This window comes from Anser anser (genome assembly GCF_964211835.1).
Source record: "Anser anser genome assembly, chromosome: 7".
Classification (NCBI taxonomy): domain Eukaryota; kingdom Metazoa; phylum Chordata; class Aves; order Anseriformes; family Anatidae; genus Anser; species Anser anser.
This window is the reverse complement of record NC_139727.1, coordinates 40,436,983-41,399,369: the sequence shown is the minus strand read 5'-3', so window position 1 is coordinate 41,399,369 and position 962,387 is coordinate 40,436,983. Positions and strand designations below refer to the sequence as shown.

Sequence of the window (962,387 nt, the reverse complement as noted above, 5' to 3'; positions counted from 1 at the left end):
CATGAATGTTCATTACACAGCTTGGAAAACAATATAACAACTTGCATATACACCACGGAGAAGTTGGCTTGTAGGTTTGGGCTATTGCGTTTTGGACCTGAGCAGCAATATCTTCACAGCTTTTCCTACTGAAAAAGAAGTACAAGATAACATAGGGTTACTTGGCATTATTCGTTAGCAGGTTCATAGAAAAAGTGAATGAAGTTGGCACAGGCAAGAGATGCGTTCTGCCTCAGATCTACCTATGAACCTTCTGAAAAGGACAACAACAGGCAGTGAGAAGAGCATCAGTCGCTGCCGGAAGGGAACGGTGGAGCCAGCACAGCCTACAGACTAGGCAGAGGGAAGATTTTAGATTTTTAGATTCTGCAGGGTGGAAGATGGATATGGCCTGTTGTGGAGGTTACTACTGGTGAAGATTTGGCTTGGAGCAAACTAGTTTTTTCCACGATAAATAAATGTTTCAACCTCCCCTAAAAGCTTTGCTCAGACCCACTCCCCATGCAGCAGAACTGAGAATATTAAGAGAAAACAGATTTCATTCATTCTGTAGAAACAAACAAACAAAAACCACATTTTGTTATTTTTGCAGCACTGTCTTATCCTGTTGCTCTCAGCATGGGTGTGTGAAAACCACATTGTCCATTTATAGTATAAAGTCATTATATTTAAAAACAAAACAAGCGCAGTTGTTTTAAACCACTTCTAGTTTGCTTGGCTTTTAAGCTGTTGGTTTGAATGATGCTGCCAGTAGCTTCTCCCTAAATTTGCTTACGATCTGTCTTGTAAAACTGGATCGCAGGAATTCTCCTCATTTTTCATTTTTTTTCCTCCTTTGATCTCCTCTACCACACGTCACACCAACAGTTCTTGTTTTCACTCCCTCCAGAGCCGGCCCTCAAGAAGCTGACAGCTGCCGACCCAGCAGGGGTGGCCCAGCTCTCCCTGCCGCCCACCAGTCATTACAAGGAGGATGCCTTCTACCCCAACCCTGCAGCCGCCTCAGAACAGCCCTCACGCCTCCTTTGGCCCTCGCAGCAGTTCTGAGTCTTCGGCTTCAGTCGGTTCTTTGACCACATCCCACTTGGGGCAGGAATAACACAGCACGTTCAGAAAAAGGTTGGCATGGGGAGGTGAGCACAGGTTAGGTTTAGGGCGTAGGGCGGGATTAAACTAGGTTGTCAGCCTGTGCTGCTGACCCGCAGGAGCTCACCTGCCACAAGGCAATGCCCCGAGCTGAGCTCTGTGCTGATCTGCAGCTGGGAAGTGCTCACAAGTTTAATTTAGATTTCATTTCAGTTAAGGTGCTAGGCTTTAGGGCTGGAGACAGGAGATTCAACGCATTCAACCTTAATGATGCAATGTGTACTTAATTTTGTTCATGATTATGGATTCCTTAAACTTTGATGTTCTCCTTTCAAAGCTATATGTGAGATTAATTGCAGCAGTATGCTTGAAAAGTTATTGGTTAAAAAAAATTGTGAATGTATCTCTGACCCGAATAAAATAATGCATCATAACAGGCACAGATTTTTTTTTTTAAACAGATGCTACTTGTCATTGGTACTATGTCCCTGTGTCCCCTCTCCATAAGATGGGACACCTAATTCGCTGCAGGTTTCCCCACGAGCAAGCAGAGCTGTTGCTGATGAAGTTCCTTTGGTGGTGCGGCCACGCAGAGGGCAGCACGTGGAGCTGGCCCACTGGAAAGGGCACGTGCCGATCGTGCAGGGATAACAGAGGAAGCACTCATAAGCCAGCCATGCAATTCCTCTATAATCATGTTTCACCTATTTTTGTTGCTGGCTTTATGGCTTTACTAATTGACTTTTGCTTTTATTAAAAAGATCTTTATGAAGAGCTTTTTTTTTTTAAATGGCAGGAAAAACAAACAACACACAAAACAAAGTATATCAGATTAAAACCCTTAAACGCAATGTAATATTTTGCTGCCTGAGAGCTCTTTTATAACCCTGAGGGACAGACTCTGTTCTTCTCTGAGATTGACCTTAGTGGATTTTGGGAGCCTAGCTCTGCATTTAATTGCATGACCCATGTTGTGCTTTCTAGACTGCACAAAACATGTCTTGAAGGAAACTCTCAGAGTTGTTGCTGTCTTTTCTTAGTTTACTTTGGAAATGTGGAAGGGTCCCACAAGTGGCTGCTCCCTGAATTTTTTGTGCTCCTGAAACTATTGGAACAGGAGTTGGAAAACCCCAAATCTGATACACAGTACTTTAGATTACACATTGCTAATTTCTAATGAAAGGGTATCAAACTGAGTTTTGTTCATTCCAGAACGCTGTTCTAGATACACACCCTTTATTTTTAACTCATCTGAAATTCTTCTGAACTACTTCTGAACCAGAGTACAGCTCCAGTTATATCTATTAAAGGAAATCTATCGGTGTCCGTTATAGGATACAAACTCATTCCATCTAGCTGCTGTGGTAAATGCCCAGAACAGTTGTCTAAGAAGCATAGGAGCTGAAATGCCTGAAACAAGTACTGATGAGCACCTCTCATCGCTACAACCTAGGTTATAGAGCAGGAAATAAGCTTTCCAAGTGTGAGTACCAGTTTCTCAGCATCTTCACTTGCATCACTTCATTTCGTATTGCTTTACACCATGTGGACTCAGACTCTTTGGAAAGAAGCCTCCAAGATTCAAAATCTAAGTTTCAAAATTTGAAGGTCAGTCATAAATAGTCTTAAATTATTTGTGGCTTCAAATATAACTTGATCCATAACAATTGCCAGTTTTGTGGGAAGACAATTTTAAATTGCTTAGAGCCCTACAGGGGAAAACTCTACAATAATCAAGATGACTTTTTCCAACCAATTTTTTTACATCTTGGATGCTTAGCTATGAACACAATAATAATTGCAAGGGCACCACGAGGGCTGGAGGCTGCCCTACTCCTCAAATTGCTGGCAGGGCAGAGCCTGGTGCCCAGGGGCCATCCCACCACCCCAGCCAGGGCACTGGGGGCTTCGAGGACAGCCGAGCTCAGGGGGCCCGCAGCCTGGCACAGCAGCATTGTTGTGGGGCTGAAGCCCAGCAGCCCTGGCTGGCTGAAATCAGGTCCCGGTCCAAGGGCAGGTCATAGGGCTGGTCAGGGACCTTAGGGCTTCTTATTGCCCCCAAGGCCCCAACATGTGCCTCAGAGACTTGCTGCGCACTCCTCAAACCAATTCATTGCTCCTACGTGCACAAGTACTGTCTTTACTAGAAGCTAGGGCTGGAGAGGGAGTAAATCTTGCAAGCAGGCACATTAACACAATTCATAACTATTTTCAAGTGAGCAAGCAGAGAACAGACATATCATTAACTCTGAGAAGTGCAACAAAACAGAGAAAAACACTCTGACCCCCTTAATAGAAGCAAAGGGGAAACAGCAGGTATAGGCAAGAAAATATTATTTGCATTATACTTGAAAAAAGTCATATTGGCCCTGGAACTATCATTGATGTTAATGGTGCAGTAGGGTGTTAAAGCTGACACAATATCAATGACTGGGATAACTCTCCACACATTGCATGGCATTTTAACGATATCAGAACATTAAAGACATACCTTAGCTTCTGTGCTCTTGCAATATTCAAACTCCTGCATATCTAAAGATATCTTCAGAGCTCCTTGGATTTCACCTTTCAGGCAAGCAATGATCCCTTACAAGGTGTGCAGCTTTGGATTAGATGTGGGGCCCAAATGTGTTACAGCAGTCCTGAGGACTGCCCTGTGAGCCACCTAGATTCTGCATCTCAGGGAGCAGCTCCTGTCTTAACATTCCCACACCTGGGCTACATTTTACATTTAAAGCATTTTGCTGTGATTCTGTACAGCTGCGGCCAATCAGTTTTAGCACTGAAATTACAGCTGATAAACATTCAAGCTGGTAACAGCTCAGCAAATATGTGCCATGTGTTCTGGCTCTGGGAGATGGCACAGACGAGCGATGTGCTCTCTGAGCTGCTGGTGAAGCACCGAGGAGTCTCGCACGCCGCAGCTTCCCTGGGTCGGGCAGCGCCTTTGTAGAGCTGTGTCTAGTTAGTAACCACTTAGCCAGGCCTGCATTAAATCGCATGCAGGTGTTACAATTTTTTGTAGGTTACCTGCAGATTTTTTAAGGTTAGCGAGCCAAGCATGCTAGTGATCGGATGAGCTGGAGGTCAGGCTGCCTGCTGTGGCATTGTCCCTGGGCTCTGTTCATCCAGGCTGCTCAGCTCTGTGCTGCAACTGCTCTTGGCTAGGAGGAAGGCCTGCTCTACCTCTTCCAACAAACATTTTCCCTCAGTGGTGGCTGGGTGTTGTTAAAGCAATGGATGGGCACATGCACGCAGGCTACTTCCAGGTTTGCTCTCGAGGGATGTCAGAGCTGTAATGCATCTGTAAGCTACACAAGTAACATGAAACTGATCCGAGGCTGAGGCAAGTGGATTTTGGCGCAAACTTGTTGCCTGGGATCCGTTTCCCCCAGTGTCACACTCCCCATGGGGCAGGGGCACCCCGTGGGACACCTGCGAGCCCTGGGGCCCCGCTGCTGACCCAGGCCTCAGTGCTGAAAGCACAGCCCGGTGCGGTGCCTTCCCCCGCTCCTCCCCAAATCCGGCCTCTCCCAGGGGCTGCTGTGGGCCCCGGGGCTCTGCACGGCGGCAGCCCCGATGGCGGCGAAGTGCAGCACGAGCCTTGGTCAGTGGCGCAGGCAGCAACAGGAGCTTTTCGGGGGGTCACCGCAGTGCTGGTGGTCACGCTGTGATCGGATCTCTCGTTTCTCCCTTTCTGAATGACGGAGCTGTGTAGCAGCACCGGCGTTACCGTATGCTTCCATAGGCCAAAGAGCCGAAGGTGGCAGAGGGCAGCTCACGTACAGTTAGATTGCGTCTGCGACCAGAGAGGAGGACGCCTGTGCCCCAGCTGTTACAGTCCTCACAATTGTTGTAGTTCTCCAAACTGATCGCTTCTGCCCGCTCGTGAATCACAGCCCGTCAGAAATACTTAGTTACTGAGTCTTACTTTTGATACTGAAGCAGGCAACTCCAGCCTATGACAGACCATAAACTATTTGCTATAATGCTTACAAACCGTTTCTTTTATTTAAAATTCTGTTATGTTGCCATTTGCTCAGAGGTCTTCGGTCTATGACACAGATGCAAAGATTCTTTGTATTTCCTGGCATGAAGTTCCTTATCCCAACAAGCACTAAATCCAGTGACACTCTGTGCTATGCATTGAAAAAAAACCTCAAGAAACAAATAAATGAAATGCTATTACAGAACTTGTTATTCCAAGAAAAAAAAAATAAATCCAGATACACAGTTATGTTTTCCAACGTGTCTGCAATTGATTTTAATGTTGATGTTCCCATATTTTTGTAGCAAGGTGGATTTACATCATCACAGGAAAGGCAGTGCACATTTACGCAAGTAATAGCGTATAATTTAATTTAAGGTAGGCATACAGATGTAGAAGTAAATCAGAACAGAAAAGATATCACGGGCTAATATCTTCAGTGAGATTCTATTTCTTTCAGCTGCTCAAGAGCTGCAGAAGTAAGTTCATAGAAAACTACTTCCTTTCAGTAGGCCTCTGTAAGCACTTGCCTTTATATTTTCTTTACGCCTTATGTCCATTCTGAAAGGAAAGAAGCTCAGGGCAGTATGTTGGGGAATTCACTGTTATGAACTGAAGGTGTAATTAGAGTTTTGTCTCTTCAGAAGAAAGGTGGAGATTGCAGCTGCTCTGTAGGTGAAACCCTTATTACCTTTTCTGCTGCCATTCTCCTATAAGCTAAAGCTCTTTCTTTCACTCCACTGCTCCTCTTGCAGCTAGGTCAATATGATGTTATAAGGTCAGTGAAGAGCTCACTCAGCTGCAGACAGTGGGACAACAGCTGATCAAAGTGCAAATAGCAAAGTCTGCACCTTTGCTGTTACCCCAAGCAGCAATATCAGCATTTGTGCAGTTACAAAGTTCACAGTTAAAACAATCTTCTAGAATAAGACTAGTGTGCATGGAAATAAAATTTGGAAGCATATAAATCTGCTCCTTTAACCACAAAGAGCTGCAGTGTTTTCTCCTGCAACACGTGTGCGTTATTTCAAGATTCCAGTGCCCTGCATAAAATACAACTGAATACTCTATTTGTGAGAAGCAGAATATATACCCCAGGAAAATGGTAATATAAAGAAAGAGACTTCAATTTTTCAATTTGCATTTATCCCTATGGCCCCATTTGCTATGGTCTCACTTGCAGAGCAGCCCGCAGAACATGTCATGGCTGTTCTTAGTCCACTTCTGGCACCCAAGTTACAGCCACCACTGACACCTGTTGGAACTCTTCTTGGGAATTCCGGTAGTGAGGGCAGGTGGAATGGTTTTAGAGCTCCTGCACATCCGAATTAATTCTGTCCTTAGCAGGATGCTGTTCTGGCAGCAGCTTGTGATGTTGACCAAGTGACTCTCTTTTGTCCAACATATTTCAGATTCACAAAATCATTTGAGAATGTATAGAAAATAACTATCTTAGCTTAAAAAGATACATTATTAGCATCAATTGGTTTATGTGGGATTGAAAAATGGATGTCAACATTGTGTAAGAAAAAACATTATTAATATTCAAAATATATACATTGCAAAAGAAATCAGAATAAAAAACATTTTAAAAAAGAGCAAGTACTTCTTGACCACGTTTTATTTCATGGTATTTAGTTTCTGCTTATCACAATGCATTAAAAGTTTCAGCCTCTTCAACAGCCATGTTCCATGTGCCAGGCTCCACCAGGTGTAGCCGTTTTAAGGCTGGTCCATTTAAAATAGAACAGCTGTGGCACTGCAGAAATTAAAAGCATTTCCATTTCCAGGTGTGGTATGAGCCAACAGGCTTGAAAAGTCTCTAGTGGACATGGCCAGTTTAAATGCCACATGTACAATGGTGCGAGGAAATCTACATTAGTGCAGGGAGGTTTACATCACAAAGATCTTCCTTCTTTATTATGCCAATCTGCAGGAAAAAAAAAGCACATTTTTTACAAGGAAAAAACTCAGCTAGCAATCTTCCTTACTCAAAAGCACTGCAAATAGAAAATGTTTCATTTGCAGAGAAATGCATTCTTCTGTGGTATAAAAAACAAGCAAGCAGACAAGCAAACAAAAAACAGAACAAAAGGGTACCAATTATCTATCTACCTATCCGTTTACTTGTTTATTTATTTAATTGGGGGAAGTAAAGGAAGCTCAATGTGATGAGCACAGATTTTGTTTCATTTTGGCAACCAGTGAATAGGACCGAGCATTTCTGACAGTTTCCTCCATGGCTCTATGCCATGCAGACTTCAGACTTTGATCAAAGAATTGGACTGGGGTTGTCTTCTGTGCCTGGAACAGTTCCAGTTTGTGGTGGCATTCTCAAGGATTGCCTACGTGAGTTTGTTGCTGCTGGCACAGCAATAACTTGTATGAAACATGCCTGAACAGACAATAAACATGTATATATATTTGTGTGTGTATGTAACAGACAGACCAGAACATGCAGCTAATAAGCCATGGGATCTCAGAGAGGTACTGCAGTATCAGCTCCAATTAGATGACTTCTTTTAATTACAAAAAGCTCTTTTAAAGACCTTGTGCCAAAATTACCTTGAACAAGAAGAAAAGTGTATGATCGTTAGTTAGTTCCTGATAATCATGTGTACATGAGCATCTTCACCTGCTTTTATTTGATATACGACAGGATTAACACCATCTCTTTCCCCCTCTGAATATATCCAAGATAAAACAGTTGGACCCATGCACTACCTTTCCTGTTACAGATGTTTGTGATGTTTACATGGTGACCACAATATGCGTAAGTCATTCTTCAGTCTAGACTTTTTGCAGGAAAGTTGTCAGAAAATCATTGCCATTCAATGTTTGTGAATATTTATTCACTCATTGTGCCATGCGATTCACAACGTATTGAATCTGGTTGCACTGCTTTGGAGTGGCACTGCATTAAGTGTCACTGCTGTGTATCGCTGGTGAGGAAGCTGTGTTTAAATGCAAGCTTTCCAGCTTTCCTTGGTCACGTTACCGCCGTTACTGTATTGCGGCGTTCCAAGGCACAAGGATGAGGTTCTGTAAGCTTTGGGACTAGCTAATGTGAGTTAGAGGATAGGGCAAAGGAACAATGTTCTTCCATCTTTCAAAATATCTTTCCAGCAAAACATTACTTGGCTAGCATTGTTAGGATTACTGGTACACTGTATGAGTAGCCCACAGTACGATCTGGGTCTAAACCGAGACGTAGAGGCAGTGATACGTCTATTGCTGTATTTCTTGGAACCTGATTAAGGCCTTTTAGACTGCTGACTAATAATGTCTTTCATTAACGCTTAGTTCTGCCATTATAGTGCTACTTGTTTCATATAAGACATTCCACAAGTGTTCTTAGAGCAATATTAATGCTGTCATAAATTTCTATTGGGTTCTTAATCTCTACCAGACTTTGCAGTGTTATAGCACAAATTTCCAAATGAAACTTAACTGAATTCTTATAATAATCGAGGGGTAACCTTGCCTAGCAGTTTTGAATCATTTGTTCTTTTAGTGTTTATCATTCACTAAAGAAAAGTAGCAGAGAATGTTGTCGTTTTTAAACTTAAGACAATCTTAATACTATTACAGAAGTTACACCACCAAAAAATAAAAATAATTTTAAAATTGTTTGCAACATCTGCTTTTAATCTTTTTGCACAATTTTATATATATAGTTCATCTTCCAGCTCTCATATTTTTGTTTCTCTTATTTATTCTCTTCCTATAGTTCTTTCCCTTATGAGGATTTAGCTCTGGGTAGATCCATCTGGTGCGCTATTTCAGCGTTAAAGGCCATCCAAATATTTACTTTTGTACAGCTAATAAACAGTCATACCTTGCAAGCACTTCTCGAGAAACCCTGAAACACTGTATGAACTTTATGTGTCAGGATATTTCATCTACAAGTGAAATGCGGCTATTCCTGGAGAAAAACGTAATGACTGTTTATCATATGGTCTTGACCCTTTAAAAGCTGTGTCAGATAGGAAGACAGTGCCCCAGGAAATCACGAGAATCATTCCCAGCATTGTTCACGCGCCGAGGCAGGAAGCTACGTTCGGAACAACAGGAATTGGGAAAGGTTAGGCCTGTAGCATTGGAAAGCTGCAGCACCATTTATTTATTCAGTCTGAGCCTGACCTGCATCGTAATCTATCCCCACACTGCAGTAAAAGCCAGAGCTGCCACGCTGCTTTGGGGATATCCTCGGTGTTCCGCGTTCTGCCTTCCCACCACGCCTGCCAGCGTGCTGCCGGGGCCTCGCGGCAAGCCGGGAGGGAGAGGCTGTAGGAGACGCCAGGCTCATGGTGCCCTTGGTCCAGCACGAAGAACTCGAGTCAATGCCTCCGCAATGCTTTTCTGAGCCACCGGGGCTTGCTTCAGGTTTCCCAAGTCTGAACCTCCTCAGGCTGCAGAAAACTAGCGAGGTCGCAGACAGGCGTTCGGTGGCAGGGGAATACGCCCCCTCAACCTGTTTCTCACGGACCGAATACGCTTTTGTTCATCTGTGGCTTATCACTTACGGAGCCACAGAGGGGCAGGGACCTCAGTGCTGCCGCATGCGGCGTCCTGGCTGTCAAATTCTCAGTCCTTAGGACAGGGAGGAAAACCTTGGAGTTTTTGTCTCCATCCTCTGTAAGGCAGCAGGTGAAACTAATGTTCATGTCTCTAAAATATTCTGTTGATACAAAAGTGAAAAAGTATTTAAAGACCCTCACCATCTTAGTGAAAGAGCAAGGACATACAACTTTCCAAAGGCAAATATGTTTACCTTGCTAGAATACCAGTACAGTAGCTAAATGCATTTTAGAAGTAGACAGAGAATTTGCAAGGAGTGAAGTGTTGCGGAGGTGACGAGAGAGCTCGGCAGGCCTTTGCTGATAGCATCGGCGGGAGCTGTGTGCTCCCACAGTGCCCTCTCTCCTGTAGAGCACAGAGGGCAGCTCAGACTTAATTTTCAGTCACTCTGTTGAGATCATTCAGAGGTAATTACTTCAATTTGGTTTATGTCGCTTGGTCTGCTGGTGATAATCTAGGTTTATTTTCTCATTGCTAGAGGTTAGTGTCTATTATATGGCTTTAGTGATGTATATGAAGGTGTGATATGAAAGCTTTTATAAAGATATGGAACAGATTAGAGCACGCAGGATATAAATAGCTAACTACTGATTACTCTTCTGCACACCTGCCTCCCAGAGTACAGTAACAATATTTGAGACAGTTTGTGAACGGCCGTTTCCTCCAGCTCCTTTTTAAATACATAAACATGTGTGTACACACACACACACTTACATATTTAATTCATTACTGCAAAACCTCACTGCTCTACACAGGAAAACCACCATTTGGGAAAGATGAAACAGATTTCCAACCGTAGCAAAGGTCAGAAGTGAGAAATGCCATTTACCTGAAGGAGCAAAGAAGCATGTGGCTTTTGTTGTCCCTTCTCACAGAAAGTAAGCCAGTAAGTAGCATCTTGAAATATATTTCTTAAATATTTATGAAAAACAAGGTACTTTCTGAAAGTCTGCGTAAGTCTCTGTGGGCACTGGATAGCTAGCTTCTCATTTTTTTTAAGAGTAAAAAGAACATTGAGCACTTTCAGCCGATTCTGCTGAAACAGCAGATGAAGACTGGTGTACGAGGGGACACTAAGAAATACCAAGCTCTGGTCCCTGGTATCAATCCTTCATGTTCATACAAAATGGTAACAAAAAAAAAAAACAAAAAAAAACAAAGAAACAAACAAACCAAAAAGACCACAGCATCAAGAAACTAGCATGGAGGAAAGCAACAGAGAAATCACAGCTTGTTGAGCATGAATGTACCCATGAAATAGGAGAATGTAATTGCATGACTGTTTTTGAAACGTTGTATTTATTATACTGACAGTTTATGCCTGGGAAGACAAACATTTTCCTAAAAACAAAGGAAAAAAACAACCCAAAACAAAATAGAAATCCACAGGGGGTCCGTGCGCGTGTTGGCATAGTAAGAGAATTAACATTTATCTTACGCAATTTCATAACGAACATAAAGATACCCTCATCCCAGAAGGCCAGTGACTTTCAGCATGAAAACCATTACCCGCCCTCTGGTCCTTTCACGTTTTTGGTCCGGGCTGGGGTCTCGCCGGCGGCAGCCCACCTCCACCTCGCATCGCCTCTGCACCCGCTGCGCCCCCCGGGGGGTTGGGGCAGCCCCGCAGCTGCGGCTTCCCAGGTCTCACGAGGAAGCAATTCAGGCGGGGCCTTGCAAGGAAACAATTCACGCATAATTTATGCCACTTCATGTTTCTCAGAATTAGATTTCTTTCAGATGGGGTATATGATGTAGTTTGGGTGAGTGTGCATGTGATGAGGCCAGTTCTGCTGTTTCCATAGGGCTCCTGACCCTTCTGTGCCTAAGAGGAACCTCCAGATACACCTGATATCAGGCACTTTTCTTTTACTGTGCCTTTTTTTTTCCCGGAAAAGTTTTTCCTCAAATCTGTTAAGCAAACCTCAAACACCGAGTTATAAAAGAGTGATGGGATCCTGTGGTAGAGGACACAGCGGCAGGCTGTGCATCATCCTTGCGTGTTGAAACCGTCTCAAAGGATGCCAGATCCCAGGATGTGCTTCCCCACAGCTCCTGCAGAAGACAAAGCTGGATAGAGCCACAAAATCTTGGCCCATTACAGCAGTGGGCTGGCAAAGTGCAGGCTGTTCCCTACAAATCCGTCAGTCTCCATTCCATTGTGATCTGTCCGTGGGGTCTTCCTGGTTGGTATCAAAATGTAACTGTGATGTGTCCTGACATAGTTCAAGGCAGGGACTCTCTTTAGCATACACCCCACAGATTGCACAGCCACTTGCACTTCCACCCTTTTCATGCCATGTCATGGGACTGGGGTGGAGAAGGCTTTGAGGGACAGAATATTTCATAACTGAATCACACAGAGTATTAGTGTCAATATCATCTGAGCAAAATCTCTATTACCTAATCATCTAGCATTAAAAAAATAGATTAATATGGTGTCTGTTCTCACAGGACCATAGATATTTTTATGGAATATGGCATTATAATAAAAATTCCCCAGACTTCAGCTTAATCTAGAAAACTCATTAAGTAGGTTCAATACACTATGGAATTCTATATAGAAATGTTATTGTTAAATGTGTACCATATTTCTCTCCCTTCTGTGCCCAAACATTTTTATTTTGTAGCGTATTTTACAGTGTAGTCATGAACAACATAGAAAGAAGACTCAGAATTGATGCAAGCTTTAAAGACCATTGATCTCTGTGTGTTACTACGTGGGATGATGGGAGCAAAGGGGTCGGAATTTACAAATTACTTCACCCCTGGAGATGAGTTTAGCATGAAAAGAAAACCAGGACTGATATCCATATATGCTCATTACTGCCTAAGCGTAACTTGTTGAGGTTTCAGATTTCCAGCCAAAATTGTGTTGCAAAAGACAAACTGAACACTAACATCTCATGCCCTGCCTGTGAATCACCAACACTCGGGTAATCCCTGGTTTTGGAGCTGCCGAAATCATTGCAATAGTCGCTGTGCAGAAAAGGCCAAACAAAGCTTCCTCTGCATGCTGCTAATTACAGCCTTCGGCGCACTGAGGGGCTGTCTCCACGGGTGTTTTCCGCACTGGAGCAACCCCAGCACCTCCCCTCTTGGCCCACGGCAAAAACAAGCTCACAGGCCCTCCTCCACCTCGGAGGCACCGTGCCCAAAGCCCAAAGCCCGCACGCAGCTTGGACCTCCTCCTTCCCACGCATGCCCCACGTCACCGCTGCCCGTCCGGCAGTGCCTGCCCAGCGAGGAGAGTGCTGCCTATCCCAGCCCTGCCTAATGCAGCTGCACGGGTGGCAGAGGGGAGGGAGGCAAGGAAAATAGCTTTGAAAAAGCTCTCAACCCTTTGGTATCTCCAGATCTGTGCTACAACAGCCAGCAGATGCGGTCTGTAGCTAGGGCTTTGCCTGGCTGCCCAGCAGGTTGATGCAGGGCGTTGCTCAGCAAGGTAAGTCGCGTGCCCGCTCAGTAGCCCCTTCTCCCAGGGCTGTTTCTTCTGGCTGCTTCTGCCATGGACAAATTGATATCCACTGTTATACACATGCCTGCTGCTCACCTTAGCTGCAGCGATGTGACATACCCGAGCACGGGGCCATCCGCCCGCAGGAAACTTCAGCCAGAGCCGAGCCGTGCGGCACGTCCCACCTGGGTGGCAGGATCACGGCCCACGCAGCCGGCGCGCTCGGCTGCCTCCGGGGCGCTCCCGTCCAGCCAAGCTCAGCATCTCCATTCGTCTCGCAAGGCCCTCTGCTACCTAGTGTCTACATATCCACCAGGTTAACTCACATGAGGTGAAGACCATGATCAGCAGCTATGTTGCTCTGGCAAAATAGATTGCCTGTAGCATGTGCAAAGCTTTAAATCAAGAGCAGAAAGCATAACTTTGGGGACCAGCTTGAGACTCTTGAAGAAATTCCTACAGGATCTAAGGTTCATCACAGCTCTCATTGTCTTTTTGCAGGAGGTGCATTTCTGAAGTGGTGTCTTGGCCATTTTATATCGTTGTATCACATGTGGATGTTAAAATACTGCACACAAGAAGAAAATGCTTCATACCATGCATCTTTCCACTAGAAAGCAAATGAAATGACAGCAGTTAATCCCTTCATTAACTGTAAGTTAAGCACTGGCGGGGAACCAGTCCTGAAACAACAGGGACCATAACACGACAACTCTTTAGAAGATGCTTTGATTTCCCGTTCTTAACACTAGTGATGAAAACTTACTTCTTTTTCAGCAGTCCAGCTTAAAGGCATCGCATATGGTGGGATTCAGCTAACTAGAGGTGTGCTTGTGTTGGGAATGTTTTCAAGCTATACCTCAAAGTACTGGAAATACTTAAATACCATATGAAGTACCAAGTTCAGCTTTTGGAGTTTTCTTATGGTTGTACCCAGCAGAATTCTTGTAAAGGAAAATAAAATTGTCCTGCAAGGCAACATGCTTCTTTTCAAGCAATGCACAAAGCTAATAGCTTCAAAAATGCATTAGAATAAACTTTTAGTTTTGTTTTGCTTGCAGATAAACAACAGCGCATTGTATGAAGTGACTCCAGGACTCCTTCACTCTCCTTGGACACCACTCGTGTTTAAATATAAAATGTTTGGTTAACATGCCTCTGCACCACTAGTGAAAGTAAAACACATTCTTGCTGCAGGCTCCTCTTCCAGAGGAGCTGGTTCCCCGCTCCAAAGAGGGAGGAAGGGAGAGCAGCAAGCGCCTGGGGTGCAGCGAGAGGGGTGGGAGGGAGAGAAGAAAAGAGGGAGCTGAAAGGCCGAGGCTCCTCCTTCTGAACCAAGTAATGGAAAAACGATGTAAGAATTCCAACGCCTGAATAAATATGTGCCCTCTGACCTTAATCCCCTAGGAACCAAAAACATCCAGAGTCAGATAAAAATAGTAAACCCTTTACATTGCTGGGGGAGAACAGCACTGCTTGCGGCTAATTAGCTAAATCCTGTTAATAGCAAGGGGGCTGGGCAGCCACTAGGAAGTGAGTGTTTGCCAGAAGGCTTAACCATGCACGCACCAGAGAGCGAAGGCATCGCAGGCGCCTGCAGACGTTGAACCATGTGAAGCTGAGAAAGGGCACGGCAGCACCGAGCCACGCTAGGAGAGGCGACCAGGAAGTTTCCCGGTGTGGGGAATCGAACCCATCTGTTTCTCTGTGTGACACACGCTTTGAAGGAGACCCACCAGAATGACTCATGGTTTACTGCTATTCTAGCTCCGAAAACTCCTCCCAGCAAGTTTACAGACCTTGCCTGCTTGCTAGCTTGTGCTGGAAACCTCAGCTTTGCAGCGGGATCTGTTGAAAATAAATAAATTACAGCAATCCTGACAGCAAATGTCAATGAACTGTTCAGGTTCACTTGTATAATTTTATTTAAAGCAATATAGCTTAACAGCGTGCTGAGGATAAACTATTTATTCAAGCCATAGTGGAGACAATAGATTGCTTCAAACAGCATTCTCAAATGTTTGTTCTAGTTCTGAGTGACTGTTTCGTTAGTCAGCATTGGTTTTCTTTATTGCTCCCTATTTGCAAACATTCACACCAGCTGGGTCTTGCGTGGTGACTGTTCTGTTCACACGGTGCCCATGCAGGCATGTGCCGGTTAGCAGTTGTGCGCAGGAGTGCTCTGTGTTGTGCCATTGCCATAAAACATTAAGGTTTCTCCAAGCAAAGAGTAACTCACACGTCAGAGAGCAGCAACGATACCAGCTGGTTTCATCGGCCCATTGAGCTCCGCAGGAGAGATTTCAGGAGCTGGCCCAAACCTGGAGCCTTCGTTCCAGACGGGACAGCTGGGGAGGCAGCCGGCTCGCGGGCTGACCTTTGGTCACCCACCGGCATCTCAGCGGCGATGGCGCTGCCCAGCTGTGGGTGCCACAGGACGCGTGCTGCCGGCGTCTGCGCGGCGCGGCTGGGGCTGGGGCTGGGGCTGGGGCTGGGGCTGGGGCTGCCGCCGAGTGCCCTCACCTGGGCGGGCAATGCCGGCCAGCCACCGACCTCGGGTCACTGCTGCAGCACTGCGGAGGCAGCTCCGTCCTTGCCGTTTATGGCGGCCTGAGGCAGATCAGAGACTCTCGTGCTCTTGGCATCTTCATCTATCAACCGTGATGCAGTGTTTTTTCCATAGGCATTCGCCTCCAGCAGCTTGGGCTTGAATTTTAGCTGAAGTATTTACATATCAGTGTTCCAGGGTGAGAAATTACTTTGTGTCACAGATCTCACTTCTGGTGCATTTACACTGGGTTTCTGCAGAACCTCTGCAGACACTTGTTTCTGAAATGATCTGACAACCCATTACAGCAATCTGCTGCCATCAGAGGAAAGGTTCCTGTGTTCAGTCTGCTCTTTGGGAGGCTGGATGTGTTTACTTTCTGCGAAATCATACCAAATTTCACCTGGAGCTCCAAACCAGAGCTGTGATGGCAATGGCCTTGCTCCAGAGACTGCAGGAGAAAAATACTGCGGCTGGGAAGCGGAGGGCAACGTGCTGCAGCCCACGTCCATAGCACCTGCCATGCTCAGCGGCACTTCTCAGCACTTGCTGCTCAGGCGCGCTCTGAGATTCGTTGGCCCATGGCTGCATAAACAGTTCTAGCTCTGCCATGCCTCCCTCCTACTTCTCTTTTCCACTGTGAAGGAAGAGCACACCTTGCACAGCAAGGAAAAGACAGCCCTTGCCTCGCATCTTGGTGTGTTAATAGCAGCATTGGAGCAGTCAGGCCCCGGTGAAAGCTTCCCTCCTGCAGGCTGGCCGGAGAAAACCAGAGCGATTGCAGTGGCCTCGCTGCAGACCCTGACCGGCCAGCAGCAGCGGCCCTCAGGCGGTGCCACGGCACCAGAGACGCGGCTTCCGAGCACTGCGCTGTTGCAGCCCCAGGATGCGCGCTCCTCCCTGGGCCTGGCGCGGGCACGTTGCTGTCACCGGGCTGAGCCCAGCCCGCGTCTGCTCCGCGGTGAGCACACGGGAGGGACGCTGGGCAGAGCAGCGAACAGCCCACGGGCTTGTGCCATCCCAGGTCAGAACCACACTTCCGTGCCAAAACTGATGGCCGGGGCAAAAGCTCTTCAGCCTGGCTCCGTCTCCAGCCTGCCCAGGGGCACTGCCATAGGAGGTGGCCCCAGCTCTGCCCCTTGCCGCCCGGATCTCCTGCCCCTGGCTCCCAGGGCCACACCACGGCCAGGCACCTCGCTGCGTCCTCCCTGCCAGCTCCACCTCTGCGCCGGTCTGCTCTTCTTGGCCTTTCCCTGCCTTCCACGCTTCAGTAACATCTGCTACCTGCCTCCCTCAGGGCACCCTCTGCAGCTGGGTCTCCTTCCAGCTGCTCCTTAATTAGCACCCAGATTGACCTCTTCTCTGCCATACCGGTCCTGCAGCATTCGCTCCGTATCTCCCACGGAGTGGGGAAGCCTACCGGGCCCTGCAGGATGAGAGCGCTCATATGGGTACCAGCAAGCACCCTATCCCTTTGCAATTTGAGTTTTGGGCTCCTTCAGCAGCTGAAGTGAACCCAATCTGGGTGTAGCAGCTGTATATTCAGATTTAAGCTAGAGAGCATGAGAGCTGAGAATAGCTATCCCATACCAGCTCCTGGGCAGGTATACAATACACACCGGGTACATGCTTTGTATTGAAACTTTCTGTATAGATATATGGATAGAGAATGAGGGAACATGCCAAAGAGAAAACTTCTCTTATTGAGTCTGAAATCTTCCGAAGAGTTAACTTTGTCTTCCTCCGTCTCTCACGCTCTGGAAGATGTTTATATAGAGTAAGAACATCTTTCCTAGAAGCAGGCGTAGTAACTGGGAATCGCATTGTCAGTAAGACAAGTCCTGGAGCAAAGTGGGTGATCCTTATTCATGCATACAATCTGGCCAAGAATATGCAATAAAAGCTAAATATAGTTGTTTGGTGAGGTACAAGTGCAAAAGCAGCTGTCTGCCAACAGGATTTTCCACCTCAGACTACTTCAAATACTATAGCAGCAATAAAATTGACAACTATAAAACCTTGCAAATTGCTTTTAAATGTTCTCCTCAGTGGGAGAACTTTGCACGGCGCTTGCCTGCACTGCACCCTGAAAAGAAGCTGGGCAGCAGACTGGCTTGCTCTGACTTCCGACAGCTCCCGGGGCGGAGATGGAGACTGCCTGGGGGGAGGCAGAGGCAGGAACAGCGGCAGCAGCCACTGCTCTCCCCTGCCCTCTGTTCTGGGACATGAGAGCAGCAACTAGAGAGAACAGGAAATGGAGTAATTCTGAAGCAAGATGCAGGTTATTTTCAATGAGTATTTCCCTTCTCCTGTTCTCTCTCAAGAAGCTATCAGAAGAGTTGTCTCAATGTAAGCTCATTTGCAGAGATGTATTTCAATTCCTTTATGAAATATTATTGCTCACTGCCCTTCTTGTAGCTGAAATTGTGTTTTCATTTTAAAAGAAGCACCTGCAGTATTCTTCTTTTTAAGTAGCTGTCAAAAGATAGATAACCAGATGAAAAATATTCTCGTGAGCCTGTTTTTGCTTTGTCCAAGAAGCCTGGCAGATGAAAATTAATCTGACAATAATATTCAACACTTCACTTCACGTGGAAGATCTACGAGAAGCTATATTCGTAGCCTAAGTGTTGGGCTAGTATCTGTGGCATCAGCTTTATGTATGTGATTATTGTACCTAGGTGGTACAATGGAGAAGTATCGTAATGGCTAAGATCAGGACATGATTAAGTGCAAAGTGCCTCTTTCTATATAGAGCATTCAAAAGGAAAGTTGTTATAAGGACATAATTCCCTAAATTGTGAAGACAGAACATTATGCTTAGCACCCTTGGCAACGCTCAGAAGGGCTGAATTTCCAGCCTTGCACAGCCAACGTGATCGCGTATTTCCCTGGCTAGGCAGTGTCACCATTTCTGTCGGCTTACGAGACGCTGCTGGCCCTGGCCCTGCACAGGCGCATCTGGGACCCATCGGGAGTCGTCTGACTTCCGAGAGCTCAGCGCCTGCGGCGCTGTGGTCCCACGTTTGGAACTGAAGAGTAAGTGATGGAAGGGCATCTGCTGTGTTTGTGTGTTTGTTTGTTTCTCTGACAGGTGTGACTTCTTGGCCTCATTTTAACTAACTTCGTTTTCTTCCTTCAGTGGTTGTTTGAAACCAAGGAAAAGACGTGAGATAGAGACCACCCACTGGATCTCATTCTCCTCTGATGTAAGCCTGTTAAAAACAGTAATAACCACAGTAAAATGAATAGATTTGTATCAGTATAAAAACTGTGTGAGCAGCAAGAGAATTGGCTGCCTTGGGTATAAATTCATGAAAGTCATTTGAAAGCTCTCTGGGAGCATAATTAGAAACATGAAGTCCTGGGATGTCTTCCTTCCTTTTTAATCCAAAACTACTTTTAAGAGCTGCTGTCAGCTTGAAAAGTGGTTATTAATACAGAAACAACTCCAGACAGTATGAGGAACAATACATCTTAGTAAGTTTCTCTGTAAACCTACAGTATTTGGGCTTTTTTTTTTTTTTTTTTTTTTTTTTTTTAATTTCCTGAGAATAATTGCTGGGAAAGGGAAAAAAAAAAAAGAAAGAAAGAAATAGCTTTTTAAGCCTTCTCATGGTAATTCCATGCAAAGCAAAAGACAACTTTGCTTTTTCTGCAGCAATGGTAACTACAAGGTTTTCAGACAGAGGTACTCTTTTAAGTTCACACAATCCCTTTCAGCACTGGCTATAGTTAAGACCGTATGAAAGAGCCTGACAAGAGCTTGTTCCCATCACGTTATGTAGGGACAATAAATCAAGCACAGAGAGGAAACCTAAGTCATCCAAAACATTATTTACAGAGGCTTCTATGCCTCGATAAATAATACTTCCCTTTGGGAAGAGCAATAGGGAAGGAAGTACGAAAAGCAGATACTGGTCATGTGTTAAGTCACTGGAGGGTGCTCAGAGAGGAGTGATGGACACACTGAAAGCCATTAGAGGTAGCTAGGATCAATATTTGTCCATGTCTGAATGCTGACTTTTCCTTCCCTTCCTCCTGCAGAGCTCTTACAGTGTTATGTAAGTGGACCTGATCTACTTTAGGTGCTGTCTTCAAGTGTAATACCCATCTTCTCTGTTTCCTATCCTAGAAACATTAATTTTGATGTTTCAGAGAAATTCTTAGTTAGAGAGGAAAAAAAAAAAAAAAAAAAAAAAACCAGAAAGAAATCTTTTACTCTGAGATTGCTCACGATCCTGGAAATGGTGTATTTGGCTTTTGGGCACCCAGTACAGGATCAGAAATATCATGTTTGGGGACTTTATTATTCAGCAATGGTATGGGCAAAGTGTGACCAGATGCGTCCTCCTGCAGCTGCCATAAACCATACAGCCACGTGCCCCCACTCCATCAAGCACTTAATTAGGACTTGAATCAAGTCTTGGTGGTCTGTATAATGAGCACAGGAGCTACAGCATCACCAATTCGCATCAACTCTTGGCTGCAGACTCTCGGGAATCTCAGTCATGGCCCACAGTCAGTAACCAATATGTAAATCCTGTGTTATACCCGCCATGATAGACAATATACAGTGGGGGAAAATACAAGAAGAAAAGAGGGGAAATGTTTCAAAACACTGAAAGCAACTATCGTTCATACCATGAAGAGCTATAAAAAGAAGTCTTTTCAGTAGCTGCTTCTGCCACACTGCATCTTCTTGGTGTGTTCGTTCACTCCAAATCTACACGTGGATCTTTGCAGGTCCATGGACACAGGCAGTGTCTCCTTCCCTGGTGTGGCAGTCATGAGTAGCATGAAGTCTTTGGGGACAGGAGCGCTTCTTTTGGTCTCCTCAAGGACTGGTCTCCAAGAAATGAAAAACTAGAAGTGCCAAATGCCAGTGCAGTGAGCACCTCCATCCAGAACCGAGGGCAGCTGAGGGCTGCAGTGTAACCCCGAGGCGCGGGCGCCACGCGCTCCCTGCCGCAGCGACCTGCGTGGGTGCGGGGCCGCTCCAGCGCCTGCTCGGCACCGCGGCAGGGTGCAGCACCACCGGAGGCACGCGGGCAGTGTGGGCCGGGGTGCCGGCAGCTCACCGCTGAGGCAACGAGGGCACAGCCTGGAAAGACGGTGGGAATTCGTTCTGGGTTCCCTTGCCATGAAATCAGCCTCAGTGGCTCACAGCCACAGCAGGGAGCACAGCAAGGAGCCGGCAGAGCGGAGCTGCATGCATCATGGTTTGCAGTGGCGGTCACTTGAGCGGATGAACAAGTGAATAAGGGCTTTAAAAATGAGTTTAATGTTTTCAAGTGTTTGATAATGCACAACATGTCCCAGGGATCTGCAGCCAGCAGCGTCAGTGTCAAAGCTGAGCGGCTTTGCAGCCTCTCCCTGGGATGCACAGGAAATGTCAAGCTGTCCTTAGCTTGGAAACAAAAAGGTTACACCGAATTAGGAAATTAGCACTGAATGAATGACTTTTCTCTCCCTCAGGCCCAATGAAATGCCAAGAGCCTTTCCAGCTTGCGGCACAAGGATGGAGGCTGGGGGCAGCTGGCTCCTGGGGTGCTGGAGGCCAAGCGGCCCCGGGGGCTGGGTGCCGTGGAGCACCGGGCCGGCACACAGCCCCCCAGCCGGCAGCCCCACCGCCCCCAGAACAAGAAGGAGCCGAGCACCGCTCCCCTGTGCTGTGACTGGGAGCCGCCTGCCCCGGGGAGGAGCGGGTGGCAGCCCCGTGACCTGGTGGCGGTCTCCAGCTGATAAATGGAGCAGCATAACTGAAGGAAACAGTTACTCAGTACGGAAAGCCAAAGGAAATAGTTACTCATGACTTGGCAGCTGAGAAAGTGCCATCCAAGCCTTTGTTTCTCTGCAGAACCAGCCGTGGCCGTGCAAACGCAGGCTCCTTCGTCCCGGAGCTCCCTGCCCCGCAGAGCTTCAGCCCGGCGAGGGCCCAGGGCAGCTCCACGCCACTGCACAGCATCCAGGCTCAGGGCAGACTCTCACTGTGCTGTGAGCTGCGGCGACTTCAGCCTCAATGGGATTTCTAGTAAGACAGAAATTAATGCCAGCCTCTAGTTACCTGGACAGGGTGATCTGGCGTTTTGTTGTGAAGCTGCCTGATTTAGGACTAACGTCAGACTACATGCCATTGTAAAGCCTAATAAAATACCCATTTGCAGCCATACTAACATACCACAGAGCTTGCTGATTTGGGGAAACAGGCACGGAATAACCTGTCCCAAAGTCAGAGAGAAAGCCCTTCCACAGCCATGCCCATCTTCCCACAGCAGAAGCAACAGCACTCTGCGACGAGGCACCAACCTCATGGCAGTTCATTGACACCGGCGGTGTCGTTGGTCTTTAACACAGTCGGTTTTTAGTGCCAAATATTTTTAACTTCAGAAAAAGATATTTTTAGTGATACTATGATTTTTTTGGCTTTTTCTATAATTGAGGTAAATTAAGTGTAATTGGAAGCATCTGTTCCTATTTTAGTGCCCACAATGGCGTGGTATTCTGCGTCTCCTGGAAGACACTCTCTTTCTTCAACTCCCACTAGATCCAGCTAAAAATAGTTAATCTAAATCAAATTCTCTCAGGCAACAGTGCTCTTCAGCTCTCAGGATTTGCCCTTCCATGCTAAACAATAGCTCTCCAACTTCTTTCCCTGGAAGGGCAGGGGATGGATTCAGGGGCCCCAGGAGGTGCAGCAGAGAACCCCACTTTGTGAGGCTTTGTCAGAACCGCGGGTGCTGCCACCCCGCTCCGCTCCATTAGTGAACCTGGGACAAAAGGACAGGCGCGAGGGAAGGGCACATATCCTGGCGGTGCTGCAGGGCCCCCGTACCGCAGATACTGCTGTGCCTGGGGCATCACGGGAGAGAAGAGAGGGAAACTTGAGCAGAAGAATTCGCATAGGTGTTTTGGCACAAGTGCAGAAAGTTGTGTGTGTGAGTGGTTGCTTTGTAGGCAGAAAGCATTTATTGTGAGGTCAGTACATTTACCAAATAATAGCATTTTAATAGGGAAATCTTTTTTCATGCCACTTTGACTTCTATTTACTCACAGAATCAGCAGCCCAAGCAGGGCCCTCGCCCTGACGCTCCAGCCCTGCCAGCACCCAGGCTGATCCTCAGTGTCCCTGCGACACACTTTGGTGCCGTGAACTGCGTCCGTGCAGCCTCAGAAAGGTTTCTGGAGGGCGTCTATGGAAAAGCTCTGGCTGAACAGGGTTCAGAGTCAGGTCTAAAACCCGGTCCCTCATACAATAGCTTACATAAATAGTATGCCACAGGAACATTTTCCTATGCTTACATTTGTTCCTATGTTTGGTGCTATCCATTTACAAGTAAGTGCACATTTCAGGAAAGGCTTTTCAGTTCTTAGTTAGTCCTCCGGTTCTCAGCTTGATACTGAGCAATACACTCTGTGGCACGGTAAGATTCACTCACTATTTTGTTTAAAAATTAATCATAATAGAACCACCACCCTAACTTTAATATTACGGGTAATTTTGCTTGTGACGTTTTTCTGAAAGGCTGGGAAGCGTTTGGTTAAGAGGCGAGCCTGAGCAGAGGGGCATGAGACCGGGGGTGACAAGACGAGCACTCGCTGGGTGCTAGGAGCAGCACTTCGTCCCCGTGATGGAGCGGGTGCTAGGAGCAGCACTTCGTCCCCGTGATGGAGCGGGTGCTAGGAGCAGCACTTCGTCCCCGTGATGGAGCGGGTGCTAGGAGCAGCACTTCGTCCCTGCAATGGAGCGGGGTGTTAGGAGCAGCACTTCGTCCCTGCAATGGAGCGGGGTGCTAGGAGCAGCACTTCGTCCCCGTGATGGAGCGGGTGCTAGGAGCAGCATTTCGTCCCTGCAATGGAGCGGGGTGCTAGGAGCAGCACTTCGTCCCCGTGATGGAGCGCTGCCTGTCCGCCCGCCCGCCAGCTGCCTCCCAGCCCCGTGCAGGGCCCACACATGCGCCCGGGGTGACGCAGACCCCACTGTCAGTTCTGTCGTGTGGTGGGACCAGGACCTGAGGCGGGGAGAAGCCCCTCGGCCCTCCCCAGAGCCCCGTGAATCCACCGCAGAGATCACCGAGCGCTCCTGCGCACTCAGGCACAGCTCCCTCTTGACCCATGTCCATCCCGTACTCAGAAGGGCTATAAATACATGTTGTATTCTATACAAATAAGGCGTGCGCAGGAAATATTTATGCGCTGCATTCATTGCACAGTCCTCTGGATTCCAGCCTTGATGACAGAGAAAACGATCATTACTCCATTGCCAGGGCGGAAGAAAATTCCAGCGCGAATGTAAGTTTGTCTTTCAGAGCGCTGGAGGCAACTGCACCTCTGCTGCAGCACCCAAAGCTGAACCTGGCCCTTTAAGGAAATGTCCTCTAAAAGACTGCAAGGTTTATTGGTTTTTATGCTGTTGCACTTTTAGACTGCTCAAAACTCTCCCAGGAATCCTTTTAATATTCCCATCAAATTGAAATATGAGTTATGTAATTATAATTAGAGCATCATACTCCCGATAACATTCACTTCATTTCTTTAAAGACTGTTTACTTCCTAACTTGTACCTAGAAGAAATGTTAAAAACCAAACAAACATTTCCCCTCTTCCCTATTAAAGCACAAAACAAAACAAGCAGCTAATTGCTTAAAACTTATTAAAGCAGCTTGCACAGTAGTTCTGCTCCTGTAGACCTTTTTCTATGTAACTGTGGCCATATTAGAAGATTTGTCACAGGACGTTCCCTACATTAAGTGTAAATGACACCCTTGTGGTAAAAAGAGCTACAAGGCACAGCGAAACATGCAGTCATTCTCGCCTTCTGTAAAAGCAGGACATAGGAAGCTTTGCAAGAGCTAGATGAGGCAGCCCCCTCACGCTTCGGCCTCCTTCTCTGGGACTTTCACAAGCACTGTAAAAAGGAAAAGAGCAGGCCCTCATGCCAAAACGTACACATTAGGCAGTCGGCAGCGCTGGAGGGAAGCTGTGCTGGCTCCGCACCGCGGGTCCTGGTGCTGAGCAGCCAGCTCCTGCCCGGGACACGGGGAGAGGCCGCGGAGCCGGAGCCACGCGCGTCCTGCTGGTGCCGGGCAGCACGGCAGCAACGGGCAGAAGCGGGAGCAGGAGAGGCTCAGCGTGGATCCGAATAAAAGCTTTTCCCCCATGAGGCTGGTCAAGCAGAGCTGCTGCAGCTGTGCAGCCTCCGTCCTTGGCTGTAAGGTCCTGAGCTGAGCCCGGAGCTGACTGGCATCGAGCAGCAGGTTGGACTACGCATCTCCTGAGGTCCCGTCCCTCCTGAATTGCTCTACGATCCTTGTATCGATCCAGTGCGAGTTGGGATGTTCACGGCACAACCTAGCATGGGGCATTTCTGTTTTCTCACGTGCTGCTGTGGTCTTCAGGCAGTCTGTGATGCTTTGGAGCTGCCAACAGCGGCCCAGCGCGCACAGCCGTACGGCCTGGCTGCCCACCCCGCGGGGACAAGCAGCGTCACAGCCTTAACGCAGCCTAAAAGCACAGACACCAAAGGCTGTGTTAAAGCAAGCACTAAAAAATGGGTGGCACTGTGAATTGCAAGCAGCTTTGCATGGTCTTTGAGGACCTGGCTAAATTGCAGCTGGGTCACCGCGCATCGTGCCTGCGTCCCATCATCGTGCAGCAGCTGGCAGCTCCTCCAGTAGAGGTGTTTGGGGTGCTGAGGTGTCCTGAGGTGTCTTAGATAACTCAATGAAAGACGTGAAATACATGCTCAGAAAGTCCATTCTTCTCCATTTTAGTTTCACTTTGAAAGTAGAAATTACAAAGGTCAAGTTTTTTATCCTGAGGTTTTGACATCTATTAGATCCCAATAAAAGCATCACCGGGTAATTTCCTTTACTTCACTTTGATTTTAGCACTCTTGATACTAGTTTGAGCTACCACCTTAATTATCAGGCAGTAATATCCATAGCATAATCCTTGGAATTTAAACCATGCAGGCTACTGGGAAGCACAGGTTTTATTTTATTCTGGAGGAGTTCACATGTTTAAGCATGTTAATTACTATGGGGTTTTAAAATAATATTTATACTGAATACTTTTGTACTCACTTCACACACATTCAGAAGGCTTGTACACGTCTTTGCCAATAGCTGTAACATTCAATCAAAGCATTGCCTCATACATAAACTGAATCTGACCTAAATGTAGCTGGCCAATATAAGCGTGTAAGGGTACAAAGCCTGCTGTGGCAGAGCTGAGAGCTGCGTGTTGCTGGAGTCCTCATCCCAGTCCCCATCTCCTGCCCTTTTCAAACCAGCCAGGAACAGCGTGATAGATGTATTCTTAACCTTTGCAAGGGAAGAAAGAGCACCGAGACCAATATTTGCATTTCAAAGCTGGAACCCATACCATACTCAGAGAGAGAAAAAAATAGAGGAGAAATACGACAATTTGGCAGATAAATATTTTTGTAATCAGGCAATATCAAATGAAAAGATTGTTAACATTCTGCTAGCTTGCTCGAGTCAGAATAATATTATTATGGGCTCAGATAGCACGTGTTGCCCGGAGGTAATGGAGCCCTGCCCAGGGGCCCTCGGAGAGGCAGCTCTGCGTGGGCCCCCCAGGCTCCCGATGCGCGCTCGGTGCCCCCCGGGTGCCCCGCTCGCAGGTGGCCTCCAGCCCAGCCTGCGGCACAGAGCCGAGCTCCAGAGACATCCCAAACCGAGAGTGACGCCTGGCACTGACATCGAACCGCGTTAGAAAAGCAGGGGAGCAAATAGCTTAACAAGGAGCCATTTCTGGTGGTTGGCAGATAAGATTTAAAGAAGTTGTTTCATCTAAACTTGACCTAAATGGAGTGGAAAATTACCGTGACTACATTTATCTGAAATCGCAAAGTGTGTTCTGATTAGACCGTGATAAAAAGGATGGTATAAATTGATCCAAAGATAAAGAAAGGGCAGGGAAAATGAGATGAGATTAAGAAAAGAAGCAGACTCTAAAAAGGAAAGAAGAGGATAATACAGCAAGTCTCTAAAGCTGTATTAAAAATAGCCGTCCTAACTGGAACATAAATAGTTCAGTGCTCAGTTTCTACTCATCGGGCCGAAGCTCAGCCGCAGACCCCGGACTCGCAGTGGCCATCGCGCCAGCCCCACGCCCCCCGGCAGCAGGACTGCGCCCCGCGGCCTTCCTTGCTCGGGGCCCGCACGCTGCGGCCAGCAGCAGCCTCCTGAGGGACCTCCGGGTGAACCCGCTGCTGCCGATATGCTTCAGTCCCCATCAAGGCACGCTGGATTGGCCAAAAGATTAAAAAAGTAGTGCAAGGGGTGTGGAAAAAAACACCCACAGAGTGATTGGATGGACCTCATTTCCTAGAAATATTGCATCTGCCTCTGGCAGAAAGTTTGATAGTCATGGAAACAGATATCTTCTCTGATAAAGACTGTCTTTCAGCTTCCTCGAAACAAAGACAAAGTGAAATAATTTGTTTTCTTAATTTTCTTTTTGAACCCCACTTGGGCTGTCTGAGGGCTCGCTGTTTGCAGCATAACTAAGACGCCGAACAGGGAGGAAAACCACAAGCCGTGAGATCACAGGAGGCCAATGAGAAGGATTAATGGCAGCTCTGCCAGCTGGGCCCCGCGCACCCAGCGCCCGCACGACGCCGGCTGCAGCCCCGGGGCAGCTCGGGGCAGGTGCCCCCGGGGCCCCCAGTCTCAGTGCCCCGCGCGCCCCCACTCTCCCGGGCGCTCCCTCATCTGCGGCGCAGCACACTGATGCTTGCAGTAATTTGCTGTTAAGATCATCTCTCTCAGAAAATATATTCCTGATAGTCTGGAAATGTAGTTTCTATTCTATTTTTTAAACATGGGTCAGAAATGGATAAATGACTGACACAACCTCCCTTTTCAGCTATTTTTTTTTCCTTTTCAGCCTAATGACTGGAACATCCAGCCTTTCTCTAGAGCAGGAAAACAGTTTATTTATCTAATCCCTTATGACTCTGATCTCAATCATTTTTATCTGAGTGCAGTGCTGAAATCCTCCGCGTCTGGCGAATACATGCTTGTACAGTGCTCCCTCCCCAGACCTTTCTCGGATGGCCAAGTGTGGCTGGTTAATTTAGATAAGGCTCAGCAAACAGCGTATTTGGAAAACTGTCTACTCTTTCCATTTAGTATAAACTTCCTTTTCCACTCTCTATTCTAGTGTAGATGTATGTAAATGCTTCCATCAGAAATTTCCTTCAAGGAGGAGGTCAAGGCATGGAGTGAGAGAAAGCCGTTCTGGCTGTGCCGTTCAAGTGGCTCCCACGAGGGTGGCTCTCCCTGCTGTCCCCCACGGTGTCCCCAGCCCGGTCCCCTTCATGACACTCCAGGAGCAACCTGGAACTTTTTTCTGTAGGAGAAAAAGTCTGATATTCACATCTGTCCTCTTGCAGCCCTGGTGGGTGCCACAAGTCCACAGCAACATTTTAGTTCTCTCACTGGAGAGCTCTCTGCAGCATCACTAGCGAGTCTAAGCTAATTTAATTCCCCAGATTTGGTATGGTTTTAATTTCTGCTTGGAAGCGATGTCTTGCCCACCGGGCAGCAGCCCTAGCACCAGCCGGCCTCCCACCTCCCGTCATAAGCACAGGGTGGCCACGGGACCAAGTTCCTCCCATCCTCTGGTGGCCTCTGGCACCGCCGCAGCGGGGGCCCAGCCGGGACCGGTGGCTGCTGCCCGTCCTCACTCGTCGCAGCCCCGCTCATGGCCTCCCCCCGGGACCGGAGGCACTGCGTCGGGAGCCTCCGTCAGGCTGCGGCCGAGGACTCTGCTGCAGCACTTGGGCAAAGCCATGCCCAGGGCAGGGAGCCTGACCTGCAACTGCCCTGCAGGCTATGGGGCCGTGGTGCCAGGCAAAGGGATGGTGCCACACACAGGGGCGCACAGTGAGAGGCGAAACAGGCCGAGCTTAATTGAGATCAAGCAAGAAAATATGCCTAATAGAATTAATAATATGTATGCAAAACCACGAGCAGCAGCAAGAAGAAAGTCTGAGTTCAGTGCACCAGTAGGACAAATGGCAGCCCTGACTGGTAAGCATGCAGGCAGAAAGGCTGCTCGATCTCAAGTCAAAGTCACCTTGGAAACTAATTTATAAAAAGAATTATTCAAACCAGAGTGTTACCACTGTGACTATATTGAACAACGCTGTCATGCTGCAGGTTTCTTTCGTTCTTCAGTAATGCCAAAGCCACCGGAGCCTCTGGAGCCCTGTACTTACATGGAGCCCTTCAATCACTGTTGGTGTAACGTGGCTCTCACATGATGGTCTTTAGACATTAAAAGAACTCTCCCCATAAAGAACTCACACCAGAGGGTTTTGTAGTTGTGCAGGGCATTTCTCGTACAGAAAGCAGGTTGCTCAGTCATTCTCTTACATTCACTGGCCAGAGAGGGCTACGGGGGCTGCAGAGTCATGCAGCAATACAAAAAGTAGTCTGGTTAACACAGTAACATAACAGTAAACTTTATAAGCAGAAGCTTATAAACATACTGCTGAACATGTCATAGCAAATGCTCGTTCCCTCTTCTGAGTGCAGAGATTCAGGCAGGCAGCATCACTTTGTAGCTCTACCCTTAAATTAAATTATGGCTTTATTAAGGCACAGCAGGAAATGGAGACACTGAATTTAGGAGCACACAGTGTGAGGGGTCACTTATTTCTTACACATTTGTAGACAAAATAAACAAAGCAGGTGCTTTGTATGGCCATGGGAGCCACATTTACCTGTGCTGACTGGCAACAGGGAAATGTGGGGAGATGGCAACAGGGTTGTCCCTTTTCCCTGCCCAAGACGTTAGGTCTGGGGCCCTGAGCTCAGCTCAGCAGGGCAGAGCACGGCTGTGTCCCTGGGGAGGCAAGCCCAGCGAGGCAGAGGGTGCTCCGCTGCCCGTGCTTTGCAGCCAGCCACCAGCCCTCGCCCGAGGAACGCGCTCCCTTGGGAGCCGGCGCGTCCAAGACCAACAGAGACGGCAACAACAACAGCCAGCTGCGCTCCAGCCTCGTCCCTGCTAATTTCTATTTTCATTCATGTCAGTCTGCCATTGCTGCCATGGTGACCAACTTAGAAATTAATTATATAAAGACATTAAAGGCACATTTAAACAGGAAAGTTCAACCCACAGTTCTGGCAAAAAAAAAAAAAAAAAAGGTTCAAATATTCCTAGATCACACCACTCCTACTTCCCCATTGAATCCTTCAAGTACCACGACTTAACTACATTTTTCTCTGCGCTTACTTCTGGGCCGATGTTGACAAATAAAATTGGTGTTCTGCTTTTTCCTTGTTTTTCTGACTCATGCAATACAGGTACTCTTTCTATAGCTGTAGTACGCGGAACAGAAAACCTCTGTTACTCTTCCTGGCAAATCAGCGCCGTTGCTGACAGACGCAGCAGGTACGTTGCGGGCAGTGCTGCCCGCGGTGCCCTGCCCTTGGTGGCCACGTCCCCAGGCCCCCCGTGCGGCAGGCGGCCACCGACCCTGCGTGGGCACGGCCGGCGGGGGCTCTGCACGGCCTGGCCCCTGCCCGATGGAGGCTGCCGCCTTGCTCCGCTCCCGCGCCCAGCGTCAGCGTCACTGGGCACAAGCACAGACCCCAGCCAGCACAAGAGATCTGGCATTCTAGTCCACAGCCATCAGCAACAGGGAGCACCAAAGCAAGTGTCAGGCAGAGAGCAGGCACAGCACGGTGCAGGACAGGCTCTTGCATTTTATTTGTCAGGGTTTTTCCATGGGAGATATGCACGTACCGGAAAATATGCCGCCACAGCTGAACCACGGGCACGGCAGTGGCAGAGAGGACGAGGAAAGCCTACAGACTGAGCTACTCTTTAATCCTACTGCCAGGCCTCTTTTCCAAGAAAAATGGTGGGTGGGTTAGGAATGCTTGTTTTTCTGCTTCAACTATTTTCTAAGTAGATGGAGATTTTCAGTCTCTGGAGTCAACTCCACACCTGCTGTGACCCTGCTCTTCTGTTTTCTCTTTTCTCCCTCTCCCCCAGATATGCTTTTATCTGTGTCTAATTTCCCTCTCTATCACCTCTCTCTCGTCAAATACTGCCTTTGATGTTCTGTGCTGTTATGGGGACTATTTTTTCCTCTTTTCTGCGACTACTTTAGTGTAGACTCATGTTATCTCTGCTTTGCGTTTTTTTTTGTGTTGTTGTTGTAGATGTTTGATTTTTTTTTTAATGCATAATCTTATATTTACCCTTACCTCAACTACTTTCTGTTGCTTACTTATTCGCTTAGGTGAAGACCAACTGATGATGACAAGGCAAGAGGGGTTTTAACTGCACCTGAATATCAGGGAATTTGGCTTTCAGAACATCCAGTGAAGTAAACGTAAAGCAAAATTTATGTTGCCATGAAAGCTTACTGCCTGGAAAGGGTTCAGCAAGGGAAGGGCTCACCCCTGGAATGCAGCCCCATGCTTTCCCACCATACGAGCACATTTGTTTTGGCACGGGCACTCTGTAAAAGGCTGGTTTGCATGTCTCCGGTCCCGCAGCTGCTGATCTGCTGTAGTACTTTCGTTCAAAAAGCTGCTGGGAATGAGTCCTAAAAAAACTTTCCTGTGATGCCTTCATTACTTCTGCTGAAAAGGATGCTAAAAAAAGGTTTGTGGCAGACATTGCCTTTCTGCAGAAGCAGCCTGTCATGAGTGCGGTAACTACAGCAGACATCTGGATGCTACGACTTTGTAGTTTTATTTCAGAAACAAACCAGCCCTCCCGCAATTTGTTGCTCAGGGAATGATTTTTACAATGATCAGCTCTTATTGACAACCAATAGCAAAGGAAGCAAGCAAACAAACAAAAAAATCATGAAGAATCAATATGTGTAAAGGAAGAAGATAACATATCTTTAGATGTAACTTGCTGGACTAGCCTGCTTTGATGATGGTTGCGTTTCACACACAGACAGTGCTTTTCATGAAAGATGAACTAAAAGTGCTGATAGGCAATATGTTCTCACAGACATTTACTCATAACTATGTGTGTACAGGTTTAATCTGCTCTTACGACACAGCCTTTATGGGAGAGAAACGTAAAGGATGGTGAGAAATTGTGGAGGGTGCAAGAAGATAAGAGGACGATAGAAAAAATGCTGCTCAAATTAGAACTTGACCAGGATTACCAAGCCAGGTTGCTGGATTTCTAAATATCAGCACTCCGGTATCCTTCAGCTGGAAGAAGGGATCCCAGATTCTGTTTAGCAGTTACAGGAGGAAATGTTTCACCTCTTGAATCACTGATGAGTCTTGATTAGATGTCTCCTTTAGAGATCAGCCTGCTCAAGAAAGAGCAAGACCCAACCCTGTTTAATTTGTCATGATTTTAACTTGACTGGTATGGCTGGAGGGGTCAGAAAAGAGGATGGACACAGGTGACAGCTAGAGGCCTCCGTCTCACCTCAGAGAGGTACCAAGGGAGGATCTCTGGGGCAGCGGTGCCCTCGGGATGGCGAGGCAGGGCGGCCGTGGGCTGGGCGCACGACACGTGGCCTGTCAGCCAGACGGGCTCCCCGGAAAGCAGGCGTTTGGTGGGCACGCAGACTAGGCATGGGAGGGCCAAATCCATCCTCCGTGCACCACTGGCTTTCGTTCTCAGCATCAGGCAGGGAACACACAAAGCAGGGCGAGAACAAAGTGTACCTGCAAGAGATGAGCACAGAGCAGCATCAAGGAAACCAGACGGGGCCTGAAGGCAACGGGCAACAAATGCCCGCAGCTTGAGCACTGCAGTCAGTGGTTGTTGCTGAAGACAGGTTCACTCTCGGGGTGCTCCAGGAGGCGGAGGACACCGTGGCCATACGCATTGTAAGGAGATTAAAATGCTTTTCTTTGACAAAACGCTACGTGTTGATGTTTAAGCAAAATTATCATTTTGTAAAACAAAGGAGAAGAAAGGAAGCTCTTTGACAACTTTTGTGAGCAAAGAAATTGTTGTTTTATCTTCTGAACAAATTAATCTCACTTTTCTTGGGTCTCAACCCAGATGCAAAACTGAGTCCAGGGGTGATCACGAGGGAAATGAATAAGAAATTGAACAAGCATTCTCCCTTTGGGTTGGTTTGTGAGTCAAAAAATAAAGAACATTTCTGGTGTTGCTAATTACTCAAGCTCCTCAAAATTGTGGCTTCACACAGCTTTGAAAAAGGCATATAAATATTCTATTCTTCTCTAAAATTACACTGTATAAGCCATTAACCCACAAATAAACTGCAGTAATCACGTGTGTTATCTCTTATCCTCACTGATGCGAATAGTCTTACTGATTTTAGTGGGACTGTCAGGATGGTCAAAGGTTGTCAGTGTCAATATTAGCTTCAGTATAAGAACCATGGATGTTAAGGTTAAAAGCAAATAATTGTCCAGCCAACTCACGTTCACATTGGCAGTATTTAAATTTTTTTAACGTTTCAGATATTACTGTATTTTTTTAACTACAGGAGGTCTGCAGGAAAAAATCAAATGCTATTCTGCACAGATATAAGCATGTAGAGCAATAGGTCACCAAGAACTTAAAAAACCAGATGGTCTACTTTTTATATCTCATCGCTGTAAGCCACAGATAACACATGTATTTGTGGACACATGTACCAAAATCCATCAATTCACCAAGATTAATCTGGCATTCAGAGCATTTTCCAAAAGCCAGTGGGCCCTCTAAAACACAGACCTGTGCTCGGGCACCGCAGCGCAGCTTGGTTGTGCTGTCCCAGGGCCGCCCCAGCCACAGCGCCGCGGGGCAGGACAGACCCTGAGGCAGGCTAGGGATCGGCTTCCAGATTCAACACTCCTCAGCCTCTGGCACGCTTTCAAGGAAATGACATTTCACTGAAATGTGATCAAAGTCAAAATATTTCACTGGGATTTCTCTCTTTCAAGTGTATCTTCATCATGTGGGATGTTTGGTCTGAATCACTCTCCTCAGAGAGAGAGATGGGAATGCCCAAGTGGAAAAACTGAGCTGTCAGACTGAAAATGTTTCTTTTGATCAAATTCCATTTTTATGGAAACTTAGAGTTTATGTCACCTCTCAACAAAGGGAGAATCTTAATTTTAGTGGTCTTCATGGAACAACACTACGTTATTTGATAAAAATGAGGAGAAAAAAAAAACTTGAATGATTGTTTTCTCCAGCTGGAGATTTTGTTGTTGTTATTTACCTTTTGAATCTGGAAAGTGACTATACTGTAGGCCCTGAGCAGCAGCAAGGAATCTCCTGCTGAGTTAAATGGGAATTACTTTTTTTTCGGCATCGGTTCCTGAGTGGCCAAGTGAGCCCCATGGCTCTTTGCGGCAGAGCCTTCTCCAGCACAAGACCTTATTCTTGAGGACTCTCAAAGCAGACCTTGGAGTTGGGAATGTGCAGATTAAGGCATTATTTTGACTACAACCTAAAGACCTTGTAGAAAAGTTGAAAAAATTCCAAGGTGCTGCCAGTGGTTTTGCCAGGGACAAGATTAATGTTTGCTTTGTTTGCTGCATCCTTTTAACTGCTGCTTTCCTCCTCCTTCCAGTAAATAAATCTGCCTATTAGTTAAACAAACTGACTCTGATAGAAACCAAACATAAGAAATATATTAACAATAATGCCCTGTTCTTAAAATAGAATGGCAATAGTAAAAGAGAGCCCTTGGCTTCTGGATTACCGCTGAGTGCTGCTCACGTGAGTGCTGTTGCTTTGAACTCCTACAATAAAGAAATAGAGGGCCCGGGGGAAAAAAAAAATAAAAATAAAACTACCTACATGTTGGAGTGTTTCAGCTAAATATTTGTTATTCCATTGTGCAGTAGTTCAGAGGTAAGACAGTCGCACCTGTGTGAAGCTTATGGTCCAAACACGGACGAGGCAGGAGAAAGGTGAATGAAGCGATTTAGCTGATGATCCGGCGTCCAGGCCTTTGGCAGAAACCTGGTTACCTCTCAATATGGGCATATTTCCTTTTTTTTTTTTCTTCCCTGTGTCTTGGTAGGTATTTTGTGACACGCTGGGTATTACAAAGTGAGCATGCATTGAACAGTCAGCACTGAAGCACAGCCATCGAGGATTGTCCCCTTGTGGGTCGCTCATCGCCTTGGTAACTCCTTAAGAAAAAGAAGGAGGTTTCTGAAGCACAGATGATTTGTTGCTTGGGAACTACCAAGAGAAACCGGCACACAGCTTCTCAAAAGGGCCCCTGCTCAGAAGCAGACAATGTGCTTCTAGATCGTGTGTGTTGTGCACTCGAGCACATCCTTCACAGAATCACAGAATCGTCTAGGTTGGAAGAGACCTCCAAGCTCACCTAGTCCAACCTCTGTCCTGACACTAACAAGACCTCCGCTAAACCATATCACTAAGGGCTACATCTAAACATCTTTTAAAGACCTCCAGGGATGGCGACTCAACCACCTCCCTGGGCAGCCCATTCCAATGCCTAACAACCCTTTCGGTAAAGAAGTTCTTCCTAACATCCAACCTAAACCTCCCCTTTGGAGGCGCTGGCAGTCAGGGACACCCTGCTTTGGCACTTTGCTCACCTGTGCCCATCTCAGAGGGAGGATGCCCCGCCAGGATCCCAGCGCAGCACCACTGCACAGCGCTCGTGTGCGCAGCACAGGCCAGGAGCTGCTGGGGCTGGCAGCATATTTCCAATGAAAGGGAGATTTTTTTTCCCTCTGGTGTCTTTCCACTTTTCCAAGACCCTTGAGGGCCAGTTTCTGAAGTTAGGTAGTAGCCTGACATCCTCATCCATGCTCAGTTTTGAAAAAGCAGGAGCAGTGATTTCTGGGCAGCCTTTGGGAACACTCCCTGTACCCCGAGCCCTGGGAGTCAGCCCTAATTTTAGCTGCATCAGTATTAGGATAACAGATGTTTTGTGCTCACTTTTTCTGCATGCTTCAGATTGTAGGACCTTGCTCCGAAACAGCCTCCAGGGGATATTTCCTCAGCCTTGCTGCACACTGGCAGCAGCTGCTGCGGACAAGATGCTCCCTCCATAAACACTCCTTTCTGGGATGTGGCAAGCTCTCGGCAATCAATGACTTAGCCTCCATTTACCTTTTCTGGATGAGCGCTCCATTAATATTCAACGACATCTACCAAAAAAAACTAAAATCCACAAGGGCCTTGAGGTGCCTCACCCCTCTCCCTCCCAAACATTTAAAGCGGAGTTTGAATTTTAACTCTGGAATTCCTTTCACACTGCCAGAGAAGTCACTTTTCTGTTTCAAAGCGGACACCTGCCCCGCATCTGCCCGAAGTATCCCGGTTTGGTTACGGCGGGGAGCGCGGAGCAACCTCCTCTGTGCCAAGAGCTGTTTGTCTCCTTTTTCGGAAGAGCTGGAACGAGCTCCGTGCTGCGCAGCACACGCTGCAGGGCGCTGCGAAGGCAAGGCAGGGCTCATCCGTCCCACATTCCTTGCTAATTTTAAACAGCTCCCTTGAGCGACTCAGAGCGAAGGCCCAGAGAAGCACGGTCTTGATTTATTAGCCTTTCCCTTCTGAAAACTTTTGTTCAAGTGTCTTGGGACACAAGTAAAACCAGAAGGGGATTTTCAGCCTGGAGCCGTGAAGACATTTATCTGCATCACAATGTATGGCAAGTTTTTTTGCAGCATCAGCATTTTTTTCCCCCAAAGGCATCCCAACCCTGATACACTAGGTGAGGTGCCATCGGTGGTGGGGCCAAGCGGGAAAGCCTTAACGCCACGGCTCAGCCCGTGCCTGGCCACGGCAGGTGCGTACCTCGGAGGTGCAGGAGCCACCCCAGCCACCAGTGCTCACGCAGGATTTCCACGCGCACCCTTCCAGGGCCGCCCAGCAGCACAGCGCCCATGCAGAAGCCGCGCTCGCCCCGGGCGCCTGGCAGCTGCCCCCGCTCCTGCCCGGAGGAGTTCGGGCACTGCACAGCGCGCTCGGCCCTGGCACGGCGCAGCTCCTGGGACGGCCGGGCACATCGGGGCAGCGACACGCGGGGTCGGGAAGAAGGGAAGCAGAAAGACCTGAACACAGCCCCGGAGGCAGAACAGACAGGTGGCTCGGGCTGTAGGCTAGAGGCCCTCAAGGAGACGCGACAGCCCTCAGGCACGCTGACAGAAATTGCAGAGGGACAGTCTGCTCCCTCCAGCAGGCAGAACAAGTAACAGAGCACGGCCTGGCGCAAGGAAGGTTCGGCTCAGACTCTAGGAAAGTGGCGGTGAGTTGAGCAAAGTGCCAGAACTGACTGTGCAGGACCTGGTAGCATTGTTAGGGCTTTCCAAGAACACGCAGGGCAGGCCAGGGAGAGCTGATCCTGTCCTGGGGCAGAAGTAGGAGCTGGACAACCTCCTGCCTGCCTCCAGGCACATCTCCTACCGCACAGCGACTCCCTAACCACGCAGCAGCAGCCAGAGCACCCTGCAGAATCAGAGCTGCCACGCTGTGGTTATACAAACAGCAGCTGGGACGTGGCTCCTGGGGAGCAGAAAGCTCCGCCGTCCTGCCGACCTCCTCAGCCCCTCCTAGTACCTCAGTACACAGATAAAGAGTTTAGGCAAATCAGCATGAAACCCACAAAGGACTGCATTTGTGTAGAAAACAGCTGAAAGAAACATTTAACATTTTCTTTCAACTATTTTCTGGCCTTTTTCACATTTACATTTTGTATGCATATGGATTTTACATCTATATCCAAAATAATAGTGTTCTTTAAATGGAGATTAAAGCTCTGATTATACTTTCTCTTGTAGTTGTTTTTAACACCGAGGCAGAGATGGTCAGTGCTTGCTGCTCAGATACCCTGCCATTTAACAAATACCATGGGGACCACATCCAAGGATCCTTGGCACTCCGTTTCAGTGAAGGCATAAGCTCAGTGCTGTATATAGAGCAATAACCTTGAAAAAACCGAGCTGAATTTAAGACTACAGTCTTGGAATGAAATAATTCTTGCCTCATTACACTTACAGAACTAATGATTTCTCTAAGGTGTTTTTGGGCTTACAGCTGAAGAATTAATCAATGCTTTACAGTTTAAGGTTTTTTGTTTTCTGTGTTGTTTATTTTTAGATCTTCCCATTCAGCTGCCAAATACTTTCTGGCTGAGCATTCAAAATAAATTAATTCTGCTATGATCAACTAATTTAAATAAACAGTGGCTGAACATCTGATGCATGAACCTGTGAGGAAAGCGAGGCTGGGAAACCTCCAGCCACCTCCCTGCGGCTGGGCTGAGGCACACAGCCCTGCCCAGAGCGCAGTGCCCAGGCAGCCACCAGCGAGGACAGCAGACCAGTGCCAACCAAACAGTGACATGAGAAAGCCTAAACACAGCATCATCACAGCAGCAACTTCTTCCATTTTCTTGCTGGAAAGTGACTTATTCCTGCTAGCCCTCTGCAGAGCGCACTCAGTCCCACGGACCTGCCATGAGAGGCTGGTACCGCAGTGATGCTTTGCTGCATGCCCTGCAGTGTCCTGTTCAAGGTCCTTGGAAAGGGCAGGGTCCTGCCGCTTGTTTCCAGGGATGGTGCTGGGAACTGGTGCTTCTCTTGACTTAGCTGGGTTTCTTTCCTAGTTCACATAATAATCCCCTGGTTTGCATTACTGTAGGCAACAAATGATGCATGGAAGTTGCAGAATAGAAATAAATAGAAAATCTTAGTCCTCACTGTTATTGACAGTATTTCTGCTGGGTAGTTGAGAGCTTGAATCTCAAGATACACGATGTAGAGTTTGAGGAGTCGTCTATCAAATACCATACCAATGACAGCCTCTGGAATTGACAGAAGTAACCCTGTAGACTCTCAGGACACATGCATAAAGGTAATTTTTCTGCCTTGTTGCTTTCTCTCACCCTCCCCTCTTTTCCCTGCCAAACCTGAGAGCTGCTTTCTCCCCTGATGTTCTCCATACCTCTCACAGAGCCCATCAGGGCTCACGCACCATCAGGATGCTGAATCCTGGGTCCCACTGGCGTACAGCTCTGGCCCCAACATCTGTCTGTTTCAGGATTTACAAAGGACTATCCTACTTTCTCCCACTCTGCTCTGTGTACTCAGAGACATCAGAGACACATCCTGGGGCTGCCAAACCCGTAGCAAAGCAGTCCCAGCACTGGGCTGTGGGCTCAGAGCACGCCGCCCCGCTTGCCCCTGACAGGCACTCGTGCCCTTTGTGCAGCTCTCAGCTTTTCCCCTCTCTGATGCAGAGCATGCATTTCTATTTCCTCAGGTAACGGAGATCTGTCACCTTCCCTGATGCTCTTCTATGTAGTGCCCACCTGGTCAACATTTTTTTTTCCCCTGTGCAGCTTGTTACTGCTTAAGTAACATTATTTTTAGACTTTTGTTTTCCTCCAGGTATTTTACGCCCTTTTCTTACAGGCACTAATCTCACTGATGGCTAACTGCTTGCCCTTTCAGTCCCCTCAAATGGGCATTTTGATCAATATTTCAATGCTTTCCATGTTCCTGTTGAGCTATTTCTTTGTCTCATAAAATGGACTCTAATTGCCTCCAGCTCGATGCCTTTACTTGCATTTAGAGTCAGAAAAAAGCAGAATAAAGCTCAATAAAGCCCTTTCTTGTGTTTCAGTGGTTATTTCACTATAGGAAGGTGAAATTAGGTGGGTTTTTTGATTGCTTTGTTTTTGTTTCTCCAATTTTTACCAGGGCATCTGTAAGAGAATAGCCTTATTACATCTCCATTTTCCCATTATTTCTGTTAGACTATCAGATTGTGGTTAATATCCAACTTCACTGAATTTATGAGCATTGGGGACTCCCAGGTAATTCCCTATATGGGAAACAAGACCCTGTTATCATTCAATAACTTGATTTAATTCTTAAAGTACACTAGAATCTAGTTTAAGTTCATCCATTTCCCTACCACATTTTAATATTTTTCTTAAAAAATTTCAGTTAACTCTAAAGCTTTAAATAAAACTAAAATTAATGGAAGATACTGGGAGAGGTGTTTATTTTTATTATTTATGTATTTATTTTGTGAGGAAATCTGCCTACCTGACAGAAAGGCAGACTTACAACTTCACTACGTGTTTACTAGAAACTAGACTAACCCAGAGCAGTCTGTAAAGAGGAGTTATTCCACAAATCACTGCACCATATGTCTCCTTGCATAATTTGCTTTCATCTCATGCTCTGAATCTCTTCAAAATGGTAAAAGAAAGCTATATCTGGGTAACAGCAGGAGATAAGACAAATAGATTTAAAGAGGCAAGAAGTTTTGCCTGATGTTCTTCACATCAGACCATTAAATAGCTCTTACAAATCTCAGGCACATTAGCTTTCAGTACTATAAATTGAAATTTGTAATCTTTCCTGGTTTCCTACAGCCTTAACACTTTAATCCAGCTTGTTTTCTCTCCCAGATAGTTCAGTTCTCTCCTGATCCTGTTGCTGCCTGATTAAAAGTTGATCAAAATCAAACAGCCAAGGAATTGGGATGAAGCGTGTCCTAGTGAGAAGCAATTTCAGAAAATGAGATTAAATTTAAAAATATTTCACATTTAACTGAAATGACGGTCTCACAAGTCAGAGAAATAGAGAATGGATTTGCTTTCTTTGTGTAAATTGATGTTTCTCCACAATGGCTTGATCCTTTTCCATTATTATGAAAACGAAACAAGGCAACTCTGAAAAATATATTATAATACATATACAGCCAGCTCTTCACATTTGTAACTAAAAAATATCATTGTCAATAGAGCTATTTAACTTGGCTCAAATGTTTAAGAATGCTACTTTTGTAAAAACATCATGGCAACACTGCTTTTTACCTTGATGGCAGCATTTCAGGTGAGAGGAAGGGCCTGCAAGGCGCAGACGTCGCCACGCAAGGAAGTGGCTGCGGCGGCCAGGCAGTGGCACCGTGCAGCACGGCGGGCACGGAGGTGGCAGCGCAGGGGCCGGGGCAGGGCCTTGTGGCAGCAGGAGGCCGCAGGCAGGGCCCCGGGCCTCTGGACCACCGGGTTTGCCTCCCTGAGGCACGCGGTTCAGCCGCTGGCCTCGCACCCTCGGCAGAGTTCAAAGGCTCCAGGCCTGATGTTGAAAGGTCTTCGGCAACTGCGTCCTGCAGCTCCCCGTGGCGCTGGGTGCTGCGAGCTGCCCGCTGGTCACGGTCCTGCGTGGCACGGGCAGGCTGCGGAGCGCTGGGGCACAGCTGCCACACAGCCGGGGCACGCAAACGGGACGTGCGGTGCTGTAGCTGCTTCCCTCAGCTGCTGCTCCACACTGATAGGATTGCCTTGAGATGTATCAAAAGATTTGTGAGCATTATTGTTTTTCAAATAGTTGCAACCTTTTAGTGCACGATTACATCACCACGTCCTTTGGAAGCTGACAGTCAAAGACCACGTGCGGCTCCCAGTGCTTGCTTTCTCCTCTACACGTAGAAAAATCAATTAGAGGTTCTCGTTGTGCAGTAAATGTCAGTTGTGCTAACATTACGGGATCAGAAACATCTGTAGCTATGGAAACCCTTAAGGCAAGGCTCATTTCAAGAATAAATTATGACAAGCAGCTTTTTATGGTTGTTTTATACTATAAATATATATTAAAACAGCCTAATTTCTTAGATGCAAGTTTTCTTTTTTTTTTTTTAACCTTCATTACTTCCCAAGTAACTTTTATCAATATTGACATAGAGGAAAATGATACTTTATCAATGTTTGCGTCCAAAGACTCAGACTTGTTACTTGTATTACTTTAAAATTTTCTGCTAAGACAATCTTCACTGTATTTCAAGGGAGAGCATGTTTTTCGGATGACTAGACCCTACCTTAGAGCTTATCAGCATGGTGCAATTTATGCTTTTTGCTACATTCTAATGTTATACAAAAACACCTCAGGTATGTGAAACAAAAACTCAGTCAAAACTTTCTCCAAGTCACTAGGATTTTGTAAGAAATGAACATGAGGTCTTCCGTGCTCAGCCACAGTTTTTAGCAAAACCCTGGAGCTTGTTCTTCCAGTGCTTGCAGCTCAGAGTGTGGCTGCCCTCCACCAGGACACCCTGGTTTTGCAGGGCGAACCCCAGCCCATGAGGGGCCTTGAGTGCCGTGGGACATCCCAGGACACTGCCAGGTCCATGGGGCTCCCCAGTGACTGTAACAGGCTGTATGCCATAAAAAGCAAATGAATTATGCTTCATTCCCCTCTGTCAGCACTTCCAGGTCACCAGCTTCCCTCTGTGTATGGTGACTGCTACAGGAGACACAGAACCACTCCTATAAACCTTGCTTCACTAGCATGCTCGCTTTGATATTTTTCTTTTGGGATCTGCTGTTATAAGATGATTCTGGCTTTGCCTTCTTCCCCAAATCACTGTCTACATGCTTGTATTTTTTCTGAGAACATTTCATTGTAGTTACCCCCTATTCAGCTAAGAAAAAAATGCAGTTTCTTGCATGCAGCCCATGATATCCTTGTATCATATCAGACTATAACAACTGTTATAGTGGACATAAGATGAAATTTTCAAAATTCACTTTGTGACTTTTCTGCAGCATCCACTTAAAATTCAGCATGCCAGTTAACGGCCCTACCAGTGAATTCATTTACAAGTACGCAGCTATTAAGGAGCAGTTCTGCTGAGCACGAGCATCTCAGAGTCAACTTTAAGAGAAAACAGAGCCGTTTTTATTAACAGCAAGAGTTCTCACCTCAGCCACAGTCAGCTCAGAGTTGTGGAAGGACCTGGTTCACACCTGCACTCACACGTTTAGCATACACTGTGTGACTGATGCCAACAGCCCCTTCTCCCTCACCGAATCCAGCCCACAGGGAGGGCAAGGCAGGCACGTTCTGGGGCACAGGCAGGAGCTGCACAGCAGGGACCAGCTGTGTCAGCCCCACAGCTTTGTTCTGTATTTGCATGGCCTCACTCCGCACCCTCAGCCTACATTTTTCCCTGGCCAACAGTCCTTGTCCTTACAGCATGTTTCACTTGGTACTCAAGTGGGAATTCACTCACTTTCCCATGCAATGATACCATTCCCTCACGCAGCTTGCCATGCATAAATGCGTCTAGCAAGCAGAAGCGTTTCCTCCCCAAGCTCTGAATGGGGATGCAGACAGAACCCTGCCAGAGCCCAGCACAGATCTGAGCCTTGGTATGCATTTGTCCCTCTGAGGCAAACACAGCAATTTGAGAGCACAGATGATTAAATCTGTTTATGCTTCCAGCAGAAAGCACATCACCAGTACTTCAGCTGTGATCACACTCACGATGGTACAGTGTAAGGTCTTGGAAATGATTCTGAATTTAAAAGCAAGATTACAGCTCTTAGGTTGCAGAGGAAAGGCTTGAAAAGGTGATCAAAAGCCATCCAAGTTCAGCCATAGCAAAGCACACAGACAGAAACAAATTCATTTTCTAATAATCTTAAGGCATTAGACCAACTTCAGGACTGGTCTGAGTCACTTTTTGTCCTTTTAGAATGGGCAATATATGAGAATTTGAGTATGCATGCTTTACCAGTTTTGCATCTTCCCTTTTTAGTTTCCAGAGCCGTAAAACAGATTTCATTCAGACACCACATCTTCTCAATGTTCAGATCACCCAGTACTTCCAGAAACAGGCCTAGGGCTCAAGGCAGATATTTAAGCACTTTCCCCTGTAATTTCCATGTGTTTCTTTGTTTCTGGTCACCCTTTTTTGTCTTCCTTTATGTAATGTTTTAAATGATTGTAGAGCCTTAAGAAAGGAGGAAGACTTAGGGTTTTTTTTATTTATAATACGGAAGTGCTATCTTCTATGTCAAACCAAAGATACACAGTATGCTATATCATGCTGACTTTCATTAAGAACTGAACAGACTTATTTTCCAGTACATACTGAAGTTGTCAAAAGCTAATTCAAAAATATCATAGTGTTTCAATATTAATCTCCTGCTTGTCTGCTTTCAGATAAAACCAAATGCAACATAAAAGCGAATATTCTGTTTCCTACGCAGATGAGCCCTGCCTCAGGTCAGCACAGAGAAATCTAACCAGCAGCGACACATCAGGATCATGGAGATGCTGGCGCACAGGACCATGTAATGTTGATTGTGCATGCCTATCAGTATTGCCTAACCCAAAAAGGAAACAGTGACAGCAGCACTGGATTACTGACACGGAGCTAGCTGTACTTAGCTCAGTTTTGGGAAGGGAAATGCATCAGTATTGGCAGTGGCTGCAGTTGAGTCACCTCTGCCTCAAAGCATTTGTCTTTGCTATCAGGATTCTCCAAACCATCACAAGACTGGGTAACATCCTCCCGAAATGGATTTACTGTTTATGATTAGTTGCTTTACTGCTGATCGATCAGAGCAACACAGTTGCTTGTCCTGTAAAGTGCCAGTTAGGATCATGGAAATCCATACTTAGACCCTTGAAGATAGTGTTTGCTTAGCACCCGTTGTGTCTCTGCCTCTTCTGCTGTGATGTGCCACTCTGCCTCTCTTCACTCAGTAGTTTCTTCCTGCTTCTAGCAGAGAGGGAATAAAAATGAATCACCTTTATCTTTATAGACCCACCTGGTTGTGGCTGGCAGGTAGAAACACACTTTCTGGTTCCACAAAGGCCCTTGCTTCTCCCCAGAGGCACTCAGGTGAGCACTCATGCTGGCAGCGCTGCAGCCATGTGGTGGCAGCCGGAGGCCTTCCTCTGACCCGCGCTCAGCCCCACCACACTCCGTGCCGGGGGCCGAAGGGAAGACGGCCCCCGCAAGCCACATCCCCACACATCATGGTACCAGGGAAAGACCAGTTCGGTTCACCTGGCTGCGGCTCTGCCTCTTGTGCCCTTTCTACACATGGAGTGTGGAGAAGGGGCTTTTCGGTAACCACTGCCCTGGTTGCTGCAGGCCAGAGAGGCGCAAAGCACAGGGCACTGCACGTATCAGCCCTCACAGGCACCAGGGGTGGGCACCATCAGCTTGAAGTTGAGAGGAAAGCACCCAGTGGAAGTATTTAGGGAGCAGCAGAAATATCAGCAGAATGCAGCACCCAAGGGTGGGAAGGAGCACAGCCCTGAAGGCCCCCAGCTGCTGCCACCCAAACACCGCTCCGGAAGCCTAAGGACCGGGTGCAAGCAGCAGCCAGAGCGCTTCTCACGGTGCTGTTGGCACCTCAGCACCCGGGGAGGGGCAAGGAGCAGAGGGACCAGTGGGGAGCCCCCCGGGGAGCCACTGGGCAGCAGTGCTCAGCTGAGGGCTGCCGCATCTCAAGCGTTTCCACCTGCACTGTCAGAAGCAGAGGAGCTGCCCGCTGCTGGGGTGTCCTGTGGACCCCAAGACCACAACTTTGCCACCCACAAACACGGCTGTGACTTGCCTTGGGCTGCTTTTTGATTTTTCTACTGCATTCCCATCAACCACTTTGCTTTGTGAGAACTGCAATAAGAAAGCATCCACTGAGGTTTCCTCTGTTTTCATCTCTGGCCAGCCTAACTTGACATAGACCCAAACGTCCTGGGCTGGTGCCTGTGGGGAGAGCACATGAGGTGGTGCAACAGAGGAAATAATATTCATTCCTCAAATCCTGCATTAATCCAAGCTGTCAGCTGCTTCTTTCACAGCATTTAAACGCCAGAGATTACATTACAGAATAGCTGCTTATCAGACATGTCCTAGCCAGCACTCACTGTTGGTAACTGCTCCCACAGCACTCACAACAGCATTCACCTTACAGCGGTGGGGCGACTGGGACCCCCTACCTGTGCTCCTCTTTCCTGACACGAGATCACCACCAGCACCACACAGCCCAGCAGCAGGGGGAGGAAGAACCTGCCTGCCCACCCTGCGGCAGTGGGCAGCTCCTCTCATCCAGGGCAATGGCATTCCTACAATCCCACCAGTTCCTTCTGCTGAGAAAAATGCTATACTTTAAATGGGGTAATTTACTAGACTAATGAAAGTGCTATAATTTACATTTGCACCAGGCTGTTTTCCCAGTGAGACTGCCTGTTTCACCTCATTATATGGATCATACCCTTTTGTACACAATTTCTCTAAGAAGATTAGAATAGTCGCAGTACCAGTGCTAAATATAAAAACACATTAAGCTCCTCATATCAAGGATATCCATCAGGACTTCCAAATTAAACCTCTCCATATCTAATGCCCATTTACAGTGTGACTTCCAAGCTTACTCCCCTTGAACCTAGCAACAAAACAGAGGCGACAAGAGGTGAAGGGGCATTGAAACAACATCATGGACCAGTTGCAGAGCTGAGAAAGGAGCCTGCAGGGTAATGTAGCCACAGTCTACAAGTGTTTACACAAGGCAGGTGCATCAGATGGCAGAGTGATCTTTAGTCTTGCATGTGTCACCAAGTGGGCAGATGCTGAAATCAGCAAAAGTTGAAGCTGAAGCCAGAGCCAGCCCTTTGGGTGACTGACCACAAGCCCCAGTTGCCCAAAGGATTTCATAAACTCCTTCTTAGAGACTCAGCACTCAGACTGCTCATCTTGGAGGGCGCTGCTCTGACCCAGCACCAGGCAGCCTGCTCCATGCTGGTGGGACTGCACCCATCCTTATGCAGCTCATGCTGGACACAAGTCTGGAGGCAGTGCTCTCCTTCCTGAGGAAGCCTCCAGAACAGCTGCTGTGCCTCGAGCCATAGGTGCAGGGATTTGAAACAGGAACAGGTCCTCGCAGCTCTGGGGAGAGGACGCTTCGTCGCTCTCATACCACACGAGAAAGCGATACTGCATTGCAAAACAACTTGATCTCATCAGCCAGGGGCATGCAGCACGGTGATTCACTGCTTGCGCTCACTGCCGGCAGGACAAGCTGACTTCCTGCCTCTCCACAAACATGATTCTTCTCAGCACAGATGATGCAGCTCAGCTATAGCCTTGTAAACACCAGGATTTTTTTTTTTTATCTGAAGAGCACCTTTGTGGTGCGAATGCTACAGAGCTGCAGTCTCATGGCCAAAGCTAAAGCCAGATTAACCTTTATTTTGAACAGTCTTGCAGTCCACCAAGTCTTGCTGGTGAACACAAATATTTAGACATTAAATACATATTTTCAAAGAGATGAATGTGGCAGTAAATGTGGCAGAACTGAAAGAACCCCAAAGAGCACCCAGGTTACCAGACATCAGACAAAAGCAATGCAAAACCTATGTTACTCATTGAGGAGCCACCCTGAATAATCTCCATTTCTGATGGGGTCACGCTCAGTTTATCACAATAGAATCCACACTGTGCTGCTTCAGTTTCATGCTCATCACAAAGCACAGGACACACAATGCTGCCCAGGCAGCACCCCCGATTTCCATCTCATGAAGCGGCCAGGGTAAATCACAGAAGCCCACTGGAACACCTTGTTCACTAGGATGCTTCACTTGAAGCAGAGGTGAGTCATAGCAGTTGACTTTCTAAACTGCTCTGCTACCTGAAACGAGGCCATAAGTCACCTGTTTGAAGTGCACTGATGGTCACTTTAAAATGCAAGCCTTGAAAAATAAAACCAGAATACTGCTCCAGTATCATTTTAAAACACAATAAATTTGCAAACAAACTTGGCAGATAGAAGGTAAAATGGGATTTTTTTTGGCACCTGCAGTGCAGCCATTTTAAATTAGGTGACTAAATACCTATAAATTGTCTAATTAGGTCAACTTCCATTGCAACCTGAAGCCTGAAATGCCCCAGCAAATAAGCTTTCTTCAGAGGTCTTTCACACCCTTTGTTCCCATGTAGTCATTCAGGATTATAATTCACTTAATCCACATAATTGACTTGAGGTTTTCTAGAAAACTCTATGACTTCAAACAAATACATTTCTCAGGAATTTAAGTCTATGTATAGAAGGATTTATTCTGAAAAACCATGAAATCTGTGTAACAGGGCTCTGTAATACAGTTACATAATGACAAACGGTGGCTCCAACTGGATATTCATATTTGTTTTTCATAAAGCTCTGAAATAATTTAACCAAGAAAAAAATTAATTTTGTTAAAATAAACCTGCCCTTTCACTCATTCAGGAATTAAAGTCGAGCTGCATGCCAGTTCAGGTTTGCCTGCTCAGACATTTCCCACCTCGCCCTCTGCTGCAGCTCCCGCTGCCATCCCTCCGTGCCAGCACGGCGCAGCCGAACCAGGCACCTCGCAGCTCCCCTGCCTGCCCCAGTGCTGCACAGCCCTCCTGGAGCAGCTCTGCCCCAGCCTCCCCTCTGCCTGCCCCCTTTCATCCTGCCTGGGAGCACCTCGGCGTCCCCATCCCTGCAGCCTCTGCTCCTCACCTCGCTCCCAGGGCTGCACACTGAGCAAGAACAGGGAGCAGCTCCAGCTGAATTACAAAACCCAGCAATAACCCAGCTTTCCCCCCCCCACCCCTCCTTCAGGCTGAGTTATTCAAGTGCAATTGGCAGAACAGTTGTACTGTCATGAGTCAAGGGGCAGCGGTGAGCAGCCAAGGACACAGTGGTGTGGGAGTATTGTAACTGACAGGCTGGCCAAACAAGCATCTGAGAATACAGAGGCTGCGAACTTCTGGTAGCAGCAGATGTCTTTCCCTGTGAATTCCTAAAGCCCCGGGGCTCTCTGGGGGTTGTCTAGGTTCTGCCTACTTCAGCTTGAAAGCTTCTATTTGAAGCACGTTCCCTATGAGTGCTGTATCTCAGTATCCCCATTTAGCTGACGCTTTCTGAGTACAGCAGTCTGCTTGGGCATTACCTGGCCTTCCTGCTCATTGCGGTTTCTCCCAGCCCTGTAAGTCGTTCCTTCATGAAGCACATTCCTGGTGGAGCAGCCCTGGGGGCAAGACTGTTCCTGTGTGAAGGCTTCGCACCTGGGCGCTGCTCCTGTGGCTGGCTGGCTGCCTCATGGTGAGGCAGAAAGTGAAAATGTATTCACAGCAGAGCCCTGAAGCTTCCCGCAGTGACTTCCCACCTCCCCTCCTCAGTGCAGCACGTGGAGGAGTCCCGTGGTGAGAAATCCCCCCCGCTGAAGGCATTGGGCCACAGCCAGGGTCAGTGCTGCAGTTTCTGGGGATGCTCACCAGAGGTGCAGGGCACTGGCAGCGCCCCTCCATCCCAAGGGCGCTTGAGCAGGACAGCAGCAAGCACAGCATGAAAAGAGACTTTGGAAAATCCTTTTAAGGGATGGGGAGTTTCAGCCACACTGGCAGAGCACCCGGCTGCTCCCACGTGAGGAGCTCCCCACAGCCAGCACCAGCCCCGGCCACACTCAGCTCCCGGGGCCAGGCCAGCTGCCCCAGGCACCCCGGGGGGACCGTGGATGCAGCAGCCACCTCTGTGAACAGGATGGCCACAGGAAAGGGAGAGGTGCTGGAGAAAAGGGGGACAGAGGAGCTTTGCGCATAAATATGAGAAAAGTACCCCCAGCACCTCCGCCAGGGACAGCCCAGGGGTCCTGGGGCCACTGGGAGACAAATGGGTGTGATAGCACCCGCGTCTGGGAGGCAGCCTCCTGGTGCCCCGCGAGGTGGGAGGGTAATGGCATCCTCCCCGAGCGAGACACTAATTGAGCAAAAACTTATTGAAATCAATACTCTGCAGGACATTTCTACACAGTGATCTGAGCTAATTAACTCTCCTGTGCAGTCTGAAATCCTACAATGATCATGAACCTTTCTGCCACGTCTAGCCTCCCACTCCTCTCTTCTCTCAAAACAATGCCTTTGTAAACTACAGATAAAACAGGAATTAAAAGCACCCTAGGGTCACGCTGACACACGTATACAGGCCACTGTGGTGCCTGGACCTGTCTCCCTTCTTACACAGAAAAAAATAAACTATTGAGAACTCGTAACAGAGAGCAGCAACCATTTGTGATTAGTGTCCATAAGGGAGAACCTGCTGTGAGGAAAGCCCCTGTGACACAAACCCCACTCCCACAGCTGACAACAAGGCATACTTCCCTGGGAAGATGCAGCGTATCGGAAAACCATCTTTTGACACAGTTATGCTGCAAAAAATGACCATAAGGAATGGACATTGGGAAACAAGGACAAACAGGAGGACAAAAACTCATTTTGAAGTGGTGCATTTACCTCCTTGATGAGGCAGCAGGGGCCACCATGCCATGCAATACCAGCGCATTGCACGTACTCAGCTCTGTCCAGCCCAGATTAAAAAACAGGTTTGCCCCGGGATTTGAGAATGTGAAGTAGCAAGTTCCCAAATACTAGTTTAAATTTACAAGTCTGCAAGAGGCTTGAACAAAGCCCCAGAGCCAGGAGCACGTTGGACGATGTTACAGGGCAGGGCAGCCCATGTCCTGGGAGGAAGGTGGCTGTATGGGTGCCCTGTAAGGGACTGACTCCAGTGTCGGTTTTGTAGTGCTTGACTAGTCACATTCTGTTCACTTCTATTTCATCTGCCATTGCTTTGCAATTCTTTAAGATTATTGATGACAGTGCTGTTTAAAGAGCTTTTGCAGGGCTCGTTTCAGTTACCTAAATCACCAGGTGTGGACAAACTTCAGGGATGGCAGAAGTCACAGCCTTGTCACCTTGCAATGGAAGGATTTCCAAAACACAAGCAGCACACAGAACACCAGTACCTGAAAGCCCTGCCGCCCATACGACACCACCGGGGCCGACGGAGGCTTTTGGTTTTTGCATAGGGCAAAACACTTCCTTGAGAAGTGCAGGGACCGCACACGGCAGAAGGGGGTTTGGAAGCCGGTAAGCTCACAGCAGCAGGTACCCACGGGCTGCGGGACCAGGGCCTGGCTCCTGCGGCAGCGGGGGGACCCCCGCGCCCCCCGGCAGCCGGGGCGGCCGCGCTCCCTGCGACCCCACCGGGGGCTGCGCTGCTGCTTTGTCCTCCCGCGGTCCGGTACCGCGAGCTGGCGGTCCGCGAGCTGCCGCGGGGTGCGGCGGGGGCGGGTTTCCAACCGCCCGGAGCTATTTCGGGGGGACTCGCCCCAGCACCGCCCGCCCCGGCCCGGCGGCCGCCAGCAGCCCCGCAGCGCCCCGCAGGGACGGGGACCGGGACCGGGCCGGGCCCGCCGCGCTCCGCCTCGCCGGCAGCGCCCCCTGCAGGCCGCGGGCGGGGCGGGGAGCGGCCGGGGCCTGCCGCGGGGTCCCAGCGCCTCGGGGGCCCTGCGGGCACCACGGGGGCTCTAAAGCACGGCTGCAGCTCGCGATCCCTCAGCGGCTTCCCTGCTCGGGGCGCCCGAGCTGCCCCAAACCTTGCTTTGAGCTGTTGCTGCCCCACGGGGCCGGAGGGGCTGCAGACCACCCCACACCCAGCAGGCCCCAGTCTGCCTCTCACACAGCAGAGGACAAGCTCAAACCTTGCTCTCCGTAGAAGTATGCATTTCCATTGCCACCTCTTCTATTACAAGCTATTTGATACAGAAAAAGCCAAACCTACCTGAAACTGCCCACCATAACAGCACAGTCCTCCCTGCACCCTTGAAGGCAGTGCCTGTGGGGCTGCTTTTATGGCCCTCTGGCAAGCTGAGGCCCTCACTACCGGCTAATGGTGGGCAGCTGTGGGCTAATGGTGGGCAGCTGTGGGCTCGGCAGGGGCTCTGCTGTTCTGTGCATGGGCACCCAGTGAAGAGGATGGGGTCTGTGTGTTGCAGAGGTGATGCAGGCACCAGGGAGTCTGCATTTCTTGTCCAACACAGGCACTGAAAAGCCACATTCTGCTCTAACACATGCTAGTCCTTAATTAGGCCTGCACTTGGGTTTCTGGCACGTTTTCTAAACCAAACTTTAAAGCAGGCCTTTGCTTCTTTTTGTGTAAGATACTGAAACGCAGATACTGCATCTCTCCCAAATGCACTGTGGTCCCTCAGCAAGGATCAGCTCCTTGCCTTTATTGTTTATCTGCTCAAAAACAGATCACCACCTCCTAAAATAGGGCGACTGTTCAATTAGGTCTTAATTGCTTTTATTTTTTTCCCTGTCATTCAAACTAATTAGAATTAGATGGAAATGTCTCGCTTGCTCATTTTAATGAGGGTTTTGATTTACGTAACCGGCAGCAGACCTCGGGTGCCCGTGTGCGTGCCGCGTTCTGACGCACCCCGAGGCTCCCGCGGGTCCGGCGGCCGCCCGTCTCCCACCGCCTCGCCCTCCCACAGCTCTGCCGGGGTGGCTGGACCCAAGGGGGGGCTGCCGGCTCCAGGCCCTCGCTGTCCATACCCCACACCCCGGGTGCCGACCCCACAGCCATGTCAGAAGCGAGGGGCGCGCCGCAGAGCTCCCAGCCTGGCGGGACAGCCAGCCCCACCTCTCAGTTCTGCCTCCGTGGGGCGGCGGGGGGGCTGCTAGCTCGCTCCAGGTGTTAGCCCAGAAATGAGACTAAACATGGAAACTGCACTCGGACGTGAAATCCTCTCGATCTTCTAAATACGCAAAAGCGGTGCGCAGCCCTGGGGCAGACCGTCCGGGTGGCGTTTATGGGCCCTGCACTGCACGCTGCCGCCCAGCTGCCAGGCAGCACGGGGGGACGGGGGGACGGCTGCTTTACCGGGCTGCAGTCACACACCGATGGTCTGTATTATCCCAGGCCCAAACCAGCTACCTTCGGAAATCCCAGGCAGTCTTGCTACTGGCTTTAATCTCCACTTTAATTTCAGCAATTGAGCTGTTCGTCTACATTTCACTATCTTATTCCATTGGGGGGAAAAATATTGCAGAAAGGGCAGTTCTGATGATTGTGTTTGTTCTTCATCCAAAATCAGAAATCAATGAACATCCCGCAGCATTTCCTAAGAGAGTAAAAATACTTTCTGACCAGCTGCCTTGCACTATCTACTCTAGCTATAGTTTACTGGGGGGTTCTGGCTTTGCTTGCTGCTCTGGTTCCTGTTAATGCTCTCTGAATCTGCCAGATGCCTGAGGCAGCTGCAATTTCAAAACAATGGGAAAAAATTGACAAAAATTGTGCTCTACTTGTGATGTTTAAAAGGTAGCAGTGGGTGTGATTGGGAACATGCTCAGCACTTAGAGAGAGGCCCACCACAGCCTGGGCTTTCTCTTTAGTGGCACAAGCATCCTGCGCACACAGCCGTTCTTAGTGCTCCACTCCTCTCTTCCCTAGGAGGAAGAAATCCCAGGCCAGCCCCCCCTCACTGGCCAGGCGTTGTGAACTGCCCAGCACAGCAGCCCCAGCTGGCTGGGGACCGTATCACTGTGTGCTGGCCAGAGCCTTGCCCTGAGTGCTGCTCGCAGTACCCGTGCCACCCATGCTGCTCCTTCCCGGTGTGCGCGGCACCTCGCTTTGCCAGACCTGTAACCCCGCGGCCGCCTCGAAGCCTGTCGGAGCAGCTTGCTGGAGGCGCTCCCCAGCCTGGGCTCTGCAGGATCCCTCCGGCACCGAGCCCAGAAGGACCTGTGTGACCAAATGCCCCTTCCCCGCTGGCAGGGGAGGGATGCAGCGAGCCAGGGAGCCGGTGATTTGGGACGCTTGGGTCACACAAGGCTGGGGCTAAGGCCAGGGGGGCTTGGGGCCGAGCTGAGAGCTGCAGCAGGGCCTGCTGCTGCCTGCGATGGAGCCGAGCAGCCCCACAGGGAAAGCACGTTTCCAGCACTTGGCTTGGCTCTTCCCAGCACCAGAACTTAAATGGTGCAGGAGCGTTTAAAAATAATGTGCTCCAAACAAGCGGGAGAAAGGGTAGTCGTCATATATTATAGAGGGGCTGAATGGATGCACGGACCACTTGCATTAACCTGCAAGAGAATTAGCATTTGTAATTTTCCTCTTAGGAATCCTAGTTTACCTTCGCCCTCTGTCTTAGTTCACTGACATCATAGTTACGAGATAGATCATTTTTATGGATTACATCTCACAAGGGCAACATTTTAATGAATAGTAGAATTAAATGTTTGCCAGGATTTTTTTAAAATAAATGATCAATTACCGCTGAGCACATCCATCATATTTATTAGCTCCCTTCTAGAAACATTTTTCATAACTTGCAAATTGAAATGAGGTTGAAGCTGAATTTTATTTCTTCTTCATCTGTCTGTAGTAAATATAGTACTTACATGTAAAACACCAAGATGAGTGGGCTTTTTTGTGTAAGTTGTTTTCTGACACTGAATAAAATTTTGTGTGCAAAGAATAGTGCTTTTTTATTTTCAAAAAAACAGTTAATAAAAATAAAGATTTCCTTTTCTAAAATGCCTGGGGAACTGTGACCTGGTAGACAAGATTTCTTACTTGCTCTCAAGGTCATCATGAAACCACCTGATATGCATTTACTATTAATAATGTCTTACTAGGAGGTTAGATTGAACTTTGAGGTTTTGTCATGTCATGCATGCTATTAGCTCTTTATCTTTTGCAAAACGGAGTCAGAAATATACATTTCATCTTCCTAACATTGGAAAGTCAGCTTTATATAATGTCAGAAATTAAAGCTTGTGGTGGGTAGTGCAAACTACCTGAAGAGCAGACACTCACTAAGCAATGTTAAAGCCAGAGGTGCTCAGGCAGGAGATTGCTTTGGGGCCGAGGGAAGGCACAAAGCATGAAATAACCAAGCACCGTGAATGTCCCTTGTCTGCCTTCCAGAACCAAATTTCTCTGCAGAAATCGGTGGTTGTGGCTACACGATGATTTTTCTAAACGGCTAAGCTGAAATGAGTAGTGCCTGGTATTCAGTAGTCTGCTGTTTGTCCAGGAAACTCGTGGAATTATGTTACAACACCTAAAGGGGGATGAGGGTGTGGATTGAACTTCTGAAAGACTTTCTCTGGCTTGTACAAGGCAGAGTTAACAGCAGAAATAGCCGTTTGGCCGCGAGAGGCCCGGAGGAAGGGCAGCGGGCAGCGCAGGTGCTGGAGGCGGGTAGGGCTGCCAGCGGCCGGCAGCACCGCGCGCGGGGGGCTCCCGAGCGGAGGCTGAGATGAGGAGCGAGGAGCCTGGCACTGCCTCCCAGCCCCTCCTGACCGTGGGCAGGGGGGTAAAGCAGCCGTAAAAATGGGGCAGTCTACTCTTTTTCTTTTCCCCCATTTTAACAAGTCAAGCCTGTCAAATGAGCCGGCCTGCAGCGGTTTTGCTTTTCGTTGATGATTTTTGGTTTTGGGGAAAGCTAAATATGACAGGCATAAAAGGATAGTGTGCAACTGGAGATGAATTTCTTCTCTCAGAAACAAACTGTCGGTAGGAAAGGGTTGTATAACCAAGCTCTGATTCATTTTGAGCTTGACCACATTTTAGGTGCTGAAAATGTCCTGCTCAGATACCAGCTTACCCGTGAGCGCTGCTTAGTACACACCGTCACAAACTGATACCTGTGTGTTTTAAATAATACTTTCCACACTGAAACATCTTCGTGCTCCTAACCTCTCCCCTGCCTACATCAAAGCCTTTTCTAAACAGCTTTGCTCTTAGCAGTGGAAAATTACAATTGGGAGGTTTTAGTACCAAACAGCAGAGGATATGACCTTAAATAGCATGCTGTGGAATGTGTTGCAATGTTACTGGAAATGTTAAAGAGAAAAATGTTACCACTGTGAGTCAATGAAACGCGGTCTCTGAGGGCTGGGTCCCGCACAGGGCGCCCTGCACCCTGATGCCCGTGTTTGCTTGGCGGCGGTGTCGGGAGCTCTGCCGCCAGGTCCTGGCCTCGAGCTCCCCGCTGCCTCCAGAGCCACGAGCTGGCAGCAGCACACACCGGTGTGGGGGCTTTCCTGAGCACGTGCGGGTCACCTGGAACTGGCTCCGTGAACTGTGACAATTTACTTCAGGGGGTCTCCGTGCATGGGACTGCTTTTACAGCTTCTCTAACCACCCTGTATGGTCCTGTGCGCAAAGAAACAGACTTATTAGCACATGCCAATAAATCGCAGCAGACTCTCATAGTGCTATATATAGAAAGCTGCATACATATATCACATCACAGCCATGGAAGCAGCTACTCGACTCCAGGAAGTGTTACCTGATTTGGTAAGTTATTCACATGCTCTGGTGAGTCCCTTTATTCCAGCAGAGTTTATGTGAGACTATTTCAGTATATGTTGTATTGGATTTGCAGCGTGCTGTGGCGGCCCTGACACTTGCCTGCTCTGTTCCGCGTGTAAGAAATCTGCATTTCTGCTGTCACTCTCCGTCCTATCCAGAAACAGATTTTTTCAACAGGGTTGCATTTCATAAAAAGGATCTGAAAAATTTAGATTCACATCTTCTTTACCATGTGGTGCTAATAAACCCCTGAGTTTTGTAATCACAGAAATGAGAAATAACATGATAATGAATGGAAAAGATCACATCTACCAGAGGCCGGAGGAGGTTTTTTTTAGACAGATGTTTCCAGACTGATTGGTTGTGAAAGCAGATTAAATGAAAAGTCAACAGTATGATAAATTATTCTATAAAATGGGGACAGTCAACAACGATGATAGAAAACATGGCTCAAAAGCACGTAGCTCCATCCCCGAATTGTTTTGTCATGTGCAAGCAATTGCCACGTTAGCCACAAGAAAGTCACACTTTGAAGTGCGGGAGGGAGCCAAGAGCCAACAGCAGCTGGGAGCTGCTTGACTCAGAGCTGAGCACTGTGCTGGGGAGAAGAAACTGGGGGACTTTCAAGGGTCAAGTTTCAGCTATTATTTGGTTAGCGTTAGGCATATGACTGGGGAGCAGCAGTTGGGGTTTGGCACCATGCTACGGGAGCGCGTAGCAAATGCACCCCGACCCCCAAGCTCGCAGCCGAAGCATGCGCAAATGCTGCTGGTGCTGCAGCCAGGACGGCGGGGAGGCTGGGGAAGCTGCCTTCTTCCCATTCCATGTGCAAGAAGAAGGTAATGACGTAAGTGGGTAATCTAAAATAACAGGAGAGGTTTCTGGCAAAACAATTTAATCCAGGTTCTTTGAGTCTCAAGCTTAATATCTTAAAGCGCGACAATTTTCTCTTATGTGAGATTGAGCTATTTCTGTGGAGAAGGTTTTCACCATGTGTAGAGCTCTTTTTATGCCATTATGTTATTATGCTATTCATAATTAACAGAAGCAGCTATTATTCTCCAGTTTACTCGGTGAGCAGACGCTGGCTCCAGGTAGCAGATGCTGCCCCCGCAGCACATTGCTGTGGGCTGTTAGGGAACACCAGGAGGAATTAATCTGAAGAAGGGAGCACGCACCAGGGAAAGGTGATGCACACTGTTTTACAGGGAGGGGTTTTCCATCATCAAAAATGCTCCAGGCCCTTGAAATACGGACAAATAATGGTATACAAAGTGACAGGAGAGCAAGCACTGATCTCTGCTGCTTCTCTTTCAAAACTGCTGAGCAACAGGAGCAAGCCTCCTGCTTCCTTCCCCAGAGGAGATCGTGTTTCTGACCGCTAGCTACTCATTTTGTTTGGCAAAAGCACTGAGGAACATGTTGGCTGTTTCTACCTGTGGGCAGCTAGCTTATGCTAGCTTATTGCCAGCCAGAATCTGAGGTTTTCCTTGCTATATTGGTCTCTAATGGGTAGTGTTATTTCAATAAATTACGTTTCTGTGCAAGTAGACCTTCCTGGAAGGCTGTTCCCTGATCAGCACTGCACAGCATGCTCACATTATGGACCATTTACAACTTCTGCATCATTAATGGTATTACAGGAATCCCATTTACATGTGCCTGTGCGTGCTCTGAGAGCAGGGAACCTGCAGTGTGCTGCCACAATTAAGGAAGAAAAAGCTGCCTGGATTCAGAGGCTGCCACTTGCAAATCTGCTCACCCTCTCTGGGTGCGAGGTCGTTTCTGCGGCTCAAGTTGTTAAAATTAGCTCTAGACCTCGCTCAAGGCCATTTCTTTCCAACATCACTTAACAGCAGCTCCAAAGAAGACATTTTGGAAGTGTTTGAGATAATGCTGGCAGCTGTGGGACCACTGGAGAGAGTGGAAATGGTCTTTTAGTTCACACTTGATAAAGAAGAGCTTAATATGGAAAATAGAAATTGCGCAAAAATGAAGGCTGGAGGCAGGAGCTGGGCCTGGCCTCAGCTTTCTGAAGGACTAGGCAGCACCCTACAAGCCCAGGCAGAAAAGCAGAAAATGAACTTTCTGCCCCATTTTGGGCTCTCTGGCAGCCACTGGGTCCGTGGGCACCGGGCGCCGGGTGTGAGCATGGCCCCGGGGTGCCGCAGCATGGCCAGCCTGGCACCAGCCTGCACTGCCCGCCTGGCCGGGGGCTGCTCCGTGCAGACAGCGAGAGTTCAGCCCAGCCGAGTCAAAAGCCTGTCACCTCGGCTAAGAGAGTCCTTTGCTAAAGCCCAATCTTTATATGTAAGCGTGCAGCTGCAGTTCTTGTTTTCGTTTCAGTTATTACATGGAATTTTGCTAAAACTCAGCAGCCCTGTGTGTCACAGGAATGTCAAATAATACATGGGCTTTTAAAACCAAGTGTACAGTGACCAGGAGATGACTGGTAGCCTGTTATGCCATTCAGGTGGATGAAGGAGCCTGTGCAGTAGGAGAACCTCTTTCCCAGGAGTCATCCTCGCAGCACAAACAGCTATGGATTTAAATCTCACCACGCCTGCTTTCAAATGCTTTGAAGCCTATTTTTGTTCCTCCGGGTTTCCCAAAACAGGACACACCTATTACAAGCCAGCTGCGGGTACGTGGGCAGAGAGGGGTCTGCACAGCACAGGGTGGTTGTCCTGAGGTACGTGGCACAATTTGACTTCAGACTGCACGGCGGGCTTTGGGACAGAGAGGTATAATTAGTAGGTTTCCAGCCTCCCGTTCTCCTGCAGATGCTCATTTTTAATTATCTGCGCTGCCTTGTGGCTGCCTGAGGAAGGGAAAAAGGAGGTCTCCTGAGGGACTTGTTCCTGCTCCTACTTCATGGACTGGAACAAACAAAATAATTGATGAAGACACGGCAGTGTAAAATGCAGTTTTACTTCTAGCCCCAGACTAAGCTGCTCCAGACAAGGTGCAGCCTCCAGCCGCTTTTGGGAAGTTTTGCATGGAAAAAGTGCTGAGCTGGGAAGCGCAGCTATCAGCATTGCTTCCTCAGCATTTTCCATGTGCTTTTCATGTGGAGGATGCCTGAGGCAGAGCAGAAGGGGAGTCCCAGCCAGCAGCTCCGTCTCCCACCAATTTCGCATTTTGGAAGCGCCACGCGTGGCTGGGGGGTCGCCGTGAGCCCCGCAGGGCCTGCACCAGGCACCCGCGCTTCCTGGGCACCGCGGCCGCCGCAACGTGCTGGGGTTTAAGAGCACCGTGCCCTCTGAATGTGGAAATGTTATTAGCTTTAGCCTTCGGCGCAATGCACCAACAGTAATTACAGTTATTAGAAACTGCTGAAGGATTAATGTGTTATGGCTGCTGAGTGATGCTCCTGGAGCCACGGCCGAGCCTCGCTCTGAGCCGGCGGAGCAGTGCCGTGTCCCACGCAGAGCTGTCCCGTGCTGTGGAGGTTTTGGGGAGCCGTGACCAGCAGCACCGTGGTGCTGGCACAGCCTCGGGCTCCTGCCAGATCAGAGCGCTTCTCTTTCTCCCCTCAGTGCTAATAATTGTAAGCTATTTAAGCAGGAGGGTGTTTGCTGCCTTCAACATGACTAAACGGAGTCTCCTGGAAGGGGAAGCAGCACTTTGCTGCCGTGACCCCGAAGCACAGCTCTGCGTTGCGTGCTCCAGGAGGCCAGCAGACGCAGGCTGCAGGGAACTGCTCTGACGAACCACCTCACACCGGACCAGCTGCCCGCAGCTGGGTGAAGCACTGCCAGCAACCTGAGATGAAGGAGGCTAAGCGAACAGAAAAGGCGCTGGGATCTTTGTTTTCCCAAGGGATTTTAGGCATTGCTGCACGAGGGCAATGAACAGCTGTGTGGTCCCCAAGGCAGCCCTTCCACAGGCACCCAGCCCTGCCAACCTCTGGGGAGGAGCGACGCTGCCCGCCAGGCCCTGGGCGTGTGCTGCCCCTGCCCGCACGTGGGCTTCCCTTCAGGCTCCTGGAGGCGAAGCCCTTGGTGGCCTCGCTGCCGCAGCGTGCTGCCCACGGGCAGCTCCTCGCACGTCCTTTCGGCTGGCTTCCACCCGCGGCTGCCCCGGCAGGCGCCTCGCATGCCGCAGCACCCCTGGGACCTGCATGGAGCCGGGGAGCTGCGGCACGGCGCGGGGACGGGCGCGGGGGGGCCGCGAGTACAGGGACGTGCAGCGGGCAGGGGCCTGCAGGTGCTCGTGGCGGAGGTGGGCAAAGCACAGGCCAAAATTTGAACAGCAGCGTAGAGAAGGTGCGTTTGAAACTGTTCATTCTTCCTCTGAAAGAGGCAGCAGCATTGTGGATAAATGTCGGGGGGGGGGTAGAGGGACAGAGAGGATGGTGTGGCTTTTCTGAGTCTGGAGCACAGCAGCCCTGTAAACACACAAAGCAAAAGAAAGGAAAGTGATTTTCTTTTTTCCCATTTTCCTTGCATCCCAGCAGCTTGGTCTCACCTCCCCCTGAGTACACACATTGCCAGTGTTCAGACTCCAGGAACAAAATGTTTTCAGCCCCAAAGCTGATGTTTTCTCTTGCTTCAGCGCGATGCGCTTCATTGTATAAACCATTTTCTCATTTTGCAAATTTCTTCTGTATTTTTAGAAGCTTTTATTCAGTCCTCAGACAGAAAATGACCCTGTGGCAGAAGCCACGCTACCATTTAAGCTGGTACATGCAATTTTCAAAGCAGGCTGTGCAGCCCGTCCCTGCCTCTGAAGGTGGCACCCAGGCGGCAGCAGCTGCCCCCGTGCCGCTCGGGTGCCTGCGCGCTGCGGGCTGGGCGCGCTGAGAGCCGGGGCTGCGGCAGGTAACAGCACTCCTCGGGCAGGAGCTGCTCCCCCTCGCCCGCCCGCCTCAACCCACGGCAGGGAGGGAGCTCGCCCGCCGGCGCTCCGTCACTGCCCCGCGGGGCGAGCTGCTCCCCACGGCTGTGCCTGCCCCGCCAAGACCCAGGATTTCCTACCCAAAGTTTGCCGCCATCCTGCAGCTCATAAATGGCAATCTGCATACAACAAAACCCAAAAACCTTCTAGGCATCTCCACCCTCTCCAGCCACAGCCTCAACAACAGGTTCCAGCTAGCCAAGATCATTTGAGGGAAAAGATTAAAAGCTTTTCCTTCCTGGCTTAACTCTGTCCCTGCCGCTCGCGGGAAAGGGGCCATCCCGCGTCCTGCGTGGGGATGGGTGCCTGCAAGTGCTCTGCCTACGCGCTGCTCCGCGGGGCCGGCAGCCCATGCCTCTGCTTCGGGACAGCATGTTCTTGTCCAGGGCGCTGTTCCTAACTGGAAAGTTTTTCTTGGGCTGGCAAAAATACCGAGTTTTGGAGCTTGCTGCTACCACCTTCCCCTGTCAAACAACACGGCTTTTACCACAAATGTGCGAGGATTTGCAGTTTGCAGGAGTTTGGTCACAGAAGAGTGGGAGTTTAGCCATACAGGCTTGCAGATAATTTGAGAGATTCCCAGATAAAAAGTCAAAGTGCTGATGAAATTCCCTTTGTCTCAGGCTGTGTACATGGGGGGAATCTTTCAAGCTGCTTTTTCTACTTTCCAGTCCCTGGCTCTGCTCTGAGAGACAAAGATGATGTTGTTAAGACCGAAGGATAAGCCACGGTCTGGAACTTGTATTTTAAAGGTCACGAAAAACTATCTCCTAATTTCTGAAAAGCTATTTGCCTGAAGTGAATGCCATTGTAATGCTTCAGAAAATACTATGGTACAAATAAATAATGTTTTTATTGGCCTCGTAAATTGGTGCATTGCCATGGGACTTACCAACATTCACTTTTAACAGGGTAAATATTTGATTTACTGAGTTATTAAGAAGTTAAGCAGCAATCATGTTTTACCAGCCGTGCATGCTAATTAAATGATTCTGTTAGTAACACTGGTGACTGTGAATAACACCAGTGATTCACTTCAATCACAAAACTGCCTTTTTCTTTCAAATGTTTGGTAATAAGAAAATGGCCATGCATGTGCGATAGCGCGAGCTCTCGAGAAGCAATAACAATAAATAAACTATAAATAACTGCTGCAGGTTAGAGCAGATCTTTATGTCTCTCCGAGCTCAAGCAAGGGACCAGCACACGCCAGGCCAGCACGCTGCCAGCCCCGCGGGGCTCCCTGCTGGGGTGCGCAGCTAGAGCCCATGCCACCAGTCCCTCGTGCAGTGCGCAGGCTTCGTTCCCTCCATGTACTTGTAGGATGTGGATAGGAAATGGATGGTTTGGGCACCATCAAGCAATTGCTGTTTTATTACAAGAAAAAGGCCTGAAGTATTAGGACTTTGACAACAGGCCTTTGGAGATGAAAAGCCCAAGATACCTGGTGCTCTTCTATTGCTCCATCCCTCTGCTGCAGGAGGAGGATCTGCACGGCCAGCAGCGCCATTCAGCTGCCCCAGAGGGAGCACAGTCCCTCCTGTGCGTGCTGTGGGGAGCGGTCCCATCCTTCACAGACATGCCCACATGTGGGCACAGCACGGGCTGCCCCGGCATGGGACGTGTCCTGCAGGAGAGGAGCCCCCGCCGTGCCGCGGCAGAGCAGGGGCTGCAGCGGGGCACGCACTCCTCATCCGCCAGCCTGGAGGCCTCGCTGCTGCCCCTGGATCTGGTGAGCAGACAGAACCCAGCTGGCTGCCAGCAGCTCTAAAGGTCAAGGTGTGCTTATCTAAATAGCACGTCTTGCCTTTGTGTACACATTCTTCTGTTCTTTTTAAAGATCTTCAGCATTTGTCCTAGATTATTAAAATGTAGCGCTGTAAATCGTATGTTTGCATTCACACAGCACAGTGTCACAGCTCTGCTAGCACACGTTGTGCCTTTTGCTGCTGAGCTGCTCCTTTCCAATGTCCTCTGCACCTATTTTCTCCTTCCAACGTAAAAATTCATCGGTTTTGCATACTGAAAATTGCAATACATATCATCTCAACTGAAATTAGTCTTTCTGGCATGTTACTCACCAAAGACATAAGGCTCTGAATAGTCAGTCCTGTTTCTTATAGAGAAGCCACAAGTTAGTGCTGTCAGAGAACGACAGCCGGGGGCTTTGTTTTGACATCAGCACGCAGGTCTCCAGCTTCCTGTAAATCAAAGCAACAGATCCCGAGCTATCCACTGAGCCGTCCTTCCATAGATCTCTGTGGCAGACTCATTCACATTCCAGGCAGTCTTGGAAGTTTATCCATGATTTTTTTAATTCAGCAGATTGCATATGCTGTTTGATCAAGTGTAAGAAGAGGCAACCAGTTTCAACAAAAGACAGCGCTGCTGCTGGCAGCCTCTCGCTGTTTTAAGCCTAACACGGGAAATGACACCAGCGAGCAGACCAGAGAGAGCTGTTTCAGTTGTTGCCAGGTACTTTATGTTTGACAGCTGTATGCCTGCCCTCTATCTTTTTCGATATATTCAGTATTTCCTGTTATACTCAAGTATAACAATTCTACAGTCTTGAGGGTAGGAGCCCTGTGAGACTCTCCTATAAGGACAAAATGAAACACAGTCTGCATTTTCTACTTGGAAACTCACCAAAAGTTAAAACTGCCTTTCAAAATGTTGCCTGAACGTAATAAACCATCACTTGAGGTAGGCCATGCCTTTGCCACCTGGTGTCTGTCCACTCCAACACAAGGTCAGAGACCCAGGGTGGGTGAAGTGCTCTCCATCACCCCACATTGCTTCGTATAACGGGAGCTGTGCCCTGCTCACTTGCATGGTAATGGGGCTGAGGGCTCTTCCGTCCCCACCCACCCCACAGTAAGGACCACCAGTGATGCTCTCTCTTTGTAACCCTATGGTTTCCCGGTGTCAGCTTCCTGGTTTCGTGCATCTCCTCCCCAGAGACGGGGCGGGAGGAGGGCAGGACTTCTAAGCCCAGTCTCTCTTTACCTCCGCGTTTGCTGAATGCATTCAGGCGAATCTGCTGGCAGGACCCACCCGGCACGGCACGCCTGTGGGGAACGCAGGGAAACCCGGGGGAGGTGGGCAGCTCGCTGGGAAGCGTCACACTACGGGATGGGAAGGACAGAGGTGCCGCGTGCCCTGCCGCAGGTAGCCAGTCTGCTTCCACGCTGGCAGGTTCCCCAGAACCACGAACAGGCGGCTTTGCAGCACCACCACTGACTGAGGAAATTCAGTGTGCCGAAACTGAAGCTCATTACACTTGGCCTTGCAACACGAGAGGAACTTTATAAAGCGTTAATTGGCAGGTGAGCGGGAGCTGAGCGCTGCCCGGGGTGGTGCTGTCCCTGCGGTCCCTGGGGTGCCAGCGCTGCCCCAGTGCCTCCCCAGGCAGCCCCGGAGCGGACCTGCACAGCGGTGTGACACCACCGTTGTGTCCCAGCCCCAAAGTGCACAGGCCAGCCATGAAACCCACTGCTTGCCACAGCACCTCCCTACCTGGCACGGACACTCACCGCTCGGTATTTTCCCCTTGGGACACAGCCACATCCCAGCAAAGCTCCCAGCCATCTCTTCCTTGACATGCTGATGCCCCAGCTAGAGCCGCAGGCCCCGGCGGTGCAGAAGAGGTGCAGGGTGCCTCCAAAACCGCTCCGGAGGGAGGCGGAGGGGAGATGTCCGGCCTGGGGCTGGCGCCCCACCACCCCGCAGCGCTGGCAGGGGGCCTGTGCTTGGATTTCAGCTGCAAATGGGCTTTTAGTCAGTAATTCCCCAAACCAGGAATCATTGTGAAATGCATTGACTGAACTTTTCAACTCGGAGAAGGCCAGAACAAAAGGTTTTTACAGTTCCCAAGTGCTTCCTCAAAATCTGTGTGTGTGAGACGATGAAGCAAAACCGCTCTTTCTCCCGCGCAAAATTTCAGCGTTGGGCAACTGACACGTTCCCGAGCAATAAAACGACATGGAAGTAGAAGAGAAAGCGGAGTCCGGTTTCCCGCAGCTTTGCGGGCTGCTGTGGCGAGGCGCTGCCAGCAGAGGGGCTCGCACCGCGCGGAGCCCGCCCCCGGCCGCAGGGGGCCCTCGGCACCGCGAGCCTCCCCCGCCGCCCGCGTTCCCCCGGGCTGGCACATGGGCCGTGTTCTTCAGGGTTTGTGAGTCCTGGCCAAGTTGTAAGAACGGTTTACGAGCCTCAGTGCCTGTTCTTGGGTTCAGCCTCGAGCCAAGCAACATGCAGCGGTTTTCCCCGTTTGCTGCTTGAATTACTGTCTTGTTTTGGAAGAGCTTAGAATAATGCTGGGTTTTAATCTCAAAGCACATACACGTCTTAAACAATACCTTGGGTTTTTAACCAGCTTGTTCATTTGGAATCCATTTTGATTATCTGTAAGAGAACAACATTTTTCAGGGATTTTGAGCAACGGTTACAGCTCTAATCTTAATGCTGTCCACCACCCATTAAAAATTTATTTTTAGTCCTTTTGAAAAAGCTCCTCTAAATTTCTGTCACTGCCCGATTCCCCGCTAATTTCACCAGCTTACTGGCGTTATTTCAGGTTGCACACTACCCCCACGTGCACCATCAAGTAGCTCTGTCCCTCGCTGCAGGCACGGCGCCGTCGGCACGTGGGGGCACCCTGCAAGGGCCGGCACTGCTGCGCTGTGCCAGGACGCGAGGCCTGCCCGACCCCGGGCCCCGTCCAGCCCCAGCAGCCTGCATCGTGCTCAGCCCAGGTGCAAACCCAGTGCCCTGCGCTGCAACACAAAAATGAACAGCGTCGGGGCTGAGCGCTCCTCTCTGCACGCGCGCGTCAACTCTGCAGGTGCGGCACAGAGCCAAACCGGCCCGCACAGGCTGCACTCCCAATGAGGAGCATCTATTTGGGGAAAAATGTTACCTGATCTGAAAACTTCAGTCTGTAGCTGCAATTTAATTGCTTAATACCCACAGCAAGCAGTTTTCTTGTAAATTAATAGTATGAAATCTATTAGGAAATTAAAACTGCTTCCTTGGCACTTCTGTTCTGAGCCTCCTTACCGTCCTGGTGTGTTTTCAGAGCAGGAGATGCTACTACTCAGAATCTCATAAAAAGGATTTATAACGATTAATAATTAGCGTATTGATGCACCAGGCTGCAGTGAAGTTAACTCCGGCTTTGTCTGCTTGGACTTGGTTCACTGCTATGCACCGAAGCAGCGGCAAAGTCAGGCCCAAAAGCAGTGATGGGTTTTGCCTGACCCAGGGCCGTCCCCTTCCACCCGCACTGGCATTAGATCAGTGCCACTGTGTTGGCTCGTGACCCAACGCATTTGCCAGGCACGTTACGTGTTGGGAGTGCTGCTGCCTGTGGGTTCAAGGTGTTCTGTGGGCACCGCGGCAGGAGCCAGGCGCGCTCAGAGCTGCTGAGCACAGCGCCAGCCTCCGACCTTCAGCCTCCTGCCACCGGCCCCCAAGGTGCCGCGCAGCCCCAGCACCACAGGAAGCACTGCCCTGTGCGGGCACGGGAACCAAAGGCCAAGTTTAAGGGACTCAAGACTCCGTGTGGGAATGGCAGTACTTCTGTGGCAGCCTCCTGCCGCTTCCCACTCGGTGCTGGGGACGAGGGGAGTTAGGCAGGTTTTCTGCAAGCCTGGCGGGGCCATCTCAGGAGGCAGCACCTTGACCTACTTGACTTAAGCCCACAGGACACACTGAATTAAACCTGGGGCTGATCAGCCTCCCTTGGCTCTAGTGCCATGGAAGGGCAGAAGCAGCATAAATTTGCCCTTTCATGTTCTGGTCCAGCTCAAGGGTAGGCTGGAAAACCCCTGATCAGGCTGAAAGAAAAAAACAGGATGTTTTCCTGCACCAGGATCAGAATCCTCTTATTAATCCAAGTCAGTCCTTGGAAATTGTGACAATGATGGAGAGGCTGATGGGACTGAAGAAGAGTGTAATGCATTTCACGATAGAGTGACAGTTTATATATTTAGCATTCTACTATGCCAAAATGCAGAGGCAGCACATTTTGATCTGGGCTTTCATCCTGAGGGCTGACCCTGCCTTCCCCCTGCATGACAGATACTGCAGCGGATTTAGTAAGAGAACTTCTTCCTCTACAGATTTTTTTACTAGCGATGAAAATCCTGTAACAGTTAGCTTCTTTATCACAGTTGCATGATTTCTGATCTCTTAAAAAATGAATACTAACAGAAAATGTAGTAAAGAAGTAGGGTTCCTTGCACTGCTATAAAAATACAGCCTCGTGTCATTCCCTTATTCCCTTTACAGAATCTAGCAGGTGAAATAGTAGTCCTTATTTGCCAACAGCTGCTCACTGATTTTTTTTCTCCAAAGCATCTCCAAATCCTCATGAGAGCCATAATGTGAAGACCTTCACCCATGGTCAGGACACAGGCAGCTGCAGTTCACTGTTGGTGAGAATAGGCACTATGTGCTCATAACACAAAGCCATGCTTTAGAAAGGTACCCCTGAAATTCAGGGTATTTTTAATCCAGTGGTGGTTACTATCAGCATTTCTCAGTAAAGAGGTATTGTCGCTGTTCTAAGGGGAAACGATGTCTGGTGTTCACGAGCTGTGAGCTGAGCAGGGGACATTTGGGTTCCAGGAGTCACACGGAGGCACGCAGCCACTGGCTGGGAAACAGGCCAGAATATTCTGATCCAGTGTTCTCCAGTTTGTCAGCACATTTTGATTTGTTCTCTAGCAGGAACGATGCAGCAGCACTTCAGCCAAAGCGTTGCTGCAATATGTGCTGCGCAGAGGAAGCGGTGCTGGCAGCAACTGCTGCGGCGGCAGGGGCAGCAGAGGTGCCGGGGTGCTGAGGGGCGCGCGCCGCGCCTGTCCCATGCGCAGGGACGGCAATGAGGGATTGCCAGTGGGCAGGCAACACCAATCTGCCTCCCCGGCTGTGGGCACTGCTCAGGACAGCTTCGGGCCATTTTAGGCTACACGCGCAGTCCTAGAGCCAGACTCCTCGCCGTTCCCTAGCCCCTTCCCCGGGTGACGGGGACAGTCCAGCGGAGCAGAACAGGCAGGTCCCAGCTCCCGGGGGGTGAACCCGGGACTTGGCATTTTGGACTTTGACACAAAGGAGATGAGAACCAGGGATGCCCTATGGAGCTGTGCTCATCCACTCTAGGGGACGCTCACAGCCATGCATCACCAGTGGCACGAGGGTGGCACAACGCCCGGGACACGAGCTTTGCAGATCACTTACCTCTTCTTCAACATCCTGCATTTGGTAAGCCAGACCTCTGCCCTTGTTTCCATCTGCAGAGTCCTGTGCTGTGTCCAGCCTCCACGCAGCAGGCCTGCTCTTCGACATTTTCCAAGGTCTTTTGTTCTGCAGAGGAGGGAAAGCTAACAAAATAAAGGACAGGATGCAAAAGGGATCCAGCTGTCCTCATAAAAACTGACATTGAACAGTGACAATGGGAACTATTACAACTGCATTGCTGGAAAAAATATTTATTAGGCAAATTCAGTCTTTCGGTGGAAAAATAGTGACAGAAACATACAGAAATATAAAGTAAAATGTAATGAACTCATTTGCAAAAGCTGCCTACCATCTCTATCCAAGTCTACCTGTGCAGATCCCAGCATCCTGCCTATTTGCTTTCCTATTTTTAGGAACTAATTTTGGTTTTATGAAGTAATTTTCAGAAATCAGTACAGCCATTCATACAGACATTAAGTATGTTAATAAATAAGGCAGACTGAGGAAATCCAGCAACAAGTCTCCCCCGTGTTATAAATTCATCTACAGTAGAGCTCACAGGTTAAAGCATTTCATCCAGCTCACAGAACACACACACACTTTATAACTTAGCTCTGAGTCTTGTTTTAAGAGGTGGCCTCAATTACTGGGACTCCCCTGAGATGAATCTCTGGAAAGCCTTCACTGTTTTTGAAACAGAAACATGCTGCATAAGGTCCCCCTTATAACCTTTACAAAAGGTACTTGATTCCATCACTTCCTCGCTGAAAGCAAAAGGAGATTTTTCTTGTAGGGTTCTGTGGAACATGCAATTCCTACACCTTTCATTTTTCAGATCTGATATTTTTATTGTTGTTGTTATGAGTTAACCCAACGATAGGAAAAGGAGAATCTTCTGGCAGCATTACCTCCTGCGGTTTGGTTTTCTGAAAGCATTTAAAACAGACTTAGAGAGCTGCGGGACACGGATTCACCAGTGCTCTCACTCGCAGGTGTCGCACATCCCAAAGCCAGCACTCATTCTCCCGCAATGAATCTGCCTGTCTTTATGCAGGTAACAGCAAACACTGTAAGGGTGTAGGACAAACCAGCTCGGACACGTTTAGGTACACAGGCGGGAGTCGCAGGACACAGACTACGAAACTTCCAGTTTGGCATGGTTGTGCTTGACTTACCCAGGTGAAAACTGGATGTAAATAGGTCCTTGCAGAAACCTCTCCGTGACCTGGAGGTTACTGAGTGGGGTCCTTCACACCTCGGTGGGCATTAGGTGTGCTTGTGGACCAGCATCCTGCAGGATCACTGGGCTGGGCTAAATGGGGTCCTGGCCATGAGCAGGGGCTGTGTGGGGAGAGGTGGGGTTGGGCAGGGACGTCAGGGATTATCAGTGCCATCGAGGCCCTGGCAAAACTAACAAGTTGCCAAAGTCACAGTTTTAATAGATTTTTTAAAATATATCCTTTTTTTTTTTTTCCTGCAAAATTAGTTGGCATCAGTGATAGCTATGCCTTAGCAGTAGCTGGCCAGGGAGGCGCGGCCGCCCCACATACCGTAACGGCGTTACTGCAGCTAGCACAGGCGGGCACAGGGCGACTGCAGCCCACGCCAGCTGCCGGTGTGTAAATGCAGCACGTTCAAATAGCTCAACAAAATAGGATTTCTGTCCTCTGTTTTTAAATATTGGACATTTCGAAACAGCTTATTTATTTGCTTCAGTAAACACGATTCTACTGTGTCCCATACAGCAACCATGAAGCTTTAGCTTCCTGGGCATTATTTTCAGCAGATTTTTCCTTTCCTTTGTGCAGCATTCATTGTCTAGCCTGACAGCTGCTCCTCTGTCTCTGCTCACTCCTTTTTATCAGTAATCTCTTCTTTGATTTCTGCTTGGTTTTGTTTTTTTGCTAAATGTCATAGCTTATTTCTCAAGTCCTGAGCATACACAAAAAGACGAGCGATGTGATGAGAATGCACATACGGCCAGGATTCTGGAAGTAACTTCAGTCTGGCCTGCACATCCATACCTGCAGAGACAGCCATGCTAATGCTTCCCATGCTTCTGACCTGAGGACAGCAATATGCCAGGGCAGCCTGCCTTGCAGCCTCAGTGTTTTATTTCCCGAATGTGAGCGCAGCCCCACACACGACTCTGCAAGAGACTGACCCAGGGGCAGCCGAACCTCAGCGCTGCTGCCTGCTGCGGCCCAGCCCGCGGCTGGGCACTGATGCTGACCCTGCACAAGCCCTCCCCTTCAGCCCCAAATTTCCACTGCTGCTACAGTCAGCACCCTCGCCAGCCGGTCAGGAGTGGGGCATCAGTCAGGGCAGGGCAGTTCCCCAGCCTCGCTGCTGCAGGGGACAGAAGGACGGCACCCTGCCCCGTCCCCACATGGTCTGCCAGCAGCGGGTGCCCGGCAGGACGGCCCTTGGCACTTGCAGCTCGTGGTCAGAAAAGTGTCTGCAGGAGTCAGTGGTGCAGCCCATAAGTCAGGACATTTACACCAGATGCCTCCCTGACTGAAATTACCTCAGCTCCTATTTTCTGGGCTCATAAGAGAAAATGCTTCTGAGTACCACAGTATTTCCAGGCTGAATATGATGTAACTACAGCAGACTTTTCTGCAAGAACAGATTTTGTCATTTCTGACAGAGCCCTGATAGTTAAGGGATTAGATAACAAGAGCATAAAAGATGGCCATTGCCTTGTTAGATCTCCAAATTTTGTCTAGACTTGAATACTTTGGGATGGATAAAGAATGGGAAGTTTGGGTCACTTCCTGTCTGAGTCAATAGAAATCAAAAAAGCCATACAAGAGTTAAAAATGCAGCAAAGCTATGATAAATATTATGCAGGTGTTTATTATGGTGACATTTCAACAAGGAAATCCTCCTGACTCTGCGGGACGGGAAACGGGCCTCCCCTGGAATAAGCAAATACAATAAATGCAGACAGTGACCTTTTGGCACCAGGAGGATGGTTTCTGCTCTCGGTGAGGGCTCACCAACCTGCTGCAGCGCCCGGAGGGGATGCAGGAGCGCGGTGCCACCCGCGCCGGCTGGCTGCACGTCCCCGGAGCTGCTGTGTCATAAATGCAATGCATCAGCTGCATGACAGGCGCTGTGGGGGCGTTACTAACTTGCAGACTAATCACTATTCTGACCATGCCATTGTCTGCTCTGCACACTTCAGGCTGGAGGAGACATTTGTTCCCTTGGAGGAGCTGCTAGATTGCTCGGATATAGCAGCCAGGGCACAGACTGTCCCCTCGTTGAGTTGGCACACGACGGGTATCAAAAGCCTTCATGACGCTGTGTGGCATTTCCACAGCTGGAGACACGGTGCCAGACATTGTTACTGAAATTATCAGCTGTTGTTAGTCTTAGAAATGTGCCCTCCATAAACCGCGAGGTGGGGCAGATACCTGCAGCACTGCCGCTCTGCAGTCATCCTGCAGGGCCGCCTCCCCTCCCCGCACACAACCCGTAAACGTGGCCCGTAAACCAGCCCTGCTGGGGCTGCGAAACGCTCTCCTGCCCATCTGGCGCCAGGAGAGAGACCTCCCTGCTGCCGGCAGCGCTGGCGTGCGCTGGGTCAGCACCAGCATAACCGAGGTCCCAGCGGAGGAAGGAGGGACCGGGGAGCCGGGCAAGCCAGGAGCTCAGCGAGCCCCGGGCTGGTCTCGTTAGGGTGCCACGGGCGTGCAGCGGGGCGGTGGGGCAGCGCGGCTGCAGCAGTGCCCGGCACAGAGCATCCTGCCCAGCTCCGCCTGGGGCTGCCCGGACAACACCCAAACGCTAACGCCTGTATGTGAACTGCACCACATCTTATCACAATATTGCATTTCATCCAAATCCTTTATCTTTCTTTTGTGAGGGATCCCTGTCTTAGGCTTGGTGAGCAGTTACTGACCCAAATCTGGAAGAACCACCGTTATTATTATGTGTTACCATTATTTTAGCTAATGCAGCTACAGGTGCCATTCGTTTCCTTTTTGAAAAGCGCTATGGTAAACTTATTCCATACGAAATGCAATCCTTACTTTCCCTTTGTATTCCTAACTTTAACAAGCTGGCTAATATTTTAGGGAAAAAGTTCCTTCTTGCAGAGTTAGTTTAGCAACTCAGCATTTGAACAGAGCCGGTCATATGGTGCGGTGCAAATCAGCCAAGCTGCAAATGAACTTCTGTTCTTGAGTCTCTTCGTGGGCAGCCTCACGGAGAGGACACAGGGTGATGGGTGCGAGTCGCACCGGCAGGGGGTTGCTCTCACCATGCGGAAGGAATGCTTTCCAGCGAGGGCAGCCGGTGGTCTCCCATGGCCCCTCCGTGCTGGGCTGCCCTGTGAGCGTGTGAGGCGTTCTGTGGTGCTGTCCCATGCATGTTCTTACATGCTGAGGAGAAACGGTCAGGCAGGAGAAGGGCTCTGCCTGCGCTGCGGCACAGGGTGCGGTGCCCGTGCCGCTGCCTGACGCTGGCCAGGTGTGAGCTGGCCGACCCCGGGCACTGCCGTGGCCCCACAGCTCAGTGCTGGCCCCGTGCTGCTTCCAGCCGGCGACTGCGTCTGCCCTGGAAGAGCTGCTGGCATTTTTTGCGCTGGCACGTAGGGACCTGCTTTTGGCATCGGCTAACGTACGGCAGGGGATGAATTAATCTGTCCAGAGAAAGGAATTTGCTGTGGGAAATGTTGTTATTTTGATGTTTGATTTATCCAAAGTCAGGGTGAGAAGCTGAGGCACTGAGTAGTTCTGCGAGGTTTCAGCTCAAACAATAGCTAAGTGAGCTGTCCTGACACTCTGAAATCTCAGGCTGAACTACTGACTTGAAATCTTTCATTTCAAAATACCACTTTGGAAGACCAATTTAGGGAAAGCTATGCCCTCCAGCTGAAACAATTTCGGGGAGAAATGCTTCAACTGACTTGCACAGTGAATATACGAGAGCTAAACAGGAGATAACGAATTTGCTTACGCACAAGTGTGCTGCTCGGCGTCTGAAGAACAGCTATTTCACAGCTCTCTTCCATGAAGTCCTGTGCAGAAGAAGGAAATTGCAGGGAAATATGGGTGGATGCTACGACAGTAAACACAATCTGAAATTCAGATGAATGCTCACAAACGCTGACTGTGTCCTGTTTAATCAACTCCTATTGCGAACTTAATTTGTATTGATCATGAACATCTAAAGCTGGAGATTAGTACCAGCCATGACTATAAACTGTGCCGCACTTGTTTGCAAACAGTGGCTTTCCACGTACAAATCGGTATGTTGTCATGTCCCTAAGGGAAAAGATATTCTGGAATAAAGTGTTCCACATGTGGAATATTCCAGAATACTCTGGTACAAAGCACTGGAGCACACAGGCTCCGGCCCGTTCCTGGTTTGCTGTGCTTGTGCTTACAGCTTGCTGTCGGGGCAGGGACGGCAGCGGGAGGAGGCGGCTGGGAGGGCTCCGCGGGGCAGATTCGGTGCCAGCGTAACAGCCTAGCGCAGGAGGGACGGCACACCAGGAATGTTCAGCTAACAGCTCAGATGAGTGTGCCTTTCCTGAAATGTTTGCAAGCTGCTTACTGCAGGTGTTAGCACTTTTTTTCTTAAGATTGTGGCAGGGCAGCGGTTGGCAGGTAGAGGGGCAGCTGGTCATGCACCGAACGCCCAGCCTCGCAGCGCCTGGGGCATGATGGCCCCAGGCAAGGAGTCGGCTCCGGCCACGCTCCCTCCTCCCAGCTCACGCCCAGCCCAGCTTTTTTGGGCTTTCTAGCCCTGGTTTTCTGCTGCTTTGTCCCTCCTCTTGCCTGCTACTCCTGTCCTCCTCCCACCCCTCTTGGTAGGCTTTCTTAGCGAGCACCAAAAATGGCAGCTTCTGGCATTTACTAATGTTTTAAGTTACTATTTTTTTACAAGTTGACACAGTAAGGAAGCCGATAACCCCCTCAGATAAGCTTCTCTTCCACTCTGTGCAATACCTGGTAACAGAACTCTGCTTCAGCACCCTCTCTGTGTCTGCACGAGGATGCGCAGCAGACAGAGATCACCAAGAAGGAAATGGTCGGAAGCACTGAGCGCACTGCGGGCTGGGTGCTGGGTGCTGGGCGATGCTGGCGGCCCCGGGCTGCCCCGCGCCCCGAGCAGCCCGGCAGCCTCCAGGCAAGCAGGGGCTGGCTCTCCGCACCCGACTGGTTTGCAACTCGCACAGCCAGTTGGTTAAGGCTTTCCTCCAAGTGAGCTCACCTCCTTCTCTTGAATAAATAGCGTTAAACGGCTTTGATGTTTCTCTTCTCACTCTATTTGCTTTCTTTATGCTCAAACCCAGAAGAAACAAGAACACTGGAGCAGAAAGGCCCCCAGCTGAACAGACCTGCACGAGGTGCATGACGCTCACAGTGCTCACCAGAATGGGCCACCCGCGCCTACCTCCTTTGCGCAGGGTGCCTGGGCCAGAGCTGCTCTGGGGGCATGGGGGAGCTGGGGCAGCTCCTGTCCCCCCTGGCAGCTGTGGGGTCTGCACGCCAGGGCTGAAGCCGCGACAACCCAGGTCACCCACAGGCTCCTGTCCTCTCCAGAGGGAAGCATTCATGTTTTCCATTTCTGCAGCACACAGCCACTGAAGGGGGGAAATTGTCTGGGATGCTACCATTATGTTTGTCCTTGAATACCAGCACGAGACTTTCCAAAGGAAAGAGGTGAAGGTTTGCTGAAGAAACTTCCCAGTGCTTACCTTTGGGATGTAGAAGTGTGTGGGAAATGTCATACGAATGCCTGGCACAGGCGAGAGACCTTTGAAACACGGCACTTTGGACACCGAGCTGCCACGCTGCAGGCAGCGCTGCGGGCATGGGGACACAGGGAGAGGTGCGCAGGGCACGGGGGCTGTGCTCATCCGCAGCTTGACAAACCCTCAGGGGATTCCCTGGCAGGAAAGCAGCCCTAAAAGCCTTCCTAACAGTGTGGGAAATGTCATTCGCCCGGTTCTGTTCCTTGCTCAAGATACGAATCAGAGATGAGAGGCCTACAAGACACAACCCTGGTTCACCGAGAGGCTCTGTGAAGAGGTGCGATGGAGCAGCGGAGCCGTGCCCGTGCTGTGCCCGTGCCGTGCCAGGGCCGAGCAGGCACCATCAGCATCTGCCTTGGGCACGCATGCACCGTGCCAGCTGGGCATTCCTCTCCTCAGAGAGCTTTTCCCCCTGAAGAAAACAACCCTCTGCTTTGCAGGTTGATGGTCCCCTCACCAGCTGCACCATTTTTGACCAGGGAAATGAGGGCTGGGCACATGGAGCTGGCACTGGGCACGGGAGGAGGCCCAGGAGCAACAAAAGGGACCGCAGCCTGGGGCAGGCTCCACAGGCAGCCCCGGTGCTCGGCCAGCCCGGCCGCTGCGGACCTGTGCCCCAAGAGCTATTGTAAAAATGAGCGGGATGGCACAATAATGTTAACATCATTAGCAACAGCTTTGAAGTGGAATTAAAATGACATTTTTTTTTACATCTTAAATATGAAATGTTACTCTGTGTTTGCCTTTAAGGAAGCTGAACAAAGCCCTCACAGCAAAACATGCCCTGTTCCCGAGCGTTTGGCTGCTCCCGCTGTGGACTGCAGCCTCACCGCTGGGACCGCAGGTCCCTGAGTTACAGCAGTCTCCACCCCGGCACGGACGAGCGACTGACTCCTCTGAACGGCATCCTCTTGTGGCACACGGGCTGACGGCTGGGAAAGGGGAAGCCACTGGAAATGTCACCGACCACAAGGAATTTATGCGTTATACCCTGCTTTATCTCACCAATTATTATGTCACTACATAAGTAAAGGTGATGTTTCCCTGCATTTGTTTGTTTGTTTGTTATTTGCTCAGAAACCATCTTGGCAGTCTACACATGTACAAAGGCAAGCGGACAGGAATCAGAGCTATTATGATGTATGACTACAATGCTAATACGGAGATCGCCACAGTCCATTAGACATACACAGGATGAGAATACCACCCAGCCACAAGCATGGTGCTACAAGAATACACAAGCTCCGTGCAGGAAATCACAGCCAGCTGGCCAAGAATGGGCCCAGTTGCCGGCCCCCTCGTTGTGCTGCCTGCCACACGGTGAGCAGAAGCACAGGGCTTGGCGGCAGCAGCGGTTCCTGCGGCGGGTGGTGGCGGGCGAGTCGCGAGCAGGACGCGCGGCACCTTGCGGCCACCGCTGCCGTGGCCAGGGATGCGGCCGGACCCTGATACGGGTGAACACTGCTGATGCTGCCAACCACCCTCCAAACACACCTCTTCTGGCAAGAGGCTTCTGAATAATTCAGTAGTTGCCATAAAGGAAGGGAAAAAAAAAAAAGGAATTTGTTGCTATTCTCATTCTGTTCAGCTGTTTCACTGCACTCTTCACCGAGAAGAAAAAAAAATACTGCTATTTTAATTTCAAACACAATCTGTATGAAATATCAGTCTGTACACACCAAGGTTCATTGCTTTCAGGCAACGACTCATAAATATTCATTAGAGAATTAAAGAGCTATTAACAAGGGTAAGTGTTGGGGAGCATTCATTAGCTGTCTTCCACAAAAAATGAAATTTGCATTTTACAGTGTGGAAATCCACTTTGTGAAACAGCACCTTGATTGACAATAAAACACGGTATGAGACTTGATGTAAGGCAATAAACACCCACCTCTGATACAAAGGATGCTTTGGATTCTGCAGCTGAGACTTTTCAAGGAGATGATATAGTTTTTGTAAACCTTAACTACTCAGCTCTGGTCCAAACTCGCTGTCCCAGGTGCATTGGCTGGACCAAGCACCTGAGCACACTTCTCCTGAAGTCACGGGGACACAGAAACTCGTCTCTTTTTAGCAACTGTGATTCACCCTGATTTGTGTATCTTGGCCCCTGCCTGCACATTTCCTGTAATGAACTCCCCAGAGGACGCTTAGCCCTGCAGCGTGGCACAGCTCTGGGTTCTGCCCGTGCTTCCCGTGGCACAGGCTGGCGCCCATGGCCGGGTGCCGCTGCACGTCGCCAGCCACGCGTCGCCCACGGACGGAGGTGGGCTGCGGGGACAGCGCCTCGCTCTGCGCCCGGCCCCGCTCTCGTCTCCGCCAGGGCTGGCAGGCGCCGTCACCGAACAACACCTCGGGTGGGTCCCCGAGCCATCCGCAAGGGGGGCAGAGGGACTCCGTGGTTGTATCTAAGGGAGTAGGGTACGGCGGGGGCTCCAACGGGGCAGGGGGAAAACGGTCGCTCTGGGGCCAGTGCAAGCAAGGTGATGCAGCACGCGCTGCCCGTGGGGGCTGCCTCACAGGGGCTCCCCAGGCAGGGCTTCGTGTGCGTGGCGGCCCTACAACAGTGCCAGGGGAAACGGGCCCCTGTGACGCCAGTAATTTTCCTACATCTGCAGCTAATGGGAATGCATAGGAGAATCCCAGGGGAGTATCTATTAGGTAAAGCAATTATTTCTCAGCCTGAAAGGCAAGATGTGAACCACGTCCCCTAATGTCTCTCCTGAAGCATAATTCAATAATTGATATTTGCTCTTCTGCACTTATATGGTGAAGTAATGGCATCTGGAAAGGGGGAACCTGGAGCAGAACAAGGTTCCCCTCGGTGGGGATCATACATAATAGAGGACTTTTTACCCAAGACATGAGTAGCTACTGGACCACAGCTTTGGATTCACAGCGACAGCCTGGGGTCCGCAAGAGGCGACCGAAACCTCCGGTCTGTTCCCATAGACAGGATTTCACCTGCTCCTGATGGAAAGCTTCCAGGGGCCTGTAACTGGAAAGAAAATACTAGAAACCAGCACAAGAGGTGATGCCTTGTCTCTGAAGGTTATCTGACACTGCAAACCAGTGCCCTGGGCAGGGGTGGGGGGAATGGCTGTCCCCCGGCTCTGTGGCTGCAGCGGGCACCGCTGGGGGAACACAGCATCTACTGAGCAGGGCCTGGCGGCCAGAGTCCTGTGGCAAACTGAAGTCCCATTCTGCTGCCATCAAATTAGCCATAAATTATTTCCTGAAGTCTCTGAATAGGGGTATTTGAAACTGCAAACTGACCATGGCCAGAAGCTCTCATAATATATTTCTCTGTAAAATCATAGCAAGTTATATGTAAATATTTGCACATATACATGGATACACGCACACAAACTTCTTTTTTCTATTATTATTTTTTTATGTGTTAATACTGCCTGCTTCTGCTGAACAGCGTGCACCCTGTCGGTGTTTGACTGGCGTTCTGTATGCACAGGGCGTGGGACTGACAGAAAAGCAGGCACACAGGGACAATTTTTTCATCTGTCTGTACCCCCTCCAGTGAGTATCTACTGCTCTGTGCTTTCTTGGCTCTTTATAAATACAAACCAATCATGTAGCGGGGCCCTGTGAAATAAGCAAATAAAGGTATTCCTCCTTCTCACAGATGAATGACAGAGAAGTATCAACATGCACATATACATACATTTGGGGTCAAAATTCCATCTTGCTTGGCTCAAATTTTCCAAAAATCAGTTTCAAGCTTGCTTGAGTTAGGGGTAAACCTCACTGCTCAGCGAGCATGGGTCAAAGCCTTAGAACAAAAGCAGGCATGCAGACAGGGTGCTGAAAGTTTACCCTAAATTCATTAAAGTTACAAAACATTTTCTGGCTTTCAGGAAAGTTTCATGATTTCTACCTTTTTAGGGCAGGCTGGGTTTACAAGCAGGGCGCAGGGCCTGACCCCTGCTCCCTGAGCCTGTGCCCCCGTTTCAGAAGGCGACGCAGCTGACCGAGCCCCGGCGCCGTTCCACCCATGGCCAGGAGCCCGCGGTGGCCGCAGCTCGGCGGCTGGGGAGCTGCTTGGGCACCCGGCACCCGGCGGAAATACGGGACGCGCTCAGCTGCCAGGTCTTCGGAGGGAGAAGCAGCCAGGCTTTCAGTCCCAAACACCTCCTCACGGCTGCCATCACCCCGATGCACGCACTGGGCAATAAAAGTTTGATCGAACTGACGAATTAATGTTCATACTGAAGTACCGCTTTGATCGTGCCGTATCTACGCACAGTTCCTGCCATAGGCTCTCAAAAGGCATCAACAGCACAGGCTCGTCAGCTGTTTAACCTTCCCGGGGCGCACACTGCAGTGACGGTCAGGGCCGGGAGGTGAGCCGCGGCCTCAGCCGCCGGGCCGGGGGCAGCGGGGGGCAGCGGGGCGGGTAGGGTGCTGGCAGCACCACGGCACAAACGCACAGCAAACGCATCTCTGCTTTCATAGGAGAGGAGGCAACGCAAACACACAAAGGCTGTTTACATAACAGAGCAGGGAGGGGAATATCTCTGTTATCAGCTAGTAATTTTTCCAGACAAAGAAGTCTTCTTCTGTAACCCAGTAATCCTCTTATGCGCCAGCCACACATAATTGACGCGTCTCGTTTAAACACCTACAGGAGCACAGGACCATTTCTTGTTTAGCTGGTTTTCAAGCCAGCGTGCCAGCTTTCCACATTTTCCATTACTCCACACCTTACGTCCTGCCTGTGCCGCGGGTAGGACGTGGCACGCACTCCCGCTGGGCCCGTCACCCCGCCCCGCGCTGCTGTCACCACGCGCGGCCCAGTATCAGCTGAAATTCCTCTGCTTTATCCAGGCATGACCTTCCTATTTGGAAATCAGGTTTAGTCTCCCTTGATCTGTGATTTTCCATTTCCTCCTTGTGCAGGTCTTGCACGATGACCCCGAGCAGCTCTGTCTTTGCCACGGCACTTGCCCAAAGAATCCCTCTTGCCAGAGGAGAGGCAGGCGGAGACCCTGGCGGCGCAGCGTGCTCTCCCCGGGCCTGCGCAGGGCAGGGCTCCCGCAGCGGCATCCCCAGCACAAGCCGCTGCCTGAGCCCAGCTGTCCCTGGCCAGGCAGGCAGAAAAGGCAGAACAGAAACCATGAAAGCCTCGACACCTGGGTTTCTTACAGGCTCCAGCCTGCTGATAAGAGTTTTGCATCTCTCTTACATCTCTTACACGAGAGGGGGTTAAAAAAAGCTTTGAATTCGTCACTACAGAACTGCCAGTGATTAGCAAAGTCCCCGAAGCCTGCGGGTTTTGTTGCAGCCAAAGCCAAAGGTTTGCAGGACCAAAGGTTTTGGTCCTGCAGCTGATGGCCAGCAGCATCCCACCCCATGCAGCTTCCCGTCCCGTCCCACGCGGGTGCGGGGCCCCCTGCCCTGCCGCTGCCGTAGGGGAGGCCGGGAGCTGCTGCAGAGCAGGGGAAGAGCCTGCACCCCCCCCGGCATTGTCTGCCCCCAGGTTTGGAGGTGGCACCACGGGCAGCACACGGTGACGGTGACGGGGGGCTGCGAGGGCAGCGAGCCCCAGCAGGACGCCTCAGCCAGCCCCCAACCCCCAGCCCCCAGCTCCAGCCCCCAGCTCCCAGCAGAGCGGGGCCACGGAAAGCTCAGCAAAGCACCGGTGTGTGCGTGTGGCAGGGGTTTGGCGCACACATGCACACAGCCAAGCTTGGCTTTCCTCAGGCGATTCGTGCATGTTGCTTCTATCGCCAACAGAAATCGAGGGGCTCGTTACTTGGAAGGGAGCTGAGCTGCGCTGTGTGCAACCGACTCACGTGGGCTTCAGGAGCCCGGGGTTTATTTTTAGACACATTTATTTTCCTCTCACTTTAATCTCTCCTGGTTTAATCTGTTTTTGCGCTCCACTCTGACACTAGCGATAGGCAAAAAAATAATCAGTTAAACAAATAAAAACCCCAAGCCCCAGCACAGTGTGTTATTGACCACAGCAAGAGAGAACGCAGACACAGAGGAAACTATTTATAGCAGAGATAAACAAGGTAAAGGGTTTTGCTTAACGAAAGGAAATGGAAAAATAGAGCTAAGGCATAGACCTTGAACGCGCTGCCCTTGCCTGGGCCCAGGAAGGCTGGCTGGCTCCTGCCCTGCCCGCCAGCCCTGTGCCCGCACTGCCAGCACGGCACGGGGACGGGGACGGGGACAAGGACACTGCAGTCACTGCTGGGAGCAAGCGGGGCTCTTGCTGCTGGGGCTGGGTGCAGCCGAGGCTTTTCTGGGCTTCACACAAATGCTGAGTGGATTTATTTTTTTTCTGCTCTAAAAATTTAATGGGACAAGAAAGCATTTCCTGCCCCACCCTGCAGAGAATTGCTGGTGTGTGACGCAGAGGGGCTGGCGGGCTTTAACCTGCTCTCAGCAAGAGCTAGGGAGAAGATGCTTTGGGCACTATTCGGACAGATTTTAGCAGGAACAAAGGTATTTATTCAGAAAGATACAGAGCATAGATCTGTGTCACACTAACTTTGAGAAACCCTAACGCATTAAGTAGGACTAATCCACCTGAGCCTTGCAGTGAGAAGAAATACACAGCAAATGTGTCCTATACAGGGATTTCCCTCAGCTTCTGTGCTGTCAGACTTCTGGCAAAGCAGCCTGCCTTTTTGTTCGTTGCACTTCTCTGCATTGAAGAGGCCTGGCAGGGGCCGTCTGCCGCAGCAGAGCGGGGTCTGCCAGGCAAGGGGTCCACAAGGGAGCATGGCCCCACGCAGCCCCACACTGAGCTGCACAGCCCCATGCAGCCCCACACTGAGCTGCACAGCCCCACGCAGCCCCAGGCTGAGCTGCACAGCCCCACGCAGCCCCACGCCGAGCTGCACAGCCCCACGCAGCCCCAGGCCGAGCTGCACAGCCCCACGCAGCCCCACGCCGAGCTGCACAGCCCCACGCAGCCCCACGCCAGGCTGCATAGCCCCACGCAGCCCCAGGCACCAGCCCAGCCTCCAGCCCCTCGGGCCACCCCACGCCGGCCGGGGCTGGGGAGGTGCAGGGCCGGGGAGGCGCGGGGGTGCTGCTGCGCACCCCCTGCCAGGCAGCAGCCGGGCAGGCACAGCGCTGAGTGATGCTGCCCGGAGCTGTGAGAGCCCTGCCTGCAGCGCTCACGCATCATTTGCACAGCTTTCGTCAATTCTTTGGGAACTCCTTGCAGGTAGCACAGTTGTAACCGAAGATAAGCTTCCGCGTTTGTATTTTCTTAGCCTGTTTGAAACTCGCCTAAATCAAATCAGAGGGTTAATCCCTACATTTTAGGCACGGGGAACAATGCCATGTTAATTCTTTCCTGTAGATTTGCTAATTTGACTTTCTTTTTCCAGAAGCATCAAAGCAGAACCCTCCAGAAGAGAACTTCCTAATCAGCAAAGCTAAGAAGGAAATCACTTATTTAGTGGAAAGGATGTAGACATACCAAAGGGAAACATTTCCATGTTCTTTTTATAGCTCTGAAAAACAACTTTAAAGAGCGTGTTCCCTAAAATCTATTTTTATTGCAAAGAAATGGAGCTCTGGGGCCCTTCCATGCAGTCGTCTTGTTCTCTGGACCTATAAATAAGAACGTCAGTAAGATGAATTGGAACATCTTTTCATTGTTCAAAATATTGTACTTTATTGATTGAAAGAAGAGGAAGGAAATCAGGAAGAAACAACGAACAAGTTAGGAGTCCATAGCAAATGCTTAGATGAGACGTCCCAAGCCCTAAGTCAATCCTGCAGCTTCTACATGGGCTGTGAATTTTTTTTGGACTCTAAGTCCACAGAAGTCCAAGTTTAGCCCAGCAGGAAGACATCGTTATACATGAGAACAAGTGCAGAATTTTCGCCAGATGCATCTCCAGTGGAAACCTCAAGTTAATTGTATTAATAACGGCAAAAAATGCGTGTTAAATAAATCTGCATACAAATCTGTCCCTGCTAACATCTGCCTCTTGCTATGGAAATAGTAGTCCAGCTCCTTGCTGTGGGGCCTTTCCACAATTATCCAATAAATTTTGCCTAAATATACTGTGACTCTGGGAACTGCCAGAAGGTTTCGGATGTATTCCAAACCTGAATTTTAGCACCAACTAAAGCTCTCATCATAGCTACAGGAAAGACAAAAAAAGTCCTCAGGCCTATCCGAGGACAGAAGAAGTAAAGCCAAGCAATTCATTTACTTTATTAAATCTGCAAAGGAGCCAGCGAGGAAGCTGGAACTGCACTAGGGCTTCTCATTCCCCAGCTGGTGATGGCACAAAGCAGTAAAAAGCATCCAATCTGGCTCCATTTTCTAGAGTTCAGAACGAGCCCGTTTTCCATGGAGTTTTCCGTAGTTTTTCCTACACTCAGGTCTTAACCAATCCACTTCAAAAGCTACGGCTTCTTGAGTAGCTGGGCTGTCGGTGGGGCAGCTCCCGCCCACTTCGGCGCTGGCGCGGGGCCTTCTGTGGGTGGCCATCGCCTGGGGATGCCCGGCCCCAGCCTGAGCCCTGTGGCCGGGCGCCTCGCGTGGGGCAGGGGCTGCTCCGCGGGGCAGCAGCGACCGCGCCAGGAGCTGCGGGTCAGGGCCTCCTCCGAACACAGGCTGAGCTCACAGCGAGGTGATCTCGCCGGATTTGCTCCCACATTTGCTGTCTCAAGAGCCCTGTAGCTACAGTACAGCAAGACACTCAGCAAGCGCCATCTCAAACGCCCGTTGGCTTTCAGCAGCACTTCTCTGGCCGGTGAGCCCCGTGCCCCCGCCTGCCACGCTGCAGCCTCCAGCCCCTCCACCAGCTGCAGCTTTCCCTTTGTCTTTGTTTTGGCAGGCTGCAGGGATCTGGCAGAGTGGTGAACAGCTCCTGGGCTGCTGCGCGGGCTGGTACAGTCTGAAAGCCTGCGGGACACATTTTCACCTTGGACAAAAGCCTGCAACACCCATCGATTTAAGATGGAGTTTGAAACTGGACTTTTCTCCTGGCAGTTCTGGCCAGCCCCGGTCCCTGCCAGCTTTTAGCGTTGCAAGGTGACTGTGTACAGCCACGGAGGGAGATGATGAACCTCAGCACAGTGTGAACGCTGACTGTAGATCACCCTTGACCATTCCCAAAAGCCATCCCAAGCTGCTTCCCCTGTGCCCAGTTGCTTATTTCGCCTCCCGTGCCATGCTGCTTTGCACCCTCGCCCCCACGTGCCTCAGCCCCACACTGCCACGGGCTCTGTCACGTCGCCATGCCACAGGCGTGGGCACAGCCCCCGCGGGTGGATACGCGTGGGCCAGTCCCCGCAGCTGCCACCAGCACCTTCCAGCACCAGCAGGCAGCGTGCATGGTGGGGATGACCGCCCGTTGTGCCGGTGGCATCCCTGGCACGTGGCCGTGAGTGACCGGACTGACCCACCCCCTGCACAGCAGCTGATGGCAGCACCACCACTTCCAGCAGGGATGGATGTGAGGACATAAAATTTACCTCTTCTTTTACGATGCCGATTTTAGAAGATTAAATTAGGGCCACTGCAGTGGCTGCAAGGGAGCTCTCGGAAGGGCAGTCACTGACCTGAGCTGAGGTCTAAAAAACATGGTAAAGCTGAAGGTACCGCCATGATCTGCTCTTTCTCTATAGTGTTATAGAGAAAGAAAACAGTATAAACATGTTTTAGAACAGTGGGAAATAGTGTGACTGTTACCAAAGCAATGAGCAAAGCTGAAGTCACCGGCTGGGATTTGGGCAGCGTGGAGGCACGCTCCATCCCTGCGGTGGGGCGGCCCACAGAAACCAGCAGTGCCCCTGCACCCGTGTCAGGACAGAGTGCTCCCGGCGCCGCCAGGGAGTGAAAACCATCTCGCTAAATGCCAGTCGGGGTGGGCCCTTAGGCTTTCATCAGCTGCACTCAGATGATGTTCGTATTTCACGTGCGTGTTAAGCAGAAGATGGAGAGGACGCACCTGCAGAAGGAACCCACCAGCTCCGTGCGTGGCAGCGCTCCCCTCCGCTCCCGGCAGCGGCAGGAGTTGCGGTGGGTGGTGATGACAGAGAGCTCTCTGCTCAGACGTGCCATCCTTTCACTTTGCTCACCCAGTGTCAGCAGCGTAAGTTGCTGCTTGCAGTCTGAAATGCAGGAATAGCATGGGACTATGCTTGCAGGAAACTCATACTGAATTTAAGGGAGAATTAAAGCTTTTCTAAAGCAGGAAGCTCACCTACATGGCACTGCATAGTTATTTACAAAAAGATGGCACTCGTTCTGTTTATTTTAGAGCAATATCATCTCTGTTGTTTTCATGGGCTTTGAGACTGATTTCTACAAAAATTCTAAGCTTTCTTTGTCATTCTTGCTACACCGAATGCCTATTCCAAACACTAAATACAGATGTATAAATTACACGTTATGGAGTGACTCATAAGAAAAAACCATTAACAGCGAGGGGTGGCTAAGAAGATAATTACACACAAAATGCTGTGAGTGGGAAGCCAGGAGGGACGCTCCCGGCACGAACCTGAATGCCCAGGACGAACCACAGCTCCCCGTGCTTTTGGCGAGGCTGGGGCCGGGGCCGGAGGCCGGGGCCGGGGGCTGCCCTGCCGGGGGCAGCCCTTACACAGGTTTCAGTTTTGCCGTCCCACAGTCACTGAGCCCCCAGAGGCACAGACCAAGACTCCTGTCTGGGGGCGCGCAGAGCACTTCACAGTTTGAAGCCCGATGCGTGTTTAATTTAGAGAGTTTCACGACATTTGCCCTAATCGGCAACAATTGCAGTGTTTTGGAAACGTCACACAGTTCTAAGCAACGAAGCGTGCAGGTGGCAGTATAATTTTAGTCGTGTTTGCTTTAGCCTGACAGTTAGGGCAGGGCTGACCTGGACGCCAGCCACCCAAGGAGTTACTGAATTCCCACCCTCGTATTTACCAAAATGTCTCCAGGCAGTAGGTGAGCTGGAGCCGTCCCAGGTGTCCCCGGGTGTCTCTTGCCCATTATACGGGACAATGACCATGTGGTGCTAAAAAAAGGGAAGCCAAAGAACTGGCAGGGTGCGCAACACCCTGTAAAACAGCCTGCTCTGCACCACAGCTGTCAGCAGCGACCGCTGGCGCAGCGACCAAGCCACACCAAGAAGCCTGTCCCGCCACAAGGCCACCTCCACCTCCAGCCCCTCCTGCCCCGGCCTGGGCAGAGCTCCCGCTGCCTGCTCCGGCTCCGTCCCATCGCAGCAGAGGGGCAGCAGGGCTGCCAGGCACTGCCTGCGCTGCCGCCCGCGGTGCCCCGGCCAGCCGTGCTGCTCCCCCGGCACGGCCGCCACCGTTCCCTGCGTCCTTCCAGTGCCTCTCCTGCCGGTGCCTGAGCCTGGCCCTGGTCACTGCGGTGACAGCCAGGGGCAGCAGTGCGTGTCCCTGCTGCCCCTGCTGCAGGAGGGCCGAGGGGAGCAGAGGCCTCCAGCACACGCACGGCGCTGCCCCTGCACCGGCACCAGCGGTGCCGGTGCCTCCGAGCACATGCGGGTGAGCACGCTCCTTCCCTGCAGCACTGCGTCTTCCAGACTCCGTTAGTTAGAAGAAAAGCAGCAGTACCAAAGACTAGAAATGCGCATCTGGTTTGTTTCACCTCAACTTACTTTTCCGAAAGGTGGCTTCGATGTGCCACCAAGTTTTGGACGCGCGAAGCAGTAATTTCCTACATACCAGCTGCAAATTTCTGTAGCAGCACAGGGAACAGGATAGGCTATGGACAAAAAAAAGAAAGCAAATTCATTCTGTTTTTGACGCAAAAACTGGCAACTTCGCTAAAAATATAACATTCCGTGTCAGGAAAGTATCTTTTAGACTTGAGCTACTTCCCGAGTAAATAAAACCAAAAGAGCCCAGCGCAGCAGCAGCCGGGGCAGAAAAGAGGAAGGATTGCACCCCGCAGCAGACCTCAGCCAGAGGCCAGCATACCAGGAGTAACAGAGCCTTTTTCTTTTTCCTTTTTCTCGTTTCACCCACGAAAGCAGCGCACCACCTATTCTCCTGTCCATCAACCCAGGCCACCACCGAGGTTCGGCTGCGTTTCCCCACGCACCCCCTGCCCGAGCAGGCGGCGGGGCTCGGCCCCGTGCCCGCCGCTCCCAGCGGTGCCCCCGCCGCAGCCGGCCGCGAGGCACGGAGCCGGACAGCCACACGAGCTGCTGGCAGGGTCTGCACGCTGCGTCTTTAAGGAAAATGCCAGCTGTTCCCTATTACACCAGTTGACAGCCTTTAGCAATAACACAAAGCGAACACTACACTGTGCAGAGCCACCTGGAGGGCCCGTAGCAGGGGGAGCAGCCCCCACACCTCAGGCACCGCAGCCGAGGGACTGGGGCACTGCGGTTGCTGCTGGCATTGGTCACAGCTCGCACAGCGACCCTGTGGTCCCGCTGTCCTCACCACAGCGCATGCACAGCCACAGGAGGTCTAACCCAGCACCTGAGCAGTCTGTTTTCACAGAATCACAGAACGGCTCAGGTTGGAAGGGACCTCGGAGGTCACCCAGTTCCGACCCCTGTCATGGGCAGGGACACCACCCACTAGGTCAGGCTGCCCAGAGCCTTGTCCAACCTGGCCTCGAACACCTCCAGGGATGGGGCAGCCACAACCCCTCTGGGCAACCTGTGCCAGTGCCTCGCCACCCTCTGACCACCATTCTGGTCCCCAAATTAGAGAGAGATCGGATTTGATGGGTGGAGTACTCACTGGATAGGGAGTTGGCTTGAAGGTCGCATCCAGAGAGTGGTGGTCGATGGCTCTGTGTCCAAGCGGAGGCTGGTGAGGAGTGGCTCTTCTTCATAAGTCCTCTTTAATTACTGAAAAGCTGCGATGAGGCCACCCTGGAGCCTTCTCTTCTTCAGGCTGAACATCGCCAGCTCTCTCAGCCTTTCTTCGCAGGAGAGGTGCTCCAGCCCTCTGAGCATCTTCGTGGCCTGCTCTGGCCCCGCTCTAACAGCCCCACATCCTTCTGGTGCTGGGGGCCCAGAGCTGGACGCAGGGCTCCAGGTGGGGCCTGACGAGGGCAGAGCAGAGGGGGACAACCCCCTCCCTCCCCTGCTGCCACCCCTCTGATGATGCAGCCCAGGATGCAGTTGGCCCTCTGGGCTGCAAGCGCTCACTGCTGGCTCGTGTCGAGCTTTTCGTCCACCAGAACCCCCAAGTCCTTCTCTGCAGGGCTGCTCTCAATGAGCTCTTCTCCCAGTCTATGCTCATGTCTGGGATTGCCCCAGCCCAGGTGCGGCACCTTGCAATTAGACTTGTTGAGCCTCATTAGGTTCACATGGGCCCAATTCTCAAGCTTGTCCAGGTCCCTTTGGATGCCATCCCTTCCTTCTGGTGTGTCAGCCGCACCGTTCGGCTTGGTGTCATCTGCAGACGTGCTGAGGGTGCACTCGATCCCACCGTCTATGTCATTGATAAAGCTATTAAACGCAACCAGTCCCAGGACAGACCCCTGAGGGACACCACTGGTCACCGGCCTCCACCTGCAGGACAGGTGAGGCGATGTGACGTGACGTGACGTGACATGGTGTGACGTGACGTGACGTGACGGCGGTGGGGCAGCCTGACACAGCAGGGCTGCGCACCCCCTGGGGCAGCCCCCCCCCCCCCCCAGCATCACCGCCCCCGGGGCCTGGGCAGTCGGCGGCGGGGCTGGCGCTGGGGCGGCCACGGGGCTGCGGCGCTCCGCCTGCCCCCTGCCTTTACCCGAGCAAGAGGAGTAACTGCAGCAGGAGGCCCTGACCGGGGGCGATGCCTGCGCTGGGCCAGACAGGGCTCTGCCGTCCACTTGCTGCTGGTCAGTGATAGCTGAAATACTACTTCCCGAAGGCAAAATGATGTAATTTGATTTTTCCCACCAGAAATTTCATTGCAATGAAACAATCAATCAAACAACAACAAAAATAGTTCACAAAAATGGATTTAAGTGAAACTGTTTTTTTCCCAAAAGCCCTAATCACATATATCTCACAGAAAAAACAAACAAACAAAAAAACCCAATGAGCTCCAATTCAGCTTCATTAGTCAAAATATCTGTTTTACACTTTGCAGACAGCAAAATATGGTTAGCATTCCCAGACTTTTAGCTTTGCTAATAGTTTATTATTATTATTACCATTTCCTTCTCTTTCAGTGTTTAAGTTCATCTCCTAGCTGATAATATACGAGCTCTGGGGCCAGCAATTAAGATAAAAAGGGGAAATTACAGTAACCAGCCTAGATAAAAACGTGCTTGCTCTGCATGAAGTAAATGTTCACCTTTTCCTATTCCAGTTGAAATACCCGTGAAGAATACGGTGCTAATCAATCTTCCACTTTGTTCGGTAGGAGCCGCACTCCTCCAGACACACAAGGAGCCGCTCACGCATAGCACTGCAAGGGCAGTTTAATTTCACTTTTTCTGGCATGTGTTTTGATAAGCAGCTGCAAGCACGAGGCACCCTGGCCAGGCCGCTTTGTGGCTGGATAAGAAGACGCACAGCGTCCTTCCCGCACCCACAGCTGTGCTGGGCGTCCCGCAGGGAGCGTCCCCAGCCCCAGCCCCAGCCCCAGCCCCAGCCCCGTCCCCAGCCCCAGCCCCAGCCCCAGCCCCGTCCCAGAGCAAGGCAGGGGCTGCCGGGGCCATGCTGCGTGGCCGTGCCTGTGCGGGAGGAGCCGGCAGCGCTGCGGTGGGCACAGCTGCCCCGTGCCCTGGGCCATTGTGCATTCGTGTCCGTGCTGCCTGGGAGCCCGCATCCCCTCGTGGCCGGGGTGCCGGGTCCACCAGCGGGGCAGCCGGCAGAGCACGAGCCAGCAGCGGCCGCGATGCTGCCCCGTGCCTGCTGCCCGCCCTGGACAGAGCAGCGGTACCGCGCAGTGCGTCCCGCTGACCGCCTGCATGCCGAAGCAGGACACCCGAAGAGCTGTATAGAACTGGCCGCACAGCCAGAGATGTTATAAATGGGCACAAAATGATCCAGCCGAAGGTTTTCTTTTTATTCCAGCCAAACTATTTGTTTAAATCTTCTGCATAAGTGAATTCCAGAGAGATACAATACTCTGTGAGAACATTTCATTTATTGGTTCTGCGTGTACTGACCTTCCAATTTGTACTTGGCCTCTTGAAAAATACTTTGGTTAATTATTATTATTACTACTGGATCACTGGAAAGTGTTGAATTTTAACCATTGGGTTTAACTGACGGTGAAGGGTAACTCAAAACCTTGAAAAATTACGTGGATCTTCAGCGTGACTCTTTCAAAGAATTATTTGAAAAATCAACTTAAAAACATGTTATACTGTCTTAGCTTGCTTTGATCTTTTAATTCGATTGATTTGTCCTTGGAAATCAATAAACCACTAAGAAAAAAGATCAATATGCCATATATAGTTATATTTTCGTCATCTAATGCAGAATATGTGAATAAAAATAACTATCAAGACCACCAGCCAGGTGGAAAATTCTGTTCATTTTATCTCTGCAGTGAAAGCTAGAGTTTCAAACACATTCAGAAATATGAGAAATTCACCTCTGTTATGCTTAATCTTCTTCAGTGGTAATATCACGTACAAGAAAAATATAAAAGGCAGCTTTAGTATAATTGACTCCCTAGCTGGCAGAGCATGGGCTTGCTGACTTCACTGAAACAAGGATCATTCTTTGTCTGCATTGCACTTACAGCACAGTAATAAAACCTGTCTTTGAGATCTATCATCAACCAACATCTGATGACACAATTACTTTAGGGAAAAAAAGAAAAAAAAACAACCAAAGAAAACACACACGCACACACACAAAACCAAACAACAACAACAAACACACCACAAACGATGCTGAATACTCCGAGTGCAAGTGAGAACGGCAGTGCACGGGGCTGGGTTTTGAGCACGGGCTATGTATAAAAATCCTGAGTCCAATGGTCATGATAAGCGAGGTGAGCTCCAGCCCGTGCAGAGCAATGCCACGGTGACAGAAGTGAGATACAAGGCAGCAGCAGGAGGCCACGGACCTGGCAGCTTCGCCAAAACCAGACCCGTCACCGACCTCTGCCGAGAGCCTTGAGCAGCAACGCAACCCTGCGCTCTGGAAAAGAAGGCGGAAAGGAAAAGCCTAAAATGTAACTGCCACGTAGCAAGGTACAGCAGTAACGAGCCTCCTCTGCAGCCCCCTGGCGAGCACGTCTGCTGCCCTGCCGTGCTCAGCAAGTGTGCCGGAGGGGCGCGGGGGCGACATTTGGGGAAGGTTCAGGGAAATCCTCTGCGGCGCACGTGCCGTCCATGACCGCTGTAACACAGCCAGGGCACCGCATGTGGGGGAGCAGGGTCAGGACTCGAAAGTACCAACCTTCCATTCTTTTTGCATTGTTCTGGAACCGTATGTATGTTTTTGGCAGTAAGATGCTCTCACTCTAAGCTCATACAAACACGTATGTGGCTGAGCGTAGTGGGAGTGATCGCATGTGTTTGTAGTGCACGGACCTGGTGCCTTTTATGTTTTGTTTACACGTATTGCCATTAGCAAAAATTAATCATAATGGAAACAAATACTGTAGTGTCGCAGTCCCTGTGCTGCTGACTGTGTTGGCTGCTCTGGCTGTTCTTGCCAGAAAATCTTTCTTTTGATGCCCTTTGAAACTACGTCCTTTAAACAGCAGTATTTTTGTTAGTGCTATAGGTCACATCACACCCCAACAGCCGAGACATTTAAAATTTAATTTCAGGCTTCAAGAGAAACTTTAATTGCAAATCCATGTGCTTTAATCAAGATATACCCGGAAACTATCTTGTAGAAAACCAGATCTGCAGTTTTCTCCCCAGGCTTTCAATACTTGCTATACATGTCCACAAATATGTAGTGTTTAGGAATAGTTGTTGCTACCACTGAAAATAAAACCACAGCGTATTTGGCCACCACATACACATAGCTAAATATAACATCTGACGGTGAACTGCAACAAATAAGGTGGGTTATGGCATAGGATTACCAAGAGACAAATAAACCTTATCTATAAATAAACAAACAAACAAATAAAAGGTAGCCACTTCCCTTTCCCAAGTTCCCGCAGACTATTTCAAGACAAGCATTTCTTTGAGTGGCTGCAGGACCTGCACGGAAAATAAAAATGTATTCAAGCTGCCCATTATGCAGAGGCACGGGCAAAGCCGTGTGCCCAGGGCCGTGCCCCCGGCGGGTCCCGCGGGCCGGGGCTGTGCCCAGGAGGGCACCCAGCGCTGCTGCCCGCTGCGCAGGCGGGCTCAGGAGATGGGAGCAAAGCCAGGACAGGACAGGCCCCGGGGGTGGCTGCCAGCACCCGGGGGTGCCCGGGGACCCCCATCTCTCCCCCCAGCGCGGCGGCTCGCAGCATTGTGACTGGGGCCGGTGGCAGGGAGGGGACGGGGACGGGGCTGTAGGACCACGCTGCCCGATGGGGAGCCTCCATCCCTGCTCAGCAGCCAGCAGGCAGGAGGTCTTCTGGGGAGCCGATGACAGAGTATTTTCCACCTCCTGGCAGCCCTCCTGGCAGCCGCCAAGCACTTGCTTCACTGATACGGCCAGCTGCTGCCAGGTAACACAAGTGCAGGCCGGGAGCGTAACCGCGTCCCGTCCAGCCGCAGGGGCAGAGGTGGGGACACGGGGCAGGGTCAGAGCTCACCCCTGCGGGGAAGCCTTTCCCTGAGGGCTTGGTTCTTGAGCACGAGCCTAAGGCAGAGTGAGTGAAAAACAACAAAATGTTAATCTCTGATCTGGATGGCAGAGCTTGTTTTGTCTGCTTATGGGAAGGCAGGGAAATTATTTCATCTGCTGCCACGGAGGCAGTGCTCACCCGGGGCACATCGGGAGCACTTTTCCCATGACAGCCTTTGAACTCAGGCTGCGTTAGGCACCCGAAGCATTCCCCGTTCCAGAAGCAGTTGCCAGAGCTGGCATTTACCTTGCAGCCGTGTCCCCAGAGATGCAATTTCTAACCCCGTCTCCTTCTCCGGGGCAATGCCCAGCAGTGCCCGGCAGTGCAGGCTGCGGGGTCCCGCGGTGACCAGGGCAGGCCCTGGTGGGGGCAGCCGGTGCCCAGCGCGTCCCCCCGCAGCCCCTCGGGTGCGCACACGCCAGTGCCCGCAGCCCGGCTGCTGCCGCACAGCTTGCTCACAGTGACGTCTGTGCTGTCACGGCAGAGCCTACTCGAGCTCACCTGTCGTGGACAGTACCCACAGCAAGCTCAGAACTGGCATTTCCGAGCACCTCCCCGCGGTGGGAGGGGACGACGCCCAGAGGTCTCCCTCTCCCAGTGGCACGTCCATTCTGCAGGGGGAGCTGAGGCATGGGGATGCATTGGAAGGCAGCATGGAGCTAAAGGCTGCTGCTGGCACTTAGGGATTATCTGTCACCCGAATATCCCAGCACCTGCTCCATGCCCAGAGCCCCGACCACCAGCCAGAAAGGTGACACCAGCAGACGAACCATCTCCTCTTGTTTCAAAGTGCTCATTAGGAAGGTTTGAGAAGGCGTGTTGGAAGTTCTACCTGCTGGATGTGGTACTTAAATACCACAAGTATATCACGTACACACAAAGAACTGGGGAAAAAAAACTGTGAAACTTACCATGAACAAGCATCTGACTGAGGGAGCTCACATCTGTGGAAAAGAGAAACCAGCCATGGAAAACATCACTGCTAAGCTTCCCACAAAGCTTTAGGTTTTTGGTTCACACACCAGTTTCTGCAGCAGCTCACTCTCACTTCAGAGATGCCCTCAGGTGAACAAAGAAGAAACAGAAAGGGCCCAGCTTCACCCTGGAAGCTGCAGCATCCCTCGGGCCATCAGGAAGCTGGAACAGGGCCGTTCACACGAGCACCAGGCACCATCACCAGCCCTGCAGTGTGACCTGGGGACAGGGACATCACGGAGCGTGCACAGACCTGCTGCTGCCCCGGCTCACCCGCCTAGGCAGGGGGGAGAAAACCTTCTGCAGCTGCTCCGATGCAGAGAGAGGGCCTTGGAGGCTCGCTCTCAGTTTGCTACTAGAGCTGATGTTGTGCTCTGGGGAACAACACTGAGCATGTTAAAGGCTTCCCCCCTGCCTCCTCTGAGTCAGCCGAGTCATCTGATGGCAGTCAGATGCTACCAACATTTTTAGATGGACCAATTATGCATTAGTTCAGGACTTCAGCAATGGTAAAGCATTAGCATGTGCTTTAAATGCCCGTTACAGTGCAGATTTTCTCCTGGGTAAGTTTTCAAGCCATATATGTCAGCTATGCATTGTATTAACAAGGTCTCTCCAAACTCTCCATTTCAATTACTCTAACAAGAACAAAAGCTTTAAAGTCCCAAGGCAGACGAGAACTTGCGGTGCTCTCAGGTGCCTGTGCTTCATGCTCATCTTCCTTATGGGGCATTAGCAGCATCGGGCATACCCTGAGGCACAAATCTGAGGAGTCTCTCAGACCCATGCCTTGCTCTGTGCTTTTTACTCCATTTCTGAGAAGTAAATACTTGCTTTCCTTGTGCTCGTTCCCTAGCTGTAGCCAGGTCTGTGGTGCGCATCGAAGGGACAAGGAAAGCAGCTGCGGGTGCCTCCCAGGGCCGCTGCTGCGGAGCAAGGACGTGGAGCCGGCGAGCAGCACCCTCTGCCCCGCGCCTGCAGGGCGGCTCCTCCGCTCGCAGCCCCCCTGCCTGCCCCTCGCAGCCCCCACACACCCCCCGCAGCCCCCGCCTGCCCCTCGCAGCCCCGCCTGCCCCCGGACGCGCCCTGCAGACCCTCTGGCTGTGCCCAGCGCCCCGGCACGTCCCCCTGGCAGCAAGCAGCCCAGGCACAGAAATGGCAGGCCTGCTGCTGAAGAGCACAAACTCCAGAGGCAAAATGAGATGGCAAAGCCTACTTCTCTTCTGATTTTCGGAATGAGAGTATTGGGAGTCGTGGCTTGTCACCCCCTCCTGTCCCTGGAAGGAGACAGAGCACACCTGGAAACGTTAGGTTATTTCTGAACGGCACTTTCAGGGCTGTCAAGTCTTGCACCAGATGCTCACTTCTCCCACATGCTTTTATGGCACTGAAGTGTAATAGGTGCTAACAAAGAGCAAAGTGCTTAAACAATTCAACTATAAATCTCTTCTGCTTTCAATTGCTCAGCTTTCGTCCCCTGTCATAATTATTTATAGCTTTCTGTGCTGAGTTCCTGGACAGATGAAACCTCAACATCTAAAGAAAAAAAAAAGGCAGAAAAAAAAATAGAAGCAGAAAATAAAGAATCCTTGGATTCTCTCTATGCATCATAAAGAGACAAAACAAGCATATGCCCACCTTCATCATCTGGGCAAGTCGCCCCGCCCTGCCTGCTCACTTCTCACCCCGTGCCACCCACCAGATGGGCTCCCCGCTCCTGTTTGTCCTACACCCTTCAGTTCCGCCATCTATTTAAACTCAACAATGACTCAGTCCGGAGCGCACACGGTGCTGGGAGGGAGCCCCGAGATCAAACCGCGGTGCAGAGCGGTAAAAGCAGCCCAGGGCTCCCTGTCGCACGGCGCACGTTACGCCAGAACCGAGCCGCGGACCCCGACCCCCCCACGGCAGCACTGGGCCGGGGGCTCCTGCCGCGGGAGCCAACCCTGTGCGAACCGCCTCCCGCCGAGGAAGAGAAATGCTTGTATGTTTACAGACCACTAATAAACCATCCCTTGTCTGGAGATAATTATTTCTGATGATTTAAGCGTGAGCGCTGCAGACAGACTGGGGTTTTGCTATGCTAGCCGTCAGAGGTTGGAATATAGCCGAGCTGTATGCTGCAAACGCCGTGCCTTTCTGCGTATGCACGAACTGAAAGCACATCAGGCATCTCAGCGGGTCTCTATTATTAGTCTGACCATGTATATATTTCAAAGGGAACGTCCAAGAACAATAAAGTCCTAATACTGTGAATATTTATGCATGATTATATTTATATCAAGACCAGAGCCTGGGACTACCTTTGTTAATAAAAGCTAGACTCGCACCGTGTTGTCAGAACCAGACCTGGAAGCGTTAGGGATCCGATTTCAGGATCATTTCAGTGAAAGGGGCTACTCCAGCTCCCTTGGGCCTGCTGAAATCCCCCCTTCAATTTACTGCACTCCATAATAAGGCAGCGGCCAGTTACAAGGGCGCGGGGCACGTTTCTGTTCGTCCCCCCGGCAGCTGTTTCGATGTGTTGTGCAGCACGGCGGGTCAAAGCCAGGGACAGCGCACAGGAGGATGTACGCTCACCGACAGGGGAACGCCCACACCTTACGGCAGGCTGTTATGCTGGTCACTGATGAACTTTATCATTTGATTTGTTATTAAAATGTCATCTGTCATCGGTCGGGCTCATGGAGGGATGAGGTTTGGGGCAGGCACTGCCTGCAGGGAGGTGCTATGGGTGGCTGCAGCAAGGGACAAAGCCACCGAGCCTGACAGCACCACTGCGAGAGGAGGCTGGACTCTGACGTTTTCTGTCATCTTCTGTACCATCTAGTGTGAACACAAAACACGACATAAAATAATCAAGAAAAGGAAGCGAGGGAAGGAGTTTGGTTGCTCTGCTGGGAGGTTAAAATGCACTTTTAAACCTCTGTGGTCAGCAGACTTTGTTCAGCTGGAAGTGCAAATGTTTTTTTGCAACTCAAGTCTTGCTAATAAAGGAAATGCTCTTTGTGCGTCTAGAAAGCTGTGCAACCTTTTATTTATTTAATTATTTATTTATGGCATTAAATGTGCTGAAATATCAAAGTCACCTGTAATCTGTAAGCCTAAATATCATATTCAAGAGCAATGGGGTTATACTGAAAGAGCGCCTTCTTTTAGAAGGAAGGACAGGCTCTCCCATAAAAGTCCCGTTGCCCTGTTCTGATTAAATTTGTCCCCCCCAGAGGCCCAGTGGGTAATGATATGCCAGCCTGTGGCTCTGTAGGCTTGTGGCACTACCTAACTTGCCTGCTTGCATTCCCACCTGACCTCTCAGTGTATTGCCTACGGTGCCCTTCTGCTTCCATTTCAGGATTTAAAAAGGAGAGAACAAAGGTGTCTTGTGCAGTGCACAGCGTGGTGAGCAAACACCCGCAGCACTCACACAGAGCACATGTCCAAACCCCGTGCTGGAAGGGGAGCAGTGCCAGCGTGCCTTCGTCCCGTCGGGGTGAGCGGTGATGAGAGCCAGCCCCGTGGGGCCGGGGCAGCGCCGCAGCGGCCAAGCCTTGCTCCTGCTGGCGGCTGCTCCTCGCCCCGGGACAGCCCCAGGCTCCAGCCCCGCACCCACCCGCGGCACCTCGCCTGCTCGCCGAGCTCCTGCCCGGGCGGCACAGCCCCTGGCACCCGTGTGCCCGGCTCGCCCACCGGCTGCCCCCAGCGCCGGGCTGGGCTTGGCGCCCGTGGTCCCCTGTGCTGCCTGCCCAGCGGCTGCCTAAAAGACCACGTGTGACCGTATCTCGGGATTTTTAATTCTTATCGGCTCTGGGAACTTACCACCTAAATATTTGGTCCCTTTAACCCAGAAAATGTTGGCAGAGGAAAGTCTGTGAAAGTTTGAGGCGCTAGCAGGGCTGCCACGCAGACACCTGATGGATGGGCGACTCCAGCTGATCGGGAGGGAAAAAAACCTCATTTCATTAGCCTTCGGGCTGGAAACCAAGGCGAGTGTCAGAGAACTTGGCCCTCCTCCACATTCCTGCTTGGCATGATGGCCGTGCCAACCCGCGCACGCCCACGAGCTGTGACGCTCTCCTCTGAATAGCTTTCCTGTCACGCTGCCAGCGTGTAAACCCCACCAACAGCTACCTCTCAGCTGCAGTCAGTCACAGAACTGTGTGCGTTGAACACACGGGGCTATCGGGGCTATCGGGGCTAACAAAGGAGCGCCCGGGCAGTCTGCAGCCCGTCTGCGGGTGTGCAGGTGGAGCAGGGCAGGGGCAGCAGCCCCCCAGCAGCAGCCCCCCGGCCTCACCAGCAGCCGGTGCCTGCGCTCCCGGGGCAGAACCACCCAGAGCTGGGGCTCCCTGCGGCAGCGGCCACTGCCAGCATCGCTCGCCCTGGCAGGTGGTCCCTCGCACTTCGCTTCCGTAGCGAAAGAAAGATCGAAACGAGAAAACCCCTAAAGCATGACTGCAGCACACAGCGGTGTGAGCAGCACTGCGGGGAGCGGCGGGCACGTGGCAGCGCAGCTGGGTGCTGTGACCGCCTGGCGCCTCGCCTGCTGCAGCCCCCGGCCTGCCCCTGCCGTGCACCCCGCGGGGAGAGCTGCCTGCGGGGCCGCCTGCCTCTCGAGGTGCCGTGTGTCGCTGCTCGGCAAGGGCAGCGCCCTAAGTGATGGCAGCCAGGTGAAAACAACACAGATCTTTAAAATAAAGAACAAAACCCAACAAACCCAAAAAAAACTGGAGAACAAGTCTTACGAGGAGCGGCTGAGGGAGCTGGGCTTGTTCAGCCTGGAGAAGAGGAGGCTGAGGGGCGACCTCATCGCTCTCTACAGTTACCTGAAAGGAGGCTGTAGAGAGGTGGGGGTTGGTCTGTTCTCCCACGTGCCTAGTGACAGGACGAGGGGGAATGGGCTAAAGTTGCGACAGGGGAGTTTTAGGTTGGATGTTAGGAAGTACTTCTTTACCGAAAGGGTTATTAAGCATTGGAACGGGCTGCCCAGGGAGGTGGTGGAGTCACCATCCCTGGAGGACTTTAAAAGACGTTTAGATGTAGAGCTTAGGGATATGGTTTAGTGGAGTACTTAGTGTTAGGTCGGAGGTTGGACTCGATGATCTTGAGGTCTCTTCCAACCTAGAGAAATCTGTGAATCTGTGAATCTGTGAAAATTGCACAGCAACACCTGCAGGGATCATCACGGGTACAAATGCCCACACCAGCCCCATCGCCTGTTTACAGAGCTCCTTCATGGGATCAGAGGGAGCCTTGGGTGCTCACGAAGCCAGATTACACCAAAGCAAGAGGCTTTCTGATCAAGGCGCATCATAAGAGGTGTCCTGCCCGCAGCTTATGTGCATGTAATCTGCCTAGCTCATCAGCACGCCCCGCCTAATTACAGTCAGGGCAATCCCGAAACAGGCAGGAGCTGGAAGAGGGCCCTTTTTCCTGTTTAAACACAGTTAACTCTGCATTAACCTGCAGCACCAGTAGTCCCATCAGCTGCAGGGGGGTTACATGGGGATCTCGGGGCATCCCTGTTCAGAGATTTAACACGCAGACACCTCTGGGACAACGACATGGCCACACCACCAGGACTGCCAACTGCAGCATCCCTTGTGTCCAGAAAGCAAAATATGAAAAACATTCCGTTGGTGAAATCAGATCTTGTGCATGCTTCAGTCGACTTGCTTTTTGATTTACAAAAACCAAACCCAGGTCCAACCCAGATCAGCCTCTCCACAAGCGGCCAAGTTCCCTTCGGCAGGTCTCACAGCAGTGCCCCGCTCCCGAGACCTCTCTCCTGGAGCTGCCGTGGAGGCGAGGCTGCCCCGTGGGAGGAAGAGTAGCCGAGGGGTGGTGCGCACGGGTGGATTTGCAGCATCCACTGCCACTGGCTTCATTGTGCCCCAGGCAGGATTTGGGGAGCTCAGTCACCAGCATCCCTGTGCAGACAGGGGTGGATTTATGGGCTGAGGGAATGAGGGGTGAGCAGGGGTGGAAAAAAGCAAATAGGGAAAAAATGGAAACAGAAGCAAAAGAAGGGAAAGGTGCATTTTGCTTGAGGTAACAAAGCTTTCTGACTGGGACCTCTGAGTGTTCTGGGACTAAGGTGAAGCTTCTGGGTGGGCTGGTGGGCAGCCAGCTGCCACAGCCTCATTTGTTATCTCCTGGAGCGACACGTGTCTATGTGGTCTATGCATATTGCGTGTGTTACCAGAAAATCGCCCTAAAATCTATGCCATCCCTTCCTGGTCAGGATCCACTGCCTGCAGAGGCACGCGTGAGTCACTGCAGATAGCCGTGGCCAGGCTGACATTTGGGGCTGCTTGGCAGCTACCCTGCAACGGGAAGCGGGCGGCTTCCAGCTCACTTCTGCTGGTGATTTATCGCAGGCGGCTGTTCTTTTCAGGAGCCATGACTTTAAAAACCTGTGATTTATGAAAACCCCGTGTGCCTTTGCTCCCATCACCCAGGGATCACTTCTGAGCATGTTTCCCAGCCACCAGCCCCGGTCCCGCACCAGCTCCCGCACACTGCCGCAGCACAGGAGCCGCTGCAGGGAGGGCCCGGGGCATGCAGCGTGCGGCCCCGCATGGACCGTGCTGGCCAAGCAGCAGCATCTAATTTTAGCTCTCCATCTGATACCCTCTTTGGAGGAAGTGTCAATTTTCCACAGATCACCAGCGGGCTGACTGCTTGCCTGGGGGCTGATGGCAATTGTCTGCCCCCCCCCTCGGCCCCCACCCCAGCGCTTCATTGTTCTTCATGTCCCGTCACCAGCCCTCTGCTAAGATGGGTTCGCTGTGGCTGTTGCTTAAACATCACAAAAAGAAGCGCAAGGAGAACCCACCCTGAGCACTGCGAAGCGCCCTGCCTACCAACAGATAAGCCTTTAACAGCAGAATGCAAACAAAGTTTCAGCACACAGGTTATTTGTGCACTGTGTGTGTGTGTGTGTGCACGCTCCTTCACTGCTCACCCTTCTCGAAACACAGGCATGAGGAGAACAGCAGCGCTGTCGCTAATGCTTATCGTTTCAACATCCTACACTACTTTTCCCTTTTCAGTCCCAGCACCCAGAGTGAAACTGCCTAGCAAAAAATTTTGCTTCAGAAAGAGAAGTTAACTTCATCCTTGTATTTGCCTCAAGCTCACCAAAGCAAAGCTCAAAGGGCACATAAAAGCCAAATGAGCATTATTTAATCAACAAACCCCACATTTTTTAAGCTCATTCTCCTTTCAGAGGCGTGACCGAGGATGGCCATGCTGAAGCAGCAGGGTAACAGGAACGTCACCTGAAGTGGAGTCACCTGAAGTAACAGGAACGTCACATCTCAGCGGCTCTGCCGCAGGCCGGCCGGGCTGGCTGCTCGCTGCAGAGGAAGGAGGGCGCTGCGGCATGGCGGCGGGCTCTGCCCGGCTGGCTGCGCCCCCTCCCCAACCTGCGGGCGCTTCCCCGGATAATGAGGCTGCTCGCTAGCTCTTCCTGCAATGTTTTGGATCGTAAAATGTCTGCAGGTGTTTCCATATAGGAAATGGCGTTACTCGCACCTGCCTGCCAAGCGCGTGGCTGCTGCCAGCCGCAAGGCAGGGTCTGAAAGCCCTGGCCTCAGACTGCGGCACAAGCCACTGTGGGTATCTGGGCACGAGCACCAACACAGCCCCAGGAGAAAACGGCCCCTTTCCACAGTTTCCACACCTGCATAAGCCCACACAGCAGCCTTCCGGGAGATTACAGCCTGTGTAATTAGCTGAATTTCCACAGCAGATAATTTACAGCCCTCGTCCACACCGGGGGGTGCAGGCCGGTTGTTCGCACACCTCCTCCACCACGCTGCCCTTCGGTGGGGCCGCCAGCCGTGGGGCAGGGGTGCCCCGGCTCGGCCCCGACCCCTCCGTGGGGCGGGGGCTGCCTGGGGCGCTGGGCTGTGGGCACGCAGAGCACCCGGGGAGCACCGGCCTCGGGCAGCTCTCAGCGAAGCTTCGTGGGGCAGCCCAGCCCGGCGGGAGGGCCCGCGGGGCCTCGCCTCTCCTGCGGTGGCTGGGGCTGCTGTGCGGGGGGAGACACGCGGCTCGGCCAGCACTCTCTCCTTCAGGGACAGATTGCTCCATGGCTGAAATGTTAAATAATTGCAAGGCACGCGCTCATCGCTAGCCCCGCTGCGGGTACCTCCAGCTTCAAAATATTTTCCTCCTGAGTCTCCCAGGACTGTGCAACTGTCCCAGCTCCCAGGAAACTGCTTTGAGAAAGACTTTATGGTCTTTTATACACATGAAAGAAAAACTTGACATCTGAAACATACCAAGGCTCCGACTTTGTACCACTTTATGATGACTTTGTACCACCTTAAAAAGAATAAATCACTTAGTTTTACCACAGCGGTCAAAGTTAGAGCATTTTCTCCAGCACAAACTGTTTAACCAATGATTTAATTAAGGAGAGGCCTGCAGTTGTTTAGGCCAGGGTTAAGCTGGAAGAGACACGGGCTGTTTGCTTTTATCTTTAAGTTACTTGAAGGAAATTGATTTTGAGCCCCTTTACAGCGGCACAAGCTGATGGCAGGGCGTGTTGCCCGCGGCGTCAGCTGGCTCCAGAGGAGCAAAATGAGCGTCCGCCCGGCGCGAGGCGCGCTGCAGCACGGAGAAGCCCTGGGCCGGCTGCTGCGGGGCAGACGGACGCGGTGCGGCCGCGCGGGAGCGTGGTGCCCCGTTAGCACGACGCGTCACACGCTGTGAGGCGGGAGGTTCGTGACTGCAGAATGAGGTAGCTCCGCTCAGTACTCCCACTGCCAGCAGCTCAGTGGAACAAACCGAAGCGGCGAATGCCTGGTGTCTGTCCCCTATAGAGGAAGGCAAGGATAAACCTAAAGTACTTCCTCAGCCCCTCGGTATTTCCTGTTTGCCTCTCTGAAGTCAGCCCTGTTACCTTATTAACTCACCATGTGACGGGAGGACTAGCAAATCTTTAATTTCAGAGAAACCATCATAAATAATTTCCTGATGACGTCTCTCTTTTTTCTGATAGGCTGAAAAATAAAAAGAAATAGCCGGAAGGCCGTTTCCGCTTGCAGTGGGCAGCGGCGCTCCCAGCGCTGTTCCGTAGGCCCCAGCCCGCGCTGAGTCCGGCCCCAGCTGCCGGGGGGCTTTCACCTGGTCGTGGGGGCGGCTGGCAGAGGATGGGCAACCGGGAAGGAAGCAGCAGGGAGGAAAGAAGTGCGCCTCAGACATAGTTAGGGAACCTCCATTACAGTTCAAGCAAACTGCGCAGATGTAGCACTTGCTACGGGAACAGCACGCAGCATCTCCCACGTTCGGGACGCGCACGGCCCGACCGGCCCGCATGCAGCACGGCACCCAGCAGGCTGGCCCATGCCCGTGCCCGGCTCCCCGCTGCCTCGCTGCGGCAGGAGGGCAGCCCCACCAGCCCCGAGTTTCCCACACCTCTGCCTTTTTCTGCCCACTTCCACCGCCGCCTTCTCCCCTCAGGACAACTCTGCCCTGCGAGCGCCTGCCCCTGCCCCACCCCACCCCAGGTCAGGCCACAGGAAAACGTCCCCGCACCAAGCCCCAAGCCCCGAGTGCCACGCACGGGGGACTGAGCACCATCCTGCCCGCACTATAGTCCCAGGCACAAACACCTCGCACGGGCCGTGCTGGAGTGCCCTGCCGTGCCCCTAACGCGGCGGCTGTGCGGAGCTGCGCTGGGCGATCCGCACATTGCAAGCCCCGCAGCCTGCGGGACCCTGGCTCACACCGGTGCCTCCCTGTGCCAGCCTCAGCGCAGCCAGCGAGCTCTGGCTTCCTTTTCCTTCCACATTTTCACAGCACTAAATGTAGCTGAGTCACCTTGAGGACTGTTGCTTTGTAAAGGGGAAGCTGAAGCACAAAAAAATTCCACAAACCTGCCCAAGATTACCAATTGCTAAAGCATGCTGAAAGCATTTTAAGCCAAAAGTTTTTGTTACAGCCCCAGACTGATGTCCCACCCTGATAAAGGGGCACGGGAACAGGTACAGGAGCCAAGTGAGAGGGCGATGGAGTCCTCCTGGGCATCCAAGGCCCCGGCCCCTGCAGGACAGGACCTCATGGCAATGTGTCCGTCTTTGCCAGGGGCATATTTTGACCTGTGCCACAGGAGTATCAGGAAATGTAATTGATTTCAGCTCCTGGACTAGCAGGGTACAGAAGAAAGCTTTCAGAGGCACAAAGGACACTTCACAGTCTTACTCCTACTGAGGACTTTAAAAATAAAAGTACCTTGGATCCCACCCGAAGTGGCAGGTAGGAACGGAGTCACCACGCAAGCCTCTCCCATCACTATTACTTCCAACATCCAAGATGCCAGGGCTCCACACACCACTCTGCTGACATTAATTAGGAGCGACCAAAAATCCTCCCATAAATAACCTGCTGCAGCCGGCACAGGCTGACACAAAACGACACGGCGAGGAGAGGGCACCCAGCGGCTGCACTGACGTGGCCAGCGCATTGCCAGGTGACATCGCTCCCACGTCTGCAGCGCTGGCTGTGAATGTGCATGAGGTTACGTGAGCCTGCGCAATGGGGAGTTCATCGAGGAGTGATTTATTCCTCCTATTAATAAGTGGGGCTATTGCTTCAGCAGGAGACAATTTCATTTTCCTTTTCTGTGATCTTCACTGGTGGGATCAAGCTCACAATGCTCAGGTTGTCTGAGGGATGAGGCCGTTAGATTGGCTCGCAGAGGAGACAACTGGCTTAATTCCTCAGGTGTCATACTGGGACAAATACTGGCCAAAGGTATTTGCTCTCCTACAACACAAGCTGAGCAGGTAACCCATTGAAGTCCCGGATTTTGCACCAGATGGGTGTTTCTGGTGCTCAGCTGACCTTCCCCAGGGCAATAGCAGCATTTCCATCCTCATTGCTTGGTCTTAATTTCCCTTTTAGCAGAAAGCTGTGGCTCATGGGCTGTTGGAAGTGATGTCGGGCACTGTGGAAACATGATGTGGGGAGACACAGAAACACCCATGCTGGCTGCCCACATCAGCTCTGCAGGTGCTCCAGAGGGGACCAGGAAGAAATTTTCAATATCCCTACATGGCTGAACCTAAAGGCCTGTTAGTAATATAATTTAAATACTCAGGGATGTGAAAGCACAGGTTTCTAAATGGCTTTTAAAGTTATCTCATCTCCCTAAATGGCTGTAAGAACTCTAATCATATCTACACATTTTGTATGATACATATATAAATGTATAGATATATCTGAAGACACGCTCCTCCCTTGTAGACTGCCTGTGCTTGAGCATACAATGCCTTAGGTGCAGGTATTAAAGCTCTGCAGACGTAGGTCTGAGAGCAGGGACCCTTCCAGCGAAGGGTTAACTCCGTGTGAGTGACCCATCCTCCCGCTCCTCTTTGCTGGTGCTAATTAGGATGCTGCTGACTGCTGCCTTCTTCCCCTCGTGGTAATCACCTCCTTCTAGCTGATTAAAAAAAAAATCTCTACTGATACACAGAGGAGCACAGCAAGCGCAGGGCAGGCGGGGCAGTGGTGCATTAGCAGCGCCCTTGCTGCTTCGGAAAGGTCACCAGAAGCCCCCTTCACATGGCCACTGCATTTAACCTCCTCGCGGTGCCGCACGATTGTGACAAGAATCAGAACTGTTTGCAGCCAAGGGAAAATCGTAAGTGAAAATTTGGGAAGGTCCAAAAAAGCATCGCAGCAAACCGATTTGTATGCATTCCCCCACAGCTGTAGCAAGGCAGGATCTCTTTGCAGACAGGAGGTGACGAGAGGCATGTTTGGGACTGACCCCATGTTTGCTCTGAAAAAAGGTGAAGGAACACGTCAGCGGGCAGCCCGGCAGGCAGGAGCGCTGGAACAGGCGGCTGTGAGCCTGGCCACAGCAGCAGGGTTACTTGAGATGAGATGGGGACGACTGCAAAGTCCTCCTTGAATTTCACTTTGGCAGCTCAGCACGCTGAGCCAAAATTAAACAGCAACAAGCAGCTGAAAAGCTCTGCAGCCTCTCCAGGCACTGTGCTGGGTCTGAAACAGGTACACACCTCGCACAAACAAGCCCCGTGAGTCAGGAGGAGCATTTTGAAGGGCAGAACAAAGGCACTACAAATCGCACATTTTGACTTTGTCTTGTTCACGTCTAGGTCAGCTGCAAAGGCCTTTTACTGTTACAGGCTCCCCCAGCGTATTCTGCAGGTCACAAAGCATGGCTGAGAATATCTCGCAGTTTTGGGGAAGAAACAGATGGTACAAAAAGGCTGGAAATTACATTTCAGCAAGACACAAGCATAGCCCCTCTGCTGGAAGGAAAAAATGAGAGGAAAGAAAAGGACAAGGACAAGGGTTTTGTGCAAAACGTGCCCCGTGGGGAGCCCTGTGGGGAGCCCCGCACCCTTCCCGAGCTGCAGGCCGGTGGGCTGGCATCGCTCGGGGCTGCGGCTGCAGGCAGGGGTCCTGCCTGAAGGAAAGCTTTACCGCTCCTGAAGCACGCTCCTGGAAAGGGCATTATTCACAGGTCCGGTACCTGCCTTTTGTCCACACAGAAAAGCCCCAGAGCAGCCTCCCAGGCCAGCAGCAGAGGGGTTCATCGCCCCAGTACGATTCCCCACGCCGCCGGCCCTTCGGCCGCATGGCACCGGCAGGCTCGGGACCCCCACCGAGAGGCTGCAGGAACCACGGGAGCAGAGCAAAGAGCTCCCCGCAGGAGAAACTGGGACCAGGGACACGTGGGCATGGCCCTGGGGTCAGCCCAGAGGAAACAATGACTTTACGTGGAGACAGGAGCGTCTCAGGAGACCCGCTGGAGGGACGAGCTTTCGGTGAATGCTCCTGGGCCTCTCTGCACCCTTCGTGTTTACTTTTCTGAATCACTTCAAATGGTCTCGAGTTGCACCAGGGGAGGTTTAGATTGGGTATCGGGAAGAATTTCTTCACAGGGAGGGCAGCCAAGCGCTGGGACGGGCTGCCCGGGGGGGTGGTGCAGCGCCTGTCCCTGGGGGTGTTTTAATTCGCAACTCCCGCTCTGCAGGGCTGCCTGCGCTGCAAATCTAAGCTTACAGTTTTTAAAGGGGTCAGAGAACACAGTCCTTGCAATTTCTGGGTTTGGTTTCCATCTCTAATGCCTTTACATTTATTAAGCTGGAAAAGCAGACACCATCACCTGCTTTGTGAGCAGGGCAGCTCTTCACATGGCAGGCTTGGCTCACCCCGCCCCTGGAGAGGGCCAATTTCCACGAACTTTTGAAGGACTCTTCTAAGAGGGCTGGGTCTGAAAACTCCATTTATTTCGAGAGGTCTTCAGTATAATGCATCGATTTGCTGTTCTGCCTTCAAGCCTGCCTGTTTTATTACTTAAGGAGCCTTGAACATACTACAAATAGCTGCCTAATAAAGAAATATATGCAATTATCAGCAGCTGAGGAGCAACTAATGAACTATAGCAGCATGGACCCCAGCTGGGGCTTGTACATTGGACACAGCAAGGCAAAAGGCTCCCCAGATTACACCATTGTCACCTACACTGAGAAAAATGCCACGAATGCCTTCTGCTGTTGCTGGGCTGCTGTATGTGCCTTGTGTCAGGACAGAGAAAAATCCCTAAATGCAATGAATACGACAAAATGGAGGATCTCCTCTGGACTCAGCTGAGTTTCTGTCCCATGGGGCTGGGAGCTGAACCATGCCAGTAAAAGCATAAAACCAGCCTCCCACAGGACTCTGCTGCGAGGCCGCCCCGTGGCAGCACCTGCTGCAGTGCCACCGGCCGGGCCCTGCCGCCCTCCTGGTGCCGCCGCAACACACGGCAGGCAGGCCGTCCTTCGCTTCAAATCCCGCAGTGAAAATGTGAGCAAGCACTTTCCTAAATCAAATTGTGTCTGTGAAGGAGGGAAGAAAGGGAAGAATGAATTATAAACACCGACGATAATTATTCCAGGATGTGTATGAGCACGTCCTGGCTGCTAAGGGAAGGAGGAGAGGATGCTGCGCCCCCTGCGTGCCTCTGGGCTCCGGCCTCCCCATTGCCTCCGCCCGCTGCTGCCTCGCTCAGTCCGCAGCTTCTGGCGTGGAAGTGGAGGCTCTGGGGACACCCCACCTTTCTGTCTCTTCCGAGTGAGAACCCCCTCATTTCCTCCTGCTTCCCCACCCCTCCAACCCCTTTCCCCACGCCTTCACTTGCTGGGGTCTCCTCTTGGCTGCTCAGTGCCCCCAGGGACGCACCCGGGGCTCGGCGCTGCCTCTGCAATCGCTGCCGGCCGGTGTGTGCTGCAAAGGCAGCCCAGCTCCTTGCCTGTGGCTGGCAGAGCTCTTATGGCGCTTTTCCCTGCAGAGACACCGCAGGGCACGGGGCTGATGTGCTCCTCCATCGCCTCCCAAATCCCACCGCCGACGGACTTCTGATGCTGCCTCAGTGCACGGAGTGGAACCAGAGCAGGGCAGCTGCGCCTGGGTGCTGCGGGACCGATTTGGGATCTGCTGCCTCGGCCAGCCTAGCATGTATTTTGCAGACATCTGGCTGAAAAGAGAGAAACGTGCCCGTGTTGTGCCCATGCTGGCCCGGTGGGCTGAGCTCCCAGCACCTTTCCCTCCTCCCCTGCAGCAAAGCACCGAGGGCACCTCCTCGAGGGCAGCACGCAGACCTGGCACACTGAACCGGGGCGCACGGGAGCCCCCCATCTGGAATGCTCTGCAAGGTAACTTCATCACTGTTGCTTGTAATTAAGTTACCAAGAACTAATAAATTAATAAATAATTAAAAAGCCAAAACAAAATGCCTGAGATGAGAGCCCAAATTTTTAACAGATAGCTTTAACCCTTTAAATAGAAGATCTGAATTACTGGAGCGTCAGGCTTCCTCTTAGTCTGGCTTTTAAATTCTGCTGAAAAAAAATCTTGTTGACATAAAAGGCACCTTCTTCTTTAAGCATTTCTGCAGCATTGCGTTAGTGATTTGATTACAGAAGGCTGTATTTTAAGTCAATGGAGTGGAGTGAGTTACTGCAGTAGACTAATACAATTTTTGCAAGACTGCAGAGCTCTTTTCAAATCTCATAGGGACAAGTAATTAATTAGCGATATCCCTTACAAACTTTGGCACAGCTTTGCCCTGCGTGTGAGGGCAATGCAGCTCCATGGAAGCTGCTTGTGATGTGGCAAAGCCTGAGCTTCAAGCGACACTTCGTAGCTTTATGTTCTCCCCCCAAAATGACCGAGGAGCAGATTTAGTCCAATTCCACCATGCGGTAGCACAGAAATGGCCTTTTACCGAAATAGGGGACTCGCAGGAAGATGAGGATCGCAGCACCCCCTGCCCACAAGCAGCCCAGGAGGCAGCCGCCGACATGGGGAGGACGGCTGGGCAGGGAGCACGAGGCGCCCACCGTCCCTGAGCCACCACCACCCACCCCGCTCCTCCAGACCTCTGTTAAACTGCTCCTGCCTTTGGGAGCTGTGTTTGCTCCTGAAAAGGCTTGAGTCTTTTGAAAAATAGGTTTCCTTGCCTTGCCTTGCCTAAAGAAATTTAGATTTTTTTTCAATGTTTTAAAGGTTTGTTATATTCAGTAGGCTCTAAAATATCGGTACACCTAAGTATTTCTGCACCCATTGCTTGAACAGCAAAGCCCCAGGCATGCACATCACGTTGTTCCCCGACCCCACAGGGCTATCCGCCTCCTCAGGGCTCTGCGGGGCCGCAAGCAGCCGCTGGCGTCGCGGCGCGTCCCGCTGCGTGCCGGGCAGGGCCCCCAGCCAGCGGCCGGCCTCCAGCCCAGCGCTGCCCCTGGGCCAGGACGTGGGGGTCCCGCACACAGCCGCCCTTCTGGCCGCCCGAGGGACGACCACAGCAGTGGCCAGTTTCCGCCTTGAATTTCGGTCCTGCTCTGGCCTCTCCATCGCTGCTTTCACCATCTGGTTTCACACCATTTTTGGCATCGCAACGGGGAAGCCGCGCCTTGTTTTGTTGGCCTTGACAGATTTCTTGCCCTGTGGTTACTGACCGCCTCCAGCTCAGCCACGCTGCGTCAGGGACCGGAGGAAGCCTGTGAGTCAGTACGTGCTTCTGTCATCTCACCAAAGAGTTTCCTAGGTTTAATGAAGGCAGCAGGAGCGCCAGCTGCCCGCTGGGCAGAAGCAGGCTGCCCAGCCCTTCCTCGCCGCGCTGTGCCGGGCTTGCAGCAGCGCAGGTCGCGGTGCGGGCCCGGGGCCCCCTGCTCCCACGGCACCGAGCCCAGGCACCGCGCGAGCACGGCCGCGGGGCACCGCTGGCACCAGGGGCACGCTCCTCCACTGCCAGCATCGGACGTGAGCGTTCAGAACATGTTTTCTAGACAGGAAGAAAAACAATTGGACAGGAACGCGTTTCTTATTTTGTTCGCTCTGCGTGACCTCACCTCTCTTTATTTTCAGTTTCTCCAGGCCATTATGCACCTCCAGTTACCGCAGGCCACCAGCCCTTTCTGGTTCTGGTAACGTCAACTTCTTGACTTTTCCACCTGCACTCTGCTCCTTTGAAGCCTGCATCTTTCTCTTTGAGCTTGCTCCACCCATAAGCCTTTTTTTTTTCCCTAACACTGAAGAGCAGGTGACGGGGTTGGCGAGGTTTATCAGCGCCAGAGAGGATGGCCCCAGTTATGCCAGCTCCTTGGCATCTCTCTCGCTTCCCACAGAAGACCACCACTGCTCTGCCTAAGGACGACTCTGTGCTGGAGCTTGCCCGGCGGCAGGCTGAGGCTGAAGGAGCTCGGGGGAAGCTCCTTCACTGATGCCCCTGGTTCCACCGCTCTCCGTCCTGGCTGCAACGCGTGGCACCCGCTGCAAGCACACCTGCAAAACGCCCCCGGGGATGGGCCCACGCGTGTCAGCGCTCAGCAGGGCTGACAGAGGTCACCGGCAGCGAGCCCTCTGCTGCCACGGAGCCTGGCTGTCAGCGTACCCGCCGAGCACTGCCCCGAGAAGAAATGCCAGATTCACACAGCTATTTTTAATTTCACTGCTGAAGAAACCCAAGCGAGGGACCCTCACCTGGTTTTCAGCCAGCACGCCCTGCTGGTGCCCCACGGACACAGGGAACGGGGCTCCCCCTGCCCTGCTGGCAGCCCCTCTGCGAACACTTCTGGCACCTGCCAGGTCCAGCCTAAACCGAGACCCTCAGAAACAAAATCTGCACGATCTGTTTCAGGGTGAAAAGTGTCTGGATTGTTCTTCTGCGGTAGATGCAAATGCTTCCAAAATGAATGATTATCGTACCCATAAATTCCCAGGGGATGAAAGTCCACGCTGCCGGCCACGGCCACTGGTTCCCACAGGTAGAGAACTACAGGACCAGTGTTGCAGTGGCAGATGTGTGTGGGCAGTGCTGGTAAACAAGAATTTAGTTTGCTGACTTGTAGCCAAGGGAAAAACACAGATCCCTGCGCAAAAAATGCTATTCTAAACAGAATGCCTTCCCGCGTTTCCCAAGGAGACAACAGTGACTCATAATAAAGGAAACAGTAAGCACATCACCCCAAAAGTGCATGCCACATCCTTCAGTGCAAGCAACTGATCATAACTGGCTGATAGCAACTAATCCCCAGATCTGCGATGGGAGGAGGAAAAAGCATTAATTACAGCCGGTAATTAACATCTGTGATGGGAAGAACCATTTAACCTTGAAATAAGGATGAATTAAATTTAGGCACGAAGCTGCCCGCAGTGAGAGCAGCAGCACCAAGCTATCGCAGATCCTCCCAGGTGGGGCTGGAGGCCGGGAGCAGCAAACAGCAAGGATAACAAAATTAGAGAACAGCCTTAATTAAGCCAGGCAAGCGTTAGCTTGCCTCCAAAGTTTTCTACAGTGCATACAGAGGAGGCGATATCACTCAGCATGCCAGGGAGCTGCTGATTCTGCCCGTGGTGCGGTGGCAAAGGCGAAAGGCAGCCCAGCTGGTGCCGGCAGCTCCCCAGGAGCACTGTGTGACCGCAGGGGCTGCGTGCGGGAGCTCGGCCTCAGCCCCGGGGTGCGCAGGGCATCCCGTGCCTCACGCTCCCCCTTCGCTGTGCTGAACAAAGCCAAATCCAGCTCCTTTGAAGAACCCAGTTCTGCCCGGCACGGCAGTCTGAGCCAAAGCCAGCAGAAGGTTGCAGGCAGAGCAAAGTCAGGCCTGTCCTATCTGACAGCCCCCTTTCTGCCGTGGGGTTCCCGCTTTTTGGGTCCCTGTGTAACAGGGCTGTGAGGCCGGCACCGGACCCAGGCTCTTCCAGGCGAGAAACCCGTTCCGTCCGCGGCTGGGGTGGGCTGCTACGTGCCGCTGGGCTCACCGCTCCCTTCCCATTGTGCCTGAGGAACGGCACCCACCCTTCCTACTCCGCAGGCTACCAGCACAAAGGCATTCTCACCACACAACGCCCTACCTGACAAATAACTCCTTCTCCAGCCCATGCTGCCTGCAGATGTCCCCCCCCCCAGCCCCCCCCAGCCCTGGGGGCACAGGGGCAGCTGTGGCTCCGCAGCCAGCTCGTGACGCACTCCACAGCAAAGCCCAGCTCACCGCTTTGGGGCCCTGGGGTGGGCTGCACCCCGTCACCTCGTGCCTGCCCCGCGGCCACGGCACCAGTGCCCCACTGGGGACACTTCCTGGCGCGGGGATGGACGCGTCTCCCAGTCCCGGCCGTCGCCCCGAGCTTTGCAGCACTGAGCAGGCGATGGCCAGGGACGGGCAGTGCCTTCGGCTGCTTCACTCCACGAATACATCAGCGCATCTCAGCAGCCGCCGCTCCCGTGGTGCAGTACAGGGATGTTCAGCCAAGGCTTTGGGGCGCAAAGCACCTTTGCAACCCCTCTTGTATCTTTGTGCTCACTTATTCCACACAGAGCAGAAAATTATGCAGCGAATTATGCTCATTTGGCAGGAGCGCTGTGGTTGCGTTCCTGTTTTTCCAATCTCAAACGGGCAGGAAAACTGAGCAAAAATAAGAACGCTATTTACCACCTAGAAGCTAAGTGTGCAGGGCAGCAAGACGACATTTCTGAACGACAAACGGGCATCACACACCAGACAGCATGGAGGTGGCAGGGGGCTGGCGCAGGACGGGTGACTGACGTGCACACAGGCACGCAGCGAGGCAGGCACTGGAGCACGCTGCTTCCCCTGCACCCCAGAAGCGCATTAATCAGTGGTTGCCACACGGGCTGCAGCACCTTCTTCTGATGGATGTTTCAAAAAAAACCTCTTCAGAGTTACAAATGCATAATTGAAGAAGGTGGGAACACTTCAGACTCAGCATTTTCTCAGCTTATTAACTGCTCCAGTCGCCTGCACAGCTCGTGCCCGTTCCTCACCAGGAAGCAGCGTGCATCCTCCCCGTAGGTGTGCAGAGCCAGCACTGACAGGGACCACAGACAGTGCTCAGCTGGGGCAGCTCTTGTCAGAGAACCCCGTACCGCTGCTTCGTGCTCGCCTTCCCGAACTTTTCCAGCTCGCTGCCCCACTTTGCGGTTCCTTTCCGAAGCCTCCCCGTGACAGCACATGCCATCCACTCACCACCAGGCACCGCGGTCCCGGCCACATGGCGCTGCCCCAGGGTCTGCCCGAGGCAACCACACGCCGACCTGACCCATGCAAGCCCCTTGCTCCTCCTGCCAGCGTCACCCAGAGCAGGCGTCTGTCTTGGAAGTGCTCTACATCCACCTGCAGCTCCTGTGCCGCCCGGCAGCCACCGGCGTTGTCTGCAGCACTGTCCCGAGCCGGGCAGCAGAAGAGCTGCTGGGACATTTACTCACCGTGACTGCAACCCTGCTCAGCCTGCACTGAATCGAGACAACCCTCCTCATACAGTGCGCCCGGCGCCCTGGCTGCACTCCGGGCTAGATAAACAGAACCTGAGGAAAACGCAGCACCAGGAAAGAAGAAACTCAGAAAGCCTTGTGTTACAAAGCTGATCTGCGGGGAGGATAGTGTTTGCACATGGAGGACCGGGAGTTTTCTTCCCATTGGGCGTCAGTTTGTAAGAATGAAGTTGCATTAACGTAACTTTTACAGTCACTTCTAACTCACTCTAGTGGCTGTATTACAGACTGAGTAAACTTTTTTTTTTTTTAAGATTTTCTCTTTTTTTTTTAAGAAAGTGGTCATACAGATAGAAAGGCAAAACAGATGTTTCTAATGGCAATTCCTGTCCAGATCCCTACTCCTATTTCTTGAAATTGAGGCAATTTTCATACCAAGAAGTGTTTCATATGTCAGGGACAAACCACCAGGGCTGAGTATGACAGCATTTATTAGTAGCTGACCCTGTCTAGGATGAGAAAAAGAAACTTCTACATTAAAATAAACTTCTTCATTAGTTCCAGTCACAACGGAAACTGCCGCTTGGGAAACTTGCTGATACAATTTTTGGTGTGCACGCAAGCCCTACTAAGGAGAAAGATAAGAAGCAGGACACTAAAATATACTCCTCAGCTCCCCCGGGAGTTCCCCCACTGCCCAAAAAGCACCCATGTGGAGGGACCTGTGCCACGGCAGAGTGCTGGCCCTGGTGTCCCCGTCCCAGGTGCCCCACGGACGCTGTCCCCTCCAAGGCTGCCCCAGCTCTGGGTGCACATGCAGGGAACAGACAGGGAAAGAGGTTTGGGGTGAAACCTGAACAGCTCCCCGATATGCCAACAAACATCAGATGAAGAACCTGATGACACAGTTTGTATGGCAACACCATCTTTTTACAAAATCCCTCGCATTAGTCTATTAAGCAATTAAGGTTAGAAACCAGCTAAGAGACAATAAAGTAATAAACTGTTTAATTTTACTGGAGACAATGGAAGTGCGATACTTATTTAAATACTGAAAACGGAGGAAATGAAGGCCATAAAATCCTTCCCAAAATGCTTTAGTCTTGTGGAACTCCACATCACAAGATACTATGTTAAAAAGAAAACTTTTGGAAAACAGGCTAAACACTTCTATGGCTAAAGCAGCAATCACTGCGCAGAACAACTTAGCGATCCTTGTGCTTCAGGTGGTAGATTAGCCATGAAATGTTTGGGCAGCCCCTTTAGCAGTCAGGGCACTTTGTGGTGGTCCACGAGAATATTTTCTGCATTTTCCTGTATATTTTCTCATTTTCCTTCAAAAGCAGACGGATGCAATGTCAGCAGCTCTTCAGTCTGACACGGGACGACTCCGGTGGCCGAGCCCCCAGCAGCACGGCACCCACGGCAATGTGCCCGGTGCCCCCGTGGCCCTGCGGGGCCTGTCCCGGTGCTCCTGTAAAGGCGGCACAGCCTCAGCCAGCATCGCCTCGGCCGTGGGACGCAGCGGGCAGAGCGGGGACGTTATTGCAGCCTCTGCCCGCTGCAGCCAGGGAGGGCACCGGGAGCCCCGGGAGGCTGCGTGGGGGCAGCCAGAGGCGTCGGGATGAGCAGTGGGCAGTGCTGCGGCACTGCGGCACTCACAGCACCTCCAGCCAGCCCCAAAGGTCTGGGGCGTTGGGTTTTAGGACTCTTCACATTTTCCAAATGGGGACGTGTGTGATCTTGCTTTATCACTCATCTTTTGAGGGTATTCAGAAACCAGTAATGTCTGTGGAGTAAGAGCTAAAAACCAGTGAATTCCAGACAAAACCTTTTTGTGTTCCCTCCCACCAGATTTTAACACTTCATTTTGGTAATACAAGCCCCCTTCTTGGCACTCTCTAGCCCAACTACATAATCCATCTAATTAAATACATCCTTAATTACACAAATTTATTCCTGAATTTAAAAGTACCTTCACATAACTGAAGTTCTCGGATGGATCTAACTTGAGGAAACCACACATACTTTTACGTTTGCCTTTGCTTCCATGCCCGCCGGCAGAGCAGCACACACCGACACCGGTGGCTCTGAGCCCACATGCGCTCACACCCTCTCTGCTGGGGAAGAGACCCAAATTCTAAAATTAAATGACTCAAACCAAGCATTTTCTCAGCTCACTTTGTATCAGCACTCACTGAGTAATTCACAGCAGATCTAAGATTAGCTAATAAAGTGCGGTGATTCATCAACCAAGCCTCCACGCCGCTGGGAAAATTCAATTTTTCTGTAGCAACTGAACTTCAGCTGTGGAAATTATAAATGAATACGGCTTGGAGGGGCTGCAGCGATATGAGGATTCTTACTTAAATCTCACTGATGCAGATGTCTGTGTCGGACACTGGCAGCGACCCAGGCCCTCTGCAGCAGCGCGCTGCCTGTCCCCGCTGCTCCCCGCGGCGCGACCCGCGCCCGGCCGGGCAGAGGCACTCGGCGATACAGCGCCAGCCAGCAAAGCCTGATCCCAAACCCTTCATTAGCTCACACCCATAAGCAAATTAAAACCATACTGATTCATTACAGGCTTCTGCAAGCAATATTGTTGAGCAAAATTATGGGGTGGAGGAAAGTCATAAAGAGAATCAAAGCAGAAAGATCCCCCACCCCAAAACCAGTAATAAGATGAAAAACAAGACCAAATTTCGGAGACGGGGTAGATGTATGACTGCAGACCCAGGTCCACCTTGCTCGCAAGTGGCCCGAGGACAGGGGGCTGCAGCTCCCCCATCCTGGTCCCTGTGCCACAGCCCCACGCCTGCCCCCCCCGGAGGCAGGAGCCCCCCCAGCAGCACACAGGTGCCATCCTGCTCCGGCCCCCACCACCCGCCTCCTGCAAACCTGCCTCTGCACCCCAGCCCACGCTCACCCACGGGCACCTTGTGGGGAAGATGCTGTTTCAGGGACTCGGCCCCAGCCCACTTCCCCGCCCAGGGGCCAGGCTGTGGGTGAGGCTGTGCCGTGCCCCTGCAAGGGGCTGGCAGAGGTGGGGGGCAGCTGCTGGCCTGGCCGGGACCCCTAGTGCCAGAAAGGAGGAGCCCCCAGCGCCCTGCGGTGCTAATGCTTCGTGTTCACCCGCCCCAGGATCATCTCCATCTCCATCAACCACAGCCCTCAGCTCAGAAACCCCCAGGTGGGGCTTTGCTACGTGGTCAGTTCAGCTGCACTTTAGAATATATTTGAAATAGAAAATCTCTTTAGCCCACACTAGGTTTTTGTCACCAAAGCCAAATGTTTTAGCATTTACTAGCTAATTTAAAAGCACTTACAATTTGTGTTCCCCCCTCCCCCCCCTTGCCTAAATTTGTGTTCTCTAATATGCACTTATATTAAAAAAGCTTAGGGGAAAGAAAATATTTTCCGTACAAGATTGGCGTTGGATTGGATTCGAGCAGCTTCCTCTTTAACTGGGAGGGCTGGAGCAGGGCTGTAGAGCCAGGCTGTGTGTCTGAGCCCTGTGCCGTGTACTAACACAGGCAGACCCCGTGTCCTGAGCAGCCCCGCACTTTACCCAGCCCTCGTGCTGCACCTGAGCTCAGTCTGAAAGCTCGGAGATTTGCAGCATGCAGACAGATGCAGCCCTGCCCGCTGCAGGGTTGATGAGTGGGGGCCATGTGAGCCAGGGACCGGGCCCTGACAGACACCCCAAGGGACAGGGCAGGGGCAGTCCAGGCCCCATCCGTGTCCCACACAGCCACCAGGTCTTGCAAAATAACCATTAATCCCTAGACACGGGACAGAACGCATCAATGCTGCTTAGAAATCCTCTGCTACAAGTAGCAATAAAAATGGATAGTAATAATAATCTTAAGATCCAGCAAAATAAGAAAATTACTATGTACCAGAATAGCAGTCATGCCTTTGACCAGCGTAAGGCTGCTTTCACCTTTAAGGATGGCTGTTCAGGTTCCCAATTTCTCCTACCTAGGAAGAGAAGCTGCAGCCCCAGAAGGGGTTTCTGTTTCAAGGCCGCAGCCGAGCCAGCAGGATATATAAACATAAAACACAGCTATTGCTGAAGTGCAGTGAATTCAGCCATAAAGACAGTTTTTTCCCTGTGGGATTGGTAGAAAACCCCACAGGAACAAGACCGGTGCCAGGAGCAACTAAACCAAACTAGCAAGGACAAATCGCGGTGCTGCCCCACCAGGCTAGCCCTGACTGGAGCTCTGGTTCTGATTTTCACAACGGCCTGACCTCACGGGCTCGTTCCGCATTTCCAGCAGCACTCTCAGCGCCAGGACCTCCCGGCCGGGGTTGCTTTGTCCTTCCAGCGGCGCTCGGGCAGCCTGGCCCCACGCCAGCGGCGGCGAAGGGCGCGTCTCAGAGGCCTGGGCGCATCCCCGAGGCCGCCGCGTGCAGGCAAGCCGCCTGCTGGCAGAGGCCCCCTCCAGACGCGAGGGTGACGGCAGCACCGGCACGGCCTGCAGCCCGCTGCCCTGCCGGTGGCTCCCTCCTGGGGTGCGCAGCAGCCCCGAAGCTGGGGCCTCGCCTGGCCCCACAGCACCCTCCTGCTCCAGCTGCCCACAGGCAGCAACGAGCACGGTGTTAACAGCAGGAACCACAAAACGGCTGCCTTAGGGCTTCTAAACCCTCTGCTGCGCTAAGGAAGCGCACTAGGGCAGTGTTTGAGAATTTTGGTCGAGATTCCAACACAAGATTATTTTCACAAAAAATATTACAGCCAAGCTCTGCCTTTCACGGTCTGAGGTACCCACGCCCATGGCGCTGCCGGGGCGAGGCCTCTGTGCCGCTGCTCATCCGTGGAGCAGAGCCGGGGGCCTCAGGGCCCTGCCGCTGCTGGGGCTTCCAGACCTCCCCTGCTTAGGGCTCTTCGCACTGACCAGCCAGGGGCACACGTATGGCTGAACCCCTCCACAGCTAGCCGGGTGCTATTTATTTAGCCACCACAAGTGCAGGATGAAGAGGAAGGTGAAATTCATCCAAGCACTAAAAGCGGAATCACAACCAGCCAGCTGGGGCGTGATGGGCAAAGCTGGGTGGCTGTAATTCTGCTTTGTTTAAGACGGGGAGGAAGTTTTCTCTTAGTGAGAAAAAGTGAGGTGAAATGCTCAAAAATGATGACCTTAAGGAATGCTGCACAAATCAACTGTGCAAAATCCTCTCCCTAAAAGCAGTCTCAACAGGTCTGTCACGAATGACAAAGGCAGAGTCGGTTGCGAAACAGATTTTCATCCCATTCACTTTAAAATTTCTTTTCCCCTATTCAATACTACATCGCAAAAAAAGTTGAATTCGCAGTCAGACTACGCAAAATGCTTACTTCAGGTCAACAAACAGCGTGAGGAACTGAGAAGTTTATGCTACAAGAACGGCTAACATGGGCTTTTCCTGTAGGCAGCATGGCACGCCCGGTTCCCAGCCCCACTGCCACGTGGCGCTCGCAGCTGGACAACAGCAAGGCCGCGGGCACAGAGCACTGCGCGACTGCTGCGGCCGCCCTGCTGCGGCAGGCCCTGGGCGAGGCACGCAGATGCCCTGGCGGCAGCAGGGCTGGGCTCTCCGTGCCCCCGGTCACGGCCTGGCAGGGAGGCACCCGAACAGAGCTCCCACCGCCCCTCCAGCAGCCCCGCGCTCGCCGGCCATCGCCAGCCGGCAGCCTCCCAGCTGGAGCCGCCAGCAGGGCAGGGCAGCACAAGGTGCAAGGCACAAAGGCCTTTCCGCATCAAAGTGGCAGTAAGCCAAGTACGAGCCTGTCAGGCAACCAGTCAAGCCCCATCTACAGCTTAGGATCCCCAGCGGAACCGAAAACGCAAGGCTTTTTATTCTGTAAGTCGCTGTGATGGCTTTATTAGAGTATACAGCAAGTTACCTAAATAGTGCACCATGAAGTGCTACAGCTCCGACACGGGCTCAGCCAAATTCCCTTCCCTTCAGCTAACCCAGCCTGCAGGGGACCCTGCCGCCAGGCAGCGTGCCCCTGGGCACTGCCAGCCCAAAGCACGGCCGCGTTTACATGGACACGAGGCACGGGGCTCGAGCGGCTGACAGACCCTTCCTGTTCCAGTTCCTTACCAAAGGAGGTGGCGCAAACCGAGGCAATTAAGCAGGCCAGTTCCTGGGGAGACCAAGGCAGAACACACAGATGTACGCTGCCATTTTCTAAACCAGCGCTCCCTTCCCAAATCAGCATCTCTGCAGTCCCCAGCCCTCACCTGCAGATTTTCTGAGTCATCCTACATCTCACAAAGCACCAGAAGCTATTAAGTCAGGCCACCTACCAAGTTTATTAGAAGTAACTACGTGTAAGTCAGAAAAGCTAGGGTAAAAAATTTGGTAAAAAATGCCGGTTTTGAACAGAAAATAACCGAACTCACTCTTCAGTTCTACAAAATATGCGGCTTCCCCTTGACAAGGTGTGAATCCTACCAGGCAGAGTGAGCTGAGAGTGAGCCTTTTTACATCAAGGGCGTAAAGGAGACTCTCAAGACTTGAAAAACTTCTCAAGATGCATTAGACATAAGGCTAAATAAAAGGAACGTAGGTTATGCACATATAGCTGCAATCTACAGATTCAGAATATTAGCAAAACATCTTATTACAAAAAAATACCGGTAAGTTTAGTGTTTGCTCAAGTCAGAATAAAATATTGGAGAAAAAAAAGAAAAACAAGCTTAAATCTGCAGGGCTCACATTTAGGAAATCAGCTGTTCGAGCTGAAGCACAGCTGTAGTGCTCAGGAGGAAACCTCCAAAACCACAGCGTGGAGCAGAGGAGACTATAAAAAGCTGAGATGGACTGAAAAAGGCCCACCATTTCCTCGAGCCACGTACAAGTTCTAGAAGTATATGAAGGGAAGCCTTAAGAATTGCGCAAAAGTATAATGTCACAGAGCACAGGAACTGGTTAGTGGTGTTCAAAGGGCAGCACAAAACCAATCTGCACACAATACTAAGGACAGCTTACTATCTTTGGAGAATTTCCACTTAGTTTTTAGCCTAATGGAGCTTTTACTTCGGCGGAATAAAAGACTAAAGTAAACCATTTGAAACTTTGTGTTATTAAAAATGACACTTAGAAACTTCCACAGTAACTTTTTAAAATCAGATTAGAAATGAAACATTAGTGCGCTCTTGGCTTATGCTTCTACATTTGCTGAGAAAATTCTTGTCATTTATCTGCATAATGGCCAAGGCAAAAGAGCCAATTTGCTGCTGGATTTTCACTTTAAGCCTTGCCAAAACTGAGTGAGGCAAAGCGAGCCAGCTTCTTCAATTTCCATACGCAGGTCTGAAGTTGTGCTTTTTATTGGGATATTGTCTCAGGCTGGTGTGTAAACCCACTTGTAGAACTGAGCCACCGGTTAAGAGAAGTATACTAACGTTCAGTCCACTCACGTGCCCCCTAAGCACTATTTTCTTTGTCTTTATTGACAATCTCTGTAGCAGTTCTTAGTAAAGTGATCAACAATCTGGTGACTCACCTGCAGTACTCGAGTTTCACTCATCTGCTTCATCCTTTAAGCTGCCGTTAATACAGACACGTGTCAGGCCACCTGGCCGTCACCAGGGTAAAGAGGAAAGAAAAAAAAAGCGCCACCAGATGCAACCTCTCAGTCCCCTGGGGAAGATGGTCCCAGCGCCTCCCCTTCCTCCCGGCAGGAAAGGGCAACAAACCAGTTCTGTCCTTCTGGCGGCTGACAAAGGACCTGGTGAGGGCTCAACACCGACATTTTTCCTTTCCCTCTCCACTTGCACGGAGTATCAGGTAGCCACGTGTTGTTTGCTCTCTGAAGGGCCCAGCGATCTCAGGAATGCCACACGCTCAGGTGCAAGGAGGCTGCTGCCCTTTGCAAGATGTGAAATGTGCCTTGGTGACGGGGCAGCAGCAGGACGCAGCAGGCTTTAGGGGAAGACTGGGAAGGTTTCTGGCCTGCGATACCGGGTACTTCCCCACCAGCCCCGTGGGGCACAAGTGCTGCCCTGAGCCCCCGCGTTTGGCAGTGATTACCACAGCTGCAGCACAGGACAGGCAGTTTCCACTGTACAAACACCCGGCAGAGGTTACATGCACCAGAGGTCTCACTGCAGAGCCGAATGATCACAGAAAACCACCATATGGCCGTCCCCTCTGAAACAACTCTATCCTGAGGACTACAACCAGCAACAGAGAAGGGACACGGCCTGATCTTACCTTCCCAACCCGTCTCCTGTCACTTGCAGCACTGACACAAGCTAGAGAAAAACAGCGGCACCAAGCACGAAGATTTGTAACTCTCTCATACCCAGCAGAGACTTGAACACCCGGCTCGTGGATGCTTCTGCCGGTCCATGAGACCCAGGTGCCATCTGCTAGCCTTCCCATGAAAGCAGCAAGTACTCACCTGTTGATCTTGGCAACTCCTCCGGCCACTGAGCAGCCTTCCCACTCAGGAAGAGGGACAGAAGCAGCCCATCACCAGAGAATAGACAGGCACTTTTCGTGGAGCATGGGGCTTTGCTTATTTTCATTTTGACTTTTTTTTTTTAATGAACAGAAGGCTACTTGTAACTCCCTTCAGCTAACTGCTGCAACATTACAGCCAAAAAGCTTTGCGACACATTTTGGCAGGGACTTTGTACAATGAAGAACTGTGTGAGTACAAAATACAGAAACTTCCTCACATAGCCATCAGTTAACCCTAAGCCTAGCTCAAGAAGATGCTAGGGAAAAAAAAAAAAAGAAATTCCTGAAGACAGACAGACAGGAGCTGAGAAAGGCAAAACTGTTTTCTCCCTGAGTGAGAGTACTCACTGCACAAGAGCATCTTTGCCAAAGCAGTCTGCTTGGAGATGGGCACAGCGGATGCCCAGGTAAACAAGTGCTTCATAAAGGCTTTACACAAGGTGCAGGAACACATTCCTTCTCTATACACTGCAGTCTTTTTACATCTATGTTTGGAAAACAGGAAAATTATTTGTTTGCAGGGATGGCCAAAATTCATCTTGGGAGACAGATGTCCTGTTTTAGCAATGCATTTTAGTTTGCATATTTTTTTTTGTTTGCGTGTTTTTTTTTACTAGTCTTACAACTGTTTTAAAGCAAACAACTTTGACTGGCTGTGTGCTCTTATTGAGACTGAAAAAAGTTTTTTGTTTTTTTTTTTCTGGTGTTTAACTTTTCTTGTTAAACTTTGTTGTTGTTAAACAGAAAAGGGAAGTTCTGACCTCCCTTGCTGATGTTCAAAAGACCGCATCATGAACAAGCATGAATCAGGAAATACGAGCTTCTATGTTCTTTGAATTTGACAATAGTTAATCAGTGTTTGCTGCAACAGATTAAGAACAAACAGGAAGCAGAATCTGTGCAACGATCCTTCAGCTTGAAGTTAATCTTCTAGCACACGCAGACGGCATTTTACCTAGTAGGGGCAACTCTGAACTCTTCTCCCCAGCACTGCAAGCAATAGATTATCATGAATTCCTAGACTGGGGGAATCTAGGGGAAAGCGAGACTACTGCCAGAGAAATCCAAAGAAATTAAGTGATACATTTCAAAAATATGAAGAAATTGAGTGATTGTTTCAAAAGCTTGGCCACAGTTCACTTTAGTTTGTAAACCATTTCTATTCTAAGGTAGACACACAAAAGCTATAGGCTGTTTGTTTTTTTTGGTTTGTTTTTGTTTTTTGTATTTTCTTTAAAAACTGACAGTCATTTCTGGTAATATGTGAGCATGAGGATTCCTTCTATCCAACAGCATGTGTTCAAGAGGCCTTAATTTACACTCACTGACTAGATGCTGTAGACACAAACGTTCATTTTCCAGTCGGTGCTGTCAGGCTAACCACCCACCTCTGCGCACACAGTGTAAGCAAATCAAGGCTGTCCTGCCTACTGTTTCAGGTGACTTTAGAAAGCACACATTTAGGACACACAACCGTCCACGTTACCAGCTGATTGCTTGTTGGTGTACTTGAAAACGCCGATTCTCTCAGCTCTGCAATAAATGACATTAAAAAGCTTTAATATATGCAATGATAGCCCCATTGTTACGTGTTGCACATTTTCCAAGTTTTAATAGACACAAAAGTGAGTCCATTGTACTTAAGACACTACAATGATTTCATTCTATTGCATGTCCTGCTCCAATTACATTTCTCAGAATACAGTATTGAGTAAAAGTTTGGTAGCTTTAAAATTAACAAGTTTGTGAAATCTGTAAGTAAAATAAAGCAGCAGCAATAATTTTGGGGGTTTTATCAAGAATAGCTAACTTTTAGGTAATAAATACATTCCAAGTTGTGGTTTTTGCTGTTCTCCTACTTCATTGCCGTATGACTTGTCAAATTCTCATCTTAGGTTAAGGAATCCTTAAGACTTTCCTGCCAGCCTCACACCAGAAGAGCCGCCTAGCTCCACGTCCAGGTGCCTGTCACCTTTCATGGATGATAAGCAGTGCAATCTGACAAGGAAACCCGTCCTCCTGTCATGTGCATGGCAACCTCCAGATTCTCCTGGGGAGCAAGTCAGGATGTTTAGACTTCGTGACACTCTAGGAGAACAGCTGTGCTCTTATCTTCTGTTACCTTGAAGAAAGCGAAAGAGGGAGAGGTTACTGCAGGCGGCACAGAACTGACCGATCGCAGCGGCGAGGCACGCTCCGGGGCTCGGCTAAACATAGCCTGGCATGCTCCTGCTTCCCGCCTGCGCAACACACAGAAACAGCAGCAGCTACAGTTTTGGAAGAAACTCGTCACGTTAACAGATCTAAAGTAAAAGTGGGAATTTTCTCCAAGAGAGACGCGATATGAGTTTCAGTATGATAAAGATCTTCGGTCTCTGCCTTGAAGCCTGTTTAGTCTTTAAAGGTGGGTACTGCAGGTTAATCTGCCACAAGTCCCTATACAGAGCGCCACGTGAAGAACATCTGCTCAGTCCTGCCTCCGCTTTTCAAACTCAATCTATAAAATAGGATTATTTCCCTCTTGAGAGCAAGCCTTACAGAAGCTTTTCTAAGTACCTGCAGCTGCTCAAGATGTTGACTGCCGCCACAGTACTCAAACCGTGCTTCAGGTGAAGAGGCACAGCAGCCAAACCACCCTTTCACTTTGACTCCAGCGGTGCGAGACATCCCTGCTGCCCCTCGCACACCCACACTCACCACAGGCGCCCCCTTTCCACCCTGGATGTTTGTTCCAGGCTCCACAGGACAGCAATGCCACAGCAGCACTGCGGGTCTCGGGGGACGCCCGGTGTCTCACACAGGAGGACGATGCCACGGCTCCCCTCCCACCCGGCCATCCAAAGGGGCTGTAACCACGCGCTCTGGACTGCATCTGGTGAGTCTTTAGGCAACAACAGCAAGGGAGATGTTCTTTTTGAATTCAGAAATGCAAACCAACACACTCCAAAATAAAGCTACCAAAAGGCGATGAAGTTTACTTCACGCTTGACACGTGGCACTCTGGTCATTTGGCCTTCTCACTGAACACCAGCCACTGAGAGTAAGGGCAGGTGACAGGCTTCCAAAGAAACATCTGCGGGAGGGCGATGTGCCTGCCACAGGAAAAAATTTCCAATGAGAGAAGTCCTCGTCTGCACTCATCTGCACCCTTCCGTGCGCTACCTTACGCGCAGCCCTGCAGCAAGGTGTACCTGCACCGGCCCTGCGAGTCAGTTAAGGAGGGGAAGTTCAAAGGGAGCACCCATCTGTCCTCCAGAAGAGGAGATACACGGAACAACTCAGTGATACAGACGTGACAGAAAAGATGGCACAGGGATCTACACTTGTACTTCTCGACTGCAGAAGCATCACTGCACCATACTTCAAATGCAATTCAGTTTGAAACAGCTCAAAAGTCTGATGAGTCCTAACACGTGTCCGTGTCAAATCAACTGCACTGGCTGAGTCAAAACCACAGGACACACAAGGGTAAAAACTGTGCTCCTAACGAGCAGGATTAATGCTAGGAAGCGAAAGATTAAACACCCTTAAAAACCCCTCATAGAGGCTTGTGATTTGAAGTTCAGAGCACAATTAAACCAAGAATGCCAACACCAGACACAGAAAGACGATCACATTTCCAGCACTGCTGAGAATGCACCAACACCTCCTCTGCAGGCCTAGAACCAAAGTGACACCAATTCGCAGTCTCAGCACCCAGAATCATTTTCAGTATTGCCTACACATGTAAGGCTTCAAAGAGCTGACTTAGAGCACCATGAACACCTGTCCTAAAAGCTGTATTTCAGAGGACTGCGATCCTTAAATCCATAAACGCAGTATTTAGCAGAATGATCCCGCTCTGAAGAGACTGGGATGTGTCGAGACCAGGCCCTAATACCCACAGTCTGTAACAGAGAATAAATGGTACACTTAATTCTGCGAGGTAATCTATCCACTGGCCTTCTGAGATTTTCAAAAGCACACAACTAATTCATATGCACGTTTATTATCTCCCCAAAACTTTTAGGGAGGTCTCGGGACTTGGTAGAATATCCCTCACATGCTTTTTGCAAAAAGCTGACCCTTTCGAGGCAGCCTGTAGACGGAGAACGCTTTGAGCAGAACATCTACATTCCACTGGGCAGGAGGCAGCAGCAAGCCCCCAGGCCAGCCTCTTCCTCCCTGTGATTTGACACCAACAACACTTGGAGGAGGGAAGCACGGTGCCAAGCAGCCCCCCAGCGAGGGGCTCAGCTCCCCGGCAGGGACCCGGAGCAGGCTGGGCTCCGGGTGCCATCCGAGCTCTGGTGTCTACCCTTAGTAACCTGCGACCAGAGCCGGGAGTTTCCAGCATGCGCTCCGTAGGAGCAGCGCAGCAACAGGCATTCACACCTTCGCACTTTGTCTCTACAAAACTTCAGAGGTTTCTGTTCTAAAAAAGCTTCGAGATGGAGTAGCAGCTTAAACGCTGTGTTCTGGACGTTGCTGTAGCCTTGGTACAGGTATGAGTACATGTGCACAACAGACTTACTGATTCAGGACACTGGCATCATCCAGCAGCCTGCGTGCTACACTGTATGACAAAAGGAAAGCCAAGAAAGCTCTGCTGAAGCCAAGAGCTTAGTCGTAATTAAAAAAAAAAATGCAGTTTTGGATTGAATAAAGCCATTCACTAATACAGGTTTAACAGCTGTAGCAGCGTGCAAAAAGCTGATTTATCTTTTTATTCGAATTGATTTTATTCACATTTGAATTGAGATTAATGCATCCCAACTGTGTTTGTGCGCAGGGACCCTGACCGCGGCAGCCCTGCCGGCAGCCCTGCTCGGCAGACTCAGCGCCTCCTGTCAGCCATGTGCAGGCACCCCTACGGCCTCCCCCCGCACGGGAGCACCCGAATCCCCCACCTCCGGGAAGCAGCGGGTGCTGGGCATGGCAGCACAAGAGCTCCTGACCTCAGGGAAAGCAGTGTCGAAGCCCCCTCTGGCTGTGTCGCACGGGATGGAGCCGAGGGTCCTCCACCCGCGGAGGGCCCTGCCCAGCGGCAGAGCCCCGGCCGTCCCGCAGAGCCTCTCATGCGGCGGCGGTGCTGCTGGCTGTCCTCTGCTGCGCCACCAGCAAGGATCCCAGCTCCTTCCGAGGGCTCCTCTGGAAAACCAGGGCACCAGGTCACGCCACACGGCACCACACAAGGCATCGCGCCCCGCCGGGCAGCACAGGCTCCTGCGGGGCGGGTGGCGAGGCGAAGGAGCAGGGAGCCTGCTCGCCTTCTGCACTCATGCAGCTTATTTTGGAGGCCTGTTTTCTAATCGTAACGCGGGCAAGCAACAGCAGGCTGTAATTTAGCATCACCAAACCAGCCTTCCCCCAGACATGGAAGGAAGCCCTGACGGCACGTGAGGAGCACCAAGTGCTCGTGCCTGCCGGCAGCCCAGTGGGGGCTGGAGGGCCCAGAAGGCTTCCGACAGGCGCCGAGCAGCTCCGGCAGCCTTTGCTTCTGACGACTGTACCTGCCTAAAACCTGACACCAGCGGGAGCTGAGGGGAAGGGCAAAGAGGCCCGGCGCTTGCCGTGATTCAGGGAAGTCCTTCCTTTCCGTGCCTTGAGTCTCTTCTGCGGAAGGCGGCAGGCCAGGTGAGGCAGGCCAGGTGAGCGTTACAGCCTCCCAGCCAGCACTCCTGCCTCCCGCCGGCTGCACGGGGCTTCCGAACCACCCCCGGGGCATCAGGGTTCGGCTGGCTGCAACGCGCCGGCAGGCAGGTGTTCCAGGATCAAACTCTACCATCCAGCACCTCTACGAAGAAACAGTATCAGGTTTGAGGGCTTTCTGCTTTTAGAAAGGGCTGCTTTCTGCATGAAGAACGAGCTCGGATTATTGGCTTGAATCAAAACAAAGCAAGTCATCACTCATAAAGGAAATTAAACCAGTAATTTTGCTGCAACTTATTTCTTCAACTGCAGACAGCACACAGGAAATATGTTTTATAAAGAAAACAAGTTTGTTTGATCCCACAACAGCAAAAATCTAATGCAGATTAAACAGGACCTGGTACGCTGGTTAAAAGCATTCGTTCCTTCAGAAATTAATCAACTTAATGAAAAAAAGCCTTCATTAAAAAAATACCCTGCTCTTCGCTTCCAGAGACGTACATACCAGCAGCCAAAGAGATGATTACATAACTAATGCAAGGCAGCTGACAGACTTGATGTGGGAAAGGCTTTGGCACAAGATGCCGGGGAGAATTTATGGCCCTCCTGCTCCGGCGAGATGCGGCACGCTCGCTCGCGCGGACCTGGGGCCACACGCGGACCTTTGGCCCACGCTGCATCCGTGGGGAGCGGAGCACCCAGGGCTTTCTGCTGCCTGCCCGCGGGCACCAGGGCCCGGCCGGACAGGAGGCACGGCCCTCGCCCTTCCGGCCTGGACGGACATCTCCTTTGGTGCGCGGCAGCACCCCGCGCTGCCCCCGCGCTGGGGAGCGAGGAGCTTTCCAGCTGGCTGCGGGGTAGGGACTTGGGGCAGAGGGGCTGCAGGGATGAAGAGGACAAGCTCTCCAGGACCTCAGGCATCGAACACCATCTCTGGCATCACTGACAGGCACGAGCAGCCTACTTCAGACGTACGCAATCTCAGGATGTGCAGGAGTTCATAAACTAGCTAATGCAAAGCCCACGTATTCTCTAACGGTACGTACAGAACGTGGAACAGATCCATCAAGCAGATTAAAACAAATAAACCAGGCACCAACTCATCTTCATCTAGTTTGCAGGATATAGGCATGCAGCTGCTACAGCATTTTTTAGGGAGAACTTAAGAGAAACCGTTCCTCAGCCCACGCACTTGCTCCCTTTCACGCCGATCCGATCTCAGTGATGGGTACTTCCGGGAAAAAAAAAGCACCAACAAAAAACGTGGATCAAGGCTGAAAAACAACATGTTGCATATTTTTCAATATTTACCCCCAAGTTTCCAGAAACCCCTTATTCCTTCTTGGCACAAAGTAGCCTTCCTGCAGGTGCAGCTTGAGGGTGTGCAGCACTTTGCACACATCTGCGTAACTACAACAGGCACAGGACGAACTACTGCGCCTCGCACGGCGCGGCAGGAGGGCCACCTCTGCAAGGCCTTCGCCCCCGCTGCCCACCCCAAGCCATGCGCCAGCAAGCCCCGGGCCCGGGGTCCCGCCGGCCAGCCTCGCCGTGCTCACTGCCAAAGGGAAGTCCCGCTGCAGTTCTGAGTTCACAACAGAAACGAGTAAATAAACGGCATTCAGGAAAGGCTCCAGAAATGTCACTTTTACTTCTCACAGGAAGCTGCGCTATTGGTAAGTTTTCTAAGAGGCAAGTTCCCAGGCTCTTCACCCAGCTGCATCTCTGCTGCGGGGAGACAGGGCCTCCCTCCCAGGAGGCAGCGCTGGGGTCGGGGCTCCGTGGGCCCTGCCTTCCTCGTGCTGCTCCGTGGGCCCTGCCTTCCTCGTGCTGCTCCGTGGGCCCTGCCTTCCTCCTGCTGCTCCGTGGGCCCTGCCTTCCTCCTGCTGCTCCGTGGGCCCTGCCTTCCTCCTGCTGCTCCGTGGGCCCTGCCTTCCTCCTGCTGCTCCGCGGGCCCTGCCTTCCTCCTGCTGCTCCGCGGGCCCTGCCCTCCTCACGTGCTGTGCTAAAGGCGCCCGCTGCCCCGCGCCCACCGCAGGCCCGGCTCGTGCAGCAGCTGGGTGCAGAGCAGCAGAGGCCACCCAGCCCCCTGCAGAGCTCACCGGCCGCCTCGCCCGCATGCTCTGCTGGTGCAACAAGCGGATGCCTGCAGCTTCGGCTGGGCACGGAGGTCCCAGCAGCACGGGAGAACAGCTTGTTGTTCTCCCAAGGAGAGTTGTTAAGCCCTTCGGTTTATACAAATCTCCTCTGGCAGCTGAAGTTACAGCTCACGTAAGCAGATCGCATTCCTGGGCATCCGTGCAGCTTGCGTGCAGTTACAAATAGCACAACATATGGCCTGCTGGCATTTCCAAAAAACAGGCCTGCAGGAATGGAGGGAAGGGGGCAACAGACATCACGAGCAGGGAGAAGCAACACGGACCTAGAGGTCTCCAAACGCGGCAGCAGCAGCCACAAACGTACGGTGCCTTGAGAACCAGGAAAGCCAGCAGGACACCGCCAGGCGTGCAGCTCCACCACCCAGCACCGGGGTGCACGAGTACGCAGTGCGGGCTATTTTAGACTTGTTCTCCCACTTTGTATTAGTATGCACAGATGCTGACTCCGAGCTGTTTGAAGGAAGACTGAGAAACAGTAATTAAGTTGGATGCTTGGTTTGAGTTGACTGAACCATTTAGAAACCCGGCCAAGAAAAATTTCAAGCATTCATCTTCTGGGCTGAAATATTTCACATGACCAGGTAGGTGTTTTTAAAGCTTCAGCTATCACAGCAATCGCCACAGCTTCATACAAAATTACATAACCTTTCTGTGCCACTGGCAGAGCAGAGAAGAAGGGGTAAAAGGAAAAAGAGAATGATTTACGTTGCTTCATAAACTGCTGGCAAGCAGTTCTGGCTACATGCACATACAAAGCCCCGAACATCTTTGAAGGTGAAGTCATAACCCAGCGTTCCAAATTTTACATTAGAGCTTACTATATATAGCAAGTATGCAATAAGCTTTGATTTCTGCTGCACATAGTAGCAGTGCGCTTTTGTTGATGAATGGCGAAATGGACAGATACCGAGGGTCTATTAAGCTAATAGCAATAAAATTAAAACCTTCAAAAAGCCAGTATTTTAAAGTTTAATGGTTTCACAGCCACAGCCTAGGGGGTGGGGGGAAGAAGGGAATGGGGAGAATAAAGGACTTTCCAGACTGAAAAAGCAAATGAACATACGCACTGTAAAGCTGTTTCAAACAGAGGCGCATACCAAGTTCTACAAGCAATTTTTATGAAGAGCTTTACAACGCGAAAGGGAGGGCGGGAGAGCATTCCGTCAGGAGAAGCCACTCGGCAGGATCACGATGCGCAGGGAGCCACAGCCCCGCGGCAGCCCAACGCCCCAGCCCCCGTCGGGCTTCCCGGGGGGCAGCAGGGGGGCACGGCTCTCCTGCCCTGCGGCCGCAGCCCCGCTCCTGCTCCGCCTGCAGAGCGGCAGCACGCCGCAGCTCGCGCCCGCCCGGCTGCACCTCCCCGGCCACGAAGCTCAGCGCCTTGGTATGGCAGCAAGGCTGCTTGTTGTAAAGCCAGAAGTAGCTGGGTTTCGTGTACGACTGCGCAGGACAACTCTGAACAGCCATCATGAGCTCAAGGAACTTGACGTTTATGCAGCAGCAAGTTTAAATATGGATTTACCATGAAAGTGAACAGAAAGCAAATGCAATAGCACAACAGGCGTTCCTGTTCTCCAGAGAACACCAGCTACAGAGCACACAGCCAGGCTGGAGCGCCGGAGCACACGGGGACTGGCTCCTGGAGCTGGTCCGACACCTGGGCCTGCTGAGAAACGTGCCCTCAGCACCCAGCAGGCAACACCTCCCCATCTCAGAAGACTTTTCTGACAGCCACACCTCTGGAGATGAGTCCTGCAGCCCAAATGGGTTACGGAAGAGTCCAGCCACGTCCGGAGCATGGCACCACAGCGACATGGGGCAGGATGCTGCAAGAGCCAGGGGAGATGCAAAACCGCCTGCAGCACGATTTGGAAGGAAAAGCATCACCGTGGCTCAGGGAGGTCTCCCAGGCAGCACGAGGTGACCTCAGCTGCTGCAGGAGAGGCTTCGCACCCGCTCCTTGCTCACAGCCCTGGCCCAGCCACACACGCCAGCACCACGCCTCCGTTCAGCACCTGCGCGACACAATCAGGACGCCCGTCCCACGAAGCACCAGGAAAACTCTTCCAGAAAAGAGATCGCACACCAGCAGAGCTCTGGGCAGCGTGTCGGGTCCACGAGGTGCATCTGTTTGCAGGCAGCCTGCAGGACGTGGCACAAAGGAGCAGAGGAGAGACTGTGCAGGGGGAGCAGGGAGCAGGCTGTACCCCGCACCGCTGGGAGCGCAGCGGCACCGGCAGCCGCCTCGTCTGCAGCGGGGGCCTGGTACCACCGCAGGCAGATGGTGAGATCAGGCTCTGGTGAAACTGGCAGCAACCCCCCGTATTTTGGCCTCAGTTTCTTCTGGCCTTCATTTTCTTCCAAGCAATATTCCAGAGTGTGATTACGGAGAGCTCGACTCTCAGAAATAACCAGTTCAGTAGCCCACAGATGAGCTACCCGTCGCATTTCCAGAGCCCCTGGCTGTTGTCAGTGGAGCCTCTCTGGGGCCTGCCGGGCACCGGGCCCAGCAGAACCAGCAGCTCCTGCCCCAGCAGCTTCCTCCCCGGCACTACGCTGCTGCTGAGGGCCCGGGGTGGCCATGGAAGCAGGGTCAGACCCGAACCTGGAACATCCTCCCCAGGGCTTCCACTGCCGCTGCTCAGGGGGACGGGGCTGCAGCCTCCCCCAAAAGGCCAGGGATCTCGTGGAGATCCCGTGCGTGCCCTGTTCGCCTCCTGAGAAGGAGGCTGCCTCGGGAAGGTGCCCACGGGACAGGGGCTGAAGCACACACCGGCACGGCGAGCACGGCCTTGTCACCCCGCCTGGTTGTACCCGAGCCACGCGAAACGCAGAGCCCACAGCAGCGCTGCGAGGTGTGAGCCTCGCCGAGAGCAGCTCAGCCTCGCTGGGAGCCCAGCCGGCACCTAAGGGCTCTCCCTAGGACAGACGAAGCAGACACCCTTTGTGCTCCCGGGGAACCACTCTCGTGGTGCTTCGCATTGAGGCAGCCACCAGGCGGGACCAGGCCCGCACCGTGCCCCCCCAGGAGCACAGCCCCGACGCACTGCGGGGACCTGGCAGCGGGCCGGGCTCGGAGGGCAGGCGCCACCGCCTGCTGTCCTGACACCGCCCGAGGGCTCAGGCCTGGTCACGGCCACTGCTGTCACCAGCAAAGGCCTGCAGTCACCGCGCGAGCAGAGGAGCTAACACCGGGCACTCTGACACCAGGCAGGAACTCAACCAAGCGTTCGGCCACGAGCCGAAGGCGTCTCTGAGCACAGGGAGCGTCACACCTGGGGCAGCCATGCACGGGGGCGCTCTGTACATGAGATATGAAGTAGAAGCTACAAGGCAGCACGAGAACGCGCTCAGTGGGCATTTTTCTCCTGGCTATACTCTAAACACACATTCAGAGTGTCTTCTGAACGTGACTTTTACAAGCTGCTGGTCTGCCTGCTGTTCTCCCAGAAACCTTGTTTTACTAGTCAGTTAATGGCAGGCTTTTAATAAAGTATGTTCCTTGCCAAAGAATAAGGGCAGAATAATAAAACACACAAGATGATCATGCCAGCTTTTCCAACCCAAAACAAGCGTTGTTTTTAAAATCCAGTCACTTCCAGGTTTATACGCACTCACAAATGGACCTGAATTGTTTGTACATTTTTCCAGCGGTTACCCTACGCAATTTGCAGAACAGCATCACGTGCCAGAGGACAGAAAGATGCACAACACAGTGCCAGCAGTCACAAAATTCTGCCATGCCTACGATGACCACGAGCAGCACTAGCACAGCGCAGGTGCTGAACGCATCTCCTGGACTCCTGCTCCTCGTTTGCTCCCAAGGACGAGCCCTCGCGCAGTTGCTGGTGAAGTCGCAGCATGATGGATTTTACAGTGGCAAGGTTCAATACTGCCAGTCAGATGCCTGCTCCTGGAAACACATTTAATTGTCGCTCAGATGTCCAATGTCCTAGTCCTAGGACTAAGAAATTGGAAACATTAGCAACAACTTAAATTACACCCTTCGGGAAAGAACAGTCCGTTAGCAACCAGTAGAAACATCTCAGTTCTACCCTAGGAACACCTGAGGAAAGCACCAACATTCAGTCCTCCTGATGGCAGAGCACTAGATACAGGGCAAGGCTCCGAAACAATGAGTTGCTATGTCGGTGACGTACCGAGACACCAGGCTCGCTGGTCTAACAGGAAAACTGAGTAAACATGACACATGTGGAAGATGGGAAGTGGTTCTGTTCTGCTTTTCTAGTTTTCTTCTGAGTGCATGCAGTTGTTTATCCAATTATCGTGTAATTTCCAGGCAGGCAGACTGGGCTGGCAGCTCAGACACGAGCAAGGCAGAAAACCACCCTCAGAAAGCCGACGAAGGAGGCCAAGGAAGCAGCAATACGTATTAAATATGTCTGTATAGCCATATGTGCACGGTGAGGTTTGGCTGCAGAGTACAGGGGGAAGGCAGGGGCTGGCCTAACCCAGCCCGTCCCATCGTTTCCTCACTATTCTCAGTACCACCTTCTTTCCCTCACTTTACAGGCCTGTTCTATCCCTTCTGCTCTGTGCCTACAGGTCAGGCACGACCGTGCCTGCCATAACCCACGTCTCCTCTGGAGCAAGTGCTTCCTTTCCTCCTCGGGGCCTTGCTCGTCAGTCTTTCATCCTGCACCACCGCTAGCACCACGTCGGCAGTGGTCCCGCTGGTAGGAACGGGCAGTGTTTTCCTTAGGTTAACGTGTCACCGGGCAAGCATCCTCATTTCAACCTCCAGGTCGCAGCCAAAAGGAGCAAAAAAGTCGAAGGTTTTCCCACTCTGCATGGGCTGACTGGCATGGCCGATCCGATCGGAAGCATCAGGTGCCGCTTCACCCTGCCCCTTTTTCTCCCCAGCAGCCAGCAGATGTGGCACGGCAGCCCACCGGAGCTCACAGCAGCAAAGCATTATCCAGGCAGAAAGCTGTCAGCAACAGCGACAACATCCACCCCGCTGGAGTGGTCCCACAGCGCACGCACAAATCCGGCGAGGTCAGTTCAGAAGACAGACAAAGCTCTGCTGCTCCTTTAAATCGGAGTTCAGAAAGGAGACGTGGATTTTGACCATTTTTCTTCGGTTGGCAAGGACAGCATATTCTGGGCGTCAGGTTTATTTATATTCCTGATCTAGCTAATACAAATTTGGGTCCAATCCAAATACTCTCAATATAATAAAGCCTTTAGCCGGAGTTAAGCAGCATTTGAAGAGGCAAGATCAAGGATGAAGCTTAAATGCTGCTGCAGTTATACACTTGTACTTGCCTGAGCGTCCAGTTGTCCAGAGCCCCTGAGCCCACAAGAGGAACGTGCCACGCTCTCATTACATGCTCCAGCCAAGCTTGCTGCGATGGAATAACGCAGTCAAAGCAAGTCCGTCACTTTCAAGCAAATGGTGAAGCCCCACAGCAGAGGGTACAGAAAGTCCTTCCCCCCCCGGTCAGGATTAGGAGAGCACTGGCCATTGTAGTCCCACTGCACTGCAATCGCTTCGACACAGAGAAGCAAAACAGTCGATGGCAGGAGCAGCTCTGGCTTGTGCACACAGCCCTTCTGGCACGAGAGAGAAAACTTAGGGAAAAGCTCATGGAACAACAGAGTGAACTGACAAAAACCCTCCACAGGAGGCTACGTGAAGCTAGACCTTTGACGAGACTCTTCCTAATCAGCTATGGTTTTCAGATAAAAAGTTAATCCATTCCCTTGTTTAGTAGTATCACAGATGAGGCTTTATCTAGGTAATGACAGCTGGAAGGTCACAAAACAATTCTGGACCTTACTCCAGCCGATGGTATTTTCCCCACGGACCTCACTAAGGGCAGCACAGAAGGCAGCGTCGACTAACGTTACACGTGGTGACCCCATTCCCAGTCATACCACGTCCTGCTTTTATAGGCACCAAATTTTCATCCTGGGCAATTTTTATTTTATTGACAAGGAGTCCCGTCCCACCCTGCGCTCGCAATGAGTAGAAGCAAAATATGGAGGCGTTACAAAGAACCAGTTCCCACTTCAGGTCCTCAAAGAGGCTGCAGGCGAGGACCAGAGGAACTGCGTTTGATGACCCAGGCCAGTCCCCACCAACGCACCAACATTTCAGACACAAGCCAAACGGCTGCTGCAAATAGCATTCCCCCATCAGAGACAGCTTATAGCACAATCACTTTGATGAGTCAAAGACAATGCCTTCGTAAGAAATAAATACCACAGGGGGAGCAGTAAATGCAAGGAGAGCGAAGGGCCTCCAAGAGCACGTAACTGTTGTGGTAACTGCTTGGTACAGCTCAAAACACAGCCTAGAAGCTGTCAGTCCTCCCACCACACGGGATTAGTTCTATCGCAAGTGAATTATCATCGATACTCACCACATCCTAACTGTAAACAGCTCTAACACGTTACTACAATATTATTAGCTCTCTGAGCAAGCAAGGCTTGCTTCCTCACAGTGCCAATTGCTTTGTACTCCCCTCTGAGATCAGTGGCTCCAATTCCCGCGGTCATCCCAAAGTTTTGGAGCTAACGGCTCTCATCACCTCTGAAATTGCCACCACCAACTCACACGCAGGCTTTTAAGTTTAATAACTGCCGACTTCTTTTTTTTAATGGAAAAATAAACGCAAACGGTGGAATGTTGGTTAAAAAACACACGGAAGTTTTTTCCATGGGTAGCATTAGTCCAGCAAGCACTCACCTGATACTGGCGACAAAGTTATGTTTCAAACTGTGTTAAGAGATCTCTTATTTCTGGAGTCAGATGCTCTACTGCCTTCGCAGCTTCTGTGATAGCTTTCCGATACATCCCTTTCTTCTTGCGATTAAATCTCAGTTTGAAAAACTCAGAGAAAGGGGAGAGTTTTGAAACAGATAAGAATGAAGTCGTTGGAGAACCAAACCATGATACTTTCGCTTCTTGCCACGAAGGCTCCCCGTTTTCCTTCTGGCTAAGGTTTATGTCAAGAACACGTGCCGGCCACCATGGAAATCCATGAATTTTACCCCAAACAATATCCCCCACTGAAACAGTTCTTCCGTCTTCGGTGACGCATTTAGACACGCTTTGGGTATGTAGTCTAACTGTTAACGGCGGCACAATTTTACGCTCATCTTTTGAAGATGAAGAGACAGATGCATCATCACCAGGTAAAAAGTCACACATTTCTGGTGATGTTACTTCTGAACTAGAAGACTTGGATTCATCTAGACTGTCGTTACTACACACCGATAAACTAGAAGAATCTGCTTTTCTTTTCCGATAATTCATAAGGAAAGCCAAGTTATCGTGTCCATCTTTACCTTGGGGAAATCTTTTAAAGTCGTCATCTTCACCTGAACTCCCTGAAGAGATCTCAGCTAAACCCCTGTCTGTGGACTCATCGTTGTAAAACGCAGCAGGGTTGGTCTCCCTGCTGTTCTGAAGGACATTTATTTCATCGATAAGTTCTGCTTTATAAATTGAAACGCTCTGACCATCATTTATGCGATGGGGCTTCAGCCTTATCTTTGGAGGTGGAACATCCGCATTGGAATGCACCGGCCGCGTGAGCTTCAGTTTTGGAATGGAAGCAAGCTGGCTGCCTGCTGACTTGTCCATTAAACATTTGGTTTCTCGACATCGTTCGGAGTCTCTGATCTCCTCTTGGTCCTCCTCTCCGTTCTGCAGTACTCGCTCCGGGCAGAACGGTTTGACTGAGCCGTGAACCCGGGAAGGGATTTTTACAACTTCGCCTTTTCCTTGTGGAGTACTGTAGGATATTTTTATAACCGGTGTTCGATGCACTAGCTCCCCAGAAAATTTGTCGTCCTCTCTCTTTTCTCTTTTGTTCCTTTTCTCCGTGTAGTCAGAGTCGCTGTGCTTTTTCTGCTCTTTGTCCTGAATGTTTAGCTTCCTCCTTGTTTTAGCGTTCTGCCTAGCCGTGTTTTCATCCTCGGGGTTCAGAGTGTTCTTACACTTCTCACAAAGCACCTGCCTGGGCCGCAGCCTGATCGTGCTCATGATAAGCCTTCCCGGGTCTCTGTTCCGTGACAAACGCCTCCTCGTCCTCTTTATAGTCCGTGGTGGCGGCTGAGGAACCCACTGGTTGTACGAGTGCCGCAGCCACAGCGGGCGAGGAAAGGGAGCTCCCTCGAAGTAGGGCGGGTAGGGAGGGAGGCTGCCGGGCGGCGGCGGGGGCAGGAGCGGGGGCACTTGCTCGTCACCGCTGCCTTTGGGAGGCTTTCCAGCGGCGGGCTGCGGCTCCGTCTCGCCCTGCGCAGGATCTCCGCCGTCAGGAACCCCATTAGTGCAGGCGCTGGCAGGAGGCTCCTCTTGCTTTGGGAGGGAGGATGGAAGACAAAACAACCCAGACCTAAAAACAGGACGAGAGGGAGGGAAAGAGACAAAGAGTCAGGGTGTTTGACAGGTGCTTCTCGGGAAGACTGCATAACAAGCGTGCTGGTTCCTTAGGAAACACGCAACTTCGACACGCTGATAATGCAACGTTTTCTCTTTTAGGGCAAGGCAACCGATTCTGCTGCTGAAACAAATAATAGCGTTTGAAATTCAGGAAAGGTGTCCTGCTGCTTTGCCAGAGAAGGCATGGACATCAACATCTTTTTCCACATACTGTTTACATAGAAAAGGAGTTTTGCTCTAAGAAGTTTTAAGTTTTATCAGGCAAAGCAGTTTATTTTATCAGCAGGCCAGTAAAGCCACGGGGAAGCCTGCGATACCGATTATGCAAGCCCTCTGGGAGCTGTTAAAGTTCCTTTCCTCGCGCTGCACTTGCGTGGCTGATTTTCAGCTTCTCCTTCAAAACCTGAACAGCTTGGTTTTGTTGCATATCTCACACTTTCAAGCCACAGGTTCACCAGTACACAGCTCTGTTCTCCCCGGGTCTTCTGCATACCTGACTAGTTGTTAAAATAAGAAACATACTCCCGCTTCAGAAGAGCAGGATTAAGCATGATGCTGCACTGTTGGTCAATGCCCGGTTCCACTACAGGCTATCAAAGCCTAGATACCGTATCTTGCCCAGACACTGGCATAAGCAAATCCTCTGAAACACCAGAGCTCATAACCATGCTTCACGTCTCCGGGTTTCTGCACAAGAATTTATGGTCTTAGCCTGACAATTAGAAATACTGTGCTAACGCAGCACTTCGCCAGACACCTGCCCTGAAACACTGCCTCAAAACGGGCAGCGCTCGCTGTCTTGGCCTTCCAGAGATCCCGCTGTGGAGATCATCAATAAACTGCCTCAGCATTTCTCGTAACTGTGCAGTGCCGTATGGATGAGCCACAACCAGACGGAGAACGGTCACAGACCAAAGACAAGCTCTAGTTCAGGCTGCCACGATCCCCACTGACCCTCGCCAGCCGTCACTTCCCTTGTAATTCCCAGGAAGGAGCCGACCCTTCCTCAAACAACAGAGGGATCTCTTGCAAGACTTTGGCAACCACCACCCAGAAGGGCACTGAAGAGGAGGTTAAGGTATCCCTTGATCACACATCCTGACCTTAAAAATCAACGCTACTGGTTCGCAGACCAAGAGGGGCCTCCTCCCTCCACCCCGGTGCTGGGGCAGACAGCACCTTTCCCAGCCCCGGCGTCAGGCTGCACCGCTTTGCTGAAGAAAGATGCTAAAATACCACCCCCCGTTACCAGGCACGCACGAGAACATCTCTCCTGCCCAGACGCTTCAGCAGAGAGCAGCGTTACCGATGCTCACACACCACCCGAGGGCACAGACACCAAGCGGGGGCTGTTTCAGCAGGTCGCTGGAGGATGGGGAGCGTGGATCCCACTTACGCTAGCTCTGATCCACCAGCTCCATCCTCCTTCTCTCAGCCACTGCAGACTCTCTCACCTCACTTCTGTGAAGACTCTGAAGTTTAAAACTAGGCTTACATAAATTACACAGAGGAATTAATCTGATTCTGGTACCAAGTCACTGTTCTTCTCCAACTGAAACCAAAAGGCTAAGTGCGTTACCTGGACCCTAACACGAGAAATCCCTTCCCATCACTCCAAGAGTAAGAAAGAGCAGAGTCTGAACAACAGACCGGGGAGCTCCACGTCAGACTGCTAGTGAGTCGAGAGGATTGAACTGCTGAAACTGCAAAGTTTGGAACATAATTTTGTTCTAAGATTTTTTTTTCTTTTTAAACAGAGACAATCGAGAACGTAGGTGTCTTTCAAACGACAACCAAGCGAGCAAGCACACTTTGTACCGCCAAAGATGTCAGCACAGTTAATAAAACAACTGGGAGCGGTACCACTTCCGAAGCTCTGGCTATAAATTTTGGTTATTTCGTGCAATGAAACCGTCCAGTTCGGCCGCCTCAGAGAACAGCACAAGAGGAACCTTCCCCCGCTCCGCAGGTGGACGCAAGCCCGGCCTCCCCTGCTCCCGGAGCCCTGCTCCCGGAGCCCTGCTCCAGCCGCTGCCCGCAGCCTGTCGGGGCGCAGGCAGCCCCCACCTCCCGCCCCACGACCCGGCGCCTGGCGGGGGCACGGCACGTGGGTCAGCCTCAGTGCGCGACGGACAGCAAGTTTCCGTGAAGGACACGAGGGGGGCTGGGGCCAGGGTGCCCCCATCCCCTCAGTCGGGCAGCTCCGGGCTCACGCTGACCCCCGAGGGGAGGACGAGCGGCAGCCTGACGCCCTCGGCCGCCCGCAGCTCAGCCTGGGTGGCCCTCGAGGCCAGGCCAGCACCCCCTCTTGGGGCAGGGGTCGGCGCCTCTGCTCGAAAGGGGCCCTCGCTGCAGCGAGCCCCGAGCTCCGCGGCCAGCAGCCAGCTCCCAGCGGCCGCGTGTCACCGCTGCTGCCCGCCGCCGGCCTCCGCTCCCTTTTGTTCACACTGGAAGCGGCTCTGAAGGCTACAGCAGCAGCCTTCCTGAGAAACCCTTCCCTGCCCAGTCTCCCTGCCAAGCCTGTTTCGGGGCAGAGAGCACGGAGGGCTCTGCTCTTTCCTCGACTGCTCCCCCCCCCCAGGACGTCTGGCCTGCAGGCAAGGGGCACAGAGCTGCCCGGAGCCGGCAGGAGCAGCCGCCCCCTCCCACCCGGGAGGCTTCCAGTTTCTGTGCCTCAGCGCTGCCCACCCCACAGACATGAGGTGCGCGGGGAGGCGCGAGACCTGCCCAGGCCGTGCTGCAGGGCCGTGCTCCACGGTCCCGTCCCCTCGGAGCCGCAGCCGTGCCCCAGCCCGACGCTGCCTCCTGTACGGGCACGGTGCTGCGAGAGGATTTCGCCTCGGTGCTCTTCCACCTCCTGCGTACCAAGAAATGCCTCATTTGACACGCTTTGCTTTCCAACAGAAGCTTACTTTTACCTCCAGGAGAAACACACGTTTCACCAGCCTTCCCTACAACACCCTGACTTTTGTTCACATCTGGATGCAATTCACGCGTTTCTAACATCTACTTACAGTTACTATTGATTCTGCACGCTGAAAGCCATCCAACTAAAGTGACGATGCGAGAGCTCTTGTTTTAGGGGCATGAGTGTTTGTGCAGGCATTACAAGCATCAGGAAATACCGCTGAATGAGATCTCACCCCGTTCGTAATCCCCATTTCTGGGGCAGACACAGGCAAATGGATTAGGTTACCTCAATCCAGCCTCTCCTTGGAACAGAAGACACTGCCCTCCGATTTATACTCGTGCATAATTAAAAAACCAATTCATTACGGGTTCAGTTACAACAGAATTACCAAGCCTCGTTATCAAGAACACTGTCGCTGCAGTGGAAATGCATTCAGATGTCCGCAGGAGCCCCGACGCCACGCAGCTCACCGTCTAGAGGAAGGGGCTCAGCGGAGCGCAGTGACAGCGCGCAGCAAGTTCCAGCGGTGCCCAGCGGGCCGGCGGCAGCCGCCCCCTCCTCAGCCCCAGCGGAGCCGCGCAGGTGCCTGCCCACAGCCCGCTCCCACCACGTGCCCGGCCTCGCCCGCCGCGCCGGGGAGGACGCGACGCCAGCCGCTTACAGCAGCGCAGGGAGCAAAGGCCCACCGCGCAGCCTTCCCCTCTTTTCCCCCTGGGGCCCAGCCCTCGTTTCGCAGTGGAAAGGCCCCGCACCGGCTCCTCTTCCAGGCGCGCCCCCTCCCTAGGTGAGCCCGCTGCCCCCCGCCATGGGGTCGGCCCGAGCGCGGCGCCCCCCTGCCCGCCGGCGCCTGTCCCGCTGCAGGAGGGGAAAGCTTCCGCCACGGCTCTGCTTCGGGCGAGCTCGGGGGCCTTGGGAGCTCAGCACGGAGCTGAGGAGTTCCTGCTTTCGTGCCTTCGGGATGCAAACCCCGGCTTCCCACCACCGATCCCTGCCGTTAAGGCGAGGGCCAGGCCCCGTCCCCGCATCCCAGTGCTGGGGTCGCTGCAGCTGGAGAAGGTCCCGCCAGCCCAGCCCCCCGCTCGCCCCAAGCCACCGGCGCCCCCCGGTAACCGCCCTCGCACTCAGCCCTCCCCCAGCACCGGGCCCCCACCGCGGCCGGGGCCCAGCCAGCGCCCGGCACCGCCACCCGCGGGGCGAGCCCCTGGAGCGCGGCAGCGCCTGCTCGGGCCTTCGGGCAGGCTCCGGAGGCGGCCTCGCCGGGCTCCCCGCAGCCCCGGCGGCCGAGCCGCTCCCTGCGGTTCCCCGGGCGAGGCAGCACGGCCGCGGCAGCGCTCGGGAGCCGGCGCAGAGCCCAGCGCTGCTTCGGGGGGGGCCGGAGGCGGTGGTGGCCCCGCTCGGCTCCGGTGCCGGGGGCAGAGCCGCGGGCTCCCCCCGCCTGTCCCGCCCCGCTCAGCGCCCGCAGCGCCCCGCCGCCCCCCTGCCCTCCTGTCCCGTCCCCTCCGCGAGCCGCGGGCCAGGTGCTGCGAGCCCCGAGCCCCGAGCCCCGCGCAGCGCCCGGGGGGGCCGCCTGCGGGCTCCGGGCTCCGCCTGCCCGGCCGGGGGCGCCGCACGTGGCGCGGCGGGGGGCCGCGGGCGGGGGGGGGGGGGGCTGCCGGCGGGGGGCGCTCCCCGCACCGCGGCCGGGCCGGGCGGGACCCGGCGGGGGGAGCGGGGCCGGGGCCGGGACCCGGCGGCGCTGGGGGCGCTTTGTTCCCGCCGGGCGCCGGCAAAGGGGGGGGGGGGGCGCCGGCGCCCCGGCCCCGCGCAGCCGCCTGCTCCCCGCTCCCCGTCCCCCCGCCCCGCGGTGCCGCCCGTACTTCTTGGTGCAGTCGAGCAGGACGCCGGTGAAGCGGCGCTCCCCGCAGCTCAGCGTCACCACCAGCGTGTCGTTCACCATCTGCTCCACCAGCACCGGCAGCCACGCGCCCACCCGCGGCGCCCCCGCCTCCGCCTCCGCCATGCTGCCGCCGGCCGCCGCCGCCCCCTCCCCCCGCCGCCCGCCGGGGCCGGGACGGGCCGCGCCGCGCGATGACGTCACGGGGCGGGCGGCGGCACCGGGCGTGACGTCACGGCGCCGCCCCCGCGGCTCCGGGCGGGGCGGGGCCGCGCGCACGTGCGCGGGGCGGGGCCGGGCGGGGCCCCGCCCCCTGGCGGCCGCGTGACGAGGGCCCGGCGGGAGGGGCGGGGCCGGTCCCGTCAGGCCGCGGGTCACGTGGGGCCGCTGCCCGCCGCCGGCAGCAGCCGGCACCGGGCGGGGGGCGCGGGGCCCAGCGGGGGCAGCGGCAGCGTGTGTGTGTGTGTGTGTGTGTGTGTGAGCACGCCGGGCCCCTGCGGGCTGAGGGCAGCTCCCGGCCCGCCGAGGAGCGCAGCACGCGCAGCGCCCCCGCCCCCGCCCCAACGAGCGAGGCACGGGCTGCTGCCGTCAGCAACCTCTGGTAATTGAAGCAGCAAAACACAAACAAACAGAAACCCAAACCAACAAAAACCAAGCCCCGCTCCACTGAACCCGTATTTATTTGTTGGGGACGACTTTTAGCGTTGCAATCACAGCACCTGGGGGCCGGGACGGGCCCTGGCTCTGGAACAGCCTCGGCTTCCTGCAAAGCCTTGAAAATAGATCCAGAACAGCACGCAGGCATAGCAGAAAGTTCTGCGCCATCAAGGGCTGAGGAGCCCCCGCTGACTTTCAGAAGGAAAGGGATTTTCTGACGCGTCAGCCAACACTTTTACAGAAAGCCGCCCAGAACCTGGCCGCGGGCCGTAAGGACGCCACGTGCGGCCGCTCTGGAACAGACGGCATCGGTCAGCGCACGGCTGCCAGGGCAGAAACCACAGACTGCACGAACAAACCTCTTTTGGGTGTTCAAAGGAAACCTCGTAAAAAATGGATCATACTAATGTCACTGTAAATAGTATCCATCCAGAAAACTGCAACAAAGCCCAAGGAGCTGTTCCAAGCTTCCCACGTGTGGCACTAGAAGCAGCTCAGTGAGCGCCATCAACACCCGCACGGGATGGGGAGGTGCCCAGGCACACAGCCCTGCACCTGCTGCGGGCTGGCGGCGGGGTGGAGCACAGAAGTCCTGGGGCACGCCCGAGGTACCGGCAGCACCAGCCAGGCCCCGTCCTGGTCACATGCAGCTCTCACCTCTGCCACCTCTTTTCTCCTCTATTAAAGCATCCTCTTCTCTGCAGGATCTTGGGGATTTGCTCCATATTTTTCCTTAGGGTGAGTTTCTCTTGCAAACACTGCCGCTGCTGCTCAAGCTTCCTACAAAGTCAGGGGACATCAGCTGTAGAATGCTGTCCTCTTCCTACTTTCCCCCCTTCCTCTAGTGAGTTTTTATTGCCCTCTGAACAGAGGAGCAAGCCGTACATTCTCTCCACCAGCAGCTTCTTGCACATCAGGTGTCAAACCCCACCCCTGGGACTGGACAGCATGCAGCACTACAGCGCCAAGCTGAGGGAAGCACCTCCTGTGGGGAAGAGAATAAAAGGAAGGATACAGGAAAAACAATCATGGAAATAAAATGTAAATAAAGTTGTTCTACATTTGAAGTGTACTTTTCAGTTTAACATTAAGCTTTAATGTTAAACAGAGCATTTGTGATTAAAACCCAGAATGGTCTGATGTGACTAAAATATACACTGCAAGGCCAGAGAGCATGTAAATTATGAAATTAGGTACCTACAACTGTGTACAAGAGCGCACACTTCCTCATATTAGTAAAATTACAAATGTCTGCTTCAAAAACTGGGGACAAATGTTGATATTTTTTTCCCCATAGGATCTTCATAAATCTGTAGAAGCTTTGTTGAGATAAAGGTGCATAGGAGCTGAAGAAAACACCTTCCAACACTTTGCACCACAAGTATTCTAAGAGAGACAAATTCCACCGTCAGTTAAAGCAGATTTATTATCATTATAGGCTTCATGTTGTTAAATGCAGTCAGGAAGGCTGAGAAGAGGAGATCTTTGTAATTCTCATCTTATGAAGTAAACATTTCATGCTTTAACAATTCCAGGCACTCAGAATTTCCTATTGGAAAATATATTTTTAGTTTGCATTCCTGGTGAATCCGGTAAAAACTCTCCTGTGAAGGCCGTAAAACGATACTCCTGGAGAGGAAGTCCTCTTCTGAGTTTTGCTAGCTTGGTCTGTAGGTCCTCAACCTTTGATTTAAAAATAAACAAATAGCGAATGGGTATATAATTATATACAGTTATGAACAGAAAGCACTCCAGTTTACCAGAACTCACACCACCTCTAACGAAAAAACTAGCTCTCGCTGCTTCTGCTGTTTACAGCAGTGGTGGTAATTTCTCCCTCTGTCCTGCAAAATCCTGTTTCACGAGGAACTGTTACAGCAGAAGTCAATCAGGAGATCGGATTCCTTCACCACTAAGTGTTGTCAAGACTCTTGAATGTATATTTGGAAAACCAAAGGGCAGATTCCCAATGGAAACAGTAAAGGCAACCAAGCCTTCTTGAACTGCAACCACATCCCACCTGGAGCTGTGTAGGACCAGCGCGACCAGACAGAGCCCCCCGAGAGTGCTTGGGGTCCGCAGTTCAGGACGCGCGGAGCCCCTGAGAAGTCCACTCCTAAATGCCCTGGCCGTGTTGTCATCCCTGACTCTTGTACCTACACCTCGAGGCATGAGCTCCATTTTGGGAGCGCACAGTTTGCGTTTTGCTGTGCGTAACGTTATGGAACACGGGTAATTTTAGAACAGTGTCATGATTTCCTGGCATAGGGACAGACTTTGTGCACTACGTGTAACTTGTTTGCCCTGTTATGTATAGTATGGAGAATGTGCTTTGTGTGCACTACAGCACTGGTTTTGAGGCCAAAAGGTGCTTTGAATAACATTAGAATTTCCTTTTCCTAAAAATGCAGGTGCTATAAATTGGTGCAAACACTGTAAAAATGAGGCTATGAAATCCACAGCCTTTACGCCATCAGTTTACACAGCTACAGCTATTTGCACATTTCCAATTTTTCTACCTAGTGACTGCTAGGAATCCTCAGGACATGGAACCCCATACTCAAGTGAAAGGTTCAAATGCAGCTGGCTGACAGCAGGCACAAGTTTCTACTACCATGTGAGGAGCTGTGAAGGAACTGCCTTTTCATGGACTGCTGCTCCTCTTTGCAGTAAGAAACAATTTTGGAGTTGTTTCATATTCCCTGTGCATTATAAAAGGTGTTTATTACTAACACTAGTCTTTACTAGGGAAAGGCATTGCCAAATTTAGTACTGGTGATACCTCTACAACATTAATGAATTTGATTTCTTGCTTGATTAGAATGCATGATAAGTACACAACATACTGTGACATTCGGAAGAAACATATAGAACATTTGTACTTGCTCTGCCCTCAGTAAACTTATTTCTAAGACAGCTTCCTTTTTTGAATCTGACAAAATCCTCATTTCAGCAGGTTACACGGAGGCAGGCAGAATAGAAAGGAGAAGAGAAAGCAAAATGAGAAGCCCCACCGCTGGCTATTTGGTCTCTGTCGAGTAATGCCATTTAAACCCTGCAGAAGCTCAGTCACTATCTAGTGACCTCATACAAATGTGAATCAAACCAGTTTAGGCTCTCGAGGCAAAACTGATTTTGAGTGGAATGACTTGATTATGCACAGAAATCAAACTAAATGCAAAGCACTGACTCATTTTATTGAAAAATGTATTTTGACCAGCTACATAGTTTGGAAAGCTGAAGTAACACTTTCAGTTGAAACAAAATAATCCCTAAAAATGTTGCAATAAACAAATAAATGTTACACCTGCACTAACTTTAAGGACAGCTCTCAATTTTTCTTCCTTAGAAGGCAGTTGTAGATTTATGAGTCCTCTTTCCAATTGTAAATGGATAATTATGAATTTCAACTTTCTGCTGCATTAACCACTTGCATAGAACAGCTTGCACGGGACGTGATAAAAACCATCATTCTTGTCCAGTGAGTTGCATGTTAACCTTTGGCCATCTCTTACGCTTTTCTTGATTTCTGTCTTCTGTCTTAGAATTCTGGCTTTACTTTTGAAAGACTCAAAGTGCTACAAATGTTTAGACCTGTTCATATACGTACATGTTGTGTGCATGTACACACAATTTTAACATAAACAAAAATAAATGTTCCATTTTTGATTATTTTAGTTTTAAAATATTTGGTACCTGAGATTAACTTGTGAAATTAATGAAATGACAAATTTACAATGGCTAATAAGCGCAGAGCACTACTGCATTTACTGTAGTTTCCCCCAAAAGAGAAGATGCTCACCATTTCCAAGTCCTGCTTTTCCTCTGGGGGTGTTGCTCTTAATTTTTCTCTTGCTTTCACCATTCGCGTGTGCCATTTGAGGCCTTGTTCCATTTTCTTTTCTCTGAGGGATCTAAGTAAACATGATGGAAATATTATTTCAGTTCCTTTATAGTCATTGAGCCTTCTATTTCTGGTTTCAAGTATTTAACACATTTCTTCCAAAAGTATTTGCACGATGGGAAGCAAAATGAATGAAATCTTGTGGCCTCGCCTTTGCTAATATGCACGTGTGCCCCATGCGGTGCTCTTACACTACTGTATCTTACAATACTGCGATCCCACACGGACCTTACTTTAATCTAACCCTTGCCTCGTTCAGTCCATAAGCTCAATGGCACTCTGGGAATAGGCCAGAGTGTGGTAGTGGCACAGACTGCTTTTGGTGGATCCTTTGCAGAATTGCTGTAGAAGCTGGAAGACTTTCAGTGCACACAGTGCCACAAAGAATGGAAAAGGGAACAGCATATGGTCAAGGAAGCTGAATGAGGTCCTGTAATTCAAAGTGCGTGACTGTGGAGGAGACACTGATGGGGAGTTCAGCTTAAACCAGAAAGCAAAACTAAAGGAAATGCTGCGGAAGGCATGCTAGCAAAACAAGAGCTTGAAGAGGCAACGGAACTGTGTCCAGTGCGAGTGGTTGAATAGTCCATAGCATATATAAGCTACTTTTCAAAGGTCTTGCCTGTAAACTTAAAATCGTGCTGGGACAGGAGAAATACAGGAAAGGAGTACTGTAGAACAGCCCTTCCCAATGTACTGAGATACTCATGCAACCGTGAAAGGCAATACGAGAACAGGACAGAAATTTCAATGACTGCTAAATTAACATATTTACAGTACTTTACTCCTGTGGTCATCAGACCTGTCTGGCCATAGCCGTGGTATCTGTAACCATCTCTTCCACATTATGAGAAGGTAGACAATGCAGCGTATTGTTACTTGAAGCTGATTAAAATTTTCCTTGACTTACAGACATTTGCATAGTGGTTATGCCCCGAGAAAGTATCTAGCGGGGAGGATGATGGTATATGCATCAACTGGAACGTGCTTGTCCAGTTACTCAAGTTACAGCCCCATATAAAGATGGACTAATTTTTAGGAGTGCAAAATGGAATGAAATGACATCTTTGAATTAGGAGAAAAAAATCTCAGAACATTCTAAGCTTTCCTTATAAAAGTTAAAAACAAATAGAAGAAAAAAACTTAAATTGAAGACTTTCCAAAATCATATCAGGTATTATATATGCTCTTAAAAATTTGGAACATGTTCACATTTCTCCCCTCTCTTCAGTGTGTGTGAGTGTGCGTGTAACCCTCAAAGAAGAATGATTTCAAGTATTTTCCAGCTCAGATAAGTACGTACATTTATAATCCAGGCCAAGCCTTTCAAGGTTAGGCCATCAGCCAGTTGAGATTTGTTTAATTCATTTTGCAAAAAGGATCACAGGTACTCAATTTCTAGTCAGCCCTCTGGCTCACACTCATTAAGTGTTTTAAAATATATTAAGATGATATAAAGGTACTATAAAATAGTTGTTTTATCAAACTAAATTATTGCTATTAAAAGAAGAATTGTTTCAACAGTATGCTTGCCTGGGTATTGCATTGTAAGGGAAGGAGCAGGTGCATAGAGCTCAGGTACAAGTCTCGAAGTGCTAGTGATTTTATTTTTTTTTAAATAAGCTTGGAATTAACCTGTATTAATTTCTCTTCTTTTTTAGTCACAATTTATTGATTAGGATTCTTGTTGATTTTACTTCACAGAAGAGAAAATAAATAAAAGCTTTCATAATAGCAAGTTAGCAGATGCCATCAATACCATTACCTAGGAACAGTTCATAACTGTATCTTTTAGCACTAACCTTGTAGTTTCATCTTTTACTTTCAGCAATCCTTGTTCCGTTTTTTCAGGTGTATGGTCCTTCTGTTTCTCAGGTCCCTCTTTCATGGCATAGTAACTGATGTTATCAGTACCATACGATGCAGTTTGGGGCATCTACAAGAAAATAAAATGCTAACACATCATATGGAAACGTTAGCAATTTGAAATCGGTTTCATATTGAGACTAATGCTGTAAAGGCTGCTGTCATTTGCAATCACTGCCAGTGGTCAGTGACTCGGACAAATGTTCTAACTGCCTTCTGACCTTTTCAGGCAACTCAGAGGCAATGGTAGCTTCTGAGCGGTCAGGTGCAGCTTACGGGGAGCATGATATAAAGCTGTAAAACACCAAAGGGATGATTCTATGATATATTTTTCCTACTTGTTACATAGCATGAATATGTTTACATTTCTGTAGGAGGGTTTAACAGAGAGTCCAGGACAGCAAAAGCTGAAGCTGTGAGAAGGCTTGGTTTGAATACCGTCTCTTTTTATATGTATCTTCTCTGTGGTAAAGAAGTAATTGCAAAGTAGTTTTCAAAAACACAGCGAATGGGTGAAAACTGAGCTCCCACTGTCAACAAGACCCAAGCGCATAACCTGTGAGTAAATTGTTCAAAATACGGTAGATGTAAGAGTTCCAAGAAACACTCTCTCTTTGAAAGTCACACAGAGATTTAAGTGTTTCTGTGTAACAGTTAACGTAAAGCTAAGGCAGGCTAGAGATAAGCCTGGTAAAACATTTCATGAGCAGGATAACAGGAACCATTTTTTTTTTATTATTATTACATCAGGTGGCAAAGGCAGAAAAACTTTACATAGCAAAATTGTGGTTTTAACAAAATTTTGATAAAACCCCACTCCTTCCGGAAGGCCAGCATCCAAAGCCCTATTTTGGCTAGCTACTGCCTGCCCTTTCGTCTGTGAATACCTGTGTGATGCTGCAGTTTAAAAATAAGTGAACCTTCAAATATGGCATTGGGTTTTACTTTTTTGTTTGTTTAAAAAAGTCCTTGCCCTTCCGTCGAAACAGATAGTCCAAAGTAAATCTCTGGCTGGTAATAGCTTTAGGAACAAGATGCTGACATTCAGCGAGATGATTTCAGATAAGGGCAGAGTTACTGCAAACCCATCTTCTGATGAAGGCCTTTCAAATAACTTTTATAAAAGTAAAAAACCCAACCTATTTTTGAAGTATGTGCATTGCAATAGATAAAGGAAAAGAGCTCCTACTTTTTAGAAGTTTTATAGTTTTATGTTTTCAGTGGAAAATTGTTTCTGATCCTAAAACCACTGGCTTATTGACAGGGACGAACTGCTTCACTACCAGGAAGTGAGAATTCCTAGATAATCATTTTGTTATTCAATCAAAAAGCCAATAGCAAGCATTTTAAACATTACACATCTGTTTGCATACTTTACACTTAGATTTTGGTTAGATTACAAACAAAATCAGAAAAAAACAATGCTGGAGTGGCCTACAGGAGTTACATAATGCCTATGCTCATGAGTTTGGCTGAAGCTGGAGTCCTACAACTGAATTCTGCACCTTGTAATCCTATGTTTTTATCGCCTTCGATTAAGCTGGAACATTCACAGATGAAATGAGAATTATTTTACATTTACTTACAAGAGTCTTATTTCCCCAAGATCGGGGGTGGAGGGGGTGTAACAGAACAAATCTGTTTAAATGATAAATTCACTGCTAAATACATACTGTGGTAGATTTGAAGTATTTTATAGGCACTGCACTTTTCTTAGTGAAAAACTTAACTCCCAACTGGCTTACATAAAAACTGTAGTAATGTATAGATTTTCTTCTTTTACTATGCCGATTATATTTTACATAGTACTGCCTGTGACTATGCTTCTGTAATTGTTTGCTGCAAAGAAGTCAGTCAACTAACAGAAGTACAATATTATGGAACGAATCAATTTCCAGAACTGTCCCTTATGAATTATCAGTTAAGGTGAAGAGAAAACATTTGCATGCTTTTTTTTTTTTTTTCCAACTTGTGCAAAAGCCTATTTACTTTTTGGAAAGTCAAAGTATGCAATGGCAATCACAAGCAACCATTACTCACATTTCCACACCTTTATCATAATTACTCAAAACTAGGATGAGCATAAATTCAAGACAATCCCGTGACTTTGGGAAAACTATTTTAAATTCTATTAAGTAAGGGTAGCTGCCTTGTTCCCTTGCCATCCTCCAACAAGGAGGATTTGAAAACTAAAATTTTACGTTAAATAAAGGATGTCTCTGTAATGCTCAAGGAGTATGAAACTGCTATAAAGAAGACCAGAGAACAACTATAGAAACTAAATATAAGAGCAAAGACTAATGATTGTTACTACAAAAATATGAGAACGTGTTTCACAGCTCTAATTTCAATATTTGTTAAATACTCATATAAATTGTAGGAACACAGGAGCTTCACTACGTAAGGTGTACGTTGTGCTATAGTGCCACCTCGTGTCAGACGTATGCACACACTTAGGTACCTTCAAAACCACAAACTCACATAGCATCAATGTCATTTTAAACACATCATTTGTATATCATTGTGTAAGTACCTAATTTTTTCCCCTCTTTTTATTCCTCCCCAGAAGATTTTTTTTTTCAGGAGAAATTAAAGAATTATTCTCTGGTAGTGAAACATTACTCTCCCCATTTAAATAAATGTAGGAACACTGAATAGAAAACAGATAAGGATTATTTAAAAGTATGATGCAAGTATGATACTTACTCCTCCTCTTGTCATTCAAAATTCAGTTCTCTTCTATGCTAAGCAAATTTCTGTAATCCTAAAAATAATCAGTCAGGTTGGCCAAATCAAAGACCCTACATTGCGTATCGTTGCATGGCAAACCTTTGCAATCTTCTATTTGATAAACTTCAATTCAAAACAACATTTATCCAAGCACTGATGCATATAGTAATGTAATTTGACTTAGTTTCAAAATACGAGTTTAAAGAAAAGTAAAAAAAAAATGCTAGCAAGCTGGAAGTGCAACAGTCCTGTTTTTACTTTTAAAATATGAAAAAAGTTTGTGTAAATTTTGAATTTTAATTTTTCTTACACTTCTAGAAAAGCTGTAATCTGTAATATAAAGATCCTTCTTTACTGTTTGAACACCAGGTATTTCTAAGTAGATATTAATAGAATTTAACATTAAACCTGAGTAAATCTATTTTAGAATGGAGGAACGTAATTCATTTTAATTTAAAAGCTGCTGAAATTTCAGACAAAACTTGTATATATTTCCACACCTTCATAGTGAAAAGCAGCAGTATGTCCAGAAATCATGAAAACGGAGATTAAAGATTTCCTCAAAGCAAGAGAAAAACTATTACAGTTTTTCAAATTCCTTAAATGATTATCTCCAAACGCCTTACTCTATGTTATGGTTCATTTTCATAACAGAGCACTGGAAAAATGTTGTGCATTCATTTTCAGTATTTCAACTTTTCCAAAACTTATATATAAGAAATGAGAATCTAATAGCAAAACTAATGGCACAATTTAAAATAAAAATCTCTAACAAAGTTTGTTACTTCAGGGAAAAATCTTCACAGGCCTTTAATACACACCTCCAAAAGAGCCTGAAGTGAGGTCCCCTCCTTTCGTACAACAGCCTTTACAAATTCCCGGCAATCCTACCAGCTTACAAATTACAGAAAATCCAGCCCACTTCAAATTTGGTTTGGCAGATGCAACACCTCATATTGGAGGCTTTCAATAATTTAAAAAAAATACTTAGACATACGCCCTTCTGGTTTAACGCCTCCAAGTAGCTTGGTTACTGGAGCCACTACAGATTTTGAGCAGCAGTTTGAAGAATTGAGCAACTCCTACACTGCACATGGGCCTGCAGCACTTCATGCAGGAGTCATAGGATACACAGATATCTGAGAAAGGGGCTGCAAAGCCACAGACTTTAAGTGCCAACACTTTAAAGTCCTGGATTTCTCCTCTTAAGTTTTAAACTTAAGTATACAGGCTATAAAGAAAATAAATCAAATTAATGGACTGTATTTGCCAACATCCTACCTTGCTATTCTCTGGTACATACCGTATCTGCATTTGTAGGTGAAAATCTAAATGTTTCTTTCTTTTCTTTCATCCACTTTGCATAGCTTTGAGAGTCCTGAAGCATTTCTTTATCGCTGAAAAAGTTAATTTACAGCAAACTTTTAAAGAGGTGATCCCTAACAATTAGAAACAAAATACCAGGAGCCTCTTTATGAAACATTAATTTACCACGGGAGCAGGAAAACTGCCAAGACCCACCATCACTTCTCACTTCAGTGGAGGAATATGGCATCAAAGAGCAGGACAAAGATTCAAACAAAAGCCAAGTGGAGTAAACCAAGTGGAGTAATTAAATTGCCCAGAGGACCGGTAACAAGGTAAACGTTTCATCTCTGACCTGTGGTTTAAACTTGGCAAGCTCAGATACTGAGTAAATTTGAGTGAACAAAAAGAAAAATTACACAGTTGTACCAGAAAAAATTCTATTTGATAACAATTTGACCCATCACGTTTTTAAGTTTCATCAGTAAATATCTCATTAAAACTATATTTACTCTGATTCTGAATGTCCACAGTGCTTCTCCAGTGATTTTTTCTATTTTAAGTTTCAGACTATTTCTCCTCATACTACCATTGTCTGGTATTAAACAATAATTCTTTTCCTTTTGTTTCCACTGTCTCTCTAAAACCATTTGTCAAGTATAATAATACCCAATAAATTTATTTTTTTAACAAACAATAATATATATTATCCTCAGCTTATGTTTACATGGAATGTAACAAAAAGTATGAATTAACTGAAAAGGATTTTCTACTCAATTCAATGGGATATCATGGAGTTCCATGGGCAAGTCTGCAAGAAATTTGATAGACACCTTTCTTGTTGCCTCAGAGCACCATATTCTGTAAATGAAAGCTCTCTCAAGTTTCCACTTGCAAGTTAAAATATTTGAAATTACTTCTTCCCTTATAAAAGGTAAACTAGGCAATCTGTTAAGAAACTAAGTAATGACTTTGGAAAAAACAGTGACATAATACTTGCTTTTTCCTTTGTTTAAATAAAGCTTGTTCTTCTTTCAGCTCCTGTCCCGCTGCTGATCTGCACTTTTCATCTCGCTTCGCCTGAATCGTCCTATCACAGGATAGAAGCTCAGCGAATTTATTTCTTTGTCTGGACATCCTCCTTTTAAAATGTAAAGTTTGATATTGTTAATGAGATATTGCATATTTAGTAATGGGGCTATAAATACACTCCAAAAGCAGTCTTTTTAATTTACTAGTGATCCTTTGTCAAAGCATAAGACAATCCAGGAATCACAACTAGTAGAACTTGCAACAAATTCCCAAAGCATCCTACTTCAATGAGCTGCCTAATTAAGCATATGAGCAGTTGGTTTTATTTCAGTATAAGCATAAAAAATATGTAAATTCAAACATGTTTAAGTAATTTACCAAATGAATTACTTCATAAAAAATACTCTAAGCCCAATGACTTGCTATGAGAATAAAAAAGCAGGCATAAATTATGAATTCTACAAGATTTTTTTCCATGCTGTTCTTATTCTGCTTTCAGAAACAAACAAGCACCCTATGAGAATATTGGTGTCAAAAACCGTGTAATGTATAATTATGTCTATGTAAAGTGTAGAAAACAATGAGAATTAGGAAAATGCAAGATTTCAAGAAGTTTACATTGAGGCATATAGTAAAGACAGACTGCCACCTTCAGGTTCTTTTCATGTAAGAAAAGCTGTAGGCCCAACAATGAACACATACGCAGGGAAATCAGCAATTCCACTAAAGAAATAAATAACTGCAAATTTTCCCCCTATCCCTTCAGTGCTAGTTAAGCACGTGGCTTTAATTAAGTTACAGTCAGTATCATATTGTTTTTCTGGGAGTGACATCACAGACGTATGGATTCAAACGTGAAAGGACAAGCAGTGACAGAGAGAAAACAGAAGGAAAGTTCACAGTAAATATAAAAATCCCTTTCTGTGCTTGTTTGAAGTGTGAAACCTGATGAAAAAGGCCAGCACTTAAAAAAAAAATTGGTCTGCTCTAGTTTACCAAAAAACTAGTTTTGAGAAATATTTTTCAAGTAACAATAAAAACGTATCTGAATACTGACAGAAAAAATCACCGCTATCAAAATACTGGAAATATCTGAACAAAAAAAAGATTAGGAATATTTTTACTGTCTTCACTCTCTCCTTTATACAAAAAAGGTACTTCCATGTTTCAAAAAGGATTCACCAACAAACTCCCTCAAAGAAGGCTTGTGTTAATTGCGTATTGTGAAATATAACAAATACAGAATTTGTCAAATGCAAATGAGTTTAATGTATTATCTTGCATTTATATTTACTTATCACATTACATATATTAAAAATAATTAAAAAAATAAGATACCTGCAAGATTCTACAGTTCTTTGTTATTCTGTATTATCACATTCTCTCACGGGTACAATCAAGAAAATACAGATGGAAAAGGAATTAAATGGGAAAATATAAAAAAAGACTTAATTTTGGAGAAAATATTTACAATTATAGCAATTATGAAAAAATATATTCTATATACTTGTCATAAATACCATTTATTCAAATACGTATTTGACACTGAGTGTAATGCCACATAATAAAATGCTTTAGCATTTTCCGCTAGAAATGCAGTTTCCTATCACTTGCAAGATCCTTGTCATACACCATTACATGAAACTTAGTCACCTGCAAAGACCAGCTGACTCTGAGTAGAGCTCTCTGTTCTTTCCATGGTTTTTCTGTGCTTTGGTGAAATCATGAATTGCACTTAAACTTTGGTCAGCAAGAAATTCTTCTCTTTCATCTTTTATAATTTCTTCTTTCAGCTTCTGAAATCTTAGCTTTTCCTCTTCATTAGGCCAATCATCCGACACATCCAAACTGGACTGCAACAGTTCACTTAAGTTTAGCTTTTCAACAGGTGGTATTTCTACTGGGATTAAAAGAGATTACTGTAATCCTAAGTATCAATTACACTGTCAGATTTTTATCTAAGAAAAATATAGTGTTTAGACAGTGTCAATCTAACAGAAGTGGGATTTGTTGGTCTTTTTTTTCTTTTAATATATATTTTGTTCCCTTAGATTTTTCACAATGTTTAAAGCCATTTGTATTCTGGAAGAACCCAACGGTCTATGACATACGTGAGCAGCATAGTGGCCTCCTTCTGACCGATAATTTACAGATCTCAATATGGCAAACTCTTCAACCAGCATTTTTATTTTGTTTTAATAGTCAATACCAGCATGCAGGAGCTGATTCAACAGTGCAATTATGTTCAAGTGCTTAATGCTTTTGGCTTATACTTTCCACTTAACAGTTTAACAGTTTGTGTGTCCTCAACACCTTGCAGAAATCAAATTCACAGCATAGTGCTCCTATTCTTATTCCCTGAAGGTCTCTGGTTGCTTGTACTGCATACACACAACAACATTATACTGCGTACAGACAACATTACGGGAACTCCACTACCGCAGGAGCCCCCTGACTGAGGCAATTCAGGGTCTGTCCTGAAACCCGCCCAACTCAGAGAGCCTGCCACCGACTCCAGGAAGTTTTAAATATGGCCCTATCACAGATACTGTATAAATGACAGTGCCTTCTGATACAGAGTACGACATGAACGACATAAAACCCTGCTTTGCACTGAAATCTCCACTTTGACGAAATTTGGACTAGTATAATATGTGTACATATGTGGATTGAATTAAGGCTGTATAATCCCAATTTATTCCTTTCTCTACAGTTTCCTGCAGCATTTATAGTCTCTCAGTGTAGATTTGTGTATAAATAAGTACTACATGAACCGTGCACGACTGACTTCAGTTGTCTGCATGATGAGTAGTTAAAGTATGCTCTATATATCAGAGGAAGCAAAAAGGCAAAGCAAACGGATACGTAACTGTGAACATACTACAAGTGCCCAGATGCAATCTGTGAGTCAAATCAGAAGCGACTGTAACATAACCAATTTAAATATGCAATGGAATTACAAAATCAAAGCCCATCCCAAACGGCATTTCAGGTTAAAGAGATTCAGCATTATCTCAAGCTACACCTTTGTAAGCATTAATTTTCACACATCTTTTCACAGATCTTCCACGTTTGTACGACGATGATTAATTCTGCCCTGCCTCGTGCGCCCAGCCCGCTGGCAGTGGGCAGGGTGCCCGCAGCAGCGCACCGCCCGGCAGGAGCCGCGCAGCACGGAGCTCACCACCCCTCTGGGCAGCGCTGCACCCCGGCCTCGGCTGCCCAGCAGTAGCTGCCATCTGATATTGCGGCTCTCCCTCGGCTGCCACGCTGAGATGCCACCAGGTGCACAAAGGCTTGGCTCCCTGCAAACGACAGGCTGGGGAGGTTCCCGAATCCTGGAGAAGGAACGCGCTGGATTTCATATCCCTCCTCTTCTCGCATTTTAGAGAGAATGCGTTATTCCAAGGCACATCCTGTCATCCTCTCCGCATGAAGTATGTATATACTACTTCTTACACACTGCTCCCATCCAACATGAACAGATGGGCCATGTGGGAGGGAGTAAAAAACTCTTGCATATTACAGAAGGTTCCCAAACTTCATGTGCATGCCCACAGATTCTAAATATTAAAGTCCATGGGATTATTTTTCTTTAAATATACCACTACCTAAACTAACATTAAACATAACGTGATTAAGTTATAAAGCTACCCAGACCATACTTCAGATTTTTTGTCATTATAATCTATTGTGCTTGAATTAAGTAGAACATAATGCAATCCCACATTTTTATGCAGACCAAAAAAAAGGCAGAAAAAGAAAAGAAGAAAAAATGCTTTAGATCTGCTATTTTGAAGAATACTAAAAATCCACAAAATCTTCAAGATTGTGTACCAGTGAAGGGTAGTTAAAAAGCAAAATGACTAGAGTGTTTCAAGTATATTACTTATTTCTTTTGAAAGAAAGCATATAATAAATGTATATGGGAACTTGGAGAAACACGTATAAGTCCACGTTACAATAAAAACAATAAACCGTTGATGGAAACTACTCTGCTAATTGCCAAGCAAAACTCTCACTTCCCATACAAACTTCAAGGGTGATCAGCTGTCATTAATTCTTAATTGCTACTGCCAAGTAAAGAGAGAGAACTGAAAAATAATACTGATTCATCTTACACAGATAAAAAGGAGACAGCCTATTTTCATAGTCTACACATCTTTAAAAAGAAAACCAAAAAACCTCTTTTGGTTCATTACTGAACTCCTAACTCTCTGCTACCGTTAGGTGTAGAGTACCTAAATATACTTAGCCAGATGTACCTAAAAGAGCACTTTGTGTTTAGGGGGTTTACTTCTTTAATTTCACACAAAAGGACTTTTTTTGTTACTATCCTATTAAAAACAAAACAAAAACAAAAAAACCACACAACTTTAAGTAACAATAAAAAATGCTCCAAGATGAATTCATTTCCAAATTGTAAAGCGAATTCAGATCAGTAAGAATGTGTTCTCTACTGAGCATTTTGCCACAGTTTTTAATATTTTGCTTACCAGAAGTCCATTTGAAAGCTACAGAAAGTGCAGTTAATTGGACTGATGTATTCCAATATATTTCAACCCTGATACAGATTGCTTAACAAAATGCTGTGATGTCCATAAAAGGCATAATTTTGAATATCCAAGACAGGATTAATTCTCATTGAAAATTAATGGTAAACATCTGATATTTTATTCTTATTCCCAGGTATTTTTCCTAGTTTGATTCTAAAGTTTTTCTGCTGCTAACGGAAATATCACCAAGTAAACACCTACATTTCGCATTAGGTCTATGTTAAAAAAAATAAAAAAAAATCCATATATTAGCCTCAACTACATTAAGCACACACAAAATTAAGAGCTTTCTTCATTTCTTCATTCTAGTACCCTTTGTAAACTAATGTAGAAGATGCTGAAAAAAGTAAGTTAAACTGGTCATACACGTTCCTATATTAAAATGTTAGTATTTCACCAGAAAAAAAAAAAGAAGCTCAATTAACGAAGCTTACTGAAGCTCAACTGCTTCCCTGGGTCACTAATCTCCTTCCTAGGAAAAGGACACCTGATTTTCTTTTATAATGTTTTGGAAAGGCCCACGCTGGTTCCTGCAGCACGGGCAATCGTGTGTAACACAGAACTGTTAGGGTGCTTTCTGTATAACCACGAGCAAATTAAATATTAAATTAGGACTCAACTTCTAAAATAGTAAAAGAGCAATCCTGCACCGTAAGCGGTGTGTTTCAGTACACGACTGGTCTCCTTCCTAGGAGGCTGCTCGCCCGGTCCCCCGGCACCCACTGACAGCAGAGGATGGTTTCAGTCTCAGCCTGGGTTACGGGCCCTGCACGCTTCCACCGCGCCACTCTGCTCTGAGAAATTATTCCTCAAATCTAGTCTGATACTTTCTTGAGGAAATATCTAAACCAGTGTAAAGCTAACAACGTTTGTGGTCCGAGCTACGTGACTTCTCTAACGCCATCTGAATCTGCCTGCAGATTGCACAGAAAGCTCTCTTGCAGGCACAAAAGCCAAGTTATTTCACAGGGGGACAAATACAGATCACACCTTGATCCCGAACTTCACTTGAGATACTGACAACTTCAAATGTAAGTAAGCAGATTTTTACACGTTAAGCATGCTAAAACAATGTGTGCTAGTACGGAAAAATGACAAACATTAAGCACTACTACCACAGAAAAAAAATTGTCTATATAGAAAAATGCATCACTTGCTCTCAAGTAATGCTAAGATGTGGTAAAATTTGAAGGTAAATAGTGGTAATTAAGAAACACTACTAGGAATTACATAAATTGAGGTCTTAACGCAAAAAAACAACTAATCACATGAAGTTCTGAAAACGAGTGGTTCCTTGCAGTAGTACCATATGTCAAATTGAGATTAATAAAGAAATATTGTCATCATCCTTACATATTTTGACTTCATTTTTGGTATGATGGTATTTGGAACCAATTTTTTTAAAATGTATTTCACCGTATTGCTTACAATTTTAAGTGGTTCATTCATACTCTGAATTTGCTGAGTTCCCATTAACAATAGCACATTCTGGCATCCCTAATTCCAATCTGATACCAATGGTATCCATAGTCATTAGGTTTCATTACAGGAAAGCTTAAATGTGACAAGAGGTCTTCTGTGGGAATATGACTAGTATTTCTATTATTAATGACTTCTGGAACCTATTTGATCTTAAATACTGCAAATGATGTTGCATCTTTTCCTCTCTGCTGACAGCTTTTAAATGTTACCCTCCTAATGTAAATTTATAGCTGCAATAGTGAGGGAAAAAAAAGAAAATGTGATCTGAAGATAGAAGGCAGGCTGATCTGAAGACAGAAGGCAGGCTGTACTTGTCTTTGAAGACTGTGAACTCACACACCACATGAAAATCCTGACAATGCTATCAGACTTCTGCATGTGGACAAACAATACCAAACAGTTTGTAACAATAGTTATGGTGTACACTATATGCGTTTGTACTACATTTTTTAAAAAGTAGGTCTGCGCTTCAGACTGTATGTAAATTTAACAGTTACGTCCTCACCTTCCTTACGACACACAGGCAGGCGGAAGGAACTTCCTCCACTCATATTTCCCCTTTCCCTTCAGCTCCTGCGAAGGACCTGGCCGACTGGCTATACAGAACAGGAGGAAAGCTAATCCTAAGCTCAGCCTGGAGCTAGCTGACCAGCCAGGCCTCCCTACAGCTGGCCTCTTACCCGGAGACCACAGGCAGGTGTGTTTTGGCCTTCTGCTCTTTACATATCTTATTTCCCTAGCATTTCTATTACTCCTATCTCCCTTATGAAATGTCATCTACCTGTACAGTTACCCTACGCTTGCGTGCGTGGCATGCACACAAGCCATTTGTCAACTTAATGAAGCAGTCCAGCCAGCTCTGTTCATGCTTCCTCCCTGCTGACTCTAAAGAACAGCCTCTGCTGAAAGCGTTCTGTTTCTCTAATCACATCACACATAATTAAGATATGCTCTTATTATACAAAATACAGCCTCTCCTTTCTCCGCTTAATGGTTCGAGATTCAGTGTTTGCTTTTGTAGCACAACAAAGCATTTTTTTCTAGCTCGCAGTATCCCTTTCAGGTACAGGGCCGGATGCCACTCACTAGTGAAAGGCCAACAAGGAAAGTGTTCCCTGGTTCACGCTTTTTTCCAAGACAAAATACAGTAAATACACATATGTACATCCCCAACATACCTGAAGTAGCCGGCTCTACAGAGGGTAGCCTGTCATTCCCAGATGCCCGAAGAAAGCAGAGGATAGATTTTACTCCCTTTTCTATGACATCTTTAGGTGGAAATTCAAGGGGACAGTGTCTCAGATTCAAGGCTGTCAACGAAGTTAAGCTTCCTGTACAAACAGCGTAATTTAGCAAACAGTTTGAAAGATGGATGAGTTTTTGGATTATGTCTAGCAGTTGAGTTAGAGTGAATTACTGGCATTCACTGCGTTTACAATGATTTTATGATAATTACCATTATCACATATGCAGGTACTATAGACTGCCTTAAATTATTTATTTGCCCAACTCAAACATTTTTAGCCTGGTCTTTCTAGAACTACAAGTAATTATTCTTTTTTATATACCTAGTATTGCCAATAGTGTAATACTTAAGATTACCTATATTATTCACAATGGGCTATGTTTGTATTTAAAAAACAAAAACAAAAATTCAGTTTACTCAAGAAAATTAAGACAAATTAGACTGAATTACATTAAAATGTTTGCTTTCTCCTTCAAAGTAACTCTTAGCTATCATACGTCCTATCAAGAACTTCTACCATCGCTCAGTACGGCAATGCATCTGTGAGCTGAACCAGAAATACAGCATGCATCTGGCATGCATTCTGCCCCTTGATGACTGCAGAAATTTTGTACTTTGGTTTCTAAGATGTTTCACATGACCTTGTATAAAACAGATCGTCATTCTTGTTGTGATTATTTGTAGCTTTTTCTTTTACTTTTTTTTTTGTCCATATATTCTCCAGTTGCTAAGCATCTTTGCGATCTTTTTTTCATTGTTCATTTTTAACTATTTAATTTCTCTCTAAGCAAATAGTTCTCCCCCTCTGAGATTAGCCTAGACAAAATGAACTGTCTCACAACAGCTGAGCTAACCAGTACAGTCCCTCAGCTCCTGTTCTTGTGCTTTGTCAAATGCGTGGAATTTGCAGTGTTGACAGATCAACGTTTTTACCCAGTATTAACTTTTCTATATAAAAGGAAATGTATGAAAGATTTCAAGTTTTCCTTTTTTTCTAATGTAATGTTCTGACTTCCTAATTCTGAAATCTTTGGGTTTACATTGCTTTTCACTCCAGTCTTGCCATTAGCTGTTCTTACCCAAGGAAACAAAGGGCTACCACCTCTCAACAGCAAAGAAACATGCCATAAATCTTCAGCCTCCCGAGGGCTAGTGAGCTCAGGCATCTTGCAGGCCTGCTGCACTCTCCTACTTTTCTCACAAGCAAAGTATGTGCTATGAGTTACTCCTATATCCCTTATAAAAGGGCATCCGCCCATATACTTATCCTATGATTCTTGGGAAAGGCACAGCATAAAAGACATATATATATATAATTCTATATGTAGACTTATTTACATAGCATAAAGTTACACATGGAAGGAGGTAATGACTGATAGGGTCTTCTTTCTTTTCATATTCTGCTTACTGTCTGGTCAAATAGGAACAAAGAGGCACAGTTTCAGAAATCAGATTTATCATCTTCCCCAAAAAGCTATGCTTCATAAAAGTAAGACAAAATTAGCAAATTTGCCTTCCCAATAACTACACGTTTGCAGAATTATATAACGCTTTCAGTCAGGTTAAAAAAAAAAAAGCCTAAACTTCCTGATCCAGGCAAAAATACAAGAGCTCAAATCTTAAATCTTTCAAAAAATATGTACAAAGTCTCTAAAAGAAAGGTGGAATATTTTGTCCTGACATTTATTGTAGATAGACATGCAGTTTATATTAGGTATTTAGGAAGTGCAGCGTTGAGAACAGACAACCCAGTCAATCAGGGTATGTATTTTTCATATCGTGTTGCAGTATGACTAGAGTCACATTAAATCTGCACTCACAGCTTGACCTTCCAGCCTAATCTGTTTCACTTCCTGCAGGCTGACTCCGTGCCTATCTGCTTTACTCGTTACACTATAAAACGGTGTATTTGCTCTTTTAAAATATTTTTGTAAAATCTCGCAGAAATACCAAATACATTACTAATAGCTATGCTATTAGATTTTAAATTACCAGTAATTAAAGCTGAAAGGAATGTTACAAAACAAGTTTTACAATGTGATTAACAGCTCCATTTGACATTAGCTCTCTAGAAATGTCAACTACAGCAATATTGACAAAGTGCACTTAAAAAGAAAAAAAATAAAAACCAGCATGAAAGTAATGGAAGGAAACGAGCAGCTGAAGTAGGTACCAGGGCTCTCCCAGAAGCTGGTGAACATGGAATTTTTTCTGAGCATCGCGATGGGGAGATCTGCTGGATCCTCCTGGGTCCGGTCCCTTGGAAGACTTGAGATCCATGCGCAAAGGGATTCTCCACCTCAGGGAGATCGTACCTACAACCTGCTATATGCAAGCCCATGGCAGCTACGCAGTATTTAATGCAACAACCTATTACTCCCACGGAAAGCAGATTTGTTTCCATTTCACTGAACTGCCCAACAAACACCTGACGCTTTCCAACTCCATTCTGCTTCTTTCATCATTGATCTTTTTGTGACCAGCCACAGGGTCACAGCTGGCAGGTAACTTAGCAGCAGCAGAGGAAAAGTTGAGTTTTGCCATCCCAACATCAAAATTACTTACTGAGTTGAAGGAAATTCAACTCGCTTCTCAAAAACATTAAAAATTTATGTTTTCCCTGCCACAGACCCTATTTAGAACTAGAGATCACACATTTTAATCAGAAGTGTTGTTCTGAAGTCTGCTAAAGTTGGACTCAAACTGAGAGCCAGTGAAAGCCAGAGCTGCCTGAACAGTTATTTTGAAATGGCACTGAAACTAAAACTAAGGTGAGTTAGAGAAACTGCACTCAGACGGGTTAGATGGAAACATAACTGCACGCGCACCACATGCTGGCTGCCACACAGACCTTATTGTGCTGTAACTCAAGGCAAGAGTACTGGGTCAGCCTGCCAGCATCTCACAGGAGGAGGAAAGTTCTAGGGAAGGCTTGGAGAGGAATTACTTGGTGCTACAGATCAGTGGAAATACCCCTGGCAGACAGACAGGCCAAGAAGAAAAAGGCATAAAGGATGAATTACTTGACTACAAAATAAGAAAACATCAGAAAAGCAGTGCTGTGTACATAATTACGTTAGATAGCAACAAAAATGCATAAAACTGAAGATCCGTGTTTATTGCAGAGACTAAATATGCTGTTTTGCAATTACTGCTGTTGGTTTTGTGAAGAAATAGGTCCAGAGAACTCGTGTATGAGCACATCTTTGTCACATAAGCAAGCATTCCCAACACTCCAGTCGTATTGATTGTTTTCAATGAGGTGTTGATGGTGAGCAATATACGATGCTCACCATACGATATTGATGGTGAGCAAATACGGAAGTTTAGAGGCCTAGCAAATCGACTGTATTCTACCATTCTAAAAACAAGTTTTCTAAGAGAGCTACAATTACCGAAATGCCTTTTCATACACTCATGATTCACAAATTAGAAAATTACCTCAAACAGTTATAAAATATAATGCAGAAGTGGAAGAGTTACATTATCAGCAAGAATAAATGGCTTTGAAGATGCAACATGTAAAGAACTATTTGGGAATACAATTAGATTTTAAATAGTTTAGTATGAAGAAACTGAATCTATTTTTAAACAGATTATCAAAATGAATCATACAGATGACTTCAGTATCGGAAAAGTGAAGTCTATTTTATCTTGCTGAAAACCACTCATGGTTGAACATGACTTGATTGTAGTGGGAGAGCTACACAGGACATGCAGCTACAACGCACACTGCATGATGTGGCAGTGTGCACTGACAACATGCATAACGGGGAGGATGGCAAATCAGCACTCTACCTTTCAGCATCCTTTTCCAAACTGTTTACTTAAATTTTAGCCTGCATCACTTGCTGAGATTCTTCATTATTTAGAAGCATTCCTAAATTACTCTAAAGAACGCTTAGATGCAGTAATACTACCTAGCTCCTATACAACGCTTTTACTTTTTAAGCCTCCTAAAATAAGTATCATTGTACCCATTTTGCAGCAGGGGAAACTGAGGCACAGGCAGTCTGGTGACTTACCCTGAGTTCGGTAGCCTACCTGAATTTTCCAGAGCTCCACTGGCAGTACTGAAAAAAGAAGGCATGTACACCAAGTTTCAGCCACTCCACAACACTTCCTGACTAGCACATAGCACACTGAAGTTTAAGATCACCTCTGGAAACAAGCCGGCTGACAATGAATTTTTCATCCCTGGTAACTAAATTCAGAACTCATGGTAATTCTACACAGATCAGGTGAATCCGTATAAATGCTCTAGGAACAGCCCCAGGTAAGAAACAAAGCTGCTCTGTTACCACTCTGACTTCTGCTCCCTTTCCAAAGCTTTTTTTTTTTTAATTAAATTAAATACCTGTTCTAAGAATAAAAAAAAAAATCAATAAATGAAGGTAAACACTGAAGGTAATTCATTCCAGATGTAGCTGAGAAATATACACAAGAGATGAAGACTTAACAGCTGGGAGGGTTATCCTGTATCGTCCTCCAAACTCATCCCAGTTTACATTAAAAACTTTTTGTTTGGCATTTATGATACAAGCACCAGAAAACTGGTGTTCTTACTAAGAAAAGAGAAGAACAACAGCCCTGGAATGGACACTGCAGGATGGTAACTAAGTCAGTGCTGAAGCTGTCAGCATTAGCTCCTACTCTGTTTCTTGATATAGGTGGTTAGGATGGCAAGTGTACAGACAAGAGAGCAATAGGGAAGGGTAGGAGGAAGAGTGGGCTGGGAATTAGCTCATGAAACATGATTTTGTAAGAAAAAGCTGTCTTGTCAAAACATGAGTGTTTTGTAAAAATACACTAGGTTTTGACAACTACTCACTATGTCACAGGCACAATTCCCAGGTTTTCCTCCCAGCCTTCCAGCTGGACTGCTCACTGATCTCCTGATGTCCCCGTCACTGTGGAGAAGAAGCCTGCTACGCCAGCTGCCCAGGACACGCAGGGGACACGGAAGTTCTGACAAGCACAGCTCCACCGCAGGGAAATAAGACGACTTCAGTAACCTGGATTAAGCCATATCTTTAAATTACATCCATCCTCCTTTAGCTAAGGTTCAAACCACTGTGCCTGTGCCAGTCCCAGTCTCACGCTGTCCACTACGTAAAGAGTCAAGACTGAAGCAGCTCAGCTGCTGTGGAGCTGGAGGAGGCATAGTTCTGCACATCACATATGTATCTGTGTCTAAACACTACACAGTAGGTGGCAATGCCACGGACATGCAGCCTTTGCCAAGGGAACTGATGGATCGTGCAAAGCAAGGCATATGGCAGGGCAGCATCACCCCAGCACAACATTCCTGCCAGCTGCATCCAAGATCCTTGCGACTCAGAAATACTGAGGGGGATGTGGGCAAGCGATTAAGCAAACGATGCGGAAGTTGTGCTATCGGAACTGGCAGAGCAGACCGGCATGGCTTGGGCCACTCCTACACAGGCAGGGTGTCACTGCGCTGCTCGCTGATGAGCGCACACACAGCTTCGGAAGGCCTGGCTGCAGCCAGCCTCTAGAAATGCCTCCAGCCATCTGTCATCACTTCACGGCTGCCCAACAAATCCTGCCCTGAAAAAACCTGCAGTGCTCTTTTCCAATTGCTGTGGCTCAGACAAAGACCTCAAACGCAGCAGGAAGGCTGGCATCCTTTTTGGTACCTCTCAGCCACGCAGCCGGTGAGAACAGGAGAGATGCACATACCCTGCACGTGGCAGGAGTTCCCCTCACCTCAATACCCACCTGGGAAATCTGTAATAATCCAGGTGTTACAGTGGCACTGTTCTGATCTAGGATCTCTCCGGCAAACAGTATCACGAGTCAAGTTTTACTGCAGAAGACAGGATCGGGTTGCTCGGAGAACAGCATGCCTCCAGCACAGTGGCCGTGAAGGCGTTGAGCACAGGGCAGGGCGTCGGGCCTGCCCCAGGAGGGTGAGCTGGCCCCACAGCTCGTGGGCTGCCGTCCTGAAGAAACCAGGGCCCCAAGGACCACGGCTGCAGCCGTGCAGACTGAACAGAAGCAGACCCTGGGGCAGGAAGCCTGGCAAAGGGATCTGTTTTGCTCAGAAACCGAATGGCCACACTCCCTTGTCATTATTTCCCAGGAAGAAATGCAATCAGTGCTAGTGAGTGCTGCCCCGGTGCAACTGCTACACGGAAAGGCAAAGCATCAGCATGGCACCAGCAATGCTTTCTGCCAAAATCTTAGCAAAGGTACAAAGAACCCAGAACAGCTGCAAGGAAGTGGTGTTTTCTGCTGCACCTGGTTGTTTTCTTAATGCACTGCCCAAAGAGCAGGAAGGGAACATACTTTCATAGCATTTAATGCAAATAACAAAGCTTTGTTAAAATTACAGAAAGGGTACTAGTGCTTGGGAATATTATTGGGCCCTAGAACACGACTGTGTCACTAAACAGCTGGGGACAGGTCCCTGATGTGTCAGTCTGTGCCAGCCGTGTCTCCCACCGTCACTGCCTGCACGTGGCCCAGGAGCACTAAAGCTGCAGACCTCCCCCCAGGGGGTGCTGCATACTGGCACCCCGTTTGGGGCAGTGTGGTTATGTAGGAACAGGTCACTTCGTGCCAGCTGGCCCCAGCAGGTGGGGACAGGTCTGGGAACATTCTGGTTGCTAGCAGGGATGTCACCTCAGACAGGTAGGATACCTCGTGCAGAGAGTACCGGGAAGCCAACACGAATGTAACGGAGCCCAGTGAAGCACAGGAGCCAACGTGGCCTATCTTATGCAGCTGTGAGAATGTATGTGACAGCGAGCAGCGCTCAGCTCAACCCTGGCACAGGGCAGTCTAACATCAGCTCTGTAAGCAGAAGGAAGTTGGGCCTAATTGTGTGGCCAGCTTGAAATCACGCCTTTTGCTTGGTGACAAGCCCGGAACCAAGATGTAGCTTTGGAGGTTAGTCTTTGAAGTACTACAGCAAAGAGACTTAACGCTCAGACAACTTCAAATAGAGCTGAGGAAAACCAAACCAACAACACAGAGTCAGGAGTTCTGCTGTGAGGACCGACAGTCCCGGGGGTGCTGGGCTCTGCGCCCTGCAGGGGCAGGATGAGGAATAAGGAATAGGGACCCCTCCTCAGAAGTCTCTCTACTCTCAGCTCCAGCTCGCAAGGGGCAGCCTCAGGCCAACCCAGGAACCTGCACAACGTGCTCAGGAACATTTGATTTGGAAATACTTGTGACTCCCAAGTAGTAACTGCTAATGCAAGAAGAGTTATAACGCTAAAGATGTCTTTAAAGTTTGAAACTGTAAAAAGCTGCTGTAGAAGTTCTCAGCTCCAATTGCATTTAGAAATGCCTTACTGTGAGAACACCCCAAGATTTCTGAGAGTTCTGAAACGTTTTTTTTTGCTTCAGCTTTATTCAGAGAAACAACATTAAACATTTTTGACCAAAATCCTAGACATTATTTTTTTTCCCCTCTCAGTGAGGAGAATCATTATATGTGCTCTAACACAACTAATTCCCTCCCTACCCCCATGTTTGTAACATCATTCTTTAGATACATACCAAAGTATTCTAAAGTCTAACTACAGAATTGAGCATCTATGACATAAGTGAGTACTTACCAAGCTCTGTGGGCAGCTCTTTTATAGGATTCCTTTCTAAAAGCAGAGTTTTCAATTGCCTTTGCAATAAAACAGAAAATACTTGTGATGGTAAAAGCAAAATTCATTTAATTAAGCAGAAACATGAGAATATTTTTCCTCCTTGATTTTCTTCTTGCTTGTTTTGTACTACAGAAGGGAACCCAGGAGGCAAATCCATGCCCCTGCATTGCAAACATCAGTGCTGAAAAATGACATACCCCCAAAGCTTTCTGGTATGGCAATTGGAAGTTTGCATTTATGCCCATGAATTACTATATACTCCTTCAGTATTTAGTATTTGATCTTTCTTTGCAAAGCTTATCACTTTAAACCCTGATACTGACTGTTCCAATTATAAACTCATCATTTTCAGTTGTTTATAATTTTGCTGAGCTGCAACTGTTTGCTTTGTTGAGTACATTCCTCAGGCTACATTTGAGCTAAAACTGTTCAGTCGTTTTTGATAATGATATTAGACAGAAATATACCCTATTTGTATTTAATTTCATAAACTATTTTTAAAAGCTCCAGTGTTCTTATTCTTAGAAGCAGCCTAGAAGTTTGGCATGGGTCAGACATTCATCTCACATACAAACATTTATGGTGTTTATGTCACACATGACATTTTGGAAGTCTGCTAACATTTAGACAAACCCTAAGCTTTTGAAAAACTATCAGTTTGCCTGTGCTTGGAAAACAATTGATATTGTTTAGCAAGTTAAGTGTCCAGAATTGCTGTATGCGCTGCTGTATGGAGCATCTCTGATGTGAACTTCTGAGCTAGCGAGTGTTGAGGATACGGTGGACATTTTGTCCAAGAACAGGGAGGTTGTCTCTTTTTCCCCTTGTAGCATACAGGTACTGACATCAAGGCAGCTATGAAATGGAGACTACTAGAAAAAAGCAGTAAGAATTTTCCTAATTTTGACTGCTTCATTTTGCCATTTTAATGAGATTCTTTTCAGTAGCTTTTAAGTTTGATATCCAGCAGCATATCAGATCAAGTGATATTCTATAGACAAAGCACTGTCCACATGCCATACACAAAGCATCATCCTACTAGTAAAGTTAATGTGTTTTATTTACCAGTGTTGCGATTTGACTTATTTACCGGTAAAATTCAACAAAAACAAGAAGAAAGCTTGGTAGTTTGTCATAATATTTCTTTACCTCTAGTAAAGAGAAAACAAAACAAACATTTTGGCAGCTGCTCAACACTGGATTAACATTTGTGGCAACGTTTTAAGACATTTCAATTCAGTCAGAAAAATGCAAGCACCATGTTCATGTTCATATTTTTAAAGCAAAGTATCCAATTCAGCTTAAAACAAACATGGAAGCAGCAAAGGACTCCCCACTTCAAACCCCAAATTCCTTAATAATTTAGGCATTGCTGTACACCAGGTAAAATGCACCTTTACACTCCAGCAAGTAATAACGATGAAATTAAGTTATCATATTGAGGAATTCAAGTAATATTTAGTGAGTATTTCTGATAAGCGTTTTCTAAATCTGAGCTGTTGTTCAAAGTCTGTGGAAAAATACAAACAAGTATATCACATGGTGGGACAAATGGCTGGCATGGTATTTTCTAGGAAGACACGCAGTGAGTACCTTAGTCTCACAGGGTTTCAACCAGTTGTACAATGATGACCATACAATTCACAAGCTATAACATCACTCCCATCCATTTTAAGAACAATTTATGAAAGCTATTTAAAAGATGAAGACATTAGACCCAACATTTTTCAGCTATTTTTTAGAGGCATAGCCTTCATTTACTGTATTTCTCTAATCAGAAGTTGAATATATAATCTTTCACAAACAACTGACCTTAAAATACCCTTAAGCATCTTATTTCAATGTCACATGTTTAATTCTGGAAAATTCCACTGCATATACCGTTCAAGGGTTGTCTTCTTTTCCTTACTACTCTTCACAGAAAAGTTTCTTTTAGAACCAGAAATGCACGCATTCCTGTGTCAGTTTCTTCTCCTTTCAGCACACATCATTCCCTTGTTCCCAATAACTACTATACGTTGTGTTTGTAGTCTTCCACTTCAACTGAGAAGTAAGGATTGCCCAAGCACATTGAAAAACTGGCGAGAAATTAGTTGTGGTGACCTCAGCAACATGAGAGCAAGTGCACTTTTCAGGGTCACAGCAACATTGTGGACACCCTGCTTTGCACACCCCAGATAACTCAGTGACAGCTAACTAATCCTTCCAACAGTTAAATACCATGTCAGATGACAACCAGAAACAAATTAATGGATAACATTCTTTGACTAAACTGTCCCTCGTTAACAGTTACAAGAGACGTGATGTTTGTATCTATGGGTCCACGTTTTCACCTCACATGCGGCACTAACGTTAGTCAGCTACAGTCAGTAAGCTTTACTCCATTTTATGAGAAAAATGCTAACAGGATGTACATTTCTGAAGTTAAGTGTTTAGAAATTCACTAACATAATATTAATTGGACCTCTCACTTCATCTGTGTTTTAGTAAACAAAAATAAGCTTACATAGCATTCTGTACTGAGGTTAATGCCAAAGAAAAGCATGTAAAAGTTGGACTGTTACAATGAAATTGCAGTAGGGCAAATAGAAGAAAAATACATTTTTTATTAAATTGCCTGTATGACCAATGGTCTTACCTGTGGTAACCAATTCCAGGGGGAAGAGCTGTAATCTTGTTAAACCGGAGATCCAGCCAAACAAGATGTGGCAGCTTTTGAAATAAATCCTCGGGAATCATCGATATGGCATTTCCCTCCAGATGAAAGTGCTAATAGAGAAAAAACATAAACATGTGTTAAATCCAGAAATAGAGGAACTGTTCCTTGGCACGCAGTGTTGAACATGGAAACTGTAAACTGCTCTACACTTTTACAAAAAGAACAGTTAAAGGAGATTAAGGGATACACAATTCTAAGTTATACACATGACTTAAGGACCTTAAAAACAGAACAAAACATGTATTAAAGATCATATCTAAGAATCTGTAGTTTTCCCGTTCATCTGACAAAGCAACAACCCTTAACTGCCTTGCGCTACATTCAAGCCATAGGTATTAAAACACAACGACATAACACACCTTTATATCAGGCAGTTTATGTATTTCCTCGGTAAGATGCTTAATATTTTTTCTACTAACGTCAAGGGTACTTGAGGACGATGACACACACTCTTCAACAGCCTTCCTGATCTCTTCTGGTGAATTAGAGCCAGCGGAGTTTCTCTGTTTGAGATACTCATCTCCAAAGTTATCACCACTGCCATTAAGCCCTGTGTAATAGCTGTCATCCATTTGTCTGCAAGCCAGAAACACGGGCTCAGTAATTCAGACCGATCAACTGAAAGCAGGTCATGATCTGAGAAAAACCACGCAGTATTTTGGAAGCAGAACGGCTACAAAGCAAGCTTCTCGTTTATGTTATTTTCTGATCGTCCCCAGTGTTACGAAATGCACTGTGATACAGAAGGCACGCCGTGTGTGCGCGTATACATACACGCGTGTAACTTTATAAGGTACATATGCTATAACGCGTACATGCGCGCACCCCCAGGCCCACCCGCCCGGGGCGGCGCCGAGCCGCTCCCCCCCGCCTCCCACAGCCCGGTTGCGCCGCGCTGCAGCGCCGGCAGCACGAGGCCGCCTCCATTTAAAATCGCGTTAATTCCTAACGGTTCTAGCGGGTGCTCCGGCGGCAGCCACGCTCTCCCGAAGCCCTCCAGCCGTGGGCCCCGCGTTCCCGAGGCCCCGCGGGCGGCAGCCGCGCACCCGGAGCCCGGCAGCGAGGCCCGGCCGGCCCCCGGCCCCCCGACCCCCCCCGGCCGCCCCCTCACCGCCGGCCGGGCCGCGGCCCGCCCCGGGCGGCAGGGCTGCTCGTGCGGAGCCCGGCCTGGGCCTGCTCTGCGGGGAGCCCGACGCCCGGTACCTCTCTAGAGGTCTTCACTCGCCTAAACCTACGCGCAGGAATGACAGGAGGTGGGATGGCAGCGTTACCAAGCCGCTGCCAGCTCTCATCACCAAAAATATAAACCGCTTTCACTGATGGAGATTATTTTTACTTGGTGACAAACTCCTCGGGGAGGAAGACTGCCGGTATCCCCATGGAAATGACCGGGAGCCGCCGCAGTGCCTCCTGTCCAAGCAGCCAGATTCAGTCAGTGCTTCGGGCATCTGCTCTGCGCACTCAGCACCACCCGAGTCCTCTCCAGGTATCTCAGGGGGCTTCCCTCAGAGGCCCTTTCCTTGCAGCAACATTTTACTTGTAGAGTAATGCTGACACGGTTTTGTTACAGGCCAAACACCAAGTGCATAGGGCTTCGCAGTCAGTAGGAAATGACCTCTCTCTAACCATAGAAACCTTCACATGGCAAAACAGCCTCAGCAATAACATTTTGAGGCAAGTGTGTAAATTTCTTGTTAGGTCCTACACAGCGTCTTGAAGCAAATACAGCCGGAGGCTGAAATAGCTCAAGCATTGATATAATGCAAAGCTTTGATTCTGCTAAAAAAAAGTTTAGAAACGTTCTTTCTTACCTGCACTCGCTTGAACAATCAATCCCATTGCTCAGGAACTTCTGACTTCCAAAGACTACATTTAAACTTCCATTTTGTAGGAAATATCAGAAATCTGAAGGAATAGTCTGGTAGATCACTGCAAAACAACATACTCCTATTTTCATGGGAACAGTTTGCTTAAATTCATAACTAAACAGGCCTTAATCTCCACATCTGTCTTGTTGCAGGGCCACAAGCCTCTGAAAAACATAGTAGTACCTGGGCTGAAGATGACAAGGCACGTATTCCTCAGCTTGAATTCATCTCCACCTTGAAAATACAGATTCTACTAATTGCGTTATTACTGCTGACTTCAAGAAAAAGAAAGGTATGATTGGCAATTTCATTATGCTGTTCCTGGAATAGATATTCTTTGGGGCTACTTAGGTGATTAAATCCTAATTATGAGCAATATTTGTAAACCAGAGGGCAAAACTTATGAACATTAAAATGGAATCAATGGCAGAGCTGTACTGAAAGAAGTATTGAATTGCATTTATTTGTGTAAAACCCAAAATATTTTAGGATAATTTTAAGATTACATAAGAAAATACATTAGGATTAAAACTAACGACATTAATTTAAGCAGAGTGTTGTTTTTTGCAGCTGAACATTGACATCAAAACTTCTTTAGAAACCTTTAGCACAACACTAATCGGCAAATGTTTTTATGAGCATTTCAGGGAGAGAAAGTGAATCTAGAAAGCTACTCAGATTAGCTGAATCATGTTAGAACAGGAATTTCTGTGCTCCTTCTTCAAATTCAGTTGTCTCATGACTAAAACTTAAACAACAAAAAAAAAGTTTGCATGTGAGACGGCAAACAAGCAACAAACTGCTTTTTTTTCTGATCTTGAGGTATAACTAAGGATGTTTCAGCTTTTTTTTTTTTTTTGTATTAGGAGTTCTCTCCTAGAAACAAAATCCAAACACAAATTGAACGTACAAAAAAATCATGCCATTGCTCTGCGGATAGAAATATCTCAAGGGCAGGCTGTCATAACAGCCTCGTCCAGCCTTGAGGGGATCTTGACCCAGCATACTGGGTCAGGTCTGCATCTGGAACAGTCATCCTAGTGATTGCACTTCACAGGGAAGCGATGTCAGAACAGGGAAGAACAGTGAAAACAAAGAGCTTGAGTAGGTTAGCTATAGACCTGCTCTTCTATCTAGAAAAGCAATCTTCTGACAGACAGAGAACCTGCTGGGACATTCAGAGAATTTCCCATAGCTGTTGGGGTGTGTTTTTTAATCCTTCAGCTGCAGAGATATTAACATAATTTGTAACCGACCAAAATGAATGTCAGGTCATCTCCAAAATTGTGCTAGCCTTTACTTTTATACTCCGCTGTTTTGCTGGGCAAGAAGGGAAGCGTTACACATTTTATTTGATGGAAACACAAGCTCTCCCTCTTCTTCAGAGGATGCTGGTCTCTGGGAAGACCAGGCTTTGGCACTGTTCTCTTGTCAGGACCTAAGCTGTTGAGTCTTCATAGAGAGGGCTCAGGGTCAGATATTCTTGGGTGGACTCTGAATCACAGCCCTCCTTCCTCCCTAGTGCTGACCTACAAAGATACTGCGCTTCAAGTGCATCAGTGCACGTGGAACAGAGGGAGCTGCCCCCGTGCCTCACCATGTAGTACCCTGGCATCAAAGCAGAGTTGCTAGCTGTCTCCTATGAACCTGGGCGGCCCCTCTGCACATGTAGTAGAGCCTCTCTGGGGCACCGTAAAGTAGAACTGAGGTAACCACAACCCTGTAATGCTATTCTATATGCAGATCATATAGAACATGTTATACCTAACAAGACTTCTCCGCTGTGCCATAGAGATGCAGCTCTCAGAATAAATGGTGCCAGATAAGTCCTCATGCAGATTAACTGTCTGAGTAGGGATTTTAAGGGTACTGTCCCCCAGCACTATTTTTCAGAGTTCAATATAGAAGTGACAATACAGCTTCAGAGAAAAGCATTCCTCCTGCTCAGCTATTTGTTCAGATTGGTAGGCACCTACATTACTTAAGTTTCACTTGCATTTGACTTCAAATAAGTCTAAAAGGAAGCTTTGTTTTCATTGAATTCATTTTCATTTCAGTGAAGTCATTGCTTTTATAATTTCCTAATATTCCAGTAAATGAAAAGAGATGAATGATTTCTAAGAGCATCTTATTAGAATATTAAGATGTGTTCTTGATTTCTTAGTGAAACATTGATTAACTTAAATGGGTAAGCAGAAAGGGAACAGACACATAAATGAAAGGAAACAAAGAAGGGAAAAAAAAGAAGATAGAAGTCATTAAAAATTTGAAGGGCTGAATTGTTCAGACAGTTCCAGAAATAAATTCCTCCCTCTCTCACAGGAGAAAGCAGAGTTAGGCGAGAGAAGCCATTATGCTATACAGAAAACTAAACACAACACCCATTTCAGGCTGTAAAAGATGAAAACAAAATAAGCAATTGAATTAGCATACAGCTACCTCACCAGCTCAAGGGAAGAAGTTTAGTTGGGAGGAAGGCAGGCACTTTTATCACTCTGTAGGGTTTGAACACCTGCTGGTAAAATGCATGTAATCCATCTGCACTACGGCTTGCACCTGTGGAACCAGCAGGAGACCTGCACTGGCAATGAAACGTGTAACCCTTTTTCCACCAGTCTGGACGAGATCTTATTTTAAGGCTGCATCACCGCTGGTGGTGCCTGCTCCCGCGTAATGCGGGCCACTGCAGGTGGTCCTAATAGGAGAACATTATTAGTTAACTGGAGTGACTTTAAAGGACTTTGAAACAGCTGGATCGGTGATTACTGTTAGCATCTTTAAAACCAGAATTGGTACTATTTACAGAAATGCTAATGATAAGAAAATGTATGAAATTTCCCCTCTATGTAATGTTTATTGAAAGAATTATGTGTTCTTTCGGGGATCTTTTCAAAATAAACATAGCTTTTTTCTCGGTAGGCTTTCTTCTTGGTGAGGAAGCCCTGTGAGTGTTCAGAATCATAGTAATAGTCCATTCATCATGTTAAACACGTTGCAGTTGTAGCCACTATAATCAGTAGGGTATGTAATGTCAGGGTATATTGGCCCCTTGTTTCTATGCCTAAATTAGCATCTTATAATACTTGCCTCCTTTTCAGTTTTATGAAAATTGGTCGCGTTTTTGTTTTGAAATGTTCATCAGCTCACTGAGAACAGATAGCCGTAAAGAATCTAATGATACTTCAGGCATTTCTATTTTTATTTACACTGATTTTATTCAGGATAAATTCACTGATATCAGGGAAGTTGATCCTGATTTGAACTGATGAAAGAAGGAAACAATCACTGCTCCATGCATCTAGCAAAAAGGCAGAAAGGGAATTGTAACTTAGAGCTACCAGTAGAGAATAACATAGAGAGGTAAACTGCAGGATCCATGCAGCTAATTGAGGTGTGAGATTAAGAAACAAAAAATAAAATATTATCTTCAGTTTGCCTCATGCTAATTTTGGCACAATATAAAATACGTGGCTCACAGTGCTTGGAAATGAGAACAATCAGTCACCTCAGAGGATACCCATTCGCTTACAGAGCTCATGTGTTTGAGAATAATTGGATGATGTAATTCCTGGTACAAATCCTTTGACTGAAAGTATAATCCTGGAATTTCATACGGGATTTGTTTGGCCTGGCCTAGAGCAGAACAGGTATCACGTCTCCCAGCTAAATGAATGCATGTAGGCTTTTCCTGTTGCACGTCTGTGAGCTTTTGAAGAGACACAACATAGGTGGTACTGAATGTATGAAAACCTGACGAGTTTGGCTCAGCAGATGCAATTCCGTGAAGTAGGAATGGTTTCATGGCTGGTGAAGTGCAAGAATATTCTAACCTCTTGAAATCCGTGAGGAAAAAACAAAAGGAATATGCAGAAGTTAACACAAATTTGAGAAGACAAACTCTTCCAGAGCAGTTGCTTTCCTTTTGCAAGCCTCTCCTCACATCCTGGTAAAACACTGTCATACAACCCTCCTCTTTGTAAGGCTGCAGTAGGACTATTAAGCTGCATCTTACGTCTAGTCTAGTCAGTAGCCACATAGGCTCCGATCAGCTGATTTCACACCGTCACGTGCCTTGGAGCGCAATACATACGGATATGCTGCTGATTTGAGTCAAATTTCCACGGTAACTGAGCAGGATGGCACACAGCCTGGAGCGTGGATCATCTGTCTACTTCGCAGGTCTTGCACCGTCCCCTCTCTTGAATATCTGGCATTAGCTAGCAACCTTCAAGTGGGCTGGGCGCGCTTTGTACACGCGGCTGAACATTGCTGGCTACAGCCCTTCTGGGCTGCTTAAGGCTTCTCTCCTGCTTTCTCCAGGAAGAACGGAACGTGGGGAAGTCCCAGCTCTCCTTTCTTCTCTAATTTAAGGAAATCATCAGATCCGTGGTATGTTAATGGGTTCCAAGGACAAACAGGCCTGCACAGAGTATCCTCAAAGCTTTCGCTAGTTAAATGCCTAACTGTCTCTGAGTAAAATATAAAACACAAAAAGAATAGAAAACAGGAAGAGGAAAAAATAAGAAAGGAGTAATTTCGAAACATTCTTTGTGATTTCAAGAACAGTCTGTTCCTAATAACCCCTTTGGTCACCCAGGCTGCATATTTTTCCTCTTAGAGGTATAGTTAGAATTATATTCAAAGACGTCTTGTGGAATAAATGATGGTAGAAGTTAGCTTTTTATTAAAGTTCCTCATTTCAGAAACGAAGCGAATTTCTGTTTCCCTGGAGACCAGGATACCTAGAAGGCAGACTTCTCTCTCTGTTTCCCTTCCCTATATTGGACCACTACGGAGCAGTTTATGTGTTTTACCTTTTTCCCCTGTAGGATTAGTATCCATTACTGAATACACATTTTCATAAGATTAGTGTAATCGTGGCGCTGTGGTTGGCAATCTGTTGATACTCCTGTTTTGAAGTGCAGTTGTTCACTGGAGGGATGAACGTCTTTCCCTGTGTTTCACCACGCTGGTGTTGAATAGTGGTATTAGACTCGTACCCATAGAACAGAAAGGGAGCCCTGTTCTCGGGTTTTACAAATAGAAAATGAATACAATTCTGCTGCAGAAATAATGAAGAGCTGGGTGTTTGAACATCCAACACACTTGCTCTGCAGGTAAGAGCAAATACTGTTGTCTGAGAGGAAGCAGGAGGACTACATTTGGCTTTTGTGGAACTAATTTTGCTCCATCGTAAATAACTGTGCACAGGCAATCATGATCCAGCATTCTCTGGTTCATGAATAGGGAAACTGATCCGAGACAGTGAGCATTTGATCCTTCCCTCCATTTCTTTTGGTACAGAGGAGGAGACAACAATAGAGCGCTGTCTGAATTATTCAGGAGTACAAGGAGACTTGGAGTTCTAAATAAATTAGAATTTATTTTCAGTGGTGTTAAAATACTGAAAATGGAAAGCATTATGTCACACCATTTATGCTAAATATTTGCAAACTAAATATGAATCTCACTTTTCCCATTGAGGTGAGTAGCTGTGGCAGCGTTGCTCAAAGGCAGGACACCACTACACGACTCAGAGACTGCGTAACAAACGCCCTGTCACTGTCGGCAATTGGTATTTTCCTTCCATGAGTTCTCCAAAGTCAATGTTCGTATGTCTCTCATTTCCCCTCCAACACAGCCTCCGTTTCATCGTTCAGATGTCCTGAGCTACGATTTAAGATCAGAAGCAAAAATGCAGTTTTTGAAACTGGGACGCGATGAGCGATTTAGATAATACATTACCAGCCACAGCCAAATGCCATTGCTAGTGGCCCAGCTTCTCTGCCATGTCACAAAGTCTGGAGGAACTTTTCTAAACTCTTTTTCTCTTATCTGTTTTATGATCTTTAATGGGCACAGTTCAAATGATGCCAGCATGGCCCAACTGTCTCCGAATACCAGGCTGGGTATTTAGAACAAGAATATCCTCTCCCAAACCAAAGCAGAGGGCAAAGTTCCAATGAACGTACGCCTGAGCAGAGCTGCCTGATTCAAGTCATAAGAAACCTCACCCCGTTTTCTGTTCAAGGTAACTTTCTCCCTGACAATTTCAATATTATCATTTAGTTAGAAACAGGGCTTAGGATTTGGACCGGGGCACCCGCTTCAGGCAGAGCCCCAACGAGAAGCCGGTGGCCCTTCTGGCTGAGCAGTGAGCACGGCACCCAATTCCTGGCAGCAGTCAGTGCTGCGCCTGCTGTTTGGCTGTGAATAGAGAAAAACCTCCATAATTCTGGGTGGTGTTACGCGTCTGCTGCTTGTTCCTTTAAAAAACAACACTAACGTCCTGATTTTCTTGGCTGTGCAATGGATGGGCCTCATGAACAGGCAGATCTCACTGTGAGGATGAAAACTAGATGGTAATTTTCTTGGGGTTTCACAGTGTTTGTTAGGACATATATGCGTGCCTGTGGCTGGGTTCCTAGAAAGCAGGAGTCAGCAGGAGGACCTGATTTTAAGTAGCCTGTATCCCTGTACAGAGCTTTGAGTAGCACTAATTCACCTGTGCTCTGAATAGCACTGAAACAAACCTTACCAGGCCTTTTGTTTCTCTCCTGCTCGACTTACCCTTGAGAAGGGGAAACTACTTCCTACACTGTTAACGCAGCAAAAATAATAAGAAAAAAAACCACCTTGCTGCACCTTCTTTGGTTTCTCAGGTAAAGAAATTGAGAAATCTGGTGGAACGAAACTTTCCCCCAGAATTTGAACAACCAGATCCGTATTTAGCACTCTTTTATCCTACAGTAGTAAATCTTGCAAACTTCTCAGAAAAAGTCTGTGATTGTAGGCTGTGGATTCGATTGTCCAAGCCGTAGTGGAGAAAGAGAGAAGTGACAACTGGCTGGCAGACAGACTGAAGCCATCGCATGGCAGTCTTCAGACTTTTCCTACAGAATGTGACAGAAAGAGAAAAGAGGGAGTGAAAGCTGATGGCTCAGACATTTGCAATATATTGAAAAACAAAATGATCCCTAGACAAAGCAAAAATTGCCATCTTGTATTGAGGTGTTCCATCTTTTTATTTGAGAGCTATTCTTTCTGATTTCTCAAATAAATATAATTTAAGAACTATTCTTTGCCTTTGGAAAACTGTTCTTAAATTACACCCTTCAGTTGTAATCCTCTTACAACTTCCCGGCTCTTCAAATAATGACTAACTCTTAGCAAATCTCCTATAAAGAGCGCATTAACTAACCTATCCATTTCAAAGCATGCCGCAAAGGAAAACAGCAAAATTTTAAATTAAGAGTTGCAAAGCAGCACCTCTGAAATTCTGAAAGTACTGCTGGGGTAACAGATACGATGTAATGGCTGAAGAGCTGCCACTCGCCTTGACATTTCTGACGTGGTTTGTGGCCGTCAGGAGTTATTTCTGAGCAGTGCGTTCAATTGGACGTTCCAGGAGACATTTCTGTCCAACAGCCCATAAAGAGACGGCATCACGAGCGTGTTAGGGCTCAGCGTCCTGCGAAGCCTGTAAAAGCTTGAGAAACAAGAGTGTTTTCCTGAGGAGCTCTGCAGCAGCTGAGCCGTATCGCCGACAGAAGGGCAGGAGAGCTCCAGGGCTGGTGAGGTGGAGGCGCAGGTTCCGCAGGCAGCGCGGCTCTTCCATCACATAGCGCTGCACAGAGCAAAAGCGCAGCAAGAGGCTCTGGGTCAGAGCTCGTCCTCCTCGTGCGCGGGGCTTCGTGCAGCAGGACACAGCAGCTGCACGCTTCGGTGTTGGCGCCTTGGCAAACGGTTTGTGGTAGCGGGAGCAGGCCACGCGTCCCGCCCGGTTGCTCGTGTGTTACTGAGCATGAGAGAGGTCCCCAGGGCTCGCTTCTGGGGGAACACGGCCCCGGAGCGCCTGCCTCTCCTAGGACCCGGAGCGAGTCCGCGAGGCTGTGCGGTGCCAGCAAGGGCCGGTCGGGGAGGGCTGCGCAGGGAGAGGCGGCTGCTGCGGGGCGGCGGGTGCGTGGGTGAGGGCTGTGAGCTGTGCGCTCGGGCACTGAGGGTTTTCCTGCTTCTCGCTGGGGCTGTGGTGTGTACCCGTTAGGGTGGGGAGTGATGGGGATCATTGCAGCCCTAAACTGCCAGCCCCAGGCCCGCTCTTCGTCTCCGTACCGCAACTTCTCACACGACATCTTCAGAGGCGCCGTGCCAGGGATCCCTGCAGTCTGAGGCTCGGGGCAGCCTGCACGCGAGGCAGACATCGACTGTCCCAGCTGCCCGCTAATTCACGTCCGCTCCTCGGCTTCCTGCTATAGTTGAAGAAAAATCGATGGGGCTGCCTTCAGCCCAGCACGGCCCCGCGGCAGCGACGCGCGGCTGGCGCTGTCCCGGGCGGAGCGGGGCCGGGGCCGGGGCCGGGACCGGGACCGGGACCGGGACCGGGGCTGGGCCCGGCCGGGGGCTGCGCGGGGAGCGGGGCCGGGCCGCCGGCACCGGGGCGTCCCCGCCCGGCCGCACCCGCGGGCCGCGCCGCCGCCCTCCCGCCGCCGCCGGGGGCGCTGCGCCCCGGCCCTGCCCGGCCCGCCCCGCCGCCGCCCCCGCCCCCCGGCCCCGCTCCGCCCGGCGCCGCGCGGCCCGGCCCCGCCGCTGCCTTCGCCGCGCTGCGGCAGCGCCGCGGGCAGGAGCAGCGGGCGCGGCGCGGGAGGCGGCGGCGGCGCCGGGCGCTGCCATGCGGGGGGGCGGCGGCGGGGCGCGGGGCGCCTGAGGGCGGCGGGGCCGGCGGGGGCTCGTCCCGGCCGCGGGAGCCGGCGGCCCGGCGGGGCGCGGCGCTTAGGGCATGCCAGGCGGCTCGCCCCGATGTTTCACTGGGGCAAGTGGAAGAAGAGGATGGGAGCGAGCGCCTCGTCCTCCAAGAGACCCGTCTTCGACGAGAGGGAGGACGGTGAGTGCGCGCCTGTTGAGCCCCGCGGGGGACGGGCGGGGGGCAGGGGGCAGCGAGCCGAGCCGAGCCGTGCCGAGCCGTGCAGTACCGTGCCGAGCCGAGCCGTGCCGAGCCGTGCAGTACCGTGCCGAGCCGAGCCGTGCCGAGCCGAGCCGTGCCGAGCCGAGCCGTGCCGAGCCGTGCAGTACCGTGCCGAGCCGAGCCGTGCCGAGCCGAGCCGTGCCGAGCCGCGCGGGGGCACCGGCGGAGCGGCAGCCGCCTGCAGGCCGGGTGCCGCCGGCCGCGCAAGTTGTGCGAAGTGCCCGGCGCTGCGCGGCGCCCGCCCCGTCCCGTGCTGGCGGCGCGGGGCTCGCGCGGGGCTCCCCGCGCCGGGCTCCCCGGGCGCCGTGCCGCTCCCTTACAGGGCGGCGGAGCCGGGCTGCCGGCGGCCCCGGGAGAGGCGCCAGGCCGGCGGCAGGGAGCCCGCTCCCCTGGGTGCCCCCAGCGCCCGGTGCTCCGGGGCCGCCGCGTTAACCCGGGGGCGGTTGCGGGCGGTGGGCACGGCCCCCGCCGGGTGCTGCCAGCTGGGGCCGCGCCGTGCCCCCGGCAGCCGGGCGGGGCTGGGCGGGCCGGTGCTGCACGCCCGGCTGGGCCGTGCCGCCCGCACGGCCGGTTAGCGCTGGGGTAACGCACGGCGCGTTACCGAGCCTCGCGCCTCTGTGCTGATCCTACAGCGTGCAGGAGCCGGCCGGTAGTGCCCCCGAACCAACCGGGGAGCGCCGAACAAAATCCTCCTCGGAAGGAGCGCCGCAGAGTCCTTGGAAACCCCTCTCTGTGCGTTTCGGCAGCGAGCGTGGCGCTGCCGTGGGGCTGCCGGGTGCCCCAGCGCCCAGCGGAAAGCCTCTCGTCTGGGATGTGGTGCGCACGGGGACGGCAAGCACGCCGAGGGGACGCGCTGAAATTGGAGGCTTGCTGCGTGATCCGGCAAGCACTGCGTTTTGAACCGAGCCTGTATGTGGCCAGCACAGAGACGCCGACCTTTGCAGGTGCATGGACACTGGCAAAATCCCGATGCCATCTAGTAGGTGTTTTTAAGCAGCGCTTTTGCAGTAGTGGAGACTCACTGGGACGTTACTTTCTCAATGTTGCCTGCCTTTTTGTCACGGCTCGTTGGTGTGTGCTGGGAGCAGTCGGTGTTGTTCTGGCGAACTCCTATTTACTGGCACAGCAGGGTTGCTATGGAGATCCCTTAAGACATTCCAATAACTTCCTTAAATAAAGCAGCCAGTTAATGCTTTCGCTTTGCGTGTGACATCATGCTGGAGAATTACTAGTGCTGGCAATTTCAAGTAAAATAATAAAAAATTAAAAATAGATTAGCACGTGAAATGTTACCCATAGGCTCCCAACGATGCATACACAAGGATGAGCCTGGCTGCCTAAATGCAGTGGTTAATCCCTTTTGGTTATGAAGGGCCGTACATAAACAGAAAGCTAACATTTATTCTAACGTGTACAAACGCAAGGTCCAGAACTTGCCCTCAGAGAAATCTAGCTACAGATGCGACATTTCTAAGGCAACAAACCCGCAGCGTCATGTTGCCTGATGCCCTTAGGACGGGTTTCAAGACTTCCACAACGCAGGCTTTTGGCCAAGTAGACGTGGTCGAACCGGGGCGCGGTGGGGGTTTGGGGGCTGGGCAGTAACGCGTTTGTCCTCAGCTTGCGGGCCCGGTGCCGGGGGGCCGCCTGCAGGTAACCTCACACAGAAGGCAGCACCACGTTCTCTGCAGCCTGGGCTGCCCAACTTCAGCTCCCCGCTGCTGGATCTGATGTTTGATAAACCGACGGGCCTGCTGCTGTATTTCTGCCTTGCTCAACGCCAGCCGTGACCGCGACTGTCTGGCGAGCTCCGTGGCGGGTTGCGGCACCGAGCACTTTGAGGCTGTGACTGAAGGAAAACTTCCTGTGCCCATCATGTGTGTCTCTCGGGCCCCCTCCAGCTTTTTCAGCATCATGCTCCGTTCGTACCAGAACAGACCCCGCTGTTTTCGCGGGGATCAAACCACCTCCAAGTGCGGTGTCAGTGTAACTGTGGTCAGCCCTCGCTGCTTCTGAGGGGTGCGCGGCACCGCGGAGAGTCACAGCCCCGCACGGCCACCCTGCTCCCGCCTCCTGTCCCGCTGCGGCTGCTGCGCCCCGTTCTGCCGCGCTCCGGCTGCCTTCTGCTAGCCCTGAGCCCAGGTACGGGCCGGGGCGGCCGCCGCCAGCTTCCAGCGCGGCTCGTCTGAGCTGTCCTGGAAGAAGGGCCTTGGCACCTCTTGCTGCCAGTCTTGTTGTTGGTGTGCTGCTTGGCTGCAACACGTGCGTTTTGCTTTTCTGTGTCGGCTGATAAAATCTTCGAAATGTTTCTGAGTGTTTCAGAGTCGGGGTTCAAGTAACTGGAAAGCTGACTTTGATAGGGGAGTGTCGCTGTGTTTTGTTTGCTTCCAGAAAGCATCGGTACGTGCAGAGAATGGTTCCTGTCCCCTGTGTGAATATCAGCTCAAGTGCTTTCGTTTACATTGACAACTTTGCATGTGCAAAAGCTGTTAAAATGACGTCGGTTGGGGTGTGTGCGCCGGCCTGTCTGGCCAGAGAGGCTCGGCAGTGATGCCTTTTTGACAGCAAACGTTTGACGAGGTAGGTTGTGCCTTGATTCTGAACAGAGAAGGTTAACGAGGGCAAAAGGGAAAAAGAGGTGAGGAAAAAAGAAGTAAAAGAGCTGGAAAAAGCCTACGAGGTTGAAGACTCGAAGCTATCGGGTGCTGGCATTAAGGTGGCCTCAGTAAACTGAAGTCAATTGTAGCAGGCTTGGGGATTTAAGGTACGTGCTCAGGTCATTATCGCCATGTATTGCTGTGCATCAGGAAACGCTGGTCCTTGTCTGTAAGGGCTTTTTAGGGTTTCTTCTTTATACCCATAAGAGCCTTCTGAAAGCTCGTTAGCTGGTCAGGGAATGTGGGCAGTTAAGATTTTCTACTTTGGGAAAAGCCCAAACAAATGTTTTGTTTGTTTGTTTTTGTATGTTTGTTTGTTTGCTTTTCCAAATGGGGAACAAAGTGTCACTGTAAAACCAACAGGAATGTTACATCCTTTCAACTTTAGAAGACATTTAGCAGATGTGCTCAGACTGGGAAAGAGGCAAAAACTGGGGGGAGGCAATGCACGGAGCACTCGGAGGTAGCGCCGTAGCGCTGCCCACAGGTCTGTGAGGGGCGAGGAGCGCCGCGTGGTGTGCCCGCAGGTGCTGCTGCATCTACAGAGAGCATTTTGGTGGTGGCTGCTCCTGAGTCAAAGTGGCTTACTAAAAAAGCCTATGTAAATGTAAACGGCAGCATGGAAAGCCATCTGGCACCACCCGCTGAGCTGTTCTTCCTCTCGCTTCTGAGGAGGTGCCTGGTCCAAGGGCTTTCTGCCTGCCTGGTGACACTGCGTTGGGTTCCCAGCAGATTTACGGGGCTGTGATGTGGCAGCCTAATTAGCGTTTGTCCTGATCACTGTTTTGTCTCAGTCAGTGTCTGCCAATCCCTTGTCTGTCTCTCTACCGAAGTGCTGATGACTTGACGCACCGTCCAGTCTCCAGTCTTTGATCTCGCTTGCTCGATAAAGTTGCTCTTGGTGCAAGGTCCCAGTTGTACAGCTCCCGCCGCTGACCGGGCTGGCTCCAAGACGTGCGTGGCATGGGGCTGGTCGCTGCCTTAGGTGACGTGTCCGTGAGTGTTTTGGTTTTCCCTCGCAAAGAGCAGTCTGTGCTCGGAATGCTTTGGCTTGGGCACTGGTGGGAGCCGGCCCTGGCCTGGGATTTGGGGTGAGCAGGCAGAAGGAAGGATGTGGTGTGGTGCGCGCTTCCTGAGGGGAGCACGGAGATGCTTGTCTGCGTGCCCAGGGTACGTAACCCCGCTGGCAGGCGCTCTGCCCTTCGCAGCTCCCCAAGTGCAGCACGCAGCCAGGCCGCCGGCGGGTGGAACCTGCGCGGGGCACGGCGGCAGCCAGGGGTGCTTTGTGTGGGCCTCGTGCGGCTCCCGAGGGGCCGGCTTCCCTTTGCTGAAGCTGAAGCACTTCAGCTTTAGGGATGTGCTGGGCCCGGAGGGCTCGTAGCGTCTGGGCGGTGTGTGGGAGCTGGCCCTGGCTCTCTCCCTGGTAGTCCTCCAGAAATGTGCAGGAGTTTGAAGGGCCCTGCAGCAGCTGCCGGCACAGCTCCCATCCCCATGGAAACAGGCAAGAAGTTGCAAAACCTGGGGTAACGTGCTTAAAATAATCTCCATTTTAATTTCAAACAATGTGTTGGCAGGCCGTAGGACTACGCGTGCACCAGAATATAGATCCCTCTTGCCTCACCGTGATAGTCCGGTGAGCAAGACCCCGGGTGATGCGCTCTGGAGCTGCTCGGTGTGCAGAGGCCGCGAGGCGTGCAGGTGCCTCGCGGGCCCTCGCCCTGCGCCATCTCCGCGGGCTCTGCGCTGGCTGCCTCCGCGCGGGGGCTCGGGACGGAGGGACGCTCCCGCAGGCTCCCCTTCCGCTCCGGCTCCAGTTGTTTCAGAGGTGTGAATTAGGCTGTATCAGGCTGTGTTGTTCTCCTTTTGCACCCTGTTTTCGGATCCTGTGGGAGCGAGATGTCCAGCCTGGTCCGCAGGGCTAAGCATTACTTTTAAGGTTGAGATTCTGTCCCCCACAATCATTTACTTGGGGAGCTGGGACCCTAAGAGCGATGAGGGCACGGTGTGGGACTGACTCTGCAGGAGAGAGGGATGGGAGCAAAGCGTGATTTCCTCTGGGCCTTTCCTAGTGTGCAATGGGAACCTGTACTTTGTGCCCCTTCCTCGAGGCCCCAGCTCTCCGTGCACCCTGCTGCCTTGTGCAGCGGGGACTTCTGGAGGACGGGACCCCCAGACCCGTCCCCAGGAGGCCAGGAACCGTTGCCGTGCCCGGTGTCCTTAGGGCGGCAGGGCTGTGGGCGCTGTGCAACCAGGTGCTGCCCCGTGGGCAGGGGAGCTCTGGGCCCGGTGGGGCAGCTGTAAAATCCCAGATCCTATTTCTGTAGGGTCAAGTACAGATCTGCTAAGCCTCTATGCTCTCTGAATTGCTAATTACTTTTTTTTTTTCTTTTTTCTAAAATGAAGGTAAAGAAACTATCCTGTTGGGGCAACCAGGGACCTGTGCCTCTAGGCCTGCGTAGGTTACCGATCCGAAAATCCCCCGTCAGGCTGCAAAGCAAGCCTTTTGTTGTCGCCTGACTCTTATGTGGCTGTGGGTTGGGAGCACAGATGCCTTTGCCTGTTATTTCAAAACCAGAGGAAAAAAGCATTTATGCATCAAAGTGGTAACTAAGTAAGTATCTGGGGGGAGGAGGGAGTGAAAATTACCAGGAGGTGTCAGAAAAGCTGTGTTTAGTGTTGCCAGTTGTTGTTGTTCTTACTTTGTTTGAAATCCTTCTTCTCCCAGATTTGTGGCTTTTTTCTGCGTGTAGTTTACCCAGAGACAAGTTCCTGCTGCAGCCTGACCTTCCTAGGAAAGCAGGCGCTCTGTTCACTCTGGTGGTTTGAACCTTTCGGTTACTGTTTCCAACTGGAGCTGGGTCAGCGGCGGGCCCGGGGGTGCTGCCGGGCAGGGCCTGCGCACGGCCTCCTCCGAGGGACCGCAGCCGGCGGTGGGCTCGGCGCTGCGGCGGCCTCCTCGGGTCGGATGGGCTCACTTCTAACACACACCTGTGTCGGGTGTACCCCTTTGTACCCGACTTGTTAATAGGGTCTGGCGGGGCTGGGCACGAGGTGGAGCAGACTGCGGGGCAGGGCAGGCAGCGATGCCTCGGCACTGCCTCAGCTCCCGGGGGAAGCGGCAGGAGAGGCGTGCGGTGTCACACTGAGCAAGGTGTGGTTGCCGTCTCTGCGAGTTGCCGTGGGGTCTTGAGGTCACTGCGTCGGTTTGTTGTGGAGAGAGCGCTGCAAAAATGTGCCATTCTTGCTGGTTTTCTGCTGAAGGAGCTCTGTGCGTGAAGTTTTTGTGTCATGTAATGCAGAAACGGTTTAACTCCAGCTAGCTCGGTAATTGCAGACCATGAACATGTGTAGTTACCTGCACAGCGGTTGGATTATTGGTTCTTTCTCCTTCAGAAATAATGAATAATTCCTCTCTCATTTTACTATCCACGTTGAAGACCGCAGCCCGTTCTCAACAGTGCTGAAACTAACCTGGAGAAATGCTGTTCTGGTTTGCACCAAAGGAAGGGGATAAAACTTCTTCCTCTGCAAAATTGCACTTACGTAAAACTGTCACGGTTGCTTACCCGAAGTCATGCTTTATCTTTCGCTTGTGTTGGCTTATATATTTTTGTTTAAATCTTCTAATTTGCAACTGTTTAAAAATTTAAACTGTCTTTCAAAGAGATGATGCAATATGCATGGAGGCTGGAAATGTTTCCTGCACTTCATTAGGTACTTTGTACTTTCAAATCTTTTTAATTTTTCAGGTTTACTTGGCCACTTTCTGTTTTACAGTTTTACCATTAGCAATTTAGACGCAGCCTTCCTTTCACGATCTGTCTTGCACAACTGCATCGCTTGTCTTGGACCAGCGCCGGGTGGTACAGGGTCATGGCATCGTTCGCCTTCCTCTGCCTCTGCCCCACACCAAGTTTTCTGTCTCAGAAAGCTCTCGTGACATTGAGAAGATGTCAGCTGGTCAAAGCATCGACAGGGTAAGCAAGCTGCAAATTGTCATACTCCTGCATTTAGCAGAGGTCCAGCACACACAACAGACTTGTCCAAGGCTGCTGTGGGCTTCGTTTCTCTGAATTTGGATGTGTTTCAGCATTCGTACAGCCATTTCGTCTTGCGAGTGGGACGGAGACACCCTTTGACAAGGACAAACTGTGACAGACGCTTGCAATGTCAATGTTCTCAGGTGAAGGGTTCCCAAGCAACGTTTGTCTGCGCAGAGCTTGCATTGCTGGGACCCTGCAGGTGATGTCCTTGAGGGAACTGAGCCGGGCAGCGTGCCCAGTGCGAGAGCCTCCCTGATCTCTGCGCCTGGAAGCACCGGAGGGCTGCCGAGAGGCCCGGGGAGGGGAGATGGGGGCCGGCAGGGCAGAGCCTGCTGCCTCTGTCTGAAGGAACTGCCTCCCCGTGTCGGGTCGGGGGGACTCGCCGCCTCTTTTCCCCTGCCTGCAGTGTCACAGAGCTGAAGCCAGGGTCACCTGAGTGCGGCAGGAGGAGGATGGGGAGGAAGGGATTCGAGCTTGTGCATGGCTCCCGTTGGGAGAGCGCTCTGCCAGGCCGCCCAGCAGGGCTCCAGGAGGCACGCAGCCCGTACGGCAGCCATTTGCCCGCAGTAGATGCGGGATGTCACGGGTACCCTCTGGCTGATCGCTGCTGCTCTGAGTGAAGCTGTGACCGTGGCATCTCCCTCGCGTTAGTGGCTGTGCGGTGTCGCTGCACAGCCTGCGTCCGCCTGAGCTTGGGGGTGCCCTGGCTGAGTTCGGACTGATGCGGTGATGTGCCCATCGCCGATGCAGTTAGAGTACCCTGCTGAATTCAGCTCCAGCCCCATGGTATTTTCACTGTCCAGTGCAGGATCCTGCTGTTGTCATGCCCCGTCTCACGTAGGATCATCCCAGACATCTTCTGAAAAAAAGGAAGAAAGATTATGCAAGGCCTTGAGGGGCAAATGAGTTTATGGGAAGTCCTAAGAGAGGAGTTCAGGTGAAAACAAATCCTGGTGGCAGCTGGGGCTGCCCGAAGTCAAGTAAGGGAAAATTAACAAACCTGACTGCGATTCATGGGGCGCTTGACTGATGGGGAGGGAAAAGGGCACATCAAGAAAAAGTAATCAGAAACAGAGTTCAGGTAAAATGTTAGATCAAATTAATACTTCATCTGTTCTCTAAAGGCCACAATCGCTACAATGCATTTAAAGCAGACTTTCTGTGAATTCAGAGTGGCGTGTAAGAGCATGCTGTTAGGGGTTTAAACACCTTATTGATCACGTTCCTGGTATGTAATGATAACCTTTCCCGTTCTGCTAGCATTTCCACTGAAGCCTGCAGCCGCATCTTCCTGGGGCTATGAATGCAATTAAAGGGAGTCGATCAGGAGCTGCAGCGCGTGGTTGCAGGTGGCTTTGGGACACCCGTGCTGGCAGGTCTCGGGTAGGAGAAAACGCACGGGGACTGCTGGATGTGTGAAGGTGTTTGTGGTGCCATCCCGTGCTTGTGGCTGGCAGAACGTCAGCTCGCATCATCTAAAATGTAAAACCTTCCTGGAAATGGAAAAGGTTGTTCTTTTTGTGATTTGATACATTCATCAAATAGAACGTAGCTAATGAAGCGACGAGCAGTGTGTATCTGCATGCAGCTGCTTCAGCTCTTGCACAACAGCGGGTCGTCTGGAGGGTGTGCACGTACCGGGCTGTGCACCGAGTCCATGCATGTAGGGACACGAGGCACGTTTCCTTTCAAATGCCTGCTTATTTCTTATGGGAACGCCTTAAATTGAAAATGGTGGGTAACGTTTGCGTGGGGCTTGGAACGGTGTTTCTCTGCATTTGGATCAGAGTTCGGGCTTTCGGCTCCCCGTGGCCCTGGCCGAGTTCTTGTTACCGTGGCCCACCCAGGGGTACTCGGTCGGCAGGAGCTGCTGAGGTCAGCCCGTGGGACGGACGGGCAGCAGCCCTGCTTTCAAGCGCTGCCGCTGTGCTGAGTCCAGGAAGCCCCTGGTAGCTGCGTGGCGTGCTAACGCGCTCCTCCCGCCGCCCGACCCAGGGTCCTGGTAGCAAAGCACGTGCATTAACCGCGAGCGATACCTCCCAGTTGTGCGGCGTGGCTGGAGCGCAGTAACGCAACGCCTGGCAGCGGTAACGGGCGCTGAATGGCACCTGAGGCCGGAACGCTGCGGAGATGTGCGTGCTGCGGGGGGCGGCGAGAAAAGAACCATGACAGCTAACCTGTGCTCTGGCAGTTACCTCCCCAAGCGAAGAGGGGAGGGTGGCTCGCGAGCAGCTTAGCTTCTCCTAACAGGAGGAGATACATGTCAGTGTCCTCTTCTCCTCTCCCCCTGTTCTTCAGGAATTAAATTGCTTTAGGTGACAGTTATGGAAAATTAAAAGTGCTTAGGACGTGTGGGAACAGACGGCTCTGAATACTGCTAAGCAATGAGATATGACAGTGCGTGAATGTTGATGTGCTAATTTACAGCCAGGCTCTTGTTCAGGGTCTCTTCGAGTACCTGGGACTGGCGGGGAGAGGCAGGCGCTGAGACACGTGTAGAACCAGCAGGCTGCCAGTGTGACTGCGCGCACTGAGTCCTTACAGGCTGGTGGGTACCCATCCTGCGTAATTAAATTAAACAGCAATACTGATGTATTTACAGCTCAAATGACAGCTCTGGAAGCTGATAATTTTCATGTATTGTTCAAAAAACAAACCTGCTTGGTTCTGTGGTTATCAGCAGAGTTCGTGTGCTCCTGAGGCCGATGCATGCTCTGAGTGGCTTTTGAGTTAACCTGCAAAAGGCTGCTCAGTGAAAAAGTCGCCTTGTTGTCCAAGGCTTTCGTTTTGTTACAGCCTAGCTGTCCGAAGGTCCAAGTGAACTTGTATTTATGTGGTTGGTATGGCGGGTACGGCACGTTGCAGTACTGAAGTGTGCTGAGAAACTGCAGCAGAGCAGCGAGGATAAGAGTGAAGGTAGAAGCGTGTGGCGCTGCGCGCAGTGCCTTCACAGATACTGTGTGTTGCTTCGGGACTCCCCGTGTCTGCGTGGTCAGTACAAGGGAAAAATACAGCTGGCTTTGCTCAGGAAAATAGCAGCTCTTTTTTCATTTTGGGTTAAGTCCCTGACCAAACCCTTTCCCCCCACAGCCAATCGGACAAACCCCAAACAGAACCCATGACTAAGCAGAATCGTACAGATTTCAGGCACCTGGAGGGGGGAAGAAAGGAAGGGATCACGGAAATTCAGTAGTAACTAGGAAAAAAATTAATTGATGATGAACTGGTGCAGTATGTAGGAGCTTAGCACCAAAGACACTTCTGAGCACCGGACTTTAATTTTTTTGCTGTACGGACAGGTTAATTAGCGTTAGAGCACGGAGGGAGTACTTACTTAGATCCCCCTTACTGGTCATTTGCAGAATTCCCATGTTCTAATTGTGGTCCCTGGATACGTTGACAAAAGTCAGAAGGAAGAGGCTTGGGAAGGCTGGGGCTGAAGCTCTGGCTCCTGCTCTGAGCGAGCGGGTCTCCCCGCAGGTTAGGTGGGATGCCTGAGCAGGGCCGGGCTGCCATGCCTGCCAAGGAAACGGAGTGGGTTCTGGGGTTAAAAAGCCGTGTGTTTAAATGTCAGTTATCCATCCAGGGCACCATCAGGATCACTCAAGGTCCTTCAAAGTCTGTTCTCTGAAGACCGCACAAGCAGCACATGCATGCACACAGCTAAGGAGCCTCTGGACGTCTCATGAACACATCTTGCTTTCCTTGCAAATAGCTTTTCGTTGCTACTACCATTTCTGTGCTATTTCAAGTATAGAAAAAGCACTTTCGAAGCATTGGGTAGCAAGTGTGTTGCTGAGGTGTGACACTCCCTGTCAGTGCATGCTGCAAACACCCACAAGCCACTGCCATGACAACTGAGCAGAAACGAGCTCTGCCCGAGTATATTCCGGGCTCTGCAGTTGGTCTTTGCACACTACAAGCCTCCAGCTGGCTGTGGTGGCTTACCCCTCGGATCAGGTTGTCAGCGGGTAAATCTCGTACCGCCGCTGATGCCAGTGGGACACGGCGTTGCCCTTACGACCCCGGGCGTTTTTGCTGTCAGGGTGATGATGTATCTCATGTGAAAGGCGTTTTTTAAAACTGTGATACGTAGAATGCTAAATGACCTTGTAAAACATATGTCATATAATCCACGGGGAAGCTGTATACTGCACGTTTGTTTTATATCTTGCTGGTTCTTCAGTTTTAATGGAAGCTGGTAGGCAAGACTAGGAAGTAGGAAATCCAGAAAATAATATATATTAGACTTGGATTGCTTGTACCGTAGGAAGACGTGTTTTGTGCTTTACAGATAATAAGGCTGAAGCCCGGTCCCAAATAATTTGCACTTTAAAGGCTCAATTCAGTACATTGCGATCGTGTGAATAATTCATCTACGCCCCGGTGGTCCCCACAGCTCCGCAGCGAAGGTCTGGCTGCAGGCAGCGGCCGGCAGGCAGCGCGGGCGGGGGGCAGGGTCTCTGCCTGGAGCCCTAACCCCTGCGGGCGCTGCCTGCGCTCGCTGGCGTCCAGAGCGCAGCCGCCCAGGTACCTCCTGCCTGTGACCTTGGGGTGTTTCCATTGGCTTCATACGTCGTTGCCCATCCAAGCCGTCCTGAGCATGACCAGGAAGGTCAGTGGGGGTTTGGGCTGCTGCTCCGAGCTCCGCATAACGTCCCTGAATTCCCCAAACGTGAAGTGACGCCTGGTCCGCAGTCAGGCCCGTGTGGGAAGAGGCGCGAGCAGAGCAGCGCGTGGTGCCAGTGGCGGAGAGCTGCTGGCCGACCTGCCCCCCGGTATCGCCGTGCTTGGTTATCCCTCCCGTGCAGCCGCTGCCTGCCACATTTACGGTGGGATTCTCCGAGTCGCTCGCACCCCGGTGTGCCCGCACGGCTGTACGGACAGCACGGGCGCTGCGGGGGCACCGGGAGCGGCTGGCACAGCCGGGGAGCTGCCTCGGGCTGCGGCTGCGCGGGGACAGCGCTGCCTCGTGCTCTGTGGCGGTGCCCAGCAGGAGGAGGTCTGTCGGCAGCGCGGCATGGCGCGTTTGGCACAGGGTGAACTCGGCGCGCCGGGGCACTCGCAGTCGCTGTTCATTTTCGCTTGATTAGTTTTTATTTCGTGTTAAATGCCACAGCGAGAAAAATTGCAAGCAGGTGTCAAAACAAGCGCAGTTGCAGGAGGAGAGCTTAGGGATTGATTAATGAGTGTTTTCAGCATGTTGCGTATTTTTCTATGTGGCTTTCTGATATAAAGATCAATGTGTGAAATTCCTTTAAAAATAGCGGGTCGCTTTTAACTAGAACAAATTGCTTCTGTTTATCAGAACGTTGATGAGTGTCAACAAACAATTCAGGCACTGATTGCCCCTCAATAATACTTCAGAAATAATTGTAGTGTAGTGTTTCTGCTGGCCTTGGTTTAGATTTTCCTGCGCACCGTCCCACACCACTGAGGCTATCCCTGCTTTGAGGGCTCCTCTCTTCGTCCTTCCTGCCTCGGGACGGGTTTCCAGTTGCTGGCGGTTCTCTCCTTCTCCCGCCGAGGCCGCAGGGTTTTGTTTCTGCGCGTCAGCGCTGGTGGAAAGCCCGCGGACCAGCAGCCCTGGTGCGAACGCCCCAGGTGGGTGTGCCCCGGCTGTGCTGAGCACCACGCACGGCTGCGGCAGTGCCTCGGGGAGCTGCCTGCGCGGTGCCCGCACATCCCCGCTGCTGCCCGGGGAGCTCCAGCGCAAAGTTTCCCTCTCTCTTTTTTAAACCCTTTTGCATGAGATGTTGTCTTCTGAGAGCTGGTACTCGGCAGTATTCAACAGAATTTCGTATCACAGAAATGGGATGTCCGCTTTCCCTGGAGAAGTTAAACTTTGTAAATAATTCTGTTTGCAATTTCCTGCAAATTTGGGTCTGCTTTTTGTTGTTGGGCTTAAATGAACCCTGAGCAGCAGTTGTCACCAGCTCCGTGCTCCTGCGGTACAGGGTGGGCAGGCTCAGCCCATCCGCGTGCAGGTGGCCTGTGCCCTGAGCACACGTGCCGTGACACCTGCCTCTGTTACCTGCGGAACAAAGAAAGGGTTTGTTGACTTTGGGGAGAACCAAAGGGAATTAGCGCTCTGAGCTGGGGTCAAACCTACCCCATCAAACGGAACTTTTCAAGTATTCATTAATTTCTTGTGGCTGTCTTTTCTTCCTTTCCAGACTTATCTACATTGCAGGCATGTATGACTGACAACCACTAAGTTATTATCTTGACAGTAAATCTTCTTTCTTTGCAAAAAAGAGCCACGCTTATTGCCAGAGGTCTGGGAAGCAGCTTGCCTGACGAACGTACGGGATGATCCCAGAGATGTACGGCAGGGTACAGCGCCGCATGTGCAGACACCAGAAATCACCGTGAGATAAAAAGATCCCCAAGCCTCACGAGCGCTTTTTGTTCTGATAGTTCTTGTCTTTGCCCCACTTTGAGCTGAGAGCTGCTGCTTAGCTGAATTCATCACGGTGCTCATGCCGCAGGCTCCTTGGGATGCTTTGTTTTTCCTCTCAGAGCCCTGCGACCCACTGGTATTGCTGGCCTGCGGTGTGCGTCCTCTCTTGAGCTGTGTTTGTCAAAAAAGTGTAGGGCACTCGAAAAGCAGCATTTCCCACAGGCGTTAAAATCCTGAGGCACTGCCGATGGAAGAGCACGTCGGTTTATCCTAGCTGAAGGTATTTTGGGAGCGCGTGTCTGCTGCTCATGAGCTTCCAGGACAAAGATAGGACTGAGCGCTTAAAATAGTGCTCTGGAGCCACGTGCACAGCGCAGGCTGCACCGGTGGCTTCTGCTGAGGAAGGAAATCCAGAGTTTGTTTTCAAGTTATCATAATTGTGTTGACAGTGTTGTCGCAGGGAACGCTATCATAACTGGGTAATGTATAAATTAACTGTAAGTACAACGTATACGCATGCAGATCACAATGCGAGTAAATAAGAAACTCATTAGCTTTTTAAAATACATATATATTATATATGTATAAAACTGCCTGCCCATTGAAGCAGCCAAGCCTTGTATTGCTGCGTGCTCTCTTCCAAAGCTGTGAGTCGAGCCAGCTCCTCTGGGCGCGGTGCGGCGCAGTGCGTGCTCTGAGCAGCCTGTGCCGCGAGCCCAGCGCTGCGAAGCAGTGTGCTGCTGGCCCACTCCGGGAGTGCTGGGGGAATTCATCGTCCTCCCCAGTGGGCTTGTTAATAGGCGTACATTTAAAAAAAACAAAACAGCACAAGAGACACCGACTGCATTTCCATGGTGCTCATCTATCTAGTTGCCAAGCAATGAACAGAACGGACAACCGCAGCCCTTCTTCACGAGGCTGTGGTTTTGGTTGCTTTGTTTGGTTCTGAATTTTCTTCGCAGTACTCAAGTGGAATGCAATGCCCTTGCAGAAGGCTGGAGCACAGACCGCCCTTAAACGACGTCAATACGATATGTGCACCGCAGTGCTGGAGCTACAGGACATACATGTTAAGAAGCACGAGAGCTGCATTCCATTAAGTGTGCCTTCTGTCGCAGTTCTTGCGGATAAAATGTTTCTCAGGGACCCGGCGATGATGAGTAGTGATAGAAGTGTAGTGTTTGTCTGAGGCACCGCTGGGTTGGGGTGGCCACCTTCACAGGCGAGGGGGGCGTTCTGTGCGCCTGGCCTTAGGGATTCACCACTGCGACAGGAGTGGGCAGACTGAGCTGCCCAGTATACAAACTGTTTTTTTTCTTTTCTTTCCTTTTCTTTTCCCCCATGTTCTGATAACCGCTACCAGCCACAGTGAAACAGCAGGAAGAACAAGGCTGTCTTTCATGTCCAACAATGGATTTGCTGGTGTGGCAAACAGTAAAAGCCTCTTTTGATTAAAAACCCGAAGCTGCTGATTGTAGTGTCCTGGAAGAAGATCTTCTTGGAAACGCCTTGTACAAAGAGTTCTTTTCTCAGGGCTGTTACACACCGTGTCCGCGGGAGAGGTAAGCGCTACTGGAAGGATCTGCTGAAAGCAATGATAATCGTAGCACATATTAAATATCACTGAGTCTGAAGGTGGTTTCCCCTTCTCCCTCTATTCCTTCCCCCACGAAAAAAAACACAAAGCCAACACATTTTGTCAGTCTCAAACTTCTTATAGAGTCTTTTGTAATTTAAAAAAAATAAAAAATTGCTGAATTCTTTCTTCATCTCAGACATTCTTAAGTTCTCACTTGAAACCCAAATGCTCTGTGCCCTTATCAGAAGGGAAATAAAGGGTGAAAAAATGAGGAGTGCTGGAGGGAAGACCTGAAGGGTGACTGAAAAGCCACCAATCTCACTTCAATGTAATCGTCTTATGGTAGTGTCGTGGGGGCCTGCAGGGAAATCAGAGACAATTCTGCGAAGAGAGACAGTTCTGTCGGAAGAAGTCACAATTAAATAAACATGAGGGAGCAGAGGAAACAGATGATGTTTTGGTGAAATTGATTGAAAGAAAGTATGTCAGCCGGAGCCTTGAGAGAGCATCCTCTGGAGGAGCTCGTGGTGCCCTGTGCTGTTGGGGCTCGGCACCACGGGAGGGGGGCCCGGGCAGCGCCTGCCGGCAGTGCAGCTGGGAGAGAGCAGCGGCAGAAATCCTGCTTCCCGCTTCCCTCACCGGGGGTGAAGAGAGCTAACAGGTTTCGTAATGGACATCCCTCACTGTGCGGGGGGATGCCGCAGCTGGCGGGATCCCCGCCGTGGGGCAGCAGGCCCTGCCACATGTGGCTGGGGGCGCGGGGCGCCGGGGGCTGTGCGTGTGGGCGAACGGAGCCGTGGGCGTGGGCCTGGCCTCCGCACGCGTCGGCGAAAGGCACGGGGAAGGGGGGGGCTCTGGCTGCTTTGGCTCCCCATCTCGGTAGGTGTTTGGCGGGCTGTCATACGCGAAGGGGACCGGCTCCTGTGTAAAGGCCCGTGCAGACCTTGTCGGGAATGGCACCCTCGTTTTGGGCACGGGGGGTATGTTCCAACGTGCCGGCCTCTGTCGGCTCGGAAGGCGAGGGCAGACCGTCCCTTCCTCCTGCTTCCCGGCGCCTGCTGCCTTCTGGCACGCGTGTGGACGTGCCCGCCGGTGCCGTGGGCTCCTGGCGCTCCCGCTGGCACCTCGCGTGGCAGGAGTGAAAGCGCCGGGAAGACGCCCGGCCGTCGGTCAGGTCGTCCGCCGGGGCCGGCGGTGTGATTTGCTTAATTGCCCGTCTTGTCGTGGTGCCTCGCTAGGCTGTGTGTTGGGCAGGCTCCCAGGAGCGGAAGGTGGGCTCGGAGCTGGGCGCGGGGATGGCACGCGGCGCCTCGGCAGCGGGGCGGGCAGGTGGGTGCCACCCGTCGGGACCGGCCGCGTGCCCCAGGGTTCGCTCAGCGCCTGGTTGTGGTGGGAGCCCCGAGGGGCGACGCGGGGAGCGGGGAGTTTGCTGCTGTGCGCCTGGCAGTACCTCCTCGTGGCGCGGAACTTTCAGGGGGGATCGAATCCCACAGCACCAACAGCTGTAGGGCTCTTTACCATAAAAATACAGGGGACTTACCCTGTGCAGAGGTGATCAATCACGCACCGGTTGCCAGCGTAAGCCCAGTAATTTTTTCACAATACCTCAGCATTTGTTTCTGCATAAAACATGAAGCTAAACAACAAGTGGGTAGTTCCTTTTCTTCTTTTCTTTGAGCAGTCTTTGCAGCCTTCTTTAGGTACACAGAAAAAATATGCAAAGTGTGAGGACTTCAGCTACCCACTGTTACTGGATTTAATGTGGCTCAATTTTTCTTAAGAAAATATGGTCAGTTATTAATATTGCTAATTTTACTGTTAGTTAATGTTTAAAATCTTCTGAGTATGGTGTCAGAGCCTTTCCAAGCGGCATGATACTAGCAGTAGCAATAGTTTGTCTACTTTGAAAATTCTTGTAAACCCTGACCTTTCGATACAAAGCATCATTTTTTTTCCTTCTCCAAAATGGTTCCGTTTCTCTCAGATGCATTTGTGTAATAGCACGTCAGGAGTTGGAATATTATTACGGTACTATAAAGTGCATTGGATTTCGTGTTAGCAACTGGTGTGTCTCGACAATTACTCTTACTGCTCATTATTATCTGTATTTCCATAGCAACTAGAAGGTCTGGTCACGGACCCACCGCCGTTGTGCTTGGTGCTGGAGAAGCACAGCCGCTGTCAGTACTGGGCTGACGGCGGGATGCTGCACGTGCCTCCCTCGCACCTGGCCTCCTGCTCCTCACTGCTCGGCAGTCAGTGCTGCTCAGCGCTGCAAGTAGGGCTTCGTCTCTTCGTCCAACAGTGCTCCATCATAACTCTTGCCGTTTTGTGAGAAAGCTACCAAAATACGTTTTCTCACTTTCCTTAAACAGGTAACATCACTTCTTAACTTTCTGCACAACTCCTACAGTGAATTAGGCTTCTGAAGCACCTGGTAAACATCCCATCTCCGTGAGCAGTCGTACCAGCAGCTAATGACAGAAGTCATGCAGCATTGTGCAGCAGGGGAGGAACATCTCCTGCCCTTCAGTTTGTATCTTGGAAAAAAATGTGATCCTTCCTATTGCTCTCTTAGCCTGTCAGCATGTTAGTGGTAATACAACTTGACAATCCTTAAAAAATATGACTGGAGAATCTGTTCTGCTGAAGTCTTGGGGCAGCGACTTCCACAGGTTAGTATTGCTATATAAATAGTCTGTTGTTTCTAAATTTACTCTGTTAATGTCATAGAGCATTAAAAAAAAGCAAAAAGAAATTGGCGTTTACAGCAGGGAGTAATGCAGGGAACAGGCCCGTTGCTGCTACACCGCTCTCACTGCACGTTCTCTGAACGTTTGTTCCTGTTTCTCTTCTAATTGCCCAAGCGTAGGACATCATCTGCATAAATGGCTTTTTCCACTTAAAACATTACTCCTCTGCGTGCTATGCTGTTAGCTCCGATTTCAAGCAAAATCCAGGCACTGTCAATGGTTTTTTTTTGTTTTTTTTTTTTTTAAGGGCTGTGAAGTAGCAAACTCCATTTGCGGTCGGCTGTGGGGCTGGACCAGCAATGCTGCCGTCGAGCAGCGAGCAGAGCGCCGCGCTGCGTCCCGCTAGCACTGCCGTGGTGGGACAGACGTGAGGTTAGGGGCTTCGGGGGGCCGCCCTCAGTATTGCTTAGCATCTAGGCAGGTGTGAGGGTCACACAGGTGTCGGCAAGCCTCGGCAAAAAGCGGGACCGCATGTTGTGCTGCCCGGCCAGGTGTCCCGGCCCGCGCCATCAGCGTGTCTTCTCCCCGTGCGCACTAACCTCCGTGCTGTGCAGCGTGAGGCTAGATCCTTAACTGGAGCCGAGGATAATCATTGCACGTAAGAAATTGCTTCTGTAGACTTAAATATAGGAACGACTCGAAGAAAAATGTCCTCGCTGGGTTTGGCGCTGGAGAAGCGCAGCCCCGCTGGCCTGGTGAGGCTCAGCCTGTAATTAGAGCGCACTATTTCTGGAGGGTAGTGCAAAGCCATTCGGAGGTACTCTGCTGAGGCTGCTTGGGTGATGCTAATCATTGGCGGTTAATTAAAAAGCAAGTAAGAGGAAAGTTCTGCCAGGGACTTGAGCAGGAGCTTGCGGTTGTTTGTTCTATTCTTCTCACTACGTTTTCCAACCGTAACATACCCCAGCTCTGTTCTGGGCTTTTTCATACGAGGTGTTATGTGCGTGTTGTAAGAGCTGCTCCTCGGAGGAGCGTTCAGGCAGGTGCAGCATCCACCCCAGCCGAAATGGCTGTACGTGTTGTGAAGCTGTTCTGTCGCTCACCATCCAACCTCGCAACCCGTGGCCTTGTTTTGCTTTTTCCCACACCACTTCACTGAAATGAACATGTTGGATAGTGGATTTTTCTGTTTCCATTGCAAATTTGTATCAGCAAATGAGCAAAATCAATGTTGCTTGTTTGTTTTGACAATTACAGTACAGCTTTAATTACGATCCTTCCTCGTATACTGCTGAATGTTATGTGGTATGTTTGGCATAAACAAAGATGTTCTGCTAATGTGAGATACAGTTATTAAAGATACACTGTCAAGCTCAAGTCTAGTCACTAAAACCCCAAACTTCCAGTTTGTATATTTTTGCATTCATTTTCTGTAGCCTGAATGCAAGAAAAAACAGATGTAACGTATGGAGAAGTCACTGAGAGTGACTCTGTGGGCCTTTGAGAACTGAGCTAAGAAAACTGAAGAGAAAAAAAAAAGAAATTACAACTTGTCTTCATTTATTTTGAGTTAGAAACTTCAGATATTGTAGCAGGAATACAATATTTAAGGCTCTGAGTGAGTTCTCTGTTCAAAACAGTGGGTATCTTCAATTGTCTCTTGGTGTGAAAACGGCCTGGTTTTCCTGTTAATCACTTATTGCCTCTGAAGGGTCTATTTTAAAGTCTAAGCCTATTGTGTCAATATGAAAGCAGCTGTAACATTGTCTTGCAGTAGTAAATTGGCAATGACTTTGCATTTCATAATTAGTTAACAAGGAATAGCTTACAATGTACGTGTCTTTCAATATATCATTAAAATGTGCAGCACACGTTTGACACACAATTAAGAATTGGATTTTCTAAAGCTCTCAGTGACAGTTTCCATTTTGCCTCGCTCAATTGCCTAACAGGGCATTGACATAGATGAGAACAAATTAAGCCAAGGTTTTTGATTTTTTTCTGAAAAATACTTTGGGACTCCAGGATGACTACGGGGGCCTCGACAGCCCAAGGACCGCAGTTTGAGTATCCCCTGGCTGGCGTGGCGCTGAGCACCTGTATCCCAGCGAGGGGCAGCACGAGCCGCTCGGAGGTTTCTGGCCAGGAGTGAACTGTGCTGGGACTGTCTCCGTTCCCCCCGTTCACGGTGAAGGTCACTTTCTCAATTATGCCTTGACAGAAAAAATTTCAAGGAGGTAATTCAAGAGAGAAACTATTTCTAGAGATTGCTGTCAAGTTACAAAGAGTCTTTAATTAAATAGGTGTCCATTACTTAGGGGCAATTAGACAGAGAAAAGTACTGCTGCTGAAAGAAGCAAATCTCCAATTTCCTAACAAAAATTTTCTTTTCAAAATAATAAGATAAAAGTAGCTTATTCTGCTCTAGTACTAAAGCCTAAAAGAAATTAATGTCTGTCCTTAGAGAGGTTTAATTTTGAAAGTGAAAAACATTCGCATTAGCTTTCTGCACACATTCTGCTGTGAAAGCAGTCACAGTTGCAAAGCAAGCTGTGGCGTTTTGTTCTCAACTTGGTACAGAGCCGATTAATCAATCTGTACCTCTTTAGATTTAAAAACACACCACACTTCCCTAGGTGTTTGCTATTCTTTTCCTCATCGCTCAGAAAACTTTCCAACGTTTTCCTATGAGCCCTGGCGCAAGCTGTTTACACGGGGTGCGTTCCGGAGCGGGGAGGTTAGGGTGGCGGTGGGAGGGCACGGAGCTGAGCCGGGGAGGGAAGCATCACCACGCCGCCGGCTTTCCGCTCCTCTTGCTGGCTTGAAACGGGGAGATGGCACAGCGGATGGTCGGGCTGGCGTGGAGAGCGTATGGCAGGCTAGGGGAGTGGTGTGTGTTGGTGTACCAGGAGCCTCCGTATGGCTCATCCCTGACATTATTTACATTTAATTTTAGAGTTGGGTTAGACAGCAAACAAGAAAGAAGTGGCCCAGTCGTACTGGTTTAGAACCAAATTAGTTTTTTTGCAATTTCCCTTACGTCTTTAGGGTATTTTTATCATCTACCTCATTCTAACGGCCTTGTCTGAGTCATCTCTGCCTTAGTTTAGATTTATACTCCTTTCTGTGCCTACTCCTGCAGGACCTGTTCCTACCAAATGAAGCCTGATGCTGGCCTCACGGAAGCCATACAAGACCAGCGTTATTAAATTACGTGGACATTGGGTCAGGGAGTTATGAATATTGATACCTTTTATTTAGCAGCCTTCCGAATTAGCAAATGTCCATAATACAGCAATTCATAATTTATCCTAAGTAAAGACAGCAGATTAGCTTTCAGTTTAATTATTGCTTGTTTTTGTGGCTGTTGTGAGGTTTAAGTAGCAAAATACAGAGGGGAAAAGCACCTCTTCCCAAACTGCAGACCTTTATTTCAGCAATGAAGTAGGTGAACAATCCTAATCCTTTCAGTGCTGCTGCTCGCAGGAGATGCTCTCTTTGCTCCAGAAGGGTTTGCAGGATCATGTTTTTCATTTCTGTGCGCACGAATGGTGTAAGGTCCCTGCAAAGCTGTTATGAGAGTTACCCCAGCGTTGTTTCAGATGTGCTGTGATTTTCTGTTCTTCCACGCTCTCTTGATTTCCTGCTTATTTAATGAACAAAAAAACCCTTTAAGTGAGGACAATGGACAGCTGTACCGCTCATTTTATTCCAAATGGTGAATATTGTATTTATGAAAGGAAGATCCAAATATGATCCATCTGTTCTTAAGATGTTCACTTCATAGAGAAGAGAACATTTCCATATCTTTCGTGCAATGTTCACATGAAGAGCTGAGTTTTTTTAAGGGTATTTTATTTTATTTTTCTATATAGAAAGGATACTAAGTCATGAGGAATTGCACCAAGTTATACGTTCTGTGTTCCCAAAATGTCAGAGTTGCCAAAGCACTTCACTAGTAATGAAATCTGGCTTGGCCCCATCTGCAGCTGTGTGCCGGAGGTTCCCTGCATCGTTGTGGTTCGTGGTGGTCTAGGTAGGTCAGCTAGCGCCTGTGCACAACGGCAGCTCTGGGCGTCTCTTTCCTGCTCACCGGTGTCGTAGCTGGAACTCGGCAGGGCTGCTGAAACCAGGCAGAACCGGGCAGCATTGTCCTCCTCTGCGCACGGCTGGGTCTGCGTGGGCCTCGTGGGCTCTGTGGTGCCGAGGTGGCCACGTCCCTCCCTCGGCGGGACAGGGCCCGCGGCGTGCCGCTGTGGCTGCTGCGGGCACGAGGCTGCTGTTTGTCCAGGGGTGACGACTGACCTGAGGTGGTGACGAGCAAAACCTGTCACTTGTGCCTTCCGCCGCTTCCCCAGCGCACCTCGCTGCTCCTTGAGCTGTGTCGGCTGCGCTGAGATTCAGGTGCCGAGCAGAGTGCTTCCTGGCTCACGGCTCCAGTAGGTAGATCTGTGGTGCAAAGGCCTCTAAGAAGCGGAGGAGGCGTTTGTTGCCAGAGGACCTGGGAACATAACATTTTGCATTGCAGTGCAAGGGAAGCAATCAGATGTTATCAAGAGAAAGCTAGAAATGATCCAGAGATAAAGGCCCAGTCTTTCTCTTTGGGAGTATTAAGGGGTTTGTGATTGATTTCATGGGAAACAGCACTGGAAACTAAAATGAAAGTCATGGAAGATGTAATAGGCCAAAAATGAGATGTTTTAAAGGGTCGGTGAGCTGGGGGTTGCAAAGATTAGAGCATGCCAGAGACAAAAGTGGAGTGTAAGGCACTTTGAAAAGACGCTCCTGTGCATACAGCATCTCCAGTGATGACAGCAGCAGCGGAGCAATAAGTGGTTGGAAAGAAATTGGTTGGAGAGCAGTTCTGTAAGCAAAGACGTTGTACCTAGAACTTGTAGTGGGTCGTTACCAATAACGAAGCCTCAGCTGGGTGCACGCAGTATTGATCTCCAGGCATTGGGGCTACTTGGGGAGGGACTGGAGGAATCACAGAATTGTAGAAGGGCTTGAGTTGGGAGGGACCTTGAAGATCATCTAATTCCAACCCCCTGCCCTGAGCTGGACCCCTGCCCCCAGCCCAGGCTGCCCAAAGCCCCCCAGCCTGGCCTTGGGCACTGCCAGGGATGGGGCACCCACAACTCCTCCGGGCAACCCGTTACAGGCCCTCACCACCCTCTGAGCGGAGAATTTCCTCCTAACCTCTGATCTAAATCTCCCCTCTTTTGGTTTAAAACCATTCCCCCTTGTCCTGTCAGTAAGTGCCCAAGCAAAAATTGCTCTCCATCTTTTTTATAAGCCGCCTTTAAGTATTGAAAACCTGCAGTAAGGTCTCCCCGGCGCCTTCTCTTCTTCAGGCTGAACATCCCAGCTCTCAGCCTGTCTTCGTAGGAGACCGCCGAGGGAGCGGGATGTCTGACCCATGAAGAACAGGTGAGAGGGGTGCCAGGGCAGAGGAAGGGAGAACGTTTTTCTCAGTTTCCATTGTCAGTAGAAGAAGCAATAACTCATTCAATAAACAGAAAGGAAGGAGTGGTTGGATTTTACGGAAAGCTGTTTAATGGTAAGTATGTAGAGTCAGCTCTGGGGAGTGGGCCTCTGAGGTAATGGCAGTTTCTGCAGGCGTAGGAAGCGGTGCTGTTGTGAGTGATTCAGGCACAGCTCCTTTCTGGAGGCTTGGGGCAGACAAGCTGGCTTTCAGACAATATTCTGCGATTCTATGAAAATATCCTATGCGGAAAACACCTGTGCGCAGCAGACTTTGAACCCATTTAGAGTCTGTCTTTTCCATCTGTAGAACTTGCCTGGACCACCAGCAAATGAAGTCAATTTCTTGGTAATGTTGATTAATCTCCTAGTACTTCAGTAAAGTCTCATTTTCGTCTGATTTCTTATGTATGGACTAGAGGACGTAATGCCGACCTGTTGGAGAAGAGGGCTGAGGCGAGGCAGCACCGTGCCATGCAAACAGTGCTGAGCTGAGTGTGAGATGTGCTGGCAGCTCCTGCTTTGGATCTGGACTTGCTCTGTAGCCTTGGCCAATTTCATCTCCATTTTGCTTTATTTTGACTTTTTCTTATCCTGCATAATCAGAAACCCAATTTTTTTCAATGCAGGGATTGTTTCTTACTGTATTTGTAAAACTCTCAGCTTAATAGGAGCCTTACCTGATTCTGAAACTCTGATATTCTGATAGCCCAGCGGTGGTGATGCCTGACATAGATAGACATAGATTTATGGCATTTTTTGTGCCTGCATTAATCCACAGAAAATCTGTTAGTATTTTTAAAAATTAGTTATTGTTTAATATACGTGAACTTAATTTTGTTTGAATATTATTTTTATTATTATTTTTGCTGTTTTTGAGGTGATGCTGGCCAAAGCCGCTGTATGAAGTTGAAGTGACTGACGTGCGTCTCACTATCATGTCTCCAGCTCTTCTGTTACGTTGAATTCCAGGCTTCCTATTTCAGCACATCTCCCTTCAGACTCAGACAGGAGTATAACCAGCCTTCCTAACTGACCGGTGTGTTGCCAATAAGAGCAGTACTGCATGTGGTCCTCCCCACCTGCCGTGAAGGACTGTGAGCACTGCGGGTCTCCTCGACATGGCCGTGCCCTGCGGCAGGGGCGGCCTGCCAGAAGGATGCAGGAGGAATGGTTGTGGCTGGGGCAGGGCTGGTGTCTCCTGTGTCTCCGGAGAGCTGAGGAGGGGATGCTTTAGGACTCACAGTTGCTCCACCAGTAGCCCAATGTGTTTGTGTGGGGAGTGGTTGTGGAGGCTGTTGGCTTTTGGGCGATTCTCACTCACTTGGGGTGTATGTGGCAACGTGGCACTGGCGAGGGACAGTTAGACGGGTGGAGAGGTGCTGCTGACAAAACCCCGAGGCACTGGCTGACAAACTGGGCTGTACTTCGAGCTTCCTGCATTGGGACTGTGTCCCACAAGCTACAGAGGTGAAATTTCCCCGGTATTAGATGTTCCTGACCTTCCTGCCAAGCCGGTTCCCAAAACTTCATCCAGTGTTTCCTCTATATCCCTGCTGTGCTTACTGCATAGCACTTTGTTTCCTTTATTAAAGGACAGATTAGATGACATATTACTCTTTTTGTGATACTTCAGTTGTCCCGTTTGCTCGATGCAGGACCAGATCACCTTGCTCCAGCCTGTCTCATTTTGTGGCACAAGCTCCCAGGGAAATTCCAGATACTTGCCGTCCTGAATATTCCCAGTTCCCATCACTGGGGTCAGTCACATCGCCATCCTGGGGCACACTGAGTGGCCCTAATTAAGCACTTGCGGCACCCTTGCTCCTCATTTCTTGCTTGATTTGTATTTTTTGAGAGAGCCACATGTGCTTCAGTGGTATCACAGGCTTTCAGTGCATTGCAAATGGAAGCGAGACGAATGCCTGCTTCCTGAAATAGAAGATTTCGGCAGATATTATGCAGTTCTGGAGCACATCTTTTATGCAGGCGTCAAGGTATGTACGGTGTGTGTGATTTTTTTTTTTTTTTTTAAGTGAAAATCTGACTTGTGCCAATTTAGATAATTTACCCTTGTCACTGATCCCTCTTGGAAAATTGTCGAGATGTTGCCTGTGTCCGTGCATTCTGCTTCTCAGTGATGCTGTCAGCAGATGCTTTGGGGTAGGTGTGGATAAAAACGGGCACAAGCCGGGAGGCGATGCCATTTGCGTGGAGCTGTAGGTGAGGCTTTGCGGCCAGGAGGCCCGGTCCAGTCGCCCCGTGGGTGCTGGGCAGAGGGAGGGCAGGGAGCTGGGTGGGGATGCAGCCCCCGCGTGCCGCTGGGCACATGGAGGCTGGCGTCAAAGCGTTGTCACCAGAGCGGGCCCTCAGGCGAGGGAGCTGCCGCCCACGGGGCAGCAGGGCCCACCCTCCGGCCGGCCTCGCTTCGTCCTGCTGGTGGCAGCCCCGGTGCCAGTCGCACCAGGGAGCGACACGGGCGGCGCCGCTGCTGCCGCCGAGCTGAGGCACCGGGAGGCTCGGCGGCGCGGCCTGCCCTCGCTCTGCGCCCCTGGGGCCTGTGGCTTCGGTGTGTGCCGCACCTCGGCTCGGTGGCCTTCCCGCTTGGCTGCACCGACGGGAGCGGTTTTTAGGGTTTGACTGTGCTGAAGGAAGGGAATGGAATATGGGTACGTTTCCTTTGCACCACGTTGGGTAAAATCCGGTCAAACGATGCACCCGTTCACTTGCTCTCTGGAGTTTGCGGGTTTTTGTCAAAGCCGCGCTAGAGGACTGCTGTCTCCCTTGTGCGGACAGGGAAGGAAGGAGCCAAAGGCAGGAGAAACTGTTTCAGAAGTCACCGAGATGTTTTTGGTTTTGCCAAAGTAGGGAAACAAACAAAAAGCAGTCCACAAGTACATCTGCTAACTCAGTGTCTTTCCCTAAATTAATTAGTTAATTCTAGAAACTAACTTGTGCTGGAAATTATTTTAGAAGTTTTGATCACCTCAATTAAAAACAAAAAAAATAAATCAACATACTTCAAAAATGTGTTGACACAAGTATTATTTTAGCAAATGTTTTGATTTCCTCCATGTGCAATGCAGGGTACGTGGCAGTTGGGAAATTCTGTGGGCAACTTCCGTAATTTCCAGTTTTGTGACACACGTTACATTAAATTTTGATTCACATCTCTGACATCTAGAAAATTGCTTCTTAACAAAAGGAGAATAATAGTTGTGCTATGAAATACAGGCATGGTCTGGCCACGTTTTGTATAACTCTGCACTATTCTTTAGAAAATTGCTTTTATTACTGATAATTGGGCTGAAAGGAAGACTATTTAATACTGGCCAACCCAACTTTCTGGGACATTAAGTTCTAATAGGCAGATATAAACTGGTCTTAATAGATGAGTCTGACATCATCTGGCTGCTTATTAACTATTAAACCTTGTTTCAGTAATTCTCTTGGCAACTACGAGTGTGTTGCCATAGTTTCTTTGTTAATAGAGCGAGACATTAATGCATTTTGAGTACTTCTTGCCCAAAAGACATGAAAAAATACCTTGCTTGTGTTTAAAAATGTTAACTTGAACCTGTTACAAGAAAAGGTAAAGCCAGCTTTCTGCCTGGGTACAACATAATATCCCCACAGGCTCTGCAGTTCTTAATATGCAAAACGTGGTTTTGCAGAGATAGAAACATGTTGGAAATACCCCTGGTGTAGTCCATGCTTTGCAGAATGTCTAATAGTAATGTTGGAAAATATGTGTTGCTTATTTGGACAAATATTAGTTAGACCACTAAAGCGGGAAGTCAAATCCTTGGAGGTTTTCCTGACACCAGACTGCGTGTAGGGTTGACAGCACTTGAGGAATGGCTCCTAGCCTCGTATCGGCAAGCAGTGCTGCTCGAAATGCTTATTATGAAGCATCTACCTCATTTTCGTAGAAGATGTGCTCTCGTCTCCCTCTTATTTTAAAGTTTTTCTGTCTTTCCACTAGAGAGGGAGCTTGGAGATAAGAGTCTAGCGCAGTTTTCAAGCAGGCGTACCCATTGTAGAGTGTGTATGACTTTCGAACAATTAATAGTTGGTTTTTTTTACATCCGATAGCCAATTAGTGTCCGTCTGACCTGATGGTGAGCTGGCTCAGGGAGGTAAGTCCATGAGAGCTTTTGTAGGATTAGGTTTTCTGGCAGGTTAGGTGCCTAAACTGTCTGAGCATGAAACCATGCTGACGTTGGTGCTGTTGTGGCCTGAGGGGCTGAGCAGGGCTGGTCCCGGTCTGGAGGTCTGGCAGGGGTCAGGCAGGAAGCCTCTTGTGGAGCGATGGGGCTTGTGCATGGCTCCAGTGCTGTTTCCCATCTTCTGCTTATGCTGCTTAGCTTGGAGAAGAACCAGAATTCGCCATGCCCTTCTCATCGCCTCCTCCTTCGTTAGCCTCAGGCATCTCTTCCAGAGCACGACGCTGTGCTCGCGCTGTGCGTGCTGGCGAGGCCTCGGTGAGCAGTGTGGAGCAGAGACCTGGGAAGTTATGCAGAGTCCTGTTTTGAACTTCCTGAGGACTTTTGGTAAGCGTAAATAGCTTATATTTCTTCTTTTCTCCTCATCCTTGGGATAGATCAAACTAGAGGAATAAATAAATTAAAATAAATTCGCGTCTTTTCAGATGGTAATCCTCAGATTCAGACTGAACTCATTTAGGGAGAAATCTGTGGGAGATTTTTATGGTAGTAAAAGGCTTTTGTGAGTAATTATAGGCTTAAAGAAGTTGTAGCATTGGATAGTGACAAGTGGTATTTATTCCATATTTCGTTCAATATTGTAAATTACATGCTTATTTAAAAAAATAAGAAGTGCAGATAGCTGAATAAAACTTCTAAACCTGAGTCCCCACAAACTTGGAGAGCACTTGGGTTTTTGGATGCAAATGTGGGCACAGGGCCTGCTGGCAGTCCTTCCCTAGGGGAGCGCTGAGAAGCCCCGGGTGCCGGTGCGCCCGCTGGGTGCGGGGAGTCGGCCGCCTGGCTCGGGGGCACCCTGCCCCAGCGCCGCCGCCTGGCTCGGCCCCTCCTGCTCTGGGGCACGCGAGCCATTGCTTCTCCTCTCCCCCACTTACTGGGGCTCGTGAACTCAGCTGGTAATTAAAATGGCAATTAAAAAAAATAATTCTACAAGTTCCTATATTCTATAAAGTTCCTTCATGTACTTCAAATGGCTAGGAACTGACTTCTGGGGGGAGGCTTTCCTGTCCAGAACGGATTCACTGTCGGTATTTGGTTCTGTTATCCTTAGGGATGTTTCATATAAATCAAGGCAGGTAGGTAAGACAGTGTATTTTTGTGTGGTTTTTGTTTTTTGTTTTTTGTTTTTTTTTAAAATAATAAAAAAAAAGACAGTGACTTATTGGGATGAGAGATGATCATTTGTTCTCCTCTTGTCTGGATGAGGCTGAATCTTTTGTGAGGCAGATGTGCATTTGAGAAAAATGTGTGCAGTCTGAGTGTTAAACGGGCTGGACATTGATGTGCACAGTACTTTTTTCTTATACTAAAAGTGGATAAATCATTCACGGCAATAATTTTCTCATGTTGACAGAAATGCTGAGACCAACATCTAATATAATTAAAGTTTTTGTTTCTTTTAGATTTTTCTTTTTTTTTTTTTGAAATGTTTAATTATGCAGATGGATCATGAATGGTAAGTGTAGTGAATGATGAAGAGAGAAGGGTAAAAGCACGATTCATTCAGACTTGCTCAGTTTGTTGTGATTACCAGCGCACGGCAGATGACAGCTTTCATTCTGCGCTCGGGGAAGTGCAGCACTAGCTAGAAGAAGGCTGAGAGCTGGCAGCTTAAAATGTCTCAAGGCAAAGCAGCACACTAAGAAGGGGTACACAGACAAGGAAAAAAATACGGAATTCTTGCACATGCAGAACTCCCGTCCTCCCTATGGCCCCATGGGTGTCGTTTGGGAATGAGGCTGTGGTAAGACAAGGATTTTAAAGCTGGGAGGGTGAACACAGGTTGTATTCTTGCAGCTTTTCTGGTCAGTGTGTATATGTAGGCTGCCTCAGACAGAGGCACTCCATTCATACCATGAGCAGGAGACTTAGTCCCTCCTCTGGCAGCAAATCGTTTCCTCCCAGTGATTAATCATGGTGTGAATGTACGTTTAAATATATTAATGTAAATATGTATATATAAAACTTATGTGGCTTTTTGAATATTACTGAGTACCATTAAGCTAATTTAGGAGACATTTTGTCTTTCTATCACTATTTTTAGTCTAAAGGAGACAATTTGAGCATCTTTTTTTTCTACCATGAGGTAGAAAAGTTGTATTTGCCTTTAGGGAATAAGGAGAGAACAGTTTCCATTCATTAAGTGTAACTGGAAAGTGCTCAAGATGTCAGGTATGAAAACAGATCCTGAGAGAAAGGAAAGGCTTTTTTTTTTTTTCAGTTGACTATCATTTATCAGATTTTTTTTTAAATTGGTAATTGGGAAAAATCTATGCAATCTGTTCTTGTTAATATATCGTATGTTGTTTGTCGTGCAGTGGTTGCATGAGATGGACAACAAACGTGGTCCAGCCACAGAGAAACGAGGTAAAGGAGAGGTTTGTGGAGGCGTTACAGACCAGTGAGAATGCCAGACAGTACGTCACCTTCCCTCCGTGGAGATTTTAATTGTAGAAATAATTCACTGCTTTGTCCTCACCTGCTCGTTAAGACCGTCTGTTTTAGGGATGAAATTTGTCCCTTTTTTAGTGGGGGAATTTTGCACTAGTTTCACTGAACGCAGGACTTAATTGGAGCTTTAACTGCATATCTCAAGCTAGTGGTTACTACACTTCACAGGGGATTATTCCTTCGTGTATGTACTTTGGTGCTTTTGGCAACAGTTATACACTGGGTTTTCTTACTTTCCGGTGCGAGTCTCAGCTTGGCTGTGCTGCGTGCTCTCCCAGAAGGGAAGCAGGGCTCCTGTGCCCTGTGACAAGGGCTGAAGAGGCTGCTTGGGTCACGGCGAGGATCTGTGCATTTACAGCGCTGTTGTTTTTCATCTCTAGAATTTGCTTATAATGAGAGTCAGACAGCGTGCTCTTGCTGTGCAGCTGGTGCAGAGCGGGGAACAGCCGCTGAAGCACAACCCGGAGCTCTCCGGTTGTATGGTTTACCTCTCCTATGTTGGTTTTGTTGTTGTTTCCCTTTGAATCTTTTTTAATGGAAATGTTTTCGGTGTATGGCTGCCACATAAGAACAACATCCTTATTTAGGGAGGAATTGCTTTAAATCTAGTGTATCAGCTGACAGATTATCTGGAAGGTAAAATGCTGCGACATATAAATGGAAAGTCCATCAACTCCAGATGGCACGGTTTTCTCTTGTTTGTCATTGTTACGCTGGTTGCTTTTTTTTTCCTCCTAATATATCTCAGTTTTAGCTTGTTGGTCCCTCTTTATTACTCAGGCTCCCAGGGAGCTATTGAAAGGACTGGGGCCTCAGAAGGAGGGGATCCCAGCTCAGACGAACCTTTCCTGTGCACCAGTTGTTCTGCACTTCGGTATGCTGGAAGGCACAAGCTCTGCTGTACTTGTCCCTTCTTGCTGCACCATGGCTGGTAAACCTGAATGCATTAAGTGGCCCCTCTGCCATCCGACCCCAAGCTGCCGCACAGAGCTTGCATATAGGAGTTACTACAATTTTTACTTCTTGGTGAATTAGCTTACTTTCACCTCCCCAGACCAAAAAAATTTGCTTCCCTTTTGTTGGTCTTGTGTTGCTGGTAGTAATCTCTCATTAGCCTGGCTCTCATCTCTGTCTTGCACAAGGGGTAACACTTCTGGACACTGGGGATTTTTCAACCCCTGAATTTCCTCGCACCTCAGAAAAGGTCTAGCATTACTGTATCAGTATTAATTTGTCTGAAAAACTTATTGAATACCGGGAGTTTTTGTTCTGCTGCATGAGGTGCAGGTCAGATGCAGTGGGCAGCCTTACAGTTACTGGAGTCGGTTTCAGAGCTGCCAGTGGTACTTCAATGTTATTATTCCCGTCTGGTTAGGTAATACGTATTCACACGGACATTCTGGGCTTTAAGGCCATCCCTGTCTTCCAGCTGGCTGGTACTCACAGCCCGGGCTCGCTGCGCTGTGTGGCCGGCGGCGGTGCTGGCCCTGCTGCTCGCGGGAGCAGAGCGTTCCCCTGAGGGAGGGGGGTCCTGCCCGGGCTCGGCGCTGCTCTTAGGGCCTGAAATGCCTGGGGTGGCTCGGGGCTCAGCGTTGGAAGGGAGTGGAGTAAAACCGCCCTTTGTGGAGCAGGTGTCTGTTGCGACGTGCCCTCTCTGAGACGTCGCTCTTCAGAAGAAAACGTTCTTCCATGGTTCAGGGTCTGGGTTTGTTTCCTGAAACTCGCAGAGCTCTGCTCTTGGGAGCTCTGCATATGTGCAGTACGCAGTCCAGACCTTGCTGACAGGGTGAATACGTTTGCGGTAAGCAGGAACGAGTCTTAAATGATTATTAGAAAAGAAAGGGGCTAATTTAATGATGAATAGTTTGAGTAGCTCTCCGTGCAGTAATGCTGGAAATCAGGGTCACCTGCTGTGATAGAGAGCCTTTTCTGTAAGAATGCTGTAGTTACTTATCTCGAACTTCAAAATAATTTTTTTTCAGCTTTCTCTTTCTGGTGTAGAAAAGTGGAGAAGATTTTACATGAATTAATACATCTTGATCAGTGTGTTTCTAGCAGGAGTTGAGTACCAGTTCATCGCAGTGTTTGAGTGGGAGGAAAGAAAAAGAGAAATAAAACAGGAGAGGCAGGGAAAAAAGTAAAGGTAAGGGGAAGATGAGAGAGGTCAATCTAATGTCAGGATCTGGCTAAGCCTGTATTTTCCTTTCTGCATGCAATTCTGCGGTCATGTCATCTGATGCTTTCACGTTACGTGATTTCTCTATTTATACAGGTGACACACACTGCAGCACTTCGGCGTTCAGAGAGGGACGACTGGTGCCTTCTTAACAGGCCCGGATTTTTGCAGTCTTAAGTCATGTTGTGGGTAACACCTAGTGAGACTGACCCAGGGGATTTGCAGTTAGTCCTTTAATAATAACGTAGAAAAAAGTGCAAATTATTTGCTTATTAAAAGGATTTGCTTCTGAAGCTCTTCTGAGCCTGCATGGGAGGTGATGGGGGTTGCTCTGTACCGGCAGAAGGCACCATCTGGGAAGCCGGGCTCATGCCCTGAGAGCAGCTAGGCAGCCCTTCAGCAGGCAGCCCGGCCTTCCCCTCGAGCACACGGCAGCCAGCAGCCTCTGCAGCGGCTGCTGGGCAGAGGAGGGCATTTCATGACCCGCTTCTGGAGAGGGGACGGTGCTCTGGGCGCTTGCCCGAGGCTCCGGGGCTCGCAGAGCCTCTGTGCGAAGGAAGGCCCGTCACCGGCAGGGTCTGGGAGCAGAGTGCTGCAGTGAGTAAGCACAATTTCCTTCTCAGCTGCCCAGAATGCTTCGTATGTGCTAGAGGAGGAGCGGATGTATTTTTGAGATGTAAATTTGCTGACATTTGAAGCGGGAGTCTGAAGGTCCAAAAATAGCAGTCATCTTGTCTGAGCGGAGAGGAATCTCCATCAGACGCGAGCGGGGGCAGCGCCATCGCCCACCGCGGGGTTCCTGACCCCGAAGATTATGGTCTGTCCTTTGGCACTGGGGTTGTCGGGACCGTTCGTGCCCCTGTGACGGGGAGGGACAGCCGTGTGGAGGGACAGAGGTGGCCTGCCTGGGGCTGGAGCTTACATCTGTGCCGCTTACATCTGCCTGCTCGTTCAGAAGGGCTTTGTCGTGCTGAGGAGCAGAAGGGAATCCGATGGGCAGCCGCAGGAGGTAAGGGCACCTCCGCGAGAGGTGCAGGGCGGCTGCTGCCAGCTAGAGCTGTGCTGCTCTGTGTCCAGAATGCTGCCTGCCCCCAGTTCCCGAACCTTTGCTGAAGAAAAGGCCGGAATTGGAATTTTAGCAGCAACCTCCGTACTTACTGACCTCCAGGAAACTCCTGACTGTCCTGCTCCATGAGGACACGCATGCATACACCCGTGTGCGCACACACGTGCATGGAGCCAGGCTGCACGGGGCATCCCGGCCTGGAGCAGGTGCCTGCGACCTCCCCAGGGTCTGGGCTTTCCCCTAAGATGGCTCTGCTGGGACATTCGCACCAGCTGCTAAGGGGACTTCTGGGACAGTTCAGAGTTAGAGGCCATTTTAATAGGTGATTTCTTCATCCTAAGTACCGTCAGAGGAGATTTTTTTTTGTAGGACTTGAAATTTTGGTGGAACAAATCCCTGTTGGCATCAGTGCTAGAAAGCAGCTAGAAATCTCCCCCAGAAGAAGGGAGAGGCACACACGGCGGGCTGAGGAACGGCATGCCACTCTGCTGCTCCTCGCACACCCCGCACGAAGCTGGGGAGCTGGAGCCCGCGATCGGCACCGGGTGACGCTGGGGAGCTGCTGCAGGAGGCCCCGTGCTCTCTGTTGCCCGTGTCGAAATTCCCCGGCCACCCGTGTGCTGCAAGGGTGAGCCTTAAATGCGGTGCCACGTGTGGTGTTCGCAGCAGTGCTTCTGTAACCGTGTGCTCTTCTCCATGGCTCCTCAGGTGTCAGCTCTCATTACACGTGCGGTCACTTGTGAGGCTTGGAAAATGGCACTTGAATTCAGGACTAAATGATTGCTCCTTGTATGGCTCTTCATCAGCCCTCTCAGAATAAGTGGAGAGTGGATGATGGTTGTTTAAAAGTCTTACCCTATCTGAAGAAAAATACCGATGGCTGCATTTTTCTGATACTAGCGATTCTCTTCCAGTTTCTTTTTTTCTTCCTTGGTGATCCCAGAATCACAGAGACGTTGGGGCTGGAAGGGACCCCTAGGCCCATCTGGTCCAGCCTCTGCTCGAGCAGGGCCACATCCAGGTGGCTTCGAGGAGCAGCCCCAGCCACCTCTCCGTGCAGCCGGCGGTGTTTGTGGGAAAGCCGCCTGGGCTGCTTCGGGGAGCTCACCGGGGTCAGAAGCACCGCCTGCACGGACCGGGGCGCGGAGAGAGCCGGTGGGAGCTTGACATCTGCAGTGCTGGTGAGAAAAGGGCATGCACACAGGGTCACGGCCTCCCCTGCAAGACGTGGCCAGGCTCCCCCCTGCGTCCCATTTCCTCCCTCGAGGGCACAGGTGCTCACCCCTGTAACCCTGTCTGTGCGGGGAATGACACGAGCCCTCCGCGGGTCAGTGCGCGGGGCAGTATCCTGGGCCCCGAAGCACGGGCCGGCAGAAGACCCTTAAACCCTTCTGCCCGCCGGGCAGCCGGGAGCCAGCGTGGCTGCGTGCCTCCCCCTGCCCGGGGCCGCTGCCGGATGCAGCGATGTTCCCGTGGAAAGTGGCTGAGGTGTCTGTGCCTGGCACCGCAGCGACTTCGCCAGCTGGCAGAGCGGCGGGCTGGCTTCACGTTCCTCTGCGGCTGGTTTCTGTTCCCTCGGCTTGTGTTGGAAAGCTTATCCTGTGCACGGTCTGTAACGCGCTCCCGAAGTTACCTTTTGGCATTCAAACGGCACGCTGAGGCGCAGTACCGGCTGGTTAATGATGGGCCAGCCAGCGTCTCACCGGGCTGACTGCTGCACCCTTCTCGTGTTCAGCAGGGAGTCACGGACGGAGGAATTTATTTTGTTTATTCCTTGTATTCTTAAATTGAGGTTTTGCTTAGCCTTTAGCATAATCCATTTCAAAGTGTATGTACGTGGAGTTTTTTCATGTGGTCCCCAGTTTGGTCCTCTTGAAACTGGAGTCAATGGTGGAACGGTCTGAAAGCCCAGGAGATGGACTCTTCGGTGTGTATCTTTTGAGATATTTTCATTTTTCCAGCAAACATTATTGGGTTGTGGAATCGTAGAAACAAGTTGTCTGCTACGCAGTATGGCTTCTAGAACATTTTGTTTTCAGTTTAGACAACACTGAAAAAGCTGAGCTCAGCCCTACAGGAGTCCTAATTAGCTCCATCAGCGTATGTGCACTGAAATCATTAAACGTGGGGTGTTGAGTTTAGCTAAGGAAGGAGGAATATTAAGTGCCACCTGACTGCACATAATTAAGTTTAAAGCGAGAAGAGTTAATCCTGCTGTGTGTTAGAATCCGTGCCATTTCGGTGTGAACTCTGCATTTCTCGATACACAAATATTAAAAGTTAGCAGGAATTAGCACGAACTGTTTGCTGTCGAGCTGAACAGTTGCTTTGGATCGAATGCTCGCAGAAGTCTGTGAGCACAGCATTGTTAGCGCTCTTCTTCCTGGGCAGGTAACAATCACTTCAGTGTGCTGCAGGAACAAAGCGATGCAGCAATGAATCTGTGGCAGCACAGGTTTTATTCCGAGACCAGCGTCTCTCTGTCCTGGTACGAATCACAAACAAGCAGTATCCCACTGAAAAGCGTGAAGCCTGGAGGGCCTGATTTTGCCGTGGTTTCTCTGCCCGTTTTGCAGCCAATTTTAGGCTGCGTAACTGAGACTGGCTTAAGGCAGATCCCTGGTGCTTCCAAAAGGGAACGCGGCTTGTGGTTTTCCACGCAGTGAGATGGGCACTTTCAGAGCTTTATGGAGAAAATGGGTACCTCATTAAAGTCAGGAAGGTCTGCTGTTGATTCTGCTAGGCAAAATATCGTCCCCCAGATCTGGCACTGCCATTGTTAGCATTGTTGAATGTGGACCTTGGAATTCACAAGGCACCCACGGACCTCTTCTCATTATTTCTGCTCTTTATCCACCCAGGAGATAAAGCTCTGACCCGCAAGCAGTTGGTGTATAATTCTGCTTGGACATCTTTACACGATCTCTGTGTAGAATAAGACCCCACTGTGCTAGCTCGAGTATGCACGACAGACAGTGGAAGGCACGCTTTGCACTGAAAAATGGGCTTTTCAGCGGGCAACACAAAGGGAGAGTCAGTTCAATTCGCTTTGGATCAGATGGGCAGCCAGGAATAGAGCACGGGGCTGGTGGCGGTTGGCGGCCCCAGGAACGTCCGCACGGTGCTGTGGCCCTCCTCCGGTGCTCGTTGCCCCTGCAGGCCGGGCTCCTTTGCTTTCCCGGCGGCGTGCTGGGGCCTGTGATCTTGATTTTGCTCTTTATCGGCAGGTCTGGGATAGTATGTGAAAGGTTTCTTGCTTTGTACTTTCACGTGTCATAGTTGCCTCTCAGTTGGATCCTGCTTCCCGGAGGCCGGAGACAGCCGTGGGGCTGCACCTCCACCCGGGCAAGGCAGGAACAGACAGCGGGAGCTGCACGGGCCCGTGCCGGGGCTCCTGCGAGCAGGGGTTGATGTGGACCCCCTTGGGCTAACAGCTCGCTGGGGAACAGTCCTAGCAAACTGCACTGCATTTGGAAACGTGGAAACAGCGAATTACAAGAGCCAGCAAAAGATTCCTTTATTTTTAAATGTCATCTTAAAATCCATTTATTTGGGAGGCACGTAGGTACAGAAAAGAAAGAAAACCGCAGACCGCTCCCGCCCTCCAAAGCAGGTGAAAAACAGGAGGGAGCTGTCTGGAGCTGAGGTAGCGGCGTTGGGAAACTCGTGCCGTGCGCTCTGCAGCTGCTGCGAAGGGTTTGCTCACGCCCTGGGGGAAGGCCAGGCAGCTCAGTCTGTTACTTTCGTTGCTGGGTGCAGTTTATTAAAAATGTAAAGTCAGGGCGCATGGTGAGGCCTGTAGGCTTGGCGTGATGTAGCAGCATGAAAAATGCAGAGGCTTTAAATTTGTCCCGTCCTCACGTGGAGCAGAGTTTAAAAATAGAAACGGGGGGGGAGCACATGAAATGTATGTTAATTCTTCTATGGGATGAGGCTGACCTATTTCTGCAAGTTACTTCCAATTGCTAACTCTGGGTGATGAAAATACATTTTCTGAACGGTGAATAATTTAGTGACTTCGGAGTGATTAACGTAGAGAAGGAGCTGTGGTGGAGGGTGGCATGCCTTCAGAACAAAGTGCATCCCTGTGCAGGAGGGCAGCACGAGCCCCTTGCATCCTTTAAATTCTGCTCATCCGTTGCAGGAAGGTTCCTGCTGAATGAAGATACAAGATTTAGGCTTGTGCTCATCCCCAGGACAGAGGTGAATTAAAGGCAGGAGGGTGTAAAGCACTTCGTAGTATCAGGTCCTCCAAGGTTGCTTTGTTGTTATTCAGCTGTTCGTTAAACAGAGCATTGAAACGGGTTGAAGAACTAATTGACCATTGCATGGTTCTCCTTGCACAGTGAGAACCACAGGGTGAGCTAAGGTCATGAAAATACAGAGTATTTCTGATATGAAACATTTTTATTTATTGCGCTGCAAGTTCAAGACACTGAATTAAACTGTTACTGTAGGCATAAATGCGAACATTTCTGTCCCTGCTGTATTAGCGCTGAAAAGTGGCTACCACATTAAAAACTATGCCAACAATCACAGCTCGTCCTGCTCTTCATCCATTTGATGTACGTCGTACTGGTGTGCGCAGTGCGGAGTCTAACAGGGCAGTACTGGCTAAGGGGCAGCGCTGCTGACTTTGCCACGAATCCTGGGAATGTTAAATAAGGCAGTTAGATTTGGTTGGCAGTATTGCTTGCCCACAGAGCAGTGAAAACATGCGCTAATTACGTTCCCAGTTGTCTTTTGCAGAACCCCAGGAAAGCTTCCTGCTAGACACAGGAGCAAGGTGCAACAAGCTAGCTTTTGTGCGCCCGTGGTCATTGTCGCCCATGCCCGTGGGTGCACGGCAGCTCCGTGTTCCCCTTCTCCCTCGCAGGCTCAGCCCTCCCAGCTCAGGCTGCCACGAAGACCAGAGCTCAGAGAGCTGCTGCTGAGCAGGGCCCCAGAAGAGCGGCGGCTGGTGGGGCTCTCGTGGCTCGGCAGGAAAAGGGCACCTGTGGTCTCCTCCAGTCTGGAGTTGCAGTAAATGGCTCGTGGCAGGTCTTAAGAGACCTCCTCCTTCTGCTTAGATGCAGTTCTGCATAAGCTGAGCTGCAGTCCATATTGGCGTTCCTGTGCTTCCAAAATTCATCAAGCTTCGCTGGATTGCCTTAAATATTTCATTGGCTTGTCTTCTGGGCTAAAAGTCTGGGAGCAAAGCCTAGAGCTGCGGTATAAGAAGGAGCGTGAAGGAGCGGCAGCGGCTCCGAAGCAGTTCCCGGGGGGACGTGGTGCCACCTGCGGCGACCTGCTGCCCCCTGCGATGCTGCTGCAGAGCCCTGCACGACAGCCGTAGCTGGGGCTGGGATTTACATTTCTACGTATCTCGTAGTTTAATTGTGGCAATGGTTCTTGAACTTCTCCATGCACAATTTTATTACAGACCTGTGAACAACAACTTCTTGCTCCTCATGCTTTCTGCTTCATCACAGGAGTCCCTCGTGGACTTGTGGTTAGTCCAAAGTTAGAGGATGTTTTCTCATAGAACTTGGAGCACTGGAGCGGATTACTTCTAGTAGCAGTGTTTCTTCCTACAAACAGTGTATTTCTTCACTGGCTGGGTTTTATTTCTGATTATTAAAGGTGTCTGCATCTTCTTCTGAGAATTCTTTAACTATTTAAACTGCAAACCTTAGCAAACGTTAGCAGTGCAGAGTCAAAGCATGTGGTACAGCAAAGAGAGACCGACAAAACAGAGAACTTTCTGTTTTCCTGGGCGAAATAGCTCATCAGCTTTTAATTTGAAATGGGAATGGCAGAATTGCCCCAAACTTTGTTTTCAGCCAAGTTTTTGGGAAAACTCCAAACATTAAGATTTTTTTCTTTTTTTTTTTTTAATTAGAGGCGAGCGCTTTCCATCAGCACCAGTCTCTGTGGGAAGCTGGCCGTGAGCTGGAGCTGCGAGGCTGGGCTCTGGCTTGGCTCGCGGTGCTGCTCTGGTAGCGCAGGCACCAAATAACGCTTCTCTGCACGCGTGGTGGAAAACTGCTGAGGAGGAGTTCTCCTCGAGGAGTTCTCCTCCAGGCGGAGGCAGGCGAGGGGCAGCCTGCAGGGCGGCGGGGCTGAGGCCCGGCTGGGGCGAGTCCGGGGGCGCTGCGGTTGCTGGAGCTGCTTTTTGGGGCACCGGAGCGAGGGCTGGCGGCGGGGCGCGAGGGCTCTGCCTCGTGCACGGCTGGGTGCAGCTCTGCCACGAGTGGGGTAACGGGGCCGCTGCTTCGGCAGCGTTTCAGAGGATTTGGGAAAAAAGCTTGGTTTGGGTGACCTGAAATTCAGTATTTTCAGTAGAGAAATCAAAACTTCGTTTTGGATCAAATATTTCTTTTGTTTAATTCTTTATTCCTTTTACCTCTTAAAATTCCGATGAAAAAGGAGGTCTGCTTTGCAGAAAAGCACTGTCACATCCAGTTTTGAAAACATTACAGAAAAAAAGAGACTTTGCCACCTCCCTACACACAGTAAAAAATGAAATTAAACTGAGAAAATGAATTACGTTTTGGGCTAGACATCTTTGTAATTTTTGTTGAAATAAATTTGCCTAAAGCTGTTTAGCTTTACTGAGGTGCCTTCTGTTCCCCTCAGGGATTTTAGCAGCCGCAGCCCAGCACCAAGCACAGTACAGCCTAAATGTTTTGTAAGGCACCTGAAGTCAGCCGTTTATCATGCACTGCATGTGTTGCAGAATCATTAAGTAACATTTAGCAGATGTTTATTGCTAATGTTATATTACTATAAACACGCTATAACAACATTCTTGTTTGCAAAATCAGTGTTAGTTACTTGAAGTAAAATTTCATAAGCTGGAGATCACATCCGAATTTAGTTAGATTTGTTTTCCAGCGTAAGGCGCCGTGCCTTCCAGGAAGGAATGTTTTGGTGCCTTTCAATGAGAGTTCTCCCCAGGTGCTCACCAATTGGTCCTATTAGAAACCGGTTATTTGGCACTGAACTAGAGAAGACGGGGGAAAAAAAGCCCCTGTAGCCTGCGTTAAAGCCAGAGGGCTGAACGAGCGCAGTGCCCTGGCGAGGGCCCTCCCGGCGGCAGCGTGCAGGGGCCAGGAGGCACGGCAGGGCTGGTGTGGTGGCGGCAGGGCTGGTGTGGTGGCAGCAGCGTGTCCCCAGGGCCTGGGGCTGGGCTCCGGCGGGTGCCGCTGCCACGTGTGCACCTGGGCTCCCCGGCTGTGCCGCGTAGTGCCCCTCCTGCCCTGGCAGAGCTGGGGGCCGCGGTGGCCCAGGGGTGGTGTCTGCAGGCTCAGTCCAGGTGTGTCGATGCGGGTGTGATGTGGGAACGTTGGCTGTGAAGTGTCTCAGGTCCCCCGTGCCCCCTGTTGATCTTAGGTGATGAATCCCAACCCTGATCGGCAGCTGTGCAGAAGAAGGCAGGAAGGTGAGGAGTGAGGACTCTTTCCGTCCGTTATCTGATCACTTCTTCCAGGCACGTGTTTCTACATGTTTTTCTAGAAGCCTTTTCTGCAAGCTTTTATGTTGAAATTACAAAGGCCATCACTCGCTGCGTACAGGCACGATGGTTGCTGCGCTGTTCTAAAGGCGCGATCCTGCTCCGATCCGCACTAAAACCGAGCAGCATTGCACCCTTTACTTCTGCCGAATGAGTGGGTTTTCCCTCTGGTTGGCATGTCAGAGCCCACCCAGGGGGGCAGCCTGGGTTAAGGAGGCAGGGCCGGTGGTGGGCTCCTGCTGCCAGCACTTACGGAGGAGGAGCCGTGCCACGGGAGGTGACCAGGAGGGGACATTCTGTTCCTTCGTTTTTCCCCCACACGGCTGGAATAACCCGACTTGGTAATTACAGTGGAACCGTCCCAGAATTAAATGGCTCACATAACCTTCCTGATGTTCTTGTTCTATTCTGGGAGAGAGAGCAGGGAGAGATGAAGAAAAATAATTACTGGTGCCGTGGAGCGAGAAGCGGTGATTATCCCCTAACTCCAGCCGGGCGCCTGAGCTGGCAGAGCCGGTGCGGGAAGGAGCGTGCCAGAGCCGCAGCTCAGCCGCGCCTGCTGCTCCCCTCCTCCCGGCCCTCCGCTGCTCCCCTCCTCCTGTTCCTCCCTTTCACCACCCCTGTTCCCCTCCCAGGTACGCAGCCCTGCCGGCAGGTGCCTCGGAGCAGAGCACGCCTGCAGCCCGTCTCTGCGGGTCTCAGTGCTCGCGGAGAGGAGTTGGGAGAAGTGTCACAGGTGGGAAGGAGATTTTCTGCGCGAGGCGCTGGCACCTGTGTGATCGTGCAGTGCCAGGACAAGGGGTACTGACTTCAAGCTAAACGAGGGTAGGTCTAGATTAGATGTTGGGAAGAAATTCTTCCCCGTGAGGGCGGCGAGGCCCTGCCCAGGCTGCCCCGAGGAGCTGTGGGTGCCCCATCCCTGGCAGTGCCCAAGGCCAGGCTGGGGGGCTTTGGGCAGCCTGGGCTGGGGGCAGGGGTCCTGCCCATGGCGGGGGGGGACCGGGTGGGCTGTAAGGTCCCTGCCAACCCAAACCATGTGGTGATTCTGTGATCGCAGGCGCTTTAGAGTAAGCTTAAATAATTCAGCATGGGAAATCGGCCTGGGGCCTTCTGCTGTGCCCGTTCGGCCCCTGCCTGTGTGGGTAAAGGCCCCTGGCTCTTGTCCCGAGCTCTGGGGCAGTGCCCTGGCTGCCGGCACCTTCCTCCACGGCAGCTCCCTGCCTGCTGCCCGCGGGGCTCGGCGGTGCTGGAGGCGGCGGGGGAGCGGTGCTGCAGCACGGTGCATCTGCTGCGGTGCAGGAACGAGCGGTACCTTGCTTCTCCTGTCCCTGTCTCTGTTTTTTTCTGGTGTCTTAAGCTCACATTCTCAGATACGAAGCACAGTTAAAATGCAAAATATATGGTAAAAACTCCTTGAAACAATTTTTTACCTCCCAGAGTTGCTGCCGTGAAGGCAGAGAGCTGTTTTCTCTGCCACATCAGCGTTCTCCTGCAGTCCTTGTGCATCCAACCTGTACTTCAGCATTAGCTTCTGAAACATGCATCTGCCCCAGGAAACAGATTTCAGGTTTGCTACAATGACACATCCAAGGAGCTGGAATAAAAACGGTGTGTTCCTGTCATACCTCACAGGGCTCTAATTAGCAGTCCTTTCAGCCCAGATACGACAATACCGTGATCAAACGGCTGCGGCTCCGCTCTGCTTTAGACTCGGTGCAGTGGCAGAGTTTGACAGTTTCCCAGCGGGGTTTCATTCCAGCTGCACGAGAAGCTCTCCTTCACGCACACAACATGGTGCTGCCGCCCAGGAGCCTGCCCGGGGTGGTTCGTGAGGGCGGCTCAACTTGCGTCTGTGGTGGAGGAGTGCAGCCGCGGGGCTGTGCCTGGAGGGAGGCTGCCAGGAGCCGTGCCGCTTCTTCCTGCGACACTTCCCACTCCTGGGCTGCACACCAGCACCCTCTGGGCAGTGCCTTCGCCCCCACGGCAGGGCAGGGGGCTCCTCGTGCACAGCACCTTGTGCACAGCTCCTCGTGCACAGCACCCCCTGCCCCTGCGCCCAGGGGCACAAAGTGGTGCATCTGTCCTGCCACGAGGTGAGGCAGCTCCGGCTGCACGGAGGCGGCTCGGTGCCTGCCTCGTGTGCTGCAGCACTGGGCAGGATGCTGCTGTCTCGCCTTGGCGGCTCCTGGTAGGGCCACGTGCGGCAGCATGGGACCAGCTCTCGTGGTAGGACGCGGCACCGCTGGGGAGCAGCGCCCTTCTGTTCCAGGGCGAACAATTAGCATCGGCTTTGCTTTAATTGTCGTCTTCCGTAGGAATAATAGCTCCATACGTGGACTTGAGATAGTGTATTTAACGCAGAGACAAACGCATGCCTACAGCAATGTCCAACAGAGAAAATAATGCTGTAGATACGAGCCCTAGAGACGCACCCAAGCACTGTTCACAAACCATCGCATCCTCACCTGAGCGCTCTGCCGACCTGGAGGAGGTGCCTCTGCCCTAACCCGGTGGTTTCCTCTGCGCGGAGCCTCCTCGTGCTGCGGAGCACATCTCTAGGGGAGGGCGAGGGGAAGGCCCCCGAGGGCTCGGCTCTGGAAGCAGCAGCCCAGCGGGTGCAGGGCAAGCCCAGGGACCCCCAGCGTGAGCGCAGCCCTGCGTGGGTTGCTCCCTGCCGCCCTGCCTCGGCCGCGGGCAGCCGGCCCCGCTGCTCTGCCCGCAGCCGTCGTCGTGCCGTGCCTGCAGGGTAAGGGGCAAATCCTGTTTTCCCTTTGGGGGAGCACCACCTGAGGACAGGCTTGCTTGGAAGCTGTTTAGCAAGCGGTACCAACATAAAACGGGCCATTTACCAAGATCAGAGGCAGTTTTGCTGCGGGGCAGTACCCTTCTAAAAATACTTGCTGGACACATCAGAGCACTGAGAAACAAAACGTCTTTGGCCTTGGCCTCAGGGTGTTAGGTCACTGCTTTGGTCTGGGTGGGCCGGAGGAGGCTGGTGAGCACCACGGGCCTCCCCCCGAGCAGCAGGGGGCGAATCGAGGAGAATTGCTGGGGTCACTGCGCAACCTGCAGCCGCCTCGTTCGCCCCTCAGCATGCGGAGAGAAAGCACGTGCTCGTCTCCTGTGCTTGTGGCCAAGACCGCCGTGAGCTCGTTTAGCGCTCGCTAATCTGCACCAACAGAGAGCTCGGCTGGGCGGTTAATGAATAGCCAGTTCACCCCTCTGGGTTGCTATTACCACGCAACGCAGTTCTTCTGGCAGAAACAGGGTTTGTAAAGCCTGCAGTTCGCAGCAGACAAGGTGCCGTACTGCTCATGGCGGCCGCTCCTGCCTCCTGAGCTTGCTGATGGAGAGGCAGATGAACATAACACACTGGCACTCATTTGGAAGGCATCCTGGCCAATGTAAACAGTCGTTTTGCGCTAATTAGGAATGGGTTGTGGCCAGCACAAACATTCTCGTACCCAGTATCAATAACGCAGTCTCCCTAAAATGACTTTGCAGTTGCTTTGTGCGGTGTATTTGATTCCTTGCGGAGTCAGAGATTCATTTTCATCATACAATAACTTACTGTTTTTACATGACTTCAGAGTTGCTTCCTAATAGTATGTTTGAATCCTTGTTTTCTAAAGGGGTTCATTTATAGCACCGGGCTTGTATTATACCTTTAATTTCTTTCATTATCTACCAGCATTCCCTGAGTTCCTGGGTAGTTAATGCTCACTTGAGTTCCCTGTCAGTCACGTTATTCTGTATTTCCATTTTTCTCACCCATGTAATCTTCTCTGTAGATATGAATAGGTAAAACAGATCAGCCTTACATGTTGGAGGCCAAACGTGTTGCCTGTGCCTTTCCAGCGCCCAAAGGAAAGCAGTGATTTCTTGTGTCGCATGGAGCCTTCCTGCTAGAGAACCGACGCCGCGCGTTAGACTGCTGCAGGGGCTCTGGAGGAGTGCAGCAGAAGGGATTCAGACGTGGGGAGCATTGCTGGTATCGTTCCCCACTGGTCTTTGCTCCCCTCTCGCCATCAAATACCTTTCTTTTTTTTTCCCAAGTTGCTTTTACTTCGCCTCTAATTTTGATCCTCACTTGTATTTTTTCTGATCTTTCCAATTCATTCAGATTCATCCTCCAACTCGGAAGCTTTCTGTGCTGAGCCCTTCCTGTCCCTCTGCTGTCCTGCTTCTCTCCCACGGATTTCAGCAGGCTCACCGCTGCCTTTGAAACTTCCTGTGGGTTTCCGTTGCAGTGACATCTACGCTTACATGGTCTCTGTGCTGCTTCCCTAGTCTGCCCACTGTCCTTGCTCAAGCCCTGCCCCTTGCTCTCAAACCTATTCCTGACCCCACGTCTGTGGATCCTGCGCCGGTTCCTTCGGTTCCGTGCCCATGTCTCCCCCCTGCGGTGCCCGCTGCCCCCGGTTCCCTGCGGGCTGGCTGCTCTCGGGGTCCGTCCGCTGCCTCCTGGCTTTGCAGAAGGGCCCTTCCTTTCTGGCTGAAGTCGAGGTGTGTGATTGCTTTTAACTCCGTCTAACTCTGCTTCCTTTGGGCTGAAACTCCTGGTGTTTTTTGGCAGCAAACTTGTGGTTAGCGTGGCCGCATATGAATGTTTCTACATCAATTACTGTGGTGTTTTCTTCCCAAGCTAGGCTGCAGTAATGTAATAGGTAGACATATGCTATTAATTATGCCAGCATATAGAAATGCATTAATAGAGAGAGTTGATCGTGCCGTAATTGTCCTACAAATTTGTTGTTAAAAAAATCAAAAGAGAATTTCTTATGTCTTTAGCCCCATAGAGAGAAATTCTTGGAGCTGAGACGTCGCTATTTTTATCGATGAAGCTGAAAAACAAGCAGATAAATAGCGAAAGGTTGTCTTGGTCCTTAAAATGTGATATCAGACTTTCTGTTTTCCTCAGATTTGAGGATGCTGGATATCAGCTTTACTAACCACACTCATTGTTTTCCTACTGTTAATACCAGGTCCTGATACTGGACCTTCACTTGGTGTCCACTGAGTATCTGAAGATTTGCTGTACTTTTGTCTTGCCATACTTCGATATTTTGTAAATAAATACAGAATGAACAGCAAAAATCTTGAAAACATTCCTAGTTTTAAGATAGTAAAGACTAAAAACTCATCCATGTCATATTGAGGCATGCTCATCCTTCTGTATAAAAGGTTGTTGTAGAGAAACTTACTCTCCATTCTCTTTATTTCCCTGGCAGATAGGAGGAGCGGATCCAGGCTGCTTTATATCTCAGTGCGTGCCGTGATTGCAATGAAATCTTAATTGCAGAGATGTCAGCGCAGCACCTGGCCCTCTCTTGTGAAGGGGGCTGGACGGGGCTGCGTGAGGCTCGGGGAGGTCCAGCAGGCACGTAGAGCCCTGCCGTCCTGCTTTCCTCGTGGGCCTGGGGCTGCGAACAAAGCGGGGCAGCGCTAGGCAAATCCGGGTCACGGTGTTTATCTTTGTTTGTGATTCACGCTTCGGTGCTCGATGTCAGGAAGAGGCATGTCTCTCTGGTGGTAAATACCGGCATGTTACGTCCAGCACTGTGCTGAGAAGGTGCTGCGCTGCTAACGAGCTGTTAGAGAAGTCAATAGGAATATTTAGCTTAGTTTCTCCACGAGTTGCTATCGAAAAACCCGCTGGGGAGCTGAGCACAACAGACGGTGTTGGGTGGCGGTGCCGCCGCCGTGGTCGGCTGCGGGGCGGTGTGCAGGTCCCTGCTGCAGGTCCCTGCGGCCCAGCCTCGAGCCAGGCCCACTGCTGAGCCCACCGACCGTGCCCGCAGAGCCGTGCCGCGCCGAAGGCAGCGCGGGGGGGAGCGTGGTCCCGTGCAGAGGCGGCAGCTGTCAGCTCCTGCTGCGGGGAGCGTGTCACGAAATCCCTCCCTGGCGTCCGTGAGTCAGGCTGGTACAAGTCACCCCCAAATAATCAGCTCTTCCGCTGCTGCTGCGCGACAGCCTTCCGCCAGCTCACAGAAAGAGGAGTCTGGAGCACACATAATTGTTGCAGGCGGGCTCGGGATTTCTGTTTCGGGGATGATCAGAAATGCTGCAGTGATATGTCGTCTTTTTTAGAAATACCGCGCACGAAAAGCAACATGCTGCTACTGTGCTTTTCTACTCAAATGTTGAGGTTTGCTTTTCACTTATTGGAGTTAATAATTCCTGAGGAAAATAATGAAACTGGAGAAAAGTCAAGTTCATCTGACATCATCCATACTTCAAATCAGCAGACTGGTGTATTTAATTTATCAAAAGTGATGTCTGCTGAGAGGTTCGAGGGCCTGGTAAATATTCATATCTGGATTTGTTTCTTGACTGCTGACTGGAGCATGCTTTCTCCATCAGTTGTAGTCATGGATACATGAGAATGACAGCTTGGGGTTTGTTTTCTAAGTGCCGATGCTTTTCTACACAATATTCCAAACATTGTAATGAAGAATTGTCGAAAACTGGCCTCCTGAAGGGGTTCACAGACCATGAGCACTGGCGCACAGTTTAATTGCGAACGGCTTACTGTGCTTTAAACACACTCACTATAATCATGTTTCCTCTTCGCATATTTCCTAGTGACCAAAGTTCAATTAATGGATTTGCGTGCATCTGGAAGAGAATTGGATCCGTTGCCCAGAGTGCTCCAGCGCTGTGTGCGAGGGCCCTGGGTTTCAGCTGAAGTGTTTCCTACCGAGCTGTAGCCGTGGTCTGTGCATTGCTCGGTACAGTTCTGTCCCTGGGGCGGTGGGAAGCCCTCAGCAGGGTGCTGTGCATGGCTCCGGACTGCTCCTCCGGGGTGGGCTCTGCCCCCAGCAGGGAGCACCCGTCCCACAAGCTGCCCGCTGGCTCCCGGCCTTACCCGCGCCCTTGCCCAGGTCCCGTGGCCGCCTGGCCCTGCTAAAATGGCTGCTGGCTCTCGGAGACGGGGGGCGGTGAGGGGAGGACACCCCGTGCCCGGTGTCCCGGGAGGCTGCCGGGAGGGGGGCGGCAGCTCCCCGGCATTTGGCGGAGTCGCCGCTGGAGCGCCCGGAGGGGGCCGGGCCTCGGCCCTCAGCGCCGGGGGGAGCGGGCCCGGCACGTGGGAGACACGCGGCAGGAGCCGGGCCAGACTGTTCTCCGTTCCATTTGGCAAAGTTTTCTGAGTTCTTCTGCAGAAAATGTCCCACAAGAGTGACAATAACAATATTTTGGATATAAGCCTAGCACAAAAGGATAATAGGAACTCCACGGGCATGTGTGGGCTTTTGATTCATCCTCAGAGATGACGGGTGTGCGTTTATTTAAGCTATGGGAGTGGGACTCGGAGTATTTATAGTGAATTCTTTGCTCCCACTCTTCCTGTGTGATTTCTGTCTCTGCTGTCAGTCACGCATGGGTTGGAGCACTCTCCTGCCCATCTCACGTATCGTTCATGCTGGAAATCCCCAGGCCCGTAACAAGCGTTGCTCTCGGTCCAACTTTCGGGGCTTTCTGGGGAGGAAGGAAGTCCTGAGGGTCCGTTGCAAGGCCGGGATCTGACGGGGGGCGCGCTGGCGGCTCACGGGTGGAGAGGTGCAGGCGCAGCCCAGCCCGCGGCCGAGCCCCTGCGGCACGTCTGGGTGCCCGGGGGACGCGGGGCCAGCTGTCGTGCAGGGTGCGCATCCTGGGCTTCGTCTGCAGCCCTGCTGGCTGCCGCTGAGCCCCGGGGACGTTGAGGAGCCGGGTGTGAGGTGGCCATTGTGCAGCGGGACCGATGCTGTGCCTGCTACCTCTGCTTCTGTGACAGTGCTTCTTTATTTGTTTATCCACGAGGCACTCCAATTATATGGTAGTAGGGATTGTCTCATTATTGGTAGAAATAGACATTATTTTTTTTATTTAAGACCACTTTTAGATCATAGCAGCAGGTTGGTAGAAATGATTTTGTTTGCAGCGGTTGCTGATGGAGGCAGTAGCTGAGGTGTTGCATCCGCGCTGTCCTTCCCGTCGTTACTCCTCGCCGTAGCTCTGGAGCAAATCCCCGATCTGGTACGGGTGGGTTTGCACATGCAGAGCGCGGAAGCCAGTCCCCATCCTGTAAACGTTGTCCTTCGGAAGGCACAAACAACGCACCGACTGTCTGCTGCGTGTGCACAAGCGGTACTGAGCCGTGGGACGTGGCGAGCAGGAGCTGCCCGGCCGGGGGCGTGGGGCGCGGCGGTGCCCTCGTCACCGGGACTCCCTCGCTCGGGGTGTTCCCGCAGGACCCCTCCAGTATCGACGCAGGTTAGGGCCGTATTTAACTGGTGCTAAACCGCCTGGTTAGCAAACGTGTTTGTTAGCAACTTCAAGCAGGTAAAAGAAAAGACCACTGAAAGGGAAGTAACTGGTGTCCTGCATCTTCCACAGGAGGCGGCGATTTCTAGTGAAGCTTGACCAATGCTCTTTACATATCTCCTTGCCTTTTTAAATGCACGATCTTTGTAGTAAAGCATTTACAAATTTACATTGTTTTTTCTTTGTCTTGTAGTGAACTTTGACCACTTCCAGATTCTCCGGGCGATTGGGAAGGGAAGCTTTGGCAAGGTAGGCTTGTACGCTCAGCCCCAAGTTCCCCTGTACGTTTTATCAGGTGTCTGCTGTTAAGTGCTTACCGTTTATTGAAACAGTAATGTTGCTGAAGTTAATTATTTTTATTGTGGGATGATGGCTGCTAAGTAAACACAGGAGAAATGCATTCAGGAGAATACTTTGTTGCCATAAGGCATTGCTTTAGTTCTTGGCATCTTGGTGAAACAGCTGTATTTTAGATTACGAGCACAATTGTGATCATTTTGTGGCAAGTATTCATTATGTTTTCTGTTCCTGAGGGGGCTTGTTGGTAGCGAGCGGTGACAGCTGGTCGGGAAGGAGCTGGAAGCTGTTTGGGGAGACGGATGGAGCTGACACGGTGCGGTCGGGAGGGTTCTCTGAAGCCTCGGGCAGTTTTACTACTCAGAAATGAGTTCTGCTTAAGAGTTTTTGTTGATTATCTTTAATAAGTTTTTTTTGCCAAGTATGTGGGAGAAGGTGGGAGATGATGATCAAAAAGCTGGATAGCTCTGAAAATCAATTATTGTTTGATTTGCTAGTTTATATTCCTTCTTCATTCCCTTTTTCACTGAGTCTCTGTCCCTGTATTTGCTGATTTTGTCACAGCATTTTATACCTTTTGTTTGCACTGTGAACTGAAAGCTCAGTGTGCATGCATGTATACATGCACGAGACTTCGTTGCATTCCTACAGTTTCACAGTTATTTTGTCACCTGTGTTTTACCACGTCCCAGCGGTAGCCGTGTTCCTCTGTTTAGCCAAGACACCTGCATCCGACGGACAGGAGCCTTGGAGCAATAGCCCTGGTCAGGATTCATGCAAATCGCTGAGTTTGGTTTGTTACAGTCTTCTCATGCAGTTACACAGCGTGGGGCTTTGTACCAGGATGGTGTTAGGTTGGGGCAGGGAAGTGCACCTTTGGTTGGGCAAAATGTGTGGAATATTAAACATGTAAAATAGCACAAACTCGTTTAGAGGATGGTGCCAGCAGCTTCATGTCTCCATACACTGCTGAGATAAGCTGAACACGAGTTGGTCGGTCAGTAGAAAGCTGTATCCCCTCATTTCTTTCTGGTCTGGTCGTCTTGGCTGGTTTCTGCCCATCCTGCTTTGATCAGCAGCTCGCTCAGGGTGGGTAAGGAAGCCTGGACCTGGCCCAGGAGGTGAGCTGCGCTGCCCTGCGCTCCTTCACTCTGCTGCTGGCAGCTGCAGCGAGGCAGCGTCCCACCAGCCTAGGCGCGCGCAGCGCGGCCCCCTGCATTCGATGCCGCTCTAGCCCCCCGTGCCCCAGGCCCAGGTGCCTGGAGAATTTGCAAAAGCAGAAATGTCTCAGGATGTCTGTGGGACCTGTTTTGCCAGAAGAGATGGCATTTTTACCAATTGCTGGTATTTTAAAATACTTTAGATGTGTCAGTAGCATGTCTTGAGAAACAACAGATGTACGTTCCCAGCCTCGGTCTTGATGAGGCGCAGTCCAGTTCTCAGAGCTGGGAGAACGGGCACTGTTAGCAGTAGCACCGTCGTTAGCACTACTTGCTCGTGAAGATGTTTCCTTGCAGCCTGAGTTCCCTGAGGTATCTACTGCATCGTTCTGGCACGCTCAGGGCGCAGTCTGCCCACACAGATCCCTGCCTGGCTTCATTGTGAATTCCCACAGGATGAGGGCTAATGAAAATGTTATGCCAACTACAGCGTAAGGCAGGGAGAGGGTGGGTTTTAAACAGGCAACCACAATTGCACTGCTGTCTCTTGAGCAAGAAGAGGCAAAAGCTGAAAGCAGAGCTACATCAGATTTCTGAGGTTATGTTAGAATGATTAGATACAAGCACAGGTCCTTCCTTAGGATAGCAATATAAAGGTAAGGCAAACAGCAGGGGAAACTCTCTCCAGATGCTTCTGGCAAGAACAGGAAATCTGAGTCTTATGACTTCTGCTTATTGTCAAAGACCAAAAACCTAAATCAAAACCTTACTAAAAAATAGCAGCTAACATTTATTCGGGGTCATATGAGGAGACTCATCCTTCCAGACGTAAACTTTCCAGAGAAAAGAGATTGATTCTGGTGAGCAGCAGCACTGTGTGCTGGAAAATTACTTCTACTCGGAATGAAAAAAGGAGAAAAATTATTCTTGTCTCAGGGCAGGACCTTTTTGGCTTCGGAGAGCTACTCCTCATGGCTGCTTCCACTTCTGTTTAGGTTGAAGAAAGACTAAGTCTAGCGTGTAGCAGTCTGTCAGCCATCAGAACTGTATATACAGTTTCAACAAAATGCTGAAATGATTCATCTGTCATCCTTCTGGATAGTTATGTCAATATGCTAAATTTCCTTTGATATTGGGAAAAACTTTTTGCATTTACAAAATCATTTAAAACTTGCATTTAATTATGGAAAATGTGGAACTACCTACCTGAAAACTGTTAACTTGAAATATATGAGTGATTTAGTTGCTTTGGTTGGTTCAAGCACTGTGTGCTCACATCCAGGAAGGTTTTTAGGAGCCAACGTCCCATCCCTCTCAAACTGAGAGTGTGAACCCTCGGTGTGCCCATGTGGGACCTGTGAAATTTGTGAAGCCCTGCGATCTGGTAGTGAAGGCACCTGGCCAGCAGCACCCTGCCTCTGGGTAGCTCTGGGCAGTGCATTTGCTTTTCCAGATTTTTGTTTCCACTCTCATTTTGTGCGCCTCTCAGAACAGACTGCATGGTCCTTGGTCCAGGCACTGGACAAAATGAAGCAAAGGGGAACCCAGAAATTGCCTTTGAAGAGACTGGAGAGTCCCTGAACTTCCTCTCTGGGATGGCTGCAAAAACTGGCTGATTTTTCTATGCTAGAGTTAAGTTTAACCGTGTTTAAGGTACTATTAATCAAACAAAGGTTGTGCTCAGTTCCTTACTCAAATTAGGAAATTTACAATATTCCCATATGTATTAGAGATAATATTATTTGGTTTACAGTATTTTAATAGGAGTGTTATGTTCCTCTTGTAGCACAGACTTATTTCTCAGGCAGCGGAAGTTGCTCCAGTTTTAACTGGGCTGTGACCCGAGGAGCAGCAGCCAGGAAGGGGCTTTCAGAATCTGATGCAAGTTTTGATCCTCTCTGTTGATGGGAAACTCGCTCCGAGTTTTGGTGGGCTTCGTGAGAGACACCGTGAGACTTGGAAGTCTCAGCAGGCGTTAGTTGCTTTGTAGGTATCTTGACATCTCCCTTTTAAAAGCTGACCTTGAGGCAGAAAGGCAGATTGTTCTCCCCGAGGTTTTCCTTTTATCTGAGCTTCCACATGTGCTCCTAATCAGCTACCACCTTTTCTATTTTTGCTAGGGATTAAAGAACTGGGGTTATGGGGAATTTGTTATTTTCACTTCGCTGCTGTGAAGAAATAAAAGCATATCCTAAGTTCCTCAGCTGGAATTCATGTCTGCTGGTGGAAACGGGGGGGTGAACCCAGGCTGGCAGGAAGAGCAGCGGGAAACGAACGACCATCGTCCCAGCCGGCGTGCCCCGCTCCCGGGTCACCCCCCGGGCTGTGGGCACGGGCGCTCCCCTGAGGGCCCTCGCCCCGTGTGCCGCAGTGTTTGGCCCCGTGGCCGGCTTCGGCTTTGCTTCCCAATTGCATTTGACCTGGTCAGTATGTTACCGAAGGCTCGCGGAAACAAGTAACCTGCAAAGATGAGAAGTTAAATTCTGGCACCGGTTTGTCCGACGACGGCGGTCGTACCTCTCGTCACAGCGCGGCGTGAGGCGTTCCCAGCGCCAGGCCCCTCGGCTGGGGCCGCGCGGCGGTGCCCGGGAGCCGCCTGCCCCACACACCTCGTGCCAGCCCCGGGGAGGGCGGCGGGGAGCGACCTTTCCAGCCAAAGCTTGCTCTTAACGTTGTTTGCTTTGCAGAAGCGCTTTAACGTCGTGACTGTGTTGCTTTAATAATTCACACAGCCTGAAGCTGGGTATTGTAAAGCTTTAATCCATTTTCTAAAGGTCATAGATGCCCATCCAGTAGATACACGATAGATAAAATTCCCCTAAAGTCTATTCTCAACCAAGTGCCTCTTTGATATCAACACAAGCTTTATCCTTTCTCCTTTTTTTCCCAGTTTTATAAATGTTGAATGTTCTTCCCCCAAAAGAAAGGCTAGAAACATAATCCTCTGACATTAAACCACCACGGATATTTTTTTTCCCTTCTATCTCTCTGCCCGTGCTGGAGCAGGTGCGAGGCCGAGGTTAGATCCGTGCTGCGGGTGGTTTCGGGCCACGTGTTGCTGCAAGGTGTCAGCCCCGCGGCTCGCCCCACACCTCCCAGCAGAGGGACACGTCCCTGGAGGCCGCCACAAGAGGAGGCGCCCTGGCCGGCGGGGCCAGCCGGCTGGGGACAGTCAGGCGAGGGGCCTCCCGGGGCCTGGGGCGGTGCGGAGGGTCTCCGCAGCCACGGGGGAACCAGCGCGGTTCAGGGCCCGCCCTGAACTGGTCCGATGTGGTCCAGCAGTACCTTGCCATTAGCATCTCAAGTTGTGAGAGCAGCAGGAGTGAAAGTATTCGGCAGCTTTTTCTGCTGCGTGGTTGTGAACAAAGTGAACGTTTTCATCTGAAACGAGGTCTGGGACACGATAGCGCACACCGCACCAAGGACATATTTGGGGTTTCTGAAGGATCAGCCTTCTTAAGGTAGTGATTTATAAAAAAAGCTACCCACTTTTGTTATCATTATATACCCAGGCCCTTATTAATCCTCGCATCTGAAACTGCCCGGGGTTTATTTCAGCCCCCGGCATTCCTGGCGGATGAGTCACGTCGGCGTGGGGTGGAGGTGGGACGGAGGTGGGACCGATGCTGCCGCCGGCAGCTGGGAGGCTGTGGGCTGGCAAAGCAGCGTTGGAGAGGAGAGGGTGGAAACAGCCGCCCCCCGAAACCTGCTGTGGCGCTGCCTGGCGGCTCCCGGGGGCTGGCTCCTGAGCAGGATAACTTCACTCTGTGCACTCCTTTCTTATGCAGCTTCTTGGCTTACCACTTGGGTGCCGCTGTCCTCCTGAGTCCTGAAACCTGCTGTTTCCTGCTTGGTGGAAGACTGGAGGAAAACGGGATGCCAGTTGTAACTCATGGCATTTGAACGTGACGTTTGTTCTCAAACAGCGTCCAACCCTGAGCTCACTTCAGTTGGTCCACCGATTCTTTCCATCTTGTCTCGGGGAAGTGCCCTGCATATTTTGATGAAGCCTCTTGATGGGCTAAGGTTGGCTTTCCTGGGGCAGTATTCGCACTGTGCTTATTCACAAGTGCACGTTCGTGCTCACCTACCTTCCTCCTTACACTTCCCTTCCTAGGTGATGAAGGGCAGATGCAGACAGCACCTTCGTGGTGTTCTCTGGGCTCCGGTAGCTGGGAAGCACACCACAGGTCATGTACACAACCAAGAATAAAATTTTGGTGTGAGCTAGCCTATCCTCTTTACTGACTACAAAATAAACCGTAGGATGTTTTCACTCTGCACACTCCCCAGCACTTGATAGACGTGCTCCACGTTGGGCTTGCAGAGCTGTTGGGGAAAGCGCCTGCTTACCCCTCTCCTGAAATTTTGTCACCTTCTCTTGTCGTTTCTCATCAAAGTGCACTAGCACTGGATAGGTTCTAGTGTCCATTGCCAGAGTAAAGCCTGTCTGAATTAAAACAGACCGGTGAACTTGGTGTGATGAATTGATAAAAACTCCTTGGTGTTTGATCATACAGTTTCATTAACGATGGAGCCTTTCCCTCCTGGGTCTGTCTTTTGCGTCGTCTCATTGTTTTTTGCAAAGCCGAGAGGAACTTTTATAGCTTCTCGACATCCACCCTTCTGTGAAATTTGGCTGAAACTGGCCAACAGTTCTAAAAGTCAGTAGGAGTAAATATGAAAAAAATCACATATCCTCATCTTAGCGAACCAGACACAAATGTTTAATTCATGAAGCCTCGTGTAAAGGCAGCAGACTCAATCCCTTGCGGCATGCGCCTGCATTGTAATGCAGTTGGCAGCGGAGCTCCTCTATGGGAAAGCCTGAGTCCTGGGCTGCAAGGAGGAGCGGCTCCGGCCGGCGGGGCGGTGGCGATGTCCCCGGGCACCCGGTCGGGGCTGGCAGCCAGCCGGCGGCGGGCAGAGCAGCTGCACACAGCGCGCTGGGGCTGGGTGCCGCCGCGGGGAGCACACATCGGGGCTGTCACAGCCCCAGCGGCGACACTGGGGGTCGGTACGCCAGCACTATTTGTATGTCGGACGTTGGCGGTGTGATAAACTGTCACTAGCAATTGTAGTGGTAGGAAGTGATTGAAAAGGGTAGAGAGAAGGGTACCGAATGGTCCCGTCCTGCGTTTCTGTCATCCTTGCCTCGCTCCTACTCTTTAATTTTGTGGGCCCCAGGGATGTAACTAGTGCCTTTCCCTGGCATCCAAACAAGTTGTGTTTTGTTGTTTTTTCCAGCGCTTTTCTATCCCCTACCACCTACAAACTGTACAAAACGAAATGGAGACATGAAATATAAAATGTCTTTAATTGTATGTAATTTTATGTAAAGCTTTTGGTTTTCCAAAAGCCAAGCATTAAATGAAAAGGAAGGGGAAGTTGTCACCCCGAGAGGAGTATAAACGGAGACGTAAGTGGGAACAGCTCCTTTATTCCTCTATATCTGTCTTTTGTCTGGGCCTTCCCTATGGAGATCCGCACCCAGCGCAGCGACGCCGGCAGCTCCACCGCAGGGAGCGGTGAAGTTGATCGAGTTGGAAGCCGCGGTGGGTCAGGAAGGTGCCACCGCTGTCCCCGGGGCAGACTGTGGTGCTGTGGGGGCAGCGCTAAGTACCCGCAGCTCCCACGCGGCGCCTGAGGGGAGCGGGCCCGAACGTCGCCATTCCCATGGCAAGGGGGCCGTACGGCTCGGAGCCTGGCCGGGCCGCAGGGCCCGCCCGCGGCCTTCCCACCCAAGGCGAACGTGCCGCCGGCCGGCAGAGGCACAAGGCCAGGCGCAGCCACGCAGCTCGCTGCGGCCGCGCGGCGCTGCCGCTGTACGGGCCCGCTGCCGTTTGTTTGAGGCGGCCCAAGGCTTCACCGGGCCCTGTGCGTTTCCTCAGTGCCTTCTCAGTCCTAAAGTCACGCAGTGGTAGGCATATGTAATGCTTTCCTACAGCAGTTTCCAAAAGGTCGTTAGTGGGAGGAAGCCTAGACAGCAAATCCATAATACATCTTCCACATGACATGTTTGTGTACAGACTGTGAAGTTCTTGTTTGCTATAAAGAGTAAAATGATGCAGTGCCGTTACAGCGCAGGCAAAAGAAACAACTCCCAAGAGGGTGCAGCTCAGTCCTGTGAGCTGGAGGCACAAAGCCAAGCTTTCTTAGGGGCATTTTCTCTTTCCTCTGCAAAATCCTTGTAAGAGTCCCGCAGTTGTGTCCAGCTGCCCAGAATGAGAGCAGCAGTGAAGCCCGTGTGGTTGGGAACATCTGGCACGTTCTCACGTGCCCTTTTAAAATCAGGTGTTTTTTCCAATTACGTGTGGCTATGGCAAATGTATCTTTGATTATTGTATTTGCACGTTTACATCGTCACGTCCAAGCTAGTGGACAATTTAGGACCACAGGCTGGACCCTTTAGGACATCATTCTGCCATATTCCTGGCCTGGTTTTCTTTCACATCGTTATCTCTGCCTGGACTTGGGTGAACCGTTAGCTCTCATTTGTGGTCTCCTGCCAGACGAAAGCCATGCTGCGTGTCCCGGCTGTGAAGATGGCGCTGCTTTCGTTGCTCGGACAAACGGGCGGGCCCTGCGGCGGCTGCCATCGGCCGTGTCTCCGGCACGCGGGTGGCTCTGCCGGGAGCGCGCTCCCAGAACCGCTGCAGGGGATGGGTCCCCTGGGCCTGGCCGAAGGAGCAGCCTCCCGAGGTGAACCACGGGACCGCTTCTGCCCATCGATACAGTGAATGCTTGTGTGGCTTGTCTCAGCTGAAAGTATTTGTCACAGATTTTTCAGTGTATGCATCAAGGATAAATGGCTGTTTCCTGCTTGAATTCTTCCTTGCTCTTACCCGTGACTGTTCTCAATATTAAATTCTCACAATATCTCCTGCCCCCCGGCCCCATCGAAGCCACAAATGCAGTCTCATTCCTAGACTTGGATTAAAAAGACCTTTCTGTGGATTTACGTCTGCTGGATGTCAGATGTCTTTGAATCAAACACGAATACTCGTGTTCAGAAGGGCCAGCCTAATTACAGGGTAGGGAGACAGAGAGCCGTAGGTCTTTTGAGGGGAGGAGGAGATGCTGTAGCACCCGTTGCAGTGATGGCAGCAGATGCAGAAGTGAAAAAGCTGGAGGTCGTGTTCTTCCAGCATTGCTTGTAAGAGAAACTCCAGCTCGGCTGTGTTCATCTGTAGTCTTTGCAAAGAGGCTGTGCCTCTTCTTTGACGGTGCCTTTGACAGCTCTCTGTGCCAGCAGCGCAGCCAACGTGCAGACTGCTGATCTAACATGGCCAACATTAAAACGTCTTGTTTTTAAAATAAAAAAAAAATGTGCCCTGCTTTGCTAATGTTAATTATAAATCTCTCAGTGGCTTAAATATGGCTAGCATTTGGATCTTTTTTTTTGTTCTGACAAGCAATCATACAGCACACCCCCACAAGCTAGTTAATTGAACCGAGAGCATGGGATATTTCAGCATCAGATGCAGGATTTGGCAACAATTAAATTTAAGCTAAATTGGATGTCCAAGTCATCTGCAAGTCCTTAGAAGCTGCAGTTTATGAGTTTTGAGCGTTCTGTTCATGCTGGTGGTTGGACAATCTAATTACGAACCACTTAATGTCATAAATGATAAGTAACAATGTCCTCTGTTCTTATGAAATTTTGAACGTGTTAGCATGATACAGCAAATATTCCCTAAGCACTTCTATATGAGTTTATTAGAGTAAATATTTTCTGGATTTACCCAGAGGATTATGGGGTGTGCCCTCTTTGTTATTCTAGGCAGCACCGTGATTCAATGATGTTTGCAGAATGAGACTTGCTCCTTGTCTTCTCGTGATGTATTTGTTCTTGTGGATTGAGTCAGCATTCAAAGACGTCTGAAATTCTTGACTTCCTATGCAAGTGTCTGTGCACTGCTTAGAAGCAAATCTGTTCCTCATAGCAATTGTACCGACATAAATCCAGAGAAGCTGCACTGGGTACGGCTCCATCCTTCTGTTTGTACAGTAGTGAATACAGGAGCTGCCCACAAGCCAACAACAGTAATTGGGATGTTATTAATGATCATAAACATAGGTGATATTTGTTAGATGCTGCCTTCCTTTTGCGGGTCATTGGCCCCAACGGGAGGAAGCACCAAAATTATAGATTTGAGCTACATGCTATGTTCTAATCGTGTACTGTGCCAGGTCTCCTGTGTCTGTAAGTGTCCTTTACAAGTGGCAGGATATGGTGCTGGCGTAAGATCAACTCTTGTAAATGGTCTGTGTTTTTCCAGGCAGTCTTTATTTATACCTCTTGTTCCCTGGGAAGCAGATGAGCCGTACAGTCTCACTGCCTAATTGTATTATAAAAGCTATACAATTTGCCACATTTGTCTAGCCCAGGTAGCCTCAGCCCTGGTTATGTATGGGGCTCAAAGCCATTATGTCCGACCACATTCCTTACAAAACAGGGGGATCCTGGAGTCCTGTGGTGTAAATACAGGTGTGTTTCAGACACACTTTTCCTCTTTAGGCAGTGGTTCATACAAAGCACGCCCCTCGTGTCCGAGCGTGCCACCCAGTCCTTCCCATCAGTGCAGCGTTGCTGTTCGTTCGCCTGCACAGTGTGTGGACACCGTCACATCTGATGCCTGCGAAGTGTGGCCAGAAGATATGTGGAATTGTCAAAGTACACCATACTGGATATTTTCCAAAGGGTTTTCATTCTCCCAGTGCCTGGAGAAAGTTTCCTTAAAAAAAAAAAAGTGCCCTCAGAATACCTGCTTCGTGAGGAAGCGCTTCAGGAAACCAGCAACTCATGCGCTGCACAAAGGGTAATGTTTTGCCAGTAACAGGTGGGCGCTGCTCTCCCCAGTTGCTCAGAAGCTCCGTGTTTGTCTGGATGCTTTCTGATCATGAATTAATTCAGCCAAGCGCAGTGCGCTTCTCAAATGCTTGCCCAGGCACAGAAAGCTTCGCTCCGTCGCAGCTCAGGGACGGGTGCTGCGGGGGTGAGCTCGCCGGGTCCCTTGCGTGTAGCACAAGCGAGGGGCTTGGTGTGCACGTGGAAAGCTGTTCTGGAGCACACCCGGCATCCTGGGCACCGCACTGCTCTTCAGCAGTGGAAAACCTTTTTCCTAACGTGTCCAAACGGTTGTGCACTGTACTCCATTTCTCGTTTAATTCTCCCCTCAAGATGGATGGATTCGGGGGAAGGAGAGACAGAAATGACTAATTCTCATGCCGGAGCTGTATTCCTGTATTCTATTCTGTCATTTAGGTACCTACGTACCTGCTCTTTTTTTTTTTTTTTTTTTTTGTCTCTGTTGATGTATCTTTCTGCTAATGCTTTAATGCTTTCAGCATTGGGGAAACAGGGAAACAAAAAAATAGGAAAACAGAAAGGTCAGGCTGCTCAGCCTGTCGCTACTGAAGAGGTTCTTAGAAAATGGCCATAAAATAAAGGCTTTGTAAACAGCAGAAGTAGAATGCGATTTCCATTAGGTTTGAGTTCTTGAATGCTGCTTCCCTCCATCTGTCTTTCCCTTAATAACGCTGTTGGGAAAACTCAGCGTGTGGTATGACCGTTCTGCAGCGGTACAGCTGCTAACGTGGCAGTTAGGGGCTGTCAAGTACAAGACAGCAATGGTAGTTTGCTTGCATTTTCCTCAGGGGAGGCAATACTTCGGGTTCTCTTTGCCTGATTTTTTACACAACCTGCAAGAAATTCGTTTTTTTAAGACATTTAGTTTCTTTCAGTCTTGGTTGAAGTTGGCTACTTCAAAAGTTACTCGGGAAGGAAGAAACTGGACAATCAGGACAGACAGTTGGGTGGAAGTGCCTTGTTTCCCATGGAGTGAGGGTAACACCAGGGCTGCAAGAAATCTGAAAGCCTTTTCCCACTCCAAGGGAGGGTCACTGTGTCAATTTTAGCAGATATTTATCTAGACTGTTACTACCGCTATCTGGTGCTGGAAGCTGTGCACTGCTGTTGAGGATCCCCCTGCAGTCTGTTTCGGTATCTTGCTGTGCCTAGCCTTAGAAACTTTCTCTCAGTAAGTAACCTGAATCTTCTGTGTTGCCATTTATTACCTGTGCTGTTGACCTTGGATATAAAAAATAAATTATTCTCTTCTGATTTGCAGCATCGTTTGGTGTATTTGAGGATTTATGTCTCCTTCAGTCAACCCTTTTTAAGCCAACGAGCTGACTTCAAGCAGTTTTTCTTCATAAGACACTCCTCTTGCTCTCTTTTGGGCGATGTATCTGATTGTTCGTGCCCAGGTGCCATACCCAGCCCTGGTCCCCGGGGTTCATCCCACCTCGCAGGGCCCGCCTGCTGTTGGTCCAGACCGTTCCGCATTCGTACCCGGTGTGCAGCGCTCCCGCTCTCCCCCAGCTGCTTGTTTGCCATTATCGAAGTCATTAGTGAAAACAGTAAACAGCACCCGCTGCAGACTGCGCGCCCTCTCCTTTGGTACCTCTCTGTTTGGACAGTGAGCGGCTGCCTCCTCTAGGGCCAGTGTGACCCCCATTGTTTTCCTTGGAGCGTACTCCTGAGGCCGGGGTGGAGGGCGTTTCCAGCGAGGTAGAGTCTGAAATAAATATGCTTCAGGTGTTCTTCCAAAAGCTGAATCCTTTGGGAAATCGTGTTGTCTCTTCTAGTCATTTTGCCTATACTTGGAAGTAAGGTTACTTCCCAATTCTCCGCTTATCTCCTAATTAACATGAGGGTTTTTCCGACGTGGATCAGTCCCTCAAAGAGAGATAGCAGCTCTAATTGGAAAGGAAGGATTTATCTTAAGATGCAGTCCTTGTGATACCAGACTAGTATTTTCTCTTTTCCCAAGTTGTGTCAGCCTGTTGGATCAGCTCTGAAGTGCTATTAGAGACTTTACACGCACAGCCTTCAAATTGTCAAAGACCCCACGCACAACATACCGGCGGAGTTATACTCTCAATTCACATAAAATATACTGTACTCATTTTCTGAGAAGTCGGGTTTGTGTTGGAACAGGTGAAAGATCTGTTGTCAGGGTTGTCAATAAACCATCATTCTAATAATGTGTATGTACACCAACTTTTTTTTATAAAGTAGGGGGTCATAGCTGTAGGCTGCCTCTAGATGTGCAGCTGTGCTTGATTAAAAAATATATTATAATAAAATATTACAGTATAATGAATGTAAAAATTACATATGATATTATATTGGTATTAGAAGAAAAAAGTAAGTTAAGACAACTGCTGACCCTTTTTTTACAAAGAATTCAATATACAGGTTGAAAATGGACAATGTCAGCATGCAGTAACGTGGAAGAAGTTCTGGGCAACAGCAGCGCAGTGGAGCTGTGAGACAGATAACTGCACCATCATGTAATCAGTTTGTGCACTGAATGGGGAGAGCTACGAAACCACAAAGGAGCCACTGGTTTCAAGGTGCTCTGCACAAACATGGGAAATTATTTTAATCTTTACATTGCAAATTCTCTTTTTATAGTTGTGAAATGCCTAATTTGGCACGCTTTTGTGTCAAAGGGTATTTTAGTTAGAGGAAGCATCTCATAGTTGATAATTTTAAGTACATATTGGGCAGTAAATACTATAAGATGTAAGACAGGACAACTCACTGAAAAAAATAGTGAAGAAAGATTATCATTTATAGCAGCACTTTAGGAACGCCTTAGACTGATATTAGTAATTATTAGTAGATATTAGATTATTATTAGATATTAGTAATTAGTAAGAGCAATCTTCAGTGCCAAAGACAAGATGGACCGAACAACTTCAGAAATGACCTAATGTCACACAGGCAGTGAGACAGGAGAGCAAATAATTTATGTATGAAGCATTGTCAAGTAAGTGACGGATTAGGGTTTATTCACATTCGTTGGCAAGTGTATGGAAAAAGCCATCATTTTCCGTGGTCATTCAGAAACAGTAGAGTGTTACGGAAATATCCCAATGCAATGCCAGATGAATCTGCTGAAAGGTTCTGTGGATAGCAAAACTGATGAGCGATGAGCTCAGTCGTTGCCGTGCCCCTTGCCATGCCCCGTGCCGCTAACCCAGCGAGCACCGCTCGCTGCACCGGAGCTCTCCCCGCGCTGGTCACGCAGCGCTGCACGCGGTAGCTGCTGGCTCTTCTGGGTGCTTGGCTGAAGGCACAGCGATTACTCAGCTGAGTAACTGCTGTCTGCTGTGCGTGGGGATGTTTGTGGTGATGGGCCGCTTGAGGGACGGTGAATAACTCGGCAGGATTAATTAGCGGAAGCATAAAAGCTCCACAGTGCCTAATGGGAGAGCTGCAGTAGGAAGATCCTCGTCTGTGCTGTTGAGTGCTCAAAGCATATTTCTTCATTTTGGTAATACGATATTGTTCAGTGGTGTTGGGTAGGTTTGACAGGAAGGCATGTGAGGTAGGGCCCTGGCTTCTTAGAAGCACGTTCCCCATCCGGGCTGGAGGCAGCCCCTGGGCTGTTGGCAGTCCACGCGCCCGTCTGCCCCCGCAGCCTCCTCTCCCAGGAGACACGGCTCGCCCCAGCACGCCGTGACAGGAGCTGGTGGCTAGAAGGAATTGCAACGGATTCGTCGTGAGCAAGGGACTCGGTGCGTTTTGTGTGCTGAGTTTCTGCACATGCAGAGGTGGGTGCTGGGGCTGGAGGAGACGTCACCTCGAGGAGCTGCCATCGCATGCACTTCATTGGTTTTTTCTAAAGAAGGGTCAGCAATGGTCTTAACCACAAGTTATCGCTAATGCTCTCCCTTCTGAGATGGAGGTTTCTCACTGGTACTTTTGCTGCTTGTACTGTGGTAGTGCGGGGCATGTTCTCTGAGGGTGGCGCTCCAAAGGCTTCGTGTTGAGTGTTGGACCAAGGGAGAGTAAAGCTATGTTTGATCGCGTCCTGCAAGGTCTAGGTCTGAACTGTCCTTTTTCCCAAGGGAAGGATAGTGGGGATTTTAATGCAGTATTAAAAAGGAAATGTGAACAGATGGAGCTATAACCTGGCCAAACTTCCATCCCGCCAAGTTACAGGCTTCAAACCTGGAGCTGATGGAGTAATTAGTGCTCAATGCAGCGCGCACAATATGTACACGCAGGCATTTGCTGTCAAGTAGCAATTGTTTACACTTACTCTGATTGCTGGCTGCCAGTTGGCAGACCCAACACTCAGTGTCAAAATCTGAGAGGTTTTCCTAGTGCTTTGGCATATTAGCTGTTTTTAATGAACTGAAGTGAGCTTTGCTCACCTTCTGCTGGGAATCACTTCACAATTTGCTGGCACCTTAGGTACAAGCATCTGCACTGTGATAGCTCTTACGGTTGCTTCGCAGTCCCTTGTGCCTGCTGCCGAAAAACAAGGTCTTTTGGTATAGGGGACCTTCGCTAGATGAGATGTCTACCAGGGCAGATTTCTTCGTGAGAATTTGGTGATAACCACATCAGTGCGATGAAGCAAGCTCCTGCCAGTGGAACATTAAGCAACTGGCTGCGAGTTTCATTAAATTCCTCCTGAAAGTTTTGCATTGTGGAACACGAGTACTGCCTTCTTCCTTGGCTGCGAAGTTACACCTGCATTTATTTACTTCAGCAATGGAGACACTTGTGCCTGGGAGGCACGTTGTGGCAGCAGCACAGCAACCTAGCTGCTAGGGCACACCGCTCGCAGGGCCATTGCCTGGCAGCAGCTTTTCAAGATGAGCGATGAGGTTTTTCCAGATAGCACAGGGATTGTTTTGGCCTTGGGATCTGGAATAGCTACAACATTAATTTATGTTCAGAGATTAAATAAAGCCCTCCATTCTTCATTGGAAATAATTAGATTTCCGTCTGCTCCCAGGTTTTATCAAATATGTAACTAAAAAAATCATCTTGTCTACCTCTTTGACCGGCGTGTAGAACATCACAGAATCTAATTATGGCTGTAATGAAAGATGACTCCAAATACAAGGCTTAACTCAAACTGTTTGTCAGCCTCAGGAAGATGTATTTTTCACATGTTATTCAGAAAAGACTTGTTAACTGGAGTTGTCTGCTGGGCTCCAGATGCTCACAGAAATGCGGGGATTGCTGCTGATGTGGAGTAAGCGGTGGGCTCAGGGTGGGTGCATCCAAAAGGCAGAAAGAGGACGGGTCACAGTGTGCTCGGGGGGGTCTGCAGATCGGCGGGACTTTTCACTGCTGTTCTTCGAATAATATTAAGACCAGAAAATCCTAGCAGAGAGATGGGCATGACTGAAGCTGTACAAAAATGTAGGTGCCTGTCAGGCGTTCCTGGAAGTGTGGCAGCTTCAAAACGCATCTCCCTGGTTGTCCTCCCGGTCTCGCAGCAGCGGAAAACAAGATGCGGGTCTGCTTTCAGACACTCACGGGCGTCTGCTCTCGTGTGTCCCTGAGGTCAGCACGTCCGGGCAGTGCCACATGGAGGGCACGTATTCCAGGCTATGACCAAAGGAACAGTCTGCTTACTTCTGTGTTGCAGCATTTAGTAAAGACATCGGATTTTGAGGTAGCTGTCAATGATTTCTGTCAAGCAATGAAACCATATGGCAGGTCTGCACGAGGGGAGAGGGTGAGGGAAAAAGGCAAACAAAACTAAAAGACAGTGCTTCTTTTCTTTTTTCACTTCTTTGGTTTATATGCTGTCACATTCTCAGTTTTTCCTTGTTTATTTGGATTAATGTCTCTGATGAGGTATAGAAGTCTACGTATTTTTTGGAGCTGCTAGTCAAATAATCACCCATCCCCAAAACTCGATTACAGGAACATCTGCTTAATGTCTGACTAGATGTTATTTTCTCAGCGTGACATGAAAAGGAAGTGTTTAATCTGAACCATGCAAAATTGCTTTAAATCACAGGATTCAGAGCTTGTGGATAACATTCTGCATTGTCTCCTCAGCAACTCTTTCAGGAAAGTTGGAAAAGATTCCAAGGTAGACACCAGATAGAAGAACTCAGCTCCCACCGTGCTAGATACAGGAACCAGTAATGAGTTTTTCCGGGGGGGGGGGGGGGGGCGGGTTATGTGTTGGTCGTGTTAACATTTAGATGCAATTTATGTCAACAGCAAGATAGAAATAGAAATAAGAAATAAAAATAAGAAATAAGGTTCATTTTGAAAAAAAATCAAAGCAAAACAAAACAAAACAAAACAAACCCTGCAATGGCAGCTTTGCATGTGTTTGAGCACGCTCCCAGCTGTCCCTGTTCTACGTGTTTTCCTCCCCCTTGAATGCAGAGGAGTGAGCGCGATGCAGATCAGTCCGGGCTGTGCAACTCGCAGTTCTGCAGATTTACACAGGAGCATGAACGCGTTCTCAAGACCAGACAGCTAAAGTTACTGAGGTGTGACACACTGAGATGTTATCTTGCACAACAATTTTTATTTTAGGTAGGAAGAGGTTTTCACCTCTATCAGACGCAACTGAGAAAGGGATTTTTAATGGAAGTGTTGACATGACCTGAAAACACCAGCAGGCTTGCTATGAATAAAAGTTTTATCAGCTACTGTTACAACTTGGCTGTAGCAAACAGCCATGCTGAATTAAAGAGGTTTTAATGATTTATGGTGTTCTCACAAACCAGTCCTTCATCAATCTTGTGATAAAGCGTAACTTTCGGCAGGGAAAATGTGAAATGGCAAGACTCCATGAAAAATATCTTAAGGTATAAAATATGTGGAGGTGTTCAGAATGAAAAATAAAATCAACTCTTGAGGTAAGGATGTGAAAGCAGATGTGTTGAGCTGCTAACCTTGTGCTTAGAGCATGTCTGCTGAGGACTGTAGGCTTTTTCCATTCGTTGTAACTTATTACCTTTTAATTTCCTTTATACCTGAGTAAATGGGTTCTGATTTTGACCTTTGCATCTGAAGAGGGAACTGTGTTATTAAAATATTTGCTGTTGTTCTTTGAGATGTAGCTATAATGTGGTCCAAACTGGCTGAAATTGATAATTGCTGAAAAGCTGCTTATGGTACCAGCTTGCTCTGGAGGCCAGATGCCCGCATCTGGTGCAGCCCAGCACACAGGACAGACCTCCCTCACAAAGGCCGTACGGAGCTGCTGTGCCAGCCGGTGTGCACTTTTCAGGAGCCTAAAAATGTGGAGGTACTTGCAAAAAACAGCAGAGTGCAGCAGGAGCACCTACTGGTGCTGTGCGTGTCCCAGTCTGCGAGCACCAGCATCCCACCCGCACCAGTTATGACCAGAGGTAGGAGCAGCGGTTTCCGCGTTACACCTGGGGGTGAACGTTGTTTTGAGGAGCAGAGCTGCACAGGTGAGCGCCCAAATGCGGCACTGCTGTGCTGTGCAGGCCCGGCCCTGAGCAGTGACCGCGGCCTGATCCCGTTCAGAGGCACGGCCGAGGGCTGGAGGAGACGAGGAAGGGCTGAGAAGCGCCGTCGTCACGGCCAGCAGCCGTGCAGGCGTGTCACCGTGCCTCGTTCGTCAGCGTCGCATAGTACAGGAGATTGCTATGCAGATTGCCACCGGGATCAGGGCTGCAGATGTCCCATTCTTTAAACGGGTCTTTGTGTGCTGGAGATAATAGTTGGGGAAAACACTGCCAGAGACACTATTGTCAAAACTGTTCCCAGAACAAAGTTCTGGTTAAATAACCCGCATAATCAAAGCAATGAAGGCTTCTGATTGTTTTAAAGTATGTTTTTACTCAGGATCAGACAGTATTACAGCAATGGGTCCCCTCTGAGAGCGGGGTGGGGCTCCTGCAGCACCCACACCAGTGTCCCCAGCCTCTGCGAGTCGTTGTGCCAGCTCCTGGGTCGGCTCCTCGCCAGCAGCCGTGGGGCTCAGAGGCCTTGCAGGGGTCTGCGTCCTCGCGGTGCTGGGCACCTCGTCGGGGCCTGCTCCTGCTGAGGGTTCCTGCACTCCGCAGCCCACGTCCTGTCCTCTGGGTCCGTCGGTGTTACTGTTGGGTGTGTCAGGTAGCCCTCAGTTCCCCTTTTGTTCCCAACCCCTCCTGCCCGGCCTGCTCGGCTTCGTGCTCCCCGTGGCTGCTCTCCGGGCTGTGCCCGAGCGCTTCTGCCCTTCCTGCCTCCTGCGCTCGTGTCGGGGCGCTGGGACGGGACAGCTCCTGCTCAGGACCCAGCTGCCAGATGGCTGCTTTCGTCAGAGCCAACGCAAATGGGGCCTTTTCGGGAACACTTTAGATCGGCTAAACCTGATTTGGTAAATTTGAGTTGATTTTTGTCAGATGCCGTCGGTGTTTCACACCTGATGCAACCTGTAGCTCAGTGCTTCTTTTGCTTTGTAGGAGCTGGTTTTCCATGGCTGGTAGCACAGTGCCTGGGATCCGGCACTGTAATTATGGGATCAAAACAGCCAGAAAGACCCAGGGAGTGCCCTTGAGGGAAGGCTGAAGATGGTTTTTGTGCAGACCTCTCACAGACAGTGGAGGCTCTTGGCAGACCGTACCCCGGCTGGGCGGGGAGGACCTGTGGCACGAGGGGACATGGTTCCGCGGTGGGCTCGGCAGGTCAGGCGCATGGTTGGACTTGATGATCTTGGAGGTTTTTTCCAGGCTGGATGATTCTGTGATTCTCTGACTCGGGAGGTGGGCCTGCAGGTGGACCCCAGCATTTATGGACGGAGCGCCGCGTCCCTCAGCGTGCCCCCTGCTGGGAGCCGATGGCTGGCCGATAGCAAGGGGTGAGCAGCGGCCACAGCCTGAGCCAGGGGACGTGGGGCCACAGTCACCGCCCAGCAGGGTGTCCGCCCCTGCGTGTCCACGGCACCGGGGCTCGGGCTTGTGCAGTGCCGCAGGGGTGACCCGGGCCCCGGGGTCCTTCCCGGCCGGACACAGAAGTCAGGACCTGCCCGTAAAGCGGGTAGGCGCTTCCAGCAGAGCTCCATCCAGCTGCTCGCCGTGGTTCGTGTGCCTAATGGATCCTGGACATTTTAATTATATCACTGCAAGTACACCTAGGAGACAGCTTTAAGCTTCGTTATCTTGGCTATGGCTAAAAAAAAATTTGATTGTATGGTTTTATCCTTAATGTTTATTAGAACTGTAGAACAAATTAATATTATCTTTTTAATTACCAATGTTACACAGATGTTAATTACCAGGCAAAGACTGTATTTCAATTACCATCAGTGCAATCATAATACAAAATGGATATGAAGATTGGTTTTAAATAACAGGGTAGCTGATGCTGCCTACTGTGCAGCTGTGATACTGTGGCCACGTCAAATGTCTTTGGTTCCTCTTCAGCATAACTCGATCCCTTTTTGTTACTTTCCTGGTAGCCGAAAATCAACTTTCTTTCGGCAAAAATATAATCGGCAAAATATAATACATAAAAATATGTAAAAATATAATTGGCGGATGTCACTGCCTGCAGTCAGGGCGTGAGGGCATCCGCAGCCCCGAGGGATGGGAAGGGGGGCGGCAGCGAACCTTTTTGGGGAGGTGCTGCACCTTGCTGAGGCGGTGTCTCTGGGGGGCAGAGGAACACAGCGGGCACATCACTGCCAACAGGCGTGGTGGCTGCTGCTCCATGCCCAGCCTGAAGGGAAGGGCTGCAAGGTACGTCCTGCCTGGGGCACGGTGGTGCTCGCGTGGAGGCGGCGCCTGGTGCCTGAGCTATTGATGCAGAAGCTGTTCGGTGCCAGAGGCAACTGGTATTTTCTTTGTTGGGTAAAAGTTTAGGGCAAATTCTGGCGGTGCTTTTGCTCATGTCGATTTCTAATGACTTCATTGGAGTTGGCTCATGTCTGAGAGCTGAAATCTGCTGCTCTGGGTGATTAATGGCTGGGGGGTGCTGCTGGGGTCAGCTAAGCCCTGCGGGTGGCATCGATGCGTCAGCTGCGATAAACAGCCGGTTCCGGAGTGGCCGCTTGTAGCTGCAGCGCTTGTCATCTCTGCACGGTGGGAAATATGAGGATTTTTTTTTAACCATCTGAATATCTGATGGGAGTTTCGTACACTTTGCGTGTCCAGGAGCCCAGGCACAAATACCCAAAGGAAGTCAGCAGGAACGGGAGTGTAAGTCAATACGTTTGGATCGGGTGTAACCACTCCGAATAAGCTCTTCTCCAAGCTGGAGCAGTGTTCTCCTGTGGTTCACTTTCATGTAGGATTAAGGTGTTTGACGTTAGTGTGTAGTACTCGCTAATGCAAAGCATTGACTCTGCTCTAAAAACAAAATAAGCGAAATCCAGGTTTGTACGCTGAAGCTTCTTGATGGCTATCAGCCGGCGTCAATACCATTTCTGTGTGTGTAAGGATTATAGTGCATTTTCTGGTCTTTCAAAGGCAGAAGCCATTAAGAGGTTCTGGAAAATCTACTGCTCACATTCCCAAAGCAAGAGGAAGATTTCTTGAACCCATCTCTGTGCATTTGCATCAGATGTGACAGTAATGTCCTGCAGAGGATGGGATCTTGAGTGCCTTAATTTAAGATGACGTCTGCCTCAGTAGAAGGAAAAATAATCTTTGGGTAGCTGAGATCAAGCAATCTCAAGTATTTATCAGCTTCGCAGATACTGCCCAGAATGCAAAGTACTTGCTTTTGTTTGAGCCCACAGACAAATTGTGCTGTTCCATTATAATTAGCTTGAGATAAGTCAGGACATGCTATTAAATGATTACATGACCTTTCATCTGAGTGGGGATTTCAGCCCATTGGATTCATTCAGAATCAGCAGGAAAAAAGTTACTGAATTTCTAAAGGAGAAAAGGCAAAGCCTGCCTGCCTAAAAGATAGCAAGTAAGTTGGACTGAAAAATGTACAGAGCTGCAAAAATCCAGAGGATCAGGGAAAATATCCTAAAATAACAAGAACAATAGCAAAAAAATTTCCAGTGAAAAAATGTCTTGCCGTCCCCTGGACAACAACAACAAAAAAACGACAACCAAATCTCTGCTCTCTGATTCCACTCCAATTTACAGCATGGTTGGGTGGAAAATAGAAGTAACTCTTAAAAGCAGTAGCTCAGTGAGTGATGCAGAGGAATAAGAAGTCAGATAATTCCTAGCAGTTTGTGAACTTTGTTTCTGCTGTTGCTGCTTAATCCACTGAGTGACAAAGAGTGCTGTGATTCTACAGAGGAAGGTTTATCCCCAGGCTTTGCCCTAAGATGTCTGTGCGAGGGTAAATGACGTGTGTGCTTCCTCCGGAAACCACGGGGCTCATCCCCGGGCCAGGAGCAGTCGTGCTTCGGATGGTGTGAGCTGGCCGGCACGTAGGTTCCTCAGATACACCCAGTATTGATTTTTGGTGTTTTTTTTGGTTTCAAAACCTTAATTGGTGGTCGGATATTTGCAGTTCGGAATGTTTTCCCTGAGGCAGTTAGCAGCCGGCACAGACGGGCACCCCCCGGCTGCTCCAGCAGCAGTGGATGGGAGCTGCAGATGACCGGCCTCGTGCCTCCCGCCGCCTGCCCGCCGCCTCCTCCGCCCGCGCTGCCTCCCCTGCCCTGCGTGCATCCGCACAGCCCGCGTCCGTCCGTCTGTCCGTCGTCTGTCCGTCTGTCCATCGTCTGTCTGTCTGTCCGTCCGTCCGTCCGTCTGTCCATCGTCCGTCCGTCTGTCCGTCCGTCCGTCCGTCTGTCCATCGTCTGTCTGTCTGTCCGTCCGTCCGTCCGTCTGTCCATCGTCTGTCTGTCTGTCCGTCCGTCCGTCCGCCTGCCAGCCTCAGTGGCCCCTGGGGCTCGAGCCAGTGCTCCTGCCATGACCCCGCTCTGCAGGAGGGTGTCTCATTTCTTTTAAGTTTTTAAATGGACGGATTTGCTGTCAGCTCAGCAGAGGGTGAGGTGTCCTGGCAGCGGGAGGCTGCAGGGACAGCTCAGTGCCGAGGCCAGGGAAACCGGCAGGGTGCTGGCACCTGACAGCAGCGGCCGGGAGCGGCGCAGCCACGTCTGCCGGCCGGGGAGGCGGCAAGGCAGCGATGGAAGGCTCCTGGGTGGGAAACGGGGGCCAGGGGGGCTAAGGCTAGATCCTTCAGTGCTCTGTCTGCTGAGAACACACTGTAAGCACGAGGTACAACGGCAGCTCTGTCAACATGAAGTGTTGTGAAGGAGCAGCTCACCTGCACGCCGCGTGGAGACCCGCACAGACGGTCCTGCAGAATGCGTCAGATGTGCGGCACACGTGAGTGTGGCTGGGGAGGAGGTGTCAGCAGCCGAGCCAGCAGAGCTGCCGGCGGTCAGCCCCGCAGCGGGTGCCGGGCCCTGCCACTGCCTCAGTCCCTCTGCGTGTTCGAGCTTCCCTTTAAACACGTCTGTCTTGTAAAAGGTGTTTGTGAGGTGCTCAGCGCGTGTGCAGTGCGTCCTCCTTGCCTGGTGCAGGTTGCATGAAGGAGTTTGGGAACGTACCGGGAAACTGTTTAAAACATGTTGGGTTGTGCTTGTGGCTCTGCCCAAGCTTGGACAAGTTGGGCTTGTTTTGAGAAGACCCAAAGGACTCTGATGCCTTTACACATATCTGCACATGCAGACACGCTCGTGTGCTGTGTGCATTAACAGTAACACCTACATAAAGAAGATGGGTATTACAAAGCCAGTAGTCCATTTTCCCCTCCCATTACTTTTTTTTGGGGGGCATCATCTAGGTCAGTGATCCTTGTTAGTCTCCTCTAAATTAATGCAATAGATTGGGCTGTTGAGCAAAGACCGAGATTGCCCCAGATTCGGATGAAAACAAGCCGCCAGCTATGATGACAATACAGGCGTTGTCATTGTCTGGGGCCCCATAAAGTGAGATCGAAATGGGAGATGTTAAATGCACATCTCATGTCCTGAATAGTAAATGCAAGTTCCAAACCCTTTGTGCCTTTAATGCAATAAAAGCAAAGGCAGCTGTATACAAACCATTTGGCAGCAGCTGAATGCTCAGGGTATCTGGGACTCTATTAAATCTTTTATGTGCCATGTCTTGAGCAATATACTGCCAGCTGATGCCTGCCTTCTGCATTGCAAATCTGGCAGCATTACATACAATTTCTTCTAATGGCTGCATTTAAGCACCGAAATTTTCCTTTGTGCAGCGAGGGACCACGTTATGCAGGATGAGGACAAAGTAGTCTCTTCTTTTGCTTTCTTGTGTCGCTTCGCTTTGTAGATCTACTTGAAAAATGGATCGAGATTAATATGAAAAACCACTTAGACTTGTTACCAAGTAGATGGTTCTTGCTTCCACAGGAGCAGATGCACGAGCAGAGAAGCAGACAGAGGTGCGTGTTGGGCACTTACGTGTCTGTGCATGGGACATATTTCTGTAATCGCAGACACTTTAGGAAGGATTCCTGCTGCCACGGAGGACCTAAACGTCCGTGCCAGGCGAGGGCAGGACCAACAGCGCTCCTTACATTGTAGGCTAGTGCTAGGCCCTGCCAAGAACTGCATTAACGTTGTCCTTAACCATTAATGGCTGTAGGGGTGACAGCAGTGCAAACAGCATGCCTGAGCCCTGGAGGAGCGCCTGGGGCACTGAAGACTTGTCCTGGCGCCCTTTGCCTTGTGCCGTGGGGCCTCGCCAGCACCACTCTGGCACCGGCACCTCCCTCTGCTCCCATGGGGCTGCCCCCAGCCGGCAATCTGTGAGGCTTGACGATAAGCAGAACGTTCCTATTGACTCTCAGGTGTTTGTTTTTTTTTTCCAGGAAATAGAGAATAAAAGTTTCTAGAGCCCTTGAAACTGGAATTACTTTGTATTTAGGTGATGCTGTTCCATTTCAGAAAACTACTTATGATGATTGCAGAGTACAGGAATCTTCCATCACTTTCTCATTTATTCTACTGGGTGTCTCTTTTCCCTGCAGAGAAACAAAAAGCAAATGACAGAAATGTGAAAAGCAATACATGTGAAAATACTGAAAGTCAAAATCTAAACCAAAACAAACAAAAGAAAGATTTAGAAATGAATGTGCTTCTAGCCTTAATGTGACACAGACTGAAATCAGAAGAGGATGTTGTTCAGTGTCTGGAATGCTGTTAGTGAAAGGCTTGTTTTTAGAAAAGCAGCGTCCATGTTTTAAAGACATGTTGTTAGGTCTTTCAGTTCAAAGAAATTAAAAAATAGAGTTACTTTTGCTTGGCTTATTAAGCATACAGCCAGCTCAGTCTGCTTTAAGTCAGATCCTGTGGGTGCTTTGCCCTGCGCCAGGTAGTTCACTGCCATTTAACCTGCAGTAAGCAGGGTTTCAGCCGATGGATTTTTATCACCGCTCCCAGCAAAAGCCGCAGGCGAGCAGCTTTGGCACCGCTGGGCAGCGCCGGTGGCAGGGACGGGGCTCCAGGAGCCCTCGCTCGTTCTGCTGGGCCTGGCGGAGCGTGGCCGGGGCTGCCCTCCCCGCAGCTGTGGCCACGGGCCCCTCGCCCTGGAGCCGAGGCCTGCTCGCCCTGCTTGCCGCGGGACCGGGCCTGCGGCCACGCTCTGTCCCCAGCGAGGGGGGCCCTGGCGGCCCCGGGCCCAGAGCTGGTTTGTGCAGCTCAGATCACTTGGGAGATGGCAGCTGGGAAGGCAGCCTTTAGCACGGGGTCTGAGGTGTGCACGTAGTTATTAAAATCCGTAATTCTCTGTTCGTACAGTAATCGCAGTGACAACTGCTAAATAATCCCCATAATTTGAGTGTGTATCGCTAATTGGGATGTTTTTATCAGGCTAATGATAACCACCCATTATTTTGTCACCTTCTTGCTGTAACGTGTCCTTGATGATATTATATTATGTGCCATTAGCACTTGCAAATTGTTATTAATGGGAGCTTTTTAGAAGTGCAGCGGAGTTCAGAGGCTTAGGGCCCTGCGTGACGTTTGCTGCCAGCCAGAGAAGCCCCAGCCTGGCCGTGCCCCGCGCGGTGCAAGTGCCACGGCTCGGACGGGCAGCGAGAAGTCACCTGGGGGTCGGCCTCGCCGTGGCGTTCCAGATGAAGGCTGTAGGAGCAAACCGCCAGATTTTATTTTACTTTTTCCAAAGAAAATACATGCAGCACGTTGTAATCGTAAGCATGTCGTCTGATAATTAAAGGAGGACAGACGTAATTATACCACATGTATAATGTTCATTAATTCATTTTAAAATAGTTACCTTGCTAATTAGAGCGTCGTCAGGAGTCAGAGGAGTCTCGGGGAGCAGCACCAAAGGAAATACCATCGGGGGAATCTGGCTGAACCCCCGGCCCTGCTGGAAATTCGTGCCCGGTGGACGTGAGCAGAATCGAGTCAGCCCTGGGAGGGCCCCCAGCGACTCCCCGCAGCCGACCTGGAGTCAGGCCCCGAGCCCGGGGCTCGCAGGGAGGGCTCCCCGCGGGGAGGCTGTCCCGTAGCAGTGCCCGGTGCCATCCCCAGGGGCACGGATGCCACGGCACAGCGCGGGGACCGGGCTGGCAGCACTGAGTGGCGAGGGCCTGGTAGCCACACGGGAGGCTGGCCAGACGGGCCAGCAGCAGGAAACCAAACTCGTGGTGGGGGTGCTTGGGTGTGCGGCGTCGGTTCGGTTTGTTCCCGACACAAGTTGTGGTTACAAAGCGCTGATGGGGCTGTGGCTGCAGCTGGTGTTGGTGTGTGCAGAGCCGCCCGCTCCGTGCGCTTCTCCCAGCCCTCCTGTCAGCTGCAGGCCAGCGCTGGGTTTGTCGGGAGCTCCGTCATCACTCAGAAGACGGCTCTGAAATTGGTTTACTCAGCTAGGTAAAGCAGCAAGTGAGGATACAGAACATTTTGCTAAACCTTATATCTTTTCCCCCGCTTTTGCTGTATTTTAGGTGTGCATTGTGCAGAAGAGAGATACTGAGAAGATGTATGCCATGAAGTACATGAACAAGCAGCAGTGCATCGAAAGGGACGAGGTTCGCAACGTGTTCAGGGAGCTGGAAATCCTGCAGGAGATTGAGCACGTGTTCCTGGTGAACCTCTGGTGAGCATCTCCTTCCCTCTGCCTCCTGGTGGCTTGCCAGCACGTCATGTCCTCAAACATTTTAAGACAGCCTATCTTTTGCCATCAAAAACCTTTGTGTTGTTTTTTTCTTAGTGAGCCCTCTTGCAAATAGTACTATGAAGTACCTGCTGAGGGGCCACTCAGCAGTTTAACTAAAACACCGTAGTATGTTGTGTGCTGTGTGACTAAGGTGTCTTGGCACAGTAGGACGCTCCCTTTAATGACTGCCATTGAAGAAATAGTCCATCCCTTGTGCCTGGAGATGCTGAATACTTTTACAGTCAGTTTGTGGTGAATTGTATTCTCTGGGGAGGCTTTTTTTTTCCAAAAAGCAACTTGAAAATTCAAAGAAACTAGCATTTTTAGAGATGTTTATTTATTACTTTTATTAATATGAAAATATACAAAGTCGTGTTTTACACAGTAAATGGTTGGTCCCAGTAAAGGACTCTGTCTCACAGAGATGTGATAATAGTTTAAGTAAGCAGAACTGCTCTTAGCCATAACTAGTGTGTTCAGTACAGTTTACTGAGATAAGTCAAGAGACTTTAGAGGGTAGCTTAAAGCTGCCCTGCCTGTGTTTATATCTGTGCAGTCATCGCCAAGGCTGCTCTGTAAAATAGAGTGATGTTTGTGGGGCAGGAGGATTACTGTGGTTGTAGGGAAGCCAAGGAGTTGTACTGCCTATCACTTTTTACAGTAACTGTCTAGACAAAATGTTTTTCAAAAGCATTACAGACTAAAACTAGTTGTTAAATGTCAGCCTGATTCAAGGGTAGTTATTTTTGAATTAGACCCTAAAACAGTGCCAGGTAATGAGTATACTTTTTGCCAGTGCACATGCACTGATGTAATCTAATGTAATCTAATTTGATGTAATCTAATTTGATGTAATCTAATCTAACGTAATCTAATCTAATCTAATTAGTAGTGAGCAATTTGAAATGTAACTATTTTTAGTGATCTGTTTCTGCCAAAAAGTTACGTGATCTCTTCAAACCACCACGTGCATGGCCATCTGCTGGAGAACAACTCATGGCAAAGAAGTGCTTTGCAACAGGTTCACTGGCCAAATAAAATACGTTTCTCTGGAGCGCAGAAAAATCGTTATCAAGTTTTGCACAACATAAACTCATTTACAAGTATTAGAAAATGAGGCATCATATCCTAAGATGGCCGGTTAGTTTTGAATGAGTATTTAGCAGCCAGCCTCGTGGCCTCCCTGCCGCCTGAGGGGCTGGCGCCTGGCGGGGGGCAGGAGCCCGTCGCGGCCCCCGCCTGCTCCTGTGCGAGCAGGCCTGGGCGCTGCTGGGGGGAGCCAGGGGAAGGGCAGACACGGGACACGCTGCGGGCTACAGAAATACGGAGTTCACAGCCTGTACGCCCAGCCTGCAGGAAGAATGGCATTTCTGAGAGCTGGTGGCAAACGTTCGCACCCCTTTGAGAGGAGGATGACAGACCGAGAGGGAGAGAGGAGCACGCTCTCCTGTCTCTGTTGTGCGTGTGACCAGGGTAACTTAACGTTTTGCCTAGGACTGATGCCCTCACTGCTTTGCACATCCGTGCCTGGTTTGTGATACACTCTTTCAGATGGTAGCATGGCTCTCTGTAAAATCAGGCCTCTGCGCTTGTTGCTTAGGGAGCGTAATCGAGTCTTTCAGGCAGTATTTCCAGCCCAGCAGTTTTTGAGATTACCTACAAATTCCTGGAGCTGCAACTTCTCTACTGCTAAGAGGAGCAAATTGCAAATATAAAAGACAGGCCATGCTTACCTGGAAAATCATGCGTAAGTGAAAACGAGGTGTTATGCACAAAATGCATCTGCAGCACGCGTTGTTTTCCTTCAGACCGCGAGGCTCGTGGTGCCCTCGGAGCGTGTTGGCAGGCTGGGGCCGCTAGCCCTGTGCAGAGGTGTTAAAGCTTCACCTGCTTTCTCTGGTCTGTTACTCCACAGTAGCCAAAGAAGTTAGTATTTATGTTTTCAGTGTTTTAACAGTTGCAAACATATTTTTTTTCCCAACAGGTAATGAAGTTCTTGAGGAAATCTGCTCATTGCAGATTTCCCCCTCTCAGCTCATACATTTAGAATGAGCATACATTCAGGATGAGAAGTGTGTGATTCACAAGTATTATACAACCCCACAGACTCCCTCCATAGAAATGGTGTTGCCAAATATAACAATTGAACGTTATTTTGTAGTGTATCCTCACTGCTGTCAGTCTCCTTCGGGATCCACTGCAAACAGAGAGAGGCGTTTTACTCTACCGTAAATATAGGTCTTTTTTTCTGTGTTGTTTTTTGTGGTTAAATTAGCACTTGCGTTTTCTAATTCACTTTCAGGATACGCGGGGATATTTTCGGTACAGTTCTATCATGTTTTTCCCAACTGCAAATCGAGGCGGCCTGCTGGCGGGAGCGGGGCGGCGTGCAGGGGGGGCACGCTGGGCGCCAGGCTGCCGGGGTGTGAGGGGAGCAGGGCCGGCCTCGGCCAGGCGCTGCCCCGGGCACGAGGCACCCCGGCAAAGCAGGGGCTGAGGTGGGAGCTCAGACACCTCACTTTGCTTTGCAGTTTTCTGAAGCGTCCTAAGCCTCGCCCCGGGGAGTTACGGGATCCGTAGCTGTGTGCGGCCTGCTGTGCGCGACGGCAGCGCGCTGGGTGAGCGGGGAGGGCCTGATGGGGATGGTGCTCCTGTCACGGGAGGCGCTGCCTAGCGCAGCAAAAGGCTAAAAAGCAAGGCAGCATCTTGAATTGTGCTCGCTTAATTAAAAAAGTGTAAACACCGAGGCCAACATATGCTCGTTGCGGGGATGTTTGCAGTTTCTCACAGGTGCTGTATAATTAAGAGAGGAAAAAAAAAACACAACTTCATTTTGTGACTCCTGTGAGGTGCCGCAGGAGCCAGCCTGCTCGCTCACCACCCTGCTCCCCGCAGGTACTCCTTCCAGGATGAGGAGGACATGTTCATGGTGGTGGACTTGCTCCTCGGGGGTGACCTACGCTATCATCTGCAGCAAAACGTGCAGTTTACAGAAGAAACAGTCAGACTGTACATCTGTGAGATGGCTCTGGCTCTAGACTACCTACGCAGTCAGCATATTATTCACAGGTAACACCCTCTGCTACCCCATGCTGCAGGAAATGAGGGCACTTCCATGAGCGAGCACAGGGACACGAGGTGCCCTGTGGTGTGAGAGCCCACGGTGGGCCTGCGGCTGGTGGGAGCTGGCCGTGCACCAGAGGTGCCCGTGCTGGGGTTTGGGTGGGCTGCATGCCCCGGCGAGCCTGTGCTGCCGGGAGGCCCCCGGTGCTGCGAGCAGGGCGGCGGGGGGCTGCTGGCCCTGCCCGCTCCTCGCTCCTCCATGGGGCAGCCAAAAGAGCTGTAATCGAGGGCTTCACAGGCGTAGTCTTGTATTATTAATTTCATGGAGATGCTGCCTGAATAAGTCAGGTGGTCCCACTTTTTTTGTTTGTTTGTTTTCCCTGGGGAAACATATTTTTTTCCATCTTAAAAGGACTTGTTCCTTATTAGGATATTTTGGGGTTATATCTTTCTAATTTTTGGTAGATAAAATAGTTGCAGATTTTGTTGTTGTTGTAGAATTGCATCCCTCATCTGACCGGGATTTCATCTTGCTGTGTAACCTTGCTTCTTTTTCCAGAGATGTAAAACCAGACAACATTCTCCTGGATGAGCAAGGTAGGATCTCTCTGTCTCGCTTTGTCCACCTCCTTCATTCAAGGCACCGATTCTTTACAGTCTTGAATACTGTGCATCTTTTTATTTGCAAAAACTGTGGAAAAGGCACCACTTCTTGTATTTGATTGGTGCTTGGTTGGACATACACGTGCATTGCCATGCGAGGAAAGCTCCATCGTGAGGAGCCCTTCTCACTGACCCCCTGCCTCTGCCTCCCTTCTCGCCAGCACCAAGCCAGTGCCTCTTACAGTGCACAGGTTATCCATGCAAGAAATGCATTGTGAAGGGGCACAGAGCACAAGAACTTTCTTTTTTGAGTTCTAAAGTGAGTGATCTGCACATATACTTTTACTAGGCAGGAAAAAAGAGTTTTGATGTCTTCCTGTAGAGAGAGATCTGGGCTGAGCCAGGAGCAAGCTTGGAAACCTTCATGAGACCATCTATTGATATTATTATTATTAAGCAATTTGTAGGCTCTCAGTGGTCTAACTGGACAGCTCCCATATATTCACCTCTATTCCAGCAATAAACCTTACAAAATGAAGACACAATCTCTCAGGGCAGAAGGCTCCAAAGCACCTGAGTTTTAGCATAAAGGCTTGTCAAAACCAAAGCTTACACTTGCATGGGAGTTCATTAGATGATAGCGCAGGGTATAAAGCCCAAGCGTATTGGGAAAATGGAGATACAAGGAAGAACTAACAGCACAAAGCTGTTTGTGATTTACAGACCACTTTCACAGCTGCCTGGTAGATAGCAGAAAGCCTCAAGAAAGGCACGTGGGTGTGTTTTTCTTCTTCCCCAGGCCTGGGGCTTCTGCCCCAGTCCTGGAGACCCCAGCTTCCCCAGGCAGCCTGCCTGGGGCTCAGCTGCACTGAATTGTTGTGTTTCTGAACACCTCTCCTGATGTCATACCTAAGCCTCTGCTGCTTCGGCTTGCGCTCATTATCCCTGCTCCTGTTGAGTCTATGCGTGAGGTATGCAGCGCTTTGTACAGCAGTATTGCAGAGATACTCAGTTCGTGGCAAGACTTCTTGCAGCCTTGCAGATGCCTGATCTGTGCCGGTAAATACCCCAGTGCTTACCCGATCTGCCCTGGCTGGCTGGCAGCAGATCTAAGAAGAGAGGTGTTTTCCAGCCTGTTAAAATCATTCAGACTGTTTTTTTCTCCAGATTTTAACTCCCAGTCCTAATGATGGAGAATGTAGAAAGAGGGAGAAAGCACTGCAGCACTGTCGGAAATATTGTAATGAATTCTTTGTACAATCTTAGGGTTTGCAAAGTGTTACAATTTCACTTAGAGTGACATGCCCGAATTTGCTCTGGGCTGCAGAGTGTTGTCCTGTCTTAGCTCTAGGACTTTGCCGGTAGTCGTGGTTCAGTGGCTTTCATCAAAAAACAGTTACAGTTAATTTTTAATCAACATGACCGAGGCATTATTTTAGTGTAGTGTTTTTCTACTGTCTTCGTTACTGACTATAGATGGATATATCAGTGTGACGAAGTGCTGGAGCTCAGTAGTTCCTGAGGTAGGCTTAACCAGTAATGTTTAAGCTCTGTAAGCTTAAACTGTTACAGTGCTTTTCTTGCTACTTTATGCATTCCCCTGGTTTTGTGCTGCACCTTGGCTCAGTGCTGTCACATTCCTCGTGTTTGTTCATGCTGACCAGAAGCTGAACCTGAGTTTTCCAAAGGTAAAGCATTTGGCATTTAAAACTGGACTTGTCATCCTAGGTTTGAAACTCAGAATCCTGTAAACAAACCAACAAACAAACAAAAATCCTTTTCTTTTTCATGTTCAGCCTTGAATTTTAGTTGGTCGTAGCAGTGCCCAGTGCCAGCAGTGTTTGCAGAGAGGGGAACGGGCGTTGTAGTCCTGAAGGAAGCCTGGGGATTTTCTGGATGCCCGTGTGACGCAGCAGAGCTCTGAGAGCTGGCTGGTTTGTACAACGGGGATCTGAGCAGTCACTGGCTCGCGGTGGGGGTAGCGTGAACAAAGAAGCAGAGTAGCCAGGTAGGGTGGAATAAGCTGGATATTGTAAATGGCTTCTATTCAAAATGTGAAGCTCCATGTGCAATTCAAACCAAGAAGCAAAGCTAGCTACCATTTAATTGTCTGGCAAGCACAGGATCCTGAGAAAGCTCCGGGATCTGTTGTGGCCATTTGGTGGGATCTGTACAGCAACCTGCCTGTCCCTGTGCTATGCTCTCGGAGACTGAAAGCTTATGAAAAAATTGTACTCTGCATTGTGATTGTTCTGTGCTGAGAGTAATTCCTTCTTAAACTGTGTCTTTGTTTAAGGTCATGCACATTTAACAGATTTTAATATTGCAACAATAATTAGGGATGGTGAAAGAGCAACTGCGTTAGCTGGAACAAAGCCATACATGGGTAAGAAATAATAGCTGTTCGTTCCGTCTGTATTTTACCTTGAGAGAATGCTCGCTGCATGCCGTCTCATAACTCCTGCCTGTCACAAAGGCACGGAGTTAATTCAGCCCATTAATGCATGCACCCAAGTCGTTCAGCAGAGCCCCGCCGGTGCTGCCGTGCCAGCCTGCCCCGCTCTCCTGCCCCGCTCTCCTGCCCCGCTCTCCTGCCCCGCCGCCGGCCTTGCTCCTTGCTCAGAGGGAGCGGGGCTCCCAGCGCCCTGCGTGGCCGGGCGTGCTGCCGCCTGGCTTGTCCTGAAAGCCCCCCTGGTGGCCTTCACGCGTGAAAACAATCACTGTGTTTACCTGCGGACTTGCATGAAGTAGGCGATGGAAACAGAAGCTGACCGAAGTCAGTGAATAAACTGTTGTGGTTCTGCTCTTCCCGTTCAGCTCCAGAGATTTTCCATTCCTTCCTGAACGGCGGGACGGGTTACTCCTTCGAAGTGGATTGGTGGTCGTTGGGAATTATGGCTTACGAACTCCTTCGGGGCTGGGTAGGGTGCTTTGGACTGCCTGAGCTCTAAGAACACGCTTCCTTAGTGAGCCGCAGAGAGAAAAGTGACTTTCTTCTCACCTTTCTGTGTTTTCCCCAGAGACCGTATGACATCCACTCCAACAACCCAGTGGAGTCCTTGGTCCAGCTGTTCAGTACTGTCAGCGTTCAGTACTCATCCACGTGGTCAAAGGAAATGGTTGCTCTGTTAAGGAAGGTAAGGTGCCCTGTGGGTGTGCTTTGAACTGTACACGACAGGACTAACTGGAAATCTTCCAGCACGTTAATGTAAAATTGAAATGGGACTAATTTTTTTTATGACTTTGCTCAGGCTTAAGCACAGATTCATCTTGTGTTTTGTTCTTTCACTTACCTCTGTAATAAGAAGGTTCACAGATTCACAGATTTCTCTAGGTTGGAAGAGACCTCAAGATCATCGAGTCCAACCTCCGACCTAACACTAAGTACTCCACTAAACCATATCCCTAAGCTCTACATCTAAACGTCTTTTAAAGACCTCCAGGGATGGTGACTCCACCACCTCCCTGGGCAGCCCGTTCCAATGCTTAATAACCCTTTCGGTAAAGAAGTACTTCCTAACATCCAACCTAAAACTCCCCTGTCGCAACTTTAGCCCATTCCCCCTCGTCCTGTCACCAGGCACGTAGGAGAACAGACCAACCCCCACCTCTCTACAGCCTCCTTTCAGGTAACTGTAGAGAGCGATGAGGTCGCCCCTGAGCCTCCTCTTCTCCAGGCTGAACAAGCCCAGCTCCCTCAGCCGTTCCTCGTAAGACTTGTTCTCCAGACCCCTCACAAGCTTGGTCGCCCTTCTCTGGACTCTCTCGAGCACGTCCATGTCCTTCCTGTAGCGAGGGGCCCAAAACTGAACACAGTACTCGAGGTGCGGCCTCACCAGAGCCGAGTACAGGGGCACAATCACTTCCCTCGACCTGCTGGCCACACTGCTTCTTATACAGGCCAGGATGCTGTTGGCCTTCTTGGCCACCTGAGCACACTGCTGGCTCATATTCAGCCGACTATCCACCAATACTCCCAGGTCCTTCTCGGCCAGGCAGCTTTCCAGCCACTCATCTCCCAGCCTGTAGCTCTGCTTGGGGTTGTTGCGCCCCAGGTGCAGGACCCGGCACTTGGCCTTGTTGAACTTCATGCAGTTGACCTCAGCCCATCGCTCCAGCCTATGCAGATCCTCCTGCAGAGCCTTCCTGCCCTCGAGCAGATCGACACACGCACTTAGCTTGGTGTCATCTGCAAACTTACTGAGGGTGCACTGGACGCCCTCATCCAGATCATCAATAAAGATATTAAAGAGGACCGGCCCCAGTACCGAGCCCTGGGGGACTCCACTAGTGACCGGCCTCCAACCAGATTTGACTCCATTCACCACAACTCTCTGGGCCCGGCCATCCAGCCAGTTTCTAACCCAGCGAAGCGTACGCCAGTCCAAGCCCCGAGCAGCCAGTTTCTCGAGGAGAATGTTGTGGGGAACGGTGTCAAAAGCCTTACTGAGGTCAAGGTAGACCACGTCCACAGCCTTTCCCTCATCCACCAAGCGCGTCACTTGGTCATAGAAGGAGATCAGGTTCGTCAAGCAGGACCTGCCTTTCATAAACCCATGCTGACTGGGCCTGATCGCCTGCTTGCCCTGCAAGTGCCGCGTGATGACCCTCAAGATAATCTGCTCCATGAGCTTCCCCGGCACTGAGGTCAAACTGACAGGCCTATAGTTCCCCGGGTCTGCCCTCCGGCCCTTCTTATAGATGGGCGTCACATTGGCTAGCCGCCAGTCAACCGGGACCTCCCCCGATAGCCAGGACTGCCGATAAATGATGGAAAGCGGCTCGGCCAGCTCCTCCGCCAGTTCTCTCAGTACCCTTGGGTGGATCCCATCCGGCCCCATCGACTTGCGCACATCCAAGCTCCGTAGCAGGTCGCCAACCATTTCCTCATGGATAGCGAAGGCCACATCCAGCTCCCCATCCCCTTCCACCAGCTCAGGGCACTGGGTATCCGGAGAACAACCGGTATTGCCGCTAAAGACTGAGGCAAAGGCGGCATTAAGCACCTCAGCCTTTTCCTCATCCTTAGTAACTAGGTTTCCCCTCGCATCCAGTAAAGGGTGGAGATTCTCCCTAGTCCTCCGTTTCGCGTTGATGTATTTGTAAAAGGATTTTTTGTTGTCTTTAACGGCAGTAGCCAGATTGAGCTCCAGATGAGCTTTGGCCTTTCTAATTTTCTCCCTGCACAGCCTCGCTACATCCTTGTAGTCCTCCTCAGTGGCCCGCCCTTTTTTCCAAAGATTATAAACCCTCTTTTTTCTGCTAAGCTCCAGCCGCAACTCTCTGTTGAGCCAGGCCGGTCTTCTTCCACGCCGGCTCATCTTTGGGCACGTGGGGACGGACCGCTCCTGTGCCATCACGATTTCCTTCTTGAGGAGCGCCCAGCCTTCCTGGACTCCTCTGCCCTTCAGAACCGAATAATAAGACGCATTGCTTCACAGCAAGTGAAGAAAAGAGGCTGATTTTGTTGTAGCAGTCCAGTTCTTACCTAGGCGAGGATTGTGTTCTTTCAGCATCCAAGCATATATATGGTCTTCTGACTTGGAAAGGTGGCGGTCGTGGCTGGGACAGCAGAGTAAGATGGAGAAGTCTGTGCTGAGCCTGCTGCGTTAGCTGCTTCCTCTTCAGCTCGGCACAGCCGAAGAGTCTGGCTCAGGGGCAGTTAGTGGTGAGACCTGTCCGAGGGGGTTTCTGTGTGTCTGTGAAACAGACCGCTGCTTGAATTTTATTGCTGCAGCTAGAAAGTTCTTGATTTGGTGTGGAGGCTGCTTGCTTGAGAACTCAGAAGGCAGCTGCTGAGTATGCCGTAGAAAAGATATGCCCAGTGCTGACAGCAAATAAGGACTCCAGTATAAGTTAATGTCGGGTGGACAATTTACGTAATTTGGTTTTGTTTTAAGGAGAAGCAGAGTTAGTTACCACTGGGTGGAGTGTTCAAGCAAGTTCACATTGCCATCTGCTGGGCTGCACGAGGTGCCAGCTCTTAGAAGCGGCACAGAGCTCAGTCTGGCCATGGCCTCCCCGCAGCCCCGGCCCCGCGGGACGCTCCCGTCCCCGCGCCCCGCTCTGTCCCCGGGCAGCGCCGCCCGGCCGTGCCGTGGGAGCACCGTGCGGGGGGGGTGAATGTCACTGCGAGCGGGGACGTCGTGTCCAGGCTCTCCGGGCAGCAGCACCGCGCTCAGGGTGTGGATGCCAGAGCTGAGCTGGGAGGGCTGGAGGCCGGGGCTGCAGTCCTGCGTGCCCTGGGGAGATCGCCGGGACGGGCCTCGGGGTGGTGGCGTGGCCAGGCTGCGGCCAAGGCTTCCGGCGGTGGAGACAAAGCACTGAGTTTTCCGGAAGCTTTACCCAAGTCCCATGCTAGAGACACCACCGGCAGTCCTAAGAGCTGTACCTCAGGGCTGTTGAGCACGCAGCATGGTACCGTGCGGGGGTCTCTGAAAATTCAAGTCTGCCTTCACAGCGGCTCCCTGGTGGAGCAGCAAGCCAGCTACCATTTCTATCTGACTTTTTTTTTTCATATATACTCAGTAGTCCGCGTGTGTGATAAACGGAATAGTATCCCCTGGTGCACAGAAGAGGTGTGAAAATAGGGCGTGTGCAGTTTGAAACCAAGAGGAAGGGCCTCTGGGGAGGCCGAGCACCTCTCCAGGCAGCAGGGCTGCGGCAGGCAGGGGCTGTCCGCTCCAGCCCCGGGGGGAGCCGTGGCAGGGGGGGTCGTGCATCGTGGGCACACGTGGGGAGGCAAACCCGGGCTGCTCCGAGTCCTCACTGTACCGAACTTGTGACCGCCTGGTCTCACACTCTGTAGAACAGCTTTCTAAGTTTTGTGTTTGTTTTTTTATAGAGGGTGTTGCATATTTCCCAAAACAGAAACTTTGCAGCATTGCCGAGTTACTCGAGTGCGTTTGGGAAGCAGGGGGTTCTTCTTTCTGTTTCTCCTTCCTCACGGGAACGCTTTTGTCGTGGCAGCTGCTGACGGTGAACCCCGAGCACCGCTTCTCCTGCCTCGCTGACATTCAGACGTCGGCCTACTTGTCAGGCGTGGTCTGGAGCGACGTCGGCGAGAAACGCGTGGAGCCGGGCTTCGTCCCGAACGTGAGTACGAGCAGCTTCCCTCGCCCAGCCAGGGCCAGTTTGCACCCTAAGGTGAACGGCTGTGCCCAGCGGTAGTTCTGAGCGCGTTTGCTGAGAGGGAGGGAGCCCGCCCCATGGCTAACCCACGCCTGCGGTGTCCCTGTGCCTCGCAGAAGGGCCGCCTGCACTGCGACCCCACCTTCGAGCTGGAGGAGATGATCCTGGAGTCGAGGCCCCTGCACAAGAAGAAGAAGAGGCTTGCAAAGAACAAGTCGAGGGACAACAGCAAAGACAGCTCCCAGTCCGTAAGTGATCTGTGCGGTAACAGCCAGCAGGGAAAAAGGCTGAGATACCAACTGTGGGGGTGTGCACCAGTAGTTACTGCGGCAGTGGCTTCCCGTGCAGATTTGTTTTGATAAAAACATTTGCCAAATGAGTCTTCATGACAACCAAATGTTCCTCTTACATAAGTTTGATAAAGCCCTTTCGCAATAATCTGTGCCTTGGTAAATGAAGTGAGAGGTCTGGGCATGCTGGTCCAGAGTAACACTGAAAAACCAAAGTCCGTGTGATCACAGCCTTTCTGAAGGGCACTGTCCCGTGTCCCCAACAGCCGAGGATGGGGTTAGATTGTAGTGGTTGGTCCGAGCATTGGATGATGACCACACAGAAACATCCAGGGTGTCAGTTCCAGTTTTTGGATAACTGGCCCAGCTGTCCTCACACCACATGGGCCGTACGCCTGTGTAAGCCCCCGCAGCCCTGCTGGGCTCCTGTGCCGGAGAGGCCAGCACGTGAGTCTGGAGAAGCGTGCCACGAGCGCTTTCTGGAGAGAGTTCATCAGCCAGGAAATTCAGCTGGAGATCAGATGCATTTGTTTCCCTTGTTCACTGTGGGAGCTAGGGTGCTTTTATGCTGGTAGGGAGATAAATATAAGAATCTGGGTTTTACAGATCAGACACGTCCTCGGAATAAAACCATCAGACTGTGCACCAGGGCAGGAGGTCCTGGGGCAAGGAGTGCTTTGTGAGGGCCGCTTGCTGGTAGGGCTGGTGTACAGGGGGCGGCAGGATGCATTATCCCAACACAGCAACTTTGGTGCTGCAGTTCCTCTCTGAGCTGAGCAAATTCCAAAATACGGAAGCAGAAGTCGTCCCCTCCCACAAGGACACCGATACCCGTTATCTGAGCAGCAGCAGGAAGCGCCAGTCAGGATTTTGCCTGTCTCATTGTCTGCGCCAATTAACTGCAATAGATCCCTTCCTTCTTCGACAGGAGTTAATGCTGCGATCAATGAGACTTACTGTAAAGGGCCGGAGGATAAATCGGGAAGCTGGGGAGGAAAAGAACAGAATAAGCAGACTTGAGAATACCTCGGGGAGGGTTTGTTGCCGGGAGAGCTAGGGGCGTGTTGTCTGCCAAGACCCTCAGCACGTGTGGCAGCACGGGATGGGAGCTGGCCCCGCAGCGGCAGTGTGTGACCTCAGGGGAGGTCTCTGCACGTGGACGGGCGGGTGCAGGGGGTAGGACGACGGCAGACGCAGGACACGAGCCGTCCGCACGTCCACGCCTTCCTCCTGCCGTGCGGGCGCTGTCAGCTCCCTGGTGTGTGCACCCTGGGGCGCACCCGCCGTGGGGCTGTGCTCGGCCACCAGCTCACACCCGCAGGCTGTGCTGGGCCCCTTCCTCGCTGCCAGCAGGTAGCACTGACCGCAGGACACCCAGACAAACACGTTGTGTTGAACTGGAGAACGGTGTTACCTGCATCTCATGGAGAACTGCGCACGCCACAGCTGAAACACGCCACCAGTGAGAGCCACAAAAGCGATGGCTTGTGCTATTTCCATCAGCTGTTGAGGCTGAAGTTTCTGGTGGCTGCTATGTGCTGTGCCTGCCGTAGGAAGCAGCGGTATGCAGATGGGACTTCTTACGCGTGTGTGGTTTTTTTCTTCAACAGGAAAATGACTATCTCCAAGAATGCCTTGAAGCTATCCAGCAAGACTTTGTCATCTTTAACAGAGAGAAGTAAGTGTGGGGGGTATTTTTTGGAAAGAAAAAATACTTTTTTTCCTGTCTTATCTCAGAAATCGAGAGTGCCAGAGCCAGAAGGTCAGGAGCACCTCGCTGAGGTCTTGGCTCTGTGTGACAGATGTCAGCCAAGGAGCTCAGGTGGTGCATCCTTGCAAAAAAGTTCTGCCCAAAGAGGGGGACAAGATCAGTGGGTATTAACCACTGCAGGCAAAGAAAATATGCTGCAGGGAAGCTTCTGGGGTCTAACAAGCACATATGACACACCTCCAGTTCACCCATACTGTCCCCTTGTCCATCTTGCTTTTAGAGGGTGTTATTGGGAGGACAAAAGCAAGGAACGTGGGAAAATGTTCTGTGCACATCACGAGCGGGCAGTAGAAGTGCTGGCATTAAAGCAGCTGCTGCCACTTGTGGCCGAGGTCGGGCAGGCAGCGCTTCTGAAAGCTGAAGCCTGCAGGCGGTGGCAGGGCGTTTGAGACCATTTTGGTGCGTTTTGCTGGTACTTCAGCCCATGTAAGGACCTTTCCATGTGGTGGGGGGGGTGGTGCCTCCCTGGAAAGCCTCCTCTCCGTTACCTAGGGCCTGCTGTAGGCACCTGACGAGGAGCAGTGCATGGGCCGCGGGGCCAAGCTGCTGCTGCAGACGCGTTCCACGCCGCCTGTTCTGCTTTCGCCCTGGGAGTCGCGGTGTAACGCCTGGTCCCTCTGCTCCGCACAGGCTAAAGAAGAGCCAGGAGCAGACGAGCGAGTCCGTGTCCCCCCCCGAAACCACCGATGAAGCCGAGACGGAGGCCGAGTCTGAGACCTCCAACTTGAACATGTGCAGCTCCGTGTGCTCCTCGGCGGGCAGCAGCTAGGCTGGGGGCCGCCGGCCGCCCCCTCCCCGTCCCCCGTTCTCAGGTTGCGCTGAGTAACACCGGCTGCGCTCCGAGACAACCGGAGACACGCGACAACTCGTCTCGCAATGCTGTAGCAACACGGACAGTTCTCACAGAACCGAATTCGGGATTTAGGCGAATGCCGGTCTGCACACTGGGGTGCCTGTCGTGGGTAAGGATCCTTGCTATGCAACTTGTCGGAGGAAGTAGACCAGTTTCTTTATTTGTTCTTTTTTAATGTCAGATTGCTGATCTGGACATGCTTTTAACACACTAAGATGCCAACACACAAAGTTCACCTACAGCAAAGGGGCACAGGAGGTGTGGAGCAGGAGGCAGGCTGGGTAGGGGTTACACCGTACTCTGGCATTCCCGGCAGCGAGGGCTGCGCGGGGACGAGCGCTCCCGCTGGGAGTCGAAGCAGCCCCAGAGCCTCGCTGGTCCCAGAGGGTGGCAGCAGCCTGGTGGGAGCCAAGGGCAGCGACGGTCCCGTGGTGTAGGGACGGCCCTGTGGCATGGGGATGGGATGGCCCGGGCACTCCCTTGTCTCTTCATCACCTGCCAGAGTCTTTTTCCTGACTCCCGGCAAATAAATGTTTTTTGTGCACTCCATGGATTCTCCTGGGGCTGGGTAATGATTAAAAACATAATTGATATGTAAAATATATTTAAAATATTTGCTTTCTTCACATAGCTGTTGTGAGTTGCAAGGAGCTGTGCAAACGGATCAGATCATTCTGGTTCTGTTTGTCCAGGTTCGGGGGATTTATTTCATCATAGATGCAGATTTCAGTGGAAACAAAGCGGGTGGCCTTACAGTGCTGCTCGACCACAAAGAGAGGGGAGTATCTTATTTCACCCTTCGATTTACTTTATTTTCAGTGTAAAGTAAAACTGCTGTGTATAATTTACCAATGCCTGTTTTACCTTCTTAATAAGACAGGAGATCTCTTTGACTTGTTCCAGCTGTGGATGTTACCTTTCTTCTTGTTTCAGGAGCCTTCACTGTGTTAGTTGCTTAATCTGCTGTACAGTGGCTTTTGGTTACTAAAAATGAGCCATTGGGTCTGCTGCAACACAAAACCGTTGTGATACGCAAAGGTTTCGTGAGAACTGCATTCACTTCACAGCTGTCATAATCTGTTTGCTGCCTGCCGTGAGGGAGGTTGCTGGGTTTGCATCCCTCGTGCGTATTCGTAACACAAAAAGGGATAGAAAACGTTTTTAACAGATGCAGACTCTTTTAGGACAAATTTTGTGTTCAGTGGATGAAATAGAATGGCTTACCCAGTTTAAAACTCTTTTATATGAAAAAAAAACACAAAGCATTTATTTTCCACAGTTTTATGTGGAAATCAGTGAGTGACTATGTTTGTGCAGAACCAAACTTTCAAAAGTCTTTCAATAGACGTGTTCAGGTGTGCAGGCACAACTTTCGGGGGGGGCTGGGGGAAGCCAAAGCTTTTATGCCAGTGGCACAGTTGTGTTCAGGACAGCGCCAGGTACACGGTGCATCCGATCAGCGTCTGCGCAGTGCAACCCCGCGGCTCCACGGAGCGGTGCGGTCCCGTGCCTGGGGCTGGGGGTGAGGCGGCAGGCGCTGGGCGAGCCACATCGAGAAATGGGTCCCACGTGCCTTCGGCCCGCTGGCGGCACCTCTCCCCGCGGCAGCCCCGGTTCCCTGGAAGAGATCCTCGTCGCTCTGCGCCTGGGGGGCATCAGCGCGGTGCCGGGGACACGGGCAGCTCACGGAACTGGGCTCTCCAGCGCGTCGCAGCGAGTCCTGTGCATTTGGATGTACTGCGGCACCTGCCGGCTTGCTCCTCGTCCTGTACTGTCTGCATGCGTTGCGTTTCCCCCAGCCTCCCCGCGGAGCCGGCGGCACGGCTGTGGCTGTTCGGCACCAGCTGCCCTCTGCCTCGGCTGCCCCGGTGGCAGGGTTGTGCTGAGCGCCTCTCGCGGCACAGCACCGCTGGGTGTGAGCAGCACGATCACGGGAACAGCACTTCAGTCTCGAGTCACGGAACCACGTCGAGACGTGGCACGTCTGTCTGGCTTCTGGTGGGAATAGTCTCATAACCCTGCTGCTGCAGGGGGCTGGAAACCTGCCTCGTGGCCTGCCAGGAGCCAGGTGGGTGTGAAAGGAGCAGGGTGAGGGTCACGAGATGTTTTTGTTAAGGAAGTATGAATTAGAGGTGATTTACTTCACCGGTATGAATGGTTCTTTTCATTAAATTCCATTTCACTATTTAGCTTCTTTCTGTAAATAATGACAAATTTAGAGACTCTGAGATCAACGAGGAGTGTAACTTTTATTTGTGGACCAAAATGCACCCTGTGCGGGAGGTACAGGTACATCCTGTTCAGCCACGAGCTCTCAGGCCAGAGGAGATGTCTGCAGTCCTGTAGGACGTGTCTCATCAGAGATCTTCATCGCTTTCTTTAGGACATGTTACAAATGGCCCTTAACATCCCGCTGCTGTGTGCAGACATGAGCTGGCTCACTTCCCAGAAACCGGAGTGCCTCACTCCGGAACCTGTCTTGGTCATTTATGTTCTCCTTTCAGCACTCCGCTTCCTGTATAAGTGGTGAAAAATGCCCTCGGTGGCGCTGAGCAGTGACCAGCAAAGCTTCTGGGAAGACACCGTGCCATGGCTGCTCCCAAGACAAAATGATCTGGGGGCAGATCCTGGCTGCCCAGAAAGCACTGCTGAAATCCAGCAAACACCTAGGGAAACATGTTTGGGAACTCTCATTTCTGCCTCACATCAGAAACTTCTAGATCTTGCTCACTGGGAACGGGTGACACAACGTAGACTTCTAGGATCACTGTGCCGTGTAGTCGAGACACCGTGAGTACGATATAATTTGAGTACCCATTTCCAATACTGCATGGACGTACACTTCACTACTGCCCAGCTGGGGAACAAGTTTATTGATGCCTACTTATGCAGAGACCCCAGAGATGAAATTGAAAGAAACGAGTAATTGTAAAAAGGAAACACAGTAATAAATGGATACCTGTTCGCTTCACTGTCAAAAAAGCCCAGGATGGGTTTTAATGTGTCACCTCTGCTGTGCCCTGCTCCCTGTTGCTGTTTTGTTTGTGTCTGTATGTTGTCACCTCAATTCCTGCCGTGGGGCCGTGGGGCAGGGCGTTGTTTGTCACCTCGGGGTGTCGGGGCCGCTCTCTCACTGCCGTCCCCGTGCTGCCGTCCCCTGCACGCCCGGCTCCCTGCGGCCCCGTGCCCAGCCCATGCCCTGGGTGCAGCGTGGGGCTGCCCTGGAGCAGAGCGTGGTGCCCACGGCCGTGCGGGGTGCTTGTGCCGGGGCAGCAGCGCAGGCACTGCCGGCAGGGCTCGGCGTGCGGCTGTGGGGCGTACGCCTTGTGGAAGGGCTGGTTCCTAGGAAAACCGTGTTGCTTTGAAGTCCTCTGAGCCGTTTCCGTCCTTCTGTTCTCCCTCTGTGGCTTTAGAGCCTGATTCAGCTCCAGGTGTAAGCAAAACTCATGGTGAAGTCGTGAAGCACTACCGTTACCAAACCCCGTAATGCAGAGCTTGGAAGTTGATCCAGCTCTGGTTTACATCTCCACTAGAACCAGAATACAATAATTTTCTGTATATAGATATTTAAATACACGTATTTTTTGTATGACAGATTTATACAGGGTGTGCCATTATCTGCTGTGAAGTCTGCATCACCTATAAATTATTCTCCTTAAATTCCTTGCCATAAGAGTTTCTTATCTCTGTTGTATTTTGAAGTTCTGCAAAGTTGCATATTTTTAAGTGTTTCCATTGAATTACACAGACTTCACTGGGAATTTTGCATAGAAAACAAATGCCAGATCAGGTCCGGATGTTTCTTTTGCCAGTTCTTTATTATTGCTCTATACCTTGCCAAAAAGAGAACAGGAGTAATAATAGCAAAAATGCCAATAATATGAACTTGACGTTGGACAGTGCCGAAATCCTGATGCCTTGGTAGGGTATAGTTTTTAATTATTTCTGTGTAAATTGGATATGTAAAGCATATCTCTGTATTTTAAGTTCACACATTTCTGTAATTTTATTGCATGACAATACTGCCATGTCACTGAAGATTTCAGTTATGACAACAAATTTGTGTTTTTGCAGATACTGCAAGAAGCCATTGCATATGTGGAGTAATAAATGTGTGTTTTTAACATTGCCAAGTTTTTGCAGTCGTTTTTAGGTTATTGCTCTGTAGGAAAACAACATTAAAACTTGTAAAAAGTGCATGCTATAATTATCTCTCTTGTTTACGCATCACAGACCGGAGTTGTTTAGCATCCAAAGTACACCAGTTGGTGTAATGGCCAAAACATGGCACCAATCTGCTGTGTGTGCTGCATTTCACGTGCAGCAGCTCAGCAGCAGCAGCAGTACCTTACAGCCGGGCAGTGAGCAGCTCTGTGAGCGGTGCTGCATTTCCCCAGCTTACCCCGGTGGCAGCGCAGTGCCCGCTGGACCCGCCAGCCGCAGGAGCGTTTCCAGTCGCTCATCCGCAGCAGCAGCGCCTGCCATCTGCCCACGGCCTGCCCTTGGCTTGGGATTGCTTCTCCTACGAGGCTGCAAACCGTTTGCTGGTGCTCGTCCTCAGGGCGGGACAAGGGGGATGCCCGTCCTCGTGCTCAGCACCCAAGCTGCCTTTCTACCTGCTCGGGGTGCCTGTGCTGCTGTTTGGGATGGCTGGGTCTGAACGAAAGCTGCCTGCGCGGGATGGGTTGGGAAGGAGCCCGCTTGCTCACCAGAGGGTGGTTCCTGGCAAGGTTTGCTGCAAGCTGGGGAAAAAGCAGGAAAGAGCCTGCCAGCTGATCTGCGTGCTGTGGGCTGCGCCCCCCTACAAGCGTGAGCCCTGCTTCCCGGGGCCTCTGCAGCCGTGTCCTGCAGCCTCGGGCTTCGGCCGGTGCCCCTGCTGGGTGCCTACAGGCTCGTGCCCTGTACAGTCCGCTTTGCTTGCAGCTGGGCAATTGTCTTTGAATTTTGCTTTTTTTTTTTTTTTTTTTTTTGGAACATGGTGCGGCTGGAAGGCGAGACATCATCCCCAAACACCGGGCATTGGCTCGGCGCTGCCTCCAGCCGGCTGCCCCGCTGGAGCCGGGGCTTGGACCGATGACCTCCGGGGGTCCCTGTCCCCAGCAGCCCCCCGTGACCTGAGCTCCAGCGCCACACGGCGAAGGCACGCCAGCTCTGTCTCGCCGGGGAGCCAGCGCCTGGAAGCGTCTGACCCAGAGCCTGCAGCGACGCTGTCAGAGGGAATTAAGGCCACGCAGGCCGTCTGTGCCCCAGGTGGGTTCGCTTCCTGCAGGCTCTGGATGCGTTTGCAGACAGCTGGGGCTGCAGGACCCGTCAGACATCCTGGGGGGGGCACGCTCAGTGTTTTAGCCCCCGCTGCTGCGTTCGGAGGCTGGGGTGAACCTGCAGCATTGCAGGCTCAGCCGCTCCCCAGGACACTTTGGGAAATATCCCCCACGGAGGGAACAAATGCGAACCCGTCCTCGGCAGCAGAGCTGACGGGGGCTGATGGGGGCGCTGGCCCCAACCCCACCTGCAGCGCTCAGCGGGGAGGGGACGGTGTCTGCAGGCACTGCCATGGTCCCCCCGGCCCTGGCCCCTTTCAACGAGCAGCCTGGCTGCCGAAGGAAGGAATGGTGCCAAGGAAGAGCTTGCAGAAAGTCCCCGGCTAAGAACAGCGGGATTTGGGGCTGTGCAGGGCCTGGGGACGCCCAGGGGCGCAAGCCTGTGTTCTGGGTTACTGGCTGCGTTCATCCTCTCTGGATGGGGGGGTGTGCTTCCTAGCAGCACGCAGCTTTGGGAATTAATTAAGTGAGTGTTTTCTCTATGAATGGATTTTACAGTTTTTAGAAAGAAAATGCTTTTTATTAGAAAGAAACAAAGCACAATTCAGGAAGAAAATAAATAGATGTTCAATAGCCTCATTGCAACTGCAGGCAAAAAAAAAGGGAAAAACCATTAAACAAAAATAAATTCTTTCTTTTAAATAAAATATATCTGAACAATTGCATATTCATCTGTATTTGATACAGAAATTCCTAAAGGTAATTGCATGGGGCTATGAGATATAGGTCAGAGTAGACAATCTAAAAAAAACAACCAAACAAACAAAAAAAAACACCAAACTCTTACTGTCAGTATGCAGAAACCCATACGTCAGGAATCAATTTTACAAACTGTCATGCATAAAAAGCCAAGGAAGACCACACAAAAATAGACAAAGACCGGTCAACCACTTCCACCATTTCAGGATTTCCAACAAACTTTATTCAAAGCAAGGAACAAAAACCAAATGGTGATCCATTCTGTCAGAGGTCCATGCATAGCTTTGTGGCATAGAGGTTCACTTTTACTGCACGTACCTTTAAATATAATAAACGGGGTAGAATAGCCTTTATAAAAAAGTCTGTCATATGCAACTGGCCTTCAAATGAGCCTTGTATTGGTTGTAAGACATACACTTGGTACTTGAAAAACTGTATAAATAACCTTTAAAAACCAGCCTAACAAGACTACAGGAGACCGGACTTGTGGCTCCCGCAAACACAGCCATGACCCTGGCCTGCCCTGGCAGCACCTGCACCAGCCCCAGGGACGCTACAGGGCGAGTCGGCCACGCTGTGGGCTCGTACCGCTGCGCCGCCCCATCACTGACAGCTCCTGGAGCATGCCCGAGCTGCCCAAGGAGATGGTGTAAAGAGCTGCAAGCACAACAGACCTGATTCACTGTGTACGAAAGTGTTCTTCAGTAAAAAGTCCTTGGAGTAGGAAGGGCAGTCATAGCGACAGAAAGGGGCATATTCCAGCCAAATACACCTTCATGGTCATCCTGGTCACAAGACAGCTAGCAGCACCGCTGAACACACTTTAAAACGTACTTCTAGGTGTTGGCATGCATATGCTAAGGGCTTTCTGACTATCTAGGTAAGAAATACAGACTGGGAGCTCTACGGAGTGGGAGAAATGCAGATGGGCATACTATCACCACTATCTCTTGGGTGGGCTTCGTCTATTTTCTACCTAAGAGAAGAAGGGGCCCAGGGTATCTGAAGAATGCCTCGTTTTCATCCTGAGCTTGAGGGAACCAACCGTGCCTTTCCTGGCTCGGCCCCAGCACCACCGGCACGATCCCCTGCCGTGGGGCTGCCGTGGGCAGGAGGCAGCACCGCGGGCAGCCGGGCGCAGCGGGCAGGAGCACGGCATCAGGACAGGGAGGTGATGTTGGAGCGCCCGCCCGGAGGGGCGATGATCTTCTGAGCCGTACGTCTGGCAATGTGGTCATCGGCCTGCGACCCTGCGGGAAAGGAGAGGCGTGCGGCTGTAACATCCACAAGCTGTGGAGGTCCCGCTGCTTTAAGTGCACCAGTCATCAAGTATTTCGCCTGTGAGCAGTGCTAGTATTTTCAATATACGTTAATTTGGATGCTGTACTATCACAGTACAGTTTGGAATGACTTTGGTTGCCTGAATGCCTTTATTTTTCATTGCTTCTTTCTGGACATTGTAAATGGCTTTCCTGTAAGTAAACAGCTTCGATGCAATAAAACGTGGGACCCTGTAGATTTATTAAACACTGTATGATCCACCTGTATAAGTTCAGCCAGCCAAGAAAACAAAATGATGGCAGTTATTTTAAGACAAAGTGTAATTTTTTCCAAGGTCACTAATGCTGCCGGGCAGATTTTCACGGGATGCTGTGCCAGGCAGTGCTAAAGCACCCTCTGCCTACATGGGAAGGCAGAGGAAGTTTTATTGCTGGTTCCTGAGGATGGAGCTACACGACTCAGTCCAAGCTCAGAACTGAACCAGCCTGAAGAAGCCAGCTGTCGCACAGATACGTATCGCTTCCCCGGAGCCCCGACCACACACAGCCCCTGCCTGGCCTGGCAGGGCCTTGCCACCGCCCGCGGCCTCCACCTCGCCCTCCCGCTCCGGGTGCCTCCAGCCAGGCCCGGCCACGCTCACGGCGGCTCCTCAGCACTGCCGGGCCCCGTCCCGCTGCGCCGGGCCGCACCTACCGGACAGGCTGAACCCCGACTGGTGCAGGTTGCGCACGGGGACGGGCGGCACTTTGCCCGCGCAGGCCGCCATCCTCGATGCCGTGGTGGGCGCCATGGCTTTCGTGCTTAGGACGACGTCGTGGACCGGCCCATCGTAGAGCCCCCGCGGGACGCCGTGCACCTCGGCCAGCTGCGGGGAGGGAAGGAGCAGGCGTGAGGAACACGCAAACGCTGGCGAACCCGAATGGGATCCCGGCTGGTTTTGGTCCTCACCTACTGCTGCAGCGGTGCCGCACTAGCCCCTGGCTGCACTCACCCCAAAAAGAAAAAGCACTTAAAGGTCAGTCCTGCAAAACTACTGCGCAAGGGGTTACCTGCATTTTGTGAAACAAGCATAAAAACTGCTTTTTATTCTTTCAGTCCTGGCACCCAGCTGCCATGCCGGTGTCTCACCCACAGGCCCCCCTCCGTTCCCCTTAAAGGCGGGCGGGCAGGAGGTGCCCGGCCCCTTGCCCACCACGCCACGGCCGCTCCGCCCCGCTGGCAGCGTCCCAGCAGCACGCGCCCCAGGCGGTACGGCGTGGTGCCACTGCCGTGTCCTGCCACACTCCGTCCCTTCAGACCTGTATGAGAAAAGCCACAGCTGACACACGGAAAAGACTTAATTACCAGCACTTCATCCTGAATGTGCTTAAGGCTGTTTCTCCTCACAGGCAAAACAGTGTGGCAGTCATTTGGGAGCCACAGGGTCAGAATGGGCTTGTTTTGCAGATGAGAAGTGCTGGGCTTCAAATAAGAAGGGACAGACTGATAGGTAATCAACAAGTATATAAAGTTTTCCATAGCAATTTTTCTCATACGTCACCTTCATCTTCATGCTGACTGCCTTGTAGAGAAAATACTCTGCTCAGTGCTCTACAGCACTCCTCTTGACCCTAGCTCTTTTCCAAAGCTCCAGTTAAATCAAGGATCAAGAGATGGCATGGGCAGACTGTCTGGTTGTTTGCAAAGTACCAAGTGTGCCTGCCCAAATGAATTAACTTAACAAAGAAATCACTAACTGCCTGGTTTGACACTCAGTTATCATCTAGCCAGGAGACTAGGGACCTTCAGGAAGTGAGAGTTTATATTTAGCAAGCTCTGTCCTTTAGGACACAATGGTGGCACAGGGTGTCTTCTTTCAAAGCTAACACAGACACAACCTGACTGCTAGCAAGGAGCCCAGGGGCTCCTTGTCCCCGCAGCCCGCGTGGCGTCCCTGTGTGTGAGAGCAGTGCAGAGGCTGCTAGGAGTGCCAGGGAGATGGAGCCGACAGCGCAGGGCTTCTTGTGCTGCAGCTGTCGATGCTGCTGGACTGCCTGAAGGGACTGGAGGTGGACCGCAAGGTCCTGCCCTCTCCTGGGGGCCTTCCCCTGACTCCCCTGCAGCAGGGACTCCAGAGAGGCAAACTGCCAGTGCTGTTGGTGAGGTTGGGGTTTGTGATTCTTGCACTGCATTCAGCTACAGTGCATAATGAAAATGTCTAAAATAACCCATGGAAAAGGGAAGGAGGGCGCAGTCGTTAAGGAGATTTGTATACATTTGAATGTCTTTGTATCTCCCAAAAAAGCTGTGCTAGCACACTGTAAAGGACTTAGTTATTTCCAGCAACTACTGAACGCTACCCCTATTAGTCAGGGACAGAAGCAAAGCAGCAGATTGGTAATACAGTAACGTAACCATTTCTAGCACAGGTAGAGATGAATTCTTCTCTTCTACCTCAATACAAAACAAACAGATTTGGTAGAAGTCATATTTTTGCTCTATATCTTTATAATAGGTAAGTAATACTAATAAAACTGGTATGATCAGTTATAATACTAAAACAGGCATTATGAAGTAGTTTGTGCCAAGCCATACACCAAAGCAGTTACATGATACCATCACAAATTTCCAAGGTATGAGGAGGAGTTAACATTAACAATACCCTTGTTTCTGCTGCCTATTGCACCAGCGGGCATACCAGAACAGTGACTTCAGTACAATAATGCAGGGAGATTGCAATGAAAACATGGGAGTATTGCAAACGAAATTCTTCTTACCCTGTTTCTTGCCTTTATTCTTTTATAAACAAAATCAGGGAACGTCTTTCTGGGAATGAAGCGACCTGACCCCTGGGTGACAAACAGGTTCCCATCCTCAAGAACAACTTTTCCTTGACTTATGACCACAGTAGGAGCCCCATGGCACTCCGTGCCTTCAAATATGTTGTACTCCGCATTCTGGAAAAAAACAAACCAGGTTGTCAAGTAAATTTAAGATTTAAGAAAAGGAAGTCACGGTCTATCCAGTTACACATGCATGCATTTTTGTACATTACTCCTCATGCACAATTAGTTGTACTTAAGCCTTTATATTTCAAATAATAAGGTTCTTCTAATTGGATGAACTAAGGCAAAGTGGAACAGAAAAATTAAATCCTCAGAAGATTCAGTACTTGCCCAAAAGACTTGTGGCATTCCTGAAGCAAACCAGATTTTTACTATACACTAACAAATAATTATTTCAAAACCTCAGAAGAGTTCTGCTGCAGTTCTACATTTGGTGACAACGTTCCTGTGATTTTTTTCCAAGACACTGCAAGTCTTCTACCACAGTAAATGGTAGCGAATTGAATTTTATGGGAAATGCAAAATCATGCCAACTTTTTCAAATATTCCCATTACTATCACTAACAAACTACCCAAAACCCAAACTTTACCATGAAAAAATGCTGCATCTTGAAAAAGCATAAGGGCATAAGTCACCTCACGCCACCTCAAATGCATCTCTCACTTTCAACTACAGCTTTCTACCCGAGACTCATGTTGGAAATTAAGCTCGGGATGTGTGCAGCCTGGAAAACCACGGATAAAATGCCACTAAGAGACACCCCGAACTTCTTCCGACTGACTCACTGCCGACCAGCAACACCTGCCAAGGACCAGAGCCCGAGGGGAGGGCACCTGGGTCTCTGGGGCATGTTGGCGTTCGTCTCTGGTGGCAAAACGGCTTTATGCTGTGAACAGCTGTTTTCTTTAATCATTGCACAGGTATTAAAAGAACCACTATCTGTTTTCTAAATTGGAACTTAAAAGTTCACATTGACCAAACAGGAATTAATGTGAGTTGGGGTTTGTTCCCCCATGTGCATCAGGCCTCCACATGCTGCCTTCACTGGACACGCTCTTTCTTTTGATTTAGGACTCAAAACAAGGTCAACACCTTTTTTCCAGTCTGCAGCGAGCACATCAATCATAAGATCTGTGTTCCAGAGGCAGACTGTCTCAGATCAATCACCCAGCCACTCAGTCACAATCCTGCCCCTCACAAATTCTCCAGTTCTACAGTAAACAAGGGATATTTTTATTTGCTTGCATTTTAAAAATCAAATGCAAGGGCCTTCATCATCTTATCCACATTACTCACCCCTTGGTGAATGCACTAATCTTTCTGATCTGAAGAAGTGTATTACTTTACTGCTCTCTTCTGACTATAGTATCATCTCAATAAAATACTTCAAAAGATAGTTTACCGAATTGTGGGTTTTTGCTGAGATAATTTTTGTCGCCTTGGGGTTCCACAAGACCAAGTCTGCATCAGAGCCGACTGCAATGCGCCCTTTCCTGGGGTAGCAGTTAAAGATTTTGGCAGCATTTGTACTGGTCACTGCTACAAAGTCATTCTCATCCATCTTCCCTGAGACCTGGGCAGCAGAGGGAAGGAAGGACCATTTGATACGGGAAAGCACGGCGGGCCCACCACAACCAAATCGGCACTTTCCATACAAACACGGAGATTGCATGCAACTTTTCTCTTACCGCTTTTATACACCGACAAAATCCCACAGTCTTGACCACAGTATTTAATTCAAGATGTTTGTCCCCACAATGGTAATTAAGCCCTGCTGAAGCATTAAACAACTAGAAATGGACCACTCAGACGTTCAACAGCTGCCTCATCTACTGGGTGGCGTCCCTGCCCAAGGCAGGAGGCTGGAGTTCGATGGTCTGTAAGGTCCCTTCCAACCCAAGCCACACTGTGATTCTACAGAATTATATTTCAGAGAAAATCTGAGTTGGAAGGGACCCACAAGGATCATTGAGTCCAACTCCTAAAGAACTCCTTTGTTTCCTCAAGAACAAAGCCTACGTAAGACTTCAGCATGGTTCCCTGGCTCCGGGAAGTCGCCACGAAGCTCTCCGTGCCACGGGATGCGTCCCCGGGGGTGCTCTGGGGGGAGGCAGGCCCAGGGGGCTGAGCACACCGACGTGCAGCGGTGTGGGACAGGGCTGCAGGAACCTCCTGCAGGTATAGAGGATGCTCCCTGTCCCCGCCAACCTCCCCGGGCCTCCTGCGAACACTAGTGAAGAGCAACATCACGTCCTCCCCTTACAGAAATCTGTGGAAGACTTTCTCTCCTGACTGCAAGTTGAAGCGGGGGGGTTATTCCCCCACCGAACCCTTTGAAGACACTTTGAAGGCATTCGAGTGTCACATTCTCTCCCATTATCAAGCTCTTCTGAAGGAGCAGTCTAGACAATGTCACACTTCAGGGCTCATTTGAATTAATGAGAAATCTGACATCATCTGGCACAAGCACTCTTCGCATCTACTTGCGTTCGCGTGGAGGAAGGAATCAGCGTTATTTCAGCACCTACCACACACTTTTCCCAAATTACTGACATTCGTTCTTCAATGCCGTTTGTTCCCTCGGGAATGAGGGTGAAGTTGTCTTTTCCCACTGCCTTCTGGGCGGTGGTGAATGTGCAGTGAGCGCTGCCCGCCACCTGCAGGTCCCCGCTGCGACAAACAGAGGAGAGGTGGTCAGAGGAGGCAAACAACGACAGTGGCTTTGAATGGGCTTCTCGGAACTGCGAAAATGTGTCTCCTTTCCCGTGAAAGGGCTGCTCTCCCCGGGTGAAGTTCACCCTTGCCTACAAGACCGTGTGACACAAGTGCCTGCGGGCTCTGTGCTCCGCCTGTTTGATGTACATTGATTTAATCAACAAACGCTGCACAGGCAGGCGACTTCAGATCTTTAAATCCCACTGAAAGTCCAGATAAGTTAAGGCAATTTTTACAAGTACACAGAGGCATCTCACTCTACTAATTTGCACAGGAATAAAGCACTGAAATCTTCTAAGAACAGTAACAGCAGCCTCATATGTGCTTTTGATATTTTCTCGTAAACTGGCCATTACTTTTACTGTTTAGTAAACATCTTCATCTTTGTACCTTCCTTTTGAACCTCATATTGTTTTAATATGAAGGTGGTTCTACGAAGAACCATTCTTTTGATATGGTGCTAAAATATCTCTTAAAGCAAGGATATGGTTAAATAAAACAAGATTCTGGATAAAACCAAATGTACTGTACCATATTACATTTTACATAGTACTGTATGTATGCATGTAAATGCGAAGTTCCAGTCACAGTTGCATCTGTGGATACAGAGCACATGCAGCCATTGTTATTCCGCTGTCCATTTGTTTGCTGACTTGTCAGTGTCTGTCGAGTTTGTGAACTGTTCCAGAGATGCTCATGCTGACACGATGGGCTTTGTTGTATAACAAAGGATTGAAAACAGCTCTCCAGGGTAACATGCCCTAAATGTTTATGTTTCAGATTTTAAAAGCTTGTGAATACCTAACGTTGCTTCTGATAAACCCTTCAATTTACCATAAAGCTAAACTAATGCAGGTAGATTTCTGTGGATTACGGTGAGACAGAGCACTGCTGGCCGCTGAGTCCCGTGCCCTGGGCCCCCCGGGTGATAGGGAGGGCGCAGCGCGCTCCCGATCGCATTGCTGAGGATGGAAGCAGGTCGTGTGAGACCGATTTATATGGGAGAAGTCTGGTAGCTGCTACCCGGCTTCATCAAAGCCTAACCTAGATTCTCCTTCAAAGCAGCCACACGACTGTCACCTGGCTCCGTGTTAGAAAACACAACCCAAGATTTACGCCTTTGCTACAGAGAAGCGTGGCAGTCTCTCGGCTGGTTTCCGCACGCTGACTGCACTCCAGCGGGCTCAGGGAGGCGCAGGCCGTGCCGCACGCCACGTGCCCACGTGGACGCTGCCCGCCTGCTACCGGTGCCCTGCGGAAATCCCACCCGCACCGCTCCCCCACATACCCAGCCGGGCAGGGGGTAAGCACCACGGGCGCCGGCACAGAGCTCACCAGGACAGCAGGGAGGTGAGACGGTCCGGCGTGCTCGGGTCGGGGCTGATGGGAGGCGAGGTGACGAAGGCTGCGGCTTTGGCCCAGTTCTTACTCCAGTAGTGCGAGCCGTCGGTGCCGAGGCTGGCGGTGATGGGCTCTCCGTACACAACAGTGCCTGCAGAGCAATGGTATCAGTGCCTGCAAACGTGCTGCGTGCCCTTGAGCCTCCTTTCACACAGCGCAGACAAATGCCGTGGTTAGCAATAAGGATGGCTTCATTTACCTCCGGTGCTCTCAGTATTTCAGCTTTTAAATATAGACTAATCCCTCAGACTATCTCAGATGACTGGGAAGCACTGCCAGAACAAGTTTTGAATGCATCTCTTTTCTCCTTAGAAAAAACACACATTTCTATCCACTAAGCGTTATACAGTTCTTTACATCAAATCGGAGGCTCTCTGGCTGGGGGCAGCCATGGCCGCAGAACACCGTGTTCTCAGGACATTGCTCAACCTTGCTTCCCTGTAGGAACATTGCTAGCCCTCCCTAGCGCACCCCATTTAAATATGGAGTTTGTTTCAGTTCCATTTTTCATTTAGTTCATGAGAAATGATCAGAAGCAAGGTGTTGGTTTTTTTTTTTTTGCTGCATCTACCCAGATTCGGGTGTCAGTTTCAAGCACATCTCTTCACATCTTTTGAGTTCAGTTCAGAGCAATTAGCTCTGGCATACTCTGTGAAGAAAAGCCAACACCAAGTTTTAGCACCCTTAAAATGTGAGAGAACTCAGGTGCTAACGAGTTATTAAACCTTGCAGCTAGCGTGACATTCCTGGACTTATTTGAATAGGCTTAATTAGTGTGCAAACATTAAATAGCGTTTTACCTTTTCTCTTTGCTTGGGCTAACACATCTGCTGCACCTTTGCTCATTATTTTTGTGATGTACAAGGGGCAGTTGGCTTGTTTTGCTATTGTAATGGCCCGGTACACTGCCTCTGCTTCAACCTGCGGACACAAAAACGAATACAAGCAGAAAACACCTCAAGACATCTCTGTCAAAGCCGAGCCACCACAAGCAGTGGCTGGTCTGCAGCTTTGAATAGTTCTGCTGGAAAAGCTGTTGACATTACCTCCTCGGGGCGGCTCAGGACATGCCCTTCTGGCCCCGTAATCCCAAGGTCCAACAGTCTCTTTTGCTCCTACGGGGAAGACGATGAACAAGTGAGCAATGTGGATAGTCTGTCTGAAGTGATGTGGGACTCACCTTGCTCAGAAGTGCCTGGTGGATGACGGCAATTCATGAATACAACTACATGACATGTAAATGATAAATGAATACAATTACATGATCTCTATGACAATCCATCAACTGCTGGGAGTGAAAGTAAGGCCCACCTTATGCTGTGGAAACATCTTTGGACTGGGAACTGCTACACGACCTTTAGACCTTCTCTATTTTTTAAACCCAGTTACAGTTCTGGAAGATTTGGGATTTCAGACCCACCGCTGCTTACTCTAAGCCTATGCTAACCATGATTCACGGCTACAGAAAAGGAGCAGGTATCTCCTGGGCACTTGAGCCTAGGCTGAAGCTGCTCAGAGAATCCCATGGAACAAGAGAAGATGGGGGTGGGAATTACCCTCTAACTTGTTTGTTCAGATAAACCCATTTCGAGGACTGGGATTCTGCTTTCATTTTAAACTCTCCTCCCACACCATGCTGAACACTTAAGTGACCGTAAACTAAAAGGAACCACAAGTCTAATTCTGCATCTATCAACTATTTGCAGTATTTACCTAGGACTTTCTTCTCTAAAGCTAAAAAGGAAAAATAATGAACAGTTTGCAATACCAAGTAAGTTCTTGAAAGCCATTTTTGGAGATTATATATTACCACGTCTAATGTAGATTATTTAAAAAATGCAAAACTCTCTAACCTTCTCAAGTCCTCAAGACTTCTAAGCATACTCAAGATTTCTAAACAAGATAAATAATGTGATAAAATATCACTTAAGGCAGTCAGTCAACCTTTGAGGCTCCTATCTGGGAACTATTGAACAGATTTCTGTGATGAAACCCAAGTGCATGGGAAAAACTGGGAGGATGCCGTTGATTTTAGCAGGAGCTCCAGATCCTCCTGCACATTCTTGTGTCTGCGCATGCCACCACAACAGGATTTCATCTCAGCCCCTTCCCTCCAAAGCTTTGGTACTCAGATTATACTGGAGACCAAATCCCACCAGGAGCGTGTGGGTGGAGGAGAGAAGGGGCAGGTGACGGACGACACCATTTCTGGATTCCCCTGACCTCTTCAGGCTTGGTGTCAAGATGCAAAGAGGAATGAGAGATTGCCCTGCTAGAGATTTCAAAGGTGAACAATCCAGGTGATAGCGGTGGACAGCACACACTAAAAGTGCATGCTGATTCTCTTCCCAAAGCAATTGCAGGTTGCTCTTCTTTGTCTCATTTGGACATATCTCTGTTGACTTTGCAGCATCAAATGAATGCTAAAAGCATGCTGGCACCTTCTATTAGAGTCTGTGTCCTATCTGTTGAAGTCAGCACTTTGCCTTACATCAAGTTACTCTGCTCCTCCTTTAATTTAAATGAACGTAATTACTGTACCTCATCAATGATGTCTCCGTTTTCAGCATGCACTTGGGCAATGGCCCCCAAGTCTCGAATAATGCTGAATATTTCATACATCTGTCAAGAGAGAATGGGTTGCCCAGTATTAGATAAATTATGGTCTATGCTCAGAAGTGCAAAATTACTTCTATTGCACTTTGGCTGTCTGTATTACCTGGGCATCAGTGCACTGAAGTTTGTCTTTATAAGCCATAAAAACCAGGAAGGAATTCACGCCTTGAAAAAAGAAAACAACACGTGCATTTATTATCACAGCTCAGAACGCAGCACCTTGGTACGGGCTGAGCAGAGATGTTCGACTCAGGTGGCTTTGTGCAGGGGGGGTTAGGCTGAAAGCAAACCAAGGCTAAGCACTGAAACTCTTCTCATGAGAGCTGAACCCCACGTTCTGGGAGTCATGAGAGACAATACACTCCTATGTTTGGATACATCTGAACAAAAAAACACATCGTCCATTTCTGATTTTAGATACTCTCTGTAACTCGATCCAAATTCACAGAAATAAATGCATTGCTTCCAATCTTAATTTTCCCTCCAGAAGTGGTCTGAATTTATGGTTTCTTTCCAACTTCTACCTGTATTTGAATTAATGCATTAGTGCCAAGACCACAAAGTGCAACAAAATATGAGACTCTCTTGTTTTAAAGCACTGTTATTTAGCACATTGGCATTTAGTTAGACAAATAGATGTACAGTATTTCTGCACACAGCATTGCGCACAATCTTAATTCATTTCTGTCGAACATGAAACATGAAGAACGGAGTCAAAGCCTGACAATTGCCACAGTTTTTTATATGGATAAAGGCAACAACTAATCCCAAACTACGATCAAATTGCAAACAAACTGTATTTTATGGGAACATACATATGAAAAATATCTGGTTAAAGCTTTGAATGGCTACATTACTTCATCTGCTCAGCATTTTAATGGGAAATTCACTGCAAATTTCTATGTTAATTGACCAATTAAGCCCTTGCTTGCAAGACTGCAAATTACACTGAAGTCATTTAGCTCTACATTAGCATATCTGAAAGCAAAATGTAGTTCCAAACATCGAATTAAGTATTAATGAAATGCATGAATTCCTGACACATGGCCAGCTTTTTGGTAAGCTATATCCAAGGGATACTTTAGGATGTACAGGAATTAGAAACACAAATGACATCTCTGGGAAAAGCCTAAAGCTTTTGGGCCTGTTAGCCCAGTCTCAAATGTTTTTATTTAAATATTGTCTGTAAGTCAGGGAGCCTGAATCAGGAAGCCTGATATAATTTCTGTAGTTTCCAAAACAGATTTTCGATACTGGGCTATAAATTGCCCAAAGGTAAGAGCACATGAACAAGATCCGGCAAAATATGTTAGGGTATGAATCCAGCGTAAATACTCTTGTCTACATCTTTAGCCTAGATGGTAAAAGATGGGTGATCCACACCCCAATAGCAAATGAGTAAGGCCCCGTGCACGTACGCATTTATCAGTGGATAAAAGCATTACTGCAGAGAAGCACTGTCACAGCTTACCCTGGGGGAACTTGCTTATGTGCCTATACTGCAATATTCTTTTCTTTTTTTTTTTTGGTGGGGGTGGGGGTGTGTCAGAATACTGCTCTTTGTGCCATTACCTTTGTCTTTCACGAGGGCTTCCAGCTCCTCTTTGAGGCTTTCGTGCCAGCGAGGGATGTCGACGTGCAGTGAGTAATCACAACAGGCTCTGCTGTCGGCGCACTCCCTCCACTGCTCGTATGCAACAAGAAGGCTCGTTCCGGCATCGGGGAACACGTGGTCAACTGAGGAAATACTGCAGAGTATTGGTATGCTTTCTATGGACAGCTCTGTGTGACTAGAGAAACACCTGGAGATTACAACAGCCACAGATATTTCTGTGCAAGACTTTACCGCTATGACAAAAGAGACATTTTCATAGTAATTCGCTTTTATAGCTTTGATTACAGATAAATGTATCAGAAAAGTGAAACAAAAGAAACAGACTAACTAATTTATGGCTATTGTTACGCCTTTTTTTTCATACAGCCTCCACCACATGGCAAGCTGAGAGGACAAAGCGTGGCCTTGCATACTGCTGCGCAGCTCCCTTGGGCATTCCCCACGTGCAGCCACGCACAGCCCATCCCTTTCTGCTCTTCCTCTTGTGTTTGCTCTTAATCCCTGCAGTACTGGCTATGACAATGGGACAGAACGACAGCAGATTTTTTCAGAACTGCTTCTTCAGGCCAATACTACCGTGTGCGTTGGGAACAGAATAAGAACAAAACAGAAATAAAAATTATTCTACATACATAACAAAAAATATATATAAAAAGGTGTTTAAAGTTTTCTTCTGCTTTACTGTCTTATGAGGTAAAACAGGAACAGCTATATGTTTGCAATATATGTGTACAGCAAAGGAAGGCAGATACTGAAAGGCACATAATGCATTTTAATTAGTTTTGCGATGTTTTGACTACTATAGCAAAAATTAACATTTCTCTGCTTTGAGGATAAATAATCTCTGCCACGACAAAGGGCCCCATGTATTTCACTACACGATGTTCTACTTAGAAGTCTGTTCAAACATCGCTCCGTCTTACTGATCATTGTGGTTCCTCCTGCCAGGGCTGCTTTCGTGCCTTGGTAGAAGTCATCAGCAGAGGTCATCCCCATCACAGGCATCTGCAGCCTCGTATGCACGTCTATCCCGCCCGGCAAAACGATCTGGCTGTAGGCATCAACCGTCTTCACCCCACTGGGAACGATCAAGTTTTCTCCAATTTGTCTGAAAACAGTATTAAGATGCCCTGGTAAGTGGCAGCAACTTATAAGTGTGGGTGCACAAAGAGGCCAGCCCAAGCCCTGCTGGTGGGGCCCGCTCATGTGGGCTTCCCCAGCTCTTCCGGGGAACGTTCCCTGCCGGGCTGTCCCCAGAGAGCAGGGCAGAGCTCTGCTCCGACAGAGCACGGTCAGCAGCTGTCGGCTCCAGGACCGAACCGGGATCTGCCGAACCAAGCCCCGCATCCCTCCCTGCCCCGGGGCTGCCTAACGCCGCTGGGGCACACTAGGCACTGCCTGGCCGTATTCTAAAATTCTTGTTTTTCAGATAGGGGACATATTTCCAAGAGAAAAACTGACGGAAAGGAACCTTGTTCAAATTAAATGATGCTGTAATATTTCCGGAAATTTTGTTACAAAAAAAAAACCACAAAATTTTAACTTACTTTATTAAACCATCTTCCACATAAATGTCTGCATAAAATGACTGGTCATCGTTGACAATTTTTCCTCCCTTGATTAGAAGCTGATCGCTCTAGTGGAAAAGCAAATAAAAATTCGAGATTGCTTTATTTAGATGCTTCTTTGCTCAGGATGAGCTTTTATGAAGTCTAGGACCTAACATTTTGTGCTTTAACGATCCAAATGTAGTTTAATATCCTAAGCATTCCATACCAAAGCCCAGCCGTACCCTGCAGAGAAGCCCGCGTACAGTTTCAGAGCAAGACACGATCTCCCGTGACGCAGGGCACGAGCCCTGGACAGGGACGCCGCAGAGCCCAGCTCCGGAGGCAGGGCTCGCAGGGAGCGCGCCAGCGGCCGGGCGCTGTGGTGGGGCCTGGCCCCGGGCAGGAGCCCCCTCGGACCCGTGACGGGTGCCGGGACCGGCTGCCCGGGTGAGGAGCTCAGCGGCTCCACCAGTGCGGCAAGACGACATCCCGCAGCTCAGCCGTGCAGCTGACTCCTCCATCAGCGCCTCTTGCGAGGGCTGCTAAGTGCATCTCATTACCCCGGAAATTTATTGGCATTCCCTAATTAGCTTTCCCAGTCTTGTCAAAGGCTGGTAGTACCTCAAGGACTCGCCTCATTTCAAAGCAAGACTGGCACGGTTGTCAGCCTTACAAGCTCTTTAACCACAAAAATCAGAAAGCAGCTGCATTTCTGTAAACGCGGAGCTGCAGCAGAACGAGCGGCTCCTTCCCGGCTCTCCGGTGCCGTTAAGGGCTGACAGGGGCCGTCCCGGGGCCGTCCCGGGGCCCAGACCCCCGGAGGGACGCGGGAGCAGGAGGCCCGGCCCGGAGGTGGCTGGCTGCCCGCACGGCACCGTGCGCGGCCGCAGCGCCGAGCCTGGGAACCCCCCGGCGCCCGGTGCTAGAGCCCCTCGCTGCCGCGCGGAGAAGCTACCCAGCGACCGCGCCGCTGCCTCCCCGGTCCCCAGGCGCTCACCGCCTCCCCGCTCGGCTCCCGGCCCCGCAATCCCGGTCCCGGGAAGGCTCCGCGCCGGCGGCCCCGGCCCCGCAGCCGCCGCCCGCGGGGTCCGCCCGGGAGCGCGGCCGGGGTCGGCCGAGGGAAGAAAGGAAAGAAAGGAGGGGAAGGAAGCGCGGAGCTGCCGGGGGCGCGTCCCGCTGCTGCCCCGAGCCCCGGCGGCAGGGGAGGGAGGGGAAGGAGGGGAAGGAGGGGAAGGAGGGAATCGCCCCGCGGCAGCGCTGCCGGGGTCCGGGGGGGGGCAGCGCCCCCCGCCCCCTGCCCCGCGCCCCCGCCGCCTTTGTCCGCGTTCCCGGCTCCGCGCGCGGCCGGGGGGACAAAGCCGGCAGCCGCCGGGCCGGGCCGACAAAGGGCCCGCGGGCCGCCCGCCGCCGCCGGGAGGGGAGCGGAGGGGAGGGCCCGTGCGGGGCCGGCCCGGGGCGGGCGGCAGCGGGGAGCGGCGAGCCCCGGCCGCCGGGAGCGGCTGCGCCGCGCGCCCTCACCGTGCTGCGGGGGCTGCTCCTCCTGCCCGGCTGCGACATCCTCCCGCCTGCCTCCCTGCCCGCCCGTGCCCGCGCGCCCCTGCGCGCCTGCGCGCCCCCGCCGCCGGCTCCCCCCGCTCCCCCTCGCCCCCCGCCCCCGGCCCGGGGCCGCGCTGCCGGCGCTGCGGGGCCGGGGCGCTGCGGGACCCAGCCCGGGGCCGGCGGCGCTCGGGGCGCGCTCGCCTCGGCCGTGCGGGGCCGTCTGCGGGCCGGGGGCTTCCCCAGCGCCGAGGGGAGCCGTGCCCCCGGGGGGAACCACAGCGCCCGGAGCGGTTCGGGGCGGCAGGGACCTTAGGGGCCGTCCTGTGCCACCCCTGCCATGGGCAGGACCCCTGCCCCCAGCCCAGGCTGCCCAAAGCCCCCCAGCCTGGCCTTGGGCACTGCCAGGGATGGGGCACCCACAGCTCCTCGGGGCAGCCTGGGCAGGGCCTCGCCGCCCTCTGAGCGCAGAATTTCTTCCCAGCATCTAATCTAAATCTCCCCTCTTCCAGTTTAAGGACGCCCCGTCCCCAGCGCTCCGCAGCCCTGCCCCGCGGGCACGGCGCTCGCTGCCGCCGACCCCGGCTCGGAGTCCCCCGAGCCCCCGACGGGCCGGGCCGAGCCGGGGAAGGGACGGGGGGCGCAGAAGGGAGCCGGCCCTGCCCGTGTCCCGGCTGCGCCCCGCCGGCGGGGCCCGCTGGGGTGCGCGGTGCGGCGGGCGCCCCTCACCTACCTGCCGGCAGCCGTCGGGCGGCTCTCCCGCGGCGGCGGCCTCCGAGCAGCGGAGCGGCGGCGCGGCCCCCCCGGGGCTGGCGGCCGGGACAGCGGCGCCGTGCCCGTCGGACGGGGCGCCGGGCGGGCCGGGGCCGGGGCCGGGGCCGGGGCCGGGGCCGCGGGGCCGGCCGGCGCCGAGCGAGGGGAAGTCCAGCGTCTTGTTGTCGAAGGCGTCCTCCACGCTGCAGAACATGCCGCCGCGCTTCTGCCGCGGCCGCGGGCTGCCCGCGCCCAGCCCCGCGAAGCAGGCGGGCAGCGCCTCCGCCCGCCGCCCCGACATGGCGGGCACCGGGCGGCCGCGCCGGGAGGGGGCACGGGCGGCGCCCGCCCCGAGCCCGCGGCCTCCCCGCGGCCCCCGACGCCCTCCCCGCGGGGCGTCCCCTGGGGCCGGTCGGAGCGCCCCGAGCTGCGGCCGCTGCTGGGCCGGGCCGGGCCGGGCCGCGCTGCGCTGCCCGCCGAGCGCCGCCGCTCCGCCGGGGCTGGCTGCCGGGGCGCGGGGGGGGCGCGGGGGGAGGCCACGCTGCGGGGGCTGCGGGGGCTGCGGGGGCTGCGGGGGCTGCGGGAGCGCGCTTCGGTCGTGATCGCTCGTGCGGTGCCGTCGCGTTGTCGTGATGCCGGCCGCGCAGGTAAAGCCCCGGGGCTGAGAGCTAGGGCGTGAGAATGAGGCAAACCGGACAACTAAACCGCTCGGTGGCCGTAACTAACCACAGGCTTTCATCTGCAGCCTGGAGAAGAAACAAAACAAAACGATTTGTCTAATTTCAAGGTTTAAAACAGATCTTTTTATTAAAAGCTTACAATAATTTATGTATTTTACAAATGAATAGAAAGTCTCTTGATATATATCATATGAATCACAATACAAAAATATGTGTAAAATTCTGTAATTGATCAATCCAGCCCTGTTCTAGGCCTGTCAATTACTGTCTCAGCACTGAACCAAACATTACGTATTCAGGGTATGGTTATTCAGAGATTATCTTAGAGAACACAAGTCACGGCACATTGGCCATAGGGGGGGAAAGAAAAAAAAAATCTCTGGTTTACAGTTTGCATAAATTTACAATAGTTCCTTTTTATAAAATGTACAATACGTAAGTACATGGTTTAATACACATATTCACAATACAATTTCCTGAGTCTAAACTAAATCCATTACTGTGCTAAAACACACTGCCCACTGCCAGGTTTCAGCGGTGGCGTTGGAGACGCCCGGGGATTTGGCATCAGACCACCAGGAATGACTCCCGTCTCCTCTTCACTGTCAGTAGTTTTGTTCACGAGCTGCGTAAGGCACTCGAGGATACACTGAAGGCTACAGATATTTCTAGAGCAGAATACTTTAACTAATAGCCACAGTCCTTCAACAGCTTGAACAAGAAGTACAGGCCTGAAACACGCAACATACGGTTGTTGACGAAGTAAGCTGCAATTCGAATGGATTTTAGTTTAGACGTAATCAAAAAAATCCGCATTGCTATGCACATGCTGTAATCGGTCAGCACAACTCGTGGTTCACATCAACCCAAGTGCTTCGTTACCTGGACTGTGAACATTTAGGACTATTTTGGCATTTCTTCAGAAAGTCTACGTTTATGAGCTACTGCATTTATACGTACTTTTCAAATTCCAGTAGGCAAACATAGCTATGGTAATAGATCGGTAATGAAAGCGGTGATACACGTGGTTCGTCTTGTGTCTGCCCCCCTGGCTTGCCGTTGTTTGAAGGAGGCTCAGGGCATCTTCACAGGGTGCACGCAGGAGCAGGGCTGGTGGCTGCGGCTTACGGCCGCTCGGTCGCGGAGCAGGCGCTCGCCAGCCTCGGGCAGGCTGGGCCCCGGCGGCCTGCACCCATGGGGGGGCTGCAGGAGGAACGCCTTGAGACAGAGCCCAGTTTCGGGGAACGCCCCCCCCCGCGGCCCCGTGGCTTTGAGACCACCGTGCTTTTAGGAGCCGCGCAGGAGCCATGCATAAGAAGGCAGCAGCCGAGGTCGGGTGCAGCTTGTCTCACCGGTGAGGGCTCCGCTCGCCAGGACGGCTTCTCACTGCGGCCGAGGGCCCTGTGAGCTGCACAAAGCCCTGCTCGTCACACCAAGCCCCGATGGGATCAACATAAAAGTGACGGAAAACTGAGCAAAAAAAACGCTTATGTTGAAATTAAATAGCACATTTATGTAAATGTCCTGTCCGTGCCTTTAAACACAAGAAACTTTTTTTAAAACATTCTTTGAGCCACTTTTTTCTTTCCTATGTACATAACTTTTTACATATAAATATTAACATATACATAAGCATAATCCCTTATTTACACATGTATCTGTCCTGTACAGTTAGCTTTTTGTTAAAGAAAACATGATTAAGAACGCCTAATTTAGGGGGAAGCAGAACTGAAATTCTCGACGTATATACACAACATGCAGAAGCATGGCCTGAGTAAACCGAGGTGAAATGTATCCGAGCAACTTCCAAAGACACTGGTCCTCGCTGTTCCAGGTCCTGAACAGCGCAGCAGATATCCTGCATATTCACACCGATAGCAGCTTCCGCGCTCCTGTGCTCCCGGAGCGCCGGGGCCGTGTGTTCAGGCGGTAAGTTAAGGCATTTCGACAGATGCCAGCATGGGACGCCCCAGCAGACTTCCAGCCAACAACGTCTCCACCAGAGCCGAGTAATGTCTTGGACTGCAGGTAGTTACCACACACTATTGTTTGCAGTTCTTCCAAGTCAATGAATTATGTTAAGACATCATGTTTAAGGAGAACTCAAAATGGAAACTTAGGCTTTAACATTTTATGCATAAAACGGGGAAGTAAAAATTTAGCACGTCTGCGTAATTCCAGTATAGATGCTCATATCTGGTAGAACTGGAATTAGTTAAATCACTCTTACAGTATAATCATATGCTGATACCACAATCCATAGCCTTTGCTTTAAAATGTTTTGTCATACTACTTCAGTACAAATATAACACTTTTATGAATAATTCATTTTCTTATATTTTTGTAGCTTAGCTCCCTTTGCTGTTCACACTGTCCAGTTTAAAGTGGACGATTGATGTACAAACATCTGGAGGTTTTTTTAGGATTTCAGTATCAAGGGATTTTCTTCTTAGCTTATAAACTCAACATAAGTTGCGGAAGCAGTGCAGGTACCTATAGAATAAAATAAACATCAGAATTAACTACAACTGCGATTGTCTCTCCAGTAGGTGATTTTTCAGTCCCAAGCACTTCAGCATTTCCAGTTTATGAGGTTTGGCAGGTGGCATTACATGGCTCAGTTCTATCTACAGTTGGAGTTGGTTTATCCAATTGTAATTGTTCTCTGAAAACAAACAAACAAAACCCAGTAGAAATAATCCCCCTCTCCATTTCCAAAACCAGGGACTTAATGGCTATCCTGCGTGAGCACACATCTCGGTCTGTTGCCAGGAACATAATCGATGCTAAATGCTCCTGCCAGGCACTGGGAACTTCAAAGAGACAACGCAGCGGTATAAGCCACTTCAAAGAGAGCTGGTCCCCACAGACAGCTGTATGCAAGTGCAATGGGCAGAGGAAGGAATTGTGTCACAGCAAGGACGAGTTAAATACCCAGAGGAGCCAAATCAGACCTCCTCGAGGGAGGAAAGATGGCACAAAACGACATTCTGCCCTTGCATGCGAGCTGATCTCCTGCCCTTCCATGTGCTCCATTCCTGGACCGTTCTTTGCAGCTTTAAATTTAGCCAAATGTCAGACAGAACGGTATTTCTAGGGCAAATGCATGGGAAGCAGAATAAACAATAGTGCACAGACCAGAGAAGGAAGGCACAGCAGCTTCGTCAGCTGGCCCACACAAAGCACCTGCATTTGGGCCAAGGCAGGGGCAAAGAGCTAACGCACGCCGTGCGGTGGTGTTGTATCTGGCTTTTCAGCAGGAGGAGGTGCAGGAAATACTGATATTAAAAAACCTGCCTGGTGTCCTTCCCGTGCCCAGTGAGGTAAATGGAAAAGCTTCCACTGCTGGAGGGGCAGGAGGTGCTGGGCAGAGGGAGCTGCCTGCTGCTCTTTGGCACCGGCTGGAGGGCTGATGTTTGCTTATTTTAAAAGGAACACAGTTACTGTTCTCACACCACGCAATCTTCTACCAAAGAGACTTTTATTTCCCCCCAATCTGTAAAAATGATTGCCTTAATTAGCCTGTAATTATGCATATCCCTTTTACCTGCAACTGAAGGACACATACATACATGTATATAACTCTACTTACAAAAGGTACTGAGGAGGTTTACAGGGGGTTTGTTTAAACACAGCACCCAGGGCTGAACGCCCGAGCCCCGTTTCGCGTGCCCTTGCCTTTCGCAGAGCTCAGCAGGAGGCTGGCAGTGCCCGGGCAGGGCCGTCCCCGGGGGATGCCCCGCAGATGGTGCCGCTGCCCCTGCAGCCAGCCCGGCCGCGCGCTCGCAGCGCAGACGGCCATATGGCTGGGAGCCGGCACCGCCAGCAGCGGCGTGCGTATGTCACAGTTTCTTGGGGAAAATATGAGAGATGTTCAGGGAATAGCAGACAGATAACTGAAACACACGGGCTGTTATGCAGCTAGCTAAGTTACTACGTTGGGATATCTTAGTGTGCTGATGTTAGGCAGGATTAATAATTGGCTGAAATGCCAGAGCAAATTTCAATTGGCTGGAAGTTTGACTCGATTTTTGCTCGAGCAGGGCAGATTTCAGCAGCGAGGTGCGCTTGGGGTTGGGCACGGCGGTCTGCAGAGGCGCCTTCCAACCTCTGCCGCTCTGCGACTCGGCGGCACCCGCAGAACTGTGAGCGTGCTCCTCATGGCAGATGGCGGGGCAGCTCCTCCCGGGGAGGCGGGGGGAAGACCTCTTTTTTTTTTTTCTTCTCTTCTTTTTTTTTTTTTTTCTGTTGAGACAGAGGAAACTATCTGTGCTAGGTGCAATGAAGCTATGGCAATCTACATTAGCTTAAGATCAGGCTAATAATAATTATGGGTCTTCCAATACTCATACAAATTACACTGCAACCACAGGCTGGAAAATATGCACGTTCTTTTTAAGATGTTATTTTGTGCTAATATCTGACTATGTAAGCCAGATGAGTGGTTGAACACCACTCACACAGTTTTCCTAGTTTAATTCTCTAGAATTAATTTCTCTATGAAAATGAGCCTCAGCATAAATTCAGACTGTTCTACAGGAGCATCTTCCTGCCTAACGCTGAAGTAAAATCTCCAGTTCTGTGGGCCAGGCCAGTTTGAACTTACAGCTCCCAGAGCCGCCTTCCTCCCGAGCCTGCCCTGCTGTCCGTGGGGCCTCTGCCCACCTCCCGAGCTGCCCAGCTGGCAGCAGGATGGCTTTTGTGGCACGCAGCTCAGCCGTCAGCCCCAGGTGTCTCAGCAGTCAGCACCTAACAGCCTGTACTGTCTTTAATTTGTTACTAAATTCTTAATTCTTATTTTGATTTTGGCATTTAAGAGTACTCTGCAAGAAATCCAGTGAATGTTCATCAGGTATTTTGTTCCTGAGCACACCAGTTTGCAAATTCTGGCTTTTCTTCCCCTGCTAGAATAGTCTCCTATACCAACTGGATATTTGTATGCATAAAAAATCACCCAACGTTATCAGCTTATGTTGATAAACCTTGTGAACATATGCAAGGCAAAATAACTATTCATAAGCAGAAAAGCACTTCCATTCAGAAATCTCCGCAGGGCTGGGACCCGAAGGGCTGCACCCAGGCTCGGGGCTCTGCGCGGGGCTGCTCTGGGCAGTGCCCCCGGCCCACGCGGCCGCCCCCGGGGCTGGGGCTCAGGGCTCAGGGCTCAGGCAAAGCGGCTCTAACGCCAGCAGCGGTGGCAGGGACCTGACCTAGATAGGAGCTGCCATCCTTCCTTCCCCTCCCATCACTGCGCGCTCTGCTGAGTCCCTCACCCAGGAGGGTAAGAGCCAGCACGTCCAGCTTTTAGCCGCTCCTGCTCCCTCCTTTTTCAACGCCTCACCATAAACAGACCCACGTGTAAGGCAAAGAGGGGCTTCTGGCACCAGCATCCCTCTGACGTGTAGGTGCAAGAAGCCACGCACTCCTGCAGCACGATTACACTTACCCGTTTTTGTTGGTGGAGATGTGAGGAAATCTGATACACTGCAAATTACTTCTGCTAGAGGCCAAAATGGTGTTGGCCTTTTCATGCTTAATAACAGGGTTTTTCAAAGCTGTTTCCTCCCTTTATGAATGATTTATTTGATATATCTAAGTGATAAAATTTTTTGGCAACAAACTGGATACTCTTCATTTTATGTATATATGTAAATACATATATATAGGAAGAATTCTGTAGCATTTTTATTTCAGGTTAGATTTTGAAGCAGAGTGTGATAGAAAATGAAAAGAAGATTTATAATTATCTATACCTAAAACTCCGTATCACCCAAAAAGCAGCATATGAAACCTTGGCTTGAACCTTGTACTCGCACCAGAACAGGTTACATTGAATTTATCTGTGTTCATCACGCATTGGTTTAGAGCGAGGGCCGATTCTGCACTGAAAGCTGTTCATTTTGCCCCTCAGAAACCCGGCACCCGTTAATCGCTGGTGCCACCCCTGCTGCCGGTGGCTTTCACGTGGGTAGCTGCAGCCCTCAGCCCTGCCTGCCCGGGGCTCGTGCCGGTGCTGCCCTCGGGCACCGTCGAGGGAGCGTGAGCAGCAGTGGCTGCATCCAGCCCCGCGCCTCGCTGCGCAGCACCGGGCCCGGCGCCCTGCCCACTGGCCCTGCCTGGCGTCTCCACAGTCCTTCATTTATTGCTTCTCCAAAATACTGGCCTCATGGTTACCATTAGTTCCTCCTGTAGGTACCTAATGCACAGCAAAACCCCTATCGCTATAAAAGTAATTATTGATAATTGGAAGCTGTCTTACAACCTTTCCTTTTCCAGGTGCGAGTGAATCACTGCGGACGTGCTGCTGCCTCGGATCTGCCTGCAGCTCAGGAGGCGCCTGCCAGCCCCCATCACTCTGTGCACATCCAGCGCCTCAATCCGAGGGTAAACCTGGTGGGGCGTCCTGTCTGGTAGCACCTAAGCCCGAACGTACGGGGTTAAGGAAACGGCTTTATAGTGGGCAGATGAGGCAGTTACACAGACTGGTTACCCAAAAGCTCAAAGTCAAACTGAAATAAACTACTTTGAGACTACAGAGCTGATGTTAGGGTGGTTCTTGAACAGCAAAATTCACAATTAACAAAGTTTTTTTTTTTTTGAATTTTGTATCATATGGTGCTTATGAGTGGATTTGTAATTATTATCCACATAAAAAAATATTTGCATATAATTTTCATGCATTTGGTAAGTGATGTTTGAATGCTTTTTTAGAAGACCAATCCATTAGATAACTGTCATGGCACTGGAAAATAGCTATCAAATTTAATTTGTTATACATAAAACATTCCATAATACAACTATTTGTACATAATATATATGTACATCATTGTACATAAATAGTATGGATTTGTTTCCAAGTAAGAAAAAAAAAAGTATATCTTCTGACACTTACAATGTGGATTTTCAAAACACCTAGCCCTTACAGAAATCTCTACTTTAAGGTGCAAGTGATAAGTTTATGCCTAGAACCCTTTATGCAGTGCATACATCCATCTGCTGCCTTGGCCAGAGGCCCCGGAGGAAATCAAGCCTTTAGGTGGGAATGCCTCCCCGGGCAGCCAGGCACTGCACAAGGACTGGGAATTTCCTGTCTGGGGGACTCCTGGGACAACTGCCGGTGAGGAAGCCACTCAGTTCCACACAGCCTGGTCAAATATCCAGTAACTGATTGTTTGAACTTCCAAAATCAAGCTGCAGGAAAAGGAGCCTTTGGATGGCAGCAAGACGTAACATCACTCCTAGCTGTGTCTGCCTTGGCAGCTGGAGAGGGGCAGCCGTACATATCCGCTGCTCGCGCCTGGGACCGAGCACAAACATCGATGGGTACCCAGCTATTGCCACAAGGGGACCAAGTCCCTTCCACTGCCCTAGGAGATCATGTGCTCCCCCCCGAATTCACGGCCAAAGCTTCCATGCTCTTTGAAAGTCGTAGCTGCACAGCCTGGCAGGTAATAAAAAGATCCACCCGATTCACATATTCTGTGCTGAATCAGCTCTGAGAAATGCAATGGGAACAAATCGTTTAAATATCTCTGGAAGACAGAAATAACAGAAACACGGTTCTCTGTCGAGCACCCAGTTACTCACAAACATTAATTACAGCGCGCGGGGGCACGGGCAGCAGACGAGCTGCTGCCACTCCCAGGGAAGCGGTGCGAAGCGGTGCAGAGCCTGGCCGAGTGGCGAACGCGGAGCTCATGCAGGGGATGCAGGCTGACACCCGAACGCAGCTCACGCGGCTGCTGGGCAGCAAGCAGCCCCGCGGCCAGAAATCAGGGCAAAACGTCAGCCCCGGCATCAGCCCCGGCGAGGGATGCTCTGGGTCCTGCGTGAAGGCAGCTGCCTCATCTCACCACATGGTACTAATTCTCTTCTCTAGATGACCTTTTTAGGGCAGTTTTTAGGGAACACAGCTACAATTAACGCTCTCATAAATCTGTTAGATTACACACGTCCAGCCGTTAGGATTCTGCAGTCTCTCTATCGGTACGGTTAGCACAGGCTGACTGGGTTGCTCCGATCTGACAACGTGTGAGGATTTTGCAGTCCTCTTACCTTAGTGACTGTCACAGCATTGCTAATGCGTGATTGTATCTCCTTGACGGTCATTGTAACTCTCATTTTATCAATTTGTTATATCCCTAGGGTATTTTCTTACTTGTAACAAGAGTGAAGCAGGCCACTGGGACAGTCTTTCTCTAGGAAAAGCCATTGACACAACAAATTTTCCTACATCTGCCTCTACAGATCTTTGTAATAAGGCCATCACAGGTCTTACTTTCTTAGACAGGTCCTCTTTTCCTGGAGGAGGTTTGCCTGGGATTCCTAATTGACCATTAGTGCGGACACAATCTCTGTGCGTATCAGCCCCACTGCATAAATGCCTTGAGGACTGTCTGCACGTATGCAGCAAAGGCGGTGGGTTTGGGGTGCGCAGGGCTCAGTGCACACACCTAGGTGCATGCACGGGGATTAGGGTCGGTCTGGCAAGCTGGCCACAACACACGAATGGAGGAAGCCCTTACGTTTGTGCCACCCTGGAGCAGATGAGAGTTACAAGGAGACACCGTGGTCCACTGGGTTCACCAGAAAAACTGGGTGTCGGGTACCACCCAGCACAGCAGAGGCGAGTGGCGGTCACAGAGCAGCATCCCATGCACACGAGCACCCCGACGCGAGGTTCCCTGCACAGCCCCTATGGGGCCGTCCCGCTTTAGCTCAGCCTCCCCCGGCGCGCTGCCCGCTGCCTGCCCTTGCTGCTGCCCACAGCCGGAGCGCCCACGGCCGCCCTACACTCGCCTTGCGTCCGGACAGTGCCTCCAAAGGCAGCACGGTTAGCAGCAGCAGGACCGCCAGGGCCTGCTTTTCTGTTATGCCTTGCTGTGCATTGTGACCTGCCACAAGCTTTCTGTCCGTAAGTGCGTTCGTTTGAACCTCTGTCTCTCTCAGCCACCATCCTCTTTTCCTACAATCTGTAGGAATTTACCTTAACTGGAATTACTTGACAAAACTACCTGGTTTGGGCCTGGGCAGGCAGACACACATTTCTGTGTCCTTAGGAAACCAGGCTGAGAAGATAAAGCTGGGAGTTTAAGGGCTTGGTAACACGACTTCCTAATAGTTAATAATGCTAAATACCAAGTCAAATATTCATTATTCTCACCTAGTTATCCAACCACAAATCAACAGAATCGTGATTCTCCATGATACATCGCAAGAGAAACCCTTTGCAATACCTTTCTGTGTTTCTGTATACACACACTAGTGCTAGACGGGACACACAATGTCAAGTCTTCCTACCACACGATACTGTCAAACTGCTGTACCACTTTTTCAGGCGTATTGCACGAAACCTTTACAAATAAAGAGCAAGAATTCACAAAAAGTTGTGGCCAACAGCACTGTGAACTTGTCATAAAAACTAAGTTAGTCTAGCTAATTTGCATTTACACTCAAAATCCAGTCCTCCAGATAATAGTTAGGGGTTTTGCTGAGCATCTCGGTTCCCCACCCAAGGGAAAGGGACATGCTCAGACATCCCCGCCTCCGTCCCCTGGCTGACCTCAGATTTCATCTGGTTTCACGAACAGTACCAAGTGATGGTTTTCGTTTCTCTCCCCGCTGTCCCTTCAGATCATTCTGAGGAAACGAACATTTCACTTTTAATTTTTTACTGACATAAACCTTTAATTTAAATAATTGCTTTTCTGATCAGTACTGACAGACTGACGCTGAAGCCTTTTTGAGGATCTCCCCCTCCGATCAGACGTAAATATCAGCCGGCTCCTGGATGCCCAGCAGGAAGCAGCAAGCTGCGGGAAGGCACAGAAGGTGCCGTGGGGAGCCCTGCAGAAGCCCAGAGGCTCCACGGGGCTGGAGGAGAATCACAGAACCGCAGAATCACAGGTCACACAATCACAGGATCACAGGTCACACAATCACAGGATCACACAATCACAGGTCACACAACCACAGGATCATTCAGGTTGGAAAAGAAGTGCCCGGGCTGCGGGCTGGCGCCCAGCTCCAGCAGCCCCGAGCCTTGGGCGGGGAGCGGGGCAACCCCAGCTCTGTCAGACGGCCACAAGAGCTCTGGAAGGGCCACAATGTGTCACCAGGTGTGATTTATATTTTTTAAAGTTTTTAAAGGTGTTAAAGTTTTGCTGTTTTTGTGGGGACCCTTTTCTGCACTTTAATGCCATTAGGAAAGCTGGAGGCTAAGGATTACACTAAGTATGGCCTTGCGAAACTAGCCTGGGCTCTGCCTCTTTGCAAAGACTGTCTGTAGTGCTAATATAACACGGTGCTTTCTCTGCAGAGGGGATTATTCAAGATGTGAATGAAACATAGAAGACTGGTCAAGATAATTTTATTTCAGCTGATCAAATTCCGTTGTTTTCTTCCTACCAGCATGAAATGGGGCTCAGAGGATGAGGTCCTTGACAGGTACCAAAGAGAGGTTCCAGCTAATTTATGCTACAGTAAACTCAAAAAAAAATATATTTTTTTTCTCTTTCTTTGCTATTATGTATAACAACTTCCCAAAAGGTTTTGACTGCTACAAGTCCTGTAAATGAATGCTATATATATATATATCTTTGTACATATATACATACACATCTACATAGATATACATATGTGGTGGGGGTGTGTATACACACTTTTAGCCATTTACAAATTTAGTGCATTTCAAAAGAGAATTCACTTTAAAATACATTTTCCAGCTAATTAATTCTTCAGGATACTACTGAGTTTACTGTGTTCTAAAAATGTGTCCTTGTTATTTGCAAGAATAAAATTAAGGGGAAGAATGTTTCAGGCCTAAAAAAAAACAGAAAACAAAACAAAACAAAAAACCAGAACCTATGATGTCTGGGTGTACTTTTGAAAATGAATGGTTAAAAAGGCCATGTATATATTTAAAAACAGCTCGGTGGACCAGGCTTTTACAACACAATTCTCAGTTCTGTACCAAGTTAGGACTGAATGGGTATCTCAGTTATAATTGCTAGCTTGTTTTTGGTTAATAATAAATTAAATCACTAATATGATATACACATGAAACAAACTGTCACTGCAGAGTGTGTCTAATCTGTGAAGCGTGCCAAGAAATGGTCGGCCCAAGCAGAAAGGTCTCTGTGGACATTTTATTCCACATTCCAGTCTCTGTTCTCCAGCCCTGGGAAGTTTTGTAGCGCGGAGCACAGCTGTGAGCAGAGGACATCCTACCACACACTGCGGATGGAAACCGTCAATGCTTCACCAACAAACACTGTCATTGCCTCAAATGCAACTGTGGAAATTCTCAACAGATCTAAGGGCTCTTTTAAATGTTAATTAAGGCATTTAACCCCATATTTTATGAAAGCTCAACAGAGCAGAAATTGAGTTTTCCCAAGAAAAATATGGGCTCCAAGATCAGGAGGCTTTGAAGGGGAAGCAGATGCTGCAAGGAATTGCCACTACAGTACACAGATTTACCAAGTGTTTACATTCAGAGAAAGCTCTCTGCTAGTTATCACAAACATAAGGAAACTCATATGGATTATGTGCTGTATATCAAGTGCCACACCACAAAACAGGACTCTGCATATGAGACTCGCGTGCTTTGACCATTTTGATGACTTCCATGCTTTCACTGAGCTTTCCGAGAAAAATATGTAAAAAGTACGCAGTTTAGGTTGTATTCATTTTTGGGTTTGGAGCTAATTTTACTCTTGAATCTCAAAGCAAAACTGGGTTAAACAGACCTTGCACTATTCAAACGTAATGGAAGTACTCGAGCAGCTTGGCTGCAGCCCAGCCCCAGCCTGGCCACGCTGCGGTCAGGCGTCCTGTACACCTCAGTCTGCACCGGTGAAGTCCCCTGTCCCACCCCTGTGCTTGGGGCTATTGGCTTGTGTCTCAATCAGATGTGAACATCTTTCCAAAACAAAAGAAAAACAGAGCTCCCTGAAAGAGTATTGAAACTATATCCGCCCATATTACTGAAATGTCTGACTTCAAGCTGATCTTAAAAGCAATAGACGTGTCAGTAGAAAATATTCTTCAGCAATGTTAATTCTAAGCATTTTACTGTTTTGGGGTTGTGCTTCATTACAGAAATTTACTGTTGTCTGCTTAGCATTTTAAGTGGCTGTATTTTGTAACCAAGAGCGTTTGATTGAAAATTACATAATGCTATTGAATTTCTGGGTTCATTTGTGTCCAGGTTAGTGCAACAAATCTGTCCTGTGTGAGGGTCTGTTGCTGTGAAATAGCATCTCAGATTACTACCATCAAGCAGATGTTCTGCTTACATGGAAAATCTCAGCAGGTCTGTTTCAAATTGTTTTCCAGTGGGAATTAGCAAAACAGTAAATTGCAGCCTTTTGCTTTATGAACTGAAACCTCTCCATGATCAAATAGCTTTCCAGACGTGCCTCAAATCCGCTCTGTGCTTAAACTGTCCTTAAGCACCATTGATGGCGTTATTCCTGCCTGGGGACCTCTACCTAATCTCATCTCCAGACACTGCAAATTCAGACTGACATTGTCATTTCTATGTATTCCAGTCTATATCAACTCCTGAAATATTAAAGCAGAAATACTGTGCAACGAGGCATCCTACATTTTATATACGCTGGTTATTATCAGTCTGCAGGAAATCACTTTGCTATTACTGAACCAAATTCTGCTCTTTACTGGGATCAAGTTACACAAGCTGTACAACACAGGAAACACAACCAGACTTTGAATCTTTTGCTTTATCATCTCCTGCTCATCCCACGGGTGGGGCTTCCTGAAGACTTGTGTTTTCTTTACAGGCTTATGCTAAACAAAGATGTTTTGGGTCATTCTGCACAGCAATGACTTCCCAATTGGTATTCTAATAATGTAACTCATTAGCCTTATCTCTGTACCCCTGTGAAGTAAGCCTTTTACAACACCTTTCAAAACGCATGGAAATATACAGGATGTGGTTGATAGAACAATAAAGCAAAATTTAAGCTCTAGTAGCTCATCATCTCCCCTGTGGATAATTTCTGGAAAAATGTGCTGCTGACCTTAAAAAAAAATCTCTTCTGACAACTCAAGCACGTCAATAAAAAAGAGAAATTTGATTATGCAGTCAATAGAGTGATTTAAAGAAAAGCAATTATCTACCAAAGGAACAGGATCACATGGACAGACCCAGCACTGGTGTAAAAGAAGGCGACCCCAATGGGAAAAGCCTCGGCGTTCACTGGGGTGAAATGCCCCCGCCAGCCTCAGGTCAGCCCCACTGCAGTGCAGCTGGTGTGAAGACACTCGTAGGTACTACCCACACTGAATAAAAAGGTCAAATGCTGAAGATTTGAAACTGGTATTTCTAAGTGATCTGTGGCGCCTACAGTAGGAAATAACACCATGTTGTCTTAAAAACGTTAAGACCACCCCTAAAATGAAAGCATACTGATGTAAGAAACACGAGGGTTAGAGGATCTGGAAAGTGTATGGGTTACTCTCTGGGACTGTTCATTGTGAACCTAAAGCTGTTTCTCTCCTGGTCACAGTCATGGGGGATTTGGGAGGACATGCATCTCCCCACACTCCTGAAGCATGTTCACACATGCCACGTGTGCAAATTGAAAACGGCACCCATCTTTTATACTGAGGTCTGCTCTCCTGCCTTCTGTCACTGAAAAAAAAAATATATAAACTTCTAATATTATTTTTTCAATATTTTACTTAAGTTTAAAATAATTAAACTAGTAATTAAATAACTTTCGTCTATTACCAACAGGAAACATTTGCAGTCATGAATCAAACTGGACCACCACTCAGATCACAGAATCATAGATCAATTAAGGCTGGAAAAGCCCTCCAGGATCACCTGGTCCAACCACCCCCCTACCACCAATGTCACCACTGAACCGTGTCCCCACGCACCACGTCCAACCTCTCCTTGAACACCCCCAGGGACGGTGACGCCACCACCTCCCTGGGCAACCCGTCCCAACGCCTGACTGCTCTTTCTGAGGAGAAATGTCTCCTTGTTTCCAACCTGAACCTCCCCTGGCACAACCTGAGGCCCTTCCCTCTAGTCCTATCGCTAGTTATCTGTGAGAAGAGGCCAACCTCAGCTCCCCATGCCTTCCTTTTGGGTAGCTGTGATCCTTCCTCATGGAGGGAATATCTCCTTATAGGGGCACACACAGGACCTATCTTTGTCATTCCATTTTTATCTGTGCTGATCTTCAGTACAGTTTAACATCAGGTAGTGCCTCAGAGGGAGAGCTGGGCAGGAAGCTTGTAGGCAGCAAACAGGGAGCAGGGAAAATTGTCTTGTGAAGCCCAACAGCATCATCTCCTGGGCTGTTGCAACCTGAGGGACACGTTTCCTTCTGCTGGGCAGCATCTTATGGGTTTTCACCTGAAACCACTCAGCCTTTTGGACAAACACACAAAAAATAAGTGTAATTCTCAACATTAATTTAGGATTTGACTGAATACATGCTTAGACACATGCTGCTGAATTCTTAGAGCCCATGCATTCAAATACAAGCTTGTGTGTGCAAGTCCAAATCTTTTTGCAAACCCAGGCTTCAGCAAGTCACGTCTCAGGCGTGTGGTTTGGGTTTTTTGGTGGAGTGGGGTGGGGGTGGGGCGGGGAGACAGGGGGACTCCTAAGATGTCTGCAAGTGTTTCTACTTACTACAAAACAAGCACAAATGTGTGTCCTTCTATACATAATATAAATGCGTGTCCCTCTATACATAATATCCAGAAGCAGAAGGCTAGGTGCATTCAGGTCCAAGTTTTCAGGAAGACATGCATTCTGTTTAGCTTACAGCCTAATCCTCAGTCATTTGCGTATTTCAGAAAGAAGGAGATACTAATTACTGCATTTGTCAGCAAACAATCACTGCAGCAAATCTTATTTCTGTGCCTCAAATAGAAGAAATAACAGGTTTTTATGACAGAACAATAATGTACAATTTCCAAGTAGAATTCTTTGAATTCTAATTATCAGATGTTTATTGAATTATATTTATCAGATGATATCTGATATCAGATGATATCTGATTATCTTTGAATTATATTTATCAGATGCTACTTATTTTAAATAAATATCAAATAGAGTTTTAATAAGTGTTATTATTTATAAAAAAAAAATAAGATTGCAGGAAAAAAGTATAGATTTTGGGATACTCAAACCCTTCTAGAAATATAAAGTTAATGTCAAGAAAAAAATTCTCTTAGCTTAACTGACAACTCATGTTTTTAGAAATATGCTAGTGCCACCTACCTCTGGAAGTCCACAATCTCTGAAACAACTGGAATGTCCATTAAAAAGCAGCTAAGCTAGCTGTGCCTGGAGAACTTCCTGAAGCTGCCCCGAAGACGGGCTGCCGGGAGCAGCAGGCGCAGGTCCTGTCCCCCCCTTGCCGTCCCGCAGCCTGGCAGCAGCGCCCAGCCTCGCAGGGGTCTGAGCCAGCCCACAGCCAGGGCACCGACCCGCTGCCCAGGTCGTGCTTTTATGAAATACCTCAAAGTGTTCCCACAGGGTGTACCCCCAAGTGCCTCTCTGTACCCACACATAGCCACGTGGAAAACCACGCAGGTGGCGGGCGTGGGGCTTCAGAGGAAGGCAGAGCTCTTGGCAAGGGGACGGAGGGCTTTATCCGTCTGGGAGCTGGCAATGGCACCGAGGCCCAGGGTGCCAGGTGACGTGCTAGGGTGTCACTCGGGAGCTCAGTGCGTCTTGTTAAAGCGCACATTCCCAAAGAAAAAAGCATTTACTTGAAACCTAACTTTCTGCTGGAAAGTTGTTTCAACAGACATTTTCAGAAGGCACTAATGACAATCCAAACCACTTTTATTTTTAAATATTGCAAATCTAACAAGATACTGAAAGGGATTAATATATTTATATTTTGTGTTGTATGCTTTCTATTGATTTCCGTTGGGTAAGTCTTCCTTACTGATTTTTGCTTGTCATCTTTGTTAAACTGTTCTTGTTTCTAAAAAGCCCTCCATTGTCATGTAGATTCATCTCAATTATTTCCTGATTTTTTTATTATTTTCATTCTTTGAGTCCATTGAGTTTCTCTTTTAGGTTACTAAATACGTGGAACTCCTTGATCTTACAGACTAGGAAATGCCAGCCCCTTGGAGACTGGTGTGACACTGACAGACACAAAGGATTTGGACCCCTCTTGAAAGAACAACAGGACTGAGACGTACACATGCAGCTTTCTAAGAAGAGCGTGCATCATCAAACCTGACACTGAGCACAGATTATTTCCAGCAAGCACCACTAAAGACAAATAGTTTCTAATACGTCCTGTATGCATCCCTCCATACACAGACATTCTGCATCTGACTGATTTTAAAGGCAGAATCCCTCTCCAGAGCGGCATGGCAATAATATGCAGTCAAACAGGGTAAGGTCAGAGAGATATTCAAACTAAGACTCGATAGACATTCTGCTTAAAAAAGGTATTTGGAAAAAATCCCACCACCACCAAAAAAAAAAACACCAAAAAACAAACAAACAAACAAACAAAACCTGATGGGCTAAAGTACGAATAGACTATTCCTCCTTTGAAGCAGAAGCAAGTCCTACGAGCAGTATATATATATATATATGCTTAGCCTTACAGCACTCAATAAGAGGCAATGTCGCTCTCTGGAAAATGGACTGAAGTAGCTTCTGTTGAGCTGAGCGACTTCCAGCTCAGATGCCAAAAAAGACAGCTTCAGTAGTGCTAGGGTGACCCCGCTACTGTTCCCATCACGTTTACCAGGCAAGTAACTCATTACCAGCATAAGTTAGATAAAATGTAAGAGAAATGGTGAACTAGAAAGCTTTTCTGAATAATATTTGTCTCTTCAATCCAAAATGAACATTTTTATCTATTTCATTTAAAATTTGTATTTTTATAAAATAGTACGATTGCTTGATGCTCACACAAATTTGACAGCACATTTCATTACCTAAATAGCAACTTTTTGTTGAGTGATCAGTGATTTGAAAAAAATAAAGTTAGCATACTGAAATTCAATACCTAATTTACAGACTAAAGTAAAACAAATAAATAATATTTACATAAAGATCTTGGTCAACTCAAAATTTTCTCTGTGTTATCATCATAAATATTTTCATTTGAGTGAGACAGATGAATAGTATGCAGTTATGAAGAAAGTTATATAGCCTGTAGAATTACATAATAAATCAATTTTTATTAATCAATCCATCTTACCTGTCAGGAGCTCTTTGGTTTTGCTGTCTGCCTTATGCTTCTGAGGGACGGGCAGAGTTCTCCACCAACATCCTGTGCTGCTGGGGATTGTAGGAACAACGTAATCAGGGAAGTTCTTAGCATTCACCACCAAATCCAGATTTGTGCACTCAGGTTCAGTTCCCATTTGGCAAAGTATACTGCTTGGATTTCTTTTGGATTTTTCCTCCTTCACCTGTTTTTGTAGAAGATCCACTTTTCTTTTCCTGGCTCCTGAGCCCCTCCTTCTGGTATTCCTGCTCTGCAGCACTTGTGCTTCCTTTTGCGTTTTGTCACCTTCCACAGCTCAGACTGCTGGGACCAGGGATAACGTATTTCCAGGTTCACTCTTTTTCAAGTTGAGCTTTTTGCTGGGACAACGTTAAGCATTTTGTCATCATTCAGGAATGGCAAACTACAAATTATTGTGCCAGATTTCTCATTGTGCTGTGGGATGTGGCCTACTGAAAACTCTAAAACAATTACAACTTTAGTTCCTGAAGGGTTCAAATGGAGCTTCATGTTTTTCCCCTAATACTGGGCTTGTGGGATATTCAACAAATCATTGGACAGACCCTGTGTTATGACAAAATAACTTGGAACAAAACACGTTGTTTTCATTCACATTTATCTTTTGGTGAGTTATTCCTCTGGATCTCCTTCTAAAATCTTCTTTCAATACAGATTCTTAAATAACCATGAATCACAAATATAAATGACTGACATATAAAACAGGACACGGTCACTTCTACAGAGAAGCAATTTACTACCTGCTCAGCAGGGAACCAAATTATATTCAGTTTATCTGAATTAGTATTCTGCTCCTTACGTAAAGCTGAGAGTTATTTCAAGCAGCAGACAGGACTCCGTAGAAGAAGCCTGTAACTGTTAATAGAGGGAGGGTTTTTTTGGCTTTCTTCTTTGACAGCTTAGTTCCAGCTTTTGAAAATGCAGTCAGAGATTTCAGTGGTGCAGACTCCACCTGTGCAGAAATTTCCACATAGCCAAGACAGTTCATCTTTAGTCTAAAAGGGCCATAAAGATTAGTTCTGCCACCTCCAGTAGCAAAATATGAGATATATTGTGTGTTTTTTTTTTTTTTTTTCTGAAATCGCAATGTCTCTTTTTCTATCTTGGTAATCAATGCTGTCTTCCTGTTAGTAACCGTAGAACCAATTCCAGCTTCCTCAGTAGGCTGAAACAAGAAAAAATATATTAAAGCATGGATCAAAGGAAAGTATATCCAGTCAAAAATAACATGCACAAAAATCTGTAAGGGTTATATTTGTAAATATCTGTTTGAATTATACAGCTAATAAAAAAGGATTTGTATTGTACTCTGTCGACTTTCATGAGTTACAGGGACCCTTCCAACGCCATCCGTGACATGGCAATTTCTGCCACCGCTCCAAGCACAAATGTATGGGCATTTTTGCTCCTGCTTACATTAGAGAAAGAGTAATAAGTTAGGAGCCAAAAAAGAAACCCGACAGCAAGCAGGGGAGCAAACACAGGCTGAGCCTACACCCTGATTCCCTAGAAGCCTCCTTGCTTTGAAGCCTGCTGTGTTTTTCTCTCTCCTTGTCCTTTCTCTCAGAGGCAGGAAATTCTGTTTGACAAACTCTTAGCCTGCTGATACCCAGGCATCACATTATTTCAAAGGCTTCAGAGATTTCCATTTTCAGGTGATCTGGGGAGCCCAGGAGACCCCACGGGCTGTGATGAAGCAGCCTGAGGAGCACTGGGAAGGCTCTGTTGCGTTGTAAGAGGAAGGGACACCATGTGTAATCCAAGGGCTTACCTTCTGCATTTGGCCTGAAGGACTATGACCAAAGAATGAAAGCTAAAGAGAAAAATAAAAACAAAAACAAAAACTGAAAAGGGGAGGGAAGAAAGGAAAAAATGGAAGAGAAGAAAGAGAATAAGATTTTACAGTTTGTTTAGCTGAGAATAAGCGATGGTTACAGACAGAGTGCAACAAGTCATTCTGCTGAGAAGAAATATAAACTGTTAGGTGACTTCCGAGAGACGAGAGGCTCTGCTCCATCACTCAAGCAGACACCCCATGTCTGGCAGAGTGGTGAGAATCACATCCCCTACCCCAGAGAAGCCCAACCCAAATGCAGCCAAGCAGCCCAATGAAGACGGGGAGGAAAAACATTAGCTGAATTCTTCTGATACTTCAAAAAAGAGGCACTGCTAAGGTTTGAGCTTAGTTTTGGGCGAACGTTCAGCTCAACATCTATTGCACCTGAACAAGACGATTTCACACGAGGGTGATTTTAGGGTAGAATTCAGCAGTTATAGCTTGACCAGAGCAAAGCCTGATGGCATTAACCAGCCGGCTCTCTCCAGTGACAGTGACCGAAGTGGCTGCAGGTGAGCGGAGCAGAGGGACCATCCCCGCTCCCTTCCCAGAGATGTGGGCCATTGCATCTGCTTGTGCTGAAGGCGGGAGGGAGAAAAGGTCGATGGAGATCCCTCCACTAAACACACACATGACCACCTCAGCATGCCATTGCAGCAGCTCTGTCCTTCCACTTCCCCAGGTAGATGGACCCCCAAATCCTCGCCCAGTGCCATAAACTGCATAAAGTCCTCTGTTTAGGGCTTTACTGAAGGACAGTGGAAGAAAAGACTGATTTTAGGCTTTTAACCTTTCCTTCTCAGATGAACTACTTCAAATGCAAAATGTCTCCTTGAGCACTCTCACATAGCACGTTGTGTTAATAAAGTGGGGAATGAAAGAGCCGCAGAAGCCCACTTATTTTGTGACTGGTTTTGGCTTGTCTCTGAGCTAGCTGTTTTCATCCAAGACTGGACGTAGAACTGAAGCCTCCAGGGGAGGAAGGAACAGTCCTGCTTAGGGACACATGGGAAAGGCACCTCTGTGTGGGCTGGATGAGAACTTTGGACATTACAGCTGCCTGGCTGAATGTACAGTGGTGGGACTAGAAAGAATTACAGTAATAGGATGTACACAAATTATAAAAATAAATGTTATCACAACATCACTTTTTATGAGTTTTTTCTTAGCAAAGATGAAATGAAGATATGGACACATACACGTGTAACAGCTGCTTCATTTCAATTGCCTTACCTTTTCCTCTAACTCTTTTATTTGCCGTTTTTGGCCTTCAATTCTTTCTTCTAGTTCTTTAATTCTCTGTCAGATTTAAAATAGAAAAAAATATTTATTAACCAACCAAATACAGATGTACCCAGAAGATGTATTATTATTTTCAGAGATATGACTTGTATATACTGTTTCTAAAAAATGAATTTGTGTTTTAAGCTGTAGATGAGTCCTCAATTAATGAGCAGTCACGCACCATGTGTGACAAATCCATGACAATTACATGCCCTGGGACTTCAGGGACTTTCTAAGACAAATCGAAATCTGGCCCCAACACCAGACATTTCTGGTACAGCTCTATAAGGGAAGGGATGGAGCTCACAAGCTCATTGTGTTTCAACCTGGGGACAGTCCCATCCCGAATGTCACCCTGCCCTCGTGTGGGCCTGTACCTGCTGTGCGTGCTGAATGAGCTCCATCCTTTCACGCAGGATTTGGGCGTCCCTCTCCCGGAGCTCGCTCATGACCTGGCGCTTCCACTGCTCTACGGCGCTCTTCAGTTTCTCTTTCTCCTCTTCTGAAAGAAGTTCGGAAATTTTGGCTCCAGCTTCTTGCTGCAGGGCATCATAGAGCATGGCTTCTAATTCCAGAATTTGCTAATCAAAAACAATATAAGGCTGTCAGCTTAACCTCGTCTCTGGTTGGTTGAGGATTTTGTGAGGAACTGAAAATCCTATTGCAGTAAGACAACAGGAGAGGTGGAGGGTAGCGTACTGAGTCTCCTGCACAGGACAGCACAGAAAATAGTCCACAGGGTAAACACTTCATGCTACCTCTGTGCTGTAGGGCTCTGGTCCCATTCAAATCTGCCACTTAAAAAAAATACAAAACACCTACTAGCTGGGCTTTGTTCCCGCAGTCTGAGGCTGCAGCCCCAGTGCACGCTTAACTTTTACTGCACTGCGTTAGAAGATGTCTCTCACGCACACTGGTGGAGGTACCCTCCAGATTTAGTGAGAAATGTAAGAGTGTGGAAAATGGTTTGAAAATATTTCCCCAGAACCACAGCATCTTCCTAGGGCAGGTGACATTGCCAGGTAATATACTCTGCCTCAAAGTCCAAGATAAACGCTATTTCCTTCACACAAGGTTAACCAAGCTGAAATCTTTTTCAGGAAGTTTGACATAGAGCAAGAGACAAAGCAGAAGATGATGGCACCTTTGCACACTCTTTCCAAAGCCGGTGATGTCTTTCACCTCCGTGGCTTCAGGAGAACATGACAGCAACAGTATGGTCTGAACCATAGGCAGGCTGCCAGAGGTGTCTGTTGTGATAATTCAGCTCAATTCAAAATCAACACTTTTTTCCATCTGAGGTTGCTGTTGGTGTTTTCTTACTATGATTTAGCAGAGTCAGGACAGAAGAATACCATCATTTACAAGAATAATTAAGAATTACACATTATAGCAGGAGCTGCAGAAACTGATAATAGCTGAAAGTAACTGCAGTGTCTCTGCAGGGAAGATTGTGTCGGACATCACAAGAAGATTCTGCTCCACTTTTAAAAATAATAGCAGCATATTTGTTAACTGCAAATGCTGTAACAAAACCCCTCAGTTTGGAACATATTTTACTGTTGGTCCCTGCACCTCGATTACACCACCATTATACCTCTCTGACTATATGGAGTTGTAAAGAAAAAAGAAAGAGTCAGGTAATTCATTGCCTCCAAAGCAGTTGTTCCAGCAGTCTTTATGTAAGAGAAGTGTTTCGTGTAGCAAAATCCTCAGTCAGCAGCCAAGCAGAGTGAAAACCGTGCAAAAAGCTTAGCGGTTACAGCTGGTAATCTTGTTGGCTGTAGTTAGGGGGGAAGATTAGCAGCTTCTCATCTTGAGGAGCACAAAGGGAACATGGAAGTGAAACAAATTATACAAATCAAAATGGCTTTTGCCACTAGAATTTCAGGGAAGAACAAAGCTTTCTAGCTGCTTTCAGGCTGCATTTGTGCATGTGAGTAAAGCCCATTGCATTGCCCGAGGATGCCCACATGATGCATTTAAAGAATACGGGAAAATGCAAATCATCCTCAGCTAATTCTGCCTGTACTGAGACATAGTTCTTTACGGTTGTTCCTTCTCCACGAGGGGCAGAACTAAGGAGCAACAATTTTTCTTGGATCCTTCAGCAAATTCAGGATTCCAGAACTGACAGGACATGTAAAGTGAAAGAGTGACAGGCCATAAGCCACAGGGATGTCGTGTAATGCCGCAGTCTATAACCATGGCTTTGTGACTGAGCTTCTCTGCAGGCCCTGTTATATTATCAGGAGCTTCAAGCGATGCCATACGATTTTTCCCTACCCGTATTTATGGACTCAGGTGCTAACCACTGCCAGGGCTTAGTTCTGAAGATAAATCCCACAGTTTCAGCCCTTGGCTGCATCAAACACTCTCAGAAGCACTCAGGGCTGCAGGAGATGATCTCATGGTGGGACTAAGCCTGCAGGTATGGATGGCTTGTGTATTTTCCAGGGTTTCCGCTCTGCAAGGAATGGGCTCCAGGTAAAGCTAAGCATTTTGCAAAACCAGTCATAAAATCATCCCTAGAAGACCAGAAAGCATACTGAACAAAAGCTCTCCCAAATGATTTGACATCCAAATTGGCAATAGTTTTCCAAAAAACAAGCATAAAACCCCATTGCTTCTATGTCTTCCATTTAAAGGCATATTTTTAACAACACATTTTTAAAGATTTAAAGGAAATTGAAAGAATAAGCTAAATCTATATTAAAATGTATGCTTCTATGTCTTTCATGAGTATATGTTGTACTTTAACTGAAGGAAATAAAACAGCCGATGACTGAAGATATGGTTGAAATGGGTTAGGATCAGTTAATGTGCTCATTGAACCTGACCTAAAAGCTGAGTCATTTCAAACGTGCAGAATCACAAACTATCTCCAGATATTTTGCTAGCAGAAACCATAATCTAAGATCTAAGAAAAAGTCTAGGCTAGAATCTCTGTTTTGGAAGGTAAAAAGTCACTATAAACATTGTCATTAACCACAATCTCTGCTAAATTAAGATTTGTGTTTAACGAGTTTATATTTAGGTTCTAAACCTGGAAGGACCATGCAAATACAAGGAACTCAGTCGATAAGGAACTCGTTATTAGATCAGGGTATAGAGGATTTGTTTTAAATTCAGCCTGTGCAGTCTTTGGGTCACTCCACAGGCAGTACTGTCAAAAGCAGAGAGTTTTTCTACAGACAACAGACTACAGATGTTGTACGAGGTGGAGTAATCAAGATGGCACAAATCAGTCACGACTGTTTTTTCTCACCTTGTGAGCCTGGTCCAAGGACTGTTTCCTGAAGTCGAGCTCATCATCCAGGTAGCCCTTTTGCTTACTGAATAGCTCCTAGGACACAAGGAAGATCAAGTCAGTGCAACCACAGTGGCAGCAGTGTGATTGCTCTTCTTGTTGTCGTTCTCGCTGTTTCGTTCACATCAGCTTTTGATACCTTTTCGTTCTCAAGATCCAGCATCTTCTGCTGCAGTGCGGATTCGGTCACTTCTATCTGCTGTAGCCACTGTGCACACAAACAGAGAGCGGCAGGTAAAGGCCTGAACTGTGGCTGGTCGGTGTTTCAGTCAAACTAGCAGGAGGTAGCATGCTGCGTACTCGGCTTTCACTGTAACTTTAGGGTACGTCAGTACACACTTTAAAAATTCAGTTAAATTCACTAAGTAGAAAGGAAAAATCAACGATATTACTACACCTTTTCTTTTCTAGAAACTGGTGATAGATAAAAGCATTATTTCAAAGCCTAGCCATTTACCCTCTAACATAGTTTTTCTAATTAAATAAAAAATTAAAATAAACAGTCTGTCCATATTGCCTGAATGTTACCTTTATTCTTACAAAAAAATAGTGAAGGTGTAGTTCCACATAAGGAAACATGGCATTTTGTGAAAAAAAGTACTATTTACATCACCAGTGTCTTCAAGTAAGCTATTCTGAGAGGGTCAGATGCTTTTGTGATGTATGTTTACTGACCAGTGACGAAGTTGTTATTACCTTTTCAGCCAATGTGAGAACTGTCCTTGCTTGTATGACAACTACTTGCTCTTCATTGGTCAGATTCTGCACCAAAAGCAGAATATAATTACAACAAATCCCAGTGTCTTGCTATTAATCCACTACTTGGGCCACTGCTGTATTAAATAAATATGAAATTAAATATGTTCGAGGAACAATAAATTAAGGCAAATAAAATTAGTATTCTAATGCAACGTTGCTGTAAAAAAACTATTCTAGCTGTTAACGCTGAATTTTGCTCATACATATAGTTAATTCCTCTAAAATTCTGGCATTTAAAAAAAAAGATGCAGACTGTGGATCTTTTTTTTTTTTTTTTTTCCCCAACAAGGAATAAACACACACTTACACAAGGCAAAATCAAGCTTAGTGTGATGTGCTATTAAGAAAACAGATGCAAGCTTACGTTTCATTATATGCACAATAAGTTAATACACAAGCTTTACTTTGCAACAGTAATGATTTTGGAAAAATCATTTCTTAAGGTGTTAGTTTTTCAACTCATGTTTTTGTTCTCTGCTTTTTTTTGTTTGTGTGTGTGTTTGCTTGTTTGTTTCTAAATAGTGAAACTATTTCATCCCAGACCAGACGCCAGTAGCAGTGAATCCTTCCAGTCTGGGTTCAGATCCAGAGAACTGAGTCCACACCTCTAGTGTCAGACTCAGGAGGACGAGTCTGTCTCTGCTAGCTGTCATTGCCACTGTGGGTATCACAGAACTGTTTAAACTGAATAAGAAGGGTAACAATGGCAAACGGATTTAATGCACAAGGCTGGGAACAGTGAATACGCCACTTGGCAAGGATGGGAGAAGACATTTTCTGAGAACCCCTGAGCAAAACGTAAATAATTCTCTATTGCGTAAATGAAACTTTTTTTTTAAAAAAAAAAAGGAGGAAAAGAAAGAGAAAAGAAAATGTGAGAAAAGCTATCCCTTTTTCTGTTCCCATTTGTCTTCAAGTTGCCCATTTGGAGTGCTATTGCAGAACGCTTTGCATGGGACTAACCTGACATTCATAGTTCCATTGAAGGCCACGTTACTGCAGGCCCCAACAGATGAATGGGTGTTATCTTTCTGCAGATTACCAAGAGCATTCTTACTCACTGGTCCTTGAGTTTACATGTAATTATTTTATTATTTAAAATTATAGAAGAACAAAATTGTATGATATATATATATGTAAATACATAAGATGTGAGTGCACATAATTAATCACTTCGATTTGATAAAGGAGAAACACTTTCAAATTGCTTACTATTTGCTGCTTCTTTTCATGCTGCTATTGTAACTTTTTGTTTAATATCCTGGTTACTATCTGAGGTTTATGGTATTAGACAAAATTAAAACACACAGCTATTAAAATGCAAACGTAAAGCTATTGCAGAGTAAGCAAAAGAACAAACCACATGTAAACAGTGGATAGAAAAGAAAGAAAAAAAAGCAAACACCAAAATTTCAAAATATTTTCCAAATCATTGTCAATTTAAAAGCAATATTGTGATATCAAGATCTTGCATGGCACTGGTAGGAAGGCTACTAAAAAAATCTTTAAAAGCCAGAAAACATTAGCTTGTAGTTCAGTACTTTGATGACACTGAAGACAGCTTTTGCAATAACAAACAAGAAAGCTTTGCTACATTAATGTAAGGACAATATTTACCAAAGCATGCACAATATATTAAAGGAACATACACTTACGGCGTTATCCCCTAAAATGTCCAATTTTTTCATCAGATCTGCTACTACTATGTCCTAAAAAGAGAGCAATGGAAAACAAAGAGTCAGAACAGAGTGTCTGAAGTAATTTAGAGAAAGGAAAATATGAAATGAGAATCCCTTACTGTTACACCTTCTGCTTCACAGTAAACTTGGAGAGGGCTTTTCCCCTCCGTGAAAGGAATGTGATGAAAGTTGATAGCAGGCGATCTTCTTTCTCTCTCCTGAAATAACAATATTTGTCTGATTATCGTATTACTGTTATTATTATATGCAACAGTATTTTGAAATACTATTGTATCTCATAAATGTCAGCTTCACTAAGAACTTCATAAACATGATACCAAGAATGTCTACTCTAAATGAATACATTACAAAGCAATGCTATCACAGAGTGACTTTATTTCTTACACAGAGAGCACAAAACCCTTCCTCTGCAGCCTGTAGCTATTTACTCTAACAGTCAGGAACAAGAGCTGTTTCTCTGGGCAAACCAAGTGCTTTACTGATGGTACTTGGGGCTGCTGGGGAAGAGCAAGGGTAGACCTACACACTAACAGAGCTAACATTTTCCCACCGTGCTTCTTCACTGGGGACTGACCGTGACTGCCTACCTATTATTTTGACTACGTAACATATTTGAACACACACACACACACACACACATATATTTATATATATACACTTAGTTACACCCATATACTTAGTAAAAACTAGGTAGCATTTATATTTTTCAGGTAAGTGGCTGCTTTTTCTTCTTCTCTCTTTGGAGAATTTTGAAGACTGTTTCCAAGAGTTTAAAGATTCTGTTTATATAGTTAATTATATAGAAAACAGATGGCCAGACAGAGTAAATGGAGAAGTCTAGGCAATATGATGCCTTCTCTGCAAGTTTAGCAAGAGCTGGAATACAGCAATGACTTTTGGCAATGAAAATCTGTTTGTTGCTTTTTTTTTCTCCATGGATGTTCCATTCTGATTCCGTTTTTCCATGGATGTTCCATTCTAATTCTATTTCTTTGCATTTTCAGAACAGATTAAGTGTAGTAAAATGTGTATTTTTATCAGAATCCAATTTCTGGCTCTTAAAATAATTTATGTTATTCTTTCTTTTTCCTTTGTTAGCACTTTGTACCAAACCCTTTGGTCTCATTCAGTGCAATGCAGCTCTTTAGAATAACTTTGGAGGAGTTCCCAAAGCCACGGTGCTCCCCAGCCTCAGCTAGCACAGCCCAGAGCAGGTAGGCAGGACAGCATCTGCAACATGTGCTCACTTCAAGCTCTAGGATCCTGAACTCCAGGAGCTCATTTTGATCTTTAACATCCTGGACATCATGTTTTAAGCGAGCTTCCTCTGCTTCCATTTGTTTTATCTGTAAAATAAAGCAATATGTGTTAGCATGGTTTATGGAATTTCACTCGGGATCTGCCACGCATCCTCCATGCCTGGGAAACACCAGGGTCAGAGCGAGCAGCCCGCCCTCACCGCTGCATGCACAACGGGGACCCACGGCTCCAGTGCTGGGGTGGCACTGTCCTGACACAACCTTGCACCATGAAATCTTATGGGCTAGTAGGGAATGACAGAAACCCACTTTCTCTGCTGAATTTATAAGGATCTTGTTATCACATGTGAATTATTTCCAGTAGAGCTGTGTGATACAGATTAAAACAGTGCACCTTCTGCATTCCTTAAGAAACAATTATTATTTAAATAATACAAATTAAAGCACTGGACACCTTTTCTACGAGTTCTTGATTTCTTCTGTACAATGCTTGCTTCTCCTCAATCCACTTCATGTCCTTGAAAAACAAATGATCATTAAGTATAGGTGAAACTGGCAATATTTAGAACAAGCACAGTAGCAAGTATTTCATTAAATCACACATATATAGAAGAAGAACATTGCATATGAAATTGCAACTGGTATTTCCTATGATATGAAATCTCAAGTTTTCCATCTTATTTTAACAAAGTCCGTAGCGTGAAAATGGAATTTAAAAACTCTAGTGATTAAAACAACCTTTTCTATTAAAAAAATGTTTTTCATTAATAGGGATATTTCTAGCTATCCAGTTACTATTAAATTTCAGTTACACTGAATAAAAGTTACATATTTCTGAACGTCAGGGAAAATAACTAACAGCCTTTACTGTGCATTTCCTCCTCCTCTTAGGATGTTTAACAGCTTTCTAAGTTAACATCTCCTTTTGTTCTTCTTTTCAGAAAGCAAAATCTTATTGAGCTACAAGGAAAGCTCCATTCATAAAGAAAGCTTACTTTTACACATGCTAAATAAATATTTCATTAGAAATTAAACATTCTTTATTTTACCTTCCTGATTTTCTCCTCAGTATCAAAAATGCTGGTAGTCTGTGATGTTTTAAAATGAACCAACTTTTTGACAAACACAATTGGTCCCTCTCTTTAATGTAATGCTTTTTCAGTGGTTATATACATCTTCAGACTGACAATGGAACTGACCTGGTGTTCACTGGCTTAATTTTGAAGTGATGCATAATAAAATAACAGAGCAAGTAAGCTCGTGACAATTAGGGGATAGATGCAGATGCATTAATTGTTGCTTGTAGAGGCCCTGGATTAATTTCTTGCAGGAGAGCAAGTTGAGCTTACCTGCTTAGTTACTTTAAATGCTCATCTACCTATAAATCTATTTTGAAACAAAAATACTCATTTTAAAACATGTGCTCGTAACCTGCTTGATTAGTGTGGAATGCCTGTCTGTGTCTGTTGTTTTCTGCTCTTGGGTTGCAATATTTAACATTTCAGCCACTTTTACTCAAGCAGAACTTTTGCACTTCCCTGTCTTGAGTAAGTCTGGTCTGCAGTCACAACTGTCAGCTGGATGTCAGACCCTGTGCTGTAGGACTTCCAGCAATGACAAAGGGCATGGGAATTCAATTACGCTCTGGCCATGCAGAGAAGCTCTCAGTGTCCTGTAGATGTATTGTACTTATTTTGACTTCATAGCTATGTGTGTCTCTAAATTAGGCACTCCTTTATCATCTAATTTTTGCTTTCCCTTACTGTAATATTTGAGCTGCTCAGAATCTCTCACGCAGTTACTGTCCATCGTTACCTCCATCGAACAAAGTGAGGCATTAAGGCTGAGATCAGAAGTGCATATGGGTCATTAATGGTCGTTGATTTCAGTTGGAGTTAGCATGGAAACACTGATGAGGACTCAGGGCTTTGGGGACCAATATTTGAGATACTAAAGTATGTAAATACAGAGAGTGGGGTTTTCAGAAGCCTTTGCATGCTAGGCTCTCGTTGAAACCAACTAGACCACAGATATTAAGAGATGTCTTTCCAATTACCTAACACAGCTACTGAAACAGTACTCAGCAGGTTACATTAATGCCTCCGAAATAAGGAATGCAGTGTCAGTGGGGGTTTTGCAGGCTAGGTCACTACACAACACATTGACAGAGACTGTAATTGCTTCCCTGGCACTTGCGTTTTGCAGTCAGCAATGAGACAGTTATTGAAAAGTAGCATCAAGGTTATTCCACACATACATAAACACTGAAGTGTCATCAGCATCTTCAGTACCATGGACATTTCTAGACCCCCGGCCAGCCCCAGCACTTTGGCTGCACCCAGAACAAGACTGAAGAGAGGACCCGTGTTTGGCTGCGTGCATTACCTGACCCTGCTCAGCGAGGGCCTTTTCTAGGTCTTCTATCTGAGCCTGAGATCTGTGTATTTCTGCTTGGAGCTGCTCACGTGTCTGTAGGATATGAGGGAAAAGAAAATAAGTAAATAAAACTTTAACTAAAACCCAAAAGCTAACACACATGCAGAGAATACTTAAAACATAAATAATTCTAACAAATGATTTTTGAAGTTCTATGGCAGAACAAATTTGCAGCTAAGGACATAATTAGTCATCAGTCGCAGAAAGAGGTCTGTAAAATGGGATAATAATTTAAAGATTTAAAATCAAGATAAACAGCACCCTAGCAGGTAGATGTTAGGATAGCAAAAAATAAATGGCTTCTTTCAGCTGATTATGATGGTCAGCAGTTAGTAAACTCCCTTATTCTAGAACAGGGTGTATAAAAAAGTCAGCGTAATGCAAAGATTCATTTCTCCATGAAAACAAATGAAAAGTATTATGTCGGGATTCTGGACACACCTGCGTCTTTTACATTTTTGCTGTGTTAAATAGCTCAGAACAGACCCTACATATGTAATGGCACAAACTGATGAACTGCATTGACCCGTGTACATTTAGTACCCTATCTTTTGATCTTACTGTATTGTACGTAATTTCAATCATGCTTGTAGCTTCATGTTTACTTAAATAGCCAATGCCTTCCTACATGTTTGCTGGAGAAAAAAAAGGAATTATCATTAGCTGTTTTATTCATCAAGTATGGTTTTACAGAAGATTTACTTTTCTCAAACCATTTATCTGCTCTTTTTCTTGTTCTTTACAATGCAAATGATGTTATTTGTTTGCACTACCTGCATTGTACCCTTTTTGTCTTACTATAGAAAAAGTAAAATCAAGACACTTCGGAGGTTAGCGATATCTTGTTTCATTTTTACACACGTAATTGCTTGATTGTACAGTGCTGCCGTGCCACAGCTCCTGGGTCCTTCCATCTGAGGGACTGGGCTAGATGGAATATGGGTATCTCCCAGCATTGTCATAACTACACAAAGTATTTCTGGACAATGCCTGCACACAATAGATTTAGAGCCAAACTAAGATTTTGCAGTTGCACGTCTCTTAAGACTTCAGAGTGCTAGCTTACAATAGAATTTGTCCCTTTATTCACTATATTCACCCTTACATTCTTTGTCCCAGGCAATTATGTGCCACACTAAGTTCTTGTAATGTACAATGTGTTCATAACAAACATAACATTTTGTACCTCATAATAAAATGACACATTATATGGATGGAACCACATGGGCTGTTTGACACAGACAGGCAGGCAGAACAGCAACACTTTGCAAATTAATTAAGAAAATTAATCTCTCTCAACTGTAAGCCTTTTAAACATTCTTTGAACAATCACGATCTGACAAAATCCACAGGAATTAAATACCAGGCGTTATGTATTTAAGGCCGTCCACGCTAAATTTTTATAGAAAGAGAGCTTAATTTTAAGGATTTCCCATTAAAATTGTCTGAATTTGTCTTAATCTGATCAGGGTGAAAAGACTAGAAGATATTAACTGTGGTTTCTTCAGAGAGGCAGCAGGTGCCCACGGCGGGCAGGACACGCCGGCTGGCAGTGGGAGCACACCGCCCGCTGGCAGCCTGCACGGCCGAACCCACCCGCCCTGCACTCACGGCTGGCGACGTGCTGGATGGGCTGGCTGGCGCCACTTCGGTCTGAAAACAACCTGAGCAGGTAAAATTAGAAAGCTGCATACAATTACAATCCTTTATTTGCATGTAGTATAAGCCATTTAGACCTTAACTTCTCGTTCTGCATCCAATGTTCCTCCGACCTGTTCTTGCAATAAGGCGTATGCTCGTTGCAGAGCCTGGTACTCCATCGTCAGCTGCCGAAACCGCAGTTCTGTCTCTTCCTTGGCCATACCCTGGAAGTGTTAAAAACATTTATTTATTGCACCAGTTCCTTTTTTTTTTTTTTTTCCTGCAATGAGAGTGTTAAAACAAACAAAAAACCAACCAACCAAAACCACCAACAGAGTGGATTGTTTGCTTTCTCTAAAAAGTTCTGAAATTATTACTTTTAAAATGCAATTTGGGAAGAGAATCTTGTTCATGTGCTCTCAAAATATTACTCTTCCATCCATTAAACATCTCTTGCGTACACTTACTTCAAGAAAACGTAATATATTAAAAAAAAAAATAATCCCCTTGCCTGGTAAAGATAAAAACTTGCCAACCACGTAACCTACTAACAACTGAATCACCTTTATTGTACCAGGCAAAGTCACCACATTTAAAGGTCAAATGACAACTTTCTTGAAACAACAAAAGGTTTCCAACCTGGAGAATAAGCCAAGCCTGACATCTCACTCAATTATTAAAACACTAATCTAGAGTTAATGCTTGTAGAAAAGGTGACATCAACATGAAGAGCACCCTTCATCTTCTTTACTGTCCTTACAATATCCAGCAGTGGATGCTTTCATGCCAGGTTGACTGGAATATGTCATTCAACATGAAATAAAATTATACTGCTGGCTGCATGCATAAACTTCTTACCATCTGAACTGGGGAAAAAATGTCAACAGAGAAATGAAAAATAAATAGACTCATACATAGGAAAGTATATTCAGAATTCCTGCAGTGCATGCAGTGCAGCACATACCTGGTAACCAGTCATGTATTTTTTATGATAGAGATATAAATTCTTTAGGTTCCCTTTTATAACAGATCTAATTACAACCCATGAAATAGACAAAATGGCAGATCAAAAATTGCAGCCATCATAGCACAAAATGGCTGCATGTCATTATTAAGAAGTTTTTGTTTATTACAAGACTCTTGTTAAACCTAGGAATATGTAAGAGGGCAGTGATCTGACATACGCTCAGCAGTGCATTTGTAGGGAAACCCTGGAAAAAAATGGAAATAATCCCTTTTATTTGTATTGCCTCTGCACAGTCTGCATTCAGAGCCTCCAGAAAAGTCACGACCTCAATATGCTTGCAAGGAGACAGCTTTTCCTCTAGACATTGCTGTTTTATTTGACTGCTTACTTCTCACTCAAGGAATACAAGCACTATCACTTATGGCTGTGCTCTGTGCCAAGGTCACAACAACAAACAGAAGAACCTGAACCCAGAGTACACATGCACAGCCCTGCAGCAAATCTCAGTGTGGATAGAGGGTTCCCAGGGTCACCCAGCTTCTCAGTCTTGTTGGACCTCTAACCCATACACCCATTCTAAATCCAACACTATTAGGATATAATATTTCCAGCTTGGCTAAAAGTTGTGAAGTTACCAAAGGCTCGAGGCAGAGAAATATCAACCATCATGCACAGCATTAAATTCAGCACCAAATTGTAATTTTCCAGTCAGAGTTGACCAAATGGAACAGCCCAGGAGTTTCATTCCAAAGCAATAGCAGGGTTTAAAACCACACATAAGTAGTTAAACATCACCGCTTAGTTTTGATGAATACCTCTTCCAAGTCATCTTCAGGAGTGCACGGCGTCTGATCTGTTCGGTCAGTTTGATATGAGATGGAGGAACCATCAGACTCCAAGGAAGCTTCTTCATCATAGCCGAAAAACGTCTCCACAACCGGCTTCTGGCCAGAGACAAGGTGTAAGTGCAGCCCTCCCGTGCTGTACATCCTGCAGCACAGTCAGCTGAAACCGTCCCACAACTCCTGCGGCGACGGCCGTGAGCTTGAAAACATCTCTAAACTCTGTGCCAAACGTTTCAACGTTTTTAAACATTTGAAAGTCAAAGATGACATTACAAACAGCTTTTTGAAGAGATTTTTTAGTTAATGACTTGCACCACCATTTCTAGATTTTGGCTTTTTGTGTTAATTTGCACTGGATAATATTTTCAGGAGACAAAACCTAGCTCTCCTTCAAAAGCCCGGTTCCTGTCTGCAGGCATCAGCATGTGCCCAGCCCCTCGGCATTGCCTGGCGCTTGTTTGCTCCACAATAGAGCGAAGGAGTTGATCTCGCATCAATCCCAACTCATTAGCTGTAGGTTCAGTAGCTCCACCACAGACTTAATTCTTCAGAGGCAGAGTACAATGTGCCCTCAGGCCCCTGGCATTATACCCTACAAGGCTGATATTTACATTAGCATTCCGCCAAGCATTCACTATCTAACATTTTCTCTGTGCTCTAACCGTCCAGTAGCTGCTGCCTGTAACCAGCAGTTCTTGCACAGTACTAAACTCCATAATGAATTATTTACAACCTACAAGTATTTTCAGACAATGCCATTGAGAGGTCACTTTCAGATGTGTTAATTCATAATATCTGTCTCGTCACACAGTGCCCTGGGAGGGCAGCAACCCGCACCGATGGGCAATGCGGGCGCAAGGCACCACATCCGGGTGAAATACCCCTACCAGATTTTTTCTGAGTTATCACAGTACTCTGTCTACGAGTGTCCTTAAACCACTTGATCCAAATTTAAGCTCAGCACCTCAAAGTTTCTGAAGTTGTATCTAACTTTGTGTAGTGTACAGTGGGGGTCATTGCCCCATGCCACAGATCCTGTTTCTACACCCCAAAGGCCAGAGAGGAGCACGTTTCATCTTGCTCTCAGAAAATAGCATATCTGTCCATCAGCATGTCACAAAACAAGCTTTTTAAAATTTTTTTACCTTAGGAATTCTTGTCATTTTTTTTCTTTGCTTCCTATACCTTAACAGCTTATCACGTTCCTGAAAGAATCAGATACACACATCAGCTGTTTGCAGAGAGCCGAGCTGTTTTCAGAGAGATATCATTTATATTAATCATATCAGAATTAGTAGGCAATCAAAGAACAGTAATGTCAGTGCTGGCCACTGCCTCTAAATAAAATAACATTTTCAGCAGTCAGGAGTTAATTTTACTCCAACATCTTCCCAGTTCGCAGTATAGAAGCAGCAATTGCTTTTCATATTCATAAAAATCAAAATAGCAAAAAAACCCCTTATTATACTCAGCACAGCACACTGACAGCTTAGGTCTCATTTCAGAGCTGCTCCATGAACAAATATGTGCATTCGGGTCCATGCTACAGCTCCTCTCTGGTGGATGGGCTTTTTGCCCAGGGGCAAGAAGCTAAGACCAACACCTGGCTTTGGCTGTACTCCAGCTGTACTGCCACCTGGGGCAAGCATACATGCAATTGGCCCAAACTACACAAAAGTCTGAGACTGCTAGAAATAAACACTTTCAGAAACCAACAAAAATAAAAATAAACCAACCTCGTCTGAATTCTTTAAGGATCTGCAGGTTCTCAGTGACTTGGAAAAAGGGTTTGAGCATTTATTGCTGCCTGACATCTTTTCTATTTGGTGAAAGTTATGACTCTCTTCATAGAGTGATATTAGTTTTAACAGTAACAAAAATAATTCTTTATTCTGGATTGCAAATATAGGCAAGCTGCAGAATGAAAAACCAGTAAACTCCTAAAAGGAAAACTCCCTTAATCTCCCATCTCAACCATTTTTTGGTACCACTCATGATGGTACTATGGGGCATTGATAATGTGCCCCTCCCACCAGCCCAATGGCAAATACTAGTGTAATCATCAGGTAGATAACTAGATGGGAGATAATCAAACACTTTTTTGCTTTACTTGACAACATAAGCTTTGCTGCATGCTTGGCAATGAAGAACAAAACAGTACATGTTTTTCAGTACATTTTAGAGTTGCTAAACTTCACAAAATCTTTGCCAACTATAGCAAAGGAATGAGATGAGCAAGAGCACTGACTGAGAAGATGCAAGTGTGGGTAAGACAAAGCTAGCGATAATCAGACTAAAAAATGCAACTCCAACATGACAGAGCTGTCCCAGAGAGGAGGGACAATTGCTGCCAACTGTCAGGACATGCCGGCCATGCCGACTTTTGCCCCTGCAGATATCCTAGTGACAGAAGGAAGCTTCCTCTCTCAAGAGAGCTTTGCCCTCTGCTATCACTATTTCTCTGGTGAACACCTTCTGCTGATAGTGCCTTTTATAACATCTACTTTGAGAAAGACACTGAGTTCCCTTGCTGTCCAAATAGAGAAGAAAGTGACAATAAAAAATGTTATACGGTGTGTGCTTTTAATAAGCAACAGCTAAAGTATACAAAGATGAGGATGAAGTTAGCTCCATACCTACCATGACACTCTTCACATAGCCAGCTGTCTCCAGGGTCTGATTAAAAAAAAAAAAAAAAGAAACGATGTCAATAAGTGAAAAAAAAAATCTTGAGGAGAACTGAGTGCATGTTAGCAAAGAAGCAAAAAGACGAAACAAAACACAGCACTGCACAATATCCCCTTCTTACGTAGTGACTACCTTTAGGCCTGGTGTTGTCTCTGGCTAAAGGAGCTCCGACACCTTGTTCTGCTGGTGCAAGATCTGGTCACTAGCATATCTACTGGAGGTGCTGCAATGGCTCAGTCATGCAAGCGCAATGTAGGTTGAAAGGATTTTTCCAGGTACAATACCGCAGATAACCCAGATTCAGTTCAATTACTTTAATCATAGCAATGTCTGCCATACTGCCACTGATGTTAGCTCTGCCAGCTGGTTTACAATACCCGAGGTACACCCTCAGTTAGGCTTCCTTTTCTTTTGCTATGACCTTAGTCAACCTCAGGCAAGTCCAGCAACGTTATACCGTACCTTGGAGAGTTCATCAATGATATTTTGCTGTTCAATAACCTGTAGTCTCAGAACATCAACTTCTCTCTCTTCCTGGCTGTGATCAAGGTCATTTAAAGAGCTCGGTCTCCTTATTGTTCCAGCTCTTTGCCTCTGAAAGAAATCCATATGGCAAAAAAATGAAATGATCAGCAGGCTTTGCCAAAGAACAGTACACAACCTATGCCTTTCACAGCTAGAAGTGCACCTAATCTACTGGGTGTTCTAGCGGCTGTCCTGCTCCCTGTTTTGCTGAGCGATAGTCTCAGATCGCATACGTGTGTTTGTTCTGGCTCCTCAGCTTCTGCCGCGGGGAGCTGGCAGTGGCCGGGAAGGACGGCAGGCACACGGGGCCATCGCACGCTGCCTGCCAGCCTGCCAAAGGCTGGCTCAGCTACGCCTGTCCCTCAGTTCTGCCCAGAGCCTGACGGCTTTCTCTTGCTGGAGACGGAATTGAAAGAGCTGGGATCAGCATCACTACTTTCTGGGTTGCTCACCAGCTTTCATCTGCAGCAGTCCCAGAACTGCAGCACCCCGTGAGACGACGAGGGGCTGCGGTCACCTCACCAAGTGCTGGCATCCACACAGTGTCAGCACTGCTTAGCACCAGCTGCCGGCCACTAACAATACTGAATTTAAAACCAAGAGGGAAGAGAATCACAGGTGCAGATTTCCTAAGGATTATGAGGTGATTACTGTACAAAAGTCAAAGTTGATGTGAGGTAGTTTGTGCTCACGTTATAATTTAGCAATCAGTGATTGAGCAGCAATCTGATCAAAACATGCAAAGCTTGCATAAATGCCTTTCTTCAGAACTATTGGTTTCTAGTGTTAAATAAAACATACTATATGTCATAAAACAAGTTCAAGCCACAAACCACTCAGAACATAATAGCAAACAACGGAAAGGAGAAAAGGTTCCTGTCAAACTTTCAAGTGTGTGGTAATGTCTGACTTCTTCAGCCCCGTGAGTCCTAGATTATATGTTATATTGTATATTATGTGAGCTTACAATTACAGCCCAGTCACTTACCATTGCTATGTTTTCTTGTGTTACAAATTTTAATTTATTTTCCATTCGACGCAAAGCATGTGACAACTCTTCATTTTTCCTACTAAGGCGTTTATTTTTGTCCAAGATGGGCTTATACTGACTTTCAGCTTCTCTGAGACGTTTTAACTGAAAAATTAAGAGAGAATTAACACCTCAGGAGCTGTTCTTTCTTTTTCTTTATTTCTTTTTCTTTTTGTAAATCAAATATATTAATCATTTGCTTTAGCTATCATAATAGCAGTACTTTCTCTTAACGCAAAGCAGAATTGATCAGGAAACTCTTGGTATAGTCCTGTAGTATAGCAGATTGTTCCTTCCTCATCAGATATACAACCTGCTGAACAAATATACCACGTAGGGAATGTATTTATTAAAATAATAATAATAATTCTTGCCAATGTCATCTTCAAAATTCATTGTTTTATAGGCAAACATGAATGTGATGTGGTGTACCACCAAATACCGAACATAAGGAGGAGCTAGTTATTCCCATGTATATTCCCAGCATTTCTCTCGTTTAATATTCACGCTAAGAGCAGTGTGAATCACAGCCCTGACCTGCTAGTCTAACACTCTCCTCAAGTCAAGTGGATCTGGGGTTTTCCCATGTGCTACTTTCTGGCTCAGTTCCACAAAGGGCATGCTGTGCTTAGCAGGACAAACGCCATCCAGCATTTGAAGAGCATTCTTCCTGACTCCTGGTACAGCTTTGTGTTTCAGTCAGGTGAGGGGTCAAGCATAGCCTAATTACACTAAGTTTCACCAGTGGCATCCTCCTCCATTCACCAATTTCTCTTTTTCAGCCACATCAATCTTTTGCAGGTGGGACACCCAACATTCACCTAGGAACAGGTTTGATAAGGTCCTTCATGCTGCTTGACTGATTGGGCTGCTCAGGGAAATACCGTGAACTGATAACACAAAATTGTTGAATTTTCCTGCATCCCATATGCACAGGGTCCTGCAGATGTCCTGCAACAATTTCTGGATAGCAAAGGTGAAAATAGCTTGATGTTGGCACTGGTGAGACCCTGCCATATCGATGTCTTCACAAGCAGTAACTGCAGTGCATTCATCACTGAGACTCACCAGCTCGTTTCTTTCCTCCGACAGCAGCGCATTGCGATCCTCCAGCTTCCTGATGATTGCACTCAGCTCGGCAATTTTAAGTTGGAAACGCCGGGCATCCTTTTCATCCAACTGCTGTTCCTAAAACAAAGATCAACTGCAAATAACTGTTCATAAGTGTACATGGAATATCAACATGTTTCAAAACTCAAACTTTTTTTTTTTTTAAATTTTGAATCCAGACATTTCAAAACTATTTTATGGAAGAGTGTGCCTATGCCTTAGTGGAACTGATCACTGAAAGCTGCAAGATGAGACCAATGGAAAGTTAAGAGTGAAAATGTAACAAAGTATGCAAATGCAGAAGTATGTATATGTAAATACAAAGTCACAAATGCTAAACTTGGAAATATAAAAGAAAATATCAAAAATCAAGGCAATGTTTCCAATGTATGCCACTGTTGAACTGAGTGTTTCAGACATATCACCCACTCTGAGGACTTTGTTATAAGAAAATGATATTAAAAGTACTGACGTACAAATGGGGAAAATCCATGCAATTATACCATTGCATAAGCTCTTCTTCCATAAAGCTGTGGCCCTTATTTGGTTCTAAAGGGTCACTTGTAAAGCAAATGGGGTAGCAGTTTATCTGAGTGAAAATGCTTAAAGCAAATTATAAATGAATAGAAATATAGGCAGACATGTTCTCATTCAGAATCAGAGAGAAGTTATATATATTTACAAGTGTGACAGACTATTTTTTTTCCTAGTACTTATTTTTTTGCTTTAGTACTTATTCTGATGTTTGGCAGAAGTTGAGCACAAATCAAAACAAGCAAATTAGTGTCCATAGTCCCGGTGGCAGGTTCGGGAGGTCTAGGATTCCTCATTCAACAGGTGCAGGAGAGGCTTGGAATAAAGAATAAAATAGATTGCTTTGCTCATGTATAAATATTTACACTTCTACTGAGAAAATTAAGGCTGTTGCAAAAGAAATCTTGATGAGAATCAGCAATGAAGAAAATCTGCATACGTTAGACATATGAGGTCAGTTAACTGAATTTTCTAATATTAGCAAATTAAGGCAGAAGCAAAAAGGTGCCATTGTAATATTAAAAAAGCTATTGTGAAAGGGCAACTAAAATTTAATGTTTAGGATATTGCATTGTAGAAAAGAAACAGGAGAGAATAAGTTAACAGGTATTTAATTTACTTTCTGGTGCACTGAAAGCGAGAGCACGTAGCAGCATGAAAACACGAGCTAACGGAGGTGTTCCAGGAGGACAGCAGGACTTCCTAAGTGTTCATGCACTGGTTACCTTCACCCGTTTCCTTTTGTAAACTGGCCTTGTACATCTGCTTACAAAATACATTGATAGCAGTTCCAAAAGCTAGCACACATACATTACTTGGTTAGAAAAGCATTTGCATCATTTGTTGGCAAAAATTGTGTCAAAGTGTCAAACTAAGGCAGGTGGTAGAAGTATGATACAGTAAGAAAGAGTAGAAAGAAAAGAAAATTTTCACCCTGGTAAGAAAAACAAACAAAGGAAACCAGAAAACAAAACAACGAAAAAGCAAAAGCTCTCCCATAATTTGGTTCAATTTTATATCTTAAAGATTTGGCTAATGAACAAGAGCGAGAAATTAATGCCTCTCCATTTCCCCTGAATTACTATGGGAAAGCTGTTGCTCAAAGGTGCACTCATCAAGATTCTGTCCTTTTGTGTCATTTTGTCATTCTGTTTGTTCGTTTGTTTAGGTGAAACCACGTGAAAGTGCTTACGGGGCTTCCTGAATGATCTGAAGCGTCTCCTGCACCACTTGCATAAGGAAGTTCCCGCTTGGGGCTGCTCAGATGCCGATCAGACTCTTTGATCTGGGAAAGTTGTTCATCTAAAGCCTCCTTTTGGAGCTGCAGTCTCTGAGCATGCCCGGCTTGAACCCCTAACTCTCTTTCCAGCACGTAGACTGCTCTGTCTTTAAATTTAATCTCCTCCATCTATAAGGAGAACAGAACACAATCACACACACGTGCAGCATCTTGACAACAACATAGCATCTTACTGACCCCAAACACAGCCACAGTACAGTTTCACAGAGCCAACACCCCTCAACATGTAAAAAACAAAACATCCTCTTGAAAAGATAACAGCAATGAATATTTGAAAGTGAACATACACATTGAATTGCTTCACTAACTCAGGAATATTATTCATACCAAGATGTGTCCAACCACTTTTGAAGGCCATCAGATTAAACCATCCCTTTTTAGCAGTTCTTCATTAAAATGATTAGGAGATAACCCACATTCTCAGTACCATTTCAAAATTCTTTCTTAACTCAAATGAACAACAAAAAAATGCAAAATAATAAACAATAAACAATTCATATCCCAATATGGATTAACCTAGTCAAAGATTTTAACAATTTTGATGCATTTTGATTGAAAATTGGGTTTAATAAGTAACTTTAAAAGAAAGGCAGTTAAAACCTGGACATCTTTTTAATTCTTAAAATATAGAAAGGATGTGAAATTTTTTGATTTTCTTTCCAAAAGTCTCCCATCTGAGTAATTTGCTTGATTGTCTCCTTTCCGTGAAAGGTTTTGCTTTTGCCTAATAAGCATTATGCAAAATCATTAAATGCTTAAATGGCGAATGTCCAGCTATCTGTTCTCTGCTGTAAGTCTCTTCTGTTCTGTTTGTCTCTATGGTGGTAGCTGAGTTCAGAGAACTGTGCTCACTGCTGTTGGAGGAGCTACACTGAGTTTGCAGATGCTCCAGGAATACTTTCTGAGGGACAGAGCGTTTGGATTTTTTGTGAATGCTGATGTGACAGTTGGAGCCTTCCCTTTTACAGAGCTGAGCCAAATCCATCCATGTGCTGCGAGCTACCTGCACCAGAGAGGCCTTGCACTGCAGGGTGGGTGCACTGCACGCGTTATTTGCTTGCACCAGGATCAGACCCTGAAGTCTTTTAGAGTTCAAACAAGGGTGGCCTATGCCCTGTCTAATATAGAAAAATTATTGAGCACAGCCTGAAATATTTGTCTGCAATGAAGCACAGTACTGCAACATAGTCTCAGGCTCGTTCCAGCTGGATTGCGTTCCTATACATTATACATGAATATAAAGTATTAATTACACTGACACACCGCTGGGTTGCCAAATGTGCTTACAGAGAATGGTTCTGTGGGAGAAAGAGATCATACACATCTCCTAAGACATTCAATGATGCTTTTCAGACACCATATATGCATATTATACACATTAGATTTTGGGCAGGTTTTGAGACTTTACCATTAAATTTCAGTGGACAGTTCTTAAAATGTAGCCTGCTCAAAATAAGAACATTTTGCCTTGTGAGAACTGCATTTGATACATTCATCTCTTTTTGATAGCTTTGTCTGTAAACCTGCAAAAAATGGCATAGCATATTAAAAGATCACTCAGAGGACCTTCTTCTTAAATACTGCAAAAATGCCCGCCCAGGGAAAAAGCAAGTGGTGTCTGCTCATGCTCTTCCAGCAATGGCACCGGGGAACTGCTCCGTGAGGTGGATTTCGGGTGGCGGGGCAGGTTCCTGCTCACAGCTGTGAGACAAATGAGGCAGGGGAGGACGCGCCAGGCTGGGGAGCAGCGTCCCCCCGTCGCGTGGCGTGGGACCCCCGTGCAGGCTCCGGAGGGGCCGCGGGCGGTGCACCGCCACCGGTTGCCTGCGCTCCGCCATGCACGGTGGGAGCACGCCACGCCTGCAGCTCAGGTCTCAGGCGAGAGCTGCGCTGCTTCCCGAGGCTTCGTGCCGCACAGGCAGCCCTGCCTTCCCCAGCTGCTCGGGGGGGCTGGAGAAATACCAAGGTACAAATGAGAGTGCCCTCTTGCTTTGTCCGAGGTGAAAAGCCAGCTCCTTGACGCTTGCTTTGCCAAAAGATGGGGTAGGACAATACATAAACACTACATGGAATCTTAATTCACAGTTATGAAAATTTTAGATTCTCTTCACAAAATGCAGCAAATCAAAAGAATTTTGGGTGCCATTTTATTAAGGGTGCTTTTAATAATTTCCATTAAGCCAATGGTCTACTAACTTTGAATCAAACAGAGACATCTGCTGTGGTCCTTCTACTAAATATATAACCAAGTAGAAATCTAAATGGATCTATAAACACAAAGGTAACACTTTGTCAAATTATGATGATGATTATTATTATTAATAGGAAGAATATTGGTTAGTTAGCTCCTATTTTTATGAAAGCAAAGACATGGTACAACATAGGCAACACTTTAAATTAAGAAGAACAAAGAAAGTGCAGAAAATGCAAAAGATTTTGTAACAAGGTATTTCACTGGTGGCTTATCTTCTGGAAAGATAAACTAAACAGTCTTGATGAACAACTAAGGAAACATCAGTATTCACATTCCCTTCGTATAATTAAATTCATATTCATGAAATACGTATAACAATTGGCCATCTCACTATTAAATACTATCATAGAAACGTTATAGAAATAATACTAATTGAAAGAAGCATTTCACCAGAAAATATTACTTAGCACATTTCTTCACGTCATTGCTAACATTAAGAAAACGTTAAGACAGGAGAGGACCGAACTCACGGGGAGAGGTGCCAGCCTCCCGGCGCGTGCCCCCCCCGGCTGCTGCACCCGCCCGCTTCATCGCGCCCCGGGAGCAGCGTTGGTCCCGGCCGTGCCTCCTCCTTCCCCACCTTTTGTCTGGCGGCTCAGACAGCAGGAGCACTCACCAGACAGTGGCAGCGCACACATGTGAGCACAGCACCCAATCACCTGGAAAGATGCCTTGCTGCGTGCCACGGATATTCCCTCTTCAGTTTTAGCGGGCCGCCTTGACTTGGAATGAATATTTATGCAGGAGTGCTAATTAATATCCAGCCTGCGAGCACAGCGGATATCAATTATGCAAACCTAATCCCATGCAAACTTAAATTTGTTATTCCCTCCTTGTGCTATCTAGCGCAATTCCCAGCACAGCGTCGCGTTTTGCTGTTCTTAAGCCTTATGGCTCTTTTAAAATGTATTGTTTCCACGACGATTGTAAAATCCATGTGTAGGTTTCCCTGGCTGGGAAATTTCTCCTTGTGATGTTCTTGGGCCTTTGCAAATCCCGCAGACGCCACCGGGAGCGTGGCCGCACGCCGCAGGAATCTGCCTTTGAAGCTACTGGCGCGTGGTGGAAAAAAGCCAGTCACTCGTAGAGAGGGGTTTTAAATGCAAACGAGAAAAACCCTTTCCAGCCAGAGCTGCTACACAGCAGACATTTCCCCACGGGTGCCGTGCAGAGCCAGCGGTTGGCACACGCCGGGACCTGCCCGTCCTCACCTCCCTGAAGGCCCAGGGCAGGGAGCTGGGTGCCCACGGCCGGGCTGGGCTGGCAGAAGGCACGCGGGGAGGCCGGCCATGAGGGACTGAGGGACGGGTGTCTGTTTTCACCCTCCCCCTGCATTTCCCTGAATGTTTTCCCTGGCACTCCCACAGAAATAAATGCAATTGCCTCTCTGCCCTCGCGATGCGTGTCACTCATCAGCAACAGCCAGCTATATGAAGTCAGCCAGCCTGCCAAATGCGGTGCTCTGATACTGCACGTTTATATAAACTACCAGGATTTGTGTTTTACAAATAGACTGGGAGAGAGCAGCAGCATACCTGCAGACTGGTGCTGCTGACTAGTCAGCATATGTAACTTGAGGTGCTGAAACTCCGTTAATATTCCTGCACATCTGAGTCAGGCTGTCACACAATGCTGCAGCTCCAAATCAGCATTGAGTCCTGTCATTGTCAATGGTGGGACGACAGCACACGCAGTGCAGGAGCACAATGAGCTTTCATATTCCTTGTAACCAAGGAAAATTTTTCTTACTTCAGCACAGACAAAAAAAAAATAAAATAAAGGGGAAAGTGTTACTACCTCTCCCTCTCACGATTGTAACATCTTGTGTCATTACAATGTATATTGCAGTAATAAACTGCACTCTGAAAAGCACTTAATACATTTTTAGAAAAGTAAAATTCTCCTGACAGCCACGTGCCCTTTTCCCACCTCTGCTGTGGCTGCAGGGAATGCCCCAGCCCGTTCGATTGTCAGCAGAGCAGGGACCCAGGCCACTGCACCTATCTTGTAGCTGAGGGAGGAGGTGAAAGCCAAGAGCGTTTCATGCTAACGTTGCTGCTAGAGGCATTGCAAGAGGAGAGTTTCTCACTGCAGCTACGCCACAACACATGAGCAAAGCACCACCAGAAGCAGTGGTCCCACACCCTGCCACTCCCTCCCAAGCTCCTTACCAGAGCTAGGTGATACGACAGGGTGAGCTGGCTCAGGGTATCAGACCATGGGAAAACTCTTCTTTTTCACTTTCGTGATCCATTTTCTGCCAAGGCAGCCCACTGAGCTGGCTCACTGTGTGTGTGCACAGTCTGGTTCAGGAGAGGTGGGTGGACGTGATGCTGGGGCGAGGGGAGCATGGCTGGGCGCTGTGGCATCCTCTTGTGTGTAGCATGGCTAGCCATAAGGTGAAACTACGCTCCTAGGCTCTGAATTTCCTGAGTCTTGCCGGTTGCATGGGTTTTAAGAGTTATCATTAGATGACCTTAGAATAAAGGTGTGGCTATCCCATTGCTTTGTCTGCCTGTTAAGGAACCCTTTACCCCGGCAACCACCCCGGCACTGCCCCAGCACCGTGCTGCCACATGGCAGCTGCGGTCCATCAGCTGTGCAGGGCTATCCACCAGGCTCTCACCCAGGGAACCTCTCTTGTAACATCTTCTTCCAGAACTGACCCTGGTAAAAAGGCATTCACTGTCAGTAGTGCATCACCACGGCTCCAGTAACCTTGCCAAGCTGTCAAATACAAGAGGAGACAATATATTTCATCTGTGTGCAGTTGAACAAGGGCACATGCAATATCCATCAACAAAAACTTTGTTTGGCGACATGGTTCAGCTACAATACTGGCCAAAGAAGGATTCTGTTTGCAGACTGCCCGAATTCCAGCTATACTGAACCAAACGGCATTTTTATAACATGCCCAGGAAATGCAACATGCCCATTTCCTGACAATACCGTGCTGCAGTACGCGTACAGGCCTTTGCTGCCTGGGAATGGTGACATTTCCACCACTGCCCTACCACCGCAGTGGCTCCTGCCTGCTCCCCCGGGCAGGCACGCGTGGGAACAGTGTCTCTGACCCAAGCACTGCAGCAGCAATGCCCCCAGCTTCTCCCGATCACAATTACTACGATGAGCTGGGGCTGGATCCAGCATCCTGCAAATCGCCATAATTCCCCTGAAATCTCTAGAACAATGCTGAAAGAGCCAAAGCGTTGCACTGTGCAGTGCAGAAAGGTTAAGTGCTGCAGGTGAAATCAGAATTTGATGCTCCCACTAAGGGTATAAATAATAAAAAGTTTTCCTTCACTAGGCGACTAAAGGCTTTTATTTCTGAAGACTGGCTTCCTTTTTACAGTGTTAGGTGTGAACAGCAGTACACAAAATTGAGAGTGGTACAAGTGAAGCTACTTAAATTGTTAGATATTTCTGGATTTATATTAAAATATATTAAAAAATCACTAAGAGTAAATTTGTTCAATGAATAATAACAATTATGTTCAAACAATTTATAACAAAAATGTAACAGAATTAAATGTAATACCAAATTTGAAGAACAAGGTACATTGAATGGGAGAAATAACTGCATAAAGATAGAAGGAGAAATTACTCCTGTCACCCACAGGAGAAATTTGTACATGTATGGTACATCACATATATTTAACTGATAGCTAGGTGCTAACAGAGCGATCTGCTAAAATTACTCCATCGCGTGCTTTTGAAAACCTCACCCATGTTCACCCACTAACCCACTTAGAGGTTTCAACTGCATGCTGATTCCCTAAATCATTCCAGCTGGTGAGCCAAGTTAAATTACAGACAAATAGTTTCCCACAACAATGTTGTATAATTTTTAATAAACAACACTACCCTTCAGTAGTCTGGGCTAGGTTGGAATAAGAAATGCACTGGTGTAAATGAGGTTCTAACTACAAATGATTTGCAAGGAAGAGTTAATCCCTTTGAATAATTTGTCTAGCTTTCAGTGTAGGACGACTGTTGAGATGCCTTTATAATACCAAATATAGTGATTTTTTTCCATATAAGGGAACAAAAAGGAGAAGAAAAAGACTGTCAATCACCAATAAAATTAATATTTAAAAAGACACACACTTTTCTTGAGGAACGGTCCTTTAACTGTCACATCCTCACTAATTTACCACTGCCTAGCAGAGCAATCTCAGGGAAGTGCCTGCAGACATGCCAGTTCAGAACGGTACTGAAAGATTGCTCTCCAATTTGTCCCTGGTGCTGGCTTACCATAAAGAAGCACAGAGGTCTCAATGTACAATGGCTTTATATTAGGTTATTAAACCTTTTAGTAGTCGTTATCGACTAAGTTTTATCTTCAATTGAAAATAAATGCTTTCCAGCCTGTAACAAATCTCATTTTTTTCAATCTTCCTCATTTTTTAGTCTCCCTGAAAAAGAAGCAGGAGGAAAGGAGACTGCAGCGTTGATGTTCAACACTTCTCACTTCTGACCAATTTATGTTTATGTAAAATTTAAATATTCTTTACCACATTGAATTTTCATCTCCACTAAGCAAAACTTGAGGCCAATTAATTCCACGGCATTCTCACGACTGAAGGGTTGTGTTCCCTGGACGTGAGTACACTGGTACGGGGCAGGTCGTTATTAGAGGTAGACCATACAAATGTAATTAAATACATTCACGCAGCATTTTAAGCTGTTTTGAAACACACAAATTAAAAACTGAAAAAAGTTTACTAAAATTAGAAATTCTGTAGAAAGGAGGTTGTTGCCATACCTACTTGTTACCATCTGCAATGTGACTTTCATCTTTTACATTAACGTTTCTTAAGCTTCTGAGACAGGAATAGCTTAACTGGGTTAGTTGTACTTCTCTAGATATTCACACCCAGACTTCACAGACACAAACAGCACAAGCTGTGTGTGCAAATAGAAAACACAAGGGCAGAACAATTTGAGCACACGCTTTTGCAGAACGCATCATTTCCTTTCCTGCAACGTTCGCAGGACTGACAGTTGCTCAGCGTTGCTGTATGGGATTGGTCTGAAGCTGTCAGCACCAACGAGTAATAGTCATCCCTGCCACCTGAAAAGTATCTAGAAGAAAAAGCTAGAATGTTTGTTTGGTAAATATTGAGTGGGATCTGTTTCCAAAAAAAAATATTACACATTGGTAGCCATTACGGTCTGCAGGCCTCCCAGTGCTGGTGGTACAAAACTACAAAATTGCCACCTGCAATTACTGTATCGCTAATTAACAGCCTATTTGCCGCGTGTGTCGGAGTGGCATGTCCTGGCATGAGACCATAAGCAGAAGGGAAGACCCAGCTTACAGTTGCATTTGAAAGCATCGTTTTGACCACAGGAGTACTTTGGGTTGCGTTTTCCTGCTGGAGCTGGAGAACAGCACGCAATGCAGGCACAGCGGGTTTGGCTGCAGCGCAGCCGTGCCTTCCCCAAGACCAGCCTCTTCTGGAGAGGGCAAGAATGCAAGGATTCCCCTTAGGAACGTAGCAAGGACAGAGCTCACTAGCTTTGGGTCATTCACTAGTGCTGGGTTTGGTTTGATCCAACAATTTAACTTAATTCACTGTCGTAGTTTTGCTCTGCTGTAGCTTTGATGACTTACTAAGTCATAAAAACGGAAAAGTTCACAGTAAAACCAGGTATTTTGAAAGCCTGAGCATATATATCCTGCATTCCCTTGGCAAAAATCCCACAAAAGATGGGCAAACAATTCAGCCTGAAGTTAAGAAGATGTTGAAGAACAACATAAACTCCATTTTGCCGGAAGTAAATTTGTACGGTTGTGCATTTCCTTTTTGCTATACACTGTATCTTCCTAACACATTACTTTAAAGATCGTCTAATATTTTTCCACATTTTTCTAAAGTGAGACACTAACAAATGTATTTGTCTGTACAATGGAAAAAAACGGTTTTAATTTAAAAGGAAGATAATGGAATAATGCAAGCTTACCTTTTCAAAAGACTTTGTCTAACTACGTATGGAAGTATTTTCCATTCTGCACCTAAGATAGGTCAGATGTACTTTGAAAGTAAATATGGAAATGAAAAAACTTGAAAATGAAAAATGGTACCTACCAGACACAAATAACTTCAGAAGATTATTATGTGTTAAAGGGTTAGTATCACTGCAGACCTAAACATGAACGAATATACTTTAACTTTCTCCATTTTGATGAAACAAAAAAGCGGTATTTTTCAAGAAGTGAAATAGCAATTTGCTCGAAGGTCACTTCCCCTCTTTGTTAAATGACTAAATAATGCATTGTACATGAATCACGGAGCTTTTACAGCCCTAACGTGAAACTATTAACAATTCGGAACTGGATGTCTGCCACAGCCTCTACAGGAGCGTGCAATCCCCAGTCGTGGGCCAGGGGCAATGCAATATGCACGAGCACTGGGCCAGATACGAGCGGGCAGAAATCCATCTGGCTCCGCGGCGGGGCTGAGCTGAGCTGCTTGCACCGGGGCACGGCTCTCCACCTGCACAGAGCCGTGGCAGGTAAGGGGCAGTTTAATGAACACGGCTAGTTTAAAGGTACAACACTAATGTTGTTGGTAAGTACCGGCGGCAGATGTGGCGTCGACTGCTAAGTCCACAGCCTCTCGCCCCGCACCTGCTACGCGCAGAGCAACGCCTGCCTGGCTGCGCACGGCGGGACGCCCTGGGGCGCGCCGCGGGCTGGGCGCTCACAGCGTGGGACCAGGGGTGCCAGGCTACCTCGGGGGCACCGCGCTGGGACCCGCGGCGCCGCTCTGCTGCGCAGAGTGGCTCACACCGGACTCTTCTGCATTTCTCTGCATGTCACGGCAGCCCCGACCAGACTTAGTGAACGGGCTCTGCTGATGGCCTCTATCTTAACAGAGGAAAAATGAACTGGTTTCGGTATTAGCTTAATTGCTTCGTTAATTGCCTCATTTTCATAGAGAAGAGAGCTTTTATCATAGGACGTGACACCAGCCTTTCCCCTCGAAACATCAGGGCCCTCCCCGCAAGGTGCCAGGAGCCAACAGCTCCCATTGAAATCAATTATGGTCACGTCAATGGAACCGAGAGTACTTAAAGTCATTCAGGAAGCACTCAGGGCTTGGTTAAAATGATGGCATTGTGTAACTTAATTAGTACAGTTAGATAATCTCATTCTTTCAAGCAGGAATAAAAAAACTTTGATTTTCAAAGGCAATTTAGAAAACATAACTTCAAACCACTCTATTCTTTATAACTAAGAACATACTTATTTTATGGCTTCTACATTAGAGGCCATTAGAATGGATTTTCATGTAATGCTTTAAGTTTATTTAGGATGAACATTAGCCACCCTTTCATTCTGATGTATTAAATCAATGTATCTAGTAGTGTATGTTTACAGAAGAAAGTACTTACACTGCAGGATATTTCTCCAGTATCGATAGATCAGTTGGTTATAAATTATCTTAATATCCTATTCATAAAAATAAAATACTCTATGAGGGCAAAAATAACAACCTGAAGTCTGAGAGTCCAAGGGAATAAACAAAGGGTATGCAATGCTGAACTGGCTAGGGGAGCAGCACACGGTCTGTCGGCCAGACCAGACACTTTGGTCTGGCAGGACACAGCTGGTGCAGCACCAGCCCTGCGGTGGGGAGGTTTTGCAGGATGTTCACTGAAGCATGGCTACAGTGCCATGCTTTCACTTACGGGTTTTTTTGTTGTTGATGGTGGTTGGTTGGTTTGGTTTGGCTTTTTTAGGATTTGTACAATAGTCAAATGAGAATGACTTTGAAGGGACATTAATGAGTTTATCCTGAGCCACTGCATACCATAAAAAAGCATGGCATACCCAAAAAGATGATAGCATCAAATAAATACTGAAACAAGACCCAAAATACACCTCACAGGAGTATGGGTGTTACATTTGTTCCCCTGTTCTTGGGAATGACAGCAACAGTTAACAGAGACAGTCCTGCAAATCAGCTGTGCTGCACTCAAAAGACTGAGTGAATTTCAAGGCAAGCACCCAAGCTGCCAGTGAGGGAGAAATTGTTCTAAAAGCCAGAACGCGGTGGTGGCATGCCAGGTTTTCATGCAAAGACTTCCCTCTTCCTTCCTGCAGGGAGTTCTCCTGTTTTTCAAGGAACACGATCCATCTTAACATCCCCAACTAGTTTCAAAGCCCATTGGAGGTATACTCTGAAGCCACAGGTGTGTAGCCTTTGAGATTCAAACTGTTGTACCTGAGACTCAAACGGTTTGACTAGGTGATCAGCATACATGGCGACCCAGCAGGGATCGGATGAGCAGTGAAGGGAAGGAACCCCAGTAACCACCAAAGGAGGAGCATCACCGCTTCACTTGTCCTGGGGGAAAGCCACCCAGGGGGGACACAGAGAGAAAGAAACTACCTGAACACCTCGCAGAGTGACGGGAGTCATCGTCACCACGTTATAGGACTCTAGACTATAGGATGCAGAGGCAATAGCATTTTGGAATTGCATAAAGCTTATTATGGGATGTTTACAGGAATTAGCAAAGGCAGGGAAAGGGAGGGATGAAAGTGAATTCGGTGAGGAAGAAATGGTGGGGAAATGGAGGGGAAAGGGGCTAACAGGCCCTGTTGTAGACCAAGAAACGTATGTATTTTGTAGAATTACCCTAATGCAGCTGGTAACTAAAGGCCTGTTCTTCATATCTGGAAGATGAGCAATATTAATAGGCACTGACAGACATAAAAAGTTCCATACAAAATATCCTAGCAGGTTTTAAAAAAAAACACATTCTGACATCACTATTAGCAGATAGAAAACTAATTTGAAGCAAGCTGCAAAAATTTGGTTGCCTATCCTCATGCATTTAATGCAGTCCAGCATTAATGTTCATTTTTCTGCTATCAATAACATTAGTGTTATAAAAACAGAGATACAGATAGCAACACATACCAGTCTGCGAATTTCTCTCTCACACTCCCTCTTAATTCTGCTGATTTCCTCTTGATGCAGGTGATACACACTCCTTATCTCTGCTGCTTTAATTTTGTCAGCTTGGATGACCATAGTTAAAGCCTCTTCCACTTGTTTCTTAGCCCCCTTAAGTTCTGAAATTTCTTGCTGCATTTTTATTTTCTCAACTTCAAACCCCTTCTTGGCCTCCTCCTTTGCCTCTGAAAGCAGCACGGTTTTCACCTTGTCAGGAGCCCCATCACGTACAGCATTGAGAAGGGCCTGTAGTCTCTGGATTTCATTATCTTTAATTTTTATTACTCTAAGTAGTTCAGCTTCATGCTGCCTCAGAAGTGCTTCTCGAACAGCTTGGAGCTCCTTCATTTTCTCTTCATGAAGTTTGACTTTGAGCTCTGTTACCACCACTGTACTTTTATGCTGTTCGTGTTCTTTGATCTGCTTAACTTCCTGATTTTTCTCTCTTTCCAACTTGCTGACCTACATGCAAAGTCAAAAAAGAGCAGTGTTTTTATCAACAAAATTATTGCCACAAATTATGAGATAATCTAAAAATGGCATGGATCACTTTACTATGTCAGAATTCATAGTTGTATGACTGTGCCTTAGAGAGAAAGGCCTGCCCGATGAATTCTTATTACCACATGCAGAAGCACAAATTTGACATTTTGTTCATGCTTTATCGTTAGATGCTTTATTACATATTAATCATCCATTTTTTAAAGAGGTTCCAAGTAAAAATAGGATCACCAAGCTCTGCTCACAGCCACTTTGACAAACTTCACCACTCCTTCTGCCTTCATGCTGCAAACTTAAAAAGGAGAAATTTCCTCTCTTGGAGCATTTCATGTGAACAAAATACACATTACAGAACCTCGTGCAACAACATTTCCACAGGGACAAGGTTTTTGCAATCTGTGGAAAACACTTTCAGCATGTGGTCATGGTGGCCACCGTATGGTTTGGCAGGTACCTGTGGGGATCTTGAGTAACACACCTTGCAGTGCAGCCAGGGGGACTCCATCCTCTCTCACAGATGACCCAGAAGCACCAGTAAGTGTTTACCTTGTAATTAACACAGCCAGTGTAGCTCCACATAACTAAAACCCTTAAAATACAATCTGGTCCTCGGAGTGGATGTGGCTATGAACCATTGCACTTCAATGAGGCACTAATTTAAAGTTTATTTTCTTCAACTCTGACCAATGCAGTAGTGAATATACCTGTGAGGTTACATTTGTGCATGCACATCAGAAGAGCTGGCAAAGTTGCAGGCTGTCATCGGTGCTGTCCTGGGGTACAAATGAGAACCACATGTGTCAGGGGAAAATACAATCCACCTCAGCTTTTTATTGAAGTGGATGTGGCACAGTGGCAGGCATTGCACTAGAAAATACTCCCAGCATGTATTTGCAGTAGCATTTAAAGTGTTTGCATAACGGACTATCTCCTTTGAGCAGGCTTGTTCAGAGGCAGGGAGTGCACATCAATTCTCTCTATCTTTTCTGCCCTAGGATGTTTATCAGAGCAGCCAGTGCATATATTTAAATGCTAAGATTAAGAAGTGGATATTCACAACATTATAATTACTTACTGAAGTGTTTATTGGGGGAAAAAAAAAGTTCAGGTCAATTATTTTTAGTAAAGATGTATTTTTTTTTCCTATGATGACACAGGAACATTTTCTTGCTAAGAACATGCCTAAATCTGTTTCCCATACGAGAGCACTCCACAGAACCAAACACTGCAGGCGTAAAGAAAAAAACTGTGACATTACAGAGAACTGGGATAATTCTTCTAAAGAAAAAGTAATTTGTGAAAAGAGGAAAAAGAATCTGGACAACTCTGTAGAAAAGACATTTCTTTCACTAGAAATCAGCATAAGTGGAAATACTTGTATATTTAGAAAAAGAGAAACAAAATCATATCATTGCCACTTTAGAAATTACTGATATTGAGGATGAATCTAGGCACCAATAATGATTTTTAGCATCACATTCTATTTTTATAAACAAATAATAAGCATTTGAAATTTCATAGACTTTAATTTGACCAATTTAGTGACCTAGATCCATTAGTGAACACGTATCATAAATTTATGCAAGAAGCACAAAACCCAAGTGAGCTAACCATTAATATCCAAACACTACATGAAGTATCTGCTCAGAAAGCAGACTAACGTGTCTGTAACAGGTGCTATAAACAGAACAATGTTTAAGATAATACACATTCAGGAAATAGCCAGCACCTTATAGAGGAAGTCTATTTTTCAGCTGGTATCTGCAGGTCTCATACCACATCCCCTAAGGAATATGCAAGAAACCAGGTGCCATTATTTTGGCGTGCTCAGGTACACAGATCTGAACTGTGCTGTACGCACGTGCACATGCAAGGTATAAAAAGCTCTGTGAGAGCTACTGGGAAGCACAAAACAACTGCATTTTATCAGATGCTTTTTCAGCAATAAATTATGCATTACAAGTAACAAAATGTATCTGACCACAGAAGGGTAAAACGATATTTCACTTTAAAACCAGGAAGTCAAGAAAAGCTGTGATGAGAAGCCTTGTATCTAAAAGGACTGGGGAAGGCTGAGGGAAGGAAAATAGGGTCCTCAGTCTTAAAGCCGTAAACTCTGCTTCACAGTAAAATTATTAATAGATATTCTATTAAAATATGCGTGTGTGTGTATGTGTATAAGTATATATACACACGCACAAACACCGCCTTTGGAAGCTTCCTTAAAAATTAGAATCATAGGCTACAGTGCCAAATTATGATGCAAGTTAATGGAAAAATACAGGATGTAATTCTGTCCCTGGCATAATAATGCATTTCTCTATTAGGGCTCTGGAGCAACAAAAAACAAAAAAACAAAAGTTTATCAGTGGAAACTAATTAGGGATTATTGAAGAACAAATAACATTGCCCTGCCCTTGCTGAGAAAGGTGCTGAGGGTTGTGGAAGAGGCAGCTCAGAGTCCTGGTGGGGCAGCTGGCAGTCCGAAACACTTTGAGCACAACCTCCCAACGAAATTAGCCTCAGTGCAAAAGAGAAGAACCAGCAAAGGGAACTTCTGAGCACCACCAAGTTGTATTCAAAGTCCTCATGGTACACGTTCTCGTACACAGGTAAGTACTCGCTAGGAAAAAATCTAGTAGGAGAAACAAAAAGGGTGCACAGCTTCAGCCCACCGCCGTGGCCATGCCACCTGTTTCGAGCAGCTCTGTACTCTCCCAGGTCTCCTGCTGGCACGTAGCTACGTGGTTTTTGGACCTTGTTTCCTCCCCGATCACAAGAGCAAGCGTGCGTACCGCCGCTGCCCGGGACCCGCGACCCTGTGCCCTTGGGTTTAGAGATGGGGAGCGTTTTGCTTTAAATACAAGGGGAACAATTTAAAACACGACGTGAAGGGGCTCTATCATTTCACACAGAAGGCCAGTCCCCGTTGCTCACGTGCATCGCCCCAAGTATTTATTTCCGAAGTCAGGTACAAGCTGGCTATGTGTGGGGCAACAGGCAAAGGGTGGTGGGAAGGAGACAGAGCAGGCTGCCTTCGTTTTAATCACTGGGGGAGGGAAGGGAAAGGAAGACACACACCTTGCTCTTCTCCTGCTGGAGCTCGATCTGGATGTCGGTGAGCTTCGCCCTGAGCTCCTCATTGGCAGCCTGCAGGGCGGCCAAGGCCTCGGGCCTCTCTCCCCGGGCGCGGCTGCTGGCGCCCTTCCTCGACATGGTGAGGCGGCGTGGTGGGATGCTGGCGCAGGCCCCGCCGTCCCGGCGCTGCGGCTGCTGCTCCTCGCCGCGCCCCGCTACATCTTCTCACTCGCCTGCAGGGAGGGAAGCAGAGGAGCGCCGTGAACAGGCTGCTGTCACCGCCAGGAGCACAGCCGGGCTTCGGCGACTTTCGCAGGACTTCAAGGTGTCCCGCTCGGAAGCGGTTTGGGGCGCTCACACATGCCGACGGCCAGCAGCGCACCGCTTCCCCACAACTGCCTCTCATACAGATCAGCTGGTTTGTAGTCAATAAACACTTCCGATGGAGGCTGCTTCACCATTTCGTTGTCGCACAACATTAAGAGAGGTCAAGTCAGGCAGCATCCTGCTCGTTACCACCTGAGCAGTGCTTTAAAGGTACAAAAAACCAAACCAAAACAAACAAAAAACATTAAAAACACGAGTTTTAAAGACATTTTTTACTCCTCTAACCATCACTGCACCTGGAAGGAGGAGCAGCAGACAGCTGGATACCCTGGGAAGCATGAGGTACACATCAGGCAGCTAAAGTGGCTCTCCCTGACCTGAAGCAAGGGCTGGACAGAGCTCAGCTGCAAAAATATTTTGGCGTACACCTGTCCAGAGCATAAGATTTAAATCATAAACTATAAACGTTTTTCATCTCTTCATCTGCACTTGAATTCACACAGAACAGTGGCTACAGACATTCTGGAGGGACGTCCTAGCTCCATCCCCCGGCACCCTCATGGCTTGCAGGCAGCTACAGCAGGAAAAACCACTTTCAGTGTAGGCAGAAAGATTTTATGATCTTAAAAAAAAAAAAAAAGTCTTACAGAACAAAAAGGTTTGTTTTCCTCCAAACAAATTTAAGAAATTCATAGTAAAAGTAATAAAAGTAATACAAATAGTAAGAAGATACAGAAGTGAGCACAGGTTATATAAAGGCAACAGAAGCTGTCCATGCCAGCATGCGTGGTGTATCATCAAAACAACAACTTTTATCTACATATGTTTACCTAAGTCTGACAACAATGTAGCAGTTTTATTTACACTAAATGGCTTTGTGCTAAATCTAAATAAACAGAACTGAGAGAATCAAATTCTTCTATTAAATAGGGAAGAGCTGGACAAAGTGGATCCATCTTAATAGAATTTATCTATTAATATCGTTTGCACTCTGTGTCAACCCACTAATCCCAACACACTCATAAACTACACAACATACAAAACTTCTGCAATGATAACTTCAGATTTGTCAACAAAACACCTGCTATAACAACAAATACAGTTCTAAAACTACATTCCAGAATTATTTAACTGAAACAAGAATAAACAACAATGAATGTCCTGGAACTGATAAGCATAATAAAAGTATAGTATAACTGCCGGGTGTAGGTGGCATAAGACAACACAAACTCATTCCAAAAAATTTGTAGTCTGAGATGAAGGCAGGTGAAGGTAGGGAGGAACGTGACTTTTTTTTTATATATGTTAATGCTATTTTTATTGCTGCATCCATCCTACGGTTCAGAAAATTCTATGAGAGTTCTATGTAAAAATAAATAATTAGCCTATTAATCAAATCAAGTGAAATTCCCACGTTCTGTGAGTTGCGTGCACAGAGGTGAACTTGACTGACATTATCACAGTTTGTCCTTGCTTCATTTGACTCATTCCTCACAGCTGTTGATGCAGACTGGCAGTCCATTAACGTTTTGTACTTGATCACTACGGGCTGAACAAGTCATACAGGCTGCTGTCAGTTCTTCCTCTGGTCAGTATTTAATTCGTTGCTTATTGATAGTATGAACAGATTTAATTTAATAGAAACCTAAGGATGACAAGAAATTCTGCACAAAAATGCCATGTCCTAGAGGCTTTGTTTGGCACCAGAGCAGTGGAACAGAAGTGCCATCCTAAAATACGGACGTTTCCTCAATGTTTCTTTTGTATTTTGTATACTTTCAGGAGTTTTTCTTATAGAAAAATACTTTGTCAAAGCACTATGGGAAAAAAAATCAGCAGCACAAGCTACTTTGTAATTATACCATGCAATTTTTCAGTCTGTAGATTATGGGCTATGGGTGTGAAAATCCAGTTCGTTCACATTTAAAGGATAAACAGCAACACACATGCAAAGAAACAGTTGCCTCTGCTTCTCTGGCAAAGCTGACTCAACTGTCAATTTTTTATTTTTAAGTTACCAGTGAAAAAATTAATGGGAGTGAAATTAATGGGGGAAGTGGCTGAATTTTGGGAGTAACTGTGCAAAGCTGCTGCGAGATGGGGAGACGAGACTTGGAGAAACATGGTTATTTCTTTCTGTGGTGCTTGCCTGTGTAGCCTTGAAGTTTCTATAGAAAAAAAAGTGTTTGGTCATCCAAAGAAATTAAAATGAATAAAAATTTACAGACGTAGCCTGAAAAATCTCTAAGGAGAATGCAAAGATGTTCTTAGTGTTTAAAATTCATGCTTCTTTGTATAAGAAGATGCAATGCATTAGCAATTACCCTACAAAAGAGGCTTCTTATAGAAAAAAAATGGGGCAGTCTATAGCCACAGGCACTGAATTCTCCTGCGATGAATGAAGCATTTGTGCATATTACAATGATTTTCTTAAACAATATGTTGTAATAATAGATGTAGTAGGTGGAGTCTGGTTATTTCACAACCTGAGGAAATGAGAAGCAGCACAGTACAAGATTTTAATTGCTAATATGTGAATGTCAGACAAATAATAAATTTAATGATACAGCGATTTGTCAGAATAATTTAAATCAGAATGGTTATTTTCAACAGGCAAAAGCTACAGGAATTTTTCTTTGTTTACAGAAAACACAAGTAAGGAACTGAACCAGGAAAGCAAGCTGAAAGGCAAAAAGTAATGAGAGGTATGCTGGGAGGAGCACAAGCCCAGCAGCTGATTTTCTGGGAGACTGTGCAGTAACAGCCCCCAGCAGCCGGACACGCTGCACGCAGAGCAGCTATTTCACTAGCACGGGCTGGCATTGCCTCAGAGCCTCTGGGGAGCACCACACGGAGAAGCCCACCGTCCCGAAACTGCCCTTGCAGACGCAGGGGCCTGGTGGTTTCTAAGCACGGCTCACTTGATGGGAACTCTGCCTGAGATAGGATTGGTGGCACTAATGTGTCCTCCTGCTTTCAGAGTTTGAGCTTTTAATTTTTGTTGAAAATATTACCGAGGTTTTCCTGTATGAGTCAACACATTTCGTACCAAGCATCTGCCTAAATATGATTTTTCTCTACTAAAACCAGAACAAAACAAACAAACAAAAAACCACAAATAAAATAGCATATTCCAAGGAAGAAAGGCTTGTATTGCAACATTTGCCTTGAGTGTGTCTACAAAACCGTTGAAGATAAAGCATAAAAGCAGCTCAGACCTGGTAAGCTGGAGGCCTGTCAGAGGCCCCAGGTGCCCACCTTCAGCCAAGCTTTGCCAGAACAGGCCACTAACATCCAGCATCCATTCCCCAGAAAGCAGGGCCAGGAGAATTTCTCCTCTGACACCTCCACCGTGGCTCATGTAAACATGCCCACGCCAAATCCCAGGTGACAATGGAGGGAGACAGAGCAACCTTTCAGATCCGATAGACTCCCATCAGTTCAGCGTGGGCAAGGGGTCCAGCATCAGGAACATCTTCCAAACTGGAATGCTAAAGCTTTAATGAGATTTTCTTAGAGAAAAATCATCTCCCCTGCCAGTACTTAAAGTAATAAGCTTGATTCAAAAAGAACCACACAGAAATTAGCTGAGGACTATTTTAATTAAGTCTTTAAAGCTGTCCTTAGAAGGACATAATGATAAAACTTGAATGTAGCCAAGAAAAACATCCAAGGATTAAGAGATCCGGATAATAGGAATTTGATCAGCCTTGGTAATGATCTGTCTGCAAAATGTACTACTGGCAGTGAGAGCTGCAGAGCAATGGGAAAGCTGCCCTGCACACCACGCTTCCAAGCTCAAAAACTTGTGGGGAAGGTTTCTCGGAGGAAGACACACAAGACAAAGAGCACGTTTCCCCTGTCACAAAGACAAAATGGGCTGCGTTAGTTGCAGCTGTACTCATACAAACAGCAAAGTGGGAAGGAGCACGCGGAGGAGGTGGTTGCGGTAGCACCTCCATGTGCTGTTAGAAATCAGCAGGCAAGGAGTCACTGGTCAAGGAGCGGCAGTACCCGTCAGCGATGCTACAACTGCTTTTACTCCTGGATGTATCGGACCTCAGACCCTGCTGGTGGGTGCCCTGCACAACCCTCCTGAAATGGAAAAGGCAGATACCGGAGAAAGACAGAGGAGGAAGTGCTCCTTGCCCTGCTGGGTGCCCTGCTGGGGCACGGGGGCTCACGCTTCCCTCCCCACAAGGCAGGGACCAAACCACCCCTTTGGTTACAAACCCGAGTCCTTGTCCTTCCTGGAGAAGGGGGAGAGGAGGGAAGGGAAATCAGCCTAGGGCTGAGAACTGGGAGTTCCAGTGTTACTAAACGCTCACTTTAATTACTCAATTTTGTCTAATTCTATGCAAATTAATGAATGATTAGTGAGTGATACAAAGATTTTAGACAGTCTATACTCGTGAAACTCCACTGGTTTCAAAGACATTAGTTTTAAAGACAAGAAGCACTCAGGCTCTTGAGCTTCTAAACATAAAAAGATTAAGACACAGTGTGAATGATGTATATTATTATTGACAAGATTCATTTATCTCTGGAATACCAAGAAACATAACCTGAGTTACTGCTCACCTGCAAGAACATTGATTTTGAAGGCAAAGCAGCAAAAAAAAAATAAATCGTTATTAGTATTTACAACAGGCTTTGTGTCAGAGAGAACAAAAGCATCAATAAACATGTTACCCAAACCATTCATTTATCACTGGTTTTCTGTGCTGAAGAGAGCCGCAGAAAGAATAAACAAAAGACATACAGGCATCAAGCACGTACTCACTCCGCCACGCAGCCTGTAATTTACTGCCAGGGAGCAGACCAGTTCGGGAGGCATTGTCCTCTCCTGCTCTGCATTTCCTCGGGAGGTTTCATCGGGCACTTTGCCTTCTGTTTTCTGGCCAGCCCCATGCCCTGCCCAGCCCCATGCTCTCTCAGGCAGCACCAGGCTCTGATTTGGGGCGAGGAGGCAGCCCTGCCCGCGGGTGGAGGAGGCAGCAGGACCTATCTGCCCTGCACGACCCTGCGAGCTGCGGCCTCCCGGCCCTTGGGTGGCACGTCTTCTCCTAACTGGGACGTGACAGAGGATAAAAATGCTGCCAAGGACGGGCACGAACCACGGAGGAAACGTGGATCCCAGCTCTGTTCTCCCCCTTGGGAGAAGCTCCTGTGGCTGCTGGTGTCACACGGCCGGCAGACCGCAGGAGGAGGCAATGATTGCAGAATCGGCTCGGCTCGGGGCTCCTGGCCACAACCCCTCAGGGTCAGGTCGATGTAAGCAGCATAATGTATCAGAGGAGAAAACCCCAAGGCAGTGGTCTTATTTTCAAGAACTGGTGAGACGCACAGAGGACCCCTCCGGTGTTCATTGTCCTACAGATCAGAGCGGGATTTACACGGTTTAGAACCATTCGTCCTTGTGGCGTACGCTGAATTGTTTTTCCGATGGATAATAATGGGAAATCAGACTGGGCAGAGTAAGGCAGCTTTCTAGTGGCAACCATGAGCTTCTGTGTCTGCAATGAAACAAGCACCATTGTTGTAAAGTATGAAAGTAGTTATTTGTATTTCGAAAAAAGTCATGGTCTTGTAATGCCGAACAGCGGTGTCTGTTGGTGCATGCCTGTGCACACATGAGCCATCTGGGGACTGGTGGACAAATGCCAGTCTTAAAAGAATATTTCTCCCAAATGCTGTGAGAAAAAAAACATCCATAAAAATATTTCCAAGCCAACATCATTGTACTTACACAGAACTCAGCAGAGAGTTTGTCGTGCTGGAGAAGGGATGCAAATCAGCCAGTTCTGGCTTTCTCAGCTACCACGCTCTGACAGCGAGCTAACGTGTGGTGAGCCCCAAAAGCTAACGCCAAACCCGAGCAAACAGCCCAGCTCAGTGGGACACTGCCTGCACAGTCCTGGGCAGTAATGGGCAGAAAAACACAGTTCTGATACGTGAGGTATGTCGCCCTTGAATTTTATTTTATTTTTCAATGAGTTCTGTAGAGGGGAATCTGAGAGACATTTTTATAGTAATGTCTTCATATTTTTGATACAGGGAGAATATATTATGGATATATGGATATGATTCCTGGTATGTTTGATATTGAAAATAGCATCAATTATGCATCATAAGGTGTCTTTAGCAGGGCTCATCATTCTTTTTGCCTCCTGACTTGCAGTTCAGACATCAAGGCTAATTGGAAAATACATTTTCTAGTTAACAGTTTCTGAAACCATACTTGAATTAAATGAATAGATTGCTACCAGAGTACCAATATTTTAAACAAAACAGCTTAAACAAAACACTGTTTTTAGAAATACTGGACATTTCAAATATATGATATGAGCTTGTGAAAACGCTATTCTTTTTCTCTTTTGAAAAACTATTATAACTAAAGGCTTTATACAATCCTTTTTCAGTCTCTGGCACACCTCAAAATATTGTAATTGAAAGAAAATGCAATATGCAAACGCAAAATGCAACTCAGCCACAGACATATATGTTTGATATGGTTGAGTTCCCACTTCCTGATACGGGGAAGCTCTTCTTGAGTAATCTCAGTTTTTCACTTCAAATTTCAACAGTTTATAGATCTGAATAAAAGAAAATTGGCCATCCTCTGAAAGGTTGTTTCATGCTGGGCCAAAGTACTGGGTTTGTGCTGTTTTTTTGTGCCTCAGACATGATAATTTACTGTGCAACTCTCTCGTGATTGAAAAGTAGTTAAAATTGAAAACTAAATGTTACATTAAATTGAAAAACAAACAAACAAATTTGGTTAATGCAGTTTGACATGACAAAGCTGCCATGACAGCAGTTGCAAGATAACCTTCAGGACGTGAACTCTGCCATCGAGCAGAAAAGGGTTCAAGCCTCGCTAGCCCATGCATGGGCAAACCCCAGCAGCGATATCTGTGACAGAACCAAGCTCCACGCGAGCTGGCACTAGCTCCTAGGGCGGTTTGCTGTCCCGCCAGCCCGGGCTGACCTTATCCCTATCCCAGGAGGATGGCGTGGCCCCAGCAGGGCGGCACCTTGCCGCAGGGAGGGCAGGGTCACCCCGGGCTCGCCAGACCTGGGAAGGGAGGGATTAAGGAGGAGGAAGGGAGTACGTTTGGTGTGATACTCAGACCTTAACCTGGTGTTGGACTGTGCTTTGCTGAGCTTCAGTAGTGAAACCAGCATAGGAAGTGAACGACAGACCATTTTTTAAAAGGGAAGCCATGTAAAGTCTCATTTCTTTGAATCCCCGTTTTTAGCAGAAGCGACCTGTACCAATAAACTCTAGAGCACTTTCCAGAGTTCACAGATCCCTGATTATCCCATGCAACCTTAACTTAGTGCGACTATGAACATATACATGTTATATATATATTTTATATATACATATATTTATAAACATATAATCAAACTCATCTCAGCTTATTTATTTTTAAGAAGACCAAATGCAGTTATCTCAAACTTCCAACATTTGTCTCAACCGCACTTTTGCTGAGAAAGTTTCAGGCTTAAAACAAAACGTGCATGAAATCTGGCAGAAGACAGCAAAGTAAAGCTCAAGCACACAGGGTACGAATTCAGGATGCAGAAGACTTAAATTCAGGGCCCTGCTTCTAACCAAGTGCCGTGCTGACTAGGAAACAGCATCTTGTCTTGAAGATTTCCACTCTGAAAAGAGCTAGTGCGCGCTTCTGTATGCCAGCAAGTCCCCTGTGGACTACCCTTGTGCACCTACCAAGTGCACATACTTCTCGACAATTAGCTGTTCTAGGGTAAAGCTCAGTTTCCATAGGGAAAAACAAACACAATATTTCCCAGCATGGAACAACTTCTAAAACTTAAATTTGATGACACAGTAACTGGTTAAAAAAAAAAAAAAGGCAAAACCCACCACCACACAGTAATGTGCTTCTGCAGATGGAAGTCTAGCCAAAGTTTTGCTTAGGATTAGATCAATTCCAACAACAGCTTTAACGAACACATGTCAAATCCTGACTGACCTGAATTTTTCCTCAAAGATTAATCCCTCACCCACTGTTAGCTTTAACTCATGGATGGGTGGACCACAGTTACAGAATCCAAAGCAAAATCCTGAACCCTGTAAGCTACACATGCATTGTTTACCTGCCTGCATCACATGCACACACATATAAACCCCAACCACTGATTTTTCATAATAAATTTTAAGTGTTTTTTTTTTTTTAAAGCAAGATAGGTGGCTGCCCAATCTATGAATAGCCTACATAGTTAATAAATAGTTTATAGTAAATACAAAAGAGAGTAATAAAATTTAAGTACTGGAAGACCTAATTGTTACTAAATCTGAACAGGCAGACCCTGGTATTTTAACACCACAAGTTTAACATTATCTAAGCGGGCCACCTTTCTTACTTTTACATCTCTTATGGCTAAACTGCTGAAAGTAAAGAAATTATATAGGTTAGAAAGAGTAACTATTATGTAGGAAGATAATTTTCCTTTTTCCTTAGATAGTCTTCAGTACTTTAGGTACAAAAATACATTGAAGTTATTATAATATAACAAAAATACACCTATCCAAATTCTCAGTTAAACTGGAGCAACTCAGAATAATTTCACTGATTCGTCTAGGATTATTAGCGAGGAGTGCATTTCAGACTTAATTCTGTCAGCTTAATGTTGTGTCATTCCATTATCTTGATCACAAACAAACTGTCTGAGCAATGCCATCCATTTTCCCAAGGAATTCATCCCTGTATAATTAACTACAATCAACTGTAACACAGATGGCGTCGTATGATCCAAAAGCACTTTATAGAAACCTTTTAAGCATGTTATTAACATCCCTAAATAACTAACTATTTAATGTTACCTCTCCAGCCCTCTTCTGCATGAACACACAACACAGCTGGATTTGAGAGAGCAAAAGGCAGCATTTAATTGCAGCACAGTTATAAAAGAATTTCAGCTCTTGGATTTATTCGATTTATAAATGAGTTTGTAAATAACAGACTCTACTGTGGCAACAAAAACATTGCATTTTAGATTTCATAAATAAGACTAATTTTCGGAATGATTCATCCTCAACAAACTCAGCATTGTGGAACTGGACAGCATGGAAGGACACTGATGGGAAGCAGAGCCTTTCTTTAGCCTGACCATGGCTTTCCAAGTGAACAAAATATATTTTTGTCACATTTTTTTTTTCTTTTATAACTAGATGTGTGCCCAGTCCTACACTGATATAAAAATTTACATTTAACAGCAACAAACAAGAATTTGAATGGAAAGATAAATCTCCTGAATGAAAATCAATCGCAAGTTGTTAAATGCCCATCAAGCTCTAATGCAAAGCTGTTCATTCACCCCTCCCCGAAGTTTATTCTCTGGGGATCAGATTACTTCAGACCTGTTTGCTTATTAGTTTAAATTACCTTGTCTTGACAGTTGCTGAGATTCTGCTCCCTAATTTCAGCCCACCTTACCTAACAGGGAGCAGGCCCCTTGGCCCATAAGCTGATTAAGAAAGAAAGCAAAAATATGATCAAACAGACAGACTTTCTGGAGACTTTTTCTGCCCCTTTTAGCAGGGACAGGCCGGAGTACCCACCGAAGACAGCAGCGCTGGGGATTAGCACCCTTCCTCTCCCCCAAACATCTGGTCGACGTGGGCAGTCCCGGTGAGGGCTGGGTGTCCAAAATCTCATGGAATCACGTACGAGCCTGATGGCATGGTCTCAGGTGGGAAGATGGTCCCTGGGAAAGACCAAGAGAGCTTTTAGTAAATTCTGGTAAACGGGAGGTCTGTATTAAAGTAACTGAAGAGGCAACGTGCTGCTCTTCTGGCTTCTGGCAAGAACTTTGTTAGAGAAGGTGAAACAGAGAGTGATGTCCAATTTAGAGATGACAAATGAGCGCAGAAAAGAAAAGCTGTTCAAACAGCACATTACCATGACCTAACATTTGGTTCTCAGTATCACACAATGGGGCTTCTCAGTATTTGAAGTGGGGAGCATTAAACAAATATTCAGTATAGGAACTGGACTGGCAAAATCGTAATGAACACAACAGAGTCATTTATAAATATTGTTACCCAATTAGCTGCGGTTATTTTAAGTACACAGATTTCTATCACATTATAACATAATAGCATAGGAAAGGGAATCATTTCCAGAACCAGCTTTTATTTATGTGCTCTGGGGTTATTAACTCAGTTTTACTTTCCCTCCTGAAGGAAGCCAGCAGTTTGATACATGAGAGCTCTGGACGGTTCGGTGAGAGCAGTGCTTTCTAATTGTTGGGTTTCCTCCGTGTCTTTGTACCATCGCTTAAAACACACTGGGAGACGGGAGAGCAGTGTAAGACTGCGTCTTCTCCAAGGGAAGAGAGAGTCGCACAAAAGAAGTTATACACGGATACAAGAGACAAAACAAAGGTGTTACTACTATGAGTTTTAGTTAAAAAGCCAGGCTTTGCACATTCAGAATAGCAGTTCTGAGCCTGAGTAGCACCGAGTTCAGCTGCAGCACATCACCCTGTAGAACTTGCTTCCCACTGCCCCGTGGAAGCTACAGCAGGCACGTTCACTGCCTGTAGAGCCACAGGAACAACGCGCGTCGCTCTGAAAACACTCCTAGGCACCAAACCTTTACTTGTTTGTAAATCCTGTTGAGGAGATAAGGATTGCAGTATTTAGCTTACCACACCTTGCTGTGAAATGAGCACTGAAGCTGCTGGAAATGTAATGTCCAGACTAAGGTCTCAATTCTATGTATTTTGTTCGTGTGTGATGCAACAAGCTTGTAACAGAAACCTAAAAGGTCTCACATGTGAAGCAAAATGAACTGTAACTAAGAAGCATTGAAATATAAAATAGATGGGGACAGATTTAAGTGAATAACAGAAAATAACAGAAACTTTTTTCTTTCTTTTTTTTTTTTTTTTTAAGTACATGAGAATAGCTACTGAATTTACCACTAGTATCTTCGGGGATCACTGTATGAAATAAACATCTGCATAACTAATTAATTCATATGCTTTCACAGGTTTCATGATTCACCTATTAATGAAGTGATCGATGACTTCTCACAGATAGTGTCAAAATACCCAATTCCTGATACTGCACAATTTAATATCATAGAATAGCCTGTTAGGAGAATCTGAATTCTAAAATCCCTTTTAGAAAAGGATTTAATATTTATATAGATATATATTGTCGGACAACTCCACAGAGCAGCTCCGTTACATATCTAGAAAGGCTGCATTTATGCAAGGGGTGAAGATGCCAGACAGAAACAGTGCAGTCGGGAACAGCCGTAACCCCTTGTGGCCTCCCTCACAGCCCTCTGAAATCATGCATTTTCCATTTATTTCACCAGGCTGTCAATTAGGCACTTGAGCCAAGTTCCACTCAAGTCAGTAGGAAACTTGCCATTCACTAAAAGGATCCCATCATTAAAGTAGTGGGAAGTCACGGCCTGAAAGGCACTTCTCACGAGCACCAGTTCAGCAAGCACAGCCCCGTCCATGGGCTGCCAAGCCCAGCGTGCCGCCAGCATGAGATGGGTTCTGGGGATGAGTGAGGCAGCGAGGCTTTGGATGCGGAGCTGGTGCTCACCCTCAGAGCCAGGAACGCGACAGGTCAGCGGAGCCAGCTCCCTGGAGGCCCCAGCTCTTTTCCTGAGAGCCTCCGCCTGGTCCTGGTGCAGCGGCACAGCATCTCCCACGGCAGCGCCAGCCCGCGCACCGGCACAGCCTGGGGAAGGGCGGGTGAAAAGATGGGGAATTAGCAGAGGAGGATGCAGACAGCAGAGCTAGCTGAACGCTTTAACGGAAAGCACCGCTTCTTAAATTACCATTTGCTCCTGGTACGCAAAGGGCCCATTTAGACCAACCACTTTTTGGCAAATAATCTATCAGCTTGGGGTCGGAACTCAGACGTGCTCCTGTAAGTCACGGCTGAGCCCCAGGCGCTCGGGTCAGTAGAAAAGAACCCCACTGACACGCGTGTTATACGGCCAACACATCCTCTAATCCGTGCTAAGTACTGAGGTACTCGGTACTTGGAATACCCCTATTTTGTCTGGCTAAGTACGTATTTCCAATTATAAGAAAAACATTTTAATCTTTTGAATCAAATTTAAAATATTAATAAGATTTAAAATAAACAACAAAATGAAACAAACCAACCAAACAAACCTGACTCAGTCCAGGCCCTGGAAGATGTCTGAATAAAATCCCAAAGGCAAAATACCCTCCCAGATACTGGAACAGAAAGACTACTGAACCTTGCAGTAACAGAGCTCATGTCTCTGAACAGAAACACAAAGCGGTGACTAGGAGGGAAATGCTCAGAGCACGCAGGGAAGGCCACGCCGAGGAGCAGGACATGCCCCGTGTGCTGTGGAGCAAAGCCTTCCCGGGCCAGAGGCACGTCAGAGGTACTTCGTGCTAAGGATATGCAGATGCAGTGTTTTTTCACTGCTGCTGACCTTGTCAAGGTGATTTCTGCTCATAGGTGGCTATGCATTAACCAGATATACATGGCTGAGAATTTTAAAGCTATAATCTGATTTTTACTCTTTTTTTTTTTTTAAGCTGATTTGATTTGAGATGCTCCATCAATCTTCCCAGTCAATTTGCTTGGCAGGCAGATATCCATTTCTCTGCAGTTTTGTGCAACAGAGCAGTAAGTGGGTTTAAGACTTCCTTTCAGTATGGCAGAACCAGACCCATCTAAAATGAAGTCAAGAATCCAGTCCTTTAGGGAAACCTTATTTTCAGCACTGGAGCTCTGTAACCTCTTATTTATTTCTGTAACCAAGACTAACAGCCAGAAGAGAGGCTAACTTCCACGGAAAATCACATTCAGTTCACGTACATTGTCATGCTGAAGATACAGAGTTCCTAACAGGGATCATGTAGATTGAACCTTCTAATGCTGCACTAAATGTAATCAGCAACAAATGTAAAAATAATTGGAATGAGCATCTCAGAAGGTGGTTCATCCAAAAAAGTACACGTGTGTGTGCAATGAGAAAGTCAATAGAAATTATACCACGTTTCACAGCCTCCTGTGACTTGGACCAAGAAGGACAACGCACGCAGAGAATTAAATCTCTGATGGCACCAGGTAACACACATGGCTCCAACTGCCATCAAAAGACATCCAGGGACCAATATGCAAAGGCAAAAATGAAATGAAATATAAACCCCGCTAGAAACTGAAGATGTCCATAGAACTCGGGATGTGTTGATGTCAATCAGCACACTTCTGCATAGGCTGCTAACATAACTGAGTATAACAAGAACATTTGTTGTTCTTGTACAGCTAAGTCCTGCCATTCTAAAATACAGAGTAAAATTTGCCGTGCATCCCTTAATCGGGTTATTTCAACAAAAAGCACCTGCTTTATCTAGCTCCCTTCAAACAAAAGTGTCTGCTCTCAGGTTCTCAGTATTTGCATTTAGAAACCAGTGCTGAAAGCAGACAGCTTAAAGTACCCGATACCACCACAAATGATGAGAAAGACTTCATCTCTCAGCTAAGCCAAGTATGGCTTCAAAATAAAACATTAATGAGCCAAAACCTTGTGGTCTATCCACAAGTGGAATCAGGTCCCAAACACCCTTCGTAGTCTTGGAGCTCCGTTAATTTGTCATCAATGCTTGAACTCTGGATGCTGCTCGAGCACAGGAACTGTCCACTTGATATTTCAGATATGCGGTATAATCCATGCAAATAAAAATAGAGAGAAAACAGCACCAAAAAGAAAATTGATGTTTCTAGTTTCTGAAGTCTCCTGGCCCTCCAGAGGACAGGAGCTGAGAGGTGACGGACGGGAGCCTGGCAGCAGCCGAGGCACCAAGTGCCCAGCGTCATTGTGCGGGGCTATCCACTGCACTCACAGTGGCTCCAGTAAAACACCCGCAAGCCCTGTCATCCTTGTTTAAAGGCTGTCAGGATTCCCCTGAGCACTGCCCGAGTTCACCTACTGCATCCCTTCACCCCGCAAAGCCTCGCCTCGCCCTCCTGCTAGGAGCACAGATCCGGAGGACATCCAGCAGAAGTTCCTCAGCCTTCCTTAGCCCACACAGTGCCAAGCGACAAAAAAACCACACTACAGAGGAAATCTGCAATACCACACTTGCTCTTTTGGCCCTTAAAGCACCAAGGACTAAGTCACTCTGTCCCGAGTGGCATCTTCTGGCAGCAAGGCCTGCTGAGGTCTTACCTTGGGAGAACCTACTCACATGCAGACCTCTCCCTCCCAAGGGCTTGTCCAGAATGGAAATAGCGATAGCTTTGCTTTTCTTTGTGAAATACGCTATATAGAAGAACTGGGAGAACACTGTCCCAAACACCTCCATTTACAGAGAGGACACGGCTAGGGAAGAGCTCTCTCCTAGCTGTTTGCTTAGCGTTGCACCTGGGTAATCTAGCATTTAAATCCAGGATTTTCCAGCCTTAGAGCCTTCTGCGCTTACTCCTTCAGAGAAAGTCGCTTCTCACATGGCTTGCACCGCACCGATCTCTAGCTAAGAGGATGTGTCCATCTGGCTTCTGACTTTCTGCCCGATCCCTGCTCCTCACAGCGGGAGCAGCCTGTGCTGGGAGCGGCGGCTCCGCTCTCTGCCTGCGGGCACAAGGAACCGCAGGGCTCTGCCCTCCTGCCCACTGCTGCCACCGCAGCGGCCGGGTCTGCAGTGGTGGAGGATGGAGCCGTGCCTCTCCTGGGCACCTGGGCAGTGTAACGCACAGCAACAGCCATGCTCTCCGTACAGCTGCAGCCTGAGCCTGGTAAAGTTTTGACAAAATATAGGTAAGAACTGGGCAAACACTTGTCATCAAGCCCACAAGCTCCAGAGGAGTCCACGTCCAGGCAGACACACTGTGACTACCTGCAGAGAGCTGCTCCCAGCAGGCGGAAGGGTTTCACGGGCTGCGCTGAATCTGGGCTAGCAGACACGACCTCAGAGAAACCCTGCATGTAAATGTGTAAAGGATGCCAGAACGTAAACCTGAGCCTCAGTTTCACAATGTATACTTTAGGGTTGGATGCTTACGCAATTAACTGCTTAAGAAGGTTTAGTAAGATGATGTATAACAAAGTCTAGGCATGGGTGGGGGATTGAAACAAAGGAGGAACAACCGCTGAGACGGAGAGATTCCCAGCTGAGGGCTCCAAGGACCAGAGCCAGGGCTGGCAGTGTTTGATATTCTGCTGGCGACCTGTAAAAAGAGTAAAGGGTGGGATATCAAAATCTGCTGATAACAGAGGATTATTTAGGTCAATCAAGATGAGAGAGGAATATAAAGCAAGAAAAGGGAAGAGAAAACTAAAACAATAACCACAGACTAGGAAATTAAGTAACTAAGCAACATGAAATTCAATGTGGGAAAGTACAAGACAATCCATATTTAAAAATACATTTTGACACATCCTGCAGACAGAGGTTTAGGAGGAAAGATCAAGTCATCATTGAGGACATCTGTTGTACATGCAGCTAGGTAAATAAGATATTAGATTTTAATAGCACGAGGCAGGAAACAAGATGAAAAGCATTATAATGCTGCAGAAGGATAAGTGGTAGGTACTCGTGATTACAGTAATATTCATCTAAAAGAAACGTAAAAGGTACAGCCAGGTAACAAGAGAATCAAGGCCTGTGATTTTTTGAAGAGACATTAAATAGGCAGCTATAAATGACTGATATCATGAAAGTGAAAAGAATTTTCATTTACTTTTTCACAATAATGCAAGCATGAGAAGCCACCCGACGTTATTAAGGGGCATTGGCAGGAGGTAGTTACACGATTTCACAGCAGACAGACAAATCTTCCCTTTTGCACAGCGCACTGCAGACACTGGCAGCACTCCTCTGGCATCCTGCTGCTCCTGCCATCAAACCACCACAAGCCAAACCCACCCCGAGAGACAAATGCTGCTGCTCTGAGCAGAGCCCTCACCCTGCCCTGCATGAGCCACCGGCCGCAGGGTGACAGCGGCAGAGCTGACGGCATCCAGCGCCAGCAGGACCTGTCACAGCGCCTAGGAAAGGTACAGCGACGCTACGTAGCCTCCATGGGAGCAGGTCGAGTAACAAAAGCATCAGAGCAACAGGTTTTGCTGCAAATGCCTCCCACGTATTGCCAAGAGGGAAAAAAAATGAAATAAATAGTTGCTCTGAAACCCTTGCTTTAGATATACATACATAAATCCCTTACAAATGAAGAAATTGAGCATTCCCTGGGCTAGCACGTGGCTGGCAACGGAGCTTCTGCTCCCCGGTAAGAAAACATCCAGCAGCACAAACTCTCCAAGGCGACCTGCTGAAAACGGGAAAGCAGAACATGGAGGAGAGCTATTTCGGGCTGCTCACACAGCACCTCCATCAGCCCGCCAGGGCACAGCACTGGGAGCCTCGCTGCCCCTCCCTCTTTCAGCTTTTACGTGCTCTAGGAATGGATACTAAAAGGAATAAAAGAAAAATCATTAAAATTATACAGCCTTTGTAGTGCATGGCGTTTGTTGTTGCGGTTGGTTTTTGCTTTCTTTTGTTGTTGTTTTTAAGAGGCTTAGAGTAAAAATCGCCGCAGTTTGACTTCATTTTCAGCCACATGCAGTTTGTGAGGCCCAGCATCACTGCTCGTAGTGAGATACCGTTGGTACACAGCCCTGGACACACAGCTCGATCTGCACGTTGCTTCACTTCTCTAAAGCGTTCTCCCCACATAACCCAGAGCACATCAGAAAATAACTGCAAGCCAAGGCTCAGCAGGCTCCACCAGCATCCTCACTTGCTGTCTCAGTCAGGATTACCGTTTGGCTCCTGGCCCTGCTTTCCGCAGCCCCTGTCAGAGCCCTGGCCACGCACCGAGCAGCTCGGGGGTGCAGGGAGGGCTGAGCCAGCCCCCTGAGCCGAGCTCACGCAGCCTGCAGCCCCGTGCAGGGCGACACCCCGCTCCCTAACAGCCATAAAAAGGGCCGTCCAGCCCCACAGCTAAGCACGGCATCACGAGAAGGACAGAGATTGTCCTCATTTCGGGTGATGCCTCACCTAAATCCCAGCTCAGCTGAGCACCACAGAACTAACGTGTCTCCACATTTGTTTTTAAACTCGCATCCAATTAAATCGCCCAACAGGAAGCACACCACGCTTCGTCTTCCCATGTCACGGCAAGGCAGCAGAGCCCCGGCTGCAGCCGGGGAGGATGGGCGGCTCTCCCGGCTGTTAATAAGCACCGGCATCATCTCGGAGTCCAAGTCAGATGCAAACAAACATCAGCACTCGGCGTGGCATTTCAGAGTGCTTGCTCTAAAATTAGTGTGTGCCCAGGCGTTGGCAGGCCCTGGGGACCTGTCTGCTACAAGGTTCATGCTCCCTTCCCAAGACGCCCTTCACAGCTGCTGCAGTCTTGCAAAGTCCCAACTGTCTGGGCATCAGCCAGTCTCTGCACACCATTTTTCCTTTGCTTTTGGAGGAAAAATAGCTAAAACTGATCTGCTGCTTAAAAAACAAAACCAAAAGGCTAGGAAGTTCACGTTAGCAGCAAACTTTGTCCTCAAAGAATTTGCAGAAACGTTTGTGATTCCCAGTACAAAATGACCGCCTGGCCTGCACCCCGCACAGCAGCAAAGTGCTTCTGGTTTAGTTTTGGACCTTCCTTGTCCAAAGCGCATCAGGCAGGACAAGGCCAGGCATTAGGGCAGAGACAACAAAGTTTCTTGGTCCTTCAACTTAATGAGATTATTTCCCCTGCCCTTCTGGTTTCCTTTTTTTCATTTCTGTATTGAAATCACATAATTTCTTCTTTCCTGTCGCTTTGCATAAAAGCTGTTTGTACAGGTGCCATGGTGAGATGGGAGCCAAGGTGTGGGGCCAGCCCTGCCAAGGCGAGGAGAGGAAGAGGAAGAGCCCCAGGGCTTGGTGATGAGAGGAAGGAGAAAAGAGGGATGGGAGGGGAAGGCCTCTGTGGAGACCGAGCTGAGCTGATCAGTGCAGCACCAAATTCACAGCCCCTGATGATATTGCTGAGATTTTTGTGAACTTTTTAATAGCTTTTTTTAAAAGTCCATGGAAAACATATATGTATTCATGGCATCTGATGTTTAATGTTTGCTTTTGAAATGTTTTTGTTTGCAAAATGCAAACCTGCAATTTACGAGCAACTGCCAGTTCAATTTCCATGCTTATATCTGAAATTATAGCCGGAGATTATTTTTCCACCTAAACAGTTTACATCTTAGCAGTAGTTCACCAGGACAGCGTTGTTTTCAAAAGCCAGATGTTGCATTTTAACGGTGACCAGAACGCTCCCACTTGTAGGTACCACCTGCAGCTTCTCTTGGTAAGGAAAGCCGGCGAGCTTTCCGAAAGGCCAGCTCCCTGCTTCCCACACCCGCTGGTTCCCTCCATTTCGCTCCCAGCTCCGTGGCCGCAGGAGGGAAGATGGACAAGCTTCGGGAAGCGAACAGCCTCCGGCTGTGCAGCTGGACCACAGCAACGCCGTGTAACAGCACGAATAAATAAGGCTGCTGCAGCTCCAGCAGATAAACAAGTGCGAGGGCTGCAAAAGCACCAGGCTGCAGCTGCAGAGACCTCGGGCAGCGGGGACGGCAGCGGGGACCGGGGCAGCGGGAGGGGCCCCGGGCTCGTTCCCCGCTGCCTGCGGGGCGCACCTGGGCGGCGCGCCCGGCGTCCCCCAGCCCCCCCGGCATCCCCCAGCCCCCCCGGCACCCCCCGGCCCCCCCGGCTCCATCCCGACGGGGGCTGCCGGGGCCGGCCCGACCCCCCCGGCCCCCCGGAGCCGCCCCCGGCCGCCCCCCGGGCCCCCCTCACCTGCGCTGGGTGCGGCGGCGCCGCCCGGCCGCCGGGGCCGTGACTCAGCAGCCGCGGCCCGGAGCTCGCCGAGGGCCGCGGGGAGGAGCTGCGCCGCGCCCCGTGCCGCCGCTCCGCAGGGCGCTCGGGGTCCCCGCCGGGCTGTCCGCGCCCAGCCCTGCCCGGCCGCCCGCCGTCGGGCAGCGGGAAGCAGCTGGGGCGAACCGAGCGCCAGCCCGCGTGGGAAGCAGGCCGGGCGAGGAGGAGAAACCGTCACCCCCTGCCTGCGGCGTGCCTGAGGAGAGGCAGCATCACGGCGCTAGCAACCGAGCCCCGCCGCTCCGCCTCGGAGCCGACAGCAGCCGGGTCCCCGCAGCCTGCAGGAGCGCGGCCGGGCTGAGCCCCGCACCCGCCGCCTGCCCGCCCGCAGAGCGGCACCCCCTGACCCGGCACCCCCCTGACCCGGCACCCCCCTGACCCGGCACCCCCCTGCATCAGCCCCGGGGCTTGTTGTCCTTACCCGAGGTACCCCCCTCCCCGACAGACCAGGTAACAGAGAACTGACTCACCGACTCGGTTGTTCGTTTGTTTTCAACCTCATCTTAAAACAAAGACGGGAAAGATTTTGCCAGTGCCACCATAAAGTCCATTTGGTAATAATTGCCCATACCGAGTGCAAGAGAAAAAGCAGGGCTGCGGTGCGTGGCAGGCTGTGAGGCGCTGCTGGCTTTCACAGCGGATGCTCAGCGTGGGGAGAGCGCAGCCCCAGCCCTGCCACTGCCCTTCCTGAGAACCCGGCCCTTGGAGTGCAATAGGTGCAACCGTGCCCATGGATAGCTGGCCCATTACAATGGAGAATGAAAGCTGAAAGCTTCCTTCCAGAAGCGCCGAACCAAGAGCTGCCTGAGAGTTCAGCCTGTGTCAAGTCTGCAGCATTTTAGCTTTGTATATACTTCAATTAAGTAGGCTTTCACTTCAATTTTTAATTAAAGCAAGAATGCTGATGCTATTTACACAGATTTTTTGTGTTTCTTTCACTGCTAGTACAACTGAGTCATGGCCACAGCCTGCAGATCCGGATGGATCTAGGACAGCCCCGGTTACAAACCCCCTGACCGTCAGGCTGCTGAGACAGCAGGACCCCAGCCGCAGCCCAGAGGTGCAGAAAGGACGGCTGCACAGCTCTCATGTCCCTCTGCAGCCATAAATACGTTCAAACAATTAAAACATTAAAGATCAGCTACAGCTGGGTGGGTGTTTATCACTGAGAGCTTCAAATATTCACTCACAGAGTTTTAGAATGGATTAAATGGGTGAATTGGTAAGAAAACAGAAAGAAAATTTTCATGGCATGTGGTAGACTGCAAGGTGAATTAAAAAAGAAAAGTCAATATTTGCCTGAAGGGCCACAAAACCACAATTTAAAATAGCAAGAGCTGCAGCCCCCTGGGGAGCGCCCGAGCTCCCTGCGCACCCCCCCCCCCGCACACCCCCGGCAGGCAGAGGGCCCCCAGGGCCACCATAAGGATGTGCTACCTACAGCAACGCCCCATTGTGCAGGTGGAGAGGGCTGAGGAAGGGCTGTGACACCTCTGTTTCTTCCTCCTTGGTTCTGTGCATAGTCTGCCTCCTGACTACCACTGCCTTGTTTTTGTTACATCCTCCAGGTGCAAATAAAAGATCTCGGTGTGAGCTAAACAGACATTTCCTTTGATCAAAGTTTGTCTCTGCCTCGTCTCACCCTTCTCTTCCCTGCCTGCTTCTCTTCATAGCACACATTAAAGAGAAAAAACAAAACCGAGAAAACTAATTTTGGTTTGACCCACACTGCTTGACAATTTTTTTGCACGTGTACGTATCAAAGGATAAAGAAAACAGGTTTTACCCAGGGCCTCTGAGGGCACAAGCATCTGTGCCTCGAATCCAGGGGGAATTGCTGTTCCTGGCTCCCCACGAGCTCCCCAGGCCACGGCCCCTGTGCCGAGGAGCAGCGGCTGCCCGCGGCTGCCCACGCCGCCCGCTCTCCAGGCACGTAACGGGCAGCAAGTCCCAGCCGGCGGCTCGCGGGGCTGGGCAAGGTGTGCCCAGGCCACCCGCGGGGATCGTCGCCCTGGCTGGCTGCATTTGAACAGAGATAGCTTTCCTCCACGGCCTGGGGAGCCTCCCCTGAGGCACAGTGGGCCGTGGCTGCACCCCTGCCCTCCCACACTCATTTGGCAAACACACCTTAAGGGCAGAAACTTTGCTGTAGACTACCTGGTGAATTGTATTTACATGGAGAGCTCAAAGACTGTACGCAAAAGGCAATGCCTGAAGCACAGGGTTACAGTGATGAAATTCGCAGAGGGAAGAATTTTTACGCTGGGTTTATTTCTCAATCATTTTAGTCAAAATATTAAAATAAAACTGCAATTATGATGTAAAAAATGAAACTAAAATGTGTGTTAGAGTTGCTTACATTTAATTAAAAATAAGAGTTTAAAAGGCCTGTTTTTAAATATTTTCCTCCAGAAGGAATGTCAAGCGATAAGTTTTTGTTCTGTTTGGGTGGAACTTAAAGGGAGAAAGAAGAAAAAGGAAAAACCCATTTGAGATGTTTCAGTTCAGCATATGAACGAAGCCATTTTTCCCCCCTTTTCTGTTAATGTAGGCTCTCTTTAGGGAGGAAGAGAACCTCAGAGGAAGCTGGGCAAGACCCAGCCTGCCTCCAGCACACCCCCAGCCCAGCCGGACCCACCGATGCTGCCGGTGACCACCACCATCCTCCTCCTGCCAGCGACAACCTCAAGGGCAGGACCAAGCCCACAAAGCTCTGAACAGTTTACGTGCAATTTGCACTTTAAAAAATAAAGTATAACAAAACAAAATATTACCTAAAAACTGGGCAGGACAAGGAGTAGACCTCTCCCTGCCCTGCCCTGGTCAGCTCCAGCAAGTTGAGGCAAGAAGGGAGAGGAAAGCTTCGCACCGAACCAGGAAGCGGGAATTTTCTTCCCTGCTATTGACAAAGGGACCTGTAAATTTTGTTCCTCTTTGGCCTTTATCTTCTCTGATGACTTAGCAGCAAATGCTGAAGACAAATTTCCATGTTTTGTCTTTAAGTAGACGTGGCTGAAAATAAAAACCAAACTAAACAACAACAAAACCACTATGTCCCAGAGTTCAACATCACAAAGATTTCAGAATCCACATTAAACCTGCGAAGAGGCACTGCAAGCCTGCCAAACGTGGTATTTTCGAACAGCTTTGACTCTACGTGCTCCTTTCCAGTCCTCTCCTCGTGAATGAGTTACCATGAAGACAGTCACATACTTCTGAAAAGCAGTCTAACGTAAGGCTCTTAAGATTTACTCCACAAGACATTTTCCAAAAATAATGGCCTAGAACTTTTTTGAGTTGTGGAAGAAAGCTGATTTGAACTTCTATATGAAAAAAAACAAACAAACAACAGAAATAAAATAATTAAATGTTTGTAACAAGTAATTGCTACTAATCCCACCTGAGTGACTGATGCCCAAGATTTTGCTGTAGTAAATAATTGATTTTTAGCTGGACATAACTTGAATTAATGCCTCAAAATGAGTCAAACTGGAGCTTGGAACCCTGAAAAAGCTTCAGAGACCCAAGCTTGCACTTTTGTTACTTGAAATAGATGAGTCACATTAATATGAATTAAGCACCCATGAAATTATGTTCATATTCACAACCCTGACCTGGTGAACCAAAGCTAAGTTTAATGAAAAGTCACTGATAAACCAAAGTTGCCTTTTTTTAAAATAGCATCCAGGCTTTTGCACGTTATCACCTACTGTTCCCTAAGTGCTCATGTGGGGAAGTGGTCTGTTGCCTATTTGCCATCTGTTTTCCTCCTTGTAAGGAATAGATTTATATCAGACAAGCATATATCTAGGTCCTTTGTGCAAAATAGTAATTATTGCTGTTAACGAGACAGAACATTTCAGGCCTATAGCGCAGAACATAGTGGGCAAAAAAAATCTTTGTACGAAAACAAGTTTGTCTTTCATACAATTTGACTTCCCTTTTCCTAGAGCTTATACTCTTTACCTAAACTCTGCATAAAGCTCACGTGAGTGCATACCTAGATAAACAGAATAGTTTTTCAGCATGGCATTACTTAAACTAGCCATAGCAATCCGAAACGTACAAGCCATACCCAGCACCAAACTCCTTAGCACATTCTCCAAGCATTAAAACCATGTTCACAAGAAGGTCAAGGGGCAAGATCTCCCCCGGTACCCCGGGCAGTTGGGTCTACCTCTACATCTCAGTGCCTAGCAGTGGGTCCCAGCCTACATTTTCAAATACCCAGTGGCTTTGTTCAGAATTAATTCTTTAATTACCCCGCAGGTGGGCGCGGTGCTCAATGCCACTGGTTGCCAGCTACAAGAGGTGAGAGAGGAGCTGAGGCCATCACCGAGCCGCTGCCAGGCAGCTTTGGCACGGTCAGGGAGGCCAGGCTGTGGCACCAAACGCAACTAAAGCCAACCGCCCGGAGCAGGCAGGGGTCTCGGGTCACTACAGAGTGCTCCAAAAACGCCTCAGCTCCGGAGCGGGTCGGTCTGAGCCCTACTTGGTGTGCCCAGAGCTGAGTGCAGGCACAGGGGCTGCCACACCACAGCTGAAATGAAGAAAACCAGAACAGAAAATATTTCCAACGCTCATAAATTACAGCCCAGAGTTACCAAATATGTTCTTATAGACAGCAATATGTAAGTAAGTGATAAAGAGAAAAAAAAGAGTGCTAAAGTAAGTGAAAAGATGAGGCATCACGCCCAAGGGCTGGCTGGAGGCAGGAGCAATGTGCCTCACAATTTTCAGGGCAGTTTTTATTAGCAGCTGAATTATCTGGTTTCATTTGGAGCTGGCATACAGTCATGCCATCAAACTGTTCCAGAGATACATCTGTTGTTTTAAGAAATCCTTGCATTTCTTCCTCCTTATCTTTCACTCATGATTTGCAGATCTGCATGTACCTCTATCTCTATGTCGACATCCCTTCCCAGGAGGTACATCTACTCTCGAGCTGACTGATACTACTTGATGTCACTCTTTGTTGATTGACATAGAAATATAAGCAGAAGGAAAAATATTCATGTCTGCAGTGTCAAATGCAGCTGCTGAGTGACTTATTTTTAAGTGACAGTAATATTTTTAGCAGAAGCACCTATTTTTCTTTAGTTCATGTTTATTCACCCCCCCCCAAGTTAATCAGCAACATTTTTTCCCCTCACATACCTGTTACTGCCCTCACAGTAAAACACACCCAAACAGTTCTGACAGCACCAGACCAGAGGGATGGAAAGCAGAGTTACCGTGGTCAGAAGGACAACTAATTTTGTTCTGTTACAGATGCCTACTCCTTGACAGTAAAAATAAACAGGCCGACGCCAGTGAACAAACGCTTTGCTTGTTGGAAGCCATTTCAGATTTTCCATCAGCACTCAGTGCTGCTGCAAAGCTGCTCCTGCTGAGCATCTCGGCCTTCCAGCTTCAGCTGGTGAAAGGAACTGTTTGCATCTTTTTCTTCCCCACGAACTCTGCACAAACAGAAAACGCCCAGCTGGCATCAGTCCTGATCTAGAAAAGGGAGTGCACCGTGGGCCACGAAGATCATTTCGCCCCCACTCGTGATGCTCCTCCTAGGAGGCTGCTAGAGACACTGCACAGCAAAACCAAGCCGCACTACAAGGCCACTGTCCTAAAGCCCGCATCATTTCCTTCCGTACACACCTCTCTCTAGTGCTATAGACTGTGGCAGTGGAGTGGAAACAGAAAAGATTAGCTCCTGTGGTTTCCTCCTCCCCAGCAAAGTCCAGACTTCCCAGCCAGACCACGGAGTCTCAGCTCTCCCGAGCTGCCAGCAGCACTGGCTCTGCCCCAGGAGGGCACGAGCCCAGCACCAGCTGCCCGCACCAGGCACTCGTTGGGACGCCCTTACCCACACACACGCCTTGCAGGACGGCTCCAGCATGTCCCCAGCGCTCCTCTCCTTCCCATCCTTCACACGTGCAGTACTTCCCACTTGCTGGGCTCTTTGCTTCCCCACTACATTTTTGCTTAATAAACAATTACCACATCTAATCAGGCCAGGACTGTAAGCCACTGTTAAACTACCCACAGGTATCTTAGCAAGGGGCCAACCCCCCAAAAAAACAAACAATCAAACAAACAAAACGACACAAAGACAGCTAAGAGAGCTGTAAAGCTGCCTCCATTTAAGAGCTCCCTGGGCCAGCCCAGCCAGGCTGTGCCAAGAAGCAGCTCAGGGCTCCCAGCCTGCTGGGCCAGCCGACAGCCCGACAAGGAGCACCTGTGAGCAGCCAGCCTTTCGCTCCTGCTGAGCTCAGACGTATCCTAAGGGCACTTAGGCACCATGAGATTTCCACTGCAAGCCTGGGAGCCAGCAGAGTGCAGAACTTTGGCAGCAATGGTCTTGTCCTTACAAACTGTCCAAACGGGCAGGACCGATGCAATTGACCACAGGCAAACCCAAACTGCACCAGCCTTGTGTAAAATACAGGAAAACACAAAGACACCCACAGGTGACAGCATCAAAACATATAACGAACCCTTCCGTGAGCAACAGGACCACCAGGCCACGGGAGTGCCTTTGGTCCGGGGCTGCAGCCGCCTGCCCACCGCAGTCGGGGCCCTGCCCGTCGCTGCCATGCCGCAGGACGTGCCAGCAGCTCACTGCCACGGCCCCAGCCCACGGCGCCTCCCGCAGCGACGGGTGGAGAAACAGCGCGCTTGTGTGCTTGGAAGCAGCTCGTGGCGCAGCGGTGCCTTAGCTCCTTACGGAACCGTTCACAACACTGCAAATCCCCAAACTGCGTTGACTGGGGAGAGAAAGGTCTTAGCAGCTGCAAGCAGTCATTGTCAATATTCACTCTTTTTAATCTCTGGCAGATTGGTATATTTTCTATTTACTTATTATTACAGCGGATAAAGGTAGTAGTTTTTTCTTTTTTCTTTAGGACCCTTTGCATTTTCTACTAACTCAATGCAAGCATCCATTGCCTGTAGCTTACTCTGACTTTGCTTTGGATGCAAACGAGATGGAAGCAAATTTCCCATCCAGCATAAAAAGCATTTCCCAAGAAATAGTTGGGATAATTTGGCCTTACATAGCATGCAAGAAGGAGTCATGGTATTAGAAAATAATGAAATGATGCATTGTGATTAAACATTTTATTTTGCCAACAAAAACTCCATAAATCACAATGGGTATTTACTGCTATGGACCAAACACTCAGTACTTGTCAACTCCTGTCTTTGAACCAGTTCATAATTCAGGTATCACATCATGGCATGCACATCCCTGCAATTCTCCAAAGTGACAAAGGCCGTGACTAAAAATTACTGTCCACCTCATTGTACACCATAACTCTATCAGCTACTTTTAGGGATTTTTTTCCTGTGTCAGTGAAAATCTGAAACTTTGCCTTAGAGGCAAAAAAAAATCTGTGCTTTCGTGGTTATACTGGATTTCTAGTATGCTTTCAAGATTCTCATGAAATTCCTTTGCTGAAATTTGTTTTCAGATAGAGTAAGAAAATGTCACATGCAAGAATGAACCCTGTATCTATAAAAAGCAAACGTTATGGAAGCGACTGTTCCATTTTTAGAAGAAATGCTAGAGAAGACATCTTTAAGCCATAAAAATAAAAAATGGGTCAATTTAGTGCTCTGGTTTATGTAGGCTCATATATAAAAACATGTAAGCCATTAATATTCAAGCTTTATTTTCTATGACAGAATGGGACAAAAGGATTGCTTAATTAATTGCTGTGAAGTACTGAAAGATGTCTTAATTTTAAAATATTTCACTTGTGTTAATGTTCATAAATTGCAGGATTAGCAGTAATTTATGACTTCATTATTTAATGTGACATGTACACGGTTACAAATTATTGCCTTTAAATCAGAGAAAACAAAACTGAATATATCACGTGTTACATAATTTTCCTCATTTCTAGAACTCAGATCCTTTTGTCTTTTTTTTCCTTAAGGAAAATGTTACTTCACATTTTCTGTTCTCAATAGTTTCAAGTTGCTCCTGCAAAACAACAGCACAGCCCCACTGCATAACGGGTGCCGTGTGCCGCTGGTGAAATGTGCCGCTGGGATCCACACTTCTGTTACGTGCCCTGACGTAGGCCTCGTTAGGAAAGACAATTCCCTTTTTTTTTTTTTTTTTTTGGTGCCTTTCCCCATCTCTTTGAGGTTGGGCCCTCTGTCTGTGGGGCCACCTGCACGGTGCGAGGCAGAGTGCCATGCAAGTCACCGCAGCATCAGACATGGGAAAACGTGAGCACGACCACCACTGGATGAGCAGTGCCCGTGCCTGACCATGACCAAAGCGAACCCAAACCGCTCCTCCACGGCAGGGCTTTGCCGTGCCATGAAGTCGTACCCTGAGTGCCCCACGCAGGCACTCCGCGTGCCAGCCAGAAGCCCAGGAGGGGCTCTGCGCCAGGCTGCGGCAGGGCACAGGCCGGGAGACGTCTACCAGGCTGGCGCGGGGCTCGGGCAGCTCCAGCCTCTGCTTGGGCATGGGGGCTGCCCGCTTTTGTGCCTTTGTGGGATCGGTTTTATATCTCCTGCAACGCCAATATGATGAAAAGCAAACGGAATGAAGCGCAGGGTTACACCGAACTAACGTTGTACAGCCCCGGGGGGCTCGGAGTGGCAGCGCCCACCCCGGGAAATGGCGCCCGAGGCCGTTGGCGCCCTTTCGGCAGCGCCTCGCACAAACCTGCAGGCCCCCGCGCTACGGCTGCAGGAGTCTGCAGCATGGCACGTATCTGTCATGCTCCCTAAAGCTGCAGCCTATGTGACTTATTGAAATCAATCATTTCTAATGGAGGAAATATTACATTTACAGTTCCCCGTATAATCATGAATCTGCTTCTTATGAAATTACCTCATGATCTGATTTTGTGAAATTCACTTTGCCCTGCCTAAGTGGCACAAGCCCATTTGGAAAATGTTCAGTTATTCTGACGCGGTACCATAAACTTCCAGAGGTACATACACTAAAGAAGGAAAAAAATATTTTTTTTTCCCATTTAGCATCTTAAAAAGCCCTTCCAAAGGGGAAAAAAAATAATAAAATAATCACACTGTTGTAAAGTTGCTCAGTGATGTTCAAAACAGCGCAATTTTGAATGTTCTCCACATGGTATTTAAGACAACATTAATGACTTCGACTCCATCAGTCGGTTCTATGGTGTTGCAGCCATATGTTGCGGTGAACATTGCCGCCTCTTTGATTGGGATGGAAATTCCTATTTGCATATTAATTACATTTACATTGGTTTCTCTGCTATCTGTCATTAATATCTGAGAAGTCTGGAAACCTGTGTCTTTTGCTCAGGATTAGATGGAAGTGGACACATGACCTTTAAATATCAGTATTCTTACATATAGGAAAAAACACTAATGTGCATTAAGGAGAGGTATAACTAATTAGTTACAAGTACAGTTTGCAAGCTGTAAGGTTAGTGTTAACAACAAAACTAAAATACAGCATCTCTTCCCTCCCTGAGACTGCCAGCCTTTCTTCAGCAACCAGCCAACGGGGACGTGGAGCCCTGCGCTGTGGGTACCTGTGCTCCCTATGAGCAGAGATCTCAGTCATGCATCGCACAGCCTGGGACTCTGAGTCCTTCAGACAAAGCATTTTTGTACATATATATTTACATCAGGTTTGCAGCCTCCATTACACGTTCAAACTTTCTGTTCCTATAGGGGCTGACTTCAACTCTAGCCGCAATAAGAAAATAAATGCAGAGATTCTCTGACTGCAAATGTCCTACCCAAACATCGGATGTACTTTGGGGTCCCCTTCACATTAGAAGGATTATAGGAAAGCCTTCCACGCTATCTGCAGTTCATTATCGTGAACTGGAAAGATGCCGCTGCTCATCACCTCGCCCAGTCCTCATTAGAGATGCTCAAGCACAATACCAGATGTAATCCCACAAACTAATATGTCACTTTTCTGAGGTATAACTCGAGCTGTCGTCCTTCTGAGAAGTTACTGACCAAGTGGCGGTTGATGCTACTTGCAGACAGCCTTGGCTCTGTCTGTACCGCAGGCAGTGCAATGTGTGCTGAGTGGTGAAGGAAAAGAGCTGGTGCTGAAGACCCGGCACTCATGCTATCCAAGTTCTGGTGGAACTTCAAACTGTAGTGTTATCCTGCTGTGAGCAGCAGTTATGGGTTGGAGAACACCTTCTGATTTAGTTTTACCCAAAGAGGATCCAGACTGTGGATGCTGATACCATACACGATGTAAAACGAAGTGCAAGTGGGTATCATCAAGAAGTTTGCCTTAAAAGCGCTGTCCTCATCCTAACTGGACACACCCTTATCATAAACCATGGCTAGAATTCATTTGTTATGGAGGGAATTAGACAATGAATCCGGTATGAAATGAATCAAACAATAGTTTTAATGTAAAATTACTTAAAATGTGAAATCTAACAAAAGATTTTAAGTAAAGCCATGGGTATTTTAGTGACAGAGTCCTATTAAAAGTGCAAATCTTACATCTTCAGACAGCTTAGATGCTTTGCACAGTTCTCCCTCTGGGTACATCCCGAGTCTCTGGCAGTCAGTTGGATTTCTGACATTGACTCAGTGGCATCAGAATCAGGCCTTCTGTGTGCAGTTTCTTTTTAATTAAGCACCATTAATGCAGAATTTGTTTCAGATTTACATCCCAGTAAAACACAGTAGGTGCCCTCTGGAGTTCCCTAATGCTGTCCGTTGCCTGCAGTACACGCCAGGGGACACACCTATCACGAACCTAAGGGACACGCAAGACAAAACTGAGCAGTCAGCAAAAAGAGGAGAAGCCTTTTTGATATCATAAGCCCCTGTTGAATCAAGTACAGCTGTACCAGTGATTTGAAATAGAGGAGCCAGGACTGCCACAGACGACGGCTGGTCCGAGCAGCGCTCGCGCCGCTGCAGCCTTGCACAGCCGACAGTTGCTCTGCAGCTAACGCCAGGCTCCTGCCAGGACAGTCAGCTCTGGCTGTGAGCTGCAGCACGACCAGCGCCCTGCCACATGCAGCATGGCCTGGCTCACAGCTGCGTGGCCCTGATGCCAGCTTCGGGTAGCGTGGGGACGCCCAGAGCTCAGCCCGGGAAGCTTGGGGGCTGCGGGGGCGTCGCTCTGCCCCCCAGCCTTGGCCACGCTCTGAAGTGGCAGCTGAGCCTGGGGCCGACGAAAGGAGAAAACAGGAGCCAGGAAATTGTGGTTAAAAGGATAGAAAATATGTGTTCTGCACCTACGACTGACTCCTGCTCATCACCTGAGCGCAAAGAAGAATAAAACCCCATTTACACATGACCTTGTCAAGGTCAGATGACCGCAGCACGGGCAGAAGAGCTCAAAAAAGCATCACAACATGTCCCTTTGGCCTAGAGAAGCCAACACGCCATGCCCGCAGCTCGCACGTGTGCTTCAGGAGACGAGCTGTGTCCTGCAGACATTTCCTCAGGCCTTCCTGAGCGGCGTCTCGCCCACACTGCCCCGCGGCCCAGCGCCCGGGGGGGCGCGCCGCAGGAGGGGGGCAGCCCGCGGCTGGAGGGGGGTCCTGCCTCTGCGTCCAGGGTCACCGCGGGCCGACAGATCCCTAATCACGTGCTCCTGGACACGAGGAGTCACAGATTTGTACAGAACTGACGAGTCTGTTAAAACGCGACAAGGATGTCGTTCTTCCTGAGAATAATTTCTACAGAACTGTATTAAATTCCTGAGATCTTGTGGGGTTTGGGTCTATTTGACTACAGAGGACTTGACTGTAAGAGACAAAGGAAAACCAGGGAATTATCTTCCCAGTTGAGACCCCTGATGGAATTTGCGTAGTGTTTTACCACCAATAACAGCCAGCGCTTGCTGCTCTAGGGACAAGTGAGCTCCCCTTTTTCCTTAGCATGAAGATCAATGCTATCGGCTGGTTGTGGAGAAACAAAGACAGGATTAAAAGAATGATTTAATTTCAAAGTCTGAAGTATTGGCTGATATTCAGCTGTGTTTACCATAACCTATGTAAACAGAAATGCTATTGTCTGTCTCAAGGCTGCCCAGTCCTGTCAGAGTCTCACAGCCAGAGCAGCCGGGTGAAATCGCTGTGCTCAAATCCTAGATCCCAGCCAAGTGATTTATGTAAAGTTTTAGGACCCACTTTTGTTTTAGTGTTCCCTTTCAGCTGAACCTCTAATGCTGATTATACATGAAGAGCTGCACCAGGGAAGGTAAGAAGCTTAGAAGACAGGAAAGTGTTATAAAAATGATCATTATTTAGAGGCCTTCACTTGCCAGCATTCATTTCCTGACAGGGTTTTGAATTTGAGTCATCTGCAATAAAAAGTAATATTTCAGAGATGCATTTGGAAGAAAAGTGAAGCAGAGTTTTATTCTCCGTATAAATTGACAGCACAGTTGGAAACTGTTTGAAGCCTCACAAAGTAGGAGGTGTTGACAACCATCACTTGCAGGGCATATCAGAAGGAAAGGCTTTATAGGCACACAGTTCCACAAATATAACCAAGACTAATGTTTTTCAAGGTAATCCATAGGCCTTAGGCACATTCTCGACAGTCACCTTAAATGGGGTGCTATATTTTTTACCAGGGCCCCCGTGACAAATGCACCTTCCTCTAGTCAAGGCACTCGTACCCCTATACCAGTTTAATTTGCCTCCTAATCCAGCGCTGCAGAAGCTAAACTTTCCACCAGTCTGATGTTTCCAGGTGAAGAACAAGCCATTACCAGTCAGAAAGCTGACAAGAGCAAACACAAAATAAACACAAAGTCCACTGCAAAAGTACAATATTAAGAAAGCTCCTATACCAAACATTCAATTTCTGAGCATCCTTTAAATGTTTACCTACTGTGCACTTACATCTACAGAGAAGAGAGAAGTGCAGAATCGGCAGTTGGTTAAAAATGCTGCACGTCAGCTGAGGGCTGAGAGCCTAGACTGAAAGCAGGGAATGGCTCCTGCCAGCAAATTATTATTTTGTAGTGCACGCTTCTCTGAAAGTATCATGGTGTGAGAAATGACGGGCAAAAGTCCATCTGACTTCAGTGTATTTGTTCTAAAATTTCTGCCTGCATTTTAAGCAGTTTTAGCAGAGGCATGACCGCGTTACTTGAAAAGAAAAAAAATCTTGGTGAGATAAATGATGTTTTAAACCATTAAGGGAGCAAGCAGGTGGGAAAAAAAAAGTGCTTCATTTTTTAACTTAACAGGTTAAACAGAGCTGAATAGGAAGCAGTTCTCAAGATATGCAGTATATGCATTATATACAGTTCAGAAAATAGTATATATCCAAATGAATTATTTAGTGAACGTGCAAACCAGATTACTTTCTTACAGCAATTCATCATAACTTGTACTACCCTGAAATACCAACATTCGGAGCTGCAGAGGAGGTTTACCTACAATTACAGGCCCTGGCATTTCGACTCAATCACATATGATGGAGACTACAAAGATCCTGATAAATAACTGTAGCAGGAAGGTACAGCCAACTTAACCAAGGAAATGCAGAGACATTATCCTCGATGGGTTTGCTAGCATCCTAAGGCAAAGCTGCTACAAATCAGAGCTATGTTTATTAACCACAGCAAACAGAAACTAGGTATTAAGGGGGGAGGGAGGGGAAAGGGGAGGGCAAAGCCATAGGATGCAAAATATTACATTTGAAAATGGACTATTCAAACCCCATAGGTAGTAGATGCTTCATATATAACATATATATATTTAACAGATACACATAGATGCATGAACATACATAGAACTAACCTTACAGGCACGCTCCATCATGACACACACTGCTTGTCTGCTTTACCTGAGGGCAGTACCATTCCTTGTATGCAGCGCACTTCATTTTAAAACCTGTAGGCTGTTCCTAGCAGACTGATTTAAAAGGATTTTTTACGATTCACGCTGCAAAAGGCTAAAAAAAATAAATCCATCCCTGCTGCATAAGATTATATTTTCCATCTGTGTCCTCTGAACGGCGGCATCAGATGAGAAATGATTCATCAATCAGTCCGGGGGAGCATTTAGAGGACAGGGAAGGGAAAAAAAAAAAAAAGAAAAAAAAAAAAAGAAGGAAGAAGCAGAAGGACCAACCAGACAGTAAAATCTGCTCACCATGTACACACCCCCAGCGAAGAGTCAGCGCAGCGCAGCAGGGGAGGCCGCGGCCGGCGGCGGGTGCGTGCTGCGTGCCGGGTGATGCGCTGGGCGATGCGCTGGGCGATGCAATGAGTGATGCGCTGAGTGATGCGCTGGGCGATGCGCTGGGCGATGTGCTGGGTGATGCACTGGGCGATGCACTAGGAGATGCGATGAGTGATGCGCTGGGCGCTGCGCTGCGCGGGATGAGCTCACCGCGCGGCACCGGCGGCAGCCCGCAGCCATTGCGGTGCCACTGCAGCGCGCAGCGCAGCGCGGGCACGTCACCACACCGGCTCCCCAGCAGCCAGCCCTCCCTTTCGGAAATCCAAGCGGAGAGTGCTGGCACGGGCCCAGCTCCCATCCTGTGCGGGATGAGGTCCTCTCGCTCCGGGGCACCGCTGCGAGGAATCGCATCTGCAGCCTAGTTACTAAGGTTTGCATCCAGCACGGTCTGCATCTGAACTGAGCTCCTCCTGAAGCAGGAGCCAAATTACTGAGGAGGGCAGAGAAGATCTGCAGGGTGTCTGAGGATAAAAATAGCGAGCAGGCTGCCTGCTCCCCCGCAGCACGGCGCCACGTCGCAACCCTCGCGCATGCAGGCGCGGGGCCAGGCAGCGGGGCCCCAATTTTGTCTGGGAACCCTCACAGAGAAGGGCCGAGCTTTGGAGCTGTGTGGAAATGGCAGCATGGAGGAAAAAAGGCAGGTGGCTCTGCAAGCTCTGGTAAAATACGATGTGAGAAGTAAAGCCCTGCAGATGGGAAAGGCCACCTTGCTGCGGTCCTCCCAGCACCATGGAGCTGGGCAAACTGGGCTGCTCAGCCCTTGGGCAAATAAAACAGTCGTCTGCGTTTAGAGCTGAACTGCAACAGTTTGCGGGAGCCTGTGAGTAAAACGAGTAACACTGGGAGCAGTGTTGGTGATGTAAAGCAAGAGGCCATGTTAGTTTACATTGCCCAAACAATCGTGTTTTGTTTTTCAGCTGACAAGTGCTAGGGAAAAGCATTCTTTTGGCAATTTCCATTTACTCAGCTGCGTCCACTACAGGCTTGTCCAAAGCAGCCCACTGCACGCTGCTTCACCAAGCAGAACAAACATGTTAATGATCTTTAAAAATCCAAAGTTAGCAAGTAAAAGAAGAGCCAAATAATTTGTTATGCTCCACTCTTCTGATTCACTGTGGAAGCGGTCAGAGTTTCCCACATTTTAGAGGCTGAAAAGCAATCCAACAGTCTGGTTTTTGTTTTTAACTCTCTGGTTTCCACCTCTTTCAGGTACCCCAGCACGCAGCACACCGCACACCTGCAGCGCAGGGCAGCCGGCTGGTAACACACAGCGGCTGCCGGCTGTCTGCTGAAACTGGGCAGGAGCTTTCCCTCAGGCTGTCACTCGGTAAGTGCTGGGACAGATGTAAAAGTCACTGTACAAAATGCACAGCACAGCCCTGGGAGTGCAGGAGTTCTGGTAGAGGCAGCTCTTCTTTTTCTTTCTTTTTTCTTTTTTCTTTTTTCTTTTTTCTTTTTATTTTTTAACTCTCCAAGTTGAACAAAATGAAACCTTCTTAGTCGAGAAGACACCACGATGAGCTCTTGAGGCAAGGGGCCTAAAGCGACGCCCCACAGCCTGGGGCACTGCTTCGCTGGGGCCAGGCACAAGGCAGGAGCAAGAGGCGGCCGCAGCCACCAAACCTCGAAGAGCAGTGCTGAGAGCCCCTTGGCACGCACCTCTCAGGCAGGCTTTCTGCACTTCTGATGTCGAGCCCAGGTCTGTGTGCATCTGTTAGAAGCGAGAAAAGAGAAAGATATTTCCAAGGCTTAGCAGAAGAACATCTAAGTATCTGAAATCAGTTCAGTCCTACATGCAGTCAGTGTGAGTCGTGCTTCCTGCACCTCTCCACGGTGCCAAGGCAGCGGATGACACTATAAGGAATGAATGATCCCAGTGACCAGATTTGGGTCACTAGGCCATCAGAAATTGCTGTGAGTAAGAAATAATGCATAGAAAAGGGAGAAGAATATGCAAGAAATAGTGTTGTATGCTCATAAATTAAGCTAAAGAAATCAAATCTTGGAAAAAGAGAAGACTCAAATAGAAGACTCAGGCTCTTCTGCACCCAAGTTTTGGTTTTATTCCACCTATAAGGGTATCTCATTTCCTCTGTCCTTTACCCTGTAGCACAAACACCTTTTAAAACCTAAGAAAATTGTGCAAAAGGAGACTTCTGTGTTAAGTTTCTCCCAAATCCTGACCGACGGGGCAGACGTTGTGTTCCTGCCCCCTGCTCCCTGACCTCCTGTAAGACGTGTCCTGCTCTCAGCCTTCCTGCCCCATCCCTGGAGCTCAGCCGCGCCCCGGGGCTGCCCAAGCAATAGGCAGCAGCCGGGTGCCCAGCAGCAGGCAGCTCCGGGGGCTCGAGGGAGCTCAGGGCTGGCTCCGCTCCCACCACCCCAGAGCCATCTTGGGGCTCCCACCTGTGGTTACACCGGGCTCGGGCACCCCAGCTGCACCCTGCAGCCTGTGCCCAGCACTTGGGCCTGTATTGTCTGCTCCCGAGCTAATCTAAACCAGTCTAAGGGGGTCCACATAAGATTCTCCCCATTTAAATCTCTAGAAAAATGTTTGGTTAAATTGATATGATTATCATGTACAGACCTAGCTCCTAATTCCTTTCCTTCTTGAGGCTGTATATGAAATCAGATTGTTAAATTCACCACGTTGTGTTTGCTTTGGTTTGTAAATCCCAGACATAAAGAAGCCGTACCAACAGGCTGTGTGCATATATTAGGTCTCCTCACACCAGCAGCCTGGATAAGCACGAGCGGCTCCGAAATGAGGATCTCAGAACAGCTCAGTAGTTAATGATCAACACCACTCCGAGGAGCGCGCAGCATGAAATACACGCCCGGATTTCATTTCCAGCAGCAGCAGAGCGGGTTAATGACTGAGCCACCGCGGGCAGCGAAGAAGAGAGAAGAAAAGGCACCGTCCTCAGAGTGCGGGCGCCTTCGAGGAGCGGTGCTGGGTGCAGGCGGGGGGCATCGTGCGGGCAGCGGGGAGGCAGGGGACCGTGGCATGCGCGGGGTCACCGTCTGCAGTGGCCCGGACCTGGCCTTCACGTCGGCCCTTTGCTGACAGCACACCTCACGCCGTAGCCCTTAGAAACTCGGTGGGTATTACCTTGGTTTATAGCAGTAAGAAACCAAGGAAACAATCAGTCCATTTGTATTCATTTTTGTACTACTATAAGATAATAATCACTTTGGGTTTATAAACAGTTTTTGTGGAAGGCCTAAAATAATTGTCCCTCAAAACCGCTGCGAGCTGCTGCATCGGTACAAAAACATGGGCTAAAGCTAAAGGCAAAGTTAAAGGTGTCTGGCCAGCACGTGGGACTTCATAGCTATCTAAAGTACTGCATTCCTTAGTCAGTGGAGGCGGTGGGACGTGTCTCTGGGTTAGGAGGAAATGATCAATGCAGGATTGTTCTCTTGATGTGCAACTAAACAACATTAAAGTGGGTTCCAACCTGAAAGAGGATCGCAGCTTAACAAATCAATAGCCTTTGAAAGATTTCGTCCTATATAATTTACAATTTTCTGTGATCACAGCAGAGTGCTTTTCTGGCAACAACCAAAAATCATTTGCCATAAAGGTCTATAGGAAAACAAGCGCATTCATCCGACTGCTAATAAAAGATCCCAGAGGTCAGCTGTTGCAGCCGCACTGTGATATTTGCTCGACCCCATTTCTCACCGGCCTTAAAGCAGGAAAGACTTCTAGTAAATTGATTTCCTGAAGTGGAGGTCAACCAAGAGAAAACAGGACGAAGAGAAAGCGAGCCTCGGGGCTGCTTTGTGCGGGGGGACACGGTGCTGGCTGTCAGTGAGCAGCCCCGAGCTGGGGAGCAGGGCCGGGCGGTGATGGCCGGCGTCCTGCCCCACGGCAGCGCGGTGCCACCGGGCACCCAGGGCACCCAGGTGCGCCAGGACGGGGCAGCCGGCGGAACCGGGGCATCCCTCCCGCACCCAGGGGTGCCTGGGGTGGCTGTCCAGGCTCTTGAGCACTGCCACGGGGTTTTTTCCTGGAAGTGCCTACGTCGTCACACCTGGCACACCTGCCATGACACCTACGGCACCAAATTGCTTTCCCATTCAATCAGACCACCAAAGCCAGAGCAGACTCTGGCCCGTGGTTGGCAAAATCAGTTTTCAAAGTCAGACAATTGTTGACAGAAAAAAATGTAGCCCTCCCAGAAGGTTACTTTTAACACTTCAGTATTTACTATGTAAATTGTACTTCATCCACCAATTTATGACATTTTCTCTCTTACTGAAACCTAATTTTCTTTTAATTCAAACCGCTACTCTGCGCCGTGTAGGATACCGATCTTGTACTGTAAAATCAGAAATGTGCACCCAGAGGTTAAACCTAGCGACCCCTCCTTGGGAAGCAGCTTTCAGTGTCTTAACAACTCTCCTCGCTCTGTGTCAGGAGGGAATCGCTGCCCCCTCCGCAAGGTGGGGACGGGAGGAGCTCCCCCGGCCGAGCTGCCCGGCCAGGACTGCCCGCGGGGCGCGGGGCCACGGCGGCGCTGCGGTGGGAACATCAAACCCTGCTCCGCTCGAATGACCGACAGGAGAAAAGCCGCTCCGCACGCTGGAGTGTCCTTAACAGTGTTAACGGTCACCTCTTAATAAAACCTGTCAGAGCGGCAGCAGGTAGAGCACTGCTCCAACCGCCTTTTTCCTTCGTTCAGCACGCCAGGGCAGCTGAAGAATCTGACGATGTACGGGCAAAACCAACGCGCTGCACCGGCCGGATGTTTCCACCGAGCCCGAAAACCGGCTGGCAGGCTCGCAGGCACCGCGTTCACGCCCGCGGGGAGCCCTGCGGAGCTACTGCCGCCCGTTCAGAGCGTGGTCACAGCCCAGCGCCCCGCTTGCCCCTTAAGGCCGCCGTGCCGGGTGCCCGGGTGCCGCGGCCGTGCTGTGGCGAGGAGCCGGCGCCGCCGTCCCGTGCCCGAGGCCGCCCGGCTCCGTGCCGCGGCGCGGCGGGCTGCGGGCGGCAGGGAGCAGCAGCGGGCTGCGGGAGCGCCGCGAGCACACCCACCCCCACAGGCACTGCTCCTCCAGCGGCTAGAGGCTTTATTTTGCTCCGGTATGGAAACAGTGCCCCGAGTTCCCCCGTGGGACAACACCGAGCCGAGCGCTCCGTGCCGGCCAGCTGCGGGCGGGCTGCCGGGGCACGACGCCCCCCGCCCCGCCGAGCGCCCCCGGCCCGGCCCGGCCCGGCCCGGCCCTGCCCGCCCGCACCGCCCCTCAGCCGCGTGCCGGGGGCGGGCCGGGGCGGCCGCCAATGAGGCCGGGGCGGCGGCTGCCGTCAGCGCGGCGCCCCCAGGCCCGGCGCGGGGGCTGCGGGCAGAGCTGTGCGGCTCCGCCGGCCGCAGCACCGCGCCCCGGGCCGTCCCGCCGTGCGCCTCCGCCGCGCCGCGCCGCCATGTCGCGGCTCAGCCCGCAGGAGGAGAACCTGCAGGGTAAGGGCGGGGGGGGGCGTTCGTCACCGCGGCACCGCTCGGGCCTCGCCGTGCCCGTCCCCGAGCCGCCCGGCCTCTGCGCGGCGGGGCCTTCCCTTCCCTTCCCTTCCCTTCCCTTCCCTTCCCTTCCCTTCCCTTCCCTTCCCTTCCCTTCCCTTCCCTTCCCTTCCCTTCCCTTCCCTTCCCTTCCCTTCCCTTCCCTTCCCTTCCCTTCCCTTCCCTTCCCTTCCCTTCCCTTCCCCTCCCTTCCCCCAGGCCGCCGCCCGCCCGCCCGGTAAACACGGCCCGCACCGCCCCCCGGGCCGCCGTTGCCCAAGAGCACGCTCCGAGGCGCTCCCTGCCAAACAAAACGCGGCTGTCGGGCGCTGGCACCGAACTGCTTTCAAGGGATCGATACGCAGGCTTCGGCAGAGGAAGCCCCGGAGGCCGTGCCCTTTGGCCGCCACCTGTGTTGAACGACAAAAATTGTGCGTTTCCCGTGCGCTGCAGTGAAAGGTCCTGGGGCTGCAGGAGGCACGCTGCGCTGACCGGCTCCTCTCCAGCTCCCTGAGGCTCTCCAGATCGCTAACGAAGCGCCCCCGCGTTTTGGCATTTTGTCGTGTTTATGAGCTGAGCTATAGATGCGAGTACTTCTGCGTGACCCGCTGTAGTGTCGCGCTGGGGAGGATCAACTGCCTCTGCTCCACGTGCCTGTTGTGCAAAACCGTTGGGTTTATTCTGGTTCTGTTCTCAATTATGCCGAGCAGGTTCCTGGGTAGAGCTCCACTTCAGCAGCAATGGAAATGGCAACGGAAACAATTCCACACCGACGAGCCAAGAACAAGTACCGGCCTCTATCTCCATTCACAACGGCGACATGGAGAAAATACTTCTTGATGCTCAGCATGAATCTGGAAGAAGCAGTTCAAGAGAGAGTTCGCATTGTGACAGGTAAACAAAATGCTTTATTGTAAGCAAAGTGAAACTCGCCTTCTTTATGCACAGTGTTCCCACAGGTATGCTGCTGGAGTACAGGCAACAGTCTTGTTCTGGTGAAGAAAGTCCTGTAGAGCAGTGTGCTGCTGTCATTCCAAAGGATCAGACCTCGTGCAAGCAGTACACTGCTGCCTAAACGGAAACGTCAGAGCGGGGTGGTAAAAAAGCAACATGTGTTTTGTAATGGGTTCATTCATTAGGAGTTCTTAGACAGTTGCTTAAAAAAAGTCCTATGTCTAGTTTACAAAGCATATAGATTTCTAGGAGTATAATAATAATAAAAAAAGACATCTGAGGCACGTTGTCAGTTTTGTTATTTTGTGTATTTGATTTTGATGGGCTGTGAAGTCTGCAGCCTAAAGTTTATTTAACTAAAAGGCCTTAAAATAGGCGGTAGGGTGCAGAACCTCCTAGTCTCATCTGGCTAGTTGAATTCAGACCAAAATGTACTTCTAGCAATTGCTTGCTGCCTATCGTTATTTAGTAAGCAACATGGGCCAGATCATACAGCCTTACGGGCATATCTCCACACTGCTGAAAAACAGCGCTGTGCAGCAAGCTCTTTGTCAGATTGTTAGGAAATCAAAGATTAATTGAGTGAGGTGGCTGGATTGTATCACCCATTGGCAGATTAATCTCTTAGGTTATGGTCAGGGCACCGTAGCTCTTCAGGACAGCTGTGCATACAAGCTTCATTCACTAGCTTTTTAGTCATCCCATAAACAATGTCATAAAAAAATTAATGAGCTCTTTCTTATTTGTGTTTCTCTTTTATCAAGCCCTCCTCGTTCCCAGACACCTCAAGACAGTCATAGAGCTTTGGAAATAGAGAGTCACAGCAGTGGAGAAAAAAATAGCTTTCAGGTAAAAATCTCATTTTGCTTTGGAGGAAGGATTTGTTACTGTCACTATTTGAAAACCAGCACTGGGAAATCAGCAGCTTCACCTCTTGTGCAGAGACTTCAGTAGCTTACTGTCTTAGCAATATTCTCAGAATCAGGATTTTTGTAAGTACCTGATTTGCATTGATTTTTTTTTTTAATATGTAACCTGAGATTTTTTCAGAAGGATTAAGGTGCCCTACTCTGTCTCTAAAGACATCTGGGTTCTCAAACACTTATTTCCAGCCACAAGTCAAAATGTCTACCTTCAGAACTTGCGTGTTGCTTTTGGGGAAAAAATCCGAAAGGTAACTGCTTGTCTAGAATTTAAGAGAGTTGGAGTCAACATCTTCCTAAGACTCCAGCTTTTGGTGATCTTGAGACATGTTCTCTTATCATGGTTTCATCTGTCCTCTGAAGTGGGCATTATTCTTTCCTACTCGATAGTTAGATTGGGAGGTTAAGTCTAGCAGTTAGTGGGACATTTTACATTAAGGTCTGTAGGGAAGGTACCAATGGGCAGGTGTATTTATGGCTATAAAGATGAATATTAATGTTCTGTGGACAGCTTGCCATGCAGAAGTTTCCTCTTCCCCCCCCTCTGTCAACTTGATACATTTCATGTATCTGTCACAATGTAAATCTAACAGCAACAAGATTTTCTAGAGTCAATGAAACATGACAACCAATAACATATGTTTTCAAAGCACTGCCATGGCTTTATGATTATCTTTTTCTACCCAGTATTACAAGCTTTTTAAAACAAAGTCTACGTGATCACACTGTTCGTAAAGCATTTAACCTAGTGGGGTTTCAACTTCCTACAGTTCCTATATTATACAGCTTTATCAATAATACGTAGAATAGTTCAGTTGGAAGGAACCTTCACAGATTGTCAAGGTCAACTGCCTGATCGCTTCAGGGCTAACCAAAAATTGAAACCAAAAATGTTAATGACAGCATTATCCAAATACCTTTCGAAAACTGACAGGCACGGGGCATCAACCAGCATGCGAGGAAGCCTGTTCTGGTTTTGACCACGCTCGCAGTAAATATTTTTTTCCTGGTGTCCCGGCTGAACCTCCCCTGGTGCAGCTTTGTGCCATTCCTGTCATTGGAGACCAGGGAGAGAGACCAGCACCTGGCTCTGCGCCTCCCCTCCTCAGGAAGTTGCAGAGAGCAAGGAGGTCGCCTCTTGGCCTCCTTTTCTCCAAGCTGGACGACCCACGGGTTACCAACAGTTCTAATCAGTTCAAAATTACATAAAACGTGCGTGGTCCCACAGCCTCTCGCGTTATCTGAAACTCTTCTCACCATCTCTACAGCTCCTACAGGAATCTAGCTCAATGGATTACCTGCTTGAGGTTAATTAATACGTTACCTTGAATTAATTGTTTTTATGTTACGTTTCCAGAAAACCCTTCATATCTTTAAAGGTGATTAATTAGATTTTGAGATCAAATTGTTTTTTCATCAAAAGTTAGAAAAAACATCAGAAATAGTTGCCTGGACAACTTTATTTCCATTCCGCAGTTGTGTGTATGTGTAGCTATTTAAACTCTATGATCAGATACTATTTTTATCACAATCTGTTGGCTCCATTCAATGCATGTGTAATAAGCAAGAAATCGTATTCTCATTCAGCATGTACACTGTAATTTACTGAGAACAAAGCCACTGGTTTTTTGTTTTGTTTTTGTTTTTCTGCACAGATGTGTGCAGATAAACCTGGGCTTGCTTCACCTGCATTCCTAATGCTGGCCCAAAAGCCAGGTAGCTTTACTAGAATAAATTGGTTTCACTTGGCTTGTGTTAGGATCTTCAGGTAGGTATGACATTCATCCGGTTTTGAATACAGACGGACTTAAGAAGTTTATTCTGCCCAGTGTCATTCAGATGTGTGAATGTGGGTTATTTTCAGACTTCATGTAAGGATGCAATACAGGGCTTTGGCACTTTATTTCCAGGGTAGCCTTTACTTGAGCAAATACGAGATATGGATATGGGATATGACCTTTTCCATTTGTATCCTGCTGTGAAGACAGATTCCCCTCTGTGCCCCTATCTAGGATCTAAATAGTTTAATACAAGTGATACGCAAAGGATACAAGTGATATGCAGAGAGCTGGGAGAATTGAGCTTCAGAGGTAGTCTCGTGTGTGGTCTTAGACGCAGAACAGAAGATTTGTTTTGCAGGACTAACTTTCTACCTGTCGTAGTCGTGTATGGTTTGATAATGGCTCTTTGTTTTAGTCTGAAGAAGACTTTCTTGAAAGGAGGAAAGAAGTAGAAAGGCTTCTGAAGAAAAATGCAGATTGGATATGGGATTGGTCCAGCAGGCCAGAGAACATCCCACCGAAGTGAGTGCTGTCGATGTTTCTGGAGGAACTCTGATACTGCTTCTATCTCCACAAGTACAAATATGTACACCTTCATGTTGTGATTGTATTTTCTTCCTCAAAATTAGGGAATTCCTTTTCAAACATCCCAGGCGCACAGCCACTCTCAGCATGAGAAATACCAGTGTAATGAAGAAGGGGGGCATATTCTCAGCAGAATTTTTGAAGGTTTTCCTTCCATCTCTGCTTCTTTCTCATTTGCTTGCTATTGGACTAGGGTAAGTTTACACTTCTTATTTAAAAAAAGGCTTTTTTTCTTTTTCGCCCATTTTTCTCTGAGGCCTAATTCTGACTCCCAGTTCCATCTTTGTCTAAGAGATGAGCAATAGACTCTTCTCCACAGAAGGACAACAGTTAGTTATTCAGGAATGGTTTCCTACTTGTTTGCTTGTGGTATTGCTGAATCCATCAAATTTTAATTTTCTGTTTTTCTTACTAGCTGAGTATTTTTAAAAGAATTAAGGGAGAGTGAAATTGTGTGTGTGAAGTCCTTTTATACATACATAATACTCTGTTCCATTGGAGGTATAATCTCAATACTAATTGTGAAGGAAAAATGATTATTTAATATATTTTAAAATTCCACAGCTCTGGGGACAGGGGATGGCAAACAAAGCAGGAATTGTTGTTTGAGCTTTTGGCTTTTTGTGTGTTTGTTTGTTTGTTTTCCAGATGATTAAGGGATTAGATTAGATTCTTTAAAAATAGCCACAGGACACAGACTAAAGGGAAGAGATTAAATGCCTTTTTGTCAGGAACAGAGTTTGCCTTTACCTAGGCATGGCAGATTCCTTTATCAACAAAGAATGCTGGGACTCCAGGCACATCTGACCTCTGCTTTTTGAGTGCAATGTGCCACATGAGAGGGCTTAGGGGAGAGGTCAAACAAGTTCTGAGGTGACAGCTGTCCTCCAAGGAGCCTCCAATTACCTCTCGTCCTGTTCTTTTTCTTCTCATTACCTTGTGCAAATCCTGAGCCCTTATCAAAAATAAAAACTGCAGAAGTTGAGAGTGAGGGGATTTAAGAGAGTGGGGGGAAGGAGAAGAATATGACAGCTACAGTAACTGGAAAGACGCACTCTGTGGTCTCTGCAATATGCATAATTTTAAAGATAATCTGTGCCTTCATCTGTCCTGTACAAAATTCTTGTCTCAGCCACATAATAGCGTAAAAATAACGTGAAACTAATTCAGCTCCTTCCAAAATTAAAATAAGTAACTGTGTTAGATGGAACAAAAGCATACTGAAATTTTCCTTCCAAAGTAATTGCAAGTTTTGCAATGTAAACACTTTCTTGTTATTTCCACCGCTGCTGGGAATTACAACATTCCAGGTCAGTAAAGAGTAACAAAAAGTCACATCTTCATAACATGCTTAGTGTAATAATACTAAAATCATTACACTTAAAATACTGATTTCTTCAAGCTGCAAAAAGTAAATGAATAAAAGACCTGATGTAGGGCAGCTGTAAATATTTACCAAGTTAGGAAATAGTGACTGGAGAAATGCGCTAAGAAGTATGTGAAGATGACAGTAAAATGAGCAGTTAACGAATGTCAGATGTATTTAATGAGTAGAAAAATTTAAGATAACAAGAAAAAAACATGATAAAAATATCTGACTTCTGAAAGCTCCTGAAGCAGTGTTCTTGTTAACCCCGTGCATATCTCTGCCCCGTACATTCCTGAAACTGAACAGCTTACAGAGTATTATTCAGACTTAGAATTTAGGGAGCATTATTAGACAAGGTATGCAGAAAGGTAACAGCAACTGAAGACCGAATTTTATAGTACACACTTGATTTGCCCTCTTAATTAAAACTGGCACTACTGCGCCTGCTGTAATTTGTATACCTAGTAATCTAGTAATTTAAAAGAAAAAAACCCCTACATGCTGTATGTTCCTCTTGAGCTGAAATCAAACGCTTACTGGCTGTATGTTCTTGATCTCAGGATTTACATTGGAAGACGCCTTACGACCACAGCTTCAAGCAGTACTTTTTGAAGGCACCTGAAACGTGATTTCAAAGCAAAGAAAATGTTCATCGGGGAATACGGGAGGTGAACAGCAGAAACATCCGTGCTAGCAACGACTACACGATCAGCGTATACTTGTTCTGTAAATGTTGTGTTCCTAGTTCAGTAAGAGTGGGAGAAGACACTAAAGCTAACATATCATACGTAGTATTCTGGAGCAATTCTCATAATGCATCTGAATCGTGCTCTGACATCCACTGCATTGCTTTGTAGTGAAGTATCTTTGAAAACTAAAAGAATTTGATGTTTAAAAACAAAATCTTAGCTTTAGTTGAGTATCTAGCTGAATCACCACGGCAATATTAAAGTGCTATTTCTTTATATATCATAGATGTGAATGGTTGTCACTGCTACTGTAACCACGACAATAAGGGATTAGCCCGAAACAATGTGTGGCCTTATGTATCATATACAGGATTTCAGAAAAAGCTTTTTACCTCACTTGAAGCTGTTTCTTCCTTCCTTAGATTCTGCTTAGCTCTTTCACTTTTGTGTGAGATGTGAAATGTGAGAGACTGTCAGCTGGAATAAATTAGTGTATTGGTAAAGCTTCCATCAATATTTACTCATTCAGAGTGTGATACGCAAAAGGCTGAACTAAAATTTGGACCTTAGTGCCTAATAAATAGTTTCTTCTATAAAGGCATATATTTAACTCCCCAATTAATACAAGTTCTTTCTGCTGTATCTTCTTGCAGCCTATTGCTTCTCAGTCTTTTTATCTGTAAAATAAATTTGCATCTTCTATTTGCTTCATCCTTGTATAGATTTCAAAAAAGGTTTGCTTGCTTATTTGTTTGTACTAATTGAATGCCTTTTCAATAATTTTACCTTATTTAATTAGAATAAATGAACGTTTGCCAAATTATCATGTTTTGTATATTTAAATAAAAAGGTTCCTCGTAGATTGAGTGTTCCCATTTCTCTTTCTCTAATTGTTTGAAGTGCTTGACAAGGCTCTGTCTTAAGATCATTTCATTCTTTATTTGCATAACTGACAAATGGGTAAGAAGTTTCTACAGAAAATAATTTCATTTTGATTCTTAAATTTGAATAGGAGAAAGCTGTCATTAGAAGTCACTCAGAAAACAAACTCACTGAACTTGCAAGTACGGGTTCTGCTTTGTACTATCATCATTTAAAAATAAATTTACTTTCTACTTTGTTTTTGCACTTATTTAGCAGTACTTTCTTTTGTGCTTGGAGTTCTGCTGCTGAGCACCTTGTGGTACGGTGCTGAGCCCATGTCCTGTCGCCAAATGATGTCACCACAGGTGTGGGACTAGATTGCTGCTGTACAAACAAGCAGTGGCCTAATCCTGTGGGCCCCAATCCAGGAGAGACACGTACTGCATTTTCCATGGAGTAATCCTGCTGAGGCCACTGGAAATTCTCACTTGCATGACTTTAATCACATACCTCTTGTAGGAGGGCCAGTATGTGGCGGTTGTTTTTTAAGTGTCTGTGCAATAAAAAAAGGAATTATTAGATTTTTAATTTCTGAATGAGAAGTCCCCTGTGAAGTTGAAGCCTTTTAACTGATTAGAGTTTGAGTTGAACCTCATTGTTCTTCCAAAATGGTATTAAAAACATTGATATTGGAATGATTGTTACATGAACTGCTTCTTCCCCCTTTGAAAAATATAAGACTTTTTTAATGCTATTGTATCGGAATTTAAGTAAGTTTCATTATGAATACTTAACGCCTTATACCCATAAAGACATTTTTTAAATTACAGCAGGTGAATGGGGTGTCCTGCAAGCTCCAGCATCTGTACACATTCACGCTCTATTTAACCAGGGTTCTTGCAATTTGTTATTTGTATTGAGTAGTTCTTGTTCTCGCTGAATGCGAAGATATGCTGCACTGGAAATTCCGTGTTTACATTCTATGGCAACTACTGGTATTTTAAAAAGAAAGATTTACAGAAACTACACTAGAATAATACTTAAATGCTCCTATTGTACATTGCAAAATGCAATGGTATGAAAGTACCCACCGTGAATAAAGGAACTACAGTATTGCTTCATTTTTCTTTTTTTAAACACAGAACCAAAGAAATCCTGTAGGGGCAGGAAAAGAACTGCCACCCTGCAAAGATGTTGCAAAGCAGCCATGTAAGCTGCTGTTCTTGCAGTAGTTGGAAATCTTTAATCCGATGTTAGAACCTAAATGCTAAAAGCAAAGGTATCAGAAACCGAGTCGTATTGCAGCCCTCACCTCTGCAAGCTGACACCCTGGTGCACTCCTAGCTGCCTTCATTTTTTGTTACATTTTCATTTCTGAAGTAGTTTTTTTCACAGCTTAAAGGAATAAAATGAGAAACTGTTTGGTGCCTTTCAACCATGCCACGTCCATATTTACCAGCACCTTGCGAGCGGCGCATCGCTCCTCTTCCACAGCCTCTGCGCCAACCCTTTGTACGTTGCTGCGGCGTGAGGCGGCCGTGCTTGGTGTCACAGCGGTGTTACAAACACGTGCTTGGTGTCACAGCGGTGTTACAAACACGTGCTTGGTGTTAACAGCGGCCGTGAGCGGATCCTGGTTCCATCAGCTCCAGCTGGTGGAAGGGTGTAAACAAGCAGTGTTTTTAAGTATAGCGTGTGTTCAGTACCAGGGACTCGATTTTTCCGGAGAGCCAGGACTACCACTAGATTAGCCGACCTGATTTCTGCCTCCAGGCAGGGACACGGCCCAGAAGAGCCGTTCCCCTCGGCCTCCTCTCCCCAGGGCTCTCGGCCGGCCTCTTCCCTGGCCTTTGCCATCGAGGCACGGAGGGGGACACGAGGACCTCCTGCCAGAGAAGGCCGATCAGCCGCAGGCACGGAGCAGGAGCTAGTCCTTGGACTTTTCTAGGCTGAGTACAGCGCTGTTCTTCACACAACCGGCCAGCATCTGCGGGCGTACAGCCGCCCACCGAGCCCGCGCCCCGCGGAGGCCCGAGGGGCTGGGCCCCGCGGCAGGGAGCAGCACCCAGCGCAGCCCTCCCAGCCCCTTGCCGAAACCCAATTCCGTGACCACTCACCTGAAGCGCTGCTGGCGAATTCAGCCTGCTGGCGACTGTTATCGCTGCTGGAAGCCCAGCACAACTCCCGGGTTAGGAACGCCTGCTCGGGGAAGGCGCCCGCTCCTGCTCCCAGCTCTCCGTGCCCGGTGGCGGGGGCTCAGAGCTGCTGCAGGACCGCGCTAACAGCAAGCGTCAGCAAACACTTCCAGAGAGGAAAAATCCAAGCCCACCTACATCAGGTCACATTCAGTGATGCAGGGATAATTTTGGACATATGAAAACACGTCTCACCCCCACGCTGTAATTTCAGGACAGGGCAGCTGCATGGGGAAGTCCTTGCATGCCCGTCAGGTTACTTAATTTCTAGATGATGCCTCTGGACAGGGTACTAAACACAAACTTCCAGTTAAAAGTTGGATAGAAACAATTTCTCTAACCCTTGAGCCTAGAAATAGAGCTTCCTAGAACAACAGGGTATTGCAAAAGCTTTTGTGGTAAGACACACGCAGCCCTTAAGGCCTTCAAAGGTAAGGACAGGTAAAGCTATCCCCGCCTCTGTTAAGCAATAAGCTTTCCCTATTGAAAAAGAAATTAAATAAAAGTCTGTTCTTACCTTTTTTGCTTCCAAAGCTTCAAACCCCCGTACCTTGTTGCCGTCTGACTGCGAGGATGCAGGGCCAAGGACCCCCAGCAGCTCCCAGGACTCCTCCACAGGGGATCCAGGTGGGACATGCACCAAGCACAGCCTCAGGGCTCCAGCAACCGCCTGCTTTGGACTAAAGGAACTATGGGTGGTGCAAAATAAGGGGAAATAACCGCAGGAGAAAGCCTCCCCCCAGCAGGGCTGAGGCATTCACTGCCAGAACCACAGCGGTATCCCGGGTTGGAAGGGACCCAGGAAGGGGTCATGAAGTCCAGCTCCTGCCTCCACACGGGACCACCCTGTATCCACTGCAATAATCCTACTGCTTGTGTCAGGGGTAACCTACAAGACACTCTATTTCATGGAAATTAACTGTTCAGGGTACCTATATGTGCTAGCAATGCAATGCTGTTAAACTGATAAGTCAATGGTGATTTTAAGCAAATATCTGAAAGACAGTAATTTATCCAACTGAATAAGTTAGTTTTTAGGCAGAATTAAATGATAAAAATTTAACGAATCATTACGAGCTATTTAATTGAAATAGGTACAAGAAAATCATGTTTTATATAATAGATTTCATTACATCCTTTCTCTTTTTACTCATTTTCCACTTACATTTGCTGAAGCTGAAAGAATAGATAAAAATAGACAGCACTAAGATAATCACTGAACACGAACAGACGGCTTTGAGTTAGAGGTATGACCATTCAAAATGGAAATATAAGTTTTCAGGTTGCTTAGTTTGGCCAATTATCTCACAAAAGGAAGAAGTAGTTGTGGAATAAAAAGTTGTCAAAATACACAGAGCAAATCCAGGTAAACATTTAAAATTTATTAAACTTTTTGGTCAAAATAATTGAACAAGTATGTACAATCCCATTGTATTAGCTCTATTATGCATTTTAGGAACGAGGTCAAATCTAACACTTTAATGACCCAGAAGTTCCACATTTCAAGATTTGCAAATAGTGTCACAACCAATATACAGTATAAGGGTTTGTTGTTTGTTTTAAACTTTATTTGTAGAACCTCAAAGTTAGTTGTACTTACTAGCTTACTGTGAACAAGAGTGGCACTCTATGGACATTAATTGAGAGGGTAAGAACAGAGACATTTTACTGTTGCATATGCAGTTCTGATTCAGTAATCATAATACACCTTCATTTTAATAAAAACGGAGTGTAAACCACACTTCTGTATCTCCTTTCAGAAGCTCAAGAGATCTAATTTTTCAAAGAATTTCTAATTGGCAGGCACATTTTACAGAGTGTAATGTTTAGCTACCTGATGGAACTAAAATGTGCTGCAATAGCTTCAGGAACAATTTCTCATTCATGCTAGCCTAGGGTGAAGAGAAGGTTGATGCATTTTAGGCCCCTTTGGAAAAAAAAGTACCTAAGGCTTAAAAAAACCAAAAACAAACAAAAAAACCAAACAGTTAGCAAGAACAGGGTTATAACAAATGCAGTTAACACCAGCTTGTAGCCTCAGTGTTTTCTGACATCTGGGTGTTAAAGTCAGAATGTGTAAAAAGTATTAAGCTGTGTTGCTGCTTGGCATAATCAAGATACCTTTTTGCTTGAACAGCAATGTGAAATACAATACATTATGCCAAATATTTAAAATAAAGTGTATCTTCATGACAAGTACTAAAAAGGTTAAAAAACATAATGCACATAAGGTATGTCTCTAGCTAATGTTGAGAGGCATCAGATAAACTTTATTTATTTTTTATCTCCAAAGAAGAACATTTGTTACACATTTTGTTTTCCCTTCTGTGCAAGGTGGTCACTTTCTATTAAGGCTGTGGACATCTTTATACCAACCTTTTCATTCTCCTACTTGGTATACAAATGGCATCTTACAAGAAAAAAATTGCGCAACTTAAAATTAAATGACACTTTCAAGGAAACTCTAAATTTAGAATTTGAATTACTACACAAAAAAGTTTGTATTAGTCTGCCAAAATTTAATAGTTTGGGACAAACACTGTCAAATCTGCCCATTAGGGTTATTTTGCACAATCCCAGTACATGCAATAAAAAAATAAAAAAACTGAATACATACCATCAGATTTAAAAACACTTTTTATAGTTTGTTATTTTATTAAGTGGTTTACACCAGAAGGTGTGGTTATAGATACAGTTGGTGAGTAAATATTCATGGAAACCTGTCTATGAACCCAACTCAAGACCTACCTAAGTGCTCAAAGGTAAAAACACCTAAGCCTAGATACAGGCCAGAGGAGGAATGTTTACAGGCATTAAGCACAATATATGTTTTGAAAGGCCCAAATATTACAGCAGAGAAAGAGCGCAAGAGATAGAAATTACATTTTTATGACAATTTTTCTTCTTGGGTGTTAAATTTTTGGTCTATAAACTGGAAAGGAAGGCTCAGACTTAAATAAATACATTTGTTTTGAGTATTGGCCTGATTGAGCACTGTCCATCAATTCTGCTTCTAGAGGGTTTTTCTCAGAAAATTGCAACTGACACTCCATACCCCCACTGAAGGCAGAACTACACCATGAACTCAAAAAACAGGCCAGATTCTCTCCTTTATCTAAAGGGAAGTAAGTGCATCAATGTTCTTCACTGGTAGGACGACAAGGCCTTCTCTTTTACAGATAACAACTGAGCTTAACTATGCAAGAAGACAACTCTGTCCTCAAGTAAGTCATCTTTAGTTAATTTTGTCCTGGAATATATACAAATTATTGGTGGCAGCTACAGCAATGATGTTCTCCATGGGATGCCATGCTGTATGAAGAATCTTCTTGTTGAAGTCCAGACTGTCAACACTTATTTCATCTTTCTTTCTTTTACCACCTGTACACACTTTACGCGGTTTCAAGATGGCACGAGGTTTGCTACTTTCCCTGGACGCTTCTAGAGTGATATCCCGCCGTGTGTTTCGGTCAAACATTCTAAAGAAGTTGTTGTAAGATCCAGTCATGATAGCACTGTTGGAAAACAGAAAAAAGGAAATCTCACTAGGCTTCCAGCAGTGGTATTCAATCCCTTTCTTCCATCTCTTACCCGCAAGGTGACTGTCAAATCAAATTCATGACCACCAGTATTTGGCACTACACTCTCTTCCTCTCTGATGTATGTTTGCTCAGCTCTGCTGGGTATTTAGTACTGCTTCCACTCCGTGAACTTCTCTTCCACGTATTCTCCCGGCCCGTGCCTCCTGGGACCAGCTCCCAGCAGAGTCTTGGGCTTTGTTCATCTTAATGTGAGCAAAGTGGGCCTTCCTAGTCCTACTCCATCCCTTTATCCCATTGCTCCAAAAGTTATAGTGGAATCAAAGCAATTGTAAACTACTTAATTTCAACAGACTATGACGAACAGAAGTGCTTTCCTTTGCAAATGCTGACCATGAACATACCAACGGATTAATTACAAAAAATTGTTCTGTAGCAGCAAAAGAAACCCTTTACTCGAGTATCTGATATAGCCCATCAGGAACAATTCAGAGTTCCCATACAGTACTAAATTTGCATTTGAACAAGGCAGGAAAAAAAACTGCATCTGAAAATACTTTCATGTACCTTGCTTCCAATGAACAGTTTTTTTGTTGTCTTCATGGCATTAGAAATTAAAGACTAGGAGCAGAATGAGATACTATTAACACAACATACATCACTCAGATTGTACGAGGGAATGCAGAGCCAAAGGAATTTTTCAAAGGGAGGTGAGCAACACAACTTATGTTCTTATGTCATAATCAGATTATGTTTTGACTTTTTTTTTAAAAGATTAACTGGAGTTACTTGAAAAATGTAGAAATAAGTGTCAGTTTCTTTGCATTTTAATTTAGTGAAAAACATATGAAATGAATAAAAGAAGCTGTATATTAGATAATGGAAATATTGCTAAGAAGTATTTTTCGTACACTGATTGGTACAGCACGATTTTTTTCCCCACAGTAACTCACAGCCACTTACAACCTGGTATTGACAGTAACCCATTTTCTCTAATACTGTTTCTGTAGAAAATTGATTGTTAAGCAGCATATAGCATTACATGCAATCTCAAATATCACTCCAATAGCAATGCAGGTAGATTTTACTTCCTTCACTGACTCCTGTACACAGTTTGCCAGATTTGACTTCCTTGATCATTGTCCACTTCCAAATTAAGTGGCGGATCTTTGGTTCTCCATTATTAGGCCAAAGCTTGTTTCACAGGATGATCCTGTTACTATCAAATCAAAACTGATACCTATTCGTTTAACGGCTTGAAAGCATTTGGTGGTGGACAAGTCACGAATTTAGGTATTTCAGAAATATTAATAAAAATCCTACAAAAAAAAAAAGGAAGAACCGCATAGGCAAGCCAACAAAAAGCATCCAGACAGAAGATCCAGACCTGCCACGATCTTACCCATGGGTTCTGAAAACATTTTAATACATAGCTAGTGACAAGAAACATGCACAAATTGTGCCAGTATAGTGGCCTTGCTATTTGATTATAATGCTTCTGCAACTTGCAGGTGAGACAAGTATTTCCGTGATTTGCAACAAATACAAATCATTATCTAACTGTTTTAGTCTATAGAAAACAGAAAGAAGATTTAATTTGGAAAATACTGAGTGCGTGCTCTTGTATACTATTTGAAAACAAAACTGAGTAACATTTTCAAGGCTTGAAATGGCCAGTCTTGACTACATAAAGCTTCAACAAGAATTTGTGTTAGAAACATACTGACAAAGCCTTATTCTACTCCTTCAACTGGAGGACAGAAGATTGAAGAATGGTTTTGTGTTTATCCCCCCTAAAATATTTCAAACATAAAAACCAAAAACAAACAAAAACCACCCCCCCCCCCCAAGAGCTGATTTGAATTTAGCTAATTACTTCCTTAAAGTTAAATATCACTTACGAGTTTTGGGACAAAATTAAATTCCTAAAGCTGGGAGACAAACAAACAAAGCAAAACAACTTACCTATCAGAACCGTTCCAGCAGCATTCAAATTTGTCAAAAATGCAGTCATTTTCGTACAGGGAACAAAGCTTGCTTCGAAGATATTCATGAACCTTTTTGAAACATTTAAATTGATATTAGAGAGATTTAAAGAAAAAGAAGACAAGAGGGTATTTAAGAGAACTTGAACTTCATACTTGATATGTCTCTACAGGCCTGTTTTCCATATTGAGATCCCAGACTTTAACAGAAAGGTAGTCTCTTGTCATCATGTATCGACCACTGTGACTGAATTTTACATCAGATATCGATGAGATTATTTCTGAAAAAAATGATCTGCTGCTAGGATCTTCAGGCTCTTCAAAAACTGTAGATAGAAGACAATTACCAATGAAACCAACATCAAATTCTACAGCTTCCAACATTCACCAGTACTTTGACAATTTTAAGTTAAGATACTAGTTTCTTTAAAAAAAAAGAGGTTGCTGTTAAGTTATTAAAAATAGTCTCTTTTTAAACAATGTTACATTCTAGCAATTTTACGACTATCTCCAGCATTCTCAACTGGAGCACAGCATCAGCAAAGAATTCACAGGTCTTAAGGGATGAATCAGAGAAAAAAGTTAAAAAAACAGTACATGTGCCGTAAAAACGTTACAACTGATCTACAAATTAAGTTGGACAATAGCAGGTGAAAATGTCAGCATCCAGAACAAGATCTTAATGCATGACCCACATATTTTGAGACTACTGTACAGCATACTTTTATTTAGATCTGAACAGAAGTTGTACAATGCAACCTCTTGAAAGGAAATATTAGTATCTACACTTGAAATGAAAGGTATGGTTTTACAAAGCAGAATGAAATATTGCTTAAATTGAAAATCAATCTCTGAAGTCAGTATTTCATGACACAAGCTATCCAGAATTACTTTTATCATTTTTGAATAGACCCTTTTAACAGGATGTTTTTCAGTAATGAACAGTTAAAAAAAATAAAATGCTAGTATGTAATTTGATCCAACGCTAAGTCACACAGCTGAAACGGCTTAGCACTCCACATTTCACACTGCAGAAGTACTTCCCTTCACCAAGAAGAAATCCTGATCTTCTCTATAGAAATCTTACCTGCAAATATCAGTGTGGTAGGGTAACCCACAGGAATAGTAATACCAATAAACCATAACCGTTACATTAGCAAAAAAAGAAACAATAGGCTGTGTGCAAAGCACTGACAGTGTTCCCTTTGATTTCAATAGAAAAGCTTTCCTCACCTACATACGTTTACATAGCTGAGCAGACCAAAAAGCATTCATCTTTCATCCCTGGAAACTAACTGCAAACTCAATGCGTATTTTTAAGACTATATTCTACCTTATGAGCTGCAAATGGTAACAAACTAAATGGATCAGCAGCAGCAGCAGCCCAGTTGCTAATGCACAAAGGTGAATAAACTGCCCTGAACTGGGATTTGATAAGCAGATACCTTTGAGAAGCACCAAGACTGAGTCTGGACAGAAGACAGGTCTCACTGGTGCCAAAAGCACTTGTTCCCATCAGTTTATGATGCATAAATGGGTAAACAGGAGCAGAGTCAGATCGTCAATTGTCTCATGCTACACTTCTGCTTGTTGATGGCCTAGAACAAGACAATTAAAATGTTCCATTCTACAAAACTACCACTCCTTACCTTGTATGCTCTTTACCAATAAGCAGAACTTGGTATATTTATTTATAAGCAAACACCTATACATTCTATCTTACATGAGAACAAAGCAAGAAACCCATAAACCACAGGTGCATCCTGACTTACACTTTGAATGCCTGTCACAGAGGGCTGAAGAACGCATGTCACAGAGGCGAATAGTTCCTTTGCTACTACTGTAGACAAACACGTTACAGTGATGAGGGTGGAACTCTGCAGCAGTGATCACTTCTGTCAGCTCCTCCATGTTAGCAGGCTTAATATCTACAATATCTGGGAAGGTTTTGGTAAAGGTATGTAACACCTCACATTTGAATCATTGCTTTCAAGTAGCTATCTAAAAAAGTGTAGAAAATACAGTGTAGGAAACCAGGCAAGGTTTTAATTTCCACCATCAGCAATCTACACAAAGTAAAGCGACCGCAGAAGATTAAAAAAGAACCATAACACCAGAACTCATTGTTACAAATCTACTTCTGGAGATGCTGGAGGTAACTGAAGAAGAGTTGAAAGATGATATGAAGAATTTGCTCCAAAACAAAAGCCCCATCTATCCACAAAATCACAAAAAGAGGCAAGAATTAATTTGTATTTTTGCTATAAGCTCTTATTTGCATAAGAAAAACTTTAAAAAGAAAAAAAAGGGTGTAAAAGATTGTTCTTATGAAGAAACTAGCCTCCAATCCCTCAAATCAGCACCCAGTAAAGATTAAACTCAGAGATTAATTAAGCTCCCAGATAGAGCTTTCAGATTCCTCCCAAACTTCCTTTTTAACACTTCTTATCAAACGCTGAATATACTTTACTTGCTTATCTAAAGCTTTAGATAACTTCGATAAGATCGTTTTAATATGTATTTCTGCAACTTTTGTTTTACTGCAGATTTGCCTGAGGAGGACACACTATTACAGTTCTGGATAGACAAGCTTGCAAAAAGATTTGAAATTGTATTCTACAGTTGACAATACCATTTGATATGGAAAAAAATAAAATTTGTCTTCTGCAAGAGAAATGTTATTTTAGACAGTTAAGAGACCTTAAACTTTGGAAAGATCTCCAGTGACACAGGATCTACTTTTCAAATCTTTCAACTCGTACTTAAAGTACAAACTCCACAAACAAAACAAGCTATCTACAACATTTCTACTGGCACTTTTTCACTGGTAGAATGCTTGCACTCAGAATGAGCGAGAGCATCCTAATACGCCTGCTTTCCCTGCATTAAGTCTCTAGTTTTTTAAATCCTGCATTTTTATCTATAGATTTGAACACCAATTCACAAAATTAAAGTGATTCTGTTAAACATACATAACTTACACGTACCCTAGTGCTCACAGAGGACCAAAAAAAGGATACTAAAACTTCTATCTGTGATTTCTAAATGCCATAGGTTAATTCTTAGGTCATCTGCAGAAAGGTATGTTTCATGATCACTATTTACTGAAATAGAGTTTATGTGATAAGTATGTGCATTTGCAAATATCCTTCTGGGACTTGCTTCTACCATTAGGTCCATGGGTTTCAATATTGGCACCTGAAACATGAAAGAGAACGGTCAAGTTGGGCATAAAGCTGATTTCTGATTAAGAAGACATTAATTTCACCCCACCTATTTCTGTTTTGACTTACTGACACCCTCCCACCAGTTTTCCAACAGGAATATAAATTTATCCTCCCCCCCCCCAAAGTTAAAGAGCACAGCTGCAACCCAGGAGCTAAGAGATACACAATAGCACACTGTCTAATGGTAAACACTAATAGAAAAACTTGGATTTTCTGTTTTCTAGAAACAGATTAAGTTCTAAACACCTTCTAAATCCTCAGAGCAAGAGATGCAGTAAACCAGGCCACGAATGGTGACTTGACGGACTACTCGCACAAAACCTGGGTCACTGCCTTCTTTGGAAGTTACCTGTCAAATAAGGAAGCTTCGTACCTCACCCATCAGGAAAACAGTACATGTTTATAATGGTATTTGAAGATGATGTTAATTGGAAACAAGTGTTTAAAAATGACCTCCATATCTTAGAGGGTGCTGGTGAAATTGTTATGAAGTTTGCAAAGGCCCTCCCCTCTTTGTTCCCTGAACAGTGAGTACGATTTCAGGAACATGTGAACACTATTTTCACAGCTAGCTGATACAAAGGATGACGTGGCTTATCCCAGCCAAGTGTATTAAGCTTTCTTCTTGCTCCTTCCCCAGCCTTGTCACTGACCAGCAAGTCAACAGTTTAATGCTGTCCATGGACGTTCCCATGCTGTGCTGGTGAACTGTGTGTACTAGAACACTATCTTACATCATCTAACCACGAAAAGAGTTACGACACTGTTCAGGGTAATTTGTCTTCCTGAACAAGAAACAAATTAATCTAAGAGCTCTGTAATTGTTTTCACCGTGTTTGTACCTTACAGTCTGTTTAGATCATAAAAGGTAATTATTAAAATTAATCTACTACTGCTTATTAGGCAATATTCCTATCTGACCATGAGTGTTCCTAGCTCCAACAACTATCAATTGTGAAATTGAAGATGCATTAATGGGAGTCATCAGGAATGGTACTTGGAAGTGACGAGGCCTCCACACACAGGAGGCTCTGAAGCACTCCTCCTAAAGTCTACTTTGTTACAAACAAATGGGGTTCTACTTCTGTAAGGAAGTATGGAAACAATACCTGTAATAGGCCAAGTTACGTACACTCTAGATCTCTAAAACTTGATATTTTTAACATATGAGGGTAACTGTCGGTAAGTTTTTCCTCCCCCTTCTGCCAATCTTTTCTCACGCTTAGTTCATTCCATCACCTTTTCTTGTACGATGTGCCTGGCAGGGTTTGCAGCCCAGCCCAACCTTCCTTTCCCAGAAGGGCAGCAAAATTAGAAGACTAACTTTTAAAAAAGTGGTTCTTGCTTTTTATTGCCCCCCTTCCTGCCTCTCTCAATTCAGCTTGATGATTCCTAAAAACATTTCAGTGTTTGAAGCAGATGCCAACGTGCTCACTGAGCGGTACAGCCAGTATCAGCCAGTGTCCAGCAGAACTGTTCTGGCCGGGTTCTGGACTTTCCATGCTCCCCGATGGGTTGTCTACTCCTACATAATGGCAAGGTTGGAGAAGCCCAAATTTTATCCCTACCTACTTCCAGCCACTGGGCTGAGGCATCGTATGATTTGTTTCCTTGGTTTTAGGTATTTTATTTGGAGTACTCAGTCAGATCTTGGCTCCTACACGCTAAGTAGGAAGCTACCTCCCAGCAGTGGGTAACCTTTCCCAGCACGACAAGGCATCATGCTGATGTATATCTAAAGCTTCGATACTCAATTTAAGCAAAGCAAGAGAAGAAAAAACAATCCAAACATCATCAGCAACAACATCAACGAAACAAAACCACAAAACCACAACAGCATAGTTCCTGCAAGTGTCAGGAGTGACAACAGCTTTAGAAGTAGTGAGAGCCTTGGTTCAATTCCTATTTATAGATACAGCAACAAAAATAAAATCCATCAAAAATCCCCTACCCCCAAATGACTGCTTTGGTTTTGAGCTCATGCTTTAAGAAGTTCCAAGTCTGGAGCACTAACCCTACCGCAACATCACTATGAAAATGGACAAATAGCAAGGCTCCAGAAGTATATATACATTAGGTTTCTCAAATGCCCAGGAGCTGGCCTCTAACGAAAACACCTTCTCTAAGACAGTACTTAATTTTGATTTTTAAAAGTTTAAATTTCCTATCCATTTGAAAAATAAGATGTTCCAAGAAAAAAAAAAACAAAAAACACTGAGAAGTTAATATCTTAGTTTTGAAATTTGTCTCAAGTTTTCCAAAGGATCCTTATTTTATGATTTTAGAAATACATGAGCTTATCTATAAAATCAAGTGCCTTTTTAAAAAAATTAAAAGGTTATCAATTACCCCGACCAAAGCACCATTTCTAATCTACACATTTCAGTTGACAACTCTGAACAAAGGTAAAGAAGTACATGCAAAAAGATATTTAAAGTCAAAGAGCAGAAACGTACCCGTAGTGCTGTGATTCTGAAAGGATCCCTAAGTCTTCCATCTTCATCTTTTAAATTATAACCTTCGGCTCTTTTATCCCTTTCACTTATTTTCCATAATTTAATAGTTTTATCTAAAACCAACAAAAATTCACATCCTTCAGAATGAATTAAATTCAAAATAAATTCCCTAACTAATGGAGTGAGCGGAGTGTGTTATTCATCTATCTAGGTTTCTACTGCTTGCAACAGAAAGGATCCCACTGGCGTCCTTTAAACAACTACATAATATGAAATACAACCTTCCCTACATAGACATGAAGAACTTTGCCTTCAGCAATATAGTTTAGCAGAATTAGTACATTAAAAATAAACAGAAAATATGCACTTAGAGGGTGCGGATGGGAAATGTATGGAAATACCATTTAAGGGAAAAAGAAAAATAAGTAGATTTCATTTTTAACTTTAATATAACATTCAGTTTGAATAAAATACAAATTTCTGCCTGAATGGTAGAGCACAATGCCTACCATTCACCAAAATGACCCTTTGCAAGGGAAGTTTCACATGCTGATCACCAAAATTCAGCAGTGAGCCCTCTATTACTACCTAACCTATTTTAAATAGACAAATGCTAGGGAGAGAAAAAAACAACAAAAAAAGAATAGCTTGAATTAAAGTAACTCCCTTAAGGAGAGAGAAGAGTCAGGCAGAGGCAGTAACTGAGAAGGAGGTTTGCCGCACTGCTTTAGGATTCCACATCCAAAGGCACGTACTTCCCGGGTCCTACCAGGGGCAGTTTGTCCAAATGCAGAAAGGAAGTACACACCGAGAGTGAGATCCTCCGCTAACTGGAAACAAACCTCTTCTCCCCAGACTACTACACACATTTAATGCATTTAAGATGACACACTTTAGAGACCGCCTTGAGTTTAGCTGGACTTGGATCAAAATAGATGAATTTAATTTCACAGTCCAGCAGACAGAAGTCATTCCTGCTTTTGAAGTTCTGTGTAACAGAACATACGTTAGCACTTACAAAAGATCGTCTAGGAACAAGGTAAAAGGTGAACCAAACTGTTATGAACAAGTGCAACCCTCTGTCAAAGGCAAGTTTTTTTCATGCACAGTTCTGCATTTACAGTTACAACTTGCTCCATGATGCATCCAAATGAAACAGTGCTAATAGTCACAGCACCGACTGCTTCAGTAATACGTGTAACCACTAATACAATAAGGGAAGAAATTAAAGAAAATAATGTGAATGAAAAAATGGTACAAACGTGCTCCTAGAGTGACCGTTGTCTTTTAATCCATAAGCTCTTCAAAGCACACAAGATGTTTTAGAATCAGAAGAGCATTGTAACTACAGAGTGTCAATTTCAAATGCTTCTATTCTAAATTCATCTGGGATCACAAAAAATTCGATTTCAAAATTAGGATGATCAAGTTCATTTTAGACTTGTGCTACAGTTCAGCATACTGGCAACACATTTACACTGAATGCATACTGAAAAGCAGAGCACCAGGGCATGTAAATTGACAACGTGGCCAGCACACCCAGAGCATAGCTCTGTAACCATGCCTGTGCTGTTGCTACTTCATTACTTCCAAGCTCCGAAGTCAGTAATTTACAAGGTATTACAATCAAAACAGACACTGCGTGTAATTAAGGAAGAAACTAAAACAACCCCAAAACACTGCAGAAAAACCCCACAAGTGGATCATCGATGAGATAATATTCAAATGACATATAGGAAGGTTTTTTTTTGCAAAAATAAAGTGTTCTTACCATTTGTAGACAGCAGGAAATGAGCAGCATTCTGTTGTGGTAACCACCTAATTTTATTTATTTTTTCCTCAATTTCTAGACTTTTCAAGTAGTCAAACTCAGGTTCATGACTCTGAAAGGTACTGTAAACATTATATTCTCCCCTAGAAAGAGGACGGCTTTTATTCTGCAAGGAAACATAATATTTCTTGAAGCTGATGTTACTCGGTTCATTAGGAACTGTACATACAAAGTAATGACTAGAAATTGTCAATTAGAAAGTAAACTTTTTACAACAGGTCTTGCTCAATTTGACATTTTTACTAGAGTTCAGCATCAATATAATATGCACAGACTTCCTGTTTAAAAGTAACTTTCTATACAAATATTTGTCTCCTTGTATCAAAGCACTTCAAAGAGGTGTGCTGTCTGCAGAAGAGTTCCTGGGTTCATTTGGAAGAGCTCTGGGTCACACTGCTGCTCCCCAGTACTTTCAACAGAACTGGGGCAGAGAAATCAGCTATGTCCTAAATCCTAAACCACCAACTCCGTGGGATCGGTTTCTACACTTCACTTATCTCCTTTCCAAAACTCACTCCACTGCTCATCACAACATGACATTATACAGGGTTTCCAGACTAGCAAATAAATGTTAAAGGACAGAGGACATGGTACAATTAAATATGTTTGTACAAAACAGTGACGGCGCACAGTCACTGCTAAATGAGCATTAGATGTAGCTCCTTCCCTACTCATTTTAAAACATGCTATATCCAGAAATGCTATCAAGGCTCATCATTAAGCTTTGACAACCTTTTTCATTATGAAAATCTGAAGGCTGGAATTACCTTTTTTTCATCTCAGGCTTTCTATGGAGTTTATTGTAACACACCAAAGACTATTACAAGTACACTAAAAATCTTCTTTCCCCCCTCACAGAACTGGAACTTTGCATTATTTTCATTTGGCATTTGTGGCACCAAGGAACAGAGATCAAAGTTGCAGGTACCTGTGGACCTGCAGTATTAGATTTGAAGAAAATGTTATTGGGCTCTTCAAATAATTTAATATTAGATAGTGACTCATGTTTGGAGACCAGCTCCACTCGCAGAGCTGCAGTGCCCAGAACGCCTGAAAAAACAAACTCCCCAAAGCACAATCGGAAATCACACTTTAGAAGAAGCAAGTCACTTACTTCCAAAGGCAGGCAAGAAAATCAGTTGCCCAGGAAAAGCCTATCTTGCACATCGATTGACAGTGCGTTACTGGGGAAAAAATAGTAGTGACTCACATAATTAAAGCCTGCTATGCCAACGCGAGGCTCCACAGGCAACCTTTGTTCTGACACTTACTTGCATTTCCATGCTTGACTTTGCAACTCTGATAAGGTTTTACAGAGTTTTTTTTTTTTTTTTTTTAAACTGCAATCTCTCAAGTATGGAATTTTAGTTAAGTCTGAGACTTTACATTACTTTGCTCCCTGTCATTTAACTTTTAATCATTTTAGATAGGATCCTCTCAACTACACTATTCTGTTTGGTTAGGTAAGTAATGGAGATAACTACCTATGTTTTGTGCAAGTTGTCTTGGCAGTGGTCTCACTCTTTACTTGTTTATTTGGTTGGAACAAACAGCTGCTTGGAACTGAAATAATGCCCTGTGAGTTCAGGGCACAGAGCCCAACATTTCAGCCTGCCTTCCAAAAACAAAGTGTATGTAAAATTTTATAACTATCCGAAGTTATAGTAAAAAAATTACACTGTTTAAAATAAGTTTAAGATTTTATCATGTTTCTAGTCATTTTATCTAGTTTCTTTCATGTTCTTATTATTTTAGATTTCTCTTCCTCCTCTTCAGAAATTCCACGGTTTTGTAGATGACAAGAGAAAGGACTCTAATGCCCACCTCTTCCCTATGGCCCACATGTGCTCCCAGAAGACATTTGAATATTCCTGTGTGAAGAGTGTGACTTTTTTTTTTTTAATACTACAAAGAAAAGACATGACAGCTGGGTTTTGAGTTACAGAACTGAGCACAAACAGCTGAAAGCCAACCAATAATAGCTCCACCCTGAACAAGCGTCAAGGAAGTCAGAGATCCTGAGCATGTGGATCCTTTTGACCTTGGTCTCTGTGCCTCAGTTAAGTCTACACAGCAGGCTAAATGATAAACAAGCAATGTGCTGTCTAGGTGTAGTTGGGTAACATTTCAGCAGCTTTTCCAGCAATGGTGTTTTCATTTCACTGCCTCTCAAAATCCTCAGAGTAAAACTGATAAACCATCTTTATTGAAACGTTCGGTAAGTAGTATCAGAGCGAGGATGAAATGCAAAATGTGGATGGCTGTTGGTTAATCGAGCATCATTCAAACCACACAATGAAAGAAGGGGGATTCTGCTGGAAAAAAAGCATAGCACCTAAAGATCAGTACACTTCAGGCACAAACAAGCTGAATCAAAATTCCACGATCACTTCTGGTATTTCTAAACCCAGAAAAGGTTCAAATTCTCATCAGTTCTTCAAAGGGAAGGACATACATGGTCTTTGGTGGTGGGGGAGAAAAAAGGAGTTGTCACGTGGAATGTTGATGTAAAAGAAAAATTCCACATTTCTCTCAGACACGAAAAGGCATGAAAACTGTTTTTCAGCAAAAGGCTTCATCAGTAAGTCAGCATTTAGTGTACTTTTTCCAATACTTTGGATATAAAAGGCTTGGCAACGTATCTGCGTTGATGAATGGGCAGAATACAGCACAGCATTATCTCCCAACTGATAACATTGGGCAGAGCCATCTGAAAATCTGCTTAACTACCGGAGGGGGAAGTCTTCATACCCTCTGAACCAAAACACCCAGGTGTTTCTGGAGATGAAGCTGTTACCACTGCTTTTGATTCATAGGATCCTAAAACACATCAGATGTTTAATTCTTCAATTTTTGGACCATGCTACTCTGTTGTCTTTGCAGCTTAACATGTATGCTCTTTTATAAATCAGTTCTTTTGCATTATTTTCAAAAACATTAGAATGTGTCTTACATCCACATAAGTGTAAAGTTTAGGACAAAGTCCAAAAGCAACTCTACACTTATGACACTGAGCATAATAGGTACACATAACAAACTCACTGTAGTTTTGTGAGGGTTTTTTTTGAAAGCAGTGAGGGGGTGAAACCACCACCAAGCTAAATTACCAAATTCAGCACGAGGCAGATATTTATAAATATGGCTAACATCATCTTCTGAGAAAACTACCCAACCATTTAAACTTCACAGCATGAGCAGATGAAGTGAGACTGTGCAACACAAGAGCAGCGTAGTAACAGCACTTTTGTTTTTCATGTCACTGACCTCTTGTTCCCTTTGAAATATAACCACTCTGCCACCTTTGTCTCCTGTTGCAAGAAGATCACCAGAGTAATTAAATTCAACTGTTGAAATAATATCAGCTGTAAACAGAACAGAAATAAAATAGCACTGTAATGTGGAAAGCAAATCAAGATGTTTCAAGACTTGAACACAAAACAAAATTACAATTTATATTAATGCAACAGCAAAACTACTTGATTTACATCATTAATACCCAGAAATTAAGTCGTTTCAAAGCCTGTCAAAATTTATTTACAATTTAAACCATTCTGTGATTTCTCCATTTCTGAAGCTTGAAAGCCTTCAGTCACCGAAGAGAAGGCGCGCTGTTTTAAGCAGCCAAGCTACGTATTCTGCCTGTCACCAGTGAACACTGACCCACGTAAGGAGTAATGCCTGCCCAGCGCTTCCAGGAGTAAGAATCGTGCCAGAAGCGGTTCGTTTGCGGTGTTACCTTGGAGTAGCACTGCAGCTTACACCCATCAGCGCGAGGTGCATGCCTGCCTTTCTCCCGAGCTAACTATCTACGTAGTTAGTTCAGGAAGCTGAACTGGATAAATAAAAAGAAAAAAAGAATTTTTGCCAATCGAGCTCAGTGAATCAACTCCACGCAGAAGCATCAGCATTTCTACACCAAACGAGGCAAGGGTGACGGCAGCTGAAGGAACAGGAAAGCAAAGTAAGAGACTGCAGGACCTCCAGCGCAGACTAACTTAAGCTCTCTTGGACTTAAACCTTGAAAAAACAAGCAGTATTTATTCACCACTACATGCCACAATTAATCTTTGGAGGTGGTAATAAAGAAGTAATTGCCATTAAATGATCTCTAAATAAGGGGGAGGATAGATAAGGACCTATAGATCTGTCACAGACTTTAGGCATATGGTAACAACAGCAAGGTACTACTCACCTTAAACATGTAAGTAAACTTTTAACCGTACTGGTGCTTGTTAGCCACGTCAACTTTTCATTACATTAGGCAGGTAGGAAAAAAAGATTTGAAGTATCTGATATCAATTAGTTTCAGAGTTTGCAATTAGAGACTAGTTGAAAACTACTTTCCTGAATTGATTTTGATGTGCTAACTTCTAAGCTCCTTTGAATAATCCCCCCCTTTTACCAGGAAAATGATTAGGAAGTCTAATCAGTTTTCTCAAGACATCATTCATATTTCAGATTTTATTAAGAGATCCTCCAGACATTTTTTTTTCCTCATGTATAGATACCGTAATTTACCTGCTTTGATAAATACATAAATAATCTATTTTCTACAGATTTATCCCAGCTTTCAAAATTACACTACCAACCTGCTTCTGGATATGTCTACTTCTATCTTTCTTTAAAGCATTATGAGAAGATTTAATTTTGGTTAAAAACAAACAAAACCCAGGGTTATTGCTGATCTCGACTCCCCCACAGACCATAGCACGAGAACAAAACCCGTACCACTGCTGCGCGCAGTTCGAACTCAAAACCCAAATCTCTCCTCAGTTGATCTACTTGCTGAAACCAACTCCGGTGCTAGTTTTTAGTCTCTCTAGCTTGACTCCCTGTCCATGCACAGACCCATTCCCACCTGCCTGCCCACAGGCAGCGACCGCCACCTCAGAAGCTCCCAGGGCATTTACACAGACCTTCAGTGTCAAAACCAACCCTCACCCAACAGGACAAGTCCACCACTAACCCACGTCCCTTAGCACCACGTCCACACATCTCAAACACCCCGGGGATGGGGACTCCACCACCCTCCTGAGCAGCCCGCCCCAGCGCTTGACCGCCCTCTCTGTGAAGAAATGCTTCCCACTGTCCAGTTTAAACCTCCCCTGGTGCACCTCGAGGCTGTTTCCTCGGGTCCCATCACTTCTCACCTGAGAAAAGAGACTGCCACCCACCTCGCTGCAGCCTTCTTTCAGGGAGCAGTGGAGAGCACCGAGGGCTCCCCTCAGCCTCCTCTTCTCCAGAGGAAACCACCCCAGTTCCCTCAGCTGCTTCTCATTTTAAGAAGCAATCTTTTCTGGCTTCACTGTGAACACTGGCAGAATGAAAACGATTTCCCCTATTCTCCTCACCCTAATTTCACATTTTGCATCCAATTCCTGGTACACGGCCATTTGCCTCCATAACAGACTGCATACGGAAGTACTGAAAACACAACCTACTTCTTGCAATCCTTCCCTCCTCCAAACTGCTCAAATGGATGTAGAACAATAAATAATTACATACAGAAAACAGCGTACAGCTTAAGGGTTTCACTAGTGCTACGCGATCTCCTGGTTCAGGAACTGCCTCAGCGCTCAGCTCCCCGCAGCACACCCAGCGCGGCGTACCCGCACCGGCACTCTGTCAGACGCACGCCCCGCTGAGGAGACGCACTGTGTGTGTGACTGTTACCCATACGCACTCGACTTAGGCCATATTTTGTACTACTGGGTGTTCAGTTCAGAAACCAATCGGAAAGACACTTCTTTCCACTTACCATGGAGACCCACTCTGCCACAGCTGTGCCTGCACACTGAGCACAGCAGCGCCATTTCACACTTCTCTTCATCAGACCTTCGGGTTAAAACCGCAAGTGTCAAGAATCACACAAAACCTGTCCCTACACACCCAAGTGCCGTCTCTGTTCCCCTCTTTGGAAGGTTAAGGAAAACACCAGCACTACATCATCAGTACATCAGCACCAGCCCTGCCTATGCTACGACCGAGCCGGATGGAAGAGAAGGCCGAACCGTTTCCATGGCTGCCAGGAGAGCAGCTCCTCGCACGCCAGCTCCCCTCCCAGGGAATCCCGTTCACACACCTTATCCCAAGTAAGCCGAAAAAACATACAGGTTACCTTCCATGTAACCTTACCCCTTTCTTTACTGTACTTCCTCTCACAACTACGGTAACGTACCGCCGTAACCCCCTTCCCAAAGCTCGGCACCTCTCCGTGGTGCAGTACCTCGTACACGGTGCAAGTCCTCAGACAGGCAGAGTTACACGCACAAGGTGCACGGGGGGCTGTGCAAAGCCGTTGGCTGATTTGGAACCGTCTGCTGGCTTGAGAATGAAAAATTTAATCAAGGCCCTCTCACAGCAACCTGCATAGCACATGTACGTGGGAATTGTGCCGCTGTTTGAAACCCAACTCGTTCTTCCTGCATGAGAATCCTGGGGAAAAATGTACAAGAACTCAAATTCAAACAGAACCAAAACACACACGCACAAACCCCTTTGTGTATGTGGTTAATATTACTATTAGCCTTTATACTGATCCATGCTAATTATTTCCACAATTATACGTTTGTTTTGTGCCCAATACATGTCTAAATTGTGCAAATGTATAAATAAGTTATTACAAATGTTTGGCTGGCTAAGAGGTTTTCCAGTGACAATTACCAAATACCATGACATAAAGAACTTTGCACTAAAACTGACAAAGCTAGCGTGCACTGAGCTAGCTGGAAATGTAATCTGAATTAAACTCTACTACAAGATTGACGACAGTGCTAGGATTAAAAGAAATCCTACATCCTAGTATCAATCAATAATACACAGGAAAAAAAGGCATTTCAAGAGGAAATAAACTAAGGAAAGATACGAACAGCTGAGATAAGCAGTCCAAAGTAAAATGATTTGATAGAATAGTTTCATGACATTTTCAGCACTCTACTTAAACATTAGGGTAACCCTTGAATTACAAAGGTTTACCTGTAACAAAACTAATATTCCACTACCACAAAATCTGAAAGTCATTCTAGCACAGGTCATTTTTATCCTGAGACATTAGTAAACTGTCCTACCAGAAACAAATCCCTCCTTAACACGTGCAGTTATTTCAAAGTCAAGAATGCTTTTCTATTTAGTTTCAGGAAACGATATTGATAACTTCTCCCAGGTACACAAAGTATCTACCCACATTATTTGCTCAAAATACACTGTGCCTTTTCTTTATACTAACAGTGTAATTCACAATAAAACATACAAACGCTTAGGAAAGCACGGTACTGCCTCACGTACAGCATCTTACGCACTCTTCTCCTACACAAGCACCCTTGTGATTGCGTTTTGGAAACGGAGAGGTGTGCCCAGCCTCCTTCCCTCCAGCTTTGTTCCCCCGTTCCTCTGTTCTGGAAGCAGCCACAGGAACTTGCACTCTTGTAAGCTAAGGAGAGCAGCAAGACCTACGGTTTTACAGTAAGATGTGTGTCTGGCAATATTTCCTTACAGCCATGAAAAATTAATGTTTAGTTTCACTTTTGGAAAGAAGTTCTAACTTCGTTATGGCCTGCACGCACAGTAGGAAACTCCCAGTTGCTTCCAAAGCTGGTACATTAAAAGGAGCGTTGGGTGAAAGGTGCCGGCAACCAGACTGATTCTGTCAAACCCTCAAATTTAAAAGCACCGAGTGTTTCCACGGGCAGCACATGACCTCCAAACATGCTAGAAGGCTAAAAACATCCATCTCTATAATAACGTGGTGGAAACCATTCCCAGTGACTCAGGAGACCGTCCTGTAAGCCTTAACATAAATTTCAAAACTTAGTATAAATGCTCTAAGTCATAAAAAGGCTCGGGTAGGAAGGGACCTTACAGATCCCCCAGTTCCAACCCCTGCCACGAGCAGGGACACCACCCACTAGATCAGGTTGCTCAGGGCCTCATCTAACCTGGTCCTGAGCACCTCCAGGGATGGGGCATCCATAACCTCTCTGGACAACCTGTGCCAGTGCCTCGCCCCCCTCTGAGCAAAGAATTTCCTCCTAACCTCTAATCTAAATCTCCCTTCTTTTAGTTTAAACCCATTCCCCCTTGTCCTGTCATTACCTGATTGAGCAAAGAGTCGCTCTCCACCTTTTTTATAAGTCCTCTTTAATTACTGAAAAGCTGCGATGAGGCCACCCTGGAGCCTTCTCTTCTTCAGGCTGAACATCGCCAGCTCTCTCAGCCTTTCTTCGCAGGAGAGGTGCTCCAGCCCTCTGAGCATCTTCGTGGCCTGCTCTGGCCCCGCTCTAACAGCCCCACATCCTTCTGGTGCTGGGGGCCCAGAGCTGGACGCAGGGCTCCAGGTGGGGCCTGACGAGGGCAGAGCAGAGGGGGACAACCCCCTCCCTCCCCTGCTGATGCCTGTTAACACCAGTGCTGGATATTAACTTCCCTGTATCACCAGCCCCCTGCCCTGAGCCTGGCGAAGTTCTCTAGTATCAGCCCTCCGGTCTTCTTGGGCTGGCTGTGCCGGGGGGTGGAAGCGGGGGATGACAGAGACCGGCTTTTGTTACAGCTCCGAGGAGAGCAAGCTGAGGCCTACAGGCTAATCCCACAAAGGACTCACACGAGGTATTTCTGACACCGATATCAACGCCTCGGCTCTCCGTTTAGGCATCTCAAATAGATATCTAAAATTAGCTACCATGAACTCTTCCTTTCTAAGCTGGCTGCACACTGCCATTCCTGTTCCAGCCTAAAACCTGAAGAACCCTGCAAAGGTAGACAGAAGGCTGTCCAGCTGCACGCTCTGCTTAGCCCTGACTGCTAGACACAAGCAGCATCAACTTCTCTCCTTCTTGGGAGCTATTTGAAGACTTTTGGCAAAATCTCCCTCCTCGCACTTAATGGACAAGGAAGCAAAGCAGTCACCATTTTCAAACATTATCTAAAAGGAAGGACGCTTCACATTCTAAAGGATCTCTACCATTACATTTTTGGAAAACATAAGTTAATACAGCTTCACATTTAGTTCAGAGACTGACAGAAATGCATACTAGCCGACCTGTCTCCTGGCCCTCCCCTTGAAAAACATTTTAATACACAATACCTCAGTCCACGGTCTGTCCTGGAGATCCAAACAAACAGCTGTTTTTAAGGACCACGAAGCTCTCTGGAAAGGCTCAAGCTTTGAGAGGAAGTGACTGGACCTGGCCCACAGCCAGAGAGCTGGCACAAACCGTAAAGGAGATTAACAGAGCAAACTAAACATAGAAAGAACATTTCTGTGCTTGCAATCAAGATCTCACACCTTCCCCTACCCCACGCCCTGTGATTCTAGCGAGCATTTTGTTCCACAGCTGAAGGAAGGTCCCGGAGACACTGCACGATCACCTACAATTGATGGGAATGAAAGGGAGTGCACGGGGGTGGGGGGGTAACTACAGGCTATGTGCTCCTAAATCAACTTGGAAAGAAGTTGGGATGTCCCTGTGATGCTGTGCTGAACTGTAAGACATGACAGCAGAACGCGCAGAAACCTCTTCGCAACAGGCAATGACAACACACGACCTCACGGCACAGCTGGTGAGAAGCATGGCCACGGCCTAGGCAGGAACGGCAAAGAGCCACCACTGCAGGACAACTAAACGAAGAATCAGATGGAATCGCCAAAAGGTTTGGGTTGGCAGGGACCTTACAGCCCACCCGGTCCCCCCCTGCCATGGGCAGGACCCCTGCCCCCAGCCCAGGCTGCCCAAAGCCCCCCAGCCTGGCCTTGGGCACGGCCAGGGATGGGGCACCCACAGCTCCTCTGGGCAGCCTGGGCAGGGCCTCGCCGCCCTCATGGGGAAGAATTTCTTCCCAAACTCTAATCTAAATCTCCCTTCGTTTAGTTTAAAACGGTTCCCCCTTGTCCTGTCACTATCTGTCCATGCAAAAAGCCTCTCTCCATCCTCTTTAGAGGACCCCTTAGGTACAGGAAGGCCACTACAAGGTCTCCTGGGGCCTTCTCTTCCCAGGCCGAACACCCCCAGCTCCCTCAGCCTGTCCCCGCAGCCGAGGGGCTGCAGCCCTCCGAGCATCCTCGAGGCCTCCTCTGGCCCTGCTCCAACAGCTCCGTGTCCTTCTGGGGCTGGGGGCCCGGAGCTGGGTGCAGCACCGCAGGTGGGGCTCACGGGGCTGAGGAGAGGGGGACATCCCTGCGGGCACGCCTGCTCTGCTGCAGCCCGGGTACGGCTGCCTTTCTGGGCTGCAAGCGCGCACTGCTGGGTTATGTCCAGCTTTTGTCCACCAGAACCCCCACGTCCCTCTCTGCTGGGCTGTTCCCAATGAGAACATAATACAAAAATGTAAAAAGAGCAAGGAAGATTAGCAAAGGAAAAAACATACCCAGAGATGGGTATGACCCAGGGAAGAAAGTAGTCAAAGAAAATGAATAAATTCAAAGCCTAATGCCTGTTAAACTGTTAACAATAAAAAAGTGTTAAAAAATTGCATCTGAGCTTAACAAGTTACAGATACACAGTGCCTGACAAGTGCTTGTTACTTGATTTGCATTTATTGCAAGAGACCCCCCCCACTCGGTGTCACACAGTGTCTGTTTGCACCAAAAGGGTTCTGGGGTGGGGCGCAGGGAGCTGCCCTAAGGTTTAGCAGCTCCTCACCCTGGGTTCGCTGCAGCTATCACACAAGGCAAAGGCACAGAGCTGCCAGCGGGCCCTCCTCCCATCGCCTACTTGTTGGGGCAGGCAAGTGCCCTCAGAAGTTCAGTTACTGCGGGATTCCGGTCACCGGCTTCGGCACTCCTTGCCAGTCTTCACCAACTCCCCTCCTTCTCCTCCTTCCTGCACTTTTCGCTCATCTGCTGCTGGCTGAACGCAGATTCTCCATACTGCAGCTGCCAGAACAGCCAATGGAAAGGATTAACATTACCCTGCAGTTCGGATGGACTAAGACTGGCATGGCTGTTGTTGTAATGCCTAAGATCTCCTAAAATATTTCCTAGTGTTGTGTTTCTTAGTTTAATATTCGATAGAAAGCTGAATTCTGTATTTGGATTGTACTGAAAAGTAAGCCAGACTTTAAAGGTATAGAAAATCACTTGACAACGAATGTAGTATTCAAAATAACCTATTTTTTCAGAATATGCTATATTTTAGACTCTATTTTCAGATTTCTACTTTTGTGATTGAAGACTTAATACAGAAGCACAATGCATCAGGAGGTCAGGAGAATAAACCAAGGACAGCATAGCTTTGCTCGGACTGAATTTCTTCCAGCTTACAACGTGCTGCCCACTTAAAGTATCCATCAGGTCTAATGTGCTTTTTTTTTTTCTCCTTTAACATTCAAACAACTTGCAAAATGGCTTGAATTGCCTTTACATACCCAGCAGAATTTAACTCGGTGCATAATAAGCCTGCTTTTTGAACTAATGTAAATCCCTGAATAGATCAGAGGTCAGCCAAGGGCGCGGGGAGGCCGCGCAGCACGGGACACTTGGAGCAGCAGCAGAAGGTGGCTGAAGCCAGCGCTGTCGCTGAGAGGCGGCGCACAAACACAAGCCCTTTCCTCGAGTGGCTGCCAGCGCCTGCCCCCCAACCCACACATTAAACCAATGTTAAAGTGACTTAACAGCCGGCAGCTCAGAGGGGACAGTTAGTGCAACTCCCTTATTTACACAGGTCCGCAGTTTCTTCTCAATGGAACCAAGCAAAGCGATGCTGTAGGTCCTTTGAGTCACATCAGACCCATCTCCACTGGGCTCACAGGGCACACAGTTGCCCCGATGTGTTCATACAACGCAAGGGCAAAGCGGCAACAAGAATAAAGAGCAGGAAAGCTGAACTTCAGCAAGATAGAAATTAACTTTATCTTCATGCTTGCTTTTTCTTACACAGGCTGAAAGCGTATGCAGGCATGAGTACGTGCCTCCATAACGAGTCAGGCTTTGGTAACACGGCAAAGATGACGTTTAAATTCACCACCAGTATGGCAGATTCTCTCCTCCACACACACATTACTTGACAGGACCGCTCGAATGAAGATCACCTGGACTGTATTTTTTTAATTATTTTAAAGAATATCTTGTTCACTTGTAAATCTGGGCTTCCTCACTGTGAGGAGCCATAACCTAAAGATTATGGGAGCAGAGAAAGAACTAGAAGCTTCCAAAAGTTCACTAACGCAGCATTTCTCGCTCGTACCATCTTGCTGCATCCAGAGTTACTTACTCACACAGTAAGACAGTGCAATTTACTTTCCAGTGGCATAACACACTGCTTTTATTGTTGGCTGACAGAAGTGGAATTCAAAAGAGTGCTTATTATTAAATACTACTATCTGAGAACAACGTTTTTAGGGAATAGCTTGTTGTGAAATAAAGGGTGGAGATAAATTCTTGGTTGTGGGTTCCGCGAAAGAACAGAAGTGATCTCCCTAAAATATTAGGGCGACTTTCTCCAGCAGGAAACCACTGTATAACATGGGCTCAGGTCAAAACTGTTTGCAGAATTATTTCTGCCCACATTTAAAAAGCACGAGAGCATTCCCCAAAGCTGATTTAATGTAATTGTGTGCATTATACAGAACACTGTACGACACACAAGGCAGGAAAGATCAAAGAAACCATCAAAAACTTTGGTCCCTGCAACAAATGGTGCCTCTTCAGCCTATGCTGCTGTCCTTCTGGGAGCGGAGATGTGGTAAGGCTGCAAAAGGATCAAGGTAAGAGCACACCACGACATGCCACCATGAAACAGCAACAACTGCCTGATGTTTTGGGTACAGCAGAGAACAGGCCCGTGAAACCGCCTCTGATGTTATGCTTATGGCAAAATCCTTTTTCAAGAAAAAAACAATCAACCAAACAAAAACCAGTCAAACAAAAAAAAACCAGACAAAACAAAAACAGCTTAAAAGCTGACTTTCTGCCCCTTCCCAGTAACAAGCAACATCTTCAGGTATAAGCAATTATTTAGGATGAAAGGGAACAATACATGTGGCTTAATAATGACTCCCTCACCGTGTTTCCCGGTTCTTACAGAAAAAAATCTTGAAAGATAATAACCAGTTTTGTCATTTCTTCCATGCAGTTTTAACCAGATGTCAAATAGCTGTACCTCTTTTGGAATACATATATACACACACATATATAATGGCACCATCATGCCAGAATCAGCTTTAAAAACAGCAAAAATAAGCCAGTTCAACTCCTGAACATTTTCGAGCCACTTATTTGTGAAGACAGCTATACACACAAGATGTTTTTAAAGCACTCGTCTCCAGACTTGAGAAGTAGTGCAGGATTATAGTCCAATATATTTTTATCAGATCGTGGTTTTCTTCTCTACTTATATTCTGCATTCTCACAAACTTGTGAGGTGGATTTACTTCTCTCCAGGCTTGTTACTGTGCTAACTAACGACTTTGTTGAACTGATGATAACAAGGTATCCTTTAGTTTACCCCTGCTATCAAAATCACTAGTTGGAGAATTTAAAAAAAAAAAACAAAACAGCATTTTTCTTTGATCTTCACATGCAGATAAAAAAAGTCTTTAATGAGCAGAAAATCCACTACAACAGCACAAGTTATGTTTGTAAGCCAATGACAATTCTTAACCTCAACGACAACTTTATTTCCCCCCCCCCCCCCCGAAGAACAAGAGGAGTTCTGCTCCCGTGAAATACCTAGCAAGTTAATGAAAGGGAGCTTCTAGGGAGCTCTCGTCAATTACAACAGGTCACCGGGTATACCACTTATTTGCAAGACCTGGCTTTACACTCAGCTCCTCCAGAAAAGACTTCAAATAAAACACTTAAAACAGATGAAGACTTCAGCTAATGAGGCTGTGAGAAGAAAGCAATACTCATTTAGTGGAGTAGCCACCCATTAAAGCTGCTTAAACCTGAAACAGGAATATATGCCTTACCAATAGTGAATTAAAACAGCATTTACAGAAGGGAACAGTTAACCACAATTCAAAAATCCATACAGACTGCTTTGAGGGGGAGGGAGAAGTTAGAAGCAAAACCCAAAGAAATTCCAGCATCAGTAATGGGAAACCCAAGATCCACAGCATACAGGTTCATGTTCTGACAAGGACCAGACTTCCCTCCCAAGTACGTCCAACTTGTCACTAGCACAAATCAATTAGGAAGATTTATAACACCCACTAAAAATATATATATTTATATACACGCTGCTAATTACATCCAGAAGCAGTCATGGATTATATGCAGTGCATGTGTCCCAAAGGAATCTGGGACTATCTGTACATTATTTAAATAAGCTGTTTCATATTTTGCTAGGAAAAAAAAAAAAGTATTTTTTGAGCATGCAAAACAAACTAAACACTGAAATCACAAAAAACAATTAGGTCTTGGGTAGCACAAAAATACCCTGAGGCCTTTATTTAGAAAGCTAATTTCTACCAAAAAAGGTAATCCAAGAACAAAAGGTTTCACAGGCAATCAGTGTGGTTTTCATAATCCCAGGGTTTTGTTTTTTTTTTTTTTTTTTTTACTAACAACCAAATTACAACACAAGTTTAGACTACTACTCTCCCCCTCCCCCCCCCCAAAAAAAGATTAAACCTGTTGCTATCCTCAATACTAGTTCTTCAATTCTGTATCTGTTTTTAATCCAATCTTCCTCCTCCTCCTTCAGTCCAACTAAACTTTCCTGCTTTAGAAAACTACATATTTCAAAACCTGGTGTATTTTCCTGATCTTTTTAAATGGCCAATCTGGCCATTACAAACACTGGTATTCTATTTATTTGAGCAGAGCATTGTGCAGATTTCAGAGATTACTCACGGAAGAAGCCGGTTCCATACACAGAAAACAAAGAAAGAGAACGATTTTCTATACTCATGACTTAGACAAAATCCTGTGAATAGAGATGACAGTCGCAAATCTAACTATAGCAAAGGAATAAAAATATTAGTGGGGTTATGGCAAAGCAATACATCTGAGAAAACTACTGAATACAAAACGTATCCTAGAATTGCAGTTCAAAAGGAAGTGGGATTCTGGTTACATTGCCTGACTAGCAGGCATCTTAATTTCTACTGCTGAATGAACTGCCCATAGGAACATTTAGCAAAAATGTCTGCATTTAATGCAGCTGACAGCTACTTCACGTTATCATTTTCGGGTTTCTTTTACAGAGCTATTTTTTTCCACAAAACGGGGAAGAAAAAAAAGTATCACAAAAAGGTGAGTTTTCCCCATCACAACAATGTACGTGGAACTCACAGTGGCTGTACGTAGTATTTGCAGCAAGGCTATCCCAGGTCAGCAGCAGCACATCCAACACATTTAAACGTGGGTTGGGCAAAAGATGTCAGACAAACAGTGATGGATAAATATCTCCGTAACTGGGAACAAAAGTTTAGCAATAGAATTGCATTCTCACTGCATACTGCAGAGTCAAATTCAGACAATTACTAGCAAATAAACCATTAATTCTGTACTCAATTCTGATTTCAAGGCAAAAACTAACAGGAAAAAAAAGGCAGAAATCAAAATATAGACAGAGTCCCAAAATCTCTAAGTAGTTCTCATACTCCAGTAGGAAAACAAAACTCTAGCACCAATTCAGTAAAAAAACAGGTGCTAAATGCTTACTTACATTAATTGCCCCATGAAAAAAATAAATTCCTCCATGAAAAAAATAAATTCCTCCTATGTAACAAGTGTCACACTCAACCTGCAGTCCTCACACCAGGAAAAGTTGCATTAATAAGGTACATATGGGCAATTCCAGGACAGAAGTGTTGGAGCACTATCACCCCTACTTCCTCTAAGCATTGCTCAGAACAGAGAGCTTTCCCCTCTAACGAAGAACTCGGCCTTGGTGATATGTCTCATCAGTAATCTAAGTTCCTCCTTGAACAGCCCTGTTATGTGCTTAAATAATTAAATGGATTTAAGACATTCTGGTATTTCAAAAACTAAAAGCTTTCCAGCACTACACAAATTCTTGTTGCTCAGCTGCTGACAGGGAAGCAATGTGCTCATAGAAGCACATCTATTCAACATGGAGAACTGAAGTTTAGTTACACAGTGAGAGAAACTGAGAAAAAAGACCATTGGGGAAATTCATGAAAGCTACTGAAACGTATTTTCAAAAGAATTCTAGGCACTTCAAAACAATAGTACGTGGCGCAAAACGTACTTAGTAAAAAATAAAAGGACGAAAACAACGGCCAAGTCTGAGTACTAGTTTCTTGAGTAGTTTTCATGTCTATTCCTCCCAGAGCTCTTATTTTGAATGGAATGCCAAAACAAGTGGCATGAAAATGAAAACACCGTCAATGTTATTTCCCTGCAGCAGACACTAAGAAAAAAATATTTACTGCATCCAGTAAAAATAAAATACACAGCCCGTGAAGACCACACACCAGTCATTAGTTATTTCACTTAACACAGTAGATACAGCAATTTCAATTAATGCAGTAAAAATCTTAATAAGTAGCACAGAATTGTGTTTCATACTCATTCCACACTCCCTTTTCTAAACAGCATCATAGAATACCCTGAGTTGGAAGGGACCCACAAGGATCATCGAGTCCAACTCCTGGCTCCGCACAGGTCTACCCAAAAATTCAGAAATCAGAATTCAGGATCTCCAACCTGAACGGTTTGAATACGGAAAATTTAGAGAGAAAGGGTCTTCACCTCGGACTTAGGAACTCATGTCATTTCTACATACTACAGAGAAACACTCCCCCCCCCCCCCCCCCCCCCGAGTAAAACCTTTTTTTTTTGTACTCATTCCCACACATGACAGGCTTGGAAAGTTTCAGAGAAGGCGTAAAGGTGTGCCCACTTCCCCTACCTCAGCATCCCTGTTTGCAGCTTCCCCACGTCACCATGAAGGCAGGAAACCTCCCCCCAGCCGCAGGAAGCCTTCGAACGCCACTCTTAAAACGAGTACACATGACAGAGCTGCACGCTCCGCCGCTCCATTTCCGTCAGGAGCGAAACCCGACGAGCCTGGCAGGCTGCGGGTGCGTTTGCCCCCGTTCCATCCCCGCCGTCCCGCTCCTCGCTGCCGATGGGCACGAGGGCGCAGGGGGAGGCCCCGCCGCCTCCCCGTTCGGCTCTCCCGCGGTCGCGCTGGAAGCCCGGGCGGCAGCTTAGTCATGGCCGGGGGCTGCCGCGGCCCCGCCGCCGCCCGCGGGGGGCCGAGGGGCCGGGCCCGCTCCTCCCTTACCTTCCGCCACGTCCTCGTCGATGGCCCCCTTCACCTGGGAGAAGCACCACTGGAAGTCGTTACCGTTACCGCCGCCGCCGCCTGCCACCCCTGCGGGGGAAGAGACCGCGGTGAGGGGGGAAGGAAGGGAAGGGAGGGAGCCGGCCCTGCCCGCCGCCCCCGCCGCCCGGCCCCTGCCCCCCGCGGCCCTCCCCACGCCCGCCGCGGCCCGGGCCCCGGCCCCAGCCCCAGCCCCAGGCCCCGGCCCCGCAGCCCCTCGGTGCCCGGCTCCCCGCAGCGCCGCCTCCCGGCCCCGGCCCGGCGCGTTGGGCCCGGCCCGGCCCGGCCTGCAGCAGCAGCAGCAGCGGCGGCGGCGGCTCCCGCGGAGGCCGGGCGGGCGGCGGCCGCGTCCCCCCGCGCCCCACCTGCCATGTCGCGCGGTGCCGGTGCGGCGGGGGCGGGGGGCCGCGGGGGGAGGCGCCGGCCGGGAGCGGGTGGGAGCCGCCGCGCCGAGCTGCCGCCGCGGGAGGGAGGGAGGGGAGGGCCCGGCGTTTCAAAATGGCGCCCATGGCCGGCCGGCCCGCGCCGTGACGTCACCGCACGGCTCCCCGCGGGGAGGGGGCGGCGCGGGGCGGCTCGGCCCGGGCCGGGCGGCGGGGAGCGGGGAAGGAGAGGGGTGGGAGGGTGGAGACGAGGATGAGGATGAGGATGAGGAGGTCCCGGAGGTCCCCGAGGTCCCCGGCGGCTCTGCCGTGCCCGGGGCAGCTGCGGGGCCGCGGCCGCCGCTCGCCCCTTGGCGGTGGCCGAGCCGCCTGGCGGCCGCGAGAGCAGGGAAGTTCTGAAAGTACCGGTTTTTGGTACATCTGATGGTTTATTTTCCGTTCTTTTCCCTGATTTGTTAATGAAGACACTTCCCCGGGGGATACACATAGATAGTGAAAGCTTCAGGGGTGCAATTTTTACACCTGAATCCCCAAAAGTGAACACAAATAAATAAATAAAAGATATTTTTCCCGTAACTCCTGTATTGATGGATTTTTGACCCGTAAGTTCCTCGGAAGGTGAGGGACTTCAAGCGTTATTGACAGCAGCCCTGAGCAGAAGGGCCGGGGGTGCTGGCTGGCGGAGCCGGCAGCGTGCTCGGCGCCCCGAGACCACCCGTACCTGCGCTGCACCCACGGCCGCGTGGGCAGCACGGCGAGGGGCATCGCGCCCCTCTGCCCTCCTGAGAGCCCACCTGCAGCCCTGCGCTCAGCGCTGGGGCCCCCAGCACAAGGACAGGGTCCAGAGAACGAGTCCAGAGGAGGCCACGAGGATGATCAAGGGGCTGGAGCACCTCTCCTACAGACAGGGGCTGAGGGAGCTGGGGGTGTTCAGCCTGGAGAAGAGAAGGCTCCAGGGGGACCTCACAGCAGCTTTTCAATAATAAAAGAGGGCTTATAAAAAAGGTGGAGAGCGACTCTTTGCTCCATCAGATAATGACAGGGCAAGAGGGAATGGGTTTAAACTAAAAGAGGGGAGATTTAGATTAGAGGTTAGGAGGAAATTCTTTGCTCAGAGGGTGGTGAGGGCCTGTAACGGGTTGCTCAGAGGAGCTGTGGGTGCCCCCCACAGTGCCCAAGGCCAGGCGGGGGGGCTTTGGGCAGCCTGGGCCGGTGGGAGGTGTCCCTGCCCATGGCAGGGGGTTGGAATTGGATGATCTTTAAGGTTCCTTCCAACCCAAACCATTCTGTGATTTAAAGCCCTTCTGGGGAAGAAATAAGTGCTTAGAAAGGTAACAGGCTGTTCTGGCACGTCTTTACTGTTAGACAGCCTAAATCATGGTGGTAGAAAGTATGCAGGAAGTGGGTGGTGAATGGAGGCCTGGTGGGCTGTGATCTTGAATGCAGATGACAAGAGAAGTAGGTGGTCTTGTGTAGCAAGAGCCTCATTAGTGATCAGCAGTGACAAATGAAGAGCTCTGCAGCTGGAGTTCCTCTCTGCAGCTGGAGTTCCTCTTTCACAGGACCTATGTTCATCCAGAGGGGCTCCAGCACCTTTCTGCAAAAGCACTTATTTTCTGAAACCTGCCTGAGTTCAGTACGGTTCAAGTTAGAGAAGATTTCTTTAGGCTTGCAACCTCCCATTGATGTTACTTAGTTCCTTGGTTACAGAAATACATTTGAACTAAGTTGTCTTTATTTAATTTTTGGGTATGGTATGCGGTCCATTTATGGATTCATTACTTTATTTGTGTTGTTTATTCCTTATGCATTGTATTAAGAACTTAAGAATTTAAGTGAAATTAATTTCAGCTTACTGTTCTGTGGGTGTCTTCTTTGTAGGTATGGGAAAGTAATCTTATAAGGCAACTGGATATTAGTTGCTTTTCATTCATTATCACATCTCTGCTCTGGAGAGAGAACTTGTGGGGCAAGTTCTGTGATTACCAAAACTCTTACTTACTTACCTGTTGAAAGTTGACCATTTTATTTTCTGATTGACTGGCATGTTCAGTCCGTAGTGATTATCCGGTTATATACATATATAAAACTAATGTTTTATGTGTCATAATTTTGTGGATACCTTGAAACTTTTGTTGTAATAAAGGAATAGATCACTAGTGGATCCAAATGGTACTGATTTTATTTTTAAGAAACTCAGTCTTGAAGGTTTTATAGTGTTTTATCACTTTGTATTAGCAACAAACATATCTAAAAACAAATTTTAAATTTACATACGCAATGAGTAGAATACCTGCAGCTCGAATGCAGGCAGGGCCTCATGCCTTGAAATCTTATATCAGCATGAAGTGAGCACTGGCTTTGTTCTGTTACTGAACTGATAGGGAAGATTTTATGTCACATTGTTGGCCACAGTCTGCTTACATCGTGACAGCAGCTACTTCTATTGGATCACATCTATGACCTCAGCATCTAAGATTTTTTTTTTTTTTTAAGAAGCAGTTAAGCAGTTTTAACAATTTGAAAGTTAAATTAAAAATTCAACAGACAGTATTTTTATTGGCCATTTTTGTGTACGTCAAATTGCCACTACAGTTAGTTGCATGTATAATAATAAACTTTTAAAAATAAAACAGTTGGATATCACTCGTGTCTGTGTTTTGGATATCACCAGCCATCCAGGGAGGGATGGAGGTAGGGGGGGTGGAGGACTGGCACTGCACAGTGGTGCGTGGCCAAAGTCAGTCAATGCAGCTGCAGCAAGGAAAACCCAGGCTAGATACGAGGACACAGCTCTTCCCAGGAGGGTGCTGTAATGCTGGACGTGGTGCCCGGACAGGGTGGAATTCCCATCCTTGGGGGAAGTCCCATCTCGACTGGCCGAGGGTGTGAGCAGCCTCATGCCCTGTTTCAAAGTGACCCTGACAAAAGCAGGAGCGTGGGCCAGCCCTGGGCCAGCTGCCCTCTGGGGGTCCCTCCCAGCCGAAAGGGCCGGGGTCCTCGCTGTGCAGTCACTGTTAGTTCTTAGCTTAGTACTTTTGTGTCTGCCTGCTTTTTGTTTGTTTGTTGTCCACTAATGTGCTTTTGGGGTGAACTGGATGCCTTTCAATCCCATAAACATATAAATGAATGCGTGAAATTTGAGAGAGAATTCAAATGTTGGCACGGGTACATTCTTTTGGGGGTATTCTGCTAATCTGAAAACTGAAATTAAAGTTGCTAATAATTAAGTCTCTTGAACTGGATGAACGTATTTGTTGATTTTGTAATGTATGTGTTTTATGAGCAGGACTTTTTTTAAATTGTCAGATTCTTGTGATTTTTTTTTTTTTTTTTAAGTTTAATTTGTATACAGAAAGCCCCTGCTTTCCATTATATTCAAAGAATAGGTTAATTAAAGTCAAGGAACTAATTAGCTTTTGTAAGCTTTTTTTTGTAAGCTTTTTTGCTTTCTGAAGTTTTGAGCTTAAAATACAAAAGGTTATGTTGACAGAGGAAGATTCAGACAAATACGTTCTATTGCTTGTTTTGCAGTGAATAAACCTGTTTAAAGTTGTTGGGCACTTGTGTGGGATTTTCCTCAAACATTTCTGTTCAGTTGCTTCTGCTTGGGAGCTCAGTGTCACCACCAAACATGTTTGTGTATCTCGTAAAAGGGGAGGGCTGTGTACCGCAGCCGAGGGGCGGCTGCCCAAAGGAGGGAGTCCCGATGGTTGCCACTTGTCACTTGTCTCCAGTTGCTGGGAAGCTGCTCCACGAGCCCGGCGGGAGTGGTGTGGCGCAGGCTGTGCGATGAGGGGTGCAACACCTCTGTGTACTTCTCAGAATTAAAGCACAGTGTGTTTGCCAGGGATGTTTCTGGTTTAGTGGCTTACTGTTGTGTATTCGAGTTGCACTTGGAAGAAAGTGACGCTGTGCTCTTGCCACACTTCGCGAGAAAAGCTCCTGACAGAGATGTTTCCAAATGTGCTCTCGAAATAGCATCGTGCCCAGCCAGCTGCCTCGTGCCCCCTGACATATGCTGTGTGAAGCGTTGTTGTTGCCAGCTCACCAGCAGTTGTTTCTCGTCGTGTTTCCCATTATCTGTTTATGATTAAACGAACCCCGGTTCTTGGCTGGCACTTTGATATTGGTCTTTGACAACTAGTGCCTTGAAAACAAAGCATGTTCAAAGTGTATTTATATTTTTAAAAAATGTAGTGCAAGCCACAGAAATAGCATTTACTATAAGGAGAGAAACAACCGGTTGGCGTAAGGAATCAGATTTCACTAATAGATACATATTACATGCTAAGTGACATAAAAAACATCTGATTAGTTCTAGGTGAGAGAAGCAACAGATTTTCCCATGGGATTTTTGCCTCTCTTCCAAACTCTAAAGAAAATCTGTGGTTTAGAAGTTGGAAAGTTACCTTAAAGCCAGGTCTTTAGTCTAATTACCTGTATTTCTTACCCTCTGTTTATCAATAAGGTATATAAACGTATGCCGAACTTCAGCCCGTGGGCTTTAGATTGCACTATGTTTAACCGTGGCAGTTGCTGCCTTCGTCGCCTTTCCCTCTGCCCCCAGACCCGAATGCCTGCTCTTAGACCGGTCCCAAGCCGAGTTACAAACCCTGCTCTCAGGGACGTGTCTGGTTCCTGTACCACCCCCCCTGCACCCAGCCCTCGGCAAAGCAGGCCCCTTCCCTCATGCCCAGCCTGGTGTCCGAGGACTCGTGGCTCAGCTGGTGTTTTTCTTGGCCTCCTGCTCTCCTGCGACGCCAGTCCCGCAGGCAGCGCCGTCGCCTTCCCTGGCCGCGTCCCGTGCAGCGGGGCCGTGACGCACCGCGGCCTGCCCGGCTGACTCGCTCCGCTGGCAAGGGGAGCTCTTCCAGGAAGAAGCAGCACGGCCTATTTTCTCAGCGCTGGCTTGGCTGCTGCCGCACATTTCCTTTATATATTATGGATAGCTTCTGTATGAGGGAACGGAAGGAGTGATGGCATATGCTTTGCTCCCTGTTTACAGCTGCAAAGGCAAAACGTGCCCTGGTTAGTCACAGTTTCTCGTCCTGCTCGCCTTCCAGTACTACTGACCTCGAGTGAACTTTGCGCGTTTCAGGCTGTTTAGGGAGGAAAGAATGTGAGGAGAAGCACAGAACCGCAGGTACCTCCGCTGCAGCTGACTGCCAGGATGACCTTGGGAACTTCAGCTTTAGACAGCTAAACACAGCGATTTTTTCCCACAAATAAAAACAAAAGAAACTCTTTGATAGCTGAATCACCTCTTGACTGAAGAAAATGTCTTTTCTATTGTGTTTTTCATGCTGTGATCCAGTAATTGCTCTCTGGCATTGTAAGGAAAGAACTTGAGCTAAACAGAAACTTTCGGCAGCCTCTCAGCACCGTGTGAACACTTCTGTACACAACGCTTCTTCAGCAATGTCAAAAATGTTGCTACTGGGAGAGGAGCCTGCTTGCTTTGTAGCCTGGCTGAGGAGCCACGAGAGTTTTCCACTAAATTACACTGGTGCAGATTTGGAAATGTTTCTGTAGAAGGGGTGCTATTTTCCCTCTCTGTACTGAGCAGCTCCTGCCTGTAAACGTGGCCTGCGCCCGGCATTCCTTGTGGTAGTCTGCATCGCTGAGGACGGAGCCCCTAAGCATAACCAAGTTAACAGGTTATTGCTATTGGAAGAAAGGCTATTAGGGTTTATTATGCTATAATTTATAATTGGATTTCTTCTGCTTCCTCACTTCTTTTCCATTTTGGCCTGCCTAATTGCATTTTATGTTTAGTCTCCAGGAGTTTGGTCCATTCTTATTGTCTTAATTCGGATGTTGCTTGAGCTGTCTGAAGGATACCACCTTCTTCCTTATGTCGTCCTGTATCAGCATGCTAGGGGGCTGTGCTGGCTTTCTCCTGATTTTCTCCGAGCCTTTTTAAGTGATGGTATCCACAGGCTGTGAATACTCTGGATGGACTTAACAGCTTCCATGCCACCTGTAAGGATTTAGTTATCATAGTTGCTTTACTGTCTACATTTAATGAGCTTCCTTGTTTCCTGTAGTCTGTATTTCTCAAGTTGATCACAGGTTTTAATGTATTTTAAGTCTTTGCTCTTACAGGGAGGGTGAACAGTATTAGAGTTGCATGTGACTTTCAACTACAGCATTTGGAGTGAGATCTTGCACGTTACTTAGGAGCAAGCCAGGGTTCACCTCTCGTGTGCATTCACTCTGTTCCGTAAAACAGCAGCTGGTAGTCTCTAAAATCACGTTTGGAAATTATCCCCTAATTTGGTTTTGGCCCAATCCATGTAGATTGGGACAATCATGAATGCCCTTACCCTTGCATTTCTTGCCCTTTTCCCCTCTCAGATACCTGTTAGCATGCAGCAGACAGCTTGCCTTCCTGGCAGAACAGCAGTAATTCTGATCACGCTGTAGCCTTCACGTTTCAGCCTGTACTTTCAGTCTATGTGGACTCATGGTTGACAGCAGGTTTCTTTACTTAATTTGATCATATCTTATGGCACTACTGCACCACCAGCATGGTCTAGCCTGTCTTTGCTGCTGTTGCCCCTGGTCGCTGCTCTGTGCGGGGCCCTTGGGCCAACGCACCCACAGGAACCTTGTTTTTCAGCTTCTTTCTTCAAAAACGAAGTCCCTCCTCTTTGGTCCTCTTGGGTCCTCTTTCCCACCTCCTGTCAGTGGTACCATTTTGCAGAAACTGTGGTTGATGGGAGTGGGCAATAGCTGCTTTCTATTCCACTTGGAGGGAGGTTACTTCCTCAGCTGGGGGTCTTTGGATGTTTAGCAAAATATTCTTACAGCAACTCTGTGTGGTTTTGCGTCTGTTTGCCTTCTGGCTGATGTGGCCCATAGAAATAATTTTAAAGCACAGAGAACATAAAGTATAGCTGCAGACTTGCTCTGCTTGAATATCATGAGGTCATAATCGCTTGGATGGGAGCCACGCTACATTTTTGGTTCTGAGTTCAGATAGTATGTTCTGTGAAGATGTAAATCTGTTTCTGCATTTCAGCTTTTCTCAGTCAAAGTAGAAGAGTGCCAGCAAATCCTAAACGTTGTTTCCTATGTGTGCTTTTCTCACCTTCAGCTAGTCCTCAAAGTCCTCGGAAGACCTTTGCTGCTTGCCCTTCCCATGCACAGTTGTCCTCGTTTCTCGGCACTGCTGGGGGCTGTGTGGCTTATTTGCATAAAGGCAAGGAATTCAGTCTTGTTTCAAATTAGATTCACGTCACTTAAGTTTAAGGTTATTATTTCCTTTGACACGAGCGTTTCTTTGCTCCGTCCTGCCCAGGGCCCGTCCCTGCCGCCGTGCTGCAGGGGCTGCTCACCGCGCTTCCCGTCGCTCAGCATTGCACAGGCGCTGCCGCGGCCGTCTCACCTGGGGAGCTGTCGGAAGGGACCGGGTGTGTCCGTGGAGTCTTTCAGGTTAAAATGCGAGCCAAATATTCGCAACCCTGTTAATGTAACGAAAAACAAATACACCTCTGTTTTGTCACTGGCTCTTTTCAGATTTCGTTCTCAGTTAGTGGATTAGAAGAACATTCAGTGACCTCTAACCGAAGTGGACTCTGTTTTGGGGATAGCCGGTGCCACGTACCTGTGATGTGCCATTCATCTAGAAATGGCCCATTATGATATTTTAAGACCTAGGCAGCTGGTTAAGTACGAACATCTTGCTAGAACGTTAATTTTCAAGTTACTTTTGACAGGAACTTATTATTTGGTTTGAACGGAATTGCTCATCTCTCTGCTCCCAGATTAAAGTAGGAATTAACTTGATTTCGCAGCTCTGAGAAGACGGATGTCAGACACAGAAGTGAGTTAGTCATATCTGTGATAGCAAGTGTGATTTCTGTGATTTCTGTTCTGTGACACTCTGCTAAATGTCACAGTCGCATTCCCACCCAGCCGCAGCTGCTTCATTCAGTGCCACTTCAATTAAAACTTCAGAATAATTCCAGACATTTCTGGGTTTGTCCAGCCTCGCCCAGGTTTTAATTGCAACTTGTGCATTTTCCAGTGGAGAAGAAAAGTTATAAACCTGTCACAACCAAGTTATGAGTCACTTCTTCAGCTAGGTGTGGCTACAGATACTCCACTCCTTGACTTTAAGGCTACAAAGCCATTACCTACACTCTGACAGCACGGCAAATCGAGCCTGATAGAGGATTTGTTCAACTCTGAAGTATTTCTTCCTGCATAAAAATAATGCAGATGATTGATGGAGTGGGGGTTAGGAGAAAAAGAAACACTTCTATTTGAAGAAGATAATATTTGAATCCTACCGTAAACACTTCAGTTAGAACACCTATTTATTTGAACACAGGAATATTCTGCAAAAATAGTTATTTTTAAGACCTATATGTGGTGATATACATAAATGTAGGAAATGACGTTTTTTTCCTGCTGCAACTTTTCTATTTGAAGAATAAAGACTTTTTTTTTTTTTCCTTACCATTCTGATTGTAGGATTTCAGGAGGGCAAAGCACCAAAGGGCTGTACAAAGCAAATTCATGTCTTAAAAATAAAAAAAAGATTAACAAGCCCTTCTCCTTTCATTGTTAGCTACAATAGGAAATGCATGCTCTGGAGGCAGAGCACCCAGGGGGTGGTCAGCTCATCGGTCTTTCAATCAGGGACAGTGTGAAGTGAAACTCTTCAGGTGTGACCTTTTTTTTTTTTTTTTTTTTTTTTAAGAGAGTTGGGACTAAATGAAGTGTTGAAATCCTTTCACAGCCAGACAAGTATGCTGCCTAATGTGTGTCCAGCAGAATGATGCTAAGTTTGGTTGGCTTCCAGACTAATCATCCTTTTAAGATGTTTGATGTTTTGGTAAGCATTAAAGGTGTACTGAAAATAACATGAGTGGTTAAGCCATAGTGACATAATGGAGCAAATTCAATGTTGAAATATGTAGAGCTAACGTATGCCAGAGCTGTGTCTGGTTGGAAGACCCAAAAAGACTATTTGAAATGCCAGCGGATAGCGCTAACACCGTGTACATCTTACTGCAGGCTCAACATGCTGAACTTTTAAATAATTGTAAAATTATTTGTTTTTAAGTCTATCTGCCCTGTGCACATTTTAGCATTGGTGGTGTCCAAGGAGGACTAAATCCCACACCTGTGGAGGTGCCGTGTGTATTTTGGATCGCCTTGCCGCATCGTTATGCAACCTCACAGCAGGAACGTGCTTAGAGACAGGGCCGGAGCTGCTGGCCAGGCAGGGCTTGTGAGGCGGTGCGTGCTCGCCCTTCAGCGCGGTGCTGCTGGGCGAAGGCAGCTTCGGTGAGGCAGCCTGCCGAGAAGGGAGCGAGCGTGCCGTCCCTCGCAGCTGCTGTGCACGCGCAGCCCGCTGGCTGCCTGCCGAGCCTGGGGGAGCTCCCCGCTGGCCGGGAGGGCTTGGGATGCGAATGGTCATACCGTCCTCAAACGCCCGTATTGCCCCGAATGCTCTGAACTTTGCATGTGTTGGAGGTCCTCCACAGCGGTAAAAGAAAAAAAGAGTAAAGAACAGAGTAAAGAACTGCTAACGGAGCCAACTAGGAAAGGTGCCCTCCTAGACCTGTTGCTAGAAAACAGGGAGGGTCTGGTGGGAGATGTGGTGATTGGTGGCCGCCTTGGTCAAAGCGACCATGAAGTGGTTGAGTTCAAAATTTACGGTGACAGAAGGAAAAGTGCCACCAAAACCTCATCCCTAGATATGGGGAAAGCGGACTTCAGGCTGCTCAGGGAACTAGTCAGCAAGGTCCCCTGGGAAACTGCTCTTGAAGGCCTCGATGTCCACCAGTGCTGGTCATTCTTTAAGCGATGCCTCCTAGAAGCACAAGATCAGGCAATTCCTAAATATCGCAAGTCAGGCAGGCGGGGCAGGAGGCCGGCGTGGCTGACCAGGAACATTCTAATGGAGATTAGGCGGAAACAGAGAGTGTTTCGCTACTGGGAGGAGGGCCAGGTGTCATGGAAAGAATACAGGGATGCTGTTCGTGTTTGTAGGCAGAAAATTCGTGTGGCCAAAGCACACCTAGAGTTGAAGCTGGCTGTGTCTGTGAGAGAAAATAAAAAGGGCTTTTTCAGATATGTGAATGGAAAAAGGAGAACTAAAGAATACATAGGGCCGCTCCTTGATAGGGAAGGTCTCCTCACAGACAATGACATAGGTAAAGCAGAGACGCTTAACGCCTTCTTTGCCTCTGTCTTCAATGCCGATGATGGGCTTCGGGACCCAGGGTGCCCTGAGCTGGAGGACCGGGACGGTGGGGATGACAAACTCCCAACCGACCCTGAACGTGTGCGGGATTTGCTACTCCACCTGGATCCCTACAAGTCCATGGGTCCGGATGGGATTCATCCCCGGGTGCTGAAAGAGCTGGCGGACGTCATCGCGGAACCTCTCTCAATTATTTTTCAACGATCCTGGGAATTTGGGGAGGTCCCAGTAGACTGGAAGCTGGCAAATGTTGTGCCGATTTACAAGAAGGGTCAGAAAGAAGACCCTAGCAATTACAGGCCTGTCAGTCTCACGTCAGTGCCTGGTAAAATCATGGAGAAGATGGTTCTCGAACTTATTGAGGTGCACCTGGGGGACAAAGCAGTCATTGGTCCCAGCCAGCATGGGTTTGTGAAGGGTAGGTCCTGCCTAACTAACCTGATTTCCTTTTATGATAAGATCACCCGTATGATGGACCAAGGGAAACCAGCTGATGTGATTTTTTTGGACTTCAGCAAGGCTTTTGACACGGTTTCCCATAGGATCCTACTGGACAAAATGTCCACCATACAGCTAAATAAAAACATCATACGATGGGTGAGCAATTGGCTAACGGGCAGGGCCCAAAGGGTTATGGTAAATGGGGCTGCGTCAGGCTGGCGGGCGGTCACCAGTGGGGTCCCTCAAGGCTCCATTTTAGGGCCGGTACTTTTCAATATTTTTATAAACGATCTGGATGTAGGAATAGAAGGTATTTTGAGCAAGTTTGCTGATGACACCAAACTTGGAGGAGTTGTGGACTCGAATGAGGGTGGAAAGGCCTTGCAGAGGGATCTGGATAGGTTGGAGAGCTGGGCGATCACCAACCGCATGAAGTTCAATAAGAGCAAGTGCCGGGTCCTGCACCTGGGACGGGGAAACCCTGGCTGCACGTACAGACTGGGCGATGAGACGCTGGAGAGCAGCCTAGAAGAGAGGGATCTGGGGGTTGTGGTTGACAGCAAGTTGAATATGAGCCAGCAGTGTGCCCTGGCGGCCAGGAGGGCCAACCGTGTCCTGGGGTGCATCAAGCACGGCATCGCTAGTAGGTCAAGGGAGGTGATTGTCCCGCTCTACTCTGCGCTGGTGCGGCCTCACCTCGAGTACTGTGTGCAGTTCTGGGCACCACAGTACAAAAAGGACATGCAACTGTTGGAGAGTGCACAGAGGAGGGCTACGAAGATGGTGAAAGGCCTGGAGGGGAAGACGTACGAGGAACGGCTGAGGTCACTGGGCCTGTTCAGCCTGGAGAAGAGGAGGCTGAGGGGAGAGCTCATCACAGTCTACAACTTCCTCGTAAGGGGGTGTCGAGAGGCAGGAGACCTTTTCTCCATTAACACCAGTGACAGGACCCGCGGGAACGGGGTTAAGCTGAGGCAGGGGAAATTTAGGCTCGACATCAGGAGGGGGTTCTTCACAGAGAGGGTGGTTGCACACTGGAACAGGCTCCCCAGGGAAGTGGTCACTGCACCGAGCCTGTCTGAATTTAAGAAGAGATTGGACTGTGCACTTAGTCACACGGTCTGAACTTTTGTTTAGACCTGTGCTGTATCAAGAGTTGGACTTGATGATCCTTAAGGGTCCCTTCCAACTCAGGATATTCTATGATTCTATGATTCTATGAAATGCTATTGCCTATTTGTGACCGTCAGGATTTGACCTGTAAAGCTCGGCAGGGAGCAGAATTCTGAGCCTTCAGGTGGGTGCAGGGCTGTAACCGCCGAAAACCAGCCAGCAAAGCACTTCTGTGATGTCGCAGCGAAGTCGTGGAGCTACAGCCACGTGCGGGGCCAGGCTTTGAGAAGAGGAATAGTGGTGAGAAAGCTTACCCTACAGCCCGAGCGCTTGAGCGACTAGCTGCTCATCACAGGGGCTTAGCGCCCGGCAGAAGTCCGTAAGTGCTGCTCCAGCAGCACCCCTCATGTCAGAGATGGTCTCAGCAGAACCGAGAGCCGTCGTCACAGCAGGTACAGCTGTGCAGTGGCACGATGTTGGCTGCGTCCTTCTGCTCAGCTGATCAGCCAGAGAAAGGGCGCTGCCTGCTGTCCTCCAGCACCCAGCCGAGGCATGGCTGTGTCCTCGGCAGGGCACGAGCTGGTAAGCAGGGGCTTACACCGGGGGGGAGCCAGGGCACACACTGCTCTGAAGGGAAGGAACATGGGCACGTGCTAAGTACTTATTTCAGTTATTGAACTGCCCTGTACTCTTACCACGAGCTCATAAAATGTTTACAGCCACTTCTTGATTGAGGATTACTGATTGAAATGGAATATCCTATCTGTAGAAGGACACGTGTTATCAGTAGCACAGGTTGTCTCTGCTTTTAAACTACTTTTGTTTGTTTCTTTGTTTGTTTTTTTAAAGTCAAAATTCCAAAATGAAGCAGACTGTGAAGCATTGCTGGCCAAAAGTTGTCCTGTGAAGGGTGGTGTAAAAAAAAAAAAAAAAAAAGCAGAAAAGATAGCTTTTTGAAATGCAACAATGTTTAGAACGATATGATTAGGACTTCAGACAAAAATATTTCCTCTAAAAACTATTTTAAACCTAATTTTTACTTAAAAAATTTAAATACAAATGGAATGATAACTACAATGAAAAAGATAATCATTTTCCATTAAACTTGCATTGATTCATTAAAAATATTTCGAAGTTATAAAAGCTACAAAGGCTTACCCACCAAAAAAAAAAGAAAAAAAAAGTAGTAGTAAGGGTCTGGCTCTGTATTTTGAGTGCTAGTTGGTTATCAGGGAAAATGCCTTCGGGGGGCTGGCTGTGGTTTGTGTTGCAGGTGGGTACAAGTTCTCTGCCTTTGCTGGGTTGCCTTTGCTGCCACCGTTCTTGGTGGTGACGCAGCCAGCTGCACGTTCCCGCAAAACCACATCTCACAGTTCTGCTGCCGGCGTCGGCTCCTGGCTCACCGCTCTGACCAGCGTCGCACAGGCCCATCTCTGGGTTCTGCTTCCAGCACATCAGAGGCGGGTGTCACACTTCTTGTTTTACAGATCTTCTGTATTAAAGCCTTTCGCTATCTTAGGCATGTAATAAATGCCAGTTGTTGAAGAATCCCAAGAAATCCCAAATCCCTTTCCGGAGGGTCCCAGCCCAGAGGGTGGCCACAGAGGGCCATGGGAGCCCAAGGCCCGTGTGGCAGCGTGACTTCAGCCTCCCCAGGCCGGGAGAAGCAGTAGAATTGAGATAATTTCACTGTTTCTAACGTCATGATAAAACATCTTCCTGCTGCAGGTTCGGAAGCACGGCCCGAGCACTGCTGCCGAGCCATGTCTGTTGGCCCAGCGCAGCTTTTCTCAGTCTGATACGGAGCTCACAGCTGTTTGTCCTGCAGAAGTACTGGGTCTCTATCCCAAATTCAGCATCAGGTTTCAGGCAAACTGATAGAAAATGAAAAAGTAAGTGTTTTTCCTCTAATCAAAGCAAAATCTGTTCTCTTAGTGATTCTGAAGGTGTGGGAAGCAGCAGGGAGAGCGGGGCTTTCTGAAAAGCTACCGGAGCAAAGTCTCTTTACGGGAGACTTTTTTTTTTTTTATGTAGGAAGTTGAGCTGCTTGGCATTCTGAGAGACAAAACTTACTGTGAAGCAGAGAGCCGTGTGATGCATGCAGAATATGTGCTGAACGACAGAAGAAGGAGCTCGTACGGGTGGCGTGTGGGAAAGCCGTGGCAACCAGGCAGGTTGCTGCAGCGCCCTGCCTCCTGCCCGCGAAACGAAGAGCCAAGCCCCGCTCCTGGAAGGGCAGCAAACTGGCGCTGAAGGCTGCCGTCTCCCAGCCTGGCTGTGGAAAGCTTGTTGTTTGTGAGGAACCGGGCAAGGCTGGTGTCTTCCTAAAGGTCCCTGCCTGAAAAGGGCTCAGCAGCTTCTGTGGGGTTTGCTGCTGTCTCCTCCCTCTGTATCCCCCTCCAGCCCCAGGCCATTCCGTGGAGCATCAGCAGGAGGCACAGAGATGTGGAGGAGCGTGGGAGCAGCACCAGCATCAGCAGCCTGAAGTGTGTGGGACGTTTCAGGAGCCAGCAGGTACGGGGCAGGCAGCTGACAAACCCAGCCGCAGCGGGAGCTTCCCAGGTAGCCCCGTGCCTGGAACGGCCGGAGTGAGATCCGGAAGGGCCAGCACGTGGGGTGGAGGCTGTTTGGTGGTAGATTTGTGGAATATTGCTGGTTTTGAGAGCTGTGGTGGCCTGGAGTTCGTGGTCGTCTGTTTGCTGCTGTGACTTTGCCCTTGTGCCTTACCTGTTCCGCTACGGACACTGCGCTTTTGCCCTATCTCTTTCAATTGTTTTTATGGAGATTTATGTTTGTCCTTGTCTGCAGAATGTAGGCTGTGGTAACCATACTCGGGCTGCCGCGTGAACTGACAGTAACGTGGATATATGCTGCGCCCTGGCACTTTGGTGTGATCGGACAGAAAATGAAGCTGGCTGCTGAAAATTAGGATGTAGTGCTAATAGATTCCTCCTCTTTCTAAGCATTGTTCGGGTAGTTTGTATCAATTGAATGCTGTTTAATCTAATAAATTATGGACTGTGCATTCTAGAATGTTATCTTTCGCTACCCAGTGCTGAGAACACTGCCAGCTGGAACGACTGTGCCGTTCCCAGATTGTGTATTTACCCTGATAAGGGAAATTCGGCTAACCGCTGTGGTGCAGAAAGCACAGGGTTTTATCTATCAGCTGTGGCTATAAAGTTTTAAATATTGATTGAGGTTATAAGTACTGTATTTTGATTTCCTTTCAACTAGTTAGTGGGCTGCAATTAAAAACTCATACAAATACACTGTTTTGTATCCATACAAACTCATACAAATACACTCCATCTGGCAGATTAAAAATCATGCAGTGTTCAAAATAAGCCTGCCTGCCTGCCTGCCTTCCTCCCTTCCTTTCTTTCTCTCTTTCTTTTCTTTCTTTTCTTTCTTTCTTTCTTTCTTTCTTTCTTTCTTTCTTTCTTTCTTTCTTTCTTTCTTTCTTTCTTTCTTTCTTTCTTTCTTTCTTTCTTTCTTTCTTTCTTTCTTTCTCTTTGTTTTTCTCTTCTTCCTTCCTTCCTTCCTTCCTTCCTTCCTTCCTTCCTTCCTTCCTTCCTTCCTTCCTTCCTTCCTTCCTTCCTTCCTTCCTTCCTTCCTTCCTTCCTTCCTTCCTTCCTTCCTTCCTTCCTTTTCACTCCTTTTCGCTCTTCCTCTGTTTCTCTCTTTCTTTTTTGTTATACTTATTTTTTAGTATTTTAAAGAAGGAAGCTGTTGGTGATGTTTGCAGTTCTGCTTGTTTACTTTCTGCCTAGGGGTACCCAATACTCCTAAAACCGTGGTGCTGTTTCTGCGTGTAGTGGTGCTCTCTGCCGTCCCGGAGCTGTAAGTGCAGCAGGGAAGCGGGACGTGCTGCCCGCGGTGCGTGGTGCTCTGAGCCCGGCTGCGGCCAGCGGCACCGGGCAGACGGCAGCGTGAATTCGGGGCGGCTCCTGGCTCGCCTCCACGTCCCTCCTCGGGCAGTGGGAGGCTGTTTCCTTTGCTGCAGGGGTCGGTGGGAACCTGCGCATATTTCCTAGGCTAGCAGTAATTTGAGGTTAATACAGAAGCATGGGATTTTAATTGCTAAAGCAGTAGCACTTTGTGTACTTAACTAATCCAGTTTTCGTAGCAACCTCTGCTTGTAGGCAAAGCAGGTCACATTGTCCATGGGAAGTGGAAAGTTTTTAAGGTCTAAAATTTGCTTTTTAAATGATTTCCTTTGGTTTGGGGGGCAGAGAGACGGGACAGAACGAGGTTTTCCCGACAGACCCCTGTCCTGGAGAACTGCAGCAGCTGTGCCAGGCACCTGGACGCACGGTGTGGAAATCGTTCCCTTCCCTGTCCTTCTCCCAGGAAACCTGGGAGGTAAATGTGCATTCACAGGGCGGCAGTCTCTGTGCCGGCACCCGGTCTCTCTTGCAGTACAATTTGCTTTTATTTCAGGATACCAATAAGTGTCAGGACACTGGGTTAGCTGGTGCCAGAGGAATTTAGCTCTAAAACCAGGGGCAGCCCCAGGGCAGGGGCGGACAGGGGCAGCTGACGCACCGTGAGTGGTCGAGCTGCGGATTTCCTTCTCTGTGTCAGCCTGAAATAAAGATCTGCTCTTCCTTACGCTCCTCTGTAGGTGGCACCGTTTGGTAGGAACCAATGCTCAGGTGGGGATTTGTTTTTTCTTGGTGAGCTTTGCTGTCCTGGGAAGGACTGTCCTGCACAGCGGGCAGGAAAGCAGGGAAGGTGTTTGTGGAGCCACAGCCTAAGCGTTTGCAGGTAAAACTCCCTTGTTGCTGTACAGCCACGTCCTGGCAGGAGCTCGATGGAAGGACACATTACGGCCTTCCCACAAAGGTGTTGCTTGGCACTAACAAAGCAGTTGCTTTTTGTTGTTTACACGATTATGTGCAAGGCGAGGATGTATGAGGAGCGGTCACTTGGCTTGGTGAGCCCAGAGGAGAGGAGGCTGAGGGGAGACCTCGTGGTGGACCAGCAACAGGACCCGAGGGGACGGCGTGGAGCTGGGACGGGGGGGCTCAGGCTGGGGTTAGGGAAAGGTTCTGCACCCAGAGGTGGTCGGGTGCTGGGACAGGACCCCAGGGACGTGGTCATGGCACTGTTTTCCTACTTGTCTTTGCTCTCTTCTGAATGTAAAGAGTAGGAATAAAACACTTGCATCTGATAACTTGTAAATTCTTGGCGTTCAGGGTCTTTTTGCTTGCAGAAAGTAATAGAAAATGATTGCAATAAGAAAGATTTTTCAAACTTTTTTGACTTTGACTTTTTTTTTCTTTTTTTTTTTTTTCCCAACCTTAGTCTTAACAATAACAGCCCCGGCTGCGCACAGCCTGCCAGAAGCCCGGGGGCGCCCAGCGGAGCAGAGGCTGCCGCTCAGCCCGGCGGCGGCCGCGCGGGGGCACGAGCGCTCCGCGGCAGCTCCGCGGGGCCGCGGCCGGGGCCGGGGCCGGGGCCGGGCGGCAGCGGGGGGGCTCCGGGGGGTTCCCCACACCTGTCCTCGCGGGCCGGCCTCCCCGGGGCACGGTTCTTCATCCGTCGTTAAAGTGCAAAATGTTAAAACACAGGGAGGCGTCTCCGCATCCGTTTGCGGGTATTCGCGCGGAGCCGGTGGGCAGGACGCTGGTGACGGAGAAGCGCTTTGTGCGGAGACGCTCCGGCACGAGCTAAAGGTTAAGGACTCATTTCGTACTCTGCAAGAGGGAATGCATAATTGCTAAATGCTAATTCAGAAAAACGGGTGATAGATTAATAACTACGAGACCAAAAGGCATGACAGAGAAGAGGGATAACATGGTTGCTATAAATATATGTATATATTTATTTATTTCCCAGGACATCTACCATTTGTATTCCTTTTTGCCTTCTTGACGCTTCTCATGTTTCCCTTTTCCATTATGTGTGCTAAATGAGGGCAGCTCCTCGCCAGGAATTACCACATGCTCTGTCTGCAGCAGTGAGCGAGAGCTGGCGGTTCCAGGGGCAGGTTCCAGGTTTCGGTGCCTGGGTGGCCGTAGCTCCTGTTGGATTTGTGCTGCATGCTACAATTTAGGGCCACTGAAATGACGAAGGGACTGGAGCACCTCTGCTATGCAGGGAGGCTGAGAGAGCTGGGACTGCCCAGCCTGGAGGAGAGGAGGCGCAGGGGGATCCCACCAGTGCCTGTAAATACCCGAAGCGAGGGCGCAATGAAGCCGGAGGCAGGCTCCTTCCAGCGGAGCCCAGCGCCAGGCCCAGAGGCAGCGGGCACCGAGCGGAGCACAGGAGGTCCCCCCCAGCCCCAGCAGCACGTCTGAGCCCTGCGGTGCCGCAGCCCTGGCACAGGCTGCCCAGAGCCTGGGGGGGCTCCTTGGGCATGTCCCAAAGCTGCCTGGACGTGGGGCTGGGCACCCTGCTCGGGGGTCCTGCTGGGGCTGGGGGGGGCAGAGAGACCTGGAGGTCCCTGCCCACCTCGGCCCGTTGGTATTCTGTGATTTAGGCAGGCCAGATAATGAAAATGTTTGTACTGGCATTAGCCATTGGCACAAGATGAGTTTAGACAGCAAGTTGTAAAGTTCCTGGTTTTCAAACTATGATTTGCAATATTTTTGAGTAATGATATTGAGCCAATTTTGAAGACTTTTTCTCTTACAGAGAAATTAAAATGGAGATTAGCATAATATACTGAAATGCTGTCTAGAGAAGTTGCATTTCGAAGCATAAGCCTTCCCTGTGTAGATATCAAATTAAAGCAATAATAAAAGTGCTGAGATTCATTAAATTGATAACACTGCTTTCTCTCTCTGTCATCTCTATCTCAAATCATCTGTGTTTTTATCCTCCTACTTGTAACACGGAAAAATGCTTCTGATTCAAGCTGTCAGGGGGAATGAAGTCACGGATGAGCTGCTCGTCTAAGCACTGGGTGGAGCGGGGAACTGCACCAGGGTCTCCCAGCACCTGGTGCTGTGCTGTGCTGCTCGAGCTGCGCTCCCACCTCGCCCCACACCGTGGCTGTGGCAGCGACCTCCCGGAGCAGCGCTCAGCCTCCTTTGCCCTGCCGACCGCTTGTGCCCACGCAAATCTTCCATCCCACGCGCTCGGAGCAGGGAGGAGAGCTAATCCTTTATTTCTGCCCCTCTTGATCTGCGCCTGTGCATGCAGGCGGCAGCATTGAGCCTTCGCCCAAGAAGGTCTTGCTGGCCGTTCTGCTAGCCCTCATGGAGACGGCTTCATTTTCACTCTCGTGTCAGAACGGCAATTATCACTGGTTGGGAACAGGTCTGTCAGGACATCCCTGCCTTCTGCTTTAAACGTACTTTCCATTCCATGAAAAAATAAGTTCTTAATTAAACCTCTAAAATTCATAAAAACAACTCCTTGTCCCCAACTATATTTATCAACATGTAGTTTTCACTGGAAAACAAACCTTTTTTTTTTTTTTTTGTGAGAAACCTTTATTTTAATATTTGCCAGAATTTCTGGAACATTGCAGTTCTTGTAATCCTACAGTGCATTAGATTGTGCAGCTGACTTAGAGTTCGAGGAAGAAGATCTCAGTGTTAGACTTCTGGAATTTCTAGAGCAATGCAGATATATTTTCTGCTGCTACATGCAACAATTCAGTGCCTTAATTCTTTATAGCTTTTTATTTTTATTCTTTACTGGAAACTGAATTATTTTTTCTTCTGTACAAATGGAAACTCCCCTCACGTTAGTTCTCCTGTTACCGCAAAGCCCAAGGGAGTAGATCACTTTTACTGGCTTCATGCATTGTCTTTCGTGACTCTCCACCATACGTGAGAGGTGGAGAAGCCCCAGTGAATCCCAGAATACCGCTTTTTGGCATACCCTGCAGCATTGCCGAGCAAGACGCAAGCATGGAGTGGTCAAGTACCCGCTGCATGATAATATGGGATGTGGTTTTCCTGCATTGTCTTGGGAACGCTTGTCGTAATCTTCTCTTGTAGAGCAATCTGTTTTCAGATTATTAAATTAAGCATACTAATAAGTTAAAACATTATTAAAAGGCACTTTAAAATGTTACATCTATGTTTAGCAACCAGTTTCATGGCTGATGCTCCAGGATGGAAATGCTGGTACCACACAGTGTCTTGCTGCCGTGATCTCCGGTGTCTCTCTCATGTCACGCTCAGAAATCTGCTTGGTAACACGTGGGAGCGGTAGGCACAGGCAACCCACTGTCTGAGGGGAGGCTGAGGGTGGGCTGGTGAGATTTTCAGCATGCTGCATGTATTTAACTTCATAGCTGAAAACAAGCAGCATTCCCAAACAGCCAATTTTAGAATTAAAGCACTCACTCGGAGACTACCGCGGCTGCTCACCTACCTGTGACAGCTGGGAGGGGATGCCGCAAGCACCTCCGTAGGCTGCTTTCTGCTGGATCTCCTCCTTCTCCCCCCACACGAGGGGAGCCGTGGGACACCTGGGGGCAGCGCTGGGGCCGGGAGCTGGCGCAGGGGACGTGGCTGTCCCCAGGGTGGGTGCTCCTGGCTGCCCGTAGCAGCACGCCTGGGCCTTGGCTGCTGGAAATGCATCCAGAAGCCCCTGCAAACCAAAGGAAATCCCACCAGCCCATCAGCCCCATGCAAACCAGAGGCCAGGCGGTCTCCCAGCGTGAGGTGGTCTGCTGCTGGGTGTGGGGTCCCACCCGGCACAGCCACAGGGAGTGACCCTAGTGGGGAACGAGAGCACACGCGGGTGCTGCTGGAGCTGTGCACCTTCCCAGCACCCTACGAGCCCCTGCTGCCAAACCTTCCTGCGGGGGAAGCGAGGCGGCGTGCACAGCCCTGCGTTCAGCACCGGGAGCAGCCAGCTCAGGACGCTCGGGCACAAGGAGGGGAGGCGCAGCACTGAAGTGCTTGTTGGGCTCTTCTGTCTGAGCCCCGCGCTGAAGAACATCTCACCTGTGTTCGTCTGCACGGCTAGCAGGCAGGCGGCCCCGCTTTCATCTTACACTGCACCAGCTCAGCATCATTCTTCCAGGCGAGCTGGGCTAAATTGGGTGCTTGCTCTTGAAATTAAGTATTGAATGGGAAGTGTCTGATCCTCAGAGATACCGAGGACTTGTTGCTCCTGGTGAAACTGAATGATGGGTTTAGCACTGGGCTTATTCTTAAACGAGACAGGCCGTGCACTGATGATTGACCCCGCAACACTAAATATTGACCTCGTGAATCAATTGGCTCTGAGCATCTCATCCAAATGTGTTTGTCTAGTCGGCACCGAGACCCTGCGGAGCCTTCCTCGCACGGTGAGTTAACTACACCTGGAAACATCCCTTTGTGTTACGGCTGGAAGCAAAAGGTCCGAGCACCGAGCGGCCGAGCCACCGCGCGCCCAGGTTCCTGTCCCGTCTGCCACCTCCCTCCTTGAACGACTTTTTGCTCCTTGCTGGGGAAGGGCTGGGAGCCGTGGCTGAACCCAGGCCTGAGGGGCAGTTTCCGTCCCTGCCCCTGCTTTGGGGCAGTTCTGCAGCTCCGGGGTCCCGTTGAAGGACAGCCCTTCGACGGGGAGGCGTCACCGCGCTTTCTGCCTTCCTGCAACGCACGGGGTCTCAGTGCTCCATACTGGGTGGCCATTAAAGAGCCCTGCTCCAGCTGGGGTAACGACCTGCCAGGAAGCTAGTGTGTTTTTAATATTTGTTCATCACGCTGTAAAAAGCAATAAGAGGAACGATCCAATCGAGGAAAAAACATTTCCTTAAATTATTTTTCTCATTAGTTATTTACAAAGATATTTCTTATTAAAAAGTGGAATTTTAAAGCTCAACAAGCTGGTTTTAGCTTTTTAGAATGAAACAAGCAAGGAATGATTAGTCTCTCCCATGCATGTGTAATGAAATATTAATTTGATAAAAGCTTTAATATAGATTTTTGCAGCAGCCTTTTTCCTTCCAGCTTAACATTTTAGCACTGGAAAAGGTTCTCATCTGCCTCCATAAGAGCTGGCTAGAAACTGACTTTCTGCCACTGTGACTGTTTTCTGCCGCTTCTTTGGTGTTTATTTATAGGAGGGATTAAGAAAAATTTTGGAACAGAACAGGAGAGGAAATGGAAAAGGCAAATTGAAAGAGAGAGAATGGGATGTTAGGTGTGGTAAAGCAGAGGTATCAGACCAAGAAAGTGAACTTGGTAAGATGTTGTACCCTATGTTCTAGGTAGAAAATGCATAAATTCACTCCTGACCTTTTTTTTTTTTTTTAGCAGAGAGGCATATGAGAATCAGTCTTTGGGGCCACGTACAAGTACTGTTTTAACACTGGCTTTACCACTTAAGCTCTTCTTTATCACTTAAGGTCATAAAGCATTAAGCAGTACTGGCCCTGAGTTAGCAAATCCCGTACAGGCGTATTATATTAATATTTTTTAAAGATATAGAAGCTATTTGGAAAGAAACGTTGATTCTAATGTACGAGTTTTCTCAAAGGGACCTGTGCCTGAAGAACGGCAGCAGCCGAGCTCCCCCAGCGTGATTCTGAAGGTGGAGCTCCTTCCTCAGGTAAACCAGGGCTTTGCGTGGTGCCTGGCACGCTGGCAACCCAAGGCAGAGCCCACACTTTCGCTGTAACATAGCTAATCATTAATTAGTATGCCTCTGAGGTGGATATGAAAATAAAATCAGGCATTTAGATTTTCCCAGAAATCTGAGAAAAGACGTGGCCTCCGGCTGCGGGTTTTGTTGTCTGGTGCGTGTGGTCATAAACAACGTGCCGGGTACTGATGCCTGGAAACAGAGCTGGAGGGGTCGCGGATGCTCTGTTTATTTTTAGTCTGCTGTGAGGCTTCAGAAAGAAATCTCTCCAAAGGTGTTTTTTTTTTTTTTTAAAAAAAAAAAAACTTGCTTTTTGTTTGCTGTTTTTCTGAAGTTCTTTTCTATATTTGTGTTTAAAATACAGTTAACACACAGGTGCAGACTGGGAGGAGAGGCATTACAGCCAGAGAACTATCATTCAGCTAATGAGACTTTTGCCTGCTCGGGAGCAGCACACTGGAGACCTATTATCAGAGCACTTTTTTTTGGTATGGATGTTATAATGCTGGCTGTGAAAAGGAGAATTTCCTGTGCAGCAGCTAAAAGAACTGCCAAATTACAGGTGTGCGGCACCTGAACAGGGAAAACAGGATGGGTGGTGGTTTGGTGATAGACCACACGTTTGGAGTTCTGCTTTTTTATCTATTTCAGTTATTTTATTTACTATATTAAAGGTCAAATGTATAGGTAATTATTGTGGTCATTGATAAATATTGTCCTGTGAACAGCTTTATATCTGTATATACATACACGCTAGGAAGTCATATTCATCAGTATTTTTCAAGGTGTTTGTCCAATGTGATTTTAACCTTGATACTAATTCTAGGTTATACAGTGTACAAGTACCTTTAAAAAACGTTTTATTTGATACCACAAGGAAATTAAGTCTCTTAAAAGTGATGAATCCCTCAAATAACATAGGTAGAAACTCCGAGGACCAGCCCTGGATTTGGCCAGTAATTTTGGTCAAAATCTGGGTTTCTATTTCTCTCATTCCTGATTCTTGTTAAGTATCCAGTTCTCCTTGCTGCAGTGGTCAGGAGAAGGAAAAGACTACCGAAACTGGATGTCCTTACGCAGCTGAGCGCCGAGGTGTCCCGGAGAGCGCCCCGTTTGTCCGTGCCTTGTCACGCACCCTCGGGCTGCCCGTCGCGGTTACGCTGCCCCAACGCGGCAAGGCAGCCTCTGCCAGATGATGAGCCTGGGGAGTGGAAGTCAGAATTAATGCAAGCAAAACTGATGAAACAAGGTATTTCTCTGAACAGATGCCTCTAAGAAAGTAAATCATGTTCTTCAATGATGAAAAATAGTTTTTAAGCCATAGAAATCAGTTAGTAAGATTGCCTCTGGCCATCTTCTGTTACACAGCCTTTAGAAACCTCAATGTTTGTGTTTATTGCAGCTGCAATTCCCCAAAAGACAAAATATGATCCTCTTATGCATTAGATTCTGCTAAGATCGTCTCTCTCTCTTCCCACCCTCAAGATTAATTAAAGCAGAGCTATTAACAACAGGCTGGTCATGTCAATGGAGATGAGCCCCAGGCACCTGCAGCAGTAACGGCAGGAAGGAGAGGAGAGGAAAGAGCATCCTGCAGGTGAACTTCCCTGGAGCTGCGTTATCCGCAAAGCCAGGGCGCCTCGCAGCGAGGGAGCGCGGTGCTGGAGGTGCCTGCCTCCAGCTTCCTCCTCCGGGTGCCAGCCGAGTGAATGTGCCAGGGCTCAGAGGCTTGGGAAGCTGTCGATGTCTGGTCGGGGAGGTGGGGTGGGGAGCACGGCCCCAGCCCCCGCAGGGGCTCACGGGGGCTCGGCGCGGCCCCGCTGGGCACGCTGCGCTGGGGAGCCACCCGCTGCCACCCGGGAAAGGTGCTCTCCGTGCTGGAGGCGGCTTGAAGGCTCGCCAAGCCCCGCTGCCCGACCACCTCAGGGCTGAGCAAACGTTAAGGCTCGTTACTGAGGGCATTGTGCAAACGCCCCCCGAACGCTGCCAGGCACCGGGCACCAAGCGCCGTGCGAGGAGCCTGTCCCGGGGTTTGACCCCTCACGGTAAGGGACTTTTTCCTGACGTCCAGTCTGAACCTGGTGCAGCTCTGTGCCATTCTGCACATCCTGTTGTCAACTACCGGGGAGAGGAGAGCAGCGCCTGCCTCTGCGCTTGCCCTCCTCGGGGAGCTGCAGAGGGCAAGGAGGTCGCCTCTCGGCCTCCTTGTCTCCAGTGTCCCCAGCCTCTCCTCACCGGACAAGCCCTCCAGCCCTTTTACTAGTTTGGTCGCCCTGCTCTGCATCTTAACGTCCTTTTTATATTGCGGAGCCCCAAACTGCACACGAAGGACACTGGCAAACGGAGACAGCTGGGGACAGGGTGGGGGCTCCTCGCAGTGCTTCATCTTCAGAAGAGACGCAGGTGAAGCAGCTCCCGCGTATGGCCATGAGGTGCATTAACCGAGGGCACAGCAGGCCCCGCAGAGCTGTGGGGAACTCACCACCGCTGCCGTCTGTGCTCAGCATGGAGGAACGGCCCCCCCTGCCCCTGGGGTCCCGCTGCACGCCCGTGTGTGGCCAGGCTCGTGTCCCTCTGCGGTACGACCTCCGCAGAGCTACTGCGTTCGGTGGGTTCCCAGCCCTTCCCTTTGTGCTCGCCGTTACAGAACGCTGCCTGCAAATCAATGCACGATCGATTGGCTGGCGCGGGGGCTTGAAGTGCTCCGTCAGCACTGGCAGGGGTTGGAGGCCATGGCTGAGGTGTCCCCGTGCCGGGCAGACCCCGCTCCCCACACACTTCAGTAACGGAATGGGAATTCTTCATCTCCTTTTGGCCGAAGCCACGGGCCGAGGGCCCAAAAGCAGAGGTACGTGCGCTGTCCAGGGGCTCAGCTGTCCTGTCCACGGGGTGGGATGTCGATGCCACCCAGTAGTCCTGGCACTCGGCACAGAGTGAGAGAGCAAAGGCAGCCCGTGGGCTGCGGCTTTGTAAGAGAACAGCACCCTCGGCTCATGCCCTGCAGAACGTCTTGCTGCTGGGCTGCTCAGTTGTGAAATCCTCTTTTCCATGGCTCAGCCTTCGTGCCATGCTCATCGACAGCCAGCGTGGGCCCCGGCCCGCTCAGCACACGGACACACAGCGGCTCCCCGTGTCGGATTGATGGCCGCAGGGGCTCCAAGTTTTTCTGTGTTTGTGCTGGTTTGGTGCCTGGTTAATCACAAAGCCCGTTGTTGCAATAGATTAACTCACCCGGGAAAGTTTTTAAAATTTGTTTTTGTTCTTTATTTCCAATTAAACACTTCTCGAGTGATGAAAGCAGTGGAGGCGGTGGGGATGGGATGTGCGTGGGGGGGGCAGGAGGGGATGCATGGGGACGGGAGCCATGCCGGGAGCCGGTGTCCTGGCAATGGTGTCCTGGCAATTTAAAGCACAAAGCTTAAAGGCCTGATAGCTATTGATGATGCCTCTTGAAAGCCTTATGAAAGTCCTGCCGAAAACTACAGTTCCACGCCCCCTGAGCACATCGAGGGGGCAGCTGGCTGCAGGGCTCAGCGCCTTCTGCTGCCACGTGGCATCGGGTGGGCTCGCAGGGGAGCTCTTATGGAGAAATACATGTTTTTGTTTTGCTTAGGTATATAATGCCCTGATTGTTATTCACCAACTTACCCAGGCATTTTGGAGGAATATGTGCAAGGAAGCAGAGGAATAAAAGCCTTTCCCAGGTCCAAGTGGCTGTGGGTAAGGTACACAGCACAAAGCCATTTCTGCCATGTCCTGTCTTTCCAGTAATGCGGTTTCTTGGCTAATGGATGTTTGCAGACAGCTGTCTTGTTCTTTTCCACTTGTGCTCTCCAGACTGCAGTTCATGGCCTTTCTGGGAAAAGGATGTGCACAGAAATGTGATATTCCTGCATCCCTTTTTGGCTTTCTCCCAGTGACCTTTGCTAACTCAGGAGGCTGCTGTATCAGATAATGATCAGTTTTTGAAAGGGCGTGTTTGTTAAGAAGGAATGTCTTGTCTCTCGAGTGACTTTTGTTGATTTCCCCCTTTAATCTTCTATTAATGTTCATTTGTCTCATGTTCAGAATTTCATTCTAACGTTAGAACTTAGTTGTTAGAGAAAAATTCAACTTATTGTATTCATCTTTAGTGTTCTCCTGATGTGCTAGCACCTGACCGACGCTTTCTTTTTACCAAGTGTTTGTCCAGTGGGGATCTGATTTCTTGATCAGTTCGTTAATTTTCCATGGATGCTGGAGACTTGCAGCCGGTGCAGGGGTTCACTGTGACTGCCGGGCGAAGCTTCCCGCTGCCGTGCCGCAGGCGTGCTGAGCGTCTGCCTTCCTCCCAGTCCCGGAGTGGTGGTATTTCCCGTACAAGAGAGTCAGAATCACGTTAGCCATCAAGATTCAGTAGAGACACAATGTCCAATACTTTACTGCACGTCAAATGTATAATTTTTCTTTTTATCTTCCCACTCTGTAAAGCTGTCAGTAGTCAACCAAGTTTCTCTAGAATGATTTCTTCTTCTGATGTTATTTATTGCATGCCATTATGCTGCTTGCTTGATGTTAGAGTTTTTTTCTTTTCCTCTTGAAATTTTCTCCAGCTGGGGCATCTCCTGCTGAAACGAATGCCTGAATGTGTTGCCCAAAGGGCTGTTGTTGAAAGTAGCGGCTCCTGCAAAATCTAAACTCTCTCCCGAAAAAAATGCTGAAAAAAAATCAAGAAAACAAAACAGTAGCTCATTAGAGCATCTCTTGCTTTGATGGTGATTTCAACCCCTCGGAAATGCAGAAAGGAGAGTCCAGAGTCCTGGTGAGAGCAGGGGTGAAACCTGCACTGTCTGTCCGGAGCTGAGAGACCTCTGTGTAGCTGACTGCTGCTTTGTGTTCGGCTCCAGGGACTATGAAGCAAGGCGAGGGGAGGGAATTTGCTCCTTATATTTTTTCCTAATGAAGATATGTCAGGGTGACCTCAGTCTTACTGGGAGCGATCTGTTTTAAATTTTACTTTGACCTTTGGCAAGACCACGGATATCAGTCCTTGCCTGTCCTGAATTTTAATGGTGGCTGTGATGGGGGTGCGATAGTGTCCTGGCAATGTAAAAGCACAGAGCTTAAAGGCCTGACAGCGATGGGTGGTGACACTTGCACCTTCCTCCAGCCCGCTGCGTCTCTGTGCTCAGAGCCCCGTAGGCGGGAGCAGGGAAGTTTGCAGAGCTGTTTTTGTGGTTCAGGGACCCGTTGGAGAGTTTTGCCATCCTGACTTGTCACTTCAGCTCCGTGCTCAGAAAGGACGGAGCGCCGTGCAGCCGTAATTGAAATCATTTTTCTTTCTGAAAGCGGAGCGTGCCAGCCCCGGTGTAATGAAGGTGACTGCGGTGCTGGTACCTGTCGAGGAGGCACCGTGACTGTGACTGTGCCGCTGCGGGGTGCCAGCAGCTGCTGCACCTCAGCCCTCCCATCACGTGCGCGTGCTGCCGCTGCGCGAAGCTGAGGGCACCTGTGCTGGAGAGCCCCGTGCATCAGCAAGGCACTTGTTTTTCATAACGTTTGTCGTAAGTGATCTGCAGCAATATGGCTAATTGCTGGGGGATTTGGATAAAGAGTATTTACTAATTGCTCATTAACTACTGATTAATTAGTACATATATGCTTCCTAAAAAGAGCTCCGTACCAAATCAGTGTTTTTCTTTTCATTACAAGATTTTTGTTCACATTTAAAACAAAGCAAAGCAACACACAACCACAAACCAAACCCCTAAGGCCCAGATATTTGTGAAGACACAATCAGAGTTCTGGAAGAGGAAGGTATCACCAGGTATTCTCATTTCCACGTACTTCAAGCATCTTCGTTTTTCATTAAGTCACAAAAACTTACAGGTGGAGGTTATTTTCCGTTCTGGTGTTCTGATATTTCTTCCCATATATCAGGTCTAAGGGAACTGGATAACTGTAGGACTTTTATTTATTTATTTATTTGTTTGTTTGTTTGTTTTTGTCAAAGAGACCAAAGCTATTTGATACCTTGTATTTACAAGGTTAATTTACCAATGACGCTATGCTAAGCAATCAGAGACTGGTACTCTCCATACGAAAGTCCTAAATTTTCCAAATAATTACATTTTCTTTCCTTTTTTTACAGATTGATTTCTCTCTTTTCCTATGTGTTGCATTTGCTTGTTTCTGCCAGAAACCTTACATTTCTGGTCTTACGCATGAAGAGCTTCCTAGGTTTCATTTATGAAAAGGCTAAAGGCTGAAAGGTTGACTGGGGATACATAGGAGATGAGAAAATGGCCTCAAGTTGCACCAGGGGAGGTTTAGATTGGAGATCAACAAGAGTTTCTTCACGGAGAGGGCAGTCAAGCACTGGGACAGGCTGCCCAGGGAGCATCCTCATCCCTGGAGGAGTTTAAGAGACGTGTGGATGTGGCACTAAGGGACGTGGTTTAATGGTGGACTTGTACTGTTGGGTGGTGGTTGGACGTGACAATCTTATGGGTCTTTTCCAACCTAAACGACTTCTGTGATCCTATGATTTCTGCCTCTGCCTGCAATGCAATACCTTTTGAAAGGTGTGCCTCATCCATTTCCAACGCTGGGGAATGTTTCTACAAACCTCTCCAAAGAAAATTTTATTTGCAACATGGATAAATTGGGTGAGGCACTGGAGCTGCGCTGCCTGGGGACCAAGGGACGAGTTGCTGCAGCAGTGTCACCTCTGCCGGTGTCTCGCACGGCTGCAGGGGTAACGTCGGGGAGCAGAGGAGGAGCTGTACATGGAGCAAAATACCCTGCCTGGGTACAGCTGCTCGGTTGTACACAACCAGGAGACGCAGGCATGGAACCCAAGGTTCCCCTGTGAGCTTCTAGCCCGTGAGAGCTGAGCTAAGCACGGCACGCGGCAGCACTGCATCCCCCCGGTGTGGCACCACCGCTGTGCCACGACGCCGAGTCTGAGGGGACACCCGGAGGAAGATCCAGGAGGAAGAAACAGAGACCGGGGCGTTGTAACAACCACAGGGCAGCCCAGCTCTGCTGCTGCCCGGCTGTGTCTCTGCGGGACCTGGTGGCACCACCGCAGGTACCGCCTGCTGCACGCTGCGCCCTGGGCTCGGCACGCAGCGCAGCAACGCGTGTTAGCAGCCTGAACGGTTTTCGGAGGCTAAATACACTTATTTCTTCCCATCCAGGAAGCTCTGAGAAAGCGTTTTGAGATGGAGTGGACTGAGCGACACCCATATTGACAGCACTGGGTCGCTCAGCTCAGCACGATGGCTGTTGTGCTGTTCCTAAGCCACCGTAAATCGGTGCTGCTGTCCCGCAGCCATACGCTCCGTCACAGGACACGGACTGCATCCTCGCCGGTCTGTTAAATATGCTTTCCACTAGTGTTTGTGCCTTCTGCAAAAGCACTTTAATGTTTCTATTTACTCCTTCAGAGTCAAAATCAATATTTGTTAGATGCAATTATGAGGAATGATGGATGTGCTGTCAGTGGTACGAGAGTATGAAAAATAATATTATGGCACAGGCCTGCTCTTAATAAAAGCAGAGAGGAGACACAAACAAGCTGGCCTGAAAAATCCCATCCCAAACCATGTAAACCTGTAATAAACAGGAAGCGTTTCAAGCGTTGGTTTAAATTGGAGTTGATTACCTGTTTCGAGGCACTGATGGCAGATTTACGTAAATAAATCAGCCGGCTGTGCGCTGGCTGTGTGTGCCCCTCCGGGTCTGTGCTGGTAGCCATCCCGTGGCCCCCCCGCCCCCCCAGCACGCAGCCTGGCTGCGAGCAGGGCCAGGCACTCAAGCGCTCTCATTTTGCTCTGATTTCAGTCTTGGCAGCGTTCTGGGCGAGTTGCAGGCTTATGGGTTTTCATGACGGGCCGTGCTTCCCGGGATGGCTCCCAGCTTCTTGGGGCTTTGTCTCTCAGCTCCCCAGGCAGCCTGATACCAGCGTTCAGGAGGGCCGACTTGTGGGCTGGAAGCTGATTATTTATCCATCCCTCACTCACAGGAAGGGTTTTGGAAGCTGCTGTTATTTCTGTATACAACCAATGCCTCTTTTCCAGGGGTTGTGTGTTTGTACTGCTTTTTGCTGGTTTTCATAACTAACCCTATGCATGTAGCTGAACGCATGTAGCTGTAGTACGCATGAAAGGAAAGAAATAGCACTGGATGCTCACGTTACTTGGTCACTTTGCCAGAAGGCAGCAAGTGCAGGAGAAGGACAGCGTGCGAGGTGGTCGTGGCCAGGCTCTCCTGCAGGCACGGCCGATGCATGCAGGTCCTGAAGCACTCGTGCTGCTCATTTAGCTGATGCTCATATAGGGTGTTTTTTTATTATTATTATTATTTTTTTTTTGTGTCTGTGTGCTCAAAGTTAAACTTTCCACTACCGAGAACTAGCTGGTGAAAGACAAAGGGCATTGATCAGTAGGGATAGGGGATGATATATTTTACAAAAGGTTTTCAGCTACAGTACCTGGAGATAGATCAATATTTTCTATTTGTCTTAGCACTAAGCTTATTTTCCTTCTTCACTGAAGAGAAGCTCACTTGCGCCTTCTGCCAAAACATTAAACTGTTCTGTCCTCATAGACTGTAAGACAAACAGGAGCGCTTCCCAGGAGCTGCTTTGTCATGCAGGATGTCTGTCCTTTCGATAAGCAGAAGAATTCTCTTTGAGGTATAAGATACGAAGTAAAAAAAGACCATAAACATGTGAATACTAATTCATTATTTACTTTAAAAACTCATAGGATATTAAAAGGCAAAAAAAAGGAAGCAGTTTTGTATCAGTTATGGGTACGAACAACTCATGATCTGATACATTAGTGTGAGCCTCTGGAGGAACTCCTATTTGCCCCAAAGCTGCTGGCCCTGTGTCTGGAGTCTGAAGGATGTGAAGCAGCGGCTTTGCATAAAGTACGCATTTTTTCAGGAAAATGGGGTAGCCTTGCTTTCATGTCAGTGTGAACCTGGCAAATCTCCCGCATATCAACACATGTTAAGCATCAGTGAATTTAGTTTTAGTTTTGATATTTACCCAGCAATTATAAAAATGCCAAGTTCCCCAAGATGTTTATATCTAACATGTACGAAACCTGGTGACATTCTGGTTGTGCAAGTACCCCCTGCCTATTCCTTCAGACATTCAGCGCCTTTATTCTAACTAAGGGCTATGATGCTGACATAAGGCTGTGCGGTTTCAGGATGTTTGATGCACCAAACCCCACGCGGGCTCCCTGATGGTCAGCTCCCGATGCTGGGTGGCCATCAGCGGGCTCGGGGGTGGCCCAGTTACTGCTGCTGCGCCCTGCAGGTCCCTGCGCACCGTCCGTGTCTGGCGCAGCAAAGCCAGTGCTGGGGCACGTAGCCGGTGTCCGCAGGTGCCTCCTGGTGAGGACGTGGTGCTGGAGGGCTCCTGGCGGGCCTGAAACCTGCAGGGACCTCAGTGGAGTCTGGAACAGCAGCTGATCGCCCGTCCCCGTGGCGCTCACGTTCGTATGCTTTCCTAATTCTGGGGCTGATTAAACCCCTGCATTAGTATGGTATGGTAGTATCCAGAATTTATTTGTATGTAAACCAGGTTTCCAGCTCCCGTATCAGCAAGCATTGCAATTTCTTACTCAATTGCGTACATGTTTAGTAAGTAAAAACAAATCTTTTCACATTTTTGTTTTTGTTCAGCTTCACAGCCTCAGCATATGTAGGTCTTGCAGGATGCTGTTTAAAAGTTTTGCAAAATACATATATATAAATATATTTCCTGAGAATGGCTTCTACCAAACAAAAGAAAGGATTTAAATGCTTTTCAGTTATGTTTGGCTCTTTAAACCTCATTTCAGTATGGAGGTCTAGATCATCTTCAGGTGCAAAACATTCACATTTGGTAAATCATTATCTAAAGGCAGGCCTGCAGTAATGACTAATTCCTGAAGCTGCAGACAGTCTGAAGGAAATTGGTAGTGCTTTTTCAGCTGTGTATAAATAGTGACACATTTGTTGTCTCCTCATAAAACTTCATATATCCATAATTACAGCATCAATTCATCATACTTATCATTGTCATCAATCTTTGCCAGCACCAACTGATGCAGACAATTGCTTGCAAGGCTTTTCTTTTGTATTTTTATTCTAGAACCCTGACAGACGTATGTGCTGTTCCACCAGTATTATTTCTTTTTCCCTGTTCTTCAGATTTGGTAGGCTTTCCGTGCCCCTCTGCATCACTCTGGGCTAGGTTGTCAGCACTGTTGTGTCTGGTGACTGTGTTTTACCAAACGTAAGCTAACCTGGTTTCCTCTGGGCACGGGTGAGGCGGAGAGCCGGTGGTGAGCGCGATGCTGCTGCGCTGGCCCTGCTCAGTACGGGCACTGGGCAGCTGGCACTTACACTGACAGCACGTCTCACAGACCCTAATGGAAGGCAACTGCTGATGTGTTACTTACTATGTTATTTTTCACTAATATGCATGATTTCATCTACTTAAAAATTCAGTTTTCCCTTTCATGACAAAACTTTCAGTGTTTTGAGAAGAAAAATCTTTCTATTTTGTTGTACTTATTAAAGCCAAAGTACACTAATGCATCTCTCTGACAAGCATTATACTACAAAACAAACATACACAGGAACTATTTCAGTATACCTTAGTAATCTGGAAAGAATAAAGGACTAAAATACCCTGTTTTCAAGAATTTGCAACCTTCCTTCCCCATGACTTAGGTTGGTGTAATGAACCCCTGAGTACTCTTGCTGTTCTTACCAGTGATAGACCTTAATATTCTGTTCTCTTACACGGCAATTTATAAATATTGTTGTGCACAGAAAAACAGCTGGAGAGGATAATGTAAACACGATGTAGACATGGACGTAAATGAATCTGCTCCTGATGCATTCACTCACATCTGGGTAACTTCCTTCCTTCCCTCTTTAGCTCAGTTTGAATGTCTTCAAGCTGTGGACAGCGATATATAGGTTTTCTGTATGTGAAGACTGTGCAGACAGTGGCATGTGCTGTAGTCTCATTTTAGCAACAAAGAACAGAGTTTACAAGCCAGCTGAGGGTACCTATAGACGCGCCCATCTGCCTTACCCGCAAGGACACGCTGTTATTATTATATCCTTGCTTGACCTTTGAAAGACCATTGTTTGAATGATTTTTTTTCGATGTTCAGAACTACCTAGATAGAAAAGGAATTTGTATGTAGCGTCATTGAAAATGAGAATGATATATAAATTTGCTGTTGGGTCTGTATTTTAATTTTGCTTTTAGGAATTATTTCAAAATTATAGAATCACAATATAGGCAAGATTTCACTTGTTAGTACCCAAATGAATTAGTGAACTAGGGCCTTATTCACTGACTCGATTACCACGAAGCTTTCTCGCCTTATTCCCTTCCACTGATAATGAAGAACCTAATTGGTTTCTGAGGGCTAATGTGCTTTGTTTAACCACAGCTCCTAGAGTTAGCTTTGCCTCCCAGCCACAGGCAGGTCCCACTCCAGGACGGCGTGCTTCCTGCAGCTAACGCCGAGGCTGCCGTAAGGACGGGACCGTGCTGCTGGTGCCAGGATCCTGCAGGATCCGCGTTTGCTAATGGCACAAGTCCTTACAGCCGGAAGGAAAGTGCTGCCAGGCCGAAATGCTTCACGTCCTAAGCTGAGCTGGTGTCCTGGCACGGCAAAGCCCTGGCTCAGCCGGTCGCTGCTGTCAGTGCCCTCGGCGAGCCGCTCGCCCGCGCTGGGCTCCCGGGGCCTGGAGCGGGAGCACTTCCACAGGTGTTTCCATGAGGAGTGCCAGGGAAGGGCTAGGTATTACTGTCATCTCTTACCTGTGGGCAACAATTACCTATAGGCTGACGTCTGCATTAATTTGACTAAATTAGTCACTATTGCCAGTCAGCTGAACCTCTGCAGTCTTCAGTCGGCTTCATTCCTTTCACAGGAACGCGGAAGGACACATAACAAGGAGCGTGTAACTTTCGGACAAGTTTTGCTGGTCCAGATAATGTAGGCAGGTCTGTGGTGCTGTATCTATTTTATTTATTTTTTTAGCTTTTTGTTGAACACAGCCTCTCAGCTTGTGTGCATCCATTACCAAACTCACGGATATAATTGATGGCAGAAGGTATTGGCTGCCAGGAGCTTTGAAGCCAACGGTACTGAAGGCATCATGTGAAAATCTCTCCTTGCTGCTGTCCTGTGGAATGGGGGCACTGGCCATAGAGGACCTACCGCTCCATCTTGCGTTGGCCGTGATGTCCCTTAAGGGCTTTGGCCTCGCTACCGCCATTCAGAGACAAATGACTTCTCAGCCAGGTCCAGTCAGCTTTAAAACTTTACATCACAGTCAGGATGGAGGAGATGAGGATCTCAGGCATGCTTAATATGTGTAAATCTGGGAGAGAGCACCAATGAAATAAAAATAAGAGCTCTGTATTGTGCTGTCTTTCATGACCAGAATCCTTTCTTCAGAGGAGAAAAGATGGAAGAGGAGGTTATGGAGTAATAAAGTTTTCTTTTTAATTAAAAATGCTTGATGTCAGTCATGCCACAGGAACCGAGGCCTCTGTGAGAGAGCTGAGCACTGCACCATAAAATATTGTGTTTTGTAAAACTGGTAGAGTTGAGTACAAACTACAACAGAGAGAGCAAACTGAATAATGAAAACAGAAAGATGGCATTTCCCCACAGGGACTGGAAAACAGATGGAGTTTACACGACTCATGAAAACAGAAATATGCAGACTTTGAGCTTGATCCAGCTTCACTGAAGTCACTGAGAGTTTTCTTTTGACTTCAAAAGTGGTAGATCAGGTCCTTTTATGGTTTCTTTTCTTTGTTTTGATTTAGAAGAAAACACCTCCTCTGTTGACTGCTCTATATTATTTGCAGATCTACTGAGCATTCGTAAATATCTCTGTGTATGTGTATGAGCTATATCCAGGTAGATTTTTCTCTTCTATTACATATATTAAAAAAAAAAAAAAAAGAGGTAGCAATCACAATTTAGGGACTTAACATTTATTGATGCAAAGTGCTTTGTAGTGGTCTCTATTATATTAACAGTATAATAAAGTAATGAGCGTGCGAGGGATGGGATGGCCGTGACATCAACACGCTGTGGGACGGGAGGGGTGCCTGTCGGTGTGGTGCTGAAGGAACCAGACCTGTGAGATGGTAAAGAAATGTGCAAAATTAAAGGAACTGGCTAAAGAATGACAGCTGAGAAAAATGGCTGTATACTGGCAAAACTTTATTTTCTGCCGTGTGTAATAGATACAAGGAATAAGTGAGCAGGGAATCGAGGAGTGGCTGAATCTGAAAGCCAGGGTCGATGGGTGGAAGGTGAGAGCTCAGGAACATTGGAAGATCGTGGGCATGACCTTAAAAGTTAAATTTATTTTTTGAGCCATTTTCTTTCTCTTTTTCTCCTTTTTATTCAGTTTTCTTGCTTGAGTTCTTGCTTTCTCTCTTTCTTCCCTGCTCTTTCACTCTTTTTTCTCTTTTTCTCACTTTTTCTTTCTAAAAACACACTTGGTTGCAGTTACCATTTTACTCATTTTTCCTGTACCTTTCCAGTGCTCGTTCCCACCAACCAGTCATTTGTATTTACTATTTTTTCTTTCTACAATAATTCCTCAAATATGTTGCTGCACCACAATTCCTGGGCCTGCTCAGTGTGATCAAATGCATGCTGATTGCACTTAACCTTAGAGATCTTCAGGACTGATGGCTTTAATCGATTACTAACAACTGCTAATTGTTGTAATTGTTTTGATTGCTGAAGGATTTTTATCCCGCTGCAGACGCCATCCCCAGGCCCGCAGCCTCCCCGCCAGGTGTCCCTGAGCCCTGCTCCTCTTGCCCTCACCTCGGCCCCGCGGCCGCTGCCGGCCCTGGGGGACACGGCACGCAGCGTCCAGTGTTCCCAGCATCCAGCCTGGGATCTGGGCCCTTAAGCTGGGAGAACTGGGCAGCGGGTGCCTTCAGAGCTGTCTCTGCAGGGAGTCACAGGCCCCACTTCTCCAGGTTTCTTCGTATCTATTCTCGTTTATTCCCATCTCGTTAATGACAAGGCGCTTTCTTCTCATATTAACTCAATGCCATCTGCATTTTACTTTCCAAACGAATTTTTTTTTTTTTAGCCTTTGCTATGACCTTCTGCAAAGCGCTATCAGAAATTTGGGTTCTCATCAAGAACCAGAGGCAGGCTTCATTAATTTGGTAACAGCTTTCTATTGACCAAGGTGGGGCTGTGATCTCAATCGCCAAAGAGACACGGAGCCTAATGGTAGGGCAAGGGTGAGTCCCACGAGGGGGGGGGGAAATGCAATTCTGCTTACTTCTAGTCTGCTGTAAATGTTGTGTGATATGGGGCAAGTCATAAAAACTCCCTCTGCTTGTATTTTCTGGGGCCCAAAATAAAATTATATTATTTTTCACTTTCTGAAGTGATGCAAATAGAGAAATAAATATATAAATGCAAAGTTCATTTTATTACATTTACTCTATTTTTTCCAAAGAAATTGCTCTGTAGAGGAAAGCTATTTTTAAAAAACTATTTATTTCAGATGTTATTGCAGATGTTCTCTTGCACATCCAATTAAAAACCATGTTTTGTGTAATTTATAACTTAAAAAATCAATTTCATCTACAAGTCTTTTGTGTTTAGTATTTTAGTACAAGGCATGAGACTTTGAAGTGAGGTAGAGGTAAACCATAAAATTAGCAATTGTATTTTCTGAGGGATCGTGGAGTTTTTTCCTGTGCTCCACAGGGAAAGCTTCAGCAAACTTGAGGAGGAATAGCTTTGCAAGTGCGTTTGATACAAGGCAGGCTATATTAAAAATAACACTGACGGAAGTACTACATTTGCAGAAGATCTCTTCAAGTTTCTAATCTCAATTATTAATTTAAATCATGGCACAGTTGGAATTTAGAGAAAACATAAACAACTGAAGATTGAAAGAATCTCAGTCCGAAGCAAGAAGGCAGCAGTGGCCCCGGTGGGGTGACACCTGGCTGGGCGGAGGGTCTGTAGGCTGTCACCTCCTGTCCATCCCGGTGAAGGAGTCAGAGGCGGACGTATTTCTTCGCGGCAGAGGCGGAATTACAGTGCTGTAAGGGCGGCGTGGGTTCATGACCAGGGTCAGGTTCATGGTCATTAATACCACTCAAGTCTGTTGTCTGCAGGCACTGCCGGGGCTTGCGCGGTGCAGGGAAAATTCACAGATCTCCTGCTGCCAGTGCCTTAAAACCTGAAGTTTCTCAGAAATTAGAAGGCTGCTTACCTCGGGTGCACTCTTCTCTGTTGCTCCACGTGTCCCATCATCAGACTAATTAAAAGCAGGTGCACGTCAGCTGCAAGATGCCACTGTTCATTGTCCCCTGTCTATCCTTGGGCACTTCTGAAAAATGAGAAGGGCAGCTAACGTGGACGCTACCTCAGGTGCACGCCGAGTTAACTCTGCCACGCCTGACCGACTGCTGACAAAATCCAGAGGCGGTATCCGACTGCTCGATCCCGAGCTCGGGATGTCCGCAGGGCCCCGGGCTCCGTCGGTACGCCCGGGCTGAGCTGCGCTGCTCGGCTTTGATCCTGTGCGTGTGCGTGTGCAAGCCTCAGCACCCCGTGACAAGGCAGTCACTGGGGGGTGTGGGTGACACAAGGCAGTGACAGGACCGTCTCATACCGCTTCCCGAATAGCCGAGGAGCCAAAACGGCATTTCTGTGTTTTCCAGCACAATGTAGGATGACAAGAGCCCAGGGCTGCAGGGAGGTCCCAAAGCGCTGGAGAGGTGGACAAACAGCTGCCTGGCGCGTGACCGAAACGCTACAGGTAGAAAGAAAAATGTGACACAGCACCACTGTGAAGCAGTAATGTTCTCCTATTTCACCATCCTGAAATATCCCAGAATCTGCTGTCAGTGAGGACCAGCTTGCCAGGGTTCCTGCTTTTAACATCACACAAATATTTTTGTCACCTCTTCCATCACCTTAACAAATAAAAAAATCTTAAGACCTTTGGTTTATCCCTTCTTGCCTGATCTTTTTTTTCCAGTCTGAACAAAGAAAATGCCTCATCTCGATGCCAGGCTGTACTTTATTTCAACTCTCTCTCTCCCCGTGCACAGCCTTAACTTCCCCCCGCAGTCCCCAGCTCAGCAGTGCAACTAAACTGACAGCTCCATCTTTCTCCTTCCTTCTATTTATTAGAGGAGATGTGGAGGCCTCCATCACACGGGGGAGGAAAAGTGAAAATGCAATTGTGAGAGGAGCACAGCACATTTTTCACCTTGGTTTGAGCACTCTTTTATCTTTCTGTGCATAAATTATCCACCTCTGCCCATCCACTTTGCACCTCCAGTGTTGCTTGCGCATCCTGATGATAAAAATAGCCGAGTAACTCTTGTTGATAAAAGATCTGAAAAAGAGTGTCAGTGGGAGTGTGACTGCCCTATTTTTGGTTAATTAAAATGTGAATGTTTCCTCTGCTTCAAGTCCTTTGTGATTTTGTTCCTTTCCTTCCAAAATACCGAACTTGGAGCTCTACATTTGTGTGTTAAGCTGGGGGCCCCTGCCCAGCAGGACCCAACGCCTCTCCCCAGAGGGGCACGGAGCCCCGGGGCCGGGGCTGGCAGCAGTGCGGGGTCTCTGTCCCACCCTGCTCCCTGCGGGTCCCCACGGACAGTGGCTCAGGGACGCGCCCAGGGGCTGAGCATCGCCTAGGGTGGTATTTCACTTGTGTGTAGCCCCTTTATTTCACGTGGAGTAGGACATTTCCCAGTGCTGGTTCAGCTGGCCAAAAGCATTCCTTAGCTATAATTCTGATACTGAATAAGAAATCTGGGTTCTGGTCCCAGACCAGGTGACTGACCTGCCTGGTCAGGGTAGCAGCTGGAGAGCCTCACTTAAAGTGATCCTACGATCATCCAGCACTTGGCAGGCTGTCGTAGGAACTATTACAGGTTTGCTGTCATACTAGTGAACTCTAGTTTTCGTTTCCAGCATCTTGCTATGCAGATGGTCTTTCAACTGTGGTTGCATCTAAACAGCAACCCAGGTGGCTGAAAATCAGCTAGGTTCACAGAGAGGCTTTGAACCTGACAATATGCCTGGCGTGCTTTCAATGCGTTGGTCCGTGCTGGGGCCACATCAGCTGGTTTTAGATTTGAGGCTGATGCACATGTGCACCATTCCTGTTTCTGCAGTTTTTAATAGATCTGGACCAATGTGGTATTTTGTCCTGAAAGGAAAAAACAACAACAACAACAAGAAAAAAAGAAAATGAAAAAAAAAAAAAAAAAGGAAGACATTGCTTATCAAGCAATAGTCCTTTCTGTAAAATGAGAAGTGAATGATAAAAAGTGGTACTGTGAACTCAGACAAACCTGCGTGAAACTGAAAATCCTTGTTCACTTAAGCTGCAGTCCCAGCATATCACAGGTCAGCACATTTCAGCAACATTGTGGACAAGTTCTGTCACAGAGAAGTTAGTAATAGAGTAATACGAAGAAATAAAGTCCAAGACTTCAAAAGGAATTGAAAAATCTGTGTTTCAAGTCAGAAACCCATTTCTGGATAACAGGACTGTTATCCAGAAATGCAGTTCCTGGGTATCTGCAGTCTCGGATGTGCAGAGGCACAAGTGTTTTACAGATCACGTGTAACAGACCGGCAAAACCTTCCTCTTAGTTTCCTCTTGGTTTGCACATTCCCACCTTGATTCTTTAATAGTGTGGCCAGTTTCACCCAAATTTAGCAGGAGATTTGTGCTTTCTGCTTATGTGGATATGAGACTTTTGTCTTCTATGTATTTTCAGTCAGCAGCTTCAGATGAGTCATTTTCTTATGACAAAGTGCAATGCTATTAACAACATTTGATAAAGTATAACAGGAATCATACGTCTTCACAGTTCCCAGGCAGGAGAAAAATGAATCCTATTTGCACTTATGGGACAACATGAGGAAGCATCTTATGAGAGTGCACATTATAGGACTGCAAGGCATTGGTGTTACGGCAATATTACAGTGCAGACTTTCACACTCAGCTTTAATGATGGTGTCAACTCAAGCATCATTGTTTGCTTGAGTTCTAATCTAATCAGGTCTCTTGAGCAGCTCATTTTGAGGAAAATTGCAAGTTTCAACCTAGGGATTAAAAAAAAAAAAAAGCTTAACTGGAAATCTAGAGAATGTACATTATGAATAGGTTGAAGAAAAGCTATCAATTTTTTATAAAATGTGTAGTTTTATAAAAACAGAAAAGTTTAACCTATCATTTACATCTCAGAGCATAACCTGAATTTTTGTGTCTTTGACTTTCTGGCTGGCAAACACAGGGTCAGCTGACTGCTGGATCTGAAGTCTGGGAGAAATTTCTGTGTAGAATGATAGTGTGACCTTTGGAGGCTTTTTCTGTCAATTCAGTGGCTGCTCAGCATCATTCGTCAATTGGGGTCAAGAGGCTATAGCCTGGATGACCTGCTGGAGCAATCCTTCTTGGTGTGCAGGAGATGTATGCCAAAAAACCCTCTTTTCTTTTGCTCTTACTTTCTTTATGCTTTCCTATTTCAGACATATCTTCTGCAAAGGAGTAGGAAATTTCAGTCTTGAGAAGGATTTGAAAGGTGGAGGTTTCTGTACTCTTATGTGTTCGCTACTCATGCACATCAAGGTCTTGCTGAGATGCTAAAAAGAAAGGTATGGGGCAGGTGGCAGCACTGGAGAAGCCAAAACACCCAGAAGATGGAAAGCAGCTGTGGCCTGTGAGTAAAGGTGAGCCAGAGTAACGTGCTATTTATTTCTTGATGGCAGTAGTCAGAAGTATCGTTTTATATTTTGACACACTCCTACACCTGCTGTGAAGTGTAGGTGCCAGGTCCCTGACGCAGTGCCTCAAATTCCTTCAAATGGAAAGACTTAGAGAACTTCAAACCATGCTTTGAAAACTTAAAGAACTGCAAAATTTATACTAATTAGAAAAAAAGAAAAAACAAACCACAAAACCTCTCTAGTGGAACTGCATTCAGTGCCTTCCTTCCTTCATAGCATATGTAGAAGTGTTTTTGCTCTTTTATTTAGAGAAGTCTGGTTGATTAGACATTTTACTGCACAATATAATAATTATGCAAACACATGTATAGTACTTAATGTTTCCAATGTCATTTTCTTTTGTATATGTTCAAATTTTCATTTCATTCATATTCTAAAACTAAATATTTTGAAAGAAAACTAAGAATGACTTTATAGAAAGGACATAACACTGTGCATCCTTCTAGCAAGATTTTTTAAATCAGAATTAAAAATTGTCTTTATTTTCCACTTCATTGTGTGACAAAACCTTCTCTTTGCTGCTGTCTCAGGAGAACAGGTGTTCATTCGAGTAAGGTTTTACTCCTAGTTTCTCCAGATAAATGTATTATAAGAATTCTTAGAATAGACTCTTACTCCCTCAGACAACGACAACATAGCGGGGAAAAATAGCCAGAGAAAATTTGTCAGAAGGGCAATTTTCAGCTAAGGAACACAGTAATATTAATCTGTGCTCTAAAAGTCAAGTGTACTTACTGCTTGCTTATTGTTCAGCCCTGCAAGTCCTGAGGTTGCTATCAATTTAAGTCCTATGTTTTTGAAAAACCAAAGAGAAATAAAGTAGGTTTATAAGCATCAGGAATTTAGGGTCATCAAACAGGTAAGTCCAATTATTCCTGCTCTTAGATCTCCTCCTCCCTATGCACATGACCATTTTTCAGAATAAGGGTTCTGCTTTAAAAGAGACCCAACTAATTTACAACAGAGGAAAAGCAGGTCTTCAGAAAGCTTTCCAGATGACCGTGCTTCATTCCATCTGAATGAGCCATGTACAGAAGCCAGTTATTAAAATACCTGTTTATCTTGGTAGTACTTGTTCAGAGTTTGGGACTGTCAACTTCTTGGTACTTCATGAACACAGAAGAAAAACAGTGTTTTTAACAAGATAGTTGAAACTTACTGTGGTTCTCTTTGTAGCTTGACTGTTTTAATAATCTGTGTATTTACCCATGTATGGTTTCTATCTAATGAAGAAAAGCAAACAATAAGTTAAACATGGCTACACAGGAAGAAAACTTATCCTTCCTTCTCTTCCTTTAATTAAATAGTTTATCCAGATGCACCTCCATGTTGTGTCCCCCCCTCCCCTCCTCGAGCCACTGTTTCACAAGATCCAGCCTCTCAGGTACACGACAGAACAGTAATACAGCCTTATCCCTAAGAGGGACCAAGTCTGTTTATTCAAATGTTAAACTCATTTATCTCATAAGCAATGAACTCCTGGACTAAAAGTCATTCCTAGAAATCATTTCCTATGTGAAAATATTTGTTAAAACCCAGAGACTTAACCAGGCCAAGCATGGTTATGACTGATTTGCACTAATGCTAGTTTTCGAAGTTGAGAAACATTTTGAGACTAATCCTCACAGTATTTACTCTGCATCTCATAAGACCATTTACCCTGGGGAAGGCTTAACTGAGCAAGAATTTGTGGAATACTCTGAGAATAATTCTCCTGTTCACACTCTCCTTAATAACGCGGGCAGTGATGCAGAAGAGTAGGATTATTCTAGACAGTTCCCAAGAAAATGCTTGTACATGCTAATGAGGAAAAAAAGAAAGCACTGATGTTGTTCAGTCTAGAGGCAAGAATCCCAAGGAGGGACATGAGAAGTGTTTAATTATGTAAAAGCATATTGCACAGAACAAAGCATTAAGCCGTTATCCATGTCCACTCAGGGCAGTGTGAAAACAGATAGACTTAAATTGCAGCAAAGGAGAATTCTTTAGTTATTAATAAATGTTTTCTGCTGTATTTAAGGGCACTTGGGCACTGGCACAATTTGCCCATGGAGGCTGTGGCTCTGCATTGTTGCTTGGGGAGCAGGATGGGCGATGGTTCAGATCTGTGTAATCCCACCGAGAATATGAGGTGCTTTAGGGATTTAAGTCCCTTTCAGTCCCTTATCCTACTAATATCTGACTTTTATTTCTCCTTGTTTTAGTAATATGTTTAGTAGTTAAACGTGATCTGAGATTTAAAGATCCTTAACTCATGTAAGTATTAATTAATGAAGATTTGGGACGATCCTGTGAGGCTACTATTCCCATTTTACAGATGGGGAAGCTAAATAAGGCAGATAAAGTGCTCAGGGTTGCACACAGATGCTGTGCTTTCAATTGAGCCCAGGAGTGCTGACTCCTCTGCTTTTCACGTCCTTACAACCAGACACATTTATTTTCCTGTTACTACCCCTGCAGAATAGTCCCTTACTCACTGTCCAGAAAGGGCTTTCTCCTCCTTAGAGTGATAAAGTAGTGATCTGAAATCTGAGCAGAGCTCACCTCTGAAGCAAAGGAGTAAATGAACCTGATGGGAAGGATAACGCTAAGCCCACAGGGAAGCAGTGAATAATTTCTTGTGAACTACAGCAAAAGGAAGAAATACAGAAACGACCAGAAAAAAAGGAAGTATTGCTGTTAAGTTGGGTGTCCTTTTAAGTACAGTCTTTCTGTGCCTTGGAAGATTTTTATATAGTATAATTTTTTAAGAGCATACCAATAATAGTAATAAAATATTAACTTTTAAAAATATCCCTTTCATATACATCCTCCTGTTTTTAACGGCTTATTTTATTTTGTTTCCTTTTTTTGGAAGTATTCCCAAGAGGTAAATTGATGTTTTATACCTTCCTGGGAGCAGCCACCTCAGCAGTCAAACAATCATTTTCCACTTGATGTTTGAGCCATGCATAATAACAACAACAACAACAACAATACTACAAAGGGAATTTTTCTTGTAAATGCCTAGTTTCAGCCGGCTTAAGACTGATTTTTCACTGTTCATTGGTTTGTCTACCTCTTATAACCCAGCTTCATCACCTCCAGGAAACCTACACCACGAATGTGGACAAAGAGTTTTAAGCTTAATTTTGCCATTTACCAGTTCTGTTAACACCAAAGTCAGCTTGGGTTACTCTACATGACTGTTCAGTTATCTTAGTAAAACATTTGGTTATATTTGATTTATATATTTATATTATAAATATTATATATGATATAAATGTTATAAACATTATATATTATTTTATATTTATACATTTGATTATATTACCTTACAGGTGAGGTGAAACAGATTCAAACCCTGAACCTTACAAATTTGGTGAGGACTTTTGGTATTGAAAAAACAATAACATTCTGCCACAAGTGCCTGTTGACCTCTGTAGACTTGAACTGCTTTGTAATGTGACTTTGCAGTGACCAGAGCTGGAAAATGTTCTTCCACCACACCTGAATCAAGAAAGCAGCAGTCATAAGTATAAAATACATAAAATTTTGTCTGGCTAATAAAAAGATGGAACATGTAAGAAAAAATCTAAAATTCCAGAAAAAACAATTTGCAGTTTCTTAAGGTCTGAGCTGGGACAACATCGTGGCTCTCCCTGCTTTGCTCAGTGCTGCATATTTCTCTTTTGTCCAGATCTGGCTGAAGGGAGGACAAGACAAAACTGTCTACTCATTCTTTAAAATGTCTTTTTTCCACTTTTCATGATGCAGTGGTTTCCTCAGCTATGCTAAGTGGTCATCCCTTCAAGCGCCCGATTTCTTACACTTTCCAGCAGAGATGTGAGCAAGGAATTAGAAAGCCAACAGGAAGAAAAGGCAATGCACAAGGCATATCACCAACAGTTTGTTTCAGAAGCTCAGTAGAGCAGAATCTGTTAATGCAACTGGAAAACTTCTTAGAGGGAAAGAAATAACTTTGATATGCTTTAACTAGCTGTTGGAAGGGAGTGGACTTGAAAACTAAATAAAAAAAAAAAAAAGAAAAATGAAACCTGCAGTTTTTACAAATACACTATTTCCCACTGAAGGGAAAAGGCGAGTTTTGCTCCTCTTCTGGGCTTGTATGTGAGCTCAGCACCTGGTTGTCATCTGGCCCACACCACCCAGCATGTGCAGTGTAGTGGGGTTGTAACAGGGCCAGGGAGAGCAGTATCTCATTCTTCCTAAAAGCTCTGTTATCCCATCTCCTGTAACAGGTCTCGACTGTCATCTTGCTGCTAAGTTAAAGGTTAATTGGTAAAAAAGGGAGGTGATGTCATTGTCACCGCTTAATGGCAATGCACCTGAGCCAGTCCACCTCTGAAGGCAACACCCACACTAAGCTGCTGTTGTCAGGAGTGCAAATGACAACGATCTGCATTTAAACTGTGCAAAGGTTTTGAAAATTTCACCGATCTTTCCCTGCACTGAAGAAACAGGCACTATTGTAAATTCAGATCAATATGTTAGACAAGATTTCTGTTAACCCCTGCCCCGAGATGTGGCGTTCCTCATACCCATGCCTTGTCATTGCTCTCCCTCTTCTTCTGAAGGAAAGAGAAAACCGTTCATTCCCCATTTAACCTAGATACCTCAGTATGCATTTTTTTTTTTCCTGGCAGGTAACAAGTAATTAGATGGCTTCTTTCTTCTTATCCCTAATACCCCTTAACAAAGTAAGCAAGTCAAAAGGAAGCAGTTGGCATAGATACATCTAAACAACCTTTGAAACTGCTGAATTCAATGGAATAATTGGACATGCTCTGGCAGTCACAGATCATGATGGAGGCAACATGTACAGCACAGTTTATGCAGAAACTTCTTCATCTAAAACTAAGCAAAAAAAGCTTTGGGTAGCACAGCACAAACCTAGTTACAAAGAAGACAGCAGCTGCATTGAGCTGAATGCTATGGGTTTGTCCCCAAGTAGCCCTCTTTCATGTGTTGCCATACATTCGCTGATGCTAAATTGAATACACAGCTCAAGGGTTATGTCATACTCGCGTTAAACTGTCCCTGAGATCCCAGTGAGACCTTGATATCATGAAGGACATGGCACCGAGAGATAAACACAAGTTAGTGGGACCTCTGTTCAATTAATCTTTCATATCTGTACCTGAGTATAAAGGACTGAGTGGACCGTCCGATTAACTTTCCTCCATTTTAGCCTCCTCTGACTTGCCACTCAGGCAAACAAGAAATCAATCCACATCCTTTACGTACTAAAAGCAAAATTACAGTCGGGACGTACATTAAAGGCATAAACTGTCACAACACCTTGAGGATCTCCAACGTGATATTGCGATCCAATGTTATTGGAAGATTAATTTTATTTTATGAAAATAAGAATTAATTATGTTGGATCACTTTGTTAAAGTGATTGCACTGTGGTTTAGTGGTTGACTGTACTCAAGTATTTGGAACTTAATTTGATATTGTATTCCCTACTACAGCCAGGAATATTACTAGTGGGAGATTTTATGAATAAAGATAAATTTGTAATAAACCATGGCACCTACTTAAAACCTCATTATCCCTATGCTGTTCTTTTCCTGAAAAGCTGCACATCAGTTTTGGTGCTTGTTTCAGAAAATGCTGTTTTTCTCATCTCTTATTCCTTTGTACGTCCCAGCTGGCACTCTGTAACTTCTGGGGGAGGAGGGATCAGGGACATGCGGTTTGGAAGGAGGAAGGTAAGCGCGAGCAGGCAGTGGAGTTCGGTGCAGCCCTTTGAGAGCAGGAAGCCTTTGGGCAGCGCAGGGCTACGGCTGGCGGCCCCCAGGCTTGGAGCAGGGCTGGCAGCGCGGCCCGCAGCCCCTCGTGCCAGCCGTGCTGGGGGCACACGTCCTGTGGCTGGCGCCTTGGGACCCTCTGCTGTTGGAGAGTTCCTCGCTTTTTGGCCTCAGGCCTTTCCGGGGCCCTGTTCCCTCTTTCTGCCGCTCTCCCAGGCGCACAGGACCACTGCCGCCTCCACACGGGGCTGCGGCAGGGCTGGGCCCGCCGGCCATCGCCGGGTCCCCCTCGGCCTGGCTGGGAGCTGCTCGCTGTAGGAGAGCTGGGAGACTGACTTTGCTAATTTTGAGGTTCTTATCGGGTGCTTCGTTGTCTCTTTATTGAGGCTTGCTGATTACTGTAGGTCTATCTGTTTGGAGTTAACATTTTTTTTTTATATGTCTATAAACCATGAACAAGTTAAAAAATTCTTGATGTACTTCTTGCCCGTGCTGCCGATACCTTGTCAATCACTCTGTAAATCTGGTTATTCTCCCAGCACAAGATCTAGTCAAAGCCTGTAAATTCCTCAGGCTAAATGTCCTGCTCCAGCTGAATCGTATTGCTTGCAAGAATAGAGGAGGGCAAGCAGAGAGGGATTAGGCTGCCAGGAGACTTGATTGTGTACAGGTGTGCAATAAACCCTGGGGTTTGGGTGCAGTCTAGAAATACGGGAGGGTTTCTCTTAGGTCAGGTCTTTCAGATCAGGGTTAGGTTTGATGTGATCCAGTGAGAGGAGTTTGGCAGAGAGCAACCTTATTTGGGCTATATTTTGGATTAAGTCTTGAATCAGACAGAACTGAAGTCACATTTGGTCTTTCAGCAGTGCTCAGTGATGCACAGCCCAGGGGAGCTCTGCGCAGCCAGGGAGAGGAGCAGCGAGATGGTGTGAGCCAGGTAAGCCTTGGCCAGAGCCCTTTCACCCGAGCATGTCCTCTTCTCTCGGAGTCTCACTGGATGCTGTGTGTTTCTGTCATTTTGCTTCTGAAAACAGAGATTAAACATTGTCTGGGCTGCTTTTCTTGACATTTTGGAAATCGTTAGCCCAGAAACTGTGTTAGCTTAAAGTGATTATGGATGTGGAGGTATGGAAGTCTCTCTTAAGCTGATTTCTATCATGACAAAGCTTGGTTTTCTGAAACCCTTTTTCTTTTCAGTTTTGTCAGCCCTCATGTATCACAGTAGCACACAAGTGTCTAAAAACACCATAGAGCTTCTTCATTTTAAGAGAGCCTGACTAGTAAGCCTTGCACCAAAATTTCAATTCTTTCCTTGTGAGACTGGCAGCTGCCAGAGAACGTGATGTATCTGTCTGATTGTACCTGGAAAATAAGTACTGAAAGGCTCTGCCTCTCATCTCCCCCCTGTGGCTGCTACTTACCAATGCTCTGCTGGAGAGCAGCCCTTGCTGAGCTGAGCAAATGGCACTCGGAGCTGCACCAGGGGCTGCTGGCATCTGGATAGATCGGGATCTTTCTGCTAAATGGAGCTTGAGAGGGCTTTGGAAGGAGCAGTATATGGGTTGTCATTTCTGTGACCTACTTGACCCGGGATGCTCTTACACAACATCATGTAAAAACTGATAACAGATGTAGCAAAACTTCCTGCGTAGTTGATAAATATGCATGTACTCCTTAGCCACATGGGGTTAGTAGAAATTTTATTCTGTACAAAGAATAAATCTGAAGCTAATTCTTTTGTTGTTAGTATTTTTGTTTTGTTTTTGAAAACTTGGGTTTAGAGTTGGAAAAAAATCTTTTGGCAGAATAAATACTTTTTTTCTTAACTTGTTTATACCTAGAACACAGATAAAGTCTCTGATTGAATCCGATTTTATTTACATTGGTTTCTGAACAAGCAAGTTCCTCTGACTTTGAGAAACTGCTGCAGTCGTGGTTCTGGGCATGGTGAGGCTTGCTCCACCTGCTGCTTACAGACTCCTTGGCCTCAGTAGCTGCTTCTCAGTTTACCCTTCCAGTATTTGTGCTTTCATTCCACTTTCACAGCTTTGATGCTTTTTACTGTATTGAATTACACTTGCTTGCCTCTTGTAAAATGTTCTTTAAATACGTTATGCCAGGATTAAGCTGCTGAAATATAAGTATGAAATGTCACCATCAGCTCACTATCAGACAACTGTGGTGGAACACAATGTGCAAAATACTTGAGATCCCTGTCTGCTACTTGAGCAGCAATTTCTGCTGAAGAACTTCTTTGCCCATGAGCGCTTAGCTTTGTTCTCTGTTCCCTGCCAAATCAACTGGTGTAAGGGCCACCTGGGCTGCAGTGGAAGAAGAAGCAGTGGTTACAGTGTCATTGTTCAGTGAGAATACTCTAAGCTCAGGAATAAAATCTTTTCTTCCTTCAGCTGCAAAGGGCTTGCACTTCATCTTATCTTCAAGGCTAATTAAATCACAAAACAAGAAATTGAGCCAATTGCCATGCAGTTAGTGCACTTGTACCTAGTGAAAAACCTGAGCCATTGGAAGCAATCTAAAGGGAAACTTTTGAAGAATGGTTCTTTCCCCTTCTTCTCCCTGTGATGGGTTATTTTAATACTGGAAGCTTGAGTGCTAAATGCTGAGTGCTGTTGCAGCTCTTATCCAACAGATACTTGACACTGAAGTTTAAACAATGTTAATTTGAACAGGCTGGATTTCAGGGAGACATTGTTATTGACTGTTATCCTTTGCAAGTAATGTATTTTAGTTAATGGGTAATTTTGCTGGGTATTTGTTTTGAAAAACATGTTGAATCTTCCAGGAACTTGGAACATTCCACTTGTTTCTGTTAAGGCCCAGTGAAGTCAACTGAAAAATTCTCCCTACAGTGATCTCTTGCATGTTTTCTCCTGGTAGGAAGAGCAAGGGCAAGGCAGCTTTCTGAACTTTATCACCAGTGCTAAGTGTAGGTGAGGAATAAAAGGCAAAGCCCCACAATTTTCATGTAAATTGCCGATAATTAACAGCATCAAAATCTAGTGCCATGCAAGAAGCAGATACACCCAGCTGATGTTCTGTTGGTGGGAATGAGAAGGCATCACCCTGCTGTTGCTCAGGCTAGAGGCACGTGTTGACGTAGACAATCACAGGGGCAAGAATTGCTCAGTTTCATGCTGCTGAAAAGACTGAAGTGAGAACAATAATGTTGTTAAGCAGTATTATTGTTTAACAAAGCTGAAAATAATTCTTAAAAGAAGGCATTTTATACGCAGGAATAGGCACTAGTGTCCAATTTCTGAGGCAAGTCTGTGGCTATTCATGGGGCTATGCTGGAACAGTCAAGGATTTGGTGCTCTGTTTCTGGGGGCTCATCCAAAAAAAAAAGGGGGGGGAGGGGGGGCTTGAATTTCAGTCTGTTCATCCACTAATTGGTTTATTTTTGTCTTGGGCAGACAAATGATCAGCCTGTTAAGTCAGACAATCTGAAAGATTCTGGCATTTATCAGTATGCAAGAAATACTCCAGTTACTTAGAAGCACAGTAGTGTTATCTCCCATCTACTCCCCAGGCATATTTTTGCCGGAAAAGCTCTGTTTTCTATCAGTAGCAGTACTGTGTTGTGTTTCAGTGGTTATAGAAGACAGAGGCTGAATCAGGAGTAGAGGAAGCACATCTGGGTGCTGTTTGACTGCTGTGCTAGGATTGTTGCCTATTGACTATGCAGAAGAGCACATTTGTTTGGCTTTTCAGACTGTAATTCAAATTAGAATAGAGTATTGCCATTCAAACCTCCCATGGCAAGGGGGGTCAGTTGACCTGAATTACTGACACTATCGTAGTTCAATCCTCTGGCAGCACCTCAGCTTTGTCTGTATCAAGTCTCCTTGGTATCTTCCTGACTTTATCGATAAGGAGGAGCCATCCCCAAACATAAACAAAACAGTGGCCGTTTCTGAAGCAATGATGTTATGTGTACCACAAGTAGAAGCCTAGTGAAGGTGAGGCTGCTCTTAAGTACAAAAAAGCTCCTGGAGTAATCTCTACAGCATCCCTTCTCCATCCCTCATACTCATTTGGTTTGTGCTAGAGAAACTTCTGGAGGAATCTAAAACCCTTGGCTGTAACACTCAACTACAAGAGCACTTCAGGCAGCTGTGCTGTGCTGATGAGGCTGGGATTTGGCCGGTGGCTTTACTGCATGTATTTTGTGTTGATTAAATACAAGAGCATCTGATGGTGTTCCAAGGCAGTGGCTGTGTAACCTCCTTTGATTGCTGTCCTTATTATAATGAAGGATAAACTACCAGCTTATAAAACTCAGAAAAAGAAAGCAGTTGGGTCTATGTATGCAAAACCTCTGGAAAATATTGAATAATATAGATCCTGTGGACAGGGTTAGGCTGTATAGCAATTAAATTTTAGTTTACTGTATCTGAACCAAAAATGATTATTATAGATTGGAAAAGTGAGCAGTTCTTTATTCTGTTGGCAAAAGGATAGACTAAATCAAACACTCACAAAATGTGCTTTTAAATAGTTTTCATCCAGGACCGTCCTAATTGGAATTACTAGTTAATAAATACCTTCTGAATTTTAAGTGGTGACGGGCAAATATGAATTCAGGATGTATATTAATGAGGAAATTCCTCGTACATGGTTTGAAAGGACAAGCCTGGTTTTGTTTTGTCTTTGCAAGGACAAAGATATGTTCATCTCATGGCTTCATTATGGTTGTGCAAGGTGTGACAGAAGCTTGACCTTTTCGTCATTTTGTATTCTCTGTGAATCCCTTAGTTTCTCACTCATTCTCAAGGTATGGGCTTTCAGGTACCAGGAAATTAAATGGCCTGCAGTAACTCAGCAGTGCAAAGTCAGAACTGGAATATTTATAACTTGTTTAGCCTGAAGTATGCTCCAACCTTACTGAAGACCCAGCACCAGACTGAAGTAATAAGAACTATAATACATTGACATATTAATGAGGAACACTTAGAGAACTGCGACTCTTCCAAGCATCTTAGAATACCTAATTACGAAAAAAGATCAGCGAATGGAAATGTGAGAGACTGAGACTGGCTTCTGTGAGGAGAATCAGTAGGAGAGTGGACAAATTTGATCCAGCGTCAAATAACTGGTATGATCCTCTCTGCTGTGATGTGGGGCAGAATGCGTGCTAAAATAAAATGTGACTTGCCTGGGTAAAGACACAAGTCCTCTGGCACTGATATCCAGCTGCTCGATGGATCCAGCTCACCTGCTGCCTTTGCTGTTAGTTAAGGAACAAAATGATTATCTGGTGGTGATGAGTGCTCCTGTGGGGTCACAGCATGCAAAAGGGGTGATAGTGCGTGGAGCAAGGTTTGGAGCTATGAGGGGCTTGGCGCCTGCTTAGAGCTGCTGGGGAGGAGCGATGCGCAGAGCCTTGGCATCCTGGCCTGGGGCACACGCTCTGGGAGAAAGCAAGGGTAGCCCTGCCTGTGTCGGGTTTCTTGCCGCAAAGCCTACCACGCAAAGGGAAACGCCTTTGCATTCGTGCGGGCTGCCTACAAAGCCTTGGCATGTCAGAAGTAGCCCTGCATGCATTTTAGCACTAAGAGCAGTGTCTCATTGACGTTGCTTTGCTGCCTGCCATGGCTTCTCTATTCCTTTTCTGCTGTCCCCTGGGCAGGTATCCACTCAGGCCTTATTTTGTACAAAACTCGGTTCAGTCGGCTCTTAGAGGCATGTCTGGTGGAAAGCACTTAGGGCAAGTTTGCCCTGTGTAGTGACTGCAGAACTACAGTATTTCAAGGAGTGAAGCAATTTGATAAAATAGCTTTTTTTGCTTGGAGACAAAACTTTTATTGTAGCAAATGGAAATAAAATCAATATACATGGAAATGACCTGCATTTTGGGATCCTGGGTATTGTTGATTTAATACTATTTACTTAACGGCTTGGTAAATGTGTGGTTTGTCTCGATAGATTTTTGAAGGGTAATGTTTTATAGTAAACAGTATAAAATTCAAGTGAAGGCATCTTAATCAACTCCTATAAAAATTAAATGAGCGATTGAACATGTCATAAGCTGAAGTCATATTTTATCATGCTACTCATTAATGCTGGAGCTTCTTTGGTGATGGCTTCGTTAATATTCAGGAGGGTTTTAGTGCAGAAGTGTTCCATTCTTCTTGGGGTTGCTTCCTTCCTTGTCTCCATCCAAAACACTGACCCTGTCCGGTCTCTTAGAAAAAGTAGATTTTTTTAAAGCTTCTGTTTAACGTTAGCGTACATAATGAAATTCAGGATTATGCGGAGATCTTATTATTCTGGAGGCTTCCTGTATGATTTTGCTGTAGAATATAATAAAGCTACTTATATCTGCAATGTTTGGGAAGGGCTTGGATGAATCAGTCTAGGATATAATGCCATAGGACAGTGGCCACTTGGCCTGGTACAGACAGAGCCAATTTAAGGAGCATTTGGACTGGTGAAGAAGGGTATTAAACAAAGGAACCCCGTCCGCCGGTTTCAAAGGTGCATCCTTCCTTGGAAGGCTGACAGCCTCCTTCAGTAGCAGGATTGGAAGCAGTGGGATTTAAAAGGCGGTGACCCAGGGCTTAGCAGAAACCTGAGTCTGTAGACGTGAAGGTCCCTCAGCCTGGAGCAGGGAGGTCCTTGTGAGGAAGTCCCTGCCCTGTGGAAAGGGTCCTTGTGGCATCCGTGGTCTGGCAACACTCTGAAAAGCAACTTCTAAGGGATTGCCAGGAATGAGGTTTAATTTCTTTCTTAGACTGAGGAGGCAGGTTGGTAGCTCGTAACTTCTCAGAGTATGGATGTCTTTCCACTGAACATAAAATAAGACTGAATTATATATTGTTTCATGTATTTATTTTATAAAAGGCAAAAAATTGTACTGGAAGATCAAGTACCTGTCTTCAGTGAAGAAATCCCTAATAAGAAATTTGTAGATGAATGTCTTTGTAGCTTCTGTAGCAGTGGTAACAGTGAATGACAAATACAACTTCTAAATGAATACATTTGCATCCATATTTATTGAAGGCAATCCTGAAATATCCTGAAGCAAAAGAGGTTCGTGTTGTGAAAAAGAGAAATTAAGGTGACATTGGTAAGCAAAGCGGTGACTTCCTTATGAAAAGTGTCAAGTGCTGGGGGCAAATCCAAAACTTCAGTACAGTGTTTCTGCGAGGGGAAACGTGCAGCAAGCGTGCTCCAGCAGGCAGCGGGCTACCAGGTGTCCCACTGGGAAGGGGAGAAACTTCTGAACCCTGCTGTTATTGGTGTTAGTGCTGATGTGATTTAGCTCCTCTGGAGAGAACGGTGCTGTCGTTCATTTGCAGTGACATTCATGCAAAGGCGGCTTACCCAACTAGCTAAACCAATGCTGTTGTTGAGTTCAAGCTTAGAGGTAGTTCTCATTCATGGTTTTTCTCCTTTTCTCTCCCCCTGGTATTTCTCAGCTACCCCATGCAATATTTTATCATTGTCTTCTCATCAAGGTTTCTTCTACAGCAATAACTAATCGAGCACATGGCTGTTGGATTTTTTTTTTTCAGAGCTGGGTACCTCTAAGAGTTGGAAAGTGGGGAAGCCTTCACAGTGAGGACATGGCTTTATTATAACCAGAGTTCATAGCAGCGCTGAGCAGCTGAGAGCTGCGAGGAGGAGGATGCTGAGAAATACATGCCAAGTCTCTTGATGCTCCTTTCCCAAATGTCTTCTAATTTTAAACACTTAAATAATTGACTATTTATAAATGTTTCAATGGAAAAATCCCCAAGCTCAGTGACAGATGGTCAATCGCACCTTGAATGAGATGATTATTGTAACAGTCAGCACAGATCTCTGAATAATGCTTTTCCCACTGACTCCAGGGTTGCTTATTTGGGTCATGCTGAAAATAGCCTTAGCTAAAAGGTGTATGAAGCATCTGCCAAATCATGTAATCTGTCTCTGTTTCAGCCCTCCTAAGTAAATACACTTGAACATTGAGATGGCAACAAAGTAGATGAATACAAATGTTCAGAGTCAGACTTATTTTGGCAGGAGTGGTGATTTTTTTTAAATAAACTGTCGCCCCTTGAATCTGCATTTGTTGTTCCACTTTGGTGGAAAATAAGATGAGTAACTTCTAGAAGATTTCTACTTTACCTCTCATCAAGGAAAATACTCAGCTCCCTCTCCCTTGACAATAAATAAAAACAAATGATTCTGCAGAAGTTAAGTTCTGGGGGTTTGTTTTTTAGTGGTGTATCATGAGGTGATGTTGATGGTCCTATTGTCAAGGCAGTAAAAACAGACAGCAGAAAGTCATGCATCTTATAGTAAAGAGATGTTAAAGAAATTCATTCACTGTGCCAACATGAATTGTGACTCATTTCAGGCTCCTGAGCTGAGGTTAGCAGTGCTGAATTCCTGCTGTATCCTGATTTCATTTGTAAATCCTCTTTTATGCAATTTGCTGAAGCCCTGAAGACAACCTATTCATTAACTCTTTGAAATAGGATATTAAAATGTCAAAGTCAATCATAAAGCTGACAGAATTGCAAAGATAACCATTTCCTTATCAAACACACCCAGAATTAAATGATTTGTGCATCCTCAGATCAGTCCTGCCAGTGCCGAGTGTCCTCTGCTCCGTCTGCGTGCGGGAGGTTTCTGGTCTCACTCACACCTGATGGGGTTATAAAAGTGGTCCCCCGTTCCATGGAAAGATCACATTCAAAGATCAAAGCAGATTTTTGCACTGGTGTCAAATTCTGGAATTTCTGGAAGGCTGCTCAAAGGTGGTGTGCTACCTGGAGGTGCAGCCCTGCTCCAGGCCGTGGCTGTGCCGGGATGGCTCGGGGAGGTGACGGACCGAGCAGGGCAGCCCTGCCGTGCGCTCATTTAAACTACCTCACCATGCCCGTGAAACTAAGGGCTCCTTTTGCTACTCTGTATCCTCTGGATTTTCCAAATGGAGGTTGAAGTGGTGCGAAGTTTTGCAAAGCAGCTCCATATTTAAAAACCACTTTTTTTTTTGAGCATTGTAGAAGAGAAACTTCCTGCCTCGCAATATCGCTTTGTGTTTATGGCTCGGCTCTCGCCACCCGGGCAGGCATTGCACTGCTCAGCACAGCGCAGGGATGTTGGCCAAGCCGGGGCAGCCCCTTGCTGTGGGGGCCCCCTCTCTGCTGTCCCGTGGCTGGGGTCAGGCAGCCCCTGCCCCTGGGGCCAGTGCCTCCCGCAGCCCCAGGCGCCGCGGCGCTGACGTGCTCCTGCGCTGCTCCGGGCTGGAAGCTCCCCAGTGCCGCTGTCTGATGTCAGCAGCTATTTTTAGTGCTAGCGAGGAGTTTGGAGTGCTGTCTGCATTGTAAATTCAGCCCTTGCTTGGTTTTGTGCGCTGCAATGTCCCGTGTTACGTGGATTGGCTTAGGCTACAGTGGAGAAGGCAGGCTCCTGAGCTCCAGGCCTTGAACTGTGAACAAAATTTTCTTTGCACTTGCTGCGGGAAGCGGTTGAATACTTTCCAAGCCTGAAATGAGAAACAAAGGTAATAGCATCCCTGTTTTCTGAAAAGACAGAGTCATCTTCTGTCAGCCTGAAGAGCGCATTGACTGCATCGTTTCCCCCTTCTTGTGGTTACTCAGCTGTCTTTGTCAAGGACAATTTTTGAGTGGTTCAGATTTTAATACCCTGCCACATGCTATCCTGTAATTCCTGCTCTTAGGAGAACCTGTGCTAAATTATGCATAAACGCCCATGCACGCTCTGTGGCAGCCAGCAGTACTATTTTGTTTGCAAAGAGAAGCTTCTAAGTTCTGTGAATGAAATTACCAGGGTGAATACTGGTGGCATTTAACTGGCATTTAACAGGAATTACCTTTATGACCACATACCAGTCCATAAAATGGATATAAACCTTTGTCTGTTTCTATTAACTTGTGCAGTGAGTGAAATCAGGGAGACAAATAGTATTCAGCAGCTCCAGTTTGTCATGCCCCTCTTTCCTCATTTTTGTTTCCTTCTGTATTTGCTGCTTTATTGCCTCGGCTGAAGTTTCTTTATTGCGATTGGGAAGGAATGGACAGTGTGTGACAGCCATTAGCCGAGTTTCCAAATGAGCGAGTTTTCAGACGGTGGCAGTATAAGACATTAAATAGAGTGGCCTCTTCTGCTGGGAGAGCCGTTCCTCTCCTTGCTGCCCTCTCGGTATGGCATGATGTCTCTAACACCTCGGGAGCCGCTCGCAGCCGGCAGTGCTGGTGGCCGGGGGAACGCCGTGCCGTGGCTGCGGAGAGGCACCGGGGACGCGTGGCTGTGTCACTGTGCCAGGAGGGGCTTGCAGGGGAAGACAGCTGCAACTCAACTCGGTTCCCTTTCACTCTAGAAAGCAGTAATCTGGGGCTTGCTGTTGCTAGCAGATCAGTACCTGAGCCTGGATGGGCCAGCACGTGAATCTCTGAGCTGTGATATCAGCGGTTACTCAGCTCCTCAGACGCATTCCTCATGGTGAGGAGGAGGACACAAGCATACAGGTTCCGTCCCTTCTGCGAAGCCCACACATGGGGTGAGAACAGGTGTTAAGCATCCTAAGCTATGGGTAAGGGCAGGATCATGCCCATAGCAAGAAAACAGTTGTTAATATACTTAAATCGCAGGATTAGTACTGTGTACCCCTGGAGGTAAACCAGGATGGGCCCAGTGAGCCGGGGGGACTGTCCTGACCCCCAGGCTGTGGAGTCTGGTGCTTTCGCTCTGCACAAAACAAACTCTTTGTGTGGGGTGGGACCACTGGGAGCAGAACTGATAGCACTGGTTTAAAAGCTTTCTGCAGAGCTAACACTGAAGTACAACTAGGATATTTCCTCTGCCAGGCACTAGGTGCTAACAAGGAGTTTCTTTCTCCCCCTGTGAAAACCAGCCAAAACCAGGTGTTTTGCTGATCCAGTTTTCCAAATCAGTCTTAAATTCCTTGCTTTCAAGTGTTTTGAAGATGTATTTTACAACTATTTGTACATGTTTATCTACAAAATCAATGTAGCATGCCAGGAGCACAGCTCACAAGCCATGAAATGCATATAACGCTGCAGCTGCAAGTCCTTGCCAATGTGGAAATGAGGCCAGGACCGCCAAAGGTGCTGTCCCCAGGTATATGCTGAGTTTTGGGCACCTTTTAAAGCTCTGAAGTTGAGCATGGTTAACTTTAGTGTTACGGCTATTCCCAATGAAACGGATGACACGTCTTGAGAGAGGAGAGAATTGCGGTGTGTGAAAATAATCCCAGGATAGGGAGATAATGGCCCTATTTCTTGCAAAGCTGCGAAGCTCCTGGTGTATTGCAGTGAAGCTGAAGGAGCAGATATATGCGGTCATAACAAAAATGAGTAAGGAGTTAAGTGAGCATAAAAGTAAAACCCCTGGGTTACTTGGCAGAAGTTTTCAGCAGGTTGATGCGATCCCTGTTCTGCCGCGGTGACCTCCAGGGCTGCGCCCCCTGCGCGAGCTGGGGGCTGCTGAGCGATCACCCGTGTGGCCTGCCTGCTGCCGGGGTAGTTTTGGCTTTCAGTTTTGTCTCAATCACCGAAAGGTCAATAAACCGCTCATTTATTTTAGGAGCTAACGGTTCACTGAGCTGACAAACCTCGCGTCTCTCAGTGCTGCAACATAATAGGACTTCATCTGCCTTGCAGTACTCTTGCAGATCTAGATTTGTAGCTCTTGGAGTAAAGTGGACACAAGTTAGTAACCCGTTAATGGAAATTTAACCTTTTTCCCCTTAATTTTCCTTATTTTCCCAAATGGGGTTATTTCCAGATATAAGCTCGCGGTGCTGCGTCAGTCCAACTCTGTCAGTCTTTCAGATGTCAACAGAGTTGATTCAGGACTGTTTTTTTCAAAATTTTTTTTTTAATGACCGTTGTGTGGGCAAGCCCCAAATCTGCTGCAATTAAACCAAGCTGTCCAAATACAAAATTCTGAAGAATGAAGGAAAAGATGGTAATTTACTGTGTGTGAGGGATGGTGGAGGTGGAATCTGTCCTATTTCAGACTGCTACCTGAGTAAGGCAATGCCCCTAGAGTCTCTTCAAGTCATCATGGAATCTTTTCTTACAAATAAAAACAGGCGTAGTATGCAAATAACGCATGAGCAGGGAGGACACCGAAGAAGCCCATTCCTGCCCAGTTGTATTGAGATGGCTTCCTTGCTCATATGAATGGAGATTATAGTAGGATACAAAATAGTAGAAGGCACAGTTTGGGTAATGGATGCCATGACCAAGGTTGCATAATTTATGATTAAATTATTGATAAATGGTTAAATTACTTTAAAGTACAGTTTAAAACTGTATTTTAAATTGCCTAGTGAAGTCATTGAAAAGGAAATTAATAGGATATCTATGTACAGGTTGTGCAGAACCCAGACACTGAAAGGAGCACAACTGATGGACCTCTTGGCTGAGCAGTTATTGAACTATCCTGAGCCAATGTGGCTGCTGTTTAAAAACAAAAACAAAACAAAACAACGACAAAAAAACACACCAAAACCAGATGGTCAGTGCTGCCTAATTTAAAGTACATCTAATTTTCCCATTGGCTTTTTGGAGCCTAAATGCCAGTGAACATATTGAGCATTACAGAGACATAAAAAATGTTTTAAAATTTACAGTAAAAATAACTTGTGGAGAAATATTAATAAAGCTCATTGATTCATTAACAAGATCCATGGCTTAAATTTCAGCTATACACAGTGATAAATAAGAGGAAAGTAGTCAGGAGTGCTAAAATGGCTGTGGACGGAGCTGTTATCCATGGATAAGGGTGTGAGATAAACTGGAGAACAGCTTTGGACTTTTTACCATGGCTATTTCAGATGGATTTCTGCCAAACTGGTGAATCAATTTCCAGACTGACATAGAAGCTTAGTGCCCTTTTCTTCATACCAGATAAATGGATTGATTTAAGAAAAAGTTAGAATACTTGAGATGAAATGCTTTGTTTATGGTTTAAAAATAGCGGAACAGAAAAGCAACAAGAGTTAACAGAAGAGCGTTATATAAAGAATGTCTCTTTAAAGGTTTAACTTAATGTACTTCAGAGCAAACTCTGAGCACCAGAAAGTATATGGAAAACAAATCTAATTTTAAAATAACAAAGATAAACCAATAAAGCTGATCCTATCAAGCTTCATTTCAATTGTGGAATAAAATGCAGAGCTATTTTAACAGATGTAGTTCTGAGCACATGACAAAAGTGTATTGATTGAATGTATAATCAGCGCTGGATCAGACAGACGTGGAATTGGTGGAGTTTCCAATAACCTTCAGGAATTCCTACTTAAGGCACTTAAGCAATATTTTTCTGAAGGCGACAAAACCAAACAAGCAGATGTAAAGTGGGGTTGTGCAGTACAACCCGTCTGGACATCAGGGAATGGTTTATTTGCACTGTGCGGTGCCGCAGCCCTGGCACAGGCTGCAGAGCTTGTGGGGGCTCCTCCTTGGGGACGTCCCAAAGCCGCCCGCACGTGGGGCTGGGCACCCTGCTCGGGGGGCAGAGGGAAGCAGAGGTCCCTGCCCACCCCCTCCCTTCCGTGGCTCTGCAAGTCTCGTTGGCCTCAGATCCAGGTAACCAGTGTCTCCTTTATCTATATCCGATGTATCACTTCTCTTGGACCTCCAGAGAAGCATCTTGTTAAGGAGGAAACTGCACGGGACAAGAAGTCTCACGTGAAGCCTCTTTCACCTTCCAACTATGAAATTTATTATAAGAAAACGTTATTAGTAAGCACTTTTTCCAGTAGCTTCTGAGGCACGCCTTTCAGCTCGGCTGCTTGTTGGCGGTACCTCTCCTTGCCACATACACTTGTGTGCTGACAGTAACAGTACCTGTGACACTGCCAGAGCTCCCTCCCGTCCGCCTCCCCGTGCCATGGCACCAGCAGGTCACTATTGCGCCTCTTCTGTTCTTTTCCCTGCCGGTGCACTCTTGTGGCTCAGGGCATGCAGTATTTCTGGCATGATGCTACCATACAGAGCATAACGCCATGGCATTCTGCTGCGACAAGCATGCCCCCAGATAAGAGTGTCTTCACCGTAGGTTAATTCATTAAAATGTACCTAATCTGCTGTGTGACAGTCAGGGATAAGCACAGCTACAAAGACCAGGAACTCGCTTACTGTTGTAGTGTAGCATAAACTAAGATAAGAGATGCAGAGCTCCTGGTTTAATAGTCCTAACCTGAGTACATCTAAATATACAGCTCTTCCACCGAAATGCAAATGAAATGGAACTGAATCAGCCCACCCACCAATCCCATGAGCAGGAGAAGAGGGATATATTCATTAAAAACTGAGAAGACAAGGGGAAACAGCCTCAAATAGCATCAGGGGACATTTAGGTTGGATATTAGGAGAAATTTCCTTACTAAAAAGGTTGTTAGGCATTGGAATGGGCTTTCCAGGGAAGCGGTCGAGTCACCGTCCCTGGAGGTCTTCGAGAAATGTGTAGCTGTCGAACTTCGTAGCAGGGTTTAGTGGTGGACTTGTCAGCACGAGGTGAAAGGTTGGACTAGGGGATCTTAGAGGGCTTTTCCAGCCTGAATGGTTCTGTGAGAAAATATAAATTATTCTTATGCAAATATACTTAGATATGGATTTGTGTTGAGTGGGGGTTCACAGCATTTCTGTTCAAAATGAACCTGTCCTTGACAGTTTGGGGCTCACTGACAGGTGATATTTCTTTGAGTAAAATTGTCCAGAATAAAAGAAAAAAGTGGAATGAGCAGTCAGCTGTGCATAGTCCAGAAGCTACGGACTTCATTAAGAGGCACATTGGTACCATACCAAGGAACCAATGCAAGTGTATTTTAAACTGTTTTTCTAGCAGGATAACTTTAAGCACACTCCAGGTTACTCTCTGAACTTGAGCATGGGCTCCTGACTCTAAGCGATGGCGCACGGTTCCTGCCACAGCTTCTGTTGGGAGCCACGAGCTGTTTGTACTTGGGATCCCTGTAGCAGTTATTTGAAGGGACGTGAAAGGCAGGAGAGAAGACTGTACTTCTGCAGGTTCCTCCCAGGACTGTTAATTGTCCATCTTTGTCACAGAGGCACTGGCAGTTGTGCTTACACAGTCAAGTTAATTGTCAAGGAAGAAAGGGAGGTTGTCAGACCTGATAGAAAAGTTTTGGAACTAAGCTTGTTTGGCTGTTGTGTTAGTAAGGTATGTAAATAGAGACTGTTACAGGATTTAATTGTTTTTACGTAGCAGGTGACTCCAGAGGAGAAGAGTTTGTCAGCTTTGTTTCAAAACGTGGAACACCGAGTTTAAAGAAATGATGGGGGGTGAGGAATGGCTTGAGAAGCTCATGCCTAGTGACATTTTCCACCTAAAAACCCTCCTCCTTTTATCAGTCTGTATTCAGTGGGGATCATATCTCATGCAGATTTTAAATGGAAAATAATTCATTTTCTGTGTTTTAATTCTTGAAATCTATTTGCAATTCAGTCTATTCTGTTGCAATATGAATTTTTCCGGTTGTGTGTTTGTTCCAGATGAGAGCATATAGCATGCGTGCTCTTCCCAGCATGCTTTCTATCAGCACAAAGCTTTACCTCCCTCTACAGCTCCTTATTAGGGCTCTGCTTTATACTCATCACAATATATTATTATTTTTTAACATCTTTATACTCTTTTTTTCCTAACAAGACCTCTATTAGGAGCACATATTTTGGTGATCTTCACCCTTCATTATATCCCGCCCAAGAGCCAGGGTCAGAGCTGGATGTGCCAGCTTCCAAATGTGTAGCCTCTCCAGACACATTGCAAGCTGTGCGGTGTTTGCATGCGGAAGGTGTTGCTGAGAGGAATGTAGTATCTGCGGTACCTGCAACCCACTGCTTTGGAATACTAAACCCAGGTTAATAATTACGGAGGTCAAAAGAGGTGGGAAGGAGCAGAGCTGTGTTTATTGCAAGTAAGATGAAGCCAATAACACGGAAACCTTACAGGTCTGGGCCACGGCTGCTATTAATTAATCAGTCTGCTAACTCACTGGAGGGCTGTGCAGCTGAATGCTCTCTTGAAAGGCTGTAAAGGATGTATTACCCAGCTCTGAACCTGGGTTTTGTCTGGGTGCCTGTAAGGCCGTTGAGGTCAGCAGGCCAAGGGCAGAGATGTCAGCATGAGAGCAGATTTGCCAGGCTGTTTGGTGGTGATGGCCATCGCTGGACAGCGAGGGCGTCTGTGTTTAACCTCACTTTCGTGTCTGTACTCGGCTCTTTTGGTGGCCCTGTGGGAGACGATGTGCCCTGGGAGACGAGGTGCCCTGGTGCCAGGGAGCTTGGGGTAGAGCTGGCGCCCAGCTCCTGCCGTCCCAGGCCACCAGCCCCTGGGCTGGGCTCTGCGCTGGTCCCCCTGGGGCAGCAGTGGGTCACAGCCCTGCATGTGCTGGCTTATGGGAGCTTCGGGCCCGGGGAAGTCCCGGAGAGCCGAAAGTCAGGTGGGATTATTGTCATGGCTGCTGACGGTGTGTCTGGGGGCTGTATGCCCGTATCTAGAAGGTGGGGTGCATTTTGATACTTAGTGCTGCATTAGCAAGAATTTACTTCTTAGCACCTGTTTTCTCTGAGCTACTGTAATCTGAGCGCGTGCTGGAGTCCAAAATCTGAACCATTGCATTCACCGAGTGAAGTTAAGCAAAGTGAGCCTGAACTGTGAGCGGGCAGCAAGGAGAAGCCCTCGGACTCCTCTGCACTCACAAACAGACAAATAAGCAGAAGTGGTACAGACCTTCATTCACAGAAAGCTATTGCCCATTTGGTTGGCTTGTTCTGCTTCCTAGGTATTGAATCTGCCTCCTGACACACCACGCACATTTTGTGATAGCATGTGCCCTTTTTTTCAGTAACAACTTTTAGAAAGCCTTGACTCTTAAGCTCTCGTAGTTGGCATTAAGCTGCTGAATGGAGGAAAAGATTTTCTTCATTTAAAAAAAAAGTGAATGTGGAATTTCAGTGTTTGCCTTTGCTTGCAGTGAGAGCAACTTTTTCCTTGCCCCACTGTGCTGACTGCCATCAGCAGGCATCTCTGTCCAACCTTGTCCTTTGCAAAATCCATGTAAATCTCACATGTTTCTAGGTCTTCCTTAACTACAGATTCTAATCTTGATCTAGCCATGCTATATTTGTTTCTCTTATGTGAACTAAGTGCTACTTTTACAGGTTTCTTATAGATATATTGTGTGCTTTGTATCTAAGCACAATTCGATCTTACATATCTATGCAAGTCCTTAGGAATGCAGAGACTGAAAAATAAGGCAAGAACTGATTGATCTGTTACACAAATTTAAAAAAAAAAAAGTGTGGAAGGGAGATGAACAAAACAGCACAGGAAATACTGGGATTTAGGAGATTTGGTTTTCTGAAGAAAACAGCTTACCCGCAGAGGTAACCTGTTTTACAGAGCCTGGAGAGTTATTAACAAGGAAAACAAAGGATCATTACTTAACAAATGGAACTAATTTGACAAGGTAGGATTAGGACCCAGTTGCCTTCCGGTGTTCAGATGACTTCCATCGCTGACAGATGTGCGAACAGAGCTGAGGTTGCTCTTGCTTTGGTGCCTGCGGATCTGGGGGCCGGTGGGAGCCCCAGGCAGCTGTTGGGGCCAGCCCCCCCTTCCCATGTGGAGGTGCTGCGTGCGGCACGGGGCGGCCCCAGCCGCGGGTGCTCAGCTCTGCGCCCAGAGCAGCTCATGGGAGTGCAGCTAAAGGACAAAAGGGGAGAAAGGTGGAAGGTTTGAGAAGTAATAAAAACTCTTAGCATATCGCTCTGAGGTGAAACAAGAACAGCGTGAGTGAAAAGGAGGTGGAGCTCATATCAGAGGCGGAAATGGAAGGCTGAACAGGCTGTACGTGAGGTGAGGTTGAGCAGTAGAGGGTCTAGATGGAGGTAATACAGACTTCAGGGAGGAAAGCAGGGGCTTAGGGCTTTCTGTTCCCAAGTTCGTGCAGTTGCTTGCGTCAGCTAGGGTTGTGTGGCTGGGAGGTGCAGGCTACGAGTGATGCTACTGGGTCAACAGAGGCGGGGTGCTTGGCAGTGAGGCCCCCTTTTTCCTTGGGGGAGACAAGTCTATATGCACTGAAAGAAAAAGATATAGGGCTGTACCTGAAAATTTCTAATTATAAGAAGCTAAGACCATAATAGACCCAAAATAAAGAGTTTTGGGTGATAAAATGGCAGATAAATATTCATGAAAGTAAAGTTAAAATATGCGGGAGCAGCAGGAGTTGGCTTTGTGTTTCCAAGCAGAAACATCGGTCTGACCTGGCTGTAGCTCCAGGCTGCTCTGCTCTGCTCTCTGCTGCTGCCGATGACCTCAGGGCATGTTATGCCCTGGAGAAGTGACATGTCCCGGAGTCCTCTGAATCCGTCCTTTCTGCCGAAGAGGAAAGAGGCCACTTCCTCGCTTAAAAGAATTGCTGTTGCTCGCTTTCCTGCAGGATTGAGACCCTCTGTGCTGCTGGAGCAGAAAAAAAAACAAGCTGCATTTTATCACAGGAGCAGACTTTATAGTCCTGGATAAAGAAGCAGCAGACCTCTCAGGACTGAGAATGTGTAGCTCTTCAGTGTTGTCAGTGCCAGCTGACATACTGCCGTTAGAAGACGGTCAAAAGCAAGAGAGGATGCTTCAGAAAGCAGTTCAGCCTTTAAGTAGATTTCTCCTTCAACCCACACCCAGAGGGCTTAGCTCGGGCGAGCTGCGATGAGCAAAACCCTTGGGGCTGGTTGAAGGGTAGGCGAAGCCCACTTACTGCCTAACCTCTGCTCTTTTGAGTTTCCTTATGTGTAGGAAAACAGTCATACTGCACATGCAAAGTAAGGTTTTTATCAGACTAGGTAGTTAAAAGCCAAGATTTTAAACTTTTTTTTTATCTCAGGTCAGAAAAGAAGTCATTCCTTCAAATAGAAAATAACCCTATGAATAAAACCATAAACCAGAAGACGCTGTAGCTTATGGCAGGAATGTAGGGCACAGACGAAGAGTTAGTATAAAATTTACCACTAGCCCTTCTCTGGGACTATGATTTTCAAGAAAGTCCCAAATATTTTTCCTATGTTTTATCCAAATTTGAGTCCAAGTTGACCCAAACTTTCTTTCCCCTTTACCTCCCAAGATCCAACTCTTTTTGAACAATGAATCCCACAGTTTGAAACGTGTAACATCTGATTGCCATGCTGGTGGTGGCTCCACCAGCATTCCCTGGGGTGTATGCGCTGTACCTGCTGGGGCTGAAGCACGGGTGCATGTTTGAAGCAGAACCCCTGTCCCCCCTCCCAAAGTTCACTTTGCAGAGCAGGGTTCGTGTTGTGGGGTGGTCTTGTAGCGCCCAGGCTGGGCGCTCTTTGGGCGAGCTTCACCCTCATGGGTGTTGAGCCCATGGGCGCAGGTCGGAGCTGGAGAGGTGCGCGGTGGGTGCTGGTGCTCGGCAGACCGCCTCCTGATGTAGGGGTAACCCCTGCTCTTCCCCAAACCTCCCTTCCTTGTAAAGGCTATATCGGGACATGTTTTACATGACTGGGCAAATAGCCGTGGCTGCACTTTGGACCGAAACGGGCCCTTTATTTCCTCTGCTTCGAGCTGCATTTCTGCTCGGTTCCTATGGAAACAGAAGCACAGGCAAAGGCTGCGTGGAAGTCCCAGCCGTCGTTGTTTTATTGCACCGACTTTTTCTGCTGATGTGATGTTTGTTTCTGTAGAACCTCATTAGCAACTTACAGCTGCTGGCTGGGGGTGCCCTCTAACAAACGGCAGGATCCCTCCTGCCCTGGGAAGGATCTGTGCAGAGCTCCTCGGCTCCAGCTGCAGGGAGGGACGGCTTTGGGTCTGAGATGCCAAGGAGCTCCAAAATCCTGCATGGCTTTGGTGTTGTGGTAGCAGGCATGGAACATATGTTGTAAGAGCTCTGGAAAAATACCTTGTTTAAAATAAAAGTTGTTCTCTTGCCATACTTAATACTACCAAAACCGTGACGCTAGTTTAAACCGACATGTCTTCTACTGTGACTTCCAAATGATGCTGTCTCAGTTTGCAATGCAGCCTGTTCAAGTACATGTCCTTTTTACCAGACAAGCAGTTTGTAGTGGAAATGGGAATTAAAAAAAGTGAACAGCAACAATTTATTTATAAATCTATTTATATTTATAAATGGATTTATTCTAATACTCATTCCTCTGAAACAAAGGGTTGGGTGACCAGGTTGGATATCCGTAGCAGAGTTTGCATCCAAGGTGAGTACCACTTAGGTAGAAATCATACACAGAACTGAAACGATACTGAGTTATACGAGCCTTCTTCCCTTTGCACCTTACTAGAGGCTGTTACTGAATAACGGAGGAGACACCATAATGGGTAGATTTTTTGGGAACGCTGGTTTTCCTCTTTTGTATGACTTAATTTCCTTTCAAACAAAGGATTTATTTCCCCAAAATATATTAAGAGTCTACGTCCATAAGAAGACCACAATAGTGTGGATGAGCAACTTCACCACTGCCCATTGCTGCAGAATGAAGGACTGGTGGTTTTGGTTCATGAAAGAGAAAAACGCGGTGGTGTGAATTAGCTGCACGGCTGCTTGTGCTACCTGGGAGTGTGAACTTCAGTGTTAGTTGGTACAAAAACTGGTGACCAAACAAACCTCACACTTTCAAAATGCTTTAAAGTATACATGATATTTTGATTTACTAGGACAAAAGAGTTTCAGTAAAATTCTGTTTGAATTTGTGTTTGTTGAGTGGAAGATGGCTGGCTGAAATATCCAATACAAACACAGCGTGTTAAAGAGCTTCACTCCCCACCTTGAATTCTGTGTTGGTTTTTAATGCCCAGCATATTGGATGTGATGGATGGTATTTTCACAATGTTCTCATTTTTCCAAGAGGCGAATGGATTTTCACACCCTCTCTCCTGAGTATATGATGGAACTAATTGTTTTATATCAGTGTATAAGTTTATTCAAGGTTTCCAAGTGCACTTAGAATTGAGGTAGATGGAAGTAGACAAAGCCAGTAACACCAAATTCTGGAGAAAATATAACATTATTTTATTTCTTTAAGATTTCTTTCTGAGGTCTGTTAGCATAATAAATGATTAATTGTAAATTCAGATGTCAGGATAATCTGTTTTTTCTTCTGTGTTTTCCCTAGCTAAGCACGTGTTGCATGCTCTTTAGGCAGTCTCATACAGCCTTATTTTCACCTGCTTGTAAGATATGCTTGCAAAGTAGAGACCTCTGACTTATGCTCTGCCCATTAATTATCACTTTATCCTGGAGAAGCACATTCACGTCTTCTTCCTGTGCTGGGAAGATGCAGGTGGTGCTTGGTGGCTATTTGCCACATATCCCTCCATGCTGCTGGGGATGTCCCTGGTCAGAGCCCAGCCTTCCCAAGGGCCAGAGAGAAGTTAGGCTTTGAAAACAGATCCTAAATGTGCATGTGCCTGTTAGGCAAGGCACGGGGAAATTCATTTGATGATTTAATAGACCTTTTTTTTCACCCTCACTTCTATTGCATCATACCTTAGAAGTGTATACTCATCTGCTTTCCTAGCTCTTATGCCTGCGATCCTCCAGGATGACGGCCCTATTCATTGGAAAACTTACTGTTTAACACCTAGAAATCTTCACTCTAAGGCTCATGGTCTAAGACTGCAAAAAATATTGTTATACATAGCATCCTATCTTCTCTTGTGGTTGATTCAAACAATTACAGTAACTGAACGTTGTACTCCTCTGTTACCAGAGGAATGTTTTTAAGCCATGCAATTAAACAGTAATGCCAGGTAATCAGAAAGGCATTCCAACAAAGAGCTGCTTTGGTATCAAGATACAAAAGTAAAGGAATAAAGATATCTGCTTAGAATTACTTGGTTAATCTTGGATCTATTCTTTGCATCATTTATTCTTCTTTATAACTGCTACTTTGATTACAAAGGCTACTTGGTACCTGGGCACAGCAGTGTGCTGGGGGATGGCAGCCACAGGCCATAAATCAGACACAGCATTGTTCTGCTCACCGGGCTCCCTCTACCTCCCCCCTCCCCGATTTCTCCATCTTGTTTGTTCTTTGGTGACTAATGCTGAAGTCAGAAACCTGCACTCCTTGTCAGCGTGCAGCTGTTGGTTTAAATCTGCTGGTTCTGAATACAAATGGTCACTGACCACTTAGGTATTGATTTGTGTGTGCAAACATTGATTTTCATATTAATGTAATGGTGATGTGCTAGAAAAAGGTATGGATTTTTGATGACTGATTTAAGTCATAATTATTCAGAGCGGAAGGTGGGATGTGTGGCTTGAAAATGCAGATGTTCTCGCTTGTAATTTCTTTAGTTGTTGTCAGGTATTTTATGAAGGTACTCTTAGGAAATGAGTCAAACACGGGGATGAGCTGTACTTGGGGAATGCCTAATTAGTAATTTCACTTGTAGTATTTTGAACTAACTACTAAAGGAAGCCTCACTAAAAGAATTCAGCAGTTGTTGTTTGGGGTGGCTTGACTTCAGGAAAGCTGCACAGCAAGGAGATGAGACGTGGGGGTATGTACTGAAGAGACAGAAGGAAGGTTATACCACCAGACGTTGGCTTGCAGCATTGACCAGAGCGCGGAGGTGCCCTTGCGCAGCGCTGTTGGTGGCCAGAAGCCGCGCGGAGGCGGGAGCTGCCGCCAGCTGAGCGCGGGCCCCGCGAGGCAGTGCAGACCGGCGCCTGTCCGGCCAGAGGGAGTTTGCGCTGTGGGTGCTGGGGTCTCTCAGTGGTGGCTGGGAGCTGCTGGCGGCGAGCTCTGACCAGCCTAACTCCCACAAAGGCTTCATCAGGGCAGGTACCGTGCTGACAGCGAGGAGCAGGAATGTGGTGGTGAGATGTGCTTCCCACCGACTTCCGAACCAACTTGCTCTAAAGCACAGGCTGACCTGAGCATTCATTTTCTTTTTATTGCCTGTCCAGCTTTCAGTTGTAAAGCTGAAAAATAAGAGGTTTTTTTATGCTTCCTTTGCTGTCAGGGTGCTGGCATGGGCTCCTGCTCCTCCACACCAGCCAGCTCAAGGCGCTGAGCTGCACTTGCTGTGGTTTGGGGTCTGCCTTTTTCACCTCTTTCTACAGTTGCTGTTTCTAGCTTTGATCTCCAAGATTATTAGGAAAATACTCAATTTCTGTTAGAGTTCGTTCAGTGCTGAGAGGAACAGGATTTCAATCCCAATGAGTGTTTCAAAAATATTTCCAGTACTTCTGTAAAACAAATACATTTATTGCTGCTTGTAATATCCCTCAGAAGACCTGGTTGTAGACAATATCTGTTCCCTCAAAGTAATAACAATTTTGATTTTAGCTTTTTAAGATGAAGCAATCTGTGGAATATCTACTTCAAATGGCTGCAGTCTGCAGCAGTCACGCAGGCATGTTTTGTGGGACCACTGGGTTCCCTTCCCTATAACGCTGCTGAGCAGCTTTCCTCTCTGGACTGGATTTTTCTTCCTAAGGACGGAAGAACAAACTTTTGAATTTTGAGTTTGCTTTTAAACCTATCTGGCATAACCAGAACAAAGGATGCTCACATTCCACAAACACTTCCAAAAAAGCTGACTTCAAATGGGTTTTATTATATGAATGTCTTAACCCCTGGGCACACTTGCTGGTTTAGACTGAGGATGCTCCTAGGAGAGGCGCTTCATGATGGCTTTTCCCCAGAGGCTTCTTGGAAGGGTCAGCATGGCTGTGGAGCAGCTTTTTGGGTGGCTGCGAGCTTGCCTTTTCCCCTCGAGCTGCAAAAGCCCGTGGCACTGATGGCAACCTCAGTCTGCTATGGACCACACTGGCACATCTGAAGTCCTCTTCCCTCCATTTGGTCTATGGAAATATGTTGAGAGGAGCTTACACCTGAGAGATTCGGAGGTAATTTCTTGTGTGCTGGAAAACAGCTAATAAAATTTGGGTGATTTGCAAAATGTCCTCTTTAGAGGAAAGAAAAAAAAAAAACACCATACAAGCTTCATTTTCCATTCTAAAAGTTTGATTTTTAAAATTTGGAAGTTCTTGATATTTATATAATTTTTTAGAAGCTCACTCCTACTTTATATTCTGTCCCTCACTGACAAATGACTTTGCTTCAAGAGAAATGTGGAAATTCTTTTGGCTTCCCACAAGACTGCCATAGCAGAGCGTATCAAAATACAGAGAGGTGTTGCGCAAATTGTACTGTAATTATAAGATCATTTTGTTAATGACTGAAGATGTTCTCCACAGAACTATGAGTAACTACTGTGTAAAGTTTTTTTCTAGGGACAAGAATCGTTGGTGATTGTCATGGGCTTCAGACAGAGAAGATAATTATATTAGGATAACGTTTTGGTTTCCTTGCTAATCATAGGCAATTTGCAGGGTTTTAATAACTATGACTTGTCATTTCAGATCCAATGAAGTAACAGAGGAACAGATAAGAACTTTATCTAGTAATTCAATATATCCCATGCCTATTATATCTTTTGTGGCAAGATTTGTGTAATGTGAAGAATTACAGCTTGAATAGAAGATTCCATAAAGTTATTAGAATTAATTTCCATAGAGCAGTTTTGCACTGAGCATTTTGGGGAAAAATCCTGGAAGAATATGAATAAAATATTTTCTGGTCCAGCTTACAACCAACATTTCAGAGTGGTCCAATAATCATTGTTTCCTACTTCCACTTGTGGCTTCTGTAAATGGTTGTATTTACAAGAAGCACACAATTGTGCCTTATTCTGTTGTTTCCATGGTCAATATTATGCACATGTGGAAAGACAGAATTCTTCCTGGTTGAGTCTTAATTGGCCTAGTCTGCATTAAGGTCAATGAAGGATGGGCAAGAAAATGGAGAGAAGAATTAAGAACTATTTAAAAAAAATAAAAATCTAAAGCATGGAGATAAACGAGACCTCTTTACTTATCACCCAAAGCTACTCAGAAATTTAAATCTGTCTTTTAAATGCCATTGGAAAGCAGCTAGGAGATACGATAAATTAAAATATTTATAACAACTTGATGCTATTTTCCTTTTAATGAACTATAGGTGTGGTAAATGATTTTGTGGTAATTATGATGCTTTGTATGTAAAGGGCATTCTCCATTCAGGACTATCAAATACGCAGGTGAAACGCTCAAATGAAACTGACATTTCGTGCATAAGCTCAATAGAGGGATGGAATGTAGAAGGCTAAATTTTTTCCAATGTATTAAATTAATTCCTAATTAATGTGATGCCTACATCATATACCTATGATAGATCTATATACAGTCAAGAATCCTCAAAGATGAGACCTTGCTCAGACTGCGTACTTCTGACCAGCAGACAAATGCCCCATGGATTGGGCTGCATGCTGTATTAAAGTGACCTGGTGTAATAAGAAAAAGAAAGATTCTATTATATTAGATGTTTAATGCTCAACAGATTAAGAGCTCATGAAAAGGGAGAAACCTTGGTTTTATGCTTAACATTTCCAAATTCTAATACTATGTCTGATATTAGCTAGTTTGTGGGGAAGGAAACCATATAGCATGTTCTCTTCTCAAAAGAAAACTCATTTCTCAACCTCTTGTGAATTTGCAGCTGTGATTCTCAGAGCACTCTGCAGGCTGGGATGGGGTCTGCAGAGCAGCTTCAGTCCACCTGCCAGGCTCTGTGCATCTCTGCCCCTGCTCTGGCAGCTGGTGGCCCAGCTGTGGGCACCTTCCCCTCCTTGAAGTGAGTGTGGAGTTGTGCTCACTGCGGACCTAGCTCGATAACCACGGGCTGAGCTGGTTTATGGCAGTGAGCACGATGTCTCCTATTTGTTTCAAGAAGTTTGAATATCAGACCATGAAATCAAAGTAATTTTGCTTTCTTAAATAACACACAAATACGCTCGCACCAATTCTTACTTTCCCTGTAACTAAAGTGAAGAAATGATGTTTGCTACAGACAAAATGCAGTAAATAATACATATGTAACCTTGTTCCTCAGGTTCTAACTCCAGATAAATCACAGGTCACTATTGTAACTCAACAGGAAAAGACAGTCTTTAGCAGCCCCACAACATGTTATTGTGAGCCTGTTATTCTGTTAGCTGTTGTAATTACACTGAGCTTTTGCTGATGCTTGCAAGATAACTTTTTTTTTCCATGTCCTTTCTGTGGGAAGCTATTCTTCTGCAGCATGATAGGGCAATTTCTTTTTTTCCCTGCTTTTTCTGTAGTTCTGTTGCAGTGCAGTGTGTGAGAGATTTCAGGCACCGTGTTGCTCAGCATTGGAAGAGCGCTCTGGGTGCGCTGGGGCTGCTCCTCTGGCAGCCCTGGCTCAGGCTGTGCCTGCTCGGGGAGTGCGTTCCTGCAGCCCAGCTCCGGTGTCGGGGTCCCCAGCCCGCTGTGTCCTGGCGTGCGTGGCGGTACAGCAGGGAAAGGGAGGAGGATCAGACTGGGAAGCTTCTGCTTGGTTTGCTGTGTGCGGCGCTAATGGGATCAGGATTAGTCCCTTTCTCAGACGGGCAGGCATAGATTTTCACAATGGAAAGCAATAACTTTCAGAAGTAAATATGGAAAACACGGGGGCAAAGCTAATTTAAAAGTAATCTGATATGACAAATGAGTTTTGTAATGAATTAGGAAGACTTTTTCTCATTTGCTATAAGCAGAAAATAGAAGAAAATTCATAACACCCATTTTTCCAATCGTAAGATGTAAACCACATTTCTGTAAATACCTAAAGAAAAATAGTGTGAGTTTTGGATTAATAAGTAATGATACAATTGTTAATAAATGTACTTTGAACATCAGATTTTCAGCAAAACGTTCCTGCGGGTATTTTTACGCATATGGAACAGGGAAGAAAGCATAAATTTTTTTTTGCTTCCCATAAACATGATTCTGTCCAGTACTGTTCAGTGGATGTGTCTGAGGGACAAACAATTATTCTGAGTATCATAAGTGAAAAGTTACTAACAGGCTAAATTTGCATATGACTTGATACATTGTAGAAGCAATCTTGCATGTACTTATCAGATGATTAGTTGGTTCTTGTGTTAAGTCAAACCAATATTAGTAGAATACACTTGTAAGTAATAGTAGCACTGTGAATAACATGCTAGTTATAGCCTCTGTCTGGTATCCTTTCAATTCTGTTTATGTGTATGTAGAGAGGCTGTAATAATTCCCATATAATTATTTTTGTACAGTTTGTTCCAGCTTGCTTATAGGTTGACTAATTTTCATCCTAGAACAGCTGTGGCCCACCATGAATTTTCTCAAACATATTTTTCAAATTAGAGCTTAAAAAATGCACTGCACGTAAATCTAGTTTGCATATTTCTTTGAATAATGTACTAAGCAACTTGATTATACAAACATATAGATAACATATCTAAATATAGAAGTGTTTCTCCAGAGATTTATCTTGGGAAACTTGAAAAATGCAAGATGCTACTGAAAGCATTTACTCTTTATCTGAGTATCTACTCTGGAAATTATGATCAAATCTCTCCATCTCCTCCTAGGGCTCCAGAAAGTTTCAGGAATACACATGTAACTGGGTGGTTCCTGTAGGATCTCAGCTCATCCCCATGCTAAACCGGAGAAAAATCCCATCGGTCCAGGAGGGACTCACACAGACCCATTCCATGAGTTTTTGGGTGCTGGAGCAGGCCGTGGGACACAATTGCTCCTGGCCCAGCAGACTTGCTCCCTAATCCTGGCCCCATCCCCGCTCCCACTTTTCTTTCAGTGCATGAAGACACGGTAAGAGCTATTCATCTAACTTCACATGGCCAAAGCTTCTGTTGGTGTCTGTCCCAGATAGCTTGTCATTAATTTGGGGACTCTTCAAAATTAACTGATTCAAAAGGTGGGAGCTTAAACCTTGTTTAACATTAACCTGCATCTCCTGTGCTTTGAAACCTTGAATCCACCTTTTTGGAATGAAAAATAGTACTTTAACTTTCCTCACTCTGCATTGTGTAACTCAAAATCCCCATTCACTACAGTTCTGTTCTGAAATGACATGGAATATGTGCTGAGATGTCAGGAATAATTGCTTTTTGTTAGTGTGCCTAGCGCTATTGTTAAATAACTAAAAAAATTAAAATTCAAACTTGCTCAGGGAACTAAGTTTCCAACTATCACCAAAAAAAAAAAAAAAGAAACTCATTAACTTGCATGCTACCAATTGAAATGATCTTTGGCAAGGAATCAGAATTTCACATATTTTTTTTCTTCCTGAGCGTTAAAATTTATAGGCAGTTTCACATCAGTGTAGAAGATGCCACAAGTAATATTGATTTTTTTTTTAGAGGCCAGCCAGGAAGCAGGTTCTGTTGGTGCTAGAGCTGAGTGGGTTGCCTTTTTATTATATGTAATCAAATATTGGTTTGGTGTCCAACTGAAAATGAAGTCTGTTCGACCCTCCCCTGACAGTCAATAGGTACACCTGAGTTTCTCAGAGTCACGGAACGGCTGGGGTGGGAAGGGACGTCTGGAGATCACCTGGTCCAACCCCTGCTCCTAAAGGGTGGTGCCAGAGCAGGGTGCCCAGCCCCACGTCCAGGCGGCTTTGGGACATCCCCAGAGAGCCCCCCCAGGCTCTGGGCAGCCTGTGCCAGGGCTGCGGCACCGCAGGGCTCAGACGTGCTGCTGGGGCTGGGGGGGACCTCCTGTGCTCCGCTCGATGCCCGCTGCCTCTGGGCCTGGCGCTGGGCTCCGCTGGAAGGAGCCTGCCTCCGGCTTCATTGCGCCCTCGCTTCGGGTATTTACAGGCACTGGTGGGATCCCCCTGAGCCTCCTCTCCTCCAGGCTGGGCAGTCCCAGCTCTCTCAGCCTCTCCTCATAGCAGAGTCCCTCCGTCATCATGGAACCCCCCTGTTGGACTCCTTCCAGTATGTTTAGGTCTCTGGATTCATGTAATCTTTGTGGCTTAACTTAATGTGACCCTGGAGGGGGCGTCCAGTTCAACTTTCCTTTATTCTGCCTTTGTTTTTAACCAGCAGCAACCCGTTGGGGCTGGGGCTTCCAGCTCTGCAGCCACAGCGCGCGAGGCCTTGCGCCGGCTCGGGGCTGTGCCGGCCTCCTCAGGCCGCAGTGTGGAGCGGCGTGGGCGCCTGGGGGGCTGCTGCCCGCGGCTGGTGGCCCTCTTCCTCCGGCTTGGTTCAACCTCTCAGACCCTAACCCAACGGGCACCTCGTTCCTAGCACTGAGACACAGCATTGTTTCCTTGATGAGAAAAATATGCCCTTACATTTGAAAGCTTGCAGCCTTTATTTAACTGCAATCCTGTCGATTTAAAAGCAAATTGGTATTGGTACTGCTTACTTTGAGAATATGAATCCGCATGAGGCATTCTGGTCTCTCTGTGGGTGTATTACTTGCTTTATAGACTGCAGGTATGACTCAATCTCTTGTTTTCCAACTCAGACAGATTTATGTGACCCTACTGCAGGCTTGCAGCTATCAAAAAGATTAGTAGCAAATAAGGAACAAATCTACCAAAATTAAGGCTTTTCAAAGACCAATGTCCAGTGAATCTAGAAATATATCTGATATATATTTCTCATAATGTGCACTCTTTTCTAGACAATATTGCTCAAAAGAGGTGGCTGAACTAGAAAAGTTCTTATTTGGTTTCTTTCAGATGTGTTTGGATGTCCTTCAATTTTAATTCCATATCTCGCATTTTTAGGTTTCTGTTCCCTTGCAATGCTATACGGAGTTATCACAGGGTCACACCTTACCCCAGCAACCTTTTCTGGTTGATGCTTATGAGAAAAGTCAAATGTTGTTGGGCTTCTGATCTCTTTGGTATGGACTTAATGATAAGTATTCTTTAGGTATAACTGAAAATAAGCATGGTGATTCATTGGGATCTCAGACCATGCAAATCCATTCTTACTGCTGTCCATCATGTTTGGGCATGAGTAAACCCAAGAGTCAGGGCATATTTTTTTTTCCTATTTCAAATCCCATAACCAAATCCTTCCATCAAGGAGATTTAGTGGGGAGCTTGTAGCTTGTGAACTGTAAGGTCACAGTTCAGAGAAATTTCTTACATCCATAAAGTCTCAGTATGTCATTGCTATTGAGGGGTTTCTGCTGAAAGCAACCCCTCCTGTCCACCCCACGTGTGCCATGAGCCCTCTGTATGGATCCCGTGCTGCACCCAGCAGGCTGGGGGGAAGCACCAGCTCCCCCTGCCTGACCTGGTCCCTGGGGATGTAGGGGGTGACTGGGGTTTCGGTGCACTGGGGACAAGGACCACGGCTCAAGCCAGCATTGCACAGAGGTGGGGGAGCAGGGTTTGTTACGAAGCACAGTTCTCTCTGTGGGGCTGTGTGGAACATCTGCTCAATGTGGGTACTGAAAGCATAGCAGCTAACGAGAAATCTTGTGTGAAGTAACAAAGGGGCAGAAGTCAGTCCCATTACTGGGTCAGGTCCTAGGCCATGCGAATCCATTATCCTTTGTGAACTGCCTCAGTTTGCACCTGCTTGGGATGTGATTTGATGCTGCTTTGTTGGTTTCTTCTCTGGATGATATTGCATTCTCCTCCAAGGGTGAGATAAAGACAGGTGCACGCCACGAATGCGTGGAAATGCACTGAAAGTCAGCCCCATCTTTTGAGACAGTGCGTGTAAAATTATTTGAGTAAGGCATTGATGCACCACTTCAAACAGCCAAAATTAAGATCTATTAATCTACAAATCAGGCAAAGAACCCCAAGAATTAGCTATTTTATTAGAAAATGAGTTGTTTAGCAATTTATTACTTACAGATAATTAGTGAAACAAACTGCTTCTTAATCAGTTCAACTACAAGTACTTCTCAAAGTCATTTTTTTTTTGCCATCAGATCCTTAAGCATGCAGATTTTTCACTGATTTCCCCCTCCCTCCTTGTGCAAGGCTTTTTATTTCCTGGAGGCCCTCTCAAAAGGCATAAAGTTATACGAGCTCTTATGCCAGCTGTAGACAAAGCCCCAGGACTCTTCCCCCAGTTCTTCCTCCTTCGCTCTGACTCATTTTTGCGCTGGTTTGCTGCGGATTTATTTTGATATATCGGTTCTTTTGGAAGGATGTGGGCTGTCTATTTTATAGGCTCCAAAGATTAACACAGCAATTAGCTGCCACATCAGTCAGAAGCGTACAGAGAAGTACGTAGTGGCGAGTGCAAGCAGCCGATCAGCAGGAGGCCCTTCCTTTGGCCGGGGGTGAGGCCGCGGTGTGCTCCAGGGTCCAGCAGTGCCCACGTGGATGCTCTCCAGCAGGACGGGTGCGTGCTGTCTGTGCTCCTCGAGTGGTGCTGGTGGCACGGCTCGGCATCCCTTCTGCAGGTGTGTTCCCTGGCGAGGCTGTACGAGCAGCAGCAGACCTTTCGCATTGCTGGTGGGATTTTTTAAGGCCATTGAAACCAGCTGACGCTGGGGTGCCTCACCAGGTCTCCCCAGTTGTCTTGTAATAGTGATGTGTGGCTGTCCTGGTGGGTATGGGCTCCACCTGCTGCTTTGCCTTTTGCTGCAGCTCTGTCTCTCCACATCTATACTCCGCCTGGTCCTTGAGTCTCTCCATGATAAACAGCAGCATGACTGGATTTCTCACCCAGGAGCAGAGATCATACGCTGTAAAAGGAAAAAACAAATAGTAGGATATCAAGGTTTTGTACAATGTTATCTGGGCAGTTTCTGGTAAAGGAACACCCATGCACACCACCCCTAAAGGGCTCATCTGCCTGCTAGCAGCTGAGTGGGGAGGTGGCTTTGCCAAAATAAGCCCGCAGCAGTGAGGGCCAGGCATGCAGACAATGCAAAATGGCACCAGAACTTGCAAGTGAGAGGTTGTAAAGTTGTGTGGTTTGGGCTTTACGCTTATGGGGGCGATAATTGGTGAGGTGTGTGTGTGTATAAGAGAGAAACTGCAGCACCTGGATTCAAGCACTGTTCTTGATTCTCTGTAGAGGTTTTCATCCCAATCTGCTCTCAGTTGTACAGAGAAAGGGTGGCTGCTGTGCTTTTTGTTGTTGTGATGTAGGAATTGAAGAAGCGGAGTCCAAGGTGAGGATTTGAACGGTCCTGGGTTTAGTAGTTTGGACAACATCAGAGGAGACTTGGTTCTTTGGTGCAAGAGTTATTCTTCCAAGTATAAAAGCACTTGAAATCAGCTATCGCTGTTTCTGATTCATTCTTGCCCACAGGAGAAGAGAAAAAAATTAGTCAGTAAAAGATGACATGAGGAAAATTACCGTATCTGGTAGGGTTGATCTAATTTCCTACTAGAAAAAGGATCAGAACAGAGATAAAATGTACACCAACAGGATACACGCAGTCTTGCCTCGGGGTAATCTGTTCAGCTGTTTTATCATACTGCAGTACACGAGGGCTGGTAACACTGTACAAATGAGATGATTTCTTCACGAATGTAAGTGCCGTAATTTAGAAGTTGAAAGATTGCAAATCTGAAAAGCATGGAGTGCTAGTAATAGTTACAGATGCATTTCAGCCTGAAGAGTGTGTGTATTTCTTGGGGAGAGTTGCATTTCTCAGGGGGTTTGCAGCTCGAGCCGAGCAGTTAATGTGTCAGGAGCGTGGCACCTGCACCCGGTGCCAGTGCTGTAACGGAGCAACAGCTGACATGTTTTTAATTTGTGCTCTTCCTTGCAGAGCTCTTGTATAAAGCTGCTAATAGTTAAAAGTATGGTATGCTGAGTTTCTGCCCTAACAGACAAATGCAATTTACATCAAGTAAAGACAAATGACACACTTAGGGCATTAATATGTATGAATCACACCCACGTACACCGTATCTTGCTGTGTCTACCTCTCAAAATTAAAGCTGTGTTCATGTTATAATACTCAAGTTGCACTTAGTGTTTGAAATTGTTCTTTTTAAAGCTCATCCATCTTTACTGAGGCAAGTAGAGGCTTATAATGAGAATTTTGGCTTATGTTTTGAAAGAATGCAAATTTGTGAAAAGTCTGTAATGGAAATACAAAGTACAGAGGTAACACAGAACCTGTTGACAATCATATCAATAAGAATATAGCTGAGCTAAGTTTGTTGATTTTTATACAGAAGTCTGTTTTTGCATGCGTACTGTGAGGTTTTCATTTACTTGTTGGATGCGAAGGAGGGGATCTCTTCTGTTATGAAAGCTCTTCTCCAAAGTAGTTTATTGCAGCGTTGCATAAGGCATTCATGAACAGTACTGATTTTTTTTTTCTCTGGACACCCATGAGAAAGGATGTGGCCTCTAAGACACGCCTTGTGAGCATCGGGTGGCTCCTACCCACTCCCTATTCACACCACTTTTGACACTCCATGTATTTATCTACTCTACAGCCAGAATACTGTCTTTGAACATTGCAGGTGACAGCTGTGTGCTGTAGCTCCCTGTATTTGCTCTTTGCTTTTGGAGTCTGAATCCACTCAGATCGTCCCAGAAGGTATTTTTTCAATTGAGTTTATTCATTTAAAGTTGTAAACTTATGACTTAAAATGATCAAACAGCGCCTGCCAATGACCTAGTAATGAATTATTTTTCAAATTTTACCCTTGAAACTTCCTCTCGGTGTCTTACAGTCAGAATGTCTTTGAACGCTTGTTACTGTAAAAAGAGCTAATAGATAAACCCACCCGTTATCAATGCAACATATGGTTTACTAAATCCCAGTGCTGGGAGAACTCATGCATCAACTTTAGTTCTTCATTTTTTAAGTGTGCTTGAACCTTTTGCTGGGACACAGGGAATAAGGAGAACTGCAAAGGCAGAATCCCTCTGCAGCTTTAGCTGTCTTCTGAAAATAGTCTGTTTTATTTTTTGCTCCTTTCTTGTCTTTTATTAAAAACGCTTTGACTTTGTAATGTGCTTTCCTTTGGACAAATGGTGGATATTCAGTGCTGCTCTGACTTCTCCTGGTGGCATGCCAGAAAATCAGAACTCAGTCTCAGTTACTGCAGTGTCACAATGTATGAGCATCTCCCTGTCCGCGGCTGATAGTTCAATGTATATTTAAACTTTCATCAACTAAAATCTGCATGATAAATTTGTAATAATCTGCATGTCATTAGCACATTTTAATTGTCAAGACTTTGTGAACAAAAGGCATCTGAGCACAGACATATTTTGGCATGATATTTACAGTGAATATTCATAAACATTGGATCTTAATTTAAGGTTATGCAATTTTATTATTATTTTTATTTAATGACAGATATTCCTCTACTGATTCACCAAAGCAGGAGTAGAATACAGCCATGTGAGGCTGTGGTGTGAAGACTCCCCCATTCTCCCTTATTTTCTTTTCTCGGTAGTTACTCTTGGAGGCCCAGATGTTGGCAGGGGATGAGGAGGCACCTGGCCAAGCTGGGGGGGGCCCTGCTTGGTTGCCTGGGGGCTGTTCTGGCTGTGTCAGAACTGGAGGAAGGGCTGGCCCCAGCAGCAACTCTTGCACAGAAATTACCAATTTTATTTTTCCTAAGCAAAATGCTGTTAGGAGCCCATTATGACAAACCAACCTCTACAAGTTGGAAACATTCGTCTATTTCAAAAATGTTTTATAGAAATTTATTAACCTTTTATACTGTTCAGTCAGATTGGGCTACATGTGAAACATCTCAGTGAAATCCAAAGTAATGCAATTGTTAATTAAAGGGATATTTTTATCACAATACATTTAGTTGCATGGATCAAATACTTACAGAAAAACTTCATACAGACAGCATCAACTCTGTTTAATTCGACCCTAATTCAGGTACAGGCTGGTCGAGTACAGGGAAGTTCACTGACAGAGCTACTGTCTAAAAACTCAGTGTGTTAGGCCAGGAGTATATCTTAAATAAGACGAAACTCATTATTTATCTTACCGATGCAAATGTGAAGGATGTTATCAAGCTTAGCAGACTGAATTTTAAATCTCATGTCTGACATTTAAGCATATATCCTCTCCCCATCTGAGACTACATTATTCTCATATTATAGATTTATTACAAAAAGACATCTCCTATGTACTTGATAGCTGCTTTGCATATTATGCTACTGAAAGCTGGAATAGATGAAGAGATGTAATAAGAAGCTGAATGTATCACCATGAGGGAGCCCAGGTATGACAGCTGAAGAGCACAGCACAGTTACAAGAGTGCAGTGAGAAGGGGCTTACAGCCTGCTGATGTTGCACTGGAGATGGGGTTATAGCCGCGTGTGCAGGTGCATGCGCACACAAACCACCTCTGGTTTCTTAGAAAACAGGGCACCCACCCTGTGGTTGTCACAGCAGCTGGTACTTCCCCTTGACAACACTGACTATTTGAACGGAAGGCAGCTCACTGTTTTCAGTAAGGAAAAGTAAGAAATGTGGTAAAAAGTAAAGGATATTGAAAAGCTGACACTGTGCTTTAGGATTTGAGCTTACAGGATATTGGAAACTTGATTATTCCTTGCCAAAGCTTCAGGCCGATATTGAGTGCCATGCCTATTAACCTCAAGGAAAAGAGGATAGGATCCCAATAGACATCCAGCATTTTATGTAATTAATGACCAATGTTTTATTAAAAATGAGTCAATTTAATGAAAATAATTGCAGCTGGTGCTTCAACAACAACAAAAGTTCAAATAATTCATTGTTATTGCAAGGCGTGGATTTTGAATTATCAAAATATGTCAGCACTCCCTTGTTTCATATTGTACTTGGTTTGTACTGCTTTCAGCATTTCCATAAATTCTGGCAGGTCGTTAATTTCCTTGCTGAGTGGATCTCTCTGCATAGCTGGAAATAAGGTTCAATATAAAATAAATATATAAATAAATATATTATTATATTATATTATAAATATATAAATATAAAATAAATAAAAATAAAATAAAGTTAAAGGATTTGAGGACTCTAATGCAGATGTTAAGTAGTTTTGAACTGCCACCATTGTGGCTGATTATAGGTTCACTTTCCATTCACTTGCTCGTGGGGTATTTCACTGATGGCAACGGAACTGATAGGCCATAAAACTGTCATTGCAAGAGACTGAAGTCCTCTGTGACAGCAAGAGACATTGACGAAATAACTGGCACCTCTGGGTGAAAACTCTGTCCAGCTTGGTCTAGTTCTTTTCCCTATAGAATAAAATGGTTTTCTGTTGTGACAAAACCCAAAGGTTTCAAGAAATATTTTCTTCTGGTGGGGAATGAAACCCCATCCTTTTTGTGCCAGCTGGAAAATCGGGAGGGCATAGTTATTGTTTGGGTGGTGGGAGTGGTGGGGGGTGCTGGGCACACTGAGCACCACCACGCTGTGGTGGCAGTTGGACGTACGCCATGAGGCAGGGCTTGGAACCTGGGGGGATCTCAGGCCCTGGGGCTGCCGATCAGAGCACGGGCTCAGAGCACGGGCTCCCGTTAGTTTCTCCAACGCGGCACCAAAGGCTGCTCTGCAAAGGGCTTGGCCAGAAATCCTGCACTGGGTTTGAGAGTCATTTCCCAGAAAAGCTTCACTGAGCTGATGTGTTTCTATGAAAAAAAAACTCTCTTAGATGAATAAGCGTTTTCTGATGGAAAAAGAACTTTGTAGGAAAAATCTGGATGAGAAATACTTTGCAGCATACTGAATTCCTTCCTCCAGGGCTCCTATTTCTAGCCAGCTGGTCTCTACTGTCAGTATTCAGTGACCCCCCTGAAACAGTGTATGGTATGTCTGAAGAGACAAAGGATGTTTTACCCGTCTTTAATTTGAGAGTTCAGTGATGTGTAATGACACCAGCCATGACATATATAAATGAGGATCTATACCTGAGCCTTTAGCTGGGTGATGCTTGCTGTCTTTGCTGAAGACCATGCCGTTGAATTACTTCCTTCAAAAAAGCTAAATTTGGAAGAGTGGGGCCAAGGGAGCCCCCAGCAAGCTGCATCTCCAGGCATGCAGTGCAGCTGCTTGCCCCTCAGCTCCACTCTGCCTGCTGTGGGAGTGGGGCAGGAGGAGGCAGCTTCGTGGCCCTGGTGCCTGCTCCTGGGACCAACTGGGTGCTCCTGGGAGCTTAAAATCAGTGCGTGGGGTAGGATGAAAGGGTTAGTAAACCAGAAGCATTCTACTGAAGAATGTTTTCCAATCAAATCTCCGTTTTATGGAGAAAAAAATATTTCCCATTGAAGCTTGTTTGTAGTCGTGAGCTGGGGCTTAAGGATTTTTAACCTTTTTGTCACATCACTCCAGCTTGCAATGAAAGTCTCACCCTAGAGGCAAAACCACCGTTGCATTAAGGTGAATGTATTAATCTAGAGAAATAACCAGCCCCCAGAGGCTGAATCGAGGTGGCATCCGTTCAGCAAACCAATTTAAATTCCTCTTATTTTTTGATGGGTAAGAGCAGGATCACCGACTTGCCTCCTGCAAGAGGAGAGCAGAACGACGGCCCTTACAGTAAATCAAATCCTGCTTAATGAGCGCACGTTGTGATGAGAAAAACCCAACCAGTGCTACTGCAAGCTGCATGCCCACCACACAATCGCACATTTGAGATGTGCTCATACAATGAATAGCCGTTTCAGATATGTGAAAGCCAAACAGCTGAGGCCTGATGCCTGTCTTTGTGTTTGGTCAACATCGGTGAAGGTGCTCAGGGTCCCTCACTGCGTTCGCCGTGAGCTCTGCGCAGAGCTGCCCGGGGAGGGGGAAGCAGTAAGTGCCCTCCCTGCAGTAGGTGGGCAGCTGTTGCAGCTCCAAATAGGCAAATGCAGGCAGAGACCTTGTTCTTCGTGCCTGTGGCAATTCCAGTTAAGTGAAATGATACGTTCCTATCATAAATATCAGTGTTTCAAAGTTATTTCTGCTTTAGGGCTTCTTCATTCTGCTTCCCATTCCCACTGGAGTCCATTATAGATAACCTTATTTGTGTACGTATTTTCAGTTTCCCAGCAGGAAAGCAAACGGAGAATAAAAGGAACAAACAAGCACCACACAAGTTCAAAATCAAGCTGGTGCTTTGAAGGAAAGCTAAGCAAGTCTGACTATTTAGCATTCATGCCGTTTATCCCCACAGTTTGCTGTGGTGGCTGCCTAAGAGTTCCTGAATCATGGAATTAGTCAAATGGTTCCTGAAAGTTAGTTACTGCATTTTAATGGCTTGATATCTTTGTTTACCACAAGGGTTCTCCTGTACACCAGGCTGGCTGAAAGATGCATGCAAATTGCGATGAAATAATCTGATTTGTACATAAATGTTGACGTTCTCCAGAGGGTTTGAGGAAGCATTGTACAGTATTATAAAGGCAGGGATGCACAATGATGCAAAAAGGCCAAAGGCTACAGTCACTGCAAAACCAGGGTGGGTTTCCATCCAGCAATAAGATTAGGGGAAGCACCCACAGCTTTGAAAATCTGCGATTCCAGAGATGTTGTGCTCTCCACGATAACATGGGACCCAGCCAGGGGCTTGTAAGCACTCCGTGTGCCAGCTGGGGAAGGGGGCTCACAGGCTGTACGCAGGGGACCACTGCTGGCACCTGCCCACCCTGAGCGACCAGGCCTGGCTGGGCATTGGAGGGTCAGGGGGGCATGGTGGGTGCCGGGTTTGTGTCAATGCTCAACACTCTTGTTCCCTGCTAAAAACACACTGGAAAATTTTCCATCAGAAGTTTTGGCTTAAAAATCCTCCTTTGCAATATGGAGGCACTTTATTTTGGGTGTTACGTGCATTCTGGCAAGAGACTCTCTAATAAACGACAAACAAACCCCACCACTTAAAGCATGTAAGAAATTCCTATTTAATTAGAGAAGCTTTGGGGAATCTAATTGTTCAGCTGTCCAAGTGCCTTAAGTCATTTGCAGCATTTTGTTATATTTGTGATCCAACAAATAAGATGACCTATGAAGCCCCCTTTCTATCTGCAAATATAACGAGAGTGACTGACAGTGTGTTCAGGAGAAGTAATGAGATGTAGTTAGGGGGAGAAAAAGCCTCATTCAGAAGCAAGCCCATAAACTTTTCAACAGGCTTTAATAAAACATAATGCTAGCTTCTTGCTGCACCTATCACTCTTAAAACTGTTAAATCTCTGTGGGCAGTTTAGCATTTGTCTGAGGGATCATCTGAGCCTATGCAATTCCGCGGCAACTGTGCGAAGAATCACCAATTTTGGCACTTTGCTGCCCCGAAAGCCGCCTCTGGCGTTGGAAGCGGGGCGTGCTGTCTGGGGGGGAGGCGGCGGTGCGGAGGCAGCAAGGAGAGGAGCGAGGAGTGGTGTGGTGGAGGAGCTCGCTGGGGCTCCCCCAGCGCCTGGGGCTCTGCCGACGGCTGGAGGTGCCGGGGGGGCAGCGGGGGCTGCTGCCGTGGCGAGGGTTTGGCTCTCGGTGAGTGGTGTTGCGTTGGTGTGCCTCCTTCGCTGCAGCACCTCGGCTGCCCACAGGTGGATCAGGATGCTGGGTATGAACACAGAGCAAGAGGAGGCAAAGTTCCCCTAACGCAAGTGTCACCCTGGGGCAAAGAGGCGGGGGGCACCCTTAGAATGGGGACACCAGCGCAGCAGTCCCCGGCCTGCCCTTGGCCCCACAGCAAGGCCGCGCAGGGGTGCAGCGGGTGGCAGAGATGGGGCACGAGATGCTGCGGGAAGAGAGGGGCCACGCTCCTGCCCCAGCCCACCCCCGGCACCCAGCTCTTCGGTGGTGCCCCCGCTGCAAAACTGACCCCGTGGGGGAACCTCGTGTCCCACCTTGTCCCTCCTGTGATGCTGCCCCTGCTCCTGCCTCTCCCGGCCTTCGCAGGGACTTCCCCAGGGTCGCGGGGAGGCTGAGCTTTGTGGGCCGAGCAAACTGCCCTGTTCGGCTCTTGCTTTGCTGCCTTTCTCCCACGGGTGAGCAGCGTGGTTACCTGACCTTCTGTAGCTGTGTTGTTCAATCGAAGCAGTTTCTGAAAGCTTTGTCCGTGCTTTTGGATCTTACTGCCTGACTTATGCTGCTCAGGAAGCACTGCAGGAGCCGAGGTACGATCTCAAGCACTGATGTTTTGGCATGAGGCTTTGCAAGGTATAAATCACAGTGCCCTTGGAAGATGCTTGACTATCTTCTCCAGTGCAGTAAGAACTTGGTTTGAGATGGATGCTTCGTGAGGAGGTATGCCAAAACCCCAGCAAAGCAGGCATTTGATATCCTCCTTAGTTTTCCCAAAGGTTTTCTGATGGATTTACGAATTCACTCCTTGTACTATGGAAGTATAATAGGAAACACTGAGGTAGCGATATGCAGTGAATCATCAGTGTTCGATTCTGTAACTTTAATGAAACCTGGAGCCTGCCCTTAGACGACTGCCATAGCTTGAACTTGCCTTTTTCACCTGGCCCTTGAGCTCCAGCCCCTGCTGGGAGAGGCTGTCCGTCTGTCTGTCCGTGTCATGAGGGCACTGGGTGTGTTGCCTCGCTTCCAGTGCGACTTTTGAGCTGTGTTTCAGAAAGGCTTATGTATTTTGAACGTAGATGTCATTCTCTGAAATCTGCAAAGTTCTAACGTGGTTTTGCTTAACCCCCCCCATAATTTAAACCAGCAAAGTTTACTGCTTCATTCTGTGTGGTGCTAAGGCAGAAGCCAACCACTTGCTGATGCCTTTCAGAAAACACTCCCCTGCAGTGCAAACCCTGTAATCTACCCGTGATGCAGGCAGCGTGCGGCCGTTCCCCGCCGGAGCCACTCTGCCCTGCCAGCGGGCAGGCGGGGGTGCAGCAGGAGCTGGGAGGGGACAGGAGCAGGACGGCTGACCCAAACTGGCCAAATTCCATGCCTTGTGGTGTCATGCTGAATAATTCATATGGGGTGGCTGGCTGGGCTGGGGGGACCACTGCTCAGGGATGGGATGGGCATCGGTCAGTGGGTGGTGAGCCATTGCATTGTGCATCACTTGTTTTGTAAACATTATTATTATTACTATAATAATAATTATTATTCTTTTCTGTCCTGACAGACTGTCTTTATTACAACCCACAGCCTTTTTTTTTTCTTTCTGATTCTCTCCCATATCCCCGCTGTGGGAGAGGGTGAGCAAACAGCTGTGTGGTGCTGAGCTGCTGGCTGGGTTAAACAACAGGTCCCACATCCCACCAGGTGTCCCCAGCACGAGCAGCCCAGGACAGGTGCCGTGGGCAGCCCTCTCTGATGCTGGAAAGCTCTTGCTTCCTTCCGCAGATCACCAGAAAAGCACCGGTGCCCTGTGGCTCGCTGGGTGCCAGCGGGCGCTCGCTGCTGTCCTTGCTGAGCGCTGTCCCTGTCCGCGAGCTTTGGGCAGCCCCAGCAGCAGCCAGGTTTGGCAGGGGGTTGGCAGCAGCTTGGGCTTGGAAAACACCGCTTCTCCTCAGTTTAACTGAAGGCGGTGGGATTTTTTTAATTTGTGGAGCAAGTTTGTGTTTTTGTTGTTTAGCATAACAGAAAATGGAATCAATAAAGCTAAATGAACAAATTAGTCTTCTTTAGGAAAGTCCTTAGGAAAGTTAAAGAACTTTAAAGAAATAAATCCAATCTAAAACACAATTTCATTTTTCATGGCTGACTTTACCAAAGCAAGCCACAGGCTAATCAAGTCTTATTTTTTCTCCTTAAAATAAACAGACCTCTGCACCGTCACAAAGTCTCAGTTTTGATGTAACAACCACATTTCCTGCACCAAAATAAACCAACAGGAAGCTTGCAGCCCCTGTGTGAGTGATGGAGGATTAACTGCTATGTGGCCAAGCCCTGAACTTGGCTCAAACGCAGTTGCTTTGAAGTTTTTCTGGTTGCAGTGCTGAGCCATGACCCACGTACAGACCAGATAAATTGATAAAGCCTCACCCGGCTTCTATCTATAGTTTCATAGTTCACTTTCCTGTTCTCTGCATCCCTCCATTATTTTATAACAGCTGTGCAAAATCACACATTCAAGACTTTTAGGAACCTCTTGCTTACTTAATAAGCTTTTTATTCCACAATAAATTATTTATTGAGATTTAAAGCAGTTTTCATGTCTTGCACATAAAAAAAAATATACTAGGACCTGAAGGAAAAAAAAAAAGCATATTCTCTTACCTAAGGAAGAATTTCATATCTGCACCTCTCAGGTGTCAGCTCTTCTTGTCTGCTATCCTGTAATTGCAGAGCAGGAGTAACACATTTCAAACCACCTTCAGCAAAACCCACAAGTCCAAACTTCCCCTGTGGATTCCTGGCTCTCTTATTCAATGATTCATAACTGCTTTGTCAGAAAAAGTATTTTATTTAGCATTCCCTAAAAGTCCCACAGTTCATGAAATTCAAAGGCAGAAGAGGACGTCTACCAGGAGTGTTTAAAGCCAGCTGGCAAGTTGAATGCTGCAAGCCGGGAGACCTCGACCTCGCTGTGAATTACTTTGCTGACGTGGGAGCCAGTCGTGCACAGCCCCGGCACCTTCACTGCCCGCGGGTCTGCTGTTGTGTGGCAGCCCCACAGCCAGGCCCAGCACCCCCATGCTGGGAACCCCAAAATTGCGCAGCAGGAGTTACCAAATTAGATGCTAAAAGAAAATAAATTTGGGAAAATTTACCATACAGCCCACCCGGTCCCCCCCCTGCCATGGGCAGGACCCCTGCCCCCAGCCCAGGCTGCCCAAAGCCCCCCAGCCTGGCCTTGGGCACTGCCAGGGATGGGGCACCCACAGCTCCTCGGGGCAGCCTGGGCAGGGCCTCGCCGCCTTATCATGAAAAAAGTCATTCCTTATATCCATTCTAGATCTACTCTCTTTCAGTCTAAAGCCATTGCCCCTTGTCCTGTCGCTATGTGGCCTTGTTATTTTGTGTTGTTTATTATTTGAAGACAAGGCAAGAAAACCTAAATGTTTGGGGATTCTTTAATTTTGAAGTTGTCTCCTGCATTCCAAAATTTTTGTTCAGTTCATCCCAAGCAGTGTTTAGCCTGCTAAGATGATAGCTGATGATGCAGGGAGGTGGGTGTCTCACTACTGGGACTTCCTTAGAGCTGTCCCTAGCGAATTTCTGCACACACAGGCCCAGGACACATCAATAGATCCAGAATGGCCCTAAATAATTTCTTATCCATTCATATCCATTCTGTATCTGTGCACTGCATCTGTGCTAATGACTCAGCCTCAAAATCTCTCCCACCGTAAGTAATATTGGGAAATCTATTTGTAATATCCTTCTTTTGGGAAAGGTCTCAGATGAGCTTTTACCAGTACTGATACGATTTTCCCCGGAGTACGACTGAAGTGTCCCGTTCTTGTGCTTCCCTTAAGCTTTTCCCGAGCAGCAGAGGAAGCTCCGTGCAGCCCAGCTGCAGTGTGGAGCCTACAACAGGAACCTGACACCCATGGGTGCTGAGGGGCAGCGTGGAAATGGTCCCACTTTGCTCCCCCAGCACATGGTCCTCTACACCGAGCACTGCAAAAACTGACACCCCAACCTGATAACACGTTCTGGTCTGCTGAAGGCAGGAGGCACTGAGCTGGTTGGGAAGCAGAAAGCTGCGATGCGAGGGGCAGCAGTTGGCTTGGCCCAAACAAAGGTGGAGGATGACGGGGAGGTATGTGTGCTCATGGTGAGTGTAGGGCTCACCTTGGGCTTGTTGTGTCTTTCCCCTGTTTTAAGACAATTCTGAGTCAAGAAACCAGGATTCACTGTCCAGGCTAGTTATCTCTTTTGCTGTGCAGATATTACTCATTCCTTCTGAAAGTGTTGTGAATTTTTCAGTAATTTCTATTTATTATATGTTATTTTTTCATAACAAAATATAATAAGCAGTATAACGTAGCTCCCCTGGGCGATTCAAGGGGAGGTCACCTTCCCTGCTGCCCACTACACGTGCCTGCATGAGAGTGCAGTAATCATTTTTGTGGGGAGGAGATTGAGGAGCTCGCTCTTTGCAGACTGCGGACCACAAAGAATGTTTTCCTTCCTTTTTCACACAAGGGGGTAGAGATGTGTTTGCACAGTAGCACAGAGCAGGAATTTTCCTAGCTGTAGTGTGGATCGCAAGTGACTTTTAAAATAGCTCATATTTGTCCTGTGTTCTTAGCCTGGGACATTTTAGGAAAAATAAAAAAGTAGATTTTAGAAGAAAAAAAGTAAACTGGCCCAGGTTTCTGTGGTTGTGCTGAGCTACCCTGTTGTGTTTTGAGGCTGAACTGAAGTTTATAAACACTAGTTGGTGATCTTTGGATGAAAAACGCCATATACGTTGAGTTCCTTATTAACAGCAGTGATTTAGACCTGGAATGACAAGTGTGTCCTGGGATGGCAGGTGGAGCCAACAGGCTGTTATCCACAATGACCGCATTTCATCTCTGCTTGGGGTTGCCGTGCATGCTTGCCATTTGGATCCTAAGTGTGAAATGTAACTTGAACTTTTAGGATTTATTAATGTCAAGTCAAAGAAAAAAGATAGTGGTTTAGGAGTCGTTGGAAAGCCCTGCTCTGAACGGAGAGGACAGTGTCTGAACAACAGATTACCGGTCCAGACATCAGTCACTCACAGTCAGGCTGGTTAGCTACAGACACCTTTGATCTGAAATAGGATTTCCAGGCTAGGTCTAGTGCTGCTGGTGACCCTAGGCCAGAAGACACCAGTGCAGAAGGCCAGTACCTCTTCTCACTCCCCCGTCAGCCCACGATGAGGCCCCAGGTCTGCAGTGACATCCTCCAGCTGGGCAGAGATCTCTCTGGGCAGATTCCTCCACTACCTTCATTGCTTCCCCACCAAAGTCTTCTTGTGATGAACGAGCCCCGCAGCAAATCCTGTGTACGAGCGATTCCTTCGCTGCCCCCAGATGAGCAGAGGTTTGCTTTTGGGAAGCTCATTTCCCTCCCTCAGAAATGCCCATTTTGCTCTGCTGTGCTCGGTGAGGGTGCAGCAGACATCGCGTATCTCATGCTACCAGCGATCGTAATGGATCTTAGCTCTTTTGGGAGCTGAATTGGCACTTTGCAATATCTATTTTTAATGTTGGCCAGAAATAAACAACTCCATTATACAATTCCATTTGTGGTAAGAAATGAATGATTTGATGTAGAGTAAATTGAGTCTAAGATGCCTGTTTGGCATTACACCTTGGGGTTGTACGGGGGGAGACTTTCCCTTGCAGTGCTTGCATTGACAGAAGTCCTCATGGGCAAATTAAATATTTGCAGAAGAGAAGCTAGAATTAAGCAAAACAGCCAAGGCAAGTTGAACTTGCAGCTTTCATTGTTTATAAGTTTGTTTGTTTGGTTTTGTTTTGCATTCAGGAAAGAGAATCTTCTCCAATGAATCAGTATGAGAAGTTTGATGTCCATGAAAAAACTTGAATATAGAGCACTCCAGGATACTTATTAGTAATAAGTTTAGATGATTCTCCTAGTTTCTACAGCATATATATGTAAATAATTGCTAGAGCTGCACTCTAATTCTAAACTCGACTACTTATAAATGAAAACACGCCCTGCATGTTGCACGTGTGTACTTATACAAAAAAATATTTCAAGGGCTGGAAAATCAAGTCCATGAAGTCTGGGAGACACATTCTTGGCTTAACATCTTTGTGCGTTTGTTCTGCTTTAATCTTTAATCACACAGTGACAGATACGCTGTTGGTGTTGCTTGTCCATCCCAGCCCTCCCCTTACACACACTACTCACCCTCTCCTCTGCAGGCAGAATTATTAATTTCTTCATGGGATTTTCAGTACTGCTGCTCCTGCTCATGCTAGCATGCTTTGGAAAGTTAATTAATTTTCTTCCTGACACTCCTGTGAGATGAGTGGGCATTATTCCTGATTTGTAAATAGAAAATTAATGTACAGAAAGATTAAGGTGAAAAGTATCTATTAATTTTTGCCAAATCTGACATGCCTCTTAGCTGTTTTTTCAGAGAACCTGGCACTATTAATTACTTTCCTATTTAATCATAGAAATTGTAAAAAAAAAAAAAAAAAAATACTGGAAAGGATATCAAGTCATGTAGTAAATCCCGTTGCCCCAAGTAGGATAAATTCTAGGATATCCAGGTAGGATAAATGCCTAACCTTTAATGATAGAGATTTTATGACTTTCCTAGTTGATCTATTCAAGTGCTTAACTATCTCTTTTACCTTGAAAGATTCGTGTAATGTCTGACTTCCATGCTCCTTGCTTCAATTTAAATCCATTACATTTTGCTCCTTCCCCAGGTAGTAGGAAATAGAGCTTGCTTCCATCTTCGTGTCAGCTCTTTGCATATTTGTAGACTGCTATGATACCGCTCTTAATTCTTTTCTCTGGGTAAAGCAGCCAGCTTCTCATCTTTCCCAACAGGCAAGACTTTCTCTGGCCCCAACTGCTTCTGGGGCTTCACATGGATGCTCTCGGGCACGACATCCTCCTGCCCCACGATGTGCCCCACACACCTCACCCCTTCGAGCCCTGCAGCAAATCCTGTGTACGAGCGATTCCTTCGCTGCCCCCAGATGAGCAGAGGTTTGCTTTTGGGAAGCTCATTTTCCTCTCTCAGTTTTCTTTCAGGGATATCAGTGTTGATAAATAAAGTAGCTGCCCTTTTCCTGCCATTTGTGTAGTTTTGTTCATGGCCACAGGACTTAACCTTGTTCTTGTGCCATGTGCTTTAGTTCTGTAAGAGCTTTGTTAATCTCTTCTGAATCTGGACAGTCGCGAAGACTGAAGGCTTTGGAAGGTTTTGGAAGGAGGTTAGAATGAATAGCTAGCAAGAGGCTACTGCAGGACTTCAAAATCCTGCATGAGCCACGGTGCACCAATGCATAGCTCAATGAAGGAGGTCTGCATTTAAAACTCCATTAGCAGAATGAGGAGACTTCTTGCTTCCTAAATTGAATGGTACCGGAAGAAATGTTGCAAAACGTGGGGTGGCAAGTGGCTGCTGGTGCCTGCGTGGAGGCTTGGCTGCCAGATTATGCTTTGTTCAGGTTCTCTTCAGAAGACTAACGGATTTATCTGAGACAATAAAATGTACTACTGTTATTGTAAGAAAGGAAAAAAAAAAAAGATTTGCATATTAAATTAAACTGAGCCACGCACTTTATCTCAGCCTTTGTTCAGGGGAAGGGAAAAGCAGATTAATAGTCAAATGTTTGCTGCCTCTTTTTTGCTAACATAAAGGCATAAATACTATTTCAATTATTTAAGTATATATATATTTGCACTGCCTGTGAAGCTGTGATAAGTGCACCCCTGAACTGACTGAAAGGCTTTTTCTTGTACTACATTGTTTATTACGAGATATACCTGAAAGAGTCAGGGGCAACAAGAGACTGCTGGTGAACGCTAATCATTAACAAAACAATAGTTTAGTGGCTCTATTTTCTGTATATACCTTGCTGCTAATCACATTGGCATTGTGTAATGTTTAGCACAAAACATAAAGCATCTACTCATAAGATGAGTGGACATTCTTGGTCTGGTGATGTTTGTAGGAACGCGTCCACAAACAGTAAAGCAACAATCCTTTACCAGCATTCTTCTCATTGGTAATTAGATTTTTTAACAATGACAATTGTGCCAGTAGCTATTTGGAGAAATGCATTTTCTTAAAGGCACTCATGTTTTGTATGCAACTGTATGTGACTATGTAGTAGAGAAAGATCTGGAGCTACAGTTCTTTTACTTGGTCTAATTCAGAAGCATGCAATCGTAAATTGATGTCAATGGTAGCAATTAGCATTAGGAAGTAGACTTTAATAATGTCACTCCAGAAAGCACATGTTCAGATCTGATTTACCATTTATATGCAGATTCACTGATGTAAATGAATGAAAGAGATGAAGAAACCTTCCTCTCTTCTTTTATATCATCTTGAACTCTTCAATGATCTAAATGCAAATACATATAAACAGAGAATAACAAGTTCCTAATCTTTGCTTTATGATACCGCATCAGGATGGTTCGTTTAAGAGTTTTGGTTTTAATATGTTAGCAGTTTAGAAACAAACATCTAAACACACAGTTTTGTTGTTGTTGTTGTTTGTTTTTCTTTTCAGCTTTATTACTACCTGGGGTAAATTAAAATGTCTATATCATCTTTCCCAATAAGGCAGTAGATACTGCAAGCACTTATGGAGACGCATATTCACTGAGGCCCCCTGAGTTCAATAAAGGCATCTGTGCCAGGTAGAGTTGATGCTGATAGAGATGGGTTTTCAAAGCTGTGGTATTGAAGGTGTTTCAAAGGAGTTCTCCAAAGCAGAGACCCACTTGTGGCATTAGATATACTTTTTGAAAGAGCAAGAAATCAGATGTTGGAGTTACTGTTCACCATCATCACCCTGGGGAATAATCAAACAATCAGACATTGAGTTGGTTTTCTCTGAAACTGACTCCAACAGTTCCTGAGAAACCACTGAACATGTCATGTCCGATTTAAAACTGATATTTCTGTGCTGTTGTTGTTGATGTTTTTTAAATTTGAGTTTGCATTTGATGAATTTTCACACTGTTTAGATAAGATGCCCTGCATATTATTCCCTGATGAGTTTGATTTCTCTTCTTTGGTGCCTTTTAATGTGTTAAAATTGAAAAGATGGAATACTGGGCTCTACTTCCACATCAGGTAACATGCAAATTGAATTCATGCATCCTACAGAAATGGCTCGTGACAAATTTTCTACTCCTGAGGGGACAAAATCTAGTGGTAAATTAAGAGTAAGCAGAAAAACTTTTTCCCAGCTTCGGTCACTTTTTTTTTTTTTTTTCAGCTTTCAGTGCTATTTGCTTTTTGCTCTTTCCATGGTTAATAGTGACGTGTAGCTCGTTGCACCAGAGTCCTATTTGCATAAAATAATGCCAAAACAACAATGCCAAGGTTACACTGAGAATCAAAAGACAAAGTTAAAATAATCAAGAAGATGCTCATAGCTCAAAGACATCTATAATAATGTCCAAGATACAAAAATAATGAGAGATCAATCCGGTTAGTGAGAGCACCTTTGGGACCACATGAGTCAACAGGGACTTTCTCACAAACAGACTGTATTGAAACTGTTAGGATAAATTAATCTAGTTGTCAATATAGCAAAACAATTGCAAAATGGAAACTGGCCAAAAGTTGCTCCAGGATTTCTGTGAAATCCAATTAGGCATAGAAAAAAATGTCATTCATGCACAATTAAGCCAAGAATACAGTTATAGGTGGAATACATGTTGATTAAAAAAAAATTCAAATGATTTTTGTACAAATGTAGTTAAGCTCACTAAAAAAAAAAAAACAAACAGTGCTGAGAACAACACAGGAGCGTTTCCCCCATGGCTCGAGGTGCTCTTGGTGCCGCAGGAGATGCCAAAGGGCTGAGCCCATTCTGCCGGCCACCCCTCGCGTCCCTCGGGCCAGCAGCAGGGCGAGCACCTGGCGTCCCCACAGCGCCACGGCCACGGCGTGCGTGGGGTACAGCGCCCTGCTGCACGCCCTGCTGCACGCCCTGCTGCACGCCCTGCTGCACGCCCTGCTGCACGCCCTGCTGCACTCCTTGCTGCATGCCCTGCTGCACGCCCTGCTGCATGCCCTGCTGCACGCCCTGCTGCACGCCCTGCTGCACGCCCTGCTGCACGCCCTGCTGCACTCCTTGCTGCATGCCCTGCTGCACGCCCTGCTGCATGCCCTGCTGCACGCCCTGCTGCACGCCCTGCTGCACTCCTTGCTGCATGCCCTGCTGCATGCCCTGCTGCACGCCCTGCTGCACGCCCTGCTGCACTCCTTGCTGCATGCCCTGCTGCACGCCCTGCTGCATGCCCTGCTGCACGCCCTGCTGCACGCCCTGCTGCACGCCCTGCTGCGGCCCTGTCCTCCCCGCTGGCTGTCCGCGAGCCTGTGCTCACAACGAACAGAGCTGACAGCATGAACAAGTATTACAAGACGGCAACAACTCTTTTTTAATACATTTTTAATGCTGTAAAAGGGGTGGTATGAAACCAGGAAAAGATTTTGCAATTGAGTTTTAGTGTCTGTCATTACAGCAATGGGAAGTTACAACTTTTCTCCTGTGGGTTACGAATGTTTTGCCATTGCTTACAACTGAACTTTTATTGTCTTCATAATATTGTCAAAAACATGACATCGGAAGGTGAGATTTTTACTTCCATGGCAAAGATTAAATTTTGTGTGTGAGAATACATTTAAAAAACATTAGTGTTAGCTCTGGACAGAGAAAGAGCTGAGCCATTTCTACTGAAATTTTCCGAGGCAGCATGGGGTCCAAATGCTGGCTTTGGGCTACTCTGTACGTCTGAACTGATGGACCCATTTGGAATGGCTGTGCTGAGACAGATACTCAGTGCTGTCCTGCATTTTGCAGCTATTTAACGTGCTGGAAAAGCAATTAGAAAAATCTTTCTATATGTGGGTAACTGCAATATGTATAGCTATTTTACTGTACTGCACCTGAGCGAAGAATTTACCCGAGTAGAAAACAGACAGACATGAAGCAAAGAGTGCTGCTTTACAACTTCCAATTTAGAAAAAAAAATGGTAGTTTAAAATACTTGTTTATTCATTGCATACATAGAGCTACATATTTTTTCCATAAATTTATCTTTTTCACATTTCATTATTCTCAGAAACATAAATATAAGGAAGCAAAGGAAGATTAAAAGCGGAAGCATCCAGAACTGCTGCTGAAACACATCTCGCGGTGCAGCGAACTACACAACAACCCTTTTAAGGTTCATTGTATATGTTCTTATGCGTAGCGGTGTGATTGGGCTTCGCTTGCCGGCTTGACTCATTCGTGACAGCCTCACATACTTCATTTTCTTTGGTTACGATTTAACAAAAGCATTTTGAATAAAAACTACAGCAGCCAACGACGCACCCAGCCATCCTGAGGCTAAACTTCCTGTCAGAAATAGCAAAGCAGAAAGGAATAACAAGAGTTAGCTCAGTGGGATTTATACGGAGACGAGAAATCGAGGTGTCCGATTGCCGTGGCTGTGGAGTGAGACATCCTCAGGGCTGCAGGCTGAGGTTCTGGAGCCATGCACGGCCTCATCCTGCTGCCTCTGGAGGTGCCTTCCACGGGCATCTGGACACTGGTGGCTCCTCCTGGGACCCGCGGCAGCTGGCGTGGGCAGCGCAGGGCAGTGCCTGCAGCGGCCGCTGGCTCGGGCAGCCCGGCGCTGTGCGGCGTGGTGCTCGGGGGCAGCTCTGCCCCTTGGGCAGCGAGGGCCCGTCTGGATCCTTTCAAAGCTACAGCGAAAATCCCACTGATGTAGCCGAGAAGATCTGATGCCTTCCCAGAAATTGATGCTGTGATAAGAAGCGTTTCTGTCACAGCGAGTTAGGAAAAAACAAATTCTGAGCATTTCAGTAAGCTATTAGCTGCTCAGTAACAGGTGGAAATGAAATTTAAATCCCTGCGAAAGACAATTGCGTAGTTAAAAATACATTTAGTCATGCTAATGGCACTTTGCAGATTTTCTTTCATTATCCTTTTTAAGGAAACAGGCAAAATGTATGTATGCTGTCTGAGTTTGCCTCCTACCATCTCCAGCTAGAGATAGTTTGCAGCAGTTGAATGACATTTATTTGCTGCAGAAATATTATTTGCCTCTCATGCTCTTGAAGAAATAGATTTTCCATGTGTTTGATACATTAAAAAGTGTACTGAACATTAAAGTAAAAATAACAGACATCCTTCCATGGGCGTGATGAATACAGCCTGGTGAGATTAACTTCAAGAGCTAAATGCCTTGCACTGAATTAAGGTAATGAAAGTTTATGCCTGTCAAGATAAGATGGCTATACTTCTTATTTATCGCAGATCCCTATGAAGAAATTGTCCCTGAATTCCTTAAAAGCTTTTAAATCTTATCAATCCAGGACACTGAAAAAAAATCATCTATCCACCAATATATATTTGTTTTCAATATAAGTCCTGTGCTTGCCATTTCTGATTTGAGATGTTATCCAGTCATTTTCTTTCTTTCTTGATTTTTGTGCTTTACATGAAATAAGCATATTTTTTTCTGCTCTTGATGAAAAAGTATTACCTGCCTAATTCTTTTCCAAACAACTACACACATTGATTTTTTTTTTCTCACAGACTGTTCTGAGGAAGAAATGTTAACTTTGCAGAGATTGTATGCAAAAGGAAAAAGCTGACTGTAAACATTAGAGAGAAAGAGCAAATAAATTCCTGGTTTAAGACAAAGACTCCTGACCTCTCTCTGAGCAGAGGAGCTGATGGCAATAACCAATAACTGATAAACAGCTCAGCTTATGAAAGTATCTGCATGTTTTGTTTCTGACTCTGTGCTCTGTAGCTCGTGTAGGACAGGTTGGAGCTGTAGCAGGTGTTACAACCGGGTGCAGCGTGGCAGCGGGATGGGAAGCACCGGAGAATCAGTCGCTCTGCACAAACCCGTGCCAGCCAGCAGAGCACCTCGCCCCGCTCCCTCTCACGGGGCTTGGTCACGAAAGCACCCACAGCGGCAGGAGAGACCTCCAGGCTGCTCCAGAAGGAACACGGGCTGGTGAGGAGCGTGCCATTAATAGCCACAATGGATTTATTGCTCCACTCTGGTGGAGGCATTCACCTGGTTGAGAGATGTAATTTTTATTTTTATTTGCCTTCACAGAGATGGAAACGTTACTGGCTTTTATCACTAGTGGAAACGAGGCACATTTCATTAAGTTCAGCAGTATTTTTGCGCTATGCATAGCACTCGTGTGCTGATTTTTTAAACACACGTGGAATTATGGTAATGCAGTTGTTATTGCCACTGAAGACAAAATCAGGTTCTTGGAAAACTTAGAAAGGCATGTGTCAAATCGAACTGCAAAGTCTGCCCTGTGGAGACCAATCCCCGCACAGGAAGCACTGTGCGAGCACTGGAAATCTCCTGCAAAAGACTCTGCAGAGACCGCGGGTCCCTGGAGGTGAGGTTTTGTCTCGCGGGGCGCTGAAGTCAGAGGCACTCATCCCGTAAGGTCGGGGAGGTCCGCATCAGGCTGAGGGGTCCCGCTCGGTTCAGCCGGACCTGCGGGGCTCCTCCTGTGCAGCCCCCGGGATGTGGTGGGGTGACGTGGGGAAAGCGACGGGTGCAACACGGCGTGCTCGGCTCGAGCTCGTGTTCGACACCCGCTGAGCAGCCAGGGGAGCCTCTGCCAGTTCCCAGGACGAGTTTTGTCTGGGAACACGTCCCGGGAGAAGGTGTGCTTGCCTTCAGTGGGGAGATGTGCCTCATCTGCGGAAGGTAAAACTACGAGTTTGCACAGAAGCAGGCAGTTTGAACACACAGCTTAGGCTCATCCTTTGTGTTTCAACAAGGCAATTCAGCCAAGCTGTCAGGAACAGTGAGCGAACACGGATCCTTACTGCGCAGCACTGACAGCGCTGCTTAGAGCAGCTCTATGAGCCAGCCTCTGCCCGACACCAACCCCTGCCCGCGGGGATCAGCGGTGCTTGCCCTGTCCTGCACGCTCAGCATTTCGCCCATCCCATCATCAGCTGCGAACAGTTGTACAGGCTCCCTCCCTGCTGCAGCTGCCTGAGATTCGGGCTCAGGATGACCGTACTTGCACTCGCCCATCACGTTGTGCATCCTTCCTGCAGTACGCCCGTCACAACCGCGGACGTTCGCAGATTGCTCTTGACAACTGCTCTCCTGCTCCCCTTCTCTTTCTTCTAGGGAAAGGCTTGGAAGCTCATGAGCTGAGCATGGCAAGCTTAATTACAGCCTGTGGTCTGACAAAGTCTCTCCGTCCCTCAGGTCCCAGATGAAACAATTCTCCCCAAACTAAAACCGCTTGAAAGTATTGTCTTTGTTCTCTTGTTCAGAAACACTGTAAAGGCCCAAAGTCCCCTTAGCTACAGAAGGTGAAGCCGTGTTTGGCTTATTTTTCTTTTCCAACAGCACGGTCTCGTGTTCGTGAGAGTTGCCTCCTCCTGCTCGCCCGTGACCCGACCGTCTCTCTGGGGCCTCTCATCGCCCGTGCCGTGAGCTGCTCGGGGACGCTGAGCGAGGAGGAGCTGGGCAGCGCACAGCAGCAGGACAGCCGGCCGTGCTGAGGGAGCCCCCTCCTCGGCACCGTGCGTCCCGCTGCCTCCCACCGCCGTGCCTGGTAATTTGGGAGCGGGAGGTGTTCCCTCCTCCGGGCTCGTTACCTGAGAAATGAACGCAGGGGGTCAAGAAACTCAAGGAGATGCGTTAGAGATCAAGATCCCAAAACAGACAGGAAAGGAGGCGTGAGGTAGCACCCTCTCCTTAAGGAAAAAGTCTTTCCTTAAGGAAAAGGAAATGTGCACAGCACAGCATGGCACGGAGCGGCACGGCATGGCACAGGCCAGGTGTGCCCTGCTTCTGCTGTGTGGTGGTTGTAGGAAGTGGTTTGAGTCTGCTGCTGGCTTTACTGCAAGATTGTGTTTCTCCTTCAGGTCACCCTGCCATCATTTTTTTGCAGTTTCGCTTCTCACCTGTCCTTTGGCTGGAAAAGTTGCTCAGAGCCGGGAGGCTCGCGCAGCAGGGCAGTGTGTGCAGGAGAGCTGAGCCCGCTGGGCGCTGCACGCTGCTCCTGCCCATCGCTGCTGAGACCGGGAAGAAAAAAGGAATGCCACCTCCCACCGGCTCGTTTCCTCCCCCCTGCTTGGTGTCTGAAGCAGCTTCACTTCTGTTTGTCTCAATTGGTGTGTAGAACACAGACTTCCACGTATAACTTGAAGAATGCATGTTTGAATAGCTTGCTGGCGTGTCCAAATGAATTTTCTACTGCAAACACAATAGTACATTTACAAATTAACTGGAAATTTCTGAAAATATTTCCTCAAAATTATGAATGCAGCATAATGTATCTACAGGGGTACGATGAAGGTTATATTTTCCCTTCCAATGGTGAAGATGTAATTGGGAATTTAGTGGCTGTAGTATTCTACCTGCAAGAAAAACAATTTATTTATTTATTTATTTATTTATTGCACGAGTAGAAGATGGTCCTATAGCATGAGAGGACATGAGGACCAAGTGTATTTTTAGAATGTGTTCTGTAAGCGCAAAACCTGAAATTCTGGGTATTTAGAATACATTGAATTTGAGAAGTACTTGTAATCTTGGAGCCCAAAACCATCTTACCCAAAGTTAGTGCATTTAGTACATCTTTTCCTAGTGGACCAGATGTATTCTTATGAGTTTGAACTAAGGCAAGATTCGGAGTTGCCCAGACGGGCTCAGATTCCCAGAGGGGCACGCACGCTGCCTCCTCGCTGCTGAGCGCCCGCCTGGTGCGTGCGTCCCGCTGGGGTGCCGGGCTGGTGGCTCTGCGGCAGGGGTGGCAGCGTCACACGGAAAGTTGAGTCCAGCCCCTGCGCTGGAGCAAGGGAGGTTGGGGCTGGAGTGGCAGAAAAGGCGTGCGAGATGGAGCAGCCAGCGGAGGCTTAATTGCTGCCAAGGGCGCGGGCTGAGGGGAGGCGCGGGCAGCCCCAGGTGCCCCCGAGCAGGTCACAGCAGCGCTATTTCAGACACGCTCCTTGGCTTGTGATGTGGAACAGTCCAGTAATTTCTACTGTATCAATTAATTGTGAGAGACATTTTCACCTGTTTTGTTACCCTGTGGGTCAATCCGATCACAAAAGGAAAAATATGCCTGGACCACGAGACAATTTGGATAGACCCTGCTGTCTGTGATTTATTGTTTTAATTAAAAGCTTTTTAAGCTTTAATTAAAAAGGTACATGAGCACTCAGTATTCAAGAAAAATGCTTTTGTGTTTAGGTCAATTGAATAACGTAAAATATAATGAGATACATATTTCTAGTCTGGAGCTTCACATGAAAAAAAGCAATATACATAATTAAAAAGTAAATTCAAACTGATAGAAGAGAGCTGTTGTCAGACAAAATAAAAGGTATGCCTTAAATTAACACCAGCAGAGAGGGTTTGTTTTTTTCTTTCCTCACTGTAGCATCCCTTAAAAGTCCCGTGGTACAAATTGAGTCAACTTCCTGGACGTGTATCAAAGCTAGTGTGCTAAACTGAGGAGCAGGTTATTATTTCTAATCCTAATGATGCTTAACACAGACCAGATAGTAAAAGCTGGGATTTGACAAGCTGTAGCACAGAAACCGGGAAGCTTTCTGTGTTGCAAACCACCCGAGGTTGCTCCCACTGCGAGATGCTGCGGGCAGCCCTGGTGCTGCTGCCACGGAACATCGCCGGCTCGTGGGGAGCAAAGTTACCCCATGCCACCAGTTTGTGGTGGGTCCCGCTCCCAGCGCCCGCCTCTCCCCGTGCACTGAAGCACTCGGTGCTTGGGGAAGCTGGCACGGTGCTGCTGTTACACCACGGGTGGCGTTGGGAGCGCTGCTACCTGCACAGCGTGAATGAAGGCGCGTGCAGCCTGGGCTCTGGGCTTTGGGAGCTGCCTGGAGGCTGTAATGAGCGCTGAATGCAAAGGGTGGGTGTAATGACATGACACCTCGTCAGTCACGGGACACAGAAATCTGATTCAGCTCTACGTGCAACTCATACTTCAGGCATCTGAAGAGTGAGGTGGGTTTACCTGGGCCTGCATTGCTGCTGAAGACTGCAGGAGGAATAAAACCGAGCATCTGCATATTCTTTTACAAATGTTCAGATATGACGTGATGCTGTCTTTCTGCCCAGCCTTCTCCTGAAACACCCGCTTGTTGCAGCGCTGGAGCCTTCAGGATGGGTGCCTGGGTGTGGGCAGTGCCAGCGAGTGCTGTGGCTGCCTTCTCTGTACAAAGCCCGCACCAGTCACAACAAGATTAAAAAAAACCCTCCTCTTTGGATCATTTTGAGTTTTCTTCACTTCCTTTGTATTCCAGTATTCTTATCGAGGCTCTTGGGCTGGCTGGGGAGGTGCCACGACGAGGAGAGGAGCGAACGCACCCTCAGCAGAACTTTGAAGGCTGCCGTTATTGAATTGCTTCAAAACACCCCCAAGGTCTGTAGGAAGGAGCATTTCTTCATGGAGAAGCATCGTGCAGCCTAAATAACAACGGTGGAGCTTTTCTCTCGCGAATGCCGTGCTGGAAGCGGAGCTGTGCCCGCAGCAGTGGGGGTCCCGCGGTGCCCACTGCCACAGCCCCGCGCACGTCGGCCGCCCGGTCACAGCTCTCGCTTTTCGGGTGGCAGATCAAACACCAAGACACCAAGCGTGAAAACGTAGAAACCAGCGAACAGCTGGATAATGGCTTTGTTGCTCAAATCACATTTGTGATAAGGAAGAGATGATAAACACCAACTGCTTGCTTCCTTAATAGAAACATAATGTTTTTATAACTGAGCCCGAAGAAAGCAAAATAAGATGATATTTTCCTTTCACTTAAAAAAATCATCAGCATTTGCAGTAGGCTTCATATGGTTGAGGAATTTGGGGAGTTCACTCATTAAGCCAGAAGGAGCCATAAAATTTGCATCAAACTCTAATTCTTGCCTTGTTTATCCACATTCTTGAATAGCCATCACCAAAGAGCAACTTTGCCATCAGTGAAGATGTAGATGCAGCAATTCCAAATAATGTTTCAAACTGCTTTTAACTTTATTGAAAAAAATAAACCTTATGAAACTTCATGAACAAAATATTTTGATGCCTTTTAGAAAACTCTGAAGATTTATGGAAAAAAATCATATTTACATTGTGAAGCTTTGAATATATAATATGATTTTATTCTATCCTTTTAACTTTCTAAAGTTGCAAATAAACTATCGGTAGATTTTTCTGTATAAGCAGCGTTAGCAGTTCAAGGTTCCTATGGCTACAGAGATTTTGCAGTTAGTTTGCACAATTTGGAGGATAGTGGAAATTTTGAATGAAAATTATTTCTAAGCTATCTCAATTTGTTATTATCTTCTATTAAAACATTTTGTCATTAGTGCATATTATGTGTCAACACTGTAAAGAGTAAATAAAAGCAGTAAATAAAATTTGCAAAGATTTGTTTTAACAGATTTTGACTTGTAAATCTCATTCTCACTGTTTGAATCAGCTCATGAATGCCTCCTGTACTGCAGGTAGGACACAGAGATTTCATCCCAGTGCAAGTTTTCTGCAAAACTCTCCTCAGGCCAAGGTCACTGCAAGGGGAATGCATTAGACAGTAGGACTAAAATGTGTTGAAGCAGCTCTGTTTTTGTGCTATGAATGGCAGAAATATATAGGATACAGCCGTGCAGCTTTTCATTTACACATTTAATTTAAGGGGCAAAATCTTTTCATGGTGTTTTTCCGTGCTTTTCTTTAGTGAGAACATCCCTGCTTTGGTAGCTGAGCTCTGCCTTCGCAATTTCTTTCACAGACTTCTGCAGCGAAGTAACTCGAGAGCCAGTGCCTGCAGCAGCTTGTTGGCTGCAGCTGGGCAGCACCAAGCAGCTGAGGAAGGGCCAGCTGGAGTAGCTGCAGAATTAAGGCCGTCATTTAAAAGAAGGTGGGGCACAGGCTCCATCTTTTTACCTCTGCACAAGGAGCATGAGCTGTGCAGTGATGCTGTTTTTTGGTGGGAGCCTTAATCCTGTTCAGGCTGTAAGCTGAGGTGGCACTTGTGGAGTCAGTCGGTGCTCTAAGCAAGGGTGGCCTCTTCAGAAACATGCAGAGTGGCAAAGGACCATGAGAGGTATGGTGTGCTGGTGAAGGCAACTGGGGCAGCATTAACGGGGAGTACGTGAGTGCATGGGAAGAGGCGATGGCTAGAGCATTCTGCCCTGGTGGGTTGTTGTGGTACCTGTGCCCCCTCACTGTGCGCACGGTTGATATCCTAGCGGTTAAGGCCATTTGCCCACAGCTATTTTACTGCAGCCTGGCCAGGCCACATCAGCTAATTGCATGTATGGGTTTTGGGATGTTACATCTTCCCTTTTGAACAGCTGGAGAGTGCTCTGCCAAAGCCTGCTCGTGTGTGCCTCTGGCCACCGTGGCACGCAGCCTGGCCACCAAGGTCTCTGCTGGTTGGCTGCATTTCTTCCTCTTGTTAGATTTTTCCCCTTGCCTACAGTGTGTTGTTGGACCTTCTTTTCTCCCTGAATTCTACCATTTTCTTCTTGACTATCTGCCCAAATTAAATTTAGACGACAACCAAGTTACCAGCTCCTTATTTTAGTGTTAACTGGCATTTGACCAGATACTCCAAAGTTATGTTGCATAATAAGGGATGAATTCATGATTTAGAACATTCATTTTTAATTCTAAAATCAAAACAATCGTTGTTTATACTAATGTGACTTCAGACAAGTGAACTGGGGTTCTGGAAGGACCCTGGTGGGGAAAGCTTTGGAGTCCATCCTCTCCCAGCACTTCATAGTTTTTTTTATAACTTATTCTAGCTATTGTACATATCTTTTCTTCACCATGTTATTCAAACACAAGGGTATTGGCTGTTCATAGTATTTACATAACCATTTATTAGCTTCAGACTGTTTGTATCATCACCTATCCCTTGCACTCTTCTTGAAAATGTTGTGGCAAACTGTGCTCCCGGTGGGCAGAAATATCTTTCCTTCCCTCCCAAGCACCAAGTAGGTCACTGTAACCTTTCTAGCTAAGAGCATTGTACTTATTATGCAGTTCGCTTTTGTCGGGTAAACTTCTTAGGTCCATGTTTTTCTTGCTCACATTTCTGTAAATTTAAAATGACTCAATAGGCTCAACAATCCATTTCTGTTTAATGGAAAGTCAACTCAATTTTCCTCTTTCTACGAAGTGGTTGGGTCTCCAAGGCACACAGCAAAGACCATATAATGATCTTGTATATCTGAAGCTTGATTTCTCTGAGTTCTTTTGTAGCACTACGGATCCCTATAAAAAATACTGCACACTAATACTGCATAAAAACAGTAGGTACTTCTATCCTGCTTTACTTTTAACTAGCTGACATTAGAAACTAGTATTTCTAGAGTTTTTATATTAAATTTTGTGTTGGTGGCTGTCATGAAAGCGTTGTCCAAAATCGTGTCATTTGCCTGCAAGCAGGTTTTGTGGTTTTTACGTTAATGAACCCCTATTCTTGCCATTATTACCAAGCTCATATCCATCTTTTGTACCTGATTTTCTACTCTTCCCTGGCCAGGCTGTTCTTATTTGCCCCAGTCTGAGCTAATTTTGTCACTTTTCCATAAGTACTGAAGAATATTGCACTGTACACATACTTCTCTCTCCCCTAAGCTCATATGGGAGAGAAATCTCTCCCTGTCCTGTTTCTTTGATGCAAGCATGCAGTTTTACCAGCAGTGAACTACCCTTTCTGGCACTTAGGTGATCTCATGAAATGGCCTCTATTTTATGAAAATCTGTAAAAATGTATCCATAAAAAATATATATCTTGATATTCTGATATTTCCAACAATTGATGACTGGATAATGATGTTCAATCACTTACTGGTCTGCAGTCTGCACATTCATCCTATTTGATCTGTGTGAGAAAATTTGTAAGAGTACCGTAGGTAGGGCTATAGGATTTTTTTGTGGGAGTAAGTGGCATCTCAGAAGTATTTACATCTTGTTTTTTCTCTCTCTAGTCAAAATTCGACACAACAAAACCTAAATATAGATGCCAAAGCATTTTGAGAACAACTGGAAATACAATACATGGTGAGGTAGAAAAGATGGAGCATAAAGAAAAATATGAATGTGAATGTATCTTCAGTAATTGATAGTTTACATGAGAAATTACCTGATAATATAATGCATTTACTTCCAGAAGGTCTTTGTTTTCTTGAATCCTAACCCCCAGAGTACTTTCAAATTCCTCATGTAGACTTCAGTTGCAGGAATTAAATACCTCTTAATCTCTTTGGGCACTGGAACAGGATCCCCAGGGCTGTGGTCACGGCACCAGGCCTGCTGGAGTTCTAGAAGTGTTTGGACAATGCTCTCAGACATGTGGTCTGATTTTTTGGGTGGTCCTTTGGGGACCCAGGAGTTGGACTTGATTCTTGTGGGCCCCTTCCAACTCAGGATATTCTACGATTCTCCCATTGTAACCCTCAGCTTTGTCTCGTGCCCTTCTCTGTATATTGTTTTTAGGTGTTCTGTCTAGCCTGCAGGAAACCATGGCATGAATGTTTTGCAGGATGCATGCACAAAACTATACATAAAACCAATAGCAGCTCTTCAGCACACAAACATCTTTTGCTGTTTGTGGAAAAATTGTGTACAAATGGCCATACTTCCAGTTTAGAAAGGCTTCTCCCGCCCCCCCACCATTTTGAATTTAAAGTAATCACTTAACATAAAACAAGCAATTAAAAAATTATTTTCCTAACTTATCCTTCATCTTTAGATTTTTTTCATGACCCATGTTGGCAGAGCTGAGACTAACCTGGTCTGAGTTCAGCTTTGATCCCACTTTGAACAGGAGGTTGGACTATAGATCTCCTAAGGTTTCCCAGCCTGAACCATCAGTCTGATAGGTATAAAATTTTTGTCAAAAAAATCAGTTGGCCATAACATATTAAGCCAGTTAAATTAAATTTTAATCTACATACTGACTACTGAGCTAGAAAGCTATCAGAGGAAACAAAGCTTTAGCAAAATGCTTTGAGCATGAAATGCTTCAATTAAATCACTTGGACAAACTCTCAACAGATTGAGGACAGACCTATTGGCAGCCCAGATGGGTTCAGCCCAGGATCTGCCTTCAGAAGTCTCTGAACTTCTGCCTACACAGGGAAGTTCTGAGGCACCACCAGGACGAGCGGTGCGGTGCAATGGTGCGTGTTTGGGGTTGAGTAGAGTCCACAGCTCCTTTGTACTTCCACCTGGATATTTTTTATATAATGCACCCCACACGTGTTACCTGAGATTTCTTGCCTTGCCCTAATTGTGGGATTGTCCTTGTTTTACAGGGCTATTACCAGAGAACAAACTCACCCTATGGAACAAATACCTAAGATGAGATGATCGGTAGCTAAAGCTGGTTAGCAGAGACTGCTTTCAGGAATGAAGTGCTCTTTATCAGCTGAGTCAAAACAAAGCTATGTACCACTGATTCAGTATCTCTGGAAGGGGTCTCTCCAGCTATGCTCCTTTGACCTGAGATCCTATTTTGCTTTCAGTTTACACAGCAGAAGCAACAGGAAGCATGAGCTAGCCTGAAAAGTAGCAGTAGTGCTAAAGAAAAGAGAGGGTAAGCCTGCAAAAATCAAAACAGGTCACACATTTAGCAGAGCCCTAAATATGTGGTGATGAGGACAATATGGAGCTTAATGGAGCAAAGAGCTGACACTTTGTATTGAAGGTTTATTGAAGGTTCAAGCTATGCCTGCTAAGAAAGAACAATCGACTTAAAACAAGTCTGAAGCAAACAGTAAGAAATAAAGACAAAAATAAGGACATGAATTTTAAAGCACCACTGACACTAGAATGTGCTGAGCTAGGTGGTCTGTAATTAGTATAAATAGTATGAATGAAAGCTGGTTATAGTAAATATATATATATATAAATATATGCATATTTGGTTAATTCTAATCCTCCATCACGGGAACAGTGGTAAAGCAGTTGGTGAGATGTAATTTCATGGGGTTTGACTTTGGGGCATTGCATACAAAGCTTTGAGAGGCAACCCATTACCATCCTTTAAAAATCTTGAGTAAAGGCCATTAGTTACATGTGAGAGGCTTGTATGAGCTTGAGCTCAGTTTGGAGCAATGGGCCTATTATGGAACATATCACGGACCACCTCATGAATAGAGAGGCTTGATATAAGTTCAGAGCTTAAGACTGAAATTTGCACATGTCCTACGAAATGGCAGTGTCCAATTCTACAATACTTTTGTGTTTCTTTGAAAATGGAAGCAAAGTTGGAACAAACAGCAGCAGCTAAAATTAACACAAGTTTCAACTCCTTCGCCTGTGGCTGCTGGTTCCTGTTTCTAAGGAAACAGACAATAAGCTGGTGTAAAAAGACATCTGAAATACTGTATTTGAAGTCTAATACTACTGGGCTGTGCTCTGTAGGGTTTATGGTAGACTTTTCTCTGCTTTGTGACAAACTTTCCAATTCAGATAACTGGAATTTCCTTTGTAGTGCTGAAATTGTGTATTAAACAAATTTTGCCACATTTTAATTGTCTTTCAAGCATATCTTGAGGACTGCTTCTGGTCTGGTTTATTGTTGCCTTATCATAAGCTTTTGTCAGAAATCAATCAGCTGGGGAGCAGGAGAGCTCACAGACCTTGTTTTAGCACACCATCCCTCCCTAAGCATCAACTTCCCACCTTCCCCAAGCCATGGTGCCAGCCTGAAGCTCAGATGGATGGTGGATGCTCATCTACGCTGGCTGGCTTGGTCTTATCTAGCTTGAGTCTCTGTCCAGGGAGGATTAGGATGTCTTGCTCTCCTTCCAAGCAGCTCACTGTGCTTGTCCACAGTGCTAAAGTTGCTAAAGGTTGCTAAAAGGTTGACAGAGACTTTTGGCCATGTATTTTAGCCTGGGCCATCAGGAAAATTCAATTACTTGGGCAACCACTATCTTACAGGGCAGGATACCAAGTGTTTTGTCATGTGGGAGCTTTTGCTGGAGGAGAGTGGAATTTGTCATCTCCACACAGATGGTTTAATTTGCATTCAAGTTTCAAAAGACTGCAGGGCCAATACAAGCAGATTTCAGAGCAGAATTTCAAGTGGGATTTCAAGCAGGTTGCAGAGCACAGGATGCGACGGAGAAATGAAATGGGGGAAGAGGAGAGGAGAGCTTCATCCAGTATGGACTACATATGGTTAGAGAAGAGGCAGTATAGCTGGAGCTGTTTCCACTCTTATTTCTTCTGCCTCCGCCTCCCTTTACCTTCACCCTTGTTAAAAAATTTAATGATCGTAGGTTGAGGGATAATTTTGCATAGATACTTGTTAAGAAAAATGTAAAAGCAATTTAGATGTTTCTTTAGTGCTTCCATTTCAAACCATTCTCTTCTGTCCCATGTCAGTGCTGCATATCAGTGCTGGTTTTATTCAGGCTTTAATCTATCATTGTTTCTCTGTAACTGTAAAAATGTCTTTCATTTCCCCCTTTCCCTGTTCCTTGCTGTTTTTCATCCACGCTGTTCTCTTCCTCTGAACTTTTATCTGTGTTCTCCCTTCTCTCTGCGCTCCCGTCTCCCACACTTCTGGTATTTATTCATTGTGCTGCCGTCTCTGCTCTCACACATCTTCCTGCCTCCCTCCAAAAATGACACATTTATGAATCAACATAAAACTTGTTCCAGCTACTCTTCCAAAAAACACTGCTGTGCACATGGTGCCTGCTCTCCAGCCACTCTCCCAGGTACCAAGCCTCCTGCTGATGGTGGCTGATACTTATTTATTCATATGGATTGTCTAGGCAATAGCTGTGTGTCTTGTTCCTCAGATTCTGCTGTAAAATGCAAAGGTACAATTATCAGGTACACACTCTTCCTATTACTAGTCATTTGTTTCCTACTTGTTGGCAGCTTGTTCCTGAGGCACCATCATTTTGCATTTTTCTTTTAAAAACAGACAGCTTGGATTCTCTAGAACTGCATTTAAGACATAACATTGCAGTCTTATTACTCTTACCTCTTAATCCTAGTGTTCCCTCCACTTCTGCGTCTTATGCTAATTCCTCTGTTTTGTTTAAGCTCTTCAGGGCAAAATTCAGGTTTTATTCTACATATACTCAGATGGCTCTAGACCTCATAAAGACTTTGGGTATTAAAATGATCTCAAGAGCAAGGCTTTAGGGGGTAGGGCCCCAGTCACCATACTGTATGTTACATCCTCTAATCTGCATTGAGCAGCCCCTTTCCTACAATCAAAATCTCTGCTGCTTCCACCTATGCTCACAGCTGAAAATGGAGCACAGGCAAACTCCATTCTACCCTAGTGCTGTGCATGAGCTATGCCTTCATTCCACGGAAGGTGTCTGTCTCAAAGTAAGAATGCACCTCTTCATGTCACTTCATCTAGAACATGAAGGTGGAGTAGCAAGAAAATCAGCTTTATCCTTGATTTTCTTTGGAGTTCTTGAGGGTTAACACTGAACTTTTACTATATTTTAATGTTGGAGGGGTTTTTAATGTGGTTGTTTTGCATGAATATACTTCAAAGGAACAGCACAGAAAATATTCTGAACTATGACTAAGAACCAGTGATCAGCAGAATAATCTCCATCTGTTTTGCAAAATCAGTTCTTATGCAGTTGGCCAATAGAAGTATTTCCAAATGAAATGGAAGCATCAAACAAACACATCTGTGATTTAGAACCTCTCAGTAGCTGGTTCATATGTGCAACAAATAATGATCAGAAAGGACATCTGTTACTGCTTTCAACAGGCAACAAGCCTAGATTTGCAAGCACCTTGTTTTGACATTAACTGGTGTATGAGGAGACTAATTTTTCCATGAAAAGGTTATTAAAGTACCTAGAGATGGTGTAATAACTTGAAATAGCCACAAAGGTAAAACTAATTTAAGTAAAATACAGCAAATATGTACAAATGGTATGTTGCTTCCCTTTGCCTGCTTGTTTTATTACTTCAGATTTATGATGTCCATTCCTGGAGAGCGGCAGATTTTCAAAAGCAAATGATAGTGATTGCAGACTTGATCCAATGAAGCTGTAGGTAAGTACATCACTGATGTGCGAGCTCAAAACCATGGCTTAATAGGTCCTTTCTCAATGCTTGCCTAACATTTATAGTACCTAAAACTTGCTACTTTTTTTCAAAAAGTTCCCCTAATTCTTTATGCCCAAATGCATGCTTGTTCAGGTGTGAACCTGGACCTTGAATTCCGTACTAACCAGCCCCTGCATCCTCCAGGATGTGAGTATGGACAGACCTGTTCTGCAGAGAGAGAGGATCCCCTGTTGAGGAGCAGACGTACAGCTGTAGCTTTAGCACAGAAGTTCTGACTCTGGTGTCTGATCATGGGATTTTCTGATTTATCTAATTATTACTTGACATAAAATACAAAAAATACAAATATACTGTCCCCAGCAGGTGTGATTGTCAGGTGCTGTAGTGGATGTGAGCTTTCCCCACGCAGGTGTGGGTTTGCATTAGGAGCTGAGCAGACGGCTTCTGTGTGTGCAAATTGAGACCTCCCCTGCAAGAGACTTTTACGGGAGCTTTCCTTACGCTTGTGCAAAATGGGTTGGGATGGAGCGGACATAGCTGGGAGGACATGAAAATATGGGACATATAGCACTAACTTGTCAAGGCACTTGATGGATAAGCTGTTGCTATCCCGTGTGGCTGCCCTAGGAAGCCCATGCCAAATGTCCCTCTGTGCTGGTGCAGGGATGGCCTGGTCTTGTTCTTGGTGCCATGAGGTCCTGCTGCTCTATTCCTCTTGAAGTCTTCAGCAACACAAAACTTTTGCTAAAATTTGTCTTCCATGTCTGATTGCATATTCTCATGGTAGCATTTTCTCCTTTTCTCTCAGGAATGATTATTCTCATTAACGGGGCTGTCGAAACAATGCTTTGCCCATTTATGTGCACTGCTGCTAAACAGTTCTTGGTAAGTTTGTCCTCTGCATTTCTGTGTTTCTTCAAATGTTGAATCACATTTGCCCTGACATGTGCAGCTCTGATGAACTTTGGAGGTTTTGGTACAGCTTCTTCTTGCCCCAGGTTGGGCTGAAGCAGGGTTCTGGGCCTTGAGAAGTCTTAAAAACAAAATAAGACACCCCCCCCCCAAAACCAACCAAACAAAAGAACTCCACCCAAAACATAACCCACAAACAAAAATCTGAGCTGAACAAGAGTTTTAAGCGGTGAGGCATTAGGCTTTTCCTGTCCTTGACAGATCTCAGGACCCTTAATGACGTACGCTGTCATCCACAGCGTTGCTGGCTGTGCCTGCCCCTGCCCTGGCACCCATGTGGCTCTGGATGACCTCCTTGTGCTTGAAGTTCAAAGCCTGCTTCATTTCACATCAGGTATGTGGGATGTGTACAAGGATGGCTCCTGCAGCACTTCATCAGCCGGAAGTTATCAGTATGCCTGGTTTCTCCAAAATGCACATGCTAAGGGTAAAATCTGGGCCTAAATGAAGTGCAGTGTAGTGTTGGCACACTAGTAAACAGAAAGTTGTTGAAGTAAAACTGCAAGCAGCTTGATGTGGAGCTGAACCGAGGTGTGCGTGTTCGTGGGTTCAGGACTCAGCTGCAAGCACCTGCCCCAGACCACTGCAGCCTGCGGGGAATTGGTGCTTCTGCAGAGAAGTTAAGGGCAGCAGCGTGTCCGTGAGTGAGCTGCAATCCCAATACATGTGGCTGAACACGTGGTCTGAAAGCATCTGGTTAGCTGCTGCTTAGAGACAGCTGTGCTAAGCTGCAGAGATGTCTCGGCTGCTTTTGTGTTCTTCCCCGAGCTCCAGAGGGTGCGCCTCAGACAGAGGGATCCAGCAGCGAGGTCCTTACCCAACAGGCTTGGCCATTAAGCATTCTCAAAACGTATTCCACCAAAAGTTGCAAGAAAACATGAACAGAGGGGAGGGTATGTTGTTTGTTTTCCTTCACTTCTTCCTCCTCATTGCAAAACAGTTTGGTGTGAAATTGCTAAAATGAAATATGGTAGAACAGCCCTCATGTCTCTTCTGCCTGAGTACTCAGCCTGTCACCCGCTCCCCTGGGCCTGCTGTGCTTCCTGCCCGCGGGCTGCCCGGGGAAGGGACCCCCGGTGCCCGCCTGGAGGCCTCCGGGTCCCTGGGGCTGGGCAGGAGGAGATGCGACAGGGCAGCACGGGTGCTCCACTTAGCCATAAGATACATTAACAGTCCTGGAAAAAAGGTGGTTAACAGCTTTGCTCGGTCTTGGGGAATATATTTAAAGTTGATTCTTAACGAGAGCCACTTTCTGGCACCTAAATGTACTGAAGAAATACGCTCCCAAATGATTCGTCTGCCCTTTCCTTCTTAATAGAATAGTCTTGTGCTGAAATAAAATATTCTGTGCTAGGGGAAGATAGGAAAAGGCTGTGTGTTCCCTGTAAAGAGATGAACTTACTCCTTGTGATTGTTTCTTAGATTTTACCGCGAACTTTAAGCCCTCTGAAACCCAAACCTTCACGCTTGCAGGAGCTGCAGGGCCCTGTGCCTGTCAGAGCGCTCCCGTGGGGTGTCCCCTGGGCTGCGGGCTGAGCTGCTGCTCGGTTTTCCTGGGTATTTAACCGGACGGGGAACTGAGCTTATCTCTTGCTCATGAGTTTTACTGCTAAAGGCTATAAAATAAGTCTTCACTGAAGTGAAGCCAAATGTTTTGCAGCTTCTGTAACCTCCCCGAGTGTAGATGTTGCAAGTCTGTTGATAATTTCAAGTTCTTTACCTCCTGTCATCGCTCTGGAGAGCGCACAGACGTCTCTGGAGTTCAAGTCTGAGCATATTGAATAAGAGTGACGATGGAAGTAAAACTTATAAATCATGACATAAAAAGATGGCAAACTTCTTATTTTGAGCATTTGTATAAGGCTCGTTTATATTAATTTATGGTCTACATCAGCCATATTTCACTTTTGTCACTGTCAAGAGATAGCACAATATAAAATGTCAAGAGACAAAGGAATAGAGCTTGAATTACTTCGTACAATCACCTGAAAGTCATGCTGCTTTAAAAAAAAAAAGTGTTTCCTTCTGTCTTAATGATACAGCACATTAGCAGCCTGGAATCCACTGGGGTTTCCAAAGCAGAACTGTAGCTCTGCCACTTTCTCCTACCAAGTCGCTCCCAGTTTTGGGATGGCTGTGGATGTCTCACGGCAGCTTTCTGTTGTCAAGAGTGTTGTCATGCTATTAGCAGGCAGATGTGGGATTGCTGCAGTGGGGAAGATGTTGCCTTGCAATCGCCAGTTCCCAAGTGTTGCGTGTGATCCTACATGGCTCCAGCCTGGGAAATGCAGACCTACCATGCTTCTGCTAACACACAGGGGGCTCAGCTGCTACATGCAGTTTTTGCTCTGATGCAGCAACAGTTCCTATATGCAGAATTATGAAAGGGTTTTGAGGTATTTTTTATCTGGAACAGAAACGTAACTTCAAGCATGTACTTGTGAAACTAGAAAAGTGGAGGAAAGAGAAGCGAGACTGTAAAATGGGCTGGAGACTGGGTACTTAGCTCCTGTGTCCAAAATGTGGGTCTTAGACCTACATTTTAAAACAGGAAATGCGGGGATTGGGGTAATGGAGACTTGTACATCTTTCACAATGCCAGTGCTGTAAACAACCAGACTTCTAAATGCTCCTGGTAAAATCCGTCTCCGTTAAAGAAATTAAGGAGACTTTCACATGTTAAAGTATCTGCTACTCAGTTCAAACTCTTGTATCTTTTCTTTTTAGAGATATGTTTTCCTCTTGTTGCTGATGAGGATAGTGACAAGAGCAACACTATCAGTCTTGTCTAAGTGCTAATTTCTCACCAACAGATTTTCAGAATTCTGGCATATTGAAGGAAAAACCAGTATGGAAACACCTGTTTCCTCCAGAGATGCTGTGTCTGCCCGTATCCCTTCAGGGATGTTGTATCTTCACTGCTGTCACCCAAGAGGGGGATGGTTGTGAGAAGTCTGAGTTTGCAGGATGGAATTAAAATTTCCCTTTGATCAGTTCAGCTCCTTGAAAATTACTATAGAGAAACACTATTTCCAAAACAGTGTTATTGCAGCAGCAGAACTCTACGTCGTGTCTGGATATGAAGGATGGCTGTTGGCAGTGCTGTTTAGAAGATCACATCAGTGCGTTGCTCTGGTTCCCATTCATTCATATCTATTAGTACTAGGGTTATAACATAAATAAATCATAGCACTCCACCAAGCTGCAATAAACATATTACCCAAGCAGAAACTAGAACAGTGGGGTGGGCCATTACTGAAGATAAATGACCAAGTTCTGCTGTTAAGTGCTAAGGCTCCTGAAGCACAAGGGTGTTTTCCCAGTAAACATTGAAAGGTAAAATTAAAGTCTTCTCAAAGTCTAATAAAATTTAATACTTTTGTATTATAAATAATATTCTAAGGAACTCCTTTTATTCTCACAAGTTTTTAGAATTTATGGTGGGACTAGTACTGAAACCACCTCTTTTGGCATCTTTATTTCCCAGGTTCCAGTATCTGTTTGCAGGTACTGTGAATTTAATATCAGTTTCAACTTTTAGCCAGTAGACTCCAAGCAGTCATGGTTAAAGTGTTGCTGGCTACAAAATAAATGTATATTATGTCTGGGGTAAGAAGGAAGAGTGGCAGCATGTTTTTATTGAAGCCTTTGGCAAAAACATAGTCTTAGTACTGCTGCTAACTTTTGCCTACAGATGAAAGCCACGAGTTAAGCAGTGCTTGAAACCTGAGCCAGCCCACCCACCAGGGAACTGGAGTCCTGCTGAGCCCAAAATAGGGATGTGCTGGGATGCAGGCACAGCCTGTAATTCATGTTAGCACAGCTCATCAGATGCTAATTCAACCGTTCTGTTCTGCTGATCACATCACTCTGGGACAGTGGTTCTGCAGCATGGTCACCCCCCTTTGGAATGGATTAACTTCAGCTGGATGACTGGAGGTGATTGTTTAAGTGAAAAATGAGAAAAAGGAAAAGTCTCATGCTTTTCAGATAAGATAGGATTTATTCCTCCTGGATGAGGATACCAAGTAAGTTATGCTTGTGTGTGGATGTGTGCTTCGAGTAAGGCACAGCTCTACGATCTCTCACTGAAATGCAGCAGCAATGCACCATAGAGTAATCACATGATTACAGTCATAAAAAGGAGGTTGGGGAAAAGGCTTGAAAGAATGTGGCAGTGACAGACTGGGGATGGAAATAAATGCTGTTAGTGTTCTTGCTGCATGTGTGTGCAAGGCTTATTTGAAGCCAAGGAGGCACAAAATAAAAGCAGGGTATCTCAGATCATGTCTTAAAAAATCAAGCCTAACAAAAAAAAAAATAATTCTACCAAACTAACCCCTTGGGAACCACAAAAAAAAAAAAAGCTTTAGTCTTTCAACAAATAGATCAATATTGCTGCAAACTGAATAAAACAAAATAGGAGTTGTGCAGCACGTCTATCCAGCTGTGCTGAGTGCCTACAGTGAGCTGGTGGTCACAGGATCACCCAGGTTGGCAAAGATCTCTAAGATCCTCTAGTCCAACCCTTAACCTAGTACTGACAAGTCTGACCCTAAACCATGCTACGAAGTTGCACATCTGTGTTTCTTGAAGAGCTACAGGGATGGTGGCTCCACTGCTTCCCTGGGCAGCCTGTTCCAGTGCCGCACGATCCTTCTGGTAGAGAAATTTCTCCTAATGCCCAGCATAAACCTCCCCTGGTGCAGCAACTTGAGGCCATTTCTCATCTTCTCACTTGGGTATTGCTCGATGGGTGGGTGTGGGCTGACGCTGGGCTGGCTGTGGAGCTCCCAGCTGGGGCTGCCCTCGTGGGGAGCATCTGCGTGGGCTGTGGAGTACTCCCTCACGGCAGCACAAAAGAAAATCACTCCATTTCACATCAGGTGTTTTGTGCCGTCCTAACATAGCTAAATCTGTCACTGTGGATACCAGAAGATGAACCAGAAATGGCTTTGCAGAGGAAAAGGCATCCTCTGAGCTGCTGCTTAGACATGGCCAGCTGATGCTGGCAGTGGCTGTAACTTCACACCTCATCCAATCCGCACTGAAAAATAGAGGCCTTCTGGAGGTCATTACGAAGTAATGTTCCTGTTGTGGTGGGGAAATAGACCTTTGACTAATGTGGCATTTCTTTGTACATTTAAGTCACAGAAAGGTCCCCTTCCTGAAAGGTTGCTCAAGAGAAGTCAAAATATTGTTCCTCTTTCCTGTAAATAAACGCTGTAGCTTTTGACAGCCTTCATGGATCTAACTTTAAATTTATTCTTTGTATATGCAGTTTATCAAAAGGGGTTAGAAACATCATTTTAGAACAGTGCTTTGTTGCTCTCTGAAAACATGACGTGTAAATAATATTTCCTCAAGCGTTTAATTTATACTTTGGCTTTTGAATCAGACTTTTGAAAACTATCTCTGTGTTTTTAATATACATTCATCTGACTGACCTGAATTACCCACTCTTGGTGGGGCTTTCTTTGTCTGAGGCTGCTGAAACTTGTGATGGGTGCAGGAGAAGTTTCTCGGTGGCAGACCAGGGCTGTGCCCCTTCTCCGGCACCGCGCTCCCTGCCTGATGGGACAGGGGTTGCTCGAGCTGAATCTTCTGGTCAAAGTCTACGTGAAATATTCCTCTGGTTCTCAAAGTTGTTGAAGACACTGCTGCATGCCACAATAGGACACAGGGCTCAATGGACTGACAGTGGAAAAGCCAGTAAGCTAAGTGACTCAGGAGCAACTCTGGCATTAAGTGCGCTTCTCTGTTAATTTGTGTCTGTTTGCTCCTTTTTTGGTACCTAAGTAATGTTAGAAAAGGTTATTCATTTCCTTCCCAAAGCAGCTGGGGGCCGGGGTCCAGCTGGAACCCGCGAGCCTGGGGGGGCAGCCAGGGGGGCATGGGACCAGCAACGTGCATGAGGCTCACTGGGGGCACCCCGACTGCTGCCGGCAGGGCACGCTGCTAGGACGCTTCCACGTGTCGGATCAAGGGAGATGTACAGATTCTTTTTTTTTTTTTTTTTCAAATTAATCTAGTGGGAGTTGATTTTTTCTTTTGTACATTAATCTAGCAGAAGCTGATGTCTTCGTTATAGATCTTAGGCACTAAAGATGGCAAGAATATTTCAAGACTGGGTTTTCACATTATCTGGAAAAGTATATTTTTGTGAAAATATGGTCAAAAGCAAAAAGGCACCAATATTTTTGAGTGGTACTGTCCCAAGCATTTGATGTGACAAGGGTCTTTAGAACCATATTTTACTTTGCTCTTAGTTTTTTTTCTCTCCAAAGCAAGAAACTGAGAGCTCCCAGTGTGTAAAAGTACTCCAGCCCCTGAGGGGTTAGGTGCCTGAGTACTTTAACAGCTCCGTAGGAATGTGGTTTGAATGATGAGATATATGGATTGTTTTTCATCTTAAATTAGCTATTAAGTGGTGTCTGGCTTCTGTGGATGAAAAAAAAACAAAAAACAACACAGAGGGAGATTGACCCATCCTTTTTTCCAGGCTGGCTGTTCACCCAAGCAGTAGTCTCTGGAAACCCCCATCAGATTTTTCTCTTTCTCTCAGTAGCACCTAAAGTGAAACAAACGAACGAAACAAAACTTGATAACAGAAGTGATGAAACAATTTATTTTGAAAATTGGAGGCTCTGGCAGAAGGCTGAGTCTCTCCGCATGGGCTCGGCCTCGCACCCAGCCAGGTGGCTGGTGGTTTCCTCGGGGTGTAGCAGCTGCTGCCCGGCCTTCAGCTGGGTGTGCAGGTGGCACAGGGCTCCCGATGGCATCGGCGTGCTGCTGTGCCCTCCCTGTGCCCCTGCCTAGCGAGGTGGCCTGAAACAACAGGGACAGAAATAACTGCTTTTCTGCCATCAATCTCGTCACTAGTGGGGGAAAAAAGGATTTAAAAACGAAGATCTTCCGGGTGCTTTCACTGTCAGCATATCTCAAGGCAGCTTCTTGCAAACCTCTCCCTCTTCTCTTTGTTATTCAATTTCTTGGTAGTATTTCTTCTGTTAAGTTTATTTTCTGCAGTGTTACTAACAGCTTGCAGTCTTGTGGTTCTGTGGGACGGGAGTTTACCCACCCCTTGCAGGCATTCACTTTTATTTACTTTGTCAGAAGCCCATTTGGGGTTTACACTTGGAAAGTAAGCATTAACAGGCCTGGGTTTCAAGGAGGTGCTGCACTGGTGTTATATGAATTTAACTTTTTTTTTTCTCACCTCCTATGATTGTAAATCTATGTCTGCTTTTACCTTAATTTTATCTTAAATGAATGAAAAAGAGGCTTGGTCTATTAAAATGAGGCAGTTATAAATACAGTACCCAACAGCATAAGGGCTCCCTTACCCTACAGCACGTGGGCTCTGCAGCAAACACTGCTGCGGACGTGGCACAGCTAATTGCAGAGTGCTGCTGGAGTGGCACCATCATCTCTGCTGATTCCAACCAACTGCTCATGCTTAGGCACAGTACTCATTTCAGCTTTAAAACAAGAACCTCAGGACTAACTCTTTCTCCTCCTTGGAAGGATCCCTCCTGCGTGCCCCCCGTGCAGGATGGCAGCCCAGCTGTGTGCCCTTTCCTCCTCCAGCTCCTGCGCCCCGCGAAGCATCGCCTGCAGGGAGCGGGGCTGCCCAGGCAAGGGCAAGCTGCCTCTGCTCCTCGGCACCAGTCCTGTGGGGGATTTGGTCCCGTCGGTCTGGAGCCTTTGGGCCTGCGTTGGCTTCGGTTCATCGATGAGGCGTTGACGTTGCAGCTATCAGCGGAACAGCTGTAGCTTGGGTTTATAAGAGGTAAGGACAATACTTTTTTTTTTGATAAAGTATCTCAAACTGGACTTGCCGAATAAGTCATGCCTCAGATAATTTAGTCCAGAATAAACATTTTTGTATAGGCATAAAGACAGGGTGTGGAGAGGTGTTGGCAGCTGCAGCGAAGGGCAGCATCCCTCGCACCGCCCCGTTCCCATACCCCTACGGCTGCGGCTGGGCTCCAGAGCCACAGCTGCGCTGCACAGCCCCTGGCAGTGCTCCTCCCAGCTGAAATCAACCTGTTGCTATACCTTTCATTTTTATTTTTTTTTGTCTCCTTGCTAGAATGGAATCAAACATTGGGGTTTTATTTGTTTGTTTGTTTAGCAAGGGAAGAAATAAAAACACACCCAATATATTTCTGCCATAAACTTGCAACCTGCCAGTAGTAACTGGCTGGTGGATCTCAGATAATACTTTTCAAGGGTTTGCTTTCTCTCATGTGTTTACAGCATCTCCATTTCATAGAAGGAAATGGATATAAGTGCAAGTAAGTGGTGGAGCATTTAAAAAAAAGCTAATGAGGTCAGCACGATAAGGTGTATCTGCTGCTGTTTTGATACAGAAGCGAGGTGACTATTGCTGAAACGTGATGCTGGAGAGCTGCCACGCATGTCCTTCTGTAGCTTGCTGGGTCTCAGAAGAGCACTGGTGAGTTATTTCTATGGATTCAAACACAACTCTGGTCTGTGCTGTTCCAGCTGACGTCCCCAGGTAGGAGAGCAGGAAATCAATAACTCCTGCTGCTCTCTCGCATTTATTGCAGCTTCGTTACTGGCAGGGGATATTGTCTCGTTGTTTTCTTTTGATCACCTGGTGACGATGTTCCTGGAAGTTTTGATGTTCCATTAATATTGACAACATTTTTTTTTTCTTTGCATTTTCCCTGCTGCCTACTTGAGAGGTTACATTGGCTTTTCAGCATCTGTGTCTTCCCATCTGGCTCAGTGAACCTTGGGCAGCACAGCTGTTATCAGAGCAAACAGGTATTTGGGGGTTCAGCGCTTACTGATGGCCAATTTTTCAGTTAGTTGAGCTCTGCGTCCATCCTGTGTAACCGCAATTACTCCAGTTTTTTAACACCCCATCTATTTTCTTAATGAGAAATTATTTTCTTCCTATCTAAACCCACCTTTTCATTTCACTGCTGGTTAAGAAAGTGCAGGCAGTGCAGGCTCTCTGACATGAGCATCAGGTGACACCATGGCATTGAGCATCAGCTGTTATTATAGTGTTATCTGGGGACCAGGGCATTTTAACAGCATAAGGCAGTATTTTATTTGGCCTGAAGAATCTTTGGTACTACAATGGAGTGAGAAGAAACAACTGTTTAAGTTGGCATATTTGCTTGACAGCAAGAGGTGAGAGCATCTGGCACAGACCAAAATTTGGGACCACTTGGAGTAAAGAAATGCTGGTGAAATTCTGTCTTTAATGTGTAAAAGAGTATTTCAAAGGCATGGAAGTGCATGCTCATGCGCCTTGGAAATAACATCTCAAGTTTGACAAACTTTGGGGTGGGGAGAGGGGAAACATTCCAAACGTATTGAAAGCCAACACTTGTTATCAGTATCAGCCTAAAGTCAGGGTTGGCTTGCTTTCCTGAGATTTGTTTTTTCCTTCTCTTAAGAGAAAAAGATATAGAAACTCAAGTGGCATTTGGCCAGCTCAACTGACAGCTGTCTTCATTTGTATCTGGGTTGTTTTTATCTCAGACCAAATAAAGTGCCATAAACAGATTATACGCTGAATTTTGGAAGCTGACTCCAGAGTGCCCCTGTGCTGCTGCTGGGATGGGGGTCCTGGCCGGGTCCCATGTTCCCCAGCTTCCAGGTATGCACAGCTGGTGGCACCTGGGGGATACCTGGTGGCACCTGGGTGGTATAACTGTAACGTGTATGGGAACCCATCTGTTCCTGCTATCTGACAACTTTTTTAGTGTTTGTCTCACCGCTCCATGACTAATTGGGTTATGTTCTGGAATTTTTCTGTGATCTGTTTTCTAGTGTTATTTTTAATACAATGTCAATATTTTAAAAGAATTCAGAAAACATTTACTTTAACAAGCTGCTCTTTGAAGCTCCTCATGCAGTAGCAGCACTTGTAGTACATTTCTGGGGTGTTTTCCCAAAAAAACCTGTCACTAGTTTGCATGGGCCAAACATACTTGTGAAGGACAGTAGTCACAAAAGAACTGAACAAGGCTGAGCCTTCAGAACAAGGCCACGTAGGTCCTTCCAAAATTCTTGGTGCACATGTGAATGTGCAAGGAATAAAATACAGCCAGAGCATCTCCCCTGTAACATCTCCTCACCTTGTTTTCCGAGCGAGCAGGTTCACCGGTGGAGTCAAATCCCTGCTGATGCTAAAAGTCCCCGAGTGTCTCTTATTCTGGGCCCAATTAGGGAGGAATTGCAAAGCACTTTCACCTGGCATGTTAATATGCTTCTCTTACTTCTGAATTATGAGCAAAATGTACTTCATTATAGGTGCTCTTTTGCTTACCTTCCAACATCAACTTCTTCCTAAGTCTTTCTTTCATTTGTTGATGTGTTACACAAAACGCAGAATCGCTCTTGGGCAACTCCTTAATGTAGGCAAGCCTTGAATGCATGAAACCTTGTTATCCAAGTTGTGGGTAATCTGAAATTCATGTGTTTCCCCTGAATCCAAAATTCATATAGAAATTAAATGTAATCCCAAGCGCTGGTTATCTGAGTCCTTCAGACATCCCTCAAGACATACAACTAATCAGGATCACTGGTATGCAGCATTTAAGCATCCTAATTTTATTCAGTCAGGAAAAATATCATTTAATAACAAAAACCATAGCATGGTAAGTCAGCTGGATCCTTTTAGCAGGCTTTAACATTCTCATTTTCTTCTTAGCATTTGCCATTAGGATCAGTGAAAAGAATTGACTCATGCTCTTCTAGATACCCCTCTTTGGCAAAGAGTGGCAAAATCAAATCTGTAGGTTTAAAAATCAGATCTACCGTTAAATTTTCAGAAAGACCTACCATTTTGACAAGGATTTTGTGGTGGTTTTTTTTTTGTTTTTTTTTTTTTTTTAGAAGCTGATAGCAATATGTATTAGTAAGCACACATTATTCAAAGCTTAGCTTTGTTGAATGACAGCTCATTTCACAGTTTACTGAAACTTTATGTACATCTTTTTAACGCCAAGGAGGCAAAAGTAGGAGAGGAGGACAGCACCGGTGGAGCTGCAGAGCAGGCGGGAAGCTGTGTGCTCCCGGAGAACCCTGGCAGCAAAACGCTCGTGAAAAGGGAACGTGCCTCAGCAGCGCTCGCCCTGGTGATAGGGGCTGCCGAGCCCCGGCCCCCTGACCAGCACACGCAGACCCTTACTGCCCAGCGCCCGTTCATATAAGCAGATGAAAAGAGGCACCAAATGCTCTCATTTTTACCCTATAGATAGAAAGTGTTGTGAGGTTTCCAGTGTGTGTGTGTGTGTGTGTTATACAGCCCAGAAGGGCCACATCCCACCTTCGCGTCCCTGTGGGCTATTTCTCACGTGCTCCAGCAGTGAACGCGCCCTTCCTTTTATTTGGCAGTACGTTATGATTTCCGTGACAGCCTCTGCAGTGACAAAGTTCTGCCTTTTGGTTTCTTTGTTTGTTTATTTTGGCTTAGTATTCTCCGCTCGAGTCACATTAACATAGTTTTCCAATCTTTTCTACCAGACTTAGTCTGTGACAGACTTGTGTATCAGCAGCTCATTGGGAGGGATGGTACAGATGCAAAATTTAAGAAGTGTGTTATTGTCCTAGACCAAGTGACTTGTGGATATGTTTTGGCTTCTCTTTCTACCATCTCTTTCACTTTTCTAACTCAATATTTTTGTTAGGAGAATATACTAGTACTTTGTGCTCTGCTAGAATTGCTGTTTTTAGCAGAGGCATCGGAAAGCCATCACTGGGTTGTATTTTCTCCCATCAGGCCTGGACACTTTAACTCCCGAGCCTTAGTAATTCATCTAGACAGGTGGATCCTGCATGCTGCCAAGCGCTGTACGTATTGCACGGCGGCGCTCCTCAGCACATTATTTAATCCAATTTTTATTCTGTATGTTTGAAATGCAGTGATGTAAAGCAAAGGGCTGAATATTGGAATAACTTGCATTAAAGTTCAAGGGCCTGTGGATAAGCTGAGGTTCTTATCAATCTGTGTTTTGCTGTCATTTCTATAATGATAATACTTAAATGGGCTGATTATACATTCTTAAATACAGAAATGTACAATTTCCTGCATGACACTGAGTGAGGGATTTGACCTATTTAAGTCTCAGAAGGAAATAAAGAGAATCAGCATTAGAGTTGTCTCCTAACATTGAGGACACACAGGCTTGCAAAAATCGCTTCTGACTTCAGCTGTTTCTGCATGTCCTCATAGCATCAGGACACCTCGGGCAGCTGAGAGCTGTCACAGCACCGGTACAGCACTTAAAGGAGTGAAAGTCCACAGCCAGATCTGCGCTTTCCAGACCCCACCTGAAATCCATTTATTTATTTATTTATTTTTCTGCAGGGAGCTCCATGGAGCCAAACCTCTCTTCCCAGAGCCATTGCTGAAGGTAACTGTGCGGGCTCCTGTCCACCTGCTACCAGGGGGCCACGTCTCAGGCCGTGACATACGCTATGTTAAATGCAGTCACTGTCAGGGGAGGAAATCTGCGTCCCCTCAGGCAGAATAAGGATTCCTCCGCCACAGAGGTTTGGTTTTGATGGGGTTGGAGCAATGTGCATCATTACCTCCCTCCTGCTCCCTCTTTGAATGGTACCAGTGCACAGCCTTCATTTTCTGTTGATTTTTTTTCCTTGATTATTTCCACAGGGAAATAAAATGGAATTTTGTGTCTGATTTTGGTGAGAGGGAAAAAAAAAAGGAAAAATGATTCATAGTCAAGCTGATATTTCATTATTACTTTTCAAGCTCCTGAACAGAAAACTCATGTATTTGCATAACTCTTTAGCTACAACTGTGACAGAAGCACAGGAAGATGGCAAATCTCCAATGCTTGCACGTCGTGGTCTGCGTTCAGATTTTTGTCGTCATTCTAAGGAAATCTCAGTTTCTCAGCACTTACTAGAAAATTTGTGTGGAATACTGCTGGGTTGGAAAGATGTATGTGAACATTTGTGTGGTGGAGATAACTTAATCACGTATAGGGTGGAGTCTGTTTATAAATGACATGGGGGAGAGTTTGAAATCGTGTGTGTGAGCAGATGGTTAAACCGGACACCAAATGTTACTCTCTTTTGCTGTTTACTGCAGAAAACAGAATGGTTTAAAAGTCATGTTTTTGTGAAACAATGGAAAAATACATTAATCCCGGATGAGAAGTTATCCTACTAAGAAGAAATGCATCTATTTTAAAGTGCCATGGCTTCTGGAGATGCGGGGAGAGCCCCGTCTGCGTGCTGGGGCTGGGGCTGCTGTGCACGCCGCTGCCAGGAGAAGATGAGCTGGGCAGGCTCCGTGGGGTGCTGCCACCCTCCTGGATGCCTCTGCACAACCCGGGTGCTTTTGGATGAAGCCTGCAAAAGCACAGTTATTTAACCCAACATATTGCCACAGTGCTTGAAGATGCACACCCTGTTTGGGCTGCCCCGGTGCCTGCAGGTGTGGAAGCAGCCACACAAAACCCGCCGTGCTCAAGGGCTGATGGCAGCACCTGCGGGACGGGGAAGGAAATCTCCAGCGACTGCTTTCGTAGATGGATAAATGTCACTGGGTACATTTGCCTTGCACCAGGAAACATTGTTCTGCCACGCACCTAAGCAGCATTTAAAATATCACGATTATAATTTTTAAGTGGGCTTTTTTATACACTGGAAGTATAGATTAAAGACTACTGCATAATTTTCATGGTGCGTTGTAGCTTTTCCTTCTTTCAAAATGCAGAACAAAACTGCTTTAGAAACAGCAAACACCAGCTGAAGGTTCGCATGGTTACACAACCTAATTATAAACATTCAGTGAGCTCCAAAAGCACAGCGGAGTAAATAAATGTATCACACAGCTGAAGAATGCATCCCTTATTGTCAGATATTTAACAGTTTTGAAAGTAATTAAAAGCAAAGTATCCGTTTGAGTCTGCAATTTAGCAGAAGTTTAAATTTTATTTTATAAATTGGAAGGTAGCTGAGGATAACCCCCTATGCAAACAATGGCAGTGAATATTCAGATTTCTGGAGTTGGAAAATGAGCAATTTCTGTTGAAAAGATAAACATAATGATTTATTTTCATTCATCTTATAAAATGAAAAGCTACACACATTAAAGAAATGACATCCCTTGTTCTGTTGTTGCAGGTTATTATACAGGGGACAGCGACGGGGACTGGACTGCAAGCTGTGGCTCCTTCAGCACGGGGAGTGAATGGACCTGGTAATTCATTAGTCCGAACGCAGCGCAGCATCTCCCCGCTCTGCTGTTTGGTTTGAGAAACTAAAGTCCATTTTACTGCTGAATTTTATGTGATGCTGGAGGAGGTATTCTTGAGATAAACAATATTATCCACCAGAGACTGATATGAGATGATAAAAGCCATTTTATTTACGGTATTTTCAGCTATCTTGTCAGTATAATGTATTGCATCATGGGAAAATGCTGGATTTATTTTAACCTTGCTCTAAGAAGTGGATTTGCCGTATACCTGTCCACTGAGCCACAGCTCTCGTGTGCTGATTTTTGATGCTGTGATTTACGTTCAGCTTTCTGGGTCACGATAGCTGTGGCAACATACTGCACATTACGCCTCTCCTAGAAGAAGAACCACGAAGACATCGTCTCGTATTTTAGTACTAACAAGTGCATTTACTTCACGTTGCCTCGGGAAGGGCAGAGGACACTCATACCTTGCCTACGTTAGGGCCGGTTCCTGCAGCCGCCCGTGCCCTGCAGCCACCGGCTCTGCCAGGGTCTGGCCTGCACCGCGCTTGCTGGGGGAAATGCTTCCTGCTAAGAAGGGCCAATTCTTTTACACAACCCAACCCACCACCAACAAAAAAAGTAGCCACTACATGATAGCAACTCCCCTGCCCTGAAAATGAGTCCATCACACTTTTAGGTAACTTTCCCCTCCGAAGGGAAGTCCATTTCCTCATCCTGCCCAGCCAGGTGGTTGGGCTCTTTCTGTTTTTTTATTCCAGAGCGTGCTGACCAGAAGCTCACAGCGGTGTGACTGGCAGCCTGCCGTGGACCTTTGCCTGGCCAGTACTGAGCACTGTCGGCATGAACCTCACGTCATTCATGGTCTTCGTGGTGATGACAAAGATAGCGCAGCACTGGGTCTGAAGAGAAATCGGCTGTGCACCCTTTGTGCCAGTGGGGCTCTGTCTGGAAGGGATTTCGTCCCAGAACGATGCCCAGGAATGGACCAAAAATGACTGCTGGTGTGGGAGGTCAGTGCTGGCCTTACTGGTGACTTTTTGTGGGCTTTCCTTTCTGGTTTGCTGTTCCTGTGCAGTCTGTGCCTCTCAGAGACAGTATTGGCATAGCAGCACGCCAACCGAACTCTGCCTTTAACAGCAAAGAAATCTCTATTGTTTAAGAGGATGACTGCTTAATCATAAAAAACTGCCTCCAAATGTTAAATTCAATGTGATTCCATTTGTACCAAACTCAAGAATGAAATTTATTATTCAGTTGCAGTGAAGCCTCCTATCGAGACATTTCCTCACTTGCTCTCTGGATCCTCTCTTGTCCCTGACCTTTTCTATTTGTTTTCGAAGCTGATGTTGCTTTCAGTGAGTGGATTTTAACTGCTGCCTTTCAAGGTTTAGCAGAGTTTTGTAGAGATAAAATTTGAAAGTCTGAAAAAATTAAAAGTCTTACCAGAAGAGAAGCAACTTGGAGACACAAATAGACTGTTTTTTCCAACTGTTTTGTCACTGTGTAGACTGTTCTAGTTTAAACCTTCTCACATGTGCTAATGTAAGCTGAACTGATTCAGAATAACAATCTGCAGGTGTTTTGTTCACTTATTGTGTGATATGTTGTCGATATTAAAGGCTGTTCAGACTATATCTAATATATGAGGACATGTTTTGTCTTTTGCCCCTAATGAAACACCATAAATTCTCAATTATTTAGCTCTCAAATTCTTATATTTTAGATTTTTTTTCTTTAAAACTTTGTTTAGAAACATCTGCAGTTTTTGTGAGAGAGCCCCTGATATGCTTATAGAATCCAAAAAAATGATTCAAATCTAAATATATTTAATGAGATATCTGTTGGGTTGCTGTGGCCGAAGTACGGCAGGGCTGGAAACACGGCGCACTCGGTGGTCGAACGGCCCGCGATGGCCCTCGAATGATCACCCCGTTTTGCATTTCCCCTGTACGAACAAACCACTGCTGTGCTCTTCTCAGTTTACTCTGACGTGCGACCTTGATGTAACGGGTATTGGATCCTGCCCGCAGCTTCCAGAACTGAAGTCCTCGCTCTTCCTCCCTCCTTACCCACACGGCTGGGTTGTGCTGAGCTCCTCCAGCCCCGCGGGCAGCCTGGGCACGGGGGTGCCAGCCGGCAGGCCCCGATGAAATGCCATTTCACGTGGCAGCTCAGCTCGTGGTCAAAAGGTGAGACCCTAAGCAGGCACACGTCCACGTGGGGTGGAGGAAATTAGCCACACAGATTCAGCTGGAGGTTTGAACCCTGTCCTGATAGTTTTTTCCTTTCTCCTGTCCCCATGTCTCTTTAAAGCCCCTTCTTACTTGGCTCAGAGAAGCTGTGGATGCCCCATCTCTGGAGGTGTTCAAGGCCAGGCTGGATAGGGCTTTGGGTAACCTGGTCGGGTGGGAGGTGTCCCTGCCCGTGGCAGGGGGTTGGAAATGGATGGTCTTTAAGGTCCCTTCCAACCCATGCCATTCTCTGATTCTATGATTTAAAGAATAAAATACAACAGGTGTTTGAGATGCATTTAGGTATGTGCTGGGTTTGCCTTAGGAGACAATATTCAAATGCTAGAAAAAAATAAAGGTAAGGGCTGTGTTTATTCTAACTGGTCAGGCAGGCCGAGGCTTCATCCCCAGCCCCTGGCCAGGCCGGCACGCTGTGCTGGCACGCTGCTCCCCCGCCTCGGGAAATCGTGCCGGGGGAGCGTGCTTCTGGGAGCGCTCTCACAGCGCTAGGGAATCCTGTTTGTCTCAATGTCCACCAGAATGTTTGCTTTCTGCCTGGTATTCCAGTATGTACGTACAGAAACTACATGGCAAACTGAATTTCCAAAGTAGTTTGCTTGTTTTCTGTGATTATTAGCAACAAGCCGATGAGTTTTTTGGTTTATTTACTGGCCTTCTGCTGTGCGTTTCCCTGCTTTATCTGGCTATTCAATTTTGTTTTCTTATAGGTTGAGATGCTTACAGAAAAGACTAATTTTACAGTTTTTGTTGGGTCTTTGCAAATCTTTGAAGGATTATGTAGACTATATTTTATTACTGCGTAACAACACTTATATCCTGCTAGAGTTATACTGATGTTGCCATGTTGAGCATCACTGCAACAGTTAAAATTATTTACTAACTCACTATTTACCTCACTGCATTGACCTGATTTTGTACAGGCTTCTCATTAAAAGGAGGCCCTATGCTTTTGCACTTTTCCTCTCTTTGCAGCGTTTCTTTAACCAGTCATTGCAATGCATGAAATACATACACACTGCATGTTCTAGTGTGTGCATTTTGCCTTGGGGCAGCACGATTGATCTGGCTATCTGGGCCCACCTCCCAGACAGAGCTATTCTCTCTGCCTTGCAAGAGAAATAATAAAGAAAAAAATCGAATTAAGGATTTCAATGCAAAGAAGTTTGCCTCTGGATCCAAGCACTTAAAGGGAATGCATCCATCTTGAATTTTACAGGAACGTACAAGAAAGCCGGTAAGCTAGAAAATCCAGTCAAGCACACAGCAATGCTAACAATCAGACCCCAAGGATTTTATCATCATGTTCTTGCTTACTGATGATCTGTTAAAAATGATTTATTTGGTAATGATTTACATTCCATCCTAAACATAGTCCCTATGATTCTCCTTGAAGAGACTTGCAAAAGTTTGCTGATGAGTTATAGGAGTTTCTTCTCAAAATCAAGCCTGTTCCAAGCAAATACGGAGACTGCCTCACCAAATAATCTAAGAAGAAAGAAGTTTTTTTACCTGTGCTAAATAAGCACATGCTCAACTACTGGACTTGACCAAGACGTGACTGCTGTTAACTTAAGAGCTCCACTAGGTAAGACTGGATGTTAGTTTGCATTTCCATGAAATAACGAAAAAATCAGTAAGCTAGCAGCTCAGTAAGCACTGACTTTACATTTCCTGCTTTTTGTGTCGTAACATTAATGCTATTTTAGATTCAATTTATCTATTCTATTTCTTCCCAGTGATATGGTTAGTAGGTTAGCATTTGAATGCTAAATCTGCCCTGGAAGTGGATGACATTTTTTTTTGATTGTCAATGCACAAATAGGTGCAGTAACACTGCTGTTTTTTATTTTTGTATTCATTTTGTTATATTGTAATTGACACTATGCCTTAGGCATAGCATTATCTTATTGTTTGTTGTTGCTGTTTAATGGAATAGTATTCCTGACAGTTTTCGCCTATGGATTTTACTACTTTTCATTTATCTCTTGTTGTTTGCTTAAGTATCACAAAGCACAGTTAATTGTAACACAGAAACGTTACAATACCTGTGGGTTTGCTTGATTTCTTCCTTTAAACATGGATTAAGAGCAAGAGGCTCCATCAGTTAAGAAAAGATCTGAACACTAATGTAGGCTACACGTGCTGAAGTTTTTATCTAGATATGAATTTTAACTTATGAGTAAAGGAAAAACTTAACTCATTTATGTTTTAGAAAAGTATTATTTGTATCACATATCTGCATGTGGCAAATGTCAGTTTTGTAGTTTTTGGTGAAGATGTAAAAACTTGAGTAATCAGGAGCATTGGCAACAACTGGGGACTCGGGAAGAGAAATGAGATCCCGTAGGTCAAACTATGGAAGACAAAGTGGGAGAAGCCCCACTTCCCAACCTGTTTTGGACAGGGACTTTGTGAGGACATGGAATGCTAAGCATAGAATCAGTAAGGCTGGAAAAGGCCAACATGTAACTGATGGCAGCAGAGCTGTACTTTGGGTGTTTTTTAAAGCTTTTTACTTGGAACCATGAGAAATGAGAGATCACATTTATCTGTCTGGCAAATTTAATTATTTAATTTGGAATCTATCCTTGCATTTAAGTATTTAATTTTTATATTTACGTTAATGTAAGTAGTTGTTTATTGCCTGTATTGCTGCAGTAATTATTATTTTAGTCATATGAAGAATCAATAGCTAAAGCTTTAACTTTCAAATCCAGTTTCCAAGCTTTGTATAATTTATTCTGCTTATTCTGGTTTCTCAGAATGGGATACCTTCTTTAAATGCTCAGAGCCTAAAACCATATTTTATTGAGTCACGAAAATACGTTCAGAGTACTTCGTGATATTGTGTCATAGAGATAATCTTTCTATTTCAACAATTTTCCACCAGGTTGTTTCTATCTGGGTGGCTAGAAATTTCAGGATTTGCTCATTTTTCCCCTCTGCCTTAAGATGATGAGTTAATTTTATTCTAATAAGCCTGTTCTTTCCAAGGCTTAGAGTTGTGCTATCTTTTTGGAAAGAGAAAAATATATATATATATATATATATATATATTTCCTATATATTAAAGAAACCTGACGTGGTAAAAGAAGTTCCTTGCTCTTCAGAAGCGTTGGTGCTCACCTGCTGGTTTGAGTCACACGTAAATGCTGGATGCCTCTTCCCTCGGCTGTGCCTCTGGGGTTACTGCACACTTTCCAAACACTTTTGTCAATTTTTAATGTTAAGGGAAAGTAAATCCAAAGAATTGCATTGGCTCACTTTTCCTTTCTCTGTCCTGTGATTATGTAAATGTAATGGAAGATGTTTTAGTATAGTTTTTGAGGTTTTGTATGATTTCAGGTTTAAAAAGGATTTAAATTTTTTTCTTCAGCCCGCAGGAATTTTCTAACTCTTATTCTTAGACCTGTTGTGCTGACATAACACTGAAATTATGTTGTCTTTTATTTTCTTTGGGGTTTGCATTGTACATCTCATTTTACTGTGAGCATACATCAGCTTTTACTGAGCATGGCTCCAAAGCAAATTTTTCTTCTGGTGTGTCAGTTTGTTGTTTACTTAGTGCCAATTGTGGTTTTACAGCACACTTTGCCAGTTGCCCTTTAGTTATATTTTTAGGGGGTTGTCACATATTTCACAACAACTTTTTTTTTCTGTGTTGCTTAGAGAAAGGTTAAGTACATTCTTGATTACTCAGGTACTTCTTTTTTTTCACAGTACTGTTGAATTAAATGCATGTGATTTGTTGCATGGCTTGAGTATCAAATGTACACACTACATTATTCTTCTACATTGAGTTGAAGCTAGGAATTTTTAGAGAGTAAATATATATGTAAATTACCTAGACTGAGAAGACTTTCTAGATTTTCATTTTGCAGAAGATGTATTTATTCCTTTGGAAATATATCAACAAGAAGACCAAAACCTCTCTGGTTTGAAAACATTCCCAACCTAAAGTTGCGTTCTTCTAGTTAAGCAGGAGTTGCAAAGTGGTGAGGAGTTTGAGTACTATTGGTAAAGAATTTGTCGTGCTGTCTCTTTGTTGCACTGTCAGTACCACCGGGACATCTGACGGAGCCCTCTTCCTCTTGAGGAACAGAGGTGTTAGACCCCCCTCAACCTCCGGGGCCGAGGCTTACCTCCCAGGGCTGCAGGAGAGGCAGAGCGAGCTGCAGGAGCCTGTGCGTGGCTGTAGTTAACTTAGGATGAAGTGTGTGAATTTTGGATTTCATTGGGTCTAGATACGCACATGCACTTTGCTTCCTCTTCCTGTAGGTAACAGAGCGATGACCTCGGGGCACTGCTTGGAGAAGGCGATGCTGAGCTTGAGAAATTTTAACAGTCCTGATATGTGCACGTGTTCAGTCCCGTTGTTTGATGAGCAATATCTCAGGCAAGGCATTTCTCCTCTAATGCTGTCTTGATATAATTTGATAATATATAATTTCATAAGGTACAACATAACATTATTTTTAGTTTAAGACTTTGGTAAGTTAATAGGGTCAGATTTTGTTCCTACGGGATTTACTCCTAAGGAGGTCAGTGTCGGTATGTTTTATGTGCTGGGGACTGTGTATGATGAGGGTACAGGAGGTGAGCTCTGTAAGCACCAGCCCGAATTGCAAAACTCCTTTCCATTAGCAGCAGCCGCTCCGCATCCCCACCCCACAGGGGAAAGCCGGGTCGCTGCGGCACAGCTCTGCCTCTGTGCTGCCAGGAGGAGATCTCATAAACCTCCTTTCCAAACATCTCGTTGGTCTTGTGGGCAAGGCAGGGCTCTGGTGCTCCGCTGGAGGCTGCCCGGCTGGTGCCCAGTCTGCCCTTTTGCCTTGGGTGAGGCCCCCTGGGCTCTGCTGCCCGCGGGCTCCTGGCGCTGACGCTGCTTCGACGGCTTCCTTGGGAATCAGCATGGCTCGGGAGCCAGTGGGCATTTACTCTGCTCGGGCTGCCGTCAGCATCGCACCTTCACGCGTGCCCCTGAGGAGGCATTTCTGTCATCCTTCAGCCCTGCCATTGGCACTCTGGGTATAAACCACCACGGCTGCGCTGCTTCAGAAAGCAAAAACTTGCCTCCCGTTTCTGCAGGTGAGGGGGTGCAGAGAGCCCGTGGCCGAGGCCTGGTTTCTGCCGGGAGCAGGCACACGGACGTGATGGATGGCGCCGCACAAAGTGCGCCAGCTGTCCTGCTCCGAGGGCTCCCGGAAAGCTGCCGTGTGTGACAGAACAGGCCACCAAAACTGTAATTAGTCCTTTTCCCGTTAAGTAAGGAAATTGCAAATTTTACGCGTTGTTTCATAAACAAAACCCACATACGAGTGAAGTGAGTTATTCCGTATGTACCATTCCTTTTGCACACTAAACAGGGGCTCGTTTATTATCATACTTCTCATGACTTGACATTGTTCTCTTGTTTATTTTTGCCTAAAAATATGTCCTTGCTCTGGTGTAGCAATTTCCAGGTTCCTTAATTTGTTTTGTTTGAAGCGTTTCTCTGGCAGTCACATACTACAGCATGATGATGGTATAGAAGTTGTTATTTAGCAACTAATTTAAATGAAAATAGACATAATTTAAATAGACTGAAATGTCTTTAATACTATTTTTAAAGACTAATGGAAACGCTATGCTGGCTTGTGCAGTGCAGTATTGAATACAAAATAAACAAAATTGTTCAGATGCATTTAGATGATTCTTTCAGCCCTTCATGGGGTTGTTTCAATGCAGAAAAACTCTGCAGTGATAAGATTTATCAAAGGAATTGTGAATCGCTTTGATACAAAAGAGATATTTATTTCACTGCAGGCTTGCTTTTCCCCGAGGAGATCTAAGTGTTTTTTCTTTTGCTGAAATATGGCTTTAAACAACTCCAGCGCTACGGCACAGGACAGAGGGTGACCGCGTGCATCCCTTACACAGCTGCAGGCTCCCGCAGCCGGAGCTCCGAGGGGCACCGCGGCCGGGCTGGGGGCATTCAGGCTGCACAGGAGCATCCCGGCATCCCCAGACACAGACATCGATAGTGGAGATGGGGCTTTTGCTTTCTTATTTATTTATTTATTTATTTATTTTATTTTTCTTTTTAATGTAAGAAACAGCTTTGTTCTTTCTGAGTCCAGAGTTTGAGAAGTATCCAAGGCTTCCACAAGCACAAAGAGGAGAGCTGTGGTTTGTCCTCACCCTTTCTTCCCTGGCGCCTATCTGGTAAGTTGGGGAAAGTTTAAGAAGGGCTTGGAAAAAGAATAGAAAAAGAAAATCACAAAGCCCAGAGTTTTCATTTCCTAGTTCCTGGTGAAACAAATGCTGGTGAAAGTGAGTTCAGGAGCTGCATGCCTGAAAATCATGCTTTAAACAGCCGTGAGCGCCTGTGCTCGCTCCGAGCAGAGGTTCCAGTGCCGGTCCCCTCCCATGTGTACCGAATCAGGTCCACGGGTAAATTCAGGAGTATGGCAAACGGTCCGGCGTGGGCAGCTGAAATCCGCCCAAACCGGCTGTTTGCTCCCGCCGGGCCTGGGCCCGAGTTTGTCTCTGCCACGGGGAACAAAGTTGGCCTTGGTGTACACGTAGGTATTAAATAATGGCTGCTGTAGGAGTTAATTTGTGTGACCTGTGCTACTTAATCTTATCGAATAGCTGCTCCAGGAGCCCAGTCCCTGGTGCATCGCCCGTGCCCGGCACCTGGGGCTGACAAGCACGACAGCGTGGGAAAGGCAAACTGCATTAAGGAGGCAGCATCAAGCTGTTAAAAGGAAGGTGTTGTTTTTTTTTTTTTTTAAAAAACAAACACACACACACACATATAAAAGTAGCATAAACTGGAGGCATTGAGAGTTTAAATTTCCTTCTGCTTGTTGTTAATGTATTTTTGCACTTCTTCCTGTATAAGAAGATTGAAATTCCTACCAGAGTAGTATTGGCATAATATAGTAGAATCAGACTATTGCAACAAATCATTGTCATAGAAGATTTAAAAGCAGAAAATGAATGCGGTTTGAAGTAATGTAATTACACTTCACAGTGCAGTATGTGTGGAATTCAAAAAATATTCTGCTTATTTACGTTTTCCTCATATGAATGTGTTTTTGAGGTAAAAAGTAGGAGAATATAAAAAAAAAAGTCCTTAGTGTTCCTAAATTCAGCTGCTTCTCTTTTCATTCCTGGGTAACTCTGAATGTTGCTTAATTAAGCATAGAAAGAAGAGGTGTGGAAAGTGGAAGATGCAGCAACTTCTTACAGGTTGCAAGAACTGGACCTTTCTTCCCCAGGTAGCTCCACTTTTATGTAGCCAGGGACATTTGAAAGACAGCTAGCATGCTTAGATTTGTTGGTTAGAGGAAATTTTTTATTTCATCGTTAGGAATATGGTACAGTGTAAATTAATAAATGTCGGTTTCCTAGGTTGGATGTCTCAGCTTCCCAGCATCACCCAACGCCTTGTGCTCCTTGTCTGGTGCTCTGACATCACTCATAAAGGTTATAAAAGCCTCTCGCCTGGCACTCGGGGAACCCAAACCGAGGTGAGTCCTGCTGAGGAATTACAAAATGACTTTTTAAGGTGGGATTTTAAGTATCGTTCCTATTTCATCTTTACTTTGTCGATCGGACAGGCGTGCCTTGCAGCTGCTCAAGCAGCACCAGGTACATATGAACCAGGGTGTTATTTCACGGTAACACTTTGAACTGAATAATGTCCGTTTTAAGGCCAAACCGAGCTGTTCGATGTGAGATGAGATCTCCTGGGGGGTGCAGAGCCCATGGGCCGGGGGCTGCGGTAGCTCCCTGCTACCTGACTGCCCCCGCTGAAGAAGAGGCATGGCAGGGGGACAGTAGGAGGCAGTAGATAACATCCCAATCTTCATTTTCTGTGTTTCTCCCACTCTGCTTTCTTGATTTTTCAATTTCTTGTCATTTAGACCTCTCTAGATGGTTGCTACTGAATCAATGTAATGATAATTTTAGTTTACTCGCATGTAAAATTTATAAAAACATTGATATCTGTCTTCACAATATGGCCAACATACATTTATTAGGACAAGGCATCCAATTTCTAAAAGCGATGGTTTAAATTGACTTCAGAATTTCAGAGCTGGGCGTGAATTATTTGCAATAATTTTCAGTACTTCAGGTTTAGCATCTATAGCCCTGTTTACAATTTAAATGACTGTAAGGAGAATCCAGTAATAGACACTAAAGTGTCTCGCCTAATTTTTAAAGCTCTGTATACATATTCATAAGGCAGGGTGACGGAGATGGAGAACGACAGTGAGGAGGAGGAAAATTTCTTTTATTTGCTGTCTCTGCGATGTTTCCTCTTATGGTTTCAGACCCATTTCTTTCCCCATCTCTCCTTGCTCTTTGTCCATACACAGAGATGGGAAAAGCCTTTCCACAGTTTTGTTATATCAGAGCCAACTGTAGGGTATCAGCATTCACAACATATCCACCTAATATTTTTATTTTTATTCTAAGACATGAATTACTTATCTCTTTTTTTTTTTTTCTTTTTTTCTGGGTGATAGGTTTTAGTTTGTTTTGGGTACCTCAGAAACGGGAACGAATTTTGTTCCTGCTCCTCTGTGCCTAACAACGTGTGGGAGTGGGTGTATTTGTCTTCATTTTAGAAGTGTGCTTTTTTTCATAACCGCTGAGTTTTACCAGGAAGAGAGCCAGACTCCACAACCAACATTAACAGAGATTTCATTAGTTGTTTTTATTCACTAAAAAACCCAAAATACATCTTTTGACCCGGTGGTTTCTCTCTGGGGAGCCTGGCAGCCCCCAGCTGTGGTGCCGACACCGAGGTGTGGCTGCTGGGGGACGGCCGGGCAGCTGCGGGGCTTCACGGCTCGGGTGGGGAGCAGCTTCACAGGTATTTCCGAATGAACATTAATTCCTTTTGCATGTTGTAAGCTTTGCTCTGTTTGTCAGCTTCAATTTAAAGGAAATACTGCGTGATCCTATTGGCTAGACTTTGGGTTGCGGTGAAGGTGAACTTTCCTAACAGCCCTCCCAGTTCCGAACCTCCATCTTGCAGAAACGACCAGAATTGTATTTCGAGTACTTCCTAGCTCGGACTAGACAAAAACACTTCTAAAAACTTTTAATTTTTTTTTTTTCCAATTTCATTTCTATTTCTTCTTCTATTTGGAGTAAATTCAGAGGTGCGAGAAGAGGAGGAACTGCTAAGGTTTAGGTGTCGGATAAGAAACTTGAAGGAGGCTTGCAGGAGCAGCGCCCGCAGCCTCAGGGCTGCTATGTAGGCCAGCTTCCTTTCTGCCTTTCTCAAGCGATTGTGAATGCCAGAATGGGGTGAGAATGGTTTGAAGGATAAAAATAGAAACATTTCACAGCTTCCCGCTGCACTTCAAGCTTCCTTACATTCCTTGGGTATCCCAGCGCGGCTCTCTGATTTCTGCACTTATCCTGGGCTGCCGACTGAAAGTCCCATCGCTGTGCTGTGCGTATGCTGTTTTTAAAAGCAGCAGTATGTTTAAATAAGCGAGAAACTCAGCCCTTCGGCACTGCTGAGCCTTCGCTGAAGTCGCTGGGCAGGGCTGGGCCCTGCTGTAACCACTCGCAGCAGCGCACAGCCTGCGGTGCCGCAAGCGCAGCTCCACGTGCAAGGGATGCTCCGAGAGCTCACGCCTCTCCTTGGCGTTCCTTGCTCCCTTTCTCTTCTTCTTCTTTTTTTTTTTTTTTTTTTTTTTCAACAAATAGGGGAGCCAATGCTAAACCAACACAACCTGTGGAGCACGGGCACGTGCCTCAACTTAGAAATATTTTAAAAATCACATTCCCCTCCTCTCCTCCACCAAGTGAAATTATCTCAAAACTGTTTTTATAGTATCACAGACGCTTCTTGTAAGCTTCCTAATGGACGGGAGAGTCCCTGGCACATACAGCAATCATGTTGTTCTGTGGTTGAGAGTTTAGTCAAAAATATTTTTTGAATTTTTTATTGACAGTTCTCAAAGCTTTTTTAAAAGCATGATTTATTCAGAGATGCTTAAATAGATCTGTAAGTTGGGTTGTTACATTTTCTCTTAGACTTTCTGTGCTGTTCTCTGAATTGCTTGTTGTAAATTTTAGCAAATTTTGCTTCCATCCAGAACAGTGTGTTGTATTAAATGAAGCTCAGGTAAATCATGTTTTTCCCTTCAGTCCTGTCATCCAGCTAGCTGGATTGACCGCTTGCTCAATCCTTTCATGTCTGAGAGAAAGGAAGGAAAAAATGATTAACAGGAAAGAAGGTATATAATCTGTAAGAACAGATAATTTCTATAATAACTTTTGGTTACCTTTGTGTCACAGCAACAGCTGAGTCGTGAAGGCTTGGGGATGGCTCCTTGTGCTGCACCACCAAAGGAGGACACTGGTCAGGAGGAAGACGTCTCCTTGGCAAGATCCCTCCTGCTCGGCACCCATGGGCAGGAAGCTCTGGGGGTGCTGCTTCGTTATCTGCTTGCTTGCCTTACTGGCTGCCAGGGGTCTGGTTCTCCACAGCTGTGGTTTCGTGCATGGCTATCTTTCTCTAATTTACCTTTTAAATAATTAGGTTATTGGTATTGTTTCATGATTTCACAGTTTAGTGAAATTCGTAGCACAATGTGGAAATCCCTGGCTTTCAAACAGCTTGACTCCTGCTAGTGACTGGCAATCACACCTCTGTTTTATTTTGGAAAAAAAGTTTGCACTACCCAAATGTTAGCACCCTTTGGAGATCAGTGAGAAGCCTGAGGACGAGACAGCACGGGTTTAACTGAGGTGTGCCAAGCTCTCCTCCATGCCGGTGGGTGGCCCTGGAGGGCAGCAGCACTTGCACCACGCCTGCTCTTCGCGTAACTCCCAGGGGAAGAAGAGATCCGATCCTCTCCATCATCACGCCGAACACGGAAGTACACCCTGTGAGATGGCTTATGAAGGTAGATGGGGAGGCTAAAAATTCCCCCCACGTCTTGATTAATAGCTGAACACAGTTCTTAGGAATTGCCTACCTTGCAGAATGGATGAGATTTGCCATTTGGGACCTATCCAACCAATTATGCCCTGTTCAGACAATCACTCAGCATGCACTGCTGGAGCTACTCCATCTAAAAAAGCTGCTGGTCTCCATCACTTTTCTGACAGGTCGCTTAGTGACCACGCCACTCGTGTACTTTTTGGTTCAAAATAGCTCCATCTTTCTACACCTGATCTTTTCAAAGACTTTCCAAAGCTTATCCATCAAGATTTGTCTCCCTCTTGGGGCTTTAAATACATCTTCAGCTTTCATATTGTCCTCAACATTGTGCGGAAAGAGCATCCTGGGTGGCAATAACGTCAGCCTTGGGAGCTAGCTGAGCAAGCCCTAATGGTGCCACTGTGGTAGGCAGATAACACTTTTCTGAACATGTGTGTGTGTATATATATTGTTCATCCAGTACGTATATATTTTGGACGGACCTACGAAGTGCCTGATACCACCTCTATTTTTTCCAGGTCTCCATCCATTGCAATGAAACAATACTTTAATTCCTCAGCTCCTTCAGCAGCCCCGTCCCCCTCTTTTGAGGTGCAGCACTTTCAAGCTTCCTTGGGACTGTTCATTTATTTGCAGAAAGATCAAAAGGTCAAGCAATTTCAGCTCAGTGAAGCTTCAAGTGAAGCTTGAATCATGCATAAAATTTTGCTATTTTCAAGCTAACAAACTTCTCCTATGAGGATATTTTGCTCACTTGAGCAGAAAACAGGCTGCATTAGCAGCTTTTCTGAGCAGTGCTCTGATAACAGATCAACGTATGGGCCTCCAGACCTTCCCTGGACGTAACGCCAGCTTCATGGTCTTGTGCTGCCCTGAAAGGCCGCCCACAGATGTGCTCCCTATTTATTCAGCAATTGCTTGGATCACAGACAGGGAAATGAGCGTGCACACAATAGCTGAGAGAGGTGTGCAATAACTGGTTTTCTCTGAGAAGCACTATGCACATAAACAAGATTTTGAATATCTGCTGAAGGTCCCCAAACCTTCAGAAGGCAGCAAGGCAGACAGGGTCCCTCACGGCTCTACAAGGATGCGTGGAATATGACTCCCTCCTCCCCATCCCGGTGGCTGCGCACACCTTGACGGGACCTTTGCAGGCTGAATGCACCCTGAATGTTCCTATTTACCGCCCTTAGGGAAAGGTAATTCCCAAGGGGAAAGAATAAATAAATATATATAAAGATTTAAAAAAGCTTTCTTGCCGATGTGGACTTTTAACATGTGAATATAAATTCTGGATTCTAAGCAGCTCAGCCAGTGAAAAATTAGTGGCACCCATAATAATCAGCTTGTGCAAAAGTCTGCAACCTTCCTTTGGCAGGAGTGCAGTGTTATGGAATTCGTCTTTAGATAACAAATTTTGGGTGGGCTTTTTTGACCTCTATGGCTATGAGCTGGGAAACTTTGTTAGATGAGCAGAGGGACATCCCGGCTTGGCATGGGCTCTGATGGAGACTTGTTCAACTCCAGGCCAGACTCTGCTCATAGCAAAGGAATACAACAGTTTGAAAAAGCAATAGTTTTTCTGTGATGCTGTGGTTTTGTAGCATGGAGACTGACAGCAGAGAGTGCCGACGAATTACAGGTGGGACTGCCATACCTGAGACAGCCGTGTGAGCAGCACCCACACATCTGCCTTTTGCAGAACACCCTCCTGACAACAGTTTGAAAACCAAACCTCTAATAAAGTGTTAAGCCATTTTCCCTGTGACCTCTGGCTCTTTGCTCGAGGACTTAGTGCTGTGGTGTGGACAGCTCCAGGCAGCACTGTCATACTGCAGTGATACAGGAGAAAACACAGAACACACAAGAGAGGCATGATGAAGCAGGATTAATCTAATAGAGTATACAAAGATTAATCACAAATATTGGTTTGCAGCTCTTAAGTGTATGTCCTGAACGTTGAAACCAGAATTTTTCGGCAAGTGTGGGTTCATGACAACAAAGCCCTTGCAAAGTGGAAAACAAGCAAGTCTCCCCGCCTGTCACAGCTCCATATCACTTGTCACCCGTTCCTGGGGAGTGAGAGGAAATGAAAGCAGAAATGTGTGGTGTTAAACACTGATGAGCCTTAAAAAAAAAAAAAAAAAAAAAAGTTGCCAGCTGAATAAAGTAGGCTTCACAATAATGTTTTGCAGGAAGTTGTTAGTTATGCTTTCCATGGGTTATTTCTGATCAGACCTTTGGTCTAACGGGGGATGAAGCCTACAGGCTCTCTGCCATTAGCTTTAATGAAGACAGATTTCCACGTAGATGTATGCGTTGTGCTAAGCTGCACGTTGTTGCCCAGACGTGGTGGAGATGAGGAGATGCTGCTGCTGGTCCCCCCACCATGCACGTGGAGCACCTGGGCTGCCTGGTGGGATGCTGGCCGGGGCCAGCCTCCTGCTTCTGCACCCAGGCTGTCAAAGAAAGCAGCTGAGCTCTGCCAAGGGCTGACCAGGGGTGGGTTGTTGGCTTTGCTCTGAGGGGTTTAGAGCTCCCTGAACCACAGGTTTTCCTCTGCGCACTGCTAGGGAGGGTGAGATCAGCCTGGGCCTGGTCTGCAGAGACAGGGGAAAGAGGGATGCTCCAGCGGCCTGAGGCTTTTCCTGTGGGACATTTGTAATGGGGGCAAACTGACAGGTGGGGCACCCAAAACGTGACTGAAATAGCAGACGCTGTGGGATATACCATGGCTGCTGACCAACTGAACGATGGCACAGCTGAAAGGAGCCGTGGTGCCCTACAACACCTGCGTGAGGTGCCAGGGGAGAGGGCAGGGAAGCTCGGCCTGGCCCAGCAGATGGGGTGTCGGGTTGGTGGCGCTCCTCGTGCTCCTGGGGAGCTGAGTGCAGGAAGCGGTGAGGCCCAGGCCCGCTGCGAGCCCCCCGCACCGCTTTGCTGCAGCCATGGCCCTGCGGTGTCACCCGGGCCGCGGGCTGCCAGCAGCCTGCTGGACGCCGACCTGCCCCTGTCCGCAGGGCCCGGGCCTCCGAGCACCTGGGAACCGCAGCCACCAGGCGGGGAGGAGCCCAGCACCCAGAGGAGAGGGGAGGGAGTCAGAGCTGCAGGAAGGCGCCGTGCCTGCCGGGACTGACAAAAAGACACCCATTTTATCTTCTGATGCGGAGTTCAGCTCTATTAAGTTTTCTCCATCTCTTTAGCGCTGTTTAAGTATGGCATCGCAACACAACTACATGCTGGAGTAAGATAACACACACAATTTTCTTAGTGAATAGCAGCATTATCTCTTTTGATTAAACCCCAATAGATAGCACACTGTATGTAGGTATGTGTTTAGGCAAGGCCTATGAATTTTAAGTCCTATCACCTCCAGAATCACATATCCAATTATTGCAAAACAGCAAGTCCTTGGAAACTGGCATCTAGCCAACACTAATGAAAAATGTGTAGCGTGGGTAGGAAATGCTGAAAAATTGGAGGTGCTATGCTTGTAGCATCGCTCCTCGAACTGGAGGAGCTACACACATCGGCCCTCTCAGGCGTGCGTTTGCACTTTGCCTCGGTCAGATGGCACCTACGGACGGGTGCTGCTCCCAAGTGAAGCCTGCCCTGCCTGCAGTGCGCTGCATGCCCTAGTCCAAAGGCAGAGGCTGTTCGAGCCGTCGGTGTGCAGTCTGTGTTTGCTCAGTGCAGAGGGCGGCCGGATAGAGCTGTGCTTTGGGGCAGGAACACGTGCCGAGTGAGAGCTGCCCCATGTCTGTTACTGCTCGCCTGAGCTCCTGTTTTTCACAGATGCCTGCCGGTCTCTTCTGCCTGCAGCTTTTTTTTGCCATGTTTGGTTTTTCTGCTGGGTTAAGCAGAACGCGATGGGATTTTGCAGTCTGGCCATTTTTTAACCTTTCAACAAAAAATGGGGTTACTTATCGAGAGGACTTTTTCCAATTACCCTCATACCTAGTTCCTAATCAAGTCAGACAAACAACAAATGCAAAACTACACAAAAAGCGTTTTTGTATTTCACGTCGTAGTGCCTTTAAGGATACGTCAGTGATGTCCACACACCTGAAGTGAGACGAGCTTGTTTTTCGTTAGCACCACTGGGCCACTGTGCTGCTGACACGCTGAGGAAGGGGCTGTGCACCTGCAGGGTCTGAGCCCCGTGGTGTGGGCTGGGCTGGCTCAGGTGTGAGACGTGCCCCTACCGACCCCTGTGGGGTCCTCTGCTCGGTCAGCTGCAGTTGTACCTGCGTGGCTAAAAAGCAACGTTCGGACAGGATCTGACAGTCCCTGCATATGCAGCCATGGAAATTTAATTGCATGTTACAGATTATTTGTATCTGACAAAAGCGTTGACAAGAACCCGTTGTTGAAGACTGATATTGGATATAAACAGAGCATTGCTAGTGAGAAAACACACTGAAGTGTTCAGAGCTGGTTTGTTTGGAAAAATACTGCACAACTGAAAGCAGATCGGTAGCTCATAACATGAAAGCTCTGAAAAAAGAGAAATTGACAATTTTTGTAGACGCCTTTAGCTGCGTAATAGATTTAAATAGAGGTCGTGGTTTTGGTTTTGCCTAAACTTAGAGTTTAAGGTGCTCAAGTCCCTATATGTGACTGTTCTTGTTCTGTTGATGGTGGCTCCATTCGGTGCCCTCTATGCTGACCTGCCTTTGCTCAGTGGCAAATTCAGTGCTATGGTGGGGCTTTTGTGAGGCCAAATCCACAAGAAGAGCCTCTTATGGCTAACAAACTTCCATTTCTAACGTGTAAGATTTAAAAATGCAGCAACCCTGCTGGTTTTCCAATTTTTGTCCTGAATTCTGAAATTAATTCAAAATGAGTTTATTCAAAAATGAATTATGATCAATCTATTTTAATAGGAAAAATGAGACAGGCAGGTTGTTTCATACAAAGAAAACTTTTCAAAATACATTAGCTGCATACAAATGAATATTTGGGGGAATCTTTTACAACTTAATTCTGTCCGTATATTCTATTTTTAACCATTAATCAAAGCTCCGGGAAATATAGTGAATCTTTGTATCCCTAAAGCTTTTAAATTATTCACTGTGCTTACTGTTCTCTTCCCGACAGGAGATTGTCCTTTATAATTGGAAATTTTCAGGTTTTTTTTTCTTTTCTTTGTGTGTGTCTGGAATGTGTGCAGGTCAAAGTGCCCAGGCAGGAGGGAGGCGGGGGGCGTGCGGAGCCTTCCCACCAAGCATACCAACCGCGGCAGCCGCGCCGGTGCTGCCCAGAGCCCAGCTCTCTGTAGGACTTCTTGTCTCCACTCGTGAGTTGCCATCCTGCAGGTGCTGCCTGTAGTTGTTACTAACGTACATGGTTTATGCAACCAGGCGTATTCACCTCGTGCTTTGTGTGCTTCAGGAGCAGCCCTGTAGGCGACCCAGGCCGGGCTGTGTGGGGCCCTGAGTGCGTTCCTGCCTGTTTGCTCCTGCTTCAGTCTCTGCGTCAGCTCCAAACGTGAACAGCAGTAATCGCAGAACCACACTTTTGCTACCTCCTCTCTAGGTTATTAATGAAAAAAAATGGTTTAAATCACTCTAAACATTGTCGGTTTTCAGTCTTTGGATCGCTTTTCAGTCTTTGGATTCCGTCTGGAACAAACCACAGCCAGGTTTTACCCCTGATGTTTAATTACACTTCAGATTTCTTCCCTCTTATTTCTAGTCTATAAAAGTTACCTTTTAATTCTCTGAAGTTATGCTCATGCTTTAAATAAGGAATTCTTCCCTGATGTCTGTCAAATTGGTGAGACCCTCAGGGCTGATGCCTGTGCAAGAAGAGGGGGGAGCCTTCGGCCCAGGGCTTGCAGCAGCCCCGTCCCCGCCAGCCTCCTGGGGTGCCCGCAACCCGTGAGTGAGCGCGCCTCAGCAAGGAGCAGCGTTGCAGGAATATTTCCACTGGCTCCTTCCCAAAGCTTTAATTTTTTTCATACCAGGCCCACAAATTTCACATAGTTATCCACTTGCTCTGAACCTCTTGAGCTGAAAATTTCATGAGAAGAGTCTGCCTCACGATTTTCTGCTATTTCATGCTTTCTCTCTTGATGGTAAATTGCTATGAGAACTGCCTCTTTTGTTGATTTCAGGAACTTGCCTTTTTTTTTTTGCTGCTCTGAATTGCATTTGAAAGCATCTCCCTGCACAAGGCAAATATTGGGCACTGTGGAGAGCCACGAACTAAGCTGCTTTTGAATCTTAAACGATTTGTTTTGAGCTGCTGATGCCAGGCCACGAACTGCTGTGTTTCTACACAGGCGCTGCCTCCGCAGGCGTTTGCATGTGCGTTTGCCTCCAGCCCCCGGTCTGGCAGCTGGGGCTCAGGGCCAGCTCCGTCCCATCCACCCTTCGCTGCACGTTTCACTGCTGCGTGGCGTGCATTCCTCCTCTGGTGTAAGACAGAAGAGGGTCACTGTATGAATATGTTCATTTTAGGCAAAAAAGTAGAACACATCTACACAGCCAGGTGGATAAACCAGCAGGCGTGTCAGTCCGTGCAGGGAGCACAGTGACTGTACTTATTACCAACACACCCAGCACGCTGCAGGCTGGCCATCTCCTAATAAACACAACAATTACACTGACAAGTGCTTGCTTTTCATCTCCTCGCCCAGTAATGCCAGGCTTTGCCATCTCTAGTGGCAGCGCAGACCTGCCTGGTCCAAGTGGCCGTGATGCACTGCTTGCTGGAGGATGGTGCTGGTTTAACGACGTTCCCATAGCGTCATTTATTTGCACCTGAAAGGCCGCTCCTGTCTGGTTGATTATCCAAAGCCTGCAGAATGTTGGCCGAGTTTGATATGTGACAAGCAGTATTTAAATGAATTATGATCTTATGATTTATTTAGGCCACGGTGCAGTTTAATCATTAATGGTGCTACGCCGATTTATAGAGGAGCTCTGAAGGACTCATTCACTTTGTTTTAGATGTTTGAGATTCCTAATGGCCCCCGAGGCCCTGCATTTATAATGCGTTATTCCTTCTGGTGTACTCATAACAGCAGCGAACGGTGAAGGGAGGGCGGGAAAATAGAACAGAGAAGCTGGTACCCTGATTGTTAGCGCAGGCAGGTCCCGCTGGTACTGCACCCCTGCAGCCGATGCCGCTGCGATGGCTCCCTGCTGCGGGGTGGGTGCTGAGGCAGTGCTGGGGGCCGCAGGGGTCGGGGTGCGTGGTGCTGGCCTGACCTGCACGGGGCCCTGGCCTCGCCGGAGGGGAGAGGTCAGCCCCGCTTGTTGCGCCAGTGACTTCCACCCGAGATGACACTGAAGTCTTTGCTCGTCCTGATTCCTGCCCCCTCTCTGGTTTGAATGAAATTTTATCCCTGCAAAGGTTTTGTTTGAATAGATACGGTTATGCATTCCGTTTTGAAGCAAGAGATAAGTGTCTTTTTGGAAAGAATTTCAGCAAATTCACCCTAGAAGGAGGATCGAGACAGAGGTATTATTACTGGCAATGGGTTAATGAACATGACATATTAAGATGGCATTCAGTGTGCCACGAAGCAAAACCACGTTACAAGTGTTCTTAAACTCTAATACCTTAAATGACTACATCTCGACTACCAGCTTTGTGGCTCAGGAATAATGAAATCCCTTGAAGAACGCACTGCAGAACTTTCCCCGAACAGGGCATTTTTTCAGAGAACTGTTGCTCAGCACAGGCACGGTAATAATTCAAAAACCAGAACAATTTGAAAGCCCTTAAATGTTCGATGTTTTGTTACCAGCCCGTTACCAGCGACTGCCCTCAAGGAGTGAGCCAAAGCCCCTGCCTCCTTCCCACTTCCCCCATGCTGCCGACATCGCCTGTTTTCATGTCCTTCTTCATCCCTGGCACACCGCAGTTTACGGTGATTTTGTTGTAAGTTAACTCTGAGATAAGCGGCCTTCAGCGTAAGGCTGGTAAAGAGCTGCCGAAGGGATTTCCATCCGTCCATCCAGCAGCGATCTGTTCGGCCGCAGGAGCTGTCGGAGCGAGGGCAGGCGGCCGGGCGTTAAGCTGCGGGTGCTTTTGCTGCCGTGTAGCTGTTGGCACCTCTTCAGAGGTGGTGGGGAAAGGTTTTTGCTGGGCAGCCGTGATTCTGCGGCAGGTCAGAGCTCAGGGCTCGGGAGCTGAAAGGCAGGTCGGCGAGAGGCAGCTCTCCTTTCTCCTTCACCTCTCGCTCGTCTGCAGCACAGACAAGAGAGGCTGATGAATACAAACTAACGGCGGCAATGCCTTTAACCGGTGCTCTCTGCTACATGCGACCCATGAGCAAGCAGGGAAGAAAAACCCATGCTCGCATTAGTATGGGCCTCGGTGTGTGGTGCAGCAGCGTTTGCCTCCGTCGGTGTCAGCTGGCACAGCTCCGGCTCTGCATGCAGCAGGGGAACCACAGGCTCGGTAAGTGCACACGTTATGAAGAGGCTGCGCACCGTAGGAATGCTCCGACTCAGAAAATGAAACTTCTGTTCCAGCACTTCTAATTCAGTGTTAGAAAACCACAATATTGAAACAACATTTTTTTTTTTTTTTAAATAAAGTGATTTCTACAACTTGAGCTACACAATACATGCTAAGAACAGGTATATGGATGATTTGGTTGGGCTTACAGTTTATTTTTGGTTACTGCTGCTAGTACAGCATTGAAGTTTTCAATGTCATTCAGTATTCCTTAAATACAATTAATCAATACCTTAATAACAAATGCACGGTGGTGCATGCTGAGGTAATTATCTGTTTAGATTCTCCAGCTGTCTGGTACAGATGTCACTAATGGAGTCTGGGTGAAAGGCGTCCTTCAGTGCCGGCCTGGGGTGGGACTGCTGCGGAGCCACATAAAGCTGCTCCGGGAGCGCTTCCCCTGGCTGCTGGAAGCTGGACCGGTGGATACCGTGCATCATCCTATCTCTAAACTGAAAGACGGGGTTGTTTCTCTCCCATTTTCTCACCCCTCTCTCCCAGCTCCTGTTGCACAGCATTTTTTTTCCCCTTCCTTAACTCTGCTCTCCCAGAGGCCCACCCAGCATCGCTCCCTGGCTTGGCTCTGGCCAGCGGCAGGTCCCTTTTAGAGCTGGCTGGGGCTGGCTCTGCTCTGCCATGGGGCAGCTGCTGGGCTCTGCTCACAGAGGCCCCCCCTGCGGCCCCCCACTACAAAATCGCTCGCCCCACGCACCGATCTGCACCACCCCGGGCAGCTTTCCTGCGGGAAGCTCCAGCTCCAGGCTCTATCAGGTATTCAAAACCCGTTCTGGGCTGTCTTGAGGAATTTTTGTGCTTATTTTAAGACCAACACTTAAAGCTGGTCTAATAGCAATATATCTGGATTTCCATTACAATATTAAAACCTTACTACAGCAACTCCGAAAATGAAATTTTTGGCACCAATATTAGATAAACTGCATTCGCTACCACTACAGTCAACTCACAATCATGCCAAGGGAAATCTATCACTATAGTCTCACTACCTCTTAAAATACATAATGCTTGTGGTAATAAAGAATGGTTCTTATAGAAAGCGTGTGTTACGATTTTAATAGTGCATGTAAGTTGAAAAATACTAAAAGTTAATTCAGAGGTTGTGGACCGCAGAACAGACATACTGTCATACAGAGTGGATTTGCAGCTGCTTGAAAAAACTACAGGTAGCACAGTTTTTAAGAGAAGGCTGACGCTACCAAATAGTGCTTTGTGTGAGTTGCCTCATGGGAGTGAAGCTGACTAACGTGGGTTCTACAAAGTGAACAAGGAAAATGTGAATATTTTCTGAGTGCCTGCCATGGTCTCCTTACATCAAAATGCTTAGAGTTCATCAGTCTTTTTGCGAATGAAAATTATAATGGTTGTAACATATATCCACAAAATACATATGCATCTGTCCACAGACCATCCAAGCCACTACCGTTAAAACCCAAGTGAAAGTAAATTAAAATTACCTTTATAATGTAAATAAAAATAAAGCTTGTCTTAAGTGGCAACCTCTGCTTGTTTTCAATTGATCTTACAATTACTGAGATGGGTGATTTTATTGCAGAAGGGTTGGTGTGCAAGCCCATGAAATAAGCAGTCCAGACAGCGAATGACTTGGCTTGCTTTCTTCTCTTGGCTTGTTTTCTTCTCTTTGTTGGGCTGCCCACCCTGCTGCCCACCCTGGGGCCTCCCTTCCTGCGGGTCCCAGCGTGACAGGGACCCCACGCACTCCTTCGTGCCGTGCTGGGCTCCGTGGTCCCTGCCCCAAACCAGCAATATACGCCTTGCTTAGTTACTGATGCATTGCTGATGCTGTGGTAGAGCAAGGCGCAAGGCCAGGCTACTGCCCGCACACGGAGGACAAGCACCTCTCTGCTGCCGATGGGGGACCTGAGCTCCCCAGGGGATGGTTTAATCCCCTAAGGAGCACGCCGCGCTCGGTCTGTGTGTAGCAGCAGTCCCCGTCCCGTCCCGCTGCGGCGGCGTCCTGCCCTGCACCCGCAGCCCCGTTCGGCTCAGCCCCCGACGTGCTGCAGGCTCCGATGGAGGGGGCTCTGCAGAACTGCACATTGCAGGGTTTGAGGATCCCACCCGTACAGTTTGCAAGGCCAGGGAATGCATTTAAAAGATGAAATAGTTAATATTAACACCCACCCCGTACACAGGGATAGCGGATAATGTATCGCACAAGCAGGAGACGCTGTCTTCACCTCCAGCCAGAATTGCCGGTATTTATTTATGGCCGGTATTATCAGCAATGTCCTGAGATTGTGTGTGAGGCTGTTGCTTGCAAATAGCTTAAATGTTTTCAGATGAAATACAAGATGGATAAAAAGGATCTTTATTCTGTCAGTTTGATGAATAATTACAGTATGGGAGCTACTAAAAAGCTCTGCTTGTAACAGGTTTCACCATCGGAGTTATGGTTGAAAGAGAAATGCTTTATTTTTACTATATTAGCTAAAGCTACATTTACAGTCTGAAAATTGACTGGATAGCTCCAGTCCTTCAGATGTGGATTAATACCTGTTTAATTCAAATATATGACGCTATGTTCGGTGGTGCTGAACGTAACGGTGTTTCTAGCAAGGTGGTCCTCTCTTAAATCCTCAGACTCCAAACATTTCCCCCACTCTATAGCTTTTACAGCACCTATTTTTTTGCAATTAATGAAAATATTTGAACTTTCCTCAGTGCAAGGCTTGCTAATTAGAAATCCATGTCAGTGATCAAGCTGTTACGCATTTAAAAAGGTTCATTTAGGGGTACTTTTTTAGTCTTGTGCCTACATTTTTATGCACCTAGAGTTTATCTGTGTGATTGAACACTACCGTAGTAATGGTGTGGGAAAATGTGCAGCCTCCTAATTTGCGTGCTCAGATATCTCGGTTGCAAATGTAGCCTCAGAATTAGAGTGTGTTTGCCCACAGCTCAGCTCTGTAAACAAGGGCTCAGAGCTTGTTGACATACAGGGAATGGGCAAAAAGACTTTTATCCTTCCCTGAGAGTTATCCCTCAGTGCAGGAGCGCACACTGAAACACAGAGAATGGAAAGCTCCAAACGGAGGGTTTGGATATTGGCTCAGGGTGCAAAGTCTGCCGTTACCAGACTGGAAAGAAGGTGGGTGAAATAACGCAGCCAAAGCCTCCAGAAGGAGGTGAACGGAATGTGCCTGATGGCAGGGAGACACCAAATACTTCGCTAAGTGCCTCCTCACTTTTTGAGGAACATTTAGTTTGGAACTGAGCCCAGAAAATGCATCTGCCCCTGCAATTTACACCTCATTGGTTAAGGCTAAAGAGGGAGGAAATGAAGATGATTAATTAAGGAAAAGTAAATTAGTCTCACATTGTATGTAGCAACTGCTGGTGATTTTCCTTAATAGAGAGAACCTATTTGTGAGCTGGCTTGTTAGCCCTTGGTTTCTGCAGTGAGGGTGTTTGAGCGTGAGCCCGTACCGAGCTGCCGGGCAGCAGCTCAGGTGAGTGGGGTGCGAATTCTTTTGGGAAAGGAAACTTGCACTACATCTCTGAAGTGCTCCCTCGCCATGGCTGCCTTTCCCTCCTTCTGTGAGGTTTTTTCTCCCTTTGTTGTCTGCCAAGGATGATGATAATATTGCTATTTTTGACACATATGATTAGAAAGAGAAGTTAATAGCTCCTGAGAACAGATTAAGCTTTCCTGAAAGTATGCTTATCTGGTTAAAAGCAAACAAACAACAACAACAATAAGGATAGTGTTTTGTTTTTATTCTTGTGATGTAAATGTTCCAAGTGTGATTCTTTCCTGATGCTGGTGTAAATCAGGAGCAATTTAAGGGAAGTCTGGCCCTCTTCTGGGAGTTGCCGAGCATGAAGTTTTTATCCTTGGCTGTTTGATGGGATGCTCGGCGTTGCCAGCTGGGAAAGCCCTGCTTGCACCAGGACAGGTCAATGAAGACCGCAGCGGAGGAAGGGGCAGGACGCCAAAGGGGTGGCTCTTCCTCTGGAGGCTCGGGGAGGAGCTGGAAAACCATTTTCTCTCTGGCCCTGTGCAGGCGAGGGCCCTCTGGGGAGCGGGGGCTTCCCCCCAGCCCTGCCTAACGCCAGCCAGGGGCTGTGCAGCGCTGAAAGAGCGTGAATGTGAAAACCACAACGGAGTGCTCCCAGGTGAAGGGAAAGCTGTGCTGGGGTAAGAACAGCACCAGTTCCTTCATTACATGTAGCATCTGCAGAGTAACGTTCCTGTTGAGTGGGAAATGACAGGTTTGGTTGTTTTTTAATGCTAGCGCTGCAATTTCGCTGCTCTGCTTTCTCAAAGAAGCAATGGGAAGCCTCCCCTCCTGCCAGTGAGGCCTGCTGCCCTGGGGGGCCGCCTGCAGCAGAAGAGCTGCCGAGCCCCCGCCTGGCTCCTCGCTGCTCCCCAGACACCCACGAGTCCCTGGCACCCCTCTGGTCCCTGCCCTCCCCGACCCCCCCCTTCACCAGCTCCTGGGGCCCTGGGTGCAGAGCTCTGCCCGCCCGGAGCTGGCCCTGGTGGGGAATGGAGACAGTCCGTGGAGATGTGGACTAAGCACTGCGCCAAGGAGACCTCCCAAGAAAGCTGCCACTTGAGTGCTGCCAGGTCATAAGGACCCTGCGGTACCTGTAGCACGCGTCAGGTGCTGTTACAGAAGTGCTGGGGCACATCCCAGGGGTCCTGTGTGCGGTCCTGTGCAGCTTCCTTCCTGAGCAGGCGTCTGTGCAGCTCTCGTTGTCCGACCACCCCGATGCACCCGGCGCCGTGCTTCAGAGGTGAAAGCAGCATTGTTCTTGAGAAAGGACTCAGCCTTCCATTTCTTCTTGTATTTCTTTTAATGTGGTTTGATTCGTTTTACTCTGTTCACAGAAATGGATGGTTGTCCTCTGCTCCTCATTACAGAGAGAGCTCTTCTGAAAATGCAGGCTCTCCTTTGTGGCACAGCAGAGGTTTAGGTTCATTTCAATTCATCATAATTAGAAAAAAATGAAGATTAAAAGACACATGACTATCTCCTTTGGACTTTGCTCTGTCTTCAGCAGCAGAAGCGTCTCTGCTGGCTCCAGTGGTAGAGAGAGAAAATTCTCTGAGATAATGAGACTGGCAACTTATATGTAAATACCGTGACTTTCGCTTGGAGTAGAGAGTACCTAATGAAAGCATTGCCCACTTTCATTGCCTGGAAATCAAATAGCCGAGTGGTGTACGAGATGTCCTTCTGGGTGGCTTTCAAGGTCAGCCCTGCTGAGCAAAGGAAGTGGATGACGGCAGTAGCTGGCCCGAGAGGAGGAGGATGAACAAACTTCGAGCTGAACAAAAGCAGTGGGGGAGGGGAAGCATTTTTCACAAGTATTGTCTGTGTCCAGGAGCCACGTAGAATCGCTCCAGATATTGAAACAATAATTTGCTGGCTTTTTCTCTTTGGTGAGCTCCGTACAAACCCTCTTATTTCCTGGCAGGTGGACATTTATTTATGTGCTTTTCAACAGAATCTTCTTCTAAATCTTTGTGAAAGGGTAATGGCTTTGCACTGCCGAGAGTGACAGCTTGTTGAGTTGCTCTTTGCATATGAGGAGTATTGCTTTTACAGGTCATGTCTGCACCCTGTCTGCGACGGCACGTCCTGGAGGAGGAGTTGGTCTTTGCAGAAGTCCCTTCTGGGACCGCTCTAAGAGTGCAACTGGTCTGAACGTGGCCAGGCTGGAGGTCTGGGAAGGAGAAGGTAGGAAAAAGCTCGGCCTGCTTCTCTTCATCAGGTGCCATCTTCTCATTGAAAGAGCAGCCAAAGGAGCAGTGGAAATGTGGTTTTACCGGCTGCTGAGCCTTTCTGGGGCTCGTTTGCCATTCCCTTTATGTTACTGAGTGGGAAGCAGAGAGTTTATTTCATCATCCACTTGATGTTTCTCCTGGCAGGACGTGGGGGCACCAGCGGCCACCCGAGTTCCCCCCCGGTGGCTCTGCACAAGTGGGCACGGCTGGGGTGGGACCCTCAGAGCCCTGCTGGGATCTGCAGGGGTTTTTCCCATCCTGGAGCACAGCACCTCTCCGGTGGGCTGGGCTTTGCGAAATTGGTTCTGTTCTAGTGAGACCGAAACTTGCTAAAAGTCAGTCAATTAAGATAATAGGAAGCACATCCTCACTCCAGGAAAAGAGTACGTAAATGAGCAGCACAGAAAAGTGTAGTATTTTCCTCTGCAAAACCACAGGTACTTAGATTAAATGGATCAATAAGCCATCTGTATCACAGTAAGAACAGTCATAAATTACTCAAAAATTCAGTTTTTGAACAAGTCTTTGGGCATATGGGCAAAGACAGAGCCGCGAAGCGCTGCTGCTGGAAGCCGTCCTTACGTGTTGCAGACGGAATGATTCCTTCTGCTGTCATGGGTGAATGAGGGATGGGATGGAAGAATGGGCCGGCAGTGATGAAGAATTAAGGTAACACTGAATAAATGGAGTAACAAGATTAATTTATGTGCTATGCAACACAGTTAAAATCCAAGCAGTGGTTTCATTTCTTAGCCTGAGCGAACCCCATAGCACGAGACACATTAAACACCATCATGGGAGAAAAAACATACGTCTTCAGAGTTCCCAGCTAACCATTGCTGGCACAGCCATGGGAAGCCCAGGCACGATAACCGCCGCTCGCTCTGTGCCACGGCTCGTGGCACTCGCTGCCCTTGCAGAGCCAGCTCGTGGGGCAGGTCGGCTGGGCGCCTGCCTGGCTATTCGCGCTGTAAACACGAGCTAATGATAATTTAAAGGCATTAACTTGGCCCTTTGTGCCGCTGCCAGCTCTGGTGGTTTTATAGCCACTTGCTGACAGCCAAAAGTGATTTTTTCCCTTTTGCTGTGTTACCCGCGCTGGGGAGACGGAGTGAATGAGCGCAGAGAGGAAACATGATGCTGCACAAAATGGTGTTGAAAGCACAAAGTGGAAACAGATTCTTTTATTTTTTTCTCCTCAGCTCTCCAGTTCTTGTCACGATAACGAGGGCTGGTGTTTGCAAAACAGACGCGCTCGTTCAGGTGTGTCATCGGCGGGAAGCAGAGACAGACCGCTCGGCACATTACCGCGGGCCTGGCGCCCGGGCTCTCTGCGGGGCCGAGGGAGAGCGGCAGAGCTGCTGGGGAGCAGCTCACACCAAAGCTGCCTCAGTTCACACTCGCGCTGCCCCGTGGGATCACGGGGCCTTGGCCACCGGGGCAGGTCCTTGTGCCGATGCTGTGCAGAGAAGAGGCTGGATGAGTCCCGGTGCTGGGGAGGTGGCCGGGTCCCTTCCCCTCCCTCGCGTTGCTGCTGGGCTCAGCCCTGTGGTGGGCCTCCTGCGCTCCCCCGCGCAGCCCCAGCTCCTGACGGTGACCATTCATCCGCTCTAAAGACCGGCGTGCTTTAAGGGATACGGATTTCTTTTTTCCTCTGACTTCTGCTGAATTAAGTTTTATGACGATGCTGCATCAATAAGCTTGCAAGGTTTCCGCTGAAGAGACTCTGCAGGTCTGGATGATTCCTTTGGGGGATTGCTCTGCAGTTTGCAGCCTTGTGCATGAATCTCTGCCGTGACTTTAAAGGGAGAAGCAGCAAAGGGGAGGGTAGGATTCACCCATCGGTGACTTTATCTCCTACTTCCAAAGGTCATATCAAGAAAATATTTTAGTGGGCTCTGTTATCTGCTACTCCATCTTCATATTGCATAGCATTTCTCAAGAGGATATTTTAATACCATTTTTTTCTTTGCTTACCAGAAACTCCTATATTGGACAAACGAGATGCATGGCTCATAGCTGCCTGCCGGAGTTTATCCATGGCTCAGAAATAAAGTATAAAAACATATCTTTAATAATGCAGGATAGGGCTGTTCCTTAAGTGATTTATAAACTTCATAGATACAGTGAGTCACTGCTAAAGTAGATTTACTGCTATCTCTACACGAACATCATAGAAATAATAAGGCGAGCAGATGCAAAGTTAAAAGAGAGTCCCCATTTGTTTCAGCACGGCTGGGAGGTAAATCTGTCTTCCCATGTCATGGATTTGAGTTTTGCTTGTGGGCCAAGCAGAACTTCTCGGCAGAAAACAGAAACAAGTGCTGTGAGGAAGAAAATCATTAAGAGACAGGGAGGGGGTGGGAAAGCGTATGCAGAGCAGCTCTGGATCTACCGCGCAGCCGTTCTCCAGAGAGCTGCAGCGCCAAGTCGCTCCTCTCGTCCGTCCTCCCCAGCACAGCCCACCTTCACCTGGACACCTGCAAACTTGGTGCAAGCACCCGGGGACAGACGTCAGTTTGCCTGGCTGAGACTGGAAGAAGTCTTCTGTGCCTCGTTGTCCTGAGCGTGGCCGGCCACTGCAGTGTGCTCACTGTCTGACCCTGCCCCGAAGCCCTGTCTGTGGCTTCTGCCCTGAAAAATAATCCTCCCTGACCAAAGACGGCATAAGGGCAGGCACTGGGAATAGTGGGATTTGCTGACCAGTCTTCCAGAGAACAGCAACAGGGATTTTGAGAGGGGGAGAGGATGCGCCAGGCTCCACTGAGCACGCCAAGGGGCTCTTCAGCAGCTCTCGGGACTCAGGGCTGCCAGAAGAGCCCTGTCCCCAAGGACCAAACGGGACCTTCCCACTGCGCCCTGCTGGGGGCCACCCCGTCCCCAGGAGAAATCCTGCTCTCCTCCAGGATGGCCGCTCCGGCTCCGTGCAGCTCCTCAGTGCGACCGTACAGAGCCCGAATCTCCCAAATGCGTTCAGGCAGCTGGGCTCTCATTACCGAGTAATGTATCATCAGGGTGACACTGCTGCTGACTGACTAATAACAACTCCAGATGGCAAGGATACGTCTTGGGAGCTCCTGACCATGAAGTAGTAGTCTTGGAAAATCTGAAATATTATCTTTTAATATGCTACATTTATTCTCTTTCAAAAGAAGCAGGCCTCAGAGGTGAACAGATGGAACGCAATGCGAAGCTGGAAGATCTCGTGGTCCTGGGCTTCGGCGTGTTCCTTCTGGCAGGGAAGGAAACCACAGTTTGAGATTGATGCCCACACAATGCCTTTCTCAGGATTTTCCTCTCAGTAGATACCAACACGCCCCGTGTGATGTTGTACAAAGTGAGGAAGGAGGAGGTTTGTCAATGTCTTCGCTCTCCCCTGCCATCAATATGGAAACCCAAATGTTATAACCAGCAAAAACACAGCAGGAGTGGGCTGAAAACTTTGAACTCTTCAGGGAAAAAAAATATGACATTTTATACAAATTCCATTAAAATACAGGTTCTTTGTGTTCCTAGGGCAGTAAAGGAGGAGCCTCTTTCCCTTTATGGAGTGGAAAAAAACATTGCTGATAGCTGTGTTAACTGATGAAAGGGTGGGCAGAGTTTTTAAACAGACTGGGAAAAGGACTCTTCATCCGTCTATTTTCTGTCTTCAAATGAACAAACGGGAAAAATAAACACGTATGGTTTCTCGGTCCGTTATTCTCCCTTCATTGTCAAAGCAGATGCTTGCTCAGTTAAAAAAAGACGGAAAGGTCTATGGCTCCTGGAAAGGGCATGTTTTCATTTCAGCTGACACTTTTTGAAGCGATAAGGAAAATGCTGTGCTATTTTTTCTTGCCAGATATCTGTTTATCCTTGTTGCTGCGTCTCAGCCCTGGACCACCGTAACACGGAGGACTTTTGCTCCTGTTGCTGGGTCGCTGCACAGCTAAGCCCTGGCGAGGACGGAGGCCTGTGTCGTGCCCTTTCTGCTGCCCAGGCCATTGCTGGGGCTGTGTTGGGGCCCTGCGAGTGGTCACAGCCGAGCATCCTGCACCCGCAGGCCTCGTCCCCTCCAGCCTCCCGCAGGACGGGGGCTTGGTCGCTGCGCTGCCGTCATTGCAAATCTGTTGCTGAGAGTTTTAGTCTGCGGCACGCAGGTGCTGCCGCAGGTGAGCACTGTTAAAAGCATATGTTTACTTATGCTGTTGAAATTTGAAAAAGCTGTTATTTAAAAAGAAATCCTTCAGCAGTCTGTGCAAGCATTGGCAGCCCTATCTTCTCAGCTGCAGACGTAGTCAAATTGTATTTGAAAAACAATTTCAGAGAGATTCACTTAGAGATGTTTAGATACAAAGTCAACACTACAGATGTGTAGGGAGCTGGTGTCAGGTTCTGGGTGTATGTTTAAGATCTGAAAATGTTAAAAAATAGGTTTATAGCTTTTGTACTTAAGTAGTATTTACAGCAAAGATGGCAAGGCCAAAGAAATGCGTTTTCCAGGAGCTGAGGTGCTGCGGTCAGCGGCAGCGCTCGGTCTCTGGGGACGTCTCCGCAGCAGCCGGAGGAGTGCTGCTCCTGCCCCGGAGACACAGCTCCCTTGGCACCTCTGCCTTGTCTCATTCTCAGTTCGGCACCAAGCGCCCAGCCACAGCGGGACAGCTGCTCAAAAACCTGGGAGCCGGAAGAGAAACTGTGGTGCAAACTCATGGGGGGAAATATCGGGCTTCTCCAGGTTAAGTTCAACAGCTGCCGAGGGCTGGATACGAAACAAGAAGGTGAGGATGAAGCAGCCGGGTCCCGAGAGCAGCACGGTTTGTAAGGCAGCAGTGTGTGACCAGGGCAGAGCCACGGGACATCTCGGTGCACGGAGGCTCTGGTGCCAGGAAGAGATACGAGGATTGAGGATGCTCTGAGGGCAGGAGGAGGAGAAGGGTGCACGTGTGCAGGATGCTGGGGCAAGCAGTGTTGCTGGGCTAAAGCAGGGACGTTGGACAGGGTCCAGCTCTACTTGGGGTTAGGAGCAGGATGCACAGGACACCCCCCCCAGAATAGAAGTTTCCATCTATGTTTCCTTTGATATAACTAGTCACAACTAATTCTGCTGTCCTTTCCGTGAAATATCTCCAGTAACTTCCCGGGGAGCGTTTGGTAGGAGCAGGCAGCCAGCCCACCGGTGGGAGTGCTTCTGCAGAATTACGTTTCAGCTGCAGGGGAAGCAGTAATGTGTAGCCATTGTAGACTCAATGACTACAGTATAATTTTATTTATGGGTAAATAATACTTAGCGCTGAGCTCACAAACATTAATCTTAAAGCAAGGGTTTTACTTCTAACATTTCCTCCTATTGTAAAATTAATAACAGGTAAGACGCACTGGTGAATTTAAAGGGCTGTTACTGCGCTGTCACTGAGGCACTGCAGAAGCACCTAGGCTCGCTTGCTTACAGACACAGCTGCATCCCCAAACCTCTCTTCATGCAGATTTTCTGAGAGCCTGGGATAGCTCTGAGTTCAAGCAATAACAGCCAGGTGCAAAGCCAAGGTGATGTTTCAATTGCATCCTCTTCCACTGAATTAGAGCTCTCTATTGATATAAAACTAAATCTATTCTGAAGGCTTCTGTGAGCTGCATTTCACTGGGAAGTGTTGATGTATCACAACAGAAGAATTGGAACAAAAAAGATGGTTTGCCAACTCAGATTTGTTGCTCTAAATATCTGTGATCCTGATGCTACCAGGATATGTGGCTCAAAACGAATACAGCCTGCCTGCGTGCGTGCGAATTCCCTTCCTATTCCATTCCTGTTCTCATTTTTCATGAGAAATTGTCTCTTAAAAAGCTTCCGTATGAGTGAATGTTTCCATCCACCCTAGCCTTACTCTTGACTTTATGGCTTCTCCTTGACTCAGGACCCTCCTTTGATATGCCCTCTTGCAAATGACACACTTTCACTTCAAAATCCTTATTCATAAATGTCAACACCTTCAGAGACAGGAAAGTAAATGTGGGCTCTAAATCTTTATTTAAACTCACAACGACATCCTCTGATTTTTAAAGTGCCCGGTGTTAAGCAGTTTCCATTGGATTCTTAGCCTAAATCAGCAGTAATAGGATGTCTCCCAGCCTTGTACTACAGCCTCTCACCCTATCAGTCATGAAAAGTTTGCATCTCATACATACTCAGGGTGTGCAGCTCTCAGACTTGCCGATCCATATTTTGAGATTTATTGGGCATTAACCTGTCTTTTAACTATAAATTTACTCATTTTCGTTTGTGATGTGATGTGTCAAGGTAGTTTCAGCATTTGCATGATCCTGGTAGAATCGTGAAGTGTTTCAAAGACGAATTGAGTGATACCTAAATTATTCATGTGCAGTGTCTAGGAATCTTCACATTGCTTTCCTAAATCAGAAGAACTAGGAAAACTGGAAACCTCAGCTAATACCCTGGTAATAACGTGCCATTCTGAAAGGAATTAGAAGTAATACTGCCACTTTTCAGCACTTTTTGTGAGCACTGCTACATACAAATGCTTTGTGCTTTCTGATGGGGAGCTATGGATGGCATATTTTGACCATCGTCACGGCTGCAATCTGCGGAGCACGGCGGGCTTGCTTCCCGGTGACAGCAATGTGAAACGATTACTGGCACGGCGTCTTCGCTGTTGGCGCGGTGTGAAAGCCAGGTGTTTGGGAGCAAGGCGTGTTGCGAGGTGAGGGGGGGCAGAGCAGAGCAGAGGGACAGGCAGGACCCCCCGGTTGCCGGCCAGGACAGCCCCCCCGTGGCGTGTGAGCAGCTCCTGGCCTGGGGCAGGGTGCTGGAACCACGGCCCCGTGGCAATGAGGGCAGCCCCCGGGGCAGAGGTGCTGGCGTTACTGCTGTGAACACGGGGGGACGGTAGGCACTGTTATACGGACATTAAACTCTGATTTTGGGCTCTGAGTTCTCTTATGTTGTTTTTTCTTTAAACCTCTCCAGGGACATAAAGGGGGTGAGGCATCCTGGGCAGCCGTGTCACAGCACCAGCCGTGTCACAGCACCAGCCGTGTCACAGCACCAGCAGTGTCACCCCCAGCAGTGCCACCCCCAGCAGTGCCACCCCCAGCAGTGCCACCCCCAGCAGTGCCATCCCCAGCAGTGTCTCTAGCCCGACGCCCCCCTGTGTGCGCTTCCCCGTGCTGGCAGAGGTCACTCTGAGGAGCCACCAGCTGCCACCGTGAAGGTGTCACCCCGAAAGGCCAGGTGGGAGCAGGGACCTCTGCACTGCAGGTCTCTGCGGGAGGCTGAGCTCCAATTCATGCTTCTGCTTTACCGCCAGGATCGGTACATCCCTAATAGCTTTTATAGCGGCGATGGCCCAGTAACACCACCTCCGATTTAATCTCGTTCCCCATACCGACAGCTAATTTAAATCCCTGTTAGAAGTCATCAGATACTGAGAGACAGAGCAGCGGAGTGTCACTGAAATAAGCTGAAAATGGGTTCCTAAAAACATTACAGACTGCAATCCACCCTGCAGGCCTCTCGTGTGCATTGCTGCTTCCACGGGTGCCTTCTGCCGGTGCTCCTAAACCGGCCCCAACCACGGAGCTTCTAAAGGGTTCGGACATTTCGCTCAGACGGTCGGGGTGTGTGCACATTATCAGCCATCTCAAATGTTAATAACCCTCCTATTAAAAGCATCTGTGATGTGTAGCTGACTTGGATGACCACCAGAGCTCTTCCTCTCTAGCAAACGTGCTCTCAAAGCCGAGGTCCTTGCGCGGCCCAGCAGCGTAGCCACAGACCGCAGCACTGACCCCGGCTCAGGCAGGGCTTGCCTCTGGGACAGCTGGTGTCCTCACACCGCTAGCAGCAGGGATTTCTGTAAAAGTCCAGCCTCTGGCTTGAAATAGCTGTTGTTCAGAATATCCTAAAACCAATCGATTCCTAACTAGGTAGAGGTGCAAGTAGAAAGCTCAGAAATAGCTTTAACACTTACTTTGAAGCAAAGCTTTTTCAATGAATTCCAATTAAAGGTTAAGAAAAACCACCTCCATTACTAGAAGGTACCCGTGATTAACGAGAGATGCAGATGGTTTTTGCACTAATTGTTCCAATCCACGTGTTTCCCTGCTTCACATTCAGACTGCACCAGCTCACATTGCCCCCTTGTATTTAAATAATAAAAGCTAATTCCATGATGCTTTATTTAGTTCACCAAAAGGGAGAAATAAAACCTTCTATATTTTGCATTTCAAACTTCTGAATTTAAACAAGAGACGATGTTTCAAAGGTCCTTCGCAATACAGTAAGTCAGTATAATTTGCTATTCTGTTTATCATACAAAATTTTTTCACCAGTCCCTTGCACTGTCCCCCCCAAAATCCCCACTCAAATTATTTGTTAAGTAATGTCATCAAATATATTTGAAGCAAAGACAAAGTAAAATTAATCTCCGAACTTCTTAGTTATTGAATAGTCAATGTAAATCATGAAAATGAGTCAGAAATTAAACCACTGTGCTCCAGCAGAAATGTTTTAAGCTTCACTTGACAACTTTGGTTTGCTTTAGACAGGAAAATGTTCCTGGGGAAATGTTTCTCTGGTTAAAGCAGGGTTTTAATGCTGCAAAAAACACTGAACTTGTCAGAAACTTTGCAGTTATGCTCTTAGAAAAGGAAGCGTTGACTGTTTTTATGCCGTACTTTTCAGATCAATGTCAGAAGGCATTATTTCGTGGTGCTGAGCCCGCCGTGCAGCATCCCTCTGCTCAGGTCCCTTCAGGCTTCGGGTCTCCAGCCCCTTGTTTTAGCGTGGACACATGACAAGCGGCGTTCCTAAGGTTCAGCTGAACGCGGTCAACAACGGGACCCTTGTTTCAATCCTTCACTTACTTACAGTAAAGTTAGTGTTTCCTCTGCTGTTGTTTCAGTTGTCCATGTAAGTCTGGGTAACTGCAACCTTAACCTTAAATCTCCCCTCTGATGTAAACTCACACGGCAACCTGCTCCTGTTGGTAATCAGAATTTCAAAGGAAAATCTCTCTCATATAGGTTGAAGGGACCTTTATCTTAATGAAGTTATTAAAAATCTACCCGACTTTATTCAAGAAAGCCGCCTGAGGATGGCAGAACAGGGGCAGAGCTGCCGGTGCTGCGTGCCCCCGGGGGCCAGCTGGGCACCGCTCCGCGCCCGCTGGCAGAGGACGTGTGGCCGTGCGCTGCCCTCGCCGCGGGGGCTCGCTGCGCGGAGCCGAACGAGCTCAGAGTAGTCCTTCCATATGTTGTTTCTCCAGGAGCTGGCAAAACTTTGGTTAGGATAAGCTAAGCATGCAACAAACGGGGAAAGTGTGCAAACACGTTTGATTTAGGTGGGAAAATTTTACTCTTCTGTCATTCGACTATGGCAAAAGCTCTGCAAATGCTCGTCCAAACCTGATGCTCTTTCCAGCCCTCGTCCTCAGGGACCAGTGGCAGTTTTCTCTGGACAGACTCATCGGACATTTCTCCCACCACTAGATTTATTTCCCTTTTTTTATTACTCAGACTCAGTGCTTGCAAGCGAGGAGTCAAGGACTGTAAAACCAAAGCCAAATAAATGAGATATCCCCAAGATGCTTTGGCAGACTGCTTCCACCCTCACCCACGGGGGCATTTCTGGTCAGGGGACATCAGAGGTGGAGGCTGCTGCTACCACCACCAAAACGTCTCCCCTTTCTGGTGGCAGACCCGAGGGAAGGGCTCTCCCACCTCCCCAGAGCACCCCTGGGTGCTGCTAGGGGCAATGCCACCTGGATTCAGGGTTGGTGTTGGCGTGCTCCGAGCAGCGCAGCCCGTGAGCGCCTGCCCTGGGCAGCCGGGCACGCTGCTGACACCCCCCATGCCGAAGGCAGCCCCCGTCTGTCTGCACTGGACGCTCATTTGTCATGATCCAGTGATGTGAGAGGCTTTGTATTAACCTTTCACAGGCCCCCAGGAGCCAGCTGCTGCAGCCTGCGTGGGGCAGAGCGAGGACCCAGAACGAGAGCTGGGGCCTTGGGAGCCGGCGGCAGGACTCCTCTTCGCTCAAGGGCAGGATTTCACCGGGTATCTAGGCTTGGGGAGGCACGGATACGGCCAGCAATACGGTTCTGCAGGTCCCTCTGCTCCGGCCCGTGTGGCAAGGGCGTTGTTGATGCATAAATTGCTTTTTTTCTTCGTCTACCGGTTGTTTATCGTGTTATAACATTGCCCGTAGCAGGATGGGGAGAATATTAGAGAGTTTAGGCACTGCGATGCTTGTGTCACGATCACATAGAAATTTGTTACTACAGTTAACATTTAAAGTAGGGAATATAAATTAAAGGAACGTATATTCCTGCTTTTCCCACATAGAAATACACTATCAGCGTACAAAATGTTGCTGTAACTCAACAGAAAACCAAAAACATGTTAGACCCCAGCTTCTAGCGAGCCAGATTTCTTCAGAGAGATTTCAGCAGGCAGGCTGCCAAGTTGGGAACTGCAGCCACGGAGATATATTTCTTTTTGCTCCGGCTCATTAGCAAGAAGCAGCTGTTAGTTCATTCAGTATTAATGTCAGCCATAATGAAAGACACCCACTTGTAGGAAGAGGTGAATTTGGAGAGAACTATAAAGAAGGACTCTGTGCCAAATTACACGGTATCAGTCAGGGTGGTTGAATTATAACAAGACTCAATTTTTGTGAAACCATAAAGGAATAATGATAAAAGTAGAAAAGATGTGCATAGTCCTGACTCAGCAGACTCTAACCATAATGCACGCACTTGACTTGAAATTAATGCAACGTATAAAATTAAGAGGAATTTTGCTGGGATGACTTCAAATGTTGAAACCTAAGATATATACATATATATATGTACGATACTGTTCATGCTTGATGCAACCCGACTCTGCGGCTGCTTAGAAAATTTGCCCCAGGGAATATCAGAAAAAGCCTCCTGAAATGAAACTCACTTCATTTATTTTCCACTTCTGGAAGTGTAGGACAAGACTTTACAAACATTTAACCATTTTTCTGCCTTTTAAGAGCTAAAAAGGAAGCAGTAAATATGCAGGAAGGGCATTCATTGTATAATGGAGCTAGAAAACATGGAATCAAAGTATTCATTGGAGGAAATTTTTTCTTTTTTTTCTTTTCTTCTCAGAAGTATACAGGGATGGGGCTACTAAACAAGGGGAGGATAGGAAAGAAAATAACCCAGAACAAGCAGGCTTTGCTTGCAGCCATGGGGAGTAGCTGGACTTGCTCCTTTTATACAAAATCCAGACAGAAGCTACTGACTTGGCTGTATAGAAGAGGGGAGCAGCAGAGCTGCCACCTGCGGCACGAAGCTGCCCGCGGGGCTGGGGCTGAGCCCGCAGCCTGAGGAGACAGGGCAAGGGCTGGGCACCCACGGGAACTGAGCTCTGGGGCACCAGAAGGTGGCTGGAGCAGGCTGCTGGGGGAGCGCAGACAGCCCAAATACCTCCCGCGCCTGGTGCACGGATAAATAAAATACTTCAGCTGCCAATGCTGCAGATGTGGCACCATCAGTGTTCCGCGTGCCCTCTAAGAGAGGATAAAAAAGTGCGATTGCGGAATAAACGATGAGTTCATTTATGTTACAGAGATGCTGCCTCGTCTCCTGTTGAAGACAGCCTCATCTAGCATCACACTGGTGTGCATGCAGTCTCTTTGCTTCTAGCAAATCATGTCGATTCTCTTTCTCTCTGCTCCCCCGTTGGTATTAAAAACCTTTCCAGCAGGACTCCAGCAGGCTGCCAGAGGAGAAGGCAACTGTGCGCTGAGCGCTGCCAGGAGTAAACCGAGTGCGTGCACACCTTTGCCAACCTGTTTCACTCATACCCACCTTGGGGTCTTCTTGTTACTACAGCAGGCTCAAAATCCGAGGGCTGAAACCCGATTTTGAAGCCCACCGAGCCTCTTTAAGGCTGGCTTAGCAAATCCTCCTGTTGCGTCCCACGCCGCCCCGACCCCGCCGCACTGCTGCATGCCGCGGCCCTGCCACCGCCGCCCCCCAGACCCATGGCACGGCTGAGGGACCAGGCTCCTGCTGCCCCTCCTGCTCCTTCCTCTCAGTTCAATCCCGTGTTGTCGGGGTTTGCAGCATGGGAAAATGCACGGCAGCCCAGGGCGAAGGAGGACATCCCCGCGTGCCGCAGGCGCGGTCGGGAAGGGAGGGGACGGGAGCAGCCCAGCGCGCGGGGCCGGGCGTTCGCTGGGCAGCGGTGCCGTGCGGGGAGCCCTGACGGGGTTCGGTCATGTCGTGGTGCTTTTGTGGTCAGGAGATGAGGGCATTACCCTGTTACTGTGATGCTTGAAGCCATTTGTACGTGTCTCAGAGAAATGTACAGTTAACATATACAAAACACAGAAACATTTGAGTAATTTTTAAAATTAAAAAAATTAACAAAGGACCAAACCCAGCGTGTATGTTCAGGGCCCCAGAGCCACCACGGCCGCTGCTGCTGTAAGCCAGCCCCATGCCTGGCCGGGGGACACGATGTGCGTGCCACCAGCCACAGGGTGACTGACACAGAGCAGAAAGCGTGCGGGCTTGGGACGTGTCGTCTGTTAAAGCCAGTAACGCGGACAGAGCTGTGCTCTCTGCGCTCCTGCAGAAATCCGAGCCGTTTTTTGTGCATGGCAACTTCAGGGAGTTTTATGGATTTAAAGTCGGCGTGATTGCGAGGGGTGGAAAGAAAGAAAATGCGAGATCGGAGATAAGAGATGGGAAAGCAAACACTGAGAGCTGATTGGGGCTAAGCAGAGAGAAATCAAATTCTCATTGCAGCTTTTTAACAGATAAAATCCAAATCAAAGCAAATGTGATGAAATGGCAGTATTAGAAATGTATTGTAACAGGAAAGATCGTGTGCTGCTAACTGTACTTCGAAGCGTGCCCGAGCTGTACGCCTGTGACTCGTGTGAGGTCAGGCGGGCCTGCACCCAAAGGAGCCCGGCTGCACCCAAAGGAGCCCGGCTGCACCCAAAGGAGCTCGGCTGCCATCACCCAGAGCTGCCCCATGTGTAGGAGGAGCTGCCAGGGCGGGTCGGGAGGGTCATCGCCTTCACTGCCCACACCTGGGGGAATCCCACCCCCATGCAGCGGGGGGAGCAAGAGGGGATAAAAAGGGTGGGTAGGGCAGGCCCCTGCTTCTGGAGGGGTGGTCAGCAGGGGGGGGGCTGCCTCGAAGGGTGCCCTGAGAATTTGTATTGTGGCTTGGTTTGTGCCTTTTTGTCATCCTCCTGCAGCCACTGGGGCCCTTGACGCTGCCTTGTGTGTGCAGGCTGGGCCAGTGCTGGAGCTGAAAATAACCTGTTACAGGTGTTGTGCCCTTGTACCTTCCTGGCAACTGGCAAGCAGAAGACTTTTTTTTTACAGGAGTGTGTGTCTGGCATTCCTTTGAAAAGCTCTTGCACAACTTATGGGTAAGTAGGTGCCTGAAACTTAATTTATTTAATGGTAGGTAGGTAGCCTAACTCTGAGCTAGGCCAAGCATCATTTTATGGCAACAAAATGGTCTTAGCTTTTGCATGTGGAATAACACTTGTGCTTGTCTTAATGTTAAACTTGTGATGGTGAGAGGGGAAGCCCAGCGGGGGTGGTCAGAGGCTGGAAGAGGGCTGGATGGTAAAATCAGGGTGCTGCCCTCCTCTTCCTGCTCCTCGCTGGCTGGTCTCATGCCTCTGGTCCTGCTCACGGGCTGCTTGCTTGTGGTGCTTTGCAGCTACCCATCCCGGCATGGTGCTGGGGTGAAACGTTCCAGTCCGTAATCTGAGTGCAGCACTGAGCTTACCTTTTGAGAGCTTCATGTTTTACTGGCTGTCTTTCCCAGGTCATAGCTGCAGTGTCTCCTAACAGTGCTTTTGCATCTTTGCTGTGTGAGAAAGCAAAGCGTGGGCTCACAGCTGTTTCTACAACAATAGGGGTGTCAGTGTGCACGCAGGTTTTTAGGTGAAAGTGATGAAAATAACCACTTCTTGAGCTTGGCTTTGCTCCCTGAGGTCGCACCTCGTTTAAAATCCTCAAACTTTTTCCACCAAGGGGACAATGCACAGAGGGATTTCAGCTGCTGCTTGTTTTTCCTTACCTAGGGAAGCAGGTTTTTAGGGGCAATCTATTATGAGCTCCTTGGCATTAGCCATGTATTTTATACAGGTGCTGGAGGAATATGTAAACTGTAGCATCTCTTCAGTTTGGTATGGGGTAGTTATAAATGCCTAGACCAAAAATAGCCTTATCAGAAAAGCTCTGTTCTCATTAGGAAATTCAAATGTGCGATGATTTTGCATGTGCATATATTAAGTAATCTGGTTTCAAGGATTCCCATGGAGTAACGTGGTGTGGTTAGACTATGGGCCATAAGTGGTGGCGAGCGGGGAACAAGCCTGAAGCTGCTGTAGACACTTATATGTGGGTAGTATTTTAAGAAATTAGGTACTACTCTGAGCAGTGTTTATGCTAATTTGATTTCCTTGTACCTTACTCTCCTCCAAACTCTCAGAACATTTTTTGAGGAGGGGAAGCGGTGAGAGTGTCCTTTCTCAGGGTGTGGATTCAAGCTTACAGAAATTCCCTGTGCCTGGGAATCACCTTTCCACTACTCGGGGTGAAGCACTGTCCCCACGAGCATAATTTTGTAGCAGGCAAGCTAAATGAGCGTGGTGAAATACTGGTACCTGGGCTTTCTACCGGCATGGCAGCGGAGTGCTTCTGCAGCTGGAGGCCACGAGTGGGGAAGAACAAGGCTGGAGGTTGTGGTGGCATCACCTGCTGAAGTCCCTGGTTCGCCCCTGTCGTGAGGCCTCTGAGCGGAGGACTGGGAGGAGAGGAGCAAGGCCCTCTGGTTTCCCTGGTATTTAGGAATAAGGCCTTCTGGCTTCCCTGGTATTTCTCTGACAAACCCTTTGCCACGGGGTTGTGGTCCTCACTCTGTCACCAGGGCAGGGGCTCTGGTCCCCATCGGGTGGTGGCAGCCTGGGTCCCTGCTTGAGGCAGGAGCAGATCAGAGGCTGGGTTAGAGGCCTGTTTAGCATGTCGAAATTCTGCAAGCGGACCGAAATGTGTCATTTTAAGTACCTCACGGGAGATACTTGAGCCTCTTCGCACTGAGCAGAGCCCCTTGTATTGCTGGGGATGTGCTACTGGCTGAAGTGCAGCTGTGACTGGTGCATTAAAAACATTTTTGAATGAAGCCACAATTAAACTCTTTTCCCTGAGTGAGGTAGTATATGAGGTAAGAGGCATCCGTTTGCAGCTGTCACCATTAGCCACACATCATCAGGTCACTTTACCTGGTGGCTCATACAGCCAGCTGTGAAACCCTGCATTACGTGCATTGCTGAGAGATCTCCAGGTGAGCCTGACCGAGAATCACAGTCAGAGGAGCAGTGGGTTTCAAGGTGAAATCTCCCTTTGCAGGTTGTAATGAAGGTGTACAAGCTGTGTGCTTGCTTTATTTGCTAGGTAATGTTCTCTGTCTTCATCACAGGGCAAAACCAAGTGGGAGAAAATCCTCATTTAGGGGCATCATTTTGCTCTCAAGTTGAGGAAAAAAGTGCATGAATAAGTGGAAGACTTGAGGAAAATAACCATTTATAATAGCAGAGTGCAGTAATTACTGCACAAGGCAACATTTGTAACTTCGGGGACTTGTGGATTAGACAAGTTCTAGAAGCACAAATGTATTTTTATTATCCTGAGACATGTTCTCTTATTCCCTGCCACTTCACAACCAGAGCATTGCTGGATTTTGTTGTTTGACAGCTTAATGTATGCTTTCCCTACAGTCACAGAGCTGATGGTTAACACAGGTACAGAGGGGGATGTTGCCAATATTTTATTCTCGAGCCAGGTAAATGACTGGAGAAGTACGTGCATCTCTGATTAATTGGATGGCTTGCTGACTTGTTTGCTCTGCAGCAGTGACGATTACAGCTGTAACAGGACGTGACCCTCTCAGTGGGATGGCAGGGGCTGTTTCCCTGGCTGTGGCAGCTTCTCGTGCCCCCATGCTGGCAGCCAGGCACCCCTGCACGGGGAGGGTGAGGAGGGGCTGCCTGTGCCTCGCAGCGGGCACGGGCTGTGCCGCCTGCCGCCCCTTCTGCCTCACCGGGGGAACCTTACCCTACTGTTAACACATACATCTCTTCTGCTAATGGCCCTTTGGGGATCTCGGCACCAGATAAAGAACCGAGTGCTTCAGTAGCACCCCGCAGCGCTGGAAGCTCCTGGCCTGGCAGGGACTCCTGTGGGCGCAGAAACCAAGCGGAGCCAGGGACCGAACTTGTAGAAATGCTGTCGAAGTGCAGGCCTGGCTAGTAAATACATCGTCTGGTTGTCCCTGAGGGAAGGCTAGGAGAGGTGTTTGAGAGCCTGGCAGATCATAGATCCAAGCTGTGTTGGAAGCTGTTATTTTTAAAACACTTTAGGAATGAGCTACTTCAAAGTGTATGTAAACTAAAAATATTACTTCTAATAAGCCATATCTTATTTAGCAGTATGAACACAGTTCTAAATCCTCGCTTTCCAGAGAGATGTAGTGTGCAATCCAAGGCTATAAAATGTTGAACTCAGCAAGCTGCTCTCCGCCTGACAGCCAGGTAGTGATTAACTTAAATGATGTCTTTCTACACGGGGTGTTTCGATGTCTAATGAACTTCTGGATAATGCTGATTGCAATCAGTTCTCTGTCCAAAATTCACAGAATGATGGCTTTTCTATTTTGCAAATAATTCAGAGACTTTAAGCGTACATCTTCTGCCAACTGTCCAATGAATATTAATCTATTTGCAATAAACTGCCTTATGAATAATTCGCTTCACAAATGAGTGAGTTTAAGATATTGCAGAGTTAAATGAACCATTGGCAAAGTATATCTTGTAAATATTGCCTGTTATTGGGACTTGTTTGAGTTTTGTTGCATACTTTTATCCCTTCATCTATGAACACATTGCAAAGAGGGGCTTAACTTTTCCTAATCGCTCTCTTTATTGTCCCTATTGAAATGTTGGATGGATTTCTTAGATTACAACAGTAATGGCCCATTGCTAAGCGGAAAAGACTGAATGGCTACCAGCCAGCGAGGAACAGAAGGCAGAGGATGAGAGAATACCTTGATTAAAATAAGGGCTGAGGGCACCTGAGTTCAGATTTTGGGTTGGTCTTAAATTACCTCTATTAACCAGGGCAGAACTTTCATCCTGCCTCTGTTCCCAATGTTATAAGGTAAGGATATTCCTTTTGTTTAATTTTTTTCATGAGAATGCTTGGGCGCCTTATTAAGCAAGCGTCCTGCTTAGCACAAAAGGAAGCTGATCTTTTCTTAGGGTGCTAAATTCTGTTAATATATTAAGTTTGCAAAGCTTAACCAAATGCAGCTGAGATGAGTATAAAATGAACAAATGTCTCAGGCCTGTGTTTCTGCCCTAGTTGTGCTGGGTGCCCATCGCTGCTGCTCCTGCAATGCTGCAGGGGCTGGGGAGGAGGGCAGCAGGGCTCCAAGGGGTCTCCACAGTTACTTAGCCATAAATTAATTCGTCAGTGTCTCTGAGATCTCTGCCTTCAGGAAGCTTCACTTCAATATTGTAGTGTCAAATGGTGTGTAAAGGTAGCCAAGCAAGTAGTAGTGTGCCAAGAGGTGTCTTCAAGAAGTGTTTTTCCGCAGCTGCTGGCACGAAATCCCCAGCAGACACAGCGCTGGCCTCATTAGCTCCTGCACCTCCCTCGGGATGGGGATGGCGAAGGGGGGCTGCCAGGGGGACAGGGGGCTGTGGTGGGGGCAGCGGCTCCCTGCTGGGGGAGCAGCGCGCCGAGAAGAGGAGGAACTGCTCCTGTTTGCAGAACGGTTGCCTAAATCTCAACAAATCAGTGTTGGCTTAGCGTGCTATTTTCCTGTTGTGCTCTTAGTTTGAAGCGTTACTCATTTCTGTAGGTGAGCATCAAACAGGCGATATTAAGATTGGCCTTTAAAAACCACAAAAATAATCAAACCCCATGAGCTTAGTTATTAATCACTTAAACTGCAGTGAAAAACTGTAAACTGCTTCCTTTGAAATAAAAGATCCAGTAAACTGGAGAAAGCCATTTTAAAGGAAATGATTGGAGCAGGTAGATTAGTTATTCCCTTGAAACTATTCTCACCTTGACTTTTTGGGAGCTCTCGCTTAAAAAAAAACCTTAAACTAGAAATTAGTCATAATGTCAGTGGCATACTTTAATCTGCAATTTAAAACATATTAAAAAACTAGACTCTATTTGTATTTAAAGCTTTCGAAGCTCTTGCTATGCCATATTATAGGAATATCTTCATAATTGCTCAAAATTCACTTTTTTGTTGTTGAAGAATGTCATTTGCATGTGGAAGAGCAAACGGGGAGGGAAATACGCCACTTTGTTTGCATTGTATAATCCAGTGATGGAAGATTTTTTTTTTTGAGGGAACATAGATGCTTTGTCAGCAAGTTATCCTTTTCCTTTCCTTTTTAGAATGCTACCTGTGACTTCTACCAAGAGTGCCGGTGGCTGGACTCTATTTTAATTCACACAATTAGTGTTTCAATATTGTGACGGGTTCATCAAAATCACCTAGCTGCAAACTTCTGACTAATTAGAAGTTGGCTGTACAGGGAATATGAATCCATTTCCTCTGAGAAATGAGGTGCGACATGAATCTCTCTGCTTCCAAACCCAGAATGGTTAAAGAATTTAGCAATTTGTGAAAATATGCAAGCTGTACAGACAGATAAGGCTCGCTTATGAATAACATTACCCTATACCTCTCATCTGACGCTCTTATCCTTTTTATGCCATTGCTGCAAAGATTGCTAAGTAGATAATAGAGCCATTTGTAAATTAAACAAAATGGTTTTTTATAAGTTGTTATTCTAACATTTCAATTTGTTTTTCTCTTTCTGCTTTGGGCAACTCGGAGACGACCCATTTCCTTGGCTCTCATTAGCGCAGCGCTGGCTGCGGGGGGCACGGCGGGCCCTGCCGAAGGGCCTGGTGTCCGTCCCGCTGTGGGTGGCGGTGCCTCTGCTGGGCAGGTCCCCGTGCAAACAGGCGGTTTGTGCGGTTCCAAGCCAGAAGGCACTGCCTTCCCTGGGCGCAGTTCGGTAACGAGCCAGTCTGTCCTCAGCGAGCTGGCGGCTCCTTCCTCGTGCTGTCCCGACAGCTCTGGGCACGCCACGGAGCTGCCAGGGCAGGAGCTGCCACAGCCCACCCAGCCCTGGGACCTCTTCCTGGAGAAGTCCTGTGCTTAACGAGAGGCTGTGACCCCAATAAAACCCATGCAGAGCAACAGCAGCGTCTTCAGCAAAGCTCTGGCCACTCTGTCCCCAGAGCTGCCGCTGACCCTGCAGGCAGCTGCCCACGTGTGGCTGGGAAGGTCAGGAAGGAGCTGGTTTGCGGAGGTGATTAATCAACTTTCTTCTTTTATAGAAAATTAATTAGGCTATTATCAGGGGCTCGGCAGCAGCAGGTTGCCATGTGGTTCTCGTGTGTGGGTGTAGTCCTGAAGGTTTTCTGAATCTTTTAATTACTAGTCATGAGCGCAGCGAAGTCTTGTGAAGATGTGCCTTTGGAGGAAAATATTAATATGATCTGGATGGGAGGCTGTGGGGAATGTTTCCAGCCAGGTACCTGGAGGCAGACCTGCTTGAAACAGTCTCTGGGAGAAATAAAACCAGAAGGAACAATTCTGTGTGTTTGAATCAACATTGCAACAGCAGCAGGGGTATATACATTATGTTTTTAATTTCAACAATCTTATCAAATCTGGCTACCACAGAAAGGGTTTCAGAGGGCCTTTAGCATTGCCAATATTTTTCTCTACTGAAGCACCCATTAGGGTGTTCTCTTCTGAAAAAGGTCCTTCTTGTTTTTACTTGGCTAATCTGGGCTTTTATACAGATTTTAAAGGTTTATTGCTTGGGAACAGAAAATGCCACATTCATACACAGGCTGTGTTACTGTCAGAAACTGTTATTTAATGTTCCCAAGGTATTGCTGGCGGGGTGGTGGATGGGTTAGCTGTCTCCATCAGAAGCTTTCTGTATAGCATCACCAAAAATATAAGTATTTTGTTGGTAGCTTTGAAGAAATGCACTGAAAGTACAGAATCACAGAATGGCTGAGGTTGGAAGGGACCTCTGGAGACCATCTGGCCCAACCTCTGCTGAGCAGGGTCACCTACTGCGTGTTGCTCAGGATGGCACCCAGGCAGGTTTTGAATATCTCCAGAGAAGGAGACTCCACAGCCTCTCTGGTAGCATCAGATAATATTAACTCGTCTCTAAATCTCCAGCAGGTTACTGGTTAGAGCAGTGTTTATTACCTGCAGCATTACTGGTGATGTTGTGTAGTCCTTGGCAATCCTTAAATTCGTACAGATGGTTAAAGGTGGAGGTGCTGAGCTGCTCTCATGGCAGCTGCATTCGCAGCCTGACAAAAGCAGCCAACCTTCTTTTGTGACTATCATTAGATTGTTTATGCAGGCAGAAGTTTCTGCATGTGATTTTTGTTCTGAAGATACACATTTAAAAACAAAATCACAAAACTAATAGCCTGTAATAACTCATAATGTCAATTCCTATTTTTTTCTGTGGCATTGAGGTTGACATTGAGATTACACAAATGTTTCCCTCCATCTGAGGATCTGAAAGACCTGTGTATTTTGTTTTGTTGATGAAGACAAATTCTTCAAACACTCAGTTGCATTAGCTTAATGTCTGAGTGTGTTTGTTTAGGAATATGATGATAAATTGAATTGGTCAGTGTTTGGCATACATGCGTGCAGTTGATCACTACAAAGTTTGAGGATAACATACAGAAGTTAGTTAACTGTTAAATGTATAAAATCTCCATACATAACATTGCACATGTTGCTGCCATCACATCTGCTGAAGTTTCCCTTCCACCCCAAGTTTGGTTTTGAGATTTTTTTAGAGCTACTTTTCCTTTCTTCTCTTCTGTGTAGAAATGTATCGGTGGCCTTCAATGTCCAAGTGAAGCATTTGGTAAAGATCTAGTTCTACCTGACCTTGGTTTCATCATGTGAGAGACATGAATTTGCAAGATAGTTTAAAACTTGTTTTTCTTTTAAATGACCTTTGTTCTATTTTCCTTTTCTTATTTGCTTTGCTCCTTCATCTTATTCTTCCTGCTTTTTTTTAATCATCCATCTTTGTCCTCTCAGTCTCATCCTTCTTTCTATATCTTATCCTTTTTGGTAATCTTCTATGAGACTGCTCTTTTTTTTATCTTAACACTATTGTCTTTTCATTTTATTTTAACATGTTATTTTGAACTTTAATCTCTGGACTTGCATTTTAAAAAAATGGAGGGGGAGCAGAATGGAGGGAGGTGGCCAATGTGGAGTTGCATCCACTCCCTGTTCTCAATCCATGCAGAAAGCTGACTTCTGTTGCCAGCCCTGAACTCAGAAACACCTTCCCCATCCTTGCAGACAAAAACAGACTTTCCTCCTGTATGGAGGTGATGGCTAAATTCAGGTATTAACCTTGCTGGGAACATGCTGTCCTTCAGCCCGTTTGGGCTCATGTTGGGTTGGTTACAAGAAAGGGTGAGCCCAGTGATGCTCGTCTGCACTGGTCAAGCACTGGCTAGACATCAGCAGAACATTTTCTGGTAATCTAATCTCACAAATTCTGCACTGCTATTGAAAGGGGGGAAAAAGTGATTCAGAATCTGTTTGACTCAACAGATAGTGTCTACCCTCCCTGTAAATGCAGCTTGACCATCTATGGAAGAAATATGATCTATTTAGTTTCATATTTCAGACTTCAGCTTCAACTAGTGCAGCAGTAATGAATCATTGACCCTAGAAAAATATCACTGATTTGATTAATTAGCACTTAAAAGAACTGCTCGGATAGGAAACTTTCAAAGGTTGGAAATAATGCTGGTATTTTATTTGTCCTTTCATTAACTGGATTCTTAAGAAAAATTCTGGCATGATGATTTTTATGGGGATCGTTTCAGTTGGTGCAATGTAGCCTCTGATTAGGTCATCTTTATCAGAAATATTGTGATACATCGATCACAAGAAAACTTCAAAGAAGTTGATTTTATTTGACAGAGTTGGAATTTCTCTTTAGAACCAACTTTTTAAATTCAGAAAGCATGGGATCTGTTCAGAATGGGTAATGTATGCATTCCTTTTTATTCATAAAAGATAGAATTAAACTGTTTCCCTGTTTTCAAAGAAATCCCTCCCACTCCAGCACTTCTGCTGGAAGCAGTGTCTGGTTTTGCCCATCACTGACGCGCCTGCACGCGAGTGAAGGAGCAGCTCCCCTGCTGCAGGAGCAGCTCGTGTACCCCGTGTCCTGTGTGCGGAGTTTGGTGCTGAGGGAGGCGACAAGCTCTGCGCAGCAGTGAAGTATGTAAGGGCTGACTGGTGCCGCTGCACCATCTTTTTAATATCTCTGCTGTGCTGAAGCACTACTGAGCTCAGTGTTTGCTCTAGATGTGTACCCAAGAGCCTTATCAGTGGAGCAAACGAGCTATTAAGGAGTCAGAAAAGGCATTGAAGTGCAACATTTGCTCTTGCTACAGGGAGTGAAAAGACTTGCATGTGACCAGTGAATAGTGGAGAACGGTTTGAGTGTGGATGCTCAGCAGATATCTGGAGGTGTGATTAAAGGACTACAATTAAGGGATACCTGGACTGTGACTAAGGCACTTGCAACAGAAAGGAGGGGTGTCTGTGTCTGCAGGGGCTGTGGTTTGACAGTGGCCTGGGGCTCAGCACATCTCCCACCTTTTTGGTGCTTTCTGGTAGACCATGGCAGAATTGTAGAGGCTGACATGAAGTCCCCCGGGGCTGCCTTGCCACAGGAAGAACACTGGGATTTGCTCTCTGTAATCCAGAAAGATCTGTCTCTGGTGAATTGAGACCTATGCATTTCATGAAACCCATAAGCTAACCTAATGACTTCAGTTTTGCAAGAACTGGAGTCTCTGTTCTTAAAAGGCCCTGGAAAGAAAAGGGGAAAATGTTTGCATTTTAATTTCCTTTAGGAATGGATATGTTCAGTGGTAATTTAGAAGTTAATCTCAAAACAAGTTACAGTATTATCATTGTATGATATAATGCTATTACATGTTAATTAAATTAATTGAAGTGTGTTAACTGGTAATTAGTCAAATGTACTTTAATTGGATAGATGGCATTATGGCACAGGGAATAGAGCTTGACAGACACATCTTACAGACGTCTGCTCTCCTACCTTTGGCTTTTCTACCTCCGTAGTAAATAGGCTTTGCATTTCATGTTGCTGAACTTTACATGAGCTTTTTTCTGTGAATTGTGCCTTTGGGATATCCTTTGATCCATGGTGCTTATTGGATTAAAACTACTTTAATAACTGCATAAAGCTATGTTTGGATTAAGGAGGAAAATTAACACATTGAGGAAGGAAATAACGAGAGTGCGCCTAGCTCACTGACTTCAGGCTCCTCGCATGAGCAAAATCTGTCAGCACGCAGCGTTCCGGTTTTTGTCGAATATCACTTATCAGTAGGGAAAAGAACATGTTTACTAAACTTAAATGTCCCTAAAAGTATGCCATTTGCAATTACAACATATTTAAACATGTCGGTGCCCCTTGCAGGAGGGCAGAGTAGCCCTATCAGTGCGAGCTGCAAGTGAGACAAGACAAGTGAGGATCTGCGCTGGATGCTGGATCATTTTTAGCCGTAAATGGTGTAAAACTCGACATTGCACTTCTCAGCGCTGTGCTGCAGCAGTCCCATGTCTGTGTGAGCCTGGGGGAGACCAGCAGAGGATCGCCACGTGTGGAGCTCTCCTCAGCTCAAACCAGAGCTGCGTTGTGCTTAGAGCTGGCCCGAGGTGAAGGCCCAATGCTTTCCTCTCTTGGTAGAAGAGCCTCTACCAGTGCAGCCACAGCCTCCAAGTGTTACAGCAGGGCCTTGGGGCAGTCTGTGGATATGTTGTGCTGTGCTCGGGGGGAGGCCGGGGCTGTCCTGGGCCGCCCGGTGCCACCACAGGCCTGTCGCTCCCCACGGGCCTGCCGCTGCCAGGCGCTCAGCAGCCGGCTCCCACTCCTCCGCCGTGCTGCTTCCAGCAGAAGTTTGTTGTCATCTGTTATGACTAGCAATTTGATCGGATCTTATGGTTTGGCAATTCTTTCTGGGAAGATCCCAACACAAATCTATACTGTCTAGGGTGACTGCTTAGAGATGAGATTAACTTTTTTTCCCGAGCGTTGTTTTCATTCTGCTCTAGTGTAATGATCATAGATACATTGGATTTTTCTGTTTACAGCAGTGTGACAGGCTGGAAAGGAAAAATCATGTACAGTAAGCTATTGATAATGCTTTCCTCAACTTCTTCACTCCAAAACTGAGTAAGTCAGCATGAAAAAACCTGCTACAAACCCACACAAATGTAGTGATCCCTGTTTGGGAAGCACAGGGTAGTCCCTGAAGTTGTATGTTTTTTCAGACCTGAGTTACTGACCTCCCTGCACTAGTGAATGGCATGACTGGGAGGACTTAAAACCTGCCTACTTTGAAGTGCTTCCTTTTCCTTTTGCTGTTCATAAGATTGTTCTGGTGCTGCCGGGCCCAGCACAAGCCTGTGGGTGCTCAACATGGGGGAGCTGGAGCTGCTCTGGGCCTGTCTGGCTGTGGGTGAAATAACGAGCTCCAGATCCGAAGAGGATTTCATTCATCTACAGATGATGCTCTTAAATGAACTCACTGTAAGCTCTTGCTCCAATTAAGGAATAGATGTCTTTCTTAGCACTCATTTGGCAGGAAAAAAAGATGCACTTATTTTTACTTGTGTGCTATGCTGGCATTCATACACTGAACACTTTTTTCTCTAGACCTAATACCTAGGCACCCCTGTCCAGAGAAAGGCACCGCGGTGCTGGTTATACAAATTGATTATCCTGTCCTTCCCCTTTAAAATACTTTTTTCTTCTTTTACATTTAATGCGTGTAAGTGCTTTTATGAGAACAAATCCTGCTTCAGGGGCTGCTCACTGCTGGGAGCTGCTGAGTTCTGCTCCTGGCTGCTGCAAGGGCAAGAGAACAAATTTCAGGGCTCTGGGGGCGAAGGAGCGGTGCTGGCCCACCCGTGGGTGTGAGCTGGGCGTTGTGTAGCTGCCAGCCGCTCCTCCTGCGGTCCTGTCCTGGGCACGTGCTGTGCCCTGAGGGAGGGACGTGCCCCGCAGCTCTGCAGCTCTCGCAGACAATCCTCAGGATGGGGGTCGTGTGCTGGATCGGTTTGTGCTGCTGCTGTGCTGGGGAGGATAAACGGCAAACCTGATGCCTGGCTGCATCAGAAGATCTGCTCTGTGTCAGGTTATGTCTGAGTTGAGAGCTGAAATCACCTGCAGCTGTCGGGGCGCTGCTGACATTATTACTAATGAAGTTACAGCAGAGAGGATGGGTGGAAAGTTAGGGGAGAGAGGGAGGAGGTGTATTTATTGACAGGCAGAGGATCGCTTGTGGTTAGGAGGAGCATCGGGCCCCTGGGGAAGCTTGCTGGTTCTCCCTGAAGCAGCACGCCTGCTCGTTTCCCTCCTGTCTGTCGTGCTCCATCAGGTGACAAACTCCCTCCTGCCCTGGGAACTCTTCCTGGAGTTTCTTGACGGCTGAGCTTGGCAGCAGCAAATTTTTTAATTTGAGAAATGCAGATAAAAGCCTTACTGCTAAAATACGGAAGGCCAAGACTATTTCCCAGCCACCTGCCTGTATGGAGAGCCCCCAGATGAAGAAGCGCATTCACACAGCTGCATAAATATTGCTACTAAAATACTACAAGCACTGTTACACTCATCAGCACCCTTTATCTGGATGTTAGCTCTGCAGCCAGAGAGCAGCCTTCTACCATAACACGATGGCTCGGCAATCTCATCTGATTACTGGAGTAAGTGGTGCATACGAAACAAAGCTGCCTGATGACAAAGCCCTGATACAAGGGATCCAGAGATTAACCAGGCACATCAGTTTTTTTCTGTAGGAAACAGCCAATTTCTTTAAAATTAATGGATTGGAAGATTTTCTAGTAGATTTAGGGGGAAAAAAAGGCAGATTTGCTTGGAGTGTGAAGTGCGTGGGGCGGGTTGTGAGGAGTGGTGCTGACCGGCATCAAGCACAGGGCCGATGCTGGGGCTGCTCCAGCAGCAGGGCCACCAGGACCCCAAGTGGGCCCCCCGGCTCCCCTCTGTCCCCTGCACCCACAGGGGATGGCAGTGCCATGGGGAAGTCCTGGGAAATTAGAGGTTTCCTCGGTACCACCGTCACTGCATTGCTGCTGCCAGCCAGGCAGTGAAAAGTTTTCTTTTGCCTGCTATTACTGGTATTCAACAAATAATAATATAATCAGAGCAATCAAATCTTCAAGTGCTGTCACATTATTTCTGGAAGTTGAACGCATGAGATGTTCTGGCAGGCTTTGCTGTAGAGGCTGAGCAAACCGGTGGGTTTGCGAGCGAGCAGGAGTGTCTGGGGCCTGTCCGGCTGTGGGAGCCGTGCTGAGCCCGACTTTCTGTCCCAGATCTGAGAGGTAGGGCAGGGCAGCAGCCCCTCTCCTGCCCCTGCTGCGTGGGCTCAAGCTTAATTTAAGGGCCAGGGTGTTTAGGAGACTGCCCGGCCCTGCTGTTTTGTCTGCTGAAACATCAGACGCACGGAAGCGAAGCCTGCCCAGTTGGGGTTAAGTTTCTGAGTGTCTTCTTAGAGAACAGAAAAGAGTCAGCTACAAGACTGTGGCCATTTCTTCCTCCAAGCCAACGAACACAAATCTTTCCATCTTTTCTAAGACGTGGGGCAAGGAGAGGTGAACATAAAATGAGTAAAATGAGGTCTCAGGGGTGTGCTGTGAGCTGGGCTGAGGTCTGCGGCTCAGGGCTGAGAAAGCAGCACTGGAATTTTGAGCAGTTTTTGTGCGTTTGTATGCAGTGGAGTTACAGGTTTGGGCGGTGCTTTTAGTTATTTGTCTTTTAAAATTATTTTTAGCATATTTTAATTTGTCTGAGAAATAGAGTCGCTTCATTTAGCTGGGGAAAACCCTTCACCTGTAGCGAGTTGGCAGTCTTTGCTGGAGACACCATGCTTTCCTCACCTCATGAAACACTTCTGGAGTTCATTTCACAAGTGGAGAAGGCTTTTTAATAGGAGGCCACAAATCTAAGTGGATAAATAATTCTTCAGGAACGGCATTAAACTTACAGTCTGTTAACTGTTTCATTAAAAGGCTGGCAATGTCACTTAAAAATATTTGTATTAACTTTAGCAAATTATTCGGGAAGCCATTTCAGCTCCTTGCACCATGTCCACCCTTACCATGGCACAATCGAGCAGGACCAGTACTACATCGTGTTGTCTCTGGAAGACTCCATGAAGAGCCCAGGAAAGACTTAAGAGCAGTCATAAATAATAATAAATAATAATGGTAATAAAAAAGGCTGATATGTTCAGGGATCTTCCCCCCTGCTTCTACTTGGCGTCACAACAAGAGACACAGAACTCAATTACTAAAAAGAAAGACTGTGGAGGATGTAATCGCCATCTAGCAGCAGGACCCTCTTGAATTGATTACTTTTTCCCTTTAGGAGCTTGCTTGTCAGTTGAGCTTTGCTTTCATTAATGTACTTTTCCTTTCAATTTTAGTCTGCTCAAAAATATCCTAAAAAGCAACTTTTTTTTTCTTCCCTCCCTCGCAGAATAGCACTGCCAGCCTTTGCCTAGGCTGTTTGTAAATTAAGCTGAACGGGGGAATTTTCTGATAGGAAAGGATTTTGGTCCTTATCAGTCTCCCCTACAAGCCAGGGCTGTGGCAGAGTGTTCTGGCCTCCTCCAGGTGTCCCCTGGGGAAGACGCAGCAGGTGTGCAGCGGCACCTGGCATCGTTTTGCTCCCTTGGTCCTGGCTTCTTCTGCAAGCTGCCGTGTTCAGAGGGGCTGGCGGGGGGGTCCCAAGGTGACCCCTGGGCCTCTGCAGGGCCGTGCCCTGGGAAGGGGCTGGTGCGTCTCCAGCAGAAATGTGCTGGGAGGAGCGCGGCGGGGAGCTAAAAGGGAGAAAATCTCCGTCGGCCCTGGTGACCTCCGCACGAAATAGCTGGGTTGCGGCTGGAGGTGAACCAACCCCTTCGCTGAGCAGCAGCCGGGAATGTTGTGGTGAGCAATGCCCAGGGAATCGAGATGTGTATTCCTACCAAGACCTGCATTAACAGATTTTAAGCTCTCTGTCCCTGACAATCTTTCCATCTTTCCATCTTCCTATGAAAATTTAAGATCATGTGCATTGCACGTTAAAAATAGCCGTTCCTTTTCCTTCGGGAGAAGAAAGTGGTATTTTGGGATTTTGTTCTGATGTCTTTTTAGTATGTATTTCTTTAAAGTATTCTTGAATATTTTCTAAGAACTAATCTTATAAAAATAGTTAGGAAAGTGTCTTATATAGATGGAATACCAAAGAACATTATTAGTTGAATGAAAGCAACCAATTTGTATGCAGTAACATTTAGTTTATTAATAATGATTTAGCAAGAAATGCTTTGGTCTACAAATATTTTTTAGGTAAGCTTGGTGTATGTTTATAGTTTACAAAATATATCCACTACAACTGAAGCGAATGCTCAGGAGCAAAATGACAAACTTCTGTGATATTGCTACCAAGACTTCAGGACACACTGTACACGTGCTCCAAGGGAAGGAGGTTCCAGACAAGGAAAAATTAGAATAGAGAGCAACAGAAGTCAAGCAATCGGACACTGCAGGTGTTACCCCAGCTACTGCACTACCTACAGTGTGCATTTACAGGACCCCCAGGCGTGTGCCAAGGGTCCCCGCTTTTACTGTGGCAGTCACCAGGCCTTGGTGGAGCACCCCAAAGCACCGCGTCGCTTGGGCGTGTTTAACCTCGCCCAGCACCTGCACTGGTACCTGAGCTGTGTGCCTTACGTGGCTGAGCTTCAGCTGCGGGGCGCACAGGTCAGGTGGAAGGAGCTGTGCGAAAATGTAACTTTGTGAAATCTTCCAAAACGCGAGTTTGTTCGCGGTTACGGATGGCTTTCCACAGGAGGATTTCTGTGTGTGATCTCAAATAGGCTTGTGCTAAGTTAATCTTGCAGCGCCACGTGTCAGAGCGGTTTTATTCTGTACCTGACAGCTGACTGTGGCATCTTACCCGAATTTGTCTGTAAAAGAAGCCAAGTGAAGCAGGTTCTGGATGTCAGCTCGTAGCCCGCAGGAAAACTCATTAAGGGATGAGCTGCACCGCGGACCATTTTGAAAATAGAAGTTCTCACACGAAGATTATTATTAACAGAATGATTTCTCCAAGCAGTAAACAAAACATAAATCGGGCTTGTGACATGAATGACATATTGTAAAGGAGTGTCAGCTGGGGATGTTGCCTTAAAACTGAAAGAGCATCTGCCCGGCTAAGTGGAAGTGTGCTCTCGTGGAGACCTCCTTCCTTCAAGCACTGCACACTCAGAAAGGAAAGCGGGGATCAGAGGGAGTCTCCAGCTAATGAAGGGAAAAATGCAAGAGAAAACAACACTGGCTCCTGCCCTCCAGTATTTCCTTTTAACACTGGAGGGGCTGTCCTCTTCAACTGAGCACAGCATAAATAAGTCATGATTCTGGTAACGTTCAACCCAAAGAAAGAAATACACAGCTTAGGGAGATCTCCAGAGAGACGAGAACATGCATCCACCTGGCATGGACAGAGGTAAAATATCAGTCCTTACAGGGTTGCTTTTATTTTTATTGGCTGGTGCGTCAGGGAAATGAAGCAGGAAGATGAACTCCAAAGGCTAGCTGAAAAACAACCACAAGCGAACCCAAACGTGTACTTTAAGGTTTTGAAATTGGAGGAGTCAGCCTAGCCATCTCAGAAGGAAAAGCAGCCCCGAGGGCCGAGGCTAAAATGTCAGAGCACTGCCCTGGGGAAGGCCGCGAGGCGTGGAGGGACAGCACTGTGGGGCCGTGGGGACGCCTCCGAGCACTGCCCCGAGCCGTGGCTGTGCCTCTTGTCCCTGCTCTGACGGCAGTGCCGTGGATGGGGATAACGCACCGCCAGAAACTGCAAGCACCGATGTACGCTGGGTGAATTTGTTTTTATTTTTCACAGTAATTTATCAACTAAAGAAACTAGCAAAGAAAAACAGAAAGAACAACCCAACCCAATACAACTGTTCTGTCTTCCCCTGAACTTTCTCAGCCCTTCCCCGGGGGCTGTGCCGGAGGCTTCCCCTCCTTGCCGCAGGCGACGAAGCCGGGCCCAGCTCACGCGGCTCTCTGCGAGCCGGCAGGAGCCTCAGGTGCGTCTCGGAGCCTGGGACTTGCGTCTGGCGGTATTACGAGGTTTTTAACAATTCCTGCAGCTTTCAGCTCCTTCTGAGCCGCAAGCTTCTTACCAAACAAGGAAATAACTTCCTGTAGTGTTTTCTGCCTTAATTTTAAAGGGCGAATGCCACGCCTCGGTCAGCGTTATCCACAACCTATCTGAAACGGGGTGATCAGTAATTCTCTCCCCTTGAAAATTCAAGAGGTTGCCAGCGAGTCCCAGGAGCCACTGCCCCATGGCGAGAGGGGACCGGGGGTGGAAGGAGCGGCCCAAGCCGGCAGCCAGCTGCGAAGGGAGCTCTTCTCCAAGCGCGTAATCAGGCGGCGAGCTGCAGTGAGGAGAGACCGGGAGAGCCCTGGCCCCAAGGCGCTGCGAAATGCTCTTCTGGGCATGGGGCTGTGCCTGTTACAGCTGAGCGACTGAACAACGGTATTGGGGGGTTTCATGTCGGAGAAGTTAAATCTGAAGGTTTCCAGATGGGAAAACTAGTTCTTGGTACGTGTTTTGGTACCTCGACACTGGTATTTTCACATTTGGTTTCCAAACTGGTTTCAGAGATAAGCGTGTGATCGGGTATATGCTGTCCCCACCACCGAATCCAGAACTGTAGTGATATTATTTAAGAGCAGTAATCTGGGAAGAGAAATAATTAGGTAACAAAAATGTATTAAAATTACTATAAAAAAGGCTAAAGCTCATAAAAATGGAATTGCTTGGCTGATAGTGAAGTTTCAAACTTATAATGAGCTTAGACACAACAATGTTAACACAGGAAGGTAAAACACCTAATTGAGAAGCTAAAAACATGCGTTTGTGGACTGGAATAATGTGTAGGAAGTGGAGGGGGTAATGATTTTCCACCTTCTGTGGCGACTGCAGTGCCCACGACTCGCCCGCCCTCCCTCCCCTTCCACTTGTTAAATAACCGGAGTTCAGGGTAACCAACTGTCTCAGCGCTGCGCTCGCAGCGAGCCCTTCTAGCAATTTGTGCGAATAGCGTGTGGGCTGATGATAATTAGGTGCCTTAGGAGAAGTCTGTCCTTGGCACGAAACGCGACGGGTTTGGTGCAGGCAGCGTGCGGCAGCGCGGTGGGTGGCTGGGTGGGTGCAGCACCTCCCCAGCGCTCCCACCTGGCCACCAGAGCACTGCTGGGGGCTCTCTGGTGGCACCCCAGGGCCGCCCCCTCGCTCGATGGACGGTGGGGACAGTCCTCGAGGAGCTGCAGCCCCCGTGCGTGCCGCAAGCAGAGCTGCGAGACAGAAAACTGCACCCTGGGGGAAGTCTGGAAGACTTTCCACAAGACTCAGTGTGATGCACAGCTGCTACGGCCCACTGTAAAGCTTACCACGCTTTTTGTTGTTTCCAGCGCTCCCTGCATTTCAGAGTTGTGCCTGTTCCTCCGTTACTTTTAAGGTTCACTACTGAGTTTGAAAAAAGCAGATTTCTAGAACAGCCTGGTGTGTATCAGCTGCGTTGAGGGGCTGTTTTGCTGCCTGACGTCTTTTCAGTGAGTTGCGCAGTGTTGTTCCTAACCCTTTTCTGGAAAACAGCTCCCTTGTGACCCGGAGACTAATCAATGAGTGTTTGCTTAGGGCCGTAAGAACTGGTGTGAAGACCCCTTCCAACTTCCGTGCAAACGCAGCGTTACAGTGCCGAGTGGCCCACAGCAGTGAGAAGGTGACAGTTTTTCATCCCTCCGGGAAGAAACATAACTTGCTTTTGAGAGTAAATAAGCAAGTTACTGTGGTATCTTCTGCCCGTCCTGCTAATGCCGAGGGTGTGCTGAGCTGGGTATCGCTCTTCACCTCTCGTTCTAGCTAGCTACCAGTGGACAGCAAGAAAAATTGAATCCTTATACTTTAAAGCCTACCGTTAGTCTTTCTACAAGAGTTCATCTGACTATCCACCAAGGCTCTCTTTAGAGAAGTAGGTAGATGTGAGATGGCACCATCTGTTGTTTGTTGCTTTGGAATCCGCTGCTTTTTGGCTAGCTAGATGTTTTGAGCTTATCACGTACACATTTTGCTGAAATTATGAAACAGTTAATTCCTAAACAAGTTCCTGAGAGTGAATTCATTGATCTGACTTCACGGAGAACCTGGGACGCTCACAGTTTTTCCTTAGCTGCCCAAGCATCACACCAGAGGTACCCAAAATGTGTACCAGACCTACGGTGATGCAGAAGGTGAGATCTCCTGGCATTTGGTGATGGCTGAATAATGTGAATCAACAAATCATCCATCCTCCTGCTGGAAAGTTAAAAATAAACGAGACTCCCCTACTGATTCTCTTCTGGGGTGTGCCAACTGCAAGCCGACATCTCCAAACACTCGATGCTAAGCGTGGGGCTCAGTACTTTGGAGAATTAAGAGGGTGCGACTGATTGTGAGAAGGCTACTTTTCCGTAGCTTGTCTCCTCTGAGAGCCACAGATCCCTTCCTGATGATTTGTAAGCTCTGAAAAGACAGGAGGGGGTGAGGGGATTTGTCGCCTCACTGACACCGGGGGAAGCTCCCGTCCCTTTGCACGATGCCTTGCCAAAGGCAGCTGGTGCGCTTCTCAATTTCAAAGAGTGACGTGGTGCTTGAGGGTAACGCCACTGTCCTGCACAACCCCCAGATGCACACTGAGGATTCCCCCCGACGGGGACGGGTTTCAGCCGCCCCATCTGATGTCCGAGTGTGGAGGGGAGGCAGGTGGATGTGTCTGCGCTTTGGTCGGTCCCAAACTAATGTGGAAACTTTTCTAAGTCTTTTAAAGGAAAGCCCAGATCAAAACAAGGTACGTTTGTTCTCAGGAGTGCTCTGGGACAAAGCGTGGCCCAGGGTAGATGTCTTTATCCTGGGTATCTGTGTGCTTTTGCTACTGTGGGTTGGAACTCGAACGGCTACCGAGGAGGGTTAAAAGCCGAGCAGAGACTTGTTCCATATGAATGCACGAAAAACAAATCTTTCCTTAAATGACTGTGCTCTTTATTCTTCAACTCAACAGGAAAATGTGTACAGCAACTTATTCTTTTGTGTGTACATTCGAAATACGCCATTTAAAATATTTCTCTTGGTTTGAGTGCCTTTCTGTTTCTTTTCTTAGCTACCTGAATGGATCTTCCTATATGCAAAACCCCACAGAGCTTAATTCTGGATGATGCATTTGTTGTTCTGTTTTTAAGAAAAAAAAGATATCTGACTTCTGAATCCGACATGATTGGAATGCACTTGGGATTTTAGCAAACGGGTCTGGCTGTCCCTAGCAGGCCTGGCAGATGTTTGCTCGCCCCTTCATGCCCCTGCTTTCCGTGGAGCATGTGGACAGCAAAAATGAAGTGCAGCGGTCCCTCGTTTGTTTTCTCTTCCTAAATAATCAGAGTCTGAAATACTGATATCAATAACACCACCTTTGTATAAAAATAACTTAAGAATATTGTATGAGAAACTGGAAAACAGATCGATTGAAGTATAATGGGATGGAAATTCATATTTTATAGTTTAACTTGCCAATTAATCATCTTTGTGCAATCATATGCTCCTCTGACAGCTGCCTGAACTGCCACCGGGTTTGTCTCACACCTAGCAAGGTTAAGATTTACCATCATCTCCTGATGCGTCCACCTAAAAAGGCAGCAAGTTTGGAGACAGTGAAAAAGGGATCGATGGATAATTAGGAAACACAAAAGGTGCCGGTGGCAGGGCAGCCCGGAGGTGGTGCTGGCTGCCCCTCTGCCCCTTCAGCGGGGGCAGGCTGGGGATGGGGCAAAGCCTCTCCATCCACCCCCCCGCCCAGAGATTATTTTCTGGTCCGCTCCCTCATGGTTTGGCATTTTAATTCTCCTTGTTCTTCTCCTGTTGTGGTTACGCTGTGTCCTCTGGGAACTCAGCAGCGCTGGCCTTACGGCCGGACCTGCTCTGCCACTGGCCACCTGCCGGTGGTCTCCTGCCGGAGAGGGGGAGAGGTGTCCTGGGGAGCCGGGCACCTCGAGGTAGCTCTCACCGTCATCCTGAGAGGCAGAAAAAGGGCTCCTAGCAACTCTGAAGTCATGTACCATGTACGTCTTGCTGCAGTGACTCTTGTTGCACTTTTTATGTCACTCATTTGACGTTTCTGAGAGTTTTCTTGGTGGGGTTACAACAGGGCTTGACGCTCTGCATGTGGAAATCAACAGAATTTAGCAAAAATGAGATGGTGGTATTTAAAATTACAGGAATAGACACAAAAGGTCCTTTCAGGATTTTTCATTCGATGCGTTTGTCTTGAGGACTATGCTCAGCAAAGGACTTGTGCTCTGAGGGGCCCTGGAGTCTGTTCCACCACGCACCCCTCGCACGGACTGCGTAATTCCTCCCGGCATGGGCATCGGCAGCTAAAGCACACGAGAACCCGGCTGTTGCAGACATCTGGGTTTAATCCCTCTGTCTAGGTACAGAGGGCCTACAGTTTGGTTGTCACAGTTTCCATAAAGGGGGATTTGTCAGAGCTTTAGATGAGCTGCATGTGAGAATAAAAATAGTGTCTGTGATTCTGCTGGCTGGAGTAAAAAACGCAGGGACAATCAATCCTCTGCTACAGACTGAAAGCTGATCGCTAGCTGGAGTCAGCAGCTCATTTCCCTTCGTAGCGTGGCATTGCACAATTAGGTGCATCGTCGGTTTGTTTGATCCATTTCTGAAATATCTGCTATTTACCACCGCTGGAAACAAATGACTAATGCAGCAGGTAGGGATTAACCCCAGGGACAGACTATTAGTCTGTGTCGTTATGAGAAAACTCAACAGAATAATCACCTGGCTGGGTCATTTGTTTGGCTGGATGTTTTGGCAGCTCTGCTTGGGAAGAAATAAGAGCTCCTCAGATGGGGTTCCCGATGGCTGGACTGCTGCGGAGGAGTGAGCCGGGTGGTTTAGCACCTGGAAAGAAAAATCTGCTTATGCTCGGGCGTGCTTTCTCAGACAGCTCCAGACACCCAGAGATGGCAGAGGAGATCCCCTCTCCTGCTCCAGCCCCTCTGCACGGTGTGAAATGAGCAGCTTAACCGCCGGCAAAGATAGCGGCAAACCTCAGTCCCTGCGCATCTCTGTTCGCAGATAGTGCACGGGGAGGAATTTATTTATCAGGAATCTGCTGAAGCATGCAATTCTTGAGACTCTGGTCAGTGCTAACATCTAGAGGCAACTTCAGCACATCCAAATATGCGCCTGCATGCCTCTGCACAGGGAGTTCTGTGCAAAGCCTGTACAAAATGGCACAAAACGCTATTCTGCTCGTGGTTATCACAAGTAAATTTTTACCTCCATGTGGCTACTGTGCTGGAAAGGAGAGTTTCATCAGCTGTTTTGTGAAGCAGCTGGAGGCATCACCACTAGGCAGTTCCCTCGCTGCCCGGTATTGTCCTGTTTCACACCGAGATGACCCCAGCATGAAGAAGGGTGGCTAACAGCATCCTCCGTGGGAGATGTCTGTAGGTTAGACCTTAATGAAAAGGGTCCTCTGTTGAATGTACAAACCTATCTTTCAGACTTAAAAATTAAAATGATGGGTCTAAAACTTTTATTTCAGTGCTAAGCTGGCCCTTTGGCTATCTAAAGCACTCTTTGGGGTATTCAAGGGACAATGTGTGCACCAGGTGTGAGACTGATGAACGATCTCAGATCCCCCTTGCCCCCCCCAAAAAAGCACTTCCAAGCTGAAATTACAATAGCTGATAAAAGTTATGCTCCAAATGCTTCTTTTCTCCCTCTGTGGCCTTTCCCTTCTAACTCCCCTATTTGTCACAAAGAAGAAAATAAAACCTTCTGCTGGCGTGAGAGGTTTTTCTCTTTGGCTACAAATCCCGGGTGGTCGCGTTGTGCGCTTTGCTGGCTTCGTGGCAGAGCCAGCCGTGTGCGGTTGCTCCCTCGCCCCTTTCTCGAGACCCGCGGTGAAGGAGACTCCCCCAGGCTTTCTGGTTCCCTTCCTCACCCTTTGAAAAATCTTCCAAGGCCTAAACCAGATTTTTCCTGCTACAGTTAAGGACTGCTGCTTCTTGTTCTGTCCACCAGGTCCATGAATAAGAGTAATCCCTTTTTCTTGCCAGCCACCCTTCTGCATATTTATGGACTATTGCTCCACCCCTGCTTCCCCTCTCCTTTCCCATCTTTAACCCAAAGGGGTCCGTATGCAGCCACCAGCACTGCTGCCGTGAGCTGCACCCAGCGGAGAGCCCTGGGGAGGGAATCCTCCAGGGTTTGTTCATGTCCAGGGCCAGTCCATGTCTGGGGCAGTCCATGTTGTGCTCGGAGCGACTGGAAGGGGTTGCTGCTGTAACGACACCCGTGCTGCTGTGCCGCCTTCTCAGCAGTACAGGCCATTTCAAGCACATCAGCTTTTAATGTGACAGTAACCGCTCCCTGGGCTCACAGGCAGGTGTAACAAATCTGTCAGCAGCAGCAGAACACCATCGGAACAGGCCCTGAGAATAAGCTCCATGAGGAACTGGGGAACTACCCAGACCCACGTCACTTCTCCGTCGCATAGAAGGGCATCCTTCCAGCCTTCCCCTTAATAAAACACAAGGGCTGGGCACGAGGATGGCTGCTCAGAGCAGCCCCTACCAGAACGAAGCAACCCACTGCACGTGGGGAGCAGGCAGCATCGGGGCTGCTGCATTCTTCCTGAGAAGCCGCTCTGTGCCCTGAAGATGAGCACGAAGCAGAATGTGTGCACGTGAGTACGGCAGGTGAGTCCACAGCTGGAAAAGTTTATTTGAAGCTTTTCACTTTGTAAAGTGTGACTTCAGAGCCAGCGAGTGCTGCACCGCTCACCCCAGTTCTGCACAGGGTTTAGTGGAGTTTGTCCTCTTCCTCCAAACGCTGCCGAGGGGCCGTTCCCAAACGATGGCGTTCCCTGCCCAGACGCTGTTTCTGTGCGCCTTGCTCCATCCCTGGATGCTTAAACTGAACTCAGCATCACTGCCACTCACTGGACTGGCCAGGAAAAGCAGAGCACAGCACAGCTCGCCTGCTCCTGGCAAGTGGTGCGGCTTGTCCTGCTGCGGTCACCTCCTCGGTGGTGGCAGGGTGCAGCACGGCAGTGCCAAGCCTGGACCACGCCGAGCCTCCTGCACGTGGGCATGGCACAGAGCTGCCACGCACGCAGGCTGGAAAATACCCAAACGCTTCCCCAGCTCCAGGCAGGAGCAGAACAATGCTTTTCTTATTATTCTTTGAAGTGTAGGAAAAGAGAGTCCGAAAGAAAAAGCAGCTGATGTTTGCATGTGTTTAGCCAGGCTACAAAATGTCTTTATAGCAGCTGAGAAACTCTTCTCGGACTTCAGCTCACCTGAGCGAGCTTGGGCTTCCTGAGGTCACATTGCCTGCACAAACTCTCACATCTAATATTAGTAAAGTATTTGGTAAGACTGCACACTGGTAAGGAATTATAATTCCCCCTCATCACCACCCCCCGAAAAAAAAAAAAGAAAAAAAAGAAAAAAAAAAAAGTAAAATGCTGGCATTTGCCAGTAACTAAATTTGGCTTCAACACCGCAAATAAACTCCTCTGAGAAACATTTTTTTTTCTTCTGGACCTTAAACAGAAGAATACTCAAGGATGGTTTTGGTCCCTTCTAACTTTCCTTGCTTGTGTGAAAAAAAAAATAGTATTGACAATGTTGTGTACCTTGGAAAAATGGAGTTAAAAGCATCTCCCAGTGACTGACAGGGCTGTGCGGATGTGGAGGAAGGATGCTCAGAATGCAGAGGTGAGCGGACACTGAGAGCGGCTGAACTCCTTCAAATTCTCCACATTGATTCTCCCCCAAAATAAATTCCCAGCAACTATGTCCAATGAAATACAATTTGTTATTTTGCTGTTATATTGAGTATTTTAGAGATGAACTGCTCTTAAATAGACAAAAAAAAAAAAAAAACCACCTGTCTTAAATAGACAAATTCTACTCCAGGATTATTGCATTTCATAGGAAACAACCATTTTTTTCCTGTCACTATATATTTATTTTTTTCTGTTTAGCTACAATCACCATTACACGATTTTTGTGTTTAAAAAATGTAACCAAGCACTAAAATACTTAGAACTGATCTTCTCTTTATCTGATTTCTGTCACTTTGTAGATTACCCAAATCTGTACGTCCCAGGATCTCTCTGAGGATGACTGTAAGCAATGCATTTTCCTGATCTCGTGTTTACCCGTGTATCACAATAATTTTACTTCAAAACTTCTTGGTAATTAACTTCACTAAGGTTATTCGCTGCCACGAGAGACCCAATTCCTTTGTGCAGTGAATAAAAAGAGACGATATGAATTTTTAAGACCTTTGACTTTCTTCTACACTGTTTTAGAAAGCCTCAGGTCTGCCTGTGGACATCTGCATAGTCCTGATGTCCCAACTTTTCCGTCACACGTAGGCCGCCTGGGAACGCGGCGCTTTGCTACCACGGGAACAGGTACAGGGGGATATTTGCCTTTTCTCCCCACGTGGCACTTGCCATGCCGTCACGGTGGGGAACCGGAGCAGGGCTGGTGCTTTGGCAGCCACAGAATCACAGAATATCCTGAGCTGAAAGGGACCCACAAGGATCATCGAGTCCAACTCCTGTCATCGAGTGACTTAGAGCCGTGCAGCTGAAGTGTTGGTATGGAGCGCGGCTCAGCCCGTCCCTCTGGTCTGGTCCTTGTTGCCTCGCTTTTTGCTGGAGGCTGGAAGCTGCGGTGCTGCCAGCAGCCAGCAGAGGCCTGCCCAGCTCCCGGCTGCCCAGCTCCCCGCTGGAAGCGCTGCTCTTCAGGGAGCGAGGCTCCCAGGAGGCTGCCCTGCCACGGGGGCTCCCTGGGGCCACCTGGGCCAGGCCTCAGGAAGGAGCTGCTGCGGTGCCCCTTTCTCCTCGCACCATCCCGCAGAGCGTGGTGACCCTCTCCCGGCTGCTCGAGGCTGGGACCGCGGCGGCCACGTGCCACGGGGTTCAGTTTTAACGAGGAGCGGGTAGCGCTACCCAGGGCTTCTTCCACAGCCTGGCGGGAGCTGAGGGCACACGCGGCGGGTGCGCGGTGTTGGCTGGTGGTGGTGGTGTCGCGGCTGCTCTGGAGCCCTCAGCGGGCAGGCTGCGAGGGCTGCGGGCAGGCTGCGAGGGCTGCGGGCCTCGTGCCCGCACCTCCTGCCCCGAGGCACCGGCCTCCAGCGGCCTCCACCTTGGGAGCCCAGGGTTCAAGCGAGGCAGGGGAGGCTATTCCCGCAGCGGAGGTGCGGGCAGCCGCTGACAAATCTTGACGCACCGTGACACCAGGAGGCTTTGCTCCCCCGCGGGGCACAGCGGAGGCGCTGGGAGCGGAGGGCTCAGCCCGGGCTGCAGCAGAGCCCCGCAGGGCACCCGCCGCGTCCTGGGAGCCGCCCCCACAGCCGAGCCCCGGGCGCACCGCGTGCGGCTCCGCGCCCAGCAGCCACGGTGCCGGCCCCTCGCCGCTCAGCGAGGCTTGCTCCGCTCCCCTGCCCCTTCTCGGGCGCCCCCCCGGGCCGGGAAACGGCGGCTGCTGCCCGAAGGGGCCGAGAGCCCCCGGCCCGGCCCGGCCCGGCCCGCCCCGCGCGGGCGGCGCCTCAGCGGGGCGGCGCCTGGGCCCGCCTCAGCCCGACTCGCACTCGGCGGCGGTGCGGAGCGGCGGGCACGGCGGCGCCCCGGGCCATGCAGGATGCTGCCGGGCCCCGCAGCCCAGCGGCCGCCGCCCCTGCTGTGGCCCGCGGAGCCCCCCTGGGCCTGGGCGGTGCCGGCCGCCGCGGGGCTGCTCCGGCTCGGCGGGGCGCCCCCGCCGCCGCCGCTGCTGCTGTCCGCGCCGGGCTGGCACGTCCCCTGCGAGCCGCTGGTGCCGCTGCTGCCCGCCGACCACCGGCACCACCGCCGGCAGCACCAGCACCACGCCGCGCTGCTCCCCGGGCAGGTAACGGCGGCGCGGGACGGGACGGGGCCGTGCGGGGCCGTGCGGGGCCGGGGCAGCCCCGAGCCGGCCGGTGGCGGAGCGCGGCTCCTCCGCAAGGAGCCCGGGTGGGCTCCGAGCCGTGCCGGGGAGCCGCCGCTAGAGGTACTCCCAGCCTCGGAGCACCGGGATTTTCCATCGGGCGCGCGGACCTGCGGTGTTTTCATCTTTTTTTTCCTTTTTTTTTTTTTTTTTTTTTTCCTTCCCCGCGGCTGGGGAAGGGGCTGCGGACTCCCCCCCCGCAGGGCTCGCAGCCGCCCCCTGCACGCAGGACGCCCCCGGGCTGCTCTCCCCCAGCCGGGCGTTTGGCAGCGCCCCGTGCCCGCTCCGCGCCCCGGCGGCCCGAGGTTCCCCGCCGTGCCCGGCCCGGTGCCGCCCGGCCCGGTACCGCCCCGCCCGGCAGCCCCGGGGCGCTCCGGCGGCCCGTGCCCCGCTGCGGCGCCGTGCGGGAGCCGCGCCCGCAGCCCTGCCTCGCCTTCGGGCGCCCGGCGGCGCCCGTGCCGGCAGCGGTCCCGGCTGGCGTGTTGGTTCCGTACCCGAGAAATTTCGTTCGGGCGGAGAAAAGCCGCGGTCTGGGGCCGCCCTGCAGCCCCCCCGCCCGGCGCCGCGCTGCTGGGCGCTGCCGGGGCAGCTCCTAGCGCCTGTGCCGTGTCTCGCTGCCCGGGTAGCGACTAAAGAAACACGGGCGTTTTTTGGGCTGAAGAGGCTTGTTTCTGAAACGTTGCGTGGTCATCTCCTAGTTGATTAAGAAACCGCGAAAAGCATCGGTTTGCTCGGGGTGAAATCCCGGTGTTAACTTCTCTCCCTGCTTTTTTTTCCCCCCCTCAGTGGATATTTGGAGGTCATTCTCCAGTCATAGGATTTTCACCGTCTTCAGGTGTGGAATTTGTTCCTCTTTTTCCACCTGTGTACGCATCTACGGTTCCGCCTCACGCTGGGAAAAACTGGATAGAGAAAAGGCTGCCGAACTGCAAAGTAAGTCCAATTCTCATATTCTGAAGTATGTTTAATGCTGGCGTCTGTGGACTGCGTGAGCCGAAGAATACCTGTGGTTTTGTGAATTGCAGTTGCGTGCAGGAGGGCAGTGGTTTGTCAGGGAAACCCCCACGGAGAAGGAATGTCATGGGGTGATGAGCGGAGGAGGGTGCTTCGGTGGTGTTAAATCTTCAGTCTTGCGAAGTTATGCAAAGAATAAAATATCTTTACTATTTATCCACGCTATGCTGGGTAAAATGCTTTAACTTCACTACCGGATGTGATTTTGAGGGTTTCCATTTTCCCCTCCTGAGCACTTCCCCGTTTTTTTCTCAGGAGGGGACACGGGGGTGCAGCGCAGGCAGCGTTGTCGCTGGGAGCGCTGCCAGCCCCGGGGCTGGCGCCAGGGTTTCAGTCATGGTCCCAGGCCCTCATGTTGCCCATCGTTATTTACATCTGTAAATTTAACTAGCTGAATAATTGAAATGAGGCTTCGTGACTGTATGTTCCCATTTCCTTCCCTTGTCCCTGTCACTCCAACCTAGAAGATGACTGAGGTCTCCGAATTGCAGACAGACTTGCTCTGGAATAGCTCTGTCTGAGGCACAATTGGCTTCATTTATTATTTTCTATTTGTGATGCTGCATAAGTTGATTATTCATGTTCAGAGCCAGTTAATTTTCTCATGATCAGCTAAACTCTGTCCACAACGCTTACGGAGCAGCATCAGTCTGTTTTTGTAAGTTTGTCCCCAAATTGAGATACTTTCCACATCATAATAACGAGTTAAAGATTAAAAAGAAAAATTGAGAAGTAGAAGTGAGAATAAAGTATCTCAGACCTTAATGTTTTTATTTGTGTTGGACAGATATACTTAAATAATGCATTTGCTCTGGATTCAGCATGGATACATCCTGAGGAATCAAGACTCTTCCAGGGAAATGAGAAACCTCTATTAATGACAAATCAAGTAGCTATGGCTATAGCCAGGCCAGCTACTGCCTCCAGGCCTCTTCCCACAGTGGTGTTGGCACCTCAGCTGATACCAGGTTAGTAAATAATTAAGTATTTACCGCTTTTTATGCAACTCCAGAGAGGCATAAGCCATTTTCTAAAGTAAGGGTTTCATTCCATTCATTTGAAAATCTCTCAATTGATCTGGAACCTTGATGGCAGAGTGCTTTTCATCCCCTAAATTACTTTAAAAGAAAGAAAAGAACATATTAATTATAGAAGATTGCAACAGATTATTCCGTAGCTGGTTGTCTACTTCCAGAAAGATGGGGCAAGCCACCCTTGAGATACTTGGCTTATTTTCAATTAACCAGAAAAAAAAATTACTGATACAGTTTGCGTGTGATTGTTCTATTTGCTGTAAATTGTAAGAATTTGATGTGGTTTGTGTAGACAGTAATCAGTAGAGAAGAGTAACTGATCCATCATCTCATTAGAACTCAGTTATGCACAGTGATATTTATGAAATAAATGACATTAATCCGCATAACTCGGGTGTGTCACAGCAGCTAATAGAAAAGCTAAGCTTTGTGATTGGAAGAGAACAAAGTACGCTGCTGTGAAGCTGAGTCTCTCTCTGTGTGAGTTACGGTATTAATTTGGAATAGCAGTTGTCTCACAGAAAGGATTAAGAACTAAAATGCTTGACTTATGTTCTTAACTTATGTAACTTATGTTCTTAAATTCAGAGTCAGGATATTATTAATGGCTTGCTGTCTTTGTTTCTGCCTTGGGTGTGAGGCGATGGTCATCTGGTTGGCAGAGGAGCCCTTGTTCCCTTGGTCCTTGCTGTGGGCAGTACTTTGTGCTTTGTGCAGCACATGGTCAGTTTCTTGTATTTTTCCAGTAAGACAGAAGTTCAGTGAGAGTGTGCTGGAAGAGATTACTGTTTGGGTTAATTTGCCAGATTGATTAATTAGCGTGTTGAACAACTCAGATCAGCTCTGTTTTGACGTTTCCAGCAGCCCTTTACAGTAAGCTGCGCTCGGTGCTTGCCAGAACCCGGCAGCGCTCAGCTGTGGTGCCGTGGCTCTGGTGGGGGTGACGGCGGTGGTAAGTAAGGAGGCCACGGGTGAGAACCCATTACGTTAATGCATTCCCACCTGGATGGTGTAGGGAATGTCTCAGCTGTGTTCCCAGACAGGATGCCTTGCCTGAAGTGCATTTTTGATGATGAATGCGGTGGTGAGGAAGGAGTTTGGCGTAGCTGCACAAATGCACGTGTTGTGGGTGGGTCGGTAGCCTGGTACCTGGTAAACTGGACTGAATTTATGTGCTGGCTTGTGTGTGAATTTATGTGCTGGCTTTGATGAGTCTTGAGAGAGCTCTGTGCTGAGCTGTCGGCTCAGACAATGCAGCAAAAGCTGAGAGTTTGAAATGCGTGTTATACTTACTCTTTATATTTGAAATAGATGTATGTGGTAGCAGATGAGGAGAGCTCGCGAGGCAGAGCAGTGGGTCTTCCCAGCCTAACGGCAAGGTTGGGGTCCCGAAGTAGCACGAGGAAGTTATGTTGTCTCTGAAGACTTCCTTCCTGATGAACAATATGTGCGCAGCCAGGCGTGTGTTGACAGATCTTCAGATGGATCAGACTGGTGCTGATCCATTTTCTTCTTTCTTATTCTCCTGCTGTAGAAGGTTTCTGGTAGAATTACCCTGAATGGCGTCTTTTTTTCCCTGCTGATACAAAGTCTGTCTGCTGTGAATTCCGTCGCTGACCTGTCACTGCTTACATTTCAAATTGAACTTGGTGTGCAACCAAGTTGTGTGGTTGCTTATTTTGTCTTTTCTCAGGCTCTGCCTTTCCCCTCTTTTCCCATCTCTTGGTTGTTTTCCCATTGCCTTCTCTGTTCAGGGCTGTGTCCAGCGCTGTGCTTCTCAGGTGCTCGGCGCTGCAGCCTCACCTTCCTCTGCCCTGGTTACATGTACTCATGCTACATCTAATTCTAGTTGCTGCTTTTACAGGACAGATTTATGATGGAGCCCTTTCTTGCTCATGTCTCTAAATTTCTCTTCCAGCCCTTTTTCCTTCAGTGTATGGCAACTTCTCTGGCTATTGCAGTTCCTCTCTTGAGCTCCTTTCAGAATGCTGCTCTTAAGGCTGCGCAGCACGGACAGAGGTTGGTGGTGGTAAAACTCCTGACTCATTCACCTCTGCAGCTTTTACCCTTTGGGCTCCTTCCCTGTGCCACTAGCAGCCTGGCACGGCGCAAGCTCCTGCTCTTCTTCCAGGAGAGCGCTCAGCATTTGCTGCCCTCCTTTCCGGAAAGCTCTCCGTGTTCCCCTTCAGGTGGGAGAGGTGCAGGGGAGGGTGTGAAGACACCCCCCAGCTAACTTCTTAAATCTTCCCGTCCCTCTCTAAATGTTTTCTCTGACCGATGCAATCCATGCATCAGGTGGATGCTAATGAAATAATGTGCTCTGAGGTTTGTGTGCTCCAGAGCTCGTGTGTGTATTTATGACACTGCTGCAAGAATGGGAAGATGGGATATCAGTGCGTTACAGCCCGATCAGAAGCTGTTTCCAAACATACTTAAAGTTCCTAGGAAGTGTTACGGTAGTACTTGAAGTATTTCCTATATAATCTTTACAGTTAATATGAAGAGTAATAAAAATACTGAGAGCAAATTGCTTAGTTAAGTGGTTTAAACTGAGAAGTTAATAAGCTTTTTGCAGACTACATGGCTGTATTCATTTTGAAAGCCTCTCTTACAGGCAGGTTTGCCTTCCACAGTTATCAGTAATGATATAATTGTTTTCTCAGCGTATCAGCAATGTTACAAAGATAAAGGAATGAAGCTTTGGTGTTTGGTGAATGGTAATGCCCGTAATTTCACAGCTGTGAGTACGAGCTACTAGAAGGTGTTATTTTCTGTAAGAAAAAGAAGCTGCTATTATTCTCCAGTATATTACAAAACATGAATTTATGTGCTCATGATTTTGTGTATCTAAAGTGAATAATGACGCTTTATTTTCCCGCCTAGAAATGATAGCTGGTTTTATGTCTGTTGGACTCGTTACTGTAAGCGAGGAAGGCAGCGTCTAGGTATTTTTGCAGAGAAAGGATTAATACTTCTGTCGCCTGCGGACCGAGTCAGATAGCCTGTGTTAGCTGTCCTGTCTGGCTTTGCTCTGCTGAAGGAGCTTCCTGGAAGCTTTCCTCAAAGCACTGTGAATTAGCTGTCCTGGGTGCTTAATTTGTTCGGAACGAGGTCTCTGCTTCGCACTGAGGCGTTTGGGTTTCAGCACTGAGCTTCCCGTGGGGAGCGGCGTCCCGAGGCACGGCTCTGCCTGGGGACGGGGTTACAGAGGTACAGGGGTACGCGTTGCCTGCCTTCTGCACGTCCCTGCGTGGCTGGTGGCCTATGGAGGGAGCCTTGGCTCCACTATTCAGGTGAAAGCTGTAGCCCTCTGGTCCTTGATGTTCGCTGCTTTTGCTGTTATTGATGGTAGTAAAGCTGCTTTCAATATGCGTTCCTGCAGTGTGGCGTTTCTGGCTTTGAAGAGCACTGCTGGCAGCAATTCCCCGGTAAGCCACGTGTTCTTACTGGTGCGTGGAAGGTTTTCACGGGACAACCTGGAGAGCAAGCCTTTCATCTAGCCTTCTGCAAGGGGAGGTTCAGGAGGTACAGATGGAAGTCCCTTATCTCTGTAGGAGAAGCATTTTATGAACCGCGGGTGGGAGAGCGGCGAGCAGAGCCCGCCTGAGCAAATACCAAAGCTGGTCCCACCTCCGCTCCTGTGCTCCAGCTGCTGGCACGCGGAGGGGGAGTGAAAGAGGCATCCTGGCTGAGGACAGCAGAAATCCATAACTTTGTTACACTGAAATGATGGGTTTCAGCGCGTGGCCCTTGGAATCCACGTATGACTCGTGCTCGCTGAAGGGTGACTGAAATGCAAGGTTAGCTGCTGGGTGCCTCCCGTGACCGCGGGCACGGTCCCGCACCGCACGGCCTCAAAAGCTTGTAGGGACTGAAAGCTTCCTGGCTCTGCAGCAAGGCCACTGCAACGCAGCGTCTTGTGCTGTGTCTGACGGCACGCGGGCACTCCGGGAGCACCAGTAACGTAACATCTCCTTCCTGGAGGCTGTAATACCGCGTACCTCTGAGCAGAGCACCTGTGGACAGCCTCAGGAGTTGTGCAGGGAGCTTCTCAGGCCTGCAGAGGGACCTGAGGATCCGTACCTGACCCAAATCCTGTCTGCAGCTGGTGCTGAGAGGGCCCAGAACCGAAGATTGCTTCCCTTAGTGCTGCTGATGGCTCATTGAATAAAGGCCCTCAAGCATTTCTAGGCGAGGGTCACGGGCGGTGGCTCAGCCCAACAGTTTGGGGACTTGTGTAGCCTTGAGAAAGCGGTGTCTGCAGGAGCTTCCGTGTAAATGGAGCCTGGCTGCTGCCTTCTGCACGTGCTGCTCAGAGCTGAGTAAACTCAGGCACTTCATCTGTTTTTATTTAGAAACACTTGGTGTTCCTCAAACAGATTTTTTTCTAACATGTTTCAACATAAATTGCATTTTCTTACTGGTCTTGTGTTGTACTTGCCCAGAGGAGCTGTGGCTGCCCCATCCCTGGAGGTGCTCAGGACCAGGTTGGATGAGGCCCTGGGCAACCTGATGTAGTGGGTGGTGTCCCTGCTCGTGGCGGGGGTTGGAACCGGGAGGTCCTTGAGGTCCCTTCCAGCCCGAGCCATTCTGTGATTCTACGGACTTCTGCAGTGGTAGCTGTTAAGTTGTGTGTGGAACAATACGTGATGGGAAACATGTTGCGGGAGCCTTGTCAGTCACAGCAGTAAGTGCTGTGAGTGGATACAGGAGAAGAGAAAGCCTTTTAATTGTTTTGATCTTTAACAAAATGCTCTGAGTATTTTGTTCATTGGGGTCAATCTAACCTGGAATGAATGAAGACTTTGTTTTCATTGATGAACACAATCCTTGATGGAATCCTTGAATCTTCCTTAATGGAAGATAGTCTTCTTAAAGCAGATTTTTTTTTAATGAAAAGATTTTTCAACAGAAGATGTTTCCCACTAAGTCAAAGTTTCTTTCCTTCCCCTACACTTCAACAGGGTCTCTTTGCTCAAAACCAGTCACTTTGCTCTTTCATCCATTGATATTGAAATCACAAATATCAGAAAGATGAGTTCATTTGTAATTTCCCAAAATTACTTTAGCATTACTGATCCTACGTGGATTAGAATTATTTCATTCTTCCTATTAGTATTCACTTTCTTTCTTTTAATCCCACTAACCTTTGCAGAACTGAGCCAGTGTTCTTCATAGCAAGTATCTGTGTGAATTTGTGTACGTATACAGATAGATAATTTCAGTTTAAATTGAAGACAAATTTATAAAGGAAGGCGATTTCTTTGTATATAAAAACTTGGTCAATTTCCCTTTGAAAAGTTGTACGGTTTTGAACAAATTTGAAATACATGACACAAAAGACCTCTGACCTTCTCCGGTTCCTAAACCTGGCTGAATTTGAGACTTTTAATGCCAGGAATCCTGCACAAAGCCTGCAAGCTGGGAGATATTTATCTTGCTATTCTTCTCATGCTTCTGTGTTGGCGAAGGCACAAAAAGAAAATGGCTATTTTGAGTCGTCTGTGAAAAGATGGACGCTGATGGGACATAGTATGCCTCTGGATGCTCTTTTCATCTCTGATACTGGAGAGGGGAGAGTTGGCCATAGAGGGGCGCTGGGGCTGAGCCCGCAGCAGAACGTGTCGGGGTTCCGACAGTAACGGCTGGGGGATACGGAGACCCCGGCTGTGAAAGCCAGGCGCAGTTAGACCTGGAGCCTGGAAGAGCTGAAATGTCACGAAAGCCCGCTCTGCTTGTGGAACGGTCAGGCGCTGCACAGAGGAGCACTGAAGTCTTTGGGAACGCTTGACTTCAGTTGCAGCCTTCATGACGTTTTTGTTTTGTTTTATTAAATTTGTGCTTTTTATTGCTCTTTGTGTTATCTACTCGAACAAGTACAGACCTTAGCCCCAGTAAAATGGGTTTTCACTCCAGTAACGTAAACAAGGCTACATGCAGTATGTTTATGGCAAAGGCTTGTAGTTCTGACCTGCTAGTCATGTTTTCCTACCCGGTCCCAAGACCCCATTATACAGAAATTCATCTCCTGGTGATTTGCAGGGGCCGTTAGTGTTTGTGAGGAGCCAGGTATTTTTACTACATGTGGGCATAAAAGTGAGCCATTAGTGGTGCTGTTACTGGCAGACGTGTGCAATACCTGGTAACACACATAAAAGGCTATGTGTTTTTTCTTCCCTCTTGGCTTCAGAAGATAGGGAAATCAATATGTTTTCCTTTGTATTGGGATAAATATACTATTTAAGTCGACCGGTTGCTTCGTGATATTGATTTATAAGTGCTGCTTCAAGCTGCTCAGCACCTGAAATTTTGAACCATGTGCAATTCGGGTAGCAGGGCCAGCAGGTTCTCCGTAATCTGAATTCTGCAAGAATAAATACTGGTATTACAAATTTGTGTGCTGTAGGCCTTCCAAGTATTTGTGCTTGATAAAAAGACTGCGTTCCTTGCAAGAAGCATCCGAAGTTTGTTAAAACCACAGTTGGTATCAAACCCAGCCGCGTGGTCTAACACCACACAAGAACGTGGTAGGAGCACGGTGCCAGGCGGCTCCCGGGCACCGGCGGGGAGCAGGAGAGCACCAAAGCGCCCCGTGGGCTGCCGTGCTTGTAAGTTGCTGTCCGGTGATTCTTGGATTGTGGCAGGAAGGGGTTCACCAAGAAGCAACCGTCCCATCTTTGGGTCTCAAACCCGTTAGCTCCAAAGTGCACCTCCCTGGTGAGGGCAGTAACAGTCCTGTACCCGTTTGGAGTGCCGGCCTGGAGCTGGCCAGGTAGGCCTCCCAAAACGCCTGGAGTTAGCGATATGCCAGGTCGGGTGCTCAAACAGCGTGACGTTCTGTAGCAGTAGGTTCAGTTTAAGCAACGTTTCCCATTTCCTTCTTCGTTTGTAAATGCTTACATAAGGTTTTTCTGTCGGAGCAGGTTCCCTGCTCAGTGTTCTTCAGCAAGGCTTGCGGCCTTCCCACCAGCCAGCCCTCGTCCCGCGGCTCAACATCGCTGTGACAGTCCGGCCTGCCGAGCTGGGAGCAGGGGTCGGGCAGAACTGACAGGAACAGGTTCAAAAAAAAAAGTGTTTTATTGTTTTTGGTAAGTGTGCCATACTTGAGTGGGTAGTTTTGTGTGTATCCTTCTTAGAGCTAAACTTAATCCTGTGGAAAGTATGGGACTGGAATGGCATCTTAGTCTGCCGAAGTGCATCGGTCCTGTTGACTTGGTGGTGCGAGAAAATATCTTTACGATGGTAGAGACTGAGTGAAGCAAGAGAGGACAATATCTAGTGTTTGATCCCAACAGTCTGTAATAAAAACCCTTTTAATCCCACTGATGAATAAAACAGTAAGAGTAATTTATCTTCCCAGTTGCTATCAATTTCAGGGTCTGAGTACATTCCTTAAATGTACTGGTCAGTGTATTTACGTGTATATGTAGGTAGGATAAGTATATTTATTATTAAGATGATACTCACATGTTCAAACTTACCATTTTTATGATCAGTGTCCTTTCAATGCTAACTATCACTTTTACATCTAACCAACGATTTTTATCAGCAGATGATCCAAGGTGTAGGGTTTTCAGAAGCACCGAGGTTGCAGCTGGTGGTTGAAGCAGCGCTGAGATGTTTTCTCCTGGCACCCCGCGGTGGCTGGGCGGCCATCTGCAGGGAGGTTGTGCTGCAGGCACAGCTCCGCGGGAGGGGCTGCTTCTGGGTTTCTTGAGTAAATCATCAGGTTTTGTCCTGTTGGGTCATCTTACCTCGTGTTTTAACATCTGCCTTGCATTGCTGGCCAGGGCAGTGTCTGACACCACCACCGTCGGCCCACAAAAGGGCCTGGAGCAGGTGGTGAGCTGAATGCTGTGCCCCTGCCTGGAGCAGCAGAGCCCCCGCTGGGGATGAGGTCTGAGGCAGAAGCCGTGTGTCCCTGCGCACCTTTCCTTATCCTGTTCCCCCCTGTTCCATGGCTTGTCCTCCAGGAGGGAGGACTGGACAGCGACAGCCACTTTAACTCATTTGAACTATGTTCTTTTTTTCCATATCAAAAGACAGTTGTTGTCAGTTTTAATACTGATAATAGTCTAACAAGTCTATTAAAGAGCTGTCATCTCAGACTTTATCCTCTCTTTTTTTTTTTTCTCTTAAAGACTCCACAGATGAAGGGAAATGGAATAAGGGATAGTAAACAATAATTCGCACTTGAAATGCTTTGTTCTTTCTTCTGGAGTTGTTTTTTCACACGTCTTCAGAGGAAGTGCTAAGTGTTTTCTGACAGCTGTTGCACGAAGCTAAGTGACCCAGGCACCCCCCTGCGCCCCGCGGGTCAGGGGCACCCGTCTCCCCACGCTGCTCTGCTGATGCCAGGGGAGCACGCTGGGGTGCGGAGCTGCACGCCAGCGCTTCATCCCTGCTCCCCACCTGGCTGCCAGCAAGAGCTCCTCGGGGAGCTTTCTGTGACAGCTGTACTGCTTGTCAAAACTTATTGACTCCAGGTTGGAGCGGTAAGTGGCAACCCTACGCTGCAGAATGGGTCCCCAGCCAGTGGACTAGACCTGAGGATTCATCTGGTTTGTTGTGCAAAAATCCCCCTTCTAGTCTCCAGCTGGTTTAGACAGCATCAGCTGAAATTCAGTGAACGTTTCTGAAGTGTCTGTAGTCACAAATGATAGACTTCTTAATTTTTTTACATAGTAGCTGGGATTGTGCCGTACGTAGGCGCAGCAAATTCAGTGACAGATGGGCTGTGCGTTGGTACTGGTGCCCAAAGAACAGCGGGGTGCCCGTGGCCGGGGCTGGGAGAAGGAAAGTAGCTTGAGCCTCGAAAGAAACGGGTAAAGGCAGTCAGGCTGTTTAGTGATGATTAGTTTTATGAGTAAAGTAAAAAATGTATGTGGTTTAAAAAGAAGTAGAAATGGTGCATGTCCCTCTGCGGGTGAGGATTAAGAGCTCGCTGTTACTAACTTCACTGACTCTCAGGCGAAGGTATTTAACCAACCGATATTTAATTGGTGTTTCATGTCATACAACTCTCGTAACATGCGTATCTGTTGACAGCCTTCAAAATGCTTATTACTTTAGATGTACATGGAAAGTATTACAAATCCCTTAGGATGCTACTCAATACTTGACAGTGTGTTTCTGCTAGTACTGAGTCCTTGCGTTCTTTTCATGAACTACCAAAGATCATTTGCATAGGGCTGAAATTTTGGCGATTGGAAAGCTGTGATATAAATTGAGTATTGTGTGGTTCCATATGTTCGGTAACCACATACATGGATAGAGATCCTTCAGCATGTTGATGTGGAACTCCATTTGTGTCAGAATTGTCTTTCAGTTCTTTCAGGTGGAAGAGAAGAGGCAGCAAGGTCAGTGTTTGAGTTAGTGGCCAGTTGTCCTCACCAGCAGGAGGTCCTCCGAAAGCCACAGAGCTCTTACAGAGCCTTTGTTGGGCGCTTGCAGTAGCTAATGGACTGAAAGGGGGTGGGGGGGGGGAAGGCATTTGAGTGGGTCTTTAAAAGAAGTGAAAAGGAAATACATTCACGTAGTTTCCTTTCCTCAATGGCAGCCAAAAAGTTCAAAAAGGTCTTTAGCCTGTTTGATTTTTTCCCTCCTCTTTTATTTCTTTAATTCAGGTCTTTGGGGAGATGCACATCTTTTTTGGGTAAAGATATCCTCCTGTAGGCAGAACTGAAGAAACAGACTGAAGGACTATATAGCCAAGTGTAATTTCAAATGTATTAAATTACATGTACAGTGAAGTTGCACAACACATGCATATATATGTGTTTTTTCTGAGAGAGAAGGTCTTGAATTAAATTACCCTTTTTTAGAGGAGTGAATCTTCATATCTCACAAGTGTTAGTAGTACTTACTTTTGTCTTGTTAAATTATTATTTTTTTTCCTTCAAGGTGGAAAATCTTGTTTCAGTTTTTCATGTGTTGTACCATACTGATAGCCCAAAGCTGGGTTTTGCTGTGTCCTTCCATCCCGCCGGGTGCTGCGGCCTGGCCGAGACCCGCTGTCCTACAGTCCCTGCATGTCTGTAGCCGACTGGCCTGGGTCTACCATGTGAAAATAGGTCTTCCAGATCAGCAACAAGGAGCTGGACACGATAAGAAACTTAGGCAGGTGACGCTGTGCTCGAATAAAAGAGAAGGTACAACAGATACAGCTCCTCTCCTGTGCCTGTAGACCCTATTCCACACAGATGTTAGCAGGTAGACCTTTGGAGATCGCCCATCAGTCAGTGTGCTGGGCTTGCTGCCCTATTCCATTGCCTTCACTGCATTTCACCGCCTTTGCTTAATTGTCTCTGAATAATCTCTTCACTGTTTCTTCAGCTGCTCTCCGCTCTTCGGTAATGTCACACAGAAACCTCAGATGTCTCCCCTAATCTGCTTGCTGGCGGGGAGCAGAGATGGCAGTCTGGGGAAGAATAGCAAAGTGGGTGTCTGTATCTTACTGCCCAGAATGCAGCATGCCTTGGCAAAAACAGGTTTGGAGAAACAACCATTGCTATTTTTTTTCCCTCAAGTGTATATTGGTGATGGTATTTTACTACTACTTGCAAGGCATTTGACTCTTGAAATTCAAGTAAATGAAGTCATTAAGTGTGATTCTAAGAAGCCCTTCCCAGAACTTTTTGGAAATACTTCCAGCAAAATCAGATTTGTTTCTGAGAAGAGCCGCTCCTCTCCAGCTATGCCGAATGCAGAAGAAAATCCCGATCTCTGAAGTCATGTCCTGGGCCAGGTTCCTATAGGAGTTTGCTTTGGAAATCATATTTTATCTTTGAGCCTGATAAATTGCTGAGATAGGTTGCTCAGTTGACTGCAAAGGAAGAGATGGGCTTGATGACCCCCAGGCACCCTGCTGGTGATACACTCTCAAGTATTAACAATTACAGGGGTAGTCCTTGCTTGATGGAATTATTTAGTAGGAGAGAGGGAGAGAGAGCCTCATCAAAGGCAGGGAAATCACCGAAACTTCTCTTTCGGCTGACTCATGAAACTTTAATAACGGAATTGATGAAACTTTAATAAGGACGCCCTGCTAACTCTACTGCTTCAAGAGTTTTACTCGTCTGTGCTCATAGAAGACTTTGGCTGTCCAAGCAGCGAAGACTTCGGTTATTTTGCTGCTTTCCTGGGCTCTTTGGGGGATTTGCGTCTTCTCCAAAATAAGAATCAATTGAGAAGTAAACAACCTTTCTGCTTGTGTACCCTGTAGGAAGCCAGTAGGAAAGTAATTTTTCCATGCAACATTAATTTTCATAAGAGTTACAGAAGATGTTTTGTTGATTTCTTTCTTCCCACCTGAGGCTGGCTGGAATTAGCAGGGAGTGTGATTTCTTGGGGGTGAGGTGTTTAACCTAACCGAAGAGCCGTGTTAGTTCTCCGGTGAATAAACGTGAAAACTGGTAAAATGGCTGCAGTAGTTGGACACTGATATTTTTGATATTTCCATTGTGACTTTGGCAGAATGATCTATTTTTCATCTATCGATGGTTGAATGATTAAACCTTTTAATATTATTTGTTAGTGTGTTTATTTTTGCCTGCATGCCTGTCGTATTAGTGCGTGTGCAGGTGTTTTAAATGGGTTCTGCTTGGAATTGACAAATGCAGTAGTGATAATGGAATTTTTCTGTGGTGCTTGCTGAAAACATTGACTTCTGTTTTGCTAAGAGAGAGCTTATTTTGTTGGCAATAATTATTACAAAGAGTTAGAAGCTAAGCTGCCAGAAGTTAGCACAATAAATAACCTCGAGAGCCCCAATTAGCTGTAACCAAAACGTTTTCCTTCCCAAACACTGACCCACTTTTCTCCCCCAGTGCTAACTGAGAGCAAAACAGCACTTAGCAGCTAAAATGCACAAAGTTCCAGGTGCGTGAATGCGGAGATGGATCTAAAACCCTGGCTGAGGTATCCGGGCTTCAGAGCTGGGCCGTGGCTGTGAGGGGGCGTGCTGGGGGTATGTCCCCCGCTGCTGACCGGGGCAGCACCCCCCGGCCCGAGGCGCGACGCTGAGCTGCCTTCGCACCTTCTGACGGGTCCTGGGCCCGCGCCTGGCGGGCAGCGGGTGCTCTGGGGCCGGGCGGAGGTACAAAAAATCTGGGAAATGCAGGAAATGCCTGCTGTGATGTGTCTGAGCAAATAGCAATTTTTTTTTTTTGCAGAGCTACAGTTGGCTCTTACTGCCTGAAGGATTTCCACACGAACTGCAAACACTTGCTAAATAACATAATAAGCTAATGATTGCTTAATTTTTGAATGCATAGCTCAGTATAGAGGGACTAACAGCTGGTGTTTGTCAAATTAGTTTTTTTCCTTAAGACTTTTTACTACTCATTTTCTTGTTTATTTAGCATACTTAGACAAGATTGAGCTCTAAAGGTCTACCCCTTAAGCTTGTAAGACTTTAAGGTAAATCTTACATAGTCAAAAGTGAATTTGAGCCTACATTTGGTGGACAACTTCAGAGCTCCTCTGTAAGATGATCAGAATTTTCTGCATGGCATGTTTTCAAGACGAATGTTACTATTAAATAAAACTTGCAGAACTCGGGTATTTGCTGGCATCTAACAGGACAACAGTCCAGTAGGTGACACTGACCTTGGATGTTGAATATAACGGGCAACACAAAGGTTCAGATTTGGAATCAGACGGCTTATATTTAGGAAAAGTCCGAATAAGGCTGTTTGTGAATAGTTGTGAAGCCGTGGCAGATGAAGTAAATACTGGTCGATATGTTCAACCTGTTGACTTCATTTATTATTGATTTTTTCATTTAAATTTAATAACTGCACAGCTTATGTATCACCCAATATTACTTTGCTTCGTCCCTCCAGGTTATAGTGGTGTGTTCACGTGCATGGGGTTTAAATATCTAAAAACGCACTAACCACAGGCTCAGACTTTTAGAATAATGGCAGTGAGGTGGGCAAGGGCTCTGGTGCCTGTGATGCTGCACGAGTCCCGTAGCCTTGGACAAGGCATTGTATAAAATAAAACTTATATTTAAATGGTGCCATTACGTGTGCTTTTTGCAGAAAACTCAAAGGTTTCAAAAGCAGTGTTAAAGTATTTTCAGAATCTAGCATCTCATGAAGGTGGACTTGCGTAGTGGAAGCCAGGTGGGGAACGTGCCACGTAGTTGTGCCAACTTGTGTTAAAATTCAAAATGCTGAAAACGTTCTGACGTAAATCCACCGGTTTCCAATTAAAAATAAAATGTTGTATCTCATTCTTCCCCAGGTGGTTGCCAGAATAGCCTTAAACCGGTCAGCAGCAATCAAACCCTTGCGTTGGCCGCAGCAGCCACTGCGGCGATGATGTCGGTGGAGTCTGAAGCCCCTCAAGGACCTTCGCCTCCGAGCATCCAGCCCTGCCATGTGCTGACCTTCTCGCCCATCAAAATTCCAGTGTTGACTTCACCTTTTCCAGGTAAGGCTTTTTTTGGTGGCATTAAGAAGCAGCTTATTATACTTTGCAACGGAGAGAGGCTTCTGTGTATGGGTCTTGCTGTCAGCGTGCTCTCGTAAATGTTTAGTGGATACAGGTGGTGTACAGGTGCTTTTCTGGAATTAAAGTTATTTTTTCTGGTGCTGTTTAGAGGTGCTTTCTGAAAGCGTGTTAAAAGTAAGTTCAAAACAGTATGTGTCAGTAGTTTTTAGACACGCTGTGACATTTACAGGTACTACGTGAACTGAGTTGCATCCTCTGTCACCTTAGTAAGAAAACACGCTCTTAGTGTCACTCAGCCTTTGCAGCAGATCCTCAGGTTGTGGTGGTGGCAGTTGAAAGGTATCTGCTGGAAATAGAATCACGGAATCTCCCACGTTGAAGTGACCCACTGGGACCGTCGAGTCTAATTCCTGGTTTCATGCAGGTCTCCCCAGGAACCAAACCCTGTGTCTGAGAGCGTTGTCCAAATGCTCCTTGAACTCCAGCAGGCTCAGGGCTCTGACTGCTGCCCTGGGCAGCCTGTCCCAGTGCCCGACCACCTCTGCGTGCAGAACCTTTCCCTAACCCCAGCCTGAGCCTCCCCTGTCCCAGCTCCATGCCGTCCCCTCGGGTCCTGTCGCTGTCCCCAGAGAGCAGAGCTCAGCGCCTGCCCCTCCGCTCCCCTCGGGAGGGAGCTGCAGGCCGCCATGAATTGTAGATGTACAATAACATTGCAGACAAGTAGGTGGTTTGGCTGTTTATAAAGTGTACTGGAGGAATGGAGCCTTGGTCTTCTACTTTTCATGATAGGTTTGGATGTGGTGCTTACTGGAAAAGCTCCTGTTCTCTTAGCGTGACAACACGTAACGACTTTCTGAACGTGATACCCAGGGAGGTACTGTGGCATCCCCCACTCGCTGTGGAAAGCTGTCTGATTTAAGTCTTTGGGATAATTTTTGAAACTATTTGTGCTTTGAATGCTTAAGTATATATTTTTGAAATGCAGTATATCGGTAAAGTTTAAAATCTTATTTTTGGTGCATTTCGCATCTTTTTGATACTTGAAGTGTAACACAGCAAAATACAGCGAGATTAAAATTTTGCGGAAAATTTGCAGTCCTGATATTAGCTGTTCAGATGAAATCTTCGTATGAAAAATGTATCTCAGTAATTATTGTTCCTGTTGAGCAGTCATTAGAACCGCTCAGATAAATGACTGCCAAGGAAGCACAGCAGCGTGTTTATCTTCACGGAGTCTGAGGAGCAAACGTTCCCGTAGGAATAAAGCCGTTCAGACTTGGAGAAAGGGCTGTGCTCTCATCGGAATACTGTCCTGGTTTGGCTGGCCCAAAGGGGGGCTCCCTGCCACGTGGTGTCGTGTGGGACAAGGAATATGGGGTGGCTGTCAGGGAGCTGCCGCTGCTGGGTCTGCCTGGGCACCGACTGGTGGGTGGTGAGCGATTGCTTTGTGCATCACTTGGTTTGGGTAGATGTTATGTACCTCTTTCTCCTCCTTTTCTGTCCTATTGAAGTGTTTTTGTCCCGACCCCTGAGGTGTACCTGTTTTCTGGTTCCCTCCCCATCACAGTGGGGGTGTGGGCGAGTGGCGGTGCGGTGCTGAGCTGCCTTCGGTTAGACCACAACAGCCCTTTTGGTGCCCAGTGTGGGGCACGAAGGGTTGGGATAACAACGCATGTGACCAGATTTTAATATTTGTGGGTTGCTCAGACTAGCACGGTCCTGTTGCTATGCCTCCTGCATGTGTTCCCAGCTTTGTGTAAGGTTGACCAACTATTTAAGAATACCGCCCGGAGATCTGCCCTGAGGCAGGATGGCTGCGGGTGGCGAGGTGTGTGGGAGGACGTGGGCAGGTGTTTATCAGGATTGTCACCTCCGATGGCTTTGGAATTCAGCCCTGAACAAATGCAGAATCCTAAAAAGATGACAGAATGTTTTAGAAAGGTATGGCCCGACCTTGGCAGTGCCGGAGATGTACAGCTCGCTGTGCTGTGCTGGGTGCTGCCTGTGCCCATCAGATGCCCTCGGTACTGTTTGGCTCCTTGCAGAGGAAGCAAATGCCTCTGGGCCTGGGCCTCTGGTTCAGGCCCCGCAGCTGAACCAGGGCCATCCCGTGCTGGTGTCAGTCGTCCCTGTATTCAAGGAGAAGCAACGGATGTGAAAGCCAGGTCTCTTAAAGGAAGAAACTTGACTAAGAAGGGGAAGGAGGAAGAAGAGGACGAGGCAGGCTACTCCAAAGCAGGCCCATCGCGGGAGCAGGAGGAGGAGGAGGCAGATCTCACGAACAAGGCAGTAACTGCGCGAATCCCTGTCCCTGGGTGAGCTGCAGGATATGCAGAAAGATTTCAGTTGTCGTCCGGGTGAGCACACTGTCACCTGGCCGCTCCAACCCTGGGTAGCGGGGCCAGTGGCTTGGAACTGGGGACAGGGAACCAGGCAGCTGGGGTCCCTCGCTAGGGCAGGTGGTTGGCAGAGTTGGTGGCACTTCCCGCTGAGTGGTGTTTGACCCACAGAGATTATTTCGCCTGTTTGTAAGCGAGCATCTTGGAGGAGAATCCAGAGGGGAAGAAAATCATTCTTTTTCCATACCAAAAAACAAATTTAGATGCCAGATGTATTCTTCCTTGAATTGAGATGCTCAGGCGCTCTTGGAAGAAGCAGTCACAGGACTTTTGATTTACAGCTGCAGTAGCGAGCCCTGCATGAATTGTATTAGGCATGATAGAATATTATAATATCATGGAGCTATGCCGTTCAGATAACTGGCTCAGCTCTGCAATGATAAACATGTCAGGCCATGATAATTGTTGCTTTCCTTTCGAATGAGTGTGTGATAGGCTATCAACTATCATGCTTTGAGTGCCTGAGCAATCATCCTATTATCAATCTTTCACAATAAACCACACACTTCTGGGTGTTTTCTCCTACAGAATATATAGTAGCTTTTTAGAAAGGAAAGCTTGGAAATGCCCAGTACATACAAAATAAACTGGAGATTCAGCTAACCATTTTTCTCTATTAATCATCATCTCTGGAGGGATGGCTATTTCCTTTGCAAAGGCTTACATAAAACATTTTTATGAAATTCCTTTTTATTGTGCTCGCAGTAAAGAGGACTCTAAGGTGTTCATTTTAAATTATCTTTGTCAACATGAGCTTGATGAACAGCTTCCTGAACTTCTGCCGCGTTCGGCGCGTTGTGGGCTAGGTGGTAGCACGAGGGATCGACGCCTGGCCTTGGGGCTGGGGTGGCTCTGAGCACGGGGCAGCGTCGGCTGACCAGGTCCACAAATACAGACATAGCGACCTGATTAAATAAATAAATACGAGTGTGCGTGTGTTCGTAAATGCTAATGAATGAATCAGAGTTTGGATAGACGTGAGTGAAAAGGCAAAAAGACGCGCTGGCTAAAAGCTTTGCAGAAACGTTAGAAATAAGCTCTGCTGTGCGTACTGCAGCTGCCAGAGGACTGCCTGTGATCTCCCCTGAAATACCCAGCAGGCGAGATGGTGCAGTTGGATTTAACTTTCAGGACAAAAATGGTCAGCTGGTCCAAGGCAGCTATCCGCTGTCAAAAGTAAATGTCTCCATTGCCATGTAAGTTAATGACCGGGAAGGCCTCAAGAAAGAGTAATTTAATTTACAGATAATCCCAAGTGCATAGCGTACTTTGTAACCCCGTCTGCCTTTCAGTTAAAAACATCAGTGTGCTGACGCTTATTAAGGATGACTTACAGTTCTCCCAGAAAAATAAATCTTTGAGAGCACATAATCGGCGGGCCCTGGGGCAGCTGCATTTTTCTTGTTTCATGTATGATTTATAAAGTAACGTGGTAATTAATGAACTTCCCATGTTCTCCTTGTCTCAAGTTTGTGAGGCGATGTTCTTGTGGTATGAATGAACTTAAGGAACAAAGCAGAAGATTAAATTATTTCCACGTTAAATCTACAGGTATCTCGGTGTCTGAGGCTGAACGGGGCGCTTGGTTATCCGCCGTTAATTGATTATTCCGGAGATAGGTGTTACACCGCCGCGTGTAGTATTGTATTTCGAGTCACAGCAGTTCGTTCAATCAATAAGCCTATAATTGACTGAATATCTGTTTCTAGGGAGGTTTTCTACCGTGCCTCCCTGCGGCGCGGTACCCCTGAGCTCTCCGCCGGCCCCGCGGGTGGGGGTCGGTCGGTAACGGGGTGCTGGGGGCGTCCCGGTGCTGCGCTGCGCCGCCCCCCCGAGGAAGGCTCTTGGAGCTTCTGGGGAGCGCATCGCTGCGGGCTGGGGGAGCACACAGTGCTCAGCCCCAAGGGCTGGTGGTGCTGCTTCTGGCACTTCTCGTTTGGGCGCTCCTCTCCCTTTTTTTAAAAAAAAAAAATTATAAATATAACTTTATATATATATATATGGTGTGGAGGTACCTTGGGAAAGTCACAGAAGTTTGTCCCAGCCAGTGGCTCGGTAGGTTTCTGTGGCGATGTGATACCCAAAATTTTTGCAGGTGAAAACCGATGTCCATCAGACTTGATTTCCAGTTTTTCTCCTCTTTGGCTATTCCAGTCTTAAAACTGCTGATCTCAAACCCATCCAGATAAGCCCCGTGGCCCCTTAGGGCCAGTCCCGTCTCCCATGCGCTCCGCTGCAGCCTGCCCTTGGCAGCCCCCCGGGCGCCTTGGCCAGGGCAGAGTTCCTGGCTTTAGGCTGGGAAGAAGAAACAGCACGCGGAAGGTACCGCGCCGTTCTGTAGCGAACACTGGTAAAATATGGCTTGGCTGCCCTCTAATGAGGAATATCCGGAAGGTTGTGCCTACACCGGCTCCTGAAAGCAGCTGAAGCTGTAATAGTTAGGGACTCCTGTAGTGATAAAAGTACTGCCTCGCTTCCTTTAAGCACTGCGAAGCCTGAAGCCTTTTTGGTAAAAGGGAGCTGCAGCAGAACCCGCAGGTGGCCGATGTCCCGCGTCAGGCTAAGGGCGAGGTCGCCAACTAAATGCTGGTGCTGCCGGGGTGGCCCCGGCTCAGCCAAGCCCCTGGCTCTTTGCTTCTCCTCCCGATGCCCGTGGGTCCAGTGCAGCAGGGCCGCCTCGGTTGGCCTTGTGTTCACCAGGATAAAACGCGGGGAGCTGAGGATGGAGCCGCTTGGTAGCGCGGGGTAGCGAGAAGTGTCTGAGCACAGCTTTGTGAGCTGCTCGGTTCTGCTGAGCGTAGGGGAAGTGGTTTAAGATCAATCAGATAAAATTGAGACAGGTCCAGAAATGCTGTCGGAGCTCCGTTTTAGGTTATTTCTTCCTTTTTTCCCTTTTTCATCTGTTGGTGGTTCTGCTCCTGCATGTGCCAGGCAAAATGTTCCATTTAATGTCATCCTTGCTGTTAGCTTGGGTTTTGTGCCAGATCTAACGTAAAGACTAAACAGGAGCTTGTGGAGATGCAGCTACACAGCGATCTGTGCTGGGTCTTCGTGCTTGTTTGCTCTGCTGGTAGAGAGAGAACTTAATTTCCAGCAGTATCAAGCCAAGCCTTTGAAGAGGACTCTCTTAAAACAAACAAACAAAAAAAACTACCGCCAGCAAACCAAACCAAAACCCGATAAACTTCCAGATTTAAAGCTTTGTGGCACTTCAGGTATAGAATATCTGGCGATCTCTAATGCCTTTTTTATGGCTACTGTATTAGGAGCTGGGGTATTTGTTTTTTCACATACAATTTCTTAATTATTCAAATGGGAAAGGTAAGGTAGGAGTGTGTGGTTATGGACTCTCTAAATTAGCAGTGAGTACAAATATTAAAAAAGGCACCATCTGCCATAGAAGCCATTTGCCACCTGTTCTCTTCCTTTCAGAATTATTTAATGGTTTAAATTTAATGTTTTACCCTGCCACAGAACAGCTGGGAAGTGACTAAGTATTTTTCCTATCAGTAACTTAACGGCCAAGCGTCATTATATGTTCAAAACACCTCGTAGTGCCAGAGTTTTTCTACATGCTCTTTCATGTGTCTGTCAGCTTGCTTCATTAGCAAATTCTGCTGATACAAAACACATTTTCATAACAACAATTACTCAGTTATTTTTATGGCGTTTTGGGGGGGGGAAACAGCTTCTCTCCACAGCAGAGAGGCGCTGGCTATGCAGAGCGCTGAGGTCCCAGCGGGTGCTGGGGGAGAGCCGTGGTCACGGCTGTGCCGTCCTCGCGTCCTGCTGCCTCCTCCTCATGAGACTGGATGCGGGGGGCTGGGTGATGCTTGTCCGTAACAGTCGGTTCGTCAGGGTGCTAATTAAGGAGTAAGGCCAGCCCGCTCGCCCGCTCTGGTGCCTTGAAGCTACCCAGAGCCTGTGCTGGGCGAGCAGAGCCACATGGCAGTGAGCTGAGAGCTGAGCTGGTGTTGGACCACAGCAGTTGGTGTTCCACTGCTTGGGGGCTTTATCCAGCCTCTGTTGCAAGTATAAAATCATGAATTAAAAAAAAAAAAAAAAGAAACCAAGCTTGTACACGTCTGGCATTCAGACGGCTTCTCTGGGCTCTGCTGGTCTGGGTGAGCTCTGCTGGGCTTTGGTGGTGGCTCTCCTTGTTTTTCCCTAGTAAGCCTTTCATATCGCTAAGATAATTCACTCGGTGGTAGTTTTCCTTCTGCATTTGTTAGTTATGAGTGTCTAGCCCATACATTCCCGGAATTCATAGATTGCAGGTGAGCAGGAAATAACATTTATGGAAAATCATGAGCAATTCCAAATATTCCCAACAAAATTTTGGCATTAATATCCTTGGGAAGCTTTTTTCCCTGCCTCATTTCTGGGTGTCCTGTGTGTCTAGCAGTAAAAACAAGCTCGGCTCTGAATACTGAGTAGTTCTAACAAGCTCATTGTAAATGATCTGCCCAGCTTTAATGCTGTGTAACGAAGCAAGCAAATGAATGTTTATAGTTATTAAAGTGATAACTTCCTACTCGACCTAATATTCAGCATAAAATTACTTCTCAGTTTTATATCTGTGTTGGCACATGCAAAGGAAGGCATGCACGTACAGCGGTTTTCTGAGCTAGAATCATGCCAGAGATCCCATTTAAATACCAATTCTCTCCTACTGCTGGACAGCAAACCTCTGCTGAAAACTGAAGTGCTCAGCAGATCGTCCTGACGGTGATTCCTTGTGTGCAAATTCAGCCTGTTGCTTTTGGTGGCCCAGCACGGCGTGGCTGGTACGGAGGGGCTACAGAGGCAAATGTTGCACGGAAAGGCGCTGCAGGGAGGTGTCGGGCAGAACTTCTTCATACTGAAGTTTCCCACAGCATCCCCACTGAAAAATGAAGTCGGTCGGGGACACTTATTGATGCAAGTAAGTGGATGGACGGATCTGAACTGGCTTTCTGGACCACGGTTCAGTTAGCCTGTACAGATAGCTGGGGGTTTCCGAGGCGTTCTGATGGAGTCTGAGCACTTCAGTTACCCCTATGGAAGTGCACCTGTAACCCTCCTTTTGCTGGAATCGTGTTGACGTGACCAAGTGCGGGTAGAAGGCAGGGTGCCCCGCTGGGACAGCAGCACTCTGCGCAGGGGCCGTACTGCTGCGGGGCTCCGTCCGTCCCGCAGGAGCCCTGCACGGGGGGCATCAGGTACACGTCTGTGCTGCTCGGGTTGCGCCCTGTGCCTGTAAGCGGCTGCTTGCTGTTGTGGGAACCGGGTGGAATGGGTTCGGTGTCTTGAGTGCGCTCTCAGGATATTGACAATAGCAAAAACGTAATTAAATATTTCATGTCCTAGTTAGAAAAGGCAAACAACCCAAATCCTTCCATTCATGCCCAACTGTTTGCTTGGTAAATGTCATAAAAGTTGGACTTAATTTACTCTGTTTAACTACTTGTTAAAACAAGTAGTAGTTTTTTTTTTCCCTTTGAACAATGCTAGTACGCTGCTGTAGAGGGAGTTTAAATCCGATTTCATGTGTTAGCAATAACATTTACTCTGCCAAAATACCTGCGGGGTGTTTTGTTCCCCATTCAAGAGACAAATAAGTTGCAGACCTAGGCGGTTATCGCTGCCGGTACTTGAGATTAGCGCTAACACAGCGCTTGCTCCCAGAGGAAGGAAGAGGCACGTGAGGGAGCCGTGCCCACGGTGGCTGCGTTTCTCGCTGCGCCCCGGGGCTGCTGCCCCCTCGCCACGGCACGCGGGCTGCGGGCTCAGAGCCTGGCGCTCTCCTTGTGCCCTGCGATCCTTCCGCCAGCCTCACGCTGTCCTCAGGTCTGCCTCAGGAGTTTTGAAGTCCTGGCTTGGCTGGAGGGGGATGCCAGCCTTCCCTGGGGCTGCTCCCCGTTGCGCGGCGGTTCCTGCAGGCTGGGATCTCCTTTTCCATTGAGAAAAGGGCTTGGCTCTTCTGCCTCCCGCCTGGCTCTTCCACCTCCCGTATCCTCCTGAGGTGCTGAGCTGCCCCCTCACCGCTGTGGGTCAGGTGTCGATGTCTGCGGTCTGTACCCCTGCTCTAACACTTCAGCGCCTGCCTAAGTCTGTTCAGCTCCTCCTCATCAGCAGCACGAGGCATCTTTTTTCACCACGGGAGACCTTTCCATAAAGGATCTTCCTGCTTCACGTTTTTTTCCCCACTGCAGACTAACATTTAGTTTCTGTTGCTTAGAGCAGTCTCGTATCTGAACTTCATATATTGTCAGAGTAGCAGAAGTCTTAGGAGAAAAAAACAAATTGACTGAAATGAAGAAATAGGCCTTGCAAGGATAATGGGATGGTTTGGAGCAGAGAGAGTCGTTACGTTGCCCCCCTCAGGAGGAGATGCGCGGACAAGAATTACTGTTCCTGTTCGTGAGGCTTAAATCAGCTGAAGGAACAAATTGTTGTGGTGACTGCTGGTGTTGTTTCCTTAAATTTATTTATGCAATTAAACCATTTGGAACTTGGTATGCATTTTCAGGGCTTAATAAAGTTAGGATGCGATGTTGCTGCAATGCGAAATAACTCACGGTGTGGTGACGCAAAGCCATCCCACGTCCCCTCTGAGCCGCTTACTGGTCCTCGCCCGGCGCTGGGGGATCTCAGAACACGGCGAAGGAGCGCGTTTTGCTAAGGTCCGTATAAAAGATGGAGAGATGCTCAGGAATGATACTGCTTCCTATGTATTTCTCTTTCACTAGAGGAAATCTTAACTTATCAGCGAGAAGAGAGAAGCTGGCTTTTCTTCTTTATTATTGGTTTTTACAGTTTTTGCAGCCAATTTTGTTGGTTTATTTTGACATCGTAAAAGGAAGCTGTAGTGGGGATTTGACCCTGCACGCTCTTAACATTTAATCTGAATCTGTGGTACTGAGCCCGGTCTGGCTGTTGAGTAAACGTGGTGCAGGAACAGCACGGGGTGGGGGAAGGAAGGCATCCTGCGGTTCCTGGGGATGGATTGCTTCCTGGAGCCGTTCTTCAGAATCTGCAGAGTTTTGTTCCTTCTTGTGGAAGATGCTCATTATGGCGTGTGAGATAAAGGAATAATTTCACAGCACTCACTGCAATGCCACGTGCCCTAGAAAGGCTGCTATCCTGTGTATTTTCTCCTAAACAGTTTGTCTGGTGTAATTGTGAACTTGCTGAGTACATTCCATGCCACAGAAGCATGCCTCGGATCATTTCAGAATGCTGTTACACTTTATTGTGTTTAATTTCCAAGATTGAGACGTACCTCCTTGGAGGTTTGTTCTGAAGAAAACCAAGTGTACATACAAGGGTCAGGGGGCCATGGCACTAATGTGCTCTTGTCCCTCAGCGGCTGGGAGCAGAGCTGAGGGCCCGGGCAGCTCTGATCTGAGCACCAGGGAGGGGGCTCCTGCCCCTCTCCTGACTGCCGCATGCTGCATGGGAAGTGGGATTTTTATAATTGTCATTATATTGAAAACTTTTTCTTCTATCCAGTCTCTATCCAGAACAGCTCTGCCCGTTCTGCCTCTTAGATGGCGGGAAAGAAATGCCCAGCGATTTCCATGGCCGCTTTAGCTGAAGTCAGGAGCCCAGCGGATGTTCTCTGGTTGACTTGTGTTTCTCGGTCTGGCCCCAATATATGTGTAAATAAATTTAACGAGGTAAAATGAATCTTGGCTTGTTGGCCAGAATATAAATAAGGAAAATTAATTAAATTCCGTGCTCTTAAGCGTGCCATAGGTGCTTCCCTAGAGTAGCTAAATAGAATTTCATTGATTTTATTGCAAATTTAGTTCTGTTGATCGCATTCGGAGTGAGTTGATAATGTTTCTGCAAACAAGGCAGGAGTCCTGGCAGCCCCGCTGGGGAAGGGCTGCTGCTGGCACCGCGCTGAACGCTCACCCCGCGCAGCAGCCAAACACGGATTATTTGGATAAAGGACTTGGTTTGAATTGCAAAATCCATCGCCAGCGCTGGGGAGGCTGCGTCTGCAGCGGCGGCTCTGCTGGACCCCGACCCTGCGGAGCGATGTGAAGTGAGGGCAGATGCCGTCGTGTCAGCCAGCCCCGAAAAGCTGGGATAAGGTGCTGGGATGAGAGCTGCGCAGCTGAAGGCTCCCCAGGAGCTGCGCTGATGTTTGCCGATGAGCCGGCAGCAAACAGCACAAAGGAGAGAGGCCGCCTGTCTTGTTACTGGTCTGTAGAACAGCTCGAGGAGCAGGCAGCGGTTTAACCAGACCACTGTGCCTTCCAGAAATGAAAAAAATTCCTGCCACACACTGCATCGTGTCGACTTCCACGCTAATTTCCAAAGCCAGTCATTCTGAACCTTGGCTCAAACACCCTCATTGCACAAGTGTGTAAGAAATGGGAAAATGGTGGAATCACATTCCTGGTTCCTGTGTTACTGATTTTTAAATTCCCAAACTAATTTATAACTCAAATCCTCCTAGAAATAAGTATTTGAAGATTTTTCTCCAAAATACAAAAGATTAGTTCATGCAGAAATAATTACTTCGCTCCGACAGGCAGAAAGCTGAAGTTCCAGAGGTTTGATACCGCATAACTCGCTGTATTCTTTCAGAATTACATCCTATTAAACTACAAGATTGAAATTTTATGCCGGAGTTGGTTTTCATAAGACTGGAAATAGATCATAAAAGTTGTGCAGATGTGAACGTATTAACGAGCAGCGAGCGGCATCGCCCGAGAGGGATCCGCTGAGGAGTAGCCCCTGCCTGGCGCCTAAGGGGGCCTCCGCGGTGCCGAGGGCAGCACGGGGAGAGCAGGGGGGCAGCAGGGGGGCACGGCACTGATGTCTCCCTCTGCAGCACGTGGGATCGTGCCGCCCAGCAGCAGTTGTGAGCAAGGAAGCGATCGGGATGCGATGCCCTGGGAGCCGCTCCCCGTCCCGGGGCAGGAGGCAGCCCTGCAGCGTGCAGCCCCTGCCTTGCCGCCTTCCCCCCGCGTACATCTGGGGCAGACACAGGCTTACAGCTTCCCTTCCTGGCAGGAGGCGGGGAGGGGTGTGCGGTCTGGCTGCTCCTGGAAAGAGGGCCAGGCTGGTTTCAGAGGGAAAATAAAGATAAACGGGGGCCTTCCATCAGCGTGGCCTCGTTGGCTGGGCAAGCAGGAGGAGATCGGCAGAGGCCCTGCAGACTCCTCACGAATGAGGGTGAAGCCCGGGGGCTGTTCCTGTGCCCCGGCCCCGAGGGGCCCAGGGGCTGGCTTCTTGCTGGTGCCTGTGTTCCAGTGGGGTGGCACGCGAGGCTCTGTCCCCAGCTGCCCGTGGATAACCCCAAAAGCCATCCGCCCAGTGCCCAATGTCATGGTCCTCGGGTGGGGAAGGCCCTCTGTGTGGCAGTTCAGGCAAGACGTCGCTGGATGGAGGGACGTGCTGCAAATCTCTCGCTAACTTTTCTCCCAGCCCAGGGTGCCGCGTTTCGCTCTGTGCGGCAGCAGAACCAGCGGTGCCTGGAATGAGCTCGGCGGAGTTTGAGATGCGTGCCCTAGGCGCGCACACAAGAACCACTGCTAGAAAAACAGGGGCTCAAATGCGGCTCCTCTGAGCCATCAGTTACATCTCATTTGTGTCTTACTGAAGAGTGAAATACTAATGTCCTGAGCGTGCCCTTTATAAGTGGGAATTAAGGGGAAATAATCTTTAAAAAGCCTACAGCAGGGAATTCAGATATATTTAAATTACAGATACTGGCATATCAATCTTAATAAATGCGTTATTTTAAACATCAGGAAGTGATCAAGATGCTGGAAATAGGCTGCCTCAGTCCTGGTGCTGTAAGGCACGCGGGCAGAACGAGGCAGCGGGTAGGGCTTCTGGTGCCAGGGGCGGCCCCGCGGTGTCGCTCAGCGATGCTCGCGGTTTGGGCAGGGCATCAGCTGTGGGATGCGTGGGCCCGGCCGCGGCCGCGGCCTCCCGCTCTGCCTGGTGCCTGCATGTTGGGAGGTGAGATGCTCCAGAAGGGACCATCGGCGTGCCGTCGTCTTGTGCCGGCTGGCGTCGGTTCATCTGGCTGTTAGCACAGAGCACTTCTGTGCTTCACCTTCCCCCGAGGAAATGTCTGTGCAAATCAGCGGGTAACCATATTTGTATATTCTTAAGTGAGCAGGAAGGCTTGGTTTCACTTTGTACGCGGCTTGTTTTCCTGGTAAATCCAGAGGATGATAGAATTCTGTGGGCTTTGTAAATCACACAAAATAAGCATCCTGATTTCATTCACTTTTTGCAAATGAATGGTTTGACTTTCTGTGCGGCATCGCGTAAACACAATGTCCTCTCTTTTGTTATGTCTAGCAGGTGCGCGCTGTTTACCGTAGGCAAAGATGATTTTGCTGGGAGAATGGTAATGTTTGATTTTTTTTCTGTATTAGCATATTGTTTGCTTTCCAGAGGATTGTATTCACTGGGTTGCTTGGTTTTAGAAGGCTGTAATCACTTTGAAAAGGATAAAGATAACTGTCCTGCTGCTGCTCGCTGTGGAACGATTCAATAACATTGTGTACATTTCCTCTGCAAACACGCGGTGCTGGCCACACGTACCCGAGGGGTATTACATGAATTAATTTAATTATTATGTGGCAGCGAGTTTGTACTGCTTGTGGAAACGCAAACGAAGATGAGTCCTAACGCGCTTCATGGAAATGAACTTCAGGAGTTGTAACGGTGGCACTTAGAAGGCAAAGGAACACCAGCACCGTGCTGGGGCGACTGGGGCAGAACTTGCCTGTAAAATGTTGTGGCTGTTTGTCTATTTTTGGCCAAAGAGTTGGAGATCGGGTATCATACTGCCTCAAATGTTGTCTTTATCAGAGTGGGCACCCAACTCTTAGGTGTCCGAGTTTTTGGACTAATTCTAGCACTACCACCTTTTTTGTAATGAAGTTGCCTCCCCTGTTAAAGCAGGCAGAGCTGGGTGGAAAAGTACGCTCCCTCCTGGTGACAGTGGTTTGGACAGAAGGAGCACGCCCATGTTTCTAATACGGAAGAACAGGTAAGTTGGTGCTAGGGTAGCTTCGGTTATGGTTTGGTGCTTAGGAGAAATCTTTGTCAGAAAGGACAGCTTTCCTGGTTGGAGGAAGAGAAGCTAACTCGGAAAATGCAGAGCTGGAGCTCTGCCCCGGCTATTGCACAGTCTGTGATTACTGGAAGAGATTCAGGGAGTTAATTAATGGAAGCAAGAGCAGGGAATCTAATTTCACACTTGATGTATGTAGCTGTTAGGAAGCGTACTTTAAATGGTGTTTAAAAACCCTGTAACTAAATATATCAAGATCGGTCCTGGAGTTGAAATTTTATTGGCACCTCTCGTGGTTCCTGTCTGTGACCGTCCGAGCCCTGGAGAAGCAGGAGGACGTGAAATGGTGGCCGCGGGGAATCCTGTCTCCGTGGCTTCAAACAAGGAACCAGTCTTTAATGGCTCAGAAGCTGGATGTCTTCTGGGTTATGCTGTTTGCCTTGAAAAATAGAAAGGGTGCAGATTTCTGGGCAAGGTTTGTATTTCCAAATTATGTGAAGATGGACTCTAATCCCAAGCCAAGCACCATGAGCGTTGCGTACAGCCGAGGTTCAGACACGGGGGCACCAGCTGAGATGTTGGGGATTTCAGTAATTTACTTTTCTGAACACGGGGCTTAAAAACTGTGGTGGTGTTCAATAGTCTTGTTGTTTCTGTTATTTAAGTAAGTCACTTAACACCGTTATTACGACCGGTATTGCAGTGAGAAATTCATTAGAAGTCAGGAATTGGTCTGTGTTAGCTCTCGCTGCCCCCGGAAGCTGGGGTGTAAGTTGGGATTTCGTTCCGCTGAGCCCGGCGGTGCAGGGGATGGCTGGTGTCACGCGCGGAGGGGCTCGGTCCCTGCGGCGGATGGCGCTGTGCGGAGGTGCTGGGGGACGGGGCGGGCTGCTCGGCACGGCGCGTCCCCAGGAGGGCGCAGGGGTGTGCGGAACCGCTGCCCCCCGAAAGGCGAGAAACGAGGAGGCCAAAAACCCATCTCAGAACGATTCCTCCGGGAAACCTTTTAAATCAAGAAGCCTCTGCTTTCCCATGTGCAGCAGCGAGACTTTCTCGAAAAGCAATCAGAGGTTTAACCGTCTGCAATTAACGGCTTCTGACGGACAAGTGCCAGCGCTGCGGGCGCGGGAGGGTGCTGGGGAGGCCGGGGGCGCGCGGTGCAGGGGCTGGGGGCTCCCCCCGGCACCCGGTGGTGCTGTGCGGGCGCTGCGGTGCCGGCTGGCCGAGCTCGCCCTGAGTCAGGAGTGCTGCTGTGCCTGGGTCACCGCCACCAGAACTGTTTCTTGGATTCTGGGGGGTCACTTGGTTTTTAACCTGTGGTATTTACAAGCATGAATAATACGGTGTGCTGTATATATATGGCTAAACCTGGCAATTTAGCTGTAAGCTTTTAAGCTTTTTGACTAGTTTTGACTTCACTTTGGTTTTGAAGTCACTCTGGCTTTACTTTTTTCTCTGCTCATCTGTTGGAAATTATTCAAAAATGGAGAAAAAAAAAAAAGGCAGGTTACTGAAAGGAGACAAAAGGACAAAAATAGGTGGAGGAAATAATTCCCCATTGCTGTTCCTTGGCAGCAGTTGTGCCCTGACGTTTGGTTCTTACTGTGCAGATGTACAGAAGTGTTTGCTCTCTCTGTACGTGTTCAGCTCCCACTCCAGCAGTGCGCCTGCCCCTGGGGTGGCAGTACGGACACGGACCAAGATGCCCGGCCGTGGCAGATGCAGCTCCCACCGCGCAGCAGAAGGTGGGCAAGGGGCCGGGGCAGGAGGCTGCGGGGTTTCGCGTCCCGCTGCAGGTCGAGGCGTGCGATGGCTGCGGTTCCCGGCCGTCAGCGGAGGGCCGGGGCAGAGCCCTAGTGCTTGCGTAGGAGTTACAAGTAGGGAGTGGGGATTTTGGAGCTTGGGAAAAAGGGGGAATTTCTGAGAAAGACCCCAGGCCTTGCTGTGCAGTGGGCTGGCTGTGACTGGGCGGCCTCCTGCTGCTGGCTCACCTGCAGAAGATGCTCAAGGGCAGCAGCGGGGCAGAGCCAAGCCGCGGGAGGAGGGCAGAGGGAAGTGGCCTCGTGAGAGGAGGGCGTGTGAGGAGCAGCATCCTGCAGAGCTCCGGCAGAAGGGCCAAAACTCATCCCTCTGCCTGCCTACCAACAAGGGTGGGGTGTGGGAAGGCCCTCCTCTGACCCAAAGATGCACGAATGTGTCTTTGGGATTTTAAAGAAATGTTTTGGTCTCTGTTTAATTGAAGTTTGGGGCAAGGTCAGCTGCTGCCGTAGCAATCCTGCAGCCATTCGTGGTGCCTTCTGCCCAGGCTTTGCCATCTCGGCTTCTAAGCAGGTTTCTCCAGCTGGTGTACGTGCTGGCATTTTCCTCAGAGCATGGCACGGTCAGGTTTTGTATTCCTTCAATTTGTGCCTTACGAAGTTATATCCTCACGTTATGTTCTCGAGAGCGGCTTTTCTGCCAGGCTGCCCTGCAGCCATCTGCCCGCCTGATGGCTCCTGCCACGTGGGCCCGGCCTGCTGAGAACAGGGCGGCTGTCCTGGGGTCGTGGCTCCTGCCTGTCAAACTAGTTGAGAGAAGGAGGAACAAAATACGTGTCAGTTTTCTCTTTGATATTGGTCTTTACCCAGCTTCTGTTGTCTGCTCGGAGCTGATGGACTGTAGAAACCTGGCTGGAAGGGAGTTGCTCCAGCTCGGTGTGTGTGCCTGTGCAAATGAGTGTAAAGTTGCTTAAGTGGTGTCGTTGTAAGTGCAAGTGGTGTGGGCTCCCTGCAGGGCTTGGGGTGATAGGGGATCCAAAGTGGAGAGCAGCAGTCGCTTGCTAAACGTCTCATCACCAACGTAAAACCGCTGATTTTCCTCTCCTTTCCCTCAAATTAATATCTTTGCATGTGTGTAATGTGTGTTTGGTATCAGTACAGATCATTTCGAAGGAAAAAATTTCTCAGATAAACTTCAGTGGAAGAAAAGTAATTTAAAACAATGCCAGCCTAATGCACACAGAAATCTAATATTTGTAGCCATGCTGTCTTCGTGATTTGTATCTTGTAAATATCTGCTTGCATGAAATGAGATGAAATCCTATTTTCTCTTCTTCCCTAGAAATCAATTGTCCTGTTAAAATCACAGTGAATGAAAATTACACATTGTAGAGTAGCTTCGTGATTTGCAATCATGCGGTGCAGTCTGACCGGTTTTCATAGATGTAAAGACAGCCGGTGTGTCCCCTTCCTCTGAAGGCACAGGGGCAGTCGCCGAGCCACGGGGCTGCCTCTCGGCCGCACCGGCAGGAGCCGCGCGTCCCCCAGGCCTGGGCCAGGTGAGCAGGGGAGCAGCGCTCCCTTGTAGCACACGCCAGGGCCAAAATACGGCTTCAGAGGCAAACGCTGGGCTTCCTGCTGCTCAAGGGGCCGGCTCAGGGACTGTTGCAGAGTAACAGCTGGTACAAAACTGGCAGTGGGGAAGTGGCCGTTGGGAGTACGGGAAGAAATGCAGGGTGACGGCAACCTGTTGTTGCTGAGAAGCTTTGTGAAAGTGATGCTTTTGCCTTTCTGGAAGCTCTTGAGATAATTTAAAAGAGGAGTTTAAAGCAAGACAGTAATGAAGATGCGGGAGGAAAGTGTTATATGATCTTGACTGGGCTCTAAGTAAGTAATTGCCATATTATCGGGATTTGGCTCTGCTCCAAAATACATCTCATTTAATTATCTGAAACTGATAGTGACACACACAGCTTGCCAGTTTTTTGACACGATAATTTATTTTTGACTTTATCTTTAAGGGAACAAGTGATAATTGCACGCAAATGAAAACCATAAACTCAATTTTTTAATTTTTTTAAGTTTCTCTTCACACCTCATCATACTCTTTTTCCATTTTGTGCACATTTCTTTAAAGAAACCCAAACCAGTTCAGCCTAGATTTAAGCCGGTGTTTCTTTGACAATGAAAACATAGCTAGAAAATATATATAAAAAAATAAAAAACCTCCAAGGACTTTTCTTTCAGACGACCACAACAGCAGAACCGCCGAGCTGCTCCATCGGCTGTTGGGAAGGATTTAGCCCAGGGCCGTACCGCGCGGCCTGCCGCAGGTGAGCTGCCCGCTCGGTGGCGGAGGTGCGATTCTGGTGGCCTTGCTCAGGGGCAGTTTTATCCCAGAGAAATGTGGTTCTGGGGCCAGGCTCTGGGTACAAACAAAGAGGCTTCCTCCTGCGTGCTCGGGACACCTGGCAGAGCCTGGCACCGGCGCGCCTGCTGCGGGGCAGGGCCGCGTGGCACCAGCTGGCTCGGAGGCCAGGGGCAGGACGGCTCCTCCAGGCATCTTCACGAGGTTGTTGGTCCCGCTTCACGCAAGGGTTGAAAGGCAGGTTGGAAACCTCCTCCTTTAATGTCCAGGGTGGGGCTTCGAAAGCCTTGTGTAGGGCAGCGTGGAGGAGCTGAGGGTTCAGGCCGCTGTGCCCAAGTGCCCGTGCTGCTGGACCAGCGGCCACACGTCGGCTGGTCTCAGACCTGGGGAGGCTCTCCTGAGTTTGTAATTAGTCCGTAATTAAAGCTGGGTGCCAGGTGGTGAGCTGCTGTGGACAGGTGACATGACCCGGCTCCCAGAGACAGCGTTCCCCAGCCCAGCCTGTCGTGTGCTCGGCGGGCTCTTCCTGTGGCCTGTCACCGCCAGTCGTTAGCGAAATGGGCGGTGTGCTCTGCCCAGGTACTACGAAATGCGGCGCTGAGAGGGTGGCGAGAGCCGTCTTCTGTTGCCAGTCACTTGCTTTATCTCAGTTACAGCTTAATTTCAAAAAAATAATAAGGAAAAAAAGGCAGCGCAACCTGTGATTCATGTCTCAGGATTCCCTAAGTGCTTCAGAGCATCTGCGAATAATTCAGATTATCAAACAAAAAGGTTGTTTGTTCTTCTCTCAGCCCCAGAACGGCTCTTCTGATGATACGCTTTACAATCAGGCACTCGGATCTTCGATTGTTCCCAGTCAAACGAAGCAGTGATAAATAAGGCTGTGAGGCACTGCCTGACCAGGAGTGCCTCCATCCATCCCCACGGATGATGCTCTCTGCAGCGGTGACGTGGGGAGGCGAAGGCAGAGGAGACCCAGGTACTGGGCCCAAGGCGAACGTGATCTTTGTATCTGCGGGGATTTACCCTCCCTTCTCCCACCTCAAGATGAAACAAAACACGTCCCGAGTTCATTCTCCTCTCCATTTACTACTCCCTTAACTTGCTGCCTTTTTGCCCAATTCGAGTGATTAAAAAAAACAAGAAACTTTAAAGATTTTAAAAAGCAATTATTGCATTACTGGTTGAGAAGTCTTAGTTGTAAGAGAAACAGAGGTGGTGAATTTGAATTCCAGCTGCAGGAATGGCTTTGTTGTGGGGAAAGGTGTGCGTAATGCCACACGGGTACGGGACGGGCTGCCAAGGTCACCGCTCCAAAGCAGTGTCACGCACGAGCAGGGGGGGATGCCCGGCCTTGGCACGCTGCCTTGCGCTCAAGGTGGCTCTGAGGTGGGCAGAGCTGCCTGGCAAACGGGCGTGGGGTTGGCGATAGCAGTGCTGTTGAGGAATGCTGCAGCCGATGCCTGGGCCAAAGCGCAGCGTGGGCTGGCAGCGAGCAGCGGCCACCGGGGCAGAGGGGTCTGCTCTGCCTCCCGTGCTCAGCGCGTCCCTCCGCTCCACGTCGCTGTCTTCCGCTGATTCCCAGCCCGCTTCTGGGGTTGCCTCTGGCTCCTGCAGCTGAGGCAGGCACGCTGGGCTTCTGCTCGAGCGACGCGGCGTGCGTGGCTTTAGAAAGCGGAGTGTGGGTTCCTGGGATAGAAGCTGTCCCACAGACACAGCTTGGATACTTATTTAATAAATACGTTTTGTCATATTTCTCTTCTGGCATGTACAGTGAAGTGTGAAGGAGATCAAATTAGAAATTAATGGGTGGGAAACAAACCACTTGAATTATTCCCTCGTTTATATTTTCTCTTAGTCCTGCAAGGGCACGTATGATTTCTTTTCCCACCTTGCTATACATTTAAATCTGGGTTCAGAAGAGAAACAAATTATCTGTAAATATCTTCCCAGGTTTGTAATTTGTCAGAGTACTTTCTCCACAGTTTCACTTGGCGGCAGGTCCCAGCATTTCTGTCTCCGTAAGTCGTGGCAGCAGTTACGTTTCAGAGCTGCCCTCGGTAGTGTTTTCTGAGCTGCTGATGGGCAGAATGTGAACATTTCGCGTGCTCTTGTAGGAGGTGAGGAGTTTAACTCAGGGTGGAATTGTCCCTGAGAGGCGGGTGCCCGGGAGCTGGGCTCCGAGGGGCTGCCACCCAGCTGGGCAGCGGCTGCAGAGCTCTGCTCGGAGCGCAGAGGAGCCGCGTTTGGGTTTAAATAGTTTTGGAACAGTTCTGGGATGTTCTCAGATCTAGGAGGGAAGCTCAGGAATCCCGTAAACCCTCACCAAATCTTCACAAATTTCATCTGGAAACAATGCCCAGGCTCAAATTATTCAAAAACTAATAGAAAGACCTGCTCTGCTCCCAGCAGAGCCAGCTGAAACAGCTTCTGAAATTGTCACCTAGCATTGTCTTTTTTTTTTTTTTCCAGTATGATCAGGGCAGATTTATACAGTTCTGTTTTTAAACAAATGATGGCTCATTAGCAGATGTTTGCTGAGCATAATGGCCTTCAGAGGAAGGGAGTACTTAAATCGAAGTCTGTCACGGTTCTTTTCAGGGAACACAGTAGAGTTGGTTTCAATACACATATTTAATAAGTGGCTAGTTTTACCCTGAACACATCAGATCCAATCCAGCACTATATATATTGCTCTTACTTACACCATCTGTTTGATCGCTTCTTATTTCACTTGGTTGGTTGTTTAATAAAAGTGTTCTCCTGTGCTCCAGCTGCAGAGCAGAAAATCTGTTTCTCCGGTGATCCTGGTTGTTATGGCTCTAATTCCCATTTGTATGCTTTGGCTGGAGGACCTGAAAACTTTGCTTATCCTCTGTTCAGGATTGCCTTTGGAATAACAACAGAAACTAGCTGCCAGCCTCCGGAAGGTAAATCTGTGCTCTGCTGTGTGGCTTGCAGGTGTGCTGTGCAGCCAAACACGGTGTAAACTCAGTGAAAGGCCGATGGAAGTCAATCTGTTTGCACTTGATTTTTGTTTCTAATTACCACTTGCATCTCAAGAGGCTTCTCTCCTTCCGATCTTCACCTCAGCACCCAACACAGCGCTTAGTGCACTGAGCAGCTGCATTCCCAGGGCTGTGGGAAGTTACCGTTGTGTCCCACACCTGCAGCTATTTCACTGTGGACAAAACGATACCGGTTTGGGGCACGTGGGACGTGTAGGAAGGAGCTGGTTGTCTTTATACTGGCCTACTGAGATCAGATGTGAGTAGCAGTAGCCCCCCCTCTGTGGGGAGCCTTCTCCTGGTGCTGGTTGCGGGACTCGGGAGCGAGGACGCAGGTGGGAACTGCGCTCCCCAGACCCCCAGTTTAGAAGTGCTCGGTGCTGCTCTGTGCTCGGGTCGAGGTCTGGGGCTGGTGCGATGCCACCCGAGAGCTGCTGGCGGGCAGAGGGGGCTGGATGCGTGCCTTGGCTGCGGAGCTGCGGGTGGGTTTGCTGCGTTGGGGCTGTCACTACATTAGCATTTGGACTTTGTATTCAGGTCCCCAAAAGCATCTCTCCTTACTTCCAGTGCTTGTTTGAGGTGAAAAATTGAAGCTGGTTGAGAATCTTCTGGCTTTGGGTAGCAGCAATTTACATGATTTACAGGAGCTTCTTTAAGCTTCTAAAAATACTCATGCTTTTTCAGAATGTGTATATTATCAGGATAAGCCGCTCTCGCACATCTGTAACCAAATAATTGCAGTTTCCAACAGATGTATTGCTGGAGGAGCGGTGGCATCGTTTCAGGACAGCAAAGACGTGGCACCAAGCCGACGTGAAGCTGGGTCTGCTGCCGTCCCTCCCCAGGGGGCTTCTGGAGGGGCACATCTCACAGCCCGCCCGAGGAGAGCCTGCAGTAAAGCCAGCAGCCCGGAGCGCTGTCTGCCTTCACGCGTGGCTTCTAAGGCACAGCCCGCTGGGGAGTTCATGGCAATTAAATATTCAAGTTCCCAAATCTGGCCGTAGATCACAGCTGGATGGGTTGTGCCGTGATGGCACTGCTACCAGAGCAGAGTTGTTGAACCTTCGTGCTCCTGGAGACCCGCCTAGCATCCGCTGGAGAATATTTGTAGATGAAGGATACCTTCATGCCATAAACCTGGGAAGATGCCAGGAGTGGAAACCCTGAGTTGTGCCCTTGAAATAGGGAACAGGGAGTTTTTCAGCACTTCTAAGACTCCCTGGCTTTGGGAGAGGACATCAGTCAGCAACAGAATGATCTCAAATTATTTCGGTTTTGGTGTCTGGTGAAACATGTTTTCGTACCTCTCAGCAGTTGGAACTGGCCCACGTTCTGCGTTCTGCGGGTAGCCAGACCTAAGCAGCACTGAAAACAAAGGGAGCCAGTGAGAGAGGAGGTGCCAAGTTTGTTTTCTTGGGATCCCTGATTTCTTTTTAATGAACTATAATATCATGCATAATTCTGAGCATCTGTTTTGCATATTTTTAAAATGTATTTTTAAGAAAAAAAGCTGTAGCCGTTGCCCGTACTTCCCAGATGATGTAGATCTGGTGCAATGTTCCTTTAAAAATTCCTTTAAAATTTCATGATGAAAAATGTTTCTTGCCCACACAGCTATTGTTTGTGTGGCTGGCAGAAAGCAGCACAACAATCCAGTACGCCTGTGTTATCACGGGTTGGTTTGGACCAAGAAGGATCTCGTTTCTTTTTTTAAATCATTTTTTGTGCACTTTTTTTCTTGGCACCTTCGAAGGTGCCCACTGCTTTGTTTGTTTTCTGTTGTCGATTCGTTTCCTCAGACAAATGCTTGAGAAGCAATGACTTCAGCCTGAGCAGAGCAGCTGCTGCACATTTGGACGAGCAAAGGAAGCCAAGACGTTTCCACAGGCGTTGCAAGTTGATTGATAGATCTCAGAAAAACAATTTTCCAGTTCTTCCAGATGCTGGAAACAGACCTGCTGAGAACGTCCAGAAGCTGAGGTCACCCCGGGGCCGGGTTTGGGGCTGCCCGACAGCTCGGGGCAGGCTGTGGAGTGCCAACTGGTCGCTGGGGAGGAGACGCTTGTAAGGGCTCACTGCTGGCAGGCCCCTGCGAGAAGCCGACGAGGGCTTTTCTTACTGCTGGCAGTCCGCTGTGAGAAGCTGATGAGGGCTGCCTGGCGGCAGCTCCGACCTGGACAGCCCAGAAAGCAAAACCCGTGGACACCCGAGGGGCGTTCGTGCCCGCAGTCCTCGGGGCGCAGCGTCACCGGCCCGGGCAGACGGTGCCGTGAGGGGCTTTCTCCACTGGGGAGCTGGGATGGGGAATGAAGTCCTGTCTTCGGGTCCCGAGAGGGGCGAAGGCTTGTGAGGAGGCGGGAGTCAGCGTGCAGGAGGCTCTGAGAGCTGCAGAGGCTCTCCAGGCACGAACCGGGCATCTCCAGGGTAGGGGTGTTCCCAGTCAGAACAAGTGGATCATTCTTTTCTCTACTTCAACCGTACTTGGAGAGCTGAATATCTTTTCCAAGCACTTTTTTGGTCGTTGTAGCCATTTCCTCCACAGGAAAATGGCCCGTGTCAGTATCGCGTGGTTGTTCCATGCCTGTCCCTGTGCTCGCACCGCTCCTGCGGCTGAGCTGCGGCGTTTGCCCGGGACAGCAGGAGGGGGCACAGCCATCGGGTCCGTCATCCCCGGAATCGTCTCACTACACGGAAGGCTATGAATAATGTAGAAGAAAATGCTTTCCAACAATCTTTTTTTTTTTTTAAAGTAGAATTCACTTGTGTGCCTGGCATTCAGAGACGTGACAGAGGTGTAACAGAGGATCCTTGTCCCGGCGAGTAAATGCTCCCCAAACGCCGCTCCTTCCTGTCGGGAGCCGGCTGCCACCCGCGGGGATCTCGCTGGGTGCTGCCGGAGCTTGCAGGGCTCTGGGACTGAATCTGGGCAGCGTGCTCATGGCCAGAGCGAAGCAGCCAGCAATTCCTCAGCAGCGAGGGATGTTAAAGGAGGGCTTTCCGAAGGAGATAACCCAGTGACAGCCGGAGGAGATCACGTGCGATTGATTGCCTAGACAGCCGGGTCTGCTGGCCAGTAAGCGTGGAAGGAGATGGACAATTAGCTCCTTAAGTAATTCTCTGACCGAATGAGGGCTGGTTTCCTACAGCTTTATGCCTCCTGGTATTTAAATAAGTGCAAATTTCAACCTAAGCTTTTTTGACCTTTGGAGCACTTCCCAGTAGATGCTGTGGCAGTGGAGAAGAGACGTGCTTCTGCCGTGGCCTTTCAGTCCAAGCGCTGACAGCATCTTCCACATCCTCCCTGCCAGTTTTTCCTGAATAAGAAGGAATTAAATCAGCCTTTGGAATACCGACCTTCCTTTTCAGAACTGTACAAAGCCTGCTAGCAGTTTCAAATGTATCTGGGGAGGACCACAGCTTGGTCAAATATCCCCCCCAATAGGAGGCACGAGGAAAAAGCTAAGGCTTTTTCTGTATTCCCTCTTCATGGCCACGGGTACACGTTTTCTGCTGAAAAGCAGATGATGGGGCACAGTTTTACACTCCGTGCTCAGAAAGGTCCTTGTCATGCTGACCGCCTTTCTACCACTGCTCCTGTTTCTCTGTTAGCCGTGAACCAGCGAAGGTTTGGCTTCGCTTTGGCCTCCAGCTCCGGCACGGTCACTGGAACAAGCAGAAGGTGCTCGCAGGCTGGCGGAGAGGGGCCGCGCTGCACGGGCTGCGTCACGCGGGGAGGCAGGAACAGGCGGGCGAGTCCCGCACCATTTCGCCCAGCAGGGCAGGAACAAAGTCTGGCTGTGGCTTCTGTGGGGTCCGAGGAAAATCTCGGTAAACTCCTGATGTAAATGGCATCGATACACGGCCTGTCCTTCTCAAAACAAATCCTGCTGGCATCTCGTTGTTAAATGTGCTTCAGATTCCCAAGGAGAAGTCAAAGGGCCACTGGTACGGATGCGGGAGTGCTCTGACATCCTGCGCAGGTACGTGCCATAATTCGTCGTTACCTGGGGTACCTGCTTTCACGGTAGATACCAGGCAGAATTACTAAGAGTGGTTGCCATTTTTTTGCCAGCTTTTGTTATTTTGGGGGCACCCACGTGCCTTCCTGTGAAGCATCGCAGCGCACTGCCGTTTGCTGGGGATCTTCTCCAGTCACCTAGTGCCGGAGGTGGGGGCACGGAGGGGACAGGACAGGGGTGACAGATGTCTGCTGCCAAACCCAGGTGGGACTCGCTGCCTTCCTGCTTTTTAGGTCTGGGGGGAGCGGAGAAGGTGTCTGGCGGCCGTGTCGCGCCCAGCCGGAGCAGGGTGCTCAGCACCACGACCAACCGTGTAGATCCTGCTTGCAGCCGGGCGGCCCCCGTGCCAGTGAGCTGGGGAAGTGCCCTGCCGGCGTTCACCCAGCTCCTTCACACGCTGTTGAGAGTGGCCTCTGCTCAAAAACCACACCTTGCAGTCTGAAGTAGTGGGGGAAAAGGTACTCGAATTCATAAAGTGCTGAATATTTTTAATGAACGCTTCTGTGCCTTTTAAAGAGCGAGTAAGAAAAGAGAACTCGGTAAAGGTGGCTTCGAGACAGCCTCGGGTTTAGCTAACAGAAAGTGGCCCTGAGGGAAGTCGTGGCGTGACCTTGAGGAGAAAGGCACAGAAGCAGAGCTTTGGGGCTGAACATAGCTGAAGGAGTCTGAATGGTTCGTAAAAATTGATTTTTGTTATGGTTCAACCCCTCCTTTGTTCAAGGAAACAGGCTTCGCCCGCCCCTTGCAGATAAGCAGCATTACCCCGAATTACTGAGCCGTGATGGATGTCGGTGCTAAAGGAGGCAGGTCCCTGGGCCCTGCTCTTCGCTCACTTCTGGGCTTGTAACGAGATAACAGCAATCATAAAAACAGATCGGTGTTGCCTAGTCCGCCTGCGTTACCGGCTGTTAGATATAGCGATGGAAATCACCCATTTCCTCGTTCTCTTTTCAGCGTTAAACTGCGTGTTCGCATTTCGGGAGCGTTGACAAAACAGTGCCCTGTCGCCACCAAGGTCCCGGCCATCCCGAGGGCGAGCTGGGCCGGCCGGAGCCCCGCGGGCAGTGCCTGCGCTGGCCGTGCCGCTGCTCCTGGGGGCATTTCGAGAGGGAAGGCAGGGCTGTGCTCTGCTCCCCCTGGCCAGCCGACCCGCGGGCTCTCTTCTCCCTGCGCCCTCCCTCGCCGGTAGCAGGGCTGCGTGTGGCAGTGCGGGGTGTCGCTTCTGGTGTGTCCTGCTTTATATGCTTTTGCGAGATCTTTGAACTTCCCCCCTCTTTTGCTTTCTAAATTCCAGTAGCAATCCCAGCGGAGACGTTAGAGAGAGAGCAGAAATGACTTCAGTGTGAAGTGGTGCCGATGATCTTTGCAAGCACGCGGAGGTTCCCCTGCAGCATCGCGCGCTGGGTTTCCATTCCGCCCGCTAGCTGCACGCTGCCGAGCCACCCGCGGCGGCGGCGGGGTATTGCAGACATCCCTCACACCCGACAAGGGCTGCGGATGGTGCCCTGCGTCCAACACCTCGCAGGCTCAGTACCAGCTATTCCTGAATGAGCATGTATGTTCATACTGAAAAAAAACAAACAAAAAAGCCCCCGGACCTGCGTCCTGGTTTGGCTGCACTCCTGCTTGCTCAAGGCCAGAGTTCTGTAAATGTAAAAACATCTGTGTAGCTTTAAGGTTGGTTTTATTTTAACGGGTGCAAGACACATTCGTGGACAAAAAGATCCCATTACGGAGTATTCAGTTCTTTGAGCCGTAGTTATTTGAAGGTCTGGAAGTGTCCTACTGAAACATTATGCTGTTTCTCTGCTCTATCCGTACGCTTTTCCCCTGTGTATTACTACATCCTAGCTGTGTCGTTGTGCTCCTCCCTCAACATCTGCAATTAGCTGTGGCCGGGAGCAGGGCGCCGGCCCAGAAGGACGATAGCCTGGATGCCGTGTGTCCATCTCAGGCTTGGTGTTCGTATGGATACGACACGTCTGCCACATCTGGGAAATCAGACCCCGTTTCAAAGCCGGGATCTTTGCGCAGTCAGTGGGAGCTCTCCGTTTGCAGCACTTGTTATTCTTATGGTATGTGCACAAGTCCCTGGCTTGTTACGTGATGTTTTCTCTTAATTTCATGTTGTATCCCATCAGATTGTTAAGAGGTGCTGCATCGCTTGCTGTGCGCAGATTTTCATTTGAGAAATCCACAGAACCCAGGAGACTCTGGAGTAACTTCCTGACCCATGGGAAACGAGGGAGTTTGGATTTGCTCAGGGCCAGGATTTCTCCTTCGGTGTCTCTCTGGATTTTACAGCACTGTGCTCGTCTGCTCCGTGAGGCTGTGAACATTCAGGTTTATTGTCAATAACAAATAAGGAATCGATGGCAAGTTTAAAAGTGATGCTCTCTGCTCCCGAAGGACTTGCTTTCTGTACGTACTTACTGCAGAGAGAAACAGCAGCCAAGTCTGCCGCTGCGAGGAAAGCTCTTCCAGCGTTTTAGGTTCAATACTGGCGTTTTATTTTGTATTTACAGGTTGTGTCCTGGTTTGGGCTGTTCTTGTTTTGGTTGGTTGGGTTTTGTTTGTTTTTTTCCAAAAGAGGAAAATTTCCAAATGGTATCAAAAGGGCAAAGCCTGTGAGACATCAGCATTGCTCTGCGGGTCCCTCTGGAAGTTTTAAGGTAAAGCCTTTCCTGAGCAGAGCCAGACCGCTGAATATTTAATACCCTTTGTTAATAGATTCCCTCATTACATTTCAATTTGGATGTAAAAAAAGAACCATCGCAGCTCATATTTGACTTAGAAATAAGCATATCTGGGAGTACCTGCTGGGCTTATTATTGACTGTGGGATTTTCAGCGTTGCATCAGTGACTTGAAAGTCAACAAAATTATACCGTTAATGGGTTTTCTGCTCTTCAGCCGTGGGTACAGTTTTGAAAATCATATTCTGGGGCTTTATACCACTGACATATTTTGCCGTCTTAAAAAAAACACAAGGGTGATCCTATCTGTACGCAGCAGAGTATAATGAATATGCATACAGACGGCAAGAATCCGTTTCTGACAAAGCAGAGGAATCAAAACAGCCGTGTTCCAAGAGCAAAACAAGGTGCTAGAATAAATTAGAATACTATAGGAAAGGAGGCAAAATTCCAATCCTCCCACGCCTGAGAGCAGTTACACGGGCAGGAAAGCTCCGTCGCCGAGCAAACCTTGTTCTTGCCAGCTGCGCTCAGCCGGCGGCGCTGCCTTCGTGGCGCCCAGCGAGGCAAATCCCTCGTGCCGTGCCGTGCCGTGCCGTGCCGTGCCTCGCGGGCAGAGAAGAGGTGAGCGGCTCCCCGGGGGCTCAGCGGGCCCCGGGGCCGTGCCCAGTGGGCTGTGGCTGTCTGGCTTTGTCCTCCTCTGGCCCTGCAACGTCATTGTCACGGTTACACGGAGACGTAGGCTTCTTATATCTCTAAATGACAGTAGAATGCATCTGCGCTGAAATAATCTTAAAAATGGACAGATGTTCTCAAAATCGTAGAGTCGTTGTAGGATCATTAAGGTTGGAAAAGACCTCCAAGGTCATCTGGTCCAAAATGCACCACTCACTAGTCGGTGCTCCTGCTGGGCTTGGCAGCATTCAGAGACTTGATAGAAAAGATCTCTTTTTCACTCCTCCCTCTCAGAAGGGCTTTGTAGTAACATTTCCCTTAAACTTAATCACAGAGTTTGGGGGTGTGTGTGGGTGGGTGCTAGGTTCTTTATGGTTCGTGTTTCGGTGTTATTGCAGCCCAGGTTATATTGAGTTCATACTGAAGGCTTGTATTGCATTATGACGTTCAACTAAATCCACAGAGTTTATTTGTATTCTAAATTCATCTATTGCAAAGACTGCCTTTTCTTTATGAGCACGAAGAACTAGAAAGCATAAATATTTATTCCTTAAATGTTATGATTGCCTTAAATCATTCCAGCTTATTTGGTGAGCGTAAGATAAAATTAAACTAAGCCGTTGAACTTGATCTGCAGTATGAAAAAATATACATGTATATATATGCTTGAGTCAAATATGGATGGGAGCTTTGAGCTAATTGCTTCTATCATGTTGGAAGATGCGCTGATAATTTTATTTTTGCTCGATGTGATAATAAATCACCATAAAGAGGCAGTTCAAATTGTGTAACGCAAAATCACGTTTCAACATGCAACATATGTTTTGATGGGGGGAAAAAAAAAGAGCCGAGCTCATCTACAGCGATACGCGGGAGATAATTAAGCACGTTACGAAGTTACTCCAATTTTATGTGTACATAATCGTGTTTGTGGCCTGACACTGACTGGCGTGCCTGAAGCCACGCTTACCTCTGCCGGGTGTCCCTGCAAGCCTCAGAACTGGTGGGAACCTTCCTGCGCCTGAGCCTGCCCCCTCTGTACCTCCTCCAGGCCGGGCCAGCGACGTGCCAGGTCCCTGTGCGTGTGCCCTGCAGCGTGTGTGGGGCTGTGTGGGGCCGGCGTGCGCTGCTCTCCCCTGCCGCCTGCAGCACCCGCCGCGATGTGAGCCTCCAAATCATAAATACAAATCTTACATACGGCAGGTTGTAATGAGCAAGATGCTCATATGCACAGAGCTCACCAAAACCAGGAGAGGCTGGACCATGAAACGCCATTTAGGTCTGCCTCCAGTGATTCTGGAAGTGGTAGGATCGAAGTGTCCTCTTGTGGTCCTTGCGTTAATTTGGACGGCAAAAGCACGCCAAATAACCCTTGCTCCGTAAAGCGCCACTGGTGGAATCAGTCGTGTAGTGCTGTACATCTAAGCTGCGCCTGGGGGTTCGAGCTCAAGGAACGGTCTCCGAGGACGCGGAAGGCAGAATCTCAGTCTGTTGGCGTGCGCGTCCCGTCGGGCACCCTCATCGCATGGGGGGGTCTCCCACTGCGTGGATTGCTCCATACAATTAGAGGCACCTTAGGGCTGAATGCTGGAATGAGAACTGATGGTTTCTGTGCGTTTCCGGAGAGCTCATCAACGTTAATGGGTTTGCCAGGGGCTATGGCAGAAGAGCATGAAGAAAGAAACCATCGCTGCCCGAGGTCCGAATGTCAGCTCCAGGTGGAGAGTGGTTTGCTGTCTCGTTAGAGATGGCCGAGTTAAAGTAGTGTAGGTAGCACAACAAACATCCCACCGTCCTGTTCCTCTCCTGTAAGTACTTGATTTGTCATTCTTCCTTCAAAGTAAGTGTGGAGTAAATTTATTATAGCACAGGATAGTTTGTTTCTCACACTAGCGGTCATGTCTTGCGGGAATTTCTCCTATATGGATTTAATGGCTAAAGATAAAGAGAAATAACAGAATGCTTCCTTTTCTTCCTTTCCCCCAGCTGCTTGCAGTTAACCTCGCCAGGCTCTCCTGGGTAGCCCGTGTTGCCCTGCAGTCTGTCCTGCAGGACAATGCAGTGGTGGATTGCTTGCTTCCATAGCAATGGTGGACTGCTTGCTTCCAGCAGGCAAGACGTACAGCTGGGTGAAAGCAGCTGTTTGAACATGGTTTGCACCAACGGGAAACCCTGTAAAATAGCAGTTGTAGCAGAGCTTCCCCAGCGTTCAGCAAAGACCCCTTTACGCTACCGCAAGGGCTGGGTGAAGGCAGCGTGGGTGGCAGGTCCGTGGGCAGCAGCGTGCTGTGTCTGCCATCTGCGTGTCAAAGCCAGGAGGAGTTGTCCCTCTGCACTGGCACTAGACGAGGTGACGCCCACGACCGTAGTTCTGAGAAAGAAAAAGGACATCAAAGTAACCATTGTGATAATATAACGTACTAAGGCGTTTTAGTCGTGCTCGAGGAAGCGATCAGTGTTCCCCGTGTTACTGAGAGCTGTGCTTAATAAGCTGCTTTGACACCTGGGAACCGAGAAACAAATCAGTGGAAACGTTTACAGTGGACACCGAGTTGAACACGACGCGTTCTGCAGCTTGAGACGTGCTTGGGAAATCAGATTTTATTCTCACTCCATCTCAAGCTAGGGATGTGTCCCGACTGCCAGCTCAGTCTTGAAATGGCAGCCTGTAAACAGGGTGTGGAGACTACGGATGGAAGTGAGATGATGTGACCTCCTTCAGTTCCTGAAAAAATGTGTGGTGTCCAAACATACGGTTAACAGGAGAACAGTGCTTGAGGTTTGACCTCAAATTTGGCAAGAGCCACAAATTCTCAAGGGCTAACTATCCTAGTTTAATTACCATGATTTTAGCAGCAGATCTGGATCACTACGTTATCATGAATAACGCGCGTGGGCAATGCAGTGGTTTTCTGTTTTGTGAATTGTCTGTGAGCAGGCTGTGATTCACGTGGATGAAGCTGCTGTTGTAAGTTATTGGCAAAATATTTCCCATGAGTAGAGTGGGACACAAATGGTTTGTGATGAGTAATGAGTAGAAATCGGAGGTGTGTTATTTAGTCTTAAATAAGAAAACTGATCTTGCTGTACGTCTGTTCTGAACACACTAACGTGTTCTTGGAAATTCTTGTTTTGAGGAATGCATTCATATTAATTTAAAATATCCACCTGTACTTATTTGCCAAAAATCAATGGGCCTCATGTTCAGACAGCACCAGTAATTCAAATAAACTCAGCCCCTATTGTTTTAACCATCCAAGTGAGTGCAGAGAGAAATGTTTCACAGGAGGTTGAACAAGCATTATGTGAAATACGGCTGAAAGAAGAGATTTTTCTGAAGGCATTTTTGTCTACTGGAAAGAAAAAATGATTTCATTATGGTTTGAATGCAGGTTCTGCCTCCAGAGTGGATGCTCATGTGAGTCCTTTGATGCCAGCGCAAGTCGCCAGGGTAACTGCTGTGTCTGCACCAGCTGTGACGTTCATGACAACCAACTTGATGGATCAGGCGTTAACAGGTGTGTTTATGTTTCTGTGGACTGATTATATTACCGGAGCATATGTTGTGGATCTGGGTACTTCCAACCAAACTATGTTTTCCATACTGCACAGTAATGGGGGACCCTTAAAAAATCAGCTCAAATTTTATGGCATTTGCTTTAGCTAATTACAAGTATTTTCAGAGTGTTTCAGATCCCGTTTGCTCGGTCTGGCAACTGGCAGTAGCTTTGCATTTGGTGACACAAAAGGCAAGTTTGTGAAATGTCCTTGGGCTTTTCATTTCCCATGCCAATGGTATTCACAAGCATTGCAGCGATAACATGGTTATCTTTTGGGTAGTTGCTCCATGAAGCCTCATTGGCTGCAGTCTCAGAGGATGCTTTGTGCTGTGCTGTGTGATAAAACTGTTTTATTCATATTCATGTAAATGTGTGTGTTGTTGTGAAAGGGAGACAGAGCTTTCTCCCAAAAGCTGGAAGAAGTCTCGTGGCTTTGTTCAAATTCACATGTACACCTTACAGATCATGGCCAAAACGAGATCAGATTTTGATAACAAAATTGAGAACATCTTTCCTACTAACAAGAAGTCCTTACAATCCCGTCGTTGTTGTGAAGACAGGAGCTCTGGTAGTGGAGGTGAAATATTACGTTTGGAGTGAAGATGTGCAGTCCTCTGCCCGCCGGGGGTGGCCGCAGCCCTCCGTGCCTGGGCGTCTCTCGGGGTGGTGAGCACGCTGCCAGCTGTGTTTCGTGGCAAATGCTGGGCTTTGTCAAGAATTACTAGATATCGTTTCTGGTGTAATTCTTCTCGTCCTTCACACCTAGGCAACGTTAACAAGTTGTGGAGGGGTTGAAAAGCCGCGTGTTAGAAGTGACTGTACTTGTCACTGCGTGCAGGGTTTTGTATAAAAGCCATCGCTCGTCCCGCTAAGCCCTTTGCCTTGTGGGTGCATCACGCTCACGGGCTCTATCCACAGCTAAGATAAAAGTTTCAGGGTCACCTGTGCTAGGCAAATCCCGAACTGGAGCTGTAGGCTCTCTTTGAAGCAGGTCTGTCCGCCGGTATACCTGTCTCACCTTAGACCTTCTAATTGAGTTTATTTTACTGAGCATTCCACTTCTGGTTGGGAATTTTTGAAAATTGTATGACAGATATAAGACTGAAAGAAAGTTCATACACCTTTCCTGTGAAATGCTTTTTAAAGTTTAGCTTTTGCTAAGCACCTACTTCTTTTACCCTCAGTGCAGTTACTCCGTTTAAGACCCGTGTGTTCCTCTGCAGGTCACTGTGGGTGCTATTGACTTGCTTTCTTGGCAGGAGCAAGAGAGACGGAGGAAATGCTAAAACTGGTTGAAGAATGCATGGGCAGAAAGACAAAGTTCTGTGTAAGGGTCCTGCTGCTCTGCAGTTTGTTGCTTGTGGAAAACTGCAGTCATCGTTTGCAATGTATTTCGTGTCAAAGGAATTTCATAATCGTCTTGTTGTCAGACAGGCGAACACAAACCCTCCCGATTCCACCCATTGTGCTGAACGAGGATTAAACTGTATAAAGCCTTCGATGTCTAGATGGCTTCTGATGACTAGGCCAGTGTGACATTTGGTCAATAGGTTGTGTAAATCAAAGGGCCATGGTGTTGAAAGGTCGTTGTTTTGGAAGAGCAATCGTTACGTTTCTACATGTATACAAGTAATGTAAATAAGATGAACACTATTTTTGTTTCTGGCTTTACCTTGAGAATAGAAAACACATTCATCTTCCTCCGTTTGTCATCTTTGATTTGCTGCTGACGGCATTTAAAAGAAAAATGGCAATTTCACTCAAGTTTAGTATGGATTTTTCTTTAATGTTTTTCGGGAGATCACACTTTTCTATAGGTTTCTACAAGCTATCATTATTTCCATTGGAAGGGCAATCAAAGAAAGAATCATAATTAGGGGCAAATAACAGTAATAAAGGCGTTTTCACACATCAGTCTCAAAGTGCTACAGAAAAGGAAGCGTGCGCTTCAGAAAGCTGTTACGAAACAGCGAGAATTGGACAAACCCCTGGGAGCTGGCCGGGGAGACGGGGTCTGGCCGCTGGTGGGGAGGGGGCACGTGTGGGTAGGGGCAGCAGCCTGCCGGGCTGGAAGGTCACCCTGCCTGCGCATCTTCACGTCTCTCCAGGAGTATACAGCACCGGCAGCACGCCGTGGTTTGAACCTGGAAAGTGAGGACAGCATGCTGATAGTCAGCGCTCCAAGGGGGCAGTGAGACCACCTCCACTTGTTCACGTCGGGCTGCTTTGCTCCTGGTGGGTGTGTAAATGCCCTAAGGTGGGTGTGTAAGCCCCAGTGCTGCCAAGGGGCAGCAGTGCCCGGCCATGGTGTGGGGAGGATGGGGACAGGGACAGGGACAGGCCAGGGGGTTCACAGCAGTTCTGCAGGCGAGGGGAGCGTGAATGGGGTTGGTGGGCTCAGGAGGTACCAAGCCTTGCCTGAAGTAGTACTGCATTTTAGGTCGTTGCTGCGCAGATTTGAAGCTATGAAGCTTTAAAAAAGTGTGAATTCAATTTCTCTGTCTCAGGAGCACTGAAAACTAGGGCTAGCAGTTTCCAGGAGAGGACGGGGGCAGACAAGTGGAGTGCCGGCTCTCCGAGCCGTGCATCCTCCAGCTGGGACGGGGAGCACTTTATCTCCGGGCTGCAGCCCCTACCCCATGTCTTGCTGCCGGTGCCGTGGTGCAGCAGTCAGCCAACACGTGTCTTTTACAGGGCATCGCAGCCAGGCTTTCGTTTTGCAGTACGGATAAGCCTTTCTTTGACTTTGTTTCTTAAGGGAAAGCTGTGTGTTCAGTGAGACCTGGCAGAGTTGTGTTCTGCTTATGATAGCATGCAAAAAACCTTCCTTCCTGAAGACAAAATTAATCTATATTTTTTGTATTTCTGGAGCACAAGTAGTAAACTTTGCAGTGGTCCTGGCTTCTAGTAAGCATTTATTTTTGTGTTGGAAGTTGGAAATATCCAACGACGAGTACAAATGATTTTTTTCCCCCTTACAGTGAAGGGAAAAACACCTCGTACACGATGCTCCTTACAAGAGGAGTGGAGCTGTTCGCTGCCACCCGCACAGAGCTCCGCATAACCTCACAGATCTTCAGCGCTCAGACCATCGAGTGCTTCAGATCAGGGCCAAGATCTTGAACTCGATTTAAGTTTAATAGGAATTGCACGTAAAGAGCAGAGGAAGGAGCGGCGCCAGGAACTGGCAGAGATGTTTGGCTGACTGCAACTTGCCCGGACAGCCTTGCAGGGGTGCAAAGAGCTGGGAGAGGGGCTGAGAAATAGCACAGGGGCTGCAGCCGAGAGAAGAAGGTAAACCCAGGCAGAATACGACTGCAGACAAGCATAAATTCAGTGGTTCTGGGTTAGGTAAGGGCTGCCTGGACACGACAGCTGCTGCGGGACGGGGGGTGCTGTGCGCCCTGCGCCCTGTCTGGGGAAATACCTGTCGGAGAGTGTTGGCTGCTCGTCTTCAACCTCCGCACCAGGCACAGAGCCCGTGCTGTGGTACAGCAGGCAAAGAATTTATCCTCGTCTTGCTACCGTTTTTGTTACAAGCCTTCAGGAAAATAAGGGAGTGAGTGGGAAGAGGTTGCTGTGGAGGGAAAAAGCTGCTCAAGCAGAGGTGTTCTAAGGTGGGAAGCACAGCGTTTGGCAAATAACAGAGAAAAGGGGCAAAGCAGAATATAGGCACCGATTAAGGGGTGAAATAAGCTGTGCAGAAAGGAGCAGGAACAGATGATGCCAGGAGGTGCCCGCTGCTCTGAGCGGTGCTGGTGGGTGGAAGCTGGACCCAGACGTGCGGGAGCAGGGCACGGACTGGGTGACGGAGCCACAATGAAACCAGCCCGTGTCTGGGCAGCGAGCAACAGGGGAGGAATTGGGCATCCGCCCCATGTGGGTTTTAGGCTAGTCTCAAAAAACGAAAGGAAAAAAAAGCAGTGGGGAGAGACAGGACTGACATACAGCAATATTGGTGGGACAGCGAAAAGCAGAGTGCTTAGATGTGTGCACTTGAAATAAATCCATTTCTCTGCAACATTTAGTGTCAAATTTTATACCTACATTTGAAAGTAATAGACGTCTGGCCTCTAAAAACCTTCGCAAAACAGTTTTAATCTCTCTTGTCCAAAGCTTCTCATGGAGTAAATCAGTCCTCTTCCTCATCCTCTCTAATTCTGCATTTAACAACATGTTTATAATCATACGCTTACATCCTCTGTAATATATGTAAGATAATTTTGCTACTTCACCTCTGCTTTTCATACTGTGAATTATTCATGTCTCTCTACCTGCTGTGGAGGCTCAGAGAAATCTCTTTAATCAGGTATCCTTAGCCTCCAGCCTCCAGCGCATCCTTCAGCAGTGCTGCAGCGGCTGCGGGAGCGCACTGCTGGTAATTATGCTGCTAAGTTTAGGGGCAAAAAATGCTGTGTGATTATGCTGGAGTTACGTCATGGTGCCTCAATTGTCTGCCTGCAGTATGTTTTATGCACTTAAGTGAAAGAGGGGAAGAAAAAAGGTTTGATTAATGAGAAAAGAGTAAACCTGAGGAGAGACGTGCGCCAGTGGCCAACAGAGGTCAATGACGTACCTTGCCCACTGTTCTTGCTGGCATGTGCCGAGAAGAAGAGATCTGTAATGATCTAACAAGTCCTAGAAGAAGTCTTCAGGGATCCGGGAAGCCCTGCCCGTGGTCTGTTTCATGTTCTCCTGCACAAGCGGAGTGGTCGGTCAGTCCGACCTGGCCTCCCTGTGCCTCGCCTCTGGCCTCACCCATTCCAGCTCTGCTGCGTCTTTTGTCTCACGCTCGGGTTCCCTCGTTCACACAGCCCCACCGGAACCCAGGGAGCTCAGCCAGTTCAGGATTTTTAAGCTGGATGGAGGAAACACAGGCTTGAAACTTCGGTGTCTTGGGAAAATCCATCTCAGTGATCACTGTGGATATAAAAATAATCGACCCCTGACCTGCCCAGCGACTTTCAGCAGTTTAGCCCAATTCTTTCGTTTTTTTATTTCCATTTTATTTCATATGTACTGGCTGTCCAGCATTCTGTGGAAGCCTGTGTCACGTGTGAATGCTTAGTGAGCTGTGCGCTGCAGAAGCTCACGTAGGTGTGCTGCGCTGGCGATACGCTATTTCTAGCAGAAGATGCAGCACCCAAGTCCCTCTGTGAGGCTTCAAATCCCTGCTCAGATGATGTGAGAGCTTTTCAAAGGAGAAAAACTGAGAAGTTGCTTCGGGCGTTGCCAGCACATAGAGTCTCCAAGTGGAACTGCCTAAGGTTCAAACAGGAGTGAGCGCAGCTGTGTGCGAGTCTCCAGGCTTGGTCAGCGCGGCTGCCTTTGTGCGTCGTACTTCAAGACAACCTTCAGCTGCTGCAGAGCAGGGTAAGAGCAGCGGTGGCAACAGCAGTTGTGCTGTACATCGTACCTCCCTTTGCGTCAAACCAGAACTACCTGAGCTGTGGGAGTGTTGGAGGTTCTCTCTCCTGTTTCACTCTTCAGTGTCAGGAGTGCAAAACTTCCCCTGAATTTCACACGTGCAACAGTTTGTTTAAATCTACCAGTTGACATTAATCTATTTTTATTAATGCATGTAATGATCAGTTAAAAAATGATGCCAGTGAGGTAAACGTGTTCCTCATGCATGCATATGGATGAATGGGAGTTCTTGGCTACTTCTTAATCAGCATGGTGATGAAGACTACCAAAGAATCAAAGTAGATTTTTTTTTTTCTTCTTCTAGGATTAGAGAAATAGGTAAGAAGAGAAAGAAGTAGAGCTGGAAGTGGAGTTGGTATGGTTGCCCTACTAAAACAAAAATAAACCTAAGGTCTGTTAAGCATTGTGCAAGTGTGTTACTCCATGTTCAGCTGCTCCTTCTTTGCGTGACAGAATCAGGGGTTTGCCTTGTCTGAGCAGCAGTTTGTGTATGACTGTTTCACCAGGAGGTAATTAGCCTTCCAGAGCTCGCTCTTCTGGGATTACATCTTGGCAAGAGCAGAAGAATCATGAGCTGGATGCGCTGAGGCACAGCACCGTTCAGCAGTGCTACCTTCCAGCGTGCGGGGAGCCCGGAGCCTGCAAACCGCCTCCGAACCGGGGCTGTTCCACCTCCTTCCACGCCGCTGCACAGTCACTGACTTGTAAAGGAGCTACGAAGGGAGATGTCTCAAGGTTCCTTTCGTCCTCCACAAGCACGTTTCCAGAAGGCATGCTAATGCTATTTTGATTTAAAACCTTTGTTGGAGACGTGGATGTCTGTAAGTGACACGTGCTCTGCTTTCACACCGGGGCGTGCTGAGAGCTGTGCTCCCAGCGCCAAGTGGCAGCAGAAACCAAGAACATCCCTGGGGTAGCAGCAGTGCCAGAATCAGAGATGGAAAACCATGGGGCAAGGTAGTGAAGAACCTTTGTGAAGGTGAAGAAACTGCACGTCTTTCCTCTGCCATGTTCTAGAGTGTGAGAATGTATTAGCAGAGTGAAATTTCAGCCAGGCGCTGTAATTGTGCCTCCAAACTTCACAACGTGGTGAATGAGAGAAACATCCTTGGTTCTCAAGTGTCCTTTTTGCTATGTTTTTTTCCTCACACAGCTCTTCTGCAGAGAGTTTCATCATGGCTTATGCCACCACTTACTGATGTGAACAAGAATGCATTACCTTTGTAGGTTGTTTTTTTTTTTTTTTAAACGTAGTAATTTACATCAGATTGAGGAATGAAATGTGCCTTCATATTTGTCAGCAGGACCCTGGTTTTAATCTTGGCTGAAGATGAGCGCCCTGGGGTCAGTTTCTTCCTACTTGTGCTGGTGTCCCTGGTATGAAAATACCAAGCCGTATGTGTGGCATCGCTGTGCTCGGCATCACTGAGAAATTCCCTGCAGGATCCAGAGAGGTCCTCTGCTGTCTCCAGCCTTTGCGGCTCTCTGGCTGTCTGCTCTGAGCCTTTTGGAAGTTCAGGAGGAGAAAGCATGGGTGTGACCACCTGCAGGCAAAATGAAGTTGGATGTAATTTGACTGCGTTCAAAGCTGAACTTCTCCAGTAATGCTGTGATTCCCTGCTAGCAGATGTCCAATGAAGAGAGAGAGATTTAGAGATCCTTTTGATATATATTAGCTGCTCCCTTCTCCTTGCTCCTTTAATGTGGAAATTAATTGATATGATTTGTAAATCTTCTTCTTCATTACCCATAAAAATTGAGTAAGTTGTCCTCTGAGAAAAATGACTTACACTTAAATTTTTATTATTTTGATATATTCAGTGGAGAAAGAGAATCAAACACTTTGTGGGCTCCAGCCTTTTCCTTGATGTAGTTCCTGTTGCAGGTATGTCTATTCTGCTAAGTAATTTTCAAATTATTCAAATGCTATTTCACACGTGAATCGACTCCGTAATACGCACTCCTGGAGCAGCAGCACTTGCCAATAGTTCCTTCAAGCTCCTCTACCCACGTTTTAGTCCATCTTGCAGACAAAAAGTGCTCTGCAGCTGCTGGGGACGAGCAGAGTCCGTCGCGGCGCTCAGCGCGGGCCGTGCTGCCCTGTCTGCAGCGCGGCGTGCTCTGAGCCCTCGAGCAGTGTGTTCAGGGTGCAGGCAGGTGTGCAGTGCTGCACTGGGGTGCTGGTGGCATACCCGACACAGGCACGGTTGGCAGGGAGACGTAGTAGCAGTTTCGGAGGGGCTCGAGCCTCCTCGGGTAATTCTGCTGCGGTGCTGGAACTCGTCAGGGATGTACGCACAGTGGTGCTGGGTGTTGGGGTATTGCTGTTGGGGTTTTTATCTTGAGTGAATCAAAACATTGTCACCATTTGTTGTTTAATGTTACCTAAAATGTTGTAGGATTTAAGGCAGAAATCTAAATATTAGGGTGTGGGGCCCCAGTCACGGTTCTGGGGGTGTTTATCCTCGGAGCGATGCGCAGGGCCGCACGACATGGCCACCTGCATCCCCGGCCGTGCGTGCTGCCCGCTGGAGCCGCTACTGTCACTGCTCGGTTTCACCTTTGTGGAAAAAGCCACTTTTTTCTGATTGTTTGGCCTGTCTGATACCTGCTGCCTTTCTGCCTTCCCTTGCTGTTCATTGCGGCCGGTTATCGAGACACAGACTCTCTGTAGCCCGTGGAAACACCCCGAGTGTTTAGCACTTCGCTTGGAGCCAACTGCTGTGTAAAAGGGGTGGGGGGTGGGAGCTTGTTCTTACAACGGCTTCCAATTAAAAAGCAATTAAAAGCTCAGCCGTGGCTGCTGCAGAAGGCAAGGCAGAGCACAGCCGCGGCCTGCAGGCCCTGCCTGGGCCCAGCACCCTGCTGCCGCCGGAGGGCCGGGGCTGGCGGGCAGAGGGGCATGGGCGATGCCCTGGGGATGTGGTGTCCCCATTTCCCTGCCGAGGGACGTGGTGTCCCCATTTCTCTGCCCGCTGCCTCCTCTCCTCCTCCCACACCGCTTCATTTCCCTTCTCTTGAGCACGGCCGAGCTTTTTTTGTGCAACTTGACCACACAAACGCTCCCCTCAGGCAGCATCGGCAGCGCAAGTGCGGTTAGTGTATAGGAAGTGCAACTGGTCTGGTAAAGAGTCTAATTATGAGCCTTGTTTAAGGAACCCTTCGAGCCTCTTGGATTTATTACTTCGCCGCTGTTCGCTCACCTCACGCGCTGCCTTTGCTGCCATCAGTCTCCTCGCTCCATCTGGCAATGAGGTGATAATTCAGCAAACTAAGGGGAAAATCCATTTCCAAAGCTTCTGAAGAATGCTGCTAGGGCCTTGAAGGCAGCCGCTCGGTGCCATCCGACACATTCATGTTCCTAGAAAAAAAAAATAAAAAGCTCAGTGCAGTCAGAGCCTCTCTCAAAAGTATACGGATGAGTCCTGGTAAAATGAGCTGTGATATTTAGGAAGGTGAGGAAGGCCAGCGCCTGCTGGCAGAGAGCAGCCCTGGCACCGTGCGGGGGGCGCAGCCCCGTGTGTGGCCGGCAGTGTGTGGGCTGCACCTAACTGAAATAACGCTTTCTTCTCACAGATAAAGGGAAGGAATCCAGCCGGCCCTCCTGCCCACCCACCTTGATTTTGCACGCCGACAGGAAAAGCGCGCCCGTGGAGAGGGATGGCGATAAGGTCTGCTATGGATTTCCTTCTTCCTTTAAAAACCTTTTTAAGATATTGAACTGCACAAATCAGAGTCACTATAAAGGACTGCTCTGTGACCTGGAGCTTTGCTGTCGATAGAGGATTGTTTCCTACAGTCGATTTTAAAGAGCTATCTGTTTAATTTGTCTTAGTGCTCTGTGGAGCTCTGTCAGTGCAGCGTCAGGGTGTCGGCCCCGAAGCTCTCGGCTGCAATGTTGGGGCTCAGGAAGCAGCAGTGGGGAAGGTGCCCAGAGCTGCCCCGCAGCGGGCACTTCACCCACGCTTCTCCTCTGTGCACACCTGCTTTTGGTATCAGGAGCGCTGTCCTGAGGAGGAGATGTGGAATGAGTTCAAATATTTTTTGATTTTTTTTATGTTCCTATCGCACTGTCCTCTTTAGGCTCTGTGCAAGCAAAACTTCTCTGCCTACCAGGCTCTGCAGGTGTTGCCCACATTTGCATCAGTATTGGTACTGGGACACATGCTTGGTGCTTCAAGTAGCAAAGTGCTTTCAAAATAAATACCTCTGTATATACGCTTTATCATATTTGCATTAAGTACATGCTTCTCACGTCTCGATACTGCACCGAGCTAGATCGCTGCCTTCCTCCCACACCTCCTCCTCACGGTTTGTTTCTGTAAGCCATTGAAATGCTCACTGCCCGTACACGTCAGCTGTGCCGCAGCGCCTGCCTTGGCTGCTGCGCCATCTGCACAGGGCAGCCGTAGGCAGAGGGGCCTGTCCCTGTCGCAAGGGGGTTGATGGGGACAGGAGTGGGGCTGGGTCCCCACAACGGGACCCCCCCCCATGGGGTTTCAGCACTTGTCACTGTTACGTCTTTGCATAATACCAGAAAAAACGCACACGAGCAAGCAGTAAGTGATGGCCATGATGTGACATGGCCAGGACATGACCTCTGCGGGGTGCATTGTGCTCCCTGGTTCTCGCTCCTGCCCAGACGGCTCCCTCGAGGTGCCTGCTTGCCCACCAGTGCCACTCGCAGCCCTGGCCCTTGCCATTACCCCGCTGCTCCCTGAGTTGCTGCTCTGCCCAGGTGCTGGGAGCGCTCCTCCTCCAGCCTGCCCCCCTCGTTAGCCGTCCTTTCTGACGAGGCAGCTCTCCTTGTGGTTGCAGTACACAGAATTATACCTGCTGTCCCAAGTGAGCTATTGGCATGGACAAAAGCGTGCCTGCTGGTTTTTCATTTGTATTGCTGAAAGTGGGGCACCACTTTGATTATTTCCAGTTTATCTGGACTGTTCTCAAGGCAGTTGGTTGTTCGTAAAGCTGTTAGTAGAATAAAGGCAATTTGTGTAATCCACTTCACGTTAAAGGGAGTGATTTGTATGACAGTAACAGTCTTATGTATCGGTTTTACTTGTTGACTAATCTCTATCTTTCTTTCAAGGATCATTCTTTTAAACTAGTAAATGAGGATGACAGTTCTTCAAATGGCAACAAGCCCGTGGCATCCACTCCAGTGCCAGGATCACCATGGTAAGCAAATGCAATTAGAGCTAATAAAAGTCATTCATCAGTGCTGTTTCTCTTGCCAAACATGCATTAGTTGTCTTTGCGTGGGGAAAATACACTATCCTGGACGTTAAGTAGCAGCACTGCATTCCTTTTCAAGCTTCCAGTGTAGCTTTTCCTCATTAATCATGTACTTAATGAAAATGAGAGGACATAGCTGCAAACATGGTGTGAGCCACCTCCCTGGGATTTGTGAGGTAAGTGGAGTGTGCTGCCGCTAGGAACCTCAGCTCAGCCAGAAATCACTTCTGGCAGAAAGCAGCTGGTGGTTTTTCTTTCTGATTTTGTGGGTGCTTCATTGCTGGTGTTCTGTGCAGCAGTGCTGTGTTCAGCATTGTTCTGTAGGGGCCTGGTCTTACCAGATCTCTCATGTGTTGAGGACCCAGTTTGTACAGTTCTTGGATAGATCAAAGACGAAATACAAGACCCATGAGAAATGTTCTTGCTCTTTAGGGCCAGACCCTCTTCATCTCCCAGTTATTTCACTGGCAGTGGTAGTTTCTTAGTCTTGCAAAATTGGCATCGATTTCAGGTTACATCTGAAAATCTCTGAAAGGTTGTGTCTCATGCCCTAGGTTTCCTGACCACATTCCCATTCAGTTAACTACATCCTGGGTAACTGAAGCTCTTGTGGGTTTTAAATAGTTACAAATCACGTTTTGCTTTCTGTCCTGAATGGTTGATAAGAAAGATTTTTCACGTCCTTTACCTATATGCCATGAAATAATAAGTTTATACTGAGTGGCTGATGTCTGTGGGATCTTTGGCTAAAGCAAATATCAGCCAATATTTGTTGTTATTCTGTGCCATTTTGCAGACCAACCAATGTTGTAAACACAGTCTTATGTCGTATTTAATCTTGACATCGTAAATGTGATTTATATTAATCATTTCTGTTCTTGACAGCTGCTGCTATAGGAAGTAGTACAGTGGAGCTGTTTGAGTCCAGCAGTGTCATGAACAGGCTCATGACATCAGTCAGTTCTTACGGAAAAGAGGCAGAGCCAGGTCACAGCACTGCATCTTCTGTAGCAGTGGCTGCTCAGTGGTGTGTGGGCACCACTCGCAGACCTAAACTTGTGATACTGGAGTCTCTAATGAGAAACCTTACATTTCTGAGTTTCCAGAGAGCTATTTAGTGACCCAGTGGGCGCTCAGGTGTGAGACCAGACATCAAAATCTCATCCTTGGGACCAGAGGGGAAGGGCAATGTCCTAATGCTGAGAGTTGTCCCATGTTCTGAGGTGACAAAGTCTCATCTGCTCAGTGGCTCATGATGGAAGATGGAGCACGCCTGTAGGGTGTTCAATCAGAATTAAAAAAATTACTTTTTTGTAGGTTAAAACACAAATTCAGCAAATCCTGAATTTACTCTCCACCCGTAGGTTGGCTCCATGCTTCTGCAAACTCATGGTTGATGTGACATCACCAAGCATATGCTGGGGTGTCATTCTGGGGCAGGAGCAGGAAATCTGAGTGGGGCTGGAGGTGGTACCACAAAACAAATCAAAAGGCGAGTTTTCAGTTGCTCACATGCTGTCAGCCCCTCTGAGCCTTGTAGGGCATTCAGCACTTCGTGCAAGAATTCACAGAAATGACTATTTGATCCTTCAGTCCTTACTCAGAAATGTAGGATGGGATTATTATAGATGAGTTAGCATTATTGCCACCGTAAAGACTGACCAGTGTTGCAACAGAAGAGTTTAATTTTAAAATTGAGATCAGCGTCTGTAAATGCTGGGTATTGAGTGCATTTGATAAAACAAGCAGTGAACACGTGGCAGTTCTCTCATTCTCCTGCTCCCAGCTTTTAGGTCGCTAGAGAGTGGTCAGATCGCCAGAGGTGCAAAAGAGGGGAGAACGGAGGGGAAACAATTGCAGATTCACAGACTGTGTAAAGTGGGAATCGATGTGTGAAAAAGGTGAAGGAATCCTAGCTCATACGCTGCCATCCCATACTGCTGTTAGCAGGACTGCAAAGGTTGCTGTACACGCTTCCGTCTGAGCTGTGTACATCTGCCGTCTGCAGCAGGACTAAGGGCAAAGCTGGAGTTCAGAGCATTTGTAATCTGAGTGGAGGTAGGGAGGGTGAGGAGGTGAGTTCAAGAGCCTGTGGCCATGAAAAGGGAGAAATGGCATGGGCGAACGGCTAATAGGAAAAGGGCGATAGCGTCAGAAGTGGAGAAATCTCCAGCGACAGCATCATGGGTGTGGGTGTGATCAAAGAAAAGGAATTTTCTGCCCGGCTTATCACCAGTGCTTCGTCCATCCACCCTCGTGCCTTACTTGTGCACTGCCCGTGTGCGCATCCTTTCTGTCTTCCTCTTTTCTCTCACTTTGTTGTTTCCCTGATGTCATTGGAAGTGTTGACGTGACTGTTGCCTGTTACTGAGACTCTGAGAAAATTAGTTATTGAGGAGACTAGGAGAGTTAGTTCAGCCCCAAAAGATCAGTGACCCGATCTAATGACTGCAGATCTCTAGACATCAAGGTAATGTAGAAATCAAGAAAAATGGGAGGCAGAGGACCTATCAGGAGTAGCTAGATCGTATTTTTAATGGCAGAAAAAAATCAAGAATGTTAACCAAACATTTCTACATTATGAAACAAAATATATATAATCATCTTGTTCCCTTACTCGTGCTTAAACCAGTTTTCTATAGGGAAAAATGAGCACAGCAATATCTGCATCTCCAGTTTATGCTCAGTGGCTGAAACAAAATATCATGCGTTCCCTGTGGATAATTGAAACTGTTATTATACCAAGGAGGAACAGGTGGCATGTTACATGGGGAAAGGGACATTAATTTTAAATTAAACGTCAGAGGATATTAGTCACAGAAAAGTAAAGAGGTGTCACAAGGGAGCCCAGAGTCTCTAACCTGAGGTGATGGCACACAAGACCTGGTGGCATTCAGTGATTAATGAACACCATCGGCATCCACGTGAGTGGTCACAGGAGCCGTGAGCACAGCAGCATATCAGCAGAGACAAAACGTGTTTCCAAAAACACTGGTTATAATCTCTGTCAAATAATGGCTTTGTCAGTCCCATGTGCATGGGGCAGCGTTGCTGTTCCCAAACAAGACGCTAGTTTCAAGTTTACCAAGTCTCTTTCTTACAGAGCTTATATATACATTTATTTTGTGTGTGGGCAAAGTCGGTGGTGATGTCTCACCAGTGGTACACAGAAAATTTTGGGTCGTAGTCTTATCGTACCTTGCAGTGATGGAGTGTTTTTCATATTTGTAGTCTTTTACCCAGACCAGATTTTTATTTTTTTTAACCGCTTCTGATCCCTTCTTTTAATAACAGCTAAGCATTAGGGCTTCTACTAATAACATTTGTTTTTCCCAGAATTTTATGTATCAGAGACCAACGTTTTCCCGTTATAAGCGCGTGTGTATGTGTTTGAGGAAGGCAGAATGAATATGTGCTGTTTATTAGTTTTCTTTACAATTCAAAAAGTGCAGGCTTTAGATCGCTGTTCTGCTAGTTTATTTACATACAGATTCGGTGGAGTAAATCTGAGCTTTACTGACTGTGTCATGGTGGTGTGTTATTTATGTTCATATTATTTTAGCTGTTTTAAAATGAACTTTGGTGCAAAAGCAGCTGATGTCAAGCTGAGACAGTTACTTTAACTGAACAAGTCAAAAAACTGGCTCGCACCGCAGCAACTTGGTCACGTTTCCCAGGCTGGATCCGGAGCCCATGGATATCACCCGGGCTCGGTGCTGTGGGCTCTGGCTGCGGCCACTTGCACGTCCCCGGTGCGAGTGCCCGTGGCCCTGCCTTCAGCTGCCGGGCGGCCTCGTGGTGCCCTGGGGCTGCTGCCGCCACCGGCACGGCCTTGCCTTGCGGGCTGCTCGGAGCAGCGATCGGGGTTCCCGTGACTCGCTGCTCTCACGGTTACAGCCTTAAAATGCAAAATGTATTTTCCTGTGGCTTCCTTTGCTGTGAACAAAGCATTCACTGTGTTTTCCTCTCCTTTTCCTTTTTCCCTGCCGTGGTAGAGTATTTAACCTCCTGCTTTTTATGGGGTGTGTAGACCATTTCTGTGACCTGTAGTTGATGCGGAGGGAGTTACTCAGCTCAAGGTAACTTGCATGGGATTGCAGGGCCTCGTGCAGGTTGTCAGTCTGAGATGAGTCTCACCCATGCACAGTTAACAATGAGAGACAAGAATTCAACTCAGAGTTAATTTCTTGGTCATACGTATGTTTGACATTATCTAAGCATAGTTTATCACTTGAAATAGGTGTGTAGTCTGGACTGGAGATGACCGGGTCTTCTTCTTCAACCCTACAATGCAGCTATCGGTGTGGGAGAAGCCGGTGGACTTGAAGCACCGTGGCGACATAAACAGAATCATCGAGGATCCGCCGCACAAGCGCAAGCTGGAGGCCGCAGCAAGTAACTAATGCCCTGTGATTATTTGCCTCTATTTAAACTCAACTGTTGAAAGAGTCTTGATCTCTAAGTACGTTCGTTGAAAATTTGATAACCATGATTAGAATGGTTTTCCTTTAGAGATTTCATGCCAAGTATCATATTAAAATTGATGTTCGTTACAGGATATTTATCTCTCCTGAAGTGCTGAACTAGGGGACAGAGCGTTCTCATTACTGGCAATAAAGAACCAGGTGGCTTCTTACACTGGATGAATCTGTGATGTTTAAAATACATCTCGGAAGACACTAAGTTTTATTACACTTATTTCCAAGATGTACATTGCAAATGCATTACCAATGAATTATTCAGTTATTCCACAAAAGCAGATATGCCGTAGTTAATGATTATTCAACCAGGTTGTAGAGGGGGAAAAGAATCCCAATAGTAAATCTCTAATGACTGCTAAAAGGTTTGATGGAAACATGGGTGCTTCAATCTCAGTGTAAATCTACCGGTCACCTTTTAAACACTGTGGATTCCTGAAGGGGAAATTTGTGGCACTGGCTAAAGAAAAACATGCTGATATGCAGTAAGTGGTTCAAAATACAGTTTAAAAGAAGGGCCTTGACTTGTCAGGGATCCAAGGTTTGCTGTCTGCCCGTCTACAAGGTTTGTGGAGGCAGTTCTCCCATCCCATGCTTCATACCACGGTGTCTTTTTATTCTGCTATCCATAGCTTAGCTGACCAGTTCCAGTTTTGTGACAGTGTGTCCCACTGGTGACCAATCCAGCAGTAGCCCTGCATGTCAGTCTGGGCTTACCAATGTACTAGTGGCTCCATGGTTTGTTCTGCCACATTTGTCTCAAAAATCTCGTTTCACCAGTTGACTCCCTGTGCAGTGTTACTGGGAGCGGTTCCACACAGTGTCAGTGCTTTCTCTGTTTCCTAATGCTTTACGTTGGCTTTCAGGTAGGAGCTGTGTCAATAGGATCTGCTGTTACTGGGAGGACATCTAGTATGTACGGCAGTCATTTGAAACACTGCTTGTCTTGATTAGCTGTTTGTGCTGGTGGATCCTTGAATATTGTGCTTTACAACAGTTACACAGAAGAACCTCCTTCAGCTGATTAGCGGTGAGGTCTAGAAACACCAAGAGGGGGAAAAATTAGGCTTTTTTCATTCCTTTAAAATACAGTATTTTATAACTGGAAATAAGATGGCATTACAAGCCTCCTGAAGTGACCTGTCTTTTATGTTCCTGCTATCGGGAGCCATAATGCATGCTTTGATCCAGAGGGAAAACTTCCAGTTAACTGTTGAGAAACACGTTGTGAGTATGCATTTTTGGACTTGCAATTTGATGCTGACAGGTAGATAAAAGTGAGTAATAAATCAGTATTTGTGTTATCGTTACTAGCAGAACGTTACTGAAGAAATGCTGTAGAGAAATGCTGCAGAGAGTGGTTTTCTGTTAGTGTAGTCCTTATCGGTATATAATGTCATTACATTATTTCAATATTAAATTTAAATTGTCAGATGCTTGAAATTCACATAAAGTCTTTTTGTATTTTGTATAGAACTTTGGTTCAGTATCTAAAATGCCAAAGCATATCTGCTGAATTTCATTCTTCAGGAGAAAAAAAGAGCATATGTTTTTATTACAGGATATATTGAAAGATCGATTAGTTACTGACAAGGGGGCGTGGTAGCCAAAGACAGAAGTGAGGGTCATGGTTCACGGTCTATAATTAATTAACGACAAGACTCTAAAACTATTGCTGATGTCTGCCAATTCACTCCTATCCTTTATTATCTATCTATATGTACCAGCAAGATTTGATTCATGGACCAATTTTGTTATGACCGTGGTTTTCATTGCTGCTAATAGTCTTCATCTTCCTTGATATAATTGGGACTTGTGGTTGCTTGGTATTTGAGACAGTTGGGTTATAATTAGTATATATTAGCTGCTGAGGTGAAAGAAATTATTTGTTGCCATTTCTCTTAGCTTGTCATCTCGAGTAAATAAATAACACAGATGAGCTGTGTGTTTGCAACAATGGTTGCCAAATGTATTTAGCTTAGTTGCTGCTGCTGAGTTTTAATTAGAATTTTTAAATCAAAGGAACGAGAAAGTTAGCAAGCATTATTATTCATGGGGTGTTATAGGTTATCTGTGCATCACTCCACTGAAAGATCAAGTGCATTTGTAATTTAGGCATAAATGAAAAATTACTCGTTTATCAATTGCCCTGCCTCCACAAAGTGTTCGTTCCTGTAGAGATGTACGAGGGCGTCACGCTCCTCGACCGGTGGGCTCCCGGCAGGCCATCCCTCGCGGTCGGGCAGGACCACAGCCTCTCCTGTGCCTCCAGCCCTCGGAGCAGGGCTGAGCAAGGAGCCGTGCCGCCACTCCGTGCCAGACCCCGTCTGCTGCAGCCCCAGAGCCTCTTCACAGGGCCACCAGAGTGGGTAGGGCCAGCCTTCGCCAACGAAACAGAGGGCCGGGACTGGTGGCGCTTCCAGGCTCTCATACGCTGACCTTCCATTTTGCTGCGGCAATGCTCTGACAGCAGAGTGAAACATCTGATTGCTGCTGTTTTCTTTCCCTTGATTACCTCTTTAATGTTGATTCCATGTCCCAGTATGATCATATGATGACCCAATATCCCAGTTCCCCTCAAGGATTCCTTGACATGTTTCCGTCTTACTGTAATGGACAAAAACATTTTCATCTATTCCTCTCAACCCCTGTGGTATTCAAATGCCACGGGGATTTATGCACACAAAGCCGTCACGTTGTGCAGGCCATTGGAGTGTGTAAACGAAGCAGGGAAAACGAGAACCACAGCCTACCCCGCAGAGCCCCTCCAAAGGTCTCTGAACTACCAAGGAACACATGGCACACCAGCAGGGAGAAGTCACCCGAATGGAGAACCTGGTGGTTGTTCCAGAGTCCTGATGTGCCTCAAGTTGTGCCGCCTTCTGATTGACACTGTCCCTCCTAAAAAACCTCTCTGCGCTCCATTAAGCCCAACAAACAAGCACAGGCTTTACTTGCTTGGGAAGTAGAGCAAGTATAACACTGGGGATAAGAAACTTTTCCCGAGTTGTAGCCTCTAGTCTTCCATTTCACTCCGTCATAGTTATCGAAATTTCTGTCCATTTATTGTAAAAAATCAAATGGTGAGGAAAACCAAAAGGTAGTGCAACAGGAAACAGTCAGTACCAATTCTTTAAAGGAAAATCTAATTAAATCCAGAGGTGAAACTTGGCGCATCAGCCCACGAGTGTGGTACTCCTCATCAACCCCAAAAGACATGTTTGGTCAGGGGATACTGGAAGGTAAGAGAATTGGATAGGAAGACAGAAAAAATACTTAGGCTGAAAAAGGGTATTTTCTTTCTGTTTTTAGAAAATATTTTGTCTGGATGTTAGGGTCAGGAATTTATATTTTTTTCAGACGAAGAAAATGGACATTAACAGAAAATTGCATGTTGATTCATACTTGGTATGATCCTCATTCAGAATTAGGGATGATTTAGTCTACTCTGTTCCCGGAAATATTTTCAACCATTTAGTATTCAAACAAAAATAAGAAGTCTGGTCCTTACGAATAGCATAGATAGTTAAACGTTAAACTCGTAGTCTTACATGCGATATGTGTAGAGAGCTAGGGCTCTCTACAAAATTACAAATCAGATTTGTGTGTGTTGCCAATGGATTGGCAACGCTTTAACTCACCAGGTAAATAGTGGCAAATTTTTTTGTTCCGGAAAATGAACTGAAATTCATTACACGACAGATTAGTTGAATGATTTAATTAATCGGCACTAAGCTTGATAGGCCATCAGACTGGGGCAGTGCTCTGGTTCATGATTTCATGGAAGGATTACTGTCAAGTAATATTCTTCCTCAAAGCTTTGAATTAATTATTAAATTTTGTGCTCCATTGCCTTTCTTCCCTTTCAAAGTCAGTTTATAATCTTACCAGAGGTCCAGCGATATGATGTGATTCAGTAGGTTCCTGAGTGAGAGTATAAATACCATTTGTCATCTTTTACTGAGTTTTCCATCACACCGAAACGTTAAGCGATGATGCTGACTCTAATCTTGTTCCATTTCTTCAAGGCAGCATACCCATAGTAGTCACTGGTGCAAGCAAAGCAAGAAGGATTTAGTGTCCCTCCTTCATGTAGGCTGTCATTGTTCACTGGAAGAGCTTGAGATATATATATCAGGAATCAGTGGATGGAAGTAAATAATGAAATCAGGGTATATTGTATCAGGTTTCTTTTATCTGAAAGTGACATGGTAATTAAAGGTTTGGTTTTATAAATATACAGTTCATGTATTTTTTTCACAAAAAGAATTCAAAATGATATAGCCTTCTTTTCAGAAATCTGTGGTAGATCTTTTCCTAAGATGACTTCAAATTGAGTTCAGGCTCAAGTAGCTTGAGAGCCTCACATAATCATTTTTCATCATTGGTGAGTTTTTCTCTTGTCTTGTTGAAAATGTGAGCTTTCTGCTTTGGACCTGACTTTTTCACCACTTGCTTTCTTTTCGTTCTTTACTGAGAGAACATACTTTCACATCAGGATTTATAATGTCCAGGAGTATCACCGAGTACATCCTTTAGCCAGCTCTGGAAGGGCTGTGTGTAGCATTTGATAAACACAACTGCTCTGCTAGGCATGGCTTTTTCTTCTTTTTATTAGTGCTGAAATTTGGCAGGAACAGGATTATGCTTGGTCAGTCAGCACTGAACCTAGAGTCGTCTTTAACTTAATCTGTCTTTGAAAACAACATCAGGTACTCTGTTTTTTCATGTTATGTTACCGTTTGTTAAAGCTAAGAGCGCTGGTGCTTTGGCAGGTTGTCCAACCTCTCATTAATAGCTTTATAATGTCTCTATCGAACTGCGTTCCACCATCTAAGTGAATGGATTGTTTTTCTTATTTCTTTGTATTTTTAATTGGGTGTCCTAATGAAGAAGTCAGCAAGAAAAGATAATAGTTTCTGTGAATTTGTATATGGTTATAACATTATTAAATTGATTAATATATTTGTAATGCTGAGATCAAACTCTCCTTATTTTGAAATGACATTCACTTCTCCGTACTATCATTTATGTTATAGTTGGTAAAATATCAAAATAATTTCAACTTTCTATGTATTTTCTTCTTATGTGGTCTCTGTTCCTACCTCTGGTTTTCACATGTCAGAATGTTACGGCTAGCATTTATCCTATTGTTCTTTTTGAAGTGATTTAGTGTGTGCTGTGCTCGTGCACTTAGTATAAATAAACCTTAACATTTGCTGAAAGCCCTCTAATGTATAAGTAACTTCCCTAAAATAGGGAAAAAATGAGCCAAAAACAAGGTTCTTAAATTGAAACTTGGGTTAAATGGCCAAATGTCTATTAGCGTCAATGATTGGACCTGGAGAAGTAAGAGGAACTTGAAATTAGGTTATAAGTTTCAAAATCAATTACTGATCTCTATGTGTATTAAATTATTTTACTGCAGACCTCTTGGAGCTCTTGATGGATTTGATTTCAGTGAGATCAGATCTCACTGTACAAAGTTATTCGAAACAGTGAAGCCATCAATTTTTATCTCCATAACCTGTTCAGTTTAAAATTCATTTTATATTTATTTTTTAATAATTTCCTAAATAACAAGAACAATCTTCAGTACCAACCTAATACAGAAAGGCTCAGCTCAGTCTTTCTGGTATTCCCAAGGTAACCACGTAGGGTTTGGTGTTTGTATTTCTCAACTGATACACGGCGATCTACTGAAATATACCCAGCACAAACCAGCCACCAGTTGGACATTACTTCTGGTGGTCTGTCCGTGGGAATTTAGATGAAAACATAGGTTGTATAAACGGGAAGAAAACAAATTCCAGACATAAGTATCAGTTTTGTATGGTATATATTCATTATGGGTGCCCATGAGTCCCCTGAGAACAAGGCCAACCAGGAGCGCAGCCGTCCCTTGCAGTTACCCTGGAACACCGCTAGCACGGAGGTTGTTCGTACCTGCATAGCCCTGCTGCCCCGCTGGTCGAGTGCAGGGACTGGTGGCACTACATTCGCTTGTATAACAGAGAAACGGGATAACAGATAACCTCTGGTGTGAGTTACCGGCGTTGAATCCTTCAAACTACAAGGACTGAAATAATTTTGCAAAAGCATCTTTGTGGTTGTGTTTTTAGGGGAAGAGAGGTGGGAGTAATGAGATTTTATAAAAACGTGTCACAAATGAACAGCGAGCAATTTTTCAGACTGAAAACGGCCCTTTTTTGTTGCTATCGCTTCCATTTGCATGAAGGGATTTCTAAGGATTTAATGAAATAAGTTATTTTTAAAATACCCTGTGCAGAGAGGAAAATAGTAAATATCTGAGCAGAAATCAAAGAACAAGAAATGAAAAGTTAATGTGGGGAATTTGTATTCCCATTTTTCTAGTTCAAGTCTAACTACTCTATTTATTTCTTTTTAGCAGATAAAAGTGTTAGCTCTTGTCCAGGAGATGAAAATGATGATCTTAGCATCAAAATAAAGAGAAATAAGTAAGTTCTAAAGTTTAATTTTATATATATATATATGTATATAAAATCTTGGGAAACTAAAGTCTGGTCAAATCAGTGCGAAGAGAAATAGCGCTATTTTCTTCTGTATGGATAACTAAATCAGTAAATTATGAAACACGTTCTCAAAGTATCCACTCTTCATCCAACACCATTTTTTAAAATATCTATTTCCCATAAACATCATCCATTTTTGTATGAGTAACTGTTACTTATTTTGAAATTGTTTAAAAAAAATGACTGAGTATAAGTCCTTATTTTAAAGAGATTGGATAAAAGCCTTATCTTGATTAAAGTGAAGTAACATTTTTTCACTGCAATCGGTGATGCCGAGGTTTCAGTCATCTCTTTTGATGCTGTAGTCAGGCAAAACTGCAGCCAAGCTACCAGCTCAGAAATGTCCAGAGGCATTTGTATTACCATGCTTTTATTTGACCTTTATTACCATGTGTGTTTCAAATCCGTGTGAAGTATGAGGCTGAAAAAACTGTGCCAAATAAGCAAGCCCCCACCCTTGCCAAAATATTAAGAAACAGTTTGGTTTAAGCGGTGCCTTAGGAACATTTGGTTCTACATAACCTTTGGCCAGTAACTGCATATAAGGTCAGCTGTTCGCACAGGCTGGCGATGATTCTTGTGCTGGTTTGGAACAGTAAAAAATAATTCTGTAAAATAACGATGTATAATGCTGTTTTCTGTATTTGTCGGCATTCTGATTAGGAAATACAACACATTTCTGTGTTTTGCAAGTGGCAATATTGAAAATATTGAAAATATTATTCTCTTTTATATTGCCATTCTTACCTTACGGCATTGAGTGGGTTTTTTGACCTCAGTAGAGTTCCCATGGGTTTATATTATTATGAAGGAAAAATCAGATACCTTGAGTTCAATATTCAGAGTATGTAAGCATTTAATATGTAGTATAAAAGCATGTATTTATACTTAATATATAGTAAATACAGGTACTTTTAATATTTATTCTGTATTTGTAAGGTTAGGATAACAGTTGATATTTAATATAAAAGTATTTAAGAACACTTTTATTGAAATCAGTGGGTCAAACAATAATGGGCCGCTCTTGGGACCTGTGTATAGAAGCAGATATTTTCTGTGTGCCATTAAGATGGTTCCTTTTAATGATTGCTTGAGGTGATGGAACTCCATGTAAACAGAATTCCAAAACTACAGAAGTTTGTTCATAAACTTGGGAAAAATGCACTTATTCAGAGATTTCTGCCTCAAAGTAGTCTTGGGCTTATGGTGCCTCTTCCAGTCTCAATTTGTGAATAAGGAATATTATCTCAACTGGATTGGATTTCCATCACTTATTCACAAGAGGACATTGAGCAGATGTCGGCTGCGAGTGCGCGGATGCCAGGCTGGATGAGGCTGCGAGGCCTCCACGCCGCTGTCCCCCAGAAGCCATCATCTCAGCACGGTATTTTCCCGCACCATGCTGGGTTTGGCTTTTTCAGACAGCCAGACAAGCGAAAGGCAGTTTTTAGGTGGACGTTTGCAGTGCTGTGCATGAAATCTGCAGAACAGAAAACTGAATCTCATTTTTACACACAAGCACACGTTACTCACTTGTTTTTGCAATATCAATATTTTTTCTGGTTTAAACACAACAAAAAAGGAGATGGAACATGCTTTCAGGGTATGTTTTAAAGCATGCGGCAATCCCTATTCCATTTTGATTGTGCTCTCTCTGGAAGTTCAGTTACCTTAGTAAATCATGTGGTTGCTTTGGCATACAATAAATCATCCTCTAGATGATCTGCTAGAGAAAGCCCGGTGCTAATGATAAGATGCAATTGCCTCAGAGTTCCAATACAATTTATCCTAATTCAGCTAGAGGGGTCATCACACAGGTATTCAGTAGGGCTTTCTGATTGCAGCATTTTTGTCATTTCTGATATTCACACTTAGGTCTATCTTCACATTTACTTATTAAATTTATATTGGTAAAAACAGATCTGCTCTTCCACTTCTCCTGCTGTTTGCTTGCTGTTGACAAAGCTGGTAGGGGACCTCACCCAAAGGCGACTACGGAACAAGGCAGAACTCCCCTTTTTTCTCGCGTGGACATTTGTACGAGCCTTGTTCCAGGGCTGCCAGCCAGAATCTGCATTTACAGGTTTAGGAGCTTTGGGCTCCGCAAGCTGCTGGTGCACTTGCCTTGCGTTTTGTTGGGGTGTAATGGAACTGCTTCAAAATACTGAAGGCAAATCTTACTCTGGTGATGCTCTAACTGTACCCTCTACAAAAGAAAAAAAATCTTCATAGAAACTTGGTTCACCTGGGTCTTCTTCGCAGAATGACGGAGGGCATGGGGGTCTCTGTCCCACCCCGCTCTCAGCAGGTCCCCACGGCCGGTGGCTCGGGGACATGCCCAGGAAGGTGTGAGCATCTCCACGGCTGGAGCCCCACAGCCTCCCTGGGCAGTTGACTGCCCTCACAGTCAAAAAGCTTTTTCCTGTGTTTAGATGGACTTCCCTGCATTCCAGTTTGTGTCCTGTCCTTTCTGAGATTTGTAGGCTTCCAAAATTGTGCTAGTAGCAAACCCGTATGTGCCCTTCTGACTAGGAAGTCGCATACTTTGTTGTGCAGATTATTGTGTTATTTGCTAAGGAAAATTGTATTCTTTATTGTAATCTTTGGCATGAGAAAAAAGCAAGTCTGTATAATATTCAGCAACATTTTCAATCGCCTGAGAAAGATTGAAGAAAAGAAAGGCTCCTCTGGTGCTGAGCTGATTGAGCAATGTGCTGTATTTCTCACAGTTTCATCTTGCAAAAGCTCTTTGTGTGTACTGGAAATGGGATTGGACCTTTCATGGATCATGTTACAGAATAAAATTTGCTATTGCAATGTAAAAATCACTGCCGTTCTGTGAAGAATAACAATTTGATATCTTTCAAATCACTGGTACTAGAGCATTCTAGGATAAATGTAAGTGTAATGTAATTATTTATAGAGGGAAGATAGCGTAGTAGGACTCAGATTACATACTGATGGAATCCATTTGCTTGAAAATAAAAAAAAGTGTTTTCATGTTGAAATTCCAAACCTAAGTATTGAATAACACTGTATTAGTGAAAATTGCATCATTAGCAAATGCAGCCATGCCTAGTAGGAAGCTAAGAATCAAGCAGCTTACTTTCATTATCCTCACTTGTACGTTGTGATCATTTTAAGATTCTTGGACTTCCCAGAAGGTACCTTAATTTTTTATTGAATCCTTTTTTGCTGAAAGCCATCAGAAGCAGTAGGATGAATGCAGAGCAGTCTGAATGCTGGTCTGAGCTGGCCTGCTGTGTTGAAGTTGGGAGCTTTCTCTTGCTATCCCAAACCCAAAGTCATTTTTTACTGGTGGGTGTGTAGTGTGTGACCTTGCGGCATGTCCCACGGGCACGTCCATGCCCTGGTGAGCCTGCTGGGTTTCCTTTCCATCCGCTGACGAGGTTCCCATCTCCCTGCAGGTGCTATGGGCACCCCCACCCATGGGGAAAGACTTGGTAGGGTTGGGAGAGTGCAGCGTTATGATCTCCAGCTCTGATGAAGTTATGTAGGTATTTACCTGGTGTAAAAATGTTTGGTTCCAGCGATTACACCAGTTCTGTAGGGTTACAGCTGTGGAGATCACCCTTACACTGCTTTACGAGATCACCCTTACACTGCTCTACGCTCCTTTTGGTTACAACGTGCAGAAATCTGCGTAGGAGCCCTTCTGTCCTGGGACGAGCACAGCGTGCTACCCGCGTGTGTTTTTCGGGGGTTCTGGTAAGCAGCGGTACGCAGGCAATAAGCACTAAGTAAGCTCTCAGAAAGACCTCTTCATTCAAATCAGGGGCAGTCTTGGAAAAGGCGGTCCGGTAATGCGGAGACTTTGTGGCATCGACAGGGGTTAGGGAGCTGCGGGGTCACTGATGTGTAGGGCAGGTTTGTGTACGCGATGATGGCCAGATCGCTTCCCCTAGGTGCAAGTTCTTGGGGTGCATGGGAACATAAAGGTTAGTGTTGCCTTTCAAGTGTGGGGGCACACAAACGGAGACAAGAAAATAAAAGAGAACAAAATGAGTCTCTTAAGTCACTCTTAACGTCTTCGCTCTTTGACAAATTTTATATGAAGCTGTCACTGTTCTGTAACTTGAAATACAGGACAGATTTCAGCGCTGAGTCGCTCTTTGATCACACAGATGGACTGTTCCTCCACATAACGAGTTGCCGGAGCTCCCCTGGCAGGGCCCTGCAGACCTGCGGTTAATAAATAGCTGGCGGCAGGGTTGGGGAACTTGGCAGCCGTCAGCGGCCGCTCGCTGAACCCGCTCCCTGCCTGCACAGGGATCCCGCGGTCCTGAGGCGCTTGCTGGAGAGGGTTAAAAATGCCCTCCGAAGTTTACAATTTCTGAACTGTTTTCTGTCTTACCTTGTTAAAGAACAGAAGATTCCCAAGCCGCTGACCAGGGGGAGGCAGAAATGGAGGAGAAAAAAGCGAAGACATCAGGACATCAGATCACGCCTCCCCTCGAAGAGCGCATTACGCATTTCCGAGATATGCTTCTGGAGAGAGGGGTAAGAAATACACTTAGGTGATCTGACGTACCTCATTTATGAACTTAGGGCATCACATATGACCACTGCAGGAATCATTTCATAATTATGAGTTGGCATTCAAGTGAAGAATTATCGAGAGAGTATTTTTCTGTCTATTAACCGTGTAGTTTTTGTGTTTCTTTGACTGTTCTTCCAATGCCATCCAGTAAAACATGGCCATTCAGCACTTTGCAGGTGCAGTTCTGAATAAATCCCTGTGTATGCACCCAGAGATGACCGAAAGTGGCAGTTCTTCCAGCTGGAACCAGGGGCTCAGCACTCCTTGGAGGAACACAGCCACATAGTCCTGGTGGTCCCACGTGAACCCCAGGGATGTTTATTCTGTGACAGACATGGGGTGGAAGCTGTGCTACGTATCACCTGAAAGGCAGCATGAAACGCAGAAACAGTCCTTGCAAGCTCTTTGCTTTTTTTAAACGTGAGAACGGTTTCATACTGCAAACTCCAATGATCCCAGCAGTGGGAAGTAAAATTCATGTCCTGTCCATCCAAAGGTGGTGCCCGGCTTGTTAGGGAAGGGTGTTCTGGAGTCTCAGGAGGGTTAAGAAAACCTACTCATTTCTTTGGACTTCCTGGAGAAGACCTGGTGTTTTCAGCTGGTGCTGAAGTGCAGAAGCATGGGATCCTCGGGGCTTTTGTCCCAGTGGGGACAAGACGGCGCTGCCAGCCAGGCGAGAGCCCTGCAGGACAGCTACGGGCAGTGCTCAGAGTTGTTCTGGCCATTTCCCTGTGACCTGATCGAGATTATGAGTAGATAGATGGAGCATAAACTCAGGTTACAGACAGAGCCCGTAAGTGCTGTGAGCCTTGTGCCCAACAGTGAAATACGAATTGCAGATAACAGTAATGGCAGCCAGCGACTGATTTTGTAAAGAGCTGCAGCCTGACTTTTATTTTCAGCAGTAGCACCTATAAACGTGTGTTGAACTGGCCACATAAATATTACCACCAACATGAGGAATTCTGGATGCAGTTATTTATAAACATAAAGGTGCCAGCACAGAAATTCATCTCCCAGCGTCCCTTCTCCTTCCAGAGAGCGGGAATAGAATTAATAAACATAACATGCTTCGTCCTTAGTCCTGCAAACATAAACGGGTGTGCACTGGAGTAGTGTGTGCAGATTTTACACCTTCTTCCAACACTCTTCAAATATGTATTCTAGAGAAGTTTATGTAATTTCTGTAAAGAAAAAAAAATCCTGTCGTTAAACAGTAAAGCTTGTAAAACTTATCAATAGTAATCAGCAGACTTTAAAGGTATATAATCAGTTCAGAAGCTCAACAGTAAATTATTTCCAAACAGACCTGCTTTATTAATACATTTTGTTAATTATGCTTAAAAAATGCCATAAATGAATACTGCTTGAAAACTTCTGCTGACAAATTTAAAGTAAAGGGGACAATAAGTCAAAATTCATAAGTATTAAGGGTATTCTATAAAAAGATTCTTCAAGTGTTTCCCGTTTAAGACTCAGTCTTGCCCATCGAGTAAGAAATGTAGTCAATTTACTGTTTGTTTTTGCTTTTAATTAAAAACATTTAGAAAATAGGTTACTTTACTTTTACCCTAGGCCTTTTTAAATGTCCAGGCAAGCTGCTGGTTAGTCTCAGCTGGCTGGCATTTCTTGAAATGCACTGAGGCCATTAGTGTTATTTTAAACTGGTTATTTTAAAGGACATCTCCTGCCATTTTCTTGTAATGTTGTTATTTTTCAAGAGGGTACTTGACAGCATTACAAAGAGCTTGAGCTAGATCTAGTTGTTCAGCGTAGTTATGAATCTTCATATAAAATATATCAACAAAAGAATAACATATTGTAGCATTAAAAATAAAATATGATTCTGGTGCAACTCCAAGATGACAGCACTATTCCTAAGTCTGCGGCAAGTTTTCCTGTGTAGAAATGTAACCTTTGTTACTGTCCTCCTGAAAGTTTAACAGTTTTCACAGAATCCCGAGGGTGGTGCACAGAGCCTGGATGCACACACCCAGGTTCCCATTCCAGAGAACAGAAAAAGGTAGAAGCCTCGAAATGGAGGTGGTGACACCTACACCACTGGATGGAAGTGGTAAATTTAATACGAAGGCATGATGCTTTGAAGGTTATCACTATCAGTTCTTCAGTGTATGCATGCATTGACAGCTTCATTTGGGTTAGCATTAAAGTTTTGGAAGACGGGGAGTTAAAGCTGAGATAGTTACTTAAATGGAAATTGGTGCTTCTGTCATAGAAAGAGGATACTAAAAAGAGCATTTCCCTTTCTGCTGCAGATTCTTTCCATCAAAAAATTGGGAATTAACATCTCCCAGATACTCACTGAGATGTCCTAGAGCAAACCAACAATAATGGCATGGGTGCGCCCAGAGCATTGCCAGGACCAGACTGAAATGCAACTTCCAGCTGCTCTGAGGCATCTTTAGAGCGTTCAGTAGCTTTCTGAACTACTCTTCCGCTTCACCTTGGAACATTTCCTTGTTTTCAGTCCTTATCACAATTCTTTAATGCGGTTGTATTTGTATACTTCACAGGTTTCAGCATTTTCTACATGGGAGAAAGAGTTGCACAAAATAGTGTTTGATCCACGATACCTTCTGCTAAATTCAGAAGAACGTAAACAGGTGAGCATTATTTCCCGTGTAGCTTCTAATTGGTGTCAAACATTTCCCAAATTAGCACCGGTAAGTGAGCGGTTTTCTTGGTAAGATAAAAAGCATTGCATAAAACTGAAGTTTCTTTTTTGAATTTGTCAGTGAGGCTTGTAGTTTAGCTTTTGTTTATAGGAAAGTGTTGTTGCCTTTGAAAGGCAAATGGTAGCAAGTAAGCTGGCATGTAGAGAGGAGCTAGTCTCTTAGGTTGTAGGAACAAATCCAGCTGAGTCTGGGGAACTCATCTGTAGAAAGGCTAATGACCAATAAGGTAATGTATCCACTCTGATTTATGTTACATATTGTGGTGAGACTACTTTATTACTTAGAAAATTTTCTAGGAGTTTGGCAGTATTTATTGCTATATTTTGCAATAACTAAACTTGCTAGACGTAAATGGAAAGAGCGCGTTGGCTGTGATTGCATGTGTTTGAATGGCTATAGCTTCTGTAGCAAGCTGCAAAGGGAAGTATACTTTTTGCTGCCTTGTTTATTTGGGCATTAATTATCACGAGGATCTAAAAGGACTCCAGGGCTGCAGATTAGTCTAAAAAATTTAGGGGTGATGCAGGGATGTGGCAGGGAGGGTGAACTTTTTTACTCTGTGGTCATTTATCTTCCTTACCAGTTCTTTGTCATCCTGGAAAAGGAAGAATTTTGAATATGGAATTGTCCATTTTTAAAATAAACATCATGAAAAATGTACTACTTATTTATATTCTGTTGCACTGGGGCCCATATTGTCTTGTGGATTCTCCAGAGAGCTTGCTGTAGGTATTTACTGAGGTGCTGGGCACATGCATCTTCATTTACCACCTTTCCAATATTTTATTTTCTGAGAAAAAAAAACTGAAATAAAACAATAATGAAATATGGGAATGAAAATGTGAGCGAAACTGCTAGAGTGGAAAATACTGCTAAATAAGAGGCTAAGCAAGGAGCTTTGTATTTTATTTCAGGGAATCGGCAAGGACAAAACCTAGACCTTGATCAATCAATCAAGATACATTATTTCTTTTATTTTATCAGCCATGGAGATGATATAATAAAAATACATAAGGAACACACATAATATAATGTGGAGCTTTGCTTGAAACGCTGCTGACAGGGACCTCATCTGTGGGGTGTATTTAATGTTCAAGGAGAGACTGAGAAGCGAGCAGTCGGCAGTCCTGTGGGTAGAAAGCCTCTGTCAGATAGATGTTGGCTCTGAGAGAGAGAGTGATTGAGGGCTGAGGGTGATTCAGAACTGTGGTGGAAGAGGATGATCATCAGGAGCTCTTTGACTAGCCAGGGTTAAAAAAAATAAAAAGGAAAAAAAAAAAGCTTGGGAGGACATGCCATGTATGTAATTTATTTTAGCTTCTAAACTTGAAGTTAAGAGGTCTAGACACTCACTGTAAGTACTTCCCTTTAATTAGACCTCATTTTCCTCCGGGAAGAAGTTTAAGAAGAAAGTTAGACCTGGATAAGGATAGACGGTTTAACGAAGGCGCTTACCGAAATACAGCTCACGTTAGTAGAAGACTTCATTTAGATCCATGGAAACGTTTACCATGACAGATGCTGACTGTGTGGCCCAAAGAGCAAGCCTCTTGAGTACTTGTGAAGTTCTGCAAATGGATTAATATTTGAGGGACCTAGGGGTGAAAACTGGCTCACTGTGAAAGTGAGGCACGAGGGAGTGCGATGCGTGCGTGCATGCATGGCTGGCTGTACCAGATTTCTTCTGCCTGTGGTCAAGCAGGTAGCCTGGAAGGGGCAGGGAAGGCGTTTTGAGTGGGATGTGCACGTGTCAGAGGGAGCTTCCTCTTGACTTGACCGTCTGTTGGGGTTGGGTTTGACTTCCACGAGTGCAAGCTCTGGCGGTGCGTGTCCTTACACTGCCTGAGGAACATAATGACCCGTTATTGAATATTTACAGATTGATCTGCCTACTGAGCAATATTTTCCAAGGGGTTATTAACAGTTGAAAGATGCTACTATGTTTCAGTCAAGGATCAGTGAAGGGTAAAGAAGCAACTGTATTAGATAATGAGCTATCTGTTAATTTTGATTTATTACTGTCGTTAATAGCTTTACTGATACCAGAAAAGCAAGCTGTAACAGTTTCACGGATTTTATTTGTTCCATTTTTCCATCTCCTCTTGTATTCAGCTTATGCAATTGCATGCAGTGTAATATATTTAGATGTCCTGTGTTGTCCTAGTAGTTCTTGCATGGCCATCTTTGATGTTTACTTTTCCAGTGCTGTTTCTTCCCTTTTTCACATACCATGCCAAGTACCAGTTGTAGTTCTGCTTTCATAAAATGTAGACTTGCACCTGTGCATCCTCATGGCTGATGCGAAAGCCACCGTGGTAGTAACCATTGTAATCGTATTTAATGTGCATAATGTGTGGGGAAAAGAGAAGGATGGTGAATATGGAAAGCTAACAGCATTCGGAGGAGCAGCTCCTCAGCAGCGTAGTGTGCCTCACTTTTTATAGCACAAAATCAGCAGGATCAGATTTTTGGTATTTAACAATGTGAATAAAGCAGTTGGCAGAATTTTTAGACGTAGGGAAGTCCTTAGTTCCTTTCCAAGACACCAAAACTCCTGACATGGAGCACTCTACCACATATTTAGCTGCCAAACGCTGTTAGGATGAAGGTTGTCAACGCTTCCAAAGGCATTAAAGCTTTTGGGTATATGTGTAGAGAGAATCTTGTGTAAGCTCATGTTTTTTGACAACTGAATTGAAGGGTCTTCAGGCTTTTTGGGGGTAACGTACAGGATGTTGATGTTTAGCATTATAGATATTTTCAGGAATTAATGCAAGTTGGGAAAGATGTGAGATCCCAACTTAAATATATGCAATTAGTTGTACAGATACAGGGTCGAAAAAAAATAATGCTATAGGCATGAAGATGTGAGCAAGTCAGGAAATTGTGATTTATGTTGTACTCGATGTTTGAGCGATTATATTATCTGTCAAAATTATGCCTTTTCCCATCTGCTTGTTTTCTGAAAACACGTGGTGAGTGCTCCGTGAAGCACATTCAACTGCGTTTGAGTCAGCAAGTACTGAGGGCAGATAAGAGTTGTAGTTCTTGAGATTGACAACCCTTTAATGAAGCACAAATACCATAAGCCGTTGTTAATAAATACTGTATCTTGTTTCCCTTATTTCAAAAGATATTTGAACAGTTTGTCAAGACCAGGATAAGAGAAGAGTACAAAGAAAAGAAAAATAAATTGTTGTTAGCCAAAGAAGAATTTAAAAAACTCCTCGAAGAATCCAAGTTATCACCAAGGTATGGCATTGCCTTATGAAGATTTGTTCAGATAAGGTTTCTCATTTGGTGTGTGCTTATCAGTCCTGGAATGCTGTAAAACTGAATGTACTCTTTATAGCAAGGTTTCACATCTATTGTTACAATGCCGTGTTGACATTTCTTTAGTACTATTTTATAATATTTTCTGTTATTACTGGGAAAGAGAATATACCATTTCTCCCTTTCTGTTCCTTTTTTTTCCCTCTCTCATTTAGAACGTGTAATATTTTGCAGAACACATTTATTTTATACACATATATATGGTATAATTATATAACGCATGAGTGTACATAAAATCGGTACCTTAATGCACTTATATTAGGCATACAGTTAAAACTAGCGAAAAACTGTTTGGGTTTTGATGGAAGAGAAGCATAATTGAACAAAGTTGTTATTAATATCACATCACTAAATTAAAATAAAGCATGCAGTACAATAATTTATTTTTCTACATTGATTTTTAAGTAATGGATCCAAAATTGCACGATAGCAAATGCAGTGCTAAGGATGGCATTTGCTCATTTGTAAATGATGTGGAAATAAAGAGGTTTATATATAACAAGTCTGGTTAAATTGTTGGAACTAAGAAATTACAGTTTTCTCTACTAAAATCTACAGATAATTGTACAGCTCTGCCTTCCTAGACATATAGATGCAAACAACACGTCAGACTCTATGGAAGTAATAATTATAAAAAGTTTTTTTTTTCACAATGAAACAGAAACTATTCCGGGATAACCTAACAGCTAAATGCTGGTTCCAGCAATTTCGTTTTCAGTTTGCAAGGGCAAAAACACGCTGGCCTGCAGGAACAGAGAACGTTTTACCATTTAATGTTTTTGTTGAGCTGTGAGATCTCAGTGTCAGAGAAATTCATCTGCCTGCAATAATCTCTAGCTTGATTTTAGTGTGCAGTGAATAAATACATAAATAGAAAATATTTCAAATAGAACCAAACCAGGTCTTTACTCAAGTGACTGTTACAAATCCACACGGTGTTTAGAGCCAACAATAAATATTGTAAAATTCATGTGACAGAGTGTAGTGAGCTCAACAAAGTCCTTGACAAGACAAACAAGGAGGCGGCGCGGTGCAGCCGGACGGTGTAAGCCCAGAGATGTGCCTTGCAAATCGTCCCCGGCACTGGCTCAGTGAGCAGCCGGAGCACAAAGTAGCCAGGCTCGGCAGCAGCAAAGCAAACACCGACGGGACCTGGAGCACCTCCAGTATTCCCTGTATGCCTTTCTGGTCTGACAGAGAGAGCACATGATAGAAATCACGCGCACGACATCATAATCGCTTTGCTCCCATTCTTCGTTAACTCCAGTTTTCCATCATTTATCCCAGCACTGTGAATGCAACCTAAAAGAAAATTAAGCTAGAAACCATTGCTCGGGTAATGTGTACCTAAGAGATTTCAAAAGTCCGGGAGTTTAAAAACAAAGTCCTGGCCCTTGTTCTGTGGATGCCGGTGCCTGGAAGTGCCCGGCTGCTCTGCTCGCGGGTCCTGGGAGCGAGGGGAGGGAGGAGACCCGCTGCTGGAGAGAGCTGGCCCCTGCCCGCCCGGACGGGGACCCGCAGAGGTGCTACCAGGCGGTGCTTTTGTCCTCAAATACTCTGTCTGCATCTGAAAATGTTGGTCCTGACCATGAAATCCCCAAGCAAAGCTCACGGTGGGTTTCAATTGTGTCATGCCTGTAACTCTCACATTTACGATTAATTTGTTGCTGTTCTAGAAGAGATCAAGCTACCGCAGTATTCATCAGGCACCGTGTGCTACTGACAGTCTAAGTGCCTTCGTTAGCAATTAGGCGTAGGCTGGTGTTTCTGCTCTATTATGGGCTAATTATTGAATTGAACTGCTGGGGATAGATGAGAGCAGGAGTAACCTGTGCTGTGCAAGTGCGGTGCTAATGACTCAGACCTGGCCTCTCAGCTGTCACCCGGGTATTCCCAAACCCGAAGAAGGGAGTTAACCCGTGCAAGCCGATCGGGGAGGCGGAAGCCCAGGCAGTTCTGGCGCTGGCCTTGCCTTCCTTGTCGCGGGGGTTGCCGAGATGTTCTCGTCAAATTTTTCCCGGCACACACCTTACTTGTAGTGCCCGTGAAAAGTTAAGTGTGACGTCCAGGTCAGAGTCGGGGTGGATCAACAAAGTTGCAGCTTTAAAATGTCTGTCTTTTCTGCAGAACAACATTTAAGGAATTTGCAGAGAAGTACGGAAGAGATCAGCGGTTTCGACTTGTTCAAAAGAAGAAGGACCAAGAGCATTTTTTCAATCAATTCATACTTATTCTTAAAAAGAGGGACAAAGAAAACAGGATAAGGCTACGGAAAATGAGATAAAAGCTCTTGAAACTGGCAATAAACACAGAAGTTAATGCTGTGACTGCAGTAAGAAATTACAATGAACGCTAAAGCAAAGGTTAAACTTGCGACAGCTTAACGAAGAAGTGGGTATCCCTGGGAAAAACTTTAATGAAGTTTGTTGAACGTATGTAGAAGTTGTGATGGCTGTTCTGCAGGAGTCTGAAGGATATTTTGTTCTCAAAGAATTAATGTTTCATATTGAAGCTCTCTTTTGTACAACATCCAGAGTTTGATGCATTTCTAATTGCCATGATATGTCAATCCCTTAATTGTTTTAATTATGCAAATTACTTGTAATATACACAAATTATGAATCCAGTGCAGATTTGTAATTAAGCAGAAGCAGATGCCATCCATAACAATCTCAAGATATTTTCATCATTTAGGGGAATTAACCTATCGCAATCTTTTGGCAACTTTACGCATTATCATAAATTGGTTAGAAGTACAGTGGTATGCAGGGATTCATTACCCAGTGTTCACATGTCTATGTCCAGTTCTCTGAGTAGTAGTAATAAGATATTAATCGTTAATCTTAGTGAAGAGTGTGAAAATCTTGGCATATGTTCCATAGGAAACGTCTAAGTTTCAGAAATAGCTCTCTAATTACTGTGAATGGTGCTTTCAGGCACACAAGTGATAGCAACGCTTCTCCGTCAGAGTTCCTATCAAGAAGTATTTTGTAAAACCATCGCAGTATGATTTGAATTATGTTCCTGTATGTGGAAAGTCTGCATGAGATTTTTCTCATCATCTTTGTATGAATAAATATTTAACTTTTTTAATTAATAATAAATATTTTAAGCCAATTTTCAGGGTTTTTTAAGTTTCTAAACTTTTGGAAGTACTGGATAAAATAATGCAGGTCTCAATGGTTTCAACTTGAAAGGGGGAAAACCACGGAGAGTTCCTAGGCCTGCTGATTTGTATGCAAATTTCCACTGATACCAATTGGCCTTATGGAGCATACTGGGAGCAAAGACGTCTCTCTGCCTGTGAAGATAAGATCTAATGGCTGGAGTGAATCAGCACAGCTCCGCACCAGCCTCCAGCGCGTCCCTTCTCTTTACAGTACGGGAAGGACGGACTCTCCTCTTCTATCTGTGATCATAATCATTTTCTCAGTTGACCTCATTTTTAAGTTGTTATTCATTAGATTTACAGATTTATATTTTGTAGGAGCAGTTATGACATTTTCTCCTACTAATGGTGATTTTTCTTTAGACATGTTGTGGGTATTTTTTATAATCAAGGAAATAAATGGTATTTTCTGATGCTTTGGAAAAAATGAACTCAGAGCATTTCAAAGTAGCGTATGTAACATAAGATGTAATTTAGAAAGTTTGTAGAGTTCCAAAGCAGGCTGACAGCTTTATTTAAAATTGTTTCTGTTTTCCAGTTCTTTTTCACTTTTGTTTGGAATTTTTTTTCTTCCATGCTTGTTTTTCTCACTCTCTTCCACGCCGATTTCAGAAATGCCCCGTGCAGTAGAGCAGAGTGCAGTGCACACAGGATCCGTTCCTGCTGCTTCTATGTGAAAAAGTCTCATTTATTTCTGTGAAAGCAAGAGCTGACCCAAAGCGTGTGTTGGTGAGAGGGAGGGAGCGTGGCCGGGCTGGCATTACCAGATCAAACAGCCTCTGCCACTTTTGGTCTCACCTCAGGAAGCGAGGTTTGTGCCGCCGGACCGAGCGAGTTGGACAGCAAGCCGGTAGATGCAAGCTGACTTGGAAGGCCTGTAAGACCAGTGACAGCCGCTCCCTTACGACTTGGTTTTCACAGTTCCCTTTATGTCGCTGGAAGAGCCTCGCTCCCACCCATGGGTAACTCGGGAGTCTCGCCTGAATTATCATGCAGAGACAAACACTGGTCACTTGGAGGGGTGGTGGGAGCAGACAGCAGCGACCCCTGCAAAAGATACAGGGCTTTCGAAGCACAGACTTCATAGCAGTTTTCATAGGGTTTTGCAAAGTTTCCCATTTAAAGGGGAAAAAAACAAAAACAAAACATGTAGAAAAGCAATGAGATCTTGCTTTTCTGAATGAAGGCTCTTCTGTTTCAGTGGCTCGTACCAGTTTTGTGGCTTTCTGTTCTAAATGTGTGAGCATATCCATACCCTGTACTGCTGCCCCCTATTTCAGATATGAATAAAATGGGGTATTAATATATTGGGGATTCTCCTTAATTGTAGCATTTCCTGACCATGTCAGAAATCTTACCACACGAATCGTACCATCCTGTGAATGGATAAATCTGTCTGATTTTCTTGTGAAGCTCTGTGAAATGCCAGAAGTGAGTGATCGGTGCAAGCGGTGATACATGTTTGTTATAACGCCTCCAAGTGCAGCTCTGTTTTGTTATATTTAAAATGGAAGAATACTAAAATAAATGTCATTAGCCCCGTGGTCCAGTAGAAGAAGGTTTTGTATTGTCACATTGCAATGCAAACTGCTGGTAGTCGCTGAGCTACAGCTTCAGAGAGGAATGAGCTGAACCACTTCCAGAAGGAAGGTGCCAGCGTCGGCAAAGCTACCTGCACGTGGGGTTTCCTTGGGCCAGAGAAAACTTTTGTCGAGGTGAAAAGATTTTGATGCTATTGCATTTGTTCAACACGACGCTATTTCAGCAAACGGGGTCCTGGGCTGCTCTGGTGAAAAAGCCACGGAAAATAAACTTGGAATATTTGAGGGAAAAAAAAAAAAAGGAAAAAAAAAAACACAACACAAATTGTTCCTCTAACCCCTCCCTCCTCACCCCATCGGGCTGCAGCACCCTCAGCTGTGTATCTCCTGGGTGTGAATCGCTCCTGGCAGGCACCTGCCTGCTTTGGATCCCCAAACCTGGGGGTTTCGGGGAGCCCCCTGTTCCCGGCCCTGCTGCCGGAGCAGGAGAGGCTTCCCTTCCCCCTGCGACAGCAGCCGCCCCTGCTGCGGTCCGAGCCCATCACATCTTAGCCCACAGGGGCACGGAAAGCTGCGTATTTACTTTTTCTTTTCTTTCCCCTGGAAACTGCGCACGCTGGAAGTGCTGCGCTGTGCTCTGGGCAGTGCCCGCCCTTGGCGCGGGCGCCTCTCACCCTGGGGCTGCCGCGCTGCTGCTCCCTGCCCGGCATCTGCCACGCGTTCGGGCTCCTTTTTCTCAGGTAAGTTCCTGCGGATATATGATTTCTTTAATTTTGGTTTTGCTGGATTCCTGGTCTTTCTCATTTTTCATGTTGAAAAACAAAGTTACAAAGCATTTAGTGGCGTTGGGCTCGGCCGGCAGCGTAGAGAACAGGCCTGAAACCCCCAAAATGCCCAGAAGGGGATGTGCGTGCCAGGTGTATTTGTGAGTCCATCGGGTCACTGGGAAACCTCTTCAGGAAGAGGAGGGAATCTGAGCCGACCACAGGGCACAGCAAGCTCTGTTTTGGCCTCTCCTGGGTGCAAAATACTCCAAAGCAAGGAAGTTGTGATTTAAAACTAAGCCTCGGTGAAGCGCACTGCCAGGGGCTTGAGCTCGCTGTGCGCTGGCTTCGCAGGCTGGTAAGACACAAGTAATCTCGTCACTTGAGCCACGCTCTTTCAAGAGTAATTTGTTTGTTTCCACCCTTAGCGGGATCGCATTTGGTAAAAACAAGATAAATAGGAAGAAACAGTAAGAACAATAATGTTTGCGTGGTTTTGTTTTTCCTTTAGGAAAAATGAAAAATATGTAGGGAAGAAAATCTGGCCAGAATGGGCAACAGGAAAATAAGGCCAAGGCTGCTGCTGGCAGCTTTTTGTGGGTTTTGGCTTTGTTGGCTTCTTTGGTTTCTGCCTTTTGGCCTCCCAGTGAGGATGAACATCGTTGGGTGGAAGTTTAGTGGTTCAGTGATAGTTAAAGTCATTTCGTCTTCCTTTCCTAAGTAGTTCGTGTTTTGTTGTTGTTGTTTTTTATATAAACTTAGTTCTTCCTATTTTATTTCTTCACTTGGGTTTACTTTGGTAAATATTACTTTCATCCCGTTCCTCTGGGAACGCGTTTTTATATTGCTGTGATCATTGTTCGGAGAGCTAATCTCTAACATAAATGAAGAGAAGTCAAAGAAATGAAAACAAATGATGGCAACGTTCCCCCGAGACTGCAAATTTACTTTTCTAGATTCACAGCGAGATGCTTTGGGTTTGCTTCTGTGAGCAATTTAACTTGATTTATCCTTCCAACCGCCAATGAAATATCTATATATTGTATTTCTTCAGCAGTGGCTGTGACATCCAGAATTGTTGCCTCTCCACATGCTTTTCATAATGAATACACTTCTGGCAAGTGTGCCTGTGTCTGAGCTGTTCTGTATCCAGACAATTTTTCATGGTTGTCTTCCATTTACTTGTCTTCAGGTTGTTTTATTTAATAATGCCTTCACATCGGGAAGGCAAGCAGGGCAGCTACCAGAAACACGGCAAAAATGCGTTTTCTTACAAACGGGACTGAGCTTCTCACCTTACCCCATTTCGGTATAGACAGGGCTGAAACAGATGCAGAGTATTTAACTTTGAAGACTTCTGTGAAAAGTTGCCTTGGGAAATCAACCGGGATGCTTGCTATAACCCTGACTTCGTGGGTTAGCGAAGTTTTCAAGTTGCCGTAAGCTGCGCTGCTCCTTTTTTATTGCTGTTTGTTTCATGCGGGCGGTGTCGCGTTTGTGCATCGTGCCTGGCGCTACTGAAGGCCGTCACCTTCCTTCACACCTGGTGGAGTTCGACATAGATGCGAATAAATGCTGGAGACTGTGTAAAAGGAGGTGTTTGCAGGGGGAGTGCCACTGCTAGTGGCAGGAATACGGCGAGATACTCGGGCAGGATCCCGCAGGTGTCTGTCCGTAGCTTTGGTGGGCATTAACCTGTCCTGGGTTTTTTGTGGTCGTTTGTCTGGAAGATACAGGGTGAAATCTGTAGCTGTGCAGGTGGAGTAGGGGGTGTATGAGATATGTTGGGAACCCAGCTCCTGAGTCTCGAGCACATGAGGGACTGTAGTCTCTGGCTTGGCAAAATGCACACGAAAATTAGGACAGCATGTTTATTTTTAAAATCTAATAAATCTCCTAATAACCAGTATTTGAAAATTAATGCATAGATAAAAATGCTTTGACAAAGTTCCTGCTGACATCAGCAGGGTCAGGCTTCTCTTGGGCTGTAACTGCTTAAATTTGGAGAACAGCAAAGGCGGCCGGGGCTTGGGTCCTTCCCTCTCAGCCCTGTCCTGCAGACCAGTCCGTTCTCTTGTCTCCCACAGGGCGCCTTCCCAGGCCCCAGGCCTTTCGTGCTGATTGTGTTTATGTATTCTGTGTAAAATTTGTGGTCCAAATTCAACCAGTTTGTTCTGGTGTGTTAGTGGAAACCTCTCGTGACCCTCCTGCCGTCACTCACCCAGCTCTCGGGTTAGGAGCTGCTTCTTGCGATTGTCTCAGCTTTTCTTTGCACCTGCTGCAATTTGTACTTATGGAAGGTTTTTCTGCGCTCGCAGCAAAGCATGGTAATTAGGTGCAGTTGTTGTATAGGTAGAAGGTAAATTCAAATTTTCCATGCTTCTGCTTGATGATCGCTTTTGTTGTAGCACAAATCAACCTCCAGGTGCTTGCTCTTCCATTTCGCAATGTTAAACGTTTCCCGTCGCCATTCATTCCCCCAGGTTACCGGCTTCTGCTTGCTAAGCCTCCCAAGTTTGTGCCGGGCTGGGTCTCACCAGCATCAGCTGCTGGCAGTGGTGGTCCTGCACAGCCTCGGGCCGGGCTCTGTAGCCCCATAGCTTCTCCTTCAGCACATCCCGTGGCTCCTCTCCCCTAATGGGGTGGACGCCTCAAGCTCCAGCCTTGTCCCCGCTGATAGCAGGACCACCACTGTCGCCTCCTCGGGCTCCTCCTGCGGGGTCTCCTCTGCGGAGCCCCCAAAAGGAGCCCAACAGGGGACAAGCTCGGGGGTACCAAAGCTCCAAGGGGCACCTCTGGGGAGCCGTGTTCTTCATCGCCTTGCCCCAGCCTTGTGAGTACCCAAAGCGGCCAAGGTTATCAAACGGAGCCCTAATTACCTGAACGGCAGCTGGAACCCTGGTGGCGGAGGGAGCAGTGGAGGTGCGGGGGAGTCGCGGGCTGCACAGCGCCGTGCCCAGGAGCAGCCGGGGGAAGGCGAGCTGCGAGAGTCACCTTGCCGTGGTCTTGGGTTGCGTTTCACCAGCAAAATGTCTTCTTTTTTTTTTTTTGTTTTCCTCTTTTTTCCCCCTTTGAAGAGAAAAATCTTTTTCCTGGCATCACAAGAAAGCAGCGCTCCTGCTCGGAACAAGCACTGCATGAGAAACACGGATGTGTTTAACTTTAAAGAGCATTCTTAATAAAGACATTCTGCACCTGAAAAGGCTGTGATCGTAGGCACAGTAGGCTGAGCTTCTCAAGGCCTGTATCTTGTTGGTATATAAAAAAATAATTTTCTATAATCAGTGGTATTTTTCCTCCAAAAAGAATAAAATATTGGCTTAATTCAAGCATCACAGTCAACCGGAGATTGATACATCTAACCCGCACTGATGTTACAAGCTGCAACATCAGAAGCTTTTGTGTAAAAATAAAGCCATAATATTTCCTCGAGAATAATCAGTCAGGCTGTGGAGTTATGAAATGGGGAAATTTCCTTTCGCACAGCCCCTCTCCAGCACGAAGGCTGTGCAGGGCAGCACAGAAAGGCAGCAGGGACCCGGCGTGTTCGCAGGGCTGCAGGCGCTTGGTGGTGAGTGAGGGGTAAGCACGAGAGCCTCCTTCCCCTCCTTCGTGGAGATTTCTTCATGGTTTCTTCTTTCCACCCTGTTGCCATTTCATACTTATGATCCTGAAGGATTGTAAGGCGTTAAATTCGTTCATAAGTTTTAGTAAGTGGCCTCAGGTGAAACTGAGGCCTTAATTAAAATGTGCTGTTCACAGGGCGCTGGAGAGCTCTCCCCTCTCCCCCATTTCCTCGCTTAGTTCCTTCTGCAGGGAATGCCGGCCTGATTTCAGTCCCTGCCCATCCCGTCCCACGAAGCGTCCCGGCACCTGGCTGTGAGCAGGCTGTGGGTGGCTGCTCCGCAGCTGGGAGTTATGGTGCAAATTGTGCAGCGTGAGAAAAGTAAGTTGAAACTCCGCCAGGAGAAGGAGTCGCGTCCCAGCACAGATTTATTCATCCCAGCATCTGCTGCCCCCACCGAGCACAGGCTCCGATTTCTCTGTCGAGGTGGGATCCCACCGCTCCTCCTGCTGCCAGCCACAGCTCCTCTCCTTAGGCCTCGGGGTGAGAATTCCCGGTGCATGCAAGGCATGTTTCTAGATTTCTGCCTGTGTTTCTGGATTTCTCTGATCTCGGTCACTAGGCTTTAACTATGAGAAGGAAGAATTTTATTTCCCACAGTGGAGTTGTCAGCTGTGTCTTGTACAAGTAGCCCGTGATTATCTGTCCGTGATAAAACCTCCATGGTGATGAAACCATGGTGTTTTCCAATGGGCATTTTGTAGTCCTGGGCAGAAAAAAAAGTGGTTTTTTTTTTCCCTTGTTTTGTTTAATATCATTTCTGATGTTTTCAAGTAAATAAAGTTTTACTCCAGCAGTCTGCCTGTAATACCGAGGAAGACGAGACGTTTGGAACCTCATGTATTTTCACACTGGCTTTTGCTGTGTTCAGCAGACTGTCTCCTAGCCATTGGACCTGTACCTTGAGGCAGAAATCGATGTATTTGCCTCCTGGGCCATGCTGTAGGATCGGCTGCAGGGCAGGCAGTGGGAGCCCGAGTCTCACACCCTGTGAGCATCCCCAAGGGCTGCCAGCGAGCCCAGCAAGAAGCCAGTTTCGGTCCAAGCAACTCAGAAACATTGTTTTTTCAGTCCAGCCAGCTCCAATCTGATTTCCAATTAGATGAAAAAAGAAGCAAAACAAACTGGAAACCTATTGCAGCTGATGCCCTTGATAGTTTCAGTCGCACTGATGCAAACCCGTGGCAAAGCGGATGGCTCGGTGGTTGGGAGTAACTCAGTTCCCTCTGACAGTAATGACAGAAGCAGATGGTTTTGCACATGGTTTTTATTTCTAGTTCTATAAGCAAGCATTTACTCTGCCTGCCATGCTAAATATATATACTTTGTTAAACGGCCTTAGCTGCTACCGCAAGCAGCAGTAATTACCAAACCCGTGCGTTGGGTTATAGCCGGAGTCTGACACCTACTTCCCGGCAAATGAGTAGATGATGTATATGTGACACCGCTCCAAAGCGATGTGAATGTAGTGAAATCACTCCAACGTTCAAGAGGAAAACATCGAGCCACCTTTGGTTGGTGCTCCCCAGCCAAAATCATTTATAAAGTGGTGGTCTCAGCTGCTGCGGGTACTCCCGTGTGCAATACTCAACAGCTTTGGTTCTTGTGCCTCTGACGTGACACTTTTAATAAGAAAATACACAGCACGCCGCTGCAGCCCCGTGAGGCTGAAGCGCCCCGGTACCGGCACAACGCAGCGGGTGGCCGTGGGCGAGGTGGTGCCCGTCCTGCCGGGGTCCTGCCGGGGCCGCCGCGTCCTTCGCCCGACTTTGCCGCCCCGTTGGTATGCTGCTCCACCGGCCTCCTTCGAAACTCCATCTCCTGTTTTTCCACTTTAATTCCTAAACTCTATTATCCGCTCTCCCCTGTGTTTAAGCCAGTTTTGGTTCACTTACTGCACACTTATCTTTTTCAGCAAGGGTCTGTGTTTACAGTTTAGCTCATTTAACTTTGCTTTTCTCTCCCTCGCCACAATTATGTGTTATAACTGATAATTTTTGCTTGGGGGATATTAAATAAGAAAGGAGGGGGGCTGCCTTTTGTTCCCAAACACACATGTAGCTGCTCAGCACAGCTCCTGCCGCAGCGCTCAGTGTTGCCTAACCCCATGTGTGCCTGGGCTGGGGGCCGTGGGCTGGGGGCAACCCTCAAATCCTCAGCCCAGCAGGACGTGGGGCATCCTTTCTTATAAAAGAGTAACACTAATCTCTAATTAGGATAATTGTGCCAGGCTGGGAGGGGCTGTGGGCAGCCTGGTCTGCTGGGAGGTGTCCCTGCCCGTGGCAGGGGGTCGGAAGGGGACAGTCCTTGAGGTCCCCACCGAGCGAACCTCCTCGTGCCGGGGTGGCTGCGATGCAGAGGGGAGCCCAAGCCTGTGGCTCTGCTGGCAGCAGTGAATTACTGGTGCTCCCCCAGAGCACCCACTTCCCATCCTTCCCTTCCAAGGCTTCATCCCACACCCCAGGTATCACTCCCTACTGCGGTAGGGGTGCTTTTGTTTTCCTACTTAATATGATATATTTTCAAAATGGTGGGCAAGAATATAGGATTTTGTCCCCGGTGCATTGCACCTGCAATCAGAGTAATTTTTCTCAATAAAATAATTCGATTTCTTAAAAATAATAATAATAATAATAAATTTAAATACAGTGCAAGGCAAGCAGCCAGGGTTACATCTCCCCTTGCTGCAGCACTGCCGCCCACAAGGAGCAGGGGGCCAGGCGCCCAGCGCTGCTCTGGGGGAGCCCGCGGTGCTCTCAGCTCTGCAAGCAGCCGCACGCGCTGCACGTGTCCTGGTCGGGGCTGTGCTACAGGAGCACGCTGGCGGCACGCTGGGGTGCTGCCGGTGCCCCCCGGGCTGCGGGCGGCCAGGAACGGGGCGCTGTGCATGAGGCTTTCTGAAGGGAGCTGTGGAAGTGCCTGGGACACAGGGATAGCGAAGCAGCTGATTGCTTTGGGGTAATTACGGGTTTCTCTTTGAGCAGATTCATTAGGCAGCCCAGCGTACTTGTACATGTGTGTGATCAACTGCTCCCAACTACTCCTCGTTCTTTTTTATTCCTGATTAAAAGGGAAGCAATCAATTACCAAACAGAGGCTTTAAAAGAGCTCGGGAAATAATAATCCCATTTAATGACCAAGGACTTTTTAGACTCGCCATTTCAGCTACTTTCTTTGAGGGAAGGAGCTCTCTAGCCCAGCAGGTGCCCAGCACCGTACAGCATGTGGCTGTTTCCTGGGCTCGTGGTCTGCGATGTGCAATGGGGCTCTGCGCGGGGCGCTTTGTGCCAAGCCACCCCCCTGTTGTCTCCTGCCGGAGGGCAGCATCCTCTTGGTGGGGTTCTGAGGGTGCTCGGCTGCAGTTTGCTGCAGAGGAGAGGGATCTGCTGCCATGGTGCTGAGCACGTCCCTTGTGTTGCTGTATTTACTGCAGGCTGAAGCGCCTCGGAAATGGTGTGCTGAGCACGGTTAGTTATGTTTGCAAGCACGGCTGGTGTGGGTTTCAGATCTCCGTGAGCAGGGGAGAATCAGGTGCCCAGCAGGTGTGAATTAGCGCCGTGGCAGAGCCCGGCCCATGGGTTCTCCACACGGCTCCGTCCCCAAGTCCGGCACCTCCCGGTGCCCCCAGGCACCTGTGGCTGTGGCTCCGCTGGGCTCGGTCGCTGTGCCGCCCAGCACGAAGCTCCCGGGTTTAAGGTGCAAACTCACATCTCGGTCAGGCTGTGGTTTCCAGTTCAAAATCTCGGTCACCGTGCTCCTGACACAGCAAAAGTCTCTGCCTTGGCTCCGCGTGTGTCCCCTGTTCTCCCCAGGTGGCGGTCCCCTGGCGCGGGGGCTGGCACCGCGCGTCCCGCAGCCACAGGCAGGAGCCGAGCCCCAGGGGACAGGAAAGGGTTTTCCAACACTGCAGTTGTTAGAATTTGTATCAATCTCCTCTAATGCCCACTTTTATTGACATGGTGCCACTTAGCAAACAACAGCTCCATTAACATCTGCATTCCTCCCGTCAGACGTGCTCCCTCCCAGCTGAGCTGGCTCCCCAGGGTCTTTTACTTCGCCATTAATTCCCTCAAATTGATGCTTGCATCCCTCTGCAGCACTTTCAAGCTTCACATTAAGTCAAGCTGCTGTTTGCCCTGCATCACCCCTCCATAACCTTTTGTCAGACTCTCGATGTGTCTCTTAATGTGCTTTTAATTGGCCTCTGACACCGGCAGCGTCTCCTCCGGAGCAAGCCCTGCGCTGGATGGGGCCCGGCAGCCTCCGGCCATCGCCCACGCTGCCCCTCCCTGCTCGGCCTTTGCAGATCCGGGCTCCTCATCAGTCAGCTTCAGTGCAGTAAATTAAAAGCATCAAAAAACGATAGTGAAGTTGTTAGAAATCTTGCAGTTTGGATTGAAATGAGGGTTGTAAGGGGAGCAAGAGCTGGGCAGGCTGGGCAGGGGGTTGTGACATCCAGCCTCTCTCCTGTAAGTTTCTGCAGGCACTGGCCTGCAAAAGCCAGGCCAAAGGAAATCGGGCTTTGTTATCACTAAAAATTCTCGTTTTTGCAAAGAAGTGTCACCATAAATATTTCTTATTAGTAGGGAAACAGTCTTTTTTCTGATTAACTACGTGGCAAAAGCAAGTCCAGAAAGGGGAGCAGATCGTGCTTCATGTAAGTAATTTCCTTAATCTCGTGGGCTGCCTGAAGGCTTTAATCCCGGCTGCGAGGATCACAAGGATATTTTATTACTGCTGGTATCGCTGATCTAGTTAGGCTTACATTCTTCTTAACAGAAATCCTGCATGTACTTTTCCTGCAGATCCAAACCTCCTTTATTAATCTTTTAATGTGGCTCGGTGAGAGAGCAGAACAAGACAGGGCTTTTAGCAGCGCCGTGCCAGAGCCTCCCCGGGAAGCACCCGGCTGTCCTCTCCGTGTGCTGGTCAGCACAATCCTTCACACCAGCCCCGTTTTCCAAGATGCTCGATCATGAACAAGGTCCAGGCTAAGCTCTCCTCCGTGCCGGGGCTGCCCTGCAGGAACAGCAGGTGCTCAAGGGCAAAGAACGTGTGAATGGTCTCATTCCCGAGGGAAAGGAGCAAAGGCAGCACAGCCCTCCCTGCCCCGGGATGAAATGGCTTGTGCGGAGCAAGGGTTGGGGTGAGCGTGGTTGTGTTGGTCCCCTGTGTCCCCCGTGCTGGAGAGCTGGGCGTGCTTTTGGCCACTCTGGAGCTGGGCTGCAAGAAAAGTTCCAGCAAGATTCACAGGAACAGGGAAACCCCATAATTTTAACAAGCCCTTATGTATCCCCTATAACCAGTCTAAGCTAAATAAGTAAGGTAAGAAAAGTGTTGTGCTACCACAGCTGTGGCCACGCAGATAGCTGATGCACCACCTGTCTGCTACACGTGCCCTGATATTGATCTGCTGCTGGAGCAGCTTGTGTTCAGATATTTATATTCCTAAACTGACGAAGCCTTAAAAAAAACCAACTGAATAAGCAAACGGTAAAAATGCATAAAAGCTAAAAATAAGTATATGAATGCGGGTAAAGCGAGAGGTGCGGATGCCCGAGGAGAGCAACGCGCAGCTCAGGTGCGAGCTGCTGCCAGGAGCCCCCTGCAGCTCGCGGGAGCTGGGCTCCCCCCTGGGGCTGGGGGCGGTGAGGAATTGGGTGGGGAGAGGCCCCGCAGCGTGTGCCCCGTCCCGTTACACACAGGGAGGCGTCAGGGAGATCCGCAGCAGAATTAATTTATTTTAATGCGATTGGTGAGCTCTGAAATATGTCCCTTCTTTATCTGCTCCTCAGGGAGATCGCTAAATACTCCTTGAAAGGATTAGCCTCTCTGTACCAAATCTGCTTACATTTACCCTAAAATAGCTCCGTGAAAATATTCCGTGTCCGGATTTTATTTCTCCTGCCATGGAAGCTGGCGTATAATAACATTGTCTGCAAATACTGGGGTGAAGAAAGGCAAATGCAAATAGGCAGAACAGAAGAGGGGCTGGGATGACTGGAGAATTCGGGAAAAGTTTAAAAAGAGGCTTTCAAAAGGCCCTTTGGCACGAGCACCCGCGGCTGTGCGTGCCACGGAGGTGGCAGTACCGCATTTTTAAGGCCCTGAGGGGTAGGGCGGTTTGGCCAGGGGTCGGCCTGGCTGATGTGGTGCTGCTCAGGGGTCCGGAGGGACCGCCCGGACACGAGCCAGTGACAGCGGCTGGGCAGTGCGGGAATCCTCGGGGAAAGGAAACCCTCGGGGAAAGGAAACCCTCGGGGAAAGGAAACCCTCGGGGAAAGGAAACCCTCGGGGAAAGGAAATCCTTGCTGCTCGCGCTGCTGTGGAGGGAGCTGCAGAGGTGTCACAGCTAGCTGCAGGTGCTGCCAGAAGGAGTTACAGAAACGGGGAACTTCACCCCGGGTTCTCTCTGGGGCCGGACACGGCACGGTTCCAGCGAGGCTGCTCCGTGATAGTGGGGTTTTGCTGAGCCGGGGGGGAGCTGCAGCTGTGCCACCTCCGCCCGCGGTGCAGCCCGGCACCCCCTGGCATTTAGCAGCCCGCTGCACCTCTGCGAGGAGCTGCCCGGCAGCGTGTGGGAGCAGTTTGGCCTGGGAAGCAATCCCCACTGGTTAATTGCAGCAAGGTGATTAAACACGCCTTTATAGGTGCACGCAGGGCACCTTCAGTAACAGAGCATGCTAATCCCAAATTATTAAATGGACGTAAATCTAAATCCAGTTGATACAGGCCTTCTCAGTGGCAAACGGAGTGTCTGACACTCGCCCCGTGGCCAGCTCGGGGGCCGGGAATGCCCCGGGGAGGGCAGGGGCTCGGCCGCGAGGCCTTGCTGCAGGGCCGGCAGGCGGCAGGAGCTGCGGGGAGAGCAAAGCTTCCAGACCGGACCATGTATCAGCGCATTCGCAGTTCCTAATTCAAAACAAGTGAAGTAATTATTGAAAGAAAGTCATTAATCCAGGCAAAGCTCTTTATTGGAAATGCTACCGAGTCGTTCCTGCGGACGCTCGGGGGCTCCCTGCACCGGCTGTGCAGTGAGGGCGGTCGCTGCCCCTGCGGGCACGGTCACTGCAAGGGGCGGCCGGGGGACGGCACGGAGCCCACCCTCCTGTGGGGCTCCTCCAGCAGGGTGCTGCTGCCATGCACGGCTGAGGTTGGGATGCACTTCATATACTTGAGTAGACTTTTTTTTTTTTTTAATGCTTTATTAGTTTTCTGTCAGAGTTCTCTCCAAAGCCCGCTGGACAGACCTGGCAATGCCCTGTTGTGCTGTACACAGAAGGGGGGCTGCGGGCACAAACGGCCGCTCACTGGCCCCGTCCCCAGCATCACGTCCTTGAGTCCAAGGCTCAAGCCCCGTAGCACTGCGCAGCGCAGGCTCTGCACGCCGCTTTGGTCTTAGCCTCACCTGCACGTGAGCGCGGTGGGTCACGTTGTTTCTGTAAATACCACACCAGCAATAATCCGATGGTCACTGCCCACCAGCACTGGTTTAATTCCGCAAAGTGAAAAATTAACCGGCACCCCGCTGCACCAACACGACCTATTCAGCCGACCCAAATCTCTGCAGCGTGCCTGCAGTGGCCTGTCCGAGCGAACCCCGCAGGCTGCCCCGCTGAGGGGCTCCTGCTCCTGCACGCGGCCCCCCAGGCCCTGCCCTGCCTCCCCGGGCGCTTCTGGCCGTAGGCTCGAGGCAGCGTGCTGAGAGACTGCCCTCAGATTTTCTTCCGTCTCAGTAAACGAAGTGAGAAGATGAAACAAGCTGTTCTCTTATCCCGGCTCCATCTATCAAGGGCTTTGTGCTTTGTTATCGAGTCGGAGTTTATACTCTCATTATCAGCTCTGACTGGCTCCTATCCCATTTTGCTGCAGCTGATGGAAAGCACCGCGTCGTTCCCGTCTCTGTTAAGCCTCGCGTGGCTCCAACCCCAGCGGCTGCCGGGCTGGGCTGCGCCTGAGCCAAGGCGAGCGCGGGGCAGGTTGGTGGCTGCGGCACCGCGGGTCCCGGCTGGCAGAGAGCCGCGGGGTGCTTGTCCCTCGGCACAGAGGGGAGAGGTGGCCTTGAAGGAACAGGGAAACCCAGGTGTAAAGGTGCCTGCCCAATAATGGTGCTTCAGTCTTAGTTTTTGTTATTGATTAGTGGTATTCTGATAAAATGGGACAATTGCAGGAGTCCCTCCCCATTCATTCATAAACGGCAGACTGGGGAAATGCTCAGGGTTATAAGGGTTGTTAGCGTACTTGTGAGGTACAAAGGTGTGTGGCATTTTGGTGGGGTGTTCCTGATCACAAGCCCCAAATTTCTGTTTCAATCAAGGCAGCTACGTACACTGGGCTGTGAATAGTACGTGACTAATTTTTGTAATGTGGTGGTATTAGATTAAATGTATAGTGTCTTTTTTAATGCTGCTGGAGAGAAATCCAGCAAGGAACAGGCATTTCAGCAGCAATATTGGTTTGTCTGTGTCTGTATGGACTTTCTGTGTGGACACAGAATGAAGTGTAGCTCCTTAGAAGAGACTAACTCAGGAGGACAATTTGCTCAGGATGGTTCTAAAACACCAAGAAATCAATAGCTAACTAAATAGCCAAAACAAACAAGCAGTCCCAGAACACAGACGCGGGGAAAGGCTGGCGTCAGGAGCACAGCACTTGAGACTTCAGATTCTGATGCTGAGCAGAATTTTATTTTCAAAGGGTGCTAAATTGGAAGGCACAGAAAAATCATTCGGTTCCTCAGTCTGCAGTTTGAAATAGTACCGTATTTCATTTAGTCTTTCAATAGTGCTCCTTTATGTTGTTTTCAAAGCTATACTGCCTCTCCTTGGAATCATTAATACTAATTGATTTCCAAAACCAAGAAGTTGCAGAAAACATAAAGTAGATTGGCAGTTTATTAGCAAAGCACATTTCACCTGTGATCAGAAGTCTGACCCAAGGACACGCACAGCAGGGGAACTGCCTGCCCACCCCCTGTTATTGCAGTAATCGGTTCTAAAAGGGTGTAATCGGGAATGGCAACAGGCAACAAATGAATATGGCTGGTAATGGCATGGGCAGTAGCAGTGCTGATTAACATGTATATATTCCATAGCTTCCAAGCGCAATGCTTTATCTGGAGTGCAGGCTGCAGAAATTAAATCATTTATTTCTGTGACCACGATAGATACAAAAATTATGTCATAAAGAAAATGGAATAAAAACTTCAGCGTAATTTAATAATGTTTTATGTAATTCTAATCGACATGCTTGCATTTTGTGGCATGGTCACTCATTTCTGTTTCATGTTCCTTTGTCTACAAGAGGATACTTTCAAATGAACGGGCAGAGAGGTGTGTTGGAGGATTTTGCCTGGAGCCCCAGAGAACAGGGCACCTCCTTCTGCAGCTACCCCACGTGTACACCTTCCCCAGTGGGACTTCGCCCCGCACCGTATTTCAAGCTGCCAAGTCAACACTAGCAGTTGCTGATAATTTAACCACTGGTTTTTGGCCACCTCCATGAAAGGTGTTAGCTATTTTTTATTGAGCTGATAAAGTTCCTCCAGTAAGAAAGAAAATGTGTCCAGGTTTTAATCAAAATTTCACTACGTGATAAAGCTGATAAAATACATATTGAGCTTGTTCATGGGAAAGTGCAGTGTCTCCCTCCCCATCCGGCAATGACAGCCCCTTCCCCTCGCTGCCGCGTGGTACAGGATGCGTAAGGGAGTAAAAACCTCTTGGACTAAGTACAGGCACGGTGGTACTCCTTCCTGCATTTCTCATTCTGTTTCAAAATTGAATAAAACGCTAGGAAGTCAAGTGGGAATTACCCTGCTCTGCACAGACACACTGTGTTCTTGTATGAAGCATTAGGCTTGCGAGATTAAGGTTATTCTGAATAAATGGATTCTTCCTAATTTTGCTGAGGACTTTCTTGATGTTCTGCCAATGATTTCCAATATGCGAGGCTCTCTAAGCTCTTCGCGTGTGTCACTCCTGAGTGTACCAGCCACATCTCACCTTCTCTTTTCTATTTTAATTTTGGTGGAAATTTTCAAAAGCACAGATAGGAGGTACAGAACCAGGTCTTTCAAGGGGTTAAAGCTTCCTCTCCCCTGATAAATAGGGAAGTTATAGCAGATGTGCCACACATCCCTCCTAGCTGAAAACAGATTAAAATGCATTTTGTTTGTTCTTCCTATCCTCTGATGCTCTTGGAGATTTCTTAAACACTGAGTTTCTAAATCTCCTAGATTGTGTGGCAGCCCAGACGAGCTCTCTTTGGAAAATTCAGGAGTTCTGCTCTCTGCTTTATTCCCCTTTTTGCATTCAAAGGCCATGCTAGTTTTCTTGGCTGCTGCCTAGAATTGCATTGGGTGTTTCAGCTCAGACTGGTCCCAATTTAAAGCCTTCTGCTGCTCACTTATTACATGCATGGACAGTGTGCTCGTACTCCAGTCGATTGCCCCCAGCCTGGTAAGAAGTGTCTCCAGCTCGCCGAGCAGTGCCCGTACTGTTACCGCTTTGCCCCGCAGCCACCTGATCAACGTCAAGCCGTGGCCACGGCTGGGTCTGGCCACGTGGCCAAACCCACTGGTGGTGTCCACAGTGCTGCTGCCGTAGGACAGCACGCTTTGCCCCATGAAAGACATTCTTCAGGAAAAAAAAAAAAAAAAAAGTCAGATTCCAAACAAGTCAAAAGTAAAACTAAATTGGTGCTAGAAATTGTTGGTGTTTTATAGATACCAAGATGGAACAAGTGTCAGATGTAATGCTTCTTGCTCTTCCGCTGGTAATTCCATGTGTCTCTACAGGATGCCCTCTTATTTATTTTTTCTTGAATTCAACTATCCTATCTTTTTGTTTTGTCATGTGTTAACTGATTTTTGACGCAGATAACTTTCTATTTCTGCCCAGCTCTTTCAAGGCAGTGAGAATTACTGGATGCACTTTCCAATTAAGACCACTCTAATTTAGAGAAAGGTAAATCTAGTTTGAGAACCACTTTGCGTTGTTTGATTTCTCTTTCATTTTTATGCTGTCTAGCACTTCACTTGTAACGAGCAATACCACGCAGTGAGCAAATGAGCTTGCTCCTAGAAATGATCTCATGCCTAATGCCTATGTGGCTGCAAGAAATCATCCAAAATTTATATGACTGTGTCTTTGGCAAGATGTGGATTCCTCCACCATCATCCTGCCAATTTACCTTGACTTGTCAGGGTCTGCTAAAGGCCCTCCCAGTCTGGTTGTTTTCTTGACCTTTGACTGGTTTCAGGTAACTTGCAGCATCAGCAATTTCCCCACTACATTGCTCAGTCTCTTCTAGAGCCAGGCAAAGGATGTCGATTTAAACTGTAAAAAGTCTCAGCCATTGGTGCTTTGACCTTGATTTCTGTTGGTTTCTGAGTCATGACAAAAAAAAATAAAAAAATAAAAAAATAAAAAAAAAAAGACAACTTTCTGAGAAAATTCCCAGAAGTTTCTTAAAAGCTCCTTGGGGTCACAGGTCTGAAAGCTGTGGAGACAGCTCCCGGGGGGCAGCCGCGCCTCCTGCTGTGAAACCAAGCAGAAGGAGCCCGGAGTGCTGCTCCTCTCTTCTTTCAGTACACAGAAATGGGGAATTATTTCTTTTAGCACAACAGCTCTGTCTGCAACACCCGTCCGTAGCCTCTCCCTGGGGAACTCGGGCACTTTACACAGCCGGTGGCCAGAGATGCCCGAGGAAGCAGCAGCCCGCACCAAGGACAACTTGCTTCACTATCTCAATTATTTTTAACCAAGTTTTATTTTGATAAAATTTTGTGATTCAGGCTTGAGGGGGCAGTTCCAGCCTTTTTTCTTTTTTTTTTTTTTTTTTTCTTGATAATGCTTATATAGGGTGCAGACTGCAGAATAACAGCCATGAATATTCATTCACAATCTGTCAGTAGCCTTCAATGCTCCTTAATGTGATCCGACAGCTTCTTGGCTCAGTGGGAGGGTTCGCAGCCTCTATTCAGCTGCTGACATACAGGTGACAACAACAAAAAATATCCCCATCCTCACGGCAATTGCAACCCTGCTCAGCAGAGCACCAGCTCCTGCACAGGGCTGGAGGCTCCCTCGCCCCACGGTCCCTGGGGCACAGGATGGGGACGTGGCTTCCTTCCCCATTGTTCCTGCAAACATGACTTTCTGCACCTGTTAGCGCCTTTTACAAGAACTTTAAAAATAAAATTGTCAGTGAATTTTATGTGTATGTAACCAAGGAGTTACATATCATCTGTACTATTGATCTGTTTTACTTGACGTGATGCTCCTTAGTTCCGTCCGTCGAAATAAGGTGAACCTCCTGGGACCAGAGCAGACAGTGGCTAATTTGTGGTCAATGCTGGTGAGAGATCCTATAAACTCTATCACTGGGTTAGTTAAATTCCATGCTCATATCAAACATAAAAGCACGTCTTCATTTTTTCCTTCATTTTTGAACTCATATCAAATTAAAAGAATCTTCCACACCTATTGCAAATGAAATTAGGAAAATCCTACAAGAACTGTGCAGCTGATGGAAGAGGGGATTGCTCTGCATTTTGTGAGACACCTGCAGGTATTCTCCGGAGCCAGGCAGTTGCAGACTGAGCTTGCACAGCCCTTGCAGAGCCCTCCCAGCAGGATGTACCAGCAGCAGAGCTTTGGCTGTCAAAGGGGAGCAGTGCCGACCGCATCTGGGCACAGCAGGCAAAAAGGGAGCAGCCACCAGCCCAGCACTTCCCAGAGCTTTCCAGACCCCGCAGCAGCTCCTCGGCTCGGGAGGAACTGCCAGTGTCAGCCCCGAAGCATCGTGTTTCACGGGAGGGATGAGAAGGAAACTTGTTCAGATTAACCTTGGGGAGTTTCCTAGTTTGTCTGATGCTCCATTTCTCTTCTGTGGAATATTCCTCTTTTCTTCCCACCCACTGGCATTAAATTCAAGGATAACACAGAATTAATCATAAAGCCATTTGGTAGCTCATCTGAAGATTTATATTCCTTTTCTCAAAGAAAAGAACATAGCCTTGCGCAGCTGAATGGCCATGAATCACTTCAGTGTCACTGGCAGGACAGCAGAGAATTAATGTTTATTTTGCTTTTAAAATCTGATATTTAGGAAAGGAAATTCTTCATGCATTTTATAGTGTTATTTTTATTACTCTTGTCACTCCAGCATTTAGCCAAAATTAGGTTTCTGAGGAAGAGAAATTTGGAGATGGCGTCAGATTTTGTGATGCAGGACTGTTTGTAGGGGCTGCGCGAGGCACTGGTTCCTCTGCAAACAACGCGCTTTGCACATGCCCGAGGTCGGGGCGCTGACACGTGCAGATGGTCTGTGGGACGCTGCTGCTGCTTCTGCTAGCTTCTGCCGTGTAGCAGCCGAATTGCTGTTGTGCCGGGGTTTTTACTGGTGTGCAAACAACAGAGGACGGTTATGCTGCCCAGCACCAGGAGAGCACTTGGCTTGCAGCGGCCGCCCTGACGTCTCCCACGGTTTATATAATAGGTCCAATTTGCAGTACAAAAGCAGCAAAGAGGCAATGGGTTGTTGTGCTTTGTTGGGTTCCTATATTCATAAACAAAAGGACTCAAAAATAAATTAATTCCAGGAAAGTATTCCTATGTTATTAAATGGACTTTAGCAAATTGGTTTAAATTTATTTTTCAATAATTGAAATTAAAATTGTCATACATCTATATCGCAGTCAGGTTTTCCTTCACTGTCATAAGGAAATTTTACCTGTGCTGCTTAACAGTGGCATGCAATGGTCTTTAACACAGCTTACCACGTTAATCTTTATGGGCTTGCCAGAGACTTTCAATTTTGCGACCTGAACTGTCTTGGGAGTGATTTTAAGATTTTGTATGGAGCAGATATATTTCAAAGCTATTGCCTTATTCAGTGATCAAATTTCTTGACCAAGTTTTATGATCTATGCTTTTTTATTGTGATCCATATTAGAATAAGTACTTTGTCTTCTGTAGTCATAACTGACGTGGTAAGTGTTATTGATGCTTGGAGTGCTCATCTGTATCTGGCTGGCAGAGATCATTGTGCCTCTGGGTAAACCTTGAATAGAAATTCATCTGCTTTGCAAAAAAATGTATGAGTCTCAAAAAAATGTATGAAAGAACATGAATAATGACTTGAACTTTAAAGTTCCTAAGACTAATCCATGTTGCTCATAAGTTTTCAAATTCCCTCTGTACAACAGGCAAAAGTAATAAATGTTGCTTTTCTCCCTCCTGTCCTTTCCAGTGCAACAGGCCCTGTTGTTGTAAGAGCAGTCCAAGTTTCACGTGTGCCTTCGGGCACCGAATTACAGAGTTCATTCCAACTTGGCTCCAGCTGACGGGCCAGCCATTGCCGCACGTAGGGCGGGCAGGACAAGCATCTGCTCTTTGGATGAAGATGGAGAAGACGTATAATGACTTGGCCCCTTCTATTGCTTTGGGGGAACAAAGATATGCATTGCTGTCCTTTTTATATACCACAGAAATGGCAGAAATCTGTCACCAGAAAAAAGGTTGTTGGCTGATATTTCTTTTTTCCGGTGTGTCCAGAATTAATTGGCTTGTGTGTTTGCTGGCAAAGTTACTCCTGAGAGGAGGCTGGAAGACAGGGTTATTGAAAAATAGCTCCCTAAGGTGGTTTTTATTTTATTTATTTATTTATTTTAAATCAGAAGGCAAGTACTTCTGTTTTCTGTGGGTAATGCATGAAATTCCCATCACCTGTCATCATCTCATCTCACATACTTTGAGGGACAACTTGTGATTGTTCTCTGCAAAAACCCTTGCATTGTCAGGCTGCCTGTGACAGTCATCAGCTGGTTTTCAAATGCTTAATTAAAGGCTCTCAGCACATACCTGGTACATAAGCTGTTTCTTTTCTGAAGCTGTCTATTTGATGAGAATTTTGGAGAAATCCTTCTACTCCTTGTTGAAAAATCATTCTTGTATTTCATATGTGTGGGTACAAACACAGTCTGTCTTTGCAGAAAGCCTCCCTTAGCCAAAAACAAGTGGCACAGAGCTTAATCTTACTGAAGTGAGCTGAGCAGGTTAATGCCATGAAATCATAAATGTAGAAGGGCTTGTTCATGAAAGCTGGATCCCTGCTAACCAGCCCCTTGTAGTCCTGGGCTGAAAAATAGGCTGTGAACAGCCAGAGGTGAATGAACTGCCGTCACCACGGATAGATCAGGTGTCTCTTGATTGCCTGTCCTTCGTAGAATGAGTCTGCTGCTGAAAGGTTGGGAAATGTGTGCTCGGTTCAGATAACTGAATACTTTTTGCAATTGAAATGACTGAAGTCTTATGTTCTTAACGATGAGAACAGTTCTGGTAATTGAAGGCATGTGGAGACGTATGTGTGTGGTGTATATGTGGGATGATCATTGGTCTCAGGCTATCTTCTACTAGAGCGATTTATATGCCTAAAAAATAAATGAAAAAAATCATATAGTAATCTAGCTGACAGCCTTGTGAGGAAGTGAGCTATATGCTATAGAAAAATTCTGCAAAGAGGATAGCAGTCCGCTTCCAGCAAAATGTGGAGAATTTGTCCTAGCAGCTGTCATGCTTTGACACGGTTTTTAGTCAACAGTGTTGTCAGCCATTTCTCAAGACGTGTGACTAAAGCCAAACGTGGTTTTGGAATATGCTTAGAAGTAGAAGTGGCCATCCACTTCAGTAGTATTTGCAAACCCTTTTATTGCCTTCCTCGTGAATATTTAAATGAACATATTTTCCCCACCTCAGATGTATCCTCTCCAGGAGCAGAGGTGAGGTGGCCATGACTTGCTCTCCCGTCTGTATTTCCCTTGTGCTTTTTTGTGCTAAGAATTGTCTTTTTCCCCTGGTTGACAAAAGTCCAGATAAAATATTTTGATTCTTCACCTGTAAAGTACAGAGATGCTTTTCTGGCTCTGCGTAATCCATTTTCTGTAAATGGTTCCATCTTATAACGTCCCATCTATCCCCTTCTGTTTTATGACTTTCTGCATACACACATGGCAGCATGTGTTCTCAGGTATTATGATCCCCTAACTTAAAAATACATTATTTTGAGGAGATGCTTCTCTGAACACAATGTCAGAGAACTCTTTGCAGAGGATGCTTGCAAGCAGGAGGACATCAAACAGGTGGAAAGGAGACAAGCTCCGTTAAAAAATAAACAGGAAAAAAGCAGTATTTTTATCCTTTTTGATATCGCAACGTTATATTACAAAAGTCTTCTAGCCATGGAGTGGCAGAACATGCATTTTTTCTGTTTTCAAATTGCCTTTAAAACAATGGGTCTGTCCTTTGAATAACAGTTTTGAGCAGTCACAATAACGATCTTTTCAAGCAAATACTAAACATGATGAGAACCATTCTCTTTCATTCTTTAGATCTATTATTCACCTGTATCTTCTATCTTATGCTTTGTCCAAATCACCAAAGAATTAATTAAAATATTTGAAAAGAAGAACTGTGTATAAAAGCAAACAGAGCAATAAAATGAACATGGAAGACAGTCTCACGGAAATTTGGTTGGGTAATTCTCACAGGGCCTATACTTTGGAAATCACTACAGGCAAAGTAACTATTGAAATTAATTTTTAAAATCAGACAAATGCACTGGCCTTCTATTGTAACTTGAGTATTTACATAGATTGAAAAATGTTCATACTTTATTTTAGTGATTTGACCTTCCAAATAGCACTGAAGAGGTTTCAGGCTGAGGCCTCAGGCCTGCAAGCGTTGTGCACATCAGCTGCTCCCCCAAAGGCCTTGAGTGACTAAAACCTACCGGTGGAAATGGGAGTTTAGACAAGGAGGGCCGAAAGCTGTGCTGAGATGCAAGGTGAAACAAACAGCTGGATGTAAATTTAAGCTGCTAGCTTTCCTTCACCTTGCAGCACGTCAGCAAACTCTCCAAGTTAGAGCAATGGACTCAGAACCTTTTTTGCCTTTAAAACAGCACAGGTTTTCCTGTCTTGTAGAAGCTCATGTTGTTCTTGTGTCTGGATACCTCTGTCCTGCCTCTGCTGCTGCCAGCCTTGGAAGCACGGAGGATCCACAGCTGCACGTGCAGATGGAGATGTGCAACCTGAGCCCACCCAGACACGGTAATTGCAGTGAGGAGGGAAGGATAATTGGCATCAACCCTTTGAAGAGTTTTCATTCAGGTTGAATGACCCTGCTAAGTTAAGAAGTCTTACTAAATCTGATAAATAGTGGAAGAGTGAATTCATTGAAGTCGAGGAAGTAAATTTGTACTCGTGTAACTGAGGGAGGTCAGACCCTGTCTGGATCAGCATTTCAAAGGGGACCTTCAAGAAAAACACATGAAAAGATCCCTTCCTTCGTAACTGATGCGCGAGGCCCTGACTCAGCACGTCCCAGAGACATCCCCCTCACCGGGGTCTGCCCGGGCATGGTCTGCATGCACTTGGCAACATTTCTGCCTGAGCCCCCACCACGGGGAGAGGAGGGCATGGTGACGTCCCCATAACTCACCTGCCTTCAGGCTCGACCGTTCAGAAATCTGCTCGGATGAGGTCTTTGCACCCTTTTTGAATGTCAATGAAGCAATGGTTGATGTGATTCCATTTACATGTATTTCTGTTAGGCTATCGCTATACTATGTAAAAGACTCAAACAATAAAAAAATCAATAAAGATTCTCAATGCCCTAAAAACTAATAAATCCATCACATTTTGCAGGCAGAAATATGGAGAGTTAGAAAAGGTCCACGTAGCAAAAACAGGTATATTGGCTTGCTCCAATTTTCTTCGTGTTTTCAGTGGCTATTTTGACTAGGAAATTCATGGCCATGATATTTTAACAATTCAGAAATGTTAAATTCCATTTATACAATGGAATTGGATTCTCCAATTATCTTATCAGCACCTCCTGAGATAGTACAGTAATGGTAATGCCCATCTCACAGGTGGCAGTGGCAGATACACTTTTCCCCATGATAAAGCCAGAAGAAAAATGCAGGTAAGAACATCCTATGGAGAGGATCCTTTCCATGACCCTCTTTTCATCTGGTTTCTTCTCTCAAGCAGTGCCCATCACTCAGCAACTCTTTTAGCACCACCTCCCATCCAACTGCTGTGTCTATTTTATAATATCCTCTATTGGAAAAATCTAGATGGGACATTTTTTCCCTTCTCCATCTGCCTCCATCTCAGAGAGACTCAGGTTGAAGGAAGCTGGTAGCTTTGTTTTTTCCTTACATCATGAAGAATGGTGGATTACACATGCTCCAGTAGTGCAAGATGGTAGGTTAAGCCTCTTCCAATGATGAGAACAAGTAATGACAGAGATGTGGGGGAATGAAAAAAGAAAGGTGTCTGCACCCATGGAGCACTCTGAGGTCCTACTGGGACTCTCGGCCTTCATCGGTAATTGTGTTGTGGAAGAAATTCTGAGGAAAAAAAAAAAAAAAAGAATCCACACGTGTTTTGTCAAGAAGAGCATAGGTTTTAAATCTCTGGGTTGAAAGTATTTATTATCTAAATCTATCTTGTATGGTTGCTTTATGATGATTTCTCCAGGCAACACAAAATCAATCTCCAAATCCTCCCGCAATACCCCACACGTGCCTCTGGTAACTCACACTGTGTGAGAAAGGCTTGCTAGAGATGACCCCATTGCCCTGCCCCATTGCTAGCAGCACTGTTCTCCATTTCTTTCCATCCCCCTGAAATTGTTCCACCTTTGCAGCTTTCCTGGAGCAGAATTAGTACCTAATTATTTCAGAGCTGAAGAAATAGGTATCTCCAAGACATTGATAGTAACTGGAAAAATAAACATTAAATCCTTCAGAATGAGCTGAACCAAAAGTGCCCAGCAACATCGAAGTACGGTTTTTAACAAGAATGTTACCTTTTAGTCTGAGAACACAAGAGGGAATAGGGCTGAATTAGAAAATTATCAATCACCAGACTTTCCTTTTGAGGTCAGTAGCGAGATATTCCATCATCATCTTTCCATTAGAGACAGAAAGTCACATGTTTAACCTGGCGAGAACCACGACTTAGTTTGAACTGTACTTTGATTGAAGATTTCTTTTGAAGATCCACTACTTTATTTGAGAGTATCAGATAGAATAAATAAGAAGAGCATCAGTACAGACCATGAACTGAAAGATAAATGTCATAGGATGTGTTCAGAGTGTAGTATGAAATTCTGATCAGTGGTACAGATTTGAAACAGCAGTGTAGAGAATGTGAGTATTTAGAAATGAATGTCGAAATGGACTCAGTACATGGCAGAGGAGGGATAACAGATTACAAATGATTTAGAAAAATTCTTGCCTCAGTCCAGTTTATTAACACATATTTAAGGTAAGAATAGGTCCTTATAATTGTCCAGGCTAATGTCATACAGAAAAACAGCAACAGAATTTCATGCCCTGTTCTTGCATTGTGTCCATGATTTCTGGTGAATGCATTTTATGTTTTTAGTTATCTGTAAGGAAGCTATTCACTCTTGATTTACGGTTTGTTCCTGAAGAATACTTTTCTGTATCCTTTTACAATGATCAGTGGGTTTTGGCCCTTGCTGTTAATTTAGATTCTGCTAGAGGTCAAGTGGTCTCTGGGGAGGGAGTCTGGAGATGTGTGTGGCTACTTGTGGGGAAGGATCTTTTTCCAGCTTCTTCTTCCTGCCCACATGAGTCATCTGTTCTTCCTGGGCATCTTCTGTGTTTTTAAACAGGCTTCCAAGACTGGGATTTCAGTTCAAAATCATGGCCAGCATTCATTAAGAACATGATTTGAAATAATTCCTGCATTACCAGTGTGGGTTTTAGCTGGCTGTACTATAACTTGTTATCATCTTGAAGATGATTTTAAAGCACAGCCAAAATAAGAATTTTCAGGATTGTTAATCATAAATATTCATATTGCAGCCTCTGTTCAGCAATACTGATCGGATCTGTAACAATGGGATGAATAATAAGAGCTACTAATCATTGTAAGCCTGTGGCTTTGTCTTCTAACAAAGAGAGCGGTATGTATTAGTCTGCTCATGAACACAATTAATTACATCAGTCGTCATTTCCTTTCTGTGCACAGCTGCTGGCAGTACCGGCGGAGGAAGGGGTGAGAGAGCTGTGTGAGTGCACCAACACGGATGATTAATGTCACTGTCAGGGCAGGCAGAGGAGAGCTTCTCTCTTATCTTCTGCTGCAGGACCAGCAGATAGAGCTCAAAATAATGATGTGCTTCTGTTACTTTAAAACACGTATTAATAACAGTATGTTTAATTAAGCAAATTCTAGAGATGTATAAGGAGAAATCCTTTTCTGTGTTTTAATGCGGTTCAGTGCTGTGCAGAAAATACCCGAGAGTTGAAGTTTGATGTCAAAGAGTTTACTTTTCACCCATTTTCCATCTGGAGGACAGTCAGTGACGATGCAACCAGCACCTGGATGGGAGCTCCTGCAGCCTCGTGCACCTCAAGCCTTCCCGGCATACACCACTTCAAAAAGCAAAGCACCCCGAGAACCAGCAGGTGAGTTACCAGCCACTGTCATCAAAGAAAATAAACAGAAATCAAAATCTATAGATGTCCTACATGAATACACTGCTCAAGCTCAGGTTAGCTGAATTTGATGGAGGCAGCAGGAAAAGCACAGAGGGATAGGTACTGGCTTCTGACAGGCTGGTTAATATTAATTTTCACTTATAAGAAGCATGACCAGCAGGTGAAGGAAGACAATTCTGTGCTCTGCCCCGTGAGCCCCACCTGCGGTGCTGCACCCAGCTCCGGGCCCCCAGCCCCAGAAGGACACGGAGCTGTTGGAGCAGGGCCAGAGGAGGCCTCGAGGATGCTCGGAGGGCTGCAGCCCCTCGGCTGCGGGGACAGGCTGAGGGAGCTGGGGGTGTTCGGCCTGGGAAGAGAAGGCCCCAGGAGACCTTGTAGTGGAAGGCCTAAAGGGTTCTCTGAAAAAGCTGCAGCGCCTGGGGACCTCTTCCTTCAAGCCAGCACCTGGAACCAGCTGTAGAGGCTCCTCAAAGGGTACCCTAAAGACAAGAAGGACATCCAGGAAGTTTAATTTTTATAAATCTCCCCGCCCCCCCCCCCCCCCCCCCCATTAAGATAGGTTAAAAGGCCTAATTGGTTTCCCTTGAAGAGAAATGAGCTCTGGCTGGTTACTAAGCAACTGGCGACAATTTGCCTTTTCCTTTCTATTCAGGAAAACTAGATCCAAACTTTACAAGAGGACTTTCAATTCGTGTTTATATTCATCATAAAAAGGCTCTCCGATACTCTTTTGTTAGCCTTAAAAAGCAACACACGCACACACACACGCCACTGAGTTGTCTCTTAATGACCAAATATATCACAGACAATTCCCACAGTGTGGTGTGCATGGAGAGGCGGGTAGGATGGACATTTGCTTCTCATGGCATTTGTACCAGCGGAGGAAATAGCAGGTCTCCTGCTGAACAGAAATTGTAAATAGGCCCCGTCTTGCCCAGTCCTGGCTGTGGCCTTCAGCCCCCAGGCAGAGCAGGGCGCCCGGGAGGGCTGGGAGGAGCAGGAAGGGCTCGATCACGATCTCTGTTTTGCTGCACAACTAGCATCACGTCTTCTAACTAATTCTCCAAACGAAGGAGGGTAACTACTGATTGCTGCATCAGCTAATGTACCATCCGGGCAGCAAGGGGCGCTGGCTCTGGAAGAACCAGAGCTCAGAAAGTTTCACCGTGCTACTGTTCGGGGACTGACAGTAGTAAGGAGATGTGGTTACAGGATTCACCAGCTCAGCACATTTCCCGGAGGACGTCGGAAGTTCTGGAGGCTGTTTCTGCAGAATATTGACAGTGCAGAAGAGACCAGTGGTCACTCTTGAGTGCGGCTTTCCAGCAGCTGTCTCCTCTCTGAATCCACTGAAAAGACATGAAATAGTTATCTCTTGCCTTTGTGTACACAGTTTTTGCCCAGCCATTTGCACGGGACAGGCCTTTCTGGTAGTGCTGACATGATGGTGCTGTGCTTGTGCATCCCATGGACAAGCAGATGGTGCTGTGGCATCCCTTTCACCCTCTGATGGTGATTTCCAATTAACATCAGCTTATCCCTTGATGACTTGATGATCTTATAGGTCTTTTCCAACCTATAGAATTCTATGCTGCCTTTGTAATTAGGCTACCATGTACTTTTTTCTGTTATCTCCTGAGCCACTTAGTGCTGGTCTTTGCACCAGCCGCCCTCCTGGCTCAGTTCTCTGTCCCCAGCATTTTCTTCCCCCACACCTCCAGCCCTGGCAGGCAGAGCTAGAGCCCAAAGCTTGCAGAAAACAAATTGCTAAAAGCTTGCAGTTGATCCAAGACAACCGAGATATTTTGGCACTCTGTTTTACAGAGTCTCCATGGGGAAGTAAAAATGGAGGTGTGCTGCAGTCAGGTTCTGCAAGGGCTATTTCCCGTGCCCAACTGCAGCAGATTCAATATGGTGCACGCTCTGCTATAACAAACCACAGAATAAGGAACAGCAGGAAAACAGCTGCAGTCATCTTTAATGGAGTTGTCCATAACACTAAACCTTTCCAACAAAACTTTATTACCATTTCTAAATTGTCTGCTCGTGTTTTGTTTAAAATGGGTAAACAATAAACTGTCTGTGTGCAGAGATAAAAGCTTCTAACGTTCTCAGGAGCTCATTCAAAACATTCAAACATCTCGAATATAGAATAGTTATTAAAATATGGAGAGGGGAGAAAAGCCCAGATACGTGTTTGGTGTAAAACATCAGCCAGGCTCACCAGCGGTGACACCTGGAGTTGGTGTCCCCAGGCAGGGTTGGAAGAGCAGGGCTTGCTAAGAGCTTGCTTATTTCTGTGTCTCGTCTAGGAAACCCAAGAGCTGGCAGAACCTCGGCCTCTGCAGTTGGAGATGAGTGTTTTGCATCCCTGTGGCACCCACCTCTGCTTCGCAGCCTTTCTGTGCCCCTGTGGCATGTGTCCTGGTGCAGAGCTGTGGCCTGCCTGGGGCTGGGGGCTCCATGCCACCAGTACGGGATGCACGGGGACAAACTCACGGCCTGGTGCCACATCTCTGTGCTCTGCTTGGAGCTCTCCTGTGAGCCTCTCTGAGCAGGGGGTGCCAGGTGGAGGCACGCTTCCCGTGGCACTCAGCAGCCACTCAGGCACTCAGCAGGAAGGGGAGCAGCAGAAGAGCAATGTGCTACTCGTGGCTTGGCCTCAAACATAAGAGCAAATCATGACAGTGCTTTATTTAGCAGTCTGGAAGCTACCATTAGCTTTGCTTTAAAAGACGAACTCCGACGAGAAGAGTGCCAGATGCTTAGCTGGTAGCAGGACATCTGCGACAGCGTGAGCAGCGAGTCCTGCGCTGAGCTACAGAACTGGCCCTGCGCTGCTGGGGGAAGCAAAGCTGCTTCACTGGACAGCGAACTTCGGTATATCTCCACCACTAAATGGCTCTGTATGCAATTTGCATTATGCCAGACATTATTAGAATTGCATTATGTTCTTCAGCTGACACAAATTAACATTTCAATATCCTCATATGCCATTTGTAAAGCACCATTGCTGTATCTGCCCCATCCCCACAACACTGATGTTCCTTCCTAGGTGTTTTTGGAGGAGGAATAGAAACTCTGTGATACACAAAAGAAAGAGTGATAGCTGTGATAGAGCAACACCATAATGTGAGGCTTCTTTTATTAATAAAAATATCAAAACTCTACACAGTAATAGTGGTGACAGGCAGGTGAAGAACTGGTGAGGAGAATGAAGCGCTTAGTACAGGAACGAAAGCTTTATTTCTTACAGCACCGATCACTGTGACACTGAAATACATAACACTGTGTGTTTGATGTGAAGAGCCACGATGCTAGGTCTGCAGATGGCTTCATCTGAAGTTAATGCGGGTTCACTGAAGCAGCCGATGGGTGAACTCAGCCTGTCAGGGCGCAAGGTGCCCAGCGTGCTGGTGGGGAAACAACGGCTAGGTGTGTGCTCAGCCTCTGACTGACAATCCTCATTCCCAGGACTGTGCCGACCTGAGGCTCTGACCAAAGCCACATGCAGCAGCGTGCAGTGAGGGTCCCTGAGGAGCAGGCTGCTGGCGGAGCTGCAGCTGGGCAGGCAGACCCCTGCCCGTGCTGTCCCCGGGGCATCGGTCACTGGAGAGCCTGGGACGCACGGTACCTCCGGTCCTGGCATGAAATGGTGGTGAACTGAGTTCTCCCCATGTGATTTTTTAAACTTAGAGTTTTCATTCTCACTCAGCTGCCACCTTTCACAGTTTAGTCTGCTTTTTCCCCCCTTTGGTTGGTACTTCAATGCGATCCCATACAGCCCTTAAGGAGATGAAGAACTCCCTGGGGTTTCCGGGAGCCTTTTTTTCCAACCTTCTGCTCAGCGTTTGGCAGGATTAAAAACATCCAATACCTTTGAAACCAACAGGAGGTTTCTGCAGGTTTCAGTTGGGTTTGGAATAAGCCCTTTCTCTGTTGTCTGGAGGCAAACCAGAAAGGCTGGGGCCCCCGCAGGTCCCCGCAGCTCGGCTGGCGTGCGGACAGGGGGCAGCTGGCAGGGCAGTGCCTCGGCTGCGGCACTGAGCCAAGCTCCTGCATCAGGTGAGGCTGTGAGCGTTTGTTGCTTATCACTGCAACATGCAAATTAATTCACGAAAATGTATTTGAAAATATTTCTTTTTGGAATGTAACAATTTTGAATGTCTTTTTCCTTTGACTGTACTTTATTTCAACTTTATACTGAAATATGTGGTCAGATGCAGGCATGCGGCTGTGTACATTGATATTTTTCTGAGAATATCTTGCACCTGACAGTTGTACTGCCGTATAGAAGATTTGCATAATAATGAATTTATTCCTCAGGAGTGTGCCACAGATCAGAGCAGATGAACGTTAACTGGATCTGGAAATTCAGAAAGATGAACTTTCTCCATACACAGTCTCATTTTAATCTTCAGAAGTAAAAATGCACTGCATGACAGAATTATTTTGGTCTTGGAATGCAAAACCAAAAGGCTTTATTTACCAAAAACAGAGGAATAATGCAGTGATGTGGAAAGAAAGCCACCAAATGCTTGTATACTTCTGGAAATACATACATCTGGAGAGTGGAGAATTAACCTTTGGGAGATTTCCAGCAGCTGTTCCTGATGCCCTCATGCTCAACCCAGTGCTGAGCACTGCAGAGTGAACTGAAGTTATTGAGACAGTCATCACTTTTTGAGAGCTCCTCTGTTATTTTTCAACTATTAACTTCTTTATTAGGACTAATTTCATCTAAGCTTAAGTCACTGTTTCAAAATCAGACCCTGAAAGACAGTTTTCGCTCCAGTTAACAAATAAATTTTATTACCCTGCAAGAAATCAAGGTACCCAAAGAAGATCTTGGTAGAATATAGACAATCTGCATATTTATTTAAAATCCTTTATGCAAAGATTATGAAGCTGTAAAGCTATAAGGAGGTCTGAACATAGCTAAAAAATAAAAATGTATTTATATCACTGCTTATCTGATGTACGTTTTGTTAGCTGAAAAAATTGGTTGGCATCACAAAAAAAGTATGAAATGTTACATGCCTCCAGTCCTGGAATAAAATGTTAATAAACTATTTTCTTTTTCCAGACCTTCCCCCTTTTTTTCTTCTTGTTACTTGATGACTTTGTTCCTACTCAGCTGTGTTTTTTTATGTCTCACCCACAGCTCTCTAGGTTTCCTTTTGATGTGGTGCTCTGGAAGCCTTCTACAGATGTCAGGTTCTTGAAAGAGAAAAAAATTTTACTTTCTGAAGGACATGCTCTGTTTGCAAAAGACACGGTTCCTAAAGTATTGAGAAACTCAAGTGACTGCTTCATCTCCTGTAAGACTCTTTAAAAAAACCTATTTATCTATAGATGAAAAAGAACTTCTAGGCCGTTGACTGACTTCACGCTTACTCTTTTCCCTACTCATTAAGCTGATCTGCTGTATAAAAACTTCTGAAACATATTTTATAATCAGGAAGAGATGATACAATATAGTTCAAAATAACTTTCAGGCTGGGAACCATCATAGAAATGCAAGCTCTGCCTTTGTACACTTCGGAAATCATCCACTGATGTCTGTGAGAGTCTTCGAAGGACTTCAGCAGGCTTTGGACTGGGGGTGAGGGGACAGGGGGATAAGGCTGGGCTGGGCACCAGAGAGGAGCTTCAGAGAATGAGGCGTAGAAGGAAAGAAGAAACATGGCAGTATAAAAGTCATTGTTTGTGAGAAAAACAGTTATCGTTCTTGCTTATTATTGGGAATAGTACGTCTGCTAAATGGCAGACCTTGCGTCTGTGGAGGCGGCATGGCACCACCATGAACCCTTTTTGTGTCTGAGATGACGGCCGATATTTTCAGCAATTCTTTCCAAAGCTTTCCTTCCCACATCCCGTGCTCTTTTCACTAAAGTCTTCTGAACACGCTTTCACCTGCTGCAGAGGGGAGAGGAGGCAGCGTGGCTGCGCACAAAGCACCCCGGCTGCGCTCCGCACGCGCTGGCGCAGACCCTCGGAGGGGCTCTGCCCCTCGGTCTGTCACCTGCCTTTGTCTCAGGACAAAAGCCGGTGCCTCTCGCAGGGGCTAAGACTCTATCTATTGGGTTTTAGAGGCCAGAAAAACATCTGACGATTTCATAAAATGAATGTAGGGATAAAGAAATAAATACTTTTGCCTCCCTTCCAGGTCTCTTAATCTGTCGTTAAAAGAGCTCACTGCCTCGTTTCCGGACTTACCATTGCAGTAAGAAAGCAATTAATGTGACACACAAGAGGCTGCAAGAAAACAAATACATCATTTTCCAGAATAGCATTCCACGGGTTTTGTGTGTGCACCATGTGTAATAACAGCTCCAAATGCCATGCTGTTTGCTGTGAAGCTTACTGAATAAAACTGATTTTCCCACACGTTTATGATCACTTTGTTTGTAAATTAACATCCTGATATGCATCTTCTGATATTTGTAAGCGACTTTCTTAATTTTTGCCAATGTTTCCCAAAGCTTTAACATCAGTATTAACTAGGCCCATGTCTTCAATTGACCATAATAAATACAACATCATTTTATTGTATCTATTTCTCCTAAATTCTAGAAAAATATCACATCATTATTTTATTTCAGAGTTTCAGAAGTAGGTTGCAGTACTGAGGTATGAATGTACATACAGTTATAGTTATTTTGGGAAGGGGGAACTGTAATGTCACCAGAGCTGTCAAGAATGTGCTAGAGCTGTTTGCCAGACATTTATTATTTTGTATGGAAACCTATATTTTCTTTGATATCACACTCTGCTGCCATTTTCTGATTATTTAAAAAAAAAAAAAACTCTCGTTTTTTGCTACATCTCTACTGAGTCTCTGCTAAAGATTCTTTATTAAATCGCCTTATTCAAATTATAACCACGTGTCATTTCCAATTAAGAGTGTCTTAACTTGTGTGAAAATGAGCTTTAGATACCTAGATGTAAGAGTCTGATAAAAAGCTTTTTTGGAAACAGCTATGAAATTGGCACAGATAATCCCCAAATATTTTCATTGTGACTCAGCCTTTGTAATTAGACTAGTTTTCAGACTTTTTTTGTGTCATTTGTATCAAGACTATTTTATACACCGTCTTTACTATCTGTTATAGCAAGAATGGTTCTTGTGTCATGAAAGAGCATTGCGGGAAATGGGATCTCCCTTTCTGGATAACAAACCATAGCTTCGGAAAGAATAAATCCACTAACTCACGTGTATCTACTAATAGGATAGAGGACTACGATTTTTGGCCATGAGTAGGGCAGATCGGCTGTTGCTCTGTAAGCACGCAGGGAAACGTTCCTCTTTGGGAGCCGGCGGCAGGTGGGCCGGGCGAAGAGAAACCATTCAGCCCCCCTGGGAAAGAAAGGCTGGGATGGCCAGCTCTGAGCATGGCAACCCGCCCTCACCCACAGCCTGTCAATTTATCACTGGCTCGAGTCTGACTTTCAGTATACTTTACAAGATTTCCCACAGATTCTCCCTCTCTTCCAAATACTAGGACAAAACTGTTTGGTGGGGCCAGCCTGGTACCGTGCCTGAGCGTTGTCTTTCAGGGCATGGTGTGCTCAGTGCTGAGTGTTGTCTTGCAGGGAGGACAGGAGGAGTTTGGGTCTGTCACAGCATGATATAAACCTGCTCTGTACACCAAAGAGCGTACAGACTGCATGGCAGTGCACTGGAGAATTAAAAAATAATTCAGTGATTTTAAATTGTATGGAAATGAAAAATAAGATTTTCAAAAGCACTTAAGAACTGAATTCCCAAGGACATCTGGGCAGTAGTTTGCTGATGTGCTTAAATTTGTCTAAACCTCAGCTCCAGTTTCTCTACCAATTTTGCATTAAGTCACCGGTGATTTAGGAGCATACATTTAATTTTCAAAGACCATTTGGGACTCCTGGATTTTTTATTTTTTATTTTTTTGGGGGGGGGGGGCGATTCACACCTTCTGACTGCAGAAACCAACTTCTCTGTTTGAGTTTCACATTGCTGAGACAGTTTTAGTGTTAGGATGCCGTCTCTTACACATAAATATGCATGAGACAGATGAGCGTGGAGCTGTGCCAGCCGAGGAGCTGCCTTGCACATCTATATCGCCTGCACTGCGCTCCTGCCTGAGATGTTTAATGGAGCTGTCCAGAAATGTTTCTGTGCAAAACACTTTTTTTTTTTTGCTTTTTTTTTTTCAGAAGTGTTATTTGTTGAGACTGAAGCTCTTCCTCAGAAATGTGCCGAATCTCCTGTTAATTCCCCAGGAGGAAGAAGGAAAACCGCGCTCACCCAGAGGGCTGGGAGAAGCAGAGGGCTGAGCACATCCCAGAGGCACAGGTCTGCCTCTAGGTCTGGTCTGGAATCAGACCATCGCCCCCATCCCTGGGGTACCTCAAGCCACTGATGCTCACAAACAAGTTGATGGCTCTTCTGCAATTGATTTCATAGCTGCCCTTGGGGTTTTGCTGTTCCAATGCTGTGCCCAGCTCCCCGCCTGACTTCCCCGCCTGGGCCAAAGCACGGACACTCAGGAGGTCCCGGCGGCAGGGGTCCAGGCAGGGGCTCAGCGCTCCGCGGGCTTGGACCGGGAGATCTCAGCCCTGCTGTTTAAAGCTTTTGAAGCCCAGAGGGACTCAGAGGTGTTTTAGGATAAAATTCAACTCTTACAATTGGGTGTGGGAGGGATTTTTCAGTAGAGCGTGAGGTTAAAATAAAACATTTGTCTTCAACATTGTCAGTCTGATTTCTCCTAGCAGACATTAAGCTCATCCTGCGGTACCAGACACTCGGCACGGTTACCCAGGCGCTTCTGAGGATGTTCTGTTTCAAAGACTTTGTAGTGTTGCTCAAACTCTTTGTAGTGTTGCTCACATACACGCAATTGGGTAGCTTGCCTGTAGATGCAAGCATGCTTCTGGGCAGTGGATGTGGGGATAAAATAGAATTGTTTCAGCCCGATGAGATACCAATTTTCCGAGTCATTTTTTAGAGACGAAATCTCCCTTAATAACCATGCAAATGTGATCCAGAAGATGGTGAAAGGGAAGGGTAGTTGCTTCCATATTCACAGAGTCCAAACCATATATCCTGTCCAACAGGCAGAAGAAACAGCCTTGGACCTTTTAAACACTTGAATTTATTGACTGACAGCCTCCTAAACAGCCTGAGGTTTAATTTGGTAGCTGTCAGGCAGTACAGCTCAATTCTTCAGCGTTTATCATAAACACAAGCTGGCAACTTGTCAGAAGTTACAGATTTCTTTTTTGCTTAATTTTTTGGGTATAGAAGTTGCGGATTCCATCGCACCAGTGCCACCTCAGCGCAGTCACGGGCCCGGGCACAGAGGCCTTTGCTTTGACCTGTGCACGGACACTGCTCCTCCTTGCTTGGGGCTGGGATTGGGGGAAAGACTTTAATGGAACTTCAAATCCCAAATAAGTGCATCTTGAGGGCAGTGCTGGCCCCGATCCACATGGGTCAGTGTGCAGATGTGGTGGTGGGCAAGGTGGCCGTGGTGCCCCCTGGATTTCTGGTGGCACCTTGTGGACGCTGCCCAAAGCCCCGCGCAGCTGCACCCCGCTCAGTGGTTTGGAAGGACCTGCTTCTGAACGAGCGAAATCTACTTACCTTTTGGCTTCAGCTTCTTCCCATCTGTTCTGCTAATCTCTTTGAACCTGCTAAGCAGGGCCAGGGAGTGTTTTTGGCTTTTGTTTTGTCAGGCGGGGATGGTTTGACAGACACCGAAACACTTCAGCCGCAGCAAAAATCAGAAGTGTTCATGGGAAGATAGTTTTGACAGGTCTCATTCAGTAAAACCTTCAAGTTCTAATTAAATAGCCCACCAGTGCTAATTCATAACCCCATCCCACAGCCGCCGATGAGCCTGTGCTCGCTGCCAGCAGTGGGGGAAGGCGCGGGGACAGGCAGGGGCGCGGGCACAGGGCCCCACGCACGCTCCCCTTGCCATCCTTGGGCTTCTGCGCAGCGCTGGGGTGCCAAAAATACTTGTTACAATCGGCCACATCTGTTGTTGTCAGCCAAGCAACGGTATTTTTATGATCTACTACGCCATTACACCTCCACAGCAGTGGCACTACACATTTACTACAGCAGTAAAATCCCTGAATGTTGGCTATGGTCGGTGCTGGCCAGACAGCGTGTGGGTGAAGCACATGGAGCGCTGCGGGCCTCCGATGCACTTCTACTGACCTGGGACTGATTCGGTACCTGAGGGACCGTGGCGGTCTGGGGGCTGGCTTCTTCCCTCCTAGCAGCTAACAGCGTACGTGTTCGGTGCTCACACCGCTGAGGGGTGGGGACGGTCTGATAGGCTAAGATGCCTTTTATTTTATAACGTCTTCTTGTAAGCGTAATTCAAATAAAACAACCTCTTCCACTACTGATGACGGTCTGTACCTGTCAGACAGCATTTCATTGCCAACAGGTTTTGTGGAATGATTTCCCAGCTACTGGATCCCAAAGGTCTCCTATAAACACTCAGTCAGGATCGCTTTGGAGGAAAGCCCAAGTCGTGTAGCCCAGCGCATCTTGCCAAAGGACATCATCCAGAAGTGGCAGGGGGCAGAGGAAGAGGCGCCCACTGTTGGCTCTGCCCATGGCCAAGCAGCCTGGGACATCACCCTTGACCGAGCTCCCATCTTTTGAGCAGCCAGCCTTAGGTGAAAGGACACAACCAGAAAGCTGTGTGCATTGCAGAAAATGACGATTTTTTTTTTTTTTTCTTACAGTGAATATGCTTGTATCCTGGTAGCTGTACTCTGCTACAGCCAGTCCCATAAATCCTATCTCAAAAATAATGCGACCCAGTAGAATACCAGTGCATTGCTTACAATTTCTGCCCGAGAGCTAAATTTTTCATGTGAAAATGCATAAAATTCATAAAGCACATAAAGTGCTCTGCACCAGTTTTTATGAGGATGTTCACTGTCATTTAACAAAGGATAACAATAGTAAATCCATAAGGGTGGGAGTTTAGTAAGTTTGCCGTGGAACATAAATTACCTAGTTGTTTAGGTAATTACCTAAATTAACTATGCAATTCACATTACTTTGCATAAATTATGTGCTTTAGCCTAATGAATCCCCTTTATTTCTGATAAACGCCTTTGCCTAATCTTCATTGATCCAGCCGGTACCAGTCCCTGCTGCCCTGCACCTCGCTGCGGCTGAGCCGGGAGCTATGGGCAGGTGCTGGCCACAAGCAGGTCCTGCCATCGGGTTCACCCCTCTCCCTTCAGCATCAGCACGTCCCGGAGGCCTGTTCCTGTGGCTCAAGGGATGTTCTCCTTGTGCTGGGTGGGTGCAGAGCAGGTGCTTTGCATTCTCCCCATCACCTGTTCGTCATCCAACTAACACCGCTAATGGTATCAGCACCTTCCCACGCGCCCAGCCTCCAGCCTTGTATAAAGCAACTGCTCTGTGGGGGCTGCTGGCTTGATGCTGGATGTCGGGCAGCACTGTGGCTTCTTAGCTAGCGACCAAGTTGATGCAGGTAGGCTAAGGAGCAGGACAGAGGGATCCGTGTGGTGCTGCACGCACGGAGGTAGGTGCTGGCTGCTCCAGCAGCTGTCTTGCTCGCAAGTACGAGCACAGCCAGGTGCAGTGTTTGCACTTAGAGGGTGGCTTTGCGTTCAGGGAGCGTTATGGGTAGGTTCACGTGGCGTTTGGCAAGAAGTTTGCTGTCAGTGCAGTTGGTGGGGCAGAGGGAAGAGTTTAAGAAGAAGACACAGATAAATTATTCACTCGTGCTTCAGTTTGTCTCTGGCTGTGCTCAGCACAGCAAACTTGTTTATAGATTTAATCTTTGTTTGTATTTAAAGGTGTGTGCGTAAAAGCATACATGCAAACATAAAAAATGTTTGGTTTGAAGGTAGAGCATATTAGTCAGAGAAAAAAAAAATCTTGCTCCTTAAGTAGCTTCATCTTCATTAGCTGTTATTTGTAAGTCCCCTGGCAGGATGGAGAGTTTTTTTTTATTATATATATACATAATACTATATATTATACATATAATATTATATATATATCATACAGTTTTGGTACTTACCAACGTTGTAATGTAATAAACTTGTCTCCCAGTACCTAAAGGAGTCCCTACAGGAAAGCTGGGGAGAGACTCAGGGAGTGTGGCGATCGGTCAAGGGGTTATGACTTTAAACTAAAAGAAGGTAGGTTTAGATTAGATGTTAGAAAAAAAATCTTTACTCAGAGTAGACTGAGATTCTGAGTATCATCGGGGCCCAGGCTGCCCCGGGAGCTGTGGGTGCCCCATCCCTGGCAGTGCCCGAGGCCAGGCTGGGCTCCTGGCTGCCTGCACACAGCTGTGCCTAGAGCTGCCCCCTTAGCAGGGGTGCCTCACCTGGGTACGTGATGGTTGGGGAAAAAACAAAACAGCCTCCGTAGGCTCTGTCCCAGCTTTGTTCTCTTCACCTCATGAGCCGGGGGTGTTAATCTGTGTTTGCCCGTTTAGATGCAAAGTGTGCCCTGGCCCTCAGGGCCGGACCCAGAACCGAGGGATGCGCCCAGCTGCTGTTTGAGCACCTGCTCTCACCTCGAGCTGTGGGAGCTCAGGCTCCTGGAGCATGTCCCGCAGCCAGGGGCTGAGAAGCCTGCGCTGGGTCTGCCTGTGCCAGCAGCACTCTGGTGGTAGTGCTGTGCGTCCCCTGGGCACCGTGCTTGGGCCCCCAGCACCAAGCTGCTGCCTTCTGGGCTGGGGTCGGTGCTCCCTGGGGAAATGGCACGTGGGGCAACTCCTCCTCTGCTGCTTCAGGGGTCTAAGGACCTCTAGATGCGCTGGAGGTCTCGTTAGGCTGATGGAGAGAAAGCAGACGAGCTGGCAGCTACACAAAGCTTCCATGTTTTCAGCATTTGGTTTTCTTAAAGTGGCTGTAATGCTGCTTGTTTGCCCATAAAGAGCATGGGGGAAATTAAATTTTGGAAGGTGTAACTGATATGCCTGCAGACAGGATGTAAAAGGTTGCAGTGCCGTTTGCATATTGTCCATCTGATTCTTCCCTTGGTAAATTATGTTATTTTCATTTTCTCTTATTATAACTGCAACTTTATCCTAGCTCATGCTTTCATCTGTCAGTCGGCATCTCCAATGGCCAAGGATAATTCATTTTAACTGCAGCTGCTCCTTGCACTGTGGTGCTGTGACTCACTGGTTTATGTTGTAATTCAAATCACATTCCACCCAAAAGATGACATTTTGGGTGCTGTTCTGCTAGCACAGTGCGATGGAAGTTATAGCTCCTGTTTTCTTTCATAACAAGTTCATCCCTGGTCAGAGGAGATCAAGCTGAAATATAAAGCCTGTAATTATCAATAATGTATTTTGAAGTAAACCAAAATCCACTCTCTATTAGTGTCATATGTTTAAAGCAGTTTTCTAGCTAGATGAGGCAATTCCTTAAAGAGAGTAATATTGCAGATATGATAAATATGATAATTTATTTTTGGCCTGGCAATTTTGTGTTATCTGTGCACACAAGTACCTCCTTGGCTGATTGCTTGAAGTATTAAAGGGAATAAAACCTGGCGTCAGGCATCAGAGCAACTGTGAAATGGGGCCAGACTTCTCATATGTATGTATATATATATGCATGTATATATATTTATTATATATTTACACACATTTGAAATGGCATCACAGTGGAAAACATGCTGAAAAGACTGGAAGCTTCTATAATCTCAGTTTATTACTAGGACAGTACAACAAAGTTGGCAGGTAAAAATGCATTACCTAGAGATATTTTTCCAAAACTTTCCAGCACTGCAGCTTTCCCACCAAGTAAAATCTAAGTGGGAGATAAGTTATTTTTTTTCCTAGATGTGCCTCTGTTGGCCCTGGCTCTGGGCACCCCCATGGGGCAGCTGGGGGCTGCGGACTCCTTGGGGTACGACATCCCTGTGTGTTGGCAGGGAGCACCCTGAGCCTTTTTACCCCACCTGCTGCTGGGTCAGGCACTGCTGCTGCTGGGGGAGGCAAGAGCAGGATGCGTGCCTCCTCGGTGGGGAGGTGCTGGTGCCCCCAGCATCTCCCCAGCACTGCCGCAGCTATTGCTTTCAGGGCTATTCCTAACGGTTTACCTTCCATCCACTTGAAGGACCATATTTCAGTTTTATCCACACTACTAATAAGGGGTTTAAGCATGCTGGCTGTATAAAATAGTGTCATTTTTCTTCCTTCACCGAGTAGTGATGCCAGACCTTAATGGAGAGTTGTAACCGGCTTGCTTTCTCTCTCGTTTAAAAAAACAGCTTACATCGAAGCTGGGAGATGTAAAAGGCTGACATCAGATTGTGTTCATTGATCATGTCCCTCGTTTCATTAGGCGTTCGTGGCTTTTATGTCCTGTGGCTTGTATCACTTTTATTTTGCAGAAATTGTTTGGAAAGTAAGCAAAGAAATGCCTTTGTGTCCCAGCGATGCTCAAGTGTGCGTTCTGCCCCCGTGTGAGTTGGAGTTTGCCTGTTTGTTGTATCTCATTCCACATCTCTCGGAGCTCGTGGCATTATAGGCATGGGATGTATGGTGATTTCTAATGCGCAGAAATGGCTGCTAGTCTGAAGAAAAATATTTTGCTATTCAGGAGAAATAGAAAATGAGAAGATGGGAAGCATAGAAGTTCTATACATACATATCTGTATCCCTTTCTGCATATCACCTTGTACACAGACCTAATTTGACTTGATTTCCAGTTTTCACCTGTCTAAATCTTAACTTTACTTCCACATAGCTCATTCCAAGAGGCAATCAGCAGTTGTGCTTGTGATTTATGGATGGCCATCCTCTTGCTGGAGGAGAGGTTTCCTGGGCTGGGCAATGGGAAACCTCATGGGACAGCCAAACCAGGACTCGGGGACTTCCCTCTTTTCCCCCGAGAAATTTGCTCCTCACAATTGGGTTAATTAGTCCAGCTGGACGGTGCATCAAAATCCACGTTCTTCCTGCAGGATGTCCTCTGAGGCAGTTGGTGCCTGTTCTTCTGTCGCTTTTTGCCGTTGGGAAGTCCAGTAATGCCGTGGAATCCAAGCTGCGAGGCCTCCAGCACCAACCTTTTGGTTGGTTTCTTGCATGACTCTGAAATCTCTCTTGGTGTTGACACAATCCTCTTTTTTTTAAAGATAAAGGCATGTTATGGTATATCTCTGTACTTCTAAAAAGGATTAGAAAGTAGGTCATGAAATACAGATGAAAAAATTATGAAAGAAAACAATATTATTTTTCTGGACCAATATCTTTTTTCTCTTAAAGTTCATTTTTTTCTATTTTATATTAAAGATAATGGCAAGATACCAATAGAAAATGTTTTATATCTCAGTGTCTCTCTAAGTACAAAAATCGATCTCTAGAAAGAGTTAAGAAGAAAACAGCTTCCTGGAGGAGCCAAGAGTATGTGCCAGAGCAAGTGATCCTGCTCAAAATATACTGGGAATAAACACTTCGATAAAAACTCCTAGAAACTAAACAAGTGTCAGATAACACCCAATATCTCCCAACACACTGATAACCGCTGTGGTAAGTCTAGATATAACACAATGAGAATCTGGATAAGTAACTGTTTAATATCACTTTTTCCTATTTTAAAAGCCAAGGCTTCAGCTGTGGCTTTTAAATGGCGAGGGCAGTGTGCTGGGCTGAGTCACGTTTCCAAAGCAGTCGATGTGATGGGGGATTTAGGGCTCCAGAATCTGCAAGTGCTTCCTCTGTGGGACTCCTTGGCAGCTCAGCAATATATCACCTCTTCCTATAAGTCTGTCTTCTGCAATCTCTAAACAAGTAAAATACATTTTTTACTCCCATATCCAAGTCCCTAAATAACCCGAAAACTCATTTAACCACCACACTAATAAAATGTAATTCTAACGGATAAGAGGGGGGAAAAAGAGAGAAAGCAAGCTGCTGGAGCTGCTTTTTATCAAATCCTGACAGTTTGACAAAAACAAAGCATTTTGGGGGGTAGGCTCTTAGATTTTGGCCAGATTCCCCCTAAAATAAGTCAGAGCTCTGAAGAGAACCTGCCTGTCATATTTTGGCTCTGGCAGCCCAGCCTGCCTCAGGCAGCCTCTGAAGGTGCAGATCACCTGGTGTAATCCTCTGCTCAGAGGGCTGACTTCAAGGATATCGTGTTTTTCAGGACCCTGTCAAACTGGCCTTTGAAAATCTCCAAAAATGCTGTTTGCCCAACCCTTCTGGGTAACCTCCTCCAGTATTTATTTCTGTCACTGTAAGGAGAGGTTTTTCCCTATGTGTATTTGGAATTCACCATTTTGCAACTTTTGACTCTTTTTTGTCCTCTTTTGAATTTTTCACTTTTGTTTTGTGGTGAAACATGCTTGTTTTTATTAATTCAGAATTAGGAGTAAAAACATATACAGATTTTTTTATTAAAAAGCTCCTCCACAAAACAGAGGAGTCATGATCAAAAGCAAATACAGAGGCTGCATGTGCTCAGATCCATCCAATTGGTCTTCTGGGGTCTCAGTGGACTTCTGCATGAGCAACATGGTCTGTCCTGGTGAATGTGACTGTAAGAGTAGTTCAGGGATCATAAAATGGGATCAGAACATGCATATAAAATAATAATTCTTAAACTTATTAAGGTTCCTTCATATAAAATCCCATTTACATCCTTTATTTTCTATTGGGAAATTAAAGATTTCTAGTAGTAAAATTTTTTATTCTTGGGAGACTTAGCATTTGCAGCCTTCTGCTTTCAACATCTCTGTAGCAGGCCAAAGAACAGGGCCAAGTAAGAGTTGGCCATATTCTCAGAGATTAAAAACCATCACCAGCTGAAATCCCCCCGGTGGTGCCTCCTGCTATACCTCTAGCCCAGGTATGCTGACATGGGGCAAAGAAGTTCTTATTCTGACACAGATTCGAAAAGCAGAGCAGATGGATTTTTGTTTAGCGTGGTTCCCATATCATAATCACAAAGGACAAATCAAGCTGAGCATTTCTAAGAGGATGCTAGGAGCTCTGACACCACGTGGCCGGGGGTAACCGAGCATGGGGACTCCAACTCACAGTCCTACAGCAAGCTTACACAGATCACGTCGTGCTTTGGTTTTAATGTCTGTTTTACAGGTTCCACGTGTTCTGCATTGCCATATCACAGAATAGCCAAGGTGGGAAGGGACCTTCAAAGATCATCTGGTCCAACTCCCCTGCCGAGCAGGATCACCTGGAGCACTTTGCACAGGATGGCACCGGGGGGGGGGGGGGGGGTTTGAATATCTCCGAAGGAGACTGCACAACCGCTCTGGGCAGCCTGTCCCAGTGCTCTGTCACCCTCCCAGTAAAGAAGTGCCCCCTCATATTCAGCTGGAACCTCCTGTGCTTAACAAAATGTTTTTGAGAAGCTAAGCCTAGCAAGCTCCACTGAAATCAATGATTTAAGCCTATTTAAGCCATAAAGAGTTTGCATCTGAGCTTCAGTATGGAAAGTTTCCGTAATGAGTTCTGACCAGAATACTTGAACCTTTTGGACTCGGTGGTAGCAAATAGGTAGGAATTTGTGTATATTAGGAGTTCTGGAAAAAAATTCAAACTATTTTCCTGTGCTGTCAAGAGCCATCAGTAGATGTCAACGTACAGTGCCAGAAGTACTATAAATTCCAGAGTAACAATATAAAGGCATTTTTTGTATCCTAGGTGACCACAATTTTCTTCTGCAAATACTGAAAAGCAATTCTTTGCCCCTGTGTCACCAGCTGCGTGGAGAAGCACTTAATACCTGTGCTGGATGGATGGCGAGCAGCCACCGCCCCCTGTGCTGAATGGTGCTCGGCAGGGAGCAGCGAGAGCAGTGACCTCTGCAAGGTGATGTGCCTGCGATTCACCAGACAAAGGGTGAAGCATTTTTTTTACCTTACTTTTTTTTAACCATACTTTTACCTTATTCTGATGTGTTAAAATATATGTGCTGCTGTTTTTTATGGAAATGTTTAGGTTTGGCAAGCTACTGCAAATGCTCCCTGTTAATTATGTTATTTCCAGATGGCATGAGGGGTCTGGCATGGGGGTGTTGGTGGGAGAATCGTTACAAGAAGACATTACAAGAAGATGAGCTGGGTGCTGATTTAGGGTGGGGAAGTAAGCTGGAGCTCTTCCTCCTGAGCCAGAGCTGCCTTGCAAGCTGCCTTTGCTCTGCCTTTCTCCAGGGAACCTCAAGGATGGTGAAACGACTCTAGAAAATACAATCTGAGGCATTTTTGAAGACGAGTCAGCTGAGAACATTGGTCAACCACTGATTATGATGAAATTCTAGTTTCTAATCAGAAAAAGATCACTGCTGTAATTTTAATTTTTCATAAGCTGTACTCTAAAATGCAGATTCATAAACCAGTTCATTTAAGTCCAGCTGAGCTCTCTTTGTATTTTACAAGCTATTATGGACAACAGATAATATTAAAATGAATATTGAAAATATTGGAAGTATTTTGTTTCCCTCCTTACTCCTGAGCAAGCAAGAGCACATTTGTTGTTCTCCTCGCATACATGAGTAAATTCAAATACTTTTAAGCTGTGTGGTTGATGCATTTCATCTCACAGCTATGTGATCTTCTGTCTTGTCACCATCTGTACAAAGGTTTCTTTGTGGCCGCCTGGTTTCTCTCTCCTGTGGGATAGGGTCCGGGTGATCACGGTCCCCTGCCTGGCATTGAAGGTTTGGGGCTGCCCGGCAGGGTGGGTGCTGGGTCCCATCCCTCCCACCACCCAGAGACGTGGGCAGGTGGCCCTTTGGCTTCAGGTAGGTCAGGGTAGATAGGACAGAGGAAATATTGCCTCCCTGGGTTTATAACCTGCAATTTTCCTACACAGGAGGATGAAAATATCCTAGAAAAGGAATGCAGACTTCCAAAGGTCATGGGGGACACAGTGGGATCTGACAAGGCAAGAGAAGAAATATTGCCCAGGTGAGGCTATTTCTCAGCTCAGTTTTCTTTGGGTATCTATTACAATGTTCCTCCAGGTTTAATTGCTGACAGTAATTAACTATGTAGGTGGCTGTCTTTAATCATCCCATTTAATGAGTCAGCCCATACTGCAAATGGTTGCTAGAGATAATGCTGTGCTTCCATTTTTTTCTCTGGTTATCATCTAGTCCACCCTAAGTTCCTGCAGCAGCAATTTGGTGCGACCCTTCCTTGCTCTCTCCTGCTGCGCGGAGCCACCCCATTTATTAACTTTCCCAAAAGTCCTTCTGAGGCCTGATAATGTCTGCCAGAACTGGCAGGGGAGGCTCAGACACTGGGACATGCTGCTGGTTTCCTACAGGTAAGCTGAGGAACAGAGAGAACATGCTAATACAAGCAGATGGGATGGTTTGGTCTTGACAGCTGATAAAGTTAATTGCTACATCTTGATGCTGGGCATTTGTGATGCTTTGTCAAAGAAGATATCAGCTATGAAAATCCGAATTTGTCAGTCACCCAAAAAAATGGATTAATGAGAGAGAAAAGACACAATGTTTGTTATAGCTAAAGAAACCCCAGATGAGGATTAGATAGTTTAGATTTTTTTTCTGTTAGAACACAGTGAAAATTGTGTGTGGTTTATAAGACTGTTTCTGCTGCTGACAGGAGCTTATGGACAGGTGACCGCAGCAGAGGGTCCCTCCCTGAAGCGCTGACGCCGGGCCCCCCATGCCGGCTGTCCCGGGAGCCCCGCTCGGCTCCCCGCAGGGCTGAGGACGGGGAGCACACCGCAGCCAGCTCTCACCCTCCTGCGCTGCGCCCGCGCTCAGCCTCGGCTCTTCCCCATCCGGATGGGTGCGCGAGCTGCAGGGGGCAGGGTCCGTGTGCGATCTGAAATATAACATCACTTGGTTTCCTCTTGTTTGTTTTTCAAACTGGTCATACTTTTATTCTTTAAGACACTTTCACCTTTGCTTTGTTTGAAACATTTTTCCCTAACAATGTAATTACTCATAAAACACAGCAGACCTTTCCATTCTGCAAACCTTTGCAGTTTTGTTCCACGATATCTTAGCTAGTGTTTGACATAAAGCACTGATTAATAAAGAAATTTTGATTGAATATGTTTTACCCATATGTGTGGCTGTGTATCTGTGTGAGAGTATCTTTTTAGTTTAAATCAGTTCCCTAAGAGAGAGGAAGTCATTCAAGGTAGTAGCTACATAGTAAGCTACATTCTCACCCCTTTGCTTTACAGAACTGTCATGAGAATTAATCAGCTGGTACACCTTGGCATGGAATTAAAATATTCTATTAAAAAAAACAACACACACAAAAATAACAATAAAAGGATATATTTAATACTAAGTACATAAAAAATAGGAAAGCCTGGAGCAAAATGCATCAGTTCTTCTGTTTTGTTGAGATACTAAGAAGCAGTCACATCATCGAAACCAAATGCTGAACATGCTGTTTTCATAACATAGAGTAATAGGAAATGATTTTATTACTGTGTGCTTAATTCTAATAAATGATTGTCTGTGTCTTCTAAGATGACATGAAATGATGATATATTGTAAAACACAAAAAATAGAGAGATACAATCAAATTTCTGGGGGTTGTCATAAAATTTGTTCCCACAAAAGCAGTGTGGGGTTATAACATATCATACAGCTCATGGCACTTTGACATGTCTTATTACTGTTCTTTTCTGTCATCTTTAAGCAAATCAAATAATACTCTTTTAAATCAACTGGTATTCATTTAAGTAAAGAGTATTTGGTCCTCATCAGATCTGAATTTGAGCAGAAATCATATTTCTGAGGGCCACATCTTGCACTTGACTCTGAAGTCAATTCCTTATCTCCAGCTCAAAGCTTGAAAACTAATTCCCTGCCTTGGGAAGAGCTTGGAGACAGCCTGGCCACGATCTGCTGGTGGGGAAAACTCGCTGTGGATTCATCTGCATCGCGGATGTCTTCCCGGCGTTGCAGTTCTGACAAGCAGCCCCTGCCGTTTGTTCCATCGTTATTTAATTAACACCGGCATTTCCAGCAGTCTGACAGGCTCCAAACTTGTCTCATTGTGACCCTTCCGTTGTGTTTGAAAGATGAGCTGTTACCAACAAGAGGCAACGTGAACTGCAGCTGAACAAGGTGCTGGGGCTAAATGATACACTGAGCTTCATCCGTGTCCTTTCCTCTCCCCTGGCCTCGCATCACCTTCAGCCCTGACGTTCCTGGCACCCGTGGATCCAGAGCAGAGCATAACATGCGCCTAAAGGAGGAGAGCTGGCTTCCAAGTAACAGACACCTCCATTAGCTTTAAAGACATTGGCATGCCAGTAAGAAAATAACCCCCAAACCCAACAATTTTTACAGTGCATTGTGAGGGAAATGTTTTCCACAAGGAAAACAAGATGCACTTTCTGTTCAAACTCCCCCCCCCGCTGTGGTCACTGTGGCTGGAAATTCAGCTTTGACAACAGCTGTAAAAATTCTAACAACAACAAAAAAGATGATTACAAATGCTACAATAATGCTTTCTATTACGTTCTTCAAGAACATTTCTCCTGGAAAATGTGCTGGCCACACTATGGCAGCCAGGGCATGGTGTTACTTTGATTGGCCAGGCTTTTGGGGTGGAATACAAAACCCCCTAAATGCACATCGTTGTCATATTTGAGGCTTCGTTTTCATGGGTGAATATTGCTTTTTGACTAATGTAAACTTTATGTTATTATTTGGTACTGAAATTGTTCTATGAGATTTCATTTCATAATACTCTTAGGGTCATTTATACACATGTAATGGGTGGATAAGTTAGATGAAGAGCCTCTCACTGACACTGTGCATCCTGTTACACCAAAGCCTCCATGCTAGGAACTGAAATAGATACCAGCACAACTTTGCCGTTTCACCACGCTGTTTCCTGGCCAAATAGCCATTTGCTTTGCTCCATTTCAGCATAGCAGAGACAGAGTGACCGAGATTCATGATGCTGGAGAGAAGGGGAAATAACATGATCAGCAGCAAGGGCTAGCGTGCTGTGTTTGAGTGGATTGTAGTCATTTATCTATGCACCACAGATGGGTCTGCCCATCCTGAGCACGCCTTTCTTTGATAAAAGCCTTCTTGGAGATAGGGAGAGATGTGTGATCTAATACACCATGTGTTGTTTTGTCTAATAGAAAACAGACTTTGCAAATGAGCTCCTGAGCACTTTAGCAGGGGGTACTTTTGCTCTCATATTTGCAGTTTTCAATTCAGGTGTTGACAGCCATGACTCTCACAATGATACTGACACTTAAGACTTGTGTGAAGGTCAATTTTTAATTGTGCTTTATAGATCAAAGAAACGTCTATATCAGTATAGTTTAATAGTATTGATTTCAGCATGGAGTTATCAATTATTGTTCAGAGTTCTCTGTTCTCTTGCTGCAGTCCTGCAGCCCTAGCAAATAGTTAATGTTTCGTGGGGCAACCTTTAACTAATATCCGTGTCAAAAGTGAATTCCTGTGTGCAATCCCTGTTCCTTCATAGAGTGCTTCTTGGGTAAATAAGGCATTCGTCGCTTCCGAGGATTCTGATACCCTGAGAACACTTTCACTTCCAATGCCATGTATCAGCTCTTTGCAGATACTGCTGCTGTATAAACAAGGCAACAGCTCAGCTGTGCAGGAGCTGCACCGCAGGGCAGCAGGAGAAATGACTGTCGTTATCCTAGTGCAAAGAAAAAGGAAAAGCAAAGAAACACGACCATTGCATGCAAAGTCATGACTGAGGGACTGACGAAGCATCGCACATACAAAGCGCAGTCTGCATGACTCTAAATGCGCCCGTGTTCTGCTTTTACTCAGTAACGAGGAGATGCTTTATTAGAGTCAGACACTGATGACTGTGCTGCTTGCAGCAGCAGCGTGGTGGCTGGTGGTGAAAACAGATGGTTTCTGCAGTACCGTTCCTGTAGTCCTTTCCCTTTGCTTGTTTCTCTTCATCTTTTTTGCAGGCTTCACGTACATCCCTGTTCCCCAGCTGATCTCTCGCTGCACTGCTGGGTTCGGTCTTTGGGGATCTTCCTGATCCCTTCTTCTTCTGACAGTTCCCTTCGTCTTAAATCCCCATCTCTGCTCTTAAAAGTCTCTCTGTGTAATTATTTGCTGTTTGTCAAGAGGCTGGGAAGGCAGCCTGGACCCTCAAGTATGTCTTGAAGGCAGGACCATTGCTCACACTTTGAGTGACCTCGTAAAGCGTGGCCCGTCACAGGGATTGAAAGTGCATGATAACGATCCCATTTTGTTTTAGTAAATAGCTCAGGTTTCTCTAATAAGTATAGTTCTTCCTACAGTGTCTGCATGAATTAGTGAAGCCAAACCACATTTATTTCTTCCAGGTAGGCCTGCAGGACCCTTGCTGTTAGTGGTGTTCAGAGTAGACACAGATATTCCCTGCTATCTCAAAAGAAAACCTTTCAGCATTTAATTATTACAGAATAAGCTCAAATAATGTATTCATGGAAATATCAGTACAAAACACTGAACGGCAGGCACATCGCCGCGTGCCGATGCACAGCCCTGCATTTCCTGTAGGGGATTAGCCTGCAATATTCTTCTGAAGGCGTTGTGTCTGTGCTGGGATCGCTAATGGAAGTGACTGGGAAGTGTACCCTGGGGAACTGGTGTGGGTCTGTCAGCAGTGCACGAGCCACCTCTTGCTGTCTTTTTTTTTTTTTTTTTTTTTTAATTTCAGAAATATTGGGTTGCTTTGAAAATCCTGGGCTCTGTGTATAGTTTTTGTACTTTCAGCTGACCTCAGAAAAGAATGCTGTAATTATACACATACTTCACTTAAATCAATAATGAATTACAATTCTGCAGGGCAGTTTAGTGAGACTGTTCAAGTAAATAATGCTGCCAAGGCATGCCTTGTTAGTCAGTAAGTACAGCTGCGCAAAGAAAAGTTCAGGCTAAAAGGTGTCTTGGGCTGAAATTCTGAACTCAGTGCTACGCATGTCGTGTGTGCAGAAGCTGGGAAAGGTGCCTGAACCTGACACTGCCCGTATGCATAGTAATATATATAATATTACAGCATGTGAATTATTATTACCGTGCACTTACATATAATATGATCATGTAATTTGCTTAAATAATAAATTATTCAGAGAAAAAAGTCTCTTAATTACTGAGACCAGGCAAGTGCCAAACATTTTAATCTGACCTGGACAAAGAATGCTGAAATTTTAAGAATGCTTCATCTAAACATCAAAAGTTCATGTTTCATGGAGTGAGTTGTGTTGAATTTAAAATCACAAAAATGTGATTTTGCAGTTTTCAGTGATTCTGTGATGTAAATGCATATTTATATCTGTATAATATTCACAAAACATAATAAAGCAAAATTAAATGTTTTGCGTATAAATAAAGCATAATAAGGCAGATCTTTATGACAACTTTTTGGAAGCTGTTCTATCTGTTAAAATGATCTCTTATCAATAATCGTGCTTTCATTTAATGCAATGGGCCTGGAAGAGTTTTTCCCCTCCTGGCCAACAACCCAGGAGGTTCATCACAGCCAGGAGCTGCACTTGCAAAATTTTCACTTGTGGCTGTTTTCGGTCCACTTTGCATTTCTTTCAGCTTCATTTATTTAAATAGTGATATGTTGATTGCAGTTGTACAAGAGAAATAAAGAAAAACATCTTTATATCATTATTAGATCCATTTCTACACAAGGTTAGCACAATGAGGAAGCATTCAAACATTTCCTTTCTCAGCACCAAGGGATAAAGGTGGTGAAAAACAAGTAGAAAAGCATCATCTCCAGGGACAACTCTGACAAACCACTAGTAAATCCCTCCTTTTATCTCCAGGCCGGCTAATTTACATATTCGTTAATAAATTATATGTGATCCTTGTCATGGCACCATAAATACTTGGTATGATATTCTGTATTAAAGCTCCATTCACTTGCATGTATATCAACGTATCATTGAGACCACAAAATTTGCTTTCTGAATGCTTACCACACTTTTTAAAGTTAACACAACTACCGCATTTAAGAAGCAAATCAGATTTCCTTGCTCATCTGCTTCAGCACATCGTGCTCCAGGTTTATTACCCGCTACCTAATAACAAAGCCCTGTGCATCCCACTCAGAGGTAGGGACACCTCTCTGCCTCCGCATTAATGAGGCAAACTTCTAGTTCACAAAAGCTAATAATGCCTTCAAGGCATCTCTCCTTCTCTTAGTATTTTCTAATCAAAGTATTAAAATAAGAGTTTTATATCCAGGCAATACGCTTCTCATAGTCGATAAAGGTAAACGAGGAATCATTTATATGATTTAGTTTATGAGAAGAGCATAGGAAGAGAATATAAGCAAAACATTTATTTCCCATCTGTATAAATGTGCAGTTGCTGTTTCTAATAAATCTTACTTGAAAAAAATGTCACTGTTATGAGAAGCGAGGGAGAGCAACCTGAGGCTTTTACCTTGATGGTGTTTCAGCCCCCAGTTCAGTTCAGATGAGTTTTTCCTTTTCTAGCCTTTGCCTCTACAGGCAGAAATCTCCCGGTGCCGAAGAAAACGTGAAGGGGGTTTATAAGTGAGAACGAGCCGCACAGCGCCACAAGGGGCACAGAACCCAACAGCACCGGGGGCAGGGGGGCTTTTTCAACAGCCCAGCACTGGCTGCATTGAGCAGTGGAGGAGAAATTAGGAGCTTGGAAAGGATAATGAATTAAAATGTCACATCCTCTTCATTTCCATTTCAGTCCTCATTTCCCTTATCCTTTTTGAAAGAAATATTTAATGGTAGAAATGAATTTTGTAATTTCCAATTTTTTTTTTTTTATGTTGGGAGATTTGGAAAAATGTTCTTTTTCCTGTGAAGTTCCTGATCTGACAAAACAGAATGAATCTTTTGCACAAAATTGCCAACTAATTTCTAGCAATTATTTCAAATGTTTAGGTTTTAGAAGGAGAAGTACGAACTGACGGGTTGTCCAGATTTCTGTCCTCCGAGGGACTACATGAAAGCATTGTATTAGTTGTTTGTAGGCTCGAAGTTGGGGGCTCCCTGAATAAGGACAACCTCTTTTGTCTTTCAGTTTAAAACTGTTTGCAGAAAGCTGTGTTCTGGCAATTCATATCTAGTGCAGGCACTGAAATCGGCATTGTTTCGCGTGTCTGTACATCAGAATATCATAGAGAACGATGATCACCGGAGAAGACCACGTGCCTCAACTACGGGTCCCTAGGAGTCCCCGGCGGAAATGGTGAAACCCTCTCCTGGGTTTTGCAGAAGGTGCCCCGCTGGCTCCAGCGGCCCTGGCAAGGAAGGAGCTGTTAGCACCTGCTCTACGTGAGCCCAGGGGACTCGTGCGGGGCTCACGTTTTTTCAGTTCCTCCCAAGAAATGACTTCTGTGCCACAGGGGCGCGGCAGCAGGACTCAGCAGCTGCACCTCAGCCGGCACAGGCGAGCCGAGCGCATCGGGGGGATGAAGGGGACGAGGCACCCGCGGGACAGGCAACGTGGCCAGCAGGGGCTGAGCGGTTCTGGCAGCTCCCGCTTGTTCGATATTTTGCAAACATCATCTGCTGGAAAGGCACCTGCACATAGCTCGGAGACCAGGCTGCTGTTGAAGCGCTGATTATGGATTCTTAATTATACAGGGCTTGATTTGAAACATTATATAGGTGGGAATAAGGTCATGCGAGCTCTACTAATGTCTCTTAAACTACCACTTTGAAAGGATGTTGAATCAGGACTATGCATGGAAATACAATTTAAATTGATACCTTCCATACACTAAATGTTCTGGGTTTTTAATGATACGGGATTCAGAGTGCTCCAGCTTGTTATAGCTACGTGGATCAAACCAATTTTTCTCTAAAATAAATAAGAGCTGGGGGAAAAATGGCAAAAATAGTAGTTCTATATTTTTAGAAAAGTTTTGAGAATATAATTCTGCTTTCCAACACAGTGATGTTATCTCCCTTAGTGATGTTACAGCAGGAAGAGAAATGCTAACTGGTTTACAGTTAATCCTGTAAAAAAATATGACCTCCCCCAGCACTCCGGGCGCGGGGCTCGGCTCACCGCAAGAGCCTGCAGCAGGCAGGAAGAACACCCGCATGTCACGTTGTCACCCTGCTGCTCTCACGGGCGTTAAATTCGTGATGCCAATGGCCTCACACAGCTGCCTGTGCTCAGGAACAATGGGGGAGGACGGGGAGCTTCCCTGCAGCCCCAGTGGTGGCAGCACCGGAGCTGTGGGGGCTCCTCCTGCATGGAAACCTCTCCGGTCCGACGTTAAACTTTAGTCTAATTCCTACATAACCCTCAAACAGTTTTTATCTGCTTGATATACGGTACCAGCACTGACAATTATTCATTTGTGCTGGCTGTTAGTGATCTTAATAAAATGTTGACAATGCCTTAGGGTAAAGCTTTCAAAAATGCTTTTTAATAAACTGTGAAAACTGTTGTCTCAGCAATTGGAAAATAATTAAGAAGCAATTACAGAAGTAAACAGAAATCCTGAGCATATAGTCAAGCTATTAAAATATGTTCTCTATGAAATTATTGCAGTCACACTGGAAAGAAAAGCTACATTTAAATAAGGTTATGGTTATAACAAACTGAAAAGAAAGTAAAAAAATGAAGTAATTCATACTGGAAGGAGTAACCACTCATTTTCATACACACACGCCCCATCACACAGTACATCTACAGTAGGTTTTCTTTCCTTAATTTTCTTATGCAGAATAATAGTTGAATATTTTGGAGCCTTTTTTTTTTTTCTTTCTAACAGAGTATTTCCTCTCGTGCAACTCTGCTGCCGACAGGTGTATGCAGATGCATGTCTCAGGAACTTGAAGAAGAACAAACCATTCTTTACCAAATTCTCAGCTAAAATTCCAGAGCTAGCACACCGGCGACTATGCAGATAATGTGTAAATACAGCCTCCTGTATTTCCACCCTTCCTCGTGTTAGGACCCTGGCTGAAGTCCTGCCCTCTCTCAGCTCAAACTTCACCTGCCAGATTTCGGTAAAGTTTTGCACAATGGGAAACTACATAGCAGAGCCTGGTGAGGCTCTTGGGGTGCAAGGTGGCTCCCTCCCCAGCCGTGATCCAAGCCCTTATGTGTGTTATCACCAAAATAAACTGTGCCTTCAAACTCTGAGTGGCCCTCCTGCTTCCCTTCTCCAACAAACAGATTACATTTAAATAGATACATTTAAATATGTCACATTCTGCACTTTTAAATATATTTTTGCTTATATATATAATATTATATATATTATATATTTAATATTACATATATTATTATATATATTTAATGTATATTTTTTGTTTTTAATATATTTGTTGTGTTAACAAAATCAGATGGGCATAAACCTGGTCTGAAAGTCACACACAATCAAGCCTGTGAATGGTTCTGGGAAGCTGAATCATGAGTATATGGTTGTGGGAACGCTTCTTGTTCCAGGTATGGCCAAATTAGACCCATTGCTCATCGAACTGAATGGCGTATTACAAAATCAATAAAATACTGCTGCAATAAAAGTCGTGCCCCTTTCATGTGCCAATATGGAAGGATGTTTCTGGTTATAAATTCTCTATGCAAAGTGCCCATTATCTCAGTGAAAAAGCAAAAATCAATGATGTTACCACTCATAAACCACGTTCTTTGTGACTGCTTCTCAGAACAAGCGTAATTGTCATACTCGGCCTGTCTTGTGGACTGCACCATAGCGATACAGAATATGATCAATGGCGACTCGAAGAAGAAATGGGTGCAAAAAGGCCGCACCAGACAGCAACCCACTGTCAAAAATCCGCCTTTCAGGCAGCGAGAGGGGCCGAGGGGCACGGCAGGAGCTGGGAGGGAGCCGGGCACCCTTGGGTGCCTCCCAGGATCCATCCCTGGTGCCGGCCCCAGCCCGTGCCCATGCCAGGCGTGCTCGGTAGGCTGGGCTGGGAGGCCGCCAAGCAGCTTCAGATCGCCAGCTAATAAAAAGATATATAACTCATCCCAAGTGTGAAAATGAAGAGCGAACGAGTGAAACTGCTGTTCAGTCATTGAAATCTGTTGAGTGGGTATTTTGGTTGTTTTTTTTAGGGGTAATTTCTTTAAACCTGCATGGGGTGGGATTGAGGAAAAAATTAAGCTAATTAGAGGCTGTCCTTTTTTTGTTTCTCAGCAAGATAACTGTTTGAGAAACTGGTCTATCTGCTATTTAGAAAACAAAATGGGAATCTTATGATGTTTTCTAATGAAAAAAAGGGGTTGCTTCAATGGCACAGCTGTATCAGTCAGGGCAGGATCGTCCCCCTCCAAGGCAGCTAAGCCAGCAATGGCCTTACTATAGGTGCTCATATAAGACAGTAAAATTGTCCGGCTATTAACACTCACACAGGATCAGGGAAATTGCATTCACTCTGGTGGAGATAAGGCTGCTTCCACCCTGGTGGGACCCAGCCACGTCCACAGCTCCTGCGGTGCACCGAGCTGCTCGGGGCAGGCACGGCTCCAGCAGCGGCTGCGGGCACAGGGCAGGTGGGCAGGGGAAGGGAGCGGTGCCAGCTGTACCTCCCCCCTTTTTCTGTTGTAATGCTGACATTTTTAAGCATTGGGCCATTTACTGTTTTTGTTCTGTACTAGGTATGTGCTTCAAGATGCACTTTTTTTGTTTGTTTCTTTCTTTGTTTGTTTGTTTTATTTTTCCCCCAGCAAAATTGGTGTATGTACTTCAAAAATTATAGAGGGAAGAATGTGTTCCTTACGTGCTGGAGAACAGAAACCCTTCTGCTGCTTCATGGGGGTTGCTCCTGTCCAGATGAGCAATGGCAGCATCTCTTTAGCTTAATGTGCATTAGTTATCTCAGTAAAAGAGAAAAAAAAATGCCTAAAGTCTTCCTGCTTATTTGGCCCTGTGCAAGGTGCTGTGTGCCCATGCTGGGCCGCCAGGTGCCCTTAGCACCGGTGGGTGCTGGCTGCCTGCAGGCACCAGGCACAGCTCCCAGCACCACGGAGACGATGTTCAAATTACAGCCCATAATTACATGTCCAAGGAGCTGGGCAGGGGGAGAACAGGGTCTCCCGAGAGCAGCCGTCAGGGCACCTACGTTACTGCAAACATCCTCGTCACTGAGGCAGAGAACAGGAGCCAAACTGGGTTAAATCCGGAGCAGAGCTGCAGAAGCTGAGAGGCAGGGAATTGCTACGTGAAGAGGGGATTGTGGTGAAGCAAACGCTGCTGGCCAGAGCTTCTCTGGCACACGACGTTGCCCAGCTGGGGCAGCAGCAAACCACAGCCCTTGACACCGAAGGGTCCCAGCAGGGCCCCCGCGCCCTCCTGGCCCCGGGGCTGGGTGCCCACCGCACTACGGCACTGAGCAGCCGACACCTTGCAGCTTTTTAGTGCAGCACAGACAAAAGACTTTCATCTTTCCCCCTCACTCTTTGCCATAGACTCTATTAAATTACATGCAGGCAACGAGTTTATTTGTCAAATGTACTTTGTGCTGACTCAGCATCCCGGTTATCTGTTGGGCATTAAATTTCACATCGGTGTGGAGCCGTTTTTGTTTCCCTTGGTGAATAAATTACAAATGCTAATTTCTGTTCAGCAGAAGCAAAGATTAAGGCAGCATAACAGACAGGCATGCCAAAATATTTATTGAATAAGTTGCAAAAGCAAAAGAAAAAGGCTGCGTATTTCTAACTGAACACCGAGCAGGACTCCACAGCTGAATTTCAGATCAGCTCCTTTATTCACCCAGAATCCAATTTGGTGCAAGTATATTATATCCGACATCTGTATTCTGAAATCCACTGCTGAATAAGCTTTTAAAATTATATTTTCTGTAGTTTCGGTGTATACTTGCACATATGTTCCTTAGTAAATCACAGTAATGACCCTAATTCCATGTGGAGGACCTAAACCAAATGCTGTCCGTGGACTGGTACCCCACCTACTCCACAGCTGCTCTACAAGGTTATCATTCATTTCCCTCTCTATTTCCATCCAGGCTGCTGTAAAATGAATAAGGAGAACAACCAACTGAAAGCTGTTATAAAAATATTTGAACTGTAACACTTGCATTAATATCTATTTTGGTACCTCAGTTAAAGAAATGTGCATTTCCATTTCAGCTTCCAGAGATGTGGTGAGATGTCTTTTTTTTCCCCCTATGAATGCAGGAACTGAGCTGGGGTACATGGGCATAGCAGGAAGGGGGTTAACTGCATGCCACCACTTTGTGGCAAATCTCGTTTAAGCTCCCATGATGGGAAAGAAACAAAAATGAAAAAAAAAAATGCAATCATCAAACCAATGTGGTTAAAAATCTAAATGCATACATTGAAATATTTTTAGTGCACCCACAGAGAAGCAAAACCCCAGTTTGAGAGGTACTTTTTGGAGAAGCTAAGGACAGAGGTGGACCCCTGCGGCCCCACCACGCACAGGGCAGTATCTCCCCCTGCGGGCACAGAGCCCCAGAAGTGTGAGCCCTGCGTCCGTGTGGACACCTGCCCCTCGCCCAGCCACAGCACTTCTCCGTCCCCCTGCAGTCCTACAAAGCCTCCCTGTGCCCAGCACTGCCCGTGCACACCTCTGGCCAGGGGGGCCGCAACACCGTGGGGAAGTCCTGCATCAGCCATCACCATGCCAGAGTCGTTATGAACTTTTTTTTTTTTTTTTATTCTCCTAGATTTAGAATGATATTTCAAGCTGTTTATAGAATCGCATGTATTTTTAATATGTATATAGAAAAGCTAGATTTTAGTCTACTTTTGAAAAGCAGTTTCTATAGCATCGTATTCAATTTTGCAGGCATTAAAGACTTGATTTTGCTGCATAAAATAATCAGTTATGCTGTGTCTGCATTAAATAACGGAGACGTATATTAGCATTTCCATGTCGACCTTCTGTCATAGTGAATGAATGCCACACGCCACATATGGGCTCATTAGATAACATCCAACAGGTTAATATCCATCAATGTGTTGGGTTTCATTTATGCTTGTATAAGTGCTTTTAGATATTCCGGCAAATCAGGCCAGTGGAAAGAAAATTTGAAGAAAGCCAAAATAATTTGAGAGAGCATTTACAAAAATGAAATGTTGAACTTAACCATTTCGGTGGGTGTTGAGTCTAGGAGCAGCATGTGCTAGAAACAGCCTTGTTCACCTTTGATATCAAGGAAGAAAAATAGTGCAGCACTCACTTTTAATGTGAACTGCTCAGAGAAGTTAAATTGGATAATAAATAAACTTTAGAAAATAATGATCTGTTTGCAGACAGCTTCTAAAATTATGTGAATAAATCAAAGAGCATGATTTCACCCTTATCACCGCTAAAAGCCAGATTATAACATTGAAGTTATCAACAAATGAAGCTTTAGTATCCCCTGGCCTCCTTTTGCCAGGAGTCGACAACTTAATGGCACACCGGGGGACAGTGTCCCTTCGGTGCTGGGCGGGGTGCCGTGTGCCCGAGGCTGGCAGGTACCGCAGGTATCTTTTAGGGAAGAAATGAGGTGAATAAGCAAGGCAGTGGTTCTGAGGTGACCGGAGAGGGAAATGAGGCACCCCTAGAAATGAGGCTGTGGCTGCAGGGAGGCCGTTTGCACCTACTGCTGCAGCTGCACGGTCCGGCAGGGCCAGCACGGGAAGGAAATGGGGTGTCTCCACACCACCTAATTGTGTGGGGAGGCACTGAGCTGCTCTGCACAGGGGGTTCTGCTGGAAAACAACGCTCATCGGGTCGGTTTGCTCCACTCCCCCTGGGAACGGGCTTTAATTCACCTGGTAAAGGGATGTGCTCATAATTTATAAAGTAATCCTACGCAGTTATGTGCCTGTACACTTGTATGTGTGACTTGCGTGGGTACACATATATAGTCTCATATGGAACCGCTTGTATAAATAAAATGCAAAGTCTGATCGTTTTAACTGTTTCCACCAGCTTTCTATTTCGGTTCCCAGGTGGAAAAGTTCCTTTTACACCCAGGCTTAAAAGTAGTTGTTTGGCTTTTTCACTTTTCCCAGTGACAAAGTGAATGATGCGTAATAGCCGCATTTACAGAGTGCTTGAATCACTAACCATATACTACTTTCTTCACGAAAAGCAGAGTTGTCATGGTAACAGCGCAGACTGATATTTAATTCCACTTAAGTGCACGCAGAAGGTAAGAGCAGAGGGGTCTCGGGGGTCAATGAGTCCTGGTCCTGCTGCCACCCGTCCCTTCCATCGCGTTAACACAGCGCCTCTCGGGTAAGCTGAGGTAACGGGATGCACGTAAACAAAAGCAGGAATTTCCTCCGTTTGCCACTGAGGCTTGCTATTGATGAGAGAAAAGTAGTCATTTGTGGAGTTATTTCGGCTGAGGGATATGTGACTGGCATCACGAAGAGAACCATGACATTCTTCTGACAAGTAATATCAACAGTAATTGGCTTCATTTCTCTTTCAGTGTCTCTATCGTTAATGAGATTTGTGATCTAATTTTTCATATCTTTGTCATATCAGTTGGGAATAATTTTTCTAACAAACATTTATGGACATAATATGTGCACATTCATCGAATACGTCCTTTACAATCCAGTGTACTCCAGAAAGTATTTCTATTCTGACAGATGAGTTTAATAAAAAAACTCAGCTGAGCATTCTGAAACATAAGAATTCAATAATAATAAAAACTTAACCTAGCCCAAATCAAAGCATTTTTTCTAAATAGAGAGCAAGCATGCTCATATTTAGGTCTCATAAAACCATTTCAATCCATTGATGTGCCGTGATGCTACACACATTATTCCCATTTTACAAATGAAGTGATTAAAATACACAGGAGCAAAGCGAATTGCCAAATTTACCTGTCAGTTACCTCTTAAAATTTACTTACAGCTCCTTGCAGAGCGCACAGGAGAACCTCTTCTGGGCCTGATGTTCAACTGACATCAATATCGAGCCTCTACAAGGAGCCAGGAGTGAGGGATACAGTCCAGGTCCAGCCATTTTCTGAGTGAGATTTAGCCCAAGGCCCTCGGTTAGGATGAGCTGCCGATCCCTGCTTTGTGGACTCAAGGATCGAATATATATTTTAAATCACTCTGGGAAAAAAAATGAATGACATATTTGATGTTTCAGAGGCATAGCTGTGTTCCTCAAGCACTACAACCCCCACAGAAGCAATGTGTAATGAACACATCACAACTTCTGAAAACATTATGGATACATACAGGCTGAATAATAAATTTCCCCAGGAAAATGTAAGAAGCCTTTTCTTAACGCTAGCACTGTGAAATTAAGGTATTTAATCTAAAATATAAATTCTGGTTCCTAAATTGCTTCTAACTAGATGGATACATTTTCCGATGTGATAGATTATTCCCCAAATACCTTGAGTTTAAAATAATTTTAAATTTTAAGACGCTAAGCTACAGCTGACATTATAATCGTATCCTCTAGGAAATTGGCACCAAAGCTTACATACATGTGTATCTCGGCACTACTGCATCCCCTGTACGAGGTGTGCACACGCAGTAATTTAAAAGGGAGATGTGGGCTTTGCTCCCAGTCCCCCTGCTGTTCTGCTGCATGGAGTCCAACGCCGCTGCTCGAACCCAGGCTCCCCCCGGGGTGCTCTTCCCTCCCGCTGGAGAGCATTGCAGCGTGGTGACATGCCCCGAGTGCACAGCGAGGAAGAAAGCACACGTCTGGGCTTCCCAGCCGAGGAGCGTGTTGGGAAGTGCTTTACGCCCTTATTGTCAAAGTTATGGAGCAAGCACATTTCTGAAGTTTTGTGTTGGCTTTTAATAACCCAAATTCTTAGCTGTAGATGAGCAGCCTAGTGTCTCTCGCTGGCAGTGACAAAGCAGTACTGTCTTAATAATGACAAACTCTACTGATGTACCATGTCATAGCTGCAGAACTGCTATATAAAACCTTATGTGCTTAACCTTCAAGCTGCACAGCAATAGGTTTTTCAGTAATAAATGTTTTACTCCTGAACTTTACACAATTGAGTATGTTTTGTAGCTTGTGTGTGTCATCTCCATGCTCTGCGTGCACTTTTTCAGGATTCTCTATAGCTGGTTATTTGAGGTGGCTGACTAATTGCTGACAAGAGGATGATACCTTCATGTCTATTACCAAGAAAACGAGCACAGTTTGATAACTTTGGACACATTTTCGAGACCAAATTTCAAGCATATATTTCAAAGATCCACAAAATATCACAGTGAGTTGTTCCTGCTTTACTTTGCTTCAATCCCATCGTCTAATATTAGCAGAACTGACATTAGCTGTATACTAACAGAATTTTTCATAGATGATTCTAATATAGAGACTGTATAGCAGACGTCACCTTTTCTTTGTGGTATAATAAAAGGAAAGAAAAGGGAAAATAAATAAAATGCCTGTTTTAGGGATTTTTAAATATAGTGCAAATAGGCATTTTCTTTTTAGCCACCTCACCAGTATGAAAGCATTTAGGCAATGAGCAAGACTTACTTCAGCTTCAGTGTGACACTCAGACGACAGCTACACGGGTTGTCACCGTAAGAAAAGGGCAGGCAGGACTCAGGCCGGCCCGTCCTCGCATGTTTTATGGAACAGAACTGCGGCTCTGCCTTTGCGGTCTGTGATACCACCTGCCCTGGACAGACTGCTGTCCTAGATCAGAACGTGGTCTGCGGATTGTTCAAAGGGAGAAGGAGCAAGCGCTGAACACAGGAATCGCTGTCCAGAGCGCTGCAGCGCCACTGAAATCAGGGAGCGACCTCTGTCCCTAAGCGGGGAAAAGCCCAACGGGTTACGCAGAGGAACTGGACAGCCAACCCTTTCCCCCTCCCTTTCTGTCCGTGCAGCAGTCAAAGGGAGCAAAGTCAGCCCTGGAGGCAGAAGCTTCCCAGTGTGGTGGCTGGGCCTCTGCAGGGATCTCCCATGCGAACAGTCACTACTGTCTGGGCAAGCTGAGATGAATCCCAGCTCCAGACTATACAGCTCTCATCCACTATCACAATTACTGCTCAACTTAAGCAATGTTTTCCTCAGGTATTGTGCCAGGTGTGATTAGTCTGAACAGCAAAGGAGTAATATATTTTACTGTCTTTGGTTATTTCTCTAGTGTTAGACAAGTATTTTGTAATGGGAGAAATAAAGTTGGAAATGGTGCAGAGCAGCATCCTAATTACCCTTAGGAGATTCTGGATGAGCAGAGAAAGACCTGCAAGGTCATTTCGTTTTGCAATCTCACCACAGCTCAACGTATTGCAGATATTACCTGTCACTACTCTGAAAGAAACTTTTCCACCCCCAGTGCCCTGAGGCTGGTCACGGACCTTCAGCTGGTGGATGTCCTTAGGGTATCATCCTAGGGACCTTCTTCCAAACGATTTGGATGCTGCCGCTCATAGCTGGCACATTTTTGTGGCGTGTAGCTCAACCGCACGATACGCAGTGCCTCTGTTCCTTCTGTGTGGGTCTCCGGCTGACAAGCAGCAGAAGAGCCGTGGGCAGGAGGGACCCAGAGCCTGCATGGCCTGCAGGGAGAGCGGGGCTGGTAGCCGGGGCGTGCAGTGGTGGCCACCACCAGGCACAGCGCCGCTCGTCCCCCGCCGGGCTGGCACGGCCGCCTGCTGCCTGGTGTCGCTTCATAAATTATGCAGCAGATGATGTAGAAATTGCATGTGCTCCTCCCACGGGCTGGCACAATGGCTCTGAAAACATTTATTAATTCAAGGACATAACCCGTAAGTCCAGGGCTCTACGCCTCTCCCCGCCACGTGCCATAAACCCAGGACGCGGGAGCTGGCTCTGGGACTGGGGCCATGCTCTGACGCTTGAGCACTTGCAACAAGCCATCTAGCAAAACGACCTGGCAGTAATTTGGGCTCTTAGAGTGAAATTTGTTGAAAGATCAGTATAAAATACGTGAATTGAGGTTACATGCTACAAAGCATTCCCCACACTGCAGTAAAATTCACAGTGAAATTCAGCAAAATGTAGCTCTGTGCTGAAGAAGCAACACTCCTCCAAAAACCACCAGAAATTTATGGTGAGTATTTCTTATTTTTTCACAGATTATAGAATTATGTTTGATAATAATCAATAGGAAAGAAGGCTTAAATCTTTAAGGAGCTTAGGCTCCTAATTCCAACTGAAATAAAGAAGAGCCAAGTGCTGTAGTATCTTAAAAAAAAAACCACAATTATTCCCTACGATAGGATGTGACTTAACTGAATAAGAATACTCACGTGCCCTGCAGCATTAACTGTGGGTTGTAAGCAATTTACAGGAAATCATTTGTTTAATTTTTTCAGCATATTTTTCAGGTCTGTATGCTGTAGTGCTGTTATTGATAATTGGCAACGTTGTTAGTAATGTACAACGTGCATGTTCCTGATAAGAGTGTTGATGTCTTTGTTGCAGTGACTATAAAAAGGTCTATTTATGAGTCACAGAAATTTTTGTCTCTCATAACCATTGCTAAAAATTTAAATATTAGCTTTGCTTTGCTGATGGTGGTAAAGAGGAATTAGGTATATGCAATGAGCAACTAGAGAAATGATAAATACCACAGGCAGAAAATTGTAGTATTCACTCATTTTGTACCAAGTTTTCATAGCAATAATGCCAAGAAAGTGATATCCAAATAGCACAGAACCTTGCTTTGCTCAGATCAAGGTGAAGAGGAGTTGCTTCAGCTCTGCATTGTGATTTCTTACAGGAGACGATGGAGTAAGTAAAAACAAGCCCTTTGAGTTGTGCTGGATACATTCAGGCTGCTATTCAAAAGGATTACTAACAGAACTTTCCCCACAGATCAAGACTTCTCACAATTACAGATTTTCTGCCTGTGAAATCAGAATCCAGAGACCACGACCAGGATGCTGCGACAGGTGCAGACCCCACGGAAATGCTCAAGCTGCACCGATAAATATTTTTATCTCGCTAAGTGGCTTTTGAAATTCTGCTTCATCTTCCTTTGTTAAATGGTCTCCAAAAGTCTGTTTCTCCATTTTTCTTGCTAAGCATTTTAAATTTTATTTATCACAATGATGGAAATGAAGCAAAGATATGCAGAAGAGGACTTCAGGTGTGTTGGGAAGCTCTGCAGGCTGCCTAGACCTCCATGTTACTGCCGAGGAGGTCATCAGCATTACCATAGGGTGCTTAAAGGTGATGACCCTGCCTGAGTTTTCTAAAAATTTGTGCACAGAGAGACTGGAAAGGACCAAAAGAGCAGAAACAGAGTGAAATCTTAATGACCAGAGGGCAAAGCCCTGGGATGAGCAGAGGGTTAAATTAGGCAGAGTGCTGGGTACAGGCTGCTTAAGGAGGAAAAGAGAGCAGGCTGGCTTGCAGGGTTGAAAAGCACGGAGAAGAGCAGTGCAGGATGGAGATCCCAGAGACTGAGAGGCAGCAGCATGGTGCCTGGGGGGTCTGGGGGGGGATCAGGGGGCAAGGGCGGGCTCAGTCCTGCCACTGGAAAACCCTCAGAGAGAAGCAGCCAAGCACAGCCCAGGCTGGGTGCAGCCGCGCTGGGAGGAGCACTGGGCCACGTGGAAGGTGGTAGAAAATGCAGTGCCACAGCATCCAAAGCCCTTCAGGAAGGAATAAAGCACCTCATCATCCCCAGCGTGAACCATTCACTGCTTGAGACTAGAAGGAGACCGTAACTGGGAGGAGTTCTCACATCCAACCCCTTTCTTTGCCTTCTGCTCCTCCTGAAGCATGCGGTGATTTATTAGACGTTGAAGAAGATGTTAAGCTGGTTGTGGCACAGCGTGAGATGCGAAGCTGTGCCCGCATCACTGAGGAGACGTCAGATCTTAACGAGGTGGCCGTCATTAGGAAAAAAGCCAGAACAGCTACAGGGAGCAGGGATTGAGCTGGCCCAGTGAGCAGATGGCAGAAACTTCTTGATCTCCTGATAATCTTCCCCAAGATCAGCAGCAGATCAAACGTCTTCCTACTCCTCTAATGTGACAAGACACAAAGACAAGGGCTCGCCTTGCCAGGCGGGCACAGCCCCGTGCCGCGGGTTTGATGAAAGGACGTGTGCTTAAAAGCTCCTTTGTACTGCTCATACACTTCTCTTCCTCTCTTTCATCAGATATTGCTTAAGTATGTTCTCTGATAGCAGAAACGCCTTTTAAATACTTGTCTGTAATACACTTCAGTGGGTGTATCAGACGTCCTCTTCCATTTGCAATGAAGACTTGCTGCTGGATCTGCAGCTTGGCCTCCTCCAGCCTGCCGCAGGAGGCTCCAGGAAAGCAAGAGGGACTGCCGGAGTAAAATAAAGCTATGGAATGAAGACCTGCTTCTTAACAGAACAATAATGACCCTGCTATGGGGACTGCTGGCCTGCAGTACCTGCAGGATAATCCAGACCTGTCTGAGCAGGCCCTGAGCAGCACGACCTGGCTTCGGGCCTGCTGCGAGCAGGACGTTGGTCCAGAGGTGCCATTTGTTGACTTTTCAAAACAAGCTTACACTTCAGCAGCATATAATAAGAACGAAAGTGTAAAAGCTTGCCATGTGAGCGTTAGAAAAGTTGATGACTGGATTGTTTTGTGCCAGTAGGAATTGCTTCATGTTTAGCACAATTTCTATCACTGCAAGGTCGCTCGCAGCCTGGAGAGGACACCAAGCGGCTCGGGTCAGGCTGAGCTCACGCAGGGTGAGCGAAGCCCCAGGCTTTCACACGTTTTTACAGTCTTTTCCTCTTGTGGCTCTAGCTGCTCTCACTAGCGTGCCTTTTCTTTCCCACTATGTTGTATACAAGAGCAGGACCATAAATGCCCAGTGTTTGAAGCAAGGCAATATCACTTATGTGCATGGTGGCATCATCACGTTTCAGTTACACTTTCTGTTCCAAGGCTTTAAACAACCAAACATTTTGCTTGTCCTTTTATGCAAACTGCTGCCTACTCAGCAGATACTTTTATTAACTCTCCACAGTGATGCCCGTGTCTTTTTCATGACTTTTTGAAGTTAATTTAGAACTCACCAGTGAGTCACAGTTCATACCATTCCTTCTAATGCGCATTGTTTTGCATGTCAGCAGAGCAATCCATCTGTTACGCTGCTGCCCTCTCTCCCACCTTTATTAAATCCTTTGGAAGTTTCCCTCAGACTGCCCCTCCAGCTGACTAGCTGAAATAGCACGCTGCGGGCACGCTCTGCTGCCTCCCCAGGAATTAAGGATGTGTTGAATACCACGGACCTGGGGTCCCACGCTGGCAGCCTCTGGTGAGCTTGCTCCTCCTCTCTGCTCTCTGTCTCTGCAGGTATCAAAGCGCTGCACCTCCTGCCCCAGTACTGCTCAGTTCCTTACCAGCCTCTTGCAAGGTTTTCTGGGAATATTCTGGCAGCCTAAATAGTTATATCAAGTGTTTTATATCTGGTTTATGCACTGTGTCTAGACATGCTGTAAAATCGCCACTAGATTAGGGAGGAGTAACCTGCAGCTGCAGAAGCCATGCAGGCATCTCACTTTCAGTGCTTGAACAGAACAAATGGATTTCCTTAGTGTCTCCTCTGTTATGACAGACAGATGAAAAGAAAAGGAGCCGCTCACATCTGAAGTCTGATCACTGAAAAAGGCTGATAAAGAACAAATTCTCCCTCACATCTCATTTGTCTTGCACAGACTGACTCAGACTTTGTTCGAAGAAGAAACCAACGGGAGCTGCATCGAGGTGTGCACGAGAGGTGCAACACTACAGCTTTGGAGCGTGTGCTGGGGCACGGCAGTGTCTGCTTTGAGCCCTCTGAAATGAAGACCTCGGGGACAGAGCACAGCCCCAGGCCCCCTGGAGGACTCCCGGATGCTGGTGGAGCCCAGGGCACCACACAGGTGCATTTGCTGGTGGGAAAGAATGTGTTTCAGGAAATTCCCCAAAGGAAAACCTGCAAACATTAATGAAGAATATAACTCACCAGCCTATTGGGGGAGAAGTTTTGCCTAATATTTTAGGAGCTGAAGAGAAAACTTAGGTGGAATATCTGTCTATAAACACATACATACACACACCTCCCAGCTAGGCAGCTGCCTCCCTATGCCTGCTTTAGATCACCAGCTTCAAATGCATACTGCAGATAAAGTTTATGTGTTCAGTTACTCAGAGATTAGAAATGGGATTTCTACAATTACAAAACTAAAAGACATATGCTTTGTTGTTGAAAGATCTGTCCATACAAACGCAGCTCCTGGTAATTAAATATGCCCTTCTATCAAGCTGGGAAAGACAGAGAGCAAAGATTTAGAGGCAACAGAGGGAATCTAAAATTAGACTCGCACTATACACAGCATTACTTAGGGAAAACAGAAATTATTTTCTCCACTTGTAAAGTCCCTAATATTCCCAGAGAGAGACTTTCTTCTGCAACACATTAAGAAGATGTATCAGGTTTTAAGCCTTCCAGGGTATTTGGGGCAAGGTGCTCTGCTAGGGAATAACACACTTCTTGAAATGAGGAATTCAGCCACCACTGGATTTTTTTCACATTGTACAAACACACAGGCAGATAACCTGCATGTGCAATTCCGAATCTCAGCCGAACATCACCACTACTTTTCTCTTCATATGCCTATCTTCAGTTGCTTAAGATATCAATCTCGTTCCCTTCCCCCCATTTCCAATGTGCGCGCAGCGGCTGCAGCATGGGTACCTGGGCAGAAATGCCTCAGTGCTCCATCAGCTCCAGCAGGCTTTAACTTCTATCTGCATGCACACTTGCTGGCCTAAAAACAGAAGGACATTGCAGCACTGTCGTGAAGTGCATTACGTGAAGACTGCTTCATGTAAATGGTTGCTTAATACACATTTCTCAGCTGTTGGGTTTGCAGTTCTGAGGCACTGTCACAGTGTTACCTTGAGAACAGGTATATTGTCGTAGCCATCTGATTTTATGGAGTTTTCTATTCTAAGGTAATACCATGGCAGACTTAGGCTTTACTTATTATAAATGAGGTAAACAGGAAATCTGAAGAGAGGAGAGAAATACGATCACTGCAAATTGAGCTTTTAATTAATGCATCTTTTACCTGAACTTCATCTGCTTTTCCCCACTATTTCCTCTTCTGCAAGTGCTGTTTGGTGTGACAGGAAATTAATTAAATTCGAAGCTCTCATCAGCTAACCAAAAGAAACATTAATTTTGGTACTGAAAACCAAAGTCCTGACTCACAGCACTTCCAGGCAATGCAGTTTAACACCTGCTGATGGACAGTGCCAGCTATAGCCATTTGCTTCATCTGCAGCCGCCGCCACCATCAATCACCAGAGGAGCGCAGGTGAGTGAGAGTTCAGTGATGCAAATGTGCATGATGAGAAATGGCACCCTCTGACAGCACCCGCAAACGTGCATCTGCCTTTAGAGTTTTATTACGCAGTGACATGCCAAAAAATATTATAGTTCGATGTTATTTGCTTGTATGAAAGCCTTTCCAGTGATTTGGGAAGCCCTAAATCCGTAATTAATTATTTAAATGTAATTAATATTAACTTTGACATCCAGACATCGGGGGGAAAAAAACAGTCCTTAGTATTATTGACAGGTTTCAACACATCCAAGTTTTGTACCAGTTGCTGTCACCATGAAGATTTTGTCTTGTGATCTGCTGCTTTATCAGAGCAGTTTCAAGCTACAGAAGAAGCTGAGCTTGTTTGAACTTCACTGAACTTGCTCAGAAAATAAGACCTAGCAGCCGCGATAAGAAGTGAAACTTCTGGAAGTGTTTTTCCCCTGAGGTGAGAAGGATCGATCCAGCTCTGCTCTCGTTACAGTCCGTAAGGGACTAGCGACTTGGGGGCAGCGATTTCACAGCTCGGGTGTGCCCACAAACACTCCTGAAGAACCGCCAACTGCCTTAAAGTACTGTTGGCACATCGCTGGCACAGGTTTGGTCCTTACCACGCAGGGTTTCCTGCACGGCACCCAGGCTGGAAGCAGCCCCCAGGGACGTGGTGCTGAGCCCTGCTGGAGCCATGGGCTCCTTGGTGCCCTTGGGCAGGCAAACGGCCCGGCCTTGTGCCTTAGAGCACGACTTCCAAATACGCCTTTTTCTGAACGAAACCTACCAGTTCACATTGCCATCCCTATTGCGTGTTATCGTGCTGAGAACGTCGCCTCGATGCCATGCCTCAAGCAATAGCCAGCTGCTAGCCTGGAAAAGAGTAACATGTCTTTGAAAATGTTCAGCGTTCTCTTGGCTTTACTTCTTTGGGGCTTTAAAATAAGTAAAAACTTATTGAAAAATGCTGCCTATAGCACATGAAACAGGGTTAAAACACCTTTCACTGGGGTTTGGGGCAAATCCCCTCGTGAGGACAGGACGGAGGGGCCCCTCGGTGCGGGCAGGCCGGACCTGGCCGCCTCCTGCCCGATCTCGTGCACAGCTGGGGGACACCTCCCTAGGGGCACCATGTGCCTGACCCCGTGCGGCACTTCCCAGGCCCCACCAGCGGGGTTTTACACCCTTAAAATGCAGAAGCTCGTGCCTGGGAGCTGGGGGCAAGGCTGGGAATCAGCTCTTGGTTGAAACCCATCTCAACACAGGCGGACGTGTAGCATATGGTTTTCGTTTTTTTTTTTCATTTTTTTTTCACATTTTATACACAAATTTAAAATTTATATTTTTTAAATTAAAAAAATATAATATAATATATTAAACTTTTAAATTAAAAATATAATATAATAAAATTAAAAAAATAAAATACACAAAATTACACATTTACCTGTGTGTAAATGCATTTTATATGCACCAAAAGTGTTTTGGTCCTCTGCTTCTAGACATCACCTGGATTTTGTATCTGTCTCACAAACTGGCATGAAGGGAAAATCCAGTGGTGTGACCGGTGACAACCATTCTAGTTTCCCCAAACTAGAGCTAGTTACGGACCTCTTGTTCTTGTCAATGCCGTAACTTTAAAAATGCAGTAAAACTGTTCAGTACTTTCACTGAATATTTATCTTTTCAAACCAAACATTACTGCTTGCATAACCATAAATGATGAGAACTGAAGATAAAATACACAGGCAAATCTAATGCTGATGCTTCTTTTTCTAAACAGCACACTTTCCTTCCCCAGGGCGCCGCCTCTCTTGTTGGACAGGCTTTCCCTGCTTTTCCAGATGTGAGCCGGATCGTTGCCAAGTCCCCGTGGCACTCCCCTTGCCTCCCTGCGATAAGGGGGCTTTGACTTTTGCATGTAAAAAATGATGAATTACGAAGAGTTGCTCGCAGCGGAGCTGCTTTGCTCAGAAGATCACAAGGCAGCAGAAGCCTGGCCAGAGGCGAACAGCTACCGATACCCGCATCAATGGCAGCACGTGAAGACCCAGGTGGCAGTTTGCATTTTTAACATATAAAATGAAATTTAAAGGACCTCAGAATAAATGGAGAGTAGAAATGGGAAGAGAGATCCTGATGAAGGGCCGGAAGACATTGTCCAGAGCCAGGCAGGACCTTCAGGGAGAATTAAGCTCTAAACCATGGAGCGTACAGAAAGCGTTGCTTAGAGCCAGGGCACAAGCAGTAAATAGCAAGATCATCACTGATCTGAACACAGTGGACTGCTGCTTATGTGCAAGGTTTCTGGACAGAAAATACCTTTTTCCATTCCCATAAATGTTCTGGGAAGTACAGAAAGCTAACCTGGGGGTAGCTTCTGCTCATAGGGAGGGAGAGGGTGAGTAAGTGAGAAATAATAACAGCTTGTTTCCAAGCGCAATCTACAGGCTGCAAGGTATTTGTCCACTGGAGGAATTTTTTCCTGATAAAAAGCATCTTCTAAAAGTCTTTGATGGCTGAGTCTGAAAAAAATGGAAACTCATATCTCATCACAACCATGGCTAGAAGTCATGTTCGGTAATTAAGTAACTAATTGTCTTGGATAAAATGGGAGAAAAAATCTAATTCTTTTCATTTCTACCGCCAAATTTTTTAAGAAATATTTCCCCATAAGTAATAATAATAATAATAATAAAGTTAAAAATGAATTGCACACTTAGGAATTGCTCTACATTATCTCAGACTTCACAGCAAACAGACTAAATTCTCCAGGGATTAAACATCAGTTTAACTATAAATCCAGCACAATGACAATAGACTGTTTGGCCAGAGGTACAAATAAGGCTTTGCTCTGTGCAATAAATTTCATGTCCTCCTTTTCTACTAAGGCTAAGAAAGAAAGAAAGAAAGACACAAGTGAGATTGCCTGTATTTCAGCAGTCCCTGCTGCAGCAAACTCACCAAAGTGGAAAAGCTTTGGTTCCAGTTTGAAAAGGAATTATGTACAAAAGAAAGAACCTAGCAAAAGCTTTTCCATGCTCAGCTCAGTAATACATATGAAAAAATATATTGATATATGCATGGAGAATAAATAATTTATCCACTCCCCTCCCGCTGTTATTTCAGTTATACTGCAAAGGTTTCTATCAATGCATAAATTATCCATTCTTATGAAAACATGTTTTAATTCTGTTTCTTTTATTTGAATTTTAATCCAATTCTTATCTAGCATTGGTATATGAAAACATTAAATAACAATAATAGTGAATACATTTTGAATGTGTATGTAAAACTGCTCATGCAGGAAGCCTAAATTTTACATCCTTCCAATGGCTAGAAAGAAAAATTGGCACCAAATGGCACGTCAGATCCAGGAGGCAGCAAGCACCTCTTGGCTCATACAAGCAAGCTATCTACAAAGACGGCACATATAATTGGGAAAAACCACGAATACTTTCAAGGCATTTTGTGAACAGAAGAATGAAAAAATAGCTAACTAGGGAACTTGCATTAAACAATGCACCCGTCTCTACCATCTAATTTTCTCAGCGGGATTCTTCTGTCTCATCTTAAACACGACACGTTAGTCTGTGTCTGGTTCAACTGATTTCAATATTTTATCTTCATATTCAAAATACTTTTATTTTCCTATGTGCCTTGAAACTTTCCCCACATTATGCTCTGGATTTCAAAACAGTTGTGCCCTAGCAGTGCCACAGAGGCCAGGAAGGCCAGGCTTTAATGTTAGGAAATTCTCTGTCTCACCCATAGATATCAGTTGTTATCCCGTGGCTATCACCGTTAACAAATGTATTTTAGTATTAATGCACGGTAATATATGACAGATTAAATTTTAAAGTTGACAAAGTACAGATATTTGACCTGTGCTATTTTAGCATTCATATTTCTAGAATACACTTCTTCTATGCTTCAAAGGCAAATGCTGTTCCATAAAGATGCCTCTTAAGGTATTTTCATTATCTGGTACAATAAATTAGCTAAATGCAGTAATTGTTCAAATCCAGTGCAAAAACAGACTGTTATAAAAATCTGAGATGCTCCTTATCATGGGTTCCTTATCTTGCGCACTGCAGGGAGGTCTCCTGTGAGCCTCGTCATGTACACGCAGCCCCGGCCCAGACCCCACAGGCTTCAGTGGGGCCATTCTGGCATCAGCTTTTACAGCCATCATTTTCCTTCATTTATGATTATCCATAGCTCCAACAGCACACAACATAATCAAGAAAATACAGGTATAGGATATACCATGCTACAAAATGAACAGACGCATAGGAAACGAGACTCCCGCGTCTTCCAGCTGAAGCCCAGCCACAAGAAGGGGCGGGTGGGGAGCCGGGGTGTGCATAGGGCTGCGGGGACGTCCCCGGGGCTCGCGTCCCAGGCAGGCAGCAGCAGCCCCGGCTCTGTCCCGAGCTCAGCATTTCGCACAGACAACTCGCAAGGCACAGCGCACAGGGGGAGCATGCTGTTCTGCTGCAAGAGCAAAGCGTGAGTTGCAGATGGCAGAAAGCGCCAAGGCACAAATTTGCTTGACACAGCACTTAAGCCTGAGTATATGTTGCACTGGACAGGCACTAAATGACGAAGATAGCTGCTGATAGATAAAGAAATCCATTACCAAGGTGAGAGGAGGTGAACTTTGAAAGTACAAATCAATCATCTTGTGTTTTGACTGTTTCATCTGTCTTTTAAAGAGCAGGGAATGAATGACTTGTTTGAAGCAGACAATGGTACTGTAATTTCTTTAGCTATATATATAATGGCGTCATGAATATGCATCTTCGGAGATTAAAGAAAGCCCTTTTTCAGTCTCTGACATACAAAACTCTGAATTTGATTATTTAAATCATAGTAAATTATCAGTGCAATTATCACGCAGACAAAACAAGTAGATTATTATTCTGTGCAATTCTCATTTAAATGAATGGGGGAGAAACAAAAGAAAAAGGAAAACCATCTTAACCTTCAAAATGAGCTCCCAATCTATCTTCTCTTCTCCTTCAATATTCATCCCTTTCTTGCAAGGTGATAAGTCTTTTGTCCCCCAGTGCCCAGTTCCTCTTTTCTTTCCTGAACGTCTCCATTTTCCCTGCACTTTTCAACTGAAGACATCCACTTAAAGTACCAGAGCAGCCCAACAAGTGTGAGAACCGCGGGGGCTGCTCTCCGTGCTGCTTGCTGTCAGCACCCACGTCCCTCTGCATGGCAGAGGTGGCCCGGGGAATGCCGCAGAAACCCCGCTCCCAACGCCGTCCCCACGGAAGTGCAGCTGCTCACTGGGGTTTTTGGTGTGCCGGGAAAATGCGGGCAGGTGCACGCGATTACCTTTGCGGTACGATGTAATTCACACTCGCTGTGGCCTTCACAGCACATTGCTCAATGAGGTGTCACCAGACAGGGCAGGGAATCCCCCCCCAGCATCCTCTTCCTCACCCTCATCTTCTTGAACCTGCATCAGGGAGCAGAGGCAGAGCTAAGGGTATAGTGCATTGCTTAAGCGCACGGGTGCGTGACCAAGGTCAGCATTTTCACCTGTAGGAGTTAATCTAATATCCACCCGCGGGAATGCCTGTGGATTCGTTATGCACCTCTGGTACTGTGTGATACCGTGTGAACTGCCCCTCCTCAGGGACACTTGCTTTGCCATGCTGCCGCCTCCTATACCCCTGCTGCTCACCACGAAGCTCGGTGACACAAATGAGCAAGATATTCCCCACGAGGACCCCGCCGCTGACAACCTGACAGCCTGCAGCACCTCTTCCTTCACCCCAGAATTAGCCCCCGCCAGAAGAGGTCTCAGCGCCGTTGCATCTCTGCTGCTTCCTCGGCGGAACAAAGGGAGAGAAGAGGAGCAACGGGCGTCGAGATGAGAAGTCACCTGTCTCACCGAAGGTGAGTTATCTCAAATTCTACCACAACCAGCGGGAAGTATTTTTCTGTTGTGTCGGGAGCACCAGGAGCATATAGATATCGACCACCTTTAACATTTCTGTAGATCCTAATCTAAACTAATCTAGTGCAAAGGAACATTAAAGGATGCTCTTCAGAATGTTATATGTACAACGGGAGATAAAACCTGTCAGGATGCACTCTGGGTTACCATTAAGCGTGATGCAGAACGCAGTATGCTGTCATTGCTCATTTTCCACGCCACTTTACGGTGTTTGCATGCACAATGTGAAAGCTCAGAGGGACACATTTTAATTTGAGCTTTATGATGTGTAAGGCTGAAGCCTTATAATGTTAGAAAAGGGAGTCATAAATAACGACAGCTGTCCACTGCATACGAAAAAGCCTGCAGCACTTTATACAGCCCTCCCGGGACAGCTGAAGGTGAGCAAACACAGCCCAAAGTTTTCCAGCCTCACCCACCGCCTTTCCACTGCCACCTCTGGGGCTACACCGGAGTTCCCAGCTCCTGCTGGTGGGTGGGAACCGGCTCGTTTCTGAAGACTTTGTAGACCTGGAGACAGGAGGGGAGGAAATATTTTGACCACAGTATTTTGTCTGAACACCTCATGTTCTCAACAACTGTTTTCTATAACTTTTGGCCCTGCATTCAACCAAGCCCAGCCCTACGCTTTGTCAGCACATCAAGGGGATTGTTGGACTATTTTATCTACAAATTGGACGTTAGGGATCCGCTGGCAGAATGAGGATGAAATCCACCAGCTTATCCATTTCTAACAAGCAACTTCGAGTTTACTATAAAATACTTTTAAAAAGAGATTTCGCTTCCAAGAAAAAAATATATATATTCTGCCAAACAGTAGCAGCATCAGCTTTCTGTTTTCTCATTCCAAAAAAAAAAATAAAAAAAGGAACAGAAGAAATGATCAACATTAGATATGGCAAGCTTATTAACAAGTCCATTAGCAAATTCATTCCACTGATTAAATTCAATAATATGCATTCAATAGAAGCGGCGAGATAACAGTGGGTGCCGGTTCCCGCAGCACGGCACTTCTCACTGCAGGTTGTACAGGGCAGCGCTGGGGCAGGGGCCGGCCCCCACACCAGGACGTGCCGGGGCACTCGGAGGCTCTGGGCGGCGGCGGCACCCTGCGGGCAGCAGGACAGCTCCACCTCTGGCACTGGGGTAAGCAACGTACTGGGGCAGCGCGTTGAGCGTTTTTGCCCCAGCATTAGGAAATGGCAGGCATAATTTCACATACCCAGGTGGTCCCACAGGACGTACATGTGCAGGAGAACTGCTGCCCTAGCAAAGGCGCCGGGTGCTGGGAGCAGTTACGCCAACACAGCACGGCCAAAGGCTTTGTCCCACCCGTGTGCCAATGGCAAGTACGGAATTTAAACTGTCAGCTCTGTGTGACATTAGGTGTGTGCCCTTACAGGTCCTTGTCTGCCAGGAAAAATGATGCTGGTCTGCGCTGGGACCCGTGTGCGGTTCTTTAGTCGAGAGCTTGTTTGTCTACAAGTTTTATGTCATCTGTCTTGGGCTTCTAATTGGCCATTTCTGTTGCTTTCCATTATTGGATGGCTGATGGTAAGTACCTCATTCTGAAAGCAGAGGACTAATAAATATCTTAATTTCAAGCACACTTCAGTGGTTTAAGGCATGTTAAAAATGAGAACTTCAAATCATCCACCTGAGCAGTTAGAGTCATGTCCACTTAAATGGCTCCTCCGCTTTAACGCTCTGTTAATGTATTGCTGCAGGTACACCTACTGCATTGCATACAGCAAAATAAAATTAATTCCCAGCACATAAAATATTTGTATGTACTAAATTTTAAATCTTTAAAAGCCCATATATTTATAATAATTGACATTCTACATTCCAGTGAGACTTGGTGTTTTCAGAGCTTCCCAGTCAACACTTTCCCGACATTTCAGTTGTTTTTCAATACTTCCCTACGCTGAGTAATTGCAATGCGTGTGTGTGGTTCTGTCTCTAACAGAGGGGAGAAACTGAGGCAGCGTGCAGACAAGAAAAGCATCAGATGACCGCTCGGCTTGCCAGCCGCCCTGTGCCATGCCATGCCACCCTGTGCTGTGCCATGCCATGCCTACTCCCAGGGCACCCGGTGCTGCACTCCAGTGCCCAGGCACAGCCCCGCCGGCACAGAGGCGGCACCCACCTACAGGGATCAACCGGTGGGGCTCTCCCCCACGTCCATGCTGACAACCAGGCTGGACGGACGGACACACGCCCCCATTTACAATCCTTCATGTAAATATGGCATAAAATAGAAAATGTTGATATTAAATCAGCTGTGAGCGTGAATACCAACATTTTCTGCACGTGCTTTCTGTAGTATTGTCAAATAACAATGTGTTTTCCAGAAAGTGCTTTACGATGAACGTATTATTTTTATTACAAGTGCTCTCTGCTTCATTTCGGGAATGACTTCAAACATATTTGAGGTTCAGTTCCTTTAGCAATTTCAGCCCTAACAGTTTTCATCAGTGAGCTGTGCACTGTAAATAATATGAGGGAAAAAAATAAAAAACATTTCTCAAAATGGTAATTTCTGGACTTCTCCCTGGCTGAAACTCCAACAGCAATAAGCATATTTGCATTATATGAGCAGTCTCGCACCATAGCTATCTGCTCTGCAGAGTTCTCATATTTACAGTGCACATGGTACTGGCTGTTGTTAAACTCATGAACAAACTCAATGACCCAAAAAACTGGGAAATGTATGAACTGGAATAAAATGAGGATGAGAGGAACGTGCACGACGTTATCACAGGCAGCAGAATTCAAATGCAAACAGTAACACCGCCCCTGCCTCCCACCAAAGATGCTCTGTTTCCTACCATCTGCAGCATTCATAACTTTTTGCTCGTTTCCTGCTCCTTGAGTTCGCGGTGAAGACAAGCACACGAATCTCACCTTGCACCACGGAGGTCTCCTCTCTTTGCCTGTCCACGTTCCTGGAGATGCTGCTGTCCTGGGGTCGCACCTCCTGCACAAAGGATGGCCGGTACGGAGCACAGGTCAGCGAGGAGGTGGGTAGGTCTGATACCAGCGTTCAAGCAAGAAACTGCAAACTTGGTAAAAAAAAAAAAAAATTACGAGGTTGCTCCTTGTGTATTTTTCATTCCAGCTAACTGCTTCTCCTCCCACAGCCCCCTCCCGGTGCGTGCTGGGGTCAGGTCAGGGCTGGGAGGTGAGATGTCGGCCACACACGGGCCAGCCTACCTCACCTTTGCCCGGGGCTCAGCAGCCATTTACCCGTGTGCAAGGTTTATTCTGCAAAGCAGCCCAACGGCAAGGTTATCAAAGAGCTCGAGAACCGCCTCGCCCGCTGTGCCGAGCCCCAGACCCTGCTTCTCGGAGGCAGCCCAAGGGTGCAGCGGGCACCCATGGGTGGTGCCTGCGTTGTGGGGGCGGCCATGGAGGTGTTGGGGGCCTGGGGTCCCATCCTGCACACCCCGAGGCAGAGCAGCACAGGTTGTGCCCACACCCCACAAAAATTCTCTTTTCTTTGTTCGCCATTAAAGGATTATCCCATCTATGTCTAAGGATTTTGTTAGAAGATGAAATACAGTATCGAATTAAATCAAGAAAAAGTGTAATTTTAATTTAGAAGCTTTGTTTTCCACTCTCTAAAAATATCTGTTTTCCCAACCTTTAAATGTTTCCTTAGGTAATACTAGTGTACATAACAATATACCGTAATGGTTCCCCATGCTTTTAGACGAAGATGGCTTTATATTGAGAGATATTTCAGTTCACTGAGTAGAATATTAGAGTCTATAGAGCTTTGATAGGAGAAGGAGCGATAAAGATATATTAAGTTATTCTGCAAGTAAATGATAAAACTGTAGAAAATTAACACTCCTTGTGCTAGGTTGTCAAATTTCTAATTTTCTTTTCTGCTCATATTCATTCGTCAGGAAACACATAACATTTGTGAAAGGACTGCAGCGTCAGTCATTTTGGTCTAAGAATGTTCACCTTGATACCTATAAGGGTTACACACCTTCTTTTACATCTGAGAAATGGAAAATCACTTAAATGCAATTTACTGTCTGTTTTCTAAAGGATAGTTTATACAATCTATAAATAATTGTTATTTCTGTCTCTAATTTCTGTTAATGCCTTCTTCGCTACTTCAGAGACCGGCGGAAATCCCAAGGAGACAGATGTGAACAGTTCCCTAATCTGGGGGAAAGAGGGGAAGAAAAACAGCGAAGAAAATGATAACATCGTACGCTGTTATACTGTACTGCTGATAAGAATACTCCACAGGTGCCAGATGATGAGGAAATCTGACAGAGCCCCCCAGGTTCTGGGGATTCGGGCAGCCCCTGCTGCGCCCAGCTCCCCGGCAGCCTTCCCCAGCTGCGCCTCTCGCGGCAGAGACGCTCTGCCTGAGCTTTTGCAGATCACAACGGCACCTCTTCACCTCCCAGAGACAGGATGCTGAAGAACGATGGAATGGGGCTCTCCCAGCCTGCCCAGGACTTCATCGGGATGGCAATTCTTGACATTCAGTGCCTGAAACACGGAGGGGTTGGATAGCGCAGCCCTGGATCAAAGCTCCAGCGTGGCCTTCCTGGGCGGTGCCGGCAGCAAGGGGCTGGAGGCAGATGGGAGAGAAGAGACATTAGTGTCTGAAAATCAGGAGGTTGGAACTGCACTGAAAAAGGGGGGTTTTTTTGAGGGTCTCTAAAAAGAAACAGAAAATGAACTGGCAATTTCCTTAAAATCAAAGGTTTGTGCCTTGACAAGAAAGAACACACTGCTTCAGTACAGAAACTGCGCCTGAGCCTTCACAAAACGTCTACCTGATCCTAGAGCACATCTGTATACTTACACAATGGGGGAAAAAAAAAAGAAAAAGAAAAAAAGAAGTTGGGATTCTTCTCTTTCTTCTCTTTTCCAGCTGTCTGAGAGCGGAATCACCAGGAGCAAAAATCCTGAGGGAGCTCCCGCGTCCAGATTTACTTCTGCAGGTTGGAGTGGAGCTGGATTTCAGAGCAGACCGTGCCTCAGCACTGGAGGTTGGTCTCCCTGGCACCGAAGAAACACGCACTGAAGCATCCCTGCTCTGGGAAGCGGGACGTTGCAGACACGGCCGCTGTTGTCAGTCAGGCATCCTGCTCCCCGGTGACACAAAGAGAGGTCAGCTGCGGGCAGCACCCCCTTCTTCAATGGCTTCACATTTATTGTTCAGACCGAATAGACGGCAATGACGTTGCCGTTAACTCTGTTGGGTTGAACGCGAAATGGTAAACGGAAAGGAAAATCTTTCCATTTAGCTTCACATCAGCATTTTGCCTGACGCGCCGTGTGCCGGCCCAAGGGTGCGCGCAGCGCGAAGCGGGCAGCTTGGCAGCGCCTGGCGGTGGGAACCGTGCCGCCGAGAGGCGTCGGAGCAGGCCCGGGCTGCCGCTGGAGGGAACTGGAAACACAAGCCGAGGTATGGCTAAAAAGCAAAGCATTATCTAATATCTTTGCTCCATACCATTCTTACTGAACGTATGATCACTGACTAAAATTGTAAGTAATAAAATGACTTGCTAAAAGATAAACAATGAAAAAAATAATGATGTTATCTGCCTTTCTAAAAGAGAAAACCATTATAGATGGCTGTGTACAACGATTGTAAATTAGATCATTTGTGTATCCATTTATATTCCTAATGTGCCTACAACTTTAATACTCAATAAATAATAATGAAGGTGCTTTAAACTCCCGGATTTTTTTCACTGCCCCAGTGACTTGTGGCTGTTTGATTGTATTACTGAGCCCTAATATCGCTATTTACACAAGACTGACTTGCAGTTTATGTAAGATCAAGGCTTTTAGTCATATTCCTTTGTGAGCTCCTCAAGTGAGAAGCTGAGCTGGATTTTCACCAGCCCCTATCCAGCAGTTCAGCAGCTGTTACAGCTGGCAAAGCAGGGAGGAAAACCACTGCACAAAGACTGAGTCTGCTTTGGATTCTGCCACGTTCATAGCCTGGAGGAGCTCAGCTGTGTAACCTGAGTGAAGAATTGCACTTGCAGTTACGCTGCAGAACCTTGGAGCACACGGGCAGAGCTTGGGGCAGTGCCGATGCATGTGGGTGTGCGGCCACCTCCTCCTCCTCCTCCTCCTGGCACCCTTCTGCCACCTGACTCTTCCTCTCATGTGGCCACAATTGGGTATATGAGGGTGTGCGTATGGAATAATGCGCGGTAAGGACAGCTCATTTACGGAGGAAAAGTAATGCTGAAAAGGTCAGAAGTCCTGGTAGTGAAATATTAGATAACACACTATTCAAATGAACTGAATTATCAGGGGGGAAAAAAAGAAAAAAAAAAAAAAAAAGAAACAGGAGAATATGGAAATCAGAAGCTCTGACCTTTAAAAAATGTGCATTTTGCAATGCCAAAATAAAGCCATGTGGGAGGACCTGGCCTCCAATTTCAACATGATTAAATATTTTGCCATTGAACAGATTATTGTGACTTACTGGCATAAATTCAGTCTTTCTGTTTACCTTTTTGCTGGTTGAATGCAGCATGCATAACATCAGAATGAGGCCCGAGACTTAAAAATAAAGATAAAGAGATGGATTCATATATGAGCTGCATGTTCCGTGGACTGCTTAATGCTGGAGGCAAACAGCATAGAAAGAAATCCTCAAAGTTAGTAACAAATCAACACGTCACTTTTAATCTGTACTTTAATAAGTTATGCAGAAAAGTCTTCAGTTTCTGTCAAAACAGAAAATAAATCTCTTTTATAAATCAAATCTGTACGGCTGTCTGCATCAAGTTAAAAACTAGGTGATCAATAGGTTTTCAGCAGCACGCCAAACAAATATCATCTCGGTGTTATAATTGATATAAATAGTACAAGTACACATCTGTCACGCTGCCTTTCGGCGTGCAGAGGATGCAAGGAGCCGTTGGGTTCATGCGTGGGGTCTCCGGCAGCCCGTGAGCACAGCAGAGCCCTGCCAGTCCCAAGGCTCAGCGCCCAGCTGGCCCCACGGGGCTGCAGCCTCAGCCCCCGGCCCCACAGAGGGTGGCAGGGGGCTCCACACCCCCCCGCCACATCCAGCTGCCACCATCAGCCCCGTGAGAGGGAGTTTATTTAAGAATAAGCATTGGCCTGTCCAAGGACAAGAGGCATCAGAAGGTGGAAGGGTGGTTACTGCGCTTCCTATATTAGTAAGAAACGTTTCATAACACTTCAGAAAGGAGTGGCCCTGTGAGTGCATAGCATAACGGTATGCCAAACAGCATCCGGAACACCCAATTCCTTCTGCCGTTCCAGCAAAGACTTTTCTGATTTTACTGTTCCGGGCTACCCATGCAAATTCCCTTTCTCGGCTTGTGGCTTGAGCACGAGATTGGGACCCGCTGCCAGTAGGCTCCAGCTGTCCTGCGGAAAGCTTTCTCCCCAAACGGGTGGGACAAGCAGGTCGGGTAGCACCCACCTGGCTAACACAAACCCAGTGACTTTAAAAACAGGAATTAAATCCAATCTGAAGAATTCAACTATAGCAGAAATAATACAAGTCAGCAACAAGACTGACTCGCAGCTGTGAGTGGAGCAACCCAGAGAATAATGTAGTAGACCGAGAAAAAGGGACAGATTCAGGACTAGTATTTAAAAAGGTTTAAATTTAATACTTGTAGCATGATAGCATTAAAATAATTATGATATTTTACATAATTATAATTATAAAATAATTAGTACTATTAAAATATTAATTGCCTTTTTTTCTTTTTTACATGCTGATTCATCCCAAAATTTCTTAACAACTAACACTGTAAGAAAATTACATCATTGGTAAGGAAAAATAAGGCACTGTTTGATCTTTTCCCAAGTCTGTGCATGGGGAGGCGGGGGCAGAGAGGGGAGGAAAGCTGTTTAGAAGTATAAAAAAAAGAAGTATAAAATTTTGGGGAATGCGAATATAAATGAAGCAGGTTTTTTCCTTGATGTGTTTGTTGAGCAGAAAGCAAGTTAATTCCAGCCACTGTTTGCTTGTGGCTGAAGCTGAAGAAGCGCAACAGGCAACGTGTGCTTCCCTCACCCACCACGAGAGCTGCGAGCAGCTGCATTCCCAGCTCCCACCTCCACTTTAGTTTGTACTAGGAAAAAATGAATAAACACCAAATATAATAAAATAATTTTGGGATAACTGTGGGTTTATGGGCCTGATCCAAGGTAAACAAGTGAGACAAAAGTCCTTTCACCGGGACATTGGACCTGGTCACACATGGATGCCAGACATGAATATGGAGAGGAGGAGGATTGCTAAAATCACCACCCGTGTTCAGTGAGCTCCCTAGGGCCAAACTCACCTTTCCTCAGGAAGAGCAGAGCCTCGTCCACAGGGGTTCAGACGGGGGATGCCCCAAAGCACCGCCATCCTGTCCCTGTCCCTGTCCCTGCCCTGCCACCCTGCCCTACCAGCCCGGCAGCCACGGGCGATGCTGAGGTCTGTAACACGGGAAAAGCAGCAAAGAGAAAATTTCCTCATTGGGCGGCAGAAAATCAGTCACAGTGGCAAGAAAAAGGTGAAAAGCGCTATGCTGCTTAAGTTACTTGATTCTCTGGAAAAAGCTACTGTAGAAATCCCCCAGCTCTGTAATCGTGATGGATAGCAGCGTACTTGGTGAGTAATCCCTGTGCAAGGTGCTGAAGCCCTTCAGCTAATACCGCTGTCCGTGCTTGACTAGTTCATTTCTTTCCTCCCCCATCCCTCTTTTTTTTTTTTTTTGAAACTACAAATCAATTTTTGGTTATTTATTTGTTATTTCATATTTATACAAGAAAGAAATATTTCTCCCCTAAAGCAAATCAAGGATAGAATAACAATCTGAGAAAGGTCAGCATCTATCCCGTTTGTTAATTGAATCTGTCTTCAGAGCCACAATGCCAATACTTCAAGGGCAAGAAAGGGCAGGGATATAATAATAATCAGAGCAAATGTCTTTGTATGAACTGGAATTGATAGTGGATAAGCTCAAGACAAGTGCAGCCCAAGCTTCAAATCTTCTCTAAAGAAACTATCAGTCCTTGGAAATTTTGTCATTTTTCTCAAGGTAAATGGTTCCACGAGGCTGTAATCCTCTGTGGCTAGTCCCAGGGGTGTAAATTATCCTTAATCCTCAGACATTTACAGCCTGCTCAACTCCCAACCAAAAGATCTTCTATTTTACTAAAATTGCTTTGTACTGTTTTCATGTGCATAAAATATTTAATATTTGTGTTTGGACTGGCCTGCCAAAGTATCTCTGAAGGAAGAAAGGGGGAGAAAGCATCTGGTCCGAGCAAGCTGTGAAGTCACAGCAAAGGAGCCCCAGCAGACGGTCTAACACAGCTCAGCTTTTTGCTGCTGTGACACTTGGCTAAGCATCATGGTTACACACCATTTCTGAACTTCACAATATTTCCAACACCTAGCAATTAAAGCTTCGGGAGAAAATGCACTTCCATAATTTTTGCAGCTGGGACATTTAGGATATAACTCACTGAAGCCAGGAGGCCGAGGAGGGGGGAGCTCAGTGGGACAACCTTGGGGGCTCCCAGGCAGGAGGGAGAAGAGACAGGCTTTTGGTGATTTATTTCGGACTGCTGGACGTGCAGAGGGAACAGAGGTGGGCAGCCAGCCCCAGGACCGCCAGCACCCTCGGCAGGAAGGTGTGACTTGTGCCCTGCGGGTTGCGTGCCCACGGACACCCAGACACCGGCGTGCCGGCACCAGCTCTGCGGCAGGGCGGTGAGGGGCACCAGTGCCGTGTTTCACAGAATGGTAGGGGTTGGGAGGGACCTCAGGAGATCATCGGGTCCCACCCCAAAACGTCATTGACCTGTCTTCAGATGCCGTGCTAGGGAGGGAACGGCACAGTCGGGGTGCTTCCCATTTGGTGCATCTCACAAACGGTGGCCTTAGTCTTCATTTCCTCTGACCTATTTTTGCTGAAAAAGAACTTGAGAGATCTTTGCAGACCAGAACACTTATTCAACTTGGAAATTAGCAGTCCTGGGCTCAGGGCAGAAGAGTTGTGCTTCTCAGTTAAGTCTGTAATTCTGACAAACTTTCACTAAAGTCAACACAAGTTATTTGGGGATGTTGTTGACAAAGGAATTTGATTATTTGGGGGATATCAAGGGATTTTTGATATTAATTTATTTGAACAAGTTATTACTGTTAGGGACTCAGAGCTGAAAACATCTCATAAACAATCTGAGCCAGTTAAATGAAATTCATTGGTGGAAAGACATCGCTCTTGTTTATAACTTGTTGAAGGACAGCTACCGGATTAAGATAATTCTTGTGAAACAAATATATTAATCCTGTAAAAAGGAAAAGAACCTAAATGTTTTCCTTTTGTTTTATTCAGTAAGGGCGTTCACAGCTGACTGACTTCTTGCATAACAATTAAATGTTTGTTTTAGAAAAACGAGCAGGGCCCGTAGGTAAGAAATCAGATAAACGCATCGCTGCTCACGAGGCACACAACGGCCTCCCCATCCCCGGCTTGCCTCAAGGATCCAGCTTTGTGACACATTCAGCTGCCGGGAACACGGAGCGGTGGCAACCCCCAAAATCCCAGCCTGCTGAGTACTTTGACTATACAAATGGTTTTAAACGCGAAACTATTTTAAAAAAAGTTTTTGCACTAAAACATGTTCTAATGCCATTAATGCATATGGCATATGTCATTTAGCTTTCAGATACCCGTTGAACTGTATTTACTCTGGTGTATAGGTTTCTTGTTTTCCATTAAATAAGATGCTTAATTCTGTTTGCCCATTTCTACTACTAAGTCTTCACCTAATTATTGCAACTATAAAAAAATAGCACTCCTTTCCTGATCTCTGCTGTGCATCATTAAGTAAAATGATACACACATCCCAAAGATGCTTCAAGAAAGTGCAGGGGAAAATGCCAGTTACATCTGTAATTCGCTTTTCTGTGAGACCTGACAGGTATTTTTCACCTTTTGTTTCTGAAGAAGCCATTAACAGAAACTTTCCTACAATGCCAGTTAATCATTCTGGGGGTAAATCAGAGTTTCTATGCCTCTGGATCTTATTTGCAATATCTCAATCAAAAATTATTAAATACGTCATCAGTCAGACTCTTACCTTCACTTATCCATCTACAGCTGTGGACTTCTGTTATTAAGCCAGTTTCAGAGGCCTCCTCCCCACCTTTGTTTTTCCACAGCCTTCAATATATATGTGGCCACTTAGCTATACCCCCGGTGCTTTAAGAAGCAATCAGGTGAGCAGAAGCCAGGTGAAATGCATCATCAGTACCACCAGCACCACTCGTCCTCCTTCAGCATTGTCAGGGGCTGGGACTTACATCAAAGTGTTAGTGCCCACCCAGCACTTACACAAACAGCTTTCTTCTGGATCCAATCCTCCCCAGCCACCAGGAAGCACACAAGAAATCTTTAACCAAAATAATATCAAGCAAGGAAAAAAAACAAAAGTCATAATAATAGCATATAATAATATGGTTCTTTTCAGTTTCATAATTTTACCAGCTTTTAATTCAGAGCTGTTCCCCTTCCAACCAAAAGTACCGCGATCCCTGGATTGACCGAGGGTAAGAAACAGTGCTTAAAACAGCTAGGTTTAAAAACAGGAATTAAAAAAAAATAAAAGAAAATTATGTTTGGAATACACACAGATGGAAACAGTATGAAAACAAGGGAAGAACAGTTACTGTGAGTTTCCATGCTGGATAGGCACAATCATGGCTTCCTCGGGGTTCCTTCTCATCAGTGGTTTTACAGCAGCTTAATTCAGTAGCGTCCATGAAGTTTTCCAAGTTTTTGCGTAATGCATCTGAGAGCAGCCCTAGACATTGTGTTTCCTGTGTGTGCGTTAACCTGCAGCTCATCCTTCGAACTCCACCTGTTGGGTTTGGGGGGTGAACGCTCACTGTTGGCATTCACGTTAGTAGAAATTCTCCCATTCCTGTGAAAACCCGGCGCCGTGGTTGGCTGCCCAGATGTGTGTGTGTGTGCCAGGCTTTAACGCCACAGCAGTGTTGCTGTCGTGGACTTGCTGCACGTTCCAACATTAGGCTGCTTTGCAGCCAAGCAAAATAAAAACCTATTGTTGTTTTATTGTATTATTACCACATTGCTATGACAGCTTTAGTGTCTTAAATCAATAAAACCAGTTGTTTAGAAATCAATGTGGAATGGAGTAATATACTCTACTGAAATTAAAATAAAACTAATTGAAACCACTGCTGAGCACAAACATTAAAGAAAAAAAAAATGTTGTATAGGATGGGGGAGCAGCTCCCTCCTCGAGCAAAGTCCCGTCCAATTTGCCTGCGTGCAATACAAAACCTCTGCTCCTGCCAGGGTAGCCTTTGTCTGAACCAGCAGTGAGCCTAGAAATGAAATCGCTCCTTTCAATAGGCTCCCGAATTGATAGCACTGTCTCTCCAACGAGCAGGAACACAGCATTAAGGTCTATATGAGTTTCACTGCAGTCAACACATAAACAAGAGACGTACTCAGACACTCTTTATTACAAATATCTGCAGGTAAAATGTAATCTTCCAAAACAGTTTGGCCTCCAGGAGCAAAATGAAGAAGACACATTGTGGTGCTTTGATGATGACGGTTCCTTTCCGACAATAACAGAGCCCATCGTGGATCTTTACTTTCAGAGTCGCTGATCTCAGACTGGGTGCACAGATCGGTGCGTGCAGTCCCGAGGTGGGGATTGATATGCTCGTGGCATTTGCATGATGAGTAAAAACAGGGTCCTTTGAACAGACACAACTGAGCTTCCCTCCTGAAAGTTTCCTTTTTAAAGAACTGCGCTTTTAAGGAGAAAAAGGTTGATTCTTGTGTGCGTATTTTAATTGCTTAAAGTTGTTTATCTTAAAACATATAGAGAACATAAAGTAGGTATTTTATACATATATATATATATTTATTTTTTTTTAATAAAGGGAGACCTGAACTGAAAACTGGCCACAACCACCACTGAAAGAGCTGTTTGAAGTACAAAACAAACACCATTTTCTTTAAAAATGATGATGATCATAGTGGCTAATGTGTTCTCCTATCACTGCATTTGAGTTTCTGAGCTTCTGCTGAGCATTTACGCATTGCTAGCAAGGTGAAATAAGAGTAAACAGATAAAAATGTTCAGAGTCCAACAGACAAATAGACCAAATGAATATGGTTTTGCAGTTTTTAAGATAATGATCTTTTTCTTAGTAATGGTTTAATGTAGCCTAGAGGTCATATGCTTCCATTTCAACTCAATTCTTTCTATTGTAGGGCATAAAAATGATCTATTGACTTCACACAGCATCAGGTCTAACATGCAGGGCTAATGGCACATTGATGAATCGTTAATGCTTTTTCTATTGTCATCTTGACAGTTCCCCAGGAGCTGTTTTCAATGTCAAGCTTTTCCTGGGTTTCGTGAAATATCTTTATTCTGTATTAAGAAGATGCATTGCGTCTGATTCTCCCCATCCATTATGCAGGCACTGCTCCCAGACAGGAAGAATACTATTTGTTTTGTGTGCCATTAATAATTAGGGATTACCTGAAAGGCCAAGGTAACGTATTTTGAAAGCCGTGAAAAGGAGTTCACTGAGCATGCCCAACGTGCACGCACATTTCCTAAGCACAGGCCAGATGGAGGCAGATATTTTAGCCAAAATAAAGAATATAGTGCTTTCTGAAAATGTGGCAAAATGTGTCAGCTCTGCTCAGGCACAACGCCTTGTAAGGGCTGGAGCACTTCAGCTGCAGCTGATTAAGAAACACAACATTTGACTTTGTCCAGTGAAGAACAGAGTGCATGCGGCATCCACCAATGCTCCCATTAAAGCTGTAGTGCTAATTAAACTAATTACACACATGAAGCTAGCAAAGGCAAATTGCTGGAACCTCACAGCAAAAAGAGCCTCACATAATTCAAAGGGGCAATGATATTTAAGCATAAAATTGCTGGAAAAAAATATGGAAATGAAACGTAGCAATCCATTAGCAAAAATTATACCCCCTTAAAGCAAGACTTGTTTTAATGTCAGGTTGATAATTTCTCAATCGTATAAAATGTAACACAAAAGTTGCACTGTCAGCAGTGGAGTTCCTAAACATCTCTCTACCGAGCCATTACATGTCCCTTACCTTCGGGATGCTGAATAACTGCCTTAGTTGACAAGAGCACGTCCTCTTTTGGTGAGTAGAAGATCTATGTATTGCGTGGTAGTGGACAGTAAAATACAATAAAAAACATGATGTCACCAAAAGGACAGCTATGCTTGAAAGAAGTATAAAATTTACACTACCAAAATACAGAGGCATTTTAGAAATACATACTATTAATTTTCTGTCAATGGTACATATCCTTGAGTCCACCTCTATCTCCAGGCAGGGAACGTGCACTGGTACCATTGCTGAATATACATGGGAAGTATATTTATTCCTTTGTGCTGTGACATGTGAGCATGGGCATTTGGGTAAGCTACACAAAAATCTACTTCTGGGTAGATGCTTTCACCAAAATCCTGTTCACTTACCATGCTGGTGATGGATTACAGTCACACCAAGCACAGAAATCATTCTCGTACAGAGTAGCTCCATCAGTTACAAAACACAATTCACCTGTTTTCCCTCAGTTCTATTAGTTCAAGCACACCCTCATTTCACTTCAATTAATGTCAACGTTATATATTTCCTAATGACTGTAATGTATTAGTTTTTCCTGTGCAATGTAAAGGCACATTTGTTTTTGCAGAGAAGAGTGTAGTTTTACACTGTTTTATATTCATGTATATCACTGAAATTTATATCGCACAGAGGAAATTTCCATTTTGCTACTGTTAACAAGCTGTTTTCTGTTTATAAGAACATCTGTAAAGGAAGCCAGAGTTAAAAACAAGCATGCACAATTTAGGAAAACTTCATACAAGTTTGCTGTCAATTCCCAGTGGTTCCCACTTACCTTGCAAGCCTCCATGTGTCAGATCTGGGCTCCAGAGCAGCCCAGACCCAGAACTGCCCCCGGCTGCCCCGGGTGCTCAGTGCCCCATGCAGCAAACTCAATGCCCGCTGCAATATTTCCATCGGTGCAACCGGTGTGGGATCGGAGCATTTAGGCAGATGTGATCGGCATCGCCTCCTTCACCAGGGAGCTCTGGCAGCGGGGTTTGCATGGCTATTTGCAATCTCGACGTGAACGTCCCTGGTAAAACCCGAGAAACGTGGGCCCTGGAATTCAGTTACGAGGTGCAGCAGCAGTACATCACTGTCATGCTTTATATTATGGCCTAGGAAAACTGTTGTGTTAAGCACTAACCAGGGACTGGACAATTATTTTTCAAGCGATATAAGCCCTGACAGCTTTAGCAATGGTGCTATATTCTGGCGTTGTAATAAAAGGCCCATCAAGCACCTCTGATATGTATATATATTAGGTGAATGTATAAGTAATGCTGCACACACGCGCAGCACTGCATCTGTTCAATTAGGCACTGACAGGCTGATAATGAGGTGATGTGAGCCTCTCCCACGTGCTTTGCGTTGCCGGAGTCTGAGCGGGCCCAGTCAGATGCAGCGACACCGGTTGAACTCCAGATGTTCCCAGATGTGCGATCCTTGCAGTGAAAAACCAGCCCTTTCCTTAAGAACGTGGAGTTTAATTCCAGCCACTTGGGTGATGTGAGCCTGCTCCCGGCCTGTGAAGTTTGGACAAACATCTCAGCCAAATCAGCAGCAGCTGGAAAGAAAGAGGGGAAATGATGAAAAGGCCGATAGCCCCTTTAAATAAGTGTAACAGCACCACCGGGCCTCACCATAATGATCCCTACACTTGCAGGTTGTATTTTTTCCTCTTTTTCTCAGCGATACATTAGGTTAAGCATAGCATAGATGACACGCAACAGGTTCCAAAAAGACAAATAAACAAAAATTCCCCTGTAACTAATTTTTCTTTTTCCTATCAGGGAAAGCAAAGACAAGCCAGTCTGCTGGAAACAAAATTTCATCCTGGGTATATATGACTGCAAGAGTTTAAAGATATTTTGTAGTTATAACTGCAGGAGAAATTGCCCTGCTATCTTTCCATTTCTCCTTGACACGCATCCAAAAGAACATCAATATTTCTGTTAAGACATTGCTAGACTTGACTGCTGTGATGCTGCTATTATTCTTCCCTTTCCTTTAATTATTTTCTTCTGTATATAGCAATTTGTTTTCCTCAACTGATAAATGTCATCAATTTAAGGAATGTTACTATAATATAACTGCATGAATATATTTAGCATATAGAAAGTGTGTTCCCCCTTCGTCATTATAATCGAAATACAACTTGATTTATACTATTATTCTCTCCTACAACCCACTCGATTTTTCAATGGAAAATCCACAGGTGCTGAGAAGAGAGGAGACAGTATCCACCAGCATCTTTCTTTATCTTTTCCTGTTTAAAATTGCCTCCGTGGCTCTCTGAAATGGGTGAGGCAGGTTGGCATCAAGGCACCCCAAGGCCCCTCTCCACTCAACCTCTAAATCCAGGGCAAGACTTAAACCGTAGTTTTTGAGGGTTGCTCTTGGGAGGGACAGGACACACGTCCAGTGTGCCCACAGAGCCACCAGGGCATCGTCCCTGGATGCCACCCGACCTTCCCCGCCAGCATCCTTACACGGGGGGACAGCTCCCCACCCTGCCTGGCCACTTAATGCAAAGCACCAAGGAGTAGCTCAAGCTGCTGCTGGAAAGGATTTATGTTAATCAGCTTACTCTGCAGAGCACAGCTACGAGCTCCTTAGTCACCGTGCCGCAGCTGAGGGCTGGCAGGGAATAGCTGAGAGGCGAGAGCTTTCACTCCTACATCTGTTCCACCACTGAGCTCCTGGCTGTGCCGTGTCTGTAGTCGCCAGTGTTCACATTTCAACTTCTCTGCGAGCAAGACCGAGTGACGGCATTATTCATCCGAGTGCGTTTCCCAGGCTGGCACTTGCTGGAGTGCAAGGTAGCTATTTAAAAAGCCTTTCACTGTCTTTCATGGCACAGGGAAATTTTGGCCGCGACAATGATGAACATGTGCATGCTGAGTTTGACATAACAAAGTGAAAACCAGATTGGGAACTCACTGAAAAACACACCTATAATTTATCTCTGCTGCTCAGGGAGTTATCCACGACAAGGAAATTTCTGTCCTCTAAAGCTGCTTCTCACAAGGTGTCATGCCTTTGCCAGATCTCTCCATCAGCTATTCCAATGTTTCCAAATTCTCAATTGCAAATTTTCCATATCTCTTGTTATCTTTTCTTAGATGGTTGCTCAGAAATGCACACACCTTGTTTTTTTTTTTTTTTTTTTTCCCAATCTTTCATATTCTTTTGCAAGGGAGGCATTTGCTTAATGAGACTTTGATGGATCTCGGCTGCCAGCTGGAAGTGGTACAGTGGTTTTGTGGGTTTTCAACAGTTGCTTTTGTTCTCAAGCCATGGCTTTGCAATCCACAGTTTAGATACACTCAGTGCTAAAGCCCTGCATGAACCACACTGGTTTCTGCCTCTATTCTTCCAAATACTTCTAGTACTGTTAAAGTCCTTGGGGATACTGAAAACTTGCCGGGGTAGGATCCTACACACGCTGCTGGCACTGACCCACTGCGGGCAGGAGGCTGGGCCCAGCAAGCTCGGGAGCTCTGCTTCCAACCTCATCATCCAGTAAGGACGTTTCACCTTAACAAATGTCAAAATTTTTTTTTTGCTCTAGTATTTTTTTTTTTTAAAAAGACACCATACTTACAGTCATTTGCTGTGTGAGTAAGCCAAAAAATACTCTAATTTTTGCTAAAGAAGTGCGCATCTTTGCAGTTTTTGCATGTCCCAAACCTATGTCCCTATAGGATGAATACCTGCCAGGTACAACTTCTGCTCAGCGTGGGCATGCTCAGGCCAGAGCTCACCTGCCTGCTCCGGGGCCCTGCTCACCCTGCTCCTCTCTTTTTTTTTTCCAGAAATGGGCTGCAGGTGTCAGCATGCAGCCCCGCCACGCCGCGCACCCTCCTGATGGTGGGGTGCCATCCGTGGGGTGCACAGGCACTGTGCCATGCCCCAGCCCAGCGCCGTGGGCGCTACACGGGGCACTCCGGCTGTCACAGGTGATGTGGTGGATTTACAGCCAGTGTGGTGGGTGGAAAGTCTTACAAAATGCTGGCTCGAAACTCCTACTCTTCCATCTATATTAAAATGAATCATGAGCATAATGCTTATCTTCTATAGTCCTTCTAATTAGAAATTACAACCAAACTGTCCGCACACTTAGACCTTTCAATTTTTGTTCCCATCTCTCCTATTCATGGATTTATGTACTATCAGTTATTAAAGAATCCTTCCCCTTCTGATATAAATATTCACTAGATGCAGGGTTGTTTTCTCTCTCTTTTTTAATTTTTTTTTTTTTGTCTGCAGAATAAATATTGCTCTGAAGCTCACCAGGAAATTAAAGAGGAGCCTGAAGCTGACTGTCCTTGGATGATGTACTGCGAATGAACTGTGTCCTGTGGGGATTATTCCAGTCCCTGAACATCATACTTCTTGTATCTAAACATCAAAATATGTTTTCTTCCAACTTCCAAACAACAGTACACATATAAATTTTCTAATGGATTTTCTGTTTAGCTGTCACTTTGGCTGATCCAGTAGACAGAAATATAGCAGCAACATCCACTTATTTCAAAAGTACCTTAACATTCCCAAAGTTGCTTTGAATTTGGTTTGATAGTCTGAGACTTTAAGTAATACAGGAAATGATATAATAAATGTTCTCTTTTAAACTCCTTCGCATTTCCCATTATGAGAATTACCAGCGCTGGGTGAGGGGGGTAAGCAGAGCTGTTAAAGCCTCTCTTCCGAGCAGGGCTTCCCATCCAGCGAGGGCTCAGCCAGCAGCTGGGGATTTCTGTTTGCTGCTCCCCTCGCACTCCCTCCAGGCCTGGCTCAGTGATCCGTTGCCCACATTCGCTGTTTTCCTTCTCTTGGTTGCATTCTGTGTAGGAAGCTGACAAAAACAACGTCAGAAGAGGGCCGCTGTGTGTATCACGCACCGTGCCGGCACACAGCCCGGCACGGACACCCCGCGGCACCGCAGGCCTGCAGCTCGGAGCTCGCACTTACACCAGCGTTACCCTAATGACCAGAACGGCAGCGTTACACCCGGCCTGTGCCCAGCCCTCTGCTGCGGCCTCCTGCCCCGAGCCGCCTGTCCTCAGCGGGCCCTGTCCTGGCCGGCCACCCTCACGGCGCCGGCACCGCGCAGGCCGCAGGGGCACCTCTGGTGCTCAGCTGCTGCTGCCAACGGGAGCTGAGACCTGCACGGCTCCGCGGTCTGCTCTGCCAGCAGAAACGCCGTTTGCTGCCACTGCTTCTCGGGGAAAAAGCTCAAAAAGTGTCAGCACGTTCTTGAACGCCTTGCCCTTACTTTCAGGCAGGGTAGTGGCACGGAATTGAATGCCAGAGTGGTCTAGAAGGATAAAAGGGGATGTCTGCTCTCCATCCATCAGCAGCTAAACCGTATTCATCAGTGTCACGAAAGCTGTTCCTGGCTTACATCCTGGCCCGAGTCCAGCCTGTGCTGGGACTGGTATATTGGTTTTGGATAGATTAGCTCTCAGTCAGTCTTTAGCTGTCTTGCTGAGGAATTATTGCTCTATAATACAGTCTGTAATTACGTGCTCACATGATATCTTTTCCATTCAATGCACAGGCTGGAAATGTATGGAGAAGCATTAAGGCTACAGGGACAAAAATGGATTTGACCTTCAAGTGCTTGCCTCTACAATTTAAAAAAAAACAACATCCCTTTAGCCTAGCTTGTCAAAAACTCTGTTAATTACATGGTGGTCAGATTTGGCAGGCTACAAGTAGCAGTCAAGCAGGCAACAATTCCGCTCTGAGAGCTGCATAGCTAAAGATCCTCAGAAAGTAGGCACAAAAGTGAAATTGAGCCTTGGGCACACCCAGGGAGAGAAGCTGAGCGAGAGCAATGTTAGCAGCAGCCGGGCACGAGGGGACGCGTTGGCCCCACTGCCACACGGCCTTCCCACCACCACCGCCAGCCCTTCGGGTCCTGCAGGAGGCCGAGGGCAGCCGCCCGGCTGTGGGCCGTGAAAGGGCAGGCACAGAGCACACATCCACCTGCTGGCTTGGAACCGAACCCGAGCCCTCAGCCCGGACGCGGGGGGTCTCTCCACGCATCCCCCCTCGCCCAGAGATGCTTTAAGGACAGAGGCCAGTTTTGCTACGACACCATCCGGTGTTTCCACTGCAGCCCCTAAGCCCATTTCTGACCCAGCCCTTCCCTTCCCGAGCCCTTACTCGGCAGCGAAAGCGCCGCTTTCATCTCGTTCAGCGCGCAGCAGCAGCGTTGGATGGGCACTCGGCACTGCTCCGAGGTCACCAGCAAGTACTCGAGTATCAGCGTTACCATAGCTCATTACACTGAAATCCCATTTTAGATGCCATTATCTTTATTTTTATCATTCAACGGTTGTTATAGCCAGTCTCGGATTTTAATGTTCCAGTGGGAAAACAGACTGTAACAACAAAAGCAATAGAGCAAATATTCGATAGGGCTTCGTAATGCTGGGCTGCAGCACGTCTGCCTTTCTCATGTTGCATCCATGTACAATAATTCACTGCTGAGATTATTGAAAAAGCTTTAAATGTGTCATAAATAACAACAGGCTGAGGTTTATGAAATTTGTTTTCCTGAGGGAGGAAGCAATTAAACTATCCACTGGAAAGTGTTAATATGTTCCATAGTTATTAGCAGGCAGCTGGCGATGCCATTTTTACCAACGTCTCAGCAGGTATAATGCAATAACAGCACACTCCATTGCTAAGCTCACTTGCAGTAAAGTTTGCCTGAGTAATTTTGCTTCAGATTTGAGCAGATTTATTTTTTTTTTTCTCACAGTATCAGTAGCTGTTGCCCATAATGCAGAGACACCTCCTAAAGTATACAAAGTATCTTCTAATTCAACATGGAAGGAGGAGATGGGCCCTGATCACTGCAGTGCCCAAGCCCTATGTACACCAATAAAAATGTGCATCTGGACCCAGCACAACTGAAAGCTGCTGTAGGATAGAGCAATAAAGAAAACAGAATTTGTGCAAAAAGAGGATTTTTTCGCACAGCCCTTTTAAAGGACAGGAAGGGATCACGATCATGAGTTTGGTTCCCTCTGGTCTTTTCTACTCTTCCCAGTTCAGATGCCATTCTGTATTTTGCAGTGCCTTGTCATAAATACGTCCTGAGTTTAAATAACAATATTTTTTGATGCTCCTCATTCAAAACTCTTTTTATCCATTCTTAGAGCTGTTTATTTTTCTTTGTTAGTTTTTTGTTTTTGTTTGTTTAAGCAAAAGCTAAATGATTTAATTCTGTTCAGCCAGTCATTATCTCCTACTCTGAATTACCATAACAGCAATCTTCATCTACAGGGTCTGCCTCTGCCTTTTATTTGTTCTCTATGATGAAGCCATGCTTCTCTGTTCAGGCATTGTCAGAGTTATGAAGTGGATGTTTAGCTCTGCACGGGAAGCTCAGAGAAAATATAAAAATGCGCAGCAGGTCCAGAGCTATCAGTGGGATGGAAAGAATATACAGGAGTATTCCAATGGCCAAGCCAGAGCCCGTTTCTGAGGAGAATAGATGTAAACTAGCTTTTGCTTCTGTCTGGTGGGCATTTTCTGATAAAGGTATTCAAAACAGATCCTGTTTCTGCAGGAGAGACTTCTCTCAGGACTAGTCCATCCCTCAGCAAATAACTCTGCTATCTTTGAGCCAATGAGCGCTGAAACGCAACAAAAAAAGCTTCAGCTCTAATCCTTCAGGGCCTGAATGTTTGGAGCGTAAATGGGTATGGTGTAGGGAGGGTGATTATATTCTTATTCACTTTCTTTTTTTGACTTGCCATATGCAGCCAGGAGGGTTATCCATATGCAGATGGATTTGTCAAACAGCATAGCTAACAGTAACAGAGAAACCTTCTAAAAATCTACCTTATAGACGTCCTTCGTTCTATAGCTTTGAACTCCTAAGCTTCAAGACTAGAATATACCAGGATCACAGTAAAATGTCTGGCATTTTTCCCCTTCTAGTCCTCTGAAATTTCACAGTGATGCTGAATATCTTGGGTTGGTTGGTCGGTGTTGTTTTGTTTGTCTGTTTTCCTTTTGGACTATATGGTCTTTATCTTAAAAAACAAATGCATTAAAAAAATAAAAGCGTCCTTAAGGAGTAAATATAGCATTTGCTATCATCCAATAGTTTCATTAGACTGACCTATGACTATATATATATACACATATCAAATATGAAAGAAAAAGCCTCTACCAAGCATAATTCAGAGTCTTGGATGGACGTAGAATAGTGGCAGCAGTGAGCTCAGGTACTCACGGGCTGTGGGCACGGAGGGATCCCTCGCTCACTCCAGAGCGGTGCAAATGTGCTCTCGAGCAGCCTGCAAGGCACGGTGAGCTGGGCGGTGAGCCTGCTGGCAGCAAGGGAAAACACCCCGGTGGTGGAAGGACAAGCATACAGAAGAGAAAGGGCTGTGGGGGTTAAATGTAACAGGAACAAAAGTAACCTTAGGAATTACGCAAAACCATTAGTGGATGGGGCTTACAACAAATGTTAACAATGATGGACAGAAATTAAGGCAATTCAGTTAACTTTTTCATTCTGAATTGATTAAAAAAAAAAAAAAGATACTCTTTTGTCTTCAGAGGAAGCTGAAGAGTTCTCTAGTTTGTTCATCACCAAAGAAAACAGTAATATCCACCTGCCAGGGGAAATGGCGAGCTGGGAGGTGATGTGTGAACGGTCTCTGTCCCTCAGAGGCTCTTTTCTAATAAACTGCAAAGTCAAAGCGCGCGACCACAGCCCTCGCTCCCCTCACCTCGGGGCCGCTAGCTTTTCTGAGGGAGGAAATGACTTTCACCTGACACGCATTTGTTCCCAACAAGTGCCTCCTGGTTCCCACTCACAGAATCACAGAATGGTTTGGGTTGGAAGGGACCTTAAAGACCTCCTGCCCCCTGCCATGGTCAGGGACACCTGCCCCTAGCGTCACGGTGCCATCGCCCACGGTGCCCTGGCTGGGCACTGCCTGCGCGTCGTCCCTGTGCATGGAACATGCAGCAAGTGTTCAAAACCACCATCAAAATAAAGCACCAGAGAGATCTGGGACAAATACTAACTGGGTGTAAGCAATAGCCTCCACGCATGTGTCAAAGTCCAGAAGCCTTTGTGGTGAGAGCACGGCACGCAGTGCTGAGCACAGGGCAGTGGCTGCCACCCACCTGAAGTGGTTCTGGGAGGAGGTTGTTTTTATGCAAAAACAACCACATCTTCCCAAAGAATTCTGCGTTTTTAACACTTAGAAAGGCATAGGATCAATTATTTCACAGGACCATACATCTCTAAATACCTATACTGGTGCATATATGCAATGCCTTCAATAAAACCATGGTGCTTTTACCATTCAAGCTTTCCATTTCTCTATTTAGATGACATTAAATTTTCTTTTCCTTCTCCCTTCAAAACCAACATAAAATATTGAGTTTTATTCTGACCCTGAAAAATGACAAGGTTTTTGTTGTTTACTAATTTCTCTCTCCTCTGTTCTAACCAACAAAGTGGTGATATCACACTTTCTCTTACTGTGCATAAACATGGTCAAGCTCACAATGTATAAAGGATCATTCTGTATTTCATTTTCATCAGCAGTTCTCGTAATAAATGTAACAACACGTGTTTGCATTTCTAGCATATGTTGTTTGCCTTTCCAGCGTAGCAGCTTCTGAGAGGCTGATACCCTCCAACGTGACAAATCTGACTGTGGCACAGGAAGCATGAAATCTTCAAAGAGCACTGCAGCATCGCTATGAGTGTCATGTGCATCTACGTACATCTCACAGCGGGAGAGCTTCCTAGGGAAACCGGTCACTTAGGGAGTAATTAATGTAAATCACTGTTCCACATGTTCCCATATACACTTGTTCTGCTCCAAGAAGCTTGCCATACAAAGAAGGAAAATGCATAAAGTGACAGCCATGATCTGTTAAAAAAGAATAAATCCAGTAAAACCCAGTAAAATCCAAACCAATACATCTGTTAAAAAAGGAATAAATATCCAGCCTGTGTGGGACCTGCAAGACCTCCGGGGCAGGCAGGAAGTTACGGCACGTGTCCAGGAAAGCTGCACCTCCTGCTTATGCCATATATCAGAAATGGCCATGTAGCATCTTTAAAATACAGAGCAGTGTCAGAACTTTGGGAGAAGGGGGGCCCACATTTGCAAGTTTGGGCCCAGCCCCTGCATACCTAAGGTCAACGTTTAAAAAAAAAAAAAAAAGAAAAGAAAAAAAAAAGATCTCTAGGTCCGTGTTATCACCTCTAGAAGTCAAGGACTCTCAGAGCCTCTGTGGTCACCACAGGACCTTAGAGCCACGAGCAATGGCATGGATCAAAAGCCACTCCTGGCATTTAGGAGTAACCTGCAGTTCTGAAGAAGCAGGAGCCTTACCCCGTGTCTTAGACAGCACCATCACCGAGCAGGAAGCAGTCCTGATGAATTATTAACGCATCTGATTATCAAGTTCAGAGCAGAGTTTGTAAAAATGGTGCTCAGCATGTTTTCTGTGATGGTTTTTGTGTACATTTGTTATTTAAGTGCATTTTCCATTTTCCTGCATACTAAATTCGCTACTGTTAGCTAATCTGCTTCATGTCAGATGAAAGTTAAGATAACATGAATACTTAAAGGTTCCATTTGATACAAATTTTTTGATAAGACACAGCGAAATGGAAGAAATTTCCGAAATAATTCACTTGACATTTCTCTACAGTTCATTTCCTTCATTTTCATTTTGCTGGCATCTCATTTTCTCTGCAAATTCTTCCATCCAGGTTGTAAATTCTGTAAAATGTGATAGCAGTCAAAGATGACCCTTTCAAAGCCACGCAGGTGACACAGAAACTCAGGACTTGATTTCAAAATTGACTTAAAACATCTCATTGAAAGTCAGTTCAGGTTTCTAAGTTGTTTGATCCCTTTTGAAGATTTTGCCCAGCCTCCCTTCTTTCTCATAGACATTTTTAACAAACACTCTGGTCTTCCGTATCCTTCCTGTACATGCTCACAGTGTACAAGTAGCTTGTACACGTCTGAGCCATTCGGTGCCTCAGCAAACCTGGAGGTTTTTTTTTGTTTGCTTGTTTCTGTGAGGATGGTTGGACAGTGGGGCAGGCTGCCCGGGGAGGCTGTGGGGCTCCATCCCTGGAGAAGATCAAACTCCCTGGGCACGTCCCTGAGCCACCGGCCGTGGGGACCTGCTGGGACAGAGACCCCACGCTGCTGCCAGCCCTGGCCTTCCTGGGACCTCGTGGTTGTACAGTTCTTCAGCTAACTGACAAATAAATCATGTTAAACCCACTCCTTCAAGACAAAAAGATAAAAATATAGCCACCTCACTTGGTATGAAAAATTCATGTACATCCAGGAATTTGCTTCAGAAAGTAGCTTCCATTATTAGATATTCAGAGGTATTATCTCTACCAGATTTTGCAACCCTTCCCTCCCCCAGCTGAATGAGGCATACAAATTGGCCCTGTAAAAGCTTCTTGTAAAACCACATTATAATTTTTTCTCATCATAAAATTACTATGAACTAAGATAAATAAACAGTATCTGGATATCCATAGCACATGGGCAATTTCTGATTGTTCCAGGAAGATGGTAAGCAAATTGATGCTGCCCTTGACTTTGTGCTCTATTTTAATTTTATATGTAGCATTTTCCTCTTTCATTTAATGGAAACTTGATTTCTACAGAGAAATAAAAAAAAAAAAAAGAAGAAACAAAACCAATGTGTGATTCAATGCACTGTAGCCATTTATAATTTCCATACAGTGGGTTGGGGTGGAGGTGGAGGATTTCTCAACATATAAAATATATAATACATTTCTTTGGAAAGGAATGAATAGTGCCTGTCAGCCCAGACCCACCTGCTAAGCGATGCCCTCTCACTCAGCCCACACTCAGAAATTGAATTGTATGCTTTTCCTTGGCGTTTTGTAATGATTGGTTGAAACATTGCCCTACGGGAGCGGTGACTTGGTGGTCCCCTGCCTGCAATGTGCTGCCTCCCACCAGTGGAGGAGAGTCTTTGGGAACTGGGTATTCAGTCAGCAACATCTGAGGGCTTCCTCACTGGGGACTGCTGTTTTGCCTCAGTAATTGATATTTCCCACACAATGCAGACGTCTTTTGTTGGAAAGGTTCCTTGTAATCCTGTTAAGACACTTTTTAGGTTTCCAAAAGTGCAAGGAGGAAAACATAGGCTTAAGTATTTGGCTTGATGTAATTCAATCATTTATACCTTAGGTGGCTCTTAAAAGGGAGAATGCAACCATGACACCTCTGTCAGATCACTTGTTTGGTAAAATTGGCTTCCATGCTAATCAAGATCGAAGTTAAGTAATAATAATAACAAAACTATGGTAATAAACTAACACATGCTGGTGCGAGGCTGACAAAAAAAAATTTACAGTTCCATAGTCAATATGAATATGAGTTTATTGATAGTATAAGGTACCTAGCAGCTGAGAAAAGTTTGAGAAAGTCAACAAGACAGGTATATTTATCAAAGGCAGGGGGGATAGTAGTCCTTTGGAAATGTCTTTATGATTGTTTCAACACCATCCTTCTACCATGTGGTGTTAAGTTGAATTTTGCTGAAATAAAGCTGTGACTTTCTGGAAAATCTCAGTGTGAAAGTGAAATTTAAGGAAAAGAATAAATGTTGTGTCATGCTTAAACTCAACCTAATACAAAAACACCATTATTGTTTTGAATAAAAAAGTCAATAAAAAGTAGATTGTTTGGTTTTTGTCAAGCCTGCTGGTGGTATACCAGTGTGAATTATATTTCCTTCCTTTTTTTTCCATTCTTTTAAATGATCTGATCCCACACTAAACTTCAGCACCAAGTGCTGACTTTCTGCCCAGCGAATCTGGGACTTGTGCACTGGGTATGAGAAAAGAACAGTGGAAAACTTGTGCTGCTTACCAAGCACAAGCGCCTCTCAGGTTACAGAAGCCAAGATTGCAAGATTAAGAAGCCATCCTTTTGTTTGCTATGGCATCTTTCCAACACATAACAAGATCTCTTGCCCACATACATAATTATTTCTCCTTCTGGACCACTGTGGCAGATGGATATATTAAATATCAACATAGAGCCCAATTCATATTGCCAGAATTGTGATGCTTATTAGAGAATATTAAAATTCGGAATGGTAATAATGGCTATTGTTCCTCCTTTTCTGTGCGGGCCTAGCTTGTGACTTGGGGTCTGTTTTACAGACGGACGTGGTTCTCATGGTGCAGGTGGCTCTGACAGAGCAGCCCCGCACGGGGGGAGCGGCACCTGCACGAGGATCGCCAGAGGCTGTTGAAGCTCTTGGGGCTGCAGGCGCTCAGGTTGCACCACGCTAGACGTCTCCCCCCAGAGTTGCTCTTTCAGAGAGAGAGTCCCTGGATTAGCCCCAGGATTATTGCTGGAACTGCAAATAGCACAAAGCCGGAGCTACTGGGTAAAACCAAGCTTCACGGGGTGCTGGTGAAGGAGTTCAGGGGACATGGGGAAAACTGGGCAAAGCCCCCAGTCACATCCCTGCTGCTGCACACTCCCAGGACACAGTGTACGTGTGCCACCCAGGGGTTTTCTCTGCACACAAGAGCTCCTAAATATCCCCTTGAGCCGATTTGTGGGCAGGTTGGCACTGCTGCCAACTCCCATTTCCTTCTGTGCAGCAATGCACTGAGTTGTTTCAGCACTGAGTGGAGATCTCTTGCTCCAAAGACTGAAACCATCCCAATAAAACCCCCCCACACTAAATCCTTCCTGGGGCAGCCATCAGGCCAGCTGTGACCCACCCAGCACAACAGCAGGTCCCTGCCCACAGGAATAAACAAGAAGTGAGAGTCAGTGTGGGCGCTCAGGATGGAAATTTCCAACAGCAGAGTGGTGAACAGAAGAGCAATAGATGCCCCAGGCAGGCTTCTCACAGATGAGTATGGGTGTGTGGTGAGAGCCTTCATCCCCTGCTTTGGCACTTGCACATCCCAATCCTCCTCTCGGGCTCAGCCGGCCTCCCAGGGCTCACCTCCTCCCCAGCCACTGAGAGCCCGCCCTGTGATTTCATTTGGGTTAAACTAAACTAAATAGAGCACAGCTATCTTAATCTCTCTTTAATAAAGCTTAACAAGAGCAGCAATGCCTGCAGCCCGCTCTGTACAGTCTGGTAATTCTCCAGAACGTAAACCAAAATGGGTCTCAGACTTTTCCTCTCCTATTTCTGACAGCATTTCTCTGTTTTCACCCAATCCATTTGTATAAAAATCCATCTCTGAATACTTTGAAGATAAAAAAGCTGAGGTACCTCACCAAGACAGGGGAGTAAGCAAAGACGAAACGCTCGATGAAAGCACAGCAGCAGTACTTGGTAGCACTCCGAGGCACTCCGAGCAACGCCAGCAGGGTTGTTTGGCATTTAACTTCCACGAAGCAAAGCCCACGGCATACAGGAACATGACGAATGTAAATGTCCGCATACGGCTGGCCAGGAGAGGGGCTTGTAAATCTTTAACTCATCAGAAATTAATTGTAAAGTTAGGGGAAATGCGTTTGGACAAGTTCAGGCAACAACTGGCTATTTCATAGCAATTAATTCTGTCTCCATTGTCTGTTTCTTGTACCTAATTTATCCCCTGCCAAATCAGCCAGTCTTTCAGTGTAGTATGGCAGCAGCCCCAGCCTCTCAGGTGTAGGGCTGCTCCTGCAAGCGCTGCCCTGGCAGTCCCGTGTGTTTCACAAACATTTAACAGCTTCAGTGCAAAGAACTCTCTTTGGTAACCAAAATACAATACATTTACTAGATGAATTAAAAAAAAATAGAAATAAAAAAGACACACATAATGTAGAAATAATTAACAAGGGTTTGATCTTCTTACCAAGAAACAGATATGGTGCAGCAGGGCCCAGTTACAGCATGAAGAGCGACTTCCCACACCACTAGATGTTCATATACAGCCCTGAAACAGGGTGGAAAAAATCCTTTAAAAAAAAAAAAAGAGAAAAAAAATATATTAAAAAAATACATCTATATATTCTGCAGACAACATCCAAAACCAAAACAGTTAGTTCATATACACCTATTAAACATGAGGGTCTCAGGACGGTCAACGTCTAAATGTCTGCAGTAAATAATGTGAGCAGCTTTACTTTTTATGATTCCCCATCACTAATTGCAAACGTCCTATTAACTTCAATTACAGCTACTGAACGTTCAGTAGTCATGCAATATTTATCAATCTAGCTGCGATGACCCCTAGATGTTTTTCCTGAGATATGGCTAATTTTGTGTAGTACTGGAACCAGATAATGTGCCTATGCAGTGCAGGGAATATGTGTAAAAGCATTAAAACTCTCAGGAGTGAGTAACCAAACAATAAACACATCTAGAAAATTCTTCAAAAGCTCTGTGCTAAAGCCAGAAAGGGTGCTGTCCTCCAGATGATGCCCTCTTTGATCCTCCTCAGCCCCTTGCAATGACAAGGGGATGTCTCAGGCACAGAGAGGGCAATATTCAGCTCAAATTGCCCTTCATTAATTAATTAATTAACTCTGACCCCGCTCCCATTCTGCTGCACCTCTCCGGGCTGTTAGTGCCCAGGTGGTGTCACAGCACTCCCACCTCGAGAAGCGCTACCTGTGGGTGTTGGGATGTGGGATAAAACTCACGTGATGGTGATGATGATAACTGCTACGGTGATGAGGGCAGTAAGCAGCGCGCGTGATGGGAGCTCCTGTGTGGTTTCTCACCAGATCACCTCATTAAGCAGCGCTCGCACTTGAAGCCAGAGCTGCTACCCCAATGCACAGTGATTGGCACAAGGCACCCAGAATTAGGCCTGGGAGAACCACTCCATCAGCGTCCCGCAGCCCAACAAGAAATCAGGGGATACGCTATAGACCATCCTACCTGTTTCTTCCCCTGTATGTCCACTACGGGCCCTCCTCATGCTTTGCAGACCAGGGCAGGGGAGCGCCCTCCCGAAGCAGCAGGGTGAGCGTGCAGGTGGAGCCCACAGCCCCACCTCACGTAACTTCTAAAACAGCTAAATTCCCCAGCTGCCTCCCTGCTTTGTAAGACCCCTGGCTCATTTTCTCATGAAAGGCTCAAGGGAATTACAGTCTCCTATAAGAGTATTCCAAAGAAGAGGAAATAGCTGTCAGAGACTTTAAAGAATTATTCCAGAAATGGTAATAAGCACTATAAATGATTCCTGTATTTTTCTACACTTAAGAGCATTTATCACAGCTATAAGTTTTAAAAGCCTTTAAATTTTTTTTATAGCTGGCAGTAGATTTTTACTGGTATGTACTATATTAAAAAGAAAAAAAAAAAACTTGTGATCCACACAATGATTATTTTGTACAAAAGCTGAAGTTTTTCATTTTAATTTATCTACTACAATTTATCCTTTTTGTTCTTCTGTATTTTTTTTCCTAACCTATTAAAGAACTTCATACTTATGAAATTACCACTGTCTTACCTTTAAACTAGTTAGATTAATTAATTGTGTTCCTTTATGGAGCAAGATGGTTGTACTGATCATATTTTTGAGTCTAAAGATAAATAAATTTATGAGAAAAAAAAAGAACAACCATAACAACAACAATAAAACTTGTAGAAAGCACATGTTCAAGCTGCTGGTTTTGAAGTTGGAGACAGGAAAAGAAAAGAGAAGAATGCTGCCAGAATCACAGGAAAAACTCCACAAAAGAGCTTTTGAGCTAAGCATTGACCCCTAGGAGGCTACAGAAGTAGGAGATAAGACACTATTTCTGTTTGATTTAAAAAAAAAAAAAAAAAAGGAAGACATTTATGTTCTCTGTAACAAATACATGTTTCTACCAGGAACGCGTGATGGCCAGTTTCCAGCAGTGACTGCCAGGAGCTCTGGCAGCAGGGATCTCTGACACCCAGTTACACCCGGAGAACTCACGCGGGGTCGCCAGGGCTTACACGAATTCTTCTCATGATGTTTTTTGTTTTCTCCTCCTAACTGCACCTGTATGAAAATATGAAGGCCATAGAAGATATTTGGAGTGCAAGTTCAAATGGTTTGCAGGAGCTATGGGAAAGATTCAACAGACACTGTTCAGAGTGAACTGCCTTGCTTTGAAGGCACTTCATGCCAGATAAGCTTACTATTCCTTTACGTACTACAAATTCAACATTTCATACTTAACTACTACGGTTAGGTGCTGAGTTAAACCTAACTTGTATGTTCTGTAGATCAGACACTTCAAACCTGCCCCAGCTGCCTGTCACCCGGAGGGAAACCAAGCCATGTGTCAAGCAGACCCCTTCTCCCTGGGGATGTCCTTTGTCCACCAGGCTGCTGGCACAGTTGAACACTTCCAGCCCCTTTGCTTGACGCCTCGCCGTGGCACAGCAAAACAACTCAAGCATTGTTGGTCCAGAGATCACGGAAACCGCAGAGGTGATTTGTGTAGGGCTGGTAAAGGCACCGCCCTGCTGGAGAGGAGGTCTGGGCTGCACTGCAGGCTCCTGCGTGTGGCCTGAAAAACGTCTCAGTTCTGGACATCAGAGGTGGTTTTAAGCCAGAGATCAAAGTCCTCATACTTGAGTGTGTACACAGAAGCACATCACAGCAAACCAGAATTTCAAAAAGAGCGACGTTTATGGAACAGGGACAGCCCCTAATTTGTGACTGTGAGTATCAGTGTCCAAATACTCAGTCCCTTTAGATACCCAGAATCATTACTGGCTTTGGTTCTCCATCCTGGCGAGAGTCAAGATCCATCTCATTGTCACTGAAGTCAGCGAGAAGCTTCTCACCACCTTGAGTGAGAGCTCTTGCTCTTACTGCTGTTCCATTTTTATGGTCTTCATCCTTTTGTTGGAACCCGGGTGCATATTGCTTACTTGGGGACCAAAGTCAGCACAATCACTGACATAGATCCTGCGTGTCATGAGCCTGCAGCTGAAAACACGTATTTCTTCAGTGACCAAGCAGGCAGAGGCTGAAGTGTTCCTTTCGAAGTTTTGGAGATTTCTTGTTCAGATGACTACCAGCATCGGTGTTGGTTTGCTTATCCCAGTTACAATATGTATGTTACACATTTTGCAAGCTAGGAAATAAAATAATTCCATTTTCTATTGATGATAGCTGATCAATATATGCTTAGGAAGTGTATAATGACCGTGCTTTCTGGCTGTAGATTTAGTTTATGTGACTAGGTAGGAAACTGAGGGTAAGGGAGGGGATTACAATAAAGGGAGAAACTTTACAGTAATTAAAATTACAGGATTTAAGTGTCTAATAAGGACATTCTTACTAGCTGTTGCTTACTAATCACTAAGTAGCACGCAGACAGTGCAGTCCACTTGCAGGCTTCGGTACACAGACATTTCTCAAACCCTTATTTCCAGATATCTAAGACAACTTTGTTCTGGTGTAATCTGAAACAATATATCGTACTGATCTCACATTCACAGACATCGAAGTTTTTTTCTATCTACAAAGCGTGAATCTTGCTCTATTACAACACTCAAATCAGGCGAGCAAACATACCTGTTTGATGTCATTGTTATTGCTTCCTGAATTTTGTTTGCCCAGGAAAGTAAGATATGTATGTTACGAAACCTCCATAAAACTTGTCTCTGGTATAGAATATGACAACCAGGCGGACACGGTTCATAAACATTTGTGATGTATTAATCAAACCAAGACAATCTTCCCTCCAAACATGCAGGTAACCGTGTAAACAACTTTGTCAGCATTGACATAAAAATATATGATTTAACTCATTAATGAGTGTGGATTGTCATGTTTAAGCTGATTGTTAAGCACACAAGAAATAAAAAATGTGTTTTCACTGGATATGCCAACGGTATGCGTGCATATAGCTAGCAGAAAAGGACAGATTAAAGACTGCATCCCAGATAAAAATGCAATCCTGTCAGATCAGTGCCATTTCTATAAGTAAGAATAAGACTAACACTGCCAAATAGATATCAGGAAGAGAATCCATTAAGCATTATTGAAAGTCAGGGTATCCCCTCCAGCTAAGAAAAGTTATTATTCTGACAAATGTCAAGTGCTAATCTAGAACTAATGGAATTTAATTTTATGAATTGTTTTCATAAATATTCTAAAACATCTTTTGAGAGACATATTGTATAGTTTTAGATCTGAATTCATAAAGATATTTTAGCATAGAATATGAATAACTCACTGCAATAATTTTATCTACGTAGAGAAATGATATTTTATTTGTTCGTGCCTCAAACCATAGCATCTCAAGCTCCCTGCCTGCCACAAGCCCAGTAAAACACCAGGGAGTGTAGGAGACGAGCAAGGGGGAGCAGGCAAAGCCAAAGCGCTGCTCCGCAGAATTCATCTGCCTTAGATAATATGAATCAAGAACCATTATTTTATCTCTGTAGTGAAATAGTACTTAGGACTGTCATTTCAGAGGATGCATTGCTTTCTTCTCTCTTGTTAGGGAATCCAGAGAGAGGAGTGTTGGATGTCCCATGCTCTTCGTGCCAGCCGTCTGCTGTCAGCGAGAGACGTTTTCTCTCTGTTCCTCCTTCCCCCAGAAGAACAACGTTAGAAGGCGGGTTTAGAGAGAGATGAGAAGTACTTCGCAAGGCACAGCAAGGGAAAGAGAGAGACTGGAACTCGTTTGTTTGTGTGATTTGGCTTGTTCCTAGGATCACTTCGCAGGGCAGCCGCTGGACTGAGCACTGCCCACCCTGGCTCTGAGCCCTCAGAGAACAGGATCCAAAAACCTGTGCCCGTCTACTTCTGGATTTCTTAACGAGCAAACGACACCGTGTGTATTGTTCCACCATCTTTGCTGCATGCAGCATGCGTTCCTAACACACGCGGCAGAAGCCAGGGTTTGTGTCTCACTCTCTGAGGCTGGAGGCAGCAACCGACGTGTCCAGCAGAGAAACCACAGCACCGGGCACCTGGTGTCCAAATGCCAGCCCCTGCTTGCCTCCCACTTCAAAGTGTGTGCTGCAGGAGTAACCCCTCCTCCAGTGCAGCATCCCCCGCAAAGCTCTTCTTCATACGAGTTACACACCCTCCCTCTCGCTCAGACTGCAGGCTACCGCTGAGAAGGTGACAAAGCCGGCATAAGCGATAAAGGAACGAGCACTCCGCCTGCCTTTCCTCATTCTCCGACTAGTTGTAATTTTGCTTTAGCTCGGGTTTTGCCTCCAAGTCTCTGGGTGGGGGTGGCTGTGCAAGGGGTACAGGGCTGATGGCGTGTCCTACCCGGTGTCATCCTTCCCTCATTTCAGCCTTTCGGTGATCCCTGCTGCTGGGTGCAGGAAGCATTTCTGAACATAGCATTTGGCAGGAATTAACTCTTAGTGAGGGGAAAAAAAAAACCACATACCTTCTAATAACATTTCCCAGGCAGCTGTTAGATCCTTAGCAAAGAGACGTTAGGTGCTCTACAACGCAGCAAGGTATTTCAGCAGTAAATGAGATAATGCTGACCTGAATTTGTTCCCCAGTATAAGGGTGATATGGAGAATCATTGAAGTAACAAGCTCCCACTTCATCGTCCTGCAAACTTCAGTGCAATGTTGTTTTTGCACGGTGACATTTGTGACCAGCATTGGTGCCTTGTCCACAGACTTATTTCTTGGCTGTATCCGTGTGCAAGTCTCCATTTGGCTTTCATGCCTGCCATCAGAAAAACAAGATATTTTACCCATGGCAGATTAGCTTGCATTTTCTTAAGGGAAGAACGTGTTATTTTATAACTCCATCAGCTGAGAAGCCAATGCTGCTTTCTGCCTATTTCCCATCTAATTGTGCAGTCTTTTTACACATGGACAGGGACAGAACAAATATCACTATTATTAGTGGAGACAGGTTCTGCCATTTTGCTCTAACTCATTAGATGGGAACAACCACACTTGTGACAACAAAAAGGATTAAGTGCTGAAAGTTCAAAAAATTACACTTTCTAAAAAGGAAAATAACTGTGATAATGACCTTCTTTAACAACTAAAGAAGCCTTTAACAACTACAGAAGCCCTGGCTGCCCAGGGCTTGGAGCACAACCATGGGTACAAAAGGTGAGGGGCACCCCAAAGCAGTAGATGTGGAATACATTTTCCCATGATGCTTGTTGTCCTTATTTCACCCTTTTCCACTGCCAGATCGCAAACAAGAGATGGGAAAAAATAACTAAAAAAAAAAAAAGTTATGGTTGATCAGAACAATTTTCAACCGTAACTTCCCAAAACAAGAGATCTGCAGAGCAGCTTCTCCAGGGAGCGGCTGCAGCTGCTCCGCTCCCCTCCTTTCTCAAATACAAGTGGACACTTGCACCAGAACAGAACTTCTCCTATGAAAACTCTGACTTCGAGTTAATCAGTTTCTTCCTCCCTTCCCAAAACCCCAGCTAAACCACTCCAGGTCACACCCACTTTTCTGGGTCAGTTTTTAAGAGTCAGCTACTCTGCTCGCAGCAGCTTTCTGCAGCTCCTGACACATTAACTCGATAGTGGGGCACGAGCAGAGAGGCATTGCCTCACATCTCCTCTTGCATAAAAGCTGTTGACTCCAAAAGTGTTAACTTTACAGAGACTTACATGGTTGAATACTCCTGCTGACAGAGATATTACTTCTGTCTATCACAGTGGAAACCTGTCCAACGAAATTTCTTATCTGTCACCCAGATGTAAGCTGAAACTTCTCCGGGATGCTCTGGTTATCTGTCTCAGAGTAAAAGGGTGAGTGCCACGTTGGGAAGTGATTTGTATAGATCGCTGGGTTTTAATGATAAGTGTAAAGTACTTCCCCTCTTCAGGGGTGTCACTGAAGAAATCGAGAGCTTAAACGCGATCTCCTTGGAAAGCAATTTGTATTGCAATTACAAAATACCGGGGTGCGTGTCACGGAGAGCTAGTGGATTGCAGGGCTTTAATTCACAATTTACTGGAGGCAGGGCATTATGCCATAACTGACGTCCTTGGGATGTGCAGTGTATTCAGTGGTAACATCCACATGTGAAAATAAATTAAAGACCTTTCTCTAGCAAAAACGTCTGCCTTTGCCTAAGTGCTTTACTCACTGCACACCCAGCTTTGGAGGTAACCGAAGTAGCAAGGCAGGAGTAACAGCTCCATCAGTTTGCTACGCAGTTAGTTAGCATGGCATCAAAGAAAGCTCAAAGATCACCTCTACGTTAACGAACCTGGACATGAGAAGTGTCAACCCCCCCACATACACTTTTTTTTTTTTATCAGGCAGTGGCAGAGGTACAACTGGAATGGTCTTAACATTTTAAAATCCTTTTTTATCTTTAGACAAAAGAAACATAACCACTGTATACATATTTTAAACTATATTTAAAAATATATTAGGAAACTTATTTAAGTATTATATAAATAAATTAACTAGTTTTTCTTTATCTCTAACCGTTTTATATTGTCTGGCAAATCATCTGGACCATATTCTTTAAGAATAGTTATAAAACCTAACAGAGGAGGAAATAGACTTTTTGCAGTACAAGTTACAGCAGTAGATGAATTCGCTTTAGAAATACAAAAGAGATTTTATTTGTCTCATTCTTCCAGGAAAACTACTTTTGGGCTCATCTTTCTGACTCAGAAAAAAAAAAAAAGTAATAAAAAGTAAATACAAATCAGGAAATCCAGGTAATTTCAATCACATTTGAAGCCCAAGGACTCTGCAGAGATCCCGCTCTGTCCCTGCAGGTACAGCCCATGGGGCAGGGGCACAGCAGCACCAAGAACCCAGACTGGGTGAATGTGACCAGCCCTGCACTCCCTCATGCCTGGGAACCACCACTGCGAGGTGAGTGGCACAGAAAGCAGGCCTGACCTGAGAAGAAAATGATATTATTCCAGAATAATGTCCAGAATTTTATTTTATGTTGATAGCTTGCATGACCATGATCTTTAAGGAAAATAACAGAGGGCAGCATCCCCTTGCTCCCAGCCACACCCTGCTGCATCTCACAGCACCGCCCATCTAATTTTTTAATGTTTTAGCTCTAGGGACAGGCTATTTCCAAAAACTTGGAATTATTTGGAAAGAGTTTAGTCTATCACGTCAATTATTAATATCAAAAAAATTGTTACCTCAGGAGCATGGTGATTGGCCTGATCTTAAACCCCAAGTGGGATCAATTTTCATTATGAAAGTATCTGACACTGAAGTTTTGAGATGAACTGTGAGTTCTACATCCTGTGAACTGGTCAACAAAAATTGCCCAGATAATGCAATATGAAATAATTAAGGACATGCTATATAATCACCGCATTAAATTCCTAAGCTGGCTCTGACATTACTCGAAGCTCAGTAGGAAAACTAATAAAAGTCTCCGAGAGGTTATTTTTCCTGTGCTGTCAGCACATTGCTAGTTAATGACTTCTAGAGCAGGTCAACTGAAAAGGGGTTTCTTTCACACTTATATGTTACTATCATGATTTTATTTCCTTTGTCAGCTATTATTTCTACACTCCAGAAGCCGTGAACATGATTTTTGATTTATTTATTGTAGAAAATGATTATTTTCTCTTCACAATGCAGCTGATTTTGAAAAGTTATTCTTTTTTATGGCTGCATAGTCCCATCTTATATCTCAAGCACCACAGCAAAGGAATGCTGCTTTACAATTACGAAAGCTGCATCTATTGCTGTTTGACTTGCCAGCCTTTATTAAATCTGCTTTTTATCTCAGAAGCGTGAACCTGAGGAGTGCCTGCATGTGAGCAGCACCTGCAGGGCCGTGGCCGTTGTGCTGTGAGCTACCTGCGGGCAGCGCCGTGCCAAGCCCCGCTCGGACGTCGGCCTCCTGGACACAGCTCACGAGGAGCCAGCTAGAGCTACCAAACGCACCTGGGCTTGGGAGTTAAAAGTCAAGATCAAATTTATCTTTGGGCAGGGTCACCGTGGGAAAGGTCTGAAATAAAGCCTTATTCGTCTGCAGCTCAACCCCTGTGATCACATCTCTAACTTCAGGACCACGCGTGGCTGCTTTAGGGTTTGGCAGCGAGTTACCCAACAGAGCCGAGGAGCATCGGCAGGGAAAGAACTGTCAGTGCAGCTTATGTGGTTAAGCTCCCGCCCCCCCCGCCCCAAAAAAAAAAAAAAAAAAAAAAAAAAAGAGGGTAGATTATTAGGAAGACACCTTAAAAGGGAGAGCTTGTGGTTCTGATCCCCTTTGCACACACTAGGTAAAAACAACTTTGATCGCTTTAATGACTTCAGTTCTCAATTCAAGCAAGCAAGGGCATTGTCCTCGGCAAACATCGCAGCCCAGTACCACCAGCTGTCCCACTGCTGTCCAAGGCAATGGTAGCAACCTGAGCTCTGGTTCTAGAAGAGGTTAAAAAACACCGTCGCTAAAGATGCAGTCACCACAGCAACTTCCAAAAGAAGTGGCCAAAGCAAGCTGCACGCCGTCCCAGATATTTATCCATACAGGGCTATGTTTCCCTTCAAGAAACCTGAACAAATTTGAAATGAACTTTCAATGAAATTTTAATACTTATGTATTTTCTGCACACAAGTGATGGCGGAATTTGGATCGCTGTCTATACTTTTAAAAGCAAAGCTTTGAATAATGAATGGAAGGTGGGAATTAAAGAGTTGTCTTCTCTAGGAGGAAATGGAGTTGGACTCTCAGTCTTTTAGTTTCCTCATCATTAGCTTTATAACCAGCTTCTCGCTATTTCATGAATATTAGAAGAATATGACAGTGAAATATATTGTAATTGAAAGAATATTAATTAAGGTTCATCTCATATTCTATGGCTCTCTGTAATATCATCTGAAAAAGAGTCATTATACAAAGCTAGAAAGTCATGCTTTATTCAGGACAGTGTTATCTTTTTAAGCAGATGTGAAGTTATTAATTTAAAACAGTAAAACAGTTCAAAACCTGTATTCTTCATTGTTTCAGATATTAAGAAAAGCTGTTACTTACTTAAGCAGTCAAGATTTTACTTGATTAATTTTCTTTTCAGGGAACAGGAACTGTGGGTTCTTCATGATTATAACTTTCCTCCTAACAAATCAATGCAGAGAGCAGGACAAGTAAATTATATCCACACCAGCCACAGTACGAACTGGCGGCAAGCGCCCAGCATAATTCATTCCCTTTATTGTTTCTGATACTTTGCATTACAACATATCAGTTTTCTCATGCCAGAAACAATGCGCACTTTACTGCAAATGAATGCTACCAGAGAAGATGCATAATTTATTCCTTCTATTTCTCTTTGCTCATAAATGCCAACTTAAATACTCCAGGGATCATCCATTCAAATAAGTTATCACGTTGCTTTCCAGACCTGTAGCTACAGACAAAAATTGCCCCTCAAGAGTTTTATGACCTTATGGAAGTGAATCCTTTTATTTTTTTTTTGGAGTGGGGGGAGGACGGACTTTTTTTTTTTTTTTTTAAATATGCTTAACAGAAAATGCTGTCCTTAGTCACAAACCTACTGAAAAGGTACTCATGGCTCCATTATGGTTTTTAAGGCGTGATATAGACAAATATATCTAGACTTTTGCAGTGATAGAGTAGTTATCTATGAAAAGCTGATAGTCAGTCACCGTTCTGAGCCTGATTACCACATACAAGAGACTTGTATAATTAATAATAATAATAAATATATATAATATATATTATATATTATAAATAATTAATATAAAGATATTAATATAAAGATGAATTAGTGATAATATTGTTCTTTCTATTATTTTCTAGAAATTCAGCTGGGCACAGAGCTCTCTATGGAAGAAACAGAGCTTTAAGATTCAGTAGACATCACTGTTCTTATCACTAAGAAAAGCTGTTACTTACTTAAGCAGTCAGGATTTTACCTGATTAATTTTCTTTTTGGAGAGCAGGAGCTGTGGGTTCTTCATGATTGCAACTTTCCTCCGAACAAACCAATGCAGAGAGCAGGACAAGTAAATTATATCCAGAACAGCCACTCTGTGAACCTGCCCACAAAAATAAATAAATAAATAAAAATTAAAAAATAAAAAATAAAAACCACAACTTTTTTCTAAGAAAGCTTTGAAAGCAAGTTTTCTATTCATTAGCTGCCTCTGGGCTCCAGGTTAGCTTTTACAAATAGAGGGAAATAAATTCATCAGAAAAACTGTCCCAATTCTGAGGGATTCATTGATCCCTCAGACACAAAAAGGGGATACAAACCTGAACAGGCTTTTTTTTTTTGCTTTCCTATTAAAAAGTTAGTAGATTAAAAAAAACAACAACAACAACAACAAAAAAGAATAAATTTGCAGCTAATGGGCTGCCTACTGCTCACATATCCTGTGGATCTCGCAGGCTGACGTTATGAATAAAGTCTATTTCAAAATTGCCCAAGTTTTGAAACAGCTTAACAAATATTGTCACACCATTTATTTTTTCATTCTTTTTTTCTATACTCTGATTTGGTATAAATTAGAAGTATAACATTTGGTTGAAAACACTATTTTTAAACCTTTATTCTAGGATTAGAATTAGTGTGAATCTGTTCTTAAACTCTGCATACAACACTTAATTAGCAGTGGAAATGTATTTTTTTTGACAGGAAACCTTCCACTGAACTACGGCAATGAATAAGTTTTCTTATACAGGCTGCAAGTTCACTTTGATGCTAATTCTGGTTATATTCTTGGAATGAATGATCATGAATTAATGGCCTATGAACTGAACAAATAACTTTGGGTTTGCTAGCCTATGAATAAATATCGCAGCCTGCAGTGCCATCGCCACCATCCCAGGTTTGACACAGTCCATTGAGTGCTGTCAGGGCTGAAGGACCGTGGGAACACCGAGCTACTGCAACCTCGTGATTTATTTCCTCTCTCCTCCTACTCTGAATAGTTCCAACCCCACCCAAACTTGTCGCGAGATGTCTGAAGCCCTACATCTTATTCCACCAACCTGCAGGCATGGCTTCCCTTACTCTTCTATCCCGTTTTACTTAGGTCTATCTGAAAACCTTTTGGGCTTCAGATTAATGGGAACAATCATTGCAAAGAGAGAAAAACAGGAAAATAACAGTCAAACACTACTAATTAATGTGGTGTGTGTCCCCCTGCTGTATGTATTGTTAAAGTCACGCTTACATTACCAGCTACGTATTGCAGCTGTACTGATTTCTGTCCAGCCTTAGTTAACGTTTTTTTTGTTTTGTTTTCAGTAAAGTTCCCCTCTGATGGAAACATGAGTGAGTCTGTTCAAGGACTCATCCACTTTTACAAGGAAGCTAACGTCACAAAACCATCAATCTTTGCTGTATTCCCAGTTTTATTGCAATTCTCAGCTGCACAAAAGGAAAGCAATCAGGCTGACAATTTCTCTACGATCAGATCCCAATTCTTCTAGTTTTCCTTCCATTTCTGAACAGCAATTCAACCTGCTTCACTTCCTTACTTACCTGTAAATGTTTTTCTTCTAAATAATATATCGCTTGCACGAAGAAGGGTCAAAACACTAAATCAACATCCAAAAATAATAGCCTGTTAGCTAGTTTTAAAGTTATTCTTTAATTAAAATGGAGAAACTGGAAAAGTGTCTTAAAAACCCATCACGATTCTTATATGATTCTATATAGCTATAATTACCATCCACTTTACCAGGCAAGCCCTGAAAGTAATGATCAAGTCTTAAACGCCTGAAGTTAAAGTTCAATTACAGCAGATGAAGGGAATGCTGAAAATCGGCCAGCCGATTAAGATCTGTATAATTTGGCAGCGCACGGTGCCTGGATGTGCTGAGCCAGACCCGACGTTCAGGACAACGCCGCGGCCCCGAGCCCCCGCTCGCAGCGCCGAGGGAACCCACGGCACGGCCGGGAGCCGCGGTGCCACGGGCTGGGGCACGGGGAAGCTGTGCAAAAAGAAGTCGTTCCGAGGGACACGAGGGCTGTCGGTCGCTTTACATGGTCTATGGGTAGTGAACAAGTAATTATGGCTTCGTACAATGCAAACGTTTTATGAATACATACACAGAAATAAATTTGTCCCTGGTACAGAACAGAGCTGGAATAGCTTTACACTGAACGCTTACTGAAGGCATTGTTTTCCCTTCAATCTCTATCAGCTCTGAGATGCCAAGGGACGGACACCGCAGCTTTTTCTCTCGCTACTAACCGTCAAGAGAAAATCCTAAGGGAGAAATCTGATAAAACGTCCGCTCTCATTTTGCAAATGAAAGGTTAAGATGGATTGCCAGGTATTGTACCTTCAGAGGCATTGAAATCTCCTAAAGCGACCCCCAAACACAGAGAGCCTTCATGCTCTGCTGTTCCAACAGACAAATTAACAGCGGGGAAATATTACAGCGCCTATTTTTAGTGCTTTAGGACAGCACTTGCTGGAAGCTCGCCACAGAGATGCTAAACACTTCTCAGGCAGGGTTTTAGGAGGAGGACAGGCGGTTTGGGAAGACGACTTCATCCCAAGTAGAACCAGCAATTTTCTCTTGTTCTGGCTTTCTTGCTGCCTCCAAAGCCAGTAAAATTAAGCTGGCAAAAGCACTAATGACACCGCCGCCTTGCAGAAAAGGGGGACAAGGGAGGGACCAGCATCCCACTGAGAAAGGGGAGGATATGGCCCACCTGCAGCAGGAGGAGGGAGGGCACGTTGGGAAGAATTTGCCTCACTGGGCACCCACAGGGGGGGACAAGTGGCTCTGGGCAGCCCCCGGGCAGCTGGTGAGGGTGGGTGCGGGCCATGGGAAAAGGCGCAGTTACAGGACTGCCCTCAGAAATTAACTCTGCTGAGTTAACGCTGAGGTGCCAACCAGTGCTCTGGGCAGCGTGGTGAGACAGGGCACAATAAACCCGGTGTCGAGCACACCCGATGATGATGGCAATAGAGATCTTAAAAATAATATGCTCGCTTCTGCTCTCGGCTTTGTCTGGGTGATCTGCGCTGACTTTGTGGAATCACTGCAGCAAGTTGTAAATGATGTATGAAATGAAAACCCTCTGCTCGGCCGCTGCAGAGGGAAACTGCAGACCGGGCTTTTCAGCCACTTTTGAACTGTGCTAATTGCACTGATATTGAGCTCAGACGTGCAAGGAAAGGTCACCGAGCTTGCACACAGACACCAAGCAAACTGCTCCGTGGGATTACACTGAACACAGCAGCGCTGTTTAGAAACCAAACGCAGTGAAAGCCTCAGACTGTTTCAGTGCAGTGCAACATTTAGAAGATGATCCTGATTTTAAGGGAACCTTGGCTCTGAATTGAATTACAAGTTGTCTGCTGGCCGCTGCAAGCACAGGAATTTTACAGCAATTTGACTGAACGGGACCACCGTGACTTCATCAGCACATCTGGTTACACTCCCTGCCCTTAACCAAAAGTATCTTTTTCATACCGCATCTCTGTCCAAAGGGGAATTAAACCTATAACCATCAGGGATGGCTATGAATGTTTATTTATTTATCTAATGAATCAGAGAGAGGGCTCATATTTTCTCTTCTTCTTTTCAGTCATTTCCCTCTCTCTAACTGCAGAAACTGGAAAAATAGGGCATAGCGAGATGGGCCATAATCTCCTCTGATATTCTTCTAGAGATGTTGGACACCACAGAGCAGTATTTTCATTTCTTCTGGAATAACGACATGTACGCATCAGTCTGTGTAAATAACATGCCCTGAGTGCAGAGATCTAGGTCAAAGGATCTCATGGCAGCCCCCAAATCAAGGGGCAGAAAACCAGATCCTACACTACGAAGACATGCTAAAGGACATCATGTGTGCATTTTGCATGCAGTAAAGGCCAAGCAGCAGACTGATGCACAAGCGGTGCGCCTGCTGGGCCGCACAGCTGCCCCAGGGTCCCACCAGCAGGACTTGGTGCCTTGCCGCTCACTGCAGGCCTGGGGAAAAATCATTTCCTCTTGCGGTTTTATTCTCAGAGCACCAGCGGTTTTGTCATGAAATTATGGGACCGGGAAATCACCCAATTCCCAGGAATAACTGAAGCTCCCTTTAGCTCCCTTGGTGTTGCAGGTAAACAGCTTCGAAATCCAGCACATATTTCTAACTTGGCTCCCAAATTAGAAGCCCCTTTTGCAAATTTAACCCTCAGGGGCAGGAGAAAGCCAGAGGCACGGCTGCTAAGCGCCGTGCTGTGCTGCTCCATGGTTTTAAAAACGTATTCTCACAGCACATAAACAAAAATCCTTGTGACAGTTTGTGATCTACTTCTTACCATAAACTGCATCCACACCCCAAGCCCCACGCCCCCTCCAAGGCCAACATGTTAGAAGAAAAGACGAAATGCACTTTCATTAGTCAGTGCTTTGCCCCTCAGTTCTCAGATTAAAGAAAATCTCAGTCTCTAAAGACATATCATTTAAAGGAATGGAGGCAATTAGGGGGAAACGGGATAAACACTGTTAATGAGGCTATCTAATCATGGTGTTGTACAGACAATAAACCTCATAGTTTTTTGGTTCAGTCAACAGTGAAAAAGTTAATAGACCTAACACTAAATTATCTTACTATGCTTCTAAATTATGTCCCACACTATATATAAAATACAATATATATAAAATAATATATAATGTGTATATATATATATTAAACTATATAAAAATAAAGATTTTTTTTTTAAATTAAGCATGAGCATGAATTCTATTGGTGTCAAACCCAGCTCTCAGTTTAAATCTTGCTCACATTTTAGAAGTATCCTTCCAAGGGAAGAGCTCCTGTTTGATTGAACACCGGGAAGGTGATGGAGGCCGGAGGCGCGGACGTGTCTGCCCAGATCCCCACTGACCCCACAGCCCCCAAACCCCCCCCCAGCCGCTCGCCAGGCTGGCAGCAGCGACAGGAGCTGGGCCAGCTCCGTCACACCTGGGGAAATTTCTGTCATCTACTAAAATCCAAGGGAATTTTTGCTTTACCATGTTTAATTGCTTCAAATCTCTTTTTTATTCCTTATTAACATGAACATCATGAACATCAACTGCTTTATGAACATCAGGGAACCTCAAAATGTTAAGGAATATTCACAACCAACCTTCTGAGATCCTATTTTTTGTTCCATTTCCCTTTCATGTCCACAGACAGATGGTGAACAATTAATACTGCTACAACGGCAACAGTATTTCACTTTCTTCTGTCTTTCCTTCTCCATAATTAGTTTACCCAATGCAGCCTGCCACTTCATAATCAATCAATTGGGTAAAAAGGCTTGCCTGTTAATTTAAATACATTGTGATATTTGAAGCATATTCTCACTTTAAGCTAGCACATCGTGGACTATCGTACCTACACCAGACTCGTTCTCAGTCATTGCATGGACGCTCCAGGTGGGCAACCAGCGGTTCCTGAGGTTTGCTCTCGGGCTTCCCGCAGACACTTTCCCACACAGAGGTCTCCTACGCAGCTGGATGCAGCTCTGATCAAGCCAGCCACATCCAAATCTCCTTATTTCATAGGAGCAGAAGAATTAATGAACATGTTCACGACCACAACCCCCTGGGCAGAACAAGGAGCCTCCCGGAGATGCTCAGGCAGCGGCGGACCTGCGGCAGCGGCTGCACAGCTCGGGACCACCCGGTGGCTCTCCCACCTCTGCTGTTTGGGGGTGATAAACCCGCTGCGGACAAACATTAACCAGGGAGGAGGGAGAGCCTTCCAAATTTCAGCCTTCAGTGAGACGTTGTACTCTGAAACAAAAGCATTTCATGTCCCTCCAGTACATTTACCCTGCCTAATGAATAACTGGATATTCTTATTACCTATATAAATATTTAATCTCTTACAAATCCCTGTGAGTCCTTACATTCAGCACTGTTGGTATTACTGCCCTGCACTGGCTAACAGTGGCTTATACAAGAAACAATGGGCTTTATTAATTGGGCTAATTAGGCAGCATGGTCTTCATTTGTCTATCCAGCAAGACCTTCAGCTTGATGGCCCGTTCACAATCTTCTCTGAAAAGAAACTCAAAAGTGGATTTTTTTCTTAAATCGTTCAGCCCACCCCTGGTTTTGGGAAGACCAGGAAGCTATGCCGGTTCATCCAGGCCCAGCGGCACCCACGCAGGCCCTGCAAGCAGTGTCTGCACCGTGCCCCTCTGGCCCCGGCACGCGGCGTGCGCGGCGGCGCTCTGCTGGGCAGTGGTGGAGGGTGAAGGGGGGATAGAGTGGGGCTGCAGCCACGCGAGGGGAGCAGCAGGTGGGATCCTGCCTCGGACCTGCCCTGTACAGAGTGCCTGTACCACTCTGAAACCGTGTGTCCAGAAGCACGGCACCGCTGCGGTGCTGCTGCACCACCCGCTGCTGCTGGCCCCTCAGGAAATGAGGTTTAGATCAGCGAGAAGCAATGTGTGCTTAAGAGCTCAGCAAAGCCCAAACCTTAACATCAGCCACAACTGGTTATTCGGATTTCATCTCCAGCAGCTCTGATTTTTGAAGAACCTGGCACCAGAGGTGCTCTCAGAGACGTCCCTGTGAAGACGCGTTCGCTCCGCTCTCCTCCCCGCCAGCGCAGGAGCTCTCACCAGCGGCTCCTCGGGTCCTCCGCTCCCCCAGGAGGGTCCCGGGAGGGAATCACTGGCAGATCTTAAAAGTAACCTCCAACGTAATTAACTCCCTGGTCGGATTTAATGCTACAGTCATTGGAATATTAATACACCAGAGCACTTTCAGCAGAGGATGATAGAGCTGCAGAGCCAGCTGCAGCACAGGAAAACAGCCTCAGCGTGGCTGTTCCTCACACCCCCACGGATTTGTGAAGAATTGTGTGAAGTGGCCACAGTCACTGCCAGAATCTCCCAGGTGACTTACAGCTTGCGTTCATTCCAGTCAACCAAAACATGTAACAAAATTTTGCAAAAATATCTTATTTACAGTCATTCTGTAAACACTGAGGAACCTCTTCAGGACAGAAAAATCCGTCTTCCTGCAAAGCAATACTTAATTTTGTTTGCAGAGGCAGTAGTCCAGAAAAGTAAGTGAAAAGTTGCATTTTCTCTAGTCCTGAAACAAGATCAGCTACCCCTCCTTATAAAAGCTGGCTGTATACAGCCAAACTTCCACCCAACTTGTTGCACCCTCTTCCCCCAGTTTAATAAAACCATCTTCCTCAATAAATGTTCAGCAGCGAGTGCACTTCAGCAGTCAATATGTAATTACTTGCAAACAAAACATCATTTTTATGATGCCAACAAAAAGAAAAAATCAAAGTGTGATTTTAAGACCAATTAAAGAGATACAAAAATTACCAGGAGGTTGGTTTTTTGTTTGTTTTTTAAAGTCCATTCTAATAAAATGCATCAGCTTTAAATGGTCTGTCACCATAAAAAACTCTGCAGTTCATAGACCCGGTGTCGCAAAGTCATCTATGTGAGCCCAAGCACCATGTTCCCCCCAATACTATTTAAATAGAATTGATCAGAAATTACAAAATTATCCTTGATATATAAATACAGTAAAATTATAGCAGAAAAGAATGCACAAATATCTTATTTTTAAAATGCACTCTAAAATACTGAAATGCTGCAGATGGTGATAGCAGCGTCACAAAACTATCCAAGTTTTGGAAGGCTGCTCAGTGGTGGGAAGCAAACCCCATGAGGGGGTTTGAAGCCCTGGCGGGGTGCAGGAGAAGCGCCACGGGGCAGTGCTGTCCGCGGGGCACCAGGGACCTCACCACGAACCACAGCCACTGCTCCTCCGCTGCCGCTCTGCCTCCTGCCTCCGCACCGCCCCCGGTCCCTCTTCTGGCCACGTGCTTTGCACAGTAGGTTGAGGGTTTTACAAAGCCTCTTCTTACTTCCCGAAACGTGGAAAGTCCTAGCCCTGGCACATGGTCCTTCCTTCACTTTCTTTCCCCAGCTTCATTTCTGTGCTTTCCACCATTTGACCCATCACCCTGACTGATCACACCTTCCTTGATGTTTTTCATGTGAACATGCTACTTTTCCCTTCCTGTGTCTTTGAATCACTTCTAGCCTTTAGCCTTCCCTGGCTCATTCACTTCTTCCTTTCCTCCACTCATCAATAACTTCCTTATCAGACAAAACCAGAGACTTGTTAAGCTTCCACCATGACTTATTGTGTTTGCAAGAACAAGAAACCCCGTTCACAAACAACGATCTCACCCCGTGCTGTGAGCAGCTTGATCCAAAGACTTCATCAGTGCATGGACCTGTGCTGCTTGCACGGACGAGCACTATTTATTAGTTTGTAGATTCTGATGAGGTTTTCTTTCTATCTCTGGAAAATCCTCACAAACTTTTTCTCTATTTTTTTTCTAGACACACTTATGGACATCAATAACGTTTCATGCATGACAGTTCCAAAACCTGTGCACTGAACTTGCACTTGATGCTGCTTAGCTGTTGTTTTCAAATCATAGTCCGGTATAGATTGAGTAATCCTTCCTCAGGCGGGGATTGCATTACTTCTCCAACCACTGCCCCGTGTCTCCCGACTACAGAAAATCAATTGCTCTCCTGTGCTCAGCTGTTCAATTAAGCTGCACCACGCTGGGAAGCACCGCGAGTACATTTGGTCTACAGCAAATGCGCACACACAGGAGCTGCGCTCTTGATAAGAGGGGGCTGGTGTGTGGTTTGAAGGCACGGGAGAAGAGCTTATTGCTAAAATCTGCCATTCTCTTTGAAGTTGCTTTTATCACCTTGTGATCTTCATGAAAGAGCCGTGCGCACATTCTGGGAAACCCTGCATTTTCCTTTTTGTTCTCTCCTGATAAGGCCAGAAGCTAGGCTGGTAAAACTAGTAAGTGGGTTTTGTGAAGCGCATTGGAAATTGTGTGCTATAAAAACAAACAAGTCAACACAACCCTATAGGTACGCAAATTGTCAAAAATCTCTCAGTTTTGCAGAGCTGCTGGTCACGCCTGCAGACAAGGAGATGAAGCTCTCCGTGGCTGCGACCAAGAGGCTTCTGGAGCTTCGATCTGACCCACTGATGCGTGCCCCATGCTCCGAGCACCACTGCTTTCCACTCCAGTGCCTGGTGCCTCGGTGTCTGGGCGCGAACAAGGCTGGCAAAGCGCACCCATCCTGATGGAGCCCCTGTGGTGCCATGTGCCCTGCTCAGGCTCCCGCAGTGGCTGGGAGTTGCAGCTTATCCTCTGAGCAGCCAACGTGGGACACGGGCAAGGCTGCAGAGCTGCTGGGAGCTTGCATCGGCTGGGGCAGCACCCAGACTGGAGGAAACGACAAAACAGATATGAACTGAAAAAGCCTCGAGCTGAGCAACAAAATTAGCAGCCACGGAAACGAGTTTGACCTTAGCTGCTCCATAAAGCCCTCACACTTCAAATCACCCAGAGAAGCACCGTAAAAATAGCATTGCTTGGTGCTACACTAAGAACCTGACAGTCCCTAGAGAAACAGCCTCATCCAAATTACCCACCCAAGCAGTCTAGGTAGCTGTGAAATGAGAACCTATACAGGCTGGAAGAGGAAATAAAAAGAAATACTTTGTAATTAAGTCATCTTTCTGAACGCTGCAAACCTCTGCAGAGGTCACAGCATGGCCACATAATTAAAGATCCCATTTAAACACACAGTACAGATTATAGCATTGCTTAATTCCTAAGTGTCTGTTTAGTAACCTTAACGCCTATCTTAGCATAGCTGCTTATGAAATATCGGCATAAGTGGCAACCCACTAAGTGGAACGTTATTTCAGAATTATCACTTGCAGTGGGAATCTGAATTTGACTGCAGCAGCTAAGGCCCTTCCTAAATTGCTGTGCTGTCAGGACAGGAGGGCACACACCTGACAGCCATGGTCACCCTGCACATGCCACAGACCCATCACCAGCAGAGGCTTTTTCAAACATTTCGTGCTTGTCACTGTTTATGGACTGGAGTAGGAGAAAGGTCATTCAGCCTACATCACTCTAGGAAAACAGACTTACAGATAAAATATTTTGTCTTGCTCCTGGAGGTCATTTAGTGGCGTGAGGAACATTGCTCACTTCGCACGCCGCTGTCTTGGAGAAGCTGCCTTGCAGGGGCAGTTTCACTGAGGCTCGGTGGTCCCAGAGACTCCAGCTCAGCACTGAGTAGTTGGGACTACCAGCAAGGAGAACAGGCACGTGGCATGCAGGTGGGCACCTGCTCATCGGGAATCAGTTAATATCCGGTGTGTAATAACCCCGATGTGTTGCAGTGCCAGCAGGCTCCTGTGCTAACCCCTGCAGTGGTGCCAGGGTGCGTTGTCCAGCCATTCTTTACGGGTAGACCGAGAGCCACTCGTCATAATTTACTGAGAAGTCCTTAATTTTGTGGTTATACGTGTCAGTATCAAATCGCGTTAAATTCTTCAAAGGAGGCGAAAGTACTGAAAGGGTTCTGTTCAGTGACTTACCAGGTGAGTGGCTCTGAGCACCTCCTGCAGCCTCCCAGTGCTCTCCCGGTGCCCTCGGCAGCAGCTCCGTCGGCGAGCAGCTCCGGCTGCCCGGGTACGGGGTTCGGTTTGAACAGCGGTGACTAACTCCCAGCTTCAGAGAAAAATTGCAAAATCTCACCTCCCCAAGCCCTAGAGAAGCGGCAGGAAGATTCCCTTTCCGCGGGGCTTGAATGAACGGCGTTTCCCCAGCCCGTGGCCACCGCTCCTCCTCCGAGCCAGAAGCAGCCACGAAAGTTCTTCTCTTTTATCGATCTATTGTATGAAAATAACATAATTCTTTAAATTAAGAGCATCCAAAGACCATGACAGAAAAGGAAAGTAAAGCCATTAGCAATAAATTTACTGCCTCGAGCTTAGCTTTAAGAAACAGACTGCCAATACTGCTTTCTCCCTGCTGAAAGCCACTTACTGGGCTCACACAATCTTTTATTGTAGTGTTTGCAAAATGCTTTCCTCATATAAAGGGCCCGTGTCCTGTTTGTGTTTTAGGCTACTATTCCAGACAGCTGTACTTGTAGGCTGGTGAAACTAATACCAACAGTTTGACAAATACCAAAGTAATGCCTGCATATAAAAAATGTTCTGAGCAGTACACACCAGATAAGCTGCAGCAGTAAAAAATAACCAGGTACATATAAAAACAAGCCCAGCTAGCTAGCGGGCAAATGCGCACAGAGGGCAGCATCACTGCAGGGCAGGATAACAGGGATACCTTCCAGGCTCACAGGCTGGGAACATAAAAACCCTCGAGAAAAAAGTAAAACCTTCATTCTTTCCCAGAAAAGATGGGATCTGGCAAGAAATCAGCCCCTGCTGCTGCTGCTGCGCTTGTGCCTCACCTCGGGGCACGCAGCGTGCGGGGCCGAGCACTGCCCGCAGCCCGTTCCCACCGCGCCTCCAGCGCTCCCCTGCCTGCACCGCCACGCTGACCAGAGCTTGGTCACCACAGGGACCTGCTGGAAAATTCAATTTTAGGAAATCAAAACATTTACCAGTACCAGATCTTCAGGAAGAATATGCGAGGAAAGTCTGGGAGCCTGAAACCAGTTGTGGTGCTCCTTGTCATTGTATCACACTGCATGTAACAAAACCGGGTCCTACAAATGCACTTACCCACAGGAAAATGACAAATCCCCATAAGGCTCTCTCTAAAAGCTCAAAATACTCGTTTCCCAACTTGGAATTAGAAACTTTAATTCTTAAATCTTTGTCAAATTCAGTACAATTTGGAGGGAAATTTTCCTCCCTGGAATACTTTCCAGGCAGCTGTACCTGTGACTCCTTTCTCTTCCCTCTTACTTTACCTTTTATGACAAAATCCATAAAATAAGTTTCAAAATTGCATGTGGGAAAATGATTTTACAAGCTGCTCCTGGCCAGTACCCATTCGTCTTGAGAGCAAAATCTTTGTCCTGTTAAAGCTTCTAATTTGTTCTGCAGAGGGCTGCTGGTGCCCTGGGATCACCTGCCCAAGGAGCGTGGAACACGGTGGAAAAATTTCTCTGGCTTTCAGTGGGCTGTGAATCAATCTCTGGGAAATTAAACAAAATGTTTTATTATAAAGGGAAATCAATTGTGAGCAGCAAGGAACAACTGGTTGAGGTAAGATAACGAGATAATGATCTCAAGGTTCATCTTTAAACCTTAGCGCTGTAGAAATGCCTCTAATTAGCAAAAGAGCAGCGCTTTCTATATAAAACTGGGGTACTTGGCTGCAGTGTAAAGAAAAAAGAATAGGAAATGTTAAGAAGCTTTAAAGGTGCTTCTCGTTGCCCAGCGCAAGGCCAGCCCTCTCGCGGGGCTGGGCTCCTGGGCCAGATGGGAAGCAGGAGTGAGCACGAGGCGTCTCCTGCCAGAGCCGGGCGGCGGCGGGATGCTACTGCTGTGTGCCACGCAACGCGAAGCCGCTCAGCGGCAGCAAGGGGTGCAAAGCGCAGCAGGCTGCAGGAGGGGCACGAGGCTGCTCTGTTCCCCCACATCACTGGGAATGCAGCAGCTGGGGCACCGAAGGGACGGGTACAGCGGCAGGTGGTGAGATGCACGGATAACCTCCCGGACACACCAGTGCCCCCATTGCATCTCCTGACCTACTGTCTGTCCCTTAGCAGGCAAGAAAACTTCCAATACCATAAAGGAACCCAAAGTCTTTTTTATGATCAACGTTTTAAATCACAAATGACACATAATAGATACAAGCTGTGGATTATTTTTTTGTTACTATTGCTAATCTTTCACAGTTCACTTACTGCACTAGACCAGCAAAGCATCCTTTTTTTTTCCCTCTTTTTTTTTTCCCCTCTTTTTTTTTCTTCCCCTGTGGAGTCTGCTACATAGCTTATGCTCTGCACCAACCACACTTAAAGTACAAAAAGCACTTATTTATTTCTGTGATTCAACAAAGACAGCAACTGGCTGCTAGTTTCTTAAGCTAGAGACATGTCTATTTTGAACTGGACTAAATTATCATCCCTTCATTCACACACTTTATGAAACAGGTAGCATTTGATGACATACAATCACTTCTAATGCAGACCAATTCACATGACAAAATAATGTGACAAAAACCAGGTCACTCAAACAGAAGCTAATTCACACGGCCAAGCTGTCTGTTTGCAATGCTTTCAATAAAATATGTCTGAAGATCTAAATAACAGTTTGAGGCTACAGAAGAAACCTCACAAAGCCATCACGTTAGCTTTGCTCTTCTACTGGGCAGCTCTGGGCAGCGAGGTGCTCCCGGGCCTGCACCCTGTCCATGCAGCTCCCTCGTCGGAGCCCTGCTCGCCGGCGGCAGCCCCTGGCTTTCCCCCCACGAGCTGCCCCGCAGCTGGGGAGCACAGACACAAGGTGAAGAGGGTCAGGGTAAATCCGAGGAGCTGAACTCGTCTAAATCCTTTGTGCTTTGTCGTGACCCTCGTTAGGGCAGGGTGGGACAGGGCTGGCACGTGGCCGTGCAGCATCCTGGTGCGAAAAGGGGGTGGGAAGGGGCACACGTCCCTGCTGAGCATGGGGACGCTTCCTCTTTGCAGTACTGTTGGTGGACCTGAGCCCATCATGCGGGGTGGGCTATAGAGAAAACACGTATCAAAGGTTTTCTCCGGGCGTTGAAAAGCTAATGAGGCTACAGTGACAGATTTGAAGCACAGCAGCTAGGTTTTGTTGTTGTTTTTCAGCATGTGCTGGGTCAGCTCTTAGAACCAACGCCTCCCCAACCAAGAAATGGTTTTCTGCCACTGCCGTGCTACAGCTCTCAGGAAAAGGCTGCTGCTGTATCGCTGCTGAGTATACAGTATTTCAGTGACCAAACTAGTGGCAAAGAGCATCATTATCCCCTCCTTTGCTGCCAGAGGAATGATGAGCCATTACATGATTTCCCATTATATAATAATGATGGAGACAATTTGCACTTTTGCTCACACGCCTCGCGTACGTGAGCCCTCGGTTTCACTTGAAAGTGATTTGGGGAAAACTTGTATCTAGCTTAATATTCTTCCAGATAATAAATTAAGCTCCTAAATTAGCATGTCTCTATAGAAACAGCTGAAAAAGAAATATTAAATTAAAAAAGCAATTTTCTTTATGATGTGATGATTTAGCAAGGATTTCATTCTGCCATATGAATTACAGCCTGCTGCTTGTTCGGCTTATTATAATAAATATTTGAGAATCAACCTTTTGATCTGTATTTTTCAAACGCATTGGTTGACCATTGTTGGAAGCAATCATCAAGTGATTTGTATCCTCTCAGCCCTGAGACAGAGGTTTGGCATAGGGCTTCAAAAACTTAATTAGAAACATTGCTATCTGCCATGTTTTATAGCCTTAGATACAGAACAGAGAAAAGATATGTGGGAAGAAAAAAGCTACTTTTTGAAACCAGCCTTGAAACTAGAGAAAGGTCTTTGTTTTAAAGAAGCCTGAAAAAAACTATGGGGTAGAAAAACGTGGAGGAAACTTGAAATGTTATTTTGTTTATAGTTAACAAGTTAATCATGAGATGTTGGACCTTATGCTGTTCCAGCACCCCACTCCTACCCACTTCTCACCCTTCAGTGTCCTTCCCCATAGGTGCTGGCTCTTTCCTAGCTTAGTTGATCATCTTCCTGATCTTTCCCTGGCAACTTGTCAAGGGTTTGATGATTTTTTTTCCCCTTTCTTTTCCCCATTTTAGGGTTTTGCCTTAATTTCTGTTATCCAAGTGGTGATACCGAGGCATTATGGCAAAGGACAAATTCCAAAGGGGCAGCTGGTAAACCAAACCCCTCTCCCTGGTCACAGCACCCACGAGACAGAAATTCATCTAGCAACAGGTTGGTTCCATTCACGAAGCACGTACAGAAGCGAGGAACCATCGTGCACTCAGCAGAAATGCTACAGACAGCAGTATTTATTAGATGATCACAAACTCTTCAAAATATGCATAGGAGAGAAATGCAAACGACCCTCCACTGCAACAGAAACCGTTTGTGGTGGCACAAAGGCATCCCTGACAGCGCTTGGTCTGCTCCCAGGCAGGCAATTCATCTCTAAGAGCCCAGCAGGAGATATTTTCCAGCTCCTCCTACAGCAGGATACCCCCAGAGCTCAGGATTGCCCTTGCCTCCTGCTCACTCTTCCCCCTTTTTCCCAGACACTGCCTTCCCACCTGTTTCTTCGCCTCTTAATTTCTCCTGCTCCTCCTGGCAATTTTCTCTCCCCACTTTGGCTTCCACCTCCCTTTTTAATCGCCATCTCCAGCCCCTTCTGCTTAACTCCCCTTCTCCTATTTTATTGTCATCTACAAATAAGTAATGCCAGGCCCTCCCAAATTTCATACAACAATAAATAAATAGAAGTTTGTTATATGCGAAGAATTATTTTTTACCTATTTATTCCATAACTCAATTTTCTGCCTCCAGCGCATTCCCATGTCGCTGTCTCTTAGCAAAATATTTCCTGTGGAAGTCACTTTCATTGTCTAGGCTTCGTAGGTGATATTTCTTATCAATTATATAATAAATTAAGTCTCTGACGGTGTTACTTAAATGGAGTTCACACTGATGGTGATGCCTGAAGAATCTAATAGAAGTCAATCCATCACGGGCTGTTCAGTTTGTTCCCTTTAGCTGGAAAAATCAAAGGATTGGTTTAACACTCAGAATTTCTGAATATATCCTAGAGGAAAATGTGGAAAAGAGTGGAAATGATAAAATTAGCATCCTGCTTAATAGAAACTTCAGAAAAGTCTGAGATTTTCCCCAAGATTAATCACAGCATTCTTCACAGTCTTCTTCATAAAAATCTCATTTTTCCTATCGGCAGCCAAGCCAAAGTCTCTTAAAGAGAAATAAAAAGCAATTGTGTTAGAAAGGTGATGTCACCACATTCATCATGAGAGATTAATGCTACCCGTATTTTTTTTTATTATTATTTTTTTTTTTATTTCCGAGGAGTGTGCTTTGCAGCTGCACCTGTAGTCGGTCAGATGTGTGCTAGCTAAATTTATGTATCTGTACTTTTTCCCACCTTACCTCTGTGATGGTTTCCTCGTTCGCAGGTTGTAAATATCTCTGACAGTCACTGAACCTTGCAGTGGTGAAGCACTTGATATAGTGAAATGTTCTCAAGACAAAAAGCAGTTTGCTATAGAAATGTTTTTGCACACCTTTTCAGGAGACAAGGTTGTCTGAAAAGCCTGTCCCTTTCTGCAAGAGCACTGCGCTGCTCTGCCCACACCTCTGCCGTTGTTGTTGCTGTCAAATATATACGTACGTATGTGTTATATGAAATAACTCATATGACAGAGGCATTTATCCTAGCAGGAGACACCTCCTGGCTAATAACGCTAACGCTAGTACCCTCCCCGACGCATTTTTGGGTGCTCCTCTTGTCCCACTGCTCAGTCCCCAGGGAGGAGGTCTGGGAGAGGACCGCAGGGACCCAGAGGCACCTCGCTGGCCGGGGTGCACGGCTCTCACAGCGGGGAGCAAAGTCAGCTCAACAGAGTGCTTCGGAAGGGCTGCATGACAGAAAATGGGCAGGAGACTATGCTTTGAGTATGTTGGTGAGTACCAAGCAGAGCAAAGTTGACTTTCCCCAGCTCCAGAAGACAGAGCAGTCAGTCTGCTAGGCAGCCGCAGCGCACAGTTTATCACCACATAGCAAACTTAACCTCTGCTCCGCAGACCCCAGGACTCGGCCATAATATTCAGTGAATTACCTCCGAGTCCAGGCTCAGCAGAGCGATACGACAGACTGCTATGATGTCTGGCCCGCGGATAAGGACGGGACTTCAGTACACAGCACTTCTGGTCCTCAATCTTCACAGACAGGAAAATCATCCCGTCATTTAGAGAAAATAAAGGCCGTTTCTGTGATAGAAAAAGAAAAAAACATAAAAAACAACAAACAAAAAATGACATAATCAGAACATACTATGTATTAAAGGGATGCACTGAAAATATCACTTCAGAGAAAATGAGCTTAGTAAAAGCAATGTATAAAATTAATGCTTGGCTATTAGAGCAACTGATGTAAACCATCACCTAAGGGAGGAAAATCTTTATCGTCATTTTGGCGTTTTATTCACTGGAATCAAACAAACGGCAAAAGGCCCACGAGAAATCCTTTCACTTACCTCAGGGCACTTTTTAAAGAACAGCTGCTGCCCTCGCAGAGCGGCAGTGCTTGCTGTGTCAGCCCCTATTTCACCCCGTGTTTAAGCACCAGCCACCCTCCATCAAGGCGTAAGTACCACCGGGGAGCCCCAGCGCAACCGCTCGCGCTGCTGGAGCTGCCTCGTGCAGCAGAGCCCTGCTGAACCGGGCGCTCCCAGTGCGCTCACGGGGCGAGCACCGCTACCAGCCATGGCTCAGGATGGCTCTGCCACGTTCCCTCCCTCCTGGTGAGCCAGGGCACCAGCCAGTCTTTACCAGCACAGAAATCACAGGAAAACTGGGCGAAGACCCAGCGATGACGTGTTTTAAGCCTTATGACCCAAGTTACAAAGTCAGAATAATTTGTTATTTCTTGGGTTTCTTTCAAGCTGATAAAAAGTCACAGCAATACCATCGTGTAGAGAAGGTATGTATGTACGTGCACACGTGTGCAAATGCTCACGTCTATACGTGCATGCACACACCCGCTCACGTACAACCATCCTGATGGTCCAGGCACCCCCACAGGCACACAACCGTACATGCGCTACCCAGCACCAAACCCAGAACTCTCAGCTTCATCACACGGACCAACACCACTGTGCAGTAATCAATGCACTAATTAATGCAGTAATTAACGTAGAAATTAATGCAGGAGAGGAGAAGAAAACTTGGCAACAGGATCACAGGGAACTGCTGAGGCTCAGTTACATACCTGAGGGCATCCCTACGGAAAACAGCAAAAGCACTCAGAGGTCTCTTCTCTGCGTTCTCTGCTGCTCCTCCAGGCTCCATGGGCACAGTCTGCGTTATTCTCACCAAGCCTTTCCTGCTTTTTGGGGGGGAGGTGGGGAAATGAAGAAGAGGGGGTATCAAAAGAAAGCGATTATTTCCTGAATTTCCCATTATCTGTTGTCAAGGCATTTCAAACTCAATGCACATCACCTGAAGCAGGAATTCTTATGTGTGATGTGTAAAAAGCAGTAGGAAAAAAAAAAATTCAGCAGGAACATATTGCCCCTCCCAAAAAGATACCAAAACCATACCCCAAAAGACATTTATATATAGCAAAATCTCAATATTGTATTATTTAGACAGGAAAATGTTCTGCTGCGTTGCTAACAAAATAGCCCATTTTCTCCCTGAGGGTGTAAACCCGCGTGCATCAGGCTCGCTGGGAGCCACTCTTATTTCTCAGATATCAGCAGTGTGACAACCTGAAACAACACGTACATTTTCTGAATCTAATTAGCACATTTGAACACCGAGATTCAGCACTGTCACAGCTCTGTGGCGCTGAATCATAAACCAGGTCGGGCTGGAAGGGACCTGGGGGCTTTGGGGCCCAGCCCGTGGCTCCAGGCAGGGCAGCCCCCACACAGGGAGCTCAGGGCTGCTCCAGCTCCACCACCCCACCTCATCGACCCAAGTGTCCGAATTTCCTCTAACACATTTAATATTATATGAAACTGTTTTGAGAGCTTAGCTTCCAAGAAGTGATGGTTTCTGCGAAGCGAGCTTTCCTTGGGCGTTCTTTCCACTACACTGAAGTTCCCTGGAACTTTGGGTAACTTTAAAAATGAGCAAATATTTTATTGTTAAATCATTTATCTCCTCCCTTTGTATTTATCTGAAAGCCATTTAAAGGGAGCATAATGGCTGGCCATTTGTATGTGCTGAAAGTCTGCTGTTCATCAAGGAGGTCCGCAGGCAGCTGAGCCAGAACACAAACGCGGACGAGCAAACCAGGCTGCTGACGCGACTGGCACCACCTAATGACATAACAGCTATTCCAGCTGGAGCTGGGAAGACCTGTACCAGGAAACAGAAATAAAGACAGCCTATACCAGATTTCAGACACGGTTTTCCACCTCACACGGAGGCAATCTGTGGTCCGTAAGAGGTTGTTAACCAGAAAAAAAAACTATGCCTGGTGCTTCCCAATAGCAATTCTTCCTTTAAGTTCTCCTTACCTGGAGACAACGCACTAAATGTGAAGAACTTGACCCAACCTCCATCGCCATGACCAGACTGGATCTTCACTCTGTATACAATTTATACAGTCTTTTAACTATTTTTTTTCCTTCAAAATACTTAGTTAATAATTAGGCCTTATTTAAAAACTGAAGAGAAAACCAAACCACTTACTACTTATACCTTTCCCTCTATAAAGAAGGAAAGAAACAAACCTACAAAAGCAATCAGTGACACCGTTTGAAGGAAAGGTTTTTAGATACTGCAATGACAAAGACGGGAGGAGAATTATATAAAAACTTGAGAATGGTGCAATAAAAGGATAATTTGCTTAATTCCATCATTACCAGAGGCAGGTGTCCTCCAGTTTAATCAGAATATCAATTTGTGATGTTGGGTTTTTTTCCATTGCAGTAGAGAAAAAAAAAAAACACTATAAAAAGAGTATCTCTTCTGTGCTTTTCTATCTTGAGCCTACCACCATGACCACTTTTGCCTCTGGCAGCCAGCATTAATAACCGCTGATTGCAGCAGCAGCTGAAACATCCCTGCTCTGCTCCCGGGATTTCAGCAAGCTCAGGAGCTGCTCATGCTTGTTCCTGACATCGCTGGCTGGCTTGGTGCAGCCCCCTGGCTGGTTGTTGTTCTCCGCAGCTCACATTTGCAAAGTTAACATTCATTTCTTGGCTTTGGAACTGAAGTTTTGTAGCATGGAGTCCTAAAGCTCTTTTAGAAGCAAAAATAAATAAATACTGGGTGAGGTCCTGGACTCCTGGTGGCAGAAAAATATAAGCACACGTGGCAATTGAAGAAGTTTGTACCAGGGCAGTGATGAAAAACTTTGGAATATCTTTTTGTCTTCAAGACTCTCTTCCTGTAAACTAAGGACACGCTTCTGAGTTCACCCATACATGCATCAGAAACAACTTTGTCTAGAGCTGTGGCTGCAGTCATTCATCAGGTAGTTCAGTCCCTGGCAGAAGCTAACATCTCAGTTCCGTGCAGCCGTGCCTAATCAGCCCTGAGGTGTGGAAGGGCCACAGAGTTTATTAAAGGGCACTAATTAACTAGTTAATTAAAGGGCACTGTTCTAGCTAATAAAAAAAAATTATTTTTTGTAACTCAGTTATAAATGGAGTGGGAAATTTGGACGGACAGGTTTAAACCACCTGTTCGCTCTGAGTTTTGACAAAATGCTTACAGAAATTATCTGCATCTATGCGATACCTCAAAGGAAAAGGTTTCCACATAACCGATGTTAAAAAGAAAAAAGAAAAGTTAAGAAAACATTGTCTGAGTACTTTATCTGTTGCTAACTTCAGTGCTGGCTTTTCCCTGCCAGCTCTGTCCGTGAGGGGAAAACTTTTAACCACACAGACGTTTTCTTGAGACTGCATCGGTAAGAATTAAAGGCTAGTGCAAATATTAATACCTCATCCATCCTCTGCAACTGTTTCCTGCTCCCGGTAGGACAATTCAAGATGTATTAAGGTCCATTAGCTGCAGCTACACACTAATTTTCAATTTTTTGATGTCGCAGACCACTTTGGTGGATGACCTTTCCAAGGCTCATCTCTCCCTTTCAGTCTCTGCAGAGTTCACGCGCAGCAATTCTGTTGGCTCTGCTAGTAAATCAAACCAGCTTCTGTATGGGAGAAAAAATAAGAATCATGGGATTAAGACATCCCTCCGCACAGGAAGAGGTGCTGTTTCCGTTGGCTCCCCCACGAGACTCTGCAGAGGCAGATCTCTTCTGCACTATTCGAACTCTCAAGGGCTTTTGTCCCACCCAGAAACCCTCTCCAGTTCCTCCTATTCGAGCTTTCAGTTTTCCCCTCCTGATTGTTTCTGATCGGTCTCCCCAGCACTATTAACACACTAAATGTTCAATAGAAGGATGGTATGCCTGGGATAAGATGTCTCAAATTATTCGGCTTGTACCAAGCCCATTAGTTAACAAGTTTACCACATCAACACTGGAAAAAAAAATGCCTTTTAGACACAGGGCTGGGACCACGATGTTCATCAAAAACTGAGCGTATACCAGCATTGTCCAGACTCAGAAATGCCAGAGTTCCAATGTACAATAAAAGAAACCAAATCTTGTAACGCCTTGAGAACACGTGCCAGCGCTGCTGCAGCAGGGGTGTTTTTGCAGCCCCGGTGTTCCAGGTCCCGCACAGTGCCGCGCTGTCTGTGTTGGGCAGCACGGGCCCCTTGTTCACAGCACAACGCTGCATCACCACCTCGACCCTTCTCAGCCTCTCCACCAGAGGAAATGTTCGCTCTTGCATATGAGTAATAATTTAAATGCACCAAAGCAGTGTAAATAATAACGCTGGCAACATACAGAGAGGGAAAGAGTCACAAGTAAAACAGGCGCAGCTCATTTCAAGCTCCGAGGTCAGAGAGAAGTGTGAATTAGTGATTGTAGTTTTGATCATCCTACATAGATTCATGGCCTCTGAACCTCCAGGTTATAGCCCCTTGAGAAACCTTCTGGGTTTCTTTCTCTCTCTCTCTTTTTTTTTTAATACACTTCCTGATGATATTCTATGAAATGAACCATCTGTCAATGGCAGACATAAGCAGTTTACATTCCTGTTCTGCGTGCTAACAGCTCGGTGTGGAGTACCACATCCCCACGGCGTTCGCGCATGGTCAAATTAAGTTGATGAAATCGCTCTTTGAAATAGTCACTTTCCAACAGTTCTGGCACCTTCACAATATAATTTCCTTTTACTTCTAATTTATATAGCAAAGAAATTTGTTTGGACTGAGATTTTAAAGCTTCCTAGTAGCAATGAATTTTGTACCAAACTTGCAAGGCCTTGGAAATGACAGGTGAGTAACTGCGGACATGAACTTCACCCACGGTGATTCCAACAGCTCTGATGTGCAGTCATTTTTAGCATTGTGATTTTATTTCCTCATACAAAAAAATAGCGTCCCTCAGGTAGCCGCAGGAACAAACCCTCAAGAAAATACTTGGAAAGGGTTATATGTGGTGTCTAAAATTGTTCTGGAACACACTGACTCTGCTTCGCCACTTGGTTTAATTTTAAACCCACGGTTAGGGCAGCCCGTGAGTATGTGCTTTCCTGAATCACTGTCATAAAACAGGCTAGAAACGTCCAGGAAAGGAATGAGGGAAAAAAAGTTATGTTCCAGAGAGGAGGATATGTCTTGTCCTGTTAGGTGAAAAGCACTTTCCATTCTGCTCTTTCTTCACTTAAGGATTAACAGGTAAATAATGCACATTTTCCTTCCACTCTTAACATACCTCTCACGCTCCTGGTATCATTGCTCTCCTTTTCTTACCTGGCACTTTAACGAGTCCTGCTGACGTGCCTTCCTGCTGGGCTATTGGGATGCCATGTCAAATCCTAATGCTCTGACGCACGGGAACAGGAGGAGCAGCGCCGGGCGTCCCAGGGGCCCGCGGGGGCTGGAGCTCCTCAGCATGACAGCCACCTGCCAGCGCGCCCCAGTGACATCCCAGCAAACGAGACGGAGAGGTTGTGGGAAGATTACTGCAGTCCTGATGAGGATTTGGTTTTGACAGAGCACCTCTGTCTACTATTGGCATGTTGCAGAAGCGCGTGTCAGAAACGCGACGTCTGTGACATCCCTCCCTGTGACAGCGCCTGGAAAGCGCGAGCACCTTCCCGACAGAGAGCCTCGCAGAAGCGTCCCCTTTGTGAAGGCTGATGCTTTTTTTGCAAATAGCGCCTGGGTGCACCTGCTCACCTTTCAACCTTAAAAAAAAAAAGCTGAAATCTCAGGTTCTAACCCAGTCCAGCAACCACCACACCACGAAGGTGATAGCCTGTGCACCACGTGCCAAGGGCCGGGCTACGCTTCCTCGCCTTGCCCTGCGAGATGCACATGCAGGTACTGAGCTCTCAGCAGATTAAACCCACAGAAAACACTCTTGGTGAGATGCAGACTGCGGGCCCAGCTTTGCCCAGGTTCTGAACAAGCCCGAGGTTGCTCCTGGGTCCCAAACACAACAGATTTTGCTCCTCTTTTGTTGCCACATTCAATGCTGGAGCATCCTCACCACAAGCGCATCAGTTGCCCACCCAGTGCGCAACGTGAGCTGGGTGCTGGAAAACAAAGCTCACGGCAGCTGGCATGTTTATGGGGCGTAAATCACCACAGCAGCTCAGGGCTCACAGGACCAAGGCCTCGGTTTCTGCTCTTCCAGTTCTTGTCTCTAAAGCAGGGCCAGGCTGCTTCTGTGCTGTGGCACATAGCAAGAATGGATTAATTAAGGTTTCTGTAACACTTTGAAGAGGAGGACTTCTGTACAAATGTAAAGCGTACGAGGCTGGTATTTTATAGCTCAGAGTCAAATTAAAAGCAGAGTTAAAGGAAAAGGCAGACAACAGCCTGGGAAAGAAATCACGAAAGGTTATTTCAGCGGCAGAGTTGTTATCGCTGCCTGTCCTCCCTGCTCAAAAGCTGCATTTGATCATATATTCTTCTGAATTATCTACTGCATCTCTTGAATGCTAAAGGCAGAAATAAATGCTGGATAAATATCAGAGGGTTGATTTCAGATTACATTGATGCTTGAAGCTTGCAGTCTGTAATTCTAGCCTTCACACTAAGTATTAATTATTTAACATTATAGGAAAAATTAATACAGGTCACTCAGAAAGCATATATGAACAAAAGCTGGAGTACTTTTTTTTTTTTTCCAAAAAAATCCCTCTCTGGCAAATTTTACCTACAAAGAGCTTATCAGAGTTCTTCTGCTCGCCTACAAAATTTATAGCTGCATCTGTCTCCTGCTTACGAGGCAGAGCTGCTTGTGCACCACCCATGCAGCAGGGCTTCTCCTCTCTGTCGCCCGCCTGCGCAGGCAGAGCCGGACTCCTCGAACGCAGCAGCAGCTCCTCTAGGTGGGGTGTGGGAGCCCGAAGCGCGGCAGGAGACGCACACCAGTGTGGGGACCCCTCTTCTCCTGCCAACACTTCGGGGTCCACCCAGGGTTTGGCCTGGCTCCCTACTAACTCCTTGGAGGGGCAGGCTCGGTGCGTTACGCCTCCTGGTGCATCACGCCTGCTCAGCGCTCCCCCACAACCACTATGCTCTCAGAAAAAGCTTTCACATTTATCCCTTGGGGCAAGAGCAAATCTCCTAAATCGTGCGCTTGTCCACCCTGGCTAGAGGATCAGCTTTGCCAGCATCTATGAAATTCATGGAAATAACATAATGAGAAAAACAATCAGTGCCCTGACAGGACCAGGGAAAATCCATGTATATTCTATGTATTTTCCAGCTTCTCTCCTCAGAATTGTCTTTTATCCACTGCAATCTCCCTGAGAGGCGGTGCGTGCATCTGACAGCCTCTCTGTGTTGTGAACATCGTCCATGAAATGCTTCAAAATCAATACTAGTTAAATAAAACTTGTGATTTCAAAATTATATTTAAAATTTTTAAAACCTGCATAAAGAAAGAAAAAATTCTTAAACATTTCCATTAGATGACCTCAACTGCCAATGTACCCCACAGTTCTCCAAACTGTAAAATGAGTTTTTTGCAATTTTCCCCATTAGGCTGCGTTTGACACCAGGGACCCTGTGCTGCTTGGCCATGGCCTGGCAAAACTACCCCAACCAACAACAAAACAAAAAAAAAAAATCAAAGGAATAAAATACTCACATAAAAAGAGAGTAAATAAATGTAGAGAAACAGTTGACTTGAAGAAGAAGAACATGCTGAACACCTTGTTTTTTCAAATTCACAAGTCATTTACAGCTTGTTTATCCTACTGAAAAAAAAAAACAGTGAAATCGGCATCTCCTTTCCTCTTAGCCACAGCAACAGGACTGTAGACGTTAACATACTCAGCATTATTTAATTCAAGAATTATTGGTAGTATTTGTGACCAGTTTGCTCACTGCTGGCATAGGTGCATTTGACTGGCTGTAGGCAAGCATCACATTGAGCAGAAGCCAATTACCTCAGCTATAGAACGATTGCACTGTGTTCCCGTTGGCATCTGGAAGAAACTCTGAAAATTAACTTTGCTCTGGCATATCTTAATTAGAGCAGTCTCTCTCAGCTCACATGTACAAAAGGAGTTTACGGCAAGCGGAACAGGTGATGAAAAAGCAGTTCGCTCTCGTGAGAGAGCAACCGGTGCGGTTTCTGCAGAACCGGGGCAATTAACCAACAGGTAAAGCAAAAGCCCCCACCCTAGGGTCAGCACGCAGTCCTTCAGCCAGGACAGCTATGGGTGCGGAACCACAGTGAGAGCAGCTTGACAGATTTGGCCATGAATTCATCTATAACTTCTCTTGGGCCATTTATTCCAGGATACGTTTTTAAAATCAACGTTTATATTTTCATAAATAGGGTTATTAAATTTTCCCTAGGCTCATTTATAAGCAGAGTTGCTTCCCCTCCTCCAGCACCAACCAAGGTAAGGCAGGGCTGCACTGAGGCCGCCCACCAGGCCGGCACCAGGCTGCCCCTCGGATGCTCCTTCTGAGGACGTTAACACTTCTGTGATGCTGTGACATGGGGCCGGTTCACGTCACACGAGGACGAGAACCTCTCGCTTCCAGCAGGCCCTGACGTGCCACGACTAAGTCAGCACATCGCTCCCTCACATCTCAGAAAGACACCGCCCAGGTAACCCTCGTGGTCAGCAGCTGTGCCAAGGGCAAGAAATGACTACTAGATAAGGTTAACATTCACTCAAAGTTGATGTAATTTGCATAAAAAATTAGCAGCAATGAACACATTAATTGGCAATCAGCACAAATGTTAGCCTATTTTAGACCTCTCACAGCCCAGGAGCCCTCCCTGCAGGCACATAAGCAAGATTGCTCAGGCACTAAGGTGGATTTTTCCCCCTCAGACACTCGGGAATGATTTGCTAACCAGAAAGGCAAGCACTGCTTAAACGTTATTGTGGAGGACCCAGTGCAAGGCACCACAGCAGTTCTGGGAACGCTCCACTGGGACGTGGCTGCAATCTGCAGGAAAAGAGGAAGGAAAACCACATTGGTCTTTATCATAATTCACAAACCAATATTTCTGCTTTTCCACATTACCCAGACGGGGAAACAAAAACTGTGGGTTTACCTGAGGTCAGACCGTAATCCAACAACTGTAATCTAACAATGTCTAATGAGAGGCTGGAGGTAGCTTGGGAGGCAGCTGGGAGGGAAAGGTGAAATCCCGCAGCTGCTGTTAAAATAAAAAATTCTCTTTGACCATCTCTTCCGATTAGTTCTGAAAACGCTGTTAAATTACCGCATTCCCTCTGAATTTGCCAGGGAAAAAACATCCAAGAGCTGTGTTCCTGAACTTGTAACAATCTTAATTGGTTAAATACTAATTATCTTCCAACTCTTCAGCATTTATCTGAGATACTGCAGCAATAAGAGTAATTAGCACACAATTGCTAGATTCTCTCTCAACAGTTCAGACTGGCAATAAGGTGTTGATAGTGAGAAACGATCATTTCAAATGTTAAAAAAAAAAATAGTTGCCAGAAGAGAACCAGAAGAGAAATTTTTATTTATTTATTATTTATTCAAAGAGAAAGCACACAATAACACCTGGTGCGTGCTTGCTGCTTGCGGGGACAGTGAAGGTGCAGGAGCTCTTGGTGGCCTCTGGGGATGCAGCACGAGGACCACGCAGCCACAGAAAGCTTCAGTTCAACACGGGGACTCGCACGTAGCTCACCTCTGCCCCCAGGATGACCCAACACTTCTGATGGCAAAACCTTGGGCTCTCTAAAGCTGTATTTCTTGGGGAAGAACTCAGTCCTGATTGGAGCCAAAAAGTGGGCTCCAGGGGGAACTAAGCTGAACATTTCATGTTTTAAATGGACAGCAGTCATTTTCTTCAGCTTTGATTAAAAGAAATGGTTACACCTGTATCCCCATTTCCAGCAGAAAACAATTACTAAGTGGTTAAGGAGACTTTTGGAGCACCCTACAAAACTGGCAGGTCTCCCAGCTGAGAAAGGAGTCAGAATAGCTACAAAAATGCCTTGCCACGCACTTCTTTCCAATTAAAAACTTATCGGGAATCAAACTGTGGAAAGGACTCTCAAGGTTAGAAAGGATGCAGACATACCTGGGATGTGCTTTAAAGCATGGAAATTTATTTTTTGAAATTCTCTGGAGATACTGGTGGTAGGGCTGTTGAGAAAGATTCCTGTCTGTCTGCTCAATTTCTTCTTACTTCTTTAAGAAAAAGAACTCCAAGAAAAAGGATTCTGAAAATCTCCTGATTCTTGCTTTGCTCCCTGGGGTACCCACAGCACGACAATACTTTTTATACAGGAAGGGACACCACCCGCTGGGGCACCACAAGGGACTTCCAGATGTTCTGATAGCACAGTGTCTAATTGCTGATGTAACTATACACCAGGTTAACGAATTGGGAAGATTTTTGTATGACAGATCCCAAGTCACTCTTCTTTTCCCCAAATATCCAAAGCATCATCCAGTACTGTCCCATTAGGTTCGCTCCATCCGTACTTTTACCATCTCCAGTAACCTACAGAACTCACACACCACTTTGGCCAAATAGGTTTGGAATAGAACTTTTTTATTAAAAAAAAAAAAACTTACTGAGAAAAACAGCAATTCACCCATCCATCTTTTCTACAGATTTCTTCAAATACTCATTATTTTAAAAGAAAATCCTTTCATAAGGATGACTTATGACATACCCACTTTCTTCAGGTTCTCCCTTTATCCTCCAAACTGATTTCAAATTCTCCTCTCCTGACATTTTGTGCTATTAAGTAGTCATTTATTACCAATGTTGTTTCACACCTTCAAAATACGGAACAAAGTTTATCAATTATTGTGAGAATCCCTTTTGCTTTGTTCCTCAGAGGCATGTGTTAATTAAATCTAAAAATTGAAGAGATTGTGCCATATTTTCATAACCTTTGTGTCTTCATATGCATAACAAGCACAATACTGATTTAAGTGGCCTTTTTTTTTTCCTTCTTTAAGAAAGACAAAAGCAAATTCTATTAATCCTTAAGTATATTCACTTTCAGTAGTTTGAAGCATAGAGCATCTCAAAATGAATTTAAACATCTCTCTGATCATCATTCAATAGCTCAGTCAGTTTCAGCTTGTTCAGAGCCTTATTTCTTTAGGTTTGTTTCACTTTAAGGTTAGACAAAGCCAGATTTTGTAAACGAGGGCTCTCAAGAACAGAATAGCCCCCTGTAAATATATACGCAATACAAAAGGCACAAGTAACTCCTGCAGGATGTCATCATCGAGGCAAAGGTAGAGCTGAGCTGTGAAACCTCTCACTGCTCTCCCTCCACCTGCCGGGGCAGGAGGATGCTTCCTCCCACACCGCAGCCCTTCAGCTCAGCCAGCATTAAAACAGGATCAGACAATAAGTTAATCATTTTCCTTTCACTAATGAGGTTTTATAATACATTTTCTTTGGTTTGAATAACTGAAACTGTCATTGCGGTAGGTCATCAGATATCCCATCCACGTCAGAAGTCTCCCTGTAACAGCCTCAAGCTCTATCCGTTAAAAAGTTAATCAAGCTGAAATGTCATGGAATTTAATAACTACCAAGGAAGAGTTTTTAAGTTCCAAATACCACTAATTATGTTATTTTCCAACAGGAAACAGGCTTTATGGTAATTGACCAAGTATTGTTTTCAGTAACGCTGGGCCATTTATTTTTGTTCATCCCAGTTTTGCTCTTTCCCCAGTTTGGGGACAGATCTAAACTGAAGCAGGCACCTGCAGTGAGTGTAACTGCACACCCACGTGGCTCAGACTCAGCGGTTACCAGCTTCCTTGCTCTCCCCAGTTCCCTTTTATTGAGAGACTTTATTTCCACACCCCAAGTGTCCTGCAGCTGGAGCCTCTAAACTCTTGACTTGACAGCTGAGACAGATGACTAAGGGCAGCCACTGACATTTGAAAGTATTTGTAATAAAGACATTTGAATAAAATCAAGGCACAAGCACAAAGACAGGCTGCAGTGTCTTTAAGGCAGCAGTGCTTATAGAATTGTGTGCTATCACACAATAACAGGCACTAACGGTTTCTGGCATCTTCAGAAAAACACTTCTAAATAAATAAATAAATAAATGTTTCACCGTGAACATACTTTTGATAGCAACCAGCTATTCACAGACAAGTGTGAATCCCATGTGGCTTTGTGAATTTTAAATGACTCTGTCTGATGTTAGGAGCAGAAATAGAGCCAACACGAAGCACGTGCAGGGTGGGTACAAAATATACAGTGAGAGAAGAACACAAAATCTATATCACATTGATTGGAGTTTTGGTGTTAAACACATTATTCTACAGTGCACAGCAACAAAGTTATTCCTTTCTGTTCTTAAAAGAAATAAAAACCTCAATGCAAAGCATGGCATTCAGTTTAATTGCATATGGGTAGAGCGTTAGAATGCTGCCTGCAGAAAAATAATAAACAGTATCCCATATGGCTATCAGTGTTTCAATTTAGCAATAAATAAAAGGCAGAAGAGAAACTCCAAGGTAATAAACATTTTTCACCTACGCCCTTAGCATTTTACCACTGCATTGCTATACATTGTGGATTGTTTGGTGTTCATTGACGTAATGGCACAAGCCAACCTATTTTAATCTACTGGAAATACATGAAGGTTACTGGCTGGTCGGGGAGGTGGACAGGAAACAGAAATGGGTGCTGTTGTGAACCCTGGCAGGCTGACAAGGCGCAGGCAGGCAGGACAAAACATTTGTGCACTGCCTGTGCGGCATCACCCCTGCTCCGCCAGCAGCTCACAGCCCCGCTGCACCCAGACACGCCACATGCAGCTTGCTTCCTTAAGCTGAGCGTTAATGAGATGTTGGCGTGACACGTAGCTGGATGTCCATCAGACACTTCACCAGGCATGCTGGTGCTTGCAGGGAGCCGGTTTGACAGCAGAACGTTATCCCGTGAGAGTTACAAAGCCCCAGAAGCGATTGAGAGCAGCACAGGGAAACGCCCCAGGACAGCCTCCAGCCTCAGTACCAAGGGCAGGTATTTCCTAGGAGTACTTCTCTCTGTTACTTTCTGCCCAGCTTTAAATGCAGGTCTCCAACAACATCCCCCAAGGCTCTATTTTGCAAAAGTTCAGCTTTTGCCTAAACCTTCCTTCTCTCCACCCCATTAAACATAGTTATATCCCTTTCACTCTAAATCTTCTTCACAGGGATTTTTACCTCCTCCACCTTGTGTCTGTCACTAAGATTCAAATTTCATGTGAACAGTCAGGAGGAATATCTATGAAGCGAGGAAAGTCAGAGTGTCATGCAATTAGATTTACGCAAATCTAATGTAGCAGTAATTAAGGATTTATTATATGCCTTTATAGGAAATAATAAGATCAGATTATGTGATTCTTAACAGCATTTAATCAGTATCTGAGTATTAGTCAATTAACACAACGATCTGAAGGAATTTGCTACAATACAAACAGCAGCTTAGTTCCAGATATGAGAATGGCAAGGTTCACCCCAGACTTACTGCAGGGTCCTGGGGGAGCTCTAACCCCAAGCATGCACTTCCCAAATCCCCCTTAAGGTGAATTACTCACCCTTCTGTCTCATCAGCGTTTGTCTGTGGACAAGCTCGTTCCTCGAGGAGCCAGCCCTGAGAGGCTGGGGGAGACGGGGGTGCAGCCTGCTGCGGTCCCTGGAGAGCTCAGGAAGCTCGTGCTACGGATCACCGTTAATAGGAGTGCAACGCCAGTGTTTCTCGGTCAGTAATCTTCTGGGATTCAGGTGTTTTGTTTAGGAATCAAGTTGCACAGCCCCCCTCCCCTTAGCACTTAATTGTGTCCTTGTCAATTAGTCACACAGCCGGGGCTGTGGTCGGGGTGAGGGCTGACCACCGGGGCCTGTGTCGCGCACGGCAGGTGCTGAAGGGGCTGGGGCAGCGTCGGGCTCCACCGTGGGTAACAGAGGAATGGTGTCAAGATGAATTTTCCTTTGATTATGGAGAGGAAAGGGGTGAGGCACCATGTTTATTAGATAGAGATTGATTTGTAGTCAAGCTCAGATCCCTTCATTACTTCCCATGAGAGACTTCATGGCAATGAGCTCTGCCTGCGGCCCCGCTGCTAACGAGCTCTCCGGCTCGGGGGAGCACCCGGGGGCCTGCTGTGGCTCAAGGCCTGAGCCGGACCTGTGCCCAGTGCCGGGGCAGAGCGAGCCCATCACACAGTCAGCACACGCGCGTATGCACTGAGCACACGTCTCCCCCTCGCCTTCCTGCCGCGGGTGGCCTACATCCGCTTTGTGAGTGGTCACTGCAGAAGAAACACCGCCTGAAGCGAGACACGGCCTGCAGGATTTAGTCCTTAGTCTGTGTAACAGCACGCAGCTCTTGCTTCTTGTCTTCAGACCGCTCAGCTTAACTGCAGCTCCTTCCCACACGCTGGAGCAAAACATGAAGGAAAGCCTTTGCAAACACCCCCACCCCAACCAGGAAAGGGGAATCAGCCCCTGTGAGTTTGTCAGGAATGAGCTCCGTTGGATCAGCCCAGTTTTCCCCCATGACAGCTGTGCAGACGGGCAGGGGGCAGGCTGCGGCTCACAACTTGTGCTGGCTGCACAGGGACCCCCCCAGAGCCCGCCGGCCCTCGTGGGCTCGCTGTCCCAGTTTATGGCTCTCTATGAAGGCCACTCTATTTTCACCATACCGATTCCCTGTTTATACTTCTTTTATTTTTCTAAACTTTTTCTCCTTTTAGTTCTGTACCTGCACTGCTGCCTACCAGCTTCCTAAGCAGCGTGGTAACAGCAGCATGCCCTGCACTCCCTCCACAGCATGAACCAGCTGAACAAGGGCCGGCAGCACCGTAGGGGTGGATATCTTCTCCCACATTGCTCATCCCTCAGCTCACAACTCCACCTTTCCCCTCTTGCCGTCAGTTTTGGTTTCAAGTGACAGTGCTCCAGTCCCAGGCGGGTGCAGGGGCTTTGCAGGGACACGTGTGGTATGCCAGCAGCATCTAAATACCTCCTGTGTCAGCAACCAGTTACGAGACTTGTCAGCTTGTTTGTTTTAGAGCAGTGGAAATTGCTTTCACTGTGTTTGACCACAAAGAGAGAGAAAAGGCCAACGTATCCACGTGAATCTGTTCTGCAAACTGCTACCAATGAGGATAATTCACCTCTCACATGTCCCACTAGCAAATCTTAATTCTCCTGTGATGTTTGCTAGTTTTTTTCTCCTCCTTTCCTAAACTTTTTGTATTTTCTCTTTGCTGTGTCCATGTACATCAAGTGAGAATTTAAATCTTCCCATGTTTGTATTGTGCCAAAGCCTGAACTTTCTGTGGAGAGAGTTCTGTGCTTCAGGGAGCAGAAAAAGGCCTCGAAAACCCCTGCCCGGCCATCAGCACAGGACTCGCGTTTGGCCTTGAATTCCCACCAAGAGCTGGAAAGCACAAGGATGAATTCAGACATCCTCCTAGCTTGGAGCAAAGCCAGCCAGGAGCAAAGGAGAAGAGAAAGGAAATTTCCTCACCTGTTCCTATCAGCTGTGACAAAAGAAAGATCACTGTTCAATACACAGCTCCAAGGGTGTGCCTCGGTCCTGCCAACAGCTTCGTTCCTTTTCATTTAAAAAGAAAAGAAGAAAACAGCAAAGGTGAGACCAGGGGAGCTGGTCTAGGTGAATCTGTATTTATCCAACCACTCCAAGCACTGCTTCAGCTAAGGGGGTTGCCACAGCTGGGCAACCCTGGGTCCTCTCAGCTCCATTTCTTTTCTTTCAGCATCAACATATCATGGACGACAAGTGCCTCTGAGTGCATCTGAGGTACCTCAGAGCAACACAGGGAGAATATTTCTTGATGTCTTAGGAGCTGCCAACATTTTCAAGAGGTTTTCTATACTTTAAATGCACCTAGCATTACAGGATTATTTATTTATTTTAACTGGGAATACCAGCTCTAGAGACACCAACAAAGAGAGCTCTACAACTTATTCGACAGTCAGTGAGAAAGCTCCCCCTGTGTGCTGGCTGAAGATCGCTGTGCTTTCACCCACTGCTGTGGGGGAACACATCCGACACAACTCCAAATGCCAGGTAAGGCCCCTTCCTTCTCACAGCTGCCAGCAATAACTTTTCACTCCTAAACAGTTTACAGAGTTGCTTAACTTTGGCAGAAAGCAGTGTTGCAGCCATGCTTCCATGGAAATCCATGCTGATATAGTTATTTCTCTGAAGGAAATTATCACTCTTCTCCTTTGGAGTTTATCAGATATCCTAAGCACAAAAGGAATTCTTAATGAATGGATTATGAAAATTCTGAGAAACTTCATGAAATAATTGGCAAAACAAATGAAACAATCTGTTAGCAAAGAATGAAAGGATTTGGAGAAAAAAAAAAAAAGGATAAGTTTGTTATTTCCTGTAATAAACTCATTAACTTACATTCAAATTAGCTACAACACTGGGAATCTCAGCAAGTGTTGATTGCCAAAATTCCCAGGGCTGTTGCTAATTCATCAAAAAGGCTGAAAAGCTTTCTTTTTTATAGATATGGAATTGCTGAATTAGAGCAAATAAACAAGCCATTGTGGATTATAAACACATGTATATATACACACACGTTTTGACACACTTCTGGGACTGACAAATAATTAAAGTGGCTTCCCAATGTGTATGCAACACAAACCCCGCTAATATTAAAAGTGGGTGCCTCTAGAGCACTTCTCTCACAGGTCAGGTTATTGCCATCACGATGCCAATGGCCAATATTCTCCAGCCATACCTCTGCCTCGCAGGACTTTCCCCAGCTTCTTGGCTTCTGGTATTTCTTGTTTCTCCCCTGGATTTCCCAGATGATGACGGGAGCCACCAGCAGCAAGTTCATAACAAGGACTGGGAATTTAGAGAAAGCGATGGACAACTGGCACCTGCGAAGAGGGCATCGAGGGAAACCGAGGAGCCCAGCCAGATGTGCACCAAGCCTCGTGGCCGGGGGACACAGCAGCCTTGTGCTGAAGGTGTCCCACCACATTTGCATTTTATTTACATTATGCAGTAAATTAAAAAAAATGTTTGTACACGGTTATTATTCCCTTTACACAGTGTCTGCCAGGAGACTATAAATCCAACATTTATCTGGCAAAAGTGCTGTAAATGGAAATTAACAAAATCCTCAATCTTCATAATCAGGGCAACTTCATGCCCAGGAATCCCAGGTGGCTTTTTAAGAGGAAAGGGTGAATCTTTATGTTTGCAGAGAGCAAGTAGTAGGAGTATCACTGCTCTAAAAACATTTAAACTGCAGACAAGCATTTCTTGAGATACTTTTAGGCTCGGATTTACCATAAATTTCAAGGTCAACAAGTCTTATTATTCCTTCTGTGCCCTATTATGTCTGCTAAGCTGGAACCTGCAAAAGTGCAGAAGCATGGGCACCAAAGCCAAGGGACTCAGCAGCTCTCTTCCAGAGTCCAAATTGCTGTAAAATTGCATGCACCAAGCTAACACAGGCTCTGATATTTTTATAGACTGAGGTAGACAGAAGAACACCTAAAAATCAAAACCAAAAACCAATCTCCTTTGGCCTTTCTGCACAGGCTGGGGTTGGTGCTGTGCATAGGAGGGTGCTGGGTGCAGGAAGCTCTCTCTTCGTGTCTGACTGGGGTGTGAACGAAGCCAAAGGAATAGCACAGCATCAGCACAGAAAAGAGCAGCAGCAGGTCTGTGTTGAACTTAACTGGAAATGTTTTCCTCCATCATTATTTCCTGTTTTTCCTCTATCATTTCTCTTGTTGATGGGTGAGGGAGGAGGTTGTGCTGTGATGGGTACAGCACCCTCCCGATCAGGGTTCCACTTCTGCGGGATGACCCAGCGCAGCGTGAACGCGGCGATGGTACAAAATTGATTTAGAGAGCACTTTCAGTTCTACTGAAGAAAAACAGTGTATAATGCTGAAAACTGCTCCTTGAGGCTGGTGCCAACCAGCCTGTGGTGAGAGGAGGGTAGCTGGCACTGAGCTCTCCCAATAACCTTCTCCGTGCTCCCTGCTCGTAATGCCAGCAGACCGCTCCTTCACCCCACTGTGGGAACTCCTGATAAGAACAACAGGGACCCGAGAGGTGCTGAAAACTCTCCTTGCCGCTCTTCACCTCTATTTTCGCTCCAACACAGTCACCAAGACCACGCGGCGTGCTCTGATGGCCCAGCACAGCGGTGAAGCCACAGGCTGAGGACGGCCACAGCAGGGTGACCACCAGCGTCCCCCAGCACTCAGGGACCCGAGGACACCAACAGTCTCCTGAGTACCTGCACCAAGGACCTTTTTCTGCCCAAGCAGCTTTCCCATAACCGTGGTGTTTATTCAGGACGCCGTTTCGCGGAGGGGCTGCTGAGACGCCACCAGCCTTGTGCTACAGACTGCACGGTGTGGAAATATTACCTGATGGGGGAAGGGAGAAGGTCCTGGGCTGCCGAGTGGAGACTCAGAGACCCTCAGACAATTATGAGCAGCCAAAAGAGATCTTTGTTTACTAAGAAGGAGACATTTAAACGCAAGTCTAAAATTTCAGTGAATTTTTGGCTGTTGCTTCTTCGCTCTTTTGCATATTTTTCATGTATATTTTATGAACTTCATTAGAATTTCAGGGAGATTTTCTCCAGTCTGAAGTGAAATATTCCATGCTTGGTTTTATGTAGTGGTATGAAAACTTAAGAATGAAGACCATGGTTTTATGTTTAAAAACTGCATTTTTTAATGGAACTTTTCTTAGATGTGGCACGTTTACTCTCGTGGATTTTTTTTTTTAATTATTTTTCATTCTGAGATGTTTTAATGCCTTCTTTAACATGCAGTGGTATCCGTATGATGTGTCATTTTTTTCTCCATAAAAATGCATGATGCTGCAAGGAGGATGTACTTATTAATTACAACTTTTATTGGAAGAATGGATACTTTTAAAAATGTTTTCTTCAGTCATATGAATATTTTCATGAAAAATCTTTGAAAGTATCTTGGAATGTTTCATCACTATTTTAGTGCATTAAATGCAAAGGCAGCATTTTCAGCTGGAGGGGGAGGAGGGGGGGAATTATCACAGGTTCAAGGACTTGCCTTACAAATGGATGTCCTAACATCCAGCTCGGACAAGGAGGCTATCCATCCCATGACGTATAAAACAACAGTGAGATGACAACAAGCTGGCATTAAGTCAGTGTGTATAACTACTTCTGTTCCTGCCTGATCAACTGTAATTTGGTGTTTAATATTCTAGATCACAAAAAGACTCTGAGGGGGGAGGAGAGATCCAACACACTGACTTGGTAAACCCTCATTAGCCCACCAAAAAATCAAAGTCCAGATCTGTTTGTGATCCCTTAACAATCATTTCACAATAACACAGTAACAGGAGTTTAGAAGCACATGTTTTCTCTGAACCTACACGGTAGCTGGGCAGGTATCTGTAATAGGTGGGGAAAGGAAAATGATGGCCAGGGATTCCCTTCCCACTGCAGGAGCAGCTGTGCAGGCAGAGGTTTCGCTGGCCATCAACAGCAGGTCTCTTAGAAAAGGGTGAGCGACTGTATCTGACCCGCTACGGCCACGGCCAACAGCACTGTTAAATTTTATGGGAATTCTTTTCACCAGAAGGAAGATGCCTAGATACTACAAAGTCTCTTTGAAAGCTGTCCTGATAAAACACAATGAAGGACCTCACTCGGTTGCAAGAGTGCTTTATACAGTCAGATGCTGCACTGTCAAAGCCATGAAAATGATGGCCTCAAGAATGGCATTGAACCCACTGTAGACAATTTAATTTTAACATGGTCTGTTGTTACACTGCTCGAACTTTCTTTCCCTACAAAGGTTCTGGTTCCAGCAGACCTGTGCTCTCCTGAGGCACCTTTGACTGGGGAGTTTGGGTTGGCTTGGTCCGACCCAGCCAGGCAGCTCTGAGCACGGGGGAGATGGGTCACAGCAGACTGGCAGACAGCACGATGCTGAGTTTTGAAAGGCAGAAGACAGGGACATATTTCCAGCTGTTGGTGGAGAACCTCCCTGTTCTCTCCAAGGCAGCGCTTCTGACGGCTTCCCACCCTTACTCCTACATCCTGGAGCACAAGGAGAGGACGCAGCAGAGGGAGGCAGCCAGAAAGGAGAGGAGACAAAGAGCTGCAGCACTGCCGGACTGCAAATGTTCGCCCACAATCACCAATGCAGCGCTCAGTGAACTTGTTGTTTTAAAACAGCACTGCAAACCACAGTTTCTTGCCAGTTAATACGCACCACAAATCACCTCACGTGGACGCAGGCTGCTCCACAGCGCATCGACTAAGCACAGCGCGAACCGCACCACCAGTGACAAGGCTATATATAGATTCAGTGCCTAGTATAATGAAGCTTCCAATTCTGCTGGAGCCTCTAAAACCTATTAATTCTAATTTCCATAATGTGTTAGCATATTGGGACTGTGCTTCCAACAGGAGAAAGAGAAGCGCAATCCAGTTTGGCCGTGCACATATCTGTAACACTGCACAAGCCACCATCACCGGCACGGTGAAGGTCTGGCAAGGGACAGTCTTCCTAAGCTGTGATGTGATGCAGATATGACTCCTTTACTTAAACACTCAAATTTGCATAATTTGCTTGATGTTGCAGCCTTTTCTTGGTTTATATATTAAAACAACCTTGTCTATTTAATAAACCCCAATGTAGTGTCAATGCCCGTGAATTCCATTGAATTAGACCATTTTTTTCCCAGACTAATAAGTACCAGTAGCAGTCCAATTTTTATTACATACTTAAGTTTAGATTTTAAATTTTAAACAACTGAACACTGAATTGAATTTTGCATCTAGCAGAGATGCAAATCCCATAACTGGTAGTTTTGAGTCTGCAGAGGTTTGACTATATTGCTTTAAAGAACCAAAAGACAATTATTGGCAAAAAGTCATTTTAGCTTTAGTGTTGCATGGTTGCAAAGGGCTCTGTTATAAAAGAGACTAGGATGTGTTTATTATTTGTCTCTTACCTTGATGTCAAGCCTACTGAAATTCTCTACAGCCACACATTTTATGACATAATGTTTAATATCTAACACAGACACGAAACAACATAATTTAAAGAGATGGTATGATACATCACTGTTTCTTCTTCCATTAATACAGCAAGGTTTGCTCACAATATAAACCATTTTAATCAGAGGACAATAAAAATAAAGTTATTGCTCTGATGCCCTGGAACACCTCTGAATTGCAGTAAATTACAGTAAAAATAGATTTGGAGAAGTAGTGGAGTAGCAGTCCTGGGGAGGAGACATTCTCAAACAAAAGCAGCTTACCTTTCCCTGGGACTTAGAGTCATAGAATCACAGAATCGTATTGGAAAAGACCTTCAAGGTCACCAAGTCCAACTGTCAACCCAACCTACCGAATTCCATCACCAAACCATGCTCCTAGGCACCACGTCCACACATCCCTTAAACACCCCCAGGGACGGGGACTCCACCGCCTCCCTGGGCAGCCTGTCTCAGTGCTTGACTGCCCTCTCCATGAAGAAATTCTTCCTAACTCCCAACCTGGACCTCCCCTGCACAACTTGAGGCCATTTCCTCATGTTCTGTTGCTTGTCACCTGAGAAAACAGACTGACACTCTTCTCATGGCAACCTCCTTCCAGGCAGTTGGAGAGAGCAATGAGGTCTCTCCTCAGCCTCCTTTGCTCCAGACTAAACAACCCCAGTTCCCTCGGCTGCTCCCCGTATGTTTTGTGTTCAAGTCCCTCCACCAGCTTTGTTGCTCTTCTCTGCGCAAGCTTGAGCAACTCAAAAGCCTTCTTGTAGCGAGGGGCCCAAAACTGAGCCCAGTATTCAAGGCACAGTCTCACCAGTGACCTGTACAAGGTAACAATCATTCCCCACACTGTTTCTGATACTCTTTCCTTTGGAGCTATGTGAAAATGGACCAAAGACAGGCCAGGTAAGCCAATGGAATGGATCTGTGTCTTCAGTATGGCACAACATATTACACTACTGCCTTTTGAATTTACTTCAATAAAAGTTGGCTGCCAAAAATCTCCCCCCAAGACACAAAATCCTCCAACCACATAGCTCACAGTACGGTGTACATAGCAAGTGTACGTGGCTCGTACACTACAACATTATCTTCTCTCAATAAAGAACTTCTGCCTGCAGCATCACTGGCAAATTTTAACAACTGCTTCAACAGGAAAAAATAAATAAATAAATACGTATTTTTTTACAATGGCAGTAGAAATTTTCAAGTGACTTCATGCAGGAAGTCCAAACACTGAGCTGGTGCAAGTGACTGCAGCTTTATAACGCCCCATGGTGCTGCCGAGCCGAGCAGCAGCCTTGGGAGCAGGGTGGCACCCGCCTGCACCTGCTCATCTCCATTAGGAATTAAGAGTGTGCATCCTGAGCAAGAACAGGTCATTTAGAAGGAAAATAAGTTATGTTGCCATCTGACAAAATTCCTGCTACATTTGAGTAATAGGTGACTTACTGTTAACCTCTCCTTTTTTTTTTTTCCTGCCAAATGGAGATGGATTCATATCAACGAATGAAGACACTGTTGAAGTGTTAAAGGAAAACTCACAATCCAAGTCTGAGTGAAAAAAAAAAAATGTTACTGAGGCCCATTTCTAGCTCCAAACCCACTCAGAGCTGTTCCCAAGACAGAGCACACGGTCTGCCTGGTAGAAGTGCTCGCTTTGTGAGGGTGGACAATGAAAGACAGACTCAGGGTAAACTGAAATATATTTTCAAGTGGTGTTTTGCCTCCTGCACTCTTGTTAGAGACATCCTATGACTCTATTTGATATCACTCTGCCTGTTTTGCTGTGCTGTTAAGCAATAATGAAAGAGGGAACCTTCCAGGCAGAATTTCCTGTACCTACAGACAAAATCAATGAAGCACAAACAAACCCAACACCGCAACATCCACAGTGGGAATGGAAAAATCCAGATTTGCAGACCTCTTCCACTGCTTTACCCGGGTGAGTATGAGATCGGGTTAATTTCCATGCAGTAGCCATATACAGGCAATGTGTTTATAAATGCTTAATAATGGAGATGGTGAATTTCACGGCAACCTCAACACCTTTACACAGAAACCATTTCCTTACAGCCCTGAAAATTCACTTTTAAAGCCCACAGAAATGTGCAGAAGAGTGACTTTTTCAAGTACCCATTGGATTACATTTTGAAGGCATTCAAGAAAGTTCCCTGTAGTAAAACAGGTTGTGCGGGACATGCTAATATTGGAGGTGAAGTGAAAGGCTAGCACCGAACGTGAAATATTCTGACGTGGCTGAAAATAAATGCTTTGCAGAAATGTCAGTTTCAGCAAACTTTAAGTATAGTTTTCACTCCAATTGTATTTCAGGGGTACTTTGATTAACGTGTTACTGAGTAGGGTAACCTGCCCGTGCTCACAGACACAAACTGAGAGCTTTGCCCTTTGTGAGAAACCGAGGTCTCCGCTTGCAGCAGCAGAGGCCACGTGCGGGAACCTCTGAGCAAGAGGTCTCTGCTTCTCCATGGCCCACCCCCTGCCTGCATCCCGCACCCACGGAGCACCATGTTCCCAGCTGCCCTGTTACCCCCCCTGCCAAACTCCTGCCCGGTCTCCTCTTCCCCACGGCCCCCCATCCTACCAGAGGCGCTCATCCGTATTCAGAGGGTGGCAGAACCGACAGCCCTTGCAGTTTCTTGCAGTGGTGTCTCACAACATCATCCAGAAACCTGCAGGCAACTCAATTTTTCCTACAGAAAAGTAGTTTTGAGTTTATTGCAGGAGGTAAGTTAGCTGTCAGTCTTCACCTCAGCTAGTGAAAGCCTGCCAAGGTGGGAGCGTGCCCAGCCCCAGCGTTGCTGGAAGCTCACAAGGACACACAGGACAGATCTTACTAAAAACACAAAAACTTGGTCCCTGGGTTTTCAAGAGTGACTCCTCACCTTGGCTGCCCGTGGTGCTGAGACACTTAACAAGATTTTTCACAGGATCTCCAAGCTGTTTCTAGTTGGGTTGCTGGGAAAAAAAGCACCAGGGGATCAGCTGCTCCCCTGGAAAGCAGGGCTCTGGCACCCCCTGCACCAAGTCTCTGTAAATACTCCGCACAGCCCACAGAATAAAACACCGGGAAAGAAAAATGCAGAATAAAATGCACTAAGTTACATCCAAACAGCCGGGGAGCTCAGCCGAAAAAGTCTGCTGGGAAAGGAAATTGTATTTTTCTGCAGCCACTCTTGTAGCCGAAGTCAGTTTAGGGGAACACTGAGCCTTTCCACACGGCTTCTCCTGGGGAAGCTTGAAGGCATTAGAGTGCAGAAGTGATGGGTGATTAAAGGCAAGTGACTGTGAAGCCGTGCTCTGCTTCTCTCCCGTCACAGCCTTCAGCCCGCCAGGCTCGAGGGAAGCGCTGCAGACGCTCTCGGTGCGCGCTCACAGCCAGAACCAGACCCTGCAGTGCCTTTGAACAGGGTCTGTTCTTGGGAAACTGGCAACCAAATCACGAGCCGCACAGCTCATCTGCTGCATTTCCAGCTCCTGCTCTCTACAGCAGAGGTGCTCTCCAGAGCTTTTCAGCAACGTGGAGAACGTCTTGTGCGATGTACCACGAGAGAGCCTCAGCACGGCGAGCGCTGCCTGGGGAAGAGCCCCTCTGCTGGGGTCACTCCTGGGCAGCCCACGCAGTCCCACCCAGAAGTCACAGAAAATCTTACCTCATTTGTTAAACGGCAACTTCAATGCTTTTGAAGGTGTTCACTACAAAATTACTTACAAAGCTGGTCTGCAGGACCTGAGGGTACTGCTCAGCGGTCAGGGAAGTCAGCGGAAGGAGCTCTGCCTGGAAAAATCTGGCCTCAGGTTTGCAAGCCCTTCAAAACGCACCTTCAGCTGTGGATGCTGGCTATCTAGCCACAGGATTTTGCTTTTGCTTGTTCATTTATTTATTTCTCCCCAGTCTTGTATCAGCTCTGGTGAAAACAAGCTATTTAAAGCTTCAGTGCCTTCCTGAAAAATCTTCTGTGAAAGTTTAGAGATGTTTAAATAATGTTAGATATATATGAACAGAAAATGCATGCTTCCTCCTGTGCCACTAAGAAATTAACATGGTTATTTTACACAAGCATTTAATATTTCCCTCCCATGAAAAAAAAAAAAAAAAAGATTGATTTTTTAATTTTCTTAGTATATTTTACAGGAGAATTTAGTGTGTTCACAAGCCTTAAAATCCATCTATCACTTTAACACCAGATTAAATCCCATACAGCCCATTACCACCACGTTGGAGGAAAGCATTGTGCGGGCTGCCGTGGCACAAACTGGGGCTGTATTACCACTGATAACGTTGTCTTAGAAATCTCTAAATGAAGGTACGTAATGATGGGAGCACACTGCTATAAGCACTCCGTTACAAAAACATCTTGTAATGCTGTGGGCAGTGGTATCAAATTAAAATACACACTAAATCCTATTATCTGGCAGTTTATTTAGCAATTTGCAGCTTGCAAACACAGCATGCTTGTAATTCATTAGGATGAACGTTGAAGAAGAAAAAAAAAAAAAAAACTCTTACTTTGTAATTGTACTTTAAAGGCAAAAACACAAATCCCTCACAGCAAATAAAGCACTTCTACGCCTCTCCCAGATGGAGTTTCTTAAGCCTGGGGAAAACTTTAATTCAGGTAAAAAATTTACAAAGGACTTGGAAATCATCACTTGTGATGCTATCTGCTGTGCAAATAGCTTTGTAACAACCTACTGAGAGAGCGAGCAGTAGTTTTGCCCAAGCCAGATATTCACAAGAAATCCGAGACCTTGGCGTATCTGCCAGATACTTTATTTGCCTGTTGGTTGAAACTGAAATGGAGGCGAATGGGCAGGATCTGGTGAGGAGAAGACACCCCTGCTTATGGGGAGGAGGGGCTACTTATTCCCGGCCCTGTTTCTGTACTGCTTTCTCTCTGGTGAAAACATTGGATTTTACAATATCTGAATAAATTACAGGAGAGTCCAAAAAGTCCTTCCTTCCCTCCTTCCTTCCTTCCCTCCACCCGTCCATCCGTTCTGTTTTGCTGAATCACCTGCTGCTGCCCTGGGTCTCTCAGTGGTTCCCCCGGGCGATTCTCCCTTGCAGGTTCCAGCAGAGCCCAGCGCCACCGCCTCGGTCCCACACGTCTTTTCCCTGAGAGCAGACCGAGAGCTGTCTGCACAGCCCCAGCCCAGCTGGATTGCTGCTCTCCTGGTACAGAAACGTGCGTGTACGATAACTTAAGCACTCCCCTCCAGTTAATAAAAAATGAATGCTAGGTTATCCAAAGAGATTGCCTTTACCTCGTCCACGTTACTCTGCTGTAAATTGCACTGATCTATTCCTACAGAAAAGACGCTCTGAAAGCATGATGCTCTGCGTGAATTCAGTGACCCATTGCCTGCTTCAATTATATGACGCTCGCTGCACTGAAAGTCATGAATAAACATGTCTTAGCATTTTTGGTCCTGTCCTGCCCGAGCAGGGTTAACATTTCGCATCATTTTGTTTCAGAGCTTATATTAAATACATTTTGAAGTGGAGCTGCAGCAGAATGAAGCACGGTGTAAGTCACTTAGCCACAGTGCTTTGCTTTCAATTTACATTGAAGCTTCTTGACCCCAAGTTTATTGCGGCAGCAAATAAGACCGTAAAATTGGAATAAGTGTCTGTCTGGTCCATGATTTGGCAAATACTACAGTTCACCAACTGCCCAAATTGAATGTAGGTATTTTGGCAAATCACTGTCTAACAGCTGTTCTGCCCAGTGTTACGAAGCCTCGATATAGATATACATTAAAAACACTTCAGTTTATTTCTGCAGTAATTAGAGCACAAGGACTCATTTTGGATTTCACAAAACTCTGCTGAAGCCGCACGCAGAGCTGCAGACAATTCAATAACAGTCTCATATCCTATTCACCATTGCCTTTGAAAACCGCACATTTTCCCTTTCATTAGTTAAGGTCAAGGAACTCCAGGATGCTAAAAGAGCCTACCAATAAGAGACAGACGAAAAGCACCGTTACCAGGGCACGTTTTAGCTGAGAAGCACTTCCTCGGGTTCCTCCTGCCACGTTTGGCCGGGTCCGGACATCTCTCCATCACCTGCAGAAAGACCAGCGCCTGCGTCACAGCGAAGACACAGCTTCCCCCCTGACAAATACCTTCAGCACTGCTCCTCCTGCCCTGCGCACCTCGAAGGGCCGGGGCACGGCCGCGCTCCCCTGCCAGCCGCAGTGACCACGTGCATCGGTCCCCATCCATGCATCCTCCGCACCGGGAAGCCAAGCGTCCTGCGGGACGCTGAGGAACCTGCTCTCCCACCCTCATCCTGCTGCCGCTGCCCACGGGACACGTTCCCCATGAAAGGCCAGCAATGCTTTACTGCCGGATCAGTTTTATCACACAGAAATGGCTCATGGTCAAAAAACAGACCACAGAAATTTTTATTGCTGCTTCATGCTACAGGCAGTCATTGGAAAACAAGAAATTGCTAGGACAAGAAAATCATATTCTGCAGCATATTAAGAACGTTTTAATAGTCCCTTGATAATATCCTTGTAGCTTATGATTATAGAGTGGCCCTACCAGGAAAGCTGTATCGAGCTCTGACTGCCTTGTTCAGGGTGTGAGAGGAGACACACGCAGTCGCACCCAACACACGCTGCTGAGCCTCGCACAGCACGAAGCGCACCGAGCAGGCAGGTCGCTTTGCACCTTTCTTCCCGAGGGCTCCTGCTTCTCCTGAGTCAAGAATGTGCCAGAAAAATTCAAATCCATCGTTTTTCCAATGTAATTTCAGTCCTTTCATGACTGCTTGTTTGAAGTACCAGAGTCAAACTCTCATTTTAGCATTCCCATAGTAGCCTGAGCCTGCCAGCTTCTTCCCCCTCAGATGCACCTTGTAATTTTCTGATCTGATCAATCATCTTTTTGAAAGACAAACTAGATTAATGCAGGGATTAATGGTGAATATATCTAGAGTCTCAGGGTCTAGATCTTTACACAGCTTTGCAGAACCTTCAGATGCAAAGAGACTTGCAGTTTTATATGCCGATTTTTTTGTATGAAAGTCTTTTTGGCCACAGAAAAAGGAATTTTCATGGGGGGACAAAAGAATAAAAAAGAAACCAAGTGCATGATCCGATTTATCAAGCCTCCAGCAAATGAGAATCCCCCCCCCAAAAAAAAAAATGAAGAAGCTAGAACCTCTGGTGTTTTGTTTCTTCCTTTGGAGATTCAGAGCAGCACTATACAGCACGCTCAGAGCCCAGCACAGGCTCTAGCTCTCCCATGCCCAACAACACATACTTCTGCAATTCCAGTTTTTCCTCACTTTCCTTCTGAACAAAGGAAGGCCTTTCAAGAACGTGTAATCTATAGTCCCATAATTACACACTGGGGAAGCAGAGGTCAGTTTTCTCAAGTATTTTTACAAAATAAACAAAAAGTGTAAGAAAAATGCTTCCTTCTTTGCTAATTGTAAATTGATGTAAAGAACCACACACCCACACGCACAATACACATCAGTGAGACCAGAATACACCATAAAGATACTGTTTGACAGCCTTCACTGTACAAGAAGCAAGATTGGGTCCATAAGTAGAAATCCTGTAAATTCCCATAAATTACGCTGCATCAAACTAAACAAAGCTGTCAGGAGCTGAGGTGACTTGCCCTAAGCCAGCCCTCAGTACCCTGACCTTTGTGCGGTGTTCCACAGCTAGTGAGGCTTGTCAAGCCAGAAAAAGGGATCTGGATAATAATTTCCCATTAAATTTAATGCAGACTTGCTCCAGCAGGCAGCTGTAGGAGTCCCACCAGCAGTGCCGTCGCCATGCCCAGAGGAGCAGAGTCGTTCACCAGGCTTTACCCCAACACGTCCACCAGCTTACCTGCTGCCTGCAGGGCTCCGTCCTCCGTGGTGTGGAACCACTGCCCTCGCCACTACAAAAATCAACTTCCTGAGTGCTGTACAGGGTTTTCTTCGAGGCAATTTCACCCACATCTAGCTTCACTGCTCACTCATGTTCCCACTGCAAAAAAAAATCCCTAAATTTTATGTAGTATGAATGCTGAAATTTTCCCTTGCTTTTCGTATTTGCCATAGCAAACCGTGCCTTTTTTTTTGTTTGTTTTTTCCTTGCACTAATCAAAAACACATAAATATATTTGAAACCAAGTATTTTCCTTACAAGTGATTGTTATTTCAAGACACTTTCCCTTCCAGCACCAGCCAGCACACCCTGCCAAACCCCGGTGCCAGCTGATTTTTTTTTCCCCCATGACAGTCCCCGGGGCTGCGTGGGACCCACCGCTGCCCACGAGGGTTTGCTCCCTGCCTGGCTCAGCACACCTGCTTCCACCCCTGCCCAGCACGGCCCTGGAGATGCTGTGAGCGAGCGGGGAGAACAGCTTGTCTTCACAGAAAAATGTATTTTCTCCCACAGCCTTCCCCTGAGGCTTCAGAGAGGCAGGAACAGAGAAAGCCAGAAAACTCCCATACAACAGCAGATTAACATCCATCTATTCAGAATGGAGGAAAAATGAGTATATTGAAGGGTCAGTGCCTGTTGGTGGCAACCTCATTACAGTCTAGGTCTCAGAGTGGTACTAGAGAAAAATAGAGTGTGGTTATTACATTAATGTGTTGTGAACATATTTATTAATAAATATTTAATAACTGTTATGAGAAACAAGCTATAAAGCCATAGCTATACTGTTAATGGAAAGAGGCCACAGCCTCTCCTTCGAGCATGCTGGCAGGCGATACAGCCTGAAGTACTGGACTGTGCTCTCCCAAACCAGGCAGCTCTCACCCACGCTGCATTTATTGGCACCCTGAGCCCGTGCCCCCTCCTGGACCACTGCGTTATTTGGGACCAAACCCCGTGGGACGGCACAAGGGAGCACGCTGCCTGGTACGAGCCCAAGCTGTGCCAGGGAGGGTGCTGGAATCAGAGCAGGTTTTCAGTGCTGGAGCAAACAATTTCACCGTGTTCCCCCGGTGCTTTCCCCATGTTCATCTTGACGGCACACACACAGCTCACACAGCAAACGGACGGGCTGGCTGTGCTGAACCTGGAAGGCTAATACTGGAGTGGGTCCAGACAACTTTTACCCCTAGGGATTCAAAGAGCTCATGTTAGAAGAGCGAACATCTGCAAAACATCAGACATCCTAAAACGCTTACCTCAGGTTAGCTCTTCTTTAGCAATTCTATAAAACAACTTGTCCTAAAAATAACCTGACAAGGAGAGGTCAAATGCAGTACAGCCATTACGTGCCCCAAGATCAATACTACTAAAGTATAGCACAATTCAAAACACGTCTCCAGAATCTTACTCTCTTTACCCATCATCAGGCTAACATAACATTGATGGTTCTGTCCGTGGGGAAGACAAAGAATAAAACACAGTAAGCAGTTGTGTGTTATGGAATAGAAAATTAAAAAGGCTGGTATAAATAAACCCATTTTCTTTGAGCTAAAAGATACAGAACATTTTCATAATAAAACCACATATCCCTTTCAGCCCCTGTAATTAAAATTTGAATTCAGTTTAATAGAGACATGTGAACGTGTGCCTGGTTGTGTGAGCTGGGCCCTGCATTTATCGCATCCGTGGGCAGAAGCCCTGTGACTGTCGCCAGCTTACCAACCTAAGTGTGGATTTGGGATCTGATGAGATCCCTCATGCTCCTCACCCTGTGTCCATTTCTCTCTGCTCTGAAAATTAAAAGTGTGTTCTTTTTTTCTTTTTCTTGCATTAAACTGTTCAGATTCCAGGGACATTTCTCTTTCTCCACGCACACGCACCAGTAGATGAATATATTACAGGAATTAGGATAAACACAACTGACATCAATAAAAACTCACAGAAGCATAAACTATTACTTTCTGTAAAAAGTGTAATCCTGGGAAGGACCATTTCTAATGCTGCCATCCTCTAGGGTCTTCAATTAGGGCTGTTTGTTTCTCTCCTCTTCAGGCACTAATAAATCTCCAAAAGAACAAATAAAACAGACATTCTATTATACTGCGAATACATAACTCTTACATAAAATGCCTGTTTATCCACTGGCCGACGCACAGTTTCTCAGCCCCTCCATAAACCAATTTGTTGCCATGCCCCATCCGCGCGGCGAGGTGCCTCTCCTGTTTTCCTATCTCCATGGTTACAAATATGCTCTGGAAAAGACGGAGGGAAAAGGGAGACGTAAAAAAATGGGCAACAAAGCAATCAAAATAAGAAGCCCCTTCCAATGCTGGAATGGCCACAGATGCTTTGCCTTGTCCCGCATCCCCACGGGGCTTGTGCCCAGGAACGTTCTCGTCTCGGATCAGCAGGAGGAAGGTAGAAGCATCACGCTCTAGGATCTTTTCTTCCCATTACTCTTCCCTGGTTTAATCAAGTACTTCTACTGCTCTTAGCACCACAGTATCAAGACATCATATTGGATTAAGAAATTAAATCATTGCTGCTAATGAGGCCTGCATCCACAGCCCTCAGATTTCCATGCCCGTTGGGTAAACAGCACAAATTTGGCAGCAGAATTCATTACAGGCACCACATGCGGATGAAAATACATCACTGATCCTAATGCATAATAATACTGAAGTGGTAAAAACATTTCCATAAAACATGAGAACAAATTCTGCCCATCCAAAAAAATAAAATTAAAGACGTGTTACCATAAAGCTGAACAAATCCTAGGTGAGGCTGCATAAACAGAGCTCCCCAGCAAAGCACGGTGCTGGAAACCCAAGACTTGGTATAGATCACACTAAAAGAGATGGCACTGTGTGACTTGGGGCTGGGGGGGTTGCTCATGCCTGCAGGCAGCAGCCTCCACCCCTGCCGGCACTGTCACATCCCGGTTGCCCAGGCCCTGCTCTGCACTGGCTGCCCCCAGCACCGCGCACCAACACCTCTGTGCCAGCAGTTAGGTTCAGCTGCTAGCGTGGCAACAGAAACTCATGAAGGTTAAAGTTTTGGAAGGCGTTTTTCATGAGCATTTGACTAATGGAAAGCTGAAGGTAAGAGATGATGAGCCAAGAAACCACCCTAGGGCTGGTGGGGCTCGGCTGGGAAGCCCTCTGGGAGCAGAGGGGGATGGACCCAGGAGAAGCCTGAGCTGCCACGAGAGCCTGCATTCAGAGTGGTAGGAGGAAGCACTAAAACTCCCTCTGAGATCAAACCAACAGTTTCTTGGAGGGTATTTCATGGCAGCAGGAGGCGGCTGACCCCAAAATCTCATCTGTCAAGCGCAGAGGCTAGGTAGCAGGCAGCTGCGCTCTGCCTGCCCTGTAAATTCTTTTAAATACCCACCCTGTGATCCAAGCCAAAACCCAAACAGTTTGTACCAAGGAGGCAGAAACCAGAATTCTTCATACTTCCCCACAGAGAGCATTATATTTCTGTATAACAAAAATGGAAGTTAAATTCCAGCTAGCCCTTAGGCTGAACAGTAATTGCCGCTATCACAAAACTTTGTCATTCAGGAAATGTGCTTTAATCTTCCCTGTCTCTTTGAAGATGCTTCCCCACTCCGGCTTGACTGAAGTTAGTCTCTGCATATCCATTCAAGGCTAGGAAAGAAACGATAGTTTGCATTTATTGAACTTGCCACGGCAAGAATCGCATACTCGTTGCCTTCTGACAGCACGGCACCCCTGGCAGGGCAGCAGGCTGGGGGAGGCGTGCTCGGCCCTCGCCTCGCTATGGCCAGTCCCTTCCCGAGGCCTCCCCCACCAGGCAGCACCCCACGGCCCCCAGCTCCCCGGCCAAGAGCAGGCAAACCTCAGCCAAGGCTCCTCGCGCTTGCCCAGACCACCCGCTGCTCCCCGTGGGCACAGATGGGGGGCACAGCCAGCCGCAGGGATGTCCCTCCGGGAAAGCAGTCCGCCCGTCGGAGGGGTTCTCTCTTCTTTCTGGTGGTGGAAAGATGGCCATGTACCCACCGGTAATCCTCCATGCTGTCAGAGAAAAGTCCCTCCTATTTGGCTACCATGAAATTGTATTAGCTTAGACTCGATTTAAAAATTGAACTGTGTTGTATCTCATGAATGAAAATGCTCAGGAAGAGCTAGCAGTGTTTATTTCCCCCACCACAACATAGCCTTTTTGCTGTTTCTATCTATTCTTTTACTTGTTGCTATTTATTTTTCTCTTTAAAAAGCCATAGCTTGAGCAGTTCCTACACTGTGCTTTTCAGAAAGACATTGCAAAAGACAAAACTGCTGTGGTTCAGCCCAGCAGGCAGCTAAACACCACCCAGCCGTTCGCTTACACCCCCTCAGCAGGGTGTGGGAGAGAACTGAGAAGTGCAAGACCTCGTGGGTGGAGATGAGGAGAGTTTAATTAGAAAGGGAGAAAAGGGAGGAGTGGGGGGAACAATAACAATAACAACAAAAAGACTAAACAAAGCAAGTGATGCACAATGCAATTGCTCACCACCTGCTGAATGATGCCCATTCAATCCCCAAGCACCGGCTGCCCCCACCCCAGCCGACCCTCCCAGCTTATTGCTCAGGCCAACATCGTATGGCACGGGATATCCTTGGGCCAGCTTGAGTTAGCCCTGTCCGCCCCCCGGTCCCTGTGCACCCCCGGCTCCCCGCTGGCAGGGCAGCAGGAGGAGCTGAAACATCCTTGCCTCTGTGCAAGCGCTGCTCTGCAACAGCCAACACATCAGGGTGTTATCAGCATTATTCTCATCCTAAATCCAAAACACAACATACGAGCTACTAGGAAGAAATTTAACTCTATTACGGCCAAACCCAGGACATACATTTCTGGTACTGTTACTAAAACTGCTCCATTTGGTGTTGATTCATCAATTACTTTGGGCTTCTGCTGACTGCAGTCCCCAGCTTTGAGCTACAAGTGGTCAGAGCTTTAGGACTGAGCAACCTCAGAGATCCTCTGCTGAAGTTAAACGTTGTCATCATCTTATAGGATATAGGGAGCAAGAGCACTGGCAATGTAGATTTTCATCTTAATCTATTACTGAGGGGTGATATTTATGTTATATATATATAATATATATATGAGGACGCTTCATAGGCACCCCTCACTTATAAGAAGTGAATCCTATTCATATTAGATGGGAGTTTGGAAAAGTGATAAATTACAAAGTTGATAAGAGCTAGTTTTCACCAGAATGAGTGACAGACACTTTCTGGATCATTTCACCTTTTTTTTTTTTTATTATTATTATTCCTGGTTGGCCTATTTTGTTGATAATCCAAAATGCTCAGAAACACAGACGCACACAAAAACCCTTTTGCCATTTTCTCAAAAGCATCTGAAAAAGCTGACACCTTCAAGTGATGTAAGCTAGCTTTACTAAATCTAGTGGAACTTCCCTGATTTATACCGGCTAAATACATCGCTGCTTATGCTTTGGGAATTTCATCAAAAGTTGTAGTTTTCAGAAACTGATTGCAATTCTCAGCGATCTAATCCCCAGCAGGTACTAAGACCCTTCAGATTTCTTTCATAGCACCGAAACCCGGCAAAAGCATTGTCAAAAGCAGAGACCAATTGCTTACAGAAATGCTGGTGTTAGCTAAAATTGATCATAAAATACTTATTGAATTGCAAAAAGATGCCTAGCTAATCCTTTCAAACTTCATAAACATATTTCTTGCTGAAGAGTGAATCTTTATGTCGTCGGCAAATTGGACTACAAACCCGGGAAAGATTTGTAGGCTGCAGATGTGCTCCCTGCGGCCCCGCCAGCACGCGTGGGGAGCGGAGCGCAGCGCTGCGCATGGCACGTTACGGAGACACAGCCGGGAGGCACCTTGCCCAAGGGCAGGGCCAACCAGCCCAGCACTATTTCCACCAGATTGCCGTCCAATTCACTAAATTTCCCCCCGCTGTCACGGAGGTCCCACAGGCAGATTGCCACCTCCATTTGCCAGAGGAATGGAGCACTTTGAAAGCCGGCTGCCAGCACAGCGCAGAGCCCCAGGCTGGCCAAGGTGGGCAGGGTCCTCAGGGTCCCCCCCAGCCCCAGCAGGACCCCCGAGCAGGGTGCCCAGCCCCACGTCCAGGCGGCTTTGGGACATGCCCAAGGAGCCCCCCCAGGCTCTGGGCAGCCTGTGCCAGGCCTGCGGCACCGCAGGGCTCAGACGTGCTGCTGGGGCTGGGGGGGACCTCCTGTGCTCCGCTCGGTGCCCGCTGCCTCTGGGCCTGGCGCTGGGCTCCGCTGGAAGGAGCCTGGCTGAACTGTGCCCCAAAATAAATATATAATCGAAATCATTATTAAATATTAACACTAAAAAAATAAAGTTTTCTCGTTAGTTCCAATTAACATTGTTACAGCATCTCTGTTTGCAACTGTTCTGAATTTGTGTGTTTCCAAAACATAATTATTTTACGATGCTGTAATGAAAATCACTAATTTCTGTAAAGATTGCCATGTTTGTGATTAGTGTGCTCTGAAGCTATCTTCCATGGAAAACAAAGTTTCTTGCTGCAAGTGTAATTAATTCTCAAACTTCACTAAATCCTACTAGATTTGAAGCACACCAGTAGCATATTCATATCTTTAGAATAAATGTTTTCTGGAGTAGTACACAAGAGCAGAATCCATTTCAGAATCCAAGATCCTTCATGAAGCAGAAGGAGTCCAACTTAAAGCAATCTGAATTTTGGAAAAATGGAGTAAGAAGTTGACAGGGATTTTGCAGCGGAGGGAAGAAGAGCAAACACACTCATTTTCTTTGTTATTAAGAGATTTTTCTTGTTTTCCTAAACATGAGCATTAAACTTTTCTAAAGATAGAGTACCTGCATAAACAGGAAGAGAGAATTTCATAATAGAATTACTTACTTAACGACTTGTGCAGGAAGCTTGCCTGGAGGCAGATCTCATCCTATCTGTCTCTAAAACTGCTACCCGAAATAAAGGGCTCTGATCTCCTGCACACGGTCACTTCCTTGGACAACTTCTTATCTTTTTGCTCTGATCTCTCATCAGTGAGAGATTTTCAAAGATCCCCTTCTCCAGAATGAAGAGAACAGCCCCTTCCCTCTGTTATTAATCCCGGGAATTTGAGAACAGAAATCCAAGCGGGTTCTTGGCTTTCTACACTCTTGCACCACTAGAAAGGTTACTTGTTGGCTTCCATTGAAACAGTACAATTGCAGCAGGATAAAAAAAGAGAACGACAACAACAAACCGAGGTAGCTACATAAGGAAAAAAAAAATAATAATCAAGAGTCTTGTGTCTTCTTTTTCACGCTCATAGAGAGCTGAAAACCAGAGAGCCTCTGCTGAATGTTTGTTGACGGCTGGGCTCTCCTTGGTGGAGAGCCCTGGGGGATGCTCACTGGTCCCAGGTCTGATGGGCTGCTCTGTGCCAGCTGAGCAGGAACTACAACAGCTTCAAGGCTGCTCTAATTCATTTGCTACCCGGGGATCCTTTGGGGAATACGTTAGCTCCGGAAGCTCAGCGAGGCAGGTGTGTATCGCACTCCGCTCAGCCCAAGTACCTTGTTATTGTTTGCAATACGGTTGCTCCAGGGAACCCCAGGGCCAGGCTGTGCTTAGCACTGCAGAAACACCAAAACCAAAACCCTGCCCCAGCCAGGCATAAGAAAATGGTCCAGGACCCACTGCTGGGGGGTGTGGGGCCACGGGTGTGCAGAAGAGGCGTCCCTAGCCTGAAAGTCCTCTTCTGCAGGGGAAATCTCCACTGAGCACTCATGGGCACAGTCAGCAGCTCTGGGAAAAAAAGAAAGCAAGCAAATTTTTTTTTTCTTACTTGGGAAATGTTATAAATCATAATTATGCGATCTTTACTTGAATGAAGAATCTTCATCAAAGGAAGCCTGCCTTCCCTCAGGTTAGAGGCCAGGATTAAAAGCGCCCCTGCACACACTGGCGGACGATTCCACCTGAATACCTTCAGTCTCTCATTCAGCATTGCAAACTGGATTTCAGGCACCAGAAGGGGAGTACTATCTCCTTTGAATACAAAAATCTAGTGAGATTCCTTTTTAATCTATACTTTTCTCTAGGCCTTTTGAAGCTTAACTTTAGGCCAAGTCCAAGTGAGTGCTGTATTTCTGCTTCCTCCAGCATCTTTACTCTGGGGTTCACTGTTTCTTTGTTTACCTGGGAAGGAGGATGAAAAACAAAGAGTGAATAAAAATCACTCTCCAAATCAAAGCTTGGCCTGCCAGCAGTTTGCCAAGAAATTATTTAACTTATTAAAGGTGTGAAAGTCCCTGCATCCATTGCACACCTACATTTTCATTTAAGCAGGTTAACTGCAGTCCTGAGAGAGGAACAGCCACTGCTCAGGAGGAGCAGGGTTCTCTGGGATCATCCTCTTGCAGTAAGTATTTCAAAAAGCAAACTGACAGAGACTGAAGTCTGAAATGTGGTCTTAAAAACTGCTCCACCTGTGAAAAAACAACTTTCTCCACTGTATGACAGTTTTAAAGATGCACTTGTTCCAGTACAAAAAAAATAATACGGATATCTGACATACCAGGTCACCGTCTATTTCATCACACAGTTTAGTTTTTATGCTGCATAGTTCAACTTCTGACTCATCCAGAAATCAAAAACCCTGTGACAGACAGGAGGTGATGGAAGATGTGTGCTGTGCTGACCCACAATGTACCATCGCCTTCTCTGATGTGCTCCGCTTTGTTCAGACGTTGCCCTTTCCCAGGGACTTTCTTATTTATATCGGTATAAACACACATTCATTTATTTACATTTTGTGCGTGTAACAACATTACTGTAATATTAATCCATTCTTTTACTGAAATTTATATTCTGCAATGGCTTTTCACTAGCTTTGGATTAGAAAATTCCCATTTAAACTGTAAACTGTATTTACTTAATTTTATTATTTTTTTTTTCCAATTTTAACTTCACAATTCCCATTTAGCTCAAAACAAGGGTTTTGATTTTAGTATATAGTTGAATTTGCCAGCAATGGCAACACCGCTACCTAAGCAAGCAACCCCATTGGCAATAAAGTTTGACTCAAGTTTGACTTACTTCTCTATTAAACAGCCTTTCCTCCCCTCCGAGGCCAAGTTTTCTGTCACACGGACTCCTGGCCTCATTGAAGAAACACCTCTCGTCGGGCAGATGCAGTTCACTCGGACAACAGCCCACATCCAGCTTCCTGCTGGGGTGTCCAGTCGGAGGTTTGGGGTCGTCCTGAGAAGCCGAGGGTCGGGAATCACTTCATTCCTGCAAGGAGAGCAGGGCAAGGAACCATCAGAACGTGTTCCTCGAACAGCAGCATCCACCCGCGCCCCACCACTGCATCTCAATAGAAATTTAAGGGGAAACAGCGTGAGTAATTCATGCCTGAGAAATCTCTAAAAACAAGGGGGAGCTTAGCTAAGAAGTCCTGCCTGTAAAAGGTGCAATTTCCTGCATTTGGCTAGAATGGGCTCCCAGCAAGCCTCAAGAAGATTAAGCTTCCCTGTCTTGTGGATATTTTAATGTAGAGTTACAGTATAAGAATCGGTCTTTCTCTAAAAAAAGCACCCCGCGCTGATGATTGAGAAATATTAAGAGGCTTAAATAACTGTTGTCCTCCTGCTGCATTGTGGTATCTCTGCAGCACACAGTGAAAACCACAGGAGGCACCACTGCCTGCTCAAAATGTTAAAGAAAATAATATTACTGTGCAAAGGAACCACTACCATGAACAAGCTAACAATTAACAATTTAATACATTTGTTGAAAGCTATATTTTCCATATTTTCAGCAAGTTCTCTTGCCCTTTGGGATATATTATGTAGCTCAAACAACAAGCTACCGTCCCCTCCAGTAATAAAACGTTAATAGACTGAAACTTTTCAATTGCATTACTATGAATATGGCGCAATTTAATTTTATAAGGTACTATCAATAATACATTAAAAATTATTGTAAAACACAACGTGATGACTGTAATTCCCAGAAGCATATCTGGAGACACAGCAGGTGAGGTGCAGCACCAAGCAGGTGCCAAACCCAATTATTTACTCGTGGCAAACTCCACATGCCCGGAGCCGGGCAGACAGTGCCTGTGCAAACACCTTGCTCCCGCAGCCACCTCCCTTTAGTCATGTTAATTAAATTGTAGTCCTAAAAGACTGTTTCTGCCTAACAAACTACATAAGCCTCTGGTTTGAAAGGTTAATTAACTGAGCAGGAAGTAGGTTGTAAAAAAATGTTACTTTCAGCCAACTCTCTCTGCCGTTAAGGCAGATGCTGGTGCTGGACGAAGATGTATTTTTCTATTATCCACACAGGCTCTGATCTCTGGCCTTACGACATAATGGGAACACATTGCAGACTTGTCAGTGGGGACAGTCACAAGCAGAAAGTATAAAGAGTGTTTTAAAGACATTTTCACCTCTGGAGGGATCTGATCCTTGATGACAGAAGTGGGACAGCAGAGACCCGTAGTCAGCAGTGCTCTGAAAAGCATCCTGCATAAACACGGTACTAACTTTTTACGTGCTCATCATTCCTGGGGCTGAAATTAGCCTTTTTCATTTGATCAGATGTGATGTACCAGATTGCACCAGGTGTGCAGCCTTGGCCACAGCCCTCTGCAGTGGCTCCATGCCCTTACCCTACCCCCTTCTGGCGCCCATACAGGTCTCACAGTGAGGGGACATTGGGAAGGAGAAAAAGAAGTTAACCAGCATGGGATCTCATTGCAAGATAGATCTCTGTTGGATCACATAAATGTAGAATTTTTGTCTCTCATTTGTGCTTTCATGTCCACGGAATAGCAAGGTAACCACTAACTATTGAATAACTTTCAGTGTGATTAACTTTTAACCAAAACGTTAACTAGCTGGGTATTTATCTAGTATATGCATACATATTTAGCATAGAATATTTATTTTAGCGTCTGTAAGAACTAAAATCCAAGTGGCAGCACAAACCTGCTCTGTCATTCAAATACAACTTTTTTTTTTTTTTAATTTATTTAAAGTGATGAGAATGCACATCATAAGATTAATACAACATAAGGGGGGAGATGTGCTTTATCACTAGAAAGCAGAGCTCAGATAATCACTGAGCCCAAATTACAGTGCAGACTTTCCAGAGCAATCAGAAGACATTTCTGTGGAGACAAGGCCAACGCATCCCGCGGTTGTGTAGAGCAGCATAAAAATACTTTCAGCACTGTACTTGCCAAATCAGCATTTTTCTCTAGCATAAGCTTGCCCAAGTGCATTATTTACAGAAACAGCAGACAACTCAGCCTCGAGAGGAGCCCTGGGACAGGTCCTCAGGCAACATAAGCAGATTCTCTGGACTGAAAGTGGTGGTTTACTCTGCTCACACTGAAGATATGGCCCGAAAAGGAAATGTCAAAATCTTTAATTCAAAAAAAAAGAAAAGGAAAAAAAAAGATGAAAAAGATGCTCATACCTGCAGGTCTTTTCAAGCTCACGTGTCCCACAGGCATTAACGCCGTCTCATGTAGAGGATACCATGGTGGTTAAGTACCTGATAGTTGGCACAGCAGGAAATGACAGCAGGGGACAAACAAAACCTAAAAGATATCAAACATTATTTCTGAACTTGAAATATGATGCAAGTATATACATGCCATGCTTATTTTCATCTACGAAAGCTACATCTTTCTACATCACCTACATTTTATTGAGGAAAATACATTCAAATTAAAATAATGCCTGTGAAAGTGACAAATCAAAGGTCTTAGAGCTTGATGTTTCAGCTCTGTCCGCTCCCTTTCACGCTGGTTTGTATTGGAAGTGTCTGGTCTGAAATATTCTGTGGGAAGTGGATCCAAAAATAAAAGCTCTCCTCATAAGCTTGTTCTTCAAATCACTCTCACGTGAAGACCAGGCTTGGCAGATTTGTGGCTGATGTGCTGGGTTGTGACATCTGAAGTCAGATTGTAACGTGACATGAGAGATCCAACCTGACAGGGTGCATCAGCTTGAGAGGCAGCAACTGAAGTTTTAAAAATATGTTTTTCTCTTTGCTCCGCAGTTTTCAGAAAATCTCTACTTACAAAAAATGCCTATCAAGTACTCACTGCTTCGGCTCTTGGCTGACTTTGTCTGGTGGGCTTGTTCACAGAGCCCTGGACCATTCTTCTTAAGAAACATGGTGCGTTTTTTTGACATATCACAGTCTATGTTCCTATTTCAAAACCCAGACCATCACCTCCATTTCCCTGAGGAAAATACTTTCATATTAAAATAATACTGGCAAAGGTGACCAATCAAGGGTCTTGGAGCAGGATGTTTCAGATCTGTTGTACCCCTTTCACACTGTTTTCTATTACTTTGCATGGTAGATTTTATTTGCAGATGGCCTTTCCATCCCTGGACCTTTGGCTGGGCTCCTTCCCACAATGATGCCGTGTACCCATGTCTCATGGAAGCGAATCAAATTATATTTTTCATCTGTGGTGCAAGAACCTTCACACAAAATGTGAAGCACCTGCTTCAAATTACATCTATTTAGTAACGTTCATGTCCAGCCACACTCATCCTATCCGTTTGTGAAGGAGACACAATTTGCATCCCAAAGTGTCAGAGATGTGAACTAAATCAAAGAGATCTATATTAAGTTGCAGTTAGTTAAACCGTTTTCATTCTACCGGCACAGATTTACCCATCTGTAAATTAGGTGCAATCATCTCAGGAGGAAACTAACTGAGCAGAAAAAGAAAGTGAAACCTATTTACAAGTAATTTATAGCAGCTTGCTTATTCACATCTGAATTTGGGTCAGGAAGCATGGAATCTCCAGATGTCCTTTTCCACCTGCAGAACATCCACCCCTAGCTCTTCGTGGTGGCTCTGTCAGTTCTTATTGCTAAGATTGTCTCCATTAATACGGAAATGACCAAAACAAACAAACAAACAAAAAAATTAAAGGCTGTTAGTGAGGATTTCTCTCCACTTTTCATAGTATATTCTAAAATAATAACAAAAGCCCAAGAGCAGCAGCAGCCCTGCTACCCTACACTGAGGCAGAAGGCAACCTGTAGCGAAAAAGCAGCTGAACGGAACGCTGCTGATACTGGTCATGGGTAAAGAAGAAAAACAAACAAACAAAAACCCACAAAACAAATAAACAAACAAACAACAAAAACACATTCATTCAGTGGTGACCAAATAAGTCAACTCAACTACCGGTCATAACAAAACTCTAGACCTCATCTCTAATTTAACTTTCCAAAAGAAGTTTTGGTGGGATCCCAGGCTGGGCATGTTTGAATGTGCTCACAGATGTACCAGCTTTTTCCTGGCTGAACCATGTGAAACCGTTGGACAGTATATTTACTGATCAGTCAACCAACGCTGAAGTCAATTACATTCATGTCCCTATCATCATGGATAGAAAACAGATTTGTTTAAACATTATGTGGGACAATCTCATCAGATTCAATTTTCCTGCCGATCAAGACCATGAGGATTGTTTCCATACTAATTCACTTGTGTCTTCTCAGGGACAAAAGGAGGAGATAGAAAAATATAAAAAGGAGAACAGCAAAACTGTGGAGGGACTGATCCCACTTCAAAATCATTTTGTGTTTTGAGTGAGGTTTACATCAGCTCGTGAGTTTGGTCCCACATCCTACCCCATCCTGCTCCAAGTTGCTGTGACTGAAAAATGCACCCTCAGAAAGAGCAACTTTAGACTATGAAGCAGGATTTCCAGCAGATATGACCCAAATTACCTGGGCTGCTTTCAGTATGTCACTGATGCTTGGTTCTGGTGGCATGTGCCAGACTTACTTGCCTTACCAGATTCTCCAGGACTCATATTGTAGCTTAAATCTCCACGACAATTTCCAAACCGCAGGATCTGCTATGAGAAGCACCACCGAGTACCAAAAAGCTCATGCACCAGCGTTGCACAGATCTGGGGGCAAAGTTTGTCAGCTCGTGCAAACACCCACAGCTTCCTAGAGGTCTGTCCCTACCTGGAAAGTTCGCAGAGACAACAAGGACAGAGCACAGGAAACATACTGCATTAACAACACTTCAGCATTGCTCAGGAAGCATAGACTCACCTTCGTTCCCAAGGGATGAATTCACTCTGGATGAAGCAGACTCAAGTTCGAGGCACAGAGAGCTAATACAGGCAGCAGTCTCAAGCCCTGTTAGCCAAGGCATGTTGTTGTTGTTCTGCTTTACAGTGCAATTGCCAAAATGTAAAAGAAAACATGTTCTCTGGATGAGAAACGCATTTCTCACTCAGACAAGGAAAGACTACTTCATTTTTTAAAAAATAGTTAGAAAATTGGATATTTCTGAAAAAAATATGAGCTCTGTGAATACGATAAATTAGTTGAGTCCCTGAAGGTCTGCAGTTTCCCAAGGAAACCTCTATGAATTTTGCCACATGTGCAGTATGAATAATTCCTAAAACAATTACCCGGGAAGCTCAGTGGCATCACACCAAGGTTCTGCCTGTCCTGCGGGGACGTGGTCAGCGCGATCCCCTGGCAGCCCAGCCCGCAGCAACCTCGCCGTCAGTCCCCAGCGTGCCTGGAGCTAAGACTGGCCGTTTGATTGCATTGCATTGCGATTCTGAGATGCTAATAGCAAGTTAAGATGTGCTCAAAATTCATGAGACCTAATGTGCTGTTTGATGCTAAAGACAGTTGGGCTGTGCCTGTGCTTTGTAACCCTCGAAAGCAACCAAAAAATGATTCCTCTGCACATGGCCGGGAGGCAGAAGGGATACAAGCAGCGTTCATCTGGGTGTAGGCAAGGACTTCCCTAATGTCTGCTGAGAAGTCTGCAATTTTCTGAATGAGACTCATAAGAGAAATTAGTTTCATATCAAAGAGATACAGGGTTTTATAGATAATTTAAAAAAAAAAAAAAACACATTACTACATAAACAAAATATTTTAAAGCAGTTAAAAAATACCAAGTGCTATGTGACAAGCATGTGGAGATATTTTTTTCTGACCCTAGAAGCATTCATGCAGCTCTGGTACTACTGTGCCGTGCTGGTATCATCACTGTAAGAGATGCTGGAGAGGGAACAAAGGTGCAGGCTGCAGAGCCGCGCGGAGCACTTCGCTCCCACCCGGCGCTGCGGGTCCTCTCCGTCCCTCTGCCCTCCCAGCAGGTGACCGGGCACGTGGGGCTTCTCTACCAACATCAAGAGCAAACGTTGCCTCACCGAGTTCAGATCTCACCAGAAAATAATGCACTTCACATAGGGCCACTCTAGGCTGAATTAGGAGGGCTGGAATCACCTCGTCCTGCTCCGAGGGCTCGGGAAGTGCTCTGCGGCCCCCAGGGACACAGCTGCAGGGAACGTCTCTTCCAGAGCTCCACTCCTGCAGGAGGCCTTAGCTCAAGGGCCAGTTGCTTGGGCTGCCAACATATCTGACACACGAGGAATTTAGGCAGAGCTCTGCTCCGCGCACATTTACATTTGTTTATGCAGCTGAAATGGAGGCATCCTGCGAACCTTTCCACTCCTATTTGCGTGCAGCCCAAGCAGCATGCTTGAGTGGCTCCACAATTAGCTCCGGAGCACGCTGCAAACACAAGCTTTCCCCACTGCTAATATTCCCCTTTTCCCCCCCACCTTCTCCTCCCTCCCCTTCCTCCCAGTTCTCAAAGGCCCCCACCCACCAAACTGCACAGGCACCCTTGCCACCTAGGGTAACACAGAACGAAAACCAAATCTGTTTGCCAAAAAAATTAATAACAGAAGCAACCTATACTGACACCTTACAAATTCCTATGAGATTTAGAAGTTTGTATGCTGAATTCAAATATCCTCAGTCCACCAGAATAATTTGGTTGTTTGTTCCTTGCCCTTCACTTGAGCTTTATGGCACGTTTCTAACAGCAGTGAAAATCACTGCAAAGTTTCACGATGTCTTATGGGTGTATGGAGGTGTGCTTCCTTTACTACCAGGAGAGCTGCATACATACATATATATATATATATATTATTTATAATATTTGCCAAAACATTTGAGTTAGGTCTAGTTGGTTCCTGGCTGGCCAGGACCTCAACAAGGGATTGACTGTGCCCAGTGGCTGCCAGCAGCCTTTTTAGCCCCATGCCCAAGAAAGAAATACAGGGACAAAACCAATATCCATATAATTGGTTCCTCCGATCAGGCAAAGATCTGAATACATGTCTGAACAATAAATAAATAAGTAAATAAATAAAACAAGTTTCACCTTAGACGTGTCACTGGCAAAACAACCACACCAACTTGTTTAAAAGCTGCCTGCTCTGTGCAAGCCTGTGGTGACATCTCTGAGTGCCAGGTACCCAAGGGTAATGGGATAGGGGGATGGAAGTGGCAGCTTGTTGTTTTCACATAAATAGATATTACTTATGAAAAAAATAATAATCTGAATGTCTTCCATCAGTTCCCAGCAAAGAAATAAATAAATAAATAAACTTTGTGTTTTCCTCAGACTGCACGAGAAGCCATCTTGCTCTAAAGTCGGTTCTGCGGCCCACTATTTCAAGCCCCTCACAGTTAGCTCTGTGCAGACTGTTTGCCTTCTCCCACAGAGTCAGTGTATTCTTAGGTGAGTAATGTGAACAATAAATAAAATAGTTATTATCAACTGGATGTCATTAGAAGGCTTAGGATTACTTTGTGCCGGTAGATCCAATTTATCACAGATCCTCTGGGATAGACATTATTTAAGATTAGCATTAACTCTAATCACAGGGGTTAAAATTATGAGGGCATAACAAACTTCTTAAATCAAAGAAAACGTCGCTATAGGAAATACCCGATTTGTTATAAAATAGCCCAGCTGCCTGAGTCAAGAGCTCACAATATTCCCCTCAAACAGTTCATCCTTCTACACTTCATTATTCTCAGCCTTTTATGCATTCAGGAAAAACAAACAAACAAGCAAACAAACCTCTTCTATTCTGCTACTCTCAGCACATCATTACAGCACACAGCCCATTACGCTGCAGAGTTTCATGTCTGAAACAAAGCTATAGACAGAAATTGCTATTTCCACAACTGGCCCATGCAAGCGTCCTAACTGTTGGAATAAAAAAGCAGGAGGAGGGTTCATTTCTCTGGAGGGTGGAGGAATGATATCTCCGTGGAGGGACCTTTTAACTCTGTGAGAGGAACAGCAACATGGCATGGGGGTGAGACCTGCAATGCCACAGTCACTGGCTCACAGGTACAGAACTGCTATTTGGGAACACTGAAGATGTAATGCATTTTAAAAGCCAAGGCAAGAGAACCCAATTTTCTGAAAAAAATGTATTTAAGACAAATGACATTTTACACACCAGAACCTCAGGGTTAAGGATACTAAATATCATTCATGTTGATGTGTTATTATTTTTCCACTTCACTGAAACTCAGCTTACCAGCAGAAGAGACTCCCACGTTGTTTTGACCTCTACCATGACAAAGAGTAGCAACTGTCCAGCTAATATTGATGATGGGTCTTCTGAGCAGAAAACGCTGGAGTTACACTGCAGGTGGGAGCTGGGGATACCTGAAGTTCTTCACAACAACAGATAGAAATGAAACTCTAAGTTCATTTAATTGCTGTATTAATTCCTATACTGTATTAATTGAATCTACGTTAAATTTAATTGAACAAAATTTATGTAAGTGTGACCGAGGTGTGAGCCACTGCGTGTGTGCCCTGGGTGTGAGCTGCTGCGGCCGTACTCTTCCTCCCCAAAATCTGTGGGAGCAATCAGCAAGGCTGAGCGCACCTCCAGCGCTGCTCCACGAGTGCTGGCAATTAAAAGCCTTGGTGCGGTGTGTAAAACAGAGCATTTCATTCTTTTATCTCATTCTAAGTTGTTCAAACTGTTAACTGTTGTTAAGATTCAGCTCATTCACGTAATGTGTGCCGCCTGTGGAAATTAGCCATACAGTAATCTGGACGTCTCCTTAGAAGAGTTGTGAACTCATAACTGTTCTAACAAGTGCCAAAAGTGATTTGCTGAGGTAAGCCAGCAACATGGACGTCGGTAGCAGTCAGGGAGAGGAAACAGAGGCAAAAAGTGCAAAAGAAAACCTAGGTAACCCAGTTATAGGAGCACATTTTCCCTGCTAAAAATAAATTACAGATTTTTCATTTCTTGCATTATTTGACGAAGTATGAGGGCTTCGATAAGGCGCAGCTGTAAGCACACACATTTACAAAGGTTTCCCCAGTAACAACTGTTGACAAACGTTTAGTTTATAGCAGTGTCATCTTAAACAGTGTCGGGGAAATGATTTTAAACAACTTGAATGTAGCAGTAATTAAGGATTTATTATATAATTTTATGGTAAATAATAAGGTTAGACAAGTTTAGATTTTACAGTAAACAACATCAGATTTTTAACAGCACAGTTACAATCAGTATCTGAGTATTAATCAATTAACACAACGATCTGCAGGAATTTGCTACAATACAAACAGCGACTTAGTTCCAGATATGAGAATGGCAAGGTTCACCCCAGACTTACTGCAGGGTCCTGGGGGAGCTCTAACCCCAAGCATGCACTTCCCAAATCCCCCCTAAGGTGAATTACTCACCCTTCTGCCTCATCAGCGTTTGTCTGTGGACAAGCTCGTTCCTCGAGGAGCCAGCCCTGAGAGGCTGGGGGAGACGGGGGGCACGGACAGCTCAGGAAGTTCGTGCTTGGGGTTGCTATTCGTGGGAGTGCAATACCAGCGTCTCTTGGTCAGTAATCTTCTGGGATTCAGGTCTTTTTTTTTACTTTGTTTATAGTTCAGGTTGTGCAGTCCCCCTCCCCTTAGCACTGAATTGTGCCTTTGGTAATTAGCCGTGCCACAGGGACCCTGAATAGGGTCACGGTAGAGGCCTGGATGTCCCATGACCACATCACATAAATGACAGGGGAGTGGGGCAGCGTCGGGCTTCGCTGCACTCTGTAAATAGCAGAGGAGTGATGCCATGATGGCTTCTCTGTTAACAACAGCCAGGTGATGAGGCCGTGCCATGTTAATTAGATAAAGTGATTGACTCGTAGTCAAGCTCAGATTCCTTATTATGCTGTTCATGGACTCTGACACGGTTCATCAGTTTCCCACGCAAGATTTCATGGCGCCGAGTGCCTGGTGCTCTGCAGCTGCCCTGTTCAAGGGCCGGCCATGTGGAGGCCTAGTGCGGCCCAGCAGCCCGAGCCAGACTCACAGCAAGGGCAGGAGCCAACCCAGCCCGCTGCAGGGCCCGTCCTCATGCAGCCTGCCGACAGAGCCTGCCGGGTCTTCCAGCGCCTGCCTTCGGACACAGCAGAGCCCCCCTGCAGCAGACAGCAGAAATCCTTCATCCCACCATGCCAGAGCCTGACCTCACAGGCACGCTAGTGGGACAACACTGATAAATTCAGCCCAGGAAACTGAAGATATGTATTATGCATTCGTAACTAGGAGAATGTTATGTATGATCCTGACCTTTTAAGATCAACTGCATATCACTAAGAGAGAAGCAGTGGCTCCTGCAGGTCCGTAAATATTGCTGCACACAGAGCTGCCCACAGCTCCTTGCACGTGGGGCTGGCATCGCCCTGCCTCAGCACCCGCAGCATGGCTCAGCACAAAGCTCGCCTTCAGGAGCCACCTTTCCATTTATTAGATGTAGCACCCCTTTTAAATCTTTCCCTGTTCCGCTGTAGGAAAATAATAGAAGATTGAAAGTGTCCTCTCTGAGTTACTTGAGTAGTTATTTATTTATTGCTCCCCACCTCCTTGGAAAAGCCAATCTCCGCCCCGCCGAGCGGCTCAGCCCAGCGCACGCAGCGATGCAGCAGGCTGCAGCCCAGGAGCCTCAGGAGCCAGTTAGGGCTCAATGGCATCGTTCAGCAAGAGCTGACCTTCTCTGTTCCCAATATCTCTTTCCTGCTGGTATCTTTTTATTATTATTATTTCTGGAAACCAGGAGCATTTTTAAATCATGACTCACTGAATGCCAAGCAACATTTTTTGGGGAGCTTCTCAGGCAAGGTTTAAATGAACAAGGAGAAATCTAACACAGCAGGGCCTGAAGAGAACTATATTTTCAATAAATGTGCCAGAAATCACACCACATCCCATTTTGATACACGGGTTCCCTAGAATGACAAAATTTGTGCTTTCAAGAGTGCCACGTCTCCAGCACTTTCATTCCACTTGTGCCATGGGAGATGAACCCCCAGGAGGCAGGTTCAGGTGACTCAGCGTGGTTTTGGGGAGCTAACTCTAGCCACACACATCTGCATAGCTGAAGGCGTGACTCATTTTTGGCAGAAACACCAGAAGTTTGTTACAAAAAACAAACCCGCCACTTTAGCTAATTAGCTTCTGTTAGTGAAAGCTCATTCCCAGCAGGATGGTGTTCACAGCAAATTCCTCCTGACTCACAGCAACGTGTGTAAGAGCAGACAGTTCAATCACACAAGCAGAAACCTGATGTGTGCAACTGCAATCTCTTCAGACATCAGCCTTCAGCAGTTACTGAGACAGCCTTGGAAGCGGAGCTGGGAGAAGATGGATTGTGTTACAGGACGTGAGAGAGCTGCCACCCACCAACGCAAAATGAGTTTTTTACAGCAAAGATGGAGGCACCCAATGAATCCATAACTGAACCTCATCGCAGCGCTGTTAACGTGGGAGGCATCAGAGCTTGCATCAGCTACACGTTGCTACCTGAGCCCTCTTCCTTTCCAGTTTACGGGCACAGTGCAGTTCCCCCCCGTTGTGACGCCGTGCAGGACCCAGCCAAAGCTGCGGGGCCGGGGCTGCAGCACCAGCGGGCAGGGGGCGGCTGTTGGCAGCTGTGCGAGGCTGGCAGCAAGGGACAGAAAAAAGAGAAAAAACAAGAGTAGCTTGGAGACGATCCGAGCAGCAAGGGCAAGGATGAGCCATTCCTTCACAAGCTGTACTCATTGGCCATACATTTCCAAACACACACAGTAGCTCCTTTTGCACCAAGAGGGCAAAAGGTTCTGTGAACAAGCAGGACTTTTTCAAAGAAACACCAGGTTTTAACACCACTTCCTCCTAAGAGAAATCACTTTAAAAGGATTTAATTTGTGCTACCCAGCAGGCAAAAGTTGCCCAGAGTTGCAGTTCACAACAGGATAAAGGACAAGGCTGGTGTAAATGTACATGCAGAGCACAGGCTCTTGCTAAATAAACTCATTACATCCAACTTTGTGCCACCTCTACATGGCAAATGTGTAATATCTAGTTGTTCCTAACATGGTGCATTGTAAGAGAAGAAAAGCCCCTCAAGCCTGGGCCGTAAGAGGCAAGGGCAAACCGCAGCCCGTTGATGGTGCTGCTGCCTTGGGGCCAGCCCTTCCCTGTGCACTTGGGGGCTGCATCCCCTGCGTGCCCCAGGGGTTCTACGAATCTTGAGTCCCTGGGGCTCAAAGGTTGCTCCCACCTTTGGGGTTCCACCCTGTGGCCAACCCCACCCAGCTGCCCAGAGTTTAAACAGGGAGAATAAATCCTGACCATTTATTTTTAGGGACTTTTAAGCCAGTATTTTTCATTGTCTTGCCTGATCTCCTCCTTTATAAAGTAGAATAAAATAAAATCTCTAAGGGTTTTCTTGGAGCTCCTGTTTCAATAGTGCAGCTACTGCTGGGAATAATTCTGTCACTTTTTTCAGGCTTTTGTTGGTCGATATGACACACTACTGCCTAGGGATTTGAGGTGGGGGATTTTCTTCCCCATCTCGAGAGGGCGTGAGGTGTCTGTTCTGAGGACAATCCTCATAAATGTTGGTAGGCATTTCCAAAAGCAAAGGTTCTGATTTTTTTTCCCCCCCCAGCACAATTACTCTTATTTTGCCCTGAAGTACCCTGCAAATGTCTCCTACTACCAGGTAGGGCAGACTAGAGATGTGGAGCCAAGACTTGGTCCAGGAGGGTATTTCTGACCTAACAGGAGGAATTTAGTACCTCTTCTTTTCAAATAAGAAAGATGGTGGCACAATTCCTGTTTTGTTTTGCTTCCCATTCGCTGTTCTTTAGAGAGTCTCCATCCTGCAAGGACTTCAGCATATATTTATCTCTGCCAGTATCCTCAGAGACTGCAGTAGTACAAAAAAGCTGCTTGTTTATTGGAGCAGGGGAGGCACGCACAGAGGTTAGGAGGCAAATAATCTACATATATATAAACTTTCCAAAATTAATTTCTTCTCTCTGAGATTTACACTGCCATCCTTAGATAGGGAATAACATTACATTATGCAAGTAGTCCAATAAAGTCATTAATTCATCCTAAAGCCTGCTCTGCCACCCCCTTTCCAACTGTAAACTTGGGGGAAAAGAGCAAAACAAAACAAATCAAAACAAACGACAACAACAAGACCAAACCACACACACAATTCCTACGGTATTTCGAGCTCATAACAAAGTCAGGGTGCACGCACACAAGAAAGCTTCCACTGACTTAGAGGAGTCTGAAGATGCCCCAGGACTGCCCCTCATCCTTCTCGCACATCCACCTCCTGTGCCAACATGGGCATCAAACCACAGCCTACGACAGACTGCCAAATTTCTGAGTTTGTCACAGTGAATAATCTGGACACTGGTTTAAACTCCCTATTTTAAGGAACGAGATTTTGCTTGACTTTACCAGTAGTTCAAAGACTGCTCTGCATTGCTGCTCAACGCGGCTAAAACAGGGTAGGCTTCTTACACGCGTGGGCTCTTCCTTTTAACTCCATATCCAGCTTTCACAGCTTCAGTGGTTATTTATGAATCCCAACATTATTAATCAATCTTTTTTCCTTACTGAAAAATACAATCAGCGACATCATCAGCAAATTTGGCAACTCCTGAGCCTGAGACCATTGTCTGCCATCTGAGCAGCACTAAGTTTGATCTATGACCTGTCTGCCTTCCCACTAATTCTCTCTGTCTGCTAAACTGTTCCTCTTATGAAAAGCCTTTCATCTCATTTATAAGCAAAATATGGTATTCTTTTCATCATGGTAAAACAATTTGTGGCAGAGTGCTGCACGCACATGCAGTGTATTATAGTTGAGCTACCCAGTGCCAGCGTGGGCATCCTACAAACTTGGTGTGCAGGGCAAACAAGGAAAATAGACATTGATGCTCTGGGTCAGGATTGGTTTATCTTTTCCTTTTGCATCCTCATTTTTATTTTCTGAAGTAGAGAAACTGTCTTTTTCCTAAAAAACTTTCATAACCACTTTTCTCCACCTCTGGGTAGCAATATAAAGGCTTCAAAATGTTATAATTTTCTAACATACACTACTGAAAGGCTTTGATATTAAAATAAACAGCTGTAAATTATTTTTTATTATTATTATTTTAAGAATAGACACCCTCGCTGTGTATTGGCAAATTGAGAACAGAATTCATTGGATGTTCCTCAAGGAGCAGCTTTGTGCTGCTCACCACTTGGTCACCATTCAAGTCCTAAGCAGTAAAATAAAGTTCATCCAATTTAATCTCTTGAAGCCTTGTGAAGAAAACAGAGAGCGAACTTGTCACACTGTGCAGTTTTGCCATGATGCTATTAGTTTGTGCTGTCCCCACAAATCGGTCATAATACTTAGCACTTAAAAAATAGGTTATGAACACTCACTGATTAATCCTCCCAAAGACCTCAGGAGATACCTAAAGAGGTATTAGCTTCTCTATCTAAAGAGAGCGAAATTGAGATGGCAGGGATTAAACAATAAACTGACCCAGTGGCAAAACTGATGTCCTGCTGCATTTCCTAATCCTTTATCATCTGTGCTCTGGCTAAGATTTAAGTTGCTGACAATACCTGAAGCCCTGCTTTAAAGGCAGTGATAGCTCTCACTGCACCAGGATGCACACTGGCTCGGGAGGTGGGCCCCATGGCAGCCTCTTGCCCTGCGCCCCCACTTCGTGTTCTCCCCACGGAAAGCCAGTGCTGCCTTCCAACACCCACCCAGCCCCGAGTTCAGCAGCGGGGACTCACGCAGAATAAATACTCCGAGTACACCCACTATCCCCCTGCAAGTTTTTTGCTCCCTCCAGTGAGACCCTCTGTAAAATCACTTTGAACTACCTGTCATGAGGCAAAATCCTCACCTGCCATTTCCTACACCAAATATCCAGACCTCCTTAGAGGCCTCTGTAAACATGCATCACGTACATATATGTGTGTTTGCGGAAGCCTACTAACAACCACTCCAGTATTCCCCCAAACTGGGGAAATCTAATTTGCTGCCCAGCCATGTGAAGCCAATTGCCAAGTTTCAGTCTATGATGTGTTTTGCCAATGACTGGCTGCATGCCTTTGACAACGGTGGTTTATAACAGACACACCAAGAATTACTTAACCAAAGCTTTGTATGGATGCAAGTGCCGTGATGTTATACACAAATAGCACATTATGCCTCCTAAGATTGTAATGTTTGGCGTAGCTGCATGTAACCTACCGTATAAACTCCAGGGTACATTAAGATCATTTATATAGCTGTTTCTCCAGGATAATCCCCAGAAGATTAGATAAATTATATGATTTTCATGTGCAGGAGCTACACCAAATTCTTTTGATTAATCGAAAGCCATTAATGGTAATGGTAATGAGTTTGCCACTAAGAATACTATAAAATATGTAAAGCCTCAATGACTCTCAATAGATCTTGGCAAGTGCCTCATTTAACCTTCACAGCTCATGAAAAACTGTTCGAACTTCTTCGTTTTAGACATGAAAACTATTGATTGTTTACAGCATTGTATGACCTTTTCTGACAAGTGGGAAAAATTATGAGATATCAGGTTGTAATTCAATCACGCAATATGCTCTAAATTATGTTGGGTTTCAAAATGCCGATGCTGTTTCTGCACATTTATTTTAGCTTTGAGTATCATCTAAGTCTTTGGAGAAGATATGTATGAACCCTGTTTCAAACTGCAATGTTCCTTAAATGGCCCTGAGTGCTGATAAACTGTTAATATCCATAAGGTATCAGACCTGAAAAGTTACTCTAAACATCAACTAAATGATATTTAGCCGTTATATATAAAACAGATTATATCACGTGGACCAAAATCCTATTTCAGGAAATGTGTGCAAAGACATGCCCTGCCTCAAACCACTAGTGACCAGATGATCTCTAGCTAACATAAAGTATTATTTAATCTAACAGCATTTGATAATGGTCCACTGAGCCTTGACCCATTATCCTGGACACTAGCTTCAAACAAAGTCTTTTCACTGCTGATCACACAGCCCACAGGAATTCAAGAATTAAAAATATAATGTGACAGCAATTTTTCACCTCCTATGGGATCTCATTTATCTTCCTCCTAATCATATTCTCACTGTTTATTTTACTTCAAAGTCTTCTGCTCTTTCATCGTCAGAACTACACCTCCAATGGTGAGAAAATATTGTATTTCACTATACCCCTGTAATTACAAGCAATAAGTGACCACTGAAATGGGTCTTTGGGAGCGCAATGTTAAAGAAACATTTTAGAAACTATTAGAAAAATATTTTGTTGTGGATTCTTTTGGTGTAGAACAACTCTGTAGATATTAGACATGAAAGAAAGACGTTGCTGGTGGTTATCTATGATTTTTTTTTGAAAGACAGACCATTTCCCCTACATCAATAGAAAATTTTTGCTTAGAAGTAGATGACATCTCTGCCAATGCCGGCAGCTGTAAGAGACAAAAGTCAACTCAAAAGTTCCTATGTTCTCTAATTGCTTTGCTCTCCTATAGGTCAGTAAGTTTTGCAGAACTGCAGCTCACCACAACCTCCCCTTGAAGACATCCCACCAGCAATCATTTCCTGTATGTAAATACACATTTCACATATTTTGTAGAACGCTCAACCCATTTCCAGTGTTGTGACTTGTTTGTAACTAATAAGATTTAAAAATAAATAAATAAATTACAAGTGGAAAGCTTTTAGTGTGCCATTTCAGTGAAGGAATCTCATCTTAAGAGACCACAGGGAAGAAGCAGGTTTTATTCTGCTTTGTCGGACCTTTAGTTCTCCACCTAGGATTTTTTCCAAACTAATACCTATTGAATCAAATTATCTTTCCATAAGTGACTCTAATGCTCAAACTGAAGTAGAAATGATGAGAAAAATACATGCAGCGGAACATAAATAATGGTAAAAGTTGGGATTTGAGGCCTGTAAGCGACCTGTCAGAGCACCAGTCTTTCACAAGAAATGATGAGCAGAATACCTTTCCTGGGCTGTTTTGAGTTAGAATGTTTCCATCCACACATAAGGCTGTTAATGTGAAAGCTTTGCTACGTGTGCCTAAAAATAGGACTGTAACCATTTTTCTGTAATGGACATTAAAGATCTGGGTCTGCTGTAACCAGCTGAATATAGACAGCTTTTTTATAGCTGATGGTTTCACAGTAATTGGTCCCTGTCACTCTCACCTATTTCAGGCGTTGAGATTCCTGACCATCCCGCTGTATAATTTAGAGCTGATTTATAGGAAGAATGACAAAACATTACCAATCTCAGCTGAAACATACTTCCACTTGAACTGGAAAGTTAAAATTTGCTGGAAAAAGGTCGTTCAAGTTTGTTTTACTGTGCTCATTGCCCTCAAATTAAGCCTGCTCTTTCAAGAGGGCAGGTCTTTGAGGAGTTTCACCATATACAATATTGAAGAGACCTCAAGCCACTGTGAAGAGCACAGGCTTAATATAAAGAACCAGCCTCACCTCCGCATTGCCCAAACCCAACGTATCAGGTCCTCTGAGGAACTAGAATGAGCGTGGTTTTTAAAAAGGAACTATGTAAGTCAATTTTACCTATTAAAAAGTCCGCTATCAGGCACAGATTTGAAGGTCAGTTCTGTACGGAGACATTTCTAACAATGACCATTTGGTAAGTCACCAAGGTGCTGATACACCAGCTTAGGAATGTCTTAGGTCCAGAACCTTCTTACAGAGAAAGGAAGCATCTAAACATGTGCATAATCATCTTTTATATATATTTTTTTCCACTGAAAAGTTAGGCAAAAGACGGAAACATATCAACAAAGTGACTTAGAAGAAGTTTGGACTGAATATGTACTTAAAACAGATTGATTGATTTCACGGGATTTAACCATTTTCTTATAAGGGCTAGGTAATCATTTGGAAAGGCATCAACCTTGCTTAGCTTTGATCCGTGACATAAAAGGACATTAACATAATGCCAACCAAGGTTACAGTCAAGAACTGAGAAGACGTTAGAGTTGGTCCAGGAACTATTTGACCCAAGACTTTCAATTAAGGAACGGGGTGAATGGCTGTTTGACGACAAGCAATTTCCCTTCACTTTCTCAATCAGCTTTTAACAAAAAGGTTCATAAAATATGCCAGCACAGCTCAAGGCGACACAGCTTGTTGCATTTCATGCCAGTGAGTTCAGTTTCTGTGAAAGTAAAAATAATGCAATTCACTAAGTTCTAAAATTTTCTGTAATATATGTGGAAGTGGTAGGTAAAGGGGTCATTTACAGCTGTCTGGTGTAATTACATTATAGATATCAAATTCTGGCATTTTTAGATATATACATCTGTCAACCATTTCTGAAGGCAAAAAGAAAACCAAGAGTGCTGAGGTGGAGACACCCCTAAGGTAATAATAATAATAAAATAAATAAATAAAAAAGTGATAATTTAGAGAGAGAATTTACCATTTCTGCTTCATTTTTCGATATTCGGCATCCCAAGTGTGAGCCACCAAGAAAAAATACAATGTAATACTGCCTGGGTAAAACTCCTAGATCACCTCAAAAGGTGGTTTTTTTTTTCCTAATTTTTTTCTTTTTCTTTCTTTCTTTCTTTTTTTTTTTTTCTTCTTTTTTTCCTTTTTTGAGTGGGGAAGTTAAGGGAAATACTTACTGGGATATGCTGGGATATACTCTGGTTTGATTGTTTTTAAACAAAGAAATCAAGCCCCCGAGCCATCGATCCACTGCCATGTTAAAGGTTATCATATTTACCACCAGGAATGTACAATCAGGCAATCAATTTCCTAATTACAAAAGGTGCAGTGTATTTCTGCCATCAGGTGCAGGTAGTTTAAGAAGCTAATCACAGCTCAATTAAAAGTTACTGCTCCCAACTGGGAGTGATTGGGTGAACACATCTAATCCATGTAAAAATAAAGCAAAGCCATATCATTTGAATGATCAATAAAAAGTATCAATTAGTGTGTAATCTCATAAACAGCATATGTGACCATCAGCAGGAACAGCACCTTTTATCACTCATTTTCAGGTAGATTTAAACTCAAAGTTGTTTAAATAACTTACAAATAAGAAACTTAGTTGCCAAGAATCCACTAGAGGTTTTAATGCCATAAGGAACAACACCTACTGGTTTTAACTGGATAGTTCACGAGTATAGAAACCCCAAAATAAATCAGGAAAAAAGATAATCTAGTGTCTGAACAGCCTTCAGGCAGTTCGAGCTTCAGTTTTAAGCTCCTCACAAATTCCAAGACTACATGAAGCATTACCCCCAAAAATTAATGAGTTTAAGCCAGCTACGTTACACAGTGTTACTTTTATCTTCCAGCACTTCAGAAACTTATAAATATCCACTGAGAAGAAAGTTCTGTTTCTAGGATGAGGGCAGCAAATTGGTCACACTGCTTCCCTCCAGATAGGGCCAGAAACCAGAGACTGGTCCACGCTGTCACCTTCAGCCCTGCTGCTCCTTGGGACTAGGAAAGGAAAGGAGAAAAAAGCCCCCTGGTAGACCAAATTTAAAACAAACAGGTATTTCTTTCAATGTACCCCCGTCCCTTCTCTCCCTACAAGGATATTACACTGGAGGTAGAGCAAACTTCACAAGCAATTGCAGCAACAACAAAACAAGAGATTTGCTTTCCCTCAGACCATTTTAAACAGTAGCTGCAGAAGACTTCTCTGCATTTTAGTGTCAGAAAGTGCATTGTTACTCTCCCTTGCCATCACACAGACCGTAGGAAAGCACCAAACAAATTAAAGCATACATCCTTTAGGAAAAAAAGGGCCTGCTCCTGCCTTCCGCAGCCACTCGCAGCCACAGTGCTGCTACCTGCCAGGACGGGAACGGCTGCAGCAGCATCCTGGCCATCGCCTCCGATCCAAAGGAAAAACCAGCCGAGGCCTGTTACGAAACAAAATGGTTTACAGCAAGCGTAGGAAATCCTCATTTTATACAGACACAAAAGGTCCTCTTTGCAGATATTTTTTTCCTCAATTCTTTTTTTTTTTTTTTTTTTAATCTATTTAGTTTTGGACTATAAAAGAGAAAACCAAAAGGAGAATGTATGATGCTCAAAACTCATCTCTCAAAGCAGCCAGATCAAAAGCAATACAGGCACAAGGAAAACTTCTGAAACCAGTGACACCCTACAGCTCAAGCGCTGCACTTTGGGGTGTCCGTCACGAACACAAGTTCTGTACCACCAGCTCTGAGGGGTGCACACATAATCAGACATAAAACAAAAGTGTTGAATCTATAGTTTCATTTTCTTCCACGGCATTTTCTGTTTCTGAAGCAACCCGTGTTTTCTGCACAGAGTTAACCAGGTCCGTAAAGGCTACAAATGGGGGTTCAGTGCAGAGCAAAGGTCTGAGCTCGGTAACTGTAGGTGATAAACAGGCACATCCCAAACGCTCTGGAGAATCCCACAGCATGGAGAAAAAGCAAGCTCAGAGAGCAGCGCAGCCCCAGGGGCCAGCTCCCAGGAACTTATTTCCTTCTGACTCTCTTCCCGCTACTTCTTGCCTGCAAATAATGACTGCTTCTGCCAGCTCTGAGCCAAAACGGGGATTTGTCCAAGAAGGGGCTCTGAGCTCAACCTAAACAACAAGGGACACAACACAAACTGGGCTGGAGACTAAAACCACACATTCCAAGAAATGTTTGTTGTCTTTTTGTTGTTTGTTTCTTTTTTTTTTCTTTTCTTTTCTTTAATGCCTTCCACACCAGCGAACAGGGATCTAAAACTCACTCCATTTGCCTTAGTCTGTACCTACAGACTCACTCCTTCACTGAAATATATCCGTCGTATTTACACCATCCCTGCAAACAGACAAGCCTTACAGAAACACCAAGAACTGAAATGCATTTTCCTATACTTAAATAGATATTTTCTGCTCACAGTGACACCTTATTTGTATGTGGAGTGAAGCACAAAATAGCCATAACTGAATTTCTTGCAGGCAAAAAGTCTGATGTATACCTTTAAAATAAATAGCTTCAACATTTTTAAAACACTACAGAACATGAGGACAAGTCTCTGAAGCTTGAATGTACTTTATTGTAAGTTCAGAACTAGATGGAATGTAGAGCCAGGAAAAAGAAAAAAAAAAAAAAAGGAAAAAAAGTATTACAAGTTGTTGTCTACCTGGGGTATCTTTCCTAAGGCATCTTTCCTAAGACCTGAAAAAGAAATATTTTTTTAATGAACTATAGCACTTATTAAAGTTTTAATAGTATTTAATAATATATATTTTAAAATAAAATGGCAAAAAAAATTAAAGTTCTGTGCTTTGATTCTCATATGAGAAACGGGATAATATTCAAATATTTTCGTTTGGGTAGGTGAATAACAGTGGTGTGGTACACTGCACGAGTTCCTCTGGAGATTACTGCCCTGGGTTTGGAGTTAGCTGAACATCTGCCAAGCCCTGGGCAGCCTGCACCGTCCTTCTGCAGTATTGATCAGCGCGTGTATGACGGTGGACCAGGAAGAATATAATTGAAGTAACCAAAGTTAACCACTCTAGCTCTCTGCAGAAGTCCCTCTCAGTACAGTGGGGGTGTTGCCCCTGGCAGTTTGGGACCCTCAGCCACCCCCCACTTCATGTGGCTGGACCTGGAGGCGGCACAGCCCCAGCACAGGGGCAGCACGCTGCCAGGGAGGTGTGCTGCTGCCTCGGCTCTTGCCACCGGCACCGGTGCCTGTCTGCTCCCACCAATACCTGCTCAGAAAAAAAAATTGCCCTCCAGAACCAGCAGGTATTTTTTCTGACATTTTAGCTCCTTGAATTAGACCCTTAGGTCATCAGGCAAATTGTAGCAGCGTGATAAGACGTACCGGGGACAGAGAAGGACTCTCGCTCACAAGTAGCATCAGGAGAGGCTTTACAGTGCCAAGAAACTAAACTTTTAGAAGTCTTCCTTCCAAACTCAATTGGCTCTTACAAAGGCAGATGTACACAATGCGCCTGACATAACCTGCTGCTAAGGGACTAAAGACATCAGCCACTCCACTGACAGAGCTGAATAAACCCAAAGGTGGGGAATTAAACAGGATGGCACGGCATTAGCGTCAGAGAAGCTTTGTCAGCGTGAGACTTTTCTGTTTAGTCCAGGGACAATAGATTCTCTCCACCTTTTCACTAAGAAATCACAATGAAGATTTTATAATTGGAGTAAATCTGGTGTTAAAAAAAAGCATACTTTCCTAGACAATTATAATTAGTGACACCTTAGGCAACAGTAAATAAAAAAAACAATAATAATAATATTAATAATAGTAATAAATCTTTTCATAATTGTAATGCAGACCCACTGTTTAGGATTAGTGCTTCTTTATTTAGGGACTATTCCAAAATATCCTGAAGCCGACAGGACCTTTACACTAACTTCAGAAGGCTCTATCCAATTCTACCGAGCAGAGTAAGAAAATGTAAATCAAAGAAATAGTGAGAACTTAAAGGTACTTAAGTGAAATGCAGGAAGTGCGTTCAGAGCCCAGGGCTCCCTGCATAGCATTTATTTTAACTTCTAATGTTGTGTCGTCTTGTTTAATGAACAGGAATCATACTTAGCCCTACTATAGGAGGAATTCACCAACAGATTACTTAGGAAAAAGAAAATCATTCATCTTATATTATCTTAATATTTCATTAGCATTTCTAACAGAAACTCCCTCACATGGAAAACAGCTTCAATTCAACAAAAAATATGTGCAGAGAATCTTCCCCAAGCAGTATAAGCAGAGATTTAGAACTGTTCTGAATTTAGAAAGATATTCATTCACTCCCTTTGCTTTGAAAATACAGCCATAACTAATTTTTAAACTAAATTTTATTCTGAGAGATTTTTATGGCACAAAATTATTTGGAGTTATACACGAACAAGACAGCTAAAATAGACCCTCAAATAACACTTTGAGCAACTGCTCGACCTCACGAAGGGAATCAGAGCACCATCCCGGCCTCACTTCACCCTCGTTAGGGGAATGACCTCGCAGGGCCATTGTTTGGTCATTGCTGCAAAGCAGAGCCAGAGAGGGAAGGGTTCCTTCGGTGGGATCCCCTGAACAGAGAAGGCAAGGAACCGACTCCACTTTGAAGGTGGCCTAGTGCGGCGTCCTTTAATGAGTGGTGACAGTTCTGCTGAACCAGACACCCAGCTCAGCACCCTTAACGGGCAGCAGCTCTGCCAGAGTCCACAAAAATAAAACTGGTTTGAAAAGCAGAGGAGAAAAGTGAATGCTAATTATTAATTAGTAGAGCTTCAGGCAATTATGTAACTATCAGTGGAAAACTAAGACAGATACTTGACAAAATCAGACAGAGAAGGAAACAGAATGACAGGATGCTGGGCCAAACCTGACAAAAGTGTCAGCTCAGTCCCCAGGGAAATTACACCTTTCATGTCCATTTACATTTGATGTAACGGGAAGGTACAATAAAGAAGAAGAATGACTCAGTCTTGCTGAAGGAACTCAACATGACGTGCGTTCTGCTTCCAGGCATCCACTCCACAATTATTTTAAATCACTGGCATCTTTGTGGCACAAATGAAATATATGAACATTGAAAATTAATGTGTTGAAAACCACGGACCTATTTGCTTTCTTTCAATTTACTCTTGCGTTTAAAATCTTGGACAGAGTACTCCTAGCCCCGGCCTTCTTCAGTTCAGAATTGGCTGTGGGTGGCCCAAGTTGCTCACTAGGACTTTTCTATGCAAATCTTGGAGGAATTTGGCTTGTACTTTTTAGAGAATCCTTAGTCGCCCTGTGGCATAAGGGGAGACAAGCAATATCATCTCAGGAAGAGCAGAGCTCTCCTCCATGCCCTTTACACGTTGCTCACAGCACAGCAATGGCTTGTTGTGGGATTATCCAGTCCAGATTCTTCCTCGTGGGTTGAGCATCAGGAAAATTACCCACTTTCTTATTATGCCAAAGATATTTTGCATCATCATATTTTATTGTATTCACAATAAAAAGTTTGCAAAAATAATAAATGATTGCAGAGCTCAATTTTCTTCCATAGTGAACAATTTCTGTCTTGCTCTCAACATGAATCAAATTTGCAAGGACATACAGGGACAAACCTAACACCTAACTTCTGCACACAAACCAGGCTTTGTGTGCATTTCTTGTATTTTCCACTATATTCTGGGAAAAAGAAAAAAAAAAGTGAAATTGAAGTAGTATTCCCCAAATATCAGCAAATCTGTATTCTGTATGAGGTACAAAACACTCTGTGTGACTGATGTCCGAACTGAACATCTCTGAAACACAATGTTTAAGATAGAGCACAACACTGGAAAACAAATGCCAGATTTCTTGATGCTGGAGATATTTTTCCAAGTAAAACTCTTTTTGAGAGGTCAATTTAAAATCACTTCATGTTTTTATCTTGGCATTCAACAGCAAATAAAATATTACCAACCTAACTTCTGAAGTATTCACAACTGCACGGTGAAAGTCTGAAGTCTGTTATCACAGGCACTTCTTGCCTTCCAAACTGAAGGCCCTGTGCTGCTCAGCTACTTCCCTGGCAAGCTGCAATCAGGGCTTATGCAGGCAAAGACCATCTGCACGCCCTTCTTACCATGCTAAGAAAAAGAAGATACTGGGAAATATCGTTGGTCTGGGAAAAATAAAAAATAAAAAGTTCTTTTTCACTGCCTTTTAGGAGTCAAGAATAGGAAGAAAGCTACGAGACTCCTAACACCACACCTTAACGTGGCTAACAAGGATCCTGGCACTATGAATAAGGTCTCTGTTTTCGTGCCAGGAGCCATCAGCAGGAGCAATTGTTTTCTGTCACAGCATTGTTTCATTAACAATAAAGGAAATTAGGAAACTGTGAATTTTACTTTCTCTTTTTTTTTTTCTCCCCACCTTTTTTTCCTCAGCTACATTCTAGCACTTTCCCTGCTGATCTTCCAGACTATCCTTCCATGCCTTGGAAGAAAAAGGCATTTCAAGACAGTTTATTTTCCAGTCACACCAAGCAGTCTCCATCTTTGCTTAATTGAAAAACAAGACACTCTGGAAAATAGAAGTCTACATAATACACCTCTTGTCCTTAAAGGTGTGAAACTGCTGAAAGTGTCACTGTCCTTTGGGTCTGATGCATGATGTAGTAGCACAGGACAGAAAGCTGACCCTAGCAGTAGAATAAAGCTTGGAAGCCCAGCTAAATGACTGTTGATCAAAACCCCACAACTTCTGTAGAATGAGATGTTTTGGAAACGTTTCCTTACCCTGACTGGCTGAAACAGAAGAACCTGTTCCCAGCTCTTACTGAGCATCCTGAGTTTTCTAAACCCATTTTTGTAAACATATTTCAAGGAAATAGAAGTGTTTTACCCTAAAATTCAAAGCAATTAGGATATATTGCAATAAACATTTATTTTAGGCTTTGATTAATGGTTTCATCAATTCAAATACCATTGAAAAAAGAGTCAAAAGAAAATGGCAGTGAGACACAAACAACCTGGAAGGTAGAAGTGAGGAGCAGAAGAAAGAAGTGTGGTCCAAACAGAGGGAAGAAGAGCAAGACTGGGCAAGACTGGTCCCCCTGCCCAAGCTCCTACAAGTACAGGAGGTGAAGGACAAACAGGTTTTCATACTGTTGTCACTAGCATGTGCCTTCTTCATCAGGCTCTTCTGCTAATCTAGGATGTAGCCATCCCACCAGCATCAGCAGCAATCTGGGCATGGACAATATTTCAAAGCAGATCTTCAGTGTTCTGGACTCACCCTACATCTGCATGGACAAAGCAAGAATCAAATGACAAATATCAGGCATTGATTTTCGTGCAATAGCACCAAGCAAACTTCTTTTAGTTTCTAAAGAGAAGGCAAAATGCCACAAAATTGCACAATGAAATTTAAATTGCACTGAACTTGCATTAATGCTTTTAAAAGAAATCATATCCAATTAAGCAACCTACATATTGGTTTTTAACTAACAATGGAAGTGTTCAAAATCTGAGCACAATGTGAAGTACTTTCTTTTCTCTTACTGATAAAGAAGACAAAAGAAAAAGTGTCTTCTACTACAGTATTAGACAGTAAATGTTGCCTTGTAAAAAACAAACTATTCAATTATGTTGTCAGATGTGACAATAGCAATCAAGTTGTAAAGGCTGAATAATCAGTAATTTCTAATGAACAAAGCAAATTATTTCTTACAACATAAAATATAAAAATATTTTACACTATACATAAAAACCACAAATGCTACTAAAATAAATAAATCAAACATGGGAAGTAATTAAGTTTGAAGGAAGGGCTTATGACTTCTCTATACAAATACTATGACTGCAACATTGCCTCAATTTTTTGTTGTTTTGTTGGATTTTTTTTTTTTTTGCTAACGTCAGACAGACTCTAGTTTGCATAGCAGTCAACATCAGAATTTACTTTATAAAGGTTTACAGAGAATTTACTTTCAAATCTATCCAAAGGTTACGCATTAACGTTTTAGTCCCAATGATTTTAATAAAAACAACCTAAGAAGTTCTTTCATAAAATTCTTACAGGAGGAATTACATTTTACAGTCTTGCAGACAAATCAAAAAGCTGCCAGAAAGCACATGGCAAGGATGTATTAGAAACACGCATGAATCAAGTAGTTCTGCTCGATCCGTCTTTTGCAATATATTGCTTTTCTAGATATCTCCTTAATAACAACCTTCCTCAGAACCTCTGAAAGCCGAGAGAGACAAACTTGTGCAGTTTTTCCAAAATGTTTGTTTTAGAGAATGGTACTTCTTTAATATCAGTAAAAAAAAAAAATGCATCCAGAGTCTCAAAATCTGGAAATCACTTAAGGAATGCCAGTAATTAGGTTTTCAAGGGTTTTAGACATTAGAAAGTTGAAACCTCAGAAGCACCGTGTACTTCAAACAATAAAATTAGATGAGAGAGAGGAAGAGAGAGGAAGTACCATTGTACACTACCTAAAAAGTACCTCGTCAATTACCAAAAAGGGTTCATTTCATAGTCAAGATTTTTTTGACAACTGAAGCAATGCTAGTCATCATAAATCTCATCTTTCAACAATTTCTAACCCATCAGCCTGTGCTTGCAATAATCTGCACCCACGGGGGTTTAATGTTTCATATTTGTTTTGGCACTAAATGAAGAGAAACACCTCTTACTGCTTCAATTACACCAGTGTCATGAGCATTAGCACACAGTAACTGAGCAGTTAAGAACTTTATGAATCAAACAATATTTGAGAAATACGTTTTTTAGTTATGGTTTCTGTAACCTGAGAAATTCAATAGCTCTGTGGAAGATGTTATGAGTATAGATGTTCCCTTTCTGACATGTTGCATATATAACTGAAGTTAAAAGCAATATTGTTTCCACAGATGCAATGTATCATTGAAGGGTGCTCTTATGAAAAGACTGCAACACAAAATTTACAGAATTGGACCCAAGCATGAATGCATTAAATTTTAAATATGAACATTTTTTCCTGTTTTTTTTGTTTGTTTTGTTTTATAATGACATATGTATAGATTTGGTTATTTCAAAGCCAACTTCAGTTGGAAACACAGGAGCTAATACATACTAAAAAAAATATTTCAGAGTTATCAAAATAACTTTTTAAGTTCCCTACTTAATGGCATTGTTTGCAGTGCTCTTCTGAGACAATCTCAGGCTGAGCGTATCAACAGAGAACATCACAGGAGATGTCTTCTTCTACCAAGGGCCTTCCCCAGAGCCAGCAGAGCTGCTGCTAACGTCCCTTCCATTTCACAGCATCTGTGACGCTGCCAGGGAAAGGCACTGATGGATTCAGTTGGACTTGATGATCTCAGAGGTCTTTTCCAGCCTAAGCGATTCTGTGACTCTGTGACTCGTCTGACGGCCTGAACGTCTGCTCTGCCTGTCACCAGCGCTTCCTTCACGGATATCGATCGGGATCACAACTCGTGCTGCCAGCAAGCGCAGCGCTTGGTCCTTGGTCAGGACCCTGCCTTCAGCCATTGCGGAGCCTGACCGCAGCTCTGTTTGCTGGAACTCAGAGTCAACCAAAGACTAAAAATTGTGAGGCCAACTTCCATCAGCTGAAGGCATCGGAGCTGCTCCGTGGGCAGCGCCACTGCCCCCCTGCACGCCGAGCCCCCGCAGCACAGCCAGCGGCGGCGCTCCCGCAGCTCCAGCCGGGAGCTGAGCGTGGCCGAGAGCCCAGTTCCCACAGGCAGGACTTCGGTCAGCAATACGGCTGCAACATCAGGAGCTTGCTACTTGCAAAGCTTTACACCCAGACTATCACATGCAGTGTTCACAGGGGGAAGGAACGTGCCACTGTACCATAACCACGTGAAATAGCAAAGCAGGGGAAGTCACAGGGTGGCTGGGTGAGGCCATCGTCCCAGTTACAGTGTCAACAGCTAAGGTGGTCAAAATGCCAACAGCGCTGTGAGGCCAGAAACCAAAGAATTTGAAACACCTTTGGCCCTTGTTCAGGGGCAGGCAATGTGGTGACAAAACCCTGACCGCAGGACCAGGCGTGCCCAGGGACGATGCTGGCATACCGAGTAACAGCACAGACGTACCAGGCTGTGGCAGGTACAGCACAGGAAACAGCACTGCCACTCCATCCTTGCCCCTGTAATACGTTTTAGAGCTGCAGATGCAGTGCTGTAGCTTTCTGACACGTCTGTTGTATGCCGTGGTAAGGAGGGCACCTCTGCTCCAGAGGACTGGCCAGCTGGACACGGTGCCTGCTCCTCAGGAGGAGACAAAAGACGAAGCAGCCTGCAGAAAACAACAAACGTTTCACCGCGAGTTAAGATGCAATAACACGTAAGGCACTTCCCTTACCTGTGCCCACCAGGGACTGCAGTAACTCCTACTTAATTCAACTAATTCGTTACACAAGTTACATTACTTCACACAGAAGGCTTTAAATAGGTTGGGTTATGTTATGCCTAATGCACTTCACTATCGGTACATGATTTTTTCTAAAAAAAAAATAGAGAAACTAATTACCCCACCATTTGTTTCACTTCACTGCAATTTTTTTCACTTTAATTTTACTAAATAGCATCTTCCACACACCTCAGTCTCACTGTTCTCAGATCAAGAATAGTTAAAAGTGTCGAAACACATTCCTTTCATTTTTTATATTTATTTTATGCATCACAGAACATGATGCATCTTTAAAGCCAGGACATTTCAAGGATCTAAAAAAAGACACAGATCGCCTGCCAAAATTCACGCAATTATTTTTATTTCACCAAATAATCATTTGCAAGCAAGTCATCATAGACTAGCCTCTCCAGAGCAAGCTATGCACATTTACTAAGCTAACATATGAAAACAAATAGAGTTGCAGTTTTGACTATGGTTAAAAACCACCTTTCATGATGCTTTTAACAGCTTTTTATTATTATTATTTATTTATTGCCCTGAAACTGGAACTTTTAGTATGTAAGATTAAGCTATATAGTGCTACGTATCTATAGCACATCAGCAGCTAAGTTGTTTTTTTCTACTAATGTTTCTAAATTCAAGTCTTCACTAGTAATCATAAGGTTCAAAAAATTAAAACACCACCAAACCCCTCACACGTAAATCCTGAGGAAATAACATATTGCTAAACAAGATGCACTGCTCAGCTCAGAAAGTGAGATTTGCTCTCCCTCTAGAGTTTTGTCTGCATGTGCTGTAAGCTATTACTGCTGGCTAGCAGAGCTGTTCTGCTAGCACTACTCTTGCTATTCTTTTTCACTCAAAAGAAGTTGTGACCTTGAAAACAAACCTTTTTCATTAAATCCTATGACAAACACTTTGTCTAGCCTTGACCACAAGCCTAAACTCCTCTCGGATACATTACAACAGTTTAATATAATAGCTGCAAGCAAACTACCTGCAGAAGATGGTATTGATTTATCTTGTCTCAGTACTCATTACCTTTAGGTGAGTCTTTCTCTTCACTTTTGGCTCTGTGATATAATGGAGAGAATTCACCCCGAACAGCCATATAAAACCTTGCATAGCTCTACGAACAAACCTGATCACGCTTTTGAATTATGTGAGAATGAGGAGCAAGAAGCGTTTCCTTTGTGCCCAGTGAAACAGACGACACCCATGCATGCAGAAAAAATCTGCAAGGCAAACACCTGTCCAGTACCAGAGATCCGATCCGAGCGTCTCGCAGAAAGTTTGGCTGTCAGGAGTTCAGAGCTAACCTTCGAGCCAACAGGCACACACTGCCCTGATCCTGGCACTTGCTAAATGTCAAGGATAATCTCATTTCCATTTTGATGAATAATGTACAGCAAGGCAAACACTTCTGCGTGTACTTCTGTGGGAATTCAGCTGCAGGAATTGAGCAGGTTACGTGCACTGGACCAGAGGGAGATGGAAATGGAGGTGTAAGAAAAAGGGATGACTCGAGGGTCATGGACTCTGCTGCCTTTTAATGCTTCAATTCTCTCTTTCTGTTGGAAGACAACCGGCTGAAATAAATAACTTGAGTAGATACCCGCTTGATTCTCCAGTCCTCGCAGCTCTGTTGCCCTGCCACCGAGCAAGAGCAGAGGCAGCACAGGGCAGCTGGTGGCAGCGGGATGTTGGGGCTCAGCGCTGGCCATGCGGGCTGTCCCTCCCTCACCCCAGCACCCACGCCGCGGGAACTGCCACTCGGGGCTCCTCTCCAGCCTGGAATGAGGAGCAAGAATATATCTGCTCCTACATACAGACCTCTGTCCCAAAAGGGGCACAAACAATGCGTGGCACGTCTTCTGAAGGTCAAACATTCATTTGCATGCAAGAACCCAGGTTGGTAGTTCCTAATAAAAGCTGCTAGCTAGGTCACATTTGGGCTTTTGCTTTACGTACAGGGAAAAAGGGGAGAAAAGGGAAAAGAAAATTAATATCTACAGAGTCAAAATAGCCAAAAAGAGGTTTTATGCCTATAATTTCTGACTATTGTGCAAGTAAAATGACATGAGAAGCCCAGAAAAACAATCAAAGCTGTGTTTCTTGGATCTGTTTTCCCTTGTTTGTGCCTATTCTGCTCCACGCAGGATGGAAGCGGCAGCAGCAACCCATGGCTGGCTGCACATCCCTTCCTCTATAAATTCCTCTGTAGCTGCTCCATAATAAAAAAAGGAGAAGCCAGACACAGGTATGGTAGCTTTATAGCAGCAAAAGTTTGTCTACATTAGCAGTGGAGAACTTTACCTTCAAATTTGCATTCCATTTCTTTTTTTCTAAAGAAAAGAAAAAAAAAAAAGAAAGCTTTAACAAGACCTACATACAGAGCCTGATCTTTTAAACTAGAGAACAGGATAATTCTAGGTATGTGCCAAGGAAACACAAAAGCCTCCTCTTTTCTTATGGAGCTCCTGGGCTCAGTGGCGGCTGTAGCGGCCCAGCGCCAGTGCTGAGCTGCCGCAGCAAACTGCGGCAAACCTCGCAGCAAAGCTCCCTCACAGCGTGCCCCTGGCCAAACCTCCCGTCCCACCCTGACTCGTCCTAACACCCGCAAGGAACAGGGGGAGCCATCGCAAAGACTTCTTGGCTGCTCTGCTCTCAGTCTTTTCACATATTCTCATTTCTGCGAGTGTCATTATTACAGAACACAGCGCAACGACCGCGATTGCTCGCTTTTCTGAAGCACGCTTCGTCACAGACCGTTGTGTAGTAGCAAGTGTCAAGATCTGCACGATTTTCTTGATTTGATCAATCACCAAAATTTGACCAAATTACCTTTCCATGTATTTTTATGCTTTGCTGCACACAACACAGTTTACCTCATTTATCCCTCTATCAATTAGTGTCTCAGTTACACATGAATTCCAACGTCCAACTCCGTATCCTTACAAATGCAAAGACACTGCAGGCACATCGTGAGTCTTAATGGACCCATCTTGCTTAATTTGGCAGACTTTACACACAGCAAATGACATGCAAACTGTTGCTAATGGGCAAGAGTAGTTATGCCTGGTGTATTAAGACTTTATACAAACCCTCTGTGAAGATGTTAAGAGTTTTGCAGGTTTTCATCTCCTTCATATTGCTTTTTTTGAAAAGAGCTGAATTGCACCAGTCACTGTGTGGTCTTTAACAAAATTTCTCAGACAATATAATTCTAAATCCATCGTAAGGAGCTCACTGAACTGGATGAGTTTTGGACAAAATGTTGTAGTCAAGTGAAATACTGACTGCAGAACCAAGTGGCACCAAATTATCTCCTCTGGCTCCTTTACATCAAGAGGAATTTTGCCTACAAACTCAGTGCTTCAGATCTGTTTTTCTAGCAATACGCTCTGGATTTAAAAGGTTTATATTAAGTCCTATTAGTAATGCACTGCTATATAATCAGTGCAAATTTGACTGAATGCTTCTTATATTGGGGATGGGAAGTTGAAATCATTTTGCTTATCTGATTATCTCAGCAGGCGTGCAGTCAGAGGGGATTTGGTCTTCCACAGAACACATTCAGCATTATTTTTCCATTTTGTTTCTCTGCCTCATCTCTCTTTTGCAAGGAAACTGATAGTATAAATCAAAATAAAAATCTTTCAGTACTTCAAGGAAGCAGTCTGGGAGTGAGGCAGGACTGCTGCAGCACACATTTACATTCATTAAAAGTCCCTCAAACCGCATCTGAAAGTTCACAGCCCAGATTTGCCGAGACTTTAATGCAAGCGGTTCTCTAAAAGGTCCATCAGCAGCAAAGGCAGCGATCGCTTACTCACTTCGCAGGCAGCGAGCACGCAGCAGCCTTTGAAGCACGGGATACCTGCGCGCACCGGGGCGCTCAGCAGCACAGAGAACAGGCAGCACAGCCGTGTCTGGCACGGGTAGCGAAACAACTTCAGCTGAGGGGGGCACACAGCGTCAGCGTTGGCTTGGGCTGCCCAGCCTGACTGCACGCTCAGACGGACCAACAGCTTCCCACAGCATGTTCCGCCTGCCAGGCAGCTGCTAAGAGACAAGAGCTTTATCTGGCTCCCTCTCATCCACCTGGATGGGCACAGAGGTTGTGCGTTGGGCTGAAGGGACAGGAGAGGGGTGGAACAGAACAGTCGCTCTGAGGTTTCCATGAGCAGTGAGCTACGTGCCACGGCCGAGAGCACAGCCTCAAGCTCTATTAAGCTTTGTCTTAAGCTCTTTTGTAATAAAAGTAATGTTTTTCAAGATGGCAGTTATGTGACACAAATTTCTGTTGCACAGATATTGCTCAGATCTTCTGCAAATTGTTTTACATTTGAGATGATTTCTGGAGGAGGAGAAGTTATTTTTAATTTCTCAGACGACATGATATTGAACTTGTCTCCTGGATCCTGGGGACCAACCTCTTCAGACCCGTCCAGGTATTCTCCTTCGATTACTCTGGTGATATCCTCACTCGGCCAAGGCCCACCAAGACCACCAACCTTTCCTCGGGGTGGCCAGTAGCACAGTACCAGACACGTAGGGAAAGAAGAACCAGCACCCATGCAGAGAAGTCCTGGCTGTAACACCACAGCTCCCAGCAATCAGCATTTTAGGGACACCCTGAATCCAGCCTACCGTGCTCAAAACCCACAGAGGAACACATCATTACTCCAACACCTATTTTAACCTCAGTTTAGACTTCTGCAGAATTTTTTGACAGTGACTTTTGCATTGTTCTCCATGTTAAGAAGTAACTCTATTTGATCTGAAGCCAAATGGCAAAATAATGCAGCGGCTGGAGGGGACAGAGCCTGCAGTCGCGGCTGCCTTTGTGTTGCCACTGCCCTGTGCTCGCTTCCCTGGGCTCCCAGCCAGCTCCTAACGAGCCGGGTTTTGGAGAAACACTCTGATACCACATATGGGAAAACAGCATAAAACTCCAGGATAATTAATATTTAGAGTACATGCTCTTTTAAATCCACAGATGTAGGAGCACGTTACGAACAAAAGGTATCGAAGCCATTTGAGAGATGCTGGGAGAAAAAAACAGGTCTACCAAACCGCTTGGGCAGCCACTGGAACAGCCAAGGAAAAAAAATAAAAAAAAGAGCACCACTGCTGCTGATAATATCATATTCATCAGGTAAATTCCTATGTCACAGGACAGGAACATAAGCTTATATTATCCTTTCCAGCCTGAGATACCTACCACATCTTTGCCAGAGTACACTAGGAAAAAGCCCAGGACTACATTTCATAAAGCAGGTCTGAAGTAATCCTTTTATCTAAGGAGGGTGAAAAGCTCTCAATTTGTAATACAGGCATAGATTTAATGACAAAATGGATTTCCATCAGAAGTTTCTAAAGATTTCTAGAGGTCTTTGAGCATTACGGAGAGTTTGAAATAAGCTTAAAAAAAAAAAAGTCTAGCCTTTTTTTCTCTCTCCTTCCTCTATCCCAGGCACAAGATAGTAATCACAGAGCATATAACTTTCCCTTTGGAAAATAAATGCCATTATGTAAGAGTCTGTGAATAAAGAGTTCAACACATCTCTATTTCATAAATGTAATCTCCTAAAAATACAGCAAGCAGTAGAACAATAAAAAAAGATACTGCCTAACCAATATCAACCCTCAGATTTGATTTAGCAATAACTAACACAGTACTGCAGTGACCTTTAAAACTATCCTGCCAAGAACTTCTTATACATAAAGAAAAAAGGACGACAGTACAGAGAAACATTATGTTGGCAAGTCTCTATAGCAGTAATCAACACAATACAGATGTTCATGTGAAGGAAAGGCAATTTGGCTTAAAACTACTGAAGTCCCACCATTTTCTAACACCCTAAAAGCTTTTCTAACTAAAAAAGGCTCTTAAACTGTCAGGTACTGGATATAAACCATCTCAGTCAGAAACACTAATCTCTCGTGAAATAATTTCTTTGGTAAAAGTAACTTTCAAGACTGCTGTTAAAAACTTAATAATTATTATTATTTTGTATCTTTTTTAATGAAGTCTTATCAGGAACATACAAAATTTAAACTATGTGTGGAAAATCTATCTGTATTTTTGAAGAAGCATTCAGGTGTTTACACCAGCTCCTCTGTGCACAGTTATTTACAACGTGGGCTTAATTACAGCATTCTGCTAACTCAGCTTTCATCCCTGAGGTTATTTAATACAGTTTGAAATGAACGGATTTTAATATAGGAATTTGAAACTGTGACACACACACAACAATAAAATAAATTTTAAAAAAAGCAATAGAATAAAATATAAATTCACCTTTCTTAACAAGTTTTCAGTACTTGTAAATTGTCCTTAAAGTATGAGGTGAAAAGACTCCATTTAATCTAGCACATATTATTGCAGTCATATCATGAAATAAATTAAAGGTGCATTTGATTTTACTTATCAACTATCATACTTATTTGATCTACTTATCTACTATCATACTTATGTCAATAAGATGAGATTTCAAAAGAAATACCTAAATACCAAGTGAAATATTCTACACAGAAACTGGTTTTAGTTATACTAAGAATACATTTTTTTTTTGTGAATAAAAATGTTTGGAGAAATTTAAATCAGAACAACAAAACTATCCTTCATTTTCAATGTCCTTTTGCATCAATGTTTACAAAAACTCTACTGGAAAAATTAAAAATAAAAATAAAAAGTGGGAAAGCATTAGGGTCATTCACAAAACAGACCTATAATCTCAGCTATTAATTTTCCACCAGCAGCATAACTAATTACTTCCACATCTGCTAACCCAACAAAGCAAGTGAATTTATCATGCCACCCTGATCAGAACTGGGTCAACAATAATGCTGAGAGCAGATCAGTCCTCAAAAAACACACACAGAAAACTTCAAAATAAAGCTTAAGGGTTGCATAGCTAAATAAAACGATGAAAAGAAAGATGTAAAGAGAGTGGTTGATTGTCAGCTACTTTTGAAATTCATGATACACTTGACAGGATAGAGCATGCATGCTAACATTATCTTATTAATGTGGTTTAAAAAAAAGTTATCGACATATAAGATGAAACTAATAAAATAGCACTCAGCTGGGCTTAATGCTGAACTGGATCATTACACAGGTTTATTAACAAACTGAGGAAAATATGCATTCAAATTCAGTTCTTCAATAAAAGCTTCAGGGCAGAAAGGTTCCCGGAGTCCCAGGCTCACTACTTTTCACAGGCTACAAAAGGAACCACAGCGAACACACCCTGAGTGGCACCGATTCAAGGGGATTTCTCCGAGAAACATACATGGCATAGAACTCTAGAAGGTAAGAACAGCAGCACAAACCAGACCATCGATCAAGACGTATACAAGACTTTCTGTAATATCTTACTTGGGAAAAGCAGTTCACAGCAGTTCCAATTTAAATGAAAACAATCCTGAAGTTGAGAAACAGCAGGGTGCATAAATAACTCTAGAGGATGCACCACCAAATTACAATGAGGATCAAAGTAAATTTCTCTAACAGTGGGATACACTCATGAAAAACACTCAGTTCAGCTCCTATTTTTTACTTGAGGATATGCAGTTCATTATAAAAAATTATGTGGTCAGCCTACAGACATTATCCAGCTCAGAAGGTTCCAGCTGCACCTTTCTGAAGTATCTGATCGCTGTTGCACTGCCAGATATTTGCATAATGAGTTATTAAAACCTGAAAACCTAAAATGTTCAACTCCAGTTTAATATTCAGCAGCCTACTAATGATAGTCTAGAAACAATATACACACATACATTTATGCGTGTCAGGCGATGATTACGCATGCACCATACATATGTCAAGTGCAGTATACGCCAGCTTCTGAAGACTAGACGTCAACAGTGAAATGAAACAATTTACAATAAATATATATATATTTATTTATTTTAAAGTTTATTGGTGGAGAATAGACAGAGTGTGTAAACAAGCTTGTACTCGTTCTTTAGGAAGCCACTGGTGCCAGGGCCAAAAACAGGGGAGAGGCCTGGAGGCACCTTGGTTCCTTCCTCGTTGGGTAGGGCCATGTGTAACGTAGGACCTCTCCTCTTGTACAGGCACCTCTCCCATTAGCCTGCACACAGCAGAGCCAGTGATTACACACGGCACTTTAAATTAGCATCAGCATCACATAAGTGATGGACACCCAACTATGAGCGCTTCCTGACAAGTATGATCTAAAAAGAAAAAGGATAATAAGCCTCGTGCACGTATAAAGATTATCAACGACACACATAAAGCAAGATTCATCGCGTGTAAAAACTTTGCCTCGTGATTTGACTGCTGCTTCACCAAGGACAAAAAGTCACAAAGTCTGTCTTTGTCACAAAAAAGACAAAAGGTCCGTCTCTGCCTCTCATCAGTTTAGCGGCTGGTGCTGTCAACAGGAAGGTTGGAGAACCAACGGGTAACGAAGCACACAAGCAGAAAGCAGTTAGCCCAGCTACGACTTGCGTTAGTCTCTGCAGCAGACCAGTATATCACTGAAATAAATACATAATCACACATATCATGGAGGTGTGTGCACTAATATGTGATATTTAGCAGAAGGCAGGGTGTATTGTCTCTGTTAAGGAACCAATAAAGGCAATTGCCTATGTAATGCAAGCATCAAGGTGGTGCTGTGTTGAGCATGATATACTTTGATGTCTTGTAAAGGCTACCGATGCTAAAGCAGCTTTCTTGCATAGATTAAAGGAGTCAAACTATAGTTTTCAAGATTAACGATAACACTGTGGAGCTGGTGATGATATAATGCTGAAGTGTGGCAAGCTTAACTTTTGCTGACTAAAAAAGGTTTTAAAAAGACAGTAAGGTACATAACGTCAGCTGATGAAGATTACAGGCGTGTAGCCAAATGAAGCAGTTTTCATGGTTCAGAGAGCTATCCAAATGAAAGACCCACTTATTTTGCTCGATTCTCCTCATTGTAACTGCTATGAACTGCAGTAACAGTCCTTGAGGAAAGGTGGGACGATGTCTTACAGACAACACCAACAGCTTGTCCCTTATGTCTTTTAGATTCACGCTGTCTCCTGACCCTGGGAGACCTGCAGCCTCTCGGGGTGGGAGCACACCACGCCTGTGGGGCAGCACTTGTGTTTGCAGATGTTCCCCACCCCTGCACATTCACCGTGCTCCCAGTGCTTGTCCAATGGATTTGGGCTCCCAGGGTGGACTGGAGACCCAGAATACACAGGACATAGCAAAGAGGATGTCAGGTAGTGGCATGGAGATATTTTTGCCAAAGGTGCCTGCATGTAAAACACTGAGCTGGTCAATTAGCTGTCCAGGGGAATGTACCTGATAATTAAATTACCAAAGCTGTCAGACCACTAACACATCGCGCTGCACTTCACCAGCTACCCAGAAAAATTGTCTGATTCCTCAGTTAAGCAGAGCTTTAAAGAAAATAAAATGTGGCATAATATTAATTATGTGAGCATGAATAGCTCTGCAGCACAAAGCCTGTGTGAATGGGGAATTTTGTTTTATAATGCTTTTTTCATCTGGCAGAAGACACGTCTATTTACAAATTAGTTCTTAATCCATCAATAAGGAAAATAAATTAAGACAAAAAAAAAGAGTATCTGCTCTGAAACTTCCTGATATTTGTTCCTTTGCCTCATCTTATATTGCCTATTCAAAAACCTGATGTTGGAACATGAAAGCTTATCCCATGGAGACTGCAACCAAACAGCAAGGAGTTTTCAAACATGGTTTTTAAAAAAAAAAAGTGAGGTTTTATTTTCCTTAGACCATTTCCTTATGCCACCTATAGAGTAACGGTCCTAAAATCCTTTTAGCAAGGTAAATATTCTATGTTGGAAAAAGTCCCATGACTACATCCATTCTGTTACCATAGGCATCTGCTCCGTACCAGTGCCAAAGCCCGCCTCCAGCATACTGGAGTGATCCTTTATCACCAGCAGCAAGCCCACATCTCAGAAAAAGGAGAAGAGGTTTAAGTTATGCCTCTTGGACTTTAGGGACTGGTCACATTTTGTTTGGCATACAGAAGTATACAGGAGGAGACAGCCTAGCAAAAAGAGTCTGGACACGCTGTGTAATACTGAAGCACAGGCTTCACTTATGGAAGCACTTGTTCCAGATATACAGACAGTATTTGTCTGCTCGTGTTGTAGGGACAAATGAGAGAAGTTACCAAACTGCTACTTTACAAAGTATATGTCCCAGCATTTATGAATAGATCTACTCACAGAAAGCAAGGGGTTCTGCTTCATTAACACTTCAACAGTTAAAGATTAAAATAATTCTCCCCATTTAGGTATACTGGGCAGCTAATTGCAGATCTGTATAATGAAATTCATTACACATATAAGTCCTAGATGTTGGAAAAGTGAACAGAAACTCCCAAAAGCAAAGAAAAAAAAATATTTCTGAGACTTCAGTTAATCAGCAAGGTCAAATTCTGTATATGGCCTTGTTGATATTACTTCAACATAATGAATTTTGACATCAAAATGTGTTAATTTTCTAACCTAAAAACACAAGGTACCCAGCATAAATAATTAACTAAAACAAGGTTCATTAGAAACGCATCCCCAAAAGAAGGAACCCTGAGAATCAGGAAAAGCATGCACAGAATACAAAAAATAGTTTGTTTTAATTACGTGCCTCCCTTTAACTGAAAAATAATTTGATTAAACTTTCATTAAAGTGGAATTTGATAAAGTTATCAAAATGTAGCACATGATTCAAGAACGGGTGCATGGTGGATAAATATTTTTGGATGTGCTCAGCACTAGGACCAAGCTGTGTTGCACTCTGCTTTCAGGAGCAAGGCTTGCCCACCGGAACCGTCCTTGGGTCTGCACGCAGAGCCCGTACCGCCAGCACCAAGCACAGCAGGGGCGCTCCCCTCGTGGTGCAGGCAAAACGGGGAGCAGGGGAGCCGTAAGCCCTGCTCTGTGCTGTGGGATGGGGCTGGACGCGGGGCTGAGCAGGCAAGGAGGGAGAACCTCCCACCACCCCCGATGAGCAGCTCTCCTTACACACCTGAGAAGCAACCACTAATGACAAGGTTGCACGATCAAAGCTTCCAGTGACAAATTGCCAAAGCAATTTGTAATCATTAAGCAGATCTTTCATCTCACAGGCAAGGCAAACATTACTGTGCATCTTCAGCAAAGAGTTAAATTTGAGTAGAAAAGAGAAATGAAATTTTCAATTGTTACGCAAATGATTTGTATCACCTGAAACAAAGTCTGGCTTCCTAACCTTCTACCTTAAAAAGGAAGCCAAAGAAACTTACACCTTGCTTGTAATTGTTTCTGCCCTAACATTAGCATTATTGCATTTAGCAAGAGAAGTCACTCTTTGAAATATCAGCATCAATCCAGAGACCAGTTTATGAGAAGCAATTACTTTAGGTTATTGATTTGAAGCTTCAAGGGAGATGTATCTAGTTTGTTTTTAGATTAAAAAAGAGAAAGAATTATGTTAGAGATAGCATTTCATTCTAATGCTAGAGAAGTTGTTGGAGGGGTTTTCTGCTACTGCTTTGTATAGAAGAGTAAATAGCAGAAACATGCAGACCCCGAGGTGCGTGCGCACAACTCTCCAAACAGCACCGTGCAGACACGCGATGGGAAGCCTAAGGCTCCCCCTGACCTAGAAACAGCTTGAATTTGCATACATAGCTAATGAAAAACAATGCGAAAGTGTTAGCAGTAGCACCCACCCTTTATATAAAACTTCATGTTGACAAAGCATTAACTCAAGATGAAAAGTGGCAGAAAGCTTTACGGGGAATTGAGATGTTATCTTCAGCCGCGGTGCTGTTAAGAGCAAAACAAAGTACCTTAATCCACAAACCCGTGGTCTTTCTTACAGTCTGTCAGATCAGAGAATCCAGAGTTTTCCGAGCACAGATCCTCACGAGAAATCCTCCCCCAGGAGAGGGGAGCAAGGTGTGGTGGGAGAAGACGAGCCCAGAGCCTGACCCACCGCACCCCAAACCCTGCCCAGTGCTGGCCAGCGCACCCGAGCAGACTGTGTTCTGCCAAGAACTCCTTGTCTCTCTTATCAGCTCAGTCTATCCATGCGTTACCTTAAACTGGGGAAAAACAGCTTTCTTTGCAGTTGCTACCCCCCACAGATAGCTTTGTAATGGTGCAGTTACCTTGCAGACCCCTCTACCTGACCCATAAGACTGTAAGGCCAACACTGACTTGCTGTCTTTTTGTAAGACACAAACAAAATTCAGATCTCAGCAGTTCACAAATTCAAAGCAGAAATGGGGAAATTCTTTCCTTTTGGGGAAACTGTTGTCCAAAATGATTTCCAGATCAGTGGTACCTGAAGAAGGTGGGTGAAGGTGTCCCTCCTCCCTATGCAGAAGAGACCAGCAATGCTTGCAGTGGTGTGACAGTGTTTTAACCTGCTCAAGAGTTGTGGGACAGTCTCACTTGCTCCTGATGGGCATTTAACTGCAGATGCTTATTTAGCAAGGATTCTTCAGCAGCAAGACACGAACACTTTAACTGCAGCTATCGCGTTTGCTGAACTTTCAACAATACAAGCAAAAAAGCTGAGTTTTGGAATCAGGGCTGCTGTGGGAGGGCTGCACCCAAATCAATTTGCCGTGTAGCTAAAGCTAGTCTTGAAATAACTTCCCAACTTACTATGTTCTGTCAGAAATTATTTTCACCTATGAAGAACCACAAAGTCAAAGGAAGGTCTGTTCTTAAAAGCCAGGAGGAGCTACAGGAGGCGAGCTGCAGAGCTACAAGCACCTCTGTGCAGCACAGGAGGAGCTCACAATCCTGCGCCCCCCCATGCCAGGGGAGCTGATGCCATGGAGCAGCCCCTGCCTGACAGCAGCTCGGACACCCAAAAACCCCTTCGAGCACCTGTATCCGTTTGGTCCATGCGGACTGTTACCCTTGCAGCAGATCACGCAGCCTGCCTTGCAGTAGGTCATGTGCTATGACATGAATTATGGTCTAAATGTAGCTTACTTTTGAAAATAACTAACTTACACCTAGGACTTGACAGGATGGCTGGCACGCTCCAGCACCATTTCAGCTGTGGGCAGCAGAGAAATCTGGTTTCTTTAGATTATGCTCCATGCTTGAATATGTTCAACTGCTTTAGAATAATGTTGGACAAATACAAAAACAGTTTCAAAACAGTGAGAATTCAGGTTAGGTTAGAAGCTATGAAATCATTAACTTCATAGTAGAAATATACACTTTTTTATTTAGGCAAAAATAAAAAAAAATGATTAGCCTGCTTAATAGGCGATCTTCTAATATAAATTAAATTGTAGACCAGATTTGCAATGTTCCTGGTACAGCTGTGTTTGTAGCAATGCTTCTTCTAACAGTCAAATACGAGGGTCAACAATCAGAAAATGGGTTTAAAATTTAATTGCCTCGGAAAGCAGAACGAAGTAAATTGCTAAGGTTAATGCTGGCTTTTAATGAATTATCATCAGCTTCGGAGCACCCACCTTTTGCAGCGAGGGCGAGAGCACGAGCTGTTGAGCTGCGCGAGGACATGGAGAGCGGGACGGAGATGTCAGCGCGGTTCTGCAGCCACTGCACCACGGGGGGAAACACATTGCCCGAACCAGACTGCTGCGGTACAGGAACAAACCTGCAGTAACAATGGAAGAGAAGTCGACCCACTGGAAAAATCAATGCTAAAAACATGGGATGGGAAGAAGAAAGAGGCACAACATTGCACTTGCCAAGTTGCCCATTTCTGAAGGCAAATAAGGATCAGAACAAAATTCTGTATATGTGGGAATTTTCTATTTGTAAGTACACTTTTTTTTTTTCTGCAAGATTTCTGTGTATAAATACCTATAGAAAACCTGTGTTCCATGAACCACACCACGTGCGTTTCAGAATTTTAGCAGTTTTCTCAAAGCTTTCTGCTATGCTTTGTACCAGCTCGCTTCCTGCTGATGCTGGCAGTACAGCAGGACTCTTCCTACCCCGGGCCCGAGCTCTGGACACTGCTGGCCACCAGGCACCATGCACCGGTCCCCAGCCACCACGGGAAGAGCCCAGCCCGTGCTGGCAGTGCCTGCCCCAGGCGAGCCCCCAGAGACTCCCCTGCTTGGGAACCTCCAGCCCCAGAGACTGAAAAAAATGGCCAGTGCAGGGTTTGCCTGCACTTATTTAACATTTCCCCAGCCGCTGCCAATTTCCATGAGACATCACACGACGCAGCTGATGTAAACCACGGTAACCAGGTGTGACAACTAACAACATGGTATTAAATGATGTAACAGCTCTGGGAACTGCAAAACCCCAAAACCAACAAACAGCATTGCTTGCTAGATCCCATAGCTAAGAGAAGTGTAGTGCTCTCCCTAACTCATGTAGTATTTATATGCTGGATGGCAAAATAAATATTGCAACAAATGATATTTTTTTTCCTACGCTTTGTTCTCTCTGCCATACCTGCAGGTTTTATTTCTTCTTCTTCAAGAAATCTATAAGAGTCTGCTCAAATGAGCAATTAGACTTATCTCTCTTGCCCCATTTAAGATCACACTATGATTGTTCTCACTGTGAAACAGTTTGACTACATAAAACTTTACAGCCAGGTGGATTTGTTTAGTTTATAACATAAAAATATGCATATTACGGGGAGGAGGAGACCACAGTAAGAACCTGAAATCACTACATGTTTTTTCACACTTTTCCCTGGAATTGTTCCCATTCTCTAAAATGAAACAAGTCTTGCCATCTGTCTGCAAAATCCTCTTCATCTCAACCTGTGATGTTCCAAAGCCACTGCCTTTGCTACTGGTGTACATAAACCTCAAATTGCTACAGAAGGTGCAAGTACCAAAATAAAATGAATTAAGGCAGGAAAGGTCCCTGTAGGTATCAGGCCACCTCCGAAACTGCTCTAACCTGCCCATTACCTACCTGCTTCCAGACCAGCAGTGGCACCGATGAGCAAATGACACTCCCTATGGCCCCAAAACCTTTCCTGGTTTTATTTGTTGTCCCAGAACAGCCCCTGTGCTTTTACGATGGAGGAAATGAAGCTCCCCTGGCAGTGCAGGTCTCCCCGTGCAGAGCTGTGCCCCCGGAGCACAGGAAAAAGCCCCGGAGGCTGCTTTGGAAAGCATCCCAGCCCACCTGGGAAAACAGATCTGCTTTATTTGAGATGAGGGATGGCTGTAGCTAATGAACAGTCTGGGCAATGTGCTTTGGGTTAATTAACCTGCTTGTTGGCTGTGCTGTAACCACAGTGAGCTGCTTCCTAGACAAGCGGCTAGATGTAACAGAACACACAGCTACGCTGATCCAGGAAATGTTAATACTAGAAGATGCACCAAGGAGCGCAATGCCAGCCCCGACCGGTGCAGGCAGGATGCACCCAGGGATGCCCAGGAACGCCTGCAGCTGCTGGGACTGCCTTCATGGTAAGGGGGGACAGCACCCAGGGCTGACATCGTGTCTGCCTTCGGAAAGCAGTCAAAGAACGAGGGTGCAGCGTTTTTCTCTGGTTACCAAGGTCACTCTCTGATAGAAAATTACCTCTACGTGAATTTAATTTTCTGCAGCTGCTGCGGTGAGGGCTCCTCCTGTAGCTGGGCTCCCTGGCAGGAAGCAGTGCCGAGCAGGACGCGTCTCTGCCCACCGGGGCTGGTGTGCTGCGCCTCAGTGACCCCTCCACAAAGCACTGTTCTTGTCTCTGGGGCTACAGAAACAAGAAACAAACAAACAAACAAAAAACAATTATTCTATTATTGTCTGTCACATTTCTTCAGTGACAGGCAGGCTTCTGTACGGAGCACTTTTCCTGCCTTCTTTTTCTCATTCCCATCCTCCCAGTCTGACATCTGCCTTTGTCTGCCCTGCCCCTCAAACTGAGAAATACACGAAATTCATAACTACAGCTATCTCTGGCCCCAGAAAGAGCCTTTATTCCTTTTACAACCCGGATTACTTTGAGGTGTTGCTTTCATCGCTTTATTTTTTACGCCGTGAAAACAGAGGGCAGAAGTTACTCGAGGCTGAGCTACATGCAGCCTGGGCAGAGAAGTGCCTTCGGGCCGAGGAACCCTTACTTTCGGGAGCTGGCAAGTGTTACCAAGGCCGGGGGAGAAGCCTGCTCGTGGGTACAGCTAAGGAGGCGAGTCCCTGGTGCACACTTAGCTGCGAAGGCCAGAGCCCCTGCTCCACAGCCCTAAAATGGGATTCTCCATTTAAAACCAGCCAAAACCCACTGTTCTTCATCAACTGTCACCCAGACTTCTCTACCCCCCAAAAACCCACGTTTCTGAGCACTGATAATCAATTTACTGTGACAACAAAAGGGAAAACATGCTGAAAAGACCTACAGCTCTTCTTCACGGAAACCTTACACATCATAATGGCACGGTTTCATCTGTTGTATTATAGAAATCTGCTTGCAATTATAAGACTTATTTCATATTTTAATGTAATTATGTTTGGCCTTTGCTCTAATAAATCCTTGAACCAGAACTGGAAGATAAGAAATTCAAATACCCTGAGCCTGCTAAAGATAAAATGCTGAAAGAAAGGTGATGTTGCTTAAATAGCTTTGCTTAAAAATCAATACAGAATACATTCATAAATTAACAATCACTCTAGACTAAAACATTTATTGCTGGAGGAACACTGCATAATTAAACTATGGGAATGAATAACAAATTAAAATTTAATTTTAATTTTTGGGTTCCTTTCTAAGCCTGTAGTAAAAAAGAAAAAAAATCCTTTGCTACATCTGAATTTATTTCTACTGGAGAAAATTACGTGCATTAGTTGGTCATGGCTCCCCAAACCGTTCTACAAAGGTCAAGCTCCAGTGATTTTAAATGGAGTTGTGGCAAACTTTGGAAACATATAGGGTAAGTTTGGGGTAACTGGCATAGTCTGAGAGAGAGAAAGAAAAAAAAAAAGTGAAATGTTGCATTTTTAATTAAAAAAAGGAAAATTCAGATTAGTTGAAGCGTTTAAACCCCATTTAACCTTGACTGCCCCGTGTGAATCACTGCACTGAGAGGAGCTGTGCGTTGCCAGCCAGCCCCGGGTCCCGCAGGCATCCCGTGGCGGCACCACCCCACAGCAGCCAAGGCCACATCAGCATGCCGGCCTCTTAAGCTGCGTTGTGCTCATTGCTGCACCAAATATCACTTGTTTTCTTGAGACGGCGAGAGAACCGTCTCAAAATACTCAAGTTGTTGTTTTTTTTTCACCTTAGTTTTTCTAGGGAGGTTTTGCTCATGTTATAATCACATGTTCACGCACAGAGTTGTTTCACACTAGAGGAAGAAGCAAAGGAAATGCAATTGGGATGGTTATTGTTTGCTCCTCAGAAATGGGAAAGGGATATAAACCTGCGGGAGCACAGTACAGGATCTAATTCTTTTTTCTTTTCTCATTTCACGTTCCATTTTACCTCCCTTGGTCAAAATCATCTCTCTCTGTTCAGCATGAGGTGTCACTGATTAATCTAGTGGATAGAGAGTGTTAGGAGGAAGAATAATTACAACAGGCAAATATGATATGTTGGCTACACCGCTTACATCGTGTGGGCACCTTTGGCCTTACAGCTGCAGCCCGAACAGCGGCAATTGCTGCTTTTCCAGGTAAAACATGCTTTGTGTTAAATGAGGCAGGGGATGGCGTAGGGTGGGGTGGAAAGGACAATTAACTTCTATAAATAATCAGAGGATTTCTTATAAATGTGCTGGCTATTCTGCAGATTTCCCTGGATACATCATAACCAAAGCACCTCCTGTTCAAACACCAGTCTCTTCAGATATACCTATTATCAGTCACTCAGTGATGAGGTGAACACTGAATAGTTACACAGACGTAAATCTGAAGAAATTAATTCCATTCGCAGAGCTGCCAGAGAACTACAATCCAGGGTTTCAGTATTTTAAGACACATATGGTAGTTATGTACTCCCCGTGGAAAAGGAGATACGTGATTTAGATGTTTTGGGAGGGACTGATCCGGATGCATAAAAATGGAAGTAGCACTTTTAGTTTTTGGAAGATATCAGTAAAGGACAAAAATGTCTATATTGTGAAGGTCACATTTAAGAACATCATTAGCAGATCACTTGACCTTTACAGCATGGGTCAATGCTTACAAATACCACTTCATCAGAGAAATTAAATGCAACAAAGAAAGCGGGCCCTTTTCCTGAAACTTTTTGGTGTGTGGAGGGGAGGAAAGGTTCAATGATCGTCTTCTTCAGCAGATGCAGCAGGGTTACACAGGTTATCTTTGGGCTGCTCTCTTCATGAGAAATGTTGACTCTCAGTGAGGGAAGGATCTTTGGAAATGTCTTTCTTAAAATGCGAGGAGGAAGCTCATCAGTACGCTTGGAGGAGTGATGAAATAGACAAGGAGCACCCATATTTGTACAGTCCTCTCTCACGGGGTTAACGATGACAGGCCAGAGAATGTTTTTTGTGCATCCTAAAAACATCCCAACAAGTAGAGTCTCCCCAGCCGTCTGCTCTACCCAACATGACAGAAAATAAGAGAAATATTTAGCAGAAAATAACACATATCAAAGCCCTGTTCCTACTCCCCCCCCCGAGTAACCACCTATAGCCATTGCTGCACACACACTTTCTGATGACGGTCAGACCCAACATGGCTGTTTTGTTCTTACTTATCCCCATGGAGGCACTGCACCCACGTGAATCCTTGTGGTACTTTCGCACTTATTAAATTAGATGAGATTTTCAAAGATTCATAGATTTTAGAGCCAGAAGAGACCATTATGGTCTATTCAAACTCATGCATCACGCAGGCTATAAGTTTCATCAAGTGATTCCTGTATGAAGACTATAATTTATAACAGAGTAAGAACATATTTTAAAGAAAGAAATCGAAGTTCTCTATAAAAAGGTCAGTTACTTCATGTAGGATGAATGACAGATGGGACCCAACAGCATAAACACACACAGCACTTTTTTGATACCAAAATACATTTTTCCTTACACATTAATTTTGCCCATTGTAAGATTAAAAGCACAGTGCAAATACAGCCCTGGAGAAGGAATTCCACCTGTAAATACCCCATCATTTCTATTCCCCTAATGCATGCTAGAAAGAACACTACATGGAAAGGCAAAACATAGTCGCTACTGAGCATTAACAAAACAGCTAACCAGCGAGGCTGTTCATCTAGATAATTCTTTTCTTTTAATGCAGAGCGTTGCTTGATATTTTACAGGCACTTAGCCAAATAAGCAACATACTCTCTTCATGCACAGGAGAAGGAACATATTTTATCCGTAAGGATTTACAGCTTCTGAAAACAAATGGCACCCTGGGCCACACTAACCAGTGCATGCTGAAATGAACAGCATTATAGTACGGAGATGATGTGCAAAGACATGGGAGGCTCATCACTGCAGTTCTCAAATATTAATGTAAGAAGTCCAAAGAAAAACGTTGACAATAGAAGCCTTCGTGAAAGGGCCCTGAGAAATGAAAGCAGAAGGTAGTCCCTACCCGGGTGACATGCAGGTAGCAGGAACATCCAGCGATACCACTTTGGGTGTTCTAGATACATGATTAAGGTATTATTTGGAATATGAGGAGCCTCGATTCTCTAAAAGCCTCTGGCAAAATAGGGAGATGGACTCAAAAATATCTAAATTAGACACTCCAAAAGAGATTAAGAACCCCTTTCATTTTTTGTCTCAGATGTGAAATGGCATATTTTTTTTTTAGGGACAAAGGCGGTCTTTCAAAAGGTCTCTATTATACAGTGGGACTCATCACAAGATATCTGTCATTACTTATTTAGATTGCACTAAGGCTGAGTAGGCTTTTAGCACTTATCCTTCCATAAGAAAAATACAGCAATTCTTGGGGAACATTTCTTGGAACAGGAGCAGAAAGAGAGAGGAAAAAAAAAAAAAAGGAAGAAAAAAAAAGAAAAAAAAAGAAAGAAACAAAAAAAGGTGAAATGCATTTTCTTCTCTATTCCTCTACCAGGGGCCAAATGCAATTTCTGAACTCTCAGATGACAGGACATCCCTGAAACCCACGGGTAAGCTCTCCTTCCCGAGAGGTCTGTGGGAGACTCGCAGTGGGACTGACAGCATCCCTAGGGGGTCCCTGCGAAATGCAGCAGCAAAGGCTCATTCATGTCTACAGCCAGCAGAGCCAGCACCCCAAAGGCAACACACGCAGCATTTGGCTGGGCTTTCATTAGAGGGGATGCTCTTCCCCAGCACTGCCAATCACACCACAGCCACCTGAAGGCCAGCCACACGGAAGCAGTGAGAGCCCAACACCGTCCACAAGTCTGACAGCCATCAAAGCTCCCGGCTGGGCAAAAAAAAGGTGCCTGACTTGAAAGGAACTCAATATCTGAATTCTTAAAGAAAACATGCATCTTGCAAGTGACTACCATAGTCATGGTGCATCAGTAAAACCAGCCACACTTCAGATACCTTCCACATTGCTGCTTATTTGCATCACTTGCATAGTTTATATGGATGCATGTCTAATAAGATGAAGAGTCATCGGGGCACATTTGTCTCACCATTTCGTAACGTGTCCTAGACTTTTGGCAACTGACATGGCTACTGCTAAAGGAAAATTTACCAAAGCAAGCAGTGATTTTCCATAGCATGAGTGGACATTTTTCACATAAAGGCTGCTACCATTTGCAGTTCCTACCACATGTTTTCTGCATGTCTTTCATAATATCCATACTTACACTGGAAGTGAAACAAATCTTTTGTAAGGCAAATATTCTTTGTGCTGTCTATTCCCTTTAAAAGGGACTTACTGGTCAGTAGACTAAAGAGAAAGATTACTTCTGAGCTCTTTTAGGAACTTTTTTTTTTTTTTTTCACCCCAAAGAAAAGAAATAGGGCAGAAAGAAATTTCAGACTCAGAAGATATCTTGACTCATAGGCTATTAAAATTTAAGTGGCAAATGTATCATACCACTGACTGTCCCCAGACACTGCTAATCAGCTCCCTGGTGACACACTGCTACAGGAAATCTTCAAGAGCAATTCTGCATCTTCCTATTCTCAGCCACAGCCCACTTCTCCAGCCCACTTCACAATGTGTTCATATTGTTTTTCATATGCACTGTGAAACACTGTGGTAAAAAAACTGCTATCTGATTTTCTCCTAAGACAACTATCCAGTGAGAAAACAAAGTGAAACACACAAAAGAAAAGCCAACACAGCCAGAAGCGCAACATGTTGCAGGACAGGACTGAAACCCTGGAGACTTGGATGCCCTTATCCTGCTCTCAGCAACTTAAATAAATCACTGCACTTCCATTCTCCCTACCAGGTAAGTGGAAGAGATGATGATGATGACTGCTCCATAAAATCCTTTGAGATATTCTGTTATTATAAAAATAAAAATAAAAATAAAAAAGTGGAAGTATTTGCTTGCTTATATTATTATACTATTTTCTACCACTATTCTTATCATAAATTTCCTCAAATGGTGAATTAAAGACAGTTGGTAAGTTAGCAAACATGCAGTTCAGTGGTCTTGCTGGACCTAAACAAATCTGTGCAGAAATCAGCAATATTCTACACGTTTGAGGTACAAGAACTTCAGAAAAAGGTTCCCAGTTCTATGTACTGGTGCAAAAGTTGTAAGGTGTGGATCACTACAGAAAAGATATCTTGGTCACAAGAGGACCTCTTCATGGAGGGTGGCTGAAGGGAGGGAGCATCAGCATCTCTTATGAAGTCACATCTTCCTGACAATGTCCCATCTCATACAGGAAGCACTCAGTTTGAAATTACTCTCCTAAAATTCATATGTCTTCAAACAGAATAACGGTGCCAACATAAACTGGAAAAAATACAAAAAAAATTCCAAATGCATGAGAATGGAAAGTTAATGCCATGCTTTACAAAAAAAAAATCTTTTATCATAAACTGGCTGGCTGCATTTTCATGGGTACAAATACAGTTTGTTCAATTGAACTGACATGGGAGTTTTTATAGAGATAATAGAAGGAACTTCCGGGAAAAATAAGAGAGAGAGAGAGATTCTTGCCAGAATCAATCATAAAGTCTTAAAGAGAATATGAGAAAAGCCAAGCAAGGGTGCCCAACAATTCAGAAGTTTGAGAGGATACAGAAAAACATAATTGAGTTATGACTTAAAAGACCAGTGAACAATCAAGAAGTTATGTCGAAACAGGCACTGAAATATTAAAATAGTGAAATCTGAAATAACAGCTAAGAAAGTAACTCAATAAAGACAACACAATTGAAAAGTTATCACAATGGCAGAATCGAAGATTTTATGAATGAGTGCGGTATATCTGAATAGCTGTATTTTTGCAGAAATATTTTAATTCGAAGAAACAAAAAGTGCAAAAAAGAATAAGGCTGGCAGTGAGATAACAAGGAGATTGTTATGGATTTCAATAGAGTATTGTTAGCATGCGAATGGAAGATGTACCCAATGTGAAGTAGCTTTAAGTATGAAGAGGAAAAATGAAAGGACAAGTCAAGTTATAAGTCATTTGGGGAATTAGTGAACTACCATAAGCGTAACAGTTCACCGTTACTTTAGAAGAGAAAAAAAATTATAATATATGGGAAAATTTACAGGAATGGAAAAATAGAATATTTTTATAGAGGATACACAGTTCCTTCTTACTAGGTGATGCTGCCCTGCTGAGTGTTTCCTGGCATGCGCTGTGCTTACCATGCTTTGCAGTCTTTCTTCGGTATTTCGTCTTCCTTTGTGGGGTTTGTCCTGGAGGGAGTTTCCACCCGTTGATCGCTGGTGGGACGGTTTGAGCAGGGTCTGCACGTGAAGCAGCTCTGCAAGCAGGAAGGGTTTGTGTCTGTAGTGGCTTACTGCAGCGCAGTAAAACAGTTGCTGGAGCATGGCACAAAGTTAGACATTATGAGGAGCCCGAGCAGATTGGCTTGGGGGGGGTAGTCAGAAGACACAAATGTACAAACACTTCATGTCAGGCCCATCACATTTGCTCAGAAACTTTGAATACTGACAGGAGAATTACAGAGACACACCTCACATGCAGGTGTGGCCTGAGCTCCATCGCACAGGGGAAAGCCACCACCACACCACACTAAGGCATTTCCGTGCTCCTTGCCATTTTCGGAGGCTCTCTAGAGCCAGACAGAGATGCTGCTGGACAGACACACAAGGCGGGAGGCATCCGAAGTTCAGCGGAGTGCCAGCACCATGCACAACTGAATGCGAACACTTGCTTTCTCGTGTAAAACTGTACAAAACTTCTCGGGCAATTTGCTCTCCTATGGAGTACCCTGGTGAGGAACACTGCTTTCTGCGTGTTGAGCACTTGAGTAGAAGAACTATTTTCTCTTGTGTGATTAATGAAGCTTCACATGCACACAATGACCTATTGCATGTTTCACTGGCATAACAGCATAGATGTGTGGAAAGGCAACACATAACTAAGTTCATTAAATAGTACCGTGTTTAGATGCCAAATTCCCAGGAACGCCAGCAACATCTCAGACCGACACCTCCCTCCTCTCTCAAGGGAAGCCGATCTGATACAGTCATAAACGTTCATCTGCTGACTTGGTACGAACACAACCTCACCGTGTTTGGTGGAGGATCCTCGGGAGCTAGATGTAGGACTGGCTGCAGCTGTTGGGATGTATTTTCACAGCGTTTGGAGCCAATATTTAAAATATGCTTGTATCTGGGCTTGCTTGGGCGCTGCCACTGGCAGAGAAGCAGCACCAGCGCCTGATGTGGTGTCAAGCCACGCACGAGCAGCAGCAGCGCTCATCTCTTCGGGCAGCGTGCGCGTCCCCTGCTAGAACAGGGCTTTGTCTCACCAGTAATCCCTCACGATCGGAGCCACAGCTCTGGGGCTTTCCACAGCCTCATCTCCAGCCGCCAGCTGAAACAGCACATCCCAGGCTGACGTCCTGTACACGCTCAGCTCCTGCCCACAGACCACGACTGCTCCACCTGGGACCCGAAAAGATCCCTGAGCCTGACAAGAGCCGTTCCCTGCATCTGCTGGAGAACTTGAGGAAGCAACCTTCGTTCTTTTCTTTAGCACGCCTCAGATGTCAAATGCTGTACAACGAGCCCCGAACGACACACGTGCTCAAGCGACGCACGTCCTAGCCATGCCTGGCCAGCCCCGCGTGTCAGCAGGAGCAGGGGCCGCGGGTGCCCGCTGGGCTGCCCTCCTGCAGCACGCAGCTCCCTGGCCTGCAGGGATTTTAAGCAACTGTAATCATGTAATGGCTACGCAGTGCTTCTCGCAGTGGCTGTCTGCAAAAGCACAAATTGATTTTAAGAAGGCCCTTCTGATTTTTATCCTGACAGCACGGGTCGTGCATCTTTCCTGGGCTGCCATCTGGTACATGTTTGCTTCCCACAAGAGCTGGGGCACAGGAATCACCCTTTTTTTCCTGCAGCAGTGCCTGGATAGGAAGCTGGCCACCCTCTCCTGACATCTGCCCCAGCAAACCACACTTCTACTTGTTCCTTTGTACTTATGCCAACTGCAAGCTGCAGCACGGGACGTCAGAGCACGCTGGTCCCATGTAGTCAGCAGGGATTGTTTCCCTTTTCTCCTGCAGGTATTAGCACCAATGCTTTTGTCCTATAAAGTCTCAGATTAAAATGTTAATTAATTATAGCATACCTTCTCACATATGTACTGCTCACATTTTGCCTGTTATACGTAACTTTGATTTTTAAAAAGTTGAAATTCGTTTCAGCTAGCAAGTCAAGGCAGCAAGGTGGCTTTCACCTAGAAAATTCACATGAATTTGGCTAAGAGATACACAGCTCAAATATATATATATATTACGACCACGAAACATATCATAGACACAACAGAAATGGTGCATCAGTCCTGCCTCAGATAGAAGGGAGTTGTATACACAAAACATCTCTGTTGTCTGGTTTTGTTTTACAACAAAAGTATATGAGCATATGAAAAGTATAAAAAGAGTATATGAAAGGCTGTTAAAACAGAAAATGTTTGATTAATCAAGAAAAATCTAGTCGGCTGGGATGAACTGTAGTGATGTGCTCAAAGAATCACGTTTTCCAGGCAAGCACGCCAGCTCGTGTCCCACTAGCTGGCAAGCATCTACTAAAGCAGAAACTTTTTACATTTAGAATAATGAAAATCTTGTTACGCTAACTTAAGGCAATTCTCCGCTGTTAAATTTAATTTCCCATCAATAAATCTAATTATCTAATTCAGTTCCTGATTCTTAATAAAAATGGTTTCCTATGCCATTATAGACACAATCTCTAATATCTGAGAATCAATGGGATTACGAACTGTGTAAAAACAATTTCTGCAAACAGATGGATTTCACATGCAGATGGAAAAACACAAAAACGTGTTAGTGGCTATGCCAGCTTCAAATGTCTATCATTTTGGAAAAGAAACAAAAAATTACTGTAGTGTTTGTTTTTTTTTTCCTCTTGCCACTCTGAGGAGCAAGTAAAATATATGATGTGCTCTCTTGAATTTGACGAGGCTTAGTGTGCTCCTTTTCAGTAACTGAACTATCTTAAATATATCCCAATCAGAAAAATTAGGAGTGTCATTGAGGTTATTTGACACTGCAAACACTGGAAGTCTGTCTCTTGAATGGGAAAATTACTGTTATAACTGTCCATGCAGATTTTGACTGACCCACTTCACCACAGTTCTGACAGCTAGGAGATGATTTTTCAGAACACATTTGTATGCCAAAATGCTACTGAAGAAAAAGCAAAGTGTATGTTTCCTATCGCCCTATACGAGCATGCCGAGCAGCACAGTGGGGCTGTTCTGCCCCAGCTTCCAGCGAGGTGATGCTCTGCTGGCCCGCGCAGCTTGATGCCACCCAAACAGGGGGAAAGAAAGGTTCCTCCTTGGCCAAAATCTGCTCTCTGTGTCCCATTTACACGGCTCTCCAGAGTACTGAAGTTAATGTTTCAGGAACTGATTTTGAACGTCAGGTCGGGAACTGCTCAAAACTTCAGGAAAACGGTGACTGAACGGTTTTAAATCAGAAATAAGCTAAAAAAGTGTCACTGTCAGCAAGTGGCTGCCACTTACAAGCCACACCACTCATTAACAGAAGAGTGGGAGACAAAAAAGTGGAATCAACGGAGACCTTAGCAAACTTAAAAAGACACAGAGAAAACCGAACAGAGCACAATTCACAACTGAAACACAGCTGGTGTGTAGCTTTTAATTGTTTGTAAAGGAAACTAATCCCCATGTACGTGGGAGGTGGGACAGCTTTAATTTTCAAGTCATTTACGAAGTATTTTGTTCAGAGGTACTTTTTAGGCGAAAGCACTTTTCTGTTTGTTTGGGAGTTGTTTTTTGATTGCTTTCTAATATTATTTAGCTGTGGGAAGCATCATTATCGCCCGCCTGCCACTTTTAGCTTTGTCTTTCCTCCTCCTGCAACGAGGCCAGCTGCAGGACGCAGCGCAGGACGCAGCGCAGGACGCGCAGCACCACACAGCAGCAGGCGCAGGGACACCCACAGCGTGCCCCATCCATCGTGCCCCAAGGCTCAGACCGCAGTCACGTTAAGCTTCCCACGTTCCTCAGTCTTCCTATTAGATTCCCAATTCCATGCCCTGGAAATGCATTTCCTACCCGAGCAAAAGTATTAGCATTTGCTCCTTCCTCGTCTTAGAGAGACTGGTCCTGAAGATGGGACTGCAGGGGAATGACAGCAGCGAGGGGAAAGCACAAACGCACATTTTATCCCTCAGATTCTGAAGGGAATCTCCTCCTCGTTTCAGAGGTAAAGCCACTCTGCACAAACGTGCTTCCCCTCCCCTGCTCCCGGTCCCTGGAGAAACGTCCCAGGTTTTCACTTGGAAAATCAAATTCCCACAGTGGGGGCTCCAGACCTGGCTTCACGCACAGCCCAGTTCCCCAGTAAAAATTACCAAAAACATAACAGGAAGTTCGAAAAACAATGCTGCAGTCCCTCTCAGGAAGGCTCAGGAATGCAGAAAATCTGTTTTACGCCTAAATACTCTGAGCACCTGGGATCAATTTCTATAGAAGAATGGGGAGGGAGAGACGAGCAAATATCAAGGGCAGATGATCTTGTAGGGTTCTTTTCTAAATCTAGTTGGGCTATCGATGGCACTTTCTCCTTTCATTGCTGTGGTGACCCCTAGAATAAATGAGTTATATAAGAGAGCAGGTGAATTTTTCTGGAATGATTTCTGAAATCCCATTGAGTAATTTGAATATCAGCAGCACACCTACAAACACGCAGGAGTTAAGATCTTGCCATGTTGTATGATACAGATTATAAATGTATTTTACAGAGAGGGAGCCACAAAATTCCTTAAATTCTTTGGGCAAAAGTCCTGTAAGCAGAGGAGGGGAACAAACTGCAATTCCTTTCTGGTTCAAAGGGACCCGTTCAAAGCTGACGATGCCCAGAGCGAGCCATTCCCCAGGCAGCAGAGATTACCGAGATGCTGCCCTGACATCTCTCCTGTTTGCTTCACAAGGCCTCACACTACGTATGAATATGTATATGAAGTACTAACTTGCTCTCTCTGGACAGAAAAGAAAGTTCAAATAATTATTCATTTGTGATCACTCTCCAATTAATTTAAAGGGTATCCGGATAACCCTCAGTGTCCTATTGACTAGGATTAGTGGAGAGTACGGTGAAAAACAGGAGGAGTGAACACCTGCATAAGAAAGACCTCGCTGAGGTTCGGAGAGGGAAAAATCTCCCTCACAGACAGCTGGCAAAGGGAACGTGGAGGCAGATGGGGAAGGCCACAACCTCCACCGGGGCCACCAGAATTTTTCCTGAAGTCATTCATCAAGGGAGGTTTGGAGAAAAACTAAGTAGGAATGGTTAAATAGGACGGAACACGGTAACAACAAAGGCGCTCCAGATATTACACCGACATGTGTTAAGCTGGACCACACAGGCTAGGGTGCTTTAGCCGGGAAACAAAATGATCTACGAGGAGCTCAACGGAGGGCTACAGAGCCCAGGTGCCTCCGGGAGTAGGGGCAGAGGGACCAGGGCTTCATGGCCACCAGCAGGGCTGTGCTCAGAGAGGTGCTGAGCCCCCGCAGCAGCAGCGAAGCACGTAAAGCTGAGACAAAGCTCCTGCCCGAGCGGCGGATCCCAGTGCCTCGTGGCGGGCCTGCGGGGAAGCAGCCGGTGTGCGCAGGGAGGATTTCGTTGTCACTGGCGGCGTGGCACCAGGCGTGATCTTAAATTAATAAGCATTTACCGAGCTAATAAGAAGTTTTCGGTCAGACAGGCATCCCCTTTCATCTTACCTTCACTCATCCTTGGTACAGCGAGAAAAAAAAATAGGGATTTGCTGTAGCACGTGTACATCAATTGCTGGGTTTGTGTTGCCTCAAGTCCAATCATGTCATCTCCATGCAAAAGCCTTCCTTGACAAGTTGCTAATTTACCCTACACCTCACTCCTTTTATCTTCTGCTGGCATGACAGGAGATTGTTTATTTTGCAAAAGGGGCTGTTTTTCATGGGAAAGTTGATGGAGTTTTTTTCTTTTCTCCCTTTTCTGTATTTTATTTCCCAAAATTCATGCTACAGGCAACCAGGAAGTCTATCTGAACCATGGCAGATTCACTCAGGGCGTCAGGTAGCCTCTGCCCAGCAGACCAGTACAAGTATTTAATTAAGGCAATTCAGTCATTATACCTTTTTTTTTTTCTCAACTGTAAGTTGTCTGATCAATGCATTTTATTGTATAACACTTAATAAGAATGCAGATGTAACTGCAAATGAAGTAAATGACTTTTTTTTTCCCCCCTCAAGTACAGCCACGCCAGGGAATATTGATACTACTGTAGAAACATTGCTCTTTGAATTTTCTTCCTCTATATACATTTCTTACTCGTATCACTCCAGATGTGGTTAGTATTATCCCAGAAATGTAAACGTCTGCTCATTTGATTTGGCTTCATCAGTTCTGCTACAACTAGTTAACCTGATTGTAGGGAACGTCTGCTCGGAACTGACAGATCAGGCAAAGCACAAGCCTGTGAGCTCAGCAGCCCGAAGCACGCCTTTAGCAAAAGCATCTCTGTGAAGTGACTGACATTAAATGACATTATACGGTAAAAACCCCATGGCAGACTACATGACTAGCCATCATAAGGACTTTTTAATTTAAAAATAGCTAAACCAATATGTATCCCAAAGATATGTATTTAGCAGGGAAAATATTCTCCGCTCAGAAGGATTGGTATAGTACTTAGTTTATGGTCTAATATACACAAAGAAAAGAAACATTCACAGTTATTTGGGCTCATGAGTTCTCCTTCCAATGAACTGTGCACTTTCCAGCAGTCCCTGCTGGGCTGACAAGTAAAAACCTAATAGCATGGGTAGTAAGGGTACTAGAGGGACCCAACAGTAAAGGTACATGTGTAGCAGAAATACTTTCTCCTTCCCACAAACAAAAACCAGGAGTTGCCAGTGCCAGTCCTGAGAACACTTCCCAGAGCTGTGCTCCAGACTGAACCAAGGCCCCTTTGGGAAAAGACCGTGAAACTTCCATCCGCATTTTCAGAACACAAGTTTCAGTTAAAGTAAATGTATATCCCAGTCAGCTCCAGGAGTTACACATATCTAACTTGCTAGCCTCAAGAAGTTAATAAACCAGGGTGCCACCATAATGCCTCTGTAATGAGAATCGTGGAAAAAGCAAAGGGCACCGTCCTCCCCACAAACCTGTGGTAACCCATGTGAAGTCCTAAAGAGTAAAACAGAAAAGTTGCAGCTCTTTTTTTGTTTGTTTGTCTTGTGGTTTTCTTTTTTTTGTTGTTGTTGTTTGTTTGTTTTTAGTGTTTAACTGGGCATTAACATTTGAACTTCTTTTTCTTCTTTATGCAGCATTTCACCACTGTTGTTTTGTTTCTTCTAAACAAAGAAAAGTCCAGCTGCAGTTTGGGAACGAGCCAGGTTACTTCAGGGCTGCTTCTGGATACTGCAAGAATATCTGTGCAACTGCTTAAATGTTCAGAATCTGCCGGTTCCACGACTTGAATACAAATAAATACCACAGGGAAAAAAGAAAAGAAAAGAAAAAAAAAACAAGAGTAACAAATGCCTTCTCCAATAGCTTCTGCAGTTTTCAGAGGCTCTCCAAGAGCTTATGTAGTCCTGTAAGCATTCCAAACATTCCTGGTATTTATCATAATACAGCAGACTGGTATTTCATCCCACCCCATTTTCTGTCTATGACCTCAGAAAGGTATGAGAAAGCCCTCACAAAACTGCCTCAAGAGAATATCTGCTCAGAAGCATCAATCAGAACAGTTCATACCTATTTATGATAGCTGTTTTGAATCATATCCCATGTAAAAATATATATATATACTTCAGCATGCTTGACCTTACATGTCTTCAGCTGATGTCTTATATAAATAATGTCAACACATGGAATCTGCAAAATTCATGTTCTCTTCCACTGGTTCCCTCATCCAGCATCCAGTTCCCAGAATTCAAATCTCATTATCTGTGGATATTTTATCACAGCAAGGGCCAGCAAAACAGCGCAATTAGGTCCAAAGCCTATGAGTGCAGCATATAGAAGACAAAGGCATCTGATTTACTATTACAGCCTTACAAATGTTTTTCGCTGCAACCTTGGCAGACGAATTGAGGACTGAACCCAAGATCTCCAGCAGGGCTGTAGGAATAATTGATTTTTCAGTTCAGTAGCCAAACTGGAAAAGAAAATTGTTTACAATGACCCAAAATGTTTTTAGCTGTTTTTCTCATTACAATGAAGCATCGGGTGAGGACGTGCTGCTTCTCCTTCGGCCAGCAGCCTGGCCACGAGGATTTTCAGCCAACACACAGGTAGCCTGTATTGAACTCTCTGAGTCCTCTCTCTGCCCACCCCCAGAAGAAGGGCTCTCACCATGATTCTGTAACAGATTTGGAAGGAAGTTGCTCTCGTTCTCTCAGTGCTCCGGTTTCCATGGACTACTTCCCCACCCATGAGAAGAGAACCGGGTGCCCCCCCCCCAACACACGAGATCTGTCCCAGCCACCAGGTGATTGCGTTGTGCTTGGCACTCAAGTGCTCTGCATCAGGTGAATCATGAACAGTAGGGCTGTCTGCCCCGGCCGAACACATGCAACGGTTGGGATGTTTCCCTGAGGGCGGAGGAACGGTTTCAAATCCCCTTACACTGAACGTCTCTTTCCCGAATTAAAACTCAGATTTCTATTGTCTGGGACCGAGGTCAGCAATGGACGCCTGCAGAGAGCTGTATGAACAGGGAAAGCGCGTACTTTGTACTTGTATATCTCTAAAACATCCTTGTAGACACCAGCAACTGCCTAACACTCTTTCTTTCTTATTTAGTAGTCTCTGATGGATACTTATTCCAGTCTTAACTATGTCTGTGTGCGTCAGTTATTTGCAAACTTACCATTAGCCACCAACCACAAGGGCAGCCTTCCTTCCCTGGACTTTGATGTAGCCACTAAAAAGAAAAGCAAATCAAAACCTTTCAAAATTTGACTAAAATTTCTGATTACTTCCAGGTAACCAACAGTGACATTTTTCAGCTTTTGGAAAACCAGACGGCACACTTAGCTTAAATTGTACCTGTGCAGCTGGAGCTGCAGCAGACCCAGCTCTTCAGGGGGTTGGTCCAGACAGGAATTCTGTTTGCAGTCACCAGCCAGTCCCTGGCACACGTGCGAGCACCAGCTTCCCAGGAACTATCACAGAGGCTGCCATCAGAGCAGAGCAAGGATGTTTGGCAGGCAGGCAGGCTGGTAAAAACCAGAACGAAGGTGCCATTAACAGGGAACGGCTTTTTCTTGCTGCACTCAGATATGCTGACGTCAACAGCTGAAGTGCCTGCTCTTCCTTGGGTGTTAGTCATATCGTTCAACTGAATATAGCAAAAGATTAGTAAAAACTACAGAATAAAATTATCTCTGTTTTGAATTAGAAACACTAAAGATGTAAATTCTTCCTTATAATATATTTGTTGAGAAATATAATTACCTAAGAAATAGAAATGTTTTGCAAAATGTTGGAATATGCTCATTCAACTATTTCCTTAAAGTAATTGGGTTAGAAATCCCTAGTTTCCTTTTATAAACAAAGTCATAAAATACCTTAAAAATCTTGCAGGAAATTCAAGAAAATTTATGCAATAAGGTATGAAAAAGTAAATCTCTGTTATGGTCATAGATACGTCCCAAACACGTGTATTTTAATTAATCCCATTAATTTTTACAGGATTACTTGCTTGTATAAACTCAAAAGAAAGCAGCTTTCTGAACAGAAACAAAATTTTGAGCTTCAAAGTATGTCTTTCATAATAACACTGAAAAATACAAAACATTTATTGCTGCATGGAAAGCTTGATTTGTTTTTCTCATATATATTTTCACAGCAGTGTCAGCAACTGATAACATTATGTACACTAGGCAAGTACTACGCTATGCAGGACATGAAATAATTATTCATTTTATTGTAGGCTTATTGAGGTAGCTACATTTGAGCTTGAAGTTAATATGACAATCACGGAAACAGTATTTTAAGCTTTTATAACTTTAATATAATAGTTCCTTCCATTTGTATATCTAAGATAATAGTAGGCTCCAAATATTTAAAAATAAAAAATAAAAAACTCACTTCTGGCACTGAATTATACTAGGAGCAGAAAAAAAAAAAAAAAAAACAATGTGTATTCCTTAATTTTTCTTATAATGAAATTCTTATCCTTTACTTTCAAAGCTTAGTTTAAACTAAGATTTATTAGTCCCTTAACATTAATTACATTAATCATATCTGAAAGCATTCACCATCCTCTAGGTTCCTGCGTTACCTTACACAGAGACATTCGGCTCCAAAGCAAAACATTGACTCCAATATGGCCATTCACTAAACCAGGGTCATCTGAAAGCCTGGATGCTTCCTCAAGCTCAATGTCATTCCAAAGGGTACTGCCCAAAGGCCTATCATTTTTAGAAGGTAATATACGAGGTTACAGGAAGTATTTCCATGTGTTGTTGTACCTTGCAGGTCAGGTTTTCTAAATGCTACGGTTTCTCCTCTTAGTTAGACATGCCATTGCATCTGAATATTTATCAGCACTCAAGAGTTTAAGAACAATTAACACATCCTAAAGGAACAACGGGTATTTAGTTTCTTGTGTTCTCCTCATTTTTAATTTTTTCTCACATTTACTAGGCTCAGTGCACTCATTAACATTCATTTCAACCTGATTAGCAAATACTCCAGAATTTTTGGTCAATCAAATAATTACTTGTACTTCATAAATATGTTTTCACAGATACAGAGGTTTTAACGATTACACCCTGCCACTAGATAAAAGAAGATTGTCCCAAGTAGGAAAGTGTAAGAGTTTAGTTAAAGTGTGTTGCAAGGTATTTGTGTGTTTTAAAAATAGTCTTCCTTTCTTTTGGTTCAACGGACGCCATAAAGAAATTCAGGACTTAGACTGAAGGCTCAATTTTTTCTTCAATGGCATATTCACAAGAATACACATGCACAACCTCACACAGCACAGTTTAGTTAACTAGACTTTAACATCTCGGTAGTTTGTGCATGCTGTGATAAGCGTGTGCTATATCTGTAACGCATAAAATTACTTCTGTGTAGGGGTTCAAATTATCAAATGAATTCATTGCATCTTCTTCCTAAAAATAACACAAATCACGGCACAATCATTATACGTCCAGCCGAACGAATCCTTTTTCAAGTTTTTTTTCCATGCTGCCTCCAAAACCCATATATTACAATCTAAAAAAAATTCTAACAGACAACATGCTATGAAACCAAGACTGCTATTTAAAACAACTATGAGTAGGTTTTACGAATATATATATGTATATATATATATACGCACACATACATGCTTGTAAAAAAGCTAACAACAAAAAAAGGCAAATGCTTTGCATTTGTTTTTTCTTGGTAAATACGCTTCCCAGCACTACAAATACTGATAACAAACTAACATCTCCCGGTGTAACGAAAGAGAAACGTGTTCAAAGCTGCAGGAAAGTGGCAGCATCATGTATCAAGAAAAACATCTAACAGCACGGGTAACAACAACTACCTGGCCTGTCATCTGTAATTAGGCACTGGGAATCATAGTACATGTTTTTCTTCGCACCGAAGTGTGTACACTGTTTTTCTTGTTGAACAACAACAACAAAAATCCCACCACTCGTGCGGTTTACCCCTCATCAAGCAGCAGAGCTGTTTCTAGGGAGCAGACGGAGCGGGGGCATTGCTGCCGCTGGCCGCGGGGCTCGTGCTGCGCTCGGACGCTGGCACTGACTGCAGCTGGCCCAGGCCTGGGCAGCAGAGAGGGGCCCGAGCGCTGAGCCCCCACGAGCAGCAGCACGGCGCAGCGTGCGACCTGGGCTGGGAACGGACTCACGGGCAAGGCAGGTGCTGGACCTGCTCCTGGGGAACAGCTTTCAGGGCAATCAGACTGCCGTGTACACTTTAAACCTCAGCAATCTCTGCGGGCTGCTCGGATCCTGTAGGATTATTTGGCAATCCCTCGGTATTTCTCTATTTCTGCAACGCAAACATCACAAGGGCATGAGGAGGAAGGGTGGAGAAACGCAGCCAGAGCTGCCCCTGCACCCAGCCAGCCTGCAAAAGGCACCCCCGCGACGTCAGGCACAAATCAACATCAGGTCTGGGTGTGCAAAGAGCACCAGGCCAGGCATCAGCACTGAATATCGAACCTGCAGCAGTGCAACAAGATACCAGAAATGTACCGGAGAAGCTTTTTCACGTCCAGACATCAGCTCTGAGACGTGCCACCGCCGCCAGCCTGGCTCCCCTGAGGGAAGGAAGAAGGCTGCCTGCAAACAGTGAGGGAAAAAATACTGTTCCTTCAGCCTGCAAGGGAATCTGCATTTCCAACAAAGATTTTTTTCTAGTCCTCCTTAAAGACAAAGTTTAAATTATTTGAAGATGGGTATATACAACCTCTACAGCAGCTATATTGCAGCAACAAAAGCTGAGACTAATTTTGGGACAGCTCAAGAAAGCTGAAATGTGTTTTAATGAAGAAACCAGTCTCTTCCCTTCAGGGCACTACTTGGCTGAGACCAAAAACCCACAGATAACAGATGGTCAGCAATTTCATAATAACCTGGCAGGCCTGACACTACCTACTGGGACAGGATCTGTGGCAGAAAGATAAAAATGGCACTGCATAATGATGGGAGAGGGCTGAACGTTCACAGACGCTTACGGAGCGACTAATTAGGTCTTACACTATCAAAACACTTGAAAGTGAAGTCTTTTTGGACCCTAGGCATACAGGCAGACCTACACAAACAAACAAAGATGATTTAAGCATGTACCAGAAATTATTCAGACCTCACAGATTTGACAGCAGTAGGGACCAACAGCATAAGCAGCATAAATAATATTCATATAAGGCTCGTTACAAAGCTAAAATAAAGCCAGGCATTCCTAATAATATGGCAGATTTTTAAAAGAATGCACCAGTTTCTTTGCCTTTTAAGATAAGAAGCCAGAAATAACTGCCTGGCCATAAATGCAGAAAGCAATGGTGAAAAGAAGGAAAGGCAAGGTAAGCAAGCTGGGAAGCATACAAAACAGGAAGAAAGTAGACAAAGCAGCCAAACTGGAGTTAAAATAATGTCAGGACTAGGACAGTAATAAGTGCTATCAATTTTGCAGAAGGCAAAATAAATTTCCTTGCCCTAGCAGCTTAATTTTCTTCAGAAGCCTGAAAGCGAGCAAGGCTGGGCGAGAGGCCATTCACCATGCACTCCCACCGCACCGAGCCGGGCAGTGCAGCAGCAGCTGGGCTCCTTTGGGTGTCTCTGATTATATTTGGCTGCTCACCATGACCGCTGCATCATGCACAGCATGGATACTTTTTTTTTGCCCCAAACTGAGACTTTCTCACATGTTCTGCATGGTGTCATATTTCTCATCTCGAGCCCTTGGCAATCCTAGCCTTTGAGAGTTGTTGTTGTTGTTTAAATTTTTCCATGGGGTACAGCACAGAGAGACCTTGTGCATTAACATCTCAGCCAGAGCCAGGAAAGGTAGGGGCAGCTCTGATCCTGCCAGGCTCAGTGTCTGGGCAGGCACAGTTATCAAGAAGTTTTTAGCTAACAGTTAACAAGACAGTTCAAGCCAAGCCCCCTCTGAGTTGATAGCTGTTGCCCCATCTGGCTTTCCTGGGCTGCTTTGGGTGCCAGCCCCCACCACAGATGTCCCGAGCAGCTGGGCGCTGTATCAGACCCTTGCCCACAGCCCCCAGCTCCCATGGAGGCGCTGCCACTGGTGTGGGAGCGAGTACGGAAGAGCTGAGAAACAAGCAACATCGGCAGACATGAATTAAATAACTGCGTGATGCAGTTTGAGAGTCCAAAACCACTCTCTGCAAAGTGGTGCTTAAATCACAGCCCTGCATCCTAGCAGCCAGGCTCGCCTCTGCTGGGGAGCTGCCTCTCCTCCTCCGTAATATAACAGACTAATGGCGAGAGCAGTTGCACAGAAGAGGGACGATAAAATAAAGCTGAGCCAACACTGAAGAAGAAATGTAATATTTATGAGACTACAGAGAGAGAAGATGGGAGCCTGGCTCCATACCAAGTTAGCATAGGCCACAGGGGTGGGGATGCCAGGGTGCTCCCCTCGAGGTGGGGCAGGAGGCTGAGAGCCACAGCCTGAGGACAAGACTGTGCCCACCTCTCCTGTTTGCACAGCAAGTGCTCTCAGCACTGGGCTGATGCAGAACAGTAACATCACATGCCCACGTATTTGTATATTTTATACACATATACAAGTTATATATGGGTATAATTAAAGAAAAAATGTAAAAATATATTAATAAAATTCTATTATATATATACACATATAAAAATTACATACTGCTTGGAATGAAGTGGATGATCGTCGTGCTGCTGGTGTATGGTGAATCCAGCACACCAGGCATCGGGGCTCAGCCCCAGATATGGAAACTTCCCAAGTCCTTCCCCTCGATGCCTGACGAAGGACTTGCTCCAGCACACAGCAGGAGCCCTGGGCACAGCTGGCAGCAGGCGCGAAACCCTCAGGAACTGAGAAGTGGCACAGGGACTGGGAGCCTCCAGCTCGGTACGTGCAGGAAGAGCAAACAGCACTTGCATGGCTCTGGCTGCTCCCTCACGCTTCCAAAGTGCGTTGTTGTAGCATTTAAGCGCCCAAAGCTCCTTTTCTTGGCACTTTCTTTTTCTTCTCCAGAAAATCATTGCTTCTCACAGTCTGCATAAGAACAAAGAAAACAAGGCTAAACTGAAACTCAAGTTTTTTCCTCCCCTGGCCAATTAAAAAATAGTTGGAAAACAAAGTTTCAGTCCTACTGGACCTCAGCATTGGGGGGTTTGTTTCTTCACCTGTGAGGTTGGGCCTCAGAAATTGATTGAGAATCCCAAACTCCTACATTCAGCTTTACTCTTAGCCCTAAAAACAATTGCTCCTCTCCGTTTTCTGTTCTTTGCCCAAGGCTCCTAAAACATCGTGTGGGGATTTGGGAGCCCCATTTGAAACAAATTGTTTTAATTAAAATAGTAATTTTCAGCCCCAAGAGATGTAAACTATTAAAGAGTTGCCAGGAGGGAGATACACTAATGGAGAGCAATGAGCAATTATAGGCAATCTGCTGCAGGTTCTCGGAGAAAAACACAGGGAAGCAGCGCAGCCACTTGCTGCCTGCCTATTTATCACTGCCGACAGCATTTAACGGCATACAGGTTTTCCTTCAATAAAGGCTCAGCAAGTGCACTTCATTTTCTTATGTGTCATCAAGTCATTTTGATATAAGAGGGGAGATCAGCAAGGGAAATGTAAGGAACAAATCTCCTTTCTCTTAAACAGCTCTTCAGCACCTGAAACAATAGGTGTGCAGGGCTTGCTGGAGGCAAACGCTGATGGGTTTGGTCATGTTGGTGAGCTCAGTCTCAGACAACCCTGTTGTCTCCCAGACGCTTCCTGACATTGCAAGAATATTCTTTTGGGACACACACGTTTTAAGGACCAATTAGAAACCTCAATCAAGATTATGTTTCAAATTTCAAAGGTAATGCTCAGGTGCATCCCCAGGAAGGTAAATGAGAGCAAAGGAAGAGGCGCTTTGTGGTTAAAATACTTTTTTTTTCCTTCCCAAATTACAACGTGGAAGAAAAAAAAAATATATATATATATATACATACACACACATATATAAACAACGCTCGCCAAGGCGATTGGCCCTGGTGCAGATGCGTGCTGCAGCAGAGCCGGGGACCGAGGCAGGCAGGGCTTTGTTCCTAGCACCGAGGCCCCTCAAGGCAGCCAAGGGAGCCATCAGGCCCCAGCAGCCCTCGTGAGGGAGGCTGAGGAGGTGCGAGTGGAGCCAGGAGTGTCCCTTCCACGGCCGTACAAAGGCAGCCCTTGAGGAGCACGGCAACCAGGACATGGCGCCTCAGTCAGAACACGGCGCCTCCCCTCCCCGCTCAGAACAGCTCGTCTACTGGCTGCCTACCTATAGCTAAACCGCCATGGCCTGCACAAGGCAGAAAGCTCTTTCTCTAGAAAGTCCGCGGCGACCCAGCCCGACTGGCTGCTCAGAAATGCGGCAGTTCAGGTCTCTGGTCACAGGGAGTGCCTGAGCCTGTTGCTGCCATCTGAGGGTGGCAGAGACACCGCGTGCGTGAGGTGCGAGCAGGGGGATGGCCTGATCAGCCTGGCGGCAGAGCTCCAGATGAAACAGGGGTCTTTTTAGAAATAACCGTATTTGTGGAAGTTTCAAATCTCTAAGTGTAAACGTGGGGTTTCACTACACACAGACAGATGTCCGCAGGTATACTTTCTCCTATAGGTAGATACATGCATGCATGTATGCCCTGACCCACTTCACAATTCCAGAATTTTATAGATTTACCATATTCAGCTAGTTTGAAGAAAAGCACCTTACTTTAGAAGCCAGGAAATCAAGTTTCCACTTTTAGATGTCTTAATCTCTCCTGAAATAATCCAGGACAACCTATAGCGGGAATCAGAGTAAAAATAAGTGAAAAATAATTTTTGATATGTGGATTTTTAGTGTAGGAAACAACTCGGTTTAATAGCAAAAAAGAAAACATATTAGCAAGCTTCCTGAAAACAGCTTTTCAAAAGAAAAACTCCACCTTTTTTACTGAAAATAACATGTTTTTCTACTCAGGAACCACAGAGCATCTGCCTCCGCCACCCACAGACACCACAGAGGAACATGTTACTCCGAGGATTTATTCATGTCAGCGCGGTGACCTACTAGAGATAGCATTGAGATGAAAAGTATTATTCTTTTTTATAATTCCCTTCTTGCTTGATTCATACCTCATTAAATCAAGAGGAACGTTAACCATACATTGGAATGTGTTGCATGAGTCCCTTTATTTTATTTTTCTGAAATGCAGGCATTTTTTATTAACAATGCGTCATTTGATTCTATTAGGTAAATAAACACCAGCGGATGACACAGTATGCACCTGTGGCTATACTGTAATAATTAAATAATATTAAATAGAAATATGAAAGAATTGCTGAAGAAATCGAGACTCTTAAAAGAATTCCAGTGAAGGATGTTCAAACAGACATTCCAGAAGGGCAAATAGATAAATTAGATTTTCCCTTAGCAATCTCTGTGACAACTGGAGAATACTAAATACAGAGCATAAGGGACGCGTTGCAGCAAAATGTTTTGCCTTATTTTTAATTTAAATGTAGTTATATAGATGAAGACCCTGGAGGCATCAACCATTGCCAATCAAAGCTTACATAAGGAGTAAGTCTTATACTGAAATCACCACTGCCCGGAATTGCTTAAGTCATCTGAGGATAAATTTTTTCACTGTAGACATATACAAAGTCTTTTTATTTTTTCTTACTCTCTCCCCCCCCTTTTTTTTTTGGGGGGGGGGGGGGGGGGGGGTGTGGTATTTTCGACAAACATATCTCTTTGGCAAAAAAAAAAAAATCCTTTGAAGCAGTCCAAATATCTTTTGAAGTTATAATAGAGAAGTAATTTTGTATTCATACACCCATTTTACCTCCCCTTTCCTAAAAAAAGGACATATAGCTTAGTGAAAAATTTATATAATGAAACAGGCTGACTCATCTCATGACATCAGAAGCATTCAAGCAAACAAAATTCCTCTAAAGTGAAAGTGTATGCATCTTTTTTGTAAGTCAAAGACACTGAACTGAAATACCGGAAAATCAAGTTTAATTATTTCAGATTAAGTGCTACAATCTGTAAATCAGAATACCACAACGTACATAATAACGTGCATGATACATTAATGGCCTGGTAAATAAATGATGGCTTTAAAGAGCCGTCCTCACTTAGCAACCTAATAGATTTATTAAAACTACGTTCATGTTTCTTTGCAAAGTCACAAAGGCTATTAAAAACTCATGGAAGTGCCACACAACGCATTAGTAGCACAATTTTAAAACTCTTCTTTGCCTCTCTCCAGTTCTATAAATGTATTTCTCTCCTTGACAATACTTCCTAAGTGTCAGAGATTTTCCCATGTACATCCTTCCAGAGCCCCAGAAAAACAAGAATGGCTGATCTTACTTGAAAACTAAAAGCTTAGAGGTAGTTCTCCATGGAACGATGGAAAATCCCACAGGTTCAAGAAAACAACTGGTAAATACAAGCTTCTTCTTCCATAAAATACAATTTGTTAAATACAAATATTCGCTAATGGAAAATATTTTACTGCTACACATACAAGACGGCTTGAACAGTAGTACAAAGTCAATAACAAAGCAATAAAAGCAGCAAAACGCATAGTGGGGCAGGTATAAATAAAAGGCATGTTTTGCTATTTTTGTATGGAAGAATTGCATCATTTCTCTTTATCCATCTACAGTGCAGAAAGTCACATCTGTACTCAAACTCTGCTTGACTCTGGCAAGTATCTCTTCTTATTCAACAATCCACAATTTTCTTCTACTCAAAAATCCCACCAAAAGACCAGCTAAAATTTTTTACCTGAGACGTCCATTTGAAAAACAGTGACAGGATATATATTTTTTTAATGGTTCCTCATTACTTTCATCACTTTTTATGTATACTTGATGTTCGGGAAGAAGGAGATAGTGATAGTCCTCCTGAAAAAAAAATTAAAAAAATAAAAAATGAAAAATGCAAATATATCAGGTAACAGAAATGCTTATAAATCTGAATTTATATTGGAAGCAAAAGTAAACTCACAAAGATGATTTATTGCCTCTTACAATGAATGTGACTATTAGGTGCTTAGATTTTATTAACCCAGGGAAAGAACATATTTTATGTTCAAATATTTAAGTACTCATAGAAAGTAAATGCAGAAATATTGTAAGTATTAAGCATTCAATTACTTCAAGCTATGTAAAAAATAATTTAAAAAATACTTTTCTGCCTGTATAACAATATATTGCCAAAAGAAATTTCTGCTTTATTGGAAAATCCAATGAGATTGTTGGCTTTATTCAGAGTCTAAATGAAGACATGTATGTGCATTTCTCATAGCCTTGGACAGGACAGAAGTTGAGATTTGAAGCACTGACCACAGGAGAGCTTCAGATACTGATAAAGAATGACTTAAACAGAAGTGCAGAATATCAAAATACCCACTCCAAGCAATGGTTTTCTCCAACATAAGCAGTTCTCGCCTACCTGCGTGCTAACCAACGCTCCTTTTCCAGCGAAGACTGTTCCCCACAGAAGCTTTTCCTGAAAATGCATTTCTGACACCTTGCAACAGCCCATTTGGGAATGGGCTTTAGAACAGCCACACAATTTTGTGGCAAAACTGTAATTTCTGCATTGCCCGTGTAACAGCCAACCAGAATCCAGAGTACCAGGTCATTCCACGAAGAGGAGGAGGAAGATACAGGAAAGTAAAAGATCACCTGTGCCTTCCCCAAAATGAGAAGAAGTGGCAGCTTAGACTTGACAGCTTGTACTAGTGCCGTGAAGATGAGAAGTAAAGTTTTGTTATGCTCACTAAAGTCACTGCCATCAAAGGTTCGTTCTTTCCTAATGGTTGCCAGGATGGCAGTGGAAGAGGAAAGTAGGTTTTAGACAACATGAGCTGCTTCAGTGAGTGTGTTAAAAATGAAATGAATAAAAATAGTCATAACACGCAAGTTCAGGCACTGCTCTGCAGAATGAAGTAGGAAATCCTACAAATGTACTCATTTAACATCTCCCAGTTTTCAGGCTGCCACAACTGTCAGGACAGGAAGAGTTTTCTTATTTTACTTGTAGAGTTCTGGTGCTGTTAAATTGTTTTCATTTTAGCTCAATCCAAAAACAACGTTAACAACAATAAAAATTCAGCTCTTCAAACTGTATTGATTTGCAAGATTATTCTGGAGGATGGGAGAGTATTCTTGTTGTTTTTACGTTATTTGAATTGATCAATATCTGCCTACTTAACTTAAATATCCAGCTACAATGCTACTTTATTTTTCAGAACTTCAATAACTAAAATGCTTTCATTTTGTAAGTTATAGCCCTGAAACTGATAGCGCTATTTCAAACATGGTCATCTCTTGCTTAAATCAAGTCAAATACATGCCTTAAGGGAAAACCAGCATTTCTCATGTGCCCCTGAAATCTGAATAATTCCCATTTCAATGGGAACGTTGATCTGCCTTCATTTCAAAGATGTGTATGCCTGCACGTGACACAGTACAAGGCTATGACTTGGATTTTTTTTGTAAACCCTACCCCAAAGAGTTAGCAATGAACCCCACCTATTATCAGCCCAGCAATACGTGGGCAGATTTCCATTCCCAGGAGTCAGCATGAGACACCTAGACCTGGACATACTGGAAAGACTCCAGTGGAAGGCCACCAAGATCGTCAAGGGACTGGAGCACCTTTCCTGTGAGGGGAGGCTGAGAGAGCTGGGGATAAACCCCTCCAAGCCTCTCCTTCTCCAGGCTGAGCAGTCCCGGCTCTCTCAGAGCATGCATAGAGAAATAACTAAATGTAATGGTTGTATCTCATAACCCTGCTAACAGACTTCTAGCCATGAGCTCAAGAGGAAAACAGTTTTAATTGCACAAGTTCAGCCCAACCGTGAGATAAAATATTGTAAAACTTTTATAAAGCTTGAAATTATCAGGGACACTGCTGCTTGGTAATGAAAGCAGCTGTGGAAATCCCACCATTTCCCCCTCCCCTTATTTCAGTTTTGAAATATGACCTCAGAAACCCCAAATGAACTCAAGAACGTGGAAGATTTGAGCAAGGTTTCTGTCATGTCTGCACCAAGAGCCTCGCCCTCTGCCAGTAACAAGCCAACCCAAACCACCAGTGGACAACATCACTGCGTCAGGCTCACACAGCAGATCAAAACTACTCAGATCAGATGTGAGAAGGGTAGGAAAAATGGGGCAACAGGTCTAATCCCCTTCCCACTGAGTTTCATAACGAATGGGGCATGCAACAGGCTGCCAGGCACCATGCTGGCAGCTCACAAGCGTGGAGCTCTGCTGAAGGTGCTGCCTGGGTCCGGGCTTGTAATTCAGAGACATGAACCTTAGATTTTATGCTCACCTTCCTATTAAATGACAAGGGACACTTAACTCAGATTAATGCATGTTTATACATTTTAATTGTAGATTAAGGTGTTTCGTGGTTACATAAGAAATATCAGAAGCATATTAACTTATGTTAGTTTTAACAACAAAAAAAAGCTACTGCAAATTTGCAATTATTCTGCAATTAGATGGAAATTACTTTCCATGCTAATTGCTCTGACAGGTGCCTAATAGCTTCTCTAAATAGGGGTTGAAATTTTACCCATGGGTATTCTCAATTACTTTGCTTGACCACCTTTTACCTCTCCTTAAAGCAATGAAAATATTCAGCACCAACGAGAAGTTTCTGTCCTGCTGGGTCCTTCTCCCCCACGAACAGCTCTGCTCCTGCACAGCCCCCAGCCCTGCACCCCACTCCAGGGGAAGCCTTCCTGCCCCTGGTAGTGCTAGAAGCCTCCTAAAAGTCCCTAAAAGTTTTTCCAGGTTTGTTCCTGAAGAAACAATGGTGAAAAATTCAGCAGATTTTTTTTTTTTTTTTTTTTTTTAAAGCAAAGAGGAGCCTTCACCACGGCTGGCACATGCTGCAGCCCTCCCTGCAATTGCACAAGCATAGCTAACACTTAATGAGACGTCCCACACATACCCCAGATACAAATGATCTCAGTCCGAGTACAGATAAACAAATAACAACCTATTCCTGCATGTTATTTATCTCCATTACTTCAAAGACTCTCCTTAATAGGCAACCCCACAGTGAGAGGAAGGAATACTCTTGTATTTCTGAAGGATCCTAGCCACTAATTTAAAAGACTATTGGAGCTAATTGGCTGTAGAAATGATGATAAATCTGACACCGGTGGGAAAAGTTGCCAACACAGCTGACGTGTGCATGAAATGTGACTTTACCCCCTGACAGGTATTGCCATGGGTATATCTAGGCCAGGACAGAACCGTTCCCCACCCTTCCTGCCAGAGCCACACACTGCCTGCTTTGGGGCCTGGGCAGGCCTCAGGACAAACTGCAAGGCTGAGTCGTCAGACTACAGCGAAAGCACCTTTCCTGGCTGAAGGCAGAGTGCAACCAAATGGGACAAAATGCGTGTAGTTTCCATGCCATCAGAGAGGGAGAACAGAAAGAAGCTGTTGTAAACTTGCGACAAACGTTACAGGAGAGGCACCAGCTAGCTGCGGAGCCAAAGCTTCTCACTGCTGCTCTTCAATGAAAACCTTCCAATATTTGTTAAATTATTTTTTCCTGAGGACTTCACCACTACAGCCCTCTTCAAATTGAAATTTCATTTATACACTGTAATATAACCCCCATATGTTTACCATAGTCTCACTGGGAAAATGCTTTCCCAACTTGTTTGCAAACACTATAATACCGAAAAACAAATGCCAACTCTTGCATTCAAATGAGAGCATTGCCTGTAAAATTGTGACCTTTGTTTTATATATAGACATTCACAGCTGTTAACCAAGATTATCTATACATCCCAAGGTGTATTTCATCTGAAATGCAAAGTTTTTCTTTATCGCACATATGGTTGGCTGGGAATGGGTTTGTTTCCCTGTGACTGAAAGCTATTTGCTTGACTTTCAGACATTTAAAGGTGATTTACAATCTCTGCATTCACATCATGGACAGATAAACAGAAAGACTATAATGTGTGTGACCATTATCCTCAACATCTGTTTTATCCTGAAAATAATTCTATATAAAATAAATTATATCTTAATTATTAGGACTGGCCTAACTTTATTTTTCAGTGGTGTTTACTTTCAGTCTTTTGTATCTGGCTCTACAGATACACCAGTCGGTCGCTTCAGAAGACACAGTACAGCAAGTCCTCTATTACACATCGCAATATTTTAAAGGGAAGTCAGACATTGACCTCTATTCTCTTACAGCAAGTGTTGATTTTATGGATAATTTGACCAGTGAAATTCAATGCAGTGTGCATCTCCCCTGCAATTAGGCAGGCGATAGTAGCTCGGCAGCATGCAGGCACTAATTTTAATGTAGCCATCTACCACAGGGAAGGTACGCCACAGCTTTCAGCGTGCGTTGTGTGCTGAATCCTACGCCATCGAGACCTCATCCCCCAAGGGAGCTCGCCCTGAGCAGCCCAGGCGAGGCAGGCTGTGCTTTGCCAGCTGCAGGCACTCAGTTGTGCTGATGCACCGCACGCAGCCGTCTGGGAGCGGGGTGGGATAGCTCACAGACCCACACCTCTCCGACCCAGTTCCTTAAGCAGGGCACTATTCAGCACACCGGGTAGAAGAGAGGCATTGCTTCACTGCTGGACAGTCACTGTACAGCAAGAATACTTGTAAAAAAAAGAATTGACCTCAACTTATTAACTTCTGGGGGGTGTTGGGTCAAGGGGATGTGGAAGGTAATAGAAAAACGTCCTTGAATCTGTGACCCTGCCTGACTTCCTTGAAGCACATCTTGTGTTTGAAGTAATTCAGACTTGCTTCAGCACTTCTGTAATTATACTATCTATCATTAATTACAGTGTTTTAAGAAAGCACTCAAGTGACATTTCGGATGACACAAAATGTTTTTCTTTTCAGAACATACACACAGCGGGCAAAGATCATTACCAGTATTCCACTAATTTGTGCAACTAAGGTGTCTGAAAAGAAACCCATACCACATCCTTTATTTTAAACATACCTGAAATAAACAACTTTGTCCATCTTGCATCTTTTGTTATTTGGAGAACTGCCTTGCTTTGCTGTTCTGCCTGGATGTATTCTTACTAGCTTGGTCTTAACACCATGCAAATGTAACTGCACTACGGCTGCACAACTCGGTGCAATTGCACTGAGTTCAGAATATTTTGTTTCCAATTTCCTCCTCTCAGCCTTGTTTATGCTTTGGGTATTAGTATTCAGAAGCTGAGCAGTCTTGCCAAGCTTACTCCAGGGACTTCTAATGGCTCTGAAGCCTGCTCTTTGTTCCTAACACATTAATAGACGAGCTCTGCAAAGCAGTCGTTTATAGCTTGTCTTCTCCTCAACATTAACTAAAGATGCAGCTCAAAACTTTGCTTCTAGCCCAGCTCTCCTATACACCAAAGTAGGTTATAGCTGTTTAAAAAGCAACTAACATGAACACTCTTGAAAACACTGTGCAGCCCAACCCCAGCTATTATCCCACCTCCCCTGGTGGGCTGTACAGATGACGCCACTTTCCACAGCGCTGCTACTGGAGCCTGCCTGGCAGAATTAAATGTGTGCCTAAGGGACTGCAGTGCACATGCCATAAGCTTGCGAAGAGAAAATGAAGAACAAGAGCTGTTGGCTCTTGTGGTAGTGAAGTGATGGCAATGCAGCAGATGGGAGCTCTCACCACCCTGAGATGCTCGACACTGCTGGGCAGGGATGCTGCACGTCAGAGCTGGCTTCGCTCCTGCTAGGCAAGCTTGAAGAGTACTTTCCTGCAACGATGAGCCTGTGTTGGGCAATAACTGAAGTCTCCTTTCTTAAAGCTCGTTGCAGTCTCGTTTGTTCAGATATTTTGTCTAGACTCCAACGTCCATGACTGCTAACTGTTTCTTACCGCCTTCTGTGGAGTGCTCAAGTCCAGGGAAGTGTCCAGTTTCCAGATGAATCAAGTCTCCCTCCTCTCTCTTTCCTTTCCCTCCTGCTTTACAGTGTGGTTAATTGCTAAAGCTACCTGTCAATTTCCCAGGTTGCAAATCAGCTTCAAAAGCTTCCAAAGACTTATTTTACTACTTCATCTATCATTTTGCATTTGTATCAGCATTTCCACCTACATTCAAGGCTGGTTTTCTCATGTTCTCTTTTAAAGTTTCTTTCAACAAGTATAGCATTTCTATCATCTACTGAGCAGACGAATTGATGCAAACATCCTGTGATTCACTAAGCAGTGCTGGAAGATCAAGAGCACAAAAGTTATCAGAAGAAGGAGGGAGGAAAGGAGAGAGCTGTGTAATGTCGTGGTCCTAGATTGTGCCATTTTTCATGTGAGAAAGTTAGCAGCAGCTGGAAATTCAACCTCTTGTGCACACCAAACCATTCATTCAGTGTTTTGAAATGGAACAATATACATCAAAAAAGGGAGAACCATAGAAATGAGATCTGCTTGAAATGTTCATTATTTTTGAAGAGTAATTTTGACATTTTTCCATATGCCTCCCATATACAATAGTGTGTTATTAATTAAAGCAAACAGTGTCTTAAAAGTAAGAAGCACCATATGCACACACATTTCAATGCACACAAAAAATATCTTCTATATGAGAGAAAGCTCTGAAAGCTCCCATTTCATTTAGGCTTTGAATCTGAGAAAACCAAATGACTCTTCAGGCATCAACCAGCATTTTGCTTTTAGTCTCCCTTACATGTATTTTTATATACAAAAAAATGAGATTTGTAGCTTAACTGAGAGAGAAACCTAGTAAAGAGAGATTATGGAATTTACTTTAAAAAAAAAAAAAACCTCTCACTTGAACACAAACTGTCAAGCCAGTTTCCATTTAAAAAAAATGCACTACATATAATGTAATACTCTCATAACAGCACTCATGTTTTCTAAAAAATAATATTGATCAAGACCCACGCAATGAATTCCTGCATGATAGCATGATGTTCTGATATCACGCAAGGCAGAGAGCATCACTCCAACAATTCCTACAGTCCCAGCATAGAGGCCTACAAAACTAAAGTGGTTTGTGTGTAAATATGGGCTACATAATTCTATTAAATTATATGAAATAGACTATATTATATCATAAGAATTATGACTGATAACCAACTTGAAAATGTCGTCTATGACAGTATAGAAATATTGAAATGTACAGCAAATATTACCATTAAAAAACATTGAAAGGTAACTACCTATTTCTGTGCTTACAAAGAAATAAAGGTGAGAAAGAAGACTTTGGAAGTAGGAAAATCAGTTGTAACTCAAAAATTTATAGAAAGGCAGAGCTTTAAATGAGGAAGATTGTGACATTGGTTAAGGATAATAACGTCTTCAGCTCTCAGTCAAGATGGAAACTCTAGGATGATCATAATCTGATTCACAAAAAGAAAATTTAAACTTTCCGCGTAAATTTAACAGAAATCAGAATTACACTGAAAAATAAATTCATGTCAGATGCAAATTAAACCAAGAACATTAATGCAAAAATTAGAGGAGTTGAGGAACTTGCTGTGATGTATTCAAACTTATCATGTTGTTTAAGAAGAACAGTCTTGTAGGAGTCTCAAAGAGTAAATAACACAGTGAAGTATCATTACAGTAAAGCTAATTTAATGCTACGGTACAGTATATCCAGTCTGACTTGTAAGTCTCCTTTTGTACTTCCTAATAGCTACTTAACTGGAAACAAGCAAAAGGATGTTACTATCACATGTTCTAATAGCACCTAGAAACCTGTGTCACTACAGGAACTTTTACTCAAATTTTGCAAAAAATTGCTGCATTGAAGAAGAAAATATTTTCTTCGATTCCACCACAACCATTAAAACACAATATTTTTGCTTCTGCTGATACATACGTATTAAAGCACTCCTGATCTAGCAAAATTATCCTCTTAAACATACACAGAATTACCTAAGCCTGCCTTCAGTTATTCAGGCAGGACTGATATTTTCAGGGAAGAGATTCAGTGACAGAGGCCAAACAATTACATATGCACATAAATAGAATCTAGATTTCATTGGAAAGGTGTCCAAAAGCAGTTTCTGTATAAGTCCTGATAGACCTGAGGTTTTTCTAGAATATTATCCTTTCTTTGAAAGTAGCCTTTAGCCAACATGCATCACAGTAAGAACAAGAAGCACGTGCAGGGTTATGTTCCCTGGGTGACTTCCCCAATTTTGCAGAAACGTGCTTACCTCCTTCCCGAAGCTGACTGTACTTTTTGCACTGTACCATGGTTGCAGTTCCCCCAGGTTAAGTATGAACCACAGGAGGAAGTACAGCCTTTTATGGTTCAGCCTCCCTGTCTTGGCTGCTTTGCTGGGCACCTCTTTATCCTGCTGTTGTGGAAGTGAGTGTCCTTTCTGTCGCCCCCACCCTTCTATCCTACCTCTTTGTCAAATTACACAGCTTTATGCACAAAATACCTGGTGTGTTCCATGCCAAACCAAGCATTAGCACAGCACATTATTCCTCCATACACAACAGCAGGAGTAAGAGAAGTGTTTATATTTTACAGAGCTAGCAAGCAATCCATTACCTGATTTTTTTCCTGTACAATTTGTCAAGTCTCTCAAATTAAGTTTTACATAAGGTTTTCAATTTTTGTACAGCAGACCAAACAGCTTGCCTGAAACATGGCTTTAATTAAAGTGCTCCAGCATCCCATCTCTGCACATGCAGGGTTCTTTCAGCAAAATATATAGGAGGGACTGGCCACGAGATCTGAGATAACGGTGACCTGCTGAAGGAAAAGAGTTACACAACCGCCAGCAAGGAATAAAAAAAAAACATAAAGCCAAGATACAAACATCAAAACTGAAATCCTTCTTCTGGTGGGTTCATCTTTTAACCCCCAAATAAATGAAACACTCTATTACAAGCATGGCACTTTGCATACAGTAGCTGCCTTTCCAAGTGCTGAAAGATGGAACAACTTGGACCATGACAGCAAATAAGGAGAGCATGATGCAGAATTGGCCCACTCCTGAGCAAGTCTCTGGACATCTGCTTCAGGCACAGAAAGCCCCAGATGTCAAAAAAAATAAAAAATCCAATAATTTCAACAGATCATACACAGACACATCAGTGATAAGACAGCCGTCAATACAATTGCTTAGATGCATTCTTTGCACAGACTAGTTAAAAAGCACCTCAAACTATTAAAAATGATTAAGAAAAGCTCCACAGCAACCTTAGAGCAGATCTGAGTGCTGCACCAGTCTCCCACCAGATGGGACGTGCTTTGGAGGCATCTAGCTCAGGCTGGAAAAAGGCTCTTCAGCAGCCAATCTGCATTTAAAGCAGTTCACATGTGTGCAACTCATGCAGAAATTCAGGTGAAGCTATGTAATTAATTTCATCTGAGAAAGAGACAAAAGTATTTAATCAGAACCTCAGAACGTCATTTAGGTTTAAAACAAATACTCTAAATATCCAAACCTAAACCATCTGCAAGTCAAATGACATTTATCTCAGTTAAAAAGAAGAGTTCTTTCCCATTAAAAGTAAGAACACGACATGAGTTTTGGTGAGAGAAAGTCCTTTGGCAACTGAATGACAGGGCCAGAACGGAAAAACAGAGTGGCCAATTCTTCACCTTCCATCACTGAAAGCAGCAAAGGGTCTGGCCAGTCCTCAAGTCTTAAAAAACAACCATTTAAGAGATTTATCTGAGCAGTACACTATAATTCAAAGCTGGAGAGTGTTAAGGGAAAGGCTGTGAAAACATATTGAGGGATTAGAAAGTAGGACCACAGAGAAAGATCTGCAGAGGTCAGTCTGTTTAGTTTATCAAAGAGAAGGTGAAAGGGGAACTTTGATCAAAGTTTAAGAACCCAAAAGGATAATGAAAATCTGCTATAGCAAGCACTTCAATCTGGAGATGACTATATATCAATTTCCAGGGGCTACAAGTGGAAAAGTGCCAGAATCACACAGGAAAAAAGAAGCTCTTGATCTAATGGTGTGGATAATTAATGACTGAAGAATATTACCGAAGGTTCTCACAGATGCTCTATTGCTGGAAGTCATTAACTCAGGACCGAGTGTTTCTCTACAAGGCATATCCCCGTTCAGTGTGAGTTTTTGGACCTGAATTATGTCAGAGAAATCCCGCAGCCTAGGTTGTGCTCTGCTCAAACTAGATGAACCCAGATGCAAAACGTGATGGATCCCAAAACAAGACAAAAAGATAACTTTGCATTAATGTTTTTTTCATAGACTTAGTACAGAGAAACACTGCAGTTACACAGTATTTCAAATAAAAAGTTGTGGTTATCCGTGCCGAGCACACCAACTTCCTTGCCACTTCTACAGGAGCCATATTCCTCCCTTCTGAATAGATCCAGCCTTGCTGATAGAAGCATCTGGTGAGAAATTCACGTGGCTCAGAAGCCATCTCTGCTGTTTCCAGAGGGTCGGCGACCAGATCTGGTCCAACCCAAACAACACAGACAATTACCGTGTTCGGAGACACGCAGGTTGCCAACATAAGCTCCTCTTCCAAGCAGAGGCTCCACCACCTGCTTCCTCGCCTTCTCCACCCCCCAAAACCACCTCTGCTGCACAAACGGGCTCGGCTGGCTGAGATGTGATATGGCTTACCGAGCAACGCTCCCAGCGGTGGCTGCACAATTGGCCATCACCAGCTCCATTCAACTCAAATTGCATTGCGCTTAATTGATTCATTAAGGTAATCACTACTGTCATATCGTGTGCTCATTACAAACAACAACAAATTATTCAGAATGTTTTCCCTTCTGAGCAACTGTATCAAATATATTAATCAAAAGTTGGTTGGCTGTTTCAGTCGCTCATTATCCACATGCCATTTATATAATAAAAAGCAAATGAACAAAACAACTTGCCATCAGTCGGCTATTTCATTTTTCCCTAATGAGCTCTAAAATTTGTAAATTAAACAAGCAGTGGTGCTCCTGATTTATATGAGAAGGGTTTTGACCAAAATATATATTTCATCCATGGGCAAATCTGTTTTATATCCAACAGTTTGTCAGTTTTAAAAAAACCTGCCAAAGGCTATTATTGAAGGCAGAAGGCAAAACTGGTATGGCAAAGCCAAAATTTTCACATTAGACACAAGAAAAAAAAAACATTCATGACTCATGCTGGCCATAACAAAACTAAGAGTGGAAAATGACCATACATGAACTCAACCTAAAATCAAAATGCACCCCTTGCCCAGAGAAGCACTTCATGCACCACACCCTATCAGGTAGGTTTAAAAATTAGCCCATAAATGATGTATTTATTTATTTATTTATGCTGTATCCTGAATCTGGTATCTTCCGTTGGCACAGGGGATGATTAAGATCTACAGAGTACATAACAAACAATGAAGCAGTGCCATAGCAGTTTAAATCAGAGCAGATGTGGGTAATTCCCATTATGTCTGCTCTGTGTTTCTGGCAGCTGATGTGCCACCATCCAGGTCTCCAATTGCGCGTCAGCCTTCTCGTTTAAAATCCACACAGGAGATTCAGCCAGATACCCACGGAAACATCTTCACTGACAGTGATTCCCCATATTCTGAAGATTAGCAAATTAAAAGAAACGTGTGAGTGACTATTCCCTCTAAAGAAGAAACATTAATTCTTCACAGAGTTAAGTCGATGCATTATTTATTTCTTGCCACAGTACTGCTTGTGTTTTCTCAAAATGGGATTCAGGGCAGGGATGCTCCTAAAAGCCCATCAGGATACCATAATTTGCTGCAGGTGTTCACTGTTTTACACAGCTTGTTTTACACCACCTTTAGATTAGTCAGAACAAGTTACCTTCGGTGCTAAGGGTGCCGTGCTTCGGTTCCTCGGGAAGGACCGGAATGCAAATTTCCAATTATCTTTGGCCTTGCAGATGAGAGAACCAACTGCGTTAACAAGCAAAGAACGTTGTATCACCTTGGGTAGACCAGCATACGTGGTTCTCGGAGTTTCTGAGGCTCTCCTGGAGCCTCCTTTTACTCCCCGGGAGTAAAGGAGTAAATATCCAGCAGCCTCCTGCTGCCAGTGTGCCTGCCGGGCCTGGCAGAGGTGCTTGTGGCCCTGCCGACACCAAGTAAAATAGCGTTCTCTGCATCCCTGCCCATGCAGGGAGACCTGCACTTGTGTGCCTTAAATGATGTTATGTTTCCATTTTCCCAATTTTTGAGGCAATCTACAGAGCAGCAGAGTTTGAGTGAGGGAGAGAAGTGTCAAGAGGGTGAGCGTGAGAGTATTGCAATAAAGAGGGATGAAATGAAGGATAAAGGAGATGGCCCGGTGTGATAGATTGGCTGTCCTATCGCCGATGATAGTTTTTCTACAAATCATCAGAGCTCCTGCCTTGAAGACGGATTGTCCAATTCGTCTTCGTGGGAGCAGCACCGAGACTCGGTGGGAATGGGAGAGGCGGCCGGGAGCAGCCTCGCCTGCAGCAAGGAGCCGGGAGGTGACAGCTCTGCCCCGGCAGCACCCGTGGTGTTTGCCAAACAGGGCCGGCAAATCGTTATCTGCTGCTACCATATCTCTCACATCTAATAAGCCCATCATTTGAGGGAAATTAATTATAGCAAGAACCGGGGCAATGCCAACAGCTAATCACATTAGTAACACCGCTAACGCACAGCGGTGTTTCTTTTTATGCTGGCTTGGAGCAGCAGCCTATTTACACAGCGCTGAGAACAGACTGGCTTGTAACTCAGCTAGTCCTATCTACGGCAATATTTCTTTGCCTTTTAAGACAATTTCTTGTTTTTCAGCGATATCTGTGAAGCAACAGATCTGAACTCTATTAACTCCACGCCTGACACGTTGTTTATAAAAGATTCTGAAGGCTCCATCCCTTCACATTGAGCGCTTCCTAGGAGAAATAAATACCCTCTATTTATTTATGAGCTGTAAGTCATATAATTATTATGAAGAAAAATAATCAAGCAATAAAGAATAATCTAACACTGTTTATATTGTTCAAAGCAAGAGAATAGCAAGTGCTCAAATCTTGTACCAAAGCTTTGTTTAAACATTCCTTTCCGTATATAACCAAAGACATCCTACCCTATGGCTGGGGTAGTACTGGACAATGCTACACAAAATACTAGGCGTCACACCATGGAAATACATATATATTTATAAACACTTGTGATTGTTTTTTTTCTGTTGTTTTGTGGTGTTTTGTTTGTTTGTTTTTACACAAATAGGGGAGTAAATAATGATCTTATAAATAAATATCTTTGTGTATGTAGAACATATTTAGGAGGAAGAGGCTGTTTGAACTCAGCAGCGTATCATCGTTCATCATAGCATGACACCATCGGAAATGTCTCAGTTATATTTTATATTTTTTACTTTGTGTTTGACTAACTAAATCATTTAATACATATATAGGCTTGTACATGCACAGGACCATTAATATCACAGAGCTCAAAGGTGGATTTAGCTCTATAACCTCTTTTCACAGAATCACAGAATGTTAGGGATTGGAAGGGACCTTGAAAGATCAACTAGTCTAATCCCCCTAGCTTTTTCAATACTAATCAGCTGGAGAAGTGTATAAAAACAGGGCAGGTACACACAGACACTGACTTAGGAAACCCTCTGGTCTTCTATATTTTGCAGCACAAGGATATTAAAAAAAAAAAAAAAAAAGTTACCTTGGACAAGCAGTGATTTAATGAAGAAATGCATCTGATGTTATGACAGTTCTGTAGTGTCCTTTTCTTATGTAGGATTGCAAATTAAGTAGCGGGTTCAGAGTCTCCGTGGCCCTTTCTTGAAGAAGAATGAAAGAAAAAAAATAAGAGTTTAATATGAGAATGAAGGAATTAGATTAACAAATATTATTTTAGTTCAAATTTTATTTTAGTTCAGGAAAAATAACTGAAACTTTGACTTACATTATAGGGATAATTTATACAATAAGGATAAAATAATGCATATGATTATCTCAGTCCATTCCTCTGCTCTTTGGCTTTGTTCCGGACTAACCTTAATCTAGTACTCACTCTGGGACAAACGCTGTCAGCAGCTCCACAGCTCACTCCAATTGTCTGGCCAAAATTTCTTGCGTAGCCTGCGATTACCAACCTTGGGGTGAAGAAACCTGCTACAGAGTGACCCTTAAGCGTCCAGATCAAAACATGGTTATACCAAGCCAAAGGCATACTATTTCCCTTTCATCCAGAAATACCCTTTAAGATTCAAAGTACTTTTTCAAATTCTAAAAGCTTTTGCTTCATCCATGTCCTGCCCCATTTCAATTGCATCCTTACCAACGTGCCTTGCACTGGGCAGGGGATGCTGTAGTCATGGGAAATGTGCCAGTTTCAGCTTTAAAGTTCCTTAGTTTCTTCTGAATTCTAGTTATTAACATTTTTTGAGAACAAAATACATTGTGTACAAAACCACAGAAGTTATCCCCACCTTGTCCCCCAGCAACAACCATGTTATTCTAACACCTCTGGCATGAGTCAAACCTCTTCTGCTCCAGGACTCTCCCGAGGTCATTGCTTCATGTCGCAGACATCCATTTCACATTTCTTCATTTGTCCTTTGTTTCCCAGCTGCAATATGGCCTGTTTGTGTTACTTTTTGCCTCTTTCATTTGTAGCTTGTTTGTTTAAAATTATTTATAGGTAGACAGATATGCTACACACACATCATTTCCATATGACTACACGTGGCTGTATTTCACGTAGTCTTTGTTTATTTTTTCCCTCTTTTCCACTTCTTCTGCTTCCACTTCTTGTCTCTGCTTTCTTGCACTGGTGTTTCATTTCCTCCCGATTCTCTCACAGTTTTCTCAAAAACGCTTTCCTCTTGAAGCTTCAATCCAAAAAAATAAAAAATAAAATAAAATAAAACGAGAAAGCAAGAGAAAAAAGACACTGCTCTGTGCAAAAGCTGAAAGGGAGAAGGGGCGTCCTGCTGCAATAAAATATACTATTTGCCATGGCTCTGTCCCTCTTCTACTTCACATGTTGTGGAATAGGAAGGTATATAAATGTAACAAAAATACTCCAAGTAGTCTTGTGGTTTGGTGAAAATTTGCAGGAGGTTTCTCGGTAGTCACCAAGCTGACAGCCCTGCTAGGAGCGGTCTTCACAGGCCCAGCACAGGAGGCCGCCCTGCTGTAATGACGCGTTTGGGTTGTGATAAACACACCAGATTCAGGACTACCGAGAGTAAATGTTCGACCTCCCGAAAAACACCAAGGCTGGCTGAGAGGAATAACATCTGTGACACAGTGGGAGGCAAGCTGCTCTTTGAGCTAGCACCGAGCAAAGGGCCACCACACACTTCTGCTTTCCCTCTTATTTCTCTCATTAGAGAGAACTTTACGGCCATCAGTGTTTATTAACCTATTATGTTAATAATAGTTTTTAGCAGGAGAGTTCTTGACTGACTTATGAGTCTGCTGTAACTAAAAACTGTGTTGTTTCAGTTCTGGAGACCGTTCTTTTCCCTGGTACTCTCAAAATGCGATGCTTTATTGTCAAGATAAACCTCACAGAAAGCTAACGAGAACAAAAAAATGCTTTTTAAAGAAGAAAGTCCAATAATTAACTTCTGACCACCACCAGCCTGGGCAGATTCATGGCAGTCTCTGCATCATTTGTACCTCCTTGTACCTTTCTCCTCAAAATTTTGAGTAGGTTAAAAGGGAAATTTAGTTCTTTGAAGGTTTTTAGATATCATTCGACAGAAGCAACCTGGAGACGTTTGACACCAGCGAGTTTTTTAAAGTTTCAGAAAGAATCAGCACTGTATTACCAGTCCTGTCGAGCAAGTCAATTACATGTTCAGTCCTGAGAAAGGAGCATGTCCTGTAAGTCATAACTCATCAGATAAAATACTCCTTCAGGATCAAAATGAA

General features: G+C 46.5%; 9 protein-coding genes and 14 long non-coding RNA genes across 99 annotated transcripts; 13 read left to right on the top strand and 10 right to left on the bottom strand.

Moving 5' to 3' along the window:
* Window positions 1-39,642: 39,642 nt before the first annotated feature.
* Window positions 39,643-51,093, bottom strand: LOC310902308. The gene is made up of 2 exons (XR_014586632.1): window positions 51,029-51,093; window positions 39,643-41,070 (listed from the first exon to the last, which is right to left on the bottom strand). It is a non-coding gene; the product is annotated as an uncharacterized lncRNA (long non-coding RNA).
* Window positions 51,094-55,559: 4,466 nt separating this feature from the next.
* PWWP2B (PWWP domain containing 2B) lies at window positions 55,560-142,548 on the bottom strand. 5 transcript variants are annotated; one of them, XM_083843663.1, is made up of 3 exons: window positions 142,327-142,548; window positions 135,859-137,512; window positions 55,560-67,857 (listed from the first exon to the last, which is right to left on the bottom strand). In XM_083843663.1, exons 1-2 carry the CDS (start codon window positions 142,467-142,469, stop codon window positions 135,877-135,879), a joined length of 1,779 nt encoding a protein of 592 aa, XP_083699789.1. In that variant the 5' UTR covers window positions 142,470-142,548; the 3' UTR covers window positions 55,560-67,857; window positions 135,859-135,876. The 5 variants fall into 5 exon arrangements, with proteins under 5 accessions (XP_083699789.1, XP_083699790.1, XP_083699788.1 ...); XM_083843664.1 differs by having other exon boundaries at window positions 55,560-67,840; XM_083843662.1 differs by lacking the exon at window positions 55,560-67,857 and adding an exon at window positions 122,939-123,475 and having other exon boundaries at window positions 142,327-142,547.
* LOC310902309 lies at window positions 92,409-109,970 on the top strand. The gene is made up of 2 exons (XR_014586633.1): window positions 92,409-107,237; window positions 107,455-109,970. It is a non-coding gene; the product is annotated as an uncharacterized lncRNA (long non-coding RNA).
* Window positions 142,549-142,844: 296 nt separating the features above from the next.
* LRRC27 (leucine rich repeat containing 27) lies at window positions 142,845-181,757 on the bottom strand. 10 transcript variants are annotated; one of them, XM_083843513.1, is made up of 14 exons: window positions 180,676-181,757; window positions 175,784-180,232; window positions 173,283-173,400; window positions 171,831-172,047; window positions 171,391-171,521; window positions 168,711-168,769; window positions 161,054-161,206; window positions 155,491-155,737; window positions 153,806-153,946; window positions 152,804-152,897; window positions 148,707-148,840; window positions 146,803-146,914; window positions 144,198-144,683; window positions 142,847-143,985 (listed from the first exon to the last, which is right to left on the bottom strand). In XM_083843513.1, exons 4-13 carry the CDS (start codon window positions 172,041-172,043, stop codon window positions 144,540-144,542), a joined length of 1,428 nt encoding a protein of 475 aa, XP_083699639.1. In that variant the 5' UTR covers window positions 172,044-172,047; window positions 173,283-173,400; window positions 175,784-180,232; window positions 180,676-181,757; the 3' UTR covers window positions 142,847-143,985; window positions 144,198-144,539. The 10 variants fall into 10 exon arrangements, with proteins under 10 accessions (XP_083699640.1, XP_083699644.1, XP_083699636.1 ...); XM_083843511.1 differs by having other exon boundaries at window positions 175,784-181,757; XM_083843509.1 differs by lacking the exons at window positions 175,784-180,232; window positions 180,676-181,757 and adding an exon at window positions 173,523-175,777.
* Window positions 157,187-166,121, top strand: LOC310902270. The gene is made up of 3 exons (XR_014586595.1): window positions 157,187-160,572; window positions 165,110-165,397; window positions 165,963-166,121. It is a non-coding gene; the product is annotated as an uncharacterized lncRNA (long non-coding RNA).
* Window positions 181,758-182,029: 272 nt separating the features above from the next.
* STK32C (serine/threonine kinase 32C) lies at window positions 182,030-275,099 on the top strand. 2 transcript variants are annotated; one of them, XM_083843519.1, is made up of 12 exons: window positions 182,031-182,220; window positions 231,072-231,127; window positions 257,048-257,199; window positions 260,155-260,328; window positions 260,882-260,919; window positions 263,222-263,311; window positions 263,743-263,846; window positions 263,946-264,062; window positions 267,895-268,020; window positions 268,173-268,304; window positions 269,957-270,024; window positions 270,748-275,099. In XM_083843519.1, exons 1-12 carry the CDS (start codon window positions 182,136-182,138, stop codon window positions 270,884-270,886), a joined length of 1,281 nt encoding a protein of 426 aa, XP_083699645.1. In that variant the 5' UTR covers window positions 182,031-182,135; the 3' UTR covers window positions 270,887-275,099. The 2 variants fall into 2 exon arrangements, with proteins under 2 accessions (XP_083699646.1, XP_083699645.1); XM_083843520.1 differs by lacking the exon at window positions 231,072-231,127 and having other exon boundaries at window positions 182,030-182,220.
* Window positions 275,100-277,190: 2,091 nt separating this feature from the next.
* Window positions 277,191-293,584, bottom strand: DPYSL4 (dihydropyrimidinase like 4; the record flags this gene model as incomplete). Of its 2 annotated transcripts, none has more annotated exons than XM_083843507.1 (14): window positions 277,191-278,240; window positions 278,965-279,136; window positions 281,028-281,207; window positions 282,500-282,670; window positions 283,626-283,767; window positions 285,148-285,304; window positions 286,014-286,134; window positions 286,260-286,328; window positions 287,755-287,835; window positions 287,933-287,994; window positions 289,402-289,566; window positions 290,368-290,552; window positions 290,992-291,080; window positions 293,264-293,584. In XM_083843507.1, 14 exons carry the CDS (start codon window positions 293,582-293,584, stop codon window positions 278,149-278,151), a joined length of 2,007 nt encoding a protein of 668 aa, XP_083699633.1. In that variant the 3' UTR covers window positions 277,191-278,148. The 2 variants fall into 2 exon arrangements, with proteins under 2 accessions (XP_083699633.1, XP_083699634.1); XM_083843508.1 differs by lacking the exon at window positions 293,264-293,584 and adding an exon at window positions 292,513-292,586.
* A 479-nt stretch (window positions 293,585-294,063) lies between these two features.
* JAKMIP3 (Janus kinase and microtubule interacting protein 3) lies at window positions 294,064-387,854 on the bottom strand. Of its 8 annotated transcripts, XM_083843502.1 has the most exons (26): window positions 374,360-375,854; window positions 359,189-359,334; window positions 349,628-355,112; window positions 349,273-349,502; window positions 345,655-346,152; window positions 334,357-334,572; window positions 332,589-332,708; window positions 331,479-331,625; window positions 330,428-330,559; window positions 329,918-329,953; window positions 328,423-328,482; window positions 327,248-327,376; window positions 325,561-325,689; window positions 323,774-323,857; window positions 321,843-321,905; window positions 321,377-321,475; window positions 320,228-320,326; window positions 320,079-320,138; window positions 318,367-318,432; window positions 317,810-317,878; window positions 317,629-317,706; window positions 314,738-314,941; window positions 314,310-314,375; window positions 313,011-313,052; window positions 311,192-312,404; window positions 294,064-296,456 (listed from the first exon to the last, which is right to left on the bottom strand). In XM_083843502.1, the coding sequence occupies exons 4-25, from the start codon at window positions 349,405-349,407 to the stop codon at window positions 312,057-312,059; spliced, it is 2,880 nt and encodes a 959-aa protein (XP_083699628.1). In that variant the 5' UTR covers window positions 349,408-349,502; window positions 349,628-355,112; window positions 359,189-359,334; window positions 374,360-375,854; the 3' UTR covers window positions 294,064-296,456; window positions 311,192-312,056. The 8 variants fall into 8 exon arrangements, with proteins under 8 accessions (XP_083699628.1, XP_083699623.1, XP_083699622.1 ...); XM_083843497.1 differs by lacking the exon at window positions 313,011-313,052 and having other exon boundaries at window positions 320,085-320,138; window positions 374,360-375,853; XM_083843496.1 differs by lacking the exons at window positions 313,011-313,052; window positions 349,628-355,112; window positions 374,360-375,854 and adding an exon at window positions 382,605-387,854.
* Window positions 387,855-387,977: 123 nt separating this feature from the next.
* On the top strand, window positions 387,978-395,359 carry BNIP3 (BCL2 interacting protein 3). Its single transcript, XM_083843506.1, has 6 exons — window positions 387,978-388,162; window positions 388,909-389,092; window positions 389,917-390,001; window positions 392,272-392,378; window positions 392,486-392,635; window positions 394,371-395,359. Exons 1-6 carry the CDS (start codon window positions 387,985-387,987, stop codon window positions 394,420-394,422), a joined length of 756 nt encoding a protein of 251 aa, XP_083699632.1. The 5' UTR covers window positions 387,978-387,984; the 3' UTR covers window positions 394,423-395,359.
* Window positions 395,360-398,919: 3,560 nt separating this feature from the next.
* On the bottom strand, window positions 398,920-428,361 carry PPP2R2D (protein phosphatase 2 regulatory subunit Bdelta). 3 transcript variants are annotated; one of them, XM_083843503.1, is made up of 10 exons: window positions 428,193-428,361; window positions 427,789-427,878; window positions 413,861-413,958; window positions 410,537-410,702; window positions 408,766-408,878; window positions 406,103-406,280; window positions 404,855-405,019; window positions 403,239-403,408; window positions 403,063-403,154; window positions 398,920-401,073 (listed from the first exon to the last, which is right to left on the bottom strand). In XM_083843503.1, the coding sequence occupies exons 1-10, from the start codon at window positions 428,197-428,199 to the stop codon at window positions 400,794-400,796; spliced, it is 1,359 nt and encodes a 452-aa protein (XP_083699629.1). In that variant the 5' UTR covers window positions 428,200-428,361; the 3' UTR covers window positions 398,920-400,793. The 3 variants fall into 3 exon arrangements, with proteins under 3 accessions (XP_083699629.1, XP_083699630.1, XP_083699631.1); XM_083843504.1 differs by lacking the exons at window positions 427,789-427,878; window positions 428,193-428,361 and adding an exon at window positions 416,823-416,841; XM_083843505.1 differs by lacking the exons at window positions 408,766-408,878; window positions 410,537-410,702; window positions 413,861-413,958 and having other exon boundaries at window positions 428,193-428,349.
* On the top strand, window positions 427,773-562,912 carry LOC310902265. The gene is made up of 16 exons (XR_014586593.1): window positions 427,773-427,898; window positions 469,110-469,310; window positions 472,688-476,060; window positions 527,367-527,576; window positions 527,682-533,674; window positions 540,554-540,636; window positions 541,460-541,536; window positions 541,825-541,957; window positions 549,214-549,415; window positions 549,999-550,147; window positions 550,336-550,419; window positions 551,149-551,266; window positions 553,982-554,027; window positions 555,769-556,860; window positions 557,830-559,687; window positions 562,160-562,912. It is a non-coding gene; the product is annotated as an uncharacterized lncRNA (long non-coding RNA).
* LOC310902266 lies at window positions 459,048-466,140 on the top strand. Its single transcript, XR_014586594.1, has 2 exons — window positions 459,048-464,560; window positions 464,677-466,140. It is a non-coding gene; the product is annotated as an uncharacterized lncRNA (long non-coding RNA).
* A 107-nt stretch (window positions 562,913-563,019) lies between the features above and the next one.
* On the top strand, window positions 563,020-571,417 carry LOC310902197. Its single transcript, XR_014586553.1, has 3 exons — window positions 563,020-564,306; window positions 565,501-565,619; window positions 568,414-571,417. It is a non-coding gene; the product is annotated as an uncharacterized lncRNA (long non-coding RNA).
* Window positions 571,418-580,856: 9,439 nt separating this feature from the next.
* Window positions 580,857-585,723, top strand: LOC310902368. Its single transcript, XR_014586687.1, has 3 exons — window positions 580,857-581,028; window positions 583,135-583,266; window positions 584,516-585,723. It is a non-coding gene; the product is annotated as an uncharacterized lncRNA (long non-coding RNA).
* An 8,503-nt stretch (window positions 585,724-594,226) lies between these two features.
* LOC310902183 lies at window positions 594,227-607,831 on the top strand. The gene is made up of 2 exons (XR_014586541.1): window positions 594,227-596,736; window positions 606,946-607,831. It is a non-coding gene; the product is annotated as an uncharacterized lncRNA (long non-coding RNA).
* A 15,441-nt stretch (window positions 607,832-623,272) lies between these two features.
* TCERG1L (transcription elongation regulator 1 like) lies at window positions 623,273-707,680 on the top strand. 4 transcript variants are annotated; one of them, XM_083843260.1, is made up of 13 exons: window positions 623,276-623,576; window positions 624,441-624,587; window positions 625,456-625,636; window positions 638,954-639,142; window positions 670,512-670,637; window positions 679,683-679,777; window positions 681,199-681,287; window positions 685,585-685,739; window positions 692,235-692,301; window positions 696,762-696,897; window positions 699,472-699,561; window positions 702,767-702,885; window positions 705,094-707,680. In XM_083843260.1, exons 1-13 carry the CDS (start codon window positions 623,331-623,333, stop codon window positions 705,248-705,250), a joined length of 1,797 nt encoding a protein of 598 aa, XP_083699386.1. In that variant the 5' UTR covers window positions 623,276-623,330; the 3' UTR covers window positions 705,251-707,680. The 4 variants fall into 4 exon arrangements, with proteins under 4 accessions (XP_083699388.1, XP_083699386.1, XP_083699387.1 ...); XM_083843259.1 differs by having other exon boundaries at window positions 623,278-623,576; window positions 692,232-692,301; XM_083843262.1 differs by lacking the exon at window positions 625,456-625,636 and having other exon boundaries at window positions 623,273-623,576; window positions 692,232-692,301.
* A 36,344-nt stretch (window positions 707,681-744,024) lies between these two features.
* LOC310902135 lies at window positions 744,025-752,688 on the top strand. 4 transcript variants are annotated; one of them, XR_014586510.1, is made up of 5 exons: window positions 744,025-744,173; window positions 750,294-750,461; window positions 751,464-751,558; window positions 751,747-751,919; window positions 752,225-752,688. It is a non-coding gene; the product is annotated as an uncharacterized lncRNA (long non-coding RNA). The 4 variants fall into 4 exon arrangements; XR_014586512.1 differs by having other exon boundaries at window positions 750,294-750,491; XR_014586509.1 differs by lacking the exon at window positions 751,747-751,919.
* Window positions 752,689-775,125: 22,437 nt separating this feature from the next.
* On the bottom strand, window positions 775,126-803,975 carry LOC310902725. Of its 7 annotated transcripts, none has more exons than XR_014586922.1 (8): window positions 803,690-803,975; window positions 803,305-803,459; window positions 797,632-799,902; window positions 795,835-796,608; window positions 791,980-795,286; window positions 785,091-785,458; window positions 783,766-783,923; window positions 779,447-781,368 (listed from the first exon to the last, which is right to left on the bottom strand). It is a non-coding gene; the product is annotated as an uncharacterized lncRNA (long non-coding RNA). The 7 variants fall into 7 exon arrangements; XR_014586925.1 differs by lacking the exon at window positions 797,632-799,902 and having other exon boundaries at window positions 791,980-793,687; window positions 795,018-795,286; XR_014586926.1 differs by lacking the exon at window positions 797,632-799,902 and having other exon boundaries at window positions 791,980-793,682; window positions 795,018-795,286.
* Window positions 803,976-809,363: 5,388 nt separating this feature from the next.
* Window positions 809,364-810,629, bottom strand: LOC310902726. Of its 2 annotated transcripts, none has more exons than XR_014586928.1 (3): window positions 810,127-810,629; window positions 809,926-810,028; window positions 809,364-809,561 (listed from the first exon to the last, which is right to left on the bottom strand). It is a non-coding gene; the product is annotated as an uncharacterized lncRNA (long non-coding RNA). The 2 variants fall into 2 exon arrangements; XR_014586929.1 differs by having other exon boundaries at window positions 809,364-809,555.
* Window positions 810,630-812,034: 1,405 nt separating this feature from the next.
* On the bottom strand, window positions 812,035-894,933 carry LOC310902622. 25 transcript variants are annotated; one of them, XR_014586837.1, is made up of 12 exons: window positions 851,658-852,786; window positions 841,490-841,702; window positions 840,057-840,127; window positions 838,799-838,915; window positions 837,648-837,798; window positions 836,313-836,553; window positions 832,288-832,404; window positions 831,567-831,700; window positions 820,897-821,019; window positions 819,995-820,075; window positions 815,524-815,712; window positions 812,035-812,049 (listed from the first exon to the last, which is right to left on the bottom strand). It is a non-coding gene; the product is annotated as an uncharacterized lncRNA (long non-coding RNA). The 25 variants fall into 25 exon arrangements; XR_014586840.1 differs by lacking the exon at window positions 812,035-812,049 and having other exon boundaries at window positions 814,673-815,712; window positions 851,658-852,783; XR_014586835.1 differs by lacking the exons at window positions 812,035-812,049; window positions 815,524-815,712; window positions 819,995-820,075; window positions 820,897-821,019 and adding an exon at window positions 825,950-830,234 and having other exon boundaries at window positions 830,955-831,700; window positions 851,658-852,789.
* On the top strand, window positions 815,891-819,162 carry LOC310902624. The gene is made up of 3 exons (XR_014586850.1): window positions 815,891-816,770; window positions 817,617-817,857; window positions 818,747-819,162. It is a non-coding gene; the product is annotated as an uncharacterized lncRNA (long non-coding RNA).
* Window positions 851,683-855,196, top strand: LOC310902623. Its single transcript, XR_014586849.1, has 3 exons — window positions 851,683-851,821; window positions 852,816-854,158; window positions 854,917-855,196. It is a non-coding gene; the product is annotated as an uncharacterized lncRNA (long non-coding RNA).
* Window positions 894,934-901,691: 6,758 nt separating the features above from the next.
* LOC310902621 (uncharacterized protein) lies at window positions 901,692-958,404 on the bottom strand. Of its 16 annotated transcripts, none has more exons than XR_014586821.1 (9): window positions 957,120-958,404; window positions 946,287-946,405; window positions 944,217-944,285; window positions 942,155-942,526; window positions 936,845-937,014; window positions 920,138-920,918; window positions 918,703-918,848; window positions 904,876-905,077; window positions 901,692-902,066 (listed from the first exon to the last, which is right to left on the bottom strand). XR_014586821.1 is itself a non-coding variant. In XM_083844463.1 (9 exons), exons 6-9 carry the CDS (start codon window positions 942,511-942,513, stop codon window positions 923,304-923,306), a joined length of 999 nt encoding a protein of 332 aa, XP_083700589.1. In that variant the 5' UTR covers window positions 942,514-942,526; window positions 944,217-944,285; window positions 946,287-946,405; window positions 955,144-955,254; window positions 955,708-955,876; window positions 956,977-957,111; the 3' UTR covers window positions 922,476-923,303. The 16 variants fall into 16 exon arrangements, 13 of the variants coding, with proteins under 13 accessions (XP_083700583.1, XP_083700585.1, XP_083700589.1 ...); XR_014586822.1 differs by lacking the exon at window positions 957,120-958,404 and adding an exon at window positions 956,977-957,111; XM_083844463.1 differs by lacking the exons at window positions 901,692-902,066; window positions 904,876-905,077; window positions 918,703-918,848; window positions 920,138-920,918; window positions 957,120-958,404 and adding exons at window positions 922,476-923,719; window positions 936,666-936,719; window positions 955,144-955,254; window positions 955,708-955,876; window positions 956,977-957,111.
* Window positions 958,405-962,387: the final 3,983 nt, after the last annotated feature.

Coding starts and splice junctions, on each gene's coding strand:
- STK32C (XM_083843519.1), top strand. CDS start 182,136: ATGTTTCACTGGGGCAAGTGGAAGAAGAGGATGGGAGCGAGCGCCTCG. Junction 263,847..263,945: donor ACGAACTCCTTCGGGGCTGG/GTAGGGTGCTTT, acceptor TGTTTTCCCCAG/AGACCGTATGACATCCACTC. Junction 270,025..270,747: donor GTCATCTTTAACAGAGAGAA/GTAAGTGTGGGG, acceptor TGCTCCGCACAG/GCTAAAGAAGAGCCAGGAGC.
- BNIP3 (XM_083843506.1), top strand. CDS start 387,985: ATGAGGCCGGGGCGGCGGCTGCCGTCAGCGCGGCGCCCCCAGGCCCGG. Junction 388,163..388,908: donor GCAGGAGGAGAACCTGCAGG/GTAAGGGCGGGG, acceptor TATGCCGAGCAG/GTTCCTGGGTAGAGCTCCAC. Junction 392,636..394,370: donor TTGCTTGCTATTGGACTAGG/GTAAGTTTACAC, acceptor TCTTGATCTCAG/GATTTACATTGGAAGACGCC.
- LRRC27 (XM_083843511.1), bottom strand. CDS start 172,043: ATGGATGACAGCTATTACACAGGGCTTAATGGCAGTGGTGATAACTTT. Junction 152,898..153,805: donor TTATTTAAACAAAGGAAAAA/GCAAGTATTATG, acceptor TAACTTTTTCAG/CGATAAAGAAATGCTTCAGG. Junction 146,915..148,706: donor GTAAAAGATGAAACTACAAG/GTTAGTGCTAAA, acceptor ATGTTTACTTAG/ATCCCTCAGAGAAAAGAAAA.
- TCERG1L (XM_083843259.1), top strand. CDS start 623,331: ATGCTGCCGGGCCCCGCAGCCCAGCGGCCGCCGCCCCTGCTGTGGCCC. Junction 623,577..624,440: donor CCGCGCTGCTCCCCGGGCAG/GTAACGGCGGCG, acceptor TCCCCCCCTCAG/TGGATATTTGGAGGTCATTC. Junction 624,588..625,455: donor AAAGGCTGCCGAACTGCAAA/GTAAGTCCAATT, acceptor TGTGTTGGACAG/ATATACTTAAATAATGCATT.
- JAKMIP3 (XM_083843502.1), bottom strand. CDS start 349,407: ATGTCGAGGAAGGGCGCCAGCAGCCGCGCCCGGGGAGAGAGGCCCGAG. Junction 334,573..345,654: donor AGAGAGAAATTCGCAGACTG/GTATGTGTTGCT, acceptor TTCTCCTTATAG/ATGGAGGAGATTAAATTTAA. Junction 317,879..318,366: donor TTCTCACATTGGCTGAAAAG/GTAATAACAACT, acceptor TTGTGTGCACAG/TGGCTACAGCAGATAGAAGT.
- PPP2R2D (XM_083843503.1), bottom strand. Junction 408,879..410,536: donor TTTCCTGCTGTCTACAAATG/GTAAGAACACTT, acceptor TGTTGGTTTTAG/ATAAAACTATTAAATTATGG. Junction 405,020..406,102: donor AATCACAGATAGAAGTTTTA/GTATCCTTTTTT, acceptor AAACCTTCCCAG/ATATTGTAGATATTAAGCCT.
- LOC310902621 (XM_083844464.1), bottom strand. CDS start 942,513: ATGATTTTCTGGAGAAGAAAAAGAAAGTGCCAAGAAAAGGAGCTTTGG. Junction 936,720..936,844: donor CTGCAGCTCCAGCTGCACAG/GTACAATTTAAG, acceptor TTTTCTTTTTAG/TGGCTACATCAAAGTCCAGG. Junction 923,720..936,665: donor CTTGTGGTTGGTGGCTAATG/GTAAGTTTGCAA, acceptor CATGTTGGGTAG/AGCAGACGGCTGGGGAGACT.
- PWWP2B (XM_083843663.1), bottom strand. CDS start 142,469: ATGGCGGAGGCGGAGGCGGGGGCGCCGCGGGTGGGCGCGTGGCTGCCG. Junction 137,513..142,326: donor CTGCTCGACTGCACCAAGAA/GTACGGGCGGCA, acceptor TCCTGTTTTTAG/GTCTGGGTTGTTTTGTCTTC.